The 1,006,125-nt window shown below is 35.6% G+C and overlaps 9 protein-coding genes across 21 annotated transcripts; 1 reads left to right on the top strand and 8 right to left on the bottom strand.

Moving 5' to 3' along the window:
- Positions 1 to 37,524: 37,524 nt before the first annotated feature.
- Positions 37,525 to 560,483, bottom strand: LOC136979441 (extracellular matrix organizing protein FRAS1-like). 5 transcript variants are annotated; one of them, XM_067275435.1, is made up of 54 exons: positions 560,349 to 560,482; positions 553,527 to 553,558; positions 551,622 to 551,729; positions 546,754 to 546,843; positions 536,773 to 536,932; positions 521,650 to 521,783; positions 510,776 to 510,859; positions 504,209 to 504,313; positions 498,202 to 498,259; positions 479,560 to 479,693; positions 479,357 to 479,446; positions 479,130 to 479,280; positions 468,687 to 468,836; positions 454,634 to 454,774; positions 446,010 to 446,147; positions 434,298 to 434,438; positions 431,026 to 431,172; positions 425,448 to 425,609; positions 422,680 to 422,820; positions 407,956 to 408,099; positions 385,611 to 385,766; positions 365,170 to 365,313; positions 357,720 to 357,860; positions 344,731 to 344,871; positions 337,899 to 338,039; positions 326,983 to 327,123; positions 318,460 to 318,738; positions 318,126 to 318,332; positions 311,340 to 311,533; positions 302,288 to 302,407; positions 299,904 to 300,156; positions 291,218 to 291,490; positions 277,258 to 277,464; positions 264,996 to 265,188; positions 248,463 to 248,622; positions 235,021 to 235,153; positions 219,542 to 219,886; positions 207,031 to 207,116; positions 196,483 to 196,663; positions 177,419 to 177,619; positions 170,219 to 170,406; positions 156,291 to 156,374; positions 142,800 to 142,979; positions 128,844 to 128,967; positions 119,941 to 120,050; positions 112,912 to 113,074; positions 95,048 to 95,241; positions 77,515 to 77,773; positions 68,084 to 68,244; positions 67,899 to 68,005; positions 59,684 to 59,850; positions 45,796 to 46,001; positions 38,998 to 39,144; positions 37,525 to 38,035 (listed from the first exon to the last, which is right to left on the bottom strand). In XM_067275435.1, exons 1-54 carry the CDS (start codon positions 560,410 to 560,412, stop codon positions 37,676 to 37,678), a joined length of 8,520 nt encoding a protein of 2,839 aa, XP_067131536.1. In that variant the 5' UTR covers positions 560,413 to 560,482; the 3' UTR covers positions 37,525 to 37,675. The 5 variants fall into 5 exon arrangements, with proteins under 5 accessions (XP_067131536.1, XP_067131540.1, XP_067131537.1 ...); XM_067275439.1 differs by lacking the exon at positions 277,258 to 277,464 and having other exon boundaries at positions 560,349 to 560,483; XM_067275436.1 differs by lacking the exon at positions 446,010 to 446,147 and having other exon boundaries at positions 560,349 to 560,483.
- A 13,980-nt stretch (positions 560,484 to 574,463) lies between these two features.
- On the bottom strand, positions 574,464 to 668,905 carry LOC136979376 (inositol polyphosphate multikinase-like). The gene is made up of 8 exons (XM_067275319.1): positions 668,810 to 668,905; positions 650,955 to 651,065; positions 649,663 to 649,800; positions 641,827 to 642,009; positions 582,654 to 582,829; positions 576,070 to 576,170; positions 575,248 to 575,330; positions 574,464 to 575,178 (listed from the first exon to the last, which is right to left on the bottom strand). The coding sequence occupies exons 2-8, from the start codon at positions 651,034 to 651,036 to the stop codon at positions 574,661 to 574,663; spliced, it is 1,281 nt and encodes a 426-aa protein (XP_067131420.1). The 5' UTR covers positions 651,037 to 651,065; positions 668,810 to 668,905; the 3' UTR covers positions 574,464 to 574,660.
- A 22,195-nt stretch (positions 668,906 to 691,100) lies between these two features.
- Positions 691,101 to 698,619, top strand: LOC136979439 (protein vein-like). Of its 4 annotated transcripts, XM_067275434.1 has the most exons (9): positions 691,105 to 691,665; positions 695,549 to 695,711; positions 695,769 to 695,908; positions 695,974 to 696,079; positions 697,053 to 697,111; positions 697,181 to 697,255; positions 697,332 to 697,372; positions 698,003 to 698,070; positions 698,133 to 698,619. In XM_067275434.1, the coding sequence occupies exons 1-6, from the start codon at positions 691,200 to 691,202 to the stop codon at positions 697,246 to 697,248; spliced, it is 1,002 nt and encodes a 333-aa protein (XP_067131535.1). In that variant the 5' UTR covers positions 691,105 to 691,199; the 3' UTR covers positions 697,249 to 697,255; positions 697,332 to 697,372; positions 698,003 to 698,070; positions 698,133 to 698,619. The 4 variants fall into 4 exon arrangements, with proteins under 4 accessions (XP_067131534.1, XP_067131532.1, XP_067131533.1 ...); XM_067275433.1 differs by having other exon boundaries at positions 691,101 to 691,665; positions 695,977 to 696,079; positions 697,053 to 697,255; XM_067275431.1 differs by having other exon boundaries at positions 691,104 to 691,665; positions 697,053 to 697,255.
- A 222-nt stretch (positions 698,620 to 698,841) lies between these two features.
- Positions 698,842 to 699,557, bottom strand: LOC136979372 (uncharacterized). The gene is made up of 2 exons (XM_067275314.1): positions 699,215 to 699,557; positions 698,842 to 699,147 (listed from the first exon to the last, which is right to left on the bottom strand). Exons 1-2 carry the CDS (start codon positions 699,401 to 699,403, stop codon positions 698,842 to 698,844), a joined length of 495 nt encoding a protein of 164 aa, XP_067131415.1. The 5' UTR covers positions 699,404 to 699,557.
- Positions 699,558 to 699,637: 80 nt separating this feature from the next.
- On the bottom strand, positions 699,638 to 700,451 carry LOC136979371 (uncharacterized). Of its 2 annotated transcripts, XM_067275313.1 has the most exons (3): positions 700,325 to 700,451; positions 699,982 to 700,178; positions 699,638 to 699,918 (listed from the first exon to the last, which is right to left on the bottom strand). In XM_067275313.1, exons 1-3 carry the CDS (start codon positions 700,374 to 700,376, stop codon positions 699,679 to 699,681), a joined length of 489 nt encoding a protein of 162 aa, XP_067131414.1. In that variant the 5' UTR covers positions 700,377 to 700,451; the 3' UTR covers positions 699,638 to 699,678. The 2 variants fall into 2 exon arrangements, with proteins under 2 accessions (XP_067131414.1, XP_067131413.1); XM_067275312.1 differs by lacking the exon at positions 700,325 to 700,451 and having other exon boundaries at positions 699,982 to 700,289.
- Positions 700,452 to 714,014: 13,563 nt separating this feature from the next.
- Positions 714,015 to 829,555, bottom strand: Sap-r (Saposin-related). 4 transcript variants are annotated; one of them, XM_067275449.1, is made up of 28 exons: positions 829,401 to 829,554; positions 824,269 to 824,417; positions 815,469 to 815,540; positions 811,801 to 811,866; positions 805,155 to 805,214; positions 804,997 to 805,059; positions 800,949 to 801,053; positions 796,144 to 796,200; positions 792,286 to 792,342; positions 792,165 to 792,218; positions 778,685 to 778,774; positions 778,555 to 778,614; positions 773,459 to 773,518; positions 765,978 to 766,215; positions 762,925 to 763,052; positions 762,652 to 762,832; positions 749,249 to 749,355; positions 738,933 to 739,095; positions 729,774 to 729,871; positions 729,542 to 729,704; positions 720,063 to 720,166; positions 717,125 to 717,287; positions 716,976 to 717,052; positions 715,331 to 715,496; positions 715,098 to 715,255; positions 714,456 to 714,536; positions 714,266 to 714,379; positions 714,015 to 714,194 (listed from the first exon to the last, which is right to left on the bottom strand). In XM_067275449.1, the coding sequence occupies exons 1-28, from the start codon at positions 829,432 to 829,434 to the stop codon at positions 714,156 to 714,158; spliced, it is 2,907 nt and encodes a 968-aa protein (XP_067131550.1). In that variant the 5' UTR covers positions 829,435 to 829,554; the 3' UTR covers positions 714,015 to 714,155. The 4 variants fall into 4 exon arrangements, with proteins under 4 accessions (XP_067131550.1, XP_067131549.1, XP_067131552.1 ...); XM_067275448.1 differs by having other exon boundaries at positions 715,098 to 715,496; positions 829,401 to 829,555; XM_067275451.1 differs by lacking the exons at positions 716,976 to 717,052; positions 717,125 to 717,287 and having other exon boundaries at positions 829,401 to 829,555.
- Positions 829,556 to 849,083: 19,528 nt separating this feature from the next.
- Positions 849,084 to 903,963, bottom strand: LOC136979448 (stomatin-like protein 1). Of its 2 annotated transcripts, XM_067275457.1 has the most exons (14): positions 903,704 to 903,962; positions 903,523 to 903,626; positions 903,359 to 903,425; positions 892,996 to 893,078; positions 886,116 to 886,319; positions 885,974 to 886,029; positions 874,468 to 874,577; positions 860,273 to 860,428; positions 860,084 to 860,211; positions 850,083 to 850,215; positions 849,925 to 850,017; positions 849,725 to 849,843; positions 849,418 to 849,522; positions 849,084 to 849,347 (listed from the first exon to the last, which is right to left on the bottom strand). In XM_067275457.1, exons 1-14 carry the CDS (start codon positions 903,849 to 903,851, stop codon positions 849,180 to 849,182), a joined length of 1,674 nt encoding a protein of 557 aa, XP_067131558.1. In that variant the 5' UTR covers positions 903,852 to 903,962; the 3' UTR covers positions 849,084 to 849,179. The 2 variants fall into 2 exon arrangements, with proteins under 2 accessions (XP_067131558.1, XP_067131559.1); XM_067275458.1 differs by lacking the exons at positions 903,359 to 903,425; positions 903,523 to 903,626 and having other exon boundaries at positions 903,704 to 903,963.
- A 15,872-nt stretch (positions 903,964 to 919,835) lies between these two features.
- On the bottom strand, positions 919,836 to 1,000,358 carry LOC136979390 (serine/threonine-protein phosphatase 6 regulatory ankyrin repeat subunit B-like). Its single transcript, XM_067275332.1, has 27 exons — positions 1,000,187 to 1,000,358; positions 999,831 to 1,000,091; positions 995,652 to 995,825; positions 991,841 to 991,906; positions 990,052 to 990,153; positions 989,299 to 989,397; positions 978,474 to 978,548; positions 977,228 to 977,302; positions 974,486 to 974,714; positions 974,134 to 974,406; positions 973,842 to 973,942; positions 973,577 to 973,799; positions 971,380 to 971,539; positions 971,064 to 971,311; positions 967,074 to 967,094; positions 966,587 to 966,604; positions 966,386 to 966,492; positions 962,219 to 962,384; positions 956,248 to 956,455; positions 950,077 to 950,157; positions 940,811 to 940,907; positions 935,031 to 935,137; positions 926,096 to 926,213; positions 921,968 to 922,041; positions 921,421 to 921,876; positions 921,285 to 921,349; positions 919,836 to 919,927 (listed from the first exon to the last, which is right to left on the bottom strand). Exons 1-26 carry the CDS (start codon positions 1,000,265 to 1,000,267, stop codon positions 921,319 to 921,321), a joined length of 3,651 nt encoding a protein of 1,216 aa, XP_067131433.1. The 5' UTR covers positions 1,000,268 to 1,000,358; the 3' UTR covers positions 919,836 to 919,927; positions 921,285 to 921,318.
- LOC136979375 (probable inactive tRNA-specific adenosine deaminase-like protein 3) lies at positions 957,445 to 958,310 on the bottom strand (the record flags this gene model as incomplete). Its single annotated transcript, XM_067275318.1, is given in 2 exon segments — positions 957,445 to 957,684; positions 957,687 to 958,310. Coding segments are annotated over 2 exon segments (864 nt in total), but the record flags the coding sequence as incomplete, so codon positions are not given.
- Positions 1,000,359 to 1,006,125: the final 5,767 nt, after the last annotated feature.

The following is a 1,006,125-nucleotide window of genomic DNA, read 5'->3' as shown; positions in this document are numbered from 1 at the left end:
AAACTTAAATACTGTATAGCGGACAGTCTAATAAAAGAAATCCAAAGATCGTCGATTCAAAAAAACATTAGTCAAAGGCTCACGGAAATGCTTTCTAAATCTGATGCTATAGGCTAATGATAGACAATAACTGTAATATTTATTATTATTATTTATTTATAAATTTTATTATTTAATAAAATTATTATAATTTTTCATTTGTAAAATTTTTCTAAAACTACAGAAAATTTTGCTAAAAGAATTGTAATTTTATGAAATAATACGTGGTACGATCCAAAAGTTCGGGTACTGCAGTAACCTATGACAACAAAAGCATGTATTTGAAGTTACAGCGTATGAAATGGATTCTATCAAACCACCTGTACGTGTTCGGGTTAATTTCACCCGTGTCATGCGATTAAACCGCGAGCGCTACTGTTTTTTTCCGGAGATAGTTACCTTTGTTTCGCGACGTAATAAAAGTGGAGTTTCGAGTACAACCCCCAACATTAAATTTTGTCAGCGTTTAGGTAAAACACCTACGGAGACTTTAAAATTGCTAAGAAAGGTGATTCTACCATGGCGAAGTCGAAATGTTGGAGGTTGTTCTCGAAACTCCACTTTTATTACGTCGCGAAACAAAGGTAACTATCTCCGGAAAAAAACAGTAGCGCTCGCGGTTTAATCGCATGACACGGGTGAAATTAACCCGAACACGTACAGGTGGTTTGATAGAATCCATTTCATACGCTGTAACTTCAAATACATGCTTTTGTTGTCATAGGTTACTGCAGTACCCGAACTTTTGGATCGTATCACGTATAATAGAATTATGATAAATTTTACACAATATATTTCGACACATTGTATATGGAAAAAACAACTTGATTCGTTTTATCTGAATTGCAAAATATCTTCAGTTATCATTGACTTAAATTTAGTCAATAAATGGAGGCCACTTCAACTGTCATGGCTGCGGGCTCCAATTCGCCTCAGCTGTATTAACCGGTTTATTATTCTATCTCGTTGCCGTAATCTATCCTTTAATTCTAGTTACAGCCGAAAATAGTGCTCTAGTTAAAGAACTACAATATTTAAATAAAGGAGATATAAAGAATTGAGCATTTCTCTTTCCGAAAATGTGGACAAAGTAGAGAGACAGGAGATATAATTATATTTAAAATATAGTATTATTTCTTATTCTTTAGATAACTTTCAGAGTCATTTTATAAAATTTAATCCTTAATCTTTCCATGATATTTTTATCAATTCACTTCGATTTTTTTTATTTTTACAGAATAATATATTATACACACAAGTGTCCATTTTGCTTTACACGTGTAGCGGACGTAAAAGCAGAGTCGATAGATATCCGCGCATTCTTTTATTCAGAGCGCTTGCAGCGCTTTTAGCGCATGTGTTCAACTATTAAACCTACTGTCAGCGCACTAGTAACCTCTGGACCACGCTAAAAAATAGTGCTTACAAGATGGACGCCTCCATGAGAAAGTCTCTTTTTCAACCACCAAACAATGTTTTTTGCTATTTTAAATGAAGCAAAGGAGTTAAAAATCTGCTCGAGTAAGTATCTTTTTAATAAATGTGCAATGTATAATAACAAAACGAAATATAAGAATCTATTATTATTATTATTATTATTATTACATTTAGAGAAACCCTCCCCCAACCTGTAGCATTAAGTGCTACCGGCTTGAGGTACTCCTCTTTTAATTAATCCTGCTTCGCATATGCTTTGCAGGTAGTTATGATTACATAGTCGCGATCGTAGCCGAAATACAATAGTACCCGACGATTCTACTTTCATTTACATTAATTACATTGTTTTGTTGAGTAAAATATTTGATATCATTAGTTTTACACTGAACAATGAGATAAAGTTTTATGTTCTGTTTTTATAACAAGTTTTTATAAATGCATTGAAATAATAATATATGTTAACATTATAAGGCTACTTTTCCTAATAGACCAATTGTAACCTTCTTTATTACAAATTAATTTTAGTTCGTTTCTTATTTTTTCATATTGCATACAGTCAAATAAGATGTGCGTGGGGGTTTCTCTTACCCCACAAATCTCAGTTTCATCATCTCGATTAAATCTATAGTGATATTCCCAGGGCCGGATTATCGAATAGGCAAAGTAGACAAATGTCTAGGGCCCGTAATTCGGAGGGGCCCGGCTTCAGTGCAGAAGATTAAGATTTCTCTGTTTCAAAAGGAGTGAAACATTATTTAAGAAATTAGTTAGGACAGAAAACTCTGTATTTAACAATTCCTACTAAGCTCCGCTCGACTAGCCATTATCTAAAAAAAAGGTCAACAGCCATCCGTGCGTCAGAAGTAATGTGCGCCACGAGATCTCTCGCACCATCTAGAAATATTCCTATGGCCGCCTCTCGTGGCAGTACTGATGTGTGGTTATGATTTATTTTCTAAATTTAAACTTATACGTCGCGACATCGCATATTCGATGTAGCGTTCAAGTTGCTCGAGTGCGAAGATATTACAATTCAATAGTGTTTTATAAAACAGTTAAAAAGGGTGACACCACGATATCTGCACCGGGTGTCACCCATGCTAGCTACGCTAATGTCACATTATATAAGATTTGTTTAGAAGCAACTTATTTAAATGGGGCCTTAATTTAAATTTTGTCTAGGGCCCGCTAGAGGCTTAATCCGGCGCTGATTGTATATTCGAATGCCAGTGGCGGAATGAAAGCGCTGGAATGTCGAAACAGGTCAGCTTCCAAGCAGCCAGATTATAGGCATTGGCGCATGCGCTTTACGGAGCGTCAAACTCACACGGTTTAGCTGGTGGACGCTACACACGTTTAACGCTTTCAATGTTTCTATCCAGGACCGGTTCTGGGCTGTTAGCTGCCTGCCTGCCAGATATTCGGCCGCCCTCGCCCCATTATGTGAATCACGAGTAGACTAGATTTATAACTTAATCCAACCGATAGGAGTTTACTGGCATATTTTTATGATAGTTCTGTATAATTGTCAGTTTAAAAAAATCCATTAAAATATTTGATATATTTATTCCGCGTTTATTCTGCTCCCCATCTTATATTACTTACGGATTTCGATGTTAAACCGGTGATATTACGATTTAGTACGTCCCATCTCTAAGGGAATGCAGAAAAAACGTGTACAATTCTAGTAGTGTTAAAAAATTAACTGTTACTTTGGCAGCATCGTTTACAACCAAATTTGATGAATGAGACGTACGATGGTACAAAAAAAGCTCTAGAATTTATTTTCCTTAAATTTACGATTTACGTATCCGTTGTCGTAAAACTTTGTCTTTCCACTTTTTTCCAAGACTACAGATATTCGAGTACAAAGTAACCGGTTTCGACTTATTTCTACTTAAGTAGTAGTTAAATAATTAAGCGATTATTCAAAATTGAATTACAAAGGCTATACAAACATAAGTTCGAGTCCTTATTTCTTTATTTTCTCCCTTTATAAAGACAGGTCGGCGCCGAAGATCATTTTTAATTGTGTTGTATGTCGTCTAATAGTGTTTTGTTCGTTAATTTTAGAAGTTTTTTGACTTCAAGTTGCAAGTTGCATGGTGGTTCCTAATCGGAATAAAGGGAGAAAATAAAGAAATAAGGACTCGAACTTATGTTTGTATAGCCTTTGTAATTCAATTTTGAATTTAACTTTAATTCCCGAGTTTTGTACGGAATTAAGCGATTAGGGAATTACGGACATAAATAAAACCCTGATGAGAGCCGAAATTTTACTTAACCGAACCAATCCCTTGCCCAGTACAGTGGGGACTGATTTCTTCGTAATATTAGACGTAATAAAGACAGAAATTTTTCCAGTTCAACGAGAGTGACCAAAAAGTTGTAAATTTTGGAAATTTCCGCGGACACTCGGTCCTAAAACGAATTAGTTAGAATACGTTCGTTAAGTCAAACGAGTTAAACGAGAATGACGTCATCGTTATTCTTGTTTCGTTAGACTTTTCGAACGATTCGTTATAACTAAATGGCTGTTTCTAAAATCGAAGATACGAATGTTGCTAGTGCAGCCTTATACAAAATATTTTTCTTAGGTTGCTTCGGACGAACAGTTATTTCAATCATTTCACCTTTTAATTCACAATTTAAACACTCGAGTAGATCTAGAAACATCGATATCGTCGGGCGCCAATTTTTTAACGAAGTAAACTAACTCTTTCCTTCGTGAGCTTCGTTAGAGTTTCGTTCGATACGTCATCACCGCGGAGCATGCGCACCGAGCGAGACTACTACTTTTCGAACGATTCGTTACTAACGCGTTTAACTCGTTCGACTTAACGAACGTACCCATAGAAAACGAACGAACAATCCGTTAAGTTTAACATATTTAGATTTTTACAGCTACGATGAGAAATGTTTAAAATTTACAACCCTATCGCGTCTTTTGAGGTATACTAGTGACGCGACAAAAGAGGCATTCGACATCGACCGGTATCGGCACCCTCGGGATTTGGCACGCACTCACCTACCCGAACCGTCTCCGATTCCATTCGTTAGCCACTGGTAGGGAGCTACAGTATTTCACTAAGTGGATTGTTTTAAGATTTAAAAAGTAAAGAATATTTTGTTATTTTTATGTACGTTTCTTCACAAAGTTATATTTAATGATAAGTTTCTTTAAAAGTATATTCGTACGATCGAAGAATTTTTTGTACTAGGCACGTATATTCGTCACACATTTTGTTTTATCGAGTAAGCTTTTTTTATAATTTTAATTTTAGCCCTTATATCGTGGCTAGTGATTCAAAAATTTATTGTAAAAAGTTTTGGCTCGAGACCGTATAACGAAAAAGAAAACGTTATTAAAAGAGAAAGACAATGCCTGAATTAAATATGAATACGTCCACAAAAAAATTTCGACATTTCGACGATAAAATTTATGACGAATGACGATTCTTTCGTAAAATTGAAGCAATTTGAAAATCGAAGCGGAATAGAATTTAACATTGGTAGACAATATAAAATAAATATTGAAAATTATAACGAGATAATTACGATTAATAGATATATGTAAATTAATAGACGTTATATGTTTTTTCTCGAAGCGAGAATTGGCATTTAGGGGCCGTAGGAAATTTATTGAATCTAATAACGGAGGTAATTATATTGAACTTTCTTATTTATTAAGTATCGTACTTAATAAGTAAGAAAGATAATCTATTAAAAATACATTTAAAGAAGTGTACGGTTTTTACTGGCTTATCGAACGAACGAATACGAACGGGCCCCGACGCCCAATTAATTGATTGCCTGTAAGTCGGCTTCTTACAGGAACACGGCTTCCCTATCGTCAAATGTCGCGGCACTCCACTGGTAAAACCAAACTTAGCTCCAGACAAAGAAATTACGATACAAAAGCAATTCAACGGAAGTTACAACTTGTCATCTCGATTGGTTTTTGTATTTTCAGATCCAATCGTACTTCGCGCGGATTCCATCCGGAAAAGTGCCTAAATCTGTAACTCCCGGTAAAAAATATCGGGTTAAACCGAAGCAAAAGGTATCCAGCTAAAAAAGTCTTAAATTAATATTAACCTTCGGGGTGCCTGGCGGAAGAAATTTCCGCCGAGCGCCTGGTGGGGTCTTTGAGACCCCAAAATAAAACACTACATTATATGGCGTGTAAAAATAATTTTAATATTATGTTAATATTATATATATATAATAGGTTTATTAAGACATATTTAGAATAAAACAATCATTGATTTACGTGAAATATTTGTTCACACGACTACATAATAAAAAACATCAACTTTTTTTGTCGTAACAAAAATATTAACTTTGTTTCTCTAGAAATCACGATGTAATCTCATTATAATTTAAGTATTTTGGCTTCATTTTAATGGCACATAATATAATTATCTGTTAAAGCATAAAAATTAATCTTCTTCGGTTAAAATTTGAAATCGAGAATTCAGGCATTTTTCCATAGTAATTTCTCATGTTCAATGCAAATAAATCTGGATCATTCTTTACAGACGCTTAGTAGCTGCTTAAACGTTTATCTACTGACAACGTAAACGTGTTAAAAATCAAACAAACACAAAAAATATTACTTACAATTTTGCAACGCCGCGTGCCTGGTGGGGTCTGTGAGGCCCGGCACTTATTCAAACACGTCTGGTTCGCAGGATATCGCGCGATAAACTAAAATTTTTGTGGGGATCGCGAGCGCATGAAGAGAACTGAAGCTACTGATAACCTTAAGTCGCTAACGCAAATATTAAAATAGTTATAAACTTTTGAAAATGAGTCGGGCCTCTCAGACCCCACCAGGTACCTCGAGGGTTAACGAATAGACATAGATACATCTAGATGTAATTTGACACGCTGAATCGATTTGGTATTAAAAAAATTACTACCGACTAACCGTTTAAAAGTTACGAACGATTTTTTATTTCCGGCTATTTGCTTCCTTTAAAAACAACTTTACAATAATACCTCGGTTATCGTCGATTTTTTTCGCGAAAAATTTGTCTCGGTTTTCGTCGACATTCCCACGTGTCCTCGCTGCTAATTTTGCGAAACCACGCGTTTTCCTGGGCAGTGTGGCGTTGTCTCTCGTTACGTGAGCATTACCCCTCACATCTAGCCGAACAATGGGCGTATTAAAAATCTCAGCGTGCAGCCAGCACCTCCCAGTATCTCTGTTAAAAATCTCAGATAACTTCTGGTTACTGCTAGAGAGCTTCCAGCAAACTGCAAGCGTCTTTTTCTGTACTGGATACACCAGCAGGGGCGGACTGGCCCTAAAATTTTTGTGTGGAAAAAATTATTACCAGCCCAGCCCATAAATAAAAAAAATGTATTTTTTTAAATTTATCTTATATATAAAATTCTCGTGTCACAATGTTAGTTACCGTACTCCTCCGAAACGGCTTTACCGATTTTTACCAAAATTTGATATGCATATTCAGTAGGTCTGAGAATCGGCTACTATCTATTTTTCATACCCCTACACCATTTCCCCCTTTCAAAAATATATTTATATATGGATTAAGGCTTTTATGTCCAACAGATGGCGCTAAGTTTGCTTTTCTGTGAGAATGGACTGAAGCAGATCATTTTCTATCTATCTATATAAATAAAATATAACGTTCGTTTGTTCCTACCGATTCCTTTGAAATTTTCACACAACGTTACATTCGAATACGCACGTGTTTTTATATAATATACATGTCGAAATTCCCCCCAGTGGGGGAGATGGACAGGATTAAGGCTTACCGTGAAGAACTCGGCTTCTATTATACTATTTTACATGCGGTTTTTTGCGTTTTTGATTGCGTTATAATAGGTTACGTCAACAGAATATACACTAAAAAGGAATTTTTCGATATTCCCCAGCGGGAAAAGTGACGGGATTAAGGCTTACCGTGAAGAACTCGGCTTCTATTATACTATTTTACATGCGGTTTTTTGCGTTTTTGATTGCGTTGTAATAGGTTACGTCAACAGAATATACACTAAAAAGGAATTTTTCGATATTCCCCAGCGGGAAAAGTGACGGGATTAAGGCTTACCGTGAAGAACTCGGCTTCTATTATACTATTTTACATGCGGTTTTTTGCGTTTTTGATTGCGTTGTAATAGGTTACGTCAACAGAATATACACTAAAAAGGAATTTTTCGATATTCCCCAGCGGGAAAAGTGACGGGATTAAGGCTTACCGTGAAGAACTCGGCTTCTATTATACTATTTTACATGCGGTTTTTTGCGTTTTTGATTGCGTTGTAATAGGTTACGTCAACAGAATATACACTAAAAAGGAATTTTTCGATATTCCCCAGCGGGAAAAGTGACGGGATTAAGGCTTACCGTGAAGAACTCGGCTTCTATTATACTATTTTACATGCGGTTTTTTGCGTTTTTGATTGCGTTATAATAGGTTACGTCAACAGAATATACACTAAAAAGGAATTTTTCGATATTCCCCAGCGGGAAAAGTGACGGGATTAAGGCTTACCGTGAAGAACTCGGCTTCTATTATACTATTTTACATGCGGTTTTTTGCGTTTTTGATTGCGTTGTAATAGGTTACGTCAACAGAATATACACTAAAAAGGAATTTTTCGATATTCCCCAGCGGGAAAAGTGACGGGATTAAGGCTTACCGTGAAGAACTCGGCTTCTATTATACTATTTTACATGCGGTTTTTTGCGTTTTTGATTGCGTTTTAATAGGTTACGTCAACAGAATATACACTAAAAAGGAATTTTTCGATATTCCCCAGCGGGAAAAGTGACGGGATTAAGGCTTACCGTGAAGAACTCGGCTTCTATTATACTATTTTACATGCGGTTTTTTGCGTTTTTGATTGCGTTGTAATAGGTTACGTCAACAGAATATACACTAAAAAGGAATTTTTCGATATTCCCCAGCGGGAAAAGTGACGGGATTAAGGCTTACCGTGAAGAACTCGGCTTCTATTATACTATTTTACATGCGGTTTTTTGCGTTTTTGATTGCGTTGTAATAGGTTACGTCAACAGAATATACACTAAAAAGGAATTTTTCGATATTCCCCAGCGGGAAAAGTGACGGGATTAAGGCTTACCGTGAAGAACTCGGCTTCTATTATACTATTTTACATGCGGTTTTTTGCGTTTTTGATTGCGTTGTAATAGGTTACGTCAACAGAATATACACTAAAAAGGAATTTTTCGATATTCCCCAGCGGGAAAAGTGACGGGATTAAGGCTTACCGTGAAGAACTCGGCTTCTATTATACTATTTTACATGCGGTTTTTTGCGTTTTTGATTGCGTTGTAATAGGTTACGTCAACAGAATATACACTAAAAAGGAATTTTTCGATATTCCCCAGCGGGAAAAGTGACGGGATTAAGGCTTACCGTGAAGAACTCGGCTTCTATTATACTATTTTACATGCGGTTTTTTGCGTTTTTGATTGCGTTGTAATAGGTTACGTCAACAGAATATACACTAAAAAGGAATTTTTCGATATTCCCCAGCGGGAAAAGTGACGGGATTAAGGCTTACCGTGAAGAACTCGGCTTCTATTATACTATTTTACATGCGGTTTTTTGCGTTTTTGATTGCGTTGTAATAGGTTACGTCAACAGAATATACACTAAAAAGGAATTTTTCGATATTCCCCAGCGGGAAAAGTGACGGGATTAAGGCTTACCGTGAAGAACTCGGCTTCTATTATACTATTTTACATGCGGTTTTTTGCGTTTTTGATTGCGTTGTAATAGGTTACGTCAACAGAATATACACTAAAAAGGAATTTTTCGATATTCCCCAGCGGGAAAAGTGACGGGATTAAGGCTTACCGTGAAGAACTCGGCTTCTATTATACTATTTTACATGCGGTTTTTTGCGTTTTTGATTGCGTTGTAATAGGTTACGTCAACAGAATATACACTAAAAAGGAATTTTTCGATATTCCCCAGCGGGAAAAGTGACGGGATTAAGGCTTACCGTGAAGAACTCGGCTTCTATTATACTATTTTACATGCGGTTTTTTGCGTTTTTGATTGCGTTGTAATAGGTTACGTCAACAGAATATACACTAAAAAGGAATTTTTCGATATTCCCCAGCGGGAAAAGTGACGGGATTAAGGCTTACCGTGAAGAACTCGGCTTCTATTATACTATTTTACATGCGGTTTTTTGCGTTTTTGATTGCGTTGTAATAGGTTACGTCAACAGAATATACACTAAAAAGGAATTTTTCGATATTCCCCAGCGGGAAAAGTGACGGGATTAAGGCTTACCGTGAAGAACTCGGCTTCTATTATACTATTTTACATGCGGTTTTTTGCGTTTTTGATTGCGTTGTAATAGGTTACGTCAACAGAATATACACTAAAAAGGAATTTTTCGATATTCCCCAGCGGGAAAAGTGACGGGATTAAGGCTTACCGTGAAGAACTCGGCTTCTATTATACTATTTTACATGCGGTTTTTTGCGTTTTTGATTGCGTTGTAATAGGTTACGTCAACAGAATATACACTAAAAAGGAATTTTTCGATATTCCCCAGCGGGAAAAGTGACGGGATTAAGGCTTACCGTGAAGAACTCGGCTTCTATTATACTATTTTACATGCGGTTTTTTGCGTTTTTGATTGCGTTGTAATAGGTTACGTCAACAGAATATACACTAAAAAGGAATTTTTCGATATTCCCCAGCGGGAAAAGTGACGGGATTAAGGCTTACCGTGAAGAACTCGGCTTCTATTATACTATTTTACATGCGGTTTTTTGCGTTTTTGATTGCGTTGTAATAGGTTACGTCAACAGAATATACACTAAAAAGGAATTTTTCGATATTCCCCAGCGGGAAAAGTGACGGGATTAAGGCTTACCGTGAAGAACTCGGCTTCTATTATACTATTTTACATGCGGTTTTTTGCGTTTTTGATTGCGTTGTAATAGGTTACGTCAACAGAATATACACTAAAAAGGAATTTTTCGATATTCCCCAGCGGGAAAAGTGACGGGATTAAGGCTTACCGTGAAGAACTCGGCTTCTATTATACTATTTTACATGCGGTTTTTTGCGTTTTTGATTGCGTTATAATAGGTTACGTCAACAGAATATACACTAAAAAGGAATTTTTCGATATTCCCCAGCGGGAAAAGTGACGGGATTAAGGCTTACCGTGAAGAACTCGGCTTCTATTATACTATTTTACATGCGGTTTTTTGCGTTTTTGATTGCGTTGTAATAGGTTACGTCAACAGAATATACACTAAAAAGGAATTTTTCGATATTCCCCAGCGGGAAAAGTGACGGGATTAAGGCTTACCGTGAAGAACTCGGCTTCTATTATACTATTTTACATGCGGTTTTTTGCGTTTTTGATTGCGTTGTAATAGGTTACGTCAACAGAATATACACTAAAAAGGAATTTTTCGATATTCCCCAGCGGGAAAAGTGACGGGATTAAGGCTTACCGTGAAGAACTCGGCTTCTATTATACTATTTTAGATGCGTTTTTGATTGCGTTTTAATAGGGTACGCCAAGAGAATGTACACTAAGAAGGGATTTTTTGAAATTCCCCCCACGGGGGAAGTGTTATACATTTATAATAGATACATTTTGAGCCACAACAACGCGTGGCCGGGTCAGCTAGAAATTACCTAGAAATAATTTATATGGCAAAACAACGTTTGCCGGGTCAGCTAGTATTTAAATATATTCAAAATATAACATTGACAAAAATTACAATAAACACAAGTCTACAACATTAATTTTTCATTTAGAAGTTCGCTTTGTCGAGCAATAATATTAATGACATTATCAGAATCTATTTCGTTTAAAATATTCTTTTCTGCTGATATTAACACGAAGGCTTCCAGATTTTCTTGTCTGATACTTGATCATAGTTTGCTTTTGATGAATTTTACCATAGAAAGGCTCTGTGTCACAGGACACTTGTGTTACAGACATAGATAGTAAATATTTGTACGCTTGACCAAGTATAGAATAAGCGCCACTTCACACGTTATATCTGAATAATATGTTGTAACAACAAATAGGGCAATTTTTGGCTTGCAGTATGAGGATGAAATCGAGTCTTTATCATTTTCTACTTGATCGTCAAAATAATGTTCATTTTCGTTTAATTTGATGAGTTTCACTGACATTTTCCTTTAAAATATTCCACGACGTTTTAAAATGTTTCAATTCTGAAATAATATTGTGTCGAGTTGCTTCTGGATTAAATTATATTAAAATGCCGCTTAATTTTTGGAATGCATTTTCTGGAGTATTTTCAGAAAAATTTTTCGGATGCAAACATGCAAAGTGATTATAAAATAAAAACGATTTTCCATGCTTTGAATTGCAGTATTTCGTATGTGATTGTAATTACTTATTTCATACCTCTCGAATGAATCTCTTACCGGTTCGTCCGAAGTTTCTCCACTGTCCATTTGCTTTCTTTTGCGTATTCTAATATCCGGTAATGTATGTTCAACTTCGACATCACGCCGCATTTCATCCAGTTTATTATTAACATAATTTACAAACACATCAGCAGAGTTCTTTACAACGTTAAATTTTCGCGATATATCCTTTAATAATTTGATTGCATTCATAACCATAGGATGAGCTTTGATGAAATCTATGCTTCTTTCTTGCAAATAATTTGAAATCGGTGTTGTAATATCAAATATTTGTAAGAAAAGTTCGGCTGTAAAAACTATTTCATATTTTATTAAGGAATCTAGAAAAGATTTTGCTTTTATTCGTACGTTTGGTTGAATGTTTATCGATGTAGAAAAATACTGTAACGTTAATATTAATTCAACATATAAGCCATCTTTAGGATTAGCAAAATTACCAAACACTTTCTTCGAGACTACATCCTTGGCCCACCATCGCGTTTCTCCTATCGTATTTAATTTTTTACGCCTAGTATCTTTACTAAAAGAAATCCACACATTCATTCGAATGTACGATTCTCGAATGAAAATTGCTATAAAATTTAATAGACTAAATAATGAAGCTACAGCAATTGACGACTGAGTAATGTCAGAAATAACTAAATTCAAAACTGGGCGTAGCACCATACACGAACACGCTCCGGGATAGCTTCTAGCGTGTGAGCAGAAAACTCACGATATTTCCCGCGCTTATTACTAGCACCATCGGTAGAATTTCCGATACATTTGGTAATGTCCTAATTATTTTTTCCTAATATATCTTTTATAATATTGTAAAAAGTTTCGTCCGTCGATGATTCCACAATGACGATGGCTAAGTCTCTCATTTATGTATTTATTTACGTATCTCACTATAATTGCGCATTGATCTCGAACACTTATATCTTGTGTGGTGTCAATCTGAATACTATACATTCCAGCATCATTTATTTCTTTCGATATTGCTTCGAGTATGTAGTTTACAGTAGTTTTTGATAAAAATGTAACTAAGTTTCCACGTCCTCGTGTTCTCTTATCTAAATTTGACTGGTGAATTTTTTTACTCTCCTTAATGCAACTATCCAAATGCTTTTTCAAAATATCGTCGTGTTTGCTCAAAAGTAATATCATTTCTAAAAAGTTTGCGTGATCTACAGTACATCGTCATCGTCCAATATATAAAGACCCTCATTTCGTTTGCATCTATAACTTAACCCTCTTTTGCCAATCAATTTAATAATATCAATTATTCGTTTTACAACGTTACGATTAAAAAGTATTTTTTTCATTTCGTATCGATTTCGATTGTGTAGTAATGCTTGAACAGTTTTTCGTGCGCATGAAATGGCCAACAGCATTTTCGTCGCGAAACTTGCTTTTCTCGTGCCTTTCGACATATCGACCAACATAATGCCAATTATTAAAACCTTTGATAAAAACATTGTCTTCTGAATCTCGTCCGTATGCTAAGCAGATCGAACAGTACACCTTGTTATTTTCTTCACAAAATGTTAGGCATTTACGATTTTGACAATCTATTTTTCTATTATAAATTTTAGTATTAAACGGTGCTTTTTTGGTAGGTTGTTTCGGATGATACTCGAAGAAATCATCTATATTACTGTAATGCGGTTTTATAAAAAATGTATTAGACTCGTTGCCCTCTAGAATTGGAATACTGACTTCCATTGCTTGCAAATTTTCTCTATTTTTCTCTTTCTCAAATTTGTTTCGATCAGTTTGAGCATTATCGATATTATCTACGTCGGTTTTAGTTGCAGATATAGGCCTATTATTTTCAATTTCTTGAATACTAATATCTTTATTTATATTTTCCCATCGATTCGCATTGTCGTCGTTAGACATATTTTCAGACTGGCATTTTAAGTTTTTATTAAACATTTGTTGTATACCGTAGCCCTGTCCAGCTACTAACTCCAAATCGTGTTTTCTTTTTAGTCTCAACTTTTCTTGACCTCCCTTTGCTTCTTTTTTCTCACGCTGCAAATTAAAAATTATAAGGGATCGAACCAAACCATTTATATACCAAATATATTTTGTGATGTTATAACCTATAACCTACTTTTTACTAATCTGAAAGGAAAAAATAGCTTTTTTAAAACTTATTATCAAATTTGTAAAATCCTAGTTGTCCGAACCTATAAAATAGACTATTTTTAATTAAAGCATTTATAATATAAAGAAAATAATTATTAAAAACATTTTCTGCTTATATCAAATAAATAAAATAATTGTAATTAGCAGTTCGTAGCAGTTTATACCGTTATGAGAACCAGAGAAGAGAGAATTCGGAGCGCCACTCCTACTGTTTTTGCATTATACCAGGGATGGGCAACCTTTTCCTAAGGGCCACATTTGGAACTTTCGAATTGAAACGGGTCGCACATAAGAAAAAAGAAAAATAGTACGGGTAAATCACAAACGTTTATTCATATATTCATAAATTAGCATAGGTATATCTGATATATTTATCAAATATATTTCATCGATCTTATAACGGTTATATCGAGCTTTCATTGTACAAAACCACGTGTGAACCTCGGTCAGTTCAACATTGAAAGTAATGCGAAGTTGAAACATTCTCATAAGTGGATTTTGTATTTATTACTGTCCGTTCTAATTCTGAATTCTTTTTAAAATATTAATAATTTTCTAGTTCAAACATTTTAAGTTTCAATTTTGGAAATTAATAGTAACATTATTATTAAACAGAAATTCTAACTTGGATATTTAAAATTCGAAATTCTACATAAAAAATTCTATTTCCGTAAAATTTCAAATATTTAGCATACCTTTTCCTATAATTCGGATAAACCACAGTAGATTAATAGTAAAAATTTGCAAAAAACCAAAAAAGTGAATGCAACGATACAAAGCAATGGCAAAACTTTACAGCTCTATATGAAATGTGCAGTGAAGTGCGCTTAAATTACCAGATAGTCCTTGCAATTACGGTAACCCTTTGGGTCGGTTTATTTTTGCGTCTTTAAAGGGTGGTAGAATTGTTTACGAATGTATATGTACAGTACATATACTCCCTTGGGCTTCATTTAGTCTTGAAAATGGGTCGAGCACCTACGAAAGTATATGTGCATTTGTAAACAATTCTATCACCCTTAAAAACACAAAAATAAACCAATCCAAGGGCTACAAATGAAATTTTTGAAATAAAACTGAACAAAAAAGTATATTATGTACATATTCAGAAAAACGGCCCAAATTGTATACGGCCCATGTGGAATTTTCCACATTTTCCACATGGCCAGTCCGCCCCTGTACACCAGCAAACAAGATGGCAGCCACCATGCGGCTGGTAAAAGCCAAGGTCCTAGAATATATTCTAGGACCTTGGGTAAAAGCTCTATTTTCGTTGACAATTTTGGATTTAATGTATTTGTTGATGAATAAACCTTGAATAAATTAATATTCAGTTACTACATTAAGAGAATATTTTATTATTGTGGTATTTACGTAAGACATCACAATTTTTTTAGTTATTAAAGCGTAACCTTATGATCAGTGTTGCCGTTCCAAGTACAATACATTTGTACTTTTCGGGTACATTTTGCTTTTTCGAGTAAATAGCTTAGTTTTTAGTACATTTTGAGTACATTATAATATTTCAGTACCATTTACGGTACAAAATAATATTTCATGCCTTAATTAACAAGAAAATGAGAAAAAAATAGTTCAATAAAGTCTCACTAGTGTCACTATTCGTTAATTTGAATCACCCAATCACAACATGCGCATGGCGTACGTCGGTGGACGTCAAAACCATAGATAGTTTCACGTGCAAATGTCTTGACTCGGTGGTCCTCTTTCACACGTGTGTCACACGTTTCAGCCGTCTGCACATTCTCATCAGGACCTCGACAAAATTTTTCACGCCACGTGGTCCAGACAATTCAAATCCGTCAAACGAAAATAATGGACAGGTAAGGAAATCAACGATTTTAAACTTTTGTCGTCAATAATATCAAAACATCGGTTAAGTCAGAGTCGATTTATTACAGAAAATAGTTTTGAAATTGTATAAATAATATAAATACTTTTATATTATGTTTTACCGCCATAATTTAATTCTTAAATTGTGAACTTATTATGCGAGTTCCTGATTTTTCTATCTTTAGCCTTGGCTTCTAGCGTGGCTTTGTATGGGAATCTAGTTATTTCTTCCGCTAGTTGTTAGCTGCGGCCAAATCAAACCGTAGCAAAACACGATCGGGAACAAGATCGGCAACACTGCCGAAGATGCCCAATAGTCACGATTTAGAAACACTAAGTGGAACCCCGAGAATAGGGTACTAAGTCACGATCTGGTCACGTGAATAAGTTAATGTTTTATCCTTCTAACAGGAAAAATAACTTTCGTTATTATGGAATTATAACAAAACATGCCAATTCTATATAAATGAAAGCAAATTATTATATGAAATTGAACGAAACAGACAACTTATTTGATATCTCAACTACGCTCGTCGGAGAACAACACAGACACCACACTAAACAAGCCGTCATTAAAACTCATCTGTCTAGCCTCTAAAGAGTCTCCTTTCATTTTGTTTAAAAGAAAATTTAATTGACGAACTTGCCCCGATCTCCCCCATATATTGGCACGTAATCAAAATATTTATAAATATGAACTTGAAATAAGCACAAAAACTTAGTACGATGATATATTAATATCAAAAGCAACCAACCATAGAAATAGTACATTTTTGGAAGGAGATTCAGTACGTTTTGAAATTTCATTGCGGCAACACTGCTTATGATTGATTTAATTATTTTAACTCGTACGGAAATTTAAAAAATCTTTATCCCTATTTCTCTTCGAAATATTCATTTTTCATTAAGCTGTTCTCATTGAATACGTTAAATTTATTTTTACTCTTAACGTGAAAGTCATCATCAATTGCCATTTTTATTGTTTTTGTCTCCCGAAATCCCGGCTGCCAGCGTTTGTGTTCTCTAGAAAACACCAGCCATTGTGTTACTTCCAGCAGCATCTCACTGGATTGGTGCTTAGATTTTGAATACGCCCTTCCATCGCTTTCCTTTTAGCTTTATCATGGGAAATGCCATATTAAATGTTCATTTATTCTTTACATTAGTCTTTCATATTCATTTTAATACTAAAAACAATAAGATATTAATATAAACACTATTTATTTGTGAGGACCCGAACGGGGTTCGACTAAAAGGGACGAAATTGTAGCTTTCCATTGTTTAATGGAAGTTTTTTCTGTTTATTTAAAACAAAGGAAAAGAACGAATTCGAGAAACACGCGACAAGAGAGGAATCAAGTTCTGTCGCGACGATGACCTCTCCCGCGCCCTCCATCGGGTTTCGAATTGGCACCAGGTGACAATGAGAGACCAATGGAGAGGCGATTTGGGGGAGAAAGATTATAAAATCGTCGTTTCAAGGACATTCGGAGTTCTTGGTCTTTGGTGCCGGTTGCTCCGCTACTGGGTTCCGGATAAAGTTTAACAACGAAATCTGGATCGTCGCTTCGACCTGGTCTCCGACCTCCGCTCCCGACGAGAGGCGCCCAGGTACATCGCCGCCGCCGAAAGCGTCACCTCAAGTCGTGCAGTGTGCCCCGGGGCCGACACCATCCTCCTCACCTTCATCGGAAGTTGAAACGATCGACGGGACTATTGAACTGTTACACGGACTGATCCGCCCGTTGGATTGGTGTTACGCCGAATTAAAAGAGTTTTTGTAAGCTCCATTTTTATGTTTATTAAACGGTTTTAGATGGTAACCTGTCTCAGTGATGTCAGTCCATTCCCACAAGTCAGTCTGACCGCTCGACCGCCGTAACTTTCTTTCTCTCCCGTCGGCTGACCTTACATATTTTCTATAAAAATATGTTTTTGGTATGTATTTTGGAGTGTCTAGAACGAATTAATTGGATTTACATTGATTCCTATGGAAATAATTGCCTCGGTTTCGGATTTCGTCGATTGTTTTCGGACGGATTATCGACGAAAACCGAGGTATCACTGTATTAAGAAACACGCAGGCACTTATGGATATTAACAAAACGAATTACTTTAATTCTCCATAATACATTCCAGTGGCGTGCCGTGACATTTTGACGATAGGGAAGCCGACTTACAGGGGCAATCGGTTAATTCCGCGTCAGTGACGGCCTAGGGTCCATTCGTACGCGGGTGGTGGCTGGGTAGAGACAAAGACGATAAGTATCTGACAAAAACCGTTTATTTTAACATAAAATAAACATACACTACGCACTGTACAAAATAGTTTCCTTTAGGACAATCGGCCGTTCGGACGTCCCGGGCGTCGATGCGGTTCTTCGACGGTCGAACGAAGGTGGCCCCGGGACGGTGGCGTGGACGAGTCCGTGGGGCACGGGGAGACTTCGTCCGTTGGAGTCGGGGACGCGGTCTAAGTCCGAAGTGGCACGGGTTACGGCTAGGCACAATAGACGAGAAACTGTTTTTTCTTTTTTTTTTTTCGCGCGTCGACACGCGGCGTTTTGGTCATCCGGAACGTTAACCGAGTGCGGGTGTCCTCGATCGTCGGGATTATATCGATCTCCGTTCTTTCTTTCGTCCATTTGATCGGTCGTTCTCTCTCGATCACGCTCCCCGAGTGGTCGGTCCCGGTTACTAAACGTAACGAGACTCCTACCCGGAGAGCGAGAAAAGTCAAAATCGAAGACGAATTCGATGTTCCACCGACCGTAGGACGACTTCCTTCCGCGATTTACGGTTTCTGCCCGGCAGTTTGATATAAACGACGGGTGTCCGACTACGAACGACTTTTACCTACGTTTTTTTAAACTAATAAATTTTTCTCTAAATTAACCGTTTTTTCGCGTCTTTCGAGACGGGCCAGACCCGTCCGATACGTGACATTTCCATAAGAGTTTTAAACAAATACTGGAAATGAGAAAATAAACAATTTATGTATTTTAATTCTAAAATACAAATAAGACATGCATAATACAAATTGATACGAAACAAAAAGTGACAGGAAAACTTATTTTTTAAACGTTTTATAGTCTAACTCTATTCGGCCATTTTTTCCGCAAAGTCGTTAATTACTTTATCGTAAAAGTCGACGTATTTAAAAGCTCTTTTTCTATCGAAAGCGAATTTTTCCTCCGACCGACCGAGTGTTGTTGGCCAATGTACGAATTCGCTCCGTGGCCGAAAAACTGCGCTCGGCAGACCCACCGGTAGATGGTACCGTAAAAATTCACGATATTAAATCGTATGATTCTTTCGGTACGTCTTTGTTCGGATCGACCTTAACTATAAAATGTTTTATGTTCAAGAGTTACTCGTCGATATAGTCCGCACACGAATATAAATATCGCGATTCGCTACGTAATTTAGATAAATCAAAAAATTTCCCATAAAATTTACTTGATTTAAAGAATTAAAACACGCTCGGAAAAATTGTTAATAATTTTAATATTACGAAAAACATGTAAAAGTGATAAAAATTCTAAAGATTTTATGTCTGAAAATCAGTCAATATAATTACGGTATAATTTAAAGAAAATTATAATTAAATATAACTTTGCAAAGAAACGTACTGCACATAAAAATAACATCGAACACTCTTTACTTTTTAAATCTTAAACAATTCACTTAGTCAGATTGCTCCCTGCCAGTGGCTAAGGGATAGAATCGTTGGAAGCGTTACGCGTGTGTAACTTCCACCGGCTACACCGGCCGAGGTTGGTGCTCCGTAAAGCGCACGCGCCGATGCCCTCTGGCTGCTTTACACCGTTCGGTTACTCTGGCCTCGAAAGCTGTCTCGGAAGCGCTTCCGTTCCGCCACCGACATTCGAATATACAATAGCGATCTTATCGTTTTTTTTTCACTTGTAGTATAGAAATTTTTAATAAGATACGTAATGCGGTTATAATAAGATATTAATTTTAATTAATTCAAAGTACGTTAAAATATGAAAATTTATATTTTCGAAAATTCGAGGGAAGCGACGCTTCCATTGCTTCCAATGACGGCACGCCACTGATACATTTCATCTACAAGAGAAAGCGACATTAAAAATGCTAAAATAGTGTCGTTAGTGTGGCAATACATCGTCAATATTGACGATGTATTGCGAGTTGAAAAAATATTAATGTCGGATTAGTATATAATGTAAAAAAACCCCAGAAGTGTCATACGAGCGTGACAGAAGAATTTGAAAGAAAAAGTTGTGGAAAACCTTTTGTTGCACCGAAGAGAGTCTTAAAGATAAAATAAGCCCGAAATGCATATGTAACCCGTATCTTCAATAAAGGATGTTCCCGACCTAAAGGCTGTAAGATAGTCTACCGGAATTGTATTTTTTCGGATTGAAGAGACATACATTTGTAGAACGAATAAACAGCTACCACGACAGATATTTGAAATAATTTTTATTAATATTTTTATTTATTGTAAAAGAAGACGTTGTTAAAGTAACTTTTCACAATTCATTCATAAATTGCTGCAAGTGATGTTGTATCAATTGCAGTATCGAATTTTCTTTTTTGCAAATCTCGATGGTAATTTTGGGTTCAGGTTTGCTGAACCCAAAAAAGTAAAGAAAAAAAAGAAATTATTGATTGCGTGTGTGCTGTTGTCTATTTCGTTTAATATCTTAGAATAGGGTAATAATTAAGAAAAGAAATTTGGCATGGTATCTTGTGTATAATGGACATTGATTCTATGAGATTTTGGTGGTTAAAGGTCAGGGGGTTACGTGTCGTATTTCAGTGAAATCAGATTTAATGAAGTTTTTACTCGTTATCGGCATCGATACTGGATGTTTTTTGTTTTGCGTATTAGCACGTTTTCAATAGAACGCAATAATGAATTATGTAAAATAGCATCTCTTCTGCATGCTCTTTATTTAGAAACCGCAACGACTTGTTACATAAAATGTGTTCTGTGCAGTCTTCGTAAGCAGATATGTTTCCACAATGTTTTACAAGGTAGTCATCACAATTCTGTATTAGCTGCCAAATCTATAGTTTAAGATAAATACAGTCGAGTCCACATAAGCCGACACCCCAAGGGGAAGTGAAAATGTGTCGAGTAATCCGATATGACGACTAAAGCGAAGTTGAAAAAAGCCACAAAACTACAATTAGGAAAATACAGTAGTGCAATGAACTGTACCTCTCTGACCATCCATCACTGGCACTAAAGTTGGTTTCTACTCCAAGTACTCCAGCAATTTCCATCGCCTTTTGTTACGGTATCGGTCCCAAAACAGGAAGATTCGACGAACGAATTTGCTTTAGCCAACTTACCAGAGCATCTTCGACATCTTTGTACCGCGACTTTCTCTGGGTTTTCGAGACAGCCGCGACGAAAATCCAAGAAAAATCTTATTAATTTCCTGTTCATCTCTTCAGAATTCCCATCAATCTTGTTCTTGGAAGGTTTTTTTTTGTTTTGCAAATTCGGCTTGCGAAGTTTTCTTATATTCAAATTCAGACACAAGTTTGTATTTTTCTTTCAGCGTAAGCGTTGTTAGCTTTCCGACATTCATTTCTAACAGAAAGTGAAACACATGCTACAAATAACGCTTGACGCGAGAAAATGCAAAATTGGAATCTGCTGTGATGTTTATATAGATTGTATATTTTCTTTCTATTTTTATTTAGGATGTACTATCTATGGAATTTCGGGACTGAGTATATATCTGAACTGAGGGGACCGAGACGAGTTCAACGGTACCCTACTTTTGGACCGGAGATGAAAAATAAGAAAGTTATCATAGTTACAATTTCTTGCCTTTCGCAATGCATTCTACGCCATTTTAGAGTTTGCGGTCCACTGTTCGTGCTCCCGACAGACCTCCCGGAGGGGGCCGCCGGCAGGCCGCCCAGTGTTTTATGTCACTGCTCATTGATTCACGGTAGTTCTTGTACACACGTATTAATTAACGGTCGCGACCCCGACGGACTCCCCCGGGAGGGGAGCTGCCGAGTGTTTAACGTCACTATTTATTGATTCATGGTATTTCTTGAACAAAAGAAAAAAAAGGAAGTGGCGTTCGACTGTTCGTACAATTTCTTGCCTTTCAGAGTGCTGTTTTTAATGGTTTGAAGACTACCGCAAGATGGCGCACTAGCAACTAAGGTGCTGTCTGCACGATAGCATTAAATAAGTATAACTTTTTTATTTTTCGTCTCCGGTCCAAAAGTAGGGTATCGTTGAACTCGTCTCGGTCCCCTCAGTTCAGATATATACTCAAAATCCCAAAATTCCATAGATAGTAATCTATAGTATCCCGCATATTTATTATTTAATAAAGGCATTTTTATTAATAAGTCGACTCCCCTCCTGAAAAATGAGTTCACACCACACAATGCGGTGTGTGAAACTCGTTTTTTTCAGGAGGGGAGTCGACTTATCGGACATCTAAACGAGTGTGGGACAGCAAATGTATGTCGATTTATCCAGTGGTGACGAGTTAGGACTGTTTCACACTATGACCGACTCGACCGATCCTATAATCAGACCGACTAGTATTAAAAGCATTCACACCGAGTACGATTATGTCGGTGGCCGACTCGTAAGGACCAATCGGAACGCGCGTTACAGATCAGAACACTAGCCAATCGTGGTAAGTTTTTCAACTTACACAGAAAACATGGCCGTCACGGAAAGCGGTCTTGCATTTCGAATTGTTTTAAAACATACTTCATTCGTATCCAGAAATTGTAGTTCTGAATATGCTACAATTTATCGTCAGGCCATATCTTTGGCAACAATATCTATTGGAATGCTTTATAGTCAATCACGTACCGTCAACGTTTAGTTTCTTGGAAATGTCCGTCCAAGAATTATTTTTTTTAATGTTGTCTTTATAATCGGCTGGCCGAATATCATAAAGCCACGGATATTTTCTGACTTGGTTTATAAAAGCTTCCGAGAAAACTACCTTCCGCCATTTTCTAACTTCGGATAAATCTAAACTCTGATTGGTTATAGCTTCGAAGCTCTCATTGGCTGTCGCTCCGCGACTACAAATATTTAACTTTTTAAAGCTGTCCGACTGGAACGACCAGTCGGTCGACCGACTGCTGTTGCCATGGCAACACGACTTGGAGTCGGACCAGTCGGTCATAGTGTGAACAGCCCTTAGCGGACTCGACTGTAATTATTAATTAATCATTGATAACCTTACGACTGCCGAAAAAAATTTACTTAAAGATGCACGTTTCCATTTTCACTTACAAATGTACCCTAGGATGAGCTATAAATAAGGCTAAAAATGTTTGTGCATTTTTAAGTAAATGTTTCTCGGTAGTAATTAGTCTCTGATTAATTACTGCCGAGCAGAAATAAATAATTATTAATTAATCAGATATATACTTCAGCAGAAAAATAATTAATTAATTAATTAATCTCTAATTAATCAGAGATTAATTAATAATTATTTATTTCTGCTGAGTGTGATTTAGACGTTGTGAATAAATTAATCCATCTCTAATAAGTGAAAAGAATTAATGTTGCAGCAAAGTCATAATGCATTTTGCAGAAACCGTTATTCATTTCAAACTTCAAAGTCCGTGTCCTCTACCCTCCACCATTTCTAATATCTTCTTAAAATGCGGGAAAAGTGTATCGACGAAGACATTATCGAACAGGTCAGTGGATCTAGCGAAGAATTATCAAACGCGCCCTTATATTCTCTATAAAAAGACTATTTTAAAAAAATTCTTTCCGCCCTGTGGGCACTAAGAGCCCATTGAAGGTTTGACAGAACCCACAATGCGATGGCCGATGACGAGGAACAGGTTCGACAGAACGAATCATACTCAAAATTACTGAGATTAGAGTAAATACAAGATCTGACAGGAATATAAATAGAAGAATAACTTTTTGATTATTAACAAATTATCATGTACAAGATTTCAAGCAACATAATTTGCCATTTGTATTTTGAAGATAACATCGTGCAACTGAGCCTCATTCTATACTCTGCTCTAATTCATTCAGAAAACACGCTTCACATCTTCGAAGTGTGCCATGAATGGAACAGCGCAAATGTGTGGTGTTTGAAAATCGTTTCGTACATCACACTCTTTGTCCACAAAATATTGAAACCCTTAAGACAAAAATTCGTCATGTAATTAATTAGCATACTCGAGAATATCTTGTGCCGCTCTATGCATGTCATACTCTAAAGATACGAATTACGCATGAATGAGGGTTCTTTTTACCAAGCTCCTTTATGGATTCTTCCAAACCCACATTGGTGCGGCCGGATGGTCAGAGACAGCCTTCTTTAGAAAATTCTTTTTTTTTTTTTTTTATAACTCGTCCGGATTCGATTCCAAGACCCCAGAGCGGTGTGGTGATACCTTAACCGTTCACCCATTCAGCCTACTTAATAAGTTTTTCGACTCATTTAGATTCATTTCCGGATCCCCAGAGCGACAGACTAAGGGCGCGAATATGCTGACGCAAGCGAGCGCGAATATGTGATGACGTTTCTCATTCTCATTAACTACAATGCGACTACACAGACGCGAGCGAACGGAAATGATGACTTCGCACGCGAGCGAAAATGACGTGATGATGATGACTTCACACATTCGCGTTGAACATGTCACAGAAAAGCGTGAATTATTGCACTGTATGGAAGTAAAAATTAATATGGTTCGACTACGATGTTAACTACTAGCAAAGAAAACTTTTGTTATTAGGATTACTTCATAATTAACACAAAATGAAAACGAAAAATACGGTGTTTCTCAACGAGCTAGAATATACTACATAGAGTGGCTGTGACCATTCTATGTAGTATTGGTGGCAAAGACGGATACTATCGACTGCCATTTTACTTTAAATCAAAACATTGAAGTCTGTATCAGGTGTTGTCACTTTAGAATATATTTTTCTCATCTAAATCTACATTGTTTTATTTGCCCCAAGATTTGAGGTTTAGGCAATTAGGTAACTGATATAAATCTAGATTGTGTGGGGCTCCAGAAGTGAGCTGGAACCACACTAAAAATAAAAAAAAGAAAAAGAAAACAGTTTTTCGGTAGAAAAAAGTTTTATAAAGCCATTTAAGAAAAGGGTATAAACTTTATGCCCATATAAGGACTTGTTTGATGGAATTGTAGAAAAGAGAGAGTCTCGGGTTAAAACAAAAAAGATGAATGTAAGTCCTAAGATCGAACATCTTTGATAGGGATTGAATTGTCAGTCGGTGTTGACTCTTCCCGCGACCTTGGTTCCTACCTCGTTACGTTTCGTAACAAGAAGGCACCAATTGGAGGACGGAAGTGAGTTAGCATCGACCTATCGGAATGTTCGGCTGGGATCCAAAAAAACTTATAAAACGGGCATTGTAAAGGACGCAGAGAGCTTCTCACCGTCTTCCTATCGTGTGGCACCATACGCCGAAAAGGAAATCGCCTCTGCATCTCGGTATCGAACTGGATTGCAGCTCGATCACGTAACGAACTTTCTCCTTACAACGCCCCGGGGCCTGCTACCTTCCGAAAGGGATCCGAAAAAATAGTTTCAGTGGGATTCACCCTTCGAAGGGGGAAACAAATTATAAGACCGGACTTCTCCTACTGTCAACTGTTGTAGCTGTAAGCTTAATCTTGTGGTTATAATAAACCGGGTAACTATTTGTAACTGTGTGGAGTCTGAACTGTGGAGTCTGGAGTTTTGCACAGAGACAACTCTGTGCAAAACTGACGCCGCACGTGGTTCGGCAACCTCACAAATGTATTCTGATGAAACAATAAACACCGGGAAAATGCAAAAAATAACATAAAATGCATACTTTTTCCCTTCTCTTCCGTACATAATATACACGCTGGTTTTCTCATTTTGGAAAAGCGGCAACCAAGATGGGACTTTTAGTTGAGATCGGTAACATACCAAAGCTAAATTCGTAAACTTCTTCCGCAAGATAACTGGCGCCAACGACGAGGCAGTAGTTCAGTTCTAGAAAAGTGCCGTAGGATGAGTGGGAAAAGTTAGCAAAATTGAACGTTCTTTTCGGCAAATACGTATTGTAAAGCCGCGGACCGAAATATCGCCCTTTAACCTCTTAACAGTGAAGGACGAGAATAGTCGTCCAAGGCGATCGAGTGGCAGTGGTGAAGGACGACTATAGTCGTTAAAAAATTCTTATAAAATACCTGGACCATTTCGTGAAGTCGTAGAATTTTCACGAGTAGTTGGGTTCTCCAACTTTGTTTTGGAATATCTTTTAGTTCTCGAGAAATTACAATAAAAGAGAGAAAATTAAAATAAATATGAAATTTTAGACGGCCATCTATCGACATAAATCGAATTTAAATTTCCCGCCGTCATCTGATTGGTTAAAAAAATTAATATTCCTAATTGGCTCGCGTCAGAAAAAAGTAGGTGTGACTTCTGTAAATGATGCTATCGGGAGAGCACCAATGCAACCGGAAAAAGTAAACAGCCTACGTCATTAGTCTAACAGTCCTTGTCTGACCTACTTTTTGTGGAATCAACATTAGAGTAAGCTGTAGTATAACGTAGTAGTTTATAGTAAAACGGTCTTCTCTAATATTCATAGTACTTTGTAAAGCTTGGATTTCAATTTAATAAGTATTATTTAGTTCAGAAACATTATAAATACATCATTAAGTAGAAGAATAACGAAAAACTTTATTTTTTAGTATAATACAATTTACAAAATCGAAAGCTCGTATATCGTAATATTATAAAAAACTACATCGAAACATACAAAGTCAACTAATTTACTTAAATTTAGTTCATTATACAACTGTCGATACTCTTGCCTTCCTCAGTTTCCTCAAACAATATTCGAAAACTTCAATTAATCCTATAAATATTTAAGCGCCATTACTATTCGAATGATATATTATTATATCAAGCTGAATTTTAGATAATTTGTAACTGTAATTACAAATATAACTGAAAAATATTTTTGACATAAACCCTAGGCCATAATTATCAAAACAAAATTCTTCATGTATAAATTTTTCTGTTCGAGTAATATGTAATAATAGGTTTATCTATTAGTCTTGCCAAATTCTACTTTCTATGTTCACATCCATTTAGTTTCATCTAATTACACTTTAAATGTAAAAAAATCTACCAACAAATTAGTTTGCTAATAAAGGGACTACTTGCTAATTAAAGTTTGTATTCTTCTTTGACGTAGTTCTACGTTTTAGCACTAAATTGGTAGACATGTCTAAATAACACGCTTATAAACACTAAATACCATGAATGTTTCGAAATTAGAACTAGATAATTATATGCACAAATAAATTTACATGCCTTCATTTACATTCAAACAAAGATCAGTTCTCGCAAATTGTCGAAAATAAATTATTTCAACTTTTCTTTTTGTAAAGTAGCATATTCTGAAAAACAAGTTCTATATTCAGAGTAAAATTTCCACCTTTTATCCGTTAAAAACAACGCAAAATGTATGAATCCACGTAATAAAAAATTATCGCAGTGAACTTCGAAAAAACGAGAAACACAGAAACATTAAACCGCACTTTACGAGATCTGGCGCAAACTGATCATATACAATAGACAAAACGAAAATGCTCTTGTCCAATGTCATCAGGTGACAAAAAATTTCTAAATAAACGCTAAAAGTTTTAAAGAATTCTTCCACAAAAACCGATAAATTTAATTAATACACAATAACTAAATCTGTTTAATAAAGATTAATCATTTTCCATTATAATTATGCAAATTAGATATAAAAAAGATCATTGCGCAAATTCTCCTGCGAACCATGAATGACTCTTACGTCACCCTGGATTGAAGTTTTCCTGAAAAATACTAAAAAATTTATATAATTATTTTACTAATCCAGTCAAATTTAAATAATATAAAATGTCTAGATCTGTTTAATAAAGATTAGTAATGTACTATCACTAATATGCAAATTAGATATGACAAAGATCAATGTGGGAAAACTCCCACCAAGATAAAAATAGCTTTCGGTCACGTGATCACCAAGAAATGCGAAGAAATATGTCTAAAATTTAATGTTTGTGTACAAATTAATAAATTTTAACTAATGTCATCGTTCAAAATTTAATGTTTCTGTAAAAATTAGTAAATTGTAACAAATTTCATCAAAGAAAACAGAATAATTTTCGGCTTATAAAAACTCTACAATAAATGATTATTTCTTCGAAAGAAGTCGATATGCACGAATAAATAATAAATATGTAATAATGCTTTCATCCATTTTAAGTAGATATTGTAAAAATTAAGCTATTTAATTTGTTTGGCTTTTATAATTTAGGTTCCGAATATTTTACTGTGAAATTCCATTCAGTAAGCAGAAACAAAGACAAGCTATTAATTATAAACAGGACAATAGAATAATTTTTACGTAAATTAAGTGTAAATATAGAAAAAAAACGAATTATATCAAAGATGGGACGAATAAGCTGACATCCCTCGAACAGAGCTCATATACTCATTGTCATTTTCAGCCTGGTTCCCACTTCGACTGTGTTATCTTGGTAAAAAGTTAGTCTTAAGATGTTATTAGTGAAGAAACATAAAAGTATCGAAATATAATATTCACACACACAAAAATATTCATGTATGTCGACATTAGAAATTTGAAATCAATTATAGAATGTCCTGGATAGACATATCGTGTGATTGTCTGTTTCTTCTGTCTTCTTTTTTTTTCTACGTGAAAATAAGATATCTTTTATAACTATTGATAATATAAACATTTTATTTCTTTATATATTACCTTCAATTACAGCTGCAAACTTTAACACATGGAGCATGTGAGAAAGTATTATTGTATCGATTATTACATTTTTATGAATACACCTGAGACTCGTGACAATATAGGCCTATATTAACCTACTTTAAGTGTCAATATTTTATTTAGAATCATTTTAAACGTTATTATTACATCAAATTATGAAATGGAATGTTCCAAGTATAGGAGTAAGAGGGAGGGGAAAGAAGCCATGCGTGGGAAAAAAATGAGTTTTTATCTAAATTATAATAAAATTTACTTATATTTACGAAAAATATCGATAATTTTCTTCTGGAAAAATGTATCTTGATAAAATTAATTATCTATATGAATGAAACTTTCAATAATACATTAGTTACAAGGACTGATGTTCCTTTCTTACCCTTTCTTTAGTATGTCATGTGTATTAAACATAGTTTCCTAGATTATAGCATAATAATGTGTAAAAAACGGAAAATTCTGTTAATTTGTAAACGCAGATACTATCACATAACAAGCATACTGTATCTTCTGTATATTTAAAGTCAGTTATTCGCGATTAAATTTTTCTAAAGAAACCTGTTTAATCCGTAATTTATTTGACAGAAAGAAATTGTTTTATGGCCGTATTTCATATATCTAATGTTTTTCTCGTGATATTATTTCTAATATCGGAATAAAATATACATTTCTAATATAGACATACATCAATACTTTTAATTCTCAATATTATATTTCGATACTTTTGTCTTTCTTCACTAAGAACAAAGTACTTTTATTTTGAAAAATTAACATTTTACCAAGATAAAACAGTCGAAGTGGGAACCAGGCTGAAAATGACAATGAGTATATGAGCTCTGTTCGAGGGATGTCAGCTTATTCGTCCCATCTTTGATATAATTCGTTTTTTTCTGTATTTACACTCAATTTACGTAAAAATTATTCTATTGTCCTGTTTATAATTAATAGCTTGTCTTTGTTTCTGCTTACTGAATGGAATTTCACAGTAAAATATTCGGAACCTAAATTATAAAAGCCAAACAAATTAAATAGCTTAATTTTTACAATATCTACTTAAAATGGATGAAAGCATTATTACATATTTATTATTTATTCGTGCATATCGACTTCTTTCGAAGAAATAATCATTTATTGTAGAGTTTTTATAAGCCGAAAATTATTCTGTTTTCTTTGATGAAATTTGTTACAATTTACTAATTTTTACAGAAACATTAAATTTTGAACGATGACATTAGTTAAAATTTATTAATTTGTACACAAACATTAAATTTTAGACATATTTCTTCGCATTTCTTGGTGATCACGTGACCGAAAGCTATTTTTATCTTGGCGGGAGTTTTCCCACATTGATCTTTGTCATATCTAATTTGCATATTAGTGATAGTACATTACTAATCTTTATTAAACAGATCTAGACATTTTATATTATTTAAATTTGACTGGATTAGTAAAATAATTATATAAAATTTTTAGTATTTTTCAGGAAAACTTCAATCCAGGGTGACGTAAGAGTCATCCATGGTTCGCAGGAGAATTTGCGCAATGATCTTTTTTATATCTAATTTGCATAATTATAATGGAAAATTATTAATCTTTATTAAACAGATTTAGTTATTGTGTATTAATTAAATTCATCGGTTTTTGTGGAAGAATTCTTTAAAACTTTTAGCGTTTATTTAGAAACTTTTTGTCACCTGATGACATTGGACAAGAGCATTTTCGTTTTGTCTATTGAATATGATCAGTTTGTGCCAGATCTCGTAAAGTGCGGTTTAATGTTTCTGTGTTTCTCGTTTTTTCGAAGTTCACTGCGACATAATTTTTTATGTGACGACCGGCAAAAACCGGCCAGTCCGTTTTAAATTTTATTGTTCAAACCCCGATCAAGATTCAAAGGATGTGCAGTCTTCCGCCGGCAAACTCACTTCCCTCCTCCCCGGATCTAACCTCTGAGTCAGGGAGATCGACTCATCCAGTCATCGCAGCGGACGAGACCGGGAGTATAAATAGGGGGGAGATATCTAAGAACGGGGTCGGTCGCTGAAGGTCCGCACAAGCCACCCGACCCGTAGGATCCGTCCCGAGAAGCGAGGGCCGAGACACGAAGTCACCGAAGCCCGCCGACGACGAGCCGCCCGCCCGATCCTCCCGCTTCCCTCCACGACCGGAGAACTGAGAAGATTAATCCTACGATTACAGCTAATCCTAGGAAGAGGTATGATCCCCCCCTAAATTTGTAAACTCTCTCTCTCGCGGTTAGGAACGGAACGCGTTAGATCTTTTGTATCTGTTTACCGTCTAAATAAATCTTATATGTGTTGTCCTGTTATACGTATATTGCCTTTCTTTATCGACGACCCCACACACACTCCTCCACTCGACCTGACAAGTAACTGACCGATCCCGACAAGTCGGGATATCGCGCAAAATTAGCCATCCTTGACAGTGGGGCGGGTCTTGCCGACCTATTCGCCGAGAACAAGGAGGTCCGACTTCCGTCCTACCTCCCGGCGTTTCCCACAAATTGGTTTACAGGAGTGGGGTGCGATAAAGGAGAAAAAAGGCCATATTCGAATTCGGGACTTAAGGATAAATAGCGATAATGGAACCCAATCCCCAACCCGCGGCAGAGCCTGCTAACCCAGCGAATCCGCCACCGCTCCCAAATCCAGGACCGAACCCTTTTACGTTAGGCGGTCTAGGCGGGATAATCCCGTTGCTGCCTGTATTCTCAGGAGACCCGCAAGGCCCCCGTGTAACGGATTTTTTTGATTCGTTAGCGGATATCATGAAGGTTGCTGCATGGTCGAAAGCGCAAATGCTGGCAGTAGCGAAGTTAAAACTAGCGGGAATAGCCCGGGAATTCGTACGAAAGGATCGGCGAATTAAGGAAGTCGACGATTTCGACGAATTTAAGCGACTTATGCTCCAGCGTTTCGATAGAGTGCCTCTCACTTTTCGATTAAATCGGTTTTATTCCTGCGTGCAAAGACGGGATGAAGATGTCCAAGCGTATGCCGCACGGTTGCAAGCGCTAGCGACGGAGATAGAAATCACCCCGGAACCCGGTGCGGATGCGGCGGAAACCGCTATCATACAGCGTGTGCAAAGAAAAGAGTTGGACGAACGCCTAAAGGTCCAATTCTTGAACGGAATCACGCCGCGGATCCAACAAAGGGTAATGAGTCATGCCCCAAAAACCTTTGATGAGGCCTTAGATGCCGCAATTAACGAGGAAACAATTGAGGAACTCACCGCGCGTTCACGCGGAAACTTGCGGACAATTAACCTGCGATCAACCGATCATCCTCCGTTAGACGATTTAACGCAATTAACAAAGACGCTGGAAGAACTTAAAGGTAGAGTGGACGGGCTCACTCGAGGCATAATTCCACGCGATTATAGAACCCCATACGGGAGACGAGACGATCGAGAAAGTTTTGCGAATCCCACCTATGGCAATCCCAACCGCAGACCCGACCGGCCGAGCGACCAGAATCAACACCAGAACCGATATGATAACAATAACGACATAGGAAATGATAGAAATAGAGTTCGATTCAGATCCCAGTCTCCAGCAGAGGATCGAGATCGCTGGAGAGGCCAAGTGCGAAGTGTCAAAGGTCAACGACGTCGAATTAGACCTAAAAGAAATCCTATAGTTGAGAGGAAACGACGATATACTGATTCCTACAGAACTTTTCCTCCCCCTTATACCGATTGGACAGGAGAGGAGAGCGACACGAAATGGAAAGGCAGGATCGGATTAACGAGAACTTCTTCCAGACCTAAACCTATCATTTTAGTTTACATTAATAATATTCCGGTGAAGATGCAAGTTGATCTCGGAGCTGAAGGCACGCTTATATCAACTAATCTAGCAAACAACTTGAAGGGTAAAGCGCCCGTTAAATTTGGTATCAAAAGGAAGATGGTAGGTTCACAGGGAAATTCTATTCCGACCATAGGCACAGCGGTTCCCATCTTTAAATTAAGGGGACACAAGTTCCCTCAGTTTTGCAGAATCGTTCGAGCAGAGATCACCTCTCCGTGTGACGGCATAATAGGGCGAGACATTCTCGAAACGTTGCGATTGAATCTCGATTTCCATAATAGCCAGGTGATTCTACCGGATGGAAAGGTCGTTCACTTTTGTTCACCTTCCAAACCCGTAAAACGGAAGATAAAAGGATCCAAGAGTCAAGAGAAACGTCCTCCCAAACCAGGTCAAATACGAACGCTCCGAGCGCCTTTCCCCAGGGACGCTATGACACATCGGAAAAAGAAACGCCGAAGAAAGACGGCCCATAGGAAGATTAAGCGACCGAAAATACAGCGGAATGACGCTGACATGACCGTCGATCAATCGGAGGTATCACAAGGAGAAGACACATTAAGGAACACGCCACCACCTAGCGAACTACCCGACCCTTGGGATGAAACTATTCTGGCCTCCGTACTCCCTCCACTACCGAAAGAACCGTCGGAACCAGAAAGCGAAAGCGAGTTAGAGGAATCCGAGCTAGAAAGCGAAATGTGTGAAGCGGAAACGACGGGGAACAAGAAATCATGCCCCCATATGCACTTCGAAGTCGCGGCCCGGTGGAAGACCCACCGTGGATTATGCGTAGACGTAGCCGCATAAATAGACTTTAAATTGCCTATTGAAATTATCGATAACACTATAATCGCATGCTGAGCGTAGAAAAAGGTCGATCGAATTCTAGTAAACAACCCTTCTATATATATATATCTAATCATAACCTATCTCCCCACCATTGGAGAACCATTACTCCCCAAAAGGAAAACGGACGTTAATGCTAATACCCATATTTTGGGGAAGAAAGAATTTGACTCGGGAGAAGTGCCCTATCAAAGTGACCATATTCTACTCCCCCGACATCTTGTCAAGTCAATCAGCCTTAAATTCAGAGATAGAAGTCATAAAACAAAGAGGGATTAATTCATTTATTACGATACAGTTATTACAATCTCTTCTAAACGGGGCCTTAACCATAAAATATATTCACCAACTCCCGGAAGGTTACGCGATGTTCGAACCTATACATCCGATTTCGCTAGTTAAATATTATCCAGGGTAGTCAATCGCGGCAGCCCTAACTGTCAATTTAAGCATCTTTGCAAGTCGAGACTAAACATCCAGGTATCGCGCTATCCAGGGACAGCCAGTCCTATATGCTAGGGCAACGTCACGACTTAACTACGTGTAAGACCGCTTACTTCCCTTTGTGCTCATTAGACTGCCCCATACAACGAGAGCCGCAGACAAACTGTGAATATTCACTATTTAGTAGCAAGGAACCCAAGGTCAAAGCCAAAGCAAATTTTTGCGATAATTGTTAATCTCATTGAGGGTTCCTTCATAACCCCACTAACCCAAACAATTATCCATATATGTATATTTTTAGCGCTTCTCGTATTCATAGTTTATATCTTTCTAATTCACAATATTAAAGTTTCGTATATTCCTAGGAGTATCGGAAATTGCATTCGATTATAAATTTTTACCTTTAGAAGTTTTGAATATTAGCGTTTAGAGAGAAATGTTTATATTTTGTTATCTAAATACTTAGCTATAATTCTCCGAGAGAGAGTAATATCCCGATTTACGTATGTGTTTACATACCTCTATCCTCTATGCCAATGAACTTTAATCCAAGTACTTTCTATGTTAATACGTTTTGAATATCAAGACAGTAACTTTTTCCAATTCCGCCGGACGAATATAGCCTCCCACAGCTCGATCGTAGATTCAACACTCAACAAGAATAATACCTGCATCCTACTTCGCATCGCCGGACATTACGAACTTCCATGAAACCCATTCGTCGAGCACCGAAGTAATCTGTGACCATCAAAAATCCAACCGAGTAACCTCGTCCAACATATCAACTTCTTACCAAGAACAAAGGAAATCTAACAACCACGTGTTTCCTCAAATTACGAACTTCCACTCTCACACCCAACCCGACCGATCAATCAACTGATTGACAACCGATCAACAAATTAGATCGAACGTACTGTAACCAGTCCACCTAGCCATCGAATTTATCGTATTGTTTTAATATTGGTTCTAATATTGGTTCTTAATAGATACAAGTGTAACGCGTTAATCGATACAATCTTAGTACGCTGCAATCTTATTACGATGTTCAATACAATCTATAATCTATCAGTTAATCTATACAATTGTAACGCGTCTCAAATAACCTAGCTATACTTATTTATAGTAGTATGTATTGACAAATGAGAGAGAGTAACATTCCCTGTACACCCCGATATAAAATTAAAATCAAACTAGTCCCATTTAGGACCAAGTTTGATTTAGAAAGTCCGATGCAATGTGACGACCGGCAAAAACCGGCCAGTCCGTTTTAAATTTTATTGTTCAAACCCCGATCAAGATTCAAAGGATGTGCAGTCTTCCGCCGGCAAACTCACTTCCCTCCTCCCCGGATCTAACCTCTGAGTCAGGGAGATCGACTCATCATCTACCGTCATCGCAGCGGACGAGACCGGGAGTATAAATAGGGGGGAGATATCTAAGAACGGGGTCGGTCGCTGAAGGTCCGCACAAGCCACCCGACCCGTAGGATCCGTCCCGAGAAGCGAGGGCCGAGACACGAAGTCACCGAAGCCCGCCGACGACGAGCCGCCCGCCCGATCCTCCCGCTTCCCTCCACGACCGGAGAACTGAGAAGATTAATCCTACGATTACAGCTAATCCTAGGAAGAGGTATGATCCCCCCCTAAATTTGTAAACTCTCTCTCTCGCGGTTAGGAACGGAACGCGTTAGATCTTTTGTATCTGTTTACCGTCTAAATAAATCTTATATGTGTTGTCCTGTTATACGTATATTGCCTTTCTTTATCGACGACCCCACACACACTCCTCCACTCGACCTGACAAGTAACTGACCGATCCCGACAAGTCGGGATATCGCGCAAAATTAGCCATCCTTGACAGTGGGGCGGGTCTTGCCGACCTATTCGCCGAGAACAAGGAGGTCCGACTTCCGTCCTACCTCCCGGCGTTTCCCACATTTATTACGTGGATTGATAGATTTTGCGTTGATTGCAATGGATATTTTAAGGCGTAAAGTTTACTATGAATTAGTTCTAAATTCAGAAAGAAAAGTTGAAAATAATTTATTTTTCGACAATTTGGGATAACTGACCTTTGGATATAACATATGGATATAAATGAAGGTATGTATTATTGAGCTACTAATTTATTTGCGTTTATGTGTATTGTTGTACTGTAACTTAGTTTGTTTTTACTATGTTCGAGAAAGTAGGTCACACATTGGATTTCTGAGATAAAACTGTCAGCTTTTTCAGAGTGAAGCGGACCCACTCAGTGAAGTGTTTTAGGGAAGTTATGCTTTCATTTCTGATGCATGCCAATGATGAAAATTGTTTTTAAAATTAAATATCGATCAATGACGATAACATATGTTTAATGTGAAAATGAATATAAAAATATTTCTACATTTCTTTATTGTTTTGTTGTTTCTTATAGATTAATTCATTTAAATTTATTATATATCAAGTAAGTTTATTTACAAAATGCTAATAGTTTAATCCGCTTTAATATTTCGGTGTAAATTTGAACAACGAATTTTAAAATTTTAAATAAAAGATATACTGAAATTTTCTTTTATTTACAATGATTAGTAGAACACGAGACGACCTTCACCCACATTTCAGTCTGGGGGGAAAGGCCGCCAGTTGTAGTCATAACAACCTTTACGTCTTCTATTGTTGTGGATGAAATTCATTAACTGTCAATTACATTTTCTTGAATTTGATTCGCAGGTTGGAAAAAATCGTCATGACTTAAATGCCTAAAACTTTAAAAAATTATATAAAATTGAAAATAAATTCAAAAGTTTTGAAAAACTCGTATCGGATGGAAAATCAAAAAAGAATTTAATATAAATTTGAAAAAAAAATTTTTAGCAAAAAATTACCGCGAAAAAAATTCATATATAAAAAAATTATGTGACAATAAAGAACGATTTTTTCTTTACAAGACGTAACTGTTTAAAAATTTTTTTTCCTAAACGGAAACGAGAAAAACACGTGGGAAAATTCTTAAAAAAATTCCCACGGTTTATCTCCACAACTAACTGGTAGCGCCTAGTCCGACTGTTAAGAGGTTAATATTAATTTTTCTTGTCTGCTGGGAAGTCTTCCTTTTGTCTGTCTCCGGACTTTTCCAAGTGTAATGTTTGATATTTTGGATTGGCCGCTATTTTTTTTTATTTTTTTTTTTAAAGTCCGAAGACAGACAAAATAAATTCATCTTCGAAGTTTAGACTTTTTACGCAGTGAACTTTTCATATAGAAAAAAAGGCTGGCCGCGGTCTTTCGGGTGGGTTGTTTGAGCCGCGACCGCACCAGGTATATCGGAAAAATGAAATATTTTACTGTCGGTTCCCGATAAGGAATTAAATATGTTGTACATTTGTAGGCGAAGCAACGATTCGTATGGTTATCATCATTTTGTTCCATGAATAAACAACCGCGAGATGGCATCCGTGCTTGGTTCAAACTCGGAAACGGATCTTAATGTATTCCATGGTTATTTGCCAAATGGCGACCTGTGCAGGTGATACTTGTAAGGCAAAGAAATCCCGGCCAAAAGCCGTCCATGCTTAAAAAAATCGTAACGTTTCATACCGGACGTCTCCCCATCTCCCGCGCGCTGTCGGATAAACTTCGGAGCCACTCCTTCCCACTGCCTCCTCCTGGTAAAGAACGAGCAGAAGGAAAACAAATTAGATTTTATTTCTAAGAAAAATAATGTACACAGGCGCAAAAATCTTCTCGGCCTCTTCCCCTGCCGCCGAAACACTCTCTCTGTCTTTTCTTTCCAGCCAGACTCGCCTCTCGAACCTCCTCCCACTCTGGTTCGGCCCTTCACACTTCTGTCCCAGAAGGACGGCGGCCCAGGCCGGAAGTTCCGGCGCTTGGGCCACCAGTTAAAAAACCATCGCCCTCACCCTCCTCCGGGCATTTGTCCGTCGGGCGGCGGCCTGTCAGCGCTCTCCTCCGAAGGTAGGCCCAGACTGCCAGGGGTAGAAGAAGTGCCGACAGCGGCGCCCCCAACCAGGGGAAAGCCGTCCAACCGGAGGCGGGAGGGGAAGGATCGGGGGCCAGCCGCAGGATTCGCATGTTGGTGCCAGTTCGGGTCTCCGTTTGTCTGGCCTTTCTGTGGCGGCGTCGGGCCGAACCAATGCTGTAGACCACCTGCAGATACCAGCGACGTCCTGAATCCACCTGGTGGAAGAAACATTCCCATAAATCTAAGTTTGTAACCCAACGCGTGTAGTAGCGATGGAATGGAATCAATATAAAATAGCCAATATAAAACTGTTTCGACCCGGAAACCGTGGACGATAAAAGCCGGTTCAGTTCCTCCGAGACAAGAAAATCTTGCCATTCCGAACCAGAGGCACGGTCTGTTTTAAACGAATTACATTTGCCTCTTTATGTGCAGATCTATCCCATCCAGCCTTTGCACAAAGTAAATCCTTGTTTACCATCCGCCAAATAAATTCATCTTCGAAGTTTAGTCGCACCCAAATAATTATGTTTCTTCCATAACTTTATATCAAATCCCATTGTGTTTTGTGAATGTATAACAATGTACGCCTAACTGCCCATAGAAAAAAAATCGATCGGTTTTAATTATCAAGGATTTATTCCCGCGCTGAATGCTTCTCCCTATTCGATGACTTCGGTTGAATTCTTTTCCCCCTATCTTCTGGTTAATATACCGTAAAATAAGTTCTTAACCCACGTTTCGTTGGCATTTTTTTCCCGTTTAGTACTGTATTGTACTCTAACCAAACCTTGGCAAATACCACAAGGCCATAATTTCGGGCCACGATGCCTCACCTGGTATGAACGACAGAATTGCCATATATTGCGGTATGGTGCTGAGTTTTTATTTTATAAAGTGGTATTTGCACCTTCCAATCGCGTCCACTGGCCTGGCATTGTCAGAAAGCCGAGTAAAATTCGAATAGGGAGAGTTGATGACGTGGACGATTCTGTGGAATTACCCGGGTTGGTCCAGCTTCCCTAAACAGCCTGCGCTTGGCGCGGAAGAAGTTTCGGCTCGTCTAGCGAAAAAGTACCGTACTTTGTGCTGGGCCAGTCCTGCTGCCCGTGCAAAGTATGGTACGGTACATAGCCCGCAGCACGTCGGAGCCGCGAAACGATAGAACAACACTTACCCGATATAGGGCATCCACTTTAAACAGAAATCCGTCCAATCCGGGAATGTCTTTCATGGAGTAGAAAGAATCGTTCTGATCGGCAAAACTGGCTCCGAAAGGAACGTCCAGAAAGCTTTTGTCCACGCCTAAAGGATCCGATCGGTCCTGTTCAAGAGAAAAGTTTATCGTTGATCAATAATACAGAGGTTGAGGCGCAAGTGCAAACGTTAAACTTGTACGGCAAGCAGAAGTACACGTTTGACGTTTTAAGTCCAAGTAAAAGACCTTGCGGCGATCGTTCACAACATCACGTGACTCAGTGAAAGTCGTGCATTGACTCACGGGAAATTTGTTGACAAAATGGCAGATACATTTAACATCGAGGGTTACCAGCAAAGATAAATAAACAAATTAAACTGTTTAAAAGTATTTATAGGATGTTTAATAACACTAAATAATTATTTTTAATTATCGTTGTGTCTCCTAGCGTACAAGAGAACGATAGGACTACCTCATGCTTTTGTCGAGGGAAATAGTGACTTATATAAATTTGGAAAATTAATTTTTAGAAAATTTACAAATGTATTACGCTGTCAATGGTAGAAGATGCCGTGGAAGAACAAACCTACCTTAAGATAAGCTAATATGAAAACAAATATATGTAAATTGGGTTAATGTTACCTATGGTAGCAAACATGACGGCTCGTCTCTGAAACAGTGGGGATGCACGTTCTAACCTAACCTATTCTAATAAATTACCGTAATTATTGCCAACCAAATTATTAGAATAGGTTAAGTTAGGTTAGAACGTGCGTCCCCACTGTTTCAGAGATGATCCGCTATGTTTGCTACCATAGGTAACATTAACCGTAAATTGTATAGGCACTTCGCATCACTCGCTAAAAAATTGAATAATTAAATGATTTCGGGATTAAAATCGTCTGTTTCTTTACAATATTATTCATAAATGCTTAAATAATCATTATTTTAATAAAATACATTATAATATTAACCACAAACACAAAAAATGAAGTTTAAGCCGATCGTCTACTCGTCATTCTAGACGTAGCGAGCGCCATTATTGACCGTCTAGAATTGCCAGATGGCGGCGCTCGTCCAACCATCGTTCAGGTTTTTGGCTGAATACGTGCGCCTCAACCTCTCTAATGTGTATTTCTATTACTTCGCGCCAAAGACAACTTTTGTCTTCGTCGTTCTTGAATTAAATATATATTTATTAGATTTTACATTTCTGCTGTTTATTTTATACCTATAAATGCTGGCCTGTTGCCAATTCCGCGTTCGCTTACGATAAACGATAAATGCCACCGTTCCCGTTTGACATTTTAAGGTATCGGTGCTTCGTCGTGGCCGCCGCTCGAGTACAGTGGAACCTCGGTATACGTCTGCTTTAGAATATATCCTGTTTGGACGAAACAAATTTTGCTCGGTATACGACTTAATTCAATTATACGCGCCATCTATGAACAAGTAGCACTATCGGTGTACTAGACCAGACTAGACGTTCGCGGTGCCATGGTTTATAACTTTGTTAAATTTCTTCCGATTTTAATTTGTAAGTAAAATTTTATTACTTTTATTAATCACAAATTGCAAAAAGGCAAATGAAAAGCAACAGAAAACTAAAAAAAAAAAAAAAATGACTAGAATCACAATGGAACTGAAAAAAGATTGTTGAGAAATAAGGCATGCGTGTTCGAGATTTAACTGTTGCATACCGTATTCCGAAAACGACGATATCGACAATCGTGAAAAATAAAGACATTATTAAATCTGCTAACGTTACGAAAGGGATTTAATTCGCCAGAGTCTGAACGAGTCTGAACGAGTTAACTCGTTCAGACTCTGGCGAATTAAATACTTTTTAATTTTAATGTAGTTAAACATAAAAACGAAAAAAAAATTATAGAAATGTGTTAATTTTGAAGAAAAAGCTTCAAAGTACAATTTCCTTTGTCTCGCCTTAGCGCGAAACTTGACACCGATGTGTCATTGTTTACACAGCTGGATGACCTTGAGAACAGCTGGTGTCGTCTTTCGCGGGACATTCTCATGAAACTCTCGGGAGGAGAAGGGTAAAAAGTAGGGTGAATACTAGATGGCGGTATATTTCTAAATATTTTTTTAAAATTACGATTTTAATTGAAATTTCCGACCCCCCGACTTAATTAAACGTATATATAATAAAATCTATTAATTAAAAAAATTAAAAAACTATTGGATGCTGTTTTTGACATCAGAAAATAGCTTTAAATAACTTTACCGAAGTAAAATCGACGCACTAGAACTTTAGAAAGATGAATAAAGTTTTATAAAAAAATCCCATAAAAAAACCATTAAGCGTTAATTGCGTGTCATTAAAGGTTAATTAAACTCGCAATAAAATTTTTTCGCGCGGGTAAAAATTTTTCAAAAAATTTGGAGACTTAGAAAACATCCGAAAAATCAAAAAAAAAAAAAATTTTTTTAGGGGTCCTAAAGGACCCCATTTTTTGTAACGCTATACAACTTGCCCGAGATATCTCGGGCTAAGGGCTGAACCCTTTATCAATTTCTAAACAGATTATTCGTATTAAGGAGAGTTTGGTTTGATTTGATTTTGATTTAATAATTTAAATAATATAATACAATATACTATAATAACTTTAAAAATCTATAATAAAATTTATTTTTTTATTAATTTGCTCAAACAGTGTTTAAATTATTTTACAACCCCATTAATATATCATATCAAGAGGGGTTTTTAAACATGAGAATGGATTGATCATTTTTACGTTACTTCTTATGGGAAAGGTTGGTTTGGTATATGTCCAAACATCAGGAACGAATTAAGGTCGTATACCGAGGGTCCACTGTATTTTTTTTTAAACTCTTTCCGCCCTGTGGGCACTAAGAGAGCCTCTTTTAAAAGGCTCATTATGGGTTCGGACAGGCCCACAATGGAGCGACCGGGTGGTGAGGGACGGGCCTGACATATCCGAACGGACCACCCTCCGAAAAATTCCTGGGAATTATTCAACACGTTCGGATTCGATCCCGGGTCCCCAAGAGCGGTAGGCTGCTACCTCGACCGCTCGGCCATCCGGCCGTCTGGGTCCACTGTATTGTTCTTTAGAACTACCGAAAACCCGTCGCGGTGTACGCCTGGCAGAAATCGCCGGAACGAAAAAGTCTTCGTCTCTGGGAAAGTGATCCAAAGCCAGATTACGGTGGCTAGAACGGTAGTGTTTCTCCCAAGGTCTTGGAATGTAAGGTTACCTCGTACGGCCGTTTTAGCCATTTCCTGCCAGGTACTGTCATCTGGATGTCAAGCGACTGCTTCACAACAGTTAGAGAAGGAAAAAAATTTTGGAATTTCACTATTTGTGTTACTTTGTTAAGAGATTTTAGACTCTTAATCTTCGAAAGTAAATATATTTATCGTTATTACTATTATTGAACATAATTATGTTTTTAAATTTACTTTGCAATTAATGTAATTAGGAGTTGGCGTTCAAACCGAGAAAATCGAGTCCAAAGACTTGTAAAACGTATTTATAGAGTCCGGTCAAAAACAATCATATACGAAGCATATTTATTAGTGTTTCTCCAACGGGATCTCGGCTGTTTTTCAACCCAGGAAATTCTTTTTATCCCGGGAAATCCTGCAAAGTTCTTAAAAATTCACTTTTTTCTTATTTTGTGCTAGAGTTGAGGAAATTTTGCAAATAGAAAGTATAATTAACCCATAAACTGTCAGAATCAATGTTTCCTCTAATTTTTTTGTTAGATGAGCGGAAAATATACTTTTCTGAGCAAAACAAATTTTTGCTGAGCAGATTCTGAGCAAAAAATTTTTCTGAGCATATATATATGTTACAGTAAAAACTCGTTTTTAGTGAAAACGCGTTTTAACTAGTTGAAACTAGTTTTTACTGGATGTCATTGTTAAAACTAGAATTTACTGCTAGTCAAAACTGAATTTGAGTTAAAACTAGTTTTAACTAGACAAAACGGGTTTTAACAAAATGGTATAGTAAAAACTGTTTCGACCAAGGTCATTCGGCTAACACGTTCCTATAGTGTACGACGATTTTCGTATCGCTTTAACCCTTTTCCCCCGACATCTCGTTTACGTTTATTTTGCGATCCCTCCTAAGGCAATATAGGTCAGTCGGGCGATATTATTTTAAAATCAAATTATTCACCAAAAATCAAATTATCATTATATCCATATGAAAAAATCACTTACATTTATTAATATCTTTAGTTTTAAATACGATATTTTTCAATACATTTTATTAGAAAAAAAATTATATATATCAGAACTGACACAAATTTGATAATTTGTAACATTTTGTGAAAATTAACATTGTCTAGTTACATAGTTGTTCGTTGGCACCGAGCCAGAAAGACGTAGAATATTGTTTTGTACAATTTGATATAACACTTACGCATGTATGTTTATTCGTTGTGAAATTATGGCGCATTATATCAAACAGTTGTTTGAAATCAAAATTTTATACCGCTATCAACTAATATAATGAATTATTATACTTTGTTCGCTTCGTATCGAATCTGTTGTTAATAAATTTTACAAAAATCGATATTTACCAAAGTAACGACGAATCGGTACCCTGGAAGTTTTGCTTAAAATGCCAGGGTACCGATCGATCGGTGCCTTCGGGGACAAAGGGTTAATTAATGTTAATAACACAGATGTGTGACCGATATTTTCAACAAATATCGTTTAAATAATACAAATGATTTAATCCCAGTCATCGCTTTATTTATTTCCCCCAAACATATTTATGTAGCTAAAATTAGTTTTAACTAATGTTAAAAGTTAAAACTAGTTTTATCTAAAATCAAAACGTGTACAGCAGTAAATTCTAGTTTTAACTAGACAAAACGGGTTTTTACTGTAACATATATATAAAATATTTTTTCCTATAAAAATTAAAATAAATAATTATAAAGCAGAGATTAAAATTCATTTTAAAACATACTTCCGCACAAAATATTATCTTCTGTCAATGATTTAATGTATTTAATCGAAATATACGTAGCAATAATCACGTTGCAGACAGAGTGAGAAATAAGTAAACATCAATTCAAATCAGTGTGCGTGCTCGCCTGCGCGGCACATAAATTCTCGTGCGCGGCCGCGCAGCTTAGAGAGAGCATTGGTCAGAATACATTTGTATTTATGAATTTTAAGCCTGCTTATTAGTTTTTAAATTTTTGCTTATTATGGCATGTCACAGATTGACAATAAGGAGTATGTAGCCCATTTGTGACAGGACTCTGAAAATTCTTTGTCAGAACCTGTAATATCTGGAATAATTGTGCCTACGCTGTCTTAAATTTTTAACCGTGCCCAATAGCTTCAATAATTGCATTATGTCAGGTTGTGCAAATTGGGCAAGGATACAAACGAGTACGAAGTATGTAAATATGAAGTTTTCCTTCATAAACCCGATTATTAAAGCCAAAGGAACTGCCGAATTATCGGACTGTACGCTCGAAACCGCTATTAAAGCAGCGGAGGTAGACAAATCAAGAATATTAGACGGCAAAAGACGTACTGTAACGCGTCTCGAACTAGAAATCTTCCAGACTACCAGTGAAAAAACACATAACACCTGTCTCTCCTTAAATGCTTTAAGGACGATTCCACCCACATCAATTGAATCGAAAAGGGCATTCTCGGTAGCACGACTTTTCTTTAGCAAAATAAGAATCAAATTGAGTGATCGGAGTACCGGCCATCTTTGCTTTCTAAAATCTTATAATAAAAATTTACAATAATTTATTTAAAAAACGAAAATATTTTCTAAGTTAGAAGTTTGATATAAGTTCAATTTTTCGACTCGATTCAAAGGTATTTTTATTGTAAGCAGTTTCGAACCAATTTAATAGATTTTTTTCTATTTGTAAAAATTTCTATGGAATTCAAAAGTATTTCTTATGCATATTTTACACAGCATTATTATTATTATTATGAAAGTTGCGAGACGTATTAAGTTACAAATGAAAAATAATTATATCATTCGATTTTAAGATTTATTTTATATCTTAAAAATGATTAATTATATTCCGGGATTCCGGGTAATACCGGTCAAGCAAAAGATTGGGAAATGAGAAACCCTAATATTTATATTTTAAATAAATATTTTCATTTACGCTAGCTAACATGTATCAGATCTCACGTACAAGGCCAGATGGCCGAGCGGTCAAGGTGGCAGCCTACCGCTCTGGGGGACCCGGGTTCGAATACCGACGGGTTGAAAAATCTCCAGGAATTTTTCGGGGTTGGTCCGTTCGGATATGTCGGGCCCCGTCCCTCACCACCCGGTCGCCCCATTGTGGGCCTGGCCGAACCCATTATGGCTTGCAAAAAGAGGCCCTCTTATTGCCAACAGGGCGGAAAGAGTAAAAAAAAAAAAAAAAAAAAAAACGCCGAGGCCCGGTGGATAAAGTCACCCATGCCAGTAGTTTTCCGGATTTTCCGTGCGCCTAAATAGGGACCGGTTTCCCTTAGAAAGTTCTCAAGCAGACAAAATAAAACCAACAGAGCCGGTCCCAGACGGACGATCCACTGAAATGGCTGCCGGGTAAAAATCGCAATGGGTGTTGGCAGGTAATTCTTGGAGAAAAAGAGCGCCTACGTAAATGATACCAGAGAGCAACCCTCTGGGCTAATTTGACTAGTTTGACCAAACCCGCTGAGGGCGTTAAGGTTGACGCAGAATAATAATGGAAGAATTTAATTGAATTGAAATTTCTTAATTAGGAAAAAAAGAAGAACCTTACCAGTAAGAGAAACCGATGTTGAAGACGTCGGCTGTTTTGGATGCAACCGAACCCGGGTCCCCGGTCGTACTCTTCTCCGGTAGGATCGTAAAATGGAACGAATCCGTCGCGTCCCGCGCAGATAAACAACTTCTCGATGCGAAGACTGTAGGCGGATTTCAAGTCCTGGTTGGGATTCCACAGCACTCTTCCATACACTGTCTGACCTGCCAAACCACACAAATAAATAATGCAAATCCATTCAACATCTACTTTCCTCCTGTCTTTGGAGGTGGTACAGTACCTCCCGAGCCTCTCTTATTCGCTGCTAAAATAGGCGGCCGCGGCCTAAGATTTCCATAATAATAACCCTACTTGTTGGATTGCGCGGCGATGGCATTTGGCGCTAGCTTATTCCGAGCGGACGCCGACACCGCCGTTTCCACGCAATCCACCAACGCCTAATTCGAAATATTTCTGTTTAGTGCAGTCAATTGTCTCTGGCAGAACTGCATTTCTTTACTCTTCGACCGTTCTTCCTTCCTCCTTTCTCGGCCTTGCCCGGATGGCTCCGTCGTCTCGCGATACTTTCCTCCCGTATTTGTGACGTTTGTCGCCTTGTCTCAGTCGGTGGGTTCGAAACAGCTCTCGAGTCCCGTTCGGAGGAAAAGAAAAGACCACCGTTGACGAAATATTAAAATGTCAAAATTTGGTCTTTTTCTCTTAGGACTCGGGAGATTGTTCGAGGATTAACTAGCACGTGCAGGAACAGGACCAAAGAATTTATCCCTGGTATCGCGCACCACTAGGACGTACCGGTACGTTTATGTACGCGTATATTGAAAAAAAAATCAGGATCTCTTTGCAATGCTGCTTCGAAGACGGATCCCTAAAGATCCGTCTTCGAAGCAGAAGGTGAAAAAGATAGGAGAAAAAAGTAACCGAAATCAAGGTACCGTACGTTCGGCAGGTTCCTTGCGCCTCAACTATTTTTGGAAGGAGGCGAGAACTTCTCGATATTCGTTTAAAATCTGCAAGGGGAAAGTCTAACTCTTTTTGGAGTCAATCGATATTTCCATATTATCACCGTAGACTAGTGGTCAGATACTATCGATTATCCGATTTGCAGTCGGTTGCCAACCTATATAAAATGGATGTCAAATAAAGACAGACAGAAAACAGTCAGATTTATAAATTAAAAAAATCAAAAAATTATTTTTAAAATAATATTAAATAGTTTATCTCTGAGAAGAGAAGCTGACAAATGTCGAGAAGGCTCTCTCGGAGCTGACAGAGGAACCAGAAATACAACCATATTTGTGATAAATTGTTTTCAGATTATCGAAATAAGGATATCTACCGTTGTTGAGCCAAAATCGAAGAGGGTCGGAATCTGAAGGCTCGATAGGTCGTTCAATATACTACTGGAAAGCAATAACTGCGTCCGCTGTTGAATTATTTGTATTTGGTGAATGTATTTTTTTTTAAAGATTCAAAAAGATCGGGTGCATTATTTAATCTTATTTCTTTATTTTATTGTTCATTATCGAGTCCAGATGGTTCGGCACCACTGAAGTTAAATTTATTATATTTGCAAGTTCGTTTGTTACTGCTTTTGAAAAATTTATGTAGTTCTCCTCGAGTTGAAAAGCGGGACTTTTGAATCTAGGATGTAAAATTGTTGAAATGCCACATACAGTTTGTATTTTGTAATCGTTTAATCTTTTCATTACTCCTTCTTTTAACGATTGCAATAACTTTTTACTACATTCTGCAGTAACAGAATTTTCTAGTGTCTTTAACTTGACGTGAAGTTCAAGAATAATTGGAACAATTGAAGATATGGTAACGTACAGTACGTATCACCCGAGACACTGTTAGTTGCTTGTTCAAAAGGTTCGAAACAGTCACAACTTTCTTGTAAAACTACATTTTCTTCGGCCGTGTAGTGCTCCGCCACTATTGTAATTGTAAAGAACTTAATAGTTGTAATTTATACATATATTCATTCCGTTTTTCTTTATAATATTGTATCGGGTTTTCTGTTAATTGTGACGCGTTCGTTTTACTTTAAGCTCCGCATCACCTTTTGGGGTCACAACAGTGGTAAATGCGGATTGGTGGAAAGAAGGTCACGTGCCCAGTAAAGGCTCCCGGATGAGAGGGAGATATAAAAACGTATGTCACACGTGCAGAAGGATCTTTTTTTGGGGTTTTGTTCATACGTGGACTCTGGAGACGGGATTGATCCTACACTAAAGGAGAGGATTGTGGGTAATGTCCGAATCTGGAAGAAAGATAAGTGAAGTTTGTGCGTGAAGACAATCAAACCCCATCGACCTGAGTTTTGCAAAAGCTGGTAATAAATTAAATTAAAATTATATGTAAGTACTAGGAGTACTCATCAGGACGATTAGTTCTTTAATTTGGCACCGTATATCGTGTTCGTGGAGTGAGTCCGGCCAGGGCCGGATTTACATAAGGGCATTTTGGGCCTGTGCCCAGGGCCCCACAAAACTGGAAAAAAATTATGTTTAAACATAATTTTCTTTTCTATTACCGCGACAGCCTAGTGTGGCCTAATCATGAGGGCAACAGGCAGAGAAAACCAAACCCGGGAAAAAACCTATGAAACATCGGAAAATTTCGGGAAAAAATTTCACATAGGTATTTTTCAGTTAAATTAAAATAATTAGTTTTATACAATAACCTTATTTTAAAATGAAATTTACAACTTCCTAGTTCAAATCTAATTGAAAGTACAGTATTTTGTGTAAATTTTTTAAATCATCAAATTTGCCTACTCTTAAAGGGGGGCCCACCGAATTTGTGCCCAGGGCCCTGGATTGGTAAATCCGGCCCTGAGTCCGGCCACGTGCCTGCGAACAAGGGGTATCGCATCTGTGACGTAATCGTATCAATTGGATGCAACGACCAAATATGCCACCATGTAAATAATTGTATATATATCTATATATGTATTTTAGAATAAGTGAAGTTCTTTCTTTCATGTTAGTCTAAGCATTACCTTAGTGTATAAGTTCAAGGCATTGTATGGTTTTTAAGTATATTAGTTAAGTCCATTAGCTGTTTGTTAAGTAATTCTTCGTTATATTATTAAAGTACTTCCTGCTAACAACACGTGTCTTTTATTTTAATTGTAAAGTCCTCAGCCGAGTACCCCGCAACCAGACTGGCTATATTTCGGTATAGCCTTAGTCAGTACAGCCGAGAGTGGCAAGGGAGATTTTGGTAATGAAATAAGAAGTGTCCTATATAATCTTCTAATTCTAATAATCTTCTTATCATATTTAGGTAACTATTTCAACGAGTTACTATTTCCCGATTTACTTTTTTAAACGTTTTTCCTTGTTCGGTTTGGATATCTTGGAGTTTATCAGACGGTTTAGTTGAAGTTTTAAAGTGAGTTACAATTTCTTTACATTTAAAAAAATTCTTATCAGTTCTTCATCTCCTATTAAAGCATCACGAACGAGATTTAAGCTGTGGGCAAAATAAGGTAGATTCGTAATTTTTAATATTCTGCGAGCACCTAACATGTTGGCTGCATTATCGGTAGTTATGCTTACGACTTTTATTTTCTAGAGACCATTTTAAAGAAACTTCTTTAATAAATTTGCTATATTCTCTGATGTATGAGCAGTAACCACTTCTTCTTAAATGGAGCAGTCCATCCTTCCTGACAGTTCGTCAGGAGGTTGGTACTCCAACTTTATTCATGACCTTGCTTCGCATCTTGCTTTGCAAGGGTAAAGCAAGATGCAGTAACCACTATCAGCGTTTCAAGTTCACACGATGTACATATATCATTAAAAATAAAATGGCAAATATGACTGACTAGCTGTTAGCCGCGACTTCCCCCGCGCGGATTTTTCAAGAAAACACCATTTATATTCGGTATTTCAACAACCAAAGTAATTGTTATATAACACCTACCGCTAAGAATAATGAGAATTAAACGAACTGTTTTCAATTTGATCAATTTTCTGGAACGTTTACAATCATTCTATAGTCGAACCAATATGCAATAACAAATTCGAATTTAAAACGGTTCGAACATTTGGTTAAAAAATCGAAATATATAAAAATTTTTTAACTACGTCTGAAATGTTATCGATTTAATACACCTAAGTACTCAATGAAGACTAAATGTAGTCGAAAACAAAAAATCGCATGTAAAATAGTACAGTAGAAACCGTTCTTAGGGTTAAGCCTTAATGCTCTTCCCTCCCCCATGGGGGAATTTCGAAAAATCCCTTCTTAGTGTGCGCTTTCACGACGTACCCTAACTATGTACTAAATTTCACCTCTTTAGGTTCGGCGGTTTGCTCTGGGCGATGATGAATCAATCAGTCAGTCGGGACAAGTAATTTTATATATTTAGATTATTTATAGAAGTCCACATATTAGTAGTTATGAATACATGTTTCACTGTCTCGATCATAACTTTCGATTTTTCTTTACACTCTTTGTACGTGGTACGATCCAAAAGTTCGGGGACTGCAGTAACCTATGACAACAAAAGCATGTATTTGAAGTTACAGCGTATGAAATGGATTCTATCAAACCACCTGTACGTGTTCGGGTTAATTTCACCCGTGTCATGCGATTAAACCGCGAGCGCTACTGTTTTTTTCCGGAGATAGTTACCTTTGTTTCGCGACGTAATAAAAGTGGAGTTTCGAGAACAACCTCCAACATTTCGACTTCGCCATGGTAGAATCACCTTTCTTAGCAATTTTAAAGTCTCCGTAGGTGTTTTACCTAAACGCTGACAAAATTTAATGTTGGGGGTTGTTCTCGAAACTCCACTTTTATTACGTCGCGAAACAAAGGTAACTATCTCCGAAAAAAAAACAGTAGCGCTCGCGGTTTAATCGCATGACATGGGCGAAATTAACCCGAACACGTACAGGTGGTTTGATAGAATCCATTTCATACGCTGTAACTTCAAATACATGCTTTTGTTGTCATAGGTTACTGCAGTCCCTGAACTTTTGGATCGTACCATGTATAAGTTGGGTACAAGTATGTTGCCAATATATTTTGGCAAGGATAGTTTATATCTTGGTTCTAATTCGTATATAAATTACACAATTCCTTATCTTTAACAATAGAATACGGTTGTAAATCGCATGCAATGAATATTGTCAAATTTTTATTTATATTAGTTGCCCCGTTGCTATTGATATCGATCATTGGTTAAATATTAACTTACTTTTTCTTGTGTTAATGGCCACTTTGATGATGAGTTTTCTAAATCTCGAGCTTTAGCTATTGGAACCGAGTCGTCATTACAGTATTACTAATAAAAACTTTTTTAAAATTCAAGAGGATGTAAACGTTTTATATGATCCCTTAAATTCGATGTATTTCCTGATGTCTTGTATATTTTTTTTCACATAAAATACATTTCGCAAGTTGTTTGCCTTTCTTAACTACATTTTTAGTAGACGTTTTCTTTTTTTCATTTTAGGTATTCCTTTCTTTCCGTCTACTAAAAATGTAGTTAACCTAACCTAACTGGGTTTCCTTCACATTCTCTTATCCCATTTGGGGTCAAAGCTTCCCCTCTAGAGTCCTCCCAGTAGGCACCTTACTGGCTTGCAGTCTCGTGCTGCAAGCCACGATTCCCACTTCCAAAATTTAATACTATTCAAAATTGTCGGATTAGATCATCTGTGGCTTTACCATTGCTACTTTCCTTTCCACAGTAGCTTTGGTCGAGTCAAAAACTTGGGTTAGGCTATGTTAGCAACTAACAATCTAAAACTATCGTATCAACCTTTGACTACCAATCTTCTCTACCTCTCTGCCCTCATCCAGCATTAGTTACGAAGCAACAGTAATTCAATACTAAACTTACTACTTTGCTGGCTTTTCGTGAGTGGCAGTTTTGGAGATGGCTCCAATTCTTCCTTTTGTGGCGGTACGCTATAATTTTGTATACACGCGATAGTCATAAGCCTAACATTAATCCCTCAATTCTTTGTTCTTTATTTCCCGTATTTCTCGATCTTTAGATTTTTCACTTTCCTTGCGGGTGGGCAGTCCTTTTCCAGGAATTAAGGGGAAAGACGAAGAGAGTGAAAAGACCCCGAGGCACGTAGAAGGGAGTAACGGTCATTCTTGGTGAGGAGCTGAGACGGAGCAGACTAGGAGATAGAATCCGAACGGTTCGTTCAAGAGAACAGAGATGGGACTGGAATCGTCTGCGAGAGAAAAGAAAGAACTCCATGTGCCAAGACCGAGTGCAAGGAACTCTTTGAATATCCTCGGATTATTGACTGGAAAAGAAGAAATATAGTAACCAGCAACTTGAACATAATTCCCAGACCCGAAGATCTCGAAGACATATCATTATCCTGGGTACCCCCTATACTTTCCTTCTTATACTTCTATATATCTATTTATCTTTTCTTTTCCTCTCTATAGTTTGTAAGTTAGTTTTTAGTCTTAGTTTATAATATTTCGGACAATATTTCATTGTAACTCATTATCATTGAGTCGTGTTTCTTTTGTGCGATACCACGTGTTTTCCCTTTGTCTACCCCTCCTTCGTCTACACGTGTGCGAGGTCCCGAGTTGGAGTCCTAAAAAAATCCTGCATTTCATAACGCGAGAAGGAGAAAGGTGTTTTGTTAAAATTGTTTTTTTTTTCCTATAAAAATAAAGTTTTGTTTTAGTCGTATTTCCTGTCCTTTCGTTGGCCATGCACTCGCGCGATCTAACACTTTTATAGTTAGGCCCCCTGCGTGGGCTGTCTTTTGGGCTACTGTTTGCGGAACTGTCAGTTTTCAATCTACGCTCCAATTATTTAAACTCAAACCCGTCAATTTTCTAAACAGTTTATATAATCATCACGTGCCATGTTCTGAAATTGATATAATTAATTCCTTTTGCTGAAAGTCGCCATTTATGGTTACCTATACAGTTATACCTTTAGTAGACAGAGACAAACCATAACCACACTGACTAACAAACTAACCTCCATTACTTATTTTGGCTTACACACATGGTTAATTTAATGCTACAAGTACAGACTACAAACATACGTAATAATATGAGCCCTAACAAGGGACTAGTATAACATTATGAGCCCTCACAGCGACGTTTACACTTCTCATATACACGTTCTAGCTCCTTAGAACTCTCCCAGTGGAAACGGACCTTAGATTTCTAGACCAAACTGACTGCCGGGGGAGGGAACCAACCTAAACTAACCGAAGTGCGGCCTTTGAGACTACCGAGATAAACTTTGTGAAAGTACGTTTTTTTCTGAAGAAACACAAGTTCGATTTTACAAAGAAACAACAACAAAAAAAAAACTTTAATTAAAACCCAAAAATTAAACTACAGGTTGTTTTAGGATGCCAGCAAGTCTCTATTCCAACAGATGGTATTAATCGTACGGCCGATAACACTAAACATAGAAAATCCGGCTTATACTACGCGACAAGGGCGGATCACTATTTAAAAAAACTAATCTTACGTCAATACCGAAATATCACGAGCACGATTAACCTAAAAACTAATATTAACCTAAAGTAGGAATATAAGGAATAAAACAGAAAGGATGGGAAATTGGAAAGGGGTACCCAGTACTAGTCTGTGAAGTCTTTGAATTTGATTTCTTCTCTGAGGTCCTTAGCGAGGTCGTACAAAAAAAGAAAGGGGGTTCTTTCTTCTCAAGTCCAATAACTCTTCGGCGGTTCGTATTCAATAGTTCACAATTCATTATCACGAGTCTATCACAAATATCCTTCATCCATTTCTGAAGCTCTTTGTTCCCTCTGTACGCTGCAAAAAACGCACCAGAAGGCTTGTCTCACCACTTCCTCACTCTGAGTCCGAATCTCATCTAACCTCTTCTTTTTTTCTCATCCCTTTAGGGTTGCATACCCTGCTTTTGTTCTAGGAAATTATCGATGACCAAATAAGGAAAAAAATTTTGAAAAGGAGCATTCCAGAAATGAAAGAGAATAGAACAAAGAAAAAGGAAGGAAAGAAGAGAACGTGGAAGTAAAATAAAACTATAAAATAAAAATAAAAATAAAATACATAAAAATGCATGGCATACAGCCACAACTTCAACCAAATATTTTACAATTAGTTATAAAAATTTTATTTAATAATAAAGATAATATATGTAAATATATTAACAATAAAAATATTTTTTGTTATTACATTGATCATAAAAAATAAATATTAGTTTCATGTGAAAAGTGCGATAGAAAAGGGGACTATCGATAGCGATGAAATTTTTAAAACATCGGTAGTATCCGACCACTACCGTAGACAGTGTTCCGCAATCTTTTTCTACCTGCGGCACCCACGACTCAACACGGCACATCAAAATGTTATTCCTCTCAAAAACGTATGATATAGCAGTGGCGTGCCGTGACATTTGACGATAGGGAAGCCGTGTTCCTGTAAGAAGCCGACTTACAGGGGCAATCAATTAATTGCGCGTCGGGTCCCGTTCGTATTCGTTCGTTCGATAAGCCAGTAAAAACCGTATACTTCTTTAAATGTATTTTTAATAGATTATCCGACGTACTTAATAAATAAGAAAGTTCAATATAATTACCTCCGTTATTAGATTCAATAAATTCCCTACGGCCCCTGAATGCAAATTCTCGCTTCGAGAAAAAACATATAACGTCTATTAATTTAGATATATCTATTAATCGTAATTATCTTCTTATAATTTTCAATATTTATTTTATATTGTCTACCAATGTTAAATTCTATTCCGCTTCGATTTCCAAATTGCTTCAATTTTACGAAAGAATCGTCATTCGTCACAAATTTTATCGTCAAAATGTCGAAATTTTTTGTCGACGTATTTATATTTAATTCAGGCATTGTCTTTCTCTTTTAATAACGTTTTCTTTTTCGTTATACGGTCTCGAGCCAAAACTTTTTACAATAAATTTTTGAATCACTAACCACGACATAACGGCTAAAATTAAAATTATAAAAAAAGCTTACTCGATAAAACAAAATGTGTGACGAATATACGTGCCTAGTACAAAAAATTCTTCGATTGTACGAATATACTTTTAAAGAAACTTATAATTAAATATAACTTTGTGAAAAAACGTACATAAAAATAACAAAATATTCTTTACTTTTTAAATCTTAAAACAATCCACTTAGTGAAATACTGTAGCTCCCTACCAGTGGCTAACGAATGAAATCGGAGACGGTCCGGGTAGGTGTGTGCGTGCCAAATCCCGAGGGTGCCGATACCGGTCGATGTCGAATGCCTCTTTTGTCGCGTCACTAGTATATCTCGAAGGACGCGACGGGGTGGTTGTAGATTTTAAACGTTTCTCACCATAGCTGTAAAAATCTAAATATGTTAAACTTAACGGATTGTCCGTCGTTCGTTTTCTCACTAATTCGTTTTAGGACCGAGTGTCCACGAAAATTTCTAAAATTTAGAACTTTTCGGTCACTCTCGTTGAACTGGAAAAATTTCTGTCTTTATTACGTCTAATATTACGAAGAAATCAGTCCCCACTGTACTGGGCAAGGGATTGGTTCGGTTAAGTAAAATTTCGGCTCTCATCAGGGTTTTATTTATGTCCCTAATTCCCTAATCGCTTAATTATTTAACTACTACTTAAGTAGAAATAAGTCGAAACCGGTTACTTTGTACTTGAATATCTGTAGTCTTGGAAAAAAGTGGAAAGAAATTTTTACGACAACGGATACGTAAATCGTAAATTTAAGGAAAATAAATTCTAGAGCTTTTTTTTGTACCATTGTATGTCTCATTCATCAAATTTGGTTGTAAACGATGCTGCCAAAGTAACAGTTAATTTTTTAACACTGTACTAGAATTGTACACGTTTTTTTCTGCATCCCCTTAGAGATGGGACGTACTAAATCGTAATATCACCGGTTTAACATCGAAATCCGTAAGTAATATAAGATGGGGAGCAGAATAAACGCGGAATAAATATATCAAATATTTTAATGGATTTTTTTAAAACTCTTGTCGACTTTACGGAACTATCGTAAAAACGTGCCAGTAAACTCCTATCGGTTGGGTTAAGTTATAAATCTAGTCCAAGAGTGGGCAACCTTTTTTATAACATGGGCCGGAATAAATTTTACGTTTTTTCCGCGGGCCGTAGTAGCTAATTGACGCCTTCTTGTGACTTATAATTTTTTGTCTGCAAATATGAAATAAATAAATAAAAAGTTAATTACTACATTTATTTCTCTTATCGTTTTCGAAAATTACAAAGAATTGGAAAAATAACTATTAATTAGTTATTAATTAGTTATTTTTCCAATTTAATAATCTATTAAAGATCTCGCGGGCCGGATAGAAACTTTTCCCGCCGTAGCTGGCCCGCGGGCCGGGGGTTGCCCGCAGTCGATCTAGTCTACTCGCGATTCGCGTAATCGGGCGAGGGCGGCCGAATATCTAGCGGGCGGGCAGCTAACAGCCCACAACCGGTCCGGGATATAAAATTAGAAGCTTTATGTGTGAAGCATCCACCGGCTAAATCGGGTGACGTTGGTGTTCTGTAAAGCGCATGCGCCAATGCCTATAATCTGGCTGCTTGGAAGTTGACGGGCGGGCGGCTAACAGCTCAGAACCGGTCCGAGATATAAAATTGGACGCTTTATGTGTGTCGCTTCTACCGGCTAAACCGGGTGAGGTTGGTGCTCCGTAAACCGCACGTGCCAATGCCTATATAATCTGGCTGATTGGAAACACCTGGTTTCGACACTCCTTCCACCACTGAATTATTCGAATATACAATAGCAATCTTATCGTTTTTTTCACACGTAGTATAGAAATTTGTAAAAGATACATAATGCGGTTATAATAAAATATTAATTTTAATTAATGCAAAGTACGTTAAAATATGAAAATTTATATTTTATAAAATACAAGGGAAGGTCATTGGAAGGTGGAATCGGCGCTTCCGTCGCTTCCAATGACGGCACGCCACTGTGATTTAGAATTAATACAATTACGTAATGCCACTAACCTATTATTATTATTAAACAGTCATCAACACCTGTGAGCAAATTTATTTTACATATAATTTCTTAGAATATATAAAAATGCGTGGCTTGTAATAAAGAATAAACAAATATCATCTTATTTCATCAGTGCTGCAGCAGAGAATGAAATACAAGCATAAGAAATAACACAATCGTGATAAAAAAATATATAAATAAAACTTGAAATTAACACCTTTCACCATGTGACGGCACACCGGTTGTGGAACACTGCTGTAGATGACGCGAACGAATGTAGCAAGAAGCGTAACCAACAGATTGCGAAGAGAATTTATATAAAGAAGAATGCACACATGCGGCGCGGCAAGGAAAGGCGGTGTCACAAACGCGTCTTCGCCGCGCGGCAGAACAACCACACAAGCGGCAATCCGTTTACATTTCGGCGCATGCGTTCAGTATTCAAGATGGTGAACGATACCGACACTGCCGCAGCGGCCAGATGGCCGAGCGGTCAAGGTGGCAGCCTACCGCTCTGGGGGACCCGGGATCGAATCCGAACGGGTCGAGAAATCCCAGGGAATTTTTCGGGGGGTGGTCCGTTCGGATATGTCAAGCCCCGTCCCTCACCACCCGGTCGCCTCATTGTAGGCCTGGCCGAACCCATAATGGGCCTACTAAAAGAGGCCCCTCTTAGTGCCCACAGGGCGGAAAGAGTTTTAAAAAAACCGACACTGCCGCTATCCACGTGTTTACAAATTTTGTTTTGTACAGCTTGTTTTATTTAGCTAGATGATTTCGTCGAAGATTCGAATGAATATTTTGGATTAGAGATATCGTATTGGCAAGAACCTTGCCGAGATATTTTGTTGGATCGATAAAGGACTGATGTACAAAATAGGCTTATTCTTCGATTAAGATCTCTCGATAAAGAATACTATTTCGAGTAAGATTCGGTTGTTTTGTTCTTTGAGTTAAATAATATATGATTACTGTATTTGTGTTAAATTTATTATTCTTTCCTCTTAATTCTGATGTAAGTTATCTCGGTTAATCACGTCGAACTTTCCGCCATTAAAACACCACATGATTGTATTTTCTCACGTGGCTGCCAGACGAAATGTTATTGGCTGACAGAAACGCGTCTTGGCGGCGGCCGCCGCGAAAGATAGAATTCGACCAACTTTCGCGGCACGAGAAAAGCGGCACGAAATAGACCTCTGCGGCGAGAAAAAGTGACGTCATTCTGCCGCTTTTCTTTGCCGCGCCGCATGTGTGCATCCGGCTTAATACGGTCGTGTTCACTCGGACGCACCACGATACGAGTTTTGTTTCGGGAAAGGAAGATTCGATTCTACGAAGCTCGGAGCCAATCGAATCGACCAAGAGGGGTTTCAATTCGTTATCTCGGAAAATAAACATTTACAGAGTTTCCAGTAAAAATGCTGTATTTTGCTTAAAACTGACATTCAGGTGAAACGATAGGAACTTCTCTATTTCTGGAATTTTTGTGGCAAAACAAAGGTTTCATTCGTTCAGATAAATCGACAGATTGTGTGTATGGAAAAGTTATTTTTTATAAAAATTGTGCGCGCAGAAACAAATAAAATTCATTTTTAAAAAACTAATTAATGGTAAACGAGCTATCTATCTATCTATCTATCTATCTATCTCCTTCTCAGCACTGTTTAAATCAATTAATAAATAAACACACCTGATTTATATTCGCTGAGCTTATTGTTTTATTCGAAATTTTGTTTCGAACAAAAAATGTAAAGCCTGAAGATGGCCTATTATAGTAGGCTGAAAACGTTCGGAATAAAACAATAAGCTCAGCGAATATAAATCAGGTGTGTTTATTTATTAATTGGTAAACGAGCTATTTATCGTGCATCCTCACGACGATAGGCCGAATATTTTCGTCACCAAGTTCTGAAATTTAGCAGTGTCACGACCCCGTTAGCAGTAGAGTCGTGAAAATCATGTCTAACTCCCTTCGAGAGAAAATTTTTGAATGGAAATGATGTAAATACGGTCCAATCGAAAAGTTCGTTTTAATCGGCAAAGCTTTCTGTATTCAGTCTCAACTTTCGTCTATCTCACTCCGTTCTTGAGATTAAAGAAAGACAAATGGTGGACGCCAGTGGAAATTTATTTATTGGTCTACAATTTTTTCAAATTGCAGCTCAATATAAGATTATCTCGTATCTTGTAGTCCTACTTTGTATGGTTTCTTCCACATCATTTTTTTTTTCGAATTAATCCGTCTTTTATACATAATAACAGTTTTACATCTCGAGATTCTCGAGAATTTAAAATGTTCGGGAAAACACAATCCTTGGTCACATTATGTCTGTCAAAGGTGCACGCGTGTTGTAGTTACGTACCGAGGAACGACGGCCAGAATTATTAAAATATTTACTTTTGGTAATTATACTAATGTCTGGAAGAGCGCAAAACTTTGCTGGTGCGGTGCAATGAAAAGTTAAAAGAAAAGAAACAATAGTAGAGTGAGACCAAAGGAAAAAGTAGATTTAATTAAAAAGTTGTAGCGAGTCACAGCTAACAGGACGTACGAACGTCATATTTATCTGCTAAATATCCGTATCACCATTTTTAATTTTTATTAAATACTTTAAATCCAAATGGTTTTCATAACTGTCTTTGCTAACCAGTATTGGTGGAACATTACGGGTCCTAGTGACCTCCTTGGCTAACGGTTGCCTGAGTTTTCGTCGCCCTCAAATTCATTACACCACCCAAAGTTTTCGCTATAAACTGGCGACGTACAACTGGAAACGATCGACCAAAATATGAATTTTATACCTTTGTTATTTTGTTAAAGTAGCTTAATGCCAGAAACTGATGTATCACTCATTAATTACAAAAATCGACTTACCTCTAAAGAAAATGCCTTTGTAGTCCAATTCGTATAAATTTGTACTTGAAGAGTAAGGATTTAACATGAACGTTTTTTCGTCATTGACTAATTGAAAAATGGTATTTAAAGTGTAAACAACTGGTACGGGTCTGTTTGTTTGTTGAAACATCACAGGGATCTCAAATCTGAAGAAAATTAAAATACATTACAAAATACCGAACTGTAAATAAACATAAAAAGCAATTAAATTATTTATGTAATAACTGAACAATAAAATGTGGTGTGCATGGACTTCTGTTGCAACTTTTCCAGAAGGGGACATATTTCGGGACGCTTGAAAAATAACAGTCCCAAAAGAGTCTGTTTGTTAAGTTATGGCAATGCAACACTTGGGCGAGCTGCCTTCCGGGAGGTCTTTTTAAGGATAATGGCCCTATTTGGGCGTTACAAACGTGGTGAAAACCCGGAAAACTCCACGTGGCCGGCCCGCCCCGGCCGGGCACAAAACCGTGACCGAACTCCCGGTGTTCGGGGAACGGAACCACTCGACTACTGGTGGGCCCCCAAAAGATTCGAGCTAGAGTGATAATAGATCTGGTGGGGACGAGTGATCCATTTTTCTCTCCCGTCAGACACACTCGGTGATGAAGATGAAGCAGAAAATTTATAAATGTGTAGAAATTGAATTTTATCTCAAATTGAAAATGGTTGCAGATTATTTAAGAATATTTTACAGTGCTTTGCAGCATGCTAAAATTAAAGCTATATTTTCTATACAGTGCTGTATTCTAGAAAATAATAAAAGTTAACTCACGCCAAAGTTGCATATATTTCTGATAATTAGCACTGAGTTCAGCGTTAACGTAGATTCTTCTTTTTATTGCAAGCACTTTCGACGAAAAATTACGATCGTCGTCTTCAGGCGAATGTGGAAAGAACAAATTTGAAAGAGGCACGTGCCGAACGTTCCAAACCGAATAACGGAAGATTTTCGTTGGCGAATTTTTAAAAATATATAATGTATTCTTTTAGCGTTCGGTAACTTCGCCGGTTCGAAGGAGATTTTAGATCGGCACGAATTGACGGTGCATGCGCTGAAAAGCACACACGCTACGTGTGCGCTTGTCGGCGTGTTTGAGTGTTTATGCGCTTGTAAAGAGTGACCCAAATTTCGGGCAAGTCCAGGGTGGGGACGTTGCATGCCTCTGCTGTTATTGTGAGGATCGCTTCCCAGATGAATATTATTTTTCTATTGTTGGAGCTTTTTAGGAGCGCTGTTTCTGACCAAAGCGGAGTGTAACCTTGTTGTAGAACTTTTCTGGTCAGCTCTGTTGTTTGCCTTCCTTTATTTATATCATCCTGGTGTTCCGCGATACGGCAGGCGATCATTCTTGTTGTTGCCCCTATATATTTCTCTATTTCTCCTGTTGTTGGATTTTTTAGTGGCACCGCGTAGACCCCCGATTTTTCTAATGCGCTGATTTTGTCTCGGTCGTTGCATATGGTTCTGCGTAGGCTGGGTAGAGGGGTTTTTCGTCGAAAGTGCTTGCAATAAAAAGAAGAATCTACGTTAACGCTGAACTCAGTGCTAATTATCAGAAATATAAAAAATACAGTGCTGTATTCTTATGGCTAATCAGTTTTTGGTACTAAAGATCTATTGGACTATGGTATCCTTGTGTTATATCACGTAACATATTTAGAGAATATTCTATTATAGGTGAGATTCTATAACTGTCCGTATCAAAACCAAGAATCTCAGTAATATCGATTGAAATCAATAACTGAAAATAGTAAACTCTCAGACTGTTGACACTAAGTATTGGCAGTTTGGCAATGAATAATCTTCACTTCATGTTTTGCTACACTTGCAATAGTACTAAAATTTGTCTATCTTCGATCGATAGTCAATTTTGAGTTGATTTGTCCTTTTGAGTTAACATTAATAACCCAATTCGAAAAAGTGTTTTGAAAGTATTCACTCTACACACTTGACAATTTTCATGGCTGATGAAGTTCTTATAAAAGAACGAAAATATCTGAATTCAATTTAATTTGGTTAGGTTTCCAGAAGTAAGACCTTTCCCTCATATTTTTCAGTACATTAAAATGTTATTTTTGTGGACCGATTGGTTTTACTTTCCCCGCTGTTATGTATACATATCCAGGAAAAGTATTGGAATTGTATCAAATTTGACCCTCAGTTTTTTTTGCAAATCTCATGTTTTGAGACCCCCTGAACCAGTGGCCAGATGGCCGAGCAGTTAAAATGACAGCCTACTGTTCTGGCCGGATGGCCGAGCGGTCAAGGTGGTAGCCTACCGCTCTGGGGGACCCGGGATCGAATCCGAGCGGGTCGAAAAATCCCCAGGAATTTTTCGGGGGGTGGTCCGTTCGGATATGTCGGGCCCTGTCCCTCACCACCTGGTCACCCCATTGTGGGCCTGGCCGAACCCATAGTGGGCTTGCTTAAAGAGGCCCTCTTAGTGCCCACAGGGCGGAAAGAGTTAAAAGAAAAAAAAAAAAAAAAAAAGCCTAATGTTCTGGAGATCCGGCATTGAATCTGCTCGGGTAGAAAATTCCCCAGGAACTTTTTGGGGAGTGGTCCATTTGGATATGTTGGGCCCTGTCCCTCACCACCCAGCTGCCCCATCGTGGGCCTAGCCAAACCCATAGTGGGCTTGCTTAAAGAGGCCCTCTTAGTGCCCACAGGGAGGAAAGAGTTAAAAAAAAACCCAAACTCAAAAAAGTTAAGAGAAAAAATTCCGTAGATATGTATGAATGTGTGTGTGTTGGCATCTATTTCGTTTAATATCTCAGAACAGGGTAAAGATGAAGAAATGAAATTTGGTATGGTAGCATATATATAAGGGGCATTGATGCTATTAAATTTTAGTTTGAAAGGTCAAGGGGATGGAGAGATAGAGGGTGGTCACATGTCATATCTCATGAGGGATCAGACTTAATGAAGATTTTACTTGTTAGTATTTACAGTGTTTTATAAAACTTGTCTCTACCCTCAAAATTATATCTTTGCTATTTTATAATTAAAAATATATAACATTTTTATAACAAAATCTCATAACAGATGGCACCATATAAAATTTTAGTTATTTATTTTCATTAATAATAAAAATGTTAATTTTTAAATATCATAAAAGCTGGAAAAGGTACGTGACTTGTTGCTAGATTTTTACATCCCAACATTTGTAAAATAAAATATAAATAACAATGGCGTGCTGTGACATTTGATGATAGGGAAGCTATGTTTCTGTAAGAAGCCGCCTTCCAGGGGAAGTCAGTCAGTAATGGTCTAAAGTCCATTCGTATTCGTTTGTTCGATAAGCCAGTAAAAACCGTAGACTTCTCTAAATGTATTTTTAATTAATAGATAATCTAACGCACTTAATAAATAAGCAAGTTCAATATAATTACCTCTGTTATATTAGATTTAATAGATTCCCTATGCCCTCTAAATGCAAATTCTTGCTTCGATAACATCTACTAATTTAGATACAGTCAAACCTGTTTTTATGCGGTCTTTTTTTGGTGCGACTTTTTATTTGTGCGATTTTTTTTTGTGCGGTATAGTTGGCGACTAGTCTCGTGCGATTTGTCATGTCTCACGTTGACTTATTATAGCTAAATAAACTTATTATAGCATAAATGAACTTATTATAGTAATATTATTGCATGAATATGCGAAAAATGAAATAATTTATTTTTTAAGTCAACAAAACACCACCTGGACAAAAATATGTAAAACAGACGATAGACGAAACAATGCGGTCAAGTGCTGACATCTGTTGTCAATAAATTCTATTTCGTACGGTTTTGAGTTATTTTTTATGCGAGACATTTTTATGCGGTCCCTATTAACCGCACAAAAAAAATATTTTTTTAATTGTGTTGCGAAAACTATTTTTTATAGCCACTCGTGAAGTTTCATGCAATTTTTTTATGCGTTTTTTTATGCGGTCCCTATCCACCGCATAAAAACAGGTTTGACTGTATATCTGTTAGCTGTAACTTTGTTATAATTTTTAATATATATTTTATATTGTTTACTAATGTTAAATTCTATTCTATTTTGATTACCAAATTGCTTCTATTTTACGAAAGAATCGACGTGACATTAACAATTCGTGTCTTTGGCCAGCTTTATTCAAATTATTTAAATCGTCAAAGCCTTTCTTATTTCACACACTAATTTTATTTGAAAATAGTAGGCAAGGACAACAAAACAGTTTCTGCATTTTTATGCATCCACAAAGTCATTTTATGTCTTCATAAATTTTTTTGTGAAAATGTCAAACAAAAAAATTTGTTCGACATTTTCACTCTCATTGAACTGGAAGAATTTCTGTCTTTATTACGTCTAATATTATGAAGAAATCAGTCCCCACTGTACTCAGCTAGAGATTGGTTTGGTTAAGCGTTTGTTTAAATAAAATTCTCTCTCTTTCAGCAGGATTTTATTTATGTCCCCAATTCCCTAATTGCTTAATTATTTAACTACTTCTTAAGTAGAAATAAGTCGAAACCGGTTACTTTGTACTTGAATATTTGTAGTCTTGGGAAAAAGTGGAAAGAAATTTTTATGACAAAGGATATATAAATCGTAAATTTAAGAAAAATAAATTCTAGAGCTTTTTTTGTACCTTATGCATCTTTCATTGAATTTAGTTGTAAATGATGCTGCCAAAGTAATAGTTAATTTTTTAACATTGTACAAGATTTGTACGCGTTTTTTTCTACATTCCCTTATAGATGGGACATACGAAATCGTAATATCACTGGTTTAACATTGAAATCTGTAAGTAATATAAGATGGGAGAGCAGAATGAAAATATCAAATATTTTAATGGCCTTTTTGAACTCCTGTCAACTATATGGAACTATCATAAAAACATCATACCAGTAAATTCTTATCGGTTTGGTTAAGTTATAAATCTACTTATGATTCACATAATCGGGCCAGGGAGGCCAAATATCTAACAGGCAGGCGGCTAACAGCCTAGGACTGGCCCTGGATAGAATTGGAAGCGTTATATGTGTGTAGCTTCCACCAGCTAAACCAGGCGAGGTTGGTGCTCTGTAAAGCGCATGCGTGAATGAGTATAATCTGGCTGTTTGGAAGCTGACAATACAGCGCTTCCATTCTGCCACTAATATTCAAATATACAATAGCAATCTTATCGTTTTTTCTGCATGTAGTATAGAAATTTGTAGTAAGATACATAATGCAATTATAATAAATTATGAATTTTAATTACATGAAAATAATCGCACAATATGTATTTACTTTTTAGAAAATACAAGGGACGCGGTGCTTCCACTGCTTCCATGACGGCAAGCCATTGATAAATAAAATTTCCTAATGGTTTTAACAGAGAAATCTGACCACTTGAAGGGATTAGCATACGGATAATTTTGGGGAAAGTAAAAGCACAGAAATATTAATTCTAGTTTCCCAACAGGGCTAGCTGACGAGCCGAGGTATTACCAACCTAAATGTAATTAAAATGTACAAAACTGCAAACATTGTACAGTTTAATTAATTGCTTTTCATCATTATTTCTTTCACAGTGATCAGTTACTCATTACTAAATGTAACGAGATCTCAATTTAGACTGCAGGATGGTCAAAATCAACATTTAATTTGATCCAAACTGGAGATATTTGATCTTGGGACTTACATTGCCTAGTCTTCCTTTGTCATGTTTCTTATAAAAGGTTTTTTTTCCCATAATTGTTATTTATCCCTTTTATAGAAAAAATATATTAAATATTAACAAGTTTAATGGAAATTATGAACTATTTCTGGAGCCTCACGAGATGTTTTAAGTGGGACCAGTTAGATACAGGATGAATGATTCAAGCGTAGTCATATGAAATATCTACTTCATTACCAAATCTTCCAGTCTGAATACCGGTATTTAATAAGTACTCACTTTTTGAACCTTTGTATCCGGTACTTTTTTACTCTCCACAAAACAAATGTTTTCGGCCTCACTCGAGGTCTGCTTCAATTATGTTCGAATATATTTTAAAGCTAAACGTTCCTCGAAGAATAATTCAAATAATTGGGAAGCCAGTTTTCTTTTGTTCTTTTAACCTGAAGCAGACCTCGAGTGAGGCCAAAAACATTTGTTTTGTGGAGAGTAAAAAAGTACCAGATACAAAGGTTCAAAAAGTGAGTACTTATATCTACTTCATTCTCCAATGATTATGCACTTAACAGGGTGGAAGATAGACCCTTTTTAATGGTGTAGATGTGTCATATGCGTGTTGGTTAAACAGTCTGCCTGATCATCATTAGATGGCACATAAGCTAATATACTGTACATTGTACAAGACCCTTTGTCTAGTTTCTTGTGACAAACTGTTCTTGATTGTACTGTACCTTATGTTAGTAGCTGTTGTCTGTACCCAGTTCTTTGTTAGGTTAATAAAGCTTTGTACTTAGTGTAGTTTGGCTTGACTTTATAGTGTGGTACTCCCGTCCCATATTTGTTTTTCTTTCTGTTTGTTTTTTACCTGAGACATTACAGCACCTCATTTGAACTTACTGCTGGAGGTGATAGCAGCTCAGTTTGTCAGGTGCGTGTCCTAAAAAGTTCAACTGAGTTCCCTTTTTGATGTGCCAATTGGTGAAAAGGAGCAGGTGATTAATAGAAAGGGTATAAGAACAAGAAAACTGAGATGACATCTTTTCCCTCAATGGGCTTTGTCTTGTCTGAAGTGACCACTGAGCATGCAGAAAAGAAGAAAGAAAGGTGAACATGTGCAGGAAGGAACAAAGAACTCGTCACTCTTAACAGAAGGAAGGTGACATTATAACACATCTGTGTATGCAATACATACTTTGTAAGGAGTAGAATCTCTTAAGGATTTTACTTCGGCATTCCCCTCCTGATTGAATTAAGGGGTTAAAAATGATGTTTTGATGAACTCATTCACGAAAGTCTTGAAGTGTAATCAGAGTATAGACTGGACATCCTGGAAGTGGGAATTTGAGATTAAATAACTAAGGAAATATTACTGGGAATGTACAGTACATACTTAATGTATACAGGGTGTATCAGTACAGTGGTTACAAGCTTTCAGGAGAGACAGAGTACACCTAGATGTTGGGAAATCACATAGCAATGCATGGTCGGAAACGCTTTCCTGGCACGGTAGTGACGACACAGAACACAAGAAAGGAAGGACACAAACAGGGTGAGAAAACATGTTTATTATTATTAGTACAACAAAAATGCTGGAATGTCTTTGGCTGGTGTAGCAACATATATTGCATACAGCAGCCAAAGACGTCCCAGCATTTTTGCTGTACTAAGAATAATATGTTGGAATCAATGATCGAAATTATTGTCAAATGCTATATGACATCGTTATCTACAACGAAACTATAAAGCTATATCATAACAAGTTATATTTTTTTTTGGGTTGGAGTTCATTTTATTATTGCAAATCTGTTAAATCCTCTTTTATATGTTTTATTGTAGAAAATATTGTTTGGAATTTACAGCTATTCTACATTGCTATGAAATACAGGGTGAATCAAAAGTCACAAAAATTTTAAAAAATTAATAACTCACAAACTATTTACAGTATGATGATGCGGTTTTCACAGAAATGCTTAAAAAGAATTTGGATTTTTTTATGTGTAATAACAATTTTAGTACCAAAATAGTTACATTTCTTGCCATAGATGGTGCTTGATAAGATTACATAATTTGTGAAGTTGTTACTAGAGCTTACACTAAAAACATTTTTATTTTTTAATTTTTATTTTAACAAATTTACAAATGCTATAGTGCCATCTATGGCAAGAAATGTAACTATTTTGGTATTAAAATATTTATTACACCTAAAAAATCCCACTTCTCTTTAAGCATTTCTGTGAAAACCTCATCGTCTTACTGTAAACAGTTTGTGTGTTATTAATTTTTTAAAATTTCTGTTACTTTTGAATCTTCCTGTATATGCTTAGAGCTGAGATTCCATCATCATATTGTTTGAAAATTGCCTTACATGTATCTCTTATGTAAAATGAAATTTATGTTGGCTTTGTTCCAAATTAAACATAGTTTGTCTGCTTTCCCATAAAATACACATTTACTTACTCTGCTTAATGTTATCAGTTTAGGCAAGACCTAAAATGATTACAATAAGCAAGTCCACTGTAAGAATAAAATTGATAATAAAGATATTTTCCAATACATACTTTTCTGGAAGATGAGCTGTGCAAATTTCTAAAAAGTTTGGAGAATATGATTGTGTAGACTGGACAGTACAAGGAATAAGTTCAATTATATATAATCCTGTGTAATCCTACAAATGATAAATAATACTTATAAATATTCACATAAGAATTTAATACAATGAAAAACAAGTGCTTTCACATTTTACCTTTAAATTATACTTGCTGGTAGTTTTCCATAGCTGTGTTGGTCCGTCAAAAGTTTGTTCAGTCCATAATAATTCTAAATTGAAGGCTATTGTAAGATTTTCAGGAGGTTTAACTTGACTTTTCAAATCACTAATCACAGGGTGTTCCAAAATAAACAGTCCTATCAAATAATAATAATACATTATTCTCAAACAACAAGATACTTTTCTATAAAAAAAACTTTGGTACATATCAAACTCACCACACAATAATAGCATAATAGCCAAAATTTGAAACACAGGGCATCATATACCTGAAACCCAAAAATGATAATGCCAGACATCCTACACCAGTGGTCGCCAACCAGTGGTCTGGTCTGTGGTCCATTGATGGTCCTCAAGAAAATTTTAATTAATGGTCTCAAAATTTTGGACATTAATTGACTCAAGGTTATGTGAAGAATTACAAAAGAAATGCAAAATGCTTGGGAGCTTTTACTCACTCATTGGTTTTAGATTCAAATAAAAACCACCAAACAAAAATGACTGTTATGAATAAATAAATCAACAATAAATAATATTGTGAATGTAATTGTCATTCTTCGTGGAAAAAAGCCAAGCATTCATAAACTTATTTCAAACATACAGCAACAAACTTCACACTAATTTGTTATAATAAAACAAGTGAATTTCATATTAAAAATGTAAAATAAAACTTTTATGATCATTATTCTACAGATGTTTGTATCGTTTAAAAAATTTATGATAGTGTGGATTCGAAATTGCAAGTTTAGTGGTCTGTGAGGTCATAAAAGTTGGTGACTGCTACCCTACACAATGCAGATCAATCATGTGTCTTCCTACACTTTACCCTACTGTAAAAATAAATATAACAGTGTAAGTAGTGTCTCATGTTGTTCCTATGCCTAATGTAAATTAAGCTCATACACGTAAAAGAGCAAAACTATGTTTCGAAGACTCACTGCTAAACGGGATCACTTCGATGCTCACAGCGGGTCTCGTTCTCATTCTCCAATCTTCTTTGGTATCGGTGGTTTAGAGCATGATCATTCAAACTTCACCAGCCATGACCATGAGGTCATCCATGAGGCATTTTCGGTGAAATTAACCTATCCAATGTCGAAATTTCTTTCCGTTGCATGTCGCTCCGGGTTAAATTTTTGTCGCTGCCTAACAAAAATTTCTTGTTTTTGAGGAAAAAAAAATCGTTGCTATTGTATTGTTCAAAATTATTTTCTTATTTTGCACAAACTATATATATATCTGATTGAACAGAAAGTTCTCACACTTTTGGATGCATTTTATTTAGCCAAGATAATTTTATGTACTGTACAGAATTGACTTCAATCATCAATGTAATCACCATTGTTGTTGACCACTTCCTGCCAATGCTTATGCAAGGAATGAATGCCATCTTAATAAAACTCTGGCGGCTGCAACTTGAAGAAGTTGGTCAGGTTGGACTCCAAGTCGACTTCATTGTTGAACTCCTTGCCAGCCACATGATGGTTGAGCGCGACAAACAGGTGGTAATCAGAAGGTGCAATGTCAGGGCTATACAGCAGGTGAAAGACGACCTACCAGTTCAGGTCCAGTAGTTTCTGGCAAATCTGCCTAGCTGTATGTGGCTGTGCATTGTAATGCAGCAAGATGGTGTTCTGGTGTTGAGCAGGTCTCCACCAGTTTCTGCTGCAGATGTCGAGTTGTTCACAGTAGAAAGTTGCGTTGATGGTTTTATTTTGCAACAGCAACTCGAACGTGATGATTCCTTTAGAATCCCAGAAGACAGAGAGCATGATCTTCTTGAGTTAGGGATCTCCACTTTTGAAGTGTTCATACCAATCCTATGCAGTTCTTCTGGCGACAGTGTCTGGGCCTAACGTAGCATTGATGTCAGTGATAGAATTGGCTGCTTTTTTGTTAGAACAATAGTCATAAATGAGGAGTAGGCAAACTTGCTCTTTGGTTAGCGGATGTTGGTTGGTTGTGGTAGAGTAAGAGGACTGGATTTGTTATTTTCTTATAACATGTACCGTCCTGTTTATATACTACTATGGAACATTCTAGAATGTTCCAGAAGAAAGGTATTCTAGAAAGTTCCAAAAAGTGCAAGAACTTTCTGTTCAATCAGATATATTAATAAATGTAAAAAGAAAAAGAAAATTATAATTCAGAAGTTAGTTTTAATATAAAATTATAACGACTAGTACCATCTACTTTCAAAAATGTTCCGATGCTGAAACGCAATATCTTGGGTCAACTGGTCAAGATCAGAAAATTGTGGCCAGAGATAGGGAATAACACAGGACAGGTAAATGGATTTTTTCTATAACTTCAAAACGAACCTGTTACCGGTGTTCCTTGCGAAAATCATCTCAGGAGCGTCTGACTAACGTTTTCGAACTTATAACAGTTCTTCTTCAGGTGAAGATGGAAGATTTGAAAAAATAGAATAGAATGTTTCAAACCGAACCGCTTCGTCTAATTCCGTCATGGATTTTTTCAAAGGTTCGTTTGTCAAAATTCGATTTTGCAACATTCACATTTCAAACTTCCCAACAAGCAATAGATGTACAAATCTTGCACTAGTGTCTGTTTGTAGAAAGAGTGTTGCCATTTTGTATTTTATTTTGACTCGGTTCTCAGTCTCCTGAGTGCAAGTCTGACTTTTTTATAAGCGCATGATTTGGGTACCTAATACTCTGTGCCAAATTACAACTCCTGACATGCACGTCTTCATACCTCTAAGCTGGTAAGCCAGGATGTCACCACAATTTTATAAACAAGACATATTCTTGTTAATAAGTAGCTAAAGTTTCCACCTGTGCTATTGAGCAGTGTGTATCAAGATGGAAGCAAGTGTTGTGAAGCTTGCTGCCTAAGTTGGAGTAAACTACAAAAGTGGCATCCACATCGTCACCCATCTTCAAACCATCAGTGTAAATCCTAAACATAAGATGATCACCTGAATCTTTGAAGTAAACATCAGCGGCAAACTGGTGGGAGGGGTGGTAATCGTAAGTCGAGAGGATATTTTTGTCAATGCTGAAGTTTTTTGATATCGTCAATCAAGGTCAAACTGGGGGAATCTTACCTACTCTAATCATTTTGTCAACATCCGAGTTGCTATAATCTCACAAGGTTAAGGTGACAAGAGTTTCCTGCCAAATAACGCATTTAATTTTAAGTCGATAGGGATCAAACCTGACATTTACCAATAGGGCACTAGTGGGTGCAGTCCTATAAGCCTTACAAATGCAGAGAGCTGAAATCCTTTGAACAGATAACAGTTTTTTACAGTTGTGGACTTCGGCGGCCACATGGCCCCAGACCTGTATGGCATAGAGGAGTGCTGGCTGAATTGTGAACCCCTATAAATAAGCTTAGTAGCATCAGGGCCAAGGCCCCACGTGTTCCTAGCAATACTAACGAGGGCATTGGCCATCTTTTCAGCTTTGTACATGTGACGGATAAATGGACGAAGGTGTTCAACCAAAAATTTTTCAATTTTTTTCCTCCACCATTTTATCAAAAGATCTGTTGAAACCCATAAAAATTATTACCCACGAACGTCTTTCCTCGTTAAGGATGATCCATCTAGTTAGACGTACGTCACCCGGAACTTTCAGAAATAATTCACGTATTGGACACCCGACCCTTAACAACGAGATTCTGACCTCATGGAAAAAACCCAAGTCGAAAAATAATACGAAGGAACGATGACAAATCCAGCAGTCGTCATTTGGTTAGCCACCGCGAGTCTAACCCTGAAACCTTCCCGCAATCTTCCGATCTACTTCCGAAGCGACCCCACCTAGAAGACCGGGAATTTATACCGTGGACATAGTACCGTGCAGATTAATTTATATTGTGGACTGTTTATTCTGTGGATTGTGAACCCCCAAGGAATGTCCCGTCTCGGATCGTGGATACCCGACGGCTCAAGGACTCTCACCTCTCCTTAACCAAGGTATTTATCAACTCGCGAATCGTTTGTAAACTCTCTCTCTCCGTGTATCTAGGAATACGCCATTATTAGCTATGCGTCGTGCTGTAATTATTTTATACATTTTTATTAAAGTTATTCTTGTTACTTAGCCAGTGTCCCGAGTGACTCACTTCCTCGGTTCTCCGACCTCCACCTCCACAGCGAACATACCCGCTCACTCGCAACTGCTCGCGTGACGTAAGAACTCTGCGTCGTGATTTCCGAGTCTTGACCGACTCGGTGGTGTCACATCCTGACGAGGGGTCAAAGAGACTCTGACCCTCCGGTCACATACATGATGTATTTGATGTGGGGCATGAAATTAAGTCTCTCATCAAGAATAATATCTAAATACAGTGGGTGATCGGTTAACGAATGCCTCACAGAACAAACACAAGAAAAAGCAATGTAAGAAAATGAATACCGATTGGTCTTCCCTTGTGTTTGGGCAACAATTTTAAACCTTTCGGAACATAGGAGACGTCACCGATGCTCATATAAACTGAATGGATAGTATTCCTCCAAACTTTGAAACTCTCCCTTATAATTCCAACCTTTTATTTTTCTGACAGAATCAATTCTTTTATGATATTTGCGAGCCTGTCGGGCAGGCACCCGTTAAGTTTTGCGTCAGATTTTATTTTCAAAAGGTGAGAGTATAATAGCAAAGGTAGAGAGTGGACAGAAGATGTCTGATGTTGCTGGGCAGTATGGCTTAAACAGGTCTATAGTAGACTGCAGTTCAATCTTGTCTAAGAAAGATACAGTATAATCAAGAAAATTCAAGCAGCTAAAGGAGTAACAAAAATCACATCTGAGAAATAAAGAACATTGAAGAGCTCATAGTAAAACCCGAAACTGATCTGATGACAGAATGCCAAGAACCCTTGAATGAAGAACACCAAGAAACTCGGCGAGGTATGTTTTCTTCTGAAAAAGAGGATTAATGCCAATATCCACTATTAAAAATCTTTTGAAGAAGAGGAAGGATGTCAGAACAATGATCTTAGAATGGCATCCAAATCAGGTTGAGGTTAATAAGCTTTGGCATTACAGATTCTTTAACTCCCACAAACGGAAAAAACATGACTAATAAAAATGCAAGACTGTATATATGTATTTTTATTATTACATATAGATAAATGTAGTAAGAAAGTACATGTATTTTATTTTTTAGGGTTTCCAGAATGAATTATCAAATTCTCAGAAAAACCAATGGTAAATCAATAATCGGTTAACAAACAATTCGGATAGAGAACAAAGTCTTGGAATGGAAAATGTTCGTTAAGCAATCACCCATTGTATTTAATTTCTGTTATTTGCTTTATTTTGTAAGTACCTATTCGAAGGGTAGTGCGTTCTACCAACTATCATGCTTTCAATATTGTTCATGTTTTTTTGGAGTTGTTTTAGTTGTGTGTGTTCAACGTATAACTCCAAGTGAAAATGCCAGTACTGAGACAGATCGAAAAGCAGAATAGTGTAACAAAGTCTTCTACATTTGCTGAGTATGCTGAGTATATTGCTTTATCAGAAGTCATAACAGAAATAAATTTTCTAATTTGTCTCATGAATGAGGTTTTTCAACACAGTTTGTAAACCAATTAAGCTATATGAAGACAACTCAGGTGTAGTAGCCATTGCTAAATATGAAAATTTTACAAAAAGTTTAAAACATATTCAGATTCATTATCATTTTATGCATGAGAATGTGAAGAAAGGAAAAATTCAAGTTGTAAAAATAGAGTCAGAAGATAATATTGCAGATATATTTACAAAGGCATTAGGAAATGTCAAATTCATTAAATACAGAGAGATGCTAAATGTAAAAGAATAGAATATAAGATGTGTAAGATTGAAATAAGTTATTAGTAGAGTTGCCAAGTTAGCAGTTACTTTTCTTGTATTTGACATTTTTAAGGAGGCGTGTTAGTTGTACATTCATATCTGGTATGGCTAAACGCCATTATTGTACTGTATAGTTATATTTTATATTATATTAGAATATATATTTTCCTTCCTTCTTCCTAGTACGATTATCTTCCCTTCCTGGTATTTTCTCCCGACTGGTGCTTAATGGCGCAACAGCAGGTGGTCTCTTGTGGACAATAAGACGATATGTGGCCCTCAGGGCAGAACGGGGACGGAGTGATCATTCTTTGGCTAAGACTCGAGAAGGAAAGACGTGCCAGAGGTAGCTCTCCACCACGTTTTTGGGACCACGTGGAGACGACAAAGAAGTACGAGGGAACGTAGAAAAATTCGGATCAAAAGAAGAGAAGTTCAAGAGTATTTTTGTCCCCGTCTGTCAAGGAATTTACGTTTTAGTGACTAAGTTACATCGTTCGTGATAAAGAAGAGATCCACCAACCCTTGTATATAACGCACCGTGATAACGCTGTAATATTTGGGTACCCTTTTCTCTTTCAGTCTATCCTTTACTTTATTCGTCCTCATTTTCCCATTATCCTAATTTAGTTATAATTAGTTATAAGTTTAGTTATAAGGTGTGTATATATATATATATATTTACTTGTCGAAGAGAGAGAGATTTTTTGTATTGCTGGCATCCTACCAGTTCCTGTGTCTTATCACGCAAATTAAAGATTCTGTTTTTTGAAAATCCCAGTTTCTTTGTACTCGGTATTCGCATAACTCACACTGGCAACACTTGTAAAAACATCAGACGAGTTTTCGTCCTGTAGACTGAATGGTGGAAAGAAAAAATGTAGATGTGTATTGCTTGATATTGAGGTTAAGTAAAGAAGTAAATTAGATAAGGTAATGCTTTTATTCATTATCTTAACAAGAATGAAGTGTTCTCTTTTTTAAGCCTTCTTTATATGCTAGGTACAGAGAACTGGTGAATACAGTGCTACTGTTTTGTCAAAGATTGTATTTTCTCTTATAAAACATCAACCGCACACCGTGATAAATAACAATAATGTCCACGAAAAACCAAAAACAATGCATTATCTCATATAAATAAAATTGTCACAAATGTTTTTGAACATAAAACTTCTTCATCAGATGAAAAACGGACAAATTGCAAAAAACATTTGATGGAACAGTTTTCGAAAGAGCTGTGCGAAAGATTTGAAACGAAACTCGTGCGGATGTCGTCATTGTTGCGCATGGGCGGAAGTAAAAACTTTTCTGTAATGTCATCCATCGTATATGAGCATTTACCATGCAATAGATATCGATAACTCCTCTTTGCTGTTGATACATTTCTTATCTCAGGCGGTTTTGTGTATATAAATAGCCGCCATCCATCTCAAATGGTGTGTAAGGGGTGTGGTGTGGATGACCTTGGCCTTTGGTTAATAGGTTGTTTATTACGTTGACTCCATTCGTTAATTTTGTCTAATATTTTGTTCGCTTCCTCTTTGAGTCTGTAGCAGTTTTGGTGTGCCACCATAACCAGCAGGTCATCCGCAAATGCCTGAATTCGTGTGTTATCAGTGTCAGGGTTTTCGTCCAATAATGTATCAAAAGCAAGGTTCCAGAGGCCTGGTCCAGCTCTGGAGCCCTGTGGGCAACCTCTTTCGATTTGTCTAGTGATGCTAAAGCTTTTGGTATGATAATCTGCTCGACGGTCGTCTAGGTAATCTTGTATTATGGCCTTTATATTTTGTGGGCATTGCGTTTCGTTAAGTCTTTTGAAAACCAAAGGCCACCAGAGGTAGTCAAACGCCTTCTTGAAATAGATTTTTATTAGTAGTGCGTGCTGGCCTTTCCCCCATGCTCTGAGAACAAATTCTTTTACTTTTGTTGCAGCTTGTATTGTTGAATTTCCTTGTCTAAAGCCATATTGGTTTTTGTTCATGCGTCCATTTTTATAGAGGTGCCACCCCACTGTGGGACGAGGTGATGATGCTCAGGCATTGTGATAACAGGAGCATAGTCTATATTTGGGAGGCCCTCCTTACCAATGCACTAAATCCATGCAACACTCCCATGCTTAATTTGCCTGCTATGTGGGTCAACTTATATAACAGATTAAGGCATCGCCTCTAGCTCCACATCACAGCATATTATAGTGCACAAGCTTTGTCACCTTGCACATATATTCAAATTCTTTATGTTCAGTTGGTTTGGTTCTAAGGCTCTAATGCTGTTTGATTAATTCAAAGATTTTGTTTGAAAAAAGGGATTTTAACTATTTTTATCTGCCTGACGAAGACAAATAATTTCTTCAAAAACGCTAGTAATTATGGTGGTAATAGTATGTTTTTTAACGCCCGTATGATTATTTTCTTGTTTCTTGCTTATCCAATGATTGGCGTGAAGTCCAACCATCATTACAAAAGACTAACTCATCCACGTAAAGATGGCAGACGTTGCCTGATTGGCATAGTTAACCTTCACTACAAACAAATACAGACACTGCGAGAGTTTTTCTACAAAAACAAGAAACATCAGTTACATAAAGCAGTAACTCAAGCAGACTCGAATAACACAACATATGGATATGACACAACATATAAAAAACAGACACCATTAAGCAAGTGCGGGCTCAAAAGGCATTCCATGGCAAGCATCCATATGACCTGGCCCAGGATTTTGTTGACAAAACTGCACCGAACAGCTGGTTAGCTCGGGGATGCCTCTTTGGGAAGACGGAAGGATTCGTGATTGCCATACAGGATCAGGTCATAAATACTAAAAACTACAGAAAACACATACTCAAAGATACAACACTCACATATGACACATGCAGAAAATGTCACATCATGCCAAAAACTATACAACCCATCACTTCCAGTTGCAAGCTCTTGGCACAGGTAGATTATTTACATAGATATACATACAGCTTGCAAAAAAACATAAATTATTAGACATTCACAAACCATACTACAAATACATTCCACAGACATTATTGGAAAACAACACACACAAAATGTACTACAACAGAGCCATAATCACAGGTGAAGCAATTTACCACAACAGATCAGACATCACACTCATTGACAAACACAATAAAATCACATATGTTATAGATATATCCATTTCAAACACACAGTGTACAAAACACATGCACTGAAAAAGTCAGCAAGTACACAGAACTTTCCCAGGAAATAAGGCATCTGTGGAGGATGGATAGGGTGCTTATTGTACCTGTCGTTCTCTCCTCTACAGGTGTCATACCACACACACACACTACATAAAAGCCTGGGCACATTACAATTGAAGAGGAATACATACATCACATTACAGAAGGCCCCAATATTGAATACATGCCACATTGTTAGAAAATTCCCGAATACTGACACTGACACACTAATTTAATTTTAGTTTTGTTTTGGTTGCTATGCCTTGACTCTGGTCCGGCATAGTACACAGCCACTGGTGTCAATTGAGTATGACCCACTAAACCCAACATAATAACAACAATAATACATATTAATTGAAAAATACATCTAAATTTAAAAAATCATACCTCTGAATTTTGCTTGTGTTTTGAATTTAATTGTCAGAGCACCATTTTTTGTAATTACCACTTTTAAAATTTGTAATGTGGAATGGTAGAAACCATCAGTTTCTACACCAGTCTTCCACAACATCGTATTATACGAAAAAGAAAATTCCAATTCAGTATGATGTTCCATCGTTATCCATCCAGTTGGAGCAGCAGCATAAATATAGGAAACATACAAAGGTAAATGCACAGTAAGATATGTTTCTCCACTTGTCCTCAACTGAAATGAAAAACAAATTATAATATATTCTTTAGCAAAAAAACAAACTCAACAGATAGCATTGAAAGATCAAAAGGAAATATGAACATCCAATCATTTGATTTTTAGTTTAACATCAAACAACTGCTGAATTACATTAGGCAATAATAAGTTAATACTACTAATTACTATTTAAAAGTCAAATAATGTAGCCTAGAGGAACAATGCCATCACTTAATAAATTTAATAACTATAATTAAATTATAGAAAGTGTGGTCTGAAGACCACGTGTTGTGTTGCCTAACTGTAACCTCGTAACCAACCCCTTGGGTGGTTCACGGTGTAAAGGAGGGACAGGCCCTCATACCGTAAAAGCTTCCTGTTGTAAAAGTTAATGGGAGGAGGGGAGATATGTGGTCCAAAGATCACGTGCCCTATTGCGTGATTCTTGGGTGGGCCGCAGGGTAAAGAAAGGATGGGCCACGTTTTCGGAAGAAAAAAAAAAAGAGAGAGAGAGAGAGAGAGAGAGGGAGATCGCACATGCTCAACAGAAGAAGAGGGACTTTTTTCGGAAGAAAGACAGGAGAGAGGACATCTAGACGATAGAGTCGCGAGATTGTTTTTTTTTGTGTGTGTTGTTTCTTTTGTTTTAGTGTCTGTTATAGCAAAGGGACAGAGTAGTGATTGGAAGGACTAAAATAAACTTTAAGTTCCTTGCATTGGAGTCATAGAGTGTGTGATTTATTTCTTTGAAGTTTCTTTTTGTTTTGTTCCTGCACAGGGAATACTCTAAAGATCGAGTACTTCCCCACAAAAGGTTGAAATGGTTCTGGAGCAGATAATTCTTTGTTAATTTTTGGAAAAAATGAGGCACAACTAACATTCCTAGGCATAATTAGAAAGAGTAGCATTGTTATATAGTTTAGTTGTAGTTGTAGCAGTAATAGTAGTAGTTTCTCCAATGCTAAGTAGCATACCGAGCAGCAATTATCTTCCATTGATTTCGATAATGAAAGAGGACTTCAGCATCCTCCCACATCATATTGAGCATCTTCAGATCTTAGAGATAAGATCTATGCCAAGTATTACTGGGCCATCCTCGTGGTTGTTTGACACCAGGAGGAACACATTTCATGGCTGCCTTAAGGATCCTATTATTCTCCACACAAAAAATGTGGCCTGCAAGTAAAACTCTTCTACAGGCAATAATGTTATGAAGTTTGCACATCCCATATCTCACCATGTGATGTGTGTGCGGGAGCATTGTTACAGCTGAATATAATCCAGCAATCATTTCTTGTGAAGACCAAAACCATTAATAAACATTAAAGAAGCCACTTTTTGAATGCAATAAAATATTTTCCTAGGTCAGTTGTCTGAACTTTCAGATCAGAGCATGTTCTAGAACAAAAATATACAGTAATACCCCAAACTTATGCGACAGGTGGGACCGAGCAATAACCGTATAAGTCGGAGTATAATTTCGCATATAAATACATACAAATTATTTTTTATTGGGGCCAGAGACTAAAGAAAACAATAATTTAGAAAAAAATGTTTAATAAAATCTTAAATAATTCATATGTATAACAAATTATATTATTAAAATCGTACACCAAAGTTATTTTGATGTCGAAGGCTTCATAAAATCTAACAAATTCATCTGACAGCTAGAAGATTTTTTTTCTCCTGCAAAATTTCCTCTTAGCATGCTAATAATTTTTTTATTTCTCGTTTTGTAGAAGAAACGTGCTCTTCGTTGGAGTCTATATTTTCTAAAATTTGTAACCCCTTTTCAATTGAACTGAGACCTTCTATCAAGTTTTCACATCTTCGAGAATTTTTTCTTTACCTTTTATAATTGTTCTGACCATTGATTCCGGTAGATCAAACTTCTTTGCTAATTCACAAATTTTCATTTTTGTATCGAAGTTTTTAACAATGTTAACTTTACATTCCAAAGATAAAGTTTTTCTTTTCTTGTTTGATGCAGAAGAATCAGTTCTACTTCGTTTGGATGACATAGTAGAGTATCTCAAGTCTCTGTAGATATAACAAACACAAAAATAAATAACACAAAATAAATTGTAGCTATGCGTTGATTCCACGCAACATGTCCGAACATGTAAGCTGAACAATAGTGTGGGGGAGTGAGTAATCAAGAGTTGTGGGGCACTCAAACAAAAGACGAGATTTAAAAATCGCATAACAACGGGTTTCCTAAGTCGGAGTAGTGTAAGTCAAGGTATTACTGTATTATCAGTTGGATCAACACACAAAAAACCTTTTTTTATGTCCCAGTACAAAAAGATTTAGACCAAAATGAACGTTTTCAACCATAAACTTGGTTTTCATCAGGCTATTGACCAGTATAAATTTGAAACTAGAATAATAAAATAAGTAACTTACTGGAATATAAATGGAATATGAAATTAAAAACCTTAGTATTTCCAGCAATAAACTAAGTTTAATAAAATAAGAACGTTTTCGACTATTTTCAATAGTCCTCTTCAGTTAAGCCTCTTTAAAATGACATAGAACATAAAAATAGAATGCCAGTAATAACATCATTTAAATTTAAAATAATAAACATAAAATAAAAATAACATAAAAATTAACATAAAAATAATACAAATTAAACAATAAAATAATTTAAAACAAAGTATTAAGAGAATTAATTGTTGTAGTAAAAAGATTTCCATGTACCGGATAGACTATCAGCATCTCTGTGGTTGATGCAACCTTTGGTATTATGCACCTGGTAAATCTCAAGCTTTTCAATGTATTTAATAATTAATCTCTGCACACAAAGCTAGAACTAATTTAAAATCGTAGGCACAAAAAACCTTTCACACGCTGTTTCTAGCAAACAAATTAATGAGCACAAACGTTTTCGGCCGTTTTAAAAGGCCTTCAACACTTTCGGGAACCTTTTACCGGTGTTAGACGCAAAACGAAAAAATTTCTGTTAACGTTTTCGAACCTAGCAGTTGTTCCTCAGACGGTAAAAAACGCAGATTGAATAATGGAACGAATTATTTTTTAACCGAAATCGAATGCTTCACGATGCAGCTGGTCAGACATGCGCATACGGTGCGAGTAGATGGCGATTAAAGGTCCGTGTCGATGAGGGTCTGCCAGGCGGAGGACAAATTGAGTTCCTCTTTATAGTTAATGCAAGTGGTGGTGCGGCTGTGTTTGTAAATGGAGATAGCCTCCAACCACCTCAGATGTTCAGGGTGAGGTGATGCGATGATAAGCCTGGCTTGGTTGAGGGCCGCTTCGATGTCCGGATCGGTGGCGTAAGTTGAGAGTGGCGTAGAATTTCTCTCATGTAGAATATCAGCATTGTGCTCACGTAATCTGATCCCCAAGGATCTCTTGGTTGAGCCGATATAAACAAGGTTTCTGTCAAACCTGTGATCCTTGAGAGGAATGGAATAAACGCCCGGAAGTCTGTTGGGGTCGGGAGATCCTTCCCGTTACGGAGTATGTCCAAGATGGTGAGACGTCTTCTGTATGCGATCTTGATACGGCGCTTGCGGGTAATCTTCTTATATAAAGTCGCCACGTACGGATTATATGTGACGGGGATCCGCGCCTCATCCTCAGATTGACTGGCGAGACGCGATCGGGTGTCGGAGATACGTGCTGTGCGACGGTGACGGTTAACCAATCTATTAATAAGCTTGTGGTACCCGTGGATGGTCGCTACGCGTCTGATATGCTCCAATTCTGTGGCCAGTGCTGCTAGAGTGGACGAATGCGAAAACGCTCTCTTAATTAACGTGTCGAAAGCGGTGGACTTGTATTGGAATGAGTCACATGACCAAACAGTGATGTAAAGAGAGGGCGTACCAGGTTTACGGTAGACGGAAGTTTGTATATAAGGCCCTTCAATGCTGATGTTTAGATCTAAGAAGTAGACCCCCGTTTTGTTAGCTTGTTCCAATTCTATGGTCAAGCCATAAGGGTTGTCATTAACCGCTTCCACAAATGCCGACACATCAGGTACATTTCTCCATAATATGATTATGTCGCCAATATACCTTTTGTACAAGATGATGTCATGAAGATAGTGCGGCAGGACCTTTTGCTCCAATTGTCTGATGACCATCTCGCACAAGTCTCCTGCTACTGGGCTCCCCATAGGGACTCCTCTTTTTTGTGTGTAAACAGCTCCATTGAACATGAAAAACGAGTTATAGCACAGCATATGGGCCATCTCCAGCACTTGTTTGTGCCAAGTGCGGTCTCCAACAATATAGAGGAGGAGGTCCCTGAGAGCGCAAAATGCTGGGGAAAGCTCCAGTGATGGGTATAAAGATTTAAAATCCAAGACGGTGATGAATCTTGAGGGAGAGGGAAGATCTTTAAGGATAGAAATGAGGTTCACAGAGTTAGCGATGTTGAACAAGTAGCCCTCCAATAGGGGGGCTATCAATGAGTGTGCGCCCCTTTCGAGTTTACGAGTGGGGGCTCTAGCTTTATCCACCACCAGTCGTAATTGCCGACCTTGTTTGTGTGTCTTGGCGAATGCAAAGAGCCTGGGAATGTCGGGGGAGTCAACAACAATGTTCCCCAATTTCAGGCATTTAATTAACTTCGAACAAGCTAGTCTCTTGACCTTAGATTGTAGTTTGTCTACCATATCATCTCCCACCTTGTTGCACTGCGTGAGATTAAGGTATTCGGTTAGATTTCGTTCATAAGTGGAACGCTTCATAAGCACCAATGACTTAGACTTATCTGCTCTGACCACCGTTACGTTGTTAATTCGCATCCACCTGGTTGTGCGCCGTAGTTTGCTTCTCAACTCCACCACTTCAGAGGGTTCCTTAGCTAACAGCACTGGGGTCCATTTCTTAGATCTAAACATCAGCATTGAAGGGCCTTACATACAAACTTCCGTCTACCGTAAACCTGGTACGCCCTCTCTTTACATCCCTGTTGGGTCATGTGACCCATTCCAATACAAGTCCGCCGCTTTCGACATGTTAATTAAGAGAGCGTTTTCGCATTCGTCCACTCCAGCAGCACTGGCCACAGAATTGGAGCATATCAGACGCGTAGTGACCATCCACAAGTACCACAAGCTTATTAATAGATTGGTTAACCGTCACCGTCGCACAGCACGTATCTCTGACACCCGATCGCGTCTCGCCAATCAATCTGAGGATGAGGCGCGGATCCCCGTCACATATAATCCGTACGTGGCGACTTTATATAAGAAGATTACCCGCAAGCGCCGTATCAAGATCGCATACAGAAGACGTCTCACCATCTTGGACATACTCCGTAACGGGAAGGATCTCCCGACCCCAACAGACTTCCGGGCGTTTATTCCATTCCTCTCAAGGATCACAGGTTTGACAGAAACCTTGTTTATATCGGCTCAACCAAGAGATCCTTGGGGATCAGATTACGTGAGCACAATGCTGATATTCTACATGAGAGAAATTCTACGCCCCTCTCAACTTACGCCACCGATCCGGACATCGAAGCGGCCCTCAACCAAGCCAGGCTTATCATCGCATCACCTCACCCTGAACATCTGAGGTGGTTGGAGGCTATCTCCATTTACAAACACAGCCGCACCACCACTTGCATTAACTATAAAGAGGAACTCAATTTGTCCTCCGCCTGGCAGACCCTCATCGACACGGACCTTTAATCGCCATCTACTCGCACCGTATGCGCATGTCTGACCAGCTGCATCGTGAAGCATTCGATTTCGGTTAAAAAATAACTCGTTCCATTATTCGATCTGCGTTTTTTACCGTCTGAGGAACAACTGCTAAGTTCGAAAACGTTAACGGAAATTTTTTCGTTTTGCGTCTAACACCGGTAAAAGGTTCCCGAAAGTGTTGAAGGCCTTTTAAAACTGCCGAAAACGTTTGTGCTCATTAATTTGTTTGCTAGAAACAGCGTGTGAAAGGTTTTTTGTGCCTACGATTTTAAATTAGTTCTAGCTTTGTGTGCAGAGATTAGTTATTAAATACATTGAAAAGCTTGAGATTTACCAGGTGCATAATACCAAAGGTTGCATCAACCATAGAGATGCTGATAGTCTATCCGGTGCATGGAAATCTTTTTACTACAACAATTAATTCTCTTAATACTTTGTTTTAAATTATTTTATTGTTTAATTTGTATTATTTTTATGTTAATTTTTATGTTATTTTTATTTTATGTTTATTATTTTAAATTTAAATGATGTTATTACTGGCATTCTATTTTTATGTTCTATGTCATTTTAAAGAGGCTTAACTGAAGAGGACTATTGAAAATAGTCGAAAACGTTCTTATTTTATTAAACTTAGTTTGTTGCTGGAAATACTAAGGTGTTTGATTTCATATGAAACTGGAATTCAAACATGTTTAATAATTTTCATCTTACGTGCTAATAGCGATAAAAATATCCTTACATCACCACACATAAATAATAAGATGTAATTACTGGTATAGAAATGTTAGCTAGCCACTATTGTTGTTCCCTTTTTTTTTATAGCACCACCTCCATGCATATGAAATATTAGTGGCATCCTTTGCATTAATACAGTTGCCAGCCAGGCCAGCTTTGTATATTTCTCACACTTCCAGGTTACAAAGGTGTTGAACCTGATCAGACATTTTTACCAATTTGGCCTTATGGAGGTCTGCTTGTATTTCGGGGTCTGTGGCATAGGCAGCTAGGACAGTGGCATGCCTTTGGATGGTGAGCAACATCATACCTGTCCGTGTTTCTGTATCATTTTGCTTAGTGAGCGCTTCATGAATCTGATGTATTCTAGATCTCGCTAGAATCTGTGGTCTCTGAGAGGAACCATATAGATACCTGGTGCCTGGCTTTCCTCTGTCCTGTCTTTGTCATTGTGCAACAGCCTGTATACAGTGTTTAGGGATTGCAATCCAGCAGTGTTTTTAATCCAGCTGGATTTTTGCTGGACCAACATCATTCCAGCTAAATCCAGCGCTGATGTATTTTTGGTAAAATAAAGTGTTATCTGTCTATTTATTCAGCAATTTATGGTATTTTTAAAAAAAATAAAACTTTTTTTTTAAAATACTTAAGAAACTTTTATTATTTAGACTGGTCACTATAAATCAGTAAAACTTCTTACACATTTAGGTAGTAAACTTAACTTTGGTTTGGTTTAACACTTGAGATAGGATAATTAACTGTATAATTATAATCTAACTAAACATTTAATGTAATCTTTAAGTTAAATAATAGCAAAGTAGCATAAATAATACTACTAATTAATTTATACTAATATATTATAATAATGTAAGGACGGATAATCAGTGGCTAAGTGGCTATCAGTCTTACCAGTTTTCTTATATAGGCTCCATATATCAGTCTGTAGTTATTTATAAGTAATTTAATTATTAGTGTTAGTAAAGTAGTGAGTAAGTAATTAGTAGTAGTCAGTTATTATTATCACTATCATGAATCACATACATTCATATCATCATATATCTAAGATATTGATATTCATTAATTTAATTAACTATTTAACTAACTAGGTAGTCTCAGTTTCTCACTAATTTTCACAATTAAATTCCCTATTGTAGCCCACTAACCACTTATAGAATTAAAGTTAAAAACTTATACCTAATAGAATTAGAGTAAAAGTTATAAAATATTAGTCTTGTCTTGAATAAAGTATTTTAAAGGATTAAATAAAATTAAATCAATCACTTCTGTTATTTTTTTGACTTTTCTGGAAGTAGGATCTCAAGAAACAAATGGTATTGATGATGTCTCCCAACCTACTTCTTAATGAATTGCATATATATCCCACTGCGGAGAAGGCTCTTTCTGTCTCTACGCTAGTTGATTTTGGGGTCATCAAACAATCATAAATTGTTCCATCACATGATTCATTGACGTCACAACTGACTGGAAATTAGAATTATGCACCAGGACTAGGAGAGGAGTTACTTATTTTATTTAGCGCAAAGACACTTTATTTAGCGAGAGCGGAAAGTCAACTGGCAATTAGATCAGCAGACGTAAAAAGGAGGGCAGTGCGGTATAGAGAGGGGGTGTAGCATGTCCCACACTGAACAGCAACGTCACTTTCGCTGCCGAGCGATAGCGCATGTAGCAAAGCGGCAACCTCAACAACGTAGACTTTTGCACCATTATTTAGAAAGTTAATTGAGTATTTGCGGATCCGCAGCGCTGGATCCAGCACCAGGTGCTGGATCAGCAGGCCAAAGAATGCGCTGAATCCAGCTGGATTGCTGGATGAGGGATCCAGCAATTGCAATCCCTAACTATGTCAGATCTCTTATATGCAATCCTTGTGTCTTTATGAGTAGCAATTTCTTTATAAATAATATTTATGTTATACCTCATTCTTCTGCTTCAATAACTGCACATATTTACAAAAATGGGGCGTACCTCTGGACAGCCCCATCTCAGGGGACTTGTGCGAATTGGTCATTCATCAATTGGAGCAAAAGGTCATAGCTCTATTCCTTCCTAACATCCTTATTTATAAAAGATACGTAGATGACATCGTCATTTTTTAAAAGGCTGAACCCAACATAAATAATTTCTCCTGTGACTGTGTTACCTTCTTTGTTGTAAGATTGGCATTAATATTGAATTTGGCAGCATCGTTGTGGCCAACTAGTATGTTATGAGCAAAACATTCGAACATGTGAAGCACGATGTGACAAGTCAATTATCCTATTGTCAAGTCCACTGTTGTACAACCTACACTTAGATTAGCCACCAATGGTTGTTGTTCAGATTCCATGAACAACAACCCATATGGCCTGAGGTGAATTGGCAAAGCACTCTCCATGACTCTGATGTGATGAGTATCAACAGTAATACATCCAATATCGTTTTTACTTTGAGCATTGGAAAGTCATAGTTAACACGTGTGAAGTCCAAGTGATACTCAAGCTCACATGTTAAAAATATCATAAAAATTTCAAATTAAGAGATCAAACTTTGATTCTAACACTCGGAAAAATTGGAAGAAAACCTTAAATAAAATCGGGAAATAATAAAATTATTAATCAAGAGAAAAAAAATGTTTTTAAATAACCTTAAAAGGAGATTCAGCAGTGATATTATGTATAAGACTTGTAAGAATTCAGAACAATTAAATACGAGCAAGAGTTTCAAGCTGCGATAAATTTCCCTTGATCGGATTAAAACACAGTGCTGAATTTAAACCTTTGGTACCCCAAAATGGTCTGTCATCTGCCTAGATACAGGAAACCAACCAACCAATCAAAAAATGGAGATCCAGGGAAGAGAAATCTTATAAAAACCTGGATCTCAAGGGCAAAGCAGACTTTTTCTCTGCCTCCCCTTGTGAAGACTTCTCCAAGAATTCTAGACTTCTTTCAGCTTCGAACTGAAGTTAAATATTTGGACTTTTCCTTGCTGTCATAAACCTGTTTCGGACATTGGGCTGGCTTCCTTCATTTTGTCCAAGGATTTCTGAACATCCTAGAAACACTGAGTGACTGCCCCAGGGCCAACGACTCACCATCCAGCAGTGCCATCAGAACAAGACCCGCTAGACTGTAAAATATAGTGTAAATAAAAGGGTTTGTTTGTCACTGCATGTATTTGCCTCACTTTCCTACACCCCACATACGATAAGTCCTGACATTTGGATATCACTAATTCGGCAACCTCACACATGGTTAACAAGATGCTGAGTGCTGCCAATGGTTTGTGTTACCTTCTTTGTTGTAAGATTGGCATTAATGTTGAATTTGGCAGCATCGTTGTGGCCAACTAGTATGTTATGAGCAAAACATTCGAACACGTGAAGCACGATGTGACAAGTCAATTATCCTATTGTCAAGTCCACTGTTGTACAACCCAACTTAGATTAGCCACCAACTGTCCAAACTGTTATTGATATCCTTTGATCATATGAAAACCAGTTCTTGAGCATGCAATCTTGATACAATTGATATACAAATGATTTCTTTACCTAAATTATTATTAAACAACAGACTTTTAAAATGCATGCTTTTAAATGTTATTCTCGATGCAAAACTTAACTTCACACCCCACATCAAATACATCACAGATGAAGCTAAAAAAACAGCCAATGCCCTTATTAGAATTGCTAGGAACACATGGGGCCTTGGCCCTAATGCTACTAAGCTTATTTACAAGAGTTCACAATTCAGCCAGCACTCCTCTATGCCATACAGGTCTGGGGCCACGTGGCCACCAAAGTCCACAACTGTAAAAAACTGTTATCTGTTCAAAGGATTTCAGCTCTATGCATTTGTAAGGCTTATAGGACTGCACCCACTAGTGCCCTATTGGTAAATGTCAGGTTTGATCCCTATCGACTTAAAATTAAATGCGTTATTTGGCAGGAAACTCTTGTCACCTTAACCTGGTGAGATTATAGCGACTTGGATGTTGACAAAATGATTAGAGTAGGTAAGATTCCCCCAGTTTGACCTTGATCGACGATATCAAAAAACTTCAGCATTGACAAAAATATCCTCCCAACTTACGATTACCACCCCTCCCATCAACTTGCCCCTGATGTTTACTTTGAAGATCCAGGTCATCATCCATTATTAGAATTTACACCAATGGTTCGAAGATGGGTGATGATATAGGTGCCACTTTTGTAGTTTACTCCAACTTAGGCAGCAAGCTTCACAACACCTGTTTCCGTCTAGGTAAACACTGCTCAATAACACAGGTAAAAACTTTAGCTATTTATATGAGCTTAATTCGCATTAAACATAGAAAGGACAAAAGACACTACTTACACTATTGCATTTATTTTGACAGTATACCGGGTAGTTTTACACAGGATTATGAAGTCTGATAGCTGCTTAAAACTTGTTCACCACATCCTCAGACACTTAGACAACAACATTAGAATAGATTTCCAATGGGTCCCGGGTCATGCAGAGGTTTTCAGCAACGAGACCACTGACTGCCTTCCCATCAAGCTGCAAAGCCTTCAGTCACTAGTACTTTCAGTTACATTCCTACTTCGTACATCAACACTCACGTCAAGAAGCAAATCTTCATTCTCTGGCAAGGCAGCTGGGAGCATGACACCACTGGTAGGCTCACCTACACTTTCATCCCCAAGGTTGACACTACTGCAACTCTTTGCCACTTTTACCCTAGTTACACCCTCACTCAGCTACTTACAGGACACAGCAACTTTAAGCAACAGTTGCATAGATTTAACCTTGGGGACAATCTGCAATGCCACTGTGGTATTCAGGAGGACCAAACATCACTTCACTTAGTTTTTTGCTGCAATAGGTACAATCACATTAGAGATAGTTTAATGACAGCTGCTATTCTTGAAGGGTACAACTGGCCTTGCAACCTGCACCAACTCATTGACACACATACAATGTTCCATCATCTACTTGCATTTGTTTCCCTTAGTGGGGCTCTTGAGAGCACTCACTCCGGGGGCATGGATGGCAATTAGCTTTTCCATGCTTTGTTTCAACTGTCAGTATATAGCTGTCATAGACCGTTATAACGGTTCTTTCTAATGGCTCTAAGGTGTTCATTGCATTTCCTTTGGATTTAGTTAGTTTTCTGCCTTTGTCTCAATGATCCTGTGGTTGTGGACTTGGTTTTAGGCAAGTTAACTCCAGGTATTGAGCATGTTTTTTGGTGCCAGAAAGACTCAAGCAAGAGAGACCCCTCCTTTTCTCATCAATGAACTTATTGAAGAATCAAGATGAATAAACTTCAGGACTCCCCACTGGAGGAGGAAATTGTGCCTCTAAAGGATATAATTCTGAAAGAGGCTTCAGACCTCTTTGATAGGGTGATGGAATTATGCCCAGCTACCCTTCGCTCTAGACTTAATAATGAGGAGAGAAATGAGATACAGAATTAGATGACAAAATTACATGGATGTGTGTACCAGTTATATGGAGTTTTACAGGAACTACACACTAAGACAACAGAGAAAGCAGTAACTCTGATTTACCAAAAAAACAACCTTCACAGACATAGCAGGAACTAACTGCAGCCCTAGAATAATGATTAAAAGCATTAACAAGACCATAAACAGCAAGGTAAACAAGGAAGGCCCGAGAGGTGGAGTGGCTCTGATTCTACACCCCAAATAAGATGAAAAGGGAAAGTGCTCGAATAGAAAAGAAATAATAACAACACTTAGAGAAAGAATCCAGCCTCACAAGCTTGGGGTAAGCATAAAGGCAATAAGAGATGTAGTGAGTATGGTATCAATAAAGATCGGACTCACTGTTGGAAAGAAAAACACAAGAGTCATACAAAGAATTATCACTTGAATACAGGTTCCAGGAAGAAAAATTAAACTTTATATATATACGAAAAAAAGTACAATAATCAAAACACTAGTACACTAATTACTAAAATAAAAAAACGCTTAGCCTAATAGTAATATTTACTGTATTTAACAATGATGAGTACAGTACATGCTAAAAGGACCAACACATTAATTAAATATTGTTCAATCTGAACAAGAAAATTTACAACAGGAACAGGTGTACTACACACTCATATGGGTTATTCCTTTTATCGTCTATCTCTCAGCAACAGTTATTACACTCTGGGTGGAATATCCGTGTGAATGCAAACGGATTTGTTCAAAACCTGAGTCCAGCTACTTTCAACCCTTCCTTTGCTTACCTCCTTTGTCGGAGCTTCCTCATTTTTGTATCCTTCTGCTAGCAGAAGGATAAAAAAGTGAGGAAGCTCTCTCCCCACTGTCCATGGTGAAGTCCCAAGAATAAAAAATGGTGCTCGTGCATGTTATACACTCCCTTTTATATCCCCGCCATCCGGGGCTTTTCACCAGTCACATGATGTCATCACAACCAACCCCAGACCAACGAGTGGTTGCCGAAGACGGAGGCACATGACAAACGGAATGGTTTCCAAAAAAAAAAAAATATTGCGTCAATGTAGGGATCCAATGCAGGGCTGATCCCAATACACAAACAAAATAAAAGTAAAAAATATATACATATAACAATTTAGTGACGGAGCACTACAGAGAAATAAAGGTGATGGGGTCTGTGTGAGAGTGGGGTCCCAGGAGGATGGACACATCTTCAAGAAGGCTGTAGACACCGATCCACAGCTAGCTTCTAAAACATCTACAAAAATTTCTGAGGGACGGCGACCAAAAGTCATTTTGTTACACATACCCAATTATACAAAGGATGATGAAATAACAAACAATTTATGACCAAAACCAGATATGGATGGAAACCACAATAAAGGAATTTGCAGAACAATGTAGAGTAGCTATGACACTAAACAAAGGAAAGATATGGGAAAACTGTAGACACATTGTGCTCAGTGTCTCACCTATGATCAGGAGCATACTTATTAGAGAGAGATACCTGGCTTTATCCTGGAACCACGTAAAAGTGGACAACTTTGTCTTAGTGCTGAGATGTTTCAAGTGCTGCAGTTTTGGGCACCTTGCTTGTGATTGTGAGAAAATACTGAGGTGAAGTCATTGCACTAAAGAGCATAGATACACAGAATGTCCAAATAGGGACTCTCAACCTAACTGTACTAACTGTATAGAAGCAAACAAAGGGCTTTCTATAGAAAAGAAGTATAAAACTAAGCACAATGCTTATGATCTGATCTGCCCCACTATGCAGAGAGCGAAGACTGCCATAATAAACTTTACTAATTATGGGTACATCCAACTATTGAGCTTAATGAACAAAAAATCCAAACTAGCTCAGAAATAAAATATTTAGGAATCGTGCTTGATAATACTTTGACATGGACTGTGCATATCAAAAGCATTAAAATAAAATGTATCAACCTCGCACACTCATTTCGCTCCGTTTGCAGAAATCTTTGGGGCATTAAATACTAAACGTCTAAGATAATCTATGAGAGTGCAATCGAGCTGGCAGTACTCTATGGGACCGAGGTTTAGAGGAAAGTGGTTGTCAAACAGCATGCAAAAAGAAGCATTCTATCCATTAAACGGAGTTGCCTGGTGCCTATTGCAAGAGCCTACAGAACGGCTCCTACCACTGCACTCCAAGTCATTGCAAACTTAGTTCCACTTGACATCAAGATCTTGGAGGCATACTGGAAATTTCATCTATACAAAAATCCAGATGGTCTTCTTCTAGAAAAAATCTGCCAACTAAAATCAAAAGCATTGCAGAGAACATTGTGAAGTATAAAACAAATCTTATGCAGGGATGCCACCAGACACATCTATCCCACACCCAGCCTTTCATAAATGGGATCCACAACAACTCTCAGGACATTCGACCAGGGATAAAAATTTTTACCGATGAGTCAAAAACTCCCAAAGGCATAGGATGCTCAGTGATCATTGGTGAAAATGGGTGGTATGTTTACCAAATGCACTCGAAACTGGAGAGCCACTGCTCAATAAATCAAGCCGAGAGCCTGGCTATCCTAAAGGCATTTCAGTATGTGGAAGCGCATCACAAAAATTTCAAAAATCCAATTGTTCTCTATAGCAATAGCAAGACTGCTCTCCTTCAAATTCATAAGTTAAATACTAAGTACACAATCGTTAATCGTATCCTGACCTATCTTCAATGCTTTGAGTAGGCAGGCCTTACGTTATCCTTCTTGTGGATAAGAGGCCACTCAGGCATAAATGGTAATGAAAGGACCGACCTTGTAAGGAAGGCCGCTCGATCACAGAGAGTAGCAGCTTTTGGGAAGCTCCCTAGCTGCTGGCTTCATAATGAATTGAAAAACCACACCATGAAAAGCTGGCAACTTAGATGGGGCAACAAAAACATGGGAAGATTAACACATGAATTTCTTCCAATTATGAAGAATAGGTACAAAGTGGCCTTCTTTGTTCCAGACTTCCATATGATCCAAAATTTTGACTGTTTATGGGAACTTCCGTTCCTACTTAAGGAGGTTCCTGCATAAAGGAAACAAAAAGTGTGACTGCCCACTTCGGGAAGATGATGATACTGCTCACATTCTCTTTGTGTGCAATAAGTACACCTCACAGCGGAAAACCCTCATAGACTTGATTTACCATCACAGGCTACACTGGCCTTGTACTGTTAAAGACTTTTTTCTTAACAAAAAGACGTACAACGCTCTGAGAACCTTTGTCATCGACATTGGGGTCATGGCCCCATCTTTCTAAGTATTAGTCTACTCCTCGTACAATATGTTCTCTACATACATTGGCCAAGAGGCTGCTAAGGGAGATTTCTATCTGTAGTTATGTTGTTCTGTTTTATTTGTTCGGGTTTTCTTTGTATTTGGGCAGCCTCCAGACCCTAGGAGTGGCCTTTCGTGTTGTTTTCATCTGGGGCTCACTGTTTGTTTACCCATCAGGTCTAAGTTTAGGCCGTCTTATGGGCCCAAGGTTGGGATGTTTTCCCACCCATCTTTTGTACATACATGTTTACTTGTTTTATGGGTTTGTTTGTTTTTAGCTGTTCTGGGTAGCATTGTGCTTGCCCCTCCGGGTTGCTTTCATTGGCAGGCCCACTGTTTGTTAACCCATTGGACTTAAGTGCAGGCTGTTCATGGGTCCTAGGTTGAGAAGTGTTCAACCACTTGTCTTCGTATCATTTCCTTTTGTTTTTATCATTTTCATGTAAATTTTGTTTCGGGTTTGTTTGTTACTTAGCAGTCCCATTGTCATCACCAGGTGTTTGGCCATTCGCATTGCTGCTATTTGTATATCGCCACACCTGCCTCACCGGAGGCAGTCCCTTGGGCATCCACGCCTTTCTGTAATTCCCTTATATTCACTATTTGCTTATGGGCTATGCCTCCACATGTTTTGTACATTTGTTAATTTCAAATAATGGAACCAACTGGGTGCTCTGAGGTCTCATGTTTCATGCTTTCCTATTAGTCTTTTCTTTTCTTCTTCCTCCTCATTTCCTCTAAAACTCTTCATCCTTCCTTTTCAAAGGCTATGCTGTAAGGTTAAGAATTCTTCTCCTTTCCAGTAAAGTAAAGTATATAGCTGTCATTATCTGTAAAAACAAAATAATTCTGACATTCTGTTTTTAACAACTGTTGCATATTTCTTACAAAAATGAAAGATATGCTTAAAAAAACCACTAGAGGCATAGCTAGAGTTCTCTGGGCCCAGTGTGGAACCAGATTTGTGGGCCCCAAAAACATTTTTGGCAGGAGTGTCTTTTTTTCATAATGGTAATCAGGAACGTCCAAACAAAAAACAAGTAATTTTTTCTGTAAATTTCAAGCATTTGAATTTATTTATTCCATTTTGTGCAAGGTAAAACAAATAATATTAGGATACATTTACATTTTAAAAACTCACTTTATGCTTTCTGACTAGCAAAATCAGAAATAACAGAATCAAAATCGATGGAATCAGTAACTTTACGTTAAATGGATAAAATGGCAAGGTTCATCAATCTCTGGATGTTCATTGTTGATCTCAGGTAGTTTTTACTTAGCTTCAGCTTGAAAAAACTTCTCTCACAAGTTGCAGCACTAACTCCGATCATTAAGAAGATTCGAAGACCGATTTCTATATTCGGTACCAAATCGATCAATTTGTATCGATGAATGAAATTCAGAAGCTCCATTGGTCCACCTTGACAAATCTGGTTAAGGTGTTAAGTATATTTTTGTTTTTTTATGTAAATGGGCTAAAACATTTTTGTGTAGTGGTGTATATGGTGTATAACTTGATTAGAGTTGGTTGCTGGTTTTCCTGTGTAATAGTGGCCCCATTAGCTCGAACAAGGTTTGGAGCTATTGAACTATTTTGCTACGAAAATAGTTCAATAGTTCCAAACCTTGAACAATTTGCAAAATGGTAAAATTTGCTAAAAACTACATCACGTATGATGTATTATTCCCTCTGTTTCTTGCTTTTGCCAGCAATTTGCTCTTGGTGTGAATTAAGATAAACAACATGATAACCAAACTAATTACATTTTATCTGTATTACTTAATAATCATCAATAAAACTGTTTAATTCAAATTTTGGATAAATCCAATTATTTTGCACTGTCCTTGAAATGCAAATTAACCAGATTTGACTGTATAAAAAATGTGGTCCTACTCTGAATAGTAGTATATATTTCATTAAAGGATAAGAAGAAAAAGATATTTTGTTTCCATTCCAAATGTAAGCATATAACTTTTATGGTTTTTCCATTTATACCTTGTATGTAAATATGCAATAAAATAAAATGGAGTATCATTTTTCTGAGTATGGTTTCAATAAGAAGAATTTTGTCTTAAAAAATTATTTTCTTAAGTATTTATTTAATGTTTATACTTACTTGAAAATTTGATGCTATATTTCCACCACACAAATCAACTAGTTCTGTCATATGATACCAGGCATCAAATTTCCAAAGACAAGTTTTCAGATCCAGATGTTGATATAAACGTAACGTCTTTTCTTCTCGAAGCATGAGACCATACTGATAAGGCTTGGTGAAGTAAAATTCTGAGAAATTACGATTTGAAATATCTACAAAAAAGCATATTTTGATTAATTAGAATATTCTATGCAAATCCAATATCAATGAGATTATATAAGTTATTCTTATTTTATAATACACAAAACTAATTATTATTAAATCAAAAACAATCCACTACACTTGTGTTCAATTTCGTAGCCACTTTTTACCTTCCTCCCTGTTTTATATAAGAATGTTCCTTTGGTAAACTTCCTCCCCTATAATCATAGATCACAAAGCATAAATCATTAGTATAGGAACACAAAGCTTTGTAAATTTCATGACTATTTATTTTATTAATTATTTTGTGTCAGAATTTGTTACAAATCTCACTTAAAAAACCAAAAATCCAGCTTGCAATCCATAAAAGGATGGAAAAAACAAATGTTTTCAATTACATTTAGCAATCATCTTCAAGTTAAAAAATGTATTTGGAACTGATATTTGAATAGAACAAGAGATGGAATATAATAATTGAAGCAGAGCATTAGCAAAGCTTCTATGAAACTTACAGAAATGTGTTTATTCTCAAAATATACATGATAGATTTTCATTAAACTCTGCCACTTTCCATTAATTATGATGAGGAATTAAAAAGTGCAATAAAATATGGGAGTTTGTGACTTTGTTTTTGAGATATGAGGTCATTTCATAAGAGCATGCAACAGAGATATTGCACAAATTGTGTGACTTTTTCCTGTGATGTTTCACAGTTGCTAGCACATCTTCTACAGGCTTATAGAATCAAGTTTGTTCTCAAAATTTAATGAATTGATTTTTTATAAAACTTTGCCATTTTCCATTAACTATCTTTTATCTCCCCATCCAATCGACCTTAAACCACCAAAATTTAACAGCATGAATCTTTTAATACACAAACCTTCCTGCAAAAGTTCAAAAATTTTTGAAAGCACAGGAGTTATCAAGCTTCACACAGGGTAGAGAAAATCATGTCCCCCACACACACACACTAACATCCACATACACAGAAAAAAAACAACGTTTTTGCATTTCTTGACATTTGAAGATCCCATAAGTCCAAATGTAAAAATCTTAAAAGGATCATTTTTTGACTGATTGCCATACTTACCCTCTGTTATCTATAACAGAGTTGGGAAAGTAGAAATAGAAGTTCATGACTTTGTTTTCAATATACAAAGGTATTACAGTAACATTGTCTGTGCTCTCTGATGCAATGACTGCACCTAACAAAATTTAAGCCTATGGGTCAAAAATAAAAACAGATTACATGCACCTAACGGAAAATAGGCACGAAAAACAGAGATCCAAAAACAAAGCTATCGCCATTGATTACTTTGTTCTTGGATCATCTTTCTGTACCTGGCCAGTGCAAGAATAGTGTCTACTATGGCATGCAGATACGAGGATAACTCAAAATAACTTTGCACTTATACAGTACCCAATAAATGCAGACAGGCAAACTTTGCAAGTGCATCCGTCTGCATCCGTCAGGTACTGTACAAGGATTGCCTCTTCTGTGCCTAACAGATGCAGGGATTGTTTCTTTCCTTCTGGCTCTACTTCAAGTCTATCACAATATGAGAAAGTTGCACAACGTTCTAGTTTAAAACATAAAACAACTTCTGATTGGCAGTCGGTGGCCATGTAATTGCATATGGATGTAAAAAGTAATATTAAATATCCAATAATACCCTCAAAGCTGGGGATAATGTGTTGTTATCCTTATAGTTGACAGCAGTATTATTTCTGCTGGCCTTGTAAATTTCTAGCATTTCCAGATACTTACGTTGTAAAAGTGTCCAAATATGTTGAATGAGACATGGATTGTTAATGTTCACCTGCACATCCTCATCCGAGGTGTATGTGGCTAATGCTGTAGCAGTTTGCCTTTTATTTGTTGAAATGAGACATTCCTGCAGATGCTGTTTTAATGGACATATTTTAGCCTAATGACTGCAGTTTCTTTGAATTTGTCCTCTAAACATTTTATTAATTTAGGTGGATACCCACGCTAGATAGCTGAATTATGTAATGCAATTCATGAGTAGAAGTGTGTGAGAATGTCCTTTTCACTAAGGCTCTAAAACATGATACCTTGTATTGGAAGGAATTATATGATGATGATAATTATTGTGAAATTCATAATTATCCAGTATATAGCATGTTTAGTATTTAGAATTCATTATATTATTGTAATGATTGACAGTAATATAATGAATATATGATGAAATATACTAGTTTTGACAAGTTCAGATAATTGTTATAAAGTTTAATTTGCAGCAATTAATACAATTATTTACATGATGTTTCTTGAAGTACAGTAAGACCTTGTTTAGCACTTCCTCAATTAACGCCAATTCAATATAATGTGACCTGCTTGAAGCCTAAAAAAGCTCAAAATTTACACTTACTCAAATTATCGCTGCATTTCACTGATTTGTATATAATAAGATTATTCCCAAACACAAACCAATCAGCAAAAGGTGGCAATTTGTCGTAGCACTGTACTTCCTCTAAATCTATGTTTGTTTGGTGCAATTTTGGAAAAAATATAACATCTTGGATGTCATAAGCAATATTGACTTTACTTGGCAATAATTAGCTGATAAATGCATGAACGGAGTGTGGAAGAAGGTATGACCAGAGGTATCCAAGGATTCTCAATGAGAAGAGCTTATCATTGACCAAATTGTCAACCTAATTGATACAGCAGGATAGGAGGTGTAGACGAGCAGGATATTGAGGAGTTACTGCAGGTTTCTGCTGAGAGCCTTACCAATGACCACCTTCAAGAACTGGCAGAACAAGGAATTTATGTAGAACTGGAAATTAGAGATTCTGAAAAGAAAGAACCCAAAGAACTTGATACAGGTTTCCTTAGTAAAAGTTTGGTAACACTAACCGAAATTGTTGATCAAACTGTAGCGAATGATCCAGATTTTGAAAAGAGTGCAAAAGCGAGATGAGTCATTTTGGATGCAATCTCCTGCTACCAACATTTGCTTAAGGAAATAAAAAGAAAGTAACAAATATAACTACACAACTTTATCACAAAAATACAAGAATTTCAGAAGATCCAGGACCTTTATCACAAAAAATGAACTTTACATTTCTGTGTGCAAATGTTTGTGTGTTATTTAACATATATTATTATGCAAATTAATATAAAAGTAACTTAAAATTAAAGTAAAATCTGTTTATTTTTGGTTGCGTGTTCCCCTTTCCCTATTTACTATGGGTTAAAATAACCTCACTTAATGCTGTTTAATTTAGTGCATTGTCATCTAGGAATGCATCCTAAATGCAAATGAGGTCTTACTGTATGCATGGATGCACTGACTACAATATATTAATCAATTTTTTCTTTTGAAGGGTGGATGTGGCAAATTGTTCTTTTGTTTCCAGATGTTGGATTCTCTCTTAGAATGGCAAGATTTTTTTGTAAAACATTTTCTACGAGGAAGTGCAATTGTGTCTGCAAGGTGTGTGTCTTCTTTATCCATAATTTTGTTAGTTCTTCACTTAGATGGACAAGGAAATCGTTTCTCCTCTTTTCCTTTGTGTGTCCAACAGGTAACTGAATGAAATGAATAAAATTTTTTGCTTGGAATGTGACAAGATGATTGACTAGCAGCTTGTATAGACCAGCAATGATTATTTTTCCTCTAATTACCACTTTGGAGGAATAAGTATAACTGGATTTTCTAGAGCAGACAGTTTTCAATTACACCACTTTCATCTTAACTCTCTTCAAAATATGAGATCTCCAGTCTCTTGAACTTAGCAACACTTACACTGCTGCTAGTGCACTGTGGACCCACTATCATTAGTGCTGGCAATATGTTTAGCAAGTTCATCTTTGTGTCAGTCATCACAATTAGCTCAACTTTCACATCATCATTCTTCTCATCTGTACTTGCATCATTCTCAGATTTGATCTCTTCTTTTGCATCAAGAAACCACAAAATTTTCTTTTCAAAATCAAGATCATTGGCACTAGCAATGTTCATTTAATGAGTACAAACTAAAAAATAAAAATAAATCTATATGAATTATACCATAAAAAGACAAGTTTCACAGAGAAACAAAATAAAACCATGACTTTCCTTATTCTAGGCACCACACAGTCACAAAGCTTCATATAACTAACAAATACAGTTTCAATTCTTACACAGACAAAAGAATTATAAGAATCTGCATCTACTACTGTATTACAATCCAGGCAACAGCATAGGAAGGTACTAAAAACAGCAGCTAGATAGTGAAAAACAGCAGGCGAGAAATCAGTATTGTCAACCTTGCATCATAAAAATGAGTTTTTTTTGTGTTTTAGAGTTAATTACATGTACACAACATATTGTGAAAATGTGTTTTTTTTCTTTGTTAAAAGAAATACATGGGAAAACAAAATAAAAATGAAAAAGGTAAATTTTAATTTAGCTAAAAGCTATCAGCTACAGGTTCTTTTAGGATGCCAGTATATTTTCTGTCCCGACAGATGGAAATAATCGTATGAGCGAATAATGTACAAAAATTCCCCGACTCATATATAGCTGGCGACAAAAGGAAAATAATTAAAACTAATTTTATTGCTAATGTTATACTATTACTAACACGAAAAAAAATGAAAATTAAAACTAGTATTAAACTAAAGGAGGCGAATAAAAAACAGGTAAGAAAATGTAAGAAATTAGGAAGAGGGGTACCCAGCGTTGATCTTTGAGGTCTTCGAAGAATCGGTCACTTTTTTAACGTCCTTGGCAAGGGTCTTACACAAAATATGTCGAGGGGGTTCTCTTCTTCCTCTCAGTTCCTTCGCTTGTCGACCGTTCAGATACCAAAATTCACAGTTAACTCTCATGAATCATCACAAACAAAATGGATCGATCACAACGAATTCTTTAGTCCGTCTATGAAACGCTACTCTTTCTCTTCTGCACGCTGCCAGAACACACCAGAAGCCCGTCTCACCACCTCTTTCTTGAGTCCGAATCCTTTTTGTTCTCTCATTCACGACCCTCCTGCCCTCTAGTTTCGTACTCAACCCCTCAGGGGTTGCGTACCCTTTCTTTGTTCTAGGGGATATATGATGACCATATAAGGAAAGGAATGTCGGAGAGACATCCCAAAGAGGAAAAACAATAGGTAAAGAAAAGAAAGAGAATAAAAGCGTGAGAAAGTGAAATTAAAAAATAATAATAAAATATAAACTATGTACAAACACATGGCGTACAGCCACAATATCAATATCAGCACACAAGGAATTAAAGAAAATGTTATTAACATTTTCATCTGTTTATAATAGACATTTTCAGGTATATAACGCAGAACAAACTGGCTACCTTAAAATTGAATGCATTTTAAATGCATTTTGTAAGTTATTAAAAATAATTTTAAACTGTAGTTGTACAGTGTTTTGTTCTAGAAACAATTTTAAATTAAACATGTAAAATGTTTGTAAAAACTCGTTCGATTTTAATTTTATGTGTGCTGGTATTGTATATTGTGTACGTGTATTATATCCCAGTATTGAAGAGTTATTAATTACATATACAATATTTAATGGATCCTTCTGATATTGAAGAAACTATTTTAAAAAGTTCTGCACACATTTTCTAACTGATAGTTTATCATATGATTAGTAACTAGGCTTATAAAAATGAATCCATATGACAGTAATACTATTAAAAAAAGTCCATGTAAACAATGCCTTCATTTGCATACAATGACATAGTTTTTGCAACTCTTTTCCTTTAAATTGTGCATGTAATTAATAAACAGCTCTTATTTCAAATTCTTATCATGAGAAAATTGCTTTAATGGAGCACAAAACAAATAAATTACAATAGAATGCTTTAATGAACTACTCAAAACTAATAAACACCAATGAAACCTGATAATATTCTAATTGTTAGTTTGTGCAAGAGATGGCACTACTAAAATTAACCAGTTCACTTACGGCTGTTGGGTGTGTTGTTACTCAAAACTGGGTATATTTAATAAACAAAGCAAATGAAACCAATCTGCAGCACAAATTTATAAGAAAGCCAAAGTTTTGACCATGTTAAACAAGCATTTTTAGGCTGACTGACCTACATAGCTGTTAAAACAGGGGGATTGCAATTCAAATGAAATGATGTTAACAGGGTTGGTGTAAGAAAGAGAGATGGAGGGTGAGAAAAGATTGTAAGATTAAAGATCATAAATTGACTTCCGAGGAAAGAGATCTACATCTCAAAAATTTATAGCAGCATTTTTTCTTGCAGTTTTGTAAATCTCTAACTATTCTAAATATCTAAGTCATCCTTTTGGAAGGTACTATATAGGAGATGTGTGCAGTCAAAATGTACTGTACATCATTGTTGGGATTAGAGGTATGGGGGTTTGGGGTCACCAAAAATCAAGTCTGGGAGTTTTAGGTAGGATCCTGCCACCAGGTGTGTATAATCAGACACACCTCTGATTTAGACATGAAAAAGAAGTCAAAGACATGAGGGTAAGAGTCACTCCAAAGTCCAGGAATGACCTTCTGAGGAGGGTGAATGAAAAAATCAACTTAACAAACTTAAGAATAAAAGAAATTATTACAAAGAAAATTAAACATAACATTAGAATTACGTTTTAAATTAATATTAAAAACAAAGTCTGCCCTCAGAAGTTAGACCATTTCTATATTAGTAAAATGGAGGTACATAATGGGGAGTATCCCAAACTTTGTGACTCACAGGAAAAGAGTTCTTTTTTCTTCAAAGATCTTCTGTCTTCTTTTCACTTTCTTTTGCACTTTAGCTTTCCTTCCTTCCTTATCTCTGTTTTTTTACTGATTTTGTTTCCTCCAGATTTAACACTCTCCTTTGGTGTGGCTTTCTACTGTTGTGTTGGCCCTCTTTTCTCAGACTTGACTCTTTCCGGATGTCGTGTTCATTCTCCTCACCTCTCTTCCTTTTCTTCTCATTTTCTGCTTTCTCTTCCTCTCTCCTTCTCTTTAACTTTCTTTTTCTGATTTTTCCTCCTCTCCCTTTTCTCCTTCACTTTATGGCTGATTTTCGTTTCCCTTTCGTTTTATTCTTTTTTCTGACCAATCATGATTTTATTCCAGAGGAAGTTGAGATAATGAAGAATAAAAATGACTAGTTATTCTTTATTCTTCCTCTTGTCTATTATGAATTATGTGTCCATGTGATATCGATAAAGTAACATCTATCATCTCTCACTATTGAAAAAGGGGAAAATGATGGTCACTCCTTTCATCTTTTCTTTCAAATGTTGTGAGATTTATAACAATTGATTGATAATTTTTTATTTTAATTCGTTTCTCTAAATTTATTTTTAATCAGTATTGCTAAAAATTTACAAGGAGGTTTCTAAAATAAGAAAAATATGCAAAATTCCTTTACGACATTGCTTGATAAACATAAACAATCCAGGTATTGCATTCACACACATCTTCGAGATGTGGATGCAAAGGGCGTCTTGTCTGATAGCTAACAATTGTTTGATGAACAACCAGACAAAACAAAAATGGGATAAAATACATATATAACTTAAAAAAGTTGATTAAAATTAATGTTAATAATAATTCATGGATATATATATAATATATATCCATGAATTATTATATAATCCAATGTATTATTATGAATTATTATTATTAATATATATATATATATATATTTTGTATAACACGGGTTCATATAAGATGGATTTGTATAACACGATAAAAAAATTGTGATCGTGTTTGTATAACATGCTAAAAGAGGCTCGTATAACATGGTAAAAGAGCGAGACAGATTGTCATGGCTGACTAGTGTCTCGACAGAATTGGTCGAATCCAGACCAACTGTTGAGTTTAAACGAGCGGTGGACCTACTAAAAAAACATTTATTATTCAACGGCCATAAAAATTATATTTCTATTAATGATGTCTCCAAAGTTCAGCAAATTTTTCGCAGAAAGAATAACTTATCGGACAGCCATACCCCTAAACTGCAAAAGTGCCGGGGTGTGAACGGCTCACGTATTTGTAAAATCTAAGTGACTTGTACAGCATGGAATTCATATAACACGGAACGTATCTATCGTGTTATGGGGGGTCTACTGTATAGGTATATAATAACAACCAAATTTTGGAGGAAAATGGTGGGCCTCACAGAGGCAAAGGTTGTTAATGTAGTGTTGGCCAGCCCTTTTGAGATGGAAGTTCAATGTTCTTTGAGGCAGATGTTTAAAAGTTGCCCCATAGCACCCATGTATTCTAAGTTGCAGTTGGCACTGCAGTTGGCCATCTTAAAGATAAAGGGATCATGGGAAAGGGGCAGGGATGAAGATTGGATGTGTAGGCTTCCTGTAGAATTTAGTTGAGATGCATCCATTAGAAAAGGAAAGCCGGAGGTCAAAGAGGTAAACTTCTGCGAGGTTGCCGAAGGGCTGTTTGTCAGAACAGTCATGTGGTCACGACTCTCATGTGTGAGTGTAAAAGACCCTCTGAGACAGGCTTTGGTGAATCAGGACAGCACGGGAGAGCAAAGGTAAATCCCAGTTTGTCGAAAAATCTTTTATTGATGATCTGCAGGATCACTAAATTCCAGGAGCACTACGAACAAAGAACATCACACCCTTGAATCATGTGTTTTTGTACCTTTCACCCCCAATTCCACCTTTTGATTGGTCTCCCTCATCACCTGGTGACAATTTGAAATCTTTTGTAGGACACAAGAGAGGTGAACTATGCTACTAAACATGATTCCTCTCTAACTGTGTTTCCCTCAACTTTGGTCTTTTCCACACAATTCATCTTTTGTTTTAAATTTTATATAAAAAACTTCCTTTGTTCAAACAAAATCTTTAATTCTTTCGTTGTTCATTTCTGAAAAAGGAGATCTTTAATTTCTCTTTATATATGTATTTTTTTACTTATTATTGCTTTTAAGGGTTTTTTTCCATTATTGTTTTTTTAATTTAGGGAGAAAATCAATTGTCCTAGCAAACTTCTTATTATATATATCTATATATATAAAAACGAATGTATGTCTGTCTGTTTGTCCTTCATGCATTACCACACCGTTTATCCGACTGCCATGAAACTTCGAGAAGTTGTTTAATACACTCCAGTGAAGGTTTCTGGCATATGTGAAGACCACCATTTCCCCCCTTCCAAAAATATCTTTATATACGGATTAAGGCTTTTATGTCCAACAGATGGTGCTAACTCCGACAACCTAAGTTTGCTTTTTTGTGAGAATGGACTAAAGCAGATCATTTTCTATCTATCTATATAAATAAAATATAACGTTTGTTTGTTCCTACTGATTCCTTTGAAATTTTGACACAACGTTGCATTCGAGTACGCATGTGTTTTTATATAATATACATGTCGAAATTCCCGAACTGGGGAGAGAGGGACAGGATTAAGGCTTACTGTGAAGAACTCGGCTTCTATTATACTATTTTAGATGCGTGTTTGATTGCGTTTTAATAGGGTACATCAAGAGAATGTACATTAAGAAGAGATTTTTTGAAATTTCCCCCATGGGGGAAGTGTTATACATTTATAATAGATACATTTTGAGCCACAACAACGCGTGGCCGGGTCTGCTAGTATAAAATAAATAAAAATAAATAAATCATGACAAATGCATTTATTTGATAAAATTATCATTATTAAATACATTGAGTAAAATCATTAGCTCAGTAATGCATAATAGATTAATAAATTGAAAAAAACTAAAAATGTACTCTATAGTGTGATGTTACGTGTCACTCGAATGACAACAGGGTGTAACAAAGAACAAGACTATTTTTTGAGTACGTACAAAAATTTATATGACACAGGTTTCAACTCTGTAGCAAGCCCCAATGAACAATATGTTTCTTTTCACGATACAAATATATATACAAAACTTAAAGATATTTGTTACAATTCCTTATATGACCAGAGTTATCCCATATACCAATTTTTAATTTACGTGGGCTGTGTTTTCCTTAAATTTATCTTGTATAAATTGTATAAAACCTACTTGTATTAATTTTGTAGAGGACAGACAGAGATAGATGAAGGAAGAAGAGAGATAAGACAGAGGTACTATATTGTTTTAGATGTTTCCTTGATGCTTCACATGTAGACTTAACTTCTTTTGCCTTGCCAGATTCGGTATTCTACTTTCGTGCAGTTTCCTCGAAATGTCTTTTTTTGCATTGCTTCTCAAAACACCTCGAAGACCTTCAATATATTGTCTTCTTACTCCTTACATGGCACTTCCGTACTCTCGTCTTCGACTAACAAAAGACCGAGAGCCTTTTCTCAAGCTGTCCTACTTCTCTGGTCTCTCCAGAAAGTGGCTATCTCCCTTTTCAGATCACCCCAGGGCCCTTCTCTGTCTATTATTCTCTTCTCACCCCTTTGGGATTTGGGCACGGTAGAAATTTCTCGAAAATTTGGAAACAGAAATCATAGAACAATAGTAAGTTGGTAGATATGAAAAAGATTCAGAAAAGAAAGAAAAAAAAATTATAATATAAACATATAAACTATATACAATTTATGGCGTCATGCCACAATAAAAGCACAGAAGTCAAAAAGTAACTATTATTTTCCTACAGCACTTTAAGACAAACAATGCCTCATATAATAGTTTGAAAATGTTCACTCAAGTTGTCAAATCAAACTAAAGTTAAGACCAGCTTCTGTGTTGAATGAGGAAAGTTTTACAAAAAGCTAAAAAACAGCAGCAAGAAAAAACTGTTCTCAACAGGAACTGTAGTCTGAAATGACAAAGGTAAAATAATCTGATAAAATGGAAATGTATCATGTCCAATTAAGAATGATAAAGAATGGAATAAAACATATGTAAGAGCCACAAAGAGATCAATAGAGGCTATGATAGAAGTCTAAAAATGTACAGTTACATATCGCAATCATTTACACATTGTTATGCTGAACAAAATCGTACTCAGTAAAATGCACAAATCAAGTAACTAACATTTTATTCGTTGCCGAGGGAGTTTATTAAAAACAAAACAAATGTTTTCGATCTACTCAATCGATCATCATCAGGTTAAAACATACGAAAATGGAATACATCATAAATGGAACATCAAGTATAAAATTCAAAAATACCAAAAAACCGATAACATATTGAGGCTTTATTAAGCCTTGTTAGTCATTTCTCTTTTCTTTACTTTCCTTATACTATCTTCCTGTGGTAAAAACTGTACTTCCGACTTCTGTTTACTTAACCACATTGTATTTAGTTAACCCATGTGGTCTGAACTGTAATAAAATAATAGGGGTGACTCCTGATCGGTCGAGGGTTTATTGACAGAGGAGAGAGGGAGATTGGACTGAAAGGAAGAAAGATTTTCCGGGGAGAGAGGAAAGCAGGATGAGCACGTAACAAAGACAATTATTAAGAAACAAATCCAAGGTTTTTTTAATTATTATTGCCAGTCACCCCTTTGAACTTTTTCATTTTGACAATTCCTATATAATTCTTATCAACCTTATCTTGCTCTAGGGCCCTTTACTTTGTAAATTTAGTTAAACTATAGTTAAGCTAAACATAAGTTAAAATAAGTCCTTTGTTTTGTCGGTACGTGGGGACCAATTGGTGATATTGTTACAGGTGGTCCCAAGTGTCTTTGTGTGGGTTCCTGTCCGTGGTGAGGGGACCTCCCAGAGATGGTTTAGTATCTCTTCTTTACCGTCCCTGGGATCTGAACGCCCACCCACGTGTTTGCCGTGCGTAGTGTCATGTATGCCAGAAAGGAGGATCCCGGTAGTTGAGGGGCAACATATCGTCCCCAACACACTGCTTTGGCCCCTGCTTCGGATAAACAGGAGGCTCAAATCAGGCTCTGTTTGAGTCAATCGGCTGGTCGTTGAGTCATTCTTGACCTTGGCTTGGAGTCAACCGATCGATGCAGATCGGGCGAACACATCAGACAATGTGCTCTTCTTGACTGCATTGTGAGGGTATAGTGCCTGGGAAACCCTGGTGTGATGTTCTATAAGAGTCTCCCATGTGACAGCATCGCCTCGTTGGGCCCCATGGTGGGTGGGGTCACTAGGAGCTGAATATAAATTCTTAAATATGGATTCCAAAAACCCAAAACAAGCGACCAAAGAAAAGACCTCCAGCCAACCTGCTTACTTAATAGTGCATGCAACTAGAAAAAAAACCCCTTGCTAAGTGTTCTCCTTTTTTGATTTAAAAACTATTCGAATCAACCATCGGGCATTTAAAAAAATTCAAAAATTGAGGTCAGGGGATCTACTAGTAGAAACAGCATCTCCTCAACAAACAACAAAGCTTTTGACACTGAAGACCCTTGGAGACATGGGAATATTGGTCACACCACACGGAAGTTTGAACTCATCACGTGGTGTGATATCTGAGTTCGACTTGATGTCTGAAGATAAATCAGACATTCAGATCGGCCTCTCGGACCAAGGTGTCACTTCTGTCTGACGCATTTCGATCCGTCGAGACGGCAAGTTGATACCCACAAAACATTCAATCCTCACATTCAACAATCCGGCATCGCCATCCTTCGTTACAGCAGGATATCTGCGCTGCGCAGTTCGTCCGTATATTCCAAATCTGCTGCGTTGCTTTAAATGCCAGCGATTTGGACATTCCCAGACCTCTTGCCGAGGTAAAAGCTTATGTGCACAGTGTGGAACTGAAGGTCACGACAGTACTGAATGTAAAAGTACTCCACACTGTGTGAACTGCAAAGATGCCCATCATGCCTACTCCTGGAAATGCCCTGCACGGCAAAGAAAAAAAGAAATTCAACGGGTAAACACTGTGAAAAACATATCATATCCAGAGGCTCATCGCATGGTCACTCCAAGTGCACCTTTGCAACAAAAGACATTTGCTGCCGTGTTGAAATCTACTAAGACATGTGGGGTTCAAATAGATATTTCTGTCTCCCCAAGTGAATCTCTTACACACCATGCGAAATGTTTAATACTCCCATCTATGAAAACACTAGAAAAGGAGAGTACAAAAGCAAAAACACCCCTACCAAAAACTGGGATAACAACTAGGAATGTGGGTTCCAAGAAAGCCAGTAAGAACCCATTAAACAAGAGAGTGAAAGCAGCTCTCTCTAAATCTAAAAAATCAGAGTCTCAGTCAATGAGTGAGTTCTCTGATATCTCTGATGAAGAGAATAATCTGGATGTGACCCAAACAACATCGCTTCTGAAAGGAAAATCCTCAGTTAAATTGAAGAGGGACACTTTTGCAAAGAATGCTGCCTCAAACACATACTGGATTATAAAATAATTCAATGGAACTGTCGTGATTTCCGCAACAACTTTTCTGACATTAAACACTTGACGTTATCTACCTCATCTCTCTGCGTGGCACTCCAGGAAACCCATTTGAAACCTAGAGAAAAGATTACTTTAAAAGGATTCAATCTTTATCGTAAGGATGATGATAGCCACAACCGTGCCAGTGGAGGTGTGGCTATACTGGTTTCGAACCGCATCCCGTCCTTACCAGTACAAATAAAAACAGAGCTGCAAGCTGTGGTAGTCAGAATTTCAATTGGTGTAACTGTCACAGTTTGTTCCATATACTTGCCACCAGATGTCAGAGTCAATGAGGACAAATTGGATGACTTGGTTGAACAGCTGCCAACTCCGTTCCTTTTACTGGGTGATTTCAATGGCCACAATCCAATGTGGGGCAGTCACAATATCAATCGTTGAGGCAGAGCCATTGAAAGATTCATACGTAATCACCAACTATATTTATTTAATACTGGAGAAGTGACATACTTCCACGCCCCAACAAGAACATTCACTGCCATTGATCTATCATTAGCAACCCCAAATCTGTTTTCAGTGCTTATATGGGAGGTTCGATCTAATCCACTTTCCAGTGACCACTTCCCAATATTTTTAAAATATGAAGAAAGAGAAAGCTGTGAAACAGCCCGTCCACCACGCCGGAAACTTGAAATGGCAGATTGGCCCACATTCTCCTCTTTGGCAAATATCACTGAGGAAATGGTCAATACTGCTGATATCAATGATGCAGTTGAAGTTGTCACTTCCAGTATTATTCAGGCAGCCAAAAAAACAATGGGGAAAACATCAACCAGATATCCAAAGCATCCGAAACCATGGTGGGATCAGAACTGCGAGGCAGCATTTAAAAAACAAAAGAAAGCATGGGAGATTTTCAGAAGATACCCCACTGCTAACAATTTAGTTGCTTTTAAAAAAGCAAAAGCAAATGCCAGAAGAATCAGAAGGCAAAGCTAAATGGATTCCTGGAGGAAGTATGTATCTAGCATAACATCTTCCACCAGCTCAAAAGCAGTCTGGGATAAAATCCATATAATTAATGGGAAATATGCTTCTCACACTCTGTCCATGCTGGAAAATAATGGCACACTAATTAGTGATATACAAGGTATTGCTGATTTGTTGGGTGAGTCGTTTTCCTCTTCATCCAGCAATATTATGTATACAAGGGATTTTCAGGTGTATAAAGCCCAAAGTGAAAAACACTACTTAAACTTTCACTCCTCATCTAATGAAGAATATAATGTGCCATTCAGCAAAATAGAACTATGTACAGCAATCTCTCACTCAGGGAATACTGCTGTAGGCCTGGATAAAATCCACTACAGCATGATTAAAAATCTGTCAGACAATTCCCTCAGTAATGTTCTGAATCTGTTTAACAGAATATGAACAGAGCATACTTTTCCTGACTCTTGGAGGCTATCTATCATAATTCCCATTTCCAAGCCAGGTAAAGACTAAGAATCCATCTAATTACAGACCAATTTCTCTTACGAGTTGTCTCTGTAAACTTTTTGAGAGAATGGTAAATGGACGTCTGATGTTTCTCTTAGAGGAAAAGGATTACTTTTCACCACATCAGAGTGGATTTCGTAGGAACAGAAGTACCACAGATAATTTAGTAAACCTTGAGGCCGCTATACGCGAAGCGTTTGTTAGACAACAGCACTTAGTGTGTGTTTTTCGATATAGAGAAGGCCTATGATCGCTGCTGGTGATACAAAATACTCCGTGATCTGCACCAATTCGGATTGCGGGGTAATTTGCCAATTTTTATAAAAAACTTTCTGCAGAATCGAAGATTCCAAGTTAGGATGGGCACAACTTTATCTAGGCTTTACACACAAGAAGAAGGTGTTTCTCAAGGTTCTATTTTGAGTGTGACTCTGTTCCTAATTAAAATTAACAGCATAGCTAAGTGTCTCCCTCCCAGTGTGAAACAGACACTGTATGTGGATGACTTTCGGATCTCCTACCAGTCTAGTAACGTGGGTTTCATCGAGAGACAACTGCAAACCTCCCTAAACAGCATAGACAATGGTCCAAGACCGGTTTCAGTTTTAACGTAGAGAAGACCTCGTGCATCCACCTTTGCCAGAGGCGTGGTTTGCACCTGGATCCCGAAGTCTACCTAAATGGATTGAAAATTCCAATGGTCAATGAGGCTAAGTTTCTGGGTGTTGTGTTTGACCATAAATTGACGTTCTTGCCACACTTGTGCAATTTGAAGAGTAGATGTTTAAAATCTCTGAACCTTTTAAAGGTATTTTGCTGCTCATTCTGGGGAGCAGACAAATGTTCGATGCTCGGGATATATAGAGCCCTTGTCCGCTCTAAGCTGGACTATGGATGCGTAGTGTATGGCTCTGCGCAAGAATCTACTCTTCGGATGCTGGATCCAATCCACCACCAAGCATTGCGTTTATGCACTGATGCTTTTCGAACTTCTCCTGTTCAAAGCTTGTATGTGGATGCTTATGAGGCTCCACTATCTCCTAGGAGAGAACAGTTGTCTCTTTTTTACTACATTAAACAGAAATCTCAGAATAAACTGTTAGCTGATTGTTCAGATACTCAGCTAAAAAGATTATTTGCAACTCGCTCAAGTTGTGTCCCTAGATTCGACATAGGAATGGAGAATGTAAGCAGCACGCTTGACCTGGACACAAGCAACATTTCACAGGCTGAGGTCGATAATATATCACCTTGGTCAATTCCCGTGATAAATGTTGACTTTAGCTTAAAGCAATTTCCTAAGGAATCCACCCTGAACTACATCTATAGACAGCACTTTGCAGAAATTCAACACCACAACAGGAATTTAATTTCTATTTATACTGATGGATCGAAATTGGTTGATTACGTTGGCTCAGCCTTTGTCTGCCAGGATGAGATCGTGGCAGAATAAATTGCATTGAATTCTTCCATCTTTACTGCAGAGTTTCAGGCTATTTACCTAGCCTTAAAATATGTAATTAGGAAAGGTCATCGTCGCTGTGTTATTTACACTGACTCAGTTAGTGCACTTCAGGCTTTGATCTCACGTGAACCTAGTTCTCACTCTATAGTGATTAAAATTCGCAAACTGTTTTGCCATCTTATTGTGAGTAATATTTCTGTAAAATTTTGTTGGGTCCCAGGCCATGTAGGTATAAAAGGGAATGAAGAAACTGATGCAGCTGCAAAGTCAGCAAAACCTTCTCAGCATACAATGTTTATTGAAGGAGGTGACTTGAAGCTGGTCGTTAAAAAACGACTGGAGGAGAGATGGCAAAATGTGTGGAATGCACAAGTCCACAATAAACTACACGAGATCAAACCTATGATAGAAAATTGGACACACAAGAAACTCTATGGCAGGAGATCTGAGGTCATTCTTACCCGTTTGAGAATTGGACATACTCGACCGACTCATCAATACCTTTTGAAGGGTGATGACCAGCCTGTATGTCGGTATTGTAAGTACTCTCTTAGTGTAAAACACATATTGTGCAATTGCTCTGTCTTTGAGTGGTTGCGTAAACAGTATTTTCAAAATGCAAGTCTGTCAGAGGTTTTGGGCCAGAGGCCAAGTCTGGAGAATGTACTGGACTTTCTGAAAGTCATTAATATGTATAAAGAGATTTGATCATTTATTTATTATATAGTTTTATTTATTTTGTTTTTCTTACTCAAATTGTTGTATATATTTGTTGTTGTTGTTTGTTTATTTATCTATTTATTTTATTTCATTTTTTATTTATGTTTAGTATGTAATTTTTTATTATATGGATTTGATTTGTCTTGTTCAAATTTATTTACCATTTGACCTGGCGCAGCTTAGCTTACATGGTTCTTGCGCCAAAAAACAGGAATCAACCAACCAACCCAACCCAAGTGTCTTTGTATTTTCTTAGTGTGTGCAATTGTTTCTTTGGAAACTATCAGTGTTAACTGTAATTAATAAACTTTTTAAAATTTTTATCAAAGCCAAGTGATTCTCAGGATTCTGTTATTTATTACTCGGATACAATATCAACTATTTAGAATAAAAATTAAAACCTATATGACACATAAGTGTAAAAATAAACAACATACTACAATGGCTAAACATTAATACAATCCACCAAAACCAAATAGAAGTTAGTAACTTCTATATGTGATGTTCCATTTATGATGTATTCCATTTTCATATGTCCTAACCTGATGATGATCTATTGAGTAGATCAAAAACATTCCTTTTGTTTTAAATAAACTCCCTCGGCAACGAATAAGGTGTTAGTTACTTGATTTGACATTGTTATGCTTTTTAATATTAAGAATACTTCTCAATAAAAGTCGTTATCTATTGCTTTCAATACTTTTAAATTCATAAAATTATTTTATTTACCAAATGGATTCAAAAATCCATAATTTGTCTCTCCAGTTTCACTTTTAATCTTGGATGAAACAACTAAATTTGAACACAAATGTTGTTGTCTATAAATTGATTCTGTCAAAAGGTAGTTTACGTTGTGCAGAGGATAAGTTGATATCAAAGGAAGCATTCCATCCTAAATAAAATAAAATAAATATATTTAATTGTTGATTTTGAAAAATCAAGTCAATTATAAATTACTCCCTCTGTCCCATAATAATAGTAGCAAGTGAAGATTTAAACATGAATTATTGGCGAATACAGCTGTAAGTTATGTTGAGCACAAAATTGCGAAGCTTTCAATCAAAATCAATTTTTCACGACATCTGTCATTTGTTTTGACACATTTTCAATTTTTGGTTTAATCTAATTATTACAAATTATAAGTATTTTTCTAATTTCATCCACTGATCGAAATCAATTGTTTTATTTTAGTTGAATATCAACCCATTATAAAAGTGAGATGAAAAAAAAAGAGAGTTTTCAAGCAAATATTGAGTTGCAATTATTCAGATCTTAACGAATTGAAAGAAAAACGAAAAGTTACAGAAAGGTGCAATTACATTAGCTGCAAAACAATTTGAGTGTAACAGAATGACCGTATCAAGAATTTGGATAATATGTTTCTGTCACTTCAACAAGTTATGCTGGAAGCAATGAAAAATGATGGCTCTAATAATTTTAAGCTCACTGATATAGGGAAAGCAAAGCTTTGAAGCCAAGAGATCCTACCTACAAGTTTAAAATGCAGTAATGAAATTATTGAAAACTCCAGAAACTATCTGAACACTCAAAATGAAAATTATGAGTAATATTTTTAATTCATTGTTTAATTTAATCTAGTTTTTTGATAATAAATGTTGCATTCTATATTTATTTTCTTTTCCTATTATTATTATGAGACAAATTAAATTCATTAACTGCTACTATTATTATGGGACAGAGGTAGTATAATTTTAAAAACTAGTTCGTATCGTTTAATTATCTGATATGCTAAGAATGTTAAGTTTGTTTAAAATGCAAAAATTTAGCCGACTTTCAGTTTAATGAATAATAGGGTTGTCACTAATGTTGCCACCCGTCTGGTTTTTAATTCGTTGTCCGGATTAACAATTAATTTAGTCCGGGATTTCGTGGAAATTGTGAAGGTACGACGAAACAAAGTACTAGCAAATATTTTTATAAATTTACTTTATTTAACAGTGAAAGACATCACACTCTCACCGAAAGTTCGTTCGCCATCTTACACAGACATAAGTCGCAACCTGTTGACATTTTTTTTTTTTTTTCCAGCTTTTTAAAGCTAAGTTATTTCATTTCTTAATTTAAGTTGCTCCTACACAACTCCCTAACTGGTTTAGAACTAGCATCCACCTTATTCTTCACATGGTAAAATAACATTGCGCAGCATGTGTCAGGGATTTCTGTTCGAACAAACCTGACCTGCCATCTGGGTCAGGATTCTGAAAAGGTGGCAACACTAGTTGTCACCTCTCTGGGTTTGACTTTGAATCTCTAGATTTTGAATACTTACCCTGCACTCTTTGGTTTAGTTATTATTTCTTCTTTGGATTAGTGAATTGTATTACATGATTTAAAATTAACAAAATTTTTCATATTACAAACTTTACATGAAACTTGATTTAAAAATACTTACTTATAGTTATACTATACTAAACTATAATAAAAAATATCCAGAACAATTTTTTATTGAAATCCAGGAAATCCAGAGTTGCAGTGTACTGTATAGTACAATTAGACCTGCCATAAATCTTATGAGCAAATCTTGGACACAAGGACATAACTATACCAAATACAGTAGGAATAATTCTTCCAAATTGTGGGATGTCCTTACTGGAGGTCTGATGGTAACTAAAGACAGTCCAAGGCCCTCTGACAAAATTTTTAAAATATAACATAAAACAACTATATTTTTGGAAAGATAACCTGAAACAGCATATCTTCTGCATATATTACAAGAACAAAAATAAAACTTCCGTACTGTATTTTTATGGACTGTTTGGCACGTCGGCCTGTCTGGAAGAGATCACGAAATAAGATGTTTCCATATTGTAAAAACTGGCATGCCAGTTTATCCTGGGTGAATGCCAACATGTTGGTTTAAGTGAGATTGTTCATCTGTCTCCAGAGGGCACATGATAAACATGAACGCATGACGTCACAAGAGATCTTGTAGATGTCAGTTTTATTCTAAAATTGTGAAACTCCATATTACATGAAAAAAACCACAATTACATGTTTAATTTCTGCATTTTGTCTTCTTTCTAATGATATATTGATAAAATACTTGTGAAATGCAGAAAGTGCATTTTTTATGTTTATTTTATTGTAATTTAATCCAAAAGCAATAAACATATCAAATTTCACAAGCTGTAAATTATCTCTACTTACACCTATTAATATCCTCTTGTGTGAAATTTGAGAGAAAAATGTTATAACTCAAGATTAGAGTAGATTGTCTGTAAAAAACAGTACTCACATCAAAAACCAATAACTGGTGCAAAAACTTCCAAAAATCAAACGTTTTTGACTCCCCTTCTGGGATCTACGTCAGGCTTATTTATGTTTTCCATCGAAACCGGATTCGAAGGTTTTTTAAAACTATAGCATGGTTTGCTTCTAAATAATTTGTCAAATTATTTAGAAGCAAAGCACACTATAGTTTTAAAATCCGGTTTCAACAAAAAACATAAATAAGCCTGACGTAGATCCCAGAAGGGGAGTTGAAAACGTTTGATTTTTGGAAGTTTTTGCACCAGTTATTGGTTTTTGATGTGAGTACTGTTTTTTAAACAATCCACTGTGCTGAGGGAATATATTAGATTGTCGGTGTTGCCCGCACTGACTGACTAGCTGCTACTATATTATAATGTCAATAAGCAGTGAGTTGTTTTATTGTTCTATAAAATAAAACTGTCTTCCTGATTTTAAGTCAGTCAAATTACAATGTTGTTATTTTATTGTATGTGGATAATATTTTTTAACATTTATTTAACAATTACTTTTGTTAGATCTGATCACTCTTATTTTTTAGTCAGTTTAACTGGCATTCCAGTTACACTGAGGTTTCTAGAATGCTGATCTCTGTGGTTATATGCAGCATGCTAGTCAATCTGCAAAAATATGGTATGATTCTGGGGTGTTTTTGATTGGCCTCTGGGGTATCTTGTTTTTGATGGCTGCCATCAAAAACAAGATAGTTATATATATGTAGTTTGGAAGTTGCCATCTCAAGAATTAAAATATTACCTTTTCTGTTTGATTTCTGTTAACAAATTATTGTAGATATACACAAACAACCACACTGAAATATTCTATAATAATCACATTAATTTCCAGATTACTTAGTCTATACCGTGGCTAACTAATGATAATTAATATGAAATAATTTTTTCTAAAGACAGGCAGTTAGACCATTATCTAATATTAACATTAACTAATAATTACAATAATTTTTGAATTAAATTTAAAATATTAATTAAAAATGATAATTAATGAAATTCAATCACTTATACATAAAATTACCTTTTTGTTTTAATTTTTAAACTCTGGAATGTAGAAATCCCTTTCATATTAATTAAACTAACATTTATATAAAATTAATATATTATATAACTTTCAATCTTAGTGCACATTAGAAAAGAAAATAGCTTATCATGGTGGTGTGGGACTCCGGGGTTAAGAGAGGACACTCTTACCCGTGATTGGCTTCAGATCTGCAAGATCTGCCCACTTTGTCAGTGGATGGGATTGTAAAATAATTTCTTAGTTAACAGGAAGCTCTTATTACCTTCCCCAAATTCCCCAAAATAAAATTAAAAGGCAATCAATTAGATGAACAATATTTATTAAAACATAGTATTACTTAATAATTATGGTAATTTATTAGAATAGGTTAGTGTGAATGTATGTCTCTTTAATTAAGATTGTGAGGACCCGAACGGGGGTCGACTAAAAGGGACGAAATTGGAGCATTCCATTGTTTAATGAAAGTTTTTCTATGTATTTAAAACAATGGAAAAGAACAAATTCGAGAAACTCGCGCCGAGAGAGGAATCAAGTTCTGTCGCGACGATGACCTCTCCCACGCCCTCCATCAAGTTTCGAATTGGCACCAGGTGACAATGAGAGACCAATGGAGAGGCGATTTGGGGAAAAAGATTATAAAATTGTCGTTTCAAGGACATTCGGAGTTCTTGGTCTTTGGTTCCGAGTGCTCCGCTACTGGATTCTTGCTAAGGTTTAACTACGAAATCTGGATCGACGCTTCGAATTTATCTTTGACCTCTGCTCCCGACGAGTTGCGCCCAGGTACACCCCGCCGTCGAAAAGCATCACTTTAAGTTGTGCTGTGCACCCCGGGGTCGACACCATCCACCTCACCTTCATCGGAAGTTTAAACGATCGACTGGACTATTGAACTGTTGCACAGACTGATCCACCCTTTGGATTGGCGTTACGCCGAATTAATAGAGTTGTTGTAAGCTCCATTTTTATGTTTATTAAACGGTTTTAGATGGTAACCTGTCTCAGTGATGTCAGTCCATTCCCACAAGACAGTCTGACCGCTCGACCGCCGTAACATTCTTTCTCTCCCATCGGCTAACCTTACAAGATAAATAAATCTGGTAGACTTCCTCACAGCTATTGCTACCGGATTTATTTATTCAGATTAAAGAGACATACATTCACATTACGTATATACAGTTACCACATCTGACATTGAGAAGAATAGGTTACGTTAAATTAGAACGCGTGTCCCCACTGTTCCCTGTCTTCTGATTGCTGGGATCGGAGACGAGCCGCCACTTTCAATACGTAGGGTAACATTAACCCCGTGTTTTATAATTAAGTAGACTATGTTTGAATAAATATTGTTCATCTAATTGATTGCCTTTTAATTTTATTTTAATCATTAATATACTTGAATAATAATTCTAAACTAGTTTGGTCTGACACGCTTAGGCGAAACTAGTTTGGCCTAGGCAAAACTAGTTTGGCATGAAATCGGGTTTTGCCGGTAACATATATATAAACAGTAAATGCCTGGACATTCTATACTTGTAAAAAGTGACACAGAACACTTTGACATTTGTTATATATGTAACCCACACTAAATTACCCCTTGACCTAGTTAAGTGACCCCACATCTTTGACCTTTGTTGTGTTCCTTTGTCTTGGGCAGTCGTGCGTTAGCTGCGTTGACACTTAGACCTGGAGGCACAAAGTTACGTTTGTATTGTCACAAAGTTAATTATATACGTTAACAAGTAATCGTTTATTTTGTGGACATAACAACATTCCAAATAGGATGTTAAAAATTTATATTAGTATAATGGTGTTGATCTATGAAGTAAACTGAAAACATTTGTCCATTGATTAAAATATTTGCTGGAACAGTGGATAAGGTTGTTCTTTGTGTCTTTGGGATTTGCTTGTTTATCTCTACATTACATTCGTTATTACTACAAAATTTTATAAGCCTTTTTAGGTTTTAACTCAATCTGGGGCCTCACATACCTGATGCTGTTCTTGAGATTAACCCTTAGCCTGCTGTTTGCCACGCCCCCTTTTGTAAAATGGCCAAGGGCAAAATAGGTGAATCAGGCAATATTATTTTAAAAATTCACCAAAAATTAAATTATTATTTTATTCATACGAAAAAATCACATATAATTATCAATATAGTTAGTTTCAAATACGACATCTTTCAATAAAGTTTGTTTGAAAAATTTATGAGGAAAAAAAAAATAATATATGATAACTGATATTTAAACTCGAAAATTTGTTACTTTTTGTCAAAATTAACATTGTCTGGTTACTTCATTCTTATTGTCACTGAGCCAGAACAACATAGAATATTGTTCTGTACAATTTGATATAACATTTATGCATGTACGTTTATTCGTCGTGAAATTATCGCACATTATATCAAACATTTGTTTGAAATCTGAACTTTATTCTGCTTTCAACTAATATAATGAACTAATATACTTTATTCATTTCATATCAAACAAGATTATATATTTTTGAAATAAACATATGATTACCAGTAGCAATAGATGTAACATTTGCTGATATTTTAGATTTAAAAAAAAATTAAAAATTAAAAAATATATAAAATATCAGAACTGAAGGTCATAACTTGAATATTTATAATGCATTAACATATTATAGCTGAATAAACTTATTATAGCATTAATGAACTTATTATAGTAATATTATTGCATAAATATGCTAAAAATGAAATAAAAAATTATCAGAAGATGAAAAATTAAGAAAAAAAACTGATAATTAAAATTTTTTAAGTCGACAAAACACCACCTGGACAAAAATATGTGAAACAGACGATAAACAAGACGATGCCGTCGAGTGCCGACATCTGTTGTCGATAAATTTTATAAAAATCGATTGTTAACGGGGTAACAATCAATCGGTACCCTGGCCGGGAAAGGATTAAGGAAGAATGGACAGATGGACAATAGTGAAAATTTATAGGTCTACAATTTTATCAAATTGCAGTCCAGTAAAATAACAAGCTGTATAACTGATCTACCATATATTCCAGCATATAATACGACTTTTTAACCCAGGAAAATCTTCTCAAAAGTTGGGGGTCGTCTTATAGGGTGAGAATATCCCAAACTCTCTATTTTAACTGTGAAAGTCGGGGATTGTCTTATACGCCGGAATATACGGTATTTGTTTCTTGTTAATTAAGAAGGTTGTTAAGATGTTTTATCTGAATAAAAGCAATAAGACTCCTTAAGTTATTAGCACTTAAGATTGTTTAATTTTAACATGGAGTTGGAAAATGAATCCACAATTGAAGCAAACAATTTACAATTATTTTTTCTTGCTTTGCCATAATTTGGGTTACACAATGTGTAAACTTGGCAATGTTATTAATGAATATGAAGCAATAAATCTAATACAAACAACATCTTATATTATAAATTAATTCAAAAGTTTAATAATTACCTGATGAGGAATTTCAATATGAATATGAAGACGATTAGGATGTTGAATATTTGAAGAATTTAAATATTGTAGAGTAGCCTTGAAAGATTGTGACTTCAGTTTGCATATTCCTAAAATATTAAAAAAAACAATTAATATTGAAGAAACTTTAAATTTAAATACCAAGGTGGCTCAGCTTCTGTCTGGAACTTCAGTAAGAACGATGTTTGTTACATGGTCCTAATTTATAGTTCTTTCTCTAGGTACTTCCACCTGCTGACACTTCTCTTATTGTTTTGGCAATAATATTATGCCTCCACATGGAAATCTTTTGACTGGTGTCAAGCACTGCATGACAAATTTAACTGACTTCAGTTTGTTATGCTGAAGTCAGAGAGACTAAAATATTTTGGGTGAATTTCCCATCTCCCAAAGTTTCCTTAAAAAGCTCAAACGTGATAATGGTATGGTGACAGAGCTGGACTGTAGCCAGGTGATCCAGAATTTCCCAATTAAGTCCATTGATCACCTTTACCATGCCTAAAACTGCACTCCGACACCAACTAAAAGGCTTCTACTCTGCAGGCCTAGTAAGTTAGTAACATTGCCAAAATGATTGGAGAAGTATCAGCATATGGAAGGGGAGTACCTAGAGATAGAAACATAAATCGTGACCATGTAACATACCATTCTGTTGCCATTACTGAAATTCCAGACAAAATTTGAATAGCCCTTGTGTATCAGAATGTATTTAAATTTCAGGAAAAAATACATTTTACATAATTTATACCATGTTTTAAATATAAAATATATATTTGAGTTATAGATGTCATTCAAAGAATAGAATTATGTACTTATGAAACTTGAAAATAAAGGACATCATTCCAACATGGGATATATCCTTCATGAAAATGTATTTGGCAAGTTCAAAAGCAGCTACTTTAACACCAAGAGTTAATCAACGAAGGCCTTGTCAGCACTGGACTTGCCAAATGCATTTGGTAATAGAGAAATACAATATTTTAATGACAAAAAGCTTCCAATGAAAATTTAAGAAAAAATGTTTTTTTTTAATAATAACTGCATCACTTATACTTACAACTTTGGATGGTGTAAATGTTAAAAATTTGTATTATACAATCTGATGTTGTATTACAGAACTTTTCCCCCCTCATTTGCAGCATTATTAATCTAAATGCATTTAGAGGATTTAATCAAAATTATCAAAATTTTCTGTACTACTAAAAAGCTGACCTGAGTTGATCTTCTGGAATATTCCAAAATTTACTCAACTATCTAGTATTACTTTTTACAATTGCTTAGTGAGATATTCATTCTCTTGTAAAATTGCCAACCACAACAATTGCAGTTTATTGACAATTCCAACTACCATGCAGTATTTAAAGGAGTCAGCTTGGCTTGTCTTACCTTCAACAAAGTGACTTGTCCTATCATACTTAATAAGCATCTCAACATCACACTTGTATGACACTTCCAACATTAAATGGTGCAAGTGTTAATAATTTGTATTATACAATCTGATGATGTATTACAAAACTTTTTCCCTCATTTGCAGATAAGGATTTTCCTTTTATCTTTTCTTTTATATAAATATTTCCTCGCATCATGCAGGTTTTAAAGGTTATTAACGTTATAAAATGTATAAATGTCACTACATCTTAATTCTTTCAGGATTTTTAAGCAAAATGTTATGTCTATCAAAAATAAGTGCCTCTCACATCCAACTATTCTCAGTGAGTTTAATAACTTATACATATTCAATGACATCTGAGTTTTTCCAAATCTACTGCTCAAGCTTTTCGTTTGCAAATACCTCTAAAGAGTCTAGAGATTCTTTAACTATTCCCCGCCGATATTCCGTAGTTTTTCTGGTTTCCTCCAAACTTTTTATTGCTTCTACTAAGAACTGAAATGCATGTACTGCTTAAAGTTCTTCCTCCAATTTTTTATCTTTTATGACCCATTGAATTTTATATATGGCAACAGTTTCTGGTTGCAACTGTTTAAGAAATTATGAAATTATAAAAGTACTTCTTGTCTCAAAAAGTGTTGAAACTAATCTCTCAAATACTAGAGATAACAGAGACTTATCACACTGCTACTGGTAACATCAAAATGACACTTCTATCATCAGAATGCAACTTTATTACTGGTATGCATTTTGGTAGAAAAGACCCTCATGAGCCATACATAAAAATATATAGATATCTGCTGTAAACAAACTCACAAAGAATTAACATTAGTTACAATCTACAATTTAAAATATACCTGTTCATGATTTATTTCCACCCATATTGCACAGTACTATGAGGATTATATTATAAACAGCACTACAATATCTAAAAAGCAAATCTCTTGATAATCCACTATATAGCAGTTGCAGTTATCTATAACTAATTGCAATAACTTTAAATTCTGAAATCATCTGAAAATTTTCACAATGAAACTCCACAGCATCTATCTAAGTTCCCAAGTTCCTGAGCAAGTTACTATTGAAACAGGTGTAAGAGGCAGACTAATAGTATCCTTGTATTGCTAAACTTTTGCTGGGCATTTTAGCAAGAGTTCAGCAATACAAAGACATTCAGGCATACCGTATTTTACGGACTATAAGACGCTACGGACTATAAGGCTCATCTTAATTTTTAAGCAATTTTTTAAAAAAATACCTATAAGACGCTATGGACTATAAGACGCACCTGAATTTTGGAGGCAATTTTTTGAAGAAAAAAGTGCGTCTTATAGTCCGTAAAATACGGTATATGAATTTACTACAGAGTACTCATTGTGAATACATTCACACACACTATGAATAGTATGAGCTAGACAAGTAACAGGTGTAAGTTGATGAGTTTTAGGAAGGATCAGTTAATCCTGCATCAGGAAGGCTAAGGTTGTCTGTATGTGGATGGTAGTGATGGTGGAGATAGAGACAACAAGTGTTTTACAAAGAAAATTGTTTATTATGGCAGAAGTATGCTTACATATTTGAGATGCTTTACAATTGTCTCGGTGGGTCAAGGTGACTCTTGTCTTCGTCTTTTGCTGCTCCTGCAGGATGTACACAGTCCCAGGGAAGGCGAGAAACGTTTATTAGTCTTTGACATTGACAGGAAGATGATGGAAGTGCGATGTTCGATCCAATGGAAGAAGCACACAGGATGATCTCGGTGGTGCACAGTTTTAAGTGTGAAATCCGGAGGGACCCACTCTGTTTGACCTTGAATTGCCAATTTTTATAGTTTCTCTCCTACAGTTCATATTCCTGATTGGCCCCACATCTCATTCCTCACTTCCCAATTGGTCTCTCTCCTATCTCCAAGTGAAAACAAAGACCTGTTTGGATCACGTAAAAGATCAGTTTCGAGGCATTCATCTGACACCTTTTTGTCAACTCTGGAGATTGTTGATAGAACTATAAGCAATGAGCTCATAATTTAGCCCATTGTTTCTATTTTTCTGTCAATTCAGAATTTTAACGATTGTACACAATGTTTCTTTAACCATCAAATCTTTCCCCTTTTCCAAATTTTTAATTTAAATCAACTGTTTATAAGTGCTTGTGTCAAGAGTTTTATCTTCACTGTAGAGAATCCTATCTGAATTAATGGATTATGTTCTGCTGCTTTGTCACACCGAACTGGAACAACCAAATATCTTAACACAAAAAAAACCTTTAATCTTTAAATCCCACTTTTGAACTTCACCACTCTTCACTCCCTCTACTGCCCTCTCACACTCACTCTCTCGTTTTCCCATCTTTTTCCTTCTTCAATAAAATAAATACGTAATTACCGAAAAACCAGCAAAAATTCACTTCCAAATGTTTGTTTAGAAGTGAATTTTTGCATAAAAAAAAGGAGGAAAATTTTTTCCTCCTTTTTTTTTTATGGTTCTTTGTCTACCCTTGTTAAGCTACCCCTCTCCCTTTACAACCTTTTGTCTACATTTGCTTATTACCTTTACAACTGCTTGTGAAGAGATTGGACATGGACCAACAAGACTGCAGTTGGGAGAGGCAGAGTAGGTCCAATATCACTACATTCACAGATTGACATTCCTTCTGATCCATTATGTCATTCATCTTTGCATTGCGTTTGTTTCGACAACTACAGTTTTTCTCTCCTCTCTGTCTTACATAACTTATATGACAATTGGTCTGATTTGACAAATGTTTTGCTTTTAACTAGGCTTACCACAATATTTTTTCTCAATGTAAAATAATTTTTGTATGGGAATGTAATTAGCAAATGCCAATGTCGTCATCTACTAGACCGAGTGTGCTTGATTTCAAAAAGGTTTGCCACCCCTGCTTTAAAGCTGATGTATTGTAAGCATCATTCCATGGAAAAAAAAAGACAAAGTTCAGTGTTCCGCAGAAAACAGTGTGAAAGTTTAGAGGTTCTCAAAAAGATTGAAAACCACCGAGTTAGAGGAACTACCGAGATATTTAACACATGCCTATTTAAGACGTCAGTAGTCTCATCCAAGATAAAGCAGACAGGATTCTCATCCACAGTACTTAACATTTTTGGAGAGTTGCTTGGTAGACAGAATACAAGTAATTCTTCACAACAGTACTTACATCTGGCAATTTCTTTCCAATATATTTTTCAAATTCAATTTTAAATATAGTGTAAGATATGCACGTGGTGAGTGATTCAACAAGAGAATATAACACACACATATGTTCTCGTCACTCGTGTTTATTTTCTTTACAAGATTCTTTTATAATTCCGACACTCCTCGTTCTTTCCGTTAACTTTTTTACATATAATTCCTGCAGATACTAGGGTAGAATCGTTAAGCAACCTCGCAACAAAAAAATATTCACTGCGGTACAAAAATAAGGAACTAAGACTGAATACTTAAAACTACTTATACAAATAAAAAAGAGAAGAAAAGATAAACAATAGGATAGTTGGATTAATAGGATATGATAATAGAAAAGAATGGGTACCCAAAGTGTCGACGATCTTAAGGTGATAGTGGTGCTTGCTAGATTATTAACTTTCCGAATTGTAGAAATTGTTGATTGTAGACATCTATCCGATTCTCTGAATAAGCTTCTTGAGGTCCCTATATTGGAATATATTTCGGATTCCTCTCGAATGCTAGCTTAGACTTGTCGTCTCCTTTGTTCTCCAGTTGATGCCAGAACAACCCGGAGGTCTTCACAACACATCCTATCTCGCCAACGTCCAAGCCAAAAAGTGACGTCTTGTCCTACACTTTGCCCTCGGGCTACCGCTTTTTCTTTGTCTTTTAATTAGGTCACCACCATTTGAACAGGGAAGGGTTAGGGAAGAAGTTTCTAGGAAGTGATAAACAAAAGATCTAACAAAGAGGAAGAAATAGAATAAATACTAAGAATAATATATACAATAATATACAAAATAAGGCGTACAACCACAATAGGTTGACAGAGTTTCAATAACAGAATTCTTGCCCTGATAAATGTTTCAACAGCATCAAGAAAAAAATTGATTCTTTGAAGAACAGACTGAATTTTGCAAGGCCTGTCCAATAAACTGTTGCAGTCTTGATAAAGTTTCATTCAAGGATTTGTACTTTTAATGTTTTGTACGTTTTATATGTTGCCGGACCCTAGACTTTCGATGTTTTTCATCGATGTTTATTGTCACATTGCAGACTTCACACCGAATAACTTTCCCATCCGAAATAGTGTTTTCATTTTTAAATTCTTGCAAATTCTCACAAAGTTTGCCTGTAATCAATCTTTTTGTCATATTTTTGCTCTCCAGTTACTTCATTAATGGAAATTTTGAAATTTCTCTCTACACAGTGCCATCTGGTTTCAACACTAGATTTGCACTAAATATATGTGGAAATTAGATGAGTGAAATTCCTAAACTGTTAAGAAAATAAATGAGAGGGTGCAGAGGAGATTTATGGTGACAACAATTGAGAAAGGCACGAAATGATGATGGTGGAAGACATTGAACATTAGAAGACAAATGCAAGAATGAAGAGTGTTTTCACTTATTTTGCTAATGACTGAATCTTAACTGTACTATACCTTCTTTTATTCTATTCCCTACATATATGAAAGTTTCCAATTAGAAGATTTTTGACAGTATCCATATATTATAACATTTGTAATGAAGAAAATCCCTAGTAAATTATTTTTTAGTAATGATTTTTGTCAAATATTTCTATTTAATTTTTGCCTCTTAAACACTAGTACAAACACTCAAACACTAGGCAATTGCCTAGTGTTCGAGTGTTTGTACTACAGTGTTCGAGAGACAAAAATAATTACCGACACAGTTTCAAGATTACAAAAAATTTCTATTCTATGTTTTTATTAGCTCTGTATGTGTGTTCACACATATTACTTATAAATGTCAACAACCATAGCCCGTTATATAATAAACATGCCAAACGATATGCCAAATTCTTGGATCATTAAATTAAATGACCGATTCCAAATTAAATTTTAGAAATGTCTGAATTAAAAATTAACTATTTATAATTATTAAATTTAGTACGAGATGAAAACATAACTGCCTACCTCTAGTCAAATTAATTAATTTCTAATATTTAATTATAGTGTGATGTGTGAAACGTGATAGGAAAACACAGACACGTGAATTCAATTAAAACAAATTTAATTTCGCGATAAACAATATATACAGATGAGTTCTTTTGGATTCCCTCGGTCCAATTTCTCTTACTGTCCGTTAGTAACAATAACCCAAGTAGCTTACCTTCTTGGAAACTACTTGCCCGACAATACTAATGAAACCCGCGCGATCCTTAACTAACTTAAACCTAGGCATAGAAAAGTATAGAGATAAGGAAATGAGAAGAATTGATAGGATAGTGGGGTACCCTTGTTCTCGCTGAACTCGATGCTGGCTGGTGCTCTATTCTGCGTGTCTCTGGGTTCGTCAATGTTTTAAATATCTTCTACTATAATTTCTTTTCGGTGTCTCTGATTCGAAAATCCAGATCCTCACCTCACGGCTCTCCATTCGGCCCTCGTAGAATTCCGTCTCACGAGCTCGCCGTTTTCGTCCGTGCTTCTTCTTGTCCGGCCGGGGAAAAAGTGACCCTTCGTGACCCAGATTTGACTCGTCCTCCACTCGAACTCTTTGTTCCACACGGCCCCCTGGTGGGTGGGGAGTGGGAAGCCCCCGTTCCCAAAAGCCAGAACAATGAACAAAGGAAGTTAGAAAGAAGGGTTAAGAAAGAGAGAAAATTATTAAAACTAATTAAATCTAAAATACATATGTACAAAAATATGGCGTACAGCCACAATAGCATTTACATAACCCAAGAATTTGGCATATCATTTGGAGTGTTTATCAAACATATTAGTTGTGATTTCTTTTTTGTTTCTGCAAATCGAATTCTCATTCCAGAATGGTTCATTCTGCGCTAGAGGAAAAGATGATGATGATTCACACTCCTTAACAGTGTATATTGTACAATTTGTTTTGAATGAACATTTGAGCATTTTTTCGGTATGGAACGCATAATCGTATTTTACATTAATTTCTATGGAAAAAATTGTTTTGCTTAACGAGTGTTTTGCATTACAAGTAAGACTCTGGAACGAATTATGCTCATTAAGCGAAGTTCCACTGTGGTGGAGAATGCAGAACGGGAGACTCAATCTTCTATGCACTCAGTATACATCACGGTTTATGTCTTCTATGTGCACTTGTGTGGCCAGTTCGAGTTCCACAAACTGCGTGAGTTATTATGGAGAATTCTGTCTTCTAAGAATTGCCTTACGTGGCCAGTTTGGGTTCCACAAACTGCACTTAAAAGGTGGGAAAACTACTCCTTTTTATAGAGATGGCTGGGTAACTGACTCAACATCATAGGACAGCGAGTAATTTTTAGTCAGAAAGAAAAGGTTTTGTTAGAAAAAAAGGAAGTTCACTCCCTTTCTTTGTCAGAAATGAAAAATGTACATCCTTTTAGTTATAATTTTATCAAAGAAATGAAGTATTCTGTTATAATATTTTATAAAAATTAATCTCCAATATTTAGAATCTAACAATATGCTCAATTATCAAACTATACGAATTGTCTGGCTTTGAGGTAATTAGGTAAGTGGAGTTATACATTATTTACACAAACTTAATTTTACTGTTTTACAATATATATTTTTCCAAAATATTTGGTTTCATTATAAAATTTTTAAAGGGTTTTGAAGATTTCGTGAATTGTTTGATTCCATAAATTGATAAACTGATCCCAGTAATTTATTTAATCAATAAAAGTATATTTTTGACTATTTATAGAAATAAGTATTACTATACATTGGTTACACTCAAATAAGATAAGCATTCCTATTAGAAACACAAAAATCAGTGCTCGGCACATGCAATTTTGAGGATTTGATTTTATACTCTAAAAGTGTTTTATTGTTGATAGCATATAGATAAAACCCAAAAAGAAAATGTGTGTTAAGTTTTGATGACATGTGTAAAAATCATCAAATGAAAAGGGACAGTTAAGTAATGTTTGAGGCTATCAAGGATGAGAGGAAGATGAGGATTTTTCTCCACATTCAGAGGAAACTTTGGGGTCCATATTACTTTCTATTCACATAAATCAATGTTACTTTTACTAAAAAAAATAATAAAAGCATTAAAGCTACTTTTGATTAATATACAAACACTCTGTGTATTTCATTTATTCAAAAAACAATGGCGAAAGGATCCACTACCCCAGGGTCCCAGACACACACTCGACAGTCCTGATGATGTACCTAGTAAGTTCAACATACTAAATAATATTTAGGTGTGACAAAATTAGAATATTTAATTTTAAATTAATAATGGCACTGAAACAATTATTATGAAAGCTGTAAAAAGATTTCTATTTACAAATGTATGTTGCTTATTAAAAGTTACTTTACTTACCATTTTGACTTCCAATTTTAGCAACATTGCTTTTCAGTGCAATTCCATAACTTCCTTCGGATGACAGTGGTTGAGCAATACAACGTATCATAAACTTTGGTCCAAAATAAATAGTATCCAATATCTAATATAAACAATTATTTGTTTAATATCAAAAAAATTAAATCTGTAATCTCTATATTAAATCATATTATATTATTAAATTAATTCAAAAATTCATGATAAACTACAGTATCAACGTATAAAATTTTTAAAAATGATAATTTGTTACGCATTCCAAATGCACGATATAACCTCAATTATCTGAGCCCCGATTAACATAGGTTCTGTACTTTATGAAGTTTTTTAGGAGGCAAATCTATAAGCAAATATACTACTTTTCTTATGTTGTAATTCATAAGAAAGCTTAAAATGATAACAAATGAAATGTATTACAAAATTATCTGTTTCTGTTGTGGGGATTGCCCATAAAGCCAGGTTCATTCCACTTCTTGCAGTGTCTTAATACAGGTGTATTGCTTGTTCAGGCCAAGTAGTATTGCAAGACAATTAACTCAAATGTTTTCAGAGTGCAACTTAAAATGTATATCTACTTCTAAAATATGATTTGTGATACAAAATTAAGATGATACAAAAGCAACTTTCATGATACATACATCTTCCTGGTGTAACTCTCCATCAGATAATTTTTTTCCTCCACCAAATAGTTCTAACCAGAGTTAACAAAATAAATGATGTGGGAGGACTTGGAAAGTCAGTGCCAAGTCCTCCCACATCATTCCTGGTGGCTACACTGTTACCTTTTATAATTTAATTTCAATGCAACACAAACCATTCATAATTAAATGTAACTACAGTAACACATTTTTATTTTTTTAATCAAAATTATTGTTTCTATTATCTGTATTATTTGAAAACTATAGTCCTAAAACAAAAATCACAACTTAAAATTAGTCTCCACTATATTATACATTAGGTATGTTGATGACATTTTTATCTTATGGCATAAAATCTCAAACTGGCATTGTTTCTTGAAAAGGTCAACAATAATCATTGCAGCCTTCTACTACAACTAGCACAAGACAGTATGTCATTGGTACACTTTTTGAATGTTTTGATCATGTGCAAAGATGGAGAAATCCATACTAACATACAACATAAACTTACCATCCAGTTTTCATTACTCAAAACTCTTTCAACACACATCACGTATAACTTTCAGAATTCAGGTTCTTAATTTAAAAAGCATTCATCCACTGCACTAATATTATCAACACCATCAACAAGCTCAATTACATAAAAAAAGTGGCAAAATAGCATGGCTATCCAGCACAAAGTTAAACAACAGATAATATCATCACCTTTCAGCAAAACCTCAACTTATCCAAGAATCTACAACTGAAACTTGAGTATATCTCAATCGTAGGTTACGTATTATTGTATGATTAATAGTATAGGACTGGTAATTGTAACGGAATCTGTTTTAAATATCTTGTTGTATTGTTATCACAGAGAAGCCTGGTAAGTGTATACAGATCAGGACCTGTAAATAATCTGTTGTAACATGAAATTAAAAGTTGTTCCTTGGATATCACACTTTATTATTATTTCTTTCCCACTGAACATCTTACACAGCAACAACACATTATATAAGCAAAACCTTAATGTTTTCAAACTGTCATGTAATGACAAAGCCTGCTTTGATCACATCCATTCCTCTGGAGTTTATTCTATTTCAATTGATGACCTATAATTTAACAGAAGTTTTACATAAATAGGGGTTACCAAATTCAACCTGTCATATAGAATTTATTAAGGATCATCAATATACCATCATATGAATCTAGCCAACACAACTTTGGTAGTTTATACTACCTAGCAGGATGTACTGTTACTGTACATATTAATTGAGACAATGTTAGAATCATCAGGCCAACACTAAAGACCTTCATACGTTGGGTCACTTCAAGATCTTGGAAATTTATAATGCAAGCAGAAATTCCAACTGCATCAATTATCATGATGCAGATTCACACTCTACTGCATGAAGGTGTTATGTATGTAAATCTCCAGGAGATAAGCCACACCCAACTGCCCTTTGACCTAGTTAGGCGACCCCGCACCTTTGAAATTTGTCGTGTTCCTTTGTCTCCGGGCAGTCGTGCATTACCTGTTGTGACACTTAGATCTAAAGGCATAAAGTTGCATTTGTACTATAATAAAGTTAATTATATATGTTAACAAGAACTAGTTTATAAATAAACACCAACTAACCCGTTATATACAAAGACCAACAACTGCCGAATTATCGGGCTAGCAAATGGCTATAGTAATATTAATAATTTAAGTTAATTTGGTACTAGAGTTAGGCGTTAGGCGCCATCTGCTTGGGCTAAATTTAATAATTAGAATTTTAATTAAATAATTTAAATAAATTTAGGCCTAACTGGAAGAAAAGAAATGGCCCAAAACGGGACTCGAACCCGCAACTTCTGCTATCCGTGCAGACACGTTACCAGTTACGCTACCCGGACCTTCGGTCCGATCTACCCTTCCAGTTGATATAAGATTACCGTACCGGTTGAGTGCCTTTGGGAGGACGTGGGCAATTAATGTGTCCCCAGCCGGCATTGTAATGACCGTCGATGGTCGTACGGTAATCTTATATCAACTGGAAGGGGAGATCGGACCGAAGGTCCAGGTAGCGTAACTGGTAACGTGTTTGCACAAATAGCAGAAGTTGCGGGTTCGAGTCCCGCTTTGGGCCGTTTCTTTTCTTCCAGTTAGGCCTAAATTTATTTAAATTATTTAATTAAAATTCTAATTATTAAATTTAGCAAGAGATGGCGCCTAACGCCTAACTCTAGTACCAAATTAACTTAAATTATTAATATTACTATAGCCATTTGCTAGCCCGATAATTCGGCAGTTGTTGGTCTTCAAGAACTAGTTTATTTTATGGACATAACAATTGGCGACAAAGATAAAAAGGATATAAAAATGAGTGAACTTACGGAATTAATTTCAGCTCTAAGTGTGTTCATCAAGAATCTGCAGAGTCAGTCAATGGAAATGAAACCAGAACTATCAGTTCAATGAGTTCTCCAAACGCAAGCCCTAATCTTCAAAACTTACAATGAAACTTCTGAGACCTTTGAAAACTATTCCCAATGACGGAATAATTTTTTCAAAATTAAAGGACTAACTGGAACAGCTGCCATTACTGAAGAAGCTAAAGTAATGATATCACTTGTCTTAAACCAAAACATTATCAGCTACTGACCAACCTAGTGGCACCAGAGATACCCCCTAGGCAAACCTTTGCTGAATTGATGAAGTTGCTACAAAATCACCTAATATCAAAACTAAATATCCTAACAGAACAGCATAAATTTTTGCCCAGAGTAAAACATAATGGTGAGTCCATTTCAAATTATGTGACTTCGTTAAAACAACTCTCGAAAAGCACAGATTTCAAGTCTAGTTGTAACAATGTGGACTGTATAAAAATCTGTCATAGATCTAATGTTAAGAGTACAATTTATATCTGGTTTACAAGAGTCAGACATCTGTGAGAAAATTCTACAACAAACCAACCTAACCTTTGAACAGATGCTAGAAATTGCATTAGCCATAGAAGTTTCCAAAATCGAAAACGAAGAAGTATATAAAAGTAACCACTTGTTCACAAAATTATCAAAAATACTCAAATAAAACTACACTTACATTCTCAAACACAACCATCAAATCGAAACAGAAAGTCACAGCAAAAATATACTTAACCTCAATGAACTTCATTTAGAACAACAACCATAAATCAGGAAACTGTAGAGTCGGACTGGCTGAAATGTGAACAATGTCATAAAAAAGGCCATATGGGAAAGGTATGCATATCACCCTTAAGGAAACAAACGTCAACAATTAACTGGAATCATAATGTCCACAATATTAATCACAAATGTGTAATTGACTTTGATATAAACAGTGTTCTAGATGTATTTGTTAATATTGAATATAATGGGAACTGATGACAGACTCCTCAAAGAAATTTATGGGAATGGTACAATAGTCTGTTTTGAATATGACACTGGCAGTCAGGTCACCATCATCAGTATCGACAAATTCAATCGCTTACAATTGAATGCACCCATAGAAAAAATGGAAGTGACCTTTTGAAATTAATACAGGAGATATTTTCAAATCCCTAGGAGTACCAAAAGTAAAAACTAAATATGGTAATAATAATAAATAATAATATATAACAACATACAAGCCCTCTATACTACAGTATAGAGGACTTGTATGTTGTTCCCTTCCAAAAAAATGCAATAGTACGAAGAGATTGGATTCAAAGTTTAAAGATTGACATCAATGAACTCAGCCACACAACTAAGGTCAACAAAATTTCATCAACAGAAGCAGAAACATCCATTTCAAAAATCATAAAGCCGTACTCAGACATATTCACTCCCACAGTGGGCCAAATACCTAATTATATTTGCTCATTAAAACCAATGGTGCCAAACCAATGTTCTTAAAACCATGCCCAGTTCCCTAGGCATTGAGGGAAGAAGTGGATAAGGAATTAGATAAATTAGAAAGAGAGGGTTCATCAAAAAAGTGGATTATTCAGAGTGGGGAACACCCGTAGTCGTTATCCAGAAACCCAACGAAACAGTACAAATTTGTGCTGACTATAAGGTCGCAGTCAACAAGAAGTTGCACAATTCATGCCACCCAATTCCATGCACCGAAGATATTTTCAATAAATTACAAAATGAATCTTATTTTTGCACGTTAGATATCCACAAAGCTTATCTTCATCTATCAGTTGATGATGACAGTGCAAAAATACAAACAATCTCAACACATCTAGCAAAATGATTGTGTTTTGGAATTAAATCTGCACCAAACAAATTCCATAAGTTTATTGACCAATTTACTCAAAATCTTGAAGGAGTGGTCACTTATTCTGACGACATCATAATTCAAAGGAAAACTTATAAAGAATGCGTGAACTGTTTACTCCATGTCTTAGACAGATTGAGAGCTAATGACTTACATGTAAACATCAGTTAGTGCAAATTCTCTGAAAGAAAAATACAATATTTAGGATACATAATTAGTGCAGAAGGACTCCAAAAGTGTCCAGACAAAATAAAAGTCATCCAAGATGCACCTCGCCCGAGAAATGTGGAAGAATTATGCCAATTTCTAGGACTTGTTAATTACTATTCTAAATTCATAAAGAATGCATCAGAAATTTTATATCCATTGAATCAATGCTTAGAGAAAAATGCTCGATTCCGTTAGACAGGAGGAGGAAGCAGCTTTAATTCGTGCAAAATCTGAGATTATCAGTGATAGGGTACTAATTCTGTTCAACTCTAAACTACCAATAACATTAGTAACAGATGCCAGCCCATTTGGACTCTGGAATATTGTCACACCAGATGCCAAATGGAACAGATTGGCCTATAGCATTTGCCTCCAGATCCCTCACATTCGCCGAATGAAACTATAGCCAGCTGGATAAAGAGGCTACTGCTGTGTACTGGGCATGTAAGAAATTTTGATTATATCCATGGAAGGAAATTTACTCTTATAGTCAACGATAAACCCACGACAATGATACTACATCCTGACAAGAAGCTACCTGTTTTGACAGCTACAAGAATGCCAAGATACGCACACTTCCCTTCCAACTTTGATTATATCATCAAACGTAGGAAGTCGATTGAACATACAAATGCCAATTACCTGTAACAGAACCCTATACCTTTAACAAGGAAAGAAGCCCTGACAGAAGACCACGATGATACTTATCATGACACTACTAAACATATCTCAACTGGAACTATCACTGACAAGAAAATTCAAGAGAATCATCAATTAATGAGCTATCACAGATCAAAAACGGCATTGCCAATAGCCTTGTGTATTACCCACAAATTTCCACATACAACAGCATTCTGTTTAGAGGACACTGCATAATTGTCCTACACTGTGCCGTCATACAGTTGTTGTGGGTCATTAGTGCTCTTTTGTGGCACTCCGAGATTCTTGGAATAAGATTGTGGTAACCGTGCATATTGGCAATCTTCTCAATATGGGTTAACTCCTCCCTAAGTGCCTCTTGAGTAGATAAATATGTCTATGCTCTTCTAACCAATGATCTAAAAGCGGCTACTTTGTATTGAAATGAGTCACGAGTCACTTGGGATGTATGTGGGGCTTGCACACGGTTTACGATAAACGGTAGTGTGGATTTTGGGTCCCTCCATCATGCTATCCACATCTAAGAAATGGACATTAGAGTCACTGTATTGATCTACTTTGAGTGACAGCCCATAGGGATTATCATTCAACCCTTCCACAAATCGTGCCAAGTTTGGTGTTGTTTTCCATATAATAATGTCATCTACATATCGTCTGTACAGCATGATGTCTTGCTTGAATCTCGGAAGAGTCCTGAACTCGAATTGTCTCACCACCGACTCACATAAGTCTCCAGACACTGGACTGTCCATCGGGACATCCCTTGATTGTGTGCATGTTATTCTGTTGAACTGAAACACAACCATAACAAACTAGGTGAGCCAATTCCACCACATTCTGGTGGAAGGATGTGTCATTTACTCTCATAAACAGGAAGTCTCTAAGAGCACAAAAACACAGTGGTATCTTTATTCCAAGAATCTCGGAGTGCCACAAAAAAGCACTAATGACCAGATTGAAAGTAAATGCGAACGCTAATAGGAAATATGGCGGTTTCCTGCAAATAATATTGTCAAAGCTGCTATTTTAAATGTTGCATTACAGATAGAACTACTTGATTCCGAATCAGACAAGGATGATCTTATTGTGGATATAATTGTAGAAAAAAATGAAAAAAAAGTACAGTCAAATAAAAAAGAAATAGAAACTTTTATTGATGAGATTACTTTTTTATAAGCCAATCAATTTTAAACAACCTTAGACTTACAAGAGAATCTTTTGAAAGTCTCCTTTAGAAAATAAGCCCAAATACAGACCAAAAAAAATTACTTCCTCTGAAAGACGACCTGTGTCTCCTCAAAAGCAGCTTTTATGCTGCCTATGGACATTGGCAAATCAAGAATTATTCAGGTTTGTTTATACAAAGCAATATATGAAATTATATGCAGTATATAAGAGAATAGCAGATTATACATAGGCTATATATAATACATATTTAATGCAATTGTTTTACCCAGTGAGTGGATGTGACGTTGCTCTTTTATGGTGTAACTAAACTGACTTTAAAATCAACAAATAATTGATATTAAATACAAAACATTTTTTTTTCTTTCTTTTCTCTAAGGGAATTGGTGATCGTTTTAATATGACTAGACAGACTGCATGGAATATTTTAAATAAAGTTGTTACTTCTCTTAGTGTTAAATGAAAATGAAAAAAATAAATCTCTTGGCCATCACAGAGCAGGATGATGTAAGAATAATAAAATTTTTATACCCAATCTGATTTTCCTGGAATTAGAGGCTCTATTGATGAAATGCATATGCTATTAAGACATCAACTGAAGAAGCAGCAGCTTACTTCAGTAGAAATAAAAATTACTCTGTCATCATATAAGTTTAGTTTGTAACGAGAAAATGGTATTCAAATGATGTAATTTCTTGAGAAGTCATTTCTCATATGTAAGTAAAAATTCATTCAAGTACACAAACTTGTGTAGTTTTGGATTATTATTAATGCTGTTCATTTCTTTACGATTTATTTAATGCTCTGAACATAACATTTCTGAAGATTCCAAATGTGTATAAGGTGAACTTCACTTTTAACCATAAACAACCAGTCAAACTTAATTTTTTTCACATCTGTTTATGAAAAAAGCTATTGAACTTTACAATAAAAAAAAAAAAATCATTGTAAACATTTTATACAACAAATAATTGAAATTTACCAATAAAAATACTTTCTGCCATTTATTTTTCCAAAAATAATTCCATTTTCATTACTTTGTACAGAAAGTAATTTTTTCATGGGAGCAGCCATATTGAATTATTGCAAAGCTCGACAACGAACTAGCTAGCACTCCGAGCTTACCAATTTCACTAAACATGACGTCACATAGTTCTAAAGTAAACGCCAATGAGTGTGGTGCTCGGACGAAAGTATACAGGCTGAGCATGCTGACAGTGAAATTAGCTCAGAAGTAAACACACCCAAAAAGAGAGAGAATCCAAACATAGAACCGCTTGTTTATTAGAGAAAGAGAAAAAAATCATGATTGTGAGGACGAGAATCGTTAAAGACATCGATTAGACAACTAGGACCCGGGTACTTACTACTTTCTTTCCTAAGTCTATCCTTTTCTTTTCCTTATTATTTTAAACTAGATGTAAGTTTAGTTTTAAGTTAGTCATTAAGGTTATTCATTTGTTCTTTGTTACGCGCATGTGTGGAATCCACCTGTAAAAATAATAGGAGGCGATTCACTCCCCTGTAAAGATATAGAAGTGAAATTCTGTCGAGTTGGGATCCGTGTATTAAAAGAACTGAGTTCAGAGGAAATAAAAAAGAATATTCATCGTGTGAATTTTTATCTCTGCGTTGTTATTTGTAATCGTTACTAGCAGACCCACAAATATCTCCTTGCGAACAACCACATCATAAGCTCCTTTCACTGTCAGATGTCGGGTGGAATGACTAACAAATTGTTTTATTATATTTGGAAAATGTTTTCTTTTAGATTTGACAACTAGTATTGCCGGTAATGAATTCTGTAATTTTATTTTTAATCATTTAAAAAATATTGATAAAATTATCAAATAAATGTTTGGGTCACAATTACTAAATGGCATTGCTATGAAATGAACATAAATTTTAATTGTTGCAGAATTGAAAGTGTTAAATTTCTTATCATGCAACTGATCAGGAGACAGCAGGGGGCATCTAGGTGTGTATGTATCCAGCAAATACACGGTAGTTTTTTTTTATTAAATTTCTGAAAAATAAATAACAGTTGAACTACAGACTTTCTAATATTTATAGTGCTCCGCCACTTTTTGGTTGTAATATGTGTGTATATTATATATATATATTGTATATAGATATCTTTTGTACTTAGATTTACATTCGGTTTATCATGTTCGTTATTGTATCGAGTTTTCTTTTTTTTCTTTGTTTTGTTTTGTTTCATCACTCATAATAGACACGTGACCTCACTCCGACCCACCTTTTTAGAGGTGTGTGTAAAAAGGCCTTAGGATTGGTCGTCCAAAAATCATGTGAGGGCAAGAAGAAAGTGGATAAATAGAAGGTTCAGGTGTGGTGGGACACCTTTTGGTTCTTACTCTTCGTCTTGAGAGGATTGGCGCTATCAAAAGACACCAAGAAAGCACGTGAGTAGAAAGTGAAAATCTGTTTGGAACAAGGGAGAAGGAAGGAGGAATAGAAATCAATTCCATCTGTGGTGTTTGAGAAAACAACAAAGTGAAGTGAATAAATAAGGAAGTTAGGACGTCTGAGGTATCATCCCGACCAATTATTTTTGTGTCCACGTGTGATAGTTGTCTATCGGATATCATTGTTTAAGTACCAAGTTACCGTAAGTAGATTGTTCTCGTCGTAACCTCCGTGTTAATGTAAGCCTTGTGTAAACTTTGTTACGCGTTAAAGGAGAAGGGGAGTGAAGGTACGTGTGATATTTGTACTCAGAACACGTGAGTGTAAAGGAGCCTTTCAGAGGAGTTCGTACGAGCCCTCAAGTTGCCGAACACGTGTTAGTTATAAATAAACGTATATTTGTTAGCCGACCGTTTGTTAATTAATTGTAGACTAGTAGACCTCAATCTAGCTACGGGTCTTCTCATATTCCTCAACTGATAAGTTCTGAAGCGATTCCCACAGTAATTTTGAAACTTATGACCTTTATTCCAGAGAAATTTTACAAAAACCAATACCTTATCACCACCTGCAGTAAATTTTCTTGCAGCATGAGAGTGCTGTACTCTCATGATTGTTATGTGCAACAATTATGATTTAATAAAATAACAATGTAGAATATTTAACCTTTACCACAATGCTATACATTCTATCTTTTTCTACTGGTTTCAATGACAGGAACAATCCCAATTCATTTCAAATAAGTCATTGCAGCTGTTTTGACAATGCGACGATTTGCTCGCTTCAGTGTTATTAAAATGAAAATTTTTTAATTTATATATTACAGTTTCTTTGCATTTTTACATTCATAAAATTAAAAAAATACAAAAATTATATGAATTATATGGAACCTGGTGTCATAAAACTATATAAAATGATTAAAAATATCAATGGAAAAAATTAAATTATTTCTGGGTCAAATTTGAATTTTTTAGAAGTTATTTGTTTTAAAATTACACAATTATAAGCACTTATTTGACTTGAAGAATTCTGCTGGGATGTCCAGATACTCAACTGTCACTAAAGTAGTCAAAGGGTTATTGGCTATCAGTCATGGCAATGCAGATGTTGAAAGAGGGTTCTCCATTTCTAGATCGGTTCTGAAAGAAGACAGAGCCTCTAAATCAAAACGAATGATAAATTCATTGTTGATAGTAAAAAATGGACTCTGTATATACAACAATAATATCTTTTTGGCGCCAATGACAAAGAAGTTACTTGGGTTGTCCCACAATGAATATGCTACTTACAAGGCTTTTTTGGACAAGCAAAGTAAACTGAAAGAAATAGAAAAGCAAGAAGAAAAAAAAAAATAGAACAAGAAGGAAGGAAGAGAAAAGAAGAAGATAAAATAAAAGCATTCAAACAGAGGAGAGAAAATTGACACTCTTGAAGCTTAGCTGAAGGGGAAAAAAAAATAAGAAGAAATGCAAAGGAAAACAAGGTCTAAAATGTTCAAATAAGCTGCTAATAGAATATGAAACGCTGTTGAGAAAAACAACATTAAAAGAGATATGTCTTGCCCAAGGGCTATTGAAAGGTGCAAAAAAAAATTCAGTGTGACGAACAGGAGATAAACAAGAGTTTATCTCTTCGTCATGTGTAGAAACTTCAGCATGACTTAAATAAAAGAAAATCTTTAATTACAAGTTTTTTTAACAAATCAAAAAATGTATCTTAAAATAAATGGCTTTTGAAATTTGAAAAATTCGAAAACTGTTGTAGTCTATCGAATACAACAGCTTTCGAACGCTAATCCGACAGTTTTTCACAAATTTCAGATTTTCGAAATTATCAAACAAAATTTCTGACACTTTAACAGATTTTCCGTTTTCGAATGTTATTTAAAAATCCTTTTGTGCGCCATAGCGCGTGGAAGGGAAATAGATTTTAAATAAGCATGTCGTAGGAAAAATAAAGCCGTAAAAGTGCCCAGAACATGCATGAAATATAAGCTATGTCAAAAAGACATCTGACTTGTGAGTAGCAAAGAGTTCAACATCGTGAGTTGAGTTGTTTAAAAGCTGTTACCCAAATTTGTGGTAATTCGAGGGTTGGGGAGTTTCACGGTTCAGTAGCAGAAATATAGAGACTCTCCCAAATAAATAGCTCTTTATGTTCATTGCAGCATTTCGGTAATTTTGTTTTACTCCAGAGAGGCTGGTAATTGTGGTCGAGCACTTTCTTTGCTAACTCTGTAACTGGCCTGCCATTTTTGATGTCTTCTTGATGTTCGAGGATACGTGAACTTAACCTTCTGGCTGTGGCCCCTACGTAACTGGTTTCTTCACCTGACGGTATATGTTTTAGCAGGACTTGGTAGATTCCAGATTTTTCATTCCACTGGTACTTATCCCTATCGTTACATTGTAGTCTTCTTACACTTGGTGGCGGTGTTATTGGTAGAACAAAACTGTTAGTCAAAACATATGTGCAATTTTTAGAGAAATGGGACCTAAATAGGGCATTGGGGATGTGCTATTCTTAGCTGCTATTCTAAACACAGATCACACAGGTGTCAGAAGTCAATTATTCTTAGGTTTTCTTTCTAATGAAGAAAACCTAAGAATAATTGCCAACAGCTTTTAAACAACTCAACCCACGATGTTGAAGTCTTTGCTACAAACAAGTCAGATGTCTTTTTGACATAGCTTATATTTCATGCATGTTCTGGGCACTTTTACGGCTTTATTTTTTCTAGGACATGCTTATTTAAAATCTATTTCCCTTCCACGCGCTATGGCGCACAAAAGGAGTTTTAAATAACATTCGAAAACGAAAAATCTGTTAAAGTGTCGGAAATTTTGTTTGATAATTTCGAAAACCTGAAATTTGTGAAACTGTCGGATTAGCGTTCGAAAACTGTTGTATTCGATAGACCGCCTGAAGACGGTAGTTGTATACCACTGAAAGTGCTAGCGGACGAGTTCATTCTTTCTAGACTTTGATCAAGGACTGATTCACTACGTCATCAGGACATTTTGCGACCTCAAGACTTTGATCAAAAACTGATCAAAGTCTTGAGGTCGCAAAACGTCCAGATGATGTAGTGAAGAGGTTTCAGCTAGGTTTGGTAGAGTTAGGCTCCATTTGACAGTGTCTTGGCTACTCCAATATTATTTTTTGTTGGCATGCCTGTTTTAGCTGGTGGCACTGGTGTGACCATGAGAGAATATTTAAAGATGCACCAGTATTTCAATGAGGTTTTTTTCCCATCGTGAGTGATGAGTACTGCTTGTTTTGTCTGGTGTTTTTCTGAGGACTGTGTTGGGATGTGTATCATGCTGAATGGGAACATTTTTGATACTAGATTAACTTCCAAAATATAATTTTTTGTTTTTATATTTTTCAATATATTTATTTTGTTTGGGCAAAATAAAGAAATAATTTTTAACAATACAATAGCCATGATTATTATTTTTAAAAAGATTTTTGTTAGGCTTGACATTGACAAAAAGTTAATGCAAAACAACATGCAAGAGAAAAATTTCAACATGAGATAAGTTAATATATTTTTTCGTACATGATCAGTTATCCAAACAACCCCAGTCCCAAACTGTTTTGGATAATCAATGCTCTACTGCTGTTTATTAAAAGTTTTCTGCTGGAGATATTTCAAAATTCTTGTGAAGGTATAATTCAAACTATTAATTTATTTTATGTAAAATCAATTAATGCTATCTGAATTACAGTAGAACCACCCTATTAGGAAATTTTTGAAGAGACCAATCTAAAGGAACTTCTTACACAGGAAAATCTCTTATGTAGGTATTGTAAAAAAGTAATTTATCTGTGTAATCAATTTTATTTCAATATCAAGGTAATATAACGTAGCATAGTGTAACATAGTAAAATAGTAAGATGCACTGACTACAGTAGGTGAAGAAGTGACTGGTGTCAATATGACATGTCAATACTTGATGGACAGCACCAAATAGGAAGTATGGTCAAAACAATAAGACCCCAGCTATTTTAGTGACCACCTCAGATGTGCAAGTGTTTGATATACAATATGGTGAACATCTGACATTACTTTATCACTTAAAAATAATAAAGTTCTAGTAAAGTTATGATGAGAAAAAATATAATGATTTGTATCCAACAAAAACTTCTTAAGTGAGTAAAATATCGTCCGAGACCAAAATTTTAAAATTTCTTATACAGGAAAACTTGTTAAGTAGGAAATTTTAGCACACATCTTACAATGTAAATGCAAGGACCAGAGAAATTGGACTTCTTATGCAGAAAAATCTCTTAGATGGGAACTTCGTAAATTGGTTCTACCGTATCTTAATTGTTATGATTTCAGTTTAATTGATATCTGTTGTGCTATTCAAATGGCCAGTTGATATTTTTACTAGTACAGGTAAATATGATAACTTTAAGAGACAACATTTACCTTGCTGGAAATGCATCATACAATAAACATGTTTCAAGATTAACAAAGTTATCCATATAATTTTTGTTGTTCTATAGACTATAGTTAACATTAAGATTAAAGTATATCACATAATAAAATATTCTTACTTTATGATGTACTGAAGTAAATGGTGTTGAATCTCGAATAGTTTCAAATCTGGAATGGAATCCATCAACTTCTGTAGGAATTGATGCTTCCCAACTGAAGTATATATCTGCTTCATTAATTCCACTTTTTTTACATAAAGAATGTGAAGTCTTGTAATTTGGATAATGGGGATCACAAGGCTTTTAGAAGAAATATATTATAATAAATACACTATAGTTTTTAATTTAAAAATTATTCTTTAAAATAAAATAAATATATGATTAGATTAAGAATCTAATAAACAAAGAAATAATAATCAACTGATATGAACTGTTTACTTAACGTGACCAGACGTCTCGTTTTGAACGGGACTGTCCCTTTTTAGAATTACGAGTCCCAGTGTCCCCGAAATGAACTCTGGGACGCAAAATTGTGCCGTTTTCTGAAACCACGTGAAAATTTGAGTAGTCGAGCTGGCCGGACGCAATCGGTGTGCGAGAGCAAACCGCGTCGTCGGTTGACGCGACGATAGCCGAGAGTGGCGAAGACGTCATCGCTCGCACTTTGTTGACTAATTGTTTGGCAGATTTTTCGTTCGCCTACTTTTCGATATTTGTTTTGTTGTTGTTTGATGCTCGTGTACCTAGTAAATAACTTAAACTTCTTTTGTTTTGGAATCATAAGTTAAAATGCCGAAACGCAAGAGTACGTTCAATGTTAACTTACAAGCAAAATATCCGTTTATCAAGCAAATAAATACTCCCTCAGATGTCAGATGTGAAAAGTGTCGTACAGAATTTAGCGTTTCCCATGGTGGTGCCAGTGATATTGAACAGCATTTAAAGTCTGAAAAACAAAAATGCCGATGGTACCGTTGCTTCGAGTTCTTCGATGTTAACCTTTTTCAAGAAATCGGACGCACCAACTTTAAAGGATTTGGATATCGCCACGGCAGAAGGCGTCTGGGCTTATCACACGATACAAGAAAACCACAGTTTTCGCTCTAATGATTGTGCGTCGAAATTAATTCAATCATGTTTTGATCCCAAATTTACATGTGCGCGTACGAAATCAGAAGCTATTGTAGTAAATGTTTTGACGCCTACAGCAATAAAAGAATTAAAAGATGATCTTGATAAGTCCAATTGTATTACAATACTAAATGACGCTTCAAACCACGGTAACAAGAAAATATACCCTATTCTAGTGCGCTTTTTTCAACCTTACGTAGGTGTGCAAGTAAAAATTTTAGATCTCCAAGACCAACCAGGTGAGACTTCTGACATCATTGTCGATTATTTAAACCAAGTGTTGACAGATAATAATTTGACAGCAAAAGTCGTGGCATTTCGCGGAGACAATGCCAACGTCAATTCCGGAGGTGCGGCTAGGCGAAAAACTAACAATGTGTTAACGAAATTGCAATCATCACTGAAAAAGCCATTGATAGGTATTGGATGTGGAGCCCATGTAATTCACAATGCAATAAAATCTGCTGCAGACAGGCTACCCTTAGATTACGAAAGCATTATTGTGAAGATATATTCATTTTTTTATATTTACACGATTCGAGTTGAAGCTCTAAAGGAGTTTTGCGCCGAAACTGAAACGGAATATCAACAAATGCTCGGCTATAGCAAAACTAGATGGCTTGCTCTTATGCCTGCCTTGGAAAGGGTTTTAAAAATGTATCAGCCATTAAAAAACTACTTTTTGAGTATTGAAAAATGTCCCGTGTTACTAAAAAACTTTTTTGAAGATCCCACATCCGAATTGTGGCTTTATTTTTTACACGCTCTGTCAGCATGTTTTCATCAAGCTGTATTGAAACTGGAAGGTCAGACTGTATCGGCAATTGAAGCTGCAAAAGAAATCAATCAACTAGAAGACAATTTGACTCAGAAACAGACCAATCAGTTTCTTCCATTTATGGTCCGTCAATTAATAGTGAAATCGAAAGATAATGTTACTGACATAGATAAAGAGTTTGTGAAAAGGGCGGCTACAGAATTTTATCAAACAAGCCGTGAATATCTGGAGCAGTGGACTTGCTTTCTTACCAAAGAAATGGAGATATTTTATTGGGCAGATTTAAAAAAAGTCCCCGCATGGGAAGACGTTCAAAAATCTCTGGATGTATTAATTGAAAAGGAATATATTGACTGTAATAAAGATGCAGAAGTTTTTGACGAATTTTCGTTAATTTGTAAACTACATTACATCGCAGAAAGTAACCGAATGGAATAATCTAAACGTTTCCACGGAAACTCGTTGGGTGGAAGTATTCAAACACTTTCGAGCCAACAATCTTCAGCATGAAAACTTTTCTATTTTAATTGAATATATTTTATGTTTGCCTGCTACAAATGCTCCAGTAGAAAGAGTATTTTCTATGATGAACAAATTGTGGCCATCTGAGAAGACCCAGTTACAAATTTCAGTTCTAAAGGCGATGTTGATAATTAAGGTGAATATAAAAAAAACGCACTAAGAGTTTCATTCTTACTTAAAATCATCACAAGCTATATTAAAGCAAATTTGTTCCTCTGATAAATATAAATATAACTAAACGTTTCGGGTATATATATTTTTTAATTCGTAACTTTTAAGCTGACTGACTTTTTCTGAATAAATAACTTTAAAAGAGTGTTTTTTTTATTGACTACCTGTTAATTAACCTAAATAAACCAATGTCCCGTTTTGAGTCAAAAAATAAATGGTCACGTTATGTTTACTGCAACTTACTTTATATAAATAAAAATTAAATTATATGAGGGTAATCCCAAAAGTAAGGTCTCCGAATTTTTTAGAAATAGAAACAAATGTATATTTTCAATAATGTTTACATCATTTTAAAGCTTGAACATTTACCTATTTTCCCACATAATCGCCATTTTGGTCGATGCATTTTTGTATGCGCCGTGGCAATTTTTGTATGCCCATGTCATACCAGCTCGCTGCCATGTTGTGTTAAACTGACTGAAATTCATCACCAATTGACAGATATCTGATCATACTTATTGGAAAAATAAATTTTTTACATTTTCATGATCTGTCCATAGGTGGCAACACCAATCGGTTTTGCTGTGAGCTTCCTCTTTTTTTTCCCGCCCTTTTTGTTCTCTCTTCAGATGTGTGAAGTTGTAGTGTTCCTTCTTTTGTGTAAATTAAAGTTTTTTGTTAGTTATAACAGTGTCTGTTGCAAATTTAATCATCCAGTTTCAACAATACTGAAATTCATGACGAAGAAATAAGCGGAAGACCGTCAATTTCTAATGAGACTGTCACGAAGGTTGAGCAAACCGTGCATGAAGAGCGACGAATCTCTGGATGATGTCTGCATTTTGGTTCCTGGGATTTTCCCGAAGCACCATTCATAGGATTTTAACAGAAAAGTTGCAATTTCGAAAAATGTGTGCAAGATGGGTCCTGTGATGTGGCTGTGAACTGATATGACATGAGCATACAAAAATTGCCACAGCGCATACAAAAATGCATCGATCGAAATGGCGATTAGGTAGAAAAATAGATAAATGTTCAAGCTTTAAAATGATATGAACATTTCTTTGTATTTTTGAAAAAATAGGAGACCTTACTTTTGGAATTACCCTCGTACTTCCACTTTGTTTCAGAAAAAAAAATGGAGAGAGAGACAAGCAAAACAACTAAAATGTGGGAATATCAAACAGCAAAGTGGCACAAAACAACATTTATAGCCAAAGGAATAACCAAATTTGGACTGAGCATTATTGACTGCTTTTATATCCTTCTTATTCCTTATCTTAGAGAAAAAAAACTGAAATGTACACGGTTTTAGCTAAGTTTTAAATCATCATCATCAGTGAAGAAAGGAGTCAAAGAATTATTCTTTAAATGCAGTTCTCATTCTTCCCCTTTCCCGTTTTCCGATTGGTCTTTCCCTTGTTTCTAGGCAAAACTCAGGACGACCCGGGTCATGGGAAAGGTCCGACTCGAAGTGTCCATCTGGCGTCTTTTTGACCATTGTGTTCGGAGACTGTTGACAAATTTACATGACTCGAACTCATAATTTAGCTCGTTAATTGCGATTTCTGTCATCTAGGAACTTTTACGATTCAAGTGCGATGGTTTTCTATCTATTAAACTGTCTCCCCCCTTCCAAAGTTGTCTTCTTAGATCGACTATTTATGAGCACTCGAGTCAGAATTTCACCTATTTATGAGTCTTTATATCATAATTCCATTTATTTATGGACTTTCATGTCAGAGTTCTACTCTTCCATTTGACATGGATGGATCGTTTTGAACACGTGTTTTCGCACGTGTTCCGGCACGTGTCCTACACTCGTTGTTTACATTTTGTGTCGCGATGTCTAGATCAAGAGTTTTTTCTTTTTCTCTCTCTCTCTTTTCTATATAATCTATTGTTGTAATTTAAATGGAAGAATTTCGTGATTTACGGATCTCGTCTGCAACCTCACACTTGTTTTTACTTTCATGTGATGTTGCTTGTTTTTTTACCTCTGCAACTTTTTAAAAATCAATATATTTTTTAAGCTGAGTAAATAACTCATCACATGTATCACGCACGTCTGACTGAGGTTGACCAAACCTAAGATTGAAATCCTTATAGAAGATATAAAGATACGACCAATATTTTACCTGATGATCTTAAATTTCCTGGAAATGTTTATATATTTTCTTCAGGCTTAGATTGGAATTCAGATATTTTTTTGAATCACCACAGTTATAGGGAAATGTCTTCTGGCATATATAATAGGAACGGTCTCATATGCTAACTTGGTTTTTAAATGTTTCCTTACACCAACGTTTTTTACTTGAACCAGAATCAACAATGTGATGTATTGGGTATACATTGCAATGCTGCTGCAAGATGACAACTTTACTTGTTGTTCACCAATCTTATAAAATTGGTAGACTGCATGCTCTTATCTTCAGGTGACAAATTACACTTAGTCTTCATGCAAGTGGGCTGCAGATTTTTGTTTCATCAGGCTTCTTCACAGTGTTTTTGAGCAGCCTCCTGCATGTCTCATATGGTTCCCTGACTTGAACATGTTTGGATTTTTGGTCTTTCTACTTGTAAGGATTTGAAATTCTCTAATTTCCAATGTTTTGATGTTTTTTATAACAGCACTGCTACTATTGTGTGCCATCCCATTGTGAATGTAGAAAAGTCTCCAGTTTGTGGAAGGCACAGTGAGATAGAAAATATATACGTGTGTGAAATGGTTAGAGCCAAAAATTTTCGCTTTTGGCGAATTTCTCAGCTATATTCACCTGGAATGAGCATCTTTCAATTAGTACTAATTTAAAAATCTGGTCTCAATATGATTAAGTTTTTTTGGCAAAAATTGGCAATTTTTACCCTAATTGGCAAATTTTGCCATATGTGGCAAAATCATCAGTTTCCCATGTGCTTTGTGCAGAAAAACAGTCAATTGAGATTAAAATTGATTCTGTAATTAAGAATTAGGTGGCAATATATTTCATCATACCAAAAAAACAATTGTCTGTGTTATGTGCTCTACATGTCAACTACGAACGTGATACAATTAAGAAATGACTAATTTCTGGAAGAAAATTTGCTGAGTTTGGTGTTAAAATAGTTCCTTTAGTATTACCGCAAGCACTTTTGAAGAGTTTATAATTGTCGTCTTCAGGTGAAAAGAATGATTTTAATGAAATGAACGTGCAGAATGTTCCAAGAACAACAGAAAATTTTAAATTCAATACAGGCGTCCAGTAATTCCGTTAAGAGTGTGCAAATAGAGCATACTCACAGCTACCATGGAAGCATGCAATGTTCCCACCCTCAATCTACCCGGAGTGTGGGTAGCATTGTATTGACGTTTAAACAACGAGATGTGCCTAACATTGTATCACCATCGCAGTGTCAATTCCACGCATGCACCGCTTGCACCGTAGAATTAAGAAGTCGAACATGTCAAAAACTATTTGCACGGTCTTAATGGAATTACCAGACGCTTGTTTTGAATTTAAAATTTTCTGTTGTTCTTGGAACATTCTGCATGTTCGTTTCATTAAAATCATTCTTTTCACCCAAAGATGACGATTATAAACTTGTCAAAAGTGCTTGCGGTAATACTAAAGGAACTATTTTAACACCAAACTCAGCAAATTTTCTTCCAGAAATTATTTAAACCTTGGCGTGAGTTTTAAGTTTATTTTTGCTTAAAGTAAGAAACAACTTTCGGAACATCTCAACAGTGCAAACAAGAAACATAACATGCTACAGTCACAAACACTGTTTGAAAATGGAAGCGATTTTGATAAAGAAATGGTTGAAGCATTCACCAGTGCAGATATTCCGCTTAAAAATAAAATAACGAAAAACTGAGATTGTTTCTCGAGAAATATACGAAGAAGCCGATCAAATGTGTTCCATGTATTTTTTTATTGTAATTAGCTTTTTTAATGAAATGTTTATTTTACTGAAATTGATGCTGCTGTTTGAATCGTGCTCGTAATTAAGACAAAATATGATTTTATTTGAAGTCTCATTGCATTATTTATTTCTTTTAGCACTGCAGGCAAATCAAAAAATTATCTTCAACTCAGTAACAGAAAAAATTAAGAACAAAGTTAATAGACACAATGTCTATTTCATTGCTGACGAAACTAGTGACAAAGTGCAACGTAAAGTGGTCAACGTGCTTGTAGGAAAACTGAATGTCAAGAAAGCAAAATCAATGTTAATTGATGTGACATTTCACTCGACAGTTGACAACATTATAATACAAGAATGTATACTCAATGTGTCTAGAAAATTGTGGCCAAATGATTTAAAATATTCAAAACTGAAGTTAATAGTGACAGATCAAGCAAAATACATGATGAAGGCAGGCAGTAAGTGAGATTAAGAAAAATTCATTGATTTTTCCAAATGTACATCATGTCACGTGTCTTGCTCACGCCTTACATAACATTGCATTTAGGATTCAGAATGAGTACAAATTAACAAATTCACTTATATCAGAAATGAAGAAGTTTTTGTGAAGTGAAGAGAAAGACAAAATGATTTTAGGAATACAACTGGAGTTAGTAATCTTCCTCCAGAACCAAGTGCCACTCACTTGGGGGTCTTGCAAAGTACTATGTTGATAATTTTGATACTGTTGAGCGCTTCATTTTGAACTATAAACAAAAATCTCATCCAAATGCTAGAATTGTTTTGGTGAAACTATTGCAAGAGAAGAAAGTTAACCTCGAGAAAGAAATATTTGATCCCTGTAATCTCGTCAAGCTATCAAACATTATAATTTCACTGGAAGAACAAGGACTTGGTGTAACTAAACAAGCCAAACTAATTGAAAACACAAAAGAAATTGTTTCTGGTTATCCTATATTTTCTGAACATAATATGTTATTAAATATATTAATTATATAATAATAAACAAATCAACTCCCCCCTCATGAAAAAAAATGAGTTTGCACCACACGTGCGGAGTGAATTCATTTTTTCAGGAAGGGGTGACGACTTATTGGAGTGTGGGACAGCAAAAGTATGTCCACTTATCCAGTAGTGACGAATTAAACGGTGTCGAGTAAACCGGAGTTTTTTAATATTAATGCCTATGTAAGTCAGTCGGGACCACAGAAAACTAACTACTTAACTGATGGTGTCGAGTTATCTGGGTGACGACTTATGTGGAGTCGACTGTATTTCCATTAAATGGCTGGAGACAGCATTCAAAGAGATGAAAAATGCTGAAAAAAGAGCAGTCTCTCTTGGTAATACTTGAAATTCAAAAAGAGATTCATGTGAGGCCTGGAAATAGTCCCAAAAAAGGGAGGGAGTGTAAAATTTATTAAGTTAAACCATCGAGAAAACAAGTAATATAAATGTCAAGTTGGCGACGCCGGACTTTTACATTGTTGCTAAAAAGAATAGAGGATAAACCAAATTTTAGAATAAAATAAAATTACAAAGAGAAATATTTAAAACTTAAGATGCAATAAGAGAAAACAAAACAAGAATGATGAAGAATGCACATAGATGTCATAGACATCAAAAAAAGTGCTCAGAGTCAAGAGGAAGGTGTCGAATAAACCTTCCCAGGCAGACCTTTCTCACAACCTAAACTGATCTCAATTTTCACCTAGAGACAAGTAAGATATCAATAGGGGAGCAGGGAAGGGGAATAGGCAGGGACCAATTAGGAATAAATCGAATGATCCCGAAAAACTTATAAAACCTCCGCCGTCAAGAAAAGGAGCTTCCTCTCGAGTATACCTGCTGGGATTGTTGCCCTCTTCTTGTTGTGTTTCTGTTTGTTGCTATCGTGTGTTCCTACTCTACAATGAACTTTGACTCATCAACGCCCCAGGGCTCCAACAAAGCTGGACAAAAAGAAGCTCTTGAAGACATCTAACAAACAGAACTGTGAAGCTTAGGCCATTGACAATAATATGTAAGCATGATCATCACAAAAAATAAATGGTTTCTTTGTGAAACACTTGTCTTTTACTGCTTCCAAAAACCACCATCTGCATAAGCCTAGACCTTAGTCCATCCCAACAAGATGGAATAAAAATATCCCTCTAATTGGCAAACTTACATTCATATGCTTTCACAAGCAGAACAAGCACATACAAGAAAACATAACTTAATTTGGCAGAGGCCGCATCATTTGACAATTCACAGCGGTCGCTGCGTGTCACCTCGACCTGCATTTTAAATATTATTTTTTATCTTAACAGTTCAACTTTTTTTACTTTTTTCTTTTAATTATTATTTTACATTCTGTTTAGTAATTTAATAAATATATATGTTTACTTTATAAGCTTTAGTTAATTATTTATTAACATTTGAATTTACATGTTTAATTTTGGGAAAATTTTTTATAAGTATCGAAAAAATTCTAACTATTTAAATGAACATGAAACAATTAGTGATGGTGAAAAATTATTTTTATTATAGAAAAAGTATATAACTTCGTGATTAAAAAGAATTTTATTTATGCCTGTTTTAGGCAGTCATAACATGCGAGTTTTCCATGCTTTCCACAAATTGGAGTTTCACAAATCGCACAGTAATTGGAATTTTATTTCCAGTCCTTGGGCATTTTCCACACCTTTTTCTTTTATTTGAAGATTTTATATTTTTTTCTGTATTTTCAGGATTGTCATTTGGTTCTTTTATGTGTTCTAGCATGTCACTTTTTAGCTTTCTTCTCAAATTTGACATTTCAAGACAGCTTTAAGTCTGGTAAAGCCCTACGTAAAATGCCAACTCCTTCAAGAACTTTCTCCGTAGAATAGGGCAGCTTTCGAGTTTTTTGTTACATGCAATTATAATCAGGGCGTTTATTGCTGCTATGTTCAACATGTTATAGAATACTGTCAGTGGCCATCTCTGACTTTTCTTGCAACAGAGTAGCTGCCTGACATTTCATCGACTGTGTCTACTCCATCCTTTGTTGCATTATAAAATGTTATAGCTTTGAGTTTTTTCTTATTGCCTGTTTCTGGGTCAATTGCATCGCTTTGGTGCATTGTTGACAAAAATAAGACAACTTTTCTTTTTTTAGGAACATATGAAACCAGAGTTGCATAGTCTTTTCCAAATCCAAAAAGTGAAGAATACTCTTCTCTACCACTGGTGATAAGAAAACATACAGGCAGCTCACATTTGTTTTTTCTTATTGTTCCAACTGTTGTGAGGTTGTGCTGACAAAGGAGTTCTCGAGACAATGGAACACTTGTAAACCAATTGTCATACGTTACATTACGTCCAGTACCTGAGATTGGTTGTATCAGACGTTTCACAACACCAGGAAGAGTTTGATTAAGACTAAATGGACCATCAGGTTGTTTTTTTAAATAAACTTCCATATTTAGTATGTAGTAGGTCCTAGCATCTACCAGCAAATACACCTTTATTCCATATTTAGCAGGCTTGCTTTTCATAAACTGATGAAATGGGCATCTGCCATGAAAACTCCACAACATTTCATCAATTGTTGTGTACTCACTTACACAGAAATTTTTTTTACAGTTTTCTAGCAAAAGTTCAAATATTTCTCTCACAGGAGCAAATTTATCAAGTGCAATCCTTACTTGATGATCTCTTGTCATCAAAGCGAAACATCCTCAACAAAAATCTGAATCACTGTTGATTCATAGTTGTACAAAAAATGGAAACTCCTGCCCCATCATCTTCCCACAATTCGTCAGTGTGTACGTGTGATGATTTCAACACACCGGAAAGATATAAAAGGCCCAAAAGAGCTTTTATCTCCATCATATCTGTAGGTTTTGCATCTCTTTCACGAGTATACTTTGATTTAATAATTTCTACATTGATGTTAGTATAGTCCACTATCTTTTGTAGAACAACATCAAGAAAAAAGCACTGCCAGGCATCCAGGGGTGTGTTAGCATTTCTTGCTTCATTTCTGCAACCTGGAAGATGAGTGGTGATGTTGTGCCTTCGAGTACACACAGACTGAAATTGTTTTATCTTCTTCCATTTTGTACCATCTTTCCCTGTGTAGAAATTTCCATCTTGTGAGAGAATGTCATCTTCATTACTATCACTTTGTGATGCATCAGTATCAAACTGTACATTATCCTCATTTCCTTCCTCTGCATCAACAGTACTTCCAGCATCACTTTCCTCACCACCTAAGCAGTCATCTTCGTCTTCTGACAAAGTTTCGTTTAGCATAGCATGTATTCTATCTATCTCTTTCTGATCCATTCTATACACTATATACTCATACACAAGAAGACCACGAATCACGACTATAAACAACGACTACAAACTGTCATTTGACTATAATATAGCAGTAATATTTACACAAATGAAAAGCATCGCTTTAGGGTTTAACAAATTAACAAAAATCGTTTCCTTTTAATGCATTCAACAAAACTAGTATGTTCCTAGAAACACTAAACTACTTGCAGGTGACCACTAATGGTTTGGCCATTGAAAATACAGAATGTGGGTCATGATGACCCACCACCTGTTACAAATTTATGCAGACGTCAAGGGTCGCTGTGGGTCACCATGACCCCAAAGAGCCATTATCTCTTAGTGCATTCTGCGAAACTGAGTAACGGCCATACGTTCCTATATTAACAAAGAATATAGGAAGCTACTGTGAGTCACATCAGTAAAACATAATTATTAACAATTCAGCAAATCATAATATAAAATGTGCGGGTCAGAATGGAACATGCGACCCCTACCGGGTTAACATGAATTTACACAACAGTTTAAAGTTAAATTCCCTTCTGGAGAAAAAGAATGAACTTTCAAAACTTGGGTGATAAACTATTTCCCTCTCTTAGAAAGCAACTTTTAGGCAAACAAAAAATGAACATTCAGTGAGCTAGTTGCAGGTTGTTTGACTACCACCGAATCAGACAGTGCTATAAATGTTTAAAATATGGGCATATCAGAATTAACTGCATTGAAAAGTCCACCTGTGCACATTTGTGCTCAGTATTATGACAGACAACAGCACCTAATAAAGACAAGCTGAAAAATGCTGAATTGTTTGAGGGAAAAGGCTACAAACAATGCCCACAGTGTCTGTGATATATGTTGCACTGTATACAAGAGAATTAAAGCCCAAATAATAGCCAAAACTAATTACAGAATATAACAACCATAATAATAATATCATAGTTACTAGCTAAACTGGTTGGAAAGCTGCTATTGTTCTCACCCTTCGTTTTTGTTCTAGGAACAACTGCTCCTGATAGGGTGGCATTCTGGTCATCTGGTAGGATAAATTGGCAAGTCGCATTAGTGTGTGCATTTTTAAAGGAGTTTTTGTAGAGTTTTTAGTTTGATTTTGAAGTCGTACATAAATATTAATCATCCGCTTGTATAAATACTGGTGAAGTAAATAAGTCAGTCCCAACAACCTTTGAAGCAAGAACATCGTACATAAAGCAAGAATGTCACATCAAAATGCGGACGCTTTAAGTTGCATTCCTATCAGACAAATTAAGGAAGTAGAGCCAATCTTCGTTATGACACAAACAGAGAATCTTCAACAACATCACGAATGATAGAAACCCATAAATCAAGCTTTAAAAAGTGGACAGACTACAGGGAGATTAAATAATGTAGAATTAGGCAAATACTATATCAATGAAGAAGGTGTATTAATTCATGAGGAAAAAATAAGCGACAAACAAAAGCATGGAAACAAATAGTTGTACCAACAAGTTTAAAAGAAATCATTTTGCATTCCTACCATGATAATCCTATAGCAGGACATTTAGGCGAGCTAAAAATATGCTCAAAAATAGAGAATTAATTTTATTGGCCAGAAATGAAAAAAGAAGTTAAACACTATTGTCAAAGTTGTTTAATCTGCGCTAAACATAGATGCATAGGTCGAAGGGCACAAGCCAAATTACAATTATTCTCTCTGCTTACTCATTTATTTGAATGAACAACGATGGATATTATAGGACCTTTACTTCTCACTACAAACCGAAACGAGTATATTTTAGTATTTGTTGATCATTTTAGTCGTTTTGCAGAGGCAGTACCATTACCGGACATCAGTAGTAAAACAATAGCTAAAGCTTTCATTACAAATATTATTTTGCATCATTCTACACCAACACAGTTATTAACTGATAGAGCGCCTAATTTAATTTCGAAAATGTTCAAGGAAGTTTGCAATTTACTACAAATAAAAAGGTTACTTATGACAGCTTATCATTCTGCATGTAATGGAGCTGTTGAACAATTTAATAAGACACTCATTGATGTCTTATCTTATTACATATCTAAACATCAAAGAGATTGGGACAAATGGATCCCGTACACATTATTCGCTTACAACACAGCTATTCATGCATCCACAAATGAGAGTCCATTTTATTTATTATATGAAAGAAATCCAACATATCCTTACAATTTAATTACAAGTCCAACATTCATATCCTATGACGTGGAAAAAAATTTTGCATCTGAATTGAAACAAAAAATGAATCACGCACATCGAACAGTACGGTATTAATAATAGTGGTAATATAAACTGATTTAATCACCAATCATCTGACTTTAATATGGTAACCCTATAAAATATCAGGATATCAGCAGTATATCTGGTAAAAAAATAAGGTCTAGTCTGCACCACCTTTACCATCCAAAACACTATATATCATATTTCCTTGATTCAAAAATGCAATTTTTTTCCATTTTTACTTATCTAAAATAGAGATGGATCTTGGAATACATCATTTATTCTTTTTTATGTACATGTTACTTTATCTTGGTTCCTTTATACAATAGGTACTCAATATAAATATATCATACTGATATTGAGAAATGTTTTGAGAGAAGCATACGATAGTGAGTTAGCTGCAACGTAAGGCAAAAATAACTAACTATATTTGTATTGAAATGTATCACAAAAATCTTTTGCTCCTCAGCATAATGTTCTAACTTTAAACACTTTATTTATTAGACAATAAATAAATTAATTTTTAAAAATTTTCTATAAACTTTACACTTACAGTCACACAAATTAATGGATATCCAGGAGATGAATCTTTATTCATATTAATTTCTATGTCATCATAATGCTGCAATGATATAAGCTGAAAATAAATTTAAAAAATTATAAATAAGAATTGCAGTATTTTTGAAAACATTACAAATAAAAGTACTGCAAAACCTATTAAATAATTAGTGTTGTGTTAGTACTTAAGTACAAGGAGCTTAGAATTAAACTAATACTGCGATTCTTGAAGTTTGATAGGATCAAAGATCCCGCTAAACACCATCTTCAGAGCCCTTACCTACCCCCCCGTTGCAGTGATGAAGAATAAGATTAAGCTAATACTACTCAGACACACATGGAGCTACTCTATTAAACTGAATTAAATGAAACTCTATACTGTACATATGCAATGCAGCAGATCACAAGAAAGAGATTTACAAAAAGAAAAATTAGTTGAAATTTTCACCACCAGGGAAAATGTAGTGCTATTCAGTCAAACATGTATGTTTCTGACTGTGGGGTTACTTGGAAGATTGTGTTTATCAGGGCATGTGCACTCTGTGCCAGAGCTGAAGGCAATCATAGTGCAACATGTCTTCCAGATTCCACCTGAAATATTGTGTGAGGCAGTTGATAACACAATTTTACAATTGAAACATTTGGTTGACAGAGAAGGATCTTACATTGAACACACAGTGTAAATGTGTAAAATGTAATTTTATTCTTCTAATAAAATTTTGTTCACTTGTCTTATAATTTTCATCCTTGCAGCATCACATTTTCCCTTGGTAATGAAAATTTCAAGTAGATTTTCTCCCTGTAAATCTCTTACCCATGATTTGTATTGCATGTCATTGTATTGCATTTCATTTGATTTAGTTCTGTAGTCAGCTCCATGCATATCCGATGTCATCAGTTTAATTCTAACCATCCTGTACAACACACACATGCAGAAACATATTGAACATTAAAGATAGATTAAAATAATATTAATTTGGATTGTCTACAGTAGTTCATAATAAAATGATGACTACAGCTAATGCACTATTACTCTATAATTTTATTTTTTACATCTAAATTGTATTCTTATTTAACTTGCACATAATTGGCTATGGCTATGTATTTATAAATTAATTCAATATTTAAACATGCATATACATAATTAAACATGTCAATCAAAGAGCCTTAATGAATTCCAGTAAAATTTAATTTGAAATAAAACTTTTGGACTAATGCTTTTGTGGCATTATTAAGCCTTGTTATTTATTTTCCTTATGTAGCTTTACTAAGCCTTGCTATTTAGTTTTCTTTTCTTTACTTTCCTTATACTATCTTCCTGTGGTAAAAACTGTACTTCCAGCTTCTGTTTACTTAACCACAGGGTAGTGAGTTAACCAATGTGGTCTCCCAATGTTATAGAGAAAAAAGGGCTGACATCCGATTGGTCGAGAGGTTACTGGCAGAGGAGAGAAGGAGATTGGAACAAAGAGAAGGAAGACACTTTCAGGGAGAGAGAAAAGCAGGACGAGCACGTAACAAAGACAATTATTAAGGAACAGGTCCGAGGTTTTTTTTATTATTATTATTGCCAGTCACCCCTTTGAATTTTTCATTCTGACAATTCCTGTATAATTCTTATCAACCTTATCTTGCTCTAGGGCCCTTTATTTTGTAAATTTAGTTAAGCTAAAGTTAAGCTACATGTAAGTTAGAATAAGTCCTTTGTTTTGTCGGTACATGGGGACAAATTGGTGATATTGTTACAGGTGGTCCCAAGTATCTTTGTATTTTCCTAGTTAGTAAGTGTGTACAATTGTTTCTTTGGAAACTATCAGCGTTAACTGTAATTAACCCTTTCCCAGCCAGAATACCGTTCAGTCATAACCCTAATTCTTAAGTGAATCGGCCAGGGTACTGATTCATAGCTACCCTGTTAAAAAATCAACTTTTATAAAATTTATCGACAACAGATGTCAGCACTTGATGGCAACATGTTTATTGTCTGTTTCACATATTTTTGTCCAGGTGGTGTTTTGTTGACTTAAAAAATTTTAATTAATGCTTTTTTTTCTTAATTTGTTTTTTCTGGTAATTTTTTATTTCATTTTTAGCATATTCATGCAATATTACTACTATTGTAAAGTACTATTTTTAGTATCTTAGGAAACCGACACTAACTGCGGTCGGTAAAACTTCCGTTAACCTAACTGGTACTTTACACGGATTCGAGATTAGTTTGCCAGGCCTGGGCTTTTACGCGTGCACCGCAAAAATTAGTAAGAATAAAGACAAATATCAAGTCAAAGCAAAAGTTTCAAATATATTTAATTAGTAAATAGAATTTAACTATGTACAATTGTCTATAATCAAAAACAAAATTTATTAACGAAAATCAACAAGTCAACCTAACAATAAAACTCAGCTACTTAGCTTAACTTAATCTTAATTTCCCTTTGTAAATTCGACAAAATCAAATACTTAAAAATTATGAACGAAATCTTTTACAAACTAAACGTCTATCCATCACCTCTCTATACTAGTCACCTGTTTCCTCAATCCTTTCGTTATCATCAAATCGAATTCCTCTTTAACACCTTGGATCGCCTAATTCTCAATCTGGACTTCGCCTCAAATCTTTCACTCGGTAGTACACCTCGACCAGGAATCACCTCGATCATCTTTGGTTAACATGCTGGTTTTATGCTGTGAGGTGACGTCACAATTCAGCTAGGTTACTCCCCTTATTTACATACTTAGTTTTTTTCTAACATCAAATTTCTTTCTGGCAGCTTCAATTCTCTGACAAAATCTTATAAACCATTTACAAAGCATTTAGCACAATTTTCTGGGGTGTTTTATGACGGTTTAGTAGGTATTTCTTTTCTAGTGAGTGTGGGGATTCCCCCGTCCATTTTTTTCTGCAAACTGTTTATTTCCGCAGGGCAGAGCAAGTGTGCATGATTTTTTCCTATGGCGCTCGTTTTTCGTGAGTTGGTTTATCATCATCTTTTTTGGTTACTAATAAGAGAGTGGTGGGGAACCTTCGTCGTAACTAAACACAAGCCCCAAATGAAAATTAATAATCAAATAAAAATAACGTTCGGACTCAGTTCCTTACACTATAATAAGTTCATTCATGCTATAATAAGTTTATTCAGCTATAATACGTCGACGTCTTATAAATATTAAAGTTGTAACCCTTCAGTTCTGATATTTTACATATTTTTTTAATTTTTAATTTTTATTTTAATCAAAAATATCAAAAATTGTCACATGTATTGGCTACTGGTAATCATATGTTTATTACAAAAGTATATAATCTTGTTCAATATGAAGTGAATAAAGTATATTAGTTCATTATATTAGTTGATAGCAGAATAAAGTTTTGATTTCAAGCAAATGTATGATATAATGCGCGATAATTTCACAACGAATAAACGTACATGCATAAAAGTTATATCGAATTGTACAAAACAATATTCTATGTCGTTCTGGCTCAGTGCCAATAAGAATGAAGTAACCAGACAATGTTAATTTTGACAAAAGTTGACAAATTTTCAAGTTTGAATGTCAGTTATGATATATATATATTTTTTTTTTCTCATAAATTTCTCTAATAAAAATTATTGAAAAATATTGTATTTAAAACAAAAGATATTAATAAATGTATGTGATTCTTTTCATACCAATATAATAATAATTTGATTTTTGGTGAATTTTTAAATTAATATTGCCTGACTGACCTTGACTGACCTATACTGCCCTTGGTCGTTTTACAAAATAAACGTAAACAAGGGGGCAGTACAATCGGCCGGAAGAGGGTTAATAAACTTTTAAATTTTATCAAAGCCGAGCGATTCTCAGGATTCTGTTATTTGTTACTTGGCTACACTTTCAATTTACAAATGAAAATCTTCAGGTCTGTGTATTTGATGATGAAATGCCCAAATAGAACAATAGAGAGGTTGCGGCCATTGTTTTCAGCCCAAAATGTGTACGTTTGAGTGTCGCCATCTGGCAATTCTAGAAGGTTGATCATGGCATTTCCTGTGTTTAGCATGGCAAGTAGAAAATCAGTTTAAACTTCTTCATTTTTTTGTGTTTGGAGTTAAAATTATGATGTACAGGGTGACAATAATTAACCCGTACAAAGTTTGTAGCAATGCTGCAACTGAATTTTTTTACGTCACTAATTTGTATACTGTTGTGTTTAATTCTCCGTGATTTCCTGCGCATGTAGATGTGCTTTCGTTGTAATAAGAGTTAGTTTTTTACTTATTTAAGGATGGCGAACAAACGTTGTGCAATTTTAGAGCTATTCCGGCAAGGAAAACGACAATGTGAAATTGTTCGTTTGCTCGGTGTTCCCAAAATGACAGTCTCAGATGCAGTTCGGCGATTTAAGGAGCTTGGCCACGATGGTGACCGTCCCGGACGTGGAAGAAAGTGCACCGTCAACACGTCTAGGAACCGCAAGATCATCAAAAAGCGAGTTGACCGAAATGCAAAGGTCTCCATGAGAAAAATTGCTCGCGAGATCGGAATCAATTGCGAATCGGTGCGGTTAATGGCAAAAAAGGAACTCGTACTCAAGCCCTACAAGTTCCAAAAGGTTCAGCTCCTCACCAATGAAAACAAGTGCGTGAGACTCCAAAGATCCCGTTAACTCAAGCGTCGGGCCGCAGGTCGACAATGGGAGTGCATTCTCTTCACAGACAACAAGCTTTTCTCCGTACAACCATCAAAACGACAGGAACTGGTCCGCGGGGGCTCCTGGAAGCTCAGCCGTCATCGAACATCACAAAATCCAATGTCAGTCGTGGTTTGGGGCGGAATTTGTGCGAGCGGCAAGACACCCCTTGTTTTCGTCGATCAAGGGGCCAAAATCAATCAAGATGTGTACCACCATGACATTCTCGAGGCTGTGGTACTTCTGTGGGCTCAGCAGCATTTTGTCAGTGCGAAATGGACGTTTCAGCAGGACTCGGCGCCGACACACAGGGCGAAGAAGACTCAGGAGTGTGCAAGGCTCATTTTCCCGATTTCATCTCGTCTGCGGAATGGCCACCGTACTTGCCGAATCTGAACCCAATGGACTACAGTGTGTGGTCCATTTTGGAGGCCAGGGCCTGTTCTAAGCGCCATGAAAGTTTGGAGTCGCTGAAGCAATCCTTGCGCCGGGAGTGGGACAAATTGTCTCCGAAAGAGCTGCGGCCCATCGCCAAGAATTTCAAAACACGTTTGGGGCTCTGCATCAAGGCAAAAGGAGGCCACTTTGAAACCGGTTGAAAATCTGGTTAATACATAAAGTATTGTCACTGCTATCTACTGTTATTTTCCTAATTTTTATTTTTTTAATAAATTTACGATGCAAAAAACTTGTACGGGTTAATTATTGTCACCCTGTATTTTATTAAAATAATGATTACATTATTATTCATAAATGCTTAAATGAAGAAACAGACGATTTTAATCCAGAAATTATTTGATTATTCAATTTTTTTGCAAGTGAAGTGAACTTCCTATAGAATTCACACATATTCATCTTCATAATAGCTTATCATAATTCTGTAGGAGTAGGTTTGTTCTTTCATAGCATCTTCTACCATCAAGAGAGTAATACATTTGTAAATTTTCTAAAAATAATTTCTCGAGCTGCTTTCAGATTTACATAAGCCACTACTACCCTCAACAAAAATATGAGATAGTCCTATCATCCTATCATACAGCAGGAGACACAAGGCTAATTAAAAATAATTATTAAGCATCCTATAAATACTTTAAAATAGTTGAATTTGTTTATTTACCTTTGCTGGTAACATTCCTCATTGATAAACGATTCTGCCATTTTTCAACAATATTCCATGAGTCAGTGTGCATTGTTCACATTGCGCACTGACTCATGGGATATTGTTGTAAACGTGCACCACAACATATTTTACTTGGAGTTCAAGCATCAAATGTGTACTTTTGCTTGCTGTGCAAGTTTAACGTTTGAACTTCGGCCACAACCTCTCTAATAACATTTTTATTATAAACTGAAGAAAAACACTGAGATCGGTGTTATACTTTGTATGTCCTTTTTTTGCAAGCACTTTCGACACACTTATCAACGTTGTCATCATGCGAAAACGAAACTTAGTGAAAAAATTGAACGGAAAGTAATCTGACAAAGAACAGAATGCTTAATAATTTGAATTAAAACTTCTTTCCAAACCATTAGTAACACGCATTTTTTTTCACTAAGTTTCGTTTTTGCCTGATGACGATGTCGATAAGTGCGTCGAAAGTGCTTGCAAAGAAAGGACATACAAAGTATAACGCCGATCTCAGTGTTTTTCTTCAGTTTATAATATAATATTTGGCATGGAAAACATCCTATTGATCATCAAGAGATGGAAACTGTGAAAAATCTATTCTACACCATCCTAAAACAAAAGAAGCAGTGGCACAGACTACTTGCCCAACTACACTTCCTATTAAGCTGCAGAATGCATAAGGTTGTAGCTAAGTCTATTTCTCTTAAGTACAAGAAATTTCCACCGTGCATATGACGTTTCCTTCCAAGCGTCAAAAAGTCTCTCCTCACAAAGCTGATTAAGAGCAAGTGAAAGTATCTCACAGAGGCAGAACTCAACCTCTGCACAACGCACCTTTGGTTCACCAAAGCATGTGATCCTTCTCTACTTTATGAACAGCTGGGTAAAAATACAGAGCATAGCCTCCTACACTGCCCAGGTGCTACGAAAAAGATTAAACAAGAAGCTCCAGTGGTTAATACATTCGTCACACAAACAGAGCAAAGTGGAGGTGAATATTCCATACTACAACTACACGGATAAAAACGTGCCTGACGCAGTGCAAAAAATCCTACAATGGGGACCCAAGTATATTCCCCCAGTAAACACTAATCTCTCACAGTTGGTCCTGGCCATGTTAGCAGCACTCAAGTCCTGCCAGACGGCCACCACATATCCACAAATGGAATTGTCCATTATCACGAAGCTTGCTACGGCAAAACAAGCATCTGGCAAGCCCAATGTCGCTACCGAACTGTCGCTGTGGACTACCGAACAGTAGAGCGTTTCCTTACCACAGCCAGCTTGAGACTTTTAATCTCCGATAAGGATAGGAAGTTTGTGCTATGCAGAGAGAACGACTTCCTCCTCAGGGCCAATGAATTTCTAACGCAATCACAATCCTCGGTGTTGAGTAAAGACCCTACACCAACGGTCTTAAGGAAGGCAAAAAGAATAATTGCCCTACCAGGTGTTTCATCAATCCAAACTGGATCCCTTGATTGCCCCTCCAACGTTGCATGTCCCAGATTGTTCTTCCAACCAAAAATGCATAAGGCAAACTGGCCGTTACTTCCCACTTACCATTTAGAAAAAGCACTTGCTAAATTCCTTCGTGCACTTCTACCAGACTCTCCATATGTTACTCCCTCTTCAACAATTGCCAAATCCACTATCGAGGCAACCATTGGTGCCCTACAACCCAACACCTACATCTTCTACAAAGTGGATGTGATATCCTTATATCCTTTAGTGCCCACCTTCAAGGCTGTAATGCTTGCTAACTCTCTGCTCCTAAAACAGGGCTTCAACATCCAACAAGTTCTCAACATACGAGATGCGCTCACCTTTGTAACGGAGAATAATTATTTCCGTTTTAATCAGAAAGTCTATTTACAAAGGCAAGGGGTCCCTATGGGTTCCCCTTTATCTGCTATCCTAGCGGAATTGTCATGAGGGAGATTGAGCAGAGAACGTTTAATTCTCTGCTTGCTATACACTACCCGCAGCTCTATTTACGTTACGTTGATGACATTCTGATAGCGCGGGAAGACATGGATGAGGATTTCCTCATCTTTATGCAGCAACTCTCAAGAGTTTATCCTTCCATCAATTTTACGTGGGAGAAAAAGTGACGCTGCAATAATGTTCTTAGATTTACACATATGTAAAGCTCCTGAAGGACCACAGTTCTCGGGTCCACCATAAATCTAACTTAGCAACACACATTATCCCAGCAGAGGCTTTCCAGCCCTCATAATATGTCAACGCCGCCATTGCTGCCCTCATCAGGACTTTCTTACTATCATCTTCGCAAGTGCTGGTGGACATTGAATTAAACAACATCAGTTTGGCGGTACACACTGCAGGTTTTCCACATGCCAAGTTTACGCATGTGCTCAACATGGTAAAAAAATCTCTGTTTCCAAGTACTACACTATGCAACAAGAGGGAATCTTCCGTAGTCCGAACATCATTGCCATACCTTGGACCCATTTCCATCCGAATTTGCCGCAATTTCAAGCAGAACAACCTTGTCCTACCACTATTCCCACCTCCTAATCTACGCAAACTCATTTGCAATGACAGGGACAAGTTTTCCATTCTCGAAAAGTCGGGCATTTATGCTGTTCCAATGGAGAATCTTACCACGAAAGAAAACACACAATATATCAGAGCCACTACTAGAATACTTGACAGCCAGCTTACGGAGCACCAGGAAGATATTATGAGGGGAAGACACACTACAGAGCTATCAAGAAAGATGCTAGAGCAGGGTTACAACCCGCTTATGGTCCCAGTCAATTATACTCAAGAAATGTAATAATCGGAAAATCGTTTTTATATGGAAGTCTCTATTAACTACCACCTTGGAGGCATACAACTCTCCCACACTCAACCTACCCAGTGTATGGGTCACGCTGTACAAGTGATTAAACAACGATAAAATCCCACAGCAAACACGTAGCGTGAGCCTGGATCACGCATGCGCTGCTACGCCTGTCACAGAGCTCGCAGTTCACTCTAGTTCGAACATTTTGAAGGTTTGATGCGTGTTCCTAATGGTTTGGAAAGAAGTTTTAATTCGAATTATTAAGTGTTCTGTTCTTTGTCAGATTACTTTCCGTTCAATTTTTTCACTAAGTTTTGTTTTTGCCTGATGATGATGTTGATAAGTGTGTCGAAAGTGCTTGCGAAAAAAGAACATACAAAGTATAACGCCAATCTCAGTGTTTTTCTTCAGTTTATAATATAATATTTGGCGTGGGAAACACCCTATTGATCACTAATAACATTTTTTGAAAAATTACATGAAATAATTCTCAAATACATAAAAATAAATAAAAAAGTAAATAGAGCAAAGTACCAAAAATAAAAATAAAAAGTAAACATTCAGAAATTATTTAAATATAAACAAGAACATTCCATTATAATGTCTCTATATTGTGATATTATGTCATAGTTGGTCACAATCATATAGGAATTGCCATGCATAAGATAGTTGTTTTTTGTCTTTAAAATTAATGCAATCATCCTTTTTGTCAGATTTAAGTATCTCCAATGCTCCAATATTCTGATGGGATAGGAATGTTTTGATCTCTTAATGATGAAAGTTTTGTCAAGGAAGGCATGCATGTTGTTATCAATTGCATACATGGTTAGGGTATTGTGTTTGTTTTTGTCGATGTCATGCTTGTATTCAGTTAGTCTTATTTTGAAAGACCTTGTGATAGAACCAATGTATCCAAGTTTGTAGCCAAATCAGTCATCTTTCAAAGGAATGTTATAAATCCCTGATACACTGAGCATGTTGCTCTTATCTTTTCTGTTCTTAAGGATGTTAAAGATGATAAAATTGCATCTATGAGTTAATTTAATCTCTTTTAGACTCTCACTATTTCCTTATATAGTGGAAGCATGTGATTGTATTCTACGATGATATGTCTTATGTTCCTATGTTAAGTGTATGAATTTTCAGCCTTAGGGTCTAAGTTGTGAATGTTGTTGGAAATTGCTATGGCTAAATCCCTGATAAAGTTTTTGCAGTAACAGTATGTTGTGGCTTTCATTCAAGGTGTTCTAGTTCTTTGGTTGAGTCAGAATAATTTGTAAAATGGGTAAAAACCTTTTTGGTTAGGGCCTTAAAAGCTTCAATCTGCAATCTTATGTATTTAAGGGTCATGGGAGCTTGCAGGTATAAAAAAGGATGTGTATGTTGGTTTATAATAAACACTTGTTTGAACTCAGTTATTTCTAATGTTGATTTTACGATCCAGGAAATGTACTTTCATGTTACTGGTTTGATCTAATATAATAATAAGGCCATAGGGGCTGTTGTTTACTTGTTGTATATAAGTTATTAATCTCTGTTTTTGTCTTCCACTTAATATATTATCATCAACGTATCTTTTTTATATATGTATATTTCCAATAAGAAATTTAGTAAAACTGTTTTTTCTAACAATTTTATGTGAATGTTTGTTGCGAAATTTAAATAGATCAACAAATGAAAGATGTAACAATAACTGAACAAAGTATTTTATTTTGTGTATATGAACAAGTTCTTTTGGATTCCAATTCTGCAGCAATTTCTTACAACACAGCATCAAACAATATTTCGGTAGACAATGACAAAAAGTATCGTTCGCGACAAATATGAACCATGACTGAAAACTATGACTAATAGTTATGTGCTAACTTTAAACTAGGAAAACAAAGAAGATGGTAGAGGATACAGGATCCAAGAAAGTAGAATACAGTAAGGAGTGAAATACCCGAGATTTTGCTGGACTTCACAATTTTGGGTGGGATAAATCTATTGTTGTCGTCTTCACTAAGTTTCTCCTTGTACCTCGTTATTACACCTTTTTATCATAACCACGATAAAATTCCAATTCTCAAACTCTCTCGAATTCTCCAGTCATTGTCATTTGCGACTTAGAGCACCACATTCGACGTCTGGACCCAAGAATGTCCTTCCCTTCTCTCACTAGCCCCAGGGTTCCAAGAATTGGTCATCCCACCCAAGGGATAAGAGTTAGAAAAGAAAGTTCTGGAAAGAGGAAGAAACAAAGAACAAAGGAGAGGACTAAAACTATACCTAAATTAATATATACATTAATACAGCCACACTTATTACTATCTCACAGATGTTCCCCTGATGAGGACTGTCTATGAGTACTCCTTTACATTGAACATATATATTATAATTGTATTGGAAGAATGTTATGTTAATGATTAATAACATAGCATATAAGCCAGCTCCAGGATATCTTTGTAAAGCAGTGGTTCTTTGTGTTCATGTAATAAGAAATCTCTAAGAATGCAAAAGCATGGTTAGAGGTTAATTGAGGAGTATATAGCTAAAGTCTACCATTGAAACATGCTCTCTTAGATAGTTGAAATTTTTATAATTCAACAAGTTTTAAGATTTATTTTTTCAACAGAAAAATGGGTTAACATCTAGCTTGAACAGGACTACAATAAAATATCGGTTTTTGCAACAAAAATTACTTTCTCCCGACATGCGTATATTTACACAAAAACTATCATATAAATACCACATACAATTTTATATATGGACGAGACCATCGAAATGCTATCTTCAACACTCTTTATTCATCTTCCCCCTGAATCGTCGATCCGCTTCACTCGACGTTCCTCGTTGTTCCTGCTCGCTTCTCAGATGTTCCGAAAAAGCCCCCGTTCCGTCGGCCTTGCCGCTATTTATACCGTCCTGTCTCACCCTGCTGAGTTAATCGTCCTTTCCGGGTCTAATGGACGATGGAACGTTAGAAAAATCAACAAACAAAAAGCATTGTCTGCTAAGGGAACAACATGGCGAACAATCGCGACAAAGTAACTGCTCAGAGTTATCAATGGAAAACTTATAGGTTTTTGAATGTTCTGTGACAATCACTCGTCATAAAACATTCAATGTTGGTCACAATGCCCCTTGTTTGGAATGATTCCCAGATGTTCCATCATCCGTTAGGCTTGGAGGGGTAATAAACCAGGAGGGGGAACAGGAGAGGTATAAAGGGTCAAAGGCTGATGGAAACACACTCTTTTCCATCTGGATATCTAGACAGACCAACAAAGTGATCGGCTGCATAAGGGGATCAGAGAACAGAACCGTCAAAAAATAAGGAACCCGAGACGAGCTTCTGAGACACCCATCCATGTACTTGATTCATCCTAAGACACAAAATAATGGTCTGGCACTTGGATACTTGGGAGAAGAAGCCACTGCATTCTTGAAATTCAGAGTATTTAAAGGATTTGTCTCCAAATCAAGCATTTTAACTGGTCCTGATCTTTTATCATTTCCTGCCTATTGATCTTTTATTTGTATCTATGTGAAATTAAACCAGATTGGGACAAGAGAAATGCCAATCTTGGGACTAATATTGTTAATGTTTGTGTCACATTCATCATACAAAAAATATTTCTTTCTTTCTTTTTTTTCTTTTATAAAGTATTTTAAAACAAATTTAATGAGGGCAAATTTGAAACAAAAATTTGACCAGTTCTCACAATTTCTACAAAGTTTACTCTTGCATTGTAGTCTAGAGAAAGAAGTTCCTTATGACATTGGAATATGAATGATAAGATAACCATGTGAGAATTGTATTTATTGAGATTGACCAAATTCCTGCTTCCAGAGCCACATGGTGAGTGGAAACAGTTAAGTTTTCTGTGTATGTAGCTGTGATGTCCATAGATATTTGTGTGGAGTCTCTAAGTTCTTGAAACATCTTCCAAACCAAAAGTGTGAAAAAAATTTTTTTGCCATTCTTAGAACAGTGGTGTATTAGGGATGGAGCTGGTTAAGTGTAATGCATGGAACTGTGTTATGACATCACTTATGCTGAATATCTGGACATAAAGCTGTACCACCTTGCATCTCTCTGCTTTTATAAATCACATTTTGTTACAAACTGACTGCATCCTGCTAGACCAATATTAATAGCTGTCTGGAGTAATAATACTATTGCCTTAAGAAAATTATTTACACAATTAACATAACTATGAATGCTTGTGATGTATACCTTAATTAGTAATTTAATTATTTAAATTGACATCTCGAATAAAATCTATAATTTTTTAAAGTGCTTTTCAACTATAAAATCTGCAAAACTACACAAAATAAAAGTACTTACTGTACATGATGAAATTTGCATCATCTGTGCTACATGATCAAATTATATTAACAGTAACCAGAGTAGCAGCTACTGCACTTCAGCAGCACAAAGTAGTTTTAGATTAATAAAATGTTTCTGATTTTAAACAATCTGGAATTTATTGAACAATCACTAATCTTTATTACCATAAAGATTAGTGATTGCTGGTCCTACATAAACTCACAAAGCTGGAACAACAGTCAAGACCACAAAATAAAATGTACATACATACTTCAGCACTCAATTTAATAAACACACAATTCTAACCTGTATCGAAATATTCCTTTTAAATTACATCACGATGCTGATGGAGTGTCTTGTAGAATGCTTTTAAAACTTTTTTAATTTCTGAATTTGTTGAGTTTGATGAAACAATTGTACTACCTGATATAAATCCCTAAATGGGGCCAAAAATGTTTGTGTTTAATAAATTGAGTGCTGGAATATAAGTACTGAGGTTTTCTTTTGTGGTATTATTAATCCTACATTTTATGTTAACCTCTTTTGGATTTTAACAAACCAGCATGAAATATAATGTAATTATTTAAATTTTCTCATAAGTGTGTTTCTTCTGAAACTAGTACCACACACTTCAGAGACATCTGCCATGTTGTCGAAAAGACAACCAATTCCTAATTAAAAAAAATCCAAGGGCATTAATGCACAATAGTTGAAACTTTATCCCATATTAACAAAAACTGACAGAAAATCTTATATTTGTGCTATGTGGCAGCATCCTTGCTTGTCAAGCATTCCTGCAATGTGTTTTTACTAAAAGCCTCTTATATGTATATACACAGACACACACACATAATTATTGGATTAAGTTTACAGTAATAAATGTTAATTTATATTCTTTAACATAATCGTTTAAGTATCAACATTTTTGCTAAAATGCTTCATTACAAAAAATGTTTAAGTTTTTATTTTTGTTCACTAAAAATGTAATGAATACTCACAACTGGTGGAGCTGGAAGTACTAAAGTACCAAAGTCTTCATTATCAACTATAAAAATTGTAGAAATTGAAATATTTCCAAGTATAGCATTCAGTGATTCTTCTGAACAAAGAGTAATAAAAAAATTCTTATTCCACCCTTTATCTTTGTTATATATGATTTCAACTTCAAATGTCTTCTTGGTTTCTCCTTTAAAAAATTAAAATTTCATATATTTAAATTCTTGCAGTTTTTGAAATTAAATGTACAGTTTTTCAAATTACACACTAACAAGAATATTCATTAATATTCAAAAATCTTTAAACAAATATCAGACAGTATTTTTGTCATTATTACAAACTTAAATTATCTTCAAATCTTTTTACTGTAGTGCTGCGCTACTATAATTGTGAAGAAACTTCCGAAAATTTTTATTGTATGTCTATATCGTGTGTGTAATTGCATTTCTGTTTATTTTATGTCAGGTTTTGAGTTGTGTTATGTGTGCATTTTTGACTTTGTCCCGTTCCACCCTACTCTAGGTTGTATGGTAAAAATTATTTAACCTTCTAACACACCGGGTTGAAATATAAAACTTCTTACTTGAAACCAATTAACCTGAGCAAAATTTGTTTCTAATGTGCTAATGTTTTCGACGCCCCTCCTGGGCTCTTCTTCAGGCATTCACTCAAAACCGTTGCAAGCTGGTTCTTAAACTTTTGAATTTCTCTCGAAGGAATGCCTTCGAAAGAAATTCAAAAGTTTTGAGTGAATGCTTAAAGAAGAGCCCAGGAGGAGTGTCGAAAATGTTAGCACATTAAAAACGAATTTTGCTCCGGTTAATTGGTTTCGAGTAAGAAGTTTTATGTATGGTGAAAATACTGTTAATTGGTCAACTGCCAAGTCATGTGACAGGTAATCCTCCCGAGATGGTGGGAGGTACAAAAGTGAAGGTTTGACCTGTCGAAGGACTTTTTTCCTTCGTCTTCCTCCCCCTTGGACGTTTTCAGAAGAGCTTTGGGACTAGATGAGTGATGGTGAATCTCAGCTAGAATATAGGAAGGATTGAACATCTCTTAAAGAAAGATAATCCAAGTCCACTGACCACGGATCACAGACAAATCAGTACCGAGGACGATAAGGTGAAGAGATACGCATTAATGGAATCTAATGTGACTATTATTTTTTATAAAATTGTGGTTTTCTACAAACACATGGAGTTTGAATTAAAGGATTGTAAGGAAAGGATCAACAGAGAGAAAGGTCCCCGAATCAGTGTCAAGAGGATTCAGCTGCACGTGTTATCAGTCGTGTGAATATATGTACTGTACATTCATATATATCCGTCATCACGAAAGAAATTAATGTTCACGTCAAAGTCACCTTGACAATGTTAGTTAATTAAGCGCGGTAACAAAGTAGTGTCGATTATAGTGTTAATTCATTGTGCGCGCCTTTGTTGTCATTAAGCATGTTTGTCAATTTTCTCGTTGGTTATCAATGGTTTTAAATGTTTTCTAGACGCACTTGGAGTGTTCCATATGTTTAAAATCAATTTGTGCACATGCTGTTCCATATGTTTTTTAAAAATACTTCCTAACTTTTTTTTAATAAATACGACTTTACAAAGTTGGAACTTTGTCTTTTGTCTTTACTTCTGCCGTTCACACCATTAGCAGTCCTTTAGGATTCACAGTCCCTCGGAGATGACCTTTCTTTTGAAGCTACTGCCTCCATAAAAAAATGTAAAACAGGTAAAAAGTGTCCTCTGGTGTTATTGCCACAGTTAAAATACCACATTTTAAGTAAAAATTAAATACAAAAACATGGCCGGCATTATTCACATTTAATAAATATAAATACGACTTTACTTCCTAATCTTTTGTTCATTGCATTCACATGTTTGAATCTCACTGGTTTAAAAACCTGAAGAAGACCAGAGTATGGTCAAAAGCATTTGTTTTCTATTAAATGTGTTATTACTGGATTTTTAAGGCTCTTGAGTGTTAATTATATGCATTCCAATATTTATGTAAGAAGTTGTTTACTGTGTTGGTATATTTTGTTTGTAATGCACAAAGTGAGTATTTTGTAAAATGCAGAAAGGTACATAATTGGTTTGTACTGTGTAAGGTGTCTGTATTTGTCATTTTTGAGTTTCAGGCATGCGATGTCATGTGTTAGAAATTTTGTGTAGGTATAGTGTATGCAATAACCATGAGTGTGCAATGCTGTGGAATGCCTTTCTGTTATACATGTACGCTATGTGTAAGTTTCTATTTTGTTTGTGTGCTTATCATAGAATGAATTACTCTTCAAACTCTGGAAGAAATAACATAAATAAAGACTAATACCCAAAACGAGCAAAATTACCTCAAAATAATAATTTTACTAATGTTTTTATTTCTTTGTAACAGACAGTTCTGCATTCTATGTATTTTACCTAATGATGTTTTCTACAAACAGACAAAAACAAACTAGTAAAATATTTATTTTGAGTTTAATTATACTGGTTTTGGATGTTGATTTTCATTTATGTTTTTTTGCATACTATATGGTTTCTACAACATGTTTATGTTGCTCTGTGAGAATGTTGTATTGTTCTACGTTGTAATTCTGACGTTTCTTGTTTTTTGTGGAAAAACTTCCGAAGTGTCTGAATTTGTTTGTAGCACAGGTTAACTACATTAGAAAGGCTACAGCAACCTTTTTTTCTGAGGAAGAGTTAGTCACTCTATGAATATATTTCAATGATATTGTTTATACTTAGTAAGCATTGTTCTTATTTTCATTTAAAGTTGCTCAAGATCTGCATGTGTCCAGTGTATAACTCCAAAAGAATAAGTGAGTACAGGGCAAACATATTGTAGGGCAGAGGGCGCCACCGAGATTTTGGCGTGCTGACCAAACTTTGCTCTCAGACGTTGTCAAGGAGAGATGTTTTTCTTTTTGTTCTATGCCGACCTTCAAAAAGCAGCTGGGTCAGTCCCCTACACCTGACACAGAAAAGGTCAGGAGATTGGAGACCGTGCAGTGATTACAGAGCACTAAACAGCGTTACTGTTCCAGATAGATATCCAATTCCATTTCTTACAGACTGCAACCACATTCTACATACTATGAAGATCTTTTCATCGATAGACCTGGTACGCGCTTACCAGCAGATACCCATACATGAACCCAACATTCCTAAAACAGCTATCATTACTCCCTTTGGCCTGTTTGAATTTCCCTTCATGACTTTTGGACTACGAAATGCAGCTCAAACCTTTCAGTGGTTCATGAACATGGTGCTCACCGGTCTTGACTTCATTTTCTGTTATCTAGATGACATTCTTGTCGCTTCGCCAGATGAAGAAACACATCAATGACATCTTTGCACTCTCTTTAGCAGATTAAACAAGTATGGGCTGTGTATCAACCCTGCTAAGTGTATCTTTGGTGCCACATCTATACAATTTCTAAAATACATGATAACGCCAGAAAGCCTACGTCCTGTACAATTGAAAGTGGACTGCATTCAAAATTTCCCTCGACCAGAGACAGCTACAGCACTGCAACAATTCCTTGGAATGATAAACTTTTATCTCAGGTTCATCCCAGGATGTGCTATGTTGCAGGTTTCTCTTAATGCCATGTTAATCGACCATACCAAAAGCAGCAACAAACCTCTCGTCTGGTCGAAAGAAGCAAACAGCACCTTCAACAACATGAAGGACGCCTTAAGCAGAGCCGCTCTTCTCGCCCACCCAACACAGGAAGCCGAAATTTCCTTAACCACAGATGCATCAGATGTTGCCATGGGAGCTGTCTTACACCAAGAGCTCGACAGCACTAAACAGCCCCTTAGTTTCTTCTCCAGAACCCTCACCAAGTCTCAAATGAAATACAGCGCATACAACCGAGAACTGCTAGCCATCTACTCTGCTGTCAAGCATTTTCGACACTTTGTGGAGGAGAGGCAATTCGTTATCTACACAGATCACAAACCCCTTACGTTCGCCTTTCTCCAAGATTTGGTCAGAGCGTCACCAATATATATCACAGTTTTCAACCAATTTACACCATATATCCGGCAGGGACAACGTCATAGCAGACTCTCTGTCCCGCATAAACACAATTAGACCACCATCCATAAACTACAACACCATAGCAGACGCACAGCAGAACGATGAACTGTCCTAATTGCAACAAAACCCAAGTCTAAAAATAGTAACGATGCACCTCCCAAGCTCATCAAAACCCCTGTACTGCAACATCTCTACTGGTCACTGTAGACCGTACATTCCCCCTTCTTTCTGACGGGAAGTGTTTTTGGCCACTCACAACTTATCACACCCAAGAGCCCGTGCAACATCCAAGCTGGTCACTCAGAGGTACATCTGACCAAATATGAACAAAGACTGTCAGACATGGGCATGATCTAGCATGGCCTGCCAAAAGGCAAAAATTCACCGACATACACGTGCACCTCTGTCGAAGTTTCTTGTTCCAAATTCACGTTTCGAACACATCAACATTGATCTAGTCGGTCCATTACCACTCTCAGAAGGATCGAGATAGCTTCTCACTGCAAACTACTTCAAACAACCTTTACTCTGCAGTAAAATTAATTCTTTAATCTAACGTTTTCGGTTAGCTTTACTAACCCTCTTCAGGATTGCCAAAAAAATCGTTATTTCGAAAATTACGTTCGAAAAACTCTTTACAATTTAGAATGTTTTTAAACTTTCCGGCTGGGTTGTTTGAAGTAGTTTGTTTGTAGTAATGCAGTGTACAGTACATAGCTTCTCACTGCATTCGACCGATTTTCCAGGTGGGTGGAGGCAACACCCTTATCAGACCAGACAGCAGACACAGTCACCAAGGCACTGATCCACACATGGTTTGCACGTTTCGGCATCCCTACAATGATCACAACTGATCAAGGCAGACAATTTGAAAGCCAGCTGTTCAGATCACTAAGCAACTACCTAAGCTTCAAAATCAACCATATCATCAACTGCCTACCACTCCCAGGCCAACGGGCTGATCGAGAGACAACATCGCACTCTGAAGGCAGCCTTGTCAGCGTATCTGCAACGATCAACCCCTTGGACAGCGGCCTTACCACTCATCCTCCTAAACTTACGCTCAGCCATCAAAGAGGACATTTATGTATGTATCTGTGTGTAGTTTGTAAGAGATGAAGAAGCTGATTTTGTGTGGTTCCATGAAGTTTGATAATGTCCATGTACACGATATAATATAAACAGTTTTGTTTTGTTGTGTCTGATAAAGGGTTTAAAAACAAGGCAAAACTGAAGAGGACTCAAAAAATCTACTTAAAAAGTTGCTAGCTTGATATGTATTTGATTTGTTTTTATGTGAGTGTTATGGAGGTTAAAATATAATGTTGTTCTTCAGTAAAGCATGGTAAAACCAAGGAAACTGATAAGTTGGAAGTGAATTTTGTAGATGCAAAGTATGTGCAGCAGCAAAGTGTGTGGGACACTGTTGAATGCTTCTCCGTAATCAATGTATGTCACATGTATGTTTGTGTTTCATATGATCTTGTCATAGGATAACAAAGTCAATGAGTAGTTATTCTTTGCAACCTATGTGATTTCTATAGCAACCTTTTTGTTGTTCTGTATGAATGTTGTGTTTATCAATATGATTGTATATTTTGTTTGAACTGCAAGAGTTAAGCCTGGACTCCACATTACCTGAAAACAGAAACTCAGAAACAGAATTCAAACATACAGAGTTTTTGTTTCAGTTTTGTTTTGGTTTTAATTTGACTCCACTGGCACGTTACGTGGAACTGCGCCATCTGTTGATCAGTTTTGCAATTGTCGTAGAGTCAAAGATGGACGACGCTACGGATTTTGCCTTGCTTTCTGTGCATTTATTAACAATTTCATTGTTAATAAATGCACAGAAAGCAAGGCACAGCACATTAACAATGAAATTGTTAATAATCTTTCAATTATTTACATTTTTTGTCGTATTTTCTAACTTCTTCAATGAATAATTCCAAATCTATTTGTTTCCTCGTCCTTTTCGCTACACTTTCCGCCATTACTACAATCAAAGTACACGTGACTACGCGTCACAAATCCTTGCGTTTTTATTGCTTGCAGTACGACAGAACAGCAGAACGAAAACAGAAAAGTTAAATAATTTTTAACTCTGCTTTCAGTCTTGTTTCTGTCCAACTGAACGTTCCAAAACTGAAAGTTTCGTCAGTTTGGCTTTCAGTTTTACGATTACGTTGCGGATTCCGGTAATGTGGAATCCAGGCTTTAGTGTTGGAAGACATGTAATTGGTCTGTACTGTGCTGGGTCTTTAGTATTGTTGTTTTTTGATTTCATGTAGTTGATGCCCTGCATGAGAAAATTTAGCATGACTTGTGGATTGTTGATGATATGAGTTATAATAATAATAATAAATTTTATTCTTATTAATTGATAAATAAAACAAATATGTACAGCAGCAAAGTGTGTGGGACACTGTTGAATGCTTCTCCGTAATCAATGTATGTCACATGTATGTTTGTGTTTCATATGATCTTGTCATAGGATAACAAAGTCAATGAGTAGTTATTCTTTGCAACCTATGTGATTTCTATAGCAGCCTTTTTGTTGTTGCTGTCAAGCTGATCTTGTTCAGTTGTGTTTTCTTGTCATATTGACATCTTGTTCACAATAATGTGATATGATAAAAGAAAACCTTGTGCCTTATCTTCCACAAGTTTAGATGGTTTAAGTTGGAAAGAGTTTCATCCCACTTATTTTATAATTAAATCAACAGTAAAAGGAAATAAAAACATTTTAATGTTTCAGATGATACCTTCTAAACTGCTTACCAAAAAGTGACATGGAGTTCCAAAAGCATAAGATATACAATAGAGAGGCTATTAAAAAGTTTTGTTTCCATTTTTATTCTTTGTAAAGTTTTATGTCATTGCAAGTTATACTCATTGCATTTTATCCACAGAAAATTAAAATATTTAAATAAATTAAAATTAAAACAATTGATGTAGAACCTGCTTAATAAATTATATTCAAAATTATTGTTGGATTACTAATAAGCTGTAAAATATTAACGGAAAAATCTCAATCATTAGATCAATGTAATAATCAATCATTAGTAATAAAATAAATTATTTAATTGACTTTTTCAAAAAAAATATGTTCAGTAGTTAGTAACAACACAATTTAAATGTGAAAGACTTACCATAATCAAAAAATAATATTGAACTTTTGGCTTGGTAATCAATCCCCGAAATTGCAGTTCCATCTTTTGTATTAACACGTACTTTAGATATGTGGTTTACATCTCCACTTCTCATTGCAGTTACAGAAAGTTTAGTAATATGTTCTTGCTCATTGGGTTCTTCTATAGAATACTCAGATCGTTCTAATTGTATTATTGTTACTGAAATAATGTTAATCATTAATTAATCAGTGTACAACATACATACAAGGTCTGTTAATTTAATTCTTAGACTGGCAACACTATCTTTTTCGTGTTAGACCTTTCTACTAAAAGTGTTCAGTGAATTCCTTTGGCTCGTGTATGTACTGTATATGCAAAAGCTGATCTTGTTCAGTTGTGTTTTCTTGTCATATTGACATCTTGTTCACAAGCTCTATAGTGCACCATGTCCTAATAATTAAAAATGGACAAACAGATGAATGTCAAGTTCCGTGTCGAGCTGGGCAAAACCACAATGCAGATATTTCATATAATAAAATCTGCATACGGAGTTATAGCCAATTCCTATACAGAAATGTTTGAATGGTTTGCCTGGTTTGAAGACGAGTGAGAGGTAATTATGAACAAGCAAGACCTGGATGCCCATCCTCCTCCAGAAATGCAGATATAGTAGTGAAGATGAAGGAAATAGTAAAGTCAGACAGATGAATAATGTCGAGAGTGATGGAAGACAAGTTGGACATCAACAAGGAGACAATCGCGATCATCTCGGAACAGGATTTGAGACAGAGAAAGATCTGTGCACACTTTGTACCTTGTGCATTGACAAAAAATACAAGAAGTACAGAGAATGGCATGTGCTGAAGATCTCAATGCTGCGAATGACAATAATCCACACTTTCTAGATATCATTGTCACTGATGATGTCTTGATGCTTTCAATATGAGCACCCACAGACACCATCTGTACTGGTTCCAGCAAGTAGGTTTATTGTAAAAAATGAACATTTTCAATTACTTTCAGACACTTTTGTCAGGTTATTATACATTTCCAAAAATGAAATAAAATTAATCAAAGAAATTTTTAAACAGAAATTTATTAAATTTGAATATCATCATGTTCTATATGAAATGTAACAATATTCAAATGTGACAAAATACAACATAATAAAAATTTAAAATTATGTATACAGCTTTTTGTAATACGACTGAAGATTGTTTAAATTTAAATTTTTTTTTAGTCTAACATATCAATAACTAGACAGGGCTGTGGAGTTTTGGTGTTTTAGTCGGATTCGTCTAAAATCTGCCGACTCCAACTCCTTTTTACTTTCCAAACTTGTTATGTATATGTTACAGTCAAAAACTGTTTTTAGTTAGAATGCATTTTAACTAGTTGAAACTAGTTTATACTGTATGTCTTTGTTAAAACTAGTTTTAACTCAAATTCATTTTTGACTAGCAGTAAATTCTAGTTTCAACTAGACAAAACGGGTTTTAACAAAGACATCCAGTATAAACTAGTTAAAATGCATCCTAACTAAAAACTGGTTTTGACTGCAACATATAAAATGATTTGGGGTAAGATGATAAGCAGGAAAGATGCCTACTTTTTGATATTTTCAAACGGTGATGTCAGATATCATCATGTGTTTGTATGATGAATCGTTGGGCAAATATTAAGTGTGAAAAGCTGTAGTTGGCTACCGTTACCTCATTTTCTACATCTGAGAAGAACAAAAGCAAGATAAGAATGAAGTTTTTGTTGTGAAATGTTTCTAGAATCATGTTAAAACTAAAAGTTAAAATAGACTTTATTAAAAATTGTGAAAAACAATTAATGTGTGATGCAGTTAAGGTTTTAAAGTTTCCACTGGATGCTACCGCTGATCCCGATCGAACATGCTGGAACACGTGACTCCACTAGGCATCTTACCTCGTCTAATGAGAAAAATGCCACATTTTTCTTGGGGTAACATGCCTATTTTTTGTTAATTGAATTCCAATATGCCTATTTTTAATAAATTTTTGTTTTCTCGTTTTATTGCAGGATATGCATAGAAATTATATAAGGACTTCTCAAAAAGATTTTTGCACTGAAAAAAGCTTTCAGCTAGCTATAGAGCATGTTAAAACCGGCAGAAACTTAACAATACTTATACTGTGCTGTTATACTTACTATGAAGTACTTTGTACTACATATGCAATAAATTAAATTTGGTTAAGATATTCAAAAATTGATTTTATGCAATTATATTTGGTATCTTACCCTAATGTCATTTGGCATTTCACCCGGATACTTGAGATGCCTAAAATGCCAGACAGTGAAAAAGTCGTCATTGCAAACACAATATACAATTATTTTTCATATACTCCAAAGTTTTATTTGAAAAACATGCTCGAGAATATGATATTTTTGTTAGAGGCCTCCAAAACCCAAATTATCACTATAATTTCCTTCATAAGCAAAATGTTAGGCATGTTCCTGAATCACTATACATAACTTTATTTATTTCCTCCAAACATATTTATGTAGTTAAAATTAGTTTTATCTAAAATCAAAGCATGTACAGCAGTAAATTAACTAGACAAAATCCATTTTATCTAGTTAAAACTAGAATTTACTGCTAGTCAAAAATGAATTTGAGTTAAAACTAGTTTTAACAAAGACATACAGTATAAACTAGTTTCAACTAGTTAAAATGAGTTCTAACTAAAAACGGATAACTGACTGTAACATATATAACAAGGAAAAGTAGTAGAATTGTGTCAAATTTGACTGTCTGAGCTATTTTCAAATCTACATGTTTTGAGACCTCCTGAATCCAAAAAATGTCAAATAAAGAGGAAAAAGTGTTTGTGTGTGTGTTGGTGTCTAATTTGTTTAATTTCTTTATTCTCTGTTCTGAGATATATTAAACAATATTACAGAATGGATAAAGTTGAAAAAACGAAATTTAGCATAATAGCTTGTGTATAAAGATGCATTAATGCTATTAAAGTTTGGTTCTTAATTAAAGTTCGACAGGGTGGAGACAGAAGGGGTCTGTGTCATATCTCCATTGTGGTCAGACTTAATATTTTACTCATTATTAGCATTCACAATTTTTTTTTATAAAACCCATCTCTACTCTGAAAATTAAGCTTTTTGTCATTTTATAATAGTACAGTAAACCCAGTTAAGATGTTCTTGCCTGAAATGTTTTTTCTCCTAAAATCCTTTCTCCCATTGAAATTCTGCAATATCATCATTTTGCCCAAAAGCAGAGGCATCAGAAGATGTCAGTGGCCCAGGGAAAAATTTACACGGGCCTTGGAAATGATGGAAAAAAGTTGTGAAATAAAGTTCAGGTTCCTGAGAATCCCAGGTCAAGGAAATTTTCCTCCATCATCCCCACTCTCTCATCAGTCTTGCCCATAAGATGCTTGTCAAAATTTCCTGTATGAGATGTTACAAAGTATCAATTCCATGAAACAATTTTTATCCACTTAAAACATCACATCAGTGACCAACAGTTTTCCTCAGAAAATGCATGCACAGAACTCTTAGTCTCAATAGAAAAGCAGTGTAACATTTGTAATTACTGACATCAAGAGTTAATACCAAAATTTATGAAGTTAATTAATTTAACAACCCAATGCTAAGAAACTTTAAAATTTCAAAATTTGGAATACAAATGAAAATTGTTACGTTTGATTCCAGTATTGATAATTAAATGATTTCTAGCCAACTTCCTTGAATTCCCACCCATTTAGTACTCGAAAATCAAAATTATGCTTTTGATTGGCTGACAAATTTCAACTGTAAAAATATTTTGCATTTGAATTTGAAAATTAATAACTCCTAAGTTAAACCATCAAACTCAGATTCAAATACCACATAAGTTATTAAGCTTCAAATAGGGTATACAAAGAAGTGTCCTCCACACACATTCTAACATCCATACATATGGGAAAACACCCCAAATCTTTTGTATATCTCGACATTTCAACGTGTCCCGAGTCCAAAAATATAAAAATTTGGAGATCTTTTTTGACCGATTGCCACACTTTTCCTCTGTTATATATAACAACAGGTAAAATAAAAATTATTGAATACATATTTATGTATTGAATGTGTCATTACTTAGAGGAGTCTTTTAGCTTTGGATTAAAAAATTTTCTACATTCTATCTTTATTAGAACTCTATTTATAGAAGCTTTTATTCTGAGGTCACATGATAACATCAAAAAAGCCTGTTTTGGTAACAAGTCCATCCACGATCGGAATTGGATGGTAAGGCAAAGTCAGAGTCGGTCAGATTTTTAAACAACTCCAGCCCTGTAACTAGAGACTGTAACTGGTAACAAAATTTACAACAATGTGTTAAAGTTCATTACAGTCAGAAATAACATATCATTGCTTGCCACACTTATGATATGTATCAGTACAGGTGTCCATGGGTGATTATATTATTTTCCGACTTTTGCAATATTTTTAATTTTTAATATAACCATAAAATCAAGAGAGAAAGCATGAAATAGTTGTCATCATCCCCAAACAAGAAGAAAAAACTTTGCCTTCAGAAATCCAAAGAAAAGAATTAACCACAACTCCAAACTGGCTGTATATGCAAGAAATAACACAAAAACACAGATGGAAAGGTCAGGGACCAAAAAGCACATTTTTTGGATATATTGATCAGGATGAAAGACCAAAACATTTCTCACTGTACATACCAGAAAAAATTTTTCCTTCTTTGTATTTGTAGCTGTACGCTATACCTTTTTATTGTAAATATAGATTTAAGTTTAGTTTAATATCTTTCTTTTCCCTATCCTTTGTCTCATCCCCTTCTAGAACTTTCTTCCTTTGTCTTTCTGGTTCATTACCCCTTGAGTGGGATTGCCAATTCTGAGAAAAGAAGTACGTAAACAAAAGGTGAGGCAAGGCCCTGGAGTCGATGAACAAAGAGTAGAGACACTTTGGTCGGGACACTCAACGAGTACGGATAGACAGAAGGAAGGCTCGATATAGCTAGCACGCTAATCGGAGACCTCTGAGTTGCTGAAGGGAGACTTGTACTCGAATCCCAAAGAATGAGGGCTGAATTTGGGTAGCCACCAGATCAATTTTTAGAAGATCAAAAGCTACGTTCACCCCCAAGGAACTAGTAAAGAAATTGAAGAGCTCCGACGCATAACATCGAGGTGTAATATTAACCCCCAAGGAAAGAATCAGATTTGTCTCACCCAAGTCTTTAAGACCAGGAAAATCCCGGGTATTTCTTTTTTTTTCTCATTCTTCTATCTTCCATTTTCTCGTCTTTCCTTAGTTGTAGTTAGTATAAGTATTAGTTTGTAAGTTTCGGCCCGCATATAGTTGTCGCGCGCGTTGATCTTTTGTTTGTTAGAATATATCGTAGCGTATGTGTGTATAGTCAATTACTTGTAGTTGTTGGGATCCAACGAACTTGTTTAGAGCGATAATAAATTACTTTGTCACATTAAGAAAACCAGTCATTTATTTGTACCTGTCGCCCTAAACTTCACAGTATATACCACACAATTTGCATGATCCATTTTCATACAAAATGGCAGCATTTTGTACATTGTTAATGAACAGTGTGTGAAAATCTAACCAAAGAATAGAGAGAAAGGATGACAATATCCTTCCTCTCTATTCTTACATAAGGCCATCAATGGCAAAACAACATGGCCTTATTAGGTCTCTGCACAAGATAATCCAAAGGACACTATTTGCACAAAAAAACTTTGTGGTGGTCACATACAATTGAGTGCTATCCAACATATATAGGGAGATTGCTAAAATAAAAGGGGTTAAAATCGTTTATCTTTTCAATCATTAGAAATGACAAGTACATAGTTGACGATAAGTTCCATTATGTGACCAAAGATTGGGCAGATCACTTGTTTATATTGGTGCAACAGTTAAAGGTCTAGCTATGAAAATTAAAAACATCAACATGATATCAAAAAAGAAATGGTCAACACAGCTATGCAGGCAGAGAATATACTTGTCAACTTTTATGACACTAGTACATTACATCAAACAACAGACACAGTATTACAGAAACATCTCATGACCTTTGAAATTTACAAGGCAATTAAGAAAGGCGAAGTAATTAATTATAAAAAGAATGATACACTCTACAGCTTGGCATGGATTGGTTGAACTGATGTAGAGCTTTGATGGTTTGAGAATGTCTGTTTTTTAAATTTTTTGAATGTTGGATCTATTTGATTATTTTTAAAGATATGCTCTGTCAGTGTTACTTTAACATAAAATGATTCTTAGCAGTAAGGTGTATATGTTGTATATCTGTCAGTTACATTTGAAAATTACCTGATGATGTTCACTATAGACTTTGTAAATGTTTGAAGAATTAAATATTTGTTTTTTTTTACTGGTTACTTAGATATTTTTGCGTTATTTGTACCAAAATAAAAAAAGGAATGTTAATCACAATTTTCAATAGCAGGGGTGGTATTCACAAAAAATTTTTTATCACAGAGTGTCACAGTCAATACTGCATACTATAAAAAAATCATGCAATGATTGTTAAAAACAATTTACCATGTTTGACTGGAGTTTTATCAATTCAGCTCCACGCATCTTCTTCATGATAATGCCCCTCTACAAAAATGTACAAGAGTATGGAGAAGATGTGTGGAGCTGAATTGATAAAACTCCAGTCAAACATAGTGAATTGTTTTTAACAATCATTTATACGATCATTTCTGATCAAATTCATGGTGCTTCAGCTTCAAAATCCTCCTTACTCCCTGGTTCTGGTTCCCTGCCAACTTCATGCTTTTTCCATGCTGAAAATTGCTCTAAAAGTTATATGTTTCAAGAATGTTCAGGATATCCAATACACTAACAGCAGAACTTGCAGCCTTTACATCTACTATCTTTAAACAGGCCTTCTGTGACCTGTAGACCTGTACCAGAAATCTTTATAATGTACTGTACTTAGAGAAAATCATGTTGAAGGAAAATAAACGTAATATCACCGATAGTTACGTCCTTTGATTTTTATTAAGCAGTCTAAAAATTAAATTGATAGACCTTGTATAAACACAGAGTATTAAGATTACCATATTTAATCTAATAAACAACTCAGCTGTAAGATGAAAAAAGTTATAGACAGCACACTATTTATTAGAAGAAATATGGTATAATTTTTAAATAATTTTAATTATAAATCTATGCCAATAGTTATGATGATAACAATAATCATAGGCCTGCCTGGCAAAGAAGACTGGAAACACAAATACATAACATTAGATAATAATTAGGCAGGCTGTCACAATACATTAAAAACAATGTATCACCAAACTTATTGTAAGAAGTAAAAAAATTAAAATACATACACAGCACAAACATCAGAATAGGCAAGTACAAGAATATATTAACACACTCAAACAAAACTGGCAACCAAGTCACAAAACCTATAACAATACAAAACCTGTATGTTACAAAAATAACAAAATAAATTATTCACAAGTAATAGGACACTTTTTGATACACAACTACATATTGAGACCATCATACAATCCTAGCTAAGTGCATGCCAACAGAAATAAACTCACAAGCTATACTGTTCTTTGGTCCAATTCAATCGCACACAGAAATGAAGCAAATTAAATCGAAGGAGAGAAATATGCACAATACAACAATTACACTCTGAGTAAAATGCAATCATACATGATATTCAAAATGCATTACAAACAACATAGTTGAAAGACGTTCAATTCAAACCAACCTTGAAATATTAAAAATTTCAAGAAGGAAAATTAACAGCAAATAAGTTCACTCTTCAATTTACTATTTTCTTGTCCATATTTAAAAATCTTCCAAAATTAGTGAATACAACTCTGAGGTCCTCAGAAAAGTTGATTTAGTCATCTGAATGTTAACAATCTAACAAGAAATTAAAGAGCTCCTTTTTCAGAAATGAACAAAGTAAGAATTAAAAGTCTCATTTGAACAAAGAAAGACTTTTTATATAAAATTAACAACAAAAGACAAATTTGTGTGAAAAAGACCAAAGTCACGAGAAACAAAGTTAGAGAGGAATCGTGTTTAGTCGCGAGTTTGACCTCTCCCACGTCCTCTGCGGGGTTTCGAATTGTTACCAATCAAAAAGTAGAATCGAGGGTAAGACACACAAAAATGTGTGCTCAAGGATGCAACATTCTTGGATCTTTGTTTATCATTCCTATGACTTGGTGTTCCCGTAAACATCTGCTGTTGGATTTTCATCTCCTTTGGAGTTGCATTTACTCCCCTGGAATTATTCTCCTGCTTCAAGAATTATCCCAACTACCAAAACCATCCGTTCAAAGCCGAATAGTGTGCCCCAGAGCTGAAGATCTCGAAAATATCAATGAGGAACTGAGAAAAAAAACAGCCTAAGGAACTTTTAGACTTTATTTGGTTTCCCCCAGCAAGAATCGTAACAACAGAGAATAGCTCTTTTGTAAGAAAACCTTTAATAATTTATTAAATGGTCAAAACATGTAAAACCTGTCTCAGAGTGTCTTTTCCACTCCCACAAGATAGTCGTGATTGTGCAACTATCCCGACAAACACACCCCATCAGCAACCTCACAACTCCATGATGAGTATCCACAAATGAAAACTCCACAAAACTTTCTTGGAAAGTCAGTTTTTATTTAATGAAACATTTTTGTGTAGAAAAATTTTTATATAAATTGTAAAAATTAATCAAAGTGATTTTGGGAAAAAATATTTTACAAGTAGCATGAAATATGCAATAAGTTTGCCAGTAGAAAATATGTAAATTTTAGATTACAAAAATTTATATCCTTTATTAAATTTGGAAAAAACAGTCACAGTACTTTAATTAGGAAAGTGTTAGAAGAGAGTTTTGAAATGAAACTATCAAGTGAATATTCAAACAACATATTATACATTGTATTGAAATAGTTGTATTTTATTTTTAAAGTATTGCTTAATCAAATCATTTCTCTCTTTCTCTCTGGACTCTTCCTTTCCAAACTGGACTACTTCTGGTCTTTTCTACATGTAGCTTTTCCTAGTAGTAGTTGGCCTCAGGCAGTACTTCCAAAAAGAGGTCACAAAACATTATCAAGGAAAAAGGAATTCTATTGAATGTACTTGTGATGGAAAAAGAAGAAAAGATAGTGAGCATGAAAAAACTTTTAAAAGAATCCATCCCGATTGTGAATGGACTAATGGAATTTTGTCGATGAAGTATTATCTGGGTTGACAGATTCCCATGTTTCATAGGAATGCGAGGACCTGAAAGCACCCCAGAACTATGCAAAATTATAAAAGAATTTTGTTTTAATTATGTGAAACAGTGATAAAAAAACATAAAAAAATTATGACCAAATAAGGAAATGTTCGCTCTAACAAAAGAAAAAAAAGGGAGTAGTTCTCATATTGTAACAATAGAATAATGAAGTCCTAAGATCAACCATCTTCAATTGGAATCGAATTGACAGTCAATTTTGACTCATCCTGCAATCTGAGTTCCAATCTCATTACATTTAGTAACGAGTAACAACCAATTAGAAAGCGGAGATGAGGAAAAACAACCAATCAGAGTAATTGGTCTGGGACCCAAAAAAAGTTATAAAAACCAGAATCTGAAGGAAATGGAGAGCTCCTTGACCTGTCTTTCTATTGTTAACATCTATCCAGAAAGAAAACAGTTTTCGACGTCATTGTCCCTCTTCACACTCATTATCTTTTGCTCCAACTGCTGATCACCAACTGATAATGCCCCATGGCCACTGACTTCTAGGAGAGCCAGGAGACAGAATCCGTACACTGTCAGAAGCTTATATAGTTGTAAGCATCTTTGTACAATAAACCATGTTAATTGTTTGTAACTGGAGAGTTGTCTCTGTGTCAACATTCCCACAAACGAATCGAACCTGCTTGGACATCCTGCTGTTATGTGCAAATTGATGATCTCACATAAAAGTATTAGTTTTGTCTTAAAAAAGTTTTTTTGTTGTGTTTTGTAATCCCGATCAAGCCAACGGACATATATGAGCAGATCAGATGTAGCATGGAAGAAGAAAGAAAAACTCAAAATATGACCACCTTTAGGAAAAGGAAACACTAAAAAAAAAAAAAAACAAAAAAAAAAAACAAAACAAAAAACAAACAAACAAACAAAAAAAGAGGGGAAAGTAGAAGCGCTGCCAATTGTTTTTTCTGAATCTATCCTAATTTTCATAGCATTTTTACTAACCTCTGTAGTGCTCTGCTACTATTTTTGTACATTAATTTCTTTGTATGCTCAATTTTCCATTATACGAGAGCTATTTTTTAAATAAGGTCCGTTTGTGAATAAAAGTAAGAATAATGCGCAATCACGGCAGTATGCATACGCTTCTGCTCCAAGCAAGCTTGGCGCGCGTTTTGACGCCATTTGCAGCCATATCGTCTGTCTGTATGCCGAGCTGTAGAAGTTTAAAATGTTTAAGAAAATTGAGTCTCCCGCCAACTGTTAGATACGATCTGTTATTCGATTCTTGAATGCAAGAAACTTGGCAGCAGCGGAAATTCACCGTCAGATTTGTGAAGTTTACGGTGATAATGCTACGAGTGACAGTAAAGTTCGAAAATGGGTAAGAATGTTCAAAGATGGGCGAGTTAATGTGCATGATGAGCCACGCCCTGGCCAACCTTCTCTGATTTCTGAAGATTTGATTCGTGATGTGGATAACAAAATTCGAGAGGACCGACGATTCACGATTTCAATGTTATCAATTGAATTTCCACAGATTTCAAGATCAGTTTTGTATACCATTGTTTCGGAAAAACTGAATTATCGAAAATTGTTTTCTCGGTGCGTTCCAAGACTGCTTTCTGACGATCACAAAACAAGAAGATTGGGCAGTGCTTTATTGTTTTAACTCGATACGATCATCCACACAGTCCAGACCTTGCACCCAGTGATTTTCACTTGTTTCAATACTTAAAGGAGTTCCTTGGTGGTCAACATTTCAACGACGAAGAAGTGAAAACTGCAGTCGTGGATTGGGCTTCTTGACAGGCAGCAGATTTCTTTGAAGTCGGAATTCAAAAAATTGTTGAGCGGTATGACAAATGTTTAAACAAAATGGAAATTATGTAGAAAAGTAGATAAAAGTATGTAGAATATAGAAAAAAATATATTTTAACGATATTTACAGTATTGTTCTTCTTATTAAAAAACGGACCTTATTTAAAAAACAGCCCTCGTACGTGTCAGGCTTTTGCTTTTGTCACACATTAATGTATTTTTCGTTGTGTCGGATACCACTTTTTGAATGGGTGTTGTTGGTTGGCTGATGGTTGGTTGTTTGTCAGACCACGTGATAGGAGATGGAACTTCCGGACAGCAGGAAATATAAAAGGGAAGGACCCCACAAGAAGGCACCATATTTTTTTTCTTTACCTGTGTGGTTCTTGAACACCTGGATCAGAGGAGATAGTCCCAATAAGGAGAAGGGAGAAGGTAAGGTCACCATACATGCAATTCACTAAGGATAGAAGATTAGTTAGTCTGAGGAGAAATCGACTTGCATCAGAGCACAAGGACGCCATAAAGAGTGCAATCTCCTTTTCGTGGAGAAAGATCCTTTAGGGTTAGAAATACTAATGATGAAATACCATAGTAAGGAATTCTATCCCTTACTATGGTATTTTGTCTTTAGTAACATTTACCAACACGTGCTCATCAGCCCTTTTGTTATGAGATATGGACTATCGTATGATTATGAAGAATTGTACGCACGCGAATCAACGACGTATACACACCTTGTAAATAATTGTAAAATAACTATCGAACCTGCAATTAGTTAGTTAGCAAGTAGATATTATCAATTCTTTTGGCATTATTAATCGATACTTGACCGATAACTATCGAGACGCCGTTAATTGCTGTATGTACATGTATCTTGACTGTTATAAATTGTTTCATCCATCTATTGACTTTGAGGTGTGTTATATTGATAACTTGAAACTGAACTAACTGATAACTTCAACTGAAATAAAGATGAAAATAAAGTCAAGTGGTTGCTGCATTGTGTGCTAGAAACAAATGTGTTATATTGTAACGTCCTCAGACACACTTACCCCACTTAAGGTCGGGATTATTTCGGTACTTCCTAGGCACTACACCTTGCTATCTAATTTTTGGGCCTTAATAGATCTAGGTTTAGACCCTAGAAATACATTTAGATTAAGTTTTTTATATTTTTTGCTACACATTTCAAATATTTCTTTTTGTTTTGACTCACACCGTTTTATTTTTCGTGTGTAAAGAAAAAAAAATTTTTGTCCAAAATGATATTTTGCAAGTTATTAGTAAAAGATACTGTTAATAAAAATCTGAAGAAAATTTTCATCTATGTCAGGTGAATTTTCAAATCTTTTTTCAGACTTATAGTAGCATACTTCAACAATATTATCCTGCCATTTATTTTATTGAATCATGTGGCTTTTTAAATGTGGATAAAGCGCATGCTAAAAGTTTGAATCCAGAAGTTTATGGCAAATTTATGGGAAAAAAAAACAGCTGGAAGAAACATGTTTGCAACATGATGTGCTCTTTAATAATGAGTAATCATTCTTCAGTATATTAGTAGTGGTTTTATAGTTTTAATATTCTAGTTTAGTAAAATAAAAGTATACAGGTTACAAATACATTTCAATTTCTGCAACATTTCTTTACAGTACCACATAGTTTTAGTGGCAATTTAAAAGATAACTTAGTGTCTAACTGTTGTCAGTAAAATTCCATGATATTTTCGTGTTAGACAAATATATTTTGCAACTTAATCTAAATGTTTCAATAAGCAAATGATTATTATTTACACTGGATCTAATTGATTTTTATTTATTTTCTTTCAAATTTTTACATCCAGTTTAGTTCCCCTTTGAGTCGCCTAATATTTGTAAAAAGTTGGCATCAATGACTACTGCTATGTATACTACTGTTTACAATACAGAATGTTTTCTAATCAACTAATAAAATTAATATACAAAAAACATTAAGTATGCACTTAAATACTTAAAATAAACCAAAATTATTTTAATAATACTCATATATTAACTTTCTAACACTTGTAGTGCTTTGCGACTATGTATTTTTGTGTTTTGGTTTTTCCCTTGACCCCTTTGTTTTTATTTATGGTACCACCTTTTTCCAGTTTACCTTATGTTAGCAGTCGGATTGGCCAGCGAAGATCATGTGGAGAAGGATATCTGCTTGACACGATATAAATAGTCATGATCCACGTGTGGTAGGGACTTTGTTTTTTCCTCCTCTGGCTTTGTTTTGGTTATCCGTAAAATATCGAGATTGAGGCGGCATGCACGAGAAGACCAAGGATTGGGGAAAAGGTCGACGAGACAGCAATCCGTTTCCATCCAACCGAGGACACTCTAACGTCGAGATAGAACATACTCAAGGAAAAGAAGATAGGTGAGAGATTTGCCTGAACATATTAGTTTTCTTTTTCATTGTTTATAGATGGTAGGAAAAAGTGTTGTGAGTAGGTCTATTTTTATTTGTGTTATGCGTCTTTATATGTTTATCACATGCTGTGAGCCCGCTGACAGGAGAGGAAGAATGAGAGGGGAATGTGAAAATGTGTGAGATATTCTATTGTTACTAGTTGTGCAATAAAAATTGTCAATCGCGTGATAGTTCATGTTCTATGTATATATTGTGATTTGTCAACGGAAAAGGATTAAAAGCTCAGTATATTTGTCAAGCCGACTTGTCCGTTTTTATCTAATCCCACAGACCTCGTTCTACAAGGCATTCTACACACTAAAAAGTTTCTAACACCCTAGAGTTTTAGGTGAAATGAAAGCTTTAAAGAAAACTCTGCATCAAACACTTTCTAGCAGGAAAATGGTATACCATATGTCCTCGAATATAAGATGATCTCGCATGTAGGACGAGGTGTGACTTTAAAGATCAAAATAAAAAAAATTAGATTTATTAAAACGATTGTAATTTTATTTTGTTTAATCACAAATAAAATATCGAATAAACATAAATGCACACATCGTCCCACAAAAATTACTAGCATTTTAAACCTTGAGGAAAAATCTTGTAAAATCAACAACATAATTTGTTGACGTAAAGCTGGACAATTAAAAATCTTTTTTGCCAATTCTTAACAGTCGAATCCACTGTCCGTCAATTACACTCGAGTTTCTCCGAATTCTGGTTTCCGAATAATCTGTTTTCACGAGGGAGTGGATTAAACCTTATATTGGGCTCCTGTGTGATTTTAAAATTCAATTTAAAAGCTTTGCTTTTCCTATTGCTATTCACCTTTACTCCTGATAATACACAAGTATAATCAAAATGACCCAGGTAAAATACTTTTCTTTTTAAACACAAGAGGATGAGCATCTGGTAAAAAATGTGTCATGTGCTTTACCACGACATGTAAAGGGCGCGTCGAGCGCAGCGCCCGAGGGCGAGACGCCCGATATATAAAACCCTGTAACCGAGGGCAGTGACCTCTTTCTTCGTTAGACCCTGTTCTGTATATATAAGATATATGTAAAATAAATGTGTAATGCACTAAGTATCGTATCTATTCACTTCTCAGGCACTACTATTGTAAGATTCACGGGAATTTTACATCTGGCGACGAGGATGGGATTGGATTGAGAATAAGTCCTGAGGAAACAGAATAAGCACGATCTTCACCGGGACCACATGGAGCGAGATCAATGGCTACCTTCGGCTGTCTGGAAGAGTTCGACCCTACACACCCAAGTGAGTGGATTCCTTATGCTGAGAGGCTCGACGCATATCTAACTGCTAACAATATAGAAGACGAAGAGAGGAAGAAAGCTATTCTGCTGACGGCATGTGGACGAGAAACGTACAACCTATTGAGGTCTCTTTTGTCTCCCAACTTGCCAGCCACGAAATCCTTTCAAGAACTGAAAGACGTCTTGAGGTCACATTTCGCCCCTCAACCCTCACGAATTGTTCGTAGGAATCAATTTTATAGACGTGATCAAAAGGTGGGAGAATCTCTGTCTATCTATATTGCGGAGTTGCGTAGACTCGCAGAATTTTGCGAATTCGGTCCTCACTTAGAGGAAATGTTATGTGATAGATTCGTTTGTGGTCTGTTGGACGAGACGCTCCAACGTCGCCTTTTCGCTCGAAAAAACCTATCGTTTTTAGAGGCACAGGAAGAGGCCTTAGCGGCTGAAGCCGCTGTTCGTTACACAAAAGAAGTTAGGCCTAACACGTGCACTGAAACTGAAGTAGGTCTAATCCGGAACAAAGGGGAACCGGGCATTGAACGCTCGCGAACGCATCAAGAATATAATAGGGTCAATTTTAAGAGCAAGGGACAACCAAGCTACCCCGAGTCAATAAAAGTCTGTAAAGGCTGCGGTGGGAAGCATAATCGCAAAGAATGCCCGTACCGAAAGAGCAAATGTTTCCTTTGTAAAAAATCGGGTCATATTCAGAAGGTATGCCGTTCAGAGAAACGTTCTTTTTCCATTTCGTCTCAAACGGAAAAAGTAGTCAAATCAGGGGTCCACGTGAATCAAGTAGCTGATCCTTTGTTGACCGAAGCTATCACCGCATTAGTCAAAATTAACGGGAAAAGTAGTCGGTTCCAAGTAGATTCGGGATCTCCGTATACTATCCTGTCAGAAGACACGTTTAACAAGATTTTTGGTAACAATTCCCCAAAGTTATACCCTTTCCGCACCATTTTGCGTGGGTACTCAAAGAAACAAGTTCGAATTGCCGGCCAATGCCAAGTGAAGGTCACATACAACAACTTCACCCGAGAACTTCCACTAATCGTGGCCAGGGGAAACAACATAAGTTTGCTAGGGAGAAACTGGTTCAAAGAGTTAGGGATATGTGTCTCAGGCGTATATCGCATTTCCCGAGATCGAATCCAGGAGTTGATGGAAGAGTTTCCGAGTGTATTCAAAGAGGGGTTAGGAACATATAAGGGCCAACCGATTTCAATTAAATTAGACCCGAACGTAACGCCTATCAGATTAAAGGCAAGGCGCGTACCATTGGGGATTCGTCAAAAGGTTGACGACGAACTTGAGAAATGGGTCAAGCAGGGAATTCTAGAACCGATCACAGATCCTGAGTGGGCTACACCCATTGTGCCGATTTTGAAGCAAGATGGATCGGTACGCATCTGTGGGGATTATAAAATTACACTTAATAAAGCACTGCGGCCCACCGCTTATCCCATTCCAGCAATCAATCACTTGTTGGCAGATTTGGGACATGCGAAAGTATTTGCCAAACTTGATCTGGCCCAGGCATATCAGCAGCTCGCGGTAGATGATGATACAGCCAGAGCTCAAACGATTATTACACACAAGGGGGCTTTTAAGGTCAATAGATTACAATTTGGTATCAACGCAGCGCCAGGGATTTTCCAAGCTTTTATCGAACAACTTGTAGGGAGAATAGAAGGGGTAATCCCATACTTCAATGATATTCTCATTGCGGCTAAATCTGAGGAAAATCTGCAACATAAGGTTAGGCAGGTTCTAGAGAGATTCCAATCATCGGGCTTGCGCATTAAAACACAGAAATGTGTTATAGGCGTTCCAAGTGTAACATTTTTGGGATTTAAGATAGATGCAAACGGAATTCATCCCTCAGAGGAGAATGTCCGGGCAGTTTGGCACAGTCCTGTACCATCTAACAAAAGAGAGCTTCAAGGGTTCCTGGGACTAGTTAATTTTTATCATGTTTTTCTAAAAAACAAAGCCACGGTTGCGGAACCTTTGCATCGTCTTCTGGATGCGAACACACCGTGGGAGTGGGGGCCCAGACACGAAAAAGCGTTTAAGGCCGTCAAATCATTGTTGACATCAGACGCCGTACTAACGCACTTCGACTCAAAAAAACCGTTAGTGCTAACATGTGATGCGTCACCTTACGGTATTGGAGCTGTCCTTAACCACCGCATGCCAGACAGAAGTGAGGCACCCATTGCATACTATTCACGCACTCTATCAGCAACGGAACGTAACTACGCACAGATAGACAGAGAGGCCTTGGCAATCGTGGCGGGAGTTAAGAAATTTCACGACTATATCTACGGACGGCAAGTGGAAATACAGACAGATCACAAACCTCTTCTTGCCCTACTATCGTCATCCAGACCGACTCCAAGCATCATCTCACCCCGGATGCTCCGATGGAATAACCTCCTGTCAGCATATGACTACACACTCGTCTACAGACAAGGAAAATCTATACAAAACGCAGACGCGTTGAGTCGTCTTCCGGTGGCCGAAGTCCCAGAGCAGCAACAGAACGAGAGAGACATCTTCCTTATAGACGTCATGGAGTGTCCATCTCTGTCAGCTAGAAAAATAGCTCTAGCAACTGATAAAGACCCAATCTTATCTAGGGTGAAGACTTGGGTTGTGAATGGCTGGCCCAAGCAGAAAACTTCAGGCCTTTTTCAACCATTCGAAAACAGAAGTGTAGAACTGTCAATCCATAAAGGATGTTTGCTATGGGGAAGTCGTATCGTAATTCCTCCCCATCAACGGAAAATATGTCTCAATATGTTGCACGTCGCACACCCGGGTATTGTTAAGATGAAGGCACTGGCTAGGAGTTACATCTGGTGGCCAGGCCTGGACAGCGACATTGAGAAATTAGTTAGGTCATGTGCGAGCTGTCAAGCAGTCCAACGTAACCCTCCCAAGACAATGTCCGCTTGGGAACCGGAGGAAGCTCCGTGGAATAGGCTCCACATAGATTTTGCCGGCCCCTTTCAGGGCAAAATATTTTTCATAGTGGTGGATGCCAGATCCAAGTGGTTGGAAGTGGATATAGTGCCGTCGACATCTGCAAATGGAGTGATTAAAGTGTTGCGGAAACTGTTCGCCACGCACGGAATACCAACAGTGATTGTATCAGATAATGGCACTGCCTTTACATCTTGCTAGTTTCGCAATTTTCTTAATAACAACGGTATTCAACATATCACTACAGCACCCTTTCATCCATCGTCTAACGGACAAGCGGAGAGGATGGTGCAATTTACAAAGCAGACTCTGAAGAAAATGAAAGGAGCTGACATAGGTTTGAAGTTAGCGAGAATGCTAATATCACAGCATGTGACACCGTCGTCGGCAACGGGAGTGAGTCCGGCTGAACTGCTGATGGGGCGGAAGTTGCGGACTTGCATAGATAATTGCTATCCCTCAACGAAAGAAGGCAACAGTGAGAAAGTAGAAATAAAATCTCCGAATCGAGCCTTCCGAGTGGGTGATCCAGTTTATGTTCGAAGCTTCAATTCCGCCGAGAACTGGACCCCAGCTGACATCACGGATGTGAGAGGAAATGTTACTTATTCGGCCCGTACAGAGGATGGTCAGATAATTAAACGACATACAGACCAAATTCGACCACGTTTCCCAGAGGAGACTACAGCCAAACCGACAAACAAAGAGTCTTCTCCCAATGACAAGTCGGACATGGAAGAGCTAGCTCCAGACGAAGTAGAACAGAGTTTGGATGCACCTACCAGCAACCCCAGAGAGGACCGTCAGCCACGCATGAGACAACCTCCGAAATATTGGAAAGATTATGTATCTTTCTAGGAGGGAAGGGATGTCATGTGGTGATTTACCACAACATGTAAAGGGCGCGTCGAGCGCAGTGCCCGAGGGCGAGACGCCCGATATATAAACCCTGTAACCGAGGGCAGTGACCTCTTTCTTGTTAGACCCTGTTCTGTATATACAAGATATATGTAAAATAAATCTGTAATGTACTAAGTATCGTATCTATTCACTTCTCAGGCACTACTATTGTAAAATTCACGAGAATTTTACAAAATGCAAATACAGAGTTCACAAAAATTATTGCAAAAATGCAAAGAATCCTTGTCTCGTGTGTATAGGACGACCTAGGTTTTTAAAGCAGTGAAAAATGAATAAAAACTTTCTCTTATATGCAAGTAAATATGGTATATAAAATGCTTAATGATATAAACAATTACTCATATTTATTTTCACTACTTTGAAAATAAATTTACCTGCACTGTGTCCAAATCCATTTATGTTCAGTTTAGGAATGTTATCATCCAATAATTCTATTAATATTGTTATGGCTTGAGTGTCGTAAAATTCTCCATCTGAAACGGTAAGAATAAAGCTGTCTTCCTTATTCTTGACATTTCCATCGTTAATATATATTACCAGTTCATTCATTATATCCTGTCATAAAATGTTTAAATAAGTTTATTTTAAATTAAATATGTGCAATAAAAAATAAATAAAACTACCATGATTTCATGCAGATAACCTGCAGATGATCTGTATTTGAAAGATAATTTGAATGGGAATGCTGATTATGCAACGGGGTGGGTTATGTATTGATTTTAAATTATAATCACAAATTAAAACAAATACCATATATATCGGAAGATAAGACGACCTTCAGATAACATGAAATATAAATTTTCGTCAAAGTTTTATAGTTAGCATATATATGTCCTATAAGACCACCCCCAAACTATCAATGGCCTACGAATTTAGTTTAGATCGGTGATCGTCATCCGAATAATAATACCGTATAGCATATACAGAATTATGTCCTATTCGTGATTTTTGGAAAAAACAATTTTATTTTCTTGCATCTGGCAGTACTTCCTTGCGATTGTTGCAAACATTCGCACCAATTCGGGCATTCGGGTAATGATCTTGACTATTCACAAAAACGTCGTACGGGCTATTCTATTTTCTGGACATACTCTACTCTCTACTAGAAAATAATTACAGTTTGTCCATTTTACTATAATGGTTTTAATTCATATAAATCTCAATCCAATTTTTTTTTGTATCTGTCTTATAATACAATGCAGATTTTGAGGGCCTTTTTTTATGATTCAACTATCGTCTTATCTACCGAGATATACAATATACTAATGGTTCATTGGCAAACAATAAAATTCTAAAAATAGTTGGTGATGCGTTACAAAATTAAAATATTAGAACAAGTGAAACTCATGAAAAAATCCTGTTAAAACATTACAATATTGTCAACAAAATTACATAGAAAATAATTTTATTATTGATATTAAAATTATTTCCAAGTTTACTTTACTATTATTTTGGACAAAGGAAATTACTTTACTATTATTACTGAACAAAGGAAATTTGAAATAAAATAAAGTGTAATTTTTTTTACACTTAATTTACTGGGGCAGTTCATAAATACCTATGATCAAATTATAGTGATGGCCAGTGAGTACAGGAATGAATAGATTTCTGCATTAGAGTTTAAAAAATAAAGCAAAAAGGTAATTTCATCTTTAATAATAATTATCAAAATTGAAAATAAATAGAAACTTAAATTAAATGATTACCTTTAATTCAAAAATTATTGTAATTATTAGTTAATGTTAGTATAAGATAATTAAAAATTATTTTATATTAATTATTTGTAGTTAGATAAACTATAGATTGATTAATACGAGAATTCATATGATTATTACAGAATTTTTGGGCTTGATTGTTTGTGTATACCTACAATGATTTGTTGATAGAAATAAAATGTAAAAAACAATATTTTAATGCTCGAGATGACAATGTCCAAACTGATATTTATCTTGCTTTCAACAGCTACTTCAAAGAGGAGCTGTTGAAAGCAAGATAAAATAGGGTATATGGTGAAGAGGGTTATATGAAAATTTTTTTTCATTTTTGCAATTTACTGTGTAGTGAGCTGTTGCAGGATACACATTGCCACCGGTTATCCATATGAAATTGTGGTATTTTATGAAAAAATCAATTGAAATTTTATATGTGAATCACACATTTTAAGTTTGCCTTTCACATTACAATAAAAAGTTATTTAAAAAATATATAATTGGAATCCCGAAATGATTGTTTAAAAATTAAAACTTTAAATGTCTTAGATTAATGATTCTCAATGAGGTGTAGTAAGTTCTCATAAGGCTGTTTTGGAAATCTACTTGAAAAGTTAAGGATTGCTGGAATAATTGTAAAGATGTTACCAGGTTTAGCCCTTTTTTTATTCTCAGATATCAATTTTAAAGAAAGAAAACTGATTTTGACAACAGTGAGAACAAGAAACAGAATGCGACTCTAATTTTGAAAAGTTTAACAATTAAATGATACAGAAAGACTTTTAGTGAGCTCTGTATTTAATAATTATCAGGTGACCAAAAAAGTTCATGCAGTTTTTTCAATGTTATCATTCTAATGAAAATTATGTAGGCACAGTTGCAGGTATGTGCATGAATCAATACAAAACCAATAGCATGTCTCATGCTGGAATCAGATGACATCAAGAAAGCATGAAAGTCAGTTCAAAAAACTGTGAAGAGTGAGGAGATGATAGCTATTCCGACTGAAGTTATTTGAGGGTGTTTACTGTATGAGTTTAAACTGAGCACTAACTAATGCAAGCAGCCCACAAGATATGTAGAGCATTTGGATAGACCACAGTGAGCAAGTGGACAGCCCAAAAGTGGTAGAGAAAATTTACAGTGAATGATGATGCTCTTCATGAATCCTGCGAGGGAAGATCAAGCATCATTGATGAAGGCAACCACTGAGTAGGACTCAAGACAATGTGCCAGGAACTTGCAAAAAGGTTCAATGTGAATGACAAATCATTCATTTGCATTTGCATTGCCTAGGAAACAGCTGGAAGCTGAGCAAATTGGTTCCACATGATCTGATGGGCAATAGTAAGTTCCAGAGGTTTATGATCTGTTCTCTGCTACTTTCATGACAAAGTAATGATTCAATTTTGGACCGATTGTTGACATGTGATAAAAAATGGGTTACATATACTCCATTTTTTATCACACATATGAGTTACATGTAACAACACTAAACATTCCTATCATTGGTTATTGTTGGTGAATTTCTACCACATACCCAACATCCACCAACAGAAAACTTTTATTGTGTGTCTGGCGAACTACAGCTGGAATCATTCATTATGAACTTCTTTTCCCTGGCCAAATGATCACTGCAGATAGCTATTCAGCAAAACTGCATCAGGTTCATGATCCTCTGTTCCAAGCGTAGCAGGCACTTGTTAATCATGAGACAGTGTATTCCTTCAAGATAATGCACGACCTCATACAGCACGAGTGACCCACGACAAGCTCCATAGCCTCAGTTGGAAAATTCTGTCTCGCCCTCCATGTTCAGCAGACATATTTCCATTGGACTATTGTTATTGTGGCTAAATGCCATTATTGTACAGTTGTATTTAATTTTATATTAGAATATATTTCCCTTTTCTTTCTTCCTATTACTATTGTCTTCACTTCCTGGAATTTTCTCCCAACTGGTGTTTAACGGCGTAACAGCAGGTGGTCTCTTAAGGACAATGGGACGGTATGCGGCCCTCAGGGTAGAAGAGGGACCAAGAGTTCATTCTTTGAATAGGACTGGACAAGGAAAGATATGCGAAAAGAAGCTTTCCATCATGTTTTTTTGGAACCAGGTGGAGATGACAAAGAGGTCCGAGGGAAAGGAGTGAAAATCCCGATTGTGAAAACGTATAAGAGTATTTTTTCATCCAAGTCTGCTAAGTAAACCACGTTGTAGAGAAAAAGTTAACATTCTTCGTGAATAGGAAGTGATCCGTCCAACATATATATATCGCACTGTGAATAATGCCGAAATTCTTGTGTACCCCTTTCTTTTTCTTTCTATTCTTTACTTTATTGTTCTAAATTCATCTATCATCCAACATTAATTATAATTAGTTATAAGTTTAGCAGTAAGATGTATATATATTTTAATCACACTTAGTAGACTAGTTATTTTTGTAACGAAAGGATTGTCGTGAGATTTAAACTTATGTCAGTAATTTCTTTATATTGTCGATCACTATACGAATAGATATAAGTGTCGGGGATAGAGATTTTATAGCTGGCATCCCACAAAACTTCCTGTATCCTGTTACGTAAATTAAAGATTCTGATTTTTAAAAAAATATTTAGTTTCTTTGTATACAGTATTCGCACACTTCACACTATGTATGTAAACCTCAAGGGTATAACCCACACCAAATAGTCCCTAGTTAGGCAATCCCACACCCGACCTTTGTCGTGTCCCTTTCTCTTCAGTCAGATGCGCGTTAGCTGTATTGACACTTATGCCTGGAGGCACAAATATACATTAACAGGAGTCGTTTATTTTATGGACACAACCATTTACCTTTTTTCTGTGTTAAATAATCATATGCACAACTGACAGTTCCAAACCAAACAGTGCTGGAATAAGAGTTGAAGGTTTCTTCACTTCTAAAGATTGTAAATCATGCTCCATGAAAGTCCCAAATTTGTAACTCATTGAGAAAAAGTTGTGGATTGTAACAGTGCTTACTTTATTGAATAAAATAGCTTTTTTCACTTTTTACATACATTTTAATTTTAACCTAAAAAACCATACAAACTTTTTTGGTCACCTGATAAAAATTAACTAATTTTATTTCTAATTATAAAATTAGCCTTTAGTCCAAATTATGTAATATTTTTATAATTGATTAGTCATGTTAGCCCAATTAACCCAATTAAAATCCTGTTGTATCATTTGATCATTCTGTATGTTGGGGTTGGTTATATATGTAATTGAGAACTTTAACTTCAAATGACTTTAAACATACTTTTGTATGTTTAAAGTCATTTCTTGTAGTGGTGATAGTCAAATGGATAAGATGCTAGGTACTGGAGCTGCATGGTGTAGGTTCAAGTGAAAATGAAATTTCTGTAGATTTAACTGTTGTCTGCCATTAAATAAAATTTTTATTACTTAATACTTATTTTCAAATATGATCAGTATTGTTAGATTTGAAGTGTAATAAACCCAAGTGAATGAAGAAATTGACAACAACATCAACAATTAAAAAAAATTCACTGCAATTATGCTATCCAATTTTTCATATCAGCCCTGTGTTTTTTTGTCAATCTGAAGTAACGTCTGAAGCTTATTTGCTTATGCTGACATATTATGTAATTGTGAGCATAAATACATTAAAAAAAATATGAGAAAATAAAAATTTTTATTTAACAACACATACAAAAGTAAAATCTAGAGATTTCACGTTTGATAAAAAGAAAATGATGTCATGTTAGTTTCTTGTTTTATAAGCTTTAAACTGGGGAAACAGAGGTTGTTTCCCAAATGCCACTTAATTGGCAACAGTTTAGTAGAAACAGCTCACGTTATCGTCAAATAGCTTTTTGTGATGGGAAGGGCAAAGATTGCAAGATTCTTGTCCTGTCAGGACTGACACCAGTTAGGATAGTTCAGAAGAATCTGATTTGCATCCTAACTCGTGATTCTTAACAATTAGGATGAGTAGGAGGAAACATTAGAGTGGGAGGTGCGATGGGTAAGCCAATAGCTGTCTGTTTATCCGAATAGACAGGAGACAGGTTTTTAACAAACAACAAATAAAAGTTTATTATATAACTAATTCGAACTCACTTGTGCCTGTGACCGGTGTGAAATTAATTTCACACCGGTCACAGGCACAAGTGAGTTCTAATTATATAATATACACCCTGGTGTGTATGAGGAAGATATATAACTAATTCTATAATACATATAATTCTATCAAATACACTAATTTCTACAAGCTATGCAATTAGATGCAGTTACATATAAACTCCTATGGAGTGGAGCAACAAAAGTTTCTATTCAGCTCGCGGTGTGCGTGCTTGACCAATTGACCTATCTTTCATGCTAATTTTGCAGAGAGTGAGTTTACAGATATCTAACAAAAATATCTCTGAGAGCACTTTCCGATGTATGTGGCATTGTCAAATAGTGGGTTTTGTCCTCATGTGTGGTTGTAGGTTGTGTCTTAGACAGTTCGTATTGAAAATAAGTCTTCTTTTCAGACAATACAATGCACTTTCTTACAACAAAACGCTGTCTATATGGCAACTGACTTCGTTATAACTTTGTATGGGACGAACGCCCAGAATGTCTGTGTATCCACCTTTTATGCAGTTTGCCTGGAAAATGATCATGTAATCAACTGTTGACAGAGTCAAAGGTAAATTCCCAGGTGCGACAAGGTTTCTATTGATAACGCTTGACTGCAGCTGTCCTTCTTTCACAATCGAATGTTTTCCTTTTAACACCTCGTTGTCAAAATTCCCATTTGTTTGTTTACAGAGGATGTTGTTTGATCCGTATCTAACGCAATTTTTTCCTAACCATCACGTTAAGAAATTATATGGCAAATTTCGTAAATAAATCCTCTTAAAACCTTATAACCGGCGAGGGTATGCTCAAACTTTGTAAGCAAATGTTTTCGAATCTCTCTCTGGGTCCATCCTCAAGCTACGTTCTTTTTAACGAACGGTTATAACAAAGACCAGCTGCGTTCTGGATGAAAATTTGAATTATCAAATTCTGAATCTAACATGAACCGCGTGCCAACCAAATTCAAAAATTTCAAAAATTTTTTAAAATGATTACGAACGATCGCTTGTTACGTAGATGGCCAATGGCGAGGTAACATTATCTTTAGCGTGGCAAGCCCTCCTACAGAGGGAGGAGACAAAGTAAAGAGGCAAATTGATCTGTGGTGTTGGTTTGGGACATCTCATTTCTGCAAGCTACGAAGTACATGAGAAAAATTGTTATTTAAATGTTTGCATTGGCCATCTACGTAACAAGAAATCGTTACGTAATCATTTAAAAAAATTTTTGATTTTTTGAATTTGGTTGGCATGCAGTTCATGTTAGATTCAGAATTCAATAATTCAAATTTTCATCCAGAACACAGCTGGTCTTTGTTATAACCGTTCGTTAAAAAGAACGTAGCTTGAGGATGGACCCAGAGAGGAATCCGAAAACGTTTGCTTACAAAGTTTGAGCATACCCTCGCCGGTTATAAGGTTTTAAGAAGATTCATTGGTATTACACCGATGTGTGTAGATTATTTGTTAAATTTTGTAAATTAGCACAAAAAAAAGAAAAATGCTCGCGCTCAGGCCAGGGGCTCAGAAAATAATAATATAATTTTGTTACCCATGTGGTGTTACGCCTTATATGATTTTTATTTTTTGTAAACTGTTTTGTCTACCCATATCTTTCCAATACTTGTCTGTTCACGTTTCTTTGTGTAAATCCAACTATGAGGTTACTTCCCCCTTCCTGTTTGATTATGGAAGAAATGGTCGAACAAGTTTTGGTAGTAGTCCCAGGAAATGTAAGTGAAGTGAGGAAACAGTTTTACTTCTGGATGAATAACGAGCACTTCGCAGCTATTATGTATTATTATTATTATTATTTATCTAAAAAAAATTTTTTTTTTGTTTTTTGCTTATGTTGTGTCACGTGTCTGTTTTTGTGCAGGTCTCTCTCCATTTCCTTCCTTGGTACCACCAGCTTTTTCTGGCAGGGTTTGTGATGTGAGGATTGGCCCGAGGTGAGGTCGCTTGGGATGGAGTGACATCCTTAGGCAGGGGAGATAAAAATGACATGAATAATACTTTTTTTTGGGAGGTTTTTCGTGCGTTGGTGACCAGAGGACGCCGCAGGTTGTAAAGACTAGGAGAAAGCACACAGGAGGTCCAACTGTCCTGGGATTAAAGAAATTATTGAACTGAAAGGAATTCATTTCCACCAAGGGAAATATGTGAAAAGAAAAGGAGATCGCCATCCAAAAAGGCAAAGGACCAACTGGAGTGTCATTGAGACCAATGATTTTTTTCTTTCAAAAAAAAGTTCATGTTTTTATTGTATACTCTTTCCCTAATTTTTTTTTTAAAATGTTTTTCTTTGCATTATCGTTTTTTATATCGTTTGTCTGCCGGGTAAAAAAGGGCTTAGCATAAGGAAGGAGAAGGTATAAATTGAATAGAAATAATGTAACATGATTGGACTTTGCAAATTTGAATTGTGTATTGTGTCACAAATAAACTTTTGTTTATAAAATCACATGCTATTACACTGACTATTCATTTTTTTTTTTTTGTTCAACCCTGCAGACCACATGCTATGGGAGTAACTACAGGACTTTACTTTTGGCTGAGAGACAAACCAGGTCAGATGGCAATTTCCTTTCTTCATAAAAGAATTCCATGGGCTAATAAAAAAAGTTGTTGAAGAAAAGAATGTAATGTCAAGGTCTTCAAATCGAACCAACACGTGAAGGACAAAAACTAGGGATTGTCTTCGAGGACCGGATAATGGAGATCATACAAGTAGATTTTTCCCAACAACTGTAGTGCCTTTGACCGGTGTGCTTCTCTCCTCTTTCTCTGTAAAACGCAAACGTTTTCGAACCTCGTTGGTTCTTCCTCAGGCGTAACGGAATTCTGTTCTACAAAATTTAAATATCCCGTCGAAGTTGACCGTTGATTTAGAAAAAATTTGCATTCTGGAACGCTGTCGCGTGTAGCCGATGTCGGCATCGGCATCACGCGACAGCGTTCCAGAATGCAAATTTTTTCTAAATCAACGGTCAACTTCGACGGGATATTTAAATTTTGTAGAACAGAATTCCGTTACGCCTGAGGAAGAACCAACGAGGTTCGAAAACGTTTGCGTTTTACAGAGAAAGAGGAGAGAAGCACACCGGTCAAAGGCACTACAGTTGTTGGTTTTAATTTATTTTCACTCCGGTGTTGTTCTTTTATATATTTTGTAGATTTTTCCTTTGTACTTAGTATTCTCTATTGGAGTACTTTTATATTTTTCTGATTATACTTCTCCAAAAAGAGAACATCACACCCCATTGTCATCCAGGACTGCTCTAATGATGTTGTTTACATTGTCATCTCCAATTACAGGTTGATTTTGTGGTAACTTTAATTTTGGCCATAATCCTTAATTTCAGTTTATTATTAATACCTAGCATAAACTTGGATATAGTAATATTATAATTGTGTATTGTTGGTCCGGAGTGTTATTCACAGTTTTTTTATCCTGGTCCCAACCGAGTTTGTTGGAGAGTATTATTGTTCGACAAAAAATCCCTGCTGGTCGATATCCCGGGTTTAGTGTAATTTTTTTTCTTTGTACGTGTTTTATTGTAGTTAATAAACTTTTTATATTTTGTTTACAAGGGTGTATTAATTCTTATCCACTATCCACACAAACAACTTAACATTTCACTCGCATAAAAAGAAAAAAGCTAAAATTGCAAAGGTCCAAACCTATATTGTATAGCACTAATACCTTGCATCTTATCCACTCAGCTATTGCCATTACAAAAAATGAAACTTCCAAAGACTTGTAACACTAAAAAGCTAAACACACAATTTTTAGAGGCCCATTTTTCGAAAACACCCGAGAAATGGGTTTTATTATTTGAACAAGGAGTAATTTGTGTTTAGAGCTACTTTCCAAATTAGAGCTACTTCCGAATAATAAGTTAGATTCTTATCAAATATATTCGATAAGAACCTTACTTATTAAAATATAAGCTTACATGAAAAAGTCAGCAATTATTGTTAAATATTGATTAAAGTTATTAAATCACTTCATTTTCTTTTCACATTCATTTCAGTTTAAATTGGAACATGTTTGTAGCATTCTAATACATAGGGTTTTTTAAAAGAAATTATGAGTTGATATAAAATTATTTCTTTATCTTATACCTTAAAAATTTTGAAAAATGTTAAATGAAAAAATCATTATAATCATATCAACTGATAAAATCTTTTAAAAAACCTTGTGTTAGAATGTTACAAGCATGTTCCAGTTTGAACTGAAATAAACAATATTTTTGGAATAGATGCGAAATGAAAATGTATTGACAACTAAAAACTTCTTACACAATTACTGGAATGCATATACTTTACACTCAAAAATCTTAAAAGACCAGTAATAACACTTTAATAGAAAACTAACGTTTTCGACCATACTCTGGCAGTTTGAAACCTTTTTCTGTATCTTTATTTACATTGCACTATTTACTGTTTATGGTATGGATAAAGTTCTATTGCCATGGTAACATGCATGGATAAAGGTTTTATACATGCACTTAGATTGTTCCACAGATTTTAAAATAATTTTTGAACACGTTGTTCCATATGTTCCATAGGTTTAAAAATAACTTGTAAATATTGTTCTTCGCATTCCAAGTTCGAACCTTACTGGTTTACAAACCCGACGCAGACCGGAGTACGGTCGAAAACGTTAGTTTTCTATTAAAGTGTTATTACTGGACTTTTAAGGTTCTCAAGTGTAAAGTATTGACAACTTTAATCGATATTTATCGGTAACTGACAATAAAAAGTCAACAAAATAAAAGATTATAAATATGAATTATGAATCAAGATTTTATTTATTTTTCATAACTTGAAGTGATTTTATTAAAAATTATTTTGTTTATTAAAATCTCTTAAAATTAGAGAAATTCTTTAGAATTCACAGATTAAATTGTTAGTATAAGAACCAAGAATCTTGTCTCTCTATCCTCCACTAAAATTAGTCTGTGTATCTTGTTTTAATTAAAGATTCTAGAAGAATTTCTCTAATTTTAAGAAGTTTAATAAAATAATTTTATTTATTTATTTAAGTACTGTATATGATCTATTAAATGAATAAAAACAAAATATAATTCTCACTTGAACAGAAAATTTATTTCCAGAAGTTAAATCAATACTATGCTGCAAGTTTTGCTTTGCCACTGATTTCAATTTCTTTAATTTTCCTGAAAAAAATTTATTAATGTAAAAAATTTGATAAAAATTTAGGTAATTATAAAAGTAAAATATTAATTAACATATACTATATCATTCAATTGTGGCTGTCGGATATGATATTGTATATTTTGTATATTTTATATTGAATTAGTCTTAGATTTTCTTTGTTCCTTTGTCTAACTCTTTCTAGAACTTTCTTTTGTCTAACTCTTCCTAGAACTCTCTTTGTATAACTCTTTGCCCTTGGGGGAGGATTATCTTTCCCTCAATAGTAAGAACAAAAGAAGGAGTGAGGCCCTAAAGCAAAACAGACAGAAAGAGTGCCAGTCTGGGTTGGAATCCCGAAGAGGTAGGAGCTGAAAAGGAGTGCTCCAGAAAGGGAGAAGGATGATCTAAGAGGATAAAGTGCAGAGAGAGATCATCGAGGAAAGACGACTCAGTCTGAAAGAAAAAGATTATAGACGAAAGATCTATAAGGAAAAGGGCTACAAACGTAACAAAAGAGAGAGATCCGAAGTTGTTCCCCACCAAAAGACACATCGCAAAGAAACCCGGGTATTTCTACTACTTTTCTTATCTTTCCTTATTTCTTCTATTCTTCCAATTTCTTTTAGTTTTAAGTTAGTATAAGTTAGTGTAAGTGAATACGGTCCTCGTCAGATTGTCGCGTGTGTGCAAGATAACTGTTTTTTGAGGACAAACTTTTAATTCCTGTATATATAAAATTCTAGAAGTTGTAAAGTTGGGATCCTATGTAAGAACCTGTTCAGAGAGAATAAAACTACTTTGTATTAAGTTTTATTTTGTACCATTTCGCTCGCGGGATCGTGTACCTCTTGTTACGAACACCATACAATTGTAAACTTTTTATAAGTGAATAACTAATATACAGACAACATGACACTTCAAATAAAAAATACATCAAAATAAGTACATTCAGCCTGAATGAATTCAAACATTTGGTGTGTTTCTAGAAGGTGCATGTTTAATTCTTACATAAAATTATATACATGCTTTCCAAATAACAGCTTTTTTTTAGTCATCTTGGTTTGATTCCTTTCTATTAACTTACAAGTAACCTTCGAATAGAATAGAATAACTCGTGCAAAAAAACAAAAAAACCCAGTAAAAACATAATTTAATAAAAAAATAATGATTTTGATTATAACCTAACAATGATTTCTAAAAACAAACTGTTAGAAAGAAATATATAAAATTGAACATAAATATTTAAAATTGTGAAACTGGCATCTAATTGGATGGTAAAATAACCATGAATTTGAGTGTTTATCAATTAGACAATTCATTTTAAAAATTTCAAAATAAGATCTTTGCGCTTGTGAAAGGGTGTTATGGTCCTTGTAATTAAGATTGTGATATTTATGAAAAGGTTTCAGTTAGCTGACTAAGGCAAACACCCAACAAACAAAGTATGTGCACTAGATGTTAAAAAATTTATTTATACGTGATACAGATCAATCAATGAATAAATGCCAACTCCAGGATGGTCATTCTACATACCTGATTGTCAGCAAGACAATTGGATAATTATGATGATACACCAAATCATGATTATACTAATCTGTACAATAATCAATAATAATTCTTACAAAAAGAATTTCTTATCACTAACTTTTAATAACTGAACTTGCACTAAGAAAGGAAGTTTGAAGATAGGGAGCAAGAAGTAGTAAAGATGGCAGATAGCACAGGACAAAGGTACCTGGGTCCTATTAACATCTTTGTTGTCATGAGGGGCCACGTAGAATGTCTTGCACGAAATTAACACTTTCTTCTTCGCCTCTGTTCCTAAGGGTTTTTGATCACCAATTCATTGCTCTCTTGTTCAAAACTTACAACTGGTCAAGTTGATGCCGAATCCAACACACTATCTTTGGGCATAGGAATTTCAAAGATCTCCCTGAAGTTATGAATTTACCCATATACTCATGTACTGGACAATTTTACACAACTATACTCTCTTACAGCACAAGCTAAAAAGTGACAGTTCTTCACTTCGTATGCCCTCGGGAAACCTTGTACTTATTGTACTAATGATTCCAGGAAGTGGCTCTCACCACCAAAGACAAAGAATTAAGGAAATTAGAAAGTTCTAAAAGGTGGATAGAACAAAGAACATGGAAAAATATAAAAAGACAAAAACAAACAATATGGCATATAGCCGCAAGGTGCCTACAAACTACCACCAAAAACTTCACAACAGAGTTCTATATTTCATAAACACCAGATTAGGTATATGAAAAACACCTTCACTCCTGTTCCTTCTACTCTGAGTATGTTTTCTTTTGTTAAGGTGTGGCCGTTGGCCATATTAATGTATATTTTTGTAATTAATAATTCTATAAATTTAAGTTAGGCTTAAAATTTCTTTTGTTTTCCTTTCTTGTTGACTAAAAAGACTTCCTTTTTAATTACTTTACTATGTAATTGCTTTATTACCTGGTGGGGAGTGATGCCTCTGACATGAAAAACAACATTGTTAAAAACAAAGTAATAAAAGAGAGGAGAAGAAAAAAGGGGCAGAAGGGATCTCGACTCTCGACGAGAAAGGTCGAGGAGAACGGGCTCTGAAGCGGAACGACAGAAGATAGGAATCGAGGCTCGACGAGTGAGGTCGAGGCGAAGAAGCCATCTAGTCTGTTAAAGTAGGTAAAGAACTTCTTACTGATCTGCCAAATTTGTTGGATTGATTCAGCAGTAGAATATTGACAAAGTTAACAATAGAAATCTACTAAAATAGATTAAAGAAGGAGCCAAGGAAAGCCTCATTGATAGGAGTGGATGATTGGAGACATCAGTAACCCAGCCCAGTATCACAGAGCACCCAGAGCAGAAACCCAGATATTTCCACCTTCCTCTTATTCTGTATCCAAATTCTCTTTTCTTTCCTTATTCCAGTTTGTAAATAGGTTAAGTATAGATATAGGGATACTTGTAATATTAATAGTATTGTTTTATGTATTCCGAATTTTGTAATTTCACCACCTACACGTTGGGATCCAGTGTACAAAGAACCCGATATTGTAGTGTAGATTATCCGGTGGATCGAAGTACACGGATGTAATAAAGATGTATATTAAGGACTCAAGTAATGACCAATTACACGTGCACGAATTTGACAAAACAACAGTAATTTATTCTAAAGTACAATAACTGTGAGATACTTCCTATCCCTCAAGTTTACACGATACACAGCTTAAAACTAACGAAATTTACAATACTCTATATACATATATACACACACATTTTCCTTCTATACGATAATTGCATATAGTAGCCTTCGACAAATCATGGTATTATGTTAAGTGAATGCAACACGATCTCGAGTTTCCGAGCATTCCTCTTCTTTACATCAAACCTCAAAACTAATAGTTCTGTCCGAGACCTGAATGTAATTCATGTCACCAAAAGTACGTCCCTCTATGATACTCCTCAATTGCACTACGATGGAAATGGATTGTGCTTCCCGACTGAAAATGGCCGCCATATCTCGACTCCTGTTCTCCCGGTCTAACTCTGACGTCCTTGCCGACCTTTTCTTCTTCCGACCTTCCTCGACGAATCCAAAAACAACTAAAAGTGTCCTAAATCGTGAGAGTTCCTCAATTTATATTCCCGCTCTCCGGAGGTCCGCTTCACTTACTGTCCCACTCTGGACCAATCAGAAGGCTTTTCACGTATCCTATGGTGACATCATAACAAAATTCCACGCGACATGGTACAAACCAAGAAAACCCAATACATACAAAAAGGAAACCCAGAAAATAAAATAATAATAATACATAGTCGCGTAGCACTACAGTAGCGAATAAAAGTATATTTTGTAAATTAACAAAGTGTGTTTGTTAATCCTCGCTTGTCATTCACTGTTGGTTATCACAAAGATACACAAACCTGGCACTCCACCAAGTCACATTGCAGACAAATCTGCATCTTTATCAGTACACATCAAATGACTACTCATCCATTTCATTAACAACAAAATGAAGAGCTACGACCATATAATTGTGAAGTTCCAGCCACAATCTGAAATTTGTATTAATTGTGTAAAATTTCAAAATTGTTAAAGTAAAAAGAAAACTAAAATAAAACTTACGTACGAAAAATATTCTAAAATTAACTTTCATTTAAACCTACTAACCGGAATAAAAGTTGTTTTAATATTGCGAATGTTTTCGATGCTCCTATTAGAACAAGTTTTACTCCGGTTAGTAGGTTTAAGTGATAGTTAATTTTATATTCATCCCGGGGTAGTAAGGAGAAATATTGTTATAAAACACTATAAAAACAAATACGACATGATGATAAACAGGCAAGTCCCAAATGCGACTCCTAGATGTTAGAAAATAGAAGAGTGTCGAACCAGAGAAAAAGAAAACTTTGACACTGGTGCTCATAAATAATAGATTGAAGTTAATTAAAATCAGGGAAAACCAAAGCTGTGGAGTCAGAGTCAAAAAAAATTTCTGACCAGAAGAGTCAAAGTTGAGAAAAATGTGTCGATTCCGACTCCAGCATTTCTCTCTTTTTGTTTTCAACAGAAAAATGTTTCAAGTTTAATATTAAAAATTGGCAAGATGCAGTTTCTTGATATGAAGACTCTCAGGTAAATGAATAAACGTTCATTTCATTTTCCAAATTTGCCTGCCATATGCTTTTCAGAAAAATTTTACTAGTTTAAATTGGAAAATTGACAAAGGGTGGTTTATTTGTATGAAGTTTCTCATGCTATTCAGTACATCAGAACCACAAAATTAATCAACAACAAAAGAAAGATAGAGATAAAAATAAGGTAAAGTATATTAAACAAATACTTATATACAATTAAAGAGTTTTTTCTAGTATTTTCTAAATATTTTATTTTCCGAGAATGTTTTGATAAAACTCATTATATTTTGGATTATCGACCCATGTTCCGGAGTACATAATACTAAATGACAAAAGATGAATTCTTGGAAAGACTTTTTCTCGTTTCTTTTTCTTGTCTTTAAAAAAACTTGAAATATTGGTATTTGATATATATATATATACACACACACTGACCTCCTCCTCCACTCGCATAACACGTAACAAAATGTGACTGCCATCCGTGACAAGCGAGTAGTTCAACAACCTGTTGATTTTAATAAACCTTTGTTTTGTTAAATAATGTCTTTACTCAACTGTCAACCACAAATTATCATCGGCTACACTGATCTCCTCCACTCGCATAACACGTAACAAAATGTAACTGCCATCCGTGACAAGCGAGTAGGTCAACAACCTGTTGACCGGAAGGAAGGAGCAGTCCGACTTCCTCTGACCCTTCTGCAGCTCACAGTATATTTCCCATCTTCAAAAATTGATATATATATATATATATATATCATATTGATCATATTGATATATATATATATATCAATTTTTAAAGATGGGAAATATACTGTGAGCTGCAGAAAGGTCAGAGGAAGTCGGACTGCTCCTTCCTTCCGGTCAACAGGTTGTTGACCTACTCGCTTGTCACGGATGGCAGTTACATTTTGTTACGTGTTATGCGAGTGGAGGAGATCAGTGTAGCCGATGATAATTTGTGGCCGACAGTTGAGTAAAGACACCATTTAACAAAACAAAGGTTTATTAAAATCAACAAAAAATTTAATTACAATTCTAAGTTCTCTAAGCTACAATTCTAACTCTCAATTTCACGTAGGGGGAGCCTGAGAGAAAGTTTACAATACTGATTTTATACCTCTTTGCAAGTAGATGATGGAATATACAATTATTATAGGCACTAGGTCAAATTTTCGCAACTCCGATAAACAATTAATTTGCAGCTCGTCCACGAGCACACCTGATTGGCAGATCGGAAGAGACTCCCCAGAGGAGGAAAAGACGTGGTTTTTTAGATTCGCCGTGGGAACTAAGTAACGAGATCGTTGTTAGGACAGAAGAAAATGATGAATTCGAATGTTTAGTATAAATTTTGTGATGTTACAGCGTGAGATCGGTTGCCTTAATACAAAGAATTGAACCACACTTTCGGGAACCTTTTACCAGTGTTGGATGCAAAACGAAAAATCTTCGTTAACGTTTTCGAACTTGGTAGTTCTTCTTCAGACGGTAAAAAACGAACAACGCAGATCGAATAATGGAACGAATTATTTTTAAACCAAAATCGAATGCTTCACAATGAAGCTGGTCAGACATGCGCATACGGTGCGAGTAGATGGCGATTAAAGGTCCGTGTCAATGAGGGTCTGCCAAGTGGTGGACAAATTGAGTTCCTCTTTATAGTTAATGCAGGTGGTGGTGCGGCTGTGTTTGTAAATGGAGATAGCCTCCAACCACCTCAGGTGTTCAGGGTGAGGCGATGTGATGATAAACCTGGCTTGGTTGAGGGCCGCTTCGATGTCCGGATCGGTGGCGTAAGTTGAGAGTGCCGTAGAAGTTACCGAACGCTAAAAGAATACATTATATTTTTTAAAAACTCGCCAACGAAAATCTTCCGTTATTCGGTTTGGAACGTTCGGCACGTGCCTCTTTCAAATTTGTTCTTTCCACATTCGCCTGAAGACGACGATCGTAATTTTTCGTCGAAAGTGCTTGCAATAAAAAGAAGAATCTACGTTAACGCTGAACTCAGTGCTAATTATCAGAAGTATATGCAACTTTGGCGTGAGTTAACTTTTATTATTTTCTAGAATCTCTCCCATGGAGAATATCCGCATTGTGCTCTCGTAATCTGATCCCCAAGGATCTCTTGGTTGAGTCAATGTAAACAAGGTTTCTGTCAAACCTGTGATCCTTAAGAGGAATGGAGTAAACGCCCGGAAGTCTGTTGGGGTTGGGGGATCTTTCCCGCTACGGAGTATGTCCAAGATGGTGGGACGTCTTCTGTATGCAATCTTAATACGGCGCTTGCGAGTAATCCCCTTATATAACGTTGCCACGTACAGATTATATGTGACGGGGATCCGTGTCTCATCCTCAGGTTGATTGCCGAGACGTGAGCAAGCGAATGTCGGAGATACGTGCTGTGCGACGGTGACGGTAAACTAATCTATTAATAAGCTTGTGGTACCCGTGGATGGTCGCTACGCGTCTGATATGCTCCAATTCTGTGGCCAGTGCTGCTGGAGTGGACAAATGCGAAAACGCCCTCTTAATTAACTTGTCGAAAGCGGCGGACTTGTATTGGAATGGGTCACATGACCCAACAGGGATGTAAAGAGAGGGCGTCCCAGGTTTACGGTAGACCGAAGTTTGTATAGATGGTTCTTCAATGCTGATGTTTAGATCTAAAAAGTGGACCCCCGTTTTGTTAGCTTGTTCCAATTCTACGGTCAAGCCATAAGGGTTGTCATTAACCTCTTCCACAAATGCCGACACATCAGGTACGTTTCTCCATAATATGATTATGTCGCCAATATACCTTTTGTACAAGATGATGTCATGAAGATAGTGCGGCAGGACCTTTTGCTCCAATTGTCTGATGACCATCTCGCACAAGTCTCCCGCTACTGGGCTCCCCATAGGGACTCCTCTTTTTTGTGTGTAAACAGCTCCATTGAACATGAAAAACGAGTTATAGCACAGCACATGGGCCATCTCCAGCACTTGTTTGTGCCAAGTGCGGTCTCCAACAATACCAAGGAGGAGGTCCCTGAGAGTGCAAAATGCTGGGGGAAGCTCCAGTGATGGGTATAAAGATTTAAAATCCAAAACAATGATAAATCTTGGGGAAGAGGAAAGATCCTTAAGAATAGAAATGAGGTCCCCAGAGTTAGCTCCTTTAATCGCCATCTACTCGCACCGTATGAGCATGTCTGACCAGCTGCATCGTGAAGCATTCGATTTCGGTTTAAAAATAACTCGTTCCATTATTCGATCTGCGTTCCTCGTTTTTTACCGTCTGAAGAAGAACTACCAAGTTCGAAAACGTTAACGAAGAATTTTCGTTTTGTGTCCAACACCGGTAAAAGGTTCCCGAAAGTGTGGTTTACATCCCCGGTGTTCCATAATTGTATGTAGATACTTACGAAGAATTATAAAATTTCCCACAAATTCTGTTTTTCACTTAAAATCGTAGGAATAACTCATTTGAAAAAACTAGATAAAAACCCAAATTTCACAATACCGTATATTTCAGCAGATAAGACGACCTTCAGATAAAAGAATATATAAATTTTCGTCAAAGTTTTATAGTTTTAGCATATATCTGTCTTATAAGACGACCCTCGAACTATCAACAGTTTACGAATTTAGTTCAGATCGGCGATCATCATCTGGATAATAATATCGTATAGCGTATACGGAATTATGTCCTACTCGTAATTTTTTGAAAGACCATCAAATTTTATTTTCTTGCATCTGGCAGCACTTCCATGCAATTGTTGCAAACATTTGCACTGATTTGGCCATTCGGATAATGACCTTGACAATTCACAAAAACGTCGTACAAGCTATTCTATTTTCTGGACATACTCTACTCTCTACTAGTAAATAATTACAGTTTGTCCGTTTTACTATAATAGTTTTAATTTATATAAATTTCAATCCAATTTTTTTTGTATCTGTCCTCTAAGACAACCCAGATTTTGGGGCCCTTTTTTTTATAATTCAACTATTGTCTTATCTGCTGAGACATACGGTAGTTTCATCAGATAAGCAATCAGAGAAGACCAATGAATTATTTAAATTTGAAGTTGATTTAAGGATGTCTATGAAGATGGATTTAACTAATGCTATGTTTCTTACAACCATTTTAAAAAATTCAAAATTTTAAATTTAGTTTTTTTTATTTAAATGAAAGAAAATTTATTTTATATTTATTAATTTTTTAAAATGTTTTTGTATTTTGTTATAATTCATTTATTTTAAATACAAAATGCAGCAATTTAATTTATGAAATATGTAGTTTTCTTTGTAGTATTTGTGTTTAGTGGTTAAATTCACTGGACAACAAAAAAAATGTTTTTGAACGTTTCCTTTATTTCATGAGCGAAATCTTACAAATTTTGGGGTGATAAAATCGAATATGACAAAGAAAAATTTTTATCAGCTCTAGTTTCTGTGATGTACAAGAGATGGCAGTATGTGATTTTAATGGCTTAAGAAGAAACGACACATTTTTATTACATATGCTAACAACATTAAAAGTGCTTTTGAATTTTTGAAAATGTTTGAAGTTCAAATTCAAACATTTCATCAAGCCATTAACGTCACAGCAAACAACCAGATTGTTTTTCTTCTCAAAAAAAGGAATGGGATCCCTCTAACGTTCTCTGTACTGTGAGACCCCGACATCACGTTGGAGAAGATTCTGTTGCTGTAGTCTTGACCCTAGAAGTTCCGCTTTATTCTTTGACAAGACTAGATCTTGAATGAGATAACTCAATTTCGCTTAATTCAGTGTGCGGTGTATCATCTTTTATCTCAAAATCAGGGTCGTGGAATGTGGAACGCTTGTTGGGTTCTTCCTCTCTTGCACTTTCTTCATTTTCTACTTCAAGCTCATAATGTTGGAATGGAGTAGGATCTGGTAAACTATCTGAATGTGGAATAGGTCGAATTGCAAATGGAATATTTGGGTATTGAACTGTTTCTTTCCTTCATTGACAATCCTGCCTTTATAAGTGGAATCAAGCAGAAATAGCAGTCATCTGCATGGTTTGTAGGCTCCCACCAAACCTTAGACACAGCAAAAGTGATAAATCATTTTTTATTTTTCAGTCTTTCTCGTAGTATAACTGAACAAGAGTTGCAACGTGGAGCCCATGACTTATCCTGCCCCTATCTTTATACCCAAATAATGGTGATAGGCAGTCTTCAGAAGAGGCGTCAGATTGTGTTTCTGTGAGAAAATTGTTATTTCACTATGAATATAATAAAAATTGTTCACTAAATTTACACATTTTCGTGGCATTTTGGTATAATCAGTATTACACTTCAAAAGTACTCCAAAACCAGAAATTTTAACCAAGAAAAACAGAAGCAATATTAAACTCAAAGTCATAGCTACATTTAATATGTTTATAACCTACAAACATATGAAGAACGTTTTGCTATGTAAGTGTGAGAGGTGTGACAACTCCCAAAAAATAAATTTTCTCCAAAATACAAATGTAGACTCTAAAAAATAACATATCACTGTATCTCCAAAGCCAGAGCTAATCTGTCATTTTTATGGAGATTTTTGAATTCAGCAGATAAAAATACATAAGAATATGCTAATTTTGAGCCCGTAACAAAATCATTGTCGTCCAGTGTTATTTTTGACCCAATTGAATTTGAATATTTTTGAATCATTTCTTTATTATCCCCAGTCAAAATAAGTACTCTATTTTTATGAATGAGCCAGACTAATTGATCAGAGTATATAAAATAACAGTCTTCTAATCAGAAATACTGAAGTTAGAAATGAACTGTCACAAGCAAAACGTTTTTTACCAGTATTTAACTAAACAAAACTTCCAAACGTTTTCGGCCTGCTTCAGGTGCTGAACTAAACTGGCTTCCTACTTGGACTGTTAGAATGATACTGTTAGATTTTAAACATTGTATATATCACATTTCACCCTTCTGCCTGGCTCTATTCGAATTCCTCTAACAGATATCTCCCCGCATGCATGATAGTCTCACCATCTTTAAAGTTAATACAGTTGCCTCTTAAGTTGGCTTTATAAATCTCCAAGGCCTCCAGGTGACAAATATGATCTATTTAAAAGGCCTGTCTAAGTAATCTGGTGTTCTGGAAGTCTGCCCAAACTTCCAAGTTGGTGGCGTACGCCAACAAGGCAGTGATGTGCCTGTTGTTTGTAAGGTTGGATTGATGTTCACATATCCTTTTTCAAGTTGAACATATGGTTGAGCCAATATAAATTAAGTCTGCTAAGATCTATTTTATCTTTTGTGTTGTGTAGCAGCTTGTAAATTGTGCCGGATCTCCTGTACACGATCTCTGTGCCATTCTGGTTTGCAATCTCCCTGTATAAAGAGTTCAAATGTTGATTAAACTGGACGACTGTGTGCCTATAGCCTGTAATGGGCTGCTGGCTACTGTTAGATGTAGACCGGGCGTTAGAAATGCTGCGTGGGGACGTTGGTTGGAGTAGGCACGGACCAAACTGCAAACCATGCCTCTTTTGTAGCTGTGTTCAACAGCTATATTTTCTACATGTTGAAGCTCTAGCTCTAGCTCAAGGTGTTGTGCCTGTTGGTGTGATGAGTAAAGATGGTGAGACTATCGCGCATGCATGGAGAGATCTGTTCGTTCATTAATTTAAAAACACTTGCTAAGAGTTCCGTAGACCAAAGACTGCAGATTTTTTATTTTTAGACATATAACTAATAAGTTGGCTTACAATCTGACTAATACCTTTAAAGAAAATGCAATGGTTATTGACAAAAGAATACATGTGAAGTCAACTCTGACGAATCACAACTCTCGCATTCAAAAGTTCCTTCCCCTCTACCTCCTACTGATTTGTTCGTGCGCTACACATGGTAATGACCTGACAATGCATAAGACATTAAGAAAATAAAATAAAAACAAGAGGGAACAAAAATAAACTGAGATTACTCACGACACCTTCATAAACCTGGTAAGGAACGATCAATTAATCATGCCACACGAACACTAATACACCCATTGGTTCTTTCTCCCTTTGATTACATTCCTTCTTGAAATTACATTTACATCCCCTTGATGGAAACAGATTGCCTCTTTTAAGAAAATAGTCTTATGATTCCAGTCCTCACTTGTCTTTGAAGATGTATCTTGTTGTCACTCGTTGGGCAAGCATGCTCCACGATCTCCACAGAAGAAGAAACAGAATACCTTTCACACAAAGTCTCTCTATTTATATCTCCTACTACTGGAAGTCCAGCTCTTTCACATGATATGCCTCTGAGCCAAACCTGTGATTTCTTGTACACAACCCAAATAAGGGCGGCACGGAAAAAAAAAGCACGTAAATAAAATAAAAACAAAAATCCGGTACAGAAATAAAGGCACACTGGATACATAATGTATACACAAATACACGAGAAAAAAAATACATATATACATATACACAACTAAGTAGCAAAGCACTACACACATCACACATGCAATTTGTTATTTTCTGCTGAAGTTTTTGAATGTACCCATATTCAGACATTTTTACATTGAATATTACCATTTAACTTCCAAAAGAACACAAATTCAAAACATTTAAACATAATATCCAAGTGGAAAATCACAAAATTATATCTTTAGACATTATATTTAAACTTTTCAAATGTGTTCTTTTTAGAATTTGTGATTATGTTGAATGATAAAAATTAAACAATACTAGAAGTATTAATGAAAAATTTGTTATTACAATTGCAGTTATAAAAGTTGTAAAGTGTTTTTAACTTTTATATTTAACTAAATATGTACTGTACTTACCATATTTTGGTGGAATCTCTAAAATAAATATTAAATCTGTTACAGGAGTATCTCTGTCATAAGCAAGTAATGTTGAATTATCAATTACTGCTATTTGGCCAGGTTCAACAAATAACTGCTGTTTCACAATAATTGGAGGTTCATCATTAATTAAATGAATTGTGATGTTAACACGAGAAATTGACGAAGACTGTCTTCCATCAGTAACATGAAATAAAAAACTATCAGCAACTGGTTCAATATTTAAGTGATCATTCTGGATATATTGAATATATAAATCATATAAGTCTTGTAAAATAAATGATGAGATAGGAAGACCTATAAAAGACTTTTCTGAGTCTGAAACTAAAAATAAATTATTTTAATTTATATAAAATTATTTTATTAAAAACTTTAAAGTAAAAATAAATTTTTAATAATAAATAAAAATATTCATTATTATAATATATTTTATTTATCTATTATATATTGAATTCTCCTTAGTTTATTTTTTTTTTTTTAGCTTGTTGCACATAAAATTGCTGTAGAGAATTTATCATACAGCAACACCAGATGATTGATTATATATAATTTATTACCTAAAATGAAAAGGTATTTTTCGGATATTCACTCTTCTACAGTCCTAATTTTATACAAATCTAATAAAATGAAACAATAAATTATATGGATTACATATATTTAAGTCTTTAAACATGAAATCAACCAAAATCTGGTTAAATCATTTGAGACACAACTGGCCAAATGGAAAGTTGTTTGGCAGGATCTGCTAAAAAAGCTTCCCTTGTATCCCAAGGGACTTAAACAATTTCGTCTCCAAATACAGAAAAAGAATAAATTTTATGAGCTTATAGAGTTAATACATTACATAATTATATACATTAAAAGTTCACTAAAATTAAAAATATCTGAACTGATATAATGATAACTATACCATTAAAAAGGGTAAAACTAGTAAAACTACAATTAAATTAAAAAATGAAAAATAACCATAAAATACTATTAAAATGTGATAAAAGGGTATACCTGTAAAAGCTAAAAGTTGCTGATAAAATTGGAAAATCGGGTGTAAAACAAAGAAAGATTGTTAATGAAATACTACAACCATTTAAAATAACACTAAAAAAATATATAAATAGATGTAAAGAATTTCACTACACATTCATCAACTACACTGATAGTCACTAATATTGATGAATAACAGTTATCTCAGATAAAAGATCATTTTGTCTTTCATATTAGTCTCTAACATGAGATAAAATATCTCACATATTTATCTAGATATAAACTTTGAGATAATTATCTTTACCTTCATTTTCCTCACACTAATTATTAAGTGCATCTTTAATTGGGCACACTATTTTAGTAATAATGGCTGCCAGATCTCACTAATGACAATGCTTGTATTAAACTGTCTGAAAGGTTCCTTTTAAAAAAAATAGAGATAATGCCTTATGTTGTTTAATTTAATAAAATCATTATGATATGAATGTCATATAAGAATTCAATTTACAGAAACTCTCATATAAATATTAAAACTTTCTGTGATCTGAAACAGATTGAACTTACTCTCTCTTCTTTGAAAGATTGAATTTAATCATAATCTTGTAATTACATACTGAAAAATTCAAATTCTATGAAAAATCATTTTTAAAAACAACACTTGTGTTCATTAATAACACAAGCATACAAAAAAAAAAAAAGTTTTGGTGCCTAAGATTTTTAGAACTGATTTTAGCTATATTTGAGTCGCTGAATCCAAATATGAAATCAGTTTTTCTCTATCAGCTCTACTTTTGTAGATCAGTTTTTTTTTTTTAATGTTCAGTGCTACACGAAATGTGCAGCTCTAATTCCAGTTTGTACAGTTCTAAATCACATATGCAAGGATTGATTCCTGTAATTTTCCCCATAGTTGGTCTGCCGTCGAGTTAGTTCCAGGTAAATCCACCAGATGAAGTAAGCACCCGGTAATGAATTGACGTTCAACGCTTCAACTAGAGTTGAGGTAAGTTTGTAAGTTCTAGCCACCCAATGTATAGATGAAAGTTGGCCTCTCGTGACATTTGTGTTAAGGCGAGAGTTGTTATAAAGTTAACCTAAAACGTACTGTGTTCTAGATAATTTTATTTGTGTTATTGAATAGAAATAAAATGAGTTCAAGTAGAAGTTGTGGAAATCATTCTGATGTGTTTTGCTACATATGCAGATAATATATATTAAAAGAAAACAGAAAAATTATTAGTGACTTTGTAAAGAGAACTTATCTTGGATACTTTGGTGTTAGGGCTTGGTGATCAGGATAAAAGCTGGGCACTGCATCAGGTCTGTAAAACTTGTACAGAACATTTACGACAGTGGACTACCGAGAAAAGAAAAAGTCTGAAGTTCGAAGTACTGATGGTTTGGAGAAAACCCAAAAATCACTTCGATGACTGTTATTTCTGCATAGTAAATATTAATGGAATCAATTGTAACAACCGTAGCAAGTGGACTTATCCTAATTTAGTCTCTGTAAGATGCCTGGTCCCTCACTCGGAGGAAGTGCCGATTCGATCGTTTCACCAGCTACCAGAGCTCTGTGAGGACAAGTATCCCTCTGATCCTAATGAAGTTGACTGTGATTACGAGAGAATGTCATGAATTCCTCAATGTTTCAACCAGGATAAGTTAGATGACCTCACCAGAGATCTCAACCTGACAAAAGAAGCTTCTGAATTATTGGCTTCCAGGTTGAACAAGAAAAATTTACTGGAGCAAGGAACCAAAATTACCTTTTACCATACAAGAGAAAAGGATCTGCTATCCTTCTTCTCTCAAGAAGACAATCTTGTGTTTTGTCATGAAATTAGAGGACTCTTGGAAAAAATGGGTCTTCTTGAATATTTTTCAGATGATTGGCACCTATTCATTGACAGCCGAAAATGAAGTTTGAAATGTGTCCTTCTACACAATGGAAACAAATATGGTTCAATACCAATTGCTCACTCAACGAAAATGAAAGAAGAATATAACACCATAGCTTTGGTCTTGGAGAAGATAAAGTATCATGAACATCAATAGGTAATTTGTGTAGACTTAAAAATGGTAAACTTTCTCCTTGGACAGCAAATTGGCTACACCAAATATCCTTGCTTCTTGTGCCTCTGGGATAGCAGAGACAAAACAGACCACTGGGTTAGAAAAGAGTGGCCTAAGAGAGAAAACATGGACGTTGGAGAAAAAATGTCATTAACAACAACCCCTTAGTTAAATGAGAGAAAATCATCTTTCCTCCACTGCATATCAAGTTAGGCTTAATGAAGCAGTTTGTAAAGACTTTTGACAAGAACATATCATGCTTTGCATATATAGGGAAAAACATGCCTCAGTTGAGTATGAAAAAAATTAAAGCAGGAATATTTGACGGCTCACAAATAAGACAACTCATTAACAATCCTGCCTTTGTAAATTCAATGCTGAGCAAAAAACCTGGACTTCATTTGTTGCAGTTGTCAGAAATTTTCTATGCAAATGCAAAGCTGAAAACTATGTTGAACTTGTAAACAAGATGCTTAACAGTTTCAAATCCATTGGGTGTAATATGACTATTAAGGTGCACTATTTACCCAGTCACTATTTACCATGTCACACAAGAATTAGCCTCCGTTAACAGCATGCACAGCACTACAACTGAAGAAGATATCTTCAAAGAACTACACAAAACATTGATAAAGTATAACTTGGACTGGAATCAACTCCAAAGTGTGACAATTGATAAAGGAATAAACACGTCTGATGCAAACATCGGTGTGGTTGGGCAAATTAGAAAAGCTTGTAAAGGTGCAGGAGCAGTGGTACCAATTTTTCGGCACTGTATTATCCTGTGGCCGTCAGCCATATTTTATTTATATGTATATATATAGTTCATAAGTTGTAAATACACATATATTTTCTATCTTCCTTCTTCCTTCATTTCTATTCTCTTATTTCCATTCCTTTATTCTTTGTCTCAACAATCTAACCGTTATCGCCGGAGGGCAGGATTACCCATTCTAAGAACTAAGGGGGAGTGTGAACAAAAGAAAAGAGGAAGCCCTGAGGACTAAAGGGTAGAAGAAAGACCACTTTTTGGCTGGACCTCGGAGGGAACAGACGTCGTAAGCAGTGCTCCAGATTCGAGAGAGAGTGGAAGAAAGGGGACTGCGGCCGAGAGAGAGGACCTGCCAAGACCAGAGAAAAAAAAAGGTACGAGGGCCTATAGGACACTGGGAGAATTGGAGATCCTAGACATCGAACTGCTGGTTCAGTAGAGAGAGAAAGGAGATCACGATTGTGAGAACACAAATCATTAAGAATATCGACTAAACCACTTGGACCCCGAGTACTTTCTACCTGCCTTTCCATCTTTTCTTTACTTTCCTAGGTCTATCTGTTTCCTTTCCTTATTAGTTTTAAGATAGCTATAAGGTTAGTTTTAAATTAGTCATTAAGTTTAGTTTTTAAGTCGGGTATAGAAGTTTTATGTTACGCGCGCGTGTATCATCACTTGTATGAGAATAAGTGGCAACCCCCCCTTCCCCAGCGGGAATACTCAAGTTGGGATCTTATTGTAAATACAAAAGAAAAGAACCGTGTTCCGGGAGTAATAAAGGATTATTTAATTGTATACAGAAGTTTTTTTTGTTCATATTTGTAACGTTTATTCGCAGACTTACAATTCTCTCGGTACGAACAACCACAATCCATCAACAAGCACTATGTGTAAAACATGTCGATATGAGCTGCATTTTGAAACCAGTTGTTTCTGTCATAAATTTTATTCAATTGCATGCATTCAATCATCACCATTTTCGGTCTTTTCTCGAACAAATTGAATCCGAATCCATTGACTTTTCGTATCATACTGCAGTTTGATGACTGTGGAAAAGTGCTCTTGCAGTTCTTTAAGCTTAGAAATGAAATTAATATATTTCTTGGAGAGAAAAATCACCCAAACCACTTTTATCAGATGCCGAGTGGCTCTGAAAGTTGGCTTTTTTTGCAGATGTTGTGACACACATGAATAACTTGAACTTAAAGCTCCAACGTAAAAACAACTTAATTTGTGATTTATTTGCAAAAATCAAAGCATTCGAAGCAAAGCTGATATTGCTCGAAAGTCAGATGAATGAATGAATATAATTTTACCTTTTTCCTGTGCTGTGAAGAATTGAATACAGAAACTGATGAACAATTGAATACAGAAACTGATGAACAATTTCCAACCATATTTGCAGTAACAGTCAGTGCAGATTTAAACAATAATTTCAAAATCGATTTTCTGATCTTGACACGAATTCGAAGGAAATTTGGCTGTTTCAAACTCCATTTGACTGCAACGTTGCCAATGTTTCGAGTCAGTTTCATGTAAAAATTATTGATCTTCAAGCTAACGATCAAATTAAGGATAAATACAAGGAAGGGAACATAGTCGATTTTTACAAACTTTTGAATGCAAAAGAGATTCCAAATTTAAAGCAATTTGCTTTTAAATTTATTTCTATGTTTGGGACTGACTACCTATATGTGTGCACAAACTTTCCAGGACAAAGTATCTGAAATCAAAGTATAGGGCAAATTTATCAGATGATCATTTGTAATCATTGGTGTTTCAGATTCTAATCCCAACTTTAAAGAAATTATTCAGCAAAAAATACAGTTCCATCATTTCCATTGAAAGTTGCATGAAATAATTTTCTAATTACGTGTAATTTAGTAATGTATAATTTTAAAGGCCTATCGCCAATCCGGATGCATTAATTTTAAAGAAGAAATGAATCTTTCTACTACATGGCAGTGCTTATTGAAAGATGAATCGTGACTTGATTAACAGTATAATCATAAGGGATAATTTTATTATGACGTGCACTCAATGTGTCCCCGTTGGTCAAATAGTATTCAAAGCTGCTCGTGAATTCCTTCCATTTTAAAAATTTTTGGAAGCAAGGCACGTTCTAAATTTTTAAAAAAACCTTTAAATCCAGTTCCAACAAAAAGAACTAATTAAGCGTGACGAAGATCCCAGGAGGGAAACCAAAAACGTTTGCTTTTTTGAAAGTTTTCACACTGGTGATTGGTCTTTGGGTGCGAGTATTGTTTTTAAAAAACCAGTGTATGAGAGAATACATTAGACAACGTTAATTTTAACAAAATGTTACAAATTATCAAGTTTATGTGTCAGTTCTGATATATATTACTTTTTTCTTATAAATTTTTCTAATAAAATGTATTGAAAAATATCGTATTTAAAACTAAAGATATTAATAAACGTACGTGATATTTTTCATATAGATATAACGATAATTTGATTTTCAGTAAATTTTTAAAATAACATCGCCTAACTGACCTATATTGCCTTAGGAGGGATCACAAAATAACATAAACAAATGTAAACAAAATGTCAAAGGAAAAAAGTTAATAGTAGTGATGTAACGAATAGTATATTCGACCTCAGCCGAATACCGAATATTCGGCTAGGAGAATGGCCAAATACCGAATATTCGGCCAAGAGCGTGGCCGAATGGCCGAATATTCGGCCAAACTATTCGGCTTCATTAACGCACGTACAAAAATTGGCACGCAAAAATTATGGCAAGGATCGCACACCCTGCTCTCTATTGGCCCGCTGTCACTACGATTTTTTCTTCCAGTAGGTTTAAATTATTTAAATTAATTAATTAAATTATGATTATTAAAGTTAATATGAGATAGAGCCAAACGTCTACCTCTAGTGCCAAATTGGTTTATAATTTATGTAATAGCCATAAATAGCCCGATACGATTCGGCAGTTGTTGGTATTTAGATGTAAGTTATAACTTATAAGTTATTTTATTTGCAATCAATCTTTTTATCGCTTCAATTAAGCAGTAAAATTTTGTTTTTACTACATATTTATAAACTGAATAGTTTTTACTCTAAGGATATACTTTAGTGGGGAGATTTGTGGTCTAGTTTCTCCCCAGTTGTGGAACAGTTCAAATATATCATAGGGGTGTTTCTATTTGTGAAGCTTTGTGATATTTTGTTGTTATTGTTTTTGTCAATATTTTTAAAATTAACATGATTTCAAATGTTATCTTTTGCATATAATGAAAAATGCTCATTCTTTGCTTTGTATATAAAATAAATTATATATTAGTTACTCATCTTCTGGAAATAGATAAATAATTCTTTCTTTAAATACTATAAGTTTCAATAAAACGTTTCGTAAATCATTTTAAAATATCGTAAAAAATATTAAAATATACAACAATACGAATATAACATAATTAACAAAACAATAACATTAATGCCCGATACATTCTAACCTACACGCCATCAATGCCATAAGATATCGAGCTAGATAAAGGCTATAATATTATTTAATTACGAAATAATTTAATACTAGAGCTAGTTGCTATTTCTTATTAACTTTAATAATTATAATTTAATTTTCAGCATTAATAAAAGTTACCAAAATGATTAATTTACTGTGTTTTTGTTATTTCTTATTCCTGTTTTTAGGTATTCGGTATTCGGCCGAACAGTGACTAAATATTCGGTATTCGGCCGAATAGTAAAAAATAGGCCGAATACCAAGTAGTAACCGAATATTCGTTACATCACTAGTTAATAGGACTGAGATTTCTGGGCTTCTTTTGTGTATGTAAGACATTATATGATTGTAAACTGAAATACTGACTAACACACTGACTTACATACCAGATAGCCAGGATTCAATTCTGTGGAGTAAGCAACAAAATATTAATTGCTGCTTTTGGCCCAATCGGCCTTCATTGTAATGAGTAAAGTACCTATCCCAAATTTTACACAGTCCATTTTATGCAATTTTGAAATATTGCAGCCAACAAAAAAAACTAATCCTCTTTTAATGCCATCAAGTTATTTTACACCGGAAAAACCAGTTTATATGAAAATTTTAAAAATTTATCTTTTTGTTTAAATTCTGTTATTGTTAAAAAATGTTACTTGTTTCTTGAAATCATATGTTAATTTTTCTTTTTTAAGCACAATACAGTACTATATGTACTATACAACAGATAATGCTATATGTTGATTTTATGTTTCCTATGTACAGTATGTACCTTGTATTAAATACACCAGTGTGGTGTATATTTATGTACAAACAATGTTAATGATAAATGATGTTAGAATAAAAAAGCTTGTGTTTCTTTTGTAAATTGTTTAGTTTTTGATTCCATTGAAGTTGTAGATCCTATCAAGCATTATTCTACAAGATGCATGTACTGTACATTTTTACGTAATATTTTTTACATTTTTACATTTTTTTACAAAAACAACCAGAAAGCAATGCAACAGACTAAACAATGATAGTCGACGAGATTTCCAGTTTCGATACCCAATGCTGACACTGACCAGTATCGATACTTTAAGACTAATACTGGTATTAGTTTAAAACTACTCGTGATACTGACATTGATACTTTCGTGGTATTAGAACATCCCTACTTATGGGAGAAGACAACAAATATTTTAATCTACATAACTGAAGATGAATTTAAAAATTATAGAAGTGTTAAGACATTAAAATTATGAAAGTACAAACCATTCGCTTAATGTTATTTGAAAATTTCCAAAGGGTTAATGTTAGCCTAATGAAACTCATATGCAACTCATGTTGAGATTAGTTACTGCTTCAGAGTGCTATTGAGAGTTAAGAGAGTTAAGCATCTAGAAATCTAGAAACAGTTAATAGTTTCAGATAAGCTGCTTCAAACATCAGATACTAAACTATGTTGCAACCAGGCTGGTTTTTAAATTCATGGTCCCGATTAATTATTAATTTGTCTGTTTTCACAGAAATTGTGAAATTATGATAAAACAAAATAAATTTATAAAAACTTTTGCAAGTATTTTAATGGTTTACACTCCCACCCAAACTTATCCTTATCTTATCCCTAGACTAAGAGTGACAGAAAATGTACTTTTAAAATTCTAACTCGCAAATATCCCTGGCAAATATTAGGTCTGTTCCAACACAAGTCCCTAACTGGTGTAAAACTGGCATGTGCATTATTCAGTTCTTGGCTGTAAAATGACATTACACATGCCTTGTACGGTTTCAAATTCAAACCAATCAGGGACTTGTGTTGGAACAAACCTATTGTCTAAATCAGCAATTTTAAAAAGGTGGAAACACTAAACTGAACGATGTCTAACAAACATTCAACAAGGGAAAGACTAGTTTGAACTTATTGATGTGGAAAAAAAGTGAAATTTATATTTTAAAAGTACATGAAAATTGTAAGCCAAAACTTACAATAATTCCCAAAAACTAGCACGTATTTCATGTGGAAAGAGCACCAAACTGAAGTATGTGCCTCTTCCATATGAAATATGTGCACTTCTATCACAATTTAATAAAAAGTACTTTGCACACAGTGGTCACAGAATTGAGAGTTAACTCTTCATATTTGAACTTTAGTCTTTTGGATGTCATTGCTATATGATTTGGGACTGGCTTAGGTCAAAATGATCTTGTAATAATGCCAGCCTATGCTAGTCTATATCCTTTCATTAAGATAGAAGCAGCTATTGCACTAACCAAAACATTACAGGTTACCAAAAAAAAAAACATTAACTCAAGGTAAATACAAAATAGTTGCAGATTACATGGATCTAGTCTTTCTTATTCATACTTTGTGTGGTACAGCAGATTTTATAAACAAATAAGAAGCGGGAGGGTCTACAAACTTCCCTGTCTCTGGTAACATACTGAGTTGGTAGACTCATCGATTGAAGCCAGAAGAATCCACTAGAATCAACAAATATAACCTAACATTAGGCTCATCTGCAGATACATTGATGACTCTGGCAGCTCTGTCTCGAATTTTATCACCGACATAAATAGCATTATTGTGGATATTGTCCTAGAGTCTGACCAATCTAGTAGCTCAAAAGTAATGTTTTTGGATCTCAAAATATTTGCTTCAGGTGCCCAATACAAATTTTTTGAAAAAAGCCAGAAAATATTAGTTCTTATATACCTTAGAGACTTACTGACTCAAGCACAAATTAGCAGCTTTTAGGTCCCTCTTAAACAGAACAATCTCACACTCCTCATTGTTTATGCATACAAAGCAGAAATTAAGTTAATAGTCCCATTTCCCATGGGTTTCTGTGCAGGATAATAAGAGATTTGATTGGAAGCTACTTTTCTCTTAAAAGTTGAGGAAAGATAGCCTACTAATTTAGCAGAAAAGGTCCTACACATGTGATTAGTTATAAGGTATTAGCTGCATTAGTGTCGTCATATATATGCAGATTTCAATCGAGAAGCTACCCAGTTATGCAAAGTCTCATATCCAATAAAGACCCTATAGAGAAAACTAAAATGTATATATAGTTACACTTACAAGGGGTATGCAGGAGGTTGTCATCACCAATTTCAATGAAATTTTATGGCTGTGTAAAATTTACTGATATTTAAACTCTGCCAAAGCTGCAAGACCAAGTATTCAGGCATTCTCAAAAAAATCACTATTAAAACCCATACAAAAATGCCATTTACATGATCATGACATAGTGTAATTAGATAAGGCAGTGTGTGAATAGTTTTAATATGTGGGTTCAAATCCTGTCTGCAATAATTTTTTGTTTTTACATTTACAATTTAATCTTATTGTTATTAAATTTCTTATGTACAATTTTTATGCCATTTTTAATTATTAAATTTAAAATTTACTATATTTTATGAAATATAACAGAATTCAAAAATTATTTTCTGACAATTTAAAGCTTTTGCTACAAAAAATAGACATGTCATAAATGCTTACAATTACTGTTTCACAATAATATGACAACATTTTGAGTGGTATTTATCATAAAAACGGTTAAACATAATGGTTTGGTGTACCATGCACAAACAATCATTGCTATTTCTATTTGTTTTAATAACAGAGATTAGAAAACAAACTTCATTGTTTTTAAAAATATTTCTTTTGCGTGTTATTTGAGATGCAAACCATGCATATCTTAATACGTCACAAAAAACTGTTGCACTCGTTTGTAAATTAGAATGTGTATTTTAATAGCATCTTCACAATTGTCTATTTGTCTATAGGCTTTAAGGAGATAGCTACAATGCACTAGAGCTCATTGATACCATAGGAATATCCATATCTCACAAACCAAATACAGTATGAGCAAAAACATCTATAAAAATTTGTCTGGCATGCTTAATGGTTTTATTTATACTGTCCATCATTAGGGTCACTGGAAAATGAAAAGAGAATCCTGGCTGTTAGCCTCCCTTTCTAAATCAAAGGGACCAACCAGATGAACTCCAGTGGTGCCCTGATCTCTCCAATAAAATTGAATCATCCAGGCAGAAAACAATCTTCTTTGTCTAGCTTTCTTTCCTGATTAGACTAGAGTATCTACCTACTAATATATTATATACAGTATATGTAATATATTTTTTGCTGGAAAAAGTAAAATGGTGTTGAGTTGCTTATTATAATATCTTTCTATCCTTACACATGAAATGTAATATAAATGTATTGATGTGCATATAAAATGTAATATAAGAACCTACATTATGTTAAACAATACAAAATGCAATTATAATCTTATATGTATTTTCTAAATATAAATGATAAAATAAAAAATATATCTTCGACAAATTTAAAAACTGTTTTTAACAAATTTAATAACAATAAGATTAAATTATAAAACGTAAAAAAAAATATTGCACACAAGATTCAAACCTGCATATAAATGCTCTTCACGCAATGCCTTACCTAACCACACCATGCCACGAACACATGAATGGCACTACTGCATAGATATTAATAGTTCTAGAAAAACTTCATCATGATTTTCTTGAGAATGCCTGAATAGTCGGTCTTGCAGCTTTGGCAGAATTTAAGTATAAGTAAATACTACAAATCCACAAAATTCCATCCAAATCAGTGATGACAACCTCCCGAGTTCCTCATTAGTAGGGAAGGTAAGAATTTTTTCTATGTGAGTTCAACATATAGATCAATTCCCTCTATAATTAGAGAACACAACAAATTGTGTGCTAAATCATTTCTTAACAGTACTACACTCACCCAGTGGGTGTTAATGAAAGAGATCACACTATAAGTTGGGATGCACCTATTGTGCTAAGTAAAATTGGACAGATTTGTGTAAAATCAGAATTACTAAACAACCTTTCATTCATGTTATCTATAAATACAGTGAAACTTCTATATAACAAATTTGCTAAAACCTAGAAGAATTTTCTGTACAAAAATCTTCACTATAAAAAATTTGTTATACAGAAATTACTCTCTTTGATAAATAAAGTATTATTTTAACATAATATTTTTGTTGTTTTATGTAATTTAAATTAATGTAAATGTAATATATAGTAATATATGTAATAAACATAATAATCAGTAAATGTAACATAAATACAGTAGTGGCCAAAAGTAGAGCCCCTTACCCTTGACATACAGTATGTTTTAAAAATGCGACCTCTATTTTGTTTACCACCTACTACATAATTAATATTGCAATAGTTGAAAAGAGCTCGAAAAAAAAAGTCAAAATACTCAATTAAATCAAACAGATTTTATTTTAAATCTGATTTACAAAAGAAAAAACAAAGTTTTTATACTTTACACTGTAACAAAAGTAGAGCTACCAAAGGAAGTATGCAGGTTTGTTCAGTATTTTTACGACAAAATATTAGAATTTTGTGGCGTAACCAGAGCTTCTGATCACTGCACCACATCTACATCCCATTGAATCAACTAAGTTGTCAAGCAGTGATTTGGGAGTCTCGAACCATGCTTTTTGAATGAAATTCTTCCAGATTTAAATATGTACACTGGCGTATACAACGCTCAACTTCATCCAAAAGATTTTCTATGGGGTTTAGGTCTGGAAATTGGGCTGGACATTCATAAGATTCACCCTTTTCTGTTAAAATCGTAGCTTTACCAAATTTGCCGTGTGTTTTGGGTTGTCGTCCTGTTGGCAGATCCATTTCCTTGGCATCGTACGACGTGCACGAGAAAGCATTTGATTCTGCAATATGTCCCGATAAACGGTTTGATCCATTATTCCATTAATTCTATGAATTGGACCGTACGCCTGATCAAATGATCCAACTGTGGCATTGTATTTTGTGGTCTACCTGACTTTTTGGCAGAAGGAACAGTCCCATATATTTGAAAACACTTCACCACTTTCACAACAACAGTTTTATGCACATTGAAGATTTTACCAATTTCAGTAAGGTCTTTTTTTCCCTTCAAACACATATGTACCATTCTTTGTTTGATATCATTTGATAACTGTATTCCTCCAGACAATTTAGTTGATTCAATGGAATGCAGATGTGATGCAGTGATCAAAAGCTCTGGTTATGCCACAAAATACTAATATTTTGTCCTAAAAATACTGGACAAATCTGCATACTTCCTTTGGTAGCTCTACTTTTGTTACAGTGTAATTTATAAAAACTTTTGGACGATCAAGCGGTACCGGATAAGAAGGTTAAACGAAGTGAGTGCTTATTAAGTTAACCGGTATTAAAGACGAGTAGATTGATATAAAAACTTCGTTTTTTCTTTTGTAAATCAGATTTAAAATAAAATCTGTTTGGTTTAATTGAGTATTTTGACTTTTTTTGTGCTCTTTTCAACTATCACAATATTAATTATGTAATTGATGGTAAACAAAACAGAGGTTGCATTTTTAAAACATGTCAAGGGTAGCTCTACTTTTGGTCACTACTGTATATATATGTAAGAGATTACACTATAAGTAATTAATAACATAATTTATATGTAATTTTAAGTAAGTTTACATTTAAGTGTGAAAATACAATTTAGTTTAACTAAGTTTTCTTAAATAAATCCATAATTTCTGTTGCACGGAACAATTAAAAAGTGTTCTCTCTTCGTAACGTGCCACCCACTCGTTAAGAGCATTAAAACTGCTTCACCTACATCAACATAAACAGCTTCTAGTACGTTTTGTTGTAAGTCTGTCATTGTCGACTAATTTCAAAATTGATTCACAATTTTTTATTACGGTTGATTAACTATCAAATTTTGCTGCAATGTCTTTCTTTTTTGAGCCTTTATCAACTTTCCACAACATATTTTTAGTAATGCTTAAGCACTATATTAACAGTTCTTCAAATTCCAGCTGACTGACTTATTAAATAAAATAACACCTCACTAACCTAGAAAATTAGTCCAGCAGTTGTCAAAATTATCATCTTTATAATGTTTTAAACATTTGTTGATTGTGTGAAAAAAACATCAAAAAGGTGATAATTTTGACAACTGCTGGACTAATTTTTGAGGTTAGTGCAATTTTATTTTATTTAATAAGCATTTGTTAAGTGTAAATAGTTTATCTGTCAAGGAGGAAATTTGGACCTAATCTCTCTCTCTCTTCTTTACAACTCATGTGAAGGACAGATTACAGGATGGTTTTAAAAGATAATGACAACTATTTCTCACACACGGGCCATGGTTTTACATAGTGTTTACAGATTGATACCCAAAATCAAATCTAAATTTGAACTCTACCTAGATGGCGTAATCGACTTTTAACAATCAACTGTCCTTACGAATAATAATTTAACTTTGTTATTTAGAAGCATTTCACATATATTTTTGGCCAGAAAGCAGTGTACAATGCAAAAATTTGTTATACAGAGAAATTCACTATATAGAAGTTTGTAATATGAAAGTTTGACTGTACGTTAATGTACTTAATTACTAGGATTCTGCCACCCTTAATGACAGATGGATAGCGGCCCTAAGGATGTGTAGTTGGGAGAATATAATTAAAAAACTATAAAACAGACAGAAATAAATTCTGTACACAGTCCTTAAAAGCATTTTATATATAAGTAATGGTATTTTGCTGCTTGTAATTTTGTCTGCATTGTGTTATCTCCACAATGCAGACAAACCACGATGCACATATTCGTATTCATTGCATATCACGCAAGTGTCACAGTATGCAATGAATGTCTTTTGATTTTGTCATTTAAAAGAGTTTGATCTCAAATTTGATTTTACAAATGCTCTTCACATTCTAACCATTACTAGTAAAGCTGATGATGTTCTAGTTCAGGATGAAAGTGTATCTTTTTTGTAAAAAGTTTGTTGGTTTCCCGAAGAACAAGAATAAAGAATTATTTACAGTATATTTATTATTCTATTTACTTTCGTCAAGTTATTTTTTTTTATATCTACTTTTCTTGACTTTCCTTAAATTAGTAAATAAAACAAATTATAGCTGACAATGATTTACTTAATAAACAAATTATAAAATTCAACACAACTAATTTATTAATATAACAATCTGTGGCTTGGAAGAATAAGGCCAATGTCATGGGCATTTATCTTTGACATTGATCCTTTTTCTTCCATGTCACAGATATAATCTGTGACTTGAAAGAAATTTCATGGAATAATCCTTACATCGTTTTTGATTTTCAAGATATCCATATTTGGGTTGAACGTCAATGATTATTGTCAGATCGGTTGCCGACGTGTCTTCGTCGATAACAGTAAATATATCAGGTCCTACAATAACCATCTTGCTTTCTTCTACCTATAAAATATATGTTTTACAAATCAAAATCAAACTCAAATAATTTACTGCAGGATCTCTTACATTATGATGTTCATAAAAAATAGATCAATTCCATCATAAACTAATATTTTGTCATAAATTTATTAAAAAACCAAAAATGATGTTTCTAATTTTCAAATTTTTATTCCTATTCTTACTGTGGCTAAACGCTATTATTGTACTGTATAGTTATATTTTATATTATATTAGAATATATATTTTCCTTCCTTCTTCCTAGTACTATTATCTTCCCTTCCTGGTATTTTCTCCCGACCGGTGCTTAACGGCGCAACAGCAGGCGGTCTGTTGTGGACAATGGGACAGTATGCAACCCTCAGGGCAGAACGGGCACGGAGTGGTCATTCTTTGGCCAAGATTCGAGAAGGAAATACGCAAGAGGTAGCTCTCCACCACGTTTTTGAGACCACGTGGAGACGACAAAGAAGACGAGGGAACGTAGAAAAATTCGGATCGAAAGAAGAGAAGTTCAAGAGTATTTTTGTCCCCGTCTGTCAAGGAATTTACGTTTTAGTGACTTAGTTACATCGTTCGTGATTAAGAAGAGATCCACCAACCATTGTAAATAACGCACCGTGATAACGCCGTAATATTTGGGTACCCTCTTCTCTTTCAGTCTATCCTTTACTTTATTCGTCCTCATTTTCCCATTATCCTAATTTAGTTATAATTAGTTATAAGTTTAGTTATAAGGCGTATATATATATATATTTACTTGTCGGGGAGAGATATTTTTTGTATTGCTGGCATCCTACAAGTTCCTGTATCTTATCACGCGAATTAAAGATTCTGTTTTTGAAAATCCCAGTTTCTTTGTACTCGGTATTCGCATAACTCACATTACTACTTTTGCAGTTTACATATACTTATAACCCATTTAATTCCCTTTGTTCTTGTTTACAAAATTGTTTCTGACACACTGTTTCTATTAAATCAAGAATAGAAAAATAATTTTCAAGTCTTAAGTATAGAAGAAAAAGTATATAAAACATATGTTTCTTAATAATTCTATAATTATAAAACGAGAACAACAAATGAACCATAAAATTACTTTTCGCAATTATTAAAAAATATTAGAATTATTAAATTCTTCTAAAAAATTTAAATAAATTATAAAATACTAAATAGTACAAGTAGAAAATGTTAATGAAAAACTGAAATAAATTTAAAATTACTGCATGTACAATTATATTAAAACTTTATCAATAATATAACAACAACTAGCAGTATCAAATTTTTACTACCAAGCTACATAATTTCAATCTAAACTTTACTAGAAGCTCTAACTGAAGCAATGAGTTCATTATATAGAATGTGCTCGGCAAAACATTAAATAATAATCAAACGCCTTTATTGTTGCCGAGAAAGTTTAATTTAAATGAGTTCTACACATTTCAATTAAGCAGCTTATAATTGACTGTTCCAAAATTGGAATTTTCCAATTTTGGAACAGTCAATTGCAAAACTCCAATTTTGGAACGCTCACAAGTAGATGACCAAATGTTCGCCTCTCTGATTTGAATGAAACTTGACAAGCACATGGCCTTGAACACAAGCAGTTCCTCGTCCAAATAATAGGACATACTTCTCAAGCGTTTTTGAAAAACAAGCTTCTGAAAATTGAGTGCTTAGCTTATAAGTCTTTGAAAATTCCACATATCCTTGTAATTGTGATAGCAGAGCAGATAAAACACTAGGCATATAAACTACATGATGAAGGTTCACAAGCTGTTACAATGTTAGTATTTTTTTTATTTTTGTGTATAAAAAATTATTTTACCATATCATTAACATTATTATTACTATTGTTATTACTCATGTTTAAAGTTTATAACACAAAAGATTAAAAAACATGACACCAATTCCTATTTAGCAAAAACAAAGTCTCTAGATTTAACTGTTGTATGTCGTTGAATAATATTACCAATTTCACATGGATACCTTTAAATAAAGTTTATTTTTGATTATATTGTAAGGCTTTCAGTCGTTTTTAATGACCTTCTTCAAAGTAGAAATATAATTCTAAATATAGAATAACTCCATCCGCATTGAACTTATTAACTCAATTTGAAAATTAATATATTAGCATGTAATTTTATAAATTCAAACACGTGACGAATATGTGTTATTCATATAAAAATATATTAACTAACAAAAATTTACAGTATAATAAATACAATTGTATTTTTGCTGTATTTATTTTACTGTAGACTTTTCATACTTAATATATTTTTGACAAGACTGTCTTGTCTATAAAATCATACTGCTGTTTTTGTTACCAGCTTAGAGGTATGAAGGAGTACATGTCAAGAGTTGATATTTGGCACAGAGTATTAGGTGCCCAAATCATTTGCTCATAAAAAAATCCAGACTGGTAGGTTGTCAGGGAACCGAGAACCGAGTCAAAACAAAATACAAAATGGCAACCCTCTTCTATACTACAAACAAACAAAACAGGCACCCCACCCCACCGAAGTCAGGTGGGGAGAGTACCACCCACAGTCATTCTAAGAAGTGAACTCTGATTTTAGGACTGAACACAGTATCTTCTGTGTTAAATAAAATTTGTAATCTAATTTTGTAAATTTGGAAGTGCTTCAAATATGATGTTAAAACAGGGTTATATGTCGTTAAAAGTGGCTTTTTTTAACATTATCTAGTATAATAAAATCGTGGGACTGATAAAAATTTGACGTGTAGGGCAGAGGGCACCACCGCGTGACCTTCGCCCTTTGGCCTCACTTTGCTCCTAAACTTTAACGAGGAGAAACATCTTTTTATTTCATTTAGTTAACCTTTCGATTCGACAGTGTGCCGATCTTGGATTTATATTATATCTCGACACTATTGTAAATATTGCATAGCCGATACAAATTAAGTAAATTATCAGTTTCTCAGTTAATTTTTACCGACAGAACAAAAGACGCAGAACACGTGGTCGAGGTCAACAGACGAGGTCGGATGCAACCCAGTACTGTTTGTGCAAAAGAAAAAAAAATTTCGGACGATACAATAGCCACGACTATTTTTTTTAAAAAACGGGAAATTTTTGTCAGGCATCGACAAAAATTCAACCCGGGCCAAGACACAACGGAAAGAAATTTCTACGTCGGATAGGTTAATTTCACCAAAAATGCATCGCGGACGATCTCGTGGTCGTGGGCGGCAAAGTTTGAACGACTGCACTCAAAACCAGCAATATCAAAGAAGATCGGAAAATGAAGACAAGATGCGCCTCGAGTGTCAAGTGAGTATCCGAGACATAGTCTTGTCCCAAATACGGTTTTGCCGTTTTACTTGTTATACGAATAACACACATTCGGCATATGTTTGAATTTATCAAATTACATGCCAATACTTTTATTTTTAAACTAAGTTAATAAGCTCTATGCTGATGGAGTTATTCTATATTTAGAATTATATTTCTACTTTGAAGAAGGTCATTAAAAATGAATGAAAACCTTACAATATAATTAAAAATAAACTGCATTTAAAGGTATCTGTGTGAAATTAGTAATATTTTCTCTAAGCATTTGTTAAAAAGTTTATTCTTGAGATAACAGCTACAGTTTAACTTTTTTCTACTTTCTACATAGTAGAAAGTAAGAAAGAACTGACTCCAACATAGAAAGTCCAAAAGTAAGGAGTCAAGTATAAATGTTTTCTTTTATTTTCAGGGCTTTTATTTACTTATCATTAATATTTATTTTGGGAATGTTTTATTTTATTTTATTTGAAAAATGAAAACGTCACACTACTCTAGACAAAATTCTAAAACACTAAAATTTATATTGTTTGTGTGACTGACACTCTTAATGCTGACATCGCCAATCTAACAAGGCATCTCAAATTAAGCAATCTCCAAGTAGAGTTAAAGAATTGCCTCTTAATCCTTTTGTTACTGATTTGTAAAATCAGACTTTTTTTGGAAAGATTGGAAAAACTATTATAACTGAAAGATTACAAAGGAAAAAAAATTGATAGTTTATATAGAGTAGATGAGTTTGAGTGGCATAGGTAATTGTGACGTCATATCAACATGTTTAAAAACTCCAGCAACAGTGAAGATCATTAGGTAAACCTTTTCAGTGCAAGTCAGGTGAGTTTGACTGATGAAAGGATCTGGCATTTTTGATATGATCAACATCATTTAACCATCACAAGAGTCTTTGTTTATTAGTAATTTAGTTCTGAGTTACTTTGTGGAAAATTAATTTTAAGATAGATTTACATTCCCCAATTGTCAGGAAGTTTTGTGAATACTTGTTTTGGTTTTACTTTCGATTTGGGTTAATTATAGTCCTGATTTTTTATAATGTTTGTGAAGTTTTTCATCAACACTTTTCAAGCTTTTTCATTAACAACTTTGTACATATTTTATTTGCGTGTAATATTTTCAATAAATTTTTGTTTTTTGTTACTAATTCATAATCAATTGTTTTGAATTTTTTATTCTACCATTTTGTCAACTAATCTGTTTGTGTAATTTTCCCATTTCTGAAGTCCAAACCTGACAACTGACTGACCCTAAGTATTTCATTGTTTATGTCATGCCATTACATTAGGTTTTTCCAAGCTATTGAATGGTGGGTTACACAGATCTGGTATCATTAATGACTCTGGATCATGTAATCATTTGCTATTAGGCCATTTAATGTGTTGTTAATGTGTTTTTGACAGTGTGGCTGTATGCCATTTTCTCTGTTTTTGTCTTTATGTTCTCCTTACATTTTTCCCTGTTCTTCATTCCTTCCACATTCTAATCTCTTTAATTCTTCCTTCTTGAAGATAGGGGCCATTTCCTGGAATCCCAATACAGTGAATACAAATTACCTGAGGTATACGTAGTAAAGAAGATCACTTTTTGGATTGATGCTCAAAGAGAGAGGACAACAAAAAGAAGAAATGTGACAGTATCCAGTGCCCAAGTAGACAACTGAAGTCAACTTCAAGTGGAAATCTCAAAATTCCTGGTCCAATGTAAGAAGGTTGGAGTTAGCATTCAACTTGACTAGTTGTGAGTTTTGAAAGAGCAACTGACAATTTGATTATAAATACCCTCTTTGACCAAGGAAAAAAAGACAGATGCATGGATAATGTGAAAAAAGGTTCCATGTGGCCCCTCACAAAACAGAAGGACCATTATATGACCTGGGTTCCTTTGCTCTGTCCTATCTACCATCTTTACTTTTTCTCATCCCCTATCTTCAATCTTCCTTTTTTAGTGTAAGTTTAGTGTTAGAGGTTAGTGATAAGGAATTCTTTTTATAAGAAGTATTCTTGATTATTGTACAAGTTAGTATTATTGTGATTCGATATTTTGTTTTATGTAACAAAACATCACCTACTCAAACCTACTTGAATCTTTAACTGGTGCGTACAAAGTTTAATCATCCAAAACAAACCTTTTCTTAACCCCTTCTTCAGGTAAATCAGCTGGAGCAAACTCAAAACGAAACCTATTCTGAACCCCTAAGCCGAACGATGTTATATTTTGAATGTCTGGTTCGTTGGCGTATTCTGTCATGTGATGTCTTCAAAAGTGTTCAAATTTAACCATCAGCCTCCAAGTGGTAGTGAATGTTAGGTCAAAATACATAGAATACGTGTGTGAGAGATGAATCATCGATAATAATCTCACACATTTCCAAGTTTTTTCTTTACCAAAAAATTAAGAGAAGAATGCTATCTCTCTGTATGTAGTAAGGCCTGCCATACTATGGAAAGGCCAATCTCGTCCCTTGTATTAATGCATGTGGATGCACTATAAGCCTTAAAAATTTCCATCGCCTTTAACCATTTTGGGTGGTCAGTGTGTAGTATGGTAACAATTAATTGCGCTCTTGTGAAGTCTGCCACAATCTTGGGGTTGGTGGCATAAATGGAGAATGAGGTGGTGCATCGATTTCGTTGTATATCGGAGATATGCTCCTTTAACCTAACCCCCAATGAACGTTACCGTCTTGAATTTAAGATCCTTGTACCCACTGATTGAACTACCTCAATGTTTCTGCACCCTCAGGGAGTTTCTCTTTACAAGAGTGGACAGCACTGAATTCTACCAACAGGCACTAAAATTGGCACACTTAATTTGTTACAACTCAGTATTTCAGTTCCGGGAGATGGTGTATACACAAACTAGAAATGTCCCCATGAGCAGTTCAGTCTCCGGGAATTTGTGCGAATTGGTTATTAAACAACTGGAAAGCAGGACACTTCCAAACTTCCTCCAAGACATTATCGATGTCTTGGAGGAAGTTCGGAAAGTGTCAAAAGATATGTTGATGACACTATTATTTTATGGAGGACAACTCCCAACCTAACCTGCTTTCTAGATGAAATGAATGACAATCCTTATGGCTTGTCCCTGGAGATGGAGCAACATAGAGGGAGAGGCAGGGTCCATTTCCTTGACTTGGATATCAGAATTGAGGATTCTGGCATCTACATATCTGTATAATGTAAACTGTCTAGTATATCGACACACATACCAATAAGCTCTTGAAATCCCTTCCAATACAAGATGGTGGCTTTCAGGGCATTGGTTAAAAGAGCCTACACACATTCGTCTACACAACAGACACTCACAGAAAAATTAAAAAACTGGGAAAAAATTGCCAGGACCCATGGTTACCACAATATCATATGGAAAATCTCTGAGTGCCACAGATGGATGCAGGCTTCTTCCAGCATTACTGCAGTAACACAAAGCAGTAACCAGAGGATAGATATTGTGAGGATACCTCTTACTTTCAATTCCCTATTGAGATTACATCAATTATATTTTTTCCCTATTGAGGTCTTTATACAGTACCATCACAAAGAAATGTAATGTTACCCTTGCCTAAAGGAGATGCCTTACTCTGTTCGACATCTTACATAACAAAAAAGACCAATCCAGTATGGAGAGACTACCAGGCATCTATAGCGTCCTGCTTAGGGGGATAACTGGTTTAATAGAAATTTGATATACATAGGATTGACAGAATGTTCATTGGGGAATTAGGTTAAAGGAGCATATCTCCAATATACAACGCAATAGATGCACCACCACCTAACTCTCCACCAACCCCGAGACTGTGGCAGACTTCACAAGAGCGCAATTAATTGTTACCACACCACACACTGACCACCCAAAATGGTTAGAGGAGATGGAAATTTTTAAGGTTTATAGCACATCCACATGATTTAATACAAGGGACAAGATTGGCCTTTCCATGGCATGGCAGGCCTTACTACATATGGAAAGTTAGCATTCTACTCTTAATTTTTTGGTAAAGAAAAAACTTGGGAACGTGTGAGATTATTATAGATGATTCATCTCTCACACACGTATTTTAGGTATTTTGACCTAACATTCACTACCACTTGGAGGCTGATGGTTAAATTTGAACACTTTTGAAGACATCACATGACAGAATACGCCAACGAACCAGACATTCAAAATATAACATCGTTCGGCTTAGGGGTTAAGAAAAGGTTTGTTTTGGATGATTAAACTTTGTACACACCAGTTAAAGGTTCAAGTAAGTTCGAGTAGGTCATATTTTGTTAAATACCAACCTGGTGTGCAGTTTCTGTTTTATAGTATCGTTATACTTTTCATTACTATAATTATTGTTATAATTTTGTAATTGTCTCACTGGCATTAGGGTAACTGCTGGATAAACCATCCTAGAGCTGACATCCATTATTTGAACCAGTACATAATTATATATCGGGGAGACTATCCGATTTTTTTTAACAAGTGATTCAACTGTTGTTTTTGTCATTGTTTTCTAGAAGGGACATTATATTATTAAGTACTTATTGTGAGTGATATAAAAGTTTGAATAAATCCTTCTTTGTGTTCTATTTATAATAGTAATTTTTCTTCTAATGTTATGGCCGTATTAATGCAAGTAAGATGTAACTCATTAAGTTTTTTGTAATTACAGAAGGGACATTTGCATATGTGGAGTGGTTGACTCACCATTGGATGCATTTCTCATTATCGCTGTTTGTACTTTTTTGTCAAAATTGCATGACGAGAATTTTGAAGTTCCCTGTTTTTCATTTAATAAGTTTAAAAAAGTTATTGTAGATTTTGATTTGTTTTCTAAGGTATTTATTTTTTATAAAGACTGTTAAAATTGTTTGGTATACTAAATACTTAGCTTGGATGTCACACCAACAGTTGTATTAAAATGATGAAATTATAGATAAAAAGGTGTTAAAGATTAAACGAAATATTCTATTTCCGCAAGCACTTTTGACGTTATTTATGTACTTTGTCTTCAGGCAGTTGAATGAATAAAGAAATTCGAACAAAATATTTAAAATATAAAATACTTAGCAACATTAGCTGTTATGGAACATAAGCTTTTTAAGAACATGTATAAATTTTTAAAACAAACATTTTTTGTAAGCGCGTGAAACTGACGCGCATGTGCCTTAACATACACCAGGTAAAAACCAATTGGAAGTGTACCATAAGTGCATGTTATGTTAAAATTTGAATATAAAATATGTAATATAATTTGAAAGCACGTAAAAAACCTGAAATGTATACTAAAAACAAATAAATAAAAGATCGATGCGCATGTGTCTTAGTCTACAATAAAGGTTCGAGAAGAATTATTGTTGATTTTTTAACATTATGTTCCATAACGGCTAATGTTGCTAAGTTTTTTGTATTTTAAATATTTTGTTTGAATTTCTTTGTTCATTCAACTGCCTGAGGATGACGTACATAAATAACATCAAAAGCGCTTGTGGAAATGAAGTATTTCGTTTAATCTTTAATGCCTTCTTATTTATAATTTCATCATTTTAATACAACTATTGGCATGACATCCAAGCTAAGTATTTAGTATACCTAACATGATGAATAGCAGAAATCGGATGTTCTTCTTTTCTATGTTAAATCTGCAAAAGCTATGGCATAAGCTGCATGCCCAGATGGTCTTTCTACTGAAGTGTAGAGTACACAATATACGTCCTAAGTGCGTCACCATCAACTACAAGGCTTTTCCTTCGTGTCTACAAGGTGCTCTGAAACAAATAGAGAAATCTCTCTTCTTGAAACTGATTAAGGTGAAATGCAAATCTTTGGCTGATATTAAACTTAAATTATATGTGGCCCATCTGTAGTTTGCCAAAACCTGTGACTCGACCTCGCTCTACGACCAACTTGGAAAAATGCACAGTGTTGCGTTGAAATTTGCCCAAGATGAAAGAGCTAGAATAAACAAGAAGTTTGGGTAACTCTTTGGTGCAGTACGCAAGCAACGAAATCCAGTGCAGCCGATCCAGTTTCACAACTATACGGGGAATATTGTTCCATCCCAAATCTCCAAGATGCTACAGCAGGGGCCCAGGTATATCCCTCCGCTACAAGATATGAATGCTGCTGAAGTGGTTCCAGTGACTCTCGCAGCACTCAAGTGCTGCCAAGTGGCAACCAGGTTTCCACAAATGGAGCTTTCAATCATCTCGACACTTGCTTTGGTAAGGAAACTTTCATTCGTGCTAAACACCATCATTGTGACTATTCTGTGAGGTGTTACTTATCAACATCCAACACGAGATTCTAAATTTCGGACAAGGCCAAGAAGTTTGTCCCATGCAGAGAGGAAGACTTCTTAAGCAGGGCCAAGGACTTTCTCGACCAATCACATGCTATTATCTTACCAGAAGACCCAACCCCATCTGTCTTAAGAAAAACAAAGAAGATAATCGTGCTTCTGGGTGTTACTTCCATTCTTTTGAGACGCCTTGACCCCCATCCAATGTTGCTTGCCCCAAGCTTTTCTTTAAAGCCAAAACTCACAAAGAGAGCTGGCCCTTAAGACCTTTAGTCAATAGAAGGTCCCACCCCACCTACTTCCTCAAAAAAGCACTTACTAAGCTGCTGAGTGGGCTTCTTCCTTCCTCCTCCCAAGTCACAACCTCCTCTGTCACGGCTAAGACAACATTATTCACTACGCTGAGTGGCATATCTCTGGATACCTACACTTTGATGTGGTTGCATTATATCCTTCAGTGCTGCACTTTGAAGTGGTGATGCTTGTCAATGCATTACTTATGAGGGAGGGCTTCACTGCGCAGCAGGTTTTAGAAGTTCGAGAGGCTTTGCTCTTTATTACAGAGCATAACTACTTCCACTTCAATGGAAGAATTTATCTACAAAAACAGAGGGTGCTGATGGGTTCACTGCTGTCAGCTGTGTTAGCGAAACTTGCTATGAGACAGCTCGAACACATGAACCTTTAAGTTCCCCCTCACCATGGCTTACCCCTTAGTATATTTAAGGTATGTAGATGACGTTCTTTTAGCATGGCATGACGCAGGGACTCCTTCCAGATCTTTGAACAACATCTGTCAAATGTGTACTCCTCCATAAACTTCACTTGGGAAAAAGAAGTTGGGGGAAAAGTCACCTTTTTGGATCTGTACATCCATAAATCCCAGGTGGGTTTGGAGTTTTCCGTCTACCACAAGTTTAACAATATGCTCCCCATAATACCAGCCATGGCCATCCAACCACAAAAGTACGTTAACACGGCTATTGCTCCCTTAATCAGACGAGCATTCTTACTACCCTCGACACAACATCTTATCAACACAGAGCTAGAAGCCATCCACACAGCAATCCACATAGCGGGATAAGATCCTGCCAAGTACAAACATGTTAAAAATAGAGTTAAACAGTCTCTCTTCCTTGCTATCACCTTGCATAGACCTAGGGATTAGACAACACTCTGTCTCTCCCTCCCATACTGTGGCCGCCTCACAGCCCGGATTTGCTGGATTTTTAGACAAAACAGCTTTCGCTTACCAATAGCTCCACGCCCAAATCTAAGAAGAATCTTGTGTAATGATAGAAATGCTCTTTCCGTCCTGGAAAAATCTGGTGTCTACTCCATTCTCCTGCAAAACCCAGTATCGGGATTATACACCCATTATATAGGTGCGACCGCCAAAATGCTGGCCGTTCTCATATCTGAACACCAACGTTCAGTCGGACTATGTAACTGCGATACTGAGCATTCCAAATTGGTGGTCCAGCATTGCGACACAGCACTTTGGAATCAGGTGGTGTTACTTAGATGTTGTGACGAAGCGGTTTGCTATTTATTTGGGAGGCCCTCTGCATTAAGCTGCTCTCCCCGTGCAACTCTTCTACCCTCGAATTACCCTAGGTTTGGACTAATTTATACAAACGGTTAAAAAATCAACAATAATTCTACTCTCATTTCCCGCACCTTTATTGTAGACTAAGACACATGCGCATCGATCTTTTATTTATTTGTTTTTAATATACGTTTCACGTTTTTTACGTGCTTTCAAATTATGTTACATATTTTATATTCAAATTTAAACGTAACATGCACTTATGGTACACTTTCAATTGGTTTTTACCTGTTGTATGTTAAGATGCATGCGTGCCAGTTTCACACACTTACAAAAAATGTTTGTTTTAAAAATTTATACATGTTCTTAAAAAGTTTATGTTCCATAACAGTTAATGTTGCTAAGTTTTTTGTATTTTAAATATTTTGTTCGAATTTCTTTGTTCATTCAACTGCCTGAAGATGACGTACATAAATAATGTTGAAAACGCTTGCAAAAATAAAGTATTTCGTTTAATCTTTAACGCCTTCTTATCTATAATTTCATCATTTTAATAAAATTGTTTATTTTATGATGATGTTTATGGTAATTTTGACTTTGATTTTTTTTCTTTCTTTTATTTTTCTTAGGTTTAAAGTGAAAGTAGTTGTTATTTTATGTGAATTTTGTCTTGGGGTATGGTCTGTCTATTATTTAGCCTGTGGTTACTTGGACTACTATCTGATTTTTTTTGAACAAGTGATTAAATTGTTGTTTTTGTCATTTTTTTCTAGGTAAGTTTTAACCTAGTTGGTTGTTAATTTTTTTGTTTGTTTCGGATAGATTTCCCATGTAGTTCTTTAAGTTTTGTATTTTTTTGTTTTAATTGAATTTAAGTTTAGAATGATTTATTAACAATTTATGAATTTTTGTGATTTATTATTTTAATTGATGTATATATTCGTAGAATATGTTATATCATTTTATAAGACTGCGTATACTTGTGTTTTTGTTTTATCCCTGCATCAAGGTCTTTGTACCAGTATGCTAAATAAATAAAGAAACAAATAAATAATTATATATCACATAAATAAATTGAACTTTGTTAATGCCTACAGCACATTTCTTTTTTGTTGGGTGTTTACCTTAGTCAGCTAACAGAAACCCTTTCTTAATTATCACAATGGTTTTGAATTTTTAGTAACAGTGCCTACAGTGTAGCACTTTATGATGTATTGCTGTGTATTACAGCAAAACTTTAATAATATCCATACATATTAATGCATTAATAAATCTTATTTAATGTAATAATTTTATTGGATTATGAAAAAAACAAAACCTTCAGTCATCTAGCAATTATTTAATTAAAAATTACATTGCCCTGAGATTTATGCAGCTTGAGAAACTGAAAATATAACTTTCAGTTTACATCATCATCAGTCATTCTCAAACTACTAATCTGAAAGCTGAAAACATTGTTGGTAGTGTGCCTTATGTCTTTCCCCCATTTGTCACGTGGTGAGTCCGACTTGGTGGAGAGTAGTTGTGTAAATCAGGGTGTGTAAACGAGAATGAGAGATTTATTGGAGGGTGTATCTCGGAGAGAAGATAGGATAGAAGTGGAGAAAAAATGAAAAGGGAGAAGCGAAGTAGTGATGGTATGTGAAAGTGCATGTGGACGTAGTCAGAAAGCCAGAAAGTAAAGACTGTGCAACCATTTCAGCGGAAAGATTTCGTTTTTCATCTGTTTCCTGTCCGACGAGAAGTAAAAGAAGAGGTACACGTTAAACTCACTGTCGGTATGTTTTATGTCTGCATGTTACGGGAATTCTGTAGCATATTATTTGTTGGGAGAATTGTATGTTAACGCTATTTGGTAGATTGGATTGTCGGGCTCCGTACATTCCTGTGTGTTTTCCTGAAAAAGAATTAAAGCATTATCTTGTTACTTTGGATAGTTGTCTTTGTCTAGTCCCTACTAAGATAAATGGATTCCCCCTTCTAAGCATCTAGTCTATCAGCATGCTTGTTATCAATTTGTCCCATGAAAGAAATCACTAAAATTCTCTGTGTCAACTCGTTCGTATTTTCTATAATCTCACAGCAGACTGACAATTTTTGTTTTTTTCATAACTAATTACTAGAATTTAATTTTATTAATAGATTTGTTACAAACCTCAATTTCACCAACAACAGTAATTATTGGTGCCTCTGTATTTAAAGGTAGTATTATTAACACTAGTTCTGTATACTGAAAGTCTCCTCTCAAATTGCTTACTTTTAAATAAATTTTATCTTTAACTGGTTGCATGCCTATCTCCTTATTAGATGTATACCTAAATATAAAATAACAAATTTTGAGTAATGTAAAAATAACAAATTATTAAGAAAAATCCTCTAAATAAAATAAAGAAATAAAAATGTAACACAAATACATTATAATAAAAAATTTTGTTTGTAAAATAATAAAGTTGTTTAAAACAAAACTTATTTTAACTTTTTAACTGTAGAAATACAAAATTAATTAACTACTTTCATTAAGTTGATTTAATGTTAAAAGCATTCCACATTCATGTAAAAGTGACGTAATTGTTATTTTGAAATTGTTCTATCCATTTGCTTTCATGAAAATTATAACTTTTGAATGTGTTTCTGAAATACGTCTCACTAACCTTGTATAGCTTTGCAGGCAATACTTACAATGTATCACTTACGTTCTAAGTATTTTAAAGTGGACTGCAAAGGCCTGTCAATCAATTTTAAAGAAGAAAAACAACTATCGAGTGCATGGCAGGCTATTTATCATGCAATACTATAACAGCCGGCACAGGCACACATCTTTCAAAGATTTAAATTTTGAAATTTTGAAAAATAAATTCGAAGATAGAAGCATTGGAGAGTGGAAAAATCAGAATTGAACCAGAAAAACTTATAGAAGACCTGAAGAAGACCCTAGAAATGAGTTGAAACATTAGTGATAACATTCTAAGTATTACCTGCAAAGCTTTACAAGATTAGTGAGACATATTTGTGTTATTGCTTTGTTCATTGGATGGATTTAATGTTTCTGAAAATGAGCATTAGGGCCTGAAAATACTGTGTGAGGATCATAGGCCTGATTTGCACTAAATTACAAAAATTTTTAGTCTATTTCTCCATCACAATCGTTAAGAAAACATCAGACAGAAAATAGATTGAATGACACCTTGTCAACAACTGTTCACGAATTATAACAATCTTGTGCTAAATGATAACACCCTATTGTTAAAGGAGGAGAAAGTCAACCATTGAACAAGTAAACAGAAAAAATCTTACAAGTCATGAACCAAATATGGTATTGTCAGCTTCGTGAGAATGACAGTTTCACGTCATCAACGGCTCACCTATGACGCAACACTTGCAAAATCAACCTTTGTATCCAACAACACTTGATCATCTGATGGGTTTTCCCAGGCTTAGATTGGATAAAAAGGAGGCCAGAACTCGAGTCAGGGTGGACTGCATCAAATGCCATACATCGGCAAACATTTCCAACCACCTTGTTTCCAGCAAACATCCCCAGGACAGTGATCCCAAGAAAAACTCCATGACAGAAGGAGAGAACCAAGTCTCCAGTCCCGCCATATATGTTCTCAAAAAATCCTCCGCATGAATGATATGCTATGAACAAACATCATCCCAAACCTCGACTGTGTGATAGTCACGTGAGTGTACAATAGTCCACGAGAGGCAGTACACAAAAAAAATAATACTTATTTATTTTTTTCACGTAATTAGCAATATACAGGATTCTTTTGGATTCCAACTCTTAACGTTACACAATATCCAAAACTGGGGCGAGAAATTGAGGAATACAGATAAAAAAGATGCACTTACGACAAATAAGAAAAGACGGACTTGTAATCTTACAACTAACTTACACTGAATTATAAACTAAAAAGGAAAGGAAGAATAGCAAGAAGATTTAGTATGACATAGGAGGTTAAAAAAAATACCCAGGTTCTCTATTTGGTATTGACACTCCTCTGGGGAACCACTCTAAATCATTTCTCAATGATCTTTTTCTGATCTCTTTGAAGATTCTCCTTATACAAGGGACGTTCTCCCTGTCTTTTTACGTTAGCAGGGTCCTTTCTCTTTCTGTAGGCCACCTTAGTCTCCCTTTGTCCCTCCAGATGACGAGCAAGAGCGTAACTTTCGTACGTCTACCTTCACCGAGAGTCCAACCCAAGAATGAACCTTCTTATCATTCTAATAGCCTCAGGGCCTTCTTTTTATTAACAATGTGGTTCGTAAAAAGGGTTACCCCACCCACAGGAAAGAATGTTAATAGAAAATTGAGAAAACAAAAAAAAGAACAAAGAAGGAAAAAAAGTTAAAACTAAACTTATAGCTAATATATAAATTAATATGCTGTATTGCCACAACTGATATTCTCTCACTGGAAGAGTCAGAGGTATGATAGTTATCTACTGGTTGTAAACTCTCTTTCCACGTAGCTAGAACGAATCTAGTATCCCTAGAGCCCAGTATTTATGCTTAGTAGTTAGTTGTGAGTTTTGTAGTTATAGTGTACTCTATGATCAATATCTATATTAAACTTTGTTATGTTTGTTTAACATAGTTACTTGTCATTAATTGAGTAACAGACACCCTATTGACTTGCCCACTGCACTCCCCACTCGACAAATATTCGTCCTTAAATTTTTGAACTTGGTGAACCAAATAGATCGGTCTAATTGCAAGTTACGATGTGACTTTGAACTATCCTAACTGGTGTCCACTCCTGACAGGACAGGAAACTCAATTTCCTTGTCTTCGAACCTTCTATTTTAAAGCCATCCAGTGATAAAGAAAGTGAGTTTTGCCAACCCGACACCACTCAAGTGTTAGGGACTCCCTCCCACCTGCAGCTAAATTTCATGACTGTAATATTTCATTTTTTCCTCACTTTATAAGGTCACAAATCTCAACCTTATATCGTATTTATTAAATAGTGAAAGATCAAACTTTAACAAAATGAACTTCTTATCAATGATACAAGAATAAATATAAAACAAATTCTGCCGATACAGTACCGACGAGTAGTTTTATAGTCGAAATCCCATCATGGACGCCATTGTTGTAGATGCATGTGGTAAAGAAAAGAGTCCGACAAAGGGATAGACATAAAATATAAAAAAACTCTTTAATTTTCACCCACGTTTGATATAATATACACATTCTCGTTCGAATTCTGACACTTCTTGTACAAACAGTTTTATCAGACACACGTACAGAATCGTTAACCTTAAATCTTGCGACAAAGGGTTGACCGAGGATATACGGCACAACGTAAACAAAGATATGATTAAACTATTATTAACTACTTAAAAACTACTTATACTAAAGGAAAGAGAATAAAAAGGATATACAATAGGATAGAAAAATATAAAGAACGAGACAAGAATGGGTACCCAAATTTTAGTAGACGACGACGTGGTGGTGGCTAGAGTTCAAACCTTTGTTTTCCGATGGTACAAATCTCGATGTTGTAGAGTTTGAATTTTCTTTCTTTTCTACTTGTTACTCGACAAGTTTCCAGAGAAGTTGTTGTGTAAAATGTTCAAGATCCTCTCTGGTCTCTACTATCTTCGGCTTCTGCCTTTTTCAAACATCCAGTCGGTGCTAAATTGACCTGGAGACCTTCGCAAAATCCGTTCATACCATTCGCTGTCTAAGCCAAAAGTGACCCTTCTATCTCCTCTTTAGCCCCTCCAGGCTACCCGTTTCCTTTGTCTTACAAATCAGGTCATCGCCACCCACAGAGAGAAGTTTCCAGAAGTAAATGACCAAGAAACAAAGGACATAGGAAGAAGGAAAAAAATAAAAAAATATATATATATATATATATACAAATAAAATTTACAAAAAAAAGTATGATGTAAGACCACAAACTAAAACCTGTTAACTTAAGCAAAAAGAGGCATGGGATAGTAATTGGTTTTTAAATGGGGATTAATTTTGAATGGAGGCTACAAGTGGTTCACCCTTTCAATAAAATAAATTCCCAAAATAAGAAACTCAAACACACTATAGTTCTTCGAGAACATAAAATAATGTTCGGACTCAACAAAGACAGGATGGTCGGGATGAACCAGGGTTTGTGGGTCATTTGTTGGTGCAATCGGCACTGATACAGACTCAACTATCTTGTAAACTCCTTTCATATCAAATTAACAGTTACAAGAAACCATTTATTTGACATGAAAGAAATTTACAAGATTTTTGCTACCTTCAAAGTTGAAAGTTGGTGACAGCCTCTAGTACTTCCCTTACCAAGATAGTTCGAAATGAGGAGGATTCCTGAGTTTTATCTTGACTCCTCTGGGACAATGTGGTCAACTTCTGGTGAAGGGAATATGCTAATCCGAAGAAGATGGAGACAAAGATAAACACAAGACACACAACAATTAGTCTAACAGTTAAAATTTTTGGGAGAAGAAACTGTCTTGTACTTGAAATTAGAGGTTTTTATTATTTTCTGATTCTGATTGCCCATTCTAATTGGTTGCTTTTCCTCATTCTCACTTTCTAAGTGGTCAGTCTCTCATTACTAAGTATAATGAGATCTAAACTTGCAAGAGAGGTCAAAATTGACATTTAATTTGATTCCAACTGGGGATAGTCGATCTTAGGACTTTCATTCTTCTATTGTTTGTGTCACGTTTTTCATAAAAAAATTATAGCTTCTTTCTTTCAAAAATATTTTAGTGTAAATTTTAGTGATGGTTCAGACTTGTCCAGAGCCTCAAATCAATTTCTCACAATTTTAGTTATATTTTGTGCTTTTCATATTTCATTAAAGAAGTTTCTTCTTATTTACGAAAATGCTTGAATAAACAAATATCAACATCTAAACCCAGTAGTTATATATTAAAGCAAAATGACTGCTGAATTATAGAAACTATATTACTGCTACTATTAATAATTAAATTAATTTTTTTATAATTAATTTAATTATAATTATTAAATTTAGCAAGGGATGATGCCTAATACCTACCAATGGTGTCAAATGACTTAGCATTTAATTATTAATAATAGTCCAGTCTTATCAGTCTGAAATCTCCACTTGACAATACTCGACCTGACATACATGCTGGACCACAGGTACACAGACTTCAGCACAAAACACAAAGAAAGCTGACACAAACTTAATACATAAAATCTTATACAGGGTATTATTATTATTTTAAAAAACTAGTTTACATACTAGTATTAATCTAACAAATAAAAGAACAATAGACTTTTCATCAGTAGTGGGCAATACACCAGGTTCCCAAGAAGAAAGTCAGTTACTCTCATCAAGTTTTCCTTTGCTCAGATTTAAAAACCTACATCTTGCTAAATCTTAGGGTGTCAACTCTTGGTTTGAAGACCATCTTAACAACTCCTTCCTTTAGCTTTGCAATCCACGTTCAATGTTGTCCATCTCTCCAGAAAAAAAAAGCTTCCCTCATTCTTGTATCCCCAGGCTGCCTTCCTCTAAATGTCATACCAGTCCACCCAGGCAGTGGTCTACCCTGGGTTTAATATAACAAAGGAGCTGGTCTGAACAAGTTTAACCAATAACAAAATAAACTGGGAGACAAAAGAAGGTAACAACAAAAAAAAGACAAAAAATATGGTGAACTGCCACACAGTAATATAGCCCAATATAATCTGCTGAGTGCTTGAATATGTCAAACTTTTTAACAGTTTCAATGAGAACAATGAAAATGATACAAAGCACATTAAACAGTTGTGAGATTTAAAACTGAACTTCTGTTTCTGTCTAATTTTGAACAATTTTAACTTCTCAGTTTAAAATGTCATCTTAATTATAAATCTGAATAAATAACCAAGACCATAAAATGAAACAGTTTTCGTAAGATATAAAAATTGTAATCATCTATAAATTCACAAAATTAATGAACTTCATTCCCTAAAGAAAATGTAAGAGAAAAAAAAAACATAGAATAAAAATCATTATTGCTGTTAAAAACTCAAATATCAAAACCCTTACTTAACCTTTAGTAAACCTTTCCCTCTTGACTAACCAATCAGTTCAAGTTTTATTACACTAATTGACAAATAGACATTTCAGACTTTTCTCACAAATATTTAATTGCTTTTATTGTTTTCATTCATAGCTTGTTCGGGTCTTCGGAGAACAAAATGACTTAACTGCACAACACACCACGACGAATATAAACAGGTGCGACTCACATTAACCAGTTCACCGATGTGCATACAATTAAAACTTGTAAACATTTTTGTAGCCCCTTCTGAGCTTTTCCTCGGGCTTCTTTTTTTATTCAAAACAAGCTGGCAGTTAACATTCCAATATAAATCAAATGGTAACAGAATTCAGATACCATACACGCATGCATTCCCCTTAAGATGTTTAAATAAAATTGAACAATATGATGATTTTGAATGTGCATGCATTCCACTTTAAATATGATTTAAAATTAAATATTATTGTCTAGTAAAGCCTGCCATGCCATCAAAAGGCACATTTCCTCCATAAAATTAATGCAGCTGGTTCTGCAGCAACCCTTAAAAATTTTGATTGTCTCCAACCATTTGGCATGGGCAGTCTGGTTTCCAGGGATCTCTGTGAATTGGTGGCCAGACAATTGGAAAACAGAACCCTATCAGACTTTCTTCACAACATACTCCTGTACAAAAGATACATAGATGACATCATTTTCTGGAGGACAACACCAAATCTAAGATAGTTTGTCAACGCAATGAATGACAATCCATACAGGCTGTTTCTTGAGGTGGAACAACACAGCACCACCAGGGTCCAACTTCTTGGACATATGCACATCTGTTTATCATAGCCATGTGCTATCTCCGCTTATATTCCAATTGGATTGTGTGATCTTTTCCATACAAAATAGCAGCATTCAGGGACTCAGTTAGAAGAATGTTTATTCATTCTTCCACTGCAAAGAGCTAGTACACAAAGTAAGAAGTATAGAAGGGATAGCCAGGGTGCATAGTTACAACAACCTTCTCACTTTTTGAACCTTTGTATCCGGTACTTTTTACCCTCCAGAAAACAAATGTTTTCAACCTCACTCGAGGTCTGTACCAGATACAAAGGTTCAAAAAGTGAGTACTTATTTAATACCGGTATTCAGACTTGAAGATTTGGTAATACAACAACCTTATACAAAGATTATGTAAACACCGTAGATGTATGCAAAAAGCATCCACCAGTACAACTGAAGTACAGAGATATAAACAGGGAAAGGATAAGGAAAGGATCCCCTCACTTTTAACCCCCATTTAAAATCCTTGTACACCACAATTGCCAAGAGATGTCAAATCAATATTGCCTACAGGAGATGCCCATCCATTTTCAACATACTGCAGAATGAAAAAGACCCTCCTAACCCCAACAGACTACCAGGCATTTATAGCATCCCTATCAGAAACAACAGATGGGATAGGGAAATGCTGTACATTGGCTCCACTAAATGTCCAATGGGGATCAGGATATAGGAACATAAATTCGACATACAACACAATGGAGGTACTACTGCCCTCTCTACTTATGCCATGGACCCGGATATTACGGAGGACTTCACCAGAACCCGTATCATCCTTACCACTCCACACCCAGAACATCTCAAATGGTTGGACTTGCTGCAGACCCAGCTGCATTAATTTTAGGGAGGAAATGTGCCTTTTGATGACATGGCAAGCTCTACTAGATGATAATATTTAATTTTAAATCATATTTAAAATGGAATGGATGCACATTTGAAATCATCATATTGTTTGATCTTATTTAAACAACTTAATAGGAATGCATGTGTGTATGGTATCCAAAATCTATTACCATTCAATTTATATTCAAATGTTAACTGTCAGCTTGTTTTGAATAAAAAAACAAGCCTGAGAAAGAGCCCAGAAGGGGCTACAAAAACATTTGCAAATTTTTATCACATGCACACTGGTCAACTGGTTAATGTGAGTTGCACTGAATAAAATGACAATATTTGAATTTCTTTTCAAAATTTGTAGTGCTAGTATCCTTTATCAATCTGCAAATATGTAAAATTATCCAAATGCGAAACTGAAACTATTGTCTGTGCACAAAGAATATGCTGTGTTTCTAAATATATTGTAGAATGTTGCTATTTGAATCCCCTTACCCAAGTAAACTGCACAGAGCAACAGATTGTTGTTGAGAATATTGCCAAGTGATGCCAGAATCTTAATCATTCTTATATTTAACTGCTCTTGCCATGTAAATGTGAATCCTCACATGAAATGTGCTATCAATGCGAATATGTTACATAATATGGATAGTACCATAATTTCCAATCTATAATTTACTGAAGCAAGTTTTTGGTGACTAAGTTCATTATTATATAAATTTTGCAAATTCATAGTCATTCATTTGCTTTCTTGGGGCATCAACCCCGAATAATGAGACAGGGTCCACAGCAAAATCCCAAAAATGAAAGAGGAAAGGAAAAATCCAGACATTCAGGAATTACTGAATCAATGGTTTTCTGTTATAACAGGATAATATGTTTGTGTAAATGGTCCTATGCTAAAGACCAAAGCAGAAGAGTTTGCTAAAAAATTAGGTCATGTGAATTTCAAAGCAACTAATAGTGTTTTGATTATAAGATTTTGTCGGATGGCTAAAATTCTTTTATAAAATAAAGACACAGTCAATCCAAAAATTCTTTTGAAAAACCATGGTGGTTTTCAAAAGAATTTTTTGAATTGACTGTGTCTTTATTCTACAAAATAATGGTTTTTTGTTACAAAGAAAACCTAGACATGAAATTACTTACAAAAACATATGGTGAGAAGAGCACTGCCAATGTTATAAGTTCTCAGCATAGAAAAAAATCTATAAAACTGCCTAATTTTCTTCAAAAATTTAATGCAGATAATATTTCAAATGCAAAAAGATGAAAATGTCAAAGTCATGGCAAGTGCTTTATGACCTATTGTTATACAGATAAGAAGGATCATTGTATACACCTCTGGTACAGGCCCCATGTTCACTAGAACAACAAATTGTAAGGAAATTCCTACATAATATAGTAATATACACTAAATATATTGATGATATCTTAATTGTGTGAAAAACTAACACTAAAATTAGAGAGCTAGTATGAGCTTTTAATAATAATGAGAAAAAATTATTGTACATCTTCACAAGGCTAGACTGCAATTTTTAATCATATTTTTTAAATTGATTTAATTTAAAATATATTCTCTCGATCTCAAATTAGTAGTGTGTGTCCCAGTACATCATACTTTCCCTGATAACAATAGAGTCATTCCAGTCAATGTAACTCTATTCTGGGAAAAAGTTTTTAATTGAAATTATATAACTTCCGGTCATTCCATATATAAACCAGAAATTTATATATGGGGCTTCTTGCCTATATCTGCACTTCACTTTCATCTACCTAACACTGTTTTTGAGATTAAGGAAGGACAGACAGCAGACAGACAGTGGAAATTTATAGGTTGACAATTTTTTTAAATTGTAGCCCAACAATTGCTGTTTAACTCTTAAGTTAGAATAGTCTAGTCACTGCCTATTCTGGTATTACTTGGATCTAGAAATTGAACTATACAATGAACAGGTCTGCACAAGGGTTTAATTGTAAATGTGAATGCCAAACAGTTTACAAACACTTTCAGATTCCACTAGAATCCAGCTTCAGATTAAAAGAGGGCCAGTATCAGACATGCGGAGTGATCCTTCCTATCTTTAGTTATAACAATAGGTCCTAAACCATGTGACAAGCACTTTACAAAGATTTTTGGGGAAGTTCTTGATATCTTAGAGAATTTCCCATGCAGGTACGAAAGAAAACACATCCAATGAATTAAACATGCTCTATGACTCCAATAAAATAACGAAAAGTTTATTTCACAGTTCTTAAGTTCAGTTCAAGATACTGTAGCACTACACGACTAAATGTTATTATTATTCATATTTTTTTTGTCTGTTTACTTTTGTATGTATCGGGTTTTCTTGTATTGTATGATGTCGCGTGTACTTCTTTGTTTTTGTTATGACGTCACCTTTTCTCAGGTGCAATGTGAAAAAAATCTGATTGGTCCAGGGTGGGACACGTGAGTGAAGTAGACTTCCGGCGAACGAGGAGTACAAATTAGTGAACTCTCACATTTGAGGCCACTTTTTGTTTTGGATTTGTCGAGGAAAGTACTAAGGCGAGAGGTCTGCAAGAACGTCAAAGTTCAGGACGAGAGTACAATCCATTTCCATCAAAGTGAAATTGAGAAATAGCAATGAGAAACGTACGTCTTGTAATAGGAATTACATCCAGGTTTCAAATAAAACTATTAGTTTTGAGGTTTGGTGCTTTAAAACACTCAAGAGCTCAAGTCTGTTTGGCATTCACTTCTAACCTACTGTCGTGATTCATTGAAGGTTACTGTATGCATTTATTTTGTATGGGGAAAGCTGTGTATATATATGTATATATATATATATATATATATATATATATAGTATTGTAAATTTTGTTAGTTTTAAGTTGATAATTCGTATATTGTGTAAACTTAAGCGGTAGGATGGTTACCGCACTGTTTAAAATAAATCTCCTGTTGTCATTTACATGCACATGTGTTTGGTCAACGTCTGAGTCCTTAGCAAATATATATATTTATTGTCTCTGTGGATTTCGATCTACTGGAAATCACTACAATACACTACTATCACAATATCTTAACAAAAATATATACTTTCTATAACCAATATCCGGCGTGAATCATGTATAAACTGGCAAATGTTTTCGATGCCCCTCCTGGGCTCTTCTTCAAGCCAAATTTGCTGTAACTGGATTCCAGCAATCAAATTATTTTAAATCTGATTTAAAATAATTTGATTGCTGGAATCCAGTTACAGCAAATTTGGCTTGAAGAAGAGCCCAGGAGGGGCATCGAAAACATTTGCCAGTTTATACATGATTCACGCCGGATATTGGTTATAGAAAGTATATATTTTTGTTTTATACAATCCAGTGTGGGAAAAGCTTTAGTCACAATATTGTTACGAGCTGGGGGCTCGGGATATAAATAGACAGCACAGTTTACCGAAACTTACACTTTTTAGATACACTAACACCAGATACCTTATATAACTTGTTAAAAGAAACAAAAACAAAGTCTCCAACGTTCTTTTTTTCCTTTTTTAAATTGTTCTTTCCTTTTTATTCGAAAAAAACTTTCTTTTCTTTTTATCCGAATCCTTTTTTTTAAATCGTTCTTTTTTGTTTTCCCACTCTCCACACCATGGCGCTAGTCTTTTCTGGAGCCGGCACGACAATATCTTAATTCTCTGCTGAGTTTCCCAAGCCAACTCCTTCTGACGCACAAAATACGAAAACAAAGAGAGGAAATTCAACTTTAATATACTTTGAAACTCACTTTCAACACGTCTTTTCTCTCACTCACCAAACTAAAAAGTCCTGTTTCTCTCCTATAGACATGCACAAGGGTTCTTCTAGATCCAGATCCTTCCATCATCATCAAACCCTCAGTACTTGGATTCTACCACTCAACCATAACAAACCCGTCCAGATAGACCAAAAGACAACGATAAACCAAATCATGTAGTCTTAAGACTGCAATGTGTTTAATTTCATTTCAAAGATGATGAGAATCATTGAGATAAGTTGACATATTCATCCACCATTACCAGAAGTTTCAGGTCTTGTTTGTAAATGGTATCTTCCAAGATTATAAGCCTATGCAAAAGAATTTATGCATGTCATTGTACATTTTGATTGCTTTTATAAGACAAAGATGTCATAAACATAGAAGCCTACTGGTAAAGCAATGCAATATATTGACATTAGAAATACTGCATTAAGATGGCAGTGAAACCTCTAGCAATGAATGAATGCATCATCAGCTTAGCTCAATGAGTCGACATCATCTTTGAAAGTAAGGTTTAAGCTGTGTTCTTATCAGGCTGAAAACATTGTTTTGATTAAATTTAGTTGTTGGAAAAGTGTGTAAGGTGTGTATAGTGTTTTTATATACTAGTGAAATTCCAGCTTCAACTATTATTGCTAAGGTACAGTTCCGTAAGTCTGAGGTCATATGCTTAAGCAAAATTGTGACAAATTCAGGTATAAGCATTGATTAACCCATGTAAAGAAGATGTACTCAGAAATTTAACTGCATATAAACATAAGCAGTAATTAAGATTTCTGGGTATGGTGAACTACCATATGCCATTTATTCCATACCTTGCTAAACTTGCAGCACCACTGAAAAGATTAAACGAGAAAACATCTAAGTGAGAGATGTAAGATTCGCCGACTCAAAGGGGGGAAACAAATGATCTGACATCAGGTGTGTAAAATTCAGACTGGTGTAGACTGGGCTTAAATATCCCACTTCACTGACACCAATGTAAGGTTGCAGTCTTTTAGCTAGGATTAATTAATCCCGCATCAAGATAAACCAAAAGGAGGGTAGTATGTGGATTGTGACGAAGGAGGCAAAGGGTGACAAGTATTTTTCACACAAAAAACCGTTTATTAATTAGCATTTGCTTACATCCTTAATCGACAGTCCTTCACTATTCCAGATGAGTCGAGGACTTCGCTGTCGGTCACAGCCCTGGGGCAGGTGAGAAGGATCGCTGGGTGTTGGGAGAGTCACAGAGATGTCTCAAGCGATGGCACAATCCACTATGAAGCACACGGTGAGCTTAATCCAGAGGAGACTGTTGGCTTAATCCAGAGAAGACTCTCTTTTGACCTTGAAGTCCCAGTTTTTATACGTTTTTCTCGTGCACTATCCACCTTTCGGATTGGTCCCTCGTCCCTTTTCTCGCTTCCCAATTGGTCTCCCCTTTGTTTTTAAGTGCAAAACGAGACCATCTTGGGTCACGGGAAAGGTCCAATTCAAGGTGTACATCTGATACCTCTTTGTCAACTCTGCTCAAGATTGTTTATAATACTATAACACCTGCACTCATAATTCAGGCCATTGTTTGTAATTTCCTTCATGTTTAAATCTTTAACGATCTTTTTCGTCTGTCAAAAATTTCCCTTTTTTCGAGAAAGTTTATCCTGTCAAAAATTTATAAATACTTGAGTCAAAGATCTACCTGCTTATGAGCGCTCATGCTAGAGTTTACAGATTATTTGACGTGTTCAACCAGTTCCAAGTCTCGTTTACATTTTTGTGTCGCGTTGTTCAGATCAAAGGTTTTTTCTCTTTCATAACACAATTTATCGCTATCATCTTTTTTTCGCAAGAATTTCGCAATTCATTCGCTGTCGAACTCATCTGGGGACTTACAGAGTGAAATGAAAATTATAACGCAGCATTTAAAAAATTAAAAGAAGTTATTGTCAATGAAGTTCCTTTATCCCATTTCAATGTAAGTAATGATAAAGTCATTCAGGTTGATGCTTCTGAATCAGGGTTAGAAGGTTGTTTAATGCAAATGGTGAACCAATTATATACACTTCAAGAACACTAACAGACTCAAACATAAAAAGATATTTCTGTGTGAACCATCCTTGTAATCCAAAGAAATGATTCTTGGTAGATGACCTTACATCAATGGTTAGAAAATTTACGATTTATTTTAAAAGAATTTTAATCAAATGCATTTCAGGTTGGTTTATGTTTCCAACCCCTCTTCAGTGCTGTTAAAAATACAAATCATAGTAAGGATCACAACGTTATTAAATATCACGTAAAAATGGGGGATATAATAACAAAACTTACATATTATATAAGGGTACATCTTAAAATTATGTTTCTATATTTTTTGCCATTTATTATATACAAGAATATCAGATAATAAATGACGAAAAACGAAACTAAATTTTTACTTAACGGCTATCCTAAGTTGAAATTAAACACATGTCAAAAACAATACTGGAAAAACAGATATAATATAAAACACAAATCAGACAAAAAAATATAAAATCTTTCCATGATATAAAAAACGTTTTTGAGGGCTGTAATAAGATCCTTAAAAAAGACAACATCAGTTTGGCACCATCTTTGACCAACAAAATATCACATACTATCCATAATAGCATTAATAAACAACACAACAATATAATAAACATTCTTAAAAATGTAAGAACAGTTTACAGACTAGAATGAAACTGTCATATAATATGTTATATAATATGTAAGTTTTATGTTATTGTATCCCCCTTTTTTACGTGATGTCGTAAACCTTACTATGACTTGTATTTTTACCAGCACTGAATACGGGTTGGAAACATAAACCAACCTGAAATGCATTTGATTAAAAACTTTTTAAAATAAATCGTAAATTTTCTAACCATTGCTGTAAGGTCATCTACCAAGAATCATTTCTTCGGATTACAAGGACGGTACACACAGAATTTGAATATGCAGCAACCATACTTACTAAGTTAAGAAAAAGAGTTGTTGGGAGTTTTGAATGCATGTAAAAAATTTCATTATTATGTTTATGATAGGCCAGTGATAGTTGAGACTAACTGTAAAACTTTAATTTCAGAAACCTTTAAACAAAATAATCCCAAGTTTACAAGAAATGCTATTAAAATTACAGTGGTTCTCTATAATACTAATTTACAAGAAAGGAGAGGAGCTACACATTACTGACACAACATCTAAAAAATTTTCTCTAGATGATATGGAATGCTCTGATCCAGTTAAGGATGTACAGTATATATCAGACATGGGCAAATGCGGCTCTTTTTGAGTTACGTGTGGCTCTTGCTGAAAGTGTTAATTTCTGTTTTTTATTATTATTTTTACAATTTTTACAATTTTATTTTTATAATTTTGTGAAAATGTGTTTATTAAATAAATTCAATATTTGTTTTATATCACATTTATATTATATAATAAAATCGCGCGCCTTACCATACTATCCGCCACGACAGTGCAGAACTGCGGCTTCCATGCATTTCACTAAACCTACATTTCGGCTCCCAATGAACTCTTGCTTGCCCACCCCTGGTATATATGCTTTCAGAGATAATGAGATGAACTGTCAAATGTTGAAAATTACAATGATGATGAGGTACAGGATATTATATCATATGTAAGAAATTGATGGCCCAATCATTGAAGGCAAATGCCTGATAACCTTAAAATCCTTTTTAATATTTACCATCAGTTTTCAGTGAAATAGGGACTTTTGCTCTTTAATACATATGTAAAAAGATACATGTGTCTATAAAAGTACATTCAAGAATCCTGAATGTATTGCATGAATCCTACTTGGGATTGAAAAACTAAACGTCCATGCAAGATAATCCTTCTATTGGCTGAAAATGGAAGAGACTACAGCAGAAGTTGTATCCCAGATATGCAGCATGTTAAAATACAGGACTGTCAATCCTAGAAACCATTGACACCACATCCAGTTCCTGATTTTCTGTGGCAACGAAAAGATCCAGAACTTGCACTGCTTCAATTTCATACAACACCAATCACCAACTAAAAAGAATCTTTAGGTCAACTGCAATTGTCAGAGACCTTACATAGCTACCCATGTTGGTTTAATCAGTTATACTTCATTATATTAATACAACAAGGTATAACTTGTATTGAAAAAACAGAAAGCATAAAAAGCTTCATATAGACAGGCAAGATCCTTTCCAGATGGAGAAGTTGGATATTTATAAATATTTTACACTGTCTTGTACAAAAAAAAAGCAGTGGATTGCATAACCATATTGTCCTGCTCAAATATAACAGGAAATGATGAGAGAAAACTTTTGGTTATTGGAAAAAGTGCTAAATCTCGCTACTTCACAAGGCTTGTAATAAATAGTTTGTCAGTTTTGTATTATGCCAACAAGAACAGTTATATCAACTTAGATATTTTTACAAAAAGGATGAAGAGCTAAAATGCAGAACTGCAATTGAAATTCAAAAAGATTCTGTTAGGTTTAGACAACTGCATGGCACACCCTAATTATGCAATTTAAAAACTATTCAATTGAAATTTATACCCCCGACATTACGTCTTTTATACAAACAATGGACATAAAAATCATCCAAGATTTCAAGACCTATTATCATGGAAAGCTGGTTAATTATACTACATCTTTATAGCTATAATAGTTACTACAAGAGTTTCAATGTTAACAGTAATGCAATTAATTATTGATACTGGCAGAGTAAGCAGCAAACTTACTCTGCTTGAAAGTCCTTTATGAAGTGGATTAATTGTAAACTCATCCATCTCCACAACAGCACAGACAATAGTTTATTTGAACTTATACATGTGCATCATCTATGATGCATTCTGTTCACAAATAAATTAAAGATCTTTTTTATTTACAAATTATATTCTAATTGCAACCTCCATTTCAACAGTTAAAAATCTGATGATGACCATTTAAGACAGTCAAGAAAATTTTTTTCCTTATTTAACTATTTCTACTTGCTGGATTTTTGGTGTTAATGTGTTTCTTGTAACTGTTCATTAGACTACCATAGAAAGTTTTTTTTTTCTTTATAAACTTATTGAAATAACATCCACATAAATGGGCTAAATGATGTGACCAAATTAAGTGAAATCTGTATATAAAACATAACTTTCATAATTTTTTCAATACAGACAGATTTACTCTATTCTGCATCATTTAATAGTTTCAATTTTGTTCTTAAATATATAAATTCATACCTTACAATCATATAATTAATATCTTCTTGAGTGAACTGTTCATCAGCTTTAATTTTGACATATTTATTGTCCAACAACATTAATTCCACATCACCATAAATGGGTTCACTGATCAATGTAAATAAAATCTTGCTGTCATCTGAATTGTGATCTAAATAAGCCACGTGATCTCGATAAATAACAACAGAGTCACCTAAAAATATAAGTATTATTTCAGTAATATAATTATTGACATGTTTGAATTTATCTACATATTAAAATAAAAATAAATAGAATACCACCACTCAAAGCTGACTATAAATAAATTAAAACCACTAAAAAACTTAAAATTCAGCAATTTTATATTGGGTGCTAACATTTTTGCCTTCTTTGAACAGCCATCATCAGGCAAACAAATCTCTCAGCTGCTAAAACAATGGGGGATTGCAAAGAGGAAGGTGACATGAGAAGAGAGAACAAGGATGAGAAGGATAATAAGATTTTTAATTCGAAGAAAGACTTCCACGCTGTGAGGAAGCAGTCAACATTGCAGAAATTAGTAGTGGTGTTATTGTGGGTGTCATTATATATTTCCACCTGCTTATGATGTTTAAGAAAGGGTTGCCTGGAAGAGCTATGTAAGAAGGTGTGCATTGTCGAAGTCCACATCAATATTTCAGTCTGCCAAGCCAATGACTTGATTGCCGATTGTCAACAATCAAGCCATCAGCCTGGCAGATTCTGTCAAATCCTACCTCCATATACAGCACAAAAAAAAATCTCTTGGGTGCTTAACATGCAGAAATATACCAAAGAACCCTATCACCTCAAAAGTGTTGTCCGTTGGGACAGTATAGTTCCTCTGGACCAAATATATCTAGCCACAAAGTATGGCCTGTCTTTTGCTCCTCCACTCTCTATGTCAGTGGTTCCCAACCGGTGTTCCGTAAACATCTCCCAAGTGTTCCGCAGATTTAGTCGCAAATCGGAAAGTGTACAATCGTATTCGAGCCGCCGAATATCAAAAAATTAAAATCATAAAATTTTCATAAACTTAAATATATATGTACGACTCGTACTTACGGAGTGTACTACTGTTTCGAATAAGATAAAGGCAATGATAAAAACTAAATAAAATATGTAAAAATCATCAGGCACAAGTTTCCCATTAAAGTTATTTAGGTATATTTTTTCCTGTCTTAGAATTGGCGTTAATAATACGAGTAGAGATTTTGAATTATAACTGCTCAATTCTAATAAAATAACTGATAACAAGCTTATGTATTTCATATTAACTTAAGTAAGTGTTCCGCTAAAGAAAATTGCTCACAAAAGTGTTCCGCATCCTAGAAAAGGTTGGTAACCACTGCTCTATGTGCATACCTGAGCACATCATTCCTGAAGTAGAACACATTATAGAGGATATGAATGAATTACATAAAAAATTTTACAGATGGAAAACCATCTTTACTGTCAGAAGCAATCCCACTAGCAGGAATAACTCAACCTTTTGGAAATTTGTACAAAAATCCAAAAAAATGGATGAATTCTAATGACATCATCGCCCTGAAAGCTGACAAATTTAAAGATATCATCCTCATATAAAGATCCATTTATTGCAAAGGCATCCAGGAATACATTTGTGACAAATAATGCTCTCTTGCTCCCAATAACCACCTTATTAAGCTATAGTCTAGGGTTCTACGATTCACCAACACCTCTCTGGCAGGTACCCTTCATCTACATAACACTTCCATTACCACCCAAGCTACACCAGTATCTTTGCTTCTGCCAAGACTCATAAACCTGGCACACAACTCTTGCCTATTGTGAATAAATCTTTGTCATCTACTATATGTCTCGAAAGAAAAGTCAACAGTTTTATCTTAAACCAACTCATTCCTTACCAATCTCCAACCTTACTCCATCTCCAACACCTTGCATTTACTCAATGCCTCAAGGGCCTTAGAGTCTAGGGCTCACTACACTTCACTGTCTGCAACTTTCAATCTCTGTATCCATCCATCCATATTGAACTGTGCTTCTGCTCCCTCCATAATTTCTTCCTCCCATATATTCAGGATAAACAAAACCATAACTAGCTGATCTACTTTCCCATACTTTCTTTCATTTCCTTTGAAGGTGACAATTTTCTACAAATTAGGTGTGTTCCTAAGAGCAGCCTCCTATCAAACACTGTGTGTAGTAGTTATTTGGCAGTTTGAGACTACCTTCACCAACCACATTCTCCTATATACACGGTACATCAACAAAATTCTCGTGATCTGGTTAAACAAATCCTGTATAAAAAAATTCCTGTAAAAAATCAACAACAACCCTTATGGCCTATGGTTCTGCCTTCAACAAAACAATGATCAAACTGTTCATCTCCTGGATCTCCAGCTTTCCTCATCCAAAGGATGCATCATTACTCAGGTTTATAGAAAGCCTACACACCACCCAACCTTCATCCTACCCATTCCCATGATCCAGTAACCTTCAAGATGGCCAGGTTCGGGGCCTTGGTTCAAAAGTCCTTCACCCATTCGTCAGACATACACGATATAGATAAAGAGCTCATTACGATCACCCAATAGACAATTCAGCACAGCTACTCCCCACATACTATTAAAGACCTTATACATCACCTTTCCCCTGCCATTTCTGCCTTACCGAAAAGTTGCACCCAGGACAAGGTTTATAAGTCTAGCTACCTGTCGTAAGTTTACCGTCACTTACGACAGGAAGCTAGCCTCCTTCTTTATATAAATAAAGAAATATCCAAGAAAAATTACTTTCATTTAGCCTTCCATAGAAGTCCCTCAAATTCCTCCCTCCTGCACAATGCTACAGACCATGCATCTACACTATCCCTATCACCAATCATGGATTAAGCTGCCAGTTAGTATACTTAGGTGCTACAATGCACCCTCTAAACACCCATCTGAAGAAACATCAGACTTCCACCACGATGGCCAACACTGCATTGGTCATCTTCACCTCCAACCCAGACATCAATGTGGACTTCGACAGTGCACGACTCTTACATAGCTCTTCCAAGCAACCCTTTCTCAAACATCATAAGCAGGTGGACAAACGCAATAACATCAAGACTAATTTTCGTAACATTGACTCCTCCTTCACAACGTGGAAGTTTTTCTTCAAATTATTAATCTTAATATTCCTCCCCATCCTCTTTCTCCCTTCTTAAGTAACTTCTCCTCTTTGCACGTGTACAGCAATCCCCCATTGTTTCAGCAGCTAGGGGATTAGTTTGCCTGATAATGCCCATTGAACAATGGTGAAAACATTAGAACCTAATATAAAATTTTTGAATTTTAACTTTTTTAGTGGTTTTAATAATACTAAATATAAGATCTATAAAATGTTTCAAAAGTTGTTAAATTATAAAACAGAAAATTGTGAAAAAATAGGGTAACGAACATTTTTGGTTTTATGAAAATTATCTTCAAATTACACTTCAGTAAAATACTGCTTAAAGTTTAAAATACTTTAAACTATATACAATTGTTGTTGTACGTAGTTAATGTAAGAGTATTCAATTTGCAAACCAGAGAGAGAGATTTCTGATTTTCAAAATTGAGACAAAAATGAAAATTTTATTAAAATGACAGGATAGCTGAGACAGAGCAAAAAACATACTGTCCTGTTCAAAGCAATACCAATGATCAGCCTACCTCTGATGCTTAATTTTATGCACAGAAAATTATTTACAAATTATCTTACAGATTTAAATAACTTCAACGTTAATATAAAAAATATATTTAAAAACAAAGCTAAGAAACTATTCAATTATAATTAAATTCCTCCCATTTCTTCTATGTTAAATTAGTGATGCATGCTATTTTTTCTGTTTTTATAAATAAGTTAGAAGCTGGTACAGACATATTAAATCTTTTGACTGTTTTGTCAATTTTAAGTGAAAAAAAATTTAAAAAGTTCTTACTTGAATTTTCTGATTAAATCTCTTATGATGAGACAGAAAGGTCTCAAAAAATATTTATAATAATAAAAAACTGACTCCTTTATTCAATTTTGTTTTTTTTCCTGACATGGAATCAGCATGCTCTTAAGCAAGTAATTCATTTTTCATTTTTCATGTTCAGTTGCTGAAAAACTAAATTAATCAAAAGTGCCTGCAATTAAGTATTTAATTTTTAACTTTTTTGTTGTTAAAATTTTGCTTTGGATTACAACATTCAGGCTTCATACTTTGAGGTGTAGACTAGAATTGTTTTGTGCCATCTAGAAAAGTAATATGTAACAGATACATACATTGTAGATGTACATAAAATGTATATATGTAAGAATAACAACAGAAAAGACAATAATCAGCATTAACAAAAAGATTGCTCTGTTTTCTACATGTCTTGATTCTTCACTCATCTTTTAGAAATGTTCCAATTCTAGCATTCTTATCTGTCTTCCAAAACTGTTGTCTCCTCTTTCCTCACCTGTTTCTTCATCATCATCTCTTTTTGCCTTTAAGTCCATAAATTATATATACAGTCAAACCTGTTTTTATGCGCTCCTTTTATGTGCGATTTTTATTTGTGCGATTTTTTTAATGCGAATTTTTAATTTGTGCGGTATAGTTGGCGACTAGTCTCGTGCGATTCGTCATGTCTTACGTTGACTTATTATAGCTAAATAAACTTATTATAGCATAAATGCACTTATTATAGTAATATTATTGCATGAATATGCGAAAAATGAAATAATTTACTTTTTAAGTCAACAAAACACCACCTGGACAAAAATATGTAAAACAGACGATAGACCAGACGATGCAGTCGAGTGCTGACATCTGTTGTCAATAAATTCTATTTCGTACGGTTTTGAGTTATTTTCTATGTGAGACTTTTTTTATGCGGTCCCTGTTGACCGCATAAAAAAATTATTTTTTTAATTGTGTTGCGAAAACTATTATTTACAGCCATTCGTGAAGTTTCGTGAGATTTTTTTTAATGCGTTTTTTTTAATGCGGTCCCTATCCCCCGCATAAAAACAGGTTTGACTGTATATATTATTTATGGACTTAAAATATACAGTCAAACCTGTTTTTATGCGCTCTTTTTATGTGCGAATTTTATTTGTGCGATTTTTTTAATGCGAATTTTTAATTTGTGCGGTATAGTTGGCGACTAGTCTCGTGCGATTCGTCATGTCTTACGTTGACTTATTATAGCTAAATAAACTTATTATAGCATAAATGCACTTATTATAGTAATATTATTGCATGAATATGCGAAAATGAAATAATTTACTTTTTAAGTCAACAAAACACCACCTGGACAAAAATATGTAAAACAGACGATAGACCAGACGATGCAGTCAAGTGCTGACATCTGTTGTCAATAAATTCTATTTCGTACGGTTTTGAGTTATTTTCTATCTGAGACTTTTTTTATGCGGTCCCTGTTGACCGCATAAAAAAAATATTTTTTAATTGTGTTGCGAAAACTATTATTTACAGCCATTCGTGAAGATTCGTGAGATTTTTTTTTATGCGTTTTTTTTAATGCGGTCCCTATCCCCCCGCATAAAAACAGGTTTGACTGTATATATATATAGACTTACCATACTATTTTTTTTCTCAAACTGAAACAATTTTGAGAAAATACTCGCAACAGAAAATTAAGCCTACTAGGATAAGTACCTATGATTGAAAAGACTAAATAAAGTAGTTGTTAACAAAAAAAAAAGAAGTGAAGTTAAAAGCAATTTTTAATAACTGAACTAAACATACCTTATTATTAAGAAGTTATTAACACTTATCACTAGTGTGAACTTTTTTAAAAATTCTTTGTCACTTAAATTGGTACATTTAAAATATGACATATTTGAGGAAGGTCCTATTGCTAGCCTTATTTTTCACACATTTCAAGTGACTTTTAATGTTTGAATGCCCACCATGAGTTACTGAAAATTCTGAACAACACAGTTCATATTTCACTTGGTCAATATGATCACAGACTTTTTTCAATCATCAGTAAAAACAAGGTTTCTTTTTGGCATTTTAGAAATTAAATAAATTTAATGTACGGTACAAAATAATTGCAAATGCCGACCGGCAATACGAACTCGACTAAGATATGACGTGCGCAGCAATGACGTGGCCAGTGTAAGTTTCAGTGTTGCCAACTCTAATTGAAACAAAATATCTAAAAAAATGAAATAAAAATATCTAGGTCTCATAGGCTACATGCTATTATAAATTCTGTGAAAAAATAAAACATCTAAATTCATTAGGCCATATGCTATAAATTTGAAAACATCTAGACAACATTAAAAGTACTTAGATCTAGATACGAAATATTTAGATTGGCAATGGCGAGCGTAGTTGCCAATTCGCCATTTTACTCGAGGCTGCAATATTTTTACTTCTCGTATATTTGGCTCTTTTAAAATTTTACCAAATAACCGGGACAAAACGACAAACTGGCCGGAACGCTAGGACGACATCGTCGAACCGGGACGATCCCGGTTAAAACGGGACGTCCGGTAAGCCTATATATATAGTACGTATAACTATAAATGTATAATGTTATCAAATGCTTTCCTGTAATTTATATATAAGATAGTCATTAAACCTTTTCTACTCAGAGGCATTGCACCACAATCTAACAAACAGAACATTGGAATATTTGGTAATTTAACTAATTAGAACATGTAAAGTAAAAATGTTAGGTCCAAAACTTGCAATTTATGCCTATTAAATTAGGAAAAATTACGTAATTGTTATAATTGAGAATGTGGGTGTTTTGCATAATTACATAATAACCCAGTGTTGCTGATGCTATCATCATAAAGTATGGAAAAATTACTACTTGCTGTAGAAGATAAGTTTAAATGAAAACAAAAACTTTATAATAGCTTTAACAATAAGTTGACAAATAAAATAAAAAAAATTCAAAAATTTTCAAATTCTTTTACAATTTAATGTTATCTTTATCAGGCAAAATTTGAAAAACAGAACATTATATTTAGAAAAATGATTCAAAAATTACAATGTTCAGTACATGCAGATATGAAATATACATAAAATATTTTCAAATAGTAAAAGTATTGTGATGTATATGCTAAAATTATAATTTCTGGTTTTTTTTAATTTTATTAGTAAAAATAGTTTTTGTAAAACAAAAATTTATAATCTGATTTTTCAGCAATGTAAATGGTTAGAGTAGGCATGATACTTGTAAAAAAAGTTTTTGAAATCTTGTTTATTTAACCTGCATTTTGCAATGTTTATTTCTTTACTTTTCAATTTTTTAAGCTGATTTATTGAAAATAAGTATTGCCTCCCTGAAATAAACCAGAATAAAATACAAAACTATATAAAATATATTAAATTGTATAAAAACACAATAAAAACTACAGTGAATCAACTATTGAGCTGCACACCATAATTTTTATATATTTTCAATTTTTCTTTAAATTTTGTATATTTCCTTCCCCCTATCTCTCTGCTATTGTTTTATCCTTCTTGAATTTTCTTGTTCAATCCCTCCTTTCTTGGTGTAGTGATGGGTAATCTCTTTAGAACAATGGAACGGAATGTGACCCTGAAGGCAGTAAGGATAACATGACATTCTGGGTGAGGGATCCGACCAAAACATATGTGGAAAGAGCTCCTTGGTGCATTTTAGCATTGCATGGAGAAGAGGAGAGAATCATTGATAGTGAGAGTATAAGATATTATCAACCCTTTGAGCCAAATAAAGAAGGAATTTTGGAGAAGAGAAACCCTATCCGTCGTCTCAGAAAAGTGTTTTGTCCTTTTAACCCACAACAATGAAAACGTCACCACAGATCTTTTTGGGTACCTCTTTTCTATCCACTGTCCTTATACTTCGTTTTTTTTTCACCTAATTATATTCATAATCTAGTTATATTTAGTCTTAAGTATCTAGTCATAAGTTATTTGTATTCTTTAAATAAAGTAATTGATTTGGATAAAGATTGTATCATGTAGATACAGTTGGGAAAAGTCTGTATAAATTGTAGTTTAACTCTTATTGTAGACCCATTTCAGGGACAGAAATTGTGAGGCCCAGAAACTGCATTAAAAGAGAAAAATGTAAAATTTGTTAAGGACAACAGAAAAGAAAACAAGTTGTATAAGTGTTGCGTTGGCGACACTGGACTTTGACATCGACGCTCATAAAGAGTAGCAGTAAAAACAAATTTTAAATAAAAAAATTTTTAAAAAAATGAAAAATTTAAGACGCAGTTTAGAAAGCAAAACAAAACTGGAAAAATTATCAAAATGAGCATGGGTGTCGTAGTCAACGATTAAACGCGATCAGAATCTAAAAGACAGTGTCGGATAGACCATCTCTAGTCAACCTTTCCCGCGACTTATGCAAAGCTCCATTTACACCGGGAGACAGGTGGGAGACCAATTGGTAAGCGAGGAGAAAAAGGTTTAGCCAATTAGCAATGATCCGATCCAGAGAAAATTATAAAGCCATGATTTTAAGTCTAGTTAGTCTGACTCTAAGACTGATTAGTTAGAGTGATTAGATTAGCTAGGTGTATACCATAAAATACATTAATTTTTGTCTAAATTTTGATTTGTTGATTAAAGAGCTGATTTCTGTAAGATTTTCTTATTTTGCACTAAACCTCAATACTGAAATAATCCCAGGATCGACTAAGTATAATCCCGAAATTAGAAATAAGGGCTGGGATCAAATTCCCTATCTCAAGATAGATCTCCGTTGCACCATTTCCCTGATTGTCCATCTGTCCAGTGATCTCCTCTCATCTGCCCCAGGGCTGCGACAGACGCTGAAGTTCTCGTCTGGATTAGTGAAGGACTGCCGATTGACGATGTAAGCACTAATGTTAACAAAAACGATTTTCATGTGAAAAACACTTGTCATCATTTGCCTCCTCCGTCATGACCCACATACAACCCTCCTTTCGATTTATCTTGATGCGGGATTAACCGATCCCACCTAAAGGAGGGCAACCTAACACAGGTGCCAAGGTATGGGTTTTAACATCCCGTCTCCACCGAGTCGGCTACCTTACACAAGTAATAGTAGTAGAAAGCAGACTTCACTGTGTACGGAGTTAGTAGAAGTTTTTCTTTTTTCTAGCACTTTCAACTAATATATTTTTGTCATTGTCAGGCAAAATAAAACTTTTAAATCAAACATAAATGTTCGATTGGACATTTGAGAGTGAGGACATGTGAGGTCCTCCAGGTCATTCTGGCATCGACTGGAGAACAAAGGAAGTGATAGCATTCAAAAAGAGCCTGAAATATCTTGATATAAGGATCTGCAGAAGCTGCTTGAGAGACCCCAAGAGAGTTCTACAATCATCAATGCCTATAATTTGGGGAGTAATAATTAATCAATTGCCAACATCACCCCAAAATCGTCGATAACTTTGGGTACCCATTCTTTACCATTACTATATATCCATCTATCCATCATCTATCCTTTTTTCCTTTCCTTTTAGCATAAGTAGTTTTAAGTATTTAATCATTGTCCCCCATTTTCTTTGTACTGCGGTGGATATTTTTGGTTGTTTTTTTGTCACGAGATTATACTTAACAATTCTGTCCGAGTATCTTCAGAAAGTATATGTAAAAGGAGTGTTCGAATCAGTAAAAGAATCCTGTGAAGAAAATAAACATGGGTGAAAAAATAACATAGGTTTATGTTATATTCTTATCTTCTTGTTGGATTACACTCACCGCGTGCGTATCTTGCAGTTGAAACTATCGAATATTGAAGCCACTACTAGAATGCTCTGTCTCCGTCTTGCAGAACATTGTAACGACATAGCGCATAGAAAGTGTACAACAGAGTTAGCTAAAAAAGCGATAGAAAGTAATTCTTTTTATATTAATATTTAGAGTGTGTAACTGTTTCAATCTTTTTTATTTCTTGTTAGAAAATTTTAAAATTTACTGTACACTGGCTAAAGCAAACTTGCAAGATCCAGGTTGGGTCTTTCTTTGTGAAAGGCTCGAGTGCAGTATTTTCATTGTATTTTCTATTTTAAACATTTCCTCAATGTTATTTCTTCTAACAAAATTTTTTTTACATGTTCCTAGTCATAATATTCAGAACATTTCTCATCTTTGTCTTCAATCTACAGGTTTTCTCCCCAAAGATCTGTTTTTTTTTATTGTGCTGTCTGTAACATTTCTCAACTCTAAAAAAAGGTTTTATTTATTTTGTAACTTTAAACACTAAGAAATTTTGTCAAACATAAATGTTCGATTGGACATTTGAGAGTGAGGACATGTGAGGTCCTCCAGGTCATTCTGGCATCGACTGGAGAACAAAGGAAGTGATAGCATTCAAAAAGAGCCTGAAATATCTTGATATAAGGATCTGCAGAAGCTGCTTGAGAGACCCCAAGAGAGTTCTACAATCATCAATGCCTATAATTTGGGGAGTAATAATTAATCAATTGCCAACATCACCCCAAAATCGTCGATAACTTTGGGTACCCATTCTTTACCATTACTATATATGCTTCTAACAAAATTTTTTTTACATGTTCCTAGTCATAATATTCAGAACATTTCTCATCTTTGTCTTCAATCTACAGGTTTTCTCCCCAAAGATCTGTTTTTTTTTATTGTGCTGTCTGTAACATTTCTCAACTCTAAAAAAAGGTTTTATTTATTTTGTAACTTTAAACACTAAGAAATTTTGTAAATATGTTTTATACTGCATTGCCTAGCTTGGCTAGAGGCTGGTGCAAGAGAGTCTGACACCCATAGGCTATCATATCCACACATATACCAATATGTGTGGATATATAAATATTATTGTTATGAACATTTAAAAAATATTTATTAACTAATACTAATTAACGACAGATCTTTTCTTGTTTAGGTGTAAAGCTTGCCTAGTGGTAAAGCTGTTGCTTAGGTATCTATTTTGTTTTATATGGTATCTTAACTTTAATGCATACACATGCTCTTATTATTGTTAGTTTTAAATTGCTTTATCAGACATTTACCATTTTTAGTTATTTTTGTTTACCTATTACATTTTTTATGAGGTCTCTTTGTACTGTTATGCTTGGGGTGGTAACCATAGGACATTGATCACTTTACCTATTATAAAAAAGGTAAAGGTAAAGGGGAGGCCTATTGTATTGTAAAAGTTACCTATTTTGTTCAAAATAAAATAAATAAATAATATCTTAGTAACTAAAATATTTGAATGATTGTTTGATAAATATAAAAAAAGTAACTCTGGAAATTGAAAAATAAATTAAAATTTTTATTTTTAGATTGTGGATTGTTTTAACTGCTCATAGAATTGAAATTAAAAAAATGCTTTAAAACTAAAATTAGAAAATAATCCTAGTTTTACGAAAATTTAGTAATAAATGCACTAAATACTGGATAATATACACAACCAAAAATCCTGTTCCAAATTACATTCCATCACCCATTCTCTTCTGATATCTGTTTCTGAATAAGTTTTTTAACTTGAAGATGACTACTAAAAAAAATTTCAAAATAAAAATGTTCATTTTTCCCCATCGTTTTGTGTTTCATGAGCTTGTTTTATAGTTGTGTAAGTGGTTTACAAAAATTCATTTGATAGAGAATAAGTTTAAAAATGTTAACCAGACAAAACTACCACAATAGCAATACTATATGAAAAAAATTTATAAAATAATTCCTAAACACATTTAACAAACCCCTTAACTTCCAGTAACAAAAATTTTTAATGTAAAAGTTTTTGACAAATGTTTTCGACTCACCTTAACCGTGGTCTGCTTTGGGTCACCAATGATATTTTAAATTGGAATGAGCAGAACACGATGTTTCAAAATATATTTAAATAATTGGAACAGAAACAATGTTGTAAAACAACAAAAAATTAATTGGAGGTAAATATAAAATTAAAAGAGATATAACTACAAGACATAAAATAAAACAAAATAATAATAATTAATTTATGTTGGTGATTCCCGTTTTTTTGTAGAAGCATTGTTGTGCGTATAAGATGCTTTTTCCATCTTTAAAATTAATACAATTGCCAGTCAAATTGGTCGCGTATACTTCCAAGGCTTCTGCGGCTCTGATGTGATCGGTTTGAAACGATTGCTTAACTAACGTGGCATTCTGGAGACTGGCTTGCATGTCAGTCTCGGTGGCATTCGTCAAAAAAGTTCTACATTAAAAATTTTTGTTACTGGAAGTTAAAGGTTTTTTAAATGTGTTTAGTGATTTGTTCCAGACTGAGAAGATAATTTTACAAAAATAAATTACCTTCTTGTATAGTAATGGGTTGGTCAGTAGAATTTACAGCAATAAGTCCATTTTTATAAATTTCAATAAATTTGATTCTCAAAGTGGTTGCAGTTGAGCATTTTCCATCAGATATAGATAAAACTATTTTATCTTCCAAATTGCTATTACTTCCAGGCATATAATAAAAGGATTCATTTAAAGCTTGAACATAGGAGAAATTGTGACCTAAAAATTTAACATATATTTAATTATTTTATACAATCAATATATTTAAGTGATATAGACATACAAACTTATATTAAACTTATACATATACAAAATCTTTTTTTATTTAGACAAACACTGGAACCCCCTTTTTCCCTCCCAGCATATTCCTTTCAAATAGCCACGCAATCTAGGATTGCAGTAAATCAAATAGCGTAATTCAAAGGTCAAGAATATCAAGTTTGGAAGAATTGCACGGAACTTGCAAAAACAGTGACAGAACATAACAACGATCCCTTTTGGTCACAAATTTCATTGGTAGAGTGTTGTGAGGATAAAAGAATCTTGTTCATTTGCGAATTGTCGTTTATTGCAGCAGTATTTCCATGTTGCACTATTCAATTTACTGCAATCCTAGATCACATGGCTATTTGAAAAAAATATGCTGAAGGAAGAAAGGGGTTCCAGTGTTTGTAGTCTTTGTCTAAAAAAAAAAATTTTTATATTTATGTCAATTAGTTCTATATATATTAAGTTGATTAATTTTGTAAACCTTATCGTCGAATATTGCATTTCTTTCAAAATTATGTATAATTTTGTATTCTAAAAAAATAAAAATAAAAAACAGGAAGTTTTATGTTCCATGCTTGTGTGCATAGAGCAAATTGAAATTATGTTAGATTTTTTGAATTATTGTGTTCTAACTGTCACTGTATCTGATGACGACAGTTATATGCCATTGACAATGCTCATAATTTGTTCTCAGCAATTAAATCTTGTTCTGATAATGCCAATAAACAGATTGTTCATTTTCATTTATTTTTAGTAAGTAGTATCATTTTTTTTTCTTTATCTTTGTGGAAACTGCAAAGAAGTGTTTCTTTCTGCTATTGAAATTCAGAGAATGATGTGCAAAGAACAGGCACAACTAGTCTTTCTTCTTCATTGTCGAAAGCATGGAATTGTTCTTAAGTGTATTTTGCTGAAATCTGAATCATTTCCGCAGTATGCGCGCTCTTTACTACCTCATCAAAAATAAGCTCTTGGCAAAGCTTATCAGAGATAAACAAAGAACAAGTTTGTTTTAAGCAAGATTTGTACCTTGCACACCTAGCTTTTGTAATCTGTATACTCTCTATGAGCAGCTCAAAAAATTTGGTTTATCTCTAACAAAGTTATCTTCCATACAGAAATGAAGAGTTAGTTAAAAAGTGCCAATGGCTATTACAGAAAAAAATGTTACAAGAGCAGAATCCAAATAAATGTCTCCTATTATAATTATTCAGATAAAGTTGTTCTAGAGACTGCATACAGTTTACTTCAGCGAGACCCACAGTTTATTTCTAAGCCGATGAAGAACCCAACTGAATTAATTCCTTCCACCATTGCAGCAATTAAATGGCATCAACAGAAGGATTTGTGTACCAAGCTGGAGGTGTCAGTGTTTACAAAAATTTCTAATGCATATTCTCTGTCTTCTGTCTCTCCATCCCAAAGGGATAAAAAGTTGGTGGCAAGTTACTTGAATAGTCTAAATCTTAGGCTTTTGGTCTCCGACAAAGACAAAACGTGTGTCCTGTGAAAAAATAACAATTTCCTAAGTAGGGCTAATATTTTTGGCATTTTATTAATTGTATATAAAACATTTATTTTTCAATGGTTAAGATGCTGATAATTATTCTAAAATATAAATGTTAAATCAAGTTATAATGCAAATACTATTAATATACCAGCAGTTCAAAAAGTGTGATCGTGGACCCCCAGAGGCGCGAGAGATAGAATAATACCCCAGTTTTCATTGACTTCGGTTATCATCAGTTTCAGTTTTTGTCGATTTTTGCCACAAAAAATTTGTCTCTGTTTTCATCTGTCATCTCAGATTTCATTAACATGTCCAAGTGACCTCGCAGCTAATTTTGTGAAAACAAAGGAAAAACCATGCATTTTCTTGCTCAGTGTGGCATAATTCTCATTGTGTATGCATTACTCCACATCTCTAGCCAAACAGTTCCATTGCTTTCCAGTGCTTTTGTGCTTTTTTTTTATTGATTGCTAGTGCTATTGTTTTATTGTTTTTAGTATTGAACACTATATTTATTCTCTATAAAATGTGTTTTTGGTATGTATTTTGGAGTGTCTAGAACAAATTACTCTTCTTCAAGATTACGATGCCAAGGAATAAAGATATGTTTCAATGTACACAATATCTGTATGTTCTTTAATACTAATTAATCACCAAAACCCACAAATATTGTAATACAAGTTATTAAATAAAATGTTTTCACTTCATCATTTCCAGCCACTCCCAATAATTGTTTGCTCTTACATATTCATAGCAAATCTGGCATGATCATTAACAATATACACATTTTATTTAATAAAATTGTAAGAAATTTTTTGTACATGCTATGGAAGCAAGTGGTAATTAATTAAGTATTAATTAATTAATTAGCCTGTAAGCAGAGGCATAACTAGAGTTGATTGAACACAGGAAAAAGAAAAAAATGGCACTTATTAAAAACCAAAGGATTTACAACTCTGGCAGAATTCATATACTAATGATAAAACTTGTTCTTTATTATAATATCAGTAACAAAATATATTATTAGTCATAATTAATCAAAAATAACAATATCACCGTATAATCTGATAAATATTATAAAATCCAATTGAGAAAAAATACTGAAAATAAAAAATATTCCTGCAGCCATTCAAGTATATGTAAAAAGCATTTCTTGTTTCCTATTTATTCTTTATAACAAATAAACAATCATCATCATCAAACTCGATATATTTAAGGCTATCCACAACTAATGCCGAATATTATTGGGCTAGAAATGACTATAATATTAGTGATTTATAAGACAATTATTTAAATTATTTAATGTATTAAGAGATGGCTAACTCTAATGCCAAATTGTCTTATAAATTACTAACATAATAACTGTTTCTAGCCCAATAATAGTCGGCATTAGTTACTAGATTTTCTTTTTAACAATGTGAAGAAATTTGTTTAACAGAATGATTGTTTTTAAGACTTCTAATGATATCCACTCAAACTCAAATAGATCATCCATCTTCTGTCTTATCTCTTTTGTACACTTACTTTTCTTAAATTAGTATGATTCTTAACATGATTGATAGTAATCTGATACTAATCTAAAGTGATTTAAACGTATGCTTAACATAATCCTAGGAATTTTTTTATTTTCATCCACAAAGATACAAAAATGTTTCTTCCTCAATACAGCAAAATGAAATTCAATAAAACTAAAATCAATAGCGTAAAGTTAGATAAATTTAAAAAACTTTCAAATGAATAAGAACAAATATAAAATTTTTCAAAGAAATTGCTTTGACAATATTAAAAACTTGTCTTCAAGTTTAATATTTGGTTTTCTTTACGTCATCCTGGAATGTCTTCACAAGATTTTTACCAAAATGCTACTACATTATTATGTTGGGTTAAGTGAGAGATACTCGGTTAACACCAATGGCTGTGTACTATGACAGACCAAAGTCAAGGCATAGTAATCAAAACAGAAATTAAAGAAGTGTATCAGTGTGTGTGTCTGTATTCAGGAATTTTCTCACAATATGACATGTATTCAATATAGTGGCCTTCTGTAGTGTGATGTATGTGTTTCTATTCAATTGTAACATGCCCAGGCTTTTGTGTAGTGTGTGTGGTATGACACCTGTAGAGGAGAGAACAACAGGTACAGTAAGCACCCTATCCATCCTCCACAGATGCCTTATTTCCTGAGCGAGTTCAGTGTACTTGCTAATTTTTTCAGTGCATGCGTTTTGTATATTGTGAGTGTTTGGAATGGATATGTCTATAATGTATGTGATTTTATTGTGTTTGTCAATGAGTGTGATGTCTGGTCTGTTGTGGTAAATTGTTTTATCTGTGATTATGGCTCTGTCGTAGTACATTTTGTGCGTGTTGTTTTCCAATACTGTCTGTGGAATGTATTTGTAGTATGGTTCGTGGATGTCTACTAATTTGTGTTTCTTTGCAAGCTCTTGCTGTATTATATTTGCTACTTGATTATGTCTGTGTAGATAATCTGTCTGTGCCAAGAGCTTGCAACCAGAGGTGATGTGTTGTATAGTTTCTGGCATGATGTGACATTTCCTGCATATGTCATTTGTGAGTGTTGCATCTTTGAGTATGTGTTTTCTATAGTTTTTAGTATTTATGACCTGATCCTGTATGGCGATCATGAATTCTTCCGTCTCCCCAAAGAGGCATCCCCGAGCTAACCAGCTGTTTGACGCAGTTTTGTCAACAAAATCCTGTGCCAGATCATAATCGTGCCTTTCGAGCCCATGATTTCTTAATGGTGTCTATGCTTTTTATATGTTGTGTTGTGTCCGTATAATGTGAGAGTGTGAGTTTAATGGTGTGTTATTTGAGTCTGCTAGAGTTACTGCTTTATGTAATTGTGATGTTTCTTGTTTTTTGTAGAAAAACTCTCGCAGTGACTGTGTTTGTAGTGAAGGTTAAGTATGTCAATCAGGCAACATCCACCATCTTTATGTGGAAGGGTTAATCTTTCTGTGGCGGATTTAGGATGATGTTGTTTATGCTTAGTAAGTGTAGTTCTTGTTTTCCTTTGGAGTTGCTCAATATCTGTGTTAGTCCAATGTATAACTCCAAAAGAATATGTGAGTACTGGGATGACATATGTGTTTATTGCTTTAACTGTGTGTTTTGCATTTAACTGTGTGTTTTGCATTTAACTGTGTTCTGAGAATAGCATTTAACCTACTTTGGTATTCTTTAATTAATCTTTGCTTTATTTGTGTATGTTCTGTTAGTTTGGCCTGTTCGAATCCTAAATACTTGTAGAACTCGCCCTCTTCCAGTGGATTCAATAATGTCTCCATTTCCAAGTGCAAAATCTTCTTTCTTCAGGATTCCTTTTTCTATGTGAACTGTTTTGCATTTATCTATGCCAAATTGCATTTGTATGTCCTTGGTGTATGAATGTGTGATTTGTAGGAGTCGATGAAGTTGTTTTTGTGTGGATGCATAAAGTTTTATGTCATCCATGATAGTACATGAGATGTGACAGTGTAAACTGTGTTGTTTTTTCATGTCTGATATTGTAACCATATTGCATGTTGTTTAACATGTTCGATAATGGGTTCAGGGCTATGCAAAACCAGAGAAAACTCAAGGAAGTTCCTTGAAAATTTCCTCGCCTAATAAAATTTGGTTTGTTTGTATGGAAGTGTTACTAACCCTAAGATATAGTATTGTTCTCCAGTGCTGCATAGTGTTTTGAAAGAATGCAATGAGTGATGGATGGATTTTGTACTGTACATGTGTAGAATATGTAGCAGCCAACTGTGTGGAACACTGTCGAATGCTTTTCTGTAGTCTATATATGCCATGTGTATGTTTCTGTGTTGTTTGTGTGCTTGCCGTAGAATGACTGAATCTATGAGTAACTGTTCTTTGCATCCCCTGTGATTTCTACGGCAACCTTTTTGTTGTTCGTAAGAATGTCGTGTTCTTCAACATGTTTGTATATTTTGTTTGCAATACAGGATGTCAATAATTTGTAGAGTGTTGGAAGAGATGTAATTGGTCTGTATTGTGTGGGGGTTTATGGTATTGTTGTTTTTAGATTTCATGTAGGTGATGCCCTGAGTAAGAAAATTTGGCATGTCTTGTGGATTGATAATGATGTGTGTTAGGTGTTTAGCAGTCCTGGTCAGTGATGTACACTTTTTGTACCAGAAATTGTGAATGTTGTCTACACCAGGTGTCTTCCAGTTGTGTGTTCTGTTAACAGTGTATTGGAAATCATGTATGTTTATTTCAGCACAGGGCATAGTTGGTATGTTGTGCAAGTTTCTGTTCTCCTCCTCGATCCAGCCTGCATCAGCATTATGCGTGACAGCACTGGACCAAAGAGAAGACCAATATGTTGTGAGTTCTTCTTCTGTTGGTGTGCCACTGTGCTGTGTATCAGTGTTTGCTTTGTTATTAATTTGTCTGTAAAAGAGTTTTTCATTGTTTGTAAATAATATATTTTGTTGTTTTCGTAGTGTAAATGTTTTGTATCGTTTGAGTCTACGTGCTTTGGCAGCAAGTTTTTGTTTTAGTGTATCGATGTATTCTGTAATGCGTGTGTTGTGATGTTCATGTTTTGTGTGTGTTTTTATTTTCTTGAAAATGTTTTTGAGCTGTTTCCTTAATTTGGGTGTTATGTTGTTTTTAGTGTATTGTGTCAGCCTGCCTAATTGCTGTCTAATGTCATTTATTTGTGTTTCTATTCTTCTCTGCCAGGCAGGCTTGTGATAGAATTGTGTTTTCTGTGTATTTGTCTGTGATTGTACTTTCAGTCCATGGTGTGTCACTACTGTGACTGCCCCAGCATAAACTAATGTATGAATGTCTGAGAGTGTAGAAATTGAATGAATGTAGTGTGGTAGTAAGTGAGTGTTTACATAATTTAGTGTTTTTCCTACTTCCTTTGACGTGTTGATTTTTGGTATTCGTGGTCGTTGTGTGGGATCTGTACCTGTATATTTAGTGAGTGTTTCCTGAAATATAAGTGAGAGCGTATTAACTAAATCCATGTCTATGTTATCAGTGATGGATGAGGAAGTGTCTGTAGTATCATTAGTGGTAGTTGTTGTATGTGTGTTATTATCAATGCTTGTTGCTGGATTATCCTGACAGGTTACATGATCTTCATTAATGTTAGATGTTTCTGTCTGTTGATGTATTTGATCAGCAACCTGTTGTTTGATAAGTTCAAGTGTTGTTTGTGGAATAAGGTTGTTGTGTATAATTGTTCTTTTTTGATCAACAACCCTTTGTTCGGTGACAGTGAGGTGAGGATACTGTTGTGTGAATCTATGGTGTAGTTGTTGTCTGTATGCTGTCATGTTTGTTTCGAGTTTTGTGATTGTGTAGTAAGTACGGATGATAAACTCGTTCATTTCTACTGTCCATTTCATCTGTTGGCGTGGTTTTCCAGCCTTTGTGGTCTGTGGATACTGTGAAGATCGCGAATGTGGTACACAAAGAAACTGGTATAAATATTTACAACAGGATCTTTTATTCGCGTATATAGATACAGGAAGGGTTGTGGGATGCCAGCTATAATATCTCTATCTCCAACACAGGTAGTATTAGTACGGAACCCGACAAAAATATAATGATATAAGCCTCAGGTCTCGTGACGACTATTCCGATACATAGATAATTATTTTACAAAGGGCGATTACAAACGTATATAGACCTTAATTCTAAACTTATAATTAATTACAACTAATGAAGAATGATAGAAGAATTTATGACAATAAAATAACTGATAGGAGAAGAAAAAAAAAAGGAATGGGTACCCAACTATTTTGGTGCTAATGCAATGAGGTGCACATAACGGTACATATAACGGTGTAGATGACGAATCTCTTCTTAATCACGAGAAAAAAAAACAGTCAACACTTTCACTACACATAAAGTTCTCTTTGTCTTCACCCACGTGGTCTCGAAGACGTATTCGGGAGCTTTCTCGTTCTCGTCTTTCCTCCTTCAGCTCTGACTCAAAAGTGACTCTTTGTCTTGGTTCTACCCCTCAGGGCTGCGTACAGTCCTATTGTCCATAATGGGGTCAATTATTGTTAAGCCGTTAAGCACCGGTCAGGGAAGGGTTCCAGGAAGTAAAGATAATATGAATAGGAAAGAGAAGGAAAAATATATTCTAAGTTAAAATAAAATATAACTATATATTATACAAATGGCATTTAGCCACATATGCCCCCCACGAAACAGTCAGTTACCGTAGTGTAACCTCCGGTAATCGACTTTTTTGTTACGAAGATGGTAACTGTGGGTGGGGCCAGGCTTGTCACTACCTCCCTTACAAAGGTGTTGATAATCGTCCAAAGTTGTATCTTCAGATTGTTCTTTTTGCTGGTGATCTTGAACTGGAGCGGTTGGAGTATACCGGAGGTAGGCCAAAGGAACATCGTAGTCCTCTGTCTCACTATCCTCTACGTCACTAACAAGAGGGGTTGTCTTGTCATTTCTTTTCAAATTATGTGACTTTACAGGAAAAAAACATGGTTTCAACCTGTCCGAATGGACAGCAAACTTTTCACGGCGCGCGTTACCCTCTAGTTCAACTGTGACGGGTCCTAAGATACGAGAAATTCTAAAAGGTCCCAAGTATTTGGGAGAGAACTTTCCATGTTTCTTTGTAGTGCTTTTTCTCAACAACCATACCCTCTGTCCTGCTGCCCAGGTGCTATAACTACGGCCATAATTTATGCGTTCTCTATTAAGGGAATTCTTTTGCTTGCCATACGCGAAAGCGTTGTCACGTATAATATTCAAACGGTCAATCCATTTGTTTTTCTGGTTTTCATCCCCATTGATCATAGTATCATTACTAGGGAAGGTCCAAGGTAACCGGGGGTCGTAGCCATATAAGAGGAAGGACGGAGCCTCTCTAGTGGAAGCGTGAGTTGTATTATTATAGGCAAAGGTCGCAGGGTTAACGAATAAGTCCCAATCCTTATTGTTGCCGCCCGATATGCGGGAGATGACGCTACAAATGGACTTGTTGAACCTCTCACACACCGAATTTGAGCATGGACGATAAGCAGTCGTCATGTTATGCTTGGTGTGCAAAAGCTCACAAGTCTCACGGAAAATCCTAGAAGTGAAATTACTGCCCCTATCGGATATGATGACCTCTGGGCAACCGTAACGGCACACAATGTGATTGAATATAGCGTCACTAATAGATTGGGCTGATTGATCCTTTATAGGGACCACCTCTGCGTACCTAGTAAATATGTCGATGATAGTGAAGAGGTACCTATTCCCCTGTGGAGTCACACGAAGGGGGCCAACGATATCAATGGCTACTTTTTGGAAGGGAAACTCTGCCGTTTCAGTCTGTTGAAAAGGGGCACGATGCCGATGCAAATTAAATTTTTGACAGGTTATACACTCTTGAATAAAATGGCGGACTAAAGTGCGAACATTACGGATATAATAATGGCGATCAATTAGGTTGGCAGTTCGCTCTACACCAAAATGACCTGCGACATCCGAGTTATGAAAGGCCTTAATAACTTCGCTAACCATATTAGGGCCGACACAAGGTCGCCTCCAATGACGTAACCTGTATTGATCAGGCTTAACGTGAACCAATACGTTGCCTTCTAACTGAAATTCAGGTTGGATGCCATCGAAAGAATCCACGGGTTCGAGTGTACAAATTTTTTTTAGATTCTCCTTCATTTTAGAGAAAAACTTATCCTGATCCTGAGACTCGACGACCCTCTCCCAGAAACTACGATCCTTAGCGCTCACATTACAATCTTGTGTATATCCAAACTCTCCAATGGGAATCTCAGGGCGCGAAAGCCAGTCAGCAACCGGGTTTAAATTTCCCTTGATATGACATATATTATAACTATAATCAGATAATTCGATTGACCAACGCATCAATCTCTTGTTGTGATTTTGCATTGTTTTGATATAAGTTAACGGCTTGTGGTCGGAATAAATATTTACTTCATGGCCTAGGATGATTGGTTTAAAATGTCGTAGGGCTAGTATAATGGACAGACACTCCTTTTCAATTGTCGAATATCTGAGCTCTGCCCCATGAAACTTTTTGCCGAAGTAACCGATCGGGGCAAATTTTTTTATTCTCATCTGTCCCAGAACAGCGCCAGCACATAGCTCCGAGGCGTCGGTATATATATGGAAGGGTTCAGAGAAATCAGGGTGAACAAGAACAGGGGGTTGAGTTAATAAAAGTTTGAATTTTTGAAAGCTATTGTCACAATGATCATCCCATTTGAACTTTATACCCTTCTTAGTTAAATTGGTAAGGGGTGTTGCGATCTCTGCGAAATTTGGAATGAAGGCGCGGAAAAACCCAACCATCCCCAGGAAACTCCTAACTCCCTTTACATTTACAGGTGGGTTGACATTAAGAATGGCACTTACATTTTTTTTGTCAGGGAGGATGCCGTCACGTCTAATTATGTGACCTAAGTACGAGACCTCTTCTAATATGAATTTGCTTTTACTGGGGTGTAATTTCAAATTAGCGCAGTCCAAGATGCTTAATATCTTATCAATAAGGGTAAGGTGTTCTTCAATAGTTTTTGAAAAAAGGACGACGTCATCTTGAAAGACGAAGCAATTTATTCCAATAAATTGGCCGAGGAGCTTAGTCATAACATACTGAAAATACCGGCCGCTGTTTTTTGCTCCCTGGGGTAAACGGCACATTTGATACTTTCCCCAGGGAGTGGAAAAAGCAAATATAGGCCTCGCAGAGGGGTGAAGGGGGATCTGAAAGTAACCAGATTTTAGGTCGAGGACAGAGAAGTATTGGTTGCCATGAAGCTTGCTAAGAATTTCATCCACTCTGGACAGGGGAAATTCCTGGGGGCGAGTTACTTCATTGATACGTCTCAAATCTAGAGTCATACGCAATTCCCCGTTATCTTTCTCCACGACATGGATTGGGGAGTTCCATTCTGAAGTGCTTTCCTCAATGATCCCTGCTTCGACATAAGAGGATATTAACCTTTTGAGCTCCTTTAAATAGCATTCTGGGATCCTATATTGACGGACGTTTATGGGGACTGGGGTCTCGATAATGGGTAGATGTTCAAAATCTTTCGTGCCTTTTAACTCAGATATATCGGAAGCGAAGCAGTGGGGATGTTTCTTAAATATGTCAATAATTTTGGTTCTAACATCTTCGGTAAGCCCTTCTAAATTTGGTAATTTAACAGATACAGAGTTGGAACAGTTCAGTGAGTTACTAGAGGTGTTTAATCGTTGGGAGGACTCCTTCCTAAAAGCATCGTTAACCCTTTCCAGTAGTTCAGGGAGTTTAGATATAATGTCAACCCCCAATATGCCTTCATACTCCAAGTTCTCAGGAAACCTTATATAAGCGATATCTATAGGGCAAGTAATACACAAGAATTTTATTTTAGTATGAAGGAGGTATTCGCAACTATTCACCGCACCGCTAATACCCCTAACCCCGAAATTAGCGCTCTCAATGCTCAGGCCCTCTAATATTCTTCTAGGAATGGCCTCAACTATAGTCAGATCACATAAAGAATTTTCGGCACCAGTATCGACTAAGAACCTTACCTTCCTTCCGAGACTGGAGCCCTCAATTATGGGTAAACCCTTTTTGGAAATTATGACATCAGGGGTCAGATTAATTTCGGAATAGAGAGTATGGTCCTGACCTTCACCATACTCCTTGTTCAGTTTAAATAAATTACGCTTATTTCGGGTAGGACAATTCCGGGCGATATGGTCATGTTCACCACATATGAAGCAAGCACGGCGCTCGCTACGATTAGTATTTCCTTTTTGCGTTTGAATTAATCGGTTTACAGAATCAGCTAACAACTTAACTTCCTCTTCCAGGTTCCTTATACGATCTATTTCGTGCCCTTTTTCCTCTCCCGGTATATCTTCTTCACTACCTTGATTGTTAGGAGGATGTTGGGAAGCGATGTTGATGTTCCTCTTGTCAGCTGAATTACTACACTCAGCCTCGATCTGCTCCTCGTTTTCTGCGAAGTCAAACGCTTCCTCTAATGTTTTAGGATTGCGCCTCAAAACATTGGGTTTGATTCGATTACTCAGTCCTTTCACGAATCTTTCCAAGATAACATTGTCCCTCAAAGTCGCCATATTGTTATTTACTTTAATTGTCCTGGAGAACAACGTTTTAACGCGAATTACATAGTCCGTAACTGACTCGTTAACACCTTGTCTAATGCTCATAATTTGATCGATTACATTCCTTTCTTTAGGGGCCTTCCTTTCGAAACATTTTACAAGATCGCGTTTAATATCGTTAAATGAACCTGGGTATTGTTCGAGGAGGCAAAAAAATGTATTTAGGGGTTCCCCTTTCAGTTTTGCCTGGAGGACAGCTATCTTAACGTCGTCGTTCCACTCGGCCAGACGTGATATGTTTTCCACTGTCTGAAAGAATTGTTGGATGTTAACGGAGTCATTCTGGGAGTTCGAGAACGTGGGGATCATCCCCAGAAACCCAGTAACCACAAGAGGAGGATTGGATGTGGTCATATTGTTTGATGTAGTTGTCTCGACAGGACAGTTGGTCGCCATAATACCACAGACCTTTTTACAATAGCAAAAAATAATACAAAGTCACAGATCGGGCTACTGACCGAATAAATCACCGTCAGGATAGAGATAAGTTCACAGTCGAATTGGACCATTAATACTGGCATCCTGTCGCGGACGCCATTGTGAAGATCGCGAATGTGGTACACAAAGAAACTGGTATAAATATTTACAACAGGATCTTTTATTCGCGTATATAGATACAGGAAGGGTTGTGGGATGCCAGCTATAATATCTCTATCTCCAACACAGGTAGTATTAGTACGGAACCCGACAAAAATATAATGATATAAGCCTCAGGTCTCGTGACGACTATTCCGATACATAGATAATTATTTTACAAAAAGGGCGATTACAAACGTATATAGACCTTAATTCTAAACTTATAATTAATTACAACTAATGAAGAATGATAGAAGAATTTATGACAATAAAATAACTGATAGGAGAAGAAAAAAAAAGGAATGGGTACCCAACTATTTTGGTGCTAATGCAATGAGGTGCACATAACGGTGCATATAACGGTGTAGATGACGAATCTCTTCTTAATCACGAGAAAAAAAAACAGTCAACACTTTCACTACACATAAAGTTCTCTTTGTCTTCACCCACGTGGTCTCGAAGACGTATTCGGGAGCTTTCTCGTTCTCGTCTTTCCTCCTTCAGCTCTGACTCAAAAGTGACTCTTTGTCTTGGTTCTACCCCTCAGGGCTGCGTACAGTCCTATTGTCCATAATGGGGTCAATTATTGTTAAGCCGTTAAGCACCGGTCAGGGAAGGGTTCCAGGAAGTAAAGATAATATGAATAGGAAAGAGAAGGAAAAATATATTCTAAGTTAAAATAAAATATAACTATATATTATACAAATGGCATTTAGCCACAATACATTGCCACAGAAACACCAAGGCTAGGTTGGTTCCTCATATCTGTTGAGGGCATTGCAGTAGCCATGCTTGAGCCGGTGCTGCTTTCGTCACCGGTAACCAAAGGAAACTGTGGCATATTTTTCGAATGTGAGCCTCTGCCTAACCCACGAACGCGGACCTTGTTAATCTGGGCGACATCCAAGCCGGTATCACACTTTGATCTAGTTATTACCATAATAAATATCTCCACAGAATGTGGGTGTGGTCACTCTTAGCTTCATTTCTTTTCATAGACCTTACTGGCATGGGTGTCTTATCTGGAGCTTGTGCTCCAGCCTGCATCGCCCTATGAATCAGTAAAATTACTGGGCTCTCTCACCACGACCAGGTGGTGACCACGGGAGAGACATTATTATTTTTATACCAAATTATCTGCTGGAATATATCAGACTATATTATGGTTACATTTAATAATTAGATATAGAGTAATTTTGCCTAATCATGTATAGAGATATGTGATTAGGTTGCCATCTTGTAATAATTTAATATTTAATTTAGAAAGTGCTGGAAGAAAAGAATTAGCCCAGAGCGGGACTCAAACCTACAACTCCCGCTTACTTTGCACATATAATCCAGCAGATCATTTGGTATTAATCAAGAATCAGGTTATTCAATACTTATATTTGTATTATTATTATAAATTAATAATAATATATTTCTTACCTTCTTCAATTATTTGTCCTATTCCTTGCAAGAAAAATCCATGACTCGGAGCTTTTGCTAATGTTAAAGTTAATTTATCAGTTCTATCACCTGAATAAGTGACTGTAAATAAATGTTTTTCAATAGGAATAGCTGTATTGGAGTTGAGTGCAACTACAATTTCAGAATCAGGATAAATAAATGCCAGTGATTTATTATTTGACATCTTCATATAAATGAAAAATTGTTGTTCAGGATAAACAGGAATGTTTTTTGGATTATCTTTATTAAATACTGAAAAAATATAAATAAATATATAGTATAAGTACTATTATTTAACAACAATCTATTAAAAGATAGTATATACAGTGAGTTTTTAATAAATAAATAAATATATATATATTTACAGTAGACTCTCGTATAACGTGCTCCCGTAAAACGTGAATTCGTACAACGTGACGAAAAAATTGTGACTAGTTCTCATACAGCACGATAAACAGTCCCGTATAACGCGCAAGATAAATTTAACATTTTCACATAGTTTCGATTTTTTGTTTAGAAAAGCAAATATATGCAATTATCTGTTGTTTATATATGAATAGTGAGGCTGATACTTTAAATAAGTAGCGGTTTATAAAAAAATAATAATACATACTCATTTAAAGATATAAGAGGAAAGTAATTTTATTCAACTTAAAATAAAATTATGCACTTCACTATTTAACATTTATTCACTATCGAAAGTATCAACAAGTAAGTTCCAACGATGCCGTTTTGTTAATATTGGTTGTATAGTACAGATTTATTGACATCTGTTACAATTTACAGAACTCCTGAATTTGCATAAATTGATCTGTCCCGTATAATGCGATTTCCTACAACGTGGAACGTATCTCCCGCGTTATACGAGAGTCTACTGTATAGTCATTTTTTTATTACCATTGCTAATTAATATGAATTTTACAAGGTAGCCATATATGGCTACCTTGTGAAATTCATATTAATTAGCCAGAAGATAAGTTCATATTAATTAGATAAATTCATATTAATTAGCCATATAAGCCAGAAAAGTTTTACTGTATATTATTTTTGCTAAATAAATATAATGAAGTTAGCATAAAAAAATTTTCTGTCATCAACTGATACTAAGTTTTAATAATCTTTCCTGTAATCCACATAATTTCTCATGTTGTTCTTGTTATGCAAATAATCATCACAGAAATGACATACTAGCCAATTGCTTCTCCAGTTATTCATACCAGGAGGAGATTTTCCATCTCATTGATACATGCTATCTCCTAGAGTTCAATGTTATCTTGCCTTTAGCCACATTTACTATTTTTTTGCTTCCTTATTCTTAAGAATGGTACACACTGGTGACTTTGGCATCTTAAATGTGGCCCCACCAGATCTTCCATGTGTACTACTTTTGTACTAAGTTCCTTTTTCACCTTAATCATCAATACTATAACTTTCCTCTAAGGCTTCATTGCTTTGCATTCTTCTTGAATGTCATGATTTTGTGGATGCTCACCAAATTAGATGAATGCTCACCAATTTAGCCCAACAATAACCAAATTTTATGTCAGAATGACAAGTGGGTTGAAAGCTCATATATGAATGCAGTGAGAACATTAAGTCAGGCTAACCACTTAAAAAATAAATGAATGGGTTAAGTAAAGAAATGCTTACAAAAATTTAACAACAGACTCAGTTCATAAGTTTATAAAACTTCTTACTTGAGACCAATTAACTGGCGCAAAATTCGTTTTTAATGTGCTAACATTTTTGACGCCCCTCTTGGGCTCTTCTTCTTCAGGCATTCACTCAAAACTGTTGCAAGCTAGTTCTTAAACTTTTGACTTTCTTTCAAAGGCATTCGATTACATATTCCTAATGCATGTGCATTCCAAATCCATCGAAACATCGTAAACTACTGTATGATTCAAAATGAAAACCGCTTATAATTCAAATGATTACATGAATAAATAAATAAAATTAATTTAAATGTTATTGTCCGTTAGGAATTGCCACGCTGTAGAAAGTGCCATTTCTTCCTTGTAATTAATGCTAGTGGATTTGCACTCCACCTTAAATATTTCCACTGCTTCTAATATTTTGAAGTGATCTTGATGTGGGGTGCCCTGTCAAATTTGGCTGTGATGTTAGAGTCTGCTGCATTAGTTGAAAGGGCTGTCGTATAATTATTTCGTAGTATGTCCGATTTATGTTTTTTCAGTACCTCTAAAGACCTCTTGGTTGCACCCACAAACTATTTCTCTACCAAACTTGCCATCCATTATAGGGACTTTGTAGACGCCTGGTAATCTATTCAGGTTTGGACAGTCTTTTCCATTCTTAGTAGGCTATAAATGGTCCGACATCTCCTGTACGCTACTTTGATCTCCTGTTTCTTGGCAATGGCAGTATATATTGATTTTAGAATCAGGTTATATGTGACGGGGACTATCAACTTGCCATCTTCATTTTCCTTATAATATCCACTTAACTTATGCACAAGATTGGTGTACCCACACTTCTCTGCTATCATTTCTATGTTATTTATTTCCTGCGTTAATGCCTGTCTGTGGAAAAATGTGTATACGCTCTCATGACTAATGCTCTGAAAGCTGCTATTTTATAAGAAAAGGGATTGCATGATCCTATTGGAATGTACATCATGATTGCTGTTGATTTTCTATACACTGCTGTTTCTATATTCGAGCCTTCAAAAATTATGTCTATATCCAAAAAGTGGACCTTGTTCTGGCTGTGTTGCTCAATCTCAACCAAAATACTATAGGGATTGTTGTTCATTGCATGTATAAAGTCTTACAGATCCAGCTTCGTCCTCCAAAAAGATGATTATATCGATGTATCTCCTATATAGGATAATATTTGGAGGAAATTAGGTAGGGTTCTGCTTTCCAACATTCTCACCACCAATTTACAGAGATCCCCGGATAACGGACCACCCATAGGAACACCTCTTCCTTGAGCGTACATCTTCCCTTTAAATTGGAATACCAAATTATAGCACACCAAGTGAGCCAGCTCAAATATATCCTGATGCATTGTTCTATTTCCTATTTCTTCAAATAGAAAGTCCCTAATCGCATAAAAGCATGATGGAAGTTTTATTGATGGGCACAAAGATCTGAAGTCCATCACTGTTGCATACATGAGTGGGACGATTAGCTTAAATTGTTTAGATATGTGGTTAGATATCAAGTATTGATAACCTTGTAAGTGAGTGGAAAATATGCTGTGTATGTAGTTCTCTAATTCTCTTCAGATTACCGACATAAGGCAAGGTATACCTGTACTGTTAATATTAATGTCAGTTAAATGAGAGTGTTTTCTTTCTACAAAGTTCATCTGAGCTTCTTTGTTGATCTTGATCAGAAATATCAACATCTTCACTTTTTATTTTTATCATATTTTTTTGTGGATAACAAAAAAGGAAGTATGTTATTAATCAATAATTTGTTCTAGCGGGTGGTGTTTGTTCATTCGAGTACCAAGCAATTTTTTTCCAAAATTTGTGCTTGAATACTGAATTGCTCCAATTGGGAACAGTCTGAGTACCAAGATACCAACTGTATTTTGTTCATCAATTTTATGAATGATTACTTACCTACAGTTAAAAATAAACTTAATAACACCTATTTAAAAATGTTTAAATAAACATTAATAAATACAAAGATTAATGTATAAAAACAAAACATAGTGACTGTCTTTTAAGGGCTAACATCTGAAAGCAATGATGACACCTGGTTGAAAGAATAGCTAGAACAAGTAAGATAAAAATCCTACTATCAGTTTTCACTATAGTAAACCTGACGAAAGGCAAAAAATACATTGAAAATTTCAATATTCTAAAGTTCATAAGCAAATTTGAAACAACATGCACGCTTATTTGAATTTTAAAAAATATTGAATAATGAAGTTTACACTTAAAAATTGTGAAATTTTGTATGGAGGATTTTCAAAACTGTTAGAGAGAAACTGGAAGTCAGGTTGTATGGGAATATTACTTTATTCAAATCATATTAGAGTGAAACTGTATTATAGAAGTACTGTGTTGTAAAAGAAATATATATTTATATATATATATTAGTTATACTTATACATATATATATAATCAAACACATTGTAGTGCTTCCAGTAGATCAAAATCTACAAAATATAAAAAAAGAGTATTGTGACAAGGACTCGGTCATCGACCAATAAAACATGCACTTAACCAACAAACAAATTCTTTATTATAACAACACAATAACATAGTGAAATAATTACTACAGCTCAATTTACACAATACAACTATATAACAAAATTGTTATATAGTTGTTTCTTATATACATCCTGGTGTGCAGTTCTGATTTACAATACAACTAATCCATGACTTAAAACTAAAAAATTTACAAATCTTTACACACATTCTCTTTCATTTACATTTAATGTACTGTACATAGTAGTCCTGAGTGGTCCACTATAATATATTGGTTATGAATACAATACAGACACGTGCGTATAAACATCAATATCACGAAACTAATAGTCCTCTTGGCAACCTCGACATAGTTCAATGTGCAATACATATATCCCTTGTTGGCATTCCTCAGTTTTCAATATAATGGAAGCAAATTGTCTTACTTAAACTGATGATTGTCCTTTTGTCTAGACAACCAACTCCCAATGCAGCTCAAAGTTTTCCACTGACTTCTCAGCTGGCTAACGTTCCCAAGGAGTCCAAAATGCAAAAGAGCACAAATTGTGAATGTTTGCTATTTTATACTTCCCACTCTCCAAAAGTTGGCCTCTTTCACGTGTCACTCCTTTGGACCAATCAGAATGCTTCACATGTGGCACCCGAGACAAGATGCAAGGGCAAAAAAAAGGAAGGGAAGGTTTATGCAACACACTGTACAATGCAAGAAAACACAATACAGAAAAAACAAAACATTAAAGACATATACAAAAAAAAAGAAAACACATAGTTGCGTAGCACTACAACATAAAACTAAAATGAAAAAAGTACTGAAAACACACAAGTGTAATGTAAGAGATGATTTCACAGCAACAGTGAAAGACAATTTAAGCACAGAACAGAGTATTTATGCAGCAAGTGCATCTTTTTACTGCATGTACAGTTTAAACATTAAAGTATTACTTGAACTCCAAGTTGAATTTTTCTCAAATTTAGGTTCACTAATTCTATTCTAGTATAGTCAACTAAGACTTATCTTATTAATAGGATAAGTCTTAGTTGACTATAATAGAATAAAACAAGAGATAAGGATGCAGGGCCAGATTATCGAATAGGCAAAGTAGGCAAATGTCTAGGGTCCGTAATTCGGAGGGGCCCGGCTTCAGTGCAGAAGATTTCTGTTTCAAAACGAGTTAAAAATTATGTAAGAAATTCGATAGGACAGAAAAGGCTGTATTTAACAATTCCTACTAAGCTCCGCTCGACTAGCCATTGCCTAAAAAAAAAAAAAAAAGGTCAACAGTCACCCGTGCGTCAGAAGTAATGTACTGTACGCCACGAGATCTTTTCTAAATCTAAACTTATACGTCGTGACATCGCATATTCGATATAGCGTTCAGGTTGCTTGAGTGCGAAGATATTACAATTCAATAGTGTTTAATAAAAAAGTTAAAAAGGGTGACACTACGGTGTGACTTGGGGTGACACCACGATATCCGCACCAAGTGTCACCCATGCTAGCTACGCTAACGTCACATTATATAAAATTTGTTTAGAAGCAACTTATTGAAATGGGGCCCCAATTTAAATTTTGTCTAGGGCCCGCTAGAGGCTTAATCCAACGCTGTAAGGATGTAAAAGCACCTAAATTAGGTTCACTAAATTGAAGAAATTCAAACTCTGGAATGTTCAAAGTCAGAGTTGTTAAAAGTAAGAGGTACCACTGTATTTTAGTCTACCAGTCTGACTTTAAAAAAATCTAATTTAGGGCACTAATTCAAAGAGCATTTTCCCATCACTCTAGCATCAAAGATGCATTACAATGGTTATAACACACAAAACGCATAGCTACAGCACACAGTTACAGCTATAAGTTAACAAACAAGCTAACCCATGCAATACAAGAAAATCTGAAAACTGGAGCTTTAAATATATATCCATGAATACAGCAACAAAAACACATTACAGTTGACTTTCATTCCAGATTGAGCAGCACTTATAAAGTCATAGCCAAAAAAGTAAAAGCTGATTTAGCATATAAACGTAACCCATTAGTATACAAATTACTCACAACTGATAAAGACACAATCAGCGACACCAGAACACCTGAAATGTATTCCATACCACTAGTTTTTAGCAGAATTGATAGAAAGCTAACAAACATAGGGTCATAAGATAATGAATAATGTGTGTATTTACAGATTGTTATATAGGGCAAGATTTACACAACAGAATAGAGTTAGTTTTGCTGAATAGAATTTGTTAATAAAAAAATAATAGAAACAAATTCTTATTTCTTCATTTTTTGTCAATTATCTATTTTAAAATTAAAATAAATAAACTGTTTATTTTTGTCATTTCTAGTATTCGTTTAAAATTTTTATGGAAAAACAACTTCCCTATCATCAAATGTTACTGCACACCACTGTAAGCTATATTTCATAAATTAATTAGTCTTAAAACAAAGATCAGATGTGCGGCTGGTCCAATTGATGTAGGTGGCTAGGCATCGGCACGGGAAGTGGATGTGAGGAATTTGTTTCCCTCCAGATCAATCTTTTCTTTCAAAAGAGTTGGAATTAATTTATTCATTTCTAATTACATTTAATATGAAGTATAAGAGCCTATATTAGTCCAAATTAAGTAATATCTATATAATTAATTAATTATCTAAATCAGTGTTTCTCAAAGTGGGCGATAATACCCCCTTGTGGGCGGTAAGTAAATCTAGGAGGGCGCCGGAGGCAGGGTACCGAACGGTGACCAAAGGCAAAAGTTGGGGTCACCGACAGCCGTTCCCTTTCCTCCATTAAATGGATAAGAGGAAACATTGCGTTTAATGGTTTCCAGATGTCGAGAACAATGTACGGTAAGGGCAAAAAGTGTGAGATTCGTAGAAAAGTTTTCCTAAGAATATTTCCAATCCTTTCTCACACAAGAGAAAATGAGTTAGGGGGCATTGGGTATAACTTTATGGAACCAAGGTGCAGTGGATTGAAAAAGTTTGAGAATCACTGATCTGAATTCTAGCCCATCAGTTAATCTGGCTCAGTCATTTCATTATTTGTTTTTTGTTCTGTATCATTGCCAATGCAATTTTATCAAAAGTGTCTTATAATTTTGATGAGTTCTAAGTAATCTGTGTATTGCAATTTCAATTTCTTATTGTATATTTTAAAGAATTACAACTATAAGCCAAAATTTAAAACATTAGCAAGGTTGCAGCTTACAAGATAGCGTCGCTCGACGTTCCCGTTTTAAAGACGAAAACTTCGGTCGCAACCTTGTTATTATTTTAAACTTTGTAAAAAATCATTTCAAATACTCTACACATAACTAAACAAAAGAACTGAAAAACTGCCCAGAATAGTTAGTGTCACTCTAGAATTTAGTTTTTAAATATACTGTGGCCGTCGGCCATGTTTTTTTTGTATAATTTTGTACATATGTTCGTTTTTTTATTGGATTAGTTTTAAGTCTTTCCTGTTTCTTTGTTCTAAAATTCTTCCTAGAACGTTTTCTTAATCCTTCTCCCATGGGGGTAAGACGACCAGTTCCGAGAACGTGGGAAAACAAAAGGAGAGTGTGGAGCCTGAGGGTAAAACGGCTGAAGAGAGACCATTCTTGTGTGGGATCCGAAAGAAGAAGCACGAGGAAGGCAGTGCTCGAGAGTGAAAAAAGGAAAGAAACAAAAGAATACGAGAGACTGCAAGGTGCTAAGGGATCCGAGAAAGAAGTGGAGAACAGCGAACATAGAAGTAGAACATCGAGACAAGTTAAAAGATAAGGTCTACGGCAACAGAGGAGTCAAAAGAGTATAAAGGAGAAAAAAATCGGAGAAGGTGTCTTACTCCAAGATTCATCGATTCAAAAAAAATCCCGGGTATTTTCTAATCTTTCTCTCTGTCCTTTATTCTTAATTTCCATTTTTTTCATTTTTTATTTTAGTTATAAGATAGATGTAAGTTTAGTTTTTTAAGTTAGAGTAAAAATATATCGACCCGCGTATATTTGTCACGTACCACGAAGTCTTGTTTGTTGGTTAGATAAAAAGAATTGGTCAACGCCTGTGTATCTTGACTAAGTAAGCGAGATAAAGTTGGGATCGTGTAAAAAAGAACCGTTTCGTTGTGAATAAATAATACTTTGTGCTATTTTTGTAATCAAAGCCTTTTTTTTTGTACCTTCCTGCTCGCGGGATCCAGTACGTATCATAACGAACATCACAATACAAACATTTTATTATTTCAAATTTACTAATCATTAAAAGTTTGTCACCAGATGACAGGAAGTCCACTTATAGTTCAAATTCTCTAACATTAATCAATTAATTAGTCCAATTCTAAAACAGCATATATCAATAATTTCAATAATTTCTAAAATATCAATACTTTAAGTTTTCAAATTTTGAAAACAAAAATTATTGATATTTCTGTTGAAATGTTATTGATATTTCTGTTGAAATAACTTAGAATAAATATTCAAAATACACATTACCTAAAAACTTAAAGTAGAAATTATTTTCTTCATTTAATGTTTTTTTGGAAGTTTTGTAAATGATATTTCCATTATTGATGTCAGCTTGAGTAAAATTTGTTAACATTTTTCCAGGATGATCCATATGTTCGATTCTACCTTCTCCTTCTTTCAAATGAGATGAAATAACATATAATATATTTTCTGGTTTTACATCTTCTATTTGAAAGTTCAGTTCTGAATCAGTAATGATATGATTAAAATCATTTAGAATCTGTAAAGATATACAATAATTAAACAAATGCAAATAAATATATTGTGGTCTGAAGACCACGTGTTCTGTTACTTAACCGACTCGTAACCAACCCCTTGGGTGGTTCACAGTGTAAAGGAAGGAGAGGCACTCATAGCGTAAAAGCTTCCTGTCGTAAAAGTTAATGGGAGAAGTGGAGATATGTGGTCCAAAGATCATGTGTTCTATTGCGTGATCCTTGGGTGGGCCGCAGGGTAAAGAAAGGATGGGCCGCGTTTTCGGAAGAAAAACAGAGAGGAGGAAGGAGATCGCGCATGCTCAACGGAAGAAGAGGACTTTTTCGGAAGAAAGAATAGAGAGTAGACGTGTAGATGATAGAGTCGCGAGATTGTTTTTTTGTGTGTGTTGTTTCTTTTGTTTTAGTGTCTGTTATAGCGAAGGGACAGAGTAGTGATTGGAAGGACTGAAATAAACTTTAAGTTCCTTGCATTGGAGTCATAGAGTGAGTGATTTATTTCATTGAAGTTTCTTTTTATTTTGTTCCTGCACGGGGAATACTCTAAAGATCGAGTACTTCCCCACAATATTATAGATTACAGAACTATTTTTCTTTACATAATTAATTTGCCTTTTAAAAATTACTTACAAAATAAAAAGTTAAAATAAATACCACATTTCTGAAGTGATAATTTGCCCTTATAGGTAGTCTGTAAAGTGTTCTTCAAGCTTTTCATTTAAAAATTTTATGTATTGTCTGTTCCTGCATATTGTAGACTATACAGTGTGACCAATAACTGGTCACACTGAATAGTCCACAGTAGTGTTGCCACCAGGCCAATTTTCACCTGGACAAGCTGGTTTTCAAATTCATGGTCCAGATTAATTATTAATATGTCTGGTTTTCATAGAAATTGTGAAATTATGATAAAACATAATAAATAAATAACAACTAACCCATTATACATAAAGACACCAACCGTTGCCGAATTATCAAGCTAGAAAACAACTATAGCAATATTAATAATTTAAAAAAATTTGGTACTAGAGTTGGGCGTTAGGTGCCATCTCTTGCTAAATTTAATAATTAGAATTTTAATTAAATAATTTAACGTTGGTGCTTAATGTGTCCCCGGCCGGCATTGTAATGGCCGTCGACGGTCGTAGCATAAGCTTACATATACCGAGCAGAAGTTGCGGGTTCGAGTCCCACTTCGGGCGGATTCTTTTCTTCCAGTTAGGCCTAAATTTATTTAAATTATTTAATTAAAATTCTAATTATTAAATTTAGCAAGAGATGGCACCTAACACCTAACTCTAGTACCAAATTATCTTAAATTATTAATATTGCTATAGCCGTTTTCTAGCCCGATAATTCAACATTGGTTGGTGTCTTTAAAACAAAATAAATTTATAAAAATATTTGCAAGCATTTCATTTTAACAGTTAAAGACTAACTTTACACCCCCCCTACAAACTTGTCCCTAAGCTAAGAGTAACTGAAAATGTACTTTTAAAATTTTAACTTGCAAATATCTCTAGCAAATAGTAGGTTTGTTCCAATACCAGTCCCTAAGTGGTTTAAAACTGGCATGCAAATTGTTCAGTTCTTGGCTGTAAAAGGACATTGAATATGCCTCATACGGTTTCAAATTCAAACCAGTCAGGGCCTTGTGTTGGAACAAACCTGTTGTAAAGCAAATGTGAGTTTCAGTTTACAAGTTCATAATTTCTATTTTAATTATATGACATGACAAGTCAAGTTATTGAAAATCCAAAAAAAGAGGAAGTGTACTTATAAATTTAATAAAGATTGGCTGGCACAAAATGAATTTCAAACATGGTTATGACCTATTCGAGACAGTGTTGCCACCTTTTCCAAATTACTGACCCGAATAGAGTCAGCAGTTCACCTGGGCCCTTCCTCAGGTAAAGAATCGTTCCAAATGATTCTTTACCCGAGGAAGGGCCCAGGAGGGGTCTGAAAGCATTTGTAGTGACTCTTAAATTTTAATTCGCACCGGTTAAAGGTTTTTGTGAGTAGCATTTTGTATTGTAAACCCCAGTGTGCGGTTGTTCTATATTATTAAAACTCCAGGTTTTTGCGAGTTAATTTATAGACTAATATAATGTTAAAATATCAAAACAAACTTACCGAAATCCCTAAATTTATTGGTGCTATGGTAGCTGTCCACATTTCATCATTAGAAGAGGATATTTCAGTATTCAACGTATGATTTTCTAACTGATCTGGTAGATTTGATTCATTTGAAATCTGAATTTAAAAATTTTCAGTATGTTATTTTTAATTTTAAAAACAAATATTTCTTATTAATTAACCCAAATAAGTAATGACAATAAAATTATTTTTGATTATTTGCATTTGTTTATATTTATCATTAAACCAGCAGACGAGCTTGGGCAAAAAGTAACTATAGTGAAGATTAAGATTATTAGATTATTTCATACTTCTAACCCTTCTACTCCATTATATTATAGTATTTGATTTATATTGACAAAAGTTATCTTACGTAAGGGTTTATCACACCGAATGCCTAATTGAACACATTCTAAAAGTTTTTGAATTGTGTACAGTAGAAAAATAAAAAATTTTTAAGATGTGTTAGATCAATCATTCGGTACGATAAACTGTTACGTAATATAACCTTTATAATTATATTGCCGATCTTACTCGTTTTCAACGGGTGCAAAAATTAAGTCTCCCTCTACAGAGACTAATTACAAAATTTTTAGATGGTCTAAAAATATATTCGATTTTCTGCAAAAATGCAAAAAACCACATCTAAAATAGCACAGTAGAAGTAGAATTCTTCAAGAAAATCCTTAACCCTTCTCCCTCTCCACCACAGGGAGAATTTCCAAAAATTCCTTCTTAGTGTGCCTTCTCATGGCATATCCCACTAAAATGCAGTCAAAATGCAAAAAAAATGATTAAAATTTGTATTGAATTTTAAATGAATAAATCTTTAGTATTTAAAAGAATTTTTTATTTAAATAACCTATAAAATAAAACATCAGAAAATTTTTCATTACAATGGGGAATTAACTTACTTGATGATAACTTTACTTAAATTAAATGATTAATTCTAAAATCTAAACATCTAAAAGAAACTTGTTTAGAACATTATATTTCGAATTAAATATATGAATGTTTTTGAATTTGAAATTAATTCAAATATTCATTCAAATTCGTTTATGTTGGATTTTTTGTTTTTGAGTTACCCGAAAGGCAAAAATAATTAAAATATTTATTAATTGCCAAAATGTACACTATACCAGGTTGTTCAATATGTTTTGTCATTCGATAAGAAAAACATGATTTTATGGTTTGAAATACATTTTATTATTCAACATAATCTCCCTGAACTTCAATACACTTGTTCCAGTGATCTAATTTATGGATTCCATCCCTGAAGTGAGAATTCGGAAGACTGTCAAAATACGCTTCCACGGCTGCTATTACCTCTTCGTTCGATGAAAATCATTTCCCACGCATAAATTTTTTGAGATGTGAAAACAGCCAGAAGTCAGAGGGAGCTAAATCTGGTGAATAAGTAGGATGTTGCAACAATTCATATTTTAATTCACTGATTTTCGCGATGGTTTTTTGAGCTGTGTGAGAGGGTGCATTATCTTGATGAAAATGATTTTTTTCTTCTGTAAACCAGGACTTTTCTCCTAAATTTTTACATCCAGCTGGTCCAAAAGGTTACAATAATAATCTGAGATTAATTGTTTTACCAGTTTGGAGGTAATCCACGAACAAAATTCCTTTTGCATCCCAAAACACTGATGCTAACAACTTCTTGGCCGATTTCTGGACCCTAACTCGCTTTGGAGCCAAAGTACCAAGTTCACGCCACTCCTTAGACTCTTGTTTTGATTCAGGATCATGGTGGTAGACCCAAGTCTCATCCATAGTGATACAACAACACACAAAATCCTTTTTATCCTTTCTAAAACGCTCCAAATGTTGCCAAGAAAGTTGCAATTGAATGTGTTTTTGTTCAATTGTTAGCGAATGCGGCAGCCATTGTGCACACAGCTTTCTGTAACCTAAAACTTCAGCCAAAATATTGCTCACACTGCCTAATGAGATCCCTAGGGCTTCTACTAAATCTCTCTCGATTAATCAACAATCTTCCAAAACCATATGTTGTATTTTTGCTACAATTTCTGGTGTTGATGCACTTTTTGGACGTCCTTCAGGTGGATCGTCATCAAGACTTGTACAACCACGTTTAAATTCAGCAACCCATCTTTCTACTGTTCTAAGTGAAGGTGAAGAGTCTTTATACACTTTTAACAATCGTTTATGAATTTGTTTTGGTGCTACCCCTTCCAAAAATAAGAATTTGTAGTGCTACGCAACTACTGTATTTAATTTCTATATTGTTTTGTAATTTTTATTTGTATTTGTATTCCATTAACCATGTGCGGTTTCTTTTAATTGATTTTTTTCGTTTATCATGTTTCACCATGTATCGCATCATATGGCTACACTCTGCCGACTGGTTTACCTCGTATCACATGACCTAAAAATTCCCTGGATAAAGAAAAGTATAAAAATGAACGTACGACCTAAGAAAGGACCTTTTTTTCGACTGGTGCTTCAGATGTTTGAACGGTCTTCAAGGGAATACAAATTACCAAGTATCAATGAGCACGAGGTGGACGTATATAGTACAACATTTTAATGAAAGAAAGGATCGCTAAACTAGAAGGGTCTCCCATTCTGCACCAGGAAGACGAAAGTACACGTTTAATTATTGTAAGTTTACATGCTCAATTTTTGTTTGATTGTCGGAAGAACTGAAATTTTGTAATTTATTAGACGTGTGTTTAACCTTTGTAATTCATAGCATTAAGTTAACTGATACCCAGTGTGTATGTAAATAAACGTGTTTTTAATTTCCTGTCACTTGCCTTGTGAAGTCCTCATTTTCTACCCATCTTATAGAAATAATATACCTCGGTATATTACTTTCATTACAAATTTTATCACTACACGATATTCAATTTTTTCTATTGTAAAAAAATACAGTGACTCATCAACTTTGAACAAATATAAATATATGAATGAGTTGACAGATCTACATGAAACTTCACACGTGTTCACAAAATAGTAGTACTATTTTTAGAGAAATAAAGCGATGAACCTAATAGCCCCATCTGTTATCAAACGATAAAACTTATTGAACAACCTAGTACATGCCACTATTCACTTTCCTTCTTTACTATACTTACTAAAAATAACTCTCTCCTCCTCTTTCCTTAGAGGGTAAAATTTCGAAAAATCCCTTCTTAGTTTATGTTCTCATGATGTACTTTAACTATGTACCAAATTTCAACTTTCAACTCCTAACCATTTGGGCTCTGTGATTATTATTATTCTGTTGGGTGTAGTGGACTATACTCAGTTGACACCAATGGCTGTGTACTATGCCAGACCAGAGTCAAGGCATGGCAATCAAAACAAAACTAAAATTAAATTAGTGTTTCAGAATTTGTGTCTGTATTCAGAAATTTCCTAACGATATGACATGTATTCAATATATTGGCCTTCTGTAGTGTGATGTATTTCTATTCAATTGTAATGTGCCCGGGCTTTTGTGTAGTGTGTGTGGTATCACACCTGTAGAGAAGAGAACAGCAGGTACAATAAGTACGCTACTCATCCTCCACAGATGCCTTATTTCCTGGGCGAGTTCTGTGTACTTGCTAATTTTTTCATCGAATGTGTTTTGTACATTGTGAGTGTTTGGAATGGATATGTCTATAACATATGTGATTTTATTGTGTTTGTCAATGAGTGTGATGTCTGGTCTGTTCTGGTAAATTGTTTTATCTGTGATTATGGCTCTGTCGTAGTACATTTTGTGCGTGTTGTTTTCCAATACTGTCTGCGGAATGTATTTGTAGTATGGTTCGTGGATGTCTACTAATTTGTGTTTCTTTGCAAGCTCTTGGTGTATTATATTTGCTACTTGATTATGTCTGTGTAAATAATTCTGCGCCAAGAGCTTGCAACCAGAAGTGATGTGTTGTATAGATTCTGTCATGATGTGACTTTTTCTGCATGTGTCATTTGTGAGTGTTGCATCTTTGAGTATGTGTTTTCTGTAGTTTTTAGTATTTATGACCTGATCCTGTATGGCGATCATGAATTCTTCCGTCTCCCCAAAGAGGCATCCCCGAGCTAACCGGCTGTTTGATGCAGTTTTGTCAACAAAATCCTGAGCTCAGGTCATAAGGATGCTTGCCATGGTGTGCCTTTTGTGCCCACGATTGCTTAATGGTGTCTTTGCTTTTTATATGTTGTGTCATGTCTGTATAATGTGAGAGTGTGAGTTTGATGGTGTGTTATTTGAGTCTGCTAGAGTTACTGCTTTATGTAATTGTGATGTTTCTTGTTTTTTGTAGAAAAACTTTCACAATGACTGTGTTTGTAGTGAAGGTTAAGTATGTCAATCAGGCCACGTCCATCTTCTTTACGTGGAAGGGTTAATCTTTCTGTGGTGGTTTAGGATGATGTTTATGTTTAGTAAGTGTTGTTTTTGTTTTGATTTGGAGTTGCTCGAGATCTGTGTGAGTCCAATGTATAACTCCAAAAGAATAAGTAAGTACTGGGATGACATATGCGTTTATTGCTTTGTACGATATGCATGCAGCAAGTGTAATCCAACGAAAGGATAAACATATAATATACACCTACATTCATTCTTCACCCGTGTTTATTTCCTTTACAGGATTCTTTTAAAGATTCCGACAAACCTCGTTTCTGTTCTTTTATTTCCGCAGATACTGTCCGAGTATCTTCAGACAATTTCTGCAGATACTCAGACAGAATCATTAAGTATAATCTTGCAACAAAAAAACAACCAGAAATATTCACCGTGGCAAAAAAAGAACTATGATTAAATACTTAAAACTAGTTATACAAAAAAAGAAGCGGAAGAAAGGATAGACAGTAGGATAGATGGATATATAGTGATGGTAAAGAATGGGTACCCGAAGTTATCAATGATCTTGAAATGGTGGTGGTGGTTGCTGAATTATGAAGTCTCTGAATTGTAGGGATTTATGATTGTAGAACTATCAGGTTCTCACAATAAGCTTCCAAAGGTCCTTATATTGAGATATTTTGGGCTCCTCTTGAATGCTAGCTTAAGCTTATCTTCTCCTCTGTTCTCCAGTTGATATCAGAACTACCTGAAGGACCTCAGCTTAGAGGTCCTAGCTCTCCAACATTCAAGTCAAAAAGTAAAGACTTGTCCTACACTTAGTTCTCAGGGCCACCCCTTTCTTTCATCTTGTAATTAGATCACCACCACATGAACAGGGAAGGGTTAGGAAAGAATTTCTAGAAGGTAATAGACAAAAGAACCACAAACAAAGAATAATAATATGTACAACAAGATACAAAATAAGGTGTACGACCACATACACCCCCCACAAAAGGTCATTTACCGTAGTGCAGCTTACGATAATCTAATATGCAACCTTGTAGGTCGTACCATCGTTGCGGTGACGAATTGGGTCTAATGTCAGGATTGGTATCAGCTTCAAGTCTTAAGTCCATTCTGTTGATCCTGGGGCACATATGGAAAGTAATTTGTTTCATGAGTCCAGTGTCTAACGTATTCACCTACATACTTTCTCACCACAGTAGGCTGTATAAATACAATACACACAACCAATAACCAATAACTGGTGTGAAATATCCAAAAACGGCAAACATTTTTAATGGCCTTCCTGGGCTCTTAATCAAACTTAATTTGTTTCTTCCGTTGGGATTGGATTCTTTAATTCAAAGGTTTTTAAAATTTGGAAAGTTCCACCCACAGGCCAATCCTTATGGCCTATGGGTGGAACTGGAGCAGCATAGTAAAGAAAAAATCTACTTCTTGGATATAGACATAGAAATTAAAGAAAACATAGTACAAACATATGTCTATAGAAAGTCTACAGCTATATCAACATACATACCGGTTGATTCTTGTGACCCGTTCTCTTATAAAATAGCAGCATTCAAAGCATCAGTAGAAAGAGCTTATACTCATTCTTCCACCACCCAAACCCTACACCAAGAATTATCTTACATTACAAACATCGCTAAGGAGCATGATTACGGCAACATTATAAATAAATTATGTAATCAGCACCTTCGTCTACAAAGTACTATGGAAGATGAGAAGGAAGTGCAGAAAGTTATTAATGAAGAAAGCATAGAGAAAATCTCAGTTACGTACAACCCACAGGTAAAAGCAGTATATAACACACTGGCAAATAAAAGAGAAATTAAGATTGCATACAGAAGAGGCCCTTCCATATACAGTTTATTAAGGAACAGAAAAGACAACCCTAACCTGAACAGACTTCCGAAAATATACAGCATTCCATTGAAGGACAACAGATGGGATAGGCAATTAATTTACATTGATTCCACCAAGCATTCATTAGCCACTGGAATAAAGGAGCATAAGTCTGACATCACCCATAATAAATGTACAACAGCCTTGTCTACATATGCGACAAACCCGAACATAACACCAATTTTTAAAGAAGCACATGTTATCCAAACCACCCAATGTCATTGGAAGCGATTGAAATTTTTAAGGCCGATCGAAAATCCACGTGCATTAATTTTAAGGATGAAATGAATCTCTCTACAGCACGGCAATACTTATTAGACAATAAATCTTAAATTAATTAATAATATATTCATAATTAAGTGATAAATTTAATTTTTATAATGTTCACATATCGTATCCCCATTGTTCAAAAAATTATTCGAAACTACTCGTGGATTCCTTCCATATTCGGAATTTCAAAAGCAGGGCACGTTCCAAATTTTAAAAACCTTCATGTTAAAGAATCCAGTTCCAATGGAAGAAACAAATTAAGCTTGATGAAGAGCCCAGGAGGTGCATCGAAAACATTTGCAGTTTTTGGATATTTCACACCAGTTATTTGTTATTGATTCTGAGTATTGTATTCACCTATATCTTCATCATTTGAATCATTAATCAGTTCCTCTTCTTCTGGTTTTGTGAGGTGTCTGTTATACCCTTTCTTTTCATGTCTTTATATATTGAAAAATAACACGATTTTAAGTGATCTACATGTACAATAAATTTGTTATTCTTACAATTATCACCAATTTCCACAGTGACAGGGCCTAGTTTACGTGTAACTGAATAGGATCCTAAATACTTAGCCAAGAACTTCCCAGAGTTCTTATTTTTATCCTTACAGAGTAACCATACTCATTGTCCCTCCCTCCAATTATTCATTTCCCTATTTCAGTTGATATATTTTCGATTATTATAATTCCATTGCCTTGCCAGCTTCCTGTATAACCGCTTAATCTCTCTCTCAATTCCATTCTGTGGGGCTTTTGTCGTTCCAACAAGAACACAACAGGAAAATGGGGTTCAAACCCATATAATAAAAAGGCCAAGGATTCGTTAGTTGACGCATGGGTAGTGTTGTTATACAAAAATAACACCAGTGATATAAATGAGTCCCAATTCCGATTATTGCCCTTCAACATGCAGGCTATAATACACAGAGGCTATAATACCACATTTTATTAAACGGCTCACATATGGAATTAGAGCATGGGCAATATGCAGTAGTGATGTTATGCTTTATTTGTAGACGACTGCAAGTATCTTGAAATATTTCAGATGTAAAATTACTCCCATAGTCACAAATGACAATATTGAGGCAACCATACCTACAGACTATGTAAGTAAATATGGCATCAGCTACAACTTGAGCTGATTGATCTTTAATAGAGACTGCTTCAGCAAAGTGGGTGTATATGTTAATCATGGTAAAAATATAATGGGTTTCTCTTGGAAATATTTGAAGACCTATAACATCAATGGCAATTTTTGGAAGAGGAACTCGGCAACCTCTGTTCCCTGGAATGGAGCATGGCCACGATGAAGGTTGTGCTTTTGACAAATCTCACAACAACAAACGATGCACTTAACATGTGCCCTAAGGTTCTTAATATAGTAGTAACGGTCAATTAAATAGTAAGTCTCTTGAATCCAAGAAGTCCTGACAGGTGAACAATGGAATGCCCAAATTACCTCATCTACCATTCTTTTTTTTATACAAACTTGCCTCCACTGGCTGAGACCAAAGCACCCCTAGTTTTTATGTATTAACACAGTGGTTCTTAACCTTTTTATACTTGCAGCCCACTAAATATTTCATAATTTTTTGTGACCCCCATTTTTTTGATAATAAGTTATATTTGTTATATTATCTATAATAAACTGATTTTTTTATTATTGCTTTATTTTTTATATTATAAATGTTACTTTATTATTTCATAACTTTATTATTTCATTATCTATTTAAGTAACATTCACACTTCACAAGTACACAGAAAACTCATTAATTTAAAAAAAAAAAATAAAATATGTAACATGCTGATAAATCGATCCAAAGTCGATGCTAAAACTAAACTAAAACACCCACAACTTGTGAAGATTTTGCATCATCTTTTGCAAAAATATTTAAATTTTTAAAGCCTACTACTGAGCCTACTATTTTTCCTAATTATTTTTAAAATTCCAAGCATTAATAGATTCTTAGAATTGCTTTGGAATAAAAGTAGTAGATACCGTGGTGTAAGTAGCATATTTGCATTTATTTCTTCTGTACTAACAAAGTTGTATGTAGGAAGAAATAAAAAAAAACTAAATAGGAATACTTTATCTTTCTTATTTCACTTTTCAATACGAAATTCGGTTATACATCAATTTTCTTTTTATTATATTCTGACGGAAATTGTGCATAATTTGGCAGCTCCTCGCAAACTTCTTATGGATCCCCAAGAGGCCGCGAGCACCGTTAAGAATCGCTGATCTAGACCATAAGGTCAAAGGTATATCTGGTTGTGAAATTTCCCACTCTTTCCATTACCGGGGTCAAAAATATGTGTTTCCACTAAAAATAACAGACTTGACCCTCAAATTACCTTGAAGGTCAAGGTCACATCCAAGGACACCAATTGATTGGGCCTTCAAAACCCTACAACTTTTCTAGATACTTAGATCTTGTTATTTTCAGTAAAAGGTAAGTTATTTCATTGTCTCAAAATAAAAAAAACACCATGTACAGTAATAAGACATTTTTAAACCTTTAAACACTAAAAAACGTACCTGATAAAATACCTGAAAATAAAAGGTTCCTAATCTGGTATTGTAACCATCCCATACTTGTAAAACCATCATATCTGTATCACTATAGGATCCATCATGCTGATATATCAAATTATTATTTTCCAGATCTTTGATAGAAAGCTTTGAAACTTTTTCATAACTAGGAAATTTCACAAGTTTTCCATAATGAGGACCTAATGGAAATATTTATAGTAAATTGTTATTCATATAATATATAAAATAACAATAAAAAATTATAACTAAAATGCAGTGGCATGCCGTGACATTTGATGATAGGGAAGCCGTGTTTCTGTAAGAAGCCGACTTACAGGGGCAATCAATTAATTGCGCGTCAGGGCCTGTTCGTATTCATTTGTTTGATGAGCCAGTACAAATCGTACACTTCTTTAAATGTATTTTTAATAGATTATCTGACATACTTAATAAACAACAGAGGTAATTATATTAAACTTTCTTATTACATTCAATAAATTCCCTATGCCCTCTAAATGCCAATTCTTGCTTTGAGAAAAAACATATAACATCTGTTAATTTAGATATATATTAATCATAATTATCTTTTTATAATTTTCAATATTCATTTTATATTGTCTACCAATGTTAAATTCTATTCCGCTTTCATTTCCAAATTGCTTCAATTTTACGAAAGAATCGTCATTCATCAAATTTTATCGTCGAAATGTCAAAATTTTTTTGTCGACGTATTTATATTTAATTTAGGCATCGGTCTTTCTCTTTTAATAATGTTTTCTTTTTCATTATATGGTCTCAAACCAAAACTTTTTTAAAATAAATTTTTGAATCACTAGCCACGATATAAGGGCTAAAATTAAAATTATAAAAAAAAACTTACTTGGTAAAACAAAATGTGTGATGAATATACATATCTAGTACAAAAAAATCCTTCAATTGTATGAGTATACTTTTAAAGAAACTTATAATTAAATATAACTTTGTGAAGAAACGTACATAAAAATAACAAAATATTCTTTACTTTTTAAATCTTAAAACAATCCACTTAGTGAAATAGCTCCCTACAAGTGGCTAATGAATGGAATCGGAGACGTCCTGGTAGGTGTGCGGCGCGTGCATGCATGCAGGTTGCCAAATCCCGAGGGTGCCGATACCGGTCGATGTCGAATGCCTCTTTTGTCGCATCACTAGTATATCTCAAAGGACGCGACAGGGCTGTTGTAAATTTTAAACGTTTCTCACCGTAGCTGTAAAAATCTAAATATGTTAAACTTAATAGTCATTTGTTTTCTAACTAATTCGTTTTAATACCAGGTGTCCACTGTACTGAGCTAGTAATTGGTGTAGTCAAGCTTTTGTTTAAGTAAAATTCTAGCTCTTTCAGCAGGGTTTTATTTATGTCCCCATTCCCTAATCTCTTAATTATTTAACTACTTCTTAGTAGAAATAAGTTGAAACTGGTTACTTTGTACCTGAATATCTGTAGTCTTGGGAAAATATTGGAAAGACAAATTTTTATGACAACGAATATATAAATTGTAAATTTAAGGAAAATAAATTCTAGAGCTTTTTTCGTACCTTGTACACCTCATTCATTAAATTTGGTTGTAAATGATGCTGCCAAAGTAACAGTTAATTTTTAAGTAGTTAATTGACACCTTCTTGTGACTTGGAATTTTTTTAGTCTGCAAGTATGAAATAAATAAATAAAAACTTAATTACCACATTTATTTTTCTTATCGTTTTCGAAAATTACAAAGAATAGGAAAGATAACTATTAATTAGTTGTTTTTCCAATTTAATAATCTATTAAAGATCTCGCAGGCTGGATAGAAACTTTTCGCAAGCCGTAGCTGGCCCGCAGGCCGGGGGTTGCCCGCCGTCAATCTAGTCTACTCGTGATTTGCATAATCGGGCGAGGGCAGCCGAATATCTAGCAGGCAGGCAACTAACAGCCCACAACCGGTCTGGGATATAAAATTGGATGCTTTATGCGTGTTGCTTCTACCAGCTAAACCGAGTGAGGTTGGTGCTCTGTAAACAGCATGTGCCAATGCCTATAATCTGGCTGACTAAAAACTGACCCGGTTTCGACATTCCTTCTGCCACCGAATTACTCGAATATACAATAGCAATCTTATCGTTTTTTTTTCACATGTAGTATAGAAATTTGTAAAAGATACATAATGCAGTTATAATAAAATATTAATTTTAATTAATTAAAAGTACATTAAAATATGAAAATTTATATTTTATAAAATACAAGGGAAGGTCATTGAAAGGTGGAAGCAGCACTACCATCGCTTCCAATAATGGCACGCCACTGCTTAAATGTCGTGTGTGTAATATATATATATATATGAAATAAAATATCAAAATCTAGAACTACTCGTAACAAAACTAATTTACAATTAAAATGCAGGGTTAACCTAAAGTCCATAAAATATTTAAAAATTCATAAATAAATGAAAAAGCATTGCATTGAAATGTGGTTTGTACTATAAGTATTCTCATGATATGGGATATTTTTGACAAGAGAAAAATTTCCTGTCAAAAAACAGTTTGAAAATTGGGGATATCCCGGTAAAACGCGACTTCTGATTTTGTTCTAATACAGTTTGGGAAATCTAAATATATCTTCCTAAACCTTTACATTTCCGGTACTCAAAATCAACAAATAACTAACGTTTTTGATTCTCCTCCGAGATCTTCGTCAGGTTCTTTGATGGTTTTGAAAATGGAATGCGATGAAAATAGAATGCTTTTGAAATTCAAAGAATAGAACATCTCCAGCGTGCAATAACTGCGAAAGATCCAACATGCATTTAATATACAGGAGACCATCGTAAAAATGACACTGTTTATCTGTGCAGGAAAAGTACACGGCTACCATTGCAGGTGCACCTCGGAGATATATCACCACGCATACGATAACACGTTGTCATCCTTGAAATTAATACACTTCCCCGATTTTGATGCCTTGTAAATCTCAAGGGTCTCTAAGGCCCTGATGCTGTCCGTATCGAATGACCTTTTAATGAGGCTGGTGTTATCAAAATCCGCCTTTACATCGGGGTCCGCGGCGTAGGTCGACAGGGCGGTGGTGTGCCTTTTTTTGGCAACGTCATACCTGTGTTCTGAGATCCTTCTTTGAACGGACCTCTTGGTAGATCCAATATATACTAGGTCCCTTTGGAACCTGTGATCCCTTATCGGGGTACTATAGTAACTGCATAAATCAGAAAAAAGAGTTAACACTATCAGCTGTGTGGCAAGTGCTGATGAACAATAACCTGTGAGTTCCGTCTTGCACTTTAGTGCACATACCTAAGACGACGCAATCGGTTAAACGTGTGTTCGAATTTTGAATTTGGTTTTCTTCGAACGACAGTCCAGAAATTCAAAGTTACCTGATGAAGAACCAGTATTTTGGTTTGAAAACGTTAGTAACGAACTATTGGTGTTGATTTCATTTTTTGGTCATCTAGAGAATGCACCCCGGTAACAGGTAGAACATTTTAATTAATTAACAAAGTTGCAAGAAAAAAATGGGCTATCAACTTTAGAGATGTAGACTTCTTCCTCCCTGCATGAAAGTTGTTCTACAAAGTTTAGTCTTACAACCCTTTCCACCCTCTCTTACTTCACTCGTTTTAACAGGTGGACAGCTGTCACCTGTTCTGAGTAACTTTTCTGCAGTACATGTAATAAAGGATTTTATATATTTTATGAATATTTTTAGAATAAATAAATTTGCATAACGATCAACCAATGCCGAATTATCGGGCTAGCAAATGGCTACAGTAATATTAATAATTTACGATAATTTGGTACTAGAGTTAAGCGTTTTGCATTAAAGTTAAAATAATTTTTGTGACAAAAAATATAAAAGTTTAGGCAATATAAATAACCTCAATGCATTTTAATCATAATCATATATATATATACACAGTGGTGCCTCGTATAACGTACGCCTCGAATAACGGACGCTGCGAACAACGGACTTTCTGTTTGGCCATTTCGTGGCTCGAGCAACGGACTGGCTGCGAACAACGAACTTTCCGGCATAATTGGTGACTGCTCCATGGGGGCATTCTTTAATAGCAGTCGCTCTGCATCTCTGCTACTATGGGAGTACGCTGCTGTTTGTAGGCATTTAGGAACGTCGGTGAAAGAAAAAAAGATGGCGGCACCCACACTATCGATAGTATCGTGATGGAGGAATCTATAATTCTAAAATATGAGCTTTAAAAGGCAGAAGAAGGGTCCCAATTGTAAAATTTAACCATAAAATGGATTATTTGTTGAAAGAGCATTCAAAATAGCCTCAAAAAAAAATTCGTATAGACACTTACATCACCACGTGCGCTAACTCGCGCTTTCACAATTTCTAAATTCTCATTCATAAAACCACATAATGGACCTGGAAACGAAACTATCTGAGTCGTGGAGGACGCCATGTTGCTTTCCACTGTAAACTACTGCTACAAACAGCCGTTTTTGCCGTTCAATGGCGTGCACTCCCACAGGAATTTAGGAACGCATTCCGCAGGAATATTTAAACAGATGTTGCTCACGCAGAGTTACGTGAAAGAATAAAAGAATGCACCCATGTTCATTTTTTAATGACACAGTATGGTTATTTTATGCTGCGGAACAAATTAGATGTTTTAACATGTATTTCTATGGGAAAATGAGTTTCGTATAACGGACGTTTCACTTAACGGACGTGCACATGGAACGGATTAAGTACGTTTTATGAGGAACCACTGTAAATGAAAGTGAACAAGCTGCTTGTTGGCACTACCATAACAAGATTAAATTACTGAGAACAGACAGCCAATAGACAACTTGTTCACTTTCATTTATTTTTAGTAAGTAACATCACTTACTTTTTCTCTTTAATACAAATAGATTTTTATAACTGTCAAATTACATTTAATACATTTCTGATAAATTCATCAATTGATATTCAGAAATTTATTTTATTGTTCTGAGCTACAATACATAAATAGTATCTTCTCAAGCTGGTTAATAAACATATTAAGTTATAATAATAATTTAATTATAGTTTAATTAATTAATTAAGTTATAGTTTACAATCCTAAAACCCTCCTACCTACAATCTCCTACATTACAAACACCTTCTGGTCTACATACAAGACCTAGAAAAAGAAATGTAACATGCATGACCGAGACTATCCCTTCAGGCTCTCTCCATGAAATCACATAACAATAAGATGTGAACTCTGAGTGAGGGGTTTCCCACTCTCAGACCCCTCTACTCCTCTCTGTACAAGTAAAACAGTAAAAATAAACCATATCTGTATATGCAACCCTTCACAAGATATCTGTGCCCAAATACCAGCTTTTCCTGTTTAATGCTGCGAAGCATTGATTCCTGTGTACTGCGAAGCATGATATTGCTTGTCTTGACCAATACCTTATATGTACTGTACTTGTGCATTTCAATGCTTGCTGTAACTTGCACTGAAGCACCCAAGTGAGAGCAAGCCCACACCCAACTAAAACTATACATCATCAAGTACTCCAAGAACAGTCAAGTGACTACTCAAAGCCAGCATAGTCACACAAGCTAAAGTTAAACTACAAATAAGTTAAAAAAGACAAGTAAAACTTACAACTACAATAAACAGGATGTTTCAGATCTACTTACAACTTCAAAAATCACTTCCAATTAAACTATTCACAAATACCACTGAAAGACAAAAGACCAATTTACACAGTAAATTTCACATCCTGACATATCCTCTCATCCAAGCCTAATTCCTTTTATTTACCATGCAATAGCATAACAAAGTCTACAGTTGTGCAAATATGCCGACAAATATCCATTACCATAATTTGCTTTAAAAAAAAAAAACACGAAAAAACTTCAAACTTAAACATACAAAAGTTCACAGGAAAATAAATTAAAATGCAATCAAATTATATCGCCACGCATGTGAAGTAACAACTCTGTACAGTAAGTGTTTTAATATACAAATTTAAAACAAGACTTAACATTCATGAACCTCATACATCGAGCAGAAGTACTGTACATGACAAAGGGGATGATTGTAAGATTGTAAAGTTTAACCACTTATAATAAGAGCCAATCTTATAACCCATCAAAAGTATTTTACTTGACTAGTACTTCAATTTAATTGCACATTATAATCAGATTAATGCATAAAATGGAAAACACACTGTAAACAACCTCTGAAGTCCAGTAACAAAATTTCTTTATATATGGTATGTAATGCTAGTTATACTCTATCACTGTGTGCCTAAAATTAGGGTTGCATGCTATCAGAAGTCAGAGTGCAATGATAGGTCAAATTCATTAGTAATTTATAATTATTACTACCAAATTATAGCCCGACAATATGTGGCAATTGGAGATGTGTTATTGCAATGAATCGAGTAGTTAAGATGTTTATATTTTGAAAAAACTATAACTATATATTCTGCACATTCCAATTTGGAATTTGTTAATTTAAAAATCTGAGGTAAGCCTTAGTGAAAGTTGAAAATGTGTCAAAAGTTCTTATTAAAAATTTTTGTTATCGAACGTTAAAGGTTGTTTACAGTGTGTTTGACTCATTCCAGTATTAAGAAAAAGGTAAAAAAAAAAAATGGAACATATAATAAAGTAGGTTTAAGCAAATTATCAAATGTATTCTATTGTATATTCCATTTTAGCCATTAGATGAGATAGATATAAGCAAAATTTGTCAGAAATATTATTCTACTTATTTCAAAATTATAATATTTTATACAATTACATACCTTCAAGAATATTAATTACAATATCCTTTAAATTATCTTCATCTGTTATAATTAAGAATCTATTTGAAATTATTTGTTCTTTTCCTTTTTCAATAACTGGAATTTCAATTTGCTCAATAACAGGTGGATATGGAGATACAATCTTAATTAAGATTTCTTCAATGTTGCTATTCAACTGCCGATCATTTATCATGATACTGAAATTACCTTTTTTTAAAAAAATGAATAATTCAATAACTTTAACTTTTATATTTAATTTTTATCTTAAACTTTCACAGAATTAAGTATATATAATTATACAATCTCTAAAAAATTCTCAAAAACATTAACTTACCTGCCAGTGGCTCTTGTTTTGTGTGTTTAAATAGTAATTGTTTATTAAGTATAGCTGTATAAAAAAATGTAGATCCAGTTCTTAATATAGTCTCATTTCCATTGTCAGACTGTAATATCAATTTTCCAGTTGTTGGCTCAGTTATTAATATTACATTTAAATAATTTTGATTGGTATCATCATCAATTGCAGACAATATAGTAGACTCCACAACTCTATAACTATTAAATTCACCAACCAGTATATCATTTACAAGTAGAACAGGTGCTTTCTCGTTCACTAAAACAAAATTTTGAATCATAAGTAAATTTGAATAATTGTATATATCTTTTAAGACAAAGCAATTGCTATCTTAAAAAATGGAAAGAAAGAAATATTTAGTAAAACATAAAAATATTGCTAAAGATAAGTTTTACAGATTCCCATATATTAAAGGATCATTTAAAAGATAAAAGAAAAGTTTAAAGAGGCAGGACTCCAGTCAGTACCGATGTCAACTAATAAATTAAAATTTACAGCTAATAAAAAACAAAACAAAATAAAAAAGAATAAATGAAGTCTTCAGCAACAGTATAATAATTAAGTTGTGAGAACCGGGTTTAACCTGGCCCAAAATCTCTTTTTGTTGTTGTTTAAATCCCCTCATGGGAAATTGAAAAAAAGGTCGAAATTCAAAGGATGCGCAGCCTTCCACCGTCGAAAAGCACTTCCTTTCTCTCCGGATCCAAACTCTTCGTCATGGAGATCGAATCATCAGCGATTCACCAACTATCACGATTGGTGATTGAAGATAACGTGACCTGTAGTATATAAAAGGAAAAAAGGTTGATAACTAGGTCGCTGAAGGTCCGGATAAGACGCACGTCCCGTCAAATCTGAATCGAGAATCGAGGGCTGAAGCCCGCCGACGACGAGCCGCCACGACCGGAGAACCAAGATGATTATTCCTACGATTACAGCCGATACATCCTAGGAAGAGGTATGACCCCTAAATTTGTAAACTCTCTCTCTCCCCCGCGGTTAGGAACTGAACGCGTTAGACTTTCTGTATTTTGTTTATCCGTCTAAATAAATCGTTATTTGTTTTCATCATGGTTCCGTTATTCTGAATATCGCCTTAATCATATCGACGAACCCACATGCTTCCTCCACTCGACCCGACAATTAATTACCCAATCCCGACAAGTCGAGATATCATAAAAATTTAGCCATCCGTGACAGTGGTATGGGTCTTGCCGACCTGTTCGCCGAGGAAAAAAAAGAGGTACGACTCCGTCCTACCTCCCGGCGTTCCCACATAGTCCTAATAATACTAATAGATTTTATATAGGAGAAACAGGCAACAACTAAACACCACAGTTAAGTAATGTTAAAACATATATGGTGTGGTACTCCTGTCTGTGTTCATTTTTTAAAATTTTATTATTACATTTATTTTAATATTATTTTTTTCTCAACTTTGGTACTGTCTTTAAACCTTAGTTGGACACTATCACCAGAGGCTATAATAGTCTCAGTTTGTCAGGTGTGCTCCAGCCTATGTAAAACAGAACTTTCTTTTATGAACACATCCTGTTTGGAAGATGATGGGAAGTAGGGAGAGAAGATAAAAACCTTGGAAACTGAGGGAAAAAGATCTCTTTGCCTTTTTAACTCTTCTGACTTCACTTTGCTCTCGTACAAGGTGACTACTAGAGAAAAAAGGATAGATCAATGGAATAGACAAACAGAAAGAGCAAAGCGAGCTGGAAAGGAAGTAGAGAATTTGGATTTTTGCACAGGGACCTGTATATAGAACACCAAGATTTGAGTGATTTATAAATATATATATTGTCAAGAAATATTTGTGGAACAGTATTTTATAGACATTTGTCGGTAAACATTTATATATTAGTAGTTTATTGATAGTGACAAGTAATTTTAAATGTACATATTAGTTAAGTTCATTGGTGTTGGTGCTAATATCTGTTGTCTTTTCATTACCATATAGTTCCCAATAAAATGCACTCATGAGTAAACAGGAATTACAATGGTTGCCATGATTACAATATCAACAAAAATATAATTGTGAAATGGGAAAAAAAAAACATACTAAAATTTTATATGAAAGAGATTATATAAAAAATTAAGATATAAAAATTGTAAATTTGGTTAATTTAAATATGGGTATAAATGTATTCCCAGAATGGTATTCAATTGTAGATAGTGCTACTCGTGAAAGTAAATTTTGAATGTAACAAGACTTGTAAGATAACTTTAAGTTAATTGTACTATCGGATTTTAATCTTAATTTATTGTGTTTTTTTTTTGCATTTTTTAGAAAAATTGTCTCATTAAGTGAGGAGGATCTTAACCCATTAACTGCCAAATTTTTTTCTGAATATGTGAGGTCCCAGATGAGGTCCGAAATCACATAAATCACGGAATTTGTGTGTTTAAATTATAACGATAGATTATATAAAAGAGAGAGAGAGAAAGAAAAAACTCTTTATCTAAACGACACAAAATGTAAACAATGAGTCCCAGGACAACTCCAACACATGTCAAATGATCTGCCAATGTCAAACCGAAAGGTAGAACTCTGACACAAGTATAGAATTCGGACTCAAGTGCTCATAAATAATCAATCTAGGAAAACAAATTCAGAAAAGGGAAAGATCTGATGGATAGAAAAACATCGCGTATGATCGTTAAAGTTCCAAGATGACAAAAATCACAAACAACAGGCTAAATTATGAGCGTGAGTTTTATGGTTTTATCAACAATCTCCGAGCATAGTCAACAAAAAGATGTCTATTTGACACCTTGAATTGTGATCCAAGTTGGTCTCGGTTTTCCCCTAGAAAGAAAGGAAAAACCAATCGGGAAGTGAGGAATGGGACGAGGGACCAATCCAAAATTCAGATAATGGGAGAAAAACTATAAAAATCGGAATTTCAAGGTCAAAGGACAGTCATCTCTGGATTAAGCTCACCGTGTGCTTTATATAGTAAATTGTGTCATCACCCAAGACATCTCTGCAACTCTCCGATCATCTTCAACACCCAGCGATCTCATCTCATCTCATCTGTCCCAGGGCTTTGAGAAAACGGAAAATCCTCGTCCCATATACATTTGCCATCCTAAAGGATAAAGAAGAAGTAAAACTGAACTATCACATAAATGTAAGCATAAATGTTACCAAATAAATGGCTTTTTCTTTTGTAAAACATTTGTCGTCAATTGCCTCCTCTGCCACACCCACATGCAAACGTCCCTAAAGTTCATCCTGATGTGGGATTAACTGATCCCCACCTAACAGACCAGCAACCTTACTTTGGTGCAGGGAATTGGGCTTTCAAGTTTCCTATCACCACCGGTCAGCGACCTTACAAATATACTTTACACTTGAGAACCTTAAAAGTCCAGTATTAACACTTTAATAGAAAACTAACATATTCGACCATACTCCGGTCTTCCTCGTGTTTGTAAACCAATAAGATTCGAACTTGGAATGCAAAGAACAGTATTTACAAATTATTTTTAAAACCTATGGAACGTATGAAACATGTTCAAAAATTATTTTAAAATCTGTGGAACAATCTAAGTGCGTATATAAAACTGTTGGAGGACATACATGTCCTATTTCTGTGCCTCAGTGATAGATGGCATTAGTAAGTGAGTTAAAGTACTTGATCCCCAAATTGGAATCATGGTTTTTAATGGGTAAAGATCAAAATGTACCAATATATATATATATATATAAAAAACATTAAAGACAATAGTGATGATTTTTTAATATTTTATTTGAAAAATCATTTACTGTTGATGTAAATGTGGGAACGCCGGGAGGTAGGACGAAGTCAGACCTCCTTTTTTTCGGCGAACAGGTCGGCAAGACCCACCCCACTGTCAAGGATGGCAAAATTTTTATGATATCCCGACTCGTCAAGATTGGGTAATTAATGGTCAGGTCGAGCGGAGGAAGTGTGTGGGTTCGACGATAAGTTTATGGCGATATTCAAATAAACAGACCCAGGATGAAAACAAATAACGATTTATTTAGATAGAGAACCTAATACAGAGAATCTACGCACCCCGTCCCTAATCGTGTGGGAGAGAGAGTTCACAAATGTTGGGGGAATCATACCTTGTATTCTGATGTATCGACAACAATTGTAAAACGGATCAGTCGGTGAAAGGAGGGTCGGTCGTTCTTCGGCTCTGGCAATGGGCAGAAGGATTGGGCTTGGCGGCTCGTCGTCGGCAAGCTTCGGTGGCTTCGGGGGTTCGGCCCTCGATTCTCGGGACTGATCCTACGGGTCAAGCGTCTTATGCGGACCTTCAGCGACCCCGTTCTCAGATATCTCCCCTTTTTTATACTCCAGGTCTCGTCCGCTGCGATCACCAATCGCGACAGAGGGTGATGAGTCGATCTCCGTGACTCATCACGCGCGTTTGACGGCGGAAGGCTGCACATCCTTTGAATCTTGATCGCTATCTCCAATTTTGATCGCTATCTCCCGAGGGGGTTTGAACAATAAAATTTGAAAATCGGACTGGCCGGTTTAACCCGGTCCTCACATAAATAAGCTTAGCCTCAGATAAAGAGTCAGAAAAAAAATCGATAGCTATTGCTTTATCTTGGATGATGCGTGGGAACTGTATTGGACTATGAAAGCTTATACCCTTCTATTAAAATCAAATTCTGCATGGAAGCACTTTTAGAATACATGCTCAACAAGAACCCAGATTTAGCACGTTACAGTAATGAGGTGGTAGAACTGGCTAGTCTCGTATGTTATGAATCATTTTTCACCTTAATGGCCAGCCATACAGACAAAAAAGAGAAGTCCCAATGGGAAGTCCAGTATCAGTAATATCATGTGAGCTGGTGGTGAGAAAACTAAAAAAAAGTCTTCTTTATGATTTCAAGAACGATATAGAGTATTTTAAAAGATATGTAGACGACGTCTTTGTACTATGAAGGAATGACCAAAATATCGATGAGTTTATTGGTAAGGTCAATAACAATGATAATGCCTCAAATTGAAGACTGAACAGAAAGGTTCCTCAAGGATACATTTTTTTTAGACATAGATATTGAATTCCAGGAAGGGCATTTGGTCACTAGTGTGTACGTCAAACCGACACATAGCCTGCTTTACGTTCCATCACAGTCGAATGATCCTTACCAATATAAACTGGCTGCCTTCCGAGCTCTGATTAGAAGGGTCTTTCTGTATTATAGAAGTGTAGCTGATAGACAGAAGAAGATCAACAGAATATTACTTGGTTGCCAGAACTCTAGGATACGATAACAGGATTGATCGAAAGCTACAAAATAAGCACAGCAAAGGCTCCATGTGACGATATCGGTAAAATCACGAAGTTCACATATGATAGAAGTAAAAAAGCCATCACAAGAGAAATTTCAAACAGCGAAAAGTCCAAATTGATTTTGTAAAAAGCTCCAAACCTGTGTAAGATATTTAAGGAATGAGAAGGACAGCATTGATAAAAAAGAAAAAACAGGAGTGTACAGGATTCCTTATGAATACATGAAATTAGGAAACAAGAAAAACTATATTGGTGTTACTATAAAAAATTTCAAGATCAGACTGAGGGAGCACAAATATAATGTCAATAAGAGATTCAATGCCACAGTATTATCTCAGATGGCACAGGCCAAGGGCTCCGTAGTAAAATGAGAGAAAGCAGATATTGTTAAGTCCGTGCATTCCCCGACTTAGCGACGAGTGCAGAAATCTGCATGAAAGTACTTAGTTAAAAAGTTTTCAAGAGCTCATAATTTGTGCCTTCATTTTATTTTTGCATTTGTTACATTTTTTTGTATATTTTATACGATATTATTACATGTTATATAATATTATATTTGTCTGTTGTTTTATTTTATTTTATTTTTATACATGTATGTGTATGTGTATATATATATATATATATTGTTGTAATTCTTCCATTAATTTTGTATTTGAATTTGTTCCATTGTATTTGTATTCAAATTTATATACTCTATTTTTAGAACATCATTATTTTTATATCTCAATTAACCTGAAGATAACTAATGTTTTTGGCCAGATTGATTGGCTATGTTTTAATAAATTTTATTTAAAGAAAATGATACATATATAAGAAGATTTAAAGAACACAGCTATTATCCAGTGTAAAAATTGTATTAACTTAAATAGCTTAATGGGATGGAAATTGATGACATATGATTATATCATCATTAAGAATCATAACAAATGTTGCAAATGTGAAGTTGGTTAGAGAGAGACAACAACCTTAGACACTGAAGCAGTCAGGTTTGTTTTATATACTTGTATTTTTTTTCTTTTTAATTTAATTTTTTTATTTTAATTGTTTTCTTTGTTAATATGTGTTTTTTAAATTTTTTTTAAATTTAAATTTGTTACCTGAAGATAGATTGGAAAATTACCAATCCACAATGCATTGTTAAGTAGGCAAAATACAGTAAACTGTTTTAATCTCAGCCTCTGTTAATTGCAGCTAATTAAGAAAGACGTGATAAATATCACTTGTCTCACGATTGGAAGAAGAAACATTTACTTATAGTTATATCAATTCTATTTTAATATTTTCAATTTTTATTAAATAGTTAATATACAGAAGATCGGTAGTATAAACTAAGTGGAATTACTTGAAATAAAAAATTAGTACACTGGTACTAACTAAATACCAGTATACTAATTTTTTACTTCCAGTAAGAATCATTCACAATACAAGACATTATATATATATATATATATATACATACACAGGATACAGGATTGGACAAACTAATGTGAACACCCAGTGACATGAAGCTAAATGGGTTATGTTATTTTGATATGAGATTGGACTGCCTTTCACTTATAGTACAATCTTTAACTTGTTTAACTGACATAAAATAGACAAATAAAGATTATGGATACTGCCTAGGGTAACGTGTCCCCATTCTTCAACAGTAGACTCAGGTTCCAAAAGTGTCTGGAGGAAGAAACCTGCTGCACACCTTTGCCTCTAAGATTTTTCACAATGAATAAATCCACAATGTTCAGATCAAATGATTGTAAAGTCCAAGGAAAATGTTGAACTTCTTGATGTTCATTAAAGCAGGACTGGATAGATTTAACAGTGTGGTTTGCCACATTATTGTCTTAGAATAATATTTCTCCAGTTTGAAACAAAACTTGTACTATGGGACATAGTTACTCTTTCCAAAGTTCAACATGATGTTGTGCCCTGATCCCTGAACAATGGGCCCCAGTAAATGCCAAGATATTGCTAATAGGTGGTTGTCTCTTTAATCCGAAAACATTCGGTAGACTAACTTACAGCTGTACAGACTTAAAACTTTTTTATTGGTTCTTCATCAAATGCATTTCAGACCAGTTTTATGAGTCCTGGTCCCTCATCAGTGCTACAGGAAAACAAAGGTTTTTATTAACATGGGTGATGCGAGTACGTACATAATAAGATTTACAAAAATTCTTTAAAAAACATTTTAACTAAATACATTTTTTATATACCTTTTTCGTATACTCTTTATTAACAATACATTGCTTACTGGTATCTGTTTTCATATTCGTTTTTTAATTCCTATTTTCCCTTGTATTTACAGTAGTACTATAATTATAAAGTTTTCTTATATAAAATCTTTTACAAAGATCTGTGTAACTAATATAGAGTTTTCTAAAATTAAATACGTACTTACTATTTTTTCGGATGTATTTCAAACATTTTACAGCAAATTTTGGTCCTATAAATATACACTTAAGGTTGTTCGCAAAGCATTGCGCTTTTTACAATACTAGAACGTTTTTGCAGTAGGGTGCCACACATAAAACTATTAGTCGTAGCTTAAGTGTATATTTATAGGACCAAAATTTGCTGTAAAATGTTTGAAATACATCCGAAAAAATAGTAAGTACGTATTTAATTTTAGAAAACTCTATATTAGTTACACAGATCTTTGTAAAAGATTTTATATAAGAAAACTTTATAATTATAGTACTACTGTAAATACAAGGGAAAATAGGAATTAAAAAACGAATATGAAAACAGATACCAGTAAGCAATGTATTGTTAATAAAGAGTATACGAAAAAGGTATATAAAAAATGTATTTAGTTAAAATGTTTTTTAAAGAATTTTTGTAAATCTTATTATGTACGTACTCGCGTCACCCATGTTAATAAAAACCTTTGTTTTCCTGTAGCACTGATGAGGGACCAAGACTCATAAAACTGGTCTGAAATGCATTTGATGAAGAACCAATAAAAAAGTTTTAAGCCTGTACAGCTGTAAGTTAGTCTACCGAATGTTTTCGGATTAAAGAGACAACCACCTATTAAACATATACAGCGACTAAACAAATTTAATTAAGATATTGCTACATATAACTATTTTTATATCAAGTATTCACATTATTTTGTCCAAACTCCATATAAATGATATTTTCATGATGAGCTAATGTTACAATTTCTGATTTAAAAAAATTTATAATAATAATTTTTCTTACATTCACAGCTCCGTAATTCTTCATCTATGAAATAACTAGTTCCACAGCTACGAACACATATTTTATGTTTCAAATAAAATCCTTCTTTGCAGTAGTTACAATGATGGAAATCAAAACAACTATAACAATTCTCTGAACATTCTGCAAATATAAAAAGTACTAAAATGAATGAAATATGAATTATTCACATAAAGAAAAAAACTAAAATAATTATTTCAAATGAAAATTTATTACATATACTTCAAAATAAACAAATCTTGGCATCATGATGTAAAGATGCAAGCAGACTGCTAATTAAAGCAAATAAACAAAATGATTCTTTGACAGGTACAGTACATAATTATCATAAGCTTTCATTAAAATAAAAAATAATATCTAAAATAAAGTACTAAGTACTTAACATTCCAGAAAAGCAAAAACTTTTAATCTTATAATGTAATCAAAATGAATTGATAATAATAATAATAATAATAATGATAATAATAATAATAATAACTCTCCCGTGGTCACCACCTAGTCGTGGTAAAGAAGCCCAGTAATTTTACTGATCCATAGGGCAATGCAGGCTGGAGCACAAGCTCCTGGTAGGGACACCCATGCCAGTAAGGTCTATGGGGAGAAATGAAGCTAAGAGTGACCACACCCACATTCTGTGGAGATATTTATTATAGTAATAACTAGATCAAAGTGTAATACCGGCTCAGACGTCGCCCGGGTTAACAAGGTCCGCGTTCGTGGGTTAGGCAGAGGCTCACGTTCGAAAAATAGGCCACAGTCTCCCTTGGTTACCGGTGGCAAAAGCAGCACCGACCCAAGCATGGCTACTGCAATGCCCTCAACAGATGTGAGGAACCAACCCAGTCTTGGTGTTTCTGTGGCAATGCATCCGCAGACCACAAAGGCTGGAAAACCACGCCAACGGATGAAATGGACAGTAGAAATGAACGAGTTTATCATCCGTACTTACTACACAATCACAAAACTCAAAACAAACATGACAGAATACAGACAACAACTACACCATAGATTCACACAACAGTATCCTCATCTCACTGTCACCGAACAAAGGGTTGTTGATCAAAAAAGAACAATTATACACAACAACCTTATTCCAGAAACAACACTTGAACTTATCAAACAACAGGTTGCTGATCAAATATATCAACAGACAGAAACATCTAACATTAATGAAGATTACGTAACCTGTCAGGATAATCCAGCAACAAGCATTGATAATAACACATACAACAATTACCACTAATGATACTACATGTAAGTTCGCCGACCTTTAGGGGGAGTCGTTAATCCCGCGACAGGATGGTCTAGGGTCGTTCGCGTGTGGGTGTGAGGGAGGATGACACAGACAATAAGTGTCTCACAAAGAAACCCGTTTATTTAAACATAAAACAACTCACACTATGCACAGATCGTTACAAAGGTAAACGTTCGAACGTTTTTGCGCCGATGTGTTTCCTATCGTCGCTCGATAGAAGGCCCCGGGGCAGCGACTCGTCGGTTGGCGTCGGCGGACCTTTCGATGGACACCTTGGAACACCTCTTGTCTCCCTTCAAACCTCTCGGAAAAAATCTCTTGTCCTTCCAATTCGGCGATTACTTCAATCTCTCTTTTTCATATTGTTCATGTTGATTGGCTCCACGTCCTTCCTTTCTCTCTTCTTGATTGGTCCCTCGCTTGTTTCCAAGCGAAAAACGACCCCTGTTCGAGTCACGAGAAAGAACCACCTCGACAAATCTACTTGACACCCTCCGTTTACTCAGGTTGGAAAGAATTGATGGAACGTTGAAACTTGCGCTCATATTTTCCCCATTGTTGTCTAATCTGAGAGATTTTTGAAATTTAATGCTTCGATGTGATGTTCCTTTTCATAATTAACTTTTCATTTTTTCCTAATTTTAATGATCTAAATTTCGTATATGAGCGACTTGTCAAAGGTCCATCTATACTGGAGGACATTCGTCTACAATCATTACTCATTACAATTATTGCGTTTTATTTTACATTAGGCCTTTTTGTCTTTCGACATCTTTCTCCTTTTTTTTCATGCGTCGCGGTTTCAAATGACTAACGCGTCAAATCCGATCTTTGATCGGTTTTTGTCCCTTGTAACAATGGACAATTTTCTACATTTGTTTTAACAATCTTCTAATATAAATAATTAATGTTAACCCGTTTTTGGGACTTCACATACAGACACTTCCTCATCCATCACTGATAACATAGACATTGATTTAGTTAATACGCTCTCACTTATATTTCAGGAAACATTCACTAAATATACAGGCGCAGATCCCACACAACGACCACGAATACCAAAAATCAACACGTCAAAGGAAGTTGGAAAAACACTAAATTATGTAAACACTCACTTAATACCACACTACATTCATTCAATTTCTACACTCGCAGACATTCATACATTAGTTCATGCTGGGGCAGTCACAGTAGTGACATACCATAAACTGAAAGTACAATCACAGACAAATACACAGAAAACACAATTCTATCACAAGCCTGCCTGGCAGAGAAGAATAGAAACACAAATAAATGACATTAGACAGCAATTAGGCAAGCTGACACAATACACTAAAAACAACCTAACACCCAAATTAAGAAAACAGCTCAAAAACATTTTCGAGAAAATAAAAACACACACAAAACACGAACATCACAACACACGCATTACAGAATACATTGATACACTAAAACAAAAACTTGCTACCAAAGCACGTAGACTCAAACGATACAAAACATGTACACTACGAAAACAACAAAATAAATTAGTTACAAACAATGAAAAACTCTTTTACAGACATATTAATAACAAAGCAAACACTGATACACAGCACAGTGGCACACCAACAGAAGAAAAACTCACAACTTATTGGTCTTCTCTTTGGTCCAGTGCTGTCACGCACAATGCTAATGCAGGCTGGATCGAGGAGGAGAAGAGAAACTTGCACTACATACCAACTATGCCCTGTGCTGAAATAAACATACATGATTTCCAATACACTGTTAACAGAACACACAACTGGAAGACACCTGGTGTAGACAACGTTTACAATTTCTTGTACAAAAAGATTACATCACTGCACCAGGAACTAGCTAAACACCTAACACACATCATCATCAATCCACAAGACATGCCAAATTTTCTTACTCAGGGCATCACCTACATGAAACCTAAAAACAACAATACCACAAACCCCACATAATATAGACCAATTACATGTCTTCCAACACTCTACAAATTATTGACATCCTGTATCGCAAACAAAATATACAAACATATTGAAAAACACGACATTCTCACGGAACAACAAAAAGGTTGCCGTAGAAATCACAGGGGTTGCAAAGAACAGTTACTCATAGATTCGGTCATTCTACGGCAAGCACACAAACAACACAGAAACATACACATGGCATATATAGACTACAGAAAAGCATTCGACAGTGTTCCACACAGTTGGCTGCTACATATTCTACACATGTACAAAATACATCCATCACTCATTACATTCTTCCAAAACACCATGCAGCACTGGAGAACAACACCACATCTCAGGGTTCATAACACTTCCATACAAACAAACCAAATTTTTATTAGGCGAGAAATTTTTCAAAAAGATTCCTTGAGTCCTCTCTGGTTCTGCCTAGCCTTGAACCCATTATCCAACATGTTAAACGACACGCAATATGGTTACAATATCAGACATGAAAAAACAACACAGTTTACACTGTCACATCTCATGTACATGGATGACATAAAACTTTATGAATCCACACAATAACAACTTTGAGAACTCCTACAAATCACACATTCATACATCAAGGACATACAAATGCAATTTGGCATAGATAAATGCAAAACACTTCACATAAAAAAAAAATCCTGAAGAAAGAAGGTTTTGCGCTTGGAAATGGAGACGTTATTGAATCCATGGAAGAGGGCGAGTTCTACAAGTATTCAGGATTCCAACAGGACAAACTAACAGAACATACACAAATGAAGCAAAGATTAATTAAAGAATACCAAAGTAGTTTAAATGCTATTCTCAGAACACAGTTAAATGCAAAACATACAGACAAAGCAATAAACACGTATGTCATTCCAGTACTCACATATTCTTTTGGAGTTATACATTGGACTCACACAGATCTTGAGCAACTCCAAAGGAAAACAAGAACTACACTTACTAAGCATAAACAACATCATCCTAAATCTGCTATACAAAGACTAACCCTTCCACGTAAAGATGGCGGACGTGGCCTGATTGACATAGTTAACCTTCACTACAAACAAATACAGTCACTGCAAGAATTTTTCTACAGAAAACAAGAAACATCACAATTACATAAAGCAGTAACTCTAGCAGACTCGAATAACACACCATTAAACTTACACTCACATCATATGGACACAACACAACATATAAAAAGCATAGACACCATTAAGCAATCGTGAGCTCGAAAGGCACTCCATGGCAAACATCCTTATGATCTGGCCCAGGATATTGTTGACAAAACTGCGTCAAACAGCCGGTTAGCTCGGAGATTCCTCTTTGGGGAGATGGAAAAATTCATGATTGCCATACAGGATCAGGTCATAAATACTAAAAACTACAGAAAACACATACTCAAAGATGCAACACTCACAAATGACACATGCAGAAAATGTCACATCATGCCAGAAACTATACAACACATCACCTCTGGTTGCAAGCTCTTGGCACAGACTGATTATTTACACAGACATAATCAAGTAGCAAATGTAATACACCAAGAGCTTGCAAAGAAACACAAATTAGTAGACATCCACAAACCATACTACAAATACATTCCACAGACAGTATTGGAAAACAACACGCACAAAATGTACTACGACAGAGCCATAATCACAGATAAAACAATTTACCACAACAGACCAAGCATCACACTGATTGAAAAACACAATAAAATCACATACATTATAGACATATCCATTCCAAACACTCACAATATACAAAACGCATGCACTGAAAAATTTAGCAAGTACACAGAACTCGCCCAGGAAATAAAGCATCTGTGGAGGATGGATAGGGTGATTATTGTACCTGTTGTTCTCTCCTCTACAGGTGTCATACCACACACACTGACAAAAGCCTGGGCACATTACAATTGAATAGAAATACATCACACTACAGAAGGCCAATATATTGAATACATGCCATATTGTTAGGAAATTTCTGAATACAGACACAAACTCTGAAACACTAATTTAATTTTAGTTTTGTTTTGATTGCCATGCCTTGACTTTGGTCTGGCATAGTACACAGCCATTGGTGTCAACTGAGTATAGTCCACTACACCCAACAGAATAATAATAATCACAGAGCCCAAATGGTTAGGAGTTGAAAGTTGAAATTTGGTACACAGGGTACATCATGAGAACATACACTAAGAAGGGTTTTTTCGAAATCCCTGCGGGAGAGAGGAACAGGATTAAGGCTTACTGTGAAAAACTCAGCTTCCATTACACTATTTTAAATGTTGTTTTTTGCATGTTCGATTGCGTTTTAATAGGGAATGTCAGGAGAATGCACATTAAAAAGGGATTTTTCGAAATTCCCACCATGAGGAAGAGAGAGAGGGTTAAGAATTACCCAGAAGAACTCAGCTTCTACTGTACTATTTTAGATGCCTTTTTTGCATTTATGCTGGAAATAAAACATATTTTTAAACCCTTCTAAAAATTCTCAATGATATTTAGTATTCCATCAAATATAAGGTTGACATGGGGAGCGCATGCGCATAAGTTCACTTTATTCAAACTCTTCGTCTTAATGTTTAATTTTATATTCAAATTTATATTTATGAATGATTCTGGAAGATCCAGCTTATTTTTCAAATTTAGTAAACCTTAAAAAGAACCAAAAAAAATGTTTATTATTCATCACTTAGTGGTACTACGCACCGGTTAGTGGTTGCAGCAAGTCTTAATTATTGTTATCCCAATGTGGTAAGCAGGTATCTAAAAATTTTCTAATTAGTCTCGGAAGAGGAGGGACCTAATTCTTGCACTCGGTGAAAATAGGTAAGATCGGCTATAATCTAATAATCTCAATCTTTGATATCGTTACTTTTTGTCCGAGCAATGCCGGGCTCATCAGCTAGTAACTAATATTTTTGGTCATATTTAATAACTATCCTCAGATTTACGAACTTTCACATACTGAACTGAATGATTTAGAATACAAGGAAATGGAACAAATTTTTAACAAGACAAACATTTTTTAAAATTGATTAGTTACCTTTATTTTTGTTTCAAACATCTTTACTACACCTGATACATGTAAAGCTATACACCAACCAAAGTCGAATATAATCAGGCTTTGGTTGGTGTATAGCTTTACATGTATCGGGTGTAGTAAAGATGTTTGATTATTTATATATGCCTTACCGGGGTTTGCAATGGCCAGTTGAGTGCCTTGGGTAGCACGTCGTGGATGCTGAATGCATCCCCAGGCATTGTAATAACCAACGATGGTTATAGCTTATATATGCTGGAAGAGAAGATCGAGCCAAAGGTCGGGGTAGCATAACTGGTAACGTGTCTGCACGGATGGCAGAAGTTGCAGGTTCGAGTCCCGTTTCGGGCAGATTCTTTTCTTCCAGTAATTCTAAATTATTATTTAAATTATTTAATTAATTCTAATTATTAAATTTATTAAGAGATGGCACCTAACGTCTACCTCTAATGCCAAATTGTCTATTAAATTATTAGTATTATAGCCATTTCTCGCCCGATTATATTCGGCTTTGATTGGTGTATAATAAAAATAACAGAAATAAATACCATAGATACAAAATGATTTAATTTGAATTATTAATTGGTTCAAAAATTATGGTTTCATTCTGTGTGCAATAATTTTTTGGAAAATTCTGTGTATGTTTGAAAGAAATTTTGGGTCCTGATAATATTCTGCACCCCTTTTTGTAAGTTGCATTGCACCACATTTTTTTATTGTTGTTTGCAGACAGCTACACTTGATCAACCATGTTGTGAGCAAAAAAGTCAACAAGACAGCTGTGAAAACAAATTCCCCGATTTTTCCCAATACTTTCACATTTCGACAAATCCTGACTTCCCGTGACTTATTTCGAACACTAATGAAAATCCCTGACTTTTCAGGTGCATAGGAACCCTGCATAAAAAATCACTAAAATATTTTAGTGAAAAAGTTTCCAAAAATAATTAGCAATGAAATGACAAAGAAGAACTTCTCAATGCTATAATGCTGGCTTTAAACAAAATAGATGATTCTACTTTGCAGAACCTCATTGAAAGCATCTCCAACTAACTTCTTCAAATAACTAATCAAAATGGAGTTGTATTTATTAAATTCAATCAGCATTTTGGTTTAGAAATAAAAAAAATTTTTAACAAAAATACATCAACGAAACCCGGTAATATAAGTAAATACACTCACAACGACCGTGAATGAACGAATTAAATTTTAAAACCCGTTCATTTACGGCTGTTGTGAGTGCATTTAAAAAAATTTTTATTTCGAGAATATGTATATTTTTGAGTTAACGATATTCTGAATGTCATCACTTTGTTCAAAATTTATTTATCAAAATTGATTTAGTGCAAAATACATAAGTTCTTCAAATTCATGAAAATAAAAAGATATATAATTTATGCTTTTTAGTATATTAGAAGAATTTTTATATGCTCATCTAATGTTTTTCTTCATACAAAATTCGAATAAACACAATAAATTGTAATAAGAACAAATTATAGTAAAATTTTATACTGTTTTATTTAAGCAACTTCAATACTATTTCTACCCATAATGATATCTTCTCTTAAAAATGTAAAAATGTTTCCAACTCAAGAGTTTGTTTTAATGTGTGATAAGTTTCATTTCCTCTGGAAGCAGAACCTGTTACTTATAATGGTAAAAATGTTTAAAAACAATACATGATTATGTAGAGAATCCAATCTACATTCACGGATTCCCTCCTGTCGGTTCGTCGTACTAAATTGAAACAGTAAAATATTTTTGAACTTTACTACTACTCCTTCCTTCACTCTCTCTCTCTACTGTTCTTCCACATTTGTCCTCTTAATTTTTTATAACTCTTCATCTACCCTTGTTTAACTCTACCTTCTCCCCTTTTACAACCCTTTGTTTCTTACTTTTACAGCTGTCTGTAAAGAGATTGGATATGGGCCAACAAGAGAGTAGTCAGGGGAGGAAGAGTATGTTCAATATCACTATAGATAAATTTTTCTTACTTACAGGATTTCCTTTTCTGTTTCATTTAGTTAAACATATAATAAAAGCTTACATGTAAATATGGCATCAATATGAACTTAAAAACTATAACAAAATCATACAATGAAATGTATGTGAAAATTTATTCTTTTATGTAAGTTTGTAAATGAACACAGCACATATGTCATGAAAAATAACATGTTTATTTTGCAATTTCCATTACAAAGTTTCAACAACTATTTTATGCATCAACTCATAATCTTAAAAGTCTATCTTAAAACTATCCTAAAGCTAGAGAAGACAGAAGTATGGAATAGGCAGGAAAAATCAGAAGAGCCAAAGTGAGAGAGGTATCTAAGTCCAAAATGGTAAATGATAATGATAATGTTCTCTCTCTAAATGTAAACTTGGAATGATTCCATGTTGGGCAATCCTTCCTATCATTGGATTTTCTTTCTGTTAGTGATTTTGTGGTCCCAATCTCAAACTTTATTGTTACCAAGACCTGATAAGCTTCTTCTCAAGCTTTCCTTCTGTACATACAAGCATCTCCAAGAGAAAAACAATGTCCCTGCTCCTCCATCTACCTATTATGTACAACTCACCTTCCATTTCCACTGGGTTTCTTTTGTCTAGCTAGTTTATTGACTAGAAGTTATTGGCTTGAGGGCAATAAACAAGCAAGACAAAAGACAGACAAAAGACAGACAAAAAAAAAAGAAAAAAGACAAAAGAGAAAGGCAGAGAACATTTTGGTAAGGTCTACAAATAATAACTATAACTAAAATATATACATAAAATACATGGCAGGCAAGAAAGAATGTTAATTAAGAATGTAAGTGAATCTAATGTACGCTTATTAATCAGACGGAAAATGTTTGTTTCTCTATATATTTTGCTGGAAACAGAAAAGTTTCTTGTGTAATTTATGTGATTTAATTATAACAGTTGTGAAATTTAACACATTAATTAGTATTAATATATGAGATTGTATTCTTTGTTTAAAAGCTTATTTTAAACATTTTACATCATATTTTATTTGAATACAATCAAGTCAAAATGCATATCGGGCATATTATCCTTCTTAAATTTCCTAAAGGATATAATGCTATACAAACAGTAAAAAATAGTAATAGTGTGTACGGGGAAGATGCTCCTAAACTTTGAATACGTCAAATATGGTTTTGATAGTTTTGTTCGGAAAGTTTTGAACTAAAGGAAACAAAACATACAAGCTGCCCAAAAGTTACTGATAAAAAGAAATTGCAGGAAAACAGAGTTAAAAATCAATGAATAACAACTCACGAACTTGTAACAGATTTTAGTGTCACAGAAACATGTTGCCGAACACTTCATCCACTTGAAATTGTTGTAAAACATGACGACAATTGTGTTCTGCACGCACTAAGTGAAAAACTGGATTGAGTATAATTTTTTTCTGAGAAAGTTAAGCTCTAAGGTTTCATTTTATTTTTAAATACAGTTACTCATTTTTATTGTAGAAAACTTTTTACAAATGACAAAATTAGTTAAAATAAAAATATTTATTATTAACCAAAAATTTGTTCTAGCAGGTGATTGTTCCATCAAATACCAAGGTACCACTCTATTCTACTCTAGGTGATTATCATGATTTTATTTATGCAGTAGAATCGAGAAATTAATTAACCATGTTAATCAAAAGATACCTGTAGTAGGTAATCAGTATATAGCAGAAACCTATCTACTACAGAAGAATTGCTTGGTCCTGTTTGATTCCATTATTGACAAATTTAACTGTATTATTTCAATGTGTTAAAAGGAATGAACTGTTAGGCTGTTATCAACAAAAGCAAAGTATGCTATAATGGCTGAAACGGCATGAGAAATGATGTGGATAAAACAGTGACAAGTAAATGAAAAAAGTAAGTAATATTCCAAACTATTTGAGCATAATCAAGGAAATATTAAACTGACTGAGTGATGGAATTAATAAGAGAATCAAACATATCAATGCAAAAGACCATTACATTTATGTTTTTCAGAAAGAAACAACTTAACTGTCCCAAGAAAACCTACAAAGTTGCCAATCTTTTCACAAAGCCACTCAAAGATCAAATTAGTTTTTCAGTATACATTACACATTATACAATTAGCATAAACAATGTTGATAAGCAACACTTATTGTTACATTTATTTTTTAATAGTTTAATAATGTATTTCATTCTATACCAAAGATATCCAAATTATAAATTTGTTTAAGTTGATTATATCATGTTATCTTCTAATATTTATACATAAACCTTATATTAGGTAAAATTATCAAATCTTATACAAAATATAAATATACATTTTACATAAACAAAAAATGGCACACGTATAAACTGGAACTGTAATATTCAAAGAAATAACACACAAAAGCAATTTCCAGCAAACAACAACTAAAAAACTTTACTGGTAATTTACCCAGTAAATTTTTTTACTTGTTGTTTGCTGGAAATTGCATTTACGTGTCATTTCTTTGAATACATTTTACATATTTTGAAAACAGCATATTTACATATTTTAATTCAAAAACTGAAATGTTCATTATTAATTACTTACATTACATCAAAGTTAAAGTTTTACTTTATTAAAGAAATTTGCCTTACCTTTACAAATTTGATTATTTCTATCAGGATATTTTTGAATTCCACAATTTGAAACACATTCATTATCTAAAAGTGAAAGTGGTGAATGACAAGAAGTGCAATTTAAATAATTTGTGCATGTTCTGCAGTTTTTACTACAAACTGAAAATAAAAACAAAGTTTTTTAAATAAACCTTTAGTGATTAAAGTAATTATAATAAATGAATATTTATCTTTGTTTTCTATAATCTATATTTATAATTTTCTAAGAAATGAAAAGAATCCTATTTGTATTAGATATATAGTAGATGTAATAAACAATATACAGATATACTAAAGAATACTGAAGCAAAGCTATGTGAAAATTGGTTTCAATAACAATAAAAAAAATAAAAGACAACCACCATTATGATAACAACAGATGACAGCAACAATTAATCATTAAAAATTGTGTGAGAGATACCATATGTAAGGTTTCTATCAGTATAGATTTACTATGTCTTTGCATTCTGGTGTTAGACTCCCTATCTAGCAGTCAAAGATAGGGTTGCTCACCATTCTCACATTTTGTCAAAATGACACAAGAAGATTGAGCCTTATGAGAGTACTGGTGGCAGACATAGAGTATACAGTTTGACAATTAAACTTGTGTTTTTTGAGATGACACAAAGACTTCTACAATGAATCAGATGATATCTTCAAACATAGAAATGATAAAGGACAATATCCCCTGACAGTGGCAGTGGGGCTCCTTCATTCTTGGGCATTAATTGGAGGGCAGTTTAGGGTTTTTGCAGCAGGTTCTTTTGTCAGCATTCATTGTTTCTCAGACTTTGTTGGACATCATAAAAACTATGCCAAAATGCTTGGTCCCTTTGGTGAAGAAAAGATTAAATTCCTATCAGGTTTGTAAGGTTCCAAGTACATGGTACAACATGATTAAATGGACAAAAGGACTAAAGAACCCAATGTCCTTGAAAACCAGAGTTTTTATACAATTTGTACAATCTGTCTCTTATCCCATCCCAACTGATCCCTGATCTACAGACTCAATTTGGGTCAGGGAGGTGATGACCATCTCTTTTCACCCCAATGCAGACTCATTCTCCCGGAAGGATTGGGTTACTTCTCCTTGAACAATTGCATCTAAATTAGAGAAAATGGTGTTTCTCTTTCCTCTCAAGGAGGATGCAGCTGGATCGACATACACTCTCCTCCAAAAAAAAAAAAAAAATGAATTTTTCAATTTTGACCTATTTCAATTTTGACCTATTAGATACCCACCAAAGTTTTCCATCAATGTCATCACTTCCCTTCTCTGATGCAACCATTGGTTAGGAAGTGTGACAATTAAGTTTTACAACACCGAACCTCTTCATTCAATGCACACAGATGTGAAAATTCAAACCCGCCAGAACCAAAATCTAGCAATAAAATTTTTATTGCTTGTTTCGCACGGAGAAAAAAATGAATCATGAGGAACAAAATCCGAATAGTGCTGGTTGGTAAAGGAGAGGAATGTGACCGAGAAGATAAAAGGGCGACCAGAGAGGGAAAGGGGGGCAGTTACAGTGTGTCCGTCCAATCGAATCCAGGCCGATTACCGAGTGCCCGTCCGCTCCTAACAAGTCCGGAACGCAGAGCGTGTCCGTCCCGAGAGAAACCGACGCCGTTACTGAAGGAAGCCCAAGCCGAAGATACTCTCTAAACCCTTTGCATGGACCTCTCTACTCTGACAAAGAGGTATGATCTTCCCTAATTTGTGTGAACTCTCTCCCGGGTACCCTAAACTTAGGCGACTGTATATCATCCATCCTTGTAGCTGTAGATTTTAGTTTTAATAAATTGTTGTTATATTTTCTATCGATGTCATTTATTCGAGTATCGCCGCCGCTCTATCGTCGGACCCATCCATCCTCTTCCTCCACTCGCGTGACGCATAACAAACCCGAACCACCATCTTGACCGTGAGCAGGTCTCACCGACCTGTTAGCCGACAAAAGGAGGTACGACTCCGTCCACCTCCCGGAGCACCCACACAGAAAAAGCCTCTCTTTCTTGTCACAAGCTCTCATATTTAGATTCTGTTTGGTCCGAAGATACAATTCACATTCCTATTATGAGATTTTCATTAATATATAAACAAAGCAATTATAAAATCCAATTAGTGACCAATCAATCCAGCCACCCAACAAATAAAGAAAAAAAAGACCAGAAAGGAGGCAGGTAGACAACAAAAGAATAAGTTAAATAAAGAAAAATAAAATTTGAAAATAGTATTACACATCAAAATTTAAGATAGTTGTCTCCCATATGTTGTCAATCTATCTTTTGATGTTACTTTAACAAATAAACACAAAATAGAACAAAAAACAAACACTTTTGGTAAATAAACTCGCTATCATCAGACAAAAACATGTTACAAACATTCTAGAATATCAACAGAACAAAACTTAACTGGACTGCAATTTGAAAATATTGTAGACCTATAAATTTCCAGACTTATAAATTTCTACATCACATCTGCCTGTGTTTTTCCAGATTGTCCTTTTAGATCTGGAAGGTCTGTCATCAAACCCGCTAATCTGTTCACACTTCTCTCATTCGATCTATGAAAGCAGATACAGAGCATTACATTTGTAGTCTGTATGTTCGTGATCCATGCTTTCAAGTTAGCTGAAGAAGGGCTAATGCCTAAAATGCAACCTGTAATTGATGTCCTAACTGAATAAAGTGATGAATAATATGCAAAGTGTTTTTTGAAAAACGTCACTCCATTGTGTCATTATAAATCAAAGTAAATTAAAACACAGTTTCATTAGAATTAATTATAAATTTCCAGTTGTCTATCCATCGTCTGTCCTTCCCTAATCTTGAGAATAGAGTTAGATGAAAGTCGAGACCAGATATAGCAAGCTTACGAGCAGAAGGTCTTGATTAACTGTATGGGAACTTCCAGTTTGCACCGGAAGTCACATTTTTCAATTCAAAAATTTCCCTCAAAGGGAGTTAGATTATTGGCACAACATTATTGATAACAGCAAAAGTGTGATGTACAGGGGCAAGAAACTAGTAATTTGAGATGAAGAACATATATTTAAAATTAAATAAATTAATCACATGTTTTAAATTTAAGTTTATTTTATGTTCTATTGGTATTTTTTTTAAACTGTTTTGGCACTAACAGAACCTTTTTAATTTTTCTTATCAAGCTCATTATGGGTTCAGCAAAGCTCACAATAGAGCAGCCAGGTGGTGACGGACAGTACCTGACATATCTGGACAGACCATCCACAAAAAATTTCTGGGATTTTTTGACTTGTCCAGATTTCACGAGTCCCAGAGCAATAGGCTGTCATCTTAACCACTCAGTCATCCAAGTGTCATTCTGTTGATACTCTAGAATGTTTGCACTGAATTCCATTTAAATTATATCTTTTGTCTAATGAAGATAAATTTATTTACTAAAAGTGTTTGATTTTTGTTTATTTTGTATTTTAATTCATTAAAGTAACATCAAAACACAGTTGTCTGCTATTTTATCTACAGGGGAGACAAAACACAGAAATATGTACTTGTACAGTAACATAGTACTAATTTTACCTCTATACATGTATATTTTTTGTTTCTCAATTTCTCAACAAACTGACACCATAGCCAGTGTGATGGGCAATGAAGTGACTGTCTCAAGCAGGGACATGAGCAGTAAAAATGTTCAAAAGGAGAAAAAATAACAACAGTAAGTCAAATACATAGTGAAGTCCCATAAATATACTTTAGAGAGGTTTACAAATACAATTGTTTTGGAAAAATTATTTTGATACTGAAATAATCAAATTCACAAAAATATGACTAAACATTAAACAATTGGCGAATATAACAGACATATTTAAGTATTTACACACCAAATGTCGTAAAGATATTTGCATAAATTACAAAATTACACCATTTTAAACAAAGTAAGTTGAAAAAAGTATGGAATACTGATGATTATGTTTTGTAGGGCCATCTTCCCTAATTACAGCCATAATTTTTTGTAGTATTGTAGAAATAAATTTTTTACATAGTTCTGGATCAACTTCTGACTAGGATTCTTTAACTGTCTTCTTTAATTCTTCTGCAGAATTTCCTGAAAGAGTAATGTAAACTGAAGTGCCAAAAAATTAGAGACAGCAGATACAATGTTTTTAATTCTATCCACAAGAGGAATGATTTCAGTTGGAACATCTGTATTTGACACCAAAGGTACAATACTTATCAATTATATGTCAGCTTGGTTAGAGTAGCATCCTTTCCCAGGTGGTCTCACCACCACCCCTTGCTGTACCTGCATGAGTGTACTATTAAGCCCCACTGACAATGCAACACCACCTTCTACTAGACCTTATGCACCACTATCCATAAAGGTCATGCTATATATTTAAAGAGCTATGCACTGCAGGTATAATACCTTATATAAGTACACCCAGATACTGAGTGCTATGCACTCCATTATAATAGATTAAAACTGCAGCAGGTTGTTTATGGACACCACTGCTCCAGAACCTAATGCCTTCTCTGAGCAGGAAGGATGACACCATAAAAACCTAGTAAAACCTATGCACTATTAAAACCTTGTATATATAAAACCCTTAAACCTAGGTTAAAACCATGTATAACAAAATCTATATACCTTGAAAGTTGGTGCACCCAGACCTACACCATAAAATTTATTTAAAACCTTAAAATGTGTGTATTTAACTATATATAAAAACCCTTAAATGGCTGTATCTGTATACATAATAAATTTTAAAATACTATACAAAATAAGGTATAGTAGAGCCCATTAAAATTTATAAATAACTTAACAAAGTTAAAAACTGGGACCTAACATCATACTGTATGCTATACATCAATATACCATAAAAGCAATATACATATATGCACCATAAAACCATACAATCAATATGTATATAAAACCAGGTTAAATACCAACACTTAAAATCATCTTACGTCTTAACATACTGTATAAAAACCTTATATGAACTATTGTGTATCCTCTTAGTGCACCAAACGCAACACAAGAGGAGTCTATATTCAGAATATGCATTAACTTTTCTATGTCATTATTAAAAATAATACAATTCAAACGCAAATATTGGAGGATGTTGACGGCACCACACCCATATAGATCAGTATTGACCAGTGGAACGATTAGAGTAGCAATGGGCTGTGTAAAGGATTTATTGCAGTTTAATCATGGACAGATTGTTAAAGCAAGAAGAATGGGTCATTCTACCAGTGAGGTGGCCAATGCTCTTGGATTTTCTCATGCAACAGTTTCAATGTTTACCAGGAGTACTTAAATATTTTTCCCCTTTTGTTTGTGTTCGAACTGGTAACACTGACACAATGAGAGGGATGTACTTACAGATGCACAAGGGTTGGAACGAGGCTTTTTCCCTTTGTGTCAGAAAATGTTAAGTTGTGAGTTTTGTCTGTGTAATGTTTTTATGACTGTGTCATCATTAACCAGAAGACAAAAACGAAATCCATGTCCATTGAAGGCATTAATCACGAAACTTTCAATTGAATGTGATAAAATGATTAACCTACTAGCAATTGACATCCCTAAAAGAATATTTGTGAATTTTATATGTAAAATTTTGGTGTTAAACGTTATGACAAACCTTTGTTCAGTGTATTCGGAATCCAAGTTCATTTTTGTAACATAACCATTAGTGTTCCATACTTTTGTTCAACTTACTTTGTTTAAAATGGTGTAACTTTCTAATTTATGCAAATATCTTTACGACATTTAGTGTGTAAATACTTAACACGTTAATTGCCACCTGTAATATATTTTGCTTTGACTGATGTCACAACTTGGTGAATTTAAAGACAAGTGTCTTTAAATTCACCAAGTTGTGACATCAATCAAAATAAGAAATAGAAGACACGGTTTCAACAAAACATGATATTCTGCGTTTTATCAGGCTAACTGTAATATGATATTTTCCGTTTTTTCAGGCCACAATGAGAAAATTTGATATTTGATATTTTATTATGATATAAATAGAAAGGTCATTATATAACAGTCGATAGAGTCAAGATAAAAAAACATATCAACGATGACCAGCTGTCATATGGCCTGAAACCGGAGACTATAAGACCACGAAATATTTAATATTAATTACTTTACATGTAACTAAAGAGAATAATTAAACTAGTTTTCGATATTGTTTCCTTGTTTCAACCATTCTCTATTAAAAAAAAACACTATTAGATGAAGTGGTTCGACGGTCGACGGTCGAACCACTTCATGAGCCTCATGGGGTGGTTCGACGGTCGGAAGTCAGAAACCAACTTCATAGACGTCTGTGAGAGGCAACCACTAAGATGTAAAACAACGTTTTATGAAGCCAGGATAATTTAACCTTGAGTGAAACTACACTGGTTATAGCGATGTCGAGCAACAGCTGGCAGTCAAATGGCTCTGTGAAGCCCTAGGTCTGCACATCGGATGGCTCTGTGAGGCCCTAACTAATAAGACGGCCGGCATATTGGACGGCAGTTAACATGTTAAATATGTCTGTTATATTTGCCAATTGTTAAAAGTTCAACGATGGTTTTATGAATTTGATTATTTCAGAATCAAAATAATTTTTCCAAAACAATTACAAAATATTCCATACTTTTGTTCAATTGTTGTAGTTCTTACAAGAATAGAAGTGCTATCTATTGGCAATCATTCTGAGAGCAGAAGTGGTAAAAGTTGGTTCTGCCTCAGGTAGAGGTATCATCAAACCAGCACCTATTATTGCCAGAAATGTTATTATTGTGTAAGAAAGAACATTAATACTTTAAAAATTACCTTTACAATCTTTTCCATCCTGATAAAATCCTTCTTTGCAGCTGATAACACAAGTTCCTTCTTCTAATAATAAATTGCCAAGACATGAAATGCAATCATGAGGAGTTGGTCCTTGACATTTTCCACAGGATACAGAACATTCTAAATTAGAAGTGTTAAAAAAACAAAAAGTAAAATTAGGTTTGCAGTTAAACAATATTAAACAACTAATAAAAACTACCAAATTAGTCAAATGAATCAGTAGTAAACTGCACTAAGATAAATTTATGAATTTCTTTGAACAATGGATATTCGTGTTTGTTTACGTCTCAAATTAATAAAATCCTTCTCTAAATATACACACCAGATTCAAATCACCTTTCTACCAAAATTCCAACCTATTTTTTTGTCATCTCCTGTGTCTCTCCTAACAATGCACTTATTTGCCAAAAAGTTGGGGAAAAAAATACAGGTGAGTGATCAGTAAACAGACATAATCAATCCAAAACAATGTTTGCTACCCGAAGTGTTTGTAAACTGATTATCAAGTTATCATAGATTTTTGTGGAAATTTGATTAATTAGTTCTGGAGACCCCCAAAAATAAATAAAAAAATTATATACTTTCTTTCTATGTTTATTTACATGATAATAACAAACTAAAAGCAATCTCTCCATTTTTTTTTCATGCATGGCACATCTTTGTTTTTCAAATGCAATTTTTGTTACTCCATTATCTGCCTGAGTCTTTTTGATTGTATCTACTGTACAACTGTTGAAGCCACACTGCCTAGGAACATTAGACATCTGCCCAATCTCTACCTTGTCTATTATCTCCTGCCTAGTTTATAGTGAACATAGTTCACTCCTTTTAGCCCCATAATATTATCAGGTTTTTAAAATAAAAAGTTCAGACTGGCACTGACAAAAATTTAGAGAACAGAAATCAACTAATGCAAAAAAAGGCTACATATACAACTGTGAAAGTCTCATTGCATAAACCATTCATAGATTCCAGTAAAATAGTTTTACAAATCTTAAATACAACGTTGATCCTTCTTGTGTTTGTTCTGTGAGGTGTTTATTATCCAAACACGTGTTTGTTGTCCAAACATAAAGATCTTTCACGAAAGAGTACGTTGCCCGATTTGTTCGCAGTCTAAACTGTTCATTAAGAAATCACCCACTGTATTGTTAAAGTGATCTCCTATAAGACAGATTATTGCTATTGTTGTAAACATGTTGATTGTATTTATATTAATTGTTTTGAAGTGGAATGAAATGCATAATGTTAGGATCTTAGAAACAAAACATGTACCAGCAATGGCATCACAAAATCCAGTGCAAGGAAAAGGAAACAACGATAACTATCTTCCTCAAGCCAAAAACCAGCTCTAGTTACAACTACTCTTACAAAAGAAACATTCCAACCGATAAATAAAATAAATTATGTATCAAAAGCTATGTATCTGTATCTGTTTCTGTTTCTGAGAAAAACAAAATGGAGTTCGTTTTTGTGTCTGGCCCGAGTGCCAAAAGCTGGCCTCAAAAATAATGGTATCATACACTCATACATGAGTAGCACACACCCCTTTCCCAGTTGTCATCATGGTGATGTAATAATGCCCATTATTTCTTTTTACCTGTATCTAGTATTTGGTAACGATAACCTTCATAATAATAATAATAATAATAATACTTTTATTCAGTCTGTACAATGTATGGTACAATGCCAGCACCGCTGAGCACAGTTAGCTTAAGATACAATAAAATACATTGTAGAATGTTTAATTAACATTAATATAGCAAAGTTAAGAAATTACAAATGAAGGGCAAAGGAAAAACATCTATGGCAATGATTATAATTTACAAAAGAAGTTATAATGAATAACAATACTATATACATTATGCATTAAGCATAACAGTGCTAAATAGAAATGTCAATAAACGATTAAAGGTAGAATGTGTGTAAGAAGCATTGATGCTACATTGCTGATCGAACAGGAATGCACAAAAGTTTAACTGGTAGCCAAAAGTAAAGTTCAATGTCTCAGATACAAAACAGTGCTGATGTTGTAATATTTTGTAATCAAGTCATGGAAGTATTCGTAGTTTTGTTTCTTAAGGAAGTTCTTGTGTCCCTCTTGCCAGACACCTCCATTTTCATCTACTGATGTTTTTAGGAAGTCTCTCTCTTGCTCTAGACCAACACAGTTAAAGACGTAATGCTCACTTCCATCAGGGACATTGCAACTAGGGCACAAGTTCGAATGATGTAGTTTAATGATGTAGTTTAAAGAAATAGAGGTACGAATAAAACTTTCCATGACCGGTCAGGAATTGAGTGATGTAGTTGTTAATGTGCATCCAGTCATTCTGTCAATAATCGTCAATAATAGTATAAACTTAAATGTTATTTGATTACGGTTATCCATCCAATCAGTTTGCCATTACTTAATAAGTTCCTGTTTTAGATTAGCCTTGATGTGCCTTTTTGGAATAATCAAGCTGTAGGTCCATGTTCTGAGCTGCAGACTTTGCAAACTCGTCTGCTCTTTCATTTCCTACTGTGCCAATGTGAGTTGATAATATTGGAGGAAGTCGTGGTTTCTTTGATAATGTAGTTTGCAAGCGAGTGATATGTTGAATTTTGCAAAAGATGTAAAACAGAGGCGCTGTCAGGAAAAATAGAGAGTCGAGTGTTGCTGAATTTGCTGTTGCTCCATTGCAGGGCCCTAAGAATGGCTAATAGCTCAGCCTGAAAGGAGGAGCAACTAGGGATGTAGCCTGTAACTGTTCTTGAGAATTTCAACATAGTTTTTGGCAGGCCATTGAAGCTGCATTCCCACGCTGGTGTCGTGTTTGGAGCTGTCAGTAAAAATACTTATTTCTGTATAGTCATTGGAGTTAATTGTAATTGTTGGTAGATGGTAGAGGCTAGATGGTATCCCTGTAATCTACAGGTTTCTCTGTATCTCTTACTTGGATAAAATTGTCGGCTATGCTAATGCTATCCCCTCTGAGAATATTCCAGATGTTTACATAGTTCTCTAAGAGAAGGTTGATAGGAGCTTTTTTTTGTAATGACTTGCAGGCCAGTGGTGGGGCAAGTCCTGTAGCCTTTAGCAATGTACAGGAGTGCCCTCCTTTGCAATGATATTAGCTTTCTTCAGATGTGTGATTTGTTAATGGCTATTGCCCATGCACTGAAAGCATATGTGATAATCGGTATATATACCATGTCATAGATGATGGCCATATCTTTCGAGTTCAAACCCCATGTATTCTTTGCAAAGCGAGCCAGGTTTTGAAATATTCTTCCTGTAGTGTTAGAGATATACTCGATATGGTTTGTCCAGAGAAGCTTATGATCCAACAGGATTCCAAGATATTTAAGAAATTTTTTTATTTTTATTATGATTCCTCCCAATTTAGGTGTTAGGACTCTCTTATAAAGGTGTTTTTTGCCAGGTTCGGTAAATATAATGCCCTGCATCTTGCTGGGATTGAAATGTAATTTATGTCTAGAGCCCCAGTGTTCAATATTGCTGAGGATCTTGTTGCCTCTAACTCCAGCTCTGCTCGGGATTTGGCCTTAATGAGAACAAAGATGTTGTCCACGTAGGCAGCAGTGTCGTCCTGCCCGAAGTCCTGAGTTAAGAAATTGTCAAATAGCACATTCCAAAGGAATGGGCCGCATGCTGAGCCTGGCAAACACCCCCTGTTAATATTGTGTTCGAAGTAATTGTTGCCAGATTGTAGAATGCCTTTATGGTTTGATAAGTACTCTTTAAAGATGATGTAAATATTTGCAGAGCATTCTAAGTTACGAAGTATATGGAGCACCAGCGGCCACCAGGCGAAATCAAATGCCTTGCTGATGTCCGAACTTATGCCCATAATGTACTTATTATTTTGCAGGTATGACGAAACATTATTAATGACCATTTTTATTGCATCTGTCATAGATTTCTGTTTTCTAAAACCATACTGTTTTTTGTTTAACTTGTTATTTGTTTCCAAGTGCCAGTATAGCCTTTCAGTCAAAAGTTTTTCCAATATTTTTCCCATAACTGGAAGAACTGAGATCGGTCTGACGTTGTCCATATTTCCAGGCTTGGGAATAGTCACTAACCTAGCAATATTCCAACAGTTGGAAAATGTACCATTTTTCAAGCACTTATTGTATATATCAGACAATATTTGAGGGTGATTGTGCTAGACTGCTTGAGCTGTGTCTGCTGTTATACTGTCCACACTTGGGGCCTTTCCCTTGTTTAATTGTTTGATGACAGTATTAATTTCTATGTAAGTAAATAATGGGTCATTCTTGGTAGTGTATGGTTTATTCATCTCTGTAATGATCTGGTAACGATAACTAAAATCATTAATCAAATTGTAGCAAATGATCCAGATTTTGAAAAGAGTGCAAAAGCGAAACAAGGTGTTTTGGATGCAATCTTCCACTACTGACATTTGCTTAAAGAAAGAAAAAAAAAGTGACAGATGAAACTACACAACTTTATTACATAAAAACAAGAATTTCAGTAAAGCCGGAAACTTCGTCACAAAAAATGAACTTTACATTTCTGTGTGCATATGTTTAAGTGTTATTTAACATATTTTTATATTAATTTGTATTAATTTGTATATAACTTAAAATTAAAGTAAAATTAGTTTATATTTGATTGCATGTTCCCATATCCCTATCTACTCTATGTTAAAATGACCTTGTTTAATGCCGTTTCGTTTAGCGCTTTGTCATCTAAAAACGCATCCCCACGTAAAGCAGGGTCTTACTATAATATAGTTATTATACATGTCATGAAAGTGAACATCATATGGAAGTGGAGTGACTTCTTTTTATTATCTAAATATTCTGGTAGAATCGCAAATCACACCTAAACACAAACTTTCCAGCATATAAACTTAAAAAACTTACAGATCGAACGTTTTCGGCCACAAATTTATTGGCCTTCTTCAGGAAAAAATCAATTAAAACAGCATTCTACAAATAGAATGTCGCCACCTTGTAAATTTCAAAAGATTGTGAACAGCTGTGACGTATAGTGTATGACGTCTATTATGAGTCTAGATAGCGTTTCCAAGTCGTCAATACAAGAATGACATCGGTGTTGATGCAGGTTCCACTTCTGCTCGCCTTGTAGATCTCCAGTGCTTCTAAAAATTTTAATATTTTGCTGATCGAAGACCTGCAAAATAATTAAAATTTTATATTAATATTAGAATTAGCTTGGCCTGGTCCCAACAGGGGGAAATCCCTGGATTGCTGGCATAATGAGCTAAAGCAGTTATTGGTGTTTCCTTTTGGCACATCGTATTTGTGATCTTTTAGTCTTGCTTACAGCGATTTGTACATGGATCCTATGTATGACAGTATTCTGTCAAACCTCTCATCATGTAGGGGGATGTAGTAAATCCAAGGAGCCATTGCATCCTTAGCTCTGTCCTTCGCGTTTGACAGAAAGTGGAAAATGTTGGATTTCCTTTTGTAGGTCAGGAGTACGTTTATATTCTTTGCAATCCTTCAATAGATGCGAAGTAGCAACAGTTCGTAGTCTAAGACCACCTAATTCCTTTCAGCTTTGTTGATAATGTTGGATGACTGTGGGCCAGATATTTTGATGCCAGCTTGTCAATAAACTTGCGCCCATATCCATGGTTGGATGCTACCTGTTTGAGATGTTCAAGCTCCTTTTGTGTATCCGACAAGTGTGTAGAATGTGTGTGAATCAGTGCACGAAAAGCAGAAGTTTTATAAGACCATGGGTCAGCTGAATTGGCTGGTATGAAAAGGGGGTATATGATGTTCTATTTATAGAATGCTTTTTCCGTTGATTTTTTCTTGAAGAAGGCTGATAGATTTGTGGCCGAAAACGTTTGATCTGTAAGATTTTTACGTTTATTTGCTGGAAAATTGGTGTTTAAATGTGATTTATGATTCTGTATGTACTGTTCCAGTTTTTTATGAAGTTATATTAAATATGCTGGTATGTCTGATTCATATTTTCAAATCAATAATTAATTATTAACTTAAATAAAAGTAATATTACATATGCAATGAAATTTCTGCAATGCTCCTATATTTCTCAAGCAGCAATCCAATCAATTAATCCATATCATCAAACATTTTTCCATCTTAGGCATTAACACATCTTTTATACAAGCAGCTCTATTCACACCTAATGAAGACACTCTCATAAACACAAGTAAAAAAAAATTTATTAAATATATCTTCTCTTAAACTTGCCAGCTTACTTTTTTGATTGATCCTTAAATTGCTCATACACTACTTGGTTCTCCAAACCACACACAATATAGTTATGTACAGTATTATGATACACTTTTAAAATATAAATTTTATAATAGATTACTTCTCCTGCATGTTTTAGTTTATGTGTATTTAATTTCATTACTTGTAATAACTCTTCCCAATTTCAACTTCATATATAACAAAAATCATTTAAAAGATAAAATATATAAAAATATAATGAATATTGATAGCAAATGAAAAACAAGTATTTTTTTTTTGTAAATTCATATTTTTATATATTTTTTAAAAATTAAATACCTTTGACCAAGTTTTAAATTTTTACAAAGGTCTTACTTTTTATATATGAATAAATTCAATTAAAACTGTTGAAAATATTTTGTGTTTAGAATATAAATTTAAACAACATTGTAAAAAATTCTAATCTATATATATAATCGAGACGAGTTGTTAATTATAATAATAATAATAATAACTCCACAGTGGTCATCACCTGGTTGTGGTGAGAGAGCCCAGTAATTTTACTGATCCATAGGGCAATGCAGGCTAAAGCACAAGCTCCTGGTAGAGACACCCATGCCAGTAAGGTCAATAGGGAGAAATGAAGCTAAGAGTGACCACACCCACATTCTGTGGTAATATTTATTATGGTAATAACTAGATCAAAGTGTGATACCAACTCGGACGTCGCCCGGGTTAACAAGGTCCGCGTTCGTGGGTTAGGCAGAGGCTCACGTTCGAAAAATATGCCAAAGTCTCCCTTGGTTACTGGTGGTGAAACCAGCACCGGCCAAAGCATGGCTACTGCAATGCCCTCAACAGATGTGAGAAACAAACCTAGCCTAGGTGTTTCTGTGGCAATGCATCCACAGACCACAAAAACTGGAAAACCATGCCAACGAATGAAATGGACAGTAGAAATGAACAAGTTCATCATCCGTACTTACTACACCATCACAGAACTTAAAACAAACATGACAGCATGCAGACAACAACTACACCATAGATTCACACAACAGTATCCTCACCTCACTGTCACCGAACAAAGAGTTGTTGATCAAAAAAGAACAATATACACAACAACCTTATTCCAGAAAAAACACTTGTACTTATCAAACAACAGGTTGCTGATCAAATACATCAACAGACAGAAACATCTAACATTAATAAAGATCACGTAACCTGTCAAAATAATCCAGCAACAAGCATTGATAATAACACACATACAACAATTACCACTAATGATACTACAGACACTTCCTTGTCCATCACTGATAACATAGACATGAATTTAGTTAATATGCTTTCACTTATATTTCAAAAAACACTCACTAAATATACAGGCACAGATCCCACACAACGACCATGAATACCAAAAATCAACACGTCAAAGGAAGTAGGAAAAACACTAAATTATGTAAACACTCACTTAATACCACTCTACATTCATTCAATTTCTACACTCGCAGACATTCATACATTAGTTTATGCTGGGGCAGTCACAGTAGTGAAACACCATGCACTGAAAGTACAATCACAGATAAATACACAGAAAACAATTCAGTTCATCTATACATACCGGGGTGAAAACCATATACTTCTCTTGTAAACCTTGTCACCAATGCTGCCAATATTTGTACGCTAACGTTTTTGGCCCTTCGCTACATCCTTCTTCAAGCGAAAATTTATTTGATTTTCTTTTTTGACCATTAGATCGAAGAATATCCGCTTTGTAGATAAAATTCGAATTGTTCGATTCCGTATCTATGGAAATCACGTGTCAATAATATTCCAAATTTTACGCAAAATGATCACACGCTTATTTTCGTGACGTAAACTATCAAAACGCAATCCAATCGCATCTTTTCCATGTCAGTTCCTTGCAACAGCCTCTTTAATCATTTTGCCTCCATAGGTTTGAATCGGTGTCCCGAATTAGCACCAGCCATGCCAAAGATAATTTTATCTCGTCCTTCCAATTGATCAATTGGGTGTACGAGAAGGCTTTACATATCTCCACTTGCTCCACTTGCAATTCAAATTTTATCCACAAAGCGGATATTCTTTGATCTAACAATCAAAAAAGAAAATCGAATAAATTTTTGCTTGAAGAAAGACCTAGTGAATGGCCGAAAACGTTAGCGTACAAATATTGGCAGCACCGGTGACAAGGTTTACAAGAGAAGTATATGGTACACAGAAAGCCCAATTCTATCACAAGCCTGCCTGGAGAGAAGAATAGAAACACAAATAAATGACATTAGACAGCAATTAGGCAGGCTGACACAATACACTAAAAACAACATAACACCCAAATTAAGAAAACAGCTCAAAAACATTTTCAAGAAAATCAAAAAACACACAAAACACGAACATCACAACACATGCATTACAGAATACATTGATACATGAAAACAACAACTCGCAGCCAAAGCACGTAGACTCAAACGATACAAAACATGTACACTACGAAAACAACAAAATAAATTATTTACAAACAATGAAAAACTCTTTTACAGACAAATTAATAACAAAGCAAACACTGATACACAGCACAGTGGCTCACCAACAGAACAACAACTCACAACATACTGGTCTTCTCATTAATCCAGTGCTATCACGCACAATGCTGCTGCAGGCTGAATTGAGGAAAGAATAGAAACTTGCACAAAATACCAACTATGCCCTGTGCTGAAATAAACATACATGATTTCCGATACACTGTTAACAGAACACACAACTGGAAGACACCTGGTGTAGACAACGTTTACAATTTCTTGTACAAAAAGATTACATCACTGCACCAGAAACTAGCTAAACATCTAACACACATCATCATCAATCCACAAGACATGCCAAATTTTCTTACTCAGGGCATCACCTACATAAAACCTAAAAACAACAATACCACAGCCAGTCGCATAGCCTGGGTGTCAGCCGCCCGGGGCAAAAAGAAAATTTCGCCGCCCCCTTATTTAGGTATCTCGACTTAAAGAATAAAATATACAGTAATTCTAAAGAACTTTTCAGAAAGAATAATCATCATTATTGTGTATTGTACAGGTTTAAATTTTTACAAGATATTATTCATAGATTCAGTCATTCTACGACAAGCACACAAACAACACAGAAACATACACATGGCATATATAGACTACAGAAAAGCATTCGACAGTGTTCCACACAGTTGGGTGCTACATATTCTACACATGTTCAAAATACATCCATCACTCATTGCATTCTTTCAAAACACTATGCAGCACTGGAGAACAACACTACATCTCAGGGTTCATAACACTTCCATGCAACAAACCAAATATTCATTAGGCAAGGAAATTTTTCAAGGAAATTCCTTGAGTCCTCTCTGGTTTTGCATTAGCCCTGAACCCATTATACAACATGTTAAACAACACACAATACGGCTACAATATCAGACATGAAAAAACAACACAGTTTACACTGTCACATCTCATGTACATAGACGACATAAAACTTTATGCATCCATACAAAAACAACTTCATCGACTCCTACTAATCACACATCCATACATCAAGGACATATAAATGCAATTTGGCATAGATAAATGCAAAACACTTCACATAAAAAAAGGAATCCTGAAGAAAAAAGATTTTGCACTTGGAAGTGGAGATGTTATTAAATCCATGGAAGAGGGCGAGTTCTACAAGTATTTAGGATTCCAACAGGCCAAACTAACAGAACATACACAAATAAAGCAAAGATTAATTAAAGAATACCAAAGTAGATTAAATGCTATTCTCAGAACACAGTTAAATGCAAAACACACAGTTAAAGCAATAAACACATATGTCATTCCAGTACTCACATATTCTTTTGGAGTTATACATTGGACTCACACAGATCTCGAGCAACTCCAAAGGAAAACAAGAACTACACTTACTAAGCATAAACAACATCATCCTAAATCCGCCACAGAAAGATTAACCCTTCCATATAAAGATGGTAAATGTGGCATGATTGACATAGTTAACCTTCACTACAAACAACAGTCACTGCAAGAGTTTTTCTACAAAAAACAAGAAACATCATAATTACATAAAGCAGTAACTCTAGCAGACTCAAATAACACACCATTAAACTTACACTCACATCATATGGACACAACACAACATATAAAAAGCATAGACACCATTAAGCAATCATGGGCTCGAAAGCACTCCATGGCAGGCATCCTTATGATCTGGCCCAGGATTTTGTTGACAAAACCGCATCAAACAGCTGGTTAGCTCAAGGATGCCTCTTTGGGGAGATGGAAGGATTCATGATCGCCATACAGGATCAGGTCATAAATACTAAAAACTACAGAAAACACATACTCAAAGATGCAACACTCACTAATGACATATGCAGAAAATGTCACATCATGCCAGAAACTATACAACACATCACCTCTGGTTGCAAGCTCTTGGCACAGACAGATTATCTACACAGACATAATCAAGTAGCAAATATAATACACCAAGAGCTTGCAAAGAAACACAAATTAGTAGACATCCACGAACCTATACTACAAATACATTCCACAGACAGTATTGGAAAACAACATGCACAAAATGTACTACGACAGAGCCATAATCACAGATAAAACAATTTACCACAACAGACCAGACATCACACTCATTGACAAACACAATAAAATCACATACATTATAGACATATCCATTCCAAACACTCACAATATACAAAACGCATGCACTGAAAAAATTAGCAAGTACACAGAACTCGCCCAGGAAATAAGGCATCTGTGGAGGATGGATAGGATGCTTATTGTACCTGTTGTTCTCTCCTCTACAGGTGTGATACCCCACACACTACACAAAAGCCTGGGCACATTACAATTGAATAGAAACACATACATCACACTACAAAAGGCCACTATATTGAATACATGTCATATTGTAAGAAAATTCCTGAATACAGACACACACACTGATACAGTTCTTTAATTTTTGTTTTGGTTACTATGCCTTGACTTTGGTCCGGCATAGTACACAGTCACCGGTGTTAACCGAGTATCTCTCACTTAACCCAACATAATAATAATAATAAAAATCAGCGCAGAGCCTAAACAATTAAAATTTGAAAGTTGAAATTTGGTACACAGTTAGGGTATGTTACGAGAATGCACACTGAGAAGGCATTTTTCGAAATTCCTTCCCATGGGGGAGAGGAATAAGATTAAGGTTTAACACTTCCATTGTTGATGGAAGTGTTAAGTAACAATGGAAATGTCAACAATGGAAGTGTCAACAATGGACGTGTCAACAATGGAAGTGTTACGTAACAATGGAATTGTTAAGAGAAAGCAACGTGCAAGATGCAGATGCAATTTTTTTCGGTTTTTGTGGGAAATTGAACATATTTTTAGACCTATCTAAAAATTCTGTAATTATTCTGGAAACAGGGGGACCCAATTCTTGCATTCTGTGAAAACGAGTAATGTTGACTGTAACGTAATAATCTTAATTTTCGCTAAAACAGTTAGGAGTTGAAAGTTGAAATTTAGTACACAGTTAGGGTACCAAATTTGAGTACCAAAGTGTTAAGTAACAATGGAAGTGTCAACAATGGAATTGTTAAGTAACAATGGAGAGAGAGAAAAAGCGACGTTCAAGATTTATGGGCTCTGGAAAAAAAAAAGAAAAAAGAAAAATATGTTAGAACACATTTGATTTTCAAATTTAAATAGATTAGTTTGGTTTTTCTCAACTTTTCTTCTTTAGAACATTAAATGAAAATCAAACGATAAAATCAGAACACGTCGTGAAAATCGAACAATATTAGAACATTCAATTTTCAAATTTGACCTTTCTTTAGAAATACTTAGTTCGTTGATGAAATTACTCTTTTTCTTTTGAGACTATAACATAATAATCTCAATCTTCGCTATCATTACTTTTGCCCGAGCAACGCCAGGCCTACCTGCTAGTATGTTGTATAGTTTCTATGCCATCTTTCTTTTATATATGTACTTACATTTTTCATTTTTATTTTTATTGTGATTTTTACAGATTTTAATTGAGTATTGTGAAGATGTACTCGATCTTTATAGTATTCCCTGTACATGAACGAAAAACGAAACTTCAAAGAAATAAATCACACACTCTACGGACTACTCCAATGCAAGGAACTTGCATTGAAAGGTAGTTTATTTTTAGTTCTTCCACTCACTTCTCAGTCCTTTCGCTATAACAGACAGTAAAACAAAGGAAGCAATACAAAAAAACACAAACTCGCAACTCTCTCGTCCACACTTCTTCTCCTTTTTGTTTCTTCCGAAAAGTCCCACTTCCTCCGTTGAGCGTGCACAATCTCTCTTTCTCCCTCTTTGATCTGGGTTTTTCAGGTGTCATTGAGAATGCCCATCCCTCCTTTACCCTGTGGACCACCCAAGGAGCTGGTTTAGCAACAAAACACATGGTCTTCAGACCACAATATTTTTCATTGTTAATGTGAAAATGGCTTATTTTGTTCATTGAGTATCATCATTTATCTTTTCTATAAAGAGTAATACTAATAAAAAACATGCATATTCTATAAATAGAAAGATATTTACATAGAACTAGCTATATACAGACACAATATATCATAATTAAATGCTTTTTTAAATCAGAAATTGTTATTTTTATTGTAAAAAAGTTTGAATATCATTTCTAACAAACTGAACAAATATACAAACCTTTACACTCTCTTGTTCCGTAATCTAAATAATAATCTTCATAACAAGATGAAACACATTCTCCAAACTGCAGAACAAGATCATCTCTGCACATTTGACATTCACCATCATAACTACATTGTATGCAGTTAATATCACATGCTGAAAATAATAATAATAGAATATAATAAATAGGTTTGTTGAAATTGCATATAAACTGGTTGCCAAGCATTTCATATAAAGCTTTATGACATTTAAATCAAATATAAATTTATTTTTACTAAAATATATTTTGATATCTTATAGCATTAGTCTTTTGGTTGAGAGTCAAATAAAATGTACAATTAAAATTTGTTTAATCTGTTCAAGTATTTTTGTTATAAATAACAATCAATGTCATTATAAAAATGTTCATTTTTGTAGAAATACAAATAAAAAATTTTTTTTACATCAAAAATTTAAATGAACAAATTTTTGTATAAGTTTTGACAAGACTATCTCTTGTTTATAAAATCACACTGCCTGCTGGGTAACCAGGTTAGAGGTATGAAGGAGTACATGTCAGGAGTTGCAATTTGGCACAAAGTATTAAGTGCCCAAATCATGCGCTGATAAAAAAATCCAGACATGTAGGTAGTCAAGGACTGAGTCAAAATAAAATTCAAAATGTTGACACTCTCTACAAACATGCAGTAGTGAGAGATTTGTGCGTGTGTTGCTCGTTGGGAAGTTGGAAATGTGAACGTTGTGAAATTGAATTTTAACAAATGCATGTGTTGGAAAGTTTAAAATGAGAAATCAAATTTTGACAAACTAATCTTTGAAAAAAACCCATTTACCTGTCCTGTGTGATTCCAGACATATCTCTGGTTGCCACGTGCTGACCATGACCAGTTGACCCAAGATATCTCGTTTCAGCACTGAAATGTTTTTCAAAGTAGATGGCACTTGTCATTATAATTTTATATTAACCCCTTAACGCTATTGACAAGTTAAGCTGTGATACGTGATGTAATTTGTATGCCTGTTGTCAACCAATTTAGTCCAATTTTCAAAAATTGTTTCTATTCTCCTTATGGACGAGATAACTCGGGCAAAGGTTATTTTACACTCTATTGTATGTTGTTTATGACCTCAGCAAATTTTGAAATTATACACCCAATAGAAGTTTATATTTTGGACCATTTTTCCTGTCCCCACCTATTGAAAAAGTATACATGATCGAAAATTTTGTAATCTATTTGAGTGTCTACGGTAACAAATGAACATCTGTCTAGAAACCTGTCTTCCCCTGAAACTTTCATGGAAATAACCCACCAACATCGACAAACAGCTGTTCTCAAGAACATTTAGCTTTGTACACCAAACTGTGGCCATGTCACATGATCCGTTGTGATTGTTTTGGTTTGTGAAAGAGAAATCGTTTCTACATAATACATTATAAAGGAAATAAAGTTTTATGCTAAAATTTTTTAGAAATGTATTTCATAAAATGGTATACAGGTATACCTCGAGTTACATCATTCTCAATTATACATTGTTTGTCAAAAAAGTATATGGAAAAATAAAAATCAAGTTTAAGTCATTTTATTCGACTTTACATCCGTCCGCCACAAATATTGAAGTCGTAATATCACTAGAAAAGCATTAAAAGCACATAAAATCATATTAAAATACGTACATTTACAGTAAATGTTAATATAATCATCATAAATCCTAGAGAACGAAACACGAAAACATCTGTGTTTCTGTGTTGTCGTCTTAGATTAGATTACTTTTCTTCTGTACTATATTAAAAACTAAAATTTATTTGTTTGTAAGCTTAAAATGGATTCTTATTAACCATATATTATTAAAAATGCATCTATAAATAAAATACAGAACTGGGAATGGTAATTTGTGGTTTAGCCTAGTGACAAGTAAATTCGACTTACGTCGTTTTTCGACTTATGCCGCATCTCCTGGAACCAATTACCAACATAAGGCGAGGTATACCTGTATTATTAATTATTTTAATTTTTTGTGGGAGTTTTTCCTGTAAAGCTTAAAAAACAGGAGTTAGGTACCTCAGGTTAAGCTTAGCATATAATATAAGTAATAACAAGAAACTAATAAAAAACTTATTAGAAAATAAGTAATACATTCGAGTATTTACAGTAACTAGTACAGACGTGTCGAAAACCTACTTCCCCCTCAGGCACTGTTGAGAACATCCCGCGAACATGGACTAACAGCTGATTTCAAGGCCATCCAGCTGTGTATATGTACTGCCGCCTGTATCAAGTGTCTTCTTGCCAGTTTTGTGTTATATAAAAAATAATAAGTTTCTAAATAATACATAATAAAATAAATAAAGTTTTATACTAAAATTTTTAAAAATGTATTTTATTATTGTTTTCTATATTCAGTACATATACACAGTGCATTCACATTTGATTTTATAACATTGTATTATATAATTATTTTTCATTCTTCTTCATATTAATCGTAATAATTTAAAATATGGCTTTATGCCAATAAATTTATTTTCATTTTATGTTTTGTCATGTTTTCGTTTTTAAAATATTTTTAAAGCTAACCTACAAATGACAGCTTTCCAGCACGACAGCGACTCATGCAAAGAAGCCATCATTGTCCCTGTAAAGTTGGCTATCCAGACGAAAAAGTGCTATTTAGGAACCAATTTTGCCAAATCGAAAAAATAAAATGAAAAAAACTTGTTTTTTCAATTTAAATGAATAATGAATTCACTCAAAAAAATATTATAATATTAAATATTACCCCTCAATTCTGATGTCTAAGTCCAATAAATGAACCCTAGTTTGGCTGTGTTGCTCTACTTCCCAGCATAGCCCAAAAGGATTATTGTTCATTGTGTTGATAAATTGGGTGAGATTGAGTGTTGTTCTCCAAAAAAGTGGTTATGCATGAACAGAGCCATAAGGAAGACCAGGAAGTTAATCTATTCCAACTTGAAAGAACTTATAGACATTGAAAAAGGCCATTTAACCTTCCAAATTCTTGAACTATTGGAGTTGCAAATGGAAACAGAGATAATTAGTCTGATCCAAGATCAATTCTTTTAATAATATACAACTAGGAATTTATAATATAAAACTTTCTTCCATAAGGACCCCCGAATCTTAAAGATAGAAAATGCTAAAGTCATCAACATGAAGGATAGGCTTAGATCAAACATGAAAAAACATTACAGCAAAAAACTGCAGTGCATTTTCTACTATCAAATACCTAAGAGCTGCAGCCATCATGAATGTCCATTTATCGTGTGGGATGACATACAAGTACCTGGATTCAGCAAAAGATTCCTGAAATTTGGACGGGCATTTGCCTCTACTCCTCCAGTTAAGGAGACTATAAGATCATGCATACTGGATTTGGAAATCCTGTTACTCCTTTAGTATATCCGACAAACCTTGTATTATAGGTGGCTAGTCACTTTCAAAATAAAAAAGTTTAGTGACTCAGTGGAAGTTCTCGAATTTAGAGAAAACATTAAGCACACAACTAAGTGGATATGCCAAAACAAGATTACATTAATCAGGGCAGACAAAACCAGACTATTAGTGCTTATGAAACGTGAAACCTATAAAAAAGTCTACGAGAACACCTCACCATAACTCAATGCATCAAGGTTGAAAGTAACTGGATTGATAAGTTACATGCAAGAGTCAAATGGTTCTCCAGTACAAGATTGGCTAGTAAATTAAATATGGGCAGCGTGGTAATGAATGCTCCTGATGTACCTAAATTGACCACTTTTGCTAAAACTCACAAGCAAGAGCAAGAATTACACTTGGTCTTTAATAAAGTCAAGGCAAGGCTCTCACACGTAAATTGGAAAGAGCTATGCATAACATCCTTACTCCACATCTTGAAGGGTACCATTGTACCATCTCCAACCCAGAGGAATTAATTGAACACCTTAAAGAAATCACCTCTCTAGTTGCATTACAGTATTGGACTTCAGATCATTGTACCACTCTGTTGAACTGCTACCATGTTTATGCACTCTCAGGGATTTCCTCTTTACAAGAGTGAACAGTAATATACTACACCAACATGTACTGGGATTGGCCCATCTAATATGTTACGGTTTGGTATTCCAATTTGATAGGGTGGTATACACACAAACTAGAAAAGTCCCCATGGGTAGTCTGGTATCCGGCGACTTATGTGAATTAGTTGTAAGATAACTGGAGAGCAGAACCCTTCCTAGTTTCTTACAAGACATCCTATACAAATGATATGTGGGTGATTTTATTATTTTTGAAGAACAACACCCAATCTCACCTGATTTAATTATATCAACACAAATGAATTTTTTGCCGAGCATAAATTATTTTATTTCTCAAATGTTTTCAACCTACTTTTTATAGGCCATCTTCAGGCTTATGATTACCGTTCCAAAATGGAATGCAACGTTTTACGAATACTTTTCATTTTAAATTTAAAAGATTTAAAATAATTGTGTATATTAAATAAATAAAAAAATGAATAAATAGAATAAACAACAGTAAATAAAATACAATAAAATAGCATAAATAAATAAATAAACACAGTAAACAATGCTAAGTATAACTACTACAAGCTTTAAGGGTTTTTAATCCCCATGCTTTTTTCTATCATGTACAGTACTTCCATGCTGTTGGAAGCAACTGATTTATCGACAATAATAAAATAAGACTCTACAACCAATAACTGCTGCAAAGTACGAATCCAATCGCTCTGAAATGCAACCGCTCACGTGACCTATCTCTGAACCGCCACAGCTTCCACATCAACTAGGACACGGTGGTGTCAATCCTGACGAGGCATCGAAGAGGTGCCAACCCCTTAGTCACACAATCTAGATTTAAGCATTTCACCAATACAAAGTTGGTGAGAAGCCTAGCTATGGATAGCATTGTCGTGGATTCACCAGATGTCCCTAAATTATTTGCATTTGCCAAGATACACATCCAAGGACAACACTGCACCATTACAAAGCTACAGCATCTACACGTAGCTTGAAGGAAGCCATGCATATTCTACTTACTCCATACCTTTACGGATATCAATTTGCCATCTCCAGCACAATAGAACTATTACAGCCGTTCAAAGAAATTTCCCCCATGTACATTATGGTGTTGGACTTTTCAGTCCTTGTATCCCTCCATAGAGATACCCTCTTGTTTCTATGTTCTCAGAAACTTCCTGTTTACAAGAGTGGATGATAGAGACTTCCTGTTTACAAGAGTGGATGATAGAGCAATGCACCAACATGTACTGGAATTGGCCCACTTGGTGTGTTATAGTTCTATATTTCAATTTAATGGGGTTGTATACACACAGAGGAGAGGAGTCCCCATCGGCAGTCTGGTTTCTGGGGACCTATGTGAATTGGTTGTCAGACAATTGGAAAGCAGGACCCTCCCCACTTCCTCCACAGCATCATCCCTAAAAGATATGTTGACAACATTATCACTTTCTGGAGGACAACACCAAATCTGCAGCAGTTTGTCGATGCAATGAATGAGAATCAGTATGGGTTGGTCCTTAGGTGGAACAACACAGCCCCCACCCGGATCCACTTCTTAGACATAGATATTAGGGTTGAGGGGTTGAACATATACGTGTCTGTTTATCATAAACCATATGCAATCTCCACATATATCCCGATTGGATCATGTAATCCATTTCCACACAGGAGGGCAGCCTTCGGAGCCCTAGAAGAGCATTCACACATTCTTCTAACCCTCAAGTGCTGGCAGAGGAATTAGGACTTGTAGAATGGATAGCCAGGACACATGGTTACACGAAGTGTATGTGAACAGCACAGACAAAATCCACCATTTTGACAAAAATGCCAAGATATAAACAGGAAAAGGATATGGAGAGGATTCCTCTCACTTTTAACCCACATTTTAAATCATTATACACTACAATTGCCAAGAAATGAAGCATTAGTATTACATACAGGAGATGTCCCTCCATATTCAGTCTACTATGTAATGGAAAAGATCACCCTAACCCCAACATACTACCGAGCATTTATAGCATCCCTATCAGAGATAACAGATAAGATAAAGAAATGGTGTACATTGGGTCTATTAAACATTCACTGCAGATCAGAATATGTGAGAATAAATCAGATATTTCCGTCTAGACACCTATCAACCTTTAAAATGCAGCCTTCTAATTCTAATTCCAAACATTTTTGGTCTTTTTAAAAGTCCTTCTTCAGGAATACAAATCGAAATGATTCTTTCTTTAACTGACTGTTTGTTCTGGAACATTATAAATTTTAATTTTAAATTTAACTTTCGATTTAACTGCACAGGCTCGTATATAAATACCTATAAACAGTGATGTTACTCGTACCAATATACATAATATATAAATAAATATAATATATGAGTAAATACATAATTCACCGCTCGTCTCTTAATTATTATTCAAAATTAGGCTTGCTCTCCATGCAGCTGATATTTTACTGGACTCTCTAAAATATGCAGAGGCATATTTCAAGTGCCTCTTGTCCTAGATCTTTTGTATTATTTTAGCCCTATGCCAATCCACAGTGACTTCCTCTGGGTCTGCAATAGCATATGTAGCTAGGGCAGTGACCGGTTGCTCATTACACACGTTCCTTTCAAGCTCTTTCAGTCTTTCTTTTAAATTATATATTATTATGTACATTGGTACGAGTAACGTCACCATTACAGGTATTTATATACGAGCCTGCGCAGTTAAATCGAAAGTTAAATTTATAACGTTCCAGAACAAACAGTCAGTTAAAGAAAGAATCATTTCGATTTGTATTCCTGAAGAAGGCCTTTTAAAAAGACTGAAAACATTTGGAATTAAAATTAGAAGCTGCATTTTAAAGGTTGATAAGTGTATAGACAGAATTATTAATTAGTGCAGTTAAAGAAGAATATAAATCAGATATACAGCATAGGAGTACCACTGCACTCTCCACGTATGCGCCAGACCTTGATATTACTGCAGAGTTCCCTAGAGCCCAAATCATCCTTACTACCCCACATGCAGAACACCTCAAGTAATTAGAGGCAATCAAAATTTTTAAAACTTACTACAAGTCCACATGCATCAATTTTAGAAGAGATGTCTCTATCAATGGCATGACAGGCTTTACCTGATAGCAATATTTAGTGTTCAACCTTATTTAAAAATGTCATAGGAGATGCATGCACATAAATTCCCTTTATTCAAACTCTTCATCTTACTGTTTGATTTTATATTCTTCAATGATTCTGGAAGATCCAGCTCAATTAGAATTAAGAAAACCCCTTCTGCATTTTTCCTCACATTATGGAAATGTTTGTTATTTATTACTTACCTGTACTTCACAACATTTATTGGTTATAGTGTGTCTTATTTTATTTAAAAATTTATTGTTTAAATATTATTTATGTATGAAAATTAAATTACTAAAATATTATATTACCTAGACATTCTCCATTCACTTCAAAGTATCCTTCATAACAATAATCAACACATCTTCCATTATGAGTTAAAACTTTTCCTTCTTTGCAACTGGTGCAACTTCTGGTAGACTTTGCATTACATGACAAACAAGAATGATGGCAGGCTAATGTAAATATAATTTATCTCTTAGAAAACATATTAAACAACAATTTAAGAATTGAAATAGATTGAATTCATCATATTAAAATATAATGAAGTAAATTATGAAATAAAAGTTAATGTAAAATGTCTTTTTAACATGTCATTTGTTTAAAAAAATTCTATGACACTTATCAATTTTATCACGCGAGAGCTTGGACTTTAAAGTAAACAATTTAAACTAAATAATAATGTTGTTATTATTGAAAAGTTGTATTATTTGTCAACTTTCACACCTGGGAGCATCTCTTCCTACTTGTTCTCAGCATCAAAAAAGACACTTTCCCACAACCTTCTGACATGCTGTCCCAATTTCACTGATTTAATATGACAACTAAGAGCCAGCCGAGTCAGTCATTGCCAGCTCCTTAATGCATCACGTTCATGCTGAGCCACCTATTTGGATTAACTTCATCGCCAATGACCTTCTTAAGTGCTCCCTACTTGAATTGATTTTGTCATCAAAACCCAGAAAATCCTATATTTCATCCCTACTCCCAGGACAGGAAATTTACCATGTCAAATACTAAACTAACCACATCCTAAACTTTTCTAAGGTGCCAACCTTCTCCCTAGCTCCACCATTGAAAAAGACTGATTAAATCCTCTCTTGCCTATGGTCTACCAGCAGATCAAATCAAACTTCACATATTTACATCTACACAAAATATTAATATCATGTAAACTCTCGATCACGACCACCTACAATGTATAGGTCAGTTATTTTGACATAGTATAATGTATATATCCTGTAACCCTCTTTTTTCTTAACAATTAAACAGTTAATTGTTTTGTTAAGACAACAAGACGGAAGTGAATCACTCTGATTCACATCCGTCTTGCTGTATCGTAGAGCACCTCCATCCAAAATCTGATCACTTACATACACAACTGCTCATGTGACCTAGTTTCTAACAAAAACAAATTGCCATCACAGCTTCTGTGTCAATAGAGACACAGTGGTGTCATCCTGACATGTTATCAAAGAGGTGCCGACCCTTCAGTCACAATCAGATTAAAAAATTATTTTAAATATTTCTGAAATATCTGATAATTCTCAGATGCACATTTCTCATACTAACAGAATGAAAATCTTTCATATAAGCATGGAAAAACACCTTTTCCAAATCAGAGCTCATTTATTTTAAAACAGATAAACATACTACAGTAGAGCATCGATTATCCGACCCCTATCAACCGTCACATTGGTTAACCGACTGCGTTCTAGTCGGCAAATTCAAATGTCCGCTAGTGATGTGGCGCTACAATATTTGGCTATGTCTTAGCTACTTTAATATTATTTTTGTTAAATTTTTGCACATTTTAGCTGACAACACTGGCTCAACCGTGAAAGGAAGGCCAGTATTTAAACAAGGTTTAATTTTCTACTTTTCTTTATTTTGTATTCTGTATTTATTTTGTGCAAAATAAAGAAATAATTTTTAATGATACAATAATAACAACTACTTTAAAAAAATTTTGTTAGACTTAACATCGATGAAAATTCAATGCAAAGTAGGTTAATAGCAATATACTAATATACTAATTACATGGGATATACTATACAAATAACATATTTTTTAATACTTTTCGGTTATCCATTTTTTCAGTTATCTGACCAACCCTAGTCCCTAATTGAGTCAGATAATCAATGCTCTACTGTACAACCAAGGGACAAAATTCCTGCAACAAGCAATTTTTTTGAACCTCAGTAACTTTGTTGCCATGTAACAGAAAACTAATCAAATTTACATTAAAATTATTAATAAAATAGAAAGAGACATTCTTTTGTTTTTAAAGGATGACAGATTTTATTATAGAATTATTTATTTTCACAGCACAATACAAAAAGTAAAAACATATCACGAACAAAAGTCCTGCAACACAGAAAAACTAAAATACAAGTCATGCAACTTTGATTAAATTCATAAAATTATGTTATAGCAATTTCATATTTTATATAGAAAATATTCCTTGTGTTTTTCAACCAGGGTTGTGAAGTCGATAAAAAAACATTCAACTCTGACTCCTGATAATTTTAGTAAGCCAACTCAGACTCCAGTAAATTTAAATACTAAATCATTTTATAGGGGGCAGAGACACTCATAGGGAGTACCCTACTCTGAACTCAAAAAAGGCCCATATTTGGGTAAACCAGGCTCTCTTCTTAGTCCTATGCCCTTCAGAGGGCATGGTGATATTACGAATTGATGGCTTTAATTGTATATTTCCATTGCTCACAGAGTTTTGCCATATGAATTGCTTCATACATATGTTCTGTAATCATAATTACTTGGTCTGCACACCTAATCCAACATCTGCCTCTAGGGCATTTGCAACTGATCTTCCCTTCTAGGATTTGTTTATCAAATCCATTTTTGTGTCTGGAAATATGTCCCAAGAAGCGGAGGTAAAATTAAATAAATGTATACTTGCTTACTGGAGAATACAAAATCAATAAAATAAAAAACCATTCAAGACTCCCAGGACTCCAAGAATTTTTGCCTTTGGAAAAACCCATAAACCGAGTTCGCAATTATGTCCTGCAGTAAAAAAGTGTAATGCTCCCACTTTCAAGATAGAAAAGCAACTTCTTATATTTAAACAAAGAAATATGCTAAATTTGCCTTTTTCGATAAAAAACTTGGTAGACTTGATATGAAAGCTGGAAAATATTGTGCTCATGAATGAGGAATGTATGACAGTTTTGGATTATAAGGCTTTATACCCCTCAATCAAGCTGCCTCCATGCTTTTGTGCCTTGAGAGACTTTTTATTCACCAGTATTAGGAATGCTACCAAATACCACGCCCAGATCTTAGAGTTAGCAGACTTGATATGTCACACATCTTTCTTTGGATTAGAAGATAAAACTTATCTACAAGGGCGGGGCATACCGACAGGTAGCCCTATGTCATCTATACTCTGTGAATTGGTACTCTGTAACCTGGAAAACAGCATCCTCCCTTTATTACATCATAATATCTTCTTATACATGAGATACGTGGACGATATCTTTATTTTGTAGAAAGATAATCGCAACACCAAGCATTTTATAAATGTAATAAACCAGAACCCTTATGGTTTAACTCTGGAATTGGAGCAGCAGAGTGGTAGCAGCATTAATTTTTTGGATCCAACTATAACTTGCATAGGAGGGGAAATGCGAACCAATATTTATTGTAAACCAACATCTCTCCCCATCATTATATCTAAGAATTCAGCAGATTCGGAGCATATCAAAATGGCAATATTTTGTTCTTGGATAAGGAGAGCACACACGCATTGTACAGATGTTTGTGATACGATTAAGGAACTACAATATATCTGAAGAACAGCATTACAACATGGCTACAGAGGAGAAAAAATAGATGCTCTCATCAAGAAAGATCATAATCCTGTACGTGGGAAGACTTTGGTACCATGAAGAGGAAGACAACAGAGGGAGACTAATGCAAGACTTACTCAACGAAATCGACGGGATCTCTCTAAATACAACAGATACACCGACTTTTGAAACGAAAAGGGCTAAGGGTTGGACAGACGTCTGCCTTGCACCCACCAGTGTGGGCAGGCTGATCCACTCTTGTAAAACCCTTCAAACTGACTCGGCAAGTGATCACAAATATATCCTCACAGTCCTCAGCTGCCCCCAACAAAGTAATACCAAAGAAGGCATGGATTACAGCAGGATCACTAACTGGGAGCTTTTTAGCACTCTCTTTGCTGGGTACTGGAGAGGTTACAACTTCACAGACCTGAACACCAAAGAAAAAGTCGACAGATACGTGGAACACATGACCAAGTCCTTAGAAAAGGCCACATGGCACTCATCTACCTCGAAAACAAAAACCCACAAGACACATTGGTGGAACAACAGCCTAGAGAATGAGAAGAAACAAGTCAGAAGACTGCGCAGGAGCTGGGCCAGAGAGCAAGATCCTGATGTAAAGCACAGGAAGGGCAAAACATATGCAGAGGCCCTCAAACAGTATAAGAGCAATATAAATCGCACTAGATCAGCAGCCTGGCGGCAGTTCTGTGGGAACCCTGGTAAGGACCCGTGGGGCGAACCCTACAGGATCGCCTTCAAGAGCAACAAATGGTCCGCCCTCCCAAGTATAATCTGTGGAAACTCAAATAGCACCAGCTATAGTATCCAAGATAACATCAAAAAATTACTTGACTTTCACTTCCCTGAAGACGACATTACTTCGGACCAAAGTTATCATCACCAAATTCGTACATCTATTGGCACACCGTATTGTGGAACCGACGACAGGTGGTTCACCTTCACTGAGGTGCAAAAAGCGATTACCACCATGACAAATAAGAAGGCCCCAGGTTACGACGGCATAACGGCCGAGATGGTAAAGCATGCTTTTGCGGAGGTCCCCATTGCCTTTGTACTTATGTTTAATAGCTGTCTCCATACTGGCTATTTCCCAGTAAGATGGAAATAAGCAAATATTAAGTTTCTCCAAAAAACAGATAACTCAGTATTTAAAAAGGATTACCGCCCTATCAGCCTACTCCCTGTTCTGGGAAAGGTTTTGGACGGCCTACTCATAGGACGTATCAACTGGCATTTGGCCAGCCACAACCTCATGCAGAAGAGCCAATATGGTTTCCGACCAGGTAGCTCAACGGTCACTGCCATTAATAGTGTCACTAGTTTTGTGGAAGAAGCATGGGACCAGGGCAAGCATGCATTGTTGATCAGTGTTGACTTCCAAAAGGCGTTTGATAACCTCTGGTGGCCGTCAGTCAAAAACAGGCTGAGGGATACCAATTGCCCAAGAAATATTTACAACCTCCTGGATAACTACTTAACGGATAGGAAAGCTGGATACTTATCTAATGGGCTCAATATTGTTAAAGAGGTGAACCGGGGATGTCCACAAGGCTCCCGTAGTGGTCCGGGCTTATGGAACCTAGCCTATGACAATCTGCTCCAAACACTTCCAAGTACACAAGATATTAGGCTCCAAGGTTTCGCAGATGATACGATCATAATGATTAAACATCAAAATAGCAATATTTTACAAAGTAAAGGCAATGAAATCCTCCATGAAGTTTACAATTGGAGCGAGAAGCATAAGCTTCCTATAAATTTTAAAAAGTGTGAAGCCCTTGTCTGTACGAAAAAGGAAAGACGTAAGCAACTACAACGCCCTCTTTGCCTTTATATTAACAGAAACAAAATTAAAATCACTTCGCATCTGAGGTACTTGGGAGTCATCATCGACCCAACTTTAAGCTGGAAATATCATATAGAGGAACTTTGCAAAAAGATTAAACAAAAGGCTAACAGTCTATATTACATTGCACGCAATACTTGGGGATTAGGAGCTAAACAATGTAGCATAATTTATAAAGGAGTAATCGAACCATCACTTCTGTATGCTGCCCAGATCTGGGGCAAGAAGGCAAGCCTGATCCATAATAAACGAAAATTACTATCAGTGCAAAGAGGTTTTGCTATTCGGATCTGCAGGGCATACCGTACAGCACCTACGGATGCCCTGTTGGTCTTGGCCAACCTGACCCCCATTCATATTAAAATAGACAACATTGTCTGGAAGTGGAACCTTTTAAATAAGGATTTACCTCAAAGGATGGGAGAGAACACACAAAACTCACAGGACATAATTAACAAGAATGACTATCCAGACAGCTGTCAAGAATTACTTCAGCTAATTGGCACCTACGATGTTGATACGTACCATTCTGGTGTGGAGGTGGGACAGCATCCTGCCGAAAGCAACATCACCTTGATACACAAAGAGGACGACGAAAACATTGCAGATGTGAACTGGAGTATATATACCGATGGAGCAAAAAATGAGAATGGGACAGGGGCAGCTTTTATTGTGAGAAACAATACCACCAACACAGTTGTTCATGAGGAATATTATAAGCTACAAGCCCATTGCTCCAACAATCAAGCGGAGCTCTGGGCAATGTGTAAAGCCCTAACAACAATAACGGCAAAACTAAAAACCCTAAAAGGGAATTTTCAATTTCTCACTGACAGCAGATACGTCCTAAATGTGATAAAGGGCACGCAGAAGTGTACCGCAACAGGGGTCAAGGTAAGACATCTTATCAACAACCTCAAAAGAAGGAGGAATGTTTTCTTTTGCTGGGTTCCAGGTCATAATGGCATCAGCGGGAATGAAAGGGCAGACGAGCTAGCAAAAAGAGTAGCCACACTAGATGTCTCACCTTCCTTCAACACAGTGCCTATAAGCTACATAAATAGCTATCTTCAGAAGAAGACTCTGTCTGCTTGGCAGTCTGAATGGACTGCATCTACCACTAGGCGTACCACCTTCCGCTTCCTACCATCGGTGCAGAGCCGGCAACGGCTTTTCCACATATCTCCCACCTATAGCCTTACTCAGTGTCTGACAGGGCACGGAAACTTTCCTTCATTATCTACATCGGTTTGGGAAGAGCAACTGCAATTCCTGTGACTGTGATGGTGTCTCCTTGGGGGATGTGTTTCATACTTTAATTGACTGCCCGCACTATGATGCAGAACGGCATGACTTATTTGTCTACTGTATACAAAAGGGCCAAAACTGGCCACCCCAACTCGATTTTCTCTGTGCGGACAAGGAGGCTTACCGGCACCTAGTGACTTTCGTCAAGTCCTGCAGCATATTCCGGGCAACAGAGACTTCAGCACAGCCTGCAATCTGAACTACAACAGCGGGATACTATTCCCACTATTAAGGGACAAGCGGAAAAAGCTTGTTGGCCTCTCAACCATGGACAGTTTATAAACTCTCACATTCTGTGGTATGTGAATGTGTCTTTCTTGTGTACTGTGTAATGTTGTATCTCTGTTTCAATTTGTCTTCATTGTACACATTCATGTATTGGCTTACAGCATACTGTGTATGCATGTACTAGCCATTAAACTCTTGTTGTTTTGTTCTCATTGTAAATTACAGTTTTAATCTTTCTTGTACACGCATTTTCTTCCTGTATTACTTCCTTTCTTACATTGTATTATTGGATTATGTGACTCGCTGTACTGATTGCATATATTGTATGTAAGTGTACCAACATTCATCGCCGCCAAATTGGTCGTTTGTATGTATTTTATTACTGTTTTCATAAATACTTGTGTTGTAAGATCACAAGTGATCCCATTCCCACTCCCTTCCTTCCTTACTTTCCACCTATACCCCTCTCCCATCCTTCTCCCCCCATTCTTCGCCGGGCTAAGTCTTCCAGACAGCCCCCTACTCTGTAACGCTGTGTCTTTACTCTGTACGTGGGAAGAATGAAAACCACCAAGAAAGAAAGAGTGGTCCTCGATTACATACCTTTTCTTAAGCCGTTTATTAAGAGAATTTCCAAAAGTGGGAACTTGCAAATCACTTATCAATGCAATCCCACTATATACAAGCTATTAAGAAATGACAAGAAAAATTATGAGCGTAACTCCTTAACAGGAATATACTCAATACTGCTATGAGACCATAGGTTCAACTCTAACATGGTGTATATAAAGGTGATGTTGAGGAATTTCAAAAAGAGAATCAATGAACATAAGCAGTCAGTGAACAAAGCAGTTGATAGTACAGTCCTTGCCAATTATGCCAAGCAACGGGGTATCACCGTCTTCTAGGATCAAGCTTCCATCATCAAGACTACATCAAAACATGTGATACAGTTTTTTGAAAAAACTGGAAATCCACAGGGCACAGAAGAGCACGCACTGCATCAATTATAGGGATGCTGATGGGCTTTCCACCGCTCAGAAGTCGTTTTGTGACATATTGGCCTAATTCTATATAAAAGGCATAATTACAGTTAGGATATTCCTGGACGAATTATTTTATTTGTTTACTTTAAGCATATCATTAATTTTTGTATTTATCGCCTTTATTAGTTGATTGTTAATTTTTATTTTTATTGTATAACAGTTTATTTAAAATTTAGTTTACGTAATGTTTGTTCGAATTTCACATTCGATTTAAAGAAAGTAAATGATGATGGACGCTTAATGTGTTTGAAAACGTTCTTAATATTAAAAGATTTTGTGCTGGATGATTGAATGGTTTTTTATTTTATGGAGTTAAAATTGGTATATTTTAGCAATAAGGCATGTTATGATTTTCAGTTAATTTAGGATGGAGCAATTTGTTTGGTATTCTGCCCAAGAGCTTCTTAGCAATATTCTGTGTGTCCATGTTTCAAAGGAATCAAGTTTCTTCTGAGAAGTGGCATTTATGGTCCAGATTTCTGAGGCATATGTGGCAATCAGAGAAATAAGCATTCTTTATGAGCTTTAGTTTATTAAAAATAGTGATTGCAGAATCTTTCCAAATTCTAAATAATTTAGAGGTTGCACTGGGAGCAAGGCAAATTCTGTGTTTAATTTCATTATTGCATCCTCCTTTATTCATAAGAAGTGATCCAAGATAAACAAATTCATTCACTACCTTTTAGCCTGCAATATCCTTAGTCTGTGTCAAAGAACGATCAATTGTCATTCTTTGACACAAACTAAGGATATTGCAGACTATTTCGTTTTACTTCCATTCATCAGCAATCCATATTCCCTGCTATGAATTTCAAGACATTTCATAATATATTCAAGTTCTGATTTACTGGATGCTATAATAAGTATATCGTCAGCATATCTCAGGTTGTTAACTTTATGGCCCCCAATAGAAATGCCTTAATTCCAGTTATCTAATACCCTTCTTGTGATTATTTCAAAATAAGCATTAAAGAGTAAAGGGGAAAGAATACATCCCTGTCTTACACAAGCTTTGGATGTAAATGTATTAGACATAGTTTTGTTAACTCTTACTCTTGCAGTTATTCTCATATAAATTTCTGATCTTCGAAATAAGATGGCGCGGGACTTCCACGTTCTAGAGAGCGAGCCAGTTTGTGCCCGCTTATTTTGATAAAGGTATTTGGGCATTTACCCAAATACTTTTATAGTTAGTTTTATTAATATCTAACTTATATTAATATTTATTTGTATAAAAAAATTAATTTTTAACAGATATTTAATAAGAGAAAAAAGGGGAGTGATAAAATTCTACATCTACATATCTTTATTCTACAGCTTTTGTACTTCAATTTCACCTTTCCAGAAAAGCTAGCCCAACCAATAAGTGTGCAATCTAGCTACTTCAGCCCCTTGTTCAGAAAAAAAAATATACACTCTGATCAATTAGTCTGGCTCATTCAGAAAAAATAGAGTACTTATTTAGAGCAGGGATAATAAAGAAATGATTCAAAAATATTCAAATTCAACTGGGTTAAAATATTCTAACTACTAAACACAAATACATATAGAAAACTACATACAGTAGAGAGTCGTTAATCCGAACCCCTGTAATCCGAATTGCCGGTTATCCGAACAATTTTCAGTCGGACTGTGTCGTGCTAAATCAAACGTTTTTGATACTAGATTTACTTCTAAAGTATAATTTTCATGTTTTTATATTCTTCAATATATTTATTTCGTTTGTACAAAATAAAGAAATAATTTTTAACGATACAATAGCCTCGACTATTATTATAAAAATTTTCGTTAAGCTTAAAATCGACAAAAATTCAACACGAAGCGACACGGAACGGAGAAAAATTTGAACATCGGAGAGGTTATATTTTTTCGTACATAATCGGTTATCCGAACAAATCACAAATTCGAACAACCCCCTGTCCCCAATTAATTCAAATTAACGACTCTCTACTGTATTTAATAAATTAAATTGCTAATTTTGTATTTAAAATAAATTAATTATAACAAAATAAAAAAACATTTTAAAAAATTAATAAATATAAAATAAATTTTCTTTTATTTAAATAAAAAAACTAAATTCAATTTAAAGTGCCGGAATCAGAGTTGACACATTTTTCCCAACTCCGACTCCTCTGACCAGGAATTTCTCCTGACTTCAACTCCACAGCCTTGTTTTAACTCACATTAGCAGAAGTATTTTGCACCTTTACGGTCAATTTACACACAACAGTGACGTGCCAACACAGTGTAGTAAGCATCAACTAATATCACACACAGCCAATCAGAATTTCATGTATGACACTTGTATGATTGACAGAATACAGATCGCATGTCGTACATGAAAAACTGATTTGCTATGTGTGATATTTATCAATGTTTATGCACCAAACGGTCGCTGTGCCGGCATGTCACCGCTGTGTGTAAATCAACCCTAAGGCTTGTTAAAATTAAAATTCATTTAAATATAGCTATGGTGCCTAAGTAGAAAATTTGAGAGAATAAATCATTAAAAAACATTTACAAGGTGTTTCCTACTCAAAAATAAGAAAGCTGATAAATTTCACAAATGTACTATGCAAAGAATCATTTAAAAAAAAAATACAAAGAAACTGAAAAACAGATGTGCAATCAAGATCAGGAAGACCATATTAAACTAGAAAGATGGAAGATAAAGTTTTCAAAAATCTTGTAACAAGTTCTAAGAAAAATTCAGCTAAAATGTTAACTATCAAATGGAATAAAATAACTATAAAAAAAACCTATTTCAGAAAAAAATAACAAGATGGAGACTAAAAGAAACGAGGCATGAATTTAAGCAATAAAAAAAAAAGACTGCTGCTTCAAGTGAAATGAAACAAACCAAAATTAAGTGGTTTGTGTAGAAATATAAAAACTGGGACATTAATAAGTAGAAAGAAATATTATTTTGTGACAAGTCAAGATTTTTGCCTGTTCAAGAATAAAAACACTAAGATGTTGCATAAAAAAGACAAGGAATATCATCCAAATAGCATTTCAAAGACACTAAAATTTGCCACGGATTATGGTGTAGTGAGCTTTAACTGCTTATGAACTTGAAAACTTACAAATTGTGAATCAAAAAATTGATTCATCAGTTTACATCAAAATACTAGATGAAAATCTTATACCAACAGCAAAATATTACTTCTCTGACAATAAACACATTTATCAACAAGATGATAGTGTGCAATGAAAATCAAGAAAAATTATAATTTTTATATTAGTTTTAATTGGTCATTTGTATTGCTGCAGCCAATAAAATGAATTCATATTTTGAAAACATGGGTATAGAAGTACCATATTGGCCTGGCAATTCACCATACTTTAATATCATAAAAAAGTATGTAATAAGGGAAAAAATAACTGAAACAAAAAAAGTTTGAAAGATTTAAACAAAAACATACATTGAAACCTCAATGTAGGTGAAGTTGTGGTCATTGTCTGTATTATGGGGAGTGAATGTAGTACTCTGGATGACTTCTTCTGTAATCCAGGATTACAGATGTGTGTGATAGTTTCTTCCGTGTTGTTGGTGTAGCGACCATCAGGGAGCTAAATAGTGGAGGGGGTTGAGAGCTGGTGTTTATCCTTACAATCTAAGTAGTACAGCAAGTGTTGGTACAGAAATCCTTCCAAGTGTTAGTCTTTGTTTTATTTATAAGGGTTTTGTAAGCATTGTGTTCATGCCTGTACTGGTCTTTAAGTGTGACTTTAATGTCCAGGTCCTGTTCATTCCTAAATTGCCTCCTTAATCTCCTAACAACTTTTTTCTTGTTTTCTACCTCAGTGGTCCACCAAGGAACCTTTTTGTGTTTACAATGTTTAAGAGTTAGTGGTTGTATTTGTAAGTCTAATGACAAGATGGTCTAAGGTGTTCTGAGTATAGTGACTGGGGTGAGGGTACCAGTCCAAATGTTATTGAAGGTGTCGCGGAATAATTGCCAGTTAGTGTGAGTATAGTGAAAACTATGATTATTAGCATTACTAGTAGTGTTCAGTTGGGTGAAGATAGATTCTGCCAGTGACCATAGGTATATGTCGGTGGTGTAACAGTGGTCAACTCTAGGGGCTGTGTGACTATTTCCTAACATTAGGTTGATCCAACTTTCCCTCGTGGTACAGGAGTTGGTTGGAAGGGTGCAGAGCCGTAACTAGGATTTTGGACGCCTATGGCCAAGAATAAAAATGGCGCCTTTTTAATTTTTGTTATTAAAAAAAATGCTATTCTAAAAAAATTATCTAATGACATTTAATATATTTTTCAACTATATATACGGTAAATAATTTAAAAAATATCTTTATAAATAACCTTTTTTGACTATCATAGATTTCACTTTGTTACACAGGCAAAGGACTCCAACATATATACTGCTGCTTATCAACAATGTTATGAAGTTAATAATATCACTTTTCAATGTCAAAATTAAATAAATATTTAACCCTTTATTGGTATGTTACTGGTAACAAAACAAAAATAATAATTACTTAGTAATAAACATAAAAAATAAAAGTTTATAATTAGCATATCAGATTGATGAACGTTCACAATATTAACTATCTTTTGAATAACAATCATAAAATAAACAAGATGAACTTTTCTCGCCTTCAAATTTGCAAATTCATCTATAACGTCCTCAAAATTGGTTTCTTTAAAAATATCATTTTCTATATATAATAAATTTAAACTACAGTACTCAATCTGTTTAGGACATTGTAGAACGTAAATAGTTCTTAATGATTTTTAATTTGCCGAAACTTCTCTCACCTTAAGCAACAGTCACGGGCAGAGTAAGCATTATCCTTAATGCAATACTGATGCCGGGATAAGACTTACAGAGATTCCACTTAACCATTTTCTCTAATATTTGTAAATGGTGTAAAGATATCAAGTTTTTAAATATTATTTTTGCTTGACTTTGAAAGCATCCAATTGCACTATATAAAATGCAACAGTCAGCTGCAGCTTTTTAAAATCTACTGATGGCATGGTAACCAAATTTTTTCCATTTAAAAAATCAAAAATCTATGATATTGAACGCATATTTTTAAATCGATCACCTAGTTGGGATATAATATTGTCAACAACTTCATAAAACAAATGTTTTAATTTATCCTGACTTGAAAGTATAGTTCCTTCTTCTGTTTCTCCAGGTAACAGTTTTCTTTTGCGTTTTTGCTTCATCTTGGGTATTGAATCAATTCCCAACTCTTCACATTTTTGCTTTCATTCTAACATGATAATATCATACCAATTATTTCTAAAATGTTGAAAAAAAAGATACTAATCCATTTAATAATTCAGAAGAGCAAGAAATGTCTTGTGATTTATTCTGTAATTGGTTATTTACAACATTTATTTTGGCTAAAATATTTTTCCACATAATTAACATAAAAATAAAATTGTATGATTCAATATGTCCAATAATAATTCTAGCTGTAGCGACACCATCTCCAAATGAAGAATATTCTGATATTTCTTTAAAGACTTCTATAGCTTCGTTAATTTGATATTTTAAATGACTTACGGCTGTTGTATAGAACTCCCCGTGGAATTTCGGAACTTTCAGTATATATCTGAACTCAGGGAACCGAGACAAGTTCAACGATACCCTACTTTTGGACCGAGACGAAAAATAAAAAAGTTGTCATATTTACGATTTCTTGCCTTTAACAATGCATTCTACAAGGGTACCGTTGAACTCGTCTCGGCTCCCTGAGTTCAGATATATAATAAAAGTCTCAAAATTCCATGGGGAGTAATCTATACAACTTTTATTTACTGAACGTGATTTAAAGCACCATCTCGTGTCGTTATGTCCTTTAAGTGTTGTCTTTAGTAATGTTGTAATTTTTTCCCATCTTCGGGTAGAAGAAGCAAAAAATTAAACAATTTCTGGATTATTCCAAAAAAATGAAACCATCTCCACGGTCATGCTTACTGCGTGCACTCCAATTAAATTAAGTGAATGCATGGCACAAGGAACAAATTTGGCAAGATCGTTTAATCGTGCTATATGCGCTTGCATGCCATTATATCAATATATTCCGGCCATGTTTGCTCCGTTATCGTATCCTTGTCCTCTTATGTTTTTAAAATCTAAACCGTCATTTTTTAACTTATCCAAAACTTCAATTGCAAGTCCTTGTCCCGTTTTACATTTCGATAGTACAAAATCAACAAATCTCTCTTCGATAGTTACCATTTCATTTTCAATTTTGACATATCTGATAATCTGGCATACTTGTTCTTTTTCAGATATATCAGGAGTACTATCAATTATTATGTTAAAATATTTTGCTGTCTTTATATTATTCATAATTTTGTTTCGATGCTAGTAAAGAAATAAATTCGTTTTGGATTTTTGGACTTAAATACGATACTTGGCCTTTTGGTCTTGGTCATTAATAGTGCAATGCATATGCAATGTAAACACCGAACCTATCGTAACAATATAGATAAATACGTGGGGTCGTATTTACTGCAAAGAGGTTCTCGGAAGTAAACTATTGTTGATAAAATATCATATTCATATATTTCAATTTGTTATAATTGTTAACAAACTGAAATATCCGCTTTTCCTCTTTCCTTTTATTAACAATTTTATAGTTAATAAAAGGAAAGAGGAAAAGCGACCAAAGTTGCATTGAAAAGAAGACTTGAACCACAGGGGACTGAAGAGAGAAGCCCTTGATAGGGAAAAATGGAAGAAACGCATTAGAGAAGGAAACGCCGACCACATATAAACATGGAAAAAGACAGGGATAAAGAAAGAAAGAATTTATATATTTCAATAACAATAGAAATGGCGGTTTATTTTTGAAATATATGTTCGTAGAAATTATAGATCATAAATACTATATAAATATAAATATAAAAGTTTTTTTGTGTTATTAATTTCGAATACGTATTATTCTGAAACCTTCTCGTTGGCGCCTTTATAAAATAGGCGCCTATGGCGGGGCCACATCGGCCATACCCTAGTTACGGCTCTGGAAGGGTGCTCAAGTGAGTAAGGTTGTGTTGTGCCATTAACTACATTACTCCTAGGGTCAGCTTTTGGACTATGCCACGTTGCAGACTTGGCATTGAAGTCACTTACTATTAGAATAGGTTTATCTTTGTACGAGTTCATGAAGTGAATGTCTTCTATTTACCATATTTACAGGCTCAAGGAGGACCTGAATCGATATAAGATCGAAAGTAAATCCGTCAATTCAAATAGTTATCAAGAATATCCTTGGATTCTGAATCGGGCCTCCCATTCCCATCAAATGGACATCTCTATCTACACAGATGGCTCGCTCCACAGTGGCGGTGTTGGTGCCGCTTTTGTTCTGTTTAATCACAGAAACAACACTACTCACAGGTCTGCATTCAGGCTGGGACCCCACTGCTCTGTTCCACAGGCCGAGATCCTTGCAATCCATAAGGCTGTGGAACACGTGTACGAGGAGTGGTTCCCCCATCAAATGGACATCTGTGTCTACACGGACTCATTGACTGCACTTCACTCCCTCAACAGTCCATACAACAGAAGTGAAAACATTTCAAAGATTCACCACCTACTTTCTACAAATACGCACCGGCACACACTTCAAGTGGATTCGTGGGCACTCTGGTGTCCCCGGCAATGAGGCTGCGAACCAGCTTGCAAAGCAGGCTGCCAGTTCCAGCCTCATCTACTCTTACAGCAAGATCCTCAGATCTAAAGTTAAGCTCTGGGCTTACGACCAGGCCATCAAACTGTGGCAACGTGAATGAAACAATGGTGTTACGGGGAGAACAACTTATGAATTTATCCCAGACATTGGTGATAGGTTAAAGTGGACTTACTTCACCCCAAACTACCAACTGACACAACTAATCACCGGGCATGGCTGCTTCAATGCATACCTGAAGAGATTTAACATCAAATCTACTGATACCTGCCCGTGTGATAACTCTTCGATTCAAGACACCAGGCACCTACTCTGGGACTGCAAGTTCTACGAGCAACAACGGATAAGGCTGATGGGCGAGGTACTCAAGAATAATTACAGCTGGCCCTGCTCACATAGCAAGCTACTTAAGGACCGAAACGTCTACAGTGCCATTATCGCCTTTCTGAGATCAACTGCAGCCCTCGACCCTCCTAATGCACATCAAGGGACCAGCACCAACTGAAGACCCCACCTCAAGTGCTCCTTCCATGTAAGCGGGCTCCGTCCCATCCTGTTGGCATTCTGGGTATAATAACTCTGTAACTGGTTTCTTCTGTACTTTGTATCCCTGTTTGTGTAATTCGGTTTATTACATATCGTGTACTTTATGTATCCCGTTGTAATAATATACTCCTATGTAACTTTCCTGTAATTTTGTATGTTTGTTCTCTGTAGGAATTTTTACACCCATGTTTTCCTCTTGTACCATCTCCCCAATTATTTGTACTATTTACCTGGCCATTTATTCTTCGCGGGTTTGTTTTGTAACGGCCGTATTTTAATCTTTACCTTTGCGATTACCTCTGTTTTGTCTTGGCTCTGCCATTTGTACACCTGTATTTGTTTACTCTTCTTCGCGGCATCGTCACGTCTCGGTTCCAGTTTGATGTATATCCCTACTTCTTTATATTGTACATCTGTCCTCGTGCATTTCTGTTTCTTGGTGTCAACGCCGCGACCTCTGTAATGCCCTTGGCTACGCTAATTATGTTTTTGTATATATTTTTCAAAGTTATGTATCTCTCTCCATTGTATTGCATTTCTTCGGTTAATTATCCATGTAACCTACTTATTTATCCTCTGTATATATTTATTGTATCCTTTGTTATCTATTGTAACCCTTACTGTTTATATTGGCTTCCCGTTGTGGCTCACGGCCTCCCCCTTCATCTCCCTTCTCTTCCCACCTTCATCCCCTTGGCCTCTGCCACTAATCACTTTCCCTTCCGTCTAAGACCTTCTCACTTCATTTCATCCCCTTAGAGGAATACCTTTGAGTAACGCCTCCTAATCACTTTCCATAACTATAACTAACCATATTTACAGAACATATGTAAAGGCGAATGTTATTGTCTGTAACACAGACAGCGGTAATGTATTCTGTGGAGTGTTGGGAGAGAATTCAGGCAGTAATATTTTTGTTCTTGATAATACCAGCCTTGATAGCCAGGGTTCTGAGCTGGATAGACTTTCCAGTCATTGAACCTGACTATCATGTTGTTAATAGTGTCTGGTTCTTGAATCATGACGATGTCTGTATTGTGTACATTGGATATGTGAATGAAGAGGGAGCAAGCAGCTTTGCATTTCTATGCATTAATCCGTATGAGTTTATAGCTGCCTGTGTTCATATTGTAAAGGGTTATATTATTCATAGCTGACCCTACTGGCAGCTTGTGTTATGCATTTTGTTATGGGGCACTGTTGAGAGAATGCATTATGCACGATCTTATGTTTGCTCCCTTCTGGTAGAGTGTTATTGGCCTTCACACAATTTACACAAAACGGTTCCTGACTGTGGACATGGCAAGCCATATAGCTGTGGTTGCCCATGCAATGACTGCAGTGTTGTTTTTCTGTACATTTACTAGCTAGATGGTCATAACCACAGCATTTGTAGCAGTGTGTGAGAGGGATATAGTCATCTACAGCAATCACTGTCCATTGCACACTAACGTACTTCTGTTGAGTTAGCATGTTCCTGATACTAGGAGTTACCCGAAAGACAACGTATAATCTAGATGTGTCTGTTGTGTTGCAGTTTATTTTGGTTAGAACACTGCAAGAGTCTTGAAATTCCAAGAGTGTGTGTGTAGAATTTATTGCAATGTTCTGGATGTCTAGTTCCTCAATGAAGGCACTAGTGACAGCATCGCCCAAAACATTTAACAGAATGACCTTGGGTTGTTTGGCTGCCAAATACCTAATTTCTAACCTATTCATTAATGTTTTACTGAGTTTATGGCAGCATCATTTTGTCGCTGTCACTCTGTGTTTAACTGAATATGAACTCTGTTATTCCTACATACAAAACAACAGACATACCATGGAGCTAAAGAAATAACAAAGCATGTTATATCAGCTTGTACCAGCTTGGAATGAGACCACCTCTTGGCACAATATCTGGACCACAAATATCAATTTTCTCTGGAAGGCTTTGTTCATCAAAAAACTGCAGCCCTGTAGCAAACTTTCAATGGAGCTCCCAAGGGTATTATGGGTCACACTGTTCAAATCCTTAAAGAATTAATTTGTAATAAAGAGCACCATTTCTTGAAAGTAACTCATTTTTCTACAATAAAGTAGTGCTAATCTACATTCTGCACAGTTGGCTCTCTACATTGCAATCAATTCATCTTTATGTTCAAATGATTTCAAGCTCTTCAAATTCTATAATTTTATTCCATCTAGACAGAGTTAACGTTAAAATTTTAAATTTTATGCTAACATTCTAGAATATGTTTTACAACTTGAACACCAACTGCATTGTGTATTCACTTGAACACATGGCAAATTTCATCATTAATTTTTATTCAGTTGATATGGATACTAAATGCTTGTACACGTTTCGGGCTGTTCACACCCCTCCTCAGCCAAGGAAAATAAAAGTATACACTATTTACAAATTGAAATATAAATAAAAAGGTTATGCTATATATAACATACCTTCAAATCACATATCTTTGTAAACTTAAAACTGTTTAAAACTTCTCTACGCATTCAATTTATACCATTAATCAATTCTTGTTATCTGATATAGAATTATACATTAATTATTGCGTTAAATTAATTTCTGGTGACAATTCCATAAATCTACAACAACATATCTAGTTATTTGTTTTTCATCGAAGTCAAAGATGTTCTTATTGTACAAAGAAATTCTTATTGTACAAAATTCTTATTGTCAGAAAGGTTCTTATTTGTTTCTTACACCTTTATAACATTTCTAATTTTAATGCGTATGACTGTGTTCATTTACATAGTTATGTGGTAGATGGGCCACCTTGTGGCAAAACTTATGTTAAAGAGACTTTAATTTATTCCTGCTTAACTTTTGATTATTATATTCCTAACTAATTTTCATTTATTTTATATAGAGATATTTTTACTTAATTTTTATTTATAATATGCCAAGCCAATTTTTGTTTATTTTTATACTGAAGTTTTTATTTATACGTTATCCACTTTTTATAATCTCTATGCTTTCTTTAAACTTTCTACTATATGTTTCTTTTTCTTTATGAAGGATTTCCACACCATCTTTATCTACGTTGCAACCATTCAGAGTACAATGTGACCATTGTACTCTGAACGGTTGCAACGTAGATAAAGATAAAGGGGGAATTTATTCTGTGATATTTTAGATCGGCTATATGTTCCTTTAATCTGACTTCAACTTTCTTTTTGTTTCTCCTATGTAGTATTTATTATCATTACAAGTACAAGGGCTTTTATATACTACGTTTCTAGTTTCAGTTGGTGCTTGTTGTTTTTTCAATGTGTTGAGGTGTTTTAATCTATTAGACATTAATCTAGTAACACTGAAAAGACAGTGTTTTCAGTACTATTTACTTGATGAACATTCCATCATGGTGAAAAATTTTCTCTTTCTTAAGAGCAAAGTTGTTAAGCTTCAATTAAATGTAGCAAAATTAATTTGAATAAGGATACACTGCTCTGTTCAATGCATTGTGCTTATGTATCCATTCTACCAGTTAGTGGGAGAACACGATTTGTTGAGAGTGGGTCTCATCTGGGTGTCCTTTATATGAGTCTTGGCATATACAAATAGTTGAGAAATTCCTGAAAAGGCTTTTACTAGACCCTTGTCTTTAAGGTATAAAGTCTATTTGACATTGTCTATTGAAAGTATTTGTTTTACAAGTTTGAATTTGAATCATTAAAAAATATCACTAGTAATAGAATAATGGAAATTTGAATACTATCCCAGCATATCAGTTGTGCATGTTTCATTGTGTCTTGAAAACTTTACATTTTTGGGCCCATCATCAGTGAAAAAACGTTTTGAGTTAACATATAACAACTGATGATAAAGGATAGTATAACAAACAAAGCCCAATAACGAAAAGCCCAATAAGTATATAGAAACATCACCAAACAATTGCTTAAATAATCAATTAATGATCAATTAATCAACGATCACCTAAATTAGCAGAATTATAGTCCAATTATTTAGGCAATTGTTTGGTGATGTTTCTATAAAGGATAGTGCTACTTTGATAGTTTAATTGCATTCAGTTTCAATCTAATTAATTTTTATTATATTTTCGTTTCAATTTTTTAAACTAATGTAATAATTTACATAGTTTTGAAATATAAATAAAACTAAACAATACAATGTTTCATTTATTAATTGCAAATACTTATTTATATTTATATTGAAATTTGACTAGTAATTTGTATATAGCTTTTTAATGCTTTCATTAGCTTAGATATTTCTTTAAAAATTATATTACCTTCACATCTTCCGAAATTATTCTGAAAAAATTGGATACCACAATCTTTCACACAACTTTCACCTAAAGAAAAATATGATGGTTCTTTGCATAGCATACAAATTGACTGTAACTTTTCAAAGTGGAGAATACATGAAGAACAACTAGGATGGCAATCTATTAAGAAAATAATAATCAAATTATTTGTTAGTTTAAATTTTATTAAAACTAAATTATCTAATTTAATAATGTATCTATCAACTATTTAAATCATAATTTAACCCTTTAACTCACAATCACATGTAGTAACGATGACTTTGCACATTATATTTTTTGGAGGCATTTTTCACCAAATTGACTAACATAGCTATGCTTCTTAGATATTATCATACTGTGTACTATCCATCTGACTTTGTAAAAATTTCAGCCAAAAAATTTTTGTCAGCTTATGATAAGCATAGACCAGTGTTTCTCAAACTTTTTGGTCGGCGACCCCCTTTTGCACTTAAAAATTTCGAAGGACCCCCGAAGAATGAGTATGTGTAGAAAAACATCCCGGAGGGAGGGGGTTAATTTAAATTCAGGAGGAGTTCATTTCTTTTGTTTAATTAATCTATTCCATGTTGAAATTTCTCTTTGTCGCGTGCCACTTTGCATTAAATTTTTGTCAATGTTAAGACTAACGAAATTTTTTAAAAATTATTTCTTTACTGTATTTTTCAAAAACAAAATAAATATATTAAAGAATATAAAAACAAAAAACATTATATTTAAAGTTAATCTCGTCTCAAAACGTTCCGATTCAGCACAACACAGTCCTCGGAAAAACAAGCAAAACTTACCACTCACGATAGGAAAAAAGTCTCGTTCAAATACTGGTGCGTCCTTAAGTACCCTCTCATGATCGCGCCAGTGCTGCCAGCTAAACACACATATCAACTAAAATAATATCTAAGTATCCCAAGACATAGCCAAATATTGCAGCGCCACAGCACTAGCGGAAATTCGAATTAGCCTACTGAAACGCTTTCGGTTGATCGCTTTTCGGATAATAGACGCTCTGCTGTATTTCTAACTCGACTTGCCTACAGACGCAATGCTGCTAGCGAACACCATTCCAAATGACAATGCTGTTCTATCATAGTTTAGGCGGAGAGTGGAACTCAAGGGATTCCCCAATAGCACACAAATTTATAAATATTATATTTAGGCTCGTATTTTAATATTTATATTGTTTTTATTATTTATATGTGCAATAGTAAAAATTAATTTATATATTTTTTATTCCTATTATTTCTAAACATGAATCCATAGTAAATTTAAAAAATATTTGAAAAAACATTGATCTGGCATCAATTTCTTCAGCGACCCCCGCAAATATTTTTCACGACCACCCGACTCTGTGAAGAATCAACTGGCATAGACTAATTACCTAGCGAAGCTAGGAAGACTGGCAAGCTAATAGAACGGAAAGGTTGACTGAACCGACCATCGCGTCCTCAAGCGGACGCCGCGTGAAAACTACCGCCACGAACATGGCATGTTAGAACTACGATAATGGTTCGTAAGCAAAACGATGCCGGATTTATTCATATTGTATTTTTTTTAAATACTATGAAGTTTTAATGTATTTGCAGTTCTCAAGTAAACTGAAAACTTGTAAAAGAAAAACTTGTGAATAAAATACTCTTAAATCTTAAAATCTAAAAAAATGTTTTACTTAATATTGTACAGATTATACAAATGCAAAAATTACCCAATCTTCTAGTCTAACTACCGGTTTATTTAATCCATAAACTCTTCTCTAACCTTTGTATCCGGTACTTCCTTTACTGTCCAAAAATGCAAAAATATTTTAAAACTTAAATAATTATATTGAAATGATAGGCAGATTCTTTTCTGTATTACGATTGTAATGACATTGTAATTAACAAGGCAAATGCAAAACTTTACAAAGTTTTGAGTAATTGGAACTGGTGGAAATTGAAGTGACCTTTGTTGTAGTAGATATTGTCTGATGTAGAAATTTTGTAGCATAATATAAACGCATTCGTATATACAATTTTACCAGTAAATCTTGAAAGTCTTCGCAGACGTTTATTTTCATAGAAAAGTTGTTTAGTTCTATTGTCCTTAAAATGTGACACAATTCCTTTCTTATGCATATTCGCATTAAACTCTTGCACAAAAGTAGTTTCACAATGTGACATGAACTGTAAGACTTCATCGCGAGGTGAAATTAAACTTCCAAAATCTCCTTTTTCATACGTATATGATTTAAAATGGGTAAATATCTGATGAGAAGAAGACAGCACAGGGTTTTGTGAACCTGTTAAACAAAAGCTACACAAGTGAATCTTGTAAGCTTTTCTCAAAACACACCCTGTAATGTAGGACAAAACACATTTCTCAGGTAAATCTTCGTCTTGAGAAGAAGCTGGCAACAGCAAGGAATTGTTACATTGTATTACTCCAATATTTGCAGAAAGTTCCGGAGCTTCTAAATTAATAGGTAGAGTAACAGTTTCTGAATTTATAGGGATATTTAGGTCTCCTGAATCCACAGGGGATTCCTCAGCTTCTACTTTAAAACAACATTCTTTAAACTGAGGGAGAATTTGCCCAGTTGTTTTTTTGTGCAAGTTTTGGTTTCTTTGGCAAATCAGAACGAGGTGTCGGTGGTTTTCTTTTTCCAGTCAGTAATTTTGGAGAGTTTGGTATATTGAAAATTGTTGAAACTGCATTCCAAACTAATTTCTTCTTTGCCGAATTCATAAATTGGTTTTTTCAAAATGCTCAACACAAAGATAATTATTTTTATATAGCACTTCTGCTGTTTTATTTAGAAGATCTAGGTGTCGAGTGTTTTGGACCCAAAAGCAGCATCTGAAAAATAAATAAAATGGAGCTGCATATGAATGGATAGTATGACACTTTTAATTAATTGCAGGCAATTTAGAAGGTATACTGGTTTCTTCCTACGAGTGACAGTACCTTAAGCCTGGTTAAAGTTTACCTAAATAGTCCCGATGGCTTGCAATTCTGACTGTTCGTGCTCTTGACAAACTCTGGCCGAAGATTAATTAACATCACTTGTTATTGATTCGGGCTAGTTCTTGAACTAAAGAAAAAATGGAAACATCTACTAAAAATGTAGTTAACCTAACCTAACCAAAGCGCCAACATTGGGACTACCTAAATAAACTTAAACCTTAAGTCTAACGTCATTCATGAACAAAAACATGATCTTACCAGTCTTTTTCTTTAGAAAATCTAAAGAAGGACAGATAATGATGTTTCCCTGGAGCATATGAGCAATTAACAGCTGAACAATAATTAACTCCTGCAGTCTTCCAAGATCTTGAATTCATTTTCTACTTCTACCACACGTATTCACAGCATAAACGAAGTTAAATTTAAGTAGTTTTCACGCGGCGGTCACAGAGCAGCGCTAGCAGCAAGTATCTGCGTAAGCGTTAATGCGCGGAACAAGTTTGCCCATAGAACTTGCCAGTCTTGCCATAATTAGTCTATGTGATAAGTCCTCAAAAAGCCACTGCAGAAAATCACCATCCTACACATACAATTGCATACAATTCTCCATTATTGTCACACAATTGCTTGCACAAGGTGATGATTTCTGTTTTGATATTACTTTTTGGTAACCTAATGTTAATGACATCAAGTCATCAAAAATAACATCAGAGCATAAACTCATGATATCTTCTTACACAATTGCCAGAAGTACAAGTAAACCCCGTATAACACAACACTTCTATAGCACAGATTCACTCTAACACAGTTCAAGAAGTGGGTAAAACCGTCATACAACATGAAATGTAATAAAAACTATTAAAACCAAACTTTATCTAATTTGAAATCCCCGTACAACAGTTCAATAAACGTGATAAAGCTTTTAAGTGCAAAATATACCTCATTTGACATTTTTCATTTGAGCATATACATACTATCAGATTTTCCGGCAATTTTTGTGAACTATTAGTACTTAAGTACAGTATGTAAATTTTCTTTTCCCACCTTCTATCGATACACATGGTCCCTCTCGAAACTTGTTTCAGTGTTGCCAGATCGCGACAGTTCTGCTTTTGGTATTGTTTAATTTATATTAATATGTATCACTTCTTAAGAAAGTTTTAATAAAGATATTTATCTTAATTCTGAAAATATAATAGCATGTTTTTTAATTTTTGGAACCTAACCCCCCCTTTTCGTACTAGTTCTTTGTTTCGTATAACATGGCAAGTTTTGGAACAGGTAACTCCCGTGTTAATACGGGGGTTACCTGTAGTAGTCATGATGTTTGTAAGCTATGCATAATGTAATAACATAGTGGGCTTCAGGTTGCTATGACTTTAAATGCTTGTCTCCTTAAGATAACCATGAGCTCTATGACCTTAAACAATTTTTTAATTTTTTGCAGTTTTTATTTTGTTTATGAAAAATACAGAAAATCATTTTTGGCCCTTCTGAGAAACACCTCAGCCCTCCCAACACTTATTTCTAGCTGAACTCATTTCACATTAGCCCAGGTTCTGCAAAGTCTGAAGGGCTCCTATATCTTCTAAACTAGACCAAAGTATGTCATTAAACTTTAGAACACATGCAGAGAAAACACACCACAGGATTTTTCAGAATTAACATATTTAAGAGATGGGCAATTATGTGCAATATAGAGTCACAAATCACACCTAAACTCAAATTTTCCAGCAAATAAATGTAAAAAACTTACAGATCGAAAGTTTTCAGCCACAAATTTATCAACCTTCTTTGGGAAAAAATAAATGGAAAAAGCATTCTATAAATAGAACAATAAATGTAAATTTTAGAAGATCGTAAACAGCTGTGACATATAGTGTATGATGTCTATTATGAGTCTAGATAGTGTTTCCAAGCCAAATGTCATTCCTGTATTAACGGCTTGGAAACACTATGTAGACTCATAAAAGACGTCATACCACTATACATCACAGTCATTTACGATCTTTTAAAATAAGGCGGCAATGTTCTATTTATAGAATGCTTTTTCCATTTATCTTTTCCCGAAGAAAGCCGATAAATTTGTGGCCAAAAACTTTCGATCTGTAAGTTTTTTACATTTATTTGCTGGAAAATTAGAGATTAGGTGTGATTTGCAACTCTATACATATCGTTCCAGTTTTTGATGCAGTTATATTTAGTATGTGCAATATAACTATGTGTAAAAAAATTGGCTAAAAATCACCACCTTATGCATTAGATTGTTTGGGAGGGAAAAAAATTGTATGTGATCATGGATTGAAGGTAAAATCTACCCAATGTATAGATTATTAACAGAACAACAACCTTAAACTTCCAGCTATAGTTGGTGGCCAACAATTGATTCCTTCCCTTTTTTCTCACAACAGTCTGATGTTACACAAATTTACAAAACTAAACTCCATTCACGCATTACAATAATTAAAAACTAAGGCTACTATAAAACTATCTTAGTTTTATAGTAGCTTTAGTTTTTAATTATAATTATAAAAGTTAAAAAAGAAGATCTAGAATAGGACAAACAAAGAGGATAGAGATAAAGTAAGCATAGAAATATCCAAAATATTTTTTTGTGTTGGGATGATCCAGTTCCTTTCCAATGAAGGGGGTCCACGATGAAGTTTTTACATAAAATTCCACTTTTTTCTTTATGTGTAATATGTTCTGTTGCCTTCTTTTTCTTTTTTTTCCTCTACTCATCACCAGAGTTCACTACAAAATTCAGAGACTACAACTGGGTCACCTGTTGCACCCTTCAACCACTCCATGAGATGTTCTCTCTCCTTATCAAATCCTGTTCCTAACACTGCCAGTCTCTTCTCAGCTTGAGCAAAAATCCATTCAAGCATCTTTCTCCTGATTTGATGGTCAAGTGAAAAATGGCCTGCAACTCTTTTCCCATCACACCACATGACTTCACTTTTCATTGTACCCGATGGTTCTCAGAATAAGCCAAATGTTTCTTCTGTTGAAAAATATATCAGAAAATTGGTTTCATTTCCAATGTGACATTTTTCATTTTGTATTTATTTCCAAACTTTTGCATTTCCATACAGCCAATTACATAGTATATTTTGGTCACGCGACTATTTCACAGTAATAGCTGCTTTCTAAAGTGCAAATGCTATTGTGTTTGATTGTTTTCTTAATTTTTCTTTAACAGTGGCCACATTTTCTGAAGAAGTTCAAGAAGTATTTAGTCAACATGCTAGAAAGCGGTCGCATACTCCATTGGTATGGCAAAAAAATAAACAGAAAAAATGTTAAGAAAACTTAACTGCTTCTTTCACCAGAAAACTGTAGTGTTATGACACTATTAATTTTTTTCGGTAAACTCTGTATCAGAATTTACCCTGTGATAACCAACAGCGAATGACAAGCGAGAATCAACAAACACACTTTGTTAATTTACAAACTATATTTTTATTCGCTACAATATTGGATTCTTTGTATACTGGATCCCAACGTGTAGGTGGTGAAATTACAAAATCCAGAATACATAAAACAATACTATTAATATTACAAGTATCCTTATATCTATACTTAACCTACTTACAAACTAGAATAAAAAAGAAGAGAGAATTTGGATACAGAATAACAGGAAGGTGGAAATACCCGGGTTTCTGCTCTGGGTGCTCCGTGATACTGGGCGGGGTTACTGATGTCTCCAATCATCCACTCCTATCAACGAGGCCTTCCTTGGCTCCTTCTTTAATCTATTTTAGTAGATTTCTATTGTTAACTTTGTCATCTTTACTTAGGGAGATCGGATAAGGTTGGTTGTGCTTATCTGGGCTCCAGCTTTGGTTTACGTTTTTGGCGGTTCCTTTGGTTATAGGCACAAATGCGATACATCGTTGGAAAGCACTTCGTCAGGGGGTTCGTATAGTATATTTGTAACGATAGGTTAAGCAGGGGGAAGTTATAAGGGGTTGAATTTAGAGGTGTTTTTTTTTTCTTTTTTATTTTTTTTAAATTTTTTTTATTTATTATTATTATTTATTTATTTATTTATTTATTTATTTATTCTTTGACTGGTTCTAGCAAGGGTTAAATAATCATAAGAGGGGCGGACATAGGGGGATTGGTAGAAGGTACTGTACTAGTGGGAAGGTGGATGTAAAGTTGGGTGAGGGTAGGTCTTTTATTAACTGTTACAGGGTAGTTAAAACTTTGCTTCATTATGTCCATGGGAAAAAATTTCAATTTTTCAATCGCCAACGGCTTTTCCGACGGCCTTTCCCACTGTTTAATACTGTTCTAACGTCTTTCTCAACGGCCGTAACGGTCTTTTTAACAACTAGTCGAGTTATTTATTTATTTATTTTTTTTTTTCTCGTAATTTTAGTTTTACATTTAGTTCTTTTCCCTGGGTTTACTGGAGGGGTTTTGTTACATACTGGGTTAGAGGAGGTTGGCATGCCCCGCTCCTTCTCTCCCTTCACCAAGTAAACCTTGCCCACCTTTCTCTAACTAATTTTTGGACTTTTTCATTGCTTCCAACATGTCTAAGAACACAATCGAGGACTTCATAGCAAGCTCAAACAAGGTGCTGGATGAGCTTAAAGGGTACTGTGCCAATAAACATAATAATAAATTAGGTTCTAAAGAATCAACGCGTGTGATAACTGAACATTTTACGAAAGTTATTAAAATGGCCGTGACTTTCTTTAAGGCTAACTGCTTCCCAGAATCCCTGGGACAAAAGCTGGCCACACTAATTTCTAAAGAAGAGGACCTCATACAATTAGTGACATCTCAACAAGAGAAGTCTTTGGCTGCAATCTATGAATTTAAAGCCGATTTTGACAAAATAAGTAAAACTAATGCTGATAATGACCACATACAATTACTGGTCACTCAACAAGAGAAAACCCTGACTGAAATCACTGCTTTGAAAGCTGATGTCGATAAAATAAATAAAGTTAATGTGGATAATGAACACATACAATTACTGGTCACTCAACAAGAGAAGACCTTGAATGAAGTCACTGATTTGAAGGCTGATGTTCACAACATAAGTAAAAAGAATACTGACAATGATCATACACAACTATTGGTCACCCAACAGGATAAGTTCTTGGCTGCAGTCTCAGAGGATATAAATAAGGTTACTGAGGCCACTAAGAGATTGGAAATAGAGTTTTCTGGTGTAAGAGAAATAGGTAGGGCATCTGAAAATATGGCAAGCGGTAGTGAAAACAGAACATTATACAGTGACATCCTCAAGGGGGGCGCTAAGCCTAAACCTAAAAACACGAATTTTCCGAACACCATACTGGTCTACCCAACTGATAGTAAAGCGAACTCTGAGGACACCAAAAGACTATTAAAAGAAAAGATCAATCCAATACAAATCAAGGTTGGCATCAGAGGCTTTCGTAGGATAGAAGGAAAAGGAATTGCTATAGATGTTGGTACTAAAAATGAACTCCAGATTCTCGAAAGGGAAATTAAGGAAAGGGCCCCCAATCTTAAAATAAGGGTTCCGAACAAAAGGAAACCAAAGGTTCTTATTAGGCAAGTACCAAGGCACCTTGAAAAAGAGGAGGTTGTTGACTGCATCTTCCAACAAAATGAGACTATTCATGCTAACTTTGAAAGGGAAAAATTTGATGAGGGGTTTGAATTGAAATATGCCTTTGGAGGAGATAGCAAAAACAATGTGGTGAACTGGGTGGCTGACGTTACTCCATATGTGCTGAAAATCCTTACCACAGTACGGAAATTAAATATTGAATGGGCTCGTTGTTGGACAACGGAACACTTCTCTATACTGCAGTGTTTCAAATGCTGCAGATTTGGGCACCAAAGCAAAAACTGTGAAGAAAAAGAAGAAATCTGCAGCCAATGTGCTGGCAATCATAAATATAGAGACTGCCCGCAAAAGAATAAGAGCCCTATTTGCCATAATTGCCACCTTCAGGGAGATAAAGACCAGAAACATAATGCATTTGACAGGGTTTGCCCAGTTTACAAACGTATAAGGAACTTAATAATGACCAGGACCAATTATGGGGACTGACTATAATAGACTAAATTTTCTGCAAATAAACCTACAGAGGTCTATCGGCGCAATTTCTTCACTGGGCAAGGACTTATCTAACTTTGATATTGTACTGTTGCAAGAACCTTATAGCATTAGCAACAGGGTGGCTTGCCTTCCACACAGGCATCTTGTAGTACAGGACAATACTCATACCCCATGGGCTGCCATTGTTGTGCCCAATAACAATGTGGCCATACTCCATCATAAGAAGTATACAACAGACAAAATAGTCTGCATCGAAACCACACTTGGGGACCTCAGTCTGATTATTATCAACGTTTATGCTCCAGGCAAGGAAGACATAACTAATGAACTGGACCAAATACAGGATATCATAAATCACTTCAAGGATAGCCAATATGTGATTGCTGGTGATCTAAATGCCCACTCGCCTACTTGGGGGGGCAAGAAATTGGACCCCAGGGGGAGGCTATCGAGGAGTTCCTGGCTGTGAATGGTTTGGTTGTTATTAATGACCCTAATTCCCCTCCTACGTACGAAGGTCCCAGGGGGCATTCCTGGATAGACATAACCTGTGTCTCTACTGGTATAATTAACAAGTTGCACAACTGGAAGGTCTGCACTAAAGACAGTCTATCGGACCACAGTTACATTAACTTCCATATTGGCTGTACAGATGACTATAGCACAATAAACAACATCAAATTCTACAGAACGAACAATGTGGATTGGGACTTTTTCTTCGAATGCCTAGATGATCGAGATAGATCTGTCTCCCTCAATTAATAATAGGAGTGAGGCTGTGGACTACATTGACACCCAGATCCTAATGATCTCGCAAGTCTGTGATGAGTGCTTCCCTACTGATAGACCAAGGAAACAAGGGGTACCTTGGTGGAACAAAAATCTGGATAACATGAGGAAAATAAACAACCAAAACAGGAAGGCTTACCAACGCTGCAAGAACAATGACAGGGATTCTCTAAAGTTACGGTATCAGAACTATCAGGCCATCTATAAGGAGGCTATAAAGGACGCTAAGGTTAAATCATGAAAGGAATACTGCTCCTCCGCTTCTACAGACCCATGGGGTTTTGTTTACAAATGCTGCGCATCTAAACTTAAGACTCCCTCCTGCCTCACTAGTATCTGCTCGTCTGATGGTGGTGTGAAAAATATGGAGGACACGATCAATCTTATAATGGGGACCCTATGCCCGGACGATACGATGATTCTTTCCAGCACTCCATTAGGGAGCAGACTAGTGCTCCATTGCATTATAACAGCCCGCATTCTTTTACCGTTATGGAAATTGAGGCAGCTGTCAATAGGCTGGCAACACGTAAGGCTCCGGGTCTGGATGGGATAACTGCGGTCATTGTTCGGAAAATTTGGGAAAACCGTCCGAATCTCCTACTAACACTATACAACTTCTGCCTAAAGTTCTGTATATTTCCTGCCGATTGGAAAAAAGCGAGGATGGTACTTATTCCCAAGACCAAAGATGCCCATATCACTTCTCCGGGAGATTACCGGAATATCTCCCTACTTCCCATTTTGGGTAAAACATTAGAAAGGCTAATAATGAATAGAATGGTTTGGCATTTGGAGAAGGAAGAATACTTAAACGTACAGCAATTTGGATTTAGGTCTGGGACATGTACAACGGATGCCATTTTCTCACTGGTTAATAAAATTAAAGCCCTGCAAAACACCCACCCATACATTATGGGGCTCAGTCTGGATATAGCAGGCGCATTTAACTCGGCCTGGTGGCCTATAATATTGATGTGTCTTAAAAAGAGCCAGTGTCCAAATTATATATTCAACATGATAAGGAACTACTTGCATGATCGTACCGTCACACTACAAGTGAGCTCACGTTCCCATACTCGGCATATCACACGTGGGTGCCCGCAGGGCTCCGTGCTGGGCCCGCTATTGTGGAACTTGTTGTTCAATGGCTTTGTAAATAAAAATTTTGGAGGTGTCTGGACAGGGGCCTATGCCGACGACACGATGATACTGGTAACAGCACATTCAAGGGCCGAACTTGAACACAAGGCCAACAGAATTCTGGAGAAGGTCCTCAATTGGGGAAGGAGGAACAGGCTTGAGTTTAATCCAAGCAAGACAAAAGGGATAATTTTTACCAGACCAAGGGCACGACATCTATACAAAAGGGTACCGACCATTAAAATGGGCGGCACCAGTGTTAAGGTAGTACCAACATTAAAATACTTGGGAATCTCGCTACACCACAAGCTTAGTTGGCTTCCTCATGTCAAGAACATTTGTAATAAAACTAATCTGCTATTCAATAAAATGACAAAGGTAGCGAAAACGAAATGGGGGCTCTCTCCCCAAATTATGAGTGTGATCTATGATTCTGTGTTCCTTCCTATGATCTCATACGCAGCCCCGGTCTGGGTCGAGGGCCAGAACCAGGTACATATTCATCAGAAGCTACAGAGCGCCCAGCGGAGAGCACTCCTTAGGATTTGTAGGGCGTACTCGACAACCTCCACGGCAGCCCTGCAGGTCATCGCAGGCAAACTGCCAATTGCACAGGAACTCGAGATGGTTTCGCAACGATGGAAAATGAGACATGGCTTGAATGTCCTCATAAACAATGAGAACTATAACAATATAGAGCAAACTCTACACTGCAAGTACAGTGAAGCACCAGAGAACTGGCCCTTTATTGCCAGTCATCCCTGGGCAGACCAAACTCTGGCCATTTTCTCGGATAGATCGAAGGATGGAGAGCAGGTAGGCAGCGCCTTCGTTGTCTATCAGGATAATAATGAAGTTCACCACTCCTCATATAAGTTGGGAAGATTCTGTTCCATGTTCCAAGCGGAACTTTGGGGTATCCTCTCAGCCGTAAGATGGTGAAATGATAACTTTGGTGGTATGAAAATTAATCTCTTTACTGACTCCAATTCCTCTGCGCAATCCATATGTAACTACAATTGGCGCCACCCAATTGTAAATCAAATCCTCAAAGAAATATCAAAGAATGTCAACAGTTTTGCAATCGTTTGGGTAAGAGGACACATTGGAGTCTGCGGGAATGAGCGAGCGGATGAGCTGGCTCGATGTGCTTCAAATATGAATTGTAATCCAAGCTACACTGCAATCCCTCAAAGCTTCATAATTAGTCGACTCAAAGAAAGTGCACTTATCAAGTGGCAGCAGATCTGGGACACTCAGAATAAAATAACAAGAAACTTCTTTCCCAAAGTTTCTACTACTGCTGGACATCTCATCCAACATAATGTCACCCAGTTCTACACAGCGCATGGAAGGTTCCAGAACTACCTTTACAGATTTAACAAGTCTTCAAACCAAAACTGCTTTTTGTGCAATGTTCCTGATGGTGTGGAGCACTACCTATTTTGGTGCCCCATGCTCGAGGACATGCGTCATCACATTATTACCATGTTGCCTGCTCATACCAACTGGCCATGCAATTTAAATGTACTTATCAACGATAAAAACATAAATCAAGCTTTTAACAAACTTGTTAATATGTATTTTAAAAGAACGATGGTCAGATAGGAATATAATGGATAGTGTTGTTTTGTTACTGTAATCTCCAAGAGAATTACTCTGTTCTGATGCTATATTCTTAATGTGAGCAACTTTGTTGTTAAATATTATATTGGCTATGTTTATTTATATACTTTGGTCTGACAAGCATATGCTCTCAAATATTAAACTGTATTATATTCAAAAACGAATAACTTTGTTGATTTGTATTTCTAAAGTGTATATATTTTAAACCTTATTCCGTAATCTATGGGATATATGGTCTGATTTGTATACTTTCAATGTCATCTCTGCAGTTGTAACCTACACGCGAGCTTTTATAGACTATTATCTTTGTGTTTATATTGTATATAGTAAAAATGTTAAAATGTAAATATTCTCTGTACCTCACCTCGGTAATGCACTGCGGTGCCGAGGCAATTTGTAATAAAGTCTTTTACAAAGTGTTAACTTTGTCAATATTCTACTGCCGAATCAGTCCAACAAATCTGGCAGATCAGTAAGAAGTTCTTTGCCTACTTTAACAGACTAGATGGCTTCTCCGCCTCGACCCCTATCTTCCGTCGTTCCGCTTCAGAGCCCGTTCTCCTCGACCTTTCTCGTCGAGAGCCGAGATCCCTTCTGCCCCTTTTTCTTCTCCTCTCTTTTATTACTTTGTTTTTAACAATGTTGTTTTTCGTGTCGGAGGCATCACTCCCCACCAGGTAGTAAAGCAATTAGATAGTAAAGTAATTAAAAAGGAAGTCTTTTTAGTCAACAAGAAAGGGAAACAATAGAAATCTTAAGCCTAACTTAAATTTATAGAATTATTAATTACAAAAATATACATTAATATAACCAACTACCACAACCCTATAGTCGTGTACTTGTATTATTATACTTATTTCCAGTTGTCACGAGCCGAGTTTTACCGTTAATCATTTTGTCGTGATTGGACTATGTTTGTTACGTATAGCTCACATGTCTTTCTATTAACACGGTGTATAAATTGTGGGAGCGCCATGCTAGAACTGTCTTTTCTTCTTTTGGATTGGTCTTCATGGGGAGAACTTTAACAGTTACTACGAGGAGGAACAAGGAGGTAAGGAGGGAGAATTCCGAATAGTGAGGTTCTCAGTGGCGAGTTAACAGAAAAAAGAATCCATCGTCATCGAGACAAGAACATTGTGTGGACTCACGACTGTTATGTTATATATAATCTTTTAGAGACGATTATTGCTGATATATAGTTATTTTCTTATTTGGTGGAATTTTATCCTTTATTTCCTACTCACAACTTTTGTCACCATGTGGCCGAGAATAAGGTTCTACACTCGTTGGGAGAATCGTCATCAACCGCATGTTCCATCCATGTAAACCTTGTAAATATATTTAGTCATAATTTTAATATTTAGTATTGGGCTTAGATTGTTAAGTGTACTCAGTCAACCCATCATCCAACCTGTGGAGAAATTTGCATATCTGTTGAATGGCCGAAGCTCACAGAATATAGAGAATAAGACCAATAAGGATTTTTCAAAAAAAAAAACAAAAAAAAAGACAAATATGGTGATTATTAAATTTAATAACATTATATATATATACAGTAGAGCGTCGATAAGTGGAACCAATTGGGGACTGGGGTCCTTCCAGTTAATGATTTGTTCCAGTTTCCGACTTTGTACGAAAAAATACATTAACCTGTCCGATGTTCAAATTTTTCTCCGTTGCGTATCGCTTCCTGATGAATTTTTCTCCATTGCGTGTCGCTTCGTGTTGAATTTTCGTCGATTTTAAGCCTAACGAAAATTTTTATAATAATCATCGAGGCTATCGTATCGTTAAAAATTATTTCTGCATTTTGTACAAACAAAATAAATATATTAAAGAATATAAAAAACATGAAAATTATACTTTAGAAGTAAATTTAGTATCAAAAACATTCGATTCAGCATGACACAGTCCGACTGAAAATCGTTCCACTTTCCGGCCATTCCACTTACCGGCGTTCCACTTATCGACGCTCTACTGTATATATATATATATAAGGTTTACACATCGTGATAGTACCAAACAAATTCCTCCACCGGCTGGGTGATGGGTTAACCGAGTACAATTGATAATCTAAGTCTAATACTAAATATTAAAATTATGACTAAATCTATTTACAAAAGTTACACTGACAGAACATACGCTGATCGATTGCTGGTAATTCTCCCAACGAATGTAGAACCTTGTTCACAGCCACGTGGTGACGAAGGTTGTCAGCAAAAAATAAAGTTCCACCAAATAAGAAAATGTTAAGGTTAATCATATTAGTCATTGTAAACCGCACTTTAGTCAGTCACTATCCGCTTATTTTGTGTGTCCGACCGTCAAAGAACCACTCGGGATCGAGTTACGTATATACAAGCTAAGTTTTTGTTTATTGTCTGGTCAATGTACACTTCCGTGTGTCAATTGTTCACGATAGGAGGCGTTTTTTTTGTGTAAGATCCAAGTCGGATGTATGTGAGTTAATAAATGTTCTTGTTGCCTTTGCCTCGCCCTGTTTTTGACTCGTTCACGGTTATAGGAAATCACCACAGAAAATAACTATAGATCAGTAATAATCGTCTCTATAGAAGTTATATAATATAACTGTCGTGAGTCCACACGATGTTTTTGTCTCGATGACGATGGATTCCTTTTTCTGTCGCTCACCACTCAAAACCTCGCTATCAGAATTCTCCCTCCTTACCTCCTTGTTCCTTATCGTAGTGCCCATCGAAGTTCTTCTTATGAAGCAATCCACCAGAAGAAAAAGATACTCTTGCATGGCGCTCCCACAATTTATATACTGCGCCAATGAAAATACACGTGAGCTATACGTCACGAACATAGTCCAATCACGATGAAACAAAAACGGTAAAACCCGGCATGTGACAAACTAAGCATAATAGTACTAGTATGCGACTAAAGAGTAAATTCCGATACGGAGTTTACCAAAAAAAATACTAGTGTCATAACACTACAACTTTGTTTAGTACTATCGTGATAGATGTGTAGACCTAAACATATTTGTTATTAAAATTGATAATCACCACATTAGTTGTTTTTTCTTTTTGTAAAGTCCTTATTCGCCTTACCCCCCCATTCTGTGAGCTTTGGCCATTCAACAGATCTACAAGACTATAATAAAACTTTTGAGCATGTAAGACAAGTACAATATGTTCTTGATAAAGATTGGCAACTTGGTAATTGGAAACTTACAGTTCATTTACACGTTAAGATAAAAATGGATTTTAGTGTATTTGAAATGAAAGTAGTCTGATTAAACTCTAAATATGTTTGTTGAAAACAGCACTATTTTGATAGATCGGGGATGTGCAAACATGCAACGTTAAAAAAAGGTAAAAAATGGTCACGAATCAGTATCAGTTTATTTGTTACCATTGGGGAATAAATTTAAGCAGAAAAAAAACAGATGATGTGAAGAAACTTTAAATAAACTGGGAATAAGTGATGGGCATACTGCAATGACATTTTACAAAAAGTGTTTTCTTGTTTAGAAAGTGATTAATTAATTCTAAATAGGTACTGTGAGAAAATAATTACAATATGATTTTCATTAATAATTAGGTTTTTATTTTCTTTCTTTTGGAATTAATATATTTTTTTAAACACTGTTTATTATTACTGTCAATCATATGAACAAGATATGTGATTTTCATTTTTGTTTTGTATATTATTTTGTATATTCTCTTTTGTTTTTATATGTTAAAAGTTTTGGACCATGTACCGTACCTGTTGTTTTTATTTCATTATCGGTTCAGATGCTTCAATTTTGTTCCAAAGTGGTTTTTTTTTAATCAAAAAGACACTGTGACCAAATAAGCCTTTTTCAAGTACAGTGAAACCTCGCTTAATGAGTATTTTGCATAATGATCAAAACAAATTGCAAAACGACGACTCGCTTAACAAGCGACGTTTCGCATAACGAGTGACGAAGAAAGAGAAAGTTCCAGATTGTGCGCATGCTCCATCAGTCTGTGTTTAGCACTCATTCTGCTAGCATCTTACTGTCACTTGTGACCAACAACCATAGTCCATTATATAATAAACACATCAAACAATATACCAAGTTCTTGGGCTATAAAAAGGCTATAATTTCATATTAAAAATAAATTAATTTGACTAGAGGTAGGCAGTTATGTTGCCATCTTGTATTAAATTTAATGACCAATTCTGAATTAAATTCCAGAAACTTCTAAATTAAAAATTAATTATTTATAATTATTAAATTTAATACGAGATGGAAACATAACTGCCTACCTCTAGTCAAATTAATTCATTTCTAATATTTATTTTAGCGTTTACATAACCCAAGAATTTGGCATATCGTTTGGTGTGTTTATTAGACATATTATCTGATTTTTTTTTTGTTTTCTGCAAATCGAATTCTCATTCCAGGTTGGTTCATTCCATGCTAGAAGAAAAGATTCATGCTCCTTAACAATGTTTATTGTATAATTTTCTTTGAATAAACATTATAAATTTGAATTAACAAATATAAAATACTTGAGTATTTTTTTTAGCATGGAACACATTATTGTATTGTACATTAATTTATATGGAAAAAATCATTTCGCTTAGCAAGTGTTTCGCATTACAAGTAAGATTCTAGAACGAATTACGCTCGTTAAGCAACGTTCCACTGTATCTTCAAACAAACAACCAACAAATAAAGCAAAACAGTAAGAGGGTTAGTTAAAGCAATAACCAAAATGCAGGCTGATTATTTTACACTATTTTCGTAGATCCTTTTAGATTGATTAATAACAATCACTATAACTTAAATCTTTTACATAGTTTTTTGTAGATTTTGTAACTTAATATCTTTCTTAGATCAATACTCAAACTATTCCAATAGGAAATCACTTGGAAAATCGGTGCAAATTTTCCCACCATAAGTGTAACAATTGGAAAAATAGAGAGGTTGAAGCCAAAGTTTTCAACACGAAAATGTATACATCAAACGTTCAGTGCCACTTTCCCGTAAGCCTAGAAGTTTGACAATGGCATTTGGAAAGTCAGTGGAATCATGCTCGACATTCCAAATACTGTTGTCAAACTTCTAGGCTTACGAGAAAGTGGCACCGAACATCCAATATACACGTTTTCACGTCGAAAACTTCGGCCTCAACCTCGCTATTATATCCATAGGTCTTGCAAGTATCCCGTGTCGAAACATTTCGACGTTCACCTATTTCGTTTCCGATATAGCTGTTTTCCTTTTTACCCTTTATAAATTTATAACTCCCAACAGGACTTGTTTCATGTAGATTTCACATATTCTATCAATATTTTCAGTGCAGTAGAGTTCCACACCAATTCTCTGAAATGTAGATTACGAACTGAACAAATAAAGCAATTTTATACTACCCGAATTTGTTAATAGCATATAAAAATGCAGTTCCCCAGACTATAATTCCGTATCTTAGTTTGGAATCCATACATATATGATATACCTGCTTTAACTGTAATATACTTAAAAAGTTTTGAATTTTTTTCATTTATTCCAATATACTTTGCCAAGGATAAAGCAATATCATCTATTTGTCTATTCCAGCACAGATTATCATCAAATGTTATCCCTAAAAACTTTATAGCACTTACTCTTTCTATGTTATTTTCAGTTATTTCAATTTTTAGATGGTCAAGATTAACTTTTTTGTTTCTATTGGCAAAACAGAAATTTCATCTTGTTTTTATTAATTGCCAGCCTATTTTTTCCATATAACCATTTAATGTTTTTAGGATGTTATTTGAACTCTCTTGAAGAATTACAGCATTCGTATGAGAAGAAGTTATCACTATATCATCAGCATACATGATTATGTTGTCTTTTGATATATGGTTGAAAAGATCATTGATATGTATATTAAAAAGCAGAGGACCTACAATTGAACCTTGAGGAAAGCCCTTGTTTGGTTTAAACAAACTGGAGATAGCCTGTCCATTTATAATGTGGTAAGTTCTGTTTAACAAATATGATTTTAACCATCTTAAAGAAATTCCTCTTAACTAACAGTTTGCAATTTTAATTCTAAAAGTTCCAGATTCAAGCTATCAAATGCTTTTGAGAGGTCTACAAAGAAAAACTACTATATTTGATTTATCCAGTTTCAACACGATTAATTGTTTCGAATGCAACAAAGCATCTCCCGTCGAATATCCCTGTTTGTATGCATATTACTTACTGTGAATAATCTGAAATTTATTTATAAAAAGTAGAAAATCTTTTACAGAAAATTTTCTCAAAAATTGTTGCCAGAATAGATACTATTATGATTGGATGTTAGTTTTCTACATCACACTTAGATCCACATTGTTTAAAAATGGTATTTTTCCAGAAAAGTTAAATCAAAACTTAGTTTTGCTGTTAGATAAGGATAAGTCCTTATATAACTTTTCTGGAAAAATACCATTTTCAAACAACTTGTTTATCACTATATCTCTAACTGCACTACTATAATACATCAAAAACCTCAAAAACCTTTAAAATGCAGTCTATTTTGTTTACGTACCAAATGTTTTCGGTCAAATTAACTGACCTTCAGGATCGAACGAAAAATTTAATTTGTCAAACGGAAAATTCTTTGCCAAATGGAAATTTTAGACCGTTTTTATAAGTACAGTGAAAAAGGGCAAACTATAAATTTTCGGGAATCGTATAAAATCACACCAGCATGGAAAGCGGTGGCTTTGCAAGTATAAAGGATCAAATGGATTTGCGTAATCGAATCGGCAAAGATTTTAGGTTTTTAAAAAACGTTCTAGAATTTCTGTTTGGCAAATTAAATTTTTTGTTCGATCCCGAAGAAGGTCAGTTAATTGACCGAAAACGTTCGGTAGGTAAATAAAATAGACTGCATTTTAAAAGGTTTTCGAGTTTTGTTTATTTGTTTATCGGGTACGACAATGGTCGAGCTAAGATATCTGCTACATATTTTAGAATTTCAAAAAGAAAGTATTGGAAATACCAGCATTTACAATATGTTGCTTTAAGTTGACACTTTTGCCAACATCTGGTGTGAAACTATTCATGGATCTGTAGTAATCGGCAAAGATATTACAAATTGTGTGCTCATCACCAGTTGTTTTCCCATTATAGTTTAATTGATTTATTTTAACTTTATTCTTTGTCTTGGTTACTTCAGAGTTGTGTTTAATTCTTGGTTAGTAACACCTAAATTAGGGCCATTTTAATTCTTTTCCAGAAATCAGAAAGGAAGTCAACGTTAGAAAACAAAAGACTATAATAGTTCATCTGCTCAATCCAAATGTTCTTCCTAATTTGTTTATTCAAGTTATTTATATTCTCTAAGTACTTGTTTCAATCTTCAGGGGTTATCCAATTTCTATTCTTAACATGTGATCTGATATAAATTTCCTTAGGAATACTTTCCTGTTTATTCTGTTTTTTTATTCTTTTACATATTCTCACTTTGGGAGATATTTGTCAATAAAAACCAGTAAAATAGTGTATACGTAGTCAGCTAATTGATCAATTGTCAAACTTTGAGTATAAAAATAAATAATTGCAGGAAAAACATGATAAGGCATTTCATAAAAAGTGAATAGAAAAGTTGTTGATTTTGCAGTAAAGTTACTTTACTCCTGAGAAAGGCCTTGATATGAAAAAGAAAAGTAAAGACAATGATAGGTAAATGGTCAGAAATCAAATCTTAGTGTATAAAAAATTCAGACTCAGTATCATTTGTTAGACCATAGTCTATTAAAGAGTGAGTATTTTTACCATATCTGGTAGGCTGATTCGGATCAGTCAGGATTGTTACATTTTCTGCATAGCATAAGTTTACCAATTTGCAGGTTTAAATCCATGGTTCGAAGTACCATGGCTACCATTCCTTTGCCTCGGGATTTTTTCACTGTTAAACCTATATTCAGAATATAAAAATAAAGCTCTGTACCAATAATTATGGTTTTATCTTAACATTTAAAGCGAGTATTTAAAATTTTCGATTTTTGGAAATTTTTATTTTCTGGAGATACATCACTTTGGAAATAAGTTCTTCAATTTTGAATAAAAAGGATAAAAGGACATATTTAGACCCAAAGGTGCGATGCTTGACATCAGTCAATCAGTATAAAAGGCCTAGACAGAAATGTGTAATTTGAAGATTAATTCTTACCAATTCAAGTTGATTAATTGTAGCAAGTTTTATTTATGTACAGTGTTGTTATATGATTATTACTTTATTACATTACTAATTTATTAATTTATTATAATTGGAATATTTTGATTTTTAAACAAACTTTATTGAAGTAAAACAAAATCAAAATATTTTTGAAAACTTTTTTTTTAGATATTATTCAAATTTATTAATATGTTCTATGTTAAAATCTGTTTGTTAAATGTCCTATTTTACAATGAGATAAGAAATATCTTACAAAAATGTCATAGAATGAATTGCATTTTGATTCCTTGAACTAAATATCATCATTTTTGTTTCTAGTTGCAAAATGAAGTCCATTGTTATTAGAACAAATAAAATATATCTTTTAATTTATTAGAGTTTGTTGTTGTTATTGAATTATCACTCTATGTACTCATTACTTTAAAAAGAAAAACCTTTTAAAATCATTAAGTATTGAAGTATAAAAGCCAAAACTGGAAACATTTGTTTAATTAAAAAAATATGAGTGGAAAGTAAGAAGTGTTGATATACGAGTTGTTCATTAAATATTCTCTTCATATTTATCACATTTATTCAACTTAATATATATATATTATATATCAACCAGTCATTTTCTGTAAAATTATTAGTGAACTTTTCAATACTTATAACTTGATAAGAAAAGATTTGATTTAAATTATACTTAAAACATTCTTCATTGTAAACCACTTATATCAAAAACTTACATGAATTTTCTAGATAGGTATTTTATTTGTAAAAATAACCACATGGACTGGTCAACAAACTGGCCACGTGGAGTTTTCTGGGTTTTCTTCACGTTAGTAACACCTAAATTAGGGCCAGCTTTACATAAAAGTCTTTCTGGGATGCAGCCTCCTTGGAAGATTGCTCGGCGTTACGTTGCCATAACCAAATAAACCGAACCAATTCTAACAAACTCGATATTTACGAGGACATGCTTAACTACCACATAACTTGAAGACCTCACACCCTCCCCTGATTTCATTTCCCTTATTAACTCATACTGCTTAAAAATATTCTAATGTTCAGCCAAATTAATATATGTGCAATGATTTTAAGACACAAAGTAGAATTTGAAGTCTTTTTCTGTGCCAATGTTTATTTTTCAGATTTATTATTATGGTCCAATTTATTAATATTAAAAAATTGAATTCTTATTCAGATATTAAAAATTATTACTTTTAAAAGTTTGCATTTTCGTTTATATGCAATATACCCCTAACATATGTAGTTTTTCAATCTTTTGTAACAGTCTAATTGTGTTTAAAGTGCTGTTGTGTTCTTGCTACAGTAGTAAATATACTTTGAAAAGATTTGAAATTAATTAATTTATGTATGTTAAACAAGCTTATGGACTGAGAAACTGCAATGATTATGATATTACGAGTCATAATTTTCTTACCAAAATAAAATGTTAATTTTATGCACTTTTATTTATATTATTTTTTAATTTTAGAATATTTAGAGATTCTGTTTTAAGTATTTTATTTTAAAAAAATTGTAACTATAATAATAACCATCTTAATAATAATAATTACCAAAACAATAATAACCATCTTACCTTTACAGTTTCCATCTGAGTCAAGATATTTTCCTGGTGTACATTTTGAAGAACAACTTCCAAAGGAAAGTTTTACATTTTCAGGACAAGATACACATTCATCAATGCCAGCACCATAGCAGGTTTTACAAGAAACATGACACTCTACGTCGGGAAGAATAATTTATTTAATTCGTAAAAATTTCAATTTTGAACAATTTTCTATTGCATTATAATATTTTTGGCATTTTGTTTACTTAAACCATTAAAATAGAAGTATATTGCTGAAAAATATATTACATTTTAAAATCAAAATTTTCATCTATATTTTTGTTAGATCAGTATCAACTTTTCTACAGTAATTTTATAGTTTCAATAACTACACATTTAAATTTACCTTAAAAATGACTACTTTTTACCTTTGTTTCAATAAATTACAATATAAATAATTCCACAGTAATATAAAGAGTTATAAATATGAATGCTCAAATAGTTTGAAAAGACATAGAAAAAGTTAATAAAGAAATTCATTTATATTTTCACAGTCAATTATTTTTGTACTTAATTATATTTTTGTGATTTATCATCAAAGTATTTGTGACTATTTTATGTTTATACAAAAACTATTAACACAGAAAGACAGTTGTTTAATGTGTTATTTACATAATTTGGCATCAAGTGTGTGTTCAAACTTTATTCATTTTTATGATCCACTTACCATATTTGATAAATTGTGTCAGCTTTTTAGTTTCATGATGTTGTATTTTTAATAAATATAAAATATAAAATCAGATATGCAAAATATTTCTATAAATAACTCTTTTCTAAAAAAGATAAGCTTACTTTTAAGCACTAGGCCTACTTTCAGTGCAATTTTGATACACAATTTTATCTAATAATTTATAATTTCAGACAATAACTTTCCCAAATTGAAAAATAAGAAATGTAGATGTTTTCAAATAGTAGATTAGCACATTGTAAAATTTGATAAGTTATCTGTTTCTGAGAACTTCAACGCCCAAGAATAGATGCAAGCTTAAACTTAAGAAGTGAAGCCATAACTGTGTAAATATCTGCTATTTTTAATGTTTTTTGAATTACTAAAATGAGAAAGTCCTGCAGAGTATTAAGTACCCGTATCATGTGCTCATAAAAAAAAAAAAAAAAAAAAAAAAACACCACACTTGTAGATAGTCGGGTCGAAAACGAAGTCAAAAAAAAAATACAAAATGGCGACACACTACAAACAGGCAGTAGTGCAAGATTTGCACATGCATTGCTCATTGAAAAGTTGGAAATATGAATATCGTATTGTGAAATCGAATTTTGACAAACACGTGCTTTGGGAAGTTCAAAAAGCGAATGTTGCTAAATCAAATTTTGACAAACGAATCTTTGAAAAAAACCCATTTACCTGTCCCGTGTTATTCCCCACATATTTCTGGTTGCCACGTGCTAACCTCGACCGATCGACCGGAGATATCTCGTTTCGGCATTGGAATGTTTTTGAAACTAGATGGCGCGCAGTTATAATTTTATATTAAAACTAACTTCCAAAATGTAATTTGTTTTCTTCTTACTTTTTTTACATTTATGAATATATATATATATTTCCTTTGTGCAAAATTAAAAGAATAATTTTGGACGATACAATAGTCACTATTATTATTTTTCAAAAACAAGAAATTTTTGCATTGACAAAAATTCGACCTGGAGTGTCATGCAATGGAGAGAAATTTGAACATTGGATAGGTTAATTTCATTGAAAATGCATCGTGGAAGACCTCGTGGTCGTGGCTGTGGCCGGCGAAGATTGAACGATTGCACTCAAAACCAGTGATACCAAAGACGATTGGAGAATCGGAACGAGACCTGTCGTTAGCGTCGAAGTGATCCCGCTTAGTAGTGAGTTTCCGAGACACGGTCTTGTCCCAAATATGGCATTGCCATTTTACTTGTTTGTAGTTAAAATTTAATTTTAAAAAATACTTGTACTTTTGAGTTAGTGACATTTGCATCATGGAAATTTGCAGTCGCACCTTAGATAAAGAGTTATATTCTTCATTGATACATGGACTTGATGCTACTATTCGGTGTCACCAATCAAGAATGATAACTTATTTGATCCAGGTGTTAAGTTCTAAAGTTAAAAATTGGATTACACTTTTTATTTTGTTTTGGATAATGCAATGAGTTTTATTGAATGATAAGTTATCAAGAGTCAAGTTTCTGAAACTTTACTGTATTTATTGTAAACCAGCAGATGAGCCTAGCATTACTTGAGCAAAAAATAACAGCAGCAAAGATTAAGATTGTTAGATTATTCACAAATTAAATACATTCAAGTACTTTCAACATTTCAAAATGTCATCCTCAGGCAAACAAAAAATATACAAAATTATACAAACACATGGAATCACAACTTGTGGTGAAGGCTAAATGGGCAAGGTAGAACAAAAGCACAAGCAAAATACAAGATATGATCAAAAAATATCCAACCTTAGTTTTTTCATTGCAAATATTTGCAAGCTGGAGAGGAGACTATCATCATGCAATCCAATGTGTTTGTATAATCAACCAATTAAAATTCAAGCCATCTTGTATAAACAATCACTTGTAACAAAAAAATAAACAAAAAATTTCTCTAGCTCCTGCAGTCTTCAAGCCACAACTCAAATCATCCTCACAAGATATAGTACCAGAGTTACTCTAATGTCACAGTCCTGGACAATATTCATTGCATTTTAGAATATGGTCCCAAGTACATTCTATAAATAAAAGCATCCATAGCCCAGTTAATTCATCCCATCATGGCAGTGGCAAAAAGTTGTCAGTACCTGCAACCCAGTTTGGAAATAGCAGCTATATCTGAACTTTATTCTTCAATCAGATATAAAACTCTGATTGTTAACAAAAATTGTAGATTGATGAAGCAGTTCCTCCACAACAAAAACTCGATACAATTAATTTTGAAAAAGACTAAAAGTTTTGTCCTATGCTCCAATGCCGACTTCTCAACTAAAGCAACACACTTTTTGGCATAATCTGGATCTATTATCCAGAATGCACACTGAACCCACTCCTACAGTCTTAAGGAAAGCTAGAAAAATATTCCATGTTCTGATCTTACTTCCATTATCACCAGCTCTCTACATCCTTTTACAAATGTGACTTGCTTGTACTTCTTTGAGATTAAACTACACAAGCCTGGGTGGTCTTTATGCCCATTAGTCAACAAATGCACTTATCCCATTTTTCTTAGAAAAGGCCTAGCAATCTTTTTTTATGGCATTAATCTCCCATTCTAGTAACTCGTCTCCCCAACATTGGAAGTCAAATCAATTACAGTAACACCTCTGTTTTCGTCAGTTTCAGTTTTTGTCGATTTTTTTTCGTAAAAAATTTGTCTCGGTTTCGTCGATTGCCTCAGATTTCGTCGGCATGCTCGAGTAACCTTGCTGCTAATTTTGCAAAAACAAAGGGCGACCCAGGCATTTTCCGGCACAGTGTGGCATTATTTCTTGTTGTGTGAATATTACCCCATGATGGCCCACTACTGGTCAATGGTTCCGTTCCCTGAACACTGGGAGTTCAGTCGTGGGTTTGTGCTTCATTAGGGCAGGCTGGCCACGTGAAGTTTTCCAAGTTTTCTCCATGTCTGTAACTCCTGAATAGGGGCCAATTAGCCTTAAACGGATTTCCCGGAAGGCATTATTCCCCTCGATATGACCATCATAATCACATACAACTACTATTACATGACAATTACATCACACTTTACCACGGGGCGATATAGGCTAGAAGCTCATGTCCAACTAGCTTCTACAAGACAAGATATTACCCCGCATGTCTAGCCGAACAATTCCATTGCTTTCATCTTAATGCTTTTATCTTTATGCTGATTAGTCTTTTATGTTAATTTCTTATTGCTTTTAGTATTAACTAAAATAAATTCCACCTTTATCTATCCAGCAATAAATATTTAATAACATAAAAACGTTTTCAACCATTTTTAATGGTCATCATCAATTAATTGAATATTAAAAAAAGAACATTAAAATAGAAAGTATAGCTCATCTTTGACTGCATGACTTATCAATACCCAACTCGTACCACCTTATATAAGCAGCCTTGTTTAATAGAATCTATCTAATGTTTTCGATCGTGTTTAACGACCTTCTTCAGGTTAGAACATCGAAAAAAAATTGAACATAAGAACGTTTAGCAGTAACGACCGCTCGTTTCTTAAAACGTTCCAAACGAGCGGTCATTACTGCTAAACGTTCTTATGTTCGATTTTTTTTGATGTTCTAACCTAAGTCGACACGAAGAAGGTCGTTAAACACGATCGAAAACGTTAGTTAGATTCTATTAAACAAGGCTGCTTATATAAGGTGGTACGAGTTGGGTATTAATAGAAAGTATGGAATACATATGAAAATTCAAACAGGATTTGTGCATGTGTAGAATAAATACAAAATAAATGAAAATGCGTATGAGGATTACTTATAAACAATAAAAATAAAATAAAAATAACATAAAAATAAGGCTGCAATAATAAAAATACAGGATGACCACACAGTATTAACACGTATTATTGTAAAAAAATTTCCACGCAGTGGATAATGTGTCTGCATCCCTATGATTAATGCAACCTGTTCTCATTTGCGCCTTGTATATACAAAGCACATAATATGCATCAATACTGTGTGGTCATCCTGTATTTTTCCTTATTGCAACCTTATTTTTATGTTATTTTTATTGTTTACTAGCTGTTACCTGCAGCTTCGCTCACATGGATTTTGCAAGCAAACCCTATTTACATTCAATATTTCAACAACCATAGTAATTGTTATTTAACACCTACCGCTGAGAATGATGACAATTGCCGAAAATCAAACAAACTGTTTTTAATTTGATAAATTTTCTGGAATGCTTACAATCATTCTATAATTGAATGAAGCAATTGAAATGCAAAAAGAAATTCAAATTTAAAATGTTTCGAACATTTGGTTAAAAAATCAAAATATATAAGAAATATTTATGACGATTCATACCCGTACCCAGCAGAATTAAATAAAAAACTTAAATCAACACCTTAATGTTTGCTGAGAAATTTTTAATTTAACGAACGTTTTCGGCCTCATCTATAGGCCATCATCAGGTCGAAATACAAAAATTGGAACGCTTACGTTCCATACATAGAATACAAAATTCAAACTAAACATTTTTTTTAAAAATGGAACTAATTAACAGATAAATAAATAAACATATAGTGAGAAACTAGAAAAACAAAAATAATAATAAAAAACGAACATAATATCAATATTACCTATCCTAACTATAAATAATTCAATTTAAAATATAACTAAGTTCATGCGCCTCCTATAAGTTTTTAAGGGCATATTTCCAAGCCGAAGGAAGACCCATCGTACAATATGAAGACAACCTAGTATGTTGCGTATCCTTCTTCGTTTACGAAGACCAAACATTCAAGCAAAAAAGGGGAGTACCAATGGGAAGCCCGATTTCAGGGCTCCTTTGCGAACTTGTTGTTAGAAAAGTAGAATTAAAAGTGCTGCGCGGCTTCGAAAGTGACATAGTATACTACAAGAGATATGTGGATGACATTTTCATAATATGGAAGAACAATCGGGTAATTGCTAACTTTGTGGATAGAATTAACGAAAACGAAGAAGGCCTTAACCTGAAGCTTGAGCAAAAAAGCTCTAGGATGTTGCATTTCTTAGACATTAACATCGTATTTAGCAAAGGGCATATATCCACTGGCGTATTCATTAAACCTACACATAGCCCACTTTATATTCCTGCTAGCTCTTATGACCCTTATAAATATAAGTTAGCGGCATTTAGAGCTTTGATTAGAAGGGCCTTTATATACTGTGAAAATGTGATAGACCGACTTACGGAGATAGAAAGAATTATACGGATAGCAGGAAGATTAGGGTATAAGAGGAAAGTCATAGAGGGAATTATTAGAAAATTTGAGACCAGCAGTGATAAAGACACTAGACAAGGGCCTTATAGGTACATGAAATTTACATTCAATAAATATCTAGGAGGGATTATGAAAGAAATAGCAAGCATGAAGGATGCAAGGGTGATCTTAAAAAGGGCTCCGAATTTGTATAAAATACTTAGAAACGATAAAGGATTAGTTAAAAAAGAAGATAAGGCAGGTGTGTATAAGATCCCCTACGAGAATAAGTTGTTAGGTATTAATAAAGAGTACGTGGGGGTTACTACTAGAAACTTAGAAATAAGGATAAAGGAACATAAGTATGATATTAGAAAAGGGTCCAATACAACAGTACTAGCCCAGATGGGGCAAGCTGAAGGATCTGTGGTACGGTGGAATGAGGCGAAAATCTTAAAACAGGTACATTCCCCAACTATGGCGAGAACAGCGGAAAAAATGTAAATTTACAGAAGTAAGTTAAAAGATAAATGTATTAATGCAAGGGACGCGGAGGGTCTTCCTTCGGCTTGGAAATATGCCCTTAAAAACTTATAGGAGGCGCATGAACTTAGTTATATTTTAAATTGAATTATTTATAGTGTTAAAACACGCACGTGGTGATTTATGATCTAACAAAGAGATACCAAGAAATACAATAAAAACGTTTTTTATTTACACCCGTGGTCTGTACAATAATCAGGATTCTTATAGATTCCGATGCTCCTCGTAGTCCGTTCGTACTCTTGTACGATCAATTAACACTAAACCCAGACAGAACTCGTTGACGCGATTCCCGCGACAAAAAAATAAAGATAAACGATCAATATAAATCTACCGCGGTACAAAGAAGTCTTATATCTAAAAACTAAAAACTACTTATGCTAACAAATAAAAAGAGAAGAAGGAAAAGGATAGAGAATAGGATGAGTATATCGATAGAATGAGACAAGAAGGGTACCCAAAATTGGTGAACACTCTGGTGGTGGTGGTGGCCGAAATATTTCTTTCTTGAGGGTTGAGAAAAAATGACGTAAATATCTTCAATCAAAAACTTTCCTATAACTTTCCAGAAGTCTTGAGATCAAAATATTCAGTCTTAGCTTGACTAATGTCTCTCCAACTGATGCTAAAACAGTCTGGAGAACCCTACACTGCGTCTTCTTCCTTCGACGTCCCAGCCAAAAGTAGCTTATCCTTTCTTACTTTTGCCCTCAGGGTTACCACCTTTCTTTTGTGTTCGAAGTAGGTGACTCACCACCCATACTAAGAAGCTTCTAGAAGTTGAAAGACAAAAGAATCGAGAACAAAGAAGGAAGAAAGTATAGAAATATATACATATATATTAGAAATATACAAAAAAATATTGGTGTACTACCACAATAGTTAGGATAGGTAATATTGATATTATGTTCGTTTTTTATTATTATTTTTGTTTTTCTAGTTTCTCACTATATGTTTATTTATTTATCCGTTAATTAGTTCCATTTTTTAAAAAAAATGTTTAGTTTGAATTTTGTATTCTATGTATGGAACATAAGCGTTCCAATTTTTGTATTTCGACCTGATGATGGCCTATAGATGAGACCGAAAACGTTCGTTAAATTAAAAAATTTCTCAGCAAACATTAAGGTGTTGATTTAAGTTTTTTTTTTTTTTTAATATTTATAACAATGTCTAAAATGTTATCAATTTAATACCCCTAAGTACTCAATGAAGACTAAACGTAGTTATATACGAAAATTTGCATCTAAATTAGTACAGTAGAAGCCATTCTTCAGGTTAATGCTCTCCCTCTCCCCCCCGCGGAAAAATTTCAAAAAATCCCTTCTTAGCGTGCGTTTTCATGATGTACCCTAACTGTATACCAAATTTCACCTCTAGGTTCTGGAACTTTCTAGAAAAAACTGAAATGTTCTCATTGTAGCATCACACATTTTTGAATTCAACCACTTTCAATCCCCATAGAGATATAGCTATCGAGACACAACCACCATAGTGCACGATGGGAGACTTGGGGCTACTACCACACGCAAACACCATTCACCTGCCATGTGTAGTTTTGGCTGCAGAGTGAAATATAGGCACAAACACATAAGCAAAATAAATGAAAATGCACACGAGGATTACTTATATATATATATATAAGTAATCCTCGTGTGCATTTTCATTTATTTTGTATTTATTCTACACATGCGCAATTCCCATAGGTATTCCATATGTTCTATTTTAATGTTCTTTTTTTAATATTCAATTAACTGATGAAAACCATTAAAAATGGTTGAAAATGTTTTTATGTTATTAAATATTTATTGCTGGATAGATAAATGTGGGATTTATTTTAGTTATTCATAATTCCAGTAGATTTTGCTTTCAGTATTCAATGCTATATTAAGTCTATAAAATATGTTTTCTTTTATGTATTTTGGAGTGTCTAGGACAAATTAATTAGATTTACATTGATTCATATGAAAATAATTGCCTCGTTTTTGTCAATTTTGGATTTCTCCGATTGTTTTCGGACAGATTATCGACAAAAACTGCAGTATCACTGCATCATAAAAATGGTAGAAACAATCTCACCCAAAACATATCCATTTTACAAAATTGATGTTATTTCTTTATATCCATCTGTACCACACTTTGATGCAGCAATTCTTATTAACTGCTTTCTGTCCACGCTCGAACTGAGTTCGAGCAAGTTACATAGCATTACAAACAAACGAATTTTTGGTCCCTCAGAAAAAAAAATTTTTTTTTTATTTTCGGATGTTTTTAAGTCTTCAAATTGTTTAGAAAATTTTTACCTGCACAAAAAAATTTTATAGCGATTTTAATTCACCTTTAATGACGAGCGATTAATGCTTAATTGTTTTTTTATGGGATTTTTTTTATCAAATTTCATTCATTGTTCTAAAGTTCTAGTGCACGGATTTTACTGCGGTAAAGTTATTTAAAGCTACTTTCTGATGTCAAAAATGACATCCAATAGTTTTTTAATTTTTTTTAATTAATAGATTTTATTATATATATGTTTAATTAAGTCAGGGAGATCAAAAATTGCAATTAAAATTGTAATTTTTTAAAAATATTTAGAAATATACCGCCACCTAGTATTCACCCTACTTTAGACCCTTCTCCTCCTGCGACTTCTATGAAAATGTCCCGCGAAAGATGACACCAGCTGTTCTCAAGGTCATCCAGCTGTGTACACAATAACTCATCGGTGTCAGATTTCGCAAAAAGGCAAGACAAAGGAAATTAAACTTTGAAGCTTTCTCTTCAAAATTAAGGCATTTCTTTCGTTTTTTTCATTTTTATGTTTACAGTAGAGAGTCATTAATCCGAACCCCAGTTATCCGAATTGTCGGTTATCCAAATGCTTTCCAGTCGGACTGTGTCTTACTAAATCGAACGTTTTTGATACTAGATTTATTTCTAAAGTATAATTTTTATTTTTTTATATTCTTCAATATATTTATTTGTAACAATGGTGGACTTCACGCCGATCACTGAATAGGCAAGAGACAAGAAAATTAACATCCAGGCGTTAAGTGTGTACCAATATCTCTATAATTACTAGCGCTTTCGACGAAACTATTTTCATCTTCGTCAGGTAGATAAAAACGGTTAAAATCCTTTTTCAAACCAAAAAATTTTTGAAATGAAAAAAAAAAAAAAAAAAAAAACCGCTTTAGAACTTTGGAACAAAATCAATGATGGAACTGAGCGAGAAGAAATTTAAACATGTGCGTGTGGTGACGTAGCGCATGCGCTATAAAATACTGTGACGTGGAGCCAGAGGCATTACCTTAATCTGTTATATAAGTTGACCCACATAACAGGCAAATCAAGTGTGGGTGTGTTGTACGGATTTAGTGCAGCGATAAGAAAAGCCTCCCAAATAAACACGATGCTCCTGTTATTACAATGCCTGAGCATCACCACCTGGTTCCACAGTGGGGTGTATAGGTGGTGTAACACCATTCTTGCTAGCTCGATATCACCTTTCCCCCGATGGAAAGTTGGTGTTCGGAAATACAACAAGCCAACATTCTAGTTGTTGCACCAACGTAGTGGATGTGAATACCGGATGTAGTATTTTCCATTGGGATAGAGTAAACTCCAGACCTCTCTAGTACAGAGGTAGCATCCCTGTCATTGCACAGTAGCCTCCTAAAATTCGGCTGCGGGGAGACTGGTAGAAAAAGCGCGTTGCCTAAAAACACGGCAAATACTGATGGTGACTCGTCCACATAATGGTAATGCGGGAAGGACTACCGTGCATTCCTTTGGAACATGTAACGCCGTGGCAGGAAAGAATGATCTTTTGACCTTTCAACATAACGCTTTCGACGAAACTATTTTCGTCAAAAGCGCTAGTAATTATAGCGATATTCATACATAGTTTAACGCCTGAATGTTAATTTTCTCGTCTCTTGCCTCTTCAATATATTTATTTTGTTTGTATAAAATAAAGAAATAATTTTTAACGATACAATAGCCTCGATTATTATTATAAAACTTTTCGTTAGGCTTAAAATCCTATTACTGAAAAATCCTACAAAATTCGACAAATACTTGACATTCACAAGCCCTCCTCTTAATAGCTTAGCATAATTATTTCCAGTTTAATGGACAATATTTTTTGCAAAAGCAGAGTGTCCCCTCAAGCTTTCCTTTTTTCTGCAATTTTGGATGAGTTGGTCTTGAGCAACACCAAATCTAGTCTTCTCTTCTCTGCTTACAGTAAGCTATTCCATTTTATAAATTAGATATATAGATAATATCTTAATAGCTTGGGAAAGCTCCTTTGAACAATTGTCAACTTTTGCTAAATTCCTGTCTGATGTTCACCCTTCCATTTCATTGAGAAAGAGCAAGCCAGGAAAACTGCATTTTTAGATCTAGTCTTACATAGAGCCTCCACTCATCTATCCTACAGTGAACACCACAAGTTCAATTTACCTCCATATATCATACCAGCTTCCTCCTTGCCACTACCAGATACATAAATATGGCTGTATCTGCCTTTATTCGTAAGATATATTTATATCCTTCATTGTCTATTTTTATACAAGATGAATTGTGTTTAGTGATTACTGCTGTATGTATGCAATGCTGAGTAAACAATCACCAAGTTTAAACATATCAACAACCTGACCCATAGTTCTCTCTTCCTGCCCACTGCCCTCCATTCTATTGACAAATATGAAAAGCTAATATTTGCACAACCTCTACTTAAGGCCTCTTACTAACCGGCTCAAAACTAAGTACAATCAATTGTGGCCGTCGGCCATGATATTGTATATTTTGTATATTTTATATTGAATTAGTCTTAGATTTTCTTTGTTCCTTTGTCTAACTCTTTCTAGAACTTTCTTTGTCTAACTCTTTCTAGAACTTTCTTTGTCTAACTCTTTCTAGAACTTTCTTTGTCTAACTCTTTCTAGAACTTTCTTTGTCTAACTCTTCCTAGAACTCTCTTTGTCTAAATCTTTGCCCTTGGGGGAGGATTATCTTTCCCTCAATAGGTAGAACAAAAAGGTGAAGTAAGGCCCTGGGGCCGGTGAACAAAGGGGAGAGAACAGTCTGGGTCGAGCTCTTGACGAGAGAAGGTAGCGCTCCAGATCGAGTGTCCGACGATTGGAGGTTACAAGGAGCCAAGGAATCGATAGGAAGGAATTCCTATAAGAGAACTTTGAAGGAAGTCTGGGTTGGAATCCCGAAGAGGTAGGAGCTGAAAAGGAGTGCTCCAGAAAGGGAGAAGGGTGATCTAAGAGGATAAAGTGCAGAGAGAGATCATCGAGGAAAGACGACTCAGTCTGAAAGAAAAAGATTATATACGAAAGATCTATAAGGAAAAGGGCTACAAACGTAACAAAAGAGAGAGATCCGAAGTTGTTCCCCACCAAAAGACACATCGCAAAGAAACCCGGGTATTTCTACTACTTTTCTTATCTTTCCTTATTTCTTCTATTCTTCCAATTTCTTTTAGTTTTAAGTTAGTATAAGTTAGTGTAAGTGAATACGGTCCTCGTCAGATTGTCGCGTGTGTGCAAGATAACCGTTTTTGAGGACAAACATTTAATGCCTATATATATTAAATTCTGGAAGTTGTAAAGTTGGGATCCTATGTAAAGAACCTGTTCAGAGAGAATGAAACTACTTTGTATTAAGTTTTATTTTGTACCATTTCGCTCGCGGGATTGTGTACCTCTTGTTACGAACACCACACAATAAACAAAATGATCAAAACCAATTTCAAGCACAAAGTTAGCAAAAAGCAAATGTTTTCAACCATTAAATAGGCAATGAAGATGCCCGATTAATAGTCGGAAATGTTTGCTTTCAGTCATTTTGGGTCTGTTACTTTACAAATAGTTTGTGCATACAAAAAACACAGGATCATTCTTACCATCAAACCTCAACAATCACTTTGCAGAATTCTATGTAATGATAGAGATTGTCTTACCCTTTTGAAGAATTGCATTTACATAATCCTATTACAGCAAGTGCAAACAAAAACAAACATTTTTACTTAGATGCCACAAACTAGGAATTTATTAAGCCATTCAAATAAACACCAGGATAATGTTAAGAATAGCAAACTCTCTACTGACCTTGTGAAAAATGTATTAAAAAATAATTTTACACCACTAGGAAACCAAACTTCCATTCTTAAATTACGTTTGGATTGCAGAATCCTGTTCATCTGGGAGTTGATATATGGTGTGTATATATGTTACAGTCAAAACCCGTTTTTAGTTAGAACACGTTTTAACTAGTTGAAACTAGTTTATACTGGATGTCTCTGTTAAAACCTGTTTTATCTTGTTAAAACTAGTTTTAACTCAAATTCATTTTTGACTAGCAGTAAATTCTAGTTTTAACTAGACAAAAGGGTTTTAACAAAGACATCCAGTATAAACTACTGTAGTTTCAACTAGTTAAAACGCATCCTAACTAAAAACTGGTTTTGATTGCAACATATAGAGTGATTCGGGGTAAGATGGTAAGTGGGGAAGTGCCTACTTTTTGATATTTTCAAACGGTGACGTCAGATATTGTCATGTGTTTGTATGATGAATCGTTGGGCCAATATTGAGTGCGGAAAGCTGTAGTTGGCTACCATTATCTCATTTTCTACAACTGAGAAGAATAAAAACAAAAGAACGAAGTTTTTGTTGCGAAATGTTTCTAGAATCATTTTAAAACTAAAAGTTAAAATAGAATTTATTAAAAATTGCGAAAAATAATTAATGTGTGATGTAGTTAAGGTTCTAATGTTTCTATTGTGAGCTACCGCCGATCCCGATCGGACATGCTAGAACACGTGACTCCACTAGGCATCTTACCCCGACAAATGGGAAAGATGCCACATTTTTCTTGGGGTAACATGCCTATTTTTTGTTAATTGAATTCCAATATGCCTACTTTTAATAAATTTTTGTTTTCTCGTTTTATTGCAGGATATGCATAGAAATTATATAAAGACTTCTCAAAAAGGTTTTTGAACTGAAAAAATCTTTCAGCTAGCTATAGAGCATGTTAGAACGGGCAGAAACTTAACAATACTTATACTGTGCTGTTATACTTACTATGAAGTACTTTGTATTACATATGCGATACATTAAATTTAGTTAAGATATTCAAAAATTAATTTTATGCAATTATATTTGTTATCTTACCCTAATGGCCTCATCCCACCCAGATACTTGGGGTGAGATGCCTAAAATGCCAGACAGTAAAAAAAGTCGTCATTGCAAACACAATATACAATTATTTTTCATATACTCCGAAGTTTTATTTGAAAAACATGCTCAAGAATATGACATTTTCATTAGAGGCCTCCAAAACCCAAATTATCACTATAATTTCCTTCATAAGCAAAATGTTAGGCATCTTCCCCGAATCACTATACATAACTTTATTTATTTCCTCCAAACATATTTATGTAGCTAAAATTAGTTTTAACTAATGTTAAAAGTTAAAACTAGTTTTATCTAAAATCAAAACATGTACAGCAATAAATTAACTAGACAAAACCATTTTGTGTAGTTAAAACTAGAATCTACTGCTAGTCAAAAATGAATTTGAGTTAAAACTAGTTAAAACACGTTCTAACTAAAAACGGGTTTTGACTAACATATATATATACACAAACCTGAAACTTTGCTACTCTCAAACCTTACATATGGATAGTACTTTACAAAAATCTAAAACCTTAATCTTTGTGTTCTTATTCATTTTTGACATCTAGATTTTTACTTTTGTTTTAGCCCAATTTTGTTTTTATGTTATTTTACTTAACTGTATATTGTATTTTATTTATTTTATTTAACCACATTTTATGTATGTTGTTAAATCTGTATTTTCTTTAAATTTAAATCAAAACTTGTTGCACCCATTTGAATTCTAGCACTTACTATGCATTTAAGTTTAGAATGTGTTCTTATGTTTGCTTAACATTAAAATTAACTTTTTTAAATTGCTATTCACATTTTCTATTTTCTTTGTTTGCCTTTGTTTGATGACTTTTGAAATGTCAAAAGTACTTGCATGTATTCAATTTGTGAAGTGGATAAATTTAATGCTGAAAGATGGCATATTTCCTCCATAACCTATATTTAATGTTGTATGTGAAAATACAAATGTTTTTTATTGTATAAACTTTTAAAAACAACATTTTCCATTGTATATAATTTATTTTTTTGGAAAACGAAGAGAAAAAATTATAATAGTTAAAAACATTTTTTAAAACTTACGTAGACATACACCATTATTAGCAAAGTACCCACTTCCACAAGTTTTCACACATTCACCATCCTTCATATTGAAATCCTTATTGCATTTGATACAATCCATAGATTCTGGTCCATCGCATTCAAAGCAACTATTGTGACATGCTGAAAAATAAACACACAAATTTTTCTTGTTTTCTTCAATGAATTACATATTAAATGTTATTTTTAGAACAATTTTAGAAAATATTTATTGCCTTTTACTATAAAGCACTTATATAAAGCTACAATGGAAGCTAAGATAAATTATAGAATTATGGCATTATCTCATGATGTATCCTATTATGTCATGCATAAGCATAAGGTTGTGCAAAAGTTATATTTCATAAGGTTATGAAAAATAACTTTTTCATTCATTTTTAATGTATATAAGTTTGCATCTTTCTCACCTTAATAAACTTTAACTGAAATAAATGTAAAATTTAAAAAGTTCTAGTCTGACAAGCAACAATTTTTTATTTATCAAATGTTTTTGACTATCTAAGTAGCCATCCTCAGGATAGAACAAGTAATAGAATACATTTTAAACTTAAAGTTCTCAACAGTGTTTTAAATAAGAATCAATGACAAATAACTAAAATAACTAACATACTTGCAGAAAGAACTGGAAACACAAATCAAAATACCAATAACTCTGTAAGGCTTGCTGACTGTGTGCGATTGTCGGGGCGATGTTGAGATGATTGAGGAGTTGAGATAATCACGTATGGGCATGAAATTAGCAGAGACAAGCTTACCATCTTTACCTGTTTAGTAAGATAATTTACGGTTTTCTTACAAATATCTCCACGTCTCCATCGACACACATTTACAAAGATAGAGTCCGGTAAAGTCAGAAATATTCCAAAAAGTGTCTTCCTCAGTTACGGTTGGCCCTGACTAAGAATCAACGACATCAGGGTGCACTGAAGCTTGGAAAAGAAAAAAGGATAGACCTCAATGCAGGGATAAAGCTTGAAGAGTGCAAACAACTCTGGAAGACCAAGCGTCTCTTGGAGATAGATGAAAGGTCTGGAGCAAACATCATGTTCTTGAAACACGTGTTTTTATCAGCTTTTCCCCTCAATTCTGCATTCCAATTGGTCTTCTCTCATCACCTGGTGACAATTCAAAATCTTTTGGGAAGTGGAAGAGTCAATTTTGCAACTAAATGCGATTCCCATTCATCTAAAATTCCCTCTACTTTGATACTTTCCTTGCAATTCAAACCCTTTGTTTTCCGTTTTGTTGGAAAGAACTTTTTTTTAAGCTAGACTTTAACTCTTGCTTTGTTTAATTCTGAAAGGTGAAAGCTTAACTAACTCACTAGATTTTTGAAGTATATTGTGAGGCTGCAGACATGTCCAAACAATCACTAAGATTCACATTAAAATATTTTTTGAAAGGAAAAAAAAGCTAGTAATAATTTTTTGTGTGAAAGCACAATGTGAGGTTTTAAACAATAGAAGAATGTAAATCCTAAGATCAACCATCTCCAGTTGGGGATCAAATTAAATGTCAATGTTGATCTCTCCCACACTCTAAGCTGATATCTCATTATACTTTGTGTAACAAGTGATCAACCTCTTAGAAAGTGATAATGAGGAAAAGTGACCAATTGGAATGGGTAATCAAGGATATACCATGTTTCACGGATGTAAAACTCACAAAAACCACCAGGGATCAACACACAAAAAAATCTCTAGAAAAATAACTATACACAAACATAGTATTAAGAATCTGTGTATTAATCATAAAAATACCACTTGCTTATAGGCAGTTTGGAAGTATGTTTTAAACCAAGATAAGGTTAAAGTACAAACTAATTATACTATTGTATATATTCAATTTGTAATGTATTATCATCATTTGTATTTTATGGTTTCTTTATTATTATTTGTGTATTTTATTTTATAATTAGTTTTAGTTATTTATCATTGATTCATGTTTAGAACACGTCTAAGAATGTTGAAATTAAAATTTAATTTAAAAGAATTCTACTACATAAATGTTCAATTCTAAGGATGGCTACTAAGATAGCCGAAAACATTTCATATATAAAAATTTGTTGCCAAAACAGGCTATAACTGTTTATATTTATGCATTTTAAATTTAAGCATCTTAATTAAACCTTCCAGTTTAAGAAGCTTATTAAGTTATTTAAATGCATAGTTTTATCAAAATTCAATAAAATGACTCCTTTATAGCTTTTATTATTATTTAAATTTTATATCCTAGTATAATTGAAAATATCAGACTTCCAAATGGCCCCTTTAACCTGTGGTTCAAGTGCTGGGAAAGTCAAGAAAGAGCTCTTGCAAGTGTTTTTGCAATTTAGATAATGCTGTTTAATATAATATTAAACAGCATTTTCTAAGAGATATTTCAAGTGAGATAAGTTATTTAAGTACAATAGATGTAACTGGCAATATCTTATATGTTAGATGTCAATGTTTAACGACTCCTCAACAATAGTGCTTGCAAGAAGAGCGCAAGATCTCGTCCCATTTTTTAAAATAACAATCCCTTTTTATTTTAGTTGTTTTCTTTCTCTATGCGTGCAGTCTGTGAAGTTTGCAACTGCTTTATGATCTGTGTAAACAACTTCAATAAAGTTTTTTTTTGAAGACATTGCTGGTACGTATAATTTGTCCTCCTATCCTGTGCTGTGAACGAACAAATCATCATTAGCATATCAACACTAAAGTTAATAATAATAGACCTTAACCCTAACATTATACACATATTCATACCTTTGCATACTCCAGCAGGTGAAACATAATGATTTGATGGACATTCTTCAACACAATAGCCAAATTCATTTTCTGGATGAGGGAGCAGATAGCCATGGTTGCATGATAAGCATAAATCAGGAGTAGGGCCATTTGCACAGAAACGACATGTTGGATGGCAAGCTAAATAGAATAAAAATCTTTTATAATACTATAACATCAAATTCAACATTACATATGATTATTTAGTTTACATACAAAAATTTAAATTTAGTTTACCAAGTTAGAATTTTTTTTCGTGTTCTACTTACAAATTAGCTAGAAAAAATTTTTATTCAGTTTAGCATTATTAGATTATTAATTTATCTAAAAAAAGTTTTAAATAACAAAAGTTGTTTTTAACAATTTTAAATCTTAGAACAGCATATGTCCATTTTTAAAAGAAATATCTAATTTATTTCTTTTATTTACTTCAAAATAATATAACAACTGTTGTAAATTCTGACAGCAGCCTAAAAAACTTCACATAGGGGTTAAGGATATTATGTAACAAATACATCCATTGTGATATATTCAAACAGAAGATGCAATTACCAGCAAGTAATTTGCTTTAACTAATTGTTAAACAAACGTTGTCGTCTGTTATCAACAGTCACTCTCAGGTTTTGACGTAATGGAATGCTTATTAAAAGAAAGCAAATTCCAACCATTTAAAAAGTTGCACATCATGAAAATATGCACATGCTCAATGCATTTGATTCTGTAGATCATAATATTTTATAGTGGCAACTTGAGAAGTAGGGTATCTCCAATTCATTTATTAATATTCCAATTCATTTATTAATAAAAGCTGTTTAATAGCTTAAACAGCTATTAAACAATATTATAAGGATATGAAGCCCTATGTCGGGGCTTCTATGCAAATTAGTGGTTAGAAAAATTGAAGAGAAAGTTCTGCACAGCTTTAGAAACGATATGGTTTACTACAAGAGATACGTTGACGATATCCTTATAATATGGAGAAGTAACTGAGGAATCAGTACCTTTATAGAAAGAATTAACGATAACGAAGACGGCCTACGTCTGAAACTAGAGCAGAAAAGTTCAGTAGTGATGCCCTCTCTTAAAGGTGATATTGATGTCTAAGAAGTGTATCTATCCACTAAAGTGTATACTAAACCAATGCATAGCCCACTCTACATCCCTCCACAGTCAAATGATCCATTTCGTTATAAATTGGCTGCGTTTCGTGCCTTAGTCAGAAGGGCTTTTACTTATTGCGACAACGTTATGGACAGGGTGAACGAAATCGACAGGATCATGCAAATAGCAGAGACCTTGGGCCACAGAAGAAACGTAATTAATGGTATCGTGAGGAAGTTTGAAATGAGTGACACAAGAACCTCTAAACAAAGACCTAGTGAATATACTAAGTTTATATTCAACAAAAATGTAAGAGGCGTTATGAAAGAGATTGCGAACATTAAAAAATCAACATTGATCTTAAAGCGAGCCCCGAACCTCTACAAAATTCTACGAACTGATAAAGGGGAGATTAAGAAAGAGGATAAAGCTGGGGTCTATAGGATCCCTTACGAAACCAGCAATTAGGGTTAAAACAGGAGTATATAGGGGTCACAACGAAAAACCTAGATGTAAGGGTCAAAGAACACAAATATGATGTGAGGAAAAGTTCGAACGCAACGATACTGGCCCAGATGGCCCAGGCCGAAGGATCCGTCGTCGGATGGGAAGAGGCGGAAATTGTCAAACAAATATATTCTCCAACTTTAGCAAAGACGGCAAAAAAACAGAAATATACAAGAGTAGACTCGACATTAGATGCATTAACGCCAGGGACGCCGAGGGATTACCGTCAGCTTAAAAGTTTGCAATTAAGAGACTTACAAATGGCTCATGATTTGCGACGTGTTTCGTATTTGGAGAACCTTAATATTTTATTATCTGTTAAATGGTGTTAGCTTGTACTAAGAACTTTGGAATTGTTACGTGTCTGTTATTTTACATTTGTGTATTTTTTACGCTTTCATTCTCATTTTAATTAGTTGCTCCGTTGTCGGTATTTTTGAATTTAAATACGTTGTGTTCTATTCTATGGAATTATTTTTTGTTTGTCAGTTCAGAACCTGAAGATGATCTATGGAAGAGATCAAAAACGTTAGTTTTCTTAATTAAAACTTCCCTCGGCAACTTATAAGGTGGTGGTTACTGGAGTATATAGCATTGTCCTCACAGATTGAGTTAAACTATCTTTTATTTGCAGATGATGATATATTGCTATGTAACTCTGTTGTTTCCCTTCAATTGAAGTTTAAATTTTTAATTAAATATTGAAAAAACAATAGATTGACAATTAATGAACATAAATCGAAAATGCTGATTTTTTGCAGAAGCAGAAAACTTGGGAAGGATGATAATTCTTCCTGTTGGATAAAAAATTGGAAATAGTGTCTCATTTCAAATACTTGGGTATTCACTTTTCTTCTAAAGGTTCATTCTCTTTTCATTTTAAAAGAATTCATTTTCCAAGATTCTAAACATAAATTGACAAATACAGTGACTTCAATTGCATTATTATAAAATGCAAAAAACAAATCTGATGATCTTAGAGCCCCGGGTATGTACAGTGTTCCGGAGAGGAACAAAAGGTTTCAGATAGACTTGGTTTACATTGGTTCCACCAAATATCTGTACAAGTGTGGGAACACAAGTACGACACTGACAACAAAAGATACACCACTGCCCTATCTATATATGCCACAGATCTGGAAGTGCACAGACCTTCCTAGCACCAGGCTAATAAAACAGGCCTATCATACTAACCATATTAGGGCCCTGAAGGCCCTAGAAATATACAAAGCTGGCTTGACAGGCAAGTGCATCAATTTTAAAAATGGTAACACATCATCATATGTCTGGCATTACTTGTGTGAGGAACATGGCAATGTTAACACACATTGAATTTATATTATTTACTGGCATACTGGACCCTCAAATAATAAGCACACAGGGGTTGCCTTATATGTATTTGGTGAATTCACATATTTGCAACTGTTAAGTCTCTGTTTGTTTTACCAAGAATTCTGATTTTGGAATTCTTGCTTCAGGTTCGATTGCTCTCTAACCTGAAGCAGACCTTGAATAAGGTCAAAAGCATTCATTGCATGATTTATTAAACGTTTTGTTACCAGAAGTAAAGGTTCTTTAGGGTTGTCATTAGTACTAGTAATTAAATTAGAAAATACCTTTATACAGTAGCCCCTAGTTATATCATGGATTCAGATATACAGTAGAGAGTCGTTAATCCAATCGTCGGTTATCCAAATGCTTTCCAGTCGGACTGTGTCGTGCCGAATCGAACTTTTTTGATACTAAATTTACTTCTGAAATATAATTTTTATGTTTTTATATTCCTCAATATATTTATTTTGTTTGTACAAAATAAAGAAATAATTTTTAACGATACAATAGCCTCGATTATTATTATAAAAATTTTCTTAGGCTTAAAATTGACGAAAAATTCAACACAAAGCGACACGCAACAGAGAAAAATTTGAACATCGGACAGGTTAATATATTTTTTCGTACATAATCGGTTATCCGAACAAATCACTTATCCGAACAACCCCAGTCCCCAATTGATTCAGATTAACGACTCTCTACTGTATCACACTTTGTTTTGGTCCCCAAATTTTAAAACCACTTGAGTAAATAAATTTTAAATTATCAATTGTCCTTGAATTTCTTTTTGCAACAAAATACAGTATTTTATCCTTATTATTGTCCTTGAAACTACCTCTGAAAATGAAACAATAAATTCATCAACATCTAAACAAGCAAAAATGGACAGATCAATTATCATTTATGTTTCCTTTTGATGTTGAAAGACTTTTGTTTATTGGTTTGAAGTACTGTATCCTCATTTACAAGTTTCTGGGAAGTGGAAATTTCACACCTTTATGTGAATTGATGCAATACTGTCAATTCACATGAAAGTGTGAAATTTTAAATTCAAGGCAAAATGTGTATGGAAAAGAGATTTCTTTGATTCTGAACAGACATTTATAAAATTTTTACAGTAGTAATTTTATTTTGCTTTTTAGAGAATTTTTACTCTTTGTAATTATATAAATTTTGATGTTCTATTATGTGTTCAATATTTATTTCTTAAATTTTCAATTTCTGTATTTATAATTTCTATTGATAAATATAAAAAAAACTGCACTTAAAACTGGTTAAATTATAATTAAAAACACTGAATCTATAAACCAGCAATTTTTGAAAAAAGTGCAAACATTTGTGCAAAACTGCTTGTTTATAGGTTGTTTTTTTAAGAAAATATAAATTACATAAATTTTTAATAAGGGATTTATTATGAAATATAGTACTGTATAATAAAATTTCAACTGATGTTTTGTTTTATATCAACAGTATTTGTCTTTAAATTTCTTTGTTAAAGAAACAATAATGCTAAATGGGCATTTGTGGTACCTATGTACTGTACATGTAAACATCAATGAATATAGGTGTAACAATGAATAAAATTCAGTAATGCAAAACTAAACTTATTTTATATCAGAAACACTTGCTGATGAAAGAATAGATAAAAAAACTCCATAGCATATATTATCTGTTTAGTAGAAGCCCAGAATGTTTAGTACTTGGTTATATCATGCCAATGAATATATTGCACTTTTTCTGTCTCCCAATAAGTGCAATATAACAAGAAACTACTGTATAATAAGATTATTAACAAAAGTGAAGATGTTTTCTGTCAAGAATTATTTTAGATTTTCTGATTCAATAATAAAATTGAGTTTAAGTTATATGTTTCCAATTTAGGGTGTTAGTTTTGTAGAAAAACTAGGAAAGGTTCAATTATAGTTTCTAAATGGATTTTCCATGTATTGTTTAATATGTTGGATAATGGGTTCAGGGCTAAGCAGAACCAGAGAGTACTCAAGGAGTCTCCTTGAAAAATTCCTCGCCCGATGAATATTTGGTTTGTTTGTATGAAAGTGTTACTAACCCTTAGATGTAATGTTGTTCTCCAGTGCTGCGTAGTGTTTTGGAAGAATGCAATGAGTGATGGATGTATTTTGTACATGTGTAGAATATGTAGCAGCCAACTGTGTGGAATACTTTTCTGTAGTCTATATATGCCATGTGTATGTTTCTGTGTTGTTTGTGTGCTTGCCGTAGAATGACCGAATCTATGAGTAACTGTTCTTTGCATCCCCTGTGATTTCTACGGCAACTTTTGTTGTTGTTCCGTAAGAATTTTGTGTTCTTCAACATGTTTGTATATACTGTTTGTGATACAGGCTGTCAATAATTTGTAGTGTGTTGGAAGACATGTAATTGGTCTGTATTGTGTAAGGTCTGTGATATTATTGTTTTTAGGTTTCATGTAGGTGATGCCCTGTGTGAGAAATTTTGCATGTCTTGTGGATTAATAGTGATGTATGTTAGCTGTTTAGCTAGTTCCTGGTACAGTGATGTAAATTTATTGTACCATAAATTGTGAATATTTATTAAAATATTTTACATTATTACATTTTAAAAGAATTTTACTTACCTGAACAGGATCTTTCTAAAACATTTTCATAAAATCCTTGTCCACAAACATCAACACACACACTTTTCAATAAAAACTGATTGTAAGTACATTTAGTACATGATGTTGGCTGTGAATCTCTACATTCTTTACATGCAGGATGACAAGCTACAAAAAATTTCTTAGATTCATTATCAGTCTTTAATAATTATATAAAGAAATAAATAAATAAAAAAAAATATATATATATATATATATACACATACAATATAACTTCTGTACAGCAGACACCATCAAAACCAAGAAGTATGTACACTATTTACAGATGTCCAATATTTGGAGGTACATGAGGTACATGCCTGCAGCCATATCATATTTTAATCTGGTCATTATAAATTCAAGAATACAATGGATTACAAAAATATCAAATCCACATTATGAATGTGAAAATACCAAAAAGTATACATAGCATATACAGGCCTTGCAGTGCCATTTTCCCTCCAAAAAAGTGGAAAAAGTGAGTTGAAATACAGAAAATGTGAGTGCAATAGTGACAAAACAAAGTGAAAATATGAAAAGAAAACTCAGCAGAATAGCAGTAAAAGTTGTTTTTTTTCTTTTTATTCTGTTATTGATAAATATATTTTAAAAATTTTTGTATATACTATAATAGAGTTGTCACACTGATTATACTGCAGATTCAGATATATTGCACTTTTTTGGTCCTCCAAATTTTAAAAGCACTCGAGTCAATAAATTTTAAATTACCAATTGCCATTGAATTTCTATTTACAACAAAATATAGTATTATATTTCTACCATTATCCTTGAAACTACCATTGAAGATGAAACAAGAAATTCATCACAATCTAAATATGCAAAAGTGGACATATCAATTGTCATTTGTTTCCTTTTGATATAAAAAGATGTTTATTTATTACTTTAAAGCATTACTTACTTACATTATGTATATACAGCTACCACATCTGACATTGAGAAGGACACTGTCTTCTCATTTGTGTCAATTTACATAAAAGTGTGAAATTTCGAATTCACTGCATAATGTGTAACAAAATTCCAAATGGATAGTTCTAAAATTTTTGTACAATAGTAACTTTATTTTGCTTTTTAGAGAATTTCTACTCTTTGTAATTTTATAAGTTTTGATATTCTATTATATGTTCATAATAAACATATAATAGAATATCAAAACTTATAAAATTACAAAGATTAAAAATTCTCTAAAAAGCAAAATAAAGCTACATCATATTTATTTTTTAAAATTTTCAATTACAGCATTTAGTTATATAAAGCACAATATAACTCGGTTACATTGCACTTTTTCTTTGTCTCTCGACAAGCGCAATATAACAAGGAGCTACTGTATTTTCAGTAAACCATGAATACTAAAAAGTCTTTGGCACCTGTAAATAATCAGTCATGAAAGATGATGTTCTTTTATTAAATTATTCTGGATGTTGTCTGCTTCCTTCTTTTTTGGTTCCTCTTACTTTAAAACACTTTTAACACTAGCAAGCATTACATGTGCTGCCCGTACTTCATTCGCGTTCTTGCTATTACTGACCTTCTCCAGTTTTTTATTTGCTTCTTTTAACAAAACTTGGCCTGTCGAATGTATTTCACTTTCTTCTACATTTTTTTGGTTTAAGCGTTCTTTCCAACATTGACGCTCTATCAAGAGAAAGTGCCCACTGTGAAATTGAAAATCCCCATTCCACATCATCATCGCCATGACAGAGGGTCAATGCTCATTTTACTAATTTGATTACTCTGGGATATCTATCATGATCAGAAACTGTTTATTTTTAAATGCTTCAAGATGTGTAAATATTGATTTCAAAATACAGGTATACCTCATCTTACGTCGGTAATTGGTTCCAGGGGAGGTGACGTAAGTCGAATTTAGTTGTGTAGTTACGACGTAAGTCGTAGTTTCGACTTACGTCGTAACTAAACACCAATAATGGAAGAAACGCCAATAATGAGCACTTAAAGACCGCTAAATAAGACGACAACACAGAAACACAGATGTTTTCAGGTTTCGTTCTCTAGGATTTATGATGATTATATTAACATTTACTGTAAATGTACATATTTTAATATGATTTTATGTGCTTTCAACGCTTTTCTAGTGATATTACGACTTCAATGTTTATGGCGGACAAATTTAAAGTCGAATAAACTGACTTAGACTTGATTTTTATTTTTCCATATACTTTTTTTGACAAACGACGTATAATCGGGAACGACGTAACTCGAGAGCGACGTAACTCAAGGTATACCTGTAAATTAATAAATCTGAAATAAACAATTTCAAATAGTCCTCAATGGCCAATGTGTCAAAAATGTACACAGAACAAATGTAAAAGTGAGTGTTAACTACAGTTTGCATTACCGATGACATGTATTTGGTTGTGTGTTGAGTAAAAAGGCAGGCAGTAATATTCTTGTTATTCTTGTTTCTGATGATAATACCAGCCTTAATACAACAGCCAGGGTCCTGAGCTAAGAAGATTTTCCAGTCATTGAACCTGACTATCTTATTATTACAAGAACTCCTCACTTTATAACCGAGTTCCGTTCCGACGACTATGTCATTAAGCAAATTGGTCGATAAGCGAGGAGCTTGCGCCGGGAATATAGGATCGTTGTAAAATTATACAAATTATGCAACAAACTTCAAATTTATTCATAAAAAGACTATTATAGTTGCTATTAGCCTATTATAGTACTATATGACTATTGTAGTACGCGCAAGCCTATTATAGTACGCTTAGTGTGCACGTCGCCATTTGCCACCGACCGACACTCAAGCCGAGAAGGGGGATTCCCCAAATTGCAGGTCAAAACTCGATCGGTCGTAAGTGCGAGTGGTCGTTAAGCAGATAGGTCGTAAAGTGAGGAGTACCCGTAACGATATAGGGCTCTCGGAGATTGATTATGTCAGCATCGTGCAAATGCGTAAATGAGAAGGGAGCAGGCAGCTTTGCATTTCTATACATTAATCTGTATGATCTTATAACTCTATGTGTTGGTGTTGTGTAGCTGGTCCTAACGGCAGCTTGTGTTTTCGTGTGTTTGGCAATGCGGCACTGTTGAGAGAAAGTGTTACGTGCAGCTTCCCATAACAACACAAAACTAACTATTAATAACAAAATAGTATATTAATTGAATACAACTAATTCTTTAAATTAATTAAAAAGAAATGATAATTTTCATCTAGTCAGATAATAAAAAGTAAAAATAAATATTAATTAATATTGTAAACTTACAAAGACAAAAACCATCTTCTGATGGATAATATCCTGGACTGCAAGATTCTTGGCACAAATCATCTTGTAAATAATAGCCACTTTGACAAACTCTACATTTGAAACTATTCTTAAAGCATTCATTACAAGTTTCATTACATGCTTTAATAAAAATAAAAAAGTGAATTTTATAAAAATGTATAAAATACAAAAACTTTTATAAGACCATATACAATATTGAGACACAATTAGTTGCATGTTTTCCAAATTACAGGGTTCATACTCAAATTTTTGTTTTAATTTCCCCGACTTCCCCGACCGACTCCGTACAAACTCTCCGACCCTCACGTCTTTTACAGTATGGCACTTTGACTAACTAAAACAGCATTTGACTTACTATGTACATACGTTTTGCTTCTACAACATTGTAATTAATTATTTATGTAATTAACAGATATATTTTTTATAATTGCAAAATTATTAAAATTCTGTTATTTTGTTATTAATCCAAGACCATAAATCTACATGGCCTTGAAAAAAAATCAATTATTTATTATTAATCACTAACAAATTCTGTATAATCCATGTACAAAAGTATATGTTTATTAAATTTTTATCTTTAATAAATTTCTTGAACTTTATAAAATATTAATAAACTGGAAAAATTCAGAAATTGTTTTGTTATGCAATCAGAATTATTAAAATGAAAAATGATAAATAATACCATTTACACTATTTATCGTTTTGTGTACTTTGTAAATTTTTAAAAAAATTGTGTGTAAGCTTAAGAGAAATTTTGGGTCCTGAAAATATTCTGCACCCTGTTTCAGAAGTTGTGTTGCACCACATTACTTCTTGCTGCCTGTAGATAACTACACTTAGTCAAGGATATTCTCAGCAAAAAATCAACAAGGCAGCCAAGGAAGCAAATTCCCTGGCATTCCATGACTTCTGAACATTAATGACAATCCCTGACTTTCCAGATGTGTGGGAACCCTGAAATTAACTTGTTTTAATTTCTAAATTCATTAAAATTATAAAAATAAATTTGTATTCTTTTAATTTGCTGACTAACAATTTATTTTTTACTAAAATTTTACTTATTTTAATTTGAAAAATAAAAATTGCATGTTCATGACATGTTTTGATTGCTACTTTTACATCAAATGGACATCAATCATCTATTTTTCTACTGCATAGACAGCATCTTCTGGTAAAAAATTACATCAGGTTTGTTCTGACTCTGGAATTTCAACTATTTCTTCAAATTTTTGCAACATAATTTTACATTATTTTGAAATACACCTATCCCTCGATTTACACGAAAGATAGGTTCCTGAGAAAAACGTGTAAATCGAATTTGTATCTCTTTGAATGTAAAACCGTGTAAATCGAAAAGTATGCAAAAAAAACGCATAATTTCGTTGTTTATTAATTATAAATTTTTTTCAATTTTTTAAAGGTACATAAATCAAACAAAAATATTGAAAGGCATAGAAAAAATATGTATTCTTTTATTAATTAAATACAAAGTACAAAGGAACAAAAAATAAAATCTGAAAGATTTATAAAAATGTAATGTACTTGTGTAATGTAGTGTAATGTAACGTAAAAAATGTAATTAAAAATAATGTAATCGTTTGTTACTTATAAGTATGAAAAATTAAAATTTTCTGGTTTAAAACTATGTGCAATGAATGCAACTTCGTGCGTATGGGGGAGTACCCTATATCGATTTATCGTTACTATTTGACGGATTGAAATAAAACTGTCGCCTAGTATCCTAAATATCAACTATAACATATAATTAAGGTGGATTGGAATATAGATGTAGATTAGAGTTAAAAATTGTTCCTTTTGATCATAGCCAGTTTATTTTCTACATTTATTTTTTAAACCGTGTAAAAGCGAAAACGTGTAAAAGAAGTACCGTGTAAAACGAGGGATAGGTGTATATAGTTATCTGTTTCTGTCAATCAATCTTCTGTATCACTCTACATAAGTCAACCCTCAAATTAATGGACATGGAAGTTCATTTGCTATTGATACTATTACATTTTTCTATGACAACACTATTGGTCTCAATATTGTGCATCATGCTTATAATTATTCTTATTTAATATGAATATAATGCTCACATAAGCATCAATTAGATCAATTTATAAATTACTTATAATTATATTATATATTTTAATTGCTACAAGACAAACAACAAAAATAAATTGAAACAATAAAAAAATAACAACAAACAAAATTTGTATGGCAAATGCATCCCTAGTAATTCAAAACACCTTAACTTACTATTGACAATAAAACCAGCCTTTTATTTTATTGCAGCTTTTAGTACAAAAATAAAAAATTCAGTCTTCACGAATTGATCTTTCGTCATCCTCGAGTAAAATGTTAAAAATTTATTGTTAAAATGTAGCACGACAAAAGAAATTAAACGAAGAAACAAGATTTCTTCTTTTAATTTCTTTTTTAAACTAATGCAGCCTCACAGCCATGTGAAACTTGTCTTTATAATTTTAAACTAATGCATTAATTTCAAACAAAATTAAATTGTCAATCTAAGGAATGACAGAATATTATTGTATTTAACCAAATATAAGATTTGCCCTATTTTTGGAATCTCCTTTCAGAAAAGAACATTTCCTTGAATATAAGCTGCACCACTTTTCTAGCTAATTTTCAAAAAAAATATTTTTTTAACTATATTTTGACAAAAAACTTTATGAAATTGAGATACAATATAACAAGTTATGTTAAAGAGCTATGTTAACACATGCTTTCACCAATAAAACAAACATCTGAGTGAAATAAAACCATTTTAGTAGAGATAAATTATTTCTGTACAAAAAAAAATCATTGCAGTACAATTTAAAAAATGGAATGATTCTCTTGCTAATCTTTAATTTCACATGCATCGTCCTTACGCTGTGTCGTACAGAATGATTAAGTGTTCTTACCAGATTTATTGTCGGAATCTGTCCGGTGTGACCTGACGTTTTCTTTAGATTGACTGCACTGAAACAAAATCTGCCCGGATATCCAGTGTGGATATAGGACTACCTTCGTTGCCTTCCAGCATGTAGTAGTGCCGTAGTTCGTCGATGAATTTTCTAGCATCACGATTTGTTACGGGCTTAGGTTCGGGAATGTCGTCGTCATCATTTTCTTAGTCTTCTGAGATCTTTTGATGTTTCGCGGAGATTTCTGCCACAATCCCGTCTTCCAGATCTTCATTTTCTTCGTGGCATTGAAGATTGTTGTCAACTCCTAAAAACTCGTTGTATTGACGAACTTGTTGCATTTCTGCATTAACGTCATTCTCGTTGCTATCTGCTGCCACTGCTTGCATTACTGAGTCAGAGTGTTTGAAACCACAATGACCAAACAGTTTTGAATCATCTTGCTGCTTATCTTTTGCCAACTGCCACTTAAGAACTGGACTGCTTGTAAAATGTTGACCATTGAGCTTACTCTGATAGAGGTTGAAGATGATATTAGATCTTCTTCAATTGCTTGAAGAATGTGCTGCCACAGTACGTGTACAATGTCTTCAAGTTCTTTATGATCCCCACATCCATTGTCCACATCCTATAGCAAAGAAGTGGTCTGGGAGGTCAAAAATTCAATCTGGATGTTTGTGAAGAATCCAAATGAGAATGTGCAGCACAGTTGTCCAATAGCAAGACAACTTTTCTTGAGCTTTGTCCTAGCTCTCGATCCCACATTTTAATCCACTCCTTCAGAAGTCATCCATGCCTTTTTGTTTGAACAGTAAACCACTGGCAAATGTAAGAAAGCCGACTTCCAGGCGGAATCAATTAATTGCACATCAGGAAAAGCCTAGGGACTGATCGTATGTGGGTGGTGATGCTGGAAACAAAGATGACACATCCTTACAAAAACATTTATTTTTTGACATAGGATACCTTACACTATTAACAAAATAGTATATTTTGAAGATAGGGAGACTGGGTGCGATGACTGACAATTTTGAAGAGTTGCTCGACAGTTGATGGTGATGGCGATGGAGGATGACAATGGTGAGGCCCCCAGACAGAGGCGACATAGGTGAGAAGGCCAGCTTAGTCTCGGGTCTTTCAATTTCAGGATGAGTCAGAACAATCCAGGAAGGATGCAACACTGATCAATTGCTGCAGAATCTTGAGGAGAACTCCCCTTCAACCTTGAGATTCAAGGTTTTTATAAGATTTTTCCCTCGAATCTCATCTTTTGATTGGTCATGTATTCCTTTCCTCTTTTTCCGATTGGTCTCCCTTTTGTTTCTAGGTAAAACCTGAGACTTGATTGGGTCACGAGAAAAGTCCATTTTGTGGCATCTTTCTGATAGCTTGTTATCGACTCTGACTGAATTTTGTTGATAGATCCATAAGTCATGCACTCGTAATTCAGCCCATTGTTTCTATTTTCTGTAAATTTTTAGATTTTAATGATTGTACGTGATGTTTCTTTAACCATCAAATCTTTCTCCTTTTTTGACCTTTTAAGCTAGATCGATCGTTTATGAGTGCCCGTATCAGAGTTCTATGTTCTACGGCTGACATTCCACCTGATCCGTTATGTCACTCGTTTGTTTTTACAACTACAGTTTTTTTCCCCCTCTCCTCTCCCTTACATAAGTAACATGATCTTCAGTCCAACTTGATAATAGCATTTGCTTTTAATACGTAAAAATTAAATTTTAGTTTTGCCCTGTTCTGGAACCTCACACAAGGCATCCATTAGATGACATTTAAAACATTGGAACTTCACACTTTTCCTAATGACCAACAACTTCCATTTGTTGCTACTTGACAAGTTCGAGCAGCACAACACAGTTATGCAAGCCATTCCTTTCTTGAAACCAGATAAAGCAACATGTTTGTAGCACAACAAGCCATCAGGCATAATACAATAATAAAATCCAGTCTCATCTGTACTGTAGAAGTTCAGGCAATTTGGTGTTTTTCCATTCATCTGCACTTGTGATGTCAGCACTTTCCTTCTCACCATGAAATTTCTAAAATTTGATTTCATGCCTTGATTTCCATCAAGACAACCAATCATCTGATGCTTTGAAATCATGATAATTCAGCTTCTTAGCGAGGACTTCTGCTTGACGTTTGAGCATTCGACCACTGACACGAACACCTTTTGCAGCTACAGTGACAAACCATTGATTGAGAGATTATTGACTTCTGGATCCTTGCCCTCACATTTCCATTTCGTTCCTTGGCTTCCCTTCGTAGAATATCCATTTTTCTCAAAGTTTGTCTTCCTGCTTTATCAAGCGTGAGATTGTGTTTCTGGACACACCCATCATCTCTGCCAGTTGCTGGTAGCTGGTGCTATAGGGTTCTCTTCTGATTCAGTCTAGCAGATCAATTTTCTTAGCTAACATTAATTCCGTCCATGGCATCTTGAATCGAACACTGTTAAGGGGCTACTAAGCAATATTTCGGGGCCAGTGAGCAAAGTAAATTATGCTTGCGTTATAGGATTTGATTACATTCTTGAATGTTTTGTCCTAATACATGGCACGTCCAAGTTAATAACTGGAATTGACTGTAAATACCAATGAAATCCAATTCGAAATTCCAACTTTATGCAAAAGTTTATTTATAATTAATTTATTGAAAACTTCTTGTAGTATCAGAACTTACACTAAAATATTTGCTGAAACAGGTAAAGTCACCATATGAGAAGTTACATTCAGAAGAAACTGAGTTTGCAGGCTTGACAAACAAACCCAATGCAATTTTGCAAAACTTCATATACTTTTTTGGTGATAATCATATTTCAATTCAACCATTTGTTTTTATCTGGCAGTAAATTTTTCTTTAGAGTATTTTATCAATTTGTCCTCTATATCCAACTGAATGATGTGGATGGTATCACAACAGTTTGCCCAGGGCCGGTTCCGGTAGGTGTGCAGTGCATACGTGCATGCAAGTGGCCAAATTCCTAGGGCAAGAATTTGGCCACCTGATTGAATTTAATAAACAATTGAATTTTATTATTTAAAGTGCACTAATATGATTTAATATAAATCAGCAACTGCACACCGGTTTGTATATAACAAAAAATGGACTAACTTGAACCTTTGACCGGTGCATAACATATTACACACCAGTCAAAGGTTCAAGTGAGTCCATTTTTTGTTATAATTTAATATTATTTTAATATAGTAGATGGCAATGAAAGAGATTAACATTTGCATGATGATTGATGACATAAATATGTAGATAGATTACAGATATAAATAACACCAAAGCATACATGTCAGATGTTCTGTATCAGAACTTGAAAGTGCAAGCAACAGGTAATGGGGATTCATCCATTAAACCAGAGAAAAATTCATCAGTAGAAACTCCATAACCACTACAATTGTTTCTCATTTTAAATTGAGTAAAAAGCATTAAAAGGTTATAAACTTTATAAGTTTGCAAACTCCAAGTTATTTATTTATGTTAATATTTTGTATATAGGTTAACATTTATGTTAACAACTTATGATTAAGTTTAAGGTTACACTAACTTAACTAAGGTTACATAACTTATTGTGAAAGGGTGAATTAAACAACATAGGTACAAGGTTTTATGTTTATTCTTAATTTTCATTGTGAATGAACCTTTATTCATGTACTGTTAATCTTAAAGCAATACTTACACCATTAATTTAATTGTTGATGGAACCAAATAAAAATTTAAATAAAGAAAGATGCTCACAAACATTATTAATTTAAATATTCACATTTAAATTAATTTTTATATACACATACATATATATTGTATTTATATACTAAATGAAATAAATTTTTTTAAATTAATTTTCATCTTAATTTGCAAATTCTATTTATGCTGATGCTAAAATATAACTTTGAACAAAGGTGCCTGTTATCTATGAGAATAGTTGATTTGAATAAAATTAAAATAAATATATGTCAAATATTTTTATAAGCTTTTTTACCTCTATCAACTGTGTGAAATTGTCATAAAATATATCAGTAGGCTCTCGTGGGTTGGATTAGGTTATGAATTTACTCATGATCAGCACTGATAGGGGTGGCCAAATATCTGTAGTACACGGGCAGCTATCTGTCCAAAACCAGCTTCGAGTTTGCCTATTGCGACAATATTGGAAAAACATCTGCAATGTATTTTTTTTGCTATCGCTGGAATGTATTACGTTTTGATGAAAAGATATAGCTTCATTTATTTGTAAATTGTTTAACTGGTGAAAAAATTTTGGTGATAAGAAAGTAGCAGACATATGCCAGTGAGTTATCTAGAAATGTAGCTCAATCATTGTCTGAAGACATTAACTTAATGAAACAGGCTCAATCATTTTCTGCTGGAGCACAAATTAAAAGTTCTTTTTTTTTGCATACAGGATGCAATGTTGGTTTATTTTCTTGACATAAAAGTTCTTAAATGCTTTTAAAAGTTTTCAGTACTAGTAATGTATGTTCCAATAGAGAAATGTTAATTTTTGTGAAGTTGCTGAATTGTGCTCTCAAGTCAGAGTAAAAGAGGTGCAAATTTGTATGTGGGTGCAATAAACAGCGAGTCAGACTCAACAGTTACAAAAAAGTTGTCCTAATTTATTTAAACAAAAAAAGGCTTACAGAAATAATGTTCTTAGTGTGTCAGCAGGTGAAGAGCAAAACTGTGAATATCTGTTTTTCATTTTGTAAAAGAGTCCTGAAAGAAGGATCCTCCTGTTGTTTGTCCTGATCCTCCAGCCCTGAAGCGATGTTATTACAAGTCCAAGAGGAGGTGATATCAGTCCAGGTAGAGTCAAGGGTGAAGTAGAAAATGCAACTAAGTAAGATCTAGCACTGAGAGAAATCAGAGAGAGGGGCTCTGTTTGTCTTTGAAATTCAGAGTTTTTATTATTTTCTGTCCCTGATCAGTTATTCCGACCAGTTGCCATTCCTCACCCTCACTTTCTAAGTGATGATCACTCATTATTAAGTTAACGCTATCTTGACCTATATTGTGGGATGAGTAAAAACCAACATTTAATTTGATCCCAGCCAAAGACAGTTGATCTTAGGACTTATATTATCTAGTTTTCCTTTGTCTCATTTCTGAGAAAAGGTTTTTCATTATTAAAGGTTTTTCGTAATTAATATTAATTAATTTAGTGTAGTTCCAGGACATTGCCAGAGCCTCATATTTTGGATAGGTGCATGTTTATATCATTCTAGTCATTTGCTATTCTTTTAATATTGTCTAAATTCTCTGCTATTAACTTCAGTATTAAAAATTTTGAATTTCATCAATGAGCTAAGTCTTAGATTAACTACAATGATAATTTTGAATTACAATGATGTGATCTGTTCGTATATTTGACTAGACAACTAAAACACTTGAAAATTGTAGATATTTCATTGAATGTATTTGAATATAGTTCTGTAAACTTGTCAACAGTATACACCAGAATTTAATTTAAACTGTGAACAGCACATAAAATCCAGTTGCATTCTAAAAGACAATTCCAATACTTTCCCTTGTTATGTATACATAACAGCCAGGAAAGTAAAAGCTCTTTTTATTGCTAGGCAGTTATTTATAATCATAACAAAAAAGATCTCTCTTTTAAATTAAAATTTTCTGTAATTTTACTAAAATTGTCTCTAATTTTCATTTCTGACTGGCTGTCAGTTGAATGGAACAATTGCTTGTAGATGAGATTTTAATCTTTAATATAATTGCAGTTACAAACTAAAATAATCCACCATCTTTGTTGCCAGTGATTGCTAGTTAAACTCAAATTTCACTTACTTCATTCTTGACTTTCTTATTTATCTCGTAATATATTAAAGTATTTGTTCTGAAACTGTAACAGCACTGAGTAAAATATCCGCAATATCAAATTTTCTGTTTCACTACAATATTCACTATATACTGTAGCATGTTCTTCATACAAACATCTTTTATGAACATAAATAACTAAGTTCTGCACTGAATAAAGATCTTCACATTTACAACTTCATCTAGGAATTTTTCTTAACAGTGCTAATTAGAACTATAATAGTACTTTCTCTCATTTTTAGTAAGATGGCTGGAACAAACAAATGAAAAGTAAAAAGTATATGACAATTTCTTAAGTTATGATAACCTAACACAACTAATTGAAGCAAACAACTCTAGTACAGGAAATCTTCATCAGTTCAAAATTCAGGGGATGAAATATTTGCCACTTCAAATTATCTAATTTCAAATTATCCAAAATTTACATATTTCTGTATATGCCAAATGCCATGTAAGTAATGTAATTTATTAAGCAAATGGAATACAGCTAATTACACAGAGTTCTATTATTGTTAATTAATAATAATAGAAATAAACTGCAGGAAAACAGCATCTGTCTGGTGAGAACCTCACAGGTTGCCAGATAGGTTTTATAAAAAGTAAAGTGGAATTCCTCAAAATATAGCCAAGTTATTTTTAAAGTGGCTCAAAAATAGTAAGTTGCCCAAAAGTTGTACAGGTTATTAGAAAAGACAGGTTATTAGAAAAAACAGTCTTACCTCCTTTCCTTCCTAATATCATATACAGAAGATACAGACAATATTTTTATATTGTAGAAAGCAAAACCAAATATAGAAAGCTTCATAGAACAAATGAATAACAACCCATATGGACTTTCCACAAAATTTGACCAAGCCAGCAATTCAAGGGCACACTTTTTAGATCTCAATATCAGTATTATAAACAGAGTTATCCATACCAATGTTTATCATAAACCATCACACCTTCCATTGTTCACACCAGCAAACTCATATGACCCATACAGCTACAAAATAGCTGCCTTTCGTGCCTTAACCGAATGTGCTTTTACCCACCGCACGAATTACAAGGACATGTTAAAAGAGGCTAAACATTTGGAAGACATAGCTAAAGAACATGGTTACAGCAAACACCTTATCGTAAATTAGTGAACGCCTATTCCAACAGGGGTACTCCTCCTTCTACACCCAAAAACTTTGTATCGCAAAGTAGAAACGCTCACAACACACGCATAGTTCTAGATTATAACAACATCACGAAAAGCTTATATAAAGAAATTGCCCATCATAGGTGATAAATTTGCATATAGAGATGTTCCCACTGTTTATAACATCCTCAGAAATGCAAAGAACAACACCAACATGCTTAGGGTTCCTGGCATTTATAAGATTGCACCGAGACAATAGATTCCAGTGTGATCTTGAGTATGATCTCTGAAAGTAAGGTTGGCTGTACACAAGTATGATATCAGTAAAGGAAAATACAACACCGCCCTAGCCAGGTACGCCGCAGACAACGACATTCAAGCCCATCTAGACCAAGCTTCCATCATACGACAATCTAAGCACGACGACCAAATAAGGACACCGAAAGATCTCAAAATATTCAAATCTGTAAAGAGCGGCCGTTTCATTAATTTCAAAGAGGAAGAACAAGTATCTTATGCACAGCAATCCTTATACCAAAGGAAACAGTCGACTTAAAAAATCATTTTGGAGAGATTTAAATTTGATTTAATCAATTTAAATTATTTAAAAATATTTTAAGAGAATTAGTTAAAAAGTTCTCGTTTATATGTTTTTTAAATAATTCTTAAAAACGTTCCATTTCTGCATTCCAATTTAAAGAATCCAGAAGAAGATCTGTGAAGATTGAAAACGTTAGAATTTGCAACAGATTATCCTGGAATTTCTTTTAAGGTTCAATTTGTTGCTATTTTGTATGATATATTCCAGGCTTGCAGAGTTGGAGCTATAATGTTATTAATCCTATTCCTAATAAAATAAAATAATTTCTTGATAAAGGTAGTGACATGCAAAAAATTATTAATAATAAGTTAAAGCACAGTTTAAATATTTGAATGTTTATTAAACATTGTGACCATATAACAGTCTCAATTGTCTCAAACTTTAAAATGTGGTTACATTACGGTTGCTCTAGTTTGTGTAGTTGTAGTTATGGTTACAGTTACAGTTAAAAATCTTCAACCATTAGAATTCTAAACTATAAGTATTGTGAATTTTTTACATTATAAATCATAATATTTAATATTATAAATAATGATTAGTCCTTCCTCTTATTGTTTTTTTTCTTTACGCTAACTTCTTTCTTCAGTTTTATTTTATTCAATATTTTATTAGTATTTTTTACTTACTTTATTTAATTTGATTTCCATTAACTTTATTTAATTAAATACAGTAGAGCATCGATTATCCGACTCGATTGGGGACCGAGGTTGGTCGGATAACTGAAAAAAATGGATAACCGAAAAGTATGAAAAAATACATTAGTATAGTGTATTAGTATATCGCTATTAACCTACTTCGCGTTGAATTTTCATCAATGTTAAGCCTAACAGTTTTTTTTAAATAATAATCATCGTTAAATTATTTCTTTCTTTTGCACAAAATAAATACAGAAATAAAGAAAAAAATAGAAAATTAAACCTTGTTTAAATACTGGCCTCTCTTTCATGGTCGAGCCAGTATTTCCAGCTAAAACACACAAAAATTTTAACAAGAATAATATTAAAGTAGCCAAGACATAGCCAAATATTGTAGCGCCACATCACTAGCGGACATTTGAATTTGCCGACTAGAACGTGGTCGGTTAACCGATGTGACGGTCGGTCGGGGGTCGGATAATTGATGCTCTACTGTATTACATTCTTAAAAATATCAATAATAAAAAAAGTTATAATAATTACCTAGGCATTCATTATTAACTAAATGAAATTCAAAACAATCTTCAATGCATTGTCCATTTTGTAAAACCTTGTTGTTTTTACATGAAACACATTGATTTTTGTTTGGACCCAAACATGAAGAACACGAAGTATGGCATTCTAAAAAATGAATTCAGAACAATTATTAGCATTTCATTTTCTTTTTTTATACTATTAAAGATGGGTCAAACCCAAAAATTCCTTGAATCTAAATCTTAAAAAGCCTATGAATCTCTTGAATCTTTAATATAAGTTTGTCATTTGTAGCTTCAAAATGTATAATATTAACTGCAAAAAGTATTAAAAGCCTAGCAGCACCAAATGTTTGTTGGAAAGTCTGTTACAGGTTCCAATATGTAATGTGATAGACATTTGTACTGTGTACCACCCAGACACCAGAAAGACATTTGGTTCAACATCAATGTCATCATACAATACAGAAAACTAATGACTGAATGATACCAAAATTTCTCACAATTCCGCCAAAAACTCCCGATTCTGATAGAATTGCTGATTCCGATTCTTTTGAATACAGTACTTTTTCCTATAATTTATTTTAGTTTAGAAAAATTAACAATTTTCGTTACCGGTACAATACATTCATTAATTAAGAAACATCAAGTTTAAGAATGGAAAAAGATTGGGAAATTCAAAATCAATCTTTCGAAAAAACAAAAATATTCCATTTATATGTGGACATGCATACCTTTGTTGTGTACTACAAAATAAATTTGTAATCTTATATCAGATAAACTTATAAACCAACTTTAAATTACTGGAAATTAAACTTAATATGAAAATTATCACCTTTAATTGTCCAGCACAAATGTTTTAACAAAAATAAAAACGTTTTCGATCGTTTTCAACGGTCATCTTCAGTTACAACTCAAATTAAAAAAAGAACGATAAAATAGAATTAAATACGAAAATAATATAAATGCGCATGCGCAACTATAAATATATCGCGCATGATGCCTAATATACAGAATAAATGAATAAAATTATGTAAACAAAAATACGTGGCCGCATCTCTTGTATGTTGTTATTGTTTATCTTTATAAAACGATTTCCATGCGGTTGATAAAGAATCCGCGTCTCTATGATTGATACATCCCGTTTTTTCTTGGGCTTTATATATTTCTAGCTTTTCTAGATGTTTGATTGTATGTCTATTGTTCGTCGGCTTGATGACGGAAGCTTGGTCCCACAATACCTCAATATCTTGTTGCTTGGCGTATGAAGCTAGAACTGTACTGTCCAGATTCTTATTAATCGAGTACTGGTGTTCTTTGATTCTTTGCTCTAAGTGCCGTAAAGTAGCTCCCACATAAACAATATCCGAATTAAATCGTTGGTCCTTTATTGGTATGGAGTAAACCCCCGTTAAAGAGTTCCGATCTTCTCTCTTCTTGTCATTCTTTAACAATTTGTAAACTGTCGGATTACGTCGGTAAACGATACGTATATTATTGGCCTTAGCAATTTCGTTTATCATTTTGTTCAAGAAGGGATAATAATTGATTACCATCTTCTGTTTACCGTTATCCGCGGGAGAGTGATTACTTCGATTCTGGAACGTTGTGATATGTTTTTCTACTATATTTCTCTGGTAACCTTGTTGTGTTGCTATTTCGAGTATGTAATCCAATTCTTTATAGGTATCACATATGTTTGTGCAACGAGTATAGGCACGCTTGATCCAAGATCGGAACGCCGCATACTTAATATGCCTGGGATCCACCGATTGATTCGGGATGATGATAGTATTTAGACTCTGTTTCCGGTAAATGTTCGTCTTGATTTCCCCTTCCCCGCAGGTGATATTAATATCGAGGAAATGAACATTATTATAGCTCTCCTGGTCCAGTTGTAAAGTTAAACCATAAGGGTTATCATTGATATCATTTAGGAATCGTTGAGTGTTGTGCTTATTATTCCATAGAATGAATATATCGTCTATGTATCTAGTGTATAGAATAATATCATTTTGGAATCCGGGAAGAATAGTATTTTCGAGTCGCATAGTATAGCCGACATCGAACTGCCCATTGGCACCCCTCTACCTTGCAGGAAAACTCTCCCTTCAAATTGAAAGAAGGATGTATAACATATTAAATCAGACAGCTCCAGGATGTGTTGATGGTATTTGTATGAATTCTTGATGTTTTTAAAAAGGAAATCCCTTAACGCACAGAAACACGGGGGTAATTTTATGGAGGGATATAACGATTCGTAATCCATAACAGTCATGTACTCATCATCCTTTAGAGCAATGTTTTTGAGCTTCTCTATCAATTGTAGCGAGTTGGTGATAGTAAAAGGGTGATTTTGTTCTTTAGAACGAATAAATCTTACTAATTGCTTTTCGATGCGAAACGTCGGAGAATTACATTTTTCTATAACTGGTCGTATTTGGCAACCCGGTTTATGAGTTTTCCCAAATGCAAATATTCTTGGTGCCTTTGGAGCAAGGACTGTGGCTTTCTGCATATTCAACAGGCGTGCTAATGGGGTTGCTGTGAATCTTTTGACTCTCCGTTGTGATGACTCCAAGTAGTTGCAGGGTGCTAGCTGGCAATCAGTGTTCTCGATGTATTCTAGTATTTTCTTGTTATACGTATCCCGTTTGGTAAGTACTATGAGCCAAGCCGATTGTTCTTTCATTGATGTCTTTTAACATCTCCGGATCTCGTGCATATAGATCATTTTCTACATCTATAAGTTTATGTAACGAACCATAAGCTTAGGTTACCAGAGAAATATAGTAGAAAAACTTATCACAACGTTCCAGAATCGAAGTAATCACTCTCCCGCGGATAACGGTAAACAGAAGATGGTAATCAATTATTATCCCTTCTTGAACAAAATGATAAACGAAATTGCTAAGGCCAATAATATACGTATCGTTTACCGACGTAATCCGACAGTTTACAAATTGTTAAGGAATGACAAGAAGAGAGAAGATCGGAACTCTTTAACGGGGGTTTACTCCATACCAATAAAGGACCAACGATTTAATTCGGATATTGTTTATGTGGGAGCTACTTTACGGCACTTAGAGCAAAGAATCAAAGAACACCAGTACTCGATTAATAAGAATCTGGACAGTACAGTTCTAGCTTCATACGCCAAGCAACAAGATATTGAGGTATTGTGGGACCAAGCTTCCGTCATCAAGCCGACGAACAATAGACATACAATCAAACATCTAGAAAAGCTAGAAATATATAAAGCCCAAGAAAAAACGGGATGTATCAATCATAGAGACGCGGATTCTTTATCAACCGCATGGAAATCGTTTTATAAAGATAAACAATAACAACATACAAGAGATGCGGCCACGTATTTTTGTTTACATAATTTTATTCATTTATTCTGTATATTAGGCATCATGCGCGATATATTTATAGTTGCGCATGCGCATTTATATTATTTTCGTATTTAATTCTATTTTATCGTTCTTTTTTAATTTGAGTTGTAACTGAAGATGACCGTTGAAAACGATCGAAAACGTTTTTATTTTTGTTAAAACATTTGTGCTGGACAATTAAAGGTGATAATTTTCATATTAAGATAAACTTAATATTGCAACACTATTCCTAAATAAATTACAGCTAATTCTCTTTTACTCAATAAACTATTCCATTACACGGTTAAGATTGCCATCTTTGGAAACTATGGTCATGTGACCCTCCCCATTATAAAATTTAACGCCTTTAATGCCTTAATTAAGAGGGCCTGCACACACTGTTTTCTCAGATAGCTCTCCGAGCTGAGCTGAGGCATACTGAACATATAGCCAAAGAACATAATTATCCTGCCATCACACACGAATTAATCTGCAGATGGAACCGTTGCCAAGAACTAGACCCAATCCTGGCACCCAACAAAGTATCCCGGTATCCACCCGGTATCATCCCAGTTACATACAATCCATACCTTAATTTGCTATACTCTGTGACAGCTAAGAAAAAGAATATTTTCATCGCTTCTAGAAGATGTTCTACAATATTTGACATTTTACGGAAAAGATACCCCAACGAAGAACAACTCCCGTGTGTGTACACCATCCAACTCATGGACCATTAAAAATTTCTTTAAATTGTGTACAGTAGAAAAATAAAGAATTTTTAATTTAAAATATGTTTTAATATGTAAATATGTAATTTAAAATATGTTTAATTTAAAAACCCTTATGTAAGGGTTTATCACACCGAGTGACCAATCTTTGCAGTTATATAAATCAAATACTATGATATAACAAACGTTAAAACAAAAACTGTATGAAGAATTTGTTATTTTAGCCTACCATTGTCACATTACTCACGATACTCGGACAGTACAAAATTGACAATTTCATTGGTCAAGTAGACAGCAATTGAAAATACAATATCTTAATTGGCCCACCAGTGGCCGAGCGGTCTTCGTCCCTGCACTTGAGAGGACTAAACCCTGAACAGTTCGGTTGTGGGTTCATGCTCACTCAGATGGGCTGGCTGGCAGCATAGAATTTTCCGGGTTAAAAAAAAAAATCTTAATTATATAATCTAAAATTTAAGATGTTAAGCTTAACATCTTAAATTTAACTTAATTTAGCTGTAACAAACTGTTTCATTCATACAATCCTTACTTCCTCAGCAGATTTACCAATAATAATACACAAACACCTAATTACTTGCTGAGCTTGCTGATTCCTTTATTTTCTAACGTTTTCAACCTAATGAAGATAGGCCTATAAAAATTAGGTTGAAAACGTTAGAAAATAAAGGAATCAGCAAGCTCAGCAAGTAATTAGGTGTTTGTGTATTATTATTGTTTCATTCATAGCCAAATATCAAACAATATTCTACAAACAAATCAAATTTTGCAAAAATAGAACAAATATTTAAACTCAGCACCCTAAAAAACGATTTAAAACTTATTTTGAGCAGGCTGTAAACCTCATGTTATGCAATTTTCATATTCAAATGCAACCATACTGTTGGTCCAATTGAAAGAAAAGACTATTGCAAAAGGGAGTTAAAGTCAATCTGACCAAAAGTAATCGTTCACCTCCTCCCAGAAGCAAAAATGGTCAATGAATACTCATTAATATTGATCTACTATTAATGTTTTAAAAATGATCCATGTTGGATAGGTTTGATAGCTCCACATATGATTGAAGTTGTTACCTTAATGTCCAAAAGACTTCATATGACTTGTTTAAATAAATAAAAAAAACCAATAAAAATGCGAGAATAATTGCTTCTATGTGATCCCCAAAAAAACTGGTGAAACCAGGTTGAAAAAGAAAAGCTCAGCAAAAACATCTAAGTAACAGAAAGTTTTTAAAGTTGTGACATAGTGTTAAATCTGCTTCCACTATTCCTAACTTGTAAGACTCAATATGTAAATAAAGTGCACATTACACAGGTTACAACTACAGGAAGTTTTGGATGAAGAAATCTCACCATGATAATAAATAGGAAAGATAAACATTGGCACAGGAGGAAAAAACTTCAAGCTTTGTGCCTTAAAATCATTGAATATACAGTACTGTACATTAATTTTGTTGAACATTATAGAACATCTTTAAGCAGTATCAGTGAAGGAAGTTCGAAACAATGGGTTTACGAGTTACTAAGAGAAGATGAAATCAGGAAAGGGGATGGGGGTATTTAGTTTTGTGGTAGTTAAGTGTTTATTACATAGATATCCACATAATAAATACTTAACTACCACCATATTCACACGGATGTCCATGTGAATATCACACCAACAGACTGTCCATCTACAGAAAACTGCAGATGGACAGTTGCGCAAACCCATGACCAACTATTGGTGTTTGGTAATTTTATCCACTCAGTTATAGGAGGGTACTTATTGCTCTGCAATTTGAAAAAATTGTAGATCTAAATTCACTGTCATCCATCTGCCGTCTATTCCTAATCTTGAGAACAGAGTTAGATAGATGAATGCCAAGACCAGATATGGAGAGCTTAGAGGCAGGAGATCCTAATTAACTATAACAAACTTCTGATGGAAACCAAGTCATATTTCAATTCAAAAATTTTCCCCTGAACACAAATACATAACTGGCAAGCTCTATTGCCAACAGGAAAAGTATGATGTACAGGGACAAACAACTACGTCACTCCATGCAGGCAAGTGCTATGTGCTACATGTTGCAGTAATGGCGTAATGGTGTATTTATTTTGAACTACATCATTGTCGCAGTAATTAAGTGAATATAATATATATTTTTTTAAAATTATATCCTTTTTTGTAAGAATTATATTTACTTTATTAAAATTTTTAGACGGCACTACAACGTAAAGCCAGAAAATCAAAATGTAGACAGAAATTAATTAATATGTAGAAATTCATCAATATTTTAGAGAGAGATGTACAACATGACAACATGATCTAAGTTAGAAGTATATGAACATAGTTTCCAAGTTTCATAGCAAATAGTCAAACAGCCTAAGTGTGCATAGCAACCAAACAAACACATCCTCATTTTATATATATGTTACCACTAAAGCTCGAAAGCCGTTAATGTGTACATTACCTAGCTAATCTCCAGATTAACTAGGTCGATCCGTTAACGTGCAGAATCAAGAATTTTCCGCATTTTACCTAGGTAATCTGCACATTAACGGCTTCCGTATAATTAAAGTTCAAAAAGTTTGTTTCTCTCATTTCCTTTCCCTACTACTTCCCAAAGAAGACAAAGCAAAAACTGATGCACGCTCAATTTTAGCTGTGGTTCTTAGTAAAACAAAGGATGGCTTTTATAAATTTGAAACTAAAACAGGTATTTTAAAACAATTGTATGCAAAATCTGAATTCGGTGTACGTAGAGAGATTGTTAACGATAGAAGATGGTCCTGCTATAGAAATATCTTTACATCAAACAGCAATAAAACAATACCTTGGTACTGGGCAGGGTTTCAGAGAATGTGGTTGCAAATCTAAGTGTACCACAAATAGTGTGCTTGTTGCAGAAACCAATTGCTATGTAACTCAAAGTGTCACCAATCTTTAGATTGCACTAATAAGTAAGCACAATTTTATCATATGTTTTTCAAATTCATTTCCCTAATTGTAATAATATTTTAAACCATTTGATTTTTTGTAAACAAACTTCACTCGTGACTACCGGTACATATAAAGTCTAATCCAGCAACTTCAACCTTTAAATTTCCGGTACAAACGACGAAAATTAACAGAAAAAACTAACGTTTTCGAATCTCCATCGATGGAGATTCGAAAACGTTAGTTTTTTCTGTTAATTTTCGTCGTTTGTACTGGAAATTTAAAGGTTGAAGTTGCTGGATTAGACTTGATTTTTTGTATTACAGTTTTTTAATTGATTGATAATTGATTCTATCAACTAATTCGTTGATTGTTTGATTGTATTAACTTGATTCTTTAGATATTGAAAATTATGATTAAGATTATGTTTTTAGATTATTGTTAGTTAGCTATTTTATTTACTCTTGTATATACATAAGTTGTTAAAAGTTCAAATTCAAATAAATTCGAACAAAGAGATCCATTTGGAACAAATAATGTAAAAGCCTGCAGATGGCCTATACAAGTAGGCCGAAAACGTTCGGAATAAAGAAAAAAACTCGGCAAATATAAAATCGGGTGTGTTTATTAATATAATATAATATAACATTATGTTAATTTCAGCATACAGAAACGTTGCTGTTGTTCCAGCAAAGATCTTATTTTTACTTCACCGAGTGCCTAGTAAGTAATGTGCAGATTACCTAGGTAATTTGAGAAATGGAACAATTTTCGAAACTTTAACGACTCACCCTAGTTAATCCGGAGATTAACTAGGTAATGTACACATTAACAGCTTTTGAGCTTTAGCAGTAACATATATATTAATATAAAATTATTTATTTATCTATTCTTCTAAATTCAACTACTGAAATAATGTATATATGTATATATATGTAATATATGTAAATAAACACTACACATATAATCAATATCCAGCAAGAGAAAACTAGAAGAAAGGAAATATTTTTGTTCATGTTTAATGGACATAGTCAGTTAGACTGACGATGTCTGTTTCTTGTAATTTTTTTCTTGCTGGATATTGATTATCAGTGCCATAACTAGGATTTTGGACACACATGGCCAAAAATAAAAATGGCATGGCTTTTTAATTTTTGTTATTAAATAAAAATATAAATGGTGGTTTATTTCTGAAATATATGTTTGTAGAAATTACAGATAATAAATACTACATAAATATAATTTTGTGTTATTAATTTTGAATACATATTATTCCAAAACCTTCTCGTTGGTGCCTTTATTAAATCGACACCTATGGCAGGAGCTACGTTGGTCACACTCTAGTTACGGCTCTGTTGATTATATATGTAGTGTTTATATAATCTATTGCTCTGACATCTGAATGAAAAGTGATAAAATATTAATTCAACTTATGGCTTTGAGGTCATCCTTATATTACTTTCAATTCTAAATTTTATAAATGTATCTTACAAAAAAAAAAAAAAAAAAATAGAATTAAATTACATATAAGAGAATAAAAATAATTCTTTAATTTTTATATTATTCTTGTATTATTATAAAATAATCACCTTCGCAGGATCGATTAAATACAAAATAACTTTCTCCACAATTTTCAACACAACTTCCATGTTTTAGTAACCTGTTGTTGTAGCATAATAAACATTGATTTTCTTCTCTCCCAAAACATTCTTTGCAATTCTGATGACAAACTAAATAAGAAAATTAATGAAAATTTCAGATAATCATAATTGAGAGATTTTTCTGGCAATCTATAAAGCAACAATAGATGAACATGTTTTATTTTAGCAAAAAATTTATGAAATCATTTGTTAGCATTAGAAATAAATGTTAAAAGCTCTGTCTTAGCTCTAAATTAAAACAATTATAATCTTTACTCAAATCTATCTAACATCTGTACATATATTTTTCAATGTGTGTTTGTGCGTGCGTGCATGTATGTGTGTCTATCTGCAATAGAAATTAACAGAAATCTACCTAGAGAACTCCAAAGCAACTAGCTCATCAGCAGTAACTTTTACAACAAATATAATGGTATCTGATCAATGGTTAAATATGGTGCCAAGTATCTCTGCTAGTTAACTATAGAAATAACATTCTGATAACTTTCAAAAAAAACAAAAATAATAATATAGTTTCAAAGTACTGTTTTCAAATGTTAATTATTAGCTCAGCTTCAAAAAATTTTAGAAATCAGCCAATGAAAATACTGAAAAATGAGTTAAACACCAACTTTTTGGTGTTTAAACTCAAATGGGTCGTCTAGTGGGGTCATTGACCTCTAGTAATGCAATAGACTTATTTTTTGTTTCAGTAGCATTTATTCCTGCATAATGTCATTGTTTAAGTTTTAGTTAGTTATATGTACATTTATTAGCATCTCTAGGCTACTTAGAGTTATGCTACGCTATTATTTTAGAATATTTTGTTTCCCACTTACTCAGACTCAGCTTCTTAATGAATATACTAGAAACATCCAATACACCTTATTGCTGAGAACAACTATTTATTAACTAAAACTAACGTTTTCGGCCCAATTTATGGGCCATCTTCAGGTTACAGTTGTTCGACTCTAATACAAAATCGAACACGTTCAAAATTAAAGCAAATTAGAACATACGTTTAAATTAAACCAATAGAACAAGCATATCACAAAATAATAATTAACAAAATCAAATAACAAGAAAAATGAAAATGAAAATAAAAATAAAATACTGTGACTGGCCGTAAATCTGAAGGAACAATTCTTTACGCATTAACTCAGATACCTACTGAGTCACGGCAGACGTATTTTTACGTGTGTTACGTCTTAGTGGATGGTTCAGTGGTTGAATGGGAAGATGCCAAAATTCTTGCAAAAGTACGCTCGCCAACGCTGTCATCCATAACTGAGAAATGCGAAATCTACAGAGAGAGTTTGGCTGACAGATGTTTAAATTATAAGGATGCGACGGGGTTGCAGTCATCCTGGAAATACATAGTAAGACGTAACACACGTAAAAATACGTCTGCCGTGACTCAGTAGGTATCTGAGTTAATGCGTAAAGAATTGTTCCTTAAGATTTACGGCCAGTCACAGTATTTTATTTTTATTTTCATTTTCATTTTTCATGTTATTTGATTTTGTTAATTATTATTTTGTGATATGCTTGTTCTATTGGTTTAATTTAAACGTATGTTCTAATTTGCTTTAATTTTGAACGTGTTCGATTTTGTATTAGAGTCGAACAACTGTAACCTGAAGATGGCCCATAAATTGGGCCGAAAACGTTAGTTTTAGTTAATAAATAGTTGTTCTCAGCAATAAGGTGTATTGGACGTTTCTAGTATATTTTGTTTCCATCGTAAAGCAAGTCAGATCGGGTTGTAAAGCGAAACATTTGTTTATCCAGAGCGCACAAGTTGGCTTTCTTGGTTTTGCTTGCTATACATTGTTCTGTGAGTCTATTGGCTAACATCCTCGCACGTGGTTTGTACTAGTCAAGAACTTGTATTATTTTATTTTGATAACTATTAACAGGGTAAGATCTGCTCCACCACTAGGACCAGTCTCAGCAAACACAGCTACTTTGCTGTCAGCTTCACAGTTACTGGGATAGCATATCTTTTACAGCTGTTTAATTTAACTTGTACTTGAGTTTTCCAGGTATTGTGGTGTGTTGGATCTGCTGGAAGGATGCTAATTTTCTTTTGTAACTAGCTCTCTTCCCTCTGCACTGACAAGGCTCACTGCCCTTCAGTGAAGAGCTCCCTAGCAAAAGGGCTATCTTTACAGCACACTTTTCTAGCTTTGTTAGGTAGGTTATACCATTTCACAGTCACTTACATACTTTAGCTCATCCATTTTTGTGTTAGTTTATATACCTACTCCATTTTTCTGTTACCATGGAGCTATCAGAAAGCATGCCAGTGATGTTTCTCGATCAATTGGATACAGAAGTGTCTAAAGAGCCACACCTAAAGATGGGGATCCAAACTAGTATTAAGGAAGACATTCTCGCAGAGGCAAGACATCTGTTGGGCAGAGTTTTGGACCTCTGCCCAGAATTCTCCAATGGTAGAATTAAAAAAAAGCAGAGGTTTGAGATCCGAGACTGTGTAACTCGTCTCTTCGGCAATCTACATGAGGCATACGGCATCATTTGAAAGTTGAGAAGAAATAGGAAAAGCACACCACCATTGACAGAAAATCAACCAACCAAAAAACTCCTATACACTGAGATAGTAAAAAAGAATATAAAACCAAGTACAGTGACGAAATCAATAACAAAGTCACTAAATAGCAAGGTTGACAATGAGAGCAAGTGGGCTCACATGCCCTCCTCCTTTAACTGGAAAAATCAGATGACAAGTCATTTACAGATGTAAAGTCTGTAGTGGCAGAAATTAAGCAGAGAATTAAACCACACAAAATTAAGATAAATCTAAAATCAGTAAGGGAAATACAGGAAGATGGCATTTGCATGAGTTGCAAATAAAACAGACTTTTTTCTTTGTTTGTGGTTTTAGGCCCTTTACCGCTCAGAGAGCACAAAAAGACCATAAATAGAACAGACTGTGAGATGTTAAGTAGTGCAATTAAATCAATCCCAGAGCTAAAACAAAAAAGTGAAATGCAAGATCTCAGAGGGGGAGAAATCCCCAAATTCTGCTAAATGTTCCAAAATCAGTAGAAGAGGAGGAGGAGATCAACATGATTTACCAGCAAAACAACATCTGGGATGGACAAACAAGGAAAGAGTTTGTTGAAGCGTGTAGGATTAGCACTGTACTTATCAAAGGAAGGACAGCTGAAAACTGAGGGTACATAGTTTTATCTGTGTCCTCTAATAATCATGAAAAAATAATAAGAAAAAGAACACCTTTTGATCTTGTGAAAAACAATAAATGCAGAAGACTACATAATGGTAACTAGATGTTACAGATGCTGCAGGTATAACCACGTCACAAAAAACCGCACACAGAAACAATGTTGCAGCAACTGCGATGGCAAACACAAATATACAGAGTGTGACAAACTGGATCAGTCACCATGCTAAACAAACTATCAGACAGTGAATAAAACAAATACCCAACAATAAAAAGCAAACAACAAATCATAATGCATTTAATGCAAGTTGCCCAGTAACAAATCACACAAGAAAACTGAAAACAACTACACTACACAGCAAAGCAAGACACACTGTCTCAACTTCATGCAGATAAACTTACAACGGGTGAAAGCTTCCACATCTCTCACTCTCAAGATGCAGGAATGGAACACTGATTTGCTGCTGATCCAGGAGCCCTACCTAATCAATAACTATTTTATGAACTTCAGTAAATGGATTACCTTCTCCCCAAGAGGACATACCATTAAGACAGGAATCGTCATTTGCAGTCAGGAAATAGATTCCCAATATAGACCAGACCTTAGCACAGACTACGTGACTATGGTCACCATCCACATGCAGGCAAATGAGCATCCTCCTCTCCTCAGTCTACTGCTCACCACTTGAAAAAACCCAGCCTCTAATCAAAGATCTGGAGAGCATAGGGGGCAAAATACAAGACCATCCCTGGTTAATTTGTGGAGATACAAATACAAAATCACCCTTATGGTTTAGTCCCACAGAAGACAAAAGGCTACCTCCTCCAGGAACTGATGGCCACTCTACAACCAGTCTCTTATAACACCAGTCCCACCTATAGTAGTATTAGAAGGGAGAGTTGGATCAACGTTATGCTTGCTAACAATAAAATGGCTAGTCAGATACAATACTGTAATACAGAATAAATGCCCTCTGCCAGTGACCATACATACATTCAAATCAAACTGGGCAGAGTGGGAAAGAACACACAAAACAAGCAGGCATTCAAGACAAACTGGACAATTTTCCACAACCTCTCACAAGAAACATGGAAAACTGACAGACCAGTGAATGATATGAATGAAACAGGAATCAACAAGTGTATCACTCACCTCCATAATACACTGCAAGCTTGTTACCAACAAACTACAAAAGCGGCCAAAAAGAAGACATCAGCTCCATGGTAGGATAATGAACTAGCCACTTTAAGAAAGATGAGAAAGACCAGAAAAGAATACCAAAGGGAAAGAAAGGAAGATTTATGCAAGACGAAACACGCAGAATACATCAACAGATTTAACCAGTATAAGACAACAATCAATCAGAAGAGGCACAGTGCTTGGAGAGAGTATTGTAGCAGTTTTGACAAGCATGAACCCTACCCTTTTACATAGCGTTCAAAAAGAAAACAAGGATAGGAATTCCACCACCTATCAAGAAAGACAATGGAGAACTGACCACAACATTAATTGACACTATCCATCACATCTTCAAATAATATTTGAGTAAAATTACTCTTCACTCCGACACCGGGGATGAAATACTAAATACCGAACCTGTTACCAATGTAATTTGCGTGAAAAAATCTTCTTTCCACAAACGTTTTCGAGCTTTCCAAACAGCTCTTCTTCAGGTAGAGAAAAAAGGTTCCGACGAAATACTTTGAAAAAAGACGAAAAAAGAACGTAGACATTTAAATAAAAACGGAATCTAAAAATAGAATGCAGATGTTTAAACAAAAATTACGGAACTCGCATATCAAACAAACATTAAGGTGGACATGCGCATTCGTGTGCCGATGTTGCTATTTATAGATCGTTGTTTATGAGGGCCTGCCACGCTATAGAAAGATTAATCTCATCCTTCCGATTTATACATGTGGTCCGATGGTTAGCCTTACAGATGGATATAGCTTCCCGCCATTTTAGTTGGTCCAGGTGGGGCGTAGTGTCGATGATGTCAGCTTTGTTGAACTCCGGTTCTATATCGGGATCAGATGCAAAGGTGGTTAGGGCCGTGGTGTACCGCCCGTGCCGAAGGTCCGCCTGATGTTCTTGCACTCTGGTATTTAAAGATCGCTTGGTTGAGCCGATATATACAAGGCTCTCGTTACATCTGTTATCTTTCAGCGGGATAGAGTACACGCCAGGAAGCCTGCCACGGACTGGACTGCCTTTTTCATTTCTGAGGATGTCGTAGATTGTCGGGCCTCTTCTATAGGCTATTTGTAGTTGTTGTTTTCCAGCGATCTCAGCGTATATCGCTTTAACATATGGGTTAAAGGTGACTGAGAGGCGTGTACGTTCATCCTGGTCAGTGTTGGTCCTCGTACGCGTAGTGGGTGCGTATTGTGAGCGTTGAAGTCGCTCAATTAGACGGTGTGTCAGACCATGGTAACCGTGCTTGGCTGCTATCCTCTTGATATAATTCAATTCGGTGTTGAGGGCTTGCGTGGTGAACGAGTGGGAAAAGGCCCTTTTAATCAAAGTATTAAATGCTGCAGCCTTGTAGGTGAATGGGTCAGATGAACCTACCGGTATGTATATAGGGTCGGCATAAGGTTTACGGTATACCGACGTGAAGATGGCAGATCCTTCTACTTTAATGTTTATATCCAAAAAATGGACCTCAGTATTGCTAGATTGTTCCATTTCCAGCATTAGGCCGTAGGGATTATCGTTAACGGTTTGTACGAAGTTAGAGATGTCAGGTATTGTCCTCCACATGATGAGGATGTCGTCCACATACCTCCTATAGAGTAAGATGTTCTGGAGGAACAGCGGAAGTATTTTTTGTTCCAGTTGCCTAACGACCATTTCGCATAGGTCCCCAGATACTGGGCTACCCATGGGGACTCCTCTTTGTTGTTTGTAGACCTCTCCGTCGAACGCAAAGATAGAATTATAACAGAACAGATGGGCTAAGTCAACCGGACCTTCGGCACGGGCGGTACACCACGGCCCTAACCACCTTTGCATCTGATCCCGATATAGAACCGGAGTTCAACAAAGCTGACATCATCGACACTACGCCCCACCTGGACCAACTAAAATGGCGGGAAGCTATATCCATCTGTAAGGCTAACCATCGGACCACATGTATAAATCGGAAGGATGAGATTAATCTTTCTATAGCGTGGCAGGCCTTCATAAACAACGATCTATAAATAGCAACATCGGCGCACGAATGCGCATGTCCACCTTAATGTTCGTTTGATATGCGAGTTCCGTAATTTTTGTTTAAACATCTGCATTCTATTTTTAGATTCCGTTTTTATTTAAATGTCTACGTTCTTTTTTCGTCTTTTTTCAAAGTATTTCGTCGGAACCTTTTTTCTCTACCTGAAGAAGAGCTGTTTGGAAAGCTCGAAAATGTTTGTGGAAAGAAGATTTTTTCACGCAAATTACACCGGTAACAGGTTCGGTATTTAGTAAATAATATTTGCACACAACAACCCAAATAAAGAAAATGGAAGACAAAAAAAACTACATAAAAGCTTCAGTCCAAACAATCCACCCTTCGCCTTCAACGAGATAAGTAATACCATCAAGAAAATCAAATTAAAAAAGCACCAGGACCAGACAATACGTCAGGCTATATGACCAAGGACGCTTTCAGTGTAACCCCAGCTTTCTTTGTTGTCCTCTTCAACCATTGCTTAGAAATAAGACACTTCCCAGAGGAATGAAAGAGAGCCTCAGTGAAGCTCATCCTGAAAAATCCCAAAAGACAACCCACCCAAGCAAAAGACTACAAACCAATCTCCCTCCTCTCAGTGATAGAGAAGGTGTTGGATGCACTCATCACCAGCAGGATAATAAAACACCTCAGGAGTAACAACCTTCTAAGCTGCCACCAGTATGGGTTTCTTCTTGGAAGGTCCACAATAACCACTCTACTCAATAAAAATCACATCATCAATGCAAAGCAGTTAGGAAAATACACACTGCTTGCCTCAATAGACTTCCAGGGAGCCTTTGACAACCTCTGGTGGCCGGCTGTCTTATGCCAACAAAAAAAGATACAAATGTCCAAAAAACCTTTTCAACCTGATCAGCAACTTTCTAGACAACAGAATAGCTGGTTTGTATACAGCAAATATAAAATACAACCACAAGATAATGAAAAATATAAGCACACAATGAAAGTCACTCCTAACTCTCACAGAAGACATTTACCAGGAACTAATAACATACGGGGTTGAAAGGAAAATGCTCATTTTCAACATCACCCTCCCAACAAACATCAAATGTAGTAACCCTATTGAAGAGTGAGTATGACTACAGAATTTACACCGACAGATCAAAGAATGGTGAAGGTCGGTGCAGCATTTGTAATTTATTAATACAAGGATGACAACATTATCCACAGGTCCGTCTTTGAACTTGGAAAATACTGTTCTGTACCTCAGGCTGAGTTACTAGCAATTAGAAAGACCCTGGATCATATCGACGATGCACAGTTTCCCCGTAAAAGGAAAATTGTCATATATACCAACAGTACAACTGCTCTTCATTTGATTAAAAATCCAACAACAGAGGATACAATGTCACCACAATCCAACAATTCATAAACAGCAATAGCCACAAACATCAAATCGCCCTTAAGTGAGTCAAGGGCACTTAGCTATGACCAAATACAAAGCCACTGACACTATAGCAAAAAAGGCAGTGGCCTCGTCCCTCCCTTACACCTATAGCAAAGTGCCAATGTCAATAATTCGGAAACAGATTCGTGAAATAGTCCAACAGCATTGGAAAAAGGTAGCAAATATTGTAGCGCCACATCACTAGCAGACATTTGAATTTGCCGACTAGAACGCGGTCGGTTAACCAGTAAGTCGGTTAATCGAGGGTCGGATAATCGATGCTCTACTGTATTATTATGTTGGGTTAAGTGAGATATACTCGGTTAACACCGGTGGCTGTGTACTATGCCTGACCAAAGTCAAGGCATAGTAACCAAAACAGAAATTAAAGAAGTGTATCAGTGTGTGTTTCTGTATTCAGAAATTTTCTCACAATATGACATGTATTCAATATAGTGGCCTTCTGTAGTGTGATGTATGTGTTTCTAGTCAATTGTAATGTGCCCAGGCTTTTGTGCAGTGTGTGTGGTATGACACCTGTAGAGGAGAGAACAGCAGGTACAATAAGCACCCTATTGTGGCCGTGCACCTTAGTTTGTATATTGTAATACATATTATTCTTAATATTTATTCCATTTTCTTCCTCTTCGTTAGTTCTTTTGTCTATCTTTTCCTAGAAGCTTCTGTCTTCCCTAACCCTTCCTTGCTCAAATGGTGGTGACCTAATTAAAAGACAAAGAAAAGGTGGTAGCCTGAGGGCCTAGTGAGGGACAAGAGTTCACTTTTTGACTGAGACATCGAAGGGACAGGACATATTGTGAAAACCTCCAGGTTGTTCTAGCATCGACTGGAGGACAAATAACGATAAGCCTAAGCCAACGTTCGTGAGAAATCCGAAGTATGTCCTGATATAGGAACCTCGAGAATCTTATTGGGAGGATCAGAGAAACGTCCAAAATCAACAACACAGAAAATAATCAATCTAGTATTCGCAACCATAACCCCAAGATCGTCGACACTTTGTGTACCCATTCTTTTCTATCATACTTCCAACTATCCTATTGTCTGTCTTTTCTTCCCTATTTTTTTTAGTTGTATAAGTAGTTTTAAGTAATTAGTCTTAGTTCCTTATATTTTGTAACGCGCTGAATATTCCTTTGTCGCGAAGTCGCGTAACGATCCTATCCAAGCATCTGCCGAAATTATATGTGGAAAGGGTTATTATTGTAAAAACGAGGACTGTCGGAATTGTAAAGGAATCCTGTAAAGTAAATAAACACAAGTGACGAGAACATATTTTTGTGTTATATTCCATTGTGAATCACCCACCACGTGCACTTACCACACTATACATCCTCCACAGATGCCTTATTTCCTGGGCGAGTTCTGTGTACTTGCTAATTTTTTCAGTGCATGCGTTTTGCATACTGTGAGTGTTTGGAATGGATATGTCTATAATGTATGTGATTTTATTGTGTTTGTCAATGAGTGTGATGTCTGGTCTGTTCTGGTAAATTGTTTTATCTGTGATTATGGCTCTGTCATAGTACATTTTGTGCGTGTTGTTTTCCAATACTGTCTGTAAAATGTATTTGTAGTACGGTTCGTGAATGTCTACTAATTTGTGTTTCTTTGCAAGCTCTTGGTGTATTATATTTGCTCCTTGATTATGTCTGTGTAAATAATCAGTCTGTGCCAAGAGCTTGCAACCAGAGGTGATGTGTTGTATAGTTTCTGGCATGATGTGACATTTTCTGCATGTGTCATTTCTGAGTGTTGCATCTTTGAGTATGTGTTTTCTGTAGTTTTTAGTATTTATGACCTGATCCTGTATGGCGATCATGAATCCTTCCGTCTCCCCAAAGAGGCATCCCCGAGCTAACCGGCTGTTTGACGCAGTTTTGTCAACAAAATCCTGGGCCAGGTCGTAAGGATGCCTGCCATGGAGTGCCTTTCGAGCCCACGATCGCTTAATGGTGTCTATGCTTTTTATATGTTGTGTTGTGTCTATATGATGTGAGTGTAAGTTTAATGGTGTGTTATTTGAGTCTGCTAGAGTTACTGCTTTATGTAATTGTGATGTTTCTTGTTTTTTGTAGAAAAACTCTCGCAGTGACTGTATTTGTTTGTAGTGAAGGTTAACTATGTCGATCAGGCCACGTCCGCCATCTTTACGTGGAAGGGTTAATCTTTCTGTGGCGGATTTAGGATGATGCTGTTTATGCTTAGTAAGTGTTGTTCTTGTTTTCCTTTGGAGTTGCTCAAGATCAGTGTGAGTCCAATGTATAACTCCAAAAGAATATGTGAGTACTGGAATGACATATGTGTTTATTGCTTTAACTGTGTGTTTTGCATTTAATTGTGTTCTGAGAATAGCATTTAACCTACTTTGGTATTCTTTAATTAATCTTTGCTTTATTTGTGTATGTTCTGTTAGTTTGGCCTGTTGGAATCCTAAATACTTGTAGAACTCGCCCTCTTCCATGGATTCAATAACGTCTCCATTTCCAAGTGCAAAATCTTCTTTCTTCAGGATTCCTTTTTCTATGTGAACTGTTTTGCATTTATCTAGGCCAAATTCCATTTGTATGTCCTTGGTGTACGAATGTGTGATTTGTAGGAGTTGATGAAGTTGTTTTTGTGTGGATGCATAAAGTTTTATGTCATCCATGTACATGAGATGTGACAGTGTAAACTGTGTTGTTTTTTCGTGCCTGATATTGTAACCATATTGCGTGTTGTTTAACATGTTGGATAATGGGTTCAGGGCTAAGCAGAACCAGAGAGGACTCAAGGAATCTCCTTGAAAAATTCCTCGCCTAATAAAAATTTGGTTTGTTTGTATGGAAGTGTTATGAACCCTGAGATGTAGTGTTGTTCTCCAGTGCTGCATAGCGTTTTGAAAGAATACAATGAGTGATGGATGTATTTTGTACATGTGTAGAATATGTAGCAGCCAACTGTGTGGAACACTGTCGAATGCTTTTCTGTAGTCTATATATGCCATGTGTATGTTTCTGTGTTGTTTGTGTGCTTGCCGTAGAATGACTGAATCTATGAGTAACTGTTCTTTGCATCCCCTGTGATTTCTACGGCAACCTTTTTGTTGTTCCGTTAGAATGTCGTGTTCTTCAACATGTTTGTATATTTTGTTTGCAATACAGGATGTCAATAATTTGTAGAGTGTTGGAAGACATGTAATTGGTCTATATTATGTGGGGTTTGTGGTATTGTTGTTTTTAGGTTTCATGTAGGTGATGCCCTGAGTAAGAAAATTTGGCATGTCTTGTGGATTGATGATGATGTGTGTTAGGTGTTTAGCTAGTTCCTGGTGCAGTGATGTAATCTTTTTGTACAAGAAATTGTAAACGTTGTCTACACCAGGTGTCTTCCAGTTGTGTGTTCTGTTAACAGTGTATTGGAAATCATGTATGTTTATTTCAGCACAGGGCATAGTTGGTATGTTGTGCAAGTTTCTGTTCTCCTCCTCGATCCAGCCTGCATCGGCATTGTGCATGACAGCACTGGACCAAAGAGAAGACCAATATGTTGTGAGTTCTTCTTCTGTTGGTGTGCCACTGTGCTGTGTATCAGTGTTTGCTTTGTTATTAATTTGTCTGTAAAAGAGTTTTTCATTGTTTGTAAATAATTTATTTTGTTGTTTTCGTAGTGTACATGTTTTGTATCGTTTGAGTCTACGTGCTTTGGCAGCAAGTTTTGGTTTTAGTGTATCAATGTATTCTGTAATGTGTGCATTGTGATGTTCGTGTTTTGTGTGTGTTTTTATTTTCTTGAGAATGTTTTTGAGATGTTTCCTTAATTTGGGTGTTATGTTGTTTTTAGTGTATTGTGTCAGCCTGCCTAATTGCTGTCTAATGTCATTTATTTGTGTTTCTATTCTTCTCTGCCAGGCAGGCTTGTGATAGAATTGTGTTTTCTGTGTATTTGTCTGTGATTGTACTTTCAGTCCATGGTGTGTCACTACTGTGACTGCCCCAGCATAAACTAATGTATGAATGTCTGCGAGTGTAGAAATTGAATGAATGTAGTGTGGTAGTAAGTGAGTGTTTACATAATTTAATGTTTTTCCTATTTCCTTTGACGTGTTTAATTTTGGTATTCATGGTCGTTGTGTGGGATCTGTACCTGTATATTTAGTGAGTGTTTCCTGAAATATAAGTGAGAGCGTATTAACTAAATCCAAGTCTATGTTATCAGTGATGGATGAGGAAGTGTCTGTAGTATCATTAGTGGTAATTGTTGTATGTGTGTTATTATCAATGCTTGTTGCTGGATTATCCTGACAGGTTACATGATCTTCATTAATGTTAGATGTTTCTGTCTGTTGATGTATTTGATCAGCAACCTGTTGTTTGATAAGTTCAAGTGTTGTTTGTGGAATAAGGTTGTTGTGTATAATTGTTCTTTTTTGATCAACAACCCTTTGTTCGGTGACAGTGAAATGAGGATATTGTTGTGTGAATTTATGGTGTAGTTGTTGTCTGTATGCTGTCATGTTTGTTTCAAGTTTTGTGATCGTGTAATAAGTACGGATGATAAACTCGTTCATTTCTACTGTCCATTTCATCCGTTGGCGTGGTTTTCCAGCCTTTGTGGTCTGTGGATGCATTGCCACAGAAACACTAAGGCTGGGTTGGTTCCTCACATCTGTTGAGGGCATTGCAGTAGCCATGCTTGGGCCGGTGCTGCTTTCACCACCGGTAACCAGGGGAGACTGTGGCCTATTTTTCGAACGTGAGCCTCTGCCTAACCCACGAACGCGGACCTTGTTAACCCGAGCGACGTCCGAGCCGGTATCACACTTTGATCTAGTTATCACCATAATAAATATCTCCACAGAATGTGGGTGTGGTCACTCTTAGCTTCATTTCTCCCATAGACCTTACTGGCATGGGTGTCCCTACCAGGAGCTTGTGCTCCAGCCTGCATTGCCCTATGAATCAGTAAAATTACTGGGCTCTCCCACTACGACCAGGTGGTGACCATGGGAGAGTTATTATTATTATTATTATATAAATTTGTAATACGTGAATATTTAGAAATATTGCATATAAATCTGCTGCTTCTAATATTAAATCACAAATAACAAACAATAAAAGACAATAGTCACACACTAAGTGTTTAGCAAGAGAGAAAGAAGGGGAAGGGGAGGGGAGAAAGGAAGAATGAGGATTTACTTGGTTTATTTAGTCTAAATTTCCATGTAAAGCAAATAGAAAAATTTTTAACTGAGGATTCAATGATTATTTTATCTTATAAACTTGGATTAACAGCAGAACACACCAGGGCCACGTTCAGTAACTCAGAGCATCTAAGTTAAAATTCTGAGTGACTTAGCGGGCTGAACTAAGAATGTTCTGAGCATCAACAAACAATTATTCTTAGACAATTGGGCAAAATGGTGGACGAAGTTAAAATTATGTTCACAACAATTGTCGCAAACAAACTGGTCGAAAAGGATGAAGTAACCAATACAATTATTCAAATAAAGCTGTGGCAGATTGTGACAAAATTAATGAAGCGATTATTAATTGTAATCAACAAAATAAACCGTTGTCTTCTGTTAAAATGTGTTTGGAATCTGTTATTCCGACATGTGACAATTTTACATTTCGAAGTCGTTTTAGAATGAGTTAATGATTTAAAATGAGAAAATAGCTTTGTGATTGTTATAATAAAATACGTTTAGTCTAACAAGAGTAGCCATCTTGCAGATTGTACGCCGAGACAAAAATGACGATGTCACTAGTAGAAGTTTGCATAGATAAAGGCTGACTGAACTAACTAGAATTCTAGCAGTGGGAGGATTCAAGCAGTAGCTAGAAATGAGTTCAAGATCACAGCTTAAGTAGACTTAGCAAGAATTTTGCATTACTGAACACAGCCCTGGAAACAACAGTATACTAAGAACTGAAAATTTAGGGAAAGTTTTTAAACTTAGAATTCCCGTATAATTCCATAGCATATTGAAATACATATATTTAACATTATTTTATTAATGATATTTGTAATTTAATATGCTAATCACTAAGAAAGTAAAAATAGCAATTATTAAATTTTTTTAAATACATAAATGAAATTAAATAAAATCTAATAAATAAATAAGATAGATTGATTTTATTAATCATGAAAAATATATCCTACTTTGGCAAACTCCATGATAATCAATGAAATATCCTTCTGGACATTTCTCTTGACACTGGCCCTCAAATATTACATGTTTGTCATTTAAACAAGCAGAGCACATTCGGTAACCATTTATTTCACATTTCTTACAAGGTGGTAAACAAACACCTAAAATTTTAAATATATAACATACTTTTAAGTGCATAATTTAATTTTTCCTGTTTTAAAATACATTTAGGGTCAATTTACACACAACAGTAACGTGCCGGCACAGTGACCGTTTGGTGCATAAACATCGATAAATATCACACATAGCCAATCAGAGTTTCATCTACGACACGTGATCTGTATTCTGTCAATCATACAAGTGTCGTACACGAAATTCCGATCGGCCGTGTGCGATATTTATCGACGCTTACTGCACGTCACCGTCGTGCGTAAATCGACCCTTAAGCTATACAATTAAAAAATCTAAGATATTTAAATTCATTTCAAAAAGATGAATTCAATTTTCAACTGAAACCTATATGAAATTAATTTAATATTTGATTAAGTAATAATTACAGCTATATGTAAAATTTAATTTCAAAAATAAAAGTCATAATTATAATTATTAATTAGTTTATATTTTATATTACTTTTCTAAAAGCACACTATACAAATGTTTCAAAAAACTTCATCAATCTTTTATCATTCTTATATCTTAATAATAGAATACCCAATGAATTCTATCAACAATATATTTTATTTATTTATTTTTGTTACATTAGAAAAAGTCTGAGACAAAATATTTCCACTCTGTGTAACAATAAAAATAAAGAAATAAGCAAGCTAAAAATATGTAACAGAAGAACATTAGAATGCATTAAAACAACTTTTTCTTTATTTTCATTTTTCTGATTAACTTATGAAGAGAATATATTTTTATAGTACTTTTAAAACAAGTAAAATTTTCATAAAGTATGTTTTTGAGGTTAATCATATGGTGTGTAATATAATAAAAAAAAATGATCTTTCAGAAATGGATGGACATCTTTATATTTACGGTCAGCAAATATTTTTACACTTTTTTTTAAACTAAAAAAAAAAAAGTAAAAATATATGCAGGGTTACACAGGTTTTACTGTGGTGTTGTTAGTAAAAGCCAAATCAGACTGTATATAATTATTAAAATATTTAAAATGTAAAAGCCAATCAAAATATTTAACTTGTTCTGTAAAAGTAGGGAGCCTCCATCTGGACCCGACGACGTTCGAATGATAATAGGCAAAATGGCAGTTTATTTAAAATAAGATGAATTTTGTCAAGTTCTTTCAAAAATTTTTCTAAAAGGAAACGACTGCCACGGTCCAGATTGGTAAACCATAATCGGAAAGAGATTGAAAGTTTGTAAAAAAAATATAACATAATACCCATTTTGAAGATATGGATCTGCAAAACCTCCAGTGAATTCCATGATGGCAAGAGATTTAACTTTTTTGGCAATTTGTTCTGAAAACATGAGTTTATCATCAAAAACTATCTAAGTAATTCATAGAGTCGACTTGATTTAAATAGTTTGTATCGACGAAGGAAGACAAGGGCATATTCCAAAGTAAAAATTGCACGACAACTGTTTTTTTTGTGTTAATTTTAAGGTTATCCTTTTCAAAAAGGGTTGCTAAAAGTTGTAGATTTGATTAGAGGACATCTGGGTTACAGTTAGTTAACTGAATGTTGTCGGCATAAGCAATAACTGTAAAATTGAGTTGAGTAAAAAAATGATTTATGTAGACAGAAAAGAAAAGTCTGCTCAAGATAGATCCCCGTTATATGCTGCAAGTTGGAACAAAATCAAACGAAATAAATTTAAAATAGGTGATTTCAAATTCCTCAATTTTATAAAATAATTTAAAAAACCATACAGAAAATTAAATGACATTTTTACTGATATTTAAAATTGTTGAATTATTTTCTTTCACTTTAAACATATCTATGACTACTTTTTTAAATGGAAAGAATATTTGAGTAGATTATAGAGGAGTATGTAAAATTATTTTTAAATTGCACATCATGTATACAAAAGTGTAAGTAATAAAAAATAACAACAAAATATTTAAAAAAATAAAGAATATTCTTGAAGTCTGTCCCATGGAAAACTTAAAAAATTAGTCAATTCAAGTTTTTTCAATTTCAAAGAATAATACTTAATTAACATTATAATTTAAAATAAACTTATTAATTTATATTGCCATAAAACAAAAAATTTGCTAAAATCAGATTCTATATAAAAATCAGATTTCATGTGCCATTTATATATCTCTTACATACACAGTAAAGTCTCTATCTATAATCCTACATATATCAGATTACAGCAGATTGTCAAATGACTGGATTTTGTATATATATGGTCCATGGATTAGTTTATCATATTAATCATGATTGTGGCTGTTTTGCCAATGCACTTGCAACAAACGACTGGCGACCGACGGTATACACGTACATCACTCTCTCTCTGCTACATACCTCGAGTACATAAAAATTTCACGTGCCCAAATGACAAAAATGTCAAATTACGAGACGTGTCAAACCGGCAAACGACGACAGACTATAGAGACACTACCGTATTTCGTTTCGTTTGAATTATTAGTTATAGATTAAAAAAATTACGCTAACATGATATACATTACACTTGAGAAATTATCTAGAAATTCATCTCAAATAAATAGCATATTTTGCTTAAATAAGCAATATATTAAATAATTTTCAAAACTTACTGAAGTTTACAAACTTGTTGAGATTTTTGAAATCTCACAAAAATATTGTGTATATTTTTAAAACTGAATTTTTTAAAGGTGTACAATGTTTACATAATTTTGTCTTTGTTAAGTTATACCTGATACAAATAAGCCTTTCCATAGGAGGATACATGTCCACTAGAAAATTTTCTTTACAACACTGGTCATGTAAATTAAACCTTCAAAACCTTTATATAGGACCTTAGTTTATAAAATATCTAAATTGTTAATCCAAAAAATTGATTTTATTTGCACATTAATTTATGTATGGTAACAACATTTGTAAGTTTTAAAAATTTAGTTACATGCTGTTACAATATCAGTCATTCAATTCATTTTTAACCAGAACTATTGATAAAATCATGTTTGTATCAAAAGAATTTTTGAAATAAAATGTTACTGAATTGTTAATATTTCGGTGGTATGTTTTTATGCATCTAAACTATTTTTATTGAAAATGTAAAAAACATTTAAAATGAAATGTTTGATACTGATTGTATACATTTTTTGTATAGTTCTTTACTTCAATTCATTACTTCAATTCATTGTCATAATTTTCTCTCTCTTATCTTCAAGGATACAAGAATTACAGTATACTGAATGGGAAATATATGGAAATTTTATAAACTACCTGGAAAATTGATTTTAAAAAGTTATTCTAAAACCTAACAGACAGATAACATTATAGTGAGATAGACAGCTAATAAATTTTTACCTTCTGTATAGTTTAGTTTCATATCTTATATTTATATTAATAAAAAAATTCAAAACTATGCAGATTCATCAATACATATGCACAAGTGTTATCATTTTCTTGAATAAAAATTAGAAATGGGCAAATATTGTCCATATATATTCAAGTGAGTATTTAAGGTCTTTGAATATTTTCAATATATAAAAAAAAAAATTGATTATTAAATACCTCTAATATTGCACCATATGTATAGACAGTGCCTCTTTAACCAAAGTTGCTAGGCAGATACATTCAATTATTTCCAACAGGGCTGAAAAATTTCCCAAAATTACAGAATTTTATCAAAAAATTCTCCACAATAGTAACAAAATTATACATACAATTTTAATAATTTCAATGCTTGTAACAGCCAAAATCATCTTCAGCAGGAAACTTCACTCAAACACCATATTGTTGCTGAGAAAATGTTTATGAAACATTCAAACATTTTTGACCAGTTTTACAAGTCATCTTCAGGTTCAGAATATTAACTACATTTCTTAATTAATATATGTAACTTTTTATTGAACTGTTTTTCCAGAGTTATTTACTGAAGGTTTCTATTCACATTTTTGTTTTAAATTCCACGACTTTTCCTGACTAACTTTGTACAAAATTCCCTAATCCTCCCATCCTTTACAATATATCATATTGATCAAATCAAATTTATCCTGTTATTAATCCACAATCACAAATCTATGTTAGAAAAAAAAGCCAATACAGCGGGCGATCGGTTAACGAACAGTTCGGACGAACAAATCAAACACACTTTTGCGAAAGATTTTTATGTTCGGACAACAAACGCGTGCTCGGATAACAAACACCCGACAGAACAAACATGAGAAGTGATGCTGCATTTAAGATTTGTAAAACTATATTTTAATGGCATCTATACATGGTTTATGAAACAAGACTTTCACATTTGTATACATAACCTTTTTGCACTTGTTGATTTCTGTTTTCTTAACTTTTTACGTAAAAAACTGATAATATTATGAGGCCTAAAAAGAATGGTGTCAGGAACTGTGTTCACTGTAGAAACTACACAAGAGACAATAGCCAAGGTAGAGAGTGGGCAAAAGATATGATATTGCAGGCAGATGACTTGAACAAGTCTACAGTAGATTTAATTTTATCTTTCTTAGCTAAGATTGTAAGGACTCAAGCAGATAAAGAAGTAATGAAAATCACATTTGAGAAACAAAGATGTGCCATCCATGAAAAGATGGAGGGATTGCTTTTAGTTTCTTACTATTTTATTTACATGTAATAACAAAGTTTACTTATTTATTTTTGGGTGGCTCCAGAACGAATTAATCGAATTCCCACAAAAATCTATGGTAAATCGATAATCAGTTAACGAATAATTCGGATAGCGAACAAAGTCTTGGAATGGATTATGTTTGTTAACCGATCACCCCGTATTTAAAAGTTATCAACAAATCCTGTATAATCCATGTATAAAAGTATATATTTACTAAATTTATCCCTTCATAAATTTCCTGAACTTTATAAAATATTAATAAACTGGAAAACAATAATCAGGAATTGTTGTGTTATGCAATCATTATTATTAATTTTAATTGCATTTAAATTAAAATTATCATTTTTTTTTTATCAGTTCATTAACATCTGCTTTCAAACTGAGAATGTAAATGGTAATTGTGAGAGATTTGGAAAGTTAAAATATTTCAAAAAAAATTTTAATCCATGTTAGATTATTAAGAGTATTACAAATTTTCTCTCAATTTCATAATATTGCATAGTTAATACAGCTTTGTTAAAATTTACAAAATGACAATTGATATTGGGAATTAGTTTGATCACCTGATGTTTTGCAATACTCTGGTCCCGTGGCCGGACAGCCGAGCGATCGAGGCGGCAGTCAACCACTCTGGGGGACTTGGGATTAAATCCGGACGGGTTGAAAAATCCCCAAGAATTTTTCGGGGGGTAGTCCGTTCGGAAATGTCGGGCACCATCCCTCACCGGCCAGCCACCCCATTGTGGGCCCGACCGAACCCATAAAGGTCTTGCTAAAAGAGGCCTTCTTTGGGCTTACAGGACAGAAAAAGTTAAAATATACAATATATATATATTCTGGTCCCTGTTGTATTTTAAAATTCTTCACATAAATAATCAATATTAGTTTTTAAAATTAATCAGCACTATCACTAAAAGAAATGAATATCTGTAATAATTGTCTGAACATTAAACAAAAAAAATACACAAAACGATCACAATTAAATGGTCTAATTTTGAGTGATTTTAACTCTTCCCCTCCCATTTGACAATATTTCATTACAAAGATTTAGCAATAATGCCCATTTGACAAAAATTTGGGACTGCCAAATTCATTTAATTTTAATAAAAAAATTCCTAACTTAAATGATAGTTCTATAAAGTACAGTACATGCATTGTTACACTGTGTTTTGCATATTTTTAATTAGATGGCAATGTTAATTATTATATATATATTTTGAAGTGTGAGAAACATTTTTGGCTTTGTTTTACAGTTGGGCCTTTTGTGATTTTTACTGAATATACTTATTGAATAATTTTGTAATTATTTGAAATTTCACTGTCTGTAAGATTATATATATATATATTATATAATATATACACTGTATATATAAAATACATTATAATTTCTGTATAGTTCTGTTAATTTGTTATTTTTTCAAAACAAAAGGAAATATGTAATTTTTTATTTTTTTTTTAGATTTTTTAAATATTATTTTATTATACTAGTATTCAGTTCTACATCGCTAAGTTTTACATATATATTTATATTTATATAAGATATTTTATAATTTTATTTATTTATAATTTATCCAAAGGAAACATGTGCATTTTTTAGTTTTTTGATATTCATTTTACTCTTTTGTAAAGCTTATGTTTTTTTTTCTTTTGATAAGTTTTACACATATAAGTTTATTATTTGCATAGTCTTTAGTTTAATTATATTTAGTTAGAATTTGTTTTCAAAGGAAACACATGCGATCTTTTGTATATTTTTAGTTTTTTACTGGTTTAAATATTTTTTGTTGTTTCATAATACAGTTGACTCCGCATAAGTCGACACCCCAAGGGGAAGTAGAAATGTATCGAGTTATCCGATGTGATGACTAAAGTGAAGTTGGAAAAAAAAAAACAAAACTACAATGAATAAAATACAGTAGTGCGTTATACAGTAGTATAGGCTTACAATACATTGTGTCCTCCATTTATAATTACAGTAGAGCATCGATTATCCAACTTAATTGGGGACTGGGGTTGGTCGGATAACCGAAAAGTATGAAAAAATACATTATTAGTATAGTGTATTAGGCCTGGTTTAAATACTAGCCTCCCTTTGGTGGTCGAGCCGGTGCTGCCAGCTAAAACATGCAAAAATTTAACAATAATAATATTAAAGTAGCCAAGACATAACCAAATATTGTAGAGCCACATCACTAGCGGACGTTTGAATTTGCCGACTAGAACGTGGTCGGTTAATCGGGGATCAGATAATCAATGCTCTACTGTACTCTGTAGATGAAAAACTGAAAAATTCGTTTAGTGTTGTTTGTTTTGAGCACTTAACTGTCTCCACTTTCTTTTTCAATCATCACAAACACCTTGAAAACATCATCTTTGCAATTGTCAATCGTTGGCAAGTAATGTCTAAGGATTCTTAATGCCTCTAGCGTGAGAAAATGCAAAATTGGATTCTGGTGTGATGTTGATTGTATATTTTCCTTTTGTTTATCTATTATTATTTTATACATAAAAATACATAAAATGTTAAGGCATTTTTATTAATATGTGTATATATATATATATTTATTAATAATATTAATATATTATTAAATATATTAATTATATATTAATAAATAAATCCGAGTTTCCTCCTGAAAAAAAATGAGTTCGCACCATACGTGGGGAGTGAATTCATTTTTTCAGGAGGGGGTGACAACTTATCAGAGTGTGGGACAACAAAAGTATGTCAACTTATCCAGTGGTGATGAGTTAAACAGTATCCAGTAAACCAGAGTTTTTTAACATTAATGCCTATGTAAGTCGGCCGGGACACCATCGGTTAAGTAGTCAGTTTTCTGTGGTGTCACAGAAAACTGACTACTTAACCGATGGTGTCGAGTTATCTGGGTGTCGACTTACGCGGACTCAAATGTACTTTTGTTTACTGCTTTATCATCTTACGTATATATTAATTATTGATATAATTTTTTTTCTGTCTGTAAAGAAATAATACCATATGATAAATTGTATGATAAAATATATGATATCTATATATTATTTATCAAAAGAAAAATATATAAGAATTATAAAACAATATAACAAAACTAAGAACAAAATCATGCATATGTTTCTTTTGTTTAAAAAAATTATATATAAATAAATAAAATTATAAATTTTTGTATAAAACTTGTTTTTGAGAATTATTTTTTATTATTATTTGAATTTTTTAAACATTTATGCTTATTATGAAAAAAAACATATCTCTTTATACAAAACAATCAATTCTTTTTAATATGATTATGATAACTATTGAACTTACTTCTACTCAAACCAAACAGTGCTACTATTTCTTTCTTCTCTATATTTCTTTCCTCATTAATGTTTTCGAACCTCCGGTTCTTCTTCAGGTGAACAGACAACAAACACGTTATTCGATGACAAGAATCTTTTCAAAAAACGAATTCTGAAAGCTCTACTTAAACATGCGCCGTTTTTGTCATTCTGCACATGCACAGTTAATGGAAGTATAGCTTTACGTTATCATGTATCATAGATCAGCATTTGCCAGGCTACCAATAATGATAATTCTTCTTTATTGTTAATACATTTTTCTTCCCTTGCTACTTAATGTATCCATATCGCTTACATCCATCTTAAATGGTGCGGCCGCTGCGTCGTTTGTATTATTTTCGCCTCATTAAAAAATGGTTGTATCTCTGGGTCTGTAGAGTACTATGCCAGTGTGGTTGTATATCTGCTATGCGCGATGTCTGCTTTGTGCTCCTTAACCCTCACCTCCAATGATCTTTTCATGGCTCCTACCTATATTAACTCTTTATCCCATCTATGATCTTTCATAGGGATTGTGTACACTCCAGTCAATTTGCCCTGCTGTGGAGCATCTTTCCCATTACTCAACATGTTAAAAATAGTGGGACATCTAAATATAATGGTGACTTGTTTTCTTTTGGCGATCTCTTTATATAGATTTTCTAAGTACAGATTGTATGTAACCATTAGTCTGTCCTTATTCAAGCTATCTTCTCGCCTTTGTACTTCTGTTTGTTCCGCTCTTTGGGGCCGAAGAGTTTTCTTGTATAGTGCTGCCACCAGATTATTATACTGATGTCATTCAGCAATAGTATTAATCATGTTGATCTCACTTGTAAGTGCTTGCAGTGTAGATGAGTGGATGTACGCCCTTTTAACCAAGCTATTAAGTGCGACTATCTTATACCTCATTGGATCACACGACCGTGCCGGGATATACAATTGATCTACTTGCGGTTTTCTACATACTTCTGTGCAAATGTCTGATCCTTTAATCATGATGTTCACGTCGAGAAAATGGACTTGGATGTAGCTCTCCTGTTCTAGACCCAGAGTTAAGCCATAGGAGTTACTATTAAACTGGGCTACAAATGTCAACATACCTGGTTTACATTTCCAAAGTATGAGTATATCATCCACGTATCTCTTGTAGATAATGATGTGGAGCTGGTCAGGAAGAACTTTTTGTTCAAGGAATCTAAACACTATTTCACATAAATCTCCTGCTACAGGGCTCCCCATTGGTATGCCTCTTCTTTGTTGGTATATAACTATTGAAGTTTCAGTTAATTTTAGACAAGTAAAGTTACATAAAATAGACATGAAAAACGTAACCATGAACTTTTTGATATAAATAAGAATGGCTCCTAATTAAATATATCAATATATATAAATCATATAGCAAAATGTAAAGGACAAACTTTTACTTCAAGCCAGATCGTCGAAAAAGTTAATAATTTGTTTTTATTCATTTATCTATTGTGGAAGTGTAGTAAAATATTACAAACAAACAGTAGGAGACGATAAAAATTAGTTACAAAAAAAAAAACTAGTTTGACATTCACAAACAAAAACTAAATAATCAGAAACTATACAAATGTGTAAAAAGGATTTTTTCCAGTTGTAAAATATTCAATTTTTATCATACAAGTTATATAGTGTGTGTGTAATGACCTTCAGTGACTAATATTAGCCTTGCATGTTTTCAAACTGAAGTACTAAAACTTGTAGAGCCAGTTGGGAGAAGGGTTAAATTTGCCACACAAAAAAGGAACAAACTAGATCCCAAAATATTTTCAAATGCTTCTTTTCATAAGTAAAAATTTGCAGTTAGTGAAATGAAAATAATCATTGCGTAATCTATTGTAATTAAGGTAACAGTACTAAGAAGTCATCTAAAAGGTATTTTACAATACCTTTTAAAATTCAAAGTCAAATAAAAAGTGAAGTTTCATTTCTTAAAATATATAAATTGTTTTCTTTTTGTTTTTTATTTTGCTTTATTGATGTATTAATATATAACAATAAATAAAACAAGTTAATTTTATGTAATATTTATTATTTAACTAAATAGGTTAATTAAGTTCACTAAGTATTCGACGTATTTGAATATTTAAAATATGCAAGATCTAAGTAACATTTATCCATTTCTAATAAAAATAAATAATGTATAAGAAAAAATTCAATGTTCATTTCAATAAGGTTTATCATCATATTGTGTGTTTATTAAACAAAAGTTGCCAATTGCCCAAATATGAAAAATAAATAATAATAATAAATATATAAATATAAAATATGTAATAACATTTCTTTATAGTTAAATATAGTTATCAAAAATTTAATATTGAAAATAAATATTTCGAAATTAAAGAATTTACCTTTTTGACAGTTGGGACAACATTCTTCAAAATTTATTACTGTAGTAGTATTGTTATTGATACATCTAGTACAGTCATAGTGAAAGCACAAAATTCTTCCTTTCTTGCAAGAGCATAAACCACATTTACCATAACTCCAAGTATCACCGTCCTAATATTTTAAACTGGTATGTTAAAAATATTTTACAGTAATAGTTTTTACTTTGAAAAATTCAAATATTTTTTACTTTATACCACTTGTCTCCAATTACACAAACATCAAAATCTGTAACACACTCAGGGCAGCATTTTCCTTTCTGATGAATTAACTTTTTTCCCTGAAATTATATTATATTTCTTTGATTGAAACTTTTTTAAAGAATTTTTACAATAAATGTAAGTTAGTTTTTTTATTTAAATCATCATTTTAAAAATTTTAAATATAAAATACCTCAGAACAAGTTGAAATTTCACAAACAGCCTTTTTGCATTCAATACTTCCTTTATTACATGCACAGTATTCACAGTCATTGTTATACCACAAATTTCCATTATAATAAGTTTTATTACCAAATGAACAATGTTCTGTTAAAATATAAATTGAAGGCTTTTTATATCAAATATAAGATAAATATTAATAACTGAATACAAACAAAATTCTTATTCAGCACTTACAAAAATTTGAAAAGCTGTGAAATTAAATTTATATTTATAATTTGTACTAAATTTTATTAATATTTAATATTTTTATTCTAACTTTCCAAAAAATTTCTCTTAAAAAGTATCTTACAATACAAACTCTTTAAAATTTTCATTTTCAGACTTTTGACACTAGTGTGAGATTCTGAATTTAGGATTCATTTATTTTATAAAGTTATAAAACTCAATGTAATATTTTATCACTAAATTATACATTTTTTAACTTTTGAGGGAAATTAAGGAAAAACACGAAAATCCAGTTCTCTTTCCCACCAGTTTACTTCCTTTCTAAAAATTTATCACATTCTCTGACTAAATACAACCCATCTTGACATCATGACAAATGATCAAAATACTTAATTCCCACTGGAAGGGAATTTTAGTATAAAAAGGTTTTCCGTGCCAAACCTAAAATGTTGGTAAACAATATTCACGCCAAACACCGTATAAACGTTGCGAAAAGTTCACCAAGTTCAGCGTTATATCCACATTTGCTTGTCGCAAGTACTTTCGACAAACCTTACTGTTGTCGTCTTCAGGCGAGTGCATAAATTTGCCGAAAAACTTTAAAAAGAAACAAATCCGTGCAGAATAGAACGCATATAGCTTTACCAAAGCCGTTACGAACGTAAATCAAAAATTCAAAAAACGTTCAAAAGCCGATCGAGCATCTAGCTCCGCGACTAGCAAGGCCACGCATGCGCAGACCCACGCTTACGCTAATCGTATATTAGATAACGCTAAAGCGCGTTTAAACGCTTGAATAACGTGACCCAAATATTGGGCAGCTCAAGAGTGGGAGTGTTGCATGCTTCTAGCGTGGTGGTAAGGAGGGATTCCCAGATGAAAACTGTTTTTCTATCATTGCAGCACTTGAGCATATGCGCTTGCGACCATAGCGGATTGTAACCCTGTTCGAGAGCCTTTATTGCCAGCTCTGTGGTGTGCCTACCCCTCACCACATCGTCTTGGTGCTTGGCAAGGCGGCTGGCAAGCATTCTGGTGGTGGCCCTGATATATCGTGTGCTTATTCCCGTTGCTAGATTTTCCAGTGGGACAGCATAGCCCCCCCGACTTCTCGAGCGTGGAGAGCTTGTCTCTGTCGTTACACAGAAGCTTGCGCAAGTTTGGAAGTGGAGCTAATGGCAGTACCAGGTTACGCTTCCTGAATATTCTGCAGATACGTATAGACAGGAGTCCGAGGTATGGCAACGATGCTTGAATCACCGAAACCTCCCTCTTGCTGCTTAGTGTGGTGCTTGGAAACAATGATTTCTTTAACCTACTGAGCACATGTGTAAATTTTGCACGTGAGAAGCCAGCCATGCGTACTGCCAAACTGATGTTATCTAACTCGATATTGGCCAGCTCCTGCGTAGAAGAAAGCAAAAATGCCCTTCTTATGAGGGAGGCAATAGCTGCGTTGACATATTGAGAAGGCTGAAAGGCTTCTGCTGGGATGATATACAAAGCTATGCTGGCCTTGTGGTGTACCGAGAATTGTAGACCTTCCGGAGACTTACGTATACGCAGGTCTAAGAACGTAATTGCAGCGTCGTTCTCTTTCTCCCAGGTAAAATTAATAGAAGGGTATACGCTTGAGAGATGTTGCTTAAAGGTAAGAAAGGCCTCCTCTGTGTCATCCCACGCTACTAAGATGTCATCTACATAGCGCAGATACAAGCACGGGTAGCGGATAGCAAGTGGGGAATCGAACGTCCTGCACTCTATCTCTCTCATGATGAGTTTCGCTAAGATGGCAGATAAAGGGAAACCCATGGGGACCCCTTGCTTTTGTAAATAAATTCTCTGGTTGAAACGGAAGTAGTTATGGTCAGTGACAATTTCTGCGCGCCATAGTTCCGGATTTCCCACACGTCGCTCCCTCCTCTGTTATCGCCAAGTCCACCATCGCGTCAAGCATTGGAGCTCTACCACACGACGCCTACACCTTCTACAAGCTAGATGTTGTTTCTTTATACCCTTCTGTACCCACCTTTGAGGCCGTAATGCTGGCTAACTCTCTCCTACTAAAAAACGGCTTCAGCATTCAGCAGGTACTTGATTTACGAGATGCGCTCGTTTTTGTCACTGACCATAACTACTTCCGTTTCAACCAGAGAATTTATTTACAAAAGCAAGGGGTCCCCATGGATTTCCCTTTATTTGCCATCTTAGCGAAACTCATCATGAGAGAGATAGAGTGCAGGACGTTCGATTCCCCACTTGCTATCCGCTACCCGCGCTTGTATCTGCGCTATGTAGACGACATCTTAGTAGCGTGGGATGACACAGAGGAGGCCTTTCTTACCTTTAAGCAACATCTCTCAAGCGTATACCCTTCTATTAATTTTACCTGGGAGAAAGAGAACGACGCTGCAATTACGTTCTTAGACCTGCGTATACGTAAGTCTCCGGAAGGTCTACAATTCTCGGTACACCACAAGGCCAGCATAGCTTTGTATATCATCCCAGCAGAAGCCTTTCAGCCTTCTCAATATGTCAACGCAGCTATTGCCTCCCTCATAAGAAGGGCATTTTTGCTTTCTTCTACGCAGGAGCTGGCCAATATCGAGTTAGATAACATCAGTTTGGCAGTACGCATGGCTGGCTTCTCACGTGCAAAATTTACACATGTGCTCAGTAGGTTAAAGAAATCATTGTTTCCAAGCACCACACTAAGCAGCAAGAGGGAGGTTTCGGTGATTCAAGCATCGTTGCCATACCTCGGACTCCTGTCTATACGTATCTGCAGAATATTCAGGAAGCGTAACCTGGTACTGCCATTAGCTCCACTTCCAAACTTGCGCAAGCTTCTGTGTAACGACAGAGACAAGCTCTCCACGCTCGAGAAGTCGGGGGGGCTATGCTGTCCCACTGGAAAATCTAGCAACGGGAATAAGCACACGATATATCAGGGCCACCACCAGAATGCTTGCCAGCCGCCTTGCCAAGCACCAAGACGATGTGGTGAGGGGTAGGCACACCACAGAGCTGGCAATAAAGGCTCTCGAACAGGGTTACAATCCGCTATGGTCGCAAGCGCATATGCTCAAGTGCTGCAATGATAGAAAAACAGTTTTCATCTGGGAATCCCTCCTTACCACCACGCTAGAAGCATGCAACACTCCCACTCTTGAGCTGCCCAATATTTGGGTCACGTTATTCAAGCGTTTAAACGCGCTTTAGCGTTATCTAATATACGATTAGCGTAAGCGCGGGTCTGCGCATGCGTGGCCTTGCTAGTCGCGGAGCTAGATGCTCGATCGGCTTTCGAACGTTTTTTGAATTTTTGATTTACGTTCGTAACGGCTTTGGTAAAGCTATATGCGTTCTATTCTGCACGGATTTGTTCCTTTTTAAAGTTTTTCGGCAAATTTATGCACTCGCCTGAAGACGACAACAGTAAGGTTCGTCGAAAGTACTTGCGACAAGTAAATGTGGATGTAACGCTGAACTTGGTGAACTTTTCGCAACAACATAACTAATCATTAAAACTATATTATTACTATTTTTATTTGTAATTTCTTCTATTTTGTTAAACTTTTGTTATTTTTGTTTTTAATTTGGTTGTTCCTTGATTGACACGTAACAGTCACTCTATCAACTTACCTTCGACTCTCCTTACTCGTTATAAAGCCCTCCTTTTTAAAAGATGCTGTTAATGAATTGAATTGTGAGTTAGGACGTGATATTAAAATAAATTAATCCTAACTGCTGTTGGGAATCCTGACAGAAACAAAATCTTACAATTTTCCTTCTACATTAAATTTGCCATCCAGTGACAAAGTGAGTGGTTTTTGCCAAACCGCTCCCCGAATAAGTGGTAAAAGTAATAATCCTTTGTCCCGGTTCCTCACACTAGCTAATGATAAATGAAGTAAGAATTCATAAAGACAAATTGGTTGGACACCTGCTTTATTCACCAGTTCTACTCCCTACTGATTTCAGGCTTTTTCCCAAATTCAAAGAATATCTTCATGGAAAAGAATTTTTAAGTGTAGATGGAAAGTGATAAAGATGTGATATATACAATATATATTGTTAACAAATGGTTTTCAGAGATCAGACAACCTTTCTTGTAGAATTGAATTAATTGAAATTGAAATGTTAGAATATCATTGGTAAAAATGTATTACAACACTAAAAGGAAATTACATTGGAAAATAAATTATTTGTTGCTGTTAGTAGTCTTATTCTCTGCTTTTGATATATAAAGGATTCAAACTATATATTGATAGTTTAGATACAATAAAATAATATATGCTAATGATATATAATGTGTTGGGTGGTTATGGAGTGTGTCAGTATTAACAGGCTTTAGGCCTGTTTAAAAAAAAAAAAAAAAAATAGAAACCAATAAGAGATTCTATTGGTATTGTATTCAGCACCAGATGAACGGGCGGGCAAGCCGGGCGACTGCCCGGCCAAATTTTGAGGGGCGCCGATATAAAAATAAAATTTTTTTTTACATTCATTATTTTTTTAGATTTTATAAATTAAAATTGTTCATTTTTCATGAGACATCGATTTTTTTAGCAAGCAATAAATTGTTTTTTCTTTAATAATACCAAATAAAGGTCACACCGCTAATTATTTTATTATTGTCAACAGATATAAATAATATTACAATTATTCAAAGAAAACTATTTGTATAGTCAGAATTCATAATAACTCAAAAAAAAAATTAATAGACAAAAACAAACATTTACTAATTAAAATAATGAAACCTAAGAATTTTTATGGCTTTTATCACACAACATTGATGCGGACAAATGCTTTTTAATCTCTAAAAAGTTTATTTTTATTTATTTTGAAAAGATAATTCGTAATCAGTATCACGTATCACAACAATCTACTCAAAAAATGGACGAGATCAAATTTATAAATTACAAATACAGTAGAGCGTCGATAAGTAGAACCAATTGGGGACTGGGGTCTTTCCAGTTAATGATTTGTTCCAGTTTCCGACTTTGTATGAAAAAATACATTAACCTGTCCGATGTTCTAATTTTTCTCCGTTGCGTATCGCTTCCTGTTGAATTTTTCTCCGTTGCGTGTCGCTTCGTGTTGAATTTTTGTCGATTTTAAGCCTAACGAAAATTTTTATAATAATCATCGAGGCTATCGTATCATTAAAAATTATTTCTGCATTTTGTACAAACAAAATAAATATATTAAAGAATATAAAAAACATGAAAATTATACTTTAGAAGTAAATTTAGTATCAAAAACATTCGATTCGGCACGACACAGTCCGACTGAAAATCGTTCCACTTTCCGGCCATTCCACTTACCGACATTCCACTTATCGACGCTCTACTGTATCAACAAAATTATGAATAGTCAAAGTAATACTGGCGCCTGTCATACGCCTTAATGGTTAAATAACTGTCTTTCTGTAAACTTAGCATTAACAACACTTGCCGTGCTTTAAATAAATAAATTTTTTATACAGTTCTTTATTGTGTAATTTTGATTTTTTGCCTTTTTTACTTTTTTTTAATTTGCAGTAAATTTGTATATTCTTGTATGAAAGGGCGCCAAATTTTGTTTTGCCTGGGGCGCTGAAAACCCTAGAACCGGCCCTGATTGTATTGGTTTCTACTGGTAAGTAAAAACCAATAGAAATTAGTAAAAATTTTGATTGGTAATCTAGCGCAATATTTAAAACCAATGAAAGTAACTCAAACATGTTCTTGATTTGTCTGTCATAATTGCTTGTAATCATACAAAACAGCAATAGATAAAAAAGAAAAAAAAACCTTCCTACTTGTAGGGTGCATTTACTTCTGAGCCAATAGTGCTACTCCTAAACACCGGAAGTGACATAATTAGTATGTGTATTCGTGCTTACATGTCCAGTTCGGAAGTAAATGCAAATGCTAACAAGAAATATGCCGGTTTCCTGCAAATAATATTGTTAAAGCTGCTATTTTAAGTGTTACATTACAGATAGAACTACTTGATTCCGAATCGGCCTAGGATGATCTTATTGTGGATATAATTCTAGAAAAAATGAAAGAAAAAAGAAAAACACGGTCAAATAAAAAAATAGAAACTTTTATTGATGAGACTACTCTTTTATAAGCCAATCAATTTTAAACAAACAACCGTAGACTTACAAGAGAATCTTTTGAAAGTCTCCTTTAGAAAATAAGCCCAAATACAGACAAAAAAAAGTTACTTCCTCTGGAAGACGACCTGTGTCTCCTCAAAAGCAGCTTTTATGCTGCCTATGGACATTGGCAAATCAAGAATTATTCAGGTTTGTTTGTACAAAGTAATATATAAAATTAGATGCAGTATATAAGAGAATAGCAGATTATACATGTAATACATATTTAATGAAATTGTTTTACCCAGTGAATGGATGTGACATTGTTCTTTTATTGTGAAACTAAACTGAGTTCAAAATTAACAAATAATTTATATTAAATACAAAACATTTCTTTTTCTTTCTTTTCTCCAAGGGTATTGGCAATCATTTTAATATGTCCAGACAGACTGTGTGGAATATTTTAAATACAGGTTGCTAATTCTCTCTTACAAGTTAGTGTTAAATGAAAATGAAAAAATACTCTCTAGCCATCACAGAGAAGGATGATGTAAGAATAATGAAATTTACTATACCAAATCTTATCTTCCTGGAATTAGAAGCTCTATTGATGAAAAGCATATGATATCAACTGATGCAGCAGCAACTTATTTCAATAGAAAGAAGTATTAATCTGTCATCATATAAATTTAGTTTGTAATGAAAAAATGGTATTCAAATGATACATATACAAAAAAAATTTCTCAAGAAATTGTAAGTGAAAATTCATTCAAGTATACTGTGGCTATACACCATATAATTTTGTAGATTTTAGTATTCTAGATTTAATAGTTTTAATAATTCTCTCTCCTTAATCCTTCCTTCTAACTTCCTTTGTTTATTGTTCTGACTTCTGGGAATAGGGGCTCTCCCCTTTCTCCCCATTAAGGGGTTGGGTGAGACAATGCACTTCGAGGAAGATAACGAGTAGAAAAGGGAGTCTTGAATGATAATTCTTTTGCCGGACACAAAGAGGCACAGATGTAGATCAGTAAGTTCGTGAGATGGAATTCAACGAGAGCTGAATAGGGAACTGTGAAGTGAAGATCCGGACGATAGAATCGGAGAGACCAATAAAGCTATTGTAAAAGATATTCAACAGATGAAAGAAGAACCAAGAGCTACTTGGAAAATGGCACAAGCCGGCATCAGAGTTTCATCAAGAAATTGGGTACCCACTATCTTATTCATTCTTCTCATTTCCCTATCTCTATATTTTTCTATCTTTAGGATTGATTTAGTTAAGGATCGTGCGAGTTTTGATTCAAGTAGTTACCACGAAAGCAAGCTACTTGGTTTATTGTTGCCATCAGGCAGTGAGAGAACTTGGCATTGTGAGAGATTGAGGGAATCCAAAAGAACTTTCTGTATATAATTGTGTGGTGTACATACAAGTGGTACCGTACGGTCCGTGAATGAAAGTACAGAAGGACACTACAACAATTATACAGATATTCAAAGTCCCTTTATTTTACTTTGTACAAATAAGTTCTATCAGGAATCCCAACTGGCTACATAAAATCTTTAGATTCGGCGCGGCTTTCACAAAACTCCTGGTACCAAACAAGTGTAGCGCTTCGCCGCTATTAACTATATGTATATATTTATGTATTTTTTTTTGTTCGATTGTTCTATTTATATGTTTGTTTTTCCGTTTATGTCGCGTCGCGTATATGTTGTTGTATCGGGTTTTAGATGTGAGGCACAGCCATTTTGTTGTGTACGGTACCGTCTGTTGTCATCATTGCTGTGCGGTGGTGTTTGATTGGCTATTTGGAGGATCACGTGGGAGGAAAAGAAAAAGCTCCCGGATGGTGGGAGATATAAACGGGTGACTTCCACGTGTCGAGGCATTTTTTATTTTTCTCTTTCGTGGACCGGGGATCTGGAGCGGTGAAGAGACGAGAGAAAGGATTCGAAGCAGAGCAGCCGATCAGGAAGAAAAAAAAACAAAAACCAGCGAGAAGAATCTAATTTCGTAACAACGTGTCCCACGAAATACGGCGACGGTACCTACCATCTTGTAAATGTTTGTATAGTTTTTTAAGGTTTAATCGCGTATTAGTTTTAGTCTCGCGATTAATTACTGTTGTAATCATAGTGTTATTGTCATCCTTAATTTTGTTAAGAACGCTGTTTGCCTGTTTAAATCAGGCGATCAATCCCTCCTTTTTTTTGTGTGTGTAATTAATAAACCTTTGTTTGTTTATCTATACACTTCTACTGACTATTCATTTCCACTTCCTTTCATACCCGCAAACCACGTGCTTGCAGAGTCTACACAAGGCACAAAGTGACCGTTCCCCGATCGCGTGACAATAAAATTTTGGAGAAAACGCGTAACTAACCTAACTTAATTCTAACTTAAATCTAACTTAATACTAAAGGAAAAAATGAGGGAGATAGGAAAGTGGGAAGAAATGAGAATTGAAAAGTTTCTTCACCCGGGATTTTACTATTTTCAGGACGATACGCACTTTGGGGTGGTCTTGGTTCTGTTATCGACTTCCGTCTTTTGGATTCTCTCCTCTATATCGTTATTCGAGACTTAAGTTCTCTTATTCGGTCCCTGTCTGGACGGCCTCGAACTTCTTCTCTCTCGATCAACTTCTTTTCGAGCTCCTCACACGTCCGATCTCCTCCATGTCTCGTCCAAAAGTGCTCTATATTCGGGCGCTATCCACCCGGCCACACCTTCTACTGTTCCGTGTTCCGATTCTTAGAACCACTAATTCCACCCCAAGGCAATAACGGTCTTTGAAAGTTTAGGAAAAGAGAAGACAAAGAAACAAAGGAAAGACTAAGACTAACTAAAATTAACAAATATAAGTATATTATTATGGCCGACGGCCACAATTGTTTATAGCGTGATTAAATTTGTTTTAAATCGAATTCATGTGTTTGTGTATTCTTATCATGTTTCACTTCTTACACTGGCATCCACAACAGGATTCCCTCCTTGTTGATCCAATTCTCTGTATAGCTGTGCTGAATATCAGCCACCGTTGTAAATTATATGGAGATCAAAGGTACTCCCAGTATGAGTTTAATGGCGGAAGGCCCACAGAGAGAATCCCCCCACTCGTGGTTACTGGTTTCTTAGGGATGATCCCCACCTTCTCAAAGTCGCCTAATGATATGATAAATATAAATCAATTATTTAGAACCAACGATAATGCGGCTAAGTTAGCCCATTGAGGGGACAAAGTTACGGTGGTTGCGTTACAAGTTAAACTAAAGGGCGAACCATTAAACACTTTCTTTTGTTTATTGGAGCAAACACCCCCACCAACGTTTAGGGAAATTGAAGAAGATTTAATTAAATGTTTCAAGAAGCATGAAGGAAAAAGAAAGGGCTTACTTGATCAGTTATTAAATTTGAGACGAGGCAAAAAGGAGTTGGTCAGTGAGTACATCAATAGGACTAAGACCATAATGTCTAAGGCAATCCGAAGTAATTTATTTATTTATTTATATTTAAAGATAAGAAAGGCTGTCTGTGTAAGCAACAGACTTTGCCCTGTGTGATAAGGAAGGAAGAAGTAATAGAAAGTAGAATTAGAGGAAGAGGAAATAAAGGAGGAAAGGAAAGTGTGAAATAAGCAACCTTAAGCCCAAGGGACCCCATGGGTGTCTGCCTCGCTTTTATTAAAAGAAAACAATTAAAGTATATTGGAATCAATTACAAATAGAAATTACATAAATAACATAGTTAATTGACTATGTTAGTAACTGGTTTGCCAACAATCACATTACAATTTACACTATGTACATTATTTACACAAGTAGGTCCAGTTAGTAACGTCATCGTCATCGTTACTCTGCTCACTTGGTTGTTGTATCTGATCATCTTCGTTTTCTTAGTTGTCATGGTTTTCGTGGTTTTGTTCATTTGTGTTGTTGTTGTAGGCGTTGTTATAGTTGTGATGTTTTCATTTTGTCCAAATCATGGTTGGCATTGTTGTCTTAGTCGTTTTCGTTGAGTGTTTTATTGTTCATCATTGTCGTCTTGATCTTCTTGTTCCTAGTTGTTGTGGTCATCTTGATTCTCGTCGTCGTTGTAATCATTATCTTGGTTTTCTATAATTGGTGGTATTAGTGCTTTACTATCTCGTATGAATTTTGTCATGGCTTTTAGTAGTTTGTCACAGGCGAACAAGTCTTGTGTTTTGGGTGGTCAATTGTGACCCTCCTGAAGACAAACTCTCTCAAAGTTCATTCTGTGTTCTTGATATTTTGTGCATTCGAATAAGAAGTGGTCTACTGAGTCTTCGCAGTTTATATCTATGTTGCAATGGTTGTAACTTTTCTTCTTAAAACGATGTAAGTATGTGTTAAAGGCTCCGTGGCCTGTCAAGCATTGCGTAAGTTCGAAAGTAGTTTTGAATGATTTTTTCTGTTGTCTTTTTTCTATTGATGGGATGAATCTGTAGCATTGTCTACCAGTTGCGGATTCGTTCCACTCCCTCTGCCATAAGATGTTGGTTTCTTGTATGACGTAGTTTTTAATGAAACCGATGGGGAGTTTAGAGTAAGTAATGTTGGAGTTTGTAATTGCTTTTTTAGCTAGCTTGTCCACTAATTCGTTTCCCTCATATCCTCTGTGGTAATTCAAATATTGTGACATTCAAGGATGAGATTGTCAAGAAGAGGTTCATCAGGGGATTAGACGTAAGTATCCGGAGTCACGTGCATTGCAGGGAACCTGCTACCCTAGAGAAAGCTTTCGAATGCACTGAAAGGGAGGAAGGGCTAGAAAGGGAATGTAGTAATCCTAAAGATCTCAGAATGGTCTGTTATAACTAGAGGATTTGATCCCGGGATCCCGACCACTTTTTAGTCCCAAAATTTTCAGGATTAAGTTTTCCTGATCCCGAGATTTTTTTTTGAAATTGACATTATTTTAAAATAGTTGCAAAATAGACTGCATGAAGCAAAACGTTCAATGCCAGTGCTCTTAACAGAATTGCTTGCCTATCATTTTAATATAAAACTTCTTGTATTTTGAACTAAAATGATAAGCAAGCAGTTCTCACTGGGTTACCTGGTAATATACTTCATTTTTGCATTTTCGCAAGTGTCAATCAATTTTCTGGTGCAGTCGAGAGCACTTTTGGTTGGCTGTAGAGTTCTAACAAGACCCTTCAAAAAGTCTAATAAGTCATTCAATGGAGGAATATCATCACCCTTAAGTGAGCACTCCCACCAGCCTCTGGTTGTTGCATCCAATTCAAATTGAATAATGAACATAAATAATATGCTCGAAACTCATCTATATTAAAATTTAGAGCTTCTAAAGATCGAATACACTCTGTAGTCAATTAAACAAAATTGCAACATGTGTCAGGTGCGTTTATGTCATCTAGCATTGATGTACAGTCCACAGCTCTGTCACACGTGTCAGGTATGTTATGTAACTGTAGACTTAAGAATGTGGGGTGAGATCTTCCCACCTATTGCTCAGTGCGTTTTACCTGTCAATGTGTCAGCCATCTTGTTTTGCCAGCAGATTTTAGTAGCGTTTGTTGGTGCAAACGCTACTAAATAATTCAGAATAAATAATCCCAAAATAATCCCAGGATCAACTAAGTATAATCCCGAAATCCCAAGATTAGAAATAACGATCGGGATCAAATTCCCTAGTTATAACTCAGAGAAAAGTGGGTGCGGAATGTACAAGTCTGGAAGTAATTCCTAATACTACTCTGAAGGATGAGGATCGTTTAGTTAATTTAGAAAAAGGATTAAAGACCCTTTTCAAAATAGTTTCCCAGACGGCCGGAAACTCAGCCCAGATTACTAGGTCATTTAATATTAACGGCAGACTTTGTTTCATTTGCAATAGCCCAAACCGCTTGGCTTGGAAATGCCCCAAAAGAAATAGCCAGGGTTTAAACTAGCATGGGAACTTAATCAGGGTCAGCGTCAAGTTCCCATCCTTACCTTTAAACTGACCGAATTTTTACCTTTGGAAAGGGGGCTCCCATTAATAAGGGACAGAGTAATAGGGATGGATATTAAGTTCTTAATTGACACAAGTGCAGAAAGCCCTTTAGTAGACAATGTGTTGACTCGAAATGCAAAAGTGGCTAAGCTTTTCCAGGTTGCAAAAAAGGGTGAAATCACCCATATCAGAGGTATCAACAACACTATCTCCACATGTAAGGAAGTCCTAAAGGGGTCCATAAGCTACAAGGATGAGGTGATACCCACTTCCCTTTGTTACATGGAATTCTCGGATAGGCCAGAATACGAAGGGATCTTCGGAATGGATATCATCAACTCAATCCAGTCTTTGATAGTAGATGGATGTGCATTCATTAAACGTAGAGCTAGAACATTAAATCACCATACTCGTCCATTGATCATGTATTTTGATTGCTTAAGTAGTACCCCTGTAGACACTGCCATAACCCCAGGAACTCCAAGAGCTAATGATGAAAATCCGGTGACTCACATCCTCAATAAAGTACCACAGTTTGTTTTTGGAGGGAGTCAAGGATTTGAAAGGCATCAATTTTTTTTATGCATAGCCCTGAAACACACACTAACTGGGTAATTAATACTCGTCAATACTGTATTCCGAATTGCTACCTTACAGAGTTAAAAAAATTGACTAATGCATATCTTAAGGCAGGCATCATAGAGGAAAGCTATTCAGAATGGAATTCCCCCATCTGTATTGTAAAGAAAACCTTGAGAGAACTCAGGATGACTTTGGACCTGCGTAAGATTAACGAGATAACGAAACCACAGGTGTTTCTGCTAAGTAGGGTGGGCGAGATACTTACAACCTTCCATGGTAACAAATATTTTTCCGTAATAGACCTCAAATCTGGTTACTTCCAAATCTCGCTTGACCCCAAGGTTAGGCATATATTTGCCTTCACTACCTGTTGGTCAAAATATCAACTAACGCATATCCCACATGGGGAGAAGAACAGCAATCGGTTCTTCCAATATTGTATGTCACGTCTCCTCGCTCCCTTTCATCAGAAACAAGTGTTATGTATTTCAGGACGATATCATCTTTTTCTCTCCTTCTATGGAGGAGCATTTAAAACTTCTTGACCAAGTGGTAGGGATCTTACATAAGGCAAATTTGAAGCTCCACCCTACCAAAAGCAAATTTTGTGTTAGAGAAATCAAATATTTAGGTCATATTAGTAACGATGAGATATACCCTGACCCAGGCAACATCAAAGAAATTAAGGAATGTAAAACCCGTCGCAATGTCAAAGAAGTTCGCAGTTTCCTCAGAATGGTCGGTTTTTTCGTAATTTCATCCCCAATTTTTCCAAGATGGCACTACCCATGAGTGAACTAACAAAAAAATGAAATCTTTTGTGTAGGACAGTAATTGTCAGTCCAAGTTTATAAAGTTCAAGAAAGTTTTATCAAACCCCCCTGCTAGCACACCCAGTCTTTTCTTCTCCATCTGTGCTATATACCGATGTTTCTGATAGTTGGCTAGGTGCCATTTTGGGACAGCAATGAGATGAGGGTGTGGTCCCACTTGGATATTATAGCAGAAAGTTTAAGGGGCCGAAATTGAGATATTCAACAATCGAGTAGGAGTGCCTTGCGATTATTCTTTTTCTCCGACACTTCAAATCAATAGTTCTAGGTCACAAAGTCCCTGTGTACTCAGATCATAAGCTCTTATCTTACTTGAGAAATATGAATAATCATAATGACAGATTAATGAGATGGGCCTTAGAATTAACGAACTATGATGCTATGATAGCTCATGTTAGGGATAAATACAATCCAGTGGCTGACCTTCTGTCATGTCCAATATGCTGCAGGAAGAGACCTGACTTGGTCAACCAGTGTTTGGATGTACTGTACATAGTCCCAGTATCCACCATAGAGTAGTGGAATCACAAATGTGAGACTATTTAAAAAAAAAATGAAACTAGGTCTTGTGAAGGCTCAAAGGAATGTGCATCAGGGTCTTGCCAGAAAGGGTGTCCAGCCAGAATTTCAATTGGAAAGAGATGTATTAGTCCACATTAAACCAGGAAGGTGTGGATTGTATAATTGGAAGCAGATATGTGTACGTCAGAAAATGGGCAATAAGGTTGTTAAGCATTCCATGAGTCCGGCCTTGGGGGACACTTAGGCATAGAAAAGACTTGTAGTACCATTGACAGGCATTACTACATAAGAGGTCTACAATCGATGGTCCAATCAGTAGTGAAGAGTTGTAGGACATGTCAGAGATTTAATTTACACAAAGGAAAAAAGCTGTTCCAAGAAAGAGAGTTAGCTGGCTTTCCATTTCAGAAGGTAGCTATAGATATCGTTGGCCCCCTCAAGGTTACTCCTAGCGGAAATTCGTACATACTATCTATCATTGACATTTTCACAAGGTATTCTGAAACAGTTCCTATTAAGGACCAAGCTGCAAGGAATGTAGCTGACGCCATATTCCAGCACATGATATGCATTTACAGTTGCCCCGAGACTATGATCAGGGTAGCCAGATTTAAATTTTTATAAAGAGCCAACTAAGATAAAAAAAAAGCCAGAAAAAAGCCAAAATTTATTATATATTTTATATACATTATACTTTAATTATACTTGAATGCTATTTTATTATGTTAATGCTTCTTTTCCAAAAAGCATATCTTCATGATTAAGGGAAGAAATTGAATCAGAGGAATACAGTTTCTCAGAAGTAAAATACTCTAACATTTTATGTGAAGGGACAAATTCTTTGCAACATATTTGAGGACAAAAGTTGTGACCTAATCCTAATAATTGCATCTAGAAGAGAAAGTTGCATTTTATTCCTTGCGTTATTCTTAAAATGAGTTAAAAGTGAAAACACCCTCTCTACCGTAGCATTGCTAATGGGTGTTACAGGTATACCTCACCTTACATCGGTAATTGGTTCCAGGAGAGGCGACGTAAGTCGAATTTACTTGTGTAGTTATGTAACTACAGTGGAAAACGCCAATAATGAGCACTTAAAGACCGCTAAATAAGACGACAACACAGAAACACAGATATTTTCACGTTTCGTTCTCTAGGATTTATGATGATTATATTAACATTTACTGTAAATGTACATATTTTAACACAATTTCATGTGCTTTTAACGCTTTTCTAGTGATATTACGACTTCAATATTTGTGGCGGACGGGTGTAAAGTCGAATAAAATGACTTAAACTTGATTTTTATTTTTCCATATACTTTTTTGACAAACGACGTATAATTGAGAATGACGTAACTCGAGGTATACCTGTATTAGGCAATTGAGGGCAAAAGTAGCAAGTTCTTTGAATTGGGGATTTTGTAATATTTTTTGGTAAAAAAGCTCACTTTCATTGGGTATTCCACATTTCTTAAATTCATCTTCATCTATCCAATTGACAAAAGGTAATTTCCTGTATTGCTCTTCAATCATATTAAGATTGTCTTGTGCTAAATTCAAAAATAACAATTCAGAAAACTTTGGTCATAAAGCTTGGTTTAAAATTATATTTGGGCTTAATTGTGCTAGATCTTGAAATCAATTCATTGCCAACGGAAGCCGTTGTTGAACTTGATTTAAAGCCTCTTCTAACGTGTGAAAACACCTTTCTTTGATAGTTAGAAATTGTTGCTTGACTTTTTCATCATTATTTACTTGCAGGTATTTATCTCATTCATTCAAAAAAATTCATTCCAAAATCAACTTTAGAAATACTTTTCTTATAATTACCATCATAAAGTCTACTTTTTAAAGTTTTGTAGTGAAAAATAAACTTTCATGCAAGTGATAAGGGTCTGCTTTATTTTGTTAAAAAAAACCATTTAACCTTCCAAATTCTTGAACTATTGGAGTTGCAAATGGAAACAGAGATAATTAGTCTGATCCAAGATCAATTCTTTTAATAATATACAACTTAGAATTTATAATATAAAAACTTAGAATGCCTACTGGAAAAAATAAAATCAGATTTGTTAAAAAATAAAATTATCATGATGTTATTCGAAAAAAGCCAAAAAAAAGCCAAAAAGCCAAACAAAATTTTTGACGCCAATCAGACTGAAAAAAAGCCAAATTTCGCAAATTTGGCATCAAAAAAGCCAATCTGGCAACCCTGACTATTATCTATGATCGAGGGGCTAATTTCACATCTTCCACGTTTCAGGAATTACGTGACATACTCCGCATCAAACACGAAGTCACTACTGCATACCATCCATGTGTGAACTCTGTGTGCAAGTGGTTTAATAAGTCTATATGTAGTATTATAGCTTCGATCTCCAGAGGAAATAACAGAAAGTGGGATGAGCATCTTGCTCAGGCAGTGTTCGCCTATAATAAAGCCACTCATACATTCACTGGCAAATCCCCTGCCCTTCCTCCTTTTCGGTTTCGATCACAGGTTACCACAGGTTTTTCCAACGGGCATACCAGCCCACCATAATTTGCCTGATTATCGAAGGAAGTTGTTAGAAAAACTGAACACTGTCCATAACTTAGCTTATTCACAGAGCAGGCGAAACAACTTAAAGAACAGGGAGTGGTGCAATACAAAAAAGAAAGGACGTGGCTTTAGTGTTGGTAAGAGAGTGTGGCTTTACACAAGCACTAGAGTAGGAAGTTCAGAAAATTTTCCCCTACATATTTGGGTCCTTTCCGCATTACAAGAATTTTAGGTCCAGTAACCACAGAGTTGGGCGGTTGTGGTGGAAAAAAAAAAAATTGTACTGTGCATTTTTATCGTTTAAAACCATATTGTTCATATACAATTTATTTAATGCTCTGAACATAAACTTCACTTTTAATCATAAACAATGAATCAAACTTAATTTTTTTCACATTAACTCTGTTTATGAAAAAAGTCATCTACCTTACAATGAAAAAAGATCATTGTAAACATTTTACATGACAAATAATTGAAATTTACCAGTAAAACAACTTTCTGCCATTTATTTTTCCAAAACTGCTTCCATTTTCATTACTTTCTGTACTTTGTACAGAAAGTAATTTTTTCACGGAAGCAGCCATATTGAATTAGCGCAAAGCTCGACAACGAACTAGCTAGCACTCCAAGCTTACCAATTTCAATAAACATAATGTCACATAGCTCTAAAGTAAATGCCAATGAGCATGGCACTTGGACAAAAGTATACAGGCTGAGCATGCTGACAGTAAAATTAGCTCAGAAGTAAGAAGTAAATGCACCCACAGTCTGCTGCAAAATGGTGAAATGAATATTTACCTTGTATAGTGAAACTATTTTCACATTTACTCAAATTTTATCCTTTGTTTTTTATGTTGTAATTTATCTTGAAAATCATTCATTCAAATTAAATTATATATATATATATATATATATATATATATATATTTTCTGTAGTCTGTACATAAACATATATAAATAACACAATCGCAAATCACACCTAAACACAAATTTTCCAGCAAATAAACGTAAAAAACTTACAGATCGAATGTTTTCGGCCTTCTTCGGGAAAAAATCAACAGAAAAAGCGTTATATAAATCGAACATTGCAGTCTTGTAAATTTCAAATAATCATAAACAGCTGTGACGTATAGTGTGTGAATTGTAGTGTATGACGTCTATTATGAGTCTAGATAGCGTTTCCAAGGGAGCTAAATCTGAACACCAGAGGACGCTCTACCTGATTTTATATTTTTACATTTTTTGTGGAGGCAGTAGCCTGAAAAGGTCGTCTCCGTAACTTTGTGAATTTTAAGGATTGCCGATGGTGTAACGGCAAAACAGAAGGACTAAAGCAAGGTATACCTGTGTGAAAGTCATATTTATAGTTTTATTTATTAAAAAAACAAACAATCTATTATCTCAATGAAGTGTTCATTATTAAAAATAATAATGAATTAGATGGATAATTCAAGTTTGTAATTCATACTCAATAAAAACTAAATTTTAAGTGCAAGTTTAGACCAACTCAGACCCAATAGATTCTATTGGTTTGCATGGAAATTTAGACCCAGTAGATCCTATTGGATCAATAGGGATCCAATAGGATCTACTGACCAATGAGTTCTATTGGGTCTAAATTTCCATGTAAAACTAATAGAAAAATTTTTAACAGAGAAGCCTGCTACTAAGTAAGAAAAAATGCTTGTGGCCTGTCGAAGCATAAATCACTTGTGGCCACAGGCAGAAAAAGTTGCTCATCACTGATTTAAAAAATAAATAGTTTGCAATAAAATTAAAATTTTATTTTTATATGAATGTTATAAAATAAAAATATGTTATAAGTATAGATTTTTAAAGTACAATGAATGTTGATAAAACAAATGTTTTTACCTTCTGAAGAAACGCAAGAAGGACAGCAGTCATCATTTATTTGTCTTAAAATCTGCCCCTGAAATGAAATTTTTAATATATTATTTAGGAATTTCGAAATAAGTCTTTTTCAATAAAATAAAATATTAAAATGAGTGAAATGTAGTAATTCCTAAAAATATATTTTATTATAAGAATGTTACAAAAACCAACAACTCTTATTGCTGGAATCAGCATTTAGGTGTGAATTTTGTTAGTATAGTTCCAGTTTATATGTGCTAGTTTTTTGTCTGATTTGTGGAACAAATTTTAAAAACAATCATTTTCAAATGGTAATTTATCGAAACAACCTGCATCAGTCAGAGCTTGTCCCATAGCGACAGCATAATTGATCACTTTCTGAAGATCTAATTCCGACTCTTTTTTAGCAAATAAATTTGAACAAATCCCGAGATAATATAAGCTCGATAGAAATTGATCTCTTAAACGTGTAGGAAGTGTCTCTCCAAAATTGCACTTTTCGCTTAAAGATTTTAACCCAACTATAAAATCATTAATTGATTCTCCTTCTTTCTGTACCCGGCGAGTAAAGTTTGCTCTCTTGGAAATTATACTAACCGATTTATTTTTATGAGATCTCATTATACTTTTTAAGTCAGAAAATGTCTTTGAGGAAGGTTTATCAGGTTGGCAAAGGTTTCTTAACAATTTATAAGCTACCAGTCCCATCTGACTAAGAAGAGTAGCCACCATTTTCCTATCGTCAGTAATATTAGATGCTATAAAGAATTCTTCCAACTGTTCCGCATATTAATCCCAATCACTATTTACATTATAAGGATTAACATTAATTGCATTTGCTATTTTTGAAATTTTTCCAAGGAACGAATAAAGGGAAAAATAATAAGACAATTTGGTAACTTACAATTGGGAATTCAAAGGTCTAGCTGAGCATAGCCACGTGTTAATCTTGTCAAAGAAGGGAATGTTAGTATTCTTGCTGAAACTTAAATAAAATTGAAGTAAATACATTATTTTCTATCCCATCCACATCGCCAGAATTGGTATATATGATTGTTGAAATTAGGTATGAAAGGATGAAGATGGATTCACATGGACACAGAATAACAGTAACACAGCTTTATTGAAAAGGATGTGAACAAGAATGTGAATTGCACAAGTACTCTACATTATATATATATATATATATATATATATATATAAATATATATATTACATATATACACATACATATTTGGGTTGCCTACAGAGGGCACTGCAATACATAGCATAAATATCCTTATAGTTTGGGCTTACAGAGGAGTGACAACAAATTAATAACAGATATTATGCTAAGTTTGATGTATCTGATTCTGATAAAGTTTATTATATTCATCTGTCATTTCAATTCCACTCACGTATACAGCAAATGAACTGGTCAATTGATGATTCCACTATTCCCAAAAATGGATACATAAACAATAAACAAAACACCATAAAAATACCTAAAAATTTCAAAAGCATAAGGTTTTAATGTAATTTATACTCAGACAAATGTTTTCGATCTAATATTTCTGCATCAGGTGTATATGAACAAATGTTCTCTTTTGAAATGTATTGAAGAACATTTTGAATTTGAAATTTACAAATAAATTTGAAAACACAAAGAATGTATACAGCACTTACATTCAGAATAAACTGCTAAATTTTATAATAGAATTACATATACAGTGTGGGCCAACGAAAACGAAACGGCAGAATGTTTGTGTTTGTCCAAGCAAATCGCTTGGACAGGTCGATTTCATTCTCGAGGGGACATCTTATACAATAAAGTTTTTGCGAATCTGAATATTAACTAAACAAACATTTTTTTCGAAATAAATGTTTGTTTAGTTAATACAAAAATAAGTTTTTAAAATTTTTTGTTGTCTGTTGTATTCAGAATCGTAAAAACTTTATTGCAAAAGATGTCCCCTCGAGAATAAAATCGACCTGTCCGAGCAATTTGCTTGGATGAACACGAACACTCTGCCATTTCGTTTTCGTTGGCCCACCCTGTATATTGCTTAGAATCTGCTGAATTATCAGGCTATGTTTAGGCTAGATTAATAATTAGATACAAAGTAATTTGTTTAGCAGTAAGCAGGTAAACCTCTATCTCCTGACACTTTTAATAATTATAATTAAAACCTGCCATCCATATTAAAAATTAAGGGCCTTGAGTGCTTAAAGTTGTCCTCAGTCAGTGCTGTGAGTGACCTGTACAGGGATACCTAAATTAATAGTTCTGGATGTGAAGATTGGACAGAGATAAGAGTACGGTAACTGTCAGGTTTGAGCCACACTCCGGACCAATTCTTTTCTACCAAAAATTCTAAACGAACAATTAATTTATTATAATTATTGAAATTATCACAAGATGGTGACTTAACTGCCAACCTCCAGACAAATTATTTTGTGTTTATTTATTAACTTATCCTAATCACAGTTCAATAATTTTACAGATCAAATTTAAAACAGCATTAGTATTTTGGATAAATGTAGGTCATAGATGGTCACACAGGCAGCAAATGGGGAAAGAAAAATCATCAAGAAAGCTCTATTTCATCACTCTTACAAAATAAAGAGAGGATGGAAGTATAATAAGACAAAATTCAAAGCACATCATAAATAATTAGGCACAGAAAGCCAAAGACACGCCATGACAAAGACTTTCTTGGAGAACAAAGTGTGAGAGTTTGGAATTTTAGAGAAAATATTTTAGAAAATTAATAGCAATTTGTTAAAAACTTAATATAATAAAATCAATAATTTTTTATCAAGTTAAAAATCAAAGAGAACAAGGAACAAATGTTTCCTTTGTTGACAGCCAATTCCTGAGAGAGATCTTTATCTCCCATGACTAAAAGGGTGACTAAATCTGAAAAACCCATCAACCACACCCAGTCAGATGATCCTTAAGCTGGATCTGCATTGGAAGAGATCTGGAAAAATCAGAAGGTATAAACAGAGAACACATGCCAAACTCGGAGCAGTTTGTCAGAGTTCGATAGGACCTGAATTTGCCATACAAGTTAGGCACCTCAGTAGTCGTCATAGCTCTCCAACGAAACTACCATATGCAGTTCGGCAAAATGAAGGCCCGAATTGGCCATACTCGTCTAGTTCGAGACTTAGCCATAGAAGCACCATAAGAAAAGTGTCATAGGCCATACAGGTTCGAATAGAAGATTCTCCTCACATTGAATAAACATAAACAAATCGAAGAAAAGTGTTATTAAGGTAGTATATACTTATGATTTGTAAACTCTCTCTCCGCGGGATAGGTTTTAGTATATAAGATAGATAGTTTAGTATCTCCACAAAGATAGGCCTCAAATATATCATTTGTAATTCCATTAATCTGTATTCTCATATCATTTGTATTTTTATTGTAATTTTTATTTCATTTGATTTCATTAAATTTTATTGTTATTGTTTTAACATGATCTCATTAATTGAGCTCAGTAGATTTACCACTAATAGGAGGGTTCCTATGATTTGTATGGACATTTCACTTGGATGTCAGAGAATCTATTAATAGAAGTAAGCACAAGTTAGGGCGCGTATTTTATTTACCCTAGCTGGTGTCGGGAACCTGACATTAGGAGAAGGGCAATTACGTGATCACCAATCTCCGCATTTTTATTTTTCACTCATATAAAACTTTTGGACAACAGAGGGCTAGTTTAACCAACTAGATGCCAAATAAGTGATAAAGAATATTTTCCGACTCTACCCCCGGCTAGCCCCTCACAAAAGAATAGATAATTCAAATCAAACTTTCAAATACACCAGCAATTCATTAACTAGTTAAGTAATGCTGCATCAGCGTGTGGTCGGAATGAAGCTGCTCGCACCTTTATTTTCTAGATTATGAGGGAAAAAAGAAACAGAATCATTCGTTCTCAACAATATATTTGATTTCTATTGGATCATTTAAAAAGGTACAAATATAAGGTCAGAATAAGCCATTAATTAATTGCTATGCCAACGTTTCATGAAATTCTGTCTATCACTATGGGCCTTGGACTTACAGATTGACTCGTAGCGATCTTTATTGTAACTCTTTAAAAAACTAGTCAGTTATTTTTTTCACTCGACTCAATGTAACATAGGTAAGACAGATAGCTCTCTCTTTTTTCTCTATATCTAATTTGATTTTTGGAAGAGTTAATCCCTGTGATTTATATATAGTCATCAAGTATGCTAAGGTAAGGGAAAACTGTCTATGAGATCACAGTATACTGCCATCGTTCGAAGAGCATGTTATGGGGATTATTGGAAACAGATTACCATAGATGAAAGGTCCCTGATAGCTATCGAATTCCACTAAAATAAACAGAGGAAGAGCTGGAGGGCGAGCATTAGGAGCATATATAATGTAGCAGATAGTTCCTAGTGAACCATTTTCGAGACCTCCTTGCACCCATAAGTTGACTCTTGGCATGATTTTGGCATTAACTAAGAGATTCAAATACTTGGCGAGACCAAGAGCTGAGTCATCTTTGAACGAAGGCAGGGCAATATCTGGAGTGTTTTCAGATGCTATATAAGCAACAGGGTACCCAGTTGACTACAAGTAGTCTTCGTTGCTTTGTTTAACTTGCTTGTTTGTTGGATATAGCCATTTGGAACTGATCAAGTTCATCTCTGGATAAATAGGCTCAATTTCTTGTCGTCAGAGTGTTCAGATCTGTATCAGAGAAATCACCAGAAGCTAGATGTTATAAGACATCTGTGAAGGAACTATCTGCACTATTTTGTCTATGAAAATTACTAAGTTCAATGAACTTCTCAAAAGAATCAAATGCGAATGTAATGTAATGTCCCAACAAAGTCCCTACCTTGTTGAGACATTACATTGTAAAAAACACTCAAGGAGAGAGAAGTATCTTTAACAGGAGGAAGCTGATGAAAATCACCAAAGAAATAGACAAAGAATCCACCAAACGGCTCATCTTTCTTGGGGTTTATCTCCCTCAATCTTCTCTCGGTCATGTAAAGTATCTTGCACCAATCATTGACATTTCATTGATGATGATGAATTTGAGCGACTTCATCTCAATCTGGAATCTCTGTGCAGCTTTTCCGTTTAGAGATTAAAATTTCATACTAACGATAGGAAGACGAAGGAGAGAATGGATCATAAAGCCATCAATATTGATCACTGCTGCTCCATGTTTTAAAAAGAAAACTTTTTTAAACTTATTATTCTATAAAGATTCTTTATATTTGTTGTGTATCCAGTTAGCGATAACATTTACCTTTCAAAATTACCATTTTAATGCTTGTCACATTTTCCAACCACTAGATGACGCTTCTACACCTGTGTGCAGGAAGCGACTAACACTTGACTTCGTGCATTCCTTGTCAACAAAATAACTCTGGAACGAGTTGTCCGATCTCGATGAAATTTTCTCGGACGACTCATCATCACAAGGACGAACTGATTAAAATTTCAACTCTCAAAATGATCCATACTGAAGAAAAACCCCTATCTGCAGTTCTACAAAAACGGATCATTTTTGAAAGTCGAAATTGTAACCAGTTCGTCCTCGAGTGACGACGAGTCGTCCAAGAAAATTTCATCAAGATCTGACAACTCATTCCAGAGTTATTTTGTCGACAAGGAATGCACGAAGTCAAGCATTAGTCGTCACTACGTTCCGACAATCAAATAGGTCAACAAACTTGCATTTTCAATTTGCAGACTATGTGGTTTATAATTCCTAAAGGAAAGGCTACCTTACCATGAAGTTTGTTTCTGCAAAACAAAAGTTGCAGAAACAAACTTTTCAACATCACAATAATTACTAAATAAAAATTAACATTTTTCAAAATATTTAGATAATTACTCAAACAAAAGCATTATTATTTAAATCACATGGTCATAATTATGCATAGATGAGTAAAGTAAATTTATAGCAGTAAAAAATATATTTCAATTATTAATTGAAAATTTTTTAAATTACTCTTTTTGTCTTACATTTTTGCAAGGAAGATTTGGAGGACATTCTTGAATATGACAAACAATGTGACCTACTTGGCAAACACAAGCAGTGCAAGGATCTTGGTTCCATATTTCACCATCCTGTCAAAATATAAAAAGGCAAAAGTAGTTAAATTTTTTAGGTAGAATCTTAAGCATATATTTCAGATTCAATAACCAAATTTCTCCATCATAACACATTTTTATTTTTCTTAGCTGTTATATATATATATATATATATATATGTGTGTGTAACAGAGGCAAAGTATACAATATCAATCAGTCATTTTTTGACTGATTGCATACTTTTGACTTGCGGTACCTTAAAATGTTGACAAATGCAAAATAAAACAGGGAGAGTTAGAGTTCAGTATGTACGGACATTAGTGTATGTGGGGGAGTACAATTTTGTTTATCCACTTTGAAGCTTAACTCCTGTCTCTTTTGTTAAAAATTTCAAAAATTTGTAGGAAAGTTTGTGTATGAGGAATTGATGCTATTAAATTCAAGTGATTAAGATTAAGGGCTGGAAGATGGACAGGGTCGTGTATTACATCTTGCATAGGGTCAGACTTAATAAAGATTTTACTTACCATTAAGATTTACAACTTTTTATAAAATTCATTTCTAACCTTCAAATTAAGCTTCTACTATTTTACAATAATTATGAAATTTTATTAAAAATACTTTTTATATAAACAGATGGTGCCGCACGTAATGTTAAATGTCGTTGTCAAGAAAGTTATGCAACTCATTGCTAAATTTTTTCATAATTTTATTAAAATATTCTATCTAGACCTATTTGTGATAAAAATAGCCATAAAGTAGGTTGATTTATAGTAATATGGGTAAAATGCATACAAGGTCTGATCAAAAAGTTTCAACCTTATTTTTTTTTGGTTCTGTAAATGTATCTCTCTTTAATCCAAATTAAAAATTAATTTCGGTAGACTATCCACACAGCTTTTAAGGTAGGTACTTCTTTTATTGTTTCATATGCATTTCGGGCTTATCTAAAATCACTAAGCCCCTCCTCAGTGTAATACAAAGGAGGTGTTAATTAAAAAAGCAGTGACACCTTTGTATTGCACTGAGGAGGGGCTTAGTGATTTACATAAGCCGAAATGCATATGAAACAATAAAAGAAGTACCTAACCTAAAAGTTGTGTGGATAGTCTACCAAAATTAATTTTTAATCCAGATTAAGGAGACATACATTTACAGAACAGAAAAAAAACAGCTACCATAATTGATATTTGAAACTTTTTTTTTCTTTGGGGAGTATTTGCAAGCTGGAGAAAAGTCTATTTTGCCATGATTTGGACCCTATTGCATGTGTTTAAACGTTGGCAAGTCCATCATATCCTGCAGTCACTGTCAGACAGCCATGATAGTTGCATGTTTATGCTGTTATCATCACATTAGTGATTAAATAAAAATGGAGGATCCTGATGAAACCTGATTTCATGATGGTTATAACACTAGATGAGATCTGGGTATGAGCCTGAAACAATCATCCCAGTGAAAAATGCCATGGTTTCCATAGCCCAAGAAAGCATAGTGATCACTCAGTAATGGGAAGGTCATGTTCACCATTTTTTTTTTTACCACCAGGACATAGTTCATCATGAGTATGCACCTCATGGACAAACTGTGACATAGGAACTCTACCTGACTGTTTTTATCACCTATGAGGTGCTAACTGCAAGAGATGACAGATTTGGCAGTCTGGTTACTGATTCATTCATCATGACAATACTCCAGTCCATGGATTGTATCTATCCAGACATTCCTTGAAAAACATGGTATTGCACAGGTTCATCAGCCTTTTTACTCTGCAAACAGGGCTCTGGTTAGGTTTTAACTCTTTCCCAAAAACTCAAGATTTTAGGATGCAAAGGCAATCAGAACTAATATGATGAAGCACAATGTAGATCCCAATAAATGAGTTAAAAATGCTTCCAACAATGGAAACTTCAATGGGAGACGTGTGTGAACTCAGATGCAGAGTTGTGTTTAAATCAAATAAATATATACTGTAGGTGTTTTTTCTTGACCTCAGGTTGGATATTTTTTCATCAGACATTATATTAAAATTATTCATATTTATTTCAATTAATATATTTATTAATTTGTACAATTTACAATGAAACCTCGCTTAACGAGCATAATTTGTTCCAGAATCTTACTAAGAATGCAAAACACTCGTTATGCCTAACAATTTTTCCCATATAAATTAATGTAAAATACAATAATGCATTCCACACAAAAAAAATACTCAAATACTTTATGTATAATATTTATTCAAATAAAATTATACAATATACATTGTTAAGGAGCACGAATCATCATTGTGGCGGCCGAATAATTATAACCTGGCGCTGCGTACGAAAAATCCAGGCGGCACTTTATCGAGAATATAAAAACTCCTGCCGGCCACCCGCCACAGCTTTTTCCCGCTCTTTTCTGGCTCGTTCACTTCTCTGCGGATGACTTGTACCGTTCTATCCTAAATCTTGTAGCCGAGATCTCTTTACTAGACAAGTGTAACGGGTATTGTAGATTATTGTAAATAAATCCATTTGGAAAGAAACCTGGCTTTGGATATTTCGAATCTTAATGAACATTTAAGTGGTGATACTAGACTGCCACAATCATCATATATTTTCTTCTAGCACGGAATGAACCAACCCGAAATGTAAATTCGATTTTCAGGAAAAAAAAAACCAAAACACAGATAATATGTCTAATAAGCACGCCAAAGGATATGACAAATTCTTTGGCTATAATTAAATATAATATAATTAAAGGATATAATTAAATATTAGAAATGAACTAATTTGACTAGACGTAGACAGTAATGCTGCCATCTCATATTAAAAATTTAATAATTATAAATAATTTTTAATTTAGACATTTCTGGAATTAGTCATTAAATTTAATATGAGATGATAGCATAACTGCCTACCTCTGGGTCAAATTAAACAATTTCTAATATTTAATTATTTCCTCTACATCGCCCAAGAATTTGGTGTATCGTTTGGTGTGTTCATTATATAATGGGCTATGGTGGTTGATGTTTATATGTAATGTGTGTAAACACAAGTTTGGAAAAATGTGTGATCACAAGCGACACGAAGATACTAGCAGAACGAGTACTAAACATAGACTGATGGAAGATGCACACAATCCCTTCTCGTTACACAAAATGTCACTCATTAGGAGTGTCATTTTTTACAAATTTGTTTGTTTGTAATGCAAAATACTCATTAAGCAAGGTTCCACTGTACTTGTTTCTTTGCAAATAGGATAACAGAATCATAGACTGACACTGGAATAAAAAGGCAAAATCTTGCACCAGGACATAAAAATATGCAGCACAAAGTCTTAGTAGCCAAAAAAAAGAAAAAAGAGCTCTCTCCTTCACATATTACATTAGGCATAATTATATAATTTATAAAAACTCTTCCCAAATAATGATAAATGCTTTAAGTATCTATTTGATAAATTTCATTTCCTGTTTGCAACCAAATTAAAAGGAAATCATATTTGACGGCCACAAATAAATAAGCTGATGAAAAATTCTAAATTTGAGAACACCATGACTAGCAAAGAAAGAAAAAGCATGGGTAGAATTTAAGATCAACATAAAAGGTTTTTTGAAAAATCAAACATTGCAATTATGGTTATATTGCAAAAGATATTCTTCAAAAGCTTTAAAAATTAGAATGTCAAATGAGTGTCAAGCTACATTTTCTGCATAATCATTTAGGCATTTTCTCAGCTAATCCAAATTGTCAAAATACTAGATTAATATGTAGATAAATCACCAACATCAATAACTAATAACTTACACAAACCTCAGTACCTACTCCAACACTCCATTTACTAATCACAAGAAGACTTTCTACCCCATTAGGGGCCTTTGTCAAGTAGTATGGCTGATCCAGCTAACCCAACATATACAGAATAAATTAAAAATAAAAAGTGTTCTAAAGGAATGTTCCACTGACAGAGTGACATGAATATTTCAACTAAACATTTCCATATGAATTTTCAAACATGAAAATAAAAAGTGATCTACAAGAATGCTCCATCAATGAAGTGACATAAATTTAAACTCACTTTAAATTTAAAGTTCCATCAGGAATAACTGTAAAGTTTCATCATACAGTGTAGGAGATGTGCCTTATCAAAGTCCACTTGCATGTGGCATGTTATCTGATGTAGAAGCTGTGAACATGTTGGAGAGCTGTCTTAAGGCTGTACTGGTGCTCTTTAATCCTTGTGTGCAGGCTTTAGCAATGGCACCTATATATTCATATAAACTATATAGTATTTCGATTTGAGACCAGAGGATACAAACGCTCGGCAAGTGTTTTCTCTCTACGGAGTCTTTTTCGTTTCTACGGACTGGGAAAACGATACGGTTTCTATTAAAAACAATTCTGTTTTTACTACATAGGGCTATCTCCTTATAAATGGAACATATGGCCCTGTCTTATGTGATTACTACACATGATGTATTGTCAGGTTGTGCATGATCAGCCTGTTGATTATGGCAGTGTTCACTAACGCTTTTATTAATATTTCTGCAGCAATATTTCTTATCTGATATGTACAACTGCATGCACGATTTCTTCTTTGGTCTGGATGAGCCACAATTATTTCACCGAATCGATTGTTGTTTTGTCTCAGGTTCACCATAAATCCACGTTTGGTCTCCCGTAATCACTCTTTTCTGTTGCAGCCTTGCCAAGTTTGAAACAAAATTTCACTCACACACACACACTTCTTTCAAAGAAATCATTTTACAAAGAAATGAAAATCACAAATTGACAAGAACACAGATCTACTCAAGATAGCACAAAAAAACCCATACATGACAAGCAATTATTTATTGTGACATAGTCATAATGCCAGGCTGCAATTTTTAATTATATTTTTCATTTATTTAATTTAAAATACATGCTCTCCATCTCAAATTAGTAGTGGCTTGCCCCTGTACATAATACTTTTCCTTTAACAATAGTGTCTGCCGGTCATCTTTTAACCGCTTTAGGGGAAAAATGTTTGGAAGTCATGTTATTTCAATTCAATTTTCATCAGAAGTTTCTATACAGTTAATTAGGGTTTCCTGCCTCTAAGGTTTCCATATCTAATCTTGACTTTCTTCTAAATCCCTTCTCGAGATTAAGAAAAGACAGACGAACGGACGACAGTGGCAATTTACAAATCTACAATTTTTTCATATTGCAGCCCAATAAGGACACAAAATTTGGCAAAAAGCTAAATAACGATATTTATTACACATCCTAGTTCACACGACGTGGCCGATCGTAGTGCCACGTCACCGGTCCCAGATCTTTTTGACTGCATCTCGTATTTCTGTTTACTTTTAAATTTTAACATTTTTAAGAAAATACTATTCCTTACTTAACCATTTTCGTTCAGTGGAGCACCCAAAGTGGGGCAAAGGGACACGGCACCTTTTAAAAAAACAGAAAGAAAAATATTTTTGGACAGTTTTTAATTAAAAAATTTATTTTCTCTTTATATTGTGTTATGTCTTCTATTTCTACACTACTTATGAATTAGCAGTCATATAAAATAGAAATTTTATTGAATTCATATTAAAAATTTTTAATCCGTTCAATTTGCTCCCCGAGATTAAATCCCGAGCGCACCATCGTTTTGGTTTAAATAATTTTTATATTTAAATGAAATAAAATATTTACAAACGTGAGGCAGGTAATAGTAAGAGCTTATCACTTGCGTTACTATTATCTGCCTCACATTTGTAGATATTTTATTTCATTTAATGATACCAAGGGCTAAAAGCAATTTCTGTAATAATTTTTATATATTACTCTTATTAAATTTTAATTCCTGAAGAATAAGGAATTTCAGGAATGTTTTATATTAAATTTTAATTAATCTAGTAAATTGAGATTTTATTTAAAATTATCATCTATTCAGTGAAGCTTGTGACAGCTTCAAAACATAAGTAAGTATTCAATTAGAAAAATGCTTATCCCACCATAAAACTAAAGTCAAAATAATAAGAGTCAACAGAGTCTTATTATTAACATAAAACTACAGTAGTAGTGATAAAAGTTAAATTTATTAATTATTTAAATGGAAATCTAAATGGATTAAATGGAAGTATTTCAAATCTAAATGCAAAAAATACCTTTATATTTTCTTTTATTATATATACCATGTCTTATTTTTGTTTTAATTCTTCATAAATTTTATACATTTTGTAAATTTTTACAACTCTTATTCTCTAGTTTTTAACAATTTCCGTGTATTATTTTTTACCAATATTTTAAGCATAAAGTATTTATTGCATTTTTGTTATTTGTTTTTTCTGCTTTTGTAGGGCATATGAATTGTTTTTTGGGGAATAGTAATTACATGGTTTATATATCAATACCTTATTACATAGATGTAAATAAATAAATAAATAAATCTCATTTGAAGAGAATTTTATATCAAAGTAAAAGCATGATAGTTACATAAACATGAATATATTAAGTAACGTAAAAAATAAATTATTACTTTACGAATACTTATTCCGTCGTCGCAATGCTTATTTACACAAATGGGACAACACTCGCTCGGTAAAAATTCTAAACTTTGTTCCTAATTGAAAAAGAAAAGAATTTATACAATTTATAGATGGAACAGATTTGATCCTTTTAACATTTAGTTATTTAATTTTATATAATAATATAATATTAATTTAAATGTTACTAAGATTAAATGTAATTTAATATTACCGTATATTGTACAAGTTTAAGATTGTGGCATTATATGTCGGAGTAATGATTAGTAGGAAAAACTGTCTATAACATTATAACTTATCCATTAAAATCTGTTTTACAGTTATTAAGTTTACAAATTAAATATATGAATAAAACATGTGAATTGAAGTCATTACGTACAGATTATCAAGTTCCACAACCTGTAGTGTATTATGCTTCTTGGGTTTATTTCGTATAACCCCGGTTTATTGTACAATTCATTGTACAAACCCCAGTCATTTCCAGTCATTTTTATTTTTATTTCGTACAAAATTGTACATTTTCCCGACCGCGCAACGAGCATTGTACAAACCCCACTTCGTGTAACAAAATAACTGTAAGATGGTAACTGTATGTTACCGAAAGTGCTCGTGAACTTATTTTTATATTTTAACAATTCGCCGTGGTAACCACAATGAATTGTTAAAATATTTGTGTGTGTGTGTGTGTGTGTGTGTGTGTGTACTGACTTCAATTTACCTGTAAACACACAGCTTGTCCTACGACCCTATCCAAAATTTATTCCAAAATGGAGCTGTAATATCAAAGAAAAAATCCCACCCACTTTATTTGGTGCAAGTAAAATACACCAGGAGAATGTCAGATGTACTGTACCATCTACCACAAAATTTTATTCTTCTTTCCAATAGAGTTTACAAGTACAAGAAGAATCAACTTACAACTTACAACTATTGATATCTAACAAAGTCAAACATGTAATTTGTAAACTAGATTTTCTTGCTAGAGCGTAAGATTTATTTGACCTATTTTGAAACCGTGTCGTCTTCTAATTGTTCTTTACTTCACAACCGGGTGCATAGGTAGGCACCGGGCATCTTTAACACCACTCTTTATTCAGGAATATCTTACACACCAATACGCATTTCGAGCACGCGCCCCTCTTATGTCGGCTACGTCGTAAAATACGAACGTGTATTTTCCACATTACAAAATATTATATAATGGTAAATTAAATAGTACCTTTTTCTTTAAGACATTTTGTAAAGAGGTGTTAACTAACGTACATCTTTGTTTAAAGATGTACATTAAAGATGTTTTAAGATATACTTTAAAAAGAAGAGAACAGAAGCAAAGAAAGAATATAACATTGGATAAGAAAATCAGAGGTGGTGTTAAAGATGCCCAGTGTCTACCTATGCACCCAGTTGTGAAGTAAAGAATACAAAATTTTCTTGTTACAATTACGTTCCATCTACTTTGCCACAGATCCTTCCTCTACTTTGCTTAGCAAGGCTAGAAGGGTAATCTCCCAACACTAATTATACAACCACACTTTTCATCCAAAGATTGGTTATCTGAAATGCTTTCGGGTCACCATCAAACTTTCAATCCTTTTTTTAAAAATATCAAAAGTTTGGCGGTGACCCGAGGCAGACAATATAAATCAAGTCGTTTTAGACTCGATTTATATTCATCAGATAACCAATCTTTGGCCGGAAATGTGTGCCTGTTGTATAACCAAGTGTTTAAATATACATTCCAACTTTATGAAATGATCTTTGGGTTATCTCCCTTCCAGCCACATAGCATGCTTCTAGTCCAGTGGAGATGGAAAATTTTCCAAGGCAGACATCTCGATCAAAGACGGGAGTTTCAATCTCTTTTAAAATCATCCGCCGGAGATTATTTTTCAAGGCAAAACTCACAAGGACGACCGGCCATTTAAATTATCAATTAAAAAAATAACACATCCTGCATATTTTTTAGAGAAAGTTCTAGAAACCCCTTTTCTTCACTCCTCTCCACTTTGCCTTACATAGTCACTTTGTCATTGGAAGCTAAGATTCCAAGCCCAATATTGCCATTTGTACGTATTCGTACGTATAAGCTACATAAATAACAATGTAATCTCGTTATACGTTTTAGTTCCTACTTTCAACGATACAAAGCTTGCCAACACACTACTAATCAAAAATGATTTCAATGTCCAAAAAGTTCTACACACAAGACAGGCCTTGAATTTAAATATCAAAAACAATTTCTATTTTTCAATAACTGCTATCTCTTAAACCAAAAAGGACTCACCTTTTTCTGTCATTTTAGAAAAGTTAATAATACAAAAGAAAAAACCGTAACACCTTCCTTACTTCCTAGTCCAGCCCTTTTCCCATCTCGTACCGGTACCTCGGGTAAATAAACGACTTACTTTTAGCACGGGAGAGTTCTCCGGACGAACGAAAACAATTTGCGGATTCCCTTTCCACCATCTACCCTACCGTCGAGTTCACTATCAAACAAGAGGACGAAGCACGATTCTTTTTCCGAGTTTAAAGTTTAATCTTTTTATACTTACACTTTTGTTTTGCGTATATTGCAAATTCAACGGTTTCCCTAGTTAGTCCGAACAATTCCTCTCGGCCGGGTATTTTATTTAGAAAAAGGGGTTAACGGCCGCACACGCGGGTATAGCCGTAAGGAAGGAGGAGGGAAGAGAGCGGGAAGAGAGCGGATAGGAGCGGGGTAAAAACGGAAAGCGGTAGAAAGAGCGTAGCGGAGAGGGAAAATAGAGACGAACGATACGGATCGGAGGTGGAAGAACAAAGTTCTACGACCAACACACCCGGTTTCGCATATAGAAATAGAATGGGTTACAGAGTAGCCGGTTCGAGAGCAGACGATTACGAGGACGATTTTAAGGCCGTACAAAACAAAGATTAAGCACGGTTATTTGAAGAAAACGAGACTCGTCCAATCAAGAGGGACTAACACGAGAAGTTCCTCAATGGCGTACAAACGAATCGCAACCGAAACCGGCAACCGGGCGAAAAGGCGAGCTCCCATCTGCCGATCTCGGACAAAGGCCCGCCGTAGCCCGATGGCCGGACATACAGAAATGTTACGACGTCGACATTAATCCGTGCCGAGCAGGGCCGGATTTACATAAGGGCATTTGGGGCCTGTGCCCAGGGCCCCCACAAAATAGGGACCTCCACAAAACTAAAAAAAATTATGTTTAAACATAATTTTTTTTCTATTACCGCGACAGCTTAGTGTGGCCTAATCACGAAAGCAACAAGCAGAGAAAACCAAACCCGGGAAAAAACCTATGAAACATCGGAAAATTTCGGGAAAAAATTTCACATAGGTATTTTTCAGTTAAATTAAAATAATTAGTTTTACACAATAAAATATGTGTATGTTTACAATAACCTTATTTTTAAATGAAATTTACAACTTCCTAGTTCAAATCTAATTGAAAGTACAGTATTTTGTGTAAATTTTCTAAATCATCAAATTTGCCTACTCTTAAAGGGGGACCCCCGCCGAATTTGTGCCCAGGGCCCCTGGATTGGTAAATCCGGCCCTGGTGCCGAGAACATAATATTTCCACCCACATAATCGACAACGGCGAAGGAATTAATACAAGTCATTACCGACGCCGGTTACTCCCAACGAATTTCTTCCCGTAGGAATAACAAACGAACTAATTCGTTTCCAGACTCTAAACAATGCCCATTTCGATAAACTTATAACAACAAACACACATAATTTAAGTTTAAAATAACACGATTAAATGCCGTAAATAATAAATAAATACGAAAACAATAAATAAAATACATACCGTAAATTAACACGAAAACTGCATTTATTGTTGAAACATCTGAAACGACCTTCCCCTCGGACCCTCTTGCCGCCATTACTAAACGAAGGTCGAACGGAAAGTTTTTGCATATTTTTAACGGCCGTCGTTAACGTGGATTTGTTATTTAATTATAACACTTGTGAAATATAATACTTATTTTAAACTTTTTACTTTATACTTTGTTCGAATAAAATCAAGTTGAACCGCCTGGGGATAAAACGTATAGGCCTATCCGGCATATGCTTTCATTTCAGAAATGCCGTACAAACAGTGAATAAATCTGTAATGTGTACGAGGAAGATGCTCCTTAACTTCGAACGTGTGAAATGTGCTTTGAAAAGTTTCCTTCGCGAAATTTCGAACCGAAGGATACAATTACAGTAGAACATCGATTATCCGACCCCCGATCAACCGTCACATCGGTTAACCGACCGCTTTCTAGTCGGCAAATTCAAATGTCCGCTAGTGATGTGCAACTACAATACTTGGCTATGTCTTGGCTACTTTAATACTATTTTTGTTAAATTTTTGCGTGTTTTAGATGGAATCCCTGCCTCGACCATGAAAGGGAAGCCAGTATTTAAACCAGGGTTAATTTTCTATTTTTCTTTATTTTTGTATTTATTTTGTGCAAAATAAAGAAATAATTTTTAACGATACAATAGCAACGATTATTTTTTTTTTTTTTTTAATTTTGTTAGGCTTAACATAGATGAACTTTCAACGCGATGTAGGTTTTTTTTAACTCTTTCCTCCCTGTGGGCACTAAGAGGGCCTTTTTTTTAGTAGGCCCATTATGGGTTCGGCCAGGCCAACAATGGAGCGACCGGGTGGTGAGGGACGGGGCCCGACATATCCGAACGGACCACCCCCAAAAAATTCCTGGGGATTTCTCGACCCAGTTCGGATTCGAACCCGGGTCCCCAGAGCAGCAGGCTGTCACCTTGACCGCTCGGCCATCCGGACTCACCCGATGTAGGTTAATAGCGATATACTAATATACTAATTACATGGGATATATTGTACTAATATACTATACTATTAATGTATTTTTTCATACTTTTCGGCTATTCGTTTTTTCAGTTATCCGACCAACCCCAGTCCCAATTGAGTCGGATAATCGATGCTCTACCGTATTTATTTGTTTCGTTAGTTACGGCATCGCAACAACTGTTCGACAGAAACTAAAATTTTTGCACGCTCAACAAGCGTATGATTTGGCGGACAATTCTTATTTACAGTCAAAGTTCTATATAACGAAGTGGCTAAAACCCGATAAAACTCGCTATAGGCAAATGGCCAAGATTATCCAAGCATCGGTTCATCGTCCCAACAACGGTGTTGATATGTTGAATAGTTTAATTAGCGAAGCAGTTTCGAAATCCCTAGTTGATAGTGTCTGTCGTTAGTGTCAACATCCCTAGCTGATAGCGTGATAGTGTCAAAAGGAGGTTTCCGAGTAGGTCGGCTCTCTCATTGATAGCAAAGTCAACAAAATATTGGACACTGCAAAAAACACTATTCCGACTAGCTTGCCGACCTCCTCCTACGTTAGTGTTGCTGCTAGGGCTAACACGACAAACACCAAAATTATCCAGAAAACAGTCCAGTGATGGCGCACGCGCGGTTCTCGTTCTTCCAAAAGAAATCATTAATATCACTCAGGACGAAATAAGGCAAATACTCAGTACGGACGTAGAACCTAGTCAGTTAGGAATCTCAGTTAAAGCACTCAAGAAAATTAGAAATAACCGAGTGTGAGATCTGGAAATCCCCCTGAACGTAAAATTATAATAATTGTTCCCTATATTGAATTGAGAATTTTCCTATTATAAACATCCTCGCTAGAAAAAGTCCTGGCCGAGAAAATATGCGTCCCCGGCCGTATAACTGTCAACTATCCATTGTTCTTACGCTGAGTACAGATCATCTTGCAACTTAAGTTTATAGTTAGCGCCCGAATTCGCCATATTGTTTCCAATCCCGGGAACGCCTGTGACCTAATCACATTCACGTGACCAACTTTCCCAGCAGAAAACTATATAAGAGGCTTTCTCCCCCCGAGGAGAGAGTCAATCATCGACCTAGATCGCGTCACGATCTAGTCCATCTTGTCCTTGTGCCTAACGAAAAATTTTACTTTGTGCCTCTAGAGTTACCGACTCTTGCCCTTTAAAGGAAGTACCGAGCCTTGTGACCAACGGAATATTTGAAATACGAATGTTCTAAGAGGTATGGAACCCATCTATGTGAGCTCTCTCTCTCTTTTAGCGTGGTAGGGATATATAGCTTTTTATATATGTCATCCCTTTAATGTCAGATTTTTGTAACGAATTTTTTTTTCATTAAATCGTTGTTATCCTGTTACATGGTGTCTTGTTTGCTCGAATATTCGCTTATCGCCTTACCACGACTCCACCTTCCCTCCTACACTCGACCGGATGAAAAGTAGTCCCGTCCCTACGGGATCCCTACCGACAAATAAGCCATCTCTGACTCGTGGGCAAGTCCTTCCGACTTGTTAGCCGAAATTAGACAAAGGTCTGACCTCGTCGTTCCTCCTCGGTACCCACAGGAGTTTGCATTCAGTTAAATACAAAGGCTGATTTTTTTTTTAACTCTTTCCGCCCTGTGGGCACTAAGAGGGCCTCTTTCAGAAGGCCCATTATGGGTTCGGCCAGGCCCACAATGGGGCGACCGGGTGTTGAGGGACGGGACCCGACATATCCGAACGGACCACCCCCGAAAAATTCCTGGGGATTATTCGACCCGTTCGGATTCGATCCGGGGTCCCCCAGAGCGGTAGTCTGCCACCTTTACCGCTCGGCCATCCGGCCTTACAAAGGCTGATAGCGACAAAATGGTGGCTGTCATAAACTCAGTAAAAACATTAACGGAGAGGTTCGAAATCGGAGACTCGGCAGCCAAACAACCTAAGGTTATTCCGTTAAATTCTGTTAAATGGAGTTCCTCTATGAAGGCGCTGGTGACAGCGCCTTCGTAGAGGAACTCCACATCTAGAGCACTGCAATAAATACTACACCATTAAATACTACTGCTATTCGTTTATAATGCCAAATAAAATGTGTGTGTGGACAATTAGCGATAAGTTCAACATTAGATCGTAAACTTGTAATTCGGCGAGAGGAGCAAAAAAATAGGTAAAGAACACCATTAAATTATATTAAATGAACAAATAATAAACAATTTTACATATCCTTGGCTTAAGAGATTTTTGTTTATAAAATCTTTTTCTGTAAAATGGTCAAAACACACGACATAGTTTCTATTTAAATATTCTGGCCCTTTTGTTTTCAAAATCTCGTCTACATCGGTCCTTCCGCTCTTAGTAACCCACCGAATGCATCTAAAAATCAATATAAACACACATGTTGAATGATAACAATATTTTAAAGGAGGAATGTTGATATAAATGAAAACAATCGAATTGCTTATTAATTTACTTACACACTTACACTAGTTTGTTTTCGGGGAATCTTGCGATCCTTTAGCATCTCGTAATTAAAACGGCCAAACATAGCGCAAATAACAGCTCTTCCGGCCATTCTAATTATTGCGAGATATAATAGGTTCAAAACATTCTGTTAATACCCAAAAAGGTCTCCTTATACACGCGGTACAAATGAAGTGAAGTGTACTTATCTCTTCGAACCACTAGATGGTGGGCAGAAGCTTATCGCCAGTTTCCACTATTGTGGTATAAACTATTTCCTCGATTTAAGGAAGCCACGTGGGGGCGGATTACGCCACGGTTTTAAAAGCCGACCACCCGGGCCGCGTTTTGCCAAGGGTTTACAGATGCATACCCGAAATCGAAGCAAAATTCCAACTCGATCCAGAGGGAGTGATCGACTTTAACCATCGACGGTCCTTACATAGGCCCATTAAAACAATTCGTTATACAGAAATTTAACTTGGCTATTTAGAAGCAACTGTTCATATATGTTGGCCGAAAGAGCAGTGTAAAATGCAAAAATTTATACGGAGGAATTCGCTAAATAGAAGTTTGACTGTATTTATTTATTTATTTTATAAATATTGTTAAATTATATATAAATACGAATATGTTTAATACTTACGAGTTACGAATTATTTCCAACTATTTTTATAATTAATTAATACCTGGCTAGAATGCTCGTTAACTTCCGCGACAAGACCTTATCTCGCCGAGAATTGTTTATTATCCGTAACGAACGTTTTCAATTTTTATAAATGGACTAAGGAAAATTAGGAAAGAACCGTGGCAGGTTTTCGGCACGGGCGTAAACGTAGATGTTACGACGAAACCGAGCAGAGAATCTCGAGTTTTAAATTGCTACAGGGCAAACATAATAGAAGTAGAAACTTCCCGTCCGGCTTTCTCATTTTTAACGAGAAAGTCGTTTCTGCAGCCTTCGACGTTGCTCGAGTGTACTTCACGGGGTCTCGGTCATTCTTATTCTTTTACATCTAGAATTTACCTGACCAATTTCACTCTCGCGCTTCTCCCGAGCATTTTTTGACAAAATAGCCAGTCTTTTTAATTCCGCGTTGATAAAACAAAGATGAAAAATAAGTAACCTGTACTTTTCGTCCAAGCGTAACCAAAATTTCATCTGGATTGGACGAAAATCGCAGCAGTTAGAAGGAATTCATTCACACGCACACACAACGGCTTTTATATTAGTAAGCTAATATCAATACTTAAGTGGCATCGCATACAATTATAATAGGAATTAATCAATTTAAAATAAAAAGTTTGTTTTGAATTTCGTGTCTTTTTTTGTTGTTGTTTTAATGTACGTAACATGTTTAATATATTTCTTAATTACAAAATCGTTCTATTAACTAGTTTAATTCGTTCCCACGACGAACTACCAGTGTTCCGGGAACGGAACCGCTTGGCCACCGGTGGGCCTCCGGAGGATACAAACGTTCGGGGCGCCCAAAGACTGTCGACGAAAAAAATTGCAGGAAGAAGTTATTAGAAATCGACAAATAAGACAATATATATAAGCGAACACACTAAAACACCGAAAACACGGTAGGGTACAAGAAGAGACGACTTGGACACGCAATAGATGGCGTTTATGCCACGAACGCATATTTTTAATGCACACTTCGAACTTAGAAGTATCGTTCGAACTCCGGAGCGAATTTCTGTCAAATTTAGCATTCGGACTCCGAAGCGTTCCAAGTACAGATACTTGGAACGGCTTCGGAGCTGCCACTGTACTCGAATCAAAGGGCATTGCCCTCTCTCTTTCCTGTTTCCACTAGTACAATAAGAGACAGACGAGAGCATCTGGACATAACAATTTCTTACTTGGACAATATATTTTTAGCAATTGCACGTTTGTGATTGTTCATACAATTACGCTCTCTTACCACTCCACAACCTACGAAGATTACTTTGTAACGACAGAGAGTCGTATACAAAATGTGGCATTGAACAGGCCGTGTACAAAGTTTTCCTCAAACACAGCACCTCGGGCATTTTAATACAGTATGCGGGGTGATCATTAGAATGTTATTTCGTCCGAAAGAACATCAAACAGACATATTATAGCGCAAGCAAACCATCAAACTTGCTAGGTCAGTCTCGAATGCCTCCTTCGAACACCCTTGGGCCGAAACTCGGCTAATTTGTTACGGGAGATCCTATACATTTTGAACAATCAAATGTGTAACAGCCCTACACTCGTATTGCCCGAGCATCGACTGTCTTATCTTCTTACGGCTACCTTCCCTATTTCCGATTTTAATTTTTAAATTTATCCCAATATTTTGCATTTAAATATTTTAAATCTTATTCACTTTTGACATAAATATTTCATATTTTCGTTTCAAATATTTGTAATCTATGTACCATTTACGTATATTATGTGTAACACAGGTTATATCATAATATACACGAATATTACTATTAATCGTTATATTTTAAAAGTTTTTGTTCTATTCCAATATTTATAAATTTTGTTTTCTCATTTTATGTTCAATTTGTTCGAGGATGATAAACTCTTATATCAACGAAAGTGCTCGCACATTTTGTTCATTTATATGTTTTGCTTATTTATTAAAATCGACTTTAATATCATTGAAAGAGTTTTTCCTACTAATCATTATTATTAGATTACATTGCAAACTTAATGCTAATACTTAGTAAATACCATATTTTATGGCATATAAGATGCACTCCCATTTCAGCACAGAATCTTTGAGAGCAAGTAAATTAAAGCCATTCTGCACTTTTTGCATTCGGATCCAAAATTTCTTGTGGTGTAATTTGAACTTATCTCGTCTACAAGTACTTTATCAATTAGCTATACACCAAACAAACCGTTGTTTGATTACTTTATCAATTAATTATACTGGAGTTATGGATGCAGCAATTAGGTCTTACGCGTCAGAAATAATAATGTTTATTATTTCTGACGCGTAAGACCTAATTGCTGCATCCATAACTCCAGTATAATTAATTGATAAAGTACTAGTGGACGAGATAAGTTTAAATTAACTTAAGACACAAAGGCATATTAATTAAACTTTTTGCAGTGTATTCTGGCTTTAAAAAGTAAATTTAGAATGCAACTTTTATTTATCGGGTGAAAAAACAAGTTAAAATAAGTCATTTACAATTAAATTTTACCTTTATAATATTCAATATAAATACATGCTAAAGCTGATTGGACGTAGGAAATAATAATACAGTATTGTTTTCTGTAGTTATGCTTTGACTTTGATCTGGTATAGTACTAGGCACTAGTAAATACGCTGCGCAGCAAACACTTCAACAACACTATAATAGTATGTTTACTTCCTTTACCTAGTCACCTAACATTTTAATTACTGTAGCTAGATAAAGATTGTCTGTAGCCTACCAAACGTCATATAGGAAATTCATCAACCTACGAGCGACAACTTTAAAATACACAGCAATTTTTCCAGCGCATTCTTGGACAAAACTTGCATCTTATGCGGCATAAAATACGGTAGAGTATTTTTAACATAATTAAACTAATAACCTCTTTACACACAGTTGCCGGACATTCGGCTATAAAACAAATTACAACCCCTTCTCGGCACTGACATTTGGAGCAGTTTGTTGTCGACCAGATTTCTCCATTTTCGTACAATATATTATCATAAATACAGCTTTCTATAAATAATAACATAAAATTTATATTATATAAAATAGTTAACAATTTATATAATAGAATATTGCTCGAAAATATACATTATTTTAAGACATTAACATTTTCATATATAGGCCTATTATACTAGCAGATGAGCCCGGCGTGGCTCGGAAAAAAGTAACGATAGCGAAGATTAAGATTATTAGACTATAGCCGATTTTACCCGTTTTTACCGGGTGCGAGAATTAGGTTACCCTTCCCAGATTAATCGGAGAATTTTTAGATGGGTCTGAAAATCTGTTCGATTTCCCGCAAAAAACCGAATCTAAAATAGTACAGTAAAATCCAAAATCAGGATAATCCTTAACCCTCTTCCTCTCCCCCGCGGGGAGGGAGAAATTTCGGCAAATCCCTTCTTTGTGTTCATTCTCGTGACGTACAGTACCCTAATTGCGTATCAAATTTCAACTTTCCACCCCCAACCGTTTGGGTTCTGGGCTTATTATTATTGTTATTATCAACCCATCTCGATTATATTATAAGATGTGAGAACCCGGACTAGTGTAAATTCGACGATTTCAATCTAATTGTTTTGGTCAAAAAAATATAAAAGGGGAGAAGTATTCCATTTCACAAATGTAGTCAAGGAACTTCGTAAGACTTTCCCACGGACAGCACTTCGTCTGGGAGTGACACGGATTCCGAAAATCTACTCATCGAGGGAAATGGAAAGAAATCCCAGATTGGAACAACAGTCAAAAGTGGGCATTAGAGTGGCACGGGGAAGACCCGAATGAAAGGCAAGAGGACCAGTTGTCGATATAGTTTTTATTGAAGCAGATGCATTCGCGTCTTCGTGACCCCTTTTCAGTCCTTAGACTTTACGAAGGGATCAGGAATACATAACACAGAATAATACATATAATATTTTAACAAAATATTTTAAAACTATTATATGTATTATTCCGTATTACGTATTCCCGGTCTACTTCGTTTTGTAAAGTCTGACTGAAGACGGGTCATTAAGACCTCCTTCGACAAAAACTATATCGACAACTGCTCGTGTGACGTGTTACCGAAAAAAGCCAATAGCTTTTAATTCTTTAAAGTCTACAAAACCAGTAACGGAAACCTAATTAAATTTTTACAGCGTTTATTACAGGGTATATTCTAAGCAAAATTCATCACTACCCGAAAAAACTATATATATATAACACCCAATAACCCCATAAGTTACAATGTATATTTCAAATCCCATAACTCGGAGGACAGCGAATAGACTCGTTGCTGCGATGATGTTAAAATTAAATAAGCTGCATAATTCTATAAATTTTTTTTAAAGATTTAAATAGAAAATTAAAAAGGTGTTTTTTATTATCAACGAATAAATAAAAAATATAATTTTGACTAAACCACGATATTCCGAATAATAACGTTTCACACACATATTCATTTATCAAATGATCTATCGTATGTAAGAGTGGTAACACGGTGCACTTGGAATGTTTTCTGACACACGCTCGCATTAATCAGACGGCGCAAATATTAGCGCGGACGCATCGTCCCGTTAAGCGGACAAAATCTTCCGCGTCATACGTCAAAGGATTACAATTTTGTCAGTGTACAGTGCTCGACCAACGTGTTACGACTATAATTGAAATTACTGTAGATACAGAGCTACGGAGAAGAAGGAGACTTTATCGAACTGGTTAAAGAAAGCTTCGGAAACAGAGCAAACATCGAAATCGTATGGTAAAGTGCCAGTCGTGCTAAATCACGGACAAGAATCGGGCAAATTCGCTCTCTCCCGTCTACGCGTAGCTGCGAGACACGACCTCTATTCGCTCGACGGTGTTGCCGTTATATGGAGATTATACTAGGTATTTCAAAATATTTAAAGTTATTCAACATTTATAACGCATCAATTGTAATTGTAAATTTTACTCCTAAAAATTTAATGACTGTAAAATGCGCATATATTTTTATTTACAGACAAATGCGTTGACAGAGAAACTTAAACGACAGTGAGTGATCGGTTAACGAACAATTCGGCCTACGAACAAATCGGATAACGAACATTTTCGCGAAAGATTTTTTATGTTCGGACAACAAACACGAGAAGAAGCGACGTAAAATAACGAATACCGATCGGTCTTCTCTCGTTTTCGGGCAACAATTCGAAACTTTTCGGAGTGCGGGAGACGTCGACACCGACGCTCAACCCGATGTATACCGATCGGAGAGTATTCCTCCGAACTTTGAAACTCTCTCTCGTAATTCCAGCCTTTTATTTTTCTGACAGAAACAGATTTTTTATAGTATTCGCGAGACTGTCGGACGGACACTCGTTAAGTTTTGCGTGGGTTTTTATTTTCGAAAGGTGAGAGTATAATAGCAAAGGAAGAGAGCGGGTAGATATCCGAAGTTGCCGGGCACCGTGGCTTAAACAGGCGTACAGTAGCCGCGGCTCAATCTTATCTAAGAAAGATACGGTGTAATCGAGAAGACTCGAGCAGCTAAAAAAGTAACAAAAATCACATCCGAGAAATAAAGAACTTGGAAGAGCTCGTAATAGAAGTCGAAACTGATGCGACGACAGAAGAACGCCAAGAAGTCTCGAACGAAGAACACCGAGAAACTCGGAGAGTTATATTTTATTCCGAAAAAGAGGATTAATGCCGATATCCGCCATTAAAGACCTTTCGAAGAAGTGGGAGGCAGTCGGAACAACAATCATCCAAATGGCGTCCAAACCATAACGAGGTTAATAGGCTCGGAGATCTCTACAACGACGACGCTATCGATTACTACCGAAAAATCCCGAAGAAGGGAGAAAAGCGATCGACATTAGACAGATTCTATAACCCCCCACAAACGGAAAACACGCGACTAATAAAAATGCAAGACTGCGTATATACGTAGTTTTATTATTACATATAAGTAAACGTAGTAGGAAAGTATATATATTTTTATTTTGGGAGTCTCCAGAACGAATTAATCGGATTCCCATAAAAACCTACGGTAAATCGATAATCGGTTGACGAACAGTCCCGGAACGGATTACGTTCGTTAACCGATCACCCACCGTATACCGAACGATTCGATCGACCGAAAAGAAAATAATACGGACAAAATAGATACAGAAGAAAACGAAAAACATCAATTAAAAGTAAACACAACGGAGCGAAAGCGCTTGGAATATTTTCATTCCAACAGTCGACGTTACGTAAAATGTGTCACCGGCTACGAGTTTCCGCAAATCGTACAATTTTATTCTCACAATAAAAGGAATCCTCCAATCGCTTTTTCTGCCGGAACCGGAGGGAGACGATCATTTAACGGTACGACGCACGAAGAACGCGACAAAGCATTAAAACAGTCTAAATTCTTCGGAAAACTCCAACGGGCCAAGGGATGGGTAAAGCAAATCTTACTTTAGCTAATCGTATCGGGAAATTAACGATTAATGTTTACGGAATCGCAAAAAACTCACGATATTCGCCACGTTTTTCCATCTTTGACGGTGGCGAGTAAAACGGCAGAAAAAAGTTCAGTTTCGACAATTTTTATTTTTCCGAAAGAGATCAATTTCAATACACGCGTGTATTGAAATTGATGGTAACTCAGATAATATAAATTTCTTGTTTACGAAAAAAACATACGTATAAATTTCTGTCAAAAATCCATTCTTATCGCAGTTCTATCGCTAAAGTCGTATAAACATCGAGAGAACCGCGCTGCCGACGACGACGACATCGCCGATAATAAATGTTAATAATTGCTAACTGACGTCTTACGCTCTTTAAATAAGTTATTTATAATTTAAATTACTAAATATAAATTAATTTACGATGATTTACGAAAAATAAGCAAAAGTTTGATTTTATTTAAAATGTAATATCGAGTACACCCGCTCGAGGGCTAAGCGAATAATTCGCTTTAATTACCTAGTGCGAACGAGTAGTTAATCTCGTTTTCGACCATGCGACTTAACTTAATTCCGCTTAAATCTTAATCCCGCTTAAAATGTACGGTGCGAATAGGATATAACGCCTAAATAGGGGCCAGTTTTCCTTAAATAGACCTCCCGGGAGCCATCTCCCTAGGCAGATCGGTCGAGCGTCGCGTTGCCGTAACTTAACAAACAACCCAGTGCGGAGTTAAGAAAAATATCCGAAGAGAAAAATTTAAAATTAGTGACATTCCCAAAATTTTTTTCAAATTCGCTAAAGATTTAATAAATGCAATTTTACAATCGTGGCAAGTGATTGTAACGTATTTCAACCGATCGAATGAACGAGAAGCGAAAGGATATTACAAAGGATTGATAGAGAAAAATACTCTAATTAGTTAACAATACTTTAAAAACGTCAGACAGATCGTTATTCAAGTATGGACAGAGTTCCTATACTTATATATTTATTAAAATATGCCTTCGTCGGATAAATGCGATCCGAGACCCGCTGTATCGAATTGGATCGCTGCAAAAAATCGTAGAGAAAACAGTTGCCCAAAGGCTAAGGAACAAAACTGGTACAAAGGTATATTTGATTTTCCTGATATAGAATCGATGGAACGAAGGAAAAAAATAGTCAATGCGCTGCTTTTGAATTTAATTTTAAAATGCGTGAGGCAAAAATAATAAAACAAGTAATTTTAATGTAATTTTGTTTCAATAAATCTGTATTTTCATATTCGAATATGAAAACAATACAGATTTATTGAAACAAAATTACAGTTAATAAGAATGCGAGGAGGTTTTCGTCAACAATCAAATTTAAATTTCTTAAAATTTAGTTTAGGTAATTAATTTTACTACAATCGAAATTCGCATTCGTCACTACCTTTTCCGTCGCAACTACCGCTTAGAATATACCCCGTTTCATTAATATAATGCTCGGCCATCACGAATAATGACTAAAATGGCTGCGCAGCCTAATAATTATTAATTAATTTATTAAATTGACCAGACATTACGAATAAAACTACATTTGCTTTGGGCAATTTGATTTTCAAAAAATTTTCACTTTTACTTTTCCAGCTATTATATATGTATGCATTATGTAATAAGGGAAAGTATTGGAATCGAGTCAAATTCGACCTCCGAGTTTTTTGCAGATCCCCACGTTTTGAGATCCCTAAACCCAAAAAACAGTAAAAAAAACGGCAAAAACCATTCCGTGGATACGTATGTATGTGTGTTTGTTAGCGTCTATTTCGCTTAATATCTCGGGGTAAAGGTTAAGAAACGAAATTTGTCGTGGTGGCTTGTATACGAGAAGCATCGATGCTATTAAACTTTGGTATATAAAGTTAGAGGGAGGAATTAAATGGATGTCGTGTGTCATATCTGGAGAAAAGTAGGACTTAATTTCATTCGTTATTCGTTATTAATACAGTAGAGAGTCGTGTTATCCGAACTTCGGTTATCCGAACGTTTTCCAGTCGGACTGTGTCGTGCCGAATCGAACGTTTTTGATACTAGATTTACTTCTAAAGTATAATTTTCATGTTTTTATATTCTTCAATACATTTATTTTGTTTGTACAAAATAAAGAAATAATTTTTAACGATACGATAGCCTCGATTATTATTATAAAAATTTTCGTTAGGCTTAAAATCGACGAAAATTCGACACGAAGCGACACGCAACTGAGAAAAATTTGAACATCGGATAGGTTAATATATTTCTTCGTACATAATCGGTTATCCGAACAAATCCCTTATCCGAACAACCCCAGTCCCCGATTGATTCGGATTAACGACTCTTTACTGTATTTACTTTTATTATTATTTTTTTACATAAAACTCATCCCTACCCTCCAAATTATGCTTTTTGCTATTTTAGAGTAATTAAAAATATAAAAACTTTTTATAACAAAAATTCATAACATATGGCGCCACAAGCAAGTATATTTATTGACAAGACTATGTCTTGTTTATAAAATCGTACTGCCTGCTGTCTTATCAGCTTAGAGGTACGAAGGAGTACGGGAGTACTCCTTCGTACCTCTAAGCTGTCGTGTCAGGAGTTGAAATTTGGCACAGAGTATTAGGTGCACAAATCATGCGCGCATTTTTTTATGCGCGCATGATTTGGGCACCTCGTAAGTAGTCGGGAGACCGAGAACCGAGACAAAATAAAATACAAAATGGCAACACTACAAACAGGCAGTAGTGCGAAATTTGCACACGCGTTGCTGGTTGGAAAGTTCGAAAAGCGAATGTTGCTAAATCGAATTTTGACAAACGAATCTTTGAAAAAACCCATTTACCTGTCACGTGTTATTCCCCACATATTTCTGGTCGCCACGCGCTAACCTCGACCGTTCGACCGCAGATATCTCGTTTAGTCATCGGAACTTTTTGAAACTAGATGGCTCCTCGTTATAATTTTATATTAAAACTAACTTCCGAAATAGAATTATTTTTTCTTTCTATATTTATTAATATATATATATTTCGTTTGTGCAAAACAAAAAAATAATTGTCAACGATACAATAGCCACTATTATTTTTTTCAAACACGGGAAATTTTCGCATCGACAAAAATTCATCCCGGGGCTTCACGCAACGGAGAGAAATTTCGACATTGGATAGGTTAATTTCAGCGAAAATGCACGGTGGATGACTTCGTGGTGGTGGCCGTGGCCGGCGAAGTTCGAACGATCGTGCTCGAAACCAGCGATACCAAAGATGACCGGAGAAGGAGGACGAGACCCGCCCGAGCGTCGAAGCGATCCCGCTTTGTGGTGAGTATTATCCCAAATACGGCCTTGCCGGTTTACTTGTTTTGTTTAATAATATAAAAGTTACTTTTTCTAATAAAAACTCATAAGAGCCGGGAAAGTTACGCAGCTCGTTGCTGGATTTTCTCATTAAGAATTACTGTATTTACTTTTTGCGAATGATTTTATAGTATTTTAAAAACAACATGTAATTTTTTAAAATTTTTATTAACTGTATTGAATAAACTAATTTTGACAAAATTATAATTCAATCGGAAGATCAATTTAAAGGAAACTTCTGGAATATCATTTTTGGATATAAAGTTTATTTATTGGAGCAATTAAGATTTTGATGACATTCGGAATTAAATTTTGTTCTTTGTGATATTTACGTCTGTAACCAATTTTGTAGCGGTATCGACTATAGCCTGGGTCTCTCTAGGAATCGGTACCTTATTTTAACTCTTTCCGCCCTACGTGCACTAAGATGTTCTATTTTAGCAAGCCCAGTATGGATTCGGCCAGGCGAGGACCGGGGCGCGACGTACTCATTCGGATTCGATCCCAGGTCTCCAGAGCAGTAGGCTGCCACCTTGACCGCTCGGCCATCCAACCGAGAGGTCAAGGTGGCAAGGCCAAAATGTTCAGAAATGACATTTCTGAACATTTTGTAAGCGAAATTTCTGTACCTAGCACCTCTCCAGCAGAAATGAACTTTTCTTTATAAACAGTAAATTCATTTCTGGAATATAACACGTTCAATATTCCGTGTTTGATACCAAATTTGGTTAATGTTACTTTAGGATCCAAAATGGCGGCGGAGGGGATTTTTCCCTACTTCGGACACTGCGACGGGGAAAAATTTTTCCCTAGAGTCGAGACGTCGACGACGTGGGGATTTTTTCCCCGTTCGGTTTCTACCCTGCGTTCGACGTTGCCGAGTATCCTGTAACCTCGAAACGGAGACGGTAGTGTGTAAATTTGCGACGGTAGAGGGAACCTTTTCGTGACGTCGTGCGAGAGTAAAATCGGCGGGAAATTCGTAGGGGTGTTACGCACGAATATGCAAATGTATGATCTGCAACGTGATTTCTCTTCATTTCTGGGCACTTGTATGCAAATCGACTAGTTTCCTGTTGGAATCGTTTACTGCTGTGTTGCGACGAATTGCGTATTGGATTAATTGCTGTGTTTTTTTTCGTAATGATATTTCATTAGCACACAAATTGCTATCGGTGAATATTTATTATTATTAATTCCTCCAGTATTAGTAAGTATTGTTATTTCTTTTATTACAATTTAATCCTAAAAGTTAGAGAACCAAGTAATCAGAAATTAAGGAAAGACCGTGTTTTTTTCCTCTCCTTACCTCCCCGCGTTTAGTTTATTGCCAATTGTTCGATAATGACTAGTTTTGCCGATTTGAGTTGCAACGACGAATTTTGGTCGAGATGCACTTCCCGTGATTTCTAAAAGTAAATGGAAGACGACTTTTCGGAGCTAGGTTTGCCTCCCCGTATCGATAACGCATCGAATTTTGCTGTAAAATTAAGCATACAGCCGACCGAGTCCGTTTGCATTCATTGCGATGAAGATAAGAAATGCTTCATATGCCAGGTGAACGACAGATCAGAAAACACTGTGAATTGGATCGTTTGTAAATACGTGAATTCCGGCAGTACGATAATAACGGACGAATGGAAAGGATATATGCACATTGACGACTTAGAAGGAGTAGCGGTCGAACATAGAACAGTCAACCATTCGAAAAATTTCGTCGACCCCCAAAGAGGAGATCATACTCAGAATATCGAACAATCGAAAAGTGAGTAAAAACTCCTCTTTTGTTGTTTTTTTTATTGTTTATTTTGGTTAAAAAATCCGCGGAGTCTGCAGAGAAAATCAAGATGGCGGCCGGAATCGCGGCCATCTTGAATCGAGGGAAAAATTTTTTCCCCATCGCAGTCTCCAACGTAGGGAAAAATCCCCTCCGCCGCCATTTTGGATCCTAGGGTAACATTAACCCCAAATTTGTAAAGGTTTTTATCTGCGATCGCAACAACACCTAAAATATTTTTTCATCGCTGCGAGCGCCATCTACATCTCGTATACGAATTCTTACTGTTTCACTCCTATTAGTTTCTGGGTATTTGGAATTCGATATATCACGATATCTCAACGTATCACTCGATGACAAAATTAAAATTAAAATATTTATTATTAACTAAAATTTGTTCTAGCTGATGGTTCGGCCGATTATCGAAGTACCACGGTACATGATTAACGCCGTAGCATCCGGGAATTAATTAATCGCGTTGATCGAGAAATGTCTGTAATCTATTTAACATGTTAAATAGTGGCAGTATTTATCAAAAATACATTCGTAATTACAATATTCCACCATCTCGACCATGTTAATTATCATAATAACTGCACCACATCTGAAAGTGTTGTATCTGACTTAACACAGTTCAAATATACTGTATGTAAATAAGAGATGTATGTAGACATTTTCCCGTTCGTCTATTTTTTTTTTTTTTTTTCTATGTGTTGTCTGTGTAGAGTGAATACAAATACATTTAGCAAAAGATCTTAAAATATACGTTCTCTTTTATAACCATTTAAAAGAGGGTTTTTGGACTAATAAAACAAAATTACGTCCTTTGAATCCGACGTTCACCCGAGTTCAAGAATTACTCAGAAGACGATTTTATTTCCAAATATTTTATTTAAATGCATTTTGGATCAGAATGTTTGCCAATCTCTCTTGGGTAAACGTGCAATGTGCGATACAGTTTATCTTTTGAGCCTCTCTGACATCAATCACGGTAGCGATGCTGTAAATTTGGATTTTGCATACCTTAATATATTGCATTTAACTATGGACATGTTTTCTTAACCATAGTGGTCAATGGCTATATTCCTGCAAAGCATTTAGGCTAAATTTAGATCATAGTTTCAGTTCATTCTTCACAACTAGAGTGCAGGGTATTTAATAACTATATATTCTGGTACGCTGGTGCTGCTTTTGAAACCAGTGGCTAAAAATGAGTATGCCGGAGCCCCGCATTCAGGCCGTAATTACCACAGTGAGTTTTTTCCCCATCCTGTAGTGTCTCTTTTAGCCAGTCCCTTATAGGTTCGGCCCGGCCGAACCTATAAGGGACTGGCTAAAAGAGGGGGGCCGGGTGATGAGGCACAATGGGGGGCCGGGTGATGAGGAACGGGACCCGACATATTCGAACGGATCCCCTCCCGAAAAAGTTCTGGGAACTTTTTGATCCGTCCTGATTCGATTCCAGGTTTCCCGGAGCAGTGGCCACCCGGCCGTCCGTACCATATTAAGCAGAACAGTTTGCTTGTTTGTTGATTAAGTAACGCCGACGCAACACTTGGGCGATCTGCTTAGAGGGGGAATGCTTTCTGGGGGTCTTTTAAGGGTAACTAGCCTCTATTTAGGCGTTACAGACATGGAGAAAACCCGGAAAACTCCACGTGGCCAGCCAGTCCTGGCCAGGCGCGAACGCACGACCGAACTCCCAGTTTTCGGGGAACGGAACCGCTTGGCCACTGGTGGACCGAGTGGGACAGTACCTTTCTTTTTTATTTTGCTCCGCTCCGGCCATCCTGCTATTTTAGTAAAGTCTTCTCTTTTGTCCTGTCCTTTTTGGAAACAAAAACTTAACTCTAGTTTCTTTAAATACATTTCTATATACATGGTGTTCCAAACTCATGATTTGTTAGAAAATGTGTATTTTGCATTGATGAGGATCGGAAATTTGACGGCCGACCAACGGCCAAGCGATTCCTTTACTGGAGCACTGGGTTGTGGGTTGACACCTGGCCAGGACAGGCTGGCCACGTGGAATTTTCGAGCCGGCCACGTCTTCATTGCTAATGTCAGAGGAGCGTGAAATAGTACAGACGCTAATTTTTCGATTCACGGTGACGAAATCGGTGGTCAGACGAGCGCAGTTGCTCACGGAGCGCGTTAGTAGTCAGCTTTATTTCGAACGCGTAGACGACGACGCGAATCTCGTAGATTGCCACGCGCTGTTTTTAATTACGTACAGAAGTTTTTAAAAACAAAAAAATACGTAGGCAATATTGGCTACGCCCTTTTGATGGTAATCGACATTCATTTTTTTTATTTCTGTCTTCATTAAGTTCAAACAATCTCTCAATTCTCGGACCTGACTAATTTGCACGATCATTTTACTCATATCAATGTCTATTTTTTAAAATACCCGGATACCTTAAACCTTCGGTAGAACGACACTGACCCAGTATTTCTTCGAAACAATAGAGAGGTTGAGGCGCACGTATTCGGCCCAAAACGTGAACGGCGGACGGACGAGCGCCGCCATCTGGCAATTCTATACGGTCGATAATGGCGTTCGCTACGTCTGAAATGGCGAGTAGACGATCGGCTTAAACTTCATTTTTTTGTGTTTGTGGTTAAAATTATGACGTATTTTATTAAAATAATGATTATTTAAGCATTTACGAATAATATTGTAAAGAAACAGACGATTTTAATCCAGAAATTATTTAATTATTCAATTTTTTAGCAAGTGATGCGAAGTGCCTATAGAATTTACATATATTTGTCTTCGTAATAGCTTATCTTAAGGTAGGTTTGTTCTTCCACGGCATCTTCTACCATCAACGGCGTAATACATTTGTAAATTTTGTAAAAAATAATTTTCCAAATTTACATAAGCCACTATTTCCCTCGACAAAAGCGTGAGGTAGTCCTATCGTTCTCTTGTACGCTAAGAGACACAACGATAATTAAAAATAATTATTTAGTGTTATTAAACATCCTATAAATACTTTTAAACAGTTTAATTTGTTTATTTACCTTCGCTGGTAACCCTCGATGTTAAATGTGTCCGCCTTTTTTTCTACAAATCTCCCGTGAGTCAATGCGCGACGTCAAATAGTTTATTACGACAATAGTGGAAACTTCTGCTGAAAACTGGCGACAAGCTTCTGCCCGCCATCTAGTGGTTCGAGGAGATAACTACACTTCACTCCATTTGTAACGCGTGTATAAGGAGACTTTTTAGAATGGCCGGAAGAGGGGTTATTTGCGCTATGTGTGGCTTTAATTATAAGATACAATGTGATCGCGAGTCGTTTTACAGATTCCCTAAAAACAAACAAGTGTAAATAAATTAATAAGCAATTAATTATATCAACATTCTTCCTTTAAAATATTGTTATCATTCAACATATGTGTTTATATTGATTTTTAGATGCATTCGGTGGGTTACTAAGAGCGGAAGGACCGATTTAGACGAGATTTTGAAAACAAAAGGGCCAGAATATTTAAATAGAAACTATGTCGTGTGTTCCGACTATTTCACGGAAAAAAGATGATCTTCAGAAATATCATCAATACAGTAATTCAAACAATTTTAATATATTTTTGTTACAGAGCCCATATGGAATTAAAACTAAGTCAATTAATTATTCCTTAAAGAATGCAAATATTAAAGGTGTTTGCGACAATTGTATTAAATTATTGGCAGATAAATATTTCAAAGTCCTTATTAAAGCATGTAACAAAAAATACTGTAATGATTCATCTGAAAGTTTTCTGAGAACAAGAAATGCTAAATTAAAGATTTCGCATATGTAATAACTGTATTGTGCACATAATACATTTTGGTGTTCAATGTGTTTTAATTTAATGTAAAAATGTTTTATTTTTAAAAATTGTTTCCATTAAATTAAATTAAATTCTCAGATTTTAATTTAAAAAGTCTGATTCTTATTGCATTTGATTTGTTTTATTGGTATTATTCCTTCCTTTAAATCACTATCCACCCACGTTTCCTACTAAATAAGATAATAGTTCGTGTTTTAAGATAATTGAGACAAAAAGATGATGAAATATTTATTTCGTTGCATTTTTGCAAGTTTTCTTAGACTTTACATAGTCTGCGGTGTTAGTGTTCTCCTCGAACCGCTAGACGTCACTAGTTCGCGCTGTCTCCACTACGGTACAAGCTAATTCACGAGAGTTTCCAATATTGTTGTATAAGCTATTTGGCGACGTTTATTGAGTCACGTGATGTAGTGAACGAGCGCCGCAAGGTCTTTTACTTGGATTTAAAACGTCAAACGTGTACTTCTGCTTGCTGTATAAGTTTACCCGAATAGATTCGCCCATCACTCAAACGACACCTGTCCTCTCTGTGACATTTAGGATGGAGCCAACCATTATATTTTTGAGTGCCCTATGCTTGAAGCAGAGAGGTTACGTCTAAAGACCATCGTTAATTCTAGAGGCATTCAATGGCCACGCAGTCTCAACGATCTGGTCAATGATCAGACCACCTATACACACCTTGCCCAGCTGGTCACTCAGTACCACAGCTTAGTCACTCATCGTTCCGCCACTTCTCTTCCCCGAACCTCATCGCTTGGTCTACGTCCCATCAGCTACACTCAGCAGCTGTTCTTCCTGCTATTTTAGACATATTGTATATCGTAACCATGTATAGAATATTCGATGTGTTTTTTAGCAACTCCTGTACTATACTGAACTTATGTGTATTATTTACCCTGTACCTTCAATACTCTCACTGTATTGTATGCTTTTTTTAACATTTGTACAATATTTTTATTCCAATTTTATTTGTATAATATGTATCTTATATTTTATTTTCTGTATTTTGCATTTTAAATTTTATTTGTATATTATATTTTATACTTTCCATTTTATATCATGACTTGTGTTATGTATTTTGAAAATTTTGTATCTTCGTATTCTTATACTACATTTTGGATTTGTACTGTACATTTTGTATCTTATACTCTGTAATTTTGTATTTTATTTTGTATATTGTATTCTCAATATGTTTTTTGTACTCGCGGTGTTACCGTTGTGCTTTTTGCGGTACCGGTGTTGTTCTTTTTTGTGCAGCAAATAAAATTGATCGGTTGATTGGATTGATTGCCGTACAAGTTTAACGTTCGTACTTGCGCCTCAACTTCTCTAATGCTACCACGTCCGTCGTTTATCGCGCTCTCCGACGACCGTACACTTCGAGTGTATTACCCGGCGCGCAACGGTCACCAACGTCACGGGATGATGGCGGACGATCCAACCGTCCGTCCGACCGCTCCCGTACCCGTATGTTTTTGCAATCCCACCCCCTCCGTCGAAATCGATGGACGTGAAATCACGCTCGTCCGACATTAGCCTAACGCCTAAATAGAGGCCCGTTACTCTTACAAAGACCTCCCGGAAGGCATCCCCTAATCAGAATGCCAAAGTGTTGCCTCGCCTTAATTAACTAACAAAACAAAACATAAATTTGAATGAATATTTCTTAGAGAGATGCCCGAATGGCAGTAAATACAGAATTGAATTTAGTTTCAACATATCACAGGAGTGGGGAAAGGAAATTCTATTGCGAAATAAATGGATGCTAATAAAAACAATAAGTTATAACCGACACCTGGACAAAACGAAATAAAAAAATCTAGCAACGAATCACGTAACTTTCCCGATCGCTACGAGATTTTACGTAAAAAATAACTTTTATATTATTATTTTTAACGAATAAAATTGAGTGTGGCATCATCTGTTATAAAAAGTTTTGTGATAAAATTTTGTATTTTTAACTGTTATAAAATGGCAAAAAGCCTAATTTTGAGGTAGAGACGAGATTTATATTAAAAAAAAATTGAAAATGTTAATATCGAATAAAATGTTCATTAAATTCAACCCCATTCAAGATATAATACTCGTATGTGATCTTTTTAATAGCATCGATGCCCTTTATATAAAATTACCGCGTCAAATTTCGTTTCATCATCATTACTCCATCGAGATATCAAAGGAAATAGGTGCCAACACATACGCACACGCGAAATCCAGTAGAACACCCCGGGAAAATTTACGACGCCGCGTCGAAATATCATTCCGGTCGTCGACCGCGTCGCATTTGCGGCAAATTAGAAATCGGTCGTAACGAAAGCGTACGGCATCGAATTAAACTCGTTACACACCGGCGTTAAACGCGCGTTTTGCGCGATTCAAAACACGCATTTAACATAATTAATACATAGGCTACGTCGTTTCAATATTCACATATTCACCGGAAGTCGTAACTTACATCGGACCTCGGAAGGAAAACATGGACGGCGCATTAAGCTAAAAAAAAACTATTTTGATTTCGTAATTATTGACGGGAGCAGCGTTAAAAATAAATGAGTATTTCGAGTAACGAATATAGTAATTGACGAGTCGATCGATTATACTTACTTTCGAGCGGCAGACATTTTCGACAGCAATCGTCCGGTCTGCGAGAAAGTATCTGGCCCGGTAAGCAGTTACCGACTGGACAACGGACGCTTTCGCAGACGACGGTACCGTTCCGGCATCGACAATTTTCGCACTCGGACTTCTTCCACCGACTCGAATCCTATTTACGTATGGAAAAAGATTCCGTCAATCGTGTCGCACTTTCCGAGTAATAAGGCCGAATCGATATAAAACGACCACGAAAGCTAATAAATGGATTTCGGTAATGTCGTCGCATCCGATGCTTTCGGTCGGTTTCCGTTCCGAAAACAGCGACGTTAGTCGTAGCCTCGAAAGGTACAGAATATTTACGAGAATTAGTATAATCCTAATTATACAGGGTGAGCCAACGAAAACGAAACGTCCGAGCGGGTCGATTTTATTCTCGAGGGGGACATCTCTCGCAATAAAGTTTTTGCCATTCCGAAAACAATAGACGACAAAAAAGTTAAAAACTCATTTCTTTTTTATTAACTAAACAAACATTTATTTCGGAAAAAAGTAACACAAACTATTAACAAACATAAAAAGAACCTTTTAAGCCAGACCGCACACGCGAGGAAAAAAGAAATCGATCGTAAAATTAAGGCCGATAATGTGTTATCCGTTTGCGGATGTTCTTTTTTGTGGTGTTCGCATTAAGCTCGACCACTCGGCGATTCGATCGGAATTTGAGATTACGATTTGTTTATTGCGAATTCTGTACAACGGAATCGTTACGGTTTACACAATTGCCGAAAGGGTGGAAATAGTAAAGCCTGGACTCCACATTACCCGAAAACAGAAACTCAGAAACAGAATTCAAACACAGAGAGTTTTCGTTTCAGTTTTGTTTTCGTTTTACGAACAGCACGTTACGTGGAACTGCGCCATCTGTTGATCAGTTTTGTAATTGTCGTAGAGTCAAACACGGACGACGCTACGGATTTTGCCTCGCTTTCTCTACATTTATTAACAATGAAATTGTTAATAATCTTTGAATTATTTACATTTTTTGTCGTATTTTCTAACTTCTTCAACGAATAATTCCAAATCTATTTGTTTCCTCGTCCTTTTCTGCCTTTACCACAATCAAACTACATGTGACGAATGCGCGTCACAAATCCTCGCGTTTTTATTGGTTGCAGTAGGACAGAAGCGCGGAACGAAAACGGAAAAGTTAAATAATTTTTAACTTTGCTTTCAGTCTTGTTTCTGCCCAACCGAACCTTCCAAAACTGAAAGTTTCGTCAGTTTGGCTTTCAGTTTTACGATTACGTCGCGGACTCCGGTAATGCGGAGTCCAGGCTTAACTCTTCGTTTCGGAAATGGCGAGAATGCTCATCTTTCCGCAAATTTATTTAATCGACGCTATCCAAACAAACATTGTAACGCAAAATACGTTCCGGAGTTGGTTCAAAAGTTTCGGTTAACGGGTTCTGTGGCTAACAAAAGACGCGACCCCGGACGCGAAGCGACGGAGATTGGGATTTTGGGGCAAGGTGCTGCGGACCCAACTTTAAGTACGAGGAAGCCGGAGGCTGCGACTGGCATTAGCGGAACATCTATTCGCCGGATTTCAAAGCTCGCGAGTTCCGTCCGTACAAAATTAATTTAGTTCGCCAATTAAATAAAGATGATTTTGATTGGCGACAGCAATTTTGTGAAATAATGATAGAAAGGTTAAGAATTGACGCGGATTATCTTTTTAGCATTTGTTTTTTCGACCAGCGCACGTTTTTTTAAACTCGACGGTTAATCGTCACAATTGTCGTCGATATTGGTCGGATAATAACCCGAGCGTATTTCGTGAAGTTCGTAGCCAAACTCCACAAAAGCTAAATGTGTGGGCCGGAATCTTTGGAGATCGATTACTTGGCCCCGTTTTCCTACGTGGTAATCAAACGGGAGAAAGTTATTTAGATTTACTCGAAAATGTTGTACAACCATTACTTGTCGATATCGTCGAACGTGACGACCGATACTTAGAAGATCGCTTAACTTTCAACAAGATGGAGCCCCCCCGCATTACGCGAGACCAGTTACAGAGTTTTTGAACACGGCTTTTTCTGGGCATTGGATCGGACGTAGAGGTCCTTTAGAATGGCCGGCTAGATCCCCGGATCTTTGTCCTCTTGATTTTTTCTTTGGGGACATTTAAAAAGTAAGATCTATGCGACCGAACCGCGATCTCTCGAAGAATTACGACAAAGAATTATAGACGAGTGTTGTCAAATAACACCCGAAACTTTCCGAAGTGTAAGAAACCGTTTTGAGCAAAATTTGTATTATTGTATGGAGGCTAGTGGCAGGGCCGGATTATCGAATAGGCAAAGTAGGCAAATGTCTAGGGCCCGTAACTCGGAGGGGCCCGGCTCCATTAGTCATTGCCTAAAAAAAAAAAAAAAAAAAAAAGGTCAACAGCCATCCGTGCGTCAAAAGTAATCTCTCCCACGAGATATCTCGCACCATCTACATATATTTCTAGGGCCGCCTCTCATAGTAATACTGATGTATGGTTTTGATTCATTTTCTAAATTTAAACTTATACGTCGCGACATCGCATATTCGATGTAGCGTTCGAGTTGCTCGAGTGCGAAGTTATTACAATTCAATAGTGTTTTATAAAACAGTTAAAAAGGGTGACACCACGATATCTGCACCGGGTGTCACCCATGCTAGCTACGCTAATGTCACATTATATAAGATTTGTTTAGAAGCAAGTTATTTAAATGGGGCCCCAATTTAAATTTTGTCTAGGGCCCGCTAGAGGCTTAATCCGGCGCTGGCTAGTGGTGCTCGATTCGAACATTTATTGAATACTCGATAACTTTTTCTTACGTTTGTCACTTTATTTGAAATAAATGTTTATTTAGTTAATAAAAATAAATGAGTTTTTAAACTTTTTTGTTGAATTTGAAACGCCGTTGTCAAACTTCTAGGCTTACGGGAAAGCGGCGCTCAACGTCCGACGTACACGTTTTCGTGTTTAAAACTTTGGCCTCGACCTCGCTGATAATAATATAAATAAATGGCGGGTAAATAAGGACGACCGGCGAGAACCTCGCGTGTTGCCAGATAGGTTGTACATAAAGGAAAGCGGAACTGGTCGGAACGTAGCCCAAATTATTTTTAATGTGTTCCAAAAAGTAGTAAGTCGCCCAATGTATTAGCGTAGAGCCCTTCAAATATCTCGATCCGCTTCTCGCAACCCCATCTGGGACTCTCGAAACACGGTCGTATTTTACCAGATAAAGAGAAAAAAAGGGTAGTCCACGGGTAAGGTGACGCCGAGAATGTGTTACCGTAAAAGCAAAGACATATCGACTAGTATTTCTTTTGTAAAAAGAGGGCTGACGAATTTACACTTTAAAAAATACGTAACAGAGACTAAAAATGTTCTCACTTTTCGCCGTGTCCAAGCACCGGGAACGACAGTCTTACACCGCAGAGGCTACGTCTCTGCAAAAAATGCAAAACGGTTAAAAGTTCACAGCTAAGGGGCCGTCCATAAATTACATAAGGGCGATTTCGGCCATTCTACCCCCCCACCCACCCCGTGTAAGAAACCGTAATATTTTCTTCGATCCCCCTCCCTTCCCCTTCCCATCTTACGTAATATTTAGGCACGATTTTATAGGAATATTTTAACAAAAAAATAGGTCCAAAATATATAATTATAAATTAGTTAATTAATACGTACAGTACTATTATTTATAAAAGACTATGCGAACAAATTTAAAAATATAAAAATTTAATGAATTCGAATGAACAATTTATTTTAAGAACTGTATTTTTTAATTATTAAAAATCTTTTTATTATTATCATCATTAGCCAACGTCATAATATTCATTTTTATATTAATTTTAATTTTCACAAAAGGACGCAAACAACTTTGACAGATCGACTAGCTAGCGCACGTGTAAACAGAAACGTCATACAAAATAAAACAAGACAAAATAGAGAGAAACCACATCCGTTACCGTATCGATTACATCTCGGCCAAGGCCAAAAAAATAAATTACACGCTACTAAAATGCGCTAGGTGCACCCGGGGACCAAATCGTAAAGCTCGTAAGACTCTATATAATGGGGCAATACGACCGAAGCTACTTTACGCCGCCTCCAGCCGGGATCGCGTAACCAGTAAAAATTCAGTAGCGAGTAAGTTACTCTCTTTTCAAAGACAGTTTGTCATTAGAATTTCAAAGCGCTGCAGAACTGTTTCTACTAATGCCTTTTCGATACTAGCGGAGCTCCTTCCTTTGCCATTATGTATCGTAAAAAGGTTCTAAACTACTACACCAGAACTACAAACATCGAGGCTCAACTACGGTCTCTACTCCAGTGGCGTGCCGTGACATTTGACGATAGGGAAGCCGCGTTTCCGTAAGAAGCCGACTTACAGGGGCAATGGCCTAGGGTCCATTCGTACGCGGGTGGTGGCCGGGTAGAGACAAAGACGATAAGTATCTGACAAAAACCGTTTATTTTAACATAAAATAAACATACACTACGCACTGTACAAAATAGTTTCCTTTAAGACAATCGGCCGTTCGGACGTCCCGGGCGTCGATGCGGTTCTTCGACGGTCGAACGAAGGTGGCCCCAAGACGGTGGCGTGGACGAGTCCGTGGGGCACGGGGAGACTTCGTCCGTTGGAGTCGGGGACGCGGTCTAAGTCCGAAGTGGCACGGGTTACGGCTAGGCACAATAGACGAGAAACTGTTTTTTCTTTTCTTTTTTCGCGCGTCGACACGCGGCGTTTTGGTCATCCGGAACGTTAACCGAGTGCGGGTGTCCTCGATCGTCGGAGATTATATCGATCTCCGTTCTTTCTTTCGTCCATTTGATCGGTCGTTCTCTCTCGATCACGCTCCCCGAGTGGTCGGTCCCGGTTACTAAACGTAACGAGACTCCTACCCGGAGAGCGAGAAAAGTCAAAATCGAAGACGAATTCGATGTTCCACCGACCGTAGGACGACTTCCTTCCGCGATTTACGGTTTCTGCCCGGCAGTTTGATATAAACGACGGGTGTCCGACTACGAACGACTTTTACCTACGTTTTTTTAAACTAATAAATTTTTCTCTAAATTAACCGTTTTTTCGCGTCTTTCGAGACGGGCCAGACCCGTCCGATACGTGACATTTCCATAAGAGTTTTAAACAAATACTGGAAATGAGAAAATAAACAATTTATGTATTTTAGTTCTAAAATACAAATAAGACATGCATAATACAAATTGATACGAAACAAAAAGTGACAGGAAAACTTATTTTTTAAACGTTTTATAGTCTAACTCTATTCGGCCATTTTTTCCGCAAAGTCGTTAATTACTTTATCGTAAAAGTCGACGTATTTAAAAGCTCTTTTTCTATCGAAAGCGAATTTTTCCTCCGACCGACCGAGTGTTGTTGGCCAATGTACGAATTCGCTCCGTGGCCGAAAAACTGCGCTCGGCAGACCCACCGGTAGATGGTACCGTAAAAATTCACGATATTAAATCGTATGATTCTTTCGGTACGTCTTTGTTCGGATCGACCTTAACTATAAAATGTTTTATGTTCAAGAGTTACTCGTCGATATAGTCCGCACACGAATATAAATATCGCGATTCGCTACGTAATTTAGATAAATCAAAAAATTTCCCATAAAATTTACTTGATTTAAAGAATTAAAACACGCTCGGAAAAATTGTTAATAATTTTAATATTACGAAAAACATGTAAAAGTGATAAAAATTCTAAAGATTTTATGTCTGAAAATCAGTCAATATAATTACGGTATAATTTAAAGAAAATTATAATTAAATATAACTTTGCAAAGAAACGTACTGCACATAAAAATAACATCGAACACTCTTTACTTTTTAAATCTTAAACAATTCACTTAGTCAGATTGCTCCCTGCCAGTGGCTAAGGGATAGAATCGTTGGAAGCGTTACGCGTGTGTAACTTCCACCGGCTACACCGGCCGAGGTTGGTGCTCCGTAAAGCGCACGCGCCGATGCCCTCTGGCTGCTTTACACCGTTCGGTTACTCTGGCCTCGAAAGCTGTCTCGGAAGCGCTTCCGTTCCGCCACCGACATTCGAATATACAATAGCGATCTTATCGTTTTTTTTCACTTGTAGTATAGAAATTTTTAATAAGATACGTAATGCGGTTATAATAAGATATTAATTTTAATTAATTCAAAGTACGTTAAAATATGAAAATTTATATTTTCGAAAATTCGAGGGAAGGTCGTTGGAAGGTGGATGCGGCGCTTCCACCGCTTCCGATGACGGCACGCCACAGCTCTACTCCTATCTACGGCTGTTCGTACGCTACCACATTGCAATTACCCTACTATCTCCGATCGTCACTCCGTAAACAACGTTATCCCCGGGGTAGATTTGGTGTCATCCGCTTCCTTCGTGGATAACCGTGCAGACATTAATATCTACGCAGATGGGTCCAAAAGCCCCCTTCGTGTCGGCTCGAGTATCCGTATCTTCCTCCAAACTGACATATTTTGCCCAAAATATGTTAGAAGGTACGGATACCCCCACATATCGAGCCGAAGAAGAAACTGTCTACCGAGCTGTTCGGTGGGCCACTTCACTACCAAATAAAACTCTGTCTATCGACATTTACGGTGATTCTTAGTCTGTCCTAAAAGCTCTATTAAATCCCAATCGCGATAGCAATAAAATCACATATATCTAGCATCGTATTAAAAATCTTGTAAATAAAATAACTTTTATATTTGTTTCTGGCCATACGGGTATTCTAGGAAACAGGCTAAGTCGGCCGCGAAGGACACCGAACGGACTACACTCGCATCTCTCTCCCACGTAGCAGCCTTAAAAATTATATTCGTGACAACGCTATAAAAAAGTGCAATCAACAATGACAGCAGTAAAACTGGTAGAATAACAACACTTTATTTTCCTAGTGTCGAATGCGGGTTCTCGTCACCACTTAGAGATTTAACGTTCGCTACTGTTCAACTTCTTACCGAGCGTGGTAATTTTAGAAGCTACCTAGCGATCTGTTACCGGGCAGAAACTGCCTCTCGCTTTTGCTCTACAGAAAATCTGGACACCGTCGGCCGTACGATCTATCGTTGTCCAATTTACGATCGAACTAGACTTCTGAAATTAGAAACCTTTGCACTTGGTTTCGGATGGCCACGTCCACTCGACGTGCCCGTTCGGAAGCCACTGTTTGATGCTCTTTACAATTATCTTCAAAATATATGGAAGAAAAAACTATAATTTCTAATTTCTAGTTTTACTTTTTAGTTTCCACTAAAACCGAATACTAATTTTATGCTTACTTTGTATCGTGTATTTTGGTTTACGTATTCTTAGTGTTATACACCCATAGATACCTATTCTAATAAAAACAAAAAGACAGAAACCACCGCACGGCCTTTCTCCCGCGATAAAAAACGTGCGGAGCGCGAGTTTTCTAACGTTATTATTCTATCGCGTCACACGTCACCGGCATTCTTAATAGGAACCGTCAAATTAAAGCCAAATTCAAAATTCCACCACTCAACGAGATTAAAAAATAAAAATAAGATTATTACGTTAGACGAGATCTATTACCCCCTACCCCCGAGTAAAAAATCGTAAGAAATCCTCGACCCCCACCCTCACCAATATACCTTACGTAATTTATGGACGGCCCCTAACAACCCAGCACAATTAAAAATATAATATTTGCTTTGTAGAAAAGGGTTGCGTCGGAAGACGGTCATTCCCGGTGCTTGGACACGGCGAAAAGTGAAGACATTTTTATCTCTGTTAGGTATTTTTCAAAACGCATCGACCAGATTAGAGTAGTTCTCGGTCTATCGTTCTATTACAGTATAGAAGCGCTTCGATCTAAACCAGAGGTTCCCAACTTATTTTTATCACGGAACCCTTTTCACTTTAATACAAAATGTTTGAACTCCGCAGATATCGACGAATTAAAACGTACTAGGTAGCTACTTTACACCGAAACTACAATTAAAAATAAAATCGAAATTAATTATGGAACTACGAACACTAAGTTTTGGCTCTACGGAGGACTTATCGCACACTATCGAAGATGTCCCGAGTAATCACGCGGAAGTAGACTCGGGCATATTATGCATTTCGGACAGACTGTCCGTCCCTCTTCGGCCGTATTTGTTTCAATTTGGTGAGTATACGGGCGTATAAAAGAAACAATCTCTATTATTGCCGATGCGTGAACGACTTCGCGTTCGGTATCTTTCACGGTCGTTACATTATTTTTTTTGTACAAATAGCAACCGGAGATTAAAATTGTCGCTAATAGTGTGTGATAAGTTCTCCACCGAGCCAAAACTTAGTGATCGCAGTTCCATATTGTAACGTAATGACAGAAAGCAATTTACCAATCAAAATTAATTAATTAAAATTGAAATCAAATCAATTGAAAATTAAAACAACGTCTTTAACGCCGTTCAAAAGTTGTTTTGAAATTTTCAAACTCTAAATCAAATTTATTTTTAAATTTACGTTATTTGTGCGCAGTTGTGCCAGAACATTTTGCTTATATATATAGGCCTATTTATACACACGCAGAAGATTTAACGATTGTATTTTTATTTATACGTTGGATCCTTTTTAAGGTTATGGTTTTTGAATGATTTTCTAGCTTTAGTTCACATTTTACCGATTTTATAGTTTCCGTTACCTTGTCAAACATTATATCACGATTTCGGTTCGTTTCCTTATCGGTAAGTCGGTTCCCACTGTTCGTAAAGCTATAAATAACTTTAGCACGCGCAGTCTCGGATCGAATGCTCGTATCGTCGTACAAGGACTCGATCCGTGACTAGAACAGTTACCAAATCTGCATAACGCATTCGTACATCGTAGTCTCGACGGATTTTATTGCGGGAACTCCAAATTTTTATTAGAAGAGCCCTGGGATACTACGGAACGCAGTTTGGGAACCCCTGATCTAAACGAACGAGTTCGGGTACGCAACTCAAGATTCGGACAGAATTTTCAGTTGGAATTTCGAAGTAGTCGAATTTCTTAACGCGTAAACCTCTATACCCCCGGCCGGGACAAAAGTACGGTTACCAACTAACGAGATTTTCGAACTATCCGAGTTCGAATAAGCCAGAATTTCCAATATTCTTTTGCTTTTTAAGAAACCGTTCGATCGACAGCGGCCGCGAGAGTAGATCCGCTTATTTTACCGGTTAATGTTAATCTGCTGTAGAAAATAAACTTTTTTCGTACAAGTGGACATTATTCGAATTGTATCCGGCGACAACCGCGTGTCTTTATCTTATTACCGCCGTATCTTACAAAACGATCTTAACCGATCGAAAACTTTCGCCGGCGGTCACGGCAATTATCCGCACGTAAACCACAGCCGCAGCCGCCAAAGAAACGGTGGCAGAAAACTTACCGTATTTTACGGACTATAAGACGCACTTTTTTCTTCGAAAAATTGCTTCCAAAATTAAGGTGCGTTTTATAGTCCGTAATATACGGTAAACCTTAATGGCTTACTTTCCCACGTGGTCTAGTGGTTAGGATATCTGCCTTTCACCCAGAAGGCCCGAGTTCGATTCCCGGCACGGGAACAATTTAGACAACCGGATGGCCGAGCGGTCGAGGTGGCAGCCTACCGCTCCGGAAGACCCGGGTCGAAAAATCCCCGGGAACTTTTCGGGGGGGTGTCCGTCGGGATACGTCGGGTCCCGACCCTCACCACCCGGCCTCCCCGTCGTGGGTTTTGCCGAACCCATAATAGGCTGGCTTAAAGAGGCGCTTTTAGTGCCCACGGGGCAGAGTTTTATAAAAACTTTACCGCAAGCGCCATTTTTTAGAGTAAGCCACGCGCGGAGGGAAGCCACCGTTTCCCTTCGCGCGGACCTTTAAATCTGCGGCGGTTACGTCGACGGCTAGGACACTAAAAATAAAACCGACGGAAGTTACTTACCGGAATAACTTTTCCTTGGCTGAGGCAGAAATTTCCGGGCCCGAGGCATTCCGGACAGCATCGGTCGGCGGAGATGCGGAGAACCTCTCCCTGTCACAAAAATAAAATTAAATTAAGACAGCACCCGGCCCTTTCCCCGCTTTCCGTCGGGTACCGGAGAAAACCGAGGTGCCCGAGTCACAAGCCTCTAGCTGCGGAAACACCTCGGCCGGCCGAGACCGACCGTAGCGCCTCTAGCGAAGTATATCGAGTGAAGTAATTGGTAAGATTACTTCATTCGATACACTCGGACGTAACGCGTGTTAACGCGGAAAGTTAAAATAAAAGCTAGGTTTCGTCGTATTCGAATCAAAATTTCAGCTATAATAATCGATATCGAAACTTATAAAAAAATTACACCTCGATTATACACGAACGAAAAATACACTTTTTACACTTTTCACTTAAACTATTCGAATATAATTTGAAAGACTACTTTTTCCGGTCGGCGTCGTTTATCGAGATGTATAAACACTACTTTGTCTTACTTTAATTCAATAAACTCGTAATTAAACACATTTACACATACAATTACAGGAACGTAGGCCAAACGGGTTTTGTTTATTTTAAAACCTTCTTTCGAAGTAATAATAGAAATAAAAGGAATCGATTCGCCAATATACACTATACGTCGATAAATTTAAAAGTAGTCTATTAGTCAAATACGGTAGTTGTCTATATAACTTTAATTAACACAGCTCCCGAGTGTTAAAGATTAAGCGAAATGTTTTAATGTTTAGAATTGTAAATACGAGTTTATCCTAATTTCGTTTATCGAAGTAACGGCAAATCTTTAGAAAATCATTTTTCTGGCAATTCGTAATTCTAAAGTCGTTTTAATTAATAGACAAACGAGACCGGTCGAGCCCGTCCGCTAGACGCTCCGCGAAAGCCAATCGAATCGGGCAGTTTTTACCGTAGCTTACAGTCACCGTCACCGTAGGCGAAAAGGTTCGATTCCTCCTCGCGCATCCGAGCGCGATCGATGGATCTGACGGAACTCCCGAGCCCGAGTTTAGGCTTAAGTTACCCAAAATTTTAATCGCTATTATTGTACGGGTTAATAACGCTTAAGCGTCTTCCCGCGCCCAAACTTTCCTTCCCCGTCGGGCCTTTCCGCTCCGCAGCTTTCGTTACTTCCGCGGCCTTCCTCTCCTCTGCCCGCCTGCCGGAATCCGTTCCGATATCCGTCGCGGTAGTCTACCTTCTTCCGTTCCCCGAACGCTCGATCGGCGCCTGGCCCGGACGGGCCGGCCGCGTGAAGTTTTCCGGGTTTTCCGCACGTCCGTAACGTCCGAATAGAGGTCGGTTACCCTCCCGGAAGCCGTCCTCCCGGGCAGATCGCCCGACCGTTACCTTGCCGTAACTTAACGAGGCGCAATTACGAAATCGTTCGTTTAACTGGTTTAACCGTTTCTTTAAAAAGTATTATTTCAATTTACGGGGTAATAGCCGGATAAAACAGAACGGTGATTTTTATTCGAAAAGAAAAAAAATTGTATTTTGTCCACCGTCGCCCGGTTAGCGGTAGCCCGGTCGACGGTGTCCCGAAAAATACGCCGACGGCGACCGGAAGTCGTCGGACGTTTCGGACGGAAGCGACCGGAGGTGCCGGCAACGCGTCGAGATTTCGAATACGCCCGTCGCAACCGAGTTCGTCGCGGGAGGATTTTCGGAGAATTTCGTGGCCTTTTTCGTAGTTTTTCTTACGTCGCCCGTCTCGCAAATAGAAAGCCAATCGCAATTTAACGTCCGCGAAAAACGGGGAAAGGTAAAGCGATACCGGAACCGAAGACGAAAATTATTAGCCGGAAATATAAAGAGAAAGTCTCCGGACCGGCGGATATCTCGGTCCACAGTCCGAGGAATCGTAAAATATTTTCGAGAAAGAGGAAAACACCGGTCCGGATAACGTTTTAGGAAGAATACGGACAACCATATTTCCCAAAACGAGCGAGTCTCCGTAGAAAATTTGACAGAGTGGGCCTAGTAATATTTTAATATCCCGTTATACGAATGCGCGGCGCGGAGACATAGCCCATCCGACGACGTAAATGCCGGGAAAAACCCTCCGGTAAAGGAATTACGCAACGGCGGACGTTTAGCCGGGGTCGGAACTGGTCGACGGGAAGATAACGCTAGGGTCGGACCGGGGAAACGTAGCCACAAAGCCACGGGTACTAAAAACGAAACCGAGAACCCCGCAGGCTATTCGAGACGCAGCGGCGCGGGGAAGCGGGAGTTTGCATTTGTGCCACGGTGCCGGTACTCCCGAGTGTTTATTCCAATCTTCGAACGAAGACGTAGAGGTTTCGCAGAGAGGATAAGGCCGTCCGCGCAACGTCGGGAGAAGCCGAGCCGGTCGCGGTCTAACGGTACGGGCGTACGGGCCGCGGAGCGGAGGCGGCCGAGTTAGAAAGGACGAAATAAAAACTCGTAAAAAAATGTTCGATTTAATAATTAATCGATTAACTATTAGATTCGAATCCGTCGGACAGCTATCGAGCGCTCGTCGCCCGCTTATCTCGCGGCGTCATCCGATAAAAATATTCTCGGGCGATCGGAATGGTTACGATCGGCAGGCGTATCCCTCCGACATTGGTCTAGTTTCGGACCTCGACCGCTTCCGTTTAAAATGTGTTTTTATAGTCGGGCGAAAGAGAAGTTGCCGAACTACTTTTATTTCGCACCGCAGCCTCCGATAGGTTCTCTTTAACTTTACGGGCGACGACGACGACGGCGGAACCGAAACCGAAATTAATCAAAACTTATTTAAGAAGCGACCTGTCCCAACACCGTCTTAACTCCGGTTACTATATCCGGGGGCCGATCTACGTAGCGCTTAAGCCCCGGCCCCGAGTGTCGGGGGCCCGGAAAAATTGCACGGTCACCACAAATTTTTAATACTTTTTTTTTATTAACAACGAGTACTTATCGTATAGTAGAAAATAGTCAATATTAATAATAATGTAATAACGATAATTTATAGTATTATTCGTATTAGCAAGAAATGGGTTCCCGTCGGACTCGAATGGGCCCTAGGCCCCGAAAAACCTAGATCCGCCCCCGACTATATCGATGGAAAAAACAATAGCTCGTCGACCCGACGCGAAGAAAGCGATTGGCCGATTTGCGAACGAAAAAGCGAGAAAAGAATTTCCGAGTCTTTTTACCGGGCGTGTTTTTCGAGTACCGTTTCGATGTTAAAAAACACGAGTGCAATTTTCGATTTTTTAAATAATTTTACTCTTACGCCGAGGCCCGCGCCTCAATTTACTTTTCGACATATTTCCTCCGATACGAAGGCGCTTCTCGTATCGTACGGCGGCTTCCGAATTCCGTCCCGGTAGAGACCCGATTTGCCAACCGCCGCGGCGCGGCGTTTCGACGTCGTCGTCGCGGTAACGCCGTCCGCCTAGATGCCTTTTCGAGCGGTAGTCGCCGCCTAGATCGGGGCCGCGAGGAGGGCGATCGGATCGTTCCCGGCCACGCCGGGCGACGAGACCTCGGGTTCGTCCGGCCACGCGTGGACGGGCATCGTCACCGAGCGAAACGTTCCCCTTACCGACTCGCCACGCCTTTCGTTTCGGACGACGAAATCGTAAAGCGTCCGTTTTCTCGAACTTTCGCTACGACTTTCCGCACTAGGCCTTCGGTAACGACGGACGGTCGCCCACCACGCTCCTCGTCGCGGACGTTAGTACCGCTACCTCTAAACGCTCACCCATTTTCTTCCCCTTCCGTCGCTCGTAACGTTTTTTCCGTACACCTCACTAATCTGCCGACGAACGTCGGCCGCTTTCGTCTTTCGCATTAAAAAAAAAAAGAAAAAGAATTCCCGCGCGGACTCGACGATCGGCGGGTTTTCCATCGTCCGAGGTATTTTAAACACGCGCGAACAAACTTAAAACGAACGAACGCTTCGGTAATCGCGTCCGTGGCTAGCCGACGGACGTAGGTAGGCCTACCGGGCGCGCATCGGCCGAACACCGACCGTAGTCCTATTTTAAAACGGTACTTACTTAAAAAACACGCCCGGTATATATTTGTTACGAAACTAAACTGGCTTACGTTTTGTCAATACACTTTGTATAAAACGTAGTAAGGGTATTACTAGGTACTCCGTACTTAACCCTCTTCCTCTCCCCGCGGGGAGAATTTGGAAAAATCCCTTATTAGTATTACGTACCCCGCCTACCGAATTTCGACTTTCGACTCCGAACCGTTCGGGCTCCGCGCTTATTATCGACCCGTCTCGATTATATTATAAGATTTATTAAATCGAATACGTTATTGTCGAAGTGCCTCGAGTGTCGAATAAATCGTTATTAAATAAATGGAAATAATTAGACAGTTTTCGAACGAAACGTCGAAAAGAAATTTCGCCGGACGTCGTCCGAGGAACGAGGCGGTGCGGGGCGCCGAATACGCGGCCGGGCCACCGAGATTTTCGAAAGGAAAGACGAATTAGCGGGCGACTCTCGTCAAGAGAAAGGCGTCGGCGGGTTGAAATCGCGTATTTCCCGAAATTCCGACTTTCCGCGTCTTTATAGTAAATTACCCGGCGTTGCGAAATAAGCCGCGCCGGCGATTATTTTAAGCGGTTAACGGCGCGGACGGCCGCGGGCCGCGGGCACCGGAGCGGGAAATTTCGGACCGGCGGAGACCGAGATTCGACCGACGCCGGCCGGTCGAGCGTTTTATTTTCCGACGGGACGGGGCGGGATAAGAGGAAAGGCCGCTTTTCCCGCCCGCCTCGTTAATTAAACGCGTAAAGAGGGGACTAACGTCCGAGTAGGCGGCGAGAAGCGGAAAAGAAAAGAACTCACCTGGGAGAAGTCGCAGAGGGGATCTCGGCAGCGAGTGCGTCGACAGACGGGTCGAGAACGGTGGCAGGAACAAGTCCGACAGGCGTCCAAATCCCAAACCGCTCCCTCCTGCCGCCAAACAAATATAAAATTATACGAAAAGGCCACGTTTCCGCCTTACGCTTAACCTTCGAATTTCTGGCCGCGGGGAGAGTCTTCCGGACCGTTCCCGCCGGAAAAAAACACCGACGGCCGGTAATTACGGAAAAGGGGGTAAAAGCCGCCGTTTCCGGCTTTCTCGGACCAGGGTAGCGGCGGGAGAGAGAGGAGGAAGCGGTAAAATTCTGCGGGTGTGTTTTTGGCTAATAAAATACGTTTTACCCGTTATTTAAAGAAAATTCGATCGACGAATCTGCCCGGCTTTCGACTTTTACGCCACTAAAACTAAATAACGGATACGTACATTTAGAATGGCCTTTAACCCTACTAAAATCTCCGTCGGCAAAAAATAGCAAATAGAACGACCGGCGAAAACGAAGCCGCCGGAACGGCCGGTCTCTCTTCTATCCGGCAATCGTTCCGCTCTAATACGCTCGGACTTCTTTAAACGTTTACGGCGAAGGCGGCTCACTCATTTCGGACACCGTTTCGCTCGTCTAGGGCTCGACACGATCCAAAAAATCACCTTCTACGTTCGGTAGCATTTTCCACCACCGTCGAACGAGTGTTATCGGCTTTATTTTGTTCCGAGATCGAGTTACACCGCGCATCGCACCCGGTACTGTCATTTTTTTCCAAAATTTAATCAAATCGTCACCTTACATTTTTTAAAAATTATTAATGCGCGGATAATCGGCAGTTTACCGTAACCCTAAACTGTCCGTTACGTCGGTTTCTCGCCCGCGGGCAACGATCCGACTATTACGCCGCGGGGAAAACGCCTTCTTCGGAGCGCCGGTGTCTTCCCCGGCCGCCACGTTCGTTTTACCGCCACGGTTTACGCGTTGTCCGATAACGCCTAAACGTTTAAGTCCGGCTATCTCGGCCGACCGCTTTTACTTCCGTTACGGCCACGCCCGAGGAAAGGCCTCCCGGGAGGTCTTTTGGGGGAAACCCGGAGAAAAGTAGCCGGCGACGGACGACGGTCCGCGCTCGGCTACCTTTTCTCGTTCCTTATTCGTTTTTGGCAAGCATTCCCAACTTTCGGTTCCCGTTCGGTGCGGTTTAAAGCAATTACGAAATTGCCCCCTCTTTGTCCTCCCGGCGGTCTCCCACCCGGAATTGCCACCCTCGTCCGGAGAAGGGCCCGGGGAAAATCCGGAAGGGAGGAAAATTTAATGGGCAAAACTTGTTTTATAATTTAAATATCCAAAAGTATTAGTTTAATGTCCGTACGGTGGGAAATGCCGAAGTAAAAACCCGGGTTAAACCGAGAAAAGAACTTTTAGGGTCTTGGGAAAAGACTCGGGATTCGACGATAACCCACCGTCGGAACGGGCGGTTAGGGACGGAGTAGGGGACCAGTTTACCGCCCCTATTTAAACGGACGCCTCCTCTGCCGGCCGGAATACGGTAAATGCCGTTTTCGTCGGGTGGGGTGGCATTTACCCTTTTCGTCTTTCGCCTTACATTAGGCTAACCGGCCGCGGGAGAGGACGGAAACGGATTAATCGGCTTTCCGTCCTCTCCCGCTCGGATTTGCGCTCCGAGAGGCCGCCCTTCGCGCCCGCGTCAGACGCGAGTTTTCTGCCGGGAACCCTACAGTCTACGTTTTTCTTTCGAAAACTTTTCGCCGCGCGTCGACCGGAAACGGCCGTCCCGTTCCACCTAATTAAGGAGGGACGGGAGACGGCGAGTCCTACCGCGTATTCGAATCCACGTATAGGCTATATATAAGAGGTAGGAAGGGGAAAGAAAGAGACTCACCCGGAAGTAGAGATGGCCGTATCTACAGATACCTGAAAGAAAAAAAGAAACCATTAGTGGCCCGAAACTTCCGGTACCCGCGCCTAAGCCGAGTCCGTTTCCCCTACTTCCTTCTCGTTACCCGAGAAGGAGACTCGGTCCGTTCTTTTCTCGGTCGTAATGTACTGTACGTACGATACGCTCCACCGGCAAACGTATCGCCTCCGATTCCATCCGGGCACTTTCTGCCGATATCGGCGTTTTGGGGCCTCCTCCACGCGTGTGTCGGTTCGAAGACGGATTAATCGGAGACCGGGGGTGGAATCGGAGGAAGGGGAAGCCGTTCGTACCGGGGTCGGTGGGACGAAAATGCCTTTCCCTCCGTCTTACTTTAACTGCCGAGGAAACCGACCGGTGGCCGCTTTAAAACGAGGCATAAAATATGCGCGAGGGTCGACGTATATTTTCGCTTAATATCTCGGGACGAAGGTAGCGATTAAGACGTTGGCTTACGTCGGAGACGGACAACCCGCGGCCCTCGGGCCGCACGCAGCCCGCATTCATTTATTTTGCGGCCCGCGACGCATAAAATGCGAATAAATACATCAATTTCCCAGCTCACAAGGTTATTCCCTAATTTAAAGCAGTAACCAGAATATGATTTTCTGTCATCTTCATCGCTAGCATAATCGGCATCGCGGAAGCCTACAATGTCTATTTCTCCGTTTCTTTCGTAACTAAGCACTACGTCCGCAGTTCCTTTCGAATATTTAAATACCCTCTTTACTGCCTCCCGGTGAGTTCTGTCAAATGCATTGTTATATTTGCTCAAATGTGAAACAATATGTGCGATATCGGGACGGGTCATTACCGAGGCGTACATTAAACAGCCTATTGCCTGCCGATATGGTATTCTCGACATCGACTCGGAATCTATTACCCGAGGTTTCTCGAGTTTTAAGCTAGAATCGCATGGAGTTGAAACGGCATTACATTTGTCCACGAAAAAACGTTCTAAAATTTCGTGAATGTATTTTTCCTGGCTTAAGGTAATTTTGCCTGTGTTGCTATCCTTTCTAATTTCTATCCCTAAAAAGGACTTTGGAGAACCTAAGTCTTTTAGTTTAAACGATTCTGTCAATCCCTGCTTAATTTCGTCTACCCATTTATTATGGTTGTAAGCTATTATAATATCGTCTACATGAACCAGCAATAATAAAATTTTCGTCCCTTCAGCTCTATAATATAAACAGTCATCGGAGATTGATCTCTTCAGTTTTATCTGCATCAATTTCTCTTTTAGTGTTTGTTGCCACACACGCCCTGATTGTTTCAATCCGTACAACGCTTTATGCAATCTACAGACCCAGTTTTCCTTCCCTTCTATGCTAAAACCTTCTGGCTGAGTTACGTAGATTTCGTCACGCAACTCCCCATTTAGAAAAGCTTTCTCGAAATCAAATTGCCCGAGTTCTAGGTTTTTCATCGCAGCTAGTGCAAACAACATCCGAATAGTTGCGCTTCTTGCGGTTGACGCATACGTTTCCCCGAAATCCACTCCACTAACCCGAGCGCAGCCTTTAGCTACTAACCTAGCTTTGAATTTACTTTTCCCTTCTAATTCCTTCTTTGTAAAAACCCATTTAGTTTTTATCGCTCTCTTATCACTGGGCAATTCACATAATGTCCGTACCTTTTGATCTCGAATCGCCTTTAACTCAGTTTTCGTTGCATTAATCCAATCTTCGGAATTTGGATTCTTAATTGCCTGCAAATATGAAAAAGGCACTCGACCTACCGCATAGACAATTGGATTTCCGTATCGTCGTGGTGGTCTAACATTTCTTCTCAATCGAGTACTTGTTGTAGGGACAGATGAATGGCTCTGCTCTCGACTTTGCTCTCGCTCTTCGGGTTCATCTTCCGAGTCCTCAGATTTGGAATCAGCCCCCGCTGACCTCTGGTGTTCGTCTTCGTTGAACTTTTTCTTGTCATCCGATGGAAATACGTTGACAGTTTCTATCTGTTTCTCGTCTGATGTGCATCTTGACATTTCGTTAAATTTCACGTCTCTCGATACTACAATAGACCCGTTGCTCGGATCGTACAGTCTGTAAGCTTTCGTGGTGGGCGAATAACCAAGAAAGATGCATTTTCTTGCCCGTGCTTGAAACTTATGCTTTCGTTGCACCTTATGGATGTGTACATAAGCTGTGCATCCGAATACTCTCAGATGTCTTAAACTCACTTTTCGGTTAAACCATCTCTCATACGGAATATTTCCATTCTTTTGTGGAATTCGATTCACGATGTAAGCTGCTGTTAATATACTTTCTCCCCGGTACTCCGGTGGAATATTAGCTTCGAGTAACATACAACGGGCTTTTTCTAATAAGGTTCTATTCGTCCGCTCGGATTTTCCGTTCTGTTGTGGTGAGTACGGAGAAGTAAGTCGGTGAATTATTCCATTTTTACTCAAAAAACTTTTAAATTGACTATTCACATATTCGCCGCCGTTATCAGTTCTCGGGTTTTTTATTTGTTTACCTGTTTGCTTTTCTACCAATCTTTTATAGTTTATAAAACAATTAAGCACTTCGCTTTTGGATTTTAGGAGATATACATGGATCCATCCCGAATAATCGTCAATGAAAGTCAGCAAATATTTCGCACCTCCGAGTGATGTCACTCCCATAGGGCCACATACGTCACTATGGACTAGCTCTAATAGACCTTTTGTTTCGTGATTTTTTCTTCGACCAAACGGCTGGCGTTGACTTTTGCCTTTAGTACACACATCACAAACTTCATTTGGTACTGTTTTGTAGTCGATGCTGTTTGGTTTCTCCTTTAATATATGCTTCATGGTAGCTTCACTCGGATGTCCCATTCGTTTGTGCCATAACCAATATTTACTTTCAGGACTAGCTATATTAACAGTGTTTTTATATGTATCCAGTACATATAAATGGTTTATCTTCTTCGCTGTGGCATACATAAGTTCGCCCTTTCTGACGACACATTTATTTCCATAAAAATGAGTAGTCGAGCCTCTCTTGGAAAGTTGGCTTACCGATAATAGATTGACGGTCACTTCGGGCACATACCAAACATCTTTTAGTATACAATTGAAGGGTACCCCTTTCACGTTTAGGCGCAAAGATATATCACCTTCACCCGCGACTCTCAAACTCGAATCGTTTGCCACATATATCACGTGATTAGCAGGTCTAAACTTTACGAAAAGCTCACGAGCATAACTTAAACGATGAGCGCTACCACTGTCTATTATCCAGTCAGAGTTATGTGAGTCAACACCTTTGTTTATAATTGAACATAGCATCATTGGATTTTTCTGGTTCGGATTTGTTTCGCTGTGACATTGCGATGCTCTATGTCCATACTTATTGCACTCGAAGCATTTTCCATTAAAGATTCTTGTATCGTCATGTTTTTGTTTTATACTAGTGCCTCTTCTATCGAAACGGTTTCTCGTTGCACTAAACACTTTTGACTCATTACTACTACTGCATTCATTTTTTCTGGCAGCCTGTTGCAGCAGTTTAGCTTTAACTGCAACCGAGGTTAATTTTACGTCTGCGGCAATCGCTAAATTGGTCACTAAACTATCATATTCTTCCGGTAAACGCATCGATAATAATTCCGCACGTTCCCGATCATCAATTGTACAACCGATTTTTCTCAACTGGTCGATGAGGGTTTGTATTTCGTTAATATAAGCGGCCATACCCGAACACGTGTTAAAATCCATGGAGTAAAGTTCCCTTTTTATTTGCAGCCTTTTCAGAATACTCTTATCTTCGTAGAGATTTGCTATAGTATCCCACGCTTCCTTGGCACTTGTACAATGTTGGATATCGACTTTAACGTGGTCCCCAACTGTCAGGGCTATTGTTCCTAACGCCCTTCGATCACAACTTTTTTCCTTCGCCGTAGGTTCTCTATCTGTTACCGGCGTCTCGATCGCTGCCCACGGGTCTTCCTTCATCGACAGCATTTTTACGTCGAATTGCCACGATGATAAATTGGATGAACCGTCCAGTTTTTGGAAGTTGACAAACCCTTCCTTTGTGAAGATATCTCCATGTAAATTTTCCATCTCACACGTTGTCTTTCTGATCCCACCAAATCTCAAACAAATCCAATATCACAACGAACAAAAATTATAAAGGCATTAATATACTTAATTACTGTCCTGGGTTACTTGGTTACTTTCGTTCTGGCCTGGGTAGCTGCTCTGGGCCCATAACCTTTTTGTTAGTAATTTCTGTTAGTGGAAGTTGGATGATTGAGCCAGCAAGGATGAAAACACGAACGGGAGACGGACTTAACTTCTGTACGTCTTCACTCCACCGAGAAGAACCACACACTGACCACACACCACTGGTCATTAACACAGAGGCAAGAGTTCCCACGGACATGTGTAACAAAGGAAAATAAACATTGTCACCGTACATCACAATATAACTGTCAAAGAACATGTGACAAAACTTTAACACGTGACAGCCACATGTCTAACAATACCTATGCTAATTTATAATTGTATACGAATAAATAATTCCGATTTACCAACATCTTTTTTCTCTTTCTCTCGTATGCGGCCCGCATCGGTTCGAGTCTTAAAATGCGGCCCTTACGTAGAAAAAGGTTGTTTATCCCTGGCTTACGTGGATGCTATTGTAGTAGATTTTGGTGGTTAAAGGTCGAGGGGGCGAATGGGTGGTCACGCCTCGCGTCTGGGCGGGGTAGGACTTAATCATTTTATTGGTTATTAGCATTTGCAAATCTTTATACAACGAGAATACGACCGACAGGTCTACTCCAGTGGGACGCGCGGAACTTCCGACCGCGGATTTAAATTCTGCCGTAAACTTCACCTTCCGTCCGGCTTTACTGTTTTCCGCCATTTTTTCTCGACAAACAGGTACGCGATTGATAAACCGCGTATCTATTTACCGTAAAACCCGCGGGCGATTCCCCACGCCCCCACAGCGGAAAAACCAACCGTTAAGGGCAAGGGCGTGGCTAAAGGGGGCAGGGGGGGCAGCTGCCCTCCCCTAGAAATTAGAAAAAATTATTTAAATGCTAAGTTTTAATTAAAATAATCTTTTTGGGCTTCTTGTAAGCTAAAAGAAAATGTTTTAATTAAGATATTTCTTTTCCTTAACGATTCGTAAAGTTTTAATCATTTACATAGTAAATGATTAAAACTTTATAAATCGTTTTTATTTTACCTACGTCCAATTCGTATCCTCTATCAACTTACATCGTCTCGCCCCCTGGCCCATTGGCTGGCGTCGTCCTTGGTTAAGGGAAGCGCCTTTCGTCCTCCCCTAGCACTTTCCCTTCGGGCGATGCCCGGCGTTAACAAAGGGCAGACTCCGTCTTCGACTTTGGCCCGGGACCCGTCCGAAATTTTCACGCTACTCCCGGGTTAATCCGCGGGGCCGGTAGACACGCGCGAAAATCGAAATAAACCGGAGAAAAAGAAAGGCTTCTTCCGTTATTTAAAAGATAAGGCGTAAAAGTGACCGAACCAACCGACGCCGACGGGAAGTTCCGCTTCTTCCCATTACGAATTATTTCCCCGTCGGGCGCGACGCTAGAAAGCGGCTTTAGCGTGGAATCCGATTCCTCGGATTCGGCGGGGGTGACGTCACATTCGCCACCCGCCAGTTGGTAAAGACTAGAAGATACCGCGCGGAGGAGGACGAAGCGGTGGTGGGCGGAAGGCGGGAAAGGGACCCGACAGCGGAGTAAAACCTCCCGGCGGTTTTCGTAACCGGGTCACCCGCGGAAGGATCCGGCGCTTCTTTACCTTCCCCGCGGGAATCTACCCGGGTAGCTTCGCGTTTTCCCCAGCCCTTTCCGTCCTCCGGTCGGGCCCCGGTCCCCCATCCTTTTCGGGTAGCCCCGGGAAATATTTACAAATTAACGAATTTCGATCGGCCGGCGGCCGCTTTCTTTCCGGCTAAATCCGGCGGCCCGGGACCGAAAAACGGGCGTAACCCGTTAAAATTCGGGCCGGGGGCAGGAACGGGTGGCTTTTGGGGCGTAGAAAAGACGGACGAACCTTCCGGAGGAAATGAGGAAAGTCGGGTTCGAAAGGAGGCAAAAAACCCGGTCCGGGGATCTTTTACTCTCCTTCGTAATGTACCGGCAGCCTTCTCGAAACTCTCCGCGGTGAGAAATTAAGGAAATTCTCCTCCCGCACCGGAACGGTCCGAAAAGGCGCCTTCCGCCTCTTCCTCCTCCCAAGCCTGCGCGAAAAACGCGGCATCGGTGGCGCGGTCCGACCGGTCCGCCCGGCGCGCGGAGGGAGATCGGGGGAAGGCCGAGAGAAGAAGTTTCGACCGGACCCGCACCTTTAGCAGGGAGCTACGTCGCCCTCTCGAAAAAGTGGCCCCGGGCGCCGCTCCCGGACTCGAAAAGTACCGCGGGCCGGGAAGGCGGAGATCCCGGCATCCCAGCGCTTTCTCGGCCGCGGCGTCTTCTGCGGCACCCGGAGAGGAGGCCGAAGTTCCTCCCGGGCGGGAAGACGAGGTCGTGGCAGGTCCTTGTCTTCGACCTCGGACGCCGCGGCCCGGCCGTCTCCCGGCCCGACGACCGAGGAGAAACACCCGTCCGCCTTCCGGGAAAGGACAAAAAGCGGCGAGTGGGCGGCCGAAAAAACGCCCGCTTTCTAATTACGGAAAGACGACTCGGCGTAATCGGCCTCTCCCGTCCCAACAAAGTCGCTCGTCTCCCGGACCCCGGGGGGAAGAGGCCGGAACTATCCCCCCTCCGACCGCACCGCCGTAGAGGAAGGCAAAAGGTACTCACCCGGGTCTCGGCGGTGGGCGCGGGCGGCCCACAGACACAGCACAAGAAGGCAACGCGTCCACATCCCCCGCCGCTTCCGGCGGAATCCGTCCCGACGTTCCCGACTCCACCGGATCACCTCCGGCCTGGCCACCTGGCGACGAACGTCGGCGCCGCGCCGCTTCTCCGGGTCGGCGGTAGGAAACTTCCCGTTCCCGACCGCTCGATTCTTAGGGACCGTCGGTCGATTAACTCCGCATTTTTCTGCGAATTTTTACTCCCTCTCCTTTTTTCGGACGTCCGACCGAACCCGACCCCCCTTAAAGCGTTTATTACTCGACCGTCGGTACAAACAAAACGTACGAGAAATTTCCAATTAAAATAAACCGCGCCACCGTATAAAATTTAACCAAATAAACGCCGGTCGGCCCCAGCTCCACCCCTCCTTCCAGACGAAAAAAACGCGGCTTCTAGCGGGCGCCCGGGCGCCGGAAAGTCCCGTGGCCTCGATCCGGCGGGACGAGCCCTTCCCGGACGCCGGGCGGGGCCCCGCTGGAAACGACCGACCGGAGAAAGGCCCCGCCGGACGAAATCGCCCCGGCTTCCGCCCGGGCGCCGGGCCACCGATAGCTCGTCCGTTTTTTACCCGTTTTTTCGCGTCCGGCGAAATGGGAAAATCGGCCCCACGCGGCCATTTGTCGGGAAAAGTGGGTTTTAGCCAACGGCGCGAAAGAACATTCCGTAGGTGGAGTGCGGACGGCAATGCCTAAAGGCAGCGCATTTCCTTCCCGACTGCGGGCCCGCCCGCATTTCGGGGCGCCGGGGAAAGAAGCCGGTTGCCGCCCGCGCATCTTTCGGTAAGGAATAAGATTGCTTTTTGTCCTTTCCACCAAATCACCCGTTAAATGCGTTATTCTCTCCTCTTCTTCCAAACGCGTCGTCGCTAAAGGTAAAATTCGGTGGGCTTTGGTGGCAAAAAGCCACGCGGTTCCGCCGCTAAATTATAATAGGAAAACGAATTTGAATTATCCCCGTTCGAGTTAACCGGAGGTCGTATTCTGGTCAGTAATCTCTGGCAGAGACGAAATTCGTCTGGGAGAGAGCGGCCATTTTGATCACTTTTAACCATCTCCTCTTCGTTGTCGACGTCACCATCGTACTAGATTGATTGCACGTGTTCGGGTTATCCGCGCGCGCAACGCGGTGTAGAATTTTAACCAATGAAATTGTAAAATTTTCGAAAATGCGGAGTACGAAGACGGTTTTTGTTTTATAACGTTATTACGGGTCAAATAGTCTCTTAAGAAATAAAAAGTTTAACCGCCCGAGTCGGAAAAGCGTGCCAACTTAGTTAGGAGAAATTAGACGGCGATATTTGGCAAAATACTTAGAGAAACGGATCGCATTCAATAATTTAGTAACCGATGTAGGCCGTGGCGTAGCTACTTATTCGGCACCCCGGAGCGAGTAGATCGGTGCACCCCTCGTTCCTCTTCCGACGCTACCGATTGGCGAAATTTGTTTTCGTCATTTCATTTAAAAACATACGTGTAATTATTTCCACTTAAAACCTTACTTAATAGCAATTTATTGGAGATTCGAGGCGTTTCCACAATAAAATTTTCATTTTTATAAATGTATAATAATAATAAAAGAAAATATAATTCTTTAAGTACGGAGTACCTAATTACAAACCGTATTGACAAAATGTATGCGAGTTTAGTTTCGTAACAAATACATAATAATACGTAAAGAAAACTTCGAGATTGTTTTCTGGCTTTTTCGTTCGCAAATCGATCGATCACTTTGTCCGGATCGAGTTGACAAAATATTCCTTTTTCGATCGACGTAGCCAAAGAACCGAGACGGTATCGCGACACGCTGCTTCTTAAATAAGTTTCGATTAATTTTAGTTTCGAGACACTTTGTTCCGCCGTCGTTGTCCCGGCCGGTTATGTTAAAAGAAGAGGCACGCCGCAATAATGTCGGAGAACCTACTCGAGGCTGCGGTGCGAATTAAAAGTAGTTCCGCAACTTGGCCTATACGAGTCATTTCTTTTACTCGAGTATAAAAACGCATTTTAAATCGAAGCGGTCGAGGTCCAAAACTAATCGAAATTTCGGAGGGATATGCCAATTGTAACAATTCTGCTCCTTACGAAATATTTTTATCGGATGATGCGACCAGATACGCGGGCGATTGGCACTTAGAAAGTGTACAAAATTGTCCAACGGATTCAAATTTTATTTCGCCCTTTCTAACTCGGCACCCTGGCGATTCGTGCGCCCGGACCGCTTTGCTCCAACTGTGCTCCACGGTAGCTACGCCTCCGGATGTAGGATAATTTTTAAAAAATGGAATCGGTGGCGTTCCCGAGTAGGCGCTGGATAAACATCGCGAGCATTTTCTCTCTCCCGAGATAGAGATTATACAGCGGGAATAGCGCGCCGTCGTCCATATTAGATACAATCGAGGCGAAAGACGACAGACGACTATCCCCGGTCCAGAATCTTTTGCAGAGACGTAAACGGACGATTGACCAATCGGCCACCGGCTCGTGACGTACACGATGTGTCTCGGAGACGTTCTGTCCTACGTGTACACACATATGTATTACACGATTACGGGATATATATACAGTACAGTCAAACCTGTTTTTGTGCGGTGGATAGGGACGGCATAAAAGAAAACGCATAAAAAAATCGCGCGAAACTTCACGAGTGGCTATAAAAAATAGTTTCGCAACACAATTAAAACAATATTTTTTTTATGCGGTGAATAGGGACCGTATAAAAAAAGTCTCGCGTAGAAAATAACTCGAAACCGTACGAAATAACTAGGAATTGCTTTTTTAACTCCTCGGGCCTTTTTTGCAATCCCTAACGGGAAAAAATCCTCTAAGAATTTTAATTTTTATATTAATTAATTATTTCCACTTAAATACGAATCTAACATTAAAAAGTTAAAAATAATCGTTAAATAACGATTTTATTTGATAAATATAGCTGCAGGAAGTGTTATTTCGTTTAACGAGGCGTGAAATTTCACACCCGCAGTCTAAAGCCGGAGGGGAGCTAACTTACCGCATCTGTTTAAATATAACATAATATTTATGATTTTTACGCTATTAAAATGAGAGGGGACCGAAAAAAACGTATGAGAAAAAAATTTTACCGAATAAAAAGTGAAAAAAACCTGCCGATGTCATAGAAAACAACGAATAGAGTTTTTAAAAATTTTACAGGAGTCAATTATGTTCGAATTTGATTGAAATTTTCATATACCGCACAAAAGAAATCGCACAAATAAAAATCGCGCAGAAAAAGACCGCACAAAAACAGGTTTGACTGTATATTGAGTCGACTCCGCATAAGGCGACACCCCGAGGGGAAGTGGAAATGTGTCGAGTTATCTGACGCGACGACTAAAGCGAAGTTGGAAATAAAACCACAAAACCACAATTAGGAAAATACAATAGCGCGTTATACAGTAGCATAGGCTTACGATACATTGTGTCTTCCAATTACAATTACTCCGTAGACGAAAAACTGAAAAATTCGTTTAGTGTTGATTGTTTCGAGCCCTTAACTGTCTCGGCTTTCTTTTTCAATCGTCACGAACGCCTCGAAAACATCATCTTCGCAATTGTCGATCGTTGGCAAGTAACGTCTAAGAATTCTTAATGCCTCTAGCGTGAGAAAATGCAAAATTGGATTCCGGTGTGACGTCGATGTAGATTGTATATTTTTCCTTTTTGTTTATCTGTTATTGTTTTATACATAAAAATACATAAAATGTTAAGGCATATATATTAATAATATTAATATATTATTATACAGTAAGACCTCGCTTAACGCGGGGGATGCGTTTCTAGATGATAGAGCGCTAAACGAAACAGCGTTAAACGGGGTAGTCTTAACACGTAAATAAGGGGGATACGTGAAACAGAACAGAGAATAAGAAAATTTATCAGTTTTTTTGTTTTATTTTGTAACATTTATTGTTAAATACTTTTTTGTTACATTAATTATAGACTTATTTATTGCTAATATCGAAATTTATTCATAAAACATTCACGAAAAATAAAAAAAAAGTTCGCGTAAAGAAGTTACGTTTGTGATGGGGAAGGTTCTTCCTCATTTGACGTCTTTTGTTTCTTTGTGAAGAAGTCGTCTAACGTCGTTTGCCTTTTCCTGTTTCGTTCGGCAAGCAGTTTGCAACAGCGAGACATCGCATCCGCGACACTTCGTCTTGCCTTTGAACTTCTATCAAAATTGAAATTATTTTGTATAAACTGATCCATTATTCCCGTTATAGTGGCTAAACCTTTTTTTTTTAGAAAATCCGTCGAAAGTTCCTTTCGTTCCTCATCTTCAGAAACGCTAATTTCGTCATCTTCGCGCACCTGTTGTTCTACTAATTCTTTAAGATCGTCGTTGGAAAAACTTTCTCCAGTCGTAATTCTCAATAATTCTTCAGTATCCCGCGCATTTATATTATCCAACCCCGTTTCGTTAGCTAGCTCGACAATTTCGTCGACATCAACAATGGATTCTGTCGTGTCAACATCCTCGCTTAGCTCCGGCCGTACATTCTTCCGTACTCCTTTCAAACGTTTCTCGGTCGCCTCATTCCGGGAAAGATGATGATGTCTACGGCATCCACGATATTCTAGTTTTTCCAAAAATCCCTAATGGATTGTTTATCCGCTCCGTCTGTTTTATCGATCGGTTGTCGGGATGTCCACCGCAGATAATAAGCTTTAAAATTTGATATTACGCCTCGATCCCAACACTGCGTGCGATCTCGCGTAATTCCAATATTACCGGGTAATACCGAAACAGCGTTAAGCGAGGTCTTACTGTATTATTAAATACAGTAGAGAACCGAAAATCGGAATCAATCGGGGACTGGGGTTGTTCGGATTAGTGATTTGTTCCGATTACCGATTATGTACGAATAAATATATTAACCCGTCAGACGTTCAAATTTTTCTCCGTCGCGTGTCGCTTCGTGTCGAATTTTCGTCGATTTTAAGCCTAACGAAAATTTTTATAATAATAATCGAGGCTATCGTATCGTTAAAAATTATTTCTGCATTTTGTACAAACAAAATAAATATATCGAAGAATATAAAAAACATGAAAATTATACTTTAGAAGTAAATTTAGTATCGAAAACGTTCGATTCGGCACGACACAGTCCGACTGAAAATCATTCGGATTACCGGCGATTCCGATTACCGGGTTTCCGATTAACGAGTTTCTACTGTATATTAATTATATATTAGTAAATAAATCGACCCCCCTCCTGAAAAAAATGAGTTCGCACCATACGTGCGGAGTGAATTCATTTTTTCGGGAGGGGGTGACGACTTATCGGAGTGTGAGACGGCCAAAGTATGTCGACTTATCCGGCGGTGACGAGTTAAACGGTGTCCAGTAAACCGGAGTTTTTTAACGTTAATGCCTATGTAAGTCGACCACGGAAAACTGACTACTTAACCGATGGTGTCGACATCCCAAGGGAAAGTGAAAATGTGTCGAGTTATCCGATATGACGACTAAAGCGAAGTTGAGAAAAAAACCACAAAACTACAATTAGGAAAATGTAGTAGTGCAATGTCGTACTCTTGGGAATCTGGACCGCCTACGAAGACGACATTGACGCCACCGCAGCCGAGCTAGTTTACGAACAAACACTGCCCTTGCCTGGAAAATTTTTCGTAACCACCAACGACAGTACGATAGAATCGTTCGATTTCGTCTCTGATCTTAGGTGCAGAATGGGACGATTACGTCCTGTTTCACCGCGTAATCACGGCATTCGTCAAACGTTTATAGTCCGCGATCTGCAGACCTGATCGCACGTCTTTGTACCCAAGACGCCACACGTAGACTTCTGCAGTCCCCATATGATGACCCATTCCGAGTACTTGAACGCTCTGGCAAGACATTCGGGATAAACATTAATGGCAAAGAAACAACCGTCACCATCGACCGCCCGAAACCAGCTTTTAGCGAAGTTGAGGCCGAAGTTTTAAACGCGAAAACGTGTGCGCCGCTTACACGTTCGGCGTCGCACATGACCTGAGTATAAACTGAGGCCTATCAATTTGGATAGTCGAGCGTGATTCTACTGACTATCCAAACACCATTGTCAAACTTCTAGGTTTACAGGAAAGCGGCGCCGAACGTCCGACGTACGCGTTTTCGCTCTTAAAACTTCGGCCTCAATCTCACTTTTGTCACTGACCCTACAACACGCGTCCCAAACGACACGAAAAAAGAAACCCCACGATCAACAATCTCCGAGACAACCACAACACCTATCACAACCCACTCTGGACGACGGGTACGTTTCAACTTAGGTATCGTTAGCACTCGCGGGGGAGTACTAAGAGTGAGAACGCCGCCAGAGGGTCTCGCGCGGTGGTGACGTCAGCGACATCGAGGAATTTCCGCCTTTTTCCTCTGGCGCCCAACGAGATTAGACGTGTATGGTCGAGATCCAATCGCTTCGACCTGACAAGGACTGTAGTGCCCAACGACCACAGCCTACAGATATATCCAGCCAACTAAATTTTACATTTTTAATTATTTTCTGTTACGCACTAGCTACGAAGTGAATTTGTCGTGTATAATAAATTTTTAAGATATTTACCTAATAAAAGTACCGTATATTTCCGCAGATAAGACGATAGTTGTATCATAAAAAATGCCCCCAAAATCCGGGGTCGTCTTATAGGACAGACACAAAAAAAATTACATTGAAATTTATATAAATTAAAACCATTATAAAAAATGGGCAAACCGTAATTATTTACTAGTAGACAGACTGTCTACTAGTAAATAATTACGGTTTGCCCATTGTTAGGACATACACGAGGGTATGTCCTCAAAATAGAATAACCCGTACGACGTTCTTGCGAATAGTCGAAGTCATTACCCGAATGCCGGAAATAGTGCCAGTGTTTGCAACAATCGCAAGGCAGTGCTGCCAGATGCAAGAAAATAAGATTTGTTCATTCGAAAACTTACGAATAGGACGTAATTCCTTATACGCTATACAGTATTATTATCCAAATGACGATGGCCGATCTAAACTAAATTCGTGGGCCGTTGATAGTTTGGGGGTGGTCTTATAGGACAGATATATGCTAACGAGCCTAAAACCACAAAAAAAGATATATGCTAACTATTAAACTTTGACGAAAATTTATACCTCGTTTTATCTGCGGAAGTATACGGTATTTTTACTTATATTTTTTAAGTAAAAAGATTGGGGGCTAGGATATTTTCGTTATCGTTGTTACGGGCCCAGAGTAATGCAGTTGTGTTAAATCGACGGGAATCTTCGGAATGTCCGTTTGATTTAGAAGAGGCGGCGTTGCGTATTTCGAAACGCCACCCGCCAGGAATTGATAAATTTGCCGGTTTTTACGTCACATACGATACGGAGTAAATATAAACAAAACTTAAAAAGATTTTATCGTATCATTTTCAAGCTCCATCAAAGACTCGTCACACGATTTCGGCAAAATTGGCGGAAAGGACTCGACGTTATTACGTAATCGCAATTAAATTTTTGCACAAAAGTGAATTTAATACTGTTGTCATATATTGAAAAATCATAGTAAGGCTGTCCATATTTCCTTCACCCTAAAATCTCCACTAATTACATCTTACCACCCGAATTTCATAACCGGAAAATCGTTTCCTCCGGTACGAAAATCTAGAAAACGTAATTAACTTGTATTAACTGTGGGAAATATTTTGTTACTCCATCATCTTTAAACTGACATTAACCCGATATTTATTTTCCTAAACTTCCCACGGGCATAAGCCGATTTCCCTTTTCTCTCATCCCATACCGTAGCGAGAAAACAGTGCGGGTGATGGGTCATTCCATTTGTAATTTAAGGTTACTAAAAGGAATTTTCTAGTCTGTTTATAACGCGATTCCCCGTATTATACTCCAAAAACAAGACCCGTTTTGGAGTATAATACGGGAAAATAACCCAGAACAATTGAACAAATATAAGTCACACGAAATATCCAATAATGTTAATAGAAATGTAATTTTGAATGGGATTGTAGATATAATCAAACACTTACCAGAAAATAAAAGGAATCGTGACCCGCGGATGTCACTGAAATTGAAATTAGTTCAAACTCAGATTCTGGTGAATGGCGTTCGTTGCTTACCGTACCGGGGCCGGATCACGGCATAGACAAATGAGACAAATGTCTAGGGCCCGGTCAAACTGTCTATTTTGAAAATATTTGTAAATAAGATGATTTACTTTTCTGAATTTTTACATAAAGTTTATTTATATTTATATACTTACTTTTTAAAACTATCTTGGCTTTTATTTAGATATTATCCAAAAGGGTTAAATTAAACAATTAATGCGGATACTATAGATTACCACCTATGGAATTTCGGGACTTTGAGTATATACCTGAACTGAGGGGACCGAGACGAGTTCAACGATACCCTACTTTTGGACCGGAGACGAAAAATAAGAAAGTTATCACAGTTTTTAAGTTATAATGCTTTTTTAATGCTTTCGTGCAGACGACACCGTAGTTGCTAGTGCTGCCATCTCGCAGTAAAGTCTGCAAACAAATTAAAAAAAAAAGCACTCTGAAAGGCAAGAAATTGCAAGAACAGTCGAACGGCACTTCCTTTTTTTTCCCTTTTGTTCAAGAACTACCGTGAATTCAAGAACTCGTGACGTTAAACAATCGACGGCTCCCCTCCGGGGGAGTCCGTCGGGAGCACGAACAGTCGAACGCCAGTTCTTTTTTTTTCCTTTTGTTCGAGCATCGCGACTCCCGATCGCGATAGCGCGATCGGCCCGTAGTACTAGCCGACCGCGAGCGATAGCGAGACTGAGGGGCCGTAGCCCCCGAGGTCGACGAGCGCGAGGGTGTGCGAAAAGGACTTAACTCGAACTGCAGACGATCGGTGCGCTCGTGGATCAACATCTGCCTCTGTCGAAAGTATATATGGCCGACTTGCCGGACTGCCTGTTAAACACGCGATAAGCTTAGCGGAGAGCGACACGACTCCCGATCATCGCGCGATCACCGAAACAGGTACGATAACTTTCTTATTTTTTGCCTCCGGCCCAAAAGTAGGGTACCGTTGAACTCGTCTCGGTCCCGAGTTCAAATATATACTCAGAGTCCCGAAATTCCGTAGGTGGTAATCTATAGTACACCCCAATTAATATTTTAAGGTAATATTGTTATTGTATAACAACTTTTGTTAGACACTTAAAATAAATTGCAATTTTTTAAAATTTATAAACAAACTTGAAACTTTTCTAGAAAAACTAAAATTTATTGTTATATATTAAATCTTATTTTTTATTAATAAAACTTTAAGATTTGTTTTAGTTTCTCACATTATTTAGTTTTGTTTCGTTTTACATTTTTTTGTGCGCTCTATTTCTTGTGGAAGAGGGAGGGAGCCCCAAAGTGGGTTAATCCGGCCCTGTACAGTACCGTACCACCTTCTCACGTCGACGCGGGAACCAAGTGCGCAGTAGAAAAGTCAAATTTAACGAAAGAGAAATTGGACTTATTCATTAAACACAGTGGCGGACTAAGGCTAAAGCGGGCCCTAGGCAACATTGTAATTCCGGGCCTATTTTTCAGTCGCGACACATACTTTGCGTTTGGTAGTTTGGTTTTAAAGCATATAGTATGTAGTTCTGTTTAATTATCGGATTCCAAGAAAAAAATAATAATAATATACATGTACAAAAATTAAATAAACATAATTTATTAAAACAAACAATAATACTTAAACAAATATACCAGATTGATTAGTTATATTGCCTTTTTTCTTACTTTTAATTCTGCAAACTCGTCAATTAGTTTGTCATAATTAATAGAGTTATTTAATAACTCTTTTTCTATATAAAGTAATAATAAACTATTTAATTTTTGTTGGCCTAATGTGGATCTTAAAAAATTTTTTATTCTGGCCATTACCGAGAACGATCTTTCACCGCTCGCATTGCTTATTGGAAGGGTTAAATAAATTCTCAGAATTATGTTTAAATTAAGGAATGTTGAAATAATATTATTTTCTTGAATAAATGACCACATAGATACAGGCGAAATAATATTTTCTTTACTTATAAAAGTCTTAAATTGTAATGCTTCATTTTTCAGTTCTGCTAGGTTTAAATCTTGTTCGTAACATTTTAATTCCTCTATTGAAGAGTCACTAACATCACTATCGTGAAAAATTGTTTTGAATTTATTGTTAATAGTTTTATATCCCTCAGATCTCTTTTTAACGTTGCTAATTAAAGAATCGCATACAACAAAAAAAATATTAACTTTAAAATGTTCTTTGCCACCGAATCTTATTTCGTGTTCTGGAATTTCATCACGAAATAGTTTTCGTATTTTCTGCCGATTTTTATCATTAGTATATGCAATATCTTTAACTTTTTTTGCTTCTTTTTCTAAATTGTCAAAATCATCTCTAACAGTTTGTACGAAATCTATCAACGAATCATATATTAAAACTGCTGTATTTAAGGATTCGTCTTTTTGTCGAAGAGTCTTGTTCGAAGCATCTATTCTCTCTAAAATCTTTTCCCATGTAGTAAGTAACAGTACATACTCAAATGTATCGAGTTTTTTATGTAAATCGGCAGCTTCGGACCTCGTTAATGGTTTTTCGTCTTTGTTTGAGGAAAAATGACGTAAACAATGTTTAATTTCTTCATAATTTTCCTTTAAGGATTTCGCAGCATCGGAACGAGCAGACCACCCGCTGTCACAAATAGGTTTAATACTCGAGTGTTTGCTCTTACAAAATTTTTGTAATGCATTCCACCTACGTGTAGAACTTGAAAAAAATACGTACAATTCCCGAACGATAATGAAAAAAGTGGTCATCTCTATGCAACTTTCGGCAGCGGCGTTTCCAATTAAATTTAATGAATGATTTGCGCGTGGTATAAAATGGGCAGAAAAAATATGTTGTTTTATTCTGGATTGGAGTCGCTTATATTTACCCGACATATTAAACGCATTATCATAACTCTGTCGCGACAGTTAGTGATGTCTAAATCTATATTATTTAAAAATTCTAAAATAACTTTCTCCAACTTTTCACCCGTATGAGAAAATATAGGTAGAAATCCCAAAAATCTTTCTTTTATACCACTCGGAAGAACATAGCGAATAATGACGGTCAGCCGATCTACGTGAGATATATCGGGTGTCGAATCAATAATTAGAGAGTAAAATTTGGCTTCCTTTATTTCGTTCACTATTGCGAGTTGTAAATCTTTCGATATAATAGAAATAAATTCATCACATATTGTAGACGACAAATAGTTTATAGTACCGGTGCCGCAGTTTGCATATTTTTTCGCGTGTTCCCGCAAAAATGGATCGAACTCGGATAAATATTCCAAAGCACCTATATAATTACCATTATTTTCACTAAAAACACTTCATTTTTACCACGAAACGCTAAAGAGTATGAAGAAATTAATTTGATTGTCGCTACCACACGTTTAAGTACTTCCCTGCAATATATATTTTTTTTCATTTATAATTTGTTTTTCCAGTTCGGTGTCAATTCGTCCGGTTATTTTAGATCTTGTTATAAAAATTAAAATGGAGTTAATGTGGTCGCTGGGGTTTTCGTGCTCTGACAATTTTTATGTACATTTTTCCAATCATTCGTCCCTTTTGTCATTAGCGTTGTTTGCTTGGAAAATAATTTACAGACGTAACAGTACAATAAGTCGTTGGTTTCAGTATAAGCCAACCAATCTCTTTTAACTTTTTCCCGCTATTAATAGTTCTGAAGAAGGAGGCAATAGTTGATTTTCTTGTGATTTGTTTTGACTCTTCGTTGCATCGAATAGATGATTCCAAAGATCCATTTATTGATTTTGGTGGATTTTTTATATAATACTCTCGCACGGCGTCTGTTAAGTATTCTGGCCATAATGCAACGTCGTTTACAAAACTCTTAGTTTAAAATCATCTCAAAGTAATGATGAAATTTATATTTTCTCCTTTTGTTTCATCTTCACAAACGGAATTGCTCGGTTTTTCCCTGCTGGTCTTTTTGCAGAATAGTTTCGGACACAAATGATGTTTCTGGAGTTTGAGCGGGTGAAATTTGTGAAAATGATGACGATTGTTGTAATTGTTCTCCATCTACAGTTAAAAATTTGTCCAACGATCTTTTCAGTTTGTTTTGCCACTTTATCTCGATCTGCTTTTCGTTTTCTTTTTTCACTTCCACTTAAATGTTTATAGGAACTCATTTTAAAGACCACCTACTAAAAAGAAATGAAGAAAATGATCTTCAATTAAATTTAATTTTTACTCAATATCACAATCACAAACAAAATCACAATTTGTGGTATTTTATATTATATATTATTTTAATTAAATAATGTAATACTTTTATAAAAACTTACATTTTTATTTTAGGAATTCCAAAAAGTATTAACTATTAATCCAAAACAATCTGTTTGCAATCGAGTCTAGGTACTTAAGTCTTAATTGCACAATTTTCGATCACAACTCACATAAGATGCAATACGTTCGGGAGACACTGATTTTAAATAGCTACGTTTGACTTTTTAAACACGTGCATAGTAAAGGCTCGATCGTATTTACGCACATCGATACTCGCGGGCGTGGATGCATAAGCACGGGAACGCTCGTCCACATTTGTCGACTTTATCAATCAACGATTCGGCATAATTTGGATACGTTTCGGCGATAATTATGAATATCACGTTTTTCTGTTAAATAAAAATAAAAATTAATTATAAAAATTAAAAAATTAAATTAAAAACCTAATTTTCGGGCCCTAGGCACGTGCCTAGGTAGCCTAGGCTTTAGTCCGCCCCTGATTAAACATAAAACTAGCGTAGACGCCGATAACAGCAATATAAACAAATTTAAAAATGTGAAAGATATAATTGTTAATAAGGTTTTCAACTCTCTAACGACAGTACTGTAAAGGTCCAACCAGTATCGATTCCGAGAGACCTTTTTCTAATGCGGCTGACATTTATACGAAAATTAGATCTAGATTAGACCACGAGAGCCTAAATGTATTTTTAAGAGCCTACTTTCAAAATAAAGAAAAACAATTAATAATCGGCATTATTTTAATGTCCGTTATCGCGGTAACTGCAATGTCGATCGAATCTCGGTCGGACAACCACGCGGCTACGTCGCCCGACAGTATTTTCAATATTCGTCGAAAAACTTTTAATATACGTGACTTATTTATTCTTAACACGCACGAGGTAGTCACCAGTTTCGTCGGTACCGTTTCTTCCCACGTCTATTGGTAAAGGTACCAAGGAAATGGCTCGGCAGGCACGGTCGACTGTCTTCCCCCTCCCCGGCACTCTTTGCCTCCGGTGGTAAATAGCGCTTTATTAATCGAACGTTCGTACAGAATTAAAGAATGCGCACTCTTTTAAACGTTCCATTCTTTTATTTGACGTACTGTTGACGTATATACCGCATCCGCGCTTACGGCACTAACGATGCGTTATATTTTAGTGTTTGGGAAAGACAGAGCGAGAAAAATTAATAGAATTTGTGGGTGAATATCCGGAACGGCGGAAACTCGGACGTGATGCCCGTATCGCCTACTCAAATCTCTTCTTTCGTCTTCGCCCGATAACAGAGTCCCGGAGAAAAAAATTTTCCCCCTCTGTTTACGTAATCACGCCGACCAGCGGTTAAAAGTATACGTTATATCGAGCGAAACGGAAAGATTTCGCCTATCTCCAAAGGGTCCGGATACGTAACCTACAGGCGTGGCCTAATCGTAAGTCGCGAAATTTAACACCTTATTGCTAATTTCCGGTTTATTCCGTCGGGAAGCCGGTTTTCCGCTTACCGCGCTTTTTTTTGTCGCTGCACGCGTAATTCCAAGTTTCCAACTCCGGACGAATTTTTGCGGAATTTCGAGTTCAGACTCCGAAACGTTCGAAATACGAGGTACCGCAGAAATTGAACTTTTACGGCAAAAACATTTACGTGGACGGCGGCCGTTCCGCCCCGAAAACCAGCGGGTGGAATCGAGTAAATAAGGACACTTAAACCAGGAAGGATAAATAAAATTCGTTAATTTATTTTTAATAAGTTAAAATAGAAAATATTTCCGAAAAGTCCGTTAGAAAACCGCTAGCGTTACGTTTATTGCCGATTTGCATATTTTTGGTGGGAGAGAATTTTAAAATATCGACTAGAGCGGCTTCGTTTCGGTAATTAACGCCCGCGAAGGATTTTTTTGTACTGCGAAAGCGTCACTGCCTCCAGATCCTGACCTGCAGCACCTTCAGGTACCCGACCAGTCTCTTCAGGCCGAACAGGTAATTCTGGTCGGTCTTGTCCGAGGGAAAGACGTGAGCGAAGTCGATCATGCGAACGTCCAACAGAGTCGGGGGGCGGTCGTTCCTCCGGCGGATGGCGCCGCACACCTCCGAAGACAGTCCGCACACCGAGCAGGATCCTCCCCGACACTCCGAGCCCACTCCCGGATTTGCGGCCGACGAATTTAAATTGGAACGGGAAATGGTTTTCGCCGCGTTCTCTTCCTTGCAATTCGGTATAAAAGTCAGCTTGTTTATGGCACCGATTTCCCGGTTGCAGCGGTCCCACACGCTTCTGTCGCCCTCGTAGACGAACAAGATCGAACTGGAGTAGAAGGCGAAAGTCCTTTGTACTTTAAACCAATTCTCGATGGCGTGCAACTTGTGAAGGAAACCGCACAAAATGGCGTGAACGGTAGTTTCGTACGATTTGTTCAGATACAAGAACAAGGCTGAAATGTAAACGAAAAGAATTAGTCTCTTCCACTAGTTTCGGCGTTAAGAAAGACGAAAGCACCTACCGTCGGCTATCGTCTCGGGAGTCTGCTGCCTCCCGTAATGTTTATCGAAATACAAAACTTTACCGTGTGGAGTGACAAAATATCTGAAAAATACACAACTATTCTTAACGGTATATTAAAGATCTCCTTAGGAATCCCAATGCCGGCGCAATAAAATCGCCTTCCGGTCGATACGTCGTCCCTTTGTTTTAAATTATATTTCTAGTTGTAATATTTGGTAGATGTACATTTGTGGGTACAATTTTTCCATAAACGGTAATGTGTGTCTTAAACCGAACAGACGATGCGTTTGCTTGTAAGTAAAATCTAGCCATATTACAGTACTACAATGCCCGAAATAGTCAACAAAGAAATGATAAAAAGGACGAAAACTGCATACGGTAAATAGAACATCCATTCGTCGGGTAAATGAATATATCTTTGTACCGTACACTGTTAAACCAATTTCGAAATAAAATCTATCCGCGCGCTACAAAGGCCGTATCATTCAGTTTTTCGACTTACAAATGGTTCTGGGATCGGTACCAATGACGACTTGTATAATAACAATAAATCTGTTATAATATGCCGTTTGTGCATCGAAAACATACTTTAAAATTTTAAATAAATGAAAGGAAAACTCTCCGTCATTTAAATTAATATTTGATAATGTAGTAGAAATAATATATTTCAAACGAAAAATTATGTTACTTAGTAATAGGTTTGTTATAAAATAAACAACGGAATAAATAGAGTTCTATCTGACGGTATTGTCTACTGTTTAGTAAATTTTTATAAATATACTTATTTAACTTTCTACGAAAATAATTAAATTTAGTTTACATGCGTAACTTCCCTCGTTTAGGAACTTTCTTATCATCTCTCTCGAACCCTTTCGAAGGTTTACTAAACACACACAGTTTGACAGAAAGGCTTTCTTTTATCTAGGGTTTATACAAAAACAGACTTTTTAAAAAACCGGTTTTTCAATTTTCGCTCCCTCCCAAAAAATACAGATAAGGGATATTTACAACTTACTGTATTTTAAAACTTTTTAACTTATTTAATATTCATAAAATTTCAAAAATACAAGAAAATGAAATCGACTAATGTCTACACAAAACAAAACGGTTAATGTTACCGTAGGTAGCCGAGATGGCGGCTCGTCTCTAATTCCAGCAAGGAAACATGGGACGCACGTTCTAACCTAACCTAACCTATTCTAATAAATGACCATAATTATTAGCAACCAAATTATTAGAATAGGTTAGGTTAGGTTAGGTTAGAACGTGCGTCCCATGTTTCTTTGCTGAAATTAGAGACGAGCCGCCATCTCGGCTACCTAAGGTAACATTAACCAACAAAACAAAACAACAACCGTAGAAAACCATAAAGAAAAGAACAGCAACGAATGCCTACAAAATATTATTTTATTTCTTATTTTTCCTAAGAAAATATGATTTTAGAAAGCAAAGAACGTCTATAAATCTATCGCTCAACCGTGTCCTTATTTTGCACACAAAATTGCCAGGAATAGAAAAAAAAACTCTCTCGCTTGCCACCGAGCTAGGTTTAATCGTCTTCAAAGCATTAAATAAATTAAATTTTTCGTTCTTCTGTTTGTACCCTCTAACACTAAAAACTCCTCTAGTGTCTTAGGGCCGAACCAAGTCACTTCTTCAGATTCTCGAAGATATTCATTAGGGTTTCTCATTTCCCGGTCTTTTGCTTGTCCCGGGATCCCGGGACAAAATTAATTATTTTTAACATATACAAATTATCACGAAATCAAACGATATAATTCTTTTTCGTATTTTAAAGTAATTTAAGACGCTCCGCAACCCCCAGAATCATATTAATAACGCTGTTAAGACATATATTAAAAATTTCCTTTGAACTACTAGAAATTTTCACAAATAGAAAAATTTATTAGAGCTTGCTGGAAACTGCATACAACAACAACAACAAAATGCTTTGAATTGAGTTTTTAAAAAATGAACTCGGATCAAACTTCTAACTTAGAAGGCAATTTTCGTTTTCGTTTTTTAAAATAAAATATAATACAAAATATTGTAAATTTTTATAAGATTTTAAAAAGCGAAGATGGTCGATACTCCCATCACTCGATCTAATTCTTATTTTAGTGACTGAAAAGTCTCGCTACCGAGAATGCCTTTTCCGATTCAATCGTGTTTAATGCATTTAAGAGAAGACTAATATTGTGTTTTTTTCACCCGTATCCCGAAAGATTTCTAGTTCGTTTTCGAGATTGTAGTACTTCTTTTGTTCTCTAGTATTCTCGATTTGTCTACCTCGACTGCTTTAATTGAAACATCGTAGCCCAATAATTCGGCAGTTCGTTTGTCTTTAATAATACGGTTACGAAGAAAAACTTCATACTCGCAGACTTTGTTCGTATCCTGGCCCAATTGGCACAACTTGGCGTTACGCAGTTATCCAAGCTACTGGGCGTGGTTAAAAATTAAGACAACATCAGCGCAATTATTCCGGATATTACAGGTAAAGAATTTCGAGAGTCCTGCCACAAATAAGCAACCTATTGATTATTGACCATTTGTGAAGTGCCATAACGAGTAAAAATTAAAAAAAAACTAATAAGTAGGTTTAAAATGAATAAATACAAATGTATTCTGACAGTTTATGAGTTAATTATACTTTCTATTTGCAAAATTTCCCCAACATTAACACAATATCAGAAAAAAGTGAATTTTTAAGAAATTTGCGGGATTTCCCGGGTTAAAAAAACAACCGGGACCCCGTTTGAGAAACCCTAATATTTATGTATCGATTTTTCCATAGCATTTTTTAAGCTATGGCTCGATTTTCTTCTTCGCAGTCATCTTCTGTAGAATAATTTGGATATAATCTCGATAATATTTGTCCAGATAATTTAATGATATCAGATTTGCAGCTAGTGAAAGAAATAGGCTAGACGACTTAGTCCAAACGTTGTGCAGATTTTGTAAATCGAGGAGGTGTTACTAATCCCGTTTGTCTTCTCTCTCGAATTCGTGCCTCTACGGCACGTAACGACTCGGAACTAATTTCAGTTTTAAACTGTTTTAATTCACGTAACAGAAATTAATATATGTCTTCGCTCGTTAATAAATTTTCATCTTGTCGTCCTAAGGCCTCGGCTGCTAAACGTATTAGTCCTAAAACTTTAAGAAGCTCTACAATTTTACAATACTCTGCTTCATCCCACACGAGAAGCACCGATATCATTCAAAGCTAAACAACGTCTTTCTATCGTGACCTCTAAACTATTTCATCTCGTTTGGCAGTCAAGAATTAGACTTAATTCCTTCCCGGCTATCTGTTTTACATAATTCTGGAGAATGCTATTTCTTACGAGAGATTTTCTAAAAAATTTGCAAATGTTTCTGATTTGGTAAATCAATTGTTTATAATTGTCTGATAACACAGATAATCTACAATCGTCAAGATCGAGAGAACTTAACTGGTCAAAGTCATCCTCGAATCCTCACATGTAACGTTTACATCAGTTTCCGCAAATTTTTTATTTTTCTATAATGCATCGGTAACTGCTAAGTGAATGCCATTCGAATAGCTAAGTCGATTAATTATAAGTGATATTCGGCCAAATTTTTTTCGTAACACCGCCACCGTCATTTGTTGCTGCAACTACAGTAGAGCATCGATTATCCGACTCAATTGGGACTGGGGTTGGTCGGATAACCGAAAAGTATGAAAAAATAAATTATTAGTATAGCACAGGGGTGGCGAACCTGTGGCACGTGACGTATTATATGAATTTTGTCCTTTTCAATCAGATTTTTTATACTTATTCGAATTAAAGCGTATCCATTTAATTTCTTTAAATATCATTATTCGAAGTCTAAGACTTTGGCACGCATTAACATCTTTAAAGCTAAGTATGGCACGCGGACTCAAAAAGGTTCGCCATCCCTGGTATAGTATATTAGTATATCCCATGTAATTGTATATTAGTATATCGCTATTAACCTACATCGCGCTAAAAGTTCATCGATGCTAAACCTAACAAATTTTTTTTTTTTAAATATAATCGTTGCTATTGTATCGTTAAAAATTATTTCTTTATTTTGCACAAAATAAACACAAAAATAAAGAACAATAAAAAATTAACCCTGTTTAAATACTGGGCCGTGTTCGGTAACGTAGAATTCTTGCTAAGTCTAGTTATGCTGCAATGTTGAACTCATTTCTAACTACTGCTTGACTCCTCCTCCTTCTTCTATTTCGTATGGAGATGTTAGCTCTTTCAGGCTCCTTCTCCGATCTGACTTCTCTCATTGGTTAGTTAAAGCGACCCGTTCGTGTAATGTATGTTTCCAGCCCCGACACGAGATGGCGGGGCGTGATGTTATTCGTTGGTTCGTAAATGGAGAGTAGCGCGCTTGCGGTGGCCATGTTGGTATTCGGGGTCAAGCCCAGATCTTGGCGGGCGGTGGTGTAGTGTGAGTGCTCGACTCCTCCCACCACTAGCTTCCTTTATCTATTCTTAGCTCCGCCCATTAAGCCACTCGGAATTCTAACTTAGATGTTCCGCGTTACCGAACACGGCCCTGACCTCCCTTTCGTGGTGAGCTAGGGTTGCCAGCTAAAACACGCAAAAATTTAACAAAAATAGTATTAAAGTAGCCGAGACATAGCCAAGTATTGTAGTTCCACATCACTAGAGAACATTGAATTTGCCGACTAGAAAGCGGTCGGTTAACCGATGTGACGGTTGATCGAGGGTCGGATAATCGATGCTCTGCTGTATATCGGTTGCTAGATCCGAGTTAAAATTGTGTAGCTCTCAGAAACCAGTCTTAATGTTGCTTTAGCATCGCAAGAACTATGAAAACTAACCCTAAATTAAAATTTTTTCAAAATGGTGTACGCTGATATTCAAATATCTGCGATTCCTCTTGCTAGTCCATTCATCTAAGGTTATAGAGAACTTTCCCCATTCTTCTTCATACAACCCAATTCTTTTATGGTTTCAAATTTGGCAGTTTCGTAAAATGTATGAATAAGTTCCATTACTCAAAGTTGTTTTGTGGTAAGAAATACCCCCGTTGTTGCAAAGATTCTCGTATGAACGAGCTTGCCATCAATGGCAGCAAGTTTTGAAACAATTTCTTCTAAACTACTCCTTTTCATAAGATTAAAGTGCTGGTTTGTATTTGTGGACAGGAAGAAGATGGACCGGGATCGGATATTTCTTGTTTATCGATCGGTTCAGGTTTCTTGTCGATTATTATTTTATGGATTGCTTTCAGATGAATAGGGAGGTTGCTCGTAGATGATCCTTTGCAGGTCAACGTTTTACGACAATAATTACAGCACGCCTTGTCTTTTTCAACCTTTTTGAAGTTATTCCAAACTTCTGACTTATTTCTATAACTCGTTTTGGTCTAAAAGACTGATTAAAATTTTTTAATACAATCAACGAATCAAACTTCTATTGGGCTTAAATATCTTGTGTTTTTGCAAATCGTTAATTTATTGGTTACTAATCCCCTTTCTCTGTTACCAGGTGAAATTGGACCAGATCGGTTCCCGAGAAAGACGATTATTTATAAGTACAATTCCACACAGTCTTTCGCGTTTGGTGTTGAATGAGCCTTGTACCTTAACAAACATTTCCTTTTGTGTTCGACGTGTCTTATAAAAAATTTATTTACTAATTTTTCTCCTTTTTACCGCGCGGTTTTAATATTAAAATAATTTTTTCCCCTTTTCCTTTATAATTTAGTTCCCTTAATTTTAATTAATCGCGAAGATCAAAATACGTTTTTGTTTGGATTTGGTTAAAAGAAGGGCTTTTCATCTCAGCCCAGGGCCTCGCAGTAATATGAAAGACTGACTGTATTTTTAATGGTATTATAAAATATTAGTAGAACTAGCAGATAAGCCCGACGTTGCCAGGGCAAAAAGTAACGACAACGAAGATTAAGATTATTACATTATAGCCATTTTTATCTGTTTTCACAGAATGCGAGAATAAAGTCCCCTGTTTCCAGACTAATCAGAGAATTTTTAGATGGGTCTAAAAATATGTTCGATTTTCCGCAAAAACGCAAAAAACCGCATCTGCGTCTGTAAATCTTGCACGCCCTTTCTCTTAACACTTCCATTGTTAACACTCCCATTCTGTACACTTTCATTGTTAAGGAATACACTTCTTTCAACCCCACGTGGTACCCTACTAAAACGCAGTTAAAAAGAAAAAAATTGCATCTAAAATAGTACAGTAGAAGTTGAGTTCTTTAGGATAAGGCTTAATTCTTTCCCTCTCACCCGCGGGGGAAATTTCGAAAAAGCCCTTCTTAGTGTACGTTCTCGTGACATACCCTAACTGTGTACCAAATTTCAATTTTCAACTCCTAACCGTTTGGGCTCTGCACTTATTATTATTATCAACTCCTCTCGATTATACATATACTCGTAGATAAACACCGATACATTTATTTACACGGTTTCTGTTTTTATTAACTAACATAAACTTCAACTAACTGAAAAACTGGACTAAGTTGGTTTGATTTTGGGAGGGGGCTCACCACCAGTATTGCCAGACGTTTTTCCGTTGCTGCAAGATGTCGAATTGGACCTGTCGAATTGGACACATTTTATGCGTAGGGACAGTTTTTGTTTTTGTAGTTAGTTTCATGAAACTTATTACTTAACGATATTCCAGTTTTATGATAGAGACGATTTTGTGGCAATATATCAAATAAAAGATAAAAATCGAATAACTAAGTCTAGGCTCAAAAACAGTTTTTTTTTTTTTTTTTAGTTGGGAAAACCCAGTTTTCAAATTATATAAATTTTTTCATAAAACCGACAAACTACTTTTACCTTCTCTTCGTCTAATTTTAATTTATAAAAGTGTTTACCCCGATGCTCCCATTTAGTTTGTGTAATGCAAAAACGCACGTGAACGTATCCGGACGAATCGCCAGCGGAGAAATTCTCGGGAGTTTTTCGACCCGTCCGGATTCGATCTGGGTTCCCGGAATAGTGGGCTGCCACCTCGGCCATCCCGCTAAAGAAACCAATGATTAGTCGCAAAAGTTTTGCTACAAATGATCTACGCGCGAGTTAAAAGAGCGCAAATAGAAGCCATCTCTACAATGTCCACAATGTAAAACTGACCAAAAATGTATTGGATTTTCTGTCAACATTCCCGTGTCCGGTCTACACATGCACCAACACAACTGCTAGCATCAGCGCGATAACAAAATGCTTTGATTTGTCTACTGTAAAAAACTCCATCCAAATTACGATATCAAAAGACGACAATAATAAATAAGTTTATAAATACATGAATAGAATTTTTGTATCGATTAAAAATAAAGAAGAAATGATATACTATATATTATTTATTCTAAACACGAATAGAATAATATATTTACCCTCATGCCTAAAATTCGAAATCCAGTAATTGTACTAGTTGGATATTTGATAGTCTCGTGAAGTATTTTTTCAGGAGATGCTTCGGGATCGTAAGTACAAGGTCCGACCTTTATATCCAAAATGCAAGGTTTGACAAAGGCTTCGGTAACATCTTCTATACATAAGTATTTGATTCCTATCGAAAATACAATTTATCAAGTAATTATCAGTTTTTCTTAACAAAGTTTATATATTAAAAATTTTTATGTATCTTCCTCAATCAAAGGATAGAGCATCTACTATAAGAATTCTGTTGGCCATGTGGCATGCATTTAAAGTGCCGCTTCCTAGGTATTTTAAATCTTTCATACGCACTCACCCGTTAACAACTTTCTATCTTTAAAACAGATGATCTTTCGCATTCTTCTTTGCCTAGTAAGGAAAAAAGAATGCCAGCGCAATACACACATTTATAAATAAAAAAAAAAAAAACATGATATTTGATTATAACACATGTTTAAATTAATGCAAAACTAATCTTCAAATACAAGCTTTTACATTCCCGACTGTTATAATATTCTAATCGTGTCGAATTGGACCCTCTGGGTTTTTGAAACCATAATGTTTTGACACCTCTGAACCCAAAAAACAGATACCTGAAGTGTGTGTGTGTGGCATCTATTTCATTTACTATCTCAGGATGGAGTGATGAAGAAGAAATGAAATTTGGCATAATAGTTTGTGTATAAAGGATATTGAGGCTATTAAATTTTAGTGGTTAAAGGTAAAAAGGTTGGGGGAGACAGCAGTCACCTGTCATATCACCACAGGAGTTGGACTTAAGATTTTACTACCTCATTATTAATATTACCCTACTCTCAAAATTAAGCTTTCTGACATTTTAAAATAATAATATAAAAAGGTTTTAATATTAAAATCCTGGCAGAACACAATTTTATTTATTATAGCATGATTAATAATATAAAAGTTATTTTTTAAATAAAATCTTAACAGCTGAGAAACTTATGCAACTTGTTGCTACATTGTTTTGAAGTTTCAACTAGTTACTTCCATATCATTACATGTTAATGATAACCGGCCAATTTTTTTAAAATTTCCCATAAAAATTGATAAATGACAAGAACATAATTTTTGTTTATTCTAATGGTGACCGTTCTAGACGAGATCTTAAACTGCGGATTACATAACAGAACACCGGTCGCAAAAAATTTTATAACAATAAATAAATATGCTCGATAGAATTAATAATAATTTGAAACATAACTTTTTGTTACAGATAGTTATTTATTCTGTTGAGCCTGTTAATTTATTCACAAGTTTTGGATCAATTATAATTTGAATATGATATGAAGGGGAAAATACAGTTTAGTTTGAGCTCACTTTACAAGAAAATAAAAATGTAACAATAATAATATAGGTTTTGTTCATTAGATTATTAAGTGTTTATCACTTTAATTTCAAATGAATAAACCAAACCATTTTCCAAAAAATATATTTTTACATAAAGCTGGAAAAAAGTTTTTGAACACTGTTCTAAATTCACACATCTGAGCATTCTAATTTGAATGGAAGAAACTATTAGCTTTAAGAATTGTGTTTGTATCATTTCCTAAGCGAACGGCAATATTTTACCCGTCTTTGCTTAAACAATGACCGCAATCAAAAAATTTAGTAACAATGTGAGAAAACAATTTATAAAGCTGCTACAAAATGGAAAAAAATCAAAGTGGAATTGGAATGTCATTAAGAACTGTAAATTACACTTGGAAAAAGTTTAGACACAACAAGCACAAAAAAAAAAAAATATCAGAAGTCCTAAAAACCAGCAAGGCCTGTTGAAAAATATGTTTAAAATATGTTAATCGAATATCATTTTCCAAACAATTAAATGCAGAATGGAAATGAAATAAATGTGACAAATCAGTAATGAAACAGACTGAATGAGATGGGATTTTCACTTGCAAAACCAAAATAAAACCTTTTCTGACCAAAAAACAAAAAAAAAAAAACCAATTGTTTAACACAAGACAGCATAAAAATTAGATCATAGAAGATTAGAAAAAAATTTTTTCAGATGAGAATTATGTTTGTGTTTGGAGAAGTGCAAATGAGGAATTTAAGAAAGACTGCCCAAATAAGAACATTAAGTTTCCAACAAGTTTAACGATTTGGAGCTGCACGTGATGGCTATTGGATCTGGAAATATCGGTATTTTTAACGAGGCTATAACGGCAGAAGTGTACGAAGGAATTTTAGAATCGTTTGCAATTCAAACAATCGAAGATCACTTTGGCAATGCTGACGTTGTTTGTGGGACAATAATGCCACATGCTCTGGAGCCAAACAAATTAAAGAATTTTGAAAGTATGAAGGTGTTAAAACATTAACCTAACCTGTAAATAGTCCAGATTTAAACCCTATTGAAAATTTATGGGTGAAATTGAAAATGCCGGTCGACAAAAGGGCACCGAGTAATAAAGACGAACTTAACGAAGCCGTTAAAATTAGCCGGCATAGAATAACTTTGAAAACCTTCGACGAAATAATTTCGACGACGTCGAGATGCATAAATGCCGTAATAAGATCGAGGAGAACCGACAAGATATTCACTTCTATTATTTTGTATGTGATCTTTTTATTATTGTTGTTATACAAATATTTTTCTCCAAGTTCCCTTATGTTCAAATTTTTTTCCAATATTGCTTTGTATGTAAAATTTTTCTGGGAAAACGGTTTGAGCATATCTTTGATCATACACAACCTACAAACGATTTTGTTACCATTTTCACAAAAACGAATTGAGACTTTATAATCATCCTGTATTTAAAATTAAATTATTTGAATGAATTTATAAATGAATTGATTTAAAATATTCTATTGACAAATCCACTAGTATAATTTTGTAACCATTTCTAGCAATTTTCATCATTTGACACATTCAAATGATGAAAATTTTGACGAATTTTGAATTGCAAGAGTAATTTCGGGTAGTAAAAACTTTTCAAAGGTAATAAATTTAAATTACCCTGGTCCTGTAGGGTGGGAGTTTGGACGATAGGCCTGCACCCCATCTCCCGTAAAAAAAAACTTGTATAACATGGCAGCTATGTTCCAAAAAGTGCCGTGTTATGCGAATCCGTGCTATACGAAACAAACAACTAATGCAAAACAGAGTTAGGTTCCACAAAGTAATAAAAGTATACTATTCTTTTTCATTACTAACTTTCAAGAGAAATATGTTTATTAAAGCAATCAATAATTAATTATCAATCATAAGTAAAACTACTGTATAATGTGGTAATATTAATTTTTATTTTCTTTTTCAAAATATCGTCATCATCTATGATTTTTTGTTGATTTTGATCAGAAATATCAGCAACGTCTTCGTTTTTTTATTTCTACCATAAAAATTTTTTATGGACGACAAAATAAAAATAAAAAAATGTTATTAATTGAAAATCTGTTCAAGCTGGTTGTGTTTGTTCAAACGAGAACTGGGCAATTTTTCTCTAGAATTTGTGTTCGAATACGTAATTACTCGAGTCGGGAACAGTTCGAGAACATAGATACCGCCGTATTTCGTTCGTCATTTTTACGAATGATTGCTTACCTACAGTTAAAAAAAGTTTACTAACACTTACCTAAAACTGTTTAAATAAACTTTACTAAATATTAAGATTAATCTATAAGACCATAACACGGTGACAGTCTTAAAGACTAAAATCTAAAAGTAATGATAATGACACCTGATTGATAGGAAAGCTAGGACAAGGAAGAAAAAAATTGTATTTGTACTATCAGTTTTCATTAAAGTAAATTTGAAGAAAGGCAAAAAACAAATTGAACATTTCAATATTCTAAAATCCGTGAGCAAATTTGAGATAACTTCAATAAGAAAAATATATAGAATAAAGAAGTTTGCACTTAAAAGTTCTGAAATTTTGTACATGGGATATTCCAATTGTTGAGCCATGTTGAGGAATACCTGTATTAAAATAAAATAAATGAGCAAGACAGGAAGTATAAGACAGTATGTGGGACTTGTTTACATTACAAGATGGCAGTGTACATACTGTGTGATGTTACACACCAGAGCATAGTATAGTTGCCATGGAAACAAAAAGAAGTTTTACTGGCACATGGTATCACTCGGTACATTTCACTGTGGCGGTGCAGGTGTAGTATGTCGGTCAAACTAGGAGTTCGGGCAGAACCCAGATCTTAACAAACCTTCAGTATCTTTTAGCTACTTCATCTTCAAAATGCTTGAGTAATTTTAGAGTCATCAGTGTGGCAGGTAATTATTCGTATATGTTAAGAACAGCATTCAAAAAGGCAGAAGGTAACGGTAACAGACCTATAGAACAGACCTTTATTTCCGGAAGTTTGTACAGGGGAAACCACTCACTGTTTCTGGTATTTGCCACCTGGTTATTTGTTACTGTCATATTAAAGTAAATATAAACACAACTTGTACAGCCTTAAAGAACAAAGTAAGTTTACTGTCGTATATTTACCAATCATGGGAAACAAAGTATCAAACTTGTTCTCCAGTTGGTGGCAGTCCGGCCACATGTCACACTTTGTCTGATGGACCACAAAACCACATTATTAGACAGAATGCCCTATCTTGTACCTTCTAGAACATCCTAGAAGATACAGGAACTATGGTTCAGTAGACATATAATCATCATAGGATATTTTATCAAACCAGTTTGTGAACATTATTGGCATCAGAACTTCAATGTGTAATGTATTAAAATGAATATAAGATTTTTTGGGAGTAAAGGTACTTTTTTCTTTTTCACACAAAGACAGAGTCTGATGCTTTCATTTAAACATGAAAATTCAATTCATTTAAGAAAATATTTTATTACATATAAATGTGTAAAATAGATCTGTGGCTAAGATATAAAATAAATGATACAGTCAACTCTGCAAGGAGAACAAACAGGTCGGAACATTTAGAACGTCAATTGGGAAAAATCAAGCTTTATACGTAATTTTACACATATAATGAAATCTGAAGCAGAGGAAAAGAAATATCAATTTCAAAAACACAACACACAGTAAATACCCAAAATATTTTAAAACAAGAATTATACACTTTTCATTTATTTGCTGTAGCAATGGATGCTGTCTGGTATCTGCTCAGATATTGCCTGTCCCCAAATGGATAAAGGTTGCTGACCCTTTCACTATGTTATTACAAAATTCAAAATATACATGACAGCATAGAAACACTACATTACATATTCATACAAAATTATTCATATCTCATTGTCACAGAAAATTACTGCTGATCAGATAAGAACAATTATGCAAAATAACCCTACTCCATGAATAACATTCAAACATAGCAAACAAGTTGCAGAATAAATACATGAACAAAATTTCTATATCACAGTAAAGATTGGACACTCAATGACAACAGTTACTAATGAAATTGTACACAGCATAGCAAACACGATGAAAACAAATACAAAAATTACACACAGTAACACTAGCAGAAAAATGAATTAATATACAAATTTATTCCAAACACAATTCATTAATTAATTATTAACTAATTTGTTAATTATTTATCCTGGAATTGCATTTAAAGGTTCAACGAGTAGTTATTGTAATTCATTCCAGGCTTGAAGAGTTATATTTTAAATATAAAGATTTTGGTCCCACACAGAGACCACAAATCCTCAAAGTAGACACATCCAAATAACAAGACAAAACATTATACAGTAATACCTCGGTTTTCGTTGACTTCAGTTATAGACGATTTTTATCGCGAAAAATTTGTCTCGGTTGCCTTGGATTTTGTTGGCCTGCCCGCATGACCTCGCTACTAATTTTGCAAAAATAAAGGGCGACCCATGCATTTTCCTGTTTGGTGTAGCATTGTTTCTCGTTGTGTGAGCACTAGCCTGTGCGTCTAGCCAAACAACTCCTCTATGACAGCCGGATGGCCTAGCAGTCAAAATGGCAGCCAACCGCTCTGGAGGAGCCAGAATCGAATCCGAACGAGTCGAAAAATCCCCAAATTTTTTGGGTGGTGGTCTGTCCAGATATGTCGGGCCCCGTCCCTCACCACTCAGCCACTCCATTGTGGGCCTAGATGAACCCATAATGGGATTGCTAAAAGAGGCCTTCTTAATACTCATGGGACAGAGAGAGTTTTAAAAAAGCCTAACAATTCCATTGCTTTCCTTTCCTTTTAGCTCCATCATGGAACCAAAAAAAGTTTCCAGAGCCAGCAGCCCTTCAAATGCCATGTTAAATGTTCATTTATTCGTTACATTAGTATTTTATATTCATTTTATATTAAATTCGTATTGTTTTTAGTATTAAAACACTATATTTATTCTCTATAAAATGTGTTTTTGATATGTCTAGAATGAATTAATTGGATTTACATTGATTCGTACGGAAATAGTTGCCCTGGTTTTCATCGGTTTCGGATTTTGCCGATTGTTTTTGGACGGATTATCGACGAAAACCAAGGTATCACTGTACTATCACGTCACTAATAAAAGATGTCAGAAAAATATTCAAGAAAATCAATGCACACAAAACACAACACAATATACATATACATTAGCATCTTCAAATAAAAACCTCCAGTCAAGTCACAAACACTCAAACAAAATCTGCATTCTACAAAAACAATATAAACTGCTCACAAACAATGAAGAAATTTTAACAAACAAGTACATACAAAGTCACCAATCAATCCTGGCACAATGGCACATCAACAGTGAGAAACTCAGGTTATTGGTCTGCTCTGCTCCAATTTAATTACACACAAAGATGAAGCAAATTGAATCACCATAGAACAACAAAACATTCACAACACACTGATTATATCTTGTTCTGAAGTAAACACACGACATCAAAAATGCATCACAAAACATATATACACACACCAATCACCTTTGTAATTTTCTGTATTGTCAGGTATTTTTTTTTAATGGTTCTTGTAATGTGCAGTATGTTTGTTTGTTTGCTTGCTTGTTAAGTTATGGCAATGCAACACTTGGGCGTTCTGCCTAGGGAGGATGCCTTCTAGGAGGTCTTTAAGAGAAACTGGCCCCTAATTAGGCATTACAGACACGGAGAAAACCTGGAAAACACCACGTGGCCAGCTGGTCCGAGCGAGGCACAAACACAGGACCAAACTCCCGGTGTTCAGGATACGTAATGTGCAGTATGAAAACTATCTAGAAAGTCCAATGACATTGGATTCAAAGAAGGAAATACAGGGATTACAATAGATAGTACCTATACTTTCAAAGCTTTATTTTAAACTGCAAGTACCAAAAGCACAAACATCTCTCTTTCATTCTTTTAATTTATGAACAGTTACAGGAAGAGAATAATAATACAGTGAAGACATACGTTCTCTTCTCTTTTTCATTCTCACAAAATATCAACCAGTCTTAAGTGTACTAACATCAATGATTATTGAGCATTACATCTTTGCATTTATTTTTATTTTTAAAAATATTGTTGGACCCCAAAATAAATAACAGGAAATGACATCGTGAGTTTTTAATCGTAAGATCATTTCCTGTTTAGCAAAAAATAAGTCCATATGTTTAACTCTCTTGTCATAAAATAAAATTTTTTTGCTTCATATTTTTAGATATTTTTGCTCGTGGTTACATACTACGTCACCACAAGAAAACAAGCTTCAGATGTTGCTGCACATGAATGAAAAAGTCAAATTTTGTAAGAAAATTGGATAGCATACTCACAGCATTTTTTTTAATTGTTAATATTATGGACAATTTCCTCGTGTGCTCGTGTTTGTTATGCTTCAAATATAGCAATACCACCAGATCTGAAAGCAAATATGAAGAAATAAAAATTTTATTTAATGACATAAGAGTTAAATCTACAGAGACTTCTTTTCCACTAAATAAGTAATGACATGACAATTTTTTAATCTCTTGTTTTATAAGCTTAAACATGATGAATAATAATAGTAATAATAATGCTAATGATACAGTAAAGTACTAAAATAATTATTATTTTATGATTTTATCACATATGAAAAAAAATCATGAAGGATTAAATCCACATTGGTAGGTCAGTGCCAAATTTCAGTGAATCCAGGGTAGTTGGCAATCTAACCTTGAGCTTCTCAATACATGCATTTAAACAAAAAATAAACATAATGTAAGGCTTTTTGCACAGAGATTCTCTGGAAAATGCCTAAACACTTATTCCAATGACATACAAATGAAATTTAACGTAGACAAATACAACACACTACATATAAAAAACATAGAATTCCAAAGAATCCTTTACACTCGAAAATGAAAACATCATCGAATCCACGAACGAGGGCAAAGTCTATAGCAGGGGTGGCCAACTTTTGTGCACGTAAGATCTACTTTTTATTGTAAAAATGTGTCGCGATCGACTTGTTGTCATAGGCATAGTCCAAGTGGGGAGGGGGAAGTGTGACATACATACTATGTTTATACACAGTTTCAGTACGAAGTGCACTCACTGCTTATGACTCGAGTCATAACTGCATGCATACAGTTGCGTTCGGTTAGAAATATAATATATTAAGTCAAGACATCGCTAGCGATCGACCAAAATTGGCTTGGCAATCGACCGGTCGATCCCGACTGACTTGTTGGCCACCCCTGGTCTATAGGATTCCAACGGGCTAAACTCACAAAACGTGCACATATAAAACAAACTAACAAAATGTAATAGAATAATTAAAATACACCCTTCTAACCTCTTACCGGTGTCGTTCTATTTTTAGAATCGCAAACGTTTTCACAGCCCCTCCTGGGCTCTTCTTCAGGCTTCTTCGAATAGGCCGTTAACATTCGAATAAATATTCAGTAATACAATAGGTTAAGTACAGTACTAACAACATAGCTCAATGCAGAGCACACGTTTAAAGCAATCAACACACAACTTATTTCATCTCAGTAATCACATATTCATTTGGAGTTACACATTGAAGTTATTCTTATTCTGTGTGTCCAAAGGAAAATGCAAATATTATTAATAAAACACAACAAACATATAAATAAACAACAACTAACCCGTTATATATAAAGACCAACAACTGCCGAAACACCATTTAAACACAACAAACACCATCTTAAGTCATCTACAGAAAAGCAGACTCTTCCTTGTAAACAGGGAGGACAAGGCCAAAATGAAAATTCCTTACAAAAAGAATTTTTTTTTGCATTTTTAAAGCGTGTCTGTGTAAATTTAGACAAAAGGAAGTGATTCAATAAATTTGTAAATTGCAAGTAAAAATTCACAAACGAGTCACACAGTCACATAACCCACATCCACTTTTTGCATCAACTTCTAAATACAGATAATTCAATACACAAAATTATGTTAATTTTTTTTTGAACATTTAAGGGGGATACTATAGATCAGTGGTTCTTAACCTTTTTATACTCGTGGCCCACTGAATATTTCATAATTTTTTTGTGACCCCCATTTTTTTAATAATAATTTATATTTGTTAAATTATCTATAATAAATTGATTTTTTTATTATTGCTTTATTTTTTTATATAATAAATGTAAATCATTATCTATTTCAGTGTTTCCCAACCTTTCTTTCCTCGCGAACCAAAAGAAAGGTCCGAAAAAATTTGACAAACCCCCTATGTAGTCGTTAATGACAGGTAAAAAAAAAAAGCAATAAAATTTGATAGAATATATATTTTACATATTGCAGAATAATTGATTATATTAATCGTCGAAACATTTAAATAAAACATTAATAAGACTAAAATGATGGCTATAAAAGTTGAAAACAAGATAAATTTAACAAACTGGTTCTTATGTTTTACATTTGGAAAAACTCTTAATGGGATATTTGTGGCTGTTTGATAGAACAAAGCAATTCAAAGTTAGGCTCAATATCTGACAATTTCGGTCTTAGATCGGGTTCTGCATTTAACCTGTTTCTGTATTTATCTTTCAGATAAGTATATGTTGAAAATCCTTTCTTGCATAGATATGTTATGCAAAATGGTAATAGAACTTCAATGGCTTTTTTTGACAGAACAGGATATTCATTTTGTATACTGAGCCAGAAGTCAATTAAAGATTGATCTTTAAAAATTGCTTCTAGAGAACTGTCACAAGATAACTCTATGAGTTTTTCTTTTTCCAGTATATTTAGAGAGGTTTCTGAACTTACATTTCCTTGAAATGGATTACGTATCCAGTTGTTTGAGATGGATATATTGCATCTGTTGGGAAAATAGTCGTCGAAAGTTAATCGAAGATAGTTCATATGTTCGCATATACTCCTTTTAATGTTTTCGTCAAGTTTAATTGAATTTTCTGATAAAAAAGTGCTGACAGAATCGAAACATCCATACTCATTCATCTGCAGGCATCGAATCCAAAAATTGATCTTTCTCAACATAGCCTCAATTCTATCATGTACACTGAAAATGGTGACACCCTCGCCTTGTAAAGACATATTTAATTCATTCAGTTTACAAAAAATGTCAGCTAAATACGCAAGCTTTTGCAGCCAAAGAACATCGGATATACAAGAAGACAAATGAAACGGATGATCAATAAAAAATGCTTGAACTTCAGACTTCAATTCAAACAAACGCGTCAAAACTTTACCACGGGAAAGCCATCTAACTTGTGTGTGAAGTAGTAAAGAAACGTGGAAACTTCCAAAATCCTCACAAAGCGTACGGAATAGACGGCAATTTGTAGCACGTGATTTTATAAAGTTCACAATTTTCACAGAATCACTTAAAGTAGTAGATAACTCTGCAGGAATACACTTACATACTAAAGCTTGTCTATGAATACAATTTTCTCGTTGATCTTCTTCACCCGTGCCACAAAACCAGAAAATTTTCCTGTCATTGATTTTGCACTATCTGTACACACACCCACACAATAAGACCAGCTTATTCCATTCTTTTCAAAATACCCATTGATCATATCGAAAATCGCTTCTCCAGTTGTGTAGGTTTTCAAAGGTTTTGCAAATAGTACATCTTCTTGAACAATATTCGTAAAAAGATATCTAACGTAGACAAGCAAGACTGCGGCATTTGTTACATCCGTCGAGTCGTCAAGTTGAATTGCAAAATAATTCAATTTTATTCTTTTTAGAAGTTCGTTCTCCACATAATTAGCCAAGTCATTAATTCTACGCGACACCGTGTTGTTTGATAAGGGAACTAGCTCAATTTTCTTTGCTGCCTTTTCCCCAAGCATACATTTGGTGATATCTTTCGCACATGGTCCAATTAAATTTTCTGCTATTGTATGCGCTTGTCCAGATCTTGCAATTCTATAACTTACTCGAAATGATGCTTCAAGGGCCATTTTACTATCTTCGTTTGAAGTCAAGAAAGAAGAAAGGCTACACTTTTTGATATCTGCTAATTTTCTTTTGAAATATTCAAGAGGTTTATCTTTGTGTGTCGGATGTTTTGTTTCGATATGTCTACGAAGAAGTGATGGTTTTAAACTGCTGTTGGCAAGAACTTCGTTAACACAAAGCGGTTTAGGTTCCGACTCATCCCCAGTAAAATGAAAACCCAATTGTAGATAGTCGCTGTCGTATTTTCACTTTTCTATCATCATTTCCTTTGTTTTTCGTCTGGTGAAACGATACCTCAATACAGCTTTCAGTACTATCATCTCGATTATCATGTCTCGTTTCTAAACGACCCATTTTTAACCATCGATCCATAATAAAAGTAAGCTATAATAATAATTAAATTAATAATTATTAAATCATTTACACGAGAACTTGACAGTCACAGTATCACTATCACTCAAGCTTTACAAGTGCTAAGCCTATGTATGAATGTCTGTTAATACAACACTACTCTCCCACTTTCCGGTTGTGAACAAATATCTAATTCTAAAATCTGTAGTAAACTGCCTTAATTTGATATTTATTTCCAATTGTATTGTAAAAAAAAATATTACATAGAAGGGAAAACTGCTGCAATGATTTTAAATATAAAGCAGAACATGATACTAATCACATCGATAAAATGTTTTAAATATAAATAAATGTTTGTAATAAAAAGAAAATAGTATTTGATTACTTGAATAAGAGGAATAAATTATAATGTATAAAATTGTTGATATAATTTGATATTGAAGAAGTAATTTTGAAAAACAAATAAGGAAAAAAGAAATGAAAATATTGAAATTTATTATAGATTTCTTAACAAACAGGCAGCGAACAATCTGTTTTACAGTGGGTGTGTTCTTTAATTTGTGTGTTTTTGTTTTGTTTTTTTTTTGCTTTTGATTTTAATGGTGTTTTAAAAAATCCGCCATTATTATTTTCGCAAACCCCCTCTGCAAACACTGCGAACCCCAGGGGATCGCAAACCACCAGTTGGGAATCACTGATCTATTTAAATAACATTCAAACTTCACAATTAAACACAGAAAACTCATTAATTTTTAACAGAAAATAAAATAAGAAACATGTCGATAAATCGATCCAAAGCCGATGCTAAAACTAAACTAAAACTAAAACACCCACAACTTGTAAGGATTTTGCATATCTTTTGCAAAAATATTTAAATTTTCAAAGCCTACTACTAAGCCTACTATTTTTCCTAATTATTTTTAAAATTCCAAGCATTAATAGTTTCTTAGAATTGCTTTGGAATAAAAAAAGTAAATACTGCGGTGTAAGTAGCATATTTGCATTTACTTCTGTACTAACAAAGTTGTATGTAGGAAGAAATCAGAAATAAATAAATAAAAAAAACTAAATAGGAAAACTTTATCTTTCTTATTTCACTTTTCAATACGATATTTGGTTATATATCAATTTTCTTTTTATTATATTCCGAAGGAAATTTTGAATAATTTGGTGGCCGCCTGGCAAACTTCTTACGGATCCCCAGGGGGCCGCGGCCCCGTTAAGAATCACTGCTATAGATTACCACCTATAGAATTTCGGGACTTTGAGTATATATCTGAACCGAGGGGACCGAGACGAGTTCGACAATACCCTACTTTTGGACCGGAGACGAAAAATAAAAAAGGATACTTTTATCATACTTTTTTCGGCAATTGCGCGACGATCGGGAGTTGCGTCGCCCTCTCCGCTAAGCCTATCGTGTGATTAACAGGCAGTCTGGCAAGTTGGCCATTTATACCTTCAACAGAAGCAGATGTCGATCCACGAGCACACCAATTGTCTGCAGTTGGAGTTAAATCCTTTTCGCACGCCCCGCGCTCCTCGACCTCGGGGCCTACGGCCTCTCGGCCGCCGACACGTTCGCCATCGCTCACGGTCGGCTAGTACTATGTGCCGCTTTCGCAGCTCGTCCAACAAACCTAACCTATCCCTCCGGGAGATGACCGTAGTCCAATGTCGTGGTTTGCAGACTTTACCACAAGACGGCAGTACTAGCAACTACGGTGCCGTCTGCACGATAGCATTAAAAAAGTACGATAACTTAAAATTCCATAGGTGGTAATGTATAGTACAGCCCATTTAAGTCTTTCCAATAAACTTTTGATATTTATTGGTGACATCAAAACTTAATTTGTAATAGTATTGAAGGAGAATATATCATACACGCTACAAAGTTGAAATATATGAAAAATATCAAAATTGAAAAGTTTGTTTCAGAAAAGCAAATAAACGCTATAAAAATTTATAGGATTAATACGAAATGCTAATGAATATTCAAACTTAATTAAGCTTATTGTTTTTTTGTCTCACATCAATTATCAAGAATTTTAATCGATACTTTAAAAAATTTCGGAAAAACAAAGCCAAATTATTAGCACCATCATTAAAAATAACTTAATATATTTTTACAATGTAAAGTAGCCAAGCCCAAATATAGCCTGCCATGCAATTTATTCTGGTCCACAAATATTTCCAAAGTACCGGTCACAAATTATCGACGAAATCGGGAATTCTAAAAATTATACACTTCTTTAACACGTAATGTGCTCGTGGTTATTTTGAGTCAAAGATAAAAACATTTCACATACACTTTTACATGAGAGTAATGTATGTATACTAAATAAAATGTAATCTTTCTCAAAAAAAAAAAAAAAAAGTTTACATACTTGAACAAACAAAATGTCTCTGTCCTATCAATTTAGGATTAAATTTGCCATTAAATGACTACGTTGGCCGCTAGGGGTGCTTCGAACATTTGGGATTCTAAACAATATGAAAACAGCAGAAGGCATTTTACTTTTCAGTTGTTTAATCTTTTGATTTTTAGTCATTTAGTCACTATTTTTTATTAATTAATGCATTTAGTTATTACCATTTAATCAATAAGGAATTTAGTTATTTAGACATTAGCAAACATGCCAATGTGCTTTGTTTCCAGGTGCAATTCAGAATAACTTAGTGAAAAATACAATAAAAGGCACATTTTAAGTGTGCTGGAAAATTGTTTGGAACACTGGAGAAGGTTTGTTCCGTGTGAAGATAAGAAATTAACTGCAAAGGCTCGCATATGTAACGAGCATTTTGAGGATCAATTGTTAATAAAATCATTCGAACATGCAATTGACGGCCAAATCTATAAACCTTAATCTATACTCAGATTCTTTGAATACTGTATATCAAACACATCTTATTACCGAGAGACTTCATTTATTACGTTAAACAAATGTTTTCGACCCACTCGAGGGGCTATTGATGTTAAACGAACTTTTACAATTGTTTAAGGATGGTTTAGATTTCCAACAAGGAACTTTTACAATTCCAACAAGGATGGTTTAAAACTTAAATTGAAGCTCCAATTTAAGTTTTAAACCATCCTTGTTGGATAATTAGAACTCACTTGTGCCTGTGACCGGTGTGAAATTAATTAATTCAAGTTAACGAATGTTTTCTGGACGCCTTTCGTGTCCTTCTTCGGGTTAAACTGCTGGATTCTATTATTTTTAAAAAAATGCTGTTCCGATCTTTTAAGAACGAATTCGAATGATGATAGTTCGAAAGCGTAATGACCATCGCGCATGCGCTATATCTGTCGTGTTCCGTGTCGTACTGTATCGTATTCGTTTTTAATCTTTGTATTCATTTTTATCTTTGGGTCACATGACTTCATGTGTCATCGGACCCAAATAAATCTTCATGCATCCTCTTGTAATAAAGTTTGTCAAGCAAGCGAAAGAGCTATCTCGTCACGTGAATTCATGCATGTTGTTTTAGTTTGCGCTTTATGTATCTCTATCGCTTCCAGCCATTTAAGGTGTTCCATCTGAGTTGTTTTGGTTATTAGCGTGGCCCCCGCGAAGTCCACATTAATGCCCGGTTCAGAAGCGTACACTGCGAGTGACGTGGTAGCTCTGTTGTATCTTATATCTGCCTTGTGCTCTTTAACCCTGACTTCCATAGAGCGTTTCGTTGATCCTATGTAGATCAGATCCCTATTAAATCTCTCGTCTTTTATCGGGATTCGGTATACGCCTGCCATTTTATTCTGGTCAGATGGGTCCTTTCCGTTACGTAACAAACTGTAAATAGTTGGGCCTCAACTGTAAGCAACGGTGACCTTACGTCTCCTGGCGATAGACTCATATATGGATTTCAAGGTCGGGTTATATGTGAGGGGTATTCTCTCCACCTCCGTACTTTGGTTGTTACCTTGTGCCACTGTAGGTGCGTTTTGGCTCATTCGTGTTTTTTGGCGTTCCGACATTCTTGGAATAATGTTGTGGTAGCCGTGTATATCTGCAATCTTCTCAATATGTTTCAACTCTTTCCTAAGTGCTTGTTGAGTGGAAGAGTGCGTGTATGCCCGTCTGACCAATGATCTAAATGCTGCTATTTTGTATTGGATTGGGTCGCACGAGTCACTCGGGATGTATGTGGGGCTTGCACATTGTTTTTACAAGTGAGTTCTAATTATATAATATACACCCCGGTGTGTATGAAAAAGATATACATCCTTGTTGGAATTTATTTCATTCAAAAAATGGTGTATTCTCATATCATTTCTCCATAAACACATCATCCACATACCTTTTGTATAGGATAATGTCTTCTCTAAAACTTGTAGTTGTGATCTGTTCTATTCTGCGTAAAACCAACTTGCAGAGTAAGCCAGACGTCGGGCTGCCCGTCGGAACTCCTTTCATTTGTTTGTAAACTCTACCTTCAAAATGAAGAATGATTAAAAACATATGAGGTTTGCCAGCATCTCTATGTCTCTAGGATAGGCTGACACACTTGGGTTCAAAGTGCATAAGGCATTGATTAGTGCGCAATAACACGAATCTAGTTTTATGGACGGATACATACTTTCAAAGTCCACGACAGATTCGACTTCCTCGTCCATTACAGATAAAGCCTGGAGTTCACGTATTAAGTTATGTGGGTTCTTCATTCTTGGAGCAGATTAGTAATACAGAGATATATTTTTTAGACATTGGAATTTCATTCAAGAACAGGTCTCTAAACACGAAGACATATATCAAGCCCACTCGTGACCCATTATACATCCCGTCGACCTCTAATAATCCACATACCTATAAACTCTCAACGTTTAGAGCTCTGATTAGGAGGACTTTCCAGTATTGCTCCAACATATATGACAGACTGGAAGAGCTAAATAGGATTAGAGATATGGCTAAAATGTTGGGCTTTGGAACAAGAGTCATTGAAGAATTAATTAACTCTTACATGAATCCTAGAAAAAAGAGGAGATAGGAACAACAACATCACAAAGTTCACATACAACAGAGGTCTATCCGGTATTATGAAGAAGATTGCAAATTACAAAAACACGACACTACCGTACAAAAGGGTTCCCACAGTATATAACTTACTCGGGAACGACAAGGATAAAATCAAGGAGGAGAAGCAAGCAGGTGTATACGCGATACCGTATAAGAATGGCCAATTAGGTGTCAATAAGGAGTATGTAGGCACCACAACCAGAAACCTAAATAAAAAAATCAAAGAGCACAAGTACAACATAAACAAAGGACATTATTCAAAGCGTTATCAAAGGTAGCACAAACAGATGGGTCAATAGTCGAATGGACGGAAACCAGAATTGTTGCACCAATACATTCACCAACCCTGGCATTAACATTGGAAACGTGCAATATATATAAATCTAGCCTGTCTGGAAAATGTTTGAACTATAAAGATGCCACAATTTTACCTTCAGTTTGGAAGCATATAATCAAAAAGAGCTTGTAGTTTAATGCAAGGCATACCGTCGACGTAAAAATCCTATGTTATTATATTTGTATTATTTTATTTCATTATATTTTATTTTGATTAGTTCAATTTCAGTATTTATTATTTTGATATTATCAGTATTATTATTTTGATTAGTTCAATTTCAGTTATGGACTAATTGGATGTTTTCTATTTTGTATATTTTGAATTTAACATAATGTTCGAAACACTTTGAATTCAAATTCCTTGGTGATTCGATAAGAACAATTGTAAAAAAAAACGATTGTAAAAGTTTATTTAACGTCAATAACTTGACGACAACCCTCGAGCGGATCGAAAATGTTCGTTCGACATAATAAACGAAGTCTCTCGGTAATAAGGTGTGTTTGATATACAGTGTTATTTATAAAAGTAAGTTTTTCTTATAAAGTAATTTATAGAGATATACTTTTAGTTTTGATTGATATTATATTTCCTATGGGTGAATCTTTGATATGTTTTGTTTATATGTATGAGCAAAGTTGGCAGGAAATTTTTGAGATTTTAATTAATTTTCACTTTAATGAAGATTCTAATTTGATTATTTTTGGTGATTTTAATGCACCAGTGGGTGAAGAAAATGTTATCCCTGATTACATTGGTGATGCTTTTGGTATTGATCTTGCTAAGAGAAGTAGGATATCCAAGGACGCTATTGTGAATAGTAGAGGTCAAAAGATGCTTCGATACTGTCTCGATAAAAATTTAATAATGTTAAATGGAAGAATGTTAGGTGACAAAGCGGGTGAATATACATTTGTTTCTCGTTTAGGATCTTCAGTTATTGATTTTGGTTTAATAACTCCATGTGTTTGGGGTTGTTTTAAGTCTTTTTTTGTTGACGATTGTTGTTTGTCGGCCATTTTGGTACTATGTTTGGACAATTTGTTGCAATCTCGGGTGAATAATAATGGTAATTTTTATAAAAGAATTTTTTGGAATTGCAAGATTATGAACAGTTGTGTGTGTGATGTTGAGAAACATTTGTTGGGGTGTTTGTCTGTTTCCTTATCAGACGTAAGTAAGTTAACTGTCGAGATTGCTAATTGCTATAATATGAATTCTAAACCAAGAGATCATATCAATATTAATAATTGGTTTGATTTAGATTGTCGTTTAATGATTAGAAAGAGAAATAGAGCTTGGCAAATTTTTAAGAAAAGTGAATAGGAATTACATCGTAAAATATTTGTTTTATTTCATAGTTTGGTTAAGAAAATTTGTTTGGCCAAGTTTTTGTATATGGCACAGAATTTGGGTATTTTCTGCAGAAATAATAAATGGTTTTGGAGTTTGTGTAAAATTAGAAATAACAATAGTAGAGTGAATATTTCTTTGGAAGAGTGGTTTATGCATTTTCATTCTCTATATCAGTGATTCTCAAAGTGGGGTCGCGACCCAAGGGGGTCGTAAAAAATATTTGGGGGGGGTCGCTGAAAAATTGATGCCAGATCAATTTTTTCAAATATTTTATAAATTTACTATGGATTCGTGTTTAGAAATAATAGAAATGAAAAATATATAAAATAATTTTTACTTAAATAAATTGCACATATAAATAATAAAAATAATATAAATATTTAAATACGAGCCTAACCCCCTCCCTCAGGGATGTTTTTTGACACACACTTATTTTTCGAGGGTCCTTTGAAATTTTTTAGTGCATAAGGGGGGTCGCGGTCCAAAAAGTTTGAGAAACACTGCTCTATATGGTTCTTTACTTTCTTATATTGTAGACTTGTCAGTTTTTAACGAATGTTTATCTTGGTCTGATGACTCTTTGGGTGCAGATGTTACGAATTTGAGCCGAGTTATGTTTTAAGTAAAGTAAAAGTTGGTTCTGTGCCTGCCGTCGACGGTATCCCCTCGGAATTTTGGAAGACAGATTCCGTTTATCCGATATTATTTAAAAGTTTTGATAGAATCTTAAGAACTAGGGTAGTGCCAAAGGATTGGGGGAGTGCTCTTTTGTGTCCAGTATATAAAAATTGCTCTAAATCAATTCCTGATAATTATAGAGGAATTTCCTTGCTAACCTGTGTGCCAAAATTTTTTTGTAGAATATTGTATTACAGGTTAGTAACTTGGTTAAATTTAAATGATTATCTTATTTGAGAATCAGGCTGGTTTTCGAGAAAAATATCAAACTTTATTGGTCCAAAGACCCTTTGTATGAGAACTGCCTCATAAAATCAGTAATGCCTAGAAATCAATTTGAAATTTTACTGAAATTTTGGCATTTTGCTGATGATAATTCTCTTGACCACAATGACCATCTATACAAAGTTAGAGAAATTCTCACAAATTTATCTGACAAATTCAAGGATGCTATTAGTCCAGGAGCACAGATTGTCATTGATGAAACAATGATTCCGTGGTGAGGTCGACTTCTGTTTCGACAGTACATTCCTGGAAAATCTCATAAGTATGGCATCAAAGTCTACAAGTTGTGCACGCCAGATGGGTACACTTATTCCAGCCAGGTCAACATGGGGAAACAGATGTCAAATTCTGGAGTTTTACACAACTATGCTGTCTGTATGCAACTGTGCAGTGGTTTTTGCAATGCAGGTAGATCTCTTTACACTGACAATTTTTACACAAGTGTAGATTTAGCTTGTGAGTTAATGGTCAAAAATACAAGACTGTGTTGGACCCTTAGAAAAAACAGGCAAGGTGCTCCAAAAGATTTGTACAAAAACGACTGAAAAAAAGGTGAAGTTTGTGGGCTACAAAATAAGCAAAGAGTCCAAATAATAAAATGGGTTGACAAAAGACCCATTGTCATACTCTCAACTGTAGAAGCACAACTGATGCACTTGTTGACACTGGGAAAAAGTAAAAAAAAATCCCAAGAGCCTGTGATGAAACCACAATGTGTCATTGACTATAATTATGTCAAAAAAAAGAGTAGATCTGTCAGATCAAATGGCATCCTACTACACCCCACTCCAAAGAGGTATCAAATGGTACAGAAAGCTAATGGTAGCTTATTTACTTGGTATTTCCATGGTCAATGCCTACTGTATCCATTCCCAGAACCGTGGTCCAGGACAAAAACATCTCTCAATGATGAAGTTCCGTGAAGTGGTGGAAAAAAAATACTTGGCAAAACTGTACAGACAAAACTGATAACACCTCCTTGTAATAGTAAATGCAGCAACTTGAATAAAGGTTGGATGTCACGCTAACAATTTTACTGATCCCAGAAAGTTTATCACCGAGGCAAGCGTCGAGATGACCGAGAGCTCATTTACTGAACTTTCTCTGGGATCAGTAAATGCAGCATTCATACTCTGCAAAATCGAAGTGGTCCTGCAAGAAAAGTATGTCAATGTTGCCAAGGTTGTTATGCAGAAGCACGTAAAAACACTACCAGCCGAAAGGCAGACTGTACCACAAAACAAGTGACAACATTTTGTAATGATTGTCCTTGGCAGTCAACACTTTGCATAGCTTGTTTCAACAGAAAACATCATTCTCCATGAGATTCAACATAATTACATTTTTATGTAAAACTATTTCAAAAACTGTTATGTATTATAATTTCAATAAATGTGAGTTTTCATTACAGTTTTTGTTCTATATCTTTAGCACAGTGTTTAGAAAATATGAATTGTAAAAGTATGCCTTTTACTATGAAACATTCAATTATAACTAAATAAAATTAATATTAAAACAAAAAATTAGTATACAGCCTTTAAATTTATTTAGGTTTTTTATTTCTGCATTCTATTTGCAATGATAGCTTTTGTGATTGCATGCTAAAAGTTCTTAATTTACAAAATTAAAACCTCAATTTTGATTCCCCATAGGAGCTCTACGAATCACATTTGCCTCGGACTATGGCAAAGGAAGAGAGATTATAGCATCTTATATTAAATCTATTAATGATTTTGTCTTGTGTCCAACAACTAACCATATAGAATGTATTAACGAATCAAAGTTGCACAAGACACGGGTGGCTCGTACAGCCCTGCATTAAAATAGACCACGAGTCACCTGTGACTCGTAACACCCAGTAGATGCCTAAAAGTTTCTCTACTGATGCTGTTAACATGTTAAAGTCCAACATTTATCATTCGGTTGTTGTGTTTGTGGTGGACTACAGCTGGAATCATTCATTATGAACTTCTCTCCTCTGGCCACTCACTGAAGATGTATACTTGACAAAACTGCAATGAGTTCAAGATGCACTGCTGCAAAAACAACATATATTTGTTAATCACAAAGGCAATGTGTTCCTTCGGGACAATAGGTGACCTCATACCGCAGAGGTGACCCAGGACTAGCTTCGCAGTCTGTTAGGAAATTTTCCAAAAGAATAACCTCCGCCGAGACTAATAACCTAAGTATCGTCTCCTGTAGAAAAACTGGATGTAGTAATGATGTTTAGTTTATGGAACTTACAGAAGACCCAACAGAAGACCTAAAACAAATGGCTGCAAAAACAAATGAACAAATTACATAGGGAAAAATTACTAACATTGGAGGAAAAGAGGAGGATTACATATAATGAAAAACTTAGAGCTCCTAAATTAAACCTGTGATTGAAAACATAAAGCAGGTGAGAAAGCAACACTTACAGTCAATTATAAATATTCTATAATGTATAATTTAGAAAATTTTTTAAAACATTGTCTAGGCAAGTGTGAAAATGCAGTTTATTCCATTAAAAATGCAGCCTACATACAGATTTATGAATTTGGACTTTAATTCAATGTACCCGACCATAAGACGGTCCAGTACAAAAATTACCTTAGAGAACATTCACGTAGAATCGTGGGTAATAAAATTGGTCGAGAAGTGCTTTTCTCAGAGTTTTTCAAAATAAGTGATAGAATTTTTAGACAATTAGCCTGAATATCAATGGGTACCATTATAGGCCCAAAACTTGCCAAATTGGTTACGATTGATATAAGTAAGGAATTTGCAAATATGGAAGGAATATTTTTATGTAAGATACATAGACGACATTTTATTGATTTTTGATACTGAAAAAATAGAGGAAAAAGGCATTGTAAAAGCCTTTTTTCCTCTATTCTGATTTGATATTTGAATATGAAATGGAGAATAATTACAGTATCAATTATTTAGATGTTACTATCAAAAGATATGACCATTACATTTCATATACTAAGTTTAAAAGGTGTGTAATGCATTAAAAGCAATAAATTACAAATCTCTTTGCCCTGTGTACATTAAATGGAATAACTTTTTTCGTTTATCTTCAATTCCCTCATCTTCTGCGACACGTCTAGCTAAACGTATAGGAATGACAAGGATAATTGTCTCCTCCCCAACCGTGCCAAGGCTCTTTGGGTTTGCTAAGACGCATAAAACAGGTAAAAGCATAAGGCCCGCAGTAGATAAGGGCGGTGCTCCTACAATACTATTAGAACGGAAACTTAAATGGAATAATTTCCATTTAACGTACACGGGGCAAAGATATTAAGTACAATGTACAATTAAGTGTTAGCGAAGATTTAAAGAAGGACGTATTTTCCGGAAGATACAATAAAGCAGGAGGGTAAATTAATAAAAAAATATTTGTTGAATGGTTATCCAGCTAGATTGTTAGAACAATGGAATTCAGCTTATAAAAATAATAGATGTTAAGTTCAAAATATTAGAGAATTTCAAGAACGTATAAAATTTCCTTATATAACAAACTTTTTAAAAAAATTTTGAAATAAGAGTTACAAAGTACAAAATTTGGATAATACTGGAAATGGGTAGTAAAATTTAAATACATGGTCCTTCTAGAGATGAAAAAACAGACTTAGAAATGTCAGTAGTAGTGTATAAATTGAGTTGCACATGCAAAGAAAATTTAAATTATATTGGAGAGACAGGAAGGAAATTAAAAGCAAGAGTGAATGAACATGTGACATTGATTTGACTAGGACATATGCAAACGCTTTGGATTTTGCATTGCATAGAAAAAGGTTGCATGATAAATAAAAAGAACAAAACACATCACATTTTGAGAGAGATTTGTACGAACGTAGGTTTAAAGAACATATAGAAATATTAAAATGGAATTAAGTTAATTTAAATAAAAGTATGGAGATAGATGGCACGTGAAGAGGTCTCATGATAAAATAAAAGAGGAAGTGAACATGTGGAAGTTGAGGATGCTGGAAGAAATGGAGGTATATGTAAGAAAATTTAGTCACAGAAGGATTACTAAACAATTTTTTTGGCTTTTTCGGTCAATGCATGGTTTTTATGTTTGAGTTTTATACATATGTATGAGATTTAATTTTTTAATTTTGTTAATTTTTCAGTTTTTTATATGAAAAACCTCAAAAGGAATGTATAAAAAGCCCTCATTGGCTTGCAGGAAAATGTTAACTGTGTTTTGTAAAAAATGATTTTTAAATTGTTTTGGATCAATGTTTTATATCTTAATCCTTGCTTTTATATTTAATTGTTAATGTTGGCTATATATAATACATTCTTTGTAGCCTGAAGAGGGAATGATTTTTTTCAATCCCAAAATGCATTTCTACTGTAACAAGTGTGTTTAAAGTACCGTATATCTCGGCGGATAAGACGATAGTTGAATCATAAAAACAGGTCCCGAAAATCCGGGGTCGTCTTATAGGACAGATACAAAAAATTAGATTGAAATTAATATAATAGCCCTTACGACGTTTTTGTGAATAGTCAAGGTCGTTACCTGAATTCCGAATCGGTGCGAATGCTTGCAACAATCGCAAGGCAGTGCTGCCAGATGCAAGAAAATAAATTTGTTCATTTGAAAAATTACAAACTAGGACATAATTCCGTATATGCTATACAAGATTATTATTCAGATGACGATCGCTAATCTAAACTAAATTCATAGGCCGTCGATAGTTTGAAATCGTCTTATAGGACAGATATAAGCTAAAACTATAAAACTTTGATGAAAATTTTTACCCAGTCTTATCCGAAGGTCGTCTTATCCGTCGAGATATAAGGTATTTTCAATAAATTGATCTTTTTTGCCCGATTAAAACAGACTACGTAAGACAAAACTTAGGTTATTAGTCCGAGCAGAGATTATTTTTTGAAAAATTTCCGCACACGTTTAACGAAAAAGTCTGCCATCACGATTTAATTGTCTCAATCGTCGTCTATCCCATCGTTCGTATTCACCAGACGTAACACCGTCGGACTATCACCTTTTGTTTGGTGCGGGACGATCATATGCCAAAACCGACAGAGCATCGCCGGAAACAGAGTCGAAGGTTTTCTTTCCTTCTAAAGACAGACTTTTTCAAAGTGGTATTTACAAACTTGTCTCTAGTTGGGAAATGACTATAGACTGTAGTGGTACTTACTTTACTGAATAAAATACTTTCATTCACCTTTTACATACATTTTTATTTTATCCTCAAAAACCACAAACTTTTTCAGTCACCTTATAATCACTAGGTACTGCAAACATAAAATATATGCATGTGATTTAACAAAGTGTTTTACACTATGGCTTTAAACCAGAATTAAGCAGCCTTTTTAAATGGTGAACAAAATAAAATGTCTTTAAGGGACAAGCAGAAAGATTTTTAGCTTTCCAAAATTTATAAGCTTATTTTTTAAAAACATAAAAATGGTATGTAACAAAATACTGTTGTAAGCAATTTTGCATTATTTATTCTACTATTTTTATATACTTTAAGTATTATTTATTTATTAATAAAAAAAAAAAGACAAATTCAATATTCCATTTATTATATATATTCTAAAAACAACTGTCTACAAAAGTTGAGAAAATGTTTATAAAACATTATTTATAATTTGAAGATTGTCACATTTAGAATATTTTTATCAACATATTTCAAATTTATAAATATAACTTATCACTAAATTTTCCTATCTGATTTCTTCCCCTCCCATTCAAAAGTGTTTTTTAAATCTATTTACTATAAAAGACAGTTTAATTGAAAAGCCATATCTTAACATTATTGCAACCTCGAAAAACAAAACACTATTCTTACTTGATAATTACGGGATACACTAGAATCTGTCTCGAAAAGTAGTAATTATTTTTACTTTACAATTTATTGAAGTTCATTTCTGTGGAATTCTTGAATTTATCACAATATTATTGTTGTTATTATTTCAATTAACTGCATATTTTGATACCATTAAATATTGATATTCTTCTGATACGATTTCAGTAACTCAAATTTTTTCATTATATAAAATCATTGACTAATCTTATAATTCTTTGATTAAAACCATAAAAATATAACTTATTGAATTAGTTAATAAATGAATAAGTTTTACAAGTAACTTAATAAATATATTCAAATTTCAATTTCTCAAATTTAAAATGTCACAAAAATAAAACCGTTCGATTTGTTATCGATATTAACGGAAAAAGTTTTCGATCTCTAAATCGGACGTCCTCGACTTAACCGTCCGTCAAATGCCGCAGGCAAAGTACGTATAACATTCGAAAACACGGTAAATCGTCGATTTTCAAACGAGAACAAAAGATTACAAAAAATTTGTTGGATTTAATAATTATAAATAATAGAACAAACCAACAAAAAATTTTGAAGATTGACAATGACAAGAGGTATTGATTGACAAGTATAAGAGGAAAATAATTGGTAATAACAAGGGAAAGTGACACTTCCCTTATCATTATCAATTACTTTTGATATTACATATAGGCTATAAATTTATCAGTTTTTATTACCAATTTCTTACTCTCTCATAATTTATCTGTCTATCCTGATAATATTTGATTATTTTAACATCGTAAAAAATTTTATAATTTACCTCATTTATAACTATTAGGGCAATCGGAACAAATAAACATATATCTTTGATTTGATTTTTATAAAACTCGACGCAATTAACGTTAGGAATGCCAGCAGCCTCAAAGAATTCGACAAATCGATTTTACAACACATTAAGAGAGAATTTTAAATGCGAGTGAATTTTAATTACAAATTCGGCCTTTGCCACAAATGTGTTTTGAATATCGAGAGAAGCAGCTCCGACGAAGGTTACCCGCAGAATCAAATATACTATATTTAGCTTTTCATCAAATTGTACTTTTGAAAGCTTCTTAAAATGTTACATTTTAAATATATTGGTTACTTAAATGAAAGAATGAAACATTTTTGTAATCAAAAACACGTTAAATAAATTTCTGAAACATTATTTTTGAATATAAGCTGCTTAATTTAAAACACACGATTGCTTTAGCAGCAATGGTGTATTTAAAGTGTATATTATTATTACTACTAAAGAATATGATTAATAAATATATCAATCATTTTCTTTAATAAAAAAATAAACATCGTTTTTAGACTGATAAAAAAATTCACTTCTACAGAAAGCAATTAAAATAACCATAAAAAAAAAGCAGGTAGATAAACATGTAAATAATTCTAAACAGATAATATTAAAATGTTAAAAAACAAAAAGAAATATTGTATTTTACTTAAGAAAAACATTAAAGTTTTTTAGATTATAACAACAAAATAGTTTATTACATTTTAAAAATACTCTCCCTGCCTATTACAGTCAATAATAGACATGTCTATATTCGGTTTTAATTCTTGGCATATAATAAAAATGATTTGTATAAGCAACTTTGCTCGTAGCATACGATTTAAATATTGTTTGTCCATAAACTGTGTTGAGTTTGATTTTTGTCAAATCTAGATCTTTACAATAATTATTTTAAAAACTAAGACATTGTGCAACTTTGTCATATCATGATAGAATTGAGACAGAGACAAAAATAAAGATGAAATCCTTACACCTGTTAGACACAGGAGAGGTGATTCTCGTGCCTGACGAACACGAACGGGTGAACTGTGCACTTGCCACCACAAAATAGGCTATACTTGTACCTGCAGGCCATGGGAGATATGATCTATGATCTATGCACTGGCCAGGTACAGAGAGGCAATTGAATAAAGCAATCAGTGGTTGATTGCTTTCTTCATTTTTCACACTTACTTTCTGTTTGGCATATACAATGCTGTTTTTATTTTTGACCTGAAGGCCTAAATTCCATTAGGCACACTCAGTTGCATAAGAGAGCACATACATTGTCATTATAATACCTTTGTATATTGATAATGAAGTAATAGACTCCTATTTTTTACTTTCCTGGCTCTGTTATAGATAACAGAGGAAAAGCATGGTGATTGGTCAAAAAATGATCCTCCCCAAGATTTTTACGTTTGGACTGTGGGTCTTGAAATGTCAAGAAATGCAAAAATATTCAGAGGTTTTTTCTGCATATATGGATGTTAGTGTATGTGGATGGATGGATGGGTGGGTGGTATGATTTTGTTCACCCTCTTTGAAGTTTAATTCCTGTGCTTTTTTCAAAACTTTCTGAAATTCTGCAGGGAGGTTTGATTATTAGGGGAATTAATAATCTTAAATTTTGGTGGTTTAAGGCTGAAGGACTGGGAACATAAAGGGAGAGTCGTGCGTCATATCTAGGGATTGCAATCCAGCAGTGTTTTCAATCCAGCTGGATCCAGTGAGGATGTATTTTTGGTACAATAAAGTGTTATCTGTCTATCTATCTATCCAGAAATTTATGATTTTTTTAAATACTTAAGAAGCTTTGATTCAGTAACACACCTTGTGTTAGTGAATGAAAGAAATTAAGACAACACAGTTTCAAAAAATTAAAAACTTAAGAAGCTTTTATTATTTAGACTGTCACTATAAATCAGTAAAACTTCTTACACATTTAGGTAGTAAACTTAACTTTGGTTCAGTTTAGCACTTGAGATAGAGATAATTAACTTTAAATGTTTAGTTAAAGATTACATTATAATTATAACCTAAGTTAGTAGAATTACCTTTGCTATTATTTAATTAATTTATATTAATATATTATAATAATGTAAGGACGGATAATCAGTGGCTAAGTGCTATCAGTTTTACCAGTTTTCTTATATAGGCTCTACATATTAGTCTGTAGTTATTTATAAGTATATAAAACTATGTGCTGGAAGTGGAATAAGTTACATAAACTACGCTTTTATCAATCCAGCAAAATTTAATAAAATAATAACGTTTTCAATCGTTTTTAATGATCTTCCTCGGTTACAAAAAAATAGAACATATAGAACATACTGTGTTCGGAATATATATAAAAATTACCGGAAAACGCCCAAGCGGACAAAATATAGATAGATAAACAAAATAAATAGCGAAAAGGAAAAAAAATATAAGATAAAACAACAAAACCAGCATTGTCCTTTAATAACATTAATTAATGTAAAAGGATCTCCACGCGGTAGACAATGAATCTGCATCTCTATGGTTTATACAACCGGTTGCCATGTGCGCCTTGCAGATTTCCAATCTGCCAGACGTTTGACTGTTCGCCTATTTGTCATTGTTTTTATAATTGCCGTTTGATCCCATTGAATATTAACATCGTTCTGTCTTGCGTATGATGTCAGTGCAGTGTTGTCAAGGTTCTTACTGATTGTATATTTGTGCTCCTTGTACCTTTGTTTTAAACTGCGCATCGCTGCACCCACATAAACAAACTTGGAATTGAAACGTCGGTTGTGTAAAGGCACCGAATATATACCCGTTGTTGAATTCAGATCCTCTTTCTTTTTATTGTTTCTTAAAAATTTGAAAACAGTGGGATTACGTCGGTATACAATGTGAAAAATATTAGACCTGGCAGTACATCTATGTATCTTGTTTAAAAATGGGATGTAATTAAGCACTATTCTTTTTATATTTATTCTGAACACATTTTATGTTCTATAGTTAATGTTGTATTTTTTTGTAACCGAGGAAGATCGTTAAAAGCGATTGAATACGTTATTATTTTATTAAATTTTGCTGGATTGATAAAGGTATAATTCATTTATAAGTAATTTAATTATTAGTGTTAGTAAAGTAGTGAGTAAGTAATTACTAGCAGTCTAGTAGTTAGCAAAGCGGCAACTCTGACAACGTAGATTTTTGCACCATTATTAAGAAAGTTAATTGAGTATTTGCAGATCCAGCAGGCCGAAGAATGCACTGGATCCAGCTGGATTGCTAGATGAGGGATCCAGCAATTGCAATCTGTAGTCATATCTCGAGTAGGGTTGGGTTTAATGACTATTTTACTCATTATTAGCATTTGCAATTTCTTATAAAACCCATCCTTGCCCTCAAAATTAAGCTTTTTGCCATTTTATAATTATAAATGTAAACAGTTTTTTTTAAATGAAATATCTTAAATGATGGCACAACCAAAATTTCAAATGTTGCCAGGAAAGTTGAGAGATTTGTTGCTGGATTTTTTACATTTAAATGGACCCACATTACATTTCTGGATTCCTCATCTCAATTAATAGAAAATGACAAAGTTTTATCCACATCAGCCCATTAAATTTTGAGGACAAACTTGATTCTATAAGCCCATAGAAGACACACTAGTGACCACAAAAGAACACACGACAAAGTCACGTGATATTGCTTTGTCCTGCATGCTCACGAAACAACTTTATATCACAAAAACTATGTCACAAACACCCATTTTTTATTGCATTTTTGGATTCCTCATCACAATTAATGGAAAATGACAAATTTTAATCAAAATTGATCAAACAAATTTTGAGAACAAACATAATTCTGTAACCCTCATAGAAGAGGCTTCACTAATGCTCTGCCTCAATTAATAACCTTGATATACTTCATACTTCTGATATGGTTAAAGATGATGTGCTTGTATTACAGCAAATAATTTATAATAAAAATTATTTGCTTATTTTTGTTACATTATATAATTTTACTTATCATTTTATTTACTTTAAAATTTAAAAAATAAATTTAAGTGTGTTTCTGTGTTTAAATTTTTGAAAGAAAGTGTTTTATGCAAACATCCAAATTAATTTACATTACTAGTAATAAAGGTGCGTATCTTGTTTATTCAAACTAAAAAAATTAATATTTATTTTTCTTGTTTCTAATAAAGAAAAACTGTGTTTGTTTGAGTGGTCAGAACTTGAATTAACAATTGTGTGATATTTCATACAATTGCTAATGTGTAGCATTTGTAGATTTGCATAAAGATTATTTTTGATTCAAAAATTTATAGGTTAATTTTCTGAAAATATCCAGTAATATTAATTGTATATGTAGATTGCGTAAGTTTATAAAAAAGGTTCAAGTTCACTTGAATTAATGAGTTTTGTTTCTTTTACAGGTTGAATTTGATTAATTGAATTAATAAAATACTTTTAATTATTGATATAGGTGTTGAGAATTCTGACCACATATTTTTCTTTTTGATTTCTTTTGTCTGTCTCTTTTGTTTGTTTAGTTTCTTCTTTTTGATGGTGTTGGTTTTTAATAGTGATGTAACGAATAGCATATTCGGCCTCGGGCCGAATACCAAATATTCGGCCAAACTATTCGGCTTGATTAACGCACGTACAAAAATTGGCGTGTAAACCGCATTATGGCAAGGATTGCGCACCCTGCTCTCTATTGACCCACTGTCACTGCGATTTTTTCTTCCAGTAGGTCTAGATTATTTAAATTAATTAATTCAATTATAATTATTAAAGTTAATATGAGATGGCGCCTAATGTCTACCTCTAGTACCAAATTGGTTTATAATTTATGTAATAGCCGCAAATAGCCCGATATGATTTGGCAGTTGTTGGTATTTAGATGTAAGTTATAACTTACTTTATTTGCAATCGATCTTTTTAACTCTTTAATTAAGCACTAAAATTTTGTTTTTACCACGTATTTGTAGACTGAATAGTACCACAAAGATATACTTTAGTGGGGACATATGGTCTAGTTTCTCCCCAGCTGTGGAACAGTTTAAATATATTATTGGGGGTTTCTATTTGTGAAGTTTTGTGATATTTTGTTGCTATTGTTTTGTCAATATTTTTAAAATTAACATGATTTCAAATGTTATCTTTTGTATATAACAGAGGTGGGCAAGCAAGAGTTCAGTGGGAGCCGAAATGTAAGTTTTGCAAAATGCATGGGAGCCGCAGTTCTGTACTTTCGTGGCGGATAGTATGGTAAAGCTGGGAAGTACAGTATAGCATCGATTATCCGACCCCCAATCAACCGTCACATCGGTTAACCGACTACGTTCTATTCAGCAAATTCAAATGTCCACTAGTGATGTGGCACTACAATATTTGGCTATGTCTTGACTACATTAATATTATTTTTGTTAAATTTTTACGTGTTTAAGCTGGCAACACTGGCTCGACCATGAAAGGGAGGTCAGTATTTAAACCAGGCTTAATTTTATTTAATGACGCTATCCAATTGCTGTTTTTAAAATGTGTGCGAAATTTAGCGGCAAAAAATGAGTGTCAGCTGTGAAGAAAAAAAAAACTTTGGACTTCTTTTTCTAAGGTATAAGCCTATTTTATGTAAAATATGTAACCCAAATATATACAGTAGAGCATCGATTATCCGACTCAATTGGGGACTGGGGTTGGTCGGATAACTGAAAAAACGGATAACCGAAAAGTATGAAAAAATACATTATTAGTATAGTATATTAGTATATTCCATGTAATTAGTATTTTAGTATATTGCTATTAACCTACTTTGCGTTGAATTTTCATCACCTAACAAAATTGTTTTTAAATAATAATCGTCACTGTTGTATCGTTAAAAATTATTTCTTTATTTTGAACAAAATAAATACAAAAATAAAGAAAAAATTGAAAATTAAGCCTGGTTTAAATGCTGGCCTCCCTTTCATGGTCGAGCCAATATTGCCAGCTAAAACATGCAAACATTTAATAAAAATAATATTAAAGTAGCCAAGACAGCCAAATATTGTAGCACCACATCACTAGCAGACACTTGAATTTGCCGACTAGAACGCAATCGGTTAACCGATGTGACGGTTGATCGAGGGTCGGCTAACGATGCTCTACTGTATATATTTTTTGTTTTATATTTTTCAATATACAGTACAGTACTGTATTTATTTTGTGCAAAATAAAAAAATAATTTTTAACGATACAATAGTGACGATTATTATTTTTAAAAAATTTTGTTAGGCTTAACATCAATGAAAATTCAAAGTGAAGTAGGTTAATAGCTATATACTAATATATAATGCATTTTTTCATACTTTTTGGTTATCCATTTTTTCAGTTATCCGACCAACCCCAGTCCCCAATTGAGTCAGATAATCGATGCTCTACTGCAGTGGTTCCCAACCTTTTCTAGGATGCGAAACACCTTTGTGAGCAATTTTCTTTAGCGGAACACTTACTTAAGTTAATATGAAATACATAAGCTTGTCATCAGTTATTTTATTAGAATTAAGCAGATATAATTCAAAATCTCTACTCGTATTATTAACGCCAATTCTAAGACAGGAAAAAATATACCTAAATAACTTTAATGGGAAACTTGTGCCCGATGTTTTTTACATATTTCATTCAGTTTTTATCGTTGCCTTTATCTTATTCGAAACAGTCGTACACTCCATAAGTACGAGTCATACATATATATTTAAGTTTGTGAAAATTTTATGATTTTAATTTTTTGATATTCGGCGGCTAGAATACGATTGTACACTTTCCGATTTGCGACTAAATCTGCGGAACACTTGGGAGATGCACCGGTTGGGAACCACTGCTCTACTGTATAGCACTTTTGGCAAAAGCCACATGTAACTCAAAAAGAGCCACGTTTACCCATGCCTGGTATATAATGAGAAATGCTCATTCTTTGCTTTGTAAATAAAATAAATTATATATTAGTTACTCATCTTCTAGAAATAGATAAATAATTCTTTTATTAAATACGATAAGTTTCAATAAAACGTTTTGTAAATCATTTTAAAATATCGTAAAAAATATTAAAATATACGCAAATACGAATATAACATAATTAACTAAACAATAACATTAATGCCCGATACATTCTAACCTACATGCCATCAATGCCATAAGATATCTGGCTAGATAAAGGCTATAATATTATTTAATTACGAAATAATTTAATACTAGAGTTAGATGCTATTTCTTAATAATTAACTTTAATAATTATAATTTAATGTTCAGCATTAATAAAAGTTACCAAAATGATTAATTTACTGCGTTTTTGTTATTTATTACTCCTGTTTTTAGGCATTCGGTATTTGGCCGAATACCGAGTAATAACCGAATATTCGTTACATCACTAGTTTTTAATGCTTAAATATGCTTGTATGCTAGTGTTGTTTAAGAGTATCATTTTATTTGAACCAAAAGGATACTAACATCTGCTTTCCTTGTTTCATTTATCAATAAGTTTGTATATTGTATTTTGGAAATCTTAGTTCATTTAGATAGTCTTCCTTATTTTATGCAATTTCAAATTATTTTTCTTTTGTAATCAAATCAATAATATTTTGATAAAAGTATAAATTTTAAATAGATTTGTAATTCTTAAATATAGTAAATTAATTATAATTTTTTTAAACTGGAAAACAGGTACAGTAGTACCTCAGAACTAAAATTCAATTCATTCAGAGGGCATTTGTTCCAATTTTTTCCCTGGGGAATAATATAAAAGTAAATTAATCCATTCCACTATCCCAAAAATATCCATATTAATTCTAAAAAAGTCATAATTTAAGGTAAAGTAACACAAGTAAATGCTCTCACATAAAGCATAAAACAATGAAAATAATAAACATGTACAAAATGTACTATGACAGAGCCATAATCACAAATAAACAATTTACCACGACAGACCAGACATCACATTCATTGACAAATACAATAAAATCACATACATTATAGACATATTCATGGGGTCCCCAACCTTTTTGTACCTAAGAGCACATTCTAGAATACCGGCTGGACGACGGGCACCATTTATTTTTTCAAGGTGAATTTATATTTGGACATAGTTAATAGCGCCGGATTAAGCCTCTAGCGGGCCCTAGACAAAATTTAAATTGGGGCCTCATTTAAATAAGTTGCTTCTAAACAAATCTTATATAATGTGACATTAGCATGGGTGACACCCGGTGCGGATATAGTGGTGTCACCCAGGAATATTTCTAGATGGTGCGAGAGATATCGTGGCGGAGATTACTTCTGACACACGGATCGCTGTTGACCTTTTTTTTTTTTTTTTTATTTAACGACTGCTGAAATTTCTAGGTCACTCCAAGTTACGAGCCCTACACGTTTCCCTACTTTGATTTTATGGTATTCAGAACGGACCGATTTACTTCATTTCAGGTATGGGAAATTGAATTGGTGCAGATTTGGCGGAGGGGAAAAAGAGATCGGTCGCATTTCGCTTTGTGCTTTCATCTGTGTTGGACGCCATTTCTACTTTTGAATGGTTAATCATTCAAAGTGAAAAAACTTTTACATAGCATTTTATCAAAAACCGAAATATTTTTATTTTTATCGTGGTCGCACAGTGGCGGGCACACGTAAAACGATTGGCGGGCGCCATGGTGCCCGCGGGCATAGGGTTGGGGACCACTGTTATAGACATATTCATTCCAATCACTCACAATGTTCAAAACACATGCACCGAAAAAGTGGTCCATTAAAAGCAGCACTGGTCCAAATATGGCTACTGCAATGTCCACACCAGTTGTGGGCATTGCATTGTCTAACCTTGATGTTTCTGAGGCAATCCAGCCACAGACCACAGGTAAGGAAGGGTAAACCACATCAATGGATGAAATGAACACCAGAAATGAATGTAAGGACCCAAACGAGGTCCGAAATCGCAAAAATGCAGAATTCTGTTGTGAAAAAAATATCGATAAATTATGTAAAAGAGAGAGAGAAAAAAACTCTTAATCAAAACAACGTAACGAAAAATGTAAACAACAAGTCTCGGGATGACGTCAACGCGTGTTAAACGACCTGTTAATGTTTAGTCCAAAGGTAGAACTCTGACACATGCACTCATAAAGAGATATAAGGTTGACACAAGTATTCAAAGAAAAATTAAACATAGGAAAACAATTTCAGAAAAAGGGAAAAATTGAAGAGATAGAAAAATATCGCGTGATCGTTAGAATTCCAAAATGACATCAATTGCAAACAACGGATTAAATTATGAGTGCAGGTGTTGTGGTTCTATCAACAATCTTGGAGCATAGTCGAAAAAGGGTGTCAAATAGACACCTCGAATCGGACCTTTCCCGCGACCCGACATGGTCTCGTTTTGCGCTTGAAAACAAAGGGGAGACCAATCGGGAAGCGAGGAAAGGGACGAGGGACCAATCCGCAAGGTGGATAGTACACGAGAAAAACGTATAAAAACTGGAACTTCAAGGTCAAGAGGAAGAGTTTTTCGGAATGACTGACGTGCCTCTTGAGGATTAAACCAGTGTGTGCTGTGTCGTCCCTCGGAACTTTACGTGTGCCACCGCCCGTCACCATCGCCATCGTCCAACAGCCCTTCTCGTCCGCCCGGGACTGGATAAAGCGGCCCACCGAACTCTTACGTTCTGAAGATCGCCGAGATTTGGAACAACCTAACCGATGTAAGCATGTATTCGACCAAATAAACGGTTTTCTGCATGTAAACACTTGTCATCATTTGCCTCCTTTGCCACCGCCCACATACACGGGTTCCCTTAAGCTCATCCTGACGCGGGATTAATTGATTCCCTCCCTTTCAAGTCGGCGAATCTTACATGAATGAGTTGATCATCTGTACTTACTAAAATATTACAATACTCAAAACAGACAACCGTTAATCACTTGTTTTTGCAATATCCTCATCTCACAGTCACTGTACAAAAGGTGGTTGTTGATCAAAAAAGAACAATTATACATAATAACCTTATACCACAAACAACACTAGAACATATCAAACAACAATGCAGAACAATTACACCAACAAACAAATACTCCCAACATCAACAATCACATAATCCTTCAAAATCATCGAGATACATGCAGACAATACTGTTCTTATCCCATTTATTTTCATTGATGCTGTCAGTATCAACACTTCTTCATTAGCTACAATAAATTCAGGTTTAATTCCAGGAAGCTCTCTCTTTCCAGGAAGCACTCACTAAATATACCAGCACTGACTGTGCACAATGGTCATGCATTTCCAAAATCAATACTTCTCAACTAATAGGCAAATCCAACACCAGGGGTGATGAACCTACGGCATGCACGCCCAAAGTGGTACATAAGGAGAAATCATCTGGCACATAACTTATCATACAATTTCAATTTATCATCTGTGTTTTTCAATCATCCTTTTGTTTTATCACCCAATCATCCTTTTTTCAATCAGCTTTTCTACATTTATTCTAATTAAAGCATATTTATTTAATTTCTTTAAATATCATTATTCGAAGTCTAAAACTGTGGTGTGCATAAACATGTTCAAAGATAAGTATGCTTACTGTATAGCACACAGACTCAAAAAATTTGCCATCTCTGCTCTACACTATGACAACATTGAAGTGAACTCACTCAGCAAAATTAAATCACAAACAAAATTTAATAACTAACAAACGTTTTCAGCCAAATCTGTTGGCCATCATCAGGTTAAACATATTCGAATGCAAACACAAAATGGAACAAAAAATTTAAATACAAATAAATAAAATAACGGATAAAATATACATATAAGAAAGTAAAAATTAAATATAAATAACAAAAATATATAAAAAATATGTATAGGTTAAATAAATAAATATTAATAAACTACACGAAACTCTAATAAATGCAAGAAGTGCATTTATCAATAAATTATACGAAATTCTGACAAATACAAGACTGACAACACTATGACAACACTTACATATTACCAGACTGCACTCATTCTGTTATTTCACTCTCAGATCTTCCCATACTAGTCTATGCAGATGCAGTCATAGTAGTTACCTACTATGGACTAAAACTGCATCCAGAGACAAAAGCAAAAACCCTTCAGAAACAAGCCTAGTAAAGAACAAACACAAATTAACAATATTAGACAGCAGCTAGGTAGGCTGACACATACTAATAACAAAACAACACCTAAATTAACAAAACTACAAAAAAACTTTTCAAGGAAATAAAACACACACCACACTGCAGAATACATAAGACAAACTGAAAATAAAACTTGCAGCCAAAGCACGGTGACTCAAATGATACAAAATTCTCTCTGTACAAAACAACAAAATAAATTATCTGCAAACAATGAAAAACTCTTCTATAGGCAAATCAGTACCAAATCCACTGCTGATTCCCAACACAACTGCAAGCTAACTGAATATAATAATTAACAGAAAGTAATTCTCAGAAATAAAAAACAGAAAGTCAGCAAATAATTATTAGGGTATCAAAACACACTTCATGTCGCCGAAATAATTTATTAAAACTAAACTAATATTTTCAATAGGCCATCCTCGGGTTAAACCAAAAGATTAGAACCTCAGAGTTCAAAATGGAATATGTAAATTTAAAATAAAATGTTGCTCACAAAAAACCCGTAACCGGCGCGTAACATACAATATCAGTCAGTACGAACGTTTTCAAAACCCCTCCTGGGTTCTTCTTCGGGTTAAAAAATTGACTGGAACGATTTTTGAAGATGAAAAAAGGAACCAAATCACGTGCCGAACAGCATAGAATGTAGAAATTTTTACATGTGGCCGAATGTAAAAATTTCCACATTTTATGCTGTTCGGCACGTGATTTGGTTCCTTTTTTCATCTTCAAAAATCGTTCCAGTCAATTTTTTAACCCGAAGAAGAACCCAGGAGGGGTTTTGAAAACGTTCATAGTGACTGATAACAAACAAAGTATATATGTATAAATATAAAAGAAAAACAAAATCAAATATAATAATAAAAATAAAAATCCAGTAATAATACCTTAAACAAACATTAATAGAAATTATTAAGGTATATTCATAAAACATGAAATTGTAAACTAAGGCATAATTTAATAATGAATTTAATATTTAATTTAATTGAATAGACTGAAAACATTAGTTTGGATTTAATAAATTATCTCTGCAACATAAAGTATGTTTTGATAATCTAGTAGCCAAATATTACTAATTGAATTGAAAATATAACTTGGCTCTAGCTTTTTAAGATTTCGAACCAAATATGTCAAATTTTTGGAAAAATATGCCATTTTTCTGTAGTTCTTGAAATGTATTCCTATACAGCTTGAAGTACATTTTCTTAAATGCAGAAAGAAAAAAATCATTTTGTCTGTTAATGAATTTCCATTCTCCTTTCTAGTTCAGCCAGCAACCACCAGAGAGCAATGATGTGGCTGTGCTACAATACCAAGGTGTACATTGCATCATTTGTCAGTTGGTGTGATGCTTCTTGTGTAAACTCATGCAATGTGGTGAAGTAAAATGTGTCCTTGCTTTGTATTCTCCAGTTTATCAATCAGTAGGTACAGTACAGTATGTGAGAGCCCAGATAAGATGAAAATTTTATTTAACCATAACAAAATATATAAAATTCATTAAGAATAATGTTTAAATTTCTCATATTATATAAAGAAAAATTTTCCCAACACTTAATAAAAGATGGAAGGATGTGATTGCATCTTTCCCCAGATTTACTTCCTTTCCAAAGGTGACACAACTTACAAATGTATGTGTCACCAGCAGTGGCGTGCCATGACATTTGACGATAGGGAAGCCGTGTTTCCGTAAGAAGCCGACTTACAGGGGCAATCAAGTAATTGCGCGTCACGGCCCGTTCGTATTCGTTTGTTCGATAAGCTAGTAAAAACCGTACACTTCTTTCAATGTATTTTTAATAGATTATCCGACGTACTTAATAAATAACAAAGTTCAATATAATTACCTCTGTTATTAGATTCAATAAATTCCCCATGCCCTCTAAATGCCAATTCTTGCTTTGAGAAAAAACATATAACATCTATTAATTTAGATATATCTATTAATCGTAATTATCTCGTTATAATTTTCAATATTTATTTTATATTGTCTACCAATGTTAAATTCTATTCTATTTTGATTTCCAAATTGCTTCAATTTTACAAAAGAATCGTCATTCGTCATAAATTTTATCGTCGAAATGTCGAAATTTTTGTTGACGTATTTATATTTAATTTAGACATTGGTCTTTCTCTTTTAATAACGTTTTCTTTTTTATTATATGGTCTCGAGCCAAAACTTTTTAAAATAAATTTTTGAATCACTAGCCACGACATAAGGGCTAAAATTAAAATTATAAAAAAACTTACTTGGTAAAACAAAATGTGTGATGAATACACGTACCTAGTACAAAAAATTCTTAAATTGTACGAATATACTTTTAAAGAAACTTATAATTAAATATAACTTTGTGAAGAAACGTACATAAAAATAACAAAATATTCTTTACTTTTTAAATCTTAAAACAATCTACTTAGTGAAATACTGTAGCTCCCTACCAGTGGCTAACGAATGGAATCGGAGACGGTCCGGGTAGGTGAGTGCGTGCCAAATCCCGAGGGTGCCGATACTGGTCGATGTCAAATACCTCTTTTGTCGCATCACTAGTATATATCAAAGGACGCAACAGGGTTGTTGTAGATTTTAAACGTTTCTCACCGTAGCTGTAAAAAACTAAATACGTTAAACTTAACAGATTGTCCGTCGTTCGTTTTCTAACTAATTCGTTTTAGGACCGAGTGTTCGCGGAAATTTCCAAAATTTACAACTTTTCGGTCACTCTCGTTGAACTGGAAAAATTTGTCTTTATTACATCTAATATTATGAAGAGAACAGACCCCACTGTACTCGGCAAAAGATCGGTTTGGTTAAGCTTCTGTTTAAGTAAAATTTCGGCTCTTTCGTCGGAGTTTCATTTATGTTTCTAATTCCCTAATCACTTAATTATTTAACTACTTCTTAAGTAGAAATAAGTCGAAACCGGTTACTTTGTACTTGGATATCTGTAGTCTTGGGAAAGAAGTGGAAAGAAATTTTTATGACAACCGATACATAAATCGTAAATTTAAGGAAAATAAATTTTAGAGCTTTTTTTTGTACCATTGTACGTCTTATTCATTAAATTTGGTTGTATCAGGTGCAGTCCATAAGTCCGTGCGCATTTTTATGACCTTGAGAAAAATTTTGTTTTGCTGTTAAAAATGTCAGTCTAATGTGATAATTTTTACACCGAAGTGTTAAATTGGATCTCATTCATATAATACTGTTCAGAATTGTGAACATTTCAGTTGTTTATTTTCGTTAAAATGAAAGTAACGGACGAATACAAAAGACATGTTTTATACTTTTTACTTTTAAGTGGTGAGAATGCTACAAATGCAGCCAAAAAAATAAATACTGTACATAATCAAATCGTAATTAGTGCAAGGACTGCGCAGAAGTAGTTTGAAAGATTTAGAAACAATGATTTTAGTGTGGAGGATAAGGCTCGTACTGGAAGATCCATTGACTTTGATGATGATGCTCTCTCTGCACCAGTTGAAGCAGAACCATCTTTAACAGTTGACGAAATTGCGGAACGTTTAAATTCATCCCACGGAACTGTTCATAGACACCTACGACAAATCGGAAAAGTTTCAAAGCTAGGAAAATGGACACCGCACGAACTGTCAATAGCTAACCGACAACAACGTGTAAACATTTGCACGTCTCTTTTATCCCGTATTGCTTTAGAACCTTTTCTTGGTAGGCTGGTTACCGGAGACGAAAAATGGATCCTCTATAATAATGTGACGAGAAAAAAACAATGGATGGATGGCGACAAGCAGCCAAAACAGACTGCAAAAGGTGGGTCGCATCCAAAAAAAATTCTTTTGTCTGTTTGGTGGGATATGTCGGGTGTAATTCACTTTGAGCTGTTAGAACCTAATCAAGCAATTACAGCTCAAATGTATTGTGAGCAATTAGAGCGTTTAAATGAAAAATTGAAAAAAAATCGACCGTCGTTACGAAAAATACGCACGAACTTATGGACTGACCTGATAAATGATGCTGCAAAAGTAACCGTTAATTTTTTAACACTACTAGAATTGTACACGTTTTTTCTGCATCCCCTTACAGATGAGACTTACTAAATCGTAATATCACCGGTTTAACATCGAAATCCGTAAATAATATAAGATGGGAGAGCGGAATAAACGCGGAATAAATATATCAAATATTTTAATGGATTTTTTTTAAACTCCTGTCAACTATACAAACTATCGTAAAAACGTGCCAGTAAACTTCTATTGGTTGGGTTAAGTTATAAATCTAGTCCAAGGGTGGGCAACCTTTTTTTAACATGGGCCGGAATAAATTTTACATTTTTTCCGCGCCGTAATAGTTAATTGACGCCTTCTTGTAACTAGTAATTTTTTTAGTCTGCAAATATGAAATAAATAAATAAAAAGTTAATTACTACATTTATTTCTCTTATCGTTTTCGAAAATTACAAAGAATTGGAAAAATAACTATTAATTAGTTATTTTTCCAATTTAATAATCTATTACAGATCTCATGGGCCGGATAGAAACTTTTCGCCAGCCGTAGCTGGCCCGCGGCCGAGGGTTGCCTGCCGTTGATCTAGTCTACTCGTGATTCGCATAATCGGGTGAGGACGGCCGAATATCTAGCAGGCAGGCGGCTAACAGCCCACAACCGGTCTGGGATATAAAATTAGAAGCTTTATGCATGTGTTGCTTCTACCAGCTAAACCGGGTGAGGTTGGTGCACTGTAAACCGCATGTGCTAATGCCTATATAATCTGGCTGATTGGAAACTGATCCAGTTTTGACATTCCTTCCGCCACCGAATTATTCGAATATACAATAGCAATCTTATCGTTTTTTTCACATGTAGTATAGAAATTTGTAAAAAATACATAATGCAGTTATAATAAAATATTAATTTTAATTAATGCAAAGTAGGTTAAAATATGAAAATTTATATTTTATAAAATACAAGGGAAGGTCATTGGAAGGTGGAATCGGCGCTTCCATCACTTCCAATGACGGCACGCCACTGGTCACCAGGAACTTTCATCCGAAATTCATCTATTGGTCAAAAAAACTTAACATTGCCTAAAAATGAGCATCGAAATCAAGGGGGAGGACCCCTGAAATAAAAGACGAACATCGGAACCGACAACAAGAGTTCACCAACCTCCTTTTCATGTGAGTGCTCCGTCACTGATATGAGTGCTGGAGATGGCCCACCTGATTTGCTACGATTCATTTTTTCTGTTCAATGGAACAGTCTATACGCAAAAAAGGGAAATCTCCATGGGCAGTCCTGTGTCTGGGGTCCTGTGCAAAATCGTTATTAGATAGTTCGAACACAAGATCCTCCCACGGCTCTCCCAAACATCCTTTTATATAAGAGGTGCGTACATAGATTACATCATCATTCTATGGAGGACTTTACCAGATGTGACAGCATTTGTAGAATCAATTAATGACAACCCTTATGGCTTAACCATGAAAATGGAACAAGCTAACACCACAGAGGTCCACTTCCTGGACATTAACATTAAGGTCAAAGGATCAATTCTCCACATCTCTGTATACCAGAAACCATGTTCGGTCTCTGTTTACATACCAGCAGGTTCACGTGACTCATTTCCGTACAAGATCGTGGAATTTAATGCTAGTAGAAAAAATAAATGTAAACTCACACTAAAGTTGTATATTCTTCTGATAAATATCACTGAGTTCAGCGTTAAAGTAAAATTTTCAATGCATGCGCCGTCAGTCGCACCAATTTAAAATCTCTTCCGAACCGGCGAAGTTACCAAACGCTAAAAATCTATTTTTAAAATTTTGCCAACGAAACTTTTTCTGTTGTCTGTTTGGAACGCTCGGCACGTGCCACTTTCAAATTTGTTCTTTTCTTTTTCTTTTTCGCCTGAGGACGACGAACATAACTTCGTCGAAAGTGCTTGCAGCATAAAGAAAATTTTACTTTAACGCTGAACTCAGTGATATTTATCAGAAGAAGAATTTAATGCTTTAGTTAGGAGGGCATTTTCTCATTCGTCCACCCCACAAGCTCTAGCCACCGAATTAATGCATATAAAACACATAGCAACTACACATGATTACCTAATCTGACACACAAATTAACTGATCAATACCACCACTCACTGAGTGCATCCACCGTCCACATGCGTGGCAACAACCATCCAGAAGATGAAACATGTCTCTCTATCACATTTAATCCATACATTAAATCATTATATACGGAGATTGCCAACAAATGCCACATTCGAATCACATACAAGAGATGTCCGACCATCTTTGACATCTTCCACAACGGGAAAGATTCCCCCAACCACAACAGACTCCCTGGAATTTACTCTATCCCTCTTAGGGACCACAGATGTGATAGGGACCTTATTTATATCAGATTAACCAAGTGCTTCTTAGGAGTCAGAGTGCGTGAATACCACACTGACATACAACACACGAGGAATTCCATGGTCCTTGCTATTTACGCGGCTGATCCTGATATCGAGGCGGCCTTCAACCAAGTGAAGGTCATCCTCACCTTGCTTCATGCTGAACACCTGAGATGGTTGAAGGCCATTTCCATTTATAAATGTAGCCTCACGGCCATGTGCATCAATCATAAATGAATCATACAAAAGAAGAGCTGAATTTGTCAGTTGCTTGGCAGACACTGATGGACACTGATCTTTAATTTGCCAATAATGGCTACCCACACAAATGCACATGTCCAACATAATGATTTCTCGAGACATAAATTCGATCTAATTTTCAAATCTTCATGTTCTATTTACTCCATGTTCCATCAGTTAATCAGTGTATCACCAGAAGAACTTTAAAGCTGTTCAAGAACGTTTATGATGTACTTTATCCATTGTTGACTTCACCCCGATGTTGTTTGAATGTACATGTTTACCATTTAGCGATGCTGGCTAATAGATACCGTAAAATGCTAATTATCCTATGTAAACATATAAATAGTTTACATAAATAAATGGATATTATTTCTTTATAATTAAGTTGTAGTGTGCACTTCTTTCAACCATGTTCTCTTAGACATCCAACCTCCCAAATCCAACTGCTAACAACAAATCACAATTGCCGATCCTGACGTGGGTATTGTGATTGGGCATTGTGATCCAGTGCCGACCCTTTGGTCACACGTAAGTTGACAAAATGCCCAGCATATGCATTAATAATGTTGACAATTTTCATTACATTTGTGGTGAATTCACGTGCTTTGCAAAAGCATAATATTACTCCACTCGTTAGCATGCCTACAAATTGTATTTTAGATGTAAACTTGTGACCAAAATAAAGTATGGCCCCACACGTTTGTTGCAACCACTGTGCAACTATTTTTTGTCAGTGGCTGAATGGGAAAAAGTGTTTTATGAAATTTGCACAGTACTGTACCTATTGTATGGAGGGAGCCCACAGACCACGTACATAACTGTTATTTTTGTATGATACCTCCAATCAGTAAGGGCTACTTGAAGAATAAAAAATGGACAATAAAATATCCCAATATTGAATCTGAACGTTGACCTGTACCCCACAGTGAAGTATATCCAGTTCCTCAACCACCAAAATCATATTCATGTGAGTCAATTGAAGATGAAGATGCAACCAAAGTTTCTGATGATGGCCAGCCATTAACATCTAGCAATCCTGATTTCATTTCAAAAGTCATTGGACAAAACCCTCATTTAATAACTGAAGAACAACTTAATGACCTGGTACATGGCCTAGACCTACCAAAAACTAAAACTGAACTGTTAGGATCCAGATTACAGCAATGCAATCATCTGGAAGACAGCATGTCTGTGAGTGTGTTTGATTTTTGTCAACTACCTTTATCTCCATTTTTCAAAACGGATGGTAATCTTGTCTTCTGCAGTGATGTATATGGTCTTATGACACTCTCAATGTAAGCTACAAACAATGCAAATGGAGACTTCATTGATTCTTCTAAGATGAGCCTTAAAGCTGTTTTGTTACACAATGGTAATACACTGCCCTCTATTCTTATTGGCCATGCAAAGGACATGAAAGAATCATACAAAAGCATGAAGCATCTTGCAAAAGTAAATTATGAAGAACATAAATGAAAGGTGTATTGTGATTTCAAAGTTATAGCATTATTACTTGGACTTCAGCTGGGGTATACAAAGTACTCTTGTTTTCTCTGTGAGTGGGATAGCAGAGACCAAGTAGCACATTTCAAAAAGAGAGACTGGTCACAAAGGAAATCCCTCAAACCTGGATCAAAAAATGTTATTTCTGAACTGTTAGTAGAGCATAATTTTTTATCATACTATCATCGTTGCATATAAAATTAGGACTTATGAAAGACTTTGTCAAAACTATGGATTAAAATGGCCCAGCATTTAATTTTCTTACCCCCATATTCATCAACACAAGTTAGAGTTAGAGTTAGGGCTAAATCTCAAGTTAACCAAACACAGTTGGCTTTACTTTTAGTAAGTGAATCCTCATTGGTTAACTTTTAACTCTAACTCTAACTCGTGTTAGTGAATATAGGGGTTAGAGAGACATTTCCAAATGTTAGTGAAGTAAAAGTTAAAGAGGGAATATTCGTAGGTCCACAGATGTCCAAGCTTCTCAAAAATATGCACTTCAATAGCATATTAATAGGTGCTGAAAAAGAAGCTTGAAATGCTTTTGGGATGGTGGTAAACAATTTTCTTGGAAACCATAAAGCTTCTAATTACAAACAACTAGTGAATAACATGCATCCCATCTTTTCATAACACAACAGCAACATGTCATTAAAAATGCATTTTTTGCATTCTCATATTGACTTTTTCTCTGAAAACTGTGGGTCTGTCAGTGATGAACATCAGGAGCATTGATCACCAAGACATTGCTTGTATGGAAAAACAATACCAAGGGAAATGGAGTCCGTCAATGTTAGCAGACTACTGCTAAAACATTACGCATGAAATGCCTGCAGATTCATACAAGAAGTCTGTAAAGAAGCACCATACATGCAAGTGATGTCCTGGGTATTTTATGCTTTCACTGTTTAGTTTTTATGTATCAAGAAGTGTTCTGACAGTTTCTGTGTTCCAACTCAAATGAAAATTACATTATGTGTACATATTCAGATGTATTATGCAATTTATTAAACATTGATGTACCTTGTAAACTTCAGCTAATTCTGGTTTTTTTTTTTTTTTAATTCAGCAAGTCAAAATCATTAAGAAACAGATTGTTTTATTTCTGAAGGAAACAAAAAGTTTTTATTTGTAAACCTGTGTTATTGATCGTCTCTTTGGTCTACTGCTGTCAAGCATAATGCAGATGCAGACTGGATCAAAGAGGAGAGCAAAGACATGCAGGACACACCTAATATGCATTTTGTTGAAATAAATACACAAGACATCTGTTGCACAATGCAGAAAGCACACAACTGGACAATACCTAGTGTAGACAACATACACAATTTCTGGTACAAAAATTCACATCCCTGCACCAGAAACAAGCTAAACATTTGATTCATATCATCAACAATCCACAAGACATACCAAATTTTCTCATGCTTGGCATCACCTATGTGAAACCAAAAAACAATAATACTAAAAATCCTGCACAGTACAGACCAATTGCATGTCTTCCAACACTTTTACAAAATTCTTACCTCTTGCATTGCAAACAAAATATACAATCATATTGACGAACACAAGACAACAAAAAGGCTGCCATAGAAATCAAAGATTGCAAAGAATAACTACTAACATTAAACCATGAATGATTAGAAGTATGTTCTCGTTGTTTGGCAGTTGACTGACGTATGAAAGCACCGAACCGTTTGAGTAACCTTCAGGATTATTCGTGGGAGTGTCCATGTAGCGCTCGGTGTAACCTGTATCATAGAGATTCCAAAACATGACCGGAGCTCCTGCCATGGCAATCCTGAAGGTATCTGGTCTCTGTGCCAAACCCATTAGTGATAAAATAACCATCGTAAGACCAACCGTGAATGGCTACCCGGTCCAAATCAATGTAATTTGTAGTTTCTGCCAGTTTTAACAACACTTCCACTTGGTCTGCAATCTCCACAGTTCCCATGCGCCCTTTTATGTGACTTTCGAAGATGATTCCCCGATTTCTCGAACCTCTGCAGTCGGCTGCTACCACTATGTATCCTTCTTGGGCTAACAGATGCTGTCTCAAATGCTTCATGCCTTTATATGTATTAGTAACTAATTGTACCTCCGGACCACCCTAGATAGTTAGAATGGTCAGATATTTCTTATTGCTCTGCATAAATGGCGGTTTGAATATCATACCGTATATCGTTTGACCCGACTTGAGCGAGTGACTGAAGAGTTCGGGCTGCAGATATTCAAATTCTGATAACGAAATCGAAGGTGGTTCTAAGAGATAGCCCAGAGATTGGGCTGTTAGATTAAAGGGTTTTGACCCATTCTGTACCAACCGATATACTTCTCCAAACGGACCATGATTTATATTACTCTGTATACTGACAAAGTGTGTATAGAGAATATATAGTAGATAAAAAAGCAATCAATATAACTAGTAAGATGAATAGATTAATAAAATTCTTTAAATATAAACAATTATCTATTATTAAAGCAGATAAATCTCACGCACTTATAATCATTACAAATTCAGACTTACAATTAAAGAAAAAAGAAATAGTATCTACTAATAAATATGAGCTGCTACGTAATAATCCAATAGAAGATATTAAAAAAGGATTGACAAAGTTAATAAAAATGCATAAAAAAGAATTTACAAGCCAAGATTACAAAAAATAATGAACTTTAACAATGTACTGTACATATATCACAACTTAATATTAGACTTAAAACTCATAAACTAGGAAATATTTATAGACCTCTAGTGGATTTTAAACACTCTATATTATATAATTTAGAACATTACAGTAGAGAGTCATTAATCCGAACCCCGGTAATCCGAATTGCCAGTTATCCGAACGATTTTCAGTCGGACTGTGCCATGCTGGATCGAACATTTTGGGTACTAGATTTACTTCTAAAGTATAATTTTCACGTTTTTATATTCTTCAATATATTTATTTTGTTTGTACAAAATAAAGAAATAATTTTTAACGATACAATAGCCTCAATTATTATTATAAAAATTTTCGTTGGGTTTAAAATTGACGAAAATTCGACACAAAGCGACACGCAACGAAGAAAAATTTGAACATCAGACAGGTTAATAAATTTTTTCGTACATAATCAGTTATCCGAACAAATCACTAATCCAAACAACCCCAGTCCCCAATTGATTCGGATCAACGACTCTCTACTGTATATAAAAAATTATTTACAGTGTATACCAGATTCTAGATATAGCATAAAGAATACAGATCAGTTAATTTCGCACCTGTTATATGGCCAAAGTAAAAAATCCTTTAGACTTATGAGTCTGGATGTAAAATCAATGTACCCATCAATAAAGTGGAATTTTGTTTCAGAATGCTTAAGTAACTATAATTTATCTAATTACATTATAGAATTTATACAATTTGCTTTTAAAAATAATTATTTTACAGTTTCTACAGAGTTTTACCAACAAAAAGATGGGATAGCAATGGGGTCCGTGATAGGCCCAAAGATTGCAGATATTTGTATGACATCACTAGATCAAAAGATTTTCCAGTTCCAGGGTATCTCATTTTATGCTAGGTATGTAGATGACATATTGATTCTGTACGATTCCAATATCACTACAGCTAAAAACATTGAGACTTATGCAAACAGTTTAAATAATGATATTAGATTCACCTACAAAGAGGAAAGAAATAGAGAAATTAACTATTTAGATGTTACAATCACAAGACAGGAAGAAACATTACTATTTCGTAAGTATGAAAAAAGTTGTAATAATAACAAGGTGATTAACTATAAATCGTATCGTTCTCTAGGCATAAAGAGAAATGTTTTTCTGATAAAATTAAGAAAAATTTTTAATAGAACAACATTGCAGAAGCATATAGAAATAGAAACTGCAAATCTCTTTAAAAAATATTTACTCAATGATTATCCGCAACAATTAATACGTAGGTGGTACAATTGTTACACCATCAATAGATATAATGTAAAAAAAGAAAAAAATTAATAATTTATATATTAAAATTTCATATATTAAAAAATTTTTTGAAAAATATAAAAATAACTTTAAAAATTATTCTGTCAACTTAGTAGGTGAACAGAGAAATAGATTGAGTAAAGGTATTTATGTGGTGAATAAAGGAGTTGTTGGGCATTCAAGGAATCCTTTGGAAGTAGCGGGAATCGTCTACAGATTGATGTGTACATGTACAGAAAGTAAATTCTATGTCGGCGAGACAGGAAGACAGCTTGAAAAGCGGCTAAAAGAACGCGAAGCGGCAATCCGACTAAAAAGAACTGAATCTCCGTGGCATCAACATTGTAATAATAAAAGTTGTATTATAAATAGAAATAATGTTAAGATATTGTATAAAATAGAAAACATTGTAACGAGATGCATCGTTGAACATTATTGCATCAAAGGTTATGCAAATGTTATCAATTTAAAATACTGGCATATCTGTAGATGCATGCTGGGATAGCCTGGTGGAATATAAATGTACTGGTGATGTAAAGGCATAGTGTCCACTGAAGAAACAAATAATTGTGAAATGCATTTGGATAATAAAGTAAGAAATATTTAGTAATTTTCAAGGTGTCCATCTCTGTTTTTAATTCATTTTTAAGAAATTTACAATTTTTTAGAGATTATTGTTTTTAACATTTATAATAACCGATCCCATCGTTTGATATTTATTTATTATTTAATAACTACTCATTGATTCTGTTATCCTACGACAAGCTCATATGCAACACAGAAACATACACGTGGCATACGTTGATTACAGAAATGCATTCGACAGTGTCCACCACATTTGTCTGCTGCACACACTTCACATCTACAAAATTCATTGTCAACTCATTAGTTTCCTTGGTTTTACCATGATTCACTGGAGAACAGCATTACATCTTAACCTGCATAGCACTCACATAAAACAAATCAAATACACATCAAGCTAGTAATTTTTCAAGTAGATTCCCATCCAGTCTTCTTTGATTCTGTCTTGTGTTTAACCCTTTATCTAACACACTGAACAAAACTCAATATGGTTAAAATATCAGACACAATAAAACAACACTGTTCACATTATGTGCATGGATGATATCAATATCAAACTTTATAGATCCACACAAAATCAACTCCATAATCTCTTACAAATTACACACACACATAGACACTCAAATGATATACAAATGGAGTTTGGTCTAGACCAGGGGTGGCCAACAAGTCGATCGCGATCGACCGGTCGATCACGATGCCAATTTTGGTCGATCGCTCGCGATGTCTTGACTTAATGCGTTACACTTGTAACTAAACGCAACTCGTCAACGTAACGCGCAAAAGCAACAATATGCATGCAGTTATCACTGGACTCGTAGAAAACACAGCTATTTAGCTTGAATATTTGATACTGTCATGCGGTAGCTTCTTTTCTTTAGTATTAACAATATTATTATTATTAATCAATATTATTTATCCACGGTGACAACGTTGAGTTTCAATTTTTCATTTGTTTAAAATGTAAGTACCTGTTCTTTATGTTTTAAATTAAATTATGGCTTTTCTTACCTATCTATTTACTTGATAAGTGAGCGTTTTCAGCAACAGACCTCTATATTTTTGGATTTTTGGAAATACGTCAATTGAAGAAAAATATCCCAGTATCACCAAATGTAGCAAATATATTTATTCCTGTTTCGGAACTACATACCTGTGTGAATCGGCATTTTCATACTTAAAGTTAACGAAGACTAAACATTCTGTCCTGACTGATTCCCATACTGAAGAATCATTATTATTATCTTTGTCAGGATATACACCTAATTATGTTTCCTTGGTAAGAGACGTGAAAACTCAGTCCTCCCATTAATGTAACGTAATAAAATAAATTCTAAATCTGTCTTTATCAGTAGCTAATTTGAATTAATAAATATTGTTAATAATTACTCGTGTTGTTTTAATTCCCCTGGACGCGAGTTTTTTGGCCCGTTAAATAATTACGTTGTTTTTTACGTAGGTAGATATACAGGGTGTTTCAGTACAAAGAGCACTCCCGCGAGCTATTGATAGATTAGCAAAAAATAAGTCTAAAAATCTTATATCATTCTTCCATGATAAATTTTCCTCGCCCAAAAACAAATCGCGGAAGTAAAATCTTATAATCAAATTATCAGCCGTACTGTGCAGTTTTATTTCAATTTTTTCAAGTTTACGAACAAATAGTACCACAATTTATACATTGTAATTGATTTAAAAAAATTAAATTATATTTTAAGTTAATAAAAATCTATCTTAAAAGTGTGGAAAAATCAATTTTTTTTAGGTGCCGCCTGTACGGAATGAACTCGTAACTGCAAATATCAAAAGTTGGGTCTGGAAATTTATTTTCTTTATGAGCTTATATCTTGAAAACTTAATAAGTGATTTAAAAAATAAAAAATAGTTTTGAACATATATTTTCCTTATCTACCCATAGCTCGCGGGAGTGCACCTTGTACTGAAGCACAGTGTATAAACATAGTATGTATTTCACACCCCCCTCGCCACTTAGACTATGCCTACGACAACAAGTCGATCGCGACACATTTATAAGATAAAAAGTAGATCTTATGTACACAAAAGTTGGCCACCCCTGGTCTAGACAAATGCAAAACACTCCATATCGAAAAAGGAGTTCTGACAAAAGAAGACTTTGTACCCAAGAAATGGAGATATTATTGAATCCATAAAAGAGGGTATTTTATAAACATTTAGGATTTCAACAGGCCAAATTTACATAACTTGCAGTTAAAACAAAGGTTAATACTCAAATATCAGAACAGATTACATGCAGTACTAAATACAAAACATACTATTAAAGCTAGTAATACCTACCAGGTTGTTCAATAAGTTTTGTCGTTCGATAAAAAAAACACAATTTTATGGTTTGAAATACATTTTATTATTCAATATAATCTCCCTGAACTTCAATACACTTGTTCCAGTGATCTTCTAATTTATAGATTCCATCCCTGAAGTGAGAATCCGGAAGACTGTCGAAATACGCTTCTCATGGCTGCTATTACCTCTTCGTTCGATGAAAATCTTTTCCCACGCATGAATTTTTTGAGATGTGAGAACAGCCAGAAGTCAGAGGGAGCTAAATCTGGCAAATAGGGAGGATGTTGCAACAATTCATATTTTAATTCACTGATTTTCACGATGGTTTTTTGAGCTGTATGAGAGGGTGCATTATCTTGATAAAAAATGATTTTTTTCTTCTGTAAACCAGAACTTTTCTCACGAATTTTTACATCCAGCTGGTCCAAAAGGTTACAATAATAGTCTGAGTTTATTGTTTTACCAGTTTGGAGATAATCCACGAACAAAATTCCTTTTGCATTCCAAAAAGCTGATGCTAACACCTTCTTGGCCGATTTCTGGACCCTAACTCGCTTCAGAGCCGAAGTACCGGGTTCACACCACTCCTTAGCCTCTTGTTTTGATTCAGGATCATGATGGTAGACCCAAGTCTCATCCATAGTAATGAAACGACACACAAAATCCTTTTTATTTTTTCTAAAACGCTCCAAATGTTGCTGAGAAAGTTGCACTCGAATGTGTTTTTGCTCCATAGTTAGCGAATGCGGCACCCATTGTGCACACAGCTTTCTGTAACCCAAAACATCAGCCAAAATATTGCTCACACTGCCTAATGAGATCCCTAGGGCTTCTACTAAATCTCTCTCAGTTAATCAACGATCTTCCAAAACCATATGCTGTATTTTTGCTACGATTTCTGGTGTTGATGCACTTTTTGGACGTCCTTCACGTGGATCGTCTTCGAGACTTGTACGGCCACGTTTAAATTCAGCAACCCATCTTTCTACTGTTCTAATTGAAGGTGAAGAGTCCTTATACACTTTTACCAATTGTTCATGAATTTGTTTTGGTGCTACACCTTCCAAAAATAAGAATTTTATCACTGCACGATATTCAATTTTTTCCATTGTAAAAAAATACACTGACACATCAACTTTAAAAAGCTGCAAATATATGAATGAGTTGACAGATCTACATGAAACTTCACACGTGTTTATTAAAAAGTAGTACTATTTTTTAGAGAAATAAAACGACAAACCTAATAGCGCCATCTCTTATTGAACGACAAAACTTATTGAACAACCTGGTATATTGTTCCTGTACTCACTTATCCTTTTGGACTTATACACTGGATATGTACAGAACTCGAGCAACTCCAAAGGAAAACAACAACACTTACTAAGCATAAACAATATCATACAAAATCGTCTGTAGAAAGACTAACTCTTCATTTTAGAAAAGTAGCTGTGGCCATAATAATATACAAAGGCTTTCTTTCTCAACCTCTGATGGTCCATAAAACAAAGACAAATGTAAATAACAAAGTGAATTTATTACCAAAAGTTAGTACAACATAGTTACTTTTCAACAAAATCACTGTGAAGATTGAGGCATTTGTCTATCTGTGGATGAGCTTTGAAATCCCCTCTTCATAGAATGTTGCCACCAACGACTGGAGATGGGCCCTAATGTTGTTTTAAAGATCGTCATTAGTCTCAAACCTCTGCCCTCCTAGTCATGTTTTCTGTTCGAGAAAGAGGTGGAAATCGCTTGGCTTATACACTGGGTGTTTAAAGGTGGTGAAGACTTCCATCTTTCAGACTTCCTTCCAGCTTGAAACTTTTTAATGTGTAAAGACTTCCACCTCTTTCCTGAACTGAAAACGTGGCTAGAAGGGCAGAGGTTTAAGACTAATGACAATCTTTAAAACAATGTTAAAGCCCATCAAGTCGTTGGCGGCAACATTCTACAAAGAGAGGATTTCAAAGCTCGTCCACAGATAGACAAATGCCTCAATCTTCACAGTGATTATGTCAAAAAGTAACCATGTAAGGTTCGCCGACTTTAAAGGGGGATACAATTAATCCCACGTCACTGACACCAGTGTAAGATTTGGACTGATGTAAACTGGGCTTAAATATCCCGCGTCAGGATGAGCTTAAGGGAACCCGTGTATGTGGGCAATTGCAAAGGAGGCAAATGATGACAAGTGTTTACATGCGGAAAACCGTTTATTTGGACGAATACATGCTTACATCGGTTAGGTTTGTTGATTATCCGATGGATCGAAGTCCACGGATGTAATAAGGATGTATATTAAGGACTCAAGTAATGACCAATTACACGTGCACGAATTTGGCGAAACAACAGTAATTTATTCTAACAGTACAATAACCGCGAGATACTTCCTAACCCTCAAGTTTACACAATACACGACTTAAAACTAACAAAATTTACAATACTCTATATACATATATACATACACATTTTCCTTCTATACGATAATTGCATATATTAGCCTTCGACGAATCACGGTATTATGTTAAGTGAATGCAACACGATCTCGAGTTCCAAGCGTTCCTTTTCTTTACGTCAATTCTCAAAACTAATAGTTCTGTCCGATACCTGAACGTAATTTACGTCACCAGAAGTACGTCCCTCGTTGATACTCCTCAATTACACTACGATGGAAACGGATTGTGCTTCCCGACTGAAAGTGGTCGCCCTTTCTAGACTCCTGTTCTCCCGGTCTAACTCCAACGTCCTTGCTGACCTTTCCTCGACGACCTTCCTCGACGAATCCAAAAACAGCCAAAAAGTGTCCTCAATCGTGAGAGTTCCTCAATTTATACTTCCCGCTCTCCGGAAGTCCGCTTCACTTATTGTCCCACTCTGAACCAATCAGAAGGCTTAACACGTATCCTAAGGTGACATCATAAGAACATTCCACGCGACACGGTACAAACCAAGAAAACCCGATACATACAAAAAAGGGAACCAAGAAAATAAAATAATAATAATAATAATAATAATAACAATAATAATAATACATAGTTGCGTAGCACTACAGGTTGATCCAAATCTCGGCGATCTTCAGAACGTAAGAGTTCGGCAGGTCACTATATCCAGTCCCGGGCGGACGAGAAGGGCCTTACGGCGATGTTGACGGGCGGTGGCACACTTAAAGTTCCGAGCGACGACACTACACACACTGTCTTAATCCACAAGAGGCATGTCCGTCATTCCGAAAAACTCTCCCTCCTGTGACCTTGAAGTCCCAGTTTTTATACGTTTTTCTCGTGTCCTATCCACCTTGCGGATTGGTCCCTCGTCCCTTTCCTCGCTTCCCGATTGGTCTCCCCTTTGTTTTCAAACGCAAAACGAGACCATGTCGGGTCGCGGGAAAGGTCCGATTCGAGATGTCTATTTGACACCCTTTGTCGACTATGCTCCAAGATTGTTGATAGAACCACAACACCTGCACTCATAACTTAATCCGTTGTTTGCAATTGATGTCATTCTGGAATTCTAACGATCACGCGATACTTTTTCTATCTCTCCAATTTTTCCCTTTTTCTGAAATTGTTTTCCTAAGTTCAATTTTTTTCTTTGAATACTTGTGTCAACCTTATATCTCTTTATGAGTGCGTGTGTCAGAGTTCTACCTTTGGATTAAACATTAACAGGTCGTTTAACACGCGTTGATGTCATCCCGAGACTCGTTGTTTACATTTTTCGTTACGTTGTTTTGATTAAGAGTTTTTTTTTCTCTCTCTCTTATATAATTTATCATTATTTTTTTCACAACAGAATTCTGCATTTTTGCGATTTCGGACCTCGTCTGGGTCCTCACAACCATGTTTGTACCTAACTTTCAATAATAAATTCATTTTGTTATTTACATTTGTCTTTTTGGTTCAATGTCACAACTGGGTGAATTCATAGACACTTGACAATATTCATCATCAACTTTTTATTGCAGAACTTCATTTGTCAAGACGTGTTTTGGGCTTTAGCCCCTCTTCAGTTGAGAAATAAGAAGACACGGTTTCAATTCATGCTACATTTGTCTTTGTTTTATGGACCCTAATGGTCCATAAAACAGCCCTTGTAGTTAATCTCCCCTATAAACAAATTCTGACATTGTGGGAGTTCCATAAAAAAAACAAGAAACATCAAGATTACATAATGCTGTAACTCTGCAGGCAGTAACAATACACATGTAAACTTGCACTATGAGCACTTGGACATAACACACAAAAAACATACACCACTTCTAGTCGTGGACCCAAAAGGCACTTCATGGCTAGAATCTGCCTGTTTGGACAGACTGAGGGTTTTATGTTTGCCATTCAAAATCAGGTCATAAACACTAAAAACTACAGAAAACACATCTTGAAGGACATATCACTCACAAATGACTCTTGGAGAAAATGCCACATTCTGCCAGAAACAACACAACATATAACTTCTGTATACAAGCTGTTAGCACAAACAGACTATTTACAAAGCATAATCAAATAGCGAATATAATACACAAAGAGCTTGCACATAAACAGATTATTAAACATCCAGATATCATACTACATAATACCCCATAGGCAGTATTAGAAAACGACACACAAAATACACTATGACAGTCATAATCACAGATAAAACATTCATCACAATAGATCTAACATCACTTTCATTGACAAATTGCAAGATCACTTATATAATAGACAACTCTGAACCAAATATACGAAAAATGCTCACACTGAAAAAATCAATAAATACACTCCATTCGCTCAAGAAGTAAGACAAACGTTGAGGATGGATAAGGTATTTATTGTACCCATTGTCGTCTCTTCTACTGATGTTATACCACTTACACTACCTGAAGTCTAAAAACATTAAACTTTAATAAAAGCTTCAATATTGAACACGTCACACTGTTAGGAAGTTTCTAGATGTTCACAAATACCAATAACAGAAGGTTAATGTAACACTTGTTTGGGTAGCTGTGCTTGATTTTAATCTGGCATAGCACTTAGAACCAGTATCAGCCAAGCATGACATTAACAAAATAATAATAATAGATTAAGAATAATGAAAAAAGTAAATAATGCAATAAAATGCAGATGAGCTGAATGCAGCTGGGATTGTTCAATAGTGTCCCAAATGCAGATCAACTTTATTAGCAAAGTAATGGATTTTCATTGTTTGTAGCCCAAAATAAACATTAACCCAATCTGGCAACAATGCTGCATCAAATGTACTTGTGCAGATATCACTCGCCATAAAGTATGGCCAACTTTATTTGTGTTTGAGTTCCAAAAACCATTCAATTTTTGGACAAAATTTCCTCAAAAACAGTGTTCAGATTCCAAGTTATTTGACCTCTGTGACGTTCAAGTTCCAAAGTACAACTGTATTGTGCCATGTTGTTCTTATAATCTGCAATGGTTCAAACATTTGTAATTTGTTTTTCCACTTCACATCACAGTAATGAATGCCAGTATATATAAATAAACAAACAAGTAAGATAAAACAAAGAAATACTCTGGGAAAAAAACTGATTTTTAAAACTGGACAAAGTACAAAATGCAATCAATTCTGAAAGGTGCATGTCCAGTTTAGAAAAGAAGTTCAGTAGAAACTTGTTTTAATGGATCACACAGGTCATAGAAAATCATCCACTGTTCAGAAAATATGTTATATCGCAGTGTATTTCCCACACACCCAAGAAAATCTCCACTTTTTAACCCCTACATGTAAGAAATACTTCTATCTGAAATTATTCGGTCTCTCTAGATCTCTTTTTATTCTAGAGAAATGAATGTTACAAGATTTTACATTATGTCATACATGTGATAAAGCTGAAGGAAACTGTATATACTATAAACAAAAAGAGAAGCAAAGTACAGTACATATGCTCATTAGCACTTTATTTGAATTTTACAATTTGTCAAAAAACTCCATCTTGATTTTGTTATGACGCCATTTTTCTGTCCATTGAGTACAACAAACTGAAATAGCTTTCTGTCTCTAATCAATGTGCTATAGGAGGGCACTGATGTGCATCTGCAAAATTAGTAATATGAACCATGACGATTACAGACATTCGGTTATTTTTTCTTTTGGTCCACATGCAATGTATTTTTTCTCAAATTTAGGATCCAGAAACACCCAAATATTAATTAAAAATTCAAAAAATACAATGTTTACAGTAGAAAAAATATCTGTTTTTCCAAGTTACAGTTCCACTAAAAGGAGAAAAAATTACATTAATTTGGTAGGACCTGGGGAAAAATCCTTTAATCCAAAAATTCTGTAATATGTTAAAGCAAGATTCTACTGTATATTTTTCTCTCAGCATATTTCTTATAGTAGTATTTCTTAACAAATACATGCCTTATTTTGTATTTTTTACTTTCCTTGCTCTTTTATATATAACAGAGAAAAAGTATGGCAATCAGACAAAAAAAAAACACCCAAGATTTTTACATTTTTGAACTCGGGACATTGAAATATTAAAAAATGCAAAAAGATTCAGAAGTTTTTCTGTATGTATGGATATTAGTTTGTGTGTGTGTGTAATTTTGTTCACCCTATTTGAAGCTTAATAACTCCCATTCTTTTGTCAAAAATTTCTGAAACTGTGCAGGAAAGTTTGTATTAGAGGGGATCGACGATATTAAATTTTGGTGGTTGATGGTGGAAGGTATGGGGAGATAGAGGGATGTCGTGTTGCATCTCAAGAGGGGTTGGATTAAATGAAGATGTTATTCATTATTAGCACTTACAAATTTTTATAGAACCCATCCCTACTTTCAAAATTAAGCTTTTTTACATTTTGTAATAATTAAAAATATAAAAAGTTTATTACTAAAAACTATCATAACAGATGGTGCCACACTTGCAATTTTAAATGTTGCCAGGAAAGTTAAGCAATTCGTTGCTGGATTTTTTTTATAATTGACTAGCATTTGTTTTCTTTATTCATTATATTGTTTTAAAAATGAAAATAATTATTTGTAAATACCATTTCCATTTATTGTGGTTTCCCAAGTTCCTTTAAATCTTGGAAGAAGACTTTGAAGAACAGATACTCCTGTATTGTTGCCATTATGGAAGACTTTTTCATAAAACTCTAATTCTCTTATACCCCTCGGATCATTTTTTATCATAGGTTTTAAGATACTTCCGTCGTTATGTTTGAGCACTCCTGAAATAAATATTTTAAAATAAAAATACAGTCATTACCGTTTAATTGTATCAAAAAATAACAACAAATAAAAATTATAAAACGGTTAAAATTTATGAATCAAAAAATTATTAAATAAGCAAAATCATAAGCACTGAAATTATGAAATAACTGATGCAGAAAATTTCAGAAATTGAATTGTAACAAATCATACAAAAAAGCAGTTTTCATGAAATTTATCTCAAATAATCCTAATTCAGTTGCTGCTGGTTTAGAAAGTTCAAAGATTGCTCATCACAAAAAACCAATCAGTGATGGCAAGTTAATTATAGAAATTTTTTTAGACTCACAAGTCAGTAGAATATACTGTAAAATAGTAAAAATTAATCAGCACACATTAAAGGAACTGTGTCCACAGGGCCAGCAGGGTAAGTGTTAACAGATTAGTAAAACAAATAAAATATTAACTGTAATAATAAAATAGAGACAGAATAGTATGGTGTTTATTTATTTATCAATGTTTATTTATAATACAATTAAGTTATCATTGTTTGCTTAAGTTTTAAATAGGAAAAAAAGTATTTGTAGAATTACACTTAAGATGAAAAAATCTTTTAGATTTCAGATGTTTTAGACATGTTTAGTGCCTATATGTTTAAATTGAGAGACGATCACCACCTTTTCAATAGTAAAATTATATTCCTCATTTGGAATATAATTTGAACAAATTTGAAGGTTCATGTAAATGAATAATTAAAAATTCTGTTTAAAACTTAGTAATAAATTTCAGTTAGTATTTTGTTAAAATTTCTTTTAATTTTGCAATTATTTTTATTTCATGTCATTCTAATCTGTATTGTTAATTTAATAGAATGTGTTTACTAGGGAGCTTTTCTTCTGATATTGCAGGCAACACAACACCCTGCTCCTTAGCTTGTTTGTCTATAGCAGGGCTTCTTAAACTATGGATTGCGACCCCATTTGGGGTCACTTAGCGAAATCTTGGGGTCACGAGATTTTAATGCAAAATATTGAAAATAATTTGTGAGAGTTTCAAATTGGCATGCTTTGTGTCGTAGGTTTCGTGAGTTGCACTTTGTGTCACTTCTGGTGCAGCGAGACAACGATTCAGCAACACCGACTGTAGTGTGAATTAGCGTAGTGTTGTTGCTTTTCAGTGTATTCAGTTGTCTCTGTTCCATTGTAACACAAGAGCACGGGTAGCAAGGAAAAATTGGGGCCTTTCCACCGATGCAATGGCCATTATCTATGATGCTATTTACATCCCCATCGTCACATATGCATGTGGGACTTGGGGATGGGCTACTAGTAAAGTTCATACAAAACGAAAGTTAATATCGTCACAGAGACGTGCCCTACTCCTACTTACTAAAGCCTACCGCGCTGCGAATAATCAAAGCCTCCAAGTGATAGCTAGAAGGCCACCGATCGATATGTTTGTTATTCAGCGATGTAAATTACTGCAAGTTAAACGGGGAAATGCGATTCAAACAATCTTCCGAAATATAACATATGATGAAGTCGAATGGGCATTTCCATTTTACGATACAACCAACCTAGATATCTTAGTATATTGTGACGATAATAATGTTCAAAAAACCGACATTCAAATTTTTACCGATGGTTCAAGAATAAATGATATGGTTGGATGCAGCTTTGTTGCGTATATTAATAATGATGAAATTTATAATCAGACAATTAGATTAGACACTTGCTGCACGGTTTTTCAAGCAGAAATGCTTGCTATTAAATTGGCGATAAACTGGACTAAGGATTCATATGACAATGCTTATATACATATATATACGGATTCCCTGTCAGCACTTAATATTATAAACAGTACTAAATTGCACCCAATTGCTGAGAAGATTAGACAATTAATACGCTTATCTAACTGTAATTATGCTGTTTCCTGGGTTAGAGCCCACCAGGGAACAACCGGAAATGAAAGAGCTGACACCTTGGCCAAGCAGGCTGCAGAGAATACCTCTTTGATAATAAACTATAATAAACTCAGTCAGCGTACCTTACGACGAATGTTATGGGAAGACACAATGTACAATTGGCAAGGTAGATGGAACGAAAACAGAAGTCATATAACTTATGATTACATACCGGATATACAACAATTTTATAAATTAAAATGGTTTACCCTGGATTACTATACCACTCAATTCTTTACTGGCCATGGGAAGTTCGCCAGCTATCTGGCCAGATTCACTAATAGGACATCGAATGAATGCCCTACTTGCCATATCATAGATGGCTCGAAACACTACTTCTATAATTGTGTAATGACTGAGAGAGAAAGACAAGAACTAAGGGTACTGATGGAGGAGCTTGGTGTGAGATGGCCATGCAACTTATCAGATATTTGGATAAACAAAAATGTTTACAATGCTTTTATAAAACTTGCCAAACAAACTGTTAAAATTGCAAATCAACTCATATATAATTAGTATATCCTTAGTATAAAATAACTTGGTGTATCATTGCTTATATTCAATTCCATTTACATACCACATTCATTACTGATATTCTATGCTCAATTTCGCTCTAACGAAAAGTGTCTACATTTTGAGTGAAGCGATGACCAGGTGCTTTCTTCCAATCAACTGAACATTAACTATCTTAGTGATTGCCCTACGAAAAAAAGTACTGTATTAATTATATGTACTGACAGAATACATTTGCACTGGCGAGTTCTAATTACCAGCTTGTACCGCAGCCTGTTTTATTAATTTGTGTACTAACAGAGCACACACTAAGAACGGCGATCTGTGTACTGATAAAACACACTTTAAGAAGTGTTATACTCACCAGCTAGAAATATACTACTAACAGCTTATGACGGAACAGAGAAATTACTATGTCAGTGTCAACCCTTACGGGTGAGATGCTTAACGAACAATCTACGTTATTAATAAAACGTTTCGATGGAGAAGTGCTCCTTTGATATTGAACTTATAGGTGTGGTGATCTACGTGCCTGTAATCTTCGACGGTCTCGTCGGAAGCAAACTGCCTTTTTTTTTTTTTTACAGTGGTGCCTCACAGTGTTCATCAATGTCCTTCAACGCGCTTGGCGCATTTAGTGTGATCAACATGTCTATAATATCTTTCAATGAATTCTAGAGTTTTAGTTTTCTTAATTTACCACTTAAGTGCCTCAACGTCCTCCAATGTGTCTTCAGTATGTTCATAAGTGTTTTAATGTGCTTCGTGTGCATTAGTGTGCCTAATAGGCTTAGTGCTTAGTGTGTTTCAGTGTTTAAATCAGTTCAATGTGCTTGAGTGTGTCTCAACATATCATTGTGGTGTTTTCAATGGGTCAAGTGTGCTTCAAATATGTTTCGGCAAGCTCCTAAATTTGTGCAATGGGTTTTCTCTACGTGCCTTGATATTTTAGTGTTCAGCGTGTTTCAAGTAATCAACGTGCCCTGATATATTCGACGTGTTTCTAATTGTAGTTTGAAATTTCAGTTTTTCGTGGAAACCAATGTGTTTATGTATGCTTCAGTTGTGCATTGAGAGGTGCTGCTTTTAGGTCGTCCCTTAGTGCGTGAACTCTACATCGTCTGAGAGTTGTGCCTTGTCAAAGGCAAAGTGTCTTAAACCATAGACACACTGGATCACCTGTAGACCACTCATCAGGCATTCTCCATTTTGGATCTCTGCTTTTTTCCTACAGACAAACATTTTGACATTTTAATTGCTGAATAAAACTATGACTGCCACGAATGTTCCTACAGTTTTCAGCAACTATAATTACCTGGGCTAAGTTATACAGCTATTTGAAACCTTCACACATGTTATGCTGCTTCCAAGAGCCCACACGTGTGGAATTTCAGCTGCCTTTTTTTTTTTTTTGTTTGTTTAATTTATTCATTTAAACACTATAAATTATATTATTACAAATACTATATTGTTCTTACATATACTTATGTACTTATCCTACTTATTCTTTTACTTACTTTAATTGTATTAATGTATATATATATATATATTATTCAATGTACCCACTGTTATTCTGTTTAATATTTCACAAACCTCTCGGTAATGCATACGCGGGGTCGAGAAATGTACTTTTGTACCTAAATAAAGAATGTATGGTAACACAAGAGTGAACTGTGGTAGTACACCATTATTGTTTTTGCAAATTTGTATATATCTTCAATATATATGTTCATTGTATTTCATATGTACATTGCAAAACATTTATATATCTTTATTTTATATATATATAATATATATTTTTTTTTGGGGGGGTCGCGAAAAAATCACAATCATAAATGGGGTCGTGAATAAAAAAAGTTTAAGAAGCCCTGGTCTATAGTATTCCCTTGCTCACACACTTGTTTCCAATATAAAAGATTATTCATAATAATAATTTCAATGAAAAAACTTTTTTATAAAACTTCTTTCCAAACAACATATTTAATTTCACTCTTACTTTGAATTCCAATACCTGCATCTTGACATCATTGCATACAACTGTCCGTGACTGACAGTGATCTACTTACGGTGCCGTTTTTTAAGCTTTTGAACAATGAATGTTTTGACAATAAAATTTGTAATTGTTGTAAAAAGAAATAAATGACACAAATTATAAAGAATTCAACCCAATGATGCAATAATAATCAATTATTGAAGTTGGAATAAGCAAATAAGTACAGTAGAACCTCTATTATCCGGACTAATTGGGGATAAAGGTAGTCCGGATAAGGAAAAATCCAGATAATCGAAAAAATAATAATAATTGAGAGTGAAAGACATGTACTGTACATGCAGTATGAATAATTTTTATTTGTCTAGTTTTATATATAGCTTCAATATTAAATTATTTTTTATTAAGAAATTCAATTATCGATTTTTGTTTAAAGCTAGCTGTTCTTTTTGAAGCTGCTAAATCACGAATACTTTTAAGACATATAAGTTGTCTCGAGTTACACTCTTCTTAGCTCTCAAAACACTTCGTGGCGACATCTAAGCACCGAAAAACTTCAGAATGTGTAGGACCAATATCTCTCACTTCGCAAATCTTTTCGTCTTCTCGATCTTGTTCATCCGAGGCAGATATTTCTTTATTTCCTCATCATTCAAAATTTGGAATCCAGGATCGTTTGCATCGCAATTTAACCATTCAATTACACTTTCTTCGTCACATTCCGCACATATTGAAATTTGTGCTATTGCTTCCACAATGTCTCCTGTACTACTTTCTACTTTGTTACTGAAATTTACTAATGGTCTTTTCAAAATTTTGTTCCATGCATTCCATCACGTACGCACAACAGTGTCGCAATTCGGCAAATTGTGAAAACCAAGTGCAAATCGGCAAATTCGTACAATGTTTGTTTATTTTGAACAATCCAGATAATCGAGGTTCTACTGTATGTGTTTCAAACTAATAAGCAAATTTACAAGAGCATAAGTTTTTGTACATTGAGTTTGTATGACAAAAAAAATATTTCAGAAGTACAAGTACATAAATTATAATAAATTTTTGTATTTCAGATGCTTTACCACAGTGTCTTAAAGGGAATGGGAAAAATGTGTGTTTAAAATCAAAAATCAATTATTCATTGGCACAGGGAAAAAGCATATGATGTTGCAGGCACATTCCAAGTACAAGCAAAACATACAAGAAAAAGTACAAGCAGAGAAAAAGTGTTGCAGATCAGATACAAAGTGGGAGACCAAGGAAAACAATTGCACAGATAAACAGAGTAACAACAAGGGAGTTAGTAGCGGATCCACACAAAAATGAAGTCGACATTACTCGTGAAATTAAAGACGAGCACGGTATAACACGGCCGAGAAATGCCGGATTGCTTGCACATATCCCAGTAAGAAAGTTTTTGGCTAAAACAAAAAGCTAAAACAAGAGTAGAATTTGCACAAGTTCATCAATCGTGGACATTAGATCAGTGGTGTAAAGTGCTCTGGTTAGATTAATCTGAATTTCTACTGTTTGGGAGTGATGGTGAACATTACATCCAATGGTCCAGGACTGAAAGATTCAATCCATGTTACCAAAAACACACTCTTAAACATGGAGTTGGATCAGTAATAGGAATGGGCTGCATTTTCCTTAACTGGTGTTGGCCCTCTTGAATGGGTCAACAGAATTAGTTACAGTATCAGACATCCTCAAAAAGCATGCACTACCCTATGCTTGCCAAAAAATGCAAAGGATGCATTTTCCAACCGGACAACACCAGACACACTGCCAATGTGCTTTCTAAGAGAATAGTTAGGGTTTTGACCTGGCCTAGTTTGAGAAATAATTGGTTGTAGCATAGGACACAAACCACACTCCTCGGCAGCTGCTTTGTTTGAAACATTGCAGGCAGAGTAGCCCGCAATTGTCGAGAAAACAATTGAAAATTTTGCAGATTCTATGCCTCGCAGATGCTCGAAAGTTATTAATGCAAAAGGACATGCCACAAAACATTAATTTGTATTTCATATATCTGAATTCTGTCCTGTTTAAAATAAATTTTGTCATTAAATTTACATTTCAAAACCATTTGCTCTTATAAATTTGCATATCAGTTTGAAACATACTTATTTGCATATTCCAACCTTGAGAATTGATTATTATTGCATCATTGAGTTGAATTCTTTATTATTAGTGTCATTTATTTCTTTTTAAAATAACTAAAAATTTTATTGTCAAAACATTCATTGTTCAAAAACTTATGCTTGCAACTGTACATATATTCTAACACGATCAAAAGTTTGGTAACGGTGGTAAAAACTTCCGCTTTTATTACCGTTGATGTCAAAAATCTCTTTTGCAGTTTTTTCATTTTCTTTCAAATTCTCTGGAGATGTTTTCACTGGCAATATTGATGTCAAAGAACTTTCGTCAGCATCCAAACTACGATATTTTTCTTTCCTTTATGCAAAGACATTAATAAAATTTAATCCTCACTCTAAGTGAGGATAAACTAATTTCAAGCCCATTTCAAAATGTCCCTCTACATTCAAATTAATTGGAGAAACATAGGTTTTATTCAAATTACTAAAAAAACTTTCCTTTCAGATTTTCTCCATAAAAATGAAAACATAAAACAACCTTCTGATTGCAAGAAAAAATTCTTTTTTTCAAATCAGTCAAACATCACAAGTTTTTTGCATGTCCCACAGAGAAACGTTCCAATTCCACGATTACTTGTTTGTTTTGTCACCCATTCAAAAATTTTCAGATGATTCATCAATTTCTGGTGTGGCCTTTTCTGCTTTTTGCCCTGGCCACCAATGGGCAGCTTAACTTCTATTCCCTCATTAACCCCTTATTCCCAATATAGACTATTAATGATAAAAATTTTGTGATAATTCATCAGTTTCCAGTGTCACTGTTTCTTTTCATTTGTAATGGAAAAAGTGTCACGATTTTAAGCCAAGTGTATTCTATACATATAGATTAATTTGTGGTTGATATGATGTAAATAGCTAAGATTTTGGTTTATCTGTAGTAATGATTTTGAAATCCAACAGCACATTTTAAAAATAAAATATTAATTCCTTTTTCTTATATTAAAAGTGAATGCTATTTAAAGACCAATTCCCTAGAAAAATTTACTCGTGAAATAGCAAATAAACCATGTAAAGTTTATTGTAATTTTAAATAAACAAAATTACTAACCAAGTTTTGTTCTTCCCTGACCATGCTGATGACCAGCAATTTGATGCTCTAATATTCTAGTGTTTTCAGGAAGTGGAAAATCTTCGTTTTGTTCAGTATTTAGTTTTGATGATGATTTTCTACTTTTATCTAAAGTAACTAAAAGAAAAAGTTTCAATATATAATGGTTATTTCCTTTAATAAATAAATTTAATTAGTAAAATTTATTCTTTAACTCTGATGTACATTTAACACTCATTAAAATATTTTATTTTCAGTATAATTTGTAGTTTGAAAACATTTAAGATAAAACAAAATTATACAGTAAAACTTTGCTAATTCAAACTTGTTTAATTCAAATATTTCTCTTGATCCCTTGAATTCTCTATTAAAAACAGGAAAAAAAACACATGTAATTCAAACTGTGTTTGTTTAAATCCCTTGTGTGGATATTCTCCTTCAAAATTTATTATTGTGATTGCTTGTGTTTTTCTCAATTTGCCACAGCTCCATTTTGTCAAGAACTATAATTTTTTGATATTGCTTTTTCAGTTTTGGTCTACCTTCCCAAAAAAACACTATAACAAATCTTTTGTCATTTCAAAAGCAAAGGAGTTGAGATGACCAAAGGGTCCGTGAGGTTTAATTAACATTTGCAATAGGTAGGCACATGTATTTCCATTGTCATATCAGGTAAAGGAACATCTCTGGTAAAAAATACTTCTACATTTGACATTTTGTTCGTTCCGAGTCAAATTATCCGGCGTGGCGGGCATCTTTCCGAACGGCCAAATATACGTTTGATGGCCGCGACATTATAGGGTATTTGCCTTTTTACCCACTAACGGAAAGGATAAGTGACCCCATATAACCCAACCTGTATAAAAAATAAGCTCTTAATCATAAAGAATGGAGAGCTTTTTACCGGTGTGCAACACCAGAATCCAAGAGAAAGAGCTCCATCGAAGGTAAAAACAAAGCTTTTTCTGTGATTTGCCTTCTTTTACAGGAAAGGCTTTGAGAAAAATTGCCCGCAGTTGGCCACTGGCAGATGAATCCGGAAAAGAGAGACCAGCAGCTAACCAGCACAGACAGCCCCAAACATCTCTAACAAGAGATCTATTATTTACAATACAGAGAGACCGGGAAAATTTTATGTTTGGATAACAGATGAAATTATTTTGGATTCCAACTTACGGTCAGTCTAGGACCATTGAACACTTTCTTATTAATGTCTTTTAATTATGTGTAATAAAATTAGAAAAAAATCATTTCATTTTTTAAAGGATGATTTAGAGACTTTTATTACTTACCGTTATCAGAAGTAAAGGTGGCTTCGCGCTCGTTACGCGATTCATTTTCTAAATTCTTATTTATCTTGTTGGTTTCTTGCATTTCTTGCAAAATTAAAAGTATTCAGACATCTTTAAAGATAAAAAAAATATGCAATTTTATTTAAGGTAATTCCAATAATAATAATAATGTTGATAAAAAACTTTTAAAACTTCTCATTTAAAAAAAGTCATTACAGAATGCATTTTCCAAAATATTTTAAACAGTAAAAATAAAAATAGACAAGAAATAACAAAACCAAAAGATTAGACGACATGGGTATTTACAACTTCCAGGTGTTGCAAATGGCCAGTAACCCCAATATTCTGGCCAAAATACCATTTTTGGCAAGTAAAATAGTTTGTGGCAATGAAAGGCCTAAGAATACCGAGTGGAAATTCCTTTCCCTGCCAGGATATAATTTCCAGTAGAATCTGAACTCTTTAATTACAGATCAAAATGTAAAGATTCCTACATACTGACACTTCTGCCGTTTTCTCCAGAAGGCAGAAAGGTCAAAAGAGGCAGCTTTCCTTTTTATTTTGCCCGGGAGGGTTATGCTACAAAATCGTATTAGGCCAGTTAGGTGTCGGAAGAAGGCCAAAGTCACGTGTCTTAACCCGGGTGAACGGCCAGAAAAACAATGACGACGTATTTAAAAAGTAGACGGGAATCTGTACTCTCACCCCATCCTGTCTGTTCTTCCCCCAATCTCGGGCAATGGAGAAGTAAAAATAATAAACAGCACCAGGTAAAGGAGACGTGGTTTTGGCTTAAAAATCGTCCGGGGAGACAGATACTTTAAAGCACGAATGGGCAACCCACAGCCCGCATTGATATTTTTTTCAGTCTACGTCACACAATATGAATAAATATATCAATTTCCCTAGCTTAAGGAAGTATGCTGCAAAAATTCAGATATTATTTTCTACAACTTATGTATGTGAATAGTTTTTCCCACAATAAATTTAGTAAAAATTAAAACAAGAAACCGGCTAACAAACTCAAATCAAAACTAATTTAAAACTAGCAGGGACTAATATTTAACCAAATATTTCCGACATTACATTTACATCAGTTCCAGATTACATCAGCTAAATTAAGTATACCTATGCTAATTTATAATTATACATGAATATATAATTGTGATTTACTGGCATTTTTTCCCTCTTTTCTCTTGTAAGTGGCTTGCGTTCAAAGTTTTGAAATGTGGCCTTTACGTAGAGAAAGGTTGCTCGTCCCTGCTTTAAAGCATACGTGAAGGTAGGTTTTACAACCGGGCTTAAATAAACCAAAACATTTCTCCTCCACTCTGACATACTTATTCCCCGTTCGAACTCCTTCCCTATTCTTCCATTCCCACCCATTTTGTCTCTAGTGCTTTCTGCTATAAAACCTTTTTAAATCCGTGTGGTGGGGTAAGAAAGGGGCTGGGGCTAGTAACCTGAATGCCCCTCCTTTATTTGCACCCTGGCCAGGAAGTAAACAATAAGGGAAGACTGGGATGCGGTTATCGTCGTACCAGCCACCACTGGAGAATGGCCATAGACGTGTCATGCCAAGTGCCAATAATGTAGTGCACTTATTTAAATGCAAATTCTGACAAAAAAAATTAAAATGTCCTTTTGATTTTTCCCATTAAGTAATAATTTTTGAAATCTGTTCGTGATGCCAACCAACACCAGCCAATTTCTTTTTGTGTCCTAAATGTTTGCCATTGGATAATTTCAAACCTTCTAAATTTTCTAAAAACAAATTAAACTCGAACGATCCTGCCATGCTAGACTGAAGTGCAGCCTGGTTTGATGCACGGTAGTGCCTGTTGGCCGATAAACTAGCCTTTTTATTTTTAAAAGTATAAAAGAAACAATAGTTTTTATTACCTTTTGCATAACTTGATGAAAATAATAAAGACGGTAACAATAAAAATATTTCATTTTATTTTTACACTTGTATCATTATGGTAATTACTAAAAAATGAAACATACTTTGAAAAAATGGTAATTAACATTTTGTCGCATCTTTAGATAACGCATGCATTGCTACACTTTTAATCCCAAGAACATTTTTTAACTGTCCTTTACATTTATTTTCTTTTACCAACCAAAAACTGTAAATCTAAATATTATAAAATTCTTTATTGTTTTTCTTTTAATCTTGCCATGTCCTTTACAATGAATTTACTAATCTTAATTCAGAATTTACATTTTCCGGTAAGAAATCCTTACGGTCATCTTTCTTCTTCAAACTGACAATCTTCCCAGATCCAAATTTTTTTCCATAGGTAAAAGCAATTGATGTGTGCTTTTGGCAGAATAAACTAGAGAACTTTTATGTAACTATTTACAGATAAGATACAACTTTTGTTAAATCCGTATCTACCATATGTCCACCTCTTCAGAACATACATATTCGAAACATTCCTTACATCTTTTCTCCTCCTCTCTCGTGTTCACTAATAAATAGCCCACCGTATAATACGATACGTTATTTTCTGTATTAGATAGAGATCGAACTTCATTCCTTGTGTCCCATTTTATTTTAATGTTATCCATAATTTCCTTGTCCTTCTTTTTTAAAATTCCCTCTAAAAGCTGGACAAATGTTCACTGTCGTCTCCGTCATAATTCGTATCGCTCGAGATGCACTTCCAGTTATTTTTCCACAAGAAAGGATGGCTCGTATCTCTATACCCGAACAGATTTTCCTGGCTGTCTCCATTCTGTCAGCCAGTCAGTAAAAAGAAATCCAAGCCATTTGCTCTGGAAATTTTTCATAGTGCGCTAGTAGAATCAGAGTCATGGTTAAGATGAAATTACTCTGGATAGATTTCCTGCTTGTCTTGCTTGCAAATTTTAACATCTCGGAAAACTTTGGTGGTGTCCTTTAAAAATCAGATTGTTTCTTTGCTCTTTTCTCTTGCTTAAAGCCTGCTTTGAATTTCGGTTATTTATCGATTCAAACCATTTGTTTATAAATTCTATACACTTGGCAGTGGTACAGACCATTAACCTTTTCCCAAACCGTAAATTTTGATCTGCAACTTACGTGACAATATTCCTTTCTACTGATACTTTCCTTTTATTAAAACAATTTCTGTCAAGAATATCAAAAATTAATTTATAAGCCAATTTTAAATCTAAAGATTTCCGAAATTCTACATCATCTCTTAAATGCTTAAAATCTATTATATTACTCTAAATATTATATTTATTTCTTTATTTTATCAGTTATTGCATCACTTAAAAGGTCATTGGTTATTGCATCACTTAAAAGTCAGCTAAGAATATCTTTAAAAAGATGCACCAGCAATAAACACTGTGGTTTCTTTCAAACCATAGTGATGTGGGATATAATATATACATTTATGTTTTCTACTAAGAATGGCAAAGGCTTTCCACACTGCCTGATTTATAGATCCCGTATTGGATGTTAGAGCATTGATGATCCCACATCTTCACTATTCTCGGTTATATCGAAAATATTTTTTAAACAGTTGAACAAGAGTATTACTGCAAGAGTATGATGGTCCGTTTCCACCTTGTAAATATACCACTTAACACAAAGACTAGTGAACAAGTAGCCAAGTCTGTACCGTTTGGTAATGTTACTTTGCACATACGTATCTGTACATGTTCTAATTAGTGCACGGAGTTAGTGACGTTTCATCCAAAATTAAAATATGTTACTTTTCGTGTTTCCATGCCGTCGACTTTTATTTTAAGAAAATTTAACTCTTTGTAGATATTTCGCTTTCAAATTTTATGGTTTGTGGTCTACATAAGATTCTTAAAGACAGATTACATTTGAGTAAGTTGTCGTAACCTTTTGAGCCATGGCTAAACCTCCATCCTAAAGCTGTACATACTGTTCAGTCGTAGCATTTTTAAAACACGTTGTTTTTGAAAAATGCGAGCTAGTTGATCCTCTTTAAATGTTTTGTGTGGTCATCTTAATTTTCTTCTCGTTTTGGCAATCTCTAAATTGTTCTATTCTATTTCTAACTATTCTTTTATGAAGATTTATTAATTTAAAGTGTAATTTAAAAATTATTTTTATCCTTTTTCAATAAATAACAACCTTCTTTTACGTTCCAGCAATATTCTATTTCGTATTTTTAAGATGTTACGTCGGTAACGCGCTTACACGCTAAAAAACGGCGTTTTTTGATGTTCCGTCTATTTAACACATTGCTAGTCATTTTTCGTTATGAAAGAAAGATTTCCAAGCTATCGCCAACGTGTCCGCATCTCTATGGTTAATGCAGTTTGTGTTTAAATGGGCCCTGTATATTTGACGTGATGCTTGTTAGACCAAACTTATATTCTCTTTTGAAATTTTACAGGTTTTCGAATCAAGTGGGTTTTTCACTGCTGGAGCCTTTCTGGATTTTTCAGCAGGTGCATAAGAAATTATGGAAAAGACGGCATTATTTTTCGAGTTTTGAGTTGGTCGACCGTAGTTTTTGGCCACTGATCGTCCAGAAAATGTACCTGAAAATCAGATTGCTTGTACCATTTCAGATATTAAGACAGCATGTTTTGATTTAAACAATTTATATTACTTATTTAATTATATGGAACTTCTAAAGTAATTTATGCAATTGCTATATATAGTAATCAATATATAAGATATATATATATATAATATATTATATATATATAATAGAAGTATAGTATATTAATATATATATATACTAATATATTAATATAATAAATTTTGATATTGAAATGATGGTTGAATAATATATTTTTGAAAAGACTATGTCTTGTTTATAAAATTGTACAGCTGGCTGGGTTACCAGCTTAGAGGTATAAAGGAGGAGTACACGTCAGGAGTCGCAATTTGCACAGAGTATATTAAGTGCTCAAATCATGTGCGGATAAAAAAACCAGACTTGTAGGTACTCGGGGGACTGAGAACCGAGTCAAAATAAAATACAAAATGGCAACACTCTCTACAAACAGGCAATAGTGCAAGATTTGCACATGCGTTGCTGGTTGGGAAGTTGGAAATGTGAACGTTGCTAAATCGAATTTTGACAAATGAATCTTTGAAAAAACCCATTTACCTGTCCCATGTTATTCCCCATTTATCTCTGATCGCCATGTGCTGACCTTACCCGAAATATCTCATTTCATCACTGGGACATTTTTGAAACTAGATGGCACATCGTTATAATGACCACGTTTCTTTATGCAGTGCTCGAGAAGCGCTTTACAGCAAACACTCTGAAACCCATTTCTAAATGCAGCGCTGCAATGTAGCAAACCATTTCTAAACGTTTGCTGCACGAGGCCGCTGCAGCAAACATAAAGCAGCTTTTACGTCCACTGCATGTGTAAAGCAAAATGGATGCTTGTAGGTATAATACTATATTATGCTGCAAAAATAAAAAAGTCAAAGTTACTGTTGATAAAATTATTATGGAAACATTAAGAAGGATTAAATTTTATAAAATGACTCATAAAATGACTTTATAAAATTTTATAAAATGACATTTAAAATATAGTATTTTCTTATTCTTTAGATAACTTTTATCTAAAGAATAAGAAAAGACTATTTTAAATATAATTATATATCTCCTATCTCTTTACTTTGTTCACATCTTTGAAAAGAGAATGCTCAATTCTTTATATCTCTTTATTTAAATATTGTAGTTCTCTTACTAAAGCACTACTTTCGGCTGTAACTGTGGTATTAAAGGATAGATTACAGCATCCGTGTTTAGCTCGTTTCTAAACTATGATGCAGCAATGTGTAGCAATAGCTGTCATTTTCACTACACTCTCGCTGCATAAACACTGCCAATTTTATAATTTTATATTAAAACTATCTTCCAAAATAAATTTTTTTTTCTTTTTACATTTATTAATATATATATTTTGTTTGTGCAAAATAAAAAAATAATTTCAGACAATATAATAACCAGCATTATTTTTTCATAAACATGAAACTTTCATTAGGCATCGACAAAAATTCAACTTGGAGTGACACACAATGGAAAGAAATTTCGACATTGGATAGGTTAATTTAATCGAAAATGCATCGTAGACGACCTTGTGGTCGTGGCCGAGGCCAGTGAAGTTTGAACAATCGTGCTCAAAACCAGTGATACCAAAGAAAATTGGAGAATGAGAATGAGACCCACCTTGAGCATTAAAGTGATCCCACTTAGTAGTGAGTCTCCGACACATAGTCTTGTCCCAAATACGGCTTTGCTGTTTTACTTGTTTAATTATACAATATTCATCATAAGCCACTTAAATAAAATTATTATTTTAGTCTATTATAATTTCAGTTGGAAGTTGTCATTCCATTCTACACAATCAATTGAACATGAACCATGTTTGCCAATACAGGGTGCCATGAATGCTCATGGTGGACTAACTAGGGACTCACAAGACATTGTGCAGAGATCTCATCAAACTGGCCGATAAGAATCCAGAATTTCTTGACATCATCATAGGTGACAAAACCTGGAGTTTCTTGTACGATCCTCAACCAAAATGACAGTCCACAGAATGGAAGTTGCCCACCTCACAGTGGTCCACAAAATTCAACCAAGACAAGCGTAAGGAGAAGGTGATATTGGAGGTCTTCTTTGACTCCCAGGGAATTGTTCATTACAAATTTATACACAAGGGAAACACAATCAACAAGGAGACGTATATTGACGCCCTTTGCCATTTTAGAGAAGCCATCTGCCGAAAATGTCCGCTCCACTTGGATATCAATACATGGGTGCTTTTCCACAATGCCCCCGCATATTGGTTGCTACTGATGAAGAAGTACCTGACCAAACATGGCATCTTCCTACCCTCCAGATCTTGCTCTGTGTGATTTCTACCTCTTCTCCCAGATGAAAGATGCCATCAAGGGAAGAATACAGATGAGGTTAGAGAGTGTGACATTCGCATTGCAGGCACTGTTGCAAGACAGCTTCCAAGAATCTTTTCAGCAACTATACCAGCATTGACAAGTGTGTGGTTGCCAAAGGACAATACAGTAGAGCATTGATTATCCGAATACCGATCAACCGAAACATCGGTTAACCAAAAGCATTCCAGTCAGTAAAATTCAAATTTTCACTAGTGCTGTGGCACTGCAATATTTGGCTATGTCTTGGGCTACTCCATTATTATTTTTGTTGGTGTGAATGTTTTAGCTGGCAATACTGGCATGACCATGAGAAAGTATTTAAGAACACAGCCGTATTTGAATGAGGCTTTTTTCCCATCATGAGTGGTGAGCTTTGCTTGTTTTGTGTAGTGTTTTTCTGAAGACTGTGTGTCAGGAGGTATGTCGTGCTGAATCGGAATGTTTTTGATACTAGATTAACTTCCGAAATATCTTTTTTTTTTGTTTTTATATTTTTCGATATATTTATTTTGTTTTTGCAAAATAAAGAAATAATTTTTAACCATATAATAGCCACGATTATTATTTTAAAAAAATTTTCCTTAGGCTTAACATTGAAGAAAATTCAACGCGAAGCAACACGCAATGGAGAAAAATTTCAACATGGGATAGGTTAATATTTTTTTCATACATGATGTTATCCGAACAACCCCAGTCCCGAATTGTTTCGGATAATTGATGCTCTACTGTACTTAGAAAGACACATTGCTTGATTTGTCAATTACACACATACTTTTGAGCAATAAACCAATTCCAGATACTTCTTGAAGCTACCATGTATAAAAGAATGTATTATAAAAATATATACAGGATGTCTAAGAAATATGTACTGTACATCATTATAAAATTTCATTTTATAAAATGAAGCAGTCTATCAAAATGTGGTTTGCAGTGAAAGAAATATTAAATCGAAGTTTTTTTGGTACAAAAATTAATACAAAAGTTGAAGTTGTTTTATGTACAGTACATTCAGTGAACATCAACAATAACACATGCTCCTTCACTTGCAAGAATGTCTAATTGATAACTCTGTCCAACCATTTTGCTTTTTTTTTTTTAAATGAAATTTTATAATACTTTAGATCTTTCTCAAATATCCTGTATATTTTTTTAATATATAGTGTGTGCATATGTGTATGCATACAGTGTATATATATATATTTATATTAAAAATATATTTAGAAACTATTAAATGATGAGTGGTTGTTGTCATTGTGTATGACCAATGGATACTTATGAAGATGCTGAATAGGATAAGATTAGGAAAAAGTTAAGAAACATCTTGGATGAGTAGTATGTGAATGTAACTGAAGATATGAATGCACGGGTGAGTGTAAAGAGACAGACATCTGAGAGAGTGCTGGGTCTATATCAGGGAGAGACAACTTTTTTCTATGTAAGGGCTGCATTTCAAAACTTTTGAACTGACACAAACTGCATACAAGATAAAAGAGGGGAAAATATGCTGGTGTATCACAATTATTTATTCATATATAATTATAAATTAGAATAGGTATATTTAATTTAGCTTCTGGAACTGATATAAACGTAATGTGTCATAAATATTTGGTTAAATATTAGTCACTGCTAGTTTTAAATTAGTATTGATGTGAATCTGTTAGCTGGTTTCTTGTTTCAATTTATACTAATTCATTGCGGGAAAAACTTTTCACATACATAAGTTGTACAAAATAACGTTTGAATTTTTGCTGCATACTTCTTTAAGCTGAAATTGATATAGTTATACATATTTTATGCACGGGCCACAAAAAATATTAATGTGGGCTGCATGCGGCCCGAGGGCCTTGGATTGTCCATCCCTGGTCTATATGCCGATTCCCAGGTGAAGAATAACAGAGAGAATTGATTGCACTCTGTGTGGAAAGAGACTTATTGGTGTCCAACACCTTTTTTCCACATGAGATCATTCATCAGTAGGGAAATTGTATGAAAGATCACACAAGTATAATAGACTTTGTTCTATATGGTGATAGATTGAGAGGGATAGTAGAGGATACAAGAATAATCACTGTGGCTCATACCATTACTTTCAGGTATCGAAGGTGCAACTGTAGATTGAGAACAAAAGCGGAAAATAGTGGCAGAACAAAAGCGGAAAAATAGTGGTTCTGCAGCGAGTAAAAACAGAGTGCCTAATGAGTAGAAAGACCATGTTGGATTGAAACTGGTAAAAGTGAATGAGGAGTCAAGTGATATGGATGAGGTTTGGAAGCATTTCCAATCTTATATGGTAGAAGCAGCAAGATACCTCTCTTGCTGCTTCTACCATATAAGATTGGAAATGCTTCCAAACCTCATCCATATCACTTGCTGTGTATTTGCTGTGATGAGAGTGGAACTCCATGAAAGAGGAACTGCATGGTGGAATGAGAGTTGAGGTAGCAGCGAAAGAGAAAAAGGCTGCATATATGAGCCAACCGAATGGCAACGTAAATGAGAAAGAGTATAGAACAAAGAAATGAGAAGCTGCATGAGTGATTAAAAAAAGCAAGGACAGAATGAACAAAGAAAGCATTTGAGGATAATAGAAAACTGTTCTGGAACCAAATGAAGAATATACATGGCAACATAAAGAAAAGTGTACCCTGCATACAAAGTGCAAATTGTAATCTGCTACAAGATGAATGTGAGGAGCTTAGTAGGGTGGTGTGAATGTTTTGAAAGCCTGTTGAGTGATAGTGGAGGTAGCAAGAATGGAAGAACAGTTGTAAAGATAAATGAAAATAGCAATGGATGTGGTCCTATTCAACAGAATGAGGTTAGTAATGCAATAAGAAGAATGTGAAATAGCAAATCACCCGGTCTGGATAGTGTGACTGTAGAAATGTTAAAATATGGAAGAACGAATGTTCCAACTCTGCAACTCGTGTTGGGATAAGGGCACGGTGCCACGTGATCGAAAAAATGCCACTGTTGTTCCAATATACAAAAGAAAAAGTGAAAGGACAGACTGCAAGAACTTCTACGGCTTAAGCTTGCAGAGTATACCCAGAAAAATGTTTGCACAAAAATTGGTCAACAGAACCCTTTGGAAGACGCACCCATGGCAAATCACCACAAAATTTTGATAATGTCTCGTGTAAGACATTGTACATAAGTGGTGCTCTTCAGTATTCTCCATTCATACCATGTCACCATCTTCATATCAAATGGTTTTTCTGTGTTTATTCATTTTATTGTTTTTCAGCTTTGAATCAGGTGATACTGTATCTGTGGTGTGCTTGATGCTATGCACCTTGTTATATAATTTTTGGATACTTCTTAATCTATTTTTTAAAATGTATTTGAAAAACTTGCTTATATTTTCAATATTTATTACAGGGGTGGCCAGACTTTTTAGAACTTGAGCCATATATTGAAAACAGAATTCGTTGAAGAGCCGCATATACATATATACATATTTTTCCACAGCTAAAGACAAATTTGGTCAGTTTTTATATAGTAAAATAAACAGTACTAACACAATTTTGAAAAAATCACATTTATTAATTAACTTGCGTGACAATAAAAAAAATCACATTGATACATAAAGCTTTAAAAGATTGCACCACTATTAAAAATAACAACAATAAATCGACTGACTAACATAAAAAAAAAAAAATACAAAACGAAATCATTTAATATTTAGTCTTTACTAGTTGAAGGATGAATTTGTAAATTGGAAACTGAGTTTGGATAATTTGGTGTGTAATTTGTAACGGCACTTCTGAGCAATTCATTTAAATGGGAATTGGTAAGCTGCGAACAAAATTTCAATTTAATAAATTTCATATTAGAATATAAAGATTCAACTTCATACGTTGACCCAAATAATGATAACAGTCGACATGCTGCATTTTTTAAATCACCATAATTATAATTATTTTTTCTATTAATGTTTTTACGTATTATGTTATTTAATAAATATTACATTTATTTTTAATAAATAATGTATAACGCTACCATATTTTGACTTTTTTATTTCGAACAATATATTATTTATTTTATATTATCCAGGAATCATACATAAAAATAATAAAAACAAAATTAAAAAAAAAACCAAATTTGGTATAAATTTAAGTATCTTGCAGTGAGCCACAAGTATACTAGAAAAGAGCCGCGTGTGGCTCAAGAGCCACAGTTTGGCCACCGTGGATTTATTATATATACAAGGTGTCCGAAAAGTAAGTGTACTGATTTTTTGTTTAATGACAGTGAAGCTTAACACATCATTAATTCTTCTTTTCATGTTGCTAGATATCTTAGCAGCATATATAGATCTGTTTCAAGTTGATCGGTTAAGTCAAACGTGCACAATCTATTTGTGTAAGATAGTGTTTTAACACATCATTACATTTGAAATGGAGAAAAATCTCAAACAATGTTATGCTATCAAAGTTTCGTGTGAAACTCAAGAAAGTTGCAACCGAGACATTTGCAGATTTTACTGAAGCTTATGGAGATGCCACTTTATCGAGAAACATGGTGTTTAGATGGCACAAAGATCTGGGGTAAAGACGATGCTTACCCTTTCGATAGCTGTGGAATTTTGCACAATTCCACAGCTATCAAAGAATTTTTACCTTCAGGACAGATAGTTTCGTCCTTCTACAAAGATGTCTTGGAACGACTTCAAAAACGGGTCAAGCAAGTCTGCAGGGACATTGTAGAAGATTGGATGCTGCACCACGATAAAGCATCTGTTCACACACTCAAGTTGATAGTGCTGTGTGAGCAGCACTATCAATTTGAGAGTTTTTGGCCAAGAAAAATCCTCACACTTCCACAACCTCCCTACAGCCCGATCCTAGCTCCATGCAACTTCTACCTATTCCCCAAGACAAAATCAAAGTTGAAAGGTCATTGTTTCGGGACAGTGGAAAACTTTGGAACCACTGTGAGACCTTGCAAGGGTCATACTTTGAAGGAGATCATTTGTAGTTTGATGTAACTCTTGTGTACTTTGAAATAAAAAACCAGTACACTTACTTTTTGGCACGTGTATATCTTTATTTAACAATGTCACATATTTCAGTAAAGTTTTAGACACACAGTAATACCTTGGTTTCTGTCAATTTTTTTCACAAAAAAATTTGTCTTGGTTTTCGTCAGCATGCCCACATGACCTCCTGCTAATTGTGTGAAAACATAGGGTGATCCATGCGTTTTTCCTACTCAGTGTGGTGACGTTTCTCGTTCTGTGAGCATTACCTCCCATGTCTAGCCAAACAATTCTATTGCTTTCCTTTCCTTTTAGCTCCAATCATATGGGACCAAACAAAGTTTCCAAAGCCAGCAGTCCTTCAAAATGCCTTGTTAAATACAATGTTAAATGTTCATTTATTCTTTACATTAGTTTTTTATATTCATTCTATATTGATTTCTTATTTTTTTAGTATTAAACACACTATTTATTCTCTACAAAATGTGTTTTGGTATGTATTTTGGAGTGTCTAGAACAAATTAATTGGATTTACATTGATTCATATGAAAATAATTGAAAATAAATAATAAATATTGAAAATAATTTTGTAGATTTCAAATTTTGCCGTTTGTTTTTGGAGGGATTATCAAAGGAAACAGAGATATCACCAAATTTGTTTGAAAATATATCAAATAAGCTTTTCATATGGCTACATTTCTGTGATGTTTCTCACTCTTACACAACTTTGACCCAGGAGTCAAATGGCACTTTAGAACACGTGAAAAACCAGATAGGAAAAAAAAGTTATAAAAGACAGATTATGATACCAAAACTGTGTCAGAAGATACGGAGATTGTAGAAGTTAACCATTTGCAGGGCACACCTTTTACAGTCTCAAGAGATGGCAACATCGTGGCTATTACATCACATACATATCATTTCACATCCTCCAACACTTAGTATTTTTTCAAAAATATCAATAAAATAAAAAAGGAAATTTTTCTTAAAACTTTTTATCAAACAAATACAGTTACGAAGCATTTAGATAATTAAAAATAGATCACTCCATTTCAGTTCGTTGTTTCACTCTACACCCGGTACATTTAGTAATTTTATGACTTTTTTGAAAACATCTTTACCACGGTCACGACAGACAAATTTCAGCCCACCATTCTTGTCTTCTACAAAAAGTCATCCACTTAACTAACCGACTGGACCAGCCGCCCCGATTAAGAAGCAGACTATGAAGCAAATATGGAAAAGGCAGAACAAAAGGAAAGGAGCATACAGAATAGATCTTTTGCTTGAAAAATGACCGATGAAACGTTCGGACACAGGTAAAAAGTGTCTCTGGCGTTTTTCAATCTAGATAAAGCACACGATAGAGGTAAACCACTCGGAGAGCAATGTAAGGAAATGGAAAAACATGCATACGCTCAGACAGCAAAGCATCCTAGCAGTCCACAACAAAAGAGAGTGAATGACAAGGCCGCCTTAGGTCGCCAGGGTCGTCTAATGTTTTCACAATAGCACGCCCGAGAAGATACGAAACCCCGAAGAACGGAATGAGTCCGTCATGAGCAAAGAGTGAGAAAGAACTGCAGACACTTGTGTCCGATCTCAAAAGAGGCAGGCGAGGAAATGATGATGGCGAAGGCAAGTAAAACCAAAGCGACGGCATTCGAAGGCAAAGGAGGACCGAATAACGGTGCCGTCAAGCCAGGTGGCAGATGACCGAAATGTGCAGGCCGGTCCCGCATTTGGGAAGTACTACGGATGGAAAAGGAGGAACAGGCAGCAAAATGGCCAAAAGAGGGCAAGACGAGTAAATCCACCGGGGACAAAAAGACATCGGACAAGGGTGGCGGAAGGAGTGCAAAAGGGTCAGAAGTGAGGGAGGCACGTCTGGAGAGGAAGGGATGGAGAAAGCAGCCGTGTTCCCACATCAGCAATTTCAGACAGCAAGTGGGAGTGAGAGTACGTCTGTCCGACCAGAATTCAAAAAAATCGCACACGTATATATTTCCGCCACTGACCGTCCTTCCATTCCCCAATTTCAAGAACGGCACCAGACAAACAAAAGTCAAGACAGACGAGGAAAGCTCGAGGTAGGAGGCCCAGATTGACTACACACAAACTTCTGCCCCAAACTGGAAGTCACATTATTTTGATTTGAAATGGAATCTCTCCCAAACAGAGTCTGATATGTCACTAGTAGCATGACTCCATCGTTAACAGGAAAAGTATGACGTAGGGGCAAGACACTGCTAAACTCAAGTGCATGGCGACGAGATAACAATAAGCCACGACCGGTTTATTTACGTACGTATGAATTTTAAAGGCATCATACCGCAAGACGTATTTATAAAAATTTAAATCCTGCACAACACACACAAACATCGTAATTATCATCATTATTTATAATAATAAATAAAATTACGATTTCAGTCAGAGTAGCTTACAATACGATGTAATTAAAAAATACACACAATATTCAGCCACCATTTCAATATCAAGTTGTATTTTCTATACATTTCGTATCTTAAATTACAAATCTATTTTAAAATACTTATACTAAAACAAAGTGTAATAAAACAGATTTACGGCATATAATTGATAACTTTTCACATCAGATGGCATATATGACTTATTACAAGTATTAAACTATATCGGTACTCGTTAATAGTGCTGCTGTTTCTAGGGTAATTTCAACTTCTCAGGGTAATGTTTAGGGTAGTCTTATATTTAGGGTAAACCTAGGATAAAACTTCCGTGACCTGATGCTATTACCCATCACACCACAAGTTTCACCGGAAAAAGTTTTAGCCTAAAACCATTCTGTTTTCCCTTATAACCGAAGGGTTTTAGGACAGGACAACAGAAGCTAAAGAGCTAAAGAAATAAAGCAGAGTGGTGCAAGGAACACAGGTGTACACTATATATTACACCAGAGTAGGATTTCGCTTTTTTTCAACCTTTATGCCATTGGGCCATGGCACACTACAGTACAGGTACAACTTTTGAATGACAAAAAAAAGTTTTTACGTCATCCATCGGCTCATCTCACTTTGTGGCAGACACCAATGTAACACGAACTTTGCCTGCAAGCGAACCATTTCGACTGCACCAGCAGCCAACCACTTGACGTCCTCCAATTATTTTTTAACCCGAGCACGAGCTTGAGGAGTTTTCTGAATTTAGGGTAATCTAGGGTAAAACGAAAGTGCCGTCAGGGTACTTCCACTAGAAGCAAGCGGTAGCACTGCTCGTTAATTTATGTTATTTTAAAATGCCATTGATCTTCATTTAGAATCCAAGTGTATTTATTCAGACGGAATACGTCGTCCGAATATAAAATAGACACTTTTACAAAGACAGACAATGGTTAATATTGGACTTACTTGACACAAACAGTACCAAGAGTCTTACCCGTCTCACAAAACTGGTGGAAAATCCTTTCTCACTGCAATTTGTGCCAGTCGCACTCTAGGAAATAATTGTTAAAGCATAAAGTAAGTTAAATAAAAGCAACCTGTGCAAAACCGGCATAAATATCCAGTAAACCGTCGTTAACCCGAATATCATCTACATATTCTTAATATCACTGACCTCTGTAATTTTAATCGGCTGGCTGGCAGATGATAAAATTTATCCACCAGGCTCTCCTTCCCGCCTCATTTAGAATAGAGCTAGTGGAACCGAGTTGCACACCACCTGTATGCAGATAAAGAAAACTGCTTCAGAAAAACACGCGAGTCTTTGGGTTGGACATGTACCGAAACGCAGTGCTTGTTTTCTTTCCGTGATGAACCACAACTTTCTGCCATACAAAACTTCAAAAAATAACTGTTGTGTGGTCAGTTGTAGTGTTACCTATATTACTGCACCACCAGGTACAAAGTTAACCAGTAATGTGCAATAGTATTTTTTTTTTTAAATTGATATTAATATCGATAATACAACATACGTACGTGCAGAATCAATAAATTATGTCAAAATGATCTAGTAACTACTCGAGTTACGACCACCTCGACTTACAACCGTTCGCACTTACGACAAGAAAATTTCATTAAAAATTTTTAAAACGTATCAATTTTTTTATAGTTTTCGTCAAATACATATCATATACATATATATCTTGCACGCTTTGAAAATTGATTGCATCATCTTTAGTTTTGTTCTACAGTTAGTTACCCTTCGTGTGTGCTCGTGTAAGACAGCTAACTGTTCTGTTAAGTACAGTCACTTCTTGACTTACGACGGGTTTTGGTTCTGCAACTTCGGACGTAAGTCGAGAAGCGATCGTATCAACTAATGCAGGCATTACTTCGAACATAAACTGCCAAACATAAGTATTATATATTATTTTTAAACATATACTTATAAATAATATATAAATTTATAATTTATCAAATTTCTATTTATTAAAATATATGTGGTGTTACACATAACATACAAAATTCATACAGGCTAAATTCGTATATTGCAAGAATGCTATTATCACTCGACAACAAACAAAATGTCGAAACAAAAGTAACAAACACGAAGTACTAAACTTTAAAACTATCACATCGAAAAATCACTGGTAAGATCATCATCACGAGAATCTTCTTCACTAGAATGTTTCTGTAAGGTCGAAGCAGTCGACGGTTTCCAAGTGTAACATTTTATCGTCATTGCTAGCGTTGCCACCTTTACAAAATCGCCAACCCGGACGGCAGATCAGGTTTGTTCGAACAGAAGTTTCCCGACGCACGTGCAATGTCATTTTACAATGTAAAGAATAACATGCATGCTGGTTCTAAATCAGTTACAGTTAGGGACTTGCATAGGAGTAGCATACAAGCAAAAAATAAAAAATAAAAAGGTCAAGAGGAAGGTTGCGCGTCACACGTCAGCATAAACAGAGTAACACGGCAGAACGGGGGACAAGTTTCAGTGAATGCTAGGTCTTTCGTCGTTCAAATGGCGTAAACTTATAACAATATTGGCAAGAACTTTGTTTCATCGTAATTTCACAATTTCTACGAAATTCCCAGACAAAATTAATAGTTCACCCGGACAGAGAGTCAATTCCCGGACCGTCCGGGTAGTAACACTAGTCGTTGCTTTTAAGTAGCTCCTTTGCTAATAATAGTGCTTCACAGGAATCGGTAAGAACTCGATTTCGTAGTTTAGTTTTCATTAAATTTAATTGCAAAAAAATACGTCCAACTGCTGCACTCGAATGAGGAAGCAATAAAAACATCTATTTACTGCCAAAGTAAAGTAAAAAAATATACTTCTCAATGTCAGATGTGGTAGCTGTATGTACGTAATGTGAATGAATGTCTCTTTAATCCGAATAAATAAATCCGGTAGACTTCCTCACAGCTATCAGGTTAGGTACTCCTTTATTGGAAATTACAAATGCATTTCGGGCCTATTTAGTGTTTAAGCCCCTCCTCAGTGTAATGCTACAGAAGTATTAAAAATAACAAAAAACTTAGTTAATTTACAAAAAAAACGCGCGTGTAGATTATCTTTACAGACACAAGAAACTTTTTTACATACCTTTTGAAAGGTACTAAATTGAAAGGAAAGGTATTAGGATTTCATGAATGATACTAGAAAAACGGTGTTGGGTATCTTGGTACCGGATCAGTACAAAAGTACTAGGTGAAACAACACTGGTGGCGCTTCTGTAGCCCAAATTCTGTTACCCGCGTCGCCGCTAGAAGCGCCTCGATCTAGTTTCGCCTTCCACTAGCTCTATAATGGCGGCTTAAAGTCACGTGATTTCGAACGGCCAATAAAAAAGCGTTACTCGCTCCGCTCTTTGCACGTTCTCACGCGTCCGATTTAAAATGCCTTCTGGATTTTTCCTCGGCCTTCGATACGAACAGGCGACGAAAGCCGCTTGCGACTAATCGAGAATTCGTCTTCCGCCCGGTCTCCACCCGTCCCCCCACGGCGGACGGCCGCCACCCACGTCATTTAAATGAAACTTACGAAGGATTGCCGAGCTCCGTTTTCTACCCGCGCATCCATTTTCCTAGCACCCAACGAAATTACGGAAATATTCCACTTCTGTCACTTGCCGTACCGTTCGAGAAAAAATGCCGAATTGTCCGGATGATCCGCCCACGAAATCAGCCCAAAACTTACCGAAAGAAATTCCCCGGCCGCGCTTTCCGATCCACCTGCCCGGAGCGGAAGCTTTTATTTCGGATCCGACTCTTTCATAATACGAAAATTCGATTCGGATGAGAAATTTTAAAATTCGCAAATTAAATAATCCAAGACGATTTCTGGCAATTCGGTCGGCGCCGATTTTAGAATACAGTAATACCTCGACTTACGCGAACTCGGAGTTACGCGATTTTTAAATCTCGTCGATTCGTCTTTTGTTTGAGCGCCACGCAACTCTCGATTACTCACTCCCCCCACACTATTGTTCAGCTTACATGTTCGGACGTGTCGCGCGGAATCGACGAATAGCTACAATTTATTTTGTGTGACTTATGTCTGTGTTTGTTATATCTACGGAGACTTGAGAGACTCTACTATGTCATCCAAACGAAGTAGAACTGATTCTTTTGCATCAAACAAGAAAAGAAAAACTTTATCTTAGGAATGTAAAGTTAACATTATTAAAGACTTCGATACAAAAATGAAAATTTGTGAATTGGCAAAGGAGTTTGATCTACCGGAATCGACGGTCAGAACAATTATAAAAGGTAAAGAAAAAATTCTCGAAGATGTGAAAACTTGACAGAAGGCCTCAGTTCAATTGAAAAGGGGTTACAAATTTTAGAAAATAGACTCCAACGAAGAGTGCATTTCTTCTACAAAACGAGAAATAAAAAAATTATTAGTACGCTACGAGGAACTTTTGCGGGAGAAAAAAATCTTTGAGCCGTCAGACGAATTTGTTACGATTTTATGAAGCCTTCTACATCAAAATAACTTTGGTTTACGATATTCATAATATAATTTGTTATACGTATGTATTATCTAAGATTTTATTAAACATTTTTTCCTAAATTATTGTTTTCTTTAGTCTCCGGTCTCAATTAAAAATAATTTGTATGTATTTATATGCGAAATTATACCCCGACTTACGCGAATTCGACTTACGCGGTTATCGCTCAGTCCCACCTATCGCGTAAGTTCGGAGTATTACTGTATAGCAGACCCACCTATAACACAGTCGATACGTTCCGTGTTATATGAATCCGTGTTGTACGAGTCACTTAAATACATGAGCCAATCACAGACCGATACGTGTGCAGTTTAGAAGCTACGGCTGTTTGAAAGGTTTTCTTCCATAGAATTAATCGATGTTAGACTGATTTGACTCAACATTTCCAAATCACGTATAAATTTTTGGGAATAATCCATATAAACTATGCTATAAACAAAAAATGTTAGGATTACTTACCGAGTGCGCACCGTTCGACGACGCCATTGTTTAAGATTATTTTCGTCGCGGAGCGGCTCATCGAACGGCGGGCGCGTTTCTTGATCAGCGAATTTTTCGCAGAAAAATAACTTAAATTTGGAGACATCATTAATAAAAATATAATTTTTATGACCGTTGAATAATACAGGTATACCTCGTCTTACGTCGGTAATTGATTCCAGGAGAGGCAACGTAGGTCGAATTTACTTGTGTAGTTACGACGTAAGTCGAAACTACGGTGGAAAACTTCAATAATGAGCACTTAAAGACCGCTAAATAAGACGACAATACAAACGGATGTTCTCATGTTTCGTTCTCTAGGATTTCTGATGGTTATATTAACATTTACTGTAAATGTACATATTTTAATATGATTTTATGCGCTTTTAACGCTTTTCTAGTGATATTACGACTTCAATATTTGTGGCGGACGGATGTGAAGTCGAGTAAAATGACTTAAACTCGATTTTTATTTTCCATATACTTTTTTGACAAACGACGTAACTCGAGGTATATCTGTAAATGATTTTAGTGGGTCCAGTGCTCATTTAAACTCAACGGTTTGCACAATATCCGCTATTAGTTCAGATTCGACCAATCCTGTCGCGACACCAGTCGGCGATGATGTTTTACCGTGTTATACGAACACGATCGCAATTTTTTCGCCGTTATACGAATCCGTGTTATAGGGGTCTACTGTATTCAGGGCCGGATTTACATAAGGGCATTTGGGGCCTGTGCCCAGGGCCCCCACAAAATAGGGGCCCCCACAAAACTAAAAAAAAATTATGTTTAAACATAATTATTTTTCTATTACCGCGACAGCCTAGTGTGGCCTAATCACGAGGGCAACAGGCAGAGAAAACCAAACCCGGGAAAAAACCTATGAAACATCGGAAAATTTCGGGAAAAAATTTCACATAGGTATTTTTCAGTTAAATTAAAATAATTAGTTTTACACAATAAAATATATGTATGTTTACAATAACCTTATTTTTAAATGAAATTTACAACTTCTTAGTTCAAATCTAATTGAAAGTACAGTATTTTGTGTAAATTTTCTAAATCATCAAATTTGCCTACTCTTAAAGGGGGGACTCCACCGAATTTGTGCCTAGGGCCCCTGGATTGGTAAATCCGGCCCTGACTGTATTTCCATTGCTACTGTAGTCGGCCGGGAGTGAAGCTCTGCCGGTCTTGGGTGAAAGAACGTCCTTTCGTTAATTACGGCGTAAATTCGGGTTTTCGGTCTTTCCGTTTGGCGGCCGTCGGAAAAGTGGGTCGACTTTTTCCCGGATAACACGTCGTGGATGCCTCCCGGCCGTTCTCCGCCGACGGCTGTCGTCGTCGAATAAACCAACGGAATTTCGTCGGACGCGGCATACCGCCCTTTGCCGCCAACGGTCGCGTGGGAATCCGTTTCCGATGTACAGTCGGGAATCCTTCGTTCTCCCAGCCCAGTGCTCGTCTGTGTCGTCGCCACACTTTCTCAGTGGGACCCGGCCTTTCCCTATCGATCGTCACTGCCAAAGTTCCGTTGCCAGGCGGGCCGTCTAAGGCTCGGCCTCCAGTATTTAGTAATGTTAAGAATGTATATTTAGGTTTCTAAACGGCGCCAATATTGTACAAAAGCCGGTCCCTCTCTACCCACCGGACTTTTCTGTAACCGTCCGGGGCGGCGGCCCGAGATTATCCCCGCCGATAATATTAGGAACGATTGTGCCAGAGGAGACGGTATTATTTGCATATTGAAAAGCTGCCGTTTGACGACGGTAGACGTAAAATTAGTGTCGGTAAAAATAAAAATAAAGGCGTGTTTCAAAATGTAATTTTATTTTCGGCCGGGGAAGGTATAAGTAGTCGGGGGGTAAATTTCGATAATGATTCGCCCGGGAAGACGCCTGGAGATAGGCCGACGCTCCGATACTTTGTAGTATGGAAGATTCCACCCATCGAACGTCGCGTCGATAAATAAATTCCAATACTACGGATATCTGCCATTAGTCACAAACGTCTAGAGCAGCGTTTCTCAACCCGGGGGTCGCGAAACAATAAGGAAATCATTTATTATAAACTTATAAACATTCTACTTACAATGAGTACATACGCAAAGAAAAGAAATTAATGTGATGGTTGCATTTGTTTTTTATTTAAAATTTTCTCCATACGTGGATCTACGTTTTTTTTTTTTTTTTTTTTTTGTAACTCTTTCCGCCCAGTGGGCACTAAGAGGGCCTCTTATAGCAAGCCCATTATGGGTTGGGCCAGGCCCACAATGGGGCGGCCGGGTGGTGAGGGACGGGGACCGACATATCCTGACGGACCACCCCCCGAAAAATTCCTGGGGATTTTTCGACCCGTCCGGATTCGATCCCGGGTCCCCCAGGGCGGCCGGCTGCTAACCTTGACCGCTCGGCCATCCGGCCGCGTGGATCTACGTTTTTTTTTTTTTTTTTTTTTTTAACTCTTTCCGCCCTGTGGGCACTAAGAGGGCCTCTTTTAGTAGGCCCATTATGGGTTCGGCCAGGCCCACAATGGGGCGGACCGGGTGGTGAGGGACGGGGCCCGACATATCCGAACGGACCACCCCCGAAAAATTCCTGGGGATTTTTCGACCCGTCCGGATTCGATCCCGGGTCCCCCAGAGCGGTAGGCTGCCACCTTTACCGCTCGGCCATCCGGCCGTCCGTGGATCTACGTTAGAAACACAAAAGGAAATTGTTTTCCAGCGATAAAAGACGATTCCTGTATTTAGTTTTCGGCGCAACCATAGACGAAAAACCTTTTTCAGAGATAAGACGCGGCGAAAGGGATTGATATTTTCAATGCTTCTGTGTCTAAATTTTCATATTCGTGTCGACGAGCGAGCCAAAACGTATTTAAATCTTCAGATGTAAATTGCAGTTGTAGCGTATTGTCGGCAGACGTTTCGCCGTGTTATACGAATCCGTGTTATATGAACCCGGGTCTACTGTATTACATTTTTTATACTGTCAGCATTTTCTTAATGTATAAAATTAGTGCAATGTGATTATATAAGATTTTTAAAAATTTACATTTATAATTACAGTCAAAATTCAATTAGTAATAGTAAGGCTTGCTGTTATTATTCCTTTGAGTGGGGTCGCGAAATATTAATTTTATTTATATTTACTAGTTGGGAGTCGCGGAGCTAAGAAGATTGAGAATCGCTGGTCTAGAGTCTAGACCAGGAGTGGCCAACAGTTTTTGCCCCCGGGCCGAATTGAAAAGAAAACATTTTTTCACGGGCCGAACGAAATACAGTAGTGAACCAAAAATCGGAATCAATCGGGGACTGGGGTTGTTCGGATAAGTGATTTGTTCGGTTAACCGATTATGTACGAATAAATATATTAACATGTCCGATGTTCAAATTTTTCTCCGTTGCGTGTCGCTTCGTGTTGAATTTTCGTCGATTTTAAGCCTAATGAAAATTTTTATAATAATAATCGAGGCTATCGTATCGTTAAAAATTATTTCTTTATTTTATACAAACAAAATAAATATATTGAAGAATATAAAAACACGAAAAATTATACTTTAGAAGTAAATTTAGTATCAAAAACGTTCGATTCGGCACGACACAGTCCGACTGAAAATCGTGCCGATTACCGGGGTTCCGATTTACGAGTCTCTACTGTATTTGTATTTGATGTACAGTACATTAATTTGTACCTTTTAATAAAAACTGAGAAAACTGTGGCAAACAGCGCCGACGGCTCGAAGCCGATTTGTGGTATTTTCTAGTCGTAATTACAAATTACGAATGCTTTATTCGCAATTATTATTACTTAACAATAAAAACAAGTTACATTTTTAGATATATATCTTATTTATAAACGAATAATTTTTCCATTAAAAAATTTACATATATACAATAATGTTTAGACCGGATTACACGGTGCAATTTTGAATAAAATAAAATACCAGGAGACTCGAAAGTCGATATATTCTCGCCATAAAAATCTTTTTGGCTACCAACTCCTACAATTCCAGAGTTATGCGTTTCTTTCTTGTTAACTTTTTACGCCTTGCGGGCGCTAAGAAAGCCTCTTTCAGCCAGCCCACCATGGAGCGACCGGGTGGTGAAGGACAAGGCCCGACGTATTCGGTTGGACCAGCCCTCGAAAAATTCCTGTGAATTTTTCGAGCCAACGTCCTCCAGACCGGTAGGCTGCCATCTTGACCACTCGGTCATCCGGCCGTCGATCCAAAGTTACGTCAGAACCGTAAACGAGAAGCGACGCTTTCATCGACGGGCATTTTTACAACGCCCGCACCCTTCAAATAGGACATCCATTATATTTACTTATAAATAACGAACGCCGAGGTCAATAACCAAATTTACGAAAACGTAAAGTCCCGCCTTCGATATTCCGAAAGAATTAATTACGTAGGAAATATTTTAAAACTAAAAGGATCGGTTCGAATACTCTTCCGGGGGACGAATTTCGACCGTGGGCGCGAAATAAAGACGGTGAAAACGGGAACGGAGAGGAGGACGGTCGTAAAATGCCGAACAATATCCGTTAGCCAACCCTAATCCGGTTAAATCGTCGATCGTCACTTAGGGCCGTACGTACTAATGTTATCGAACTTCTGTCTTATTGTCGGAATTAAGTTTACGGCATAAACTTTTCCCGACTTATTCATTCGTTCGACAAGAACCGTAGGACAGTCGTAACGGGAAACGGTTAACGACAACGGCGTTTAAGTTCAAAGGTCGCGTTACGAAGGCGATTTGCCGGCCGCTTTAAAGCGCGAGAAGTTATTCCGTATTCTGGCGTTAACGACGCCATTTACCATCTCGACCGCTTCGCGGCGGCTTAGGCTAATTTATTTTATAAATCGTGTACGGAAAACGGCAAAGTCGTTTGGAAAATTACACTTCCGCAACTGCGAAGCGGACAAAACCCCGTATCGATTTTTATTAGTCGCTTAGATCGCGGATGATATATACGCGAGAACATCCAGCGCATTTCCCACCTTTGGAAGTGGCTAGCGAATCGCCCGGGTAACTCGACATTCGGACTCTCGCCGCCTAAACCCACCTCCGTCCGCAACATCCGGCCACGTCGTATTTGACGAATTAGTAATTAATCGCCGTTTTCACGTTCCGTTTAAAGTGTCTCGTCCAATCTGTTTGCTATTTAGAATTCAAAGAGGTTTTTACGGCCGAAAATATAAATAACATACTGTATATATGCCCCGTAATTTAATCGTATATGCTACGCATACTGTTTCTGATACAACGATACGTACCGATATTAAAAAACTGTTCTTTCTCGTGCACTTAAATACTTGAATATTTTTGTCGGCGTTTATGCGCTCGCTTGCCTTAACACGCGTGTTTAAACTCTGACTATATTTTAAACCACACTGGCTACTTTCCGTTTTATTTAACGTATAACGAGTTGCTCGACGTCAACACTACGATAAATAATGATAAACGCGCTAATTTTATTCCTCGAATCCGGCGAAAAGGTTGACGTTGCGTTTGCGCCACGGTGCGGAAGAAATTAACATTAATGCTCAGAATTTAGACCAGCGTTTTTGAACTTTTTTTATCTCACCACACACTCGAACCTACGATTAAATTTCCCCGTCACAAATTTAGGTGAAAAATAACGTGATTTAAAGTTGTGTTTATAAACATTCTATCGCTATATTACTTGCCACTCAACCTACTTCGGACCAAGGTCCTAGAACAGGCATGGCCAACGTACGGCCCGCTTAATGAATTTACGAGGCCCGCGATTAATCTTTCAATATTAGCTACTTAACTTCTAATAATTGTTCGAATGGATTCGCGATACTTATTTTTTTAAATTCCACTGTAGAGATTTACGACTTTTGTACTGTTCTGTGTGATAGTGCCAGAACAAAAAATAAATTATAAATTTAAAATATTAATATTTATCATAAAATAATGTATGTTAGACAGTAATTCGAGATATCGGGTGATATTCAATTTAACTTAGTAATTCGTGTGCTTTGCTAAAATGTAATACTAATATATTTAAACATTTATTTACTAAAATGAACCGTTTTTGTATTTAACGTTTTTTAATTTTAATATTTCCTTCGGCCCGTGAAAAAAGTTTTCCTTCCAATTCGGACCGGGGGCAAAAACTGTTGGCCACGCTCGTCCTAGAATGTTGGTTATGAGAAAAGCAAATCGCCGATTGCCATGTAGACCTAGATTATTATGTTGTATTCATTACTATATTGTGTTATTGTTCCGATTGTTTTGCTTTATAATAAATAAATTTGTGTTTTTTTAGTAATAATGTAATATTCTCAGTGTTAAATAGTATGGCACAGTAAATAATGGCCGAGCGGTCGAGGTGGCAGCCTACCGCTCCGGAAGACCCGGAATCGAATTCGGACGGGTGGAAAAATCCCCAAGAATTTTTCGGGGGCTGGTCCGTTCGGATACGTCGGTCCCGTCTTCTCCCTACCCGGCCGTCCCATGGTGAGTCTGGCCCAACCCATAATGGGTTGGCTAAAAGAGATCCTCTTAGTGCTCACAGAGCCGAAAGAGTTTAAAAAAAAAAAGATATAATAGTAAAATAAATCATGGCCGACGTTATTTAACATTTAATAAATATAAAATGTAATTTGCGCTGTAATTTTTTACATTTTATATTTATTTAAAAAGAGACTTTACCTAATTTTTTTGTCCACATTCTTTTGTGAATTAAACGAAAGAGCGTGTCGTTCCTTAAAATAGCAGCGGGTTACAACAATATTTATTTAAATGAATAATTTTCGTTTACCTCATAAAAGCAATTAACATTAAGTGCCGATAATTGCCTTTAGAAACCTGCCCGACTCCCGCTATTTCTAACAAGTAAGTTAAAATAACTCGAACGAAATATTGACAATTACGTATACAATTTTCGATTTAAAGAAAATTTCATTTTAAATGAAGTAACCCGGTGTTACGCGCATAATTTTGCTACTGACTTTATCATTTCTACTACATTACACACAGGTTTATTTATTATAACAATTTAAATTCGGAGGTTTTTCAGAGGTTTCAATTTCGACAGGTACACTTATTGTTCTTTGTTCGTATTGCTCTTATTTACTTTCGAAATATAATTTATTTTCGCGGCGCCGATCTAGATTTTTGTGGAGCCGGCGACAGGAGGGTCGATAAGACAGGTGGAGTCCGGGCAGGCCTTTTCGGCCGATTGATTTTCGAGTTTGGGTTGACGAAAGCTTTCCTTTGGTCGTCATTATCGTTTCTAATATTTAAATTTCGTATTTAATTGGCCGGTTTGTCTATCCGCAAATATTCCGATCTTCCGTTTAGTCCCTTACCCGTCTAAACGATCCGGCCACCGGTGGCGTAACTTTTCCGACCGTTACTAAATTTCATAAATAAAATTGCTTTTGTATTATTAGCGAGGTTGAGGCCGAAGTTTTCAACGCGAAAACGTGTACGTCGGACGTTCGGCGCCGCTTTACTGTAAGACTGGAAGTTTGACAATGGCGTTTGGAACGTCGGTGGAATCGTGCTCGACGTTTCAAACGCCATTGTCAAACTTCCAGTCTTACAGTAAAGCGGCGCCGAACGTCCGACGTACACGTTTTCGCGTTGAAATCTTCGGCCTCAACCTCGCTATTAACGGTGACTTCATCCGTTACCGGATTTTCTTACGAAAAACGTTTTGTATTATTAATTATTATAAAATGGCCAAAATCCGAATTTTCAGGTTTTATAAGAAAAGTTGTAAATGCCCGTTCCCCCTTTCTTTCTTTCGTGCCAAAGTTCGTTTCTTCGTCACGGCGAACGAAGCGCCATGGCCTAGCCAGTCGTTTCTAAACGTTGGCTGCAGTCGAGTTAAAGCAGATTTTCGTCCGTAAAACACTCCCGTATGTGTAATTTAACATTACTCTGCGAAAATGAAAAAGTCCGAGTGACTGTTGTTAAAAATATTATGGAAATATTAGGAAATATTAAATGTAAAGTGATCGCCATTTGTCTAAAGAATAGGAAAATACTATATCGTGGACGCAATCGTCCATTTTTTCTTTTTGCTTTGTTCACATTTTCGGAGAGAAATGTCTCTCTTTCGTAGTTCTTTGACTAAAATATTTGGGCTGTAAATGGAATTAAAAAATATATTTCGGCAGCTATGTTTAGCTCGAGCGTTGGTCGCTGGATTATAGTTTGGATTCTAAACTGTGATGCAGCGGCGTTATTTTCGCCACACTCTGGCCAGACCAGAAACGAGAAATTAAGCGAAATAGACACGCGTCGTGCATATCCACGGAATTTTTCGACTTTTTGGTTTCGAGAAGTCGCAAAACGTGGAGATTTGAAAACGGCCAGATGGTCAAATTTCACACCATTCCGATACTCCTCGTTACCTATACGTAACGGCCGGAAAAGTAAAACTGGTAAAAATACGCCATTTCGTCATTACGCAGAATTGCTAACGTTTAATTTGCATAATATTTTTGCGGTGTTTTTGGTTTTTCGCACTTTCACGCCGGAAGTTCGACCCTGCGCGCGCTCACACGGGAACACCCCTTCCACAAAATATTTTCTGCGCATTTCCTGCCGCGGGTCCCGGCGGCTGGAGACGGAAATTTCGTCGATAGGCGATGTTAGAACTTGAATTTTCGGGATAGGGATGGATTTTATAAAATATTGTAACGAGTAGAATTGTCATTAAGTCCGACCCTATCGGAGATACACACCATCTCCTTTATCTCTCCATCCCTCGACCTTTACTCGCCAAAATTTCATATCGTCGATCCCCCAATAAACAAACCTCCCCGGAAAATTTCAGAAATTTTCGACAAAGAAGCACGGGAGATATTAAGCTCGAAAGAAGGCGAAGAAAATCCTGCCCTTCCACACACAAACATCCATACATTCAGGAAAAACCCCAGAATTTTCCCCATTTCTCGACGCCCAAAAATGTAGAAAACTCGGAGGCCATTTTTGCCACACTTTCCCTCCGTTATATATAACAGCCGGGAAAGTAAAAGACATTTTACACTTTGCCAAGTACAAGTTTTATAAATTCGTTATTTGCTACGATTATCGACGTAAGTAGTAGAGGGTTATTTTAAAACGGATACGTCGAGACGATAACTCGGGTTTGTGTAGTTAACTGCGGAACCACCACCCATTCGGCCTTAAAATTCGACACTAAAATGACGACAAACGCGCGGCAACGAGCCGTAATACACCGATTTGTGCTAAGAACCGTTCCGATACGTGGTCGGGCCCGAACCAGGTGGCCGGTGACCTAGTTGTACACAACCGACGAACACTCGGTCTACCTCCACACGAACCATCGCCGGGTAGTTTGTTTCGTAAAACACTCCCCACCCGTCGACACCCGTTCCATGCGTCGTCTATTTTGTCAGAAATTGAATAAATAAACGAAAGGGAAATGGGGAACCCGACGGATATATAAATTTGCATCGATTGGACGAAATAGTTTATATTCTTACATCTTCGAAAATCTATCGAACGGCTTTCCGTTTCGTGGCCGACTTTCAAATGCGGCCCGAGAAACCTCACTTCTCGGACACGTCCCAGAGTGGGAGGCTGCGCCTAGTTCCGAGTAATTCCGCGGGATGGCACTGGGCTAATTCGTTTGTTTCACCTACAATTTTTACCATTTAAATCGCTAGGCGGAGCGCGGCCGCACTTTTTTCGGCTGCCGATCTACAGAATAAACGTCGTAATACAAAAGGTTAACCTATTACCAAACAATAATATTTTTTAAAAGTTTTTTTTTATAAATACCACACTATTTTCGGGTAGGCAAAGGAATGCAGTTTTAAACTTCTAAGTGCTGTTTCACACTATGGCCCATTGGACCGACTGGCCGACTGACCGACTCCGAATCGTGTTGTCATGGTAACAGCAGTCGGTCGACCGACTGGTCGTTCCAGTCGGACAGCTTTAAAAAGTTAAATATTTGTAGTCGCGGAGCGACAGCCAATGAGAGCTTCGAAGCTATAACCAATCAGAGTTTAGATTTATCCGAAGTTAGAAAATGGCGGAAGGTACAGTTTTCTCGGAAGCTTTAATAAACGAAATCAGAAAATATCCGTGGCTTTATGATATTCGGCCAGCCGATTATAAAGACAACATTAAAAAAAAAATAATTCTTGGACGGACATTTCCAAGAAACTAAACGTTGACGGTACGTGATTGACTATAAAACATTCCAATAGATATTGTTGCCAAAGATATGGCCTGACGATAAATTGTAGCATATTCAGAACTACAATTTCTGGATACGAATGAAGTATGTTTTAAAACAATTCGAAATGCAAGACCGCTTTCCGTGACGGCCATGTTTTCTGTGTAAGTTGAAAAACTTACCACGATTGGCTAGTGTTCTGATCTGTAACGCGCGTTTTGATTGGTCCTTACGAGTCGGCCACCGACATAATCGTACTCGGTGTGAATGCTTTTACTACTAGTCGGTCCGATTATAGGATCGGTCGGTCGAGTCGGTCAGTGTGAAACAGCCCTAACAACTACGATTTTTTGGTCGGACACGGCTTTTTTGTCTAATGGCCCGTCCACCGACCAAGTTTTCTCTTCGTACGTTCCGTAACGGAATATTTTGGCCGACGGAGGAGACAAAGACTAGCACTTAAGTAAACAAAGGTAGCTTCGCTACCAGAACCTCTTTTTTAATTATGTACATTGTCAGTGTCGTAACTAGCCATTCCTGCGCCCTGTGCAAGAATTTGCATTTAGGCCCCTTAATTAATTAGGTTTGGGAAAATAATCAAACAAGTACTTGCATTTTGGGCCCTGTACGGGTTCACCTGTCTAGTTACGGCACTGCAACCCGTAAATTCCCACTGTCGTCCGTCCGTTCGTCTTTCCTTAATCTCGAGAACGGAGTTATATATACGAAAGACAAGACCAGATATGGTAACGTTAGAGGCGGGAGATCCCGATTAACCATATTCGAACTTTTATAGGCAAATCGAAAGTTACGTTCTTTCCATTCAAAACTCCCTCCTCCGAAGGCAGTTAATAGACCATCGGCACGACTCTATCGTTAAAGGAAAAGTACGATGCGCGGAGGCAAGTCACCACAGTAATAATTTGAGGTAGAGAGCATATATTTTAAGCGAAATAAATTAAAAGTATAATTAGAAATTCTAATTATACTTTTGCACGTCACGATAAATAATTGCCGGTTCAGATTATGTTTTCCGACTATTACGGATTGGCCACACACTTTGAATTTAATTAGATTCGTACCGAGTGCCACAATTTTTAAAATCAGTTAAAAACTCGTCCAGTTCGTTATCCGCTTAAAATTTAAAATAAATTACGGCGAATTTAAAAAATTTTGATAATACGGAAGTGAAACTTACCCGGACGAAATTTGGCAACTTTACAAATATACTAGAAAAATGCGCAGATCCAATGGGTGCGTGGAGCTGGCCCGGTCTTTACGCCGGTAAGCGACGTTTCGCCGGCACGCGCGTGGACGCACGCAACTTTCGTATTCGTATTCGTATTCTAGAGGCGTCTGCGGCTTCTCGGGCCTTTACGCCGGAAGAGAACAGAGTAGGAAGAGTCGGCCTTATAGAAGACAGCCAATCCGAGAAGACAGAGGAGAGGTCACAGACGCGACCAAAGTCGGCCTTATAGGAGACGGCCCCCGCGAGAAAGGGAGATAGAAGTGCCTTCCGGGAGGACTTGGGGGAAGCTGGCCCCTATTCGGGCGTCATATGCAAGGAGGAAAACCCGGAAAAAACTCCCGCTGCCAACTCGTCCGAGTGAGGTTCGAACCTCCGATCGAACTCCGGTGTTTAGGGTCTGGTCTCCGCCAGAAATGAGCGGAGACGGAGTCCACTCGCCCACCGGTGGGGCGCACGCAACTTTTGTGGGGGAGGGTATGCCGATGCCGATGCCGCAAATTTTACTACCGTCCAACTTCTAGTCAATTCCTCCTTCTCGCTTCGGTCGATCGACGACAAAAAGACGACAGATAAAGAAATTTTAAAACATTAAATATTTTCGCCACATATTCCGGGCACTCTGGCCACAGGCCGAGGTATGGGGGCGCGTGGGTTGGAAACACTCGCCCGCGAATGTTTTATTATCGAGCTTCTAGTCTGTATTCGCGTGGTCGATTATGTTAGTTAGTTATAGACCTACCATTAATTAAACGGACTTATTGCACTTTCGACTCGGTTTTATTTCCCGGCCGTCGCGTATAGGTAACGAGAAAAAGTGCCGGATTCGTGTCAAATTTGACCCTCCGAGTTTTTTCAAATCTCCGCGTTATCGGACCCCCGAACCCAAAAACGTAAAAAAATTCCGTGGATGTGTGTGGGTTCCGATTTTCTTTAATATCTCGGGGTAATGATTAAGAAACGAAATTTGGCACGGTATCTCGTGTACGAGGGGTATCGATGCTATTAAATTTTGCTGGCGAAAGATCCGGGAAACGAGACGGTGGTGGCTTATTGTATCTCGAAAGGGATCGGGTCGATAGAATAATAAACCGGTTACTACACTGTAGCGAATCGAAGCGCGGCAGCCACGACAGTCCATCCGTTGACTAAATGTAAGTTAACGGTAACCGAAGATATTTTGTAATTTAGATAAAATCAATCGAGTTGTTTTTTTACACATACAACGTATCAAAATATATTGTGTAAAATTGATCGTAATTCTATTATATTACTTCATAAATTTACAATTTTTTTAGCAAACTTTTCTGGATTTTTAGAAAAATTTTACAAATGAAAAATTATAATTTTATTAAATAATAAAAGCGAATGTTAATATATACGTACCGACATTACGTTACGTATTAATCGTAAAGTTTCCACAGCGCGATGCAAAATGTATTACGCATACCGTATATCGTATTTAAAAAATAACGATGCGTATCGCCGTCCTTTAAATATAACCATTTTTGTAAACATTTGTCTTACTCGCGCACCCGTAATCTTATTACTTTCCATTTGACACATATAGTTAATACGAATTATAAAAAATTCACTCCAAACACGTCGATTCGCTATTTGTTGTATATTTTTTAAATTAATTATTGGAATCTTCCTTCTTCCTTTAAGAAGAGGGCAGTTTTTACAATAATTCGGTCTACCGAAATAATAATTTTCAAACATTACTTTTTGTTTCCGTTTGTGACCGGACTCTTCGTCCGTCTCCTCGTCGATCGACAAGAATTAAACGGGTCAAATACGTCGTTTACTTTCGACGCGAATTCGGCAGTCGCGTCAACATTATTAAAGCCTTCTATACAATTTTCTTTCCAAAATATAAAAGCATTACTTGCCTACTAAATCGGATCTACTAAATGTCTACATTTGCCTTCATTTTTTCTCCACCCTTCGAATACGACACGCTTTTAGTTTATTTGAGACACGAAGAGCTTTACTATGTAAGTTATATAACCGAATAAAATACAGGTATACCTCGACTTACGTCGGTAATTGGTTCCGGGAGAGGCGACGTAAGTCGAATTTACTTGTGTAGGTACGACGTAAGTCGTAGTTTCGACTTACGTCGTAACTAAACGCCAATAATGAGCGCTTAAAGACCGCTAAATAAGACGACAACGCAGGAACACGGATGTTTTCGCGTTTCGTTCTCTAGGATTTACGACGATTATATTAACATTTACTGTAAATATACGTATTTTAATACGATTTTATGCGCTTTTAACGCTTTTCTAGCGATATGACGACTTCGATGTTTGTGGCGGGTGGATTTAAAGTCGAATAAAATGACTCAAACTCGATTTTTATTTTTCCGTATACTTTTTTGACAAACGACGTAAGTCGCGGTATACCTGTATTGCCATTTAAGAATTCCGCCGACGAGATAGAATAACACGCAGTGCCAGTAGCGGCGATTACGGCGCCACTTTTCGAAGCCGATCGAAGAGAAGGACGCCGCGACAGTTTCGCCGGGTTCTATCTCGTCGGTCGACGGCGAAGCGCACCGTAAGAAATAATCGTGCCGCCATCAATCGTACCGACGGTTACGAGAAAGGTCGGGGATTTTCGTTTCACAAGTAAGTTAAAATTATTAATTTTGCTCGCACTATACTTTTCTATGTCTAATAAAATGTTTACAGATTAATTTAAGAAAAGTAAACGAAAAGTGTCGAACTTACTTTAAAACGCTGCGTAAGTTATAAAAATTTAAATAATTAGAAATGTTTGGATAGAAACCTTATACCTATCGAATTGCGAATTTTACAGCGGTTAATATCGATAGTAAGTAGGCCTAAATCGAATTCCATTCTCGCGATAGTGAAATTTAAAATAAAACTTTTTCTTTGTCAGGTTTCCACCGGCCGACGACTCCTTCCGAAGAAATGGCTTAACGAATAACTAAAGCCCGTAAAGAAAAAGTTGCCAAGAAGGAATACGAAGTCTCGGTCTCTCGCCATCTCCAAAGAAGGTGCGCGAAATGTTAATTTTAACGGGACAGAAATGCCAACGGCTACCAAAGAAACTTAAATACTGTATAGCGGACGGTCTAATAAAAGAAATCCAAATAAGACGGTCGATTCGAAAAAACGTTAGTCGAAGGCTCGCAGAAATGCTTTCTAAATCCGACGCTATAACCGCAGAAAATAACTTCAACGGACCGCTTCGTCATATATTAAAAGATCGGCTTTTTTGGTAACGAAGGCGACGAATATCCAGAAGTTAAAAAGTTTCCTTTAAATTCTAGTAAGGCGTACGAGTATCCGAGACGGTTTATTAAACTACCCGCTACTAGTTCTCTGCGGAAATGGTCTTACGTCGACGGTAGTCCCGGCTTTACCGAACGGTCTAATTGGTCTACTACGGCGGTTCCCGACCGGTGGTCGGCGAAAAGATTTAAAACTTTTATTCGTTTTAAATTATTATTCCCACATTGACGCGAACCGAATTTAATTTTTACTAAAAATGTTGTGTTTTCTATTATAATAGTACAGTTAAAGCGTCTTACTCTCGAGTTTAACCATCACTCGCGTTAAAAGTTTCGATTAAAGTTTATTTTTAGATCGACGCAGTTTATTTTTCTTAAATCTCGCGGTCCCCGCTTAACAACAATTAAATCCAAAATGGTTGGAACGGCCGGCATGGCCGAGCGGTAAAGGTGGCAGCCTACCGCTCTGGGGACCCGGGATCGAATCCGAACGGGTCGAATAATCCCCAGGAATTTTTCGGGGGGTGGTCCGTTCGGATATGTCGGGCCCCGTCCCTCACCACCCGGTGCGCCCCATTGTGGGCCTGGCCGAACCCATAATGGGCCTACTAAAAGAGGCCCTCTTAGTGCCCACAGGGCGGAAAGAGTTAAAAAAAAAAAAAAAAAAAAAAAAATCAAAATGGTCCCCGGTCGAAAAAAGGTTGGGGAACCGCCGGTCTAAAAATCGATTTTAAAAATATAGAAAAAATAGCGAGTCGCTGGGTTTGGAGCGAAAAGCCATTATTAAATTATCTTCCGACAAAAAAATTCGGCCGAGACGACATCGAGTTATTTTTTCCCGCAATTAGAAGTGGAGGTGGTAATAACGACAATGCCACGGCACGGCGGCGTAGATCGGCACGTAGGAAGTTTTTCCGTCTCCAAAAGCCAACAGTCGGTCGATCGGGCGGTATCCTTCCGTTTAGCATTTCTAACCAGAAGTATATAGAAGAGCGACATTTACATAATAATAAAGATACAATAAATAATCCGCAAACTATTTTAAAATTTGACCATTCTTATACACTCAAACCTGTTTTTGTGCGGTCTTTTTTTGTGCAATTTTTTATTTGTGCGATTTGTTTTGTGTGATTTTTTGTGTGCGGTATATGAATTTCAATCAAATTGGTATACTGCACAAAAATAATTGCACAAAACACACTGCATGTATAAAAAATCGCACAAAAAAAGACCGCACAAAAACAGGTTTGAGTGTATTCTTAATATTTATAAAGGACCGAGGTGGTCTACGTATTCCTTCGGACGACGTCATCGAAATATTAAGATTAGAGATGCGCGAGACGAATGTTTACGAAAACGATTATATTTAAAGGACGGCGATACGCGTCGTTCCTTTTTAAATACGATACGCGGGGTGTGTAATATATTTTGCATCGCGCCGTAAAACTTTACGATTAAGATGCGATGTCGATACGTATATATTAACATTCATTTTTATTATTTAATAAAATCATTATGATTTTTCTTAAAAAATCGTAATTTTATGAAATAATATAGCAGAATTATGATAAATTTTGAGATTGTATATGTAAAAAAACAGCTGGATTGATTTATCTAAATTGCAAAATATCTTCGGTTACCGTTAACTTAAATTTAGTCGACGGACGGAGTCCACCGAAACTGTCGTGGCTGCCGCGCTTTAATTCGCCTCGGCTGTAGTAACTGGTTTAGCGCGCTGTTATTCGTCTCGTCGGATCGGATCGATAAAGATTTTACCCGTCGTTAACATTTACCATTGTTTTTTTTAATATATACATAAAACTCTTCCCTACCATTAAAATTAAGCTTTTTGCCATTTTGTAGTAGTTAAAAATGTAAAAAGTTTTTTTATAACAATGTGTCCTAAGAGATGGCGCCACACGCAATTTTATTTATTACGCTAAATAACGTAAAATTTATTTTTTTTAAATAAAATCTGATAACAGCCGGATTTTTAACGAACTCTACCGTTTACATTACGACCCGTGCGAATTTCGGCAAACTTTTCAATTAGATTTTTTTTATGTAAATACAAAATGTTGGACGTGTGTCGAACTGCCGTTCTTAAAGCCGTCGAACCGAAAGTAAGAAGTCGGAGTTGACGCACCGTTAGATAAGAAGCTGGGTTTATACGTAGGAGAAAAAAACCGAGGCCGTCCGGCGGATTTTAGTTTCTTTATCCGGATATTTTGTCGGTACGTCGGATAATCTCCCCGAAACGTCGGAACGGCCGACCGACCGTTTTAATGGGCAAAACGTCGAACCCGTTTTACCTAATTTGCAACCGCTTTAGTAGATCCTCGGGAACGGCTGCCCAAAATTCGAAGGCCAATTTCGTCTTTGACCGTTCCTAGTTACGTACAAGTTTTTACGCGCATCTGCGGATAATCGCCCAGAAAATTTACCGGACGATTTTATCCAATTCGAAGAACGTATATTTAGTCGATGAAGACGAAGGTGGCGTGGGTTTTACTTAGAATTTCGGTTACCGAAAACGATGCCGTTAGTGCGCTAATACGGTATTAACCGTGGATTTAAACCGTCTTTTAAATCGTCCGTTAATGTTTTAGGCCGAATCGAACGGCCAGTCCCCGCGATACGGGAAGAAATATTGCTAACTTTTCCACGTAACTGGCGTCTCTCGAGAGTTTCCGGTCGAGCCACAGACCCGGTTAAAATCTACGAAAGGTCGAACCGCGTAATTTCGCTCCCGTCCCAATTATTTGTACGGTTCCGGTAAAGCGTCCGAAGTAGAAGTATTCCGTTTAGCAAAAGTTCCGACAGACAATTACGTAATTTTCCAAACAAAAACGTTTAAAATTGCGTGTGACGCCATCCGTTACCATCATTTATTTTGCACGTTTTAGCAAAAATATTTCTTCGAAGGCCGTACTCGGAACAATTTTCGGTCAATAGTCGATTGTCGTTCGCCCGTCTGCGGTTTGCCTCCGTACACCGTACTTTCCCTTTAACAATAGAGTCGTGCCCGTGGTCTATCGACTGCCTTCGGAGGAGGGAGTTTTGAACGGAAATAACGTAAATTCCGGTTTGCTTGGGAAGTTCGTATATAGTTAATCGGGGTCTCCCGCCCCTAAGGTTGCCGCGTCTGGTCTCGACTTTCGTACGTATAACTCCGTTCTGGAGATTAAGGAAAGGCAGACGGACGACAGTGAGCATTTATGTCTACAATTTTTTTCAAATTGCAGCCGAATAAGGACTAAAATCTTCATTAGGTCCGACCCCGAGTTATGACGCCCGACGCCTCGCATCGCCTCACCTCCCAGAACTTTAATTACCAAAATGTAATAGAGTCGATTCTCGTAACATCCAAACCTCCTCACAAAATTACAGATATTTTCGACAAAAGGCACGGGATTTGAGCTTATTAAGTGGGCGAACGAAATCGTACACCCCGACATCCATACGTAGAGAATTGTTTTTTCGATTCTGGACGTTTCCGGGTCCCCGAGTCCGACTCGGGCGGGGGTCGTTTTTTGACCGACGACCTTACTTTCCCGGTATTATCTACGACGGCCGGGAAACCGGAATGTCTATAGCTCCGTATAGAATAAATTCTGAAAATTTTGGCTAACGGTAGTATCTACCGTTAGCCAAAATCGAAAACAATCCAAAAGTTTTTATCGCCCTGTTTTATAAATAGGAGTAACCGGGTTTCGACCAAACCTATTAGGAAAACTTGGTATATCGGAACGGACAAATGGAAAATAGGGAACGGCGACCGGGATTGAAGTATCCACCGAGGTACGTTAACATAATGGCCGTGGGAAGGACCGCAATTCCGCGTTAAAGAGTTTATTTTTTTAAAGCCAACGTTTCCCCCGGGTTTATTACCCGGCCAGGGAGACCAACGGATAAAAATCGAAAGAAATACCTTAATCGTTCGTACGGAAACCGTCGGTCGACCGTATTTACGGCCGGCGGCCACCACCGGGTACCCGGGTTACCCGGTCGGACCGGGTATTTACGGCCGGGGGCCACCATTACCGTTTTGGCTGTCTACTGGGTGGATAGAAATCGAAACCCGGATTACCGTCTTGGGTAAAACACAGGGCGAGTTTTTCCAATTATCCCGGGTCCCATAAACACCGGACCACCACCTTCCCACGCCCCCTTTCCACCATATTTATAATTACTTCGGAAATGTTTGCGCCCGCCTTTCGGTACTTCGGTCTTTTCCGCCCAACGCGCTGCTGTGTCGGATAGAAAAAAAAAGACTCAATTCAGTTACTTGGCGGCAAAAAGGGGGGACCAGTGGCATCCGTCTTCGTAATAAACCAGGCCGAATTTTTATCGACCGAAGCGTGGGCGTTTTATGTTCGATTTTGAGGCGGAAACGAGGGATTAGAATTTTTGTATTTAACCAGGTTCAACGACTTTCCGAACCTTCTTCCTCATTGGCTGGAAAATAAATTACGGCAAAACCTGTATTGAACGGACAAAACTTTTGGTCCACGCGTGGCAAGTTAATTTTAAGACGCCTTTTAAGCGTAGTTAAATTAAGGAATATTTTTCGAATCCGGGAGTTCCGTATTTTCCAAAAACTTATTTAGAAACTGCGGCCAGTACGTAAGCGTTATATAACACGCGTGCGTCAACTGAAAGTGGTACTTAATTTTCACCAAGCCACGTAAATAAAACTAATTTGCTCATTTTTGAACAGGCTACTTTATTACACGACGGACGCCTCGGCGCGAATTAGTCCGCTCTTCCAATATCGAACTCATCACCCGTATCTGTTCCGACTCTTTCCGTCACCGGCGTCGACGGAACACATCGATCTTCTAGCCAATTAACGTTTCGCTTTTATGAAATGATATACGCCCGGCGTTTCCGTACAGCTTATAACAGAGAGAAATGTGGCCGCTGCGTCTTGGGTCGGGCACCGGGAAACCGGAGATACGAAATTCCTACGTCTTTATCTAGTTTAATAAGTGCCTGGCCCGGGCTGGAAAAGTTCCGAAATCGACGCTATTAATTCAATTTTGGCGGTGAAAGGTGGCATCCGGAGTGCAGTCGGGCTTAACGGTACTTACAAAAACTAGTCTACCCCGAAAAGTCGTCTTTCTGCCTTCTACCGTATTTAATAACACCAATACTTTTATAATAAAATATCGTAACGGACGAGACGGCGGGCCATTCGTTACGACTACGGGAAGAGAGAAGCGAGAAACAAGAGGCGATCTTCGGCAGAAAGCGTCGAACGAGGCATCTGGGCAAAACACGGGAGCGCCTGCGAAAAATACACCGGCAATTACCCCGACGAAAAAGTCCCGTTCTCCGCTCCTCCTCCCGATCTTCCGGCGCGGCTCGCTCTCCGCCAAGAAAACGATCGGAAGGAAATTTCCGCCGGAAAAAGAGCGGAGACGGCAGGACGGGCGCCGATTACGGAAAAGTTAAAAATCGCGGCGCCACTCCACACGCGTGCCACCGCGTCGCTCGGTCGATTTCTTTACCGCAACCCGACCGAGGTTTCTGTCGGTACCCAGAGGAATTCGACGCCTGCTCCAGCCGACGAGAGAGGGCGCCGGGCCACGTCGGCGACTTCAATTTGTATATATTATATAACAGAAGGAGGGAAGTCCGTCGTCGCCCGTCGGAAGGTCGTGCTCTCCTCCGGCGCCGAGTCAAAGTCGAAACTCGTCCCGCTTGCGCAACCGACAGGGCGACCGGCAGAGGGTCGGGCCCGAAAGGAATCCCTCCTTACGCCGCCCACCCCCGCGGCCTTTCCGGAAAGTCGAAATCCGATCGTTCTCTCCGTTTCCGGGAATTCGAGTCGAAAAACAAATAAATTTCTCCTTCTGGGAAAGCCTTCTTCCCCGGCCGCGCGGCGGCGCGCCTCCGCCGCCGGCCTTTCGTTTCCGTCGGAGGCCACCCCCGACGCCGTCCGGCGCCCCTCCGCCGCGCGCGTGCGGCCGGAGCGAAAGAGTCGGGGAAAGCGGCCGGAGCGGGAAAGATAGGGCCAGACGCCGAAGGCCGCCGCGCCGGGCCGGCGGCGGGAGCGTCCAATGAGAGCGGAGGGAGGGGCGGAGGTGCGCGGCGGTCGGCGGCGCACGACGTAGTCGGGGGGACGGAGAAGGGTGGACGGTCGCCGAGCGACGTGTTACGGCCGGGCCAGGCGCGTCTGCCGGACGGCGCCATCGGCTTTCGGGGCCAAACCGGCGGCAGTCATGAGGACGGTCGGCGTCGATGGCTGCCTGCTGTTGCTGCTGCTGGTCCCGGCGTTCCGGTGCCTGCGGCCGTCCGAGGGCGCCGCTTGTCCGTTGCCCCGCGCGGTTCCCGAGCTAGACCCGGCCTCCAAGGCCTACCTGGCCCCTGCCGTCTTCCACGGGGCGCTGCTGGGCGTCCGGGGATCGGCGGCCCGGGGACTGGTGGCCACTTACGTGATCCGAAAGGTCCACAAGAGCGCCTCCGACTCCCGACTGAGACGGTACGCCAACGCCTCCGTGGCCTTTGGCGGCCGCCACGCCGCTTGCGGACCGCGCGTCCGAGCCGGGGACTTCAGGAAGGATCAGCTGTACATCGTCTACGCGGCCGAACCGGCGTCCTCGTCCCGTCTCGATGCCGTCTTCCGGCCCGTGCCGCAGACCAAGAAGACCGTCAGATCCGTCCGCAAGGTCCTCCTTCCCGGATACGGTGAGCCCTTTTCTATTCTCTCTTCCGCCGCGGGCCAAACGGAGCAGCGGGATTCGTTCTCCTCCTCCTCCTTCTTCTTCCTCTCGGCCTGGCTCGGGTCCGGGCCGGCCGAGGCGCGTAAAACCCACAGCTCGCGCTCAGCGCGTGCCCGAGATGGCGACCGCGCGACGGGCAGTGTTTACGGAAGACCCGGGTACGAAGTACGCGTCGATGACAGACGTAGTACAAACGGCGGCGCCGTCTTTGGCCTTTGCTTCTGGCACCTCTCTCTCGCGCGCGGCCGTTTTCGCCCGTCGTCTCCCGCACGTGCGAGCGGTTTCTCTCTCCCGGTCGAAATACCGTCCGCAGCCGGAAACGGAAAAGCTCTTCCGAAGCAGCACCGGCTTTCCGTCGTCTTTCGATTTCGCGCGAAATCCGATCCCGGTCGCCTCCCCGCAGCGCTTTCTATTTCTGTCTCGGTCCGATATAGCGCGGGTCCCTCCTCCCGAGCCCGGGCCTCCGGCGGGAGGACCCGCCCCCGGCTCTCCGACCCCGCCCACCCGGATTCCGCTTCCGAACGGACGCGCGTCCGCCGTTACTCGGGCGGACGCGCCGGGCACCGTTCGGGCGCAGCTGCACGCGCCGACCGTTAAGAAATCGACGTCGGTGGCCTTTCCCTCGTCCGCCTCCCCTCCCCGGACCGCCCCCTCCGGTCCCGGGGCCTCCGCCCGCTGCTTTCCAGCCGGCGGCGTCGAGGCGGGTGGTAGAGTCGCGGCCCCGGACGCCGGGGGGTCGAAGGGGACGATCCCTCCCGTTCCCAGAAACGACGGCAATAAACTCCCGGGATCGACCGACCCCCGCCGCGCCGCTGGGGTTTTCTTCGGTCCCGCTTCTCGCCGCTGCGGCTGGGAAGCCACGCGCCGCGCCGGAAAGGGGGACGAGAGGAAGACGACGTTTCCCGGAAGGGCGGGAGAAAGGCGACGACTCCCTTAATTACGTCGGCCTCTTTTCCGGGAAGACGGGCCACGGCGGCCCGGCGGGAGGAAGGACGAGGCCCGGAGAGGGGGCGGCGTCGGACGGAAAGGAGCGCACTTGCCCCGGGGAGGCGGCCACACAGGTAGCGTCGCGGCGGGCGGCTTTCCGAAATTCGGGGTGGTCGGAGGCGCGGAACGGCGGTCGGCGCCGGGCGTGGACCGGAACGGAGCGGCGGTGCCTCCGGACCACACGCGGCGACCGACTTTCCGCGCGTTCGGACGCCGTCTGTCCCCAACGGGGTCAACGGTCGCCGCCGCCGCCGGTGACGGAAGCGGCTTCCGACGGCGGTTCTCGTCCGGGACGAGAGTCGGTCGCCTCCTTCCGGCGGAGGCGGAAGCCGGTCGGACCCGGTCGATAATTAGGCCCGGCGCCGGAAGGGAAGTCGGCGCGCCAAAGAAGAGCGCTGGGCCGAAAACCGGTCGAGGGAGGTCCGCGCGGGTGTGCCGGAACCGGCGACCCGGGGAGGACCGCGTTCCCTCCCTCCTCGGGCGACGGCCTCCCGTCTCCGCTCCGCAGCCACGCAGTCTGCGGCCCACCGATGGCCGAACTAACCCGTTCTTTCCCGCCATCCCTCTCTCCCGGCGGAAGCCTTCCGCACGCGTCCGGTTCCGGAAAACCATTACTTCCGGTCGGCGGTCCGAAAATAAAATTGGCGCGCCATTTCGACGGGAGAGGGGAAAACGGCGGGAAATGGCGAAAGAAAGGAGGATCTGTGGCGGGAAGCAAACACCAACCAGGGTGGTGGCTTACTGGGAAATGCCGACGACGTTACAACGGGGGTGGGCTTCCTTCCGTCTTTCGAGTCGCCTTTGGCCCAGGCGGAGAGAAGTTTCTCTTCCCTTACATTCGGAATAAACCGAGACAAGTGGTCCGTCCCGGAAACAAACGAGAGAACGGCCGTTTTTAAATTAGGCCCGCCCCGCGCCCGGAAAGGAGATCTTCCGACTCCGGAAGGAAACCGCTGCCTCTGCGGAAGCGAAAAGTCTTCTCTTCTTAACCTATTATTTCCTATTTTCCTTCCCCACCGGGACTAATTGAGTCTCGATTATCCGTCCGCTAAGAATAACGGCCGGTTAATTAAGGAGGACTGCGGGTCGGGACCTGGGAAAGACCGGAAGTGGACGGAGGCCGGGCAAAAGAGGGGGGAAAGGCCGGCGGCGAAAGAAAGATTGGACTACGAAAGCCCGAGGAGCGTAAAATTAGAAGAAACGTAAACGGGGGAGAAGGTACTCCGACCGTTCCGTTCCGACATCCCGGCCTGTACGCAATTGCTTGTAATTTAACCGGCGAAAGGTGGCAGTGGCGGACGGAGCCGAAAAGAAAAGACTTTCCGGATGGCCGTGGTACCGGAAGGACAGAAAAAGGCTGTGAAGAAACCGTAAACGGAAGCGAAAAAATGTGGCAGTGCCGGAGATCGGGCGAAAACCCATTCTTTCCTCCTCTGGCCGTTGGATGGGAAAGACGCCATTCTCTCTCCACCTATTTATTTTAACCCGACGCTACGGCCTTAGGCGTTTCCGGCCCGCACCCGCCACAAAAAGCAACGTCGGCGTCTTAACCGCTTAACGGAAAGGGCGGAAGGGCAGACAGCATCTTTACTGGGTGGCTGGACTCGCTCCGAAATCTTAGCACCGGCGGATCGGCCGTCTTCCCCTCGATCGCCGCCACGCTAGCATTCGCACGGCCGCTTTTATTGCCACGTTGCCGGGGAAAACGTCTTTTCCGCTCCGCCTCTTTCCGTTTCCGGAATATTTTCCGGCAATGCGCCGGGCCGGCCCGCCGTCTTCTCCACCGAAATAACGAAGGCGGAGTCGGGCTCGGTCGGAAAAACCGCGGACAAAGTTTGATTCGCCGTTGGTTTTCCGGCCTTTCCCGCAGACGGCGGGAGAGCCGTCGATTGGACGCGAAAATCCCGGAAATTCCGGGAGACGGTCTCCCGCCGCGGCCAGAGAATCGCCTTTTCTTTATTTCGGGCCGCGTCCGTCCGGCGCTTCCCAAATTTACCAGCGTCTTCGGATCCTCCGTGGCTCAGACTAAACAAACCGCCCGGGCGACTCCCGCGCGCCGACGTCGTCTCCTCCGTCCGCGCTCGGGTTCGGCGCCCGGGCCGGAAAGCGGGGGAGGTGGGTAAGAAGAGGGGTGGCCTCCGATTCTGTCCGCGGCACCGGCGGCTGTACGGTGTCCCGTCTTTGGCCGTCTGCCGTCTGGCCGGGCGGGAAAGGGCGACCGCCGGAGAACAGGTCGGAGGCCCGCCCCGAAAATTAGCGGGTCGACGGCGAGGAATTCCGCTCCGCCCGTCGTTACCGCGTCGTCGAACGGGGAATGCGGCGCCCCGCCCGTCCCGGCGGCGGGCGTCGTCCCGGCGCGCGCGCCCGCCGGCCCAGGTAGACCCGGGCTTATTCCGCCCGGCGGAAAGTCGGAAACGCGACCGGAGCCGGGGGAAAACCCCGGCGGGGTGGGAGAGAAATGGGGGCAAACGCGGAGGCGGCCGGCGTCTCGACCTCCGTTTAACTCGGGGCGGAGCCGTCTGAGATTCGGGGAGGCGCGCGGTCGACCGTTCCGCCCGACCTTAACGAGAGGCGAATTTCGGTCTTTTGTGGAAGCGCGTTTCCTCCGCCTGCGAGACTGCGGCGCTCGGAGGAAATCCCGGAGACGCCGGTTTCGGCAATTCCCTAACCGACTTTTTCCGGCAAATTACGCTCCGTCTGTCGTCTGGCGTCGGAAGGTCTCCTTTTATCTTCTTATACTCCACGCGCCGCCTGGGATCTTAGCACGCGCGAGAACGGTGGCCGGTGATAGCTTTTGGCACTCGGGCGCCGGCGCGTAAATCCGAAAGAAAGGAATGACGCCATCCTTTACCGTTTTTCAGCTAAACCGGCCAAACTGGCGGGTCTGAAGGGAGCGCGGGTGGAGCCCGAGAAGAGGATCCGCCTGCGATGTCGAGTGGAGGGTTTCCCCGTGCCCTGGGTGCGGTGGTACAGAGACGGAAAGAGGATCGAAGCCTCGGACAGGATCAGGATCCGCAACAAAAGGTGAGTGCGGGCGGAGGGCGGCGGCGGGAAGGAGTGTGACGGAAGGACTCTTTGCAGGAGAGACAGTCGACTGCTGGTCCAGAGAGCCTCGTCGGCCGACGGAGGAAGGTACGAGTGTCGAGCCTGGAACGTGCTGAGCGGGAGGACGGTGGCCCTGTCGGCCTGGGTGGCGGTGGCCCCCGCCGCCTCCGCAACGCGTGAGTCTCTCTCTCTCTTTCCCTCTTCCGCCCTCCGCCCCTTTTCTCACCGCCTTTTGTTTCAGAAGCCACCGCTCTGCCGTACGAGGGAGAGGAGTGTCAGAGGACCAACTACTGCCTCAACGGAGGGACCTGCATCTACTTCCGGTCCATCGGCGAACTCTCCTGTCAGTAAGTGCTTTTTTCCCTCCCCTCTCGGCGGTTTTCCCGGCCCGACTCGGTCGTCTGCCCGGTAAGTACGGAGGGCAGGCGCCGACGGGCGTCTTCTCCCCCGAGAAAGCGACCGGACTTTTCCGGTTGGACGGTGCCAGACGGAGAAGGCCAAGGAAGTTTCGGCGCCCCGCTCCGGACCCGGAGCCGGAGTGGAAGTTGGCCCGCTTCCAATATGCCGGCGACTCCACCCGGGGAAGAGGAGGAGCGGGCGTTTCTTTCCGTTCCCGAAATCTTTATTGCCGCCGCCGGGGGCCACCGAAGGTTTAAGCCTTCCCGGCAGGATGTTGCCAAGGAGCCGGACGGGCGGTGGGCGCCTTCGGCCTCCACCTCGGCATCGATCGGGAGCCGAGAAGTGGGCGGCAGAGGGGAGGCCGAATCTACCGTTAGCGCCGGGCCAAAAAGGGCCGCGGAGTTTCCCCGTCGGGTGGTGGCACCCCAGGGCCAAAGAGGCGCCGGGCGGAGGGAATCGACGGCCGTAGCGGTCCTTCGGAAAGAGTGGGAGGCCACGGCGTCGACCTCCGACGGGCGCATCTGGTATCGGTTAGACGCGCGGCGCCGGAAGGACCCGCCCCCTCTCGGTAAACCGGATCCGGAAAAAGGGGGCGGACGAAAGAGACCCGACCGACCGGAGGCGTAAGGGTAAGAAAGGGGGGCCGGCCGTGGGTGATTATTCGGACGGGGGACAGAATAGAGACGCCCGACGGGGAAGAAGACGAAGAATAACAAGCGTTTGCCAAGGGGAGGAAATACACCGACGATTAAACGTCGGTATATTTCGCTTAAGACCGACGGAGGTTAAAAAAAGAGCGGAAGGTCCGTCGCCGGTGAGGAATTTTTTAAATTAGCGGGAACGCTTATTTGCCCTTCTTCTTTGGGGATGATTTGCACTTTGGAAAAACTTTCCTGGTAACGGTGTGTTTTTTTTCCGCAGCTGCGCCGACGGATACAAAGGGAAGAGATGCGAGAGCAAAGACGTCTCGCCGGTGGCAGGTAAGTGTTTCTTCTTGGTCCGCCCGGCGGGAGTCGCCCCGGCCACTCAACGCGCCACCTGTCTTTCAGCCGCGCCCAAGGTGTCGGTGGACCTGGACGAGACCACCAGAGTGCTGCAGACCTACTGGGGTAAATAGAAGCCGAGTACGTATGCTCCCCGCTTGAAACGCCGCCCGCTCCCACCGCTGCCACTAAATGCCCCAATTTTTCTCCCTTTCAGGTACTCTCGGACGGGAGGCGTCGGACGCGCCCGGACCTTCGGTAATTCTTTTCTTTTCTCGTCTATTTATATGACGCGGCCGGAGGGGCAGAAACGTTCCGCCCCCGGCATTTTCGCGGGAAAGACTTTCCGGACGTCGGTTAGACAATTCCTTTTTCTTCGCCCGGGTAACGTAAACGGACAATTAGAGATTCGCTCGTCCTCTTTTCTAAATTGTTGGCCAGATTTCCGCGGCCAAATGCACGGTACTTCCTCCTCCCGTTCCCGTACCGGTGGCAACGGCGACGATTCCGGGTAATCTCGTCTTTCTCACCTGGGTTTGCGCGGCGAAAAAACACTGGGTTGCCAGTCCCAGCCCACACCCTTTCTCCGCGCCCGAACCGCCGGAAAAGAAGGCCGAGTCGTCCGTTTCCGACGCGCTTAAGAAAGTCCAAGCACGGAATTTTCGCGGTTTTCGGCCATTTTCCAGTCTCTTTTATCGGTTGGAAGGAGGAAGAATCGGCATCGGAATCCGGGAATTACGTACTTAAATGGTCGAGCCCGGACCTCACTCGCGCCGGAATCCCGGGCCCGAGGGGCGCCCGTGGAAATCTTTTGCTGGCTTATGGGAAAACGTGGGAGAAGCCGAAAGTTCTGCGGGAAGGGAATTTACTTTTGTGTTTTTCTTTCAGACCGGAGAAAAGGGCGGAGAGGCGTCTTCGGTCGTCGTTACTTTCCGGACCCGTCTCGACCCGACCGGGTAATTTCTTGTCCGCCTCGGTCCAGCTGCCAAACGACCGGACTAACGGAATTTTCTTGCAGATGGCTCGGCCTCCCGGAAGCCGCGAAAATCGCCACCAGTGGTCGTCCAAGACGCTTCCGACAAACGCTGGCCTCGCCCACTGTTGTATCATAGGTTCCGGGCGTTTAACTTATTCGGGAAGAACCGTCGTCGTTCCTTTTGTTCTATTTATTGGAGAGAAGTTCTTCCGCGGGCGACGCCAGGACGCCGGTTTTTTGACGACTACAACCGTTTGTAGGATCGACACGCGCGCATTTATATACACCTATACAAACGCACTTATGTTTCCGTCACTGTCGACTGCACGTAGCCTCAGCTAGTCACTGTTTTTCTACTTTCTTCCTCCGCCGGAGGACCGAAGACGGAAGAGGAAATCCGCTCTCCTCCGCCTCTTCTTTTAACGTTAAGAACGGAGGGGCGCGTCGGCGGAGGCTTTTGTACATTTTGTACATATTTGTGTAAAACTGCGGTTTTCCGACGGAGCAATAAACACCGGAGAACTCGGCCGGTCCGATTCTTTATTTCTCTTTCATCCAACGCCGGCGGAACGCGTCCCCGTCGCGCGCCGTTATTCGCGCCCCGACCGGAAGATGTCGCGAACCGTCTTTCGTTTCGTGGGTCGAGTTGCGCTCTGCCGCGTGTCGTCGGAAGAAATAGAGGAAAAGCGCAGGACAATCCAGAAAACCTGGGAGGTTCGGCTGGGGGAAGCGTCTCGGTCGACGTTTCCGCTCAGACGCCGAGCGGGAGGATGGAGAGAAAGAGGAGTAAAGGCCGAGGGACGACCAGTCCGGAAGCGCCGAAGAGTTTTTCGGTTCCGCAAGTGTAATACTCGAACACCGGTTGGTTCTTCTTCTTCTTCTTGCTCTTCTCGTACCAGTAGTCGGAGGCGGAAGGGCGGGAGGGTTCTTTCTGGCAGCAGACGGTGCACACTTCCTTCCGGATGCCCACTCCCCTCTCCACGCACATCTCTCGACACCGGTCGGCGCATCTCCTGTCGAATCCCGCCAGCACTCCCATGATGGTGGTCAGCTCGGCCTGCAAAGAATTTCCCCTTTTAACTCGGGCGTCACCGGCGGCGGCGGAGTGGCGGCCGGATATTTACCATGCAGTACTTGGCGCGACAAGTGGTCATCCTGTCCTTGGACCTCTGCGGGAGGAAGCAGTCGTGAGTGCCGTTGAACCTCTCGGCCGTCAGATCCAGGAAGCAGGTGTGACACTCGATCTTGGGGAACTTGTCGTTGCTCCGTCTGGAGTTTTGCGCTGCAATTGCCACAGGTTGGAAAAAGCCCATCCGCACCGCGGACGCGCCCGAAGGGTCACTTACCGCCACTGGCTCCGGCGGACAGCCAGAGAAGGATCCCAACCGCGTCTAGAATCCGCTTCATCACTCCCCGGGGAACCGACGCCGAATGAAGGCGCCGGGGTGGAAGTTGCGGCACTTTTAAGGATCGCGTGTCGGACGGACGGAGGGAGTTAAGAGCCAAATCGTGTAACGAGTAAATAGGTTCCGAGTAAAACAAATGGGTTTTCGATCGAAAGGCAAAACCGCCGTTTATTGCCAGAAGCTCACAGTAGACGGAGGACGGCCGACGACAGCAGCAGGAGCAGCAGGAAGGAGGAAAGCGGTCGGGAGGAGGCGGCCCGCCGGCCCAATTTGTCGGTGCCGCAGGAGGCGTCGTCGGAACAGCAAAAGGTGCACACCTGTCGGGGGATGCCCAGGGCCCGGTCGAAGCAGGCTTCGGCGCAGTCGTCGGCGCACCGACGGTCGAATCCGGTCAGCACTCCCATCACTTTGGTCACTTCCGCCTGCGAAAGAGAGAGATTGGATGGACCGGAAGTGGACGGCAGAGGCGGAGAGAAAGAACTCACCTGGCAGAAGGCGGCCTTGGGACTGCATCTGGTCAGCGCGTCCTTCTTGGGGGACTTTCTGTTGGACTCGGACGGAGGCATCAGGCAGCTGTCGTTGGCCGAGAAGGGGGTCCGGGTGAAGTCGACCGAACAGGCGTAGCACTCCAACCTCCTGGACAGAAGCACCGCCTGTCGGACTCTTCTGGACGGCAGCGAAGCTGAAAGACGGAGCGGGTGAGCGCGGACGGAATCCTTCGACCCGCCGACCGCAGTAGCCATCGGTATCTATGGAGACCGAGGCCAAAACAAACGGCGACGGCGAGGAAGAAGACGGGCAGAGGAGAGGAGAGGAGAGACTACTCACGGGCCCGACAGCACGGGAGGAGGACCAGGGTCAGCAGGAACGCCACCGACATGGCCAGCGAGACGAAGGAAATCCGGGCCTGACGGGAGCCAACCACGAAGCGGTTCGGGTCCCACGGGGGAATAGCGCGGCGATTCCGCGAAACTCGGGCCGGAGTCACGTACCTTCATCGATCCCGCCGCCGCTTTTTCAATTAGGCCGTCTTTCCTCCCCCTCTCTCCGCGCTTCCCCCGCCGGCGGCACCGAAAAAGGACGGGCCCTTCGATTTCTTCGGGCTCCGTCGTACTACAGCGCCGCCTTCCGGGATAAACTTAATGGCAACCAGCCCGGGATCGGATATTTCGGGCGGAAGAAGAGAATTACTTTTATCCCCGAAATTTTATCCGTGCCGGGCTAACGGTCTTCGGTCGTTTCTCTATTACATTTAAACGGCTGAAGGTTTATTGGTGCCGTCGTCGTTGAAATATTTACTCGGGAATTTTAAAGCGACGACTTTTACTTTCCCGCTATTGCGATATAAGACGAGAGGGTACGGCCCCCGTCTCCACCTTTACTATCTCGCTACTTTTCCGCTGGTTTTAAGTAACGTTTCCGGAGTAACGGCGTAACCGCGTCACCGTCGACCCTCCGGTTTTGACACTAGTCAACCTAAAAAAAGCCCAATATGTACGGTGTCTGTTTCGGTTAATGTTTCGTAAGGGGATGGGCACGGTGGTTCCTATATAAGGGACGTAGATGCTATTGAATTTTGCCGATTAAAGGTCGAGGCAACGGGGAGATACGGAGGTCGCCCGTCGTATCTCCGGACTTAATCAACATTTAGAAATTTTTTTAAAACTCAAAATTAAGTTTTTTTTGCTATTTCGTAATAACGAGATTTTTTATAACACCATCCGATAACAGATGGCGCCGCATACATTTTCGTTTCTAATTAAAAATACACCGTAAAAGTCAGTCCATCGGTCGCTGTATTTTCCGATTAATGCGTCGAATGGTTACGGAGGAAAGTCGCGCTGCGAAAAAGAAATTTGTATTTAATCGAACAAAAAGGAAGTAGAATTAATAATTAGGCTGCAGTTTTTCAAATTGTACACCTGTAAATTCCGTCTTTCTCGAATCTCGAGAACCGAGTTATATACGAAAGACGAGACCAGATATAAAAACCGTACGGGCGGATTAACTATACGCGAACTTCGTAGGCAAACCGGAATTCACATTATTTCCAATCGAAACTCCCCCACACCACTCTATCGTTAACGGAGAAGTACGATGTTTCGGGGGCGGAACACTACAATAATAATTTGAGGCGGAGAGAATATATTTTAAATGAAAGAAATTAAAAATTGCATTCCGACATTGAGACCACGTCACAATAAATAATTGCTCGTTTCTGTTAACGTTTCGGTAAATGTGCGGAGACCCGTTGGCGGCAGCCGAGTCACCGGCGAGAGAATTTATTAGTTTAAATGGGAATCGCGGAAGGCGATTCGGTCCGAAAGACGGCGCTCCGCCTCCACCCCAGAATGGTAAAGGGGGATGCACTCGTGCGGCGCGACGAGGAAAAGCGGCAGAATGACGCCACTTTTTCTCGCCGCGGAAGTCCATTTCGTGTCGCTTCTCTCGTGGCGCAAAAGTCGGTCGAATTCTATCCTTTACGGCAAGACGCGTTTCTATCAGCCAATAACAGTTCGTCCGGTAGTCGCGTCGGAAAGTACAATCGCGTGGTGTTTTAATGGCAGAAAGTTCGACGCGGTTAACCGAGATAACAAACATCAAAATAAAGAGGAAAGGATAATAAATTTAACACAAATAATTATATATTATTTAATTCGAAGAACGAAACGACCGAATCTTACTCGAAATAGTATTCTTTATCGAGGAATAAGCCTATTTTGTACACCAGTTCTTTCTCGATCCACGAAAATCTCTAATCCACAATCTTCTAGCTAAAGCGAGCCGTACAATAAAATTTGTAAACACGTGGATAGCGGCGGCGTCGGTATCGTTCGCCATCTCGAATACTCGACGCCAGCGCCGAAATGTAAGCGGAAGACGGGTTTGCGACAGCGCTTTTCCTCGCCGCGCCGCACGCGAACATCCTCCTTAAGAGGCATCGATGCCATTAAATTATGCTCGTGTTTAAATTAAACTCGTATCTACCCTCAAAATCGAGTCTTTTGCCATTTTATAATTATTAAGATTGTAGAAAATTTTTTATAAAATCTCCTAACGGAAGATTTTAGAACGAGAGTAACCGAAACTTGGACAAGAGGGGGGGAGGGGGAGTAAAAATTTCAAGGAAACGCGGACGTAATTTATGGACGGCCCCTTATAAATTATGAATGCTTAATTGGTAATACTTTCGTTTTAAGTAATAGCAAACTTAAAGTTCTAGACAGACGCAGTTTTCCATAAAAATAAATACGATAGTTAATTAAAATTGCCTTACCGTCTTTATTTCTAATTGTACTATTGTAATTGTCTACGCGGACGTTGCTTATTAGTAGGACTTTATACCGGTGTCTAAAAATTTGGCACAATAACGACAGTTAGTTCGGAGAAAACAAAGTTTTATTAAAATTCACCCGCAAACAATTACAATAATACAATTAAATACGATAGTGTTTAGAACAGAAGGCTCTAACTCGTAAGAATATAAGCAGGAGTCACGAGAAAATACAATATAAACAGACTTAAAAGTCGGTATTTGTTCTCTCTAAAAAACGATTCTAGAATCTTTTCTGGCTACGAACTTCTACAATTCCAAAGTTACGTCAGAACCGTAAACGAGAAGCGACGCTTTCATCGACGGGCATTTTTACAACGCCCGCACCCTTCAAATAGGACATCCATTATATTTACTTATAAATAACGAACGCCGAGGTCAATAACCAAATTTACGAAAACGTAAAGTCCCGCCTTCGATATTCCGAAAGAATTAATTACGTAGGAAATATTTTAAAACTAAAAGGATCGGTTCGAATACTCTTCCGGGGGACGAATTTCGACCGTGGGCGCGAAATAAAGACGGTGAAAACGGGAACGGAGAGGAGGACGGTCGTAAAATGCCGAACAATATCCGTTAGCCAACCCTAATCCGGTTAAATCGTCGATCGTCACTTAGGGCCGTACGTACTAATGTTATCGAACTTCTGTCTTATTGTCGGAATTAAGTTTACGGCATAAACTTTTCCCGACTTATTCATTCGTTCGACAAGAACCGTAGGACAGTCGTAACGGGAAACGGTTAACGACAACGGCGTTTAAGTTCAAAGGTCGCGTTACGAAGGCGATTTGCCGGCCGCTTTAAAGCGCGAGAAGTTATTCCGTATTCTGGCGTTAACGACGCCATTTACCATCTCGACCGCTTCGCGGCGGCTTAGGCTAATTTATTTTATAAATCGTGTACGGAAAACGGCAAAGTCGTTTGGAAAATTACACTTCCGCAACTGCGAAGCGGACAAAACCCCGTATCGATTTTTATTAGTCGCTTAGATCGCGGATGATATATACGCGAGAACATCCAGCGCATTTCCCACCTTTGGAAGTGGCTAGCGAATCGCCCGGGTAACTCGACATTCGGACTCTCGCCGCCTAAACCCACCTCCGTCCGCAACATCCGGCCACGTCGTATTTGACGAATTAGTAATTAATCGCCGTTTTCACGTTCCGTTTAAAGTGTCTCGTCCAATCTGTTTGCTATTTAGAATTCAAAGAGGTTTTTACGGCCGAAAATATAAATAACATACTGTATATATGCCCCGTAATTTAATCGTATATGCTACGCATACTGTTTCTGATACAACGATACGTACCGATATTAAAAAACTGTTCTTTCTCGTGCACTTAAATACTTGAATATTTTTGTCGGCGTTTATGCGCTCGCTTGCCTTAACACGCGTGTTTAAACTCTGACTATACAGTGGAACCTGGCGTAACGAGCACCGCGCGTAACGAGAATTCCGCGTGGAGATTTAACGGAATTGTAAATTATAGTTAAAATGTGTGTAAAAATGTTTTTATCCACGACGTATTATTTATTCGCTTAAATCACCGAGCTAAACCGAGTCTTTTAATAATAAAATGAAATTTGATTATATTTTAAGAAAATAAGTAAAAATGTCGCCTATCGAACACCAAATATTCAAACCGTGAAAACCGAAACAAATGTTCTTTATGCCGTAAAATAAATTCTATGTACTGTACATTAAATTCTTTGTTAGACGAGTAAAATCAAAGTATTAAAACGTGTAAAAAATGTTAATGCTTTATCATTTAAATTTTATATAATTACAACTGGAATCGTGTTACGTTTATTTCGGTTAGCGGGACTTTTTTCGAGCCGTAAATCAAAGACGAGTGTAAATGAGAAAATGAATTTATTATCAAAAGTTAGGTACAGATGTGGTTACGTTTCGACGTAATCGCCGTGACGTTCGAGGCATTTGTCTTATCTGCGGACGAGCTTTCCCGTCTTCTCGTCGTAGAACGGTGCCGCTAGTGCGTCGACGTGGCCCTAACGACCTCGTTTCGAAGACGGTCGTTAGTCTCGAACTTCTGCCCCGCTAGCCACGTTTTCGGTTCGGGAAAGAGGTGGAAGTCTTCGCCGTCTTTAAACACCCAGACGTAGTCCCGATTTAGCGCCGAGCGACTTCCACTTCTTTCCCCGACAGAAAAAGTGGCTGAAAGGGCGGAGGTTCGAGACTAACGACCGTCTTCGAAACGACGTTAGGGTCCGTCTCGAGTCGTCGGCGGCAACGTTCTACGACGAGGGGACGGAAAAGCTCGTCCGCAGTTAGACGAATGCCTCGATCGTCACGGCGATTACGTCGAAACGTAACCTAACTTTTGGTAATAAATTCATTTTGTATTTACACTCGTGGACCATCGAGGGTCGAAAAAACATCCTACGTACTGTACGTTCTTAACATACTGTTTTGTATATTGTATATGTACACATTTATGTAATAGTTAAATATAAAATATAAATCATTTGCGATTAAAATACTTTTTCGACATTGTGAACTCTGTCTTAGACGATTCGGTTAACCGGGCTGCCGAGGGTGGTAGAATGCATTCGCGGCTAAAGTTATTCGTTCGTACAGTACATTATAATCAGACCGCGTGTTTTTACAGAAGTAAAGAATGCGGTAATTACGACTAAAAGCGAGAGGAAAATATTCCACTCGCAATAAAGATTCATTTGTTTTAATATAGTAGCACTGTTCTTATTATTATTCCGAGCCACTTATTTTAAGTCATCTTACTGCTATGGGGATCTGTCGCTAGGACAGTTGATTTTTTTATAGAATAATTTTATATATGTATATATATTATATATACATACATATATACTGTGTATAACAGTGGTGGCGAACCTATGACCCGCGGATCAGACATTGACCCACGCGTTGATTTTTATAAGCTTATTTTTTATATCATAAAAGAGAGAACAGACAATCAAAAATATTTAAAAAATAAAGTAGATATATCTAATGTCGAATTTACATTAAAAAAAAAAAATCAGTCTAAAAGCCGATGCAGGCATCGGGGCATGAGCAAAAATCAGTAGTTTTTAACCATCTTCCCCCTTTCCAAATGACACCACTTAGTGACCCAAGAACTAGTACTAAAAAAATTAATGAACATAATTTGACCCACTTCCCGAAAAGATTGGCCAGCGCTGGTGTATAGCTTACTATATATAGTCTATGTTTTCTATACTTAATTTTTCCTGCAAAATTAATTGCCATCTTCGAGAAAGCGGTTAAGATCTTCTTAAATGGAGTAGTCCATCCTTCCTAACAGTTCGTCGGGAGGTTGGTACTCCAACTTTATTCAATGACCTTGCTTCGCATCTTGCTTTGCGAGGGTTTCGATACATACGTGCGGACGTAGCCGCGATATTATTATCCCGAAACTATTCCAATAGTTGATAGGAATACGTTAGATAAGGCACCTACGTGGTACGGGTGGTTTTGATGATTTAATTTACTTAAGCGAGCAGTGCGGAGTATATCACTATAGTCTAAAGTCTGCTACGAAATATATTAGCACCGTCTCGTACTGTTGATGTCGAAGAGGTGAACAATTTGGCATTTATGTCGTTCAAATGATTTAGTTATGTACATTTGCGGAAAGCGTCCTAGGCAGTTTGAATTAGTGTAGAAATCACCTACGTGTTACGGTAGAGAGGCGAAAGTCCCGTTGCAGATATTATGTATTTCACCGAACTTTTGGACCTATTTTATATATAGAGTTCGGCAATCCCGAGGAAAGCACCGAGAATTAACGTATAAAAAGGATGGTAGTGAAATGGAATGTCCTAAACTCGGCATCGAATGCGAACACTAAAGACCCGTTACCAATTTGTACTACCCTAACTGCTACAACGGAAACATTCACGGACCGTATTCATCCCTTAGGAAGAGCTAGTTTTTATCGAGATAATTTCGATTATAGAGGTTTCCCAGCATAAATTAGCGAGCCGTTATTTACTTATGTGAATATATATATATATATATATATATTATTTTTTTCTATATTCTATTTTTATAGCTTATTTTAATAAATTCATTAAAATGATGGTAGATACGCTCATTATCGATCGAGATTCGTTTTCGTACTGGCCATCGATATCCTTTATTGCATATCGGCATTAGATTGTCTTGGTAATTCGTATCTGATACAGTCCATTAGTCTGTGTGTCGGGGTTTCCTCGGTTCCGCAGTTTTCGCACAGACCGTCACTCCCACGATTAAATCTTCTGCGGTAGTCTGCAAAATCTCCGTGTCCTGTCAGAAATCTTGCATTTTTATGGTGTATAATAAAGTAACTATTCGTAACTCTTTGGTTTATATCCTGTAGATATTCAAATAGTTCTCTGCCCGTTCTCGACTCTTCCCATCTTTTTTGCCAAATGATTAGATATTTATTTTTTATTTCTCTTTTTACGTATTGCTCTGACAGCTTACCGCGTATTTCCTTTAGTGTTAACTCACTGGCCTCCTTTGCCAAGTTATCCGCCTTCTCGTTGTCAATGTTTCCCATATGGGCTTTAATCCAACTAAGTTGTATCTTATTTATTCCAATTATTATGTTTTGTCTAATACTGTTTATAAGTTCGTGCGTATTGTTTGGGTCATTAAGTGCCTTTAGTATCGATTCGCTATCCGTGCATACTAGTATTTGTAGATTCTTCTTGTTCGTATCGATCCACTTTATTGCCTGGTGGATTGCAACCGACTCTGCTTGGTAACTATTACATCTGTTATCTAGTTTAAATTTTTTGTGATATTGCTCACGTGTTCTTGTAAAATAGATGGCGGCGGCACCCACTCCCGTCGAACTTCTCGAACCGTCCGTATATACTCTGTGAGGGTGTGATTTATTGTATTGTGTGATTTTGATACGTTTCCATTCGAATCTTTTCAGATGTTGATGCACTTTTAGTTTCTGTTCTATTATGTCTCCGTTTCTGAGGATATCGTGGGAATTTATATTCTGTTTAATTATATTTCTGGTGTCTCTTCTTTTATTCACTTCCAGATCCAACGGTAGCGGTCCGGCCATTACACATAAAGCGTCGTTAGATGTAGCGCTATATGCACCCGTAATTCTTAGTAAAATTTTTCTTTGGAGACTAATTATTTTTCTTTTTGTGTGTATTAGATTTACTCTTTTCTCCCATACTTGTGCACCATACGTGACAATTGGTACGATGACACCTTTATAAATTTGTATTAATGCTTTCCCATTCCTGCCCATTCTCTTTTCGCTACCTTGGCAATCACTTGGAATAAGTTACCTACTTTATTCTTTATTTGTTCTATCTGTGATGTCCAGAGGAGTTTATTATCTATTGTTATTCCAAGATATTGTATTTGAAAAGTTAAGATCTATTAATACATTTGAAAAAATATTACAAAACAATAAATTTGTTTAGATGTTTACATATTAAAGTCCCTACGTACTGTACGTAAACAGCCACGGAAATGTAGCAGAAAAGCCATCGAACGGTACCATGGGCGGGAGAAAGAGGCAGTGAAATTTTAACACGGCAGGAATAGAGAGTTGCGCCACTAGAATCCACGGACCAACGGATCGGGCGAAACGGCGTTGCGGAAGAAATTGACATTAATGCTTAGACGTACGTTATGTTGACTCTCCACTTGGCGCGATTTCCAGGAAAATCGCCTTCCAGTATTTTGGCCAGAGTACCGAGACAATGCATATTTTCGCCTGGCCATTCCGTGACAGCCAATCGGCACGCGGCATATTTTCACCTATCATCTTTAGCCCTACATACGGCGTGATTTTTTTAAAAAACTCTTCCACCCTGTGGGCATTAAGTGAGTCTCTTTTTAGCAAGCCCATTATGGGTTCGGCCAGGCCCGCAATGAGGCGGCCGGGCGGTGAGGGACGGGGATCGACGTATCCGGACGGACCACAATCCGAAAAATTCATAGGGATTTTTCGACCAGTACGGATTCCATTCGTACGGCGTGATTTTTTTTTTCATTGGATAAACATCATTTCCCCTTACAGGGATCAGTCTCCCTTGTCCCGCTAACAGCACCACAAGGGAACGTTTACTTTATTACATTGACTTTAAATCTTGCCCTCTATTCTACGTACAGCAAAGTATTATGACAATTATTGCAATAGGCATCTTGTCTTACAGATTTGTGGCTACTTGCCACAGTAGTGTGTGGAGCAACTCGCTCCTCACTCCTCACGAAACAATCTGCGCGTGAAGCTTCTCAATTCTTGCTTAAGGTCTTTGTTTCGAATTAACGCGTAGAGATCAGTGCTTGATGTGTTTAAAGCCTCTTTTGTTAATAAGTGCAGTTGCACCCTTTCCCGTTCATACAACAGGAATGTGTTTAGTAAATGATGTGGATTTTGTACATCTTCTCTACAGTTACAATTGATGTTTTCTTCTTTTCCGATTTTCTTAAGATACTCTTTGGTATTGTAATGATTTGAGTATAGTTGTGTACTTAGAAAGTCTATTGGTATCCACTTTAACTCCTCCACTTTCTCCTCTATACTTGGGAGAAACCAATAGGTATGCCTCCCTTTATCACTAAGTCCATTCTTCCTGCCAGTTTTCTATAGTTCCCTCTCTTAACAGCCTTTTTATGTAAGAAACTGGGATCTTATTGTATATGTAATAAAATGAGCTATCACTCATATGTTAGTGGCCCCCTTTGCCAGGGCATCCGCTCTCCATTGCCCTCAATTCCCACACGAGCCTTGACCCATCTCACTTTGATGTTGACGTTATTTTCTCTGATTACTCTTTTCACTTCCATGGCAATTTAATGACTAGTGTCATTAAATTGCCATGGAAGTGAAAAGATTTCAGACACTGCAGCAATTTAATGACTAGTGTCATTAAATTGCTGCAGTGTCTGAATTGCGGCTATACTATCTGTATTTATTATTATTGAGCCAGCCAGTTGGGTGGAGATACCCACCTCACTGCCATTAAAATGGCGTAAAGTTCGGCCTGGTAGACCGAGCGACTGTCATCCAGCCTGTACTGTCCTTGATATATCACTTCTCCTTTACCGTCACTAGGTAGGACGCAGCTACCCTATTGTCCACTTTTGAGCCGTCAGTGTATGTTTATCGCTGCACTTTCATTATCTTCGGCTATCTTAATAGCTCCTCTCTCATAAGGTCTTGGAGGCATAGTTGCTCTTGGTTTAAGTTCGTATTAATTTCCATTGAAGGTAACTCCACCAATGTCAGTGGGAAGTCCTTTCCTGCGCATGTACTTCATTGTCCTCTCTTTGAGGATTAAGTTGATAAGCGGTTCTAGCCGCGATGACCAACAGCGCTTCAGTTGATGTTGTACGAAACGCCTTCGTCATTCTTCTTAATGGTGCTGGTCTTTGGGCACTTAATAGCTTTCTTCTAATGCACCCCTTTTCTGCTGAGGAGTACCCTTCGTATATGGTGCTTATAGCCTCTGAATTGAGGCCCCGTGTCGATCTTGCTACTCTTGCCAGTGCATTAAAGATATTTGTGCATGCCGTTCTCATTGCCGTGGCACGGTAGGCGATGATCTAATACTACGCCAAGTAAGTTCTCTCTCTCTCTCTACTTTTATGCTTTGGCCATCCATTTTGATCGTCGGTGTTCTTTTATAAAGATCAGGAGTTGCTCCTCTGGAGAACACTATGGCCTTGGTCTTTCTGGAATTAAAATAGAGCTTCAACTCTTTTCTCCTTTCTGATATAAGTCCAAGCATATGATTACTTTTATTCTCAATTGGTCTTCTCGAATTCGAGCCGAATACGACGATCGTGTCGTCGGCATACGCGAATTCGTGAACGCCTTCTCCTTTGTCCATTTTCAAGTTGTCCCCGTTCATTCCTGTTGTCATATACTATATTCCAAAATAGCGGCTCCAAATTGGAGCCTTGCGGGCACCCTGTTCAGGATTTTACCGATGTTCGAGCCACCCGCACTGTACAGTATTCTCCTCTCATTTAAATAGTCCTTAACCACATAATATATGTTCCTGGGACACTCCGCTCTTCTTAGGGTGTTTAGAATCAGGGACCACCACGCATGGTCAAAGGCCCCCGAACAAGTATTGTTCAGGGGGCCTGAACTGAACAAGTACTGTTGCGCAATCAGCTCGGACATTCGTCCTAGCTTATTGCGCAACAATACCTGTTCTTTTCTAATGTGGTGTTTATCGTTTCTATCACTTTACGTATTATATCCTCCGTTGGTTTATTTGGGAGGAACCCGTATTGTTTCGGGCTTAGGAAATTTCTCTTTTCTAAATGTTGTAACACTCTTTAGTTTTTTAGAAAGTCTAATACCTTCCCGAGAGTTGACAGTAGGCTCAGGGACCTATTTCTCTTTGCCACTCTCGTCGAGTTTATCGTCTTTCGGTATAATGACCAATTTCACCTCTTTCCATATTGCTGGAAATAGTCCAAACCCGAGGCACAAATAGATTTCTTGTATATACTGGGGATTCGACTCCCATACTTTATGTACAATTTCAGCCACAATGCCATCTCTTCCCGATGCCTTCCCCGGCCGCAGCCGTCGGATTGCATTATTTACTTCTGTTCCGTGAATACAGGGTTTGTTACTGGGGTGTAAGGGATGGTGGTTGTGTTCCTTATATCCCTTTGCTAGGGAGTCTGATGCCGGGTCATCGTTAGGGAAGAACACATTCATAAGTGTATCTACCGTGTTTTCGAGTCCTTCGGTGTACTCATCGTCCTCTTTTAGCGCCGTTAGGTATTGCGGCAGCTTTAGTTTTCCCGCACAAGCTTTGTATAAATAGCTCCATGGCTTGCTAGAGCTCCGAGCGCAGAACTCTTTCCAGGACTTGAGTTTATTATCCTCGATACGTTCTTATACTTCTTACAATGCTCGAGGTATTCTCTCCTCTTCATCTCGTATCCGCCGATATCGTCGGCGTAGCCGATTATTTTCCCTTCGCAACTCTCCCAGTTCTTTAGCCCACCAACGGACTCTTCTTTCCCTTTCTCGGTATAGTGTCATTACAGACCCGTACTGGATACTCGACTGTTACGAAATGCCGTTATCGCTCTTTCTGCCTCTTCCCTGTTCTTGGCATTATTGAGGTCCTTCACATCCATCGTATCTCTCATTTTGCCATTGAAAAGCGGCCAATCGGCCCGATTGATGACAAACTGGGCCGATTCTTCATTCTCCATAAAAATATAACTGTGGTCACTTAAGCTGCTTACTGGTGCCACTGTCCAACTATTATATTAAGCGCTCTTCCATTGTACGCCGTTACGTCGATCCAGCTCTGCCGAATGGGGGCATCGAACGTAGCCATATGGAGAGCCTGCCTTACTGTCAAAATACGCTTAAAGTCGTAGCGATAATATCAATGTATCGCTTAGTGCGAGAGAGTTCGGGACGGCTCGGTAGTTTATCTTTACGAATATATAATGGAGTACCACCACGTTGGTCGACTTTCTCGCGGCAAAAAGTATTTAAACACGATATCGGAAAATAAAATCGTTTAGTTCGAGCTGGTTTTACGAGAAAGGAAAATGTCACGTTCCAAACAAAAATACACATTTTATTGCTTGGGTTAGCTAACTTGTAAGTGTTAATCTTTGCTGTTATTTTTTGCCCCAGTAACGCCGGGCTCATCCGTTAGTATTTCATATGTTAGAATAATTTATTGTAATGTGGAAATTGGTTCCGCGCATTCCAATTTAGGAGACGGTCGACCTCCGTGCGGATCCCACCTAAGACGGAAAACTTTACCTTTGTCGGGATTACTATTTGCAAATATCGGCCATTAGGCTATTTGAAAAACTGGAAAATATACGTTAATGGGTACGTTAAACGTTACCCATACGGTATCGTTTAGTTAATATTAGAAATGAGTTTTAGTAGGTGTTTAACGGCACAAAGGCCCGACCGACCACTCGGTAAACTTAAAATAATCAGAAAAAGAAAGAATGCCGGTAAAGGAAGCGGTAGAAACTATATAATTTCGATAGGTAATAAGATACGTGGGTAAAGAAATGGGTTTTAACAATTTGTTAACGACAAACGGTACGCTCCGTTCTGGTTAGTTGCGTTAAAACAAAGCTCTCGTACACTCGAAACCAGCCACGCACCGGCAAGATTTTCCTGCCCGGCCATACTTTAGCGGTATCGGGATGTGGAGTGCGTCGGAGGTTTCGTTCTCCCACTGCAATATAGAAAACGACCACTGGCGACCGAGCAATAGCGAGGTCGAGGCCGAAGTTTTAAACGCGAAAACGTGTCCTACGTTGTCGGACGTTGAGCGCCGCTTTCCTGTAAGACTAGAAGTTTGACAATGGCGTTTGGAATGTCGAGCACGATTCCGCTGACTTTCCAAACGCCATTGTCAAACTTCTAGTCTTACAGGAAAGCGGCATTCCAAGCGCCAACGTCCGACAACGTAGGACACGTTTTCGCGTTTAAAACTTCGGCCTCGACCTCCCTAATGTTACAGATGAGAATACGAATTATTATAACACCGGACTTAAGCACCCACGACGTGGACATGGAATGGCCACGTCGTGGGTGACCGTTAAAACTTGGGCCAGGAAGAAAGGCGCTCGGATTGAATGGCCTACTGGACTATAAAGAACTTCTTCCATGCCGTTTCCCGACCGTCAGAAACAACGGGAAAGATCCGGGCCGGTACAGACTCGTCTGCCTAATCCACACTCCAATAAAATAACAGAGCGGAAAATTACGTACGCATTAGAAGTTACAAAGGACCCCGACCACGCCCGACAAATGGGCATCCGGAAAATTTAATTCCACAGCGAGACTTCCATTTTTTGGCCGGGGAGGGACGGAAGCCGGAGCGAAGAACTCCGAGTTTTCCACTTCCGGCGGCTGTTCGACCGATAAGAAAAGATTTGTCCCACCGGACAAATTTTTTCTTCTCGGTGGACGGTGTTTTCCTTCGACGGTATAGGAATGGGCGCGGGCTCACAGGCCGGAAGTGGGAAATTTTCGTGGTGGAGGAAGGGCGGTATCGTTTAAGACGACTCCCGCCCAGCCGGAAAGAAAACCGTAAACTTCCATCTTCCTCTCGGCGTTTTCTTTCTTTGAAGGACGAGGGTATCGCCGGACCCTCCATCCGGGACGAGAAGCGGGCGGCGAAAGGAGAGAGCCGGACCTTCCGTAATTACAAAATTCGTTTATTTATCTATTAAAATATTGGCCGATGAGACCACAAGACGCCCGTCTAAAGGCGCCGTTAGAAAATCAAAAAGGAGAATTAAACGCCCGGACGACCGGGCCACGCGCTTTAAGTAGTCTTCTGTCAATTCTTCCAGACTTTTCTTCGGCAGAACTCTTCCGCCTGTCGGACAAAAACAAACCAATGAACGAAACGAAGGAGCTTTGGAGGGGAGAAAGATCCGCGGCACTCACCTGGCAGGCGGCGGCGTGGGCCGGGCTCTTGCACCAGTAGTCTGGACCGAAGGTGCACTTCTCGGCTCCCAGCAGATGGGCCGCCCCCGGCGCCCGGGGACACAGGTCGACAGACTGAAAGAAGAGGAAGGGTCAAACCCGGCAGAACAGAGGCGAGAGAAGGACGGGTAAAGAAATGGACCACACTCACCTGACACACCCGTCGGCCGTCGGCCAGGGTGCCGATGGTCTTCAGGATGGTGGGTCCGTACAGCTCCACGATGGATACGCACTGAAAGAAAAGAAAAGGACGGATCGAACCCGGAGCGAAAGGAAGCCCGCCTCCGTCGAATATGGCAGAGCCCGGTCCCCTTCCACATTTCGTCATTCCCCGGGAGGCCCGAATTCCGGCCGTTTTCCTTTGGCCCTTTTCCTCTAGGCCGCCGCGCTTCTTCCAGATTCCGGTCGTCGTCCGGGTATTACTCAAATCCTTGGGTAACCGTCGGCGGAGGGCCTCCGTTCTTCGGAAATTAACCGCACTTCCCGCCCGTAAGCGGTACCCGTTGGACCTTTTTCCCCTCCTCTCGGGTCTTTTCCCGCCTTTTCGAGCGGGGTGCCCTACACCCGACCCGGATACCGAAGGGCGGAGCGGTTAAGTACCATGGTCTTTTAGGCGGGTCGACACCCGACGATTCCGCGTCCGGTAAGGGACCGTCGCCCACCTCCGTAAAACAATACGGAGAGACAAAGGCGGGCCGGGGTCAGGCTCGGTGCCAAACTACGCCGCCTTTTTCCTTCCGGTAAAAATGACGAGGAAGAACAATTAACGGATTTTCTCGACGGTTAAACGTACCTCTTGTCGGGAAGAAGCGGGCAGAAGCCGACAGACTCGACTGGCCAAGTCGCTGATCTCCCGATCCACTCCGTTGTCTTCCAACAACCCGTCCAGATAATCGACGACGGCTCGGCACACGTCGCAGGTGTCCAGTTCTGTCTTGGCCTGTCGCCCGACTGAAAGAATAACCGTTTTATTATTATTGTTTTTAAAGGTAAAATTGCGGCGGAAAGAAGGGAGAGCGGCCTCACCCGACGGGCACAGTTTGAACAGGGGACAGACAACGCTGGGATCGATCTCTTGGGCCAGAAGAACCACCATGGCGTCGCCGTATTCGTCCACGAAGGCGCGGCACTCGGAAGATAAACTCTCGGGAAGGTAAGAGCAGACTTTCTCCGCCAGGTTCTTAATTTCCCACTGAAAAAACAAATAATTTGGCCGTTGTCTACTAATTATACGAAAGAAACGCCGTGACCGAAATCCCAATATTAGAATTTTGTGCCGTACAACGGCCAGCGTATGTTTTTGATAATAAAAATATAAATAAATACAAGAGAAAATCGTCCGAGGCGAATTTCCCGGAAGAGCCGTAAGAGTGGTTCGGGCACTCCGTACCTATTCCTATACGCTCGCAATTATTTCAATTGTTTTCGAAAGGTCTTTCTAACTTGTAAAATTTAATTCCCAGACGGTTAGAGAGAAATTTGGTCGTAACCCGGAAAATTCTGGCCACGTCCCGCCCCGACGGGTGCCATTGCCCACCCGGCCGCACTGGCACGGGGCACGAATAAAGGCCCTCTCTTCGGCCGGTAGACGGAAAGGTAGCAAAATACGAAATTACGCGACTCGAAAACATTTGACCGATTCGGATATTGTTTAAAAGGGAAATTTTCCCGTTCTCGGTTTGAAAGCAACGTAGGCCTAGGCCACACGGCCCCTCAATAATATCCTTATTTAAAAATTCGTAAAACATCGAGCCGATTATAATATTTGTGTACGATTTCCGATAATGAAAAGCCTATATAAAGTTCGTTGCCAGTTCATTAAAATGGATTCTTGCCCGCAAGAAATGATTCTTATTCTACTTGCGGATTATATTCATATTTTGAAGGTATTTAAAAGTTTACTTTGATACGGGAAATTAGAAACGGACTGGCGGTTGCCACCGAATAAAAACGACTACGCAATAATTACGTAATTGTAATTTTCGGATTTCCTTGTCGAAATAAGCTGTGATCCAAAGACGACGCCAGCCAATGGGCCACGGGGGCAAGACGATGTAAATTGATAGAGGATACGAATTGTATGTAGGTAAAATAGAAACGATTCGTGAAGTTTTAATCATTCACTATGTACCGGAAAAGAAATATCTCAAATAAAACATTTTCTTTAACTTACAAGAAGCCTAAGAAGATTATTTTAATTAAAACTTAGCCTTTAAATAACTTTTTCGAATTTCTAGGGGAGGGCAACTGCCCCTCTGCCCCTCCCCCTGGCGACGCCCTTGCTGTGATCTGGTCTGCCAGAGTGATGCAGACGGGTCCGATTGCCCGTTTAATTAACTGGGCAAGTGCTAAGACTTCATTTGTACAGATAACCCCGTACTCGTCTACTGTTCGAAAAATAGGGAAATTAATCAATTAATATCGATTTTTAGTATTATTTTAAATAAATGTTTAAAAATTGATATTTTAGTATTTTGAAAATAAGAATCGTTTCGTCTGCAGAGTCTAAAATGGGTTATACAGGAAGGTCACTTATAATTATTTCCTATCTAACACCATTTTGAAGTACTGTATTTTAATTTGATTCTTACGAATTAAATTGTTTACTGCGCTATAAAACCCTAAACGAATGTGATTCGAATAGAATTTGTAATTTTGAAACTGACTTTACCTCGGTAGAATTCGACATGAGTCGTTCTTGTAAAAAGTGCAAGAAGTATTGGCAAAGTGTGCATTCCAAATTCTCGGCTAAAAACGAAATAAAAGTTTCATTACTCGTTCCAAATAATCGACGTCGATCTTAAACGATTTAATACTTACAAGGACAAATGTTTAGAAGCGAGCAGATCATTCTCGGTTTAATATTTTGAACTAAAAGTGTGACGATAGTTTCGGTATATTTATCGATAAATTCTTGACACTTTTTGGCGTAAGTTCCGGGTAATAACGAACAGACGGTGTCTAAAGCGGCCCTGATTTCGTCCTATTTATACAAAAATTTCATTTATTAATCTTTTCTTTCGCATTCCTCTAGACCAGGGGTCGGCAACCTATGGCACGCGGGACGATTTTCGGTGGCACTCCGATCGAATAGGAATGTAGTAAAAAGTGTATTTTAATTAATTATACGTTTAAATGCGAGTCGTAGTTCGGCCAAGGCCGTGGTACGTTAAAGACGAATCTCTTGTTTGTATATTTCTATTACAGCGCATGCATTTAAGCTCCGTCTTACGCGAGCGCTTCACACGCGAGAACATAATTCAATCGACAACTTAACTTCAAAATTATACATTTTTCGAGTTCGTTATAACCGGACTAATTTTGATAACATATATAATAAACTCGGTAGAATCGCGTCGGCACTCGGAATAACACTAACTTACGTTGGACACGACGCCGCTCGAGGTTGCCGACCCCTGCTCTAGACTACTCGCTTAATTAAAAAAAATGTGATTAATATTACCACCAGTCAATAACCTAATCCCCTTTCACCCGAAGACCAAATTACACAAGTTGAAAGATGTCTAATTACGTAGAAAGACGAAATTGGACCGCGAAGCTTACTCGTTATAGCAAAATTCGATATTTGATCGACCCTTTTCAAATACGATAAGAGATTGCAACGAGCTGTTGGAACTTGGTTTTTGTGTTAGCCAAAACTGAGAGAGTCAAAGAATGTTGTGTTAAAATACGGGACTTTTGAATCCAAACCGAACATCGTTCGGAATGTAATACCCGACATAACTGACAGAAAAGAGCCAAAAATGGCAAAGCCATTCCAATAATAATTGGAGCTCTCGGCATAGTGTCGAATTAGGCTACGAATTTTGCACGGCAAAACCAGGCCAAGAGCGATCTATTAGCTATGGCTCGGCCAGAATAAATTTTACTTAGCGTTTAATCACCTGGTGAGAAATGGCTAAATTCTTAGCTATTTCTGAAAATACCAATAATATCACTTACGTGGAGAAAACATTATCAATCTTTCTCTGGTCGTCTTTGTTTTATAAATTGGAAGTGATTAAACATTCTCACAACACCTTGCTAATGTATGGGAAAAAATTGAATCTAACATAATGTTTTGCTAAAAAGGAAGATTTCTTTAAAATTTTTCACTCTGGCTAATAAATTGTTTTAACAAGATTTCATTTCGTGCCGACAAAATTACAAGTCTTTTAGGGTGTACTATAGATTGCTCCCTATGGAATTTCGGGACTTTGAGTATATGTTTGTACTCGGGGGACCGAGACGAGTTCGACGATACCCTCCTTTTGAACCGGAGACGAAAAATAAGAAAGTTATCGTATTTACGATTTCTCGCCTTTCACAATGCTCTTTTTTAATGGTTTGCAGACTTTACCGCAACATGGCGGTGTCGTCTGCACGATAGCATTAAAAAAGTATGACAACTTTCTTATATTTCGCCTCCGGTCCAAAAGTAGGGTATCGTTGAACTCGTCTCGGTCCTCCGAGTTCAAGTATTTACTCAAAGTCCCGAAATTCCATAGGGTGCAATCTATAGTATCCCCGCAGTTTATTTTCATTGGCAATAATATGGTCTCAATTTTAGAAATTGCATTAAAATTTTTGTATGTAACATTTTTGGTTGCGAAATGAAGGATTTAAAATTATAATATTTTAGAAGTGCTTTAAAAGCTGCAGAAATGATAGAAATATATAAAACTAATGTCTGAAATAGTGTATAATTAGCAAAACATCGGTAACTGTTAGAACCATGACGAACCATTAGAATTAAACTTTATTCTAATCTAAGACTATACGCGCCCTTCTTCACACATCCATAACTTGGCGCGCAACTAAAAACAGATCTCTTCTTGTTTCCAGCCATCTTGCGTGGATGTTGCCAGTTCATAGACAATTTACTATATCAACACACGCTTTAGTTTCGTATAATTCTTTTTCCCTACAGTAATAAGTAACAAATACAGCTACAGTAAGGGAAAAAGGCCAAATTATAATGAGATACGATTGACTTTCACAAGTCAGAAGTATCACTCTATTTGTTAGACCATATTTGTTTTTTTTTAACAGAAGCTTATTAACCCAATCTTACAAAATTATGCTGAAAAACATTTATTGCATGGTAGTTGACATTCCATATTATCTTATTTTGGTATAAATACTAAGGTATAAACTAAACAGCAGCATTTATCAATATAAATGCTGCCATAATAAAAAACTGTTGCAAGTGTTGCTGCAATTAAAATAATATAAAAATTTCTGAACTTAGAAGTTTTTAAAAAATATATCAAACAGACGTGTCCTGAAACTTTGTCCCTTTCGCACGATAGGAATTAAGTTTCGTGAAGAAGTCAAACTTTCTTTAGAGGCTACTCTTCCGCCTGGATATGTAAAATGTTAAAATCTTCCCTCTGGTGATGTCACGATCGAAAAGGTTGCTGGAACAATACGTAAGAAAGGTTGACTCCACCGTGAGACTTAATTCCTAATGTGCACGAAAGGGACAAAATTTGAGAACACTTTTAATGTATTATCTAAGAAATTTTTTGAAAATTTATAAATTCATACGTATTGTCGCGACAATCTTTTTTTAAACCGTAGAATATTTCTTCGGCTTCAAATCCATAAGTTTGGCCTTTCTTTGACCCACTCGTTTTGCACAAACCGTTAAAAGTTTACTTTGATACGGGAATTAAATAAATTCCTTCGGGAAAATATTTCGTGTAAAATTTTAGCATTACAAATTATATTAAAATTTAATGTTAGTCTATCTTACCTCTGTACTTTTATCTTTTAATTTAGTTTCCAAAGCTTCCATTATATCTTTACATAAGGTACATTCTATATTTGTATTTTCAACATTCTGAAGACTCTCATTTTCTATAATTTACATAAATTGAAAAAAAGGTTAACATATATTTATTTTAGTATGTCTTTATGCTAAAATAAATTATTCTGTCTAATTATTTCAAAAATAAATATTAAAAATCTATTCAATTACAATTATATAATTTATAGAAAAATTAGCTTTAATTTCTTTGGCTTGTTGAATTACTTTCTGAAAGTCGTGAGGTTAGCCGACTGGGTGAAAAGATGTCACTACAATCGAGCGGTCGACACTGTCGTATGGGAGTGGAAAGACTCACCGAGGCCGGTTTCTATCGTAAACCGTTTATTAGATATAAAAATGGCGCTTACAACTACTCGTAAAATTCGGAGTAAGGCCTATCCAGAGGGGGAATCGGCCCGTACAAAAAGTTCAATTGTTCAGACGAACTTTTCTTCTGGCGAAGGTGATGTAAAGAGCATCGGCCCTGGGGCGCACGGCACAACTCGAAGCGATGATTTTCGTCAACGGGGAATTTCGTACCTGGGGAAACTTGCCGGAAGTGGATGTCGAAGACAAATCCCGAAACGTTGTCCGAGCTTCGGTTGTCGAACAGCAGCAAAAATCCACGAGCGGAGCTCTCTGAACTAAGAACCAAGAACCCTGAATGCCCTTGAAAGTCGCGGTTTTAAAAGTTTTTCGTCCAAAGTCACCTCTCCATTGGTCACCTGGTGACAATTCGAAACCCGATGGAGGGTGCGGGAGAGGTCAACGTCGTGACTAAATACGACTCCTCTCCAGCCGCGTTTTCCTAGACTTTAGTCTTTTCTATAGTTTAAATAGTAAAAAAAAACTTCCATTGTTCAATCGAGACATTCAATTCCTCCTATTTGCGTCTGAAAAGGAGATCTTTAATTTCTCGACTGATAACCCACATTCGGTCCTCCCAGTCGACCCCCATTCGGGTCCTCACAAAGTTATGTATTTCTGATGAAAAAATTTCACATAAGATTTCAATACATCTTAATCTGTTGGAGTAGTATTTGTAATATAAAATGCCGTCGACCACACGGTCGAGACGGTGGGGGCAGTAAGGCCGATGCCTCAAAATCGAATCCGAGCAAGCGACTATGGGAATTTTTTGTGGCCGGTCTGTCCTAGGTATGTCAAGCCCGTCCTTATCGCCCAGTCATCTCTGCTGTGGATCTGGTCAAACCCACATAAGAGATATGGAAAATGAATAGCAGAAAAGAAGGGGAAAAATTCTTTTCCTTAGTATTTATTATTTTTATGTCATGCCAAATCCAGGAATGTTGCTCATTTTGTGAAAGCATCATATCAAGTGTATTTCATAAATTAGGCTAATTTTGAATTACCTATTTTGTAAGATTGCCACTTTATATTTTCAAATTAAATATCAACATTTGTTTCACTGGCTGAATTATGACTTAAAAAATGTTAGGCAAAGATTTTGGTATTGTCTTCTTACTTGAAAATTACTTCATTAGAATGTACAAAATATTAATTATGTTTATTACATACACGTTACACTAAATGTTAGATTAGGGCTTAAGCGTATGTAGAAAAAATGTAAGTACTCACAACAAAATCTTCAAAATAAGATATTACAAAATAATAATGAAGGAAAACAAAACAAAACAAAACAAAAGCTAATCATGTACTCTGAACTGGTTACGGTGTGCAAATAAAGAAAAAGAAAACGGACATTTTCGAACTCCTTCCGAGTGATGCTGATTGACAACACAGTTTAGCTGTTCGTGGAGTCAAATCCCAGTAGGGTGACTCTTTGAGCAGGCGCAACGTGCCTTTATGTTTTTGAACTTACATTTAAATTTTATTCCAAAAGCTGTTATTAAGAACCTTTGGGGAATCGTTACAAAGCCCAATGAAGAACTTCGAAGGAGTTCTAAAACGTTTGTTTTCTTTATCTGCACATCGTAATCGGTTCGAAGTAAGTGAATAACTATTTCCCGGTGTGGTGAGTGGTTGTTTAAAGCCCTGGTCACACTATGCGATTTCCAGCCGCGCGACTCCGACTGCAACCGCAACAAGCGCGAGTCGCGCGTGTCTTATCGTGGTCACACATGGTTTGTTGACGTTGCAACTCGGAACACGTGACCCTATAATAAACCAATAAAATTACAGTAGCTTGTTTTTGACTACTTCCGCGAGTTTACCGACATTTTACGTTCTACTTCATAGTATTTACGGAATTTTAGCCACTTTTCTTATTAAAATGGTAAGCAGTTCCTTTTCTGGAATGAATAAAATAAAAAAAGGCAATTATTTTGATATAGTGGGCGCGAATACACAAAAAGATAAAATATTCGATAAAACGAAGAATTAAAATCCCGCAGGTATTCGTGAGCCCGAATGAGCTCAATCGATCTCGATTCCGCCACGAGGACGAACTATTTTCAATGTTGTCAACATATAACGTGGCACAACGGCGTTTGCTGATTGGATGCACGTTTGCAATCGGCACGAGTAGAACAAACTTTTTGTTTCTAGTTGCGGTTGCAGTCGCGCCGGTTTTCGATGGGGGATCACTAGTTAACGGGAACAGCCGTCACGGTTGCAGTCGCCTGCGCAGCTGGAAATCGCATAGTGTGACCAGGGCTTAAAACAAAAGCTCTCTAAAATACATATAAAATATGGACGAATTTACTGCAACAATGCAGAAATATCACTGTGCAAATTGCCAAAAATATCGTAAGTTTTGCAGAATATTGCCAAAATTCCCTAAATCTTACATCGACTGTATTTCACAAATTATGCACATTTTTATCCATTTCACAAAATGAGCAAAAATTTAATAACGTAAAATCGGTAAACATCGTGAACTATAAATGCTGAAAATAATCTAAATCAAGAGAAAGAATGTGAACAAATGCTTGAATTTTTTTATTGTGAAAAAAATAATTTGTTAAAGATCGTCAGCATCGAGCAAGAATCTGGCTTATTTTCAGCCAACTGTAAAAGATTTCACATGTTCCTATACTGGATATTAATAGTTTAAAAGCATTTACATAAATACATTCAAATACAAATTGTTTAACTTTCATATTTATAAAGACGTTGGCATAAATGTTTATTTTTACGACATTAAGGACCATTTTGTAATTATAATTTTCTAAGAGAATTTACAAACATAATAAAGTAAGTCATTTGATTACTTTATTGAAATGTTTTATTTATTGCTTACGAGTTGTATCTCGACACACACAATGCTATTGAATGTGTAGTAACTTATTCTTTACAGTTAGTAACTAAGAATTTATAGTTGTATGTATTTAGATTGAAACAGCAACCATTATTTATGTAAAGCTGTGTATATCTACACACAGGCAATATACTATGTATGGGTACATGCTTAAGTATGTATACGAGTGTAAATCAATTTTATAAAAATTTTCTGATAAACACTTTAAATTTTTTTTTGTAATTTCAGTTTTTTAATATTTACTACAAAAGACAAAAGTAATATAATTTTAAGTTTATATGATGAAAATCCAGAGGATTGGTGGTAGTCTAAACTAGTGGTTGTCAATGAGACCTTGGAACATTTCGGGGAGGCCACAAAAAAAACAAAGATTACGGAGCCACGGGAACTGCCAAGGGGCCACCAAAACAATAGTGGATCATACTAATTAGCAAAGTAGAATACAAATGTATTTTCTATTTTGTACACATTAATTCTAAATGTCACATTACAGAAGTACTAATTAAAAATTCAATAACAAGGATAACAGAAAGAATATGGCTTACTAGTCATTTCCAGTCCGTCTCTAAGATCTGGCGGAAAAAGAAGTCTCGGAACGGGTGACGGAACTTTTAAATGTGGCTAACGTGGATTTCCGACTACAAGAATGTCTTGCGAATCTGCAGAGCAATTCCGCACTTCCGGCGTAACTCGGAAACAACGGGCAATTTTTGAAACGGTGCAGAAATTTAAAGTAAATTTCGACTTTTTGTCTTGTCCCAAAGCTAAGTTTTTCCAACTTTTTAAAGGTCTAATTAGATTTTTAGTAGATTCACTCGCCAACATAGAAAGCTCAAATGTTAAGAATGGGAGATTATTACGTTTAATGAATTTCCAGCCAAGTATACAAACTCGTTTCGACTCGTCGGCTGCAAGGTTCGGACGAAAAACCTTACATAACTTTTAAACATTTACCTATTTTTATGTTTAATTTAGCAACGAAAAAAGTTTTTTTTTTACAAACTTATGAAATAATTAAAAATTAGGAAAAAATTCTACATATCAACTTTTTAAGTTACAAAACCAAAAAATTAATTAAGAGTTTTAAGTTTAATAAATAATGATTTGTTTTTTTTATTTTAAATAAAGGAAAAAAGGCTTATTATTGACTTGAAATAATTTCAGTTTGTATTCTAGCTCTAGTTATTATTTCAAAGTTCATAATCTATCCTTATCGTTCACTAAAAACATAACTTTCCGAACGAGAGGGGCCAAAGAGCCAAGCGAGCCTATCGGGTCCACGAGAAAGGTCGAGAACCAGCGGTCTACGCTAACTTTACAATTTCGGATCGTAATGCCATCTCTAAATCGATATTTCAGCTATTATGAAATAGTATATAAAATTCATCCCTTGGTAGAGGCTGATCTATTTCAATCTACATTCCATTCAGTTTTTGGAATATGATTACCAACTATTGAAATAAATATATCTGAAATTGATTCTAGGAATTAAGTAAAAAAAAAAAAATTATAGTATTTGTGGCACTATTTCATTGTATAGAAAAACTAGAATTGGCTACATCCACATACTTGTTCTTGGAAATACTATCACAAAATATGGCATTTCCAAAAACAAAGTATTTTTTCAGCTAAACGGTTAAATCTCATAAAGATAAAAATTTATCACTTACACGCGTTACTGTTAATCATCATAAATTATTAAATATTTCAAATTTAGAAAAAAAACTTATCAAATGATGTCGATTATTCCGTATTAATAGTTTCTTATTTAAACGTTAATACTAAATGCAAGTATTTCTGATTTTCATTATTAAGACAAAAAATAAATCAAAATCAAAAACTTTATATAAGGGGAAAAGAATTATAATTTGACAACTGCTTATTATTCCATTTATAACAAAATAATTAGTAATTTAAAATATTACTGTTATTAAATTTCTTTTGTCACTCGAATAATAAAAACTTTTAAAATAATTTTATTGCTTGGGAAGAGGATCCTCTGCAAAATCTCCATTTCCTAACGGAATAGAAACATTCGCTTCCTACAACTCGGAAGTAACAATTTCTGCATCGAGAGACTCGGGACTCGAAATATATCAAAACGCCATCCGTTTTATCGATAGCAACTGTTGGCACTTTCCCCATTGACCGATCTTGTATACTTTGGCAATTTATAACTTCTACCACAGATACAATATTATCAAAGACTAAAGCTGTCAAACGTACTACTCCTTTAATAAATCCAGTAGGTAGTCTTTAATAGCCGCTTATTAATTTCTTCTTTTATTGTGTTTGTCGCTTAGACCCATCTATGCGCAGTCGCGGTTTTTGTAATTTCGAATTTCATTCGTTATTGGTATTCGTTTAACTGACGAAGGCTGATTAACACGGCCGAAAATGCTTTTAATCTATTAAAGACTACCTACTGGATTTATTAAAGGTGTAGTACGTTTGATTTGTATTCCAGTAAACGTTTCTCATTTGACTAAAGCTGTCTTTTCGCAATTATCTAAAAGAATAGAATTAATTTTTCCTCGTACTGTGACCAGACAATCTTGGCATTTGTAAACAATAACAGATGTGATATCACACAGAGATGAATCAAAGTTTATTATTAGGATACAAAAAAATCAAAAAATATATACAAAACATGAATTTTTATAATGACAGTTTAAAATAAAATTTTTAAAAATTTCAATAATAATCTTAGCAAAATATAAAATAAAATTAATGTCTCGATTTATAAAAATTGCAAAACATTGATCAAAAGATTAAATAATGAAAATGGATCATTGGAAAAGACTATTTAAGACTGGAATTTTGCAGAAATTTTTGACAATGAATTCAGGAAATGGAAAGGGCTTTTTCAGAGGACAATTTTTTAATTGATTTAATTTTTTGCTTTTCATTAACAACTATGTATTAAGGCAAATATCCAATTTGCTAACATTTATACTAAGAAAAGAACAAATGCATTATGCTTACTTCTTTTAAAGTTTAATTTATATAATTATTTAATAGATAATTTCAAATTTCAAATTAAGAAAACATACATTTAAATGCTAATAAGCAAGAAACGAGAAAATTCACATCCAGGCGTTAAGTGTTAACGAATATCGCTATAATCACTAGCGCTTTCGACGAAACTATTTTCGTCTTCCTCAGGTGGATAAAAACGGATAAAATCCTCTTTCGAATCAAAAAATTTTCGAAATGCAAAATCCGCTTTAGAACTTCGGAACACACTCACCGATGGAACAGAGCGAGAAGAAATTTAAATATGCGCGCGTGGTGACGTAGCGCATGCGCTATAAATTACTGAAATGTGGAGCTAGAGGTGTTGTTTTAATCTGTTATATAAGTTAACCCACATAACAGGCAAATCAAGCGTGGGCGTGTTGCACGGATTTAGTGCAGCGGTAAGAAAGGCCTCCCAAATAAACACGATGCTCCTGTTATTACAATGCCTGAGCATCGTCACCTGGTCCCATAGCGGGGTGTATGGGTGCTGTAACACCATTCTTGCTTGTTCGGTGTCCGCTTTGCCTGCCCCGATGGAAAGTTGGTGTTCGGAAATACGACAGGCCAACATTCTGGTTGTCGCACCAACGTAGTGGGTGCGAATACCGGAAGCAGTATTTTCCAATGGGATGGAGTAAACTCCAGACCTCTCTAGTACGGAGGTAGCATCCCTGTCGTTGCACAGTAGCCTCCTAAGATTTGGCCGTGGGGAGACTGGTAGAAAGAGCGCGTGTTGCCTAAAAACACGGCAAATACGTATGGTGACTCGGCCACAGAACGGTAATGCGGGAAGGACTACCGTGCATTCGTTTGGAACATGTAAGGCCGTGGGAGGAAAGAGCGATCTTTTGACCTTGTTTAGGAGGTACCTGTACTTGGCATTAGTGTACCCCGCCGCGTTTACTGCTGAGCGAATGGCATTAAGTTCAATGTCGACAGCTGTTTGACTGGAAGATAACAAAAAAGCCCTTCTAATTAATGGGGCGATAGCTGCATTAACATAATGCTGCGGCTGGAATGCTGTAGCAGGGATTAAAGGTGGTAAGCAGTTGAATTTATGGAACACGAAGTACGATAAAGTTCCCTGGGATTTGAAGATGTTTAGATCTAAAAACGCAATAGCCCCTTCATTTTCTTTTTCCCAGGTAAAGCTGATGGTGGAATAAACTTTCGTGAGTGAAGATTTGAAGGTGAGGAAATCCTCCTCCGTGTCCTGCCAAGCAACAAGGATATCGTCTACATATCTGAGGTATAACAATGGATATGCTATGGTGAGGGGGAAATTGAAGACCCTTTGCTCAACATGCCTCATGAGTAACTCCGCCAATACCGCAGAAAGCGGTGAGCCCATGGGGACCCCCTGCTTCTGTAGGTATATCCTCCCATTAAACCGAAAATAATTGTTTTCGGTAATAAAAAGCAAGGCGTCACGTATCTCTAAGACCTGCTGCGCTGTAAAGCACTCCTTGATGAGAAGACTATTTGCAAGCATGACAGCCTCGAACTGAGGAACCGAGGGGTAGAGTGCAACAACATCCAACTTGTAAAAACTATACTCATTGCAGGATGAGTTACCCAAGACGGAAGAATCATGGGCAGGCAAAGCGGACACCGAACAAGCAAGAATGGTGTTACAGCACCCATACACCCCGCTATGGGACCAGGTGATGATGCTCAGGCATTGTAATAACAGGAGCATCGTGTTTATTTGGGAGGCCTTTCTTACCGCTGCACTAAATCCGTGCAACACGCCCACGCTTGATTTGCCTGTTATGTGGGTTAACTTATATAACAGATTAAAACAACACCTCTAGCTCCACATTTCAGTAATTTATAGCGCATGCGCTACGTCACCACGCGCGCACATTTAAATTTCTTCTCGCTCTGTTCCATCGGTGAGTGTGTTCCGAAGTTCTAAAGCGGATTTTGCATTTCGAAAATTTTTTGATTCGAAAGAGGATTTTATCCGTTTTTATCCACCTGAGGAAGACGAAAATAGTTTCGTCGAAAGCGCTAGTGATTATAGCGATATTCGTTAACACTTAACGCCTGGATGTGAATTTTCTCGTTTCTTGCTTATGAAAGAGATCGGCGTGCAGTCCACCATCGTTACGATTTACTAAATGCTAATAAAACAAAACAACAACTTTAACACGAGAGAAATGTTTAAAACAAGGATTTTTCCCTTTGTTAACAAAATTTAGTTAAATGCATAAAACAAACACAAGGTTGGCACAAGTTTTCATATTAGGTTGGTGCTGAATCAGAATATTTCAAAAATTGGTAAGACTATTTAGGATTATCATTTTAAAAAAGGGAAATCCAGATCATTTTATATATTCAGACTTGTTCTTATGTTAAACATTTTTCTTATTGTAATTTCAAAAAGTTTCTACAGTATGTGAAAATTCTTTTTATATTAGCTTTATTCATTTGAAGCAAGAATCCAAAACCTACTAAATATTCTAAAAGACGTCGATTAAATATAACAACGTATAAAACAAACGTTTTTAAAGACTTAATTAAAACTAATGATTTTTCATAATATATCTTCTCAAAATTAATTTTTTGCATGAAAAATTTTCAATTTTCAACAATATGAAAATGTTCTGCTTTCTATTGCATTTTACAAAAAAGTGTTTTCATCATAATTCACACTTGAAAAACATTTAATTAACACATTTAACACTATTATTTAATTAATAATATTTTAAAGATCAATTATTGTAGATCAATTCATTGATTACTTTGTACGAAACTGATTTGAGAGGAAGCGACGGATACGTTGCTTCCTCTCAAATCGGTCCTTACAATGAAAGAAAGTTGTATCTGCAACTTTCTTTCATTGCCAAGCTGGTTTCCAAACTATCCGTTAAAAAAAAATCACAAAGATACTTCGAGATCACGCACAACACATGGCAAGACTTTCCGGAAGACTGAAAACTCGATCCTAGATATTAATACAGCTTGTAAATTCAACAAGTATATCTTGAAATTTGTTGGGAAGACCTAATTATATTGAATATTCATAATTTTAAGTAATATGAAAAAAATGTGATAGGTTCCACATGACCCATTGACCATAGTCTGTTTATAATATTAGACTAATGTCTGATTACATATACTTTTAATTATCAAAAATTTTAAATAATCTTTTACTTACTGGGACACAATCCTAATTTTGCACATATTTCGTCCGGATCAAATTCTTGTAAGAGCAACGAAATAATTAAATCGGTATACTGATTTACGAAGTCTTCGCATTGTTGCGTTAGTGATTGTGGAAGAACTGAGCATACTTCGTCTAAGGCTTGTTTTATTTCGTCCTATTGGATAAAGTAATGTTTTTGAAAACATAAATCAATAATTAGATTAAAAAAATAATAATAACTGACCTCTGTTTTGGGATCTTTTAAAACTTGTTTCAAATATGTCATTACATCTTGACAAAGTTCACAAGTAATTTGGCTTTTTATTGGGTTTTTAAAGTTTTCTGCAAAGAAAAATTTTAATATTTAATTTATAATTATGAATCCAGAGCAGTGTGATGAATATTGATAAACATGTTTTATTTATTCATTTCATTGCTTCAATTTATTTTTTTATTTATTTTATTTCATAAAATTTACAGAAAAAGTCTGAACAGACTTTTGATTTCTGCTCCCTTATAAAAACATATCTTAAAAATAAACAACACCCCTTAAAAAAGTAAAATAAAACCAGGTAACAAATTTTAAAACAGTTACAATGCTGTTTTACATTTCAATTTAAAATCAGGAAGACTAAGATGTAAAAATTCATCAAGATTATTAAGGTTTTGCAATATATAGTAAATGAAAGATCTTTGGGATAGATATAGATGATAAAAAGAGGTAAAAACATAAGTAAATGAGCAAAGTTTTCTAAATGGAATTTGAAGTGAAAGCCAATCTTGATAAATAAGACCATTACAATATTTTACAATATTTATAATATATTAACCGATCAAAATATTTAATTCTCTAGAAAGTTGGGAAGCTCGGGCAAATTCTAGCAATATTAGAGTTAATAGAGAAAGGCAGATTACACATTTTGTTAAATGTGAGGTAAATCTTATTAATAGCAAAAGTAATCTTGTGTAAAAGGAAAGGTGCAGCTGTTGACCAGATGGGCAATCCATAATCAATGCAAGATTGAAAATTAGCATTAAAAAAATAGCCCACAGTGCTCTTTTATTAAAGATGGGCTTACAAAATTGCCATAAAAATTCCATGTCTGATAGCCAGGGATTTAACTAGTTTATCAATATGATTTTTGAAAGTAGGTTTAGTGTCAAATGATATGCCTAAATTGCTAATAGAGGTTAGGTAATTAATCGGATTAGAATCGACATAAACGGGTAATGGAGGATTACGAATCGAAGCATAACACGTAATCGCTGTTTTTTCTGTATTAATTTTCGGGTTTGCAGATTTAAACGTATTTATTAATAAATAGATATTGGAGTTTCTGTTTCGGTAATGCCGTATTGTAATAGATTAGCGATTCTCGACCTTCTTAGCTCCACGACCCCCAAATACTAAATATAAATAAAATTAATATTTTGCAACACCCCACCCAAAGGAATAATAACAGTAAGCCTTGCTATTACTAGTTGAATTTTGACTGTAATTATAAATGTAATTTTTTTTAAAATATGACATAATCACATTGAGCTAATTTTATACATTAAGAAAATACAGACAGTATAAAAAATGTAATACAACTATTCCACTGCATTTATAGCGACGGGTACGAACGCGCACGTACGACGTGTACTGTACACACACGAGCAATTTATAAGTTCCAACTTGATGTATACGTGCTCTTTGTAATTTGATCCACGTATGCAGAGAATTTTAAATGAAAAACAAATGCAACCATCACATTAATTTCTTTTCTTTACGTGTGTACTTATTGTAAGTAGAACGTGTTATAAGTTTATAATAAATGAATTTTTCTCCTAAAATAATTTCATTATTGTCTCGTGACTCCCTTTAATATCACCGCTACCCCGAGGTTGAGAAATGCTGTTATAGATGTATAAAAGAATATTACAAATCCAAATTTGTCTTTATCTAAAATTTGTGACATTCAGTACACATTGAGATAAAATGAAAATTTCAAATAAAAACATTTTAATAAAATGTAGTCATGACTGTATTTCATTTAAAATGTGTATTAGCAGAAATATTAGAATAGAAAACTAACAAGTCATTTGTAGAGTTTAATTTTTGATTAGATAATTTATTCAAATTAATGCATTTTACCTGTGGTCAATTCAATAAAAAGCAATATTTGAATTCATTCATAAATTTATTTTGTTCCCTTCAAAGTAATCCCCCTCCCACTGCAATGCACTTATGCCAACAGTTTTTCCAATCCTCAAAACATACTTTAGAGTTATTTGTGAAACCTTTGGGACCGGTGGTGAATTTTGTTTTACGGCATCACTCGACTTGAAACTGACCACGAAGTGCAAATTTTAGTTGAAAAAACAGGAAAAAAGTCATATGATGCCATATTGGGTAAATATCGGAGCTTGCAGAACAAATAAGAAGTTTGTGAGCAGGTGCATTATCATGGTGCAAACTCAATGAGTTTTCTCTGTTTTTCACAGATCAGGTTGTTTTCTACAAATTTCATGAAAATGCCTCAAAACACTCAAATAATATTCTTTGTTGACAGTTTGGACAGTTGGAAGGAATTTGTGATGCAAGACACCACAACAATCAAAGAACGGTCAAAGGACCATTTTTGACTGACTTCAACGTGGTCTTTTCGCTCTTGCTTTACCTTGTTAGTGTCATTTGCTCGACTGTTGAGCTGTTTTATTCAAAAGTGTAGATCCGTGTTTTGTCACCCGTAATGATGCATTTTAAGGATGATTCACCTTGAGAAAGCATTTCCTTGGCCACTCAAACACATTGTTTTCGGAAAAACCTCAACGTGCCACAAGCCCAAATGATTTTTAAAATTGCTTGACACCACCTGCAAATGGACAATTCCAAGATTTACTACTAAGAAAAAGCCAATTCCATGGTGGAATACACTGACAGAAAAAAGATACACCAATAACATCCTGAAGAAAAGATTTCAGAGATGTAGACAAATATAAAAGCAATACATTTACCATCAAAAAGAATACAAAGAAAGTATAAAACAGGCAAAATTGATCTCATGGAGGAAATATTGCACAAAAGCATCAAAGGACCTAGGGGGGTTCTTAACAAAATGGTGCAGTGGCAAACTGAAAAAAATGCAGGCAATGACAACAATCAATACTGATGAAGGATGCACAAGGGATATTACAACAACCTTCTTACAAAAAATTTGTGTAGAGGACATTGAAAATGATGACCAGAATTCAGAAATAATGAACTTAATTAATCAGCTTCTAGATACTAACAATGTAGAACCATTCACAAAGAAAGAAATTGAAAAGATCATTCGCAACCTAAACAACAAGAAACCACCAGGGCTCGACGAGCTGACACCAGAAATAATAAAAGAAATATGGAAACAAAATCTGACACTTTTTATTTTCCTTTTTAACACATCTGCAACACGGAATATATCCAAAAAACTGGAAGAGGGCTGGAATTGTCCCTATTCTTGAAGCAAACAAACCAGGAAAATGCAGACCTATTTTCCTGCTCTCAATTTTCAGAAAGGTGTTGGAAAGACTTGTTGCAAACAAACTATACAGGCATTTAGAGTCAAATCGCCTTTTTACCGACGGTTTTAGAAAATAGAGGTCCACTGTGGAGGCTATCATGGAGGCAATCAGCAATATCAACAATATTTTAAATAAATATCAAAGGCAATCTATAGTGCATGGTGGTTGCTGATTCTTTATAGGTTGAGACAATATAATTGTCCTGCAAACATCTATAATTTAATAAAAGACTATCTGTCTGACAGAACAATAACTTGAATCTGGAGGACTTACTTCTGAAAGGGAATACACTGGGGGATGTCTGCAGGGTTCAGCCTGTGGACCCCTCCTCTGGTGCATATTATTTAATGATTTTCTATCTAAGGACTTTGGGCAAAATAAAGTTGTCACATACACTGATGACACACTAATACTTATAAGCTGAAACTGAAGAGCTGAGCTTGAAAAGAAAGGAACAGATATACTTAAGAAAATTGCCGACTGGGGAATAAAAAACAAATTGTCCTTTAATTCTGGAAAGAGTAGAGGAATAATTTTTAGCAGACGTAGAGCACAGCATCTCTACAGAAGAGTACCAACAATACGGATAAACAATGAAAGTATCAAAATGGAACAAAGTCTGAAATACTTAGGAGTTATGCTAGACTGTAAACTCTCAGATCAAGGCAATAACTAAAAAGAGAAGTATCATTCTCCAATCTTTCAAAAAATTGTGAAAAGTAAATGGAGTTTAAATTCTGACACCCTCAGCTCTATTTATGCCTGATATTTTTACCTTTAATTACATATGCCAGCCCTGCTTGGAAAGAAGCAATACATAAAGTCCATAATAAACAGAAATTAATTGCAGCACAAAGAAAAGCCTTCATGCTGACTAAGGCATATAGGACTTCCCCAACAAAAAGTCTTCAGATGATCTCAGGTAAACCTCCTGTGTTCCTTGAAATTGAATATCTCATAAACAAATGGAAATTAACACAAGAAAAAGAATTTACCATAATTACTTGCATACAAGACGATCTCGCATATAGGACGAGGTGTGACTTCAAAGATCAAAATAAAGAAAATTAGATTTATTAATACAATTCTAATTTTATTTCATTTAATCACAAGTAAAATATCAAATGAACATAAATGCACACATTGTCCCACAAATATTACTGGAATTTTAAACTTTAAGGAAAAATCTTGTAAAATCAACCACGTAATTTGTTCACGTAAAGCTGGACAGTCGGGAACCTTTTTTTGCCAATTCTTAACAGTAGAATCCACTCTCCATCAATTACACTTACGAGTTTCTCCGAATTCTGATTTCCAAATAATCATCCGTTTTCACGTGGGAATGGATTAAAACTTATATTGTACTCCCGTGTGATTTTGGAATTTCAATCTGGAATTTACTTCAAAAGCTTTGCATTTCCTATTGCTATTCATCTTTGCTCCTGACAATATACAGGGACGATTCAAATGACCCAGATAAAATACTTGTTTTCAAATACAAGAGGGTATGCATCCAGTTAAAAATGCAAATACATGGTTCACAAAAATTATTTGCAGAAATGCAAAGAATCTTCCGCTCATGCATATAGGAGGACCTAGAAATTTGAAGCTGTGATAAATGAATAAAAACCTCATCTTATATGTGAGTAAATATGGTATATTGGGAACAGAAGAGCTCAAGAAGGATGAGTATGAACTAAAAGTCCCCTTTTCCTATATTCCAAATCCTGGAAACATACTTTTCAGAATTTCCCATAAACAGTGATAGCATCAAGGTCTTCACGGATGGGTCTAAGATAAATCAAAAGGTTGGGGCCAGTTATGTGATGTATCTTGAAAATAAAGAAATTCAAACCAAGATTATCAAACTAGATAACAGATGTGGTGTTACTCAGACAGAAACCATTGCCATTGCTAATGCAGTCAAAGACTGCAAAACAAATCCCTCTTGTAATAACATCAGCATATTCTCGAACAATCAAACGACCATTTTAACTATATTAAACAAAGAGACTCACCCTATCACAAATGAAATAAATGTATACCTACAAAATTCTAATAATGGATACTCACTAAACTGGATAAGAGGCTATACTGCAGGAGACAGTGGTAACGAGAGAGCTGACAAACTGGCTAAAATTGATGCATTAAACCAGGACCTACCTATAACATACAAAAAGAAATTGATTGTGACTGGATATGTTACACTGAAAAACTACATATCTGAATGGCAAACACATGGGATTCGGCAAAAAAATGTTAACAAAACAATGGTTTAAACCAGATTTCCACCTGACAATTTCTTACAGACCATAGATGTTTTCATATCTTCACCACTTCCAGATTTCTGGCAATGATAAATGCACAATATGCAGTAAAACCAATGGCAGTGAGCATTATCTTTTAGACTGCCCGAAAGAAAGATCAGAAATAAAAATCATACACCAAAGCAAAGGAATAACCTGACCGTGTGACAGAAGATTATCAATTGAAGATCACGAGATCTTTACTTTATTCAAGGAACTAATAAACAAAATGTTTAAAAGGATTAGAGCTTTCAACAGGTAATTCTTCAAATTAGTTTGTATATTGATGTACAGTACAGTACATAGTATAGCTTCTGGTCGAGATGCTTCAGGAGCTTTCCCATTTTGTGGATTGTTAACTCATGCTTTCAACGTAACAATTGTGATGCAAACTCTTTTTACTGAAAAGCTTTGTAATTGAATTTTGTATCCAACTCCCAGTTCTGTCCAGTGGTACTGGGAAAGTACAAGTCTGTACCTGTTAATAAAAGAAAATTGCTTTACAAGATTCAAATGATACTGGAACATGATCAATAATTTCCCTAATAGCTAAACAATAATCACTGAACACCAAATCTCTGAGTCAAGCAACGTGTTGTTCATCACTCGACATGGATGGTCTATCAGAGCATGGTTCATCTTCAATGTGTTCTCTGTCTTCCTTGAATGTCTTGTATCACTTGAAAATTTCAGTTTTTAACAGAATATTGTTACCAAAGGCTTTTAGCAACATTTCAAACATTTTTTTAGCAGTAATTCCATTGCAAAAACAAAATTTAATGCACATTCTTTGCTCAATTACACCTGACATTTTGAAAAATTGCTGGCACAAAAATTCTTTACACACAAAACAAGCATTTATTTGCAAATGAAAACAAACCATGACATGTGGATTGATGCTAGATGTCAATTAAAGTCACGACAAACGACAAAGAAAATGACAACTATGCAGTCTTGCATGCACACAGTTTAAACGAACCATTCCAAATACTTTTTGATCACAGCAGTACAATGGCTTTGTAAAATACATAACATTTCATTACTAAATGTGATGACTACATAATCAAATTATTCAATGAAAATATTCTAAACTATCTTCTTATTGAATTACTGGAATGAATCACACACAATCAAGAACCATTAAAGTCCAGTAACACAAAATTTTTAATGAAAATGAACATTTTCGACAGTTCCCACGGTCTGCATCAGGTTTTTAATCAGCAAGATTTCAAAATAGAATGCATGGAAAGAACATATTTCAAAAATTTTTTTAAGTTTGGAACGACATCAGATGTATATAAAACAAATCTGAATGGTTGTCATTACAAAAAAATCGTAAAAAATATAACCATCCCATATACAATAATTTTTAAGAGGTAAATAATGACTCAGATAAATTAACATATGCTAGTGTTGCCCGGTTTTTCATAAAAATACCACCATGCACAGGATACAGTGTTGTTGTCTTTAAAGTTAATGCATTTGCCAGTCAGGCCGGCCTTGTAAATTTCAGAGACTTTCAGGTTCCAAATATGATTAACTTGAAAGGACCGCCTAATTAATGTGGCATCATGGAGGTCGGCACGCACATCGAAGTCAATGGCATATGTGGACAAAGTGATGGTATGCCTTTTGCTTGCGATGTCGTACTGACGCTCTTGCACCCTTTTTCGTAATGAGTGTTTAGTTGAACCAATGTAGATTATATCCCTTTGGAACCTATTGTCTCTGACCAGAACACTGTATACTCCTGGGACTCTACTTTCATTGGTCCTGTCCTTTCCATTGCATAATAACTTATATACAGTATTGGATCTCTGTATGCAAGTTTGGTGCATGTATGGTCAGCGATTTCTTTAAATAAAAAGGTGCTTAAATGCTGGTTGTATTCTACTATAGTGCATCCGGAGTTAGGGTTGTGATCCTGGCTTCTGTTTGAAGTCCACAGATGTTGCATGCAGCTAGTTGATTGGATTAGGGGTGGGATAAAATAAAATTTACAAGGCCGGCCTGACCGGCAAGTGCAGTAACTTTAAAGATGGCAATCACTGCATCCTGTACATGGTGTTATTTTTAGGAAAAACTGGGCAACACTAGCATATGTTAATTTATCTGAACCGTTATTTACCTCTTAAAAATTATTGTATATGGAATAGTTACATTTTTTATGATTTTTGTAATGTCTACCATTCAGATTTGTTTTATATACATTTGGTGTTGTTACAAATTTTTTAAAAGAAATTTTTGAAGTATGTTCTTTCCACGCATTCTATTTTAGAATTTTGCTGGTTAAAAACCTGATGCAGACCGTGGGTACGATCAAAAACGTTCATTTTCATTAAAAATTTTGTGTAACTGGACTTTAAATGTACTTGATTGTGTGAAAATATTCTAATTTTGCATATATTTTATTACAAAATAATTCTTTCAGATAATTCTAATGATCTCTTATGAATGAGTTTTTTACAGAATGAGTTGTTGGCCTGATGTTGTCCCATTGCTGATCCTGTTGTCATTTCTTACAATAGGAAGGGATACCACGGAGGTATTTAATCCCCATCCATAGAAAAAGTGATATTCGTAGGAAAAATTTTACTTTGTTAATAATAATAATAATAATAATAATAATAATAATAATAATTTGACAAAACTGCATCAAACAGCTGGTTAGCCTGGGGATGCCTCTTTGGGGAGACAGAAGGATTCATGATTGCCATACAGGATCAGGATACAGTATCAGGTAAATATTAAAAACTACTGAAAACACACACTCAAAGATACAACACTCACGAATGATATATGCAGAAAATGTGTTGTATAGTTTCTGGAATGATGTGACATCACTTCTGGTTGCAAGCTCTTGGCACAGACAGATTTACATAGACATAATTAAGTAGCAAATACAATACACCAAGAGCTTGCAAAGAAACACAAATTATTAGACATCACAAAACCATACTACAAATATATTCCACAGACAGTATTGGAAAACATGTACAAAATGTACTACGACAGAGCCATAATCACAGATAAGACAATTTACCACAACAGACCAGACATCACATTCATTGACAAACACAATACAATCATATACATTATAGACATATCCATTCCAAACACTCACAATGTACAAAACACATGCACTGAAAAAATTAGCAAGTACACAGAACTCGCCCAGGAAATAAGGCATCTGTGGAGGATGGATAGGGTGCTTATTGTACCTGATGTTCTCTCCTCTGCAGGTGTCATACCACACACACACACTACAAACAAGCCTGGGCACACTACAATCGAATATAAATACATACATCACACTACAGAAGGCCACTATATTGAATACATACCATATTGTTAGGAAATTCCTGAATACAGACACACACTCTGAAACACTAATTTAATTTTAGTTTTGTTTTGATTGCCATGCATTGACTCTGGTCTGGCATAGTACACAGCCGCAAAGTCAACCAAGTTTAACCCACTAAACACAACAATAATAATAATAATTGAAAATTTATTGAAATAATAATAATAAAACCAAAAAATGTACATACTGGAACATAGGCCAAGTGTGATGCATATGGCCGACGGCTTAACGTCTTGAATAATGAGAGAAACTATAGTGTCAGTATATTTATCCACAAAACTCTGACATTTTGACCACATAGAAGCTGGCAATATAGTACAGGCTTTGTCCAGAGCTGCTCTAATTTCTTGCTGCAAAAATTAAAACAATTATAATAGTACCAAAATAGAATTTATTTTTATCCCATTGAATTAATAATAATTTATTTTATCATGAAAAAAATTGTAATAATTTCTTAATTTAAAGATATGAAAATTATAATTCTAACAAATAAAAGCATTTAACAAGTTTCTTGCTCCAATACTAAATAATTAAATAATAACAATTATTTTCTGCCCTACTGTCCAAGAACAATGAGCCACACTGGTAACACCATCACCCAATCCTAGTAGCTCTTCCAATATACTACATATATCCAAATTACTATCTTACTAAAATAAACTAAACAAAATTAGAAATTGTATGTTTAAAGAATGTTCAATAAAATAAACTTTTCAAAATCACTTTTGGTGAATAGTTGGTCTCAACTGTAAGACATGAATTGCTGATTATGCTCATAGGCTATATAAGGTCTTGCTCTTTTCATCACTATAAAATGTATTTTAGTAACTAAATTATACATGCTTAAAATGATATTTCTGGCCTCAATATGTAATGTTTCATTTCGTTTACAGGGTAGCCAACTGTCTCAATATACTGTATTGTGTTATCAATTTGAAGATAAGCAATGTAAGATTTTTTAAAATCCTTTTTTATTGACAAAAAAAAGTTGCATTGACCAAATTTTTGAAACTGAAGAAAATATATCATTGGAAGAATTAATTATTAATATTGAACTAACTTATTGAATAGCTACAGTGATTCAACTTCTAAGAAAAATTCAATTTCATCTGCCATACAAGGAAGGTTCAGATTTCAAAATTTCCCATTTCATGACTTATTTGTTACAAAACATTTACCTTCCAAGTCTTTCAGAGCTGGGAATATATGAATGTCACTCAGCACAAGACCCTGACTATATAGCAAATGCTTCCCATCCAAGTTTCATGATTCTTTTATGCAGTCTTGGCAATATGAGGTGAGCATTATCATCAAGCAGAGCACACCAGCAGTGATAAGTCCTGAACTTTTGTGATGCATTTCTAATTAAAATCATTGCAAAGTTTCACAACAAGTAGCATTGATTATTTCTCTGGGTTCCACAAACTTAAAAGGAGAGAGAAAGCCATGATTTTTTCAGCAAATTTCTCAAGCTTAAACTTTTTCATCAAAGACAATGAATGCTTATATTTCATTGAGATGAGTTTGGATTCTGGAATGAAATAATGAGCCAAGTTTTCATCTCTGCTTAAGAGTAAAAACATCTCTTGCCTTCTAATAATGGAGCAAATGGTTCAGGTTGCATTCCATTTGATGTGAGCACAGGTTAGAAATGAGCCAACAATACCCAATGTGAGAAAACTTCACAATAATGCAAAGTGTAAGAACAGATAAAGTGAACACGCTGTCAGGTGACACTGGAATCGACCAATAGGGTTCAGAAGTGTTATGTCGTGTTGTACATGTGCTTCGAGTTTGATTGTGTTTTTTTTTAGTACCAAGTGGATTATAGCAGAGTGTAATACATTGCTGGAGTCAGAAGGACAAGCGCTCTCTGTTGGTACTAGTATCTCTTAACTTGGTGAACTTTTGGTCAGGTCATTGGAACCAGATTTTTCAGTCTTTGGCATCATCTCCAACGTGTTCGGTTCGTTATTTCTATTTTGTTCTTTGTCAGCGCTTATTTGTACGTAGTGTTATTATTATTATCTTGATGGTGCGTCGTTTATTAACTTTGAAACGCAATCCATTCTTCTTTTCTTTTCGCTGAACAAAGGGCTTTGTTTCCTACCACGTGGTAGGTGCAGCCATTCGGCGTGTTATAGCCGTTCGGCATTTGGGCTACAGTTGCTTTCCTATTTGTGACTTTCTGTTAATTTATAAGGTTGCACATTTACATTCCACTACCTTTTCACTGGTTGGCTTCACAGTCTTTACATTAGCCTGTGCATAGACTGTTTCACTTCTTGTGGTTCCTGCCTACTCTGTTGTTCAACATGTCTTGTAACCTAAGCTCTACTGAACTGGACCCTTGTAAGGATGCCGACAACATTCTGAATAAACTTAAAGGTTACATGGCTGACAGTAAGCAGTTGAAATTAAGCGTAAAGCACAAGGAATACATCACAAAGTGCTTTGAACGTGTCATTGATTTATTCAAGAATGTTATTAATGAGCACAACTTGGACCAAAGGCTCAAACAAACAAACCAAAAACCGGATCTTTTGGAAGTCAAAATTGAACAACTTGGCAAGAGCAATGGCAGACATGAATGCAAACATCTCGACGAAAAACTGAATCAGCTTAATAATAAATTAGACAAGCTACCTGACCACGGCTATGCTGAATGCATTGCCAACAAAATTGACACCATCTCCCCTAAGGAGCAATTGAAAAAATTACAAATAAACTAGATAAAATATTTGAGGATGGCCCCATTAGGAAGATACTTGATACACAAAAAAGCCTAAAAGTGAGAATAGAAAAACTTCAGCCCAGTGGGCTTCATGTCCTACAGTGCTGTTTTGCAATCTGGCAAGGTTGTAAATCCAGCATGCTCTTCCAGAACCACCATCAACAACGAAGTCCTCCTCCTCTACAGCAAGGAGGAAGATAAAAATAGTGACATTCTAAAGAAAACTGTTTATCAAAAAGTGAAACCATCTAACTTAAAGATTGGTATAGAGCGCATACGCAACATAAGTAACGGTGGCATCGCTATCGAACTAGGAAATAAAGAAGACGCCAACACCCTGGAAAGCTACATTCAGAGGTCCATACCTGATATTTCTGTCCATAGACCACATAAGAGAAAGCCCTACATTGCCATCTATTCAGTGCCCACTGAAATTAAACGTGAGGATATAGTACAGCTTGCATACATTCAGAATGACCTCCTTAATAAAAACTGGACCATAGACGAATTTCAGAAACAGGTCACAATTAAATTCAATATAGGAAACAGAAACAGTGCCTACATCAACTGGGCAATTGAGATCTCACCGCAAATCAGGAAGCACATGCTAACGCTGGGGAAAATTAACCTCGAATGGTCAAGGTGTCGGGTAGCGGACTTCTGCCCAGTGCTACAATGCTACCATTGCTGTAGATATGGGCAAACTACTAAACACTGTGACCAAACAGACGCTACATGCAGTCAATGTACAGGCAACCACACCTTCCGTGAATGCCCCAACTGTGAAAACACCCGTCTGCTGCAACTGCAAACAAGACAAGAACAAAAGTCATAATCACAATGCTCGTGATGGCACATGCACAATATATCAACAAATTAAGGCTACCATCATCAATAAAACCGATTATGGATAAACATCCTAATCACACAATAAGTTTTCTGCAGTACAATGTTGGTAGGGGCATTGCTGCCACCTCCATCCTTACCTCACTGATCCACAAGTACGACTTTGTCATGTGTCAAGAACCTTACTGTATCAAAAACAACCCAGCCTGTTTACCTTCCTATTGTAATATCCTCAGGGGCACCAAAGATTACCTCTGGGCTGTCTCGATTGCTCCAAATGACCGTCTTTCTTTACTACAACACAACCTCCTTAGAAGCAAATACATAGTCTGCACTGAAATCATCATCAACAATTCCAGGTATATTATTCTCAACTATTACTGTCCGAAAGACATTAATTTTGACAATATGCTTACTGACATGCAACATATCATTGATAATTTTACTGATGCATATTTTATTTTGGCCGGTGATTCCAATTCCCACTCACCCACCTGGGGAGGCGAAAAGATTGATGCACGCGGAGAAATGCTTGAGGAGTTCTTCGCCCGTAACGGTCTTCTGGTCATAAATAACCTTTCATCCTCACCCACCTTCCAGTCCAGCCAGGGTCACAGTTGGATTGACGTGACGGCTTGCTCCTCAGGTTGTTTTCCCTCTGCCTGTCAGTGGGAAATCCTCGAAGACTCCCTGGATGACCACTCCATCATCAGTTTTAAAATATGTACCAACGGGAACAGCCGTCGTTCTTATCCCTGCTCCAGGTACAATCTCCAAAGGGCTAATTGGAACGACATTCAAATTTACCTCTCCAACAATCTGATTAACTGAGATACAAACGACCCCAATGCTGCTCGTGATATCATTGAACATAACATCAGCACCATCAGCTCCACCTGTGAACGTCTAATCCCCCAATACATCAATAAGAGAAGAGCAGTGCCCTGGTGGAGTGAGGAGCTTAGCAACTTGAGGAGCACTAACAACTACCTCCGCAAGGCCTTTCAGAAATGTCACACCGAGCCCCAGCGATCCACCCACAAACATGAGTACCTGGCACACCAACGCAGGTACAAAGATGAAATCAAGAGAGCCAAACAAGCATCTTGGAAGAACTACTGCTCAAAAGCTTCTCGTAACCCTTGAGGATTTATCACCAAATACTGCACGGGCAAGCTGAAAAAACACCAGCTCCTTCACTCCAACACTACCAATGATGACTTTTTTCATGCAATTAATGAAAAGATGAGCTGCTTCTGTCTCGAGAACAGAAGGGATCAGAATACCAACTGGCAGTGGACTCTTCGCGAGGAACTGAACTCAGATCCACACTGACAATGCCCCTCTATTTGAGAAGCATGAAATCCATAACATCTTCCACAACCTCCACAACAAAAAATCTCCAGGCCACGACGGGATCACTCCCGAGCTGGCCAAAAACCTTTGGAACCTCATCCCCAATGAGTTAACTCAACTTTACAACAGTTGCCTTAGGCATGGTTTTTTTCCAGACACTCCGGAAACAGGCCAAGATTGTGCCAGTTCCCAAACCCGATCATCCAAATGAGTCTCAACCGATTTCCCTGCTGACGGTTCTTGGGAAGGTCCTAGAGAAACTTATTAACAACAGATTTATGTGGTACCTCAAGACTAACTTTCTCATTAATGATTTGCAATTCGGTTTCTGGTCGCAATGCTCTCCCGTTGATGCCATTAATAAAGCAGTCAACAGCATTCAAGGCCTTCTCGACTACAACAAATATGTTCTGGCAGTCTCTTTGGACATCACTAAGGCGTTTGACAGTGCCTGGTGGCCCGTGATGCAACACTGTCTTAAGACCACAAACTGTCCAGCCAACATCTACCATCTCCTGTGCGATTACCTACGTAATAGAACTGCTACACTTCAGTATGGTGAACACACCATTAGTCGCAATGTTGTGCGGGGTTGCCCACAAGGCTCCGTGTGTGGACCCATACTTTGGAATATTTCTTTTAACACTCTACTTACGCAAAACTTTGGTCAGGATGGTCTAGTTGCATATGCCGACGACGTCCTTGTTCTCATTGGGGGCCGTACCCGTGCCATTCTTGAAAAAAGAGGAAATGACATATTAAGCAAGATTTACAATTGGGGACAACAACATAAGTTGAACTTTAACGCCAGCAAGACGAAGTGTATCATCTTCAACAAGTCAAGACAACCACACCTGTACCGTAGGGTCCCCACCATAAAGATGGGTGGGCACAGCCTGAAAGTGGAAACTACCCTTAGATACCTAGGTGTCATCTTGGACCATAGGTTGTCTTGGAATGCTCACATCTCTTACCTTTCTGGGTGCATTGGCCTCATATTCAATGCTTTTGCTGGCATGGCCAGGAGGAGGTGGGGCTCTCAACCAAAGCTCTGAACACCATCTATGACCAGATCCTTGTTCCGATAGTCACATATGCCTGTGGCAGCTGGGGATGGGCTGCTCACAACGTGCACCTTAAGCGCAAGCTTATTGCGGCCCAGCGTCGTGCCCTCATCCAGCTAACCAAGGCTTACCGCACCGCACCAAATGCCAGCCTTCAGATTTTATCCAAAAAGCCTCCCATCGACTTGCTGATAAACTTTCACTCCAAAGTCTGGGATATTAAATGGGGACAAAATGTCGTGCACGGCAACATTACCATCAATGCAGACAATTTCGATCGCAACCTTCATCTCAGCCTTTCTCGAAACCCTTCCTTACGTCCTGTCATTAACTTCATCAGGCCCGCACACGCAGACATCGAGATTTTCACGGACGGCTCCAAAACTGATGACCATGTTGGCTGCAGCCATGTAGCCTACACGAACAACATTGAAATCCATACCGGGCAATACAGGTTGGGTGAGCACTGCACTGTGTTTCAAGCTGAACTCTATGCCATTCACATGTCCACTAGCTGGTCAGCCAATAACTATTCCAACAAGAACATTGCAATAATCACTGATAGTGCTTCCTCCATCACCCTTCTGCAGAACCACAATTATCATCCCATCGCTAACTCTATTCTCAACACTATCACTAACTCCACAAATAACTACCATATCTATTGGACCCGTGCTCACCAAGGTACTGAGGGCAACGAGAGGGCTGATACCCTGGCTAAGGCCGCCTCTGTAGACAGTGATCTTCCCATTTCTTATGATAGTTTTAATATTCGCACCCTAAAAAGCATTCTTTGGCAGAACTTGATTCACACATGGCAGCTTGAATGGGATGATGGTTGTCTCCACTCCATCACTCATAATTTTGTTCCCAACATCAAGAACTTTTACAGCTACAAGTGGTACAGACCAAATCATAATCTGACTCAATTTCTTACAAACCACGGCGGGTTCAACTCTTACCTGGCACGGTTTACTGGTGCGGCTAGCTCCCACTGTGCTCTTTGTGGTGTGGTCGATGGCAGCAGGCACTACATCCTGGACTGTCCTATGCTGGACCTGCAACGCCAACACCTTAAAACTGTCATCATACAGCATGGCCACAGCTGGCCACCCTGCCTTAGCCACCTCCTAGGTAATGAGGATATCCATCAAGTCTTCATAGACCTCATCAGTGCATACTTTAAAACCACTACTGTGCCAAACTATAGATAGCATCTGCACTGCTCCTTCTACCTTTGGCCATAGTGCCTAACCATTTGTTAAACTATTTGTATTTGTATTATTGTTATCATTACTTATATTTTGTGTTATTGTATCTTATTTTCTCTTAATGTTTTCATTTTGCTTTTTAATATTTTGTATTGCTATTATTATTCCCTGTATTCTGATTTATTGTATCTAATTTCTTATTTATGTATCATTTTGTATCTTTATTGTTGTATTATTATTTTCATACTTATTTTTATTTACTATATTTTGATTATTATATGTTATATTTCTTTTACTCTTATAGTAACACTCTGCATTTTAATATTTGTATCACTATTATTATATATTGCATTTTATTCACTTTCAGTGTATCATTTGAATTTTAATATTGGTATTATTACTGTTATTACTCATATTTTGATTTATTGATTGTATTTACTTGGTTGTGCCCAGTGGTACAAAGTATGCACTGTATATTATGTGTGTTAAATAAAATGATTGATTGATTGATTGTCAGGTGACACTAAAATCCTTTTAATAATGAAAATATCTTCAATGATACAGAAGGAAAGTACTTGCGTTATTAATAGGATTTTAACACCACCTGACAGTTCACTTTATCTGTTCTTATATTGCAGGGATGGTGAACCTTTTTGTGTTCGCATGCCATATTGTAAGCATACTAGCTTTAAAGATGTTTATGCGTGCCAAAGTTTCAGACTTTGAATAACAATATTTAAAGAAATTAAACAAATATGCTTTAATTAGAATAAATATAAAAAAAACTGATTAAAAAAAAAGGATGATCAGATGATAAACCGAAAGGATGATTGAAAAAGACAGAAATCGTATGATATATTACGTGCCAGATGATTTCTCCTTACGTGCCACTTTGGGCACGCGTGCCATAGGTTCGTCATTCCTGTTATATTGCAATACTTGTCAAGGAGTTTAACTTAGGCTATGTTCATATTACTGTTATTCCATGGCTTTTAGACTGGACTAGTATTTTTTAAATTAAATAGGCAGAGTAAAATGTTAGTTCTTTGACATCAACACAGAAATTTATTACTTTTGTTAAGGAAAATATCAAATGTCAATGGTGAATCATATCCATTCATATTGAGAAAAAAACAAGGCAATTTCCAATGCTTTGGTCCAGGAATTATGATTAAAAATTCCTTGGAGTCTTTTAAAATTATTTCTGCATGTCTCCAAATACTTTCAACCATCTATTAAACTTCATAGGGTCTTTCATTGATACAAAAGATTGAACGTGGAGAAACTGCTAAAGAATAGTGGGAAGTTCACATTGATTGGCCAATATAGTTAGAATGACAACAAATGTCAAATCTTGGCTAACTACAATGATGAATGACTAAGACAAAAGAAAAATGATAATGACTAGTGTGAAAATTTTACAAACAAAAAACAAATGATAAAAACATCAGTTTTGTCATTGTTGTCAGCAATCATCAGAACACAGTATTTCTGATGATTGTATCAGCACAGCCAAATGATACAAAAGATTGAACGTGGAGAAACTGCTAAAGAATAGTGGGAAGTTCACATTGATTGGCCAATATAGTTAGAATGACAACAAATGTCAAATCTTGGCTAACTACAATGATGAATGACTAAGACAAAAGAAAAATGATAATGACTAGTGTGAAAATTTTACAAACAAAAAACAAATGATAAAAACATCAGTTTTGTCATTGTTGTCAGCAATCATCAGAACACAGTATTTCTGATGATTGTATCAGCACAGCCAATTGAGATGTTCATGATACAGAAAATATTTTTCACTTTTATTCATCTATCCTCTGAGCACGAGCGGATTGTTCCATTTTCAATCTCAACTGTTTTATTCGTAATTTGAATCGCATTGGATTCAATTTGAATGTTCCATTTCACACGTTGGTGTATTTTTTACAACGATAGCCTGAGGAAGACCCAGATTGGGTCGAAAACGTTTGATGATCTATAAACATAGTTAACTGGAGTATTTAAGGTTTTGTTGGATGAATTATATGTTCCTCCAGTATTTGATTGGACATTTGTTTGGATCTATCCTCACAAATCAGAACATTGAATTATTCCACTATCTCAAGTATGGCAACAGTACTATCTTCCTTTGACACTATCCCATATCCTTCTTCAAACAAGTAACACCATTCCAAACCATTTTGCACTAACAACTTGCAAGAGGAATGGGACAATGGCTCTACTGGCTGCACTACTCACAACTTCATACCAAACATTGTCAAAACTTTCAGTTGGAAACACTTTGTCCCCAGCTTTGCCCTAAAGCAAGTGCTAACGGGGCATAGTAACTCATAGTAATGAGTAATTGTGCCATAGATAGCGAGACTGCATCTCTGCTGTTAATGCAATTTTCTTTGAGAGATTTTGCAAAGATTTCCAGTGTTTCTATTTATTAGCTTGCTGTTATCGAGTATTGGTATTATAATCTTAGCTTCTTCCCATTTAGCTGTTATACCTGGCTTTTGCATATCGGGCTAGGATGGTACTAAACTTATTCTGCAGAGATGCAGAATAAGAAATTTAGTACAGCAGAGATGCAGACTCGCTATCTACGGCTTGGCAATCACTCATCGACAATCCCCTAAAGGAAGTGGGCTAACCCATCCATTTCAAATGATAAGTGACATTGTAATCTTATGAATAAATAAATATTTTAATCCTATCAGCAATAGTCATTTTCTGTAATTTGTTATCCATTTACATAAAATTAAAACACAATTAATATAATATCTATATCTGTGCTTATTTAACAATTGTAATTTAAAAGAAATTTTTGTTAAAAGAAAAAATTTTTTCTAAAAACAATGATGTCACGGTAGAAAACAAATTTCAAATATGTGTTAACTGATGTTCCAATATTGTAGAACCTGAAGAAGGCCATTAAATATAGCCAAAAATGTTAGTTAGATTAAAGAAATTGCTAGAAAAAGAGTGGAAGGTTTTATAATACTTATTTGCAATTATAATCTCCCAATTAAAAGATAATACATTTTTATTTTTACAAAGATTTCTGTATTTTTTTATATGATCAGTTAATTTGGGATTTTCACGGGGTAAGGTCTGTTTTTAAATATTATTATTCTTTGTTGTACATTGAAGTTATTAATTAGCACATTGTTATTTTTGGTAAGGCACATTTTACTACAACAATATATTTATTTTGTCTTATTATTCTTAAAAATTTTGTGTTGAACTCAATATTAGCAAAGTTGCTAATTTGTTTAAGTAATTGTTAAATACTCACCTCTGTTGTTTTATCTTTCAATCTATCTTCTAAGTAAGTCATTACATTTTCACAAATTTCACACCGAAAATCATTTTTAGATTCTGTAGGTGGCAAAATTTTTGTGGCTGAAATTAGCAATTAATAAAATTATTTTCAAAATGTATGTAAAATATATAAAAATGAACATTTTTTTAAATAACAAAATGCTAAACTAAAAGCCAATGATGCATTGTAAGTAGTATATATCTGACATCACATACACACACAAACACATGCATGTGAATCATGATATACAGGATAACTCATTTTAATTATTCCAACTGAAAAATAAATAACTAATACTGATCCTGCAAAAAATTCATTAAACCAAATATATTAGATTCCAAGGGGGCTATAAGATGGAACTATGTTTCATCATACATTGCTCTAGGATAAAAATGGCTTTAGATAAAAAGTTTGTAAAATCATGATATGCAATAAAAAACAAAGTAGTCATTTAAGAAAATAAAGTTGTTCCCATTTTATTGATTGTAGCACCATCTTGAAATACGTTTTTGGTTTAATCAATTTTTTATAGGATGTGTAGTTTTTGAGTTATTCTAATATACTGATTAAAATGAATCATGCTGTATAGCAAAATAATATCTTAAGTTTTTTGGGAATTTTTGCCATTAGCACAATGGCGGCATTCGGCAGACTCAACAGTCGATTGAAATGTTGGAATTACGATGCAATGCCCGAACAGGATACAGCTAGGCTATTCGTGATGATGGCAAGATAGATGGAGGAAAGTAAGTTCAATGATTGCTCAAAGAGAGAAGTGAATGACACAGTGCAATATGTACAAGCAAGATTTCTATAAGGAACATCTTAATAATCTTAAACACTGATGTGTGGCCAAGATGTCTACAATGAATTTTTATAATTTTATTCATTTTGTACTCTTGTTAATTGGTTCTTCACATACTTTAGTTATTTATTGTTAATTACATTTTACATTTACTTTTACTTTTGTTTCATTTTTTAAGAATTATCAGCTTTTAGTCTCTAGAAATGACAAATCCATGATCCTGATTGTGTTAGATAGCAGTAGTTAAGAAGGGCTGGAAGAACAAATAAGACAGTCAGGGTGTAAATTGATGCAATAAGATCCTACCATGTTAAGAAGATTAGGAGAATTACATACAAAAAGGTTTACCTAGTTGGTTGCAAGTCAGCATCTCACAGAAAGCCATTGCTCCATGATTATTTGAAATTTGTAAAATACCTAGGACAGGATGGCCAATTACATTTGTCTCTGAAAGATGAGCATTGCCAATAAATTTTGAGAGCTCAGTAAATAAGTAACTGGAAGAGGATGTACTGTACAATGCAATATTTCGGGTAGTTGCGAGTAGGTTGGGCAGGTTGCAAGTTGTCGATAATTTGAAATTAGATACAGCAGAGATAGGAGATTAACGACTTTAGATTACAGAAACTTATCCACCTGTGATACAGGAAGAGGCCATAAAAGTGACATTAAATTTGCTAAGATTTAAATAGGGAATGGACATTAAGGAAGAAGAGGCAATTATGAGTAAGATTTTAGATATCGTAATCAAGCCATTTTATTTCATAATTTAAGGAAATTTTGATTCTTACAAAAGAGTTTAATGATATTTACATAAATAGGTATGTTGAATAAGAGATAGAATAGAAGAGTTTGTGAATTAAAAAAATGGAAACAAAGAACCAATATTGGAAGTTAAAAAAAAAAGGTGGAATGAAAGATTACTTGGATGCAAGCACCAGGGTGTACAAGAAGTAGCAAAAGTGTCATTGATAAACTGAAAATAGAAAGAACTGGTTAGGTATAAGATGAAAGCATTAGAGTTTGTTAAGAAGAGCATATGTGTATTGCAGTAAAGTTGTAAAGTTACATGAAGAAATAAGTAGATTAAAACTGTTTCAGGAGGCCAACAATTCCAAATTGGTTGATAGAGAAAGTTAGGAAGAAGGTTGAACAAATAGTAAAAATTGGAGCTGTGGAGTCCGTTTTGGAAAAAATGCGTCTACTCCGACATTTCTCTCCTTTTTTTCTTCATAGAAAAATTAGAACATAAAAATAGTAGCGAAAAATTCCATCTCCCAATGTGATTTTATAGTAAAAACACTAAATAATATGAAATAATTTAAAATAAATGCTTCTCTGCACTCAAAGCTAGAACTACTTAAAATAAGTAAGACAAAAACCTTTTACACTTTGTTTCTAGCAGTTTAATCACTAAGTACAAACGTTTTTGGCTGTTTTCAATGGCCTTCTTCGGGTACAATAAGGTCGGTTGGAACGTCGGTTAGCAGATATTTAAATGACATCACTGTTTATAAAGGTTTCCTCGTACTAGTGATGTCATTGCTAAGAAAGTTTAAAATATCCTAAGCAAATATTTTAATTTATTGCTAAGTATAAAATATCTTAAGCGGATATTTTATAAGTAAATGGGTCGTTCGAGGTTGAGGGATAAAAAAAAAAAATCGAAGATTAGGCTTATGGTATATGTTAGTGGCTATACAACCCTGATTCAGGTATATATGGAGGTCAAGGAAATGGCCCATCTTGTTGGTCTAACTTTAACTTAAGCCCAAATAGGTTGTTATTGACAGTCTGCAGAACTCTATCAATATCTAGCTTGGATCTCCAAATAATAAGAATATCATTGACATAACATGTTTAAAGTATGATTTCTGTGTTGAAGGATTCTAGGACTTGGCTATCTAATTTTCTAATAAACCAACAAACGCCTGAATAATCGAACTATTATATGGCTGTAATTAAATAATAAATACAAATAAATTTGGTATAGATGTAAGCGTTTAGGCGCCACCTCTATATAGAACTTTCTGGAAGAAAATAACTGACCCAGGGAGGGGCTTGAACCTGCAGCCTCTGCTTGCCGTGGGGTGCCCTACTAATTGTGCCACACAGACGAGTTCACGAGTGTTCGAAATGGTGTAGCTACACCATTTCGAACACTTGTGAACTCGTTGCTAAATTACAAAATATTGCTTTAACAGATCAAGAATTTATTACAGTTCTAGATTTTGAAGTTATGTATCCTTTCATTAAATTGGAACCGTACTTCTGTGCCCTTAGAGTTTTTTTCTTCCAAGCCGTTCCACCGAGGCCTAAACACCACAAGCAGATTTTAGAACTAGCCCACTTTATGTGCTACACCTCCTTTTTCACCTTCAACCAGCAAATATATCTTCAAAAAAGAGAGATTCCAATGGGTAGCCCCCTATCTGGAGACCTCTGTAAATTAGTTGTAGAAAACCCACAGTTACAGTGGTACATTTATAGATAGGCTAGCTCAAAAAATACATAGTTACTTAAAACACAAAGCGATTTATTCCAGACCTCTTAAACAGCAATGTAAACGAATTGTAGTTGATTTTGACCCTAGAATAAGCCAAGCATTTAAAATCATAACCTAGAACGTCAAAGCTGATCTTACATACAAATGCAACCGTACAATATATAAACTTCTGGCTAATACCATGCAGCAAAGCCAGCAAAGGCATAATAAATGCAGCAAAGCCAGAAGACCGGGGATTCACTCAGTTCTGCTTGAGGACAATAGATTTAAAGCCAAACAAAAAATTAACATACATAGGCTCAACCAACAGATCACTTACAAAAAGGATAGCTGAGCATAAATACGACACAACAAAAAGTTTAATTCCACCCTAGCCCAGTTTGCAAGTGAACCGAATATAATGGCCAAATGGGAAGAGGCTAAGAAACAATAGAAATCTTTATGAAATCCCTCAAAGAGAACTGTATTAACAGCAGAGACGCAGACTCGCTCTTCACTGCATGGCAATCACTCCTCGATAACTTCTTAAATTAAATAGGCCAATCCACCCTCGCCTAGCTCGTTGCAATCTTTCAAGCATTTTTTAAATCTATCTCGTTTTTTATTTTCCACTTTTAACAATTACCTTATCATCAATAGTCATTCACACATCTCGGTTAAACTCAAAAGACAATTAACAATGTCGATATCATTTAAACTTTCTTAGCAACGACGTCACTAGTACGAAGAAACCTTTATAAACAGTGACGTCATTTAAATATCTGCTAACAGACATTCCAACCAACCTTATTGTACCCGAAGAAGTCCATTCAAAACAGCCGAAAACATTTGTACTTAGTGATTAAACTGCCAGAAACAAAGTGTGAAGGTTTTTGTCTTACTTATTAAAATAAATGCTTTTATTTAATAAATATAGTGTTAGAGATGCTTTACTTTCATTTTATTGCATTAAAACCAAGCTGTAATGAGACACCTGCGATCACCAGTGTTTACAACTATTTGACTTAGAGCGCAGCAGTTTGGTTGACTTTTGCAAGACATCCTCATGTAGACTTTGAAGAAAATCGGGATTCTAGCAGAGTGTGAAGTAATTCCAGAATTACAACACATGCTTTTCAGTCTTTACTACTCTCTTGGGAGAGACCAACTTCTTTGTTCGATAGACAATTTTCTAACTAGTTTACAACTATGAAACTTACAGAGGTGATAGACAACAGTCTACAGAAAGTGAGTAAATTTTACTCAATAAACTTACTAGCATAGGAAGCAAAATAATTGCATTTTAATCGAAACGTATCGTGCTTGCCCGAGTTAACTCAGGATTGGTACTTCACGAAGGTGACCAGACGTCCCACTTTTGGCGGGACAGTCCCGATTTTTAACAATTTGTCCCGTGTCCCGTGGCGTTTTAAAAAAGTCTCGACTTTTCGGAAGGATTAAATTTTTGTCAATTATGTGTCATAATCTTGCATCTTATATTTAAGATTCGGTAAGATCATTTTGTTTTGTGGCGTACGCCATATTAGATATATATTTTGTTTTAATTTTTGCATATTTTCCTTTCTTTTGTCTATTGTTTGTCCCTTGTAGAAATTTCCTTTCCAACCCTTCCTACTTGGGTGGCAGCGACTAATCCCTTTAGAACAAAAAAGAGGAATGTGACTGAGGGCCGTGTCTGTGAACAACGAGCATTCTTTGCTGGGACATTACAATGATATTGAACATTATCATTGGGTCATGTTAAAACAAGAACTTAATTGGAAAGATGTGCAAAAATCATTCGATCACATTAGTCAACATTTTCCAGATAGCAATATTTCCAAAAATTATCTTTTTAATGAAGTATCAGTATTAAAAAAATATATTGATAAGGAAAAGGTTAAATCTTGGGCATCAGCAAAAATCTCAACAGAACAAATGGTAAAGTGTGGACATCCGACAAATCACAATTAAATGTTGAGACTACAAAAGCAATATTATGTGTAAAATATAATGTAACAAATTCTTGTGAAAAATTTATGACATTTTAAACAACGACAGCAATTTATTAAAAAAACATTCACTCAAATGAGAAATATGTAAAAGAATAAAGAGTTTTTAAAAATTTATAATAGTATATATATTTACTATATTTCTAAATTTTACATATGTTGAAATTTAAAACATACAATACAATTTATGTGTTTTTTTTATGATAAAATTTTGTTGCTTTAGAACAATTTTTTTAAATAAGACAACCACTTCCCCTCCCCGTGAATTTTGTCCCGCTTTACCAATGTTAAAATCTGGTCACCTTATACTTCATTCTTTTTGCCCAACCCAAATTAACTCGGGAAAAGTATTTACGGGATTTTTTACTTTCATTCTCAAATTCAGATTATTTTATTTGTTGTGCCTTATGAGTATGAATTATATTTATCTGCATACTACGTTTAAAAGTTATACCTAATTTTATAAACTTAAATATGTTTAAATACCTAATTATCCTTTCACAATTTCACAATGGCAAAGAAAGTGTTTTTAAATTCAAACTCTGCAGTTTTTGAATATTATACTCTTACAACAGTTGGAAAATATTATCAGTGTAAATGCATTGTAAAAAATGATGATGGTAAACATTTACACATATATGTAAAGCAAAAATTAGTGCTTTTGATAGTTATGAAAACAAAAAACAAGCACCTACAAGAGCAGATAATCTAAAAAGACATTTACAACATCTACATCCTAAAATTCTACAAGAAGTAAATAAAAAAGACTACAGCAGAAACACTTCATCTATTTTAAAATTAGAAAATGTCCAAAAATTTAGAACAGGACATACACAATTACGCAAATTCTTTACTTTGTCATTGTTACTGTAATTTTATCCAAATGCAAAATTTAAAAATCTCATAATTCAAATTGTAGTGCAAGATAGTGTGCCTTTAATCTTATTTTTCACGAATGGCCTTTTTAGGCTTACATGGCAAAAAAACTTGGACTTTCACTAGATAGAGAAAACATCAGTAGACTTATAATTGAAGAGGCTGTTTTCAAAAAAGATGAACTTTGAAAAAGACTGAAGAATCACTTGGTATTTATTAAAATGGATGCATGCACTCGCCATTCAGTGAATTATTTTGCAATTAATGTTTGATTTATTGATGAGAATAATACAATTGTTACAAGTAAAAGACACTATGGCTCATCGTACAGAAGAGTATCTGCAGAAGTTGGTTCAAGAGGTATTAGAAGATTTTAAAATTAAAAAGGAGCAAACTGTGTATTGTAACAGATAATGCTTCAAATATGTTAAAAATAACAGAAAATGAATCAAGATAATGAAAATGCATTAGAAGACATTGATGAAATATTTGCCATTGACACACAAAGAGAGCCAATAATAGAAAAAGAGGAATGTTTAGATGATATTGTGGAGAAAGTGTCTGATATGTTTCAAATCCAACATTATGCGATGTGCTGTTCACACGTTGCAATTGGCAGTAAGAGATGGATTAAAAGACTCTCGGGTAGCTAAAATCATTACAAAATTAAGACAGGTAGCTACTGTAGCTAGAACCCCTAAAATAGATGCTATTCTGAAAAGGTGTGCTAGAAAAGGAATTATTTTAAATCAATCTACTTGCTGGGGAAGCACTGACTTAACAGTTAAGCAGTTGCTTGAAAACTTTGATAATCCAAATTTTCATTAACTGAAAACCAATGGAAACAAACAGAAAAATTAGAGAGTATCTTGCCATACCCTTATACTGTTACTCTAAAGTTACAAGCTGAAGATTTGACACTTAGAATTTTTTTCTTACAGTGGAAAAGTTTGATGCATCATCTCAACAAAACTGGGGGAATTGTTGCTGATGTGATTTTATCTTCAATGAGAGAAACAGAGATTCAGTTGTTAGAACAATAAAATCTTATTAGCCACTATTTACGTCGATCCAACGAATCGATTTTTACTAAATAACGATCAAATTGCCTCGGGAAAAGAAAAGCTTTGTGAAATAGCTATTCGCTTGAAAAGGTTGCAGTTACCTTACATTTACAAATCAAAAGACGAAAATAAAAATAAAAAACGTAATAACAACTCCGAATCATCTTCTCGAAAAAACAGCTTAATTTCGAAGCATATTTGGATAATTTACAACATTGCAAAATAAAGCGAAGAGGTTTAACAAATCAAGAAACTGAAAAAAATAAAATTTGAACATAACTTTTTAAATGGTCTAATTGAAATAGAAAAGTATGACCATTTATCAAAATTGAACATGGAAGAAGCCACTTCCATTTATCCAGAAATTATTTGCAATGCAGCTAGATCTGTCACAGCAATGCCCCCAACACAGGTCAGTGTAGAAAGATTATTTTCAGCTTTGAAAATAATTAAAGCCAATTTAATTGAAGCTATTATGTTTCTTAGAACCATTTTATAAGATTCAAAATTATAAATGTAAGTGAAAATATAAAATAGATTTTCTTATTAATTTTTTAAAACTGAATAAGAAAATTTAAAATAAAATACAAAAACAAGTTTTTGTATTTTGTTATAATTCATTTATTTTAAATACAAAATGCAACAATTTAATTTATTAAATATGTAGTTTTCTTTGTAGTATTTGTGTTTAGTAGTTAAATTATTTTGACCCAACTGAATTTGAATATCTTTGAATCATTCCTTTATTATCCCTGCTCTAAATAAGTACTCTATTTTTCTGAATGAGCCAGAGTAATTGATCAGAGCATCTATGTTTCTTTTCTGAACAAGGGGCTGAACTAGCTAGATCGCACACTTTTTAGATGGACTAACTTTTCTGGAAGGGCAAAATTGAAGTGCAAATGCTGTAGAATAAACGTATGAAAATGTAGAATTTTATTGTACCCCTTTCTCCTCTTATTAAATATTTGTTAAAAATTAATTTTTTATACTAAGAAATGTTAATGTAAGTTAAATATTAAAAATACTAACTATAAAAGTATTTGGGTAAATGCCCCGGGCTTCTTTGAGTTCAGAGTAGGGTAACCCTCCTACGAGTGCCTCTGCACCCCCCATAAAATGACTTGGTATTTAATTTTGCCGGAGTTGGAGTCAGAGTAGACCTACTAAAATTATCGGGAGTTGGAGTCGAGTTTTTTTTACCGACTCTGTAGCCCCGGTAAGAATAAATGAAAATTACAATGATGAAGCTGGAGGAAGAGAAAAAGCAAAGTAGAGAACAGAACGTATTAATTGATATCACGAGAGCTTACAAGATGTTGTGCAGGCAGGTAATGAGGTATGAAGGGAAGCTAGTTTTTGTAAAACACAACACAATGACATGTTGAGAAATAAAAAGATTTAACAGAGTACGACAATCTGGGGTATGATAAAAATGAAATAAAAGGAGTGGTATATAGCAGGGGTGGCCAACAAGTCGATCGCGATCGACCGGTCAATCGCAAGCCAATTTTGATCGATCGCTAGCAATGTCTTGACTTAATGTATTATCCTTGTAACCGAACGCAACTGTATGCATGCAGTTATGACTCGACTCACAAGCAGTGAGTGCACTTCGTATTGAAACAGTGTATAAACATAGTATGTATTTCACACTTCCACTTCCCCCTCCCCACTTAGACTATGCCTATGACAACAAGTCAATCACGACACATTTTTACGATAAAAAGTAGATCTTATGTGCACAAAAGTTGCATAAGATATATACCTATAGATCCTATATACTCCTGGTATATAGGATCTACGAGAAAAAGTTTAAAAAAGAGGATAGATGGGCATAAGAGATCTGATTAAAAAGTAATTCAAACAAGCCTGACATGAGAGGCACTAGATGAAAGAGTGAGAATATTATGGGAAGAAATGAGGATATTATAAAAGAAAGATGCATATACAAAAATAACAGTTGAGCAGATTACACCCCAATCCTAAAAGGTAACAATGTAATAAAAATTGATGTAGATGCACTATTGGAAGTTTGGAATTGGTGATTGATAATTAACATGATAATTGTAATAGTAATATCATTTATTATTGTAATAATGTCTTAAGACAATGACAAGTGAGTTAAGAACTAAGTAGGGGTTGGTGACAAAATAAAGTGGAGAAGGTAAAGTGGTAAAAGGAGTGTGGGTTGGATAACAATACATAGTAGATTTAGTATGATAGAAGTGCTCTTTGCAATTATTTCTAGGATTCAAAGTTGATTAAAAAAAATGAAAATAGAACAAATGTTTTAAGTTAAAAGATTTGAATTTTTGTAACAATCTTAGAATGTGAATAGAATATTGGCCTTAACTCATTTAAAAACAATATTTGAAAATTATTACCTCATGTTTCTGGTAGTAAGATGTGAACTCTGAGGGATTTGCCATTCCCTAGAATTGTAGACCCCTTTGTACAAGCAAGAAAGTTAAATAGAAGCACACCTGTACATGCAACTCTTTAGCACCCCCAAAATCAGCCTTCTTCCAGGTGCTACATGCTCTGCTAAGCCTATCGCAAGTTTAACACACAGCCTGGTGGTCAGACATTCTAATGATATTTATTAATAAAAATAAAGTCTGACATGCAACAATTTGTGAGATAGTCACCTCTAATGTGGAACCCAATGGCGGCAGTTCTGGTTGCCATCTTGCTTATTAATGTCAGGTTTGCAAACGAGTTATGTTTTAGGCATGGCAACCAGTGCTTTTAACATAAATAATAAATGCATTAAGTTCTACTGATCAAAAACAGTTTTTACCTTGAGCAAGTGCTACTGTCTATTCTCCATGCTCTGCATTGATCAAGGCTTGTTGTCATTTGCCTTGACTGACACTTCACATATATTAAAACTATCTCCTTTCAAATGTAGTCATGTGATTTGGTGTGAACAACATCAAGCACCTCAGTGCCTGCACGGAAGAGAGCCCCCACACTCTGTAAAACTATATAGCATCAAGTACTCCACAAACAGTCAAGTGGGCTACTCAAAGCTAACATAAACACACGGGCTAAACAATTTAACATGATAATCTTAGCAGAGCACACGGCATGACTCCCAATCACGCATGTCCCAAAAGTAGATTGATTTCGGGAGGCTATATTTCACAAAGGATCAAGTAGAAGTATGGTTCTTTTGACTATGAGTATGATCTACACCTCTGATAAGGTCCCAACATTCATTCATTCATTCAGGAGGTGTAATTGTACCTCTCTGGATCCATATTATTATCTTTATAAAATGCTTACTTTCAAGTAGCCAACTGCTTAAATTTTTCATCAAGGAACATTTTTGTCCCGTTTTAGGATAGCTTCAGCTTCTTAACATACAAGTCACTGTTCCAACTGAATTTGAACATTTTTGATGAATCAAATAATTCAAACTACACAATTTCATTCCAATTTGTTAAAATCAAAACTCATGTGTTTGCAGTATTAACATCCTTTCTTGGATTAGGTGAAAATGTTAATTTTCACACTTATCATATTTCCTCCTTCATTTTTCTGTCTTGCAATTGTTTAACTATATCCTCTCCAATTTCATGTTTCTAGCACTCCCATCCATCTAAGGAACAGAGGACTTGAAAAAATTGAGCAAGTCATGTAAATAAAACATTGCTCCAGAATTCTTATATTCTTAATGTCATACCAGCTTCTAAGTACTATGGATTGTTTCCAACATACTACTACTTTTTCTAAGGCCCACTGAGTTAAAATAATGCTGTTTGTGGGGTATGAGGCAATGGATTAGAACTGTTCTTTGATCCTGTGATTCACCGATATGTAAGTGGATCCTATGTAGAAAAATTTGTTGCTCCCTTTGCTTAATCCGACGGCATAGATTCCAGGCTTTTTAACTTCTTCCACTGCCTCCGTCTGTTATAATTATCTGTACAATCAAGGGTAATCTTTTAACTACTACTTGGATGTTATATTTTTTTGCTAATTCAATGTTATCATCAGTGCTATAGTTTGCCCAATACTATGCAACACTAACTTCTTCATTTTTTACTTCAGTTGTTATTTGCTTTTATATCTGGTTGATTTAGACAAGCTTTTACCAACTTCACTTTTTTGCAGGACCCCATGTCTATGTGCTGCTTCTATTATCACCTTGATTTGGTTTCTGTGCCACCAACTGTGGGTCTATTGAGTAACTGCTGTTTTCAGTAAGGCTCTGTATGCTGCCAGTTTATGAGCTATGAAATTGGAGTACCAGGGAATACATGCTTATCGGTGCTTTTGTTTACTCGCATTTTTGTGTGTCAAATTTAATATTTCCACAACTCTGACTCACAACATTTTGTTGGCAAATCTGACTCACTGAAATTTGACATTGAACTATTAGTAATATGTGTATGGTATACGAGAATACAGGATCTAGAATGCAAATACTGTGACAGTGGCTAACAATCTAACCAAAATTGGGTGCCCTCCCTTGGGTGAAGGTTAAGATATGCATGACTTGGATGAGTATAGGCTTACTGGATTGGTTCTGCCAAGTCATAACCTCATTGACAGGTAGGCAGGCTTGAAGGGCCAGTGTCTTATCAGGGCTGACAGATGGGCAAATAGATGCCTAGAGTTCTAAATTATAGATGAAAAATGACAAGCTGAGATATACACAAATTTTTTTTATGCCTAGAGCAATTGTGGGCAAATTCTGGATAATTTTTTTGTTTGGAAAGGGAAAAATGTAAAATTGCAAAAATTTTGGCTAAATTTTTAATTTAACATATAAATATAAAAAATTTTCTGAAATTTAGTGCAAACTGGAAGGAGTGAAAAACATTTTTGAGAATGGGACAATGAAAAAAAATCAAGATACAAATCAATGTACCAATGCTGTATTTCTTAACAGTTGTATCTGAAATATATTTCAACTTATAATGTCACACAAAGTACACAAATGCATTTTTTGAAAGCGATTGATGCGACAAGTACTTGACGCACATTTACAAAATGAACAATTCACAAAATTTTTAGGCAGTGTATGCTCTCTGACCCTGATGGTACATGGCTTATATACTTCAGTACAATATTGTTTTCTTGTTACAAAAATGGTTATATCCAAAAAGTTCACTTCCAATGAACTTCTCTGATCCATCCTGAAATAGATAAATCAAACTTGTTACTGGAGATGCACATGGTCTTTTTACCTGAGAACTTCTAACTTCTCCTGGGTTCTATCTTTTAAAATCAAATGAATAGTCCATTGACACCGATTGTCACAGATTCGTTTTGAAACATTGTTTAATTTCTTTGTGCAGTTTTCTCTTCTCTCTTCAACCATAAATCTATGCACATTGCATACAAATTTCACAAGCCTGGCTATTTAAAGGCTTTCTTTTTTTTTGGAAGCACACCTTTTTGGAGAAACTCCCAAGACTCTCCAGCAAATAGTCTCCTTTAAAGTAAAAATGTGTGACTGACTTAAATCCCCAGGCTATATGAATGATTTAGTTTTGTTTAAACAAATGTTCTTTGAGGAAAATAACATTACAACTGAAAAGTTGTACACCTTAAGTACTTGCACATGTAGCAAAATTACCAAACAACTATCCCATCCTGTCACCCTACATCCTCTGAAACAGGTCCAATTTGTATTGACCAAATGAAATCTTTTGTTGCACCAAGATACACATTAGAAATGAAAGTTTGTATGTATCCTGAATTGTGTAATGAGTTAATTTGGATTTCCAGGTAAAAACTCAGTAAAAAACAATTTCTTAATTTAAAAACTGATTGAAGCACTATTTATATACAAAATTAATCTGATTCATTGCTATTTTTATGTATTTTTTTTATTATGCATTATATTATTTGTCTTATGCATTTTTTATTATTATTTTTAGTTCAAACTTTATTTTATTTTAAAATAAAATTGTGGTTGAAGATGACTCTGTAGTTATTTCTCTACAAAGTTAGTTATTACAAACAACATATTTTTTATAAAACATATCAAAATCTAATAAATTTATTACATACAATAATAATTGTCTCCAGTAAAAATAATCTTAAAAAATATGATCTAAAAATCAAATATAATTAAAAGCAAATTTTACAAAAGTGTTTTAGTAAAGTATGCTTACCCAGAATTTTTTCTTCTGGTCTGCAAGTATTCAAGTGATCACAAACTTCTTCAAATTTCACACCAAGTAGTAATAATTCAACAACTTTCTTATTGTAACTATCCACAAATGATTTACATTCTTTTGAATAACTAGGAATCCATTTTGTACAAACTTTATCTAAAGAATCTTCAATGATTTTCTTTAAACAATACAGGAAAAGAAAAATTTAAAGTACTTAAGACTTGCAAACTTCTAAATTGAAACATTGAAGTATTAAAAATTACAACCAACCTCATTTCGTTGATTAATATCTTTACTTAGAAAAAACATCACAGCTTTACAGAAGCCACACTCTGTATCTTGCTTGAAATAAAGAATTGGATGTCCCAATCTTTCAATTGGTAACTGATTTATAATTGCTAAAACAAATTAACAAAATACATTCATTGTCTGATCCCATTACACTAAATGTTCTAATTTGTTAATATATTTAAAGTCCTGCAATCTTTTTAAAACAAAAATTCAATTTAAACCAATAGTAAATATATAAATCAATTTTATATTTAGTAATGCAAATGAAAAAAGCATACATCTATAAATATATAAATATATCAATAGAAACTTGAACTTTTGAACTTAAGCTCTTCTTGTTTATCGTTGCAGCTGAGGAGGAGAAAATTCCTTGAAAAACATTGTATTCATAAATGTAATCTTGATATCTTTAATAAGTTGACAATAATTGAGTTTGTTGCAATTGGCCAAGAAAAGCTTTTAAGTGAAGTTTAAATAAGCCAAATAATAGATTTTATAGCAAAATGCAAATAATTTATACTTAAATCCTCACATAATTGCCAATTGCTCAATTAAAAGCTCCTCAAAATTGCAGATCAGATTGAATAGCTCTTGTTCCCACTCTGATGAATGTGGATGCCTATAGATAGATGCCATTGACCAACAGTCTACAAGAAACTTTAAAACACTTTAAAAGGATTCTTTCAACAACAATCCTTTTGGCCTCCACTTACACATGGAACAGCATCATACATCTGTTGCAAATTTCCTGGATATCAACATGTGCATACAGGATGGTAGAATTTACACGTCGGTATACCACAAACCCACAAACAATCCAATTTTCATCCCATCCTCCTCACTGATCCCTTCCAATATGAAGTAATGGCCTTTAGAGCCTTAGTAAACGGGACGTTCACACACACTTCTACTTTCAAGGAGGAAACTCAAACTGTGGTACATAAAACATCTGGCTATCCAGCACGAGTACCAACCTAAATTAATAAAAAGTTTAGTAAAATAGAACAAATATGGGAAGCAAGACCAAAATATGGGAAAGGCAGAACATAAATTCAAGGTTGTGCAGTATAACAAGACCCTGATGGCTATATACCAGAAAGTGGCAGGAGACAACAACCTTTCCTTAGCCTGCAGGAGGAACCCCACCATCTATATGCTTCTTAGAAACACCGAGGACCCTCACAATAAGACGTTCCTTCTGGATGTACGGTACACTACATACCATTTCAGGACAAGGATGGCCTACACCTCAATACATTGGGGCTACCATACATTCATAAAAATAGTGTCTGCAAAAACCTCTTATTTCAATTAATAAAAGGCAAACTACTACGGCTTTAGCCACGTATGCCTCGGACAAGGACGTGCAGGTGAACACATAACAAACCACAAATGGGAGCCTCCTCTACTTAAGTATCTGGAAATTTACAAAACCAATATAAAAAACACGGCTATCAACTACAAGGAAAACAATACATTATCTCTAGCTCGAAGTGCATTATTGAATATTTAATATTTCTTTTACATCTAGATATTTATATCCCGGCACAAATGCGTGACGTCTAATGGCAATCAGATGTTTGTTTTATATTTTAAAATTATTACATTCCATCACACATTCTATTCCGATATCCATTTTCGAGTAAGTTCTTTAACTCGAGGACGATTGCTAAAAGTAATCGAAAACGTTTGTTTTCCTCCATCATTGTGTTTCGTGAGCTGGATTTTTAGTTGTATAAGTGTTTTGAATATTATCCAGTATTTAGTGCATTTATTATTTCCTGTAATAATAAATGCACTTTTTACACAAACTTTTTAACAAAGTTTTGGTAACTTGTGAAAAACCTTGAATTGGTGAGGGAAAATGACTTTATAATTTGTCAGAGAATACTGCAATAAATGTTTTTTTTAAAATAGAGTTGAAACTTTGTGAATTTAAAACTGATTAGTAATTCTAGCCTAACAGAAATAGAGAAGTTGATAAACCATAAAAACAATCTAGCGAAAAATGTGACAAACCTACAGAAATATTCAACAATGAAAGAAAAAAACAAACAGTCTTGTGTTTCAATTGCCAAGAAATGATGACAAAAATAAATTTGGAACAAAAGTTTTTTTGTTATTCCAAACTAAATAGAAAAACACAGTTAAAAATCTTCCCTGATTATTCTTATAACCGCATTCCCACATAATCACCCATAAATTATTAAGTGAAACTTTTCCAATAAAAACTTAATTCAAAACAGCAGTGCCACACATGACTAGCCATAGGCAATTACTGAGAATTTACAGTAATAAAATATGCAATAAGTATTAAAAATTGGATTTAATGATTTGTAAATTATCAGATTTGATTATCAAAATAAAATATATTACTTTAATGTTCCTAACCTAAAACTTTTTTAAAAGAAGCTTTTCCTATCAAAATTATATAGATCTATGAAATTTGTTAAAATTCTTTTATATAAACTAGCTAAAAAAAGACATACTAAACCTTCCTAAAATGATTATTTGGATAAACATAAAAAACAATTATTTATTATTAACATTAATTAGCGTGTAAAGTTAATATTAATATTAAATCCATTTGTCGAACAAAGTGATAATTACTAATATGTCACACTAACCTTGTATAGCTTTGCAGTTAATTTTAGAAATGTAACTAACATTTTCAATCCACCCTAGGACCTTCTCGAGGTGTTCTATAAAATTTTTCCGGTTCGATTCGAGTTCGATTTATCTTCCGATTTTAAATGTTCTAGTTTCAAATGTTTCTATCTTCGATATTATTTTTTAAATTTAAATTTGAAGATAGAAACATTTGAAACTAAAACGTTTAAAATCGGAAGATAAATCGAACTCGAATCGAACCGGAAAAATTTTATAGAACACCTCGAGAAGGTCCTAGGGTGGATTGAAAATGTTAGTTACATTTCTAAAATTAACTGCAAAGCTATATGAGGTTAGTGCGACGTACTATTAATATTAATAATTTCAGAATTATTACTTAAGTTGAGATGAAAAATACTTACATTTAATATCATTTGATTCTTTTTTATTGTATTTATTTTCGTGAGTAATATAATTAGGCAAGATTTTCACTGCAGGAATTGAATTACGAAGAGATGTTACGGGACCGGACTGTGTCGAAGGCTGCACTCTTTCGGCATGTTTACCGTTCCACATTTTAATTAAAGGGGTTATTATTATTTTAGCTTCAATTTTACTTGAAGAACAAAGCCCCAAATATGTACATAATGTTTGAGGGTTCTAATTAAAGAAAAATATTTTACAAATGTTTTATATTTATATTTTGAACTATGTAAACTAAAGAAAAATATATTCAAAGAACAATTTTAAAAACTACAATAATTTCTTAAATGTTTCAAAATTACTGTTAATAACAAATTTTTTGATATAAATATAATCATGACATTTATGGCACAAATTTCAACAGGTCCATCAGATGTTGATAGTAGCAAACTCCTTTTACTTCTCTTTACTTTTGACAGTTATGGTCCATTGTATCTACTCCCTCGCATGAGGCCCGAGCAAAACTTGAGCTTGTGTGTGAAAATTTAATAAAAGTGTCAAATCAAATCAAGTGTTATAATAAACACTTGATCCCCTGATCAAGCTTTGATTATAACACTTGCAAAAACTGGAAGAAAAACAAATAGAAACAGTAAAGAATTTTTATTTCTCTCAAAAAAAAATTTTTAAACTTTAAAAAGGAGAGCTAGTGTGGAGATTGTGTTTCGGACATACAAGAATTCGGTCGTGAACAAAGTAAATACAAAAACCGGCAGATTTACTCGTAATTGATCATATAAAAACATGAAAGATGCACAGACATACAATCCTGAATGTCCTGGCAGAGCATATCAGAATCTTTAAAAGTCATTTAATAATTAAAAATAAAGGGGGGCCAAGACTGTTGGTGACTTTTCCACTTTATCAAAGATATTCTCAATAATTTACCTTAAAAAGATACTTATTTCTGTGAGTCATAATGATTATAGTTATAACTAATATAAGTTTATAACTAATATTAGTTATAAACTACTTCTGCTACTATTAATATCTGGCATAAAATCTAACCCAGGACCTCTACAGAAAACACCAACAAAAGGAGGCAGACCACCTAGCAACCGTTCAAATCAATTGTCTAGCTGTGCAAAATCATCTGGATTGGAAACAAATCTCATAACTGATTATACGGAAACAAGAAGAACAGTTTCTTCGACTGCTTCGGGTGAGAACTCTAATTTTAATACTCTGACAGAATCCATTAATCTTGAAATATCTGACATCTCAACTGCAGAGCTATGGTCAAGAATAGTTAATCTTATTGAAACGAGTAACCAAAAGATAGATAACCAATTTATGCTTATTTGGGATGAAATTAATAATATTCATATTGAAATTATTGATTTTAAAAAAACAACTGCAAGTGATGAATGACAAATATGAAAAGATTGAACTGGATTTGACTAAACTGCATAGTTATAAAGAAGAAATGTAATTTAGATTCGATGCCACGACTAACGTTATTAATAATAATAAATTAATTATTTACGATTTTACAAATATTATGATAGACAAGAATCATAAAGAACTTTTGGATTTCCTTGCATTTGTCTTAAAAATGCCATGTATTGATAAAGAAGACGTAAAATCTGTTCATAATATTCCTACTTCTAGTATCAACATCAAATGTGTAACTTTAAAATCAGAACAAATATGTAATAATATTCTGAAGAATTATAATAGGTTAAAACAAAATAAATTACTAGGAGAATAGCAGAATGTAAATCTGGCCACGGATTTGGTTAAGGATTCACGCCTAACTTGTAAGAAGAAAAATGCTTCTACTACATTATATTGATCTAAGAAAACGTGGATTTCAAATTAAATTAAGAGATGATTATTTTATGTTAAATCGGCACAAAATTACTTATAGTTTACTAAAACATCACTTGGTTTATGCCGAAGATTTTTTAGAATATATTCCTTCAGAAAATTTATTAAATCAGACACCCCAACCAATATAAATGAAGAGAATGATGAGAATGATAAGAAAATAAAACAACAAAATAACTTATTACGATTAATTAATTGGAACTGCCAAGGGTCAACTAAAAAAACCAATAGTAACAATTTTACTTATTTATTAAATAATAATCATGTTTAGATCTTATGGAAACATGGATTACTTCTCCAATTATTAATTTAATTAAAAATAACGATCGACTTATTATTATTTCGACTATAGCAAAAGACCCGAGGGACCGGGTCGACCGCACGGAGGTTTACGTTTGTCGATTAAAAAAAAATATTGGAGACATTAAATTTCACCAAAAAACTGATAATTACATAATGGTTATACTGCAAGTTACCAATTCAATCATAACATTGTTATTTAAAAAACTAATAATCTTATTAATTTACAAACCTCTGGAAGAAATAGAAACTACGAATAAAATATTTGATCAATATGAAAAAACGAAACACATATCCCCATATGTTATAATTATAGGTGACACGAATGCTAGAATAGCTCAACAAACGGATACATTATACAATGGTCCCAATACATTAATCCGATATATTCAAGAATCCAAAGATAAAAAATACAATAAACTAGGAATGCAATTGTTAAATTATACTAACCAAATACAACTATATATAACAAATGGAAGATTAAGATTCGACCGTCCTTCGGAATTTACGTGCATAAACTACAATAGATGTTCGGTAATAGATTTGATTATTTGTTCGGACCTAACGTCAAATTTGCGTACGGCCGTACAGATTTTGAACCGTGATATATCCGACCATTTTCCAACACGTACCTCTTTTGAGGAGTCAACTATATCTACTCCTGGAAAAGAATTTATATCTCATCAAATAATTTGTTGTAATTATCAAGCATTTTTTTCACAAATTAGTGATCTTATTAAAATTACATTAAATAATGAACCAATTAACGATAATGATAAATACTTACAATTGATAAATATAATTAAATTATTTATAAAAATTCAAAATGTTATAGGTCAACAAATTTCTACATTAAAAACTCCGATACGACTTACATTGCTATACTACAAAAAGAGAGAAAAATAAAGCTTTGCACCAATTTAGACAAAATTATTCAAATGAATCATTTACAAAGTATAAAAAACTAAAAACAATATATTTTAATTTATTAAAATCAAAAAAACTTAATTATTTTAAAAATTTGCAACACCAACTGGTTTCTACAAAAAATACAGATTTATTCTGGACAACTATACAGAAGTTAAGAAAGAAAAAACTTGATCAACAAATAAACAGAAATATCAGCTTGGAATCAATATTTTAACAGATTTCCAAATATCGATAATCCATCAAATCTAAAAGTTTCCATTTCGAATAATAGTTTGTTCGATTTGTCGTTTACTTACGACGAACTTGAGGATTCGATTCGGAAAATGAAATTAAAATCGGCCCCCGGTATTGACTTGATAACATCCAAAATTGTCAAATTTTTACCTCCTTCGGGCAAACAAGTTTTACTTGGCTCGTTCAATTACTTTTATAAAACGTTAAAATATCCTGAAATTTGGAATACGGCTAAATTAGTCGGATCTATAAAAAAGGATTTCGTACGAAACCCGAGAACTATCGACCTATTGCTCTTCTACCGGTATTAAGGAAATGCTTTACGTCTGTTTTAGTAAACCGTTTTTGACGACGGACTCGTGAAATTAACCTTAACTCTAAATTTCAATACGCTTTTATTAAATCCGGGGGTACAGAATTTGCTATCTTCTTATTATCTTCAGTTATTCAAATATATTTGCAGAAAAAAACGTAGAAAAATATACTCTGCCTTTATCGACGTCGCCGAAACTTTTGATTCCGTTCGTGTTCCGACACTGGTTAATAAATTAAAACAATATGGTGCGGGCCATAGATTTTCGGATTCGATTATGCACCTTTTTCTTCTTATAAACTTTGTATTGTAAATGGTAACTTAATTAATCCAGAAATTATTACAAATCGAGGAATACTTTAGGGTAAACCTCTTTCTCCATATCTTTTTAATTTCTACATAAATGACATAAATAATTTATTTGTTAAGGATAACGAAGAAATAAATATTAATGGACGTTGTTTTCATTATATTTTATATGCAGACGATTTAGTATTATTGGTGCCAACCCGTATAACATTACGGCACAAAATCGACAGAATAAATAAATATTTATCGATCAACGCTTCAAAAACAAAAATAATTATTTTTAGAAAAACATTAAATTAACTAATCAAGAAAAAGACTTCTATTTAGATGGCAGACCTCTTGAAATTGTTAACAATATAAAATACCTGGGTATTACTTTTAGCTGGAATGGATTATTTCAACAGTATTTAAAAATGCTTACTGTAAAAATTAATATACTAATCGATAATACTATATATTTATGTTCAGCATTAAAGATTTCTGATTTAAAACTCCAAATTAAAATTTTCAATGTTACAATTCTTTCTTCAATATTTTATGCCAGCCCGATCTGGGCTCTCGATCATTTTTACAAACTCCAAAAATTTCGTATTACTTACTTACGCAAATTATTTAAGCTTGAGAGGACTGTACCAGGTTATTCTATTGGAGCAGAAATGAACAGAATTCAACTATTTCCTTGGTTCTTAAAGAGATTATTAAGATTTTACTACCGACTTATAAATACAGACGACGAGAATATAAAATTTATACACCAAAATATGTATCAAACTAATGTCTTAAATTCTACTAAACATACTTGGCAATATAAATTCAATAATATACTTCAAACATATGGAATTTCAAGTGCGTTATTCGATAAATCTGATACAAATTGGAAAAATGGATATACACCGATGATGAAATCGGCCATATCACGATCAAAACTCAATATTGAAATCGACCAATCATCCCCGGTATCCCGAGATTTTAAAAATACCTTCCGATTCCGGTTTTATTATAGCCAATATAAACATGAACATCAAATGACTATTCTTACAACTTCATCTTAATAAATATTCTTTATTGGTTAATAATACTTACATAGATGTTACCAATCAAATTTGTTATTGGTGTAAATCAAATAACTTTTCTGTATTTCATCTATTGAAAAACTGCACAGCTATAAAAAATATTGCCAAAAATATCAAATAATAGAAATCCTTGGTATGAACTACGATTCAAAATAGACCTCAAGACTAACAGATTTATCAAAAATTAATATGTTCAAACTAAGTAACTTTGTCTTTAGTACAATAAAATATTTTTGATTTGATTTAATAATTAAAAATAAAAGGCTGTCATGGTCAGGAATAACCCATGCTTAGGGATGCAAGGGTTAGGTTTTAGTCTACAACCGTCCACCTATTATCAATTTCGTGAAGTCCGAATCTCAAAGTCTCCAACAGGTTTTCTTATGCGATAAAAAGAATAACAATCTTGTCCTGTCTGAGTGTCTTTTATAAACTGTTTTGGGTAATGTTTTGTACATTTATTGTCTTTCATACAAGGTGAATTAAAATTTAGAAAAAAACTATATGAACCATGCACCATTTGAGTTTGAACTATTTCAAAGAGTTCTTCGTCTGCATTAGGTTCTGGAAGTTTAGCTGAGATAATGGAATTAATTTGATCAGCTTGAATTTTATTGGTCAGCCAAATTAAAATAAGAGCATAAAGCCCCTTTTTTTTTGCTATCCAATAGTGTACATAGAGCATAAGACATGTCCAAAAATGTTATATTTTGAGATTAAGTCCATCAATTTTAATAATTTTAAGTGAAAACTCTGGCTACAAGGGTTTGTCTATGAATGTATGTTTGTCCTGAATTTCTTTCCATTTAACATTGATTATAGATGTAATAAATAGTTCAGGTCAACCATAAGTGTAGACATACATCATTGCATCTTGTGCTCTCTCAAGCATGTAATGTGGGCTACCTACAAAATTTGATGAAGAATACAAAGTTAACTAAGTTCTCCTCCAGTTACATCATGTTGATACCATCTCTTAGACATACATATGAATCACATCTTAATTCTCTTTGGTGAGTTCTAATATAATGAAAACAATAAGAATTGTGGAAATCTTATTACAACAATCAAATATAATATATGATTATTTACATAATTTCTTTTATTATGTAACAGCTAATTAGAATTTAAGAAATGACTAAATCGAGTGATTTTACATTTGTTTACATTTTCTTTGCAATAACGTATCAGGGATGTGTTGCTATGTTGGTCACATCCTTTTTAGATAAATAAAAGAATTTATACAATCTATTTTTAAAATTTTTCACCAATAGACGATACTATATATAAAGCCAGAAAATGGAATATAGACAGAAATGGATATGTGGAAATTCAATCGATATTTTCGGGCAGGATTTACAACATTATTCAAGTTAGAATTATATGAATGTAACTGCTAAATTTCATAGAAATTGGTCAAATGGTCTACAAGTGCATAGTGAACAAATAAACAAAAAACATTCATTTATATATAGATTAACAAAACATGCCAGACGTATGTCACGGTGATATCGTGTAAGAAACCCGATCGGTCGGTTTGAACTTGTAACGAATGCTGCCGAGGAGAGATTGTTAAGGAACACAATCGGTTAGATTTTGAATTTGTAGCACAAGGAAGGAGTCCGTTGGCGAAATCACGCCACGTGGCAGACCCGGAATAGAGCTATGTCTAGCTTAGTTGCCGATCGATCGACACGGAAGTGGCAAATTCAAGTTTCGATCAGAAGTTTGCATAGAGTTTGGAACTTCAAGTGGGATCAAAGTCCGGATTTGTCTCACTAGCCAAAGAAAGTGCCAAGGCTAGGCAACTGTTTGTCGGTCGTCATAAGGTGTCTCGTAAGGTGTTATTGGCATACCGGAAAATCACCAATTGTGAAACTGTATATAATTTTGAACTTTACTGTATCCATACCAAATATCTATGCTAATAAAAATCAATAATTACTCAGAATCTGTGTAAAATAAAAACACTTATAGGCAATGGAAAAGGTATTATTCATTGTGCCTGCATGTTTCTTTCCATAAATACCATATCACACATTACTACAAAAGTGTCTAGAAACATTATTTTAAAACTTATAACATACTCAGAAAGCAGTCACATTATCTTTATTTAAAAAGTTTCTGATTAGGTACATTAATATTGCACACACAATAAAATGTTTCAGTAGCTAAGTATTTACTTTGATTCATGTAGTATTTGACATTAATAGCAACTAAGTCACATTTACATTTGTAAACAATTTTTATAAAATTATAAAAGTTCCAAAATGACAAGTTGAACCAAAAATGCATAATAATAAAGTATAAATGAATAAATTCTGTTATACTAATTATACAAACTTGTACAACTTCTAGTAAGTATCTAACGAGCAAGATATATCAATTAAAAGTATCTTAAAAATGTTTATAGAACAAAAGTTTAACTTACTAAAACTTGATCCAGTAGATCATAAAGCATATCAAAATAATCATTCACTAATTCTTTACACTGCAAAATAATAAGTTAATTATGTTAGTTATATTATACTAACTGAAAAAAGAATCTCAAAAATTACATCTATATAAATAAAAATGTAAATGTTTGTTTGTTCGAAATCTTACATCTTTGAAAGTTCATCACCGATTGCTTTGAAATTTTGACACAATGTTGCATTCGAACACGCGCATGTTTTTATATACCTACTATTATATAGATGTCGAAATTTCCCCCACAGGGAGGGAGACAGGATTAAGGCTTACTGTGAAGAACTTGGCTTCTATTATACTATTTTAAATTCAAATTTTTGCATTTTTGATTGCATTTTAATAGGGTACATCAAGAGAATGTACACTAAGAAGGGATTTTTTGAAATTCCCCACGCAGGGGAGAGGTTGCTAACAATGGAAGTGCTAACAATCAAAGTGCTAAAAGAAAGTGATGTGCAAGATTTACAGGCGCAGATGCGGTTTTTTGAGGGAAATTAAACATATATTTAGATTCATCTAAAAATTTTCTAATTAGTTGGAAACAGGGGGATCTAATTCTTGCATTCTGTGAAAACGGGTAAGATTGGCTATAATGTAATAATCTTAATCTTCGCTTTTGTTACTTTTTGCCCGAGCAACGCTGGGCTTATCTGCTAGTATTGAATAAAAGAAGCAATTATTTATAGAATAAAAATCTGTTCATAATTGAAAATTCGTTATAATACTTAAAAGTGATCGTTTTTACTAGTCTTGATCAATCTATTTCAAACTGGATAGAAGCTACTACAGTAGAAACTCTAATGTCTATCAAAGAACAAGTGGAAAAAAATTGTTAAATTGCATATATTGATACATAAAATCTGAACATCCTATATATGTTGTTATATAAAAAATAAAAATAAAGAAATACAAATACATGTGTATATGAATTCTGAATGTGGAAAAAAATTTTATTGGAAGCTTTATTTCATACTATATATTGTACAATGATTGACATCTCTAGAAATCCCCCATTGTATTTCTCTACCTTCAAGGTGGGCTTGGTGATCTGCATACTGTCTCTCACTCAAGTTATCTCATCTAACTGCCATGGCTTGATCCAACTAAGAGGGACATCTGCCAATGTTAAGGTTGTCTGAGAGCTGGAAGGTACCCAGATGGTATAATGGGTTATAATGGGTGCCACAAGTACAATTGGGTGTACAATGGAGTGTTGCCTGGTACCCTTAGGAGGTCTGTAGACATTGACTGTATGTTTCCCCTATATTATAACCATCACGTGGTTTTTGAATCTGAAAATGTAGGCAAGGTGTTGAACATTCTCCAATAGAACAGTTGGCAGCTTTGGGACTTTGTAGCAAGCCCACTACTACTGACTCACAGAGAGCCTCATCATAACATGTGGTGCCCCATCAAGGGTAAATCATTATGGTAAGATTTATACAAATTAAATTCCTAACACTGCAGGGTGGCTTCTGCAATGTCAAGCCACTGCATAATGATCAATGCCACTGATGTAGTTACAATACATAAGCCCCAGGTCTTCGGGCTCAAGTTATAGGCTTGTGTAACTTAGATGGCACTATTACCATTCTTCTGACAAGAATCTGCATACTTTTATTTTTGTTAAAAGACAGATTCAAGTCAGCTCCCCAACTCAGATCTCTGGACAAGAAAAATAGTTGTTGTATGCATATTGGTATGTGTTAATGGTGTTAAGAAAAAGATTTTAATCTCTTTTGCCTATCTTCCTTATAAGGTCAGATCTGTAATAGGGTTTTTACCACTTATCTTCCTGTCCTAATTGGATGTGATGCAAATGCACACAACAGTTCTTGAAAATATGAAGTTAACAATCTCAGAAGAGATCAGGTAAACTCTTTGATGCCTCCACTTGTACAATAACAATAAAGATTCTAAATGCATTACATGATGACGACAAATAAAAAATGGTTGAAAATATTTTTTGTATTATATTTATCCTTTCTGAAATTTCATGAAGATATTTATATTAAGTTATCTAATTTAAATATGAAAAAGTAAAGCATTAATCTTGAAAAAAGGAATCTTTAAAAATGACTTCTATTGTAGCTTTTATTTAATGTTATGAATACATAATTTTTATACAAATTGAAGCTTTATTTATGAGAGTTGAGTTGAGCAAGTTTCTAGTGAATCTAAATATAATAAACAGAATGTAAAAATATAGTGGTATCGCAGAGAGTAAAAACAAGTGTAGGACAAAAATAAAGAATAAAATAGATGAAAATTTGTTTTAAATCATATAACATTTTTCATTGCTCAATTTTTTGTTTTTATGACCTCAAATCTGCAAATGAAAAACTGTTACATTTGCTATGCCTGGCATACACATCACCCCTGGTCTGCAAGATAAAAAAAACAGTAACAATGACTAATTTAATTGGTAATAAATAATTTGATGTTTTACAAAAATCAATACTAGGAAATGAACAAAATTACAGGTTGAAAACAGTCTGAAGGAATAAGTAATTGTCAACAGAACTGTTGTATCCAGATATAATACTGGCTGTAATACCCAGGATTAGACCCAGCCCCTTTTAGACTTTTGTGTTTTGAACAAAATAAATACATAAAATCACAGGCACTTGCCCACCCCTTTTCCTAATCCACAAGGGGACCCCAAACAGAAAATTTGTGACTTTTAGCCTATTCTGCAAATATAAAAGAAACTAATAAATGATATTTGTCCATTGACCCATACAACTTTGTCATATGTTGACCAAAATACCATTCTATGTTTTTGAGACCAAGTTAGCCCCAAGTGCAACCAGCACCATTTTATGGGAATGCTGATCTGACATTAAATCAGAGTTTGAAGCTCCTTGCATAATATACAATGCCCTTTTTTAAAGCTTGTGCCCTCCCTTTTTTCTTAGTCTGTGGGCACCGCTGCATAGAATGCTTCATATTAATGAAAAGCATTCTTAAAGATTTTATTTTCTATTAGTAAAATATTAATTTTATAGGGATAGGAATCACTATTAATCACTAACTATTCTCTAGGCACAAAAATCCCCAGCTCCCCTATCATAATATTTTCAAAATAATATCTGAGAAACTAATCAACTGATCATATAGCATCCTGCTCTTTGATTAAAAGAAGATTTAATCCAATTTATTCATGAATGCAGATCTTATGACAAAGCATTAAACTTCCAAAGACTGACTTTTTAGTTTGTATGAAAGATCTTCAATAGCACAAGAGGGGGGAAAATCAACTGCTACAGTTAAGTAAAAAATGTGATAGAAAGTAAGAATGTGTTTTCTTTCCCTTTCCTTACATAATATTGGTGTTTTCTAACTCGGGTTTTTAAATTCCTCTTAGTTACTCCAACATATGTCATTTTTAGGTTAAGCTCTTCATTAACTATTGAAATCCTGTATTATCCTGCTTTAGTTTCTTCTGGAAGTGAATCCTTGTTTTGCAGTATATAATATAAATTAGGAGCTCTTTTATATACCATGTACAAATTCTTTTGTTTGGAAAGTTCCTTTATTATATGCCTGATCTCGTTTTCATATGTGAACTTTGTACAAACCATCTCATTTGTTTTCGTTTTAGTGGTACCGATCTTGTTATAACGATTCACCAGACTCAAACCTTTGTTAGAATATCCCAGTTTCTTAGTTATCCACCTAATTCTTTCTAATTCTGCCTCCTCGTCCACCATACTTGTGTTCTATACATGGGCTCTTTCAATTAAAGCCCCGAATGTGGACACTTTATATCATTCCAGGTCATTCGATGTTGGTTTTATGTATACCTTTGTGCTAATTCATTATGATCCTAAGGTAATGTCAATATCTAGAAAATGCACATTTCTCTAATTTTATGATCGAGTTTTAGCTTCAATCCTTTGTTGTTGTAATTTGCTATATCTATAAATGTGGAAATACTATTTTCCTTCCTCCATAAAATAAATACATCATCAATATATCTTCTATACATTAAAATGTCCTCTTCAAATTCTGCGATATCTCGGTTTTCTATATTCCCTACCACTAGCTCTCGTAAAAGGCCAGACATAGCATCTCTTTACGTCGTTTGAAAATTCTGTTATTGAAGGAGAAAAATGAAGAGTTGCAGATTAGGTCTGCTATTTCTAGCACGTCTCCTCTCTGTCTATCTGGATCTGGAACTTGTTGGTATAAAAAACTGAAAAGTGCTTCTAAACACAGCTGGAGTTCAATAGAATGTTAAAAAATTCATTCACTATATATATTCTTGTTAATTCAATTCTGTTCCAAATTCGAACACAATTTACCCGACGAGGACTCATAAATAGAGTCGAAAAACGTGTAGTAAAGAAATTTAAAGAAAAAATAGGAGCAGGATTATAATGGATTGTTATATTTTTGACATTGAATTCTTACAAATTTATATTTTGTTTTTGACTTTTTTTTAGCACTTATGCAGCAGAGACTTTTTCCTACGTCCATTGCGGATTCGACTAGGTCCACAACGGAGGCCGCCGGCCGGCAAGAAATGGGACAACTTATCCGGTAAGCCTACTCTACTGCCCTAAAAAATTCTGAACTCAAACCTAGGCCAGTCAGAACAGGCAGAGGCCTTTACTATCACATCTAGCCACCTTAACAAAAACATTATCAAAATAAATTATATAAATTTTGCATAATAGCATGCAAATATATATAACAACCAAACCTGAAACATTATAATAATCCAATATAACACCAGGTTACTTTAATAATCAACAAAGATTTAGCCCAAAGTAATTTAGAGTAAGGATAGGCAGTTGTGAGCTGTCATCTCTTATATTAATAAATTTAATTCAAAAATGTTAATACATTAGAGAAAACAACAATTTCATTTAAAGAAAAACAAAAAATTTTAACTGTTTATTATTTAGAAAAATATTGATCAATCAAAAACTTTTTTTTATTAAACAACTAAATTTTAGTGTTTTTTAAATATCTTATATTAAGAATATGATTTTAATGAAAATCTCTTTCAAATTAAATTTTAGAAATTACTGGAAACAAAATATATCTTACCTCAGAAGCAAAATTTTTAAAAAGAGAGCATAAATTTAATAATGCTGTTTTAAATTCTTCCTTCAATAAAAATATAATTTATTAAAATTCATTTTACAACATTAAAATAAAATAAATAAGTAATGCTTACTTTTGTTGTATTTGTAAGAATCAAGTCTCTAAGATGTTGAACCATAGCTTCACAGAATTCACAAGTCATGTTATCTTGGTATTTCGTGATCTTAAAATTGAGAAGAAAAATTATACAAAGTTAGTTTTCCACCTAATTCTTTCTTAGATTCAAAATCAAAGTTTTCATTTTTAATAACTGATTGCACTAATTTATGATCATTCATAATCTAACAATCGTAGTAGATTTATTGTTATTGATTTTTTAAGAAATTCTAATGTTTGACAGAATAATCAACACAGTGGTGCCTCGCACTTCAAACTTAATTCGTTCCGGGCGGATGTTCCGAGTCCAAAGCAATGTTTTTCATTATAAATAATGGAAAGTCAATTCATTTCCACATCCTGAACAATACCCATTTCTATAAACTTAAAACAGTAAATACACATAATTTAAAGTAAAAATAACACAGTTAAATGCAAATAATAAATTAAAACATGAAATAATAAGTAAAATATGCAAATACTGTATAATAAAATGAAAATTGCATTTACTGGTAGCACGTGTGTCATCTTTGACATCTGAAACGCGGACGCCATATCTGCCACAAATGTACTGCTTTTGTGCTTCGTGAAAAGATCCTTTTTTGTTTCAATTATCAATATTATAACCATCCTTTTAAATTTCATTACTTCTACATACTTAGAAGCTTGGATGCCACAATTAATAAGTGAGAAGACCCGTAGCTAGACGGAGGTCTACTAGTCTACAATTAATTAACAAACGGTCGGCTTACAAATATACGTTTATTTATAACAAACACGTGTTCGGCAACTTGAGGGCTCGTACGAACCCCTCTGAAAGGCTCCTTTACACTCACTTGTTATGGGTACAAATATCACACGTACCTTCACTCTCCTTCTCCCTTAACGCGTAACAAAGTTCACACGAGACTTACATTAACACGGAGGTAACGACGAGAACGATCTACTTACGGTAACTCTGTACTTAAACAATGATGTCCGACCGACAACTATCGCACGTGGACACAAAAATAACCGGTTGGGACGATACCTCGGATGCTCTAACATCCTTATTTATTCACTTCACTCCGTTGTTTTCTCAAACGCCACAGATGGAATTGGATTCTATTCCTTCTTCCTTCTCCCTTGTTCCGAACGGTTGTTTGCTTCCTACTCACTTGTTTTCTTAGTATCCTTTAATAGCGCCAATCCTCTCGAGACGAAGGGTAAGAACCCAAACGGTGTCCCATCGCACCCGAACCTTCTATTTATCCACTTTCTTCCTGTCCCCACGTGACCTTTGGACGACCGATCAAAAGGCCTTTTTACACACACCTCTAAAAAGGTGGGTCGGAGCGAGGTCACGTGTCGACCACGAGTGACAAAACAAAACAAAGAAAAACAAAGGAAAACCCGATACAATAACAAACATAATAAACCGAACGCAAATCTAAGTACAAAAGATATCTACATACAATATATATAATATACACACATATTACAACCAAAAAGTGGCAGAGCACTACATAAGTAAAGGTTACATTGGGCCGAATGGAAAGTTTATGTATAGATTTAACAACTGTCATTACATGACACCGATGTGCGATTTAATTATAACAGTTGTAAAATTTAACACAATATTGTTAACGCAAGATTATATTCTTTTTTTAACAACTTACTTTAAAACTTTTTATTTCACATTTTGTTTGAATGAAATCAAGTTGAAATGTCTTCGGCTAAGAGCATATTGGACATATTGTGCTTTACAAATTTTAGAAACGATCGTACAAAGTAAAAAAAAAATTTGTAGCGTGTATGGGAAAGATGCTCCTAAACTTTAAACACTGCAAATGTCGTTTAAAAATTTCAGTTCGGGAAATTTTGAACCGAAGGATACAAAATGTACGAGATGCCCTAAAGCTGTCGATAAAAAAAATTGCGAAAGAATTGCTAAAAAAAGTTGACAAATAATACTGTATATACAGGATATCTCATCAAGACTGCATAAACCTACAGAGTGAACATCCTCGCTCGAAGTACATAAAAATTGATCAAAGAACCATACTTCTAGACTCATAGTTCGAGAAAAATTCGAAAGAAAAAGTATGGTGTCACATCCAGTGCACAAAGAATAAGCTTTATTGGAAACATGAACATTGGTACTTGCATATGACATTATGCTTACATAGAAAGATGCTCAAAATGACTACTGCGTATATCAAGGCATGCAGGCGCACCCCACATAACGGCCGACCGTACACGATCTCGGTTGCCGATCTTCGTGCGCCGATCACTTTTGTGGACAACATAATGCCGGACTATGTGCAGTCATTGCGTAGCATGTGCCTACATGCCTTGATATGTACAGTAGTCATTTTGAGCATCTTTCTATGTAAGCATAATGTCATATGCAAGTACCAATGTTCACATTTCCAATAAAGCTCATTTTCATGCACCAGATGCAAAATATTTTTTCTTTAGCATTATTCTCAAAAACTATGGGTCATAGATGTGGGGTTCTTGGGTTATTTTTAATGAACTTCGAGTGAGGATTCTCACTCTGAAGGGTTTATGCGTCTCGACAAAACACACCAAAAATAAAATGAAAAAAGTGCCAATAACAATGTAATATGTAATAAGCATAATGCAAAAACAAATGACAGATGACTTGGGCAAACAACAGGTTAAGTTTACTCTTCAATGTGTTTTTATTGCACGTGCAGTTGTGAGTCCAAGGTGAATTTTTGTCAAATTTAGCACTCAAACTCCGAAGTGTTTGAAGTTAGTCACTCAAAGTACGAGGTACCACCGTAATAGTTATTTCTTTAGACATTTTATAAGAAAGAGAAGCCTTTTGTTAATATTTTTTGACTTAGTAATAAAATTCATTAATAATTGTAAAATTGAGAGAAAATACATTTAAAATTATGGTCAAAATTGTGTTATTCAATGATCCTATTAGCAAAATTATTTGCCATACATATGTAAATTAATCAATGAAATTGCAAAAACTGTTGCAAGCATTTGCAATTAAAAATCATAATTATATAACTGTAAATGATTAACTTTAACTATTTTCTCTGTTCATAAGAAAAATTGAAATTGATATTTTGTTCATGAGAGGATATGTTAAACTATATATATATCATTCTTACAAAAAACCAAATAAACAGATTCTGTAGAAGCATAACATGGTTAAAGATTTCCAGAGTTTTCATAGCTTTTTGGTTATTATTTCACCGTGTGCGCATTTTGACCGTAGGTTCTCCTCGGACAAATTGTTTCGTGGTTAATTAGTTTCGACGGCCGTCGGCATCCTAGTATAAATTTTCTTTACGACAGAATTTTCTAAAAACTCGGGACTCGTACAAAAATACAAAAACGTTTTGTCCAGTAGGACACTCTCGAATCAACTATATTGAAAACTACCAACTTTCAACTTACCAATTTTCTAAATAATGTTTTCTCTGTTTTTATGGCAAAATTCCACTCCACAATTGTTAACAACACAGTCCAAATTGCTACTTGCTACAGCATGCTCCAAAAAGATCAAGTGCTTTTCCTACCACCAATACATACTAGCATTTGTATGTGGAGAGTTTCTCTTTTTTAAAAATGATCAGTCCAGGATTACTGTTATTTTGAGCTAAAATTTCTAACCAATAGGTGCAGGAAAATGATAATGATTGATGCATATTTAATTTTCACAGACTAAATAGGTTTCTGGAAGAGCAATACAGCCAGGAATGATAAATTAAAATTTCCCTGTATAGTGACCAATATTAACATTGGCTTATATCATAATTTCACATTTGTGGAATACTCATAATTACTTCCACAGCATACACTCCACAAACAATTGCTAGAATGGATATAAAACCTTCAAAAATTGTTCAAAAAATTTCATTCTGGGAATGCAAATCTCAAAAATCGGACGATCAAATCGGATCACCGGCAGACTGTCCGAAAAACTGCAGAAAGATTGAATATACTGGACATTACTCGACCATTTTTTGACATCTAAACGTGTTAGGGACAGTCGAGAAGCTCGACAAATGGGTACCGCACAAACTCGGTGAGAGAGATAAGGCACGGCATTTGGAGGTCTTTGGTTCTTTAATTATTTGTCACAAAAATGAAAGTATCCAAATAAAATTCTTCCCCGTCCGCCTTATTCTCCAGACTTATTTTCAACAGACTTACATTTTTTATACATTCGGACAGTTTATTTTGGCAAGGATAATCTTCGAGGAAGAGGATGCAATAAAAAGTACCTTTAATGACTTTTCGGCTTCTAATTCTTCTGATTTTTTCAAATTGACATTAACTCTTTAAACACGAAGTCGGCCTAAATCGGCTTAATCCGTTCGCCTCGAGTCACGTCGTTCAATTATTTAAACAAATAAAAGAGCACAATATTTAGAAATTTTCAATAAAATAAAAACATAGCAAGACGAAGTCGGCCAGACGAAAAGTTGTTTTACTGGTTTCGTTTTACAAATTGTTTACGTTTCGTCTACTCCCTTCCCACTTGGTTCGGTTCATTTTCATTTTAGAGTGATACCGAATGTCAGTTAGTTATGTTTACAAAATCTTTGTTGTTTTGTATATACTGTATATTTTTTATATAAATTAAATATTATTGTATTGTTGAATGAAATGTTATTTACACTTTTTTCTGACTTCTTTTCATTTATTATATTTATATTAATCTTATTTTATAATATATTATTTATCATTATAATGCAGATTACTTTATATCGTTAATTATGTTACATGCTATCAACGTCTTAAGATAATCGGGCTAGATAAAGGCTATAATATTATTTAATTATTTCATAATTATTCTAAATTATTTAAAATTAATTAATTAAATTATAATTATTAAAGTTAATAAGAAATAGCACCTAACTTTAGTACCAAATTATTTCGTAATTAAATATTATTATAACCTTTATCTAGCCAGATATTTTATGGCATTGATGGCGTGTAGGTTAGAATGTATCGGGTATTAATGTTATTGTTTCGTTAATTAGGTTATATTTGTATTCACGCATATTTTAATATTTTTTACGATCTCTTAAAATGATTTACAAAACATTTTATTGAAACTTATAGTATTTAATGAAAGGATTATTTATCTATTTCTAGAAGATGTGTAACTAATATATAATTTATTTTATATGCAAAGCAAAGAATAAGCATTTCTCATTATATACAAAAGATAACATTTAAAATCATGTTAATTTTAAAAATATTGACAAAAACTTCGCAAATAGAAACCCCCAATAATATATTTGAACTGTTCCACAACTGGGGAGAAACTAGACCATATGTCCCCACTAAAGTATATCCTTAGGGTAAAAACTATTCAGTTTACAAATACGTAGTAAAAACAAAAATTTTAGTGCTTAAAGAGTTAATGCATTTCTATTGCATTGGGAAAAGTGTATTAATGTTAGTGGAGATAATTTTGATTGAATATGTAAACTTTTAATTTAATTAATAAACTTTAAAGTTAGAAGTAAAAAATCTTGTTTCATTTGCAACAACCTAATATAATAGCATGTATGAAAAGACTTTTGTTTGTTATATTTGTATTGTGCTATGCACTTGCTTTTTATTCTGAGTTGCAACCATTCTATACTATGAAAGAGGAACCTGAAAAATGACAGTCAATGGTCTTTATTGTTATTATTATTATTATTGTGTTAAGTGAGATATACTCGGTTAACACCGGTGGCTGCATACTATGCCGGACCAAAGTCAAGGCATAGTAACCAAGACAGAAATTAAAGAAGTGTATCAGTGTGTGCGTCTGTGTTCAGGAGCTTTCTCACAATATGACATGTATTCAATATAGTGGCCTTCTGTAGTGTGATGTATGTGTTTCTATTCAATTGTAATGTGCCCAGGCTTTTGTGTACTGTGTATGGAATGACACCTGTAGAGGAGAGAACAACAGGTACAATAAGCACCCCATCCATCTTCCACAGATGACTTATTTCCTGGGCGAATTCTGTGTACTTGATAATTTTTTCAGTGCATACGTTTTGTATATTGTGAGTGTTTGGAATGGATATGTCTATAATGTATGTGATTTTATTGTGTTTGTCAATGAGTGTGATGTCTGGTCTGTTGTGGTAAATTGTTTTATCTGTGATTATGGCTCTGTCATAGTACATTTTGTGCGTGTTGTTTTCCAATACTGTCTGTGGAATGTATTTGTAATATGGTTCGTGGATGTCTACTAATTTGTGTTTCCTTGCAAGCTCTTGGTGTATTATATTTGCTACTTGATTATGTCTGTGTAAATAATCTGTTTGTGCCAAGAGCTTGCAACCAGAGGTGATGTGTTGTATAGTTTCTGGCATGATGTGACATTTTCTGCATGTGTCATTTGTGAGTGTTGCATCTTTGAGTATGTGTTTTCTGTAGTTTTTAGTATTTATGACCTGATCCTGTATGGCGATCATGAATCCTTCCGTCTCCCCAAAGAGGCATCCCCGAGCTAACCAGCTGTTTGACGCAGTTTTGTCAACAAAATCATGGGCCAGATCGTAAGGATGCCTGCCATGGAGTGCCTTTCGAGCCCACGATTGCTTAATGGTGTCTATGCTTTTTATATGTTGTGTTGTGTCCATATGATGTGAGTGTAAGTTTAATGGTGTGTTATTCGAGTCTGCTAGAGTTACTGCTTTATGTAATTGTGATGTTTCTTGTTTTTTGTAGAAAAACTCTCGCAGTGACTGTATTTGTTTGTAGTGAAGGTTAACTATGTCAATCAGGCCACGTCCGCCATCTTTACGTGGAAGGGTTAATCTTTCTGTGGCGGATTTAGGATGATGTTGTTTATGCTTAGTAAGTGTAGTTCTTGTTTTCCTTTGGAGTTGCTCAAGATCTGTGTGAGTCCAATGTATAACTCCAAAAAAATACACTCAAACCTGTTTTTGTGCGGTCTATTTTTGTGCAATTTTTTAATTGTGCGATTTGTTTTGTATGATTTTTTGTGTTCGGTATATGAATTTCAATAAAATTGGTATACTGCACAAAAATAATTGCACAAAACACATTGCACGTATAAAAAATCGCACAAAAAAGACCGCACAAAAACAGGTTTGAGTGTATGTGAGTACTGAGATGACATATGTGTTTATTGCTTTAACTGTGTGTTTTGCATTTAACTGTGTTCTGAGAATAGCATTTAACCTACTTTGGTATTCTTTAATTAATCTTTGCTTTATTTGTGTATGTTCTGTTAGTTTGGCCTGTTGGAATCCTAAATACTTGTAGAACTCGCCCTCTTCCATGGATTCAATAACGTCTCCATTTCCAAGTGCAAAATCTTCTTTCTTCAGGATTCCTTTTTCTATGTGAAGTGTTTTGCATTTATCTAGGCCAAATTCCATTTTTATGTCCTTGGTGTATGAATGTGTGATTTGTAGGAGTTGATGAAGTTGTTTTTGTGTGGATGCATAAAGTTTTATTCATCCATGTACATGAGATGTGACAGTGTATACTGTGTTGTTTTTTCATGCCTGATATTGTAGCCATATTGTGTGTTGTTTAACATGTTGGATAATGGATTCAAGGCTAAGCAGAACCAGAGAGGACTCAAGGAATCTCCTTGAAAAATTCCTCGCCTAATAAAGATTTGGTTTGTTTGTATGGAAGTGTTATGAACCCTGAGATGTAGTGTTGTTCTCCAGTGCTGCATAGCGTTTTGAAAGAATGTAATGAGTGATGGTTGTATTTTGTACATGTGTAGAATATGTAGCAGCCAACTGTGTGGAACACTGTCGAATGCTTTTCTGTAGTCTATATATGCCACGTGTATGTTTCTGTGTTGTTTGTGTGCTTGCCGTCGAATGACCGAATCTATGAGTAACTGTTCTTTGCATCCCTTGTGATTTCTACGGCAACCTTTTTGTTGTTCTGTTAGAATGTCGTGTTGTTCAACATGTTTGTATATTTTGTTTGCAATACAGGATGTCAATAATTTGTAGAGTGTTGGAAGACATGTAATTGGTCTGTATTGTGTGGGGTCTGTGGTATTGTTGTTTTTAGGTTTCATGTAGGTGATGCCCTGAGTAAGAAAATTTGGCATGTCTTGTGGATTGATGATGATGTGTGTTAGGTGTTTAGCTAGTTCCTGGTGCAGTGATGTGAACTTTTTGTACCAGAAATTGTGAATGTTGTCTACACCAGGTGTCTTCCAGTTGTGTGTTCTGTTAACAGTGTATTGGAAATCATGTATGCTTATTTCAACACAGGGCATAGTTGGTATGTTGTGTAAGTTTCTGTTCTCCTCCTCAATCCAGCCTGCTTCAGCATTGTGCGTGACAGCACTGGACCAAAGAGAAGACCAATATGTTGTGAGTTCTTCTTCTGTTGGTGTGCCACTGTGCTGTGTATCAGTGTTTGCTTTGTTATTAATTTGTCTGTAAAAGAGTTTTTCATTGTTTGTAAATAATTTATTTTGTTGTTTTCGTAGTGTACATGTTTTGTATCGTTTGAGTCTACGTGCTTTGGCAGCAAGTTTTTGTTTTAGTGTATCAATGTATTCTGTAATGTGTGTGTTGTGACATTCATGTTTTGTGTGTGTTTTTATTTTCTTGAAAATGTTTTTGAGCTGTTTCCTTAATTTAGGTGTTATGTTGTTTTTAGTGTATTGTGTCAGCCTGCCTAATTGCTGTCTAATGTCATTTATTTGTGTTTCTATTCTTCTCTGCCAGGCAGGTTTGTGATAGAATTGTGTTTTCTGTGTATTTGTCTGTGATTGTACTTTCAGTCCATGTTGTGTCACTACTGTGACTGCCCCAGCATAAACTAATGTATGAATGTCTGCGAGTGTAGAAATTGAATGAATGTAGTGTGGTAGTAAGTGAGTGTTTACATAATTTAGTGTTTTTCCTACTTCCTTTGACTGTGTTGATTTTTGGTATTCGTGGTCTTTGTGTGGGATCTGTGCCTGTATATTTAGTGAGTGTTTCCTGAAATATAAGTGAGAGCGTATTAACTAAATCCATGTCTATGTTATCAGTGATGGATGAGGAAGTGTCTGTAGTATCATTAGTGGTAATTGTTGTATGTGTGTTATTATCAATGCTTGTTGCTGGATTATCCTGACAGGTTACATGATCTTCATTAATGTTAGATGTTTCTGTCTGTTGATGTATTTGATCAGCAACCTGTTGTTTGATAAGTTCAAGTGTTGTTTGTGGAATAAGGTTGTTGTGTATAATTGTTCTTTTTTGATCAACAACCCTTTGTTCGGTGACAGTGAGATGAGGATACTGTTGTGTGAATCTAAGGTGTAGTTGTTGTCTGTATGCTGTCATGTTTGTTTCGAGTTTTGTGATCGTGTAGTAAGTACGGATGATAAACTCATTCATTTCTACCGTCCATTTCATCCGTTGGCGTGGTTTTCCAGCCTTTGTGGTCTGTGGATGCATTGCCACAGAAACACCAAGGCTGGGTTGGTTCCTCACATCTGTTGAGGGCATTGCAGTAGCCATGCTTGGGCCGGTGCTGCTTTCGCCACCGGTAACCAAGGGAGACTGTGGCCTATTTTTCGAACGTGAGCCTCTGCCAAACCCACGAATGCGGACCTTGTTAACCCGGGCGACGTCCGAGCCGGTATCACATTTAGATCTGGTTACTACCATGATACATATCTCCACAGAATGTGGGTGTGTGGTCACTCTTAGCTTCATTTCTCCCCATAGACCTTACTGGCATGGGTGTCCCTACCAGGAGCTTGTGCTCCAGCCTGCATTGCCCTATGGATCAGTAAAATTACTGGGCTCTCCCACCACGACCAGGTGGTGACCACGGAAGAGTTATTATTATTATTATTATTATTATTATTATTATGTTGGGTTTAGTGAATTACACTCGGTTGACACCGATTGCTGTCTATACTATACCAGACTAGAGTCAAGTATAGCAACCAAAAAAACACAAAAATTAAATAAATGTGTGTGTGTGTGTGTGTGTGTGTGTGTGTCTGTGTGTGTCTGTATCCAGGAATTTCCTAATATGACATGTATTCAACATAGTGGCCTTCTGTAGTGTGTGTTATATATCTGTAAAGAAGAGTACAACAGGTACAATAAGCACCTATCCATCCTCCACATACCTTATTTCCTGAAACTTGCTGATTTTTTCAGTGCATTTTGTATATTGTGAGTGTTTGAAATGTATATGTCTATAATGTATTTGATTTTATTGGGTTTGTCAATAAATGTGATGTCTGGTCTTTTATGGTAAATTGTCTTGTCTGTGATTATGGCTCTGTCATAGTATATTTTGTACATGTTTTCCAATACTGTCTGTGGAATGTATTTGTAGTATGGTTCATGAGTGCCTAATAATTTGTGTTTCTTTGCAAGATCTTGGTGTATTATATTTGCTACTTGATTGTGTCTGTATAAATAATCTGTCTGTGCCAAGAGCTTGCAACCAGAAGTGATGTCACATCATTCCAGAAAATATACAACACATTTTCTGCATGTGTCATTTGTGAGTGTTGTATCTTTGAGTATATGTTTTCTGTAGTTTTTAGTATTTATGACCTGATCCTGTATGGCAATCATGAATCCTTCAGTCTCCCCAAAGAGGCATCCCCGAGCTAACCAGCTGTTTGACAGTTTTGTCAACAAAATCCTGGGCCAAGTCATAGAGATGCCTGCCATGGAGTGTCTTTTGAGCCCACAATTGCTTAACGGTGTCTACGCTCTTTATACGTTGTGAGTGTAAATTTAATGGTGTGTTATTCGAGTTTGCTAGAGTTACTGCTTTATGTAACTGTGATGTTTCTTGCTTTTTGTAGAAAAACTCTCGCAATGTCCGTATTTGTTTATAGTGAAGGTTAACTATGTCAATCAGGCCACGTGCGCCATCTTTACTTGAAAGGGTTAGTCTTTCTTTGGCAGGTTTAGGATGATGATGTTTATGCTTAGTTGAGTGTTGTTCTTGTTTTTGTTTGGAGTTGCTCAAGGTCTATGTGAGTCTAATGTATAACTCCAAAAGAATAAGTGAATACTGGAATGACATATGTGTTTATTGCTGTAACTGTTTTGCATTTAAAAACAACTTCTCGCACAATCCCTGGGAAAGATAAATCAACGCACTAAAAATCTTTTTCTGTCCCAGTACAAGCAGCTTTAGATAATAACTAACATTTTCAACCAAAAACTTGATCTTCATCAGGCTATTGACCAGTATAAAATTTGAAACTGGAATTCAAAAGTGTTTAAAATTATTCTAAATTCCAAATTATTTAAAAATTGGAAACTAATTTTTGCTGTACATACTGAAGTGATAAAAATATTGTTACATCCCCACAAATAAATAATACGATGTATTTGCTGGTGTAGAAACATTAGCAAAACTAGTGTTGTTTACACTTTTTCTCATAGCACCACCTCCATGCATACAAAATATTGGTGGCATCTTTCGCATCAATACAGTTGCCAGCCAGGCCGATTCCAACTTTATATATTTCCAACACTTCCAGGTTGCAAAGGTGTTGAATCTGATCTGACATTTTTACCAATTTGGCCCTATGGAGGTCGGCTTGTATTTCGGGGTCTGTGGTATAGGCAGCTAAAACAATGGTATGCCTTTCTTTGGCTGGCGATATCATACCCATGTTCCTGTACTCTTTTGCTTAGGGAGCACTTCGTGGATCCGATGTATACTAGATCTTGCTGGAATCTGTGGTCTCTGAGAGGAACCATATAGACACCCGGTGCTTGACTTTCCTCTGTCGTGTCTTTGTCATTGCACAACAGCCCATACACTGTGTTAGATCTCATACTTTATTACTATGTTTTCAATGCACTTTACTTCTGCCACAGTATCCTCCTATCTAGTGTGGTGCATGTATGCCCTTCTAGTTAGTGCACAGAGTGCAGAAATCTTGTAAAGAAAAGGGTCTGCAGAGTTTGACGGAATAAATATTGGTACGTAGCAAGGTTTGTAATGTACGCTGGTTTGCACTCTGTCTGCATCAAGGTGAAAGTTGACATCTAGGAAATGTGCATTTGTGTCACTCTTCTGCTCCAGTTTGACAGTAAGGCCATAGGGGTTGTTGTTCATGTAATTCATAAAATCGTTTACGTTGGGCTCAGTCTTCCAAAGAATGCAGATGTCATCTACATACCTTTTATAAACTAGGATGTTAGGCAGGAATAGAGGTATGACCTTTTGCTCTAATTATTGAACAACCAATTTGCACAAGTCCCCTGAGATGGGGCTGCCCATAGGTATGCCACGTTTTTGTAAATACGTAGAATTGTTGAATTCTATACGTCATTCTCGGCAACTCTATGTATTTACAAAAACATGGCATACCTATGGGCAGCCCCATCTCAGGGGACTTGTGCAAATTGGTTGTTCAATAATCAGACACTTGTGAACAATACTACAAATACATTCCACAGACAGTATTGGAAAACAACACGCACAAAATGTACTACGACAGAGCCATAATCACAGATAAAACAATTTACCACAACAGACCAGACATCACACTCATTGACAAACACAATAAAATCATATACATTATAGACATATCCATTCCAAACACTCACAATGTACAAAACACACAAACCGAAAAAAGTCAGCAAGTACACAGAACTCGCCCAGGAAATAAGGCATCTGTGGAGGATGGATAGGGTGCTTATTGTACCTGTTGTTCTCTCCTCTACAGGTGTCATACCACACACACACACTACAAACAAGCCTGGGCACACTACAATCGAATATAAATACATACATCACACTACAGAAGGCCACTATATTGAATACATGTCATATTGTGAGGAAATTCCTAAATACACACACTGATACACTTGTTTAATTTTTGTTTTGGTTACTATGCCTTGACTTTGGTCCGGCATAGTACACAGCCACCAGTGTTAATCGAGTATATCTCATATAACCCAACACAATAATAATAATAATAATAAATTATTATTATTATTATTGTAATTATATAATTTATAATTATATATTGTATATAAACACAATAATAATAAATTATTATTATTATTATACACCAAAAAATTAATTTATTTATAGACTAATGTATTTGCCAAATGGTCTTTAGTATGCTAGTGTCACCTCTACCTAGCCCAGCCCTTGAATAAAAAATGTTGTTTAATTAAACATATTACTATAAGTTTAATTATTTAAAAATAGAATAATTGTAAATATTAGATAATGTGAGCCAATTATTACAAATTGATCAATAAAATAACCTTATGTGGGTTGGCTTAAATACACTAAATATTTTGTGCCGAAACGGGGTACGTCTTACATGCAAAAAATACCGTACTTATATGCATTTTTTATATTCTGAAAATGAAATATTTTTCACTTAGCTATATGTTAACTAACATTATCTTTGTAATGAGATTTTATTAATCTATGTAACTAAGATATAAAAATTATAATTTTAAAATTTTTACTTTGTCAGAAACTTCACTACATTCACCAATCATGCTGCAAACATCAGCTGCATTCTAAAATATAAATTTTATTTATTTATTTGAAATAAAACAATAAAAAATATTAAAATTTTTTACTTACCATACTTGTTACAAAATCATATGCTATTGGTAGAAAAGACCTGACCATAGTTGTACACTGAAAAATATCTTAAGTTTAATATGTTAAAATAATGAAGTTACATTCAAAAAATTATAGCAATTGCAAAATTATCATCATCCAGTTTCAATTATTGAGGTATATTTTAAAGATGATATTGTATTCGTAGATTACTAGTCTTATTTTTGCGCTGCAAATCTAGATTACAAAATAAAAAATTTTTGGTATTTAAGCAAAGAAAAATTAATCATTTTACAAACCAAACTTCTGAATGATAACATTTTACAATGACAGGAACATAAAATAGTCATTGTTTGAAGAAGAGCTAAACATCACACTGTTTAAATTGAAGATAAACTTAATTTATTAGTTTTAACAGTTGTATAAAATTTTTGTGATGTTTCTATAGTCTTCTAATGAGCAGAAAACTTCTAAAAAACAGATTGACATTTCATTGTAGGCTACAACCTAGATTAAAATATGCAGAGAAAGAATAGCATCCTCTTTCAGCAGTGATAGTTAAAACAATTTCTTCAAATTTTGAAACACCTAAAATGTAGTCTGCCCTTACATTCAAATCTTTTTTTTATTACCACCACCAGTATAGAATACTGTTCCATGTTTTCATATTTTAATGTTGGTTATAGCCCATAAGTTGGTTTAGTCTACTTTTAGGATTACTCTGCACAGTACAGAACTTTGTAGACAAATTACAAAAACATTTTTGCACCGATGTTAAAAACATCGAGGACTCGTTATTTTTACTTATGTTTACAACCAAGTTTATCAACCACATGAAAAAGCCAAACTAGCCATTTTATCAATAATGATTAATTTTGTACAGTGCATTATTTTTGTGTGTCAATTTGAGGGCAGCAACTGTTACCAAACAGTTAAAAATAGGAGTTTTAGCAGCCGGAGTTATCGTTGAGGGTAAACAGATTATTCTGTATACTTTTTTGTTCAAAAAAAACATTTCCGAGAAAAATGGCCACTGTTTAGAGATGGCTCTTATTAGGGGTTTAGCTTTACTGTTTTCATAAAAAACACTTAATTTGTAATTTTTACTTTCTAGGATCAGTTATTTAAAAAGGTGATTACCATCATCATTTAATTATTTTTTACTGCAAATCAAACTTTAAGTTAAACTAAGTTTACTTTTAATTTTACAACCGTAAGAAAGTTTCTAGTAGTAAAAATTTAAAAGTACACTAACCACTAATTTAAAAATAAAAAAATAAGTCAATAAAATTCACAACTTTAAAATCCTTAAATTGTTCAATGCTAGGTATCAGATCCTTATATTACATCAGCTTCTTCCTTCCAGTCTCCTGGATACTTAAATGCAGCTATATCCACTCTAATTTGCAGGACATACTTGTATCCCTCTTCTCTGGCATTGATACAATACGAACTGCAAATGGTGGCTACCGCTGTAAGTAATGCTGGGTATACAATTTCCAAATTTATTTATCAATAACCTGTTCTGCAGTTCTTTCTACTTAGAGTCTGTTATTTTATGAATAGTTTGGGCTTGTAAAAGACAGGGCCACACTTACCATCAAACCACAGCTATCATTCTACAGAAGTCTACATAATGATAGGGATTCTCTTACCCTTTTGGAGAAGTCTGGAGTTTATGTAGTCTCGTTACAGCAAGTGCAAATGGGAGCAAAGATCTTTTACGTAAGTATTAGTGACAAAGTTTTGATTTAAATTTCAAAGAAATACAGAAAATATTCACAATATATAAAATATGAATAAAGAAGAAATAAAATACGAAAATGGATAGCTAAGATAAGGCTAAGTAAAATAAAGTATAAATGCAGTTGAAACAAAAATAACCTTAAGTTTTATCTAGATTTAACTTTTTATAGTGTTAAATCTAGATAAAACTAGAAAGTCATTAATTAAACCACTAAAATGAACACAGAGACAATGTTAAAAATAACATACCCTCTGTTGATTTTATGAAAAATGTATTAGAAAATAATTTTACTCCACTATAGATGCCATACTTCCATTCTCGAGCGATGTCGAAATTGCAGAACATTATTCGTCTGGGAGTCGTTATACATATCTTTATTAAAACCCTGCAATTTTCCCACTGTCAAAATTCCTGATATATAGGTAACACTATAAAAAGTTAAATCTAGATAAAATTTAAGGTTATTTTTGTTTTAACTGCATTTATTGACACGACTACGTTTTGTTTATAAAATTGCAGTGCCGTCCTGGCTTACCAGCTTAGAGGTACAAAGGAGTCATGTCAAGAGTTGCAATTTGGCACAGAGTATTTGGTGCCCAAATCATGCACGCATAGAAAAAACCAGACTTGTAGTTATTCAGAGGAGGACTGAGAACCGAGTCAAAATAAAATACAAAATGGCAACACTCTTTCTACAAACAGGCACTAATGCAAGATTTGCACATGCATTGCTCGTTGGAAAACCCATTTATCGGTACCGTGTTATTTCCGACACATCTCCGGTCGCGACGTGCCGACCTCGACCGGAGATATCTCGTTTCGGCATCGAAACGTTTTTGAAAGTAGATGGTGCTAGTCATTATAATTTTATATTTTGGAAGTTAGTTTTAATATAATTTTTTTCTTTTTATATTTATTAATATATATATTTTGTTTGTGCAAAATAAAAAAAATAATTTTGGATGATACAATAACCATGATTATTTTGTTCAAAAATGAGAAATTTTCGTTAGGCAGCGACAAAAATTCAACCCGAGGCGACGCGCGACGGAGAGAAATTGCGACATCGGATAGGTTAATTTCACCGAAAATGCATCGTGGACGACCTCGTGGTCGTGGTCGTGGCTGGCATAGTCTGTAAGATTGTGCTCAAAACTAACGATACCAAAGAACATCGGAGAACGAGACCTGCCACAAGCGTCGAAACGATCCCGCTTAGTAGCGAGTCACCGAGAGAGAGTCAGTCTTGTCTTAGCCTTATCTTAGCTATCCATTTCCATATTTTATTTCTTCTTTATTCATATTTTATATATTGAGAATATTTTCTGTATTTCTTTTAAATTTAAATCAACACTTTGTCACACGTGTGCGAAAACTAACACATTTAGGTTCAAAAACTATGTTTGCTTAACATAAAAGACATTTCAAAATCAATATTGAAATTTTATATATTCTTTTTTCTCTTGAGGAAGATATTTTGATAATACTCTTGAATATGGCTTATAAAGTCATTAGTTCATACTACCAAAAATAAATTTAAACATTTATATAATAGCTTAAGAAGAATTAAAAAGTTGATAAAAGTTAGCTTTTGTTACTGTTAAAATTTCTGTTATTTTTACAAGCTTTTAATTTTCATTATTAAAAAGTTATTTCAAAAAGTTTGTTAATTTTGGTAATATTTATTATCATAATGATAGCATATGCCAAATTTAATTCAAGATGTTAAATGTTCCCTTAAATAATCTCATGCCACGTTTTAGAGTAAACAAAATCAAATAATCTCGTACGAACAGATTCGAAAGTAGTTAATAAATAAAAGTACATTAATATTAAATTGACTAAATTTGCAGTTTTAAATCATTCTTAATAAATTATTGATTTCAATAATAATTTCATTCTCATAAGGGTAGTTGATGATTCATTATTCGTTTACTTTCTATCACTTAATTACATACTGGAATATAGTAAGATTAATTTTAGAAATGCTCGATAAATATCCGATTTGATTTTTCTTGTTATCTATAATTATAAAATCATTTAAAGAATATTTCTCTTCTTGATTGAAATTAGAAGCCCAAGGGATAAAAAAAGTTAAAATATTTGTTAATAATTTGTACATTAAAATTTACCTGTTTTGATTCTGATAACTGATTACATATTTTCAAAAGCATATCTTGCATTTCATCCTAAAATTTAAAAATTAGAATTATTTTTTTACTTTTTCACCATAAAAATAATACAATAGCCTATCATAAAATTACAGTCAGTTACTTATGAAATTGGTTTAACTCTTTTAGAAATATATTATTTTACAAGTATGACTAAAATGTATCCAAAGTTTCTTCAATATATTAAATTCCTTGTTAACTTTTAAAATGGTGTATGTAAAAATAGCCACATCCCATGTAAAAACAATTGGCTATTTATACATTCACTATTTGATCTTTAATGGCATCAAAATAAATAAACAAACAAATTATATAATAAATAAATAAATAATATATATATAAGGAGGTTTACATAAATGCAATCATCATCCATCATTGTTTATTTTGTTTCTTATTTTATTGTTTTATTGAATTTCCTTAAAAAGAATTTAGAATTTTTTAATATGCTTTTTGATAAACATTTATTTATAAGATAGTGTGTGCCTAGTCATTATTAGCTATTAGAGATGCAACTTTTTGCCCACACTAAATCTAAAACATACATTTAATTTTGAATGTTGATGTGATTAACATTTTTATGGAAACCAAATCAAAGACAAGGACACTGGGGAGACTGGATTGATGGCCAAGCTATCATGAGTATCATACTTGACTTTAAAGTTTGAGAAAAGAAATTATATGAAACGTTAAAAGTTACTTTTAATGTCTGAGTCTTTCAATTACATTTATTTCATTGATTTTAACTAACATCTTATTAGCTATAAAATATAAAATCTTTGTTAAAATGTAAACAATATGTTTAACAGTTGGAAACGTTTCAAATGCCATTAATGATAAATAAAGCATTACACTCATTTTGAAGATCCAATTTTGGAGTGTTAAAACTTCTAATGGCCGGTTAAAGCAAAATAATGATAAGAAAAATATTTAGTGTATTTAAACTAAATATTCTGTGCTGAAACAGGTGGTGCTTATATGCTGTAAAATACAGTGTACTGTACATGTACACACACATATGTTTTAGAGTTAATTGTTTTTAACAGAAAAGAAAAGTACCAAAGTTAAAAATAGATAAATAATAAGTGTTAGAATCAATGTTCTATTTATCAGCTTGATAACTGGTAAACTGTTTAGAATACTTTTACTACAATATTTGTTGCATTTTTTATTAAATTGTCTCGGCATCGTAAGGTGTTGTGTCTCGAATTACTCTAATACAATATTTTCTGCATAAAATTGTACTTTGCCAAGATCATTTCTCACAATGATTTAATTATTGAAAAAATAGGAAGTAAGAAGTTATAATTATTCTACATTTATATCAATAATCACAATTACAACATTATAATAAATACAAACTAATAATTTTCAAATCCTCAAATGATAACTTATCACTTCTTCCACAAAGAAATTACTTCAATGTAATACACAATTTCATATAAAATATTTTAGAATTTTGTAGGATTCAGCAACATTATCTAAAATCTGGGCTTTACAACTTTAAACCTAAGGGATTAAATTCTTAATTATAATTTAAGTTTTGGTTATTAATATTGTAAAGCTTTTGTAATTGAAGGGCACTAGTTAATAGGAGAATAACTTATCAAATATGTTAATCTAATTGAATTTTTATAACAAATAGTGTAGAATCTTATATATTCAATAGTTATTTGAGCCTCTTGGGCCCTTAACGACCTCCTTCCATTTTTCTCTGTCTTGTGCCTCTTGCATCCACCCAGGGAGTATACTCACTCCTTGTAGATTCCTCTCCAGTCCATCTTTACATCACAATGGAGAGTATCCAATAAGTCATTTATTCTAAGGTTTCCCAGTCAGTGCTTTGTGTATATATCAATTTGTGTCAGTGCAGGCTATATGTCCTGCCCATCTGGTGCATCTCTCTGATATAATTTGAATGATGTCGTAGTCGTCAATATTGCGATGTAGTTATTCGTCGTGCATCCGTCTGCAGGTACCGGTTCTACTATCTTGAACGGATCCAAAGATCTTCCCGAGAACTTTGTTTTCAAACACTTGCAATTTGTGTTCGGTGACTACGGGCCATATTTCACAGCCATATAGCAGCACTGGTCAGATAATGGTTTTATACAATCTTATCTTTACCTTTCTGGAAATTTGTTTAGATTGTGGTATTCTTTGCAAGCGATAGTATGATGCATTAGCCTTATGGAGCCTTCACTAAATTTCTGTTGTGATGGAGTTGTTATTGTCCACTAAAGATCAGAGGTAAATGAAATTGAGGACTCTCTCAAATGTATACTTCACCAGAAGGCTATCAGTGCTATCACTCTGATATCCTCTTGATAGTAGCAGATACTTTGTTTTGATTCATTAACCTTCAGGCCCATCCTCTCTGTTTCTGAGAGTAATAGTGATGCATTTTTGATTAGGTATTCATGAGTCACACTTATCAGGTAAACATCTGCATATGTCAATGCTTGGAGGCAATTCAGTTCTACTCCTTTTCAGAGTAGAACTGAATTGCCTCCAGTCACTTTGTTGCAATTTGTGAATAACCTTTTCAAGTGTTAGATTAAATAACAGGCAAAGAGATGTTTTCTTTCCCATAAGTCCTGTAGTTAACTTGAAGGGTTATGTCAGTTTGTTTCCAACCCTGACTCTGCTGATTAATAAAAATAAGTGTGTATAGAAAAATCAATTTCTTGAGTATTCCAAATTCAGCTATTATTTGTCATAGTTCTTTGTGGTCATATATGCTTTATTGAAGTCAATGTAAAGTTGGTGTACATCCTGCTTGTACTCCACTTCTTTTCCAGCAACTGTCTTAAGGTAAATATCTGGTCAATGGTTGACTGATTCTGTCTAAACCCTCATTGATGCTCCTCTACAACATTCTCTACTTAAGGTGTTGGCCATTTGAAAAGCATCGACAGTACTTTGTTGTATTCAGTAATGATATTATTCCCCTGTAGTTACTGCATAGCTCTTTGCTTCCTTTTTTGTGTAGGGACAAATGATACTTTTTTCCATTTGCCTGAAGCTCATTATTCCAAATATTTAGTAAGAGGCATCTATCTCATGTGCCCTTTGTGTCTTGGCTTTCTTTTATGATGCTCGACAGATCTTTGATGTATTCTTGCCATCTGTTCAGGATCTTGTACTCTTCTGTTTTCTTGTTTTCATCCCATACAAATATGCACTTAAACTTGTATCCTTGTCTAAAGGTCAAAGTTCTTTTGTACAACACACTAATGTTTTCTTTATAAACTAGTTTCTATACTATAGATTTGTTCTTTTATGTATTCTCTTGGCCTTGCAAATATATTTTTTAGCTCCTTTACAGACATTTTTGTACAGTTCATACCTTTCATCTATTGATTGTTGTTGCCAAATGAACTTCATTTTTGTCCTCTTCTTTACTTTTGCTCAACATCCATCATTGTATCATTCCTTTTTTTTTTGTTTTTTTTCATTGTATGTCCAGTGTTTCCTTCAATGTCAATGTGATACAATCCCTCAACATCCACTATTGGTTGTTAATATTGTTGGGAGTATCTTTTGTTGATGTAGCTTGTAGTTTAGCTTTCAGTGTATCTGTATACTTCCTCTTTTTCCTTCTCCCTTAGCACTTCTGTGCATATTTTTAAGTTATGGAGATTTTTTTTTTTGTTTCTATTATTTATTGTTTGCTGTCACACTTTTGCTACTACCAAGAAGTGATCTGTTATATGCACCTGGATATGAACTAACATCTAGTACGGATACTAGATCTGCAGTCTACAAGTAAATGATCCAGCTGATTCCTTGTAAATCCATCAGGCAATACTCATGCTTGTTTGTGAATTCATTTATGGAGGAACATACTGCTCTTAACAACCATGTTCTTGAATTTTGCAAAGGTTACTAATCTCATTTCATTATCTTTAATCGGCATGTAAGCTATATCTGCCAACTGTAGGTTTCTAAACTGTCTCCTTTCTTATTTTTGTGTTACAGTCCCAATTACCATTGTAAGGTCATATTTCAGTGTTCTGTCAACAAGATCTAGGATAATGAAGAATTCATCCTTAGTTTCATCTCTCTTGTCTTCTGTTAATGGATGGATATTAATTATGCCATCTTCCTCTTACCCTCAACCATAATACAGTATATGATCGGTAATAAACTCCACCTGCAGAATACCAGGAATGTATTCATTCATTCTTGATGGCAAACACTGTGCCAAACTCATGTTTATTGCTTCCTCAATATAATTTTGTGTATTGCCCAAATATGAGACTTTCCTCTTCTGTCCATCTCATTCCTTCAAACAGTGAAGTATCTATGTTGCATTTCTGTAGTTCTTCAATTGTGTTTTTTTAATGCTCCCATATTGTATAGACTTTATACATTCAGGTCCCATGTTGCACTCCATGTTTCCATTTCCTTGTTATTGCAGCCATTTTATCAGTCCTGTTTTTTGATTGTCTCAGTTTCATAACATCATTGTTTTCTGAGACAGAGTTGCTGGCACTAAGCTCAACCCCAACCAAGGAAAACCAGCCAGTAAAGTAAGTTTACTCTAAAATATTTTAGTATACTCAACACAAAAACAATGATTCTTTATATCAAAACTAAACTTAAAAAACGTTCAAATACAATGTTTTGAATTATTCAAATTTAGAATTTGATTAAAATCTTAGTTCTCATTCAAAGTGTAGATTCTTAGGAACTATAACATTCCATTTTATATTTTATCATTATATATATAAATAAAGTTAAATTTTAAAATGCTAAATAATTACCTGAGGAACCTTCGTAAAAATCTCTTTCACAGCATTAAAGACTTTTTTGCAGTCGCTACAATAATTGTATTTACTTTTGTAGAACAATGATACTATATCTGCACTCTAGAAATTAACAAAAATACATTTTACTTAATGTGAAAATTAATTTTATAAATGTAATTATTATAAAAGTACAAAAATTATCAATGCTTTTAATTATATGATACAAAATCTTATTCTTAGTATCAAAAAAGCAAATTTTATAAGTTATGCTAAATTATTTACTGGTGTAAGGAACTGAGTCCGAGCATTATTTTTATTTTATTATTATTTCCGTTTTATTATCTTTTGTTTGGGGCTTATGTTTATTTAGGACGAAGGTTCCCCACCACTCTCTTGTTAGTAATGAAAAATGAAGATAAAACAACTCACGGAAAAATAAGCGCCGTAGGAAAAATCTTGCGCACTTGCGCTGCCCGGCGGAAGTAACAGTCCGCAGAAAAAAAATGGAGGGAGGAGTCCCCACAATCACTAGTAGAGAAATACTTGATAAACCGTCTTAAACATCCCAGAAAATTATGATAAATATTTTGTAAACGGTTTACAAGCTTTGTCGGAAACTTAAAGCTGCCAGAAAAGAAAGTTAATGTTCGCAACTAAGTATGTAAATAAGGGGAGTAACCCAGCTCAAGTGTGACGTCACCTCACAGTATAAAACCCGTACGTTAATCGAAGAAAGCGAGGTGATTTCCAAACCGAGGTGAATTCCAAATCGAGGCGACTTTGAGAGCGAGGTAGATTCGAAAGCGAAGTATTTTCTGATAGAAGTCCAGATTGATAATTGGACGATCCAAGGTGTTAAAGAGGAGTTCGATTGACGATTTGACGATATCGAAAGGATCGAGGAAATAGTTTCTTCGTATAGTGAGGTGACGGATAGACGTGTAATTAGTAAGAGATTTTGTTCATAGTTTCTAAGTATTTGATTGTCGAATATTCAAAGGGGAATTACTATTAAGTTAAGCTAAGTAGCTGAGTTTATTGTCGGGTTGACTTGTTGATTTTCGTTAATAAATTTTGTTTGAATTATTGACATTTGTACGTAGTACGTTCTAGTTACTAATTAAATATATTTGAACTTTTGATTTGACTTGATATTTATCGTTATTATTACTAATTTTTCGGTGCACGCTTAAAAGCCCAGGCCTGGCAAACTAATCTCGAATCCGCGTAAAGTACCCGTTAGGTTAACGGAAGTTTTACCGACTGTAATTATAGTCGGTTTCCTAAGATACTAAAAATAGTACTTTACACTAGATTATTTTATCTGTCAGATTATTTCATCGTAAAGGTTTTCTTTGATGAACTTAGTTGTCGATCCAGTTATTGAAAACATAATTTAAAAAATAAAATTAGAAAATAAATGAATGAAGAAAGTTTTAGCTATTTCTTACTTCTCTTAGAGAAAGAAGTATCCTCAAAATGTTTTCTTTTTATGCAGAAACTCCCTATCATGATATTCATCCAGCAGAATAGTAAATACCAAGGTAGAGATTTTCCACAGTATAGTATAACCCAGTTTCTGAAGTATTTTTGTTTTCTTGTAAAATCAAAAATCCCTCCATTAGCATTAATTCCTTATGGATTCAACATAATACAAGACAAATACCACAAATTTTGATTTATGTTAATTGCAAGGCTGATTAGAAATATAACAAAAAGTAGAATCCAGTTGTGTGTCAGTATAGCCAAGTTCCAAAGTAATTACTTGTGACTTGTCTATATTCATGATGACAATATTAAGCAGCATAAATAATAAAGCAAACTGCTTTAATGAAAAGGAAGGAAATAAAATCCAAGTACTTCAAAATTAATAATGAGGCCAGAGTAAATGACATTACTAGTGAAAATTCTCAATCCTTGACACAAAAACCTTTAAAATGCAGCCTTTTTATTCAAATTTTTGAACGTTTTCGGCCAGTTTGAATGGCCTTTGTCGGGAACAGAAGAATCGAACGATTCTAATTTCTATAACAACATTTGTTCTGGAACTTTTTAAATTTTTGAATTTTCTTATATGTCTAATGTGCAGGCTTGTGCATAAATAATCATGATCTATATTGGTACTTGTACCAATATATACACACTTATTTATTCTTGTATTATATGTATGTATAGTTTAAGTGTGTATATACTTTACACACTTGTTACACATCTACAGAGTTCTGTAGATGTGTAACAGTGAAGATCTAAGCTAATCTACATTTAAACATTTGTAGTACTAGTAATTGAACTTCAATTTTCACACCACAGAAAATGAGAAATGATAATGACTAATGTAGAAGTAAGTAAGTCTAGAAATGCTTTAAATTGAGATAAGTTTTCATATTTTAATGTTTGTTTAAAAATGAGTAGAATGTAGACTTTAAATAGTTCGTAGTTGAGTAATAAAATAATGTTAAATTTGATTGAAAAAAGGGAACAATATTTTCTCATAGTTCAAAAGTACTTGGAAATTAATAGTGCTTATACATCAAAACAATTTTTTAATTTATCATCATCAGATAATTTATGTATTTTAATTGAGTAATTAAGAAAGACAGTTAATAAAATTCAACACAAAACAAACCTTACACAAGGCAGTAAAAAACATTTAATTATATTTATATAAACAAGGAACCTAGGATTAGAGAAAGATATTGAGAAACTGAATGGATATTATGATAAAAGTAATTTGAATAAAAACACAAGAGAAATGTTTTGAGTGACAATATTTTGGTAAAGGAAAGCATTGAAAATATGAATGAATTTGATATTATGATATTTAAAAAGTTTGTACCTCTGTGAAAAATAGACATGATAAAACTTTGTGGTCCCTTAATAGTAAGAAAAAAGAAACTAACTGTTCTAATCAAAGACATTGATGTTAAACAAATATGTGAAGAAATATGAGGGAAGATTGTTTTTCAAAAATAATGCAATCATGTGAGAAATGAAAAAGGTTTGTTTAAAAACATACAGTCAGGTGTAAATGTAATAAAAATGAAGAATGATAAAGTTGAGAAGACATTTTATGTGGAATGGTAGGGCAAGAATAGCAGAATATATGAAGTATATTTACTAAGAATAATTTAAAAAGACAAGTTTGGCTCAAGAAATACCCAAGAAAACAATAAGAGTATTGCGCAAAAAGATATGGATACAAATATAAGAATAGAGCAGATATGTAGATTTATTGTATTTGTATAATTATGTGGTAAATAAAACATAATGCCCACACATTATCAGAGATTTGACAAAAAATTAAAAATTACCTAAAGTTAGACTAAGGAGAATATTAAAAAAATATTAACTAACAATTAGTTTGATAAATATTGGTAATGCAGCACAGATATGAATATAAGCCACATTCAGGTTAAATAGAAATTCAAATATTTTGTAATTAAATATCTACATGGTGCAGAAGATATGACAAAATTCCTCTCTTAAATATTATGAAAAATAGGCACACTCCAAGTAAGGGAGCATGTTTTGTGTCTAATTTAGTATATGATGGAATCGCTTTATCCTCATAAGCATGGTTAATAAAAGTTCCTTTCTCAGATATCCTATTCTAGGACAAAATACGAGCAAGTCAAAATTTAAATTTTTTTATTAAGTAATACTTTTCTCATTTTGAAGAAACTGTACTTATAAACTTCCACTGTCGTCCATTCATCCGTCTTTCTCTAATTTTGAGAAAAGAGTTAGATCAAAGACAAGACCAGGTATGGAAACCTTGGGGGCAGGATGCCCCCATAAACTATAAATGAATTTCCAATGCAAACTGGAAGTCACATTATTTCAATTCAAAACTTCCCCCAAAAGCAGTTAACAGATAACTGGCACAACTATTGTTAAAGGAAAATTATGATGTACAGGGGTAAGACATTACAGGTGAAGAGCATATATTTTAAATTAAACGAATTAAAAATATGATTAAAAATTGTAGCCTGGCATTGTGACATCACAATAAATAATTTCTTGTTTTTCAATATATTATGATAAAAACATTATTGACACTTACAGATAGTTCCTTCGATATTTCACCATTGCACAAACCAGCGACAGTGCACACCATATTAGGATCCTATTAAAATTGAAATAATTTAAATATAAAAGATGCTAATTGAAAAGTTGTTAATAATTTTAAAAAAAGGTCTAAAATTAAAAATAAAAAGTTACCATTCTGGATGCAAGCATTTCAATAAGTTCTGGAATGAATTCATCAACCAACTTTTTACACTGAAATATTAGTAATTCAAAAGAAAAAACACGTTAAATCAAACTAAACAAAATAGCATCTGTTAAGAGCATTTATTTCATCTATTAACAATGGCTAAAATTCTTACATTTAAGTGTAGAAATATTTCTTAAAATGCTCATTTTTTTAATGCCTAAAACTCATCTTCATAGCATTTTTGCATCAGTGTTAATTGTACTTTGTTTACTTACCAGAAATTTCCTCACTTTCTTAAAAAGTTAGAAACACTACTCAATCTATGAAAATGATAACTTTCACAAGTATAAAATTGTGTACACAAGTCCAAAGTTATGAAAAACCCTTCTATTAATTTAGAAAATGTTTTTATTAAATAGTAAAATTATTAATGTAAATCATTTAAAATTATCATAAATATTTTGTAACATTTCTTATAAACACTAATATATGAATTTTTGTTTCTTTTAAAATTAATTTTCAAAAAATGAAGAAAGTTAAACATTCTAACTTTGAATATTAAATTATAATTTTCATAACTTAGAATCAAGATGAATATTAACAAGCATTTACTATATTGGAAGATTGAAGTAAATATCACTTACGAGGAAAGAATTAGAAGCAGAAACACTTTTCGGACGGGACCGTAAGGTTCGGAGAAAAGTAATAAAATCCTAGATTGCCGGATGTAGACGGGCTTTTGTATTTTTACAAAAAATGCAATATATACTACTAATTGTAACACGTTCTAACTCTTTCCGACATTTGAAATAGCCGAGTGTTGAGCGACAAAGATTTATACGATGGAGACTGGTTCAATCTCATACTGGTTCATTTCTTTCTTCAACTTTTGTTTCCAATTTTAAAATTTTACGAAAAACAAAACAAGCACTTGATATTTTAATTAATTATGTTTATGAATAAAATTTGCAGTTCAAAAGAAGCTTGGGCATTTTTTTCATTGTTAATGTGGGGAATGATTTATTTTCCTCGTTGAGCATTGCCATGTATCGTTTTAATATAGAATAACATTTGTCCATTCTCTACATCTCTATACTTATTAAAATTATACATTTTGTGAAGGTATAATTTGCACCAGCATTGGTTCCAGTTTCTGGTGCATATTTTCAGATGTTCAGCAGTTCACTATTTTATACATTATAAGTATTATTCATTGGTACAATACTATCTTTTCTAAATTCATATTGACAAATACTATTACAAAGTCCATATAATACTAGATGTATACCCTGTCAGATGGCATTAAAATCTTTTTTATAATGCCATTCACATAAAGAACTTTATACTTTGTGAAGTGAAGTATTTCCTGCTTAGAGCTAACAAGTGCTTTTAACAATAAAAAATTGTTGCAAAACTAATAAATTGTAGAATGGAATGTTGCAACGTTCATAAGCCTATAACATTCTAGAAATTTAAATATTCCAAACATTTAAACTTCACAACAGGATTTGAGGCTTATGAGTATGAGAAAGAACAGAATTTGAAATATACCACGAGTCTCAAATCCTGTTGTAAAGTTTAAATATTCCAAATATTTAAACTTGTAGAATGTTATAGGACTAATGCACATAGTTATGTTCCATTCTACATTTGTTAGCCTGATGACAATGATTTTATATTGCTAAAAGTACTTGCATTATAAAAAAGATTCTAACTGTTATCATCATCATCATACAGTGTATACATCTAGTATTCTAAATTCATATAACATTACATGCCTCAATTAAATATTCTTTTGAACAATTCATTTTGATCAATACTAATATACTTAATGTTACAGAAAACACCAAATATGGTATTCTTAGCAACATCTTTGTGAAACAATCAAATAAAATGTCCACTAATAAGTACAAAGTAAAAATTGCACTGTGGTACAAAAATAATACTTTGAAAAACCAATATTACTTATGACTTACTTGTCAACCCAACAGAAAGAATATGTTGCTGCATTTCTTACACATTTGTATAACAGTAGTCATAAATGATAACTTATCCTGCATACATGTATATTAGCTATAAGTAATTTTAATAAATATAGAAAATGGAAAAATGTTCAGTAGACAAACTACTAAATAAATATTTAACAAAAAATATTTTAAATGAAGTATTAATATTTTATAATTTATTAATTGCATTTATGAATAAAATTTTAAAAAGTAGATGGAAACAAAAACAAAAAAGTTTTTTTTGAATCAGTCTCTACTGTGCAGATCCTTGCCACTCGACTCAATTATCACAAATGTTGAAACAAGTTACAATTAGTGTATGTTGTAATGTTTAAATCTATTTTTCAAAGAAATGAAAGCCCTTCTACACCTGATAATCTAAGGCTTTATTACACTTGCTGAACCTAAATAAGCCCAGTCTTGTCCAAAAACTTTGTACTATTTCTGGTCTTGCCCTTGTTAGAATATATCACTAATATAATCAGTCAGTTTTTACAACTCCCTAATAGAAAAATCACAAAAATAGAATTTGTAGTTAATAGGTGAAATTCTTAATTAGTACTTCTTAAATTGGTAAAATTTCCATTTATGATGTTTTCCACTAGAGTGTTGTAATGGGCAAAAACATTATAATTTATAAAAAAAAAATCTTGAAAAAAAAATTAATCACAAATAATGGATGGAGAAAATAACTGATTTTCCTGTAACTAATAATCCGTGTGAAAATATATTCGTTGACAAAAAATTAGGAACCGAGACGACAGCAACGGAACCAAATGAAGCTTCCTCGGTGCAAATGTGATTATGATTACAATACGGCAAAGTCAATTTCCCGTGGAACGACGATACAATTTAAAGAGGTTCTATGGGGTAATAAAGTTTTTATTACCATGTAGAACCTCTTGCCTAGATACATATGACAAAACAGTCAGGCATGGAGGCCTACAGACACTATGTACTGTACATACTATCCTGTGACAGATTTTCACACAGATCTTTCAACTGTTGCTCCGGATCCCTCACGGTTAGATAACCAAAGCTGGAATACAGTCTGTCCCTCCCCAATTCTCAATGGGTGACAAATCGAAAGAATGAGCCCATGGAAGCATGAAAATGTTCCTACAAAACTGACTGAACATTATCTTGCCAGAAAATGGCTGTCTGCACTCCTGACATGAAAGCCAACATTAGTGCTCAGGCTTTTCAAAAGAATGTGGCAAGAACTCTCTGCAATGTCTGTGCTATCATAAGTGGCCATTAAATTTTTTTCAGGTGACACATTTGCATTTTCTTTTGCTTGTAAAGGATGGTTTTTTTTAGAGGTATACAAATTTAAAATGAAATAAAACATGTAAAAATAATGTTTATGGCCAAGGTGTTGGTTTTATTTAAAAGATAATTTTATGCCATTAGTGTTTAAACATGCCGACGAAACAGTGTTGCCAGAGATTTGGTTTTTGAATTGGCAACACTGTTTCTAATTTAATTTAAATTTAGTGACTGTCAATTTGACAGTTGACAGTTGATTTGTGGTCAGTACGTTTTGCCATTTCACCATGAATTGACTTACACCAGAACAACGCTTGCAAATTGTGCAAATTTATTTTGAAAATCATGGTTCGGTTCACCAAACTTACCGTGCACTACGTCCGTTTTACGGTCGACGTAACTGTCCATCCGAGCAAGTTATTCGGAAAACCATAAATCATTTTCGCACCACACACACTCTAGTTGATAATACGCATCCACAAAAATGCCATACAGTGCACACAGAAAAAGTTATTGCTGCTGTGGAGCATAGTGTTGAGGAAGACCCGAATGAGTCGATTCGCCACTCTTGCACAGCAATTGGAGCTGTGCCCATCCACTTTGTGGCAGATTTTGCGGAAAGATCTTGGCTTACGAGCTTACAAGATCCAGCTCGCGCAAGAGTTGAAACAGTGTGACCATTATGTGCACCGTACGTTCGTTGAATGGGCCGAAAACAATATTCAGCTTGATCCTCTTTTCAACGCAAAATTTTGTTCGGCAACAAGGCTCATTTTTGGTTGAACGGCTATGTCAATAAGCAGAATTGCCGAATTTAGAGTGGAGAAAACCCAGAAGCCTTAGTTGAGACACCCTTACATCCATTAAAAGTCACTGTTTGGTGTGCTTTATGGGCAGGTGGAATCATTGGCCCATATTTCTTTAAAGATGATGCCAGCCAGAATGTTACCATCAATGGAGAGTGCTATAGAGCCATGATTGCTGACTGCTTCGTTCCTCAGTTGAATGGTATTGATGTGGCAGAGGTTTGGTTTCAACAAGATGGCGCAACATGCCACACAGCGCATGACACTATTAATTTATTGCAGGAAACATTCGACGAGTGCATAATTTTGCATAATGGACCTGTGAACTGGCCTCCACGATCATGTGATCTCACATCTATGGATTACTTTCTTTGGGGATATGTGAAGTCATTAGTCTACACCAATAAACCACAGACGTCAGACCACTCGGAAGTCAACATTCGGCACATTATTGCCGACGTACGGCCCCAGTTGCTCGATAAAGTGGTCGAAAATTAGACTTTCTAATTGCGCTTCATTCCAGTCAGCCGTGGCGCCCATATGCCCAAAATCACGTTTAAACACTAATGGCATAAAATTATCTTTTAAATAAAGCAAACACCATGGCCATTAACATTATTTTTACATGTTTTATTTCATTTTAAATTTGTATACCTCTAAAAACCACCTTTACTCTATATTGTATGCTGTAACTCCACAGGGAAGCCACTTTCATACTTTCAAAGTCCTATCCATGATTAGCTCTTTTTGGGATGAAATATAACCAGCTGCTGTAAATTAGTATCTTAAACAGTTCTTTTCTGGACTGTTATCTTTGGTCATTTAGACATGACATTTCAGAACAAGAAAAATGAGGTGGCCTCTCAAGAGTAAATGCACATTTGTTTAAATACAGAAAAAGTTGAGTAAAAAAAAATGTTCCTTCAAATTCATTATAAATATTTCATATGTTAAGCTAGTTACATACTAGAAAAAATTTGCTTTTGCTTAACATTAGTTTACAAAAATGTTGTACAAAATTATTTGTCAAATGAATGACATTAAAGATCTCACAACTAACAAAAATTCACATGTTAAAAACAATGATATTGCAAAAATATTTATTTGAAATATAATATGAAATCATTATCTGCAGATATAAACTGAGTAAATGCTTTTAACCTATTGTTATTTGATATATTAGTTTATTATAAACAGTATTTCTCTAAAGTGCAAGGGAAAATAAATCTATATAATGATAAAGATATTTATTGCAATATCTAAGTTATCAAAAATATTTTATTATTGACAATAAAAAATAATCCACTAAGAAAACTAATGTATCAATGAAGCCGTTGGAAGATTAGCATATAAGTATCAAATTTTTTCTTTCAAATAAAATATCAAAATATCAGCAACATTTTTTCTATATACATACGTAATACACACACACACACTAGCAAAGTTACTTGGCATTACCCAAGAAATTTATTATATTGTATTCTTGATTCAAAATAAAAACAATCAATCAGATAAAAGCAAACAGACCAAAGATTCACACTTGGCACAAAACACCCAAATACATGTTTTGGGCTTGCTAAGAATGATACTGATGGTTTGGAATGGCACACAATTTCATCGGTTGGATAGAAATTAATATTTTTCAACAGAAAATAGTCAGACTTCTACCGTCAAAAGATCCAAATTTTTTCTAACGTTAACTAACATATGATTCACAGCTGAATATCAAATGCTAATTTTGCCAACTAAATCAAATTTCGTCAAAAATAAACCAAATATTTAAAAACTTGATACTCTTAAAAACAACCATCGAACATATTTTGTGCACACCGGTGACTATATTTAGTAATTTTCCTATTCGAATGCCGCCATTCTGCTGCTCGGAGAGAAGGGGGCCCGTTGCGGGGGAAGGGGATCGAAGTTAACTCGTCCAATAGTAGTAGTCGACCATCTCCCTAAATTGAGAGGATGGTCCCTATAAAGTTTCATTGCATTTACTCAAACTGTTGAAATGTATAAACTAAACTAGCAAACTTTATCTTTATACTTGTTCAGATACATTTATATTTGGAAGACAAAAAAAGCAGTGCTTTAGCCAATAATATAATTTCAAAAAAAAAAAAAAAAAGGTGCTATAAGTTTTCTACTAGCAAAGAAATATTACCTTATTCCAATCAATCACATTGAAATTACAATGGTATAAATTACAACCAACAAAAAAAGCAAGTCATCATGAAGATCAAAAACAGACAAAACAGATATAACCAAAATAGGCTGGGAGATATATCAGATAGCACAATAGATACATTGTTCATTTGTCTCTTGTTATCAATAATGCATAATGAGGGGCTATTGTATAATTAAATAATTAATGCTGTTTTTAATATTCAAAACAGCAAGTTTTAGATGCAGTAAAATATTGCAACAACATATGCATCATGTAACATGAAAACATTAAAATTAATGAAAAGCATGGCTTGTTAAAAATCTTATCTAACAATAAAATTAAAACACAGTAATCTATATCATCAATTTAAAATGAAATCATTTTAAAAATTTCTATAACTTACTTCATCAGCTATAATTTTTATTGGTATTAATGCACAACTTCCTTCAAACACTTCTTTTATTTCTTCCTATTAAAAAACATTAGAAAAAAGAAATAATTTTAATAAGTTAATTTTGTGTTTAATTTCATTATTATTTTGAAAGAAGTTATCAATGTTTATAAACTTTATAGTAAATCATCATAAAATGATTTAATTATATTAAAACCAAATGATAACATGATTAGATTGGGCTATATTACTGCTACTAAAGCCTGGTCTAATCCTTTAATGTAACTGTCAGGCTTATGGTTGTTTAAATTTAATTATAAATTTAATTATATATTTTTTAAAAAATTCTTAAAAAACAAAAATCAAAAACAGCTACGAGACATTTATACTGTTGTAAAACGCACGTGGTGAAAAATAGTCCAACAAAGGGATAGGAGAAAAATACACTTCTTTAAATTTTTTTCACCGGCGTTTGTTATTTTATACAGGATTATCATTTGAATTCCGACACTCCTTGGACAAAAGTTATAAATTTTAGACACTCTGGCAGAATCATTATTCTAAAATCTCGCGACAAAAGAATTGAGATACACGACATGACACAAAAAGGAAACGCGAAAAAAAAAAAAAAAAACTTATAACTAATTACTTAAAAACTACTTATACTAGAAAAGAAAAAAAAGGTGTAGATGATAGGATAGAACCAGACAAGAACGGGTACCCAAACTTAGCTGGCGACCTCGTGGCGGTGGCTATAACTCGGGCCTTCTTGGACGATACGAAATTCGATGATTGTAGAGTTCAAATTTTCTCCTTCCTTTATGTTTCCTTCAATAAATTTCCAGAAGAGCTCTTACTTTGCTACGTTTGACTTGCTGTCTCTTTGTTCTCCCGTCGGTGCGAAATTGACTTGGAGACTTCATCAAACACGTTCTTACGGCTCGATGTCTCGGCCAAAAGTGTCCAATCTATCTCCCCTTTAGCCCCTCCGGGCTATCCGTTTCTTTTGTCTTATAATCGGTTCGTCACCACCCACAGAGAGAAGTTTCCAGAAAGAGGGGGACAAGGAAACAAAGGGTAGAGGAAAAAAAGGGAAATGAGAAATATATATACAAATAAAATATACAAAAAAAAAAGGTATGGCATAAGACCACAATACAGAAAAATGTGTTTAAAATTAAATGAAGAGTAAAATATTTTACTATATAAAGTTATCCAAATCTGGGAAGATTCACCATTTTCTGAAATAAGCACAAATTTTCTGCAAAATTCAACTGAGCAACTACATCAATGACACTAGTGCGGCACTGTGGTAAATTCATAAATATATGCATTTTGGAGCATGCTTCATTTGTTAATTCACTTAACATTTTCTGCTTGTACAACAAAGTTATTAATTTCAAGCCCACTGGTGGTGGAGTGGATAACACCACCAAACACTGGCAGTTTGTCATTGGTTCACGCCTCACCAATGCTCTGGTCATGTGGAGATTTCCATAGTTTCTTTGTGTTTCTAACACCTAAGTAAGAGCCAGTTTCTCACAGGAAATTATCTTGAAAGGCATCCCTTTTGGCAGTTCATTCTTGCATTGTCACATTCCAACGAAGGCCCAGTGCACACGAACGGCTTTCTGCCACAAACAAACTACGGCAAGTAGCCGTGCAGCCTAGCACGGCAGTAATTTAAATATAGTGCCGCACACGTACGTACGGCATTGTAACGTCCACTTTCTGCCACAATTCTCCGTGAGGATGTGACGGTACTGCAAGTCCAACTCTTTTTTCTCAGTTTGTTGTTCTTAATTGGGTAGTGCACACATAAATTGTTTTTAACACAGAAATGCTTCATTTCCAGAAAAAAATGGACAAAAACTTTATTGAAGTGAGGAAGTACCCTGAAATCTGGAGAAAAATATTATGACCACAGTAAAAAAACAGGAAAACAAAAATGACTAAAGTTAGAAGGCCATATAGGTTAACATTTGCAAGATGTTTCTAAAGAACTTGATGAAAGGATGATAGTTTAGAGACAGATTTAATTTACTTTTCCTAACTAGTAAAAAAAGCCAAAGATCCAACACTGCCTTTTTCTCACCAAAAACAACTTGTTTACTAAATACACAATTACACGTTCATATACACGTGTCCATCTTGGAAATGAGTGGCATTTTGCCATTCATGTGCAAATCGTCATCTCTGACTCCGGTGAGGTGCCATAGTGGTGCCAAGCATTAAAAAATATTTGTGGGCATCAGGCCTAAACTAAACTAAACCAAGCCATCAATTTCAGATTACAAAAAATAATAAATGAATATATAATGGATTTTTATATTATTTTAAAATAATTTTGTTGCATTTCACCTTGTGTCACAGCATTTCTAAACATCAAATGCCATTTACAAAAATAAAGCATTTGCTGTACTCTATTTTTAATTGTGGCACTATACAGTAATAAATTCTGTTCAATGAAAGAAGAGTTTATCAAAATAGTTTTTGACAAGCAGTTAGTCTTAGAGATTGTTAAGACATCAGAAATAATAATTAGTTGTTTAATGTTATAAATGTATTTTTTGCATTAATATAGAATAAAGTGATAAGTATTTATACTAATTCTTTCTGCCATCTTGCTGACAAAATCTGAATATGACATTACTACTTTTTATTCTATTAAATTTTTTAAACCCTAGAATCATTAGGAAATATACATAATCTTCATGTAAGAAGACAATACTATAATAAAAACTTTTACTCATTGAATGATGGCTTATAAATTGTTAATAAAACACATGTCTGTATCTTATTGGAAAAGAAAATGAATTTCTGAATTTATGAAATTGGCAAAGTGTAATTTGTGAAAATTGGCACGTCAGCTATCGATTTCACTAATTAGATAACATTTTATATATATTACACACCGCGGTAGCCATTTATTGCGATTACTTGTTTACATTATCAGATACTTAAATGTAACAAAAACCAAATTTTCCCAAGCCATTCTATATATCCTGTGTAAAATCTTGCCAGTTATTGTGATCAACCTGCTGCTTATTATGATCAGATTAAACTAGGGCATTTATGATAACTGACAAATTAGGATTAATTTAAGACAATTTTTTGAAAAAGTTACTTTTCTAGAAGTATTATCATCTAATATTTAAAAAATAGCAAAAAATAATTATGATACTGATGATAGATTTATTAAAAAGTGTTCTATGCCAGTTGGCATATCACCAGTTAATAATCAATCATTCTTCTATGACTGTTACTCCTGAAAAAATATTTTCAGAACATTGAAAACTTTAAATTTCATAAATAAAATTTAGATCTTTTAGAGCACTTTCCTGTGATAATGCAAAAGAACTTTCTTAAAATTTTAAATGTTATACTATTTTAAAATGCATTTCTTTCTCATTAAACATCTGAACAGTTGAAACTAAACAAACATTAGCACAGAGTGATACATAAAGTTTGTTTCATCAATTCTGATAAAACCTGTAACATGGGAGAAAAATATAACATTTCTGTAAGTTATACAATGTAATGAAAAAATTTATAAATCCTCTGTCAATAAGTCAGTTTATAGAACTGTTTTCTAGTACTTATAAATGATTGAAGAAAATATATTATTAAGGCTATACCAGTGCATCCTTAATAAATACATACATATTTTCAAAACTTACTTGAGTTTCATTACTTAATAATTGATCTCTAGCTTCTTGTACCATTTGCTTGCACAGATCACAAATTTCATTCTAAAAATCAAAACAAAAAATATAAATATTTCAAATTGTGCATTACTTTATCTGAAAATATAGAAATATTAGTAAGGGATGACTGCAATTTCCTCTAACTGTGGGATTATGTTTGAAACAAAATGGCATGGGTGATAAAACCTTTGCATTGACAACCACGGTTATATGTGCAATAACAGGTTAGTGAAAGTAGAATAACCAAGTCTTTGAATATGCATTGCAAAGTTATTTTTGATACACATTATTGTATTATAAAAAAAATTACAAAACATTATATCACAATATGAAAAACATCCTAAAAGTATTTCCTTAGCCTTAAGTCTAAAAATACCGCAGGTTGTTTAATAAATATAAATGTATGTCTGACAACTTATTAGGCTGATTTAATTATAAATGGCAAATTTTGCTCAATTTTTGATGAAGGAACACAATGTGAACCAGATCGGTTCACATTGTGTTCCTTCATCAAAAATAAAGAAATTGAAAACCCATTTTCTGTTTCTCCTATTTGATTTTATAGATATATATTTCAGGCCAAGACTATTCAATTCTGCTTTTCAAACATTCTATCTTATTTGTTATGAACTAAATTAATTAGGAAAAACGTTTCACAAAATTTAAAATTATATGAAATCATGTCAGCAATTATTTTTCTTTTTATAGAAAAAAAAATTTGAACTGGAAAGAATTCGGGAATTGTAAATAGTCAAACCTTGGTTTTGAACAAATCTGTTCACGAACAGAATTTCAAATTCTTAATTGCCCCGGTTGCCGTACGATAACTCGGCTGCCAAACGAGGTATTCCGCAAGAGCCGGCCACAGATTAGAGATGCGGACGTTTGGCTTTTTTACTTCCTACGAGAAAGTCGACGGTCCGATCCGGTAGCAGATTTAGCACTCGAGAGACCCCGGGTGCAATTCAATTTTGAGGCCCCCTCTAAATATTTTCACTACCCCTACACCCCCTACAAAGTGCATTCTACACTCTTGTATTTTACTCTGGTAGGGTCTATACCAGCAGTCCAAAAAAGATGAGACATGGTTAATTTTCAATGTTATTTCTCTAATATAAAATTACAACTGCCTGTATTTAAAAGGTTACTCATGTTCAGATTGTATTATTTATAAAAACTGAAACTTATTGGAACAACATTTATTAAGTTACAATATGTAAAAGTGTTAAAAACAAAAAAATCTAGTAAACCATGGATATAAAAAATAATTTATTTTTAAATTTACTACTGATTTGTATTTCAAAAGTCTAGTAATCTATGAATAATAAAAACTTATTTGTAAATTATTATATTTCACTATTGTTTGGTAAATAATTAAGGGTACAGTGGGTAATCGATTAATGAACATAATCCGTTCCCAGACTTTGTTTGCTATCCTAATTGTTCGTTAACCGATTATTGATTTACCATAGATTTTTATGGGAATTTGATTAATTCATTCTGAAGACCCCAAAAAATAAAATATATATACTTTCTTACTACATTTATTTATATGTAATAATAAAAATACATACATACACAGCCTTGCATTTTTTATCAGTCATGGTTTTTTCCATTTGTGGGGGTTAAAGAATCTGTCTAATGTTGATTGCTTTTCTCTCTTCTTCAGGATTTTTCAGAATAATTAATAGCATTGTAATTGTAGATATCCCTAAGCCTATTAACCTCAACCTGGTTTGGATGCCATTTGAATGACCATTGTTCTGACATCATCTCACTTCTTCAAAAGAACTAATAGCAGATATCGGATTTGTCCTCTTTTTCGGAAGAAAACACATCTTGACGAGTTTCTTGGCATTCTTCTGTCGTCGGATCAGTTTCGGGTTCCATTATGAGCTCTTCGATGTTCTTTATTTCTCAGATGTGATTTTTGTTACTCCTTTAGCTGCTTGAGTTTTCTTGATTATTCTGTATCTTTCTTAGATAAGAATTGAACTGCGGCCTACTGTAGACCTGTTTAAGCCATACTGCCCAGCAACTTCGGACATGTTCTACCCACTCTCTACCTTTGCTACTATACTATCACCTTTCGAAAATAAAAGCCAACACAATACTTAATGAGTGCCTGCTTGCCAGTCTCACAAATACTATAAAAGAATTGTTTCTGTCAGAAAAATAAAAGGCTGGAATTACAAGGGAGAGTTTCAAAGTTCGGAGGAATACTATCCATGTTTATTTGTTTTGTCAAAACCGTGTCTTCTTTTTCTTGTTTTGTTTGGTGTCACAACTTGGTGAATTTATAGACACTTGGCATATTCATCTATTTAATCCATAATCTTTACAGAGACGCGTTTCGGGTTTTCGCCCCTCTTCGGTCTGTTACGTAATATACATATGTTGTATCTGGTGGACATCTGTTCGGCACCTTCCGCACTACGTCTTCCCACTTACTTTCCCCGCATGTCTCGCAGCGTGTAACTTCTCCCTCCCGGAATGCTGCACACAGCCATGCCTACAACTGTATAAATATACTTTTTAAGATATTCTATTTAATAGTTATAACCAGCTTTTATAAATTTGGATGCTTAGATTCTTGTTAATATTATTTTTGTCTGTAGTAATTTTGTAGCTTTCTTTATATTTTCTTTTGTACCAATGTTTTTCTTTGTGTACTATTTTAACATCAGTTTTATCTATGCTGCAGTTATGAATTGTGCAATGTTCATAAAAAACAGAGTTTATTCTATTATATTTTACATTTGCGATGTGTTCTTTTAATCTTGTTTCTAATCTTCTGTTTGTTTCTCCAATGCTTGCTTTTGGTGGGTGAAGAGGAAATTGATTTAATAGAATTCGTATATAGGAGTAATTATTTTGAAGTTAACAATACGTTCTATACACAAAAAACAAGCATGAGCATGGGATCAGTTGTAGGCCTGAAACTAGCAGAACTTGTTATGGTAGATATAGATCAAACAATCAATGAAATTACAGGCATAAAGTTTTATAAATGATATGTGGATGACATAATTATACTATATGGCCAAGAAATAAAAAAATTAGAAGAAATAAAAGAAAAAATAAACAAATTAAATGATAATATTAAATTTAAAGTTGAGAAGGAGACAAACACAGAAGTAAATTACCTAGACATTACATTAACCAGAAAAGCAAAGAGAATTGAATTCAAGCCATATACTAAACTGTGCAAGATCAGGAAGGTGATAAGCTACAATTCAAACATCCCACAGTACATAAAAGAAAACATATTCAACATGGAGTATAAAAGAAATCGTGAACAGAACAAGTTCACTACTGAAGAAGAAAAAACATCTTAACAAACTACAAACAAAATTTCCACTAAATGGCTACCCACAACGAATGATAAATAACTGGAGAAGTAAAATCTACAATAAAAGACTGGAAAATAAACAAAACAAAGAAAAAAGCAGATTAAGATACATATCCTTCCCCTACATTCGTGGCTTCTTCGAACAGATAAATAAAAGTTTCGATAAAATAAATATAAAACTGGCATCAACTTATAGAAATTTACAAATCCGGCAGACTAAACCTGACATAAATATACAACCCAGATAAATACAACACTACTGATGTTGTTTACAAAATACCTTGCACAATTTCCTCTTCAACCACCAAAAGCATACATTGGAAAAACAAACAGAAGATTGGAAACAAGATTAAAAGAACACATCGCAAATTTAAAATATAATAGAATAAACTCTGCACAATTCATAACTGCAGCATAGATAAAACTGATGTTAAAATAGTACACAAAAAAAAACATTGGTACAAAAGAAAATTTAAAGAAAGCTACAAAATTACTACAGACAAAAATAATATTAACAAGAATCTAAGCATCCAAATTTACAAAAGCTAGTTACAACTATTAAATAGAATATCTTAAAAAGTATATTTATACAGTTGTAGGCATGGCTGTGTGCAGCATTCCGGGAGGGAGAAGTTACACGCTGCGAGACATGCGGGGAAAGTAAGTGGGAAGACGTAGTGCAGAAGGTGCCGAACAGATGCCCACCAGATACAACATATGTATATTACGTAACAGACCGAAGAGGGGCAAAAGCCCAAAATGCGTCTCTGTAAAGATTATGGATTAAATAAATGAATTTGCCAAGTGTCTATAAATTCACCAAGTCATGACACCAAACAAAACAAGAATACTATCCAATCATTATATACCAGGTTGAGCGTCGGTGTCGACATCTCCCACACTCCGAAAAGTTTCGAACGGTTGCCCGAAGACAAAGGAAGACCGATCGATATTCATTATTTTACGTCGCTTCTTCTCGGTTTGTCTGCGAGGTGTTCGTTATCCGAACATAAAAATCTTTCGCAAAAGTGTTCGTTAACCGATCACCCACTGCAATTTAATTTAAGGAATACTAATAAATTATTAATTTTTTTTAGAAAAAATTTAAATAATTTTTTTATTTTGAGAGCTGAATTTTGAGGCCGCCTTGAATTATGAGGCCCCAGGTACATGCCTCATGTGCCTGTGCAGAAATCCACCACCGGTCCAACCAACCAATGACGGGACTATATAACCAGAAGTTAGTGGCACAGAGATCACTTCACATCATTAGACATCAGAACACGAATCATCGACAACATTGCTATCTACTTTAGTTTTCGATGCACATTTGGGAAAGATAATACTTCCATTTTCGGTACACGTCACAACTGAATTTAAAAATCAATTTAATTAATAAAAACTGCATCAATTGACATTCACATAATATAAAATGGCATTCAAGAGTTAGTGTTTAAAAAAGGTGCTTAACTCAAATTAAATAACAAAAATTTATTATATATAATATTACATTGCATTTTCATGCATGAAAAAGCTTTTAACCTTTTCTGCTGTATTATGAGGGATCAGAAACAAATTAATTCATTTTATATTGTTTCTCATTAGATAATTTGTTTCAGTTTTAGAACAACTTTTGGGAATAAATTATTATACACTTTGATCTCTAATAAGCCTTTTTTGTGATCAAATTCTATTTTCCCAGAATAATTGCATTGAGACACGCGCTTAATAATTACCGGAATGAATTATGTTTGGAAACCAAGGTTTGACAATAAAAATTATAGTTCTGAAACCAGAAATTTTTAAACCATCATGACTTCATTATTTTATTCAATCAGCTAATTTAAGAAATAATATCCTAAAATAACAGTAATAATTCATTACAAAACTATTTAAATTTGAATTGAATAGAGAGTCATATAATCAATTTCAAAACAAAGTATTCTCCATTCCTCCCTCATTAACTGATCAAATTGCAAGTCAAACCTTTCCTTGGAGGGCAAAATTGTGGCAAAAAGTGTACTCTCCAGAATAAAGAAAGTGCTATATTATGTAAAAAAACAAGAAAAAACAATCCATTCCAAAACTATTTGTAATTGAAAGGCTTGGTGCAAGAACTGGTCAAGTAACAATTTTTTAAAATTTATTTTATTTATTTGATTAAATTTACAGGAAAAGTCTAAATATTTCTGACATTTAATTTCTGCCCCCTACAAAAACATGCATCATAAAAAAACACCCCCTTAAAAAAAACAAACAAAAAAAATAAAAAACCAGATAACAAATTTTAAAACAGATATAATGCTTTTATACATTTCAATTTAAAAATCAGGGAGATTAAGAAGTAAAAATTCATCAAGCTTATTAAGGTCTTGCGATATACAGCAAAACAAAATAAAAAAATCAAATAAAAAAAGTTTTGTTTGTGATTGTTTAACCAGTAATCGAACTTTAACGTAACTTCCGAACATTTTCGGCCTTCACCGAGGCCCGCCTCGGGTAATGAACTAAACTGACTTCCCAGATTGGAATGTTAGAACGACGATGTTCGACTCTAAACTTTGAATATGTCAAATTCGCACGGCCGATTGACTTTGTTCAAATTTTTCGTACAGGTGCAGTACTTCCACGCATGCACCACCGTCTCACAGTCTTTAAAGCTAATAGAGTTGCCTTTATAAATTTCCAAAGTCTTCAGGTAACGAATATGGTCTGTTTGAAAGACCTGCCTAATTAATCTGGTGTTCTGGAGGTCCACGTGTACTTCCGGGTCGGTGGCATACGTGGACGTGGCAGTGGTATGCCTGTTGTTCGCGAGGTCGTACTGATGTTTGCGTACCCTTTTGCGTATTGAACGTATGGTTGAGCCAATATATACTAAGTCCCTTTGGAATCTATCATCCTTAAGAGAAATAGAGTACACTCCTGGGGATCTGCTTTGATCCATTTTATCTTTTGCGTTGGGTATCGGCTTGTAAATTATACTGGATCTCCTGTACGCGATTTCTGTACCGCTCTGGTCTGCAATATCCTTGTATAAGGAGTTCAAATGTTGATTGAACTGAATTACAGTGCGTCTGGAGTCTGTGATGTGTTGCTGGCCTCTGTTAGAATTAGACTGGGTGTTGGAAATGCTGTGTGCGGCAAGTTGGTTGGTGTTGGCGCGGGTTAAACTACATACCGTGTTTCTTCTGTAGCCATGCTCGACCGCTATATCTTCTACACATTGTAGCTCAAGCAGAATGTCGTGCCTATTGGTGTGATGAGTGAAGGTCCGTCTGATTAGGACACGGAATGCGGCGATTTTATACGAAAAGGGGTCCAATGAGTTTGCAGGGCTCTATCGAGGTACGCTGGCCCGGTTTGTAATAAACACTCATTTCCACCATGCCTCTATTGAGACGCATGTTGACATCTAAGAAATGAGCGTTACAGTTACTAATTTGATCCAGCTTAAAGGTAATGCTCATTTCTTAGGTGTCGCCATGCGTCTCGATAGAGCCCTGCAAACTCATTGGACCCCTTTTCGTATAAAATCGCCGCATTCCGTGTCCTAATCAGACGGACCTTCACTCATCACACCAATAGGCACGACATTCTGCTTGAGCTACAATGTGTAGAAGATATAGCGGTCGAGCATGGCTACAGAAGAAACACGGTATGTAGTTTAACCCGCGCCAACACCAACCAACTTGCCGCACACAGCATTTCCAACACCCAGTCTAATTCTAACAGAGGCCAGCAACACATCACAGACTCCAGACGCACTGTAATTCAGTTCAATCAACATTTGAACTCCTTATACAAGGATATTGCAGACCAGAGCGGTACAGAAATCGCGTACAGGAGATCCAGTATAATTTACAAGCCGATACCCAACGCAAAAGATAAAATGGATCAAAGCAGATCCCCAGGAGTGTACTCTATTTCTCTTAAGGATGATAGATTCCAAAGGGACTTAGTATATATTGGCTCAACCATACGTTCAATACGCAAAAGGGTACGCAAACATCAGTACGACCTCGCGAACAACAGGCATACCACTGCCACGTCCACGTATGCCACCGACCCGGAAGTACACGTGGACCTCCAGAACACCAGATTAATTAGGCAGGTCTTTCAAACAGACCATATTCGTTACCTGAAGACTTTGGAAATTTATAAAGGCAACTCTATTAGCTTTAAAGACTGTGAGACGGTGGTGCATGCGTGGAAGTACTGCACCTGTACGAAAAATTTGAACAAAGTCAATCGGCCGTGCGAATTTGACATATTCAAAGTTTAGAGTCGAACATCGTCGTTCTAACATTCCAATCTGGGAAGTCAGTTTAGTTCATTACCCGAGGCGGGCCTCGGTGAAGGCCGAAAATGTTCGGAAGTTACGTTAAAGTTCGATTACTGGTTAAACAATCACAAACAAAACTTTTTTTATTTGATTTTTTTATTTTGTTTTGCTGTATATCGCAAGACCTTAATAAGCTTGATGAATTTTTACTTCACTCCTGTTTTCTAAGAATATTATGTAATTTTTAAGATGAGCAGAAGACAATCTCTATGAAGAAACATCAATTTTTCATTATTTTACATACTTTTCAATGGTTGAACTTAAAATATTATAGGTGAGATTTGTAATAACAAAGTGGTAAATAAGAAGATTCTAAGAATGACCAATCCATAGAGCATAAATATCTGGAAGCAGTTTTTTTGATTAAATTGTGACCAAATAGGAACTTTAATGAAATGTTTAGTTTTAGAAATTTCAGAAAAATAATTGAAACGTTTGAAACAAATAGCTGAATGATCAGAGAGAAACCATTGATAAAGGAGGCAGCTATGGAAATTTATTTTAAAAAAGTTTCTTTTTATATATATATATATATATTTTTTTTAATCTTTTCATCATAATGCAGAATCATGAAGTTCATAAGACATAGGGAATTTATTACTATTGCTAGGAAAAAGATAACTGCTATATTTACATTTAAAAAAGTCATATGAAGCAGAAGACTTTTTTGCTCTAACATGCAAGGCAACATCCCATAATTTTCAATTTTCAATCAACAATGAGGCAAGTAGTTTTAAATATTTTCTTTTCAGAATAAATAACTGAAAAGTTTGCAAACAAAAAATATTTTATCATCTATACATTTTTGAAACAGCATAAGGTCAGAATCTATTACACAAGTGTAAAATATTTTGTCTCCCCCCTGAAAAATCTTATAATATATATACTTAATTTGTTGTTGCACCAAGCCTTTCATTTTTCATAATTATACAGTATATTCAAAAATTATTATATGTTTTACTGGAAATATAATGTCTTTTTAAAACCTTTCTAACTTCCAGTACTTAAGAGTGATAGTTGATATTATATGTAAATTATAAATTTTTAAAGTTTCTAGCAATTTCATTAATACTCACATTATCCTCGGGAGCACTAAGTGTAGACCATATATCAGTAATACAATCTTTTACAGTTCCACAAAGTTTGGCCGATCGTAGATCTTGACAAGCAAACGTAGGATCGATACACGCAGTCGGAGGCTTTTGAGCCAAAGCAAAAGATGCCACTGAAAATACAAGTATTTATTCTATTAATAAAACAAAAACAATATTGTAAATGAAAGATGCTATGGTTGTTTTAGGCATAACAATGAATATCATTTAATTATAAGGTAAAAAACAGAATGTTACAAAACTAATAACGAGACTACGTAGCAAATACTTGGCAAATACACATAACAGTTAAATCCACATTATGCCGATCACTTCCCTTCTCCAAATAAAAAAATAGGGTGTAGTGTTGACTCGGTATGGCACGAGTTAAAGTTTAAAATATTAGAATTAAATAAGTTTAATGATCTGATAAAGTTATTCTAATCATCTGAATTAACAAAGATTATTTTCTACATTACTCTTATGTTATTGTTATAGCAGAATTGATTAAAAAGTCAGTTGATATTGTAATACTAAGTTTTCATTCTTAATATTGTTTGTAAAGTATGAATAACCAACCCAGTCACTAGCATTCCAAAAAATCAATGTATCTTTAATGTAATAGATTGGGAGAAATCATTTGGAGTTAATAATAATAATAATAATAATAATAAAAATTAAGTTTGTTTCCTATTATATTGGATGTAGTGGGTTATACTCGTGTAGCATACACAAATTAAAGGAATGCATTTGACATTACTTCACACTCGGTCACTGCACGTTCTGCATCCATACAAAATAATCAAACACATTACTTCTCTAATAAACACAATGCAACGTCGGAAAACGACTACACCTCGGACTCCGACACCTACACTACCGTAAACAAAATACACATAAGGCAAGGCATTTTCCAGGATGATTCATTCATTTTCCAGGATGATTCATTAAGTCCACTTTGTAGGTTTAAGGCCAGACTGAAATCCACTCTTCAATAGGTTCAATGCCTAGATTTCTAACATTTTGATATCCTCACCAAATTAATGTACTTTAATTTGATTATAGTTTTTTCCTGCTTTTTGTATGAAAAACTGTTTATACTCTATGCATGTATGTATGTACAAACATGTTTTCTTAACTTCTAAGTTAAGTTTATATTTTATGTTTATGAAAACACAGCATTATAATAATACTTCCACATTGACTAGAATTCATCTTTTTGTTTAAAAATCAAAACATTTATTCAAAATGCAATTTTTTATGCTTGATCAATGCAAATTGTATCAAATCATGAAAACACTGAAAATTTATCTATAATTACAAAAATTTTTCTGCAATATTAAAAACTATAACAAAATTACATTAAATTAATTTTTACAATATCATTAGCAATGCTTACAAGTGTAGACTATTCTCAATTTGTTTAACATACAAGAAAAGCAGGATTAAAACAAATTTTGGTCCTGATACAATACTAGAAACTGGCCTTCTAAATAAACCTCATTCAATTGAAAGACAAAAAATTATTAGTAAGTAATTATAGTTTTACATTCAGTTTAACCTAATCATTATTAATGTCTTCTGTTAAAATTGTATATAAGAATTTTAAGCATAAGATATTTATAATGGTTTTCTGTGAGTTTCTTCTAAAATAGTTAACTGGTCCCAGCCTCTCTGGCATTTGCCAGAATTGCCAGACAGCCGGTCTGGCCCTCCATATAGAAATAAATTTGTATCTATACTTCAATTTGAAAAGTTAAAGATCATGTTAATGTAATCACAGCAAATTAAATATTTTGTTATTTTAAAGCAATTAATGCAGACTATTAATTCAAGCCAGCATACCTTCTTCCCACATTAAAGAAACGATTCAAATACTCGGCAAATAAAATTTCGACCAGATTTTTTAAGAATTGCAAATACTCCATTCCAAAAACGTTACGCTAAACATAGGTTAGTATTATAAGATTTGGTAGACGTAATAGACGCGTCACGTAGCCGTAGGTATATTATATACGGAGCATACTCTACCCTAAAAGTTTCGCGAGTCGCGGCGCCTCGTTACGTTCGTAAGTGCAACCGAAGTAATCCGCAGAGTCGCAATCGGTCACTTTCGAAAATGCATTTGCCGCGTACTTCGTACAACATTACGAGTCAAAATATATCGTAGGGTCAACGTGGGTAAATATAACACAGTTCAAAAAATGTAAAAATACTGTGTTATACTGTATTATACTTGTGTTATACTGTATTTTTCCTTTTCCTTCCTTTTTCTTTCTCCTTTCCTATAGTCTACCAAATTATTAATCCAATTTAGTAGACGACCGGACAGCCGAGCGGACGAGGTTGGAGCCTACCGTTCCGGGGGACCCGGGATCGAATCCGGACGGGTCAAAAAATCCCCAGGAATTTTTTGGGGGTCCTCGTATAACAACTCCGCTCCGCTAAACGGCACCACAGAGTACAAAGAGACCGAATTTTAATCGTAGGCCCCGTCCGTCACCCGGTAATCGCCGAGGCGTCCGGACTTAAGATCAAACCCAAGTTAAACGCTCGGGCTGCGGTAGTACTACCCGACGGGGACCGTCCTTCCTCGCTCCCGGGTCCGACCTTCTTACGTCTACGTAGTTTCGATGCAGCCCGTACCGCACTTAAGAGTTTTCTACCGAAGAGAGACCGGCTCTCGTAAACGGTCGGGAAGTCCCCTCCTTTAGAAAAGGGGGTCCCGCCCGACGCGTCCGCCGAGCTCATAGGTCGGAGACCTGTCGTTATTCCCGTCGATTCCTTTAGTTTCGACAGGTTTCCTTTACTCGCCGCCGGCATTCGAAGTACTCGTTCGAAAGGCTCGGACCGGTCGACCCGGTCGGCCCCTCGGCAAAAGTCCCCCGTCGGAGGACGGTCGAGCACGTAGTACCTCGCGTCGCCGTCGGAGCGGCCACCGTCTTCCCCGTCCAAACTCCGACTCGAAGCGGGGAAACCTCCCACGTTCGGTCGATATTTGCATCTCGTACCGATCGCGACTCGCCGGCGTCCGGCCGACTTCGGGCAAGAAGGCACGGGTCAACCCGCCCGCCGTACTTCGAGTCCGGCTCTCTCGCCGGTACGTCGGATCTTGGCGGCAGAGCGTCTTTTACGTAAGTAGAAGGTTCGACGGTCTCCGTCGCGCGGGCTCCCGGCCACCTCCCCGGCCGGCCGGTCGGCGCGCCCGTCGCCCCGGATCCCGACGCGGCCTCCGACCCGCTCCGGATCGACGCACGGCGCGCGTCTCGCCCCCGGCACCCCGCCTCCGACCTCCCGCGCCGATCCGCCGTCGCGGTAACCGTCGCCCGAGGCCCGAAGCGACGGGGCGATCCGACCGGACGCGTCGGACCCCCTCTCTCGCCACCCGGCAACCCCGTCGGGGCCCGGCCGAACCCGTAACGGGCCGGCCGAAAGAGCCTCTTAATGCCCGCGCGGGCGAAGAGTTAAAAAAAACCCAGTTTAGTCATCTTTTTATTCTTTAAACATTTAATTTAGGCCTATACCATATATATTTACTATTTATAATATAAAATAGTTGGTATCATAACATACTTTGTTTGAAAAGGTTAATAAAATCACTCGGTAGTGTTCCCACCCATCCCGGACAGTCCGATTTTTAATTTATTGTCCGGGTTAACAATTAATTTCGTCCGGGATTTCGTAGCAAAAGCCGTACACGCGCACGCCGTTTAAAGACGATTTTACGACAAAATCGTCCTTAAAGGAGTATAAAACGGCTAAGACGCGCAACCGGACGCGAGGTACCGCCGCAAGTTTTTATTCTTTACGTCTTTGAATTTTTAAAGGATTCTCTCTTTTCGAGTAAAGTATAGAAATTATAAAAATTCTATTATTTCGTCCGACATTTTTAAAATTAGCTTCCGACAAATACGGCGCGTTTCCGTTTAATCGAGGTTCCGTTTCGACGGGTTTTCCCACACTTTTAAAACCGTATCCCGGGACGGGCGAGAAAATTTACGCCAGGAAGGCCGGGTTTAAAGGTCGCGATAATAAACATTCGAATGCCAAAAGGCAAAGGTCGGTGGCGAGTAATTAGAAAAACGTGGAATATTCCCGATGGAAAAATCAATAGTACGCAACCGGAATAGTTTTAAATTGCCTATTTCGTTACGTATAAAATTCTTCGGAAGGAAAGGAAAGTGAATTCCCTTTTACTCGGCCACGGTTTTCGCCGACTTTTCGCCAAATCGGAGGATAATTCTACTCGAGTCGTCCGACCGGCCAGGAGAATCCGCACGCCGGGCTCCTCGACATTTCGTCCGGGCGGTTTTCGGCGTACGACCGACTCCGGACCCCTCCCGGAAGAAAACGTTTCCGACTGTCGAAACCGAAGCGGTCCGCGCGGGTAAAACGGATTTAAAACGAAAGAAAAAACATTCGGTAAACGCCGGGGAAAATTTCCCGGTTAACTTACGACGAGTTTAAATCGGAAGTTTCCGCGGGAATATACGGGACGGGCGGTAAATATTTCGGCAGGAACGAAAGCCGGGAACCGAAACGTATACGTATTTGCGTAATTTACAGACTCGGGTTTTGACAGGCGACGTAGTCCGCCACACCCAAATTACGGCAATTACCGGTAAATAAATTAATCGGACCGGCCGCCGGGAGAGGAGACGGCCATCTCTCCGTAACCTCGAATTAACGGCCGTTTAAAGACCGATTATCTAATTTAAAACGGCTAAGGCCCGACCGAGTAAACGACGGAAGTAGTTTGGGTCTTTTGTCCGTTAAATTTTAAAAAGACCGCCGTCGGCGTTTATTTACGCTAACGACGGCCGGAGCCGAGGCAATTCGGACCGCCGACCGACGGTTAATTAAAGATTTTCTTCGGCGGCGTCGGAAAACGGACTTTGCCCTCGGGAATTTCGGCGGCGATATCGATTTGGCTTATCCGCAAAACGTAAACAAACGGATCGGATTAAGTTAAGGTCGACGTCGCCCGGAATAAGTGCGTCGCTGGCCGTTTCGGCAACGGGAAGAAGAAAACAAAGTCGTTTCCCCGCGTTAATTAGTCCTAATTCGATCCGGAAAGGTCGACCGGGCCGAGCCACCGTATTAATCGTCTCACTTACCGCAAAAGAGCCAGACTAAAACCGGGCTTTTCATCGCTTCTTCTTCGATGTACGCAAAGCTGTCGATTAGCGATTCTTCCGCTTTAAATCAGATCGATCCCGTCAGGTGATCGTCATATGTCATACGATAACGTATCGACGGTCACGAGGCGCCTTTCCCTCTCGCGCCCTCTATCGGAACCGTCCAGCGGCGTCAAATATATATCCATTCGTATCTCCCGGAATTTCTGTAAATGTAAAATTGCGCGCCACCCGCCGCGTTAACGTAATAAACTTTAATTTTAAAAAAATATATATATATTAAGTGGATAATTACGCTCTTAGAAGCGGAAGACGTGGCCGCGCGAGAAATCCCGCTCGGAGGCGATATTTTTATTTCTTCCTACGTTACGCTTCGGACGTTATCCTCGTAAATAACAAATATTTTAAACTAAGCCGGCTACCTACGTCGGCGATACGTCTAGCGGGAAACCGAGATTGTCATTTTTTCTATCGCGGTAAACTTCGACGTATACGTTCCGCCGTCGGCGTCGGGGGGGGCTCGGCCTTCCACATTTTGCCGGTAATCCGTCGTCTTAAAAACACGACCGTAAATAAAAACCGACCCGGACGATACTACTATACGTTTGGGCCGGTCGAAAACGAAATGTACGTACCGATAATTAAAAAACGGTTGGACCGAAATACTCTTTTAGCTTTCCTACCTTCTCCGAAAAGGTATTCCGGGATTCCCTCCGGGACGTTCGTGCCGCCTCGTTTCGGTTCCGTCCCCGTCTCGGACGAAAACGTTCGAAGGTATACGGCGTCGGCGATACGCGCGTAACGGCTATTTATTTATTTATTCAATTAATTCGGATACCGCGACGATATTTTCCACCCCCGGAAAAACAAAGAATCGACCGACCCGTTAAAACGTGCGGTAAAATATAACAACGATAGAGTTTCCCGGCGCGCCGAGTATAAAACGTGCGATTACGCGAAACGAAAGACTTTTCTACAAATAGATTCCGGGTGTATAATTGTATCGATAGATAAAGTTTATTTTCAATTTTGTCGGCGGTAGAAAAATCACTTAATTGCCACGTTACGGCCTTTCGGGACCGTCTAATATTTACCGACGAGGTACGAAGATTAATACGTTGCCACCGAAGTCGGCCTTTAAAACATTTATAAGTTTTTCGGAGGTATTCTTCGATAGCGCGGCATTCCCGCACAAGTACCGTTTCGCCAATTAACCCGTACTTTACGAGTTAACGCGTCGACGAGATTGGTCTAATCCGGCGATTCTCGAAGCGAGGGTCGTCGAAAAAACTGATCCGGCATCAATTTTTTTCAAATATTTTATAAATTTACTATGGATTTGTGCTTAGGAATAATAGAAATAAAAAATATATGAAATAATTTTTACTTAAATAAATTGCTCGTATAAATAATAAAAACAATATAAATATTTAACTACGAGCCTAAATATAATATTCGTAAATTTGTGCGCTATTGGGGAATCCCCGAGTTCCACTCTCCGCCTAAACTACGATAGAACGACGTTGTCGTTTGGAACGGTGTTCGCTAGCAGCGTCGCGTCCGTAGGCAGTCGAGTTAGAAATACAGTAGAACGTCGTTATCCGAAAACCGAAAGCGTTTCGGTCGGAAAATTCGAATTTCCGCTAGTGCTGTGGCGCCGCAATATTTGGCTACGTCTCCGGCTACTCCGATATTATTTTAGTGGGTACGCGTTTTTAGCTGGCAGCCCTGGCGCGACCGTAAGAGGGTAATTAAGGACGCGCTACTATTTGAACCAGACTTTTTTTCCCATCGCGAGCGGTAAGTTTTGCTTGTTTTTCCGAGAACTGTATTATGCTGAATCGGAACGTTTTGAGACTAGATTAACTTCCGAAATATAATTTTTTTTGTTTTTATATTTTTCAATATACGGTCAAACCTGTTTTTGTGCGGTCTTTTTCTGCGCGATTTTTATTTGTGCGATTTGTTTTGTGCGGTATATGAAAATTTCAATCAAATTGGAACATAATTGACTCCTGTAAAATTTTTAAAAACTCTATTGGTTATTTTCTATGACATCGGCAGGTTTTTTCATTTTTTATTCGGTAAAATTTTTTTCTCGTACGTTTATTTCGGTCCCCTCTTATTTTAATAGCGTAAAAACCATAAATATTATGTTATATTTGAACAGATGCGGTAAGTTAGCTCCCCTCCGACTTTAGACTGCGGGTGTGAAATTTCACGCCTCGTTAAATGAAATAACACTTCCTGCAGCTATATTTATCAAATAGAATCGTTATTTAACGATTATTTTTAACTTTTTAATGTTAGATTCGTATTTAAGTGGAAATAATTAATTAATATAAAAATTAAAATTCTTAGAGGATTTTTTCCCCATTAGGTGTTGCGGAAAAAGGCCCGAGGAGTTAAAAAAGCAATTCCTAGTCATTTCGTACGGTTTCGAGTTATTTTCTACGCGAGACTTTTTTTATGCGGTCCCTATTCACCGCATAAAAAAAATATTGTTTTAATTGTGTCGCGAAACTATTTTTTATAGCCACTCGTGAAGTTTCGCGCGATTTTTTTATGCATTTTCTTTTATGCGGTCCCTATCCCCGCATAAAAACAGGTTTGACTGTATTTATTTCGTTTGTGAAAAATAAAAAAGTAATTTTGAAAAAAATTTTGTTAGTCTTAACATTGACAAAAATTCAACGCGATGCGACACGCAACGGAGAGAAATTTCAACACGGGATAGATTTACGGCAATTACCGGTAAATAAATTAATCGGACCGGCCACCGGGAGAGGAGAATTAAACAAAAGAAATTAACTCCTCCCGAATTTAAATTAACCCCCTCCTTCCGAGATGTTTTTCTACACGTACTCGTTCTTCGGGGGCCCTTTGAAATTTTTACGTGCAAAAGGGGGGATCGCGGACCAAAACGTTTGAGAAACACTGGTCTATTCAAACATCGATTCCATAATCACTTATTAAAAGCGGGAAAAAACGGAGTCGTCCGGTCAGCCTAGCTAAGGGTACTCGTACCGCCTCTTTAGCGGTTTCGTTCGACTACTTAAGCCACATTTTCATTTGAGATAAATTATCTTTTCCGGGAAAATCAATCTAACACACATTCGGTGGGATTTACTCGGACTAACGGCCGCTTTCAACCTTATCCAAAAAGTATTTTAAAAGTATTTCTATTACGACGAGTTCTTCGATGCCTGCGGTGGATTTGTTAGGACTGACCGGGCGTCCGACGTATTCGAATCGAACCACTAACGATTCCAATTCGGACTCGACTCGCGTGTTGCCGTCGACAATGCCCGGGTGATTTAACTGTAGTCTATAAATAATCTTCCTCCGCTATCTAAACCTTTTCAAACCTTACGCCCGAAAATCAGTTCTCCGAAGATGGGGTCAAAGACTGAGGCCGGGCATTTTTCCAGTTTTCTGGGACTCGTTTAATACTCGTAACGATTCACTCGGCTATTTAGACAGACTTTAATCCGGACGAATCGAGTCACCGGTACGGCGAGGAGACAATTATACGAGTCGCGCGCGAGTTCTTAAATCCTAAAATAGAAGAATCTTCCGCGGAACCGTGGCCATTTTTAGAACCTAAAAGCGTACTGGTACGCCGGAGTATTTTCCCCTTATTGTCCCTGCACCTGCCAACGGACGTGGATTGGTTTTTTTGAAAAATCGTACGACGCCGCCGTTTCGTGGGCCGGTGGCGGTTTCTACCGCCTCCGACCGGGAAGGCGCCCGTCAAAACTATTAGGTTATGGCCGGTCCTTTCGAACTTTAACGGCACTTTTCCGGTTTTGTATCCAGCGCGCCCGGCACTAGCGAGATAACTTATAATTTTCGGACGTTAACGGCAACTACCGGGGATCCACAGTTTACATCTAAACGCTAATTGTCGTACCGCGGGACTTTTACACTCGGTGTTTAGAAAGCGAAATACGTCGGAGGGAATTCCCCGACGATTTCTACAAAAGACGAGTGGAAATGGCCGAGTAAAGTACGGTAGGTAGAACCGGTTTCGACGTTTTCTTTTCGCTTATCGAGGAAGCGGAGACCGGTCGATTTCGGTTTGGCTTTCCGATTTTCGTCCGATACTAACGACGAAGGTTCCGGTTTCGGGCCGTCGAATACTTTCCGGCCAGACACCGACATTTTACCCGGACTATTTTTTCGGTATTTGTTACGAAAGACCAGTTTATAGTATTTGCGGGTTATCGTCGTCAAATTTACGTTACCTACAGGCCGGGCTCTCGCCACGGGCATTTAATTTATACTCATTTTTTAATTAAATAGAAATTTGTAAGGTCGCCGACTGGTGGGGATAAGTTAATCCCGTGTCGGGATGAGCCTAAGGGACGTTTGCGTGTGGGTGTGGCGGAGGAGGCAAATGACGACGGGTGTTTTACATAAGAAAACCCGTTTATTGGATAACATATACGCTTACATCCACAATAGACAGTCCACTTCTCTACAGTCTTTCGGAGTGGCGAGGATTTCCCTTCCGTCGAAGCCCCGGGGCGGACGAGACGAGATCGCTGGACCGATGCTCGCAGAGGTGCCGAGGCGTCGTACGTCGTTGGCGGCGACACAACACGACACAGATCACCGTTCTCTGCGGGATGCGGAGGAGACTCTCTCCGACCTCGGAGATTCCGATTTTTATAGTTCTTCGCTCGCTATTCCGATTTTCGATTGGCCCATCGTCTCCTTTCCCGTTTTCCGATTGGTCTTTCCCTCGTTTCTAGGCGAAACTCGGGACGAGAAAGGTCCGACTCGGAGTGTCCATCTGGCGTCTTTTTGATCATTGTGTTCGGAGACTGTTGATAAATTTATAAGACTCGAACTCATAATTTAGCCCGTTAATTGCGATTTCTGTCATCTAGGAACTTTTACGATTCAAGCGCGATGGTTTTCTATCTATTAAACTGTCCCCCCTTCCGAAGTTGTCTTCTTAGATCGACTATTTATGAACACTCGAGTCAGAATTTCACCTATTTACGAGTCTTTATGTCATAATTCCATTTGTTTACGGATTTTCGTGTCAGAGTTCTACTCTGCCGTTTGACATAGATGGATCGTTTTTAACACGTGTTTTGGCACGTGTTCCGGCACGTGTTCCGACACTCGTTGGTTACATCTTGCGTCGCGATATCTAGATCAAGAATTTTTTCCTTTTTTCTCTCTCTCTTTTCTATATAATCTATTGTTGTAATTTAAATGGGAGAATTTCGTAATTTACGGACCTCGTCTGCAACCTCACAAATTTTAGTTTTGTAACTATGTCGACCGAAGGACTAAAAAGAATACTTCAAAAATTTAATAAATAATAACGGACGATAAGACGTACTGAAACGCGGCAATCTACCACAATTCTAAGCCAACTAATAACTTTTTAAAAAATTTTCACTAATAAGAGGTCCTTTTCTCTAACCCGCCCGACGACGGCCCGGGGCCCCGAGGTATCCGACCGGACCGCCCTTGGAAAAATTTCCGAGAGGCCGTAGCGGTTGGGGTGGGATCCCGGAGCCGGCGGCCGCGGAAAATGGGAAATTAAGAACGGGACTTTGGAAAGCGCCCGTTCTTAATTTTCCACGATAGAGTTTTCGGATGCGGATCCGACCGGCGGTCGGTCGACTGAGGTACCGGCTCCCGTCTACGAAATCCGGAGAACTCCGCGCGAAATGGTTTTATCCACTCGGCAACGGAAAAATTGCCCGTCGTGGACGGACGGAACTTCGAACTTTACCACGCAATCACTTTCTATCGGCGGAGTTACGGATGGCGCTCCGTTCTTATCGTCGATCTTATCCGCCGCCGCGATAAGCGGCAACGTGACCGGCCACGGATAAAGGAAATCTGCAAAAATGACAACGGTGTGCCACCGTCATATCCGATTGCGCCAAAGCCTTCGCTCCCTTTTCCCGTCTTTCGGTCGACGAAAAATCGTCCCTACCGAGTAAAAACTTCAATAAGCGCCGTCGGAGACTGGTAGTCTTCGTTGTCCGTTTCAAACGGAATACTTTTAATCCCGATGTCGCTGGTTTATACTTTAACCGCCAATCTAACCGTCCATTCGATAAAATGCCGCTGGGCTATCTCCGTTTTATCCTTATCGGCTTTCACGTGCTAATAATTAGTCACGCTATTTTTATTTAGGTTTTTGTTTACCGACGCAAACCTAGGAATATAATTTTTCGAACACGATTCCAAACCGTAAAGTTAGATTTTGTACGGACCGGACCGGTAAATCCACTCGTCCGGCCACCCCCCGAGTGCCGAAAATATAAATCGGGTTTTACAAAATCCGTTCCATCTTTCCGGAAGCCAAATGGGGCCCGGTGGCGCCTCTGTGGTCGTAGGACGTCGGCCTTCGGTACCGCGGTAGTTCTTATCGCTTTTCGCTAGCCCGTGGCGCCGGGGACGACCACCGGGACGAAAGAGAAAAGCCGTCCGACAGTAGGAGATGGCGAATTCCCGAGCCAACTAAGGCTACGTCCTACGTGGCAGCGTCCGGCGACCGCGGGCGGTTGTACACGCGTCCAGAGTGGACGCGTATTGTTTACAAAATGGCGGCGAGACGACTTCGTCGAATGCTCGCTACGGAAAGTATGACGAGCATTAAAACGGTAAATTTGATAGATAATTGTTATCACTGACTAGATACGCAACAATTATAAAGAATCTTTACAGAATAATACGTTTAAAAAAGTTTTATTTTTAAGACGTTACATTTACAAAATCAGAAATTATTAAATTACGTAAAAGATTATTAATTAAAGTACATACAACATATATACACAATTTATTTGTCATTCTGTTTTCATTCGTCTACAAAATCAGACATTTTCTTCTGTGGAAGCGCGAGCAGTGCAAGCGGCGATCAAACTCGCTCGGTAGCCGCTTTCTGGAAGCGCGTGTAGAAGCGCCATCTGGTGGTCGCTACACGCTAAACGCGGCTACTCCGGACGCGCACATTTGCTCGAACCGGTTTGTCCGCTCCGCCTGGAAGCGCGTTCACGCCCGCGGTCGCTGGATGCTGCTAGGACGCAACCTTACGAATACCGATCGGTCTTCTCTCGTCTTTGGGCAATAATTCGAAACTTTTCGGAGCGCGGGAGACGTCGACATAGACGCTCAACCCGGTAAATCCTGATCGGATGGTGAAACTCTCCCTCGTAATCCCAGCCTTTTATTTTTCTGACAGAAACAATTCTTTTATAGTATTCGCGAGCCTGTCGGGCGGGCATTTGTTAATCTAGTTAAGTTTGGCGTCGGTTTTTATTTTCGAAAGATGAGAGTATAATAGCAAAGATAGGAAGTGGGCGAAAGATGTCCGACGTTGCCGGGCAGTATGGCGCGAACAGGGCTACGGTATGCCGCGGTTCAATCTTATCTAAGAAAGATACAGTGTAATCGAGAAGGCTCCGGCAGCTAAAGGAGTAACAAAAATCACATCTGAGAAATAAAGAACATCGAAGAGCTCATAATGGAACCCGAAACTGATCTGACGACGGAACGCCGAGAACTCTCGAATGAAGAACACCAAGAAGCTCGGCGAGATGTGTTTTCTTCTGAAAAAGAGAATTAATGCCGATATCTGCTATTAAAGATCTTTTGAAGAAGTGAGAGGATATCGGAACAATGGTCATCCAGATGGCATCCAAAGGCCGGATGGCCGAGCGTTAAAGGCTGAGGGCGCTCTACAATGACAATGCTATTAATTACTTCTGAAAAATCCCGAAGAAGAGAGAAAAGCAATCGACATTAGACAGATTCTTTAACAACCACAAACGGGTAAAACGTGACTAATAAAAATGCAAGACTGTGTATATGTTCCGGCCAAACCCGATTTCAGGCCAAACTAGTTTGTCTTAGGCAGAACTGATTTATTTACTATAAATAGGTGCCAGCGTGAAAAAAATAATTTTGTGTAATTCGAAATGCCACAGTTCACCCTGTAAAAGTAAATAAAATATAAAATATTTTATATGTTACGCTAAGAAGCACAAATAAGTTCAGTTTTAATTTTAGTTTGACTGTAAAAGTTATTTTTATTACAGTAGAGCATCGATTATCCAACCCTCGATTAACCGACCGCTTTCTAGTCGGCAAATTCAAATGTCCGCTAGTGATATGACGCTACAATATTTGGCTATGTCTCGGCTACATTATTATTTTTGTTAAATTTTTGCGTGTTTTAGCTGGCAACACTGGCTCGACCATGAAAAGGAGGCCAGTATTTAAACCGGGCTTAAATTTATTTAACGACGCTATCCAATTGCTGTCTTTAAAACGTGCGCGAGATTTAGCGGCAAAAAAACGAGTGTCAGCTGTGAAGGAAAAGAAAACTTTGGACTTCTTTTTCTAATGTATAGGCCTACTTTATGTAAAATATGTAACCCGAATATATATATATATTTTTGTTTTATATTTTTCAATATACAGTACAGTACTGTATTTATTTTGTGCAAAATAAAGAAATAATTTTTAACGATACAATAGCGGCGATTATTATTTAAAAAAAAAAAAATTTGTTAGGCTTAACATTGATGAAAATTCAACGCGATGTAGGTTAATAGCGATATACTAATATACTATACTAATAATGTATTTTTTCATACTTTTCGGTTATCCGTTTTTTCAGTTATCCGACAAACCCGTCCCCAATTGAGTCGGATAATCGATGCTCTACTGTATTTCGTTTGAATTTTTGAAAATATTTTCGAAAGTTAATTACCTTTAAAAGTGCATGGCTTAATAAAAAAAAATACAAATTGATTAAGCACTGAAAAATAAAAATAAGCTATTTTATAGTTTTGTACAAGTGTTGTGTCACTTCTAATCAATACCGTTTTTGGTTAATGTTACCCTAGGTATCGAAGGTGGCGGCTCGTCTCCGATTTCAGCAATCAAAAGACAGGGAACTGGGGACGCACGTTCTAACCTAATTCTAATAATTTGGCTGCTAATAATTATGGTAATTTATTAGGTTAGGTTAGAACGTGCGTCCCCACTGTTCCGTCTTCCGATTATTGGAATCGGAGATGAGCCGCCATCTTCGATACCCAGGGTAACATTAACCACGTTTGTTATAATTAAGTAGATTATGCTTGAATAAATATTGTTCATCTAATTGATTGCCTTTTAATTTTATTTTAACCATTAATATATTTGAATAATAATTCTAAATCAGTTCGGCCTAGGACAAACTAGTTTGGCCTGAAATCGGGTTTGTCCGGTAACATATATGTATTTTTATTATTACGTATAAATAAACGTAGTAAGAAAGTATATATATTTTTTATTTTTTGGGGTCTTCGGAACGAATTAATCAAATTCCCATAAAAACCAATGGTAAATCGATAATCGGTTAACGAACAATTCGGATAGCTAACAGTCTTAAAACGGATTATGTTCGTTAACCGATCACCCACTGTATATACAACACTTAGATATAGACCATTTATTTGTCATTCTGTTTTCATTCGTCTACAAAATCAGTCATTTTCGTCTTTGGAAGCGCGACGGTGGAAGCTGCATTCAAACTTGCTGAGTAAGGCTGTGTAAACATTAGGCGCTTTGAAGCGGGCGCTTTGGTAACGCGCGTTTTAAAGGGCCAGGAGTTCCGCATAGGTATACACACTCAAACGCGCGCTTCTGGCCAAGCGCGCGTCAAACGCGCGTTGATAGATTTTGGTTAGAACGCGCGTTTCGTGGGCGTCAGCTGCGCGCTTTAAGATATATAAGCTGCCATCTTGTTGTACAGTACATTCGATCGTGCGCTTTCGGGTAGAGTGGACGCACGTTAACGTTATAACGAGTTTTTCTTCTGGAGAAATTGAATCTCTTAAAATTGTTGATTCACCAGTAATATCCACTTTTATAATATGGAGTAAGTCGTCAAATAATTTTATAGACATTCTAAAATAATTTAAAAAACTTGGATTCATATTGTCTTAGTTTTGGATACAACGTCAGAAACATTTCACGAGTTAATCTATCTCGTAATATTGGTTGCATCCAAAATTCTCTTTGCCTCTGCCGTCGTCTTTTATAGCGACGATAGAGCAGCCACACACAAGCAATCACTTCCACGTCCATCTCCAAACTGAGCCTGTGCACACGCCCTACTAACGGTCGTCGAACGCCGAGCTAAACGCGTGGTGTGTACGCTGCTAACGAGCGTTTAACGCAACGCCCAACGCCTAATATGTACTGTACTTAGCCTAACTGCTGCTTCTTCTGGGGGCGGTTGGACGCTGCTTCCTGCACGCGCGTGTAGAAGCGTTAAACTTAATACTAAGTAGATTGTCCGTCATTTGTTTCCTAACTAATTCGTTTTAGGACCAGGGTCCACGAAAATTTCCAAAATTTACAACTTTTTAGTCACTCTCGTCGAACTGGAAAAATTTCTGTCTTTATTATCTAATATTACGAAGAAATCAGTCCGCACTGTACTGGGCTAGAGATTGGTTGGGTTAAGCATTCGTTTAAGTAAGATTCCGGCTCTTTTGGCAGGTTTTATTCGTGTCCCCAATTCCCTAATCTCTGAATTATTTAACTACTGTACTCAAGTAGAAATCAGTTGAAACTTGTTACTTTGTACTTGAATATTTGTAGTCTTGGGAAAGAAGTGGAAAGACAAATTTTTATGACAACGGATACATAAATCGTAAATTTAGGGAATATAAATTCTAGAGTCTCATTCATTAAATTTGATTGTAAATGATGCTGCCAAAGTAACAGTTAATTTTTTAACACTGTACACGAATTGTACACGTCTTTTTTCCACATACCCTTATAGATGGGACGTACTAAATCGTAATATCACTGGTTTAACAATGAAATCCGTAAGTAATATAAGATGAGAGAGCGTAATAAAAATATCAAATATTTTAATGGATTTTTTTAAACTTTTGTCAACTATACAGAACTATTATAGAAACATACCAGTAAATTCCTATCGGTTGGGTTAAGTTATAAATGTACTGTACTTATGATTCACATAATCGGACGAGGGCGGCCAAATATCTAGCAGGCAGGCAGCGTCGTAACTAGTCTTTTATGCGCCCGGTGCGAGCTTTTGTAACTACGCCCCAAAACTACGATATAAAACTTGGTCCAGGTCATTTCTACGCCCCCCGGGGTCTGCGCCCTGTGCCTGGGCACCGCCCTAGTTACGGCACTGCAGGCAGGCAGCTAACAGCCCAGAACCGGTCCGGGATAGAATCATTGAAAGAGTTATACGTGTGTAGCTTCCACCAGCTTAACCGTGTGAGGTTGGTGCTCTGTAAAGCGCATGCGCCAATACGTAGGGGAGACCGGGGCTAGTTGTCACAAGGGGCATGTTGTCACAGCGCAGATATCACCTATGTAATCAAAATTGAATTGTCACGTCATCTAACAGTAGGTTCATTTACCGCTCGCCTACGTCATTACAAAATTCGAATAATATCCGTTGTATTGTTTTCCGTTAATTAGCGGTTAAAAGATTTACGGCAAGTCGCGTAAATTTTGATGCTTCGTGTCTTGCGCTGTTTGAAAACTTGTAATTAGAAAAAGGTAAGTAACAACTGTATTTCCTATTAGATGGGTCCTTAATATATATGTACCGTACATTATGAGCAATCGAATTTTCTATTTTGAAATTAGAAACTATGAACCGATTTGTTAAGGAAGTTCATTTGGGACAAATTGTCACACACGAACGGGTCAACTTGTCACTAAGACTGCCTCATCAGAAGAAAAAGAAAAGACTTTGTTTGGTTTGTGGTGGGAGTTTGGTTCTCACGAGCTATGTACAGATGTAAATCCTTATTATGTGTGTCACATCTGTGACTCTGAAGACAACAGCGAGGTTGAGGCCGAAGTTTTAAGCGCGAAAACGTGTACGTCGGACGTTTGGCGCCGCTTTCCCGTAAGCCTAGAAGTTTGACAATGGCGTTTGGAAAGTCAGTGGAATCGTGCTCGACGTTCCAAACGCCATTGTCAAACTTCTAGGTTTACAGGAAAGCGGGGCTCAACGTCCGACGTACACGTTTGTGTTTAAAACTTCGACCTCAACCTCGCTAATATGTAAAGATTCGAGTTACTTGTCTTTCGCAGAATAAATAATAGTAAATTAGTAATCTATTTCTTTATAAAATTGGCACGAGTAAATGTCATATTACGCATAATTTAACATAAGCAAAACTCACGAAATGTGAGAACAGACTATATATACTCTGTGACAATATATTTGGTCACAGGGTAACACAGTTTCTAAAATAATTAATAATTATGACAAAATAATTGAATGTTTATATATTTATTATAAACCAAATCAAAATATATGTAAGTGTATACATTTTCACTTAAACCTAAATAAATCGATATTATAGACCCTAAAACTAGAAATGACTAAACACTGTGACAACTAGTCCCGGTCTTCCCTACTTTATTAAACCATCCGGGGGTTGCCAATCTATAGCACGCCTTTCCAAAGTGGCACGTAAGGAGAAATCATCTGGCACGTAACGTATCGTACGATTTCAATTTATCATGTCTTTTTCAATTATCCTTTTTTCAATCGGCTTTTTTACATTTATGCTAATTAAAGACTATTCATTTAATTTATTTAAATATCGTTATTCGAAGTCTAAAACTTTGGCACGCGTAATCTTTAAAACTAAGCACTCGCTATATGGCACGGGACTCAAAGGTTGGCCATCCGAGATCTAGAGCCCGAGCCGGCATCGATGTCAATTTCTTCCGCACCGTGGCGCAAATGCAGAGTCGGCCTTTTCGCCCGATCCTAAGAGTGAAATTAGCGCGTTTATCGTTATCGAACTGTCGACGTCGAAGAACGCGTTATACGTTAAAAAGCAGCGACAAAAATATTAAAGTACTGTATTTAAGTGAAGGTTGTGTTTACCCAGGTATCACAAAAAATTTGAATATTGATGTCTACAATATCAGTACGTATTGTTCTGTCGGAGACAGTATACGTAGCATATATAATTAAAATACGGGGTATGCATACACTCGAACGAAAGACTTCGGCCGTAGCTGGCGGAAAATAGTGGGAGGGGAACGGGAGGAGGGAGGGAGAGATGCAGTAGGAAGAAGTAGGATCACGGTTTCTCAAACGGGATCTCGAGATTCCGGCTGTTTTTTTAACTCGGAAAATCCCGCAAATTTCTTAAAAATTCACTTTTTTCTTATTTAGCGTTAAAGTCGGGGAAATTTTGCATATAGAAAGTATAATTAACTCAAACCGTCTGAATACATTTGTATTTATTAATTTTAAGCCCGCTTATTAGTTTAAATTTTTGCTAGTTATGGCATGTCACAAATGGTCGATGATCAATACGTAGCTTATTTGTGACAGGACTCTGAAAATTCTTCACTCGCCAGAACCTGTGGTATCTGGAATAATTGCGCTTACGCTGTCTTAATTTTTAACTATGCCCAGTATCTGGAATAACTGCGTAACGCCAGGTTGTGCAAATTGGACGAGGGTACAAACAAATACGAAGTCTGTGAGTGTGAAGTTTTTCTTCATAAACCCGATTATTAAAGACAAACGAACTTCCGAGTTATCGGGCTGTATGCTCGATGACACTATTAAAGCGGGGAAAGTAGACAAATCCAGAACACTAGAGAGCAAAAGAAGTACTGTAACGCATCTCGAAAACGAACTAGAAATCTTCTTCGACGCTACGGGTAAAAAGAACACGTAAGATTTATTTTCTCTTAAATGCATTAAAGACGATTCCACCCGCATCGATCGAATTGAAAAGGGCATTCTCGGTAGCGGGTCTTTTCATTATTAAAATAATAACCGGGTGGAGTGATCGGAGTATCGTCCAGCTTTGGCTTTCAGAATCTTATAAAAATTTACAATAATACTTTGTTTTGTTTTATGTTTTATTTAAAAACGAAAATTACCTTCAATGTTAAAAGTTTGATCTAAGTTCATTTTTTCTTTAAATTTTCGACTCGATTCAAAGGCAATTTCAATATATATTTTACACAGCATTATTAATATTATGATTTTGGAGGTTGCGGAACTTATTAAATTACTTTAAAAAAATGAAAAATAATTATCTCGCTCGATTTCGAGATATTTTGTATATCTTATAAATAATTAATTATATTCCGGAATCTCGGAATATAATTCACTTTTTCCCGGAATCCCGGGACAAGCAAAAGACCGGGAAATGAGGTAGGATCCCTCTGAACGGTGTACATAAAGGTAGTAGTAACCTTACGTACTCCGTTCGGAGGGATCCTACCTTTTACTACTGCTCCCTCTACTTTTAATATTAGCGTGTAGTTTTTAGACTGCAAGGCGGTAGTCCCCGAAGAGTCTAAAAGAAAACCCGAGTGTAGCCAACAACAATAATTGAGTGCCGCCACATAAAGCTAAGAGTAGATGTTAGTGCCAAGTAGCTGTTAGTATGAAGGACTCGTAACTACTTGAAAGAATACAGAAAACATAATGCAAACGCGAGCACTAATACTAACTTAACAGCTAATACACACAGCACGATAAGAAACAAAGGAAGACAACTACAATACCGACCAGATGGATGGACGAACAAACAAGCAAGACCGCAGATTTTTTATACACAAACCTGATCTAATCTATCCTACACTACCACAACCTAAACGAACCTAACCGAAAATCTAAAAAAGCTAATGAACCCTAATCTAACTTACACCTAAGCCTAACCGAAAACTAAATCTGAAAAAGAACCTAAGCTATACTAAAACCAGAAAAACTAATAAGCCTTACTTAACCTACTGAGAACAAACAGGTAGTAATAAAATAACAGAAGCGAAGCAAGGGGGAAAACTAAGTACCATCCTAACCACCGAAACGAGTGCCCTCCGGGGCTCCACTAAGGGATATGAATGCAAGAAGGTGATGAAACGTTGTACGTATTTAAATGAGTCGGTGTGCGGTGCATGGCCAGTTGTACTCCTCCAGAATAGCAGCCCTCATTAAACACGGCCGGATGGCCGAGCGGTAAAGGTGGCAGCCTACCGCTCTGGGGGACCCGGGATCGAATCCGAACGGGTCGAATAATCCCCAGGAATTTTTCGGGGGGTGGTCCGTTCGGATATGTCGGGCCCCGTCCCTCACCACCCGGTCGCCCCATTGTGGGCCTGGCCGAACCCATAATGGGCCTACTAAAAGAGGCCCTCTTAGTGCCCACAGGGCGGAAAGAGTTAAAAAAAAAAAGCCCTCATTAAGCTATCCCCGATGTCATTGTACCTATTGCAGCGAAAAACTAAGTGAAGCGGTATTTGGTCCCGGTGAATACCACACTGGCAGGGTGGATTGTCCCCAAAGCTAAATCTATGCAAGTATTTCTTAAAGTTGCCGTGGCCGGTAATTGAGTGAAAGTACAATTGCGATAAAAGTGGCAAAGAGTCCCAGTAGTGTCAACCTCGGGGCAGGGCCGTATTTACCAATCCAGGGGCTCTGGGCACAAATTCGGCGGGGGGTCCCCCCTTTAAGAGTAGGCAAATTTGATGATTTAGAAAATTTACACAAAATACTGTACTTTCAATTAGATTTGAACTAGGAAGTTGTAAATTTCATTTAAAAATAAGGTTATTGTAAACATACACATATTTTATTGTGTAAAACTAATTATTTTAATTTAACTGAAAAATACCTATGTGAAATTTTTTCCCGAAATTTTCCGATGTTTCATAGGTTTTTTTCCCGGGTTTGGTTTTCTCTGCCTGTTGACCTCATGATTAGACCACACTAGGCTGTCGCGGTAATAGAAAAAAAATTATGTTTAAACATAATTTTTTTTTAGTTTTGTGGGGGCCCTGGGCACAGGCCCCAAATGCCCTTATGTAAATTCGGCCCTGCCTCGGGGATGAAAATGTGGGCGAGCCCCTACTCGTAGTGTCGTGGTCCCAGCTGTCTTGTCAGAGAATGAAAATTTACTTCTTGACGAGATTGTTAGGCTTAATGTAAGAGGTAGGAATGAAGCCGTGACTGGAGACTTTGCAGGTTGTTTGGCAAGATGGTCAGCGGTCTCGTTGCCCAGAACCCGGGACTCATTGGAAGTCTACTCTAACTGTTGTTACTAAAATACGCTTTTTGTCTAGCTGGGAATATACTTTCAAGCACTACGTTGGCCTCTTTATTCCTAGACTTATTACACCGTCTCTAGACACAAGATCAGCCTTAGAACATCAATTTATTTTCCAAAAAAGTGGTGTACTATAGATTACCCCTATGGAATTTCAGGACTTTGATTATATATTTGAACTCAGGAGACCGAGACGAGTTCAACGGTACCCTATTTTTGGACCGGAGACAAAAAATAAAAAAAGTTATCATACTTTTTCACTTACCATACTTTTTTAATGCTCTCACGAAGACGGCACCGTAGTTGCTAGTACTGCCATCTTGCGGTAAAGTCTGCAAACCGTGACGTCGGACTACGGACATCTCCCGGAGGGTTAAACACGCGATACGAGAGCGGAGAGAGCGACGCGACTTCCGATCATCGCGCGATCGCCATTTCGGTTAATGTTACTTACGGCAGCGAACATGGCGGCCGTTCCCACTGTTCGTGCTCCCGACTGACCTCTCGTATGGGAGCCACCACACGCCGCCATGTGCTAAACTAGTGATCGATTCACGGTAGTTCTTGAACAAAGTAAAAAAGGGGGTAAACGTCTACTAAAGGCAAGCGACGCGACTCCCGATCGCGATAGCGAGGCCGACTTAGCGGAGAGAGCGACGCGACTCCCTATCATCGCGCGATCGCCGAAAAAAGTATGATAACGTTTTTATTTTTCGTCTCCGGTCCAAAAGTAGGGTATCGTTGAACTCGTCTCTGTCCCCTCAGTTCAGATATATACTCAAAGTTCCGAAATTCCATAGGGGGTAATCTATAGTATCCCCAAAAAAGAATGCACTTCGGGCCTATAGTCCCTCGTCAGCTTCTTTACAACTGTTTTAGAAATAACAACGTAAGTTAAACCGGATCGATATTATAAATTTAGGTCGTAACGTAATTTACATTTTCACGAAATTGACACATCTACATCTTTGAAACGTACAGTCAGTGATACCTCAACATTCGGCAAATTATCGATACAGATCCCACTATTAGATATTTACTATAATATTAACAAGATATTAACAGTTTGAATACTCAAACAACATAAAAAGATAAGATAAACTTACATTAAACGTGCCGATACGATGTTCAGAGCAATACAATTAAAACAAACAATACCTAACGTTACAAGTCGGCCAACCATTATGACTATTACGAATAAAAGACGGCGTTAAAATAATAAAATGATACACTACGCTATTAGCTACTTGTTACTTAATAACGTCAGTACTCACTACGGCAAATTAGCGCCACCTCCTCTTTTTCTTTTATTTTTACACTCCCCCTCTCTTGTCGGGTACGCGTACCACCATTCGTACAAATTTTGGCCGAAATTATTATTCATCATTTTTTTGTTTTTAATTATTTCTAAATGCTGGCGCCATCTTCTTTTATATGTATTTGATTTTTAAACTATTTTAACCGCGTCCTTTATTATTTGACAGCCTTCTCTGTCACGGTGGACCGCTACGGCCGAATTATTATTATTCTTTATGGCAGATATGTTCTTTGAAACGGACCTTTAATTCTCTACCTGTTTGCCCTATTTACAATTTAGGTATGTTATAACTACGTTCTCATCTATAAATAACATCCATTTGATCCCGTATGTTACGTGCATTTATTTCTCTAGTTAAACTATTATTTTGTTCAAACAAAATTATACCATATATATTTAATTTATTTTTTATCCTTTCAAAAATATTCATTTCATATTTAATTTTAAAACATTTATAAGCAATTGTCTATTGGCGTATATATTTCTGGCCTAATTGCTATTCATTTAGACTCGAGTATGCGGGAATTGTCACAAGAGCGCGACGGGTCGACCAGTTGCCGCGCATTTAATTGTACGGCAATATATGACAAAGGCGTTTCACCCGTAAGTTAGATAAAGGCCTAGTTGCTCCGATACTATATCGTGGGTTGGCCATCAAAATCTCGTAACTCCTTCCGAAGAAACATCAAACTCGCTTCGGAAGTCCGTTATTACCCTACGCCGATTGTTTTTCATTTACGTATCGAACTAGGTTTGACTCTGAATCTACGAGTTTTACGGGCGACCGAAAGCGTATTTCGTTACGCACTGATGTCCCGATCCGAGTTTGTGCAAATATTGAGGTTAGCGGGTTTCGATGGCCGACCGACGGCGCGGTATCTTTTTTGTACGTAGAACGATCGAAACGACGGGTATTCCGCAAATAAGCGCTACTTCGATCGGTGGTCGACTCGGCAATAGTAGTGTTCGCTGCCGTCGGCACTTCGAACCCAACTGTTACAGAACGGATGCACCGTTTGCGCGAACATCGGTTTCTACAAACTTTGAATTTTTTCAACGGCTAAAGAAACGGCCAATACTGCCACTAAGACCACGGAATCGAACGTCTTTGGCTAACCTAGAAGACGATACCTACGACGAGCGGAGTGTGCCGAGTTCAAACGCCCGGCCCAAAACCAACTTTCCGCCTTCGAGCGTTCCAATGGCTGGAAAGATGGCGGCCGGTTCGAGTTCTGGTAATATACGTCGTCGGTTTCCGGAACGTTTTACGATTCCTTCGTACGGTCGGCCGAAGAGATAGAAAGTCGCCCGCGATCGGGAGTTAGGCCGAGGCGATTTTACCAGACGACCGACCGGAGAGTTGTTTATATTTAGAAAAAGGTACTACTTCTATTGTAAAATAAGTCGAGTGGACTAAAACTAAAAAGAACTTTTATCGGTAGAAATTATTCGTCCGAAAAGTCGTCGATCTGTCGTATATTTAAGAATGCAGTTAACGCGTCTCGTATCGTTTTCGTAGGGGAAGCTGTAAAAGAAGGGAAAATTCTTCCTTCCTTTCAGTATTATCTACTTGTCCTTTAAAATATCGCCAGGTTTCCGGTACGGATACAAAATAAACTATTAAAGCTACTCTAAATGGTTAGCTTAAAATCGAGGCGGAAAAAAAAGAATTATAGAAACGGTGACGGGGAATTGACGAATCGTCACGAAATTTTTGTTGCCAATAGTCTAGGAATAAGGGACTGAGTTGGCGGGGATAAAGCCCTTGGCAAAAAGTAGGCCTACGAGTGGAGAAAATTTCCGACCACTGCCAATGTAACCATCGGACCATTCGCTTCTCGTTCGTTCTCCGTTCCGCAAACGAAAAAGTGGCCGAGGAGGGTAGCGCGATTTCCGAGTCGAGGGACGAACTTAGCTTTAATTAAAGCCCAGAGAAGGGGATAAATTTCCACCATATCGGATTACTTTCGCGCGACTTTTTCTTCCAAATGCCCGAGTCCGAGCGACTAATTTTACCCGTCTGCTTTTAGTATAGCGATCTTCGATAATCGTTTAGAAACGTTTGCCGGAGTAAAGACGTAAGCGTTTAAAATGGGCGCCATTGAACTTATATTTCGGGCGCAAACTAAACCGGACAAAACTGGGAAGAAAACTCCCGAGTTCGGATGGGGTGGAAAGACGGTAAAAACGGAATTACGTTTTCCGCCGAAAGGAAAGACGAGAAGCGTGGAAAACGGATAAACGAAAGTTTAATGGACAACGGCAAAAAGCGTACAGAAAAGGCGGAGCCGGAGGTGGAAGATAGGAACCGGTAGAGGCCGAAGAGCCTCACAGGCCGTCGGACTGGGCCCGGGACAGGAGGAACTGGCCGACGGCCGGAAGTTCCACCACTCTGGCCACCAGATTCTGCAGTTCGGAGTATTTGTCCAGACATCCGGGTCGACGGTGCTCCAAAGCCGTCAGGGCCAGGGCCGCTCCCAAGTCGCACCAGGTCACCTGGAAAGCCAAAGGACGGAGTGAAGATTTATTTCGCCGGATCGTCCCTTCCGCCTCCGCACGGTCTTACCTGGTCGGTGACGAAATATCCGGTTCCGCTCTTCTTCAGCAGCGCTTCCAGTCCATCCAGATAGGCGGGAGCGTCTTCTTCGATGACGGTCGACAGCTCTGCCAGCTGAAAAGTCACTCCATCTTAAACCCTGGGTCGACCCATTCCTCCCCGCCCCATCCGACAGCGGCGGCCGGGTCCTCGGACGCTAACGTCTCGACCGGTTCTCTTTTTTCTTCGTCGCGCGGCCCGACGGTTTTTCGGCCGAGGACGAGACGTTAACGGCGAGACACCGAGAAAGAGAGGACGAAGAAAGAGGAACACTCACGCGTTGTTCTCGGGTCATGCGCTCCACTTCCGGTCTTCTCATGCGAGCGAACATGTCCCACAGAGCGTCCATGACCAGGTCGCACTTGGCCGCGTCCCGGCCGCTCTTCCCGGACAGACCTGAAAAGAAAAAGAGAAAAGGCGCCGGTCGGTGTCCTCTCCTTCCGCCCTCCTCCGTCGGCGCCAGGAGAGGGCGCTCACCATGTTCGGCGGCCAGAAAGCGGCAGATGGAGTGATTCTGCGCCACCGCTTCTCCGTCCACCTCCAGAACGGGCAGCGTCCGAAAGGGAGAGGCTGAAAAAAGCAGAAATTAAGCGGAGCCCGGGGAAGAGGCCGAAGAGCGCGGCGCGCCCACTCACCGGCCAAGGCCTCTCCGGCTCGGGCCCCGTCCAGACGGACGTCTTCGAATTCGATTCCCTTGTGGGTCAGGATGACTCGGGCCAACTCGGCCGCCGTCGGGAAGGTGTAGTCCACGATCTTGTATCGGGCCATCTGCAAATACAGGCAACAGCCTGGTACAACGTCGCCGCTTTAATCCCTCCTCCACCCGGCGCTTACCTGCTCCGTCCGAAAAAGGTCCCGGGGAACGAATGCGCGCCGTCGACCAAAAAACCCCTCCATATAACCCGCGCCCGCCAATGGCGGCTCCGGACGGTGACGTTTTCCGAAACGCCTCTCGCTCCGCGTCAGTTTCGGTTACGCTCCGGCGGCCGCCGCCGCGCGCCCCCTCCCGCGTACACCGGAAGTTCTCTTTCCCGGTTTCGGATAGCTTTTTACTCCTGGGAGGAAAGAGTCGGAAAGGAGGGAGCGAAGACCGACGGCGCGCCTTCCCCTTCGAACCCGGCCGCCGCCGCCGCCGGGTCCTTCGTGTAATGTCGAATATTGGCGTCTCTTTGGGAAAGGGTCGGCTTCCGGACGGGGCGTCCTTTTCTTTCCGGAATTGGCGGGACGTCTTTACGTCCGGAGAAAAAAAATGGCGCGCGCCGCGCCTTCCGACGGAGACGCCGTCGACCGACGTCAGCCTCGACTCGGAGTCTCGACCCGAACGTTTCCGGTCGACCGAGCGGACGGAATGCGGTCGACTCCGACCGAAAAAGATTGTTCGTCGGAGCGAAGCGCGGCGCGTCCGGGAATTTTCGACGCCGCTTTGCGTCCGGAGTCGAGAGAAAAAGTTTCGAGGTGGACGGCGAAGGACGCCGTCTCTCTCGTCCCCGCTCCTAGCTAATCGGACGGGGCAGAAAGTGGCGGAAGAGTCGCGTGGACGACTCGGCCCGGGTCTCCCTCTTTCCCCTTTGGCGGGCGGAACATTTTCGTTTTAGCAGCGCGACGCGCTCGGCGGCGCGGGATAATCGTCGTCGGAGGCCGAGGACTCCACCCGGAAGTCGACGGTCCCCAGGAAGAGGCGCGCCATTCTCACGACGCGTCGGCGGAGGGAAGAGAGCGAGCGAGACGCGAGAGTCGGAGAGGGCAGCGTGGGAGAAGGGAAAACCAATTTCGGATCTCGCCGCGCGAACAAGACGCAATTCTCTTCCGCCGGCGGAGATCGGCGTTTCTTTCGTTTCTCGGAATAGAGCGGGAGGCCGGCACGCTTCCTCCCGTCCCGTCTTCGGACCCGGACCGAGAAGAGGATTTTTCGGGAAGGAAAGGCTCGGCGCGGGACCCGAGATTCCCGCGGCGGAAAGGAACGACAAAAATAAGAAAAGAATTTTGCACGAAATTGCCAGTTTTTTTCTCTTCGGGAGTTAACGACCGCGTTAAACTTTGGTAACGACCGATCCGGTTTCGAAACGCTTGGATCGAGGAGCGTCGGCGACGGCGCGGCGCACGCGTGCCTTACGCGTAAATAAGAAGGGGACGGACGAACGACTCGTCTCGTCCGTCCGGCGCTTTCCGAATTCTTCGCACCGTGGTAAACCCGACGGAGGGCCGAGTCCCCGCAATGGTTTATTTCTCTTACGCGAAAGGAATTTGACCCGGTTTAACTCTTCTTTCGGCGGAGGGACATTTTCCACTAACTCCGTTTGGGTCCGACTCGGTGGGTCGAGACCGATTCTTTTTTAAATTCCCGGCGTTTGGCTTTTCCCACGGTTCTTTCCCCCGCCGGATACGAATTCCCCCCGTTCGCACCGACGCGCTTTTATGACGGTTATCGGTGGTCTTATTATTAAACGATGGTATTTGCAACTATTTTCGTTTAGCCGCGTCGGGTGAAACTTTTAATGACTTTCGTCCCCCGCCGATTATATATTTGACGCCGGGAGTGGCCTTTTCCTCGGATTTCGGTACCAAAGAGATAATGCTTTAGGACGCTTCCGGCCGTATAATGGCGTTTATACTCGGCGTTACGAAATTATTATTACTGCCGGGGATTTTTAAAACTTGCGCGCGACAATAAAATTACTCTTTGTTTAAATCCCGTTCTCGGCCGGCCGCGGTGCGGGTTTACTCCTTCCCTTTTCCCGGCCGGAGAACGGACGCGCCTGGGTTCCGGATAAAGGCGCGCGCCAGGGCCCATCCAGAAAGTTACCGAAGAAGACGCCGAAAGAAAGCCACGCGCCTCACGAAATGTTTTAGTATCCGAGGTAGCGGGCTCTACCGGAATAGATCCCGGAAAGGGGAGGCGGCCCTCCCCGCGCATCCCCCTTAAATCCCACGCGCCGCGGCGGAAATCGATCTTGGGGTGCGTAGGTGAATAGCGCCGTCTTTAGGATCAACCAACCGCGGCCAAAGGAGACAGAAACGACGGCGAAATCTACAATTTTAAAATCGGAGTTTCCGGGGACAAAAGTTAAAAGAAGGCTTCCGGCCGGAATAGAGCGCAGTTTTTAAACGAATGCCGAGGGATAAAAGAACGCGTTTTCACCAACTAGTCGTAACTAAACTCCCCGGAAATTGGCGGAATATTTCTAAATTGACGACCGGGCGACGGACTTTCGGACCAACGTTACCAAAGGGCCGCGGCATTTGCGCATCGCCCCGGGTAAAAAAATGTTTTATTCCCGGAACGGACCAGTTTCCCCGGTTAATTCTGCTTTACGGCCAAGAGTTATTCGCTCGAAGGGACGAGTTAATAACATCTGGAAACTGCCGAGAAGAGACGCGTTAAGTGGGTTAAAAGCGTCGACCGGTTTACGCGGGTTCCTATCGGCGCCGCTTACTAAAGTAAACCTGGTTATTACGTACGGTCGGTAGTCGTCGAGTTAAAAACGTCGACTTTTTCTTTTATCGGAGCGCGGACCCCGTTTATTTCGGCAGAAATACGGTGCCGCGGAGAAATGACCTAATTGGCCGGATTCCGCCTTCCCCGGACTACCCGAAGGAAATTTCCCCCGGCCCGGAACTATTTGCCGGCGGAGGAAATATTCCCGGAGGAACGTCCGGAAAACCGGCCGACTACGCCGCCTAACGGTAAACGTTTCGTATCGACAAAATACAAAGACCCAGCCGGTGGCGCCCTTCCGCCTTTAAAATTTGGCGCCGCGGGATCGGGTCCGATTCGCTACCACTTTTGGATTTTTATCTACCGCGGGCGCAAACTTTTGCTACGACTGCCGACTCGGCCCGCGATTGTACCCACGGACAGTTACCTGACGTGGCTTTTCGCAGGTATGTGTCGATTACTAGTGGATCCATTGCTCGTTCCGTTAGTGACCTTAGCGTACGATTTGACCTTTTATTTGACCTTAGCGTACGATTAAATTAGTAAGGAACGCTTTAGGAGAAAAAGCTATAAGCTAAAATATGGCATCGTCGACTGGTGTTACGTCCACGCCTCGCAATTTACCACAGACCGAAAATACTCGTATTCGCTTGGAAAATAAGTCGGGGAGTGCGCGTTTTTTGTTTGTAAAAAACACGCACTCCCCGACTTATTTTCCAAGCGAATACGAGTATTTTCGGTCTGTGGTAAATTGAGTTATACATTGTATAACACTCGTTTGCGGCTAACGGCATTTAGAGCAAAGAGTGTGCGTGGTAAGCGGAGAAACTCCATTGTCATTTAATTTGGTCGGCGTCGTCTCCAATGTGTCCGCAGCGCGACTAGTGGCTCTTCCGCGTCTGGACGGGGGCTTCCGACATTTTCCGGTAACGCGTCGATTTTTGGCGCACTCGTTTGCCACGGTTTCCGCTAAACGGAAGCTAGACAAACGTGACGCCTAAACGGTTTAAAACGTTTTATCCACCACCAAACTTCGAGAACGTTTGGCTAAAACGCTTTAAAAAACGTCCGGTTTAAAAACGTACCCTATCCTAACTCTTCCTCGGGGTAGTTCTAGGAATAATCCTTAGAATCGATTACAACTTTTACTGTTTAATAGGTATAACAATTGTCGGTTCCGTCCGCGTGTTCTTTTAGTCAAATGCGCAAATGAATCGAAGCCCAAGACGTACCCTCGACTAGAATGTAAACTACCGAATATCCGCTAGCTATAAATGCGGTAATAATAATTTAACAAATTCTAACGTATTAAAGACGACTCGTTTTACTTATTCGTATGTTATATGCTGGAGAGTATACTATATGTACAGTACAGTACAATACATGCAATAAAAAAAAAAAAAAAAAGACAAAAACAGGATTTCTCTACTGACAAGAGAAAATCATCGAAAATTTTATTATTATTGCTTTCTCGGCCCTGTTATACGAGTATATAACGGTGGGAAAGTACGGCCATCGCTCAAAAACTCACCCCTCGGATTTTTACATTTTTGGATTCGGGACTCGGAAACGTCGAGAAATGCAAACAATGGATTTTTTCCCGTATGTGTGGATGTTAGCGCGCGCGTGTGTGTGCGAGGGGCACGATTTTGTTCACCCTTTTTAAAACTTTGCGGGGAAGTTTGTTTATTAGGGGAATCGATGCTATTAAATTTTAGCGGTTAGAGGTCGAGAGACGGAAAGATAAAGGGGGTCGTGCGTCGTATTCCCAGTACGGTCGGACTTAATGACGATTTTACCGGTTACTAACATTTACAACTTTTTATAAAACCCATCCTTACCCTGGAAATTGAACTTTTCGCCATTTTATAATATTTAAAAACTTTTTATATTCTTAACTATCGTAACAGATGGCGCCACTAAACGTCGCCGGGAGATTTAAGCAACTCGCTACCGGTTATTTTTATTTAGTACTGCTGAAAAAAACCAGCGAAACCCAAAGAAATTATCGTAAGACCCGAAGTCCGGGAATAAGATGCAAATATCCGAAAATTCCGGGTAACACCGGAGAAGCGGTCACTCTACTCTTACGGGAGAATGGCGTCGATTTATGGTCGCGCGACGAGGCGATTCGAATTTTACTACGAAATTTACAGAATTTCATTTTAGAAGTAATTTTATAAAAATTTAGCGAATCTCTACGTTTTGACTTCCCGAACCCAAAAAAGTTCAAAAAATTCCGTGTTGTCATTTCGTTTAACTTCTCGAGACGAAGTGAGATTAAACGAAATTTGGCTCGGTAGCTCCGTACGTAAGGGGCGTCGATGCTATTAAATGTCGACGATTAAAGACGCTTTCGAGTACATAGCGGGATATCTTGCCTATAAATATAAAGAAAAACTCCCAAACTCGGGTACTTTTACTAGCGAAATTAAAAATTATCGCAACTATCGCATTCCATCGCGGGTGCGGCATTTATCTTACGGAGAGCTTATTGAACCTTCCGACGAATGGCTAGCAAAAATTATAGAATGCAATAAATATTTCGAAATATATCGCGGCGAATCGTATAAAAAAGGCCCCGGAGTTGTACAGAATTTGTCGGTGGAAATGGCGAAACGAGAAAGCGTTTTACCGTTTTCTTCAATAAAAAATTTGTGTAAATTAAGAACTATAATAAGAATTGATTATAGAAATCTTAAACAAGAAAAATGTAAAATATTGAAAAGATCGCCTTCTGAAAATGGCGATTGTCGAAAAAAAATTAAAAAGTAATAAAAATTATAGTTCGTTAATTTATTAAATACGTATTAGCCAAAAGACTCGTAAATTTATTTACGTACACTTATTAAATCCGAAAATTCTATAGTAGTAATTTAGTAATTAATTAAGAAATGATTTAGTATTTTATCGTATTTTGTTATTCGAAAGCATCCGTCGTGTGGAAGTAGAGGGCTCGCTGCGACGTCGCATAGATCCAAGGTCACGCTAACAAATATACGGGATCTGGCTATCCTCGTAGTACGTCGGTTCTCAAACTTTTCGATTCACCGCCCCCTTTGTTCCGTAAAGTTATACTCGACGCCCCCTAACCCATCGGATACCCCAACTTTTGCCTTTGGTCACCGTTCAGTACCCTACCTCCAGCACCCCCTAGATTTACTCACCGCCCACAGGGGGGCGGTATCGCCCACTTCGAGAACCCCCGCTGTAGTATACAGTCCTCGACGCTCGTATCCCTCCGCTAGCGCGGCGATACGAGCGTAGGTTGGCTGTTGAAAAAATTGGACGGACGAAGCAATCACGCTAGCGGGGACGTTATACCCAGGCACGCGCACTGTCGTTTTACAGCCAAGAACCGAACAACGTTCATTATTTTTATAAAGTTATTTTGTTTCGTCATAATTTCACAATTTCTAGGAAAACCGAACGAGTTAATAATTAATCCGGATAATGAATTAAAACCACTAATCTTTAATCTCCCGCGATGCGGCAGTCTTACGCCGGCAAACGTAGCCGTTCACCTAGCAAAATGGTCGATAGCCCGATGGGAAAAAAGGCGGTACTCCCGGCCCGAGTGATCCGACCGTAGAACGAACGGAGCGCGCATTGCCAGAGAAAAAAGTTGGTTTCGCTTTCGAACTCGACTTAGGAAAAGATAAAGAAAACGACCGGTTAGTTTTACAGTCCGTTTCGAAATTATAAACACACCCAACGTTTTTCGACAACAAAAACATTAACTACAGTAATGTATTTTTGATATTAGTATGTTGTTTATAACATTAATCTAAACATTTTCTGAAAATTTTAGGCAATCTGACAATTACAAAAACATTATCGGAGATTTTCAATTTTTGATTGTTTCAGAAGTGTAAACACGCGTCCACAAAAAAACGATTTGCGATGTTTCGATATTTTGTAGGTCCACCATTTGATTCGATTAGTTCAAATACCCTATCGGGCATACATTTTACTAGTTTTTGAGGTTGTTCTCGTTTAACATTGTCCCAATCCGCGATAGCTATTTTCGGTTCGTTTACGGTATGGTATCGTCCGTGTTGGCCATAAACGAGACGACTCGTAATGCCCCAAACATTCTCTGTCGGGGCTCCGCCACGACCAATAAATTACATTATTTTTTTCGGCAAACCAATTTCGGTCGACTTTAATGTACGAATAGCGGCATTATCCTATTGGAATTGTCAGTTTTCTCCCCCAATAAGTAATCCAAAAGTTATTAAGTTTTAATACAACAGTCTTCGTACTTTTCCGAATTTTACTTCTACCTTTTATAAATACAATATCTGTTTTACCTCCCCATCCAAATCCCGCGCACACCATCGCGGATGACACCTCTCTGTCGTCTCGTCTTTGGCCCACTTTAATCTAGATGTTTGTGCAATTGTGTTAATTTCGGTTTGGCAACAAATTTGGCATTTTTACGATTACGCGTATATCTCTATACAGTCGCTAGTGAAACTGCAATTGGCAACGTCGATGCCGGTTCTCCGACAAACAACTCGTTGGCCGTCAGTAGCCGAAAAACCTTTCTTCGTTTCTAGGTGTAAAGAGTTTAGGCCTTCCGCATCGCTTATTTCTGCCGTAATTTTCACCCCGAGTTAAGGCCAGGAACACGCGCGTAAAATTCGGCGTAAAATCTAGCATAAAACAGAAAGGGTAAAAGTTTTTCTGAAATTTTGGCCGAAACAAAATTGAAAAGAGTAGAACGTGTCTCTACTTTCTACGCCGTAAAATTTTTACGCCCAAATTTCTCCAATAAAGAGAAGTCTTTTCTGCGACGTCAAAGTAGACGCGTGGTTTTTATTCTAACAATGGCGGCAACGATGGTCGACCCTATAATTGCGAGGGTCTCGAAAAAACGAAAAATAAACGAAATACGGGGGTTTATCGATCCGTCGATCACATCGGTGTCACGTATAAAGACACTGTATTTAAACAAAGCGTACGGACGGCCATTGGTGCTAAATTTCAACAGGTAGGTCTAGTATTAATAGAATCGATATATAGTATTCGGAACACACGTTCTTTATTTCGAGTCGGAATACGAGTCTATTAATTTAAATTTTCTAAATTATAGCAGAGGCAGCGGAGAAAAAATAAAGGTACAAAGGGATAGATATACGAGAGAAGAAAAAATTTAATAAAATGTAGCACTTAGTGACAGTGGTATTCTCGATCGTTAAATTGTCAACGAATTATTAAATCCGTGCGATTCACGCTCTCGAAATAGCTTCTTAACCCACCAGCGTCTCTTTTGGCGGACTGTACGGTTGGTGGTGCGGCCACGTTCCTATAAACTATTTCGTCCGAAAATGTCTGCCTCCCGGGTAATCTTCCGTCCGACTTTTCTCGATTTATACTCGGCCAATCTTTTTTTTATTCGATTGGGACAAAAATATTTATCCGGCTTCTAGTCGGGTCTCTGCCGCTCGCGCGAGTAGTTTTTGACGCTCTGTCCGGCAGGAAGTTTGTTACGCCTTATAAAAATCTTCGTGTTCGAAAATTTCTTCAGTCCGTGTGGTTCGGCCGAACTATATCCTTTCCGGGAATTTTTCAAACGCGTTTTTTACTTTCCCCGCTGTTACGTGTACGTAACCTGGAAAGTATTGGAATTTTACCCTCCGAGTTTTTTGCACATCTCGCGCGTATTGGAGTCTATTTCGTGTAATATCTCGGATGCGATAATGATTAAGAAACGAAATACCGGGGATGGATGCTATTAAAGTTTGGTAGTTAAAGGTCGAGGAGACATTTAATGACGATTTTACTCGTTATCGGCTTATATATATATTTTTTTAATATAAAACTCCCCTCTCCCTTCAAACGTAAGCGCTTTGCCATTTTGTAATTTAAAACTTTTTGATAAAATTTCGTAATAGATGGCGCCCCCCACAATTTTATTGGCGGTAAACTCTTAATTAAAAGTACGAGTTATTTTTTTTAAACAAAACCTCGTAACGGCCGGGAATTTTTCGACTCTTTGTTTTATTTTTGTGGCACGGTCGAGAACGACCACGAAAAAGATTTTTGAAGAGTGGCCGGCCAGGGCGGCACGACTTCTTACCATTCTGTATTTAACGATAAAAGTAAAAGTAGTAAACACGCAGTTCTACTACTCTGTGCGTTTTATTTGGATTACCGGCAGCGCGTGGTGTCGGGTAAATAAGTTTAAAACGCGCTTTCGTTATTAACCGGCATTTATTTCCTACGGTTCGTTTTCAAAGCTTTTCTAACGCGCGTAGAGCCCAGTAATACTTATGCAAAGTTTTCTATTTAATCAAAACCTTATTAGATAAATGAAAAGCAGAAATTCTCGTCGAATTTCGACTTTAAGCAACCGGCTTACCGCCTTTCTTCCCGCTCCGGCTTTATTTATATCTCCACCACCGGGATAACGTACGTCTTCGCCGGGCGATTTCGCGGCAGCCAATGGGCAAGCGGCACCGTATTTTTACCCGTCGTCGTTAGCACCGGGTACGGGGTGCTGCGGAAATTTCGAAAAGGTGCAAAAAGTAACAGATATTAGATTTAAAAAATTAATCCGAAAAACACAAAACTTTTAAGTCGAAAGTTGTGTCATTTTAAAAAATTCCCATAATTCGTTGCAAATCGCCTTCGATTTCTCGCAAAGCGCGTTACCGACGAGTCGACGATAGCCGGGATTCGACTCTCGGGGCACCCCGTCGCTCGTTAATCTGGAAATAAACACAAATGTTATAGACGGGACCAAATTACGGAGGGGAAAAATCCGGTCTCTTTCTCGGCATCCGTCGTAAAACGTTTCGCCCGGTCGTTTATCGGCCCGTAATTTTCCCCGCGCCCCGTGCCTTTAACGCGAAGAAAAGTACGAAAGACGTTTTAATAAAATGTTTATTGACTTTACAAAAACGGGAGTTATTTTTGAGAAAAAGAAATAATTTTAAGTTGACAAAGTTAACGAACCCGATAGAATTTTTAAAGCCCGTTTTGCCGGGGATGGGCCAGTCTTTACCGAACGTTTTGAATTTTTACACGAAAATACCCGGTGAAATTTGTTTACGCACCTATTTGTTAATTACTACGTTCGAACCAAGTTATAAATAATAATTTACCGATTAATACCATTATTTCCGGCCCGCGCCAACCTCCGCGTATTTAAAAGATTTTACTTAATAATTTCCAATCTCCGGAGACGTTTACTTTTCCCTGTCGATAGGCGTCGACGGGCGAAATCTTCCCGGACAGCAAATCCTGCAGATCCTTCCGGGACACGGAGACGACCACGTCGCTCCCGACCTCGTCTCGGGCTTCTCTTATTTCCACCGACCCTGCGAGATTTAAAAAGAGCCCGTCAAAACGGTCGTCTTTCCCTCTCTTCGTCCGCCTTACCGTTGTCCACCGAACAGTACACCGCTTCCTCTTCCACTCGAAACTCCAACGCGACTTTGGCGTTTTTCAACGGTCCCTTTTCCACCGCCTTCTCGACCGAAGCCGCCACCACCTCCGACAGGGTGTCGCCGTTTCTTCTCTCCAATTTCGCAAATTCTGAAAAAAGAAATTTTATCCGCCATAAATTCCCGCAACTACACGCGTCGGATTCGACCGTCCGAGTTTCGCCTCCTTCCTCCCGGGCCGAAAAGCGTGGCAATACTCTCCGCGCCCTGGAATATTCGCCCGTACTTCCGATTTCTCTCGTAAACGAGAAAGGGCGAATGCGGCGTAAACGCGAAATACTAAAATGGAAAACGTCGAGAAATATTTCGTACGGGGCTAGACATTTTCCAATATCCAAATATAACACTAAGCCTCGATTTACGCGGGCAGAAACGACGCTCGGCCCGAATTTATTTAGTACGGGGCTCGATCGGCCTACCTGGATCGTCGCCGTCATTTTCTTACATTTGTTAGACCGCATCTTAACAAATGTAAGAAAGTTCATAATTTTCATAGTAAAGCTTAACAAAAATATCCAGCAGCGAGTCGTTGAACTTTCCCGGCAATGTTTGGTGGCGCCGTCTGTTACCACATTCTATTTAAGAACTTTTTATAAATCGGAATTGTTAGTAAGTCCCTTAGCCGCGCCATCTGTTGAGAAGTTTATCGCTTTTATAAAATTTAAAAAAACTATTATAAAATGAAAAAAAAAATTCATTTTCGGGATAGGAATGGGTTTTATTAAAAAAAATATAAATGTTAATGACGTCGTTAAGCGTATATAACTAGAATCGTCGTAAAGTCCGACCTTACTCGAGATACGACGGACGACCCTTCTGTATCTCCCCACCCCGTCCACCTTTAACTAACAACATTTAATAGCATCGTTCCCCTAAAAACGAGCCTCCTGGCAAAATTTCGCAAGTTTTCGACAAAAAGCGCGGGGGTTATTAAGCTTGGAAGAGATGGACTTATATTTACGACTCGTCTTATTTAGCGACTGCATTACTTTCACTTCTTCCCAGAAATGTGGAAACGTGTAAACATTCTCGGTCCAAAATTTCGAAATGCTCCGGTAACGACCTTAGAGAAAGATTAGGTAAATCTGGTCGCTAAGCGCTTCTTGTCTCGTCCTTCGAGATAACGAATGATTAGCGACATCGACGTAAGTGCGCCGTTTGTTCGTACGCATTTTATGATATCTAATTGCTTCCATACATACCCGACGAAATTCGCCCGTTACGATTCCGTAACTGTATTCGGCGACGAACTTCTCGACAAATGGCGCAGCTAAGGGACTTACTAACAATTCCGATTTCTAACTTCCTCTCGTGCCCTTGCCAGTGTGAATATTTCTACAAGTATTGTTTAGGATGTTTTGAAATAACGGTGCAAATTTACATCCTAAACCTAAACGCGGAACGGTACGTTGCGTATCATATTGTGATAACTTCGTCCAATGATCCCAACGGTGTAGACTGGGTACCATCGTTGCTTCCTCGCAAATCTCGAGAAAATTTAAAAGATAAAATAGAACGAAACAATCTCTGTAAAATACGAAATCCAGATAACTCCTTCAAAAACGTTAAAAAATAAAAGATAGGCGAACCATCTAATCGTTCCACAAAGGAAAGCAGCACCGAGGATCCGGCCTATCGCTTGCAAAATAATGTAGCCGAAACGTCACTCTATATTATCATCATTAGAAGAAGAATATATAAATTTAGAAAAATGCCAGTTACATCCAAACGATAGTGAATCCGGGAAAAAAATGTTTAATATTAGAACAGAACATAACAACTAATGTTTATCGAGATCAATCTCTTATCGTTTGATGTGGATTATCAAATTAGAAAATGTTTATCAAACTGTTACAGATTGTTTATACAATTGGAATAATTACGGGTAAATTTCAACTGGGAGAGGTCAGTTTACGCTCGCAAACTCGAAACCGAAAGGGGTTTCTTAGTAAAGAGCTGTTTCGGATTTGGAATCGATGAACCTACAATTGTGAGGATATTTCGGGACTGGCTTAATTGTACTATTGTACCGTTTGGTCGTATTGTATTAAAGAATATAATTAAATGGCCACAGATGACACGCGGTTAAAAAAACACTTACCAGATATTTTCAAAAACCCAAAGTTTGAAAATATTAGATGCATCATTGACTTATAAACCCTCGCAAACTTGTGTGTTTTAAACGCTTCTTTTGTGTAGAGAGGTATTGACCGTATTCATCGCGACAGGTGGCAGCACCAGCACCAAAACATCCTGGACCCTTGGCACTTCCGGTTTTTTTTTTCCTCGCTCGCCCAAGTAAACATCATCTGTTCCGAACTTTTTTAACACATTCTTAAAATATTTCAATTATTATGTAATTGAAATAAAATGATGAGAGTTTTTGCACTGCATGTTGTCAGAAAACCAAGTTAAAATTAATTTTTTGTACGTGTACTGTACATCATTACCACTGTAATATACAAAAAACACTCCTTGACTTTCGCAATCCCCATCTGTGCTTGTATCTGCGCGTATTATTCGTGTTCTTCACGGAGCTGAAAATTTTTGCAGCTCCGTGAACAACACGAAAGTTTTACACCTAAGAATGGGACCAAACAGAGACGCAGTTAATCTTCCTTTTCGATACTTCCACCACAAATCCTCATTTGCTCGATCTCTAGTTTGAGATTCCACTAACTGAATTTCCTGTTTTGTTAACTCGATTTAGTTGATGAGTTTGTTATCAAGCTGTGAGTAAACACGTGTCGACCATGTGATCTGGTCACTTCTCTGCACGTGTTAAAATAGAACAGAAGAATAAAAAAATTACCAATAAGATAAAGTAATACTAAAAAAATTAAAATTGATAAAATATGCAAAAAAATATTTGATCATTTAAACATATATAACTTGTAAAAAATTAACATTAAATGTATATTATTTAGATCTACATAAAATACATTTACAATTCAATAGTTTTCATTTGTATATAAATTTTCCATTTTTGTGATGCGACTATTATAGTAATTTGAAATAAAATTAACTCCTCTTATTGTTTGATTCTGTTGGTAATAAGCAGCAGAAAACGAAACTGTTTATTTTTATAATGCTTCGAGATGTGTAAATTGATTTAAAAATAAATTAATAAATCCGAAATAAACAATTTCAAATGGAATAAGTAAAATAATATTTTATTAATGATTTCATAAATAACCAGGGACTTTTTCCTGCGGATGAATAAGAAGCAACCTCGTTACAACAACGTTCATTTAACAAATATGCCGACTTACCGGACAATGGAATTTTTTCTGATTTTTTCGATTCCCTGGACACAATTTTACATATCTTCGCATGTAAAACTATACAAATCCATCTTTTATGATTGTTTAACACGCCATTTCAATTTTCCCAGATTATTCCTACCCTTGGTCACGGGCGTAGCCAGGAAGGGGCACGGGTGGGCACGGCCCCCCAGTTAACCCGGTGCCCCTCTCCAGAAAGTTACAGCCTCTACTAGGCCCCTCCCATAACAAAATCCTGGCTACGCCAATGCCCTTGGTTGATTTGAAATAAGAACACTCTTAATTAACTAGAATCTTGCTTTGTGCTTTGAATACTTTTATCTATGTCTACTCTATACATTTTACATATTAATTAGAAGCAAAATGTTCTGTCACAGCCGAAACCGAAACTATCCCTTTATAAAGAAGTGCTATAAATAGAGACTCGACTCTGAAATATAGGTCTAACCAAATCAATCGAGACGGCAAATACTTTATCCGCACCTTCCCAAATAATATGTTTCAATTGATTTGATTTCAATTTACATTAATTAATTTTGATTTTATTTTTACTTTTAGCTACGGTTTCGGTTTTTGTTTCGATATAAAGAACAGTTTTAAAATTTTAATTTAATTTGAAATTTAAGTTAATAATAATAATTACATTTAAAATATTTTTAAATTTAATTATTTTTTTTAGTTTTAATTAACTGGCTACCTAGTTACGTATAAACACAGACGAAACTCCCCCCATAGACGAGCCGAACATGCGTACAGTACATTCTACCGGAAGGTGACGAAGGTCCAATCACGAGACTTGCCTCGGGCTTTGTTTACTTCTAGACACGGTCGATACGTAGTTTGCTTAAGACAAATCCGAATGTCTCGAAATCAGTGTATGGTCCAATTTTTAACCGTTTAAAAGCATTCTTTCTGACGTATTCGTCTAACGGATCTGGAAATTCCAAATCTTTATATTTGTTTTTCTCGATGCTTTAAATTTGTTTCTATATCCTACGAGTTAAAACAATTTCCAGGCATCGTTCGTTTGTCAGTCGTTTAATTACAGCTGACCGGAAACACGAAACGGAAGTTCGACCGAGTCTTTCGTACAGAGAATGTACACGTTTTTGTTAATTGGAGAATGCAGTCGAGATTTCATTTCTAAGCATATCGAGATGACGAAAAGCCATTTACATAGAATCATTTTTTAAAATACAATCCTCACAAAAACAGACATCAAATATTTCCTAATATTTTTATACATTTAGGAATATCAAAACTTATCTTTAATTTGGTAAAAGTCTTTTGAAAGTATTAAATAATTGAAAGTATTTTCAGTTTAATAAATGAATTATAATGAACATAGATTATATGCAAAAGGAAAAAAATACTACGGTGGTAATATCTTCACTAAAGGAATAAAACTGTTGGTAAAAAATTATCAGGAATTTTAGGAAGATCGGCAAAAACAGTAATTGAAGATAAACCTAAAAATGTTGTTCAAAATAAAAAAAATATATATCTAAAAAACCTAAAATAGACATATCACCTCCAAAATTTGTAACAATTAACAATATATTATCTAAAAATAAAGTTCCAAATAGATACGGATCTGGTTTAAAACGATTTACTTAAACTTTTTTTATAGGTGCAAACTTTTCAGTTTAATACATGGAAAATATTTGGAGATTTAAAATCTATTCCAGATTATTATCGTAATGAAAATTCTAAATACGAATACACAGAATATAGAGAGCATTAATTTAAAAGAATCTGATCGATATAGGTTTATTATTATAGATGTAAATTCACCTATATTATATAGTAATGGATATACAGTATATGCCTAGAAAGTAAAATAATAAATAATAATAACCATTCCGTAGGAACCGATAACGTTACGTTTGTAAATGGTGGAAATCTGTTTAGATCTACTAGATTATCGATCTCTAACGGAGAAGCAGAATCAAATACGGCGTATACTTCGTTAATTCGTCAAATGGTCTTATAAATTTTACGAATGATCGTTCCTTCTCGGAGGCTACAAATACGATGTATTATGACGACGTATCAGAATCACCCGATAAAAATAAAATAACAATAGAGAATCCCGATAAAGATGTAAAAAAGGGATCGGATATCAAATTGAAAGAAAATGCATCTTATAATCGAGGATTTAGACAAATGGATTTTAACAAAAAACAATAATATAGTAAAATTTTGGATTCCTTTAAAACAGTTATTTGGGTTTCTTAACAATTTCAGGAAATTAATTTATGGTATATCTGTTGCATTTGAATTTCAAAGACACGGTAATAATATGTTATATACAGACGCTACAATCCTAATTATAAAGTAATCGTATCTATTACCAGCTTACGGCTACCTAATGTAACTCTCTAGCCTTCGATACCAAGCAGAATTTACAAGTATAGTTTTGAATCTACGTAGACTTACCGGATGTCCCGTTTTGACCAAATTGTCCCGGTTATTTGATAAAATTTTAAAGGTACCGAATATACGAGAAGTAAAAAAAGAGTGCAGCTCGGGGTAAAATGGCGATTAGCGACAAAAATATCGTTACACTCGCTGTTGCCGATCTAAACATTTTGTATCTAGATACGTTTTCACCCAAAATTTATAGCGTGTGGCCTAATGAATTTAGATGTTTTATTTTTTCATCCAGATATTTTTTTACAGAATTTATAATAGCGTGTAGCCTTTGTGATCCAGATATTTTTATTTCATTTTTTAGATATTTTGTTTCAATTAGAGTAAACGATGCAAAACTTACACTGATATGTCATTGACGCGCACGTCCTAGCTTAGTCGAATTCAGAATGCTAGTTGACATTTGTGACTATTTTGTACTGTATGGTACGTTAATTTAATCTCCAAAAGGCCAAAAAAAGAAACCGTGTGTTTACCGACGAATTAAAAAAGGATTATCTGTTTTTGAAAAAGTTTGTGATCGTATTGACAAAGTGAAACGTGAGCTGTGCTTTTCAGAATTTTCAGTTACTCGTGGTGGACGTTCGAACATTAAAAACAGATTACGACAGACGTTTTTCTTACGTAGAGCTAAGGGAAACAGTTTTGGTGGAGCAGAATCTTTTACTTGGATAAACGACAATGAATTAACACGGTCTGGGATTGAAGCTTCGGGTGAAAAAATTAATGAAACTGTTGCAAATAATATAGTAAACATGGGATGGATCAACTGTTTGACGAAGTAGTGATTGCAAAAGATTTTTGGTCAGCTAACTACAAAATTTGGAAAAATACAAGTTGTGATGAAAAATGGATACAACTTTTCAGTCATTTCGAAGAACATTTCATTGCCCTATTTTGTTCAAATTATAGAATACATTTTCAGTATTCCAGGCACATCTGCACCAGTCAAAAGAGTATTCTCAATAATGAATATCGTATGGTCTAAAAAAAAAGAGATAGAATGGCTGAATCGACCGGCTTTACTACGCTGTAAAATTAACAGCGAACTAAATTGCGGCGCATTTTTCGATGCCATTAAAAATAAAGAATTTTTAAAGAAAGTTTACACTAGCGATAAATATTAATAACTTCTTAATAATAAGGTATGTTGGTATGTTCAGTCGAGTTATTAAAAATTGCTTTTAACTCATTGCTGTTTTTTATTAACAATTTTACTTTGCCTTTTCAATCATAGATACTTACGCTACTAGGCTTTATTTTCTTTTGTATTTTCTCAAAATTGTCCCGGTTTGAGAAAAAAAAATATTACAGTAAGCCTAATTCTGCACCTATCGAAATTACTTGGTGTTCTGCTACGATAAGAAAAGGAAACGAACAAACAATAAGTGGTGCGGGTCGTATCTGATAAAGTTGTAAGTGTTTCGATCACTCCACAATATGTATAAAAAGAAAATCAAAATCAGGATAATATGATTTTTGATAATTTAGATTTGGTTGAATGATGTGTAACAATGAAAAAATTCTAATAGAAAATTATAAAACAAATTTTTAAAATGGACAGTTAAATTATAACAGATGTTATTCTGAATTATTAGCAGCTGGTTTAAATACTCATACTACAGAAAGTGGATGTCTTAAAAGTTAGCATATAATCTTGCAAAATTTGCATATTATTCATTTCAATTTGTCTTATCATCCAGAGCATACTAACATTGCTAATTTAAGATTACAATTTAACTGAAGATTAGGACGAAATCCTGGTAAACCATACAAATTTTATTTCATAGTGAATGAAAAAAGAAAAGGGATTGGCTTTATATGGCTAAAAATGAATTGGTATCCTTTTGGTTCTCCGTATGAAAAATTTGGAATTGGACCACCTGTTCTGGAAATGGATTTAAATTAACTGACAATGGTAATTATGACTTAGTTTTTAAATTTTTTTCTTCTGTAAATCTTATAGATAATCAAGATGTAACTACTAAGCAATATGTTTTAGAAAAACTGCATAAAAATCATCAAATTATTAAACAGTTGATTGAAAGAAACAAATCGGAAATAGATCAGAGTTTTATGAAATATGTTCACAAAACAAATCAAATAAATGATTTAGCCATTAATAAAATCTCAATGAGGTTACCATAGATGTTAAAAAAAAATTATAAAAAATTTAGCTGATCCTAAGGGCATAAAAATGCAGTTAATAAAATATATGTTGATAACAATTTTTAAATAAATGATAAGAAAAAAGATAATATACTACAAAGAGATAATGATGGATTATATGTTCCTAAGATGAACTTTTTGCAACTATCAAAGATGATTTAAAAACTATAAAACAGGTGGATTTAAAAACGTTGAATTTTCAAAATTTTCTAGCCATCTTTTAACTCACAATATGAAACTAGAATCTAATATGGAAATAAAAAGCACTATGTATTTGAAAATGCACTCTACTGTGTATCCAATTACACATCTGCTTATAAATGGTGATGTTCTTTTTTCTGATATTCTCTCTCTCGAAAAAAACAGTGATACGATCGTTACAAAAGGTAAAAAAAGGCGACGAAATTAGTGTGGACGTTACGCTTAGTGGCGGTGATAATAGCTTGAAATCTTGTCTAGAAATCATAGAAATTAGTTACCTATAAATGGAGGTAAACTGGTATGAATTCTCAAAAATAATTTATCTTTTGATAAGATTGGAAGTCTAAAAGAACATCTTAATTAGAAATTATTTGTCAGTATTCAAAACTAACAGATTATGTTGAATGAAATGTAGCATCTCAATATCAAACACTTTCAGAAACATAGAAAAATATACTGATAAAATAGATTGGGATAAAATCAAAGATTAACAGAAGAATTCATTCTGAAACACGAGAACAAAATAAACTGGGATTTAATTTCGCAATACGGCGGAACCTCGCTTAACGAGCACCTCTCGTAACGAGCAAAACAAATTGTAAAAAATGACTCGCTTAACGAGCGACATTTCGCATAACGAGCGACGAGAAGAAGGAAAGTCCCGGATTGCGTGCATGCTACGTCGGTCTGTGTTTAGCACTCGTTCCACTAGCATCTTAGTGTCGCTTGTGATCACATATTTTTTCAAACTTGTGTTTAGAGATATTACGTATAAACATCGACAACCACAGTCCGTTGTATAATAAACACACCAAACGATATGTGAAATTCTTGGGATATGTAAAGAAGGATATAATTAAATATTAGAAATTACTGTATTTCAATTTGTTTTTGTTGTCATTCCATGCTAGATGAAAAGATGATGATGATGATGATTCACAACAACAATGTATATTGTATAACAATAGTACCTTACAACCTTAACAATGTATATTGTATAATTTTCTTTAAATAAATGTTATACATAAAATATTTGAGTATTTTTTTGGCATGGAATGGATTATTGTATTTTACATTCATTTATATGGGCAAAATTGTTTCACTAATGAACGTTTCGCATTACAAATAAGATTCTGGAACAAATCATGTTCATTAAGTGAGGTTCCACTGTATCAGAAACTGAGTAATGAATTCATTATTAAACACTACAAAGAATTAAATACCGTTAGTGTGTCAGCTTTTTAGAGGATACAATTAGAATACAAATTATCAGAGGATACAATAAGAAAATTACAAGACTATTTAAACTGGAGATACATAACTCATTATCAGGATATTAGTGAAAATTTTATTAAATTTCAAAAATTGAAAACAAAATAAATTGGTGTTACTTTATAAGACATAAAAACCATGCTTTATCTCTTGATTTTTACAAGAAATATTATTAGAAAAAAATGTGCATTTTTTTAAATGAAATATGTAATACAGGGTTGATTTACCTTTAGATCCTTAATAATGATCATCTTCATTTTTTAATCTTCATTATTTTTTTATCTTTTCACCATTTTTATTATTATTTTTTTCATAAGACTTTTTGAAATATGATGAAAGGTGTCCAAAAATGTATAAAAAATTTTGCATTGCATTGTGTTACTTTGCATGATTTTAGTGATTTTGAATGTTGCAATTTTTGAAGTTTTTATGCTGAAAAGCTTACTTTTTCAACAATTTTTTAATCTTTCATTATTTAAAAAGTACCTATTTTGAGTACCCTTAATGCATTTTTATGTCTAATACATTTTTATTAATAAAAGCCATAAAAGCAATGAAAAGTGATTTGTTTTTGAATATTTTTAAATTTTTGAGAAATACCCTTTTTTCATATTGATATTTTAACAAAAAAAACCCATAAAATTTACATTAAAACCATGCATTTTATTGCATATTTTCAACATTTTTATGTCAAAATGTTGTGTGAAATGTGAAAAAATTACAATTTTTGAGGGTTTAGGTGGTATACAGGGTGTCCCATAGTACCTCCTATATACTTCTATAACTATCTGTACTATTTTGAACACTAACTCAACTTTGAAATCACGAAGAAAATATTCCACAAAAAAGTTACAGCCTTTTTCTAGAGTAGAATGTGGCACACTAGAATACTTTCAACTATATCTTGAAGAGCATGTATTGGAAAAGCTGGAAAATTTAAAATATTGACAGTAAAAACATTCATACTTCACTAATAAAGTTGGTAGAGTGACAGCTCCAGCCTTATTTTCATTTGAGCATGGGTACTACCATTATCTTGCAAGGTCTCGCCGTAAAGATATCTTGCAACGAGAGTTGTGTAACTTTCCCAGCTGTTATGAGTTTTTTATTTAAAAAATCTTTTACATTATCAAACAAAAAATTAAGCTTGTGCGTGGCACATCTGTTATCACATTTTGTTAGAAAAAGATTTTATATTTTTAATTACTATAAAATGGCAAAAACTTTAATTTTAAGGGCAAGGATGAGTTTTGTGAAAATATGTAAATGTTAATAAAGAATAAACTCTTCATTAAGTATTACTCTTCTTGAGATACACGAGGCCCCCGTATCTCCCCACCCTTTCGACCTTTCACCACAAAAATTTATCATCATCAATGCCTCTCATATACAAGCCAACACACTAAATTTTGTTTCTTAATCTTTACCCCATCCTGATATATTAAGTGAAATAGACGCCAACACACACCCACAATTTTTTTGCTGTTTGTTTTTTTACATTTGGATTTGGGTGGTCTTAAAACATGGAGATTTGCAAAAAACTTGGAGGGTCAAATTTGACACGATTCCAATACTTGTTATGTATACATAACAGCTGGAAAAGTAAAACTAAAATTGAAGTAAGTTGTTTGTTACAAATCAAAATTGGCCTGTACTGCTCTTAACAGAATGCATTTGATGTTACATTTCATACATGGAAATTATCACCAATAATGCACAACTTTATTTCGTTGTATAATATCCAATGACTCCGGTTTACCAGGTTTTTTAAAAAATTTTATATTATAAACATTTGGGTAGTGGAACCATTACAAATATATTAACCACGTGAGAAAAAGTTTGAGAAATGCCAGTGTAGATATCTCCGTCACCATGCGTGTCCTAGGCAGACTGTACCACGTGCGAGTTCCCAGACGATGTCCGAAATCATGCGAATCACGAAATTCTTGTGTTTAAATTATAACAATAGATTATATAGAAAAGAAAGAAAAAACTCTTGATCTAGACATTGTGACACAAAATGTAAACAATGAGTCTCGAAACAGTCTTGGACACGTGTTAAAAACAATCTGTCAATGTCAAATGGAAGGGTAGAATTCTGACACAAGCGCTCATAAATAGGTGGAATTTTGACTCGGGTGCTCATAAATAGTCAATCTAGGAAAACAATTTTGGAAAGGAGGAACAGATTTAATGGGTAGAAAAACATTGTGATTGTAAAAGTTCCTGGATGACAGAAATCACAATTAATGGACTAAATTATGAGTTTGAGTCTTGTAATTTATCAACAATCTCCAAGCATAATGGACAAAAAGGCACCAGATGGACACCCCAAATTGGACCTTTCCTGTGACCCGAGTCGTCCTGGGTTTCACCTAAAAACAAAGGAGGGACCAATCAGAAAACAGGGAAGGGGATGAGGGGTCAATCGGAAAATGGAATAGCAACAAAAATCTATAAAAATCGGAATCTCCGAGGTCGAGAGGAGTCTCCCCCTCTGGATCAGAAAAAGACGTGCTCAGTGTATTGTGTTGTGTCGCCGCCAACAACGTAGGACACCTTGGCATCCATGCGACCATCTGTCCATCGATCTTATCTCGTCCACCCCAGAGCTACGACCGGAGACGAAGTTCTCGCCTCTCTGAAGAACTATAGAGAAGCGGAACTATCAATTGTCAATGTAAGCATAAATGTTACCAAATAAATGATTTTCCTTTTGTAAAACACTTGTCATCAATTGCCTCCTCTGCCACACCCACATGCAAACTTCCCTTAGGTTCATCCTGATGTGGGATTAACTGATCCCCACCTAAAAGACAGCAACTTTATATTGGTTCCTAGGAGTGGGCTTTCAAGTTCCTGATTCCCACAAGTCGGCGGCCTCACACACGTGATTAAAGATAGATGCTAATAAATCTTTCTTAGCGTGGTGCTTTCTTATGCAAACTGCTGATCTAAAAATGCCACCAACATCATGCTCTTTTAAGCAAACTACTCTACTATCTGTTGCTCCATTAAAGGAAATCCCACTAAAGTCCTGGTCAAACCATGTGATTTCCAGCCACACAGGCAACCACAACACGCACGAGTCACGTGCATTTTCTTGTGGTGACACATTTTCGCTGGTGTTACAACTCAAACACATGACCCTATAATAAACCAATAAAATTACAGTAGCTTGTTTTTGACTACTTTGGTGAGTTTTTTAAGTTCTACTTCAGATTATTTACGGAATTTTAGCCACTTTTCTTATTAAAATGACAAGCAGTTCCTTTTCTGGAATAAATGAAAGAAAAAAGACGATAATTTTGTTAGAGCTGGCGAGTATATATGAAGAGAAAAATAAGAGAAAACATTCGTAATGGGTTAAAACTTGGCGAAATGAAAATCAACAAGCTAAACAATCTTGCTTTCATCAGCCGACGAATGAATTAAGGCTTTCGAATGCCGAAGGTTATAGGGGATATATCGGTATGGATACAAATACTTTCCAAAGTATTTTAAGGAGGATAACACCCATAACAGCTAAAGAAGATACACATCTTCAAAGTTCTATTTCACCCGGAGAACGTCTTTCGTTGACACTTCCTTATTTAGCCACCGATAAGAATATAATATATTTTGTATTTAATTTATATTTTATGCAATCTTTAAGATTAAAATGGTCATATATAATTTAGGCAAAATGTTTCGTAGCTTGGCATACCAATTTAGAGTGGCCCATAATTCGATATCAGTCATTATCCCAGTAGTTTTGGATGCTATTTATCAATCTTATAAAAATATTTGAGGGTAAGTGTTGTTTAGAGAAAAGCTTGAATGATTTAATTCATTTTTAATTGGTATATTTTTTCTTTAATATAAGCATTTATTTTATTAAATTGTATATTATTAAAAGTAGTCAAACTTTTTACAATAAATCTAACAATAACTTTTATAAATTCAGATTTGATTTATATTAAATATAGCATTTAAATGTACTGAAACTGAGTTAATACAAATGTTATAATCAAGATATGTTGACAAATATACAACACAAAGTATGATGTGGCACAAAGATGTTTTCTGATTGGATGCGCATTTGAAATCGTCGCAAGTAGAACAATCTTGTTTCTAGTTGCAGTTGCAGTCGTGCCGTTTTCGAAGGGGGTTTACTAGTTAATGGGAACAGCCGTCGCAGTTGCAGTCGCCTGCGCGACTGGAAATTGCATGGTGTGACCAGGGCTTAAGTAAAACATAAGAGAAAATCGGGAACTCAGAAGAGAGCTTTTAAGTGACCCACTCCCTGATCCAGTGCTTTATTAAATGGAATTGTATGTATTTGCAAAATAATTCCATTTAGTTAATTTGATTCTACATTCATTCTGATTTTATATTTTGTTCTTACAGATAATTAGAATATTTGAATCAATGTTTTCCTCTCAACAGTAATTGGTAAACATTTTTTATATATCATCAACATTGCGAGCTTTACAAAATGAGAAATATTTAATTTTAATTAATAAATGTAATATACTTTAAGCTTATTATAATTTTTATTTTTTTAAAGGCATTTTTGAACTCAATGTACGATTAGTTGAAAGCGGATCAATATTATTAACTTTAATTCTCCTTATATAAAATTTAGATAATGAAAAATTGATTATAAAAATTGGGTATTTATTAACATTTTGTTCTTATACTTATACATATTAATGCCCACATATTGCAAATATTTTTAGATAATAAATCAGTTACTATTAATATCATAATAAATTATAATTATTCTAACCTGAAACGGGATTTTCTTCTGAAACGAAGCCAAATGCCACTCTTAAACTCGAGATCAAATTACTTAAGGCGTCTATCGGTTCGGCAGCTTTCAATACTTTTACGGATTGCCTTAAAAATTTTTTAAATCACATATTCAATCATCATTTAAAAATAATAATATATATTTCTTAATTATAAATTTAAAAAAAATGTATATAATTAAATGCAACCATTGTTATTCTACACTCTTATTTAGATTATTATTATTATATCATTTTCTCATAGTTAAAGCAGACTACAGCAATTTTTGCATATATTCTGTGTTTGTGTGTGCTGACTTTGTAGGAATTCACTTTAAAATATAAAGAATAGACCATAAAATTTTATCATCTGTATAAATATCTGGCACTCCTCTACTTAAGAAGAATTTGACCATACATCTGAAATTTAATTATTGTGCAAATTCTGAAGTTCTCTTGCCACTCGAGGGGTAGCGTCAAAGTCAGTCTTTAGCCAGTAATACATAAATTTTTAATAAATAATTAATGCGGATTTATTTCTTATTGTTAATTGTCTACTTGGACTTTACTTATTAGTACAACTTTATACTGCAAAAATTATTACTACAGGTGATATAATAAAAAAATTTTGTTTTTTTCCTGAACTAACTCATTACTGTGCCAATCTTTAAACACCAGTATAAAGTCCTATTAATAAGTAAAGTACAATTAGACAATTAACATTAATATTCGAATTAAGGACAGTAAGGCTTTCACAATAGATTTATTCCTATTACATACTATCATTTTTTGTTTTTGTGCAAATTCTGATGTTCCATTGCTGCTTGTGAGGTGGCATCAAAGTTGGCAACGTTAGAGTAACAAGGAAGGAATGGAAGATGCCTACTATACTTTAACAGGCACGAAAATTGCAAGAAAAACATTCTCGAGATTAAGGAAAGACAGATGGACAACAGTATAATTTTTTTAAATACAGCTGAATAAAAGTTTGAACTATCAGAATAATATGCAGGTGGTGAGACATTTCAAAACAATGCACTAATCAGTTCCATGTTACATATCACTCAATTGAATTAATTAGAATTTCGATTTTAATAACTCTAATATTCTAACGCTTAATTATACAGTGGATGATCGGTTAATGAACAGTTCAGATAACGAACACTTTCACAAAAGATATGTTCGAACAACGAACACTTCACAGAACATACAGAAAAAGAAGCGACGTGAAATAGCGAATACCGATGTCCCTTGTCTCCAGGCGACAATTCGAAACTTTTTGGAGCTCTGGAGATGTCGACGTCGACACTCAACCAGATACAGATCAGATAGTATTCCTCCAAAGTTTGAAACTCTCCCTTGTAATTCCAGCCTTTTGTTTACCTTTCTGACAAAAAGAATTTTTTTATACTCTTCGAGAGACTGTCGGGCGGGCACTCGTTAAGTTTTGCATCGGTTTTTATTCACAAAAGGCGAGAGTTTAACTGTCCCTCTGGATATTCGTTAACGTTTTAATACCAAATTTCAAATTTCATCCAGGCCTTGCATTTAAATAATTTTTTGTGTGCTAGTTCTCTGAATTTTTGCAAGTGCTTTACTGAACTTATTATTTAAAAGAGAAACTGATAATATTATGAAGCATAAAAAGAGTAGAGTGTCAAGAACTGTGCTCACTGTAGAAACCAAGCAAGATATAATAGCAAAGGTAGAGAGTGGGCAGAAGATGTCTGATGTTGCTAGGCAGTATGGCTTGAACAGATCTACAGTAAACACAATCTTAGCTATGAAAGATATATCAAGAAGTCTCAAGCAATTAAAGATCTTTTGAGGAAGTGGGAGGATGTCAGAACAATAGGCATCCAAACCAGAATGAGATTAATAGGCTTGGAGATCTCTACAATTACAATGCTATTAATTACTTCCAAAAAATCCTGAATAATAGAGAAAAGCAATCGACATTGGACAGATTCTTTAACCTCCACAAATGGAAAAAACATCTAATAAAAATGAAAGACTGTGTATCCATGTACTGTACAGTAGAGCATCGTTTATCCGAATCAATTGAGGACTGGGGTTGTTCAGATAACTGATTTTTCGGATAACCGATTATGTACAAAAAAATATATTAACCTATCCGATGTTGAATTTTTCTCCATTGCGTGTTGCTTCGTGTTGAATTTTCGTCGATTTTAAGTCTAACGAAAATTTTCATAATCATCGAGGCTATTGTATCATTCAAAATTATTTCTTTATTTTGTACAAACAAAATAAATATATTGAAAAATATAAAAACAAAAAATTATACTTTAGATGTTAATCTAGTATCAAAAACGTTCAATTCGACACGACACAGTCCGACCGGAAAGCTTTCGGTTAACCGACGTTTCGGTTGACTGGCTTTTGGATAAACGATGCTCTACTGTATTTTTATTATTACATATATAGTTTCTTATTATTGGGTTGTTCGGAAAGTAATTTCGTTTTTTCCATAGAAAAATAAACGCAATATTCTTATAACAAATAAATATTTTATTGAATTATATATTGACCATTTTGGTCAAATACCTGTTGTCATTGTTTCTGGTAGTAGCACGATTTCACATTCATAAAAATTTTGATCGTTGTTTACAAAAAACTGATCCAAGTGATTTTTGACATTGTCATTTCAAGTAAATGTCTTACAGCTAAACAAAAATTTGTATAGACCGGAACAAGTAATTATCTGAGCGTGCCCGATCTGGCGAATATGGTCGGTGTGATAACACATCCCATCTAAGCTATAACAGTTTCTGACGCGTTACCAAATTTGGCATTATCACGGTAAAACACTACACTTTGTTTGTTGATCAATTCTGGCTTTTTCTGTTTGACGATATTACTCAATTTGTTTACTCGATGGCAGTACACTTTCAAATCAACTGTTAAATTGTCTGGTAAAAGCTCAAAAACAAATTTCTTTAAAATCCAACCGTAGAGAGCATCTCTCTTTAATAACATGTGAAACCCATATATCAAACTTTGAAACGAAACCAATTCGTTTTAAGTAATAATAAACGGTTCAATTTAACAGATTTAATCTCTTAGTGATTTCACGTGTTGTTATACAGCAGATCGCTTCGATCGGTACCTTTATTTTCTTTTCGTTGACTTCAAATGGCCATCCAGAATGTGGTGTATCTTCAATATTAAAATTGCCAGAACGCAATTTTGTAAACCAGCAAGGGCGTCGCCAGAGGGGGGCAGAGGGGCAGTTGCCCCTCCCTAGACATGCGAAAAAAATTATTTAAATGCTAAGTCATTTATTGCCCGATTTATAATTCCCGCGCGAAAAACCCAAGAAGATTATGTTTTAATTAAAATAATCTTCTTAAGCTTCTTAAAATTTATGAATCGTTTTTATTTTACCTACATACAATTCATATCCTCTATCAATTTATATCATCTTGCCCCCCCCTGGCCCATTGGCTGGCGACGCCCTTGTAAACCAGTCTTGGCACTGTCTTTCTCTCAACACGTCTTCTCCAAACATGTACCACAATTTTTTTCTTCTTTGAACAGCATTTTGATTTTTTAGTTATAAAAAAGCAAAATATGCCGAAAATGATGCTTTGGATTTTCCATATTTGATGAGTCACCGAAAAAAACAATTGTACAGAATCAAACAAAATTTTTTACAAATAAGCCTTAAAATGTCAGCTATCAAAGTATATAATGAAAATGTGGTTTAAAATAAAATTGGCTGGTAAAAATACATCTAATTCCTCTAGTAATGAAAAAACGAAATTACTTTCTGAACAACCCAATACATTTATTTATATATTTTTTAATTTTTGGAATCTCCAGAACAAATTAATCAAATTCCCATAAAAACCTATGGTAAATTGATAATCAGTTAACGAACAGTCTTGGAACGAATTATGTTCATTAACCAATTACCTACTATATATATTAAACTATGTAAGTATTTGAACAGGGTCTGCTTTAACCAGTTTAGATATAAAACATACTACTTACTTAAAGATTTCTAAATAATCAGAAAACATATGAAATATATATATATGTTACAGTAAAACCCGTTTTTAGTGAAAACGTGTTTTAACTAGTTGAAACTAGTTTTTACTGGATGTCATTGTTAAAACTAGAATTTACTGCTAGTCAAAAATGAATTTGAGTTAAAACTAGTTTTAACTAGACAAAACGGGTTTTAACAAAATGGCTTAGTAAAAACTGTTTCGACCAGGGTCATTTGGCTAACACGTTCCTATAGTGTACGACGAATTTCGTATCGCTTTAACCCTTTTCCCCCCGACATCTCGTTTACGTTTATTTTGCGATCCCTCCTAAGGCAATATAGGTCAGTCGGGCAATATTATTTTAAAAGTTCACCAAAAATCAAATTATCATTATATCCATATGAAAAAATCACTTACATTTATTAATATCTTTAGTTTTAAATACGATATTTTTCAATACATTTTATTAGAAAAAAATTATATATATCAGAACTGACACATAAACTTGATAATTTGTAACATTTTGTGAAAATTAACATTGTCTAGTTACATAGTTCTTGGCTGGCACCGAGCCAGAAAGACGTAGAATATTGTTTTGTACAATTCGATATAACACTTATGCATGTATGTTTATTCGTTGTGAAATTATCGCACATTATATCAAACGTTTGTTTGAAATCAAAATTTTATACCGCTATCGACTAATATAATGAATTATTATACTTTATTCGCTTCGTATCGAACGAGATTATATCTGTTGTTAATAAATTTTACAAAAATCGATATTTACCAAAGTAACGACGAATCGGTACCCTGGAAGTTTTGCTTAAAAAGCCAGGGTACCGATCGATCGGTGCCTTCGGGGACAAAGGGTTAATTAATGTTAATAACAGATGTGTGACCAATATTTTCAATAAATATCGTATTAAATAATAGAAATGTTTTAATCCCAATCATCACTATTTATTTCCCCTAAACATATTTATGTAGCTAAAATTAGTTTTAAATAATGTTAAAAGTTAAAAAGTTAATGTTTGATTTTAGTTTTATCTAAAATCAAAACGTGTACAGCAGTAAATTCTAGTTTTAACTAGACAAAACGGGTTATAACAATGACATCCAGTAAAAACTAGTTTCAACTAGTTAAAACAAGTTTTCACTAAAAACGAGTTTTTACTGTAACATATATATATATATGTATGCATGTTATGTGAAAGTTATAAATATTAAAACAAATTTTGGTAGGTATAATTTAAATTCTATTATAATTGCACGTGTTTTATATTGCTTTATGTTCATATATATTGGATATCATTTTATATGAAATTTTTTTTTTTAAACTTTAATTGCTTTTAAGATATGTATTTGATTGAGAATAAATATAACCACAACTGAAAATTATATAATATTTGCATAAAATAACATAAAATTCACAATGTTAGAAATGTTCAATAATTAGAATTGCGATTGTCACATTGCAGCATTTTCTAAAACACACACACACACAGTTTTTTAACAAAATATTTAAATCAATGATATAAATCAATCTTAACACATGATAATGATGAGTTGGACCTGTATAAAAAAATACAGTGGCAACATGCAAGTTACAGCATATTAATATTGTAGTTAGATTCGACACCCTCTTAAACACGTTCAAATAGCAAAACATTACAATAAGAAAGCCACCCCATATATTAGTAATAAGCTATTGCTTAAGTGATTAAGATTTTTATTTTTAAAATCCCATTTTTGAAACTTCTGTGCACGGGCCTCTTCCTTAGAAAACAATGGAACCACTTTTCTAGCTATACTTTTGTAAAATGTAAAAAAATTGCCTAACTGGTCCCTATTCATTAGGCTGTATTTTTAGTTTTCTATGTTGCTTCAAGATAATTTTCATACAGAACTGAAAGGAGAATCACTGTTGCAACAAAACAGTATCAAATAGATAAAGTACCACATCTTTTGAAAACTAGGCATTTACTCTTATTTCTCTTGGTGTAAATTAACAAATATGGTTTGTCGATTATTTTCCTTTTACAAGAAATGCAAAAATTTACCTAATTTTTTACATAATTTAACAGGAATATATTTACATTTTAAAATCATCTTTAATACATATGGGTTTTATATCAAATTTTCATTACTGAATATTTAGACATTTTTGGAAAAAATAAATTATCTCAAAAGAATATTTTCATTGTTGGAAGTATATTATTTCAGTTCTAGAAAATGTTTAACATATAAAACAGTGAATTAAAACATTTTTACACTAGTAGGTTAGGACTGCTAATAGAGATCACACTGTGTGTCATTGACATACACCAAATTATTTTGTTGCACTATTTACACCAGATGGCATAAATGATAGTAAAAAAAATAGTATTTTTACTTTTCCATTTTATAACGTTATTATTATTTGGATTAAAAAGTCACATAGAAGAAACATTCATTAAGAGCTAATTTATTCATTAAAAGAAGTTTGCCTTTCTAGTATAAATTGTATAATAACTTATGTATGAACATCCTATCAATTCCTTGTAATGCAAATAAGGAGAAACCATCCTTCTATATTTTCTACTTTGCTATATTAAAGTATATTTATACTGATTTGTGACTTTTATAACTTCGCAAATATCAGTTGTTACAAATAATCACTGCAAAAAAATTTTCCTAAAAAACTTGAAATAATCAACAGTTACCTAATAAAAATACAATAAAAAACTTTTTGAGTATGAAAGAAAAAATTAATAAGCCACTAGTGATGTAGGAAACGGAAAATGAAAAAAAGCCAATTATGTATTTGAAATAATAATGATTTATAAAGAAAAGACTACTATTTCATTAAAATTTTACTTCAATTGAACAGAGAGATGCTAAAGTTATTACATACAAAGATCTGCATTTATAAGAACAAATCACTCTCTTTTACAAGATTATAACTCATTAAATTGCAATTTATTCTAATACACTCAAAAAGTTTGAGGACTAAGCAGATTGTGAAAAAAATACATTTAAGCAAATTATACACGTTTGATTTCAAAGTAATGTCGCTCGGCCACAATGCATTGCTGTAAATGATGATACGACTGCTGGAAACACTCCTAAAAAGCATTTTCTGGAACCATACATAAGACTTTTATGTATGAAGTGACAACTGTGAGATGGCGGACTTGATTTTGCATTGCGATTGTTAAGAAAACATCGCACAGAAAATAGATTGAATATCATCCTTTTCATCAACAACCGCAAAAGAAGTAAAACAATCTGGTGTTAAATGATAACAATCTATTGTTAGAAGAGGGAATCTTCAAACAAGTAAATAACAGGAATCTTACAGGTCTTGAACCAAATATGGTAATAGCAGCTCCATTTAAATGACAGTTTAACATCATCGACAGCAACCTCTGACCTCACACCTGCAACTTCAAACATCTGATCACCTGATGGGTTTTACCCAGGCTTAGGGAAAATAAAAGGAGGTGAGAACTCAAGTCTCGGGGTGGACTCCTGAGGCAATACAGAGAGGAGAGGACATCTCCAGACTCGCCACGCACGGCAGAATCCGCCATAGAAGGCAGACACCAGTGGACGTATCCCAAGACGCCATATCCAGATGAACACTCCCAAGAAATGGAAGTAGTTCTACCCGCCAGATCCCTGATGACCCATGGAAAAACAAAGATCCACGATTGTCTCCATGACGGCAGATGAATAGGATCCATAGACATCAAGTAATCACTCAGAGGTATTGTGCTTGGATTTGTATTCCCATATGTAAACTTTCTCTCTCGATGACCTAGATTTAGGATAGTCAATAGATATTGAATTGCAGATGTATGCTTGTATTTCTGCTTTATTGTTTTATTAAGTTTTCTGTTTGTTAACCTGATGACTGTCTTTCTTGGAATAACGGGCACTATCGACGTTCTCCCCACTCGATTGTTTTAAGACCCTCCTGTCAAGCCATCCGACGACAACATGAGCGGGTTTAACCAACCCGTTGCCGACTAAAGCAGTCTAAAGGGAACCCCCTTTTGCCCCCCCGGTTTCTCGCAACCTCTGCAGATAACTGGAACAGCTGTTCATAAAATTGTTGTTTTGCATATCCAAAAAAGAAAATAATTGCATGGTGCCAATTCGGGTGAATATGTGGAATGCAGCAAGATTGCCACATGTGTTTTGCCAGCTCAGTTTGCACCAGAAGAGCAAGAGCAAGAGAGAGAGAGAGAGAATGTGTTTTAAAGTACTGTCCTGCAGGAGAAACAAATTGTGGATCCATCACAGCTTGGGTTGCATGCAACAAACTGATTTGTGCAGTCAATGCAGAATTTGCACATACCATTCTTTGTTTATAGTAGCATCCTTGGCATTGAATTCTTTGTGCACAATGTCCAGGATATTGAAAAACACTTAACATATGACTTTGTCATCAGACCTGTCTTGGTGGCATCTCTTTGTATGCAGGATGACAGTGATTTCCATGTCACTGATTTCCACTTCACTTGTGAATCATAGAGGAAACATCAGGGCTTTATCTCTAGTTATGATGGGTTGCAGAAATGTCTCATTGTCAGCATTGTGAATGAGGTTGCCACAAATGGTCATCCTTGACATTGATTGTATATCAATGAGTCAATGATAGGGATTGCAATTGCTGGATCCCTCATCCAGCAATCCAGCTGGATCCAGCACATTCTTTGGTCTGCTGGATCCAGTGCTGTGGATCCGCAAATACTCAATTAACTTTCTAAATAATGGCGCAGAAGTCTACGTTGTCGCGTTGCCGCTTTGCTAACTACTAGACTACTACTAATTACTTACTCACTACTTTACTAACACTAATAATTAAACTACTTATAAATAAACTATACCTTTATCAATCCAGCAAAATTTAATAAAATAATAACGTACTCAATCGCTTTAAACGATCTTCCTCGGTTACAAAAAAATACAACATTAACTATAGAACATAAAATGTGTTCAGAATAAATATAAAAAGAATAGTGCTTAATTACATCCCATTTTTAAACAAGATACATAGATGTACTGCCAAGTCTAATAATTTTCGTATTGTATACCGACGTAATCCCACTGTTTTCAAACTTTTAAGAAACAATAAAAAGAAAGAGGATCGGAATTCAACAACGGGTAAATATTTGGCACCTTTACACAACCAACATTTCAATTCCAAGCTTGTTTATGTGGGTGCAACGATGCACAGTTTAAAACAAAGGCTCTAGAGCACAAATATACAATCAGTAAGAACCTTGACAACACTGCACTGGCATCATACGCAAGACAGAAGGATGTTAACGTCCAACAGGGTCAAGCAACAATTATAAAAACGACGACGAATAGGCAAACGGTCAAACATCTTGAAAGATTGGAAATCTGGAAGGCGCACACGACAACCGGTTGTATAAACCATAGAGATGCAAACTCATTGTCTACCATGTGGAGATCCTTTTACATTAATTAATGTTATTAACGGACAATGCTGGTTTTGTTGTTATATCTTATATATATATTTTTTCTGCTATTTATTTTGTTTATTTATCTATATTTTGTCCGTTTGGGCATTTTCCATTAATTTTTATATTTATTCTGAACACATTTTATGTTCTATATTTAATGTTCTATTTTTTTTTGTAACCGAGGAAGATCATTAAAAACGATTGAAAACGTTATTATTTTATTAAATTTTGCTGGATTGATAAAAGCGTAGTTTATGTAACTTATTCCACTTCCAGCACATAGTTTTATATACTTATAAATAACTACAGACTAATATGTAGAGCCTATGTAAGAACAGGGCCGGATTTTAGGCGATTGGAGCGATTGGTGCCAATCGGGCCCCGCGCTTGAAGGGGCCCCGCATCATGTCAAAATTTATATATTTAAAAATAGTACATGTTACAAAAATAAATATCTAGATATATTATTATTAAAAATAAAACAACATATTTCAATATGTAAATTAACAGTTAATTAATTTTGTTATTTAAAGTTTGAGGGGCCCCGCAAAAAAAAAATTCAATCGGGCCTCGCACCTATTGGATCTGGCGCTGTGTAAGAAAACTGGTAAGACTGATAGCACTTAGCCACTGATTATCCGCCCTTACATTATTATAATATATTAATATAAATTAATTAAATAATAGCAAAGGTAATTCTACTAACTTAAAGATTACATTATAATTATAATCTAACTAAACATTTAAAGTTAATTATCTCTATCTCAAGTGTTAAACCGAACCAAAGTTAAGTTTACTACCTAAATGTGTAAGAAGTTTTACTGATTTATAGTGACCAGTCTAAATAATAAAAGCTTCTTAAGTATTTTTTAAAAATGTTTTATTTCATTAAAAAAACATAAATTGCAGGATAGATAGATAGACAGATAACACTTTATTGCACCAAAAATACATCCACGCTGGATCCAGATGAAATGATTTCAATCCAGCAAAAATCCAGCTGGATTGCAATCCCTAGTCAATGAGTACAGAATGACATGTTCAGCAACAAGTATCATATTCAGTTCTGTCAGACTAGTGTGACAGCTACCACAGCCGATACCTGATGCTGCTGCAAAGTCATCCATGGTCTGGAAATGATATTCACCAACAATACATTGCACCTTCTGAATTTTTTTGTCCATTCTTGCCATAGCCGACCGACTTGTACACGGGTTATTGTCGACTGCATTTCTACCTTCTGCCACCAATGCCACTTAGATACAACAGCGGGTCATGGACTTATTCCCAATACCTGCCCAATACCAATACCAATACCCAATACCATATACCTGCCGAATCATCTGCAATGTTTTGATAGCTGATTTGCCTAATTTTTGGCAAAACTTGATGTTTATTTATATCCAACTTCAACATAATGCACTTTGCCATTGTCATTTCACCCCTGTATTAACAATGTACCATTTTGCATGCACCGATTCCCTCATGAATCTATTGCTAGCAGTTTCTGACAAGTAACTGCATGCAGTTATTTATACATGTGCAGTCCTGAAATGTTTTGACTGTATGCTGATAAAATTAACTGACATATGCAGAACATTTTAATTTATTTTTTTAATCATAAATGATACCATAAATTATAACTTCATACATATCAGAAAATCCAGTGTTTAAAAATAAAGTTTAATTATATAAACAAACATTTTCAACAGTTTTAAAATTGTCATATTCAAAACAAACATTTCAAAAATGATTTGAGTTTGTTCTATGATCCACTTTTCAACCTGAAGATAATTTTAAACTGCTGAAAATGTTTGTTTATATAACAACTATTTTTTGCTGGACTTTCTGGTGTGTATGAAGTTATAATACCTTATCCAGTTATTAAGGATGTTGAATAAATCAAAACAATTATTATTTAGCACAGAAAATAGATAAGATTATCATAGGACCTATTTAGTTGAAAAATTTTAATACTAAAACATTCTCAATAACAAAAGGTGAGTACTTACAATTGAACTTTAGTAATTTCCAGTCCCCAAGATACAATTGTTTTATTTAGTTCTTCCTAGAGAATAAAACTCCAATTCTTAGGATTAATCAAAATATAATTTTTTAGCTTTCACTTTCATAAATACACTAAGTGCAACTTACTTGGAAACTACTTTCAAAAACTGTTTTTTTATTTTCAAAATCATCTTGTGTTTTTTGAGAAGCCGTGTTTACTAGGCATTGGTGACTGAGCTGACTAAACACTTCTTCTAATTTCTGAACTCTCGTAACAAAATGAATAATATCTGCTACTTGGTATTCTACTTCTGTGTTAATCTCTATTATTCCTCCGTCAGCTGTTAAAATCTAAACAAAAATCATATTTTCAATTTATTTACTTTAAAACTCAACTTTATGATAAAATTGATTATTTCAAAAAGAAATTATGTTTTGATGGAAGTGACATTTGTCTTTCTACAGATGGAATTTTCTTATTCTTTATGAAAAATTGCATAATATTCATTACTTTAAACAGATGAAAATCAAAGGAAAGTTTATCTTCTTATATTTGAAACACACAATAAGAAAATTTTAAGTTTTAGGCTGCTTTCACAGACGGGCCACTCGGTCGTGTCCATTCGTCTCTCCGTTGAAATCCACGCATTTTAACATATGCTTTCGGATAGACGTTACTGGCACAAAGCCACGGCCGGGAGTTGCCAATCTGTGCCGTCGGTCACGGCCACTTGTGGCGTGGAGCTCTCGACAAGGATCACTTTTGGTGCGGAGCTCTGAACAAGGACCACTTCTGGTGGTTACTTCAAGAGTAATCGAAAGTTGCTAGATGCATTGACAAAGCTATCGGTCAGTTATGAGGGTTTACGTGCTCTGTTGACACTTACCCAACCGAATATCTTGCCTGCAGTTCACGAAATAAATTAGCACCGAGAACACCCGTCTTTTTGACGTTATTCGTGTTTAATGACTAAAAGAAATGTTTTTGCAAATACTTTCAGCCTTTTCAAAAATGTCTTCATTGGGAAAATGGCAAAAGAACTTACGCTTGAATGTTGTTATAAAATTTTAACGTCGGTTCGTATAAATCCTTAATGAAAACCATGCTACTTCTACGATATAATCCCCTTTGTAAAGTAGTGCTAATCTACATTCTACGTAGTTGGCTATCTATGTGACATTCAATTCGTCATTATATTCGTATTTAAATATCGTAATAGTGTTCCACCAAGAATGGGCCAATGTTAAATTTAAAATTTTATAAAAACATTTGGGCATATGTTCTTTTGCCATTCGCCCGATTAAGACATTTTTGAAAAGGTCGAAAGTACTTGCAAAAACATTTCTTTTGACCTACAGTATTTTCTAATATTTTTTAAGCTTGTAATGTTTACAAGCTTAAAAAATATTAGAAAATACTGTACTACTATGTTAGTAATAGAAATGGTAATCTTATTTTGGATTCAGTTTTTACATTTTTAATTCCTGACATTTAAAAACTGAATTTGTAAAACAAAATTTATAAATTCTTTATTAAAACCACAACAAAATAGCCAAAAAGATTATTTTAAAAATCTCATTTATATTGTGAGAAATACAAAATTTAAATACTATTTATTTCATAAAATTCTTTCATCTAAAATTATGTTTTAAAATTGTATTATTATTATGTGCCACTCGGTGACACGACAGCATTAGTGAAGTTCAGGACAAAGTTTTAAACGTGAAAATGTGTACGTCGCCGCTTTCTTCTAAGCTTAGAAGTTTGACAATGGCATTTGGAATGTCAAGCACGATTCCACTGCCTTTCCAAATACCATTGTCAAACTTCTAGGCTTACGGGAAAGCGGTGCCAAACGTCCGACGTACACGTTTTTGCATTTAAAACTTCGGCCTCGACCTGGCTAGCGTCTGTCTGAAAGCAAGCTTAAAGAAACAGCTGGATGGCAAGGCAATCCAGAACTCTGATTTAAGTGCACATTAAATGTCAAATTTTTATACATGGCTCACCCATGTTACATCAAATACATTTTTATCTGTCGGTTGTCCGAGAAACCCACGACCACAATGAAAAAATTATCTTAGCACTCCAAGACAGAGTAAAAAACAATGTGTTAAAGCATAGTTGGTTTAAGAGAGAGATTATTTTTAAAATATGTATTAAGAAAATATTAAAAGAAATGAAATACTCAACAAAAATTTTTAATTTTAACATTTCCGATTATGAAGGTTCTCCAACACTTAACTGTTCACTTCCAATTTTTTCCAGTGTTTCATTAAACTTCTATTTCTAATTTTTTTAAGAATTAGTTTTTAAAAATTGAAAATAATGAATCATGTTTAATTGTTTATATATCACTGTAAATCATGAAATATTCTGCAAGATATATTTAATTATACATTATTTTATGAAATATGAAAAAATAAGGTATCATAATTAAATATTACAAACTCTAATTATAATTTTAAGTATTTTCGAAGAAACCGTTAACATCTTTTTAAAATGCTTCTCTTCTTTATCAAATGGAAATTTTAAAGAATACGTCTGGAAGAGGAGATTGGACCGGAAGCGCAGGTGCCATAACTGGCAACATATCCTCACAGTAAGTGGCAGTTGTAGGTTTGAGTCCTGCTAAAGCTCAATTATTTTTCTTCCAGAATTTTCTAAATTATTTAATTTAATTATAATTATCAAATCTAATAAGAGATAGTGCCTAATGCCTCCCTATACTGACAAATTATTTAGTAATTAATTTAAAATAATCGCTATATGATAGCCCGATATAATATGGTAGTTGTTGGATTATGTACAGTACATATGTACATCAGGTTTATAAATGTTGGTTTATGTATAAATTTCAAAGATTTGTAATGTGTGTTTATCAAAGGAAATACCTTTAAATTAAAAGAAACTGGTATTTTTGTATGATCCGAAAGTGGTCTGATAAATGTGTAACTATCATCCAATTGCTCTTCAGTTGGTATATGGAAAATTTCAGTATTTAATTTAATGTTAAATAAAAATACATAAAAAAAGTTAAAAAAAAACACTTTATTCATAAATATAATTCAATAATACAATTTTTTCAAAATGCAACCCAAAAAGTGTTACAAATTAATTATAATAATTTAACAAATTTTTACCTTATATTAAATTATCACATTTACATTTACCAAAGGATTAGAAGGCCTCCACCAATAGGTATAGCCTTGGAAAGAGAAATATGAAGAGTTATAGAAGTTAGAAGAATGAAGAAAAGAAAAGAATGACAGGAAAGTGTGAAATATGAGACTACAATGTGCCACTTGAAAGCCAATTGTATAACATCAATGAATACAAATTACAAACATATAGTTGTGTACAGAATGACTGCCTCTACAACTTCAGGCATTAGGAGCCCCATAACGGCTAACTTGCCTTGGTGCTCAACACACAAAGCGCGTATGAACAGCCCCTTGGGGGAAAACAGACAAAGTCCTCCATGGCATAGGAGGTAACATAATAAAATAAAACAAAACAAATTAATACAGTTGCATGTGTACAAAAGACAAGGCTTCCATGGCTTTGGAGGTAACATAATAAAATAAAACAAAACAAATTAATACAGATGCATGTGTACACAAGACAAGGCCTCCATGGCTTAGGAGGTAACATAATAAAATAAAACAAAACAAATTAATACAGTTGCGTGTGTACAAAAGACAAGGCCTCCATGGCTTGGAGGTAACATAATAAAATAAAACAAAACAAATTAATACAGATGCATGTGTACAAAAGACAAGGCCTCCATGGATTTGGAAAAAAAAAAAAAAAAAGCGTGAGTACAATACAGCCAGTATATGAGAAGAGGCCCCCAACAGCTGTCTTGCCATGAAGCCAAGCAAATTAAATTATCACAATAAAACAACAGTATACCTTCATTAACCAGCAATAATTTAATACACGTTTTTGACCTGTTTAAAAGGTCTTCACTGGACTAAAAGGTTTTGAATCACAACAGAAAGAAATATAGATTTGAGCCCAAATTTTGAATCTTACAAATTTGCAGAATACTCTATTAGGACCAATAATATTAATTGATTACATCACCACCAAACTCTTAAACCAGGCTGAGGTAATTTATGTGACAAATTAAAATAATCACACAAGGTGCTTGAAGGTAATGCAGCTTGTTCCACATTTTATAAGGGACATTGTACCACATACCATGATTTCCAGGCTCTAGAAATAGTCCATTGGTCTTTGTAATTAACTGATAAGCCCTTCCTTGCTAATTTATAAATTTTGAGTACTTCTATAAATTTTAATGCAGAGAGGAAGTGGGTACTTTGAATAACCTTAGCCTCCTCATTCACACAGACTTCTACATCCTACAATATAGTTGTGGGTCACTCTTTCCTTATATCACACACATGTTCATTAATTCTTGTTGAAAGCAATAGGAAAGTGGCATCCACATATTCCACTTTTTTTTTTAATCAAGCCTGTTGTCTGTTATGGATACATTATATAAGCCACGAGTCTATCTTGATTTTATCATTTCTTAGGAGATTGTGAATGGAAGCATTCTTCCTAAAATAGATATGCTGGTGTGATGCCTTAGCTATCTCTCTGTAGACAGCATTAGGGTATCAGTTGTAGCCATGATCTTAAAGTTCTCTCATGCCATGTTACTTGCTTCTCAAAGTGTGCATTTTTGTTGTTTATTAATTAGATTACTTATAATTCAAGCATTCACACACTGATCTAGCCTTGCCAATCATCTATGGAAGTTAAGCTATGTTGAGGCTCTGGCCAAACAATTTGGTTATCCACTTCAAATTACCAATTTACAATTTTATGATCTAAAACAAACATTTGAATTCGTGTCATTGTTTTGAAAAATATTTCAACCTTCCTCAATTATTTCAATCCCTTTAACTAAGTCATAATAAACTGATCCAAAATTTAAACTGTAAAAAGAAATCTTTTATAAATTATTATTAACCTTATTATTCTATTGCACATACACATTTCAATTAACAAATTATGTAAGGTTACAAAATTTAGCCCAATGTAGCATATCAATTTTAAAATATCCTAACAATTTGAATTGTAAAAATTTAATTATATCAACACACCTGAATTTTTTTCCAAGCATAAATTATTTTATTTCTCTAACATTTTCAACCTACTTATTATAGGCCATCTTCGGGCTTACAATTGAACCGTTCCAAAATGGAACTCATCATTTTTTGAATATGCTTCATTTTAAATTTAAAAAATTTACAATTATGTATATTAAATAAATGGAAAAAATACATAAATAACAATAAAAAATAACATAAATAAATAAAACAGTAAACAAGGCAAAGTATAACTACTACAAGCTTTAAGGGTTTTTAATCCCCATGCTATTTTTTATCATATACTTCCATGCTGTTGGAAGCGCATTAGCATCCTTGGCATTTAGGCAACGGTTTTTCATTTTACTTTTATATATTTCCATCTTTTCCATCTCCAACGCAATGGGTGGAGAATGGACCGTATTAATGATTTTTGCCTCATCCCATTTTACATTCTCTCTGCGTAATAACCACTAATATTTTGTTGTTGTGCCCTTTATCAACGTTATATGTGTTTTCACAGACATACAGTGGGTTTCTTCTGGTTACACCCACATAATCCTTTGCTACTCCTAACTGTTAATTTTCAAATGGTATTTTATAAATGCCAGCCTCTCTTCCATTTTTACGACATCTTTATTGTTCCTTAGTAAGTTATAGATGTTGGGTCTCTTTTATAGACCATTCTTGAGTTTTTATAAGTAACCAATTCATTCATCACTCCTCCTTATCCACTATGCTTATTGTATGTGAATTTGTAAATTTGTTAATTGCATTTACTTTAGTATCTTTTTTGACTTTATGTTCTCTGTAACATTTGACCAGGCTTTCAATTGTGGCAGTTTTGTAGCCTAAATTTGTTTCAATTCTTTTAATTCTACTAATCTCCTTGAGATGGTCTTGAACATTGGTACAATATAAAAACACTCTTCTGATGAGTGCCTTAAATGCTGATAGTTTGTATTTGTATTTATATGGGTCATTGGACCAAGATAGTATGTAGAGCGGAGCATTCGTGGGTTTTAAATACACCTCTGTTTGTACATTTCCTTGTTTAAATCTTATATCAATGTCCAAAAACTGGATACGAATATAGTTTTTTGGTTCTAGTTTTTTTTTTTGTAAAAAATTAATATATTTTATCATTAAGCAATGCCATCTCAAAACAAAGCTATAAACTACTCACGAGCAACCTACGGTCTCTGGGCTGCAGGTGACCCACGAGATCCCGACATGCAGGCCCGGAGCTTTGGCAACATATTATTTTCCTGTTTCGGGTTATTATGCAACACTAAATAAGCTGATATTCGTGATGAAGAACATTCAAACTAAACACGATCACCGAAAAGATGAGAATAAACTATATATTACTCGTCTGCCTATTAGCATATATTATTTTAGTACCTAGTGTACTAGGATTATGGAGTATGTTTGTACTCTGTAAAAACTGTATGCAGCCTGCCAGAAGCTTACAAAATTCCCTTGTGGCCCATATCCAGAAAATGCACTCATCACTGCTATAAATTAGTTTCAAGGATTTTTTAATTATAAAATTAAGAGACAGCAAAAACTTGTACATAATCTATAATAAAAGTTATTATTAAACATTAAAAGTATAAAATTTCATTGTTCTACTATTTTCTGTAGCAGTGTAGTTTCAGGCAGCTTTTAATGTCACAATACAATTGTGCTAAAGTTTTTTGAATTTGACTAACACTTTTCACAATTAATTTTGACCAATCAGTTAAAGAATTTTTCCAGCCAATGGCTACCCTGAAAATGTATAGTTTGTATTGCATTTCATTTATTTCTGATAATTTTTTAATAGTCATTTAAAAATCATTAAAAGACTTGAATTTCAGTATTATTTTAATTAAATTAATTTTAAAAAGTTGTGATAGAGAATTTAAAATGAACTTACATTTTTTCTAGCTAATAATAATTTTTGTGGTTTCAAATTAACTCTGGTCCATATATCAATGCAGGGCAAAACAATTACCATACCTAGTAATAAAAAAATTCTAGTTAAGAAAGTACAAATAATAAAATTTTGTTAATAGATCTACAAATTTATTTAAGTCCTAATCACAAAGAGAGAAGTCCAAAATCTTTATTTAGTTTTTGTTATTTCTTTTATTAATATTTGGAATATGGCTAAGTTAAACTCCATTAGAGTATTATCTATCTCCTTCCCAGCAATATTAGTTAATTATAACAACACACCTGAATTTTTATTTGCCGAGTTTTTTCTCTTTATTCCAAACGTTTTCAGCCTATTTTGATAGGCCATCCTCGGGCTATGCTATCATTCGTCGTTCCAAAATGAAACCTTTTGTTCGAATTCATCTCATTTGAATTTTTAAAAACAATGTCAACAAAATTTTTTGTATATTACATAAAATAAATATTACTAAACATGCTATTAATTTAACACAATTAAAAAACAAATTACATGAGTCTAATATTATTAATAAATTATAACATATAAGTTCCAGTTCATTCTTTATGGATTATTAAAACCCATACTTTTTTTGATCTTGTATTTCCATGCTGTTGGTAATGCATTTGCATCCTTTGCATTCAGGCAGCGGTTCCTCATTTTACTTTTGTATGTCTCTATTTTTTCCATTTCCATCGCAATGGATGGTGAGTAGAGGATCTGATCCCGGGATCCCGACCACTTTTTAGTCCCGAAATTTTTGGGATTAAGTTTTCCCGATCCCGAGATTTTCGGGATTGACATCATTTTAAAAAAGTTGCAAAACAGACTGCACGAAGCGAAACGCTCAGTGCCAGTGTTTTTAACAGAATTGCTTGCCTATCATTTTAATATAAAACTTCTTGTATTTTGAACTAAAATGATAGGCAAGCAGTTCTCACTGGGTTACCTGTTAGATGACCGGGGCCAGATTTAACAATTAGAGGCCCGTGGGCACAAATACGGTGGGGGCCCCCTTTAAGAGTAGGCAATTTGATGATTTGATGATGAAATGTAGTGAATGAGCTGGGAAAGTACAAAAATGCAAAAATAATTTACCAACGAGCACTCAATATATATAGTTTATTAAGGAATGATAAGAACAAAATAAGAATGGCGGAGCAAGCGAGGGTGTACAAAATCCCATTTGAAAACCAACAAATAGGGGTCGATAAAGAATATGTAGGGGTGACCAGAAGAAACCTAGCAGTACGTATAAAGAAGCATAAATACAGTGTTAATAAAAGACTCAATAACACGATCCATGGCACAGTCAGACAGAGCAATGATTAAATGGGATGAAGCGAAGATCGTTAGAACGGTACACTCACCATCCATTGCGATGGAAATGGAAAAAATAGACACATACAAAAGTAAAATGAGGAACCGCTGCCTGAATGCAAATGCATTACCAACAGCATGGAAATACAAGATCAAAAAAAGTATGGGTTTTAATAATCCATAAAGAATGAACTGGAACTTATATGTTATAATTTATTAATAATATTAGACTCATGTAATTTGTTTTTTAATTGTGTTAAATTAATAGCATGTTTAGTAATATTTATTTTATGTAATATACAAAAAATTTTGTTGACATTGTTTTTAAAAATTCAAATGAGATGAATTCGAACAAAAGGTTTCATTTTGGAACGACGAATGATAGCATAGCCCGAGGATGGCCTATCAAAATAGGCTGAAAACGTTTGGAATAAAGAGAAAAAACTCGGCAAATAAAAGTTCAGGTGTCCATTAGAGTAGTTTATTTTTCACAACGAAGGTTCAAAACTCCTAGTTTTCGACTGAAACACTGATATCATCCAAACTACTTTGAAAAAGGAGTAAATCTTGTGGCATGAGGTGCTTTGTGGCTATGGTACATCACTGATTGTATGGGTGTAAAGTGAAAAAGAAACAGTTACCGTTGGAAGTTCAAAGGAACAAAGATTGGCCTGGACAAAACACCATTGGTCTCTGAACAATGGTAAAAAATAGTTTTTAGCGATGAGACAATCTTCTCAATTGTGCCTAATTCTGGATCTGTCAGAAGATAGTTGGAGAAGAGTTCAAGCCAGCGTGCAGTCTCTACAAAATTTACTCAAAATTAATAATGGTGTTGTCATGTATGGTTGCAAATAGCATTGGGAGGCTGCACATTTTTCAAGAGCTGTCAAATGATCCAAAATAATGTGAAGTACTGAAGAAGGAAATGTGATTAAGTGCCCAAGCTTTGCTTTCTGACAGGGACTTTATCTTCATGAATGGCAATGATTTCTGCCATCAATCAAAACTTGTGAAATAGCAGTTCAAAAAAGAGCATCTGACAACTGAATTGGCCAGCCCAGTCCTTGGATCTAAATCCTATAAAAATTTGTAGCAAAAAATGTTCACTGAAATATCCAAGAAACATGACAAAATGAATAATTATTCTAAATGTCTGTAAAATTGATTAAATCTATATATATAATCAAGACGAGTTGATAATAATAATAATAATAAGCGCAGAGCCCAAACGGTTAAAAGTTGAAAGTTGAAATTTGGTACACAGTTAGGGTACGTCACGAGAACGCACGCTAAAAGGGATTTTTCAAAATTCCTCCCCACGGGGGAGAGGGACAGGATGAAGTCTTAACACTTCCATCAACAATGGAAAATGTTAAGTAACAATGGAAGTGTCAACAACGACAGCATTAAGAATGGAAGAGTCAACAATGGAAGTGTTACATAACAATGGAAATGTTAAGAGCACAAATGGTTAGGAGTTGAAAGTTGAAATTTGGTACACAGTTAGGGTACCAGATTTAAGTACCAATGTGTTAAGTAACAATGATAGTGTTAAGTAGCAATGGAAGTGTTAAGTAACAATGGAGAACAAGAGAAAGCAACATGCAAGATTTACGGGCACTGGAAAAAAAAAAGAAAAAAAGTAATATGTTGGAACATATTCGATTTTCAAATTTAAACAGATTAGTTCGGTTTTTCTCGACCTTTCTTCTTTAGAACATTCGACGAAAATCGAAGGATATAATCAGAACACGTTGTGAAAATCAAACAATATTAGAACATTCAATTTTCAAATTCGACCTTTCTTTAGAAAAACTTAGTTCATTGATGAAATTACTCTTTTTTTGTGACTATAACATAATAATCTTAATCTTCGCTATCGTTACTTTTGCCCGAGCAATGCCAGGCCTACCTGCTAGTTTAAACATAACACGGCTGGAACTGAGTTCAATAAAGAAATAACTGTACCTTTCAGCACTTTTCTAGTACAGTTATTCTTGATAAAATTGCCAGGACAATAATTGCAAAATTAATAAACAATTTAAGACTATACAATAACAAATTTTCCAACATCCTTTCTCACACCTCGGGAAAATAACAGTTTTAGGACGGAATCGACCTTTTCATTAGAGGCTGCTCATCCGCCTCATTATGCAAAACATTACAGGTAATGTTTTATCCTTTATCAAATATATATATATATTATATTTTTTATTTGTGCCATTGCCAGAAGGAAGTCCTGTAACATTTTGCACAGTGAAGCAGATAAGCAGCCTCTAATAAAAGTTTGACTCTGCCATAAGACTTACTTTCCTGAGGTGTGAGAAAGGACATTGAATAGCTCATTATCGTATAGTCTTAAATTGTTTATTGATTTTACAATTATTCTTGTTGACAAATGTTTTTGACTTTCTTTATAAGCCTTCCTGAGATCTGTCAGGAATTCACAACTTGAATGTTCTAAATTGGAGTACTATCAGCTGTAATGGTGGAATATGTAAGATTTAAATTTTAAAAATGAATCAGGCATCAGGCAACATGACAGTATTTATTAATGGCTCTGAATGTGATGTAATGTTTAAAGCATTATCTTCCATACAAATTTATGGGTCATGGGCATCTTGTTGCATTTTTATTTCTTGAGTTCTCAAAAAACAATTTCTATGCAGCCAATTTGTTGTCCTTGTGGTTTATACAAAATCCTTCCAAAGAGGTTTTATATATCTCCAGTGTTTCTAAAGTTTTTAAGTGGTTCTCATTGATGACTTTATTAATTTGGCTTTGTCCAAATTTGCAATTACCTACAGGCTCTAAGTTCAAAATGACCAGTATAGTGCTCTGTTATGATCAATGTCAAATTTATGTTATCCAGTAGACAAAGAGAATCTGGCAGTGGCCCCTATATATGTTAATTTGCGGTAAAATCTTTCGTCCACGATAGAACAGAATATATTCCTGGAGCTTTTTTGACGTCATTATGGTCTTTGCCATAGCACACTCGTGCGTGTAAGTATGCGTGTGCTATGGCAATCCCAATCGAGTACAATCCCAGTATGTCATTACACGAGGACAATGTAGCCAAGTGGGACCTCGTCGGGAAAAACACGGCTAACCGCATCGGCAACCGTACGGCCAGCATTAGGAACTCTGTCACGGAATCTAGAAATTTTAACGGCAAACTTAAAAACAAAGCTCCGGACAACCTCGATGCCTCGGGCGACCTTTTTTATCGCTCGTATGAGAGATACGAGGCCAAGTCGGAGGAAGCTGCAGGTCTAGAGAACCGTCCGGCCGATGTCGGAAACGAAAGCGCTAACACCGTCGACAAGCGGTCGAAGATTGAGTAACAAAATTGGGAAATTAATGATTTTTGTACCTAATTTACATATTTTAAGAGGGCTAATCCATAAGAAAAGTGCTATTTTGGGGGCTGTAATTTACATATTCTCACGGGGGCTAAATTTGTAGAAGGAGTGTAATATCGAGGAAGCTCAATTTACACATTCGCACGAGGGTCGGGTTTGCACGGGTGGAAATCGCTCGGCGCTAAATTGGAGAAATATGCCGAGTGTTTAAAGGCGGTGAAGACTTCCACCTTTCCGACTTGCAACCGGCTCAAATTTTTTAACTTGCGAAGAATTCCACCTCTTTTCCCGAACCAAAAACGCGGCTAGGAGGGCAGAGGTTTGAGACTAACGACGATCTTCAAAACAACGTCATTAAAGCCATCTCGATTCGCCGGCGGCAACATTCTACAAAGAGGGGACAAAAAAGCTCCTCCACAGACACGACAAATGCCTCGATTTTCACGGTGATTACGTCTAAAAGTAACCTCGTTTGTACCTAACTTTTGATAATAAATTCATTTCACGATTTATGTTCATTTTTGTTTTACGGACCGTCGGAGGTAAAAAAAAAACAGCCTTCGTATTAATGCAAAAATCACTTACGGGTAAACTAGATACGTTCGAACCACTCGGGAACGAAAAAGACCGAGCGGACGCGGAAAGAGCACCGGGGGAGATATAAAGTTTGGTTCGAAGATAACGGGTCGGATAGAAATCTTACGTACGTCGGATCGACAAAAAGGTCTCTCGAGCAAAGCCTTCCCAAACGCAAAGCAGTTATAGAAAAGAAGAGAAAAACTCTTCCACTTGCTGCCCTAGCTACATATGCCGGCGAGAACGAAATTAAACCAGAACCACGGCGAACTATCCCATTGCGACAAATGTACCGCACAAACCGACTCGAGAGTACAGAGGCATCGGAGACATTTAAAGCGGACCGCCAGGGCCGTCCGTCAATTTCGAAGACAAAAGGCAAATCCGAAAGGCGCGCAGACCGCATTCGATCCGGCACGGTGGCGAGCGAGGCGGGTGCACCCGACACGACAACGAAAGAAAATATTTATAAAAAAGAAAACCCGATCCGCACCGGAGGTGGCTCCGGGCGGGCTCGCGCCCGGCACTTTCGACGCACGTCTCCGCGACCCTCCCACTAGCCGCAGCGTAACTTAACACTGCCGCGGCAGACGGGTATGGGATTTCGACACCGGTGCACTCCTTAGCGAATTCCGACTTCCGTCGGAATCCGCTAAGAAGCGTGTAAAAATTCGCCTGCCAAAGCAACTAGCCCCGAAAACAGAAGGTGCTCCAGCATCAAAAAAAGAAAACGTTCGAAATTCGCATTCCAAAACGAAACACCGCCGGCACCGGAGCGTCAATTTTAAAAGGTTCTACCCGAGGAAGGTCCCAGGGCGGACCGTAAACGTCACCATAGTTTTCAAACTGCCGGCAAAGCACGATAAAGTTCACGGCAAGTTTTATTTATAGTTCGAATCGTCCGGTTTCCAAGTCGAATCCAAAGCAGACCCACTTTTCTCAGGTCCGCTTCGGATTCGGTTGAAAGCGCGGGTCTAAATAAATTAAGAGGCAGCTGAAAAAACTATTTAAGGAGTCGTTCGAGCCAAATCAGTTTCAGCCGGTACGAAAACATTTTTTATATTTGTATATACCGAAACATAAAAAAATAGTTAGCAATTTTTAATTATTTTTCGAAATTTCGAGATTCTCCTTCAAAAAGTTCACAGCGCACACTAGTGATTGCAAATTTACCGGATATTACGTTACCGGTAATTCGGTAATTATATTCGGAATTACCGGTTTATCGGTAATTTACCGGTAAAATCGTATTAAGAAATGATTTAAAACGAAACTGAATTACTGACAGAATTATTGAACAACCATTTATTTTTAAGTTTTCTATCAGTTTAGACCAGCGGTTCCCAACCAGTGGTCCGCGAAAGATTTAAAACTTTTATTCATTTTAAATTATTATTCCCACATTGATACAAACTGAATTTAATTTTTACTAAAAATGTTATGTTTTCTATTATAATAGTACTGTTAAAGCATGTTACTCTCGAGTTTAACGATTACTTATGTTAAAAGTTTTGATTAAAGTTTATTTTTAGATTGACACAGTTTATTTTTCTTAAACCTTGTGGTCCCTGCTAACAACAATGAAATCAAAGTGATCCCTGGTCAAAAAAAGGTTGGGAACCGCTGGTTTACACAAACAATATTCTTATAATAGTAATTATTATGACATAACAGACATTGAAATAATGTTAATTATTAATCATGTTTTTCTTTATTTTGAAAGTAGGCTCTTAAAAAACATAATACATTTAGGCTCTCGTCATCTAATCTAGATCTAATTTTCGTACAAATGTCAGCTGCGTTGGAGAAAGCTCTCTCGGAATCAATACTAGTCGGATGTACTATCATTAGAGCATTGAAAACCTTTTTAAGATGCGTTCCTTGTATTTTTTGCTCTACGAAATAATTCATTTCTTTTTTAACTATATCTCTCACACTTTTAAATTTACTAATATTACTGTTATCAGTGTCTACGCTTGTTTGATGTTTAATGAATAAATCCAATTTCTCTTTCATTGTTAAATTTGAGTTCTTTATTGTAGATTTTGTTCTCGTGTCGACGTGAGAAGTTGATGGCATGGTAAGCAATGAACACCTCTCACCAGCATCTGAGTCTGAACTAATTTCAGCGACATTGACAGGTCTTGATTCGTTTTTATTTTCTGATAAGTGCTTAATTATCTCTACAATTCCATTTAAAATTGTATTTTTGTCAACATCGTTGAATATTTCGTGTGACTTATGTTTAATTTTTCTGGGTTATGTAGACACATTAAAATATCAGAGTAAATGGTTCGTCTCTCACATGAAAAATAATTTCTATCTCCAGTTCGTTACACAGAAAGAAATCCTGCTTTGATAGTTCTTCTATCAGAAATTCTAACGTTAGATCTGCAACGTACAAATTTGTGTATTCGCAACACAATGATTCGACTGCTACTTTTATAGGTTGTAATGAGTATATTGTATTAGACAGCAATTCAAGTTCATCTTCAGAAAAGATTATATCTGAACAAATATCAATTAGACTTTCCTGACAGAATTTCGGACCTCTGAAAAACGTTCCAGCATGGTCAACATACTGCTCCAATGTGTTTTTGAGTCTAATAGTAGAGATAATTCTTTTTCTAATTCAACTTTAATATGCTTCTGAAGAATGTCATTTTTGAGTGGATGGTTTTCGAAACGTTTTAACTACATTTCGTATTTTCTTAATTAAAAGATTTAAAGTTTTATTTTGAAAAACATCCTTGCGAAACATAGTGTCATCAAGGCTTTCCTGTATTACTTCAAATCCTCCATCATCAGATTCATTGTCTTAGGTTTCGGAATCTTTCTCATCCAGTTTCGAATGTATGGGTTCAGTACTGTTTTCTTTAACATGGCCTTTTTTGTATAGAACTTTCACTACTGCTAAGTGTAAGCCATGAGCAAAGCACACTTGGCTGTTTACATTGATTAATCTTGACACTTTTTTCATGACTGCAGCTCCGTCCGTGACAATTGAAATTAGGTTGTTATAATCGACATTGAATACTTTTAATCTGACATTTAAAATTTCAACGCATTTTTTAGCACACATAGATCCACGTGCGCGAATCAGACCAAGATTCCAAAATTTGTTACTTGCGTAAAGATTGACATTCACGTATCGACGGTCGTTAAGTGATGTCCATTCGTCACAAGATATACTGAAAGATTCTCTTTCAACTTTTCGTTCCGACATATCTTTAATAATCTCATCCTGAAATTTTTTTCCAAATTCAGTGATCATTTTTTAATCGAACGAGGAGATTTAGGAAGATTCACATATCCGCTTGCAGAGAAAAGTCGTCTTAGGTCTTTCGACGTGCAAAATTTGGAGAATGGCAGACCGTAAATCGAAGCCATACGAGATAATACTATAGGCAAAGACTCGTCATTTTCTTTCTTGAAAAACGTAGTTATTTTTTTAATTATATTCATTTTGTGCACTTTTTCCGGCCGTCTCCTCAGATTTTCTTTTCGGTAAGTTTATATCACGACGTCACACGAGGCGATTATGCAGCCCGCTAGTACTTCCTCCGACTGCTTCGATTGTTTTAAGAAGGAACATTCTAGAAGGGATAGAACAACGAAACAAAAAAAGAAATAAAAGGAGCTATATACTCAATTAAAAATAATATATATATATATAATATGGCGTACTGCCACAAGCTTCATAAGGCACAAACCAATAAACAAGAATATTACTTACTCTGTAAGTCGTGTTTTCAGTCGGCAGGTATTTACGAACTATCAAGACTTTGTAAAAAGTTTCCTTTTGCATCTCAGCTATTTTGAAAACAAAAACAAGACCCGTTTTGGAGTATAATATAGGGAATCGAGTTATAAGCAGACTAGAAAATAGCTTTTAGTAACCTTAAATTACAAATGGAATGACCCTTACAACCTGCACCGTAATTTTTCGGGGGGTGGTCCGTTCGGATACGTCGGGGCCCCGTCCCTCACCAGCCGGTCGCCCCATCGCGGGCCTAGCCGAACCCATAACGGGCCTACTAAAAGAGGCCCTCTTAGTGCCCACAGGGCGGAAAGAGCTAAAAAAAAAAACCTGCACTGTTTTCTCGCTATGGTACGGGGTGAGAGAAAAAAGAAATCTTCCCACGGGAAATATCCGTGGAAATTTTAGAAAATAAATATCGGATTAATTAAGATGGTTTTTTTTACCGAAATACCGGTAAAAAAAATTAATTACCGGTAAATTTACCGGGGTATAATTTTCCTATTTTACCGGTATATCGGTAAACCGGTTACCGGTAATGCAATCACTAGCGCACACGATCGCTATTTAATCTAGAGGATAACTTCTAAACGAAAATGTAATATTCGACGACTATTTTCAAGTATTTAAAATAAAATAATTACAATTTTAGCAAACGAAACTTAAGGAAATACGAAACATTTTCATAATTTAAGGCGGTGGTAAACAAAAAGAATACGGAGTTATTTTTCCGTCGGGCCAAGTTTTACACGGGGCAAGGCAAAGACATTTAAAAATATTTACGCCGGCGTCATTTTCCACTTAATAGAATCTCGACAAACAAAAGTTTCATTTCGTAGGTTTCTTTTTTCTAATCTCGCAACTTACAAAAGTAACAAATACTTTCGCGCTACTCCGTATATTATTACACGAATGGTTTTTTAAGTTCCGAAGAGGGAAACAACGTATTTAATTTAAAACGTCAAACGAACAATCGTAATCGTACCAAACCCAATCGGTATATTTGTTCCGATTTACCGGCCAGACACGAAACGCGCCCGTCTTTCGTTATACGTAAACGAATCGTGTATTTTATTGCCAATATATTTTTTAAATTACGAAAAACCGACGTTTATTGTTCGTAGTAGGACGACGGTAGAAACGTAAAAAGTCATTTTTACGGGGCACTTCGGTGGTTTATCTCGGTAAAAAATCCTTTTTACTGGCAATCTACTAATTTACCGTTTTCAATTAATATATTAATTCTTTAAATATTCGGTCAAATATTCATTATTAATTTCTTAATAATACAATTAAATAATTTATTTCATTTGGTTCGTACCCGGTCCTTTAATGGGTTGAAGTTTTCCCAATCGGATGATAGCGATTCTTTCCAACGAAGGAACTCTCTTTAAAATAAAAATAATTAAAATAAAAATTATTTAAGTTTAATTTAAATACGACGGCTCCGGCACTCGGAATCTAATTGGTTCGGAAATAACGCACCTTGAGGCAAACGACGAGGGACAGGGGAAAGGCGACGATCACGGACAAATAGCACAGCCAGGACAGGACCAACCTCAGGCAACGGGACGACGGCGATTCGCCCTCTGCCGCAATATTTCTACACTTTAAACGGGTGGCAATGACAAACGCGGTAAATAAAAGTACAAAGCCCAACTCTTACCGGTGTCCTGGCACGAGTCCGAGTCGGACGAATAGGAAAATGCGGAATTATAATTGGCAGAAATCGACGAATATTCGAAGGCAGACGAGTAATCGAACAGTAATTTTTCCCATTCCCGCTCCTTTAACTTCTTGCCCTTAGACGACATCTTCCTACGCCTCTATCCGATCACTTACGAAATCTGTCCACCTTCTCCCGGGATATAACGGAAAATAGGCGCGGCGTTCCCTCCGTCACTCTCAGCCAACGTCCACCGGCATTAGTTCTAAATTACGCCGCTACGGCCAACGGCGCCGCGGCGGGGCTCCAATTGTGGTATTTTCCGGTGGTAGTTACAAATTGCCAACGCTTTATTCGTAATTTCTATTACTTGAAAATAAAATAAATTTTTACATTACTTATAAATTAACGATTTTTCATACGCCACGTCGGCCTTTTTGCCCCATCCCGAGAGTAAAATGGTACGTTTATCCTTTGTTCGTCGTACTGTCGACCTTGCTATACGTTAAATAAAATGAAATGTAGCCCGTGCGGTTTAAAACATAGTCGTAGACAAAGTTTAAACGGTACGATTGCCGACGATTGCTCCGACTTACGCCATAATTCTCACCGTACTAAATATATCGTTGCCAATCGCTTTATCAATTGATAACTGTTTATTTATATCTGTAGTCATTTTAAACCGTTCGTAAAGATTTATTTGCAATAATATGAACCGATACCTCCAGAAAATGTTACAGTATCGGTATAATGCCGCGTGGATATTACATTACATTTACAAGGGAAAAAAACGTAAACATTTGACGTGTTTTAAAAACACTATCGATTCGTGAATATACAGTCGAGTCCGCATAAGTCGACACCATCGGTTAAGTAGTCACTTTTCTGTGATCCCGGCCGACTTACATACGCATTAATATTAAAAAATTCCGGTTTACTCGACACCACTGGATAAGGGAACATACTTTTGCCGTCCCACACTGATAAGTCGTCACCCCCTCCCGAAAAAATGAATTCACTCCGCACGTGTGGTGCGAACTCATTTTTTTCAGGAGGGGGACTCGATTTATTTATTAATATATTTAATAATAATATAATAATATATTAATATATATATATATATATATATATATATATATATCATATTAATAAAAATGCCTTAACATTTTATGTATTTTTATGTATAAATGATAACAGATAAACAAAAAGAAAATATACAATGTACTGTACATCGACGTTACACCGGAATCCAATTTTGCATTTTCTCGTGCCAGAGGCATTAAGGATCCTTAGACGTTACTTGCCAACAAGATGATGTTTTCGAGGCGTTCTTGATCGTTGAAAAAGAAAGTCGAGACAGTTAAGTGCTCGAAACAATCAACACTAAACGAATTTTTCGGTTTTTCATCTACAGAGTAATTGTAAATGGAGGACACAATGATTGTAAGCCTATAGAGCTAGTGGAAGGAACGGCGAAACTAGATTGAGGCGCCTCTAGCGGCGACGCCGGGTAACAGAATCGGGGCTACAAAGGCAGCACCAGTGTTGTTTCACCTAGTACTTTTGTACTAATCTAATACCTGTTTACTTGTTCCAGTACCAAGATACCCAACACCATTTTCCTAGTACTATTTATGAAATCCTAATATCTTTCCTTTCAGTTTAGTACCTTTCAAAACATTCATTTTAATTGTATATTTCTATATTTTTCTACTTTGGCAGTAAATAGATGTTTTTATCGCTTCCTCATTCGAGTGCAGCAGTTGAACGTATTTTTTTGCAATTAAATTTAATAAAAATTAAACTACAAAATCGAGTTCTTAAAAGCAACAATGATAAAATGTTACACTTGGAAACCATCATCCGCTTCGACCATACAAAAACATTCTAGTGAGGAAGATTCTGATGACGACGATCTTACCAGTGATTTTTCAATGCGATAATTTTAAAGTTCAGTACTTCGTGTTCATTACTTTTGTTTCATCATTTTGTTCATTTGATTGTTGTTGAGGAATAATAGCATTCTCGCAACATACGAATTTATCCTGTATGAATTTTGTATGTTACGTGTAAAACTATTTATATTTTAATATATAGAAATTTGATAAATTCTAAATTTTTATATTATTTATAAGTATATATTTAATAATATATAATATATACATACATTCTGCAGTTTAAGGTCAAAGTAATGCCTGCATTAGTCAATACAGTCACTTCTCGACTTACGACGGAGTTCGGTTCCGCAACTTTGGACGTAAGTCGAAATGGTCGTAAGTGAAGAAGTGACTGTATTTCAACAAAACAGTTAGCCATCTTACACAAGCACACGCGAAGGGTAACTAACTACACAACAAAACTAAAGATGACGTAATCAATCGCCAAAAGCGTGCAAGATATATATGTATATGATATATATTTCACGAAACCTATAAAAAATTGATACATTTTAAAAATTTTTTAATGAAATTTTTCGTCATAAGTGCGAATGGTCGTAACTCGAGAAGTGACTGTAGATCATTGGGACTGAGCAGTATTAATATTCTTATATTTATTATACTCTTAATTTTGTACAATTTAAAGGGTGGTGTGGAAGAAGTAAACTATATATCTATTTCGTGGTAAATAATGAAATTTGTAACTAACCATATATATAAAGGAACTTCAATAAGGACCATAGCAATAGCTAATATTATTGTATTAATAGGGAAATTCTTATCCTCATTTTCTCAAAATACTAATTTTGCTTCTTACTCCTTTCTTCCACAGATCTCGTAAATTCAAATATCACAACATATGCCAATTAATATCTGTCAGATTAACAAAATAACATAAAAAAAGAAAATTACTAAACTTTACATTAGAGAACTAAATTTAAAATAGAGCCAACTAAGGTTAACAGGAGATTGGAGATTGGTTAGAATGCAACACATCATTATGTAATTAACCTCGGGAATTAAATGGCAGTCAGTCATTTCTCTTTCGTCCCGGGGTAGGCCTATTATTTGTGCGGGAACGAATAAAACTTTGTACTTGGCGGCTCAGTAATATAGGTAACACTACAACCGACCACACAACAGTTATTTTTTGGAGTTTTGTTGGCAGAAAGCTGTTTTTCATTATTACAGGCAGAAAACAAGCACCGCGTCTCAGTACGTATCTAACCCAAAGACGCTCGTGTTTTCCCGAAAAAGTTTCCTTTGCTTGCGTACAGATGGCGCTCAACGATGTTCCACTAGCTCTATACTACTGTATAACGCACTACAGTACTGTATTTTCCTATCTGTAGTTTTATGGTTTTATTTCCAACTTCGCTTTAGTCGTCGCATCGGATAACTCGACACATTTCCACTTCCCCTTGGGGTGTCGACTTATGCGGAGTCGACTGTATATGTTATGGATAAAGTGATTAATATAGCAAATGCTTTGTTGCGATTTTGTCGCTCATTATGAATAATGACCAACAAAATCGGGCATTATAGTAAATTTTAATAATTTATCAAATCGATCGGTTATCACGAACACTGCTATCATGTAGGATACGTTCTTTAATAGCGGTCGCTCTGCATCTCCGCTACTACGGGAGTGTGCTGCTGTTTGTAGGCATTTAGGAACGACGGTGAAAGAAAGAAAGATGGCGGCGCCCGCACTATCGATAGTATCGTGATAGAGGAATCTATAATTCTAAAATATGAGCTTTTAAAGGCAAGAGAAGGGTCCCAATTGTAAAATTTAACCATAAAATGGATTATTTGTTTAAAAAGCAGTCAAAATAGCCACGAAAAAATTAGAATGCCGGCTACCATTCGAAAAAAATTCGAAAAGACACATCACCGCGTACACTTACTTGCGTATTCACAACTTCTAAATTTTCATTCATAAAACCACATAATGGACCCCGAAACGAAAATATCTGAGCCATGGAGGACACCGTGTTGCTTTCCACCGTAAACTACTGCTACAATCGGCCGTTATTGCCGTTCGACGGCGCGCCCTTCCACTGGAATTTAGGAACGCCTTCCGCAGGAATTTTTAAACGGATGTCGCTCGTGCAGAGTTACGCGGAGGAATAAAAGAACGCACCCCTAGTCGGGCAAAGTGATGATAATACGTTGAGGAGTGATCGTCCGACATACGTTAGCCAATCAGAACTATCAGAATTAGTTGCGCATTCGTATTGCATTTAGTACCAAATTTTAAATTTATGTGACAGGTAGTTAATCTTTCTTCTTTCGTAAAAATAACGATGGTGGAGGAATCACTAAGTGATACGAATAATCGCTTCTACGACCGAGTAAACGAGTTAATAGCAGAAAAAAGTAAGAACAATCAAACTTTAACAAAATCAGCGTATTTGTAAATGGTACAAAAAGTGAGAGTAGCTGATATTCTTCCAAGTTACCTGAAGAATATCAGCTAACAGCACATTGAAATAATTAAAAAAAATAAACATTTCTAAATGAAATAAGTGGAGTTTTTTACTCAAATTTAAAATTCGGTACTAAACACCATACGCACACGCGACCGAGTGCCGATTGGCTAGCGTATGTCGGATGATCACTCCTCAACTTATTATTATCACTTTGCCCGACTAGGTGATAGCAGTATTCATAATGACTGGTGCAATTCGATAAAGTAATATTCGGCTCGATTAACGCAAGTACGAGAATTGGCGCGCAAACCGCATTATGGCAAGGACCCAGCTCTCTATTGGCCCGCCGTCACTACGCTTCGCCAATCGCGTTAATTCTCGACAGTTGTAGCGGACAGACAAAAGCGTCGTGGCAGTATGTGATAAATGATGATATGAAATGTGGATAACAATGAAATGACCTACACGTGTAAATAACGGAAAAAAAACAGAGAAGGACCGCCAAGTGAAAATGTGAAAATAAATATGAAATTGAGTCGATAACATAATCGAACGAGTCGAGGCAGCGTATTGGCGCGAAATTCGCGGCCGTCAATGCCAAATACAGTCGACTCCGCATAAGTCGACACCCCAAGGGGAAGTGAAAATGTGTCGAGTTATCCGATGTGACGACTAAAGCGGAGTTGGAAAACAAACCCCACAAAACTACAATTAATAAAATGCAGTAGTGCGTTATACAGTAGTATAGGCTTACAATCATTGTGTCCTCCATTTACAATTACTCTGTAGATGAAAAACCGAAAAATTCGTTTAGTGTTGATTGTTTCGAGCACTTAACTGTCTCGACTTTCTTTTTCAACGATCAAGAATGCCTCGAAAACGTCATCTTGTTGGCAAGTAACGTCTAAGGATCCTTAATGCCTTTGGCACGAGAAAATGCAAAATTCGATTCCGGTGTGACGTCGATGTACAGTACATTGTATATTTTCTTTTTGTTTATCTGTTACATAAAAATACATAAAATGTTAAGGCATTTTTATTAATATGTATGTATATATATATATATATATATATATGTATGTTCCCTTATCCAGTGGTGACGAGTTAAACGGTGTCGAGTAAACCGGAGTTTTTTAATATTAATGCGTATGTAAGTCGGCCGGGACCACAGAAAAGTGACTACTTAACCGATGGTGTCGAGTTATCCTGGTGTCGACTTATGCGGACTCGACTGTAATTGTTCTCGTAGACTTCGGAAAGCTAAATGCTTGTAATGAACCAATTGTCACTCGCTGGGGTCTTGGTTAAACGCTGCAAAGTACTACGTCGATAATTTTGATACTGTTGAGCGCTTCATTTTGAATTATAAACAAAAATCTCATCCAAATGCTAAAAATGAAACTATTGCGACAGAAGAAAGTTAACCTCGAGAAAGAATTATTTGATCTCGGTAATCTCGTCAAGCTATCAAATATCGTAATTTCACTGGAAAAACAAGGACTCGGTGTAACTAAACACCCGAACTAATTGAAAACGCAAAAGAAAAATTGTTGTTTCTGTTTATCCTATATTTTCTGAAAAATTGGAAAAAGTTTTGTCAAGCAATCTTGATCTTATCAAATTTACGTCTTTTGATCAGTGCCGTCTTTAGGGGAGGGCCCGGGTCCAGGGACCCGAGGTCGTAGGGGCCCCCGAATCCGAAAGTAATAAAGTTACAAAGAAAACAAATAGGTTACTTGAAATGAAAAAACCATTAATAATACGATTGAAATTACTCCTCCAACACATAGTGTGAAGTGTTAAGTACAGGGTAAAAAATCTCACAGGCTAAAAATATAATAATAATAATAATAATAAAATAAAAAGTCAACATATTTTCTGGGATATGTTAAAAGGGTGATAGCACGATATCCGTAACCGGTCTCGCCCGTGCTAGCTACACCAGCGACCCCTAGGTCTGTAATCTAGTATTGATTCTGTTTCTTCATGGGGGGGGTCCCAACATTCTTCTGGCCCAGGGTCCCTTACGTTCTAAAGACGGCACTGCTTTTAATACGAATTTAAGTGATAAAGTTAATAGCGAATACGCTCCTTTAGTTGCAGTCGACGTTGAACGTTCGTTCTCATTGTATTCATCGATACTGAACGATCGACGTCATAGTTTAAGCGAGAATTATTTGAAATATCTAAGTGTATACCGTTTTAACTCGTTTTTGAAATAAATAACTGGAGACTTTTTGGCGATTTTAGGCCAAAAAACTGGCGAAAACTTATGGCTCTAATAATTATCATATTTATACGATGAAGATCTTTTTTTAACTTTTTCCACCCTGTGAGCACTAAGAAAACTACTCTTTTTCGCAAGCCCATTATGGGTTCGACCAGGCCTACAATGGGTCGGCCAGGGGGTGAGGTACGGAACCCGACGTATCCGGAAGGACCACCCCCGAAAAATTCTTGGGGATTTATCCACCCGTCCGGATTCAAACCCGGGTCCCCCAGAGCGGCAGGTTGCTAACCTTGACCGCTCGGCCATCCGGCCGCTAGTCTATAGACTGTTTGTGGTAAAGTTTTAGTTTTCTGACAGGTTGTATGACAACAGTGTTGCCACCATTTCAAAATTGCTGATCCGAACATTTTAAAATTAGGATGTTATATTTAAAAAAAAAACCTATTTTTTATTTTTATTGTGAGTGGAAAATAAAGATCTTTTTATTAGAAGGTAAGCATGTACAGTACATATTATTAAAGTAATGAAATAATCGGATGTGACATATCCAAAAATAATTAATAACAGTCCGATGTCGATATTAGCAAAAGTAATACATAAAAGTAACAATAATAAATAATAACACATACGAACACAACACAAGATCATGACTTGTTTGAATTTGAAACCGTACGAGGCATGAACAGAGTTATTTTACAGCCAAGAACTGAACAATGCGCATGCAGTTTTAAATCGGTTAGGGACTTGTGTTGGAACAAACCTAATATTTGCAAGTTATAATTTTTAAAAGTACTTTTTTCTGTCACTCTTGGCCTAGGAATAACTTTGGGTGAGAGTGTGGAGTTAAAATCTTTAACTGTTAAAATAAAATACGCGCAAATATTTTTATAAATTTATTGTTTTATCATAATTTCACAATTTTTACAAAAAATGTGTCAAGGAATGTGAATTTTACATTGTGTCAGTGGCGTGCCGTCATTGGAAGCGATGGAAGCGCCGATTCCACCTTCCAATGACCTTCCCTTGTATTTTATAAAATATAAATTTTCATATTTTTACGTACTTTGAATTAATTAAAATTAATATTTTATTATAACTGCATTATGTATCTTTTACAAATTTCTATACTACATGTGGAAAAAAAACGATAAGATTGCTATTGTATATTCGAATAATTCGGTGGCGGAAGGAATGTCGAAACCGGGTCAGTCTCCAATCAGACAGATTATATAGGCATTAGCACATGCGGTTTACAGTGCACCAACCTCACCCGGTTTAGCCGGTAGAAGCGACACACTCGTAAAGAGTACAGCTTTATATCCCGGAGCGGTTGTGGGCTGTTATCCGCCTGCCTGTCAACTTCCAAGCAGCCAGATTATAGGCATTGGCGCATGCGCTTTACGTAGCACAAACGTCACGGTTTAGCTGGTAGAAGCGACACACGCGTAAAGAGTACGCGACTTTATATCCCGGAGCGGTTGTGGGCCGTTAGCCGCCCGCTAGATATTCGGCCACCCTCGCCCGATTATGTGAATAACGAGGAGACTAGATCAACGGCGGGCAACCCGCGGGCCAGCTACGGCTGGCGAAAAGTTTCTATCCGGCTCGCGAGATCTTTAATAGATTATTAAATTGGAAAAATAACTAATTAATAGTTATTTTTCCAATTCTTTGTAATTTTCGAAAACGATAAGAGAAATAAATGTAGTAATTAACTTTTTATTTATTTATTTCATATTTGCAGACTAAAAAAATTACGAGTCACAAGAAGGCGTCAATTAACTACTACGGCGCGGAAAAAAACGTAAAATTTATTCCGGCCCATGTTATAAAAAGGGTTGCCCACCCTAGACTAGATTTATAACTTAACCCAACCGATAGGAATTTACTGGCACGTTTTTACGATAGTTCCGTATAGTTGACGGGAGTTTAAAAAAACTCCATTAAAATATTTGATATATTTATTCCGCGTTTATTCCGCTCTCCCATCTTATATTACTTACGGATTTCGATGTTAAACCGGTGATATTACGATTTAGTACGTCCCATCTGTAAGGGGATGCAGAAAAAACGTGTGCAATTCTAGTACAGTGTTAAAAATTAACTGTTACTTTGGCAGCATCATTTACAACCAAATTTAATGAATGAGACGTACAGTACATACAATGGTACAAAAAAAAAGCTCTAGAATTTATTTTCCTTAAATTTACGATTTATATATCCGTTGTCATAAAAATTTGTCTTTCCACTGTTTTCCCAAGACTACAGATATTCGGGTACAAAGTAACCGGTTTCGACTTATTTCTACTTAAGAAGTGACTAAATAATTAAGAGATTAGGGAATGGGGACATAAAGACTGGGAAATAAAACCCTGTTGAAAGAGCCAGAATTTTACTTCAACAAAAGCTTAACAGAACCAATCACTCGCTCGGTACAGTGGGAAACTGATTTCCGTGTACACCCGGTATTAAAACGAATTAGTTAGAAAACGAATGACTATTAAGTTTAACATAGTTAGATTTTTACAGCTACGGTGACAAACGTTTAAAATTTACAACAGCCCTGTGGCGTCCTTTGAGATATACTAGTGACGCGACAAAAGAGGCATTCGACATTAACCGGTATCGGCACCCTCGGGATTTGGCACGCGCACACTCACTACACACCTACCCGGACCGTCACTAGTTCCATCCATTAGCTACTCGTATCGAGATATTTGACTAAGTGGATTGTTTTAAGATTTAAAAAGTAAAGACTATTTTATGTTATTTTTATGTACGTTTCTTTACAAAGCTATATTTTAATTATAATTTTCTTTAAAACTATATTAATACAATCGAACAATACATTGTACCGGGTATGTATATCCATAGCACATTTTATTTCACCGAGTAAGTTTTTATAATTTATTTTTAATTTTAGCCCTTATATCGTGGCTAGCGATTCGGAATGTAATTGCGATATTAAAAATACTTTTAGAGAAGTCTACAGTTTTTACTGGCTTGTCGAACAAATGAATACGAATGGACCCTAGACCAGTGATTCTTAACAGGGGGCCGCGGCCCCTGGGGGTCCGTAAGAAGTTTGCCGGGGGCCGCCAAATTATGCAAAATTTCCTTCGGAATATAATAAAAAGAAAATTGATGTATAATCCGTATATCGTATTGAAAAGTGAAATAAGAAAGATAAAGTTTTCCTATTTAGTTTTTATTTATTTATTTTGTATTTCTTCCTACATACAACTTTGTTAGTACGGAAGAAATAAATGTAAATACGCTACTTACACCGCAGTATTTACTTCTTTTATTCCAAAGCAATTTTAAGAAACTATTAATGCTTGGAATTTTAAAAATAATTAGGAAAAATGGTAGGCTTTGAAAATTTAAATATTTTTGCAAAAGATATGCAAAATCCTTACGACAAGTGGGCGTTTTAATTTTAGTTTAGTTTTAGCATCGACGTTGGATCGATTTATCGACGTGTTTCTTATTTTATTTTCTGTTAAAAATTGATGAGTTTTCGTGTTTAATTGTGAAGTTTGAATGTTATTTAAATAGATAATGAAATAATAAAGTTATGATTTACATTTATTATATAAAAAATAAAGCAATAATAAAAAAATCAATTTATTATAGATAAATTATCAAATTATCAAATATAAATTATTATTAAAAAATGGGGGTCACAAAAAAATTATGAAATATTTGGTGGGCGGCGAGTATAAAAAGGTTAAGAACCACTGCCCTAGACCATCACTGACGCGCAATTAACTGATTGTCCCTGGAAGTCGGCTTCTTACAGAAACACAGCTTCCTTGTCATCAAATGTCACGGCACGCCACTGCATTGTGTACATTCCAACTGCCAGGGGGCGTCACGTCGTCCCGCGCCTTTTTTGTAACGATTCCTGCCTTGTTACAAAACTAGCACAGAAGGCTTGTGCTGGTCGACTGTTCTTTGTATTTGTTTGTTCAATTAAACATAGTTTGCAGTCAAACAGTGTATCATTATACACAATCTCCATTTTTAACAAACCGGACAAATTAGTAATTAATTCGGATTATGAATTTAAAAACCGGCCTGGTGGCAACACTATTATAACAACCTTATGTAACTTATTAAACAGAATAACATAAACATTAGAATAAAGATTTACTACACAGAATAAATGTTGCTATATGTTGTTTGTAGACTGAAGACACGCTTTAAAATTTAAAATAAAATATAGTGATTGAAATTAAAACTTTGTTATTTAAATTAATATTTCATAATAATTGACAGTATTGTAACAGTACAAATTGCATATTCTAATGAATTGTTGCTGCTTAATAATCATTTTATTGTAAAATAAACAATAAATAAAGTTGAAGTAGATACAGTAAGAACCCGCTTAACGCGGGGGATACGTTCCTAGACAATAAAGCGCTAAACGAGGTCATTTTATATTATAACGCAGAATAAATAGGGAAAGGGGAACACGCGACCAAAAGTAAACAGATTTTACTTTAATTTTAAGTTATTTTTATATCAATTTGTTAACGAACAAATCGGATAACAAACACTTTCGCGAAAGATTTTTATGTTCGGACGACGAACACGTAACGAACACCTCACAGAACAAACACAAGAAGCGACGTAAAATAACGAATACCGATTGGTCTTCCCTTGTCTCCGAAACTATTCGGAGCGCGGGATATATCGATATCGACACTCAACCCCGTATACACTGATCGGATAATATTCATCCGAAGTTTGAAACTCTCCCTCGTAATCCCAGCCTTTTATTTTTCTGACAGAAACAATTCTTTTATAGTATTCGCGAGACTGTTGGGCGGGCGCTCGTTAAGTTTTGCGTGGGTTTTTATTTTCGAAAGGTGAGAGTATAATAGCAAAGGTGGACAGAAGATGTCTGATGTTGCTGGGCAGTATGGCTCGAACAGGGCTACAGTAGGCGGCAGTTCAATCTTATCTACGGAAGATACAGTATAATCAAGAAGTCTCGAGCAGCTAAAGGAGTTACAAAAATCACATCTGAGAAATAAAGAACATCGAAAAGCTCATAATGGAACCCGAAACTGATCTAACGATAGAAGAACGCCAAGAACTCTCGAATGAAGAACACCAACAAGCTCGGCGAGATGTGTTTTCTTCTGAAAAAGAGGACTAATGCCGATATCTGCTATTAATTAAAAAGACCTTGTAAAACAAGAAATCCAACTAATTGAAATCGAAAGAAACAAACAATCGGCTTCGCTCTAGAAATACCGTACACACAAAAAGAGCCTCAACATGGCGACTGCCGCGATGCATCACGGTATTATGTCTTTGACCTTATGTTTATAGACATTGATACGATTGTTTCAGGCGCCGTACGATGGTCGGGTTTTGTACCATAATTTCGAAAATACGCCTTACTCCCAAAATACCGTTAATTATTGAAAAATCCAATTCGCGATCGCCATTCTTGTACTTGTCTTTTCGTCGATACTTCGTCTTTTTCTCCGCTAGAGGGCTACTAAATTTTGGAAAGTTTTTACCGGTATTTTGGAGCGGAGTGTGGAGCAGGAGCCCAGAGCGATGGGTTTTTGTCCGGAGTCAGAGCGCAGACAATTTTAATCGCTCTAGCTTTTTTCATCAACACTTTTTTTGATATTTAGCAAATATGCCATCGTGCAACGATCGTTTATTATTTGTTAACTAGCAGATGAGCTAGGCGTTGCCCGGGCAGAAAATAGCGAGATTGCGGCCGAAGTTTTTATCTCTAAAACGTGAACGTCGAGGGGCGCCGTTCGCGTTTTAGAAATGAAAACTTCGGCCGCAATCTCGCTAATAACGCCAAAGATTAAGATTAGAAATAAGAAGTAATCGCGTATTATAGCGCCAATTATAGCGCGTGTATGGCTATTTCGGTGCTCTTTATTACCTCGGACTCGGTCCACCGACGAAGATACGATGTTCCGTCAGATGTCGACCTTCCAGCTAGCGTAGAAGAGACTACCGACGAAACAACGGGAAGCGTGGCCACGACGTCAAAGCCGACACTTTCTAGCCGAAAGGAACGGAACCCGAGTCGTTCCATCGCGTATCTAACAGAATTTTTAAAAAAAATTATACAGGCTCTAGTATTTCCCCTCGATTTTATGTAAACCAGCTTGGTCATGCCCGTCCGAAAGCACGCGCCACTAAAGCCAATCGAATATTAATTTTGTTTAAAATACATTTTATAAATTCTCGGAATCAAGTTGTTGCGCATGCGCAATAAATGGATTAAGCGGAATATAACACTTAGGTACGAAAGTGCGCGTGAAAAAGTGACGGACAAGTCCTAACGTAAGCACTTGGTCATTATAGTGGAGCTAGCTAAAAAAATCAGTTTTACCTTTATTTCGTAAAATAGCTACAGATATCCCTCAACTTCCCAATACCCGCAATTTTCTCCAGGGAAAGCGAATTTCTCCAATCGAAATCTGTTCGGTATTAAATTATTAATAAAACTAGCAAAAATGAACATTTTACTGCCGATCCGTTTAAATCTAGAATATCTCGACTTTATTTACGTCCACTAATCGTCTGGAATAGTGCTTTTCTACCGCCTGTCCGAAAAAGTATTCGAGCATACCTTTTGTTTAAACTCATTGTCCTACGGGCACTAAGAGGGCCGCTTTTAGCCAGCCCATTACAGGTTTGGGCGGGCCCGGAACGGGGAATCCGAATGGTGAGGGATGGGCCCAACGTATCCGGATGGACAACCCCCGAAAAATTCCTGGGGATTTTTCAACCCATCCTGACTCGATCCCGAGTCCCCAAGAGCGGTAGGCTGCAGCCTATATTCGAGCGTACCGACGTGGGCGCAGTCGGTCATCGGGCATTTTATTAATAAGACGTTGCACCTAAGACTCGATATTAAATTTTGTCGGTTTTGAAAATAGAGCGCGAGCCATTTACTTTTAAAAGCCGATATTCGAGTTTTCGACGTTTAGCGCCGATTTAAATTCTTCCAATCCGGCCGGGCAACGACGGTCAAAACGGTGCTTCCCGGGATTAAAAATTACGCGTATAAAATTCTTACGGCTGAACTTTCGAGCCGTTTTCGCAACTTAACGACGTGCGGGAATAGCGTTAGTTATGCGGTACGGCAAATTTGTACCGTGGTTTTAACCGAGAATAAAAACGCGCCTATTACCGTACTTGCATCGGAAGAGCGGTTTGTCCGGGAAGCGAGTTACAAAAAAAAAGAAAAACCAAATAAATAAAGGACAAAAGCCGTGGGAAAAGGTCGCGGTTTCGTAATAATCCTGGCGGTTTTACTTTCTTCGGTCGACGGAAAAGTAGCCTACGGACTGGAGAGTTTGCCCCGGACGACGCGGAACTTTCGTTAATCGGGACTCCGCAAGTTTTTCTTAATTTCCGTATTTTAATTTGCCGTCCGAAATTACGGCGGCTCTACCAAATTCCTTTCCGTCATCCGTCTACGTTTTAAATTACGCCAAAAAGTAGGGCCAGGAACACACACGCGTAAAATCTAGCATAAAACAGAAAGCGTAAATATTTTTCTGAAATTTTGGCTGAAACATAACTGAAAAAAGAGTAGAACGTGTCTCTACTTTTTACGCGGTAAAATTTTTACGCCAAAATTGCTCCAATAAAGAGAAGTCTTTTTTTGTGACGTCAAAGTAGATCCGTGGTTTTTATTCTAACAATGGCGGCAATGATTCCTATAATTGTGGCGAGAAAACGAAAAATAAATGAAATAAAGGGGTTTATCGAATCCGTTCGACCACATCGGTGTCATGTAAACACGCTGTATTTAAACAACGTTTATAGATGGCGATGGCCAGGAACACGCGAGCGAAAAATTGTGTGGCAGAAAACTGAATCAGAAATCAGCTTTCCGTTCGGTTTCTGTTTTACGCTTTTATGCCAGAACACACATACGTAAAAATTTTGGCCAAATAGTTAACATCACTGCCACTAATAGTGCTAACTTTATTAATTTTTTCCTCTCATATATATCTATCCCTTTATACCTTCCATTTTTCTCCACTTCTGCTATAATATAGAAAATTTAAATTAATACACTTGTATTCCGAATTCAAATAAAGAACGTGTGATCTAAACACTAGGCCTATATATCGATTCTACTAGACCTACCTGTTATTTAAAATTTCGCACCTACAGCCATCCGCAAACGTTGTTTAAATACACCGTCTTTATACGTGACACTGATGTGGTCGAACAGATTCGATAAAGCCCTCTCATTTATTTTTTGTTTTTTTCGAGACCGTCGCAATTATAAGGTTAACCCTCATTGCCGCCATTGTTAGAATAAAAAGCACGTGTCTACTTTGACGTCACAGAAAAGACTTCATTTTATTGGAGGAATTTTGGCGTAAAAAGTAGACACACGCTCTACTCTATTTTCTGTTGTTTCAGCCAAAATTTCAGAAAAATTTTTACGCTAGATTTTACGCCGAATTTTACGCATGTGTGTTCCTGGCCTAAGGCAGACTTCACTAGCGCAAAAAACTTTTTATCACGTGACCACGATATTTTACGCCGGAGGTCGTAAAACCAGCATAAAAGCGAGTCGAGCAGTGTTCGACTTTCGACGCGAATATGTCCGTAAGACAGTACCATCCACCAATCAAGTCAGTGGAATCTAGATCATTGTGACACGGTGCGAAAATGGCGGAAAACGAGCTTTTGTGTACGTTCTCTCGTGGCTACTTGGAAAGGACCTAGAATAGATCTGGAAAGATTTATCGAAAACATCCGAAAGTATTCGTGTATCCCGATGTATCCCGATTATAATATAATAATGGATGTCTAAAGCACGTGATATGGACGGCCAAAGGAAAATCATCCAATTTAGAGGAGTATATAATAAAAAAGCTAAGCTTATAAGTGCTGTATATTATCTTAATACGATGATAAAAGTTAACATACAAAAGTAAAGATATTATTTTTACTACATTTGTAATTATAGTATAGAAACAACTCGTAGAATATAATCATTGTCTTTATATCAATATATCATGTATACAACCGTAACTTCGATAGCACCGTCGCCGTAATAACTTCGCTAGCCGGTCCACCACCGCAGTCCAAGCGCAAACAGGCCACGCGATTAAAAGTTTTTACGGCGAGGGTTTTTACGCTAGTGGAGTCTCGGCCCAAATCTCCGGCCGGGCAGTAATTAAACGCCTTCCCACTCCCACGGCCGTCCGTGGGTAAATCCTGGGATTTAGGCGGATAATAAAAAGGCTCGGCACACAAACCATAATAAAAGTTAATAGGCGAAAGTAAAGACGTAATTTTTACTTTCGTTTACTGTTTTATTTGTTCCCGGAGGTGTGGAAAAGGAAGCCCAACTACCGACCGCCGCCCGGGCTTTAAAAAACGTTTATTTGGCTAAAATACCCGAGTTTCCAATTTTATATTAAAATTCGCCGCGTATTTTAAAAAATCGATGTATAAAATCTTCGGAACAGGTGTAAATGATTTCTAACGGACGACAACGTCGGCCTGCCGGCAATTCTAAAATAATGTACTTGATAAAACGGTTTCCTGGCCCTTTGGTTTTTCCTCCTCCGAAAATGACTTGCCACGGAAAATAAATAAGCTAAAAAGAAAACAACAATAAATAAATATCTACGTTTTATAATATATTTTTCATTTGATTGATTCTTCATTTGATCTGGTTTTTCATTTGATACTTCGAAGAATGATACAACACGGTTTCACAAGAATCAACAATAGCCATTGTTATAGAAACGGCGAATACCACCAGAAAGAACAGAAAGGAGAGAACATTTGCGTACCTCAACCAGTCTAATGGGCACAGAACACATCACAAGGATGAAAGTTGACTGATGAGGGGCATAAGGCCCGAAACGTGTACCGTATCAACTAAATAAAGGTGGAAAAAAGCCAAGTGGTTGTTATTAACACGAATTTGTGTTTGATACTTCGTCGAATATATTTTTCATTAAAAGTATAATTAAAGACGCCCCGAGTCTTGGTTTCTTACCGTCGGTCCACCCCACGCAGGGTTGGTCCCTAAGTTTTGTCCGCTGGTTCTCCGTAAGGATTGTTCGTAAAAAAAATTTCGGGACCCTCTGGGCCCCGGCCCCGGCCCCGACCCCGACTCCCGCCGGCTTTGCTCGGTCCGTCCGGTGTAGATTAAAAATCAAATTTAAAACGTTAGTTTTGACATTTTTTGGCTGCCATTTGAAAAAACTGCACGCCTATAAATTTCCATCGTCATCCTTCCGTCCTTCCTTAACTCCTTTCGGGGAAAAAGTTTCCTATCGAAATAACCTAGCTTCCGGTTATCGTGGGAAGTACAGTACGTACGTAGTTAATCGAGCCCTCGCCCCTAAGCTTTCCGTATTCGGTCTGGCCTTTCGTCTAACACCGTTGTGGAGATTAAGGAAAGACGGACGGACAGACGGAAGATGGGGACATTTGTAGGTTTACAATTTTTACTTTCTCGGCTGTTAGGCCACCGGTCAAAACGTGACTCCTTCAGATTTTTACATTTTTGGACTCGGGATCTTAAAACAGAGAAATATAAAAAAATTCGGGGGTTTTCCCTGTATGGATGTGTGTGGGGGAAGCGCAAGTTTGTTCACCCTCTTTGAAGCTCGATAACTCTTGCGCTTTTTGTCGAAAATTTCTGAAATTTTGCAGGGAAGGTTAGTTTTTTAGGGGATCGATACTAATAAATTTTGTCCGCGAAAGGTCGAGGGATGCAGAGATAACGGGGTGGCGTGTACCTCGAGTAAGGTCGGACTTAACGACGATTTTACCGGGCATTAGCATTTACAAATCTTTTTATAAAACTCATCCCTACCCCGAAAATTAAGCTTTTTGCAATTTTACGATATGTTTGCAATGTTAAGTTTACTTCGATTTTATATTATTACCACAATACGTCGACATTACCGAATTAAAGTTAAAAGAGGAATTATACTCACTATTTCGCTGTATCTGATAAATAACTTTCCGCCATCATCTTAAAATAGCTTGACATTTTTTGTATCTATAAAATAACGTAAAATATTGATCTTAGGTAAAAAATTCCTTACAGCCGCGTTAATTTGCAAATGTTACCTTTTCCAAGCTCTCTGAATAACCATAGCCGCATCGTTTCTTATTTTGGCGCTCGGCCTTTCCTTACTCAAAAGACTATTAAACGAACGACTTCCGTGTTTCGTCGGAAATACGGAAAACCGAAAACAATTGTGGCAAGATTTGTTGAGTTTAAAATGGCACGTGCAACAATGATAACAATGACTCGTGCAACCTTTGGGATAATTTATGTCTTCCCAGTTCACGTGTTTAGCCTGTTCTAAAGATTGCATAAATTTCAATTTACCGTTGCGCAGTTTTTCGCCGTTTCTCCACACGGCGACGGGAATTTTACTTTTGGGTCTGGTTTCGAAACTCTTGTCGAATAACGGCGCCAAATCTCGAAAGTTCGAACTCTGATGAAATTCCGAGTCGCTGCTTCCGCAGCAAGAATTTCCGGTCGAACACGCTCTTCCCGTTGACGTCTCGCTTATTTTCCTAGCAAAAGAACGTTGTTTTATAAATACGGGCATTTATTTCTATGTAAATTTAAATTTTAAAATATATTCGCACGCTTTAAAGTACTTACTTGAGGGATAAAAAGTTAAATAATCTTTTTCTGGCCGTAATCTGTTTTCTAATTAAAAACCCTTTAAAAAATGCCTGAAATTATAAGAGATTTATTTATAAAGACGTATGCAGAAAATATATTTTTGCAACGTGCCAAATCTTTACACGTAATCGAGATGGGTTGATAATAATAATAATAAGCGCAGAGCTAAAACGGTTAGGACTCGAAAGTTGAAATTTCTCACACGCTTAGTTTACGTTCTCGTGACGTACCCTAAGAAGGGATTTTTCGAAATTCCCCTCCGCGGGGGAGAGGAAGAGGACTAAGGCTTACCCCGAAGAACTCGGCTTCTACTGTACTATTTTAGATGCGGTTTTTTGCGTTTTTGACTGCGTTTTAGTAGGGTATGCACATTAAGAATGAATTTTTGGAAATTCACCCCCGAGGAAAGAGGGGGAGAGAGTTAGTTTTAGTCAGTATAAATTGTAAATAATACAGAAGGAATGTAAATAGTGGCACATATAGTATACGTTTTGGCAATTAATTATTACCCCGAATTCGGATTTTACCGTCCTATTTTAGATGCAGTTTTTTGCAGGAAATCGAACATATTTTTAGATCCATCTAAAATTTTTCTAATTAGTCTCGGAAGAAAGTAGACCAAATTCTTTCACCCGGTCAAAACGTAAGGTCGGCTATAATCTAATAATCTTAATCTTTTGCCCGAGCAACGCGGGGCTCATCTGCCGGTTGATTAATAATTGAGATACGTATGTATCCAATCGACGTAATCCAGTTCGTTTCCCAATATCGAATTTACCACTTCAAAATTTTGAAACTAGCAGTAAATGCCAACTACGGATAATCGTTTCAAATTGGCCAATTTGATATTGCATCATTTACCACTGGCCCCACTGTCTTTTAAAATTCAAGGAACTCAATTTAGTTAGTATATATTAAATGATTTTATACAGGCTGGTTTATAAGTCTGTTGACCCAGAAAAACTTTATCGACAGTTTTTTAAACTGAGAACAGTTAGAATTGCATATTGTATTCCCGATTCTATTATTTAGAAATCGTGACTAATAACATGCAGTTATTCCAAACCAGTTTTGATCATTTTAAAACTATATCCCGCTTAACTGATTTTTGGCCCACTATATATACATATAAGTCATTGTTAGTCAAATTATAACTTCCTTCTTTTATGATAAAGACAATGATACGCTCTCCGTCATCTATTAGCTTCGGACCGACAAGTAGAAAACCAAATGGACGTACAATAGTTAGTATAAGAATTAAAACCACTAGAACGGGTTAAAACATTGGCGCTTATTTCTTTTACTCTGTTGGATATTAGGTTTTGTAGTGATTTTAATTAAGTATACCCAGTTTTTGAGTGGAAGTTAGTATAAGAGATCTTAATAATGTTTTTGATAAAAGTAGGCGATAACATTTATGTAATATAACTTTCTTGATTGATAGGCTCTTTATTAGTTTATCGATATATGGTTTAAATGTAAGTTTCTCCTCATTAGTAATTTCTGTGTAGGTTATCAGTAATCAAAGAAGAAAAACATTCCGAATATTCATAGGACATAATAAAGATTATATGAAAAGTTACACTAACCGTTTGCCAGCCATTATTGTAAAGAACGACACTAATACATTAGAGATATTTCAAACAACATACAAAGGGAGATTATGTAAATTCTTATTTTCTTTAAAACTAATCAAACTTAACTGTTATCGAAATATGTACGGTACTTTGACATTCTAAAATTACTAAGTTTTAAAATGAAATAAATAATTCAAATATATATAAACCATAAATCTAAATTGCTGAATTATTTTGGATTATGTATTAAAGTAGCTAATCTTGTATTTAGATTAATTATAAGAATTCAAAAATTTAATATATGATTCAAAATGATCCAGTGATTTAGATTTATGCCTCCCTATAAAATTAGGGTTTTAGTAGTTATGTTATATATGTATCAGGTAACCAAAAAAGTTCTGTCGTTTTTTGCGAAACTACAAAGTTTAAACAATGTTACACGCAATACACAATAGATGGCACTAAAATTCCAGCAATATGTTAATCAAGATTTAATGTTGACTCGTCTTATATAAAGAGAAGTGGAAAGGGTATCTCTTAATATTATAAAAATTGACCCGAAGATGAGTACTCCAAACTCTACAATTCGTGCTTGTATGTTGTACGAGTTTAAACTTGGAACAAATGCTGTGCAAACGGCTCAAAAAATATGCCGGGCTTTCGGACGAGGTTCTGTCGGCACTCGCACCGCCCAAAGGTGGTTTAGAAAATTTTCTTCCGGCGACGAGTCGCTTAAAGATGTGCCACGAGAAGGGCGGCCGTATGTCGTTAATGATGATGAATTACGGGCCGCAGTCGAAGAAGATTCTGCTCAAACTTGTCGGATGCTAGCGTGAAGGTTCTCCGTAAATGACGAAACTGTCCGTTTACATTTGCATAGTCTTGGGAAAGTTTACGAGCTTGGCAAATGGATACCTCGTCGATTGACACCTGCCAATATTGTGCGTATGGTGGACTGCAAATGGAATTGTTCACTATGAACTTATACCATCTGGCCAGACTATTACTGCTAACGTCTACAGTGACCAACTCCGTCGAGTTCACCAATCACTTTTGAAAAAACAGCCAGCTTTAGTGAACCGTAAAGGCATTCTTTTCCTACACGATAATGCTATAGACCTCGAGTCGTGTGTGTGTGACCTTTGACACAATTCAGACCCTTGAATGGCACCTCTTTTGCACCCTTCTTATTCCCCTGACATTAGCCCTTCTGACTATCACCTATTTTTAAGCCTAGATCAGTGTTCTCAAACTTTTTGGACCGCAACCCCCCCTTTGGCACTTAAAAATTTCAAAGGACCCCCAAAGAATAAGTATGTGTCAAAAAACATCCCGGAGGAAGAGGGTTAGGCTCGTATTTAAATATTTATATTATTTTTGTTATTTATATGTGCAATTTATTTAAGTAAAAATTATTTTATATATTTTTTATTTCTATTATTTCTAAACACGAATCCATAGTAAATTTATAAAATATTTGAAAAAATTGATTGGGCATCAATTTTTCAGCGACCCCAAATATTTTTCACGACCCCCTTGGGGGTCGCAACCCCCACTTTGAGAATCACTGGCCTAGATAATCATCTGCGAAACTGATACTTCAGAAATAGAGAGGCTATGGAAACGAAGTTAGAGAAGTTTTTCAACTCTAAAGATTGTGACTTTTATAAAAATGGAATTTATAAGCTTGTTTCCCGTTGGGAAAAGGTTATTAAATGTGAGAGTGGTTATTTTAATGCATAAACTGTTTTATTTCCTATACATTTTTATGTTTGTTTTCTTTCAACAAAAACGACAGAACTTTTTTGATTACCTGATATATATCTGTTGACTTTAGTACCGATAAAGCACCGTATATTTCTGCAGATAAGACGATAGTTAGATCGTAAAAAAAAGCCCCAAAATCCAGGGTCGTCTTATAGGACAGATATATGCTAACTATAAAACTTTGACAAAAATTTATACCTCGTGTTATCTGAAGGTCGTCTCGTCGCAGAAATATACGGTAATTGAATAATGCTAATATATATATATATATAAACACATACAAAGAATATACAATCTATTGCTGGATATTATTTTCATATCAAAATAACTACATTCCAGATTTTCAGGCTATAACTAAGATAACAATTAAATGATTAAATGGTATAATTTTGCCTAAAGGTAGGTGATTAGTCCATCATCTTGTGCTGGCTAATTGTAAATACATTTTCAATCAAATTAAATAATTTACTAGATTATGAACATAAAGATTAGCCTGGAGTGAAATTCAAACCCAAAGTTCTGCCTATTATGCATGTACTACATTACCAGTTACAGATCCAAGAGTTCCTGATGTTCGCTTCCACAATATATCAATTTATAAACATAGAGATCAACTGCCACGCCAACTTCAGAATATTTTATCATCATTTATTAATTTCTTACAATGACATTTATTTCATTCAAGTGTAATATAAAATCAAATTATAATAAAAATATCAATGATCACGATTACAGTATCGTATATTAAACTTTTTTGTACCTGAATAACGGCGGCGGCAATCGTTTCGATATCCATAGACGTCAGGCCTCCCGACTCGATAAGAATCTGTGCTATTTCCGTCTGTTCCGACTTCAATGCGTAATCCAGTGGAGTGCATCTATTGTAATGTAAATAATACATTATTAGCAAATAAAGCAATTTATAACTTGCTAAAAAATAAAAAAAACATTTATTTGTCTAAAATAATATAAAGTTAATGTTCTACATTTATTAACAGACTTTTTATTAAACTTCAATAAATATGTGAATAAGAATATACCTGTAGAATAAAATTATTTCAGAAAAAAATTAAATGAGAAAACACACAGACATGTTTTTTATATCAATTAAAAAAATAACTATTTTAAATGGTAAACAACAAACAATAATTACAGCAAATTTTAATGTAATGTAATGTGTTCTTAATAATATATAGAAAAATCTAATGCCCGAAAATTGAATAATACAGTGCACGTTACAAAGAAATGCCATTCCCAGAAAGATGAGAAGAAAAACTACAAATCTCTTATTTCATAGAATTTCAGTATTCCAGATGATAATGACTTTTTATTGGGTTTCATCATAGTGCAGTTCTATTTTGTCTTTTAAAATTTATTTTATTAATTTTTTTAATTCAAATTTTTACATTCCGTAATTTTTTACTTCAAGTACCCCATCTTGTGCTAGCCAATCAATGCAATTAATTTTAAATTACTCTTTGTTTTATAAGCATAGAGGCTATCGTAAATTACATAATGCAAGTGTGGATGGGTAGGTATGCATACAATCGTTACATTACAAGTGGGTGAATAGTTTTACAAGAAATGTTACATAATGCTAGGATCTTCTTGAGAAACAGAGGGATTCAGTTTTGTTCCTAAAGAGTTGCACAGCACTTCACTCTGTTTATGTCACTGCTTAGTATGTAATTCATAAAATAATGTAACTTTCAGTACCCTGTGCCATGTATTATTCCTAGTACAATTAAGAGGATCAATCGAGGATATGTATTATGTAATTTTAGATGAGGATGTATGCATTGCATCACGGAGCATTACAGGAGGGTGGGATGATGGCTGAAAAATATGAAAATAGTATTAAATAATTTATGGATAATCTCATACACTAATTCCTAAAGATCCTTACATTAAATGAATAAACTAAACCTTGATAAATCCAACTACAAATTCATTGAAATAAAAACATTTTCAATCAGATTTTATTGGTCTTCAGGTACAAGCTTTTGGAATTCTTCAGAATGTATAATTACTAATTCAAAATAACAAAGTCGCAAATACAAAAATTTTAAGAATCAGTAATTAAAATGCAATAATTAATAAACATGAAAAATTAAATCTTGTAAAAAGAAATAAATGTCAAACATTTCAAAAATTCATAAGATGTAATTCTCATAAATTACATTATGTAAATTGCCCACCAAATGTTTGAAAGGTTTTCCGCATCTCGATGATTGATGAGGTGTGACTTCTCGTGTGCTTTATACATTTCTAATTTTTCTAGAAACCCAATGCTATGTACGTTAGAAGTGGGCCTAATGACTTTGGCATGATCCCATTGAACGTTTACGTCATTATTCTGTGAATAAGCTGCCGGTGCCGTATTACTGAGGCTGTTTTTAGCTGCATATTTATGTTCCTTGACTGTCTGCTGTAAATTTATGTAAACTAGCCTTGAGTTGAAATGATGGTTATAGACTGGAATGAAGTAAATCCCGGTGGCTGAGTCTCGGTTGTGAAATTTTTTTATCATTCCGCAGTATTGTAAAAATTGTCGGGTTACGATCCACCATCGTCACCATCGTGAGCCACTTTCTTCTGAATGTCAAAGAAGGTGGGGTTATAATTTAAGACTATCCTTTGCCTCTGGTTTATTGCTGCCGTTACCGTTTTCGATATGAGGAAAGTGTCGATCAACAGTTTTATTATCTTATCCAGATAATTGTGTTGCCTGGCAATTTTTTTCATGTAATCCAGCTCTGTCATAGTGTCCCGAATATTCATACAGTGAGTGTATGCCCTTTTCATCAAGGATCTAAAGACACAAAGCTTGATGTGTCTGAGGTCTACGAAATTCTATGGGATTAAAATGAGTCGAAAGGTAGATTTCCTGTATACCCTAGTGAAAAGTTCTCTGGATCTGCATGTTATAAGAATGTCTAGAAAGTATACTGATGTTTCACTTTCCTGATCTAATTGTAGGAACAATCCGTAGTTATTGTTATTGATGTTTTCCAAAAATTGCCATAGATCGGGCTTCCTTCTCCACAAGATGAAGATATCATCAATGTATCTGGAGTATGAGAGGATCAAGTGCTGGAACTTGGAAAGAAAGGTGTTTTCAAGGTGTCATAACACAAGCTCACATAAAATCGCTGACGTAGAGCTTCCTTGCAGATAAATTATATCATTAAATTCAAAGAACAATGTGCAACAAATTAACATTGCTAGCTTGAGTATGTTCTTGTGGCGTTTATGTGCATCCTCAATGTTAAAGAAGAGGAAATCCCTTATTGCCCAAAAATATGGAGGCATTCTTACAGACAGACTAGCTGTTACTCACGACTTCACCCGCACAGATTTTGCAAGCAAACACCATTTATATTTAGTATTTCAACAACTATAGTAATTGTTATATAACACCTACTGCCAAGAATGACGAGAATTGCCGAGATTCAAACAAACTGTTTTCAATTTAATCAATTTTCTGGAATGCTTACAATCGTTCTATAATCGAACCAATATGCAATAATAAATTTGAATTTAAAATGGTTTAAACATTTGGTTAAAAAATCAAGATATATAAAAATATTTATAACAATGTCTGAAATGTTATCGATTTAATACACCTAAGTAATCAATGAAGACTAAACTTAGTTGAAAACAAAAAATCGCATCTAAAATAGTACGGTAAAAGCCATTCCTCGAGTTAAGCCTTAATCCTCTCCCTCTTCCTCTGTGGAGAAATTTCCAAAAATCCCTTCTTAGTGTGTGTTTTCATGATGTACCCTAACTGTGTACCAAATTTCACCTCCTTAGGTTCAGCAGTTTGCTCTGGGCAATGAATCAATCAGTCACCCAGTCAGTCAGTCAGGCCAAGTAATTTATATATTTAGAAATAAGGATTGAATGTCCAATACCATCATTTATTCCTTGTTGACAAGCAAAATGGATTTAAGGCATTCTATTACTTGCTGATGGAAAAAGCAGCTTTGACTTGGTAGAATTTCACAAGTTGTCTTTCAATTAAAAATGTCAGAGAACTGCACTTTTCAATTACTGGACGAATTTGGTTTCTCGGTTTATGGGTCTTCAAATGTGAAAATTCAAGGCACTTTTGATGAGTGGACTACTGAATTGCACATATGTAGAAGGTCTGCCAAGGGAGTGGAAGCAAATCTTATAAACTTCACTAGACAGATTCTAAAAAGTTGTTAGATGCTGGTTGGCAGTCTGTGTTTAAAATATATTCTAATAATTTCTCATTGTACATTGATCTTTTGAGTAACACCACATCTTTCAACTTATCCACCTTTGTAAGCACTACATTTCTCTGCTGTACCATTGATGTAATTTATGTAGAAAGTTCCAAGAATGCCTCAAGTCTGGCTTGCCTTATGTGCTTCGCCAGGAAAGTTGTTTTCCAATGAAAGTAATCCCGACACATATCATCCATGCCTTTTGTGATTAATTCAATATCTGGTACAAAAGTTTCCAGATAAAAGAATGGGCATGGAGAGTACAAAGGACAAATTACAAAGTACAAATTTTAAAGACTACAGTGCAATGTGATGGTGTGATGTCGTCCAACGATGTAATCATTTCACTTGTCGACGATGAATATATGATGGTATTGGACTTCCAGTTTAATTTGGACAATCCAGTTTTTCATCTGCTTAAATATAGATCCTTATATTATTTAACTGTAATAAAAAGAAATACAATCCACATCCAAACATAAAAGAAATTTAATGCAGAATATATCATGTATATTAATGGTGTGACATGACACTGCTGGTTTGTCTAATATTCTTTAAAAAGCATTAAGTAAGAACATATTTATTTTATAGTATTGCTACTAAAAGCTCAGAGGAGAACTATGGAAGATCATGCACAGAAGAATGCTAATGCAAATACTATTACATTAGTGGCGTGCCGTGACATTTGACGATAGGGAAGCCGTGTTTCCGTAAGAAGCCGACTTACAGGGGCAATCAAGTAATTGCGCGTCACGGCCCGTTCGTATTCGTTTGTTCGATAAGCTAGTAAAAACCGTACACTTCTTTCAATGTATTTTTAATAGATTATCCGACGTACTTAATAAATAACAAAGTTCAATATAATTACCTCTGTTATTAGATTCAATAAATTCCCCATGCCCTCTAAATGCCAATTCTTGCTTTGAGAAAAAACATATAACATCTATTAATTTAGATATATCTATTAATCGTAATAATCTCGTTATAATTTTCAATATTTATTTTATATTGTCTACCAATGTTAAATTCTATTCTATTTTGATTTCCAAATTGCTTCAATTTTACGAAAGAATCGTCATTCGTCATAAATTTTATCGTCGAAATGTCGAAATTTTTTTGTCGACGTATTTATATTTAATTTAGACATTGGTCTTTCTCTTTTAATAACGTTTTCTTTTTTATTATATGGTCTTGAGCCAAAACTTTTTTAAAATTAATTTTTGAATCACTAGCCACGATATAAGAGCAAAAATTAAAATTATCAAAAAAACTTACTTGGTAAAACAAAATGTGTGACAAATATACATACCTAGTACAAAAAATTCTTCAATTGTATGAATATACTTTTAAAGAAACTTATAATTAAATATAACTTTGTGAAGAAACGTACATAAAAATAACAAAATATTCTTTACTTTTTAAATCTTAAAACAATCCACTTAGTGAAATAGCTCCCTACGAGTGGCTAATGAATGGAATCGGAGACGTCCTGGTAGGTGTGCGGCGCGTGCATGCATGCAGGTTGCCAAATCCCAAGGGTGCCGATACCGGTCGATGTCGAATGCCTCTTTTGTCGCATCACTAGTATATCTCAAAGGACGCGACAGGACTGTTGTAAATTTTAAACGTTTCTCACCATAGATGTAAATATGTTAAACTTAATAGTCATTTGTTTTCTAACTACTGTAATTCGTTTTAGTACCAGGTGTACACAGAAATCAGTTCCCCACTGTACTGAGCTAGTGATTGGTTTGGTTAAGCTTTTGTTTAAGTAAAATTCTGGCTCTTTCAGCAGGGTTTTATTTATGTCCCCATTCCCTAATCTCTTAATTATTTAGTCACTTCTTAAGTAGAAATAAGTCGAAACCGGTTACTTTGTACCTGAAAATCTGTAGTCTTGGGAAAACAGTGGGAAGACAAATTTTTATGACAACGGATATATAAATCGTAAATTTAAGGAAAATAAATTCTAGAGCTTTTTTTGTACCATTGTACGTCTCGTTCATTAAATTTGGTTGTAAATGATGCCAAAGTAACAGTTAATTTTTTTAACACTACTAGAATTGTACACGTTTTTTCTGCATCACCTTACAGATGGGACATACTAAATCGTAATATCACCGGTTTAACATTGAAATCCATAAGTAATATAAGATGGGAGAGCGGAATAAACGCGAAATAAATATATCAAATATTTTAATAGATTCTTTTTTAACTCCTGTCAACTATACGGAACTATCATAAAAACATGCCAGTAAACTCCTATCGGTTGGGTTAAATTATAAATCTAGTCCAAGGGTGGGCAACCTTTTTTATAACACGGGCCAGAATAAATTTTATGTTTTTTCCGCGGGCCGTAGTAGTTAATTGACGCCTTCTTGTAACTCATAATTTTTTTAGTCCGCAAATATGAAACAAATAAATAAAAAGTTAATTACTACATTTATTTCTCTTATCGTTTTCGAAAATTACAAAGAATTGGGAAAATAACTATTAATTAGTTATTTTTCCAATTTAATAATCTATTACAGATCTCATGGGCCGGATAGAAACTTTTTGCAAGCCGTAGCTGGCCCGCGGGCCGGGGATTGCCCGCCGTTGATCTAGTCTGCTCACGATTCACATAATCGGGCGAAGGCGGCCGAATATCTAGCAGGTGGCTAACAGCCCAGAACCGCTCTGGGATATAAAATTGGATGCTTTATGCGTGTGTTGCTTCTACCAGCTAAACCGCGACGTTGGTGCTCTGTAAAGTGCATGCAGCAATGCCTATAATCTGGCTGCTTGAAAGTTAACAGGCAGGCAGCTAACAGCTCAGAACCGGTCTGGGATATAAAATTGGATGCTTTACACATGTGTCGCTTCTACCAGCTAAACCGGGTGAGGTTGGTGCTCTGTAAACAGCATGCATCAATGCCTATATAATCTGGCTGATTGGAAACTGACCCAGTATCGATATTCCTACTGCCACCAAATTATTCGAATATACAATAGCAATCTTATCGTTTTTTTCACATGTAGTATAGAAATTTGTAAAAGATACATAATGCAGTTATAATAAAATATTAGTTTTAATTAATTAAAAGTACATTAAAATATGAAAATTTATATTTTATAAAATACAAGAAAAGGTCACTGGAAGGTGGAAGCGGCGCTTCCATCGCTTCCAATGACGGCACGCCACTGTATTACATAGATGAAAAAGGTAGAATGTTAAAAATTTGTATAAGAGAGCATATAAGGGCTGTGAAGTATGATTACACCAACACAGCAGTCGCCACACACTGAAATCATGCTAGCTGCGAGATCTCACTTGACAGCATCAAACTTCTTAACAAATAAAAAATTATTATTAAAAGAATATTTTTCGAACACATTGAAATTATTAAAATAAACAAAATTCACAGAATGAATTTAAACACTGGTGTTGTCATATGTGAGATCTAGTAGCCATTACTATCAAAATAGAAGAGTCCAATTTAAGATGTTCTTCCTCATCTCCCCCCATTTTAATTCACTGTATCGTACAAATTATTAGATTTTCTGAGTACAGGGAATGCTCTGACACCTTATTTTTAGCCACTTTTAATTGATTTTAAAGTTTTTTTTATGTTTTACTATCTTTTTAATCAAAAGCTTTCATACATTTTAACAAAATTATATTTATTTTTAAAGGTATACCCTCTTAATATTTTTATAACATTTTATTATATTCTTTTATTTATTTATTCTTTATTTTTTTATTTTTTAATATATTTCAGTCTTACTTGTACTAGCCCATGGTTTTATACAATTTAACAAAAACAATTTTATTTCTACAGGTATACTGTCTTATTATTTTAATAATATTATACTAATTTATTTATTTACTTTTTTTTCAGTTTTACTTACTTTTACCTAACGGTTTTAATAATTAGTTATTCCAGCTGTCATTATAATAATTTTCAGGTAATTATATTTTTTGAGAAAACTTTTGTATGCATTGTTAAAATATAATTTAATATAATCTGTAATTCTTACATAACTTTTTGCTGATATATTTAATAAAATAGGACTGAAGAGAGGCATTAAGCCTGAAATGCATATCCTTTCTAAATTATAGAAAATAAACTTACTCTTTCCATCAAAAAGAGAGTTTCTGTGTGATTTGTTCTCAACAGTAATCTTGTGCTAATTCCAAAGGAAATACAGCTAATTGAGAGAACAGTAAGCAATCAAGTATCATCTGTAATACTTTGTGCAATTTATTTTTGTTTAAATTGTCTGAGAGTTAAGACTCATAATTTAAACAAAAATACCAATGATTAATATCAATCTACTCAGTACATGAAATGAAAAATTTACAAATGCTAGAATGAATAGAGATCTGCAAGTCTGCCATGCAGCATGTCTGCATTAATTTCAAAGACAAGGAAAATATTTCCAATACGTGGAAATCCCTATATGACACTCCTGAACGACTTAAGGATGCTTAAAGACAGATTGGCTTTTATTGTTTTCGACTGTATTCTGTTGTTTTTAAATTGAAACTCCATCAATTGAACCAGTTTTTTGAATTCAGAAGTTTGTTTTTGATTTTTAAAAAAGAAATTATTTTGAAAATTTTTTATCATTAAGATTTGGAATGTTCTTTTGTATATCAAAGTTTAAACTGTATGAATTGTAAATTCCATTTCTGGAAATTGTGTCCATTCAATAATGTTTTATTGAGCCCGAAGACAGGCATTAATACGGCGAAAATGTTCGCAGAAATCAAATACTTGCCGGAAAAATAAGGTGTAACAATTCTTAAGCTAATAGTTAAAATTTAGAATTAACATATTTAATATAATAATACTTACAGAAATTATAGTAGAATCTACTAAACTCAAATGAATTAATTTCAAATTTACAAAAGATTACTATTATATATTGTGATTATTCAGTAATCAAAACAAATCTGTTTTTCAAACCAAACTGAATATTCAGACAGATGTTCAAGAATGAATTCAAGAAAAATGTAAGAGATAAACAAACTTTGCAAAAAACTATAATAAATAAATTGGTAATCAGCAATGGAAATAGAAGTCTAATAATTTGTGTAAAAATTTTGAAACCTATTTCTTAATAGAATTTTGTAATTTTAGAGATATTTATTTTGACTTTCTCTATCCCGAGGGCATTAAGAGAGCTTTTTCTCAGGCTCCACATAGAATCAGATAACCAACAAGGCAGCTGGGTGGCAAGGGAGGGGTTCTGCACATTCAAATCAACCTTGAAAATTTCTGAGATTTGAATTCAGATTTGAATCTGAATGCCAAAATTGTAAACTGAGCCATTTACAGTCTCAGTCTTCCAGCAATTTTTAAAATTATTGTTATATAATTAATGAAATTATCAAATACATAATTATTTAATTACTCGACAATTAGAAATTTTTATTAAATATTACAAAATTACCTTTTATTTACCGCAGCCATGCAATTAACATGAACACCATATTCACATAATAATCTCACAACATCCAGACAGCCATTCAAACAAGCAACATGAAGAGGGATTTTACCCTGAAATAATAAAAGGTAATTATTAAAATTTTGGTCTTTTATTAACATTATAGTTAGCACCTAAATAAGATGTAAATAAAAGCCCGAATTCATGTGTTTATTGATGCAAATAACTCAAAATAATAAAAACCTGAAAATGGTTTATTTGCTTCAAATAACTTTTCATTCATCTTAAGTGGTGTTTTGGATTTGCTTAAACCTCATATGCTTATTAAAGATGTAAATTTTTATTTAACTTTGAGTGATCCTTCTATTAATGTAAATATACTTGAAGATATTGATAGAATTAGAATAAATTATGATACAAAATACATGTTAGAATATAGTGTATTCATTAGTAAAATTTATTGTGCAAGCAATTTTGATGAAGATGGGCAAAGCTGAAGGAAGGACCAAGTCACAGTGGATATGATCAGTGCATCGAATCACATGGGGATATGTTGGCTAACAAAGGTTACGAAGGCAGCATGCAGAGATAAGAAAGTACCATCTGAATGGGAAAAAGGTATTATAGTCCCAATAATCAAGAAAGGGTACATAAAGAAAAGTGAAAATTACAGAGATCACATTGTTACCCCATGTTGCCAAGATTTATGAAAGAGATTTAGAGTGCAGGATCAGAAAAGTGGTGGAACACCAACTAGAAGAGGAACAACATGGGTTCAGAAGGAACCAATCTATCACAGATTTGATATTAGCGAGGTTGAGGCCGAAGTTTTAAACGTGAAAATACGTACGTTGGACATTCGGTGGCACTTTTCTGTAAGCCTAGAAGTTTGACAATGGCATTTGGAATGTCGAGCGTGATTCCACCGACTTTCTAAACGTCATTGCCAAACTTCTAGGCTTACGGGAAAGCGGCACCGAACGTCCGACTTGCACGTTTTCACGTTTAAAACTTCGGCCTTAACTTAGCTATTCTCTGTAAGACTACTGATGGACAAGAGTTGGGAATACAAAAAAGACTTACTAATGGCTTTTACAAATAGTGAGAAAGAATATGATAGTGTTCCAAGACAGATGGTGTGGAAGGTGCCAGAGAGTAAGGGCATCTCAGCAAAAATTATAAATCAGATACAAGCAATGTATATCACAAGCCTAAGTTGTTTCAAGACAGGAGTTGGAAAAACAGAGTAATTCAAAGTAAAGACAGGACTTTGACAATGAAGTGTTTTGTTATCACTTCTGTTTATAATCACAATGAATGAAATCCATAAGAATGTAAAAAAAAAGCCTTAATGGGAAGAAGTTGTGGACTTGGCTATTTGCAGATGACATGATATTGGTAGAAGACAGAAGAAGTCCACCATCAACTGCATGTGTGCTAGAGGAGTGGGGAATGAAGATAAACCATGAAAAACGCAAGACAGTGGTGATGTCAAGGAGAATGTGAGAGGGAAGAGAGAAAATTGAACCGAATGGAGAATGATTAGAGGTGATAGACTTTAGATACCTGGGAACAGAAGTATCAAAGGATGAAAAGTTAAGCAAAGAACTAAGTAGAATACCATATGATGATAGCTTCTACCAGAAAATGAGCACTTTGATCTGGAAAAAGGAAGTGCCACTCAAATATAAGGAGGTCCTTTATCAATTATCAATATTGTCCCAATTATGGTGCTGCAGCATGGACTACATCACGGTGAAAAGACAAATATTCAGGCCGACACGTTGCGCATGCGTGACCTAATTTTGTAAATTGTTTGAACTCAAGATCAAACTCTTAGTTAACGGCATTCGTTTATCGAATTTTTATCTAAAAAACTGTTAAGAACCCGAAGCAGAGACCAGATGGGGTTGGAAAACGTTTGTTTTTTTGATGTTTTTCAAAATTTTTATGACGTTATCACACCGTATATTGGTTCCGAGTGCATAATTTTTTAAGTTACTGTGGTGTGGTGAGTGGTTATTTATTACTATATGAGCTATTTGCACAAAAATATAATAGTTAATATGTCAAATTCGTATACATGTTTCGAACTTTTGCTCATCTTTAACCCTTTTCCCCCGAAAATACCGATCGATCGGTACCCCCTTGTTAAACTAAATTTCAAGGGTACCAATTCGTCGTTACTCTGGTAAATATCGATTTTTGTAAAATTTATCGACAACAGATGTCGGCACTTGACAGCATCGTCTTGTCTATCGTCTGTTTCACATATTTTTGTCCAGGTGGTGTTTTGTCGACTTAAAAAATTTTAATTAATGCTTTTTTTTCTTAATTTGTTTTTTTCTGGTAATTTTTTATTTCATTTTTAGCATATTCATGCAATATTACTATAATAAGTTCATTTACGCTATAATAAGTTTATTTAGCTATAATAAGTCAACATGTTATAAATATTCCAGTTGTGACCTTCAGTTCTGATATTTTATATATTTTTTATTTTATTCAAAAATATCAGCAAATGTTACATGTACTGCTACTGGTAATCATATGTTTATTACAAAAATATATAATCTTGTTTGATATGAAGTGAATAAAGTATATTAGTTCATTATATTAGTTAATATCTGCTATCAACCGCTACAAAATTTTGATTTCAAACAAATGTTTGATATAATGTGCAATAATTTCACAACAAATAAACATACACCCATAAGTGTTATATTGAATTGTACAAAACAATATTCTATGTCTTTCTGGCTTGGTGCCAGCAAACAACTAGGTAACTAGACAATGTTAATTTTCACAAAATGTTACAAATTATCAAGTTTATGTGTCAGTTCTGATATATATTATTTTTTTCTTATAAATTTTTCTAATAAAGTGTATTGAAAAATATCATATTTAAAACTAAAGATATTAATAGATGTATGTGATTTTTTTCATACCAATATAATAATAATTTGATTTTTGGTGAATTTTAACCAAAAGGATCACAAAATAAACGTAAACAAGATTTGGAGGGAAAAGGGTTAAGCCATATACAGTATAACAAATTTCCCAATAAGTTAATTTCATAAGTGTAAATACCATACTTCCTGAATTCTAAGATTCGCCATGAATTTGAAATTGAATTTTACAGTTTTTTTTTATGGAAGAAAAATTTTTAGAACTTTTGATGCCACAAAAATCACTGATGTTCCTTACTTGTATTAAAGTTTACCACTGTGTAATGTAGATTCCATATGTTACTAAATATTAATTTACACATTTCAATTTCTATAAACCTGTCACTCAAGTAATGCTTTGAATTTTGTAGCATGACACACAAGGAATATCATTCTATATAATTATAATTTGTGCTGCCATTTCACCTGATTTTATTCAATTATTAAAAATGCTCTTTGTAAGTTCAGACAAAGGAAATACTGTTGGGTGAGATTATAATTGCAATTTAAAACTGACACATAATTTACAGTTGTGCATAACTATATCCCCTTTCATACTGACTTTAAAACACAGATAATCCACAATATTTGCTAAAATTACAGTAATTTATCTGCAAACTCATCCAAACTGATACTATGCTCACTTATTGTGAAAATAAGTGCACATTACAAAGGTTTAAATTTCAAACTTTAAGAATATATGTAAATATTCTTATGAATGACAAATTAATTGAGAATTCAATTTTTTATGATTCTTGTTATGTATTGTATTCATGCTAATTATGAGGGGTGTTTTTTAAGTAAGTACAGTTTTAAAATAAGGCCGCTGCTTTTCGGTGCTACGGTTGGTGTTCTGCAAATTTTTGCCGAGTACCTATATCTGTTGGCTAGCCACAGACGCAACTACGGAAGCATTCGTTCAAGTTTGTGTGTGTTTAAAATGCCTCGGACGATTGAAAATTCTGCCGATTGCGAAGTACGTGCGGTGATTTGTTTTCTTAATGCAAAGGACGTGAAAGCAACCGAGATTCGTCGGCAGATTAGTGAGGTGTATGGAAAAAACATTCTGAGTGACGGGATGGTAAGAAAATGGGTTAGAGCATTTAAAGATGGCCGTACTAATGTCCGTGACGAGAACTGTAGTGGGCAACCGTCTGTCATTAGTGAAGACGTGGTGCAGAAAGTTGATGCAAAAGTTCAAGAAAACAGATTTTTTACAATTCTGTCATCCAAACAAAAGACAACCTCAGTAAGGGGATTGTTTTGCTTCATGACAATGCCCATCCACACATGGCTCAATGATCCTGAGACCCTATCACATCATATGGCTGGGAACAACTTGATCACCTTCCCTATAGCCCTGATCTAGCACTTAGTGACTACCACTTATTCCTCTACTTGAAAAAGCATCTAGGCAGTCAGAGCTACGACGACGATGATGGCAAAACGGCCGTGCTGCAGTGGTTGGCAAATCAGGCGGCAGGTTTTTATGAGGATGGAATACAGAAGCTGGTTGTATGATATGATAAGTGCCTTAATATTGGATGAAATTATGTTGAAAAGTAGATTAAAATACAGTCTTTCATGGTACAATAAAATTGTTAAAAAAATTGTACTTGTGTTTTTTAATATCAAAATGGTACTTAAAATACACTCCTCATATTTTGATTGCTTTTTATAGAATACAGTGGAATCTTGCTTAATGAACATAATTTGTTCCAGAGTCTTACTCATGATGCAAAACACTCATTAAGTGAAACAATTTTTCCCATAGAATTTAATGTAAAATACGATAATGTGTTCCACACCGAAAAAATGCTCAAATGTTTTATGTATAACATTTATTCAAAAAAAAAACTGTACAATATACACTGTTAAGGAGTGTGAATCATCATCATCTTTTCCTCTAGTGCAGAATGTACCATCCTGGAATGAGAATTCGATTTGCAGAAACAAAAAAAAAAAAAAAAAAAAAAATCACAGCTAATATGTTTGATAAACACTCTAAACAATATGCCAAATTCTTGGGCTATGTAAAGGCTATAATTAAATAATAGAAATTAATTAATTTGACTAGAGGTAGGCAGTTATGTTATCATCTCATATTAAATTTAATAATTATAAAGTTAATTTTTAATTCAGACACTTATAAAATTTAATTTGGAATTGGTCATTAAATTTAATACGATAAGGCAGCATAACTGCCTACTTCTAGTCAAATTAATTAATTTCTAATATGAAATTATAGCCTTAACGTAGCCCAAGAATTTGGCATATCGTCTGGTGTGTTTATTACATAATGGGCTATGGTTGTTGATATTTACACGTAATATGTGTGAACACAAGTTTGGAAAAATATGTGATTACAAGCGACAGTAAAATGCTAGTGGAACGAGTGCTAAACACAGACCGATGGAGCATGCCGCATGCGCATAATTCGGGACTTCCCCTCTCCTCGTCACTCGTTATGCGAAACATCGCTCGTTAAGCGAGGCAAACTTTTACAACTTTTTCGCATAACGAGCAAACTTTTGTTTTGCTCGTTATGCAAAATACTCGTTGTGTGAGGTGCTCGTTAAGCGAGGTCCCACTGTACAATAAATGCCTGAATCAACTGACAAGCAAAAATGTAAACTGCCAGATTAATTTTGAGTTACTATAAAGTAATTTAATTAATTATTAAAATTTGGTGTAAGGGTAAATGATTGGATCATTAATTTTCATAAAGACCAATAATTAAAAATTAATTAATTTTTCATTTTAAAACAACTATTATTAATTATTTAAGTCAATTTGCAACACAAAAAAATATCAACTAATTTATTAATGAGTACTTACTTCATTGTCGGCAACATTAGGATTTGCACCATTTGCAAGTAAAACAGACGTACAATTAATGTGACCCTCGTGGCTGGCACAGTATAAAGGCGTTCTTCTGTTAAAGTTAAATAAATCATTATTACTATTTCTAAATAGATTATTACAAAAACATAACTATAAAATAAAAATAAAAGATATGGGTAAAAAAGAGTAAAAGATGTTCTTTATGCTGACCTATAAAAACTGTTGATAAATTCTTTGTTATTTAATTTTAAATTAATTTATAATAAGTAATTATTTTTTGTAATAATCTCAATGCTAAGTCTGAGTTGTTCAATTAATGATTTCTTTCAATTTTGATCTTCATTAATTACTAAATAAATAAAATTTAATTACAGTAGAGCGTCGTTTATCCGAATCAATTGAGGACTGGGGTTGTTCGGATAACTTATTTTTCGGATAACCGATTATATACAAAAAAATATATTAACTTACCCCATGTTGAAATTTTTCTCCGTTGCGTGTCGCTTTGCGTTGAATTTTCGTCGATTTTAAGCCCAACAAAAAGTTTTATATAATAATAATCGAGGCTATTGTATCGTTAAAAATTATTTCTTTATTTTGTACAAACAAAATAAATTTACTGAAAAATATAAAAACAAAAAAAAATTATACTTTAGAAGTTAATCTAGTCGCAAATTTTTTAATGGCATCACTGTTCTTTTTAATGTCCGATATTGCGGCAATTCCGACTCCATAGTTCCGAGCTAAGCTCGATCCACTAGCACCCCACTTCAACCGATCTATTATTTTAAGTTTATCGGAAAACGGAGAACAATGCATTTACGTTTAGTTGCCATTGCAAACGGTACAACTACAGCACGATCTGTTACAAGTATAAAATTCACAGATCCAAAAATAATGTACCCAATGGAAATGGATTTCGATTCAGCAGGACACACATCCCAACATACAGTCCCGAGAAAAACGCCACACAAAAGTGCCAGTGCTGCCAGCTAAAACACACGCACCAACAAAAAAATATTGGAGTAGCCCAAGACATAGCGAAAGATTGCAGCACCACAGCACTAGCACAAATTTAAATTTGCCAGCTGGAACGCTTTTGGTTAACCGACGTTTCGGTCGATCGGCTTTCAGATAAATGACGCTCTACCGTAAATGAATTTGAATGAATATTTGAATTCGTTCCAAATTAGAAACATTCAAAATATTGAATTTGAAATATAACGTTCGAAACACAAGTTTTTTTAGATTTCAGAATTTGAAATTAATTATTTTATTCAAGTAAGGTTATCATCAAGTCAGTTAATTTCCCATTGTAATGAAAAATTTTCTGATAATTATTTTATTTTATTTAAATATAAAATCTTTTTAAATACTAAAGATTTATTCAGTTAAAATTCAATAATGATTTTAATCATTATTTTGTTTCTGACTGCATTTTAGTAGGGTACAGTACACCATGAGAATGCACACTAAGAAGGGATTTTTCAGAATCCCCCTCGGGGGAGAGGGTGAGGGTTAAGGATTACCCCCGAAGAACTCTGCTTCTGCCGAACTATTTTAGGTGCAGTTTTTGCATTTTTGCGGGAAATGGAACATATTTTTGACCCATCTAAAAGTTCTCTAATTAGCCTTGGAAGAGGGTAACCTAATTCTTGCACCTGGCGAAAACGGGTAAGATCAACTATAATCTAATAATCTTAATCTTCGCTATTGTTACTTTTTGCCCGAGCAATGCCGGGCTCATCTGCTAGTATTAATATAAATTTCTAGAAGAACGGTAGTTGTTCATTTTATTGCAAAATTTGCATTAATGATTTTTAGGGTTGAGGTCAAGGTTTCATAATTTAGGAGTTAAGGCTTAATAGATGATCAACATCTCCAAATTATATTTTGAATTGATTTACTAAATAAAGTTAAATTTATTTACAAAAAAAATTAATGTTCTAAATGATTTTATTTTGACATGAGGAGAAGACAGTGGTCAGCATTTAAGTCTGGAGCAATATATCAGTGTGTTAAACAAAACAAACCTAAAAGAAAGCCATAATTTTTTTTTTCTGTTGAAGATTGAAAAAGAGTAGAAAATATTTTTTGGGAAAGTAAAAAGGAAGCCAAATTTGGTGCAAAGTAGCCAAACCCGGCATTACCGTAAGCACTCCCCAACATGCAAATTAGCAAGTGTTTGCACGGGACAGCATCCATTTAAAGTGGTGGACGTCCTTAACCGGTTACCCTATTTTCTGAGTACGATAGAATGGTCTCCTAAACCGGATGTTGAATTGTTCTATTATTGGAGGTCGAACCCATCTTTGCTTTCTAGGAGAAGACAGTCTATTGTATTTGGGTTGTTTGAATTTTTTGAGAATGGAATTGTTAAGAATAAAGGTTTAGTATTTCTTTGTTTTTCATTTGTATGTGCAAGTAAATTTCTTGAAGTCGAATGTAAAGAGTACATCTACTTGTTTTAATCTAGAAATGATTTATTCTTAGAATATAAATAATTTTTAGTCTATTATACTCAAAATGTAACATTTATTATAGTACCACTTTTTGACTATTTCTTTTTTGGCTATTTCTTTGGGGTTGTGAACATAATTTACAGTTTTGTTTAATGAATACTGGTAAAATTTTTGTTTGCTTTATTGTGTGAAAATTAACGTTTTGATAATGGCAATTTGCCAGGGCAATAGCAAAATTCATATTAAAGCAAGAATTGCTTTATTATGAATTTATTTTGTTCATTTTAAGGTAAGTCGACTGTATTATAATATATATTAATTATGCAGTAAAATATTTACTAATCAAATGTTTTTGATCCTTTTCATTGACCTTCATCAGGAAATATATACACTATATAATTTAACACCAGTCCTTAATATGTGTATACACACACACACACACACACACACATATTAAAAACACACACAAATAGATATAAACAAAAACATTTTGATAAAATTGATGCAAACTAATTTAAACATATTAATTGCATGACTGAATAATTTATAATTCAACAAATAAAATAATTATTATTTGTAAAAAGAAAAGCAAAAGTAAATTAAAATAATTGATAATTATTCAAGAAAAGTCTAAATATAAAACATAAATGATAACACTCCACTTATAAGATAAAAAAATCAAAAAGCCACATGCAATTTGGAAAACTGATTATGTCATATGGTTTTCTCTGTATCTGTTATGAAATATTTATAGAAGATACAGTTTACTATCATTTTTTTTATAATTGTTATCCCAAATATTTTTATACAAGTCAAACTTGGGATAAATTTTCTTAATAGAATTGTCACAATACACATGGTTTTCTCTATCATCACGTACTCTGTCAGTAAGCATGCTGTCAACTGCAATGATTGATTCCTTATTATAGGAAATTATTTTAAGAGTGTTTATACCAAGTGCACACACTCTAAGTTGAACTTCTTTGTATTTTCTCACTGAAAATGTAGTCCTTTAGTAGGCTTACCATAATATTTTTTCTCAAACTGGGAAAATTTTCAGAAAATACTCACAACAGAAAATAAATTGGTACCTTTAAAATATGACAATATATTTGAGGAAGTTCCTTCTGCTGCTACTAGGCTTGCCTCATGTTTCACACATTTCAAGTGATTTTTAATGTCCAAACACCTACCACAAGTTACTAAAAATTCTGAAAAGAACAGTTCACATTTCACTTTGTCAATACTATCACAAGCTTTTTTCAAAACCAGATAATACTTTTTTAATTCGTCGGTAAACACAGTTTCTCTTTTGGCCTTTTGGAGATTAAATTAATTTTATGGACGGTACAAAATAATCGCAAATGTCGACTAGCAATTTGAACTCGACTAAGATAGGACGTGTGCAACAATGACGCAGTCGGTGTAAGTTTCGCGTTGCCAACTCTAACTGAAACAAAATATCTAAAAATTTAAATAAAAATATCTGGATCAAATAGGCTACATGCTATTATAAATTCTGTGAAAAAATATCTGGATGAAAAAATAAAACATCTAAATTCATATGATCACATGCTATAAATTTTTGGAGGAAAACATCTAGAAAACATTAAAAGTACTTAGATCTAGATACAAAATATTTAGATTGGCAACAGTAAGTGTAACGGGGAATATTTTAGTTGCCAAACTGTCATATTACCCCAGGCTGTACTATTTTTACTTCTTGTCTATTCGGCACTTTTAAAATTTTACCAAATAACCGGGACAACACGACGAACTGGCCATCAAACCGTGACAGTCCCGGTCAAAGCAGAGCATCCGGTAAGCCTACCTTTAACATCTTAGGTGGTTTATTTGCTCAAATTCGAGTTCTTTCTGCATTTATCTTAATCACAACGGTAAAAGTTCGTTTTCCAGAATTTGTTCCTTGCATAAAAATATTGATGGAAATGTTGTTTGTATTTGTTCTGTATTCTTTACATACAACGTTTTCAATAACTATATCTCATTAACCTTATGTAGCTTTCATTTAACATACCACAAACGTTTTCAGTCCACCCTAGGACCTTCCTCGGGTGGAATTCTATTAGAGAACCTTTTTCTGTGTGTTTCGCTGTATTTCCATTCCCGACGTGTTCCAATTTTCTCCTATCTTCTAGGGTGGACCGAAAACGTTACTGGTACATTAAAAGTTTTGCAAAGTTACGTAAGGTTAATGAGACATAGATATTATCACTTTGTTTTTAAGAAGGATTTCATTTTCAATAAAACATTCTTTTTAAAATGTGTCAATTCATTGGAAAAGAAGACAGATCTCACTGTTTTAAAATTGAATTGGCTCTGAACCAGAAACATAAATGCATAAAATACAGTATAAATATGGAGAAAAACAACACAAAATAAAAATAATAATAATTTCTGAAATTTCTGTGGAAGCTAAACAGAAAACTGTGCAGGTAAATTTCCTATTTTTACACATCAAAATCTTTTGTGTTGAAGTGTGGCAATAGAAGAAGTCCTTCATGATAACATTCACTGTAGTCACATATAGTAGTTCTATCTTGATTTGAAAAATGGCACTTAAAGAACCAAAAGTTGTTCAAGTCTACATTTAGATACCCACAACTACTGTAAATAATCGGGCTATAATTTGGAAATAATAATTATAAATTACAAATGAATTTGACACCAGATGGAGGCATTAGGTGCCATCTCATATTAAAATCAATAATTATAATATTTAATTAAATAATTTAGATTAAACTGGAAGAAAAGAATCAGCCTGAAATAGGACTCAAACCTGCAACTCCCACTTACTGTGCAGACGGGTTGCCAGTTATGCTACCCAGACCTCCGGTCCGATCTCCTCTTCTAGTATATATACGTTTAAGATATAACCATTGTCAGTTATTACGGTGTCGACTGGTGACGCATTTGTGCCCTCGTCCAGAAATTCGTAATTATTATTTCCAAATTATAGCCCAAGTATTTAGGGAAGTCGTGGGTATCTATTTGCTATGCATCAGGTTTCGGCTGGTGTTTATATTTGTAAGTCTACATTTGCTATAAGGTTTAATGTACCGTACTTATTTGAGATAGTTTATTACTGATTAATAGTTTTTAGATTATTTCACATCACTGATGTGAAGCTCTTTTTGATTATATTAACTATAGTTCATGCATCAGCATGTTATTCAGTCTAAAAAAATGTACTGATACATTATGTCTTCAAAACAAGTAGTAACTCATTAATGTCAATTATGATATTAATTAACTAAACTATTTCCTGAAATCCATTATAGTTGTGTAAACAAAGTACACATAAACAGGAATACAGAGTAATCCCAACTGTGGATGCCAAACACGTCCATCGCATCCATTATATCCACTCTATAAATCAGCAACACGAGTGTCGGTGATAGCCATTTATAGAGTGGATATAATAGATGTGATGATTTAAATTTTGAAGAAAAATTGAGAAGAAACTAAGTATTGAATTCCTTGTAAAAAAGTTGTGACAAAGATTAAATGTAAAAATTGATGTTCTAACATGTCCTAATTTTTTAGTGTTGTTTTCACATTTGTTGGATCAATTTGATTGTCAAACACCAAATGTACATTATATTGATGAAAATGTACAATTATATACATAGGGTAACAGCAGACAATCTTTTTGGATTACCTTACGTGCAATCAGGACATTTTCTTGCAGCCTCAAAGACATTCAGTTCAACATTAAATAACAGAAGAAAAAAAAGTAGCACACCCAAGTTATTACTGTTAATTCAATTGAAGTAGTCGTAAAAGACAAGATGATGAAGAAACAAGAAAGAGAATCTGGAAAGCAAAGAAAAGCTTTCACAGAGAGATGACTCACCCTTTCTACTAGTGGGTCTGCAGCTTCAAAATCTAATCATAAACCAAATGAAGATCAACAACCCAAAGACTGTTGAGTACAAAGAATACTTTTGCATCTATTGCAAAGAAAGATTCACTATCTCACCTACTGAAGACTGTTCTATATGATCTTTGGTAAACTTTTCAACTACTTCAAGCAATTGTCCTCTTGCACTTCTGCAGTTTTATCACAGATTTTATTGACAACCATTCTATGCCTCTTTTTGAATTTATGCAGCCACTCTCTGCCTCCTTTGAATCTGGTATTCCCAACTGTCATCCAAATTATTCAACTTGTCCTCAAAAAATTTTCCTTCTACAGTACAAACCACTTCAGCATGATTTTTCAGCATCTGGGTACTCACATCTACACTTTATTTTCTAATCTGAGTATGTTGTTCATTAAACATTTCTAAAATCCTCTCCTTGTTTTTCAGATACATAGAGAATATACTCAAAGAAATATCAAATTCTTTTGCAATTTTTGTTTTCTTGCATAGTCTTTATGATAGATACCATTTATTATATTGAAAATATCTTTACTTATCTCATTTGCCTTGAATGGAATGAAAATTGTCAATACACTGTTTAACTGGTCAGTATCAGCAATGAAAATGTCAACACATAATTCACCTTTTACAGTGACATTTATACAATATGAATGATTAGTTTCAAATATAACAATACATATAAATGAATATATAAAACTGATTGGCCAATAACTCAGCAAGTTCTCAAATCACAGATATTTTTGTTATATTTTGAAATCCTCACATTTTTCAAAACCTAAAACTTTTAAAAAGTTAAGATTTGACAGGTCAATTTGCATTAAGAATAAGATTGTTACAATGAACACATCATAAACCTAAATTCCATCCAATAACAAGAAATTAACACACCTATGAATGTTTTCAACCTTCTTTGAAGATCTGCTTTAGGTTTAAAGCTAACTGTTTGTCTTTATGGTTGATACAGTTGCATTTCTGGCAAACTTTAAAGAACTCCAAGGCCTCTCTCTAAGTCTCTGCTATGGTCACATGAATGGCATTAGGTATCAAACTCACCTGATTAAGCTTAGCCTCAATGTTATCCAAGACATATATAAACAGAGCAGAGAAAGGTTTCGTGTTGTCGATATGATAATTTATTTATGCTCATTTACGTGGTATGAACAGGAATTAGGTTTGCATTAAAGCAGCATCTAAAAGACATCTGGCAATCAAGACCAGATATTAATGCCTTCACCTGATGATAAATGATAACCCTTATAGACTGCTTCTAGGAGCTGAACAGATGAGTAACACAGAAGCCATTATACATCCAGATGTCAGCATTTGGTTTGTTGGTGATGAAATTGAGACCATAGTTTATTATAAACCTGATTCCTGTCCACTATACACACCAGCAGGCTCCAATGGTCCTTATGACAAGTTGGTCACCTCCAGAGCCCTCACTAAAACTCATTGTTCCAACTTAGCGGATATTAAATGTGAACTGGGTCTGATCACCTGGATAGCGCAAGTGCACAGCTTTTGCGATTACTTAATCTGCCAGTTAACCAATAAGTATAGGGCCCAGAGTAGCAATTGTAGCAGTATAAATAATTCCACTATCAGCATGGGACAGGAAAACACTAAGTGTACTTACAAATGACACTTGCATGCAATATTTAAAATAATAGCAAAACATAAGGATGCTTACATTGCTTATATGTATAACCCCCCTACATACATGCTACTAAGAAATGGGAAAGACCTCATAAACAAGGAAAGGGCATCTGGGTTTACAGAATACCCCTGAAGGATAATACATTTGATAGAGACCCTGTTTACACAGGTGCAACAAAGAGATGGTCAAAAAGCATGTAAAAGAGCATAAATATGACATTGATAACATGAAACCCTTCTCTGCTCTATCCACATATGTTTTGAATAACGTTCAGGCTAAATGTGACCAGATGAGTTTAATAGGTATCACCCTTGTGTTATCACATCAGTGACCTAGAGCCTACGGAGGCCAGAAATGTAATTGTATCAACCATAAAGACGAAAAACATTTTGTGCTTGTGGCAGGTGCATTTAAAACCATCCTTATCATCCATTCCAGCCCAATCACACCTTTGCACTCCTGATTAGTTCATTGTTTATTTAAATTCACATTATGCCAACATTCTTAATGAAACGTTCCATTATAAAACAGTTAGCTTTAAACCTGAAGCAGAGCTTGGAAGAAGATTGAAAACTTTTGTAGCTCTGTTAATTTCATGTTACTAAATGGAACTTAGGTTTTGTGATGTGTTTAGTGTTACAGAGTAGTCCAGTTTGTGAAAGATATAACTGTCTTTTAATAAGACAATTACTTTTAAATTTTATGTTATGCAATCAGAGACATAATTCTATATAATACCAATCTTCAATTTTCTGATTAATGTTGCTCATCCCCTCAAAAATGCAATAGAAATCATACTGGAGCCATAGTAGCAAGGGGCTATGAGGCGGCTAAGCCCTTCTCCTTAGTGACCATATGCAGTATATATAACTTTTGCTTTCATCGTATAAACTTATATTTCTGTTATGTTTTTTACACTTGGACTGTAGCTAACAGGTCTAGCACTGGCAGGAAAAAGAAAAATGCCAATCAAAATTTTTTTAGCTTGCTCCCCTTAGCCACCCAATGATTTATTTCTGGCTATAGGACTGAAGCATACAAAATTAGACACAAAATGAAGTCTCTGGGTCTTAAATTTTGAGTTAATGAAATATTTCAAGACTACTTGGATTTTTAGAAACAGAATGCATTGAATCTATAGAAGTTAAATAGAAACAAAAATAAAATTCAAGTTAACAGAATTCTCAGTTAAGTAAGTTGAACTTATACTATACTATAATTTTCTATACTTACCCATAAAAATCCTGACAGTTTGGATCACATCCATTTTGAAGTAAAATCTGGCAAACGTAAGCGTGGCCTCCCAATGCTGCCCTAAATTACACAAAAAATAGAGTTAAAAATATATATCAATAAAATATTTTTTATTATTTCTAAATTAGAAAACATAAGAAATCTGAAACTTTTGACTATAACATTTAAAAATTTAAAATAAATGGAAAATAATAAATAACATTGACTAATTATTAAGAAGTTTCAGATCATGAAGACATTGAGATATATATAAAAACATATGTGAATTTTATTATTTATATATAAATATGCACAAATTTTATTTATTATTTATTTTCTTGAACTTTAAAATTAATTTTTAACTTCCATGGATAGTCTTTGCAATTATGTCTTATCAATACTAAGATTTTATGCTCTCTCTCTCTCTCTCTCCCATACACAAAATAACTGACTTTAAGATTTACAAAATTTTCCATCTTTTATCTTAATCCAATCTCCATAAAATTAATGTGACCAAAAAACTACTTATATATCATCTATCTGTCCTCAATAATTTTTGCAGACATTAATTTCTAATGGTAGGCATTTCTGTTAGCATTACCTCAGAAGTCAGAAATATATATAATCTTTCTCTCTGTAACCCATACACAAACACTCATGAGCATTACATTGGCACTATCACTAGAATGCTTACAGCATATCTTACTGAATATTAGAATATTCAAATATAATAAACAAGCCATAAAGTTATCCAGATCAGTTTCATTGAATGATTTAAAACTATTCTGAACGAATGTTTGCTCCATTCTTGCATACATTTTAATTTGACTTTCATTTAGGAAATTATACACATATTAGGGTGAATCTACATATTTGTTATTTTCCAATTCTTGTTGGTAAATTGTGCCAATCAAAGGAGATGAATATCTGCCTCTTGTATTTGCATGAAAAGATGCTTGCATGAAGAAAACCGAGAAATACGATAATTTCAAAAGGGAAACGGTCAGAAGATTCGAGAAAGAGCCCTATTCTCTTAGATTGCAGAAGTTTTTCGCTCGTGTGCAGGAGCGTGAGGAAGATGTGCAAATGTATGCCATCGGATTGCAAACACTCGTATCCAAAACGATAATAGAACAGGTTAGCGACGATGCCCGCGAAACTGAAATTATAAAAAGATGTCAACTCAAAGAAAGAGATGAGTGAATATAATTAAGAATGCAATTTTTAAGTGGCCTCAATTATAGAATTAAAAGACAAGTTGTGTCTCAAAAGTTAGACATTTGATAGAGCGGTACAGGTGGCCATTAGTTAGAAAACGATATATCAATTAAGCAGCAAACCCGTCATTAGGGTGATAAACATAGACAAACGAGTGGACCATACCGATAGAAAAATAGATCAGATGATCAAGCAAATACAGGAACAATTAGATGAATTGAGGCATCACAAAAATCAGGTAAATGAATCTAGAGATAGAAATCCTCCATTTGTGTGGCAAAATCACTATGAAAATGCTAGAAACAGATTTAGAGATCAACAAAATGACTCAAGAAACATAGCAGGCAACATGCAAACTCAAAGAAACAAGTTTCGAAAGGAAACAAGAAACAGAACGAGCGGCTCGTAGACAAATCGGTAAACTCGAACAACCCCAGATACAGCAGTATGAGAGAAGGAACAATAGGAACTGGCGAGAAAGGAAAGGAAGCTATAGGTGAGTGAGACAAAAGCCACACGAGACCAAAATCTCGAGATTCCGGGAAACAACAAATTATCCGAAAGACAGAGATCGAGACAAGGAGCCGACACTACACTGTCAAATCAACGACACAAAGACACAATTAGCTGTAGAAAGTGTCACTTTCTACAGCGTCTCTTGTTTAAAGTATTATTACTGGATTTTTATTATTATTATTATTATTATGTTGGGTTAAGTGAAATATACTCGATTAACACCGGTGGCTATGTACTATGCCGAACCAAAGTCAAGGCATAGTAACCAAAACAGAAATTAAAGAAGTGTATCAGTGTGTGTGTCTGTATTCAGGAATTTTCTCACAATATGACATGTATTCAATATAGTGGCCTTCTGTAGAGTGATGTATGTGTTTCTATTCAATTGTAATGTGCCCAGGCTTTTGTGTACTGTGTATGGAATGACACCTGTAGAGGAGAGAACAACAGGTACAATAAGCACCCTATCCATCCTCCACAGATGCCTTATTTCCTGGGCGAGTTCTGTGTACTTGCTAATTTTTTCACTGCATGCATTTTGTATATTGTGAGTGTTTGGAATGGATATGTCTATAATGTATGTGATTTTATTGTGTTTGTCAATGAGTGTGATGTCTGGTCTGTTGTGGTGAATTGTTTTATCTGTGATTATGGCTCTGTTGTAGTACATTTTGTGCGTGTTCTTTTCCAATACTGTCTGAGGAATGTATTTGTAGTATGGTTCGTGGATGTCTACTAATTTGTGTTTCTTTGCAAGCTCTTAGTGTATTATATTTGCTACTTGATTATGTCTGTGTAAATAATCTGTCTGTGCCAAGAGCTTGCAACAAGAGGTGATGTGTTGTATAGTTTCTGGCATGATGTGACATTTTCTGCATGTGTCATTTGTGAATGTTGCATCTTTGAGTATGTGTTTTCTGTAGTTTTTAGTATTTATGACCTGATCCTGTATGGCAATCATGTATCCTTCCGTCTCCCCAAAGAAACATCCCTGAGCTAACCAGCTGTTTGATGCAGTTTTGTCAACAAAATCCTGGGCCAGGTCGTAAGGATGCCTGCCATGGAGTGCCTTTCGAGCCCACGATTGCTTAATGGTGTCTATGCTTTTTATATGTTGCGTTGTGTCCATATGATGTGAGTGTAAGTTTAATGGTGTATTATTTGAGTCTGCTAGAGTTACTGCTTTATGTAATTGTGATGTTTCTTGTTTTTTGTAGAAAAACTCTCGCAGTGACTGTATTTGTTTGTAGTGAAGGTTAACTATGTCAATCAGGCCACGTCCGCCATCTTTACGTGGAAGGGTTAATCTTTCTGTGGCAGATTTAGGATGATGTTGTTTATGCTTAGTAAATGTTGTTCTTGTTTTCCTTTGGAGTTGCTCAAGATCTGTGTGAGTCCAATGTATAACTCCAAAAGAATATATGAGTACTGGGATGACATATGTGTTTATTGCTTTAACTGTGTGTTTTCCATTTAACTCTGTTCTGAGAATAGCATTTAACCTACTTTGGTATTCTTTAATTAATCTTTCCTTTATTTGTGCATGTTCTGCTAGTTTGGCCTGTTGAAATCCAAAATACTTGTAGAACTCGCCCTCTTCCATGGATTCAATAACGTCTCCATTTCCAAGTGCAAAATCTTCTTTCTTCAGGATTCCTTTTTCTATGTGAAGTGTTTTGCATTTATCTAGGCCAAATTCCATTTTTATGTCCTTGGTGTATGAATGTGTGATTTGTAAGAGTTGATAAAGTTGTTTTTGTGTGGATGCATAAAGTTTTATGTCATCCATATACATGAGATGTGACAGTGTAAACTGTGTTGTTTTTTTGTGTCTGATATTGTAACCATATTGCGTGTTGTTTAACATGTTGGATAATGGGTTCAGGGCTAAGCAGAACCAGAGAGGACTCAAGGAATCTCCTTGAAAAATTCCTCGCCTAATAAAAATTTGGTTTGTTTGTATGGAAGTGTTATGGGCCCTGAGATGTAGTGTTGTTCTCCAGTGCTGCATAGTGTTTTGAAAGAATGCAATGAGTGATGGATGTATTTTGTACATGTGTAGCATATGTAGCAGCCAACTGTGTGGAACACTGTCGAATGCTTTTCTGTAGTCTATATATGCCATGTGTATGTTTCTGTGTTGTCTGTGTGCTTGCCGTAGAATGACTGAATCTATGAGTAACTGTTCTTTGCATCCCCTGTGGTTTCTACGGCAACCTTTTTGTTGTTCTGTTAGAATGTCGTGTTCTTCAATGTGTTTGTATATTTTGTTTGCGATACAGGATGTCAATAATTTGTACAGTGTTGGGAGACATGTAATTAGTCTGTATTGTGTGGGGTCTGTGGTATTGTTGTTTTTAGGTTTCATGTAGGTGATGCCCTGAGTAAGAAAATTTGGCATGTCCTGTGGATTGATGATAATGTGTGTTAGGTGTTTAGCTAGTTCCTGGTGCAGTGATGTGAACTTTTTGTACCAGAAATTGTGAATGTTGTCTACACCAGGTGTCTTCCAGTTGTGTGTTCTGTTAACAGTGTATTGGAAATCATGTATGTTTATTTCAACACAGGGCATAGTTGGTATGTTGTGCAAGTTTCTGTTCTCCTCCTCGATCCAGCCTGCATCGGCATTGTGCGTGACAGCACTGGACCAAAGAGAAGACCAATATGTTGTGAGTTCTTCTTCTGTTGGTGTGCCACTGTGCTGTGTATCAGTGTTTGCTTTGTTATTAATTTGTCTGTAAAAGAGTTTTTCATTGTTTGTAAATAATTTATTTTGTTGTTTTCGTAGTGTACATGTTTTGTATCGTTTGAGTCTACGTGCTTTGGCAACAAGTTTTTGTTTTAGTGTATCAATGTATTCTGTAATGCGTGTGTTGTGATGTTCGTGCTTTGTATGTGTTTTTATTTTCTTGAAAATGTTTTTGAGCTGTTTCCTTAATTTAAGTGTTATGTTGCTTTTAGTGTATTGTGTCAGCCTGCCTAATTGCTGTCTAATGTCATTTATTTGTATTTCTATTCATCTCTGCCAGGCAGGCTTGTGATAGTATTGTGTTTTCTGTGTATTTGTCTGTGACTGTACTTTCAGTCCATGGTGTGTCACTACTGTGACTGCCCCAGCATAAACTAATGTATGAATGTCTGCGAGTGTAGAAATTGAATGAATGTAGTGTGGTATTAAGTGAGTGTTTACATAATTTAGTGTTTTTCCTACTTCCTTTGACGTGTTGATTTTTGGTATTCGTGGTCGTTGTGTGGGATCTGTACCTGTATATTTAGTGAGTGTTTCCTGAAATATAAGTGAGAGCGTATTAACTAAATCCAAGTCTATGTTATCAGTGATGGATGAGGAAATGTCTGTAGTATCATTAGTGGTAATTGTTGTATGTGTTTTATTATCAATGCTTGTTGCTGGATTATCCTGACAGGTTACGTGATCTTCATTAATGTTAGATGTTTCTGTCTGTTGATGTATTTGATCAGCAACCTGTTGTTTGATAAGTTCAAGTGTTGTTTGTGAGATAAGGTTGTTGTGTATAATTGTTCTTTTTTGATCAACAACCCTTTGTTCGGTAACAGTGAGGTGAGGATATTGTTGTGTGAATTTATGATGTAGTTGTTGTCTGTATGCTGTCATGTTTGTTTCGAGTTTTGTGATAATGTAATAATTACAAATGATAAACTCGTTCATTTCTACTGTCCATTTCATCCGTTGGCGTGGTTTTCCAGCCTTTGTGGTCTGTGGATGCATTGCCACAGAAACACCAAGGCTGGGTTGGTTCCTCACATCTGTTGAGGGCATTGCAGTAGCCATGCTTGGGCCGGTGCTGCTTTCGCCACCGGTAACCAGGGGAGACTGTGGCCTATTTTTCGAACGTGAGCCTCTGCCTAACTCACGAACGCGGACCTTGTTAACCCGGGCGATGTCCGAGCCGGTATCACATTTGGATCTGGTTACTACCATAATACGTATCTCCACAGAATGTGGGTGTGTGGTCACTCTTAGCTTCATTTCTCCCCATAGACCTTACTGGCATGGGTGTCCCTACCAGGAGCTTGTGCTCCAGCCTGCATTGCCCTATGGATCAGTAAAATTACTGGGCTCTCCCACCACGACCAGGTGGTGACCATGGGAGAGTTATTATTATTATTATTATTATTATTATTATATCTGATTTTGTTTTCTTTTATATTTATATTTATACATATATAATTTTCTGTTATTTTCCATTATTTTTTATATTTAAATTTATGCATTTATTTTGGAACATCGATGTTGTAATCTTCTTGTTTAACCTGAAGATGGCCTATTGAATGGGCTGACAAGTTAGTTTTAATAAATTATATTCAAGTTAATAAATTATCTTGGCAACTTAAGGTGTATTTTGATGGCCTACTAATTATTTGCCAAGTATGTTCTGTTAATTGTTAAATGCATACCAATGAAGAGATGTTCGACCATCCATATCCATGGACATTAAAGAAGCTCCTTTCTCGATGAGTAGGCGAACAGACTTTGCTTTTCCCCTGATACAAGCGTACAGAAAAGGAGTCATGTCATTTTTGTCACAAGCTTCCAAAGGAGCTCCTAAATCCAATAACATGTCAATAGTTGTTATATTTCCTTGACTCGCAGCAGCATGAAGAGCTGAAACATACAAATATAAATAAAATAAATCATAAACATCAAACTAAATTTCAGTAAAATTCACAATAATAATATACTAATTTAGATTTGAATAAAAAAATAATAGTTCTTTTGATTGGTATATTCTAAATCTTTAGAATTCATAGCAAACATTTTGAAAACTGATAGTGAGGAACTTTTCTAATAATCATTTATATTAAGATATCATAAAACAATTTTCTATTGAAAATAAAAGTAAAAATTCAATAAGTTAAATTTGAAATATAATATGCTAATCTGACATTCAATGACCTAATGAAAAAATTTATAGATCTTTAATATCTAAAAATATGATAATCTGACAGTCAAAAAGATAGACATCAGTTTGTCATTCTCAGAGACCTAAACTCAAATTCAGATCAAATTTTAAGAAATTTTAATGGGTTGCTTGATCCAGTTACATTAGATCACTCCCAACTTGTGCATTATCAAATCCATAATAGATATGAAAAAGGTCCTCTTAGTGTCAACAGGGTGGGAGGAGGGAGAAAAAAAGCAACAAAATGTAGAAAATGATAGATATATATCGTTTTCTACATTTTGTTGCTTTTTTTCTCCCTCCTCCCACCCTGTTGACACTAAGAGGACCTTTTTCATATCTATTATATATATATATAGTTAGTTATTAAATCTAGAAAAGATATATATATCTTTTCTAGATTTAATAACTAACTATATATTGGTTTCATTGGATTGCAAATAGTTAGATTAATCCTTGAAAGCACAGAAGTAATTCTGATTATTAAAACACATGATGACTCTTTTTTATTATAAAATTTATTGTGGAGCAAAAGTGACAATATAGAAATTAGAGGCAATTTTCTATAGTCTAATTTTGAAAAAGAAATGATTAAGAATAGAGTTCAGAAATAATCCAGTTCTGAAACATCTGAAATAAATATATATTTAATCAAATAAAAACATATAAAAAAAAATTATTAAATGTGTTATCAACTGATAGTGTGTTCTGACAACTTTCTGCATTCTTCTTCAAGAACACCTTTCCATACTTCATAATGATGATTCAGTCCAGTTTGGGTGTGAAGTTTCATAAAAGAACCCAATGAACCCCAAGAAACTGGGTAACCATAAAATACCCTTTTGATCCGAGAATGAACCGGTGCCATAGAGCACATAGTGCATGGTTTTCTTGTCACGTATAATTCATAACCTGTACACAAGTATGGAACAGTAGATGTGCAGGTATCTTTTTTGAAGAATAATTAGGATCAGTCATTTTCCAAGCACCGCCTCCTTGACTTTGAGCAACAAGATCTATTGCAACCCTTACAGCATGCTGAAGAGGATGAAGTTTTCTTAAATCAACAGCAATGCATATAACTTCACTTGTAGAAGGATTTATTACAACTGCTCCAACAGGGCTTTTTGCTTTAAGTGCTGCTTCAATGGCTCTTTTCATATAATTTTCCATTCTGCTTTTATCTTTAAAAGTAAACAGTTTGTCATTTAATATCTTCAAAATATATTTATCCTCATGAAATTGTGTAGCCCATAAAAGTGATGCACCTTCAAACTGTGTTCTAGTTAATGGTGCAGTTTTAGCCACAGAATGTACAGTTGCATATTCTGAAAGTTCATATCTAGTTATAGCTTTTTTTAGTATCTTTTCTGTTGCAACATTTACACCCACTTGCAAGTTTCCTAATTCATTTACTTCTTTTACTGGCATAAGCAGAATTTCTACTTTATGTTCATCTCCAACTTTTCTTGTTCTTACTCTTTTCAGATGAGTTAATTCAGGAACTGGATATGTAGTTGAGAGATCTTTAACCGGTCGCAAAGTTTCTTTTTTTATCAATTACTTCAGCAACGAAAACTAATTCTTCTTCTAGATTCGAATGATATTTATCATCAAGAACAGGAACAAGATTCCAGATATCTTCCTTCATCAGTTTCCTATTATCTAAACTATCATTAAATTCTGCTTTTCTCTTGTCTTTCTGCATTTTGGTATGCATATTTAATTTCTAAATGTTACATATCTCTCCTCCATGTGTTTAAAACTACAAATAGCCCTCTAGTGAATGACTTTTCATGGACTTATCTGAAACATTTAGAGATTCTTCAAATATTCAAAACTAATTTTTGGGACACAGCCATAAATTATAGAGATGCAGATACATTCTTCAAAGCATAGAGGTCTATTTTTGAAGTACAACTATAAATTAAATCTTATTACTTAAAAAATAATCGTCATTATTGACATCGACATTTTCCAACCAACGAAATGATTGCTCTGTGCATTTTTTAAAAAGACATTCAAATTTTCACAACGATGTTCAACTGGCTTTAATCTGAAGATGATGATTTAAAATTGTGAAAAATGGTTGTTTTTCATTATTTTTAGTAAATATAATTTTTGCTGGATATTTCTGGTATAGTTATGTGTTTGGACTTAATTTATTCAGTTTTATATAGTATATATTTATGATTATTTTGAATTTAAATTTCTTCCATAACATACGATGTTTGTGAGAATCCGAACTTTGACAAAAATTGGTCTTCAATGTTGTCGTACTTGTTCGATAATTGTCGTCATCTACTACCTGAGAAAATCTCCACTTACGCTTTCTCGATGGCAAAAATGACGTATTCCCATGATCTGCTGACCTCTTGGCCGGGCGACATCGAGCTAGTATCATAATTGACGACCGAAGAGGCAGTCGTCGCCAGTTCCTCAACCGGGCCACTTGTTTTTCCTGTGCCCCAAATTTCAGATACATTTGGATACGTCATTTTATTATACATTCGGATATATCGTTCTATTATAGCATTGGAAACATCATTTTAATTATATCTACGGGTACGTCGTCGTTCTTGCCTACGGCCATATTATCTATTGTACACCCGGAATACAGTAAGAACTGTCATCTAGAACTTTCTTCCTTTCAATCCAACCAGCATGCATCAGATCTCCATTCTCTACAGGGTATTTATCCCCGTGCGAATCTCGTGAACTCTCTCTCACAACCACTAGATAGATAAGCTAAATTAATATAACCCAATATATATTGTATATTGTATCATGTACTCCTTCTCGTTGAAATTAAATGGTTAAAAATTTAGTTAACTTTAGTGTCTGAGTACTTTACTTCAGTCGGGCTGTCTCTCCGTCTCCACTCGGAACCCGATCGCTTACGCACTTGGCCGCTCGCACGACCATCCGTTAACCAAAACTAAACTCGCCGTTGCAGCTTCTGTGACGCACGAGATACGATGGTGTCAGTCCTGGCAAGGCATCAAAGAGGTACCGACCCTCCCGTCACATGTTAATGTCCTGAAACATCTATATTCAAATCTGATGATAGCTACTAATGATGTTAAAAACGTTTGTTAAAAACTGATGCTGGATTGTAAAGGTTCATTTATTTACTTTTATTCAAAGTCAATTACACCTATTCCTATTATTCATGTAAATAGGAATTGTATTTGTATCAATTAAAATATTTCATTGATTAGATGAAAGAAGATTCATCATTTTTAAAACATAAATATATTAGAAAGCAGTACAAATAGAAAACAAATTTTTTGATACAGAATTCTTATCAACTTTAAATTTTCCACAAACATTCTTTCTTTGTAAAGTGGAGAGTTTATTAAGCAGCTAATTGTATGAGAAATAATATCACAAATTCAAAAACCATTACTTAACCTGCATCTTGGGCATATGTATCCAGCAGATACACAGCATTTTTTTACTGAATTTCTCAAAAATAAACAACAGTTGAACTGCAGGCTTTGTAGTATTCCTCAACTGATATATTCTGAAGAACTTTCTACAGTGGTTTTCAAGTTTATGACCCTTTATTCATAGAGATTTTATGAAAAACAATACCTTACTACTACCTGCAGTAAATCCTCTCGCAGTATGAGAGCGCCGTACTCTCGATTGTTGCACATAACAATCACGATTCAATAAAATAACAATGTAGATATTTAAACTTTACATAATGTTACACATTCTATATTTTTCTCCTGGTTTCAATGACCAGACCAATCCCAATTCATTTCAAATAAGTCATTGCAGCTATTTTTGACAATGCAACTTTCTCACTGGTGTTATCATCCTGCTTTCTTGCAATCAGAGCATGATAAGGAAGCAGGATGATAACATCAAAGTGAGAAAGTTGCATTGTCAATACTTTCAATTTTGCAACAATTAACATTTATGTTCATTACATAGCAAAACCATTTAGTAATTGTGACCCAAACATTTATTTGGTAATTTTATCAATATTTTTTAAATTATTATAAATAAAATTATAGAATTCATTACTAGCAATACTAGTTGTTAAATCTAAAAGAAACCATTCTCCCCAGTGCAAGAAAACAATTTTTCAGTCATTTGACCAACTACTGACAGTGAAGGGAGTTTTTGAAACCAGAGTAATAAAACAATTAGCAGTTTGTTGTCCTTTACAGTGTGGGACCTGCAGAGTTTATTACTTTTGCAGGAGAAAATAAACAAAGCTTTACTACCCTGAAGTTGAAAAATAATACAATCCTGTAAAATTTAACAAATCTGATGTCAATAAGTGAAAGTTGAAATGATTTATAGTAAGTTGATATTTGATAAATTTAGTTTTCCGCATTTACAGATCAAATTACAGAAAATATAGATAAAAATCTCATTTTTTTTTAAATCCACAAGTATTTTATACTGTTAGATAGTAGAGAAAATGTAGAAATTGAAGATATAATCATAGTCAAGCATACGTATCTGTGAAAATATAAAAATTGCATTAATTTGCATTATGAATCCCGCGGATACGATGCCCCAAGTGAGCTCGTAAAATTCTGTTTATTAATTTATAAAAATAAACTGAAAACTTCCTAAAAATATTAGAAAATCTATAGAATACTCAATAATCCATTGTTTATATTGATGAATAAACTTTTCTACTATATTAAAAAAAACTTGAAGAAATAATTCATAATGAATGTACAGATATCCCCATTATAACATGGGAGTCAGGTTCCAAAAGTTAGCAAAAGCATACTATTCTTTTTCATAATAGAGAGAAATATGTTTATTACAGAAATTACTAATTCACTAACAATCACAATCAAAAATATTGCACATTAATATTAATTTTTTTTCTTCACTGCTAAATACCATTAAATGAGGACATTTTCTTTTCGGTAAAATGTCATCTTCTGAGCTTTACTGTTGACCAAAACCTAAAATATTAGCAACTTTTTCTCTACTTTTTTCATAAAATCTGATGCTTGCATTTGCATAAGATATCTTTAAAAATTTAACGTTTTTATGTAGTAACTCATAATTTAATCTATAAACACAAAACACTGTGACAGACTTTCGGGTTCACTTAGAGCACTATCACCGATGACGGTGACACCTGGTTTAATTAAAGAAAAACTAGAATACGAAACAAGGACAAGAAAGAAAGAAAATTGTATAATTAGTTCTTGTGAAAGAAAACTGAGCGAAAAGCATGAAACAACATTGCCCACTTTAGAATACTGAAATTATCAAATATGAGACAACATGCATGCTTGTTTGAATAAAAAATATCAAATGATTGTGTTTGCACTTAAAAATTATGATGTTTTGTATAGCGATGTCTCCAATTTTTGAACTGTATTAAATGTGGGATTTCCCCAATTCTCAAATTGTGTCAGAGCAAAACCATATGGTAAAAATGCTGTATTATGCAAAGGGTACCTATAATTAAATTTTACCTGATGCTCCATTTTCATCTTTTAATGATAGATCCACTCCAAATGTATAAATGGTGCGGATGACGTCGTCGGCACCTCTCGCCGCTGCCCACATCAATGCATTTCTACCTTCCGAATCCCTTTTGTCTGTTATGTAATTCCTTGAAAGAAAAACGGCGACTGTATCCTATATTATGGAAAATAAAATAAAAATAAATAGCACATACATCACACTACAGAAGGTTACCATACTAAACACATCATGTAGCAAGGAAATTATTAAACACAAATACATACACAAACCAACATGTAAACATAATAATAGCTTGTTCTGCAGTCATGCCTTGTCCCTGGTCCTGAATAATATTAAGTACCAGAATATAAGCTAAGTAGTATGCATTCCATCAACACAACCACAAAAATAACAACTCTTTTGCTAGTTACCACTTTGTCAAGGTGAGAGAGAGCTTAATAATTCAAATCAATCATCAAGTAATGCTGGCAAGAGCTCTAGTTCACAGTAAGACGACTCATGCCAGTAGTCTTTTGGAAGAAATGAAGCAGAATGGCCCATAAGCAGAATCTGATCCAAGAAGGTGGCTGCTGAACAGTGTCTGTTTTCCATGCTAGGAGCAGCTGATTTTTAAACACCTGGCTCTGGGTATATAAGCATGCTTATTTCTGTGGAGTAAAAAACAAAATGGTTGTGACGTGTTCTCAGCATAATACTAGCTCAGACATCACTCAAGTTAACAAGGCCTGCATTCTTAAGTTAGTCAGATGCTCATATTTGAGAAATCTGCTTCAGTATCAAATGCAGTGCTGGATAATGTTACTGCATCACAAACACAAATGCATTCATCACCTCATTAATAATGAATAACACAAACCAATCCAGCAAAACTGCTTCAATGGCAATCCAGCCACTGACCACCAAGGTCAGAAAACCATGCCATTGGATGAAGTGGACCATAGACATGAATGAATTTATCAACTTTTGTTACGGTTTACCATTACAAAACTCAAAACAGACAAGATAGAACACAGACAGACACTATATGACAAACACTCACAAAAGTACCTCCATCTCATTGTTATAAACAATTTAATCATCACAATATTACTGGTATATAATTAAATAAATAAAAATGTAATTACCGAAAAACCAGCATTAATTCACTTCAGAATGAATGTTTTCTACCGTTATCAACAGCCATCGTCGGGTTCGATTCATTGGAATGCTTGCAGAACGTGCATTTCAAAAAATACGAAAATCGCACGTGTTGAAGTTATGCGCATGTCCGACGTAGCGCTTTAACAAACAGTCTTGAAACTGGCTTCCTTTTTAAAAAATTTTGATGTTTAAATATAATACACAGACAAACTTGATGTAGGTCTATTTTATGTCAAAATACGTCCTCCACACGGTTGTCAACGAGTCCATTTCTTAAAAACGTTTCCTTCTTGAATGCTTTAAATATCTCCAGCTGTTCGAGATATTTCAGGCTGGCCTGGTGTTCACATTGTTGTAGTAATCGTGCATTATCAAAGTCCACCCTGACGTCATCATCGAGGGCAAAAGAAGCCAATGCCGTAGTGGAAAGGCATGAATGGAGTATTTGTGCTCCTTGATCCTAGTTTTAAGGTAGCGTGCGGTAGCACCAATATATTTACCTGGACGGTTCACCCTATGATTGTAAATAGGGATAGAATATATTCCTGGGATGCTATTTTGATCAAATTGGTCCTTATCGTTTCTTAAACAAGAGAAAATAATCGGCAATCTCCTGTAAGCGATCCTTTTTCCCATATGGCAGGTTATATGTTTGTAGGTATTGGTAAGGATCTTGTTGTAAGTAATAGGAACAAAGGACATGCATCCCGGAAGTGCCGGATCCATAGGTTGTTCATGGCATGCTACCAGATCATTAATTAGGCGCATAGGGTAACCATGCTGCCTAGCTACACTTGAAATATATTCCAGCTCCATTCACCTATCCTCTGCCGTCGAACAATGGGTGTAAGCCCTTCTTACCAGGGTCTTGAAAGCAGAGATCTTGTAACTAAAAGGATCATGTGATTTTGCATGTATGAAAAGCGGAGCATATGAGTTCTTAAAGAATACTTTAGTTCTTAACAGACCTTGTTGTAACTTGATGTCTATATCGAGAAAATGCACGCTGATGGAGCTCTGTTGTTCTGCCCGCAACGAGAGGCCATAAGTGTTATCATTGAAAGCTTCAATGAACACTGCCAAGTCCAGTTTCTTCTTCCAAATAATCAACACATCATCTACGTATCTAGCGTACAACTTAATATCCTCACTTATGCTAGGTAAGATGTGTTGTTCCAGGCGCCTGACTACCAATTCACATAGGGTTCCTGATATGGGACTACCCACAGGTACCCCCTAGATTGCAGGAAAGTCTCTCCTTCAAAACGAAAAAAAGACGAGTGACAGATAAGATGTGCCAACTCCAAGATGTTGGAAAAATGTCCAGAAGAGTCGTTGATGTTTCGAATGAGGAAGTCCCTTAATTCACAAAAACATGGTTCAATGCGAATGGAAGGTTGTTATAAATAATTGTTATAAACAATTGTTGATAAGAAAATAACAATCATACATAACAACCTTACTCCACAAACAATATTTGAACATATCAAAGATGCAGAACAGGTTTGGTTTGGTTTGGTTTGTTTGAGTTTCTTTGCACAAGAGCTACATAGGCTATGCTGCACCACAACAAATAGTGTATAAAGAATAAATGACAAATACATACAAAATAACAATATAAATAACAATAACTATAAAACAGGTATAATACACTGTAAATAAATACATCTAAACATACTGTTCACAACAAGTTATAAATAACAATGACAAAAATTTAGAATTATAATATAAAATAATCATATTTGTTTATATGCATTAATAGCGAGGTTGAGGGTGATGTTTTCAACACGAAAACGTGTACGTCGGACGTTCAGCATCACCTTCCTGTAAGCCTAGAAGTTTGACAATGGCATTTGGAACGTTGTGCATGATAGGAGCTTTCTTGCTGCCATCAACCCAAGATCTTATAAACAGTGAATTAAACAATGTTAACTTAGCAGTATGTGCAGCGGGTTTCTCACGTGCTAAATACGCACACATACTCAACAGAGTCAAGATAATGCTGCTTTCAAGCACTAACAGGAGGGAAATTAACTTAACTAACAGGAGGGAAATTAACTTAACTAACAGGAGGAAAATTACGCTTATATAACCAGCATTACCATACCTCGGTCCACTTTCTCTATGCATTTGCCACGTGTTTAGACAACAAGGTCTGCTCCTGCCCCTTTCTCTGTTACCTAACCTGCGCAGACTCCTCTACAATGACCGTCTTTGAGAAGTCGGGAATTTATGCAGTTCCATCGGAAAATCCCATAACGGGGAATAATACGATACACATTGGGGCCACAGCAAGAATGTTGGCTACCCACTTGACCAAACACCAAGATGATGTGGCAAAAGAAAGGTGCAACACTGAACTCGCAAGAAAGGTGCGCGACATGAATTATAACCCGTTATGGACCCAGTCTACTATTCTCAGGGCCTGCAGCGACCGAAAGCTCCTCTTTATATGGGAATCTCTATTCATAACAACCTCGGAAACGTGCAACGCACCTACAGTGGAACTGCCCAACATATGGATCTCCCTATACAAACAATTAAACAGTGATTTATGTCGTCTGTCACACCATTGGTGGGAAACAGCTCCAAGCATGCAGCGTATTACATCACATTCATAACATTGTACGTATTTGAAAATCGTAGCGAATTCATGTCGAATGTGGTCTAAAAAATCGTTGTATTTAAATTTTTGTGTGTTCTTTTCTGTTTCAAACATTCATGTTTGATATAAAAATCTCTTATTTGCCAGAAGACAACGGAAATACATTCGTCGAAAGCACTCGGAAGAAAAATATTTGATAACACAGCACACAGTGAGCTCTACTTCCTATTACTATTACCTGGCATGAGTAGCACACTATACAATATTAAATAATAGTATTTACAAAATAATAATATATACATAATGCATACACAGTTATACACTTTGTATTTATAATATGAATCTATCCAGATTAATAATTTTCAAAGTCTAATTAATATTATACAGAATAGACTAAACACAAACTCACAGCATAATTTCCTTGAGAAGCATAATGTAAAGGAGTTGCTCCATTAATATCTGTGCTATGAAAATCGGCTCTACGATCCAGAAGCAGACTGACTTTATCTGCTAATCCTAAAAAACAAATAGCACATCGTAAATACTATTTATGGGTTTTTCTATATATTTCTACTATTCTTATTTTTGTAAGGATATCTATTAAGCGTACCTCTTTTTAATCTAAATCAGGGCTTCTTAAACTTTTTTATTCACGACCCCATTTATGATTGTGATTTTTTTTGCAACCCCCCAAAAAATATATATAAAATAAAGATATATAAATATTTTGCAATATCCATATGAAATACAATGAAAATATACATATATATTGAAGATATATACAAATTTGCAAAAACAATAATGGTGTACTACCACAGTTCGCTCTTGTGTTACAATGGAACAGAGACAACTGAATACACTGAAAAGCAACAACAGTATGCTAGTTCACACTACAGTCGGTGTTGCTGAATCGTTGTCTCGCTGCACCAGAAGTGACACAAAGTGCAACTCACAAAACCTATGACACAAAGCATGCCATTTTCAAACTCTCATAAATTATTTTCAATATTTTGCATTAAAATCTCGTGACCCCAAGATTTCCTAAGCGACCCCAAATGGGGTCGCGACCCATAGTTTAAGAAGCCCTGATCTAAATCCAAATTTAAAGTTTGTTTCTTCTATAGCATTTTTGTATGTGATGATCATAAAGTTTTAAATTACAATAGAATTCAAAATTTTGTATTTTAGAATACTGCCAACAATGGAAAGAAATTCTTCCCAAAGTCATTTTGATGACAGTTATTATGTAATAGGATTATCGTACTAAGCAGTATGATCTTAACTTTTTTAGAGAGAAATATATCAAAATTATTTAAAATTAAACATAGGTAAAAATAAATATTGTGAAGTTTACTCGATATCAATGTAACACTTTATTTTTTCTCAAGAATTCTTATTTCAGTCTAAAAGCTGTATTTTAAAGTTTTAAAAATATAATTTCTTCAAAGTAATCTGTAGGTTATTTGTGTTTTAAAGATAATTTAAAAAGGGACACAAGTTATATACTGCTGTGGGTTATCTATCAATTTTAAAATTGAATTACAACAAGCAATTATTTATTGTGACATCGCCACAATGTTGTGTTGGGCTGCAATTTTTAATGTTATTTTTAATTTATTTAATTTAAAATATATGCAGCTAACTAATTTTTAAGAACTTTATGATATGCATTTTTGAAGGTCTGAAATCAATTACTTTAATCTTTTCTATCAACTAATTTTGTATATACATTACTAATATAAATACTATAGTAAAGTGCAAATTAATAATTTAAAATCAATTATTATGGAGTAATCATTAAAATCATTTATTAGATTCCTTCACTGTTTGTATTTGTTGTTACTCTGCATTACTGATTTGTTAAGGTTCTCTGCAAAATCAAATAAATTTCATTTTTCTAGAATGCATTAAATTTTAAAACAAACCACATAAAAATGAATGTAAATTTTAAAATAAGAGTCTTGTGGCAATATTTGAGGAGTTGAAATACAAAGTTTGTTCTTTAAAAATGTCAAATAAGCCTAAGCTTAGCAATGAAGGATGTCAGACAAACCTCAAAATGAAGTTTCCATATCATTGTCTGTTCATTATATTTCAAGTTTAGTATAAATATTACATTTAATTAAAAGGAGTGTCAATTGGCTTCACACTAGCAGAACATTTTACTGAGCTCCGCTTGACTTTTGTCAAAACTCAGGTAGTCAGTGCCATTTGTTGGTACATCGTGTTAATATTCCATTGAAGCAATAACCTTCTTATAGTTTGGAATGATCAAAAGGCATTCAAGGGTTTGGTTTGGCAAATTAACAGGAATTCCATGGGACTCGCCCTGGAAATTCTGTCTGTGAAACTGCAGTTCGTCATCTGGATATCAGCATCAGTCAAAGGAGTCTCCAATAGGATGGTTATGTATAAAAAAAACCCATGGTGTACCATTTTACATCCACTTTAATCTTTTACTCTCCCGAGACACTCTCAAGTACAAAATTACAGCCTTACTATATTCGTCCACAACTGTCGACTCTCCGACGACAGAGACGTACGGCTTTCCCGGTCGACTTATCCACAACCTGTCCAACACTAACCAACATACAATTCCTTATTGACAAGAAGCCAAGATTGTTGTAACTGATACAAGATTTTTACTTACAACAACAGTAGATGGCTATAGCAATGTGCAATCTCCCTCTACTGAATAAATGAAAAGAAAAAAATGAATTGGGGTATGGTTACTTTCATCATTTTGTCCATAGTCTTGGATATGGCCTGCTCTTTAGAAGTCTCAAGACTTTTACCAGAATATGAGAAAGAATAATGTTATGTCACAGTATTAACGCATTTTATTTTAGTCTAGTTTATTTTTATTTTTAGTATATTTTATTGTATTTTATAATTATACTTTTCTTTCATTGCCGTTAATCCTATAATTTACAAGTTTGTTAACATTTACATATTATAAACCTTCATACGTAACTGTTTTAAATCAAAAAAGTTCTATTCTATATAAAAACTGTACATGCATTCAAACTTTCTAAAACACTCAATAGAAAATACTGGATGTTCCCATTCAAATTCCATTTTCAAATTTTTGAGTCTGACGGCGAGACGGAGAAAATCCAAAAACATTTTATCCAATAAAGAAGCTCCGACTCCTAAAATTTTTAGTCTTTGTATTTTCTTTCAAAGTTACACGAAGTTATTTTACTCGGAAACCAGAATAAGAAAATCGTGCGGCAAGACCGAACGGTTATCGACAAGGATCGCGATTCACTAGAAATCGACACCGAACGCTTACTCATTTGTATCGACAGTAACGAAATAACCAAAGAGACGAGAAATACGTTACTTTAATGTTTGGTATTTGCAGATATCACTACAAACACAAGAATGAGCATTAACCAAAACTTGGAAAAACAAACAGTTATATTAAAGTCTATAAAAATTAAGATTAGTAGAACAAAGAATATATGCTGTGACTATAACAAAAAGAAAAATGCTTATGACATACCAATGAAACTAGGAAATCAAATAATACCTTACAGAGAGCTTTCAGTATCCAGGATCTAATTCAAAGAGTGATGGGGTCACTGAGACAGAAGTGACAAAATAAAAAAAAATAAAAAAATAAACTTATTGAGATAAGAATAAGTAAAAATGTTTTCATAAAATAAAAATAGGTTATAATTTTTAATATAATATATTAAATCAAAGATACAATAATGTAACATCATTTATTGAAAATATTGTTAAATAACATATGAACTAAGCTTATAAATATAAAACTTATATAAACTTAAGATAATCTGTAAATAAATAAAAATAAATAAAATCAGACATTTACCTTAATTAGCCATTTGAATACTTTTATATCAAAAATGTGATTATCATATTTTTAAAAATCGTATTAAAATTAAACATTAAAATCATAAAGTGTATACGTAAAAACAAAATACACGTGGAAAATATCTTGCTCTCGTGTACGATATGTCGTTCTTCAAATGCATTTCATTTTAGTTTTATTTTTAAATATTTACACAGTTTAAAATTTTGGGTATGTTAGAAAAAGTTATTTAAAATTTCAGTTGTTAGTAAAAATAATAGAACTTACATTAATGCTTTACAAATTGTTTTGATTTCAATTTCAAAAAATATTCTTATTTATAAATAATCATTTAGTTTTTCTATTTTGATTTTGAAGATAAAGAAAGCTCACTAGTTGCTAGAGAATTTGCTGAGCTGCTACAGGACTTTATTGAACCATCAATATTCTAAAAATACCAAGAACCTAAACTATATAAATTTTAGTATGTTGATTTGTATATTGGTATGTTTACTTAGTGGAAAGTAGATGATTTAGTACATTATGTAGGCTTATTTAATTTGTAAGTTGGAGCTATCCTATTATACAGAAAAATCACACTTTCCAACAGTAACTGTTTAATTAAACATCAACTTTTGAAAAGTGTGAGAAAGTTGTGATTTATCTGTGTTAAAGTATATAGATTCTCTGAAAATATAAACAGCAATAATACAGCTGTAGCTTTAGGCATTGACCAGATCAAGCATCAAAGTAAAACTCATTAGATATATTAAATATCTAATGAGTTTTACCTTGATGCTTGATGAATGATGATATTAAAATTAAAATATTAAAATTGAAAATGAAAGCTTTATTAATAATAATAATAATTTATTTGACATATAATTGGCATATATTTGACATATAATACAATATCAGAAAAAGGAAAGAACAAAACAGAAAACCATCTAATTTCTGTAACATCTTGTTAAATTTTAACAAACCAAAAAATTCGAGTTAGAACGGGGAATACGGGGAACTGAATTGTGGAAACGATATGTACGGGGAATACTTAAGAATGTTGCGCTACCGCGCAACATTCTTAAGTATTCCCCGTACATATTGTTTCCACAATTGCTAAACATATGGAAGCACCAGTCACTATAACTACAGATCTGGTTGCAAATTATACACACCAAAGAAGCACTTCTTGACATAAAACAATTTAACCGCAGTCTCGCAATCTGTTTTTTCATCGCAATAGAGATTCCAACATTCCTTAAATAACCTGCCATGCCAAAATCAGGCTTAACCACACAATAATAACTATTCAAAACATTCTTCACCTCCTGTAGTTCCAGTTCTACACATCTCGATACTATGGACGGTATTTGTTCTTTCCATCTGTCGATTTGTTTTTCGGTAACCGTATCACCGAATCCCAACCACTCCGGCCAGTTTTTGAAATCCAGCCACCATGAGTTACTCTCTGCTTTCATCCACATTCCTTCCATACTGATTCTAGGTAGACTATCCCTAGGTAATTCCAATATTCTTACATAATATTTCAGAACTGCTTTTATAAAAAAGATTTTCGGCGTTACCCGTCCAGTTTCCCATAAAACGGCCACATTCGATGCGTGAAATCTGAGACCAACATTTTCTTCAAAAATTCTCTATGAATTAACTCAAAATTATTGACATTAGCCAAACCCCAGACCTGAGCATCGTGGGAAAACGGATTTAACTGTTGAATCAAATAACCTGAAATGTGGAGAATACGAGGTTAACCCCGGGATATTAACAATTTTACATTATTTCACCAAAGCACCTTTAGCTTTCCTCGCAGTAATCTCAAAGTGGTCTTTCGTATTAAGATTATATTTAAGCCAAAGGCCCAGGTACTTATATTTTTCAACTATTTCAATCTCTTGTTTATCCAAAAACCATTTAAGCTTACTTGATCTTTTACTACCATTTTGAAAAACCATTATCTTAGTTTTTTTAATATTAATCTGCAAGTCCATCTCAGTTGAGAAACTCAGAAGACCATCAATTGCCAACTGTAATTCAAATGGGCTGTCACAGCCACAATCACCACATTATCTGCATACAACAGAACCTTGATATAAGTATTATTTCCAAACCATAAGCCATTAAATCTTGAAATCTCATTAAATCTATTTACCAAACCATCAATGTATAAAGAAAACAGTAATGGACTCGGTGGGCATCCCTGCCGTACTCCTTTGTTACAGTAGAAGGATTTGGAAGAAGTACCATTAACCAGCAAAAATGCTGACGTATCCGTGCACGTCGATCTTAATAAATTCAATATTTTATAGCTTAACCTCAAATCGGCAAGCCTCCTCCATAATTTCGGATGACTCACTGAGTCAAATGCGACCCGGAAAACCACAAAACAAGTATATACTTTTTGCCATTTTCTGACTAGCGTTTCTTTTAATAAATTCCACAAAACAAAAATATGGTCCACTGTAGAATACCCTTGAAGGAAACCTGCTTGCATCTCTGACAGAATATGCTCACTCTCTGCCCAAAACAACAGCCTTTTACATAGGATTGTTGAAAAGATTTTGCTAACAGTGTTTAACAATGCGATTCCTCTGTAATTGTTTCTATTGTTTACATCTCCGGATTTAAAAATGGGGAATATTCTTGCCATTTTCCAGCCGTCAGGGTAAATTCCGGTTACCAGGACTTCTTTAAAAATATCCAACAGCTTCTGTCACAATTGCTTGTCTACCAGTTTCCAACATTCCATTGGAATACCATCTGGGCCAGCTGCTTTACCTGACCTTGCCTCACTCCGAGCAATATCTAGTTCTTTGAGAGAGATATGCCTGTCAAGATAACTTACAAATATCATCTCCAAACAAACAATTTCCTTATCTAGATTATCACTAAACAATAAACTTTTAAAGTGCATAAGCAATTCAGTTTTAATCTCCTCCAGAATATAGAATTTACTTCTATCTTCTAATTTATGAATACATTCCCAAAACATTTGACTCGACTTACACTTTGAAAGCAGTTGATTAAAACTGGTCAAATATTCCTGTTTCTTACTTTTACAAAGCACTCTGAAATTTTGCTTTGATAATAAATATTCTTCCAATCTCCAATCCTCTCCAAGTCTCCTCCATTTCCTGAGCTTATTTTTCACATTAACCTTTTGTTCTAAGCACTCATCATCAAACCACTCTGAATTATACCTGGAGAAGTGTTCAACTCCTTTTTCTCTTGTAAATTTTTTTGTCAAAGGGAGCTTATTATTACCAAAATTGAAGACAAAGTCTGCCCAAAAGGAACCACCATTTATTTCTTGTGTTCCAGACTATACACATTCATTGCGACACACCTTTCTTTATAGGCTACATGCCGCCAGAAGTTAAAAATGTCCTTTTCCTTTTTCTGTGTGTCTAAATTTCTCCATTATACCAAACACCATGACAGTAAGTTCTTTAATTCGCTCATCCTATCATCAAATTGTCTGTCCCAACATTTACAAACACCTCCTGCCATTCCTTTTTCCATTGTTCTATTATACTGGACTGATTGTCTAGGATAGCCCTTTTTTTTCCAACCCTTTGGAAGAAACTTCAAGATGCAGCATCATATGATCAGATTCAATACAGTCATCTATACTAAAATACAATAATTTTTCAGCTGCCAGACTGTTTATACACAAATAATCAATTACACTTTTACCCAAATGTGAGATAAAAGTATATTTTCCCTGTACATCCTCCTTAACTCGACCATTCACAATCATCAAACCTTTTACTTGACATAACTTCGGACCTATCTTGTTGATACATTTGTCTTCCGAGTTCCGATAAACACTATAATCCGACAAGGGGAAAACACTACCTCCCCACTCCATTTCATTCAAAGTTCCAATTCTGCCATTAAAATTACCCAATAAATATATTTCTTCATTTGGAAAAGAATCAAACAATGGCTCAAGTAACTTATAACATTTAATGTAAACTTCTAACTTCTAAATGTAAACAAAAATAAACTTAATATTTTTCCAATGTACCTCAAATAACCAATCTTCAAAGGGACAAACCACCACAGCTTTCAATTCTTTATCAATCATCAGTACCATCCCACCTCTTTTTTTGCCCTTTGTCAGATATACTAGTAGCATTAATCTTATAAAATTCGCATGCATTACTTACATCTGTCGGTGGCGTTCTTGAATCCAATTCACCTAACCAAGTTTCCATCCAACAAGATATACAAAACTCTCTCACAATGTTCCAGTATTCATTTCATATTCTTTCTTCCATCCATTCATGTTTCAACTGAGAACTTTCAGTGAATCATACTTATTCCTATAAAAGAATCACTGACACAGCCATCCTCATCTTTATCCCTGCCAACCTTGCGAGAGTTTTCACTTATCACCAATTTATCACCTTTGAAATATGCAATTTCCCCCTCCTTTCTGGCCTGTCTTAAATTGTCCATCTGTTCTTTTCTCTTCTCTCTACATTCAACAGAAAGGTCCTCCCTTATGCGCACTGCCTTCCTCCAATCAGAAACATCCAATTTGGTACAATTACTCTTCCAACTGCTCAATATTTCTCTTTTTGTTTCCACTGAAATGCGGGTAACCAAAACCATCGTATTATTTCTGGTATTTTTTGTAAGTCTAGCACAGTCGAGGATTGGATGAACCGACAACTTCCCAAATTAACTTCGATACCGTATCTAAAAGGTTTTCTCTGTCGTTCATCTCCACATTAAACAATACCAAATTTCTTTTCCTTAAATTACTTTCATGTGTGTTAACTCTTTTCTTTAGAGTAGTGATAATTTGCATATTGTTACAGTCATTTCCACAATCGTGAACAGATTCTAATTTATTAATTCTCTCCATCAATATATTAATCTTATCGTTCATTTCCTAGAAATTGTCTTTTACTAAACGCAATTCCATCTCTATTTTTAATTTTATAGCATCCTTCATTTCACTCAACATACCTCTTATCTCTTCTAAAAATAATTCTTGATCCAAATTCTTTCTAGTGTCTCTCATTTTAACAGCACTTCAAGTGGGACAGGATCGCAAATGTTTACCTGGTAGTGTTCTTCATAACATAGCACTCTTCTTAAAAGCTGCTTCTTTTTCTTTGGCACTATCCCGACTCACACACTCTTTAGATTTAACAAACTTATCCATAATAAAGACCAACTACCAAAACTTAGCTACAACAGGTACAACCTCACTTCAAAACACGCCAACAGCCTCGGCAACTACGGTGCCCCCGAAAGCTTTATCACGTAAATACGGTGGAATCTCACTTAACGAATGTTTCACATAACAAGCAAAATAAATTGTGAAAAAATGACTTGCTTAACGACCGAAATTTTTCCTTACGAGTGGCCAGGAGAGGGGAAGTCCCAGATTTTGTGCATGTTCCATCTAGCACTCGTTCAGCTAGCATCTTAGTGTCACTTGTGATCACACATTTTTCCAAACATTTTCCAACACATATTACATATAAACTTTAACAACCATAGCCTGTTATATAATAAACATGCCAAACGATATGCCAAATTCTTGGGCTACGTTAAGGCTATAATTTCATATTAAAAATTAATTAATTTCACTAGAGGTAGGCAATTATGCTGCCATATCGTATTAAATTTAATGACCAATTCCAAATTAAATTCCAGAAATGTCTAAATTAAAAATTAATTATTTATAATTATTAAATTTAATATGAGATGGAAACATAACTGCCTACCTCTAGTCAAATTAATTAATTTCTAATATGAAATTATAGCCTTTGCATAGCCCAAGAATTTGGCATATCGTTTGGTGTGTTTATCGGACAAATAATATGATTTTTTTGGTTTTCTGCAAATCAAATTCTCATTCCAGGTCGGTTCATTCTGCGCTAGAAGAAAAGACGACGATTCACGCTCCTTAACAATGCTTATTATATAATTTTCTTTGAATAAACATTATACATAAAATATTTGAGTATATTTTTTGACACGGAACGCATTATCGTATTTTACATTGATTTCTATAAGAAAAATTGCTTCGCTTAACGAGTGTTTCGCATTACGAGCAAGTCTTTCAAACTAATTATGCTCGTTAAGTGAGATTCCACCGTAGATAGTTGCTCCTACCTACATTTATGCAAAATACCGAGTTTTTTCTATTGAAAAGAAAGAAATGCCTAGTAACATACCTCTTTCCTTTTGGTGAAGGTAGAAGAAGCTCATAAAGAAGTTGTTGTTATTAAAAGAATGGAAAGCCAGTTAAATTTCCTGGCTAAATTAATTGATAATACGTTGAACTTGGTTAATTAGGAGTTCAAGGGCATGAAAAATAATTAATTTACCAAAATTCAAAATTAAACAATTTTATTGATAATTATTAAGTAATACAGAAAATCGCAGTTTCTTGTTAAGCTCAATTCACACCAACCTAGAAAAAGCAAAATAACAGTAAATAATGATGTTGTTTCTGAGGAATTTTACCATTTCATAAATTGATTGGAAGTTCAGAACCGTCAAACTTTCTCCACTTATCATGGTGCCGTTTGTTGTAGGGTGCATCTAGTGGTTTTTTAAGATGTGACAAAATCATCACACAGCAGAGTAGACATCAAAATTAGTAAGTTATTCTTGCAATTCACACTTTTTAAACATTTCTCCCAACATCATTTTCTTTTAACATCTCTCATTTTCCATAATAAGTATGAAACAGTCATTAAAAACAGAATGTTGGAAGTGTTTTGTTTTTACCAATGATGCTTCTCTCTTGCTTGTAAATGGTTGGTAGATCAAAATTTGAAAATTCTTTTCACTTTCTGCAGTCCAGATTAGTTTCAAATTCATTTTTTCTTTCCTAATTTGCTTTCTTTTCTATTCATTCAGTGTGAACTAAGCTACTTGAGCTTCAAATTATCCAAAAATTTAAATAAAAAAAATCAAATTAAACAGATAATGTTTTCATTACATTTATTATAATAGCTTCTTGTCCTTTTTTCCTTATATAGCTATGTATTTTGCTATTCATTACATTTATTAAGTAACTCAAGGGAAATTTGTAAAACTTGAATTAACCAAGTTTGACTATTAAAACAGTATATTTCAATACAGAGAAAGAAATATTACCATCTACCACAAACAACATTAAATTCAAGAGAACTAATAATGAATTTTCTTGATAAGTTTTACTACATGTTACATCAACATATCTTAAGATCACAAATCTATATAATACCAAGTTGTTAAAAAGTTTGTTACAGCTAAGGTGTTAAAATTAATCTTAACAAATACAAATTTTATTACGTATCATGTGATTAAAAATAAAATAAAAGTCCCCAAAATAAGCAGGAATGTAAAACAATGAATTTTATATAAGTTATAAGATGTTATCTGTTTCTATGCAAAAAATACCTGTAAAATTTTTGAGGTAAGAATCAAAAAGCAAAAACAGGACACGCTTATGAGTAGCATCAGTTGGAATAAACTCTGAAAAGACAGACATTAAACAGAAATTGTCACTAAAGAAGTATTAGCAGTATCCTAAACTTTATCACCAATAGAAATTACAAGTATTATTTTTGTATCGTTTTAAAAATATTCCGAAGGGGATCTCTAACTTTGCAAATTTGGAACTATATGCTCCATTATTATTTTATCTTAAACTTAAAACCATCCATTTTTCTTTCTCAACTCTATAAGTAGATTTTATGCTGATATCAAAACAACCTTAATGACATTCAGCCTATTTTTCTACTAAATGATTTCTGAAACTTGCAAGTTTATTGTATTGTTTCTATCGATGGCTATTGCTAACGAGCCTAAAACTTATGCTTAATTTTTCTTTTACTATTATCAAAAAATTCATTGTATCATATTCTCAGTTTGAAGGTGTATTAAATGGTGAATAAAATCAAAGTATTTTTGTTTTATTTTATTTTTCAAATTATTTATGTATACAGGTAATCCCTGACTTATGACAAAGGTCTGTTCTGGGAGACTTTCATTGTAAGTCAATCATGAAAATTAACAGTGATAATAGGTATGATTCTCCAGATCACACATTACCATACAATATTGCATATATAGGTAGGTATATTGTAATCAGTTACTAGATGTATACACCATAATATATATAATACAACACCACTTAGGTATGTTGCACTTCAAACTTATGTTTAATATTTTAATTAATTATTGATAACATGTATTATTTTGTTAACAAAGATTCATAGACATACACAAATAGTCAATCACTTTCAAAGGATTCAAAAATCATACAAAGGGATATTGCAATTTACTTTGACTTTATTGTAAAATTGAGATTAAAATGACAATCTTGAAATAAGCAGTTATAAAAAAATTTGGTTTTATGTTTGCTTATTTGGCCAATAATAGAACCAATCCGAGTTTGGTAAAACACAAATAAACAGTCAGAGTTATTTTTAAACGACGAGTGTTCGTTGTCCGTTACATTTAACATTTACTTGTTATACTACGCCATTGGCAAGTACAAGTGACTGTTTGGACTCAAAAATAATTTTTCGGTGTGCCAGTTTTGGTCACTTCGAGTGTGGGCATTCATAAGTCAAGGACCGACCGTACGAACATAAACTCGGAAAACAGAACACGTAAAATTAAAGTAAGAATCAAAACATACCGAGAGATGCTGCCCAATGCAGAGGGGTACAAAACATATTATCGGACAATTAAGATTACATCTTTCAGTAGATGTCTAAATAACAGAAATTAATTAATCTTTATTAATAGGATTTGTGTTAAAAGTAAATTAAACTAAGATATATTAAATAATAAAATAAGTTAACTAAATGATATTCCATAAAATCATTTCTAACAGTCCATAATTCAAAAAAAGTTAACTACTTAAATCAGAGATAATGTAGTAATAGTAATAATAATAATAATAATAATAATAATAAATCATATTATAAAAATAGCTATATTTATAACAATTAATAATTATTTATAGCAAAAAAAACAATTAAATAATTAACAATAACAATTAAATAATTCATGTAACAAAGAAGTTAATAATTTTAAAATTTAACTCAAATCAGGTTAATATACAGTAGAACCTCGATTATCCGGACTAATTGGGGACGAAGGTAGTCCGGATAAGAAAAAATCCGGATAATCAAAAAATAATAATAATCGACAGTGAAAGACATGTACTGTACATGCAGTATGAATAATTTTTATTTGTCTAGTTTTATATATAGCTTCAATATTAAATTATTTTTTATTAAGAAATTTAATTATCGATTTTAGTTTAAAGCTAGCTGTTCTTTTTGAAGCTGCTAAATCACGAATACTTTTAAGACATAACTTGTCCCGAGTTACTCTCTACTTGGCTCTCAAACCACTTCGTGGGAACATCTAAACACCGGTCGAGATACATTTCGCCAGGCCCTCTGTTGGCGCAAGAAGACGAATTTTATAAAATAAAAAGCAGTTAAAACTCAAATTTTTATTTCTAAAAATGTAAACTATTTATCGTTTTATGACGAGTAAAATTTTTTCGCCGCGTTTGCAGATTTTAAGTACCGTAATGCATAAACTTCGGACCCCTCGGACCGCGAGGCCGTAGGCGGCGGCCCGCGTCTTACGCCGCCCTCGGCCATAGAAACGATGTAATTTGAATATAAATTGTTTATAAATATGTATGTCAAGTTATATTTTTATTACAACGCAAAATGTATTAAAAAGTTTACAACCACTGTGTCGGGTGAGACGTTGTTGGAACAAAAGAGTTATGCATTCCATCACTTACATAAACAGTGTCGCAATTTGCCAAGTGCAAATCGGCAAATTCGTAAAATTTTTGTTTATTTTGAACAATCCGGACAATCGAGGTTCTACTGTATAACAAGTAAAATAAATAAAGTATCAAATAATTGTTATTTAAAATAAATAATAATCATTCAAAACTGAGGAACAATCCATTTAATTATGCCTAACTTTATTAGCTATTTTTGACATTACAAATGATCGTCAACTGTTGGTTTATGTTTCTTTGAGAGATACGATAACTTTTTTCGAAAAGACTGTTCCGTACATAAATAAAATGCATGGCAATATTTAGGAAAATTGTAAGTTCTGAAATATAAAATTTATCTTGTTAATTTAGCAACATTTAACTTGCTTATTCAATTGAATTCAAGTCAACGTTCTGTCAATTTCACTTGTAATTAATTAATGTTTCAAAATTAGATAAATGAGTAATTTAAAAAAAGGCTATTTAACATAACTAAAAATGTTTAAATTAAAATATATACTACTGAATTAATTGGGTAAATTGTGCATTTTAAAATTTATTTCCTATAGTTTTTGAGTGGTGATTTTATCAAGCTGTAAAAAGTTTGTAGATCAGAAATTCTACAATATTACAATGTTAATGACTATACAATTTATGAGAAAAAGAACAAAGCTAGTATGGTGTTGTGAAATGTGACCATGTTTCTGCAATAAAACAAAGTATTGTTCACTATTGCAAATTATCAATTTTTACTATATTATATGATTACCATAAGCAATATTTTGTTCACAATTATATGTTTCAAATTATGTAAAAAGAATTAGTGATTCCTTCATAATCAGTTAGCAATACTTGCTGTCAGGAATATAACCTTACTGATCTTCTGCCCAATTTAGGTTTTTAGAATTTAATTCAAACAACATACGACGAAATATAAGAAAATATCTACAATCCGATCAAAATCAATGTCGTGCTGTCGGTCGGATGATTTTGTTACGGCAGAAAGATACAAGTAGATCTTACGGTAAAGCACCTGCCAAGAATTATGTTAGAATTGTTGACTTCGTACGAAGATCGAAAGATATCTATATTCTGCATTGGTTACCACAAATCATGGAAATATGTCAAGGAACAAAAGATATTACAGAAGAGAGAAATGTCATAGAAAAGGCATGTTGTTGCTTCTTTTGTTTAAAATCAAGATATGACATAAAGTGAGGTAAAGAAATATAAAACCAAGACAGCTTTATAATATATGGTAGGGTAATGTTGTTTACTTTTGTGCAGGCCTTTGTAATTGGAAGTTTGAACAACTAGTGAGACGAAAGATGGAGCTCGAAAAACCATTGCCAATAGGATAAAGCATTTACTAACTGCTCTGAAATGCCTAATATGGTGCTAAAGACTGGCTATTATGTCAAGAGATCACAAAATTAAGTACAGATCCAGTTAAAATCCTGATAGAACTGAAAGCCCAACAAGTCAAAATCTCAGATGAAAATTTGGCATGGTATAAAATCAATTCACAAAAATTTTTTGGCAGTGCTCTGACACTGACTCATTACAAAAACAGATATTTGTTTTAACCGGATCTGTACTTAATTTTGTGATCTCTTGACATAATAGCCAGAGTCTTTAATGTTTGTTAATTTTGATTGTTGATATGTGCTTCTTGTCCTTAATTACTTATATTATAGTTGTGTCCACTTTGGATGTTCTTGTGAACTAGGACTTGTTATACTGAGGGAAGAGAAAAACACAATTTTCAATTAAAATATATTTATTGTAATACAATCTTGTTATATTAATTTTTTGTAACAAGATTATGTTATAATAAATATTTTTTAATTGGAAATTGTGTTTCTCTCTTCCCTCAGTATAACAAGTCCTAGTTCACAAAAAGTTTGTTAATTTTGTTAATTCTTTTATAATGCTTGTCAATTTGCTTATGCTGTAGAATCTTTTATTTAATAGAGACAAATAACTCAAAAGAGACCAACTCTTACAAGCTGGAATTTCAACTTACAGAAAAAAGAAACAATCATTGCTAGGTTGAAGTTGTTTGCAACCACAATTTTCTCTTATTTTGCCTCGATTATAATGAAAGAATTTCAGACATAATATTCCTAGACCATTATTGTCTTCGACTGGGTAAAAAAAAGAAGTAACATAGAGAATCTTCATTCTTAATTTAGTTTAAAAAATAAGATTTTTGATATCTAAAGAAAATTGGAGATATATTCCTGGAGAAATTACATCCTACAGACCTGTCTGCTAAAAGCAGTTCCACGTGTCATCTGTTGACGTCGGAATGATGGATGAATCCAAGTTGGCACTACTTTTCAGCTGCAAAAAAGCCTGCTTCTGAATTTGTTCTAAATGAAGAGGAAGTAAATAGTGAAATAAAGAAAAACAATTGTCACGTTCCTTAAAACAGTTGTGACTGGTAATTTAATCATATTTCATTTTTCAAGCTACAAGACAACAATGATAATGAGTTAGATTCATCAATTTGTAAAGTTATCAAAAGAAAAGTGGAGTTTACTATATTCAAACTAGATACAACAGAAAAATCAATTGTTTCATACCAACAATCATTTAAGAGAATAATAGGCAAATAACTTAGAACCCTTCATAAAGCAGGTTAACCTGATTTATGAAAGAATTCTTGACAGGTGTATTTATGTGAGATGCCAGTACAAAAGTTAGAATACCGATGATTTTACCTGGCAAACATCCTATTGTGAAAAACTTAGTAATGGATAAACAAAAGAGAAAGGAATGTGTTGTTATCTAAATATATAAAATTACTGAGTCACTGATTCATCACCGCCCAGAGCAAACCGCTGAACCTAGAGGTGAAATTTGGTACACAGTTAAGGTACGTCATGAAAACACACACTGAGAAGGGATTTTTCGAAATTCCCCCATGGGGGAGAGAGAGAGAGAGCATTAAGGCTTAACCTGAAGAACGGCTTCCACTGTACTATTTTAGATGCAATTTTTTGTTTCTGGTGGTAATAACTTAATTTCTAAACATACAATATTTATGTATTATGACTTTTTAACCAAATGTTTGAACTGTTTTAAATTTGAATTTGTTACTACATATTTGTTCGATTATATAACGATTGCTAACATTCCAGAAAATTGATCAAACTGAAAACATTTGATTGCATTAGAAGATTCTCAGTAATAAAGGGAATGTGCAATGCAAGTAATTTTATACATTTTGGGCTAACTGAGTAATTTTATATATTTGGGGCTCAACTGAAGGCTATTTCTATCAAATTGCAAAATCCTCTTGGGCAAAACCACAGGTAACAGCTAGTATCATATAGCCTGAATACCTTACAAAAAAGCTGTTGCCACCTCGAGCGCCACCCGTATTTTTTGTGAGAAAAAATGATAATTTAAAAATCTTTTTGCAGACGAGAGTTTTTTGTGACGGCCAAGTAACGGCCAAGTGCGTCGGCCATATTGTTTTTTCTTCTTGTTCTTGTGTAATGACCCGCAAACCACATTAAACTTTTATCAAACCGCAAGTGTTTCTTTCATATTTATACAGTCCATTAAAGATCGACAAACATCTGGTCTGTCGAGGCGGATGAGAAGAAAAAAGACAATTTCGCAAGCAAATAAGATTGAGTTCAAACTTCATTAAGTTGCCTATCCAAGGTAGGAGGAATTTATCTGTCCGTTACATGTGGTAGACAGTTTAAAATGGATCAGCTCAAGAAATTAAGAAAAAAACGCACTTCGATAAGAGCTAGTGTGACGAAATTAATTAGTAAAGTCGATAGTCTAGTTGAAAGAGACGATAGAGACAGAAACTTTTCCAGAAATACTGGAACAGTTTAGTCGAAAGGAAGAGTCATCAAGAACCTTAAACGGGGAGATTGAGGGTCTCATTACTAGCCCAACTGATTACGACACCGAGATAGTCAATAGTGAGGAATATGAGGACAAAATTATAAGTTGTAAATTTAAGATCCAGTCTCGTATTAAACGATTAGAAGCAGATTCATCCATTGTTATGGTGAGTCAGGCCCCCGTAGGTCAAAATAACTCCATTAATATTAAATTGCCAGAGATTCCTCTACCGAAATTCTCTGGAAGATATGAAGAATGGAGTAACTTTAAAATGCAATTTGATAATATCATTTCGTCAAGCGAGCAACTATCGGCTGAACAGAAACTACATTATTTGAAGGCTGCTCTCATAGGGAAAGCTAAGAGTTTAGAAACATTAAATGATTCATTTGCTTCATTGTTTCAAGCGTTACAAGAGAGGTACGAAAACAAGAAATTAATAGTAGCATTGTTACCATGGTAATGCAATTCTGGATTCTGTAAAACTAGCTTATGAGTCAGCAAGGGGTTTGAGGAACTTAATTGATAATGTCAATAGGAATATGCGAGCTCTAAGAGTCCTAGGATACGAAAGGAATGAGCTCTCCGACATCTTAATTTTAAACATTGTACTTCAGAAACTGGATAAGGAGACTCTAAAACAGTACAAGTTTAGTATTAGTTCGAATGACGTTCCTAAGCTAGATAATTTGATTTCATTTTTGGAAAAGCATTCTCAGATTTTAGAAAATATTAATAAGGCCACGTTCGTGAAACCAAGGTGTAATCAAGACTAGAGTTAAACCGAAAAACTTATTTGTGAAATGTAACAATTCTATGTCTTGTTGCATTTTATGTAAGCAGAATCATCCTGTTTACAATTGTGATTCTTTTCTACAGTTGGAGGTCTCCCAAAGAAACAATGTGGTAAAAAAACAACCTCTGCTTCAATTGCTTAAGTGAATGGCATAAGTTATCCAATTGCAACTCCAAAAGCTGCTGTAAGATATGCCAAAAGCAACATAATACATTACTGCACCAAAAGAAACAAGCTATAATTGGTTCAAATGCACCAGTGATCGACAGCAAACCGACTCCAACCAAGCAGGATCTTAATCCCAACACAATAGAGTTTTGTGAAAGTATACCTTACTCACTGTCATGCATTGACAAAGGAAATAAAACAGTAATTCTCTCGACAGCCATGGTTTGAATTTTAAATCATACTACCGGAGCCAGCATTCAAGCGTGCGCAGTATTGGACTCGGGCAATATGTCAAATATCGTTACTAGAGATTTCGCAAGTCATATGAGCACACCACAAGAAAGAATCGATCTCACAGTCTTTAGTATAAGCAGAAATAAAACCTCGGTCAAGTTTAAGCTGCCTGCTACAATAATAAACGGCAATGGATCCTTTTCTAAGACGCTAGAGTTCTTAGTGGTGCCAAGGATCACGGATTTACTTCCTGTTTCCTCTCTACACATTAGCAAAACAGAAATACCCCGTCAGTTAGCTGATCCAAGATTTGCTACACCAGGCAAGATTGACATGCTTATTGGAGCTGAAGCATTTTTTGAAATAGTCAGGAACGATCAAATTCGTCTATCGTGCAACAATAACCTAATATTTCGCAACACAGTTTTTGGATACATCGCAAGTGGGTCCACATACTCTAATGATCAAGATCAATATTGTGGATTAATATCAGAGTCAGAATCAATCGATAAATGTTTACAAAGGTTCTGGCAAATAGAAACTCTTACAGAGGCTCCAAGTTTGATGAGTAAAGAAGAAGAGTATTGCGAAGATCATTATCAAAGAACTCACAGATGTAATGAAGATGGGAGATACATTGTGCAGATGGCAACCAAAGAGATACAAAACTTGGGAGAGTCAAGGAAGTTAGCATTGAAGAGATTGAATCAATTGTGGAAGAGACTATCAAGGAACAAACAATTAAAGGAGTTATATCAGAATTTCATGAAGGAGTATTTGGATTTGGACCACATGGAAAGGTGCAGGAATCTCCCGCTGATCAGACAACATATAATATATGTTACTACCTTCTGCATCATGGTGTGTTTAGACCAGACAAAACCACTCCAACGTTAAGGGTAGTCTTCAACGCATCTGCTCCCACAACTTCTGAACTGAGTCTAAATGATTATCTCTTGAAAGGTGAAGTAAAGGAAGATGTTTTCGAGATCATGACAAGATTTCGAAAATACAAGTACGCATTTACAGCAGATATCCAGAAAATGTTTCGTCAAATTCTAATTGAGCCCTCGCAACGAGATCTCTTAAGAATTGTTTGGAAGAACGAGGAAGAAGAAATGCCAGTCACCTACAGACTGAAAACTGTGACTTATGGAACCGCCAGTGCTCCCTTTTTAGCAGAGAGAACCCTTAAGCAGTTAGCTTACGATGAAGCAGCAAGATATCCTCTGGCCTCTAAAACCATATTACGAGATGTCTACATGGATGACATTGTGTCAGGTGAGCAAGATTTCGATGCTGCCCTTGAACTACAATCTCAGTTGTGCAACATGTTGAGCACATGTGGAATGACACTACACAAATGGAACTCTAATTCAATGAAATTGACGAACAGTAGTTCACCAGAAAATAAAGAACATTGCTTTTTTTCCTCAAGTGCGGAACCAACAGTAAAAACCTTAGGTATTATTTGGAAGCTGGTTGAAGATCAGTTCATATTCAAGGTATCGATTCCAGAAAAATTGCTTTATACAAAACGAGAAGTATTGAGTGTCATCGCCAGACTTTATGACCCTTCTGGGACCAGTTATAACTCGAGCAAAGATCTTTCTACAGAAGCTGTGGCTCAGTAAACTCGACTGGGAGGATACCCTACCAGAAAACCTTAATTATGGCTGGGTGAACTTTGTATCGTCCTTGAAAGTCCTGGACGATCTTAAGATTACTAGATATATTTTGACAGATCCACTTCAAAGGGCTGTCTTGCTAGGATATGCAGATGCCTCGGAGTCAGCTTATGGAGCAGTAGTTTACATGCATTGGCATAAGGGAAGATGGAACTGGCAAGACACAACTTATTGCTAGTAAATCTCGTGTCGCTTCTCTTAAGGTTATTACAATCCCTCGATTAGAGCTATCAGCTTGTCTTGTACTGTCTCGACTTATCAAAAAGGTATGCTCATGTCTGCAAATGGATATAGCTGAAGTGATCTTACACACAGATTTAACTATTGCCATCGCTTGGATCAACAGTCACGCATATCGCCTGAAGATCTTTATTGCGAATCGAGTGGACAAAATACAATCTATTACTGAAGGCTGTCACTGGAAACATATAGCTTCCCACTCCAATCCTGCAGTTGTAGTTTCTCGGGGTTTAAATCCGCAAGATCTACTATCCATGGAATTATGGTGGAGTGGAGCGCAGTCTCAAGTAGCACCAACCGTTAAACATCATCTAAAAAGAACCGTGGGTAACTCGCATCTAACTATAGAGCAGTTTATAACTATCACCACACAGATAGAAGGAATTTTGAATAGCTGACCGCTCACTCCTATGTCCTCTGATCCAAGCGACTTCCAAGTTCTAACTCCAGGACACTTTCTTATTGGAAGACCTCTGATTATACTACCGGAGTCAGATCTCACCGGTAAACCAGATAATTATTTGTCTCAATGGCAAATGTTAACTAAATTTGTTCAAGTTATATGGCATAAGTGGAAATTGGACTACCTAAACAACTTACAGGCCCAACATAAGTGGCAATTTGAGAAGGACAATATAACACCAGACTCAATGGTCCTCTTAAAAGATGAAAACCTCCTACCCGGAAGTTGGTCGATGGGCCGTGTACAGGAAGTTATCAAAGGACCTGACAGGAATGTGAGAGTGGTTCTGGTGAAAACCCCTCAAGGTGTTTTTAAGAGAAGCATAACAAAATTGTGCCTGTTACCATCCACCTAGAAAGAAAATGTGATTCCATTCAAACCTCCTGCAAACCTTGTAACCGGCGCAGTCAAAGTTCGTACGCAAACATTTTCGGCCCCTCACTAGGTCCTTCTTCAAGCGAAAATTTCTTTTTTGACCGTTACATCGAAGAATATCCTCTTTTCGGATAAAAATTCGAATCGTCAAAATTCCGAATTTAACGAAACCGCGTGCTATCCAATATTCCAAACTTTACGTAATATGATCGCGTGCTTATCGTCGTGATGCAAATCACCTAAACGCAATCCGATCGCATCTTTTTTTGATGCGACTTCCCTGTAAGGGTCTTTTTTAATCATTTGGCCACCACTGTTTCGAATCGCTGTCTTGAATTAGTGCCTGCCATGCCAAAGACAGCTTCATCTCGTCCTTCGAATTGATTGGTCTGGGTGTACTCGAAGGCTTTACAAATCTCCATTTGCTCTAACCATCTAAGGTGGTCTGTGTGCCGTGGTGATGAGGAGTTTGGCATTCGTGAAGTCCGCTGTTATTTCCGGATCTGAGGCGTAAATCACAAGTGCGGTGCTGTTTCTGTTAGCCCTAATGTCTTGCTGATGTTCCTTCCACCTAATTTCTACCGATCATTTCGTGGCGCCGATGTACATTAAATCTCTATTAAATCTATGGTCCTTTAAATGTGATTCGCCTTGGTGACCTACACGCGTCATTTCTGTTGTAATTGTTAAATTTAAATTTAATGTTTAACATTGTTTATTGAAGTATTACTTCAATGCGGGCCGAGATGTTGCCGCCTCAAGCGCCACCGTATTTTTTGTGAGAAAAAATAATAATTTAAAAATCTTTTTGGAGACAAGAGTTTTTTGTAATGGCCAAGTAATAGCCAAGTGCATCAGCCATATTGTTTTTTCTTTTTGTTCTTGTGTAACGACCAGCAAACCGCATTAAACTTTTATCAAATTGCAAGTGTTTCTTTCATATTTATACAGTCCATTAAAGATCGACAAACAAAAGCATTTGTTTACTTTGAGAACAAAGAACTTGTTTGCTTGACTTACAAACTCAAGTCAATTGCAAGTGATATTCACAGAAAGCACAGGGTCAATTGATTGAGTTCAAGATGTAGACATTTACTGGTATATTGATAAGGGTCCCAAAAGTGTAGACAGGAAAACTGGATCATCAGTTTTCAGGTTCATAAATTGATCATCTTGGTCGAGTGCTTCCAAAATTCCAGACCTTAACCCTCTTGTGAGAACTCTTAATCTTGTGAGAACACTTAAAGGCTCTGGTATATGAGAAAAAATTCAAAACATAGACCATATAAAGAAATACATTCAAAGTTCAATTAAATGCATAGAATTTGATGCATTAATAGGAATTTGACTTGAGTGGAAAAAATGCATGGTTATGCATCTAGAAAGTAATAGCAAACAGGTAGATGTGGGTTTATAAATAAAGTCACATTCTCCTAATAAATACTCCATTTTCCTTTGCATCATGACTTTTGGGAGACCCTGTCTATCTACAATAAGTAGAGTTAGGGCAGCTGGGCACTAAAAATCATAAATTTATAATTTTTACAGTTATTTATATGATTTTCAGTGTAGTTATCTTAGCTCTAAATATAAAACATGGGACTATAATAAAGACAGTACTAAAATGTTCAGAAAATAGTTCATTTATTTCAACATTACCAATAACTTTCAAATAACCTTATAATTTCAGGTGTACATCTTTTGTATAAAATAGATTTAACTATTTTATACAAAAGTATAAACCTGAAATTATAAGGTCACTCGAAAGTTAACTTTTACTAAGTTTAACTATTAGCTTAAATGCTAATAGTTAAACTTAATAAGAGTTAAATATAATCAAATTACATTATAATAAAAAACAAACTCGCTCACCAATAAATCGACAATATCAGTTGAACCCAAAGCTACTGCTACGTGTAATGCACTTCTACCTTCATAATCTTGCCAATTTATAACACTAGGTGCTTCTTCCTTAAACAAATATCAATTTAAATAATAATTTTTAATCTACTCACACTAATAGAAGTGTTCTATTATACCAAACAGATAAAGAATGTTTTAAAAATCTGAAATTTTCCAATTAGAAAAAACTGAGCATTTTAAATTGATTTAATAAAGGAAAAACATTCACTCTTTCTCTTAGAATTAATTGGAATAAATTTTTTATTAATAATAAAAATACTTTAACATAGTTCTAATGTAATATTTGCTATCAAATTATTTGTGAATGAAAAATAACAATAAACTGAAAATTCTTTGTTTTTCATACTTTGAAAACAGTTAAAATAGAGCTTAATTACTTTTTGATTAATGTTAGAAATCTTGAATTTCAAAAGTAAGCAATGTGAAATAATAAATAAATATTTTCATATAAAAAAAAGTCTAAATGATCAAATATCTAAAGTATCCAAAGTAATGAACAAATTAAAAAAGTGTAAATATATATTATTCTATGTTCTGAACAAATTGTAAAACTGGTTTAAATTAAAACTTGTTTCCTTAGAACAATCCATTAAATTTTAATGGTTAAGTCATACTGGTTTTTAAAATATTCTATATTTAATTCTCAGATAATATTGAATATAGCAGCTAGTATTGTTATAATAAAAATCTTTAAAAACTTACCATTAAAACTTTAACACATTCTAAAGCTCCGGGTTCATTACAGCCAGCTGCTAAATGGAGAGGTGTCTTTCCTTCGACATCTGGAATCCGTATATTGGCACCCTTCGAAAGCAAAATTAGTATATCATTAATTATTATCATTTATTAAAGTTTATTGTACAAAAGGTAACCGTTGATTGTTTAAACTCATTTTTCAGATCTTCCTAAACCAATGTTAAATAAAACAAAATAATAAAAATAGCATATTTTTATCCAACACTATACCTAATCAAGGGTGTCAACCTAATTGAACAATATACTCAAATCATAAATATACTAAAATAAATTTTTGTAATGCCTAGAATCCACTATTGTTTTAAATACTTTATTCTGTCTATTCCACATAAACATTAAAGAATAAATTTTGATTTCTCTCCAATGCTTGACATTATAACAAGCAAAAACTATTATCTCAGAAATCAAATTTATTCAATCTTCCCACTTCTTTGTACCTTATATTAAAGTATTTATCAAAGAATAAAAAATAAAAATACTCCATAAACTGGGTTATACTATACTGTGGAAACTCCCTATCTTGATATTCATCTAGCAGAATGGTGCTAGTTCGGAAAAACGAACATTTTCGGTCTTCTTCTAAGACCTGCTTTGGGTCACAAATTTCAAATAGATGTAACGTCTAACGTTTTGGTATTCGAATGCGTTGGGCGCAGAAGAACTTATATGAAAATTTGAATTTAAAATCCTCTAAACTTGACCAATAGAATGCATCCAAGTGTAGAAATTGTAAAACTATTTTCGTAATGACGTATCAAACAGGACCTGCTATGCACGTGAAATACGCCTCTCTTCTTTCAAATTTATACATTTTCCTTGTCTTTCTGCTTTAAAAATCTCTAGTGCTTCCAGTACTTTAAGTCTGTCCGCGTTTGTCGTCGTCTAATTAACGTAGACCATTGTAAATCGGATTTAATTTCATCCTGCCCTGCATGCATCGACAGGGCAGTGGTTTGCATGCCTTTATCTATATTGGCTCTGCATTTGGTTAAGAGCTTTTTAAGGGATCTTACTCTAACCTATATTGATTAAGGCTCTCTCTGGAACCTTTCATATATGATAGTCTGGAACCGGTGCTCTGTTGTAGTTGATTGGGTCTTTTTCATTTCTGAGCATTTTAAACTCATGGGGATTACATCTGTATGTTAATTTTGTGCCTGCATACAATGTGGGCACAGGATTAACATTACTTTTAATTCCAGAAAACTCACATACCCTGCTTTTTCCATGAACGCAGCCAGAACATTTCCATTTTTACTTATATTTTTTTAACTAAGTTTCAGAAAATTTATTCTAGAAAGTTTCACAATGACAATTTCTTCTACATTCAGATTTAAAACTCTTTTTCAAAAAAATTTTATAAGCACATACTAAGCATTTAGTACACTATTACATCATAATACCATTTGATGCCCTATTTTTATATTCAATTTAGTAGTTAACCAAATTATTAATCAGTTGTCATTCATTTCAAAAATATCTATTATTGCATATAATTTATGATAGTCAATCACAATTTCTTATTTATTTCATTTGGAATGAATGAACCAATGGTAATGTTAGATCATATGATAGTCATATTTAACACATTCTAAAGCTCCGGGTTCATTACAGCCAGCTGCTAAATGGAGAGGTGTCTTTCCTTTGACATCAATAAAAAAGTTTTTACTGTTTTATGATATTGAATATTAAAATATATAAAATAGATAAGATCTAAGAAAAGAAAACTGCTTACTTTTTTGAGAAGAATTTTAATCTGTTTGGCATTTCCAAATGCTGCACTCCAATGAAGAGGTGTTTTCTACAATAAATAATACATAAAATAACTTTACTTTATTCTTTACAGTAATATAAATTATATTGACAATTTGCAATTATTATCAATTATACGTATGACATAAACACAAAGATACGGTAAGACCCCGCTTAACGCAGGGGGATGCATTCCTAGACGACAAAGTGCTAAACGAAACGGCATTAAGTGAGATCATTTTAACACAGAGTAAATAGGGAAAGGGGAACACGTGACCAAAAATAAACAGATTTTACTTTAATTTTAAGTTAATTTTATATTAATTTGCATAATAATATATGTTAAATAAGACAAACATATGCACACAGAAATGTAAAGTTCATTTTTTGTGATGAAGATCCTGTCTTTTCTGAAACTCTTGTTTGTTGTGATAGTTGTTATTGTGTAGTTTCATTTGTTGCTTTTTTTCTTTTGTTAAGCAAATGTCTACAGCAAGAAATTGCATCCAAAACGCCTCGTTTTGGATGCAATCCCTTATATTTCTTCCAGATCAGTGTAAATTTAAGTCAAATTTTGCAACGTTTCATTATATAAACATGTGTCCTAATCATGCAATGTATAAAACAGAATTGACATATTATGGAGACATATGTGCACCATTTATAACAAATTAAACTATAGTCTAATGAACCTATTCTTCTTATGTATCCTGTGATCAATTGCCTTTTGAAAATTAAAAGTCCGTACAGATTGTCCTTCTACAACAATTCTCATAATAGCATCTAAGGAAGCCTGCTTAAGCAATTATGTACATCAGATTTTACAATCTTCATTTGTGAAAGGGTTCTTTCACAAGTAGCAATGTGAAGTGGAATAACTCTAGCATTGAGCTATTTTGGACAAGTTTGGAAATAATGTTTTGTAAGTCACATTACAGCACAAATATTTCATCAACTGTACAGTTGTTTTTTCTTATGGTGGTCAGTGATGAACTGCTTAAGATTTTGTTATAAAAATTTTCTATATTTTTAATTATTATAAAATGGCAAAAAGCATAATTTTCAGGATAAAGATGAGTTTTATAAAAAAAATTGTAAATGTTAACAACAAATAAAATCATTACACCCGACCTCACACAAGATACCTATCTATCTCTCAACCGGTTTCACCCTTCGAAACCAAAATTTAATAGCATTAAAGCCCCTTATACACAAGCTACAGCGCCAAATATTGTTTCGTCACCATTACCCCATCCCGAGATATTAAACGAAATAGATGTCAACACACACATGCATATATATCCCCAAAACTTTTCCCCGTCTGTTTTTTTACTTTTTTGGGATGAAAGGGCATCAAAATGTGAAGATTTGCAAAAAACTCAGAGTCAAATTTGACACGATTCCAATACTTTCCCTTGTTATAACAGCCGGAAAAGTAAAATACTCATTAAATTGATTAAAATGAGTTTACTAATGAAACAAATTTCATATTCATGCATATGTCAAAATATTTTTAAATAAAGTATTTAATAAGAACAGTTATTAATTATATTCTCAATAATCCTTACTATTAATGTGTCTCATATATGATCATATAAATACAAAATATTGAGCATCAAAATCAATTTTAAAAACAGACACTAAAAAATAATACAAAAAAAGATGAAAAACTTGTATACAGAGTTTATGAAAAAAAATATTTGTTGTTTTGACTTTGTCAGTTTTTCCAGCAAGGTATATTATATTAACATTATAAGGATAGGTTCCAGTTTAGGCACAATAGAAAATGACAGTAATGAGGATTGAGTATAATATTAATATTAAATTTTGTCTTAAAGATAAAATATATGTTATACACAATCTCCTGATGATGGTATCAAAAATCAAAGGTTTTTGACCAAGCCATTATATTTTATTCCAGTTTTAAAAATTCATCTAAAGCCCTGCCTCTGAAAACAACAACTGCCATTTTTCAAGATGATGACGTCATCACAATGTAAATTGCTATCTGTGCAGCACGTAGACTAAAGAATAATCAAATTAAATCCACTCTTGACACAAAAATGAAATATCCGAAAGAATCTTCCCATATTTCTAGTCTCTTGTACCAAATTGCACGATATTTTCAATTATAACATCTGGAACAATAATTATTTATGTCCTAAAGACAAGAAAAGGATAACCTTGAAAATTTAATCATATTTTAAATAAAGTTTTCACTTATTTTTAAATATTTGAGATTCTCCTCCAACCATCTGAGATTCTCTGTGTGCGATGCTGTGAGGAGGAGTTTGGCCCGTGTGAAGTCTGCAACTATTTTTGGGTCTGCCGTATACGTAGAGAGGGCCGTGGACGTTCTGGCACGCTGCACGTCTAAGATATACTCTTATATTCTTCTTCTCGTAGAACATACAGATGTACAGAAGGTCCCTATTTGCATCTGGTTGGTCACTGTATATGCCAGGAAGTCTGCTAGGATTGGGAGGGTCCTTTCCATTCTGAAGGATATCTTTTGAAACTAGTAAATAGCTAGGATAATAATTACATTTAAAATTTACAAAATTTAAAATTACATTTAAATCAATGAAAAAATTTTTAAGGAATATTTCTGCTATTCACAAATGAGAGGTAAGCACAAAATAGGATGTGACCACAACAGGTGGTTTACTGTATTTATTACTGAACACCTGAAGACAATCTTTTACTGAAAATGTTAGTGTCATTAAAGTTTTATTGTTAAATTTATAAGATTTTTGCTATTTGTTGTGTAATATTTTAATTATAGTAAACTTTCTCTTATCCAACTTGCTCAGTTATCAGTCATCTTATTTAACAAAAACAAATTACAGTACAGTATTAATACAGTAGAGCGTCGATAAGTGGAACCTCAGTAAGTGGAATGGCCGGAAAGTGGAACGATTTTAAGTCGGACTGTGTTGTGCTGAATCGAATGTTTTTGATACTAAATTTACTTCTAAAGTATAATTTTCATGTTTTTTATATTCTTTAATATATTTATTTTGTTTGTACAAAATGCAGAAATAATTTTTAACGATACGATAGCCTCGATGATTATTATAAAAATTTTCGTTAGGCTTAAATTCGACGAAAATTCAACAGGAAGCGATACGCAACGGAGAGAAAATTTGAACATCGGACAGGTTAATGTATTTTTTCGTACAAAGTCGGAAACTGGAACAAATCATTAACTGGAAGGACCCCAGTCCCCAATTGGTTCCACTTTTCGGCGCTCTACTGTAATGTGGGTGTATCCAGGTGGTAAGCATTAGCTAGTTTAAAGAACTACTGTAAGTTGCTTTCAGCAGTAACTCAGCAGATAATGGTATTTGTTTACTTAGACAAATTTAGTTTAATTTACAAAATTGTCAAAAGGAATGTTTTGATTTTCAGTTTCCTGTTATAATTAATAGCCCAATACAAACCATGTCATTAGCCACTCTGAAGCAGAAAAGATGCTAAATAATTGCATTTCTTGGTATGACAAGCATGAGGCAGAACAAACACATATTTTAATATTATGAAAAATGAAGAATTTAACTGAAAAAAATGAGTCTTTTAAGAAAACAAAACATTTCTGACTTTCTTAAATAGTGTATACATGTACCCTGTATTAAAAATTTTCAGTTTCTTGAAAAGACATACACACACTTATATACTACTTATAAATAAATGTACATATTATATCATACTGTATCATATCCCATAACCTGATGAATAAGAGAGTTTACTGTATAAAGATTAATAACATTTTAAATGATTATTTAAAACCTAACCTTACTGCTATCTTCAATATCTGTTTGACCAAACTGTACTTCTTTACTAATTAATTCTAAACATTTTGGAGAAGAAGCTCTTGCAGCTAAGTGCAATGGAGTTACTCCATAAATATCTTTCTGATGCCAAAGTGCTCCGTTATCTAATAACAGACGAACACAACGTCTCAAACCCTGTAAAATAAAAGAATCTAGTCAGTCAATATCAATATAATATTAATAACATTATAATAATAATCAATTCATTTACATAATTATATATAAATATAAAATTACTTATCCTGACTGACTGATTGATTCATCATCACCCAGAGCAAACCGCTGAACTTAGAGGTGAAATTTGGTACACAGTTAGGGTACGTCATGAAAGCACACACTAAGAAGAGATTTTTCAAAATTCCCTCACAGGGGAGAGGGAGTGCATTAACCTGAAGAACGGCTTCTACTTTACTATTTTAGATGCAATTTTTTGTTTTCACCGACATTTAGTCTTCATTGAGTACTTAGGTGTATTAAATCGATAACATTTCACACATTGTTATCAATATTTTTATATATTTCTATTTTTTAACCAAATGTTCGAACCATTTTAAATTCGAATTTGTTATTGCGTATTGGTTCGATTATAGAACAATTGTAAACGTTCCAGAAAACTGATCAAATTAAAAAGGGTTCGTTCGATTCTCGGCAATTCTCGTCATTCTTGGTAGTAGGTGTTATATAACAATTACTACGGTTGTTGAAATACCGAATATAAATGGCGTTTTCGTGCAAAATCCGCGCAGGCGAAGTCACGGGTAACAGCTAGTAATTTATATAAATGTAATAAGCAGAAAAATAAGTCTGAGCAGCTCAAAGATTTTAAATTTTAAAAATAAAACATTCAAATTTTATCCATTTGGTACTTATACAATTACGGGTATCTCTCGCTTAACATGGTTTTGCTCAATGCAGGATTTGATTAACGCTCAAAATTAATTGCGGCAATCCCGTTACATACGTGGCAGAAGTTTTAATTTACGTGGCTTTACCGATCGTCTTTACTTAACACGGATACCATATTTTGATTAATGTGATTTTGATATATGCAGAAGGATCAAGATTAATTAACTGCATTAATCAAGGGATATTGTATATAATTTGATTTTGTCAAAATATATGAACACTAATTATAGAAATCCTATAGGCTATTATATAAACAATAAACATGTTTAAGATTCAAAAGAAAAGAAAACCTCTTGGTGGATCCAATATATACCAGGTTCATCACATTCCATTTTGCAAGCGTCAATGAACCTGACGAAAATCTCGATGGAGAATCAAAAATGTTAGTTCGTTAACCTTGTCATTTTGTACTGGAAATCTGAAAGTTGAAGAGGTTGTATTTGAAAATTGGATCCTTTCCACATCAGATTGGCAGCCTTCATATCCTTAAGTAAGAAGGGCATATACACATTGCACCAGCATAAATGACACCTTAACAGAGCTGAATTACATCTTAAAGATCGCACAACAACAAGGTTATCTAATAGAAATAATTCGGAAGTTGATTGCAACATTTCAAACAGCAGGTTGTTGGAATTCTTTGGGGATCCAGAAACGAAGGGTGGTGGTAAATTATTTCCCCTTTTTAAGAGAAATACATAAGAAAGTGGACAGGGCTAGTAATCTCCAGATTATATATCAACGCAGCCCAACAATATTCAGAATTCTAAAAAACGATAAACAACCATATAACCGTAATTCGACAGTTGGAATTTACTCCATCCCGATAATCGACCAACGTTTCGAATCAAGATTGATCTATTTGGGTGCCACTAGGCGCAACTTACAGCAATGGCTTAAAGAACATAAATATACTATCGATAAAAATCTCGATAGCACGATGTTAGCAGCTTATGCACAACGTCGGGACATTCGAGTGCAATGGGAGCATGCTTCTATCATCAAACCAACATCAAATATAAATACTATGGGATATCTAGAAAAATTGGAGATATTTAAAGTGCACAGAAAAACAGGTTGCATCAACCATAGAGACACCGACAGCTTGGCTACCACAATGCGGTCTTTTTATGAATATTAATTTATTAAGTTCTTTTTATTCGTCTATTTTTATTTTTTTATCGTTTAATTTATTTCTGTAGTTATTTATTTATTATTCACAACTACGATTTCAGTTATGTATCTATATATTTATTTTAGAATTCTGCTTAACGTTTATTTTTAAATTTACATTCTATTTTCACAATCTAAGTCATCTTAGTTGATGAAGATCGGTAAAACCATTCAAAAATGTTTTTATTAGTAAAATCATTTGCTGGATTTTTAAAGGCGTGTTTTTCTCATTACCTGGAGTTTCACTTTCATGCTGGCTCTCGGCAGGAAATGATCTGTTCCTGCTTCTGCTCCTCCGAGACTACGTACGTTTTTTATGCTATTACAATATCTCTGGTTAATGAGTATATGATCTATTTGGTTCCTAGTTTTGCCATCTGGGGATATCAATGTTTGTTTACGAATGTCTTTTCTAGGGAAATTAGTACTATGGATTATAAGATCTCTAGTGCTGGCTAAGTTGATAAGTTGCTCTCCATTATCATTGGTTGTCTCATGCAGTCTCTCCTTTCCTATGGTGGGTTGGAAGCACCGTTCTTTGCCTATTTTAGCATTAAGGTCCCCAAGAAGCATCACTATGTCATGCATTGGAACTCCTGCCATTACGTTCTCCGGCTCCTCAAAGAACTCGTCTTTGTTTCCTCCGTTGCCGACTTCTGTGGGAGCACGGGTGTCGACCGGTGCGATATCGAACCGTCGGCCTCTCGTTCCGAGCTCGGAAATCCTCGCCAAAATGCATTCAAATGCCAAGATCGTGTCCCGTATATGCTTAGCTACGACGAAACCAATACCTAGTTCACGTCTAGTACTTCCTCCGTATAGGATCGTCACGTTCTCCGAAGCAATTATGCCATCCCTCACCCACCGCATTTCTCGGAGGGATGCGATATCCATCTTATATCTCTGTAGTTCTCCTATTACCTCCTTACGTGCTCCTGCTCAATAAAGGCTTCTTACATTCCAGGTTCCTACGTTCAGTCCGTTTTTCCAGTTCTAATTCCCTTTAAAGGCTGTCTGGTTGTTTTCTTGAGACCATTCTTTTTTTTATATGTTGTGCATGGGGTTGTTAGCCCCATGCACAACCCCCAACCCGGACGACGTATACGTTATAATATTTATCGAAATCGCTTTAGATTTATAACTTTTTTCGCCGAATCCTACATTCGAACTTCAAAGTATTTATATAAATGAAAAAGATATTAGTCTTTAAAAAATTCCACATTAATTAATAATCAATAATAATATATACTCTTCTTTAAATACATAAAATTTCGAAAATAATGCAAGAATTTTTAAGTTTATTTTAAATTATATTCTGTTTGTAATTTCAAAGCATTTTAAAGGATAAATTCAAACAATAAATATTCGGCACGAAGTACACAGTACGTTTAAATCAAATAATTTTTAACTCTTTTTGAAAAACTTGCATTTTAACCAACCTATTTACAAATAATGCTTCTAATATTATAAACACTTATATTATATTATATTATAAAGAAGGAAATCAATTTTATAAAGATTATAAAATTGATTTCCTTCTTTGTAACCAATCGATTAGTTAACACACATCGACACTAACAAAATTTTGCAACTGCAGTGCAAAGAACGGATCTCTCCCGTGCCGACCGTAACGACTCCGGCCGAGGCAAACGAATAACGGGAAATTTCCGTCGGCTACGGACGGAACTCCGCGGCCGACGGAAATTTAAAACAAACAGATTTAGAAGATTTAAATTTTCCGTCTCGTACGTCCCCGGACGCCAAGACGGCCGGTTTTTCTTCCGCGTACGCCGTACGCAAAAACAAAAATAGCACGAACGAGAAACCAAACCATAAGCCGCACCGACGCCCGCCGGACCCCGGCAAAGTTTATGCCGCGGGGCACTCCGCGCCGGCGTAACGAGTCCGTCGACTTCTTTACGATTCCGAAAGCGCCGGCGTATTCGGCGCGACTAGAACCGACGGACCGAAGACCGTTAATTATTTACGTACGTCGATACGTAAATAGTTAACGATCTACAAAAACTCGATAACCGACGCGATTAAAAGTCGAAGGCATACTTTATGCGCCGCCCAGTGTAACGCAGTCTGTCCACACTTGTCGCTGTTATCCACTCTAGCGCCGGACTTAAGTAGAATAATGGCACATTCGACGTGATTACCAATTACGCTGAATATCAAAGGCGTTTTGCCAAATTTATCCTTTACTTCCAAATCGATGGATTCGACAGAATCCAGTAATTTTCTCAAATTTGTTTTGTCTCCATTCAGCGCATATTTGTGTAGAGGAGAAACGCCATTTTCTTCGTAGTACATATAATCCTACAAAATAATAATTACATTTATAACGAATTAATCGGTTACATCGATAAAAGATACTTGAAAATCGGAAGGAATAACTTTCCGTATAAAATTACCTCTTCGACGTTGCTCTTTTGAGAATTAGAGGCGGGTTTGTTATCCATCGAGTTATAATTGCAGTCCGCTTTGTTTATCATCGTAACAGCAATTACTTAGCACGTGTTTTCGTTTATACGTTGCTTCGATCGCTTAATTACGCCATGTTTACTTCGGCAACGTTGCCAACTCGAGCCGCAGCTTCTTTTAGCGCGCCCCCTTTACCACGCTTTCGATACTGCTATCCCTTAGTTTGTTTCGACCTAAGAACGTAACGACAGAAATAAGAAATTTTTTGAAAATAAACAGTAAAATACACAAAACGAGGATTTAAAAATTGCGAAATAAATACGTGCATTTTTATTGAAAATGGAAAAACTTCGGCTCACCCCAGAGCGTTTTCCTCCCTTGTCTTTGGGGAATGCTATTAATCTTTAAAAACGTTCGAAGTAGATGTCAATTTTGAAGAATTTCGACTAATTACAGTCTATCCAAACGCTAATAAAAGTCTGAAATTGTTTGGTTGGTTGTAATTAAACAGAAAAAATACCGCCGCATTTTTAAAAATTCCCTACCCGAGCGACAATATAAACGAAATAAAACGACAAATAAAGAAAAAATATATTTCTCTTTATTTGTATTTAATCGTCCTGGCTTATTTTAGAAATAAAACGAGTTTCGTTACAATCTGGCGCATCGCGGCGCCTTTTCTGGCTACTACGACGTTCCGTGCGACGTCACTTTTCGAGGTTGCCGATTACCTTTTCGTCCGAGGGTGCAATATGGAAATCATCTGACGTTCTCTGTAACTTCGGAGTACTGGGCTATCCGATGGGTGGTGGTTAGAGTAGTACGTAACTATAAATTTAGTTATAACTTAAATAGATAATGCCAGTTTAATTACTTAAATTTATTATATATGTTATGGACAAAGTGATTAATCGGGCATTATGAATAATGACCAAAAAGGGCGCGCAATGTGATAAATATTGATTCATTTATCGAATTGGCCGGTCATTACGAATATTGCTATCACCTGGTCGGGCAAAGTGATAATAAGTTGAGGAGTGATCATCCGACACGCTAGCCAATCGGTACTCAGTCGCGTGTGTGTATGGTGTTTAGTACCAAATTTTAAAGTTGATTAAAAAAACTCCACTTATTTTATTTATAAATATTTATTTTTTGTGAATTATTTCAAAGTACTATTAACTGATATTCTTCCGGTAAGTTAGAAGTAACTTCCATTTTTGACTCTCGCTTTTTCCATCATTAACAAACACGCTGATTTTGTAAAAATTTAATTGCTTTCACCTTTTTCTGCTATTAACTCGTTTAATCAGTTGTCCGTGTCACTTAATGATTCCTCCACGATCGTTACTTTTGTCAAAGAAAAAAGATTAACTACTGGTCACATAAATTTAAAATTCGGTACTAAATGCAATACGTATGCGCGACTAAGATGTAAGTTCTGATTGGCTAGCGTATGTCGGATGATCACTTTGCCCAACTAGGTGGTAGCAGTATTCATAATGACCGGTCAATTTGATAAATTATTGAAATTTATTACAATGCCCGATTTTGTTGGACATTATTCATAATGCCCGTATTAATCACTTTGTCCATAACATATATATATATATTAGAATGAATAGCGAGGTTGAGGCCGAAGTTTTAAATGCGAAAACGTGTACGTCGGACGTTCAACGCCGCTTTCCTGTAAGCCTAGAAGTTTGACAATGGCGTTTGGAATGTCGAGCATGATTCTACTGACTTTCCAAATACCATTGCCAAACTTCTAGGCTTACAGGAAAGCGGCGTTGAACGTCCGACGTACACGTTTCCGCGTTTAAAACTTCGGCCTCAACTCGCTAATATCTATCCGTCCTCTACAAGCCTCTAAATCAGTGATTCTCAAACTTTTTCGATAACACCGCCCCGTTTGTTCCATAAAGTTATACCCAACGCCCCCTAACATCGATCAACTAAAGGTTACGCGAAGTACAGTATTATGAAAGAAATTCAAAATGCTTAGTTATTTTTTTTCACTCATTTTACTCGAATCTAAAACCAAATACGAAGTGACTGTTATCAATAACGAACAATAAGTACTATCATGAGTGCGATTGTCGTCCTTGGTGAAAAATCGCTAAGGATCCATAAACTTAATTCAAACAAGCAGCAACGAACTTTAGGCTTGCATTAATTTGTTATAATTAAACACGTGAGTTTCATATTAATAAAGTAAAATCGAACTTTTATGATCATTATTCTACAGAATTTGTATCGTTTAAAAAAATTTACGATAGCGGCCGCGGGATTCAAAACTGTGAGTTTAGTGGTCCGTGAGTTCAGAAAGGTTGTAGACCGCTGTTCTTTCGGGGAAAGTTTTTGAAACGAAACGAAATAACGTGACTTCCGGTTCGGAATAATTAATCGGGTGTTAATAATGGTTAATCGGGGCCTCCAGTCCCTAGCTTTCCATATCCGGTCTTGAATATCCTTTATCTAGCACCGTACTCGAGATTAGGAAAAGACAGGCATCAGTAGGAAGTTATAGGGCAACGATTTTTTGCAAATTGCAACCCAAAAATAGGCGCGTAAAACATAAATTTAAAAATATAATAAAAATATAACAACGAATAATAATAGCCGAGAACCGGTGTTGGCTGTTGTATGATTACTCTCTATAGAATTTCGGGACTTTGAGTATATATTTGAACTCGGGAGACCGAGACGAGTTCAACAATACCCTACTTTTGGACTGGAGACGAAAATTAAGAAAGTTATCATATTTACGATTTCTTGCCTCTCGCAATACATTCTACGCCATTTTAGAGTTTTCCACTAGGTGGCGTTCGACCGTTTGTGTTCCCCACGGACTCCTCCTGGAGGGGAGCCGCCGGCAGGCCACCCAGTGTTTAACGTCACTAGTTATTGATTCACAGTAGTTCTCGAACAAAAGGAAATATAAGGAAATGTATACTAAACTACAAACAGCGCCATCTAGTGAAAACTCTAAAATGGCGTAGAATGTATTGTGAAAGACAAGAAATCGTAAATATGATAACTTTCTTATTTTTCGTCTCCGGTCCAAAAGGTATGGTATCGTTGAACTCGTCTCGGTCCCCCGAGTTCTGATATATACTCAAAGTCCCGAAATTCCATAGGAAGCAATTCATACAACCACTAGTCGCTGTAGTGTCTCTAAGGGTGCGACTATGCAGTCCCTCCTTAGAGCGAGCGAGAGGTTGCGAGAGATTTAGTTTTCGCAAAGGAAAACCATGCACAAGCGAGAAGCGAGAAATAACGCCGGCGAGAGCGAATTTATGGTTCTCGCACATATCTGACAGGTTTTGATATTTATGGCGTCTCGCCTCTTCTCGCCACGTATTCTCGCTGGCTCGAAAAATTCTTTCGCTCGCGTCTGCATAGTCGCACCCTAAGTGTATATTTCAAAAATGTTCTCCGCGCCACAGCCCGGTCGGCGGGACCCAGGATTGGAGTCTCGGGTTTACTTACAGGCAGTGCTGCCGTTCATAGGATAATTTGAACCTCTCGGGGTACTGTTTAGGGAAGTCTTATATTTAGGGTAAAGCTGCCCTGTGATCCGATGCTTTTATTGTAAAAAATTTTATTGTACAGTGCATTTGTAAAAGAAATCTATGCCAGATTTGATTTTAGTAATGACATATTTTCGTATCTGCTTTTGCTCGAACCTGAAAATTTGCAATATTTAACAGTGAGGTTTTTGGAGCCATTGTTTAAAATGCTTAAAAATCTGCCATTTTTTGAAACCGTGTCGTATTTTTTATATTTGTTCTATACGCGCGATATGGCGCGATAACGATCGCTTGGCACGATTCGCTTTATTTCAATCTCGTCGAATGCTTTAAAATGTTAAGGTTGTAGACAATGAATGGCGTAAACAAGCTATACTTAACTCGAGGTCAAAAAGCCATATATCGTCAGATCCTACTGGTCAGAAATATTTAATTTAAAAAATGCTGCTGGAGAGTTTGTTTCAAAATCTTGAAAAATTGTTGAGGTTATTGATGATATTACCAGCTTCCAACGCATCTGTTGAGCGAATATTTAGTCAGCTACGATTGCGTAAGACATCGCGCAGACAATGCAAACTGAAACGATTTGTAACGGAATGCATGCACAGTCTGGCATTCAAAAAATATTGTTTTATTTGAACCTTCAAAACGAATGTTAAAACGCAAATACATATTTAAATAAATGAATTTCTAAAGCCGGTCATTTACGTATTAAAGTATGTTTGAAATTAAGTGAATGGCTTATTTAATTTTCTATCTTTGGTTAAGAAACACAACACGTGTCGAAAGTGAATTAATACAATTAAGTTAAATAATTGTATTCGTTAGATTTACGGATATATTTTACGATTATTTAAAAGACCGGGCGAGATTTTTCTCGTTTGTCAAATTGAGATTACCAAACTAAAACATCAATTATCTCCGCATCAGATGTAAACTAATACCAAAAATCCTAAGACATTTTAGTTATTAAGATTTTTAAAAACAACGAATAAAGAATTGTTCTGATTATTATTTCACGATAATAATACAGGGATCTGCGTCATAGAATCGTTCTTCTTATTTTTTTTTATCCGAGCACGAGCTCGATGATGGAGTTTTCTCAATTTAGGGTAATCTAGGGTAAAACGAAAGCGCCGTCGGGGTAATTCCACCAGAAGCAAGCGGCAGCACTGCTAGGTGAAATGTACAAAAGGAGATAGACAGAGGCGTTACGCGTGCATAAAACGTTACGCTACTTTCTAGTCTTCGTAAACTTTTAGTTGTAAGTGTATATTAAATTAGACTTATATTACGTTTATATTAAATTAATATAAACGTAATACTTGACGAGAAATGAAAGAAGACGTAATTTTCTGAAATAACAAATACTATAATGTCAAAGCCAAACGATTACCGGATTAAATCGGGCTACATTATCGTTACTAATATTCGTTAAATACCGAGTAATTTGGCACTAGAAGAAAGCGTTACGCGCTACCTCTTATTAAATTTAATAATTGAAATTAACAATTCGGGAAGGGAAAAATCGGGCCGTATAGGAACGCAAACCCGCAACTGGCGTTGCCTGTTACGCCACCAGAAAATATGGTCGATCCTCGTCTTCCACACATTTAACTGATATAACTATACTTGTTACGGCACCGACTGGCACGATTCGATGCCCGCGACCGTGGGCTCCCTCCCAGTCGCTTCCGGTCGGCGCCTTCGGTTAGCATATTATAACTACCGAGATCATTAAGCACTTAGTAAATTTGTTGGTAATCATTTTCGATGCTACTTTTAGCTAGGATCGATGTGTCATTAAAATTGTTAAACATCATATTATAATTGACTCCCAGAAAAAAAAAATTATACACTTCGCGGGCCATTTTTATCTCGTCTCTATGCTTTTTCTAGAGGGGAAAACCGCGTGACAGCTGCAGCCAATTACCGTGACGATTCATTCTTACTTCTAATCTTGGGTTCGACCTCACAGCTATAACTAACTAACTGGAACGGTAGCGTCTGTTGCTACTAGCCACGCACCGGAAGCCCGGAAGCAGCTTCGCCGTAGAACAGACGCAGCATTACCAGAGGAACAAAGCTCGTTTTGCTTCGAACTGGACGTTTGAAAAGGGAAGTTAAAGATACAGAATAACGTAAAACGATAAAGGAAACATTGGGTTAGGTTTATTTATCGTAGACAGCACAGCTGAATCTTCTATATATATAAATGAGAATGTTTGTTTGGATGGTTGTTTGATTGTTTGTTTGTTCGCTATACATTCCTAGGCTGTTCGACCATTTGCTACAAATGTCGGCAGTTACGTTTATATACCCATAACACACATAATGTCGTGCATCCACCCCTAAAATGTCTGTTGGATTTCTGTAAATCGATTAATTTCTATCTA

Source organism: Centruroides vittatus, unplaced genomic scaffold (assembly GCF_030686945.1).
Source record: "Centruroides vittatus isolate TY-2023 unplaced genomic scaffold, ASM3068694v2 contig_620, whole genome shotgun sequence".
NCBI classification, from domain to species: domain Eukaryota; kingdom Metazoa; phylum Arthropoda; class Arachnida; order Scorpiones; family Buthidae; genus Centruroides; species Centruroides vittatus.
The sequence above is the reverse complement of the archived record's forward strand: the minus strand, read 5'-3'. Positions and strand labels throughout refer to the sequence as shown.

What these genes read in the sequence shown, in the direction of transcription:
- LOC136979441 (XM_067275435.1), bottom strand. Translation starts at nt 560,412, where the DNA reads ATGTGGACGCGTTGCCTTCTTGTGCTGTGTCTGTGGGCCGCCCGCGCC. An exon ending in TTCTTGCGTTTCTTCAGAAG is followed by an intron (nt 479,694 to 498,201) that starts GTAAAAACATTT and finishes ATATTTTAACAG; the next exon opens with AACATTGTTCATTTGGTAAT. An exon ending in TTATCATGGAGTTTGCCAAA is followed by an intron (nt 454,775 to 468,686) that starts GTAGGATATATT and finishes TTTCTTATTTAG; the next exon opens with TTTGTCATCAGAATTGCAAA.
- LOC136979376 (XM_067275319.1), bottom strand. Translation starts at nt 651,036, where the DNA reads ATGCAAGAAACCAACAAGATAAATAAGAATTTAGAAAATGAATCGCGT. An exon ending in AACCACAATAAATGGAAATG is followed by an intron (nt 582,830 to 641,826) that starts GTATTTACAAAT and finishes TATTTTCGATAG; the next exon opens with GAATCAAATACTTATGTATA. An exon ending in TTCGAATTTTAGGCATGAGG is followed by an intron (nt 576,171 to 582,653) that starts GTAAATATATTA and finishes TATAAACCCTAG; the next exon opens with ATAAAAGAAAGCCTTTCTGT.
- LOC136979439 (XM_067275431.1), top strand. Translation starts at nt 691,200, where the DNA reads ATGAGGACGGTCGGCGTCGATGGCTGCCTGCTGTTGCTGCTGCTGGTC. An exon ending in GGTCCTCCTTCCCGGATACG is followed by an intron (nt 691,666 to 695,548) that starts GTGAGCCCTTTT and finishes ACCGTTTTTCAG; the next exon opens with CTAAACCGGCCAAACTGGCG. An exon ending in ATCGGCGAACTCTCCTGTCA is followed by an intron (nt 696,080 to 697,052) that starts GTAAGTGCTTTT and finishes TTTTTTCCGCAG; the next exon opens with CTGCGCCGACGGATACAAAG.
- LOC136979372 (XM_067275314.1), bottom strand. Translation starts at nt 699,403, where the DNA reads ATGGGCTTTTTCCAACCTGTGGCAATTGCAGCGCAAAACTCCAGACGG. An exon ending in GTCGCGCCAAGTACTGCATG is followed by an intron (nt 699,148 to 699,214) that starts GTAAATATCCGG and finishes AATTCTTTGCAG; the next exon opens with GCCGAGCTGACCACCATCAT.
- LOC136979371 (XM_067275312.1), bottom strand. Translation starts at nt 700,239, where the DNA reads ATGGCTACTGCGGTCGGCGGGTCGAAGGATTCCGTCCGCGCTCACCCG. An exon ending in CCAAGGCCGCCTTCTGCCAG is followed by an intron (nt 699,919 to 699,981) that starts GTGAGTTCTTTC and finishes TCTCTTTCGCAG; the next exon opens with GCGGAAGTGACCAAAGTGAT.
- Sap-r (XM_067275448.1), bottom strand. Translation starts at nt 829,434, where the DNA reads ATGAAAAGCCCGGTTTTAGTCTGGCTCTTTTGCG. An exon ending in CCGCTTCTTCCCGACAAGAG is followed by an intron (nt 714,537 to 715,097) that starts GTACGTTTAACC and finishes CTTTTCTTTCAG; the next exon opens with TGCGTATCCATCGTGGAGCT. An exon ending in ACGGCCGACGGGTGTGTCAG is followed by an intron (nt 714,380 to 714,455) that starts GTGAGTGTGGTC and finishes CTCTTCTTTCAG; the next exon opens with TCTGTCGACCTGTGTCCCCG.
- LOC136979448 (XM_067275457.1), bottom strand. Translation starts at nt 903,851, where the DNA reads ATGTCGTCTAAGGGCAAGAAGTTAAAGGAGCGGGAATGGGAAAAATTA. An exon ending in GGACTCGTGCCAGGACACCG is followed by an intron (nt 903,627 to 903,703) that starts GTAAGAGTTGGG and finishes ATATTGCGGCAG; the next exon opens with AGGGCGAATCGCCGTCGTCC. An exon ending in TTTTTGAAAGTAGTTTCCAA is followed by an intron (nt 886,030 to 886,115) that starts GTAAGTTGCACT and finishes TTTATTCTCTAG; the next exon opens with GAAGAACTAAATAAAACAAT.
- LOC136979390 (XM_067275332.1), bottom strand. Translation starts at nt 1,000,267, where the DNA reads ATGATAAACAAAGCGGACTGCAATTATAACTCGATGGATAACAAACCC. An exon ending in AATGTGTTAAAGTTTTAATG is followed by an intron (nt 989,398 to 990,051) that starts GTAAGTTTTTAA and finishes TATTTGTTTAAG; the next exon opens with GAAGAAGCACCTAGTGTTAT. An exon ending in TGATTCTTTTATAGGAATAA is followed by an intron (nt 973,943 to 974,133) that starts GTATGATTCACT and finishes TAATGCTACTAG; the next exon opens with TATATCTGACAAAGGGCAAA.